General features: G+C 47.0%; 1 protein-coding gene and 2 non-coding genes across 6 annotated transcripts; 1 reads left to right on the top strand and 2 right to left on the bottom strand.

Annotated features, from left to right (window-relative positions):
- Positions 1-336,806: 336,806 nt before the first annotated feature.
- On the bottom strand, positions 336,807-895,380 carry TBC1D23 (TBC1 domain family member 23). Of its 4 annotated transcripts, none has more exons than XM_085622376.1 (19): positions 895,145-895,283; positions 858,641-858,798; positions 832,582-832,687; positions 781,490-781,694; positions 717,062-717,185; positions 676,728-676,852; positions 676,593-676,639; positions 670,963-671,066; positions 628,288-628,410; positions 599,534-599,626; positions 594,606-594,776; positions 585,508-585,550; positions 518,573-518,682; positions 492,599-492,741; positions 476,442-476,486; positions 435,039-435,127; positions 419,028-419,163; positions 375,254-375,448; positions 336,807-338,710 (listed from the first exon to the last, which is right to left on the bottom strand). In XM_085622376.1, the coding sequence occupies exons 2-19, from the start codon at positions 858,746-858,748 to the stop codon at positions 338,629-338,631; spliced, it is 2,049 nt and encodes a 682-aa protein (XP_085478502.1). In that variant the 5' UTR covers positions 858,749-858,798; positions 895,145-895,283; the 3' UTR covers positions 336,807-338,628. The 4 variants fall into 4 exon arrangements, with proteins under 4 accessions (XP_085478502.1, XP_085478501.1, XP_085478504.1 ...); XM_085622375.1 differs by having other exon boundaries at positions 895,017-895,269; XM_085622378.1 differs by lacking the exon at positions 476,442-476,486 and having other exon boundaries at positions 895,145-895,380.
- Positions 895,381-1,121,140: 225,760 nt separating this feature from the next.
- Positions 1,121,141-1,121,442, bottom strand: LOC146805182 (Nuclear RNase P). Its single transcript, XR_014968358.1, has one exon.
- Positions 1,121,443-1,130,047: 8,605 nt separating this feature from the next.
- On the top strand, positions 1,130,048-1,130,169 carry LOC146805181 (U6atac minor spliceosomal RNA). The gene has a single exon (XR_014968126.1). It is a non-coding gene; the product is annotated as a U6atac minor spliceosomal RNA (small nuclear RNA).
- Positions 1,130,170-1,153,433: the final 23,264 nt, after the last annotated feature.

The raw sequence follows: 1,153,433 nt of genomic DNA, 5'->3' as shown, positions 1-1,153,433 counted from the left end.
CACCACAACGGTCAGGATGGGCAAGAGGGAGGTGCCAGGGGCATGCACAAAGGACCATGGAGGGCATAGGGGAAGGGTAGGGGCTGGACACAGACAGCAGAAGGCAAAGGAATGGTTAGGGGCTTCATAACAGACCACGCAGGGAAGGCAGGAAGAGCAGTTGCAACACAACAGAGAATGGAGGGCAGCAGCAAAATGGACCATGGAGGGCAGCAGGGAGGGTATAAGGGAGTCCTTTCTGGCTGTACCTGCCAGTACTTGCCCGAGAGAGTGGAGAGCCAGCGCGCCTGCCACCGCAGCCCACGGCCATCACCATTGTTGCTGGGAGGTGGGGGACTACACCTCCCAGCGTGCTTAGCGGCAGGGACGCCGCGAGGAAGTCAAGGATGCCCCAGGAGGTGCTTGGAAAGTCACACAGGGCTCCCGAGGACACACAAGCTTAGGGCAGAGTACGCAGATAACAGGTTGAGATGCAACAAGGTGATTGGGCTGCCAGAGTGTAGCGAAGGGAATAGCATGCTGACCTAACTAGAAAAATGGCTATGTGAAGAAGTGGCCCCAGAGGGTCTTATCCCGTTTTATACCCTGGAGAGAGCACATAGTGTGCTTTTTGTGATTTAGTGTACATCCATTCAGCAGTTTTTGAGAATTTAAGGTTCAAAACTAATTGTATATCTGGACAATTGGTGTTCAGATGTAATCTGATTGGCCAATTTAAAGTCAATACTAATTGGTTGGTCACAACTTAAACAAAATGTTTTGGCAGCCTTTACAAGATTCAATGACTTGGTCGCAAGGTCCTGAAAATGAATTAAATTTTTTTTAAGGGGGCAGGGTAAGCCCACCCAGACCCCAAAAGGCATGTGGTGGGACCCCAAAGCGACCCCTCTTTGTTGGCTGGCCACAACATGAACAACATGCTGTGACATCAATTACAGGACTCTGGGACATGGTCCCCATTGAAATGCATTGTAGTGAATGGCTGGTCTTGACGGTCACAAAAAGGAGCAAGTAGAAAAGGTGATAGCAGATTTTATTTACAATATAAACCATTTGTTGGGGTACCATACTAGTTTTTGGAATTGTGATGTGTTCTAAAGTAATTTTACCCTGTGAAAAGTGCTGCCCTCTGCGGGGATTTCATGAATCATGTTTGAGATAAAACAGTTTTTTCTTATGATTTTCATTTAGATGTTATGGAAGGTGCTTAATAAGCTAAAATGGGAGCATATTTTCTGTACAATCACTTTATTTTTCTCAGCCATGCGACAGTGAAGTCTGACATTCTCAGTAAAACATGTACTTCTAACAGCATCCTGTCTGGTGATTCCCCTGTGTTTTACTACAGCCTCCCAGAGTTTTCTAAAGAAGAACTAGAGCTCTAACAGTGTTACATACCATAAAAGTGTGGCAGCCATGAAGTCATCCTGACTGAATCAAACTGGTAAAATGTAAAACATTTCATTTAGAAAGAAACAAAATATGGGGTTCATTATAGTCATTGCTGAGGAAAGCTCAATTTTAAATGAGTTCTTAAATATATTCCTCATCTATTCAATTAAAACACTCTGATATGCAGACTGAAACATGCACTTTCAACACCAGCAGCAGACTGCCAGTTAACTCCCTGGTGATCAACTGTAGCTTTATCCCAGTGTTCTAATGAGCAACTAGAGTGCTAACATTCTGAATTTAAGACAAAAGTGTGGCACATCTGAACGCCATCTTGATGGAATTGAAGTGGAAAACTGATAACATTTTCTATTGCGGATACCACAGTATATAAATAATTTAGGGATCTTCATTACAAATAAAGTCTCCCAAGATGGCCACCAGCGAAACAAGAGCCCAAATGTAACCCAAATATAGCCCAAACATAGCCCTAGTATAACCCAATGGCAGAAATGTGCAAAATACTTAATGTTTTTGTTGTTGCAATTTTATAGAGCGTGGACGTGACTGAAGTTATTGAAGTGCTTTACATGAGAACACATCCATTTTGGTTTTAGACACTGGAAAATGAAGTGATTTGCCCACAATCACAGGATGTTGAGCCAATGCTCAAGCTCAATGCTGAAACTCAAACTTGATTTCCCAGTTACAAAGTCAGCAGCTCTGGCCATAATATCACATCCTGTCCCTTAAGTTCAACAAATAACAAAGTGATCAACTGGATAAAAAAGCTTTGTCACTATTTGAGAACTGAAATGTGTCCTCAATGTAGTTTTTTAGAGCACTCATAATTTCTATGAGAAAAGACCCCCTCCTTTTATAATTTCTAAAGAGAATGCTTTATGTTTTACAGTTTAGATTCCTTCAAGATACCTTCAGGTGTGCCACACTTTTTTAATAAATACAACATGTTACCAATTTAATTGTTCATTAGAACACTATGGGGAGGCAGAGGTAGGTGCATGTACTTGGACAATACAGTGCAGCGAGAAGGAGTCAGAGGCAGCAAGATGACCATGTTAGATAGGCGGGAAGGGCAGTGGCAGCATAACGGACCATGGAGGGCAGGGGTAAGCGGGGTAGGGGCAACAGACCAAATCATACAGGACAGGCAAGAGAGACTGTGGCAACACAATGGACAATTTAGGGCAGAAAGGAGAGGCAGTGGCTCTACAACCAGATATGCCAACAGAACTGGCTTAGGGAGGAGACCCCTGTTTTTTAGGGCTTTATTTTAGCTATCTTCTGCCAAAAATCTCCTCTTCTTCAATATCAATAGGGAAAATCAATTCCCCGATTTTCTTTTCAAAATCTCCCTTTTGCCAAGTTTGAAATGTTGGCAGATATGGAACAATGGATTTTGAAGGACAGAATGAATGGGGTAGAGACATGGGCTCTTAATATAGAGAGCAGGATGGATGTAGCAGGGGCACGAAACTGACCTTACAGGGAAAATGCCATCGGTTGTGGCAGCACAATACACGGCACATGGCAAGTGAGGGCAGTGCAACCCATCAGACCTTGGAAAGCAATAGGAAGGGGACAGGGATATGCACGCAGAGTAGTTGCAGCACAACGGATCATGGTGGGCAGGAGGAAGGGCGCAAGTGCATGCCAAGGGGCCATGGAAGGCAGGAAGGAGAGGACAGGGGCCCACACATGGCCAACAGAGGGCAGGGGGAAAGAGGGCAGGGCTGGAGAAGCTGGCCATGCAGGGCAGGCAAGATGGGTACTGGAAGCACAGCACACCATGGAGGACAACAGGGAGCCTATAAAGGCTTACATATGGACAACAAAGGGAAGGTGGGAAGGGGTCAGGGGCAGCAAGCTAACCACATAGGGCAGCACAAAATCCCATGCAAGGCATGCAGGGGGATTAGTGGCACCACAATGGTCAGGATGGGCAAGAGGGAGGTGCCAGGGGCATGCACAAAGGACCATGGAGGGCATAGGGGAAGGGTAAGGGCTGGACACAGACAGCAGAAGGCAAAGGAATGGGTAGGGGCTTCATAACAGACCACGCAGGGAAGGCAGGAAGAGCAGTTGCAACACAACAGAGAATGGAGGGCAGCAGCAAAATGTACCATGGAGGGCAGCAGGGAGGGTATAAGGGAGTCCTTTCTGGCCGTACCTGCCAGTACTTTCCCGAGAGAGTGGAGAGCCAGCGCGCCTGCCACCGCAGCCCACGGCCATCACCATTGTTGCTGGGAGGTGGGGACTACACCTCCCAGCGTGCTTAGCAGCAGGGACGCCGCAAGGAAGTCAAGGACGCCCCAGGAGGCGCTTGGAAAGTCACGCAGGGCTCCCGAGGACACACAAGCTTAGGGCAGAGTACGCAGATAACAGGTTGAGATGCAACAAGGTGATTGGGCTGCCAGAGTGTAGCGAAGGGAATAGCATGCTGACCTAACTAGAAAAATGGCTATGTGAAGAAGTGGCCCCAGAGGGTCTTATCCCATTTTATACCCTGGAGAGAACACATAGTGTGCTTTTTGTGATTTAGTGTACATCCATTCAGCAGTTTTTGAGAATTTAAGCTTCAAAACTAATTGTATATCTGGACAATTGATGTTCAGATGTAATCTGATTGGCCAATTTAAAGTCAATACTAATTGGTTGGTCACAACTTAAACAAAATGTTTTGGCAGCCTTTACAAGACTCAATGACTTGGTCGCTAGGTCCTGAAAATGAATTAAAAAATTTGTAAGGGGGCAGGGTAAGCCCACCCAGACCCCAAAAGGCATGTGGTGGAACCCCAAAGCGACCCCTCTTTGTTGGCTGGCCACAACATGAACAACATGCTGTGACATCAATTACAGGACTCTGGGACATGGTCCCCATTGAAATGCTTTATAGTGAATGGCTGGTCTTGACGGTCACAAAAAGGAGCAAGTAGAAAAGGTGATAGCAGATTTTATTTACAATATACACCATTTGTTGGGGTACCATAATAGTTTTTGGAATTGTGATGTGTTCTAAAGTAGTTTTACCCTGTGAAAAGTGCTGCCCTCTGCTGGGATTTCATGAATCATGTTTGAGATAAAACTGTTTTTTCTTATGATTTTCATCTAGATGTTATGGAAGGTGCTTAATAAGCTAAAATGGGAGCATATTTTCTGTACAATCACTTTATTTTTCTCAGCCAATGCGACAGTGAAGTCTGACATTCTCAGTAAAACATGTACTTCTAACAACATCCTGTCAGGTGATTCCCCTGTGTTTTACTACAGCCTCCCAGAGTTTTCTAAAGAACAACTAGAGCTCTAACAGTGTTACATACAATAAAAGTGTGTCAGCCATGAAGTCATCTTGACTGAATCAAACTGGTAAAATGTAAAACATTTCATTTAGAAAGGAACAAAATTGGGGTTCATTATAGTCATTGCTGAGGAAAGCTCAATTTTAAATGAGTTCTTAAATATATTCCTCATCTATTCAATTAAAACACTCTGATATGCAGACTGAAACATGCACTTTCAACACCGGCAGCAGACTGCCAGTTAACTCCCTGGTGATCAACTGTAGCTTTACCCCAGTGTTCTAATGAGCAACTAGAGTGCTAACATTCTGAATTTAAGACAAAAGTGTGGCACATCTGAACGCCATCTTGATGGAATTGAAGAAACTGATAACATTTTCTATTGCGGATACCACAGTATATAAATAATTTAGGGATCTTCATAACAAATAAAGTCTCCCAAGATGGCCACCAGCGAAACAAGAGCCCAAATGTAGCCCAAATATAGCCCAAATATAGCCCAAACATAGCCCTAGTATAACCCAATGGCAGAAATGTGCAAAATACTTAATGTTTTTGTTGTTGCAATTTTATAGAGCGTGGACGTGACTGAAGTTATTGAAGTGCTCTACATGAGAACACATCCATTTTGGTTTTAGACACTGGAAAATGAAGTGATTTGCCCACAATCACAGGATGTTGAGCCAATGCTCAAGCTCAATGCTGAAACTCAAACTTGATTTCCCAGTTACAAAGTCAGCAGCTCTGGCCATAATATCACATCCTGTCCCTTAAGTTCAACAGATAACAAAGTGATCAACTGGATAAAAAAGCTTTGTCACTATTTGAGAACTGAAATGTGTCCTCAATGTAGTTTTTTAGAGCACTCATAATTTCTATGAGAAAAGACCCCCTCCTTTTATAATTTCTAAAGAGAATGCTTTATGTTTTACAGTTTAGATTCCTTCAAGATACCTTCAGGTGTGCCACACTTTTTTAATAAATACAAAATGTTACCAATTTAATTGTTCATTAGAACACTATGGGGAGGCAGAGGTAGGTGCATGTACTTGGACAATACAGTGCAGCGAGAAGGAGTCAGAGGCAGCAAGATGACCATGTTAGGAAGGCGGGAAGGGCAGTGGCAGCATAACGGACCATGGAGGGCAGGGGTAAGTGGGGTAGGAGGAACAAACCAAATCATACAGGACAGGCAAGAGAGACTGTGGCACCACAATGGACAATTTAGGGCAGAAAGGAGAGGCAGTGGCTCTACAACCAGATATGCCAACAGAACTGGCTTAGGGAGGAGACCCCTGTTTTTTAGGGCTTTATTTTAGCTGTCTTCTGCCAAAAATCTCCTCTTCTTCAATGTCAATAGGGAAAATCAATTCCCAGATTTTCTTTTCAAAATCTCCCTTTTGCCAAGTTTGAAATGTTGGCAGATATGGAACAATGGATTTTGAAGGACAGAATGAATGGGGTAGAGACATGGGCTCTTACTATAGAGAGCAGGATGGATGTAGCAGGGGCACCAAACTGACCTTACAGGGAAAATGCCATCGGTTGTGGCAGCACAATACACGGCACATGGCAAGTGAGGGCAGTGCAACCCATCAGACCTTGGAAAGCAATAAGAAGGGGACAGGGATATGCACGCAGAGCAGTTGCAGCACAACGGATCATGGTGGGCAGGAGGAAGGGCGCAAGTGCATGCCAAGGGGCCATGGAAAGCAGGAAGGAGAGGACAGGGGCCCACACATGGCCAACAGAGGGCAGGGGGAAAGAGGGCAGGGCTGGAGAAGCTGGCCATGCAGGGCAGGCAAGATGGGTACTGGAAGCACAGCACACCATGGAGGACAACAGGGAGCCTATAAAGGCTTACATATGGACAACAAAGGGAAGGTGGGAAGGGGTCAGGGGCAGCAAGCTAACCACATAGGGCAGCACAAAATCCGTTGCAAGGCATGCAGGGGGATTAGTGGCACCACAACGGTCAGGATGGGCAAGAGGGAGGTGCCAGGGGCATGCACAAAGGACTATGGAGGGCATAGGGGAAGGGTAGGGGCTGGACACAGACAGCAGAAGGCAAAGGAATGGTTAGGGGCTTCATAACAGACCACACAGGGAAGGCAGGAAAAGCAGTTGCAACACAACAGAGAATGGAGGGCAGCAGCAAAATGGACCATGGAGGGCAGCAGGGAGGGTATAAGGGAGTCCTTTCTGGCCGTACCTGCCAGTACTTGCCCGAGAGAGTGGAGAGCCAGCGCGCCTGCCACCGCAGCCCACGGCCATCACCATTGTTGCTGGGAGGTGGGGGACTACACCTCCCAGCGTGCTTAGCGGCAGGGACGCCGCAAGGAAGTCAAGGACGCCCCAGGAGGCGCTTGGAAAGTCACGCAGGGCTCCCGAGGACACACAAGCTTAGGGCAGAGTACGCAGATAACAGGTTGAGATGCAACAAGGTGATTGGGCTGCCAGAGTGTAGCGAAGGGAATAGGATGCTGACCTAACTACAAAAATGGCTATGTGAAGAGGTGGCCCCAGAGGGTCTTATCCCGTTTTATACCCTGGAGAGAGCACATAGTGTGCTTTTTGTGATTTAGTGTACATCCATTCAGCAGTTTTTGAGAATTTAAGGTTCAAAACTAATTGTATATCTGGACAATTGGTGTTCAGATGTAATCTGATTGGCCAATTTAAAGTCAATACTAATTGGTTGGTCACAACTTAAACAAAATGTTTTGGCAGCCTTTACAAGATTCAATGACTTGGTCGCAAGGTCCTGAAAATGAATTAAAAAACTTTGTAAGGGGGCAGGGTAAGCCCACCCAGACCCCAAAAGGCATGTGGTGGGACCCCAAAGCGACCCCTCTTTGTTGGCTGGCCACAACATGAACAACATGCTGTGACATCAATTACAGGACTCTGGGACATGGTCCCCATTGAAATGCATTGTAGTGAATGGCTGGTCTTGACGGTCACAAAAAGGAGCAAGTAGAAAAGGTGATAGCAGGTTTTATTTACAATATAAACCATTTGTTGGGGTACCATACTAGATTTTGGAATTGTGATGTGTTCTAAAGTAATTTTACCCTGTGAAAAGTGCTGCCCTCTGCTGGGATTTCATGAATCATGTTTGAGATAAAACTGTTTTTTTTTATGATTTTCATTTAGATGTTATGGAAGGTGCTTAATAAGCTAAAATGGGAGCATATTTTCTGTACAATCACTTTATTTTTCTCAGCCATGCGACAGTGAAGTCTGACATTCTCAGTAAAACATGTACTTCTAACAGCATCCTGTCAGGTGATTCCCCTGTGTTTTACTACAGCCTCCCAGAGTTTTCTAAAGAACAACTAGAACTCTATCAGTGTTACATACAATAAAAGTGTGACAGCCAAGAAGTCATCTTGACTGAATCAAACTGGTAAAATGTAAAACATTTCATTTAGAAAGGAACAAAATTGGGGTTCATTATAGTCATTGCTGAGGAAAGCTCAATTTTAAATGAGTTCTTAAATATATTCCTCATCTATTCAATTAAAACACTCTGATATGCAGACTGAAACATGCACTTTCAACACCAGCAGCAGACTGCCAGTTAACTCCCTGGTGATCAACTGTAGCTTTACCCCAGTGTTCTAATGAGCAACTAGAGTGCTAACATTCTGAATTTAAGACAAAAGTGTGGCACATCTGAACGCCATCTTGATGGAATTGAAGTGGAAAACTGATAACATTTTCTATTGCGGATACCACAGTATATAAATAATTTAGGGATCTTCATAACAAATAAAGTCTCCCAAGATGGCCACCAGCGAAACAAGAGCCCAAATGTAGCCCAAATATAGCCCAAATATAGCCCAAACATAGCCCTAGTATAACCCAATGGCAGAAATGTGCAAAATACTTAATGTTTTTGTTGTTGCAATTTTATAGAGCGTGGACATGACTGAAGTTATTGAAGTGCTTTACATGAGAACACATCCATTTTGGTTTTGGACACTGGAAAATGAAGTGATTTGCCCACAATCACAGGATGTTGAGCCAATGCTCAAGCTCCATGCTGAAACTCAAACTTGATTTCCCAGTTACAAAGTCAGCAGCTCTGGCCATAATATCACATCCTGTCCCTTAAGTTCAACAAATAACAAAGTGATCAACTGGATAAAAAAGCTTTGTCAGTATTTGAGAACTGAAATGTGTCCTCAATGTAGTTTTTTAGAGCACTCATAATTTCTATGAGAAAAGACCCCCTCCTTTTATAATTTCTAAAGAGAATGCTTTATGTTTTACAGTTTAGATTCCTTCAAGATACCTTCAGGTGTGCCACACTTTTTTAATAAATACAAAATGTTACCAATTTAATTGTTCATTAGAATACTATGGGGAGGCAGAGGTAGGTGCATGTACTTGGACAATACAGTGCAGCGAGAAGGAGTCAGAGGCAGCAAGATGACCATGTTAGGAAGGCGGGAAAGGCAGTGGCAGCATAATGGACCATGGAGGGCAGGGGTAAGCGGGGTAGGGGCAACAAACCAAATCATACAGGACAGGCAAGAGAGACTGTGGCAACACAATGGACAATTTAGGGCAGAAAGGAGAGGCAGTGGCTCTACAACCAGATATGCCAACAGAACTGGCTTAGGGAGGAGACCCCTGTTTTTTAGGGCTTTATTTTAGCTGTCTTCTGCCAAAAATCTCCTCTTCTTCAATGTCAATAGGGAAAATCAATTCCCCGATTTTCTTTTCAAAATCTCCCTTTTGCCAAGTTTGAAATGTTGGCAGATATGGAACAATGGATTTTGAAGGACAGAATGAATGGGGTAGAGACATGGGCTCTTACTATAGAGAGCAGGATGGATGTAGCAGGGGCACGAAACTGACCTTACAGGGAAAATGCCATCGGTTGTGGCAGCACAATACACGGCACATGGCAAGTGAGGGCAGTGCAACCCATCAGACCTTGGAAAGCAATAGGAAGGGGACAGGGATGTGCACGCAGAGCAGTTGCAGCACAACGGATCATGGTGGGCAGGAGGAAGGGCGCAAGTGCATGCCAAGGGGCCATGGAAGGCAGGAAGGAGAGGACAGGGGCCCACACATGGCCAACAGAGGGCAGGGGCAAAGAGGGCAGGGCTGGAGAAGCTGGCCATGCAGGGCAGGCAAGATGGGTACTGGAAGCACAGCACACCATGGAGGACAACAGGGAGCCTATAAAGGCTTACATATGGACAACAAAGGGAAGGTGGGAAGGGGTGAGGGGCAGCAAGCTAACCACATAGGGCAGCACAAAATCCCATGCAAGGCATGCAGGGGGATTAGTGGCACCACAACGGTCAGGATGGGCAAGAGGGAGGTGCCAGGGGCATGCACAAAGGACCATGGAGGACATAGGGGAAGGGTAGGGGCTGGACACAGACAGCAGAAGGCAAAGGAATGGTTAGGGGCTTCATAACAGACCACACAGGGAAGGCAGGAAAAGCAGTTGCAACACAACAGAGAATGGAGGGCAGCAGCAAAATGGACCATGGAGGGCAGCAGGGAGGGTATAAGGGAGTCCTTTCTGGCCGTACCTGCCAGTACTTGCCCGAGAGAGTGGAGAGCCAGCGCGCCTGCCACCGCAGCCCACGGCCATCACCTTTGTTGCTGGGAGGTGGGGGACTACACCTCCCAGCGTGCTTAGCGGCAGGGACGCCGCGAGGAAGTCAAGGACGCCCCAGGAGGCGCTTGGAAAGTCACGCAGGGCTCCCGAGGACACACAAGCTTAGGGCAGAGTACGCAGATAACAGGTTGAGATGCAACAAGGTGATTGGGCTGCCAGAGTGTAGCGAAGGGAATAGCATGCTGACCTAACTACAAAAATGGCTATGTGAAGAAGTGGCCCCAGAGGGTCTTATCCCGTTTTATACCCTGGAGAGAGCACATAGTGTGCTTTTTGTGATTTAGTGTACATCCATTCAGCAGTTTTTGAGAATTTAAGGTTCAAAACTAATTGTATATCTGGACAATTGGTGTTCAGATGTAATCTGATTGGCCAATTTAAAGTCAATACTAATTGGTTGGTCACAACTTAAACAAAATGTTTTGGCAGCCTTTACAAGACTCAATGACTTGGTCGCTAGGTCCTGAAAATGAATTAAAAATTTGTAAGGGGGCAGGGTAAGCCCACCCAGACCCCAAAAGGCATGTGGTGGGACCCCAAAGCGGCCCCTCTTTGTTGGCTGGCCACAACATGAACAACATGCTGTGACATCAATTACAGGACTCTGGGACATGGTCCCCATTGAAATGCATTGTAGTGAATGGCTGGTCTTGACGGTCACAAAAAGGAGCAAGTAGAAAAGGTGATAGCAGATTTTATTTACAATATAAACCATTTGTTGGGGTACCATACTAGATTTTGGAATTGTGATGTGTTCTAAAGTAATTTTACCCTGTGAAAAGTGCTGCCCTCTGCTGGGATTTCATGAATCATGTTTGAGATAAAACTGTTTTTTCTTATAATTTTCATTTAGATGTTATGGAAGGTGCTTAATAAGCTAAAATGGGAGCATATTTTCTGTACAATCACTTTATTTTTCTCAGCCATGCGACAGTGAAGTCTGACATTCTCAGTAAAACATGTACTTCTAACAGCATCCTGTCAGGTGATTCCCCTGTGTCTTACTACAGCCTCCCAGAGTTTTCTAAAGAACAACTAGAGCTCTAACAGTGTTACATACAATAAAAGTGTGGCAGCCATGAAGTCATCTTGACTGAATCAAACTGGTAAAATGTAAAACATTTCATTTAGAAAGGAACAAAATTGGGGTTCATTATAGTCATTGCTGAGGAAAGCTCAATTTTAAATGAGTTGTTAAATATATTCCTCATCTATTCAATTAAAACACTCTGATATGCAGACTGAAACATGCACTTTCACCACCAGCAGCAGACTGCCAGTTAACTCCCTGGTGATCAACTGTAGCTTTACCCCAGTGTTCTAATGAGCAACTAGAGTGCTAACATTCTGAATTTAAGATAAAAGTGTGGCACATCTGAACGCCATCTTGATGGAATTGAAGTGGAAAACTGATAACATTTTCTATTGCGGATACCACAGTATATAAATAATTTAGGGATCTTCATAACAAATAAAGTCTCCCAAGATGGCCACCAGCTAAACAAGAGCCCAAATGTAGCCCAAATATAGCTCAGACATAGCCCTAGTATAACCCAAAGGCAGAAATGTGCAAAATACTTAATGTTTTTGTTGTTGCAATTTTATAGAGCGTGGATATGACTGAAGTTATTGAAGTGCTTTACATGAGAACACATCCATTTTTTTTTTTGACAACAAACTTTATTGGCATTTTTAAGGACACCGGGGAACTCGCCCCTATACAAGGTACCAATGCGGATAGAAGAACAGTGAGAATTGGCATCCCTGTTCAGCCCCCCCCTGGTCTGCAGAACATCAGACCCACCAACCCTCCCCCCCTCCCGCACAGCACACCAACCCACAGTCCAGCATAAATAAGCAACATTTCCTATCAGCGTTTGCTCCACATTCTGGTGACCCTCCCTCTGCTCACAGGTCATGGGGTCTCGGAGGGGAAGCCCCCGGGGCTCTAATCAGTCTCTCTATTGGGTCCAATGTCGCTGCACCCTCCCGTACGGACAATGCGATGCCCCGATACCGCGCCCATCTCTTCCAGACTTTACCATGCTTGTTCGGACAACCCCTGGCCAAGAATACCGCCTCTTCCGCGGACATGCAGCGATCTAACGCCTTCTTCCAGGCCAGAACCGGGGGCGGGGCAGAGGACTTCCAGTGTTGGGCAATATCTCGTTTGGCCAGCGTCAAACCCAGGAACAGGAGGTGTCGCTTATAGATATTGCCCCCTATCTCCTCGGTACAGTGTAACAGTGTTAAGCGGGGATCGGGGGGTAGCTCCCAACCCAGCACCCCCCCCAAAAATGACAGAACCGCCTCCCAGAACGGGCACAGCCGCCCGCAATCCCACACCGTGTGTATGAACGTGCCGTCACCGTCGCCGCATCGGAGACACGTGGGGGACTCAATTAAGTGCATGCGCCAGAGGCGGTGCCGAGTGTAATATGCCCTATGCAAATATTTGAATTGTATAAATCGGTATTTGGTGGCCACCGTCGCATATCGCGGACCTGTGATAGCTTCCGCCCAATCATCCTCCGTGAGTGTGGGGAGATCTCGCTGCCACGCCTCCTTGGTATTATCTAGGGTGGTGCTCATGAATGTTGTCAGCGTCTGATAAATCTTCCGAATTTAGTGATCTCCGAGGTCCCCCATTAAAAGTCTGCCTTCTAGTGGGTGGAACTCTGGCAGAGTGTCCAGATGTTGGATGCTAGGTGTGAGGGCGTGTCGCAATTGAAGGTATCTGTGAAATTGGGATTTATGCAGCTCAAAGTCAGCCTGCAACACCTGGAATGATTTGAGCGACACCCCCTTCATGACGTCCCCCAGCGTGGAAATCCCTATCATGTCCCAATAACGAACGCCCTCCAAACTTGCCGTCTCCTTGAGCAGGGTACCCTGCCACAATGGCGTGGCCCGCGTAAGCCTGCCGCGCCATCCGATGGAGTTGACCGATTGCCGACAAATCCGGACCACCGTGGCACACGCAGGAGGCAGCCGTCCCTGCGGGGAACGGCTGTAGAGGAAATGCAGCAGAGGCGTCTCCGCCAATGCGGCCCGGTCCAATGCGTAGGCTGGGTCCGTGGGGGAGGCGTACCACCAGTCGTTTATAACTAGAAGATGTGCGGCCCTGTAATATGCCTGAACATCCGCCACCGCTATGCCCCCGCAGTAGGTAGATTGCACACACGTCGCCAAGGCGACCCTCACCGGCCCGCCATGTCATAGGAACCCATTCAAAAGTGCATTAAACTGACGGAACCACGCCGGGGGCACCTGAAATGGGTAATGTTGAAGATGGTACAAGAGGCGCGGCAATGTCACCATCTTGAAGATGGCTGATCGGCCGTAGAGGGAGAGTGGAAGGTGTGACCACACCATCGTTTCATTGCGGACTTGGGTCAGCAGGGGCGCGATGTTCAAAGACCACGCGAGATCCGGTGTACGAGTGACCTTCACCCCTAGGTATTTGATGTGATCTTGGGCCAGCACTAACTGGGAGGCCCAAGCTTGGCTTCTCTAGTCTCCATACAGGGGAAAGAAAGTGGACTTAGCCGGGTTAGCCAAGAGGCCCGAAGTCTCGCCGAACACCCGCAGAATCTGAAGCACCCGAGGCCCGGAGGCCCAAGGGTCCGTAAGGAAGAAGATGACATCATCGGCATATAACGCGATGCGATCGGAGTGGCCCGAGGGCCAGTCCATACCCCAAATAACCGGATCGGAGCGGGACCACGCCGCCAAGGGCTCGATCGCCAACGCGAACAGCAGAGGGGAAAGCGGACATCCCTGCCGCGTCCCCCGCTTGAACGGAAAAGAAGGGGAACAGGCGCCCGTCACCCGAACGGAGGCCGATATGTCAGTGTACAGCAATCTCGTATATGCCAGGAAATGGGGCCCCAAGTTCACCGCCCCAAGCAATTTGAACAGGTAGGTCCAGCTAAGGGAGTCAAAGGCTTTATCAATATCTGCTTGGATCAGAGCAGTGGGCCGATCCAGTTGCCGGGCCTCGGCGATGACATTGTGAAGCCGGCATATGTTATGTCTGGTCGACCTATTGGGCATGAACCCGGATTGATCGGGGTGGACTAGGGTATATACATGTCCGCAGCCGATCCGCCAGGACCTTCCCTAGCAGTTTCGGCTCAACGTTTAATAACGAGATAGGCCGGTAGGAGCCTGGATCGTCCGGGGGCCTACCAGGTTTCAGAAACACCACTATCTCGGCGTGTCGCCAGTCGAGGGGGAGAATGTTATGGTCCACTGCGTCTTCCAGAGCCGCAAGGAGGTGCGGACCCAGTACCGCTGCACGGGGCCCGAAGAAATCTTCCGGAAAGCCGTTGGGTCCAGGGGCTCGGCCCGGGCGCAGATTTGTCATTGCGGTGCGAAGCTCGTCTAGCGTAATGTGCTCGTCAAGTGCATCCCTCTGGGCATCGGTCAAGCGCACGGGGGGAATATCAGAGAGGAACTCATCAATGAGCGCCCCATCAAGGGGCTCCCGCTTCGCATATAAATCCTGGTAAAAGGCAGCGAACGCCTGTGCTACCGCCTCAGGGGAGGTGTGGAGTCCACCGTCGCCCGCCCGAAGGAACGGGACTTGCGTTTGGGCATCCCGAGATTGGCACAGCCGGTGCAGCATCTGGCTGGACTTATCCCCCCATTGATATATCCGGTGTTGGGTGGCGAGCCACGCCGCCTTAGCATTATCCGTCAGCAACTGGCCCAGCTGACGCTGGACATGCAGCAGATTTCGCCGGGTGAGGGGATCCGAAGACTGGAGGAGCCGCGCCTGCAGCCGCGCCTGTTCGGCCTCCAATTCCTCTATATCTGCCCGCCGGGCCGCCTTAGCGTGCGTTCGGAAACTGATATCCACGCCCCGGAGCACGGGCTTCATGGCTTCCCAGAGAATCGCCGGAGAGGACGCAGTACCCGCGTTATGCTGCATGTAATCTGAGACTGCCTGGCCTAGAGCTTCACTATATTCTGCGTCCTTGAGGAGCCATGGCGACATACGCCAGCGGCACGGCGTCCTACGAGTCAGCAGGAGCAATCGCACCTGTGTCGGCGAATGGTCCGAAAGACCTCTGGGCAGGATCTCTGCCTGGGACACCCTGTGGAGATAAGTATGGGTAATGAAAATGTAGTCTAGTCTGGACATGGTGGGGTGGGCCGCCGAAAGGTAGGTATAACCCTGCAGTGTCGGATGTAGTGCACGCCAGGAATCAGCCCAACCCAAGGTGGTCGCTAGCGAGTGCAATCGGGAGTCTACGTGAGCCGCTGGTTGCCCCTGCATGCGCAGCCTGTCCAACCCACCCATTGTGGCGTTCCAATCCCGACCCAGCAACACTAGGCCCTGTGGCAGCCCGCCCCAGACCCGCGTAATTACCTCCACAAACGTTTGGCCGAGCGGCGGGGGCGCATAAACGCTACCAAGGGTAACTGGTTCCCCGCCCAGCATTCCCGACGCAATAATGTACCTCCCTCCGTCATCTACCCATCGCCTGTCGATCTGAAAGGGAACCCTGCGGTGAATTAAAAGCGCTACTCCTCGGGAACCCCTAGTGTAGCCGGAATGCAGGACGGTGGTGTACCCGAAGCGTGCCAGGCACGGCGCCTTGGACCCCTGAAGATGGGTTTCTTCCAACATAAGAACATCCGCGCCGTGCGCCTTACCCGCCCACAGCACCGCACCACGCTTAATTTTGTCTAGCAGGCCCCGAACATTCCAGGACACAACATTCAGGACGGCCAACGGGCCGGCGGTATGACTCTGTGCCATAGCATATCAAGCAATAGACCCGGAAAAGCCCCCCCCCCCAGCGGGATGCGGACCTTTCGTGATGATGTGTGTGCGAGAACAACAACTCCCATAACAAAACAGCTCCCTCCCCACCCCCTCGAAACCCGAACCCCCAGCCCCCATATCCACCCTAACCCCCCCTATACTTCCCCAAACATGAAGTATCTGTCGCGGTGCCAATCTCCCATCGGCTCCAACTTGAGTCCAGATGCGCGACCACCAATGCATCCCCCCCATCAGGCCCTCCCCCCCACAACCAAACAAGGGACGGGCTACCATAGCCGGTAGGAGTCACTATGTGCCTGTTCATACGATACCAGTCCGTCGGGAAATTGATGATCAGTGCAGCTCTCGAGCGCCAAATCTATGGGGCCGCCGCAGCCGGGGAGCGAGAGCGCCAGTTGGTGCGCGACCTGTGGCATTTAGGGCGGCAGGCCCCATCCTGCTGCGTCTGTCGATGGGAAGTCTGTGAGGAATCTGAGTCCAAGGCCGGTGGGGTGTGGGGCCGAGTTCCGTGGCGCTCCTCCAGCCACCGAAGGGCACTGTCCGGCGTGTCGAAGAAATGAGTTTTCTCTTGGAAGATCACTCGCAGCCGAGCTGGGAAGAGCAGGGCATAGGATAGGTTCAATTGGCGGAGCTGCCTCTTGACCTCGACATAGGACTGCCGCTGTTGCTGGACCAGCCTAGTGTAGTCGGGGAAGATCATGATGGGGTGTGAGTCGTATCTCATGAGGTCTCCATGTAAGCGGGCATGTCGCAAGAGAGCGTCTCTGTCCGCATAGTTAAGAAAGTGCGCAATCACCGGTCTGGGCCGCGCGCCCGGCGGAGGTTTTTGGGTCAGCGCCCGGTGAGCTCTTTCAACCACAAAGCAAGGCGATCTGTGTTCCGCTGGGAAGACCTTGAGGAGCCAATCTGTTAGAAACTGAAGCATGGACGTCCCCTCACAATTTTCTGGAAAGCCCACCAGGCGCACGTTATTGCGGCGGGCCCGACCTTCCGCGTCCTCCACTCTGGCGGCCAGGTCTCGTGTCGTGGCCGTCAATTTGTCCACCGTGGCCTGGAGAGACGTAACATTATCTTTGTTGGAAACAGCCCACTCCCACTCCGCAGGGTGGTGGTGGACCTTCCCGACACAATGGGGTAGCTTGGCTCGAGTGGTCAGGAAACAGGCGCAGTGCTAAGCATACAATATACCCATACAATAACCATGCGTGCATCCGTTCCAAAAACGACTCTACACCGTAAAAATTATGAAAATATTCTTCTTTATCTTTTTCTCTTAGTTGCTGATTGGAAAAATAAATAACAATCACAATATATACATTTTCTTAAATAGAGCAGGTCAAATAAATATTTGCTGTTTGCTGAAATAAATAGGGGTGATTATAAATAACAGGGCATAAATACAAGTGCAATATATACAGACAATTAAATACTTTGAGGTAATAAATACTGTATCAATAAATACTGATCCAATAAATACTGTACACTAACAAGTCCTGTGGACCTAGAAATTCAGTGCAGCAATAAATAGATAAGAACTTAATAAATACAGTAACCCCAATAAATAATTAGCAGTATACAATAACACTCCTGTAATCAGATGACACTTCACTTCTGAAGGGCTGAATTGGCCCAGGCACAGCTTGTAGGGTGTGAAAGGCTTGAGGGGGGCTACTCCCTGGCTGGGATAAGGCTGAGGCCTAATCTGAGGTAGATCAAAAGAGGGGAAATTCCAATGCCCTGGCTTCCCTCTCCACAGAACCTCTCTAGGATAGTCCCAGTTCACCCCAGGCACAGTCAGGTGGGTTTCAGCACCTCCCTAGCCCCTTAGAGTAGTCTCTCAGGTCTCCACAGGGCCTTAGGCGCCCTCTACTCCACTTACTGCCCTTTTCTGATGTTCCGACGCCGCTGGAGTCGTGTCGACGCCGTGAGGCGGTTCCGGTTCGGTCTCGGCGGCCTCGGCACAGTGTCAGTTCTTTGTCGACGCCGGTAGGCGGTTCCGGTCCGATGTCGGTGGCCTCGGTTCGACCTCTACCTTCGATTCGACGGCGTCGGGCAGTCTCCACACGATGTCGACTTCGGGCGGCTCCGGTCCGATGGCGCGCTCGGCTCCGATGACGTCGGCCGGCCTGGCCTCGCTGTCGACTTCCGGCGACTCCGGGGTGCGATCCTCACCCCCGACCTCCGGTGTTCCTCCTCACAGGTTCCGGGCGACTCCGGAGTGCGATCCTCACTCCCGACCTCCGGTGCTCCTCTACCTCGGTCTCCGACGACTCCGGAGGGCGGACTTCACTCCTCCGATGACGCCGCTCACTCGACCTCGGTTCACTTCCTCCTCGACCTCTGGTATTTCCTCACGACCTCCGTCGGCGCCCTATTACGACCTCAGGCGGCTCCGGGTACGACGTCTGCTACTTCAGTCAGCGCCGCTTCTCCACCTCGGGCTCCAGGTCTTCGGCTACTCGACGCCAGACTCCAGGGAAACCAGTTTCCAGGTCAGGATCTTGCTGCTTTCTGCTTCTAAGGCCTGTTCCTGCTGTCCAGGTCCTTAGGTTGAGTTTTTCTGTCTTTTTCCCACACAGGGCTATAGGCTGGGATCCATCAGTAGGGACAAGTATCAAGGGTGGGTTTATGGACCCCACTCCAGGCACAAGTTTCCACCCCTGCTGCTTCACTCCTTCCTCCTTCCCTGTGGTGCTCCTCTCTCTTCACCAGTCAGGTGCCAACTGCCAGCTCCAACTGCCTACTGCCTCTCTTATCCTCCCAACATTCTAAACGGTTTCCAACTGTCACACAGTTCTGGAATCTCCTGGAAGGTTCTGGAAGGTGCTGGTAGGTTCCAGTGGATGCTGGTGATGTCATAGGAGGCCACCATTTTGTGCTTCAGGCCCTCAGACAGAAGTTTCAGGGGTAGCTAAAATGGCTCCCTGAATCTGTAGCAACACTAAAAAGTCTGGTGGTTCCCAAAAAGGAAAAATTCAAACAGGGTTTGAGGCAAAAGTGGGACAAAATAAATAATGATGAGGAGGGACCACCCAAAGGGCTGACAGGTCTAACACGCGTCCCCCCCAGCTGAAAGTGGGGAGAGCTACCCAACCCCTTGGGAGTTCTCATCACTAAGGCGGAAATACCTTGAGAGACCGTCTGCATTGGCGTGGTCCACTCCAGGCCGATGTTCCACCTGAAAGTCCATCCCCTGTAGGGAAATAGACCACCTCAACAACTTGGGATTCTCCCCCTTCATTTGCATCAGCCAACGAAGGGGTCGGTGGTCGGTCTGAACCAGGAAGTGCGAGCCAAACAGGTATGGCCGCAACTTCTTCAGAGCCCATACCACTGCAAAGGCTTCACGCTCTATTGCACTCCACTTCTGTTCCCTGGGAAGTAGTCTCCGGGATAGGAAGACCACGGGTTGATCCAGACCCTCTTCGTTGAGTTGCGATAACACTGCCCCAATGCCATGTTCTGATGCATCTGTCTGGACAATGAACTTCTTGGAAAAGTCTGGGGCCCGTAAGACCGGGGCCTCGCACATGGCTTTCTTCAATTTCTCAAAGGCTTGCTGACAAGCCTCCGTCCAGACTACCCGTCGAGGTTGTTTCTTGGACGTGAGCTCCGTGAGAGGGGCTACGATGGTACCGTACCCCTTCACGAAGCGGCGATAGTATCCCGTGAGGCCCAAAAATGCTCGGACCTCAGTCTGTGTCTTGGGGGGTTCCCAGGCCATGATGGCCTCGATCTTCGCCTGGAGGGGCTGCACCGTTCCCCTACCCACCAAGTGTCCAAGGTACACTACCGACCCCTGCCCGATCTGGCACTTGCTGGCCTTGATCGTCAATCCAGCTTGTCTCAGGGCCTGGAGAACAGCTTGCAGGTGACGCAAGTGATCCTCCCAGCTGTTACTGAAGACGGCTATGTCATCCAGATAAGCAGCAGAGAAACTCTCCATCCCGGTGAGGATCTGGTTTACCAGGCGCTGAAACGTGGCAGGTGCGTTCTTGAGCCCAAAGGGCATCACACAGAACTGGTAGTGGCCATTGGGCGTGGAGAAGGCTGACCTTTCCCTTGCTCCATCAGTCAACGAGATCTGCCAGTACCCCGAAGTAAGGTCAAAGGTACTTAGATATTGGGCAGCTCCCAGCCGGTCAATCAATTCATCCGCCCTAGGGATCGGATGAGCATCAGTTTTTGTCACTGAATTCAGTCCCCGGTAGTCCACACAGAACCTCAGTTCTGGTTGGGCACCCGGTGGTGCAGCTTTTGGTACTAACACCACCGGACTGGACCAGGGGCTGCTAGAAGGTTCAATCACTCCTAGCTCCAGCATCTTAGTGACTTCACTATGAATGCTGGCCTTCACCTTGTCTGACATCCGGTAGATCTTGGACTTCACAGGTGGGCTGTCTCCTGTGTCCACGTCATGGACGCACAGGTGAGTCCTACCCGGGACAAGGGAGAACAACGAAGAGTACTGCCCCAGGACCTGGCGACAGTCCTCCTGCTGTTCAGGAGTTAGAGATGGGGAGAGAATCACTCCCTCCACTGACCCATCCTTTTCCTGAGACGCAAACAGATCAGGGAGAGGCTCGCTTTCCACGTCCTCTCCTCCGTCAGTCACCATCATCAAGATGACTTCGGGCCTCTCGTGGTGGGGTTTGAGGCGGTTGGCATGCAGCACCCGCAGGGGCTGACGAGGGGTCTTCAGGTCCACCAAGTAGGTAGCCTTACCCTTCTTCTCCAACACCTCAAAGGGTCCTGACCAGCGATCCTGGAGGGCACTAAGCTCTCCAGGTTCGATCACCCACACCTTCTGGCCAGGCTCCAACTCCACCGGGTGAGCGTTGTGGTCATACCACGCCTTCATCACTGCTTGGCTGGCTTCCAAGTTGTCAGAAGCTTGCTTCCACAACTTAGCCATTTGGCTCCGGAAGGCCAGCATGTAGCTCACCACATCCTGGGGGAGCTTTCTGGGAGTTCTTTCCCATCCGTCTCTCACCAGGTTAAGAGGTCCGCGTACAGGGTGCCCATACAGAAGCTCGAAGGGGCTGAAGCCCACTCCCTTCTGTGGCACTTCCCTGTAGGAAAAAAGTAAACAGGGTAGGAGGACGTCCCATTTCCTCCGCAGGCTTTCAGGCAGACTTCTGATCATGCCCTTCAAGGTTTTATTGAACCTCTCCACCAGACCATTGGTCTGGGGGTGGTAAGGAGTTGTGAACCGGTAGGTCACTCCACACTCCTTCCACATCGCCCGCATATACGCTGACATGAAGTTGGTCCCCCTGTCGGACACAACTTCCTTGGGAAAACCCACTCGGGTAAAGATTCCCATCAGGGCCCTAGCCACAACAGGTGCTGTTATGGTCCTCAGAGGTATTGCCTCTGGGTACCGTGTGGCATGATCCACCAAAACCAGGATAAACCTGTGACCAGCTGTAGTCGGCGGATCTAATGGACCCACAATGTCGATGCCCACCCTTTCAAAGGGGGTGCTAACGACAGGAAGTGGTTCCAGGGGAGCTTTCAGCTTCACCCCTGTTTTCCCACTGGCTTGGCAAGACACACATGTCCGGCAGTAGGTATCGGACGACACTTTCATCTGAGGCCAATAAAAGTGTGGGACAAGACGGGCGAAGGTCTTGTCTTGCCCCAGGTGTCCTGCCAATGGTATCTCGTGAGCCAACTCCAGAAGGAAGGCTCGATAACGTTGAGGAACTACCAAGGCTCGTGACGATCCATGTAGGGGTGCCTTGGGTTCACTGTAGAGGAGGCCATCCTCCCAGTAAACACTGTAGTTCCCTTCAACGTTCCCTGCTGCCTGGGCTTCGGCCTGTCGCCTCAGCCCCTCAAGGGTAGGGCACTCCCTCTGGCCCTGGCAGAATTCCTCCCTGGACGGGCCTCCCTCCACGTGCCACTCGGCCGGGATGGGTAAGTCCTCCAGGTTGGTAACGTCCCCCTCCGCAGACTCCTGGCCCACCACCTCCGGTGGCCTATCCGTCCTACGGGGTGGAGACGCCGAGGCAGGCTCCTCCTGTCCTCGGTTCTTCCCTTGACTGGCAGCTGGCTGGGCCTTTGTTCCAGGCTCCAGCCGGAATGAACTCCCTCTTCGGGTAGTCACGGACCTTGTGCTAACACAGGCCCAGTCAGGTGTACCCAGCATCTCGGTGTGAGTCCGGTATTCCACCTCCTTCCAAGCGTTGTGCTCCATGTCATTGCCCAGCAGACAATCGACTGGCACGGCAGGGCTTACGGCAACTCGAAGTGAACCTGCAACCCCTCCCCATTCAAAGGGAACCTCGGCCACGGGATAGTGGCCTGTTCTGCCGTCAGCCATCGCGGCTGGGTGGAGTACATCGGGAATTACCTGCTCTGGAGACACCAGCTGGCTACGCACCATAGTCATACTGGCTCCTGTGTCTCTCAGAGCCTCCCCTCTTTGGCCGTTGATGGTGATCCACTGCCCATACTTTGCGGTATTTGCGGGCACCTGGATCTTGGGAACCATCTCCCGTTCTCCCAGGGACACTAAAGTGACACCCGCCCACTCCCTTCCCTTAGTTAAGGGCATCTCCTCCCCGAGCACTACACTAGCTACTCCGGGGGGCTTTCCTCCAGTGGGAGGGGGTGATCGTTTCTGACACTTCGGATCTCCTTTATAGTGTCCAACGCCACCGCATTCGTAGCAATGGACAACCCTTGGCTGCTGACTCTGGCCAGGATTAGGGTTTCTGGGTGGGTTAGCCTTAGAGGTGAATCCTGTTCCCTTCCCTTGGAAGTTATTTTGGGGGCCTTTGGAGAACTCCTTTTTCTTTTCCCCTCCCTCTTTCTTCTGGGGGGCGCCCTGTCCGGCCTTTTGAGTATCCCCTCCAGTCCCCCTTGTGGACACCCGGGTACTAGCCCAAATGTCCGCCTCCTCAGCAAGCTTCCGGGGACTGGTCAGCTTGCTATCCACCAGGTGTTGCCGCAGTTCAGGGAAACATTTCTCGAGTAGGTGTTCCTTCAATACTAGGTCAAACAGCTCCTCGTAGTTCCTTACTTCACTGCCTTGAATCCAACCTTCCAGTGCCTTCTTTGCATAGTCCAGGAAGTCCACCCAATTCTGTGTGCCCAGTTTGTGACTACCCCTGAACTTCTGTCTGTACTTTTCCGGAGTTAGTCCAAACTTTCTGATGAGCGCCAGTTTCATGGTGGGGTAGTGGGTTTGCTCATCCTCTTCGAGGGCCAATAAAGCATCCCTACCAGCTGGAGGCATGTACTTATACAATCCCCCTCCCCAATACTTCGCTGGAACCCCATGGGCCCTCAAGGAGACCTCATAGGCTGCTAGCCACTTGGCGATGTCGTCACCCGCCCCATAGCTCGCTACAATGTCCTTTGGCAGGTAAGGTTTGGATTCCCTGGTGGACTCTTGGTTTTGGCTGCCACCATTAGGAACAGGTTGTGCCCCGATTCTCAAAATCTGAAGATCTATTTCTTTCAGTCGCAATTCATGGGCCATCCTCTGCTCCTCTTTCTCCTTTTCCAGCCTTGCTAAGTCCCATGTGAGCTGTCTTTTCTCCCTCCGGTCCGTTAGCTCCACTTCAGACAAGCCACCGCTAGAGGCACGGCTGCCCCCCCTAGAAATGGTTCTGGGCCCTGCTGACAGGTTCCCCACCTCAGGTTGGTACATCTCAGCCCCCTCGGGGTCAGGCTCTCCATCCCTGTCTTCCTCCTCAGCCTTGCTTTCCCTGCGTGCCTCCCCCCAAGCCCTTAAGCTGGTTTGGAGTGCACCCTTCTTTGCTCCTGGGGGACAGTACACCCCCTCTCGCTGGCAAAACTCCCTGAGTTGGGCCACAGTGTACGTGTCTAGATTTTCAAGAACAAACTCCATCTTGCCCACTCAGGTTAGAGGACAGGTTTTTGTGCAGTAACAATGCAGGGGGGTACCTTTAGTAATACCTCCTCCCACCACCAGAGTAAATTTGGAAAAAACAAAAACCCACAATTAGGAAGGCCGCTTTGAGAAAACTCCCGGTGTAGGCCTATGGACTACCCACAGTTATTGTTGAGTATATGTAGGCACAGCTCTATCCCACCACTGAACACCAATTTATGTTGGAAACAGCCCACTCCCACTCCGCAGGGTGGTGGTGGACCTTCCCGACACAATGGGGTAGCTTGGCTCGAGTGGTCAGGAAACAGGCGCAGTGCTAAGCATACAATATACCCATACAATAACCATGCGTGCATCCGTTCCAAAAACGACTCTACACCGTAAAAATTATGAAAATATTCTTCTTTATCTTTTTCTCTTAGTTGCTGATTGGAAAAATAAATAACAATCACAATATATACATTTTCTTAAATAGAGCAGGTCAAATAAATATTTGCTGTTTGCTGAAATAAATAGGGGTGATTATAAATAACAGGGCATAAATACAAGTGCAATATATACAGACAATTAAATACTTTGAGGTAATAAATACTGTATCAATAAATACTGATCCAATAAATACTGTACACTAACAAGTCCTGTGGACCTAGAAATTCAGTGCAGCAATAAATAGATAAGAACTTAATAAATACAGTAACCCCAATAAATAATTAGCAGTATACAATAACACTCCTGTAATCAGATGACACTTCACTTCTGAAGGGCTGAATTGGCCCAGGCACAGCTTGTAGGGTGTGAAAGGCTTGAGGGGGGCTACTCCCTGGCTGGGATAAGGCTGAGGCCTAATCTGAGGTAGATCAAAAGAGGGGAAATTCCAATGCCCTGGCTTCCCTCTCCACAGAACCTCTCTAGGATAGTCCCAGTTCACCCCAGGCACAGTCAGGTGGGTTTCAGCACCTCCCTAGCCCCTTAGAGTAGTCTCTCAGGTCTCCACAGGGCCTTAGGCGCCCTCTACTCCACTTACTGCCCTTTTCTGATGTTCCGACGCCGCTGGAGTCGTGTCGACGCCGTGAGGCGGTTCCGGTTCGGTCTCGGCGGCCTCGGCACAGTGTCAGTTCTTTGTCGACGCCGTTAGGCGGTTCCGGTCCGATGTCGGTGGCCTCGGTTCGACCTCTACCTTCGATTCGACGGCGTCGGGCAGTCTCCACACGATGTCGACTTCGGGCGGCTCCGGTCCGATGGCGCGCTCGGCTCCGATGACGTCGGCCGGCCTGGCCTCGCTGTCGACTTCCGGCGACTCCGGGGTGCGATCCTCACCCCCGACCTCCGGTGTTCCTCCTCACAGGTTCCGGGCGACTCCGGAGTGCGATCCTCACTCCCGACCTCCGGTGCTCCTCTACCTCGGTCTCCGACGACTCCGGAGGGCGGACTTCACTCCTCCGATGACGCCGCTCACTCGACCTCGGTTCACTTCCTCCTCGACCTCTGGTATTTCCTCACGACCTCCGTCGGCGCCCTATTACGACCTCAGGCGGCTCCGGGTACGACGTCTGCTACTTCAGTCAGCGCCGCTTCTCCACCTCGGGCTCCAGGTCTTCGGCTACTCGACGCCAGACTCCAGGGAAACCAGTTTCCAGGTCAGGATCTTGCTGCTTTCTGCTTCTAAGGCCTGTTCCTGCTGTCCAGGTCCTTAGGTTGAGTTTTTCTGTCTTTTTCCCACACAGGGCTATAGGCTGGGATCCATCAGTAGGGACAAGTATCAAGGGTGGGTTTATGGACCCCACTCCAGGCACAAGTTTCCACCCCTGCTGCTTCACTCCTTCCTCCTTCCCTGTGCTGCTCCTCTCTCTTCACCAGTCAGGTGCCAACTGCCAGCTCCAACTGCCTACTGCCTCTCTTATCCTCCCAACATTCTAAACGGTTTCCAACTGTCACACAGTTCTGGAATCTCCTGGAAGGTTCTGGAAGGTGCTGGTAGGTTCCAGTGGATGCTGGTGATGTCATAGGAGGCCACCATTTTGTGCTTCAGGCCCTCAGACAGAAGTTTCAGGGGTAGCTAAAATGGCTCCCTGAATCTGTAGCAACACTAAAAAGTCTGGTGGTTCCCAAAAAGGAAAAATTCAAACAGGGTTTGAGGCAAAAGTGGGACAAAATAAATAATGATGAGGAGGGACCACCCAAAGGGCTGACAGGTCTAACAATCTTCCACTGAGGAGACCCTGTTCTCAGCTTCGGTGATCCGTTCCACCGCCTTGCGCATGTCCTGGCGCAAAAATGAGACCTCCGACCCCACCGCGCCGATCTGGGCCTCCAAGGATGCGTGGGATTTGTTAATGGCGGCCAGGAGGGTAGCCGAGTCGTGGGACAGGCCTTCAGAGGAGTCCTTGGACGTCGGTGGCTTAGCAAAATGATCAAGGGTGGGCTGTTTGGCCGCCCCCCCAGCTGTCGGTCCTTCCCCATACCGACGGATATCCTCGTGTCGCTGATGAGCGCCAGGGATATTGCTGCCCCAGCCGTCGCGTCTCGGCCACAGTGGAGTCCCGGCTCTCTTGCTCACGATGAGGGGCCTCCCGAGTTCAGCCCGGACCCGGCGCGCATCTCTTACACCCCGTGTCACCTCCCGGCCGGGAGAGTCACTCCTCAGATCGCCGCCGTAGGCCCTCCGTGGGCCGCAGACCCCCACAGTCGCTCGGGACCTAACAGCCTCCAGGCACGCACGGGAGGCGGGCCCCAGCCGACCTCCGCCGCATCTCCGGCCCCGGGGCACAGCCCGCTCCTCAGCCTCTTTCCTGGGTCTGGCCCCATCTCAGCACCTGCAGCTTCGCCCACTAGCCGACCAGGGGCTGCCGCCGCTGTGCTGGCACGTCGGAAACCACGGCCGCCGCCATCTCAGGCCCAGTCTGTAAGCTGCCCGTGTCCTTCCGCCTCCGCTGGTACTGGCGCTCATCTGACCCCCAGATGGCGTGGAGGGACGGACCCGGCCCGACAGCCGTCGCGACCACCCGGCTGGCTCAGGGCAGCACCGCAGACCAAGCGCCTTGCTGCCCGTGATGTTCGGCCTGGACCGGCCCCGATACTGACACTTCCCCAGCCGAGGATATCCAGGGGCAACGGGGGCGGCAGCGTCCTTCGAGCAGCCGGTCGCCCACCGCCTCCCGGCGAGGCGGGCACCGTCAGAAGGCCCCAAGCCGCGGCCTCGCGTAGCCGTCCTCCCCGGTCCAGGAAGGACCCCTCGTTCTCTTCGCCCCACAGTCCTGGGCGGCTCCCCAGCGCGTCCGGCGCTCCCGGTCGGCTTCCCGGACAAGCACTTCCGCTGCGGTGGCACAGGGAGAGGATAATTGCAGGATAGTTGGCGGCTAGGTAGCCGAGGTGGCGGAGCTCTAGCAAGAAGCGTCCGCCATCATGCTCGGAACCCAAGCCTAGCCCCCCCATTTTGGTTTTAGACACTGGAAAATGAAGTGATTTGCCCACAATCACAGGATGTTGAGCCAATGCTCAAGCTCAATGCTGAAACTCAAACTTGATTTCCCAGTTACAAAGTCAGCAGCTCTGGCAATAATATCACATCCTGTCCCTTAAGTTCAACAAATAACAAAGTGATCAACTGGATAAAAAAGCTTTGTCACTATTTGAGAACTGAAATGTGTCCTAAATGTAGTTTTTTAGAGCACTCATAATTTCTATGAGAAAAGACCCCCTCCTTTTATAATTTCTAAAGAGAATGCTTTATGTTTTACAGTTTAGATTCCTTCAAGATACCTTCAGGTGTGCCACACTTTTTTAATAAATACAAAATGTTACCAATTTAATTGTTCATTAGAACACTATGGGGAGGCAGAGGTAGGTGCATGTACTTGGACAATAAAGTGCAGCGAGAAGGAGTCAGAGGCAGCAAGATGACCATGTTAGATAGGCGGGAAGGGCAGTGGCAGCATAACGGACCATGGAGGGCAGGGGTAAGCGGGGTAGGGGCAACAAACCAAATCATACAGGACAGGCAAGAGAGACTGTGGCAACACAATGGACAATTTAGGGCAGAAAGGAGAGGCATTGGCTCTACAACCAGATATGCCAACAGAACTGGCTTAGGGAGGAGACCCCTGTTTTTTAGGGCTTTATTTTAGCTGTCTTCTGCCAAAAATCTCCTCTTCTTCAATGTCAATAGGGAAAATCAATTCCCCGATTTTCTTTTCAAAATCTCCCTTTTGCCAAGTTTGAAATGTTGGCAGATATGGAACAATGGATTTTGAAGGACAGAATGAATGGGGTAGAGACATGGGCTCTTACTATAGAGAGCAGGATGGATGTAGCAGGGGCACGAAACTGACCTTATAGGGAAAATGCCATCGGTTGTGGCAGCACAATACACGGCACATGGTAAGTGAGGGCAGTGCAACCCATCAGACCTTGGAAAGCAATAGGAAGGGGACAGGGACATGCACGCAGAGCAGTTGCAGCACAACGGATCATGGTGGGCAGGAGGAAGGGCGCAAGTGCATGCTAAGGGGCCATGGAAGGCAGGAAGGAGAGGACAGGGGCCCACACATGGCCAACAGAGGGCAGGGGGAAAGAGGGCAGGGCTGGAGAAGCTGGCCATGCAGGGCAGGCAAGATGGGTACTGGAAGCACAGCACACCATGGAGGACAACAGGGAGCCTATAAAGGCTTACATATGGACAACAAAGGGAAGGTGGGAAGGGGTCAAGGGCAGCAAGCTAACCACATAGGGCAGCACAAAATCCCATGCAAGGCATGCAGGGGGATTAGTGGCACCACAACGGTCAGGATGGGCAAGAGGGAGGTGCCAGGGGCATGCACAAAGGACCATGGAGGGCATAGGGGAAGGGTAGGGGCTGGACACAGACAGCAGAAGGCAAAGGAATGGTTAGGGGCTTCATAACAGACCACACAGGGAAGGCAGGAAAAGCAGTTGCAACACAACAGAGAATGGAGGGCAGCAGCAAAATGGACCATGGAGTGCAGCAGGGAGGGTATAAGGGAGTCCTTTCTGGCCGTACCTGCCAGTACTTGCCCGAGACAGGGGAGAGCCAGCGCGCCTGCCACCGCAGCCCACGGCCATCACCATTGTTGCTGTGAGGTGGGGGACTACACCTCCCAGCGTGCTTAGCGGCAGGGACGCCGCGAGGAAGTCAAGGACGCCCCAGGAGGCGCTTGGAAAGTCACGCAGGGCTCCCGAGGACACACAAGCTTAGGGCAGAGTACGCAGATAACAGGTTGAGATGCAACAAGGTGATTGGGCTGCCAGAGTGTAGCGAAGGGAATAGCATGCTGACCTAACTAGAAAAATGGCTATGTGAAGAAGTGGCCCCAGAGGGTCTTATCCCGTTTTATACCCTGGAGAGAGCACATAGTGTGCTTTTTGTGATTTAGTGTACATCCATTCAGCAGTTTTTGAGAATTTAAGGTTCAAAACTAATTGTATATCTGGACAATTGGTGTTCAGATGTAATCTGATTGGCCAATTTAAAGTCAATACTAATTGGTTGGTCACAAGTTAAACAAAATGTTTTGGCAGCCTTAACAAGACTCAATGAAATTTTTTTTATAAGGGGGCAGGGTAAGCCCACCCAGACCCCAAAAGGCATGTGGTGGGACCCCAAAGCGACACCTCTTTGTTGGCTGGCCACAACATGAACAACATGCTGTGACATCAATTACAGGACTCTGGGACATGGTCCCCATTGAAATGCATTGTAGTGAATGGCTGGTCTTGACGGTCACAAAAAGGAGCAAGTAGAAAAGGTGATAGCAGATTTTATTTACAATATAAACCATTTGTTGGGGTACCATACTAGTTTTTGGAATTGTGATGTGTTCTAAAGTAATTTTACCCTGTGAAAAGTGCTGCCCTCTGCTGGGATTTCATGAATCATGTTTGAGATAAAACTGTTTTTTCTTATGATTTTCATCTAGATGTTATGGAAGGTGCTTAATAAGCTAAAATGGGAGCATATTTTCTGTACAATCACTTTATTTTTCTCAGCCATTCGACAGTGAAGTCTGACATTCTCAGTAAAACATGTACTTCTAACAACATCCTGTCAGGTGATTCCCCTGTGTTTTACTACAGCCTCCCAGAGTTTTCTAAAGAACAACTAGAGCTCTAACAGTGTTACATACAATAAAAGTGTGGCAGCCATGAAGTCATCTTGACTGAATCAAACTGGTAAAATGTAAAACATTTCATTTAGAAAGGAACAAAATTGGGGGTCATTATAGTCATTGCTGAGGAAAGCTCAATTTTAAATGAGTTCTTAAATATATTCCTCATCTATTCAATTAAAACACTCTGATATGCAGACTGAAACATGCACTTTCAACACCGGCAGCAGACTGCCAGTTAACTCCATGGTGATCAACTGTAGCTTTACCCCAGTGTTCTAATGAGCAACTAGAGTGCTAACATTCTGAATTTAAGACAAAAGTGTGGCACATCTGAACGCCATCTTGATGGAATTGAAGTGGAAAACTGATAACATTTTCTATTGCGGATACAACAGTATATAAATAATTTAGGGATCTTCATAACAAATAAAGTCTCCCAAGATGGCCACCAGCTAAACAAGAGCCCAAATGTAGCCCAAATATAGCTCAAACATAGCCCTAGTATAACCCAATGGCAGAAATGTGAAAAATACTTAATGTTTTTGTTGTTGCAATTTTATAGAGCGTGGATATGACTGAAGTTATTGAAGTGCTTTACATGAGAACACATCCATTTTGGTTTTAGACACTGGAAAATGAAGTGATTTGCCCACAATCACAGGATGTTGAGCCAATACTCAAGCTCAATGCTGAAACTCAAACTTGATTTCCCAGTTACAAAGTCAGCAGCGAATGGCAGAAATGTGAAAAATACTTAGGTGCCGATCACGATCCGGTAAAAACCGGGTACGAACCGTCGGACGGAGCATATTCTCCGTCCGACGCGTACCCGGTCGTCAAAATTTACAAACAAGGAATTACGATTCGCACGGGAACACCATTTCCGTACGATTCGTAAAAAAGCCCGACCGAACAAAATAAACCTACAAATGCGATCCGGGAAAGCGCCCACCTGACGTCGGGACGCTCGCAGCCAGCCATTCACGACCCAGGAATTACGATTCGCACCGATGTCATCCCGCACGGTGAATATTTTCCGGCTGCCAAAAACTGCCGAGAAATCAGGACGACGCGAACAAGGACCACCAGTACGCGACGGACAGACAGGACGACGCGAACAAGGAGGACCAGTACGCGACAGGACGACGCGATCAAGGAGTACCAGTACGCGACGGACAGACAGGACGACGCGATCAAGGAGGACCAGTACGCGACGGACACACAGGACGACGCAAACAAGGAGGACCCGTACGCGACGGACAGACATGGACCCGAACCTACGTGCATCCCGGCCCTCATAGCAGTCCACCTCCTCTACAGGTTCCGCCGCAGACGCCGCAGAAGGTCAGAATAACTAAGGGAGGGGGGAAAGTGGGGTGGGGTGGGGGTGGCAGGACCAGGGCAGGCCACAAAACCCCCACCAAAGTCACACACCACACATGCCCAGGACATACCGGACACCCATGCCCTGGTCACTACGAGGGGGTGGGGGCGTGTCCAGCCAAGCCAGCGACCGCCACAACGGAAGTCCGTCACCACGCGAACCGGCAACACAACCAGACCGGTACGTCCCGTACCCACGCCTGAAGAGCGTGGGTACGAGACGTACCACGCCCACACCCACGTCACCCCAACAATGGCGGGACGGATCGTACCCACGTGGCAAAGGCCTGGGTACGGACCGCACAAGCATCACATAGCGTGGGGACGGATATGTACGGACCCTACCCCCACCCGCGTACGTATGGAGCGTACCCCCACCCCAACAGTGTAAGTATGACTCGTACCCTCACCCGCGGACGTACGGACCATACCCCCACCCCACCAGTGTAAGTACGACTCGTACCCTCACCCCGTATGCATGGAGCCAACCCCCACCCCACCAGTGTAAGTACGACTCGTACCCTCACCCGCGTATGCATGGAGCCTACCCCCACCCCAACAGTGTAAGTACGACTCGTACCCACACCCGCGGACGTATGGACCGTACCCCCACCCCCACCAGTGTAAGTACGACTCGTACCCTCACCCGCGTATGCATGGAGCCTACCCCCACCCCAACAGTGTAAGTACGACTCGTACCCTCACCCGCGGACGTTCGGACCGTACCCCCACCCCACCAGTGTAAGTACGACTCGTACCCTCACCCCGTATGCATGGACCGTACCCCCACCCCACCAGTGTAAGTACGACTCGGACCCTCACCCGCGTATGCATGGAGCGTACCCCCACCCCAACAGTGTAAGTACGACTCGTACCCTCACCCCGTATGCATGGAGCGTACCCCCACCCCACCAGTGTAAGTACGACTCGTACCCTCACCCGCGTATGCATGGAGCCTACCCCCACCCCACCAGTGTAAGTACGACTCGGACCCTCACCCGCGTATGCATGGAGCGTACCCCCACCCCACCAGTGTAAGTACGACTCGTACCCTCACCCCGTATGCATGGAGCGTACCCCCACCCCAACAGTGTAAGTACGCCTCGTACCCTCACCCGCGGACGTACGGACCGTACCCCCACCCCACCAGTGTAAGTACGACTCGGACCCTCACCCGCGTATGCATGGAGCGTACCCCCACCCCAACAGTGTAAGTACGACTCGTACCCTCACCCCGTATGCATGGAGCGTACCCCCACCCCACCAGTGTAAGTACGACTCGTACCCTCACCCGCGTATGCATGGAGCCTACCCCCACCCCACCAGTGTAAGTACAACTCGGACCCTCACCCGCGTATGCATGGAGCGTACCCCCACCCCAACAGTGTAAGTACGACTCGTACCCACACCCGCGGACGTATGGACCATACCCCCACCCCCACCAGTGTAAGTACGACTCGTACCCTCACCCGCATATGCATGGAGCCTACCCCCACCCCACCAGTGTAAGTACGACTCGGACCCTCACCCGCGTATGCATGGAGCGTACCCCCACCCCAACAGTGTAAGTACGACTCGTACCCACACCCGCGGACGTACGGACCGTACCCCCACCCCCACCAGTGTAAGTACGACTCGTACCCTCACCCGCGTATGCATGGAGCCTACCCCCACCCCACCAGTGTAAGTACGACTCGTACCCTCACCCGCGTATGCATGGAGCCTACCCCCACCCCACCAGTGTAAGTACGACTCGGACCCTCACCCGCGTATGCATGGAGCCTACCCCCACCCCAACAGTGTAAGTACGACTCGTACCCACACCCGCGGACGTACGGACCGTACCCCCACCACCACCAGTGTAAGTACGACACGTACCCCCACCCCCGTATGCACGGAGCCTACCCCCACCCCACCAGTGTAAGTACGACTCGTAACCTCACCTCGAATGCATGGAGCGTACCCCCACCGTGTATGTTCCATGCGTACATATCCAGAAATAGGAGGTGTGTGTGCAGAGTCCTCCCAGCAGTGCCCTGAGACAGGAGGGGTGTGTGCCTATCACTACCAGCAGTGCCCTGAGACAGGAGGGGTGGGTGTGGAGTCCTCACAGCAGTGCCCTGAGACAGGAGGGGTGGGTGTGGAGTCCTCACAGCAGTGCCCTGAGACAGGAGGGGTGTGTGCCTATCACTACCAGCAGTGCCCTGAGACAGGAGGGGTGTGTGCCTATCACTACCAGCAGTGCCCTGAGACAGGAGGGGTGGGTGCAGAGTCCTCCCAGCAGTGCCCTGAGACAGGAGGGGTGGGTGCCTATCACTACCAGCAGTGCCCTGAGACAGGAGGGGTGGGTGCAGAGTCCTCCCAGCAGTGCCCTGAGACAGGAGGGGTGTAACACATGTGTGTGAGGCTGGAAGTACACACATGCATACTGCCTGCAAGGGAACATGTCCCCATGAACTCATGTCAACAGACTCCATACACAAGTACAGTGATCACCAAGGATGCCACGAATGTTGCAGGTGGAGACATGGCCCTGCATGCATGGCCAAAGTAGAAGGGCTCCGTCACACACACAGCTCATGTAGACACAGCTCTGCGCTAAATATTGGGAACACCCTGCAGGGAAGATATCAGGGTACACAGAGGAAAGAATACACCCTGGGACAATTGCACCATGCAGTAACTGCTTACATGAACAAAGAAAGTGAGCTAACACCTTGTGATGGCACACAGATCCCCGGGTCCCCCCAATGAGCAGCACACTACTACATTTCCCACACACCCAACACATAAACACCACCCAAAACCATGTAGCAGCCCCACCAACACCAATACCAGCATAGCAGTAGTGTTATAATGAAAAAAAAATGAAGCTTTATTCAGCATGAGCACAATGTCCGTGGATCGCAGGCAGTTCAATGTTCACAAAGCCCATAGGGCAGTCAATGAGTCTCAGCTGGATGGGGGACACAGTGCGATGCCTGTCCCCTACCTTGCCTGCACAGTTACATGCCTTCGTCTTCCACAGGGGTGAGGGCATCATGGGGGGGGGAAGCACCAGGCACCGCAGGGACATCAGGGCAAAGGGGAGGCGTTGTGGGTGCAGGGATGGAGGACTCCACCACAGGGGGTGTGGCAGGGCCAAAGGCGGAGGCCAGGATGGCACTACACACCTTTGCAAGGTCCTCCAGGGAGTCCCCTGCACCCGAAGGATCCACAGGCCCCAAGGAGGGGGGGGGGGTCAGAGGGATGGGTCGCAGCGCCACCGGGGGAGGGTGGAGACAGGGGGGGAGAATCAACCACCCTGACCGAGGACTTCCTTGACCGTTTGCGTGGTGGTGTCACTGTGGGGCTCAGGGACAGAGCGGCCATGAAGGAGTCCTTGGTGGAGATGTGGCCAGGAGAGCTGAGGGGAGGGGATTTGGAGGGAGTGGACTGGGTGGAATGCGGACTCCCACTATGGCTGCGTGTCACACGTTTGCCCCCCGACCCAGTGGGTGTGCCTACCTCACCCTGTGTGTGCGTGTCAGGAGTGCGGTGGACCTTCCCTGCTGGTGTGGTGCCTGTGTCTGTTGATGTGGGTGCATGCCGACGTCTGGGTGTACGTGGGACAGGCATGGGAGTGGGAAGTGTGGATGGGGCAGGGGTAGGTGGGGGGAGGTCGCGCTGCAGGAGACCCACTGCTGCAGTCAGTGTGGAGTCTATGGACCTCAGCAAGTTGCGTTGGTCAGCCTGCGATGAATGAATGCCCTCCAAGTATGCCTCGATGTTGGTGAGGGTTTGCCCATGGGCATGGAGGACATTAAGGATCGCAGCCTGACCAACCTGCAGCTGCCGCTGGATGTCCACAGACTCGGCATTGGCGGCAGCAGTGGAGACAGGGGCAGGGGGTGCGGTGCCTGGCATGAAGGAGACATGCGGTGACCGGGCACGCTGGGAAGGGACACGAGCAAGTGGGAGGCGGCTGATGGGAACTGAGGGGGCGGTGCGAGGTGTTGTTCCGCTGTCAGCTGCTGGTGCAGCCTCCGCCCACTCGGAGACATCCTCCTCGGACCTGTCAGCTTCGTATTCTGACGTGCCAGTCGACAGGTCCTCGCCCGCACTCTCCTCCGCCTCTGTCCCACTCGATGTGCCAGCCCCGATGTCACGGCTGGCACTGGTGCTCGGTCCCTCCGCCTGGTCTGTGGCCATGTCTCCCTCTGTGTCCCCCGACGATGCTGTGGGCAGGGTGGAGAGACAGAAATTAATCAGACACCTGTACACATCTGTCACATGAGTCCAATCTACATAGGTTACATTGCATAGCCTGAAAAGGAAGATCCCTAACATCTACTAAACAAGGTACCGATGTAGGGCATGAAACACACAGTTGGTTGAGCCACCATGCCACTGAAATACCATGGAGAGCATGAGACAATAGCAAAAGACAGGAAACGGAGTCTGACATAGCACCCAGGCCCTGGGGACAATCCAGCACTGCATCTGCACCACACAGCGTTGTCGAAAATAGGGATGACCAGGGACCATATCCCTGAACTTGAGACACATGCTGCATAGGTAATGCTGAAAACATGCCCAACATGACTGGGTCACTGCACCTTGCGTGTGTGTCCAGACAAACATCACACACTGCCCAGACCCAGCAAGTAGAAATCAGGATTTGACATATAGGCTTTGCCCGTCCCAACCACCCCCTACACGAGGCAAATTGTTGAGACACAGGTGGCACCAACATCTCATAGTCTGGGTGATAAACACAGGGGCAGCCAAAATGCAAGATTGGACGCCAAACACCCAAGGTGCGCCTGTACAAATAATGAGGTACCAGTGCCCATCCTCAGATGAGTATAACAAGACACACAGGCACAGGCAACTGTGAGTATGAAGAAGGACATTCAGGTCAGGCTGCACAGTGGACACCTGTACAAAATTGCACGTCTATATACATGGTGCCAGGGGACAATGGCACAGAGCACAACCTACGCTGTAGACACTGAGAGTGTCCACGTTTTGTGATGACACATACAACACTGACGAAAAGGTGCCCCAGGGGATAGTAGTGGCCACGCAACTCCATGCTCCTGAATGGTAATGACTGCAACACACGGCACCCTCCCTGCACTATGCGTATCGCACACTCATGCACATCATGTCACAGGCCACTACATAGGACATGCGCGCTGTAAGGCATGACACTTGAGAGACTAACTCCCATGTCTGGACTCAGCATCAGTGCCAACTGACATGGAACCCACATGCAGTGAACTGGACAGGGCACAGCCAAGGTCCCAAAACCTGTTACACACCACCCCCACACATGACGCTACAGGCATAGTTCTCGTGGACAAAGCGCCAGCCTACATTACCTTGTGAAGGAGTGACTACACACAGACCAGGGAACACATTGCAAGGAGGGGAAGGGTGGCAGGAGCGCAGCGCTATACTGGGGCAACCTGGATCTGCACAGCACCTTTAAACCCTGGCAGTGAAATCATGCTACTGTGCCCTTACAAATGCCGGTGACACACAACAAACACACATGTACCTACCCCCTTCCGGCTGCTGCATCTCCTGTAAGCGCCTCTCCAAGTCTGGAAAGACCACCGGCAGCACACGCCTGTGGAGGTGGCTCAGACGGCGGCGCCCGCGGTTCTTGTGGCTCTCAGGTGAGTCCCCCAGCAGGACCCGTGCAAGACTCCGCGTCCAGCACCGGATATCCTGCCAGCGTTTCCTCACCTGGGACAGGCTCCGCCTCCGACCATCCACACCCCTCACGGCACTGACGGCGGTCAGCCAGATCTGCTCCTTGGCAGTGGCGCCTACCTGTGAGGAAGAACAAGTGACACCACATCAATACACCAGCCACATGTCACAGAGAGACATATGAGAACAAATTAGCTGGTTACAACAAGGCATGTCATGCAGCCAACGCATTGCACCTTTGTTAGAAAAGGTAGACGGACCGGGAGGGCCGGCCGGGGTCAGGGGGAGAGGTCTCCGGGGAGAGCCGTCTCCAGCGATCGTACAGACAAGTAACTTCCCCCCCCCACAGACAGGAATCACACACGGATAAGGTTCAGTGTTCTTTATAGGTACTTAGTTATGATACGGTAGAATGGTACAAGGAGGTCTGGACGCCGGGGTCCCCTCGATTAGAGTCTCGTAAGGTAGGGAAGGGGGTAGCGGGTCAGTCTATTTACCAATCAGGTAGTTCGGATGAGATGATGATGAGCTCACAATCCTCGAGCTTGGTGTTTAGGTGGCACGGTCCGCGGCAGCGCCAGCAGGTCCCGGTAAGGATGGTTGATACAACGGGCCGCGGCAGCGCCAGCAGGTCCCCGGAAGATGTACGGTCCGCGGCAGCGCCAGCAGGTCCCGGTGAGGACGGTCGTTACAACGGGCCGCGGCAGCGCCAGCAGGTCCCAGGAAGATGACGGTCGTTACAACGGGCCGCGGCAGCGCCAGCAGGTCCCAGGAAGATGACGGTCCGCGGCAGCGCCAGCAGGTCCCGGAGAGGATGGTCGTTACAACGGGCCGCGGCAGCGCCAGCAGGTCCCAGGAAGATGAAGGTAGCAGGAGGCCGCGGCAGCGCCAGCAGGCCGGACGATGGTTCACAAGAGCGGGCTACGGCAGCGCCAGTAGACCGTCAGGGTTGAGTTCACTCGGTGTCTCTCGACTCCAGGATACAACTGCCTTCCTGCTCCGGAGCTGTCTTAGTTATAGGGCTGGTGCCCTTTGATGTCCGGACCCTCGCACTTGGAGGTCGGAGGGTCCGGGATGAAGGTGTCCAGACACCCAGCAGGGGGTGGAGCCAGCGCCTGGGGGCTGCTGGAGGCGATCGGCACCTGGCGGGGGAAGAGCTCTTGACGCTTCGTTCTCCCATTGACCTGCCAAGTGGTCCGCTCACCTCCTGGGTGGATGGTGGTGCCGGGATGTCGGGGCCGGCCAGGCCCGGGGTTAGGGTCGAGGTGAGGCCACGCGGCCGCGTGGTGCAGGGCCCAAGATGGCGGCTTGACCCGGCCGGGGAAGCCGGTGGGGCTGGACCCCGTGATGAGTAGGGGTTCGAGGGCAGAGGGTCCGTCGGGAGACGGAGGACAGGGCTTGTCACGGGGGTATGCCGGGTGGCCCGGAGCTCGGGCCCTGTCGTGCGGGGGGGGAGCAAGCCCTCTGGGTGGCCTGTCCAACATGCGTCCCCCCCAGCTGAAGGCGGGGAGAGTCACCCATCTCCTTGGGGACTCTCTTCGTCGAGGCGGAAAAAGCGGGACAGGCCGTCCGCGTTGGCGTGGTCTTGGCCTGGCCGGTGCTCCACAGTGAAGTCCATTCCCTGCAGGGAAATGGACCAGCGCAAGAGTTTTGGGTTCTCCCCCCGCATCTGCATTAGCCATTGCAGGGGTCGATGGTCGGTTTGTACCCGGAAGTGGGTACCGAAGAGATAGGGTCGGAGCTTTTTGAGGGCCCACACTACTGCAAATGCCTCCCTCTCGATTGTGCTCCAACGCTGTTCTCGGGCCAGGAGACGTCGACTGATGAAGGCCACCGGCTGGTCATGACCTTCGGGGTTCAGCTGAGAGAGGACGGCCCCGATGCCGTGGTCGGAGGCGTCGGTCTGCACTACAAATTCCCGACTGTAATCGGGGGCCTGGAGCACCGGGGCGGTGCACAGGGCGGCCTTCAGCTCCTCGAAGGCCGCTTGACAATCAGGAGTCCAGTGGACCCGCTTCGGTTGATTCTTGGATGTGAGACCCGTGAGGGGCCCCACGATGCTGCCGTAGTCCTTCACGAACCGCCGGTAGTAGCCGGTGAGCCCCAAGAAGGCTCGGACCTCGGTCTGGGTGACGGGGGGCTGCCAGGACTGGATGGCAGCAATCTTAAGTTGTAGTGGGGCCACCAGCCCGCTTCCCACTTGGTGCCCAAGGTAGGTCACAGACCCTTGGCCAATTTGGCACTTGCCGGCTTTAATGGTGAGGCCGGCCCGCTGGAGGGCTTGGAGGACCTCTTGGAGATGACGGAGGTGGTCGGACCAGTGGCGGCTGTATACAGCGATATCGTCCAGGTAGGCAGCGCTGAATTCTTCGAGCCCTGCCAAGACCTGGTTCACAAGACGTTGGAATGTGGCGGGGGCATTCTTCATGCCAAAGGGCATGACCTTAAATTGATAGTGGCCATCGGGGGTGGAGAAGGCTGACCGTTCCTGAGCCCTGGGTGTGAGGCCGATCTGCCAGTAGCCCGCCGTTAGGTCGAAGATACTAAGGTAGCGGGCGGCCCCCAGCCGGTCGATCAGCTCGTCTGCTCGGGGGATGGGATGAGCGTCGGTCCGGGTGACAGCGTTCAAGCCCCGGTAGTCGACGCAGAATCTCAGTTCAGGGGCGGTGCCGGGGGCAGCGGCCTTGGGAACTAATACAACCGGACTGGCCCAGGGACTGTCCGAGGGCTCGATGACCCCGATCGTGAGCATCTTGGCCACTTCCTCCTGTATGCAGGCCCGTACCCGATCTGGTACGCGGTAGGCCCGGTGCCGGACAGGGGGACTGTCCCCGGTGTCTACGTCGTGCAAACACCAAGGGGTGACCCCGGGGGTGAGGGAGAACAGGGCAGCGAACTGCAGCAGGAGGTCCCGGCAGTCCTGGCGTTGCTCCGAAGTGAGGGCGTCGGAGAGCCGGACCCCATCCACGGAGCCGTCCTTCTCCTGAGTCTTTAAGAGATCCGGGAGGGGCTCGGAGTCTTCTTCTGTACCACTGTCGGTCGCCATCAGGAGGCTTAGTTCGGAGCGCACAAAGTGTGGTTTGAGCCGGTTGGTGTGGAGGACCCGCAGGGGGTTCCGGGTGGACCCCATGTCGATGAGGTAAGTGACGGGGCTTTTACGCTCGACCACTTTGAAGGGCCCCGTCCACTTGTCTTGCAGGGCACATGGTTCGGTGGGGGACATCACCCATACTTGCTGCCCAGGCTCGAACTCAACGGAGGAGGCATTGTGATCATACCACCTTTTCATGTCCTCCTGACTGGCCTCGAGGTTCGCCTTGGCCATCTCCCTGAAGCGCCGGGTCTGGTTTCGTAGGGCCAGGATGTATTTGAAGACGTCGGGAGGGGTCGTTAAGGGGGCCATCTCCCAACCTTCCTTGACTAGGCTGAGGGGCCCTCGCACAGGGTGCCCGTACAAGAGTTCGAAAGGGCTAAAGCCGAGGGACTTCTGGGGGACTTCTCGGTAGGCGAAGAGGAGGCACGGGAGCAGCACATCCCACTGGCGACGGAGAGGCTCTTCCAATCCCCCAATCATCCCCTTGAGAGTGCGGTTAAAACGCTCCACTAGTCCGTTCCCTTGGGGGTGATAGGGGGTCGTGAATCTGTAGGTGACCCCGCATTGTTGCCAGAGGGATTTCATGTATTTAGATATGAAATTCGTACCTCGGTCGCTGACGACTTCTCGGGGGAAGCCTACCCTGGAGAAGATCCCCATCAGGGCCCGGCCAACCACCGGGGCTGTCACTGTCCGTAGGGGCACCGCCTCGGGGTAGCGGGTGGCATGGTCCACTAGTACCAAGATGAACCTGTGTCCTTGTGCCGTGCGGGGGTCCAGAGGCCCCACAATGTCTATCCCCACCCTCTCGAACGGGGTGGTGACCACCGGGAAGGGTTGCAGAGGGGCCTTCAGCTTCCGACCACTCTTCCCGCTGGCTTGGCACGTGGGGCAAGATCGGCAGTGGTTCAGGACGTCACTCCTCATTTTTGGCCAGAAAAAGTGGGTCACCAGGCGACTGTATGTTTTTTCCTGGCCCAGGTGTCCAGCCAGGGGGACATCGTGGGCCAGGTTGAGCAGAAAGTCTCGGAAGCGGAGCGGTACCACCAGAACTCGCCCGGCCCCCAGCTCGGCGATTCTTTGCTCGCTGTAGAGCAGGTCGTTGTCCCAGTAGACCCAGTGGGTTCCGGTGGTGTCCCCTGTGTTTTGGGTATCGGCTTGTTGGCGGAGTCCCTCGAGGGAGGGACAGGTCTTTTGTTCCTGGCGGAACTGTTCTTGGGTGGGCCCCCCCTCTTGACGCCACTGAGCCAGGTCCGGAAGGTCCTGGTGTTGTGCGTCTGCTTCGATAGTCGGGTCCGGGAGGTCGGCCTCGCTGTTGTCCTCGACGGGGGCAACCGAGGGCGGAGGTGCCGGCCATTCGGTTTCTTCTGATCGGGGGGTGGCCCGGGCGGCCATGGATCGGGTGGTTATGCAGGCCCAGTCCGGGAGGCCCAGCATCCCCAGGTGCTCTCTTTTCTCGACGGTGGCCCACGGGGAGCTCTCGAGGTCATTCCCCAGGAGGCAGTCCACGGGGGCATCGTCCCGGACCGTCACCTTCAGTAGGCCGGAGACCCCTCCCCATTCAAACGGGACGCAGGCCATCTTACACATGCTCTCAGAGTTATCTGCCGAGCGGACGGGGCAGAGAATGTTCGGCAGGATCTGCTCGGGCTTCACCAGATGACAGCGGACGGCCGTCACGCTGGCGCCGGTGTCACGCAAGGCCTCGGCTCTCTGTCCATTAATGGTCACCCACTGACCGTATTTTCTGGTGTTGGCGGGTAGGGGAGCCCGCGGAACCATGTCTCTTCCCCCTAGGCATGCCAGGACCATGGCGGCCGGTTCCCACCCTTGCTGGGCCGGCTCGTACTCTTCGGGTCCCTCCGAGGATTGCTCTTCCCCTAGGGCAGCGGCCGCTACCTGGCGGGGCTTGGGTGTTTGATTTAGCGGGCAGTTCGGGTCATTGGCGTAGTGGCCTAGTCGCTGGCACCGGTGGCACGTGACGTTGGCTCGGTACCCAGGCCGCAACGGGGGGTTGCCCCGGCCGGCCGGAGGCGGGGTGCTGGCCACGGGTGTTGTTGGTAAGGCGTCTCTCCCTCGCCCCTGGCCCCCTCCTCCTCCCCGAGGACGGTGCTGGCCTTGGTTGCCTCTGTTCTGGTCGTGGGGCCCTCTCCGGCCCACTCGGGTGCTTTCCCACCGGTCAGCTTCGGCGGCGAGCTGCCGGGGGTCGGTCAGCTTACTGTCGAGTAGGTGCTGCCGGAGCTCGACGAAACAGTTGTTTGACAGGTGCTCCCATACCATAAGGTTGAAGAGTTGTTCGTAAGTGGTGACCTGACTTCCCTTGATCCACCCTTCGAATGCCCGGCTGAAATAGTTCACGTATTCTACCCACGTTGTACCTGGGATCCGGGTGCAATCTCTGAACCTCTGGCGGTACATCTCGGGCGTGAGGCCGTAGCGGGTGAGGAGGGCAGCCTTCATGTGGTCGTAGGACGACATTTGGTGATCGGGGAGCTGCAGCAGGGCATCGCGACCCTCGTTGATAAATCTCCCCCAAAGTCCGGCTCCCCAATCACTCCGGTCGATTCGGTGGGAGGTCATTGCGATCTCATAGGCTTTAAACCACTGTTGTATGTCGTCTTCTCGGACATATTCGCGGACAACGTCCTTGGGGATGTGAACTTTTTTCTCACTTGGCCCCGGGGTGTGTGGTCGCTCAGGCACCCCCAGTTCCTTATTCTGTTTGCGCAGTTCTATTTCCGCTAGTCGGCGCTCGTGCTCGAGCGTTATTTTTTTCTCTTCCAGCTCTCTCTGTCTCTGCTTTTCTTCTCGTTCCTCTCGAAGCCGCATATGCTCGAGGTTAAGTTTCTGTTCAGCTAACTTGAGTTCCCCATCCATCTTGAGTCGTGCCATCTCCAACTCGTGTAATCTGACTCTGTCTCTTTCTCGTATCTCCTCTTGCGGAAGGCCCGTTCCCCGCTCCTCGGGAGCCGTGGCGTTCCCCTCTGGTGTGATGCTGGTTTGGTCGGGGGGTCCTGTGACCCCCGTTTCTGTCCATGACTCCAGAGCGCGCTTTAGATCATCCTTGGTACTCAGGCCGGTGGTAGCAATGCCAAGTTCTATGCAAAATTGTCTCAGTTCGCGGTGGTTGTATTCTTCTAATTTCTCCATTTGGAATTTCTCGGTGGAGCTGCTATCTTTGGTCGACATCGTGTTTTTGTCGTGGGGTGAGCTACTCTCTGTACGCTTACGCGTTGATTCGGATCGCGCCGCTGGCCACCAATGTTAGAAAAGGTAGACGGACCGGGAGGGCCGGCCGGGGTCAGGGGGAGAGGTCTCCGGGGAGAGCCGTCTCCAGCGATCGTACAGACAAGTAACTTCCCCCCCCCACAGACAGGAATCACACACGGATAAGGTTCAGTGTTCTTTATAGGTACTTAGTTATGATACGGTAGAATGGTACAAGGAGGTCTGGACGCCGGGGTCCCCTCGATTAGAGTCTCGTAAGGTAGGGAAGGGGGTAGCGGGTCAGTCTATTTACCAATCAGGTAGTTCGGATGAGATGATGATGAGCTCACAATCCTCGAGCTTGGTGTTTAGGTGGCACGGTCCGCGGCAGCGCCAGCAGGTCCCGGTAAGGATGGTTGATACAACGGGCCGCGGCAGCGCCAGCAGGTCCCCGGAAGATGTACGGTCCGCGGCAGCGCCAGCAGGTCCCGGTGAGGATGGTCGTTACAACGGGCCGCGGCAGCGCCAGCAGGTCCCAGGAAGATGACGGTCGTTACAACGGGCCGCGGCAGCGCCAGCAGGTCCCAGGAAGATGACGGTCCGCGGCAGCGCCAGCAGGTCCCGGAGAGGATGGTCGTTACAACGGGCCGCGGCAGCGCCAGCAGGTCCCAGGAAGATGAAGGTAGCAGGAGGCCGCGGCAGCGCCAGCAGGCCGGACGATGGTTCACAAGAGCGGGCTACGGCAGCGCCAGTAGACCGTCAGGGTTGAGTTCACTCGGTGTCTCTCGACTCCAGGATACAACTGCCTTCCTGCTCCGGAGCTGTCTTAGTTATAGGGCTGGTGCCCTTTGATGTCCGGACCCTCGCACTTGGAGGTCGGAGGGTCCGGGATGAAGGTGTCCAGACACCCAGCAGGGGGTGGAGCCAGCGCCTGGGGGCTGCTGGAGGCGATCGGCACCTGGCGGGGGAAGAGCTCTTGACGCTTCGTTCTCCCATTGACCTGCCAAGTGGTCCGCTCACCTCCTGGGTGGATGGTGGTGCCGGGATGTCGGGCCGGCCAGGCCCGGGGTTAGGGTCGAGGTGAGGCCACGCGGCCGCGTGGTGCAGGGCCCAAGATGGCGGCTTGACCCGGCCGGGGAAGCCGGTGGGGCTGGACCCCGTGATGAGTAGGGGTTCGAGGGCAGAGGGTCCGTCGGGAGACGGAGGACAGGGCTTGTCACGGGGGTATGCCGGGTGGCCCGGAGCTCGGGCCCTGTCGTGCGGGGGGGGAGCAAGCCCTCTGGGTGGCCTGTCCAACAACCTTTGTCATAGGGACATGATCCTCTGGGGAGGGAAAAAGCAGTACGTGCCATTGTGGGTACAGAGGTGGAATGATGGCAATGTCACAATCAATGATCAAGGCTCACACTGTGCATCGCACCCACCCCTCCTGTCTCAGGGCACTGCTGTGAGGACTCCGCACCCACCCCTCCGGTCTCAGGGCACTGCTGGTAGTGATAGGCACCCACCCCTCCTGTCTCAGGGCACTGCTGGTAGTGATAGGCACCCACCCCTCCTGTCTCAGGGCACTGCTGGTAGTGATAGGCACCCACCCCTCCTGTCTCAGGGCACTGCTGGGAGGACTCTGCACCCACCCCTCCTGTCTCAGGGCACTGCTGGGAGGACTCTGCACCCACCCCTCCTGTCTCAGGGCACTGCTGGTAGTGATAGGCACCCACCCCTCCTGTCTCAGGGCACTGCTGGGAGGACTCTGCACCCACCCCTCCTGTCTCAGGGCACTGCTGGTAGTGATAGGCACCCACCCCTCCTGTCTCAGGGCACTGCTGGTAGTGATAGGCACACACCCCTCCTGTCTCAGGGCACTGCTGGGAGGACTCTGCACCCACCCCTCCTGTCTCAGGGCACTGCTGGGAGGACTCTGCACCCACCCCTCCTGTCTCAGGGCACTGCTGGTAGTGATAGGCACCCACCCCTCCTGTCTCAGGGCACTGCTGGGAGGACTCTGCACCCACCGCTCCTGTCTCAGGGCACTGCTGGTAGTGATAGGCACCCACCCCTCCTGTCTCAGGGCACTGCTGGGAGGACTCTGCACCCACCCCTCCTGTCTCAGGGCACTGCTGGTAGTGATAGGCACCCACCCCTCCTGTCTCAGGGCACTGCTGGTAGTGATAGGCACCCACCCCTCCTGTCTCAGGGCACTGCTGGGAGGACTCTGCACCCACCCCTCCTGTCTCAGGGCACTGCTGGGAGGACTCTGCACCCACCCCTCCTGTCTCAGGGCACTGCTGGTAGTGATAGGCACCCACCCCTCCTGTCTCAGGGCACTGCTGGGAGGACTCTGAACCCACCCCTCCTGTCTCAGGGCACTGCTGGTAGTGATAGGCACCCACCCCTCCTGTCTCAGGGCACTGCTGGTAGTGATAGGCACACACCCCTCCTGTCTCAGGGCACTGCTGGGAGGACTCTGCACCCACCCCTCCTGTCTCAGGGCACTGCTGGTAGTGATAGGCACCCACCCCTCCTGTCTCAGGGCACTGCTGGGAGGACTCTGCACCCACCCCTCCTGTCTCAGGGCACTGCTGGTAGTGATAGGCACCCACCCCTCCTGTCTCAGGGCACTGCTGGGAGGACTCTGCACCCACCCCTCCTGTCTCAGGGCACTGCTGGTAGTGATAGGCACCCACCCCTCCTGTCTCAGGGCACTGCTGGTAGTGATAGGCACCCACCCCTCCTGTCTCAGGGCACTGCTGGGAGGAGTCTGCACCCACCCCTCCTGTCTCAGGGCACTGCTGGGAGGACTCTGAACCCACCCCTCCTGTCTCAGGGCACTGCTGGTAGTGATAGGCACCCACCCCTCCTGTCTCAGGGCACTGCTGGGAGGACTCTGCACCCACCCCTCCTGTCTCAGGGCACTGCTGGTAGTGATAGGCACCCACCCCTCCTGTCTCAGGGCACTGCTGGTAGTGATAGGCACACACCCCTCCTGTCTCAGGGCACTGCTGGGAGGACTCTGCACCCACCCCTCCTGTCTCAGGGCACTGCTGGGAGGACTCTGCACCCACCCCTCCTGTCTCAGGGCACTGCTGGTAGTGATAGGCACCCACCCCTCCTGTCTCAGGGCACTGCTGGGAGGACTCTGCACCCACCCCTCCTGTCTCAGGGCACTGCTGGTAGTGATAGGCACCCACCCCTCCTGTCTCAGGGCACTGCTGGGAGGACTCTGCACCCACCCCTCCTGTCTCAGGCCACTGCTGGTAGTGATAGGCACCCACCCCTCCTGTCTCAGGGCACTGCTGGTAGTGATAGGCACCCACCCCTCCTGTCTCAGGGCACTGCTGGGAGGACTCTGCACCCACCCCTCCTGTCTCAGGGCACTGCTGGGAGGACTCTGCACCCACCCCTCCTGTCTCAGGGCACTGCTGGTAGTGATAGGCACCCACCCCTCCTGTCTCAGGGCACTGCTGGGAGGACTCTGCACCCACCCCTCCTGTCTCAGGGCACTGCTGGTAGTGATAGGCACCCACCCCTCCTGTCTCAGGGCACTGCTGGTAGTGATAGGCACACACCCCTCCTGTCTCAGGGCACTGCTGGGAGGACTCTGCACCCACCCCTCCTGTCTCAGGGCACTGCTGGGAGGACTCTGCACCCACCCCTCCTGTCTCAGGGCACTGCTGGTAGTGATAGGCACCCACCCCTCCTGTCTCAGGGCACTGCTGGTAGTGATAGGCACACACCCCTCCTGTCTCAGGGCACTGCTGGGAGGACTCTGCACACACACCTCCTGTGTCTGGCCAGCACCTCAAAGCAGTCACATGCCACAGGCCACTGACGCCACCTCAGCAGAGTACACAGACACACACAGGCACAGGACATTCACCTGCCATTGCAAAATGCAGATACAAACCTCACTGCACATGTGCCACTAGATCGGGGGGGCTCACAGGTGTGGGGCTGTCTCTGCACGTCAGACACACAGCACTGCTCCCTGCTCACATGAGATGTGCAGGGCATATCCAGGCCTCATGCATCTGGGGTGGTCCACTACACATATGCACCCACACAAATGACATTGGACTTACACACACAGATGTCCAGGGGACGAACACATCATGTGGACACTCTCAGCATAGGTACAGTGGACAAACACACATCTGTAGGCACAGTCAACTGTCACACTGGGGTAACCACAGAATCACAGGAGGACTGTAGTAGCCCCATACCCTGGAGGATTAGACAGGCACAATGTGTAATGCCACATGCAGTGAATGCCACAGTAAACACAATGCAAGTGAGGAGAGCAGACATGCACCACAGCATGCTCTGGCTGGGAGACATCAGGCATCCCCCCCCTGGGACCCCCCCTACAGTACATGGCATGTGTGTCACACCAGGACACAATGCCAGAAGTCACAGTCACAACATAGGGACAGTCTGTGCCAGTGGCCTATGCACTCACCTGATACCCTGGTCGCCCATACAGCATGGGGTACTGTGGGAGGATCACATCCAGCAATGCCATGTTCTCCTCCAGGGTGAATGGCTGTGTCCTCTCCACAGCCCTTGACATGGTTCCAGGGAATCAGTAGCAGCAGCTGGGTCGACGAATTCAAAGATGTGCAGGCAAGTACTCCCTCATGGGACCTGGCTGCCTTATATGTGCCTTCCTGCCCTGTCTCATGCACAGGAGTACAGAGTGATTGGTCACTCACATTTGCATCCTATGTTTCCACCAATCCCTTCAAACCTAGCAGTCTGTGTGTACTCTATCGGTTTCATTCTCCTGCATGATGTCAGCTCCACAAACACATTGCAACAAAGTAGATTAATTCCAACTGACTTCTGCTGTGCACCTTCCAGAAGAAAATCGGATTTTGAACTTGGTCTCCATGACAACCAGCATGCATGTAGGCCTTAATACTTGTCCCTCATGTGTCCCCTATGTAATTTGGAGCTTCACACGCAGGTACGGTGCGTTCCGGGGCCCTAGGGCACCCCAAATGCATTGCAACGGCCCGTACACGCGTGCCTACGTTCACTATCACTATGGGTGGCCTCGCGTATGCGGACTCGTAGTGATAGGGAGCGTACAGGCGTGTGTACGGCCCGTACTACTACGAGTACGCATACGCGTGGACACCCATAGTGATAGGGAGCGTACAGGCGTGTGTACGGCCCGTACCACTATGGGTGTCCACGCGTATGCGTATTCGTAGTGGTACGGGCCGTACACACGCCTGTACGCTCCCTATCACTATGGGTGTCCACGCGTATGCGTACTCGTAGTGATAGGGAGCGTACAGGCGTGTGTACGGCCCGTACCACTACGAGTATGCATACGCGTGGACACCCATAGTGATAGGGAGCGTACAGGCGTGTGTACGGCCCGTACCACTATGGGTGTCCTCGCGTATGCGTACTCGTAGTGATAGGGAGCGTACAGGCGTGTGTATGGCCCGTACCACTACGAGTACGCATACGCGTGGACACCCATAGTGATAGGGAGCGTACAGGCGTGTGTACGGCCCGTACCACTATGGGTGGCCTCGCGTATGCGTACTCGTAGTGATAGGGAGCGTACAGGCGTGTGTACGGCCCGTACCACTACGAGTACGCATACGCGTGGACACCCATAGTGATGGGGGAGCGTACAGGCGTGTGTACGGCCCGTACCACTATGGGTGTCCACGCGTATGCGTACTCGTAGTGGTACGGGCCGTACACACGCCTGTACGCTCGCCATCACGATGGGTACACATACGGCAGCACTCCCATAGTGATATGGGAACGTACACAGGCCCTCTTCGCAGCAGTACAGCGGTTTTCACACATCACAGTGGTGACAGGCGGCACACAGGTAGGGATAGGGCGGACATACTTGTCCATGGATGGACATACTTGTCCAGAATGGACATACTTGTCCATTAATTGACATCAAGGCATCGTCTGTGCATCACTACATGTGTGGGGCACAGGTGTGACGGCCTGTGATGTGGAACATTACTCCTGAGTCGAGAAGGCACCAGATGTATGATGAGATGTGTACAGATGTACTGTGTGATGGTGCTATGTGTGCCAGGCATGCCCTTGACTCCTTTGACATGTGTGCATGTCGTACTGCACACTTGGGGTGAGCGGCACTGGCATGGCACGGACACCAACATACGGAAGTGTCCCCTGATGCCCGGTACAGGGGTCATGACACCTGACTTGTCACTACCCACGGTGCACAATGTGACTATGTCATGTATGTGTGGGTGCTTCCCATCAGGTTGATGTTGGAGCACCCTCAAAAGCTGCAGCCGTTGCAGCAACCAACATGTGTCTGTGTGTAGATTGTCAGTGCACACTGTTCCGCACACCATGCCACATGTGGTATCGGATGTGAGGTGCACATGTATGCATGGGACACGGAGTAGCGTGACAAGGACATGTCAGCATCCTCACAAGGAATGTGTGGTGAGTCATGACATGTGCACCTTCATGGCAAGGTGTGTGGGCTGTCCTAGTGTAATGTCATGTGACCTGTGGCTCCAGTGTTCCGCTACCAGTCTCTGCAATTGGCATCCTACGGCTGCTGATGTGTGGGCGTATGTCACTCCTGTCTTGCGTCTAGCTGTTCACTTGCACTGGGACACAGCTATTCCCATGGCGTGGCATGGGGAGGTTCTCAATCTCCGTGTGTAGCTGGGTCTTGGTAGGAGTGTCACCTTGCATCCATACGTGTCCTGGCCATGTAGCACATACCTGACTCCCTATGTAGCATGTGTGTATTGACAGATTAACATGTGCTCAGTACACATGATTTGTTGTCGTACTGCACTCACTCTTCCTTGTCACTTCCAAATTACTGCAGAGCGCCGCCTCTTGCCCGACCAATTCCGGACTTGGCTGCCATGCAGGAGAATGACAGCATCCGGCTCTACCGCTTCACCCAACCGTTGATTCTGGAGTTGACGGCGAGACTGGCACCACACCTGCAACCGCAGCACAGGTATCCTACGGCACTGACACCCCAGCTGAAGGTAATGGCTGCCCTACATTTTCTTGCCACGGGTACCTTTCAAAATACCATAGCTCATGTTGGTGGCATGTCCCAGAGCATGTTCTGCCGTGTGCTGCATGATTTCTTAGAGGCCATGTTGATTCACCTGGATGACTTCATCAAGTTCCCAACCCCTGAACAGATGACTGAGGTCAAGCGTGGATTCTATGCCCTGGGAAGGATGCCCCATGTCATTGGGTCCATAGATGGGACACATGTAGCTTTGGTACCACCACACGCACGGGAGGTGGCGTACCGCAATCGAAAGCACTACCACTCCATTAATGCACTTGTGGTGTGTCTGTCGAAGATGGTGATTTCACATGTCTGTGCTCGTTTTCCAGGATCAGCACACGATGCCTACATCATGAGGCGTAGCAGGATGCCTGAAATGATGATGCAGCTGCGCAACGAACGGGCATGTGTTGTTGGTGGGTACAGTCTGTCTGTCCTGTATTTTGCATAACCTACCAGCACGACCGCTTCACCACTTCTAACGATGTCCATGTGCTTCCCATGTAGGGGACGCTGGCTATCCCAACATGCCTTGGCTGCTCACACCTCTCCGCAACCCCATCACGCCGGCCCAGCTCCGCTACAACACCGCCCATGGCCGGACAAGGCGAGTGATCGAGAGGACGTTTGGCCTGCTGAAGAGCCGATTCAGGTGCCTCCACAAGACCGGCGGCGCACTCCCATATGCCCCGGCGAAGGTCTGCAAGATCTTCATGGTCTGCTGCATGCTGCACAACATGGCAGTTGAAAGAGCTGTGCCACTCATCCTGAATCAACATGACGAGGACCATCCACCCGTGGAGGACGAAGGGCTTGGCAATGGGGCTAGTGATGTGGAGGATGTGGAGCCGCAAGAGGACATCCGGACTCGGCTCATACGCGACTTCTTTGCTTAGTGGTGAGTACCAGTGTCTGAGTGTGCACGCATTGGTCCCCGTGTGGCATGTGTTGTGATGTGTGTGTCCACCTGCATGTATGGCACGTGAGTCAGAGGTGTGTGTGGGTGTGTCACTGGAGTGATGGTGGCAGTGATGGTTGTACTTCCCCAGTCATAATTGTGAACTAGCATGTTGTCATCCATACATGTGTCGAGTAAATGCACATGCAAGTGGCTGTGCTTTTTGTGGCTGACTTCTTGTGTGTCTCTCTTCCCCAGGTACTTGCGCATGCCGTCTGCTGGTTGCATTGTTGTGGCACTGCTATTCCTCATGGACATGACATCGTGGGCTGACTCAGCGTTACAGGCACGGACACGTTTGGAAGTCTCCATGGGGGTAAGGGATGCATCTGGGGTGTATTGGGTGTGGCAGTTGTTCACGATGTATGCACACTGCCCCTGTTTGGTTCCTCTGCAGCCATGTCGCATCCCCATGGGACACGACATGCAGCTGGGTACACCTGAATAGATGGTCTGCCTGGTTGACCGTCATCAGTGATGGGATAGGGGATTGTGATGATGGCATCAATGTGTGTGACACTGCCCTCGGCCACATACGGTTAGCATTGGCTTGACATGGTGTGGGACTTCGACATCAGCGGATCTATGGTGTATGGCAGGCTCTCCGTGTGCAGCTGTGGGTATTTAGCTGTTAGCCGACGCTTGTGTGCCAGTTCCATGGCGAACACGCATTTGTGCTGCAGAAGGGGGGTGCCAGTGTTGGACCCACATGTTACTCCACATGACGTCTCCATGTGTACTTCGAGTTGCCTCTGCAATCCCGAATACATGACTAATAAAGGTGTCCCTATGCCTCCAAGGTGCCTCTTCTCAGTCAATGCTGGTGTGTTGCCACGGTGCATCCAGCATGTCTGGCATGGTATTCCCTGATTGTGGCTATGTGTCAATGTGTCGAGTAGCAAGATGCAAGCTGTGTGTGGGCTGAGACTGTGTATTGGGCAGGATGTCCATGACTGTGTGGGTATTGTGACATGTGCCATCCCCATGCATCCAACTTTGGCCAGGCCCCCATTCTCTGCATCCACCGGACTCAAGCTTGCAGGACATGGTTCTGCCACCTGTCTACACATACCTGGGTGCCCCCCAGGACACTGGACTGGATCCCTGACCTCTGCGCATGACTGTTGCTGTACTCAATGTGTCTGTCAGCACGGTTGTTCGGCAACCCCCTCAGCTGGTTGGGCCCATCACGGGTGTGTATGGTGCTCCATGTCTGTCTTGCCTAATACACTGTGACCCATGTGTCCTGTGCCAGACTCAGGCCCCAGGGTGTGGATGGTTGAAGACAAAAGATGACTCAGGCATGTTTAGACTTTACAAGACACATGTTAGGTAATAATGCTACCAGCAGGCATCTACTCTTCATAGTGTGATTTATTATTGGGGGGGGGGGGACAAAGTGAGGGGCTTTCCGGGATTTTGGAATCCAAAGTTCAGTAGGGGAGTTGGTGTCCTTGCCATTGGAAATCCTCATAGTCCATGCCACAGTCTTTGTCAACATTGGTCAGCCAGTGACCAGCAGGGCCATGTGGCAGAGAATGTATCTTGATGCTGTGATGCTGTTGCTCCAGTGGGCCAGGTGCCAGGCCAGGTGTCCTGGGAGATGGTGATGTTGCGCCGACCCTCACGGTCCTTTCCGTGGAAGACCCGGCCTCCTGCGGGGACCCTCAGCAGCAGGCCGTGACGACATCTGGGATGCTCCGTCGGATGTTTCCTCCTCCTCCTCCTGATCCCTCCCTGTGGGTGGTGATGTTCTCCGCCTTCTGGCACAGGGAGGGTCGGCCATGTTGTCGGCCATCCGACGGAGTGTAGCGTGAATCCCCTGGAATGCCGTCACTTGCTCAGCCTGTCTGTCCTCCATCCTCCGTTGGTGTTGCAGTAGACAGGCATGTAGCTCCGCATGTTGCTGGGCCTGCTGGGCCTTGATCCCCTCGAGTACGGACACAACCTGGGCCATGCCCGTGGTGTCCTGCCGGTATGAGTCCAGGATGTTACGGACATGGGAAAATACCGGATCCCCAGCCAACTGGTCAGGCTCGCGCCTCCGCCGTCCTCCACTCCCACCACCCCTGACCACTTGCACCTGGCCTGCCCTTGTGGGCACATCGGGTCTCCGGGACCCCTGAGGGGTGGCATTGGCGTTATCGCCTGCCTCCTCCTGGGTGCCCGGGACACCGTGTCCCTCCTGGCGAGCCTGGCTGCATTGTGGTGTTGGGGCAGGGATCCTGGGTGTCTCCTGGGGTGTGGCAGGAGTGGGGGTGGTGGTTGGCACAGTTGTACCTGACGCAGGTGCTGCAGGTGGTTGGACACCAGAGGGGCCAGGTCGGTCGGGGTCGTCCACAGAGTGGTGAGAGTGGTCGCTGCCGGTGGGATCGGGCTCCTGCAGATCCGGGTCCTGTGAGGCTTCCCCCCCAGTGTTGGGGGGTGAACCACGACGTTGACCTGTGTGTGAGAGAGACAATGTTAATTTTGGTCCATGCAACATCCATGTTTCATCAGTGTCAAAGTTGGCACTTTTCCTCTTGAAATTGGGATCTGTCTTGCATTCCACTCACAGTGCACTTGTGCATGGGTGTGTCCCTTGTGCACCACTTTTGCCCTTTTCACTATGTGTGGCACGGTCTTACTTGCTGCGTCAAGTGTGACTGCAGTCAGCAGTGGAGTGGGCAGGTGTGGCGAGCCATGCATTGGCGCCTTCCGTGTAGCACTGTACATGTGCACATGGAGTGGATCCACACACTTATATGATCCAGGTAGCTGTCGTTGTGCTCGTGAACAGGTTGTGACATGGCCCTGTGTTTTGCCATGGTGAAGAGGGGGGGTTCTGGGACTGGCCACCCTTGTCTACATGCACGCAGTCTACCTGCTGACGAGCAGACATTCGCACACGCCAGATTTGCTCTCCCTGTGTCTCGCTCCCTCTGTGTCCCCCTCTCCCTCCCTCCGTGTGTCAGCCTCCTCCCTCTGTCCGTCTCCCTCCCTCTCTGTCCCCCTCTCCCTCCCTCTGTGTCCCCCTCTCCCTCCCTCTGTGTCCCCCTCTCCCTCCCTCCGTGTGTCAGCCTCCTCCCTCTGTCCGTCTCCCTCCCTCTCTGTCCCCCTCTCCCTCCCTCTGTGTCCCCCTCTCCCTCCCTCTGTGTCCCCCTCTCCCTCCCTCCGTGTGTCAGCCTCCTCCCTCTGTCCGTCTCCCTCCCTCTCTGTCCCCCTCTCCCTCCCTCTGTGTCCCCCTCTCCCTCCCTCTGTGTCCCCCTCTCCCTCCCTCCGTGTGTCAGCCTCCTCCCTCTGTCCGTCTCCCTCCCTCTCTGTCCCCCTCTCCCTCCCTCTCTGTCCCCCTCTCCCTTCCTCTGTGTCCCCCTCTCCCTCCCTCCGTGTGTCAGCCTCCTCCCTCTGTCCGTCTCCCTCCCTCTCTGTCCCCCTCTCCCTCCCTCTCTGTCCCCCTCTCCCTCCCTCTGTGTCCCCCTCTCCCTCCCTCTGTGTCCCCCTCTCCCTCCCTCTGTGTCCCCCTCTGCCTCCCTCTGTGTCCCCCTCTCCCTCCCTCCGTGTGTCAGCCTCCTCCCTCTGTCCGTCTCCCTCCCTCTCTGTCCCCCTCTCCCTCCCTCTGTGTCCCCCTCTCCCTCCCTCTGTGTCCCCCTCTCCCTCCCTCCGTGTGTCAGCCTCCTCCCTCTGTCCGTCTCCCTCCCTCTCTGTCCCCCTCTCCCTCCCTCTGTGTCCCCCTCTCCCTCCCTCTGTGTCCCCCTCTCCCTCCCTCCGTGTGTCAGCCTCCTCCCTCTGTCCATCTCCCTCCCTCTCTGTCCCCCTCTCCCTCCCTCTCTGTCCCCCTCTCCCTTCCTCTGTGTCCCCCTCTCCCTCCCTCCGTGTGTCAGCCTCCTCCCTCTGTCCGTCTCCCTCCTCTCTGTCCCCCTCTCCCTCCCTCTCTGTCCCCCTCTCCCTCCCTCTGTGTCCCCCTCTCCCTCCCTCTGTGTCCCCCTCTCCCTCCCTCCGTGTGTCAGCCTCCTCCCTCTGTCCGTCTCCCTCCCTCTCTGTCCCCCTCTCCCTCCCTCTGTGTGTCACCCTCTGTCACCTCAGCCCAGCTTCCTGGGCACACACTGTTAGCAGATCTTTGAGTGGCCCTTGGCTTGTTGATGTGAGTTTGTTTCTGATCTGCAGGCACCCATTGGGTGTGATGTGTGTCTGTGCGCTGCTGCTGTGGTGGTGTGTGCTGCAACTCTTTCACAATGTTGGCTGTTCATCAGCTGCTGTCATGTGCAAAACAGTGCCTTCACCCCCATGTGTTGATGCAAGGCGTCCGCCATTTGCTGGCAAGTCATTCCTGTGTTGGGACACACTGTTTGTCTGGCTGTGACCTAGGCCATATGGGCAGAGGGCATTGTTGTCTGCTTCTGAGTTGCACTTAGTGATTTTTGTGGCCCAGCCTCCCGCCATCCGGGTTACCGTGTCATGTGTTGGTGTCTTCTGTGGCCTGTGACTTGACATTGTCCAGCTGGGTGCATGGGGCATGGTGGCAGCAGTGGCATGTGCGTGCTCATGGAGTGTGGTTGAGTCATGCGATGGCTTGTGGTGGTTGCGTGCCTGTTAGTGATTTTGGTTGTGGATGCCGTTCCCCCCATGTGAGGTGCGTTGTTTGTGTACTCACCCGGGTCTCGGAGTCCCTCTAATCCTTCGACTGCCTCCACCGGCAGTATGGCCATCACCCTCTCCTCCCAGGGCTGGTAGTGTACGGGTCTGCGGGAGGGCCCTCCTCCTGTGGCGTTGGCCTGGTCGTGTTCCTCCTGCCTCTTGGCTCGGACCCTCCTCCGCAGATCGTACCACCTGTTCTGGCATTCCTGCCTGGTCCTTCTGGTGTCCGCAACAGCATTCACAGCATCGACGATGGTCTGCCACATGGCTGTTTTGGCTGCCATGCTGGTGTTTCTGACCAATGTTCCAAAGATCTGTGGCTCGACTCTGAGGATTTCATCAACAAGGACCTCCAACTCTCGGTTACTGAACTTTGGATTCTTGGTGGTGGGCATGGTGAGGGGTGTGGGTGTGGATGGTGGGGGGGGTGTGTGGATGTTGGCGGGTGTGTGTGGATGGTTGTGGGTGTGTGTGTGTGAATGTGATGAGGGTGTGTTTGTGAAGGTGGTTGTGTGAAGGTGTGCAAGTGTAAGGTGTGATGAAGCTTGTAGTATGGTGCTGTGGTGTCTGGCAGCAGTGAGTCTGTTGCAAAGGCTCATGGTTTGTGTGTGTGGGCCCTTTTTATTGGTCCATGGGTGGGTGTGGCTGTGTTTGAAGTTTGGGTGGGTGTGTTATAAGTAGTGGTGGTGTTTTGGGCCTCTGTTTGTCTTTGGCAGTTGCAGGTCAGTGAAGGTGTTTTTGTAGTGTTTGTTGGCCATGTTTAGTGGCTTTGTGCCATTCGTATAGTGTATTATTGTGTGGTTTTGTTTTGTCCTGGTTGTGTACGTGCGTTTTGAGCGTGTGTACGGTGTGTACATGGGCCATTTGGTTGTACGGTGCTGTCCTTGTGTGTGGGTTGGTACGACTCGTACATGCGGTTGTGATGTTGGGGCCTAGGGTGCGCTCCGTACTTAGGAGGTTGTGTTGGGGGTAGGACCGGAACGTACTGGGGTGTACATTGACGGTGGAACGACACGTACCAGGGTGGGGGTTCGACACGTACACGGGTGTACATCCGGGGGGGGGGTGTACATTGAACGGGGGTACGACTGGAACGTACTGGGGTGTGGGTACACGGTGGTACGACACGTACAGGGGTGGGGGTACGACTCGAACGCACTGGGGTGTGGGTACACGGTGGTACGACACGTACAGGGGTGGGGGTACGACTCGAACGTACTGGGGTGTACTTTGACGGTGGTACGACACGTACAGGGGTGGGGGTACGACTCGAACGTACAGGGGTGTACGTACACGGTGGTATGACACGTACAGGGGTGGGGGTACGACTCGAACGTACTGGGGTGTGGGTACACGGTGGTACGACACGTACAGGGGTGGGGGTACGACTCGAACTTACTGGGGTGTAGGTACACGGTGGTACGACACGTACAGGGGTGGGGGTACGACTCGAACGTACTGGGGTGTGGGTACACGGTGGTACGACACGTACAGGGGTGGGGGTACGACTCGAACGTACTGGGGTGTGGGTACACGGTGGTACGACACGTACAGGGGTGGGGGTACGACTCGAACGTACTGGGGTGTACATTGACGGTGGTACGACACGTACAGGGGTGGGGGTACGACTCGAACGTACAGGGGTGTACGTACACGGTGGTATGACACGTACAGGGGTGGGGGTACGACTCGAACGTACTGGGTGTGGGTACACGGTGGTACGACACGTACAGGGGTGGGGGTACGACTCGAACTTACTGGGGTGTAGGTACACGGTGGTACGACACGTACAGAGGTGGGGGTACGACTCGAACGTACTGGGGTGTGGGTACACGGTGGTACGACACGTACAGGGGTTGGGGTACGACTCGAACGTACTGGGGTGTGGGTACACGGTGGTACGACACGTACAGGGGTGGGGGTACGACTCGAACGTACAGGGGTGTACGTACACGGTGGTATGACACGTACAGGGGTGGGGGTACGACTCGAACGTACTGGGGTGTGGGTACACGGTGGTACGACACGTACAGGGGTAGGGGTACGACTCGAACTTACTGGGGTGTAGGTACACGGTGGTACGACACGTACAGGGGTGGGGGTACGACTCGAACGTACTGGGGTGTGGGTACACGGTGGTACGACACGTACAGGGGTGGGGGTACGACTCGAACGTACTGGGGTGTGGGTACACGGTGGTACGACACGTACAGGGGTGGGGGTACAACTGGAACGTACTGGGGTGTGGGTACACGGTGGTACGACACGTACAGGGGTGGGGGTACGACTGGAACGTACTGGGGTGTGGGTACACGGTGGTACGACACGTACAGGGGTGGGGGTACGACTGGAACGTACTGGGGTGTGGGTACACGGTGGTACGACACGTACAGGGGTGGGGGTACGACTCGAACGTACTGGGGTGTGGGTACACGGTGGTACGACACGTACAGGGGTGGGGGTACGACTCGAACGTACTGGGGTGTACATTGACGGTGGTACGACACGTACAGGGGTGGGGGTACGACTCGAACGTACTGGGGTGTGGGTACACGGTGGTACGACACGTACAGGGGTGGGGGTACGACTCGAACTTACTGGGGTGTGGGTACACGGTGGTACGACACGTACAGGGGTGGGGGGGTGTACATAGACGGTGGTACGACACGTACAGGGGTGGGGGGTGTACATGGACGGTGGTACGACACGTACAGGGGTGAGGGTACGACTCGAACGTACAGGGGTGTACATACACGGGTGGGGGTGTACATACACGGGGGGTACGTGTCGGACGTACGGGGGCTGGGGGGAGTGTTGGGCGCATATGCGGGCACATGTCTCCATGGTTGCTATGGGAGTTCGGTGCGGACGGTGTTTTTTCCATACGGTTGTAGCCTCGGACGCACGGGATGGATCGTGATTCCTCGGTCGGACTTCACCTTTCACATTTGTACGGTAAATCGTACGAGGACGTGTCGGACACATTTTCCGACCCGAGGACGTGTGGGGAAATATTCCCAATGTGGTTCGTATGGACTTTTTACCATGCGAATCGTGATTGCCAGTTCGTACGGCACTTGTACGATTCGTACGGTAAAAAGACCTGATACGAGTCGCAAGGGGAATTTTTTTACCGGATCGTAATCGGCACCCTAATGTTTTTGTTGTTGCTGGAGAAGCTGGCCATGGTACTGGAAGCACAGCACACCATGGAGGACAACAGGGGGCCTATAAAGACTTACATATGGACAACAAAGGGAAGGTGGGAAGGGGTCAGGGCCAGCAAGCTAACCACATAGGGCAGCACAAAATCCCATGCAAGGCATGCAGGGGGATTAGTGGCACCACAACGGTCAGGATGGGCAAGAGGGAGGTGCCAGGGGCATGCACAAAGGACCATGGAGGGCATAGGGGAAGGGTAGGGGCTGGACACAGACAGCAGAAGGCAAAGGAATGGTTAGGGGCTTCATAACAGACCACGCAGGGAAGGCAGGAAGAGCAGTTGCAACACAACAGAGAATGGAGGGCAGCAGCAAAATGGACCATGGAGGGCAGCAGGGAGGGTATGAGGGAGTCCTTTCTGGCCGTACCTGCCAGTACTTGCCCAAGAGAGTGGAGAGCCAGCGCGCCTGCCACCGCAGCCCACGGCCATCACCATTGTTGCTGGGAGGTGGGGGACTACACCTCCCAGCGTGCTTAGCGGCAGGGACGCCGCGAGGAAGTCAAGGACGCCCCAGGAGGCGCTTGGAAAGTCACACAGGGCTCCCGTGGCGCAGGACGTGTGCGGACGTGCCCGGGCCAAGGGCGCCCCTTCAGAGGCCAGAGGTGGCTGGGCTGGGCCACCCCCCTGAGAGGTGTTCACAACAAGCTGTGTTGCTGTGCTGAGGTGAGTGCCAAAAAACATTGCGACATGGGGAAGCGCACCACTCCACCAACCACCCGTTCCACCACCACCATAGATAGCATGTTAGAGAGAGCAGTCAACATTGTCACTACGGGAGGAGCCAAGATGGCGACCGGAGCAGACGCTTGAGCGCCCGGCTCCGTTGGTCCGTGGCCTCGGACTACTATCCTGATGCCCATCCTCGCCGATTTTCGAGGTGCAACGTGTGCGAAGACGCGCTGACCGCGCTGCCGCTTTCCCGGAGTCTCAGCCCGCCCGGATGCCCGAGTTCTGGGTGCTTTTGTCCTCTGCACTGAAACCCTGCGCCATTGCGGCCTTTGCTGGCCCCCTGGAAGCTCCGCAGTTGCCGGACCAGCTAGCGCTAACCTGAGCCCCGCGGTCCCGATTTCACCTCGCACCACGGATCGTTGCCGGACGAGCCCGAAGAGGGACGGCCGGACACCTTCTGCACCCTGTGCCGGACGGGCTGGAGCTGTGGGGTGGGCCCCGGTGCGGCGGGTCCCCTGCCCCGCTCTGAGAACCGCGCTGTGGGAGGCTGCTGCCCCCTTCACCTATTGCCTAGCCAGCGGCGGCGGGAACCTGCGAGAAGAGAAGCGACTGTCGGCCTTTCCCGTTGCGGCGTAGACCTGAGGGGAATTGACTCCTTGCCACGACCCCCCCCCCGGCCATTGCACCGTATAGCGGCAAAACATGGCGTTGAGTGCCTGCTTGCGGCTGGGGGGCGATACTCCGGTCTCGCCCGCTGCCCACTTCGCCCTCCCTCTTCCGGACACTAGCTCCACGGTGCCGTCCCGGATTGCTGCCGCTGTGGGGGCCCAGCCTCCGCTTACATGCGGCTCCGTTCTGGCTGCCCTGCGGGACTTCCAACTACAGATGTGCGCTGGCCTGCAGGCGCTGAGTGAGCGGCTTGACCCCATACTGTCGGCCGCGGGTCGTGAGCGCACTGTGTGTCATCTACAGGGCGTGGGTCTCCCGGTGCTTTTGTCCGCCTGCGGGGACGCAACGGCGGTGTGTGACTGTGCTACACTGGTGCCTTCACCTGGCGCTCCCGGCGCCCAGGGTACACCGCTCTGCACCTCAACTGCGGATGCTTTGTCCCCCTGGTCATGGCTGCCTGCTTCATTGTTGCCTGCCTCACCGCGTCCACTGGACTATCCTGTTGAGCGATACCTAAAGGCTTCGAGGAACCATCCGCGGTGGCCCACTGCTTACTTTGTGTGGAACTCCTGTACCTTACTTGCCAGGTTTGGATTTTATGTGGTGCAAAGAGGGACCTTAATCGATGGGCGGCGGCCATTTCGTGATCCTACTTCACTATCCTTTCACAAGCGGCCATCTTGTCTTTGTCTGCTCGGGACACGGGGCCTTCATGCAGGGGCTGGTTTAATCCCAAGCCCGCGATCGGGCCAGGGCTAGACTGACTTCTATTGCCATGGTTTATGGACGGGCTGGCCTGGGACTGGAACTGTATGTCTGTTATGCGCGCACTCGTTGCGACTTGTATCCATTCGCTTACACTGTGGTGCCACGGTATCTTCGCATGCCGTTTTTTGGCGTAGTGGGCTCTCAGTGTGTGGGGGCCATGAGTGGCTAATGGTTTAGGGCGCTCTGGTGTCCCGTGGGCTCCTCCCCACCTTCTTTTCTGTTTTCTTACTTTCTTTACTCTATTCCTACTTTCTTTCTCCTCTATATTTCGGGTTCATTGGGCGACAGGCACTATGCTGGGGGGGGGGTAGGCCGTAGCCTCCGCATTGGTGTAGGGTGGGGGGGTAATACTCTGTTCTTAATTAGTTCTATGGGCCTTTTTTCCTTTATGTCTCTGCGTTCTACTTTCTTCGATTCGGGGTCCGGGTGTGGGGTGGATCGAGTGGGGGCGGCTCCGGAGGGGTGCGTACTTGCTCATGTGAATATCCTGTTATATTTCTGCACCGCCTCACTGTTTGAGTTTTTACTTCAATTGTTGTTCTTACTGCTGTTGCTGCTCTCCCGTGTGGTGAGGCTATCTTGCGGACTCGAATCTCCTTTGTTCCTATCCTTCATTGACTTTTTCTTGATAAAATTATCTAAAAAACTTAAAATTAACCTTCACTTCTCCTTCCCCGGGTGTCAAAGATATCCCCAGTATGTGATCCATAAATTGTTGTTAATCCTGACTGTTGACGCACGGGGGATTTAATGTGGGTATCAGTGCTTCATTGTATCGTGGCCGGCCTGACGGTTGTAGGCCCGTATTTGTTCTTTTAAGTTGCACGAATAAAGGTTTTTAAAAAAAAAAAAAAAAAAAAAAAAACATTGTCACTACGGAAATTGAGCTAACAGAGCGGCGACTATCCTTGGAACTTGAAGCACCCCGAACCACCCCCATGCCAGGGGATGACCAGGAGGATCGTATTGGCCCTCCCCTGTTGCCAAATGTAATTCTTACCACTACAATACACTAACCAACCCAGAGAAGTGGCTGTGACATAGAAAGTAATTAGGGTAACAATGATAACGAAGTTCCTGTGGACGATCGAGCTATGGGTCATGTCAAGGACATTGTCCCAAATAAAGATGTTTTCCCAAACCCGATAACTACCGAGGCAAAAAGAAAAAGAACTATAGCTCAACCAACCAGATCTAAGAGGAAACAACCCCCACGCTCAAAACAACAACAACGCACAGCCCTGAGCTCATGGATCCAAAACACGGTGGCCCCTGCAACTTCAGCAAATGTAGAACTTACTGATGCCACAACAGATAACACTGTTGATCCAACCCTATCAGACACATTAATTCATTCCATCCACACACAAACGGAGTATACTGTAGCCCCTACAACTTGTATCTGACCTGGTGACATCTCAATTGACACCATAGCAGACGTGGTATATGGGCGCATGAGAGACCTTGTGGACAAGAACTTTAACGCGCTTTGGAAACGCCTAGACCGCTTGGAGACATTGATAAACAAATCAAACACACCCACTACTACATTCAAACCTATAACCAAGTCGGGGGGATGTATGACGTTACAAAGCATGCTATTACAACGCATACCTTTACAACGCATTTTTTACAACGCAAACACTATTACAACGCAATATTTTACAACGAATACTGTTACAACGCAAAACTAAGTAAAATACTTAAAAGTGCTTTTACAACGAATACAATTACAACGCATACCATTACAACGCCAAAATATATATATTTTTTTTTAAAAAGTGCAATAAAATCTGGCACGGGATGAAGGGAAATTAGGGGTTTTAGGGTGGGGAAGTGTATTAAAATGTGGAGCAAAACTGAACGTAAATTAACTAAAATGCATTACTAAATGAATGCACGAGTATTAAAATTAATACTCGAGTATTAAAATTAATACTCCTATTTCCCAAAAAAATCAGTTTTAACAAATTTTTAAGTTTTACACAAATAACTAATAATTAAACAAAAGTTCATATACATGCAAATCATGATTATATCACAAAATAAGGAAACGGATTAAAACACAAAACACATACACATAGTCGCCATTTTATCCATCCCACTTCAAAAACTTGTCCTACAACACTTTCTATGAAAACAATAGCAAAATACATGTTCCAAAATGGATGCCAAAACGGAGCAAATAAATGAAAACAACACATCTTTTAATGCTTTTTTAAATTATCATTTTCCACAGCAAAATAAAATATACTAAAAAACACAACGAACGCTGTTTTTTAAAAAATTAATGATGACACTGACTAAAACTTATAAATACCAGCAAGACACCATTTTGCAATCAGTTGATTATCAACTACCAGAGAGACCAGACGCAAAAACCTGACCCTCTGACACCTAGGGTGCCGATCACGATCCTGCAAAAACCGGGTACGAACCGTCGGACGGAGCACAATCTCCGCCCGACGCGTACCCGGTCGTCAATTTTCACAAACAAGGAATTACGATTCGCACGGGTACACCATTACCGTACGAATCGTAAAAAAGCCCGACCGAACAAAAAAACACCTACCAATGCGATCCGGGAAAGCGCCGACCTGACGTCGGGACGCTCGCAGCCAGCCATTCACGACCCAGGAATCACGATTCGCACCGACGTCACCCCGCACGGTGAATATTTTGCGGCAGCCAAAAACTGCTGGGAAATCAGGACGACGCGAACAAGGACCACCAGTACGCGACGGACAGACGACGACGCGAACAAGGAGGACCAGTACGTGACGGACACACAGGACGACGCCACCAAGGAGGACCCGTACGCGACAGGACGACACGAGCAAGGAGGACCCGTACGCGACAGGACGACGCGAGCAAGGAGTACCAGTACGCGACGGACAGACATGGACCCGAACCTACGAGTCATCCCTGCCCTCATAGCAGTACACCTCCTCTACAGGTTACGACGCAGACGCCGCAGAAGGTCAGAATAACTAAGGGAGGGGGGAAAGTGGGGTGGGGTGGGGGTGGCACGACCAGGGCAGGCCACAAAACAACCACATAAGTCACACACCACACATGGCCTGGACATACCTGACTCCCATGCCCTGGTCACCACGAGGGGGTGGGGGCGTGTCCTGATAAGCCAGCGACCGCCACAACGGAAGTCCGTCACCACGCGAACCGGCAACACAACCAGACAGGTACGTCCCGTACCCACGCCTGAAGAGCGTGGGTACGAGTCGGACCACGCCCACACACGTCACCCCAACAATGGCGGGACGGATCGCACCCACGTGGCAAAGGCCTGGGTACGGGCCGCACAAACATCACATAGCGTGGGGACGGATATGTACGGACCCTACCCCCACCCCGTATGCAAGGAGCGTACCCCTCAGCCCAACAGTGCAAGTACGACCCGTACCCCCACCCGCGTATGCATGGAGCGTACCCCCCATGCCAACAGTGCAAGTACGACGCGAACCCTCACCCGCGTATGCAAGGAGCGTACCCCCCAGCCCAACAGTGTAAGTACGACCCGTACCCCCACCCGCGTATGCAAGGAGCGTACCCCCCATGCCAACAGTGTTAGTACGACCCGTACCCCCACCCGCGGACGTACGGAGCGTACCCCCACCCCAACAGTGTAAGTTCGACCCGTACCCCCACCCGCGAATGCAAGGAGCGTACCCCCCAGCCCAACAGTGTAAGTACGACCCGTACCCCCACCCGCGTATGCAAGGAGCGTACCCCCCATGCCAACAGTGTTAGTACGACCCGTACCCCCACCCGCGGACGTACGGAGCATACCCCCACCCCAACAGTGTAAGTTCGACCCGTACCCTCACCCGCGTATGCATGGAGCGTACCCCCCATGCCAACAGTGTAAGTACGACTCGAACCCCCACCCACGAATGCAAGGAGCGTACCCCCCAGCCCAACAGTGTAAGTACGACCCGTACCCCCACCCGCGAATGCAAGGAGCGTACCCCCCACCCCAACAGTGTAAGTACGACCCGTACCCCCACCCGCGAATGCAAGGAGCGTACCCCCCAGCCCAACAGTGTAAGTACGACCCGTACCCCCACCCGCGTATGCAAGGAGCGTACCCCCCATGCCAACAGTGTTAGTACGACCCGTACCCCCCCCCGCGGACGTACGGAGCGTACCCCCACCCCAACAGTGTAAGTTCGACCCATACCCTCACCCGCGTATGCATGGAGCGTACCCCCCATGCCAACAGTGTAAGTACGACTCGAACCCCCACCCACAAATGCAAGGAGCGTACCCCCCAGCCCAACAGTGTAAGTATGACCCGTACCCCCACCCGCGAATGCAAGGAGCGTACCCCCCAGCACAACAGTGTAAGTACGACCCGTACCCCCACCCGCGAATGCAAGGAGCGTACCCCCCAGCCCAACAGTGTAAGTACGACCCGTACCCCCACCCGCGGACGTACGGAGCATACCCCCACCCCAACAGTGTAAGTTCGACCCGTACCCTCACCCGCGTATGCATGGAGCGTACCCCCACCACACCAGTGTAAGTAGACTCGTACCCTCACCTCGAATGCATTGAGCGTACCCCCACTGTGTATGTGCCAAGCGTACATATCCTGAAATCGGAGGTGTGTGTGCAGAGTCCACCCAGCAGTGCCCTGAGACAGGAGGGGTGGGTGTGGAGTCCTCCCAGCAGTGCCCTGAGACAGGAGGGGTGGGTGTGGAGTCCTCCCAGCAGTGCCCTGAGACAGGAGGGGTGTCTGCAGAGTCCTCCCAGCAGTGCCCAGACACAGGAGGGGTGGGGGCCTATCACTCCCAGCAGTGCCCTGAGACAGGAGGGGTGGGGGCCTATCACTCCCAGCAGTGCCCTGAGACAGGAGGGGTGTGTGCAGAGTCCTCCCAGCAGTGCCCTGAGACAGGAGGGGTGGGTGCCTATCACTCCCAGCAGTGCCCTGAGACAGGAGGGGTGTGTGCAGAGTCCTCCCAGCAGTGCCCTGAGACAGGAGGGGTGTGTGCAGAGTCCTCCCAGCAGTGCCCTGAGACAGGAGGGGTGGGTGCAGAGTCCTCCCAGCAGTGCCCTGAGACAGGAGGGGTGTGTGCAGAGTCCTCCCAGCAGTGCCCTGAGACAGGAGGGGTGGGTGCCTATCTCTCCCAGCAGTGCCCTGAGACAGGAGGGGTGTGTGCAGAGTCCTCCCAGCAGTGCCCTGAGACAGGAGGGGTGTGTGCAGAGTCCTCCCAGCAGTGCCCTGAGACAGGAGGGGTGGGTGCCTATCACTCCCAGCAGTGCCCTGAGACAGGAGGGGTGTGTGCAGAGTCCTCCCAGCAGTGCCCTGAGACAGGAGGGGTGTGTGCAGAGTCCTCCCAGCAGTGCCCTGAGACAGGAGGGGTGGGTGCAGAGTCCTCCCAGCAGTGCCCTGAGACAGGAGGGGTGTGTGCAGAGTCCTCCCAGCAGTGCCCTGAGACAGGAGGGGTGTGTGCAGAGTCCTCCCAGCAGTGCCCTGAGACAGGAGGGGTGGGTGTGGAGTCCTCCCACCAGTGCCCTGAGACAGGAGGGGTGTAACACATGTGTGTGAGGCCAGAATTATCCACATGCATACTGGCTACAAGGGAACATGTCCCCATGAACTCATGTCAACAGACTCCACACACAAGTACAGTGATCATCAAGGATGCCACGATTGTTGCAGGTGGAGACATGGCCCTGCATGCATGGCCAAAGTAGAAGGGCTCCGTCACACACAAAGCTCATGTAGACACAGCTCTGCGCTAAACATTGGGAACACCCTGCAGGGAAGAAAGCTGGGTACACAGAGGAAGGAATACACCCTGGGACAAGTGCACCACGCAGTAACTGCTTAAATGAACAAAGAAAGTTAGCCAACACCTTGTGATGGCACACAGATCCCAGGGTCCCACCAATGAGCAGTACACTACTACATATCCCACACACCCAAACCCTTACACACCACCAAAAACCATGTAGCAGCCCCACCAACACCAATACCAGCATAGCAGTAGTGTGATAATGAAAACAAAATTAAGCTTTATTCAGCATGAGCACAATGTCCGTGGATCGCAGGCAGTTCAATCTTCACAAAGCCCATAGGGCAGTCAATGATTCTCAGCTGCATGGGGGACACAGTGGGATGCGTGTCCCCTACCTTGCCTGCACAGTCAAATGGCATCGTCTTCCACACTGGTGAGGGCTTCAGGGGGGGGGGGGAAGCAACAGGCACCGCAGGGACATCAGGGCAAAGGGGCGGCGTTGTGGGTGCAGGGATGGAGGACTCCACCACAGGGGGTGGGTCAGTGCCAAAGGCGGAGGCCAGGATGGCACTACACACCTTTGCAAGGTCATCCAGGGAGTCCCCTGCACCCGAAGGGACCTCAGGCCCCAAGGAGGGGGGGGGGGGTCAGAGGGATGGGTCGCAGCGCCACCGGGGGAGGGTGGAGACAGGGGGGGAGACTCAACCACCCTGACCGGGGACCTCCTTGACCGCTTGCGTGGTGGTGTAACTGTGGGGCTCAGGGACAGAGCGGCCATGAAGGAGTCCTTGGGGGAGATGTGGCCAGGAGAGCTGAGGGGAGGGGATTTGGAGGGAGTGGACTGGGTGGAATGCGGACTCCCACTATGGCTGCGTGTCACACGTTTGCCCCCCGACCCAGTGGGTGTGCCTACCTCACCCTGTGTGTGCGTGTCAGGAGGAGTGCGGTGGACCTTCCCTGCTGGTGTGGTGCCCGTGTACGTTGATGTGGGTGCATGCCGACGTCTGGGTGTACGTGGGACAGGCATGGGAGTGGGAAGTGTGGATGGGGCAGGGGTAGGTGGGGGGAGGTCGCGCTGCAGGAGACCCACTGCTGCAGTCAGTGTGGAGTCGATGGACCTCAGCAAGTTGCGTTGGTCAGCCTGCGATGAATGAATGCCCTCCAAGAAAGCCTCGATGTTGGTGAGGGTTTTGCCGTGGGCATGGAGGACATTAAGGATCGCAGCCTGACCAACCTGCAGTTGCCGCTGGATGTCCACAGACTCTGCATTGGCGGCAGCAGTGGAGACAGGGGCAGGGGGTGCGGTGCCTGGCAGGAAGGAGACATGCTGTGACCGGGCACGCTGGGAAGGGACACGAGCAAGTGGGAGGCGGCTGGTGGGAACTGAGGGGGCGGTGCGAGGTGTTGTTCCGCTGTCAGCTGCTGGTGCAGCCACCGCCCACTCGGAGACATCCTCCTCGGACCTGTCAGCTTCGTATTCTGACGTGCCAGTCGACAGGTCCTCGGCCGCACTATCCTCCACCTCTGTCCCACTCGATGTGCCAGCCCCGATGTCACGGCTGGCACTGGTGCTCGGTCCCTCCGCCTTGCCTGTGTCCATGTCTCCCTCTGTGTCCCCCGACGATGCTGTGGGCAGGGTGGAGAGACAGAAATTAATCAGACAGCTGTACACATCAGTCACATGAGTACAATCGACATAGGTAACACTGCATAGCCTGAAAAGGAAGATCCCTAACATCTACTAAACAAGGTACCGATGTAGGGCATGAAACACACAGTTGGTTGAGCCACCATGCAACTGAAATACCATGGAGAGCATGAGACAATAGCTAAACACAGGAAACGGAGTCTGACATAGCACCCAGGCCCTGGGGACAATCCTGCACTGCATCTGCACCACACAGCGTTGGCGAAAATACCGATGACCAGGGACCATATCCATGAACTTGAGACACATGCTGCATAGGTAATGCTGAAAACATGCCCAACATGACTCGGTCACTGCACATTGCGTGTGTGTCCAGACACATCACACACTGCCCAGACCCAGCAAGTAGAAATCAGGATTTGACACATAGGCATTGCCCGCACCAACAAGACCCTACACGAGGCAAATTGTTGAGACACAGGTGGCACCAACATCTCATAGTCTGGCTGATACACACAGGGGCAGGCAAAAAGCAAGAGTGTACGCCAAACAGCCAAGGTGCGCCTGTACAAATAATGAGGTACCAGTGCCCATCCTCAGATGAGTATAACAAGACACACAGGCACTGGCAACTGTGAGTATGTAGAAGGACAATCAGGTCAGGCTGCACAGTGGACACCTGTACAAAATAGCACGTCTATATACATGGTGACAGGGGACAATGGCACAGAGCACAACCTACGCTGTAGACACTGAGATTGTCCACGTGTATGATGACACATACACCACTGAGGAAAAGGTGCCCCAGGGGACAGTAGTGGGCACGCAACTACATGCTACTGAATGGTAATGACTGCAACACACGTCACCATCCCTGCACTATGTGTATCGCACACTCATGCACATCATGTCACAGGCCACTACATAGGACATGCGCGCTGTAAGGCATGACACATGAGAGACCAACTCCCATGTCTGGAGTCAGCATCAGTGCCAACTGACATGGAACCCACATGCAGTGAACTTGACAGTGCACAGGCAAGGTCCCACAACCTGTTACACACCACCCCCACACATGATGCTACAGTCATTGTTCTCGTGGACAAAGCGCCAGCCTACATCACCTTGTGAAGGAGTGACTACACACAGACCAGGGAACACATTGCAAGGAGGGGAAGGGTGGCAGGGGCACAGCGCTATACTGGGGCAAACAGGATCTGCACAGCACCTTTAAACCCTGCCAGTTAATTCATGCTACTGTGCCCTTACAAATGCCGGTGACACACAACGAACACACATGTACCTACCCCCTTCCGGCTGCTGCATCGCCTGTAAGCGCCTCTCCAGGTCTGGAAAGACCACCGGCAGCACACGCCTGTGGAGGTGGCTCAGACGGCGGCGGCCGCGGTTCTTGTGGCTCTCAGGTGAGTCCCCCAGCAGGAGCCGCGCAATCCTCCGCGTCCAGCACCGGATATCCTGCCAGCGTTTTCTCACCTGGGGCAGGCTCCGCCTCCGACCATCCACACCCCTCACGGCACTGACGGCGGTCAGCCAGATCTGCTCCTTGGCAGTGGCGCCTACCTGTGAGGAGGAACAAGTGACACCACATCAATACACCAGCCACATGTCACAGAGAGACATATGGGTACAAATTAGCTGGTTACAACAAGGCATGTCATGCAGCCAACGCATTGCACCTTTGTCATAGGGACATCATCCCCTGGTGAGGGAAAAAGCAGTACGTGCCACAGTGGGTACACAGGTGGAATGATGGCAATGTCACAATCAATGATCAAGGCTCACACTGTGCATCACACCCACCCCTCCTGTCTCAGGGCACTGCTGGGAGTGATAGGCCCCCACCCCTCCTGTCTCAGGGCACTGCTGGGAGTGATAGGCCCCCACCCCTCCTGTCTCAGGGCACTGCTGGGAGTGATAGGCCCCCACCCCTCCTGTCTCAGGGCACTGCTGGGAGTGATAGGCCCCCACCCCTCCTGTCTCAGGGCACTGCTGTGAGTGATAGGCCCCCACCCCTCCTGTCTCAGGGCACTGCTGGGAGTGATAGGCCCCCACCCCTCCTGTCTCAGGGCACTGCTGGGAGTGATAGGCCCCCACCCCTCCTGTCTCAGGGCACTGCTGGGAGTGATAGGCCCCCACCCCTCCTGTCTCAGGGCACTGCTGGGAGACATCAGGCACCCCCCCCGAGACCCCCCCCCGACAGTACATGGCATGTGTGTTACACCTGGACGCAATGGCAGAAGTCACAGTCACAACATAGGGACAGTCTGTCACAGTGGCCTATGCACTCACCTGATACCCTGGTCGCCCATACAGCATGGAGTACTGTGGGAGGATCACATCCAGCAGAGCCATGTTCTCCTCCAGGGTGAATGGCTGTGTCCTCTCCACAGCCCTTGACATGGTTCCAGGGAATCAGTAGCAGCAGCTGGGTCGACGAATGCAAAGATGTGCAGGCAAGTGCTCCCTCATGGGACCTGGCTGCCTTATATGTGCCCTTCTGCCCAGTCTCATGCACAGGAGTACAGAGTGATTGGTCACTCACATTTGCATCCTATGTTTCCACCAATCCCTTCAAAGCTAGCAGTCTGTGGGTTCTCTATCGGTTTCATTCTCCTGCATGATGTCAGCCCCACAAACACATTGCAACAAAGTAGAAGAATTCCAACTGACTTCTGCTGTGCACCTTCCAGAACAATTTCGAATTTTGAACTTGGTCTCCATGACAACCAGCATGCATGTAGGCCTTAATACTTGTCCCCTATGTAATTTGGAGCATCACACACAGGTACGGTGCGTTTCGGGGCCCTAGGGCACCCCAAATGCATGGCAACGGCCCGTACATGCATGCCTACGCTCTCCATCACTATGGGTCTGCACGCGTATGCGTACCCGTAGTGTTACGGACCGTACACACGCATGTACGCTCTCTATCACTATGGGTCTGCACGCGTATGCGTACCCGTAGTGTTACGGACCGTACACACGCATGTACGCTCTATATCACTATGGGTCTGCATGCGTATGCGTACTCGTAGTGATAGTGAGCGTACATGCGAGTGTACGGTCCGTACCACTACGGGTACGCATACGCGTGCAGACCCATAGTGATAGTGAGCGTACATGCGTGTGTACGGTCCGTAACACTACGGGTACGCATACGCGTGCAGACCCATAGTGATAGTGAGCGTAGATGCGAGTGTACGGTCCGTACCACTACGGGTACGCATACGCGTGCAGACCCATAGTGATAGTGAGCGTAGATGCGAGTGTACGGTCCGTACCACTACGGGTACGCATACGCGTGCAGACCCATAGTGATAGTGAGCGTAGATGCGAGTGTACGGTCCGTACCACTACGGGTACGCATACGCGTGCAGACCCATAGTGATAGTGAGCGTAGATGCGTGTGTACGCTCACTATCACTATGGGTCTGCACGCGTATGCGTACCCGTAGTGGTACGGAACGTACACACGCATCTACGCTCACTATCACTATGGGTCTGCACGCGTATGCGTACCCGTAGTGGTACGGAACGTACACACGCATCTACGCTCACTATCACTATGGGTCTGCACGCGTATGCGTGCCCGTAGTGCTACGGACCGTACAAATGCCTGTACGCTCGCCATCACGATGGGTACACATACGGCAGCACTCCCACAGTGATTTGGGAACATGCACAGGCCCTCTCAGCAGCAGTACGGCGGTTTTTACACATCACTGTGGTGATAGGCGACACACATGTAGGAATAGGGCGGACATACTTGTCCATGGATGGACATACTTGTCCAGGAATGGACATCAAGGCATCGTCTGTGCATTACTACATGTGTGGGGCACAGGTGTCACAGGCTGTGATGTGGAACATGCCTCCTGAGTGGAGAAGGCACCAGATGTATGATGAGATGTGTACATGTGTACTGTGTGAGGGTGCAATGTGTGCCAGGCATGCCCTTGACTCCTTTGACATGTGTGCATGTGGGACTGCGCACTTGGGGTGAGCGTCACTGGCATGGCACGGACACCAACACACGGAAGTGTCCCATGATGCCCGGTACAGGGGTCATGACACATGACTTGTCACTACCCACAGTGCACAATGTGACTATGCCATATATGTGTCCGGGATTTACATCAGGTTGATGTTGTAGCACCCTCAAAAGCTGCAGCCGTTGCAGCAACCAACATGTGGCTGTGTGTAGATTGTCATTGCACACTGTTCCCAACACCATGCCACATGTGTTATCGGATGTGAGGTGCACATGTATGCATGGGACACGGAGTAGCGTGACAAGGCCATGTCAGCAAACTCACAAGGAATGTGTGGTGAGTCATGACATGTGCACCTTCATGGCAAGGTGTGTGGGCTGGACTAGTGTAATGTCATGTGACCTGTGGCTCCAGTGTTCCGCTACCAGTCTCTGCAATCGGCATCACACTTCTGCTGATGTGTGGGTGTATGTCACTCCTGTCTTGCGTCGGGCAGTGCACTTGCACTGGGACACAGCTATTTCCATGGCGTGGCATGGGGAGGTTCTCAATCACCGTGTGTAGCTGGGTCTTGGAAGGAGTGTCACCTTGCATCCATACGTGTCCTGGGCATGTAGCACATGCCTGACTCCCTATGTGGCATGTGTGTATTGCCAGATTTACATGTGCTCAGTAGACATGAGTTGTTCTCGTAGTGCACTCACTCTTCCTTGTCACTTCCAAATTACTGCAGAGCGCCTCCTGTTGCCCGAAGAATTCCAGACTTGGCTACCATGCAGGAGAATGACAGGATCCGGCTCTACCGCTTCACCCAACCGTTGATTCTGGAGCTGACGGCGAGACTGGCACCACACCTGCAACCGCAGCACAGGTATCCTACGGCACTGACACCCCAGCTGAAGGTAATGGCTGCCCTACATTTTCTTGCCACGGGTACCTTCCAAAATACCATAGCTCATGTTGGTGGCATGTCCCAGAGCATGTTCAGCGGTGTGCTGCATGATTTCTTGGAGGCCATGTTGATTCACCTGGATGACTTCATCAAGTTCCCAACCCCTGAACAGATGACTGAGGTCAAGCGTGGATTCTATGCCCTGGGAGGGATGCCCCATGTCATTGGGTCCATAGATGGGACACATGTAGGTTTGGTACCACCACACGCACGGGAGGTGGCGTACCGCAATCGGAAGCACTACCACTCCATCAATGCCCTTGTGGTGTGTCTGTCCAATATGGTGATTTCACATGTCTGTGCTCGTTTCCCAGGATCAGCACACGATGCCTACATCATGAGGCGTAGCGGGATGCCTGATATGATGATGCAGCTGCGCAACGAACGGGCATGTGTTGTTGGTGGGTACAGTCTGTCTGTCCTGTATTCTGTATAGCCGACCAGCACGACCGCTACACCAGTTCTAACGATGTCCATGTGCTTCCCATGTAGGGGACGCTGGCTATCCCAACATGCCTTGGCTGCTGACACCTCTCCGCAACCCCATCACGCCGGCCCAGCTCCGCTATAACACCGCCCATGGCCGGACAAGGCGAGTGATAGAGAGGACGTTTGGCATGCTGAAGAGCCGATTCCGGTGCCTCCACAAGACCGGCGGTGCACTCCCTTATGCCCCGGCGAAGGTCTGCAAGATCTTCATGGTCTGCTGCATGCTGCACAACATGGCAGTTGAAAGAGCTGTGCCACTCATCCTGAATCAACATGACGAGGACCATCCACCCGTGGAGGACGAAGGGCTTGGCAATGGGGCTAGTGATGTGGAGGATGTGGAGCCGCAAGAGGACATCCGGACTCGGCTCATACGCGACTTCTTTGCTTAGTGGTGAGTACCAGGGTCTGAGTGTGCACGCATTGGTCCCCATGTGGCATGCGTTGTGATGTGTGTCTCCACCTGCATGTATGGCACGTGGGTCAGAGGTGTGTGTGGGTGTGTCACTGGAGTGATGGTGGCAGTGATGGTAGTATTTCCCCAGTCATAATTGTGACCTAGCATGTTGTCATCCATACATGTGTCGAGTAACTGCACATGCAAGTGGCTGTGCTTTTTGTGGCTGACTTCTTGTGTGTCTCTCTTCCCCAGGTACCTGCGCATGCCGTTTGCTGGTTGCATTGTTGTGGCACTGCTATTCCTCATGGACATGACATCGTGGGCTGACTCAGCGTTACAGGCACGGACACGTTTGGAAGTCTCCATGGGGTAAGGGATGCATCTGGGGTGTATTGGGTGTGGCAGTTGTTCACGATGTGTGCACACTGCCCCGGTCGGGGTTTGGTTCCTCTGCAGACATGTGGCATCCCCATGGGACACGACATGCAGCTGGGTACACCTGAATAGATGGGCTGCCTGGTTGTCAGTCATCAGTGATGGGATAGTGGATTGTGATGATGGCATCAATGTGTGTGACACTGCCCTCGGACACATACGGTTAACATTGTCTTGACATGGCGTGGGACTTCCACATCAGCGGATGTATGGTGTATGGCAGGCTCTCCGTGAGCAGCTGTGGGTGTTTAGCTGTTAGCCGACGCTTGTGTGCCAGTTCCATGGCTATCACGCATTTGTGCTGCAGAAGGGGGGTGCCAGTGTTGGAGCCACATGTTACTCCACATGATGTGTTCATGTGTACTTCAAGTTGCCTCTGCAATCCCAAAAACATGACTAATAAAGGTGTCCCTATGCCTCCAAGGTGCCTCTTCTCAGTCAATGCTGGTGTGTTGGCACGGTGCATCCTGCATGTCTGGCATGGTATTCCCTGATTGTGGCTATGTGTCAATGTGTCGAGTGGCAAGATGCAAGCTGTGTGTGTGTGCTGAGACTGTGTATTGGGCATGATGTCCATGACTGTGTGGGTATTGTGACATGTGCCATCCCCATGCATCCAACGTTGTCCATGACCCCATTCTCTGCATCCACCGGACTCAAGCTTGCAGGACATGGTTCTGCCACCTGTCTACACATACCTGGGTGCCCCCCAGGACACGGGCCAGGATCCCAGACCTCTGCGCATGACTGTTGCTGTACTCAATGTGTCTGTCAGCACGGTTGTTCGGCCACCCCCTCAGCTGGTTCTGACCATCACGGGTGTGTATGGTGCTCCATGTCTGTCTTGCCTAATAAACTGTGACCCATGTGTCCTGTGCCAGACTCAGGCCCCAGGGTGTGGATGGTTGAAGTGAACAGATGACTCAGGCATGTTTAGACTGTACAAGACACATTTTAGGTAATAATGCTACCAGCAGGCATCTACTCTTAATAGTGTGATTTATTATTGGGGGGGGGGGACAAAGTGAGGGGCTTTCCGGGATTAGGGAATCCAAAGTTCAGTAGGGGAGTTGGTGTCCTTGCCATTGGAAATCCTCAGAGTCCATGCCACAGTCTTTGTCAACATTGGTCAGCCAGTGACCAGCAGGGCCATGTGGCAGAGAATGTCTCTTGATGCTGTGATGCTGTTGCTCCAGTGGGCCAGGTGCCAGGCCAGGTGTCCTGGGAGATGGTGATGTAGCAGCCACCCTCACGGTCCTTTCCGTGGACGACCCGGCTTCCTGCGGGGAACCTCAGCAGCAGGCCGTGACGACGTCTGGGATGCTCCGTCGGATGTTTCCTCCTCCTCCTCATGATCCCTCCCTGTGGGTGGTGATGTTCTCCGCCTTCTGGCACAGGGAGGGTCGGCCATGGTGTCGGCCATCCGACGGAGTTCAGCGTGAATCCCCTGGGACGCCGTCACTTGCTCAGCCTGTCTGTCCTCCATCCTCCGTTGGTGTACCTGTAGACAGGCTATTAGCTCCGCATGTTGCTGGGCCTGCTGGACCTTGATCCCCTCGAGGACGGACGCAACCTGGGCCATGCCCGTGGTGTCCTGCCGGTATGAGTCCAGGATGTTACGGACATGGGAAAATACCGGATCCCCAGCCAACTGGTCAGGCTCGCGCCTCCGCCGTCCTCCACTCCCACCACCCCTGCCCACTTGCGTCTGGCCTGCACTTGTGGGCACATCGGGTCTCCGGGACCCCTGAGGGGTGGCATTGGCGTTGTCGCCTGCCTCCTCCTGGGTGCCCGGGACACCGTGTCCCTCCTGGCGAGCCTGGCTGCATTGTGGTGTTGGGGCAGGGATCCTGGGTGTCTCCTGGGATGTGGCAGGAGTGGGGGTGGTGGTTGGCACGGTTGTACCTGACGCAGGTGCTGCAGGTGGTTGGACACCAGAGGGGCCAGGTCGGTCGGGGTCGTCCGCAGAGTGGTGAGAGTGGTCGCTGCCGGTGGGATCGGTCTCCTGCAGATCCGGGTCCTGTGAGTGTTCCCCCCCAGTGTTGGGGGGTGCAGCACGACGTTGACCTGTGTGTGAGAGCGAAAATGTTAATTTTGATCCATGCAACATCCATGTTTCATCCGTTACAAAGTTGGCACATTTCCTCTTGGAATTAGGATCTGTCTTGCATTCCACTCACAGTGCACTTGTGCATGTGTGTGTCCCTTGGGCACCAATTTAGCCCCTTTAACTATGTGTGGCACAGTCTTACTTGCTGCGTCAAGTGTGACTGCAGTCAGCAGTGGAGTGTGCATGTGTGGCGAGCCATGCATTTGCGCCTTCCTTGTAGCACTGTACATGTGCACATGGAGTGGATCCACACACTTATATGATGCAGGTGGCTGTCCTTGTGCTCGTGTACAGGTTGTGACATGGCCCTGCGTTTTGCCATGATGAAGAGGGGGGGTTCTGGCACTGGCCACCCTTGTCTACATGCACGCAGTCCACCTGCTGACGAGCAGACATTCCCACACACCAAAGGACTGATTTGCTCTCCCTCCCTCTCTGTCCCCCTCTCCCTCCCTCTGTGTGTCAGCCTCCTCCCTCTGTCCATCTTCCTGTGTCTCCCTCCCTCTCTGTCCCCCTCTCCCTCCCTCTCTGTCCCCCTCTCCCTCCCTCTGTGTGTCAGCCTCCTCCCTCTGTCCGTCTCCCTCCCTCTCAGTCCCCCTCTCCCTCCCTCTGTGTCCCCCTCTCCCTCCCTCCGTGTGTCACCCTCTGTCACCTTGGCCCAGCTTCCTGGGCACACACTGTTAGCAGATCTTTGAGTGGCCCTTGGCCTGTTGATGTGAGTTTGTTTCTGATCTCCAGGCACCCATTTTGTCTGCTGTGTGTCTGTGCGCTGCTGCTGTGGTGGTGTGTGCTGCCACTCTTTCACAATGTTGGCTGTTCATTAGCTGCTGTCATGTGCAAAACAGTGCCTTCACCCCCATGTGTTGATGCAAGGCGTCCGCCATTTGCTGGCAAGTCATTCCTGTGTTGGGACACAGTGTTTGTCTGGCTGTGACCTAGGCCATATGGGCAGAGGGCATTGTTGTCTGCTTTGGAGTCGCACTATGTGATTCTTGGTGCCCAGCCTCCCGCCATCCGGGTTACCGTGTCATGTGTTGTTGTCTTCTGTGGCCTGTGACTTGACATTGTCCAGCTGGGTGCATGGGGCATGGTGGCAGCAGTGGCATGTGCCTGCTCATGGAGTGTGGTTGAGTAATGCGATGGCTTGTGGTGGTTGCGTGCCTGTTATTAATTTTGGTTGTGGTTGCAGTTCCCCCCATGTGAGGTGCGTTGTTTGTGTACTCACCCGGGTCTCGGAGTCCTTCGACTCCTTCAACTGCCTCCACCGGCAGTATGGCCATCACCCTCTCCTCCCAGGGATGGTACTGTACGGCTCTGCGGGAGGGCCCTCCTCCGGTGGCGTTGGCCTGGTCGTGTTCCTCCTGCCTCTTGGCTCTGACCCTCCTCCGCAGATCGTACCACCTGTTCTGGCAATCCTGCTTGGTCCTCCTGGTGTCCGCAACAGCATTCACAGCATCGACGATGGTCTGCCACATGGCTGTTTTGGCTGCCTGGCTGGTGCTTCTGACCAATGTTCCAAAGATCTGTGGCTCGACTCTGAGGATTTGATCAACAAGGACCTCCAACTCTCGGTGACTGAACTTTGGATTCTTGGTAGTGGGCATGGTGAGGGGTGTGGGTGGGGATGGTGTGGGTATGGGGGGTGTGTGGATGTTGGGGGGGGTGTGGATGGTTGTGTGTGTGTGTGAATGTGATGAGAGGGTGTTTGTGAGGGTGGTCGTGTGAAGGTGTGCAAGTGTAAGATGTGGTGTAGCTTGTAGTCTGGTTCTGTGGTGTCTGGCAGCAGTGAGTCTGTTGCAAAGGCTCATGGTTTGTGTGTGTGGGCCCTTTTCATTGGTCCCTGGGTGGGTGTGGCAGTGTTTGAATTTTGGGTGGGTGTGTTATAAGGAGTGGTGGTGTATTGGGCCTCTGTTTGTTTTTGACAGTTGCAGGTCAGTGATTGTGTTATTTTAGTGGTTGTTGGCCATGTTTAGTGGCTGTGTGCCTTTCGAATGGTGTATTCTTGTGTTGTTTTGTTTTGTCCTTGTTGTGTACGTGCGTTTTGAGCGTGTGTACGGTGTGTACATGGGCCATTTGGTTGTACGATTATGTCCTTGTGTGTGGCTTTGTACGACTCGTACATGCGGTTGTGATGTTGGGGCATGGGGTGCGCTCCGTACTTAGGAGGTTGTGTTGGGGGTGCGCCAGGAACGTACTGGGGTGTACATGGACGGTGGTACGACACGTACAGGGGTGGGGGGGTGTACATTGACGGTGGTACGACACGTACAGGGGTGGGGGGGTGTACATTGACAGTGGTACGACACGTACTGGGGTGGGGGGGTGTACATTGACGGTGGTACGACACGTACTGGGGTGGGGGTACGACTGGAACGTACTGGGGTGTACATGGACGGTGGTACGACACGTACAGGGGTGGGGGGGTGTACATGGACGGTGGTACGACACGTACTGGGGTGGGGGGGTGTACATTGACGGTGGTACGACACGTACTGGGGTGGGGGTACGACTGGAACGTACTGGGGTGTACATGGACGGTGGTACGACACGTACAGGGGTGGGGGGGTGTACATTGACGGTGGTACGACACGTACTGGGGTGGGGGGGTGTACATTGACGGTGGTACGACACGTACTGGGGTGGGGGTACGACTGGAACGTACTGGGGTGTGGGTAGACGGGGCTATGACACGTACTGGGGTGGGGGTGTGGCTCGCACGTACTGGGGTGTAGGTACACGGTGGGTACGACACGTACTGGGGTGGGGGTACGACTGGAACGTACTGGGGTGTGGGTAGACGGGGCTATGACACGTACTGGGGTGGGGGTGTGGCTCGAACGTACTGGGGTGTAGGTACACGGGGGGTACGACACGTACTGGGGTGGGGGTACGACTGGAACGTACTGGGGTGTACATGGATGGTGGTACGACACGTACAGGGGTGGGGGGGTGTACATTGACGGTGGTACGACACGTACTGGGGTGGGGGGGTGTACATTGACGGTGGTACGACACGTACTGGGGTGGGGGTACGACTGGAACGTACTGGGGTGTACATGGACGGTGGTACGACACGTACAGGGGTGGGGGGGTGTACATTGACGGTGGTACGACACGTACAGGGGTGGGGGGGTGTACATTGATGGTGGTACGACACGTACTGGGGTGGGGGTACGACTGGAACGTACTGGGGTGTGGGTAGATGGGGCTATGACACGTACTGGGGTGGGGGTGTGGCTCGCACGTACTGGGGTGTAGGTACACGGGGGGTACGACACGTACTGGGGTGGGGGTACGACTGGAACGTACTGGGGTGTGGGTAGACGGGGCTATGACACGTACTGGGGTGGGGGTGTGGCTCGAACGTACTGGGGTGTAGGTACACGGGGGTACGACACGTACTGGGGTGGGGGTACGACTGGAACGTACTGGGGTGTACATGGACGGTGGTACGACACGTACAGGGGTGGGGGGGTGTACATTGACGGTGGTACGACACGTACTGGGGTGGGGGGGATGTACATTGACGGTGGTACGACACGTACTGGGGTGGGGGTACGACTGGAACGTACTGGGGTGTACATGGACGGTGGTACGACACGTACAGGGGTGGGGGGGTGTACATTGACGGTGGTACGACACGTACAGGGGTGGGGGGGTGTACATTGACGGTGGTACGACACGTACTGGGGTGGGGGTACGACTGGAACGTACTGGGGTGTACATGGACGGTGGTACGACACGTACAGGGGTGGGGGGGGTGTACATGGACGGTGGTACGACACATACTGGGGTGGGGGGGTGTACATTGACGGTGGTACGACACGTACTGGGGTGGGGGTACGACTGGAACGTACTGGGGTGTACATGGACGGTGGTACGACACGTACAGGGGTGGGGGGGTGTACATTGACGGTGGTACGACACATACTGGGGTGGGGGTACGACTGGAACGTACTGGGGTGTACATGGACGGTGGTACGACACGTACAGGGGTGGGGGGGTGTACATGGACGGTGGTACGACACGTACTGGGGTGGGGGGGTGTACATTGACGGTGGTACGACACGTACTGGGGTGGGGGTACGACTGGAACGTACTGGGGTGTGGGTAGACGGGGCTATGACACGTACTGGGGTGGGGGTGTGGCTCGCACGTACTGGGGTGTAGGTACACGGGGGGTACGACACGTACTGGGGTGGGGGTACGACTGGAACGTACTGGGGTGTGGGTAGACGGGGCTATGACACGTACTGGGGTGGGGGTGTGGCTCGAACGTACTGGGGTGTAGGTACACGGGGGGTACGACACGTACTGGGGTGGGGGTACGACTGGAACGTACTGGGGTGTGGGTAGACGGGGCTATGACACGTACTGGGGTGGGGGTGTGGCTCGAACGTACTGGGGTGTAGGTACACGGGGGTACGACACGTACTGGGGTGGGGGTACGACTGGAACGTACTGGGGTGTAAGTAGACGGGGCTATGACACGTACTGGGGTGGGGGTTCGACTGGAACGTACTGGAGTGTACCTAGACGGGTGGTGGTATACATATACGGGGGGTACGTGTCGGACGTACGGGGGCTGGGGGGAGTGTTGGGCGCGTATGCGGGCACATGTCTCCATGGTTGCTGTAGGAGTTCGGTGCGGACGGTGTTTTTTCCATACGGTTGTAACCTCGGACGCACGGGATGGATCGTGATTCCTCGGTCGGACTTGGATTTTCACGTTTGTAAGGTAAATCGTCCGAGGACGTGTCGGACACATTTTCCGACCCGAGGACGTGTGGGGAATGATTCCCAGTGCGGTTCGTATGGACTTTTTACCATGCGAATCGTGATTGCCAGTTCGTACGGCACTTGTACGATTCGTACGGTAAAAAGACCCGATACGAGTCGCACGGGGGAATTTTTTACCGGATCGTGATCGGCACCCTAGACTGTGACCTCGACTGAGAGAACACTGCAATCCTTTGGAGAAGCATTCTTTCTTTCCTACTACTAGTAAGTCACTATTATATTTTAACACCATGTTTTGTCCTAATTCATGTTTCATTTCCATCCAAACAGTGCATTAAAATTAATTTTAATATTTTATAAAATGTACTCTAACCATTTTTTTCTCTGAAGTAACTTTAATATATACGAACTTATAACATCTTATTTTTGTTCCTAAAACAGAAATTTGTTTTTCTATCAAAAGCAACTTATCGTTTGCCAAATTTTTCTTCATCTCAACCTACTCGACTCACCTTTCTTAATGTGAAGGTAAATTAATTAATACTTCGTAGAATTTTTTTTTTTTTAAATAAAAACATTTACTTTACCATTTGCAAAAGTGTAGGATGGTGTAGAGGTAAAAAATATTTTTTTAACTCATTGAAGGTGCATCATAAAGGATAGTGTGTGATGGTGCAGAGGTAACAATTACTAATGTTACTCCAGTTAGGTGCAGCAGTAGGAAAAGTGTTGGATGGTGTAGGGGTAACAATTACTTTTCTAACTCCAGGAAGGTACAGCAGTAGTAAAAGTGAGGGATGGTGTTGGGGTATCCATTACTATTCTAAGTTCATGAAGGTGCAGCATTATTGAAAGTGTAGGATGTTTAGGGGTACAAATTATTTATGTAACTCAAGTGTAGTGCAGTACCAGGGAAAGTATGATATGTTATGTAGTTATACTGAAATAAAATGTCTGCATTACAAGCAATTTTTCATATTTTGCATTTGTCACCAACGTTGTCAAAGTTTTTCACTTACTATGTTTTTTAAATTTCATTTTCACAGACAAATAACCAAAAACTCCAGCCAGCAGGCCAAAACCATAGCAGAAGCCAAACCTAGAAAGAAACACCAAAAACAAAAGGTATTTTAAATGAACACTGTTATAAATCCAACAATATAATAGTGAACCTTTTTTTTAATAATTAATATAAAATCCCACAATTCAGAAAATATGAGTTGTCGTTGGAATAAATATTACTATTGTAACTCCAGGAAGATACAGCATTAGGGAAAGTGTAGGAAGGTGTAGGACTAATAATTACTATTCTCAATCCAGGAAGGTGCAGCAGTAGGGAAACTGTTTGATGGTGTTGGTGTAAAATTTACTATTCTAACTCCAGGAAGGTCCAGCAGTAGGGAGAGTGTTGGATGGTGTAGGGGTATAAATTACTAATCTTACTCCAGGAAGGTGCAGCAGTAGGGAAAGTGAGGGATGGTGTAGGGGTATCCATTACTATTCTAAGTTCATGAAGGTGCAGCATTATTGAAAGTGTAGGATGTTTAGGGGTACAAATTATTTATGTAACTCAAGTGTAGTGCAGCACCAGGGAAAGTATGATATGTTATGTCATTTGACTTATATAAAATGTCAGCTTTACATAAAATTTTTCATATTTTGCATTTGTCACCAACGTGGTTAAAGTTGTTCTAATGTTTTTTTTTTTCTTACATTTTCACAGACAATTCTTTGCAACTTTATTGAAAAAATCTGAAAGACAAATAACCGAAAACTCCAACCAGCAGGCCAAAACCATAGCAGAAGCCAAACCAAGAAAGAAACACCAACAACAAAAGGTATTTTAAATGAACACTGTTATAAATCAAACAATATAATAGTCATGCCTTTTTTTTAATAATTAATATAAAATCCCACAATACAGAAAATATGAGTTGTAGTTGGAATAAATATTACTATTGTATTTCCAGGAAAATACAGCAGTAGGGAAAGTGTGGGAAGGTGTAGGGGTATAAATTTACTATTCTAACTCCAGGAAGGTGCAGCAGTAGGGAAAGTGTTGGATGGTGTAGGGGTATAAATTTACTATTCTAACTCCAGGAAGGTGCAGCAGTAGGGAAAGTGTTGGATGGTGTAGGGGTATAAATTTACTATTCTAACTCCAGGAAGGTGCAGCAGTAGGGAAAGTGTTGGATGGTGTATGGGTATAATTTACTATTCTAACTCCAGGAAGGTGCAGCAGTAGGGAAAGTGTTGGATGGTGTAGGGGTATAAATTACTATTCTAACTCCAGGAAGGTGCAGCAGTAGGGAAAGTGTTGGATGGTGTAGGGGTATAAATTACTATTCTAACTTCAGGAAGGTGCAGCAGTAGGGAAAGTGTTGGATGGTGTAGGGGTATAAATTACTATTCTAACTCCAGGAAGGTGCAGCAGTAGGGAAAGTGTTGGATGGTGTAGGGGTATAAATTACTATTCTAACTCCAGGAAGGTGCAGCAGTAGGGAAAGTGTTGGATGGTGTAGGGGTATAAATTAGTATTCTAACTCCAGGAAGGTGCAACAGTAGGGAAAGTGTTGGATGGTGTAGGGGTATAAATTACTATTCTAACTCCAGGAAGGTGCAGCAGTAGGGAAAGTGTTTGATGGTGTAGGGGTATAAATTACTATTCTAACTCCAGGAAGGTGCAGCAGTAGGGAAAGTGTTGGATGGTGTAGGGGTATAAATTACTATTCTAACTCCAGGAAGGTGCAGCAGTAGGGAAAGTGTTGGATGGTGTAGGGGTATAAATTACTATTCTAACTCCAGGAAGGTGCAGCAGTAGGGAAAGTGTTGGATGGTGTAGGGGTATATATTTACTATTCTAACTCCAGGAAGGTGCAGCAGTAGGGAAAGTGTTGGATGGTGTAGGGGTATAAATTACTAATCTGACTCCAGGAAGGTGCAGCAGTAGGGAAAGTGTTGGATGTTGTAGGGGTATACATTTACTATTCTAACTCCAGGAAGGTGCAGCAGTAGGGAAAGTGTTGGATGGTGTAGGGGTATAAATTACTATTCTAACTCCAGGAAGGTGCAGCAGTAGGGAAAGTGTTGCAATGGTGTAGAGGTTACATTAAAGCTAGTGTATTAACTTGTACATCCTAATTTTTTTTTCTTCTCTTCTCTTCACAGATAATGTCTACTCTTGAAACAGCAAAATATATAAAATCGAGGAAAGGAAAACATTTATTAAACCACGCAGGATACATATATAGTAAAGAAAGAATACGTTTTCCTAGAAATCATTGGAGGTGTGTGCAATACTACTCTACCCATTGCAGTGGCAGAGCGGTTACACTTGATAATTTAGTTGTAAAAACAACAGAACATAACCACTCTGCCTCTGCAATGGAGGTAGAAATAAGAGAAACTGTAAATGAAATGAAAGCTATTGCAAGCACCTCCAATGATTCTACAGGATCCATTTTAAGAGAGGTTGCACAGCATGTCCCCAGTCATGTTGCTAGTAATATGCCTATAATTCCTAATTTGAGAAGAATTATTCAAAGACAAAAGCAGGCAAGTAACATCCAATTATCTACACCACATACTTTTTCTGACATTAGAATTCCACATGATTTTTCTATTTCTTTTTCTGATGAACCTTTCCTTCTGCATGATAGCCAAAACCCTCAGAAACGAATTCTTATTTTTAGTACCCCACGTAACCTAGCAAAGTTAGAAAATAGTGAAATTTGGATGATGGATGGGACGTTTAAAAGTACACCCCATCCTTTCACTCAAATTTACACTATACATGCAAAAATTAACAATAATGTAATCCCATTAATATATAGTTTGCTACCTGATAAGACTTCTGCAACATACTCTGAACTTTTATCAGTTATTAAAAGTAAAACTTCTCAAAGTCCTAGGAAAATAATAATTGATTTTGAATTGAGCATGATCAATGTGATCACTAAAACGTACACGGATACCCAAATCCAGGGATGTTTTTTCCATTTTTCCCAGGCATTTTGGCGTAAATTACAAAAAACATCCCTAGTTGCAGAATACTGTCGAGATAGCAAACTACAGTTTGAATTAAAAAAATGAACTGCACTTTGTTTTGTTCCTCCCGATAGTGTGGACGAGTACTACACTGCTATTACAGAATCTGTTTTTTTTACAAGTAATGAAGAGAAATTGGCACCCATCCTAAATTATTTCGAGGACACATGGATTGGACACCTAAGCAGATCGGGTCGCAGGAGGAAGCCACGTTTCCATGTGGAGTGGTGGAACTGTTACACGAGCTGTTTAGAGGGAGAAGCAAAAACAAATAATGCCATAGAGGGAAGGAATAACTCCTTCAACCATACAATTGGCAAACCTCATCCTAATTTCTACTCTTTCTTGGAAACTTTGAAGAAGGAGCAAAGTTTTCAAGAAATGAGACTTGCACAAACACTTGCAGGTAGTCTAAACCCACGAGTAACTGTTAAAACAAAGGAAATGTCTGAGAGACTATTGGCTATATTACAACAAATTACGTTGTGTGTGGCTCTAGACTACCTGGAAAATCTTGCTAACATTCTTTCTTTTTAAAAATAGTTATCTACTTACTTTCCTGCTTTGCTTCAAAATTAAATATCCTTTAAATACAATTGGCATACAAATATTTTTCAAACATTTTTTCAAAATTACGAGTCGGGTCTCTTAATTTTTCCTTTTTTTTCTCAAATCTTCATTTTTTTAGCAAACAACCAATGTATCCAAAACTACTTTACCGTATTATTTGTCCATCTTTCAAAAGATCAATATCAAGATATTAATTAGTAGTAAACTTCCAAACTAACTACCACCCAAAAAATCCAAAAAATCTCTACCTATTCAAATTTTTAAAAAACAATCCATTTTTCGAAATGCACATTGCTGCATAAACAGTAAATAAATAACAATAATTTTTTCTCAAATTATGAATACGGCAATTTTTTTTTTTTTTTTAAATGAAGATATAAATCATTTACAATCGTACCGAAGTGTTCAAATTTACATTTTTAATTGTAACTTTAATTACTGGTACAGTTAATTACATTTTTTTAAAGTTACAAATAAATTTTCGCGACCCGACATAGACATACACTAATGACATGAACGTGGACATGCTTTTTTACATTTTTTAAATCAATTAGTTATTCCGCAACCTCTCCTTATTCTTTATTTACTATATATGTATCTTTTTTTAACTTTATAACTATAAATAAAGGTGAAAAAGTTTCCTACCTGGACGCAGATCAGCTTCCTGCTGCTTCCTCCTCCGATGCTCTCCAAAATGGCGCCTTACGTTTACGTTCACGTCATGACGTCATCGCGTGCATCAATCTAAAAAAAGGACTATTTTATTTACTATTTCAATAAATATATGTTTATAAATATTAATAAATAATGTATATATTTTTTTAAATATGTACATTATGTTATAAAAATGAAAAAAACAAAAATGTTTTTTCTAGGTTTTTTCAAATAAAGAATTATTTATTACACCTTAATTGTTTACTGTTATTTTTTATTAATTTGTTATTTAAACATGTTAAAACTATATTTTAATATGTAAATTTACTAAATGTGTTCCTTACCTCGAGTCTAATTTCTTTTTCCTTTCAAACTTGCTTTTTCTTCTCTTTTCACTCTTTCCTTTCTTGTTCCGCGGGTTGTATCTTCTTAAGCTGCCAAAATAAATGAAGGACAATTTATCACATAGACTTCAATACAAAAGCGTGGGAATTTTTTTAAAGTAAGTTCTATTTTCTTTTTTCTTTTTTGTTTTGGTATAATCTAAAGTTAAATTATTTTTAAATAACTCTATTAATATTTTAATTATTTTTTTAATTATTAAAATAATGTTTAAAAATATTTTTTTTTATATTTTAATATATTTATTTTTTATTATAATCTTTTTTGTATTAATGTCTTGTCTCAATAGATCCTTTTTTAAAAGAGTTATTTATTCTCTAATATTTAACATTATCTTATATACAATTTAAATACTCCAAAAGTACTCATTCTTTTTTTAATTTATTAATATTATTATTTACTTTTAAAATTATAAAGTAAAAAATACTCAAGTATTAATCTTTTATAATACTACTCATTTATTATTCTTTATTTATTTATTTATTTATACTCATAAATTACTCTTTCATATTTTTTAAATACTCCAAAAGTACTCATTCTTTTTTTAATTTATTAATATTATTATTTACTTTTAAAATAAGAAAGTAAAAAATACTCAAGTATTAATCTTTTATAATACTACTCATTTTTTATTCTTTTTTTAAAAATTTATTTATACTCAAATTACTCTTTCATATTTTTAAAATACTTAAGTATTAATCTTTTATAATACTACTCATATATTATAATTTTTTGTATTTATTTATTTATACTGAAAAATTACTCTTTCATATTTTAAAAATACTTTAGTATTATTCTTTTAAAATAATACTCATAAATTTTTCTTTTCTTTTTTATTTATTTATTTATACTCAAAAATTACTCTTTCTTATTTTTAAAATATAGTATTTAATATAAATACTAAAATATTAAATAATTAAAAAAAAAAAAAAAAAAATGTGTTGTAATGGTATATGCGTTGTAACAGTACTTACCATATAAAAGCATGCGTTGTAAATGCATGCGTTGTAAAAGCTTTTGCGTTGTAAAAAATGAGTTGTAATAGCATTGCGTTGTAAAAGTTGCGTTGTAAAGGTTGTTTCCCAGTCGGGGGGGTTCAGAACCCTAAGCCTTTTGGCGGGGAGAACTTAAATGCTCAACGGCAAACTCCGAATTTTACATCCCCCCCTTTTAGAGATGCCAGTGTAATATGCAGTAAAACCAAAGATAGCTTGCCGTCTCAACCTATACCTATGCCCAGTGGAAATATCCCATTATGTACAAGATATACTGACTACACCTACAGCCCAAATCTTAATATCCCCTCTGCCAATTGTGCCAATACCACCAATCCCATAAACCTCGCACTCTTGAGGCGTGACAATCTGTGTGCTGTCTCCACCTCAGAAAACAATGATCTCGAGTCATCTGTAGAGTCTAGGGGCGATGTTCTCAATTTACCACCTGCAGCATGTCCCTATGTCCTAGTTCTAGCAGGCGTCCCCCCCCCTAAGAAAAAATCAAAACGAGACTGGGGACCAACTGCGTAACAAAAGCGCTGATTGGTTGGTTAAACATAAAGGCTTTAGGGTGGCGAATATCGGCGAGATCATAATGGTGCGTACGGTTGTTTGGGTAGGACCATCAAAAAAGAACATTAACGGAGACTGTGTTGTCATTAATTTTAGACGACCGTCACTGGTAAAATGAATAATTGATGACACAGGAATTTAATAATAACTTCCCAACTCTCGTCTGGTCATTGCCCCTGGGTTTTTTCTACAAGCCAACCCCGGGGTCAAATACCTTTACCATCCCTCCACACACTATGCAAAACAGATTTTCTGCCTTGTCAAGGTTAGACAGCCTGGATTGACTGGCACTTACTCCAATACCAGTTGTACCTGCCATAAATGGTTCCTTGTCCGATTCTTTGGAGATTGTTACCCCAAAATCACATGATCTAAACAATCTAAACTTGCAGGTGCTCAGCTGGAATGTTGCAGGCCTGGCCTCCAAGCTAAGCTCCCTACACTGGGTCAGCATAGTCCAAAAATATGTTATACCAATGTTCCAAGAAACATGGAGTACGAGGGATTCATTCTTAGAAGGCTTTGCTTGTTTAAATAAAACAATTGCGGGGTGGGCACCACCCTTTTGAAAATTTGGGTAGGCTCCCGGTAAAGGAATAAAGCAGCGAGATGGGCTCTCGCTAGCAAAATAAGCAGGAATGTGGGGTGGGTGATGCAGCGCGGAAACCCAGGTAACGGGGAAAAGAGCGAGACCCGTACCAATATCCTCCCTTCGTCACAGACCAGATATCACACTAATGCTTTCATTCATGCAGTCTTTGGTGGGGCCCACACTGGTCTGTACATACGGGTGAGATGAGCGGTTCAAGCGCTGGACATGAAAGGAATACCTTATAACCTATTAAAAGAAAAGTTATATTACATATCTATACATTAATACCCTTTTTCCCCTAAAATCTCAATCTTGAACATCAAGGCACTCCTCCCATGTGATCCATGGATCAAATTAGTTGGATTGGTTGATGGTGATCTAGAACCAGCTAAAACACATTTCAAGATTTCGATCTTACCACCCTCAATAAATCACAAACACTTTACTTGTTAATCAATAATTATTTATCTATTTTATCGTTAAGTTGCATTTAGAAAGATATATCAATTTTCAGGTTAATCCCAGAACACCATATTTACCTAATCGGGCATCCTCTAAATCAGGGTTTTGTCGAGATCAATTTAGCTGTAATTTGGTCATTTAGCAGCAAAGTTCTCCAGATAGTATGCTACAGTCCCAAAGAATAGGTAAAGCCCATAGACGTGCAAGCTGCAATCAATGCCCATAGATTCTAGAAAGTTTGTAGTTCATCGGATAATGCAACAGAAAAAGGAAAATGTTTTTTCTCACTATTCTACCACCGTTTTTATAATAAAATAAGGTTAAGATGCAACAATTTACAAAATTTGGGCAATTCTGATTGGTCGGTTGAGATCGTCCGGTGAGGTTTAGCACACTTCTAGGGGTGATGTCATAGTTCAGTTTATTCCAGTTTCTTTGCAATCGTCTATTGTCCTGCCACTTGGCCATTTTCCCACCATGGCCTTGTTCGGGTACATTAAGGCTCAGGTCATGACGAGGCCACAGGAATAAAATGTCGCACAGGCGCACTTCACCCCAGACCTCGTGGAACAGCTGCCATCACCTCGTGTCGCATCAGCGGCAATTTTGATTTTAGGCCCAAAGGATAACTTAAGCGAAACAAACACAAAGGAGTAATTAATACATTGAAATAATGAATAAAATGTTAACCCCTTACTAATCCCTCTATGTGTATGTATTTATCTAGCGTATAGCGACATTTAAAGCGTTTATATTCACCTTTACGAAGTCATCTCGAGCAACAATAAAAAAACGTTACAAAAGCCACATATATCATGTAATATTCTATGTAATACATATACTACGGTTAGTATGTGTACAGTTTTTAGTAGTAACAATTATTTAGCCATGCAAAATGCAAATCCCACATGTATTTCGTATATTAATAATATTAATAAGGTTGATTAATACACATGCAAACTCATTTAGTAATATTATAATTAATAGATTATTCAACTAGTATATTCATAAAATGGGGGGGTATACAAAATGTTGTACTACCCGCTCCATCAATCCCCCCTTTGGTGATTTTATCACCACACCATCAAAATTTTGTATTAATTTGTCATGAAAATGAAATTAATTCTTGCTGTTAATTTACATCTCTGTTTCCCCAATTTCTTCTCTTCTGGCTGTTTTATACATGTTCTCTTTCATCTCCTCTAATTCTACTTCTTCAAACTCTCTCTCTTGCCTCTTATTCTGTTTTCTTTTCAAATTTTCTCTTTTTAACTTTTTCTGGATTTTTCTTCTTTTATGACATAGACATCCTAATCTTAGAATTAATACTATAAAAATCACACATGTTAATGGAAATAAGATTTTACCGAAAAAGGTACTACCTAAGTTCACTAAGAAATTTTTAATAGAAGAAAGTTTCTTTACAATCTTTTCCCAAACACTTTCAACCTCCAGTGGTGCGATTTCCTCATGCAGATCAGTTATAATTTTAATGTAAATTTTGAAATCTTTACTTTCATCTGGAATGTAAGTACAACAATGTTGAACTTTCAGCATTCCACAGACTCCACCCTCTTTTGCCAATAATATATCAAGGGCAAGTCGATTTTATATTACCATGGCACTCATGGCAACCATTTCAGTATTTACCAATAAAAATCCTCCAGCGGTGCTTGTTGACAAGCGATCCACTACTGTTGATAGTCTTCTAATTTTGTTTGCATTCAGAGATATTCCCACTGCTGGTATCAATGCTCCAAAGATGTCGCCTACAATTTCTGACCAAGATGCTCTCTTTCTACATGCTAGATAACTTCCTAACTTATGTACACCATCTTCTCCTCTTCCCCTGTGGAATATCTTTGGGAAAACCAGAACTATATAACATGTGCCATACCAATGGTCTGGCAAACGATAATATGCCTTGTTCCTGAAGATAAAATATAACCCAGGAAAAACTGGATCATTTCCTCCTTTAAATCCCCATCCACCCATGATTCGTTATGTATCATGGCACTCACTGTTACTTACAAAGTAATTGTCATATGCAGTTTGATTCCTTCTAATACACAATTGTCCTTTCTGAGGCCAATCTAAAGCCATAGTTGGACTAGCTTCTCCCTTCAAATGTTTTTCCATTTCAACATCCCAGACTGTCTTTTCCACTTTTCCCTCAGATGCTGTCAGATTGTTTCTAAATATATATTCTAATGTTAGTTCTTTAGTCTCTAAGAAAAATTCACCTAATACCTTTGCAGGTTTTACTTTATTTAGCTTGCTAATTGAAGGTACTTGTGAAAATATGTTATCTACATCTGAAAAATAATATTCTAACTTCCCTGTTTTGTAAAACAAACTAGCGATTACACTACATGTTATTCCATAAATTACTGGAAGGTGGTGATAAGTCACTCCCTCCGATACAGATGCAGGTAACTGCATACAAACATAGCAGTTCCTTACGTCCATTGTCTTTACATATTCATATAGTAGTTTCGAAAATACATTGTTAGAAAAATCAGTTATAGACCTATCGTTATGTAAATAATTTCTATCTATTTTAGTGGGAAATACCCTTTGAATCTTTACTATATTAGTTTTGTTTTCACTATGTCCTTCAATTGTGTCCATGGTAACCTTAAATGAGATCATCAGAGCTAGTACACTCCACAGAAGCATTAGTAATCCTGTACAACAACAACACATCTTACACCATCGCTTCAAAAATACACATCTATCTTTTCTATTATCTGTGTTTGCCATTTTTTGTAAAAATGATCAGTGTCTTTTGACTTAGCCTCTTCTACTTCACAACTAGTTTGTCTAACCCAAGGCTCTAAGCACCTACTTGGTTCTACCAGTTTTGTCTTTTCTCGTATTCTATTGTCTTTCCATTAGCAGCATTCTTGTCTTGTTCAGTTTGGCATTTGATCGTCTTTCACTTTCCCTTCATAATCTTGATACAGAACTTCCTGAACATCCGTTTCTTATCCAATATCGGACAAGATAACTCTCAGGATTTCCGATTTTTGTCTTCCTCAACCACTTCCGGTACAGTCACCTCTGGGTTTCCTTGGCTATCCGCCTCTTCTTTTATTTCAGGCAAGGCCACATACGTCCATTCCGGCGACTTATACTTCTGGTTAGGTTTTCTTGTTCTTTTGCCTTCCTCTATTACAATTACTTGTTCATCTTTTGATTTTTCTTGACTAGATACTTCGTTCACCTTTTCAGCTCTTGGTGAATTTACTCGTGTCAGTCGATATCTCAACCTCTTTATTTTGTTTGGCCAAATTTCATCTCTTGCTGACCTTTTCAGTTTATTTCCTTTGTCATTCTTTTCAGTTCTCCATGCTCTTTTTCTCAAGACTCGACCTTCTGGTACTTCGTCTTCACTTTCCTCCGATTCTGTTTCAACTTGCTTTTTATTTTCAACAGCTTTACTTTCCACCACTTCTTTTGTTTTCCCTACTTCTGTCCCTCCTCGTGTTTCTTGCACACAATCTTCCTGCTGACTAATTGTCCCTTCCTCTAACTGGATGTTGGAATTCCCCACACCTCCTCGGGAGTCTTCCGCAAGAATCTTTCCCTCTCTTTCTGTATCTGGCACCTGTTCTTCTACTTTTGTTATTTCAGGTGGAATTTCTCTCAGTTTGTCATCTGGAACTTCTTTATCAACAATCTCTTTAATTGTCTTTTCACTGTTTCTTCCTTTTCTCGAACGTAAAGTTACTTGTTCAGTCTCTGAGTCTGAGGTGGTATCAGAAATCTGCAATCTTCTCCTTAAAGAAATACTTCTTGGGGTAATAATCAGATCTGACTCTGTCTCCCCCCTTTCAGGATTTTCTCTTGTTTTTGGTTCATCATCATCCGAGTCAGAACTTGTTTCTGATTCATCGAAATATTATTTCTCTTGGTTATCCACTGGATTTGGAATTCTCAATGTGTGGCTAGCATGAATCCAATTCTTTATTCCAGCACACTTAACAGCTGTTGTCGTGGTCAAAATCACCTGTTGTGGTTTTCCCCACCGTGGGACCAAACAGTTCCTTCTTCTGTGTACTTTGATTCTTACCCAGTCCCCTGGGCTCAGATCATGAGCTTGCTTCTTTTCAAGGGTGGTGGCATCCGCTCCAACCTGATAAACACAGAATGAACTGTGTCAGCCAGGCCCTTACAATGATCCAACACCAAGTCATCAGTTATAGGCAACAATTTGTTGACTGGTATGAATGCATGTCATTTTGCTCTTCCCATGATTATCTCATGAGGACTCAACCCTGTTGTTCTATCTGGAATAGATCTAATAGTCATAAGTACCAGAAGCAAGACATCAGGCCATTTCAAACCTGTGGCTAAACACATTTTCCCAATTCTGTTTTTAATAGTACCATTCATCTGTTCCACCACACCAGAAGCCTCTGGGCGATAGGCACATTTCGCGGCAACATGTTGCAGTCCATCTTCAGCGTCGGAAATGCGCTGTTCGGCTTCTCCAAGCCGCGCTGCCTGATTATCCAATTTTGCTGAAAAATGGTCCATCCTTCCATTAAGGGTTTCAATTTTACCATCTATGGCCTGTAGACTGGCCTGAATGGCAGACAGTGACTTTTCGAGTGCTGTGGGGGCCTGGGACGACGAATCTAGCTCCGAGTCTGATGCCGCGTTGTGGGTGGACATACCACCCTTCCGCAATTCAAACGTGAGCCGTGGCTGTTTTTTCTCCGGTTTTCCCATCTTGTATACCTCAACTGGGAGGCCCTGCACAGGTAGAACACAATGCTGTGGGCTCCGTGGCGGCGAGTGCGCACTTAAAGCACAATCCAGAAGATCTGTTGTCTGCGTTGTCAGAGATCTGCACGCGATGCTCTCGCAATGTGCACTGCCGTACCTTACTCCTCAAGGGACCGGTATTTCCTGCACCTATAAGTAGGTTGGGTATGTGTTGGGCCCAGGAGTAGTAATTCTGTGATAAGGAGCCCCCGTTTCGTGCAACGCTCCTTCAGTAGCGCAGAGTGGCAAACCGCCGCCCCGATAATGTCTGCAGCAGTAATGAGACTCCCGTACTGCAGGCTCCTGATCGCGCTGTGTGGGCTTCCCACGCACCTACTTCACCACCCGGCGCAGGTTCCCAGCATCGCCAAAGTCACACCCGGAGCCGCCGCTGCAGACAACACTTCTCCCGCTGCCCTCCGATCGGCACCAGATGCTGGAGCTCATACCCCGGGCGCCGTTAGGAAGCTCGGAAGACGATTCCGCCTTGTTCATGCAGCCACCATTATCTCGGGTCCGGGGTGCGTCGTTACCAGTACCGCATCCTCTGGAGCCTTGATTCCGGGAAACAAAACACCCTTATATCGCCCTCGATGTCCGCAGCACTTCTCCACGGATTTTCACAGTAGATGGCCTGGTAGAGGCATGATTTTTACAGGATTTTAGTTGGCGGCCGGCAGAGCAACACTACTGTGCGGCCATCATGCCGAACGCCAGGCCACGCCCCCTCCAAATAGCAAGTTAGGCCCTCTGACCCTGTTGGTCAAGGTGGGGTTACTCAAGCTGTGAGTAACCTCTGTGGGTAAGCTGGGTTTTGCCCTAGCTAAGTTCGAATTTGCATAGGTAGGCACTTCTGAACCCAAACTAAAAAGATGGGGGAAAAGAGAATTAGGAATTAGATCCTTAAACTGTTGAGATAGGCCATCTCCCCAAAGTGACTGACCTAGACAGAAGGATGCAGAGTAGGCCCTGCAACATTCAAACCACTTACTCTACTCTTCCTCGCCTGAAAAAAGGTTAGGAAGACTCTCCCAGGTTTGGGTGATTCTCCTGTCCTTTGAGCTGGGGGGGGAGGGACTTGTGTAGGAAGATTGGTTTCTGTTGCAGTAACCCCCCACTTATTGCCAGATTTCTGATGCACTTTGACTTGATGTGAACTGGGTCCCTGCCAATCAGGTTCCCAGGGCCTTTTTTCTTTCCCAAAACTGTACCTTTGTACCCCCAATTGGCATCTCTCTGGCCACATGTAAGTCCCTTGTAAAAGGTACTCTGTGTAAGAAGGGTAATGTGATCAGGGAAGGCCTTTAAGCGCTGCAGCACACATTGTGCCACCCTTAGAGGGTCTTGTATCTTAACATACACACACTGCCATTGCAGGCTGCATGTTATGGTGCAGAGAAAAGTATAGAGTCGACATGGCGCACATTACTGTGTGCCATGCCTGCAGCACACTGCCTATGGTATAGGACAGACACCCCTCTAGCTCAGTGTACTATACCACTGCTGAGGGTACAGTTGCATGAGGACTGTACTCCTACCGTGTCGAAGTCCACTCTTAGACATTGGAAGTGCAGTAAAGCCATAAAGAGTATATGGTCTGGGAGTTAGTCATTACGAACTCCACAGCACCATAATGGCTTTACTGAAGTATGGTAAGTTTGGTAGCAAAAGTCTCAGTATAATACACCAACACTGATGTCAGTGTGGGATTAAACATAACATGCACTCAGAGGGCATCTTAGAGATGCCCCATGAAAAGCAACTAGCTAAACACCAGCTTGTCACCTTGAGACATGTTTCTGGACCCCTGGGGTGGGAGCCTTCGATCCCTAAGCCCAGAAACAAAGCCTTTCCTGGGCGGAGGTGGTCACACCTCCCCCAGGTCAGGAAGACCCATCCGTGGCAGGGGAGCTTCAAAGGCCTTGCCACCTTTGTAACACGATCCCCTGTCTCTTCTGCTATCAGGAGCAGGTCCCCTTCCTGCCTCTCCTCCTTCACGGCAGGAATACAGGCAGGAAAAATCAAAACAGCCCAGAAGGTGTGCTAACTTATGCCAACTACACCCCTCAGGTGGGGGACGGGAGGTGAAGCCCACTCTTCAGTGTCCGCCATCTTGCAGATGGAAGGAACTCTTCAATCAGGATTAGGGACTGTGCCCACTCTCCCACGTGGCGTGAGCACACCACGGATATAGTCACCCTTAGGTCAGTAGCCCATTGGATACTGACCTCGAGACCCCTAAAATGCCCTAAAAATACAGCATTTAGAATGCAGTCATAAACCAAGAAGACTGATTTCCCCAACCTACAAAGAAGGAGGAAAAAAGACTCCCAGCAGAGGAGAATGCAGAGAAGAACTGACTTGGTCCCAGCCCTACCGGCCCGTCTGCAGTTTCCAGAGATCCCGTGCCAAAAATTGCCTTGTCCTGCAGCCAGAAACCTCCAGAACCCATAGGAGGACTGACTGCCTTCAACAAAGACTGGATCTCCCATGAACAGCAGCTCTGTTCAACAGAATCACCAAAGAGAGACTCAGAGTCTGCTGAGGACAAAGAAACCGGACGTCTGGAACCACCACTTCACCTGACACCTACGGCCTGAGTCCGAGTGGCTCACCGGTCCAAGTGAGGTCCCACAGCACTCCAGAGTCGAGTTCACCGTGGGTTGAACCCTCCAGGACTACCTAACGTCACCTGCAGACTCTGTACGGAGACCCCCCCCCCAACCACGAGTGGCCCAGTAAGGTGAAATCCGACCTCAAAAGCACCTCTGCATCCGGCAGTCCTGCTCTCTGGAGAAGAGAACTTGAGGTGCACCAACGTCCCTGAGCCCTCCAACCTACCTGCCCAGCTGTTGGCTCATCTTGGAAGACTTCCTGGACCTAGCCTGCAGCCAAAATCCAAAACCGTCAACTCCCTTTGAAAACAATGGGGCACCAGATGCCAAAACAGCACCCTGCACCGATGTGGTTGCACTTCATGTGCTAACTCGAATCCCCATTTACCATGAGCTTAAGTATAGGAGCTTTACTCCCACAACCTTGTGGCCTCCTCGTGATTAGCCACCAACCTGAGGTCCCTTAAGCCCAATTGGATAACATTGGGCCTCAGCACTCTACACCCGGCACCCCTAGTGCAGCTGAGGCTGCTTTGAGAGTGCATCCTTGACCCTGGGGAAACCCTGGCCTAACCCAGTAAACCAACTACCAAACCTAAGTACTTACCTCGAAACCGATAACATTGTTTTCTCCCATAGGCCGGCATTGACTGCTTTCTTGTAGAAAATTGTTCTAAGTGTGGAGTTGGCTGGTATGAAACCCTAAGAAATTGCATATGTACAAAAACTGATTTACTTACCTTTTCTATAGAAAATGTCCCAGTGTGATATTTAGGCATATCAAACTGAGCAGAAAAAGTAACTTGAAAAGTAATCTGAAAAGTAATGTACAAAGTAATGTGACTTGCTCACCAGTCATCAATATTTTATGTTTGACTATCACAGAGAGTCATTAGCATGAATACCAGATTCCAAACTCCTGTTATTGCTGTGACATGGCAAACCTGGGAGACAAACGTTGTTTCACACTGTTGCAAACTGATATCCCCATTCCAGGCTATCCTGACTGGTCTCTCAAAGACCCTGTAAGCCTTGAATGGAGAGCAGAAAGCACATCTTCGAGTGTGGAGGTGAAGGAAAACTGTAGAGAGAGGTGTGGTCGGAGGCCAGATATTATTTTTTGATATTTAGGCAGTAGAAAGATCTGAATAGAGGTGTGGTGGGAGGCAAAATACCAGGCTTATCATTGAGTAAGGCAATGGTTTTTGTATCAGGGTACTGGGATGCATTATAGACAACTCAAGCTTCCATCTTATTGCCTATTTGATGCTACCTGGGATCCCTGGGTGTAAAACTTGGCAGTTATGTGAAATGCTTGCTAGTCATAATTGTTACATTGATCCATGAGAAATGCCAATGGATCTGATTCAATAATCAGCTTTAGCATTTATGTGTGGATTACATGATTAATTTGAATACAAATATTATTCAGCTAATAGGAATAACACAACATGAAAAGGATGATGGTCCTTTGTGACTCAGCTTAAACTTGAAGAACTGTGTACTTTATAGCTAAATCCTTTTGGGGAAAATATACAACTATGATAGCACACTGTGACAATAACTTTCTGTTGCAAGATGCAAATGAAATTCCTATGGTCTTATCTTGCAAAGAAGTGTTCTGTTAAAATGTTTGTTCAAAACATTATTAGCGGGAATCAGTTAGAAAAGGTCTGAATAGAGATGCTTGAAAGCCCTGAATCACTGACCCACAAGCCACAAAGAATAGATTCATTCTGAGGTCATCCATGTGACATTTCATCCAGACGCACAGGGACCAAAAACCTCAGAACCTTCACTTGGGACTCAGGACCTGTGGTTTTCAGGCAAGAAGAGAACACTCTGATGCCTGCCAGAGGTCCAGGACCTGGATGGGCACCTCTTGGGGATCAGCGCTCACTCCAGCAGAGGCGTGTACCAGGGCTCTTGCAGGCCCAGGCAGTTCCATTTGGTGCTGGTCACCTTGACAGTTGCAGGGAGTCCTCTGGAAGCTTGTTTTTTCCCTGTAGCTCAAACAGGAGGTCAGTCTGCTGACTCATGGAATCAGTTCTGCAGAGCCTTAGTTTAAGACAAGCAGATCCCATTTTCCTTCTTCAGATAGCAGGGCAGTCCTTTTCCTGAATCTTCCACAGGTCCAGCAGTGTTTTGATGAGAGGTTTTGAAAGTGCCACTTTCATCCTCAGTGCCAGCCTGCAGGCGAGGGATGTTTCCTTTGTCTAAAATTCCCTCTTTCCTGTGTTGGGCTCCACACTGTCTAGGGTAACAAAGTGTAGACATGCCTCGTTGTGAGCTGCATTTGTCAGTGGCACAGCAGGCAACCCTTAGAAGTCAGGAAGGGGTGGGCAAGTTCCATGGCTATGCTTTGAAGCTCAGGAAGGCTGAGCACAACTGTCTAGGACTTCCTGGTTAGGAGGCCCTTTGCCCCCATATCTGGAAGTAATACACAAAACCCCACAGGAGAGGCATTCACAGTCATGTGAGCCTGGACCTTGGCAGTAAGGCACATTTGGTTTATGCAGAAAAATGCACACTTTCTAAAATTGGCTTTTTCAGAAAACAGCTTAAAATCTGGCTTTACCATTAAATAGTATTTCAAATTACAATTTATTTGAGTGGAAACAGTGCTTCTTTCTCAGATCCAAAATGTAAGTTATGGCTTAATAAGGTAACCCAGTGTTAGTCTATGGGAGAGCTAGCTTTACAACATTGAAAACTTATTTTTAGGATTTTTTCTTTGTCCAGGCATGTAAAACTGAAATAAACATTGTCTACTTTTTAAAGACAATGCACCCTGCCCTATGAGCCTTTAGGGTCGGACTTAGGGGGTGACTTACAAGTATTAAACAGGAAGGTTTAGGCCTGGCAAAAGGCTTATTTTACCTCAGGGAAACAGCAGTTTAAAACTGCACTACAGATTCCAGTGGGAGGCCTGAGACATGTTTTACAGAACTTCTTCGGGGGGGGGCACAATGAGTGCTACAGCCGACTAGTAGTATTTAATTTCCAGGCCCTAGGTACATTTAGTCCCATAAACCTGGGTCCTACAAGTAAAATAAATGTAGCCAATAAGGCAAAGTCCAATTTTACCCTGTTTTCATGGGACAGCAAAATCACTTTACCACTGCTTAGCAGGAGCAAAGTGTGCAGAGTCCTAGAAGCCAACAAAACGGGTTCAGCAAATGAAGGAAACAATCTGGGATGACCTTGCATACAGGGCCAAGTTGACCACCACCTCATTCTGTTCCTTGTCATAACATCTAGAACTAATATTACTGTCTCACTGAATATTAATATTTTGGTGGGTTGTAAGGCTGACCAACCGATATGAAACCATCACCATTGACATTGATTAGCTGCAAATATACCTCAAAAACATCTATTCATTTTTCTCTTTGATAGGTATACAAGCCCAGGCCTAATGTAAATATTTATTAGATATCTCTAGATGGTGACCAGTGTTTGAACAGAACACAAGTAATCCTTCTTCCATTTCAGCACAGCCTGTAGGTTTTCCTCTTCTTCTGTACCACTACCCAAGTGTATAACACGTATGTACAACTTGAGAGTCCTCAAGGACAAGACTCACATGAACAGGCAGAAGGAAGAGCAGAGGTTAATAACAACAACTTCAGCCCAACTGAGCAGCAAAAAACAAAATGTACTAGAAAACCTAAATGTGTGCAATAGCAAAGCAAAAATAGAGATGCCTATAGAATCTTGTGGACAATAAATCACAAAAAATCTTTTTTGATTAAAAAAAAAAAATCAACTCTAAGCCACTAAGGGAATGTTTGACGATAAAAGAACTTCACAAATTAGGTAAGGTGTACCATTAACAGCCTACAGCCCCTAACACTTAAAACACTTCACACTCAATCAACACATGTCTAGATGTTTTAAAAATATAAAAGCAAACATAAGCAATCACAAAAGAAAATTAAACATGGAAACATAAATCATAACCTTTTTGCGAAGTGAGAAATCATCTAAACTAGCACATGGTGCACAAATATCTTTGGGTACTTAATGGAAAGCTAAGAAAGAAGAGGATCGTAGAGACGTACACGTTTGTCGTAGATAACAATAAAACTATGTACTCAAGGGGTGTGTGTGTGTGAGTGTTTGCACCTTGATATTCACATTGTTTACTGAGAAATAGGTTTAGTTATTTTGCAACACTCCTAATTGAATTACCAGGAAAGTCATGTGTGTGCTACATTAAAATGAATTGAGTGCAATGTTACTGGTGGATAATGAACCTGCATATTTTTCTTACAGATGGGCAATAAATTCACGAAAAACTCATTAGCGTACCTCATATCTAAAACATTTCCATCTGTAGTATTAAAGAAATGTAATAGCAGGGTTTCTTTAATCCTGTAACCCACACCCTGAATCCTCTCCCCGATAACCTTAAAAAGATCCCCTAAATACTTAAATCATACTTTTGTCCCTATACCTTACTCTCCAATTTGTTAAACTCTATTCCCTTAACCGACTAACCCTACACCCAGAATTGTCAAACCTATACCGTGCATCAAACAAAATTAAACTGTATCGCCTGTAACTGTCATAACTCTTACTCCTAACCCTTTAACTCCTTAACATTATACCCAAAACCTTAAAACTTAAACCTGTACCTCACCACCATAACTGTTATACCCTTAACCTAAAACCACAAATTGTTAACCCCCATACCCTCACATCTATTTCCCTAATGCATAATCCCTCATCCCTCATCCCTTAACTTTAACGTTAAGTTTCCTTTTTTGTCCCCAGTATGTGTGTGTGTGTAAGTCTGCATGGATTTTGGAAATACATAGGCCTTCAGAGGTAGAACTATGTCTAAATTCTATTTTAGTAAAAAATGAACATAATGATTTAGAGTGAAACGTAACAGAAGTCCCATCCATCATATTCTAAGTGTATTATAGTCTAAGGCACTTGTAATATGGCGGAAGAAGTATCTGCCCCATTTTGACTGAGTATATCACCCACATACTCTTAATAGGACCCTCAGTCAAGCAGTCTAATACATATGTGAACTTACCAGTGGTAGTAGTATTCAAGCGCAGTAATTAATGTCAGCGTTTAAAGAAATTGCAGCTCTCACAAGCTAACTGTCATGAGAACCACGAGAGTTGAAGGGCTGGTCTCGCAACTCGTGCGTACACCCGGTGATGCTCCTTCCTTTTGTTGAAAAACCCACCCCTTTCCCGTGCTCCAGCACCTCGTTAATGTGGTCATGAAAGATAGAGGTGTATTTGATTTGTAGTTTGTGTCTTTGCTTATGTTTTATTGCGTGTTGTTAATTCTGGGAAGACTGGGGGTGTGATGCGAATTCGATTGTGCAGGCAATTGAGTTTCGTTATGGTTCATCACTTTATCGCTTTTACCGAAGGGAACTGAGACTTGCTCTGATGCTGGGAACGAAGGTTTGAATGCCCGCACTGCCCATCAAGACGTAACGGGGCGTGCGAGTGCTGAGGTTGTTTGCGTATGAACGCTTGGGTGCGGTTGTCTATTTAAACCGCACCCAGCGCTCTGGAAGGCGCTTTGCCTTCCGCTTGTCTCCCGCGAAGGATCGCGTTGGAGAACTCCCCGACTAAAGAAGCAATCCATGCTTACCTGAATATCTGCTCATGTTTCTTCACCGCTCCGGAACTCCGCTGTAAACACAGTCTTCTTTCTTCACGGCAGGATCCTATCAAAGAAGACAAGAGAAGGAGATAAGTGAAAACTTAGTTATTTAACAAGGCGCCCAACGCAAGAAAGGCTATTTCCTGTTATTAAGAATAACTAAACTAATTTTTGGAATCTTTTCTCCTGAAAGGACATTGCAAGGGAAATCACAACTTGGACATTTGTATAATAATTATTTATGGACGCAGAAAAGACGCGTATTCGTTAGGGTTTGTAAAAAGGCAACAACTCTACAAGCATTGTTTATACCTGTGAAATGTTTGGGTAATACTGTTTGTTTTGTGAGAAATAACTTTTGAGTTCAAGGAAAGAGACGTAGACTTGCAGGATACTTGAAAATAAGTCATCATGCAGTGCCAGTAAAAGAGTGAGTACGTAAGAGAACAGTTCAGTTTAAACACTAGAAATGTATGTCTAAAGACAAAGGGTTATTAAAGTGTTTGTATGTTTTTTGGTGCCAACAGACAAAACAATCAAGATTTGAAAGCTGGAACATCATCCAAAGAAAAGCCCCAACCCAGTCTACACTCCAAAAGAAAATACTAGGACGTAGGCCTGACAAGAGTAGAACGCAGGTAGGCTTGTAGTTGCATGATAAGGCCAAAATAAAAACTCTGTAGTTGGATAATGTTTCTGAACATTGAGATTTTCACAGTAGACTTAGTGGTTCTTTAATTGTAATTGCAGGTCGTCAACTGAACACGTCCTCGCGTCCAGTATCCGGCCCTCCTCCCAAAAGGCTATTTTAAGTCTTGTAGATATTTGACACTTACAAGTTCTAAAGTAGTTGTTAGGGAAGTTGGTCACTTGCGTCCCTGCAAAATCGTACTATGTCTCAGAAAACGCCTCAAGGTAAGAGACGACGTAGTGCTTTGACAGACACAGCTTCAACCTCCTCTTTCCAAGTCTCCAAGGAAAGTGTCCACTGTGTCTGAGATCTAGAACTCTCATCCTCAGTGTCCTAGGCAGCAGGAATGGAGCCATTATGACACTGTCAACAACCATCTGCTTGTTATGTTTCCATTTCTGCTACCTGGCAATGTCTGATGATGTCACAGACACAGAATCTGCATAGGGTGGAAGACTAACTTGAGAATCCTGGTGTGTGGGAAATTCCAACAAACAAAAGAAGCAGGTTTATCCTTAAATAAAATGCAGAAGAGGTCATAGTTCCTAAATAAGGGACTGCCAAGAAGCTTTCCAATACAGGTAAAGATTTGTTCCAGTTACTTAGTGTCACAGAAACCTCATCTGGATATTCCTTATGCGGGCACCAAGCTATACCTGTCTGATGAGCCCTAACTAGGGCAAAACCAGTCCTGGGTTGCTTGTGTTTTGGTTCCGGGAGAATTTTGCCTGTTCCCGTTGGAGCAGTGTCAAGACTGATTTGCATATGGCTGGGTCCAAATTGAGGTGGCATGCTATGGAAAATAATTATGGATTGGTTTGAGGCCCGAGTAATTACCAGTGGATGAGACAGTGAGCCTCTTAAAGATAAAAGTAAGGAGTCCCAGGTAGCCCTTCAAAATCCTGTCCAGGAGTGAGGGCCCTAAGACACCTCACAAACTAAAACAGGGTACCAAGGTAAGATTTGGGATCCCAGCAAGGTATGATGTCACAACTGTCAAAACACAGGACACCATACCAAGGAGTCTAGCTGTCCACAAAATAGAGCCCCTAGTGCAGCTCCAGGTGTTGCCAGTGTAGCTTTGGAGAGCGATTCCTCAGATGAGAAAGCCCTCCTAGCTTTCAACTAGAAAAAGGGCCCAAAAGGTGAGTTGGCGATTCCAGAGGGGAGTTGACACTTCCACCATCTACTGGTGAATGGCATCCCAGCCACTGTCTTGAGAGATACCTGTGCCAGTCACACTGTGGTGCATGAAAGGTTGGTACTCTCAAACCAGAATGTCCCAGGGGAAACACAAAAAGTAAGGGCTATCCCAGGGCAGGTCACTGCTAGGTCTTTGGCTGGAGTGCCCCAAGAAATAGCTGGGTCCCTTAGTTGTAGAACAGTTGTAGTCAATAAAAACCTCCCTATGATTGTCTCCTTGGGAATGACCACTCAGAGGTTGGTCTGAGCCAAAGTGAGTTACTGGTCCAGTGCCAGACCTCAACCAAGGAAATTGTGGGGGGAGGCTGAACCTGCAGTTAGTGCAGATAAGCCCCAAAGGAAAAAGAAGAGAGAGTGTAGGGAAGGTGGATAATTGTAAGTGACAGTTCCAGTGGGCCAGAGAGATTCTATACCAGTAAGGGAGAACTCCAAAGTTTGCACTGGTGAAGTGCTCCCTAGCCCACAAAAAGACCTGACTTGTCAGGAAACCGACCAGCCTGAGTTGGTGGCTGCTCAGCTGGCAGAACAAATGGTGGAAGAAAGGTGTTCCCTATAAAGTTTAGTGGCCTGTACCCTAAAACAGTAAACAGGCCACCGGAACCCAAAGAAGCCATAAGCTAGCCTCTTTACCTAGCAGTGTAGAGCTAAAACTGTGGTTCTGGGCACAGATAGCTGTCAGTGGCCTCTGCTGGATGTTAGCCTGCTTGACAGCACTGTCCTTGGCATGGTGGCCTAGTCCCATGCCAAAGAGCAAGTTAGGCCTCCTGACCCTATTGGTCATGGTGGGGTTAGTCAAGCTGTGGATAACCTCTGTGGGTAAGCTGGGTTTTGCCCTTGCTACGTTAGAATTTGCAGAGGTCCAGGAGGGTGCGCCCAAATACACCTCACAAACTAAAACTAGGTACCAAGGTAAGAGTTGGGACCCCAACAAGGTATGGTGTCACAACCGTCAAAAAACAGGACACCACACCAAGGAACCTAGCTGTCCTAAAAATAGAGCCCCTAGTGTTTCCCCAGGTGTTGCCAGTGTAGCTTTGGAGAGCGATTCCTCAGATGAGGAAGTCCTCCTAGCTTTCCACTTGAAAATGGGCCCAAAAGGTGAGTTGGCGATTCCAGAGGGTAGTAGCTACTTCCACCACCTACTGGTGAATGGAATCCCAGCCACTGCCCTGAGAGATACCTGTGACAGTCACACTGTGGTGCATGAAAGGTTGGTACTCTCAAAGCAGTATGTCCCAGGGGAAACAGAAATGTAAGGGCTATTCCAGGGGAGGTCACTGTTAGGCCTGTGGCTGTAGTGCCCCTAGAAATAAATACCTGGGTCCCTTAGTTGGAGAAATGTCGTAGTCAATAAAGACCTCCCTTTGATTGTCTTCTTGGGAATGACCACTCAGAGGTTGTTCTGAGCCAAAGTGAGATACTGGTCCAGTGCGAGACCTCCTCCAAGGAACTTGTGTGGGGAGGTGCTGAACATGCAGTTAGTGCAGATAAGTCCCAAAGGAAAAAGAAGAGATAATGTAGGAAAGGTGGACAACTGTTAGCGACAGTTCCAGTGGGCCACGGAATTTCTATACTGTAAGGGAGACCTCTAAACTTGCCACTGGTGAAGTGCTCCCTAGCCCACAAAAATACCTGACTAGTCAGAAAACTGTCCAACCTGAGTTTGTGGCTCCTCAGGCTGCAGAACAGAGGGTGGAAGAAGGGTATTCACTACAAAGTTTAGTGGGCCGTACCCTAAAACAGCAGAGAGGCCACCAGAACCCAAAGAAGCCTGTAAATTAGCCCCTTCACCTAACAGTGAAGAGATAAAATTGTGGTTCTGGGCATTGACAGCTGTCAGTGGCCTCTGCTGGATGTTGGTGGCATGGTGGCCTAGTCCCATTCCAAATAGCAAGTTAGGCCCTCTGATCCTGTTTGTCAAGGTGGGGTTACTCAAGCTGTGGGTAACCTCTGTGGGTAAGCTGGGTTTTGCACTAGCTAAGTTCGAATTTGCAGAGGTAGGCACTTCTGAACCCAAACTAAAAAGATGAGGTAAAAGAGAATTAGGAATTAGATCCTTAAACTGTTGAGATAGGCCATCTCTCCAAAATGACTGACCTGGACTGAAGGATGAATCGCAGAGTAGGCCCTGCAACATTCAAACCACTTACTCTACTCTTCCTCGCCTGAAAAAAGTCTAGGAAGACACTCCCAAGTTTGGCTGATTCTCCTGTCCTTTGAGCTGGGGGGGGGGGAGGAACTTGTGTAGGAAGATTGGTTTCCATTGCAGTAACCCCCCACTTGTTGCCAGATTTCTGATGCACTTTGACTTGATGTGAACTGGGTCCCTGCCAATCAGGTTTCCAGGGCCTTTGTTCTTTCCCAAAACTGTACCTTTGTACCCCCAATTGGCATCTCTCTGGCCACATGTAAGTCCCTTGTAAAAGTTACTCTGTGTAGCAATGTTAATGTGATCAGGGAAGGCCTTTAAGGGTTGCAGCACACATTGTGCCACCGTAGAGGGTCCTGTATATTAACATACACACACTGCCATTGCAGGCTACATGTTTTGGTGCAGAGAAAAGTATAGAGTCGACATGGCGCACATTACTGTGTGCCATGCCTGCAACACACTGCCTATGGCATAGGACAGACCCCCTTCTAGCTCAGTGCACTATACCACTGCTGAGGGTACAGTTGATTGAGCACTGTCCTCCTACTGTGTCGAAGTCCACTCTTAGACATTGGAAGTGCAGTAAAGCCATAAAGAGTATATGGTCTGGGAGTTTGTCATTACGAACTCCATAGCACCATAATGGCTTTACTGAATTTGGTACGTTTGGTAGCAAAAGTCTCAGTATAATAAACCAACACTGATGTCAGTGTGGGATTTAATATAACATGCACTCAGAGGGCATCTTAGAGATGCCCCCTGTAAAGCAACTAGCTAAACACCAGCTTGTCACCTTGAGACATGTTTCTGGACGCCTGTGGTGGGAGCCTTCGATCCCTGAGCCCAGAAACAAAGTCTTTCCTGGGCGGAGGTGGTCACACCTCCCCCAGGTCAGGAAGACCCATCCGTGGCAGGGGAACTTCGAAGGCCTTGCCACCTTTGTAACATGACCCCCTGCCTCTTCTGCTATCAGGAGCAGGTCCCCTTCCTCCCTCTCCTCCTTCACGGCAGGAATACAGGCAGGAAAAATCAAAACAGCCCAGAAGGTGTGCTAACTTATGCCAACTCCACCCCTCAGGTGGGGGAGAGGAGGTGAAGCCCACTCTTTAGGGCCGTCACCTTGCAGATGGCAGGAACTCTTCAATCAGGATTAGGGACTGTGCCCACTCCCTCACGTGGGTTGAGCACACCACGGGTATAGTCACCCTTAGGTCAGTAGCCCATTGGCTACTGACCTCGAGACCCCTAAATTGCCCTAAAAATACAGCATTTAGAGGGCAGTCATTCACCAAGAAGACTGATTTCCCAAACCTACAAAGAAGGAGGAAAAAAAGACGCCCAGCTGAGAGAATGCAGAGAAGAACTGACTTGGTCCCAGCCCTACCGGCCCGTCTGCAGTTTCCAGAGATCCTGTGCCAAAAATTGCCTTGTCCTGCAGCCAGAAACCTCCAGAACCCATAGGAGGACTGACTGCCTTCAACAAAGACTGGATCCCCATGAACAGCAGCTCTGTTCAACAGAATCACCAAAGAAAGACTCCGAGCCTGCTGAGGACAAAGAAACCGGACATCTGGAACCACAACTTCACCTGACACCTACGGCCTGAGTTTGAGTGGCTCACCGGTCCAAGTGAAGTCCCCCAGCACTCCAGAGTCGATTCCACCGTGGGTTTACCCCTCTAGGACTACCTAACATCACCTGCAGACTCTGTACGTAGAACCCCCAACCGCGAGTGGCCCGGTAAGGTAAAATCCGACCTCAAAAGCACCCCTACATCTGGCCACCCTGCTCTCTGGAGAAGAGAACTTGAGGTGCACCAACGTCCCTGAGCCCTCCAACTTACCTGCCCAGCTGTTGGCTCATCTTGGAAGACTTCCTGGACCTAGCCTGCAGCCAAAATCCAAAACTGGCAACTCCCTTTGAAAACAACGGGGCACCAGATGCCAAAACAGCACCCTGCACCCGGCCCTGTGCTGCTGTGGATGCACTTCATGTGCTAACTCGAATCCCCATTTACCCTGAGCTTAAGTATAGGAGCTTTACTCCCACAACCTTGTGGCCTCCTTGTGAGCAGCTACCAACCGGAGCCTCCCTAACCCCAACTGGACAACATTGGGGCTCAGCACTCTACACCCGGCCCCCCTAGTGCAGCTGAGGGTGTTTTTATAGTGCATCCTTGACCCTGGGGGAACCCTGGCCTAACCCAGTAAACCAACTACCAAACCTAAGTACTTACCTCGAAACCAATAACATTATTTTCTCCCATAGGACTGCATTGACTGCTTTCTTGTAAAAATTGTTCTAAGTGTGGAGTCTGTTTGTATGAAAACCTAAGAAACGGCATATGTATAAAAACTGATTTACTTACCTTTTCTATACAAAATGTCCCAGTGTGATATTTAGGCATATCAAACTGAGCAGAAAAAGTAACTTGAAAAGTAATCTGAAAAGTAATGTACAAAGCAATGTGATTTGCTCACCAGTCTCAATCTTTTATGTTTGACTATCACAGAGAGTCATTAGCATGAATACCAGATTCCAAATTCCTGTTATTGCTATGACATGGGAAACCTGGGACACAAAAGTAGTTTTACACTGTTGCAAACTGACATATCCATTCCAGGCTATCCTGACAGGTCTCTCAAACATCCTGTAAGCCTTGGCTGGAGAGCAGAGAGCACAGCTTCGAGTGTGGAAGGGGAAGGAAAACTGTAGAGAGAGGTGTGGTAGAGTGGTCGGAGGCCTGGTATTATTTTTTCATATTTAGGCAGTAGAAAGATTTGAGGAGAGGTGTGGTGGAAGGCAAAATACCAGGCTTATCATTGAGTAAGGCAATAGTTTTTGTATCAGGGTACTGGGATGCAATTATCGACAACTCAAGCTTCCATCTTATTGTCTATTAGATGCTACCTGGGATCCCTGGGTGCAAAACTTGGAAGTTGTGTGAAATGCTTGCTAGTCATAAATGTTACATTGATTCATGAGAAATGTCAATGGATCTGATTAAATAATCAGCTTTAGCATTTATTTGTGGATTGCATGATTAATTTGATCACAAATATTATTCAGCTAATAGGAAGAACACAACATGTAAAGGATGATGGTCCTTTGTGGTTCAGCTTAAACTTGAAGAACTGTGTCCTTTATAGCTAACAAATTTGTGGGAAAATATACAACTATGATAGCACACTGTGACAATAACTTTGTGTTGCAAGGTGCACATGAAATTCCCATGGTCTTGTCTTGCAAAGAAGTGTTCTGTTAAAATGTTTGTTCAAAACATTATTAGCGGGAGTCAGTTAGAAAAGGTCTGAATAGAGATGCTTGAAAGCCTTGAATCACTGGCCCACAAGCCACAAAGAATTGATTCATTCTGTGGTCATCCATGTGACATTTCATCCAGACGCACAGGGACCAAAAACCTTCGAACCTTCACTTGGGACTCAGGACCTGTGGTTTTCAGGCAAGAAGAGAACACTCTGATGCCTACCAGAGGTCCAGGACCTGGATGGGCACCTCTTGGGGATCAGCGTTCACTCCAGCAGAGGCCAGTACCAGGGCTCGGGCAGGTCCAGGCAGTTCCATTTGGTGCTGGTCAGCTTGACAGTTGCAGGGAGTCCTCAGGAAGCTTGTTTTTTTTCTGTAGCTCAAACAGGAGGTCAGTAAACTGACTCTTGGAATCAGTTCTGCAGAGCCTCAGTTTAAGACAAGCAGATCCCATTTGCCTTCTTCAGATAGCAGGGCAGTCCTTTTCCTGAATCTTCCTCAGGTCCAGCAGTGTTTTGATGAGAGGTTTTGAAAGTGCCACTTTCATCCTCAGTGCCGGCCTACGGGCGAGGGATGTCTCCTTTGTCTAAAATTCCATCTTTCCTGTGTTTGGCTCCACACTGTCTAGGGTAACAAAGTGTAGACATGCCTCGTTGTGAGCTGAATTTGTCAGTGGAACAGGAGGCAACCCTTAGAAGTCAGGAAGGGGTGGGCAAGCCCCAAGGCTATGCTTTGAAGCCTAGAATGGCTGAGCACAACTGTCTAGGACTTCCTGGTTAGGAGGCCCTTTGCCCCCATATCTGGAAGTAATACACAAAACACCACAGGAGAGGCACTCACAGTCATGTGAGCCTGGACCTTGGCAGTAAGGCACATTTGGTTTATGCAGAAAAATGCACACTTTCTAAAATTGGCTTTTTCAGAAAACAGCTTAAAATCTGGCTTTCCCATTAAATAGTATTTCAAATTACAATTTATTTGAGTGGAAACAATGCCTCTTTCTCAGATTCAAAATGTAAGTTATGGCGTAACAAGGTAACCCAGTGTTAGTCTATGTGAGAGCTAGCTTTACAACATTGAAAACTGCTTTTAAGATGTTTTCTTTGTCCAGGCATGTAAAACTGAAATAAACATTGTCTACTTTTTAAATACAATGCACTCTGCCCTATGAGCCTTTAGGGTCGGACTTAGGGAGTGACTTATAAGTATTAAACAGGAAGGTTTAGGCCTGGCAAAAGGCTTGTTTTACCTCAGGGATACAGAAGTTTAAAACTGCACTACAGATTCCAGTGGGATGCCTGAGACATGTTTTGCAGTGCTTCATAAGTGGGGGGGGGGGCACAATGAGTGCTACAGCCCACTAGTAGCATTTAATTTCCAGGCCCTAGGTACATTTATTCCCATAAACTTGGGTCCTACAAGTAAAATAAATGTAGCCAATAAGGCAAAGTCCAATTTTACCCTATTTTCATGGGGCAGCAAAATCACTTTACCACTGTTTAACAGGAACAAAGTGTGCAGAGTCCTAGAAGTCAACAAAAACGGGTTCAGCAAATGAAGGAAAAAATCTGGGGTGACCTTGCATACAGGGCCAATTGACCACCACCTCATTCTGTTTCTGGTCATAACATCTAGAACTAATATTACTGGCTCACTGAATAATAATATTTTGGTGGGTTGTAAGGCTGACCAACCGATATGAAACCATCACCATTAACATTGATTAAACATTTATTAGATTTCTCTAGATGGTGACTAGTGTTTGAACAGAACACAAGTAATCCTTCTTCCATTTCAGCACAGCCTGTAGGTTTTCCTCTTCTTCTGTACCACTACCAAAGTTTATAACACGTATGTACAACTTGAGAGTCCTCAAGGACAAGACTCACATGAAAAGACAGAAGGAGGAGCAGAGGTTAATAACAACAACTCCAGCCCAACTGAGCAGCAAAAAACAAAATTTACTAGAAAACCTAAATGTGTGCAATAGCAAAGCAAAAATAGAGATGCCTATAGAATCTTGTGGACAATAAATCACCAAAAATCTTTATTGATTTTTAAAAAAATCAACTCTAAACCACTAAGGGAATGTTTGATGATAAAAGAATTTCACAAATTAGTCAAGGAGTACCATTAACAGCTTACAGCCCCTAACACTTAAAACACTTCACACGTAATGAACACATGTCTAGATGTTTTAAAAATATAAAAGCAAACATAAGCAATCACAAAAGAAAATTAAACATCGAAACATAAATCATAACCTTTTTGCGAAGTGAGAAATCATCTAAACTAGCACATGGTGCACAAATATCTTTGGGTACTTAATGGGAAGCTAAGAAAGAAGAGGATCGTAGAGACGTACATGTTTGTCGTAGATAACCATAAAACTATGTACTCAAGGGGTGTGTGTGTGAGTGTTTGCACCTTGATATTCACATTGTTTACTGAGAAATAGGTCCAGATATTTTGCAACACTCCTAATTGAATTACCAGGAAAGGCATGTGTGTGCTACATTGAAATGAATTGAGCGCAATGTTTCTGGTGGATAGTGAACCTGCATATTTTTCTTACAGATGGGCAATAAATTCACGAAAAACTCATTAGCGTACCTCATATCTAAAACATTTCCACCTGTAGTATTAAAGAAATGTAATAGCAGGGTTTCTTTAATCCTGTAACCCACACCCTGAATCCTCTCCCCGATAACCTTAAAAAGATCCCCTAAATACTTAAATCATACTTTTGTCCCTATACCTTACTCTCCAATTTGTTAAACTCTATTCCCTTAACCGACTAACCCTACACCCAGAATTGTCAATACCTATTCCGTGCATCAAACAATATTAAACTGTATCGCCTGTAACTGTCATAACTCTTACTCCTAACCCTTTAACTCCTTAACATTATTCCCAAAACCTTAAAGCTTAAACCTGTACCTCTCCACCTTAACTGTTATACCCTTAACCTAAAACCACAAATTGTTAACCCCCATACCCTCACATCTATTTCCCTAATGCATAATCCCTCATCCCTTAACTTCAACGTTAAGTCTCATCTTTTGTCCCCAGTATGTGTGTGTGTGTAAGTCTGCATGGATTTTGAAAATACATAGGCCTTCAGAGGTAGAACAATGTCTAAATTCTATATTAGTTAAAAATGAACATAATGATTTGGAGTGAAACGTAACAGAAGTCCCATCCATCATATTCTAAGTGTATTATGGTCTAAGGCACTTGTAATATGGCGGAAGAAGTATCTGCCCCATTTTGACTGAGTATATCACCCACATACTCTTAATAGGACCCTCAGTCAAGCAATCTAATACATAAGTGAACTTACCAGTGGTAGTAGTATTCAAGCGCAGTAATTAATGTCAGCGTTTAAAGAAATTGCAGCTCTCACAAGCTAACACAGCTCCAACCTCTTCTTTTCAAGTCTCCAAGGAAAGTGTCCACTGTGTCTGAGATCTATAACTCTCATCCTCAGTGTCCTAGGTAGCAGGAATGGAGCCATTATGACACCTGTCAACAACCATCTGCTTGTTATGTTTCCATTTCTGCTACCTGGCAATGTCTGATGATGTCACAGACACAGAATCTGCATAGGGTGGAAGACTAACTTGAGAATCCTGGTGTGTGGGAAATTCCAACAAACAAAAGAAGCAGGATTATCCTTAAATAAAATGCAGAAGAGGTCATAGTGCCTAAATAAGGGACTGCCAAGAAGCTTTGTTCCATTTACTCAGTGTCACAGAAACCACATTTGGACATTCTCTGTGTCGTGGGCACCAAGCTATACCCGTCTGATGAGCCCTAACTAGGGCAAAACCAGTCCTGGGTTGCTTGTGTTTTGGTTGAGGGAGAATTTTGCCTGTTCCCGTTGGAGCAGTGTCAAGACTGATTTGCATATGGCTGGGTCCAAATTGAGGTGGCATGCTATGGAGAATAATTATGGATTGGGTTGAGGCCTGAGTAATTACCAGTGGATGAGACAGTGAGCCTCTTAAAGATAAAGTAAGGAGTCCCAGGTAGCCCCCCAAAACCCTGTCCAGGAGTTAAGGCCCTAAGACACCTCACAAACTAAATCTGGGTACCAAGGTAAGATTTGGGATCCCAACAAGGTATGATGTCACAACTGTCAAAACACAGGTCACCACACCAAGGAGCCTACCTGTCCACAAAATAGAGCCCCTAGTGCAGCTCCAGGTGTTGCCAGTGTAGCTTTGGAGAGCGATTCCTCAGATGAGGAAGCCCTCCTACCTTTCAACTGGAAAATGGACCCAAAAGGTGAGTTGGCGATTCCAGAGCGGAGTAGACACTTCCACTACCTACTGGTGAATGGCATCCCAGCCACTGCCCTGAGAGATACCTGTGCCAGTCACACTGTGGTGCATGAAAGGTTGGTACTCTCAAACCAGAATGTCCCAGGGGAAACACAAAAAGTAAGGGCTATCCCAGGGCAGGTCACTGCTAGGCCTTTGGATATAGTGCCCCAAGAAATAGCTGGGGCCCTTAGTTGTAGAACAGCTGTAGTCAATAAAAACCTCCCTATGATTGTCTCCTTGGGAATGACCACTCAGAGGTTGGTCTGAGCCAAAGTGAGTTACTGGTCCAGTGCCAGACCTCATCCAAGGAACTTGTGGGGGGAGGCTGAACCTGCAGTTAGTGCAGATAAGCCCCAAAGGAAAAAGAAGAGACAGTGTAGGGAAGGTGGACAAATGTAAGTGACAGTTCCAGTGAGCCAGAGAGATTCCAGTAAAGGAGAACTCCAAAGTATGCACTGGTGAAGTGCTCCCTAGCCCACAAAAAGACCTGACTAGTCAGAAAATCGACCAGCCTGAGTTTGTGGCTCCTCAGGCTGCAGAACAGAGGGTAGAAGAAGGGTGTTCCCTATAAAGTTTAGTGGCATGTATCCTAAAACTGTAAACAGGACACCGGAACCCAAAGAAGCCTATAAGCTATTCACCTAGCAATGAAAAGCTAAAATTGTGGTTCAGGGCACAGATAGCTGTCAGTGGCCTCTGCTGGATGTTAGCCTGCTTGGCAGCACTGTCCTTGGCATGGTGGCCTAGTCCCATGCCAAAGAGCAAGTTAGGCCTCCTGACCCTATTGGTCATGGTGGAGTTACTCAAGCTGTGGGTAACCTCTGTGGGTAAGCTGGGTTTTGCCCTTGCTACGTTGGAATTTGCAGAGGTCCAGGAGGGCGGGCCCAAATACACCTCACAAACTAAAACTCGTTACCAAGGTAAGAGTTGGGACCCCAACAAGGTATGGTGTCACAACTGTCAAAAGACAGGACACCACACCAAGGACCCTAGCTGTCCTAAAAATAGAGTCCATAGTGTTGCTCCAGGTGTTGCCAGTGTAGCTTTGGAGAGTGATTCCTCAGATGAGGAAGTCCTCCTAGCTTTCAACATGAAAATGGGCCCAAAAGGTGAGTTGGCGATTCCAGAGGGTTGTAGACACTTCCACCACCTACTGGTGAATGGATTTCCAGCCACTGCCCTGAGAGATACCTGTGACAGTCACACTGTGGTGCATGGAAGGTTGGTACTCTCAAAGCAGTATGTCCCAGGGGAAACAAAAAAGTAAGGGCTATCCCAGGGGAGGTCACTGTTAGACCTGTGGCTGTAGTTCCCCTAGAAATAAAAAGCTGAGTCCCTTAGTTGGAGAAAGATGGTAGTCAATAAAGACCTCTCTTTGATTGTCTTCTTGGGAATGACCACTCAGAGGTTGTTCTGAGCCAAAGTGAGATACTGGTCCAGTGCCAGACCTCCTCCAAGGAACTTGTGTGGGGAGGTGCTGAACATGCAGTTAGTGCAGATAAGTCGCAAAGGAAAAAGAAGAGACAGTGTAGGAAAGGTGAACAACTGTTAGCGACAGTTCCAGTGGGCCAGGGAGATCCTATCATAAGAGAGACCTCTAAACTTGGCACTGGTGAAGCCTAGCCCACAAAAAGACCTGACTAGTCAGAAAACTGTCCAGCCTGAGTTTGTGGCTCATCAGGCTGCAGAAATGAGGGTGGAAGAAGGGTGTTCAATACAAAGTTTAGTGGCCGATACCCTAAAACAGCAGACAGGCCACCAGAACCCAAAGAAGCCTGTAAGTTAGCCCCTTCACCTAACAGTGAAGAGCTAAAAGTGTGGTTCTGGGCACTGACAGCTGTCAGTGGCCTCTGCTGGATGTTACCCTTCGTGGCAGGCAGCATTGCCCTTGGCATGGTGGCCTAGTCCCATTCCAAATAGCAAGTTAGGCCCTCTGACCCTGTTGGTCAAGGTGGGGTTGCTCAAGCTGTGGGTAACCTCTGTGGGTAAGCTGGGTTTGGCCCTAGCTAAGTTCGAATTTGCAGAGGTAGGCACTTCTGAACCCAAACTAAAAAGATGGGGGAAAAGAGAATTAGGAATTAGATCCTTAAACTGTTGAGATAGGCCATCTCTCCAAAGTGACTGACCTGGACAGAAGGATGTAAGGCTGAGTAGGCCCTGCAACATTCAAACCACATACTCTACTCTTCCTCGCCTGAAAAAAGGCTAGGAAGACTCTCCCTGGTTTGGCTGATTCTCCTGTCCTTTGAGCTGGGGAGGGAAGGGACTTGTGTAGGAAGATTGGTTTCTGTTGCCCACTTGTTGCCAGATTTCTGATGCACTTTGACTTGATGTGAACTGGGTCCCTGCCAATCAGGTTTTCAGGGCCTTTGTTCTTTTCCAAAACTGTACCTTTGTACCCCCAATTGGCATCTCTCTGGCCACAATGTAAGTCCCTTGTAAAAGTTACTCTTTGTAGCAATGGTAATGTGATCAGGGAAGGCGTTTTAAGGGCTACAGCACACATTGTGCCACCCTTAGAGAGTCCTGTATCTTAACATACACACACTGCCATTGCAGGCTACATGTTTTGGTGCAGAGAAAATTATAGAGTCGACATGGCGCACATCACTGTGTGCCATGCCTGCAACATCCTGCCTATGGTATAGGACAGACACCCCTCTAGGTCAGTGCACTATACCACTGCTGAGGGAACAGTTGCATGAGGACTGTACTCCTACTGTGTCGAAGTCCACTCTTAGACATTGGAAGTGCAGTAAAGCCATAAAGAGTATATAGTCTGGGAGTTTATCATTACAAACTTCACAGCACCATAATGGCCTTACTGAAGTTTGGTAAGTTTGGTAGCAAAAGCCTCAGTATAATAAACCAACACTGATGTCAGTGTGGGATTTAATATAACATGCACTCAGAGGGCATCTTAGAGATGCCCCCTGAAAAGCAACTAGCTAAACACCAGCTTGTCACCGTGAGACATGTTTCTGGACGCCTGGGGTGGGAGCCTTCGATCCTTGAGCCCAGAAACAAAGCCTTTCCTGGGCGGAGGTGGTCACACCTCCCCCAGGTCAGGAAGACCCATCCGTGGCAGGGGAGCTTTGAAGGCCTTGCCACCTTTGTAACATGACCCCCTGCCTCTTCTGCTATCAGGAGCAGATCCCCTTCCTGCCTCTCCTCCTTCACGGCAGGAATACAGGCAGGAAAAATCATAACAGCCCAGAAGGTGTGCTTACTTATGCCAACTCCACCCCTCAGGTGGGGGAGGGGCGGTGAAGCCCACTCTTCAGTGCCCGCCATCTTGCCGATGGCAGGAACTCTTCAATCAGAATTAGGGACTGTGCCCATTCCCCCACGTGGGTTGAGCACACCACTGGTATAGTCACCCTTAGGTCAGCAGCTCATTGGCTACTGACCTCGAGAGTCCTAAAATGCCCTAAAAATACAGCATTTAGAGGGCAGTCATAAACCAAGAAGACTGATTTCCCAAACCTACAAAGAAGGAGGAAAAAAGACGCCCAGCGGAGGAGAATGCAGAGAAGAACTGACTTGGTCCCAAGCCCCACCAACCCGTCTGCAGTTTCCAGAGATCCTGTGCCAAAATTGCCTTGTCTTGCAGCCAGAAACCTTCAAAACCCATCGGAGGACTGACTGCCTTCAACAAAGACTGGATCTCCCATGAACAGCAGCTCTGTTCAACAGAATCACCAAAGAAAGACTCTGAGCCTGCTGAGGACAAAGAAACCGTTCATCTGGAACCACAATTTCACCTGACACCTACGGCCTGAGTTCGAGTGGCTCACCGGTCCAAGTGAGGTCGCCCAGCAATCCAGAGTCGATTCCACAGTGGGTTGACCCCTCTAGGACTACCTAACATCACCTGCAGACTCTGTACGGAGACCCCCCAACCGCGACTGGCCCGGAAAGGTGAAATGCGACCTCAAAAGCTCCCCTACATCTGGTCACCCTGCTCTCTGGAGAAGAGAAATTGAGGTGCACCAACGTCCCTGAGCCCTCCAACTTACCTGCCCAGCTGTTGCCTCATCTTGGAAGACTTCCTGGATCAAGCCTGCAGCCAAAATCCAAAACCGTCAACTCCCTTTGAAAACAACGGGGCACCAGATGCCAAAACAGCACCCTGCACCCGGCCCTGTGTTGCGTGGTTGCACTTCATGTGCTACCTCGAATCCCCATTTACCCTGAGCTTAAGTATAGGAGCTTTACTCCCACAACCTTGTGGCCTCCTTGTGAGCAGCTACCAACCGGAGCCTCCCTAACCCCAACTGGATAACATTGGGGCTCAGCACTCTACACCTGGCCCCCCTAGTGCAGCTGAGGGTGCTTTTATAGTGCATCCTTGACCCTGTGGGAACCCTGGCCTAACCCAGTAAGCCAACTACCAAACCTAAGTACTTACCTCAAAACCGATAACATTGTTTTCTCCCATAGGACTGCATTGACTGCTTTCTTGTAAAAATTGTTCTAAGTGTGGAGTCTGTTTGTATGAAAACCTAAGAAACGGCATATGTATAAAAACTGATTTACTTACCTTTTCTATACAAAATGTCCCAGTGTGATATTTAGGCATATCAAACTGAGCAGAAAAAGTAACTTGAAAAATAATCTGAAAAGTAATGTACAAAGTAATGTGACTTGCTCACCAGTCTCAATATTTTATGTTTGACTATCACCGAGAGTCATTAGCATGAATACCAGATTCCAAATTCCTGTTATTGCTATGACATGGGAAACCTGGGATACAAACGTTGTTTTACACTGTTGCAAACTGACATATCCATTCCAGGCTATCCTGACAGGTCTCTCAAACACCCTGTAAGCCTTGGATGGAGAGCAGAGAGCACAGCTTCGAGTGTGGAGGGGAAGGAAAACTGTAGAGAGAGGTGTGGTAGAGTGGTCGAAGGCCTGGCATTATTTTTTCATATTGGGGCAATAGAAAGATTTGAGGATAGGTGTGGAGTAAGGCAATAGTTTTTGTATCAGGGTACTGGGATGCAATTATCGACAACTCAAGCTTCCATCTTATTGTCTATTTGATGCTACCTGGGATCCCTGGGTGCAAAACTTGGCAGTTGTGTGAAATGCTTGCTAGTCATAAATGTTACATTGATTCATGAGAAATGTCAATGGATCTGATTCAATAATCAGCTTTAGCATTTATTTGTGGATTACATGATTAATTTGATCACAAATATCATTCAGCTAATAGGAAGAACACAACATGTAAAGGATGATGGTCCTTTGTGGTTCAGCTTAAACTTGAAGAACTGTGTCCTTTATAGCTAACAAATTTGTGGGAAAATATACAACTATGATAGCACACTGTGACAATAACTTTGTGTTGCAAGGTGCACATGAAATTCCCATGGTCTTGTCTTGCAAAGAAGTGTTCTGTTAAAATGTTTGTTCAAAACACTATTAGCGGGAATCAGTTAGAAAAGGTCTGAATAGAGATGCTTGAAAGCCTTGAATCACTGGCCCACAAGCCACAAAGAATTGATTCATTCTGTGGTCATCCATGTGACATTTCATCCAGACGCACAGGGACCAAAAACCTTCGAACCTTCACTTGGGACTCAGGACCTGTGGTTTTCAGGCAAGAAGAGAACACTCTGATGCCTGCCAGAGGTCCAGGACCTGGATGGGCACCTCTTGGGGATCAGCGTTCACTCCAGCAGAGGCCAGTACCAGGGCTCGGGCAGGTCCAGGCAGTTCCATTTGGTGCTGGTCAGCTTGAAAGTTGCAGGGAGTCCTCAGGAAGCTTGTTTTTTTCTGTAGCTCAAACAGGAGGTCAGTCAACTGACTCTTGGAATCAGTTCTGCAGAGCCTCAGTTTAAGACAAGCAGATCTAATTTGCCTTCTTCAGATAGCAGGGCAGTCCTTTTCCTGAATCTTCCACAGGTCCAGCAGTGTTTTGATGAGAGGTTTTGAAAGTGCCACTTTCATCCTCAGTGCCGGCCTACGGGCGAGGGATGTCTCCTTTGTCTAAAATTCCATCCTTCCTGTGTTTGGCTCCACACTGTCTAGGGTAACAAAGTGTAGACATGCCTCGTTGTGAGCTGAATTTGTCAGTGGAACAGCAGGCAACCCTTAGAAGTCAGGAAGGGGTTGGCAAGCCCCAAGGCTATGTTTTGAAGCCTAGAAAGGCTGAGCACCACTGTCTAGGACTTCCTGGTTAGGAGGCCCTTTGCCCCCATATCTGGAAGTAATGCACAAAACACCACAGGAGAGGCACTCACAGTCATGTGAGCCTGGACCTTGGCAGTAAGGCACATTTGGTTTATGCAGAAAAATGCACACTTTCTAAAATTGGCTTTTTCAGAAAACAGCTTAAAATCTGGCTTTCCCATTAAATAGTATTTCATATTACAATGTATTTGAGTGGAAACAATGCTTCTTTCTCAGATTCAAAATGTAAGTTATGGCGTAACAAGGTAACCCAGTGTTAGTCTATGGGAGAGATAGCCTTACAACATTGAAAACTGCTTTTAGGATTTTTTCTTTGTCCAGGCATGTAAAACTGAAATAAACATTGTCTACTTTTTAAATACAATGCACCCTGCCCTATGAGCCTTTAGGTTCGGACTTAGGGAGTGACTTATAAGTATTAAACAGGAAGGTTTAGGCCTGGCAAAAGGCTTGTTTTACCTCAGGGAAACAGAAGTTTAAAACTGCACTACAGATTCCAGTGGGAAGCCTGAGACATGTTTTGCAGCGCTTCATAAGTGGGGGGTGAGTGGGGGGGGGGGGGGGGGCGCGGTGAGTGCTACAGCCCACTAGTAGCATTTAATTTCCAGGCCCTAGCTGCCTTTAGTTCCATAAACTTGGGTCCTACAAGTAAAATAAATGTAGCCAATAAGGCAAAGTCCAATTTTACCCTGTTTTCATGGGACAGCAAAATCAATTTACCACTGTTTAACAGGAACAAAGTGTGCAGAGTCCTAGAAGCCAACAAAAACGGGTTCAGCAAATGAAGGAAAAAATCTGGGGTGACCTTGCATACAGGGCCAATTGACCACCACCTCATTCTGTTCCTAGTCATAACATCTAGAACTAATATTACTGGCTCACTGAATATTAATATTTTGGTGGGTTGTAAGGCTGACCAACCGATATGAAACCATCACCATTAACATTGATTAGCTGCAAATATTCCTAAAATGCATGTATTCTTTTTTCTCCTTGATAGGTATACAAGCCCAGGCCTAATGTAAACATTTATTAGATTTCTCTAGATGGTGACTAGTGTTTGAACAGAACACAAGTAATCCTTCTTCCATTTCAGCACAGCCTGTAGGTTTTCATCTTCTTCTGTACCACTACCAACGTTTATAACACGTATGTACAACTTGAGAGTCCTCAAGGACAAGACTCACATGAACAGACAGAAGGAGGAGCAGAGGTTAATAACAACAACTCCAGCCCAACTGAGCAGCAAAAAACAAAATTTACTAGAAAACCTAAATGTGTGCAATAGCAAAGCAAAAATAGAGATGCCTATAGAATCTTGTGGACAATAAATAACAAAAAATCTTTTTTGATTTAAAAAAAATCAACTCTAAACCACTAAGGGAATGTTTGATGATAAAAGAATTTCACAAATTAGTCAAGGCTTACCATTAACAGCTTCCAGCCCCTAACACTTAAAACACTTCACACGTAATTAACACATGTCTAGATGTTTTAAAAATATAAAAGCAAACATAAGCAATCACAAAACAAAATTAAACATGGAAACATAAATCATAACCTTTTTGCGAAGTGAGAAATCATCTAAACTAGCACATGGTGCACAAATATCTTTGGGTACTTAATGGAAAGCTAAGAAAGAAGAGGATCGTAGATACGTACACGTTTGTCGTAGATAACAATAAAACTATGTACTCAAGGGGTGTGTGTGTGAGTGTTTGAACCTTGATATTCACATAGTTTACTGAGAAATAGGTCTAGTTATTTTGCAACACTCCCAATTGAATTACCAGGAAAGTCATGTGTGTGCTACATTGAAATGAATTGAGTGCAATGTTACTGGTGGATAGTGAACCTGCATATTTTTCTTACAGATGGGCAATAAATTCACGAAAAACTCATTAGCGTACCTCATATCTAAAACATTTCCACCTGTAGTATTAAAGAAATGTAATAGCAGGGTTTCTTTAATCCTGTAACCCACACCCTGAATCCTCTCCCCGATAACCTTAAAAAGATCCCCTAAATACTTAAATCATACTTTTGTCCCTATACCTTACTCTCCAATTTGTTAAACTCTATTCCCTTAACCAACTAACCCTACACCCAGAATTGTCAATACCTATACCATGCATCAAACAATATTAAACTGTATCGCCTGTAACTGTCATAACTCTTTCTCCTAACCCTTTAACTCCTTAACATTATACCCAAAACCTCTCCACCTTAACTGTTATACCCTTAACCTAAAACCACAAATTGTTAACCCCCATACTCTCACATCTATTTCCCTAATTCATAATCCCTCATCCCTTGACTTTAACGTTAAGTCTCATCTTTTGTCCCCAGTATGTGTGTGTGTAAGTCTGCATGGATTTTGAAAATACATAGACCTTCAGAGGTAGAACAATGCCTAAATTCTATTTCAGTTAAAAATGAACATAATGATTTAGAGTGAAACGTAACAGAAGTCCCATCCATCATATTCTAGCGTGTATTATAGTCTAAGGCACTTGTAATATGGCGGAAGAAGTATCTGCCCCATTTTGACTGAGTATATCACCCACATATTCTTAATAGGACACTCAGTCAAGCAATCTAATACATAAGTTGTAGGAAGGTGGAATCTGACTAATGGTTGCCCCCAACTTTTTGCCTGGTATTTGAGTGGTTTTTGACTAGTCTGGCTGGGATCCTGCTATCCAGGACCCCAGCCTATCTGCTTTCTCCCTAAAACTAATGTGAAGTACCCTAGGTACAAACTAATTGGATGCTGAGGATGCCCTGACAGTCCCTTGTAGATGGTACCCTAGGTACCCAGGGCATGGGTCCCTCAGTAGGCCTACCAGGGCTGCAGCACTTATTGTGCCACCCTGGGACAGCCATACAAACTGACACCACCAGACCACTACTGTAGTCTGGGTAAGGTGGTGCTAGCACCGCTTACAGGGATATAGGTATCCTATATCCCATCCCATTACAACACATATACTCTCATAGGTCACCCCTATAGCAGGCCTTGGTAATCCTACAAGGCAGGGTGCTGAGGTATGTGTGAGGGGGGACCCCTACATGAGTAGGGCCTCTCTGCAACGGACAGTCGCCCTCCTGAAGCTGGCCTTCCTTGAAGCCTCCCGGAGCCCGTGGCTGCAGATCCAAGCTACACCTCTTTCCACCTGAAGCACCCGACATCGAAGGGCTCTTTGCTTTGAGCCTCCTGGTCACTTTGCCGTGACCCAGACTCTGTCCCCTCTGCTTTCAGGTTCTTCTCTACAATCTTCACATCTTTGATCTTCACGGCATCATCGACGCTTTTGGCTAGCAGAACTTTTGACTATTTTCCCATTGAAAATCAGCCCGCGACGCGACAGCAGAAACGACCTATGCACCCGGCTTCCCTGGGGCAGGTAACAGTGGTACCTCGGTACTCTCGTGGTAGTGGGCATCTCAAAAGCTTAAGTCTGAAGTTTAAACTTTGTACTCCTGCTAGAAGTATTTTTAAACTGTTTATTTCCAACCGCGACATTCTCCATAGGCTGTAATAGAGGTCTCAATAGCAGCTACTTGCACTGCACGCGCCTCCCGTGGGTCCCCTTCCTCATAACCTGGGGTGGATTCTTAAGGGGCCAGCGATCCTGAATGCCCTAGGCATTGCCTGTAGAATTGTCGTGGTTCTTATACCACTTTTTTAGTATATGGTTTGGTCCCCCCCGGGGCCCAATGTTAATAGTGCTATTAATTGTGTCTATCAATGCTTGTTTGATATTGTAACTTTGCCACAGCTTCATAAAGAGACTGTGGGATTCTGTCTAGAATAAATACATATATTTTATATATATACCTGTGTGGGCTACTCTTTCATTTGGTTATTCAAGAGGTTATTATGGTAAAACAATAAGCTTAACACTCCTTTAAGACTTAGCCTGAAGGCTGCTCTCCACAGCTACCACTAGGATAGCTTTCTTTAAAGGTTGTCTTAAACCTATCATCAATAAGAGTCGAATTGGACTGGTGCAAGGTGTCCCTATAACAAGGAGATAGCATATTGCAGGCCAACTTCTCACATTGGTGTGCAGCGGTTGGATTCAAGCTTGCCATTGTTTTACCAGATAACAAATTGAATTTTTAAAGTGAAAGCCACTAGGTACCAAAGGTACATATAAATTCAAGCTTAGAATACAATAAGTTCTACTGAACTTAGGAGTTGTGTGTAGAGGGTTTAGCACACCTTGACTACAACTCAAGAAAGGGTTCAGTAGGCCACACCTAGTGTAGGTAGATACATCACTATCACTACACTAGAAAAGTCTTTAGGTTCAGGTGCCCATAAGGCTCTGGAAGGACCCCAAAGGGTCCCAGTCGACAAGTATGATCATCTCTCCTTTGCTGATCTTAGAGAGATGTGCACCCTTAGGAAACTTAAGACAAACAAAGGTGCCAATACCCAACGTCTCAGGGAAATCCTGCTCATAGCAGACTTTATGCAGACTTTAGGGTCTGGTGGGGTAGACAGGTTGGGTGGGCATCCATCAGAAGAGGACCCTCCAAGAGAGGACTCTGATGAGGACCAGGAAGAGGATGAAGATCCTGACCTGGAAGAAGAAGACCACTCACAACATGGAGGTGATGGCCCAAAAGGCACTCTCTCCATCCCTAAAGGGAGAGTGGTGGATCCCAGAAGGAACAGATCCCCCTCAGTGGGGTCCAACCATTCTAGGAGATCCAAAAAGACCTCTGCCTCTCCTCAGAGGAGAGAATCCTCCCAAGAGAGGAAATGCAGATTGCTCCAGTTTGAGCAGGCAAAGCTACAAATAAGGAAAGAGCAGTTAGCATTAGACAGGGAGTCCCTGGAGCTTCAGAGAGCTTCAAGAAAGTGGGGTCTAGAGATCCCTGGTGGCAGTAATGAAACCCCTAGAGTTAGAGAGAAAGTCCCTGACAATAGGAACCTCCACAAGATTGTGCCCCCCTATCAGACAGGGGATGATATCCACAAATGGATCTCTGCTCTTGAGAGGGCCTGTAAGGTACAAAGGGTCCCAGTAGAGCAGTGGGCAGCAATCCTGTGGCTCTCCTTTGCAGACAAAGGTAGAGACAAGCTCCTCTCTGTAAGAGAAGAGGATGCAGATGAATACTATATCTTGAGAGATGCTTTAATAGATGGGTTTGGCTTAACCACTGATCAATACAGGCTTAAGTTCAGAGACACCCAAAAAGCACAGGATCAAGATTGGGTAGACTTTGTTGATTGTGCTACCAAGGCATTGGAAGGTTGGTTAAATGGCAGTAAAGTTAATGATTACAAAGGATTGTACAATCTCATAATGAGGGAGCAGATTCTTAATAATTGTCATAACCAACTCTTACACCAGCACCTGGTGGACTCTGATCTGACCTCTCCACAAGAATTGGGAAAGAAGGCAGACAAATGGGTCAGAACCAGGATCAGGCCCAAGAACCAAGGTGGTGACCAGAAGAAAGATTCTACCAAGCCCAAAGAGAAAGGTGGGGATAATAAAACAGAAAAGTCCCCTGAAGAGCCCCAAAAACCCAGTGCTGGGGGTGGGTCCCAAAATCCTTCCTCTTCTAAAAAGAAACCATATTGCCATGTGTGTCAGAAACCTGGCCACTGGAAAACTGACTCCAGTTGTCCAAAGAATGGCAATAAAGAAAATGTTCCTCCAGTTGCAGCTCCAACACCTCCTGTTGCTACTAGTAGTAATCCCCCAGGTGGTGGGAGTGCACCCAAAAACTTAGTTGGGTTTTCTTGGGGAACTCAGGTGGACTCTGGCCTAACCAGGTCCCCTGCACAAGCAACTCTAGTCTGTGATGGTGGCATGGGGTTTGCCAACTTTACCATGAGTCCCAGTATCCTGGGCAGGTACAGACAAGAGCCCATGATCAATGGTCAGAAGGCTGTGGCCTACAAGGACACAGGGGCCAGTGTCACCATGGTGACCAAGAGACTAGTGCCCCTAGAACAGCTTTTACTTGGGTTTAGCTACCAGGTGACCAACGTTGATGGAGTTAGGACAGACCATCCCATGGCAGTAGTAAATCTCAGCTGGGGAGGGGTCACTGGCCCCAAGAGAGTGGCAGTGTCCCCCACCTTGCCTGTAGATTGTCTACTGGGGAATGATCTGGAAATCTCAGCCTGGGCTGAGGTTGACCACAAGGCCCATTTGAAAATGGTAGGAATCCCTGAGAGAGTGGATGAGACCCTGAGGGCCTCACCTCCACCCCAGGAGAAAATAAAGGGAGTGAAGCCTGAAACTATGGATCACTCCACCCAAACAGAGAGCATAGGGGGTGAGGAACAGTCCTCCCCCCACCAGACTAAAGGTAAGGGTCAAGTTTCTCAGGGAACTGATCCTGCCCCTTGTGAAGTAACTGCCCCAGAAGTGGACAGGCCTGGCCTGCCCACCTCTCTGATGGCAGGGGATCTTTCCAAGGTGGTACCCAGTCTGGAGCAGGTATCCTGCCCCTCTCTACCCTGCCTCAGTCAGCCCAGGGCTGCAGAGGTCAGGGGGGTCAGTGGACCCTTAAGGGGCCTCTGTCCAGAGGAACCCCCTCATCAGCAGATTAGGGACACCCAGCAGAGTAGTTTCAGCCAGGTGAATATTCCTCTACAAACTGAGGGATCCCCCTTACCCCTAAGTATAGGTACCCCTCAAATGGATGTTGTTGAGCACAGGGAAACCTGGGGCATAGTTGCCCCAAACCTTCCAGTGCCCTCCACTATTCCAACCAAAGGGATCCAACCCCCAGCTGTAGGCAGCCAGAGGTTGACCCTTGGGGCCAGATATGACACAGACATGGGCAGACAGGCTTCCATGGTGACCAGTGATCTGAGGAGGTTGAGACCACCCCAAATAGGGCCTCACTTCCAGACTCAGACACCCCACCAGCCCACCTCTGTCCCAAAAACCAATACAGGAAATTTCCCTAGACTTTGGAGAAACTCTAGAACCCCTTGGGGTAGGATTTCCCAAGTGGACCATGAGACAGGGAGCAACCATGCTAGTGCAGGTTCTTCCTTATATGGCCACTCAGGAAATAAAGGCTTATCTGGACAAGGTTAGCCTTATCTCCTTTCGTTTGGGGGGGGGGGGGGGTTATGTAGGAAGGTGGAATCTGACTAATGGTTGCCACCAACTTTTTGCCTGGTATTTGAGTGGTTTTTGACTAGTCTGGCTGGGATCCTGCTATCCAGGACCCCAGCCTATCTGCTTTCTCCCTAAAACTAATGTGAAGTACCCTAGGTACAAACTAATTGGATGCGGAGGATGCCCTGACAGTCCCTTGTAGATGGTACCCTAGGTACCCAGGGCATGGGTCCCTCAGTAGGCCTACCAGGGCTGTAGCACTTATTGTGCCACCCTGGGACAGCCATACAAACTGACACCACCAGACCACTACTGTAGTCTGGGTAAGGTGGTGCTAGCACGCCTTACAGGGATATAGGTATCCTATATCCCACCCCATTACAACACAAATACTCTGATAGGTCACCCCTATAGCAGGCCTTGGTAATCCTACAAGGCAGGGTGCTGAGGTATGTGTGAGGGGGGACCCCTACATGAGTAGGGCCTCTCTGCAACCTTTGTAAAATCATTGCTGGGTTGTTTGTAGTGTAGCCATACCATATACTCTTAACCGCATTATAAGTCTATTGCGATATCGCGATAACTTGAGAATGGCTACACAGAACCATATTGTGTTTGGTGTCAAACATGTAGGAATCATACCCCCAGTCCAGCCATGGGCATGAGGGTACGATTCCCCCTGCTAGAGGGGCGATATGGGAAAAGCAGCAGAATTTAGACACCAATTTAAAAGTGCACAAGTTTCACAAAATGGCTACTACCCGCCACCTACACGACCCTGGCTGGCTGTTGCTGGGGAAAACCCCAGCCTCGCCAGCTGGACAATAGGGCTCCTGTGGCAGGGAGGTGCTAGCATCTCCCCAGACAGGATAATGTGGATTGGAACAGGGTGGGTGCACCAAAAGTCCTTTCAGAGTTGCACGTAGGCAGCTGCAGAAGCCTCATTCTGCATACACCGCTTGGAACCGGTTCAGGGGCATTCTGCACTTCGCCCAGGCGGGAAACACACAAAGGGGAGAGGGTGTAGCCAACCTTTCCCGCCTCACCTACCATTGGTGGACACTACTCTGGACACTCCCCTAATCTTGGGGATAAAGGTGAATAACGTGGCCCCAGAGCCTCAGATTAATCTTGAACTTTACAGTCTTGACCTTCGACTTGCTGCTGCCCAGCTGACGGAAGAAATCTCCCTTGGGATAAAGGAGTTATCCCCCTGCTTGGCAGGCACCTGAAACACTGCAAGTGACCCGGTTGGAACTTCGCTGCTCTCATGAACTTCGATGACTTCCAGAAACCTTGAGGTGGGTTTCCAGCGCATCCCAGAGGCCAGTGAGTGTGCTCAACGAGTTTGGGCACCGTGGACCGCGTGGGTGTCGAGATCCCCGATACCCCGAGACACCGGCCACCTCTTGCGTAGCACACGACCCTGACCAGTGGGGAAGTTGTGCTTTGGCGCGTTTTTGAGCCAACCACTCTACAGCAAATGTGCCAAAGACCAGCGCCCTAGCCCCCTCCGGTGGCCCGTGGGTGCCCTTTTACGCACGCCAAATTGCCGCCTCCCGCGGTCCCTTGTCTCTCGACTTGTGGGCCCTAGCGGAGGTCTATCTTTGCAAACAAGAGTTCCCCTGGTTGCTCCAGGCCTGCTCTACAGTCTCCTTGAAGGAGACCTCTCCCAGACCTCGTGGGTCTGCACTGTAGCAGATTTGTTCATTCTTTGTGGGTTGCGGTTGCCGAGGCTTAGTGGATCCAATCCGGACACTAACACCACAGCGACCCTCATCCGATGTGGGACAGTCGCCCTCCTGAAGCTGGCCTTCCTTGAAGCCTCCCGGAGCCCGTGGCTGCAGATCCAAGCTACACCACTTTCCACCTGAAGCACCCGACATCGAAGGGCTCTTTGCTTTGAGCCTCCTGGTCACTTTGCCGTGACCCAGACTCTGTTCCCTCTGCTTTCAGGTTCTTCTCTACAATCTTCACATCTTTGATCTTCACGGCATCATCGACGCTTTTGGCTAGCAGAACTTTTGACTATTTTCCCATTGAAAATCAGCCCGCGACCCGACAGCATAAACGACCTATACACCCGGCTTCCCTGGGGCAGGTAACAGTGGTACCTCGGTACTCTCGTGGTAGTGGGCATCTCAAAAGCTTAAGTCTGAAGTTTTAACTTTGTACTCCTGCTAGAAGTATTTTTAAACTGTTTATTTCCAACCGCGACATTCTCCATAGGCTGTAATAGAGATCCCGATAGCAGCTACTTGCACTGCACGCGCCTCCCGTGGGTCCCCTTCCTCATAACCTGGGGTGGATTCTTAAGGGGCCAGCGATCCTGAATGCCCTAGGCATTGCCTGTAGAATTGTCGTGGTCCTTATACCACTTTTTTAGTATATGGTTTGGTCCCCCCCTGGGGCCCAATGTTAATAGTGCTATTTATTGTGTCTATCAATGCTTGTTTGATATTGTAACTTTGCCACAGCTTCATAAAGAGACTGTGGGATTCTGTCTAGAATAAATACATATATTTTATATATATACCTGTGTGGGCTACTCTTTCATTTGGTTATTCAAGAGGTTATTATGGTAAAACAATAAGCTTAACACTCCTTCAAGAATTAGCCTGAAGGCTGCTCTCCACAGCTACCACTAGGATAGCTTTCTTTAAAGGTTGTCTTAAACCTATCATCAATAAGAGTCGAATTGGACTGGTGCAAGGTGTCCCTATAACAAGGAGACAGCATATGCCAGGCCAACTTCTCACATAAGTGAACTTACCAGTGGTAGTAGTATTCAAGCGCAGTAATTAATGTCAGCGTTTAAAGAAATTGCAGCTCTCACAAGCTAACACAGCTCCAACCTCCTCTTTCCAAGTCTCCAAGGAAAGTGTCCACTGTGTCTGAGATCTATAACTCTCATCCTCAGTGTCCTAGGCAGCAGGAATGGAGCCATTATGACACTGTCAACAACCATCTGTTTGTTATGTTTCCATTTCTGCTACCTGGCAATGTCTGATGATGTCACAGACACAGAATCTGCATAGGGTGAAAGACTAACTTGAGAATCCTGGTGTGTGGGAAATTTCAACAAACAAGAGAAGCAGGATTATCCTTTAATAAAATGCAGAAGAGATCATAGTTCCTAAATAGGGGACTGCCAAGAAGCTTTCCAATACAGGTAAAGATTTGTTCCATTTACACAGTGTCACAGAAACCACATTTGGACATTCTCTGTGTCGCGTGCACCAAGCTATACCTGTCTGATGAGCCCTAACTAGGGCAAAACCAGTCCTGGGTTGCTTGTGTTTTGGTTGAGGGAGAATTTTGCCTGTTCCCGTTGGAGCAGTGTCAAGACTGATTTGCATATAGCTGGGATCAAATTGAGGTGGCATGCTATGGAAAATAATTATGGATTGGGTTGAGGCCCGAGTAATTACCAGTGGATGAGACAGTGAGCCTCTTAAAGATAAAGTAAGGAGTCCCAGGTAGCCCCCCAAAACCCTGTCCAGGAGTTAGGGCCCTAAGACACCTCACAAACTAAAACAGGGTACAAAGGTAAGATTTGGGATCCCAACAAGGTATGATGTCACAACTGTCAAAACACAGGACACCACACCAAAGAGCCTAGCTGTCCACAAAATAGAGCCCCTAGTGCAGCTCCAGGTGTTGCCAGTGTAGGTTTGGAGAGTGATTCCTCAGATGAGGAATCCCTCCTAGCTTTCAACTGGAAAATGGGCCCAAAAGGTGAGTTGGCGATTCCAGAGGGGAGTAGACACTTTCACCATCTTCTGGTGAATGGCATCCCAGCCACTGTCTTGAGAGATACCTCTGCCAGTCACACTGTGGTGCATGAAAGGTTGGTACTCTCAAACCAGAATGTCCCAGGGGCAACACAAAAAGTAAGGGCTATCCCAGGGAAGGTCACTGCTAGGCCTTTGGCTGTAGTGCCCCAATAAATAGCTGGGTCCCTTAGTTGTAGAACAGATGTAGTAAAAAAAAAACTCCCGATGATTGTCTCCTTGGGAATGACCACTCAGAGGTTGGTCTGAGCCAAAGTGAGTTACTGGTCCAGTGCCAGACCTCATCCAAGGAACTTGTGGGGGGAGGCTGAACCTGCAGTTAGTGCAGATAAGCCCCAAAGGAAACAGAAGAGACAGTGTATTCTATTTTTAGGACAGCTAGGGTCCTTGGTGTGGTGTCACAACTGTCAAAAGACAGGACACCACACCAAGGACCCTAGCTATCCTAAAAATAGAGCCCCTAGTGTTGCTCCAGGTGTTGCCAGTGTAGCTTTGGAGAGTGATTCCTCAGATGAGGAAGTCCTCCTAGCTTTCAACTTGAAAACGGGCGCAAAAGGTGAGTTGGCGATTCCAGAGGGTAGAAGAAAATTCCACCACCTACTGGTGAATGGAATCCCAGCCACTGCCCTGAGTGACAGTCACACTGTGGTGCATGAAAGGTTGGTACTCTCAAAGCAGTATGTCCCAAGGGAAACAAAAAAGTAAGGGCTATCCCAGGGGAGGTCACTGTTAGGCCTGTGGGTGTAGTTCCCCTAAAAATAAAAAGCTGGGTCCCTTAGTTGGAGAAAGGTGATAGTCAATAAAGACCTCCCTTTGATTGTCTTCTTGGGAATGACCACTCAGAGGTTGTTCTGAGCCAAAGTGAGATACTGGTCCAGTGCCAGACCTCCTCCAAGGAACTTGTGTGGGGAGGTGCTGAACATGCAGTTAGTGCAGATAAGCCCCAAAGGAAAAAGAAGAGGCAGTGTAGGAAAGGTGGACAACTGTTAGCGACAGTTCCAGTGGGCCAGGGAGATTCTATACCGTAAGTGAGAACTCTAAACTTGGCACTGGTGAAGTGCTCCCTAGCCCCCAAAAAGACCTGACTAGTCAGAAAACTGTCCAGCCTGAGTTTGTGGCTCCTCAGGCTGCAGAACAGAGGGTGGAAGAAGGCTGTTCACTACAAAGTTTAGTGTCCCGTACCGTAAAACAGCAGACAGGCCACCAGAACCCAAAGAAGCCTGTAAGTTAGCCCCTTCACCTAACAGTGAAGAGCTAAAAGTGTGGTTCTGGGCACTGACAGCTGTCAGCGGCCTCTCCTGGATGTTACCCTTCATGGCAGGCAGCACTGCCTTTGGCATGGTGGCCTAGTCAAATTCCAAATAGCAAATTAGGCCCTCTGATCCTGTTGTTCAAGGTGGGGTTACTCAAGCTGTGGGTAACCTCTGTGGGTAAGCTGGGTTTTGCCCTAGCTAAGTTTGAATTTGCAGAGGTAGGCACTTCTGAACCCAAACTAAAAAGATGGGGGAAAAGAGAATCAGGAATTAGATCCTTAAACTGTTTAGATAGGCCATCTCTCCAAAGTGACTGACCTGGACAGAAGGATGTAAGGCAGAGTAGGTCCAGCAACATTCAAACCACTTACTCTACTCTTCCTCGCCTGAAAAAAGGCTAAGAAGACACTCCCAGGTTTGGCTGATTCTCCTGTCCTTTGAGCTGGGGGGGAAGGAACTTGTGTAGGAAGATTGGTTTCTGTTGCAGTAACCCCCCACTTGTTGCCAGATTTCTGATGCACTTTGACTTGATGTGAACTGGGTCCCTGCCAATCAGGTTCCCAGGGCCTTTGTTCTTTCCCAAAACTGTACCTTTGTACCGCCAATTGGCCTCTCTCTGGCCACATGTAAGTCCCTTGTAAAAGTTACTCTGTGTAGCAATGTTAATGTAATCAGGGAAGGCCTTTAAGGGCTGCAGCACACATTGTGCCACCCTTAGAGGGTCCTGTATCTTAACATACACACACTGGCATTGCAGGCTACATGTTTTGGTGCAGAGAAAATTATAGAGTCGACATGGCGCACATTACTGTGTGCCATGCCTGCAACACACTGCCTATGGTATGGTGACAGACACCCCTCTAGCTCAGTGCACTATACCACTGCTGAGGGTACAGTTGCATTAGCACTGTACTCCTACAGTGTCGAAGTCCACTCTTAGACATTGGAAGTGCAGTAAAGCCATAAAGAGTATATAGTCTGGGAGTTTATCATTACGAACTCCACAGCACCATAATGGCCTTACTGTAATAAACCAACACTGATGTCAGTGTGGGATTTAATATAACATGCACTCAGAGGGCATCTTAGAGATGCCCCCTGAAAAGCAACTAGCTAAACACCAGCTTGTCACCTTGAGACATGTTTCTGGACCCCTGGGGTGGGAGCCTTCGATCCCTGAGCCCAGAAACAAAGCCTTCCCTGGGCGGAGGTGGTCCCCCAGGTTAGAAAAACCCATCCGTGTCAGGGGATTTTCGAAGGCCTTGCCACCTTTGTAACATGACCCCCTGCCTCTTCTGCTATCACGGGCAGGTCCCCTTCCTGCCTCTCCTCCTTCACGGCAGGAATACAAGCAGGAAAAATCAAAACAGCCCAGAAGGTGTGCAAACTTATGCCAACTCCACCCCACAGTTGGGGGAAGGGAGGTAAGCCCACTCTTTAGTGCTCGCCATCTTGCAGATGGCAGGAACTCTTCAATCAGGATTAGGGATGTGCCCACTCCCTCACGTGGGTTGAGCACACCACGGGTATAGTCACCCTTAGGTCAGCAGCCCATTGGCTATTGACCTCGAAACCCCTAAAATGCCGTAAAAATACAGCATTTAGAGGGCAGTCATAAACCAAGAAGACTGATTTCCCAAACCTACAAAGAAGGAGGAAAAAAGACGCCCAGCGGAGGAGAATTCAGAGAAGAACTGACTTGGTCCCAACCCTACCGGCCCGTCTGCAGTTTCCAGAGATCCTGTGCCAAAATTTGCATTGTCCTGCAGCCAGAAACCTCCAGATTCAATAGGAGGACTGACTGCCTTCAACAAAGACTGGATCTTCCATGAACAGCAGCTCTGTTCAACAGAATCACCAAAGAGAGACTCCGAGCCTGCTGAGGACAAAGAAACCGGACGTCTGGAACCACAACTTCATCTGACACCTACGGCCTGAGTTCGAGTGGCTCACGGGTCCAAGTGAGGTCCCCCAGCACTCCAGAGTCGAGTCCACCGTGGGTTGACCCCTCTAGGACTTACTAACATCACCTGCAGACTCTGTACGGAGACCCCCCCAACCGCGAGTGGCCCGGTAAGGATAAATCCGACCTCAAAAGCACCCCTACATCCAGCCACCCTGCTCTCTGGAGAAGAGAACTTGCGGGGCCCCAACGTCCCTGAGCCTTCCAACTTACCTGCCCAGCTGTTGGCTCATCTTGGAAGATTTCCTGGACCTAGCCTGCAGCCAAAATCCAAAACCGGCAACTCCCTTTGAAAACAACGGGGCAGCAGATGCCAAAACAGCACCCTGCACCCGGCCCTGTGCTGCTGTGGTTGCACTTCATGTGCTAACTCGAATCCCCATTTACTCTGAGCTTAAGTATAGGAGCTTTACTCCCACAACCTTGTGGCCTCCTCGTTGAGCAGCTACAAACCGGATGCTCCCTAACCCCAACTGGATAACATTGGGGTTCAGCACTCTACACTTGGCCCCCCTAGTGCAGCTGAGGGTGCTTTTTTAGTGCATCCTTGACCCTGTGGGAACCCTGGCCTAACCCAGTAAACCAACTACCAAACCTAAGTATTTCTCTTGAAACCGATAATATTGTTTTCTCCCATAGGACTGCATTGACTGCTTTCTTGTAAAAAATCGTTCTAAGTGTGGAGTTGGTTTGCATGAAACCCTAAGAAACTGCATATGTACAAAAACTGATTTACTTACCTTTTCTATAAAAAAAATGTCCCAGTGTGATATTTAGGCATATCAAACTGAGGAGAAAAAGTAATTTGAAAAATAATCTGAAAAGTAACGTACAAAGTAATGTGACTTGCTCACCAGTCTCAATATTTTATGTTTGACTATCACAGAGAGTCATTAGCATGAATACCTGATTCCAAATTCCTGTTATTGCTATGACATGGGAAACCTGGCAGACAAATGTTGTTTCACACTGTTGCAAATTGATATATCCATTCCAGGCTATCCTGACAGGTCTGTCAAACACACTGTAAGCCTTGGATGGAGAGCAGAGAGCACAGCTTCGAGTGTGGAGGGGAAGGAAAACTGTAGAGAGAGGTGTGGTAGAGTGGTCGGAGGCCAGATATTATTTTTTCATATTTAGACAGTAGAAAGATTTGATTAGAGGTGTGGTGGGAGGTAAAATACCAGGCTTATCATTGAGTAAGGCAATGGTTTTTGTATCAGGGTACTGGAATGCATTATAGACAACTCAAGCATCCATCTTATTGTCTATTTGATGCTACATGGGATCCCTGGGTGCAAAACTTGGCAGTTGTGTGAAATGCTTGCTAGTCATAAATGTTACATTGATCCATGAGAAATTTCAATGGATCTGATTCAATAATCAGCTTTAGCATTTATTTGTGGATTACATGATTAATTTGACCACAAATATTATTCAGCTAATAGGAATAACACAACATGTAAAGGATGATGGTCCTTTGTGGTTCAGCTTAAACTTGAAGAACTGTGTCCTTTATGGCTAAATCATTTTGGGGAAAATATACAACTATGATAGCACACTGTGACAATAACTTTCTGTTGCAAGGTGCACATGAAATTCCCATGGTCTTGTCTTGCAAAGAAGAGTTCTGTTAAAATGTTTGTTCAAAGCATTATTAGCGGGAATCAGTTAGGAAAGGTCTGAACAGAGATGCTTGAAAGCCCTGAAACACTGGCCCCCAAGCCACAAAGGATAGATTCATTCTGAGGTCATCCATGTGACATTTCATCCAGACGCACAGGGACCAAAAACCTTAGAACCTTCACTTGGGACTCAGGACCTGTGGTTTTCAGACAAGAAGAGAACACTCTGAAGCCTGCCAGAGGTCCAGGACCTGGATGGGCACCTCTTGGGGCTCAGCTCTCACTCCAGCAGAGGCCGGTACCATGGCTCAGGCAGGTCCAGGCAGATCTATTTGGTGCTGGTCAGCTTGACAGTTGCAGGGAGTCCTCTGAAAGCTTGTTTTTTCCCTGTAGCTCAAACAGGAGGTCAGTCAACTCACTCTTGGAATCAGTTCTGCAGAGTCTTAGTTTAAGACAAGCAGGTCCCATTTGCCTTCTTCAGATAGCAGGGCAGTCCTTTTCCTGAATCTTCCTCAGGTCCAGCAGTGTTTTGATGAGAGGTTTTGAAAGTGCCTCTTTCATCCTCAGTGCCAGCCTGCGGGCGAGGGATGTCTCCTTTGTCTAAAATTCCCTCTTTCCTGTGTTTGGCTCCACACTGTCTAGGGTAACAAAGTGTAGACATGCCTCGTTGTGAGCTGCATTTGTCAGTGGCACAGCAGGCAACCCTTAGAAGTCAGGAAGGGGTGGGCAAGCCCCAAGGCTATGCTTTGAAGCCTAGAAAGGCTGAGCACCACTGTCTAGGACTTCCTGGTTAGGAGGCCCTTTGCCCCCATATCTGGAAGTAATACACAAAACACCACAGGAGAGGCACTCTCAGTCATGTGAGCCTGGACCTTGGCAGTAAGGCACATTTGGTTTATGCAGAAAAATGCACACTTTCTAAAATGGGCTTTTTCAGAAAACAGCTTAAAATCTGGCTTTATCATTAAATAGTATTTCAAATTACAATTTATTTGAGTGGAAACAATGCTTCTTTCTCAGATTCAAAATGTAAGTTATGGTGTAATAAGGTAACCCAGTGTTAGTCTATGGGAGAGCTAGCTTTGCAACATTGAAAACTGCTTTTAGGATTTTTTCTTTGTCCAGGCATGTAAAACTGAAATAAACATTGTCTACTTTTTAAATACAATGCACTCTGCCCTATGAGCCTTTAGGGTCGGACTTAGGGAGTGACTTATAAGTATTAAACAGGAAGGTTTAGGCCTGGCAAAAGGCTTGTTTTACCTCAGGGAAACAGAAGTTTAAAACTGCACTACAGATTCCAGTGGGAGGTCTGAGACATGTTTTGCAGCGCTTCATAAGTGGGGGCCGGGGGGGGGGGGGGTCGCACAATGAGTCCAACAGCCCACTAGTAGCATTTAATTGCCAGGCCCTAGGTACATTTTGTCCCATAAACTTGGGTCCTACAAGTAAAGTAAATGTAGCCAATAAGGCAAAGTCCAATTTTACCCTGTTTTAATGGGACAGCAAAATCACTTTACCACTGATTAGCAGGAGCAAAGTGTGCAGAGTCCTAGAAGCCAACAAAAACGGGTTCAGCAAATGAAGGAAAAAATCTGGGGTGACATTGCATACAAGGCCAAGTTGACCACCACCTCATTCTGTTCCTGGTCATAACATCTAGAACTAATATTACTGGCTCACTGAATATTAATATTTTGGCGGGTTGTAAGGCTGACCAACCGATATGAAACCATCACCATTTGACATTGATTAGCTGCAAAAATACCTCAAAAGCATCTATTCTTTTTTCTCTTTGATAGGTATACAAGCCCAGGCCTAATGTCAACATTTATTTGATATCTCTAGATGGTGAATAGTGTTTGAATAGAACACAAGTAATAATTCTTCCATTTCAGCACTGCCTGTAGTTTTTCCTCTTCTTCTGTACAACTACCCGGGTTTAAAACACGTATGTACAACTTGAGAGTCCTCAAGGACAAAACTCACATGAACAGACAGAAGGAGGAGCAGAGGTTAATAACAACAATTTCAGCCCAACTGAGCAGCAAAAAACAAAACTTATCAGAAAACCTAAATGTGTGCAATAACAAAGCAAAACTAGAGATGCCTATAGAATCTTGTGGACAATAAATCACAAGAAATATTTTCTGATTTAAAAAACAATCAACTCTAAACCACTAAGGGAATGTTTGGCTATAAAAGAATTTTGCAAATTAGGTAAGGCGTAACATTTACAGCCTACAGCCCCTAACACTTAAAACATTTCACACTCAATTAACACATGTCTAGATGTCTTAAAAATACATACGCAAACATAATCAATCACAAAAGAAAATTAAACATGGAAACATAAATCATAACCTTTTTGCGAAGTGAGAAATCATCTAAACTAGCACATGGTGCACAAATATCTTTGGGTACTTAATGGAAAGCTAAGAAAGAAGAGGATCATAGAGACGTACACGTTTGTCGTAGATAACAATAAAACTATGTACTCAAGGGGTGTGTGTGTGAGTGTTTGCACCTTGATATTCACATTGTTTACTGAGAAATAGGTCCAGATATTTTGCAACACTCCTAATTGAATTACCAGGAAAGTCATGTGTTTCACATTGAAATGAATTGAGTGCAATGTTACTGGTGAATAGTGAACCTGCATATTTTTCTTACAGATGGGCAATAAATTCACGAAACACTCATTAGCGTATCTCATATCTAAAACATTTCCATCTGTAGAATTAAAGAAATGTAATAGCAGGGTTTCTTTAATCCTGTAACCCACATCCTGAATCCTCTCCCCGATAACCTTAAAAAGATCCCCTATATAGTTAAATCATACTTTTGTCCCTATACCTTACTCTCCAATTTGTTAAACTCTATTCTCTTAACCGACTAACTCTACACCCAGAATTGTCAATACCTATACCGTGCATCAAATAATATTAAACTGTATTGCCTGTAACCGTCATAACTCTAACTCCTAACCCTTTGACTCCTTAACATTATACCCAAAACCCTTAAAAATTAAACCTGTACCTCACCACCTTAAGTGTTATACCCTTACCCTAAAACCACAAATTGTTAACTGCCATACCCTCACATTTATTCCCCTTATGCATAATCCCTCATCCCTTAACTTTAACGTTAAGTCTCATCTATTGTCACCAGTATGCTTGTGTGTAAGTGTGCATAAATTTTGAAAATACATAGGCCTTCAGAGGTAGAACAATGTCTAAATTCTATTTTAGTTAAAAATGAAAATAATGATTTAGAGTCAAACGTAACAGAAGTCCCATCCATCATATTCCAAGTGTAGTATACTCTAAGGTACTTGTAATATGGCGGAAGAAGTATCTGTCCCATTTTGACTGAGTATATCTCCCACATACTCTTAATAGGACCCTCAGTCAAACAATCTAATACATAAGTGAACTTACCAGTGGTAGTAGTATTCAAGCGCAGTAATTAATGTCAGCGTTTAAAGAAATTGAAGCTCTCACAAGCTAACACAGCTCCAACCTCCTCTTTCCAAGTCTGCAAGGAAAGTGTCCACTGTGCCTGAGATCTAGAACTCTCAGCCTCAGTGTCCAAGGCAGCAGGAATGGAGCTATTATGACACTATCAACAACCATCTGCTTGTTGTGTTTCCATTTCTGCTACCTGGCAATTTCTGATGATGTCACAGACATAGAATCTGCATGGGGTGGAAGACTAACTTGAGAATCCTGGTGTGTGCGAAATTCCAACAAACAAAAGAAGAAGGATTATCCTTAAATAAAATGCAGAAGAGGTCATAGTAACTCAATAAGGGACTGCCAAGACGCTTTCAAATACAGGTAAAGATTTGTTCCAGTTACACAGTGTCACAGAAACCACATCTGGACATTCTCTGTGCCGTGGGAACCAAGCTATACATTTCTGATGAGCCCTAACTAGGGCAAAACCAGTCCTTGGTTGCTTCTGTTTCGGTTCAGGGAGAACTTTGCCTGTTCCCGTTGGAGCAGTGTCAAGACTGATTTGCATATGGCTGGGTCCAAATTGAGGTGGCGTGCCATGGAAAATAATTATGGATAGGGATGCGGCCTGAGTTTTTACCAGTGGATAAGACAGTGAGCCTCTTAAAGATAAAAGTAAGGAGTCCCAGGTAGCCCCCCTAAAACCCTGTCCAGGAGCTAGGGCCCTAAGACACCTCACAAACTAAAACTGGGTACTAAGGTAAGATTTGGTATCCCAACAAGGTATGATGTCACAACTGTCAAAAGACAGGACACCACACCAAGGACCCTAGCTGTCCTAAAAATAGAGCCCCAAGTGTTGCTCCCGGTGTTGCCAGTGTAGCTTTGGAGAGCGATTCCTCAGATGAAGAAGCCCTCCTAACTTTCAGCTGGAAAATGGGCCCAAAAGGTGAGTTGGCAATTCTAGAGGGGAGTAGACACTTCCACCACCTACTGGTGAATGGCATCCCAGCCACTGCCTTGAGAGATACCGGTGCCAGTTACACTGTGGTGCATGAAAGGTTGGTACTCTCAACCCAGAATGTCCGAGGGGAAACAAAAAAAGTAAGGGCTATCCCAGGGCAAGTCACTGCTAGGCCTTTGGCTGTAGTGCCCCTAGAAAAAGCTGGACCCCTTAGTTGGAGAACAGTTGTAGTCAATAAAAGCCTCCCAATGATTGTCTCCTTGGGAATGACCACTCAGAGGGTGGTCTGAGCCACAGTGAGCTACTGATCCAGTGCCAGACCTCATCCAAGGAACCTGGGGGGGGGCTGACCCTGCAGTTAGTGCAGAGATGCCCCAAAGGAAAAGGAAGAGACAGTGTAGGGAAGGGGCACAACTGTTAGCGACAGATCTGTTGGGCTAGGGAGATTCTATACCAGAAAGGGTGAACTCCAAAATTGGCACTGGTGAAGTACTCCCTAGTCCATAAAAAGACCTGACTAGTCAGGAAACGGACCAGCCTGAGTTGGTGGCTCCTCATCTGACAGAACAGAGGGTGGAAGAGGGGTGTTCACTACAAAGTTTAGTGGCCTGGACCCTAAAACAGCAGACAGACCACCAAAACCCAAAGAAGCCTGTAAGTTGGCCTCTTCATCAAGTAGGGAAGAGCTAAAAGTTTGGTTCTGGGCACTGATAGCTGTCAGGGGCCTCTGCTGGATGTCAGCCTTCATGGCAGCACTGTCCTTGGCATGGTGGCCTAGTCCCATGCCAAATAGCAAGTTAGCCCCCTGACTCTATTGGACATTTTGGGGTTCCTAAAGCTGTGGCTAACCTCTGGGGGAAGCTGGGTTTTGCCCTTGCTACGTTAGAATTTGCAGAGGTCCAGGAGGGTGGGCCCAAATACACCTTACAAACTATAACTAGGTACCAAGGTAAGAGTTGGGATCCCGACAAGGTATGGTGTCACAACTGTCAAAAGACAGGACACTACACCAAGGACCCTAGCTGTCCGAGAAATAGAGCCCCTAGTGTAGCTCCAGGTGTTGCCAGTGTAACTTTGGAGAAAGATTCCTCAGATAAGAAAGTCCTCCTAGCTTTCAACTGGAAAATGGGCCCAAAAGGTGAGTTGGCGATTCCAGAGGGGATTAGACACTTCCACCACCTACTGGTGAATGGAATCCCTGCCACTGCCGTGAGAGATACCTGTGCCAGTCACACTGTGGTGCATGAAAGGTTGGTACTCTCAAACCAGAACGTCCCAGGAGAAATAAAAAAAGTAAGGGCTATCCCAGGAAAGGTCACTGTTAGGCCTTTGGCTGTAGTGCCCGTAGAAATAGCTGAGTCCCTTAGTTAGAGAAAGGTGGTAGTCAATAAAGACCTCCCTTTGATTGTCTCATTGGGAATGACCACTCAGAGGTTGGACTAAGCCAAAGGAAGTTACTGGTCCAGTGCCAGACCTCATCCAAGGAACTTGTTGGGGGGAGGCTGAACCTGCAGTTAGTACAGATAAGCCCCAGGTAGAAGAAGAGACAGTGTAGGGAAGGTGGACAACTGTAAGCAACAGTTTTAGTTGGCCAGGGAGATTCAATACCAGTAAGAGAGATTCCAAGATTTGCACTGGTGAAGTGCTTCCTAGCCCACAAAAAGACCTGACTAGTCGGGAAGCCGACCAGCTTGAGTAAGTGGTTCCTCAGCTAGCAGAATAAATGGTGGAAGAAGGGTGTTCACTACAAAGTTTAGTGGCCTATACCCTAAAACAGTAGACAGGTCACCGGAACCCAAAGAAGCCTATAAGCTAGCCTCTTCACCTAATAGTGAAGAGCTAGAAGTGTGGTTCTGGGCACAGATAGCGGTCAGTGGCCTCTGCTGGATGTTAGCCTGCTTGGCAGCACTGTCCTTGTCATGGTGGCCTAGTCCCATGCCAAAGAGCAAGTTAGGCCTCCTGACCCTATGGGTCATGGTGGGGTTACTCAAGCTGTCGGTAACCTCTGTGGGTAAGCTGAATTTTGCCCTTGCCACATTAGAATTTGCAGAGGTCCAGGATGGTGGGCCCAAATACACCTCACAAACTAAAACTGGGTACCAAGGTAAGAGTTGGGATCCCAACAAGGTATGGTGTCACAACTGTCAAAAGACAGGACACCACACCAAGGACACTAGCTCTCCTAAACATAGAGCCCCTAGTGTTGCTCCAGGTTTCGCTAGTGTAGCTTTGGAGAGTGATTCCTCAGATGAGGTAGTCCTCCTACCTTTCAAAAGGAAAATGGGCCCAAAAGGTGAGTTGGCGATTCCAGATGGTAGTAGACACTTCCACCACCTACTGGTGAATGGCATCCCAGCCACTGCTCTGAGAGATACCTGTGACAGTCACACCGTGGTGCATGAAATGTTAGTACTCTCAGACCAGTATGTTTCAGGGAAAACAAAAAAGTAAGGGCTATCCCAGAAGAGGTCACTGTTAGGCCTGTTGCTGTAGTGCCCCAAGAAAGGGCGCTCAGGGTGCTAGTGGGCTGCTAATCTCCCCCCCCCTCTCACCGCATGTAATTTGGTTCTATCACCGCCACTTTGGTGGGTCCGGGTCACGGGGATTCCCGGGGTGGACGCCATTTTGTCTTGGGCAGGGGATCTTTGTGGCGGGCGACATTTTGAGCGCTACAGCGCTCGGGTTTGCATCGCCGGACGCCTATTTAAGGCGGATTTCTCTTTTGGCTGCCAGACAAGGTACTTATTCAGCATCACGACGCTCGCGCTGCTGTTAGCGTCCGATTTTTAAGCATTTCCTGTTTTATATTTGTTTTTGTTGTTTTCCCATTCTCCCCTGTTTTTAACAGGCGCTGAGGGTGCTAGTGGGCTGCTAATCTTCCCCCCCCCTCTCACCGCATGTAATTTGGTTCTATCACCGCCGCTTTGGTGGGTCCGGGTCACGGGGATTCCCGGGGTGGACGCCATTTTGGCTTGGGCAGGGGATCTTTGTGGCGGGCGCCATTTTGAGCGCTACAGCGCTCGGGTTTGCATCGCCGGACGCCTATTTAAAGCCGCTTCCTCCCGCGCAGCGGTACCGCGCAGTGGGACGCCGTCGCTTAGCCGGAGTCGTGCCTGAGTCCTGCCCATCTGCGCTCGTCCGCGCTAGGGACGTGCAGGGCGCGCGGGGCTTAGCAGGTGAGTGCTTTCGTATGGTTAGCCAATGGTGATAAGATGATTACATATTCGAACGAAACACTACGGTCTATTGGTCTGACCATTATTAAATGTACCCAGGTCATCCATCCTTTATGCGGCCCGTTTTGTTGTGCCTGCAAAGGTTTTGCTCTGCCTTCCCCGGCTACCATTCGCCAGACGGCTGCTGCTGCTGCTGCTTTATGTCCCACTACCAGGGTTAGCTCGCCGAACGCTCTCCGGATATTTAGCCTAAATGCTAGATCACTGGTATCGCATCATCAAAATGTTCTTGATCTTCTACATGATGAGTCTCCAGATATCCTCGTCATTACTGAAACTTGGCTGCAGGAGGACGATACAGCTATAATCAATCTTGCCTTTCCATCGGAATACTCTACCTTTACCCTCAATCGCCCTACTAGAGGGGGGGGTATCGCACTCGCAGTAAAATCTAACTTTTCCTGCATTTGGAATGCCGTGCACATTGCTGGGTGCGAGAGTGCATCCTTTAAAATTGGGATTAACCCCCAGTATTCGATCTCGGGGCTGGTGGTCTACCGCCCCCCAGGAAATGATGTCGCATTCAGGGAGGCTTTCCCTGACGCTGTCAGTGCTCTGGCAATGGGGTGTGCCAATTTTTCCATATTAGGGGATCTGAATATCCATTTTGATAACCAGAAGACCCCTGCTGTAGGTAATTTTCTAGCGGACCTTGAGGCCCTTCAATTGTCCCAAAGAGTCTCCCAACCAACTCACTCTGGAGGGCATATATTGGATCCTTTTTTTACAAATCTAACGGAAGCTTCAATACGCTCCGTGTCGCCCCTTGGATGGACAGATCATTTTCTAGTGGATATTCAGGTTCCTCTACCTGATACTATTTCAACTCCTTTAGCTCGATCTATCCCTAGAAGACACTGGGGCAAGCTTAGGTTAGAGGATCTTCATCTCGCTCTAACTGCTGATCCGCTCGAACTCTCGAGTGATGTTGAATTGGGCTATGATCAGTTCTGTAGTTGGATTACCAGGGCGCTGGACTTTTTGATTCCCATCCGGACTAGTAAGATCAGTCCAAAAAGGTCTAGCCCCTGGTATGACAGTGCTCTACGTGCACTGAAAGGGAACTGCAGGCGTGCCGAGAGAGAATGGCGGAGATCCTACGATATGGCGAAGAAAGCGCTGTACTTGGCCTCCATTAAAATCTACCACCGTGCCATCTGTAGGGCTCTCGCGACGTTCTACTCTCTGGAATTTCGTAATAGCCCTAATCCATCTAAGACTATTTTTAAAGCTCTTAAGGATCTGCTGTCTAAGCGCTCCACTCCTACAGTCACGGCCTCTACTTCGCACTGTGAAGCCCTAGCTTCTTTTTTTCTGGAAAAAGTGCAGAACATTTACCGTGCCTTTCCAAGTTCTGGGCTTGTTCAGAAGACTGCGGTGACTGCCCCTGCCTGTTCCATGCTGGCATCTTTTTCGCCACTCTCATCCGAGGCTTTTGATATTTTGGCCCAGAAGGTCAAATCTGGTTCGCCTTTGGATCCGGTATGTCCTGCCCTGTTTAGGAACCAGTTTTTTGTGGGCTCCTCTACGGTTTGTTCCTTGATTAATACTTCGTTGGCTACGGGCACGGTCCCATCCAAATGGAAGTGTGCCGTGGTTTCTCCTATTTTGAAGAAGCCAAATTTGGACGCTTCGAGACCGGAGAACTACCGGCCCATTTCCTTGCTCCCATGGCCGGCCAAATTGATGGAAGCCTATGTCAATCAGGCGCTTACTGACCATCTTACTCAAGCTAACATTCTGGACGAGACCCAGCATGGGTTCCGAGCTGGGCATAGCACGGAGACTGCCCTTCTCGCCATGGTGGAACACCTCCGGTCGGTGCTAGATCAGGGACATACGGCGGCGCTAGTTTTATTAGATCTGAGCGCCGCCTTCGATACGGTCTCGCACCGTATCCTTCTGCACCGCCTGGAAGAGATTGGCGTTACGGGGCTTGCCCTTCAGTGGTTCCGCTCCTTTCTCGTGGACCGGTCTTTCTGCGTTGCCACACCCCCCCATCAGTCCAAATTCCATCCTTTGGACTTGGGAGTACCGCAAGGTTCCTCACTGAGTCCCACTCTATTCAATCTTTATGTGAGCCCGCTGGCTGATGTTGTCAAGCAATGGGGCATGTATATGGTCTCATATGCCGACGACACTCAGCTGGCGGTTACCATCAGTGGGGATACCGATGTGGATGCCCCCAAGTTCCAGAACGGGCTAAGGGCGGTGGCTAGTTGGATGACGGCCAACTGTCTCCAGCTGAACGCAAAGAAGACTGAGGTCATGATCGTCGGGAAGGGGAGGGACCTCTGGGGTGACAGATGGTGGCCGCCGGAACTTGGTGTGGCTCCAACTCCAGTTATGGAGTTGAGAAACCTGGGAGTTTGGCTGGATTCCACTCTCAGCTTTGTGGGTCACACCAAGAAAACCGCGGCGTGCTGCTTTGGCGTCCTTCAGGGCTTAAGGCCTGTTCTTAAGTTTTTCGATCCCTCTACCAGGCAGATGGTAGTGCAGGCAACAGTTTTATCTCGCCTGGACTATGCCAGCTCGCTCCTGTTAGGGAGCAATCAGGCAGAAATTGTGCGGCTTCAACGCGTTCAAAACACCGCTGCCAGAGCAATTGTCGGCTTGCCTAGGTCTTGCTCGGCTTCCAGCACTCTCCGAGCACTGCACTGGCTGCCGATTAAGTCGCGAATTCATTTTAAAGTTTTATGTTTGGTTTTTAAAATCCTGAAAGGATCTGCTCCTCAGATTCTTTCCAATTTTATCTCCGGTTATGTACCAACCCGAACATTAAGATCTGCGGAGCAGGCGCTGGCAGTAGTCCCGAGGTTCAGGCTTTGCCGAGCTGGTGGGCGCTCTTTCCGGGTGAAGGCTGCAGCGTTATGGAATTCGCTCCCGCTGCAGCTCCGTACAATTAACGATCTCTTGCTATTCCGGAAATCCTTAAAAACTTTCTTGTTTTAAATTTGTTGCCTTCCTGTGGTCTTGTGTTGGTTGTGTTGTACCTTGTCGCTCGCCAGGACGCCCCTTAGCTGGGGCAGCTGTGCGCGTAATAAATGTTATTAACATAACATAACATAACATAAATAGCTGGGTCCCTTAGTTGGAGAAAAGTGGTAGTCAATAAAGACCTCTCTTTGATTGTCTACTTGGGAATGACCACTCAGAGGTTGTTCTGAGCCAAAGTGAGGTACTTGCCCAGTGCCAGACCTCATCCAAGGAACTTGTGATGGATGCTGAACCTGCGGTTAGTGCAGATAAGCTCCAAAGGAAAAAGAAGAGACAGTGTAGGAAAGGTGGACAACTGATAGCGACAGTTCCAGTGGGCCAGGGAGATTCTATACCGTAAGGGAGAACTCTATACTTGGCACTGGTTAAGTGCTCCCTAGCCCACAAAAGGACCTGACTAGTCATAAAACAGTCCAGCCTGAGTTTGTGGCTCCTCAGCCTGCATAACAGAGGGTGGAAGAAGGGTGTTCACTACAAAGGTTAGTGGCACGTACCCTAAAACCGAAGACAGGCCACCAGAACCCAAAGAAGCCTGTAAGTTAGCCCCTTCACTTAACAGTGAAGAGCTAAAAGTGTGGTTCTGGGCACTGACAGCTGTCAGTGGCCTCTGCTGGATGTTACCCTTCATGGCAGCACTGCCCTTGGCATGGTGGTCTAGTCCCATTCCAAATAGCAAGCTAGGCCCTCTGACCCTGTTGGTCAAGGTGGGGTTACTCAAGCTGTGGGAAACCTCTGTGGGTAAGCTGGGTTTTGCCCAAGATAAGTTCGAATTTGCAGAGTTAGGCACTTCTGAACCCAAACTAAAACAATGGGGGAAAGGAGAATGAGGAATTAGATCCTTAAAATGTTGAGATAGACCATCTCCCCAAAGTGAATGACCTCGACAGAAGGATGTAAGGCAGAGTAGGCCCTGCATCATTCAAACCACTCACTCTACTCTTCCTCGCCTGAAAAATGGCTAGGAAGACTCTCCCAGGTTTGGCTGATTCTCCTGTCCTTTGAGCTGGGGGGGACTTGTGTAGGAAGCTTGGTTTCTGTTGCAGTAACCCCCCACTTGTTGCCAGATTTCTGATGCACTTCGACTTGATGTGAACTGGGTCCCTGCCAATCAGGTTCCCAGGGCCTTTTTCTTTCCTGTGGTACTTTGAAATTTGGGACCGCGTAGGAGGCAGGGCCCTACCCCTGTCTATTCGGGTATTAGTGAACCGCGAATGGCCAATGCGTTATGTACAAGTGCTTTTCATTACATTTCATCGATAAATGCACTATGTATACGATATTATACATTGACTTCATGGGTTCCATCTTAGAGCGGTGGCCATCTTATAGTTGCCCTCACATAGGCTACACATTACAAACAAGTACGGGCCTTTAGAACACATGTACTTTCTGTTTGACTTCTCTTTGACCTGTACAGCTTGGCTCCGCTGCCCCAGGTCAGTCCGGTCTCACGAGCTCCCCGTCCTACGGCCACCTGTGATTAGCATCAGGGTTTGACACACCATAAAGCCTTTTCCTCCCACACAAGCCTCCGGCTAATCTCTTTCACATCTGACTCTGTTTCCTACTTTATGGCTTGTTTTACGAGCAGGAGGTGCCCGTTTTATTGGGGTCAGCTGATATCTGATGAGGGTTCTGAGCCTTGCTGGGTTAAATGATTGAGGGCTGAACGAACTGGAATGTGGGATTGTCATCATGACTCTGCCTTTTCTTTGAAGCCAAAATATGTGAATGACCACTTGTGAAACAGGGGCGGTGTTGCCCAAAGCGTAATATTCTGTATAAAAGGGAAGACTGGTTTTTGTTCTAGAGACTGCCTCATTCAGTTGCTAAGACTTCTGTGCGACGTAGTCTCACTCATTTGAGTTTAATAAAGATGTCTTTTCATATTTCAGCTTCTTTGCCAAGTTCTTTGTTATATAAACATGAGAGTGGAATTTTATAATACTACGCCAACATGGAAAACGAAGTCATAGGGTGCTACCCCTGGCACCGCTGGGGTCCTAAAATCCCCGGTACTTCAGTTGGCGCCCGACAGCGCGGCATCAATACAAGTGACTATCTGGAGGAGCGATCTTGTCAGAGGACAGAAATCTACTGGGAAGAACAGGACAGAAATTCACTAAGCAGGTACTTTGAGCACCGAGGTTCTGGGGGATTCTTTGTCTCTGCAGCCCAGTATATCTCTGATCTTTCTGACTTTGACTCTCCAAAAGATGTCACTCCCGATTAGAACCCTTTTTGGCGTGAGTATTATAAAAGACGTTTGGTTATGTAGAACTTGACAGTTAGAATTTGGATAACCTTTTGATTGGTAAAAATAAGAATTAAGTATAAGTGCTTTGGTTCTTTGTCTTTGATTTGGTTATCGCAATTACCAAAGCCGAGGGGTTGGTTTCTTGGTTTGTTGATTTGGTCATTGCAATTACCATACCCAAGGGTCTCGCATATTTGCGAGTATATTGGTAGAGATAAACTCTTGAAGTTAGAAGCTAGATTAGTGAGCTATAAGATGCCTGATCTTAGCAAGTTTGAAATGTAGCTTTGGAACTGTGAAATTTGTGTTGGCCAACTTTTGGTTTGTATAGGTTTGATATGCGAATTGCAATTTGTGTAGGCAGATATTTCTCCATTTGGTTTAGTTGAACGGTGCACATACGAAAAATACCTTAAGCACCATTTTGATTATAATACTTGCGTTTTCCGCAGTATTTTTGACATGCCTGTTTTTTAATCTGCAGGTTATGCAGCACATGATGGATTATGTGGCAAATGGATTACTATACTGAAAATGCAATTGCTGCAAAACTACATAATTCAAGCAGCCCCACCTATAGAGAGGAAAAATAATGTGTCTGACTGGCTTAAGACGTTCTCAGCAGCCAGAGTGAAGCTAGGGCACCCATGCTGACTATTTTGTGATCACAGCCACCAACTCAGCGTGATCTTATGCTAACATCAACATTTTTTTTATCTACAACTAAAACAGCAGAATATGCTATTTTAAAATGCATTGCACAATGTTGGAAATGGTACCAAACATAGGAAAAGTGCTTCAGAATTCATCTGGAACCCTCATACTTGTCCTCATAAGGGAAAGAACCATGATGAGCACATCCTATTTGTGATATATGAAGAGCTGTCCTTCTAATGAAATGGTAAGGAGTGGACTGAATTGCTAGTTTGAAGGTACAGTTTTTACATTTGCAGTTTAGGTCGATTTTTTTTCTTTTTCCTGTAATATTTCAACAAAAAAAGAAAGGGCACTTCCTTATTTCTTAAGAAGCGAAGTATGGATCAGATCCACAAACTTCCATGCAGAGCCAAAGCTGTGTAATAATCAGCAGTACTGCATTGAAAGAATTACAAAAAATAGTGCAGTACCATGTGTAGAAGGAGCCAGATGCTGATGTCCTCACACGCATGTGTGCTACAAAGTCATTTTAGCAAGAGGCTAAACTTCATGCAATAGCACAAAGGTGAGGTAGGATTACCTTGAGTGAAAACTTGACCCAGCTCCGATGTGAAAAGTCCAGCCTGAATTGCGAAGGCAGGTTCTCCCTAGTTCCCCTGGAACCAAGCTATGCCAGCCTGAAGAGCTTTGAAACCATCAACACCAAGACTAATTTGCAAATGGCTGGGTCCAAATTGAGGTAGCATGATGTGAAAAATAATGTGCTAGGATGTGGCCTGAGTAATTTCCAGTGGTTGGGATTAGTTCAAGCATTCCATTCATGGAATGGATATGCTCAGACGTGGGTCCTGTGCCCACTGAGCCGCTGGAACCAAATTATACCCAGCTGAGGAGTCCTAATAGGGCAAAACCCATCCTGCGTTACTTGTGTTTGAGTTCAAGGAGGACATGTTCTGGCCATTCATGCTGGACTGTTCCCACTGGAACAGGGACCTGACTTATTTGCAATACCTGGGTCCAAACGTAGGTGGGATGGTGTACAAAATAAAAATGGACTGGGATGAGACGTTGAGTATTTAGCAGCTGCTGAGATTAATTAGAGATTTCCATCCTTCACTTTGTTGTATACTTCAGTTTTTCTTGTTGTGAGCAAGCAATTTTAGATGGAAGCTACCAGACAGAGCAAGCTGCCTGGTTGCATAAGACCAAGGGTCTCATTTACAAGAGGCCTGTGCAGCTGCGGCATCACTTTTAATGATGCTCCGGTGGCGCAGGCCCCTGAATAACGTCTACAAGTCCAAGTAAAGCTACCCTGCCTGGCTTTTCATGGCCTCTTACATATGGCGTCGCCTCACACTGCCCCAGGGGGGGCGTGCCATGGGGGTTGCTATAGGTGTTCCCACTCAATGCCCATGGTTTTTGACACATTCAAAGATTTACAACCAAGCATAAATCTGGAAATGCATCAAAATCCTGTGCCTCCCCTGGGGTTGCATAAGGGTTGTTTTTATGACAAAAGGTGCCCCTTCCTCTAAAAAAATAACCTGATTTCAACAAAGACACCCTTGCACCATGGTGTAAGGGTGCCTGCGTTGGCACATGGCAGTTATTCGTGCGCGAGCGCTGTGAAAGAGGACAGGATTGCACCATATCGCAAAGATACAGTGCATTCCTGCCCTTTCCCTTTGATGCAGGGCAATGCAGCAAGAAGCCTTGCGGTGCTGCCCAGTGCCAAAACTTTGTACCAAGATCTTATAGTGAGATAAAAACCCACCCATTGGTTGCCATTGATTTGCTTTATTTTTGTTCTCATTTTCCTACATCTGTTTAGATGGCTTGTCTTATATTATGTTTGCCCCTCCCGTGGAGCATAACCTCTTTACTTGTGTCCTTCCACTCCTCACTTTAAGGTAACTAATTTTCATGTTTTCCTTTAGCAGTCCACAAGAGTGCATGCGTTTTCCAGCTGTCTTGTTTGTGTGTGTCTCGCCTCCACTCTTTTCTTGTTCTTTCTCACCTGTCTGCTGTTCTTTCTCGCTCCTTACTGCTATCTTTTGTTTTGTTTAAGCACTCCATGAGTGCATGTGTTTTCTAGCTGTCTCCCTTGTGTGCTTTTCTCCTCCCACACTCTGTTGCTTTCTCTTCTCCGTGTGCTTCTCTCCCCATGCTGTATTCTCTCGTCCGCATGCTTCAATCCCTTCACTCTGCACACTCTATGTTGTTCACTATCACCTGTGTACTTCTGTGATGTTGTCTGCCTCTTGTGCTTTCTCTAGCTATCATGCGCTGCTTTTTCCCTTTCCCCGCTCCTCCATTACCAGGCACCTCCACCACCAAAAGTTTCAGTCCTTTTTTAACTGGCACTATTTTACTAAAAAAATCATATTTTTTTGTATTTACTGATCCAAATGACATCTTTCATCTTGGACTAGTACATAAAAAAACGGCACCTGTGTCCTTCCACTGGTGAGCACATGTTTTCTAATGCATGTATGCATCAGTGAAAAGATGCCACCACTAGTGTGTCTTTCTTTATTTTTTATTTTGATGATGTTGCACAGCATCCCAATGGTGTACAGCACTGCTAAAAGCAGTTGGCAAAGCCAGTAGGCTCAAAAGGCGAGATACATTTGCTTTGTCAACGCTTGCTGTGGTCAGGCGCTGGCCACTCTTGATGTTAGAGTGTGTTCTCAAGTACTACCTTAGTTGAGTGATGGTGTCTGTCAAGAGATGCTATAACTGTGGAAAACTGTGAAAGTATTACAGCATAAAAGAGCTATGGAATGATGGTAGGGGTGTAAATCTATGAGGATTATGAGAGAGCTGTGGAGGGTTAAGGAGATATGGTTAAGAAGGTAGCGAAAACAACCTGGAGCTGTAGCGAGGTTTGTCAGGCTGTAAATTGAAGCTTTTGAAAGTGAGTACTGGCTGTCGGGATATAATATGGTTATGGAGGTGCATGTACTGTGAAGAACAAGATGAGGTAAAATGTTGAGTAGTGGAGAAATGTATTGCTTGTAGATATATAAGGACACTGCAAAAATATTTGCTGCTAAGGAGAGAAGTAGGGAATTTGCAGACCTCTGGAGAAAGGGAGTCTGACCAGAGCCTCAACTCCAGGTAGGAGCAGCATCACAGCTAGGCCTGCTATAATTCTGGAGATCTCATCTGTATGGTGGATTTGGTGCATTTCCAAGTTCAGAGTTTGTGTTGAAATTGTGGACTGTTCGTTTCTGACGAGGCACTATGACAATGTGGGTGATCACTACATGTGTGGTCATTCACTTACCACTTGTATTTATTTGGTTCCAAGTTTAACACATTTTAATTTGATAAAGGCAAGAGCAAATGTATATCCTGAATCGGGATTTGGAGGAAACATTCCCATATTTAATGATGATGCAGGCATAATTGTATTGTATTATATTGTAATTGTATTTGTATAGCGCTTACTACCCCTGACGAGGCGTCAAAGCGCTTTCCGGCGAGGAGCACGCTACTCCGGGACCCATAGAGGATTAGTGTTGAATTAGTAGAGTGAAACATGTAAGTAAGTTTTAAGTGGTGGATAGGTTAGTCAGTTATTTGGATTCTGAAGGATAGCAGAAGGATAGAGGAGGGAAAAAGGTTTGTATTTACATAGCGCTTCTTAGCCCTGAGGGGCTGTTGAAGAGCTTTTTCTTGGCGAGTAGCACGCTACTCCGGAAACCCATAAAGGATTAGTGGTGAATTAGTATGGTGAAATATGAAAGTAATTTGAGTGGTGGATATTAGTCAGTTATTTGGAGTCAGAAGGATAGCGGAGGGATAGAAGGGGAAAGAAAGGTTTGCATTCATATAGCGCCTGTTACCCCTGATGGAGTGTTGAAGTGCTTTTCTGGCGAGTAGCAGGCTACTCCGGGAGCCCATAAAGGATTAGTTTTGAAAATTAGTATAGTGAAATATGAAGTAATTTGAGTGGTGGATATGTTAGTCAGCTATTTGGATTGAGAAGGGTTGGGGGGGGTAAAAAAGGGAGAGAGTTTTGCATTTATATAGTGCTTGTAACCCTGATGAGGTGTTGAAATGCTTTGTTGGCAAGTAGCATGCTACTCTGGAACCCATAAAGGATTAGTGGTGAATTAGTATAGTGGAACCTGGAATTAGAGAAGTGAACATGTTAGTCTGTTATTTTGTTTGAAAAGGATAGTGGAGGGATAGAGTGAAGGATTTCTTTTCTAGGTCATAGCAGTAGGAGGAGGCATTTGGATGAGTAAAAATGGTTTTTGGAGGGGAGGAGTCAGAGAGAAGAGTTTATAAAGGTTTGTTGTGGGGGATCGGTATAGTAAATGAAGTGTCAGATGATGCAAGGAGGGGTAGAGTAGGAGAGAGTCAACAAAGGGTTATTTTGGGGAACATAGTAGTGGTATGGGGTTTGGGATAAAAGAGAGTGTGTGTAGAGTATGTAATGATAGATGTATAGGGTGAGAGATAGGGTAGTGCATTGGAAAGAGTAGTAGAAAGACATTTGAGATGAGTCAGAAAGTTGGGCTAGAAGATATATTGAGAGAAGTATAGGCTGAGAAATAGGGTAGCGCATTGGAAATGCTAAATTAGAAGAAAGTGATAAATATATAGATCCATAAGTATATTGAAAGTATATAGATGCATAAAGGAGGTAAGTATATGCAGATTAAAGATATTGATAGTGGTACAGGATGAGAAATAGGGTAGTGCATTGGATATGCTTTTTCAGGAGAAAAGTAACAGACACACATATCCAAGTACATGGAGGTACATGGATGCACAATGGAAGCAAGTATATGTAGTGGTTTATTCACAGAGAAATGTCCCTCCTTTGGAGACAAACATGCTGATGCACATTTGTATTACATTTTATAAGTGTATAATGTTCCAGCTGGCTGAGAATCTCCCCGTGTTTCCCTAACCAGTGCTAAAATGCATGCGCTCATTCCTTTAAACATGGTAAAATTGGCTTACACCCAATTGGCACAACTATTTTGCTTGTCAGTCCTTAGTAAAGTAGTACTATATGTACCGAGGGCCTGTACATTAAATGCTACAAATGCTCCTGCATCAGTTGTTGTGCCACCCACTTAGGTCGCCCCTTAAAACATGTGCAAGGCTTGCCATTCCAGCCTGCGAACAGCTTTCAACTGCCAATTCGACCTAAAAAATACCTTACCACCCAAAAACCCATACCCACCTAAACCCTAGAAATTCTCTTGCCGCCCAAAAAACCCATACACACCCTAAACCCTAAAAAAGCCCATATCACCTAAAAGCCCATACCTACCCTAAACCCTAAAAAATCCCTTACCACCCAAAAACTTATACCCACCCTAAACCTTAAAGATTCCCTGGCCACCCAAAACCCATGCTCACCCTAAACCCTAATAATTCACTTGCCACCCAAAAACCCATATCCACCCTAAGACATAACTTACCACCCAAAAAACCATAACCACTCTAAACACTAAAAATTCCTTATCAATGAAAAACCCATACCCAACCTAAACCATACAATTTCCCTTGCCCCCCAAAAACCCACACCCACTCTAAACCTAAAAATTCACTTGCCACCTAAAAACCCATACCTTCCCTAAACCCTAAAAATGCACATGCCACCAAAAACCCATACCCATCCTAAAACCTAAAAAAGCCCTTATCACCTAAATACCTACATTCAATATAAACCCTAAAAAATACCTTACCACCCAAAAACCCATTCCCACCCTAAACCCTAGAAATTCCTTAACATACCCTACCTAAGATCCCCCCGTCAGCAGCATTTTCTTTAGTTAAAAGTCTTTCATTGGACTGTTTTTTTCACATCTCACGGTGTTCTTCTCTATCGTCAATGACATATAATTGTACATTAGTAGGCAGTATCTCTGCCTTTAAAAAAAAAAGGTGCATGGCTACTTCTCAATCATAGCACCAACTCCCATCATTACCATTTGGCATAATATTGAGACTCGGTTGAAATTTAAATTAAGCTGCTTGAGTCATGAAATTTCTAGAATTTCATGCTACGCTTGTTATACAAATTCTGGTTCCACCTCACATAAACCTTTGCCACAAATGCCACATAGTTATCGCAAAAGCATGGAACTAATGCAAATGGCGAGAACATGAGAGCCTTTTCCTTATGCCACTTATGTTTTTTCGTGCTATGTTTTTACTGCAAAACTCATTTTGTGCTAAAATATAGCACTAAATAATGTATTTGCATTTGTGTAATTTTATGTGATTTTGCATAATTTGCCTGAACTTTTGCATAATTAAACAAAAACAAACTAAGCAAATTGTGTACACGCTATCATTTTAGACACTTGACAGGATCTCTGCCTTGCAGACATTGCCAAAAGGATTACTAGGCCGTCTCTGGTTATCCCTATAGAGTATTTGCACACATCAGCCTGCTGTTCATCTGACTAGGCGAGTGCTACCTATGTATTTTAGTTCTAACTATATCATAATTTGTGTGCGGATCTCTCATGGATCCTGCTCTGTTCATACGCACTGTGCCCCAAGACAAGAAAAGAGCACCTCTATGGTCACTCATCCATGAATTCAAAACACTTCCCACGTAGAATGATAATAAATACATCCTCTGCCAGCCCAGCACTCCCTCATGGGGTAGCATGCTACCTGTCCAAAAATGTACTTTGGCACCCCACATGAATCACTGTACAATACAATACAGTAGCAGGGCCCTAGATCTTAATGTCAAAATCAGGCTTTTGTTGGCTCTTCACCCTGCCTCTGCCCAGTGCCACTGTACCTGCTGCACTAATCATAACTGCTTCCTTATGCTCCATGCTTGGACTTGGAGTAGACTGCAGGGAGATTTTCACCTCCTTCATCTATAGTGCCACTGTGGGGTAGAGTATATTGGAGGAGAGTGTTATACAGTGGACTGTCATACAATACAGTGTCCTAGAGTGGGGCGTTGTAGAGTGGAGTGGCATACAGTGGAGTAGAGTGTTATAGAGTTAAGTGACATACAATGGAGTGCCATAGAGTTGAATGGGATAGAGTGGAGTGGCATAGAGTGGAATAGTGTAGAGTGGAGTAGTGAACAGTGGAGTGGCGTAGAGTGGCATGTAACGTAGAGGCTTAGAGTAGAGTGGCATAGAGTGGAGTGGTGTAGAGTGGCATGCCGTAAAGAAGAGTGGCGTGGCATGTCGTACATTAGAGTGGAGTGTTGCACCATAGAGTGGCGTGTTGTACAGTGTAGTGGCATAGAGTAGACCGGAGGAGAGTGTCATACAGTGGACTGTTGTAGAGTGCTGTAGAATGAAGTGTCGTACAGTGTGGTAGCATGGACTAGAGTGGAGTGGCGTAGAGTGGAATAGTGTACAGTGAGGTGGCATAGAGTGGCGTGACAGTGGAGTAGAATGAGTGGAGGGGTGTGTTGTAGAGTAGAGCGAAGTGGAGTAGAGTACAGTGGTGTATCAGAGTAGAGTAGAGCTGCATAGAGTAGAGTGGTATGCCATATAATAGAGTAGAGTGGCGTGTTATAGAGTGGCATGGCATACGGTGTAGGGGCATAAAGTGAAGTGGCATAGAGTGATGTGGTGTAGAATAGAGTAGTGCTGAGTAGAGTGCAGGAGAGTGTCAGACAGCGGCCTGTCATAGAGTGGAGTGACAAAGTGTGGTGCTGTAGACTGGAGTGTTGCATAGTGTGGTAGTGTGGAGTAGAGTGGAGTGGCATACATTGGAGGAAAGTGCTATAGAGTGGAGTGGCTACAGTTGAGTAGAGAGTTGTACATTGTGGTAGAGTAAAGTGGCATAGAGTATTGTCGAGTGGAGAGGCATATAGTGGCGTAGAGTGGAGTAGTGAAATACAATGGAGTAGAGTGCAGTAGTGTCTCATTGAGTACAGTGAAGTCAAGTGGTGTGGCCTAGCTGCAGTTGTATAGAGTGTTGGAGAGTGGAGTATAGTTTTGTATAGTTGTATAGAGTGGACTAGAGTATCGTAGAGTGGCATAGAGTGGAGTAGAGTGTTGTATAGTGGACAAGTGTGTAGAATGTCATAGTGTAGAGAAGAGTGTTGTAGAGTGGTGTGATGTATTACAGAGTATAATAGAGTGGTGTGGCATTTGTGAACCTAAAACCCACATTTGAGCTAGTCCCACGAACAAAACTGGTCAGTTTTGGTGAGGATGGGGGTCCCTAGTAACATATTATCAGCATTAATCTGCTTCCTCAATGACAGTTATACTCAGGTGTGGAGGGCTAGTCAGGGTTAACTGGCAGAACGCTTCACCATAAAGAAACGGGGGGGAGGGCAGGGATGCTTGCTTACTCCATTATTTTCCTTTTATTTATATGATCTAGTTGCATAGTTCGTGCTAATGCATCTCCAATACATACAGATAGCAAAGTCTCTCTGTTATTGTATGTGAAAGATACACTGCTTGCCTCAAAAACCCTCAGAGGGTTACAACTTTTAATTTAATACTTTTTGCTGATCTGCCTAGAGAGTAGACTGGGGACAATTCCTCCAAAACAGATTATATAACCATCAATCTGCCAAAATCATACTGGCAGAATATCCATGGAGGAGTAAATCTTAAAAGGGTAAAAACTGACTTTGAGTGTTTGTGACAAAGATAATGGTACTTATGTCTTTGACGAAGCATTAATTTGAACTTACCTCTGTCTTAACTTCATTGGCCCAACATTACACAATCTTCCACCTAATTTTCAATGATCCAGCGTGAATATTTATTTCTCAAAATGCATAGATCTATACTACAGTACGACACCCATTCAATAACACAATGCTGTAGGACATCTAAATGTAATGAGCACATATGCTAGACTGCAGCTCCCATTTTTCCACAAAGACATATTTAATAATGCAAAATTATCCTTAACTGGAACATCTATGTCAATAGCAACAATAACCATATTATTTAGAGCTGTCTGTCTTAGGCTGCAATAGAACATCTCCAGCATTCTTTGAGTTTTTAAATCAACAACAGCTAGATAATGTTAAAGCCTTGGGAGGCTCGCTTTTTGAGATTCCTGATTAAATCTCCCCACAACACAACATTACTTGACTTTGAAGTGCAATACAAAGACAGGATGAAATTCCAACCACTATCTAAAGAACACTATCCAAAAATACATTGAAATACTGTGCCAAAGAAACAAATGACTAATTCCGGACTCATAAGTTCCAAACTATAGCCTTTCTGGATTTTAAATGTACTGGTTCTTATGAACGCTATTTTGACTTTATTACTCTCCTAGTGGCTAGTTAGTTATATGTAAAATTCTGACTTGGATCTCTTTAATTCAGTGGTTTTTGTTCCAAACCGCAGAACGTATACCGCCTGTTCAGCGCTTTGCCGGAATGTAATTCGCCAGATGAAAGAATGGCTCATCTTCTATTCTTTTGTGCAGCATATAAAAATCCCAGGAGGAAGGGGATAATACGGATTTGCCATTCCATGGGGGTAACGCAACAAGCAGAGGCATTGAGGCTATTGAGATAAAACACTGGTGAAGCCATTGTGTGCAGTCTGTCGAAGTATCTCCAACAAGTTTGATGCATGAGAAGAAAGATCATTGATAGGTTGTCTGTTCAAGAATCATGTTAAAAACACATTAAAAATGGTCCACCAGGTAATGGTAATGGAGAATTTTCTGAAATAGGACGAATATTATCTTATGTTTATATTTATGTTTTATCAGTAGGATCAGAGCTATGAATTTGTGAATTTTAAAGTGAAAAATAGTGCCTAAATGTACAAAGCATCAACTGTGGACATCTAGTCATGCAAGACTAGTTCAAAGTCAAAAGTTAAAGCCAACCGCAATGGACCACAGTTCGGATACAAGAAGTGGATTGGACCGCGTCTCGACTTACCTTCGGATTTAGAAGAATATTTGAAGAAAAATGTCTGAGAAGTTAAAGCTTAGCTGGGCAAGGCATACAAGGGAGTCCAAAGAGGAGGCATCATTTTCGTGGAGCCGTTGGATGAAGTCATGGTGAAGATTCCTACTTTCAGACTGGTCAAATTTATCAAGATTCCAAGTTGATATCAAGTTGAACCTCTGAGGGCGGTCAAATTTACTATTCCCATTCCACCCTAAGCAAAAGCAGGGAAAGTGCTGAACTCAAGAGAGGTTAGATTTACTATTCCCACTGCAATGTGAGCAACAGCTGGGAAAGTGTTGGACTTCAGAGGGATTAGATTTGCTATTCCCACTCCAATATATACAAAACAGAAGGATAAGAATTGAACTTCAAAATTCTCACTCCATCCTAAGCAACAGTAGGGAAAGTGTTGGACTTTGTAAGGGTTATATTAACTATCCCCACCCCAATTAAGCAATAATAAGGAAAGCATAGGAATTGGATGGACTAGATTTACTGTTCCCTCTCCAATTTAAGCAACAGTAGGGAAAGTGTTGTACTTCAGAAAGGTTACATATACCATTCCAATACAGTCATTTAAAAAAATATGGAATTATCTAAAAACATAAAATGATTAACCATAGTTAAATTAGGAAAAAATACATTGTATACATTTAAATAAAATGCACAATTTATTATAAATATACAAAATAAACGTATAATTAAATGAAATATTTAAATAAACATACGTAGAATTCACTTCTCTTGCTACTACTGAAAAAACCACAAACACCAAGAAGAAAAATCAAAATATAAATAAAACAATAATAAAATTAAAATAAATGAAACATATAAAGTAATCAATATAATATACACTTGCTGATATATATTATTAATTATTTCTTGCATAGTCTACATAAAATAATTTTTTCATTTTAAATATTCAATGAAAAAAGTATTATTTATAAATTAAATATTTAAATAAAAAAATAATAAAGAAAACTATTTTCATTTAAATAATTTCTCACCCTATACCCCTACAAACTGAACATGCTGCTAAATTAGATAAAACTATACTATATAAAATATAAATTAAACAATGAAAACATTACATACTAACCATTTATATATTTATTTTACCTAACATTACTTAACATTAAAAACAATTAGTTTAAATGTAATTAACCTCCCACCATATCCCCCCAAAAATCCAATATCCTGCTACTGAATTATTATCTACTTAACATAGGTATGTCTAGATTGCACATTAACTCTTAGGCATCTTTGTACTAACAGATGTTTATTGTTACCCAACGGTACTCATTTTATCAACCTCAGATGGTTGAAAGGCTGAGTGGATCTGCCGGGATTTGAACTTATGACCATGAGATTGAACACAGGGCCCTGCAGTGGACACATTAGTCCACTGAGCCACCAGACCCATCTAATTGCCTTTTAAAAATTCAATTACACATTTAAAATTGCAAACAATATTTTTAAAAAGACAATTTTACTAATATTATAAGTATATATATATTTAATAAAAAACAATGTTTATAACTAGTATACTAAAGTACACAATATTAATTACAACAATTGTCTTCATTACCATATTGTATACAATAAAACCTGCATTCTTAATTTTGATATTCTGCACTATATTTTTGCAGTGGTGATATTTTTGACAACATATTTATGTCGCATGATATTTTGAAAACAATATTTGTTTTATTCACCATATTCAACATGTACGCATTTTGAAGATTTCCCTTTTCTCATGAAAAGTGTAGTTACGCAACTATTATTCATTTTCTCTACTCTGGCACAAAGGGAACACAAACCTAATTGCAAAATGAGGAGCTTATTTATGAACCCATAGTTATACTTTTGCCCCGCCGTTGCGTCACTTTTTGTGAGGCTGCAGAGGGATAAATAATGCGCCATGTTGCACCATATTTACAAAATGACGCTTCTAAACAGATGCATCACTTTATAAAGCCCTGTGCCACATTATACCTGCTTCAGGTATAATGTTTGTTGGATGGGTGTTCCCCCGCAAAAAGCCTTGCAGAAGTGGCACAGTGAAACCTATCAGATTTAACTGTGCCACTTCTGGAACGCTACTGTGTCACAACCTTACGCCTGCCTCACAGCAGGCATAAGGGTGACGCAGTGCAATGGGAATAGGCTTCCCTCATGCATTGCTGGAGTTGCATCATGCTTACGACACAACTCCAGCAATGCGTGGGTTTGGCGCCAACAGATACTTCAGGATTCCTGACGTATCTGTCATTCCTTGCGACATGGTGCACTGCACAATAAATGCGGCACATCCATCATATCGCAAGGAGGGTGCACTGAAAAGTGTTATATCGCTACTTTCACGCAGCGTTGCAACACTTTTCATAAATGAGGCCCTTAGTGTTTAAGACTGTATGTATAAAATGCCCACTGCCAAAAACATGTTTTTCAACTTTCTGAAGGACTCCTATCTTTAAAATGGGCACATTTTAAGGTTTCTTTTCTCGCAAAAGCAGCTAGTGCATGACTATCAAATTGTCCTTCTCTATTCCTGAACAAAAGATTCACTGGTTCCTTTTAGCAAGCCTAGTTTTATATCCCCGAAGTACAACATTTGGGCTCACTCCTCAAATCTGTTTTTGTTAACATTGTGAAAGATTCCTATAATTAAAGTAGGCACATTCTGAGGTTGTTATTCCCATGAAAAAGACTGCTGTATGTCAGCCAAAGTGGCTCTCTACTCTTATATTATGAGCATACCAGCTCAATTCAGGAGTACAATTTGTAAAACTCTTACATATGATTTGCCCTTCAAATAACAAGACCATCACCTCTGAGAAAGTCTCTTGTAGCTGATATGGGCACTTTATGTTTAAGCCTTGTTTAAGGATTTCTATTTGACACTACTAAATATATAACAGGCTGAACAAATAGATGTTTCAACTTAGTGAAGATTTCCCATGTTTCATCTGGGCACATTTTGAGAATGTGTCTTCCCACAAAAAGGCGTATGTACGAATGCCAACTTGATTTTTTTCTACTCTCACACAAAGGACTGCTGGCTCCATTCTGGAAATCCACTTACAGAATTTGTGCTCCCAAACACAGTAAATGTTTAAAGTTTGTTAAACAAGGTTTGTGTGCATATCTATATATTGCAACCTGGGTTTTGTGGATTCCGAAGTGCTTCCTAAACGCAAGTGGTGCTGGTTTGAGGCGATGCCAAATCACGCCTCCAACAATAGAAAAATCCCACTTCTCACATGAAGAATGGACCAGCACTCAAATCTCTGGAATTATCCAATTTAATTCAAAGGCAGCATTCATGAGGAAATATAAATATATACACACTGGTATTTATAGAGTGTGAGCCTGGTTAGCTAGAAAGAGCCCCAAGAGCAGGTAGAAGGAATACTTTGAGAGAAAGAAGAGCTTTGTGAGGAGAGGACCATTTCATTCTTGAATTATAGAGACAAAAATTATAAAGATGTGCCAGTTCTTAAATCAAGTTCTCTATTGTAATAATCCTAAAGAGTCAGAACGAATCAGTATGGGGAGTTTATTGCAATCAGAAATACAGTTTTATCTTCTTAATGGAGACTAGAGTTGATAAGATGGGGGCTAGGAAAGAAAATGAGAACTCAGATACTTAGATTTTGAAGGAAGTGTGAACCTTCCTGGATGAACACAGTTTAAATCTGGTTAATGCTGCATTTGAAGTGGGATTCATAGATATGGGATAATTCCAGTCTATCTCTAATGGTGGCTTGAGTACAACTATTATCACATCACAACATCTCATGTGCAAATATAAAGTGCACATTCACACCTGAGGGTATCTTGTTGCTGAATACCATATGTTTTTTGTTATCCAAGTAAATAGTACTTATTGTATAGACCTTGGAAGGAATAAAGGCTGAGTGGTAGCACAAGGATTCAAACATGTGAAGAGTGATCAAACACATATCCCTTAAGTGGATTCATTCATTTAATAAGCCACCAGACTAATACGATCTGTATGGGTTCTTCAACATACCTATCATTACACACATCATTTTGGAGACTTGAATATGACTGTAATCACGCATTATCACTGTGGGGCCTTAAACATCACTGTAATCGCACAATATCTCTGTGAGGGCTTGTACATGACTATAATCATGCACTATCTTGGTGTGGTATCCTTGTGCATCCCATTAATCACACACTATCTCTGTGGGGACCTGGGCATGTATATAATGACACACTATCTCTGTGGGGACTTGGGCATGTCAATAATCACACACATTCTCTTTGGTGACCGTGGTAATACTATAGTCACAAACCATCTCTGTGGGGACTTGAGCATTCCTATAATGACATGAAGCTCTGTTTTGGCTTGAGCATCATCAGGTTCGCATTCTCTGTATGGGGCTTTGTAAATACTGAAAAGTAGTAAAGTTCAATTTTTTGTCTAAGTTTACATTTGTGAATAGGGCCCTATTTTAATGAGGACTTATACACAATCATCTTCATGCACTATCTCTGTGGGGACATAAACATTGCTATAATAACACTATCTTTTTGGGGGCTTGAAAAAAAACTATAATATAACACTATCTTTGTGGGGACTTGAACGTCACTATAAAAATATACCATCTCTGTGGGGACTTGCGCATTCCTGTAATTATTCACAAGCTCTGTTTCGACTTGATGCACTAGGGGGTGCCATGAGGCACAGGGTCAAGACTAATTTGCATATACCTGGGTCTGAACTGGGGTGGCGAAGTGAGCTAAAGAACGATGATGGATTCAACCCAGATCTGTGACTGGGGGGTGAGTGACTGAAAAGTTTCAGCACTCCGTCCATCATCTCCTTGTGTTTGCTTAGTTCACCATAAGTTGGCAGGGTATGCCCAGACGTGGGTCTCTTGCTCACTTTGCCACTGGATTGAAGCTGGCCTGGCTGATGAGGGGGTGTTGAAGAAAAGTCAACCCTCAGGAGCAAGGGAGGTAGGGTCCAGATGAAATCTTCTGTATTACTTACTTTTACAGGAAAGTTTAAACACACAACTTGAAAAAGTCCACAGACTGAATAATTGCACAAAAAGATACAGTATTCTCATTTAAGAAGCATAGGAATGTTAAAATATTTTTTCTGCAAGAAATGCACTTAAAGCCAGAAGAAACTGAAAACATTCATAGAAGATTCTACTTGGCCTCCTACCCAATCTATTCAAAGATGGAAGAAAAACGGTGTTTATTGAATCCATAGGCACCAGCAATGGTGGATTCGCCAAGTTAATGGATGTTGTGAAATCTTCTATACTTATTCTAGCAATTTGGGTAGGTTACTTCAATTGCGTGACAGGAAAGGTTCAGGATCGGACCCCTCTAATGAAGAATGCTCAAACTTGGTTAGTGAAACAATTACGAGACATGCCTGTGCAGAGTGATCTAGCCAATATTTATCGCCTGCAAAACCCAGGAGATGGTCCATGCTGTTTTTACTCTGAACATAATAGATCATCTACAAGAATTGACTGGGTTTTTATTAGTAGGGAGAAACCTGACTAGTGTGTTGGAATGGAGAATTCAGGCAGGACTGCGTCAGACCATTCCTATTTAACCTTGATATATGAATTAGTGAGAGCTCGGCCTAATGTACCCAGATGATAACTCCGAGATGAGGCCCTGGGGGATTGAGCCCTCCAAACAATTCTTAAAGAGGAGCTGAGTGTACATTTTTACATGAAAGTTAATGGGGTAGGGTACTAAAATATTATAATTACATATTGTCCTATCTTAATATTGAAGCACAAATATGGACAGAAATATCAAAAGGCAAGTATATATAGGTAATTATAGGTTTATTATTCTTAACTCTACAGTTCAACTAAATGTATGGCAATTAAAAAGATTATACGTACAGTCACCTGCCCATAATCAGGGTTTTCAAGACTCTTCATCACTGAATTTGCACCAATCACCCCAAAAATCATTACTTATTAAGATAATCTAGGCGAAATCAATCTTCCTTGCCTCATGGGTGAACAGAGAAATGTTAGATGCCTGGCTCATGATGGAAGAGCTGAATGCCTCATTAAATATGCCTACAAATAGTCTTTCACCGGGCTCCTTCAAACTCTTCTGAGTAGTCTTCTATGTGGATAGATTTGAAACCCCTATGGAGGAAATCTGATGCTATCAGATCCATCACCCATTCACAAACTATTAGTTTGGTGTGTCACAATACTCCATTGCAACCAAAGACAGAGAATGCAAGCTCCCGTTAGAAGGTAGGAAAATGGGGCCTGGGCATGGCCACAGATCGACCCACTAGATTGAACATTACTAAAGATATGTTACTTTTGTTTCTTAGACATGTATATTTTAGAAAGATTTTGTCAGAGTCTAAACAGCGATCTCAAAATAATTTGGTTAATTTTTCTAGCTTCCCCCATGTACCTTCATGGCCCACCCAGGCTTCTTCATAGCCTTCCTAGATGTAGAATCCTGGAGCTGGGCCTGATGCAGCAGCAGAATTGCCATGCCATACCATTCCTGTGGTGGGCTTATTTCCACTTGAAGATTCTCTATTGGCAGCCAATCCCCAAAGTGCATATGAACTGGCCCAGAAGAAAATATACCCTATGGAGCAGATTTAAAAAAAATACATGAAATGAAGCACAGCACCCAAAGAGGTTGCAATATGTTGCGTGACAGGGAGGGAGCAGGAGATCTCCATATCTTTTATATGGCTATTTCCTCCCCTCTCCTTAGCGCCGGCACATGATTTCAGCTGCCAATTGCCAAGCACACACCTTAGCGCCATAGCGCTAGGGTGTGTGCATGAGTCTAGCACACGTTTTATACAGGAATGGTACCCTTCCTGTACAAAACACCATGCCTAGATAAGTTTAAATGTTTTTCCCACTTTGTATATGTGTTGCACAGTTGAGCACGTATGCAAATTTGGAAAAGAAGAAATAAAAACATTTCTCCTGTTAGCACCTCCTTTGAGGTGGTGTTAACTTTTAGCGCAAAATCCTGTCTGCAATTATTTGTAGATAGGGTTTTGCATCAAAAGGCATGGGTGGTTGTATGGGAATACCCATGTACCACCCATGTAACACCCTGTTGGCGCTAAGTAAAGCTAAGTAGTGCTCCTCGCTGATTTGCGCCACTTTTAGGGTACTTTCCAGCACATATAAAGTTTTGTGGAGTAAAGTAAATTCCCCCCCAAAAACGTTTGTGCTGGTTAGCATCACTTTTGTGATGGTAATCCAGCCCAAAATGTTTGAAAATTGATCCCAATGGAGCAAATTTTAAAAAAATATAAGCAACGCAGCACCCAAAGAGGCTGTGCTGCGTTGCATGACAGGGAGGAAGCAGGAGAGCACCATATCTTCAGAGATATGGCTTTCTCCACCCTCTCCCTAGCACTGGTGCTGATTTCAGCTGCTGAGCACCACGCACATACCTTAGCGTCATAGCGCTAGGGTGTACGCCTGTGTCTAGCATAGGTTTCGTATAGAAAGGGTACCCTTCCTGTACAAAATACCATGCATATGTAGGTGTGCTGCACAGTACAGCAGACATGCAAAGTCGGAAAAGGAAGGAAAAATAAAATGAATTTTCCTGTTAGCACCTTCTCTGAAGTGGTGTTAGCTTTTGGTGCGAACCTCTGTCAATAATTCTTTGTGTGTAGGGCTTTGCATCAAAAGGCATGGATGGTTACATGGAAATGCCCATGTACCACCCATGAAAGGCCCGCTTGGCGCTAAGTTACGCAAAGCAGGGATTTGCGCTTTTTTCGCTACTGAGGTGCCGATTCCGATCCTGTAAAATCCGGGTACGAACCGTCGTACGGAGCGTTTGCTCCGTCCGACTCGTACCCGGGAAAACCACCTTACAAACCCGCAAGTACGATTCGTACAGAAATACCATTTCCGTATGATTCGTACAAAACACCGACCGGCTAAAATATACCCACAATTCCGATCCGGGACACCGCGTACGTGACGTCCGGACGGAGTCAGGCAGCGTTTTACGAACCAGCAAGTACAATTCGTGCCTACGTCACTCCGCACGTAGCATTTTTTACGGGAGCCAAAAACTGCCGGGAAATTGAGGACGATGCGAGGAAGGAGCACCTGTACGCGACGGACAGCCATGGACCCCATCCTACGTGTCATCCCGGCCCTCATAGCCTACGACCTGGTGCACAGGAACCGACGCAGACGCCGCAGAAGGTCAGAACAACACCCAGGGGCAAAGGTGGGGGGCAGGGGCAGGGGCAGGAAACATAACCCCCACCCAAGGCAAAATGTACACATGCCCTGTACATACCGTACCTCCAGGGACTGGTCACTGGGGGGGGGCGTGTCCACCAAGGCCTGTGTCCCGCCACAACGGAAGTGGACGTGGACGCGTCCCATCACCACAACAATTGTGGTACGCACCGTACCCACGCCTTAAGAGCGTGGGTACGGGTCGTACCACGCCTACCCCTACGTCACCCCAACAATGGTGGTACGGCCCGTACCCACGTTCTGTAGGCCTGGGTACGGGCCGTACCCCTACGGCGCCCCAACAATGGTGGTACGGCCCGTACCCACGCTCTTCAGGCCTGGGTACGGGCCGTACCCAGGCCTGAAGAGCGTGGGTACGGGCCGTACCACCATTGTTGGTGTGATGTAGGGGTACGCGTGGTGCGACCCATACCCACGCTCTTCAGGCCTGGGTACGGGCCGTACCCCTACGGCACCCCAACAATGGTGGTACGGCCCGTACCCAGGCCTGAAGAGCGTGGGTACGGGTCGCACCATGCCTACCCCTACGTCACCCCAACAATGTTGGTACGGCCCGTACCCAGGCCTGAAGAGCGTGGGTACGGGTCGCACCACGCCTACCCCTACGTCACCCCAACAATGGTAGTACGGCCCGTACCCAGGCCTGAAGAGCGTGGGTACGGGTCGCACCACGCGTACCCCTACGTCACACCAACAATGGTGGTACGACCCGTACCCAGGCCTGAAGAGCGTGGGTACGGGTCGCACCACGCGTACCCCTACGTCACACCAACAATCGTGGTACGGCCCGTACCCAGGGCTTCAGAGTGTGTGGGCGGGTGGGTGGGTGTCATGCTACGATCCACATCAGTGGACAGAGACATAGGGGTGTGTGCCCATCACTCCCAGCAGTGCCCAGACATATGAGGGGTGGGTGCCTATCACTCCCAGCAGTGCCCAGACATATGAGGGGTGGGTGCAGAGGACCCCCAGCAGTGCCCAGACATGAGGGGTGGGTGCCTATCACTCCCAGCAGTGCCCAGACATATGAGGGGTGGGTGCAGAGGACCCCCAGCAGTGCCCAGACATATGAGGGGTGGGTGCCTATCACTCCCAGCAGTGCCCAGACATATGAGGGGTGGGTGCCTATCACTCCCAGCACTGCCCAGACATATGAGGGGTGGGTGCCTATCACTCCCAGCAGTGCCCAGACATATGAGGGGTGGGTGCAGAGGACCCCCAGCAGTGCCCAGACATATGAGGGGTGGGTGCCTATCACTCCCAGCAGTGCCCAGACATATGAGGGGTGGGTGCCTATCACTCCCAGCACTGCCCAGACATATGAGGGGTGGGTGCCTATCACTCCCAGCCGTGCCCAGACATATGAGGGGTGGGTGCAGAGGACCCCCAGCAGTGCCCAGACAAATGAGGGGTGGGTGCCTATCACTCCCAGCAGTGCCCAGACATATGAGGGGTGGGTGCCTATCACTTCCAGCAGTGCCCAGACATATGAGAGTGTGTGCAGAGGACCCCCAGCAGTGCCCAGACATATGAGGGGTGGGTGCAGAGGACCCCAAGCAGTGCCCAGACATATGAGGGGTGGGTGCCTATCACTCCCAGCAGTGCCCAGACATATGAGGGGTGGGTGCCTATCACTCCCAGCAGTGCCCAGACATATGAGGGGTGGGTGCCTATCACTCCCAGCAGTGCCCAGACATATGAGGGGTGGGTGCCTATCACTCCCAGCAGTGCCCAGACATATGAGGGGTGTGTGCCTATCACTCCCAGCAGTGCCCAGACATATGAGGGGTGGGTGCAGAGGACCCCCAGCAGTGCCCAGACATATGAGGGGTGGGTGCCTATCACTCCCAGAAGTGCCCAGACATATGAGGGGTGGGTGCCTATCACTCCCAGCAGTGCCCAGACATATGAGGGGTGGGTGCCTATCACTCCCAGCAGTGCCCAGACATATGAGCGGTGGGTGCAGAGGACCCTCAGCAGTGCCCAGACATATGAGGGGTGAGCGCCTATCACTCCCAGCACTGCCCAGACATATAAGAGGTGTGTGTGCCTATCACTCCCAGCAGTGCCCAGACATATGAGGGGTGGGTGCCTATCACTCCCAGCAGTGCCCAGACATATGAGGGGTGTGTGCCCATCACTCCCAGCAGTGCCTAGACATATGAGGGGTGGGTGCAGAGGACCCCCAGCAGTGCCCAGACATATGAGGGGTGGGTGCCTATCACTCTCAGCAGTGCCCAGACATATGAGGGGTGGGTGCCTATCACTCCCAGCAGTGCCCAGACATATGAGGGGTGGGTGCCTATCACTCCCAGCACTGCCCAGACATATGAGGAGTGGGTGCCTATCACTCCCAGCACTGCCCAGACATATGAGGGGTGGGTGCCTATCACTCCCAGCACTGCCCAGACATATGAGGGGTGGGTGCCTATCACTCACAGCAGTGCCCAAACATATGAGGGGTGGGTGCCAATCACTCCCAGCAGTGCCCAGACATATGAGGGGTGTGTGCCTATCACTCCCAGCAGTGCCCAGACATATGAGGGGTGTGTGCCCATCACTCCCAGCAGTGCCCGGACATATGAGGGGTGTGTGCCCATCACTCCCAGCAGTGCCCGGACATATGAGGGGTGGGTGCAGAGGACCCCCAGCAGTGCCCAGACATATATGGGGTGGGTGCCTATCACTCCCAGCAGTGCCCAGACATATGAGGGGTGCGTGCCTATCACTCCCAGCACTGCCCAGACATATGAGGGGTGGGTGCCTATTACTCCCAGCAGTGCCCAGACATATGAGGGGTGGGTGCCTATCACTCCCAGCAGTGCCCAGACATATGAGGGGTGGGTGCAGAGGACCCCCAGCAGTGCCCAGACATATGAGGGGTGGGTGCCTATCACTCCCAGCAGTGCCCAGACATATGAGGGGTGGGTGCCTATCACTCCCAGCAGTGCCCAGACATATGAGGGGTGGGTGCCTATTACTCCGAGCAGTGCCCAGACAAATGAGGGGTGGGTGCAGAGGCCTCCCAGCAGTGGACAGAGACATGGGAGTGTGTACATCATCCTCCCATTAGCAAAACTCCATGGGTGCATGAAGGCATCCACAATGTGCGACTATGTTGATAGTGCCATGACAACACATCACTGACAGCAGTGTCCCACTCCCATGAAGATGGATGTCCTTCCCCCACTGCATGACACACCACATGTGGGTGTGATGACAAATTACACATGCAGAACAAGTAACACATGTGTGCTAGGCTGGGAGTACACACATGCATAGTGCGGAAAAGGGACCATGTCCACATTAAGCCATGGCAACATACTCCATACACAAGTACAGTGACTACCAAGGATGGCACAGACGATGCAGGCGGAGACATTGCTGAGCAGGCATGGGCAAAGTTGAAGGGATCCCTCACACAGCAAGGAACTGTAGACACAGGTCAGCACAACAATTGGGAAACACCCTGCAGGGAAGAAGTCAGGTGCCACAGAGGAAGGAACACTCCTTGGGACAATGTCACCATACAGTAAGAGCTTACATGACCAAAGATTATTTGCAGAGACCTTGTGATGGCACGCAGATACCAGGGTCCTCCCTATGAGCAGCACACTACAACATTTCCCAGACACCTAACACATTATCACCACCCCAACTCAGGGAGCAGCAGCACCAACAGCAATACCAGAAAAGCATTTATGTGCAAATGAAAAACAAAATGCCTTATTCAGCATAAAAAAAAAATGGATTTGAAATGTACACTATATACAAGGCCCATAGACCAGTCCATATGCGAATTCCGGGGGGGGGGGGGGGGGGGGACACATTGTGACGCGTCTCCCCTAGCTTGCCTGCACAGTTCACAGTTCCTTTCCATCCACAGGGGGGGGCATCATGTGGGGGGGGGAAGGACCAGGCACCGCAGGGACAGGAGGGGCAAGGGTAGATGTTGTGGGTGCAGGGACGGGCGACTCCACCACAGGGGGTGGGGCAGCGCCAAAGGTGGTGGTTAGGATGGCGCTGCACACGGTTGCAAGGTCTGCCAGCATCTCCCCTGCACCCGAAGGAACCACAGGCCCCAAGCGGGGGGGGGGGGGGTCAGAGGGATGGGTTGCAGCGCTAGTGGGGGAGGGTGTGGACAGGGGGGGACTCAACTCCCCTGCCTGGGGACTTCCTCGACCGCTTGCGGGGTGGTGTCACACTGGGGCTGAGGGACAGACTGGCCATGAAGGACTCTTTGTCCGACTGTTGGGCAGGGGTGTGGTTTTGGAGGAAGTGGGTTGTGAGGACTGCGGACTCCCACAGTGGCTGCGTGGCTGCCGTTTGCCCCCCGACCCAGTGGGTGTGCCTACTTCCCCCTGTGTGTGCGTGACTGGAGGAGTGCGCTTGGCCTTCCCTGTTGGTGTGCTGCCTGTGTCTGGTGGGGTGCGTGCATGAGGATGTCTGGGTGTGCTTGGGACAGGAATGGGAGTGGGAAGTGTGGATGGGGCAGGGGTAGGGGGGGGTCGGAGCGCTGCAGGAGACCCACTGCTGCCGTCAGTGACGAGTCTATGGACCTCAGCAACATCCGTTGGTCAGACATCGCTGATGACATGCCCTACATGTAAGACACCATCTGTGTCAGCAGTCTGGTGTGGCCATGGAGGACATTAAGCAGCGATGTCTGACCAACCTGCAACTGTCGCAGGATGTCCACAGACTCAGCATTGACGGCAGCAGGGGAGACAGGGGCAGGGGGTGCGGTGCCTGGCACGAAGGAGACATGTGGTCACCTAGCACGGACAGAAGGGACCCGAGCAAGTGGGAGGGCGGTGATGGGAATGGAGGGGGCGGCGAGAGATGTACTGCTGCTTTCAGCTGTTGGAGCAGCCTCCGCCCCCTCTGGGAGCTCAGCCTCGGACACGTCAGCGTCATAGTCGGTGTTGGGACTGGACAGGTCCTCCGCCTGACTCCCCTCGCCCTCCGTGCCACTTGCTGCGCCAGACTCCCCAGCACTGGTGGTACCGCTGCTGGATCCCTCCTCCACGTCCGTGCCGGTGTCACCCTCGGTGTCCCCCGACGATGCAGTGGGCAAGGTGAAGAGACAGGAAATAATCAGACACCTGTATACATATGACACATGAGTCCAAACTACATAGTTCACAGTGCATAGCATGAAAAGCATCATGAGTAACATCTACAATACTACGCACATATGTAGGCCATGCACTACACAGTTGGTTGAGCCACCATGCCACTTTGAAACAATGGAGAGCATGACACAACAGCAAAGAACTTGATATCGAATTATACAGAGAAGCTAGTGTCTGGGGACAGTCGAGCACATCATCTGGACCACACACCGTTGCCGAAAATGGATGAGCAGGAACCATGTCTTTAAACTTTTGACACATGCTGCAAAGCACAAACATTAAACTCTGCACAACATGACTGGGTCAATACTTGTTGAGTGTCTGTTCCGACTATCATCACACACAGGCCAGACCTGGCAAGGAGACATATGCTTTGGACATGTAGGCCTTGCCCGCACAAACCCCCCCTACCTGAGACAATGTGATTGAGACAGAGGAAGGACTTACACCTCTTAATCAGGGATCACATTAATGGGCTCCATTAAAGCCTAATTGCACTCTAACTACCCCTCATGGGGCTGACCACACATATTATTGACAAACAACCATCATCAGATAGTTGTACACAGACACACAGGCACTGGCCAGTGTGAGGATGCACAAGCCACATTGGGTCACCCTGTACAGTGTACACATGTAGCACACTTTACGTAAATACAAATGAGGCCAGGGTACAATGCCACAGAGGCCAACCTATGCTGATGACACAGAGAATGAAGACACAGAGAATGTCCACAGTGTTGGATGACACACATGATTCCTAGGAAAAGGTGTCTCAGGGGACTGTAGTGGCCACACTGCTCCATGGTCCTGGATAGATCTGACTGCAACAGCAGCAACCGTCCCCACACTATGCATATCTCCCCCTCATGCACATCTTGTCTGAGGCCACAACATCGGTCATGCATGCTGCAAGGCAGTTCATTTTAAGCCTCACACTCCTATGTTGAGACTCTGCATCAGTGCCAACAATCATGGACCCCCAAATGACTGAACTGGACAGGGCACAGGCAAGGTTCCAACACATGTCACAGACCACCCCCCCCACATGATGCTGCAAGCATTGGGCGCTTGGATTAACTGCCAGCCTAGATTACCTTGTGCAAGAGTGACTACACACAGACCAGGGAACACATGTCAAGGAGGGGAAGGGAGGAAGAACAGGACCGGTTGCCTTTGGGGAACAGGATATGCACTGCACATATAAACCCTGGCAGTGTATCCAGGCGACTGAGCACTTCCAAATGCTGGTGACACACAACAAACACACATGTACCTACCCCCTTCCTGCTGCTGCTTCTCCTGTAGCCGCCTATCCATGTCAGGGAAGACCACCGCCAGGACACGCTTCATTTGGTGGGTCAGGAGCCGGCGCCCGCCGTGTTTGAGTGGAGGTGAGTCCTCCAGCAGGACCCGGGCGATCCTCTTGGTCCAGCACCGGATATCCTGCCAGCGTTTCCTCACCTGGGCCAGGCGCCGACTGCGACCCTCCACCGACCTCACGGCCCTGACGGCCCGCTTCCAAATCTCCCCCTTGGTGTAGGTGGCTACCTGTGAGGATGACAAAGTGAGACAACATCAATACACCTGCTCCATGTCACAGAGACACACATTAGAACAATTGGGCTTGTTTGAACAGGGCATAGTATGCAGCAAACTCATTGCACCTTTGCCATAGGGACATTATCCTCTGGGGAAGGCCAAATGCACTACGTGGCATTTAAAGTACACAGGTGGCATGAGGGGTGCGACAGAATCAATGATCATGGCTCACACTGTGCATCACAAGCAACACCAGGATAATGGACAGCACCTCAAAGCAGTCACATGCCCCAGGCCACTGACGCAACCTCAGCGGAGTATACAGACACACACAGGCACAGGACAATCACCTGCCATTGGCAACTGCGGGTACAAACATCACTCTTGTAACGCCCTGAACGTCTCAGGATCGTTTAACAGACACGATAATGAGAACGCAACCACTTGTGAAGGTTTAGTTATTTTAATGAAGGCAAAAATAATACAAGGAATAAACAAAGGTTATAGTCACTGGAATCCTCCAGGCTAAGTACGTTACCAGCCCACAGCACGGATGGTCCTAACCGTCCTCTGCATATACGCCGATCCCGGCGTATGCCAACAGAGGGCAGAAATGAAATGGCCGACAATGCCAATCGGTAGCTGTGAGGGGCACGAAGAGTGTTGGGGAGAATCGAGGAGTCAGGGAAACACCCAGCCGGGGTCTCTACCTGAAGGGAGCAGCCGCTCAACCTCTTCCTCAGACTGCACCGGGACGCGGAGTCACCTCCTGGTGATGCGTCACCGATAGATACCCCAATCACAAGCAAAGAAGACTGAACCGAGAGCAGCCGCTCGATCGATCCCGTGGACTTCCGAGTCTGTAACGCGGCAAACACCTCCTGGTGTGCGTTACAGCTGGCAGTCCCTGTATCTCTGGTCGGGCTGGGAGTTACGACTCCAACCAGCAAAAGCGCCACTGCGCTTTGACTCAGCCGAGTCAAAAAGCGAAGCTCAATGGTTATCCGGTAGAGCTTCCGTGTCCTTCACAGGTGACGATGGGGCAAGACACGGCCCAGGGAGTAACGACTCGACCTACCTCCGTTCTTGCCTTACTGGAGCACCACTCCGAACACTGCTCTTCACTAAGCAGGTACGTCGGTGTAAACACAATATCCGACAGCGTTGTACCTCCCGGTTCCTCCCTTTATAGGGCGTGTTTTCCTTGAGTTATGTAACAGCTCTCCTGTTTACTTAACCTCTCAACCGCTAAGCATCTTGGGAGATGTAGTCCGTTTTCGCTGGTTACCGTTTTCCTCCCCTCGCATGACAGGAATTCCTGACAACTCTGCACATGTGCCACTTGACTGGGGGGAGTCACAGGTGTGGGCCTAGCTCAGCACGTCGACACACAGCACGGCTCCCTGCTCACATCAGATGGGTAGGGCATATGCATCCTCCATGCAGCTGGGGTGCAACACTCCACATAGAGACTCACCCACATGACAGGGGACTTACACACACATCAATGTCCAGGGGCCGTACACATCATTTGGACACTACCACCACAGGTACACTCAACTCACACACATCTGTGGGTACAGTCACCTGTCACACTGGGGGGACCACAGAATCACATCAGGACTATGGAAACAACATTCCCAAGGGGATTAGCCAGGCTGAATGTGGCATGCACCATGCAGTGATTGTCACAGTAAGCATAATGCAAGTGAGGAGTGCAGATATGAACCACATCAGGCTCTGCATGGGAGACATAAGGCATTCCCCCCTTGGGACCCACCATGAACAACATTGCATGTCTGTCACACCTGGACACAATGCCAGAAGTGACAGACACAAAAAAGGGGCACAGTCACAGCTAGTGGAGTCAGCACTCACCTGCTTCCCTGGTCTCCCATATAGGCAGGGGTACTGTGGGAGGATGACGTCCAGCAACGCCTCATTCTCCTCTTGGGTGAATGGCTAAGCCCTCTCCACAGACCTGGACATGGTGCCAGAGGAATCACGAGCAGCAGCAGTGTTGTGGAATGAAAGGTTGTGCAGGCAAGTGCTCTCTCATGGGTCCTGGCTGCCTTATATCTCCCTTGCTGGGCTGTTTCATTTACAGGAGTACAGAGTGATTGGTCAATCTCATTTGCATCCTACGTTTCCTCCAATCCCTTTAAACCTACCCCAGTGAGGGCCTTTGCATGGTTCAAAATTTGAGCATGATGTCAAGTCAACAACCACTTTGCAACATAGTATATTGTCTCCAACCGACTTTTGCTGGCCACCTGATGCAAAAATTTTAACTGGAAACTCGGTCTCCATGACAACCAGCATGCATTTAGGCCCTTATAATTGTCCCTCATGTGTCCCCTATGTAATTTCACTATCCACACACAGGTACGGTGCGTTCCACACGTACCCCTAGGGAACTACTACTCCAGTGATACGGTCCTTACCCGCGTGTGTTGGGCCCGTATCACTTCGGTAGTGTTGCCGTAGGCGTACGCCATAGTGCTACGGGCCGTACATACGCGGGTACGAGCCCTATCTCTATGGCATACGCCTACGCCAACACTACCATGGGGATAGGACCAGTGTGTACACGTACGTGTGTACGGTCCTTGCACACACGCGTACTCCTACCCAAACCCCATATTGTGATACGACCGTACACACGCCCTCAGAGCGTGTGTACGGTGCGTTTCACAGCTTACACTGGTGATAGGAGGCGCACAGGTAAGGAATGGAGGTGTATGACTCGCACAAGGATGGACATCAAGTCATTGTCAGTGCAGTGCATCATGTGTAGGGCCTAGGTGTGTCAGGCAGTGAGCTGGCACATGTCTCCTCATGTTTTAACCCAATAGTTGTGTGATGACCTGTGTACACATGTCATGTGTGATGGGGCACCATGTGGCGCACTTCCCCTTCACACTTCACACCTTTTACATGTGTGCATGTATTTCAAACTTGTCAAGCACTGCATCACTTGGATGGCACAGTCCCCAACACCCGCAAATGTCCCCTGATGCCAGGTACACGGATGATGACACCTGACATCTGACTACCAGCGTGCCACGATGTGACTATGTCATGTGTGTGTCATGTGTTCCCATGATCTTGCTGTTGGTGTTCCATCAACGGCATCTGCTGTAGCTGCATCCAACATGTGTCTGTGTGTAGATGCCCATGTCACACTATTCCGCACACCAGGACACATGTGGAATAACACGTGACGTGTGTCTGTATGCATCTAACAGGGACTTGCGAGCTTAGGACATATCTGTGTAGTCTCAATGTCTGTGTGATCATATTTGACATGTACCCCTTCATGGCAAGGTGTGTGGTCTGTCATTTTTCCATTACATGTGACCTGTGCGTCTAGCTTGCCGGCAGCTGTCTGTATGAGATGACATCCTTCAAATGCACATATGTGGATGTATGTCACTCCTGTAATGTGTCTGGCTGTTCACTCACACTGGCCCACAGCTACTTTCATGGCATGTCATGTAGACCTTGACAATCCATGTTTGTAGCTGGCTCTTGGTAGGAGTAGCACCTGGCTGGCATACGTGTGCAGGATGTATTGTACAGACCAGGCTCTGTATGTGACATATGTGTATTAGCTGTTGAACATGTGCTCAGTTCATTGACATTGGTGTAGTAATGTACTCAATCTTCGTTATTCCTTCCAATTTTCTGCAGGGCACCGCCTCTCCCCCGACCAATGCCAGACTTGGCTGCCATGAGGAAACGTGACTGCATACGCCGCTACCGATTCCCCCAACGGTTAATTGTGGACCTGACAAACAGGCTGGCACCACACCTCCAACGGCGACACAGTTATCCGACTGCGCTGACCCCCAAGATGAAGGTGATGGCAGCCCTACATTTCTTTGCCACCGGTACGTTTCAATTGACCATTGCTGATGTGGGTGGCATGTCTCAGACCATGTTCAGCCGTGTCCTGCATGATGTTTTGGAAGCCATGTTGGAGCACCTGGATGAATTCATCCATTTTCCAACTCGTGAGCAGTTGACAGGTATCAAGGGTGAGTTCTATGCCCTGGGAGGGATGCCCCATGTAATTGGGTCCATTGATGGGACACATGTGGCTTTAGTGCCACCACAGGCACAGGAGGTAGCCTTCCGTAACCGTAAACATTACCACTCCATTAATGCCCTTGTGGTGTGTCTTGCTAACATGGTGATTTCCCATGTCTGTGCACGTTTTCCAGGGTCAGCACACGATGCCTACATCATGAGGCGTAGCAGGATGCCAGAAATGATGCTGCAGCTGCACAACGAACGAGCATGTCTTGTTGGTGAGTAGACTCTGTTTGTCCAGTATTCAGCGTTATCTTAGTATGTGACGGCATCTCCTGATCCACTTATTTACATGATGTTTCCATGTAGGGGACTCTGGCTATCCCAACATGCCATGGCTGGTGAAGTCTCTCCGCAACCCGAGAACAGCTGCAGATCATCGTTTCAACAACGCCCATGGGCAGACCAGGCGAGTGATTGAGAGGACGTTTGGCCTCCTGAAGAGCCGATTCCGGTGCCTCCAAAAGACCGGCGGGTCCCTCCCATATGCACCGGTGAAGGTCTGCAAAATCTTCCTCATGTGCTGCATGCTGCACAACATGGCAGTGGAGAAAGCTGTGCCACTCATCCTGGATCCCGATGAGCAGGAACATCCACTCGTGGAGGATGACGGCCTTGGTCACGAGGCAAGTGAGGAGGAGGAGGAGGAAGAGGAGGAGGAGGACATCCGGAGTCAGCTCATACGCAACTTCTTCTCATAATAGTGAGTCTCTGGGTCTGAGTGTGCACGCTTTGAGCCTTGTGTGGCATGTGTTGCAATGTGTGTGTCCAGCTGACTGTATGCTAAGTGACTTTGAGGTGTGTGCTGATGTGTCACTCGAGTGCTGATGTCATTCCACACATTTTAGCTGACACACTCAATTGACAACTGGCATGGTGTCAACCTTATTCATGTAGAGTACATGACCATGCATGCGGATGACTATGTTTTTCCTGACTTCTTGTGTGTCTCTCATCCCCAGGTATTTGCGCATGCTGTCTGCTCGTGGCATCGTTGTGCTCCTGCTATTCCTCACGAGTAATGCAACGTGTGCTGAATCAGCGTTACATGCACGGACATGGTGAAAAGTCTCCTTTGGGTAAGGATTGCAGCAAGGCTTTTTGGGTGTGGTAGTTGTTTGTAATGTGTGGGCACTGCTCCTGTGCAGGTTATGTTACTATGCATACATGTCGACTCACCATGGGGCACAGGATATGTGGCATGACTCACATGAATTGATAGTCACACTTCGTGACACTCATCTGTTATGGGATTGTGGTTTGTGATGAAGGCATCAATGTGTGTACAACTTCCTTCTGAAACATACGGGACATCCCCATATGATGCTCAATGGGGAATTGCAGCCTCTCCGTGTGCAGCAGGGGCTGTTTGGCTCAACCCCTTCACTTGTGTGCCAGTACAATGGATTTTCAGCATTTGTGGTGCAAAGGGGGCGTCCAGTGTAGGTCCCACATGTTAATCCAATAGACCTGTGAGTCTGTTAATGTTGATGCTTTTGCATAGGTTTGAGCCTGAGTAATAAAGGTGTTCCTCAGCCTCCAAGGTGCCTCATCTTTGTCAATGCAGGTCTCTTGCCACTGTGCATGCGGCATCTCTGGCATGGTTGTCAAGGATTGTGCATATGAGTCTATATGTAGATTAGCAACCTGCATGCTGTTCTTCATGTATTTGATTCTCTATTGTGCATGATGTCCATGGCTGTGTATGTGTTTTGGCATGTTAGTCCCCCCCTACGGACCGTCAACACCTTCTGGGGTGTGTTTCCTGTGAGCAGCTTGGCCTTCAGTTTCATGATCCGGTGTCAGTCATCGTTGGTGATTGTGCATCCTTTGTCTCTGGGTGTGCCATTGCAAACCGGTTACTCCTTCCTTGACATACACCTGTTGCAGTAGTCCTTTCTGACATCCTAGTCTTTGTGTGGATATTGTGGCATAATTCCCAGGACATGCCGCCTGCTGTTGCAGCCAATGCAGCAAGGGCACACGTAGTTTCCAGATTTGGCAACACACACACATCAAAGGTGCTCCTCCCTTCCTCCCTCAACACATTAATTTGGCTGTCTTCGGCTTGTCTGTGCCACAATTGCGGCCACGTGGTACCAAAGGCTGGACCGTCTGCACATGCAACGTGCACATTGCACGACCCTCATGTCCTTGCATGACCCACATCACACTACAGTGTGATGTTGCAGCCACCCTCCAAGCAAGGTCCATCCACACATCTCCCGCCTGCTCTCAGGCATGCACTGAGCGCACACACAACACCTTTGCATGATGAGTGTGCAACTCCGACTGCCTACACAGCGCTGCCACGCCTTCCAGGACCTGTCACACCCACCAGGTCATGTCCCTCCTACTCCCCACCGGATCTGTACCCCTGCAAGGCCATGGGAGTGGGACTCAAGGCTTCTGCATGTAGTATGCTTTCGTCGTGAGGCACATGGCACAGGTATCATCTTTCAGCGTGTCAATCTACAATGTGTCCAGGACCCCCCTATCCACCATCACATTCGCACACGCCCTTATCATCAACTCGTATGCCATTGACAGCCAGGCGCTCCTCACCCTCACCAAGGACGCAGACATTTCCAGTTCCAATTTTCAAGATTGCATGGGATCCATAGATGAATGGCAGAACAGCAGCCACCTGAGGCTGGACTTGTACAGGACTGAGGTCAACATCTGAGGATTGTCCCCTTACAGCTGGCTCAACTGCTTGTGTCCCACCCACAGAGGCCCCGCACAGGCACCCAGTGTCCACACACACAAGATGTTGTGCATCATGGATTGCTTGCTCTAATTTGCCATGGTAATCACCAGCATCTGTACCTCACACTGCAACACCCTCAGCATTATGCACATGATCCCCAGATACATCCACTCCAAGGTAAGACGGACCATCCCCCAGGTCCACGACAACATCCGTGTCAAATACTGCCCAGCCCTCTACGGAGCAGCCACATCCAAAATCCAGGGACACTTGTCCACATCCAGGCTGCATCTGCACACCTCAGCGTCAACATCCCGCGCCCCAGCCACATCACCGTCCAGCAGAGATAGCTGCAATGGAACACTGTGTGCTGCAGGATGACCTTCAGACTCCTCACCCACACTCAGGAGGCAGGCCACAACCCTGACCCAAAACCAACTTTGTACCACTGTCATCCGAGACCCCGTAGGGCCATCTCTGTGCATCCAACCTTGACCTGGCCACCATTCTTCTGATCCACCGTACTCCTGCATGCAGGACATAGTTCTCCCACCTGGGTACACATACCTGGGACTCCCTCCCCGGGAACCTCCAAGCGAGGCATGACCTCTACGCCTTAATGTTACTCTTCCAAATAGGTGTGTCCTCACAGTTTCCCTAGCACCCCCTCAGCAGCTTGAGGCCATCACAGTTGAATATTGTGCTCCACGTCTGCATTGAATGATACATTGTGACCCATGTGTGTCCTGTACCAGACTCCGTTCCCAGGGTATGGATGTGTGGAGTTAGTTCAACACTCAGGCATAGTTTGACATTTACACACACATATGTTGGTGAATAATGCCAAATGACAGCAACATCTCATGACAAACTTAAGTATTTATTTTTGGTGGGGTAAGTCTTTTGGTGGACAAAGTAAGGTGCTCTACCGGGTGCATAGAATCCAAAGTTCACAGGGGGAGATGGCATCCTTGTCAGTTGGAGTCATCAGAGTCCAGACCACAGTGTTGGTCATCATTGGTCAGACTGTGACCAGCAAGTACATGTGGCAGAGAATGTCATTGGGTGAGGTGGTGCTGTTGCGCCAGAGGGCCAGGTGCCAGGCCAGGTGATTTGGGAGATGTGGATGGTCCGCTGACTCTCACGGTCTTTTCCGTGGACGACCCACCTTCCTCCGGGGACCCTCAGATGCAGGCCTTGACGATGTCTGTGATGCTCCGTCGGAGGAATCCTCCTCCTCCTCCTCCTCCTCCTCCCTCCCTGTGGCTGGTGCTGGTCTTCGCCTGGTGTCACAGGGAGGGTTGCCCATGTTGTCGGCAATCCGACGGAGTGAACGGCTCATGTCCGTTTGCACCACCAGGAGCTCAGCCAGTCTTGCCTCCATCCGTCCTTGGTGTTGTTGTTGACTGGCATGTTGCTCAGCCTGCAGGTTCTTAATCTCGTTGAGGGTCGCCACTACCTGGCTGATGCCCCTGGTGTCACGCCGGTATGTGTCCAGGATGTGGCGCATGTGTGCTATACCGGTTCCCTCAGCTGGCTGGTCAGGTTCTCGCCTCCGCCTGCCTCCACTCCCACCACCCCTGCCCACACGAGCCAGGCCTGCCGTTGTGGGCACATCGGGTCTACGGGACCCCTGAGGGATGGCATTAGCGTGGTCGTCTGCCTCCTCCTGGGTGCCCGGAGAACCTTGTCCCTCCTGGTCAGACTGGCTGTGTTCGGTGTGAGCAGGGCTCCTGGGTGTCTCCTGGGATGTGGCAGGAATGGGGGTGGTGGTTGGCACAGATGTACCTGACGCAGGTGATGCAGGGGCTTGGGCACCAGAGGGGCCAGGTTGGTCGGGGTCATCCACGGAGTGGTGAGAGTTGTCGCTGCCGGTGGGGTCATCTTCACGCTGAGCCTGGGACTGCGATTTTTCCCCCCCATTGTTGGTGGGAGGTCGATGACGTTGCCCTGTGTGTGAGAGAGAGACGATGTTAATGCTGTTTCATGCCACATCCATGTTTCATTCATATTCAAGTAGTCACAGTTCCTCCAGGTGGTTGGATGTGCCTAGCATTCCTCTCAATGTCCACTTGGGGATGGGTATGTTGCGGGGGACAGATTGGTATGTGCTCCTGTGCTCCAGTTTTTTTGCTGGGATGCTTATTTGGCTATGGATTGGTCTTGTTGTGTCACATGTCAATTGTGAGAGTGGGTAAATCCGTTGCCTGCCCCGGGGGTGTGTGCTTGTGTGAGGGGGGGGGTGTGTGACCAGGCCTGTTGTTGTGTGTAGTGTGATTTGTCATTGGGTCTCCCAGGTGATGTGTCTGTCCCCTCATGGTGCATGCTGGCATGACAGTGTGTGTGAGTTCCTGTGCTGGGTATGTGAGCTAGTGGAGTTGTTGTTTGAGTGTACAGTGGTCACAGGAGGGCCTTGTGCTGCCTACACGTACAGCATGTACAGGTGCGGGGCTGTGCTACGGTGTTGGGGTGCGGCACGTACAGGTGCGGGCTGTGCTACGGTGTTGGGGTACGGTGCGTACAGGTGCGGGCTGTGCTACGGTGTTGGGGTACGGTGCATACAGGTGCGGGCTGTGCTAGGGTGTTGGGGTACGTTGCTTACAGGTGCGGGGCTGTGCTACGGTGTTGGGGTGCGGCGCGTACAGGTGCGGGCTGGGCTACGGTGTTGGGGTACGGTGCGGAGGGGGGTACGGTGCTGACATACGGGGTACGGTGCTGACATGTGCGGGGTGAGGGGGGCTGTACGACTCGTATTCAGGCACAAGTTTACCCGTGTACATGTAGGCTACAGCGTTCGCTCCATATGGGGCCTTTTACATGCGGTTGTGTATTCGGACGGGCGGTACGGATCGTACTAGCGCGCTCGGACTTCTGTTTTACGATTTGCACGTAAAAATGTCCGGCTCCCTATCGGACACTTTTCCCATCGCTATTCGGACGTAAAATTTTACGGCTCCCTCTCGGACCATTTTCCCGACGCCAATCGTATGTATTTTTCACGTACGAATCGTACTTCGCAGTTTGTACGGTAATTGTAAGATTCGTACGTAAAAATATACGAATACGAGTCGGACGGTAAATTTTTTTAACGGATCGGAATCGGCACCTTAGTGTACTTTCCAGAACAAAACAAGTTTTGCGCTGGAAAGTAACTTTCCCCAAAAACATTTTTTGCTGGTTAGTTTCACTTTTTTGATGCCAAACCAGTTCAAAATGTTTGAAAATCTATCCCTATGGGCAGATTTTCAAAAAATACATGCAATGCAGCACCCAAAGAGGCTGTGCTCCGTTGCGTGACAGGGAGGGAGAAGGAGAACACAATATCTTCAGAGATATGCAGGGCTTGAAGTGGGATGAAATAACTGGGGGGTCCCTTAAAGGGGCGAGGCCACTGTAATTAAGGGCGTAGCTTAAAAGACTTAAGCTTAAAATCTGTGCTTAGCATAGTGTAGCGCCCGACTTGTATTTTGCTGTTTCTGTCATTGCAGCCAGATATATGATGCAACAAGTAACATCACACCTACAACAAGTCAGGACTATTGACTTTGTTAATGGTTGATAGTTGCATAAGATAAATAAGCAGCAACTATGACTTGTCTATAATATTGAAAAAGGAAAGCAAAATCCGGAGAGAAAATGACTCTTTATAGGATTTCCCTTCCTCTACATCGCTCCCCTGGCATGACATCATGCTGTAACTTTCCACTAATGAGAAGTGAGCAGTGTGAGCACGTGCACATCGATGTGCTGCTGTCACTGCAGTCCAGGAAAAACAGACCTCCTGTGCCAGGGCACAAAACAGAGGCTGATAGAGATCTGTTTCGAGGCCCCCTTTAAAAAACTGCTCGTTGCTCAGCACCAGTGAGACCCGGCCAACTTAAAGCCCTGGAGATATGGCTGATTCCTCCCCTCTCCCTAGTGCCAGTGCTGATTTCAGCTGAGTGCCACGCACACACTTTAGTGCCATAGTTCCAGGGGGTGCGTGTGATTCTAGCATAGGTTTTGTATAGGAAGGATACCCTTCCTATACAACATACTAGGCTAGACATTTCTTTTGTTAGCGGCTCTCTAGGAGTGGTGTTAACTTTCAGCGCAAAACCCTGTCTACAATTATTTGTGGATAGGGTTTTGCGTCAAAAGACCTGGATGGTTGCACAGGAATGCCCATGTACCACCCATGTAATGCCCCCTTGGCGCTAAGTAACGCGAAACAGTGTTTCGCACTGCTTTGCGCTACTTTTAGGGTATTTTTCCAACGCAAAACAACTTTTACGCTTGAAAGTACATTTGGAAAAAAACATTTTGTGCTGGTTAGCGTCACTTTTGTGATGCTAGCCCACAACAAAATGTTTGAAAATCTATCCCTAAGTGTCCTTGCAACACAAAAGATGAGCAAACCACTTGTTAAAAGGGTAGACAAAAACCGAATGTAGTGATAGTGACGATACACTGGCCTCTAGCAGAGAAAAATCACTATTTAAACAGAGTTTTCATTAATTTGTATTTCTATCGTGCAATGTAATTCTAGAAGCAATTTAAGAAACAACCTGTACAAAACCATAGTTAAAGATAAAAAGCTATTGAAAAAATAACCAACATATCCAAGAACTGTAAATTTACAATCTGAGATGGGCTTAAAAATATCGGACCCTTCCAATGCCGCCTTATTAATTTTCTCTGCAAATGATTGACACGTGCCTCTAAATATATCATGATATTGGGGTGTTTTGCTGACATTTAGTTTAAAATTACATAGTTCTTTCGATTCCTGTTAAATGAATTCCAAAGGCTCTGCCCAGCCTTCCTGTGCAAAGAAAAAGAAAGGGCTCACGACGTTTCCATGGTCTGCCAAAGATGTGCAGAGTCACATATCTGCATAACAAAGGGCCAAGTAATCAACTCTGTTGAGACCTGCTGGCCGTGACTGTCGGAGATGGGGGAATGGGCCTTCCTACAGTCAATACACACACCTTGGCTGTGTGAGCAGACAGATCAGGAGGCCAGGAGCAAGTAGCAGTGGGTGCGACTCGCTGAAAGGCTGAAGATCTAACCAAAGCGTTTTTTTGTCTCTGCTCACAGAATAGATGCGTGTCAGTGATTATAGCAAACACATTTGTCCAAGCTCACGAAAAACGCGTAAAAAGTATTGTTTTCAAGTGCAGTAAATGGTGAGCAGTAGCATTCTTATAAAGGCTACAGCAGCCTACTTTGGACATTGGAATCCAGGTTCGAGGTCCAGGGTTTGCTAAACCTCCCATGATTATGAGAAATGTATTTATTCTCTTGGTGTCTTTGGGAAAAAAACCACAGCCCAGCAATATAATGCCTTTGGGTCAAGTTCGCGCTAGAAAATAAAAATGCCAGTAGCTAAGGCACCCTCATGAATTAATAAGTGCTAAGCACCTTGTACAACAGCATTTAATGAACGGAACAGCACAGTGACTTCACATGCACAGGCGTGCAGAAAGTTTAACACCAATCTTTGTTTTGTTTTATTAGAAAGCACCAATGCTTTATTTCGTTTTAAATTCATATTTCAGCTTCTAGCAATTATTTTTCCCTGAGCATTTCAAATACTCACATCTTCTTTTTTGGGTCTTTTTGAAGGGGGATGCATTTTTTTTTTTAATTAATCAAACTCCTACTTGCAAAAAGTCGCTGCCATTTCAAACAAGCATTGGCATAGCCAATAGGCCTCACCTTTGGAACCTTATGTTTAGCCAGAGCTTTTGTCTTTCCCAATGTCTTTAAGCTATGTTAAAGAGCAGCATAGCTGCTGTGCAGCATGTTGAAAAGTTATTATAAAAAAGTGTTACAAGCATTTAAAAGTTATTATAAACAGTGTTATAGGCATTTTTGTTACCTTGTATATAACCAAGAAGACATCATGTACAACTGAACGACCATATTAAAAAAAGAACTAACGTAAAAAATCGTGCCCTTTTCTCTTGCAAGCCTCAAGATGGCATTGCGGTCCCGATAGTTCAGTAAGCGGGCGATTATAGGGTGAGGAGGGGTGCCAGGAACAGGTCTTGCAGCCTGCGAGCGATGGGCACGCTCCACTATAAACCAATCATTGGAGAGAGATTTTCAGGGCCAAATATGTCCTTGACCAGGGACTCGAAAATGGTCTCCATCCTGCCAGTGTTGGTAGATTCAGGAAGGCCTGTGACGCAGATGTTGCTGCAGTGCGACCTCGCCTCCAAATCTTCATTTTTTGCTTGGATGAGCGCTAAGACTTTGTCACCTCGCCGAGGCCATCTTCGGTTGTGGAAACGCGCTGCTCAAGTTCCCCCATCCTACTTCTCGAGCTGGGATGACATATAGTCCAACCTGTGGTTCACCGCCGCCATAGTCCCTTTAATAGATTGGAGACTCTTCTGCATGGCGAGCAGAGTTGCTTCCAGCGTGGGGGGGGGGCCTCATCCTGGGCATCTGCCTCAGAGTCAGAGGCCGGCCTTTGCTGCGATTTAGTGGATTTGCGCGCCTCAAACGTGAGGCGAGGCTGCGTCTTGTCAGTTCTGCCCATGTCTGCTGCTGACAATATGAAGGGGAGTCCCACTTCACCGCGGCCAGGTCCCTGAGGCTCGAGCCCCGCAGCCAGCAGTTTTAGTCGTGGCACACCGCAGGCACAATGACACACTCTCTGGGGCACAACCACTCTCTGGGCAACTCAGATTTATCAGGCTCAACAGCGAATCAGTCCCAGGTGATATCCAACATGCACCAGGCACGGGAATTATCAGCCCTGAGATGCGATCCAACGCAGAGCAGCCCAGTCCACAATGCCGCCTACAGGGTACAGCTGATGTGTGTATCAGAACTGCTACACCTCCAGAGTCAATGCGCAACTAGACGCGCCTTCAGCCACACAGAAGGCCCAGGGGGTGTCCGGCCTGGATGGTATGGGGAGTCCGAAGAGAAATCAGCTAGAGCACACCATAAGGGGGAGGCCTCCCAGATCTATCCGGAATATGGATGCCATCGCCGGGCGTGCAGGAAGACACTAGCTCCACCCTCAGCCACACTCACAGGCTGCAGCATGCAGAGCGCGGCCATACACTCCATCCCTCACCCACCACCGCAGCTGAGGACTAGGAGCCCGGTCGCTCCCCACTCACCACCACCTGCAGTCAGCTCCACCAGCCTTCCAGTCCACAGGCGCAAACACAGCGGGGGTCCGACTCGCCCCCAGGCAAGTACCCGGCTCAGTCTGCATTGGTCTATGCAGCGAGGTAGGCCACAGAGCTTTAGGTGCCTTAGAGCGCAGCAGCTGCAGTCCGGGTCGCCCCCCCTCACAGCACAGCGAGTGAGGATAGGAATAATCTTTGCCGTCCTGGGCTCCGTGAATGTGCACTGCAGCAGTGGCAGCAGCCCCAGGACTCGGCTGGCTGGCGCGCTCCACTGAAGGCCCCTGGCCAGTCCCGAAGGGCACGAAAGAGAGTAGTCCACACCTCGGTCCTCGGGTCACATCAGTCCAGCACCCTCTGATCGGCAGGATCGTCACCGGCAGATAAACACCTCGCCGGGCATAGCATTGTTGCGGTGGGGAGAATCTTTGTCAGGCTGCGGTGGCTGCCATCTTGTCGCTCATCAGGCAGAAGGAGTAGTTTCTTTTCTGTAACTCCAGTTCTGTAGTAGGGGTATCTCTGTGATAGTCATAATCTAGTGAATAGTCCCGCCCATGTGCGGGGACCCCGGAGCAATAAAAAATAATCTCTTAAGGTGTCAAATCATGCAGACCTGCATCCACCCTTAAGAGAGAATTTAATTTAAAGACAGATAATGCAGCATATACCCACAGGCTACACTGTCCAGTACTTCAACTAGAAAATTCCACCAACATCCACAAACAGCACTGCCTGTCCAGCTTTTCTCCACAAGGAAAAACCCTGCCTCTACCAGCAAAAGCCTCTGGAATGATAGCGAGGAAGGAATGGACAGACAAGCCCCATAGGCTGCCATTATGTGGCTCAGAACAGGATACTGTGCCTTTAAGAAAACTTTCCAGAACTTTCCCAGTATCCCAGAATGCACAGCAGGTCCCTTTTACTTTCAGTTCTTTTTGAAGGCGTAGCACGCCAGACCTGTAGCATTCCTTACATGAATAATCATCTCTCCACCGGGGAGGAGGGCGGGCGCTTATGACTATCACAGAGATACCCCTACTACAGAACTGGAGTTACAGAAAAGAAACTACTCCTTCTGTAGTAGGGGATCTCTGTGTATAGTCATAATCTAGTGAATAGAATGGCAAGCCCATCCCCACACCAAAACGGCGGTGGAGAAGAATACACAACACAACGACTACTGTGCGAACAAATTCCGCAGCGAGGCCTGCCCAACCTGAGCATCTGCCCTGGCATCCGAGTCCAGACAATAATGCTTAGCAAAGGTATGGACCGACCTCCAAGTGGCCGCCTTGCAGATTTCTGCAATCGGAACATTACGTAGCAAAGCAGACGTGGCAGCTTTGCTCCTGGTGGAATGAGCCTTAGGTTTACCCCCTAAGGTCTTATTAGCCTTTTGATAACACAATTGTATGCAGGACACAATCCACCGAGAGATGGACTGCTTAGAGGTGGCAAGACCGGTCCTGACTGATCCATAATTAATAAACAATTGGTTTGACCTACGAATATCCTTGGTCTTATCAAGATAAAACTTCAACACCCTCCGAACATCCAGGGAATGGAGAGGCCTTTCCGCTGGCGAAGAGGGATTCTGAAAGAACGTAGGTAAAGTTATGGTCTGGTTGACATGAAAATCAGATATAACCTTAGGAAGAAATTTAGGGTGAGTACGCATAACAACCTTAGCAGCGTGAAATACAGTATAAGGTTCTTGACAACATAATGCCTGAAGTTCACTCACCCTGCGGGCCGATGTAATGGCCACTAGGAACGCCGCCTTCCAGGATAGGTGCTGCAACGAAGCCTTGTGAATGGGTTCAAAAGGCTCCTTCATCAGTCTGGACAGCACCACATTCAATTCCCAGGAAGGCGAGGGAAGTCTGATAGGAGGAAACACTTTCTTCAAGACTTCCAAAAAATCCTTGACCACAGGGATCTGAAAGAAGGAAGTCTGTGAAGGGCATTTCCTGTAAGCAGTCAAAGCAGCCAGATGAACCTTAATGGAATGGAAATTAAGGCCGGACTGCGCCAAATGTAAAAGATATGGAAGGATGACATCTTCCTTACATGTCGTAGGATCAAAGCTCTTGGACTTACACCAGATACAGAACCTCTTCCACTTATAGGCATAGGAAGGCCATTTAGATTCCTTCAGTATGTCCATACACTCTTCTGGTAGATTCAAATGGACATATTGCACTATTTCAGGAGCCATGCCGCCAAACTCAAAGACGAGAGGTTGCGGTGCACCATCTGCCCCCCGAACTTCGTGAGAAGGTCCGGCCTGCACGGCAGCCGTATGTGAGGAAGGAGAGACCGGTGAAGTAGGTCCGTGAACCACCACTGTCTGGGCCATTCCGGAGCAATCAGGATCATCCGGGCCCTTGACTGGGACAGTTTGATGAGCACCGCCGGAATCAGGGGAATGGGTGGAAAAGCGTACAGAAAGCTGTTCGACCAGTCGATCCATAGTGCATTCCCCAGCGTCCCCCGCTGGTAGTACCTGGATGCGAAATCTCGGCATTTGCTGTTTTCGGCGGTGGCGAACAGATCTACGTCTGGAGTCCCCCACCTTGCGAAGACTTCTCCTAGTACTTCGTCGTTTATGACCCATTCGTGGTTTTCCTGAATCAGTCTGCTCAGTGCGTCCGCCTGAACATTCTGCACCCCTGGCAGATGCGTGGCCGTAATCGTCAGTCCTCGGGCCAGAAGCCGGTGCCAGATCGCCTGCGCCTCCTGCGACAGAGTGCGCGATCTGGACCCCCCCTGCTTGTTGAGATAATACATAGTGGTTGTATTGTCCGTCTGTATCAGCAGCGAGTTGGTCTGGAAGGACGGAAGGAAGGCCTTCAACGCCAGGAAGACAGCTCTGAGTTCCAGGATATTGATGTGGTACGTCGACTCCAATGGGGACCACTTTCCTTGTATCTGCAATTCCGCGGAATGCGCTCCCCAGCCTTGGTGAGACGCATCCGTCACGACCCTCTTCATGGGAATGTCCTTGTGGAAGGGAACCCCCCTGAGAAGGTTCTCCGCCGAACACCACCACTTCAGAGACTGAAGAGCATGCAGAGACAGCCGTATCTTGTCGTCCCAAGAACCTGTCCTCTGATCCCACTGATCCTCCAAGCACTCCTGCAGTGGTCTCATGTGCAGCCGTGCGTGAGGAAGATACAGGAGGCCATCGATCCCAGCAGTGAAGACACCTTCCTCACCGTCGTCGACGGAGCAGTCCTGAGGTCCTGAGCCTTCCGAAGGAGTGATAACGGTCTCTCCTCCAAAGGAGACACGCTTGCTGACCGCGTATCGATGGAGGCTCCCAGTACTGTATGCACTGGACCAGAGTCGGGACCGATTTGGACATGTTGACGTGTAACCCCAGCTTGTTCAAAAGAGCGCACGTCCACCGGAAGTGTTCTCGCGCTTCCGAGAAGGATGAGGCCTTGATCAACCAATCGTCCAGGTACGGGTAGACAAACACCTTGTTCCTCCGCAGGTGTGCCGCCACCACCGCCATGCACTTCGAGAAGGTCCTGGGCGCAGACTTTAGCCCGAATGGCAGTACTGTGTATTGATAGTGATTGGCGCCGACTTGGAATCGCAGGAACTTCCTGTGCTTCCGTGCAATGGGCACATGGAAGTACGCATCCTGTAGATCTATGGCACAGAGCCAGTCTCCCCGTTGCAGCTGAGGGTAAATCTGATGCAACGATAGCATGCGAAACTTCTCTCTGCGAATCCATTTGTTTGCCTGCCGCAAATCCAGAATGGGCCTGAACTCGTTCTTGTCCTTCTTGCGAACGAGGAAGAACCGAGAGTACAGACCTCTTCCCCTTTGAGACAGAGGTACCTCTTCTACCGCCTTTTTTCTCAACAAGATGTCTGCCTCCGCCTGGAGCTCTCGCAGCTGAAACCGAGAGCTTATCGGCGGAATCGCTGGAGGCGGGCTGATAAACCGAAGACTGTATCCATTGCAAACAATATTCAGCACCCACTTGTCTTGAGTAATTTTTCTCCACTCTGCAAGAAAAAATTGAATGCTTCCCCCCACTGGAGTGGGTAACGGTTGCAGGGGAAGTAGTCGCTCAGGGTCGAGACCCAGCCGGGCCCTTGGTAGTAGTAGTGGCCTGCTGGCCTCCTCTACCCTTCTGGCGTTTCTGGAAGGGTTTCCGGAACTGCTGCAGTTGGTGTTGCTGCTGTCCCGAACCCTGCCCACGCCCTCTGCCCGTAGACCCGAACCGTCTCTGGAACAGGCGCTTCTTCTTCTCGGCCTTCTCCAACCCGACAGCCGTCAGGGTCTCCGCCTCCGTCTTCATGCGGGCCATCTCATCATCCGCATGTTTACCAAACAGGGTTTCCCCCGAGAAGGGCAGATTGGCTACTCTGTGCTGAGCCTCTGGCTTGAGCGACGTCAGGCGCAGCAAAGAGTGACACCTTTGGTGGACGCCATGACAGTAGGCGTGCGCCGCCAACAAGGAGACATCCACTGCTGCACTGATGACCTGGTTTGAAACCAGCATACCCTCTTGCACCGTTTCCAGGAAGTCCTCCTTCCTGTCCCGAGGCAGCAGGTCCGCATACTGTTGGAGGGACTCCCACAGGGCCCGGTCGTAACGCCCCAACAGCGCCCCCGCACTCGCCGCCTTCATGGTGGTAGACGCGGTCCCACACACCTTCCTGCCCGCCGAGTCCAGCCAGCGGCTTTCTTTGTTGGGCGGAACCGTCGAAGAAGGCGCGGTCGCATGCTGTTTCCTCGCCGCCGTCACGATGACAGAGTCCGGCTTCGGGTCCATCCGTAAAAAAGCAGGGTCCGAGTCCGGGGCCCGATACTTTTTCATGAGCCGTGAGGGGGCGGATTTCGTCACCGCGGGAGTGAGGAATAACTCCAACACGGGTTCCACCAGTCCCGGCACTAGAGGTAGCAGGGGGCGAGACAGGTGTTTTTTGTGTAGAGTCTCGAATATCACGGACGTCGTGGGTGTCGGTACCGTCACCGTGATTCCCAACTTGGCTGCACCCTTCAGCAGCACCTCCTGGAAGGAGACCAGATCCTCCACAGGAGACACCCTAGTCCCCGGTGAGTCCGACAGCGTCGGTGAGAAATCCCTGGCCGAGGACCGTGTGCGCGACCTGGACCTGTGCCTCCTATGGCGTCGTCCTGATGTTTACGACGACCGTCCACGACTCCGCAACCTTCTCCTCCTGAAGGAGCGGGAGCGCGACCTCCTCGGCTTCGGCCTGTCCGCCGGTCTAGCCGGGCCCGGCGATCGTGGGTGTCGCGGCCTCGGCGTCCCCTGCGGTGGAGTCGGATATCTGGGCAGGGAGACCGACCGTGGCGGAACTGCAGGTGGCCCCAACGGAGTGCGAGGTGGGGGAGGTGGAGGTGGTGACGCAGGTGGTGGTGGTGGAGGCGGTGGTGGTGGTGGTGCTGGAGGCGATGGAGGAGGAGGCGGTGGTGGCGGAGGAGGAGATGGCATAGGGATCCGAGGAGGTGTATACACCACGGAGTACACCGATCCCGGCGACTCCGTTCCCCTCTTACTCCTGGCGTCAGGGCTCCCACTGCGCCGTCTCGATGACCTCCTCGACGTCGATCGCCTCCTCGACGTCGACCTCCTCGACGTCGACCTCCTCGACGGCGACCGTCTCGACGGCAATCTTCGTGTCGTCGATCTTCCTGACGTCGGTCTTCGTGACGTCGATCTTCGTGACGTCGATCTTCGTGACGTCGATCTTCGTGGCGTTGATCTTCGTGACGTCGATCTCCTCGACGGCGATCGCCGCCTCGATGCCGGGTGTCGGCTGGCTCGCAACGTCGAGGAGCCCCTCGACGGCGACCTTCTTCTCTTCGCCGACGGCGATCGGCGATCTCCCCTCGACGGCGAGCGCTGACGCCGGGCCTGATCTTGACGCCGATGCTTGACGGCGACGGCGTCGTCGCAGAAGATGCCGATGTCATCGATGGCGGCCTGTTCAGCTCCTTCGACGTCGATCGTCGACGCCGCTTCTCCCCAGAGCCCTGGGGAGATGGCGAACAGACTGTAGTCATCCCCCTCGACGCCCCCGTCGACGCCCTCGACGTCGACGGGGAGTGGGGACGCTTGCTGGTCTTCCTGCCCCTGGGAAGCCCCCCAGAGGCCTCAGCATGGGCAGAATCAGCCCCTCCAGACCCACCTCGTGCCTTCAGTCTTCTGTCCTCCAGGACCTGGAGCCTGATCTTCATCCTCTCTCTCAGGGTCCTGGCTGAAAAAGAGCGGCAAATCTCACACTCCTCCGGCACGTGGGACTGGGGAAGGCAGACGATGCACACCCTGTGTGGGTCTGACTTAGCCTTTTTCCTTTCACAATCAGGACACTTGTCGAACAAGCCAGGCATGCTGACAACACCAGAAGGAAAGGACTTTACTAACTACTATTAATCACTTGAAAAGTGACAAATAAACCCTTGAAAAGGGAGAGCTCAATGCTCCAGGGTCCTGCTAGCAGGAGCCGGAAAAAAGAACTGAAAGTAAAAGGGACCTGCTGTGCATTCTGGGATACTGGAAAAGTTCTGGAAAGTTTTCTTAAAGGCACAGTATCCTGTTCTGAGCCACATAATGGCAGCCTATGGGGCTTGTCTGTCCATTCCTTCCTCTCTATCATTCCAGAGGCTTTTGCTGGTAGAGGCAGGGTTTTTCCTTGTGGAGAAAAGCTGGACAGGCAGTGCTGTTTGTGGATGTTGGTGGAATTTTCTAGTTGAAGTACTGGACAGTGTAGCCTGTGGGTATATGCTGCATTATCGGTCTTTAAATTAAATTCTCTCTTAAGGGTGGATGCAGGTCTGCATGATTTGACACCTTAAGAGATTATTTTTTATTGCTCCGGGGTCCCCGCACATGGGCGGGACTATTCACTAGATTATGACTATACACAGAGATCCCCTACTACAGAACGCAAAAATCGAATTTTCAGCCGTCACGCTGCCAGCAGATAGCCAGGATTCCTCCGCAGGTTGCAGGGTGCTAGCGCGATGCAGGACAGCCATTTACAGGCTTTGATGCTGCAATATTAGGCGGATGAGAGATCAGCCGGGCCGAGCTGCAATAAAGTGCGGCCATCTTGCTTGGCGCCCTCTAGCGCCCCCCTGCTGACGAAATCTCTAGTGCTGGAAATGCCACTAATGAGGGAATTTTCGCTACAGGGAATGGATTTTACTGTGGAACAATGACCTGGAGAGACCATGCCAATAATTATGGTCACTCAGGAATATTCCATCTTAGTGAAGGGAACGTCCAGGAGTTTAGGTAACTCTCTCCACTTTCAACTGGGAGGGGCACGTGTTAGACCTGAAAGCCTTAGCGTGGTCTTCCCCCAAGGAGTTTGCCTGCTTACCTCCAATTTTGCTGAATTGGTTTTTGTTGGACTTAGGACTCCAATGCAAATGTGCTTGTGCTCACACCCCTAAACATAGTTTATTTGATATATACCTAATTGGCATTTTTGATATACTTGTAAATTCCTGGTAAAGTGGTATACCAAATACACAGGGACTGTAAATCAAATGCTACCAGTGGGCTTGCAGCACTGATTGTGCCACCCACCTAGTAGCCCTTTAAACCTAGTCCCAGGCCTGTTCTTGCAGCCTGCAGGCAGTGTTACAGTGCCATGTTGGCTTGGCATTTAGAACCCCTTGCCAAGCCTTAATCACCCCATTTATTACATATGTCACCTCTAAGGTAGTCCCTAGGTAGCCCATAGGGCAGGGTGCTATGTAATTAAAAGGTAGAACATATGATTTTAAGTTTTATATGTCCTGGTTGTGAAAAACCTTCAAACTCATTTTTCAGGCCTGTAAGGCCTACCCTTCTCATAGGATAACATTGAGGATTCCTTATTACATTTAATAAGCTGTAATTCCTAATAGAGAGAAGGTTGATTTGTCAATCAATCATGGATTTGTAGAGCACGCTAATCACCTGTGAGGGGTCCAAGCGTTAGATCCAGTCTGCTTGGAATTTCAGTTGAAGAGCGAGGTCTGGAATACCCTTCTGATTTCCTGGAGGGAGGGAGTGATATGTCCTCAGGTAAATGGGGAGTCTGTTCCAGGATTTTGTGGTGAGGTAGGAGAAGGAACGACTTCCACTGTTGCTGCGGCTGATGCAGGGGTGTGGTGGCGGAGAGAGAGGCAGAGTACAGTAGTCTTGAGGGACGGTTGAAGCTCAGGTGGTGATTGATGTATTCTGGTCCTTGGTTGTAAAGGGCTTTGTAGGCGTGCATCAGGATCTTGAATTGGCATCTCTTGTGTAGAGTTTCTTCAGGTGGGGGTGATGTGAGTCTGTCTGGAGAGGTCGAGGATGAGTCTGGTTGCCGAGTTTTGGATGGTCTAAAGTCTCTTAAGGAGGTGTGATGTGATTCCGGCATAAAGAGTGTTGCCATAGTCCAGGCGACTGGTGATGAGGACTTGAGTGATGGTACATCTGGTGGGTACAGGGAGCCATTCGAAGATCTTACAAAGCAGGTGGAGGTGAGGAAGTAGGCGGAGGAGACTGTGTTTATCTGCCTCTGCTTAGTACTGATGGAATGGTAATGATAAATCCTCTTTAAAGTTGGATTTATTGTTAGTATTTTGAAAATGCCACTTTTAGAGAGGCAGTTTTCTGCTCTTAGCCATTTGGTGTCTGCTGCCTGTCTCTGATCAGTGTATGGGTTGCATGACTGCTGGGCTTTGTGTACTCCCTCTAAATAGCCACACACAAAGGGAGCTTAGGTATGACTGAATGGGTCTTCCTGGGAGGATGGAAGGGAGGAGCTGGGCACAGTCTCACACTTACACCTGAATAGGCTGTGTCCTGTCCACACACAAAGAGCTGCATATCCCCCGTACTGAGTCTGGAGACAGGGCAGGAAGGGAATACCTCTGTGCACTTCAAAGACCCTTCTTTGAAGTCTACCCCACTTCAAAGACACAACTGGGTATAAGTACTGGACCTCCGACACCACCAACTCATTACACTTCTGGACCTGTAACCACTCTGTTAAGAAGATGAACTGGTGTGCTGAAGGACTGCTACTCTGCTGGGCTGCTACTCTGAAAGAACTGCTGCCTTGCTGTGTGCCCTGCTACTCTCTGTTGCCTAGGTGCTAAAGATTGGACCAACACAACTTCAATCCAGAGTGACTCCAAGGGGTAGCTAACTAGCCTCCTCAACTGAAGGTTCAGGGACATAAAAGAATTCCAACTACCCTGCTCCAATTGAATCATTGGAAGTGGGCATAAGGGACTGCTCCAGGGGAACCCAAGCATCCTTTGCTGAGAGAGCAGAATCCGGACATCGCCACTGTTGCGGGAACATGACCAGTGCATTGCACTCGGAACCAGTGCTTCGCTGTCAGATCCACTGCATTGCCACCACTGCATAGAAAAGATTGCAGCAGCGTGGAGAAACCCAGTGCATCGCCTTTGGAACATCACACTTCCGAAATGGCACATTGTTTACAGAACTGATGCATCGCCACTGTTGGGTGGAGAAAATTGATGCATCACCTCGACTGCAGGATCGACAATGATGCATTGCTCGGCTGCACCCCTCATCTTCATTGTCGCAACTGGGATCAAAGTACTTTTGTTCAGTTGGCCTTAGGGGGTCCCTATATCCGGCCTGTGCTCCATCGCGGTCAGCCTGAGCTTTTGACTTTGTCCTGGTCCGGTGCGACCAGATTTGCCAAATAGGTGCTTATTATTTCTAAGCGATATTTTGCAGTTCATTCTTGTAAAATTCATATCTCATGTTATATTTATTGGATTTTTGTCATTTTGGTCTTGTTTTATTATTTGTGGTGTTTACACTATGTTACTGTTTGAAGTGTTGCACAAATGGTTTACACATTGCCTCTTAAGTTACGCCTGACCGTTCTCTGCTAAGCTACCAGACGATGAGCAAAGACTACTTTTAAGGTACCTTGATGGCTTACCCTGACTAGTACAGTGGCGTAACACAGGCGCCCACAGCCCCGGTGGTGTGGGGGACCCGAGCTGCAGGGGGGCCCTGAGCTGCAGGGAACCCCCTCAGCACAGTACTCTGGCCTGGGAGCTCTGGAGTAAATCCGGAGCGGGCCCCTCCATGTACCTTGCAGGGGGGCCCCCTCAAGTTTCATTACGCACGTGGACTAGGATTGCTTGCTGCTTCACCCCAGTTAAACAGGAACCCAATTTCTAATACACACACATAAATATATATAAAAACAAGGTTAAAGGGACATTAGGAATTGTAATTATATCTTACTTTACATTAAAAAAATAAAACCTTAGAAATTCACTGAATAAACCAAAGGCTAAAGCTACATTATACTTAGGTGAAAAAGACAGTTAAAACATGCCATTTTAAACTAAAAACAACACTGCAATTCACCAGTTATAGTTACCTCAAGTAATTATAAGTGGAGCTGAGTGGAAACACCGGGATTCAAACTGTGAGTGGGAGGTCAAACACTGATCCTTCAAGTGAATACATGGGTGTACAGATCCATCTGACTAATATAATCTGTTTGGTATCTTCAACATAGCATCATTGCACACATTATTGTGGAGACTTGAATTTGACTATGGTCACACACTATCAGGGTGGGGACCGTGACATCCCTATAATCACACACCATCTCTCTGGGGACCTGAGCATCCCTATAATAACACACTATCTCTGTGGAGACCTGGAATCTCTATAATCACACACTATGTTTGTGGAGACCTGGCATCTCCATAATCACGCACTATCTCTGTGGAGATCTGAGCATGTCTATAATCACATACTATCACTGTGGAAACCTGGCCATCAATATAATCACATACTATTTCTATGGGGACATGGCATTCCTATAATCACGCACTATCTGTGTGGGGACCTGGGCATCCCTATAATACTATAATAACACATGATCTCTGTGGAGACCAGGCATCTCTATAATCACACACTATCTCTGTGGAAACCTGGCATCTCTGTAATCACACACTATTTCTGTAGCGACCTGGCATCCCTATAATCACACACTATCTCTGTGGAAACCTGTCCATCCCTATTATCACACACTATGTCTGTAGAGACCTGGCATCTCTATAATCACACAATATCTCTGTGGAGACCTGAGCATGTCTATAATCCCATACTATCTCTGTGGTAACCTGGCATCTCTGTAATCAAGTTTTGTCAATGGTGGACGGGCCCAATGTAGAGTGGTACGATCACTGTGAGGCAGTGTTTGGGAACCCACAAGGTAGGTTAAAAGACCCCTCACACACCAACCTGGTTGGTGTCATGCTTCATCATTGGGGCCCCAACCGGGTGGCCGAATGCCCCCCGGTTGTGCTGCGACGCCTGGCTACAGCGGAGCTAGTGTGGTGCAAGAGTGTGATGTAGTGATAGTTAAAAACATATATCTCTGAGAATCCTTGCCTTTAGGAGATTTATTATTGGCGGCTCAGGATATAGACTAAAAAGCAGGGTATGTGAAGCAACTACTGAAGAAATAATTATCTACTAGTTGGCTGTGTTGTAGGTCTACATGTTTCAGCTCTCATATAAACATGTGGAGCTTTCGTCAGGACCAGTGTATATAGTGAGTGGCAAAGTGTGAAGTGCCACGTGGTGAGTGAAAAAAATTAAAAAGGTAGTTTACCTACACACTCGCTAAGGTGTGTGGACACAGTGTCGGCGCAATTGCGGACACTGCAGCGCAAAACCTGTGGAAGGAAAAAAGACAGCACAAAAACATATATGAGACTACCACTTGGTGCCATGGAATTCAGGCAACTGTAGAATGCAAACTTAAGTGCTGTGATAAACCAAACCTGTCTTCAAGGAACGTACCTTAGGTGACACTCACACTATGGAGGTGTATCATGCTGCTAAGCGTATAAAAACGGAGGCAAGACAATTAGAGATGCTAGGTAAAACGCGAAGCGCTTAGTGAACTAGGGGTGCCAGGTGGTAAATAACACGGCACTACTACAGTGAGCAGATGGTGAATTGTACACAAATAGCGCCTGGTGAGTGTACCGGCAATGATCTGGTTAAGGGGGAACCGTGAAGCCTCATGATGAGGTGTTCACAGTGGGTGGCCCACTGAGCGCTAGTGAGTGGTGGCTGAATGGAGCCATGAGTAAAGCGCTGGAAGTATATGGTGGGCGCTGTTTACTAAAAGAAACACAATGCGCAATGCAGGGAAGGAAAAGTAATAGGGATAATTACACTATGGCTGAGTGAGAGCGCTATGCAGGAAACGGGAGGGGAGCGCTCCTCACAACAATTCTGTGGACGAAAGAAATAACATGTTCAGGGGTGAGGTAGGATAGGATGTAATGATCCCCAGGGAGAAAAAGTACAAGCCACCTTACTTGGTTGAGAAGCTACCATCGCCTGGCACCTACTGTGGTCTCCCGAAGTCCCGGATGCTGTGGGACCCATGGGAAAGGGAGGTTAACTAGGGAGCTCCTCCATTGCTTACGTGCGGGTTTGCTAGTGAACTCGGGCGGGGCCGAGTTGACCACGCATGCGTGTAGGAGTAGCGCGGGCCAGGCGCGCATGCGTGAATGCTGCCGGGGTGCTAAAAGGAAAGGCGCCTGCTCAAAGGAGCGGAGTGTGTACTACGCGCATGCGTAGGAGAAACGGGGGCGTGGAGAGGGTAGGAATGGCATTGAAGCTGTGTAACTGAACCTGCGCACGGTGGGGGAAATACCATAGATGTTAAGTAGCAGTGGCCAAGTTTAGCCGGTACTGAGTTTGGTAAGGGCAGGGAGATATGAGATAAGAGAGGTAGGGATGCTAATTGAAGCAAAAACATGTGATGGATGAAAAACACGGAATGGACATAGACACCTGAGGGAATCCCGGTTGTCTAAGCCTATTCTAGAGAAAGTCAGGATTTTCTCAGACAGTTCCAGGGGATATTATCGTTCAGGCCGATGATGTGGCTAGATAGACGATATATCCATCTTTGTTCCTGTTCTAGGAGGCAGGTCTGAATGTTGGGTAGGTTGTGATCTAGGGCTTCTAGTATGACCCATCTCATATCGTTGGTCGTGTGGCCTTTTTCCAAGAAGTGGTTGGTCATTTTTGTGGTGTTTTTCTTGCAGCGTATTGTGCTGCGGTGTTCGCAGATGCGGGTTTTGATTTTTCGGGTGGTCATACCAATGTAAATAAGGTTGCAAGGGCATATGATCCGGTACACAACATTCTCTGTATTACAGTTGGTATGTTTGCGTAACTCCCATGTCCTTCCAGGTTCAAGGTTAAGGTATTTGGTTGTCTCTGTGATGTGGCATACGCTGCAATTACCGCAGGGGTAATGCCCTTTGATGTTAGGGAGACCCCAGGAGTTGAGCACCGTGTTCAATGGTCTGGCGGGGAGAACCGGTCTGGTGGATACAATAGTGTCTTTGATGGATTTCGCTCTTTTGGTTGAGAGAAGGGGAGGTTCCCATTTCAGGTTGCCTGTGTTCAGGATCTTCCAATTCTTCTTGATGATTTGGGAAACTTTATTGGTCACCGTGTTGTAAGTGGTAACGCACGTGAGTGGAGGAGGGGTGGGTTCTCTAGGGTAGGTTTCCAGTAAGCCTTCGCGGTTTTGGTTTCTGGCCCTCTTGTTAGCGGTTTTGGTTATGTGATTTGGATAGCCGCGTTGGTGCAGCTTATGGCAAAGGTCTCTGGCTTGCAATTTATAGTCTCTAGGGTCACTGCAGTTTCTGCGAAGTCGCAGAAATTGGCCATACGGGAGGTTTTCACGGAGGGCTCTGGGGTGGAAACTGGAAAAATGCAGGAGGGAGTTGTGGGCAGTAGGTTTGAAGTGTGTCTTACTCATGAGTCCTCCTGAAACTGCTTTGATGTCTAAGTCTAGAAAAGTGGTCTGGTGCCTGTCAAAACTGTGTGTGAAACGCAGGTTAGGGTCACACGTGTTTAGCCAGTCACAGAAGGTGATGAGTGATTCGCTCGATCCTTCCCAGTAAGGAGGATGTCATCAATATAGCGTTTGTAGAATTTGATTTGTGGGATTCGTGGCTGGTTGTTACTGAGCAGGTGTTTGGTCTCAAAGTTGAAGACATATAGACCCGCTATGCTGGGAGCGAAAACGCTCCCCATAGATGTACCATATTTCTGGAGCTAGAGCTTGCCCTCATATTCGAAGTAATTTTCTTTGAGTGCGAGGGTCGCGCACTTCAGTACGAACGAGGGAGGCGTGTTGTATTGCCAATCAGCCTCGTTGAGGGCTTCTTCTAATACTCTTAGAGTGTTATCTTGGGGGAGGCTGGTGTACAGACTTTCTACATCTAGTGATACCAAAAAGGAGGTGTTAGGGTCATAGTGTATGTTAGCTAGGAGTCCTAGGAGGTCTTTGGTGTCTTTGAGATACGTGCTGGTTGACTGGACCAGGGGTTGTAAAAAGTGGTCGCAGAAACGTGAAAGGGGTTCCAGCAGGGACCCGATGCCTGAAACGATAGGGCGACCAGGGGGAGGGGTCTTGTTCTTATGAATTTTAGGAACAGTATAGAAGTATGGTATTTTCCCTTGAGTAGTGGTAAGGAATTTGGCCTCGCTTTTGGAGATCTGGCCATTCTGTTCCGCTTCTCCCACCAGGGTTTGAATGTTTGTTTTTAGAGAAATACTGGGGTCATGTGTGAGCCGTTCATAGTTCTTTGTGTCATTGAGTAAACGCTGGCATTCTTGGTGATAATCCTCTTTGTTGAGGATTACTGTGCCTCCCCCTTTATCGGCTGGTTTGATTATTATTTCGGGGTTGTTCTTCAATGATTGTAAGGCCAAGCGTTCTAATCTGCTGGTGTTTTGGAACGTGTGTGGTTCCTTGAGAGCTTCGATTTCCTTGAACACCGCTTGCTCGTAGACCAGGATTTCAGGTGGAATAGAGCTAGGAGGTGGCATGAAGGTAGATTTTACCCGTAGAGTGGTGTCCCCATGATCTCTAGGGTCAGTGAGAATTGGAGTGTTCTCAAAGAAGGCCTTAAGTTTCAGTTTGCGAAAAAATTCAGCTAATTCGCAATGCAGTTTAAATTTATCAAGTTTGGTAGTGGGGGCATAGCCAAGGCCTTTCTCAAGGATGGCTTCCTCTGTAGGTGTTAGAACGTGTTTAGAGAGGTTGGTAATGAGACTTAGCGTGTGCTCGGGCCTGGTTGTTGGTCTCTGGTTTGGCTCCTCGTCTGTGCTCCCTGTGGAGGGTCGTCTTGCCAGTGTACTGTGTTCCCTCTGCGTCTCCTTCCGCGACCTCTTCGGCCTCTTCCTAAAAAAGGCTGTGGTTGGTTCTGGTTCATGTATGGTGGTGGTGGACCAAATGGTGGATTCCAACCATACCCAAATTGTGGGTGTATGGGGGGATACATGGATGGGTATAGTACGTTGGGTCCCCGGGGCCCCGGGGTCCATGGTTGTTGCCATCCTATGGGGCCCCCTCTACCTTGCTGACGTCGGCGGTAGCTACTGTTACTGGAGCCGCTGCTTCCGGATGAGTCTTCATCTGATGATGTCCCTGACATGTCAGCCCGATGGGGTGGTTGGTAGTCAGCTTCGGCGTAAGGGTAGGTCTTTGCGTAGGAGAATCTCTTGAGGTCCTTTTGAAATTTGGTGATTTTGCTTTGGGTGAGGCCTTCTTTGTATTCGTTTATTTCCTTGTTGGTTTCCTCTAGTTTCTTCTTGAAGGAGGAAAGAGTGGCTTTGAAGTGAGTTTCCGTGGTTTGTATTTCAATAAGGAATGCGTCAGAGAGGCGTTTAGATGTTTGGATGATGAGGATCATCCAGTCACGTGTGCATCTCCATGCTATTTGTGCCCAATCTTTTCGAAAGGTGGGATCTTCTTGGAAAATGCGAGGGGCATTCGTGACTATCAAGCCTCTTGGTGCAGTCAGTATTGTTCCTTAAGTATTCGGTTAGAATTACCCCGTGGAGTATAGTTCTAATCTGGTTGCGTTTCTTCTCATTCAGGTTGTCCCAATCAGCTGTTTGTGCAATCGAGGTTGCCAAATTGAAATCTGCCAGTAGTGGAGGATTGTCAAGAATACTGTTGACATCATCCAAAGTGAACCCTAAGCCAGGGTTCTCAGCCATAGTGAAAAAGGGGGGGGGGGGGGGGGGGGTTGGTGTTTGCGCAAGGTGTGTAAAAAAATGCTCTCACAGCTGTGCGCTGTGAATGAATGTAGAGAACAATGAGAGAGCTAGGGAAAAGGGAGAGGTACGTCCGTATCCCCTGGATGTAGATAAGTTTTGTCAATGGTGGACGGGCCCAATGTAGAGTGGTACGATCACTGTGAGGCAGTGTTTGGGAACCCACAAGGTAGGTTAAAAGACCCCTCACACACCAACCTGGTTGGTGTCATGCTTCATCATTGGGGCCCCAACCGGGTGGCCGAATGCCCCCCGGTTGTGCTGCGACGCCTGGCTACGGCGGAGCTGGTGTGGTGCAAGAGTGTGATTGTTCTGCTCGATTTTCCCGGCCTTCTTGTGTTAACAAGTGATTGAATGTGACTTCAGTCTCTTACCATTCAAGCCTAAGGGTTAGAGTAGTGAATGGAGCCTATTTACTAGGCACTTCGACATGATTCTGTGCTCTTCCCCATAGATCAGGGCTTGCACACATAGCCTAGGGGATAGATTCGTTAGCATTAGGGATAACCTGTCCTGTAGTGAGGGTATTTCATGGAGCTGTGCTGAATTCAGGCCTGGTAGGCCTCAAACGGGAGAGACTCCATCTTTCTTTCTGCTCCGGCAGCTTGGGATGCTTCTAGGTCAAAAGGAATGTTTTAGTTATGAGGTGTTATTCGCTTGGAGAGAACCGGTTCAGGCCGGCCCTTATCGAAGGATTGTATTTTTTCTTCATGCCGAAGACACTACATCAGGCCGGCCGGCTGGGAACGTGTCCTTGGTACGGGCAGGTACAAGAATTTGGTGGGCGGCAGGTTACGGGCCGGAATTTTCCATGAGGAAACGCACCTCTATATTAGTGAAAGTCTGAGGCAGTTACATGTTCAGTCCGTAGGCGGCATCTAGCCGTTAGCAGTAAAGCTACTACTTATTCCAGGGAAGACGGACGCCATCTTGAAGGCGGAGAAGAACCGAGAGACAGATGCCCTCCTAGCAGACTAGCCAGAGAGGAGAGAGTAGCCGATAAGGAAGAGGTCCCAGTGACTCGGAGAAGGGTGATTCCAGGCGAGCCGAGGCACAGACGAGAAGGGAACCTAGATGACCACTGAGTGCAGGCTTCATACTACTAAGGTGATGTCGACCCTTTCTTATTAGAGTGTACAACTTAATCTTTCACTTTCCTTTGCAGGTTATGTGTTATATTGTAATGTTATGTGATTGCGTATGTAATGAGTAATAAAGTACCCAGTTTGGAGTGAACCAACATGTGCTGTGTGTTCTTGTATGAGAGGGTAGCCTATTCTTCTAGTCAGCTGCGGCTACATGAACAGATGTTAACCCTGATCAGGTAAGTGGTAACTGAATAGGGGAAAGAGGAGCCCCTCGAACCTGAGAACAGGCTATGCTCGAACTGGCAATCCTTGTGTGATCTGATGAATAGTGAGACTGATCCCCTTTTTGTATGATATGGTGATCATAGGATGAACTGTCGCATGAGACTGCCATCTGGGTAGAGAGGTCTGGATTCGTGTGGAATCGCGAGGCCGCCACTTGTGATACTGTCGTATGGGCAGAGAGGTCTGGATCCGTATGGGATCGCGAGGCCGCCGATTGTGCTGAGACTGCCGTCTGGGTAGAGAGGTCTGGATCCGTGTGGGATCGCGAGGCCGCCACTTGTGATACTGTCGTATGGGCAGAGAGGTCTGGATCCGTAGGGGATCGCGAGGCCGCCGATTGTGCTGAGACTGTCGTCTGGGTAGAGAGGTCTGGATCCGTGTGGGATCGCGAGGCCGCCACTTGTGATACTGTCGTATGGGCAGAGAGGTCTGGATTCGTAGGGGATCGCGAGGCCGCCACTTGTGATACTGTCGTATGGGCAGAGAGGTCTGGATCCGTATGGGATCGCGAGGCCGCCGATTGTGCTGAGACTGCCGTCTGGGTAGAGAGGTCTGGATCCGTATGGGATCGCGAGGCCGCCGATTGTGCTGAGACTGCCGTCTGGGTTGAGAGGTCTGGATCCGTGTGGGATCGCGAGGCCGCCACTTGTGATACTGTCGTATGGGCAGAGAGGTCTGGATCCGTATGAGATCGCGAGGCCGCCGATTGTGCTGAGACTGCCGTCTGGGTAGAGAGGTCTGGATCCGTGTGGGATCGCGAGGCCGCCACTTGTGATACTGTCGTATGGGCAGAGAGGTCTGGATCCGTAGGGGATCGCGAGGCCGCCGATTGTGCTGAGACTGCCGTCTGGGTAGAGAGGTCTGGATTCGTGTGGAATCGCGAGGCCGCCACTTGTGATACTGTCGTATGGGCAGAGAGGTCTGGATCCGTGTGGGATCGCGAGGCCGCCGATTATAAGAGGTCTTGGTATGTATAGTAGGAATCCCCTGTCCTTAGGTGGTAGATATATGTGGTTGCACTATGGTAAACAGGTTCTAGGGAGGGGGTAACGTTCTGGCTGGGTTAGTGAGGCTCTGATGAGCGGGTTCTATCTGATCCGAAAACCCAAGCAGAACATTTGGCGTCACGAACCGTTTACGAAACCTGTGTGCGTTGTGGTTGTGTCGTGTTTGCCTTCGGTGCGTGCGTGGTTTCGTTTGTATATTATTTCTATATAATTGTGAGTGTAGTTTTTTTTCTTCTTCTCTTTCTCTTTTTCTTCTCTTTCTTTTCCGAGATGTTTTCTAGAAAGTCGAAATCTACTTTTAAGTTGCCCGTTGATATTCCCGGTTGGAATTCAACACCTTATGAAGCCTTAGCCCGTGAGTGGGCTGATTCTACTGGTTTGAGTGAGAATTGGAATTCTTTTTTGGAGCTGGCGGAGCCGGCTGATGTGATTACTTGTTTACAGAAGGCGCCGGTATCTAAGGGTGATGAACTTCCTGTTTTGGGGCGCAGGGGTTGGATTGTTCTGTCCGCGTACAGGATCCTGCATGAGAGGTTGTTGAAGTTACAGAATGTGCATAAGGATGTGGAAGTGAATTTTGTTGAGATTCAGAATGCTCATACTTTGTTACGGTGTCAAAATAAGTTGCTTGCTGACAAACTTGAGACGTATCAAACTATTGCCGAGAGGGCGGCTGTGCGAATTGCTCGTTATAAATACAAAAATCGGCGTGGTCGGGTTTCGAAGCGAAAGGTGCGTCTGGTCGTGGCGAAAGCCGGACTGGATTGGAATCCTGATGAATGGGATGGTAATATCTGGAACTCGAGTGATTCTCCTTCCTCGGATGAGGAGTCTGCCAAGCGCGAGTCCTCTCGCTCCGGCCGTGATTGTAAGTCTGCTTCTTGCGCCTCTGATGGTGCACTCCATGATTGCGTTCGTCCTTCGAGTGGGGTCGATGCTTCTTACACTGATTGTTCCTCTACGTGTACTGGTCGAGCTCCTTGTGCTGCTCGTCCCGCGGTCTCGGTGCATCCGGTTTTTCGGCGGAAGTTGCAGCAGGCTCCCGGTGCTCCGAATGGTATTGCTTTAGACTCTTTGGAGGATTTTACTCAACAAGAAATTAGTGATATTTTACAGAGATTTCGGCAGCGAGCTGGTGAGTCCTTACTCACATGGATGGTGCGCCTTTATGAACTGGGCGCTGCTGGCATTATGTTGGATGCTGGCGATTGTTTGAAGTTTTGTTCCTTGAGTTCGGATTCTACTGTACAGGATCATTTTCGTAACTTTAATGTTGGTGGTCAAATTTCTTTGCTTCAATTGGCGACTGAGGGTTGTAATCAAAAATATCCTACTGAATCTGATTGGCCTGTGAATGACAAACCGTGGTATACTTTGCGCGATGCTACACAACGTCTCAAAGAGGAGGTGATGAAAACGGCAATTTTTCTGAATACTGCTGACAGGTTGCTTGATGGTTTCTTGACATCTTCTGTGCGGAATCGTATTATTCGTTCTTCCCCTGTTGCTTATAAGCAGGTTATGATGACTTTATTGATTAATCAGACTGGTAACATGTTATCTGTGGTGCTGGAATCGGTACGCCAACTCGGTGAGTTGGGTGAGTGGTTTAAACCTGAACGGCAATCCCGGCCTGACACTCGTACTCCTGGTGACAATAAACTTACTAGACGTGATATGTTTTTTGGTCTTATGGCCGATGGTGTGCGGAAGGAGGACATTGATGGTGAGACCACTTCTCGTTTGTGGGAAATGTTTCGCAAACGTGGCTTGGATCGAAAGGAGGGTGCCCGGCGTGTTCGGACAACTGAGTGTGATCGTGGTTTTTCTGACGGTAGCGGTGATGACGACCGCCATGGGCGCTCTGATCGTCGTGATGATCGCCATTATGTACGTGATTTGTCCCCCCGTCATGAGAGAAACAGGGAGAGAGAGGGGGAAAGAGAGAGGGGGAGAGATGATTATGTTAACAGCAGACGTAGAGATGATAGGGATCAATCCCCTGAGTTGAGAAGGAGAGAGGATCGACACAGATTGGCCGATCGAAACCCGCAGTACAATGCAGAGAACAGGAATCGATTTCGTAATGGAGATGGATATGAACAGGAGGTATCGATACCTGGGAAACGTGAGAATCTTTATCCTGATTTATCCTGGTACACAGAACGCAGTAAAGATGACTAGGAAATAGGTCAAGCTCCTGTACACAGATGGGCTCACAGAGATAATAGACCCTATGTAGATATTGATATTTATTGGAGACATCGTAATGTCCAAAGGGCCCGAGCATTGGTAGATACAGGAGCGGAGGCCACTCTTATTCATGGAAAATCAAAGAAGTTTAAAGGTCAGCCTTTTACAATTACCGGATTAGGTGGACAGGAAACTCCCGCAGTTCAAACTTTACTTGAAATGAGAATAGGTAGAATTCCTAGAAAAGAATACTCTGTATTAGTGGTACCACTCTTAGAATTCATAATTGGAATTGATATTTTGAAAGGAATGACTTTGCACTTAGATGATGGATGTTACCAATTTGGAACTAAACATTATATATCGTCCAGGCCTGTACGGGTTGGTCGTTTAAGAATGCCCCCCATAAAAGTTCCTCAGGCGACAAAAGTGGTTCGTCAGAAGCAGTATCGTATTCCGGGTGGTCATGATGAGATTAGTACCACTATTCGGGAGTTGGTGGATGCAGGTGTTATCACCCCAGTTACTTCTGCTTGGAATAATCCTGTTTGGCCTGTACGTAAGAGTGATAATTCTTGGCGCATGACTGTTGATTATCGAGAATCGAATAGACACACGCCCCCTTTGACTGTTGCAGTACCGGATGTTATTACCCTAATTGAAAGAATTCAAAAACATCCAGGTACATGGTATGCGTCCATTGATATTGCTAATGCTTTCTTTTCGATTCCGATTGCCTCTGAGTGTCAGGAACAATTCAGTTTTACGTGGAACGGGCGTCAGATGACGTTTAGAAGTCTTCCCCAGGGCTATGTGCATAGTCCTACGATATGTCACCGACTGGTGGCAGAGCATTTGGCTGAGGTACCGGTTCATCCACGAATTCAGATATGTCACTATATTGATGATATTTTGATCCAAGGTGAAACACAAGAGGAAGTTCAGACACAATTGGACAGAGTCATTGAGTGCCTGCGTGAGAAAGGTTGGGAAATCAACCCGGATAAATTACAAGGTCCGTCCCAGGCTGTGAAATTTTTGGGTATTAATTGGCATGAGGGGCACCGAGAAGTGATCCCTCAGGTTAAACAGAAAATTCTTGATTTTGCAGTTCCGAGGAACAGGAAAGAAGCCCAAAGCTTCATTGGTTTGTTTGGTTTTTGGCGCCAGCATATTCCTCATTTGAGTCAAATATTGGCCCTTTGTACCGTGTCACTCGTAAAAAGAATGCATTTGAATGGGATAAACCACAGCAAGATGCGTTCAGTCTGGCAAAAGAAGCAATTCAGCATGCTCTGGATTTATGGCCTGTATGTGATGGTGATGTGGATTTGAATGTGTCTGTACAAGGCCTTTATGCGAATTGGAGTTTGTGGCAGAAACAAGGCAAGAGTAGAGTACCGTTAGGTTTCTGGACCAAAAAGTTACCTGATGCTGGTGAGCGTTATACACCTTTTGAGAAACAGTTACTTGCATGTTATTGGGCTCTGGTGGATACCGAGCAATTGACTTTGGGACATGATATAGTTTTGCGACCTGAAATTCCTATCATGCAGTGGGTTATGAGTTCGCCGAAAACTCACCGAATTGGACACGCTCAAGAGGCGAGTGTGATTAAATGGAAATGGTATATACAAGACAGGGCACGTGTGGGACAAAAAGGAGTTGCATCTTTGCATGAGCAGGTGGCACGAGCGCCATCGACTGAGACTGAGAGTGAATGTTCCGTACCTTTAGTACAGGAGTCTCCTGTTAAGTGGGGTAGACCTTTTGATGATTTGTCCGCAGAGGACAGAAACCATGTCTGGTTTACAGATGGTTCAGCAAGGTTCATAGGGACGAAACGGCATTGGAAGGCGGTGTCCTATAATCCGATCACACAAAAATTGCTGAGTACAACTGGTGAGGGTAAGAGCAGTCAATTTGCTGAACTCTATGCTGTTTATCAAGTTCTGAAACAAGAGTTACCTGGCACATGTCATATTTTCACCGATTCTTGGTCTACTGCCAATGGGTTGGCAGTTTGGTTACCGACTTGGCATTCCCATAGTTGGAGAATCCATTCAAAAGAACTGTGGGGAAAAGAATTATGGCAGGAGATTTGGGAAATGCTCCCACAGAGTACTGTTACAATCTTCCATGTGGATGCTCATACCCCGATAGACTGTCTTGACAAATTTTTTCATAACATTGCAGATGAGAAATCTAAAATTGCTGAGGCAGTGGTGGACAGGCAAGATTCTGATATTGCGGGATTGGCGAAATGGGCCCACCAGAAAGCAGGACACTTTGGAGAGAAAGCCACTAGCAGGTGGGCTGCTGATCGAGGGATTTATATTCCCCTAGATTTAATTAAAAATGTTATTTTACATTGTCCCATTTGTCAGCATATCAGGCAGCGCAAAGTGCCCCAAATTGTTAAAGGTCATTTACATCGCGGGAAATTGCCCGCTCAAATTTGGCAGATTGATTACATCGGTCCACTTCCTATGAGTAGGAATTGTCAATATGTTTGCACCATGGTTGATACATACAGTGGCCTGTTGGTGGCCCTTCCCTGTAAGCAAGCTACCCAATTGAATACTATTAAAACATTGGAATTGATTATGATGTATTATGGTGTGCCATTCCAAATTCAATCTGATAATGCATCCCATTTTCGTGGAAGATTGGTACAGGAATTCTGTGTGGAAAAGAATATTGAATGGGTGTTTCATATACCATATTATCCACAGGCCTCGGGTCTTGTGGAGAGGTTGAATGGCCTGCTGAAAGACCAATTGCGCAAATTAACAGATGACAAGTATAAGAATTGGCGAGATTTTTTGCCTCAAGCGCTATTGATTTTGAATAACCGTCCTTTTCTAAATGCTGAATCCCCACTTATGCGTTTGTTTCCTCCGAATGTTGATGCTAAGCCCAATGAGATCAGAGAGACTGTGATGTACTGGGAGATTACTCCCGGAGCTTTGGCTCCATGCAGAGCGACCCCAGGGTCGGCAGGTTTAGACTTGCATGCCATGGATGACACCATTATAAAAAGTAAAGATCGAGTCATCATTGAAACAGGTGTTGGTGTTCAGATACCACCTGGAAATTTCGGATTTATTGCCCCTAGATCGGGGCTGGCTGTAAAAGGCATTCAGGTGCTTGGAGGAATCATTGATAGTGATTATCAGGGAGAGATTAAGGTGCTCCTGCTGAATAGCAGTGAGGTTGACTTACTGATACATAAAACTGACCGAGTGGCTCAATTGCTAATAATGCCTGTTTTCAGTGGTGAGATCACAAAAGGCACTGCCCCAACGTTGCTAACTGTACGAGGCCAGAAAGGTTTTGGCTCCACAGATAATCCTGGGGCCAGAGTTTGGGTGCAGTCGCCTAAGAATCCCCCTGAACAAGCAGAAGTGATTGCAACCGGTCAAGACAACACCATTTTAGTTATGAGACCAGGGAAAGATAGCTGGGAAGCAGTCCCGGCTGACAAATGTTACTTACGAGAATGAATAATGCCTGTATTTGATTCTTTTTCAGATCATTCTTTGGACTGTTGCTGCAGGATGTGTCGGCGTTGGACTCCTTTTGGGATGGTACGACGAGAGAGGAGGGATCCCATCAACCCGGGCTGAGTTGAGAACCCGAGTGTCGCGTTCCTTCGCTGCGTGGGATTCGTCGCCAAACTTTTGGGTTACATTGGCCAAGCAAGTGACGAAGACCCCTCATTTCTGCTTGACACCGATGAGATCGGTAACGGATATACTGGCAACTTGTTTGGTTGCTGTCCCTGCTTCATTGGAGACTCTGACTCATATTTTTAATATAACAAATGCCCGCCCCAATGTTCTTCTGGGCGATTTCGCTGCCCATGAGTATTGCCCCTTGTGTACTGTACTGTCAGACCCGATACCGCCTGTCCAGTCCCAAATAGTTACCTATAATATCACACAAGGTGATTTATGTTTTTTCCTTACTTGTGATCCTAGTGCGATTTCTGAATGTATGCGTTTAAAATTGAAAGGTGCCACTTCATTCACCGCTCATGAACGAACTTTGTGCTTTCAAAGGACACCGAAAACATGTACTTCTGTTCAGAATAACATGACTTGCAAGAGTATGGTAGTTACCCCCAGTCACTATCGCACGATGTTGCTACCTGCCGGATGGCTTTTCTCATGTGGTAATACTTCCTAGCCATATATCCCCGCAAATATTTCTGGAGGCCCTTGTGCCATTACTAGACTGAGCTTACTAATGTTCTCGTCACATCCGAATGCCAACTCTCGTGTGATCCGAGATACAGTGAGGTTACAGGAGGATTGTGACTCATCTTTGCATTTATATTCCAAGTCTGAATACCTTAGTCTGGCTGTTTCAATTGTTGGTGTTCCTGCTTTGGCAGTTTATAATGCCAAATCTATTGGGAAAATGGCCTGCTGGATGGTAAAATCCATCAATCATACTTCTACAATCCTGTCTGACATGCTATTAGACGCCCAGGGTGAACGAAGGGCTATCTTGCAAAATCGAGCGGCCATTGATTATCTTTTGCTTAAACATGGACACGATTGTTCTGATTTTGAGGGTCTTTGTTGTTTTAACTTGTCGGATCATACAAAATCCATTCAGGTTCACATTGATAAATTACATGACTTGACAGAAGAAGTTAGAAAACACATTGACCAGGGCTGGTTTGACTGGCTCTTTAATTGGGTACCTGATTTGCATTTGTTACGTCAAATATTAGGAGGTATTCTGATTGCTATTGGCATTTTGATTTCTATCTGTTGCTTTATTCAGTGTATTCCTTCACTACTTCAATTCTGCACACCTGGTACTAGACATAGATCAGTTAGTCTTGTTTCATATTATTCTTCCACAGATGTTAGTTCTGTTTAATGAATGTATAATAGACTGAAGTCAAGGGTGAAATGTTCTGCTCGATTTTCCCGGCCTTCTTGTGTTAACAAGTGATTGAATGTGACTTCAGTCTCTTACCATTCAAGCCTAAGGGTTAGAGTAGTGAATGGAGCCTATTTACTAGGCACTTCGACATGATTCTGTGCTCTTCCCCATAGATCAGGGCTTGCACACATAGCCTAGGGGATAGATTTGTTAGCATTAGGGATAACCTGTCCTGTAGTGAGGGTATTTCATGGAGCTGTGCTGAATTCAGGCCTGGTAGGCCTCAAACGGGAGAGACTCCATCTTTCTTTCTGCTCCGGCAGCTTGGGATGCTTCTAGGTCAAAAGTAATGTTTTAGTTATGAGGTGTTATTCGCTTGGAGAGAACCGGTTCAGGCCGGCCCTTATCGAAGGATTGTATTTTTTCTTCATGCCGAAGACACTAAATCAGGCCGGCCGGCTGGGAACGTGTCCTTGGTACGGGGAGGTACAAGAATTTGGTGGGCGGCAGGTTACGGGCCGGAACTTTCCATGAGGAAACGCACCTCTATATTAGTGAAAGTCTGAGGCAGTTACATGTTCAGTCCGTAGGCGGCATCTAGCCGTTAGCAGTAAAGCTACTACTTATTCCAGGGAAGACGGACGCCATCTTGAAGGCGGAGAAGAACCGAGAGACAGATGCTCTCCTAGCAGACTAGCCAGAGAAGAGAGAGTAGCCGATAAGGAAGAGGTCCCAGTGACTCGGAGAAGGGTGATTCCAGGCGAGCCGAGGCACAGACGAGAACAGAACCTAGATGACCACTGAGTGCAGGCTACATACTACTAAGGTGATGTCGACCCTTTCTTATTAGAGTGTACAACTTAATCTTTCACTTTCCTTTGCAGGTTATGTGTTATATTGTAATGTTATGTGATTGCGTATGTAATGAGTAATAAAGTACCCAGTTTGTAGTGAACCAACATGTGCTGTGTGTTCTTGTATGAGAGGGTAGCCTATTCTTCTAGTCAGCTGCGGCTACATGAACAGATGTTAACCCTGATCAGGTAAGTGGTAACTGAATAGGGGAAAGAGGAGCCCCTCGAACCTGAGAACAGGCTATGCTCGAACTGGCAATCCTTGTGTGATCTGATGAATAGTGAGACTGATCCCCTTTTTGTATGATATGGTGATCATAGGATGAACTGTCGCATGAGACTGACGTCTGGGTAGAGAGGTCTGGATTCGTGTGGAATCGCGAGGCCGCCACTTGTGATACTGTCGTATGGGCAGAGAGGTCTGGATCCGTATGGGATCGCGAGGCCGCCGATTGTGCTGAGACTGCCGTCTGGGTAGAGAGGTCTGGATCCGTGTGGGATCGCGAGGCCGCCACTTGTGATACTGTCGTATGGGCAGAGAGGTCTGGATCCGTAGGGGATCGCGAGGCCGCCGATTGTGCTGAGACTGCCGTCTGGGTAGAGAGGTCTGGATCCGTGTGGGATCGCGAGGCCGCCACTTGTGATACTGTCGTATGGGCAGAGAGGTCTGGATTCGTAGGGGATCGCGAGGCCGCCACTTGTGATACTGTCGTATGGGCAGAGAGGTCTGGATCCGTATGGGATCGCGAGGCCGCCGATTGTGCTGAGACTGCCGTCTGGGTAGAGAGGTCTGGATCCGTATGGGATCGCGAGGCCGCCGTTTGTGCTGAGACTGCCGTCTGGGTAGAGAGGTCTGGATCCGTGTGGGATCGCGAGGCCGCCACTTGTGATACTGTCGTATGGGCAGAGAGGTCTGGATCCGTATGGGATCGCGAGGCCGCCGATTGTGCTGAGACTGCCGTCTGGGTAGAGAGGTCTGGATCCGTGTGGGATCGCGAGGCCGCCACTTGTGATACTGTCGTATGGGCAGAGAGGTCTGGATCCGTAGGGGATCGCGAGGCCGCCGATTGTGCTGAGACTGCCGTCTGGGTAGAGAGGTCTGGATTCGTGTGGAATCGCGAGGCCGCCACTTGTGATACTGTCGTATGGGCAGAGAGGTCTGGATCCGTGTGGGATCGCGAGGCCGCCGATTATAAGAGGTCTTGGTATGTATAGTAGGAATCCCCTGTCCTTAGGTGGTAGATATATGTGGTTGCACTATGGTAAACAGGTTCTAGGGAGGGGGTAACGTTCTGGCTGGGTTAGTGAGGCTCTGATGAGCGGGTTCTATCTGATCCGAAAACCCAAGCAGAACAGTGATGTAGTGATAGTCTCTGTAATCACACACTATCTCTGTGGGGACCTGGCATCCCTATAATCACACACTATAGCTGTGGGGACCTGAGCATCCTTATAATCACATACTATCTCTGTGGAAATCTGACCATCAATATAATCACACACTATCTCTGTGGAAACCTGGCCATCCCTATAATCACACACTATCTCTGTGGAGACCTGAGCATGTCTATAATCACACACTATCTCTGTGGGGACCTGGGTATCCCTATTATCACGCACAATATCTGTGGGGACTTGAACATTACTATAATAACACACTATCTCTGTGGGGACCTGGCATCCTTATTATCACATACTGTCTCTGTGGAAACCTGGCCATCAACAATCACACATTATCTCTGTGGGGACCTGAGCATATCTATAATCACACATTAGCTCTGTGGGGACCTGGCCATCACAATAATCACACACTATCTTTGTTTGGACCTGGCCATCAATATAAACAATCACATGCTATCTTTGCAGCAGGGCACTGCGCCTGCCTATATTCACACACTTTCTCTGTGGGGAACCTGGTAACACCATTCTCACACACCATCTCAGTGAGGACGTAGACATCCTCAAAATCACACGCTATCTCTGTGGGGAACTGGGCATTCCTACAATCATACACTATCTCTGTGGGGATCTGGACATCAATATAATCGATCACACAGTATCTTCTTGAGGAATTGATCATGGCTATCATCACACACTATCTCACTGGTGACCTTGCCTTGTGTATAATCACACAGTGTCTCTGTTGGGACCTGGGCATCAATTTAATTACACTTCTGCTTTGTGGGAATTTGAACATTATTATCATCACAAACTATCTCTGCAGGGATATGAGCGTGTCTCTCATATACTTTTTCTATAGAGAGACTTGTACTTGACAGTTGTCACACACTTTCGCTGCAGGTCTACAGTCACTATTGTTGTGGGGATGTGGGCATCCCTATTATCACACATTATCTCCATGGGGGCCTAGGCTTCACTATAATCATACAACACAACAATCCCTGCAAGACTTGAGCATGACTATAATCTGTGCAGGCAACTGGGTATGACTATAATAACCTACTATCACTACAGGGATCTAAGCATTACTATAATACCATTCTCTATGTGGGGACTTGAACATAACTATGATCACTCACTATCTCTGTGGGGTTTTGAACATAACATCAATATGACTATCATCGTATCCTATCTCTACAGGGACTTGAATATGACTATTATAACATTTTCTATGTGGGGACTTGAATATAATTATGACACACTCTCTCCGCACGAACCTGAACCTGACAATCACACACTATCTCTGCGGAAACTTGAACATGCCAATAATCACGCACTATCTCTGTGGGGATTTGAACATGACAATAATCCCACACTATCTCTGCGGGGACTTCAGCATGACTATCACACACTATATGTGAGGGGACTTGAACATGCCAATAATCACACACTATCTTTGCGGGGACTTGAACATGCCAATAATCACACAATATCTTTGCAGGGACTTGAACATGCCAATAATTACACACTATCTTTGTGGGGACTTGAACATGTCAATAATCACACACTATCTTTGTGGGGACTTGAACATGCCAATAATAACACACTATCTCTATGGGGACCTGGGCACCTCTTGAATAACACACTATATTTGTATAAACTGCAGCATGACTGTCATTGTACACTATCTGTAGAGGGACCTGAACCTGACTATAATCAAACATGATGATAATCAGACACTGTTTTGGAGGATTTCAACATGTCCATAATCACACACTATCTGTGCGAGAACCTGGCATCCCTATAATGACAAACTATCTCATGTGACTAAAACATAACTAGCATCAAATACAATCTCATTGAGGACTTAAGTATTAGTATAACCACACATTATCTAGGCAGGACTTGAACATAAATATAATCACACACTATGTCTATAGGAACTTGGGAGTGACTACATTGAAACACAAATTTAATATAATCACGCCCTATCTCTGCAGTGGCTTAAAAATGATTATCGTCAATTACTCTCTCTGTCAGCTGTAGAACATTACTATAATAACATACACAATCTTTGGGGCTTATCATCACATAACATGCAAAGAAAATGATGCCTAGTGGTGAGGTTTATGAAAATGACCAAAGTAATCTCAACTTGACTTTCCTATCAGATCACATTGCAGGATGTTTGGCCTCTAAATTATCTTAACGTTGTGTTTTTTCCTTATTCCTGAAAGTTTGTGAGCACTCAGTAACAGGCTAAATATCTGTAAATCTCTTTCCAGGGACTTCATATGCTATAGGCTTCTGCTGAGAAATTCATTATCATCACAGTCCATGTTCTGTGTGCTCGTAGGAAACAATGAGCTATTCATATATGACTAAACTATCATGTAATTTCAGTACAGCATTGAAAAATTACATTTAGACATTTGTTTATGAAGGCATTCAATCACAAATGATAATTATTGAGTAAGTCCCCACAAGGATGGTAACACATGTTCAAGACCCCACAAGGATGGTTCTGTGTGCACGATTAAAAAACAATATATTTGCAAATTTGACGCAGGATCCTGTTTTATGAATTTTTTCTTAACATATTTCTGTTATTGGCATATTTTTAAACCACTGGGAAAGGTTAGTCCCCAGAAGAGAGGGTGAGGGTGTGTGTGTGTGTGTGTGTGTGTGTTTGTGTTACTATCCTTGTGGGGACTTGGGTGTGATAACACACTCACGCTGTGGGGACTTGATTGCACTGTGGGGACCTGAACCCAGGTCCCCACAAGGCACTGTCCTTTAAATGATAGAAAATGGCTTCAGGAACATCTGTGTCAATTTTAACAACTTTGTCTTGTGGGGACCTGTGTTTCATAAAGTGTGTTTATATTTCTGCTCAGCTCTGCCCCTGTAGACAGGATGCGGTACTGCAGTCTTAAACACACTGCATTTAAACACACTTTGTTCACCAGGAACACAAGTTAGCAGCAGAAAGCACAGATATTTCAAAGGAAAAGCTGCAAAACCCTGTGTTAAACAATATTTTCATGCAAAGTAACATTTTCCCCATTTAATAAAGTAAAACTTTATTTACATGAAAATTTAGAATTTAAACTATTTAAGTTTAAAAATTGTTAGTGGTTGTATAGACATTGCTAAAAGCAATTTTGGGTACGTTTTAAATCCCAGATTACGTCACTATTGCAGTGTGATCCTTATCTGAAATTAAAGAATGATGGTGCATTAAAACATGATCCAATATAAACTGATCTGATCATTTTTTGCAAATTTGATTACATATTAATATTCACTTTGGAATACGTTCTTCAGATGATGGCTAGATGAGTGAGTTCCAAGAGTTGCATTGTGCTAACAGCTACGCCGAACTGCAGTAATGTCATGCCCACAGCATGGGGAAGTTTCATTTTAACAGAAAAAGCATGTTCTTAGAACATTAGTTACATTCTTCGAAAATATATTCAAATATTGCCATAAGATGAAGTTACATTTAAATCCTTTGAATTGCTTAATTTCCAAACTATTCCCAATGCTTTACAAATTAAAGCAGCTTCATTCCCAAAGATGGGTGAAGAACAGTCATATAACGAGCATTGGCAAAGCCAACAGGTGTCACCTACGAGACAGCTACTGGCTTTGACAGAGTTTTTTTGTCCTGCTGTACAGCAGCGTCCCTACTCTGCCGCATGGGTGCAATTGAAATTTAAAAAAAATTAAAAGCACTATGATGCAGCCAAAACAGACCACATCATGACACTTATTTTAATTGCTGGCAGGAGGGTGGGATGTGTGGGGGGTCAACACTATCAACAGAGGAGGTGGGGAAAAGAAAAATCACTGATGTTGCCACTACTGATCACAGTAGATAAAGAAGTTGTCAGAGCCTTCTTGGCCTTATTCAATTATAAAATGCAGACTCTGATATATATGAACCTTAACGAAGTAGGTGCAGAGATACAGGGTCCTGGTTCACCCTAATTAGTGGCTATGCTTTAAAAGCCATAACAGGGGAAGTGGATAGGAGACCAAATCCCTATCTTGCATTAGGGCTCACAGTGCCCTTACTACTGCATTGGCAACCAACACTTATTACAGTTTGGACTTAGTGCTTCGGCTAAGGTGCAAAGTTCTGCTGTAAAATGGGCCATTTCATGTTGGTGTCCACTTCAATTTGTCCTTCCTGTGTATTTAAATATAGTTTGCCTTCTAAGATCATACTAGTTTAACTACAACATACTGCAGTAGCATAGGCTGTGCTCAACCACCTGCCTTATGACTGAGAAGGTCTTCAAGCCGAAAGTGTGGAGAGGATGTGGCGTTATGCTAGAGCTGCAAACTTGGAACTCGATTCTTGACATTGGCTTGAAATCCTGTGATTCTGGTCAAATCCCTTTATCTCCCTGTGCCTAAAGAAATTGTACATGACTTAACTGGTGCTCATGTAAAGTGCTTCAAAGAGGAGTGACACAAGCTCAGCACTGGTGGGAATGAGGGATTTACAGAAGCATGTGAGAAGTGGCTTTGATTGCTTCACCATAAGAACTTTTGTGTGGGTCAAGCCTACTAATGCAACCACAGCCGTGGGAGAGGGTGATATAGACTACTGCTCAGGTCTCGAGATCTGTCATGAGGTAGCTGCAGCCTGTGACACATCAGTACTAGACATACTGAGAAGATGAACTGTCTGTGTGTTGATATTCCTTCCTCTTTCCTTCAATTGGCAATGTTACTATCATCTGCCTTGAGTTGAAACTCAGGCAGGGCTTCAGGGCAATGACCCTCACACATAACAAATTTCCCATTAACAAGTGAATAGGCCAGTGCACCTGAACCTTCTGAATTTGATTCTACTCTCATAGTGGGAGATGGGCCCTGCTGGTAAGAGCACACTTTCAGGAAGAGAAGCAGTATGTGCTGTGCCTGACCTAAGACCTTGAAGGCAACTAGGCAGGGAATGAAGGATCCAAAACAGAGGGCCTCACTGATCAAAAACATTTGCTCACGGCATAACCTACACCAATATCAAAATGTCCGGAGCACATAATGCTGTACACAGATGAACTATATTAGCTACTCAGAGCCCTTACTATGACTATACACTTATACTGTATAAAAAAATTACTCAATCCTGGAGAGCCTCATACTCCACCCAAGAGAAGGAAGGCTTTCACCGCAGACATAGGGTCCATAAAGAATGGACAAGTATATCACATTAAGGGGGTGAAAAGTCTCTTGTTTAGAAGTGAAATATTTTGGGGCATAATATGTTGTCTATGATCATATTGGTCAGCAGTTGGGAGCAGAGATTGTGGGATTCGCTTAACTGCAGACTATAAAGAGTGTTTATAACTTTTGGAGGCCTACCTTTAGCAAGGAATCTACCATACTTATATTGGAATTGAAGCATGAATGTTGCTGTAAATAGACTGTCATTTAAGGAGGGCAGTACTTTTTAAAATGAGGCACTACACCTAATATTTTGGGTAAGCCTAGAAAATTTTTGGTATACATATAAGAAGAAAGAGCCGTAGCATGGATATGGGTGCGGGCAGAAAACAGTAGATGGGTGTCTGTTTTGGAATGCAATTGCACTACTTTACCTAAAGCTCATACCCTAGCATGGAAATAGTCTAAGTTAGGGGCTAAGCTGTAGACAGTATATTATATAAATACAACCATAATTTATTCACATGTTGATCATGTACTCATGTGGCATTGAGAGGGATTGAATCAACTTTGCCACATAAAATGATTTTTGTGTCAAACGTTGACGCAAGTGCAGCACCAAATTCTCTGCTCTGTGGTGCACAAACCCACTATCAGGGTGGGAACAGTTCAAAGACAAATGGAATACGCACAACGCTAGATCTACTCAACTAATGTGTCCTGCCTTTGCATGAAGTTATACCACCAAATGAAAACAGGAGCAAACAATGGGTATACGGAAAAGCCTAGGATATTTCCTGACACGCATGTAATTTCTGCAAAAATATCCACTTGACACAGCTTACTTGACATTGTGTTAAAATTTGTACTGGAGAGCTTCATCATATATACATTTCACAAAAGGCACTACTAGCTTTCCTTATCACTGTCAGGCAATGCTTAGAATCACACAAAACAGACATCAATGGCATGCGACTCTTTGAAAATATGGTGCTGTAGTATTTTTACTGTTTGTCCAAGGGAGTGAAATGGAATATTACAAATGTTTATATAGCACTGCCCCATGTTTAGTTTATCTAGATCACTGGGTGGCACCACAGCTTCATGTTTCTGAACAAGAGAGTAGCCAAAAAATGAACATACTTCCCGATTTTGAACTAAAGCTTTGATGGCATCAAGTAAGTGAGCCCAACCCGCCCTAGCTGAGCTCCCTTGTCTCCTCTATCCAAGCATCCTTTCACCCTACCCGCAAACCAAACTACCAAGCCAATTCTTATACTGGGAAGGAAACAAGCTTCCGGGGACCGGTTTCTGGCATCACAGCCTTCGTCAGTGTGGGAGGGTATGCTCAGACGTGAGTCCCTTGCTCATTGCACCATCAGGATTCAGGCAAGCCGGGCCGACGAAGGCTGTGATGCCAGAAACCGGTCCCCGGAAGCTTGTTTCCTTCCCAGTATAAGAATTGGCTTGGTAGTTTGGTTTGCCCTGTTCCCATCATGCACTGGGACAGGTACAGACTAATTTGCATGTAGCCAGGTTCTGAGCTGGGATGGTGCAGTGAGCTAAAAAACGGTGATGGATTAAAACCATGATCTCTTGACTTGGTAAGAGTATTCTGCATCATTCAGAAACTCTGTCCATCACCACCCCCTTTTTCCCAAATCGATTTTATCCACACTCAGTGTGGGAGGGTATGCTCAGACGTGAGTCCCTTGCTCATTGCACCATCAGGATTCAGGCAAGCCGGGCCGACGAAGGCTGTGATGCCAGAAACCGGTCCCCGGAAGCTTGTTTCCTTCCCAGTATAAGAATTGGCTTGGTAGTTTGGTTTGCCCTGTTCCCATCATGCACTGGGACAGGTACAGACTAATTTGCATGTAGCCAGGTTCTGAGCTGGGATGGTGCAGTGAGCTAAAAAACGGTGATGGATTAAAACCATGATCTCTTGACTTGGTAAGAGTATTCTGCATCATTCAGAAACTCTGTCCATCACCACCCCCTTTTTCCCAAATCGATTTTATGCCACTAGAACAGCATTTTAGTGGAGACTTGAGCATGATCATCAACCACTATCTTTGTGGCGACTTGAAAATGATTACCTTCACACACAATGGCTGTGAGGTCTTGAACTTTCATGTAATCGCTTCATTTCTTTGGGGACTTAAACATAATTATCTACACACAGTATTTTCATGCTCTATCTTTGTGGGAATTTGATCATCATTACCTTCTCACACTGTCTCTTTGAGGTCTGGATCGTACCTATATGCACACACAATCTTTGGAGAACTTGAACATCCCTATAATCACACACTATGTGTATGCAGATTTGAGGTTCACTGATGAAATATCGATGTACAAAATATCGATATACAAAAATATCGACGCAAAAATATAAGGGCCAATTAGGATGGCATATCAGACTGGCGGAAAAGGGGCATAACATGGTGTCCGTGTCTGCAAGACACTGCCATCCCTATTACGATGCTGGCGGAGAGCAGCCTTTCCATGGTGGCGTTGCCGCCATAAAAAGGCAGGCCGTTCCTGCAGTTGGGGGCCCATTGCGGGCCCCCAGGGTGTTGGGGGGTGCACAGGGCATTTGCATGCACAAGGTGGCAGGCACCGCGCGGTGCCTGTCACATTGTGCATGCAAATGCACAACATGCCTTTTTTACATTGCGGCGGGTGGCGCTTACAGCACCGCCCGCCGCAATGTAAAAAATGCGGAATGCGCCCGCCAGTGTGGCGGGCGCATCCTAATTTGTAAGGCGGGAATGTTGCGGCGGTCAGTCCTGTGCCCCGATGCGGTGGCGGGCGGACATAGTTCGTCCGCCATCGTAATAAGCCCCATAGAGTACAGAAGTATCGACTCCCTATATTTAAACAGGTAAGTACAAGAATATCAAAGAAAAAATATTGAAGTAAAAAATATAGATGTACAAAATATCGACTTATATTTATTTTATGTAATATATATATTTATCAAATATTATTTAACAAAATAAATTTAATTTAATATACATTTTAACTAAATATACCAAATAAATTAAAAAAATATAAAAACACAAACATAAAACTGTCTACATATACATATATTTACTTAAATATCATTTATTAACTATTATCTTTATTTCATTTTTTAACTTTTAAATATAAAAAAATATACAAATATCAATTTAAAATTAAAAAAATAACCATTTTACAATGAATTCAAACAGTTAACTAAAAATTACTATTCCCACTCCAGTGAGTGCAACAGTTGGGAAAGTGCTGGATAGCGGATGAGTAAAAATTACTCTTCCCAGTCCAGTGAGTGCAACAGTAAGGAAAGTGCTGGATAGCAGAGGGGTAAACATTACTATTCCCACTCCAGGGAGTGCAACAGTAGGGAAAGTGCTGGATGGCGGAGGGTTAAATATTACTACTCTCACTCCAGTGAGTGCAACAGTATGGAAAGTGCTGGATAGCGGAGGGGTAAAAATTACTATTCCCGTCTCCAGTAAGTGCAACAGTAGGGAAAGTGCTGGATGGCGGAGGAATAAAAATTACTATTCCCACTCCAGTGAGTGCAACAGTAGTGAAAGAGCTGGATAGCGTATGAGTAAAAATTACTATCCCCACTCCAGTGAGTGCAACAGTAGGGAAAGTTCTGAATGGCGGAGGAGTAAAAATTACTATTCCCACTCCATTGAGTGCATCAATAGGGAAAGTACTGGATAGCGAATGAGTAAAAATTACTATTCCCACTCCAGTAAGTGCAACAGTAGGGAAAGTGCTGGATGGCGTATGAGTAAAAATTACTATTCCCACTCCAGTGAGTGCAACAGTAGGGAAAGTGCTGGATGGCGGAGGAGTAAAAATTACTATTCCCACTCCAGTGAGTGCAACAGTAAGGAAAGTGTTGGATAGCACAGAAACAAATTAATAATATTTAAATATTTAAAAAAATATAAATATGAAAAATAAATAAACAACATTTAAACAAAAAGATTAAATATATTGAACATTAATGTTAAATATATTCATAACAGATATCAAAAAGGTAGAACTATTTTCTAAAATAAATACATTTATAAACAATATTTATTTAAAATAAGCAAATATGGAACATACCACATGATTTTGATTGTGGATTCGCTAAGACTTTTACATTTGACCATTTAATTGTACTTTATTGACTTTTGTGCTCAATTCACTTGATGAACTTTCATTGAAACATTTATCATGTGCATAGGACTCCAGTTCACAGCATTGTTTCCTTCACATACTCAGGCATGATAGGGTGTTTCCCCAACCTTTTTACACCCTACTTATTAGATATCCAGCACACTACTAGCAGAAGCAGCTAGGCGCCATCACTTCCTATACCACTAACACCCAACATTAGAGAAGTAATGTGAATAGTTTGTACATACACAATGATTATTTTTCTCAAAATGAACTGACATATCACAATTGAAGATAAATTGTAAATAAAAAGGAAAATGTGGTTGACATAATAACATAGAGGAAATTAAATGTTATGAGACTTGAAATGCATAACCTCTAAAACTGTGCAAAGATGGCTGTTGTATATTTACCATTAGTAAAAGAATGATCCGTTTCCTATTTTGCTGATATACATTGCCAACCAATTGAAATGGCGAGTAGGTTATGAATGCCGGTTAACCCGACAATGACAAAGGATTGTAGCCGAAACACGTTTGTCGGAGCGATTCACGAATCATGGTACCATCCGTGTCAAGTGGTATATATGTATCTCAAGCTGTGGAGGATCTGTGGATCCAACAGATAAAAAGATATGTCCTGATTGACTGCCACCACGTCAACAAAGATGTGGGGGCAACCCTGTCTCCCAAGGTCTGGTTGTGGGGTCCCAGAGGGACCAATCTGAGACCAAGAGCTTAAAATATTAGTGTGAATTTGTGGATGATCCGTGGTAGCTTTTGTTTAAAAAAGGGCTGACTTTTTGAGAAAAAAAAAACACCGGGATGGTCTAGGGCAGATCTTTCAAAATAGTTAAGAGCATGCAGCTTCCCTCTCCGAGCTGCTTTCTGCCCCTGGGCCCTAGGAGCCTGACATTTATTTGGATGGCGAAGCATTGGGGGGGGGGGGGCTGTACTGGACCTCTGTGTGTAGGTGAACTTTCATGCTTAATGAATGAGATGTGTGTGACCAAGCCCCTACAGTGCACAGCCTTCACTTTGTACAGAAGTCTTCATGGATCACCAACTCCCTCCAGACACTCTAGTCCCATTTGGTGTCCAAAACCCTACTAATCACAGTCTTTTCCCTGTACCAGACACTTTTTACGTAGACAATCTCTTGTTCGTAATCAATGAGACATGGCTGGCCAACCCTCGCTACAACACACAGCCTTCGCTTTTTATGCGTATGGGACCTTTCATGCGCAATCTATGAAATGTGGTTTGCCTAGCCCATACAACGTAAAACTTTTGCTTTTTTCAAAGGTCTTCACAGAGTCCACTCTCTCCAGACACCCAGACCCCAATAGGTGGCAAGTTCCAAATAGGCCCTGTCTTCACCCTAAAGTGAACCATTTGTAGGTAGACGACCTCAATGAGAAGTAAGTGGTCATGCCCCTACAAAACTGTCTCCCCACTGCAAAAATATACTTTTGTAAGCTGTGTTGCATCACTCACAGAGCAATAAAAAGCAAAGAAATGAAATTCCTCTGATCAAATTACACCAAATATTTCCATCCAGGGAGCTTACATCATAAGCTGGTACTGTGTTTACTAATGCCTGCCCAGAAGAAAAGTGTAGATGATACTACCTTCTCCATTCAAGCCACCAAACTATGGAACCCCCTTCATGAAATGATTAGAGCTGCTGAGAATCACTTAGACTTCCAAAGAGTGGTTAAGATTGAGGTTTTCCCAACATAATAAATCAGAGAAACTATATGATCTCTTTCACAACGAGTACCCTCATACATTCTGACCACTCTGTCTATAAACAGACGATACTGCAAGACCCTTTAAGAACAAGGGAGAACTAAAGCACAATACCTTTATAAACACCCCCCTTAGTAACATCAGGGGAGAACCAGATCACACTATAAATATATCAGTCATGTGTCCGTCTCAAAAATACATAAAGAACAATAGTTGCAAATCACAGAGATGATCCACTCCTCCAAATCTCACCTGACAAACACAAGGTATAAAAATCAGGCATAACACAGTACCTCACATTAGAAAAAGGGAAGCATAAAGTTGTAAAGAAAGGAAATATTAATTCCACTTTCCATTAACATGAACTCACATTATTGATCACACCTCCCTCCTAATAACTTAATCTACCACAAAACACTGGAGGAAAAGCATGCGAGAATTTCTTGAGAGAACAACACTAGCCCCAATAATCAAAAATAACTAAAAATCCCTAATGACCACCAGACTAACCACAGACCTTGAGTACTGAAATAGTGTGCAACCTGCACAAAACACTTCAATATCTCGTCAGTGGTAGTAAGAGCTATATAAAGCAATTGAAATACAATAAACTGGCTCTAATACCTTTTGGCTGCAAGTTACTAACTCCTTTATGGTGTGCTAAATTCCATACTACAGATTTCGTTGTAATACATCATGTTTGCAAACAGATGATCTTTTATTTGAAAGAGCAAGATAACGAGAATTTAAGTGGTTTGTGAGACGAGTGATGGTGTGATCATGTATTATAAGCCATAAAGTCCTCTCTGCTTTATGTTAAAAAGGATATTGCAAAACACCTTGAAATTTGAATGGGCAACAAAGGAATTTAGATTTTAGCCATATTCTGCTAAACAGGATCATGGAACTCCTTACTGATTTCCAAATCCTCTCCATGTACAGCAGCAGTGACTTTAACCCATTTAAAAACATTTTTGGTGTTCCCGACCAAATAAAATACTATCTCCTTCTATATTTCATTGCTTATCTTATGTATTTCTGTTCTATTTATTTACCAGTTAAATAAAGTCCTTTTCTTTTCAATAACATAAAGTACAGACTGGATATTGATGTTATTAAGTGCTGTTCACTGTTTCATACTGAGTCTAAATTATAAAGAATGGAAAGTCCACCTCCAGTGGTAAGACTTAATTCAATTCAGGTGCTTTACACAAATGAGCCTCTAGATTTACCCTGAGGTAAATTGAGAGAAGGTGCCCTGTGCCCTCTTTTGAATTAAACATATGTGACAGCCCTTCAGGCATTTTTTTTATAGCAATATCTATTTAAATCACTCTAGGTGGTGTCCCAAAGCCATTTCTGGTATATCAACAGTTCCTACATATCCCTTCCAAAAGGCTTTTCAGTGCTCTCTGCTCTGAGGATATTTGAGCACTTTACATGAGCACCTGTTACATTATACAAAGTTGTGGGGCCCATACACACTGCATTACTGGACCCAAGCTATACCTGTCTGATGAGCCCCTACTAGAGCGAAAACCGGTCCTGGGTTGCTTGTGTTTCGGGTCAGGAAGGGTCTGGGCCTAGCAGTTTGGGATAGTGTTCCCATTGGAGCAGGGTCAAGACTGATTTGCATATGGATGTGTCCAAGGTGGCATAGTGTACAAAAAAATCAATAGACTGGGATGCAGCCAGAGTAATTACCAGTGGCTGAGATGAATTCAAATATTCCATTCATAATATTTTTGTATACGCTAGTGTGTTGCCCTAAAACTAGTCATAGTATGGAATATGGGAGTATTTTCATTTGGCAACTTTCATGCAACGGAATCTTGGAAAAATCAAGTCAGAAACTGAGCCTTAAGTTACTCAAATAATACCCATTACGGGAAAATATGCATCCTTCCACCACCTCTACCCTCCTCCCACCCAGAGAAATGCTAATTGAATCGTTTCTTGTCTTGATAGTTTTCATTTGCTTCTGCTACTTCAAGTGCCTCATGTACAAAAAGTAATTTTCCCAGTTCCTATTTAGAAATAAGAAAATGTTATGTACTATGGGTCCAGAGTCTTAAATAGCAACTTTTATGATTCGTTATTTAAGAATACTTGGGGGTATATTTACTAAGATTTAGAGCTGTGTTTGAATCTCAAAAGTGATGCAAATCAACGCTAAATCTGTTTTTTTTTTACTAATTTACTTTCCAGGGCAAATCTTGTTTTGCACTGGAAAATCACTTTAAATTAGTGCAAAGCAGCTTATTTATTGGCAAGGGAACGTTCCATTGGTGGTGCATGGGTGTTCCCATGCAACCACCCAAGGTTTCTGACACAAAACACTTTTTACTTTAAAAATGTAGAGGGTTTTGCGTCAAAAAATAGTGGCCACTTCAACCAGGTGCTATCACTGAGAAATGCTTTTTTATTTCTTTTTTTTTTCCGACTTTGCATGTTTGCTGCACTGTACAGCAAACATACAAGGTGGAAAAAGTTTTAAAGTTAGTCTAAGCAAGGGTATCCTTCTAGTACAAGACCTATGCTAGACTCACGCAGACACCCTTGCACTATGGTGCAAAGGTGTATGCATGGTGCACAGAAGCATATTTCTTCGCTGGTGCTAGGGAGAGTGCCATATTTCTGTAAATGTGGTGCTCTCCTGCTCGCTCCTGCTAGCTCCTTCTCACGCAACGCAGCATTTGCTGCTGCTGCACTGCGCCCGATAATTTATTAAACCTGGTAAAAGGGGTTGCAGTTTGCATATTGAATTTCACCGAATGCATCTGTATTTTGCGAACCAACCAATGTACTAATAGGTCAGTTCACATGATACAGAAACACAGTGGGTTGCAATTTGACCTACCTTATTAGTATGCATGAGCTAGGTCGCAAATTGCAACCCATTATGATTGGCTACAATCACAGAGATGGTGGCCTGCATGTGCGTTTAAAAATGTTGTATGTAAGGCGCCTCTTCCCATTTCACATCATCCCAAATCTATCCATCTGAACTTCCCTACATATTCCTCACGCCATTCCTGTAATTCTCTTCCTTCTCTAAAGTTCCACTAAAGCCTTATACATATTTCTCTAATTTTAGACAGTTCTGCACACTTTCTACATTTTATCCCTCTTCAAAAAGCAATCCCCAAACAGTCCGTGTCTTTCTTACGTCATGCCTCTCCGCGGTCTCCCCTTTATATGTTTTATTTTGTAGCTCTGTCACTTTCTCCTTCCCCACATCTCTCCATTTCAATTAAATGAACAACTTGACAAAACACAGCTCCAAGCGTTCACTTTGTGAAGGGCTCGAGATATGAGGCCCTTTCCTGCTGCACAAAGTCATGGCAGAGGTGCAGCGATTTAATTACAAATAAAATAATGTGCACTTTAAAGTTGGTTCTGGCCTTTAAAATAATAAACGCTGCGTGATTGTTACAATTGCAAATTTATTTGGAGATGGAGTTTCTGCTCACAGACAGCCTTTGTCTGCACGCCTCAGCCCCATCCTGTCTGCAATCACGGCCGAAGGCAGGTGTGTTAGGAGCAAACCCATCCCCCAGTCTGGGAAGGTAGCAGACTTCAGGGGTTTTCGGCCGCAGGGGTCTCTTGCGACGCTAATGACCCTTTTGTTATGCACAGAGACGCGCATTTGCAACTCTGCCAGTCTGAAGTCCTGCCTTGAGTTTCTGTCCAAGGCAGAGAGTATTCCACTTGATGTCTGGAAGGAAGGCCTTTCTTTTATCCTCTTCAGGATGCAACACAACATGAAACACTTTCATGCCTTTCACTAAAGGCGCGAAAAGCGTGTTCTTTGTCATGAACCTGTTTGGTTTTAAATCGACAAACATTCTCATGTTTGCATTACAAGCATTTTCCTGAAATTAGGGGTATTTCACTGCCACTGTTCTAAACACAGTACTTTTTTCAACAGGTCTCATATTTTAGAATAACCGCAAAAGCTATCTCAGATGTATTCAGCGCCTGAGTGCTACATTGAAACACGTTAATAATAATAATTACATTTTGTACCGATTGTCAGGGCTTTTTTCTGATGGAAGGAGGTGCTTCCAGAGGCCCAATAATGTGAACACTTACGACACCCAAAATTGAAAACACAGTTTAAAACAAAAAACAAGACATTCCGATAAGTACACTTGTGCTTTTGTGCTTTTATTTTCTTTTTAATTCAACATTTGTTTTACACTAGCTCCTTTAATGGGGAGGATGTGGCCTATGGCCAGAGCTGCTAACGTTGGAACTGGAGATCGTGGTTTGAGTCTCAGCATCAGATCCAGTGATTCTGGGCAAATCACCTAATCTCCCAGTGCTTGAAAAAAAAATGTGCTTGTGTAATGTAAGTGCTGCTCATGTAATGCGCTCCAATACCTTTAGGTCGATTTTGCGCTGTATAAAAGTTGCCAAAATAAATGTAAGATCTTCAATGAACAGCATTCATAAAATGGTGTTCTGGGGCATGCATGCACAAAATACACACTATTATGCTGGTAAATAATTTTATTATCACTTACTGAACTCGTAGTTGCGTTTCTTAAACCACTGCACCTTCTGCAACATTCTAATTTGTATCAATGTATGTTAAATGGTAAAAATACTAGAAATAAAGCCTCAGAATCTGATGCAAAATTTCACTTTAGATGCATAGTTCACACATCTTGTACTCATGTGCGCATAATTTGCTTTTTTAATTTCGTGAAGGCGGACATTATTTCACAGGCTGTGAGTATGCCATTTACAATGTATTCGCTTGATTCTGCAAAGTACACACATTCAATACTGATGTGGTATGAGTTACAAGAGGCGTTACACACTCTCATTAAGGGGCACATTGATCAACAAATCATGCGATGCAACGCAGCAAGCCACCTTGCTGCGCTGCACTGCTTGATAGGGAAAGGGCAGGAATGCGCTGTACTTAACATTATACAGGGCATTCCTGTCATTTCCCAGCGCTGGCGCACGATGGACTGCCTAGCACCAGCAAAGGCACCCATGCACCATCGTGCAAGGGTGCCTGCATTGTAAGCAGGATTGCTTTTGTGCAGGAAGAGGCACCTTCCTGCACAAAAACAATCCTGAGAGTTGTTAGAAAGAAGAAAAAACAAGGATAAATAAATATATTTCCCCTCATTGCGCCTCACCTGGGGAGAAGTAGAATTTTGACGCATTCCAAGGTTTACCAGTGTTAGTAACTCCTGGAAAGTGCCAAAAGCCATGGGTGAAACCTCTGGAAACAGGTTTCGTTCAATGAACAGACTTGACACATTGAGGCCTCAACTTCCTTCTACACCCACCAATCCTGTCAGGGCTCAAGAAACTTTCTGTGTATACATGCCCAGAAAAGACATAGACCTTACCCACACCCCTCCTCGTTGAGTGTGCATCTCAGGTATCTACATATAGTTATTAGGGACAGACTTCGATTCCTGGAATGTTATGAGATATCCCTCTGCGAAGAGCACATCTATTTTTGCGACATCTATTGGCATTTAAAGTCATTGTTCCTTTTGAATATTCCCAAATTTTGTGTCAGTATGTGTGAAGGGCTGTACAGAACCATAGAATATGTACAATGCCGCAGTCTATTGGTTACAAAAACTGGGGGGGAGGTCAGGGGGGGTAGGCCCAAAAGGACCAGAGCCAGGTAGGGCCGTACAAAAAAAGGGGGAACCTGGCTCGGTTTGACCTTCTGCTCTTATTATTTTCGAGCAACAAACAGACCACTATCTTTTCTGCTTGAATGGAATTTTTATTAAACCATTCCTATTCTTTGCAATTATTTGTTTATCAAAAAGATTTTGATTGCATGAGAAGTGACACACATTTTTCAAATTAACATACAAAACATGAAAAATACTTATAACAATTCACAATAGACAACGCATGAAATGCTTATATACAAACACATTTATATACAATAACGGACTTTTGCATCATAACATAAGAGTGATCCTATGGCTATCTTGCTTTTGGAGCCAAACACGGGAAAAATTTAGAGTGTGGGCATACGATTTAATGCAAAACCCTCACAAAAAGTTTATTCAAATTCCTCCGTGTTGAAAAAAAAGTACCGACGCATTTCAAGACCCAGTCCTCTGGTACCGGGACTCTCATCAGGGCTTCATGTTAGTGGTCAGCGATTTCTGATTGCCTGCTTCTCAGATAGAGCTGCTGCTCTTGCTCCTATCTGCGTGATGACCAGGGACGGAAATCACCGCAGTGCGCTTCATAGTTAATGCTGGGGGAATTTCTTTCAAACTTTCACGGGTCCCACAGAGAAAGGGATATTGCCACCACAACGTAACTTTCAGTGACGTTGTGATGGCGATAGGGAACTGGCCTTATAAATAAGGAACCCTTTCATGCTGTATTTAGCGTGACAGGGGAGGGCAATGGGTGTTACTGTGGGTGTGCTACCACAACACTTAATTGATTTTGATGCTGCCCCCTATTTACAGGGGTAGCGTAAATTTGAGGCAGCATCAAAATTAAGACCAGGGAAAACCTGGTCTTAAACAGGCGAAATGGGGAGAAGTTATTTATTTCTGATAGTTTTGCTGTTTGTGCAGCACACATAGAAACGGTGAACTGCCTATGATTGTTTATGTGCAGGAAGAGCCCCCTTCCTGCAAGTAAACAATCATTAAAATAAATTGCTGTTTTGCAACTTCTATGTGTTCTGTATTAAGCAGCATGCATAGAAGTTACAAAAAGGCATTTAAAGATTGTTTAAGTGCAGGAACGGGGGCCTTCTTGCACATAAACATCTTCCCCCTCAACACAGGCTCCCTTGCACTATGATGCAAGGGTGCCTGCGTTGGCACTAGGCAGCTAATGTTAGCACAGTAGGCAAACGCAGGGCTGCACCATATTCTAGTAAATATGGTGCAGCCCTGCGTTTCTAAACTGATGAAGATTGTCATTAGCCTTCTTGACTAACACACTTGTCCACTTTATTGTAAATATGCCCCTGCAAGTCAACAAAATGCAACTAGCATTAAGTAGACCCCGGCTCCTGGCATTTCATTTTTACCTCCATCTAGATTTATTGATTTGGGACTTAACTATTTAGCCTTCTGCCTGCTCTGAGGTTTTTAGGAATTAAACCCAGCAAGTAGCACTGCATCTCAATAAAACATATTTATGTGTGTTGACATCCAGCATGGTTATTTTCCCTTGACGTTTTCCACTATCTCTTTCAACATTTATTCCACAGTTGAGTGTAATTTTACTCAAACTGTGTTTTTTTTAATCACAAATCAAGAAACAGCACTGTCACTTCGTACGTATTGCTGAAGCACAGCCTGCCTAAAGAACATAACAGGTGAATGCAGGTTTCCCACTATTTGAACAAGCTCTCAGCAGGTGCACCTTAGAAGACTATATGGTAAACCTTTGCAAACTGGAAACCTTTGACCAATGGCCCATTCACTACGTGGTCAGTCAACATATCCTGAACATAAAACAAAAGAAATCTTCCACCATGTCAGGGCCATTGATTTTTTGTTTTTCTGAAATAACTCTCATCATTGATCATTTGTTTTAACAAAACAAAAAAACAAATTACTTTCAATTATGCAAGCAAGGAAGTTACCGAAAATTTGGAAAAATTATTCCGACTACGCCGGCGTAATTTTTCCAGGTGGAATTTCAAAATAATTACACAACATCCATGTGACAACATTAATATATTCACACCTTGTCTTTGCTTGGACCTTCATATGAATACACACTATCCCTGTGGGGGTTTCTATATAATCACACACCATCCCTGTGCGGCCCTCTGTATGAACATACACTATAACTGTGAGTGAGTACTTCAATATGATCCCACACCGTCCCTGTGGAGACTTGTATATAATCACACACCAGCTCTGTGGGCACTTCAAGATGATAGCACAGAACCCTGAGAGTGTCTCAGTATAACTGGACACCATGTCTGTGATAGCTTCAATGTGATTACAATTAATCATTGTGGGGGTTTTACAATGACACTTCCGCCCCTGTGCGGACTTCAATACAATAACACACCTTGCCTGTGAGGACTACAATATAATCACACAATATTTCACAGACTTCAATATAGTCACAACTCATCTCTGTTTGGGCCTTAATTTGATCACACACTATCCCTGTGGGAAATGCAAGATGATAACAAAGGGCCCTTCAATATGACCATACTCCATGCATGTGAGTGCTTCTTTATGGTAGCACACCATCTCTGTGAGAACATCATTATGATAACACAAAATCCTCTAAGAGTTCAATATGACCACACACCATGCAATTGAGGACTTCAATACGATCAAACCTCAACCTTGTGAAGATTTTAGCATGAACCCAAAACATTCAAATTAAGGTTTCAATATGATCATACATTATCACTGTGAGGACTTCAATATGATCACACTGTCTCTGTGGTGACTTCAAGATGATAACACAGAACCCAGAGAGGATCTTATTATAATCAGACACTATGCCCATGAGAGCTTCAAAATGATTACACATCATCACTATGCGGTATTCACTACGACACACCACCACTGTACAGACGTCAATACAATAACGCACAATACCTGCGAGGACTTCAATATGATCACACAACATCCAAGTGACAACATCAATAAATTCACACCTCATCTCAGTTTGTGCTCTAATTAGGCCTGGGCGGTAAATTCCGTTCCGCTCGCGGAATTTGCGGATTTTCGGTAATTTCGCGTTCCGCGGAGAACGCGAAATTGCCCAAAATTCTGCTTTCCGCGACTTCGCGACATTTTTTCTTGTTCGCGTTCTCAAAATGCGTGTTCGCCAGATATTTCTCCCCGAGCACGCAAACAGCAACTGTGAACAGGAAAAAAGCATCGCGAACAAGCAATTCCGCGTGTTCGCGGAATTTCTGCATGTTCGGAGATTTTTACTGTTTCGCGGAGATTTGCGTAACGCGATTACGCAAATTCCGCCCACCCCTAGCCCTAATATGATCATACACATACCTCTTGGAATTCCCTGTAGCGTAATCAAGCAGACTTACCAAAATATTATGCAAGATCACATGGAAATACGTGAGAAGAGTCATTTTGCATGTGTCCGTTTTCTCTTGGAGCTAAAATGCCCCCTCACATCCAAAAAGGACACAAGGATCACATTTTGCACTAAGAAATAGCTCTAAATACAACAGAACATGAATAGTGAGCGTGAGCAGCTGCTTGCTAAATGTGCACTTGGGGTCGGCTTTTCCCCCAAATTACTACTGGTATTTAGCACTAGTTTCTTAGCACAAAATAAACCCTCACGTCCAAAATGGAAAAGGATGCATTTTGCGCTAGGAAAATAGCTCTAAAATGCCCTTGGTCATCACCCTTAGCAGGACAATCAGATATCTATCTAGGTGTGGGCACCACCCAGTGACTGTCCTCGGGTGACAACAAGCAGTACACTCTCCATCTATAGTGTAGCCTTCAATGAGGAGCAAAATAGGCATTGAATATAGAAGAGTGGTGAACTGGGTCACAACCATAGAGACACTTACACAAGGCGGGTGGGAGGACGGGTATATACATTTTGTTATCTTTTCCTTGTATTACCTTTTCTCTTTATTGTTGAGTGAAACTTAATTTTAAGAGGTGAATACACTGTACCTTTTGCTGTACTGTTAGTAGACAGGATAACCAAGGGGACCAAAACGTGTGTCACTGGCCCACTATGGACAAATACTAGATCCCTATTAGGCCAAGCACCTGGTCTTACCCAGGAGTTGGGCTGTGCGGGAGGGCGGGGACCCCAATGTACATATATCCTGGGGATATGGGACCACAATTGATTGCATAATATCTGACCTTGGTCTCCTAACACAGAGTTAAAATAATGTATGGTAGATGAGTTAACTATGTAAATCACACCAGCATCTTGTAACATGCAGTAGAGATATTTTTTTAAAGAAAGGAAAATAGCTTGAAATGCTACAGAACATATCTAGCAGCGTGAGCAGCTGCTCACGCTTGCTAAATGTGCTCTTGTGGTAGGATTTTCCCCTCAAATTACTCTTAATTGCACAAGCAGGTGTATTTACATTATTATCTGTAATTCCACGTAAAGAGTAATGAGGATTTATCAAAATTACTTTGATTACTGCGGCGTAATTAAAATCATTTCCAGATGTAACTTCTATATGATAACACAACATTCAAATGACAACATCAATATATTCACATATTGTCCTTGCTTGGACCTTGATATGATCACACACCATCCCTATGGAGACTTCTATATGATTACAAACAGTCTCTGTGGGGACTTCAATATGATAACACAGAACTCTGACAGGATCTCTGTATTATCATACAGCATGTCTGTGCTAACTTCAGTATGATTACTGTTAGAAATACTTTGACACATGATCACTGTGCAGATTTCAACACAATAATAGCCATGCCGGTAAACACTTCAATATGATTAAACAACATCCAAGTGACAATGTCAATACATTTATATCTCTTCCCTGTTTGGGCCTAAATATGATAGTACACTCTCACTGTGAGAAATTCATAATGATAACATAGAATCATGTAGGCACTTCAATATGAACATGCACATCCCATGCGAGGACATAATTACTGTACCACAAAACCCTCTCAGGACTTCAATATGAGCACACACCATCCTTGTGAGAGCATCAATAGAACCATGTCATCCCTGTGCAGGTTTAAAAAAATTCAGCGCTATTATGCAGACTTACGCAAGAAGAGTAATTTTCCAATTGGTGCTATTTTCTTAAAACAAAAATGATTTGATTTGAATACTTATTAAACGTGCGATTGCCCAGAGGCATCTTGGTCCTAATGTTCGATACGCTACGGGTTATGGCTGAGGTGAAATTCTGGCTTAGCAGAGAAAGAGCCAGATTTTTACTGCCTTTCTGAGAGACAGAAGCGAAGGGCTACTTTTTATTGTAATAGGGAGGAGTTTCCATATTTTGGCTGGCCTCAACAGAAAGCTTCTCCCTCCCCACCTAGCCTGCTTGAATTTAGGTACTTGTAGAAGTTTTGCATGCGCAGATCTCAGACTTCTTGCTGGTACATACCATTTCAGGTGTGTTCTCAAGAACTGAGGTCCTGAGCCATGAAGGGCCTTATATGCCAGACACAAAGTCTTGAACATAATCCTTTTTTCCACCGGTAACCAGTGGAGGGCCCTTAGTCTGTGAGAGACTGGTTCGGATCTGGGAATATCCAGCACTAACCTTGCTGCTGCGTTCTGGAGATGCTAAAATTGTTAGATGTTGGGTTTGAATCCCTGCATTCAGAGCATTGCCGTAGTCCAGTCTGGACAGGGTCAATGCCGTAACAACTGTTTTATGTGAGTCATGGGGAATGAAAGGACAAATTCTTCAGATCATTTTTAATATGTACCAGATGCCCCCTCACTTCCAAAATGGATGTGAGGATGCTATTGCACTAAGAAATAGCACTAATTGCAACAGAATATGAACAGCATGAAAGAGCAGCTGCTTGTTAAATGTGGATTTGGGGTAGGATTTTCCCCCAACTTACTGATGGTATTTATCATGAGTTGGTAAGCACAAAATGAACACTTGCATCCAAAATGGACACAGAAATGCTTTATGTGGTTGAATGCTAAATGCAACACAATATAACCAGCAGTGCAAGCAGCCACTCACACTTGTTAAATGTGCTCTTGTGGTAGTATTTTTCCCCCCAAATAACTCCTCATCATGCTAGCATGCTAGCAGATGTAATCGCATTATTATTGCTAATTCCACATCAAAGTGTAATGCGGATTTACCAAAATCACTCAGATTACTCCAGCATAATTAAAATGACTTAGAGACCTAACTTCAATATTATTGTACAGCATCCTTGTACAGGTTTTAGTGTGATCAGACAACATTTCTGTGGGAACTTCAGTATGATCATACACCATCTTTGTGGTGACTTGAAGATGGTAACACAGAACCCTGAAAAGACCTCAGTATAATCAGACACTATGTCCCTGAGAGAGTCAATATGATTGCAAATCATCACTAAGGGGTACTTACTATGACAAATCACCACTGAGCAGACTTCAATACAATAAAACACCATGCCTGTGAGGACTTCAATATGATCACACAACATACAAGTTTCAACATCAATCTATTCCCACCATATCTCTGCTAGCTTAATATGATCAGACACTATCCCTGTGGAGGGGCTTCTAAATTGTCTATGTTGGGACGTCAAGATAATAAAACCGAACCCTGCAAAGAACTCAGTATAATTGGACACCATGTCTGTGATAGCTTCAATATGATTACACATCATCTTTATGGGGTATTCACTATGAAACACCACCACTGTGCAGACCTCAATACACTAACACACCATGCCTGCGAAAATGTCAATATGATTACACAATATCCAAGTGACAGCATCAATATATTCTCACCTTGTCCCTGCTTGGACCTTATTATGATCACACACTCTCCGTGTGGGGGCCTCGATATGATCACTCACCATCCCTGTGGGGACGTTTATATGGTCATTCACCATATCTGTGAGGACTTCAGAATGATCACACAGCATCTCTGTGGGGACTTCAAGATGATAACAAAGAACCCTGAGAGGATCTCAGTATACTCGGACACCATGTCTGTGGTAGCTTCAATTTGATTGCACAGCATCACTATGGTGTATTCACTATGATACACCACCTTTGTGTAGACTTCTAAATAATAACACACCATGCCTGTGATGATTTTACTATAATCAAACAACATCCTAGTGACAACATCAATATATTCACACCTTGTCCCTGTTTAGGCCTTAATATGATCACACAGTATCCCTGTGGGGCATTCAAAATGATAACATAGAATCCTGCAGGCACTTCAGTAGGAACATACCCCATCCCTGTGAGGACATTATTACAATAACACAAAACATTCTGAAGATTTCAGTATGATCACACACCAACCCTGGGGGCTTCAATATAACCATGTCATCCCTGGGCAGGTTTCAGTTTGATCACACACCATCCCTGTGGGGGCTTCTATATGATCACACACCATCCCTGTGGGGACTTCTATACGATCACACACCATCCCTGTGGGGACTTCTATACAATCACACACCATCCCTGTGGGGACTTCTATACGATCACACACCATCCCTGTGGGGACTTCTATATGATCACACACCATCCCTGTGGGGACTTCTATATAATCAAATGGCATCTCTGTGGGGACAGTATGATGACAAAGCATCCATGAAAGGCTTCAGTTTGATCACACAGCATCCCTGTGGGGATTTCTCTATAATAAAATTGTTGCACCTGCCAAACTGGCAAGTGTCCCTCAGAATGCACTGCCTGAAATTCAAATGGAAACATTTTAATCCATTTTATTTCAAGACATGAGGGGTTGTGCTTTCATTACTTCATGCAATGTAGTTTTCTTCTGTGTGTATCCACAATACAAATGTTTGAGAAACAACAATTGTATGTTTATTTAGCCCCAATTCATTTTGGGCAACATCCTGCCCTTCGTCGGGGGGGTTATTTCTAGAAAAAACTAAATGAATGGTGCAATGAGGCGACAAACGTTTCCTAAAAACCATATATATATATAATCATGTCACATTTCCAATTGCTTCTCTGGAGAATCTGGATGGATGGTGCCTGACTTGGAGCATATGTGGAATGTGTGTTTTTCACCGTCTTGGTACGGCGAAGGCCCTATGAACTGCAAAAGGTGACAATATATCCCACTTGCAGAACATGAAGCAGGAATCCACCCAGCTCTCTGTGAGTGATGCTCGACTGCCTTTGGTGCTGTTTGTACAGAACTTCCATCTTCTGCTGGAACTCACTGCCATGCTAACCGTAAATTTTCTTTTGCAGGACCTGTGGCCTCGGATCTGCACTCACTAGTTTCTCCTTTTGTTGACTTTTGGTCTGTGTGATACATTGGATTGCGAAGGCATCCACCACGGTATATACCACTTACACCTCCTGACCCGGTCCCACCCCCCCACATTCTAGGCTATTCTCCACTTGAGGTACCACCTCTTCAGATTTTGATGGGGTTTCTAATAGATCCACTGATGGAGAACGTCAACATGTTGGGCCCTGTTGACCCAGTGGTTCTGTTTGGGTTTCAGGTCCGCTTAACACATTCTTCTACATGTTCATATGTTGAGAAAATAGTATGTAAAGAGAGGCTTGTGTTGGGGTTGAAAGGGTTAAATTTAAGAAAAAGATAGTACTAGCTGAACCACTGAGGAGCTGTCGATAATGTTGAATTAAAAAAATAGGCAGTACAAATTGGCTAAGTAAGTTTTTTTCTCCATTCAGCCATTTGAATTCACAAAGAAAGTTAGAGGATCCGAAAGGATTTGTTTGGCTGCCACAAAATAAAAGAAAATATTGTGGCTACCGTTAGAGGACTCAGGGCAGATGCATCAAAGGGTTTTACCCATTCTATGTCCATGGGAAAATGCTCTAGTACAATCAATCCATACAGTGCGCTCCTTCATTCCCCCTGAAGCAGTAAAAACGCCTTGGCTAAACTGGACTATGGAAATGCACTATACTTAGGCCTTCAGAAACAACATATGATTAAACTTCAGCAATCACAGAACGCTGCCGCCAGATTGCTGCTAGATGTTCCCAAATTCCAAACCATCTCCGAAGGTTTGGAAAAACTCCACTGGCTTCCTGTCTAGAAAAGGATAGACTTTAAAGTACTATGTCTAGCATACAAAGCGGTCCACGGAAATGGGCCAACGTTCATGAAGCAACACTTCACCTGTTACCATCCATCAAGGCACCTACACTCAGCACAGAGCAAACTCCTCCAAACACCAATATTCAAGAAAGTAAGCTGGGGAGGAAGAAGCTTTGTCCTGGGTACTGTGAGGCTGTGGAACTCGCTTCCGTCAAATATCAAAAGCTGCCCAACACTGCTTGGTTTCAGAAAATTGCTAAAGACATGACTTTTTTTAAATTAATGCACTATCTCCGGCAATCTCCTCCGTAAAGTGCCTTGACGCTGCCGGGCAATCGTGCGCTATATAAATTCCAGAATCAAATCCAGAATCAAATCATACATATGGCCCTCAATGACTTGTCCCCAAATCACTGAAAACTTTCAAAAGGCAATTTATAACATGCACACATTTTTAGAATGTGTCTCTACCCCTCAACAAAACTGTAGCACCACTGCCAAGCTAACTTTCTCTGTACTTGCACATTGTGACATTAGCCACAGTCAAGACAATTGGGGCCTCATTACGATGAGTCTCATCGCGAGTTTAACTTTCAACTGCCGCATTAAGATGAAGGCAGTTGAAAGTGAAACTGGACAGTCATTACAGCTGGATTCTGATGGGCTTTAGGAGCCCATCGGCCAGTCGGAGGCCTGAGCGTAATCCCTATGGATGATGTTTCCGCCGTAGGTATTGCAATATCAGTTTCTGAGAGGCTTTCCACGTGGGGCTTTCTGACATGGAAAGCAAGCCAGAAAGCAACTTTGGGGGGCCCTAGCATGACCCCCCATTAACACTGCGGCCTCCGGTTGGGGGCTGAGGTGCCCCCTGTCAATATCTGCACCATGTGGCAGACACCTTATAGCCCCTTCACGACCACGCTGATCACCTCTTTCAATGCGAGTTTCTCTAAAGGCTGCCCTGATTTATACTAAATAATGAAAAGCAAGCTTTCACTGTAAAGTTCTAACTTTTTTGCCGAATATGGTGTAATTCAATTCAGCTGTTTTTTTCTGTATCAATTCCTAAAACATCCTATAGAAATTTACATGTTTTAGGGCACTTCATTTCTTGGCCAAATTTTTGTGATGATTTATCAGCAAACTCCAAAGTTAGTTTCAAAACAGGCAAGCATTAGCAAAGACAATAGGCTGCTAGCCTTTTGGCTATTGCAGTTCTTATGATTTATGATTTGTAAAGCGCACAAATACCCGGAGGCGTCTTGGCGCTAGACAGAACTGTAGGGAGCAAACAAAAGCAAAATGCGCGAGAATCATTTATTAAATAACCAGATTTTAAGGCTTTTCCTTGAAACCATGAGTGAGGGTGCCATTTTCAGAGTGGCAAACAATTCCACTGACGGGCTGTAAGCCTGAAGAAGCTTCTACCCCCCCCCCCCCCCCCATGCAGCACGCTTAAAGGAGGCAACCTTGAACAGGTTGGCGGAGCCAGATCGCAGTGTTCTGCCTGGAATATACTGATCAAAATTCTTCGTAAAGAAGGCAGGGGCTTTTCCATGAAGAGTTATGTAGGCTAAACAAAGAGCCTTAAAAGTGATCCGATGGCAGACCGGAAGCCAATGAAGTTGTCTAATAGAGGCCCTGGCTGATGTTTAGGGATTCCCAGAAGAAATCGGGCTGCTGCATTCTGAATGGTCTGCAATTTTTTAAGCAGACCTTTTGAGAGGCTAATAGGCTTTAGCAGTAGTCTAGTTGCGATGACCACGTCTTTCAGTAAATCAGGCGGAAAACATTTTCTTTAAAGTTCAGAGACAACAAAAACAAGGTGCGGTGATTTGGTTGATTAGATCTTTGTATTTTAGTTCACTGTCTAAGATGAAACCTGAGGTTTTTAAATTGGCTGGGGTGCAATACCCATAACGGATGGCCACCAGAGGGGAGACCAAATGACTGAATCGTTCCCAAATTGGATTACTTCGGTTTTGGAAGAATTAAGCCTCAAGCAATGACAGGCCATCCATTTGCTCACTGCACTCATACAGTTGGTTAGTGTGGCGCCAGCAGCACATCTTTAGCCAGGGACACTATAATCGGAGTGTCATCGGCATGGGACGCCGATGACAGCCCAAAATATTTTATCAAAATGGCGAGTAGGATGAAGTAAAGATTAAACAAGGTGGGGAACAGGGAAGATCCCTGAGGGACCCCACATGGCAGGCAAAAAGATCCTGAGTCAGAATCACCAAGTGGCACAACTTGTTGCCATCCTTAAAGGAAGGATTTAAGCAGCGCCAATGCTAGGTCTACCAACCCTAATTCCCTCATATGGTTAATCAGTAATTCATGGTTGACCGTATCAAAGGCTGCAGAAAGATCCAACAGAATCAGAACTGCATTGCCTCCGAGGTCGAGATATGAGCAAATTTCCTCAGTGGCTGTAAGCAGGCCAGATTCAGTGCTATGATTTGCCCCGAAACAAAACTGTGTGTCACCAAGGAGATGATTCACCTCCAAAGAGGAGGAGAGTTGGCGGTTCAAGACTTTTTCTGCTACTTTTGGTTACAGTTCTTGCTTTGTTCTGTCATGGTTTGTGCTGAACTTTATTATTGGGGAAGCAGCGGGGCTCTCATCAATAATAATCATTGGCTCAAGGCAACAATTTTTGGGGGTTTAAAAAAAACACAAATTACTATAGTAGCCCCTGACACAGAAGGGGACTGCTTTGTGTGTTCATCTGTTCCTCATGAAAGGGCAGCATGCTGTATCTCACAGTAAAGTCAGCCCAGCCAGTAGCTGAAGTGTGCTGGCCAATTGCAACATGATGCATAATTTAACAGTGGATGAAAATGTAAATGACATAACAATAGACTAATGGCTGAAGTCTGGTTGAAACCTCCTATAAGTAGCTATGTTATACATAAACTTTTAGAAACACCAAAAGGTTTTTTGAAACATTCTTCAAATAGAGAGGCTTATAAAGACAGACAGATAAGGATGCTTGCAAAGCCAAATGTATAGACAGGCTTGCAAAGACAGATACATAGGGTTTGATAGATTGATAGAGTTGTCAAGTCAAGTCAAATAGGCTTTATTTCGACATAAAATATCTTAAAAAGCGTACATACATTGGAGGTAAATTAGAGCATTTACTAAATAGAAAACGTAAAAAACCCTAGATATTCTAAAATTCATCATTTTTCTACATTTGGCTAAAAGGAAGGTTATTTAAATTAGCTAAAAAGAATTAAAATCATGATTAAACAATTTGCCTAAGTCTTTTTGACCGTATTCGCCATGCCCAACCTAGATACTTCGAGGTGGCGCATGCAAGGAATGGGCGAGTGTCTGTGAGTAAAATACGTAATGCCACATTACAATGTCTAGTGCCCAAGGTAAGGCACATCGGTTTTAACCATTTCATTCGGGGGACCTTATAGGCGGGGCACTCGAATAACAAATGGGGGACAGATTCATGGCGCTGAGGGCAAAATGGACACCATGGCGCTGTCTGGTGTGGTATTTTCCAGTGGCATGTGAGTTCCATGACCGGGAGAAGACCTGTTCTAAATTTGAAATACAGAGATCTATCCCATGGGGCAGTAACAGTGTCCAGGTACAGTTCTCTGATAGGGACATCTTTGTGCTCCAAAAAATTTCTGGTAGATTTGCAAATTGTTGAGGAAGAATTCCTTTTACTTGCTACCCATGACCAATAGATTTGTTTTAACATGGATTTGGGCGGGGCTGACTGTTGGTGCCATGCTTCTTCCAGACCCAGATTTATAAGTAGAGCTTTGATGTCCCTTAGCCATTTTATTTTTGCCCAACCGGGGCAATTAATTATCTCCCGAAGACCTTCCGCATAACTTGAGAGCTCTGGCACTCTCCAGATGCGGGCCCATAGTAGCAGGGGGCGTAGTTTTGCTTGATCTTCAATCGCCCGGCAACCCATGTCCAATTGTAGGGGTAAAATGGGAACAGAAGGGCCGAGAGACATTAGGCTTCTCTGGAAGGCGTTCTCAGCTAGAGTTAGCACTTTCACATTTGACATCCCCCAGAGCTCCGCTCCGTAAAGTGCTGCACTTATTCCTCTTGCGGAGTAAATATCCATTACTGCCGCTATTGGTCTTGTGGATGCTGCTCTCTGTTCTTTCAACAGGGCCCCAGTCACTCTTTTTAAGCTCAACAACATTTTGGTCAAGTGGCAGTCCCATTTCATTGTATCCACCAAGCGAATGCCCAGATAGTCAAACGTTTTAGTTCTTTCAAGGGCAACGTGCCCCAGTGTGGGAGGGGGGCCAAGCTTGTGTGGGGGATTCAAAATGAGATACTTAGTTTTGTCTGTATTAATACAAAGGCCTCGCTGCTTACAGAAGGTGTCAAATCCAGAAAGAAGCCGCTGGAGGCCCATCGGAGATTTTGACAAAAGTAAAGTATCATCGGCAAAAAGTAAAGTAGGAATTGAGCGACCTGCCAAACGTGGAGCATCTGCTGGAGTCTGAGTCAGAAAATCCACCACTCCATTTACGTATAAGGAGAACAGGGTTGGAGCAAGTACGCAGCCTTGTCGTACACCTCTGTTCACCTCAATTCTTGAGGTCTTTTGACCATTTGACCCCCAACGTATTTGGGCGTAGTTATTTTCATGGAATCTCATGATCAAATGAAGCAAATAGGGTGGCATGCCCAGGTCACACAGCACTTTCCACAAGTTGTTTCTGGGCACCAAATCGAAGGCCGTACGGAGGTCGATGAAGGCCAGATATAAGGTACCCTTTCCAATTGTGACGACCTTCCAATAGATCATAAGTAGCCTTAGCGATTGTTCTATCGTTCCTGTCCCAGATCTGAACCCAGCCTGAAAATCCGAGAGTATCTTATTCTCGTCAGCCCACTGCTGGATCCTAGATAAGAGGATCTTGCCCGCCACTTTTTGGGAACAGTCTATTAAGCTAATTGGTCTATAATTAGCTGGGTCATCTCTTGAACCTTTCTTGTGCAGGGGAACCACCTCGGCTGCCATCCAAGAAGCAGGGAGGGGGGCGCCTGCCATGACTGCGTTCAACAGCGAGGCAATCATCATAGCCCATTCGCTTATGTCCATTCGGATGAGATCGCCAGGTAGGCCATCGGGTCCAGCTGCCTTGCGAGGAACCAGTGATTTTATGGCAATTTCAGCCTCTTTTCTGGAAAATGGACTCTCCTCAAAACTGCCGGCACCTTGAAGAATCTGAGGTAAAGGGAAGACCATCGCTTCTGTAGCAGGTGCAGTATACAGCTTCGAGAAGTGTGAGTGCCACTGGTCCTCGGTTATATTGCATGTAATGACGGTGTCCAGGGGTCTATGTTTTTTCCGTAACAGATCCCAAAAACCTTTTGCATTTTTTTCTATGCTTGCTGCACGAAGCTCCTGCCAGAAGTTGTCCTCCCAATCTCTCCTGGCTAAATTAATTGTGGATTTGTAGGACTTACGTTTAGCAGCTATTGCTAGGGCATCACCACTCTTTACTGCCATGATTAGAGCTCTTTTTCCAGCACGGCACGCCTGTGAGTACCAGCCAGATTTGCCCTGTAGCTTAACATTGTTTTTGCTTGCCTTGGGATTTGGTTTGACCAGGAACAAGTCCCCTATCGCTGTCGAGACCTCACTGAACATGGCTGCTATCTTATGCGGGCTAGGAGGTTGATTTCCCAGGGTTTCAGAGGCTGCGGCAATAACGGCTCTGATGCAAGATAGTTTTTCTTCATCAATTGCCACCTTATCCCATTTTAAGCGTCTGAGGCAATTGGAAGGGACCACCCCCCCCAATGACCTCTGTTCGAGTGCCGCAGAAGCTCCAATTAATGAGCCACTGGACCTCCACCAATATATTAGGGATAGTGAGAGTGCATTGTGGTCACTTTCCAGGGAGGGCAAGACTATCATATCCTCCAAGTGTGCCCACAAGGAAAAGTTTAAGAGGATATAATCTATCCTAGATGAGTGGTCCACCCTATTATACGTGTGTGCACCCGCCGGGTCTGACCGTGTTCTCCCGTTTACTGCTCTCAAACCGAACTCAAGTGTGAGGGAATTCAGTTGGACAATTCTAGGTGTCCACCTTTTGACGATTGGAAGATCGAGGGGTGGAACGCCTCTCCTCGAGTCTTCGTCGAACAGGTCCAAGGATTCGTCGGCCATCAAAGGCTCGAAAGTGCAGTTAAAATCTCCCATCACCAATATTAATGAGTCGCCACGACACTCCCCCAAGGCTGCCTCTAGAGCCAGGAGGGTTGGTGACGAGGCCCTCCCAGAAGCCCCTCGTGTGTAAATGTTAAAAATCTCCAGCTGCTCAACCATATTTGGGCATGTTACGGTGAGCCGCATCAAATCTGGTGATTTTTGGGGATGGTGATACACTCGCCAACCTAATGATATATCGACCCAAACTAGAAGACCTCCAAATGGGCGCCCTCTTCCTGATGCTGGAATGCCTGCCGGGACAGAGAAGGAAGCATATCCTACTCTATGCCTTGGTTCCACGCACCACGTTTCTTGAAAGGCGCAGACGGCGTGGGTCTCTGTAAGTGCCACCCAATCCGGGGCGTCCAACTTATTATTCAGGCCTGCCACATTCCAACTGATAGCCTTCAAGATAGGACGAATCAGTGGCCCTACACATCCAGCAACCCTGCTTGGGGGCCCCAAGTTTCCTACTCCATCCATGGGCTCAGTAGACTCAGATCTACTATCAGAAGGGGAGGAGATGGTGGTGAAGGACGTTGGCTGGGGCGTGAGGGGGGTTATTAATGACGAGGGGACGCTCACTGCTTTGTACAACCCATTTGCCTTGGGTGGAGAGGCTTTTAGTACAACTTGATTAGCGAGTCACCAACCCCATACATGGAGTGGAGCCGCTTGAGTCGGCGTCCTTGTCCTTACTCTGGCATCCAAGGTTGGGTAGTGAGGAAACCATGCACCTCTGCCCTCATCCGGCAAAGGCTTCTTAAACCCGGATAACGGGGGGGGACGATAGAAATACCCCAAGTCCCTGGTTTGTATGTTGCAAAAATTGTGTGGCGACTGCTGGCTGTAGATCATACCTGCTGCTCTGGGATCACTAAAGTTTATTAGTACGCAGTCCCCGGTTAAGTCCTTGCGTCTATTTCCAATCCAACCCACACGGCGAACATGGGCTATCCTACCATCAATATGCCCTGGAATAGGTCTATTTAATCTGAGCCAGGACAGGGTCTTGTGTTTGAGATCAGAGTACAGCTCGCAAGAACCCTCTTCAAGCTCCGGGACCCCCGTGAGGATTACCACATACGGTTGGCACTCAGGGGGAAGACTAACATTGGGGGTGCTAATTTTTGTCCTACCCGGTAATAATTTGACTGGGGGTTTAGCTAGAGGTTTAGGCACAACCTGACTGCCAGAAATAGGATTAAGTGCAATTATATTTCCTTCTGGCACGGTTGGCGTATTTTCAGCTACCTTGGAGGTTGTCGCTATGACCTCTAGATTAGGGGCAAAGTTAACTTTAACTTTAGGGGTCTTCGCTGCTTGATTATTTGATTTTTTCCTTGGGGGGCTCAGTCTAGGTATAAGATTGGAAGTTTGTGGAGCAGGACTAATACCTGTATTAGGTTGCAGTGACTGTGGGGCCTTCCCAGGTAAGGAAACTGTATGACAAGACGTTGGCTCCGAGGGTGCCGATGTTACTGGTGTTACTGTACCACACCTTGACCCTCCGTTGTCTTCTCCCTGCCTCTTGGAGTGGAATTTGATCAGTGATTTCACAGCATAGAAGTTATCCAACATTGATTGCTCAAGGGTGGCTAATTTCCGTGTGAGACAATCAATCTTGTCTACGAGGGGCATCACCACAGACCTAAGTAGGCCCTCGACGTCTAAAGATCGGAGGACAGTATTAGTGTGCGCTGCCTGTGGAGCTGGGGTGGGGCCAGGAGACACTGGGGGGACAGGTGTGCCTAGCGAACGAGACAGGTCCCTGGATAATAAAGCTCTAGTATGAGCATTAGTTGATTTAGGAATACCCCCTTTGGTCGCGTTGTGCCTACTTAGTTTACTGCGTGGTTTCAGAGAACCCCCCCTATATGGGCTAACAGGGCGCTTTCTTTTCCTGGGTACTGCAGAACCTGAGAGTGGTTTCCCAGATGGAACAGTCGCTAAAGCCGCTACTGAGGAGGTACCTACTTCGGTTGGTGTAGCTGTGAAGGGGAAGTGTAAAGCTTTATTAGATGTAGCAAGAGGGCTTTGAGCGTTGTTAATCTCAGGTTCAGGGTCATTGTAATGGGTCCCCAGCAAGGGATTACATGAGTCGAGTAGGTTAGAATGAGTTGAATCGTGAGCAATGACCGGTACAATGGTCGTTACCGTTTCGGAGCTTACCCTAATCCCACTCTCCCTCTCGTTAATGACCGGTGAATCGACTACCACAAGTGATGTGGGTGGTGCATTGACTGGGCTAGGGGCTAGGGCGAGGGTGCCCAAAGATGAGCGCTTGTGTGTCAGGCCCATATACTCCCGGGATAGTCTTCGTTCAGCTAAAACTATCTCCTTTTCTACAATGGAGACTGCCCGGGAAATAAATTGGTCCATTGTGCCTGTGACTGTGTGTCCCACAGCTTTCCTAGATTTACTAGCTCTAGTTCTAGTACCTGTGGCCATACTCCCGTCTTACTCGTACCCACTTAGCAGGGCCAAGAGATGTGGCCCGGCCCGGCCTCTTCTGGCCACTGATGGCCAAAGATGGTCCCGCCCTTGTCCCGGGCTTCTCCCGGATGCTCCCGCGTGCTCCCGCACAGCGGGGAAGGGGCGTCACTTTATTGTGACGTGAAGCGAGGGGTGGGAGGGGCAGCAGGTCAGCAGGTGTGCCAGAAAGCAGGGGCTCCTGGTTAGGTGAGTCCCTGTGGCGGCGCTGGTAATGCAGGCTCGATCCCTGCTTCCTCGCGGCTTTCCTGGTTGCTGTGAGCAAACGTGCTCCCAACAGCAGCACAAACCCAGAACTGCGACGCGGCACCCGCGGAGCGGGTGCGGCGAGTTGTCAGCGAAGGTCCAGCAACTCCCAAGAAACGCCGGTAAGCCCTCAGCGTGTAAGGATCACGCCGAAATGAGGAGCTCAGACGCTTTTTCACTCTCTGAGCGAGGGGTGGGAGGGGCAGCAGGTCAGCAGGTGTGCCAGAAAGCAGGGGCTCCTGGTTAGGTGAGTCCCTGTGGCGGCGCTGGTAATGCAGGCTCGATCCCTGCTTCCTCGCGGCTTTCCTGGTTGCTGTGAGCAAACGTGCTCCCAACAGCAGCACAAACCCAGAACTGCGACGCGGCACCCGCGGAGCGGGTGCGGCGAGTTGTCAGCGAAGGTCCAGCAACTCCCAAGAAACGCCGGTAAGCCCTCAGCGTGTAAGGATCACGCCGAAATGAGGAGCTCAGACGCTTTTTCACTCTCTGAGCGAGGGGTGGGAGGGGCAGCAGGTCAGCAGGTGTGCCAGAAAGCAGGGGCTCCTGGTTAGGTGAGTCCCTGTGGCGGCGCTGGTAATGCAGGCTCGATCCCTGCTTCCTCGCGGCTTTCCTGGTTGCTGTGAGCAAACGTGCTCCCAACAGCAGCACAAACCCAGAACTGCGACGCTGCACCCGCGGAGCGGGTGCGGCGAGTTGTCAGTGAAGGTCCAGCAACTCCCAAGAAACGCCGGTAAGCCCTCAGCGTGTAAGGATAAATGTGTATAAATGTGTATTGTAGATAGATAGAGTTGTATAGAAAGAGCTGTGTATATATAGATAGGGTTGTATAGAGAGAGAGAGTTGTATGGACAGGGTGGTACAGATAGATAGATAGATAGATAGATAGATAGATAGATAGATAGATAGATAGATAGATAGATAGATAGATAGATAGATAGATAGATAGATAGATAAATGGAGATGCATAGATAAATAGAGTTAGATAGATAGATGGACAGGGATATCTACATAAAGTTTTATAGCTAGAAAGAGTTATAAGAATATAGAGCCAGATGTACGACCATTTTATTTTGCGCCTCGCAATTCGCGACTAATTACAATTCACAAATTGCGAGGTGCAAAATAAAATGTACAACAGTGTGTTTAACACTATTTGCGATTCCCAATGGGGTCGCAAATTGAGAGGCTCATTAATATTAATGAGCTTCTCGCAATCTGTGAGCCCATTGGGAATGACAGGCCCTCCCATGGTGGTGGCCTGCTGGGCTCAGCAGACCACCGTGTCTGGGACTGCTTTTAAATAAAGCAGTTCTTTTTTAAAATGCAGCCCGTTTTCCTTAAAGGAAAACAGGATGCATTTGAAAAAAAATGAAATGTTTTCGGTTGATTTTTTAAGGGCAGGCAGTGGTCCCTGGGATTTTTGCATGCATTTGCAAAGGGGTCCCCTTCCCATTTGCGAAATTTACAACCTACTTGAAGTAGGTGGTAATTCCAGTGTTTTGCGACCGCAATTGCGGTAGCAAAACATTAGTACATGGTTTTGAGACTTGCTATTTGGAAGGGAACGCACCTTCCAAATAGCTAGTCAAAAAACCAATTTAGTGAGTCGCAAATAAATTGTGACTCGCTAAATAGGCTTTGTACATGCCCATGATGTTTTTGCATGTGCAAACGGGTTCGCAAACCCATTTGCGCATGCAAAAATGGGTCGTACATCTGGCCCATAGTTGTATAGGTAGATAGGGTTGTATAGATACAAATGGTTGTATAGACAGAAAGAGTTGTATAGATAGATTGAGTTGTATAGATAGATAGGGTTGTATAGATGGATCAATCCATAGATAGATTTGCATAGGTAGTTAGGGTTATATAATTAGATAGGGTTATACAGGTAGATAGATAGGGTTCTACAGATAGTCAAATAGAGCTGTATAGATTTGTATTTAGGTACACAGCTAGAGTTGTGATAGTGTTGTATAGCTAGGGTTGTATAGATAGAGTTGTATAGATAGATAGAGTTGTATAGATGGATAGGATTGTATAGATAGATAGGGTTGTATAGATAGAGATAGCTAGATAGATATTCATAGATTTGTATAGATTGAGTTGTGATAGAGTTGTATAGACAGAGTTTGTATATATAGATTGGATTGTATAGATAAATGGATTTGTAAAGATAGAGTTGTGTATATACAGATAGAGTTGTGTAGATAGTTTTATGGATAGAATTGTATAGCTGTATAAAGTTCTATAGATATAGTTGTATAAATAGAGGTGTACAGGTACAGTTGTATACAACAATAGAATTGTATATATAGAGTAGTAAAGTTAGAGGTTGATAGATGAATAGAAAGATAGATGGATAGATAGATAGATTTGTATGCAAAGAGTTGTATAGATAGAGAGCGTTGTAAAAATAGGGAATTGGTAGTTAGAGTTGTGTAGATAAAAAGAGTTGTACAGGTAGAAAGCTGTATAGATAGAGTGTATGTATAGAGTTACATAGATAGATATAAAGAGTTGTATAAATAGATTGAGTTGTACAGACAGATTGCTAGATAGGGCTGTATAGATAGATCAATATATAGGAGGAGTTGTATAGGAAGATAAGATTATATACTTGGATAGGGTTATACAGGTAAATAGATAAGGTTGTGCAGATAGATAGATAGATTTCCAAAGACAGATAGCTAGATAGATTTCCAAAGACAGATAGCTAGATAGATTTCCAAAGACAGACAGATAGATAGATAGATAGATAGATAGATAGATAGATAGATAGATAGATAGATAGATAGATCGATAGATAGATAGCTGAGCAGCCCCCCCCAGGCTGATTTTGGCCCGGGGACCCTATCCCCAGGGCCCGGCCTTTACATTTAAAAATAAAAAAGAATAAGGGGAGGAGAGGCCTCCCGGGGAACGCATCCCCCAGGGCCTAACCTCCAGTGTGAGTGCCCTGGTCCCCTCCACTGTCCCTGCCAGCTACCCGCCTCCTGCGGGGAGCCGGCATTGCTTTTACTGCTAATATGCAACTCCCTCTCTGTAAAAGCAGTTGTGCTCTACTTTGAGCAAGCGACCACTGAAATCCACCTGTTACTGTTTTAGTTATCTCAAGTTACTAAAACTCATGACCTAAAGTAACTATGACGAACCCTCGTCATGCACAGTTTTGTTATCAAGTATGTTATTTCAGATATCATTAGGGATGTTATCAATGCAGTCACTGAAAATGTAATCAGTGATGCAATATGGAAGGGTAGAAGGAGTGTATGAAGGTGTCATGAGTTATAGTTACTTTAGGGTAAAAGTTAGTTAATTTAGATAACTGCAACTAGTGGATTACTGTATCCACTCTAGTTATAGGAAGGGTTACTAGAGACAGGAATTCCTTGGATTTTGAACATTAATAATTGCTCCCATTTGATGAATCTCCATGAAAATATGCAGACCTATTCCTCTTTCTCAATTGGTGGAGTATGAAACGTTTTGCAGAGATTCATCAATAACGTGCGAAGAAAAAAGGAGGGTTTTGAAACGTGCTTGTGCACCAATGCATTTTCCATAGACTCGTGCATATAGTGAAGACGGCTGGACAGATTTGAATTAAATTTGTCAGAATTACACATTATTGTGCACAGATGATTCTTTTGGGGACTACAGGTATTTATGGGAAGTATGTTTTAAGTTGTAAGCTATTTTAACTCGGTGATATCTGTAGTTGTCGTATTTTGGAAACATTTTGCAGTATTTTGTAGAAGTACTGCGGTATATAACGATGACAAATCATATTATGATTGGCTAATGATTGTCTTTACAAAAGTTAAAAGATGCCATATTGTTTTTAGGTACACTTTGGCTGTCCATCAGATATAGGCAAGTATTAGGTTTGATATTTCCCCTACCTATTACCACGTTATGAAAGTGGCCATAGGTAGGGAAAAATATTTATATATTACAAAAAATATTTACAATGTTACCATAGTACTGTCTCAGGAGTGCAGCAGTACTTAAAATAAATTTACAAAAATAAAAAATACACTGTAATACACTGTATTTTACAAATGTAGTGTTTTACAGTGTATTTTATATTGTTAAAATATTAAAATATGTGCAAAAACGTCTACACAGTACTGTGGTAATACCTACAAATTACTGCATTGTAAAAAAAAAGTAAAACAATGTGCAGTGCTCCCTTAACCCTTTGGGCGCGGTCGGAATTCCCCCGCTGTGCGGGTGAATTCCACACGTGCGTGGTTCGGCCTTTTATCTTTGGTAAACACAGGCATTAGCCAATGACATACTGACTTCTCATCCGCATGTACCATGGTATGTCTCAAACTTACCTCGGTAAACCGCAAACTTACCACGGTGTACCCTCGGTAAATAAATAACAAATTTTTATAAAACGTATAACTTTAACACTACTTACACTATTCATACATACTACCAAAATGTACCATTTACACCTCACAAAGTGTATTCCACACACATTAAATCTTCATCTGTTTTCACACGTTCATGCTATGTCTGTTTCAGTTACCAAACTCCCCTCTATGCCACTCCACTGTACATCACTCCACCCTACACTCTACGCTAATCCAGTGTACACCACTCTACTCCACCCTATGCCACTCCACTCTACACCACTTCACTGTATGCTCTTACACTCTACTCTACACCACTCCATTCTATCACACCCCAGTCTATACCACTCCACTGTATGCCCCTCCACTCTACACTACTCCACTATACTATATTTCACTGTACATATTGCCACTCTACAATACTACAGTCTATGCTGTTGTACTCAATGGCACTTCACTGTGTGCCACTGCACTATACACCACTGTACTGTATGCTATTCCAGTGGACGTCACTCCACTTTATGCCACTCCACTGTCCGCCACTCCACTCTGACAATCCACTGTATGATGTTACATTGTAAACCACTCCATTCTACATCACGCTACTCTATGCCACTCCACTCTATGCCACTCTACTCTACTACACTCTATGCTATTCCACTGTAGGACACAACAATCCACTCTACGCCATTCTACTTATTCACTATATGCCACTCCACTGTCACTACACTGTATGCCAGTAAACTCTAAATTTTTCTACTCTACACCACTCCACTGTACACTACTCCATTGTATGTCACTCCATGTCACTGTTCTCTACATCACTGCACTCTATGCTATTCTATTGTACAACATTCCACTCTACCACACTTCACTCTAAGCCACTCCACATTACGGCATAGCACTGTATGCAACTACAATCTACCCCACTGCACTTTACCTCACTCCACTCAACTGATTTCCACTCTACAACACTCCACTCTGTCACTCATCTATATGGCTGTGCCCAGTGCTAGGAACCCTGGTACAAACACCTCCCGTAGCTACACTGCTGGCAAACTTCACCTTCTGAACCCTGTACGCTGCTACGAATGCTGCTGCCGAGCTGCACCCCAGGCCACAGGGGGCCCCTTTGCCTGCTTGCATCACCACTTCACCTGCCTCCACACACCCGCTATCACCGCCACACACATACTGCACCCCTTACCAAGTCAGAACAAAACAAAGTAAGTTAAGTCCTATTTGGGATGTGGATTGAGAGCAAAGGCATCATAGATGGGAGGAGAGCCCATGCTCTTGATGGTAAAGCAGAAATGCAAAGGTGTGAGCGTGACCTCGAGGGTGTATCGAGCTTCTGAAGTTGTGACCCTATGGGTGGGTGCCTGAGACCCCAACTGGGACCCTGGGGTGGTGAGGGTAAGCACTGGGCCTGTCAGTTAGAGGAGGTTGTCTGCTGTTTGGGATGTAACCCTGGAATGCGACTCCATCTACTGTAGGGGCATATTTACAAGCCCCTATCGCCACCAGAAAGTCACTTTTAGTGACGTTATGGTGGTGATACGGGATTCGCCTTATTTACAAGGCAGCATTAAGCCACTTAATGTGGTTTAACGCTGCCTTGTAAATAAGGCACCAGTTCACGCTATGCTTAGCGTGAAAGGAGTGGGCAATGGGTGTTGTGGTGGGCATACCACTGTAACACCCATTAATTTTGACAGTGCCCCATATTTACAAGGGTGGCATAAATATGTGGCTGCGCCAAAATTAAGACCAAAAAACCTGGTCTTTGCCTGGCAAAACAAGGAAAACTGCTTTATTTCTCCTTGTTTTTGCTGTTTCCATGTGAGCTGCGTTGTGCAGCACACATAGACACAGTAAAATGCCATTGATTGTTTATGTGCAGGAAAGTGTCCCTTCCTGCGCATAAACAATCATAAAAAAACTGACTAGTTGCAACTTCTATGTGTGCTGCCTTAAACAGCATACATAGAAGTTACAAAACACGAATTAAAGATTGTTTATGTGCAGGAAGGGACACCTTCCTACACAGAAATAATCATTGCCCTCAGTATACCATTTCAGTGGGAACTTTAACATTCCTATAATTACGTACAACCTGTGTGTGGACTTAAACACCATTTCTTTTAATACTCTCTGTAATGAGATTTAAGCTTTGACTTTACACATTATGACGGTGGGAACTTAAAAACAATCATCTTCACACACTATCTTGGTGGGGACTTGAGCAACACAATAGTAGCACACTGTCTTTGTGGGGATATGATCATCACTATAATAGCATGCCATCTCTGTGGAAACTTGAGGTTTACTGTATTACACACAACATCTGTTTTGACATGAAAATCATTAGCTTCACATTTTTTGTATGGGGATTTAAGCTTTGCCTTTACACAATATTTTAGTGGGGACTAAAACACAATCATCTTTACACACTATCTATGTGGGGACCTGAACATCACTATAATAAGACACTATATCTGTGGGGACTTGCACATCACAATAATAACTTACTATCTCTGTGAGGACTTGAACACTCCTCTAATTACACACAACCTCTGTGTGTACTTGAACATCATTGGTTTCAAACTCTTTATAATGGGATTTAAGCTTTGAATTTACACACTATTTCAGTGGGAACTTAAACACAATCGTCTTCACACACAATCTCTGTGGAGATCTGAACATTACAATAATAACACAGTATCTCTGTGGAGATCCGAACATTACTATAATAACACACTATCTTTGCGGGGACTTTAACAACACTATAATAACACACTATCTGTGCGGGGACTTGAACAACACTATAATAACACACTATCTGTGTGGGGACTTGAACAACACTATAATAACACACTATCTGTGTGGGGACTTGAATATCAATATAATAACACACCATCTCTGTGGGGACTTGAACATCAATATAATAACATACCATCTCTGTGGGGACTTGAGCACTCCTCTAATTACACATAATCTCTGCGTGGACGTGAACATCATCATGTTCACACTCTTTACAATGGGATTTAAGCTTTGAATTTGCACACTATTTCAGTGGGGACTTAAACACAATCCTCTTCACACACTATCTTTGTGGGGACTTGAACAACACTATAATAACACACTATCTTTGTGGGGACTTGAACATCATATTCCTTGGTCCCATATGTTAATTTAGTTATGTGTTAGTTCCCTTGTCTCCTAAGATTTTAAGCACTAATAAATGAGTTAAATACAGTCTTAATTGTCTTTGGGTAATCATGATGTGATAAATTCTGACACATTAACATAATCTGTTTTTTGTCTCTACCCCTAGTATACATGCAGAGATTCATATATGAATAGATTATAATGTTGTTTGTGTATTATGTTGATAAATTAAACATTTAGCCATGTGCCATTGACTGTATTCAATCACAAATGGTGGTATGGACTAGGTCCTCACAAGGATGGTAGCACGTGTTCAGGTCCCCACAAGGATGGTTCTGTGCGCGTGATTAAATAAGAATATATTTGCAAATTTGAAGCAGGATCCTGTATCATGAATTTTTTCTTGATACTTTTCTGTTATTAGTATGTTTTTATCCACACATAGTCCCCACAAGGATGGATGGATGGATGGATGGATGGATGGAGGTGTGTGTGTGTGTGTGTGTGTGTGTGTGTGTGTGTGTGTGTGTGTGTGGGTTTGTGTTACTATCCTTGTGGGGACTTGGGTGTGATAACACACTCACGCTGTGGGGACTTGATTGCACTGTGGGGACCTGAACCCAGGTCCCCACAAGGCAATGTCCTTTAAATGATAGAAAATGGCTTCAGGAACATCTGTGTCAATTTTTACAACTTTTTAAAAAATTGTCTTGTGGGGACCTGTGTTTCATAAAGTGTGTTTATATTTCTGCTCAGCTCTGCCCCTGTAGACAGGAGGCGGTACTGCAGTCTTAAACACACTTTGCATTTAAACACACTTTGTTCACCAGGAACACAAGTTAGCAGCAGAAAGCACAGATATTTCAAAGGAAAAGCTGCAAAACCCTGTGCTAAAAAATATTTTTCATGCAAAGTAACATTTTCCCCATTTAATAAAGTAAAACTTTATTTACATGAAAATTTTGAATTTAAACTATTTGAGTTTAGAAATTGTTAGTGGTTGTATAAACATTGCTAAAAGCAATTTGGGCACGTTTTAAATCCCAGATTACGTCACTATTGCAGTTTGATCCTTATTTGCAATTAAAGAATGATGTTGCATTAAAACATGATACAATATAAACTGACAAATTTGATTACATATTAATATTCACTTTGGAATATGTTCTTCGGATGATGGCTAGATGAGTGAGTTCCTAGAGTTGCATTGTGCTAACAGCTACGCTCTCTCAGACGCCAAACTGCAGTAATGTCATGCCCACAGCATGGGGAAGTTTAATTTTAATAGAAAAAGCATGTTCTTAGAACATTAGCTACATTCTTCGAAAATATATTCAAATGTTGCCATAAGATGAAATAACATTTAAATCCTTTGAATTGCTTAATTTCCAAACTATTCCCAATGCTTTACAAATTAAAGCAGCTTCATTCCCAAAGATGGGTGAAGAACAGTCATATAACGAGCATTGGCAAAGCCAACAGGTGTCACCTACGAGACAGCTACTGGCTTTGACAGAGTTTTTTTGACCTGCTGTACAGCAACGTCCCTGCTCTGCCGCATGGATGCAATTGAAATTAAAACAAATTAAAAGCACTATAATGCAGCCAAAACAGACCACATCATGACACTTATTTTTATTGCTGGCAGGAGGGTGGGTTGTGTGAGGGGTCAACACTATCAACAGAGGAGGTGGGTAAAAGAAAAATCACTGATGCTGCCACTACTGATCACAGTATATAAAGAAGTTGTCAGAGCCTCCTTGGCCTTATTCAATTATAAAATGCAGGCTCTGATATATATGAACCTTAACAAAGTAGGTGCAGAGACACATGGTCCTGGTTCACCCTAATTAGTGGCTATGTTTTAAAAGCCAAAACAGGGGAGGTGGATAGGACACCAAATCCCTATCTTGCATTAGGGCTCACGGTGCCCTTACTACTGCGTTGGCACCTACACTTATTACAGTTTGGACTTAGTGCTTCAGCTAAGGTGCAAAGTTCTGCTGTAAAATGGGCCATCTCATGTTGGTGTCCACTTCAATTTGCCCTTCCTGTGTATTTAAATATAGTTTGCCTTCCAAGATCATACTAGTTTAACTACAGCATACTGCAGTAGCATAGGCTGTGCTCAACCACCTGCCTTATGACTGAGAAGGTCTTCAAGCCGAAAGTGTGGAGAGGATGTGGCGTTATGCTAGAGCTGCAAACTTGGAACTCGATTCTTGACATTGGCTTGACATCCTGCGATTCTGGTCAAATCACTTTATCTCCCTGTGCCTAAAGAAATTGTACATGACTTAACTGGTGCTCATGTAAAGTGCTTCAAAGAGGAGTGACACAAGCACAGCACTGGTGGGAATGAGGGATTACAGAAGTATGTGAGAAGTGGCTTTTATTGCTTCACCATAAGAACTTTTGTGTGGGTCAAGCCTACTAATGCATTCACAGCTATGGGTGAGGGTGATATAGACTACTGCTCAGGTCTCGAGATCTGTCATGAGGTAGCTGCAGCCTGTGACACATCACTACTAGACATACTGAGAAGATGAACTGCCTGTGTGTTGATATTCCTTCCTCTTTCCTTCAATTGGCAATGTTACTATCATCTGCCTTGAGAAGAAACTCAGGCAGAGCTTCAGGGCAATGACCCTCACACATAACAAATTTCCCATTAACAAGTGAATAGGCCGGTGCACCTGAACCTTCTTAAGTTGATTCTACTCCCATAGTGGGAGATGGGCCCTGCTAGTAAGAGCACACCTTCGGGAAGAGAAGCAGTATGTGTTGTGCCTGACCTAAGACCTTGAAGGCAACTAGACAGGAAATGAAGGATCCAAAACAGAGGGCTTCACTGATCAAAGACATTTGCTCACGGCATTACCTACATCAATATCAAAATGTTCAGAGCACATAATGCTGTACACAGATGAATCATATTAGCTACTCAGAGCCCTTACTATGACTATACACTTATACTGTATAAAAAAAAATTACTCAATCCTGGAGAGCCTCATACTCCACCCAAGAGAAGAAAGGCTTTCACCGCAGACATAGGGTGCATAAAGAATGGAGAAGTATATCACATTAAGGGGGTGAAAAGTCTCTTGTTTAGAAGTGAATTTTTTTTGGCATAATATGTTGTCTATGATCATATTGGTCAGCAGTTGGGAGCAGAGATTGTGGGATTCGCTTAACTGCAGACTATAAAGAGTGTTTATAACATTTGGAGGCCTACCTTTAGCAAGGAATCTACCATACTTATATTGGAATTGAAGCATGAATGTTGCTGTAAATATACTGTCATTTAAGGAGGGCAGCACGTTTTAATATTTTGGGTAAGCCTAGAAAATTAATGGTATACATCTAAGAAGAAAGAGCCATAGCATGGATATGGGTGCGGGCAGAAAACAGTAGATGTGTGTCTGTTTTGGAATGTAATTGCACTACATTACCTACAGCTCATACCCTTGCATGGAAATAGTCTAAGTTAGTGGCTAAGCTGTAGATAGTATATTATATAAATACAACCATGATTTATTCACATTTTGATCATGTACTCATGTGGCATTGAGAGGGATTCAATCAACTTTGCCACATAAAATGATTTTTGTGTCAAACGTTGACGTGAGTGCAGCACCAAATTCTCTGCTCTGTGGTGCACAAACCCACTATCAGGGTGGGAACAGTTCAAAGACAACTGGAATACGCACAAAGCCAGATCTACTCAACTAATGTGTCCTGCCTTTGCATGAAGTTATACCACCAAATGAAACCAGGAGCAAACAATGGGTATACGGAAAAGCCTAGGATATTTCCTGACACACATGTAATTTCTGCAAAAATATCCACTTGACACAGCTTACTTGACATTGTGTTAAAATTTGTACTGGAGAGCTTCATTATATATAAATTTCACAAAAGGCACTACTAGCTTTCCTTATCACTGTCATGCAATGCTTAGAATCACACAAAACAGACATCATTGGCATGCGACTCTTTGAAAATATGGTGCTGTACTATTTTTACTGTTTGTCCAAGGGAGTGCAATGGAAGATTACAAATTATTATATAGCACTGTCCCATGTTTAGTTTATCTAGATCACTGGGTGGCACCACAGCTCCATGTTTCTGAACTAGAGAGTAGCCAGAAAATGAATATACTTCCCGATTTTGAACTAAAGCTTTGATGGCATCAAGTAAGTGAGCCCAACCCGCCCTAGCTGAGCTCCCTTGTTACCTCCATCCAAGCATCCTTTCACCCTACCACCTTTTGATATCCACTATTTCACCTTTACAATGTGTCAGTCATTCATTCTTTCATCCATCATTCATTCTTTCCCATTACATCCATCAAGCCATACATCTATCCAGTCTGCCATCCATCTATCCACTTTGCTATTCATCCACTCTGCCATGCATCCATCCATCCACCCACTCTGTCATCCCTCTCTCCATTCTGCCATCCATTCCTTCATCCACTCTGCCATCCATCCATTATCCACTCTACCGTCCATCCATTCACTCTTCCATGTATCCTCTCTGCCATCCACCCATCCACTCTACCATCTATATACTCACTCAGCCATCCATCTAGCCATTCATCATCATCATCCATCCACTGTGCCATTCATCTACCCACTCAACCATTCATCATCCATCCATCCATCTATCTATCCACTCTGTCATCCATCCACTCTGTCATCCATTCAGCCACCCATCTACTCTGTCATCCATTCACTCATTCATCCACTCTGCCTTACATAACTAAATCCATCCACTCAGTGATCGATCTATCCATCCATCACTTTAATCTGTCATCCTTTCACCTGCCCATCTACCTATTCATTCATCCATCCAGCAATACCTTTACTTTGCCATCATTTCACCTGTACATTCACCTATCCATTGCTTTACGCTGCCATCCATCCATGTCTTACCTCTGCCATCCTTTCAGATGTTCATCCACCTATCCATTCACTCTCTCATCCATCCAGCTATTTACTCTGCCGTTCTTTCACCTATCCTTCCATTTATCTATCCATCCATCACTTTGCCATCCATCCATGTCTTACCTCTGCCATCCTTTCACATGTTCATCCACCTATTAATGTGCTCTCTCATCCATCCAGCCATTTACTCTGCGATCCTTTCACCTGTCCATCCAACTATCCATTCATTTCATGCATCCTTTCACCCACTCATCCATCAACCCACTCATTCATCCACCTACTCATACACCCATCTTCCTTCCTTTCACCCATCCTTCCTTTAAATATTCCTTCTTTCTTTCCTTTTCCTTTTTACTCATCCTTTGTTCTTACTTTCTCCTGTTTGCTTTTCTGTTGAGGCAGAATTCCTTTATTGCATTAATTACGACATTTAGTCTGCTCAGGACAGAATAGGAGCAAAATAACTACAGCTCCCGCTGTAGCTGCTGAAGCAACACAACACCCCTGTTTCTGAGCTGTGCTAGCTCCAGCTTATTCACTAACTTGTACTTATCAAGTTATTGCATGCCCACATAGACATTCTGGGTTAATTCAAAACAGGCACACTGCTCCCTTCAGCATGATATGCTTTCTGGACTCTTTAAGCATGTAACTTGAGTAAGAAGAGTCTTAGACTGTCCACTGAACTGTGATCATTCACAACAGGTGTGTTTGTGGATTTGCAGCCAGTCAGGGAAGACTTCTCAAGAGTGGCTGAACTGCCCAATAACTACACCTTATCTCTGTGGGGACTTGAACATGTTATTAACTACACATTATTTATGGGGAGATTTGAACATTATATTCACACACTTTCTTTGTGGGGACTTGAATAAGACACAATCTGTGTGAGCTCTTGAACCGTCCTATAATCACACACTATTTGTGTGGGCACTTAAACATCATAATCTTCACACACAATAGTTGAGGTGACTTGAACATGATTACCTTCACACACAATCTCTTTGAGATCTTAAACATTCCTATAATCACACACTATCCTCATTACGATGTCGGTCTGAAGGCGTCTGACCGACAGTCGGATTCCCCTAGACCGTGTTGGGACCCATCCGTCCAGCTCAGTCAGAAACAATTCTGACGGACCGATTACGATGCCCGCGATCGAAAGGTGACTTCTGAATCTGTTCCGACCAGCATTTGGAGAATCCAAGTCGGTCGGAACTGATTCTTACTGTTCAACTGTCAGCGTTTCTGCCTGACCAATTACGATGTCAGATTCCAACAGCCTTTCCGACTAGGTCTGTCTGACCCAAAAAGGCTGTTGGAAACTGACTTTGGGGGCCCCTAGCACGCCTCCCTTTATCCTGAGTCCTCCGGTTTGGGCTAGAGGGGATATCCAAGGGACCCCCTGAGAAACCATGCACAGTGTGGCAGGCTCCATGGGATGCCCGCAACAGGGAGCAAGGTTTTCCACAGACACCCATTTTCCCAATAGGAGCCTGTGTTGTCAGTCGGAACACAGGTTCTCATTGAAGTCAATGGGAGTCCTTCCGAACGGTGTCTGGAAGCATCGTAATTGGTCGGGCAGAACCACCGACCACGAGTTAGTTAGAACCGAATCCGACAAGGAGTCGGGTAGTGTAGTTTCCGACCAACATCATAATGAGGCACTAAGTATGTGCGGGGTTGAACATACCTATAATGCATGTTTGAACATGAACAATTGTACCTTCACATGCTATCTATGTAAGGACATGAAGATCATCTTTAAACACTGTCACTGTGGGGACTCGAAGACTACTATTGTTGCACACTATCTCTGTAGGGACTTGAACATAATAATAAACACACACTATCTTTGTGACTGCTTGAACACCCAGTAACCACATACTATCTCTGTGGGGAGATTTGACTATTATATTCACATACTATCTTTGTGGGGACTTGAATATGATTAACTTCACACACAATCTGTGGGAGGCCTTGAATATTCCCATAATCACACATGTCCTGATTCACAAAGGTAAACTTACATTTTTGTGTATGTTTATGACATTTTGCAATTCACAAAGCAATTTTACAAGTAGTATCTTTACAACTCCTTATCTTTTTATGTGCAGAGTCCCTGCCACGAGTTTAGAGACTCTACAGCCGTAAAGATACTACTCGTAAAATGACTTTGTGAATTGCAAAAATTTGTAAGCTTAAACAAAAGTTTAATTTGACCTTTATGAATCAGGACCACAGTATCTCATTCTCAATGACACTAGAACAGCATTTTAGTGGAGACTTGAGCATGATCATCAACCGCTATCTTTGTGGCGACTTGAACATGATTATCTTCACACACAATGGCTGTGAGGTCTTGAACTTTCATGTAATCGCTTAATTTCTTTGGGGACTTAAACATCATTATCTACACAGTATTTACATGCTCTTTCTTTGTGGGAATTTGATCATCCTTACCTTCTCACACCGTCACTTCGAGGTCTTGATCGTACCTATAAGCACACACAATCTTTGGAAAACTTGAACATCCCTATAATCACACACTATGCATATGCAGATTTGAGGTTCACTGATGAAATATCGATGTACAAAATATCGATATACAAAAATATCGATGCAAAAATATAGGGGCCAATTAGGATGGCGGGTGGATCGCCCCCGCTGAGCCCGCCATCTATACCTGAAAGACCCCCCGCCATATTAGACCGGCGGAAAAGGAGCATAACATGGTGGCCGCGTCTGCAAGACACTGCCATCCCTATTACGATGCTGGCAGAAAGCAGCCTTTCCATGGCGGCATTGCCGCCATGGACAGGCAGGCCGTTCCTGCTGTTGGGGGCCCATTGCGGGCCCCCAGGGTGTTGGGGGGTGCACATGGGGGGTACCTATGGTACTCCCCTACATATGCATGCACAAGGTGGCAGGCACCGGGCGGTGCCGGTCACATTGTGCATGCAAATGCACAACATGCCTTTTTTACATTGCGGCGGGTGGCGCTTACAGCACCGCCCGCCGCAATGTAAAAAATGCGGGATGCGCCCGCCAGTGTGGCGGGCGCATCCTAATTTGAATGGCGGAACCGCCGCAACATCGGCGGTCAGTCCTGTGCCCCGATGCGGTGGCGGGCGGACATAGTCCGTCCATCGTAATAGGCCCCATAGAGCACAAAAATATCGACTCCCTATATTTAAACAGGTAAGTACAAGAATATCAAAGAAAAAATATTGTAGTAAAAAATATAGATGTACAAAATATCGACTTAAATATATATATTACATAAAATAAATATATCAAATATTATTTTTAACAAAATAAATTTAATATACATTTTAACTAAATATAACAAATTTAATTAAAAACATATAAACACACAAACATAAAAATGTCTACATATACATATATTTACTTAAATATAATTTATTAACTATTATCTTTATTTCATTTTTTAACTTTTAAATATAAAAAAAATATACATATATCAATAATTTAAAATAAAAAAATACCCATTTTAAAATAAATTCAAACAGTTAACTAAAAATTACTATTCCCACTCCAGTGAGTGCAACAGTTGGGAAAGTGCTGGATAGCGGATGAGTAAAAATTACTATTCCCACTCCAGTGAGTACAACAGTAGGAAAAGAGCTGGATAGCGGATGAGTAAAATTACTATTCTCAGTCCAGTGAGTGCAACAGTAAGGAAAGTGCTGGATAGCAGAGGGGTAAAAATTACTATTCCCACTCCAGTGAGTGCAACAGTAGGGAAAGTGCTGGATAGCGGATGGGTAAAAATTACTATTCCCACTCCAGTGAGTGCAACAGTAGTGAAAGTGCTGGATGGCGGAGGAATAAAAATTACTATTCCCACTCCATTGAGTGCAACAGTAAGGAAAGTACTGGATGGCGGAGCGGTAAAAATGACTATTCCCACTCCAGTTACTGCAACAGTAGGGAAAGAGCTGGCTAGCGGATGAGTGAAAATTACTGGTCCCACTCCAGTGAGTGCAACAGTAGGGAAAGTGCTGGATGGCGGAGGGTTAAAATTAATACTCCCACTCCAGTGAGTGCAACAGTAGGGAAAGTGCTGGATAGCGGAGGGGTAAAAATTACTATTCCACCCCAGTGAGTGCAACAGTAGGGAAAGAGCTGGATAGCAGATGAGTAAAAATTACTATTACCGTCTCCAGTAAGTGCAACAGTAGGGAAAGTGCTGGATGGCGGAGGAAGAAAAATTACTATTCCCACTCCAGTGAGTGCAACAGTAGGAAAAGAGCTGGATAGCATATGAGTAAAAATTACTGTTCCCACTCCAGTGAGTGCAACAGTAGAGAAAGTGCTGGATGGCGGAGGAGTAAAAATTACTATTCCCACTCCAGTGAGTGCAACAGTAAGGAAAGTGTTGGATAGCAGAGAAACAAATTAATAATATTTAAATATTTTTTTAAATGTAAATATAAAAAATAAACAATATTTAAAAACAGATTAAATATATTTAACATTAACGTTAAATATATTCATTACAGATATCAAAAAGGTAGAACTATTTTCTAAAATAAATACATTTATAAACAATATTTATTTAAAATAAGCAAGCAAAAATAAGCAAATATATTTTTACGTAGACAATCTCTTGTTCATAATCAATGAGACATGGCTGGCCAACCCCCGCTACAACACACAGCCCTTGTTTTTTTACGTAGGGGATCTTTCATGCGCAATCTATGAGATGTGGTTTGCCTAGCCCGTAGAACGTAAAACCTTTGCTTTGTTCAAAGGTCTTCACAGAGTCCACTCTCTCCAGACACCCAGACCACTATTAGGTGGCAAAGTTCCAAATAGGCCCTGTCTTCACCCTAAAGTGAACCATTTGTAGGTAGACGACCTCAATGAGAAGTAAGTGGTCATGCCTCTACAAAACTGACAAAAAATATACTTTTGTAAGCTGTGGTGCATCACTCACAGAGCAATAAAAAGCAAAGAAATGAATTTCCTCTGATCAAAATACAACAAATATTTCCATCCAGGGAGCTTACATCATAAGCTGATACTGTGTTTACTAATGCCTGCCCAGAAGAAAAGTGTAGGTGATGCTACCTTCTCCATTCAAGCCACCAAATAATGGAACTCCCTTCATGAAATGATTAGAGCTGCTGAGAATCACATAGACTTCCAAAGAGTGGTTAAGATTGAGGTTTCCCCAACATAATAAATCAGAGAAACTATATGATCTCTTTCACAACGAGTACCCTCATACATTCTGACCACTCTGCCTATAAACAGACGACACTGAAAGACCCTTTAAAATTAAGGGAGAACTAAAGCACAATCACTTTATAAACACCCCCCTTAGTAACATCAGGGGAGAACCAGATCACCCTACAAATATATCAGTCATGTGTCCGTCTCAAAAATACATAAAGAACAATAGTTGCAAATCACAGAGATCATCCCTCCTCCAAATCTCACCTGACCAACCCAAGGTATAAAAATTGGGCATAACACAGTACCTCACATTAGAAAAAAGGAAGCATAAAGTTGTAAACAAAGGAAATATTCATTCCGCTTTCCATTAACATGAACTCACATTATTGATCACACCTCCCTCCTAATAACTTAATCTACCACAAAACACTGGAGGAAACGCATGCAAGAGTTTCTTGAGAGCACAACACTAGCCGCACTAATCAAAAATAACTAACAATCCCTAATGACCACCAGACTAACCACAGACCTTGAGTACTGAAATAGTGTGCTACCTGCACAAAACACTTCAATATCTAGTCAGTAGTAGTAAGAGCTATATAAAGCAATTGAAATACAATAAACTGGCTTGAATACTTTTTGGCTGCAAGTTACTAACTCCTTTATGGTGTGCTAAATTCCATACTACAGATTTCGTTGTAATACATCATGTTTGCAAGCAGATTATCTTTTATTTGAAAGAGCAAGATAACGAGAATTTAAGTGGTTTGTGAGACGAGTGATGGTGTGACCATGTATTATAAGCCATAAAGTCCTCTCTGCTGTATGTTAAAAGGATATTGCAAATCACCTTGTAATTTGAATGGCTTACAAAGGAATTTGGATTTTAGCCATATTCTGCTAAACAGGATCATGGAACTCCTTACTGATTTCCAATATCCTCTCCATGTACAGCAGCAGTGACTGTAACCCATTTAAAAACATTTTTGGTGTTCCCGCCCGACCAAATAAAATACTATCTCCTTCTATATTTCATTGCTTATCTTATGTATTTCTGTTCTATTTATATTCCAGTTAAATAAAGTCCTTTTTTAACAACATAAAGTACAGACTGGATATTGATGTTATTAAGTGCTGTTCACTGTTACATACTATGGGGCCGATTCCAATCCGGACCGAAAGGGCACCGAACACGATCAGGACGGAAAAACTACGAGCCGTACGCGTGTTTTCCGGCCGACTCGTACAGCTGTACGAGCGAGCAAGTACGATGCGAGCTACATGAAATTCACCGACCGAGTAGTTTCCGGGTCCGAACCACTCCGTACGTCTCGGTCGTAAGCTAACCGTGGCGTGCAATGGATGCGATTCATGACCGAGCCAGTACGATGCACGCGTCGGACAGCCTGTGCGAGCCGGAGTGTCCGGCTCGCAAATTGTCCGGGTGGTTGCCTTTGAGGGGTCCGCGTCGGACACCCTGTCACCCGCAGCCCTATGACTCGCACACAGGGGGAGACCCATGGATCTCCCCAACACAGGCATGTACGGTGCGGATGGCACCGACGCGTACCCACTGTAAGGGACGCACTGGTCCGCGACGTACCCATTCAGTCAATGGGAGCCCATGTACGCGTCGTACGACCGGCTCCCATTGACTTCTATGGGAGTTCGACCGAACCGAGTCCAGCAGCATACGGCCGCATCGTACTCGCTCGGTCGGACTGCAGGACTCCGGTTCGGTAGGAAAACACTCCGGATCCGGCTTAGTCGTAGTGCTTTCTGACCCGGATCAGAATCGGCCCATGAGTCTAAATTATAAAGAATGGAAAGTCCATCTCAAGTGGCAAGACTTAATTCGATTCAGGTGCTTGGCACAAATGAGCCTCTAGATTTACCCTGAGGCAAATTGAGAGAAGGTGCCCTGTGCCCTCTTTTGAATGAAACATATGTGACAGCCCTTCAGGCATTTTTTTTTATAGCAATATCTATTTAAATCACTCTAGGTGGTGTCCCAATGCCATTTCTGGTATATCAACAGTTCCTACATATCCCTTCCAAAAGGCTTTTCAGTGCTGTCTGCTCTGAGGGTATTGGAGCACTTTACATGAGCACCTGTTACATTATACAAAGTTGTGGGTCCAATACACACTGCATCACTGGAACCAAGCTATACCTGTCTGATGATCCCTTACTAGAGCGAAAACTGGTCCTGGGTTGCTTGTGTTCCCGGGTCACGAAGGGTCTGGGCCTAGCAGTTTGGGATAGACTGTTCCCATTGGAGCAGGGTCAAGGCTGATTTGCATATGGATGTGTCCAAGGTGGCATAGTGTACAAAAAATCCATTGACTGGGATGCGGCCAGAGTAATTACCAGTGGCTGAGATGAATTCAAATATTCCATTCATAATATTTTGGTATACGCTAGTGTGTTGCCCTAAAACTAGTCATAGTATGGAATATGGGAATATTTTCATTTGGCAACTTTCATGCAACAGAGTCTTGGAAAACTCTATACATATCAAGTCAGAAACTGAGCCTTAAGTTACTCAAATAATACCCATTACGGGAAAATATGCATCCTTCCACCACCTCTACCCTCCTCCCACCCAGAGAAATGTAAATTGAATCGTATCTTGTCTTGATAGTTTTCATTTGCTTGTGCTACTTTAAGGGCCTCATGTACAAAAAGTAATTTTTCCAGTTCCTATTTAGAAATAGCAAAATGTTATGTACTATGGGTCCACAGTCTTAAATAAACTTTTATGATTCGTTATTTAAGAATACTTGGGGGTATATTTACTAAGATTTAGAGCTGTGTTTGCATCTCAAAAGTGATGCAAATCAACGCTAAATCTTTCCAGGGCAAATCTTGTTTTGCACTGGAAAATCACTTTAAATTAGTGCAAAGCAGCTTATTTATTGGCAATGGAGCATTCCATTGGTGGTGCATGGGTGTTCCCATGCAACCACCCAAGGTTTCTGACACAAAACCCTATTTACTTAAAAAAGTAGAGAGGGTTTTGCGTCGAAAAATAGTGGCCACTTCAACCAGGTGCTATCACTGAGAAATGCTTTTATTTCTTTTTTTTCCGACTTTGCATGTTTGCTGCACTGTACAGCAAACATACAAGGTGGAAAAAGTTTTAAAGTTAGTCTAAGCATAGTATTTTGTACTAAAAGGGTATCTTTCTAGTACAAAACATATGCTAGACTCACGCAGACACCCTTGCACTATGGTGCAAAGGTGTATGCATTGTGCACAGAAGCATATTTCTGCGCTGGTGCTAGGGAGAGTGCCATACTTCTGTAAATGTGGTGCTTTCCTGCTCTGTCCTGCTCGCTCCTTCTCACGTAACGCAGCATTTGCAACTGCTGCACTGCGCCGCTTGATAATTTATTAAATCTGGTAAAAGGGGTTGCAGTTTGCACATTGAATTTCACCGAATGCATCTGTATTTTGCGAACCAACCAATGTACTAATAGGTCAGTTCACATCATACAGAATCACAGTGGGTTGGAATTTGACCTATCTTATTAGTATGCCTGAGCTAGGTCGCAAATTGCAACCCATTATGATTGGCTACAATCACAGAGATGGTGGCCTGTGCGTTTAAAAATGTTGTATGTAAGGCGCCTCTTACCCATTTCACATCATCCCAAATCTATCCATCTGAACTTCCCTACATATTCCTCACGCCATTCCGGTAATTCTCTTCCTTCTCTGAAGTTTCACTACAGTTCTTCATACTTTCTACATTTTATCCCTCTTCAAAAAGCAATCCCCAAACAGTCCGTGTCCTTCTTACGTCATGCCTCTCCGTGGTCTCCCCTTTATATGTTTTATTTTGCAGCTCTGTCACTTTCTCCTTCCCCACATCTCTCCATTTCAATTAAATGAACAACTCGAGAAAACACAACTCCAAGCGTTTACTTTGTGAAGGGCTCGAGATCTGAGGCCTTTCCTCCTGCACAAAGTCATGGCAGAGATGCAGCTATTTAATTACAAATAAAATAATGTGCACTTTAAAGTTGGTTCTGGCCTTTAAAATAATAAACGCTGCGTGATTGTTACAATTGCAAATTTATTTGGAGATGGAGTTTCTGCTCACAGACAGCCTTTGTCTGCACGCCTCAGCCCCATCCTGTCTGCAATCACGGCCGAAGGCAGGTGTGTTGGGAGCAAACCCATCCCCCAGTCTGGGAAGGTAGCAGACTTCAGGGGTTTTCGGCCGCAGGGGTCTCTTGCGATGCTAATGACCCTTTTGTTATGCACAGAGACGCGCATTTGCAACTCTGCCATTCTGAAGTTGAGTTTCTGTCCAAGGCAGAGAGTATTCCGCTTGATGTCTGGAAGGAAGGCCTTTCTTTTATCCTCTTCAGGATGCAACACAACATGAAACACTTTCATGCCTTTCACTAAAGGCGCGAAAAGCGTGTTCTTTGTCATGAACCTGTTTGGTTTTAAATCGACAAACATTCTCATGTTTGCATTACAAGCATTTTCCTGAAATTAGGGGTATTTCACTGCCACTGTTCTAAACACAGTACTTTTTTCAACAGGTCTCATATTTTAGAATAACCGCAAAAGCTATCTCAGATGTATTCAGCGCCTGAGTGCTACATTGAAACACGTTAATAATAATAATTACATTTTGTACCGATTGTCAGGGCTTTTTTCTGATGGAAGGAGGTGCTTCCAGAGGCCCAATAATGTGAACACTTACGACACCCAAAATTGAAAACACAGTTTAAAACAAAAAACAAGACATTCCGATAAGTACACTTGTGCTTTTGTGCTTTTATTTTCTTTTTAATTCAACATTTGTTTTACACTAGCTCCTTTAATGGGGAGGATGTGGCCTATGGCCAGAGCTGCTAACGTTGGAACTGGAGATCGTGGTTTGAGTCTCAGCATCAGATCCAGTGATTCTGGGCAAATCACCTAATCTCCCAGTGCTTGAAAAAAAAATGTGCTTGTGTAATGTAAGTGCTGCTCATGTAATGCGCTCCAATACCTTTAGGTCGATTTTGCGCTGTATAAAAGTTGCCAAAATAAATGTAAGATCTTCAATGAACAGCATTCATAAAATGGTGTTCTGGGGCATGCATGCACAAAATACACACTATTATGCTGGTAAATAATTTTATTATCACTTACTGAACTCGTAGTTGCGTTTCTTAAACCACTGCACCTTCTGCAACATTGTAATTTGTATCAATGTATGTTAAATGGTAAAAATACTAGAAATAAAGCCTCAGAATCTGATGCAAAATTTCACTTTAGATGCATAGTTCACACATCTTGTACTCATGTGCGCATAATTTGCTTTTTTAATTTCGTGAAGGCGGACATTATTTCACAGGCTGTGAGTATGCCATTTACAATGTATTCGCTTGATTCTGCAAAGTACACACATTCAATACTGATGTGGTATGAGTTACAAGAGGCGTTACACACTCTCATTAAGGGGCACATTGATCAACAAATCATGCGATGCAACGCAGCAAGCCACCTTGCTGCGCTGCACTGCACTTCTTGATAGGGAAAGGGCAGGAATGCGCTGTACTTAACATTATACAGGGCATTCCTGTCATTTCCCAGCGCTGGCGCACGATGGACTGCCTAGCACCAGCAAAGGCACCCATGCACCATCGTGCAAGGGTGCCTGCATTGTAAGCAGGATTGCTTTTGTGCAGGAAGAGGCACCTTCCTGCACAAAAACAATCCTGAGAGTTGTTAGAAAGAAGAAAAAACAAGGATAAATAAATATATTTCCCCTCATTGCGCCTCACCTGGGAAGAAGTAGAATTTTGACGCATTCCAAGGTTTACCAGTGTTAGTAACTCCTGGAAAGTGCCAAAAGCCATGGGTGAAACCTCTGGAAACAGGTTTCGTTCAATGAACAGACTTGACACATTGAGGCCTCAACTTCCTTCTACACCCACCAATCCTGTCAGGGCTCAAGAAACTTTCTGTGTATACATGCCCAGAAAAGACATAGACCTTACCCACACCCCTCCTCGTTGAGTGTGCATCTCAGGTATCTACATATAGTTATTAGGGACAGACTTAGATTCCTGGAATGTTATGAGATATCCCTCTGCGAAGAGCACATCTATTTTTGCGACATCTATTGGCATGTAAAGTCATTGTTCCTTTTGAATATTCCCAAATTTTGTGTCAGTATGTGTGAAGGGCTGTACAGAACCATAGAATATGTACAATGCCGCAGTCTATTGGTTACAAAAACTGGGGGGGGAGGTCAGGGGGGGGGTAGGCCCAAAAGGACCAGAGCCAGGTAGGGCCGTACAAAAAAAGGGGGAACCTGGCTCGGTTTGACCTTCTGCTCTTATTATTTTCGAGCAACAAACAGACCACTATCTTTTCTGCTTGAATGGAATTTTTATTAAACCATTCCTATTCTTTGCAATTATTTGTTTATCAAAAAGATTTTGATTGCATGAGAAGTGACACACATTTTTCAAATTAACATACAAAACATGAAAAATACTTATAACAATTCACAATAGACAACGCATGAAATGCTTATATACAAACACATTTATATACAATAACGGACTTTTGCATCATAACATAAGAGTGATCCTATGGCTATCTTGCTTTTGCAGCCAAACGTGCCAAACACGGGAAAAATTTAGAGTGTGGGCATACGATTTAATGCAAAACCCTCACAAAAAGTTTATTCAAATTCCTCCGTGTTGAAAAAAAAGTGCCGACGCATTTCAAGACCCAGTCCTCTGGTACCGGGACTCTCATCAGGGCTTCATGTTAGTGGTCAGCGATTTCTGATTGCCTGCCTGGTCTTAAACAGGCGAAATGGGGAGAAGTTATTTATTTCTGATAGTTTTGCTGTTTGTGCAGCACACATAGAAACGGTGAACTGCCTATGATTGTTTATGTGCAGGAAGAGCCCCCTTCCTGCAAGTAAACAATCATTAAAATAAATTGCTGTTTTGCAACTTCTATGTGTTCTGTATTAAGCAGCATGCATAGAAGTTACAAAAAGGCATTTAAAGATTGTTTAAGTGCAGGAACGGGGGCCTTCTTGCACATAAACATCTTCCCCCTCAACACAGGCTCCCTTGCACTATGATGCAAGGGTGCCTGCGTTGGCACTAGGCAGCTAATGTTAGCACAGTAGGCAAACGCAGGGCTGCACCATATTCTAGTAAATATGGTGCAGCCCTGCGTTTCTAAACTGATGAAGATTGTCATTAGCCTTCTTGACTAACACACTTCGCCACTTTATTGTAAATATGCCCCTGCAAGTCAACAAAATGCAACTAGCATTAAGTAGACCCCGGCTCCTGGCATTTCATTTTTACCTCCATCTAGATTTATTGATTTGGGACTTAACTATTTAGCCTTCTGCCTGCTCTGAGGTTTTTAGGAATTAAACCCAGCAAGTAGCACTGCATCTCAATAAAACATATTTATGTGTGTTGACATCCAGCATGGTTATTTTCCCTTGACGTTTTCCACTATCTCTTTCAACATTTATTCCACAGTTGAGTGTAATTTTACTCAAACTGTGTTTTTTTTAATCACAAATCAAGAAACAGCACTGTCACTTCGTACGTATTGCTGAAGCACAGCCTGCCTAAAGAACATAACAGGTGAATGCAGGTTTCCCACTATTTGAACAAGCTCTCAGCAGGTGCACCTTAGAAGACTATATGGTAAACCTTTGCAAACTGGAAACCTTTGACCAATGGCCCATTCACTACGTGGTCAGTCAACATATCCTGAACATAAAACAAAAGAAATCTTCCACCATGTCAGGGCCATTGATTTTTTGTTTTGCTGAAATAACTCTCATCATTGATCATTTGTTTTAACAAAACAAAAAAACAAATTACTTTCAATTATGCAAGCAAGGAAGTTACCGAAAATTTGGAAAAATTATTCCGACTACGCCGGCGTAATTTTTCCAGGTGGAATTTCAAAATAATTACACAACATCCATGTGACAACATTAATATATTCACACCTTGTCTTTGCTTGGACCTTCATATGAATACACACTATCCCTGTGGGGGTTTCTATATAATCACACACCATCCCTGTGCGGCCCTCTGTATGAACATACACTATAACTGTGAGTGAGTACTTCAATATGATCCCACACCGTCCCTGTGGAGACTTGTATATAATCACACACCAGCTCTGTGGGCACTTCAAGATGATAGCACAGAACCCTGAGAGTGTCTCAGTATAACTGGACACCATGTCTGTGATAGCTTCAATGTGATTACAATTAATCATTGTGGGGGTTTTACGATGACACTTCCGCCCCTGTGCGGACTTCAATACAATAACACACCTTGCCTGTGAGGACTACAATATAATCACACAATATTTCACAGACTTCAATATAGTCACAACTCATCTCTGTTTGGGCCTTAATTTGATCACACACTATCCCTGTGGGAAATGCAAGATGATAACAAAGGGCCCTTCAATATGACCATACTCCATGCATGTGAGTGCTTCTTTATGGTAGCACACCATCTCTGTGAGAACATCATTATGATAACACAAAATCCTCTAAGAGTTCAATATGACCACACACCATGCAATTGAGGACTTCAATACGATCAAACCTCAACCTTGTGAAGATTTTAGCATGAACCCAAAACATTCAAATTAAGGTTTCAATATGATCATACATTATCACTGTGAGGACTTCAATATGATCACACTGTCTCTGTGGTGACTTCAAGATGATAACACAGAACCCAGAGAGGATCTTATTATAATCAGACACTATGCCCATGAGAGCTTCAAAATGATTACACATCATCACTATGCGGTATTCACTACGACACACCACCACTGTACAGACGTCAATACAATAACGCACAATACCTGCGAGGACTTCAATATGATCACACAACATCCAAGTGACAACATCAATAAATTCACACCTCATCTCAGTTTGTGCTCTAATTAGGCCTGGGCGGTAAATTCCGTTCCGCTCGCGGAATTTGCGGATTTTCGGTAATTTCGCGTTCCGCGGAGAACGCAAAATTGCCCAAAATTCTGCTTTCCGCGACTTCGCGACATTTTTTCTTGTTCGCGTTCTCAAAATGCGTGTTCGCCAGATATTTCTCCCCGAGCACGCAAACAGCAACTGTGAACAGGAAAAAAGCATCGCGAACAAGCAATTCCGCGTGTTCGCGGAATTTCTGCATGTTCGGAGATTTTTACTGTTTCGCGGAGATTTGCGTAACGCGATTACGCAAATTCCGCCCACCCCTAGCCCTAATATGATCATACACATACCTCTTGGAATTCCCTGTAGCGTAATCAAGCAGACTTACCAAAATATTATGCAAGATCACATGGAAATACGTGAGAAGAGTCATTTTGCATGTGTCCGTTTTCTCTTGGAGCTAAAATGCCCCCTCACATCCAAAAAGGACACAAGGATCACATTTTGCACTAAGAAATAGCTCTAAATACAACAGAACATGAATAGTGAGCGTGAGCAGCTGCTTGCTAAATGTGCACTTGGGGTCGGCTTTTCCCCCAAATTACTACTGGTATTTAGCACTAGTTTCTTAGCACAAAATAAACCCTCACGTCCAAAATGGAAAAGGATGCATTTTGCGCTAGGAAAATAGCTCTAAAATGCCCTTGGTCATCACCCTTAGCAGGACAATCAGATATCTATCTAGGTGTGGGCACCACCCAGTGACTGTCCTCGGGTGACAACAAGCAGTACACTCTCCATCTATAGTGTAGCCTTCAATGAGGAGCAAAATAGGCATTGAATATAGAAGAGTGGTGAACTGGGTCACAACCATAGAGACACTTACACAAGGCGGGTGGGAGGACGGGTATATACATTTTGTTATCTTTTCCTTGTATTACCTTTTCTCTTTATTGTTGAGTGAAACTTAATTTTAAGAGGTGAATACACTGTACCTTTTGCTGTACTGTTAGTAGACAGGATAACCAAGGGGACCAAAACGTGTGTCACTGGCCCACTATGGACAAATACTAGATCCCTATTAGGCCAAGCACCTGGTCTTACCCAGGAGTTGGGCTGTGCGGGAGGGCGGGGACCCCAATGTACATATATCCTGGGGATATGGGACCACAATTGATTGCATAATATCTGACCTTGGTCTCCTAACACAGAGTTAAAATAATGTATGGTAGATGAGTTAACTATGTAAATCACACCAGCATCTTGTAACATGCAGTAGAGATATTTTTTTAAAGAAAGGAAAATAGCTTGAAATGCTACAGAACATATCTAGCAGCGTGAGCAGCTGCTCACGCTTGCTAAATGTGCTCTTGTGGTAGGATTTTCCCCTCAAATTACTCTTAATTGCACAAGCAGGTGTATTTACATTATTATCTGTAATTCCACGTAAAGAGTAATGAGGATTTATCAAAATTACTTTGATTACTACGGCGTAATTAAAATCATTTCCAGATGTAACTTCTATATGATAACACAACATTCAAATGACAACATCAATATATTCACATATTGTCCTTGCTTGGACCTTGATATGATCACACACCATCCCTATGGAGACTTCTATATGATTACAAACAGTCTCTGTGGGGACTTCAATATGATAACACAGAACTCTGACAGGATCTCTGTATTATCATACAGCATGTCTGTGCTAACTTCAGTATGATTACTGTTAGAAATACTTTGACACATGATCACTGTGCAGATTTCAACACAATAATAGCCATGCCGGTGAACACTTCAATATGATTAAACAACATCCAAGTGACAATGTCAATACATTTATATCTCTTCCCTGTTTGGGCCTAAATATGATAGTACACTCTCACTGTGAGAAATTCATAATGATAACATAGAATCATGTAGGCACTTCAATATGAACATGCACATCCCATGCGAGGACATAATTACTGTACCACAAAACCCTCTCAGGACTTCAATATGAGCACACACCATCCTTGTGAGAGCATCAATAGAACCATGTCATCCCTGTGCAGGTTTAAAAAAATTCAGCGCTATTATGCAGACTTACGCAAGAAGAGTAATTTTCCAATTGGTGCTATTTTCTTAAAACAAAAATGATTTGATTTGAATACTTATTAAACGTGCGATTGCCCAGAGGCATCTTGGTCCTAATGTTCGATACGCTGCGGGTTATGGCTGAGGTGAAATTCTGGCTTAGCAGAGAAAGAGCCAGATTTTTACTGCCTTTCTGAGAGACAGAAGCGAAGGGCTACTTTTTATTGTAATAGGGAGGAGTTTCCATATTTTGGCTGGCCTCAACAGAAAGCTTCTCCCTCCCCACCTAGCCTGCTTGAATTTAGGTACTTGTAGAAGTTTTGCATGCGCAGATCTCAGACTTCTTGCTGGTACATACCATTTCAGGTGTGTTCTCAAGAACTGAGGTCCTGAGCCATGAAGGGCCTTATATGCCAGACACAAAGTCTTGAACATAATCCTTTTTTCCACCGGTAACCAGTGGAGGGCCCTTAGTCTGTGAGAGACTGGTTCGGATCTGGGAATATCCAGCACTAACCTTGCTGCTGCGTTCTGGAGATGCTAAAGTTGTTAGATGTTGGGCTTGAATCCCTGCATTCAGAGCATTGCCGTAGTCCAGTCTGGACAGGGTCAATGCCGTAACAATTGTTTTATGTGAGTCATGGGGAATGAAAGGACAAATTCTTCAGATCATTTTTAATATGTACCAGATGCCCCCTCACTTCCAAAATGGATGTGAGGATGCTATTGCACTAAGAAATAGCACTAATTGCAACAGAATATGAACAGCATGAAAGAGCAGCTGCTTGTTAAATGTGGATTTGGGGTAGGATTTTCTCCCAACTTACTGATGGTATTTATCATGAGCTGGTAAGCACAAAATTAACACTTGCATCCAAAATGGACACAGAAATGCTTTATGTGGTTGAATGCTAAATGCAACACAATATAACCAGCAGTGCAAGCAGCCACTCACACTTGTTAAATGTGCTCTTGTGGTAGTATTTTTCCCCCCAAATAACTCCTCATCATGCTAGCATGCTAGCAGATGTAATCGCATTATTATTGCTAATTCCACATCAAAGTGTAATGCGGATTTACCAAAATCACTCAGATTACTCCAGCATAATTAAAATGATTTAGAGACCTAACTTCAATATTATTGTACAGCATCCTTGTACAGGTTTTAGTGTGATCACACAACATTTATGTGGGAACTTCAGTATGATCATACACCATCTTTGTGGTGACTTGAAGATGGTAACACAGAACCCTGAAAAGACCTCAGTATAATCAGACACTATGTCCCTGAGAGAGTCAATATGATTGCAAATCATCACTAAGGGGTACTTACTATGACAAATCACCACTGAGCAGACTTCAATACAATAAAACACCATGCCTGTGAGGACTTCAATATGATCACACAACATACAAGTTTCAACATCAATCTATTCCCACCATATCTCTGCTAGCTTAATATGATCAGACACTATCCCTGTGGAGGGGCTTCTAAATTGTCTATGTTGGGACGTCAAGATAATAAAACCGAACCCTGCAAAGAACTCAGTATAATTGGACACCATGTCTGTGATAGCTTCAATATGATTACACATCATCTTTATGGGGTATTCACTATGAAACACCACCACTGTGCAGACCTCAATACACTAACACACCATGCCTGCGAAAATGTCAATATGATTACACAATATCCAAGTGACAGCATCAATATATTCTCACCTTGTCCCTGCTTGGACCTTAATATGATCACACACTCTCCGTGTGGGGGCCTCGATATGATCACTCACCATCCCTGTGGGGACGTTTATATGGTCATTCACCATATCTGTGAGGACTTCAGAATGATCACACAGCATCTCTGTGGGGACTTCAAGATGATAACAAAGAACCCTGAGAGGATCTCAGTATACTCGGACACCATGTCTGTGGTAGCTTCAATTTGATTGCACAGCATCACTATGGTGTATTCACTATGATACACCACCTTTGTGTAGACTTCTAAATAATAACACACCATGCCTGTGATGATTTTACTATAATCAAACAACATCCTAGTGACAACATCAATATATTCACACCTTGTCCCTGTTTAGGCCTTTATATGATCACACAGTATCCCTGTGGGGCATTCAAAATGATAACATAGAATCCTGCAGGCACTTCAGTAGGAACATACCCCATCCCTGTGAGGACATTATTACAATAACACAAAACATTCTGAAGATTTCAGTATGATCACACACCAACCCTGGGGGCTTCAATATAACCATGTCATCCCTGGGCAGGTTTCAGTTTGATCACACACCATCCCTGTGGGGGCTTCTATATGATCACACACCATCCCTGTGGGGACTTCTATACGATCACACACCATCCCTGTGGGGACTTCTATACGATCACACACCATCCCTGTGGGGGCTTCTATATGATCACACACCATCCCTGTGGGGACTTCTATACGATCACACACCATCCCTGTGGGGACTTCTATACGATCACACACCATCCCTGTGGGGACTTCTATACGATCACACACCATCCCTGTGGGGACTTCTATATGATCACACACCATCCCTGTGGGGACTTCTATATAATCAAATGGCATCTCTGTGGGGACAGTATGATGACAAAGCATCCATGAAAGGCTTCAGTTTGATCACACAGCATCCCTGTGGGGATTTCTCTATAATAAAATTGTTGCACCTGCCAAACTGGCAAGTGTCCCTCAGAATGCACTGCCTGAAATTCAAATGGAAACATTTTAATCCATTTTATTTCAAGACATGAGGGGTTGTGCTTTCAGTACTTCATGCAATGTAGTTTTCTTCTGTGTGTATCCACAATACAAATGTTTGAGAAACAACAATTGTATGTTTATTTAGCCCCAATTCATTTTGGGCAACATCCTGCCCTTCGTCGGGGGGGTTATTTCTAGAAAAAACTAAATGAATGGTGCAATGAGGCGACAAACGTTTCCTAAAAACCATATATATATATAATCATGTCACATTTCCAATTGCTTCTCTGGAGAATCTGGATGGATGGTGCCTGACTTGGAGCATATGTGGAATGTGTGTTTTTCACCGTCTTGGTACGGCGAAGGCCCTATGAACTGCAAAAGGTGACAATATATCCCACTTGCAGAACATGAAGCAGGAATCCACCCAGCTCTCTGTGAGTGATGCTCGACTGCCTTTGGTGCTGTTTGTACAGAACTTCCATCTTCTGCTGGAACTCACTGCCATGCTAACCGTAAATTTTCTTTTGCAGGACCTGTGGCCTCGGATCTGCACTCACTAGTTTCTCCTTTTGTTGACTTTTGGTCTGTGTGATACATTGGATTGCGAAGGCATCCACCACGGTATATACCACTTACACCTCCTGACCCGGTCCCACCCCCCCACATTCTAGGCTATTCTCCACTTGAGGTACCACCTCTTCAGATTTTGATGGGGTTTCTAATAGATCCACTGATGGAGAACGTCAACATGTTGGGCCCTGTTGACCCAGTGGTTCTGTTTGGGTTTCAGGTCCGCTTAACACATTCTTCTACATGTTCATATGTTGAGAAAATAGTATGTAAAGAGAGGCTTGTGTTGGGGTTGAAAGGGTTAAATTTAAGAAAAAGATAGTACTAGCTGAACCACTGAGGAGCTGTCGATAATGTTGAATTAAAAAAATAGGCAATACAAATTGGCTAAGTAAGTTTTTTTCTCCATTCAGCCATTTGAATTCACAAAGAAAGTTAGAGGATCCGAAAGGATTTGTTTGGCTGCCACAAAATAAAAGAAAATATTGTGGCTACCGTTAGAGGACTCAGGGCAGATGCATCAAAGGGTTTTACCCATTCTATGTCCATGGGAAAATGCTCTAGTACAATCAATCCATACAGTGCGCTCCTTCATTCCCCCTGAAGCAGTAAAAACGCCTTGGCTAAACTGGACTATGGAAATGCACTATACTTAGGCCTTCAGAAACAACATATGATTAAACTTCAGCAATCACAGAACGCTGCCGCCAGATTGCTGCTAGATGTTCCCAAATTCCAAACCATCTCCGAAGGTTTGGAAAAACTCCACTGGCTTCCTGTCTAGAAAAGGATAGACTTTAAAGTACTATGTCTAGCATACAAAGCGGTCCACGGAAATGGGCCAACGTTCATGAAGCAACACTTCACCTGTTACCATCCATCAAGGCACCTACACTCAGCACAGAGCAAACTCCTCCAAACACCAATATTCAAGAAAGTAAGCTGGGGAGGAAGAAGCTTTGTCCTGGGTACTGTGAGGCTGTGGAACTCGCTTCCGTCAAATATCAAAAGCTGCCCAACACTGCTTGGTTTCAGAAAATTGCTAAAGACATTACTTTTTTTAAATTAATGCACTATCTCCGGCAATCTCCTCCGTAAAGTGCCTTGACGCTGCCGGGCAATCGTGCGCTATATAAATTCCAGAATCAAATCCAGAATCAAATCATACATATGGCCCTCAATGACTTGTCCCCAAATCACTGAAAACTTTCAAAAGGCAATTTATAACATGCACACATTTTTAGAATGTGTCTCTACCCCTCAACAAAACTGTAGCACCACTGCCAGGCTAACTTTCTCTGTACTTGCACATTGTGACATTAGCCACAGTCAAGACAATTGGGGCCTCATTACGATGAGTCTCATCGCGAGTTTAACTTTCGACTGCCGCATTAAGATGAAGGCAGTTGAAAGTGAAACTGGACAGTCATTACAGCTGGATTCTGATGGGCTTTAGGAGCCCATCGGCCAGTCGGAGGCCTGAGCGTAATCCCTATGGATGATGTTTCCGCCGTAGGTATTGCAATATCAGTTTCTGAGAGGCTTTCCACGTGGGGCTTTCTGACATGGAAAGCAAGCCAGAAAGCAACTTTGGGGGGCCCTAGCATGACCCCCCATTAACACTGCGGCCTCCGGTTGGGGGCTGAGGTGCCCCCTGTCAATATCTGCACCATGTGGCAGACACCTTATAGCCCCTTCACGACCACGCTGATCACCTCTTTCAATGCGAGTTTCTCTAAAGGCTGCCCTGATTTATACTAAATAATGAAAAGCAAGCTTTCACTGTAAAGTTCTAACTTTTTTGCCGAATATGGTGTAATTCAATTCAGCTGTTTTTTTCTGTATCAATTCCTAAAACATCCTATAGAAATTTACATGTTTTAGGGCACTTCATTTCTTGGCCAAATTTTTGTGATGAATTATCAGCAAACTCCAAAGTTAGTTTCAAAACAGGCAAGCATTAGCAAAGACAATAGGCTGCTAGCCTTTTGGCTATTGCAGTTCTTATGATTTATGATTTGTAAAGCGCACAAATACCCGGAGGCGTCTTGGCGCTAGACAGAACTGTAGGGAGCAAACAAAAGCAAAATGCGCGAGAATCATTTATTAAATAACCAGATTTTAAGGCTTTTCCTTGAAACCATGAGTGAGGGTGCCATTTTCAGAGTGGCAAACAATTCCACTGACGGGCTGTAAGCCTGAAGAAGCTTCTACCCCCCCCCCCCCCCCCCATGCAGCACGCTTAAAGGAGGCAACCTTGAACAGGTTGGCGGAGCCAGATCGCAGTGTTCTGCCTGGAATATACTGATCAAAATTCTTCGTAAAGAAGGCAGGGGCTTTTCCATGAAGAGTTATGTAGGCTAAACAAAGAGCCTTAAAAGTGATCCGATGGCAGACCGGAAGCCAATGAAGTTGTCTAATAGAGGCCCTGGCTGATGTTTAGGGATTCCCAGAAGAAATCGGGCTGCTGCATTCTGAATGGTCTGCAATTTTTTAAGCAGACCTTTTGAGAGGCTAATAGGCTTTAGCAGTAGTCTAGTTGCGATGACCACTTCTTTCAGTAAATCAGGCGGAAAACATTTTCTTTAAAGTTCAGAGACAACAAAAACAAGGTGCGGTGATTTGGTTGATTAGATCTTTGTATTTTAGTTCACTGTCTAAGATGAAACCTGAGGTTTTTAAATTGGCTGGGGTGCAATACCCATAACGGATGGCCACCAGAGGGGAGACCAAATGACTGAATCGTTCCCAAATTGGATTACTTCGGTTTTGGAAGAATTAAGCCTCAAGCAATGACAGGCCATCCATTTGCTCACTGCACTCATACAGTTGGTAAATGTGGCGCCAGCAGCACATCTTTAGCCAGGGACACTATAATCGGAGTGTCATCGGCATGGGACGCCGATGACAGCCCAAAATATTTTATCAAAATGGCGAGTAGGATGAAGTAAAGATTAAACAAGGTGGGGAACAGGGAAGATCCCTGAGGGACCCCACATGGCAGGCAAAAAGATCCTGAGTCAGAATCACCAAGTGGCACAACTTGTTGCCATCCTTAAAGGAAGGATTTAAGCAGCGCCAATGCTAGGTCTACCAACCCTAATTCCCTCATATGGTTAATCAGTAATTCATGGTTGACCGTATCAAAGGCTGCAGAAAGATCCAACAGAATCAGAACTGCATTGCCTCCGAGGTCGAGATATGAGCAAATTTCCTCAGTGGCTGTAAGCAGGCCAGATTCAGTGCTATGATTTGCCCCGAAACAAAACTGTGTGTCACCAAGGAGATGATTCACCTCCAAAGAGGAGGAGAGTTGGCGGTTCAAGACTTTTTCTGCTACTTTTGGTTACAGTTCTTGCTTTGTTCTGTCATGGTTTGTGCTGAACTTTATTATTGGGGAAGCAGCGGGGCTCTCATCAATAATCATCATTGGCTCAAGGCAACAATTTTTGGGGGTTTAAAAAAAACACAAATTACTATAGTAGCCCCTGACACAGAAGGGGACTGCTTTGTGTGTTCATCTGTTCCTCATGAAAGGGCAGCATGCTGTATCTCACAGTAAAGTCAGCCCAGCCAGTAGCTGAAGTGCGCTGGCCAATTGCAACATGATGCATAATTTAACAGTGGATGAAAATGTAAATGACACAACAATAGACTAATGGCTGAAGTCTGGTTGAAACCTCCTATAAGTAGCTATGTTATACATAAACTTTTAGAAACACCAAAAGGTTTTTTGAAACATTCTTCAAATAGAGAGGCTTATAAAGACAGACAGATAAGGATGCTTGCAAAGCCAAATGTATAGACAGGCTTGCAAAGACAGATACATAGGGTTTGATAGATTGATAGAGTTGTATAAATGTGTATTGTTAGATAGAGTTGTATAGAAAGAGCTGTGTATATATAGATAGGGTTGTATAGAGAGAGAGAGTTGTATGGACAGGGTGGTATAGATAGAGTTAGATAGATAGATAGATAGATAGATAGATAGATAGATAGATAGATAGATAGATAGATAGATAGATAGATAGATAGATAGAGATGCATAGATAAATAGAGTTAGATAGATAGATGGACAGAGATATCTACATAAAGTTTTATAGCTAGAAAGAGTTATAAGAATATAGAGCCAGATGTACGACCATTTTATTTTGCGCCTCGCAATTCGCGACTAATTACAATTCACAAATTGCGAGGTGCAAACTAAAATGTACAACAGTGTGTTTAACACTATTTGCGATTCCCAATGGGGTCGCAAATTGAGAGGCTCATTAATATTAATGAGCTTCTCGCAATCTGTGAGCCCATTGGGAATGACAGGCCCTCCCATGGTGGTGGCCTGCTGGGCTCAGCAGACCACCGTGTCTGGGACTGCTTTTAAATAAAGCAGTTCTTTTTAAAAATGCAGCCCGTTTTCCTTAAAGGAAAACAGGATGCATTTGAAAAAAAATGAAATGTTTTCGGTTGATTTTTTAAGGGCAGGCAGTGGTCCCTGGGATTTTTGCATGCATTTGCAAAGGGGTCCCCTTCCCATTTGCGAAATTTACAACCTACTTGAAGTAGGTGGTAATTCCAGTGTTTTGCGACCGCAATTGCGGTAGCAAAACATTAGTACATGGTTTTGAGACTTGCTATTTGGAAGGGAACGCACCTTCCAAATAGCTAGTCGCAAAACCAATTTAGTGAGTCGCAAATAAATTGTGACTCGCTAAATAGGCTTTGTACATGCCCATGATGTTTTTGCATGTGCAAACTGGTTCGCAAACCCATTTGCGCATGCAAAAATGGGTCGTACATCTGGCCCATAGTTCTATAGGTAGATAGGGTTGTATAGATACAAATGGTTGTATAGACAGAAAGAGTTGGATATATAGATTGAGTTGTATAGATAGATAGGGTTGTATAGATGGATCAATCAATAGATAGATTAGCATAGGTAGTTAGGGTTATATAATTAGATAGGGTTATACAGGTAGATAGATAGGGTTCTACAGATAGTCAAATAGAGCTGTATAGATTTGTATTTAGGTACACAGCTAGAGTTGTGATAGTGTTGTATAGCTAGGGTTGTATAGATAGAGTTGTATAGATAGATAGAGTTGTATAGATAGATAGGATTGTATAGATAGGGTTGTATAGATAGAGATAGCTAGATAGATATTCATAGATTTGTATAGATTGAGTTGTGATAGAGTTGTATAGACAGAGTTTGTATATATAGATTGGATTGTATAGATAAATAGATTTGTAAAGATAGAGTTGTGTATATACAGATAGAGTTGTGTAGATAGTTTTATGGATAGAATTGTATAGCTGTATAAAGTTCTATAGATATAGTTGTATAAATAGAGGTGTACAGGTACAGTTATATACAACAATAGAATTGTATATATAGAGTAGTAAAGTTAGAGGTTGATAGATGAATAGAAAGATAGATGGATAGATAGATAGATTTGTATGCAAAGAGTTGTATAGATAGAGAGCGTTGTAAAAATAGGGAATTGGTAGTTAGAGTTGTGTAGATAAAAAGAGTTGTACAGGTAGAAAGCTGTATAGATAGAGTTGTATGTATAGAGTTACATAGATAGATATAAAGAGTTGTATAAATAGATTGAGTTGTACAGACAGATTGCTAGATAGGGCTGTATAGATAGATCAATATATAGGAGGAGTTGTATAGGAAGATAAGATTATATACTTGGATAGGGTTATACAGGTAAATAGATAAGGTTGTGCAGATAGATAGATAGATTTCCAAAGACAGATAGCTAGATAGATTTCCAAAGACAGATAGCTAGATAGATTTCCAAAGACAGACAGATAGATAGATAGATAGATAGATAGATAGATAGATAGATAGATAGATAGCTGAGCAGCCCCCCCCAGGCTGATTTTGGCCCGGGGACCCTATCCCCAGGGCCCGGCCTTTACATTTAAAAATAAAAAAGAATAAGGGGAGGAGAGGCCTCCCGGGGAACGCATCCCCCAGGGCCTAACCTCCAGTGTGAGTGCCCTGGTCCCCTCCACTGTCCCTGCCAGCTACCCGCCTCCTGCGGGGAGCCGGCATTGCTTTTACTGCTAATATGCAACTCCCTCTCTGTAAAAGCAGTTGTGCTCTACTTTGAGCAAGCGACCACTGAAATCCACCTGTTACTGTTTTAGTTATCTCAAGTTACTAAAACTCATGACCTAAAGTAACTATGACGAACCCTCGTCATGCACAGTTTTGTTATCAAGTATGTTATTTCAGATATCATTAGGGATGTTATCAATGCAGTCATTGAAAATGTAATCAGTGATGCAATATGGAAGGGTAGAAGGAGTGTATGAAGGTGTCATGAGTTATAGTTACTTTAGGGTAAAAGTTAGTTAATTTAGATAACTGCAACTAGTGGATTACTGTATCCACTCTAGTTATAGGAAGGGTTACTAGAGACAGGAATTCCTTGGATTTTGAACATTAATAATTGCTCCCATTTGATGAATCTCCATGAAAATATGCAGACCTATTCCTCTTTCTCAATTGGTGGAGTATGAAACGTTTTGCAGAGATTCATCAATAACGTGCGAAGAAAAAAGGAGGGTTTTGAAACGTGCTTGTGCACCAATGCATTTTCCATAGACTCGTGCATATAGTGAAGACGGCTGGACAGATTTGAATTAAATTTGTTAGAATTACACATTATTGTGCACAGATGATTCTTTTGGGGACTACAGGTATTTATGGGAAGTATGTTTTAAGTTGTAAGCTATTTTAACTCGGTGATATCTGTAGTTGTCGTATTTTGGAAACATTTTGCAGTATTTTGTAGAAGTACTGCGGTATATAACGATGACAAATCATATTATGATTGGCTAATGATTGTCTTTACAAAAGTTAAAAGATGCCATATTGTTTTTAGGTACACTTTGGCTGTCCATCAGATATAGGCAAGTATTAGGTTTGATATTTCCCCTACCTATTACCACTTTATGAAAGTGGCCATAGGTAGGGAAAAATATTTATATATTACAAAAAATATTTACAATGTTACCATAGTACTGTCTCAGGAGTGCAGCAGTACTTAAAATAAATTTACAAAAATAAAAAATACACTGTAATACACTGTATTTTACAAATGTAGTGTTTTACAGTGTATTTTATATTGTTAAAATATTAAAATATGTGCAAAAACGTCTACACAGTACTGTGGTAATACCTACAAATTACTGCATTGTAAAAAAAAAGTAAAACAATGTGCAGTGCTCCCTTAACCCTTTGGGCGCGGTCGGAATTCCCCCGCTGTGCGGGTGAATTCCACACGTGCGTGGTTCGGCCTTTTATCTTTGGTAAACACAGGCATTAGCCAATGACATACTGACTTCTCATCCGCATGTACCATGGTATGTCTCAAACTTACCTCGGTAAACCGCAAACTTACCACGGTGTACCCTCGGTAAATAAATAACTAATTTTTATAAAACGTATAACTTTAACACTACTTACACTATTCATACATACTACCAAAATGTACCATTTACACCTCACAAAGTGTATTCCACACACATTAAATCTTCATCTGTTTTCACACGTTCATGCTATGTCTGTTTCAGTTACCAAACTCCCCTCTATGCCACTCCACTGTACATCACTCCACCCTACACTCTACGCTAATCCAGTGTACACCACTCTACTCCACCCTATGCCACTCCACTCTACACCACTTCACTGTATGCTCTTACACTCTACTCTACACCACTCCATTCTATCACACCCCAGTCTATACCACTTCACTGTATGCCCCTCCACTCTACACTACTCCACTATACTATATTTCACTGTACATATTGCCACTCTACAATACTACAGTCTATGCTGTTGTACTCAATGGCACTTCACTGTGTGCCACTGCACTATACACCACTGTACTGTATGCTATTCCAGTGGACGTCACTCCACTTTATGCCACTCCACTGTCCGCCACTCCACTCTGACAATCCACTGTATGATGTTACATTGTAAACCACTCCATTCTACATCACGCTAGTCTATGCCACTCCACTCTATGCCACTCTACTCTACTACACTCTATGCTATTCCACTGTAGGACACAACAATCCACTCTACGCCATTCTACTTATTCACTATATGCCACTCCACTGTCACTACACTGTATGCCAGTAAACTCTAAATTTTTCTACTCTACACCACTCCACTGTACACTACTCCATTGTATGTCACTCCATGTCACTGTTCTCTACATCACTGCACTCTATGCTATTCTATTGTACAACATTCCACTCTCCCACTTCACTCTAAGCCACTCCACATTACGGCATAGCACTGTATGCAACTACAATCTACCCCACTGCACTTTACCTCACTCCACTCAACTGATTTCCACTCTACAACACTCCACTCTGTCACTCATCTATATGGCTGTGCCCAGTGCTAGGAACCCTGGTACAAACACCTCCCGTAGCTACACTGCTGGCAAACTTCACCTTCTGAACCCTGTACGCTGCTACGAATGCTGCTGCCGAGCTGCACCCCAGGCCACAGGGGGCCCCTTTGCCTGCTTGCATCACCACTTCACCTGCCTCCACACACCCGCTATCACCGCCACACACATACTGCACCCCTTACCAAGTCAGAACAAAACAAAGTAAGTTAAGTCCTATTTGGGATGTGGATTGAGAGCAAAGGCATCATAGATGGGAGGAGAGCCCATGCTCTTGATGGTAAAGCAGAAATGCAAAGGTGTGAGCGTGACCTCGAGGGTGTATCGAGCTTCTGAAGTTGTGACCCTATGGGTGGGTGCCTGAGACCCCAACTGGGACCCTGGGGTGGTGAGGGTAAGCACTGGGCCTGTCAGTTAGAGGAGGTTGTCTGCTGTTTGGGATGTAACCCTGGAATGCGACTCCATCTACTGTAGGGGCATATTTACAAGCCCCTATCGCCACCAGAAAGTCACTTTTAGTGACGTTATGGTGGTGATACGGGATTCGCCTTATTTACAAGGCAGCATTAAGCCACTTAATGTGGTTTAACGCTGCCTTGTAAATAAGGCACCAGTTCACGCTATGCTTAGCGTGAAAGGAGTGGGCAATGGGTGTTGTGGTGGGCATACCACTGTAACACCCATTAATTTTGACACTGCCCCATATTTACAAGGGTGGCATAAATATGTGGCTGCGCCAAAATTAAGACCAAAAAACCTGGTCTTTGCCTGGCAAAACAAGGAAAACTGCTTTATTTCTCCTTGTTTTTGCTGTTTCCATGTGAGCTGCGTTGTGCAGCACACATAGACACAGTAAAATGCCATTGATTGTTTATGTGCAGGAAAGTGTCCCTTCCTGCGCATAAACAATCATAAAAAAACTGACTAGTTGCAACTTCTATGTGTGCTGCCTTAAACAGCATACATAGAAGTTACAAAACACGAATTAAAGATTGTTTATGTGCAGGAAGGGACACCTTCCTACACAGAAATAATCATTGCCCTCAGTATACCATTTCAGTGGGAACTTTAACATTCCTATAATTACGTACAACCTGTGTGTGGACTTAAACACCATTTCTTTTAATACTCTCTGTAATGAGATTTAAGCTTTGACTTTACACATTATGACGGTGGGAACTTAAAAACAATCATCTTCACACACTATCTTGGTGGGGACTTGAGCAACACAATAGTAGCACACTGTCTTTGTGGGGATATGATCATCACTATAATAGCATGCCATCTCTGTGGAAACTTGAGGTTTACTGTATTACACACAACATCTGTTTTGACATGAAAATCATTAGCTTCACATTTTTTGTATGGGGATTTAAGCTTTGCCTTTACACAATATTTTAGTGGGGACTAAAACACAATCTTCTTTACACACTATCTATGTGGGGACCTGAACATCACTATAATAACACACTATATCTGTGGGGACTTGCACATCACAATAATAACTTACTATCTCTGTGAGGACTTGAACACTCCTCTAATTACACACAACCTCTGTGTGTACTTGAACATCATTGGTTTCACACTCTTTATAATGGGATTTAAGCTTTGAATTTACACACTATTTCAGTGGGAACTTAAACACAATCGTCTTCACACACAATCTCTGTGGAGATCTGAACATTACAATAATAACACAGTATCTCTGTGGAGATCCGAACATTACTATAATAACACACTATCTTTGCGGGGACTTTAACAACACTATAATAACACACTATCTGTGCGGGGACTTGAACAACACTATAATAACACACTATCTGTGTGGGGACTTGAACAACACTATAATAACACACTATCTGTGTGGGGACTTGAATATCAATATAATAACACACCATCTCTGTGGGGACTTGAACATCAATATAATAACATACCATCTCTGTGGGGACTTGAGCACTCCTCTAATTACACATAATCTCTGCGTGGACGTGAACATCATCATGTTCACACTCTTTACAATGGGATTTAAGCTTTGAATTTGCACACTATTTCAGTGGGGACTTAAACACAATCATCTTCACACACTATCTTTGTGGGGACTTGAACAACACTATAATAACACACTATCTTTGTGGGGACTTGAACATCATATTCCTTGGTCCCATATGTTAATTTAGTTATGTGTTAGTTCCCTTGTCTCCTAAGATTTTAAGCACTAATAAATGAGTTAAATACAGTCTTAATTGTCTTTGGGTAATCATGATGTGATAAATTCTGACACATTAACATAATCTGTTTTTTGTCTCTACCCCTAGTATACATGCAGAGATTCATATATGAATAGATTATAATGTTGTTTGTGTATTATGTTGATAAATTAAACATTTAGCCATGTGCCATTGACTGTATTCAATCACAAATGGTGGTATGGACTAGGTCCTCACAAGGATGGTAGCACGTGTTCAGGTCCCCACAAGGATGGTTCTGTGCGCGTGATTAAATAAGAATATATTTGCAAATTTGAAGCAGGATCCTGTATCATGAATTTTTTCTTGATACTTTTCTGTTATTAGTATGTTTTAAAAACATTGGGAAAGGTTAGTCCCCACAAGGCAGGTATCCACACATAGTCCCCACAAGGATGGTAACACGTGTATGGGGGGGGGGGGGGGGGGGGGGTGTGTGTGTGTGTGTGTGTGTGTGTGTGTGTGTGTGTGTGTGTGTGTGTGTGTGTGTGTGTGTGTGTGTGTGTGTGTGTGTGTGTGTGTGTGTGTGTGTGTGTGTGTGTGTGTGTGTGTGTGTGTGTGTGTGTGTGTGTGTGTGTGTGTGTGTGTGTGTGTGTGTGTGTGTGTGTGTGTGTGTGTGTGTGTGTGTGTGTGTGTGTGTGTGACTATCCTTGTGGGGACTTGGGTGTGATAACACACTCACGCTGTGGGGACTTGATTGCACTGTGGGGACCTGAACCCAAGTCCCCACAAGGCAATGTCCTCTAAATGATAAAAAATGGCTTCAGGAACATCTGTGTCAATTTTTACAACTTTTTAAAAAATTGCCTTGTGGGGACCTGTGTTTCATAAAGTGTGTTTATATTTTTGCTCAGCTCTGCCCCTGTAGACAGGAGGCGGTACTGCAGTCTTAAACACACTTTGCATTTAAACACACTTTATTCACCAGGAACACAAGTTAGCAGCAGAAAGCACAGATATTTCAAAGGAAAAGCTGCAAAACCCTGTGTTAAAAAATATTTTTACTGCAAAGTAACATTTTCCCCATTTAATAAAGAGAAACTTTATTTACATGAAAATTTTAAATTCAGAATATTTGAGTTTAAAAATTGTTAGTGGTTTTATAAACATTGCTAAAAGCAATTTGGGGACGCTTTGAATCCCAGATTACATCACTATTGCCGTTTGATCCTTATCTGCAATTAAAGAATGATGGTGCATTAAAACATGATACAATATAAACTGATCTGATAGTTTTTTACAAATTTGATTACATATTAATATGCACTTTGGAATACGTTCTTAAGATGATAGCACAATGCAACTCTAGGCACTCACTCATCTAGCTAACAGCTATGCTCTCTTAAACGCCGAACTGCAGTAATGTCATGCCCACAGCATGGGTAAGTTTAATTTTAACAGAAAAAGCATGTTCTTCGAATATTGACATTCGTAGATAATATTTTCAAATATTGCCGTAAGATGACATCACATGTAAATCCTTTGTATTGCTTAATTTCCAAACTGTTCCCAATGCTTTACAAATTAAAGCAGCTTCATTCCCATAGATGGGTGAAGAACAGTCATATAACAAGCATTGGCAAAGCCAACTGGTGTCACCTATGAGACAGCTACTGGCTTTGACAGAGTTTTTTTGCCCTGTTGTACAGCAGCGTTCCTGCTCTGCCGCATGGATGAAATTGAAATTAAAATTTTAAAAAGCAATATGATGCAGCCAAAACAGACCACATCATGACACTTATTTTTATTGCTGGCGGGAGGGTGAGGGCGTGTGAGGGATCAACACTATCAATGGAGGGGGTGGGTAAAAGAAAAATCACTGACGCTGCCACTATTGATCACAGTAAATCAAGAAGTTGTCAGAGCCTCCTTGGACTTATTCAATTATAAAATGCAGACTTTGATATATATCAACCTTAGTGAAGTAGGTGCAGAGGCACAGGGTCCTGGTTCACCTTAATTAGTGGCTATGTTTTAAAAGACGAAAAAGGGGAGGTGAATGGGCGACCAAATTCCTATATTGCATTAGGGCTCACAGTGCCCTTACTACTGCATTGGCACCCACACGTATTACAGGTTGGACTTAGTGCTTCAGCTAAGGTGCAAAGTTCTGCTGTAAAAATTGGCCACCTCATGTTGGTGTCCACTTCAATTTGCCCTTCCTGTGTATTAAAATATAGTTTGCCTTCCAAGATCCTACCAGTTTAACTACAACATACTGCAGTAGCATAGGCTGTGCTCAACCACCTGCCTTATGAGTAAGAAGGTCTTCCAGCCGGAAGTGTGGAAAGGATGTGGCGTTATGCTAGAGCTACAAACTTGGAACTCAATTCTTGATGTTGGCTTGACATTGTGTGATTCTGGTCAAATCACTTAATCTCCCCGTGCCTAAAGAAATTGTACGCAACTTAACTGGTGCACATGTAAAGTGCTTCAAAGTGGAGTGACCCAAGCACATCACTAGTAGGAATGAGGCATTTACAGAAGTATGTGAGAAGTGGCTTCTGTTGCTTCACCATGAGAACTTTTGTGTGGGTCAAGTCTACTAATGCTACCACAGCCATAGGCAGGGATGAGATAGACTACTGCTCAGGTCTCGAGATCTGCCATGAGGTAGCTGCAGCCTGTCTCACATCAGTACTAGACCTCCTTCAATTGGGAAAGTTAATATCTGCCTTGAGGAGAAACTCAGTCAGGGCTTCAGGGCAATGACCCTCACACATAACAAATTTCCCATTAACAAGAGAATAGGCCGGTACACCTGAACATCCTCAAGTTGATTCCACTCCCATAGTGGGAGATGGGCCCTGCTGGTAAGAGCACACCTTTGAAAGAGAAGCAGAAAGGGCTGTGCCTGACCTAAGACCTTGAAAGCAACTAGGCAGAGAATGAAGCATCTAAAAGGCCTCACCGATCAAAAACATTTGCTCACGGCATAACAAACATCAATATCAAAATGTCCAGAGCACATATTTGCTGTACACAGCTGAAATATTTTAGCTACTACTCAAAGCCCCTACTATGACTATACACTTATTCTGTATAAAAACGACTCAATCCTGGAGAGCCTCATACTCCACCCAAGAGAAGAAGGGCTTTCACCTCAGACAGAGTGCATAAAGAATGGACCAGTATATCACACTTAGGGGTTGAAAAATGTCTTGTTTAGAAGTGAAATATTCCTTTGGACTAATATGTTGTTTATGATCATATTGGTCAGCAGTTGGGAGCAGAGATTGTGGGATTCGCTTAAGTGCAGACTATTAAGAGTGTTTATAAGTTTTGAAGGCGTACCTTTAGCAAGGAATCTATGATACGTGTATTGGAATTGAAGCATGAATGTTGCTGTAATTAGACTGTCATTTAAGGAGGGCAGTACTTTTTAAAATAAGGCACTACACTTAATATTTTGGGTAAGCTTAGAAAATTATTGGTATACATCTAAGAAGAAAGAGCCATAGCATAAAACAGTAGATGTGTGTCTGTTTTGGAATGTAATTGCACTACATTACCTACAGCTCATACCCTAGCATGGAAATAGTCTAAGTTAGTGGCTAAGCTGTAGACAGTATATTATATAAATACAGCCATGATTTACTCACGTTTTGATCATGTACTCGTGTGGCAATGAGGGGAATTCAACTTTGCCACACAAAATGCTTTTTGTGTCAAACGTTGATGTGAGTGCAGCACCAAATTCTCTGCTCTGTGGTGCACAACCCACTATCAGGGTGGGAACAGTTCAAAGACAACTATAATCCACACAAAGCCAGATCTACTTAACTAATGTGTCCTGCCTTTGCATGAAGCTATACCACAAAATGAAACCAGGAGCAAACAATGGGTATATGGAAAAGCCGAGGATATTTCCTGATGTAATTTCTTCAAAAATATCCACTGGACACAGCTTACCCTTAGCCTCTTGACATTGTCTTGAAGTTTGTACTGGAGAGCTTCATCGTATATACATTTCACAAAAGACACTACTAGCTTGGCTTAGCACTGCCGTGCAATGCTTAGAATCACACAAAAAGGCATCATTGGCATGCAACTCTTTGAAAATATGGTGCTGTACTATTTTTACTATTTGTCCAAGGGAGTGCAATGGAATATTACAAATGTTTATATAGCACTGCCCCATGTTTAGTTTATTTAGATCACAGGGTGGCACCACAGCTCCATGTTTCTGAACAAGAGAGTAGCCAGAAAATGAACATACTCCCCGATTTTGAACTCAAGCTTTGACGGCACCAAGTAAGCGAGCCCAACCCGCCCTAGAAGAGCTCCCTTGTCTCTTCCATCCAGGCATCATTTCACCCTATCGGTTGATATCCACTTTTTCACCTTTACATTGTATCAGTCATTTATTCTTTCATCCGTCATTCATTCTTCACCATTACATCCATAAAGCCATACATCTATCCAGCCTGCCATCCATCCATCCACTTTGTCATTCATCCACTCTGCCATGCATCCATCCATCCTTCCACCCACTCTGTCATCCCTCTCTCCATTCTGCCATTCATCCGTCATCCACATTGCCATCCATCTGTTATCCAATCTAGCATCCATCCATTCACTCTTCCATTTATCCTCTCTGACACCCACCCATCCACTCTACCATCTATCTACTCACTCAGCCATCCATCATCATCCATCCATCCACTGTGTCATTTATCTACCCACTCAGCCTTCCATCTAGCCATCCATCCATCCACTCTGCCATCCATCCACTTTGCCATCCATTCAGCAATCCATCTACTCTGTCATCCATTTACTCATTCATCCAGTCTGCCATACATTAACTCATTTCATCCACTCATCCATCACTTTAATCTGCCATCCTTCCACCCGCCCATCCACATAGCCATTCATTCATTTATACATACATACAGCAATACCTTTACTCTTCCATCATTTCACCTGTCCATTCACCTATCTATCCAGCTTTACTCTGCCTTCTATCCATGTCTTACCTCTGCCACCCTTTCACATGTTCATCCACCTATTCATTCCCTCTGTCATCCATCTAGCCATTTACTATCCATTCATTTCATGCATCATTTCACCCACTCATCCATCCACCCACCCACCTACTCATACACCCATCTTTCTTTCTTTCACCCATCCTTCCTTTAAATATTCCTTCTTTCTTTCCTTTTTCTCTTTACCCATCTTTTGTTCTTCCTTTCACCTGTTTGCTTTTCTATTGAGGCAGTATTCCTTTATTGCATTAATTACGACATTTTGTCCGCCCAGGTGAAGACAGAATAGGAACACAAAGAACTATAGCCCCCCTGTAGCTGCTGAAGCAACACGACACCCCTGTTTCTGAGCTGTGCTAGCTCCAGTTTATTCACTAACTTGTACTTCAAGTTATTTCATGCCCACGTAGGCATTCTGGGTTAATTCAAAACAGGTATACTGCTCCCTTCAGAATGGCATGCCTTCCAGACTCTTTAAGCATGTAACTTGAGTAAGAAGAGTCTTAGACTGCCCACTGAACTGTGATCATCCACAACAGGTGTTTTTGTAGATTTGCAGCCAGCCAGGGAAGACTTCTCAAGAGTGGCTGAACATCCCAATAACTACACAGTATCTCTGTTGGGACTTGAACATGTTAGTAACCACACATTATTTATGGGGAGATTTTAACATTAAATTCACACACTATCTTTGTGGGGACTTGAATAAGATTAATTTCACACACATTCTGTGTGAGCTCTTGAACAGTCCTATCATCACACACTATTTGTGTGGGCACTTGAACATCATAATCTTCACACACAATTGTTGAGGAGACTCGAACATGACTGCCTTCACACTCAATCTCTTTGAGATCTTAAACATTCCTATAATCACACACTATCTCGGTGGGTACCTGAACATCATTTACTTCACAAACAATCTTTTTAAGACTTGAACATTCCTATAATCTTCATTATGAGGTAGTTCGGAAAGCATCTGACCGGCAGTCGGATTCCCCTAGACCGTGTTGGAACCCATCCGCCCGACTCAGTAAGAAACAATTCCGACTGACCGATTATGATGCTCACGGTCGGAAGGTGAATTCCGAATCGGAACTGATTCGTACAGCTCAACTGCCAGCATTTCTGCCTGACTGATTACGATGTCTGATTCCAACATCCTTTCTGACTTGGTCTGTCTGACACGAAAATGCTGTTGGAAACTGACTATGGGGCCCCTAGAAGGCCCCCCTTCATCCTGAGTCTTCTGGTTTGGGCTCAGGGGAATATCCAGGGGACCCCCCCTATGTAACCATGCACAGTGTGGCAGGCACCATGGGGAGCCAACAACAGGGAGCAAGGTTTTCCGCAGCCACCCATTTTTTTCCAATAGGAGCCTGTGTTGTCGGTCGGAACAGAGGCTCCTATTGAAGTCAATGGGAGTCCTTCCGAACGGTGTTTGGAAGCATCGTTATTGGTCGGGCAAGAACCACCGGGCACAAGTCAGTCAGAACCGAATCCGACAAGGAGTCGGGCGGTGTAGTTTCTGACCAACATCGTAATGAGGCCCTAAGTATGTGCAGGGTTGAACATGCCTATAATGCATGTTTGAACGTGAACAATTGTACGTTCACATGCTATCTGTGTATGGACATGATGATTATCTTTAAACACTTTCACTGTAGGGACTTGAAGACTACAATAGTTGCACACTATCTCTGTGGGGACTTGAACATAATAATTAACACACACTATCTTTGTGGCTGCTTGAACACCCCAGCAACCACCTACTATGTCTGTGGGGAGATTTGACTATTATATTCACACACTATCTTTGTGGGGACTTGAACATGATTAACTTCACACACAATCTGTGGGAGGTCTTGAACATTCCCATAATCACAAATTTCCTGATTCACAGGTAAACTTACACTTCTGTGTATGTGGAGTCTCTGCCACAGGTTTAGAGGCTCTGCAGCCATAAAGATACTACTCGTAAAATGCCTTTGTGAATTGCAAAAATTTGTAAGCTTAAAGAAAAGTTTAATTTTACCTTTATGAATCAGGACCACAGTATCTCCGTGACACTAGAACAGCATTTTAGTGAAGACTTTAGCATGATCATCAACCACTATATTTGTGGTGACTTGATTACCTTCACACACAATGGCTGTGAGGTCTTGAACTTTCCTGTAATCGTTTCATTTCTTTGGGGACTTAAACATCATTATCTACACACAGTGTCTTTGTGGAGCCTTGAACATCATCTTCATGCTCTATCTTTGTGGGAACTTGATCAATCATTATCTTCTCACACCATCTAATTGAGGTCTTGATCATACCTAAAAACCCACACAATCTTTGGAAAACTTGAACATCCCTATAATCACACACTATTTATATGCAGATTAACATACCTATAATCAGAAAGTATTCATTTTTAAATGTGAACATCATTACCTTCTCACACTATCTGTGAGGAGACTTAAAGATCATATTTAAACTCTACCACTATACGGACTTAGGGTCTGATTTAGATTTCGGCAGACGGGTTACTCCATCACCAACAGTGATGGATATCCCGTCCACTAAAATATAAATCTCATAATATCCTATGGGATTTATATTTTGGCGGACGCGATACCTGTCAGTGTCAGTGTTGTATAATGAAGTGGCATAGATTAGAGTGTTGAACAGTAGAGTGCAGTAGTGCAGGGTGAAGTGGTGCAGAGTAGAGTGGTGTAGAGTGCAGTGGTGCAGGTTAGAATAGAGTCGCAGACGTAGTGGCATAGAGTGGTGCAGAATAGAGTGGCATAGAGTGGCGCACAATAGAAGACAGGGCTGTAGTGTGCAGTGGCATAGAGTGCAGTGGCATAGAGTGAAGTGCTGCAGAGTGCAGTAGCGTAGAGTGGAGTAGAATGGAGTGGCCGGGTCTGGTGACTTAGTGGACTGATGCGTCTACTGTAGGGGCCTGTGTTTGACAACATGGTCACAGGTTCAAATAATGGTTTAGAGTGCAGTGGCATACAGTGCAGTGGCATAGAGCGGAAAGGCGCAGAGTGGAATAAAATTACATAGATTGCAGTGGCATAGAGTGCAGTGGCATAGAGTAGATTGTTTCAGAGTAGAGTGAAGTGACAGAGTGGAGTGGTGCAGGGTAGAGTGTCAGAGTGCAGTGGTGTAGAGTGGCATAGAGTAGAATGGCAACGGGTACAATCGGGCAGAGTAGAGTGCATTGGCATAGAGTGCAGTTGTTTCGAGTAGAGTGACAGAGTGCAGTGGCGCCAAGTGGATAGAGTGATATAGAGTGCAGTGGCATAGAGTAAAGTGACATAAACTAGATTGTTTCAGAGTAAAGTGAAGTGCCATATAGTGTAGTGGCACAGAGTGACGTTGAGTGGCATAGAGTGCAGTTGAATATAGTGCAGTGGCGTGGAGTAAAGTGTTTCAGAGCAGAGTGAAGTGTAGAGTGGAGTTGTTTAGGTAGAGTGCAGTGGCATAGAGTGCGACAGCATAGAATTCAGCGGCGTGCAATGCAGTGTCATAGGATGCAGTGGCGTAGATTAGAGTGGTGCATAGTAGAGCAGTGGTGTGGAGTGGAGTGTGCTGAGTAGAGTGGCATAGAGTGCAGTGGCATAGAATGCAGTGGTGAAGAGTAGAGTGGCAGAGAGTGCAGTCGCATAGAGTGGTGCAGAGTGGAATGGTGCAGAGTGCAGTGGCATAGAGTGGAGTGATGCAGATTGCTGTCATGCAAAGTAAAGTGTCATAGAGTTCATTGGTATAGAGTGCAGTAGTGCAGAGCAGAGTGTCGTAGGGCCCGATTCACAGAACTAACTTAAGACAAAATCCTAAGCTTACTACCATTTTCGTATTCACAGAAGGTACTTACTCATTTTGGTATTCACAGAAGACACTTACTCACTTCGGTATTCACAGAAGTTAGGAGTCCTAACTTTAGGACTCCTAAATGCCTTCTGTGAATACCGAAAGTCTTAAAATTAGGATTTTTCTCAGTTTAGGAGTCCTAAAGTTAGGACTCCTAACTTTACTACTACTAAACTGAGAAAAATCCTAATTTTAAGGCTTTCGGTATTCACAGAAGGCATTTAGGAGTCCTAAAGTTAGGAGTCCTAACTTCTGTGAATACCAAAATGAGTAAGTGCCTTCTGTGAATACCAAAATGAGTAAGTGCCTTCTGTGAATACCGAAATGGTAGTAAGTTTAGGATTTTGTCTTAAGTTAGTTCGGTGAATCGGGCCCGTAGAGTGCAGTGGTGTAGTGTGGTGTAGAGTGCATTGGTGTAAAGTACAGTGGCATGGAGTACAGTGGTGCAGAGTGGAGTGCATTGGCATAGAGTGCATTGGCATATAGTGCAGTGGTGTAGAGTGCAATGGGTTTGGGTAGAGTGGCATGGAGTGGAGTAGCATAATAGAGTGCAGTGGCATAGAATAGATTGTTTCCGAGTAAAGAGAAGTTGCGTAGAGTGGAGTGGTGCAGGGTAAAGTGCAGCAGCGTAGAGTGGAGTGGAGTGGATTGGTGTAGAATGAATAGGGCAAAGAGTTGAGTGTTACAGAGTAAAATGCATTGGCATGAAGTCTATTAGCATTATGTGCAGTGGTGCAGAGTGGTGTAGAGTGGAGTGGCATAGAGTGGAGTTGTTCAGAGTAGATTGGCGTGAGCTAGATTGGAGTGATGTAGAGGGCAGTGGTGAAGAGTGCAGTGGTGTAGAGCAGAGTGGCATACAGTTCATTTGTACAGAGTGGAGTGCTGCAGAATAGAGTAGAGAAGCGTAGAGTGAAGTGGCATAGAGTGTAGTTGGGTGGAGTGCAGTGGCATACATTGATGGGGTGCAGAGTGGAGTAGATTGCAGTGGCATGGAGTGGTGTAAAGTGGAGTGGTGCAGAGTAGAGTGCATTGAAATGGAATGGTGAAGAGCAGAGTGGAGTATGCATGGTATGGTAGGACACTGCCATTACAGACAACACATTTTTAATTGAAATGTCCATTACATTTGCACAGACATTCCATTTTACAAATAAAGCTATACAGTACACAAACAATATTGTGTGAAAATTCCATCACCTAGTGCATTGATTTGTTTTGATCATATTAAAGAATTTGTTTTCAAAACACTTCAGAGTTAACAAAAAATGTGTTTCTCCTGTATGTTGCTATTTTAAAATATTCAGAAATACTTGCACAGTTATTTTAAATGTTGTATGCTAGAAAAAAACCTTTCTTACATCTAGTATCCAGCAAGAGTGTCACATAATTCCTCTCACTTTTATGTCGGAAAAAGAAATGTAAACACCAAGCTCCCTCAGAAGACAAAGCCTGACATTTGACCTCTGTCTTTGAACACAGAGCAAATGTGACAAGATACGACAAGATGTGCCGTAAGATTCCCTAGACATTCTCTGATGACATTTTATTCAGGAGATGTTCATTCGCAATTGTTTGATTTGCCTTTTGATGAGCAAAGATTGTTCAGCAAGTTTAGACTCTCATCTCCTATCTTTTTGGTACCTGGACATCCCTATAATTAGACAGCTTTCTTTGTGGGGGCCTAGCATCTCTATAATCACACACTATCTCTGGAGGGATCTGGGCATCCCTATAATCCCATACTATCTCTGTGAGACCTGGGCATCAATATAATCACACACTATCTTTGTGGGGACTTGAACATGGCTATTATCATGCACTAATTCTATAATCGCACACATTCGCTTTGGCAACCGTGGTAATACTATAGTCACACACCATCTCTGTGGGGACTTGAGCATTCCTGTAACTACATACAAGCTCTGTTTTGGCTTGAGCATCATCAGCTTCTCATTCTCTGTATGGGGCTTTGTGAATAGTGATAAGTATTAAAGTTAGACTTTTGGTCTAAGTTTACATTGTTGAAACTGAAAAGTAGAAAAGTTAGATTTTTTGTCTAAGTTTACCATTGTGAATCGGGCCCTATTTTAATGAGGACTTAAACACAATCATCTTCATGCACTATATCTGTGGGGAATTAAACATCGCTTTAATAGCACTCTATCTTTGTGGTGGCTTTTGGGTCCCTTGCTCACTGTGCCACAGGATTCGAGCTAGCCTGGCTGATGAGGAGGTGTTACCCGAAATTGGTCCCAGGATGCTTGTTTCCGGTCCAGGGAAGACCTGGCCTGGAAGTTCTGGCTGGAATGTTCCCATGAGGCACAGTGTCAAGACTGATTTGCGTATAGTGGGTCTGAACTGGGGTGGTGAAGTGAGCTAAAGAACAATGATGGATTCAACCCAGATCTGTGACTGGGGGTGAGTGACTGAAAAGTTTCAGCACTCCGTCCATCATCTCCTTGTGTTTGCTTCGACTTGAACATCATCAGCTTTACATTCACTGAATGGGGCTTTGTGAATATTGAAAAGTAGTAAAGTTAGACTTTTGGTCTAAATTTACCTTTGTGAATACTGAAAAAAGTAGCAAAGTTAGACTTTTTGTCGAAGTTTACCTTTGTGAATCAGGCCCTATTATAATGAGCACTTAAACACAACCACCTTCATGCACTATCTCTGTGGGGACTTAAACATCGCTATAATAACACAACATCTTTGTAGGGACTTGAACAACACTGTAATAACACACTATCTTTGCGGGGACTTCAACATCATTATAATAACACACCATCTCTGTGGGGACTTGATCATCACTATGATAACACACTATCTCTGTGGGGACTTGAACACCGCTATGATAACACACTATCTTTGTGGGGACATCATTGTTTTCACACTCTTTATAATGGGATTTAAGCTTTGAATGTACACTATTTCTATGGAGACTTAAACAAAATCTTCACCCACTATCTCTGTGGGGACCTGAACATCTATTTTGGCAAAAATTCAAGCAGTTAATCAAGCTTTGGGTTCCACTTGACCATATTCCTTGGTTCCATATGTTAATTTCTTTATGTGTTAGTTCCCTTATCTCCTCAGATATAAAGAACTAATAAATAGGTTAAATACAGCTTAAGTCTCTTTCTTTAACCATGATATGATATTTTCTGGCACATTAACATAATCTGTCTTTAATGTATACCCCTAGTACAGCAATTCACTTATGAAGAGATTATGATGTTGTTTGTGTACATTGTTGATAAAATAAACATTTAGCCATGTGCCTTCGACTGAATTCAATCACAAATAGTGTTACGGACTAGGTCCCCACAAGGATGGTAGCACTTGTTCAAGTCCCCACAAGGATGGTGCTGTGCGTACGATTAAATAACAATATATTTGCAAATTTGAAGCAGGATCCTGTATCATGAATTTTTTCTTAACATTTTTCTGTTATTTGTCTGTTGTAAAAACATTCAGAAAGGTTAGTCCCCACAAGGGAGGGGGTGTGTGGGGTGTGGGGTGTGGGGTGTGGGGTGTGGGGTGTGGGGTGTGGTGTGTGGTGTGTGGTGTGTGTGTGTGTGTGTGTGTGTGTGTGTGTGTGTGTGTGTGTGTGTGTGTGTGTGTGTGTGTGTGTGTGTGTGTCCTGACTGCTTGTGCCAAGCTACCAAGGGGGTGAGCGGGGGGGGGGGGGGTTATCTTCAGCTTGTAACTCCCTTGCCCTGACTAGAGTGGTGGTTTCTGCCTGGCTTAGGCACAAGCCCTAGCCAACCAGAAATCCCATTTCTAACAGGGACGCAGTCTGTATTTTTCTGCCGGCCACACCAATTATCAAGGGAAAGCTGCAGGAGCACACTCGTTGACTGCAGTGACGCCTCCTGCGTGCCAGGTGGTGCTGCGTGCAGCTGTTACTGGTCCCGGTGACATCAGACAGGGAATCACATCGCTAGCGGTGCATGTCTGCGATCGAGCAGCTTCTCAGGTGAGGTGCTAGGATTGGGGCAGGGTGCAGGCTATGAGCAGGAGGACCAGGGTGTTAACAATATTCAGGGTGCTCGATTGGGGGATATGAATCCTCCTACTGATTGTGGTAAATTGTGCTCTAGTGAGGAGGTGATATATCAAGGGGTCCTTTGGCAGGGGTTTTGGAAATGCATCTAGGCTACCAGCTACTGGGGGGACTGGGAAGTGGTTTTGGGCACCCACTATGGTGGCTGCAGATGTTGACTCGGGGGCTGGTGCGAGTCTCTGAGTGCAGCTGTGGGATATTCAGCCTCATGGCTGGCAGTAGGATGCTGTTCCCGATGGAGCAGAGTGCGTCTCCTGGAGGTCTGTCTGAGGAAATGTGAGAATCTGTCATGGCTTTCCCACCGCAGCGTAAGCAACATTCCTCGTCTGTACTGCGCTTGCCGCAATAATGATGGTGGTGTGGGGAATGGAGAGCATTCAGGTGTTAGTGGTGTGTCTGATCGAATGGAAGATGATGCATTGGTTTTGGACTATGTGATGAGTTTGAGGAAGGGGAACTGCGTGATAATGAAGCTATTCAGTTGGTCGAGGCTCGCTTGAAGGGGGGCTGTGGGGCATTTAACAGGAAAGAGCATGGCGATTGGTGCTTTTCAGAAGTCAAGTGCAGATGGGACCATGGAGGCGCGCAGAAGTTCCAAGTGCATTTACTTGGATGGCAGACAAACTGTGGGAGGACACCATTTGCGAAAAGGTATGGGTCCTTGGTGGTCTGTTTGTTACGTGAGAATGGACATGGAGGGGCAACCTTCCTCAGTATCGATGGGGGGTAGGGGACGGGGTGATTTCTGTCGGTTTTAAGCAGCAATTCGATGGTCCCCCAGCGGGGAAAAATGGAGGCTGTCTTTATTAGGACACAGCTGGGGTCGTTTTCAATATTTGATGATCGGGCAGAACAAGATAAATAGAAAAAGATGTGAAAAGGGAGGTTATGGATGATTCTTTACAGTCTAGGAAGAAATTGCCGTACATGGGGCTTGCAATATCACTGGGGTCTCATTTATCTCAGAAAACTCGGAATAAGAGCTGGAAACATGATTACATTGATGCTTTTAAATTACTGCATCGTGACATTCAGTCTAAAGAAGGGTCCAAGGAGGAGGAGTGGGAGTTGGCATGCAGACCGAGAGTGTCTGTGACGGTAGATAATTGGACATCAGCATTCCTTATCTTTACCAGTATTTACTGTAGAAAGTATGGGGAGAGGGCCATTGCTACTTTGAAGTACATGGACATCATTCGTAAGGTGCTGATTCACTTTGGGGATTTTGCCTGGTTGAGGTACGACGAGTTCAGGGCTCGATTGAGTCTTAACCCGGACGAACCATGGCGGGATGTGGATCAGGAATTGTGGCTTTAATGGATGTCTTCCACTCAACCACCGGCCACTATTCATCCATAACATATCAGCTTTTGCTGTCTGGATCATTAGTTTTAAGGAACAATGGTCCTGTACACACAAAGTAGATATAATACCACAATTGATACAATGAGAAATTGGGTTTATATATGCACAAAAATAAGCAGTAACAAAAAGTCGAGCGGATGGAGTCCATCTCTAAACTCTATATTATTTGTTACCTAACTGTTTGAGTATGAGATGCCGATTTGACTTTTTGTTACTGCTTATTTTTGTGCACTAAAAAGTCACCTTTTAAGTCACCTGCCTGGGTTTAGGAAATCGGCTGATTTCCCCTTTTACCCTGTCACAGTTAGCTCACTCACCGGTTGATTATTAATTGGTTGTGTTAAACATTTTTACTGCATTCACTTATATTCCGTGCATTGACTACATATATAAACCCAATTTCTCATTGTATCAATTGTGGTATTATATCTACTTTGTGTGTATGGGACCATTGTTCCTTAAAATATGTGTCTACCCTTGGTCCCGTCCGACTTCTAGGGTTTGAGAAGAGAATCGCTGAAGGTTGGGAGCAGGGTCTTCCCACAGAAGCATGTTGGGGTTTTAACAGGTGTTTCTGTCCCAGGGAATTTTGCATGTACAAACACAAGTGCGGCTGGCGTCATCCTTTAGTTTCTTCACAGTGGCTTCGGGGAAAGAGTGGAGGGTCACTAAGAGCAGGGGTCAACAAGGTCAATCTTTATCAAAGTTTCCCTACTCTGGTTGATGGATGGGTGATTTGTTATTATGCTTGACTGGATTGCCCAATTTTTTGATAATTCCATCTCACTCCTCGAAGGGGATGGGGTGAATTTGTTCTGTATGTTTTATTGGTGGTTTTATAGAAGTTTCTTCAAAGTTTACTGGCTCCTTGGGATTCAGGGATTCAGGAGCCTCCCTCATAACTTTGGTGGGGTTATGATCCTGCGAAGGGTGAATTGGTGCAGAGAATCTGGTCTGGTTTGGTCAAAGAAAAGCCTAAGAGGTCTAGGAGGACTCCAGTTACTGTGACTTTGTTGAGATACTTATGCTTATTGGTGGTTTTGCCCCGTTATTATACACCTTTTGAATTGGTGCTTTTTCGTTTATTGATGATCTGGATTTTTTTTAGGGCTTCTAGAGTTTGAGTTACTGTGAGGAAGGGGGGTGTTGTTCTTTGAGGATGTGTTTTTGCAGTCTCTGCATTTGAGCATTTGGTTGAGTCGTTCGAAAACAGACCCATTGGGGAAGGGGTACTGGGTCTAGCTGCATCAAGCACGGGGGTTATGTCCAGTGGAGGAATGGCAGGTTTTTTTGTGACTGGTTGCCTCGCAGAGTGGGGATTACTTTGTCATGCCAACAGTTCTCCAGTTACTGCATATCAGTTGTTTGCGGTGTTGATAATGGGTTTAGGTAGACTCAGATTGAATGGTAGTTCTTATGGGACACATTCTTTATGCATCAGAGGCAACTATGTCACAATTTATTTTCTATGAGGGAGATTAGGTGAATTGGGAGGTGGCGCTTGCAATTTTGTGAGTGATATATCAGAAAATAGTTTTGGGTTGGGGATTAACCCTCAGACATTGTTCCGTTTGATATTTCCTTTCCTTTGCTTCTGTATGTGGTGTTCCTGGCCCTATTGCCAACAAATATGTTAGTTGGATTGCAGGGCATTCCTTTGTCAGATGGGCTTTGCACTTTGCTGATCAACAGAGTTATGGCCAAGGTCTGGGCCTGGCAAGCAGCCAACACAAAATAATTTTATGGAGCAAGAGTGGTATGCGGTGGTTTGGGGGGGTTGCTTCCTTTATTGGCTCAGTTGTCATCTACCAGGGGTTGACCTGATTTACTACTTATCCATCTTGGGGAGAATGATCTGGTGTCTCTTTCAGGACTGACACTGCTGCAACATATGAAGGGAGACCTGTCCTTGCTGAAACTATTATTGTCGGGGACAACCATTGTATGGACTGAGTTTGTTCCTCGAAGGAAATGGAGAGGGGCATTGAAACATGCTGCGGTGGACAAGGCCAGGCGTACGTTTTTTAGAAGGCAATGAGGTTATTCTGCCAATCCATGGCAGTTATGGTGCTTACTTATTCAAACATTAGGGAGTAAGAGGGGCATTTGTTTCAGCCTGATGGGGTGCATTTGATCATTTGGGTATGCTTTTTAGGTCGAGGACTACCGGTCTGCCGAAAGGCAGAACCGGAAGTCGGAGATTTAATGACTTGGAGAAGAGGGGCTTGAACCAGCCCCTCTTCTCCCCTGTTCTCCATTGGCTGGCCTCGTAAATGCTGGCCAGCCACTGGAGAAGAGGTCAGTCACTCTGATTAGGCCCCGTCCTTTTCGGATCGGGGGGCGTGTTTTTTGCGAGAAGTCTCAAGGAGGAGACAACAGCAAAACACGCCCCCGAATCCGAAAAGGACGCTGCGTTTCTCCGAGGCATTTCTGCTCTGCCTCGGAGAAAGGCGGTGGTGTGCCTTTTGCTCTGCCTTGTTTTTACCATGCCGATCGCAGTTCAGAACCCCAAATCAGACTTTCATGCATTACAGGAGGATGACATATAACCTATTTTACCTGTGATTTGGGGGGCAAATGCCAAACAGTAAGGTGCACAAAAGACGCCTCCCCACCCCAGATAACCGCTCCCTCCTCTTTTCAAGCGGCCAGCCCGACCCGGTTAGGATTGTGTTACACATGAAAGTTTGGCTCTCAGGTTTCAGGGCAGCTGGCTTTTGATGGAAACGGGGGAGGGGGGGGGGGGGGGTGAAACAGATGAGGCCCAGACAGCCACCGTCCCCATCTGGGGCCCAGATGTTGCCACCACGTCATTGAGGTTGATAATAATTTACCTCACTACTGGACTTAACAGTGTCACTGCTGTGTAATGGAACTCGTCCGTAGTAACTGCTGTCTGCTGTGCTCTTCCGTCTGTCTCCTGAGGCCCGACAGTTGAGTTTTCGAGTGACGAGTGTGAGTCAGTCCCCACAGCAGGCAGCATGCGCAGATTTTAGATTGCGTATTTCAACGCCCCAGCATACTCGCACGAGTTGGCCGCACCCAACCACCGAGTCATGGTGACTGGTTCAACTTCAATCTACGGACGCCATTCAACTCTCCAGCCAGCGCGACCCGACCACGACATTGGTTGAGGACTGGCACAGCAGTAGTAATGTAGCCAGTACATGCCACAGCTGCAGCACCAGGTGAGGCAGACAGGCTCACATGCCTGGCCCAGTCCTCTAATCAGTTAATAACGCACGCACTGCAGTGCACTGTCTGCACTCTGCAATCAGTGTGTGTCCGCGTTCTGGCTTCTAAGACTGACGGAGCCCCACTCTCCCTCCCTCCCCCTCCACATTCCCATGACCCTCCACCCCCCACTCGTTGATGAAGTGTACTACTGCAGAAAGTAAGTGCACCCACCTGGCAGATTATCTGCGGTAGTAGTTCACCTCTGGCCTTTAAGTGTTCGCGCAGTAATATCAAAAAAACAAAACCAATGTATTTTCATTTTTAACGCAAACACGTTTTGTACAGCTTTTAAGTAATCTGAGCCGAACTTCTAAGATTAATTAGTAGTAGAAGTTAGGTAAGTAACTTAACTAGTAGCGACGTAGCGTTTAATAAGGGGTACCCACAGACTCATGTGGGAGACAGGCGTGCCACCCCCCCATTGTACTGGTAGAGAAGGGCACTCGGACGTCGCCTGCAGGATGAGGGTGGACTTTCACTGGAAAGTTGTGGGTCGCTTCCTGTTTTAAGTGTGACAGAAGGTGTGTCATTTAACGTTTTACTTGAGGAGTTAAGCGGTGCATTCAGCCTTTTAAATAAGAAGGGAGCTGTTCCCACAGCGATCGAGAGAGGAGGGGTCCCTGGCAGGTACGTAGCGGTTACTTAGCGGTTCTGTTCGAGGTGTTTGAAAAATAAATACGCATTTATTTACATGTTCTGTTGACGAGCCTACCTACAGCATGTTTTTAATTAAACCTCGGCAAACAGCTACATACTGCTTTTGACGGGGCCTTTGAACAACTTTTCCTTTTGTTATACTGATTAGGAACAGAGATATAGGGGACATTGACCCCTTGTTCAACAAGCATTTACAATGCAATGGTCTCGGCATTGGTAAAATTAGAGCTATTGGCATTGCTCATGACATTTATTTGTTTATGTTTTTGTTTTTAAAACATTTAAAGAAACGGCATTGTCATGAGCAATGCCAATAGCTCTAACTTTAACAATGCCGAGACTGTTGCATTGTAAATGCTTGTTAATTTATGGAGTTACAAGAGTTGTTGGCATGTGTGTAAAACAAGCAACCTTGGTGAGTCTGAAGTATGGGTTTGTCTTCTGTTGAGGTCATCAGGAAAACACCTTTTCAGGGTGGCAGTAAGTTGGGGGGCGGAGAGTCAGGTGCAGGCGCATCCACTTCTCAGGGGAGGAGGGGAAAGAGACCCAGGGAAGGGAACAAGAGCTTGGAGGACATGGAGCAAGGGGAAGGGGAGTGATTTTGGTGAGGATGGTTTGGGTTGGGGAGAGAGAATGGTTAATGTGAATGATTAGTGTAAGTGGAATTAATGGTCTGGTGGGGTATGGGGTGTTCGATTGGGGAATTTTGCATAAATTAGGGTTTCAGTGGGATTATGCATTAATAACAATACTGTTGTATGTTGTATACAATGTTATGCTGGGTTACTGCAAGCCTGTCCTAATAAAGTGCCCCCCTCTGCTACAACAAGCTTGTGTGTGCGGTTATTTGTGACATGGTGAGGGTACCTAGGGGGGAGCATGGCTTTATTTGGTCTTCCCCTGGTGGCTTTGTGCAAGTGCCACATGCCACAAAGTGTTGGGTAGGAATAGGTCACTAGTGCCAAGGGGCAGGGTCAATGAGCGGGGAATTTTAGGCATGGGTGTGGGGGTTATCCCTTCTTGCTGTATCATGGTTCAGAGGGCAGAAAAGCTGATCAAGAGTGTGTTCCTGTGAGCCCACCCACACACCCTTTAATATTGTGCCATTTTGGTCTTTATATAATTGTCACATTGTTTCTTGCCACATTAGGACAGGCTGTAGTGTCCCCAATGGCGGTAATTTGGGGGGCAGAGAATCAGGTGCGGGCGCATCCACCCCACGGGAGGTGTGGGGGACCTAGGGGAAGGGAGGAGGAGCTAGGAAGATATGGAACAAGGTGAATAGGAGTGCTTTTGGTGAGAATAGTTTGGGTTGGATGAGAGAGAAATTCGTTAATGTGAAGGATGGGTGTAAGCAGAATGACCTGGCGGAGTATGGGATGTTTCATTGGGGGATCTTGCATAAGTTGGGGTTTCAATACTTTTATGCATTAATAAAGTTGCTGTTGTATGTTCTATACAATGTTATGCTGTGCTACTACAAGCCTGTCCTAATAAAGTGCCCTTTTCTGCTGTAACAGGCTTGCGTGTGTGTGAGGTTCTTTATGGCACAATTGTAAAAAATAATTGAGAGATTGTATTTCTCCCAATGACGTCTACTGAAGAAGAGGCAATTTAAGGTGGGAGACAGCCAAAATACAGCCATTTTTTGCTTCAAATATCTGGAGTCTGAATTGGGTCTTCTGGCAAGTATGAGGGCCCCCCACCTACCCCGAGGTCAAGGTAGACTGACAATGCTCTTTATGGGTCCAGTCAATTGAGTTGTTCATTAGAGGGATGCAGCGGAGCATAAAAGGTAGGCAGGGTGATGGATTGGCCTACAAGAAAGGGAGTGACAACTTTCGGAGAAAGGAAGCTCTTGTGCAAAGAACCAGCTTGTCTGGGAAGTTGGTGAGGTGCGGAGGCTTAGATGATAAAGCCTGGAGCTCCCTTACCCTCTGGGCAGATGTTATCGCCATGCTATTGCCACTAGGAAAGCTATCCGCACATTAAGGAGCCGGAGAGACCAGTTGTGTGGAAGATCAAAAGGAGCACATATCTGAAATGTGAGTAAGAGATTGAGGTCCCACTGAGGCATGATAAAGGGTGAAGATGGAAACATATGTGAGAGACACCTTTCAAAAACCTATTTGCAACAGGGGATGTGAACAGGGATGACTGATCTAGAAACAGCAGAAAGGCAGAAATGGAAGGAAAATAGCCCTTTAAGGTGCCCAAAACAGAACCCTGCTGGGCAAGAGAAAGAATAAATAGAAGAACCTGAGAAAGGAGGGGAAGAAAGAGTCAACTTGCGTTTCTGTGCACCACGCTACAAACTTACCACAACAGCAGACATATACCTTCTTGGTGGAGGGACACTTGGCTGCCAAAATAATTTTGCAGACTTTTGGCAAAAGGTTGAAAGCTGTCAACTGCTGCTGCTCAATCTCCATGCATGAAGGTGGAGCATTGACAGGTTCATGTGGAGAACCCTCCTCTGCTGCAGCAACAGATGCTCCTCCTGAAGAGGCAGTCTAATCGGAGGACCGATGGCCATGCTCATCAGTTCAGGATGCCAAACTCTTCAAGCCCAGTCCGGAGCCACAAGGATTACTTGGATCTGGTTGTTCCTGATCTTCTTGAGAACCCTGGGTACGAATGGTACTGGTGGAAAGACGTGCAGGAGGCCTGAGCTCCTCTCAAGATGAAAAGGATCTCTGAGTGAGAGTCGCCTTGAAACCTCCAGCGCACAGGAGTGCTGACACTGTTCCCGGCAGTGGTGAACAGATCTAACCAAGGGACTCCCCACTGCTGAAAGAGGCCTTGCACCACCTACGGATGGAGATGTAATTTGTGATCAGGTAGGCAACTTTCTCCGAGTTTGTCTGCCCTGGCGTTCGGAGAGCCCACCAGGTGTTGAACCACCAGGGATATGCCCGGACGTTCCGGCCATGTCCAGAGGTGCAGGGCCTCTTGACAATGGGTCCATGACCCCACCCTGCCCTGTTTGTTGCAGTACCACGTGGCGGTGGTGCTGTCTGTGAACACCTGCACTAGCTTTCCCATGATGGAGAGTAGAAAGGCTTTCAATGCTAGATCGCCCGGAGCTCCAGTAGGTTGATGAGCCCTCTGATCTCCACTTCTCCATATGGTAGCCCCATCCCAGGAGCGGCGCATGTGTCACTACTGTCAGATCTGGTTGGGGAAGGGATAGGGGTCTGCCGCTGACTGAATTGCGATTCCTTAACCACCACTGCAGATCTTTTGCGGTTCCCTTCGAGATCTTGAACATGTCAGTTTCCCCCAATGCTGCGCCCACTGAAATTTAAAGTCCCACTTCAAAGCACGCATATGCCAGAAGGCATGTGTTACAAGTAGGATACGGGAGTGTAAATGTAAATGTAAATGTGCAGGAATTTATATAGCGCAAATCACCAAGCGGTCTCTAAGCGCTTGCTTAGGGAACCCGTCCTGGTATTCCCCTGTGAGATAACCCAGGCAGGGCATCCGCAAGGTGAAAGCCAGGCATCCCGCCGCGAGGGGCCCATGTGGAGATTAAGCAAGCTATTGCCCAGAGTCGCAGAGTGTGAACCCATGAGTCGAGTATGCACTGGAGCGAGAATTTTCGAGTCCATGGACATTTATGGACTCAAGACCCAGCCGAGCCGGGAATTGAACCCTGGTCCCGGGCTGACCTCTGCTTCCAGGTCTGCCTCCTCTAACCAGTGAGCCACACTTCTCCATGTGGCCCAGCAGACTCAGTCTCACTGAAACCCAGGATAGAGGCTGAAACATCTGCATCATAGCCTGAATATCCTGGACTCTGCGTTCGGAAGGATAAGCCCAAAACCGTCCAGAACAGTGTCTGAGATGGAGTCAGCTTTGACTTTGGCACATTGATAGTGAACCCCAGCAAGTGCAGGTGGTCTGCCGTAGTCTGGAGGTGGGAGACAACCGCCTTGGGCGAACCCACCTTCAACACCCCGTCATCGAGATACAGGAAGACTGGTACACCTGATCTCCACAGATGAGCTGCAACCACTGTCATCACCTTGGTGAACACTCAAGGGGCTCTGGTAAGGCCAAAAGGGAGCACCAAGAACTGAAAGTGCTTGTGGCCCACGTGAACCACAGGTAATACCTGTGGGCAGGCAAGACAGGCATGTGGAAATATGCATCCTGCAAGACCAACGCTACCACATAGTTTCCCGGGTAGAGGGCAGACAGAACTTGAGCACGTGAGCATATTTTATTTCTCCTTTTACAGGCAGACATTTAGAGGGCACACGTCTAGTATAGAACGAAGGCTTCCATCCTTTTGGGGCACCAGAAAGTAGTGGGAATAACAACCACTACGTACTTCTTGCATCGGCATCCTCTCTATGGCTCCCTTGGCCAAGAGAGCTGCCACATCCTGGTGGAGCAAGGAGAGATGGTCCTCTGTCAGCCTGTTGCAAAAGGGTGGCATGGCTGAAGGGGTAGTCACGAAGGGGAAGGAGTTTGCATGCCGTGGTGGCTGGGGGGTAAAGACGTGGCTGCAAGGTCCTTATGGGGCCATAAAAGGAGAGAAAGGCAGACTAGGGAGGAACCCGCTCTACCTAGCAAGTCGGTCCTCTTGAGCCCACATCTGATCGTGAACTTGGCTGTATCTCCCCCATATGCCATGGCTTTGGAGAGTATGGACTGGACCTACTCCGGGACCATGGGCAGCACATGCACAACCAAATCCCACAGTGCATGGGAGTAACGGTCAAAAAGACACGCAGTGTTCACGGACCGCAGTGCCAGGCTGGTGGAAGAAAACACTTTCTTGCCTAAGGTGTCTAGCCTCTTAAGATTCCCTATCTAGTGGGGAGGAAGGGAATGAGAAGGATACGACAGTGAGCAGCACGACGGATACCGGAACAACGCTTCCGCGTTTATGCCACACGCAACACGCCATAAGGATAAGGCGGTGATACAAATAGGGAGATCCGGTTCGGACCCCTACATCCCTCGGAAATATTTGAATATCAGGCAAATCATGCGGGAACAGAGACTGAACTAATCAGAAGATTGTAAAGACACGTGGGGAGAGGAAATACGATCTTAAATAGTCGAGAAATTTGGAACAGACTATAATTATTCAAGGTTGAGGAGACGTACAGGTCATAAGCAGGATTGAAAAATCAGACATCACAATTGAGAAAACATCTATTAGTTGTCTTGATAAAGATGGAGATATAGAGAAAGTCCATCGAAACGCGTCGACACACTAGAAAGCACAATCAAAAGGACTGATACAGAGTTGTAGATATAAAAGTGACAAATATACCACAAGCTGTATCACCAAGACTGTTGGTCCAATTAGATGTGCAATTCATGACAAAGAATATGGTCTTTATGTTGTTTTCTCTGTTATGCGGGTTCATAACGGTATGTCATTGATTGTGTTATTCATTGTATCCCCTTTTCTTTAGTGATATAGTGTAAATTATATGTTTTTTTAAAAATTGTCCTAGCAGGGGACTTGTATACGATATGTTTTTAATATGATAGAATGTATGTTTTGTATACAATAAATGTTGAAAGATTTTAATGTAAAAGATCTCTTTCGATTTTTGAGACGTGATTTAGGATCATTTAAGTGTGGGCTTATAAAGGGATTGCTATTTTGAGACTTGAGGAAGGGAATGAGCCAGGATTTACATTGAAAGTAGAGGCTCAGACCAGCAAGCTCTCTGGGGTAAGATGTTGATGAGGAAACTGGGGTCCCCTAGGGCGGGGTGATGGCAGCAGGGAATTGTTCCGTTCCCAGGAGCCTATGTGCAGCAATGGGAGAAGCTATTCTGAGGGGACACTCCTGACTGAAGCCTCTGTCTTAACATTAGTTTTGACTGCCACGGAGGGCAGGCTAAAGTCCAGGACCATGGCCGCTCTTCTCACCACCAGAGCAAAAGATGCTCCCTCCTCTACAGCCACGGTAGGGGGAGAGACTATGCCAGTATCTGGGTAGGTGTCCAGTCCAATGGCATCCGGCAATTCCTCACACCAGTCCTTGTTGGGGTCTAGGGGCTGGTATTTTTCAGGGTCCAGTTCTCTTCCCAATCTTCCCGAAGTCCTAGACTGTTGGAAAAGGGCTTAGGCTCCAATCTAGAGGGAAAGGCTTCAGTCGGCACCGAAGTCAGGTGACGCCCTTCCGGCTACGTGTCAGAGTCGGGATGAGAACGGGGACAGCATCAGGGAAGGTAGAGGTGGTACGACTGGCGCTGGTCCAGATCCATCTGTTGATCTAAGCTTCCCAGCTGGCACGCCTGCTGGCAGGGAACCAGTAGGAGCCCCTTTTGAACCATCAGGGCGTGCAGACCAAGCTCGCAGGGGCGGGCCGCTCAAATTTGAGCTGCATGGTCTCATAAAATTTGCGGAGCTGAGCGTGGGTCATTCCGGGAAACTCAGGGAGGCACGGAGCTGACCCAGGCGCAGGCTCAACCGCGGAGCCAGGCCTTGAATGACTACATTCTCTCATCTCGTCGGATGACTTTGATGGACGGGGTGAAATCGAAGACCTCTTCGACTTCTTACTCTTTTTCTTCTTATGGGACATACCCGAACGTCCAGACTACTTTGACTGCAAAGATCGATGGCTCTGCAACCTATTTCGGGGCCTCCTGTTGACCAGGTCAGGACCGTTGCGGCATAGCATGATGAGTGGCACGGAGCTTGAGGGGCCTCAGGGTCTTGGGGTGCATGGAACATCAGTTGACGAAAATCTTTGTGTCGTGGTGTGCTCAAGACACCAGAGGGAAACAAGATGTGGGCCTGTCAAAAACATCTTTCGGTGACAGGCGCCACAGGGTTAGAAGCCAGCTTTCCTGGTGGACAACTCTGCCACACAAGGCAAAGAGATCTCAAAAACCTTCCAACAAAAAGTTGAAAAGTTCAGTCAAAAAAATAACGGGGTTAGCACACTCCGGATCTGCACTGATTGGCGCAGAAAGAAAAGAACTGACGTCAGTGCGCTAGGGTGGCGTCTATATCGGCACGTCACTTCTGGAGTAGACTCCACGTGGAGCCAAACAATGCCACCTACCGGCATGTAGGGGTACTGCTCATGAAAAATGTCTGCATCCAGTCTGATGCCTGGGAATAATTCTAAGGTAAGAAATCTGCGTCTAGAAGTCTCTGTCAGATTAGAGTGGCAAAAAAGTGGCCTAGAGTAGAGTGGTGTAGATTAGAGTGGCGTACAGTAGAGTGACTTAAAGTGGGGTGGACTGCAGTTGAGTAGCAGGCAGTAGAGAGACAGAGTGAAGTAAATTAGAGTGATGAAAAGTAAAATGCCAAAGAGTGGAGTGGCGTAGAGCCGCACTGTATGGAATGCCAGAGTGGTGTAGATTAGAGTGGCGTAGAGTTGGGAGGACTGCAGTAGAATGGCGTGGAACAGAGTGGCAGGGAGTGGCGCAGAGATGCATAGTGAAGAATGGTGTACAGTTGAGTGGCGTAGAGTTCTGTAGCGCGGTGAAGAGTTCAGTGGCATAGACTAGTACAGTTGTGGGTGTAGGTAACTAAAGTGTCAATAGCGACGGCATAAAGAGTAAAAGCAACATAAATAACTAGTGTGCTTGAGTTAAAAGTAGGAAAGCACATTGCATGTCCACGAATAATACTGAAACCCTTATAAAATAAAATAGCAAATAGTTACGTTGCAAAAAGATGAGGAAATACAAAGACGAGGAAGAACACATTTACTTGGTCCATGCTCCAGGACGGACCTAACACAAGAAAGGAATGGAAGCCTACGGGAGCTAAGCAATCAAAAGATTGCTAATGAGCGTGATAATGAACTAATGGTACGCTATGGGCAGGTTGTAAGCCCACGGAATATAAACAATAAGTTTTAAAGCACAGTTCATGCAAGACCTAAAAATGACTACTGTCTAGTTAGATTGTGTAGTCAATTCAGAATTGAATTGACTACACAATCTAAACATCCACAATCTCACGGGACCTCAAATTTCGTATGAAAGCACCCAGTTGGACATTTTGGATCTGAATCTATATTTCGAGTCATGAACAGAGCTACTAGCTACTAAAGTGTTTTCTAGTGAAGAAACATAGTCACTGGTTCCAGGAAGAGGTTAGTAGTATCCGAAGGACATACCAATAAATAATGATGGTGGTGTCCGCAGCAACAAAACAACACTATCAAACTCAACTGAAGCTTTCATATAAAACAAATAACTAAAGTTTACCTTAATTGAGTCACAATTCTAAATCTCCATACAGCAAAATCGCAGAACAGATAATTCCCATATCCATACCTTAAGGAAACCCAAACCTGCCAAAAAACTGTTTTACCTTGGAACAATCAAAAAGACTAGAACAGATATTGAGGGGAGACGTTTGTGCACATATCGGCATGTAAGCCAAAAATGGCTGACGCTTTTCAAGGTAAAGTTGAAAACAATGAAGTTAGATGTAACCACCAAAAGACTAAAGATTGTCTTCGGGGAGGAGGAAGGACTGTCACTACCTACATACACTTCACTGAAGCTGCTATCATGCAAGAATTTAGCATTGACCATAAACAGAGTGCACAAAAGACAGGTGGGAAGCTCTGCTGATCGATCATTTATTTTTGCATTCCCCATTTTACCCCTTCACTCCAGTATTTTTGCACAATCTCTAACTTCAATGCTTCACACAACATTCTTAAATATCGGGGGCCTGTTGTAGAAAGTCAGGGTTGGGGTTCATGCTATCACTGTGGAGGCTTGTATGGGGCTTCGAATTGCTCCTGTCTCTGGAAATATTCATTGTACATTTAGTACTAGGAGATATGCAAGTATGGGAAGCAATCATTCACCTAAACTCTAGAATTGAGGAGTCTACATAATTATTCTACACTGGTCTATGCAGCGAAGCTCAAGTTCTTTTAACAAATTAAATTAGAGGAGTATTAAGAGCATTTTAGGCTGTTTTCAACACTGTTGGTGTACACTTTCTCGATTTATTTTTAAGAGAATGTTTTAGAGTCCCAACCTCATAGCATTTAGGATATATTTTCGGAGACCATTTTTTTCCTATCCATTTGAAGCACCTTCTGAGCACTGGGAAGTGTGGTGCTTTTCGAAAGGATGAGGTGATCATCCTTATTTGCTTTCTCAGATGATCCTTCCCTGCCACAAGTCTCTCAGGTTTTTTTTTTTTTCACAACAAATGTTATCGTCGACAGACATAGCTGGTCAAAGACAACCAGATTTCCAGATAGTAGAATATATATAGTAACATAAGTGATGTCAATTTTGGAATTCAAATAAAACAATTGAAAAACAAATATAATCAAACACATGTCCCCAACTATACACAATAGTGTCATACATTTGATAATAATTCAGCTGACCGCTGTACATACACCCCCCTGGTCGTGTAGATCAACAATTACAATTTGACTAATTCCCCATCAGTTGACATTTGCCTATCTCTAGGCTATTGATGCATCTGTGTCCGGGCTCCAAATATAGACGCCGGTAGTCTGCACATTTCTTCGATCTTAGAATGTTTTTGAGGGCATCCACAATCTTTATACACTGGTATTTCCAACCCTATACAAAAGTCAAGACCCTTTTTCCATGTTACCACTGATGGTGGGGAGGCATCTTTAGCTATATCGTGTTTTGCCAGTGTTAAACCAAGGAGCAATAAATGTTGTTTGTATATGTTACCCTTAATGTCGTCCGTGATATGGAGCAAGGCCAATCGTGGTGAGTTCGGGATATCCCATCCTAAGACCTCCGACATACATGCATGTACACCCCACCAAAACGTAGATAGCGCCGAGCACTGCCACACAGTATGAATAAAGTTGCCATCCATGGTGCGGCACCGTAGGCAGAGAGGATAATCGATTAGCCAAGTATGCCAGAGTCTGCATCTAGTATAACATACCCTATGTAAGTATTTAAATTGTATTAGCCGCAGTTGTGCCGCGATGGCCGCGCCCCAAAGGGATTCAAATACCTCGGTCCAGTCCTCCTCATCCATGGGACCCAAGTCTTCCTGCCAGGTTGCACGTGTTTTGCTAAGGGTGGTGAGATTGTTCGTAATCAATGTCTGATATATCTTGGTGATCTTATGTTCTCCAAGCTCACCCATAAACACTTAGGCCTCAATAGGGTTCAACTCGGGTATAGTTTCTTGGCGTGCAAGACAGGAGGAAAAGGCATGGCGGAACTGGAGATATTTATAAAACTGCGATCTGGGCATTTCGTATTCCTGTTGGAGTTCCTGAAAAGACTTCAGGACTCCACGTCGGAGAACATCTCCAACCCTAGATATTCCGATAGCCTCCCAACCGGAAACCCCTCTAACCACAACGTCTGGGGAAGTAGACCATTATGCCAAAGAGGTGCTTCTCTTGTAAGTCTATCCCACCACCCCATTTGTTGTAGTGATTTATTCCAGATCTGAAATACTGTAGCGGTTGCCGGTGGCAGTACCTTCAGTGTCTGGTTGTCATAAAGGATTGTATGTAGTGACATGTTGCCCATCAGCCAGAGTTTGACTGCGTAGGCAGGCTCACCTCTATTGCTATACCACCAATCATTTAGGATGAGAAGGTGCGAGGCCGCGTAGTATGACTGGACATCCGGTGTTGCAAGGTCCCCACAATAAGTAGACTGGAAACATGTTTTTAATGCTACGCGAGCGGAGCCCCCGTCCCAGTGAAAATGTTCAAGAGTAGCATTCAGTTGCTGAAACCAGGTGCGTGGTATCAGGTATGGATGATTTTGGAGTTGATATAACAGGCGGGGTAGAGAGACCATCTTGAAAATGGCTGATCTGCCCAGCAAAGAGAGTGGCAGGCGTGCCCATGACTGGGTCTGCGTTTTAATCTGTACCCACAGTGGGGCCAAGTTCCTCCCCCATGACAGAGCCTTGGAGGATGACAGAAAAACCCCAAGGTATTTAAACCCATCGGGAGCCACTGTCACCTCATCCGCCCACTTGCCCAAACAACTTTCACCCCGCAAGGGCCATAGAAAGGATTTCCGGGCATTCATATACAGACCAGATGTCTCACCAAAGATCTGCAGTATCCGGAGCAGTCTAGGTCCCGACCGACTACGCTAAGAAAGAACAGGACATCGTCTGCATACAGCGCTATCCGGTCGGAGACTTCCCAGGACCACTCAAACCCTGACATTGGGCATCAATCCGTATCCAGGTCACCAGGGGCTCCATAGACACCGCAAATAGATGCCCCGACTGACAGAGAAGGTGTATTGAGTCTGCAACCCGGACAGAGGCGGAAATGTCCGTGTAGAGAAGTTGAATATACTTAAGGAGTTGGGGGCCGAAAATTCAACCGACTCAGGAGCGCAAAGAGGTAGGTCCAGCTGAGAGTTGAATGCCCGATTGATATCTGCCAGTAAAAGTGCCGCTGGCTCACCAAGAAAATCTACTGCAGCAATGGCATTGTGTGCACGGTGAATATTGTGTCGTGTGGTGTGACCTGGCATGAAGCCTGCCTGATCAGGGTGTACTAAATCTGTAATGTATGGTACTATACGATTAGCTAGGACCTTAGCAAGAAGTTTGGCCTCCACGTTGCTGGCATATATTTGTAGTGTATGAAGTAGTTGGCGGTGTGCCGCATCACTATCCTGTGCCCTACCTCTATGGTTTAGGTCTAGTATATGGGCCTCCATCTGTACTAGTTTCTCGCGGTGTTGTCTACGTTGCTCCGAGCAGTAAGCAATATCCCCCGAATCGTTGGTTTTCAGAGCCTCCCATAGGGTCTCCGGAGACTCAACAGTTCCGGCATTAAAGGCAAAATAATCTGTGATGGCAGTATGCATATGTATTCTCTAAGTGTCTTCTTGTGAATGCCACGGTGATATTCTCCATTTAAAAGTGGGTCGTTTAGAGCCCAGTCGTAGGTCTAGAAGTACTGGGGAATGATCAGATAGACCTCTAGGTAGGATCTTCGTCACCTCTAGTCTATGTACGTGGGCGATGGATATAAAGGTGTAGACAATACGGGAAAAGGACCATGTGTACTTGAGAAGTATGTATACCCTTGGTCTGTTGGTTGTAGTCGTCGCCATGTATCCACCCAATCCATCCTCTGCACAACGGATCGTAGCCTTGATTCACTTTTCTCTATCGGCTTTGCTGTGAGCGCCACCTATCTGTATGGGGACAGAGGATATCATTCCACTCACCACCAACTATCGTTAGGCCCTGTGGGATCTCCATCCATAGTGTCAGCAGGCGCTCCACCTGGTTCCACGCCAGAGGTGGAGGGGTGTAAACGCTGCCCAGCACAAGTAGCTCGCAATATAGGGTGCCCGTGACCACGAGATTTCTACCCTGGGGGTCTAGCCATGTTTTATCATGAACAAATGGGACCCTACGATGAATCATAATAGCTAGGCCCCGAGATCCCCTGGTAAATCCAGAGTGAAAGGTTTGGAGGAATCCAAAGCGCACCCGGCATGGTGTCCTATTGCCCATTAAGTGTGTCTCTTGTAGGAGTAACAAGTCAGCCCCGTATTGTGTGGCTTGGCGTAATACTGCACCCCTCTTGACCTTTTCCAGCAGGCCACGGATGTTCCAGCTAACAATGCGTAATCGCCTGTCATGCACTCCAGACAAAGCTAGTGTTGTGGTTGATAATGAAATATATAGATAGGAAATGATACATGTACAGCGTGCTGCGTGAGCAGGTGTATTTGAAATATGAGAGTATTACACTGAAAAGAAACCATAACTTCCCCAACTTCCCCATCCCCTCCCCGCCTCCCCAATACCTCAGGAACATTGAAGTATCTGTTGCGGCATGGTGAACATCCCAACTCCAATGGGGGTCAGGAATCACCAATCGCCAATGGATCCCTAACGAGGTTCCCTTGTACATTCAAATGTCTGCTGTATCAAGGGAAAACAGTGATAAAAGTAGCCACAATTACAATGCCGTCTGCAGTGTAAACAATATTGGCAGGTCGAGAATGGTTAGGGCATTGTTGTTCAAATGCAGGATTTACTGCGGGTTTTAGAGCATCACTCTGAGTGAGACCTGCGGCGTTGCTTTCCGTTGGCCAGGGAGATCTTGCTGCTCGGGCCCCCAGATGATGAGTCTGTATCTATTCTAGGTGGAGTGTGCGGCCTCAATCGAACGATTTCTTCTACCCAGTTGAACACCTCTTCTGTCAAAGATGTGTATCCGCAGTTTATAGGATACCCGCAGCCTGGCAGGGAACAGTTGGATTTGAATTTTGAGTTTGCGTAGCCTAGCCCTGGCCTCCACAAATGACTGCCTGCGCTACTGGACCATCCTTGTGTAATCGGGGAATATGATAATGGAATGTGAGGTGTATGTAAGGGTCCCCTTGAGTGTGGCCTGTTGCATAATGACATCACTGTCTTTGTAATTTAGAAATCTAGAAATGATAGGCTGAGGACGGGTACCCAGCGGTGGTTTCTGCAGCAGGGCGCTGTGTGCCCATTCTATGATGAAACAGGATGATAGCACTCCCCAAGAGATCCAGTCGGCGAGCCATTTAGCAAGAAGGTCCTCCATGTTACCCCCTTCACAGCCCTCGGGGAAACCCCATGAACCGGAGGTTGTTTCTGCGAGCGCGCCCTTAAGTATCTTCCATGCGCACAGCCAATTCCCTTGGAAGCGTCTCCAGTGTGGACACCTTCTTTTGAAGGGTAACCACCGCAACTTCTGTTGACGATATTTTGGTTTCGGCATCCGTTATTTGTTGTACTGTGTTGCGAAGGTCTTGCCTAAGGAGAATAACGTCCGAGCCGACCACTCCGATCTTATCCTCGAGTGCTTCTCTGGACTAACATTATGGCCATCAGAATAGCCGTGGTATCAGGCGTGGGCACCGACCGGTCCCCGGGAGGGGAAGCCTGGGCCACAGCTCCAGCATATTTGTCTATGGTGCTTTGCTTGGCCATCGCACCAGAGAGCTTATCTTTAGTCATGTTGCACGTATCAGCAGGTGGAGCACACTCTATGAATGATCACAAGGGTTTAGCAATGGGTTCAGATCTAGATTGGACAAGGGCCCAAATGTATGAATTGCCCCGAATGTAGTGACCACGCCCCTCACACTCTGGGGAGGTCAGCCAGAGTCATATATATATCATGGGTTTAGTGGTGAATCTTGAGTCGCGGCCCCACTCTGGTACCCAACAATAAGTGGGATCTGTAGGGTGCAGCACGCGTGTTTGTGTTGTATTGTATAGGGCCAAATACGACCTACGAATGTGGTGGTCACCTTACTGTCACTGCGCACCACAGGGGAGTGCATCACTGGGATAACTGATATGTGAGACTCACCCCCAACCAATAGTCCCACAATGTATTGGTGTCTCTTGACTGGCCAGAGTAGGTGTGCCTCTTCGCAGAATTAATCAGATCGCCAGATGATCACCACCCATGGGGGTTGTTTATTCCTGTTTTTTTTAACATTCAATTCCCCTGTGGCTCCCCAAACGCTTCTATTATATCCTGCGGGCAGGGGATCTCTGCAGCCAAAACTGACCCCAGTTTGCCGCACCAGGCTGGATGTCGCTCAGGCAGCCTCACGATCATACACAGCGCCTACCGTTCTGGTCAGGCCGCCCCCACGGAGGTGATGTAGAGCGCGTCCCAAGGTGTCTCAGCCCTTGCGCCTTGTCAGCCACCTGCACCAATGTACAACACGTCCCGCGGCCCGGATCGACCGCCGATGTGTAGATAAAGGGCACCGTGTCTTATCAATGGCGGCGTCCGTGCCCAAGCAATGGTCCACGCCCAACACTCTGCTGTGGTCTCTCGTCAAAGGCCGGAATGCCGACATGACCGCCAATATATGCACCCAAAGGGCCCCGGTGTTCACGCGGCAGTGGCCCCGCCGGTCCAGCAGCCGCCCACCACCCAGCCGCGGTCCAGTCCCACGCACGATGTACGCTGCACGCACGACCTGACCCTGCTGCCGATGTAGAGGCTCGGAGGCTGCAGACGCTGTATCGGCCGCAGAGCCACGCAGGGCGCCCACCGCTCAATTAGCCACTGCAGGCACGCCTCGGGGCCCAGTCGCGCACACAGATGGAGAGGCCTCACCTTCGCCACAACTAGTAGTCACAATCCAGGGCGCCCACCGCGTGGTTCGATTAAACCGCCGAACCCTGGGGTCTCACAATGGGATCAAACTGTTCAAAGTGATTCAGCACACGATCACTGTGCTGTAGAGAGCCACTCGGGCTCTCCACTAAAATGTAACCACTTTGCACGCATGCCTACACCCCTCGGGGCGGGCTCGTCCCGAGGGGATAAATAAACGGCGGAAGACCACTCGGGGTCTTCCGGCCACGAAAGTATAAGTACTAGTGTTGTACTTTAATTCAAGCGCAGCAGCGGCCTAGTTCTCCTTGGCCCCGCCGCGCTACATTGTCGACGAGGCCAGTCACACCCCATGCGTGTCTCTGCCACTCACTTGGCAACCTGCTGGGAGCTCGCGGAGCCCACCCGCATCTCCCTGCTCCGTCTGACAGTGAAAAGCTGCCTGGTGTTTCAGGGGACCGGCGCGACGTCTGCGGCCTGCATTAGCTGCCTGTCGGAGTACCGTTGTGCTCGCGCCCGCCCACGCGTCTCCCTGTCCACCGGGAGCGCGTTCAGCCGGTGGCGCGTGCTGCGGCCGTTACCTGGGTGAGTGTCCGCCGCCCGCGCAAGGTTCTCCCCGCTGTGTGCCCAGTGGTGGTGTGATCAGCCACTCCTGCTCCCTGCACAGACTGCACCAGCCCATGGCCGGTCCTTCCTGCCTTCAGCCCCACCGACGTCCGTCTGCATCTGGGCCGAGTGCTAGGCCCCAACACCTTCCTGCTGCAAGGCCCCAAATCTGAGGCTGCCCAGCTTGCTGCCTGCACCTGCCAAGAACACGAGGGACAAAGGGTGTTAGAGAGGGCAGGACTCAACGGCCTGCATCACACACATAAAGAAGGAAGAAAACAAATTAAAACATTGGCAAAGGAAGAGAAAGGAGGGCATACTGGGATCCCAGCAAGGCTCACCAGCACGCACAAAGGTTTTGGCACCCGGTTTGATCCCCTGCTTGCACGCCGAGGAGATATCACCGCCACAGTCAGTGCCCAAGAACATAACTCGCCTCTGCTGCGCCATCAGGGCCAAAAGACAGTCTGTCGCGCGTGGCCAAGCACTAGTGCGCACGCCCACCTACGGATCCTTGGCGCCCGAATCACACCGGTGTGCTGTCACACAGTTGCCATGAGCAACCCACCCATGCCCGGCGCTGCCAGCAAACAGGCCGGGGGAAGCAATCCAGACAGGGGTGCCAATTCACCGCCAGCCAGACATAGCCACACGGCCGTGGCACCTCTGCCACCATTCAGTGAAGCCTCAGACCCTGCCACGGCTGCGCCATGATGGAAAGCGTGGGTTGGACAGCTCAACCACCACTTCAAAGGGACAAGGGAGACCGATGGCACAGTGAAACGGTCGCTTCTCATCTACTACGGAGGTTCGGAAATCTATGACCTCTTCGAAACGCTCCCCAACACGGGTGATGACGACTACGAGGCGGCTGTCGCCGTGCTCAACAGGCACTTTGACCCCCCTACTCAACCCAGACTTCGAGAAGTTCAAGTTGCGGAGGGCGTCGCAGATGGACTCGGAGTCCGTTGATATGTTTTACTCACGGCTGCGCCGGCTGACCAGCACGTGAACCTTCACGGATCACCGGGAGGAGATACGCGACCAGATCATCCTGGGGTGCCGCTCCAAACTCCTGAGGAAACTGATCCTTCATCAACTGGGGATCTTGCTGGACGAGATCCTTGTCCAGGCCCGCTCCCACGAGCTGTCGGATGTCCGAGCTGAGGAAATGGAGGCTGCCTTACACACGCCAGTTGCCGCCTCACATGAAACCAGACACCCCCAATCAAAGAAGAGAGGGTCGAGGCAATCCAAAGGCGCCCCAACACAGCTTGTCAAGCTCCAAGATCGCCACCAGGAGGGCAGTGTGGATACTGTGGGGAAGACCACTCGGCAACAGCCGTCTGTGGGGCGAAGGGGAGGGGAAGACATGCTCCCGCTGCGGGAGGCTCAATCACTACGCCAAAGTTTGCCACGGCGGACGGTTCAGGCAGACTCCGTCGAAGCCAAGGGGCATGTCACAGCATGTTCGCCAGATCTCCCTTGATGATCCGCCATCAACATCGGAGGATCAGCAACAGGAATGATATCCTGTGTTTGAAGACGATGACGACGAGGTGTGTGTGGTGTCATACGTCAGCAGGACGGACGATCGCCGAAGACCACCTCCAGTGTGCTCCGTCTCAGTGGAGGGCACGGCTGTTCAGGCCCTCATCGACACCCGCGCCCCTGTCAATGTGATGGACTCAGAGCAATACGACCGCCTGTCACCATGGCCCCCACTTGCACCCTCTAGGGCCCGGATCTACACCTACGGAGGGACTGATCCAATTCCTCTCCGAGGAGTCATCCAGGCCAAGGTCGCCAGCGGAAAATACACCACAGATAACAAATTCCACATCACCGAGGGACGAAAAGGGACCCTGCTCAGCTGCCACACAGCGGAAGACCTGGGTCTTTTTTTCCAACCCGGTCCATGATTCGCACACCGAAGCCATTCTGAAGTAGTTCCCGGCTCTATTCACAGGACTAGGAAAACTCAAGGGCAAGAAATTCAAACTCCATATTGACCCCTCTGTGAGACCAGTCGCCCTCAGGCACCGGAGAACGCCGTTCAATCTTCGCCCGCAGGTGGAAGAGCTGAGAAAGCTTGAAGATCTCGATGTGATTGAGAAGGTTTTCTGGCCCCACCCCCTGGGTGTCCCCGCTGGTCATGGCTCCCAAACCCAAGCAGCCCAGAGACATCCGACTCTGTGTGGATATGAGGCTACCAAACACGGCAGTTAAAAGAGAACGCCACATTACCCCCAATATGGATGATATAGTGGCTGATCTAAACGGGGCCAAATGGTTCTCCAAACTGGACTTGAACGCCAGGTACCATCAGCTGGAACTTGAACCCGAAAGCAGGTATATTACCACCTTCTCCACGCACGTTGGACTCCGAAGGCACAAGAGGCTCAGCTTCGGGGAGTCGTCGGCAGTCGAAGTCTTCCAAAATGCCATCAGAGACACACTGTCAGGACTGCAGGGCGTGATTAACCTTAGTGATGATATCTTGGTATTCTGAGACATGTTAGAGGATCATCACACTCCTCTCCGGGCCACCCTGAAGAGACTAGAAGACTGTGGATTGACCCTTCACAAGCCCAAGTGCTCGTTCTACCAAGAATCCGTCGATTTCTTTGGATATACCTTCACCCGAGAGGGACTGCTAGTAGATCACAAGAAGGCTGCAGCCATCCAAACTGCCAGCACTCCGAAGAACCCCACAGAAGTATGGAGTTTTCTTTGCATGGCCACCTATTGTGGGCGCTTCATTCCAAACCTTGCTGCCATGTTGGAGACGCTCTGGGCCCTCACACACAATGATCACAAGTGGGAGTGGACTGGGATCGCCCACAAGGCATTCAATGACATCAAGGCAGGGCTCCTCGACAAGACAGTAATGGCCTAATTCCATCCGGGGCGGGGCGCACTGAACTGCTCGTTGACGCCAGCCCAGTGGGTCTGGGAGCAGTCCTCCTTCAGGAACACGGCCCTGAAGTCTGGAGGCCAGTAGCCAACGTCAGCAAGGCCCTTACCGACACGGAGACAAGGTACGCCCAAATTGAGAGGGAGGCCTTGGCCATCAAATGAGCGTGTCAACACTTTCACCTCTACGTATGCGGCCAAGAGTTCCAGGTGGTGACTGACCACAAGCCTTTACTCCCGCTCTGCGCAGGCTCATCCAGATTGGCGTCCCCGAGGATCGAGCGATGGGCAGTATAGCTGCAGTCTTACAACTTCAAGATCGTGTTCCGTCCCGGGGCCCACAACCCAGCTGACTACTTATCCCACCACCCAGAGTGCACGTCACCTCCAGACCCGTCAACGGACAGGACACTTGCAACGCTGAGGCATTCGTGAAGATGGTGTCACAAGGTGCGTGCCCCACAGTCATGACACTCGAGGAGATCGGTCGTGCTACGAAAGAAGATGAGACACTGTCACGGGTGAAGGCTTCACTGGACACCAATGGATGGGCACACTTTATGGATGGAGCCCGTCCTCTTCATACAGAAATCAGCCACGCCCAACAACAGCTCTGGCACGTATGCCACGAACTCAGTGTGGGGGATCAGGGAGTGGTTCTGAGGTGACACCTGATCGTCATTCCAGAAAGGCTGCAGAAGCGGATTCTCACACTGGCACATGTCGGCCAACAGGGGATGGCCAAGACGAAGGCAAGGCTGCAAAACAAGGTCTGGTTCCCCGCAATGGACTCCATGGTGGAAGAGATGGTGAGACTGTGCCTGCACAATCACAGGAGGAGATTTGGCGTCGGCGATTACTGAAGAGCCTAGCGAGACCCTCTGGGCAAAAGTCAGCCTGGATTTCAGAAGCTTCCCCGATGGACGTCACATGCTGGTCATGGTTGACTCGTTTTCAAAATTCCCTATTGTGGAGGTGGTAGCGTCCACCACGTTCACTCACGTTAAGCAAGTTCTTGACAAGACATTTGCAATGATGGGGCTGCCCGAGGAGGTCAAGTCAGACAACGGCCCGACGTTCCAGGGCCGGGAATTCCAGGAGTACCTCGAGAGCAAGGCGATTAGTCATCGGAAGATCACCCCGCTGTGGCCACAAGCCAATGGGGAGGTGGAACGTCTGATGCGGACACTGAGCCGAGCGCTGTGCATCGCTGAAGACCAAGGTGAAGACCCTGAGACAGCTCTGGACCAATTCCTTGGCGCCTATTGCCAGACGCCTCACAGCACCACCAAGTGTGCCCCGTCTCATCTGCTGTTCAAGCCGCCCCCGCGAGACAGCATTCCGTCAGACCCGATGTGGGAGCCTTCGGAGCGAGACAACGAAGTGGTTCAGGCCAGAAGGGAGATGATGAACCGCAAGGCCAGCAGGACCCATCGGGCACAAGAGCCCCAGCTAAAAGTGGGAGACCGAGTGGTGATCAAAGACCGACACCCCGGTTGGAAGTTCCGGACGCCCTACGAGACAGAGGTGTGGACCGTCGTGGGCATTCAAGGGACCATGGTCACTGTTCGGAGAGGACAGCACTCAGTCACGAGAAATGTGTCTAGCTTCAAGAAGATGGGTGAGAAAGAGTCTGGTTAAGAAGAACTCGATCATCCGGAAACAACCCCAAGTCTCTTCCCACCTGCCTCGCCAGGAACAGTGAGTCCATCGCCGCGGGAGTCCAGAAGTGTGAGCGAAGGTAGCGTACCTATGGCTGTGTCAGTCTGTTCTGGTGAATCGTTGGAGTCATCCCCGGATGTTTCGTCCAGCGTAGTGGTCAGTTCTAGCTCCCGGAGCCAGAAGCATGGTCTCCGGCCGCAGCCTGCGCCAAGTCAAAGACTGAAAGACTTTGTATATACCTCTCCATGAACTGGTGAGACCCTATAGTTTGTTACTAAAAGAGAGGAGGGATGTAGAGAGCCACTCGGGCTCTCCCCTAAGATGTAACCACTTTGCACGCATGCCTACACCCCTCGGGCGGGCTCGTCCCGAGGGGATAAATAAACGGCAAAAGACCGCTCGGGCTCTTCCGGCCACAAAAGTAAAAGTACTAGTGTTGTACTTTAATTCAAATGCAGCAGCGGCCTAGTTCCCCTTGGCCCCACCGCGCTACATGTGCCTCGCAGGTGGGGTATGCTGGAACCGCTGTTCTGGTGCACGCTGGTCATTCTCCCTGGTCCAGATGCTATCCCTCAACCTAGGCCGAAGATTTCAAGGCCGCAATTATTCCGCCATGCCACATCTCTCCATTCGCATTAAGGGCGATTCCGGAACCTTTTTCGCAGCCCGCAAGGCACTAGCAATCACCACACGGGATTGTGTGTTTTCCAGGGCCGTTGCGGCAGGATAATTAAAGGCGGTCTGTATGGACCACCTGGCCACGCTCCTCAAGTCTCTCAGTTTTGAAGCTTTTAGTTCTTTCATGGTTAGTCTTCTGTTACTCTAATCACACTCACACATCTGCTATCCATGGCTTCCATCTTCCAGTTGTTTTACGTGCAGTACTGGTTAAAAAAAAAAATGCCCACTTTCTTTCAAATTGCTTTCCATCTCTTTCTCTATATCGTACATCTTCCTTAAGTCAGAGTGACTGCACAGGGCAGTAGCATCCTTTAGGCGATTAGGTGTGCATATTTTCCAAATAACTAGTTCTCTGAAGGATTACCATTTCTTTATGTTTACATTTACAGGTCACAATCAGCTTGGTTCAGACTCAGATGAGTGCTTCAGTGCTATTTTTCTAATTTGATCCTAGTGATGTTCGTCTAACCACAGATATCTCACTTTAGAAGAATCTCCAAATGCGAGACTGGTTCTGGAAAATTAATTTGCAATGCTGCAGTACACTGGCAGGTGGCATCATGCAGCTTCGTAGTGGCTTAGTACAGCCTTGGAAGTCATGGAACAGAGTCGCATAACAGCACCATCCCTGAATGCGGTCAGTTCCTTTCTTTCTGTGGCCTTCAAAGTGGCTCTGGAGCACTGCTCCCAATTTCGCTGGTCTTCTGACAGCTTCTACTTTCTCAGTCACTGTGCTAGTGAACAATATCCTACTGACAACACAAGAATTCGAGGCATGCTAGAACTGCAATAAACAGATGTTGGTCACATATTCACATAAGATTTGTCTATTATATTTACGTTCTGTTCATGACACAGTCAAGTGGCTTGAAAATCCTGTAGAATAGGAGGCAATATCACCAACAGGAGGGGTACATCACCAAATAGAACAAGAGGCCATGGTCAAGGCATAGGTATCGCTCCAAGTTGCAATCCTGCTCATGATGCCACTTCAGTGATAAATCTATGTCCCGCTCAAATTTAAAGTCAAAACAAAACCATAAAAAGATGAACTCATCCTACCACTTGAAATCAAGCAAGACGGCATGAAGACAATAGTTGCACCCCTCCAAAGTCACCTGAATTGGGAGTCGATTCTGCAGTTGGTTTTGGTGTGCCCTGAATTTCCCAGTCAGTTGTTGATCCCACAACAGATAGTAGTCTTCAAGAAGGCCATGCTGCAGATTTTGGTGCACCACCAGCTCTCTCTGGTGTCCCTTCTGATTCTAGAGAGCCATAGATGTCTCCATTTTGACTACCGCCAGCTGAGCACCCCGTTACTCTCTGCCACCTTGGCACACGTTAGCAGGCATTTATTGACTCTGATGAGGACTTTGACTCCAGCACCATGGTTCCCACCAGTTTCTTCTGTGCCGACACTCACTCCACCCGAAGAACCGGTTCTAACACTCTTAGACCCCGAGCTGTTGTCTGCCAGATCCATATCGTTATAGAACTATGAAATTTTAATTGTGACCCCAATTGTCATTCAGCCCAATTCAAATCCAAGACCTCTGCTGGAGCACCACTATCGGCAGAGGATCCATGAAGTTTTAGGCTCGGAATATGACCCATTGCAGGAGACACCCTCGGTCTTCCAAGACACGGATAATGAGTAAGGGTATGGATTGCTTTCTCCCTTGTTATACATGTATATAGACTTCTTAAAATGGAGCTAGACTTGCCACTGGAACAAAATGCCTAATTTGCAGAGGCAATTCAAGAGACAGTGGAAGCATTAGTGCTGCAGTTGCCCACCACTGAGAGGAAAACAAATGTATTGACTGAGATTCTTTTAACCAAGGCCTTCTTCATCTGAGCCATTATTGCTATGCAATGACACCCTTATAGCTACATGGGCCTAACCATGTTCATGTTTGCCAATTCGTCGACCTGTGATTTCGCAGTACAGAGCAGCTCCTGGTGATCCTGACTTTCTAAGAAAGCACCGCACACCGGAAAGCTTTATTGTTCAATCTTCAATGAGTAGGGTAATTCCTATTTACTTTCCGGTCTGTGTTGTTACAGATGCCAGTCTTTTCAGCCTGCCACACAGCAGTCGTCACAGCCCTTTCAAAGTGGTGACTGAAGTACTGGAAGCAATTGCGCAAGTCAGCAGGGACAGGCACCTTTGCATTCTCCTTTCCCTCCTGCAATGGCTATTAAGTCGCTTTAGTCTACCCTCAGTGACTCATGCCTGGCCAGCTGGAGACAGGATTCATCATTTCGTCCCTGACAGGAGATCCATCACATCAGACAGGGGGGTCTAGCAGATTGTTCAAAGGGGATACACCACACCCTCCATTTGTTCTACACCCCATCGTCCATCAATATCGGGGTTAATTTCAGAATAGCATTCTGCAAAACCAATGCAGGAGGTCAGTCTTTGGCGCTCGAAAGGTACCATTAGTGGGTACCAGACTCGCAAAGGAGGACGGTTACCTCACAGCTTTTCTGGACCACCGTCTGGCAAACACCTTTCTAAAAAAGGACACATTTAAAATGCTCACATAGACACAGATTCTCTCTGCTTTGGACCCAGGAGATTAGATTAAGTCCCGGCACTTGCAGACCACCTTTTTCTATACATACCCACTGTGCAGTTACCAGTGGCTCAAAGGTGGGCAATAACACCTTCAATATGCCATGCTCCCCTTCAGCCTTACCTTAGACCCTCTGGTGTACATGTGAAAGTGTAAAAGTGATGTCACAGCCCATTTTCAGAAGTCGGGTGTACTCCCGGCAATCGTTTGTAGTCAAACTATAATAGATACGTAAACTAATGTGATGTTTGCAGTGTGTCTTGTAATTGATATGTGTGCTTTTTCAATAATTATAGTCCTTCTGCTGAAAAACATACTACTACCTAGCCTTTTTAGGCAATGACAGAAAAGATAGCAATGTAATGTCTTTCAAAAATAATATGATCACATTTCTAATGGTTTATTTACAACTTGCAATTTAAAAACAGTAACACAAACATCTTTACATTAAAATTATGAAAACAATATTTGAATCTTAGTAGGCACACAATTGATGGCTCTTCAGGACATCACTGGAGGACAGAGTAGATGAAAAAGTAATCCAGAATTATAAATACCTGGAAAGGCCCTAATTGTAACTTCATGCAAAATTTCTACAGCTTGCTTCACTTATTTGAAGTGTATTATTTGTTTAGAAATCAGGGTGACAGAAACGTCGGCTGTATCTGTTGATTTCCAGAACATGCAGCAACCAGGAAATCATTTGTGTTCTGCATATTACGGATTACAGAACCTGTAAAAGCTTTCGAATATTCTAGAGCCACTTATAATGATACATATCCTACATTGTTTATTTAGTTGGCTAATACTTAGGGAGCATACCTAACACACGATCCAAATAGTATGCTATTGTACCAGTAAACTATAAAGTTAATTGTGCAGTGGCCTGTATTCAGGGTTAGAAACTCTAAATATGATCTACACACCAAAGTGCAAGAGTCTGACCCAAGATTAAAATATCAAATAAAATATCAATCAACACTTTAAAAACACATCCTTGCATAGTAATAGGTTGTTGCCCTATAGAATGTCAATGTGGTGAAATGAATCTTAGATCATTAAGATATTCAAGAAACGATAACCGAACACCTTTTTAAATCAATGCGAGTGAGAGATAAGACTAAATCAGTCAAGACAAACTGATGAAGGAGAACGCAGCTGCTATACATATATACTAGATGACAATCCGTTATAAAACATGGTAAACATACACGCCCAGGTAGCGTGGGGTTTCAGAAATGAAAATTGTCTTCCAGTCTTCAAAATAAAATATTTGTGTCAAAAACATACTTGAATATTTGGTAGTCATACATGTTCTGCTGTAATGCATTTTAATTGGCAGTGATAACAATACTTACAATATGCAATCATATAGTTCAGTTTGCTTTTGTAAACAGAACATCTGGGTGAAGAAAAGAGCAATTAGCTGTATGTTAGCAGTTCCTCTCTGTCAAAGATGTTCATATTAAACCAGCATTACAGTACTTCAACCAAACAAAATCTTTCTTTAAATATTAATACCATCACATAGGCGTAGCCGTATATTATTTATAACCTCAAACTTAGTAAAATCAATTTTACGGCGTTTCAATTATTAAACTCCAATATCAAAGTTTTAAAAGGTTTCAAAGAATACATTTTATTGTACACGGTCTTTCACATGTAATTTACACAACATGGTACATGTATGCTCAGAGCTGGAGTCTCTCTCATCATTCAAGGTTTCTTTAGTTTACAAACCTGAGTAATTTTTTTCAGTCCTGGCTAACAGGTAAAAACTATTTTACAAAATTGTGCAATTTAAACGGTTTATATATATTATGGTCATTTAAGACAACACATCAGTAATGTCAACCCCAAAATGCAACACATCCTAATGCAATTTAACACTACTGAATTGCATGTGTACCTTTTATCTTATAGGGATGAAAATCTGGCTCACTAGTGCTGTTTCAAATGACTTTTAAATAAACAACTTTTATGAAACAATTTTTTTAGATCCTTCCCTGTCCATGAATTTCAGTTGGTACGAACAATAAGGTAGCAGAACATTGTTAAGGCTGGACATAAAATAGGAAATCCCATCAGAAAACAAAATAGTTAGCGTAGGTTAGTATTCCAGTCAAACGTCATCCTTTTGAATCCCATTCTATGTGGTTGGTCTGGATGTCCACAATGTACATACACTATAAAACATTATGTTAGCTTTCCAAGGCATCAAGAATTTTCATAATTTGTTGTTTGATGACTTTGGTAGCCTCTCCTGCATTTGGAATTATATACCTTGAAAGGAAAAAGAAATAATATATAGTAGTTAGGTCTTACCAACAAAAAAGCACCAAGTTTCAAATCACTATTTTAGCAAAAGGCTAACGGGGAGTAAAATTGAATTCAGTTCAGTCCAACTTGGATACTCTTATGCTCTTCTTATACACAGTTGTTTACCCATACGTTATTGATAAAATGTCTTTTCCTCAACATCTTAAAACTGTTTCCTGTGTGCACCCAAAGTTCAAATAAAAAATAATAACCAAAGAATGTGTAATATAGTTTTGGTGAGTTCTGGAAAGGTAGACCTTGATCTCTATGTAGACAAGAGTGCCATCATTTAAGCCAACATCAAACTACTCTGTCAAGACAAGTTTGGTTCCTGCTTCAAACATTAAAGCCTCTTACTGTTGTCAAGATTATAGCTCTTTGCTCGACCAAGAAACACACTTGGTGGGAACAACCTACAGGGCCATGGACAGATGGCGGTATAACATACTCACACACACAGGGTACACTTCGGGTTCCAGGGAAGTTGGAATACTAGTTTGAAAATCATTGCTGCTCACGGTTCCCAAAAAATGAGCAGACGCCAGCGGTCGGTATGTAGCTCTTACTGGTACCTGGGAAAGGACAACTCTGAACATAATTAGTATGTATGTCCCTCCATGACTGCATGACCATACGCTCCCAGCACTGAGCTCCCGACTGCTTAGTCTCCCTGCAGGGGAATAATTCATGGGTGGGGACTTTAATATGGCCTTCATTGATTTTGAGGACCGTTGGCCCCCTTGGCGGGTGGTGTCCCCAGGTCGTCCCTTAGCAGATTTTCTCTCTGCGCTCGGCCTAGTGGACACACTTAACCTCTCGACCCAACACTACACTTTTCACTCTGGGGAACATGGTAGACTTTCTGGATTTGATTTTTTAATTACTTTGGCTTATGGGCTCCCTCTATTTCGCGAGGTCCGGAACTTGACCAGAGGCATCTATGACCACTCAACGCTTTGGGCTGTATATGGCTAGATACTCCCCTGGTGCGCGCTGAGATACGCTCAATCCCTGGTAGCTAAAAATTCCCAGCATTAGGGAAGTATTTGTACATACCACAGATTGCTACTTCACAGAGAATGAGACATCTGTAGACTCAGCACAGACTTTGTCCTATATAGGTTTCCCACAGTCATCAAGGGTCAGGGTCTATCATGAATACTTGGCCACAAGAAGGATAGAAGGGCCGAGTTGGAGACACTGGAGCACGAGATCTTAGTTCTAGAGACTAAATTGACAGGTCCAGACAAAGCAGATATTAAACACATCCTAATACTTAAACAAAGACTATATAGACACGTGGTAACTGAGCCTGCCAGAGGGTAATGCGAGTTTAATAGGTGTGAGACAAAGCGGTAAAGCTCATAGCGTGGCTGGGGAGGATGGAGCGGGCAAGCCACTTGGTTTTGAACATTCACACAGAGGAAGGGCACTGGGCGACTGATAGGCAGGGAATTACCGAAGCCTTCGCCTCCTATTATACCCAGCTTTACTCTCCAATGCGGATAGCTACGGTGGAAGAATCCCACGACCTACTGGTGGATATAGCACTTCCCACCCTTACAAGGTACAACACTAACATCCGTATATGCAAGAACTGAACTCAGGCAAGGTAATCGGCCCTAATGGTATGCCAATAGAACTCTATAAGCTCACTGCTCAGAGACGTGCCCCGTACTTGTTGTGAATGTTTAAGGAAGATAAAGATCAACAAATTCTTTCAAGGGATCAGAGGTTAGCCACCATAGTCTTTATATGAAAGGGGGGCAAACCACTGGACGACTGTGCTTCGTATAGACTGATTTCGCTCCTTAACGCCAAAGTCAAAATACTGGCCAAACTCTTGGCTTCTAGATTGATCCAAATTATTGCCAGACTAAATCCATCCTGATTCATCCAGCTTTATTCCAGGACGCTGTACTGCTCTTAATCTTTGGTCGCTCCATGGAATGCTTGATCACACTGGCAGAATTCGGGAGGACGCTTTATTCCTCAGGTTGGACACCTGTAAGGCTTTCGACATCTTTGAGGTGACCCTTCTTTTTGAAATATTGACGAGGATGGGCTTTAGCCCTAATTTCATAGCATGGGTAAGACTCTTCTACACCAAGCCCCTAGCACAGGTAACTGTTGAGGCGGGGGGATTTCCCTCGTATTTAGCTTTCAGCAAGGCACTAGACAGGGCTGCCCACTCTCCCCACTCGTCTTCTCACTCGTTCTGGAACCCTTGGCAGCCTGGATCAGGACAGATTCACTGATCCACTGTCTCCAATAGACTTAGAAATGGGAGGACAGAATTTCGCTCAATGCGGATGACATCCTGCTGTATGTGGCAGGCCACCAGTTCCCTCTTGACAGAATTATGCACATACTCACCCTCTATGGTCAGTATTCAAAATATGTGATTAATTGGACAAAAACTATAATTCACATTCTATAAAGGCCAGCGCCTGAATTGCCACAGGTGTTTGAAGCGTAGATAGTCTTCGATGGGTTCTGCTACTTCGGTATCTTTTTTAGGGCCAACCTGGCCCATTTACATGAAAAAAAAACCTATCACTGCCTCTGACGCGACTTAAGAGCGATGTGCAATACTGGAGGTCCCTACTGTTGTCTTTACTTGGTTGGGTTGTGTTATTTGAAATGCTGACACTGCCTTGTTTCCTTTATGCACTACATAATACACACACCATACCCAATCCATGCGGCCTAATTTCAGGTTATAGAGTCAGCCCTCAGAATGCTGCTTTGGGATGGGGAACCAGCACGCATAGCACTGAACAAACTCACAAGGGGGTGGTATGATAGAGGGACAGTGCTTCCCGACACCCAGAAGTATTACTGGGAAGCTCACCTTGCAACCATTAATCAATGGGTACACCTCCCCTCTATACTAGGCCACGACACTTGACATTCCAGGGACCTACAGCGGTCATGGTTAAAATTTGGTAGCATACAGTCCCAGCCCTGGGATGGAAGGGTAAAATAACCCAGGCCACCCCTTTGTGGTATTCTGAAGCATTGGGTACCCTGGGTAGACAACCCAGGCTTGACATGTGGGATCGTATTGGTCTTTCCAGGGCGGGTGATCTATGGTCTCCGGGGGATGTTTCATTCACCGACTTACAGCAAGACTATCATTTGGCCTCTACTAAAACGTTCTATTACCTGCAGGTTCGACAAGCCCTCTGAGCGGTACTTCCTCCAAGAACAGGAACTACCTGAATCCTTCCCCTTGGAGGACAGACTACTTGACAACTTCATGCCCCACAAGGCAACTTCACTCACATACTACAAACTGATTAACAATTCCCTTGACACTGTCCAATGTTTTCAGGAGCACTTGGACCTAGATTTGGGAGGTTTAGAGGACAACGAATAGCGTGAGGCCCTTGCCTCCTCGAAAGAGATAGCGATTAGCTCTGGGTTTCGCTTAGTACAGCTCAAGCTATTACATAGGACCTACTATGCCGGCACAAGTAAAAATGGGTAGAGCAACAGATGCAAAGTGCTGCAGGCAGTGTGGACAGCTGGGTACCTTATATCATATAATTTGGGATTGCTGCGCTGTGCAGTTCTATTTGGAGTCCGTGGTAAATTGTATGACCAGCCTGTGCCTGAGTGAGATGCCATTCTCAGCCATGTGGTGCTTGCTCAATACTTGGGACGTAACTGATATAAATCGTATGGAGTGAACCTGGATGATCCTGGCTTGGCTATCGCCAAGAGCAATACTGCTCGATTGTGGGGGACGGAGACCGCACCATGTCATAGAGACTGGAAGTGAGACATGGACTGGAGCATGGTGGCTGAAAAGGTGGTTCATGAGGGTAGGGGTTGTCCTAAAAAGTGGGAGAAAATTTGGGGCCACAGAAATGATTATAGAGGTGGCCCTTGTACCTCACTCACTCAGGCGAGTGCGACTGCTTCCTTCTTAACTACATTAATAATGCTCTAGCTACCGGGCAGAAGAGCAACTGATGGGAAATGTGTCTGACGTATTGATGTTCAGATGCTTATTGGCTATCCACTGATATATGATTGTGATGTAATGTGGTGCACTGACCTATTTTTCGCTTTATATTACTTAATAAAAATATCTTTAAAAAGAAAGTTGGTAGTTCTTTTTCTGATAAGGTCTACCTCCAAAAGAAACCTGACAAATGGATAGAAAACCTAGATTTTACCCTTTGTAATTCCAATATGTCTGAACTTTATAAATCTACTAAAAGAAACAATTTAGATCTAAATTTAAACTATATCTAAAAAAACTGATATTTAGATTATAATGGGCTCCAAGTAAACATGGACATGTAGAGTTAATACATTCTACACTGATCTCCTGGATAAAACCGATTTGATAGTGGTTTCCTTAAGTACATCTCCATTATTGAAGGTGGTTATGGTGGCATACTGGCTATCAAGCCCACCCAAGTCTCCACAGCACATTCTGGCAGATGTAGTGCAAAATATTCCATACTCATTGTAAGTAGTGGTTGCTTGAATGTCCAAAAGCAGCTGATGCTGTAGCCCCTGATTTGAGTTTTATACTTACCTTCTCTTCAGATATGCTAAGTCTCCATGTTGGTTGGTGGGGAACATAATTTGCTACAGGATCCAGTAAGCAACTTGACCCCAGTCACATGTCCATTACTGCTGCTGTTCCATTTAATTCCATCTTCAGCTAAGTTGCCCAAACCAAAAAAAATGGTTATGTCATGGATTCTCTTTAAATTGCTAAAACTCAGAACTCTATGGTTTGAAAAGCATGGACAGCTCCTTCTCCACAGGACTGAATAGTTACTTGAGATGTGAGGATATGTTGTCAATTGTATTTTTTTTTGCACCCTTGTTGCCCTATTTTCTTTTGTTGGTGTGGTTGCTCCCTGGCTTGTTAGATCGTTTTAGCTTACTTATTTACACATACGGACTCTTATCTTATAGTGAGGTATTAAGCAATTTATGCACTGAAGTCGTTAAGAAATGTCATATGTTATGTACACTTAACGGTCTAGTTGCTCATCTCAGATTTGGAAACATTTAATACAGTATGTGTTTTACAACAACCCTTAAATGAATAACAGTGTAGGTGCCCAATTGTAGCGCTAGAGGCACTCTTGTGGTTTGAGACACTGTGATGACCTTTGACTACCATTATTTTAACTGACTTTAGTGTGTTACTTCATCCTAGCCTGGATGTACGACGGTCCTGCATAAGCCTTGCTTCTCTTCTTTCTTGTAATCTTGCTGTCTTTCAGTGGGAGCTGTCATGGAGTAGAACAGTCTTGCCAAGAGCAGAGTGTGTGGGATGTGCATTTGAAAGCGTGAAAGGGAGAGAGAGTTGTGGAATGTACTTTTTGGTCTTAAAGTGCAGTGTTGTGGGGAGTGATGCACACATGTGCTCGGTGTTGTAAATTGAGGAATGAAGTGCGTGAATCAGTTGTGCACAGTTGTGCATTGTGTTGTACATTAATGAGAATTATTATGAGCTTTTGGCTTTGACATGGCCTCATGTCATCCTTTGCCTTGCTTCAGCTTTTCTGGGTGCACAACAGTGCTTGCAAGTTGCTTGGGTTATTCACGTTGAAGGTCTTTCTGTTTTGGTGATGGATTGTTTATGTACTCTGAAAGGCTTTCGCGAGCTTTGTTGAGATAAAGGCTGGAACATGTGAGATTTGAAGAAGGGAACGTGAGAGCTCCTTTCTGCCGTGGGAATGCTTGCCTGGAACTTGGCCAGTCCTGGTAAGATTCCCCTGTCCCAGAGGGAGTTCTTTCTCAAACATTCTAGTGTGTTTAAAGCTGAGGGTTGTGGACTTAGAAACCGGGAGTTTGGAATCCAAGCGAGGACGGACGCATCTATTTCAGAGCGTGGACCCTGGTTGCTGAAGCTCTCAATCACGCCTGTTTACTTCTCCAGTCTGAGATGCGGTGTTTTGCACCAGGTGATGTATTGAGTTTTGGTTATTGTCATTGTGATGTTTGGCCAGTGGCTTTGATCATTTGAGGTGTTTTCTTTGTGATGTAGGAGTGAGTTGAGGTGCACAGCCAAAGTAATCATATTATATATATATATATATATATTTTTTTTTTTAAACAATGTGCCAGAGCTACGAGAGGTCACTCGACAGCCTTCTGCCATCTGGCTTCACAATGCAGACTGCTTTTCTGCTCCAATTAATATTTTCATTGCCAACGCGTTTCAAGGTCAAAGCCTCTTCTTCCTGTGTATATATATATTTATTCACTGAAAAAACCAAAGGTTTTACGAAAAGTTATAGTTAGTTGGACATTTCACTCGTATAACTATAACTCGCGCCCCCGCAATGTACTGCCGATGACGTCACATATTACATCACTCGTGACATGGTCAGTGACATCACTGATGACATCACTGATGACATCTCAAATGACATCACTCATGACATCATCCAGTGACTGTCTTTCTGTAAAGTTTAAATATGATTAATATATATAGGGAAAGGGATATTGAAAAATGTGTGGGTGTATAAGTGTCTGAATGGATGATTTAGTAGGTGCGTGACTGACTCTATAAGTGAGTGATTAAACGTATCTTACTGAATGCATGGGTTAGTGACTAAACTGTGTGAATGTCTGTATCTGTCTGTTGGTGTGTAAGCGGCTGCATGGGTTTGTGAATAGCTACATGAGTGTCTAGATGAGTTATTGATTGGTTGTCTGAGTATCTGTATGGGTGCCTGAGTGTTTGTGTGGGTGGGGTGTGTGTGACTCTCTGCATAGATGTGTGAGTGGGTGATTCACTGGGTGCATGGTTTCAAGAGTGCATCTGTGATGGACTGTATGGGTAGGTGAGTGTGTATGGGTATGTTAGTGAGTGAATGTGTATCTCAGTGGTACATGTGTGAGTAACTACATATGTGAAAGGCAGTATATATGTGTGTTAGAGTATATAAATGGCTATACGTGAGAGTGTGTGATTATGAGAGTAGCTGTATGGATGAGTGTGTGCTTGTATCAGTGATTGTATAAGAGCGTAAGAATGTGATAGTATTTGAGTAAGTGAGCTGGTATAACTGTATAGGTGATTAAATGGGAGTGTGATTAATTATTTGCATGACTGACTAGGTGTGTGAGTACCTCTATGGATGAGTGGCGGTGTGTGAGTGTCTATATAGGTGTATGAGTGTATATGACAGTCCTGTACTGAGTGACTGTAAGTATGAGTGACTGTACGGGTGAGTGAGTGGATGTGTGTCTAGACCTAAGAATCAGTGAGTGGGTATGTAGTTATTGATCTTGGAGTGTCTATGATTTTGAGAATGGCAGTCTGTAATTTAGAGTGGGTGTATCAAAAGTTATATTAGGGTGTGAGAAGATGCATGAAATTATCACATGGATGATGTCATCAGTGATGTCATTTGAGATGTCATCAGTGATGTCACTGACCATGTCATGAGTGATGTAATGTGTGACATCATCAGCAGTGCATTGCGGGGGCGCGAGTTATAGTTAGCTGAACTAACTATAATGGGGGAATTTCTCTGGTTTTGTATGAGTGAAATGTCCAACTAACTATAACTTTCCCTAAAACCTATGGTTTTTTCAGTGACTTTCAAATGCTAATTTCCAACTATAACGTGCCTGAAACCTATGGTTTTTTAAAGCGAATTTCTAAGGTTTTTTAAATGCTAATTTCTAACTATAACGTGCCTGAAACCTATGGTTTTTTAAGTGAATTTCAAAGGTTTTTTAAATGCTAGTTTGTAACTATGCCAACAGAGGTAGGACATGTGATGAAAGAAGAAACAACGCACAGAAAGAAAAAAAAGAAATGCAGAAAGAAGCAACAGAAGTCCACAAAGACGAAGAAAAGTGCAGGAAGAAGAAGCGATGTGCAGAAAGAACCAAGAGAGGAGCAGAAAGTCCTACTGTGCCCACAACTTTTTCAGACGGGTACTGGTGGTAACGGACTGACTAACCAGGCCTAGAGCCAGTGCTATGCTAAAACACACTTAGAATACAGTGAAAACACCTACATACACTAGGGAACACTATGCGTTGGGGTACCCTGTAATTGGCATGACCTCCTCTGTAAGTCCCTAGTACATTATAGGGCAGGGGGATTAAAACTACCTCTTAAAACGCGCCACGGGGCGCGTTTGCACACTGGTGAAGGGAGGGGTGGGCCTGAGGTTACATGTGTGCAAGCAAAATTCCCCAACTTAAAACACGCCACAGGGCGTGTTTCCACACTTGTGGCATCAGGCCACGCCCCCTCCCTGCACCACCCCGTGGCGCGTTTTGAGTTGGGGGATAAAGTCCCCTTGAATCCTGAGAGTCCCTGGAGTCCAACTATCGCACAAGGTACCTCCAAGTAAGCACCACAGAGCTGCGTTGCATAAAGGTGTAAAAAGGGGCATGGCCTCTGAACACCTCTCTGCAACGCAGCTCCCTGGCGCATACTGGAGGTACCTGGTGGGCTAGTTGGCCCCCAGGGATCCTCAGTATTCAAGGGGCCCCGGGGACCCCATCCCCCGGGGACCCTCAGTATTCAAGGGGCCCCGGGGACCCCATCCCGCGGGGCCGGCCTTTCAGTGTTTTTAAATTCTTTTATAATGGGGAGGGGGACCACTCCCGGGCCACTAATGGCCCCGGGGCTTGGCCTTTCGTTAGGGACCGTGGGGGGGTCCCCAATTCCCCCATGGTCCCGCCTCCTCGCCGCCTCCGCGAGGCTCCCGCCCTGTCATTGCAAACAGCAGTGTCCCGGGGGTGGGCCCCCCGTCCCTGGGGGGTGGCGGTCCCCAGGGTCATCACTGGCTCCAGGAGGGGGGCTGCGAGGCCCCCCTCCCAACATTAGCAAAGCCCCGGGGAGGTGGTGGTCCCTGGGGCTCTGGGGTCCGTAACGGCATGAGCCCCCCGCAAATCTGTGAAGAAAGCCCCGGGGGGTGGCGATCCCTGGGGCTTGGGGGTTCTTGGAGGCACCCCACCTATTTAAAATAAAAGCCCCGGGGGGTGGCAGTTCCCGAAGCTGCGGGGGGGGGGGGCTGTGTGTCCCCTTGCAAATAATCATAGAAAGCCCCGGGGACTTGGCCCACCCGTGGGCTGATTAATAACGATGCACTTCGTTTTTTTATATTCGCGGCCGGATCCGTGGATCCTCCGCGCATCCAGCGATTTAAAAAAAAAATGCTTTTTTTGGCCATGGGGGTCCTTGTGGGACCCCCTAAGCAGGCCTAGGGGGTCAGGGTGTTTCTATCCTGCTCCATTTTCTTGTTTTTCGCGTTTTTGTTCCTGTTTTCTTGTGCCTCGGTTCTACCGATGGCTGCCAACACTTCCTGGTTTGAAGTGTTGACAGCCAATTAGAATGCAGCTCGTGATTGGGAGGGTACATGGATCCTCCGCGCCTCTAAATATCCAAACTTTTATTTTTGATTTTCTCAGCAACTACTTAACGGATTTACACCATTTTTAAAAAGGTCGCTTTCTGAGCCAACCAGTACCTTTTTGCCAAATTTGGGTAAATCCGTTCAGTAGTTTCGGCTGTATCCTTGCATAAAGTTTCCTATGGGAAATGGATTTTGTTACTCTTATTTTTTAAATTTCTCAGCAACTGCTGAACAGATTCACACCATTTAAACAAAAGTTCTCTTTCTGAACCAAGGGCTACCTTTTTGCCAAATTTGGTGTAATTCCGTTCAGCAGTTCGGGCAGTAGTCGTGTCTAGGAAATAACATGGAGAAACGCATTTTGGGACCCTCCTCTTTTCTCGGCCCATGCTTGGCGAATCACCCAGAAAATTTCAGGATAGGAGCTGACCGGAGTGGGACCAACATTTTGAAAATTTCGCGAAGATTCGTCAAGTGGCGCCAAAGTTATTGGGAAAACGGTCCTAACTATAACTACCTACTGGCGACTGCCAGTAGGTAATATATATCTTTCTGATCTCTTGCAGGACGTCCAGTATATTTGCTCGAGTCTTATCTCATATTATCTGCTGCTTGTTTATTAATCAGTATTATTCATGCATTTAGATTATTGCTTGCATATAAACATATATATCTCTTTGTATATTTGAACATTCTGCATTTGACATCTGGGAAAGCCGTTCTGTTACAGAGCATTGTGTAAAATAAACCCCAAGCCTTATTCAAAAGAGAGAGAGTCCTTGCATTTTGTAAAAATAAAACCCTTTTCTAAAGGTGCTGTGTTAAATTGTTTTGACTGCGCCGGGTGTTGGGCTACCTTGTGGAAGATTCTGAGATTAACTGATAGTCGCAATCAAAACACCAATATAACCAATTCTCCTACTGAGGGATCTGGCTGAATGAGGTCCCCATAAAGGTTTTTATAGCTCAATTGTTTATACAAACATCCCCACTTCTGTCACATCAGACCTTTGAAATGGCAGTTGAAAAGGCACACTGGTTCCACTTCTTACCCCCTAAATCCTCGACAAAGCCCAAGGATATTTTTTTTTACTCTAGCGATTTTCTGGCGACGTACGAGATATAAAATGGATTGACCATCTAAACTGGACAAGGTTTGATTTTGTGAGCAGTGATTTTGATAAAAAACTGAAAGCATTTGGGACAGTTGTACAAGCTACTTATCTTCAGTAACGCCTTATCTGGTAGATAGTTTTTAGAAGCAGATTACTTACCTCTGAATTTTCTCAATGTCAGACTGGATCCGGAAGATTTTTCTTAGAGTAATACCCCTGCGCGCCGGTAGGTGGTGTCAGTTGGCTCCGCATGACCTCGTTGGTGTCGGTCACGCCAGAAGTGATGTCCGTGTAACCTATATAGGCACCACTTCGGTGCACTGACGTCAGTTACTTTTCACGACTTTCCATGCCAGAAACGCGGAGCCATGAATAGTACTGACATTTGTGTTTCTGAAAAACTAGGGGCCTCAAAGGGAAAGACCTTGACCCTAGAAACATGTCCGCAGCGCGGGAAGGTTATGTGGGCCAGTAAGGAATCTGCGGCTAGACACTATCTCTACCAGATAAGGTGATACCAAAGGTAAGTAACTTGTCCATCTGATAGAGACATCTAGCTACAGATTTCTTACCTTTGAAAAGATACCCAAGCAATACCATCCCCTGAGCAGGGTTGCGGACATGCTTCAGACTAGAAAGTCCTGCAGGATCGAGTGGGCAAAATGACCGCCCTGGTGACCTGACTGTCCAGGCTGTAATGCTTGGTAAACTTGTGCAGGGACGACCACTTTGCTGCCTGATAGATTTCCAGGACTTGGACTCCATATGCTAACGCAATGGTAGCACTTTAACCCTAATAGAATGAGCCCTTAAGCCTTCAGGACCCTACTTCTTTGTCAAAGCGTAGCCTATCTATATGCAGAAAACAACCCATCATGAGATGGGTTCAGGCGGTGAAGTCGCTCCTTTTCCTTAGAGGGATGTGGAGGAGCGTACAAAGTGAACAAGGTGACAGATTGGCCCATAGGAAAAGGTGTTACCACTTTCAGGAGGAAAGAGGCTCTAGTGTGAAGTGCCAATTTGTCAGGGAATATCGTAAATAAAATAAAAAGGAGGCTTGAACGATAGAGCCTGCAGCTCGTTCACTCTCCTTGCAGATGCGAGTGTCACTAATAAGGCTATTTTTATTGTGAGCAGCAACAGGGGGAAATTGTGCAGGGGCTCGAAAGGAGCACACATGAGAAAGGTGAGCAGGCCTCGAAAAATCCACTGGCAATAGCGAGTGAGATTTGATCAAGTTGAACTATTTTTAGAATGTACTCGTTGGCGAGTTAACTTAAGCTGAAAGGAACAGGTGTTCTGTTCTTTCAGAAAGTGAATGAGCAATAAAGACGCCTTCAAATCTTGTTTTTGTCTTGAAACATTTGCAGTCTGTTCAAGGACAGAGGTCAACTGTTAGTTTGTTTTTACTAATTGTTGCTCATCTGTTCCTGGAAAATGGTGTTTAATTTTCTTTCTCTTATTATAGCACGTGCTTTTTGTCAAGACCGTTATCTACAATAATTGTAAAAAAATGGCTGCAAAATTTCAGGTTTTTTTTCGAACACAACATTTAAACAGCTTGTAAATGAATAGTACAAGTATTTTAAAATATATAAGGAATTATGAAAAAACTTTTTTTTGTAATACAGAAGTGTGATGCTAACAAAGATTTACATAGGAGCAAAACAAATCAGCACACTTTACTTGGTGATGTGCAAATGACAAATATTTGCTGAAACTCGATTTTCGGACATTGTGCAATATATTGTTTTAAAACCACAGGTCAGTGGAAAATACTGTGGCCATTTCAATGTAAAATCTGCTGATTGCAAATGACAGTGTGCTGCTACTTTATGCTTTAATTATGTATTTAACAAAAGTGGCCGTTTTAAACATGATTTGAGAAACATTCCTGCCCCCGCACTGATGACAATGCGGTTAATTAACTGAGGCAAATCAGCGGTCATGTGTATTTTATATGTGGCTAGATTTGTATTATATATGGAGCAAAGGTTTAGCCTATTAAATCAAACAAAAGATTCTTCTGTACAGCAGACATGCTGAACTCGCATATTCGAAGGTGCTCTCATGTGATCAAGACGAAAATGGAGAGTCTGTGAATTAAAATACTTGCCCAGGATCACATAATTTTAAACCAGTTTATGTGTCATGAGCATTTTAAGGAGGTTGAATAGATTATTTAAGTCACTAGACCGGCAGGTCTAGTAAAATTTTTAGGATTTTTCGAGACCTGATGAGAACCAAATTAAGGTCCCACTGAGGCTCAATGAAGGGGGGAGGTGGAAACATATGTACAAGGCTTTTTAGGAATCTATGTACAATGGGTGACTCAAATAAAGAAGGTTGGTCTGGCAACCTCAGGAAAGCAGACAAATACCCTTTCAGGGTGCCCAGGTAAGAGCCCTGCAGGTCACGGATCAAAATAAAAAGTAAAACATTGGAAAGGGAAGCCAAAAGAGGGTCGATAGGCTTCTCTGTACAATATATAAAAAATGTCTTCCACCAGCAGGCGAATACTGTCTTAGTGGTGTGACGCCTGGCTGCCAGAATAACATTACAAAATTTGGGAGGAAGGCTGAAAGCTATTAACTGCTGCCCTTCAATCTCCATGAAAGAAGATGTAGAGTTGACAGGTTCGGTGGAGAACCTTCCCTGCTGCTGTGACAGAAGATCCTCCTGAAGGAGCAGTGTTGGACAGGCCACACGAAGGGCTTGCTCCCTCCCCGCACGACAGGGCCCGAGCTCCGGCCCACCAGGCATAATCCACGAAAATCACCTGTACCCAGTCTCCCGACGGATCTTCTGCCCTCGGACCTCTACTCATCACGGGGCCCAGCCCCACCGGCTCCCCCGGCCGGTTCAAGCCGCCATCTTGGGCCCTGCACCACGAGGCCGCGTGGCCTCGCCCCGACCCTAACCCCGGGCCTGGCCGGCCCCGACATCCCGGCACCACCATCCACCCGGGAGGTGAGCGGACCACTTGGCAGGTCAATGGGAGGACGAAGTGTCAAGAGCTCTTCCCCCGCCAGGTGCCGATCGCCTCCAGCTCCCCCAGGCGCTGGCTCCACCCCCTGCTGGGTGTCTGGACACCTTCATCCCGGGCCCTCCGACCTCCAAGTGCGAGGGTCCGGACATCAAAGGGCGCCTGCCCTATAACTGGGGCAACTCCGGAGCAGGAAGGCAGTTGTATCCTGGAGTCGAGAGACACCGAGAGAACTCAGCCTTGACGGACTACTGGCGCTGCCGTAGCCCGCTCTTGTGAACCATCGTCCTGCCTGCTGGCGCTGCCGCGGCCTTCTACAACATCCATCCTCGTCGGGACCTGCTGGCGCTGCCGCGGCCCGTTGTAACGACCATCCTCACCGGGACCTGCTGGCGCTGCCGCGGACCGTACATCGACCATCTTTCCGGGACCTGCTGGCGCTGCCGCGGCCCGTTGTAACGACCATCCTCACCGGGACCTGCTGGCGCTGCCGCGGACCGTACATCGACCATCTTTCCGGGACCTGCTGGCGCTGCCGCGGCCCGTACCAACTAAGCTCGAGGATTGTGAGCTAATCATCATCTCATCCAAACTACCTGACTGGTAGACAGACTGTCCCGCTACCCCTTACCCTGCTTTGAGAGACTTGAATCGAGGGGACCCCTGAGTCCAGACCTCCTTGTACCATTCAACCGTACCTTAAGAAGTGCTTATAAAGAACACTGAACCTTATCCGTGTGTGGTATCTGTCTGTGGGGGGGAAGTTACTTGTCTGTACGATCGCTGGAGACGGCTCTCCCCGGAGACCTCTCCTCCTGACCCCGGCCGACCCTCCCGGTCCGTCTATCCTTTCTAACATTGGTGGCCAGCGGCGCGATCCGAATCAACGCGTAATCGTACAGAGAGTAGCTCACCCCACGACAACAACACGATGTCAGCCAAAGATAGCAACTCCACCGAGAAATTCCAAATGGATAAATTAGAAGAATACAACCACCGCGAACTGAGACAATTCTGCATAGAACTTGGCATTGCTACCACCGGCCTGAGTACCAAAGATGATCTAAAGCACGCCCTAGAGTCGTGGACAGGAACTGGGGTCGCCGGACCCTCCGACCAAAGCAGCATCACACCAGAGGGGAACGCTACGGCTCCCGAGGAGCGGGGAACGGGCCTCTCGCAGGAGGAGATCCGAGAAAGAGAAAGAACCAGATTGCACGAGTTGGAAATGGCACGACTCAAGATGGATGGGGAACTCAAGTTAGCTGAACAGAAACTCAACCTCGAGCACATGCGGCTCCGAGATGAACGAGAAGAGAAGCAGAGACAGAGAGAGCTGGAGGAGAAAAAAATAACGCTCGAGCACGAGCGCAAACTGGCGGAAATAGAACTTCGGAAACAGAATAAAGAACTGGGGGTGCCTGAGCGACCACACACCCCGGGGCCAATCGAGAAAAAAGTCCACATCCCCAAGGATGTTGTCCGCGAGTATGTCCGAGAAGACGACATACAACAGTGGTTTAAAGCCTACGAGATCGCCATGACCTCCCACCGGATCGACCGGAGTGATTGGGGAGCCGGACTCTGGGGGAGGTTTATCAACGAGGGGCGCGATGCCCTACTGCAGCTCCCAGATCACCAAATGTCGTCCTACGACCACATGAAGGCTGCCCTCCTCACCCGCTACGGCCTCACACCCGAGATGTACCGCCAGAGGTTCAGAGATTGCACCCGGATCCCAGGTACAACTTGGGTAGAATACGTGAACTATTTCAGCCGTGCCTTCAAGGGTTGGATAAAGGGGAGCCAGGTCACCACCTACGAACAACTCTTTAACCTGATGGTATGGGAGCACCTGTCGAACAACTGCTTCGTCGAGCTCAGGCAGCACCTCCTCGACAGTAAGCTGACTGACCCCCGGCAGCTCGCCGCCGAAGCTGACCGATGGGAAAGCACCCGAGTGGGCCGGAGGGGGCCACACGAACAGAACAGAAACAAGCAAGGCCAGCACCGTCCTCGGGGAGGAGGAGGGGGCCAGGGGCGAGGGAGAGACGCCTTGCCCGCAACACCCGTGGCCAGCACCGCGGCTCCGGCCGGTCGGGGCAACCCCCCGTGGCGTCCTGGGGTCCGAGCCAACGTCACGTGCCACCGATGCCAGCGAGTCGGCCACTACGCCAATGACCCGAGCTGCCCGCAGAACCAAACACCCAAGCCCCGCCAGGTAGCTGCCGCCGCCCTGGGGGAAGAGCGATCATTGGAGGAACCAGAGGAGTATGAGCCGGCCCAGCAAGAGTGGGAACCGGCCGCCATGGTCCTGGCGTGCTTAGGGGGAAGAGACATGGTCCCGCGGGCTCCCCTACCCGCTAACACCAGGAAATACGGTCAGTGGGTGACCATTAATGGACAGCGAGCCGAGGCCTTGCGTGACACAGGCGCCAGTGTGACGGCCGTCCGCTGTCACCTGGTGAAGCCCGAGCAGATCCTGCCGAACATTCTCTGCCCCGTCCGCTCGGCAGACAACTCTGAAAGTATGTGTCAAATGGCCTGCGTTCCATTCGAATGGGGAGGGGTCTCCGGCCTGTTGAAGGTGACGGTCCGGGACGATGCCCCCGTGGACTGCCTCCTGGGGAATGACCTCGAGAGTTCCCCGTGGGCCACCGTTGAGAGAAGAGAGCACCTGGGGATGCTGGGCCTCCCGGACTGGGCCTGCATAACCACCCGGTCCATGGCCGCCCGTGCCGTCCCTCGATCAGAAGAACCAGAATGGCCAGCACCTCCGCCCCCAGTCGCCCCAGTAGAAGACAACGACGAGGCCAGCCTCCCAGACCCGACGGCCGAAGGGGACGCGCAACCCCAGGACCTTCCTGACCTGGCTCAGTGGCGTCAAGAGGGGGGGCCCACCCAAGCACAGTTCCGCCAGGAACAAAAGACCTGTCCCTCCCTCGAGGGACTCCGCCGACAAGCCAGCGCCCAGAACGCAGGGGACTCCACCGGAACTCACTGGGTCTACTGGGATAACGACCTGCTATACAGCGAGCAAAGAATCGCCGAGCTGGGGGCCGGTCGAGTACTGGTGGTACCTCTCCGCTTCAGAGACTTTCTGCTCAACCTGGCCCACGATGTCCCCCTGGCTGGACACCTGGGCCAAGATAAAACGTACAACCGCCTAGTGACCCACTTTTTCTGGCCGAAGATGAGGAACGACGTCCTGAACCACTGCCGATCTTGCCCCACATGCCAAGCCAGCGGGAAGAGTGGTCGGAAGCTGAAAGCCCCTCTGCAACCCTTCCCTGTGGTCACCACCCCGTTCGAGAGGGTGGGGATAGACATCGTGGGGCCTCTGGACCCCTGCACGGCACAAGGACACAGGTTCATCTTAGTACTGGTGGACCATGCCACCCGCTACCCCGAGGCGGTGCCCCTACGGACCGTGACAGCTCCGGTGGTTGGCCGGGCCCTAATGGGGATCTTCTCCCGGGTAGGCTTCCCCCGAGAAGTCGTCAGCGACCGAGGCACGAACTTTATATCCAAATACATGAAGTCCCTCTGGCAACAATGCGGGGTCACCTACAGATTCACGACCCCCTATCACCCCCAAGGGAACGGACTAGTGGAGCGTTTTAACCGCACCCTCAAGGGGATGATTGGGGGATTGGAAGAGCCCCTCCGTCGCCAGTGGGATGTACTACTCCCGTGCCTCCTCTTCGCCTACCGCGAAGTTCCCCAGAAGTCCCTCGGTTTTAGCCCTTTCGAACTCCTGTACGGGCACCCTGTGCGAGGGCCCCTCAGCCTAGTAAAAGAAGGTTGGGAGATGGCCCCCCTAAAGACCCCTCCAGACGTCTTCAAATACCTCCTGGCCCTACGCAATCAGACCCGGCGCTTCAGAGAGATGGCCAAGGCGAACCTCGAGGCCAGCCAGGAGGACATGAAGAAGTGGTATGATCACAATGCCTCCTCCGTTGAGTTCGAGCCTGGACAACAAGTATGGGTGATGTCCCCCACCGAACCATGTGCCTTGCAAGATAAGTGGACGGGGCCCTTCAAAGTGGTCGAGCGCAAAAGCCCCGTCACTTACCTCATCGACCTGGGGACCTCCCGGAACCCCCTTCGGGTCCTCCACACCAACCGACTCAAACCACACTTTGTGCGCTCAGAACTCAGCCTCCTGATGGCTACGGACAGTGGGGCAGAGGAAGACTCCGAACCCCTCCCGGATCTTCTGAAGACTCAGGAGAATGACGGCTCCGTGGACGGGGTCCGGCTCTCTGACGCCCTCACTTCGGAGCAACGCCAGGGCTGCCGGAACCTCCTGCTGCAGTTCGCTACCCTGTTCTCCCTCACCCCCGGGGTCACCCCTTGGTGTTTGCACGACGTGGACACCGGGGACAGTCCCCCTGTCCGACACCGGGCCTACCGCGTACCAGATCGGGTACGGGCCTGCATACAGGAGGAGGTGGCCAAGATGCTCACAATCGGGGTCATCGAGCCCTCGGACAGTCCCTGGGCCAGTCCGGTTGTATTGGTCCCCAAAGCCGCTGCCCCCGGCACCGCACCTGAACTGAGATTCTGCGTCGACTACCGGGGCTTGAACGCTGTCACCCGGACCGACGCTCATCCGATCCCCCGAGCAGACGAGCTGATCGACCGGCTGGGGGCCGCCCGCTACCTCAGTATCTTCGACCTAACAGCGGGCTACTGGCAGATCGGCCTCACACCCAGGGCTCAGGAACGGTCAGCCTTCTCTACCCCCGATGGCCACTACCAATTCAAGGTCATGCCCTTCGGCATGAAGAATGCCCCCGCCACGTTTCAACGCCTCGTGAACCAGGTCTTGGCGGGGCTCGAAGAGTTCAGCGCTGCCTACCTGGACGATATCGCTGTATACAGCCGCCACTGGCCCGACCACCTCCGTCACCTCCAAGAGGTCCTACAGGCCCTCCAGCGGGCCGGCCTCACAATTAAGGCCGGCAAGTGCCAAATTGGCCAAGGGTCTGTGACCTACCTTGGGCACCAAGTGGGAAGCGGGCTGGTGGCCCCGCTACAACTTAAGATTGCTGCCATCCAGTCCTGGCAGCCCCCCGTCACCCAGACCGAGGTCAGAGCCTTCTTGGGGCTCACCGGCTACTACCGGCGGTTCGTGAAGGACTACGGCAGCATCGGTGGGCCCCTCACGGGTCTCACGTCCAAGAACCAACCGAAGCGGATTAACTGGACCCCCGATTGTCAAGCGGCCTTCGAGAAGCTGAAGGCCGCCCTGTGCACCGCCCCTGTGCTCCAGGCCCCCGATTACGGTCGGGAATTCGTGGTACAGACCGACGCCTCCGACCACGGCATCGGAGCCGTCCTTTCTCAGTTAAACCCCGAAGGTCATGACCAGCCGGTGGCCTTCATCAGTCGACGTCTCCTGGCCCGAGAACAGCGCTGGAGCACCATCGAGAGGGAGGCCTTCGCAGTGGTGTGGGCCCTCAAAAAGCTCCGGCCCTATCTCTTCGGTACCCACTTCCGGGTACAAACCGACCATCGACCCCTGCAGTGGCTGATGCAAATGCGGGGGGAGAACCCAAAACTCTTGCGCTGGTCCATTTCCCTGCAGGGAATGGACTTCACTGTGGAGCACCGACCAGGCCAAGACCACGCCAACGCGGATGGCCTGTCCCGCTTTTTCCGCCTCGACGAAGAGAGTCCCCAAGGAGATGGGTGACTCTCCCCGCCTTCAGCTGGGGGGGACGCATGTTGGACAGGCCACACGAAGGGCTTGCTCCCTCCCCGCACGACAGGGCCCGAGCTCCGGCCCACCAGGCATAATCCACGAAAATCACCTGTACCCCGTCTCCCGACGGATCTTCTGCCCTCGGACCTCTACTCATCACGGGGCCCAGCCCCACCGGCTCCCCCGGCCGGTTCAAGCCGCCATCTTGGGCCCTGCACCACGAGGCCGCGTGGCCTCGCCCCGACCCTAACCCCGGGCTTGGCCGGCCCCGACATCCCGGCACCACCATCCACCCGGGAGGTGAGCGGACCACTTGGCAGGTCAATGGGAGGACGAAGTGTCAAGAGCTCTTCCCCCGCCAGGTGCCGATCGCCTCCAGCTCCCCCAGGCGCTGGCTCCACCCCCTGCTGGGTGTCTGGACACCTTCATCCCGGGCCCTCCGACCTCCAAGTGCGAGGGTCCGGACATCAAAGGGCGCCTGCCCTATAACTGGGGCAACTCCGGAGCAGGAAGGCAGTTGTATCCTGGAGTCGAGAGACACCGAGAGAACTCAGCCTTGACGGACTACTGGCGCTGCCGTAGCCCGCTCTTGTGAACCATCGTCCTGCCTGCTGGCGCTGCCGCGGCCTTCTACAACATCCATCCTCGTCGGGACCTGCTGGCGCTGCCGCGGCCTGTTGTAACGACCATCCTCACCGGGACCTGCTGGCGCTGCCGCGGACCGTACATCGACCATCTTTCCGGGACCTGCTGGCGCTGCCGCGGCCCGTTGTAACGACCATCCTCACCGGGACCTGCTGGCGCTGCCGCGGACCGTACATCGACCATCTTTCCGGGACCTGCTGGCGCTGCCGCGGCCCGTACCAACTAAGCTCGAGGATTGTGAGCTAATCATCATCTCATCCAAACTACCTGACTGGTAGACAGACTGTCCCGCTACCCCTTACCCTGCTTTGAGAGACTTGAATTGAGGGGACCCCTGAGTCCAGACCTCCTTGTACCATTCAACCGTACCTTAAGAAGTGCTTATAAAGAACACTGAACCTTATCCGTGTGTGGTATCTGTCTGTGGGGGGGGGAAGTTACTTGTCTGTACGATCGCTGGAGACGGCTCTCCCCGGAGACCTCTCCTCCTGACCCCGGCCGACCCTCCCGGTCCGTCTATCCTTTCTAACAAGCAGTCTGATCGGAGGATTGATCCTCATTTGCAAAAGCTCGGGAGACCACACTCTCCGTACCCAATCCAGAGCCACAAGGATGACTTGGGCCCAGTCGTTCCTGTCCTTCTTGAAAACTCAGGACAGGAGTGGTATGGGCTGAAAGGCGTACAGGAGGCCTGAGCTCCACTCAAGAAGAGAGCCGACTTGGAAACTCCAGTGTGCAAAACTTCTGACATTGCCCGTTCTCTGCGGAGGTGAACAGATCTAACAGAGGCTCTTACTACTGCTCAAAGAGAACTTGCACCACCTCTGGATGGAGACACCACTTGTATACCCTAGACATTGACAGCTGAGTTAATCCGCCTTGGCGCTCAAGGATCCGGCCAGGTTTTGAACCACTAGGGATATGTCCTGCTGTTCCAGTCATGTCCAGAAATGCAGGGCCACTTCACAAGGAGTCCACAACTCCACTCCGCCCTGTTTGTTGCAGTACCACATAGCAATAGTGTGGTATGTGAACACTTGAGCTAGCCTTCCTTTGATGGAGGGTAGAAAGGCTTTCAAATTTGTTTTTCTGCTTTTGTTGATGTTTTGAAATATTGGTGCTGCTTCAAAATGTACTGCATCCTGATGTTTGTGTATGAGCTGCATTATACCAGCAAAAACCTCAATAACATTTGTTATCAAAAAAAGAAAGACTTTCAAAGCCCATCGGATCGCTCGGTGCACCAGCATGTTGATGTGAAGTCTGGATTCACCTCTCCCAGATGGCTGCCCCATTTCAGAAGGGAAGCATCTGTCACTAGTGCAAGAATCGGTTAGGGAAAGGAGAGGGGTCTGCCTCTGACCAAATCGCTATTTGTCAGCCACCATCGTCAGCCACCACTGCAGGTCTTGTGCAGTTCCCTCCCAGATCTGGACCATGTCTAAGATATTCCAATGATGCTGCAGAGTTCATATATGCCATCTGGCATGCGCCACTAGCAGGATGCCATGAGGCTCAGTAGACTCAGAGTAATTCTCACCGAAACTCAGGATAGAGGCTGAAACATCAGTATCACAGCCTCAATATCCTGAACTCGTCACTCGGTAGGATAGACCCGAAACAGCACTGTGTCCAGAACAGCTCAGATGAAAGGGAGCATCGGAGGAGTCAGGTGTGACTTTGACATGCTGACAGTGAACCCAAATAAATGCAGGAGCTCTGCCGTAGTCTGGAGGTGGGAGATGATAGCCTGGGGCGAGCCTGCCTTTAACAGCCAGCAGTCAATATAGAGGAAGACTGGCACCCCTGAATTCCACAGATGAGCTGCAACCACCCCCATCACCTTGGTGAACACCGAAGGGGCACTGGTAAGGCCAAAAGGGATCACTGTGAACTGAAAGTGCTCGTGCCCCACCGTGAATCGCAGGTAACGCCTGTGGCCAGGCAGGACAGGAATGTGAAAGTACACGTCCTGCAAGTCTAATGCTTTTCTCCTGGGCCCAGGGCAGACAAGACCTGAGCAATGTGAGCATCTTCGATTTCTCCTTTTTTAGGAAGTAGTTGAGGGCCCATAGGTCTAGGATAGGACGGAGGCCTTTGTCCTTTTATGAGACCAGAGAGCAGCGGGAATTGCAACCGCAGCCTACTTCTAGCACCGGAACCCTTTCTATGGCTCCCTTGGCCAAGAGAGCCAGGTCTTCCTCCTGGAGCAAAAGTAGATGATCTTCAGTCACCTGGCTGAAGGATGGAGAGAGGGATGGTCTATAAGGGGAGGGAGTAGCCCCTTCAGATAATTTGGAGAACCAACCTGCCCAAAGTGATGTTTTGCCAGTCATGGAGGTGATGGCGAATCCTACTACCAACTGGACACCCCAGTTTTTTAAGGAAAAGACCAGAAGGGCTTGGAGGCTGGAGCTGCCGGGGGTGGCTTGACCAGACCTCTGGCTACCCGACCCACGGTGTTGAAACAAACTGCGCCCTCGTCTGTGCAGGGGTTGTGGAACTTACGCAGCTCAGTGGCTGGGGTAGGGCTGGCATGGCTGAAAGCTCCTTCCATAGCCACAAAAGGAGCGGGAAGGATATTAGGGATGGAAGGCAGCTGAGAGGCCCAAGGACTTGGCTACAGCTTGTGAGTCTTTAAAGCGCTACAGCGCCGTATCTGCCTTGTCTCCGAAGAGACAGGTGCATTCAAAGGGCATGTCCATGAGCGAAGCCTGGACAGCCCCTGAAAAGCAAGATGTTCTCAGCCAGGCTTGGAGTATATAGCCACAGTCGTAGAAATTGCTGTCCAGCCAGTCAGGTGTGTCTAAGCCACATTGAATGGCAAACTTTGCTTCACCTCTCCCGTCTGTTACGGCTTAGGAGAGAATGGCCTGGACCTCCTCTGGAACCTGTGGCAGCACTTGTACAACCGTTTCCCATAGACAGTGGGAATAATAGCCCAATAAGCATGCAGTGTTCACCAACCGCAATGCAAGACTGGCGGAAAAAAAATAATTCTTGCCCCAACTGTCTAGCCTCTTGGATTCCCTGTCTGGGAAAGCGGTAGAGAACATGCCATGGAAGGTAGAGACTTGGACTACCAAGCTCTCTGGGGTTGGGTGGGTAGTGAGGAAGTTTGGGTCACCCGGGGAAGGGTGGTGGGCAATTATCTTGTTGGCAGAAGCCCCTGTGCTGGGTTTGGACCATGTTCCCAGAAATCCGTGAGGGCTTCATTAAAAGGGAGCAAGGGTTCCGAAGAAGCTCCCAGCTGTAGCACCTCTGTAAAGATGTTAAATTTGACTGCCACTGAGGGAAGCTGGAGGTCAAAGACCTCAACTGCCCTACAAACCACTAATGCGCAAGATGCTCCCTCCTCTGTAGCCACAGTGTGGGGGGGTGGAGAAAGCATGCCAGTATTTGGAGAGGTATACAGTCCACTGGCTTCACACAATTTCTCATACCAGTCTATATCCTGTTCATAAGGCTGGTCTTCTAAAAGGTCCAGTGACCCCTCCCATTTTTCTCCCAATCCTAGCTGCCCAGAATAAGGATCATGAAATGACCTAGGACCTGTTGGTCCGATTGGTGCCAGAATCGGCATCTGTCGATGCAGCTCCGATTCCGTGTCGTCAGGAATCAAAATAAGGCTGGAGTTGCCAGTGGGCGCCGGGAAACATGGTGTCGGGACCAGCAAAAGGGAAGGTCGCAGTGCAATGACCGGCGCAGCGGAACCTGAAGCCCCTGCCCTGCAGGCTGTCTGAGGGGATCAGGCTGCTCAAAAAATTAGGCGCATGGCCTCACAGAACTCACCAATTTGAGCGGTGGTCGCTCTGGCTCCCGGAAAAGCAGGAAGGCATGGAGTCAGTCCAGGCACAGGTTCCGGAGAACAAGGCTTTGAATGCGGAGGTCTCTCCATTGCGCCAGCCGATGGACAGGGAGAAGTCAAGACACGATTTGACTTCTTGTATTTTTTTGTGCCTCTTACCTGAGTGTTCTTATGATTTTGAGTGGGACGCAGAGGGCTTGGACTCTTGGAGAGGAGCCGGAACCTTTTTCTCAACCTGGACCGTGATCTCAGAAGAGTGGGGTATGATGTCGCCTGCCGGGTCCCGAGCAGCTTCAGGGACCCCCTCCAGGGATGTGGAATTCCTATAGGCCGACGGCCAGGGCATGTTGTTTGGGGTCAAGGGCAACACGTTTTCATGTGTATTCTGTCCTTGGGACAAATAGGCCCAACCCCCTGCAGCACAAACCCTTTGGCTGCCAGTTTGCCGTACCACATTATGGATCAGGGAAGGTCACTGTCTGCAGTTAAGGTAATATTTGTGTCCATATGTTAATGCTGTTCAAACTTGTAGTTATGGTTCATTAATTGAAAGCCTTTATTAGGGTGAGACCTCTAAGTCAATGTTGTAAGCTCTGACTTTACTACTGACAGTGGTTCCAGTATAAAAATGTGTATACATGCTTTCAAAGTTTAGCAATATGAGGCTATGTATAATGCTCTGATTTGATGCAAATATTTGCAGAAGCTTGAAAGCAAGAAAGAATCATCAATGTTTTCGAAAATGAAATGTTCATAAAAAACATGAAGGCAGGAAAAGACACCATTTCGCTAAACCACCGTAAAATTTTAGGTTCCATTTCTTTGTAGCATCATTTAGTAACGTGTTGATGTATGCTAGTATTTTACAAAAATATTTATAATGGAAAATCTGAGGAACCAGTTTTGATAAGATTATGGTAAAGAAAAATAAACAAGCATTGGCAAAGCCAGTAGGTCTGAAATTGGTGGTCATCTTTTAGTTTTGTCAATGTGTGACTTGTTTTAGCATGTTTTTTGTAAAACCTTATTGGTGTGGGAGCTGCCAGGCCCTCACCATTATAACAAACACTGTCAAAATCACAAAAGTTGTTTTTGGTCTAAAAAAGCACACACTGCCAGTTACTGGCATTGAACAAAACTACTTTATGTGCCGAACTGCTCCTTGTGAAAGAGCAGAATGACGTCACTCACAGTGAAGCCAGATGATACAGAGTGAGAGACAGAATTTTAATAAACACAAAAAGTCACGGTCAACAACGGACCAAATGAGGGGCCCAATTATCAAAGAAAGTCTCAAAAGCGCACCCATGATATATGTCCTTGCATTAAGTGCAGCTATACGGCTTTGGTGAATTCCCAAGAATTTACAGAAGTAGGTCAAGAACTAGTACTCCTATAAAATATTTGTAAACTTTATTTTAGTATGAGCAAATATGCATGTGTAGATTTGCTCATGCAAAAATCTGAGTGTTTGCAAGTTCACTTTCCCTCCAACCACTTTTTTTACCCTAACTCTGGAAGAAGGTTTATGTCTGCCATTGTCAGGAGTAAATTGACAACATTTCTCAGTATGGTAACAGATTAGAGTTGTTGAAAACCCTTAAAACATGCAAGTTAGTAGGTTTGCACAGACTCAAAAAGGCATTCTAACCCTGGAACTATTGCTTACCACTACCTTCAGCCCCAGTATGTAGATCTGTGGAAACGTAGCAACAGAAAGGGACTGCAAGTATTCAAACACTATTATGGTATGAGCACTGGCATAATCAGAGAGCCTATATCAGAGTTCTTATATAATGAGATAACTGCCATAATTTGTTGCCGCACCAAAGGGACAAGTGGGTTTTGTTACAGGACAAGTAGATTTATGAAGCACCTACCCCATGGAAAAGTAGATATTTTATTAAATTCAACACACCCGCCTCTCCCTCAAAGCCTTTGGTCCCATTGTTTGCCGGTCAGAGCATGACTTGGAGTCATGGTCAGGCTCCAGACACCACTGGCAAACCAAATGGAGGCCCGTCACCGACATGGCGCGATGACAGGCACCGTACGGCTTGCACCCTGAAGACTTCCTAGATAACATTCCTACACACCAAAAAAGGGTCGACAAAAGGTCGAAAAACCCTGTCAAAAAGTAATAGAGGGTAGCTTTCTTTACGGATCAGAAATTGACTGGCGCTGAAAGAAACAAACTGACGTCAGCGTGCCTAGGTGGCGCCTATATAGGTGACACGGACGTCACTTCGGGGGCGCACACCGACGTCATGTGGAGCCGACCGACGCCACCTACCGGCACTCAGGTGTAGTGCTCGAAGAAAATTCTTCCGGATCCAGTCTGATACCTGGGGAATTCAAAGGTAAAGAATCTGCAGCTAGATGTCTCTCTCAGTTATGTTTGAAAAGCTCCTGGCCCAGCTGAAAGTGATTTATGATAGTCAGGACATGTAGGACAAGCTCTGGCTCAGCTTTATCTAAAACCTGGACTTGGGGTGGGGAAGGACTCGTGCTGAGCCACCCGACGCCACTTATTAACGCGTGGGAAAACTGCTATAAAAACATACGGATACAATCTGGTGCCTGGTGAGGAATCTGCAATAAGAAATCTCTATCCGAAAGTCCAATCAACAGCACGGGGAGGCAAGAGGGCTGTGAGGAATCTTCAGGAAGAGTGTCAGTAAAGGCAAGTAACTCATTATTCTGATGCATACTTCCAACTGAAGATTACTCACCTTTTGAATCAATACCTAAAGAGTGCCTCCTAAAAGGTGGCGGATCTGAGGAGTGGACATACACCAGAAAATCCTGGAGTACCAAGCTTGGGAAATGGCCCTCCTGGGATACTTGGTTGTAGAAACAGTAATTCGTGGTGAAGGTGTGCACAGACGCTCAAGTTGCAGCCTGGCAGATATCCAACACCAAGACTCTTCTAGACAACTCTGTTGCAGCAGCCTTGGTTTTAGTAGAATGAGGTCAAAAGCCCTCATTGTGGCTCCTTTTTAGCCAGAATGCAGCATGCCTTCATGAACAGGATAGTCTATCTGGATAAGTTTCCCTTCTGGATCTCTTTCCTCTTAGTAACAAAAAAGCCAATAAATAGCTGATCTGGTGCTCCATCGTGTGCTCGATGTAAAGGCCATGGGCATTTCTCAGGCCCAACCTGTGGAATCTCTCCTTTTTAGAGCAGTGAGATGGGGTGAAGAAGGTAGGTAGGGTCATGAACTGTCCATCTTGGAAGTGCAACACCACATTTGGGGAAAAGATGGCCTGAGTTTGCAGCACCAATTTGTCCAGAAAGAAGGTGGGATATGGAGGTTGGGCTGACAGCGCCTAGAGCCACTAACATGGTGCATGAAGGTAATTGCAATGAGGAATACTCTGAACAAGACCACAAGCCTATGATAGTACTGATGTTGAGGTAGAGGCAGGAGTTTATTCATATTTGGAGGCTGCGCCCTCATGATTTCATAACAAGACGTAGGCCTGGCATAGGGTAATGCTGGCTCCCAAGCCAAGACGAACGTTTCAGTCGGATCCGGGTTAGGAGGCACTGGAGTAGGAACAGCCACTTTAGTGGACAGAACCTGTTAGGCTTTTGGCATGGAGTGGAGGCAGGTGCTGGTAGAGGACCAGACAGATCCCTAGAGAGATCAGTTGGTGCTCGGGTGATGTTGCCAGGATAAGCCTGACTGGGGACTCCTTAGGCTCCAAGGAGCTCATAGAGGCTTCAGAGGGAGCAAGCTGTGTCGTACAATCTGTAGCATGGCTTCACCTGTTGCATGGTCGAAAATGTCCTGGGGAACTCATGCCCGGCTGAATCCAGCTACAGGATGGATTCAAAATTAGACTATGTAGGCGGAGTTTGGCTTTTTGAGCGCAGACTGCACAAAGTCTCCCTGGAGCGGTAATGACGGTATGGTGACGAGTTTTTCTTGAGATTGTAGCGAGAATTGTTCACCAACCTCATCTTGGCTGAGGACAGAGACTTCAAGTCGGACTGGCACCTGGCGTGAGCCCGCTCCTTGGACAGTAACATGTCCTGGTGGGGTAAAACTTCACTGATTGCTCTCTGTTGGCATGTGGATGCATCATGAAACATTTGTCATATGAGTTGGAGTCGTCCCTAGACACCCCATGCAGACATTGTGTTGATCTGTGACCAAATTAGGCTTTCATAGCCCAGTTTGAAGCCTGTGCTTTTTAGGGGATACATTTCCCTGCACACTGTCTACAGAAAAACAAATTTGGAGCCTGTAAGCACTGACAAAAGATGGGAGCAGACCTCAGGATTCGCTTTGAGGGGGACAGAAACGAAGGGACTAATGTAAGCATGCAGGTGTGCCACCTTAATGTGGCTCAGTTTTGTCACTTCCTGGGATGGAGTTAGGTCGCTTCTGAGCCAAAAACACCAGCTATGGGCATGCATGTGCAATTACTTTGAAAAAATTCTGGAGAATTTCAAAAGTTGTGGAATCCGCAGTTAGAACTATCAATCAGAATGGATATATAAGACTTATATTTTATACTTCATATTGCAGGGATCTTTTCAGCAGCATTAAGTCATGCACAAATTGGACTTGATAAGCTAATGGGCCCTTCCAAAGGTACTCATTTCTTCTCATCAAGTGTGATATCACCCAGCACTGGCATCTTTAGGCTATAGAATACTGTATTCTGGGACTTGTAGTTTTTATTTTTATTTGGGGTTCCGGTAAAAACTCTCTGAAACAGTAATGTTCATCCTAATAGAAGTAATCATGCAAGCAAGAGTGGTAGAGCACTCCAAAGGGATGAAGAGCATCCTTCGTGCGGGGTTTGATGATGGTGCAAGCTAAACTGTGCTCCTTCACAGGAGACAATGAGACTGAGTGGCTGGAGCTGCCTCAGCATACCTTAACTGATTGGCCAGGGCAGACATGAAGAAATGATACTTACGGCAGATCAGTGGTTTAATCATAGCAAAGAGCTGAGGAGACCAGCCAGACATGATTGTGATACATTATGTATTTCATCACCATAAAAGCTGCTTCTCCAGCTGGCAAGTTAAGGTTAATGCAGAGTCAGCAAGGGGAAAGATATTAAATCACAAGGGCTGGGTGCTAGAAATTAAAATCTGTTCTAGTGACCTGGCTGAGCTCCATTGTGAGAATATTGATGAACTTGCAATAGTCTAACCCATAACGAGTGATACATTGCAGGACTGAATAAGGCCCCTCTTTGATAAAACTTGAATCCATTTTTAAGCCCTCAAGCAAAGACTACCTTGGAAGCTTCCACTTCTCTACTCCCTCTGGTGTTGAATTTCAATACCAGATTCTCTATATCAGTATCATGTCCACCTCTGTGTTCTTCATATCTTTTGGAGTTAGGCCCAGTGTCCACATCTGTATGTTATAGATGGTTGTCATTAACACCGACATCTGAAAGCTCAATGCTGAATTAAATGTTGGCTTTTGCATGGAAAAAAGACATACTCAGCAGAAAATTAACAGGACCACCATTAAAAACAAGACAAGGAAAAATAAGTATTACTAAAGCAATTAAGTCGGGCTTCAGGATAATAGTTGGGTGACTACGTAGGTTACCCTCTGCTGTCTTGAAAAGAAAATAGCAAAATGAATCAACATCTTGGGCTACATCAGCATGGAAACTAGGAAGAAGGACTTTTTGCTAAACAGACTTCATTTGCAGAGCTAAGCTTTATACTCAAAGATGAGTGTTATGAAAAGGATTCAGAAAGAGGATGCACTAGTGTTTTAAGAGGTGAACTACCAAAGCAAATAGTAAAATATTGCACAGTAAATACTTTTGACAAAGACAGCCTTTTTGTAGGATCTAAAAGAAAGTCGGTGTGCGCATATCTTTACTTTGTAGGAAAGGACAGTAAACCCAAATAGGTTACCATGACTGGATGAGTGATAAGTACATAACGCTCGGTCTTTATTACAGGCTAAGTCATTCAAACTGAATGCGCTTCATAAATGAAAAAAAACATACATCTGCAATTAAATTGTCATTGTTGCAGAAAAGTAAATACATCAAAGAAAACCCATGGGCTCACAACTACAAGCTACACATCATGTGCCACTTGCAGTCCAATTAATGGACTATTTGTTGTCTGAACACCAAACTCTAATGTGAACATAAACGGGACAATGTAACCATCACAATACTACAGGACTTTGATTGCCAGCCTATCCAAGCAATGGAAAATCACAATAAGCACATACAAATCAATGGCTGTAGGGAAATGACCCAAGCCCACCTCCCCTCTACTTCCTATTATACTTTTTGTGAAGAACTGATGACGTAAGGCCAAACAGACTACAAAGCTGGTTATCTATAACCAGACCAAAAGAGAGAAAAGGGAGATTTTGGAAGGCAATATAAAGAAAATCTTAAAGACAAGTCAAATAAGAAACCACTCATAGAAAATAAACCATGTCCTCAGAGCAAGTATTGGCAAAGCCAATAGGTCTCACCTATACAAGAGCTATTGGGGTTGGCAATGTGTTTTTGCCATGTGGTACACCAGTGTGGCTACTGTCCAGGACGGCTAGAAGTCACTGATGTGCAGTGTCCTAGAGGGGGGTGGGGTGGTATTGTGTTGTATACTGGATTTGCAGAAGAACATTGTTGTGGAGTGGGGGAGTGGAGTGTTGTAGAGTTGAGTAGATGGGAGTAGAGTTCAGTTGCAGAGTGTGGTAGAGTGTAGTGTCAGATGGGTGGCGTGGAGTGGGGTGGAATAGGGTGGAGTGGGTTGAAGTGGATTGAGGTACTGGTGTGGATTAGATTGGAGTAGATTGAGGTGGATTGGATAGGGTTGGATTGAGTGGGGTGGATTCGAGTGGGTGGACTGGATGGAGTGGATCGGATTGAAAGGGGATGGACTGGGGTGGATTTTACTGAGTTGGGTGGTGGATTCAATCAGAGTAGGGTGGTCTAGAGTGGGGTGAATTAGAGTGGAGGGATGGATTAGATTGAGCTGGACGGGGTGGATTGGACGGGGTGGATTGGACGGGGTAGATTGGACGGGGTAGATTGGACGGGGTAGATTGGACGGGGTAGATTGGAGTGGGAGGAGTGGGGTGGATTGGAGTGGGGTGGATTGGATGGGGTGGACTGACTGGGGTGAACTGGAATGCGGTGGACTAGATTGGGATAGAGAGTGGTGGATTGGGGTAGAGAGTGGTGGATTGGAGCAGAGTGTGGTGGGTTGGATGTATTGGACTGACTGGGGTGAACTGGAGTGGGTGGATTGGAGTGGGGTGATTGTGGTACATTTGAGTGGGGTGAATTGGGATGAAGTGGGGTAGGGTAGATTGGAGTGGGGCAGATTGGAGTGGGGCAGATTGTTCTGGATTGAAACACATTGTTTTGGATTGAGTGGGGCAGATTGTTATGGACTGGGGCAGATTGAAGTGGGGCAAATTGTTTTGTATTAGAGTGGGGTAGGTTGTTTTAGATTGGAGTGGGGCATATTGTTTTGGATTGAAGTGGGGTAGGTTGTTTTGGATTGGAGTGGGACACATTGTTTTGGACTGGACTGGGGCAGTTTGGAGTGGGGCAGATTGTACTGGATTGAATTGGGGCAGATTGGAATGCAGAAGATTGGAGTGGGGCAGATTGTTTTGAATCAGAGTGCAGCGTATTGGTGTGGGGTGGATTGGATTGGTCTGGGGTGGATCGGACTGAGTGGGGCACATTGGGGTGAAGTGGGGTAGACTGGAATGAGGCAGAGTGGGGTGGATTGGGGTGTACTACAAGATTGTGTGTTAAAGCATAATTTCAGAAATTACACATAAAATAGAAACAATGCCTTTGAAGTAAAATAATTCTTATCTTTTGAGAACAGTGCCTACGAGCATAAACAATAGAAAACATGAGTACAAAGTACAGGCATTATATTGGCGTAGTTACTTATGCATACCTGCACTTAACCTTTAATACACATCATAAACACACATTTCGCAATTCGACTACTATTATGGATGACCAACTAGTGTTTCTACCACATGTTAGTAGCCTAAGGAAGTCTTCGATAAAGATGAAATGTGTTGGCTGTGTTCGGTTTTGACCATGTGTTGTTAAAGCTGCGGTTGGATTATATGACATACTGTCAACATTTCTGTTCTCTTCATGTGCAATGCATTGGTACTGCTGAAATAGCATTTTGTACCCACTATACTATAAATGTCAAATGAAAAAAGTGTTTTTAAAGGACTTTTTAACTACAAGAAGTCATGACACTATACATGGAATGTTCCTTTGCTCCAGACTTGTATCAAATGTTCTATTTGGCACTGCCTCTGGTAATGTGCATGATTGCACTTACTTGCAGCAGTAGTGCTATCTGTTGTAGCACATAAGTATTCTGTTTATTGACCACAATTTGAGGGGGTTTAAGTGCTGGTCCTTTTATTCCACTACTGCCTCTTTGTAATGGGTAAAGTTACAAACATGGCTCCCATTTGGAGAATAAATAGAGAACGGATTTTTTCCATGCAAATCAGACAGAGGACAGGTCTTTCTTGTGTAATTATTTGTTTAATTTGAAAGCGGTGCCTGAAGAAAAATGTACATACCTTTGGTAACCACCCTGGTGTAAAAAAAAAAAGAAAAAAAATCATGCAGATCACCCACATTATTAATACCTATTCAAGGGTTCAAACCAGTCCTAAAAACCCTTTCCCCAGCAACGACTCTCAGGTCCTACAAGCTGGCCCAGCCCAGACTCTTCATATGGACATAACATCACTGGAATGTCTTAGGTGCTAACCTGCACACTAACGCCAGTTCCTGGTATTTTGCTTTATTACCCCTTTCCCCATCAAAGAGTATGAAGAGGAGCCCACAGATACAAAACAGTGACAAATACAGCACATCACTTTTGCATACCTTAGCATGTTATTAATCACAGGAACAGAATGCGGGAGGGTGGCAAGGAATGTGTGGGAATAGGATGTGCCAATACTGCTAAAGAGCAGACTACTGCCTCCTATTGCTTTTTGAGAATAATATTTCGCATTCCAACTATTGATCCTTGATGCACATATGAGTGTCTTTAATTAATGTGTTCTACATGATACTGTTGTTCTCTTTATTTGAAATTATGGAGCTGATTACTGCTTCTATTTTTAACGTTTATTTTGTTTTAATTTCTTGGTTGTCTGTCCCCTTTTCCTTCCCCCCCCCCCCCCCCCCCCCATATGTTTCTCTCATCCCTTCTCCCACAGGTCTAAAGTATACCCCAGCACTACCTTACTAGTGTACTGCCTACCGCTTCTGGCACAACTAATCTTATTTGCCAGACGGTAGTGCACACACTACCTTTAGTTTAACGGCCCTGACGAAGTGCCATTTGACCCTTTAGGGGCAGCCTGGGCACGAAACATGTTGACCATTGACATCACACCAGCCCTTTAGGAACATTACTCCAATATAAGGGTACCTACACTGTTCTTAACTAGGCCAGAGCTACCTAATAATAAAACTTGACCTAAGTAGGACTGCTCCAAACCTTTTAACCCACTGTACCTCTCGTGCACTACCTAGCCCTCACACCCGCACGCACCCTACGGCTTCTTCAAAAGATCCCTGATAAAGAGTCCCAGTCTGGGGAGCCCGTCAGGCATTGCGGCGCCAGCCTGACGAGAGGCAAAAGTCCAAATGATGAAGCATGACATCACTTGGGGTGTGTGAGGGCATTACGAAGAAAGACCTGCCTGCCCCCCCTTCCCTTGGTCCTACTAGGAACTGCTCACCCCCCTGATACTGAAGAGGATGTATCCGCCAGAAATATTACTGCAGCTACTGAAATGTTTCTCAAAGTTCAAGATGTCTGTTGACGAGACTTAATAGAATGAATACCCTCAGACTCGCTGCACTGCACTAAGCTGTGTCAGCATAAATGAATCAGTGGCAGTTTTCCTGGCCGCCAAGATGATGTAGAAAGCAAAAGAACACTCAACCCTGGGGATTGGGATGGAGAACCTGACACACCAAGAGCAGGAGGCAAAGGGAAGGTCGGATGCCGTGTGGCAACAGATCAAAGATCCAGTTGCTACTTGGCCACCTAGGAGCGATCAGAGTCAGCTGCCTAAGATCCTCACACATTTTCCACAGAACTCCGGACAGAACTGGAGTCAGAGGATATGTGTATAAAAGGCCCTGAGAACCACAGGGGCCATCCTGATGGAAGTGTATGGCTCAAAGCTGAAGACAGTTCATGTTACGGGCATGAGAAGACTGCCTCCATCACCTTGGGGTGTAGCTCCCACTCGTGGTCCTCCAGCGAGTGATGACTTGAGGGCATTCATTCTCACACTGAGGTAGCCGGTGAAATGGTCCCCTAGCTGCAAGAATGCCCAATGCCTGTTCCCATGTTCACAGGGTAATCACCTACCAACACAGTCCATGGCCCTGCACCACCCTGATTGCTGAGATAATGAACAGCAGTGGTGCTGCCTGACAGAATCTGGGCATTACTCCTGAGATGGTAGGGAGAAAGGGACCACCAAAGCTCGAGCACATATACGTAAAGTTGCTCCTTCGACGCGGACCAAAGGTTCAGAACAGTTTTTCCACCAAGCTGAGCAGTCCAGATCAGTGAGGAGGCACATGTGGCCACAATACCCTAAGCCTGTTGAGGGCTGAATGGGTGAACCACACAAGATTGGAGAGGTTTAGAGGTGACCAAAAGATCTGCACCTGAGCCGAGAAACTTCCTCTGTGCTACAGTCACTGCCTCTTTAGACACTAATAGAGGGCTTCCACCCACACCACCCGGTGTGAGCACCGACAGAATGCTAAAGGCTGTGAGGCCCTACATGACTAGGATCGGAGCTTGAGTCAGACACATCAGAATCATACTTTGACTATCCAGAATCATTTCTAGAGCAAGGAAGACAATCCAAAGGTTTTGTCGACCACGATTCAATAAAGGTCAGCCTCTGCATGGGAATGTGAAGAGACTTATGGATGTTGATTGTATACTTCAAGTCGCTGAGGACAGTCATTGCCCTCTGGAGATTTTCCTGGACAAGTGAGTTTACTCCACCAGCATCAGCCAGTCCAAGCACAGGAATACATGGACCCATACCCTGCAAAAACAGAACTCCAGAGTTTTTGATCAGTTGAGAACTTTATTGATGCTGGGACTCTTCAGCTCCAGAATAGTTTTGAAACTTCCTGTACTGTTGGTGGAACCATTTCACTGAGGAGGCTAAATAGAGCACGCAAGCCATAGCTCTCACCATCAAAGGGCATGTTCATGAGTATGGTGTGGGTGTGGGCATCTCTGGAAGTAGCAGAGGCTTACATCTAAGCATGAAGATATAGGATGACTGACACGTCCATGGACCAAGACACGTCGTCTGAAGAATAGAAGGTGCACTTCAGGACTTGTTTGGAAACGTCCGAACTATTTTTGAACAGATCCTAAAGTGTTTATTTATGTGACGTGATACACTAATGACTATATTTTGCCAGTTTCTACATGACATGGCAGCACAGGAAGTGTCTGCTGTTCAAAGTGCTATGCTGTCAGAGGCAAACAAATCACAACCAAGAGTCCAGTTCTTCAGCTCTCTAATGGGAGGTGTTGAAGACAAAACAATGGGGTTCAGTTCCAAGAGAGAGAGTAAGATTCCCCTTCTCGTTAAGTATAAAATCTACTAGCATTTTGCAAAGATCTATGCTAGCATCAGTATTAAAGTGGAGAATGAGGACATCAGTCTCTGACTCATCTTCTGTGTAGCTGTATGCTTATTAGACCAGGCAATGGCATCTGAGCTGAGCCCAAACAGGTATCCCATGTTGGACAATTTTGAGACCTAGGAACGTACCATGCCAAGGGCACATCATAAAAAATGCTCTGAACTTCTCTTTTGCCACTTGAATGATTTTTATGGTGAAGTGCTCTGGACAAGTGACAGAGCACTGGCCGGCTCTAACTTTCTTGGGTCGTAGGGCTAGAGCCCATGTAGGCAATGTGTTGAGTGGTGGTGCGAGTTTGGAGCACCACCAGAATCATTAAGCAGGCATGAATGAGGTCATCTGAGAAGAGTGATCCTGAGGGTACTGGAGCACTGTGAACAAATCGGGATGGAAGGCGTTGATCTGCACAGGGTCAACTGAGAGCATTGGGAAGATCAGCTTAGATTTTTTCAGTGTTATGATTTTCTTCAATTACGAAAATTCCAGGATCAGGGAATGGCTTTAAGTCTCCAAACGATCTGGGGAGGGGTACCAATTCCACAAAGAAGATGGTCTCTACTTCTTATGGGATCTTTTGTGGGAAGATCTTTTTGGAGATTGTTCCCCGATAGGAGGATGAATGGATACACTTTATGGTATCCCTGAGGACCGTGTCTTCAATTCTGTAACAGCTTTCGATGTTAATCGATGCAACAGATAGCAGGGGATGGCATTGTGTTACCTGCCCAAACACCATATGAAGATTTCATGTGGATCCAGCAAAATCATTTTCTTGTGGCATCTGTGCCAGGTTTTAAATCTTGAAATCTTTGGAAGCAACATCTGATCTAGTCACAACCGAAATGATGAGGAATTTCACCTGTGAAGCACTGAGAAAGCTCCAGACAAGCATCAACGGGGAACAGAAAACCAGAACTGATGCAAGTGTGCCAGCTAGCATCTATTGTACTCTGTCACATCAGGGGGAAGGGAGGTATGGCTGAAGCTGCATGATGCCACATGGAGGTACTGAAGAGATATTGCCGGGGCTAAAAACTAGCACCAGGAGATATATTATTAAGGTGATGAATTAGCAGGAAGATATATTCATCAGAAAGAGCTTACATTTTTTATTTTTTTTAATGCTATCAGTTTATCAGCTTCATTTCAGGAAGTCTTACCTTTCAACTGCTAAAACCTCAATGCCTGATGAACTGCTGTTTCCATATTTGAAGGTGATAAGTTCAGGGTGTTTCTTCTTGGAAGTGATCTTAACCACAGAGTTAAGTGCTTGACGAGACTGTATGTAAGCCAAACCTTTCCGCGATGGAATCTCCCTCAAGCAGAACATGTGCTTCGCAGTGACGAGGAGATGGCTACAAATCAGAAACAAGGCTATTAATATCAAAAAGAATATACAAAATACGTGATGGTTCAAGCGGCTCAGTTAAACAACTTGAGGGAAACTCTATCATTACCCAAGTAGTAAACTTGGTTTCATTACAGATGCGAAAAGCTGCAAATAATTTCTTGATGTGTAAAGCAGTAAATCATTTTATATTCCTTAACGTTTGTGCACATCAATTGAAAAATAAATATGGAAATTAAGATTTAAATGTTGCACTTAATCCTGAAACAATTACATAGATAGCCCAATGCAAAAGACAAAAGGAACACAGAGCTATGGGAAGGTAGAACTGGGAAACACACACACTCATAAACCAAATGGATGCGATGTATTTGCTGGACACATGCATAGCACAACATCTGATATGGTAAGGACTTGTCCAGCATATCCTAGCACCCACCCTCAGAGGAGCTGTAAGAACACAATACTATCAGGGGGAAAAATGAGACAAGGAATAAGGATGGCACGGGGTGCTACAGAGTACATATGCCCCCCCCCCCACCCACCGGGAAGAACAACTGGGGGAATTGACCCACCTCTATGTTAGCCCAAATGTGAAACTACACCCTAAGAAATCCTAATTTCTTTTCACCGGACATGAAGAAAGACTGCACTAGTCGGACTCTGGGTCATCTGGCAACTCAGGAAACTCTCCCAACCGTGAGCATTTCTGAAACCAACACACATACAAGATTCCAGGATGGTTTGACTTGCATGGATTACAGCAAGTTTTCTGACCCAGAATGTCTTCCTAACATCAAAGAATGAGTCAAAGAAGACTACTTTTATCATATTTGTGAGAAAGAACACTTGGGCATTTCCAGCCAATGGCCAAAGTCCTCCCACCCTGTATCCTCACACTTCTCTCATTTAAACCGCTGCCTCCCATGAATGGATGCACCTAACAAACATGTTACTTACCTTCGAAAATGCTCTTTCTGGTGGAAAAAATGTATCTAAGTGCAGACTCATCACCTTGGGGATATCCCCAAGCACCAGACTGGATCCAGAAATTCAAAATAGCAGTGCTCCTGAATGTCAGGAGGAGGTGTCATGTGAATCTGTGACAACTCCATTCCGCTCCGAAACTTATGGTGGTCTTGTCTTTTGGTTGAGAATGCAAACCTACTAGTTTTGCATTGTTTTTTGACAATATTGTTGAGCATCAGCAGAAAAAGTTAAAAGTGAGATGATGTGCATGCTTTCACATGTTATTATAAGCTGGGGAGAAGGAAGAAAGAGCAACTTGGAACGAGGAAATGCAGAGAAAACAGGGAAAAACGTACTCCCATGGAGTGGTGGTGTCAGAATATGAAACAGAGTATTGTTATGTCATGAAGCACCTAAGAGTGAGTGCACCATAAAATCTCCAGATGGTCATGTCGTTGGCAGCAGTAAGTTGGGCTTGCATATACAAGGCATGTAATCTGATGCGCGTCACTCATGACATCACAAACTGCAAAAGAACAACAACAAAAAAACAGACATTAAAAAGCAACGGTGAAAAGATCATGACGAGTGTGGTTATTGAATTCTGAAAGCAATCCAAGATTAACAACCAGCTCAACGGGTGCACGGAATCCCAGCTAAACACAAGCTGAGCTGAAAACAACGAAAAAAAAAACCCAAAACAATGGGGAAAATTTCACAGCAAGTTTTGGATTTGAAAATGCTTTGTTCTTGGTCTAATCACAATCTCCCCGTTCCAAATTTTAAGAGGAATAGTGCTTTTGATGGGTCGATAATGCAGGGCAGGCTGGTCAAGAAAAGGAAATTACATATCAGAACCCCCCTGCTTATGGGCTGCCAGCGGATGAGGTGATGTCAGATTGGCCTGCTTATGGACTGCCAGCGGGTGAGGTGATGTCAGATCCTGCTGCCCACTGGTTGCCCATGTCGGTAAGAGGGCAAACTAAAAGGGTTTTGAGGCTGTAGCTGCAGGAGTGGGTGGTGGACTGGTTATACCTCTGGTTGCATGTCCCACAAGGCTTGTAGGAACCTGTGGGTCTTGGTGGCTGGGCAGGAATGGACGACCAGGTAGCCCATACCATAGCTGCAGAATGGGTGAAAGGCATAATGGGGTTGAGGTGGGGCCATGGAAAGACCAAGGGAGTTGGCAGTGGTTTGGCTGTCCCTAAAGCACTCCAGAGCGACCCTTGACCCCGGTTCGGTGTAGGCCGCTCTCCTCACCGCTTACTGCTGCTCATCTGTGCCTACGCTGTTTTTGCCACCGCTGTATTTGCCTCCCCCGTTATCATTGTTGTATTCTTATTCTGTGTTAACCTGCTTTTTTTCCCCTCCATTCTCCCTGTTATCTCGCTGTGCCCGCTCCCGCCGACTTCTTTCTCCTCCCCCCTGGTGACATTGTTGTATTCTTATTCTGTGTTAACCTGCTTTTTTTCCTCCGTTCTCCCAGTTTCTCGCTGTGCACGCTCCCGCCGTTTTAGTTTCCCGCCGCTGTCTTCCCGTGCGGCCCCACCCCCTTAGAGCCCATTCGCTGCCCCGCTCCCACCTCCCAGCTGCTCCTCCTTCCCTTAACCCCTTATATGGAGGCCGCGCAGCAGTAGATAGAGCGACCCTTGACCCCCGTTCGGGGTAGGCAGCTCTCCTCACCGCTTACTGCTGCTCATCTGTGCCCCCGCTGTTGTTTTTGCCACCGCTGTATTTGCCTCCCCCGTTATCATTGTTGTATTCTTATTCTGTGTTAACCTGCTTTTTTTCCCCCTCCATTCTCCATGTTATCCTGCTGTGCCCGCTCCCGCCGTCTTCTTTCTAGCCCCCCCCCCGGTGACATTGTTGTATCCTTATTCTGTGTTAACCTGCTTTTTTTCCTCCATTCTCCCGGTTTCTCGCTGTGCCCGCTCACACCGTTTTCGTTTCCCGCCGCTGTCTTCCCCTGCGGCCCCGCCCCCTTAGAGCCCATTCGCCGCCGCGCTCCCACCTCCCAGCTGCTCCTCCCTAAGGCCTAAGGCAAGCCAGTCTGTGCCTGTCCGCGCCTGGACCGCGCCCAGCGACAGGACTCATGGCCCCCGCGAATGCCACGACACCTGCGTCTGCTACGGCTCCAGCCCCCTCCACGCACTCAACGCCGGGAGATCACGCACCTGCTGCCTGGCCGTCCCGAAGTGCACTCAAGGACCCTTCTCCTGCCGGAACTGCAGCTCCACCAGCATCCGGCCCGCCAACCCACCCACCCACAGAAGAACCCAACTTCCTCAGATGCATCCTGCTCAACACCCACTCAGCCCGCAAACACGCCATCGAACTCTGGGACCTACTCGACACCAACGCCCCAGACGTCGCCTTCCTGACGGAGACCTGGCTGAATCCCTCCTCGGCACCCGACATCGCCATAGCCATCCCGGAAGGCTACAAGATCACCCACAAGGACCGCACCAACTGAGTAGGAGGAGGAATCGCCATCGTCCACAGAAACACTCTCAAAATCTCGACAGACACCGACGACACCCGCAGCACCGCCGAACACCTGCACTTCCAGATCCACACCGACCCCAACACCACCCTCAGAGGTACAATGGTGTATGGTCGCAGGCAACGGCGGACACAATGACCGCACTATCCCAAAGTGTACCCTTAGTATTAACGTCCGTAATATCTATGGGGAAGGTGTGCGTTAGCCACTTCCAGCACCTGCCGTTGTTGGGTGCTAGCTGCAGAGCAGAGAAATACTGAATTCGGGTTTTTGGAGTGGCGCACTACCAATGTATACACAAAGTTGTTATTCACAATGAGTCGCAAAGTCTTTATAGTTAGTAAACCAATAATGTCTTTTATTGGAAAATGTTTGTCATTTTTAAGACGATTGTCAGCCAACGCGTTTCGTTCAGAGATGAACTTCTTCAGGGCATGTGCGAGTGTTATCTTGTGTGCACTGTAGCGTGTTGCTTGCCAGTCCGGGCCTCCTTGATAAGGGCTCGTAGTCTGGTAGATCAAAGAAAAGGCTGCTTGCTGCTCCGTCTAGACGGAGCAGCAAGCAGCCTTTTCTTTGATCTACCAGACTACGAGCCCTTATCAAGGAGGCCCGGACTGGCAAGCAACACGCTACAGTGCACACAAGATAACACTCGCACATGCCCTGAAGAAGTTCATCTCTGAACGAAACGCGTTGGCTGACAATCGTCTTAAAAATGACAAACATTTTCCAATAAAAGACATTATTGGTTTACTAACTATAAAGACTTTGCGACTCATTGTGAATAACAACTTTGTGTATACATTGGTAGTGCGCCACTCCAAAAACCCGAAACCACCCTCAGAGGTACCCTTATCTACAGACCCCCCAGACCCTGACCACAGTTCAGCGACTCCATCGCCGACTTCATCAGCACACACTCCCTCGCCTCCACAGACTACATCCTCCTCGGGGACCTGAACTTCCACCTCGAGAAGAACGACGACTCCAACTCTGCCACCCTGATCGACAACCTCGCCAACCTCGGACTCAGACAACTCGTCACACCTACCCACTCCGCCTGCCGGCCACACGCTTGACCCAATCTTCTCAGAAAGCTCCCACGTTTACTTCAACCGCACCACCGAACTCCACTGGACCGACCACCGCTGCATGCACTTCACCTTCCAGAAACCCACCATACACCACCGTCCCCAGCAGATGCCTCGTTGCCGCTGAAGCAAAGTCACCGAAGACCAGCTAACCACCGCCCTCGCCCAGAGCCCACCCGCAGACCCAATTGACGCCGACGCCGCAGCCCATAGCCTCAGACAGTGGATCGACGACTGCGCCAACAACCTCGCCCCACTCAAGAAGCCCACCAACACCCACACCAGCAAGAAAGCCAGCTGGTTCAGCGAAGACCTCCAGGCCTCCAAGCAAACCTGCTTAAAACTCGAAAAAAACTGGATACGTGAACAAACTCCGGAAAGCTACACAGCCCACAAGAACGCCACCCGCAGACACCACCACCACATCAGATCTGCCAAAAGGACCTCCTTCAAAGACCGCCTAGACAACAACACACACAACAGCAAAGAGCTCTTTAACATCGTGAAGGAACTCTCCAACCCCAGCTCCAACACCAACGACATCCCACCATCACAAGACCTGTGCAACTCGCTGGCCGCCTTCTTACATCGCAAGATCACAGACATCCACAACAGCTTCGACGCCGTCACCACCCCAGCAACCGCTGAGACCCCAACTCCCCCGACCACCACCGGCACCAACCGCCTGCACGCCTGGACCAACATCAACGACACTGTCAAGATCATGAACACCATCCACTCCGGATCCCCGGAAGACCCCTGCCCACACCACATCTTCAACAAAGCAAGCAGCACCATCGCACCCCATCTCCGGAAAACCATCAACATCTCCTTCGAGACAGCGACCTTCCCTGACAGCTGGAAACATGCAGTGATCAACGCCCTACTCAAGAAGCCCAAGGCGGACCCCAAGGACCTCAAGAACTTCCAACCCATCTCCCTGCTCCCGTTCCCGGTAAAGGTCATCGAAAAGGCCGTCAACAAGCAACTAACCTACTTCCTCGAGGAGAACAGCATCCTGGACACGTCCCAGTCCGGGTTCCGCAGCAACCACAGCACCGAAACTGCCCTCATCGCCTCCACCGACATCAGGACCCTGCTTGACAACGGAGAAACCGCGGCCCTCATCCTCCTGGACCTGTCAGCCGCCTTCGACACGGTCTGCCACCGCACACTACGAACACGCCTTTACGACGCCGGAATCCAAGAGAAGGCCCTGGACTGGACCACCTCCTTCCTCTCCGGCAGAACACAAAGCGACCGCCTCCTCCCCTTCCGCTCCAAAGCCACCAAGATCCTCTGCGGCATACCCCAAGGCTTATCCCTCAGCCCAACACTGTTCAACGTCTACATGGCACTGCTTGCCCACATTGCACGACGGCATGACCTCAACATCATCTCCTACGCTGACGATACCCAGCTGATCCTATCCCTCACCAAAGACCCCCACACCGCCAAAACCAACCTCCACAAAGGTATGAAGGCCATCGCCAACTGGATGAGTAACAGCTGACTGAAGCTGAACTCAGATAAGACTGAGGTCATCATCCTCGGATCCACTCCATTGGCCTGGGACGACTCCTGGTGGCCGACTGCACTAGGCGCACCCCCTACACCCACCGACCACGCACGCAACCTAGGGGTCATCCTCGACTCCAGCCTTTCCATGACGAAGCAGGTCAACGCCGTCTCCTCCTCCTGCTTCAACACTCTCTGCATGCTTTGCAGGATCTTAAAGTGGATCCCCACCGAAACTAGAAGGACGGTCACCCAGGCCCTCATCAGCAGTAGACTGGACTACGGAAATGAACTCTATGCATGAGCCCCGGCCAAACTCCTGAAACGGCTCCAACGCATCCAGAACGCCTCAGCACGCCTGATCCTTGACATCCCTCGCTGCAGCCACATCACACCCCACTTGAGACCTGCACTGGCAACCCATTAACAAGATGATAACCTTCAAGCTCCTCACTCACACACACAAGGCACTCCACAACACCGGACCAGCGTACCTCAACAGCCGACTGAGCCACTACACCCCCACCCGCCAGCTCCGCTCCGCAGACCACGTCCTCGCCACCGTCCCCCGCATCTGAAGAGTGACCGCCGGCGGCCGATCATTCTCCTACCTCGCCGCCAAAACATGGAACACCCTCCCCATCCTCCTGCGGCAGACCGAAGACCTCCTAACCTTCAGGGGACTTCAAGACCTAGCTCTTCGAACAGCAGCAGCTCCCCCCCAGCGCCTTGAGACCCTCACGGGTATGTAGTGCGCTCTATAAATGCTATGATTGAGTGTGCAAGCTGCCTTATTGTGGGTACCATCGAAGAACATGTCTATAAGGGATGCCTCAACAACCCTTGAAAAGCCAGCAGATCTCAGCTAGGTGTGGTGTCTGAGTGCCACTGACAATGCAATCACTCTGCCTAGCGAATTGGTTGTACTTTGTCTGCAGCAAATGGCGAACTTTGCTGCATCCCAGCCATTGGCCACAGCCTGGGTCTGTATGGCTCAGGCCTCCTCTGAGACCATAGGCAACACTTGCACAACCAAATCCAAAATTGTGAGCGGTGTAGCACCCAAGAGGCATGAAGAGAACATACTCTTGCCGAATGTATCAGGTGGAGTGGAAGAGAGCATGCCAGGGTTCATTTTGGAGGTGGAGACCTAGGCAACCAGACCCTCCGGAGTGGGGTACGGAGTGAGGAAAGCTTGCAGCAGGCAATTGTTCTGGGCACAGGAGCCCCTATGCAGGGCTTGGCCCTTGCCCCGAGCAGGACAACTGTGAGGGCTTCACTGAAAGGGAGAAGAGGTTCTGTGGGGGCAACTCCCGGCTGAAGCACCTTTGTCAAACATTTTGCCTGCCCCTGAGGGCCCTCCCCTCCACCTTGACAAAGGAAGCCCCTTCCTCCGTAGCAGCATTAGCAGGAGAGTCTAGGCCAGTGACGGGGGAGGTGTCCAGAACACTGGCATCCACCAGCTACTGATATCCGTTGTCCTCAAGCTCTTCTAAGGAATTCTGGTGACCATAAGGATCCTTAGATCCTCCCCAATCATATTCCTCACAGGGCCTTGGCTCTGACTCATGAAGTCAAGTTCTGGTTGGGGCCGGAGCTGATGTCGGGCAAAATCGATCCTGCCCAGTAGCAGAGTCTGGTATGATGATGGGGGCCAGTGGCACTGGGAAAATGTCACTGGACCTGGTCCAGGGAAGGTCATTGTCTCACGACAGGAGCTGATCCAACACCCAACCCTGGGGGCCCGACTGGCCCAGAGAGCAGACCTGCTGGCAGAAATACAGTTGGGACATCTGCTGAACCCTTGGAGCATGAAAGTGCTCCGCACAAAAATGAGGACAATGGTCTCAAAGCATATGTAGTTGGGCACGGGTTGCTCAAAGAAATTCTGGGAGGCGCAGAGCAGACCGAGAGGCTAGCTCTGCAGCTGACCGGAGGGAGTGGGGCCTTGAGTGATAATGTTATTCCCAAGGCACGTCAGATGAATTGGACTGGTGTGGCAAAGTTGAAAAGCAGTTCGACTTCTTGGATCTCTTGTGGCACTTACCTGATGACTTTGAGTGACATAAAGAGCTCCTGGAACGGCTCCACAAATGGACCGGGGAGCTTCCATACAACTGGGACCCGAAGCGCCGTTGAATCGGCTGGCATTTGTCGACTAGGAGCAACAGGGATTGCTCCTGCAGCGCCTTGGGGTTCATGAAGCCCAGTCACACAGACCTTAGAGTCGTGGCCCGGCTCCAAGCACCAGAAACAAACCAGTTAGGGGTCTGTCACAGACATCTGCCTGTGACAGGAACCACAAGGTTTACATCCCACAGGTTTTTTGGTTAACATCTCTCGCCCACTGCGAGACAGTCTCAAAAAAGGTTGACAAAACGTCAAAACAATTTGTCCAACAATTGAACAGAGGTCACTCTCTCCTGGATCTGCTGATGGCAAGGAAAAAAAACAAAGGTTTATGTCAGTGCGCTGGGGTGGTGACCTATTTAGGCACCACACACGTCACTTACGGTGTGAAAAACGGTGATGTGTAGTAAATCGACACCATCTACCTGTGCGCATAGGGACTGCTCGGAAATTTCTTGATCCAGTCCCACACCTAGGGAATATTTTAAGGTAAGAATTCTGTGACTGGAGGTCTCTAGCAGATAGTTAGTGTACTATATGTTTGCAACTGTGCGGTTTGACAAATTGAGTATTGGCTGCAACACATCAGGATATGGGTGTTAGTGTTGGTGTTGACGTTCAAGTTACTGCGCAGATTTCAGTGTCACCAACACAAAGTCAGCACCGATGTCTGGGGGTTCCCCGAAGGGGGCTCAAGTGCACATGCTTCGATGAGTACGGATGAGTTGGAGATAACTAGACTGAATGCCCTGGTGTGTTGAGATGTGCCAGACAGAGCCGTAAGTGTGCCAAAGATGCCCAGCATTGCCTCTTGAAAGGTTTTGACTGGGGGCGATGTTGCAGATGGACCTGGAAACTCTAGATGCATCAGGACCAAAGATGGAATTGGCTCCTCATTGGAACAGGAGCAAGACCTGGAAGTACAGTGACGCACTCATGCCTTCTCTGAAAAACAAGAGTGGCAGAAACCGCCAAGTCTTACTTGGACTTCTTGTACTTCTTTTTGGGCTTACCTGAAGGCTTTGACAGCAAAGAAGAAATGCTGCGGGAATGACATTGGGAGTGAAAGAGGTTCTGCACCCTCAACTTCAACCTGGAGCAGGACCTGCACAAAGTATTGCTGTGTTTTCCCATGAAGAACTTTGTTTCACCCTCTTGGATAGATTTCCAATTCATCTGGCTGCAGTCATCACAGGTCTTGGAGTCAGGCCCTGAATCTAAACACCAATGGCGCACCTTATAGAGATTTATCAGAGATATCTGCTTGCGACTGACCCTACAAGGTTTAAACTTTGTAGTCTTAGGGTGTGACCGGCTTCTTTGCACACTGGAAGAATTCAGATGTTACTATAGTAGGAAAAAATATATTTACAGAGAGAAGAAAAAATGGAGTGGAGCTCCGGACCTGCGCCTTAAGATGGGAAAAGAAAGGAATGGGTGTCAGTATACATAGGTGGCACTTGTATGTGGTTCTGCTTGTCACTCCCACAGCAGAGTCCTACCTACTGGTGAGCAGGTATACTGCTTTCGAGTTTGGTGCTAGGGGAAAACCGCAAGGTGAGGAGTCTGTGGTCAGAACTATCCATCAGAAGCACATCATAGAAATGCACCAAAACTGTAACCATCGAAAGCCATCACTGACTTCACACAGTTATGTTTTGACCGGTTTCTGTTGTGTGCGCTACACACAGCCACACAAGTGGGGTGTTATTTTCATCATGGGTGGAACGTGGTTTGGCACCCCTTCCGTGGCCATGAAAGGGGCAAAGGGCAGACTACATGAGGTGAGAAGTTGCTGCAAGGCCCAAGAACCTGGCCGTAGCCCTAGAGTCCTTGAAGCGCTCGAGCTCGTTGTCCGTCTTGTCACCAAACAGGCGACGGCAATCAAAGGGCATGCCCAGAGGGGTCGATTGGACATCCCCAGAGAAGCCAGAGGTTCTTAGACAGGCGTAGCGCCTCAGGGCTACCGACGTGGAATTCAAAGGTAAGGAATCTATAACTAATAGTCTCTTTCAGATGAACAAGTTACTTACCTTCGGTAACGATATATATCTGTAAGTGACACGTATTAAGTTATCATTTTTACTGTGGAAAGTCTAGTAGCCGCATTGGCAAGTACAGAGTTACAGGTTGGCATCCCAGCCCTGCTAATTTCAGAATGGTAGTACTAAGATTGGTACTGTTTGGTATAAAAAGAATCAGTGCATTAAATCTGATTTAATGGTTAAAACTGATTGATTGTCACTGGTGGGCAAAATACAAGTTTAGAAGTTGTCACTTCAGTTTCAGTTTCCAGTGCCTGCTTACGGATGTACACAGGTTTGTCCTGTAGACTGCTTTCTGCCATGCTGGGGAGATGTGCTAAGGACTCCCAGGAAAGGTCGCAACAGGGGCCTGCATGGGAGAGAGGTGTTACCTCCCTCCTGTTGGAAGCCAAACGGGTGTTAGACCAAAAGGCGAGCCTCAAAAGAGGAGCCGTCTTTGACATGCAAATGGGTAACACTTGGGAGGGGGCCTGCTCTGTTTAGGCACACAGGCTGTCACTGGGGACAGGAGAGGAGAGGCCAGTTGTCAAACCGTTTTTTCCAGGAGTGCGTAGCCCCTTGGTAGCCACAACTCTGGGTGGGGGCTAGGGACCTCTGAGTGTTGAGGGATGGGGTCTCGTCATGTTTGGAGCGGACAGAAAGGTGAATCCTGGTATAGCCAGATGCACACTTCCCAGAAAGCGGTCATCAAGAGGGAGGTAACCTGGTAGCCCATTGGCTATAAACCACGTCTACCCGAAGGGCATTTTCTGAAGATAAATTAGGTACCCTGGTACCTAGAACTTAGATCTCGACCGACTTGAAAGAAGGACTGAAGAAGGACTGTCCTGCTACACAGAGGGACCAGCAAAGAGTGGATGCACTGGCGAGGACTACACTTGCTGGCTACCGAAGAAAGGGACTTACCTGCTATGTCCTGCTCAGAGAGAAGACCTCAGACCTTGACCGACTTGGAAGGAGGACTGCTCCGCTGCACTGAGGACCCAGCAAAGAGAGGCTGATCTGTTGAAGTCTTCACCTGCTGCGCCTGGTGGCTAGCAAAGAGAGGGACTGTGCCTACTGTGTTGTGATCAAGGGGATGCGGTCTCCAGAGCCCACTCAAGCCAAGAGAACTTCAAAGCCAGCTGACTGACCTCCTGCTCACACAACAGCGGAACAAGCCTGCTGGAGCAAGATGATAGCCAAAAGTCTTCAAGCTGCAAGCACCACTGCTGTGCAGCACCGAGGACTAAGAACTGACACACAAGAGATGCACCCGAGTTCGCTGGACTCTGGAGTGCTGTGAGAGAGTTGCTGGGATCCTTAGAAGGAAAGTTATAGAACCAGGAAGTATTAGCCTGTAACCACGACAACGGGCAACTGGTAGTTGAGTGGCGACTGGACTTCGGGCAGACCGGAAAGGACTTTGTGGCACATTCCCCCTGCAACCAGGCCCCCTCGCTTTCTTCTCTTCATGGACCGAGGAATCCATGTAGGAAGACGGCATCGCATCCACAGCATCCTTGAAACATCTTAAGCATCATTCATCCCTTGCATCAGGACCACTCCCAAGGAATCAATTGCAAAAAAGATAAAGTACTTGAAACCACTGAGAGACTACTTCTGCCGTGAAAGTAACTGTTTTTGAGGACCTTGCAGGTCTCCTTGACTAGCACCTGCTCGAGTTGGTCACCTCAAGTACTTCTAATCGGCCACAATGACACTTACCTGAAAAAGTGTCCAATTCATTGACTTTGCCATGGCTTGTTCGACATTGACTGACATTGCTTTGATTTATTATTGCTTGTAAGAACTGGATCTCCCGAACCCCCTAGGGGGTCTTTTTCGTTCAAGTTTCTAAAATCTTATAAAAATACAGTTTATTTTTATAAATTGATGCCAGATTTCTTGAGGGTCGTGTTGATTGATTCTTCAACTGTTATGGTGCTGTTTAAATGCTTAACACCTCTTCCTCTGCATAGGCCTTACTGCTCAGTGCCACAGCTACCCAGGGTTGACCTGAGGGTTTTACAGATAAAACCTACTTGACCTAAAGGGTTTCTAAGTGTATCACACGATGAGGTTGCACAACCACACCATATAATACACCCCATTTCCTCACAATATATCTTTTCTGAAAAACACAAAGGTTAAAGTAAAGTTATAGTAAGATGAAATGCTCAGTAACAAAGTATTGTTTCAAACTCTAAAAACCACAGAAATTCACCAGCTATAGTTATCTCAAGTAACTATATCTCGCACCCTAAAGTGACTATAACTTGCGCCCCGCCATGCACAGTTTTCTCATCAATAATTTCATTGCAAATGTTGCAGTGATATTATCAATTATGTAATATGTGGGGGAGGGGGGGGGGGGGGGGACGTGATCTGCCGAGCAGCGGAATGGCCGCTCTGAGTGCGCTCCGCCGGCTGGGTTTATAATCCTATAATTATCCTGGCATATGGTGTCGCGGCGAGCCTGAAACAGACATCCCTGTCTCGCTGACCCGTTGTGCACTACTGCGGTGTGAGATCTGAGCTCTGTGCGGGCTCGGAAGCATCGGAACGAAAGGGCTGCCTGCGCGGACCCTGCCCGATGTGACTGAGGAGGCCGGCGGTCCTGAAAATCGAGTCCGGGGCTGCGGTGGAGATACGGGCCTTGATTTGATGGCGGAGATACGGAGAACCTATGCAGGCTGGCCTTGACGCCGGCGAAAGCTGCGACGCAGACGTGAGGCAGAGAGGCACCTACAATCTGTGGTATTTTGCCCCATTTGTTGTTGGCGGACTGCGGAGAGGGGGAGCTTCAGCGCGACCGAGAGGACCTGCTGTCGCCATTTTGAAAACTCTGCGATCGTAGAGGGGATAGTCGCAGGCGCATAAATGGAGGATTTCTCGACACCCTCGCTGATGTATTCTGCGGAGTGCTATGTGGGGCTGGGGCACACATTGAGGAGGGTGTGACTTTGCAGTGGTGCCCGATTTCATTATTGCGAGGAGGGGTGCCCGCTGAGTGCGTGGAGTTACTTTGCGGCAGTTACAACAGAAATGGGACGGTAAGGAGTGCGCTCTCGCGGAGAAGCTGGGCGCCCGTCCTTTTTGGCACATAAGCCCGGAGCGCCGTTTTCTGGCACTGCTGTGCCGTGGTCCCGGCGGCGGCGGGTTTGTGATTGCCCTAATGCCCGTTCATTACACCGCAGAGAATTGGATACTGCTGGTGTGGGCGAGGGGCCTGGGCATACAGACATCGAGTAGTCTTGCGGGTGAGACCCCTGTGGACGCTGTGGTGAATCTGCACTCCCCTGCGTGGTGCCCCAGACTGAATCTGCGCGCTGCCGCCTGTGTTGGGCCTGCCTGTCTGGGGTGTTAACTCTGCTCCCTGGTGTGGCCTGGGCGGGGATTCCCCCTCTGCACCCGGCGCGGTGCAGCGGCCTGCTGTCCCGCCTCCTCTACCATACCTAGTCGACGTTGGTGCCATAGATTACCGAAGGTGACCGAGTGGATACAGGCACATCGCGTGACTGGGGAGTTGGTGTGAGCCTGGGTTGCGCCTTGTGCTGGGCTAATTGCAGTGGGGGGATTGGTAACAGGGGAGCCAGGAGACATACTTGAGGCCGGGGTCTCTGGATTTGTTTTCGTCGCTACCGGACATTGTCAGATTGCTTCATCATGGGCAAACAAGATGCCAAACTGCCAAGGCTGAATTTTGCTAAACGGTACACGCGCCAAACTGAGTCGCCTTCTGAGACGCAAATGGATGAACAGCAGGAGATGCACTCTGAGGATCGGGGAGAAGATCTGCGCACCCTCATGTTAGAAGTGCGCTCTAGCCGGAGAAACATTGACTCTAAATTAGATACCCTGACCACGCACCTGGACTCGGTCAAAGCTCAAGTTAATGTCCATGACACTCACCTGGATGCCTTGGAAAACCGCCATACCGAATTCCACGAATTCCAAGTGGAAACCAAAGAACAACTGTTGAATATGGACAAACTTTTGAGTCATCCGCGCCAAAAATGACGATTTAGAGGCGAGGTCACGTAGAAACAACCTACGCATTACTGGCGTTACGGAGACCACTGTAATTGCTAAGTTGGAAAACTACGTGACGGACCTTCTGCATGCACTGTTTGACCCTCAGCTGTCCCCTGTCTTCGTGGTGGAAAGGGCGCACAGATCCCTGGGCCAAAAGCCCCCGGTATTGGCCAAATTGTTGAACTATCAGCATAGGGATAATATTTTGAGAATGGCGAAGGAAAAAGGTTAACTGTCCTACCAAGGTAACAATATATCGTTTTATCCGGACTTTACCCCGGCTGTACAAGCAGCGAGACGCGAATTCCTACAGGCCAAGCGTATACTCCTTCAGGCGCAGATCCCTTACTCCTTGCTCTACCCTGCAAAATTAAAAGTTTCATATGATGGCACCGCGCACTACTTCACTGATGCGAAATCTGCCCTAAAGTTCGCCAAGCATATTGGAGGGAGGAAGGGCAAAGACCCTCGTGGAACAGCAGCGTCAGCGTCTAGCCACATTACTGATAATGACTGATTCGGGGTACTGTCTCTGCTGCACTAAGTGACTATTCAACAGGACGCCAAACTGTGTAGTAATCCTTTTAGATGCAATTGTGGGTTCTTATGATGTACCTTTTAAATTAGTAGCTTCACTTTGGGGTGTCGGGGGGGGGGGGTTGTAGCGTACACTGCAGAGTTCCCGGTCACCCTGTTCACTCAGGGATGATTGCTGATGTGACTACGCCCCCCCCATGGGAAGTTTCCCTTTCAGTTTCCGGAGAAGGTTATGTATTAGTTTGTTAGGGGGGGTTATTCTGCAACTTGATTGGGGGGTTGGAGTGGGTGAGGGGTGGGGATTGTTTGTTTGTTTATTGCTAGTACGACTACGAGATGTTGGCCACTATACACACTCCGTGCTTTGATGTTTCTGCTTGCTGAGTACCTGATTCTCGCTGCGGGACTTTGTCTTGATAATCACACGCACAACCCCGGAACTTGTTAACGTGGAACATTAGAGGGAAGAATGATTGTCGTAAGTCCAGGCTTGTTCGTGCTTATTTATCCAGGCATAATATTGACATTTGTCTGCTGCAGGAGACGCACTTAAATGCTGCACTGTCTCAGAAGTTGTGACATCGCAGGTGGGGACACATGTACACGTCCATTTACTCCAATTACGCCAGAGTAGTGGCCGTGTTGATTCGACAGGGGGTAGACTGACATGAAAGGGAGGTACACAGGGATCCTGAGGGGAGGTTTGTTATCATATGTGGAGTGTTGGGGGGGCTCCCCCTTGTGATTGCAGCGATATATGGTCCTAATGCTGACTCCCCTGATTTCTTTCATGATGTATTGATGTATGGTCAAGAATTAAGGCAACAGGATATGACACTGTGCTGTGGGGTGGGGATTTTAATGCCATAGATAGGAAGGGAGTGGCTCGCACCTTACACCCGGCTGCAAGCGCGGCTCTGCAGTCCATAGTCAGGGATGGAAACCTAGTCGACATATGGCGCAACAGACACCCCCTGGTGAGGGAAGGTACATGTATATCAGATATCACAGTGCGTGGTCCCGCCTGGACTTCTGGCTGGTCTCCAGGGATATTGAAGCCTGGACTGTTGCCATATCACACTTGCCACGCACATTGTCAGACCACTCCCCAGCCTGCTGCAGATGTCACTCCTGGGGTCCCTTCCCCGAGCGTTTACCTGGCAGCTCCCACCACATGCTATGCTAGATGAGGCCTTTAAGGAAGAGATACAGAGAGACATAACTGACTATTTTGCTAACAATGAGGGATCAGTGGATACTGAAGCATCCCTCTGGGAGGCTTTCAAGGTGGTGATTAGGGGCCAGTGCATCGCGAGACAAGCGGGGGTGATGAAGGCAATCCGGGGCACGCTTGCCTCCTTGGACGCCCAGATTAAGGCACTAGAGGACACCTTTTACTCCACGAATGATCCCCATATAGCGCATAAATTAAAAGCTCTCCTATTAGATTACGTGGAGGAGGCACAGAGCGAAACGAAATTCCTAGGCAAATATGCTGAAGCTCGTAGATACGGCGAAGGGGATAGGCCGGGTCGCACTCTGGCTGGCATGATTAGACCATCTAAATCAGCGACGTTTGTCCATGAGATACGAAATTAATTGGCAGGGAGACATAGTTAGAGGTCACATGGGGTTTCTGGCGAGTTCTCTGCATTGTATTCCCGGCTATATACGACTAATCAGTGGGCATGTACAGAAGAGCTGAATGCGTTCCTTGACACACTGGCACTAGTCTGGTTTAGCGATTCCCATAGGAAATATATGGACCTCCCATTTACAGTGGAAGATGTAACACAGGTTATTAAAAGCCTGCCCCTTGGTAAGGCTCCTGGCCCCGATGGCCTGACCACATAATTCTATAAGACTTATGTCGAGGAGCTGGCGCCTCGCTTGTTGGAGGTTTATGGGGAGGCACTGGAAGTAGGGGTGCTGCCTCAGTCCATCAGAGAGGTGACGATTCTGATGCTCCTAAAACCTGGGAAATCGGAGGAGGAGCTGGACTCCACCCGTCCGCTTTCTATGATAAACGTGGATGTCAAAATCAATGCGAAACTGCTTGCCAACAGGCTGCAGCCACTCCTGCCAATCATAGCACTTCCGGATCAGTCGGGATTCATTCTAGGGGGATCGACATCTCATAATTTGCGAACAATATTTTCGGTACTGCACTACCTCCACCCAGACGAAAAAGCCACCACAGCATTTGATACACTTGAGTGGTCCTACCTTTTCTCTATCATAAGGCGCATGGGATTCAGTCCGCTTTTTATAAACTGCATCCGACTACAGTACACTTCACCCACGGCGCGCGTTCAGGTGAATGGTTTACTCTCCGATCCCTTTCCAATCTCACGAGGAACTAGACAGCGGTGCCCATTATCCCCTCTACTTTTTTGCAATCACAATGGAGCCCTTAGCGACTCGTATCAGGCAACACCATACTGCAAGAGGTATTGGTTTTAGTTCCCGTAGTTTGCTCATATCCTTAGATGCGGACAATGTTACGTTATACATCATAAACCCAGAAGAAAATCTAGACCCATTGCTGAGGGAGTTTATTCGCTTTGGTGGGCTCTCAGGTGTCTATATCAATTGGGCCAAGTCTGTGATATTTCCGTTGACGGATGGTACCCCCCAAATAACGTCAGAATTCCCCTTACGCTGGGAGGCTGTGGAGGTTAAGTACCCAGGGGTCTGGATCAGTCGAGATACGCAGGAGATGTGGTGACTCAACTACGGCCGAACCATGACGTGGCTGGAGGACAAAGTAAAAGAATGGGCTAAGCTGCCGCAGTCATTAGCTGGCAGGATAGCACTAGCCAAAATGGTCATCCTGACAAAAAACTTATATGTGTTTGTCAATATACCGATTCCACTCACCAGGCACTATTTCAATACACTCAAATCCCACCTACTTACGCTGGCGTGGACCGGAAAACAAATAAGAGCTTCTTGGGATCTCCTGACTCTCCCACTGAGGCAGGGTGGTTTGGGGGCCCCTGACATGCAGCTTTATGCACTGTGTGCACAAGCACAGTTTCTGCATTACTGGGTGCACCACCCGACCCCCTTCCAGCCGCACGTAGAGGTCGAAACTGACGTAATGGCCCCCATCTCGCTTAAGGTAGCGCTGTATCAAAAGCCACGCCGCCCTCGCGGCGACATATACTCTGCTGGGACCCTGTGCTGGGCGTGGGATGAACTGCGCAAGAGGGCGGGTATCCCGTTGATTTATGCCCCCTCTGTTCCTCTATCACAAAATCCAATGATGCCTTCCATTCGGGACAGCATGAGTAAGACACTAGTTCAGAAAATGAATCTCCAGAAGTTTGAGGACTTATACCCCGGAGATGAATTTAGACCTCCCCCTGTCGCGCCTTAGGGGCAGGTAGTGCCATTCACCAAGATCTTTTTATATCATAGAATACACACGGCGTGTCGTTCTCTATGGGAGGACTTCCCGAGGGCGCCGCCGACCCTGCCTGCATTGGAAAACTTGCTGAAGTTCCCATCCTCTCGCAAACTGGTTACTCGCCTAAACACTTGCATGCAAGACACCGGCATGATGGGAACGCCAAAATCTTTTAAACATTGGAAAAATGAGCTAGACTTACAATTGACCTAAGATCAATGGGAATATTGTTGTGGGCAACTCTCTGAGCTTTCCCCAAACTATAAGATAGGACTGATTCACTTTAAATATTTGCATAGATATTACAGGACTCCGGTGAGCCTCCACCGTATGGGCCTTAGAGCAGAGAGTGATTGTTGGAGATGTGGCCATGCCCCAGCTACATTTCTCCCTATGGCGTGGCATTGCCCCAGGATAGCTGCTTTCTGGGTGAAGATCTTTGAGTCGGTAAATGACATACTGGGGGTAGCGCTGGATCTGTCTCCTGCACTTGGCCTGCTGGGGTATGTAAAGGACACTCCGCCCAAGTTGCGTAGGCTGCATGCCCTTCTCCTTCTGTTTGCAAAGCGCCAGGTTGCTGTCTATTGGGGTAGACGGCGGGTGCCCTCCATTAAGGAGTGGTTTAGAGACATCACATACGGACACACCCAATTGAGTACCTTTTGTGAATTAATGCCACCCTCCTCTAGACCCCGTAACATTTGGGACCCGTTCTTGACTTGGAAAGCTAATTCACAAACAACAGCTGAAGTGATGGATGTGGGGGTATCATAGTCACCATTGCATTTGTGATACACTAGCACCTCACATTTATTCCCAGCTATAAAGTGCGGGAGAAGTCATACCAGGCAAGTAAATGGATGTGCAAATATGGAAATGACCCTCTCAGGTAACACCGTGTATGGAATTATTGTATTTGTGTTAATTCTGATACAATGTGTGTACACTATGTTGTTCAAGTTATATCATGTCTGTGGTATGGGGAGATGGGTGCGATGCAACCTACCATTAATATCATGAACGGAAGTGGCTTCATCTGTATGTGATCCTCGACTGTTCAATATGGAACTGGCTTGTTGAATTGTCATGGCATTGTTTGTTTGAAATGTTAATAAATAAAATTACACAAAAAAAATGTATGTAATATGTGGTGTAATTAGTAGTGCTAATTCAAAAAGTGCTTTTCAAAATTCGAAATCTTTAAAATTCCTGCTTAAAGCTGCAGTTCCTCAATGTGAGAAGTTGGCCTGGCATATGCTGGTCACTAGTTATAGTGGCCACCTTGCACCAGTCCAATTCGACTCTTATGGTAGATAGGTTAAAGACAACCTTTTAAAGAAAGCTATCCTAGTGGTAGCTGTGGAGAGCAGCCTTCAGGCTAAGTCTTTAGAGGAATGTAAAGCAGCTTGTTTTACCTTATAATCTCTTGAATTACTAAATGAAAGGACACCACACAGGTATATATATCAAATATATATGTATTTATTACTAGACACACTCTCTTTATGAGATTAGAAGCCAGATACACATTCAAATATCAACGTTTCACAATAAATTAAGCACAAATATGGCTGGAGCCCTAGGGGAGTACCAGACCATATACTAAAAAATTGTATATGAATGTCGACTTGCAAAATGACAAGGCCTAGGGCCTGGGGAATCGCTGGGGAGTCACTACTGCAGTGTTAGCAGGTAAGTAACAGGCCCACGGGAGACGCGTGCAGTGTGTGAACACAGCCGCGGGTTCCCTATTGATTATAATGGTGCAAGTCGCGGTTTGATTTTTAAAGTTCTAGGGTACTTCGAGGAAGTCTACAAGCAAGCCACTAACAAGGTAAGTACTTCGAGGGCCAACATACACTAGGGCACCGGAGTGCACGAGTTACCTCACCCAGGGAAGCCGGGTGCATAGGTGTCTTTTGGTGTCGGGTCGTGCCGCTGTTTTCTATGGAGACCAAAGAAGACTTGCTGCTTGCGTAGACTGAGGAAGTGTCCGATGGAATCCAAGGGTGGATTCAAGATGGAGGCGACCTGAAAATTGAAGGGACAGTGTTCAAAGTCACTTGCCAGTGACCGGTGGCCAGGAAGATGGCTGACCGCGGATGTCGGGTGATTTCAGGTCGTCGATGGTGTTTTGACTCTTCGCTCACGAGGTCAAGGAGGGATCGACGATGACCAGCAGCTGGATTCGGAGTGTCCCACGACGTCTGCGGCTGATGGCGGTGTCGGCAACCGGATTGGAGCCAACAAGCCTTGGCAACTGCAAGTCTCGGGTAGACTGAAGAAAGTCGATGGTGCAGACCAGCAAGGTCTGAGGGACTCACCCAGCGAGGGTAAGTGAGGGCAGGCCTGGAGCAACCAGGGGAGCCCTTTTTGTCGATAAAGTCCCCACAAGCCAATGGGCAAGGGACCGCGAAGGCGCCTCTTCAAGAAATGCTTCACAGGAGCCCACGGTCACTCAGGACGGGGTAGGCCTCTGATTTTTGCTGCAAAACCTGCGGGAGGCTTGGGCCACAAATGGTCCAATGCACAAGTCCATAGGACGTCGTGAAGAGTTTGCACTCGACAATAGTGCACGGTCCCTGGGTATTGCTGTTCCTCGTCACTCGTGGGGTCCAATTGCCACAGCTTTGCTGGGGACTCACAATGGCCGTCGAGAAGTCAAGAAATCCACTTCCAGGGCAGCAGGGACTTCGAACTCCGGCGGGAGCGGGAAAGTTTGCAACCGTTGATTAAGGTTATTGGTGCCTGCCAAGCAGGGGAGTCACTCCTTGACTCCAAGGGAGATTCTTCTGTCTTCCAAAGGTAGTGGAACGCCGAAGGGTCAGAATTCTTCTTTGTAGAGCGACGTCCAGGGTTATCTGATTTGCAATGGCAAAGTGTGCTACCTTATAGTGAAGATAGGGGAGGGACTAGCTCTATGACCACTTGTCTAGGAGGGTCAGGGGAGGGGGTGGTTACACCCACTTCCCTTTGTCCAGTTTTGCGCCAGAGCAGGGGCAGGTAGCCCCTGAACCGGTTTGAGCTGGCATATGCACAGAGGAGCCTACTGCTCCCCCAGTGCAGGACTTTAAAGCACTCTAGGAGTGCACCCACCCAGCCCCAATACACTAAATCCTGTCTGGAAGGTGGTGACACCTCCCCGTGACAGGATGCCTTTTGTTGGGCTTTCTCCACTGCGAGTTTCAGTCAGCAGCAGGAGGGCAGCCCAGTGTCTGTGCTGGTGGCATCCATTTTGTGATGCCAGGGCTCTATAGGATTACTATTGTTTTACATGTCGTCCCCTATAGAAGGGTGGGATCATACTCCTACATCATGGACTGATGTGGGGGTATGATTCCAAGTTGTTTGACACCAAACACGACATGTTTTGATGCGGTCATTCCATAGTTAGCATTTTAATGCACTTAAGAGTATATGGTTTAACCGCATCCACAAACAGCCATAGAGAATAGACTCTGGTAGCTGCAGAGGGGTCCTGCTCATGCAGAGGCACCCCCTCACATTGTAAACCAAGCACCCTGCCCTCAGGATTGATAGGGCCTGCAATAGGGGTGGCTGATAGGTTTATATGTGTGTGTATGGTGAGATATAGAAACCTATACCTCAGTGAGAAGTGCTAACACTACCTCACACAGGCTGCAGTAGCAGGCCTGTGGTGTCAGATTGAGAATGCTTCCCAGGGGTGGCATAATACATGCTGCAGCCCCTGGTAGGCCTGTGAAGTGGCTATGCCCTAGGTACCTAAGGTACCATATACTAGGGGCTCATAAGGTACCACAGTATCCAATCACTAGTGCATCTAGTATGCACTCAAAGTCGTTTAGTGAGAACAGAGAGACTGGGGCCCTGATTAGCAGGGACCCAGCCAGACTATAGCCAGAAACCAGTGTATACATCTGAAAAAAAGTGGGGGCAACATAAGTGCAGATCCTACTCTCCTACACAATCCCCCCCCCCCCCAAAAGCAGGAACATTAAACTAACCTTGACCAGTTGAGTCTTCATGTTCTAAGTGGAAATACCTTGAGAGTCCATCTGCATTGGCATGTTGGCTCCCAGGTCTATGTTCCACTGTATAGTCCATCCCCTGTAGGGACATGGACCACCTGAGCAATTTAGGATTTTCACCTTTCATCTGTTTGAGCCATAGGAGGGGCTTGTGGTCAGTCTGAACAATTAAGTGAGTGCCAAACAAGTATGGCCTCCGCTTCTTCAGGGCCCACACCACAGCAAAGGCCTCCCTCTCTATAGCTGACCAACGTTTCTCTCTAGGGATCAGCCTTCTGCTTATGAAAGCTACTGGCTGGTCTTGACTTTCATCATGAAGTTGAGACAGAACAGCTCCCACACCCAGCTCTGAAGCATCTGTTTGAACAATGAACTTATTTTTGTAATCTAGACTCTGCAAGATGGGGGCAGTGCACATTGCCTGCTTGAGGTCATCAAATGCCTTCTGACAGCTAGCTGTCCACTGAACCTTTTATGGCATTTTCTTAGAGGTCAGGTCATTTAAGGGGGTCACTATAGATCCATATCCCTTAACAAACCTCCTATCTTACCCAGTCAGGCCTAAAAAGGCTCTAACCTGTGTCTGGGTTGTTGGAGCTACCCATTCCATTATGGTTTGGATTTTGCTCTGCAATGGCTGAACCTGGCCTCCACCTACAAGGTGGCCCAGGTACACAACCTGACTGCCCTATCTGGCACTTAGTGGCCTTGATAGTGAGGCCTGCTTTTTGCAGGGCCTCCAAAACATTCCTGAGGTGGACCAGGTGATCCTGCCAGGTGGAACTAAAGACAGCAATATCATCAAGATAAGCTGAGCAATAGGTTTCCATACCAGTCAGAACTTTATTCACCAACCTCTGAAAAGTGGCAGGTGCATTCTTCAAACCAAAGGGCATTACCACAAAGTGATAGTGCCCACCAGGGGTTGAAAATGCTGTTTTGGCCTTGGCATCATCAGCTATCTTGATTTGCCAGTAGCCAGCTGTTAGGTCAAATGTACTAAGATACTTGGCTGAGGCCAAAGTGTCTATAAGTTCATCTGCCCTGGGAATTGGATAGGCATCAGTCCTGGTGACTGCATTGAGGCCTCTGTAATCAACACAAAACCTCATTTCTTTCTTACCACCCTGGGTATGAGGTTTAGGTACAAGGACTACTGAGCTAGCCCAAGGGCTATCTGAAGGCTCAATAACACCTAGGTGCAACATTTTCTGGACTTCAGTCCTGATACAATCCTTGACATGGTCAGGTTGCCTGTAGATTGTCCTCTTTACAGGCAGACTGTCTCCAGTGTCCACCTCATGGGTTTACTAGGAAGTCTGACTTGGGGTCAGGCTAAACATATGTCTAAACTGGTGCAGAACTTGTCTGCATTCAGTTTGCTGATGTTCAGTGAGGCTGCTTGCCAAAGCAACACCATCAACTGACCCATCACCAGGGTTCTGTGAGAGCAGGTCAGGGAGAGGGTCACTCTCCTCCTCCTGGTCCTCATCAGTTGCCATGAGCAAGCCCATGTCAGCCCTGTCCACATATGGCTTAAGTCTGTTGACATGGAGCACCCTAAGGGGGCTCCTGGGAGTTCCTAGATCCACCAAGTAGGTGACCTCTCCCTTTTTCTCAACAACTGTATGGGGGCCACTCCATTTATCCTGGAGAGCTGCTGGGGCCACAGGCTCCAACACCCACACTTTCTGGCCTGGCTGATAAACAGTCAGGACAGCCTTTTGGTCATGCCAAACTTTTTGTAATTCTTGGCTAGCCTCAAGGTTTTTAGTTGCCTTCTTCATGTACTCTGCCATCCGGGAGCGGAGACCAAGTACATAGTCCATCACATCCTGTTTGGGAGGTTTGAGAGGTAACTCCTATCCCTCCTTCACCAGACATAAGGGTCCTCTGACAGGGTGCCCAAACAGAAGTTCAAAAGGGCTGTAGCCAACCCCCTTCTGTGGAACCTCCCTGTATGCAAACAGAAGGCAGGGAAGTAAAAGGTCCCATTTTCGCCTAAGCTTGTCTGGGAGCCCTTTAATCATTCCCTTTAGGGTTTTGTTGAATCTCTCAACTAACCCATTGCATTGTGGGTGATAGGAAGTAGTGATTTTATAATTGACACCACACTCCTTCCACATTGCTTTTAAATATCCTGACATAAAGTTTGTACCTCTGTCAGATATGACCTCCTTAGGGAAACCAACTCTGGAGAAAACTCCAATGAGGGCTCTTGCTACCACAGGGGCTGTGGTTGTCATGAGGGGTATAGCTTCTGGATACCTGGTGGCATGATCCACTACCACCAGTATAAATCCTAGCCTAGATGCAGTTGGAGGGTCAAGGGGACCAACAATGTCAATCCCTACCCTTTCAAAGGGAACCCCCACCACAGGTAGTGGTATCAGGGGGGCCTTTGGTGGGCCACCTGACTTGCCACTGGCTTGGCAAGTGACACAGGAGCGACAAAACTCCTTGGTGTCTTCAGACATGTGTGGCCAATGAAAATGAGGGACAAGCCTGTCCCACGTTTTGTTTTGGCCCAAGTGTCCTGCCAATGGGATGTCATGTGCTAGGGTCAAGAGGAACCCCCTAAACTTCAGAGATTTTACCAACCTCCTGGTGGCTCCAGGGGTAGGATCTCTAGCCTCAGAATATAGGAGTCCCTCATCCCAATAAACGTTATGGGACCCACTAGCACTCCCAGCAGCCTCAGCAGCAGCTTGCTGTCTGAGGGGTTCAAGAGAGGGGCAGCACTGTTTTTCTTTGCTCAGATCTTCCCTGGAAGGTCCCCCTGCCCCCAAGAACTCAACCTGATCAGGTTCAAGTCCCTCTGGGGCAGTTCCTTCTTCAGGATCTGCTTCTCCTCCCTCAGTAGGGGAATCTGAGACAGAGGGGAAGGCACAACCTTAACCCTACTGCTCCTCCTCTTGGGTAGCATCTGGTCCATAGTTTCAGGATCCAGAGCTCGTCCAGCTTTATGCATTTTGGCCAGTGACCTGGTCACAGCAAACTCCTCTGCAGGTATGCCCAACATCTCAGCATGAGTCCATAATTCTACTTCAGATCAGGCTGAAGTCTCCAGATCATTGCCAAACAAACATTTGACAGGGAGGTCTGCACTGACTACTACCTTTTTGAGGCCAGTTACCCCCCCCCCACACCTCCCCAGGAGAAATTCACAACTGCCAGACTATGGTTGGTCCTGACATTGCTTCCATTGGTCACCTGGTACATTTCACCCAGGATGATCTGTGCAGGGTCCACTAGATCCTCTGCCACCATGGTGACACTAGCACCTGTGTCCCTGAATGCCAAAGCCTGTTTGCCATTTATTATAGACTGCTGTTTGTACTTGCCCAGATTACTGGGGCTCACTAGGAAGGACATATCAAGGTCTCCCTCACAAACTAGCAATGCCTGTGTTGGTACTCTGACCAGGCCAGAGTCCACATCAGAACCCAGGGTCAACTGCACTAGGGGGAACAGCTGCCTTAGGGGCTGGAGCGGTGGTGGTTTGGTCTTTGGACTTGGTACAATCAGAAGTCCAGTGCCCTTTCTGTTTACAGAATTTGCACCGGGGCTTCTTTTGGCCTTTTCCCTTTGTAGACTGTGAATCCCCACCAGATGCAGATTTTTGGGGCCCTTGTGAAGACTTCTGGTCTTTTGCTTTATCCCCACTTTTATCTGAGCCTTTAGGATCCTGCTTCTTAGTGTCACCCCCTTGGTTCTGGGTTTTCTGCCTCACCCGGGTTCTGACCCATTTGTCTGCCTTCTTTCCCAATTCTTGGGGAGAGGTCAGATCAGAGTCCACCAGGTATTGATGCAACAACTGGTTTTGGCAATTATTAAGGATCTGTTCTCTCATGATAAGATTATACAATCCCTTAAAATCAGTAACTCTACTACCAACCAGCCAACCTTCTAGAGCCTTGGTTGCACAATCAACAAAGTCAGTCCAATCCCGAGTCTGTGCTTTCTGGGTATCTCTGACCTTCAACCTGTACTGTTCAGTGGTTAAACCAAACCCATCTATAAATGCACTCTTCAGGGCTTCATAGTCATTAGCATCATCTTCTCTAACAGTGAGGAGCTGGTCTCTACCTTTATCAGAAAAGGAGAGCCACAAGATTGCTGCCCACTGTTTCTGGGGGACCTGCTGAACTTTACAGGCCCTCTCCATAGCAGTTATCCATTTGTGGATATCATCCCCACATCCTTGGACAGGTTCCTATGGTCTGAAATATATTCTCTACCTCTAGGGACACTGTTGCTGCCACCAGGGGTATCTAACCCCTCTTTTCTAGAAGCTCTCTGGAGCTCAAAGGCTTCTCTATCTAAGGCCAATTGCTTGGTTCTGAGGGCAAGCCTAGCTTCCTCATACTGGAGCATCTTGTACCTTCTTTCAGAGGAGGTCTCTTTATGTAAGTATGAGTTCCTCTGGTGGACAGATTCTCTGTTAGAGTGATATGAATGGTCAGATTCCCTTGAAGGGGACCCAGGCCTCCCTTCCACTCTATCAGTCCTCTTAGGGAGGATACCTCTGTCCTGTAAAGACCTTTCTGGGTCTGGCCCTTCAATCACAGAGTCCTGGTCATCCTGATTTTCATCATCAGACCCAGACACTGTAATTGACCCATCTCCTGGTTCAACCCTGTCAGCTCCTAGAGCTGACCTAAGGTCATCTGCTATTAACAGATCTATCAGGTGTAGGGCTGAGGGACTCCGTCCTAGCTTCAGGTGTCTTTCAACACACATGGCCTTCAAGTCAGTGTAGGCCATGTCCTTGTACTGAGGCTGGGTGGACCCACTGGTTCCACCTTTTAAGGACATTCTAGTGTTGTGCAGTGTTGTACTACCTACACTAGTTAAACAGCTCTACGTTCAGTAGAACTTATTGATACTAAGCTTGACTTTATATGTACCTTGAGTACCTTTAGTGGTTTTCAGTTAGTAATTCAAATAGAGATTTTCTGGTAAAACAATGGCAAGCTGGAATCCCACACGCTGCCCAGCAATGTGAGAAGTTGGCCTGGCATATGCTAGTCACTGGTTATAGTGGCCACCTTGCACCAGTCCAAGTCGACTCTTATGGTAAATAGGTTAAAGACAACCTTTTAAAGAAAGCTATCCTAGTGGTAGCTGTGGAGAGCAGCCTTCAGGCGAAGTCTCAGAGGAATGTAAAGCAGCTTGTTTTACAGTATAATCTCTTGAATTACCAAATGAAAGGACACCACACAGGTATATATATCAAATATATATGTATTTATTACTAGACACACTCTACTAATCTCTTTATGAGATTAGAAGCCAGATACACATTCAAATGTCAACGTTTCACAATAAATTAAGCACAAATATGGCTGGAGCCCTAGGGGCGTACCAGACCATATACTAAAAAAATGGTATAAGAATGTCGACTTGCAAAATGACAAGGCCTAGGGCCTGGGGAATCGCTGGGGCTTCACTACTGCAGTGTTAGCAGGTAAGTAACAGGCCCACGGGAGACGCATGCAGTGTGTGAACACAGCCGCGCGTTCCCTATTGATTATAATGGTGCAAGTCGCGGTTTGATTTTTAAAGTTCTAGGGTACTTTGAGGAAGTCTACAAGCAAGCCACTTACAAGGTAAGTACTTCGAGGGCCAACACACACTAGGGCACGAGTTACCTCCCCCGGGAAAGCTGGGTGCATAGGTGTCTTTTGGTGTCAGGTCATGTCGCTGTTTTCTATGGAGACCAAAGAAGACTTGCTGCTTGCGTCGACTGAAGAAATGTCCGGTGGAATCCAATGGTGGATTCAAGATGGAGGCGACCTGAAAATTGAAGGGACAGTGTTCAAAGTCACTTGTCAGTGACTGGTGGCCAGGAAGATGACTGACCACGGATGTCGGGTGATTTCAGGTCGTCGATGGTGTTTTGACTCTTCGCTCACGAGGTTCAGGAGGGATCGACGATGACCAGCAGCTGGATTCGGAGTGTCCCACGACGGCTGCGGCTGATGGCGGTGTCGGCAACCGGATTGGAGCCAACAAACCTTGGCAACTGCAAGTCTCGGGTAGACTTAAAGTCGATGGTGCAGACCAGCAAGGTCTGAGGGACTCACCCAGCGAGGGTAAGTGAGGGCAGGCCTGGAGTAACCAGGGAGCCCTTTTTGTCGATAAGAAAGTTTTCGGGGGACCCACAAGCCAACAGGCAAGGGATCGCGAAGGCGCCTCTTCAGGAAATGCTTCACAGGAGCCCACGGTTACTCAGGACAGGGTAGGCCTTTGATTTTCGCTGCAAAACCTGCTGGAGGCTTGGGCCACAAATGGTCCAATGCACAAGTCCGTAGGACGTCGTGAAGAGTTTGCACTCGACAATAGTGCACGGTCCCCAGGTATTGCTGTTCCTAGTCACACGTGGGGTCCATTCCAGGGGCAGAAACACATACTCTTCCAGGACCTGGCTGCCTCTACCTTGCTTAAACGCAAATCATTCCGGCCGAACACACTCCATCTCTGGGAATCTGGCATTAAATACTCTTGGGGCACCCGTTCAGGTTGATCTTTTCCCACAAAGGGGAATTGAGGCAAATTCACTCACTCCCGGTGGCCTACAAACTCTCAGGCATTGAACAACCCGCAGCGGACTAGCCTAGCAAAGACTCTCGTCCCTGCAGACGCCGGAGCGTCCATGGATGGACTACAATTAAGCCTCCAAGTCCAGTGGCACGCCCTGATCCGAATACTATGGCCAAGGAGCGGCAAGCAGTGCTGTCGTCCCTCGCAGGGGTATCTTTAGAGTGAGACAGAACCTATACCAATTGCACTCTATGCTTTGATGTTGCACCCTTGCCCCATGCCGATAGTACTGATATGATTTCACAGGCCTGCCAGGTGGGAGCGGGTAGCCACGGGCAACAGATACCCTTCTCACTCTTTTCTAAGAGCAGGATGCTCTGGACATTGACTCTTGTCCTTTGTATCATGTTTCTGTTTTTGTTTCAATGAGGGTTTTGTTGTTTTCATTGTTGGGGTCTCCTTCCCATCGCTGCATCTACCTTGAGGTGTGCGCGGCTGCGTGACTCTTGCACACTATGGGCGAGAAAGCAAAAGACACACAATTGATGGACGGAATGCAGAACAAATCAAAACATTCACCCCCAGTCAAGAGATCTCGGTCAAATCCATCATTCTTTTGCTCACCATGCCACCCCAGTTGTTGCTCGCACCGCAATTGAAAGGTCATTGCGCCGTACAAACGCGCTGGGATTCACCGCATTGTCCGTGACGAACTCCTGAAAGATAAAGGTAATGTGCCCCCTTCGCACCGTAAGGTGTACGCATCGCCCGGAGCGCCTGCAAACGCTTGTGAGCCCCGCTCGCAAGCCTCTTCCAGTCATACGAACCGCACGATGCGCACAGAACTCCTGAACTACGCTTAAACTCAAGAACTACTTATTGCAAAGTATTGTGGGCCAGTCTTAACGTTATTGGGTCTTGTGCTAAATCTGCTTATACATAAAATAATTATTATTGATAAACTCAGTGTGGAGTCCATTTGTGGGGGTATCATTGAATTGTTGTATGTGGTCCCAAATGCTTAACCATTACGCCAAAGATAACACCTTGTCTGCTCGCGCCAAGCTACCTAGAGGGTGAGCAGGGGTTTTTGTTAGAGAGTAACCCCTTACCCTGACTGGAGGAAAGGTTCCCTGCTTGTACCTACCTGTGCCAACCAGAGAATCTGGATTCTAACATTGGTGGTCAGCGGTGAGGATTACGAATTTGCATTTGTGATACATATACAGTGATTGGTGAACGCCACATAGTGAGTGAAGGCAGACCAATAGCGCAACCACATACTTTTTTAATTTTCGTTTTGCTGGAAATCGCCATTTTCTAAGAAATCATGCCTGGTTCAGTCGTTATGGAGAGAGCAGCATCTGTAGTCTCTGAAATTGAAGATACTGAATGGGAAGAGGAGAGACTAGAGAGCTACACCGAGGCCCAGCTAAAGGGCTTCTGTAAAAAGATCAAAGTCCCCATTGTTGGATGCAAGGTCAAGGCAGACCTACTCAAGGCGCTGAGGGCCTGGATTGAGTCAAGATCGCATGAGGAGGAAGAAATAATTGAACCAGCAGAAAGCGTCCGTAGCTTTGGCAGAGGCCTGTCGCCAGAAGAGTTGGCAGATAGAAAAGAAACCAGGATGCATGAAATGTAAATGGCAAAACTTAAATTGAATGGGCAAATGGAGCTGGAAAGCAAAAAGCTGGCTCTGGAAGAAAAGAAAATGCAAATGGAGCATGACTTGATAATGAGGAAGCTTGACTTAGAGATCGAGAGGCTTGAGACCATGAGTGTCTCAGCCCAGCAACAAGAAATGTGTGTAGCTCAGAGATTGAGCTTTGCTGAGTGGGAGGAGGAATCCAGCTCAGATGGTGGCAGCAATATTAAATTTTCTAGTGCTGAGAGAGTAGTACACACACCCAGAGACCTGGCACCTGACTTGAAGGAGTGGGTTAACATACACCAGGAGTTTCAAGGACATGCGGTAGCTCCAGTAGTGCACAGTGTCCCTGAAGGGAATAGGGTAACTGGCGCAGGGGTTCATGGTCCTAGTGGTGGGAGGGACACTCTACTGACTCTAGAGGAGAAGTGCAGGGAGAGGGGTTCCCCCAAAATTGAAGTCCTGGTATGTGAGTGTGAAGACCGCCCAGAAGAGTGTGGGTTGTGTGACAGAGACAGTCAGATACTGTCTTGCCAGTCTCAGGAGAGTGGTGTGGAGTACGTGTGCGAGGCACTGGATGGTGAGGTGAAGGATAGTTTGGTTAACCCTGCTAGGGGGCTGTGTGATCCAATTGTGGGAGAGCATATAGTAAGTCCCTGTTTTCCAGAGCTATGCCAACACCTATGGGAGAGTGAGTTCTCTGACCGCAGGGAGCTCGCATTGGAGGCAGACCTTTTGGTGGAGTCCAAAGGGTCTGGAAAGGCATTGGGGAGTGATCCCAAGATGAGTGGCTCAGGTATCTTCAAACCCAGTGTGGTGGAAGTGGCTCAGCGTAGCCCAACTAGGTCCTGTAGTAGTGAGAGGGGTGTAGGGCCTCAAGTCCTGTCTTTAAGGGGAAGGAGTGAGAATGGGTTATGTCCCGGTAGTGCCCAACCTCAGTCTCAGAGCCTGGATGGTTCTTTAAGGGAACACCAGGTGGGGAGCCTAGTCTGTCCTGAGGGGCTGCCCGTTGTGCGGGATCCCCTAGTGTCTGGTGAACGGGGAGTGACTGTAAGCAGGCCTCCATCAGTTCTGGTGTCTGGCAGTACCGCTCCAGTTTGGAGGGTGCAGAAGTCCAGAGTGAGGGGTGAGAGGGGGAAAGAGTCCCCAGTGGAAGAACCAGTGGGTCAGGGGCCAGCCAGAAGGGCTGCGTCCCCAGTGAATGACCATGGCGACACCACTTCTGTCCTGGGGGATCTTCGTGCACTGTCAGATGGACAGGGGTTGGGAGATCTGCGCCAGGCAGACTGTCACACGACACACGAGTTATGTGTCACCCTCAGGGGGGGGGGCATACGTGCTCCCCGGGAAGTCGTGGTGCACCAGGTAAGCGTTCAACCGCATGGGTTGGTCCCAGGGTTGGGAAGCCAGGCTCAGGTGTTGTCTGACCTGGAGGGAGGGACATCTGTAATCAGTGTCCCTACCAGTCTGTCTTCTTGGTGTACCACTCCAGGTGGGAGGGTACAGCCATCTGGAAGGGGGTGCAGAGGGAGGGAGTCCTCGCCTCTGACCCCGGCTCAACTGAAGGGTTTAGACCCTAGGTTGGAGGGCCAGGTTCAGGGTGTCCCCCCTGACCTGGACACCCAGTTGCAGGATAGAACCCCTGAACTGGTGGGCGAATTGTGCAGGACACCTGCCACAGGTGCCCTGGCAATTCTGGAAGGGGGTACTACTCCAAGTTGGAGGGTACAGAGCCCCAAGGAGGAGGACCGGGTGTGGGAGAGGCCACCCCAGTCTTTGGTCCAGCCGCCGGGTACAGGCCTGGGGCTGGTGGGTCAGTGCCAGGATGTCATACCTGACCTGACAGGAGGGAGAACGGACAAAGGGTGCCAAGCACCTGGGGCTACTGCCCCCTGTTCCCTGGCGCCACAGAGGTTTGAGAGCCCTGAGAGGCATGTGGCCTGGGTCCCATCCCTGACTACTGTCAGTGGCCACTGTAGCATTTTGCTGTCTGTCTGTTGGGACACACCTGTGAGCCAGTTAAGGTTAGGTGCTGCACAGGTGGTGTCCACAGGTGAGGAGAAGGGTTCCCCATGGATTGGCTTGGTGGGCCCTGAGAGTGTGGACGGAGGGATTCCAATAGGTTCAGATTGGCGTAAAACTAGAGTCTGCCCCTGCCGTTGCTGGCCAGGTCCGTGTTCTATCGCCCGAAGCAGGGAAGCCCATCACGGTAGTGATTGGGCTACCCTGCGTTTTGGCTGGAAGGGGGTCGTGTTGGACTTGGCCCTTCCTGCAGGGTCATCCCTGAATTTTTTTGTTTTCCTTCGTCCTATATTTTTCGGACGTGTTGGCTGTTTTATGACTCTGGGCACTTTACCACTGCTGATCAGTGCTAAAGTGCATATGCTCTCCCTATTGTAAAAAATATATGTTGGTTGGATCTCATGATTGGCTTATTTGGTTTACTGTCAGACCCCAGTAAAGTGCACCAGGGGTGCCCAGGGCTTGTAAATACAAATGCTGCTGGTGGGCTTGCAGCACTGGTTGTGCCACCCACAGAAGCGGCCTGGTAAAATGTGTCTAAGGTCTGCCATTGCAGAACCTGCGTGCAGTCTGGTAGTGACATGCTGACCGGGCAAGTGCACACACTTGCCAGTCCCTAAACCTTCCCTTAACATCATATTAGTCACCCCTATGGTAGGCCCAAGGGAAGGGTGCATTTTAAGCATAAGGTAGGACAAGCCCTGATGTGTGTGGCATGTCCTAATAGGGAATTACAGCCATTTTCGTTTTTCACTATTGTAAGGCTACCCTGTTCTCATAGGCCAGCATGGGCTGTTAAGATTGTTACATCCTATGATCCTAACAGGCCCAGGGAACATGGTGGAAAATCGAGTTTGGTATGCCTGAACTCAGAATAATAAGGTACATCTTTTAGTAAGGTTGATTTTAATATTCTGCGTTTGCAAATGCCACTTTTAGAAAGTTGGCCTTTGCTTGCCTAACCATTTCAGCCCGCCTCTGCTTGATGTGTATCTGCTGTCTGGCTTGCGTGAGTGACAGGGCTGGGGAAACCCAGATGGGCAGGGCTAGGTAGCCTGGTGGTGAATAGGACGATTGACAGGTAGATGGGTGGGAGGAGTACACCTGGACTCTGAATAGGACTGTGCTCTGCCACCACAATGCCGGCTCCGCCCCCTGTGGAGCATCTGATGACTCTGCCCTGCACCCTGAATGAAGAAGCCTGCATCGTGTCAACAAAGTGCTCCAGAACTGGCCTGAACTAGGCAAGGCCCACCCTGGCCTGGGAGAACAAAAGAAATGTAGTATAAATGTAGGAGCCGTGCTCCTAAGAAACCAGATCCTGCTACAAGACGAACCTCTGCCTGAGGGGGAAGGAACCGGGAGAGCTGTAGGAGGAGTATTGTCCCTGACCTGGGGGATTGGCCTGCAGTGGTTGCCTTGCTGCTGAAGGAGAGGAGAAAGATTGCTGATAAATTTTGCTTCAACTTGTGCTGTTTAAGGTCTCCAAGGGCTTGTGCTGAGCTTGCCCCCTGAACGAAGTCCCAGGACCAGTGGACTTCACCCCCCTTGAGAACCGCCGCTCTCCCCGTGAAGCTGACGCCGAGAAAAGTGTGCGCCTCTCAACTCGGCGCATACTTTGGCAAGCCTGTGCCCCCCTGCCCAGCCCGAGCACCGCGACTAAGGCCCCACGAGCCGTAGCTCGCAACGTAAAGGAAGGACTTTGTGACACTTGTTATTTGCCCCTCTCCGCATCCTACCCCTTTTGCATGGCCCCCTACCCTTGCTGAGGGCAGGCTGTGGTGCGTAGAGTGATTGGTACGTGCCCCCCCCGGAGCGTACTGCCTGCTTCGCATCGCGCTGAGAGCAAAGGCGCCGCTCTCACGGTACGGCTCGAACGCCGCAACAAAGAGCCAGCACACCGTACACCCGCACTGTCCCCCTGAGCATCGCGACTGAGGCCCACTTCGAGCCGTAGCTCGCACCACAATTGAAAGGACATCGCGCCGTACAAACGCGCTGGGATTCACCGCATCGTCCGTGACGAACTCCTGAAAGATAAAGGTACTGTGCTCCCTTCGCACCGTAAGGTGTACGCATCGCCCGGAGCGTCTGCAAACGCTTGTGAGCCCCACTTGCAAGCCTCTTCCAGTCATATGAACCGCACGACGCGCACAGAACTCCTGAAATACGCTTAAACTCAAGAACTACTTATTGCAAAGTATTGTGGGCCCGTCTTAACGTTATTGGGTCTTGTGCTAAATCTGCTTATACATAAAATAATTATTATTGATAAACCCAGTGTGGAGTCCATTTGTGGGGGTGTCATTGAATTGTTGTATGTGGTCCCAAATGCTTAACCATTATGCCTAAGATAACGCCTTGTCTGCTCGCGCCAAGCTACCTAGAGGGTGAGCAGGGGTTATTGTTAGAGTGTAACCCCTTACCCTGACTGGAGGAAAGGTTCCCTGCTTGGCACAAGTACCTACCTGTGCCAACCAGAGAATCTAGATTCTATCACCAGTTTAGACCTGGCCATATGAAAATCCGCCTTGACCCTGTGCCTCATGGGAACAGTTCAGCCTGAACTGCCAAGCCAGGTCCTCCTGGACAGGAAACAAGCATCCTAGGACCGGTTTCGGGGTTTCACCCCTCTTCAGCCAGGATAGCTTGAATCCAGTGGTACAGTGAGGCCGGGACCTACATCTGGGCATACCCAGCGCACTTAGGGCGAGAAAGCAAAAGAAACACAATTGATGGCCAGAATGCAGAACAAATCAAAACATTCACCCCAGCCAAGAGATCTGGGTTAAATCCATCATTCTTTTGCTCATCATGCCACCCCAGTTTAGACCTGGCCATATGCAAATCAGCGTTGACCCTGTGCCTCATGGGAATAGTCCGGCCCGAACTGCCAAGCCAGGTCCTCCCTGGACCGGAAACAAGCATCCTAGGACCGGTTTCTGGGGTTCACCCCTCTTCAGCCAGGATAGCTTGAATCCAGTGGCACAGTGAGCCCGGCACCCACGTCTGGGCATACCCGGCGCACTTAGGGCGAGAAAGCAAAAGACACACAATTGATGGACGGAATGCAGAACAAATCAAAACATTCACCCCCAGTCAAGAGATCTGGGTTAAATCCATCATTCTTTTGCTCACCGTGCCACCCCAGTTTAGACCTGGCCATATGTAAATCAGCCTTGACCCTCTGCCTCATGGGAACAGCCTAGCCCGAACTGCCAAGCCAGGTCCTCCCTGGACTGGAAACAAGCGTACTAGAACCAGCTTTGGGGTTTCACCCCTCTTCAGCCAGGATAGCTTGAATCCAGTGGCACAGTGAACACGTCTGGGCATACCCGGCGCACTTAGGGCGAAAAAACAAAAGACACACAATTGTTATTGCAGTTGTCACCCCGAGTGGGACGGGTATGCCCAGATGTGGGTCCCGTGCTCTCCATGCCACTGGAGTCAAGCTATCCTGGCTGATGAGGGCTGAAAGCCCGAAACCGGTCCTATGATGCTCGTCTCCAGTCCAGGGAGGACCTGGCCTGGCTGTTCGGGCTGAACTGTTCCCATTGGGCGCAGGGTCAAGACTGATTTGCATATGGCTGCGTCCAAACTGGAATGGCATGGTGAGCAAAAAAACGATGGATTAAGGCCCAGATCTCTGTACTGGGGTGGATGTACGACATTGTACTGCATTCTGGCCATCAATTGTTGTTTTTGCATCTTGCACACTATGGGCATTATGTTTCGGGTACTGGTGGACCTGGCTAACAGGGGTTAGATTGGCCCGAATACACCAACAGAACACCACGCTCACCCCTTCTAAGTAAATGAGTGTCACAATCTTGACGTTGAACGTGAAAGGGTTTAATAACCCCATTAAACGCAGAGCTATCCTGTCTTATCAAGAAAATTAAGGAGCCCACATATGCTTACTGCAAGAGACCCATCTGCTGCTCAGTGACACACATTGGATGGGCTCTAAGGCCTTTCCACAGCAAACTTTTCCTCCCTCCCATTGCCATTCTTATCGCTCTTACGTTTCCTGGGAAGGTGGGAGCCAAGGTATCGGAGGTCAGATGGTGGCTCCTGGCGCTCTCAGTGACTATAGGGGGACACACACTCACACTCGCCATTATGCTCCTAACGTGGGCCAAGAGGCGTTCTTACACAAGGCGATAGGAGACTTGACATTAACACCTGGCAGACAAATCTTTATAAGGGGGTGTCGTGCTCGATGACCAACTTGACCACTCAACACAGAGGCAGGGTCAGACGGGGTCTCTTTCTGATACCTTTCGCCAGTGGTTACAAGACTTGGGGTTGGTAGACCTGTGGCGGCATTTTCACCCTCATACACTTGACTACACTTTCTACTCTCACGGCCGGGGAACATAAGTAAGACTAGATTATTTCGCAACGACTCGGTCTCTTCTCCAGATTGTACAGAGCTCGGAAATCGAACCACAGGCCCTTTCAGACCATGCGGCCCTCTCTGCCAAATTGCTGTCCCTCCCCCTCTCCACGTACGTCGTACTCCTGGAGACTCAGAGATACACTCCTTCACCGCCATGAAGTTGTAACACGCCTTACTAAAACATTGGAAAACTTCTTAGCTACTAATGACACGCAGGACACCTCAATCATCCCTTTGGGAAACCCTCAAATTAGTTGTCCGGGGTGACCTAATAGCCACATCAGCCGCTGACAATAGGACACGCAGGGAGAAAAGGGACAAACTTTCCAAGCAAGTATTGGAATTAGAAGGTATTCATAAGAGGACAGGAGCCCCCGAATCTGGAGGAAACTTAAAGCAGCGCAAGCTCAACTAGCCAGCTTGGACCTTGATAGAGCGGAATATGCCGCTCTTTGCCTGAAGCATACATTCTATACAGGAGGGGACAAATGTGGCCGCTTGTTGGCCCATACATTGCGCACACAGCGACAGGCGGCAACAGTCCCGCTTCTTCTGGCTGAGGGGGGTGTGGAGCTCACACGGGAAAGGGATATAGCCAATGCATTTAGGGACTTGTACGAGACTCTATACACTGCTTAGCCACTGCCTGACCAGAACCCCTCTAGGTACTGCCAGGGCATAACGCATTCCTGATTGACGCCCGACCAGGCAGCTGCCCTAGATAGCCCCATTAGGACCAAAGAGGTCCTCTCCGCCATAGCTCGACTTAAACTCCTCACATCTTCTGGCCCAGCTGGCTTCAGGGTCATCTTTTATAAAAACCTTCTGTTCCATTCTAGCTCCAATACTGACTCAGCTTTTTAATACTATTGACAGTGCCCCAGAGTTGCAGCCTACAATGCTCATGTCATCGATAGCCATCTTCCCCAAACAAGGAAAGGACAATAGATATTGCGCCTCTTACAGGCAGATATCCCTCTTGAACATAGATTTTAAACTTTTCACTAGGATCCTAGCATCCAGGTTGGGACCTATGATGCCGGGATTGATAGAACCGGACCAGGCCGGGTTTGTTGCGACTAGGCAATGTAGTGAAAATACCAGAAGGCTACTGCATCTTCTGGATAAGTCACATTGTCAGTCTGAGGAGCGTGTCTTCCTATCGATAGACGCAGAAAAGACGTTTGATAGGGCTCATTGGCCTCTTTTGGAGACCGTCTTGGAGGAGTTTGGAATAGGGCACCAGTTTCGCCAATGGGTGATCAGCAGTTATAGCCACCCCTCAGCCACTGTTCGGGAGAATGGCTTCACCTCGACCCTCTCTATATCTCCAGGGGCACACGACAGGGCTGTCCGCTCTCCCCCCTCCTGTTTGCTCTTTATTTGGAGCCGTTCTCCCAGAGGGTTCAGGAAAACCAGTGGATCAAGGGGATCCTTTTTTGGAGAGAGCGGCATACTATCAGCCATTACGCAGACAATGTCATCACCACGTTGGAGTCCTCCCAGACTTCGGTCCCGGCTTTTTTGGCGGAGTTAGAGGAATTCTCAACAGCCTCTGGCTTTAAGATCAATGTAACTAAGTCCCAAGCGCTTGGCTTCTCTCTGCAGCAGTCAACTGTCGCTACTCTAGCTCTAGCGTGCCCTATTCATTGGGATCAGAGGGTCATCCCATACTTGGGCATATTGTTGTCAGTCTCCACGGCTGAGACACTATCCCTGAACTACACCAGGTTACTGTGACAGACCAGACAAGAACTTAAGCGGTGGCGGCCGTTCAATCTCTTGTGGCTAGGCAGGGAGATAGCTCTCAAGATGAGCATACTACAAAGCAATGCAGCTACGCGTTTTATTAGAGTGGGCCTAACCGGAGTCTGAGAAGAACTGGCTCTTTATGGAGCGTGCATTGGCCGGAAAGTCTCTCTAGAAGGTCCCCTTCCTCTGTAAAGCCTCCAGGTCCACTGGGCTGTGCGGCTCACCAGTGGTACGAGCTACATTGAAAGCCTGGGACGCCACAGTCATACACAGTAATTTAACAACCTTTTCATCACCTCTTACTCCTATTACTGAAATTGCAAACTTCACACCAGGCCTTGATTGGGAGGCTTTCAGTCATTGGGATAAAGCTGGACGCATGTCTATAGGGCATTTTCTCGCTATAGAGAGCCCCCGATCCTTTGAGGATTTTAAATCTGATTTTAATATGCCTGAAACCGAGCGCTACCATCATTTGCAAATACGGCATTGGGTCCTGCAACCCCAGATCTGCCCTGGGGCGGAAAGACATCTCACTCAGTACGAGCGATGGTTGCTTTCGAAACAATCTACAAAGAGACTTATCACAGAACTGCATCCCCCAGAACAGGTGGTCAAACCAGCGGGCCAAAGATGATGGGATGCTGAGCTCGGACAGACACTGATTCCCAGAGAATGGACAGATATTCATTACACAGCCCGACACTCAGCACGCAATACTTCCAGCATAGAGACAGCCACTAAGATCATGACGTATTGGTATCTCACACCCTCCCGACTCCACAAAAGCGACACCGACTGTTCTCTCACTTGTTGGAGGGGCTGTGAGGCAGAGGGCACATTATTACACTTGTTGTGGGAGTGTCCCAATCTCACAACCTATTGGACATAAGTACTAGACGAGATTGACCGGCACTTTGATACCACGCTCTTACGCTTCCCTGCATATGTGGGCCTGGGAGTATCTGACATGCTTACCTATCCCTTTAAGTCCCATAAAGGCAAGCAACTGGGTATAGCTCTAGGGGCGGCATTACAGAATATATTATCTCTATGGGGCACAGATAAGACGCCAACCTTCCAGGGATGGCTACACATCCTATGGTACGTGCTGGGTATGGCACGCATCTCCTTCTCGCTTCAGGGGGATGGGGCTTTCTTCGCCGACGTGTGGCGACCCTTAGTCACTTTACTATGCTCTGAATTCCGTGAACTATCCTGCCCTAGATACTTGCGACTGCTGCGTCTCCCTGCTCTGAACCAAGATGCAGCCCACACAAAAATCACACAGAGTGACGGGGTGCTGAGCCCAATTTCCAATTTTATGTTTGAGCAGATTGGATGGGGAGGAGACAGGAGGGGAGAGGAGAGGGTGGGAGGGGAGCGGGAAGGTTAATTTTAGTTTTAATTTGATGCTCTGCAAAGCACTCAGTTGGCTACCGACCCATAACTTGGGTCTTCTTTCTCACTCCATCTTGTTTGTTGTTAAATCAATAAAAAGATTTCAACCTAAAAAATAGCATTATGTGCCAATTGGCTCCTCTCAAGACCTTAAAATTCAGCATATTAATTTCGCCACACATCTTTTTCATTAATTCTAACCCTTTGAACTTTTCCCATTTTTTTAAATTGCTTTTTGACAAAGATCCGGGCCGTTCATAGAGGCGAGCAGTCTTTACCATTCTCCCGCTTGCTTATAATCAGGAGCTACCACTAACACAATTACAATTTTTTTATGGCCCCAGATCTACCCGCACTCCAAGCAGTTGAATATACTGCCCAATATTTTAAAGGAACCGGGAAGCAGAAAATCATCTTGAACCGATTAACACATTTCCAGTGAATTCTTCCACCTCTCACCAGACAGAAAGTTTGCTACCTTCCTAACCCGACTCACTCCCATTTTTGCACTACACCAGGAGCCAACTGGACTCCCCAGCCAGCTCTGACAAAGGTGTAGCAGCATTAATATAGCATATCTCCGATGGAAATCCGTACTTTTCCTAAAAAACAAATTAACTTTTGTAGCAAACTTTTTTGGGTGATTTTGTTAATTCTAACACGCCAGGTATAGCATACTCATTAAGAATCAGCTGCATAAAATCATTCTTAAACATATCGCCTATTCTAAGCTTCAAATTAAATCTAAACATATACTGTGCAAATTATGGCAAATAATATACTTTACATTGGGAAGTGCCAACCCACCCATCTCCAGTTCTTCATTAAAAGTGCTAAATGCTAATCCGTCTATTTTATTTTGCCAAATACATGACAAACATGGACTCCATTGTCTTAAAAAAAACAGGATGCTGTTAACAAGCATGGGGTGCCTGAAAAAAAGAAAATTAATTAATAGAAGAATCAACATTTTAATCAAAGCAATAGTTAGAGGAAGGGAATTCCAACGGGCAAACATAGCGTTGACTTTTAGAAGCAAAGGGGCAAAATTAAGATCATATAAATTTTCGATTTTAGAAGAATATCTAATCCCGAGGTACCTCTTTGGTTGAGTATTCACACAAGAGAATATTTCTGGGAGTAACCTGTCCGAACTACACCTGCATAAAATATTTACAGTTTTTTTCTTATTGATTTTATAGCCCCCCCAACTTCTCAAATAGCAAAAAAGTCTCAAAAGCTTTCTCATGCGAGCCTTTATTACCATCAAGAATCAGTATGATATCGCCAGCGTATAGTTGTATCTTGCCCATCTGTCTAATGGAAGGTCGGATATTGTCATTCTGTCTAATCCCAATCGCCAAGGACTCGATAAAAAAGGCAAACAGGATTGGCGATGAAGGGCAACCCTGTCTGGTACCTCAACAAACTTGTAATTTACCCAGCTCTGTGGCATAAATTATAATATCGGCTTCCGCATTCAAATACATTTTATGTACCAACCCTGTGATCTGGGGAGGAACCCCAAATATGGCTAAGATACTAAAAAGTGTTTCCGAGACCACCAGGTCGAATGCCATTACTGCATCTAATAAAAGGACTATAGCTGCAGTACTATTAACTGAAATATAGTCCAGTGCATCAGTAATGCATGTTTGTGCCTCGCTGACGTCTGCCGGTAAAACCATTCTGGTCCTGATGGATCAGTGTTGCTGCTATCCAATTAAATCTTAGACAACAATTTCATAATTATTTTATAATCAGATTTCAGTAAAGTAATTGGGCGGTACGAATTTGAGTCTTCTCCACCTTTTCCTTTTTTAATAAAAAGCTAACGTTCCCCATACTAAAAGATGCTGGGATTGGGCCACACTTCAACATTGCATTGGTAACCAATACCAAATAATCTGCCTGTACTTCTAGGAAGGACTAAAAAAATTCTGCTGAGAAGCCATGAGGGCTGCATACCTTACACTTTGGGAGGTTCTTAACCACCTCTTCTAATTCTTCTTTAGTGAAGGGACAGATCATACTTTCCCTATCTTCCTCAAATAAGGTAAGGATAGGTAGACCTGCTAAACAATTCCCCAACACTTTTTTATGCACCACTTGATTCTAATTATATATCGGTCTATAATTCTCGAGCATGATTTTTACCCAGTTTATACCGAACCCCAGACACCGGACATTTCAGAACATGTATCATGTTACTGGCAGGCAGCCTGTTCTCGTGCCTGCCAGGCTAAAAATGTCCCAGTAAAATGACTCTCCTCGTAGACCCATTGCATATAAGAATGGTTAAATGCACCACTCTTAGTATAATACAGATCACTTAGTGCCTGCTTGATCTGGTCCAGGGCTTTCCTATTCGCCCTTCATGGATACCTTAAAATGTATCCTGACTATCCTGAACAGTCTTTTGTAAGAAATATAAACAAGAAAAGGAGTGAAGAGGTTCAGTAAGTAGTGGACTCACCCTCCTCTGTAAATCATGAAAAAACAAAAGAAAGTCCACCCTTAACAACTAGAATTATGCTATCTAGTCTAGGACTAGGGAGGTAGCAGCCCATTACAGCATACATCCTCCACTCCCCACTTTTAATAATACCAGCAATGGGGATTATTACATTTTAGTTTCCACTCAGACAGGTATTTTTTAATCCCACTATATTCACTCTGACCCTTCCAATCACATCACACATAGCATCACTTCACCAACAAGTGCTTCCACCGTTGTCATTGGTCGCAGCACACCCCGTCCCGCAGCTGGGTGGGAAGAACCCGATGATGAAGCACGCCACCAAGGGACCTTTTGGTGGGCGAGGGTTATTTTAACAAAACATTGTGTTTTCCTATACATCTTTAGGAAAATGAACAGTTCTCTAAAACACACCATAGAACAGATCTAGGAAGGACAGTCTTTTGTAAAGTCAGCATTTGTTATTTAACACTTTTGCCATTGACGGCGTCCTTCATTATCACTTGTCCCCTTACATATAAGCATTGGAGGAACTGACCAAAATGTCCATGACAAGTGCCTGATGACGGAACAGGAAAGGCATTAAGAAGGGGATATCCTGATACGCTTCTGACTGGAAAACCTTGACCCACTGGGTCACAAAACTACCTTATATTGGCAACAAAAACAACTAACATCATGTTAAAATTCATGTTGACAATGTTTGGATAGTTTGAAGGCATCACCAACTTTTTCTATTCCCAACCACTAGACAAGTCTTCACACCGTATACTCCATGGGTAAAAGACACCTAGGGCTATTTTCTGAAGCTCTAGGTCTTTGAACGATTCATATAGTACCATTTTAGTAGTTCATATATTTCAATAGTTTTGCTACACTGATTATTTTCAGAATTGGTCTTTTTTCAAATTACAGCGGACTCAACAGCGCAAACAAGTCCTTCACAGCTTTTTCTATACCTCAGTCTACAATTATGCTTTACTGTGGTCTAGGTTAATATTACTCAAAATGATTATTTTGCAGCATGTCTTCTCACTCCGCCCCTTTATCAAAATTTATTTTTATAACTGTTAATACTCTAAGGAGTAGAGAACAGTAACATACCTTGGGAACATGTGCCCGTTTTCTTTTACCTCGTTACACGGGAAATGATTTTTAACATCTGGCTTATTTATCCAAGTTTGAATGTTAACTATTTCTTTCCGATCATCATCTGACATTGGAGAGCTATCATTATCCTCTGGAAAAAAGATAGAAAAAAAACAAGATTTTACACATACACTGTTTATAATATAGAAAAAACAGGCTTACCTTTAAATTAGGTTATTATTTTAAGCCTACACTTATTTCTCTATTTACTTTATTATGACTAATGGCCACAAAAGTAGTACAATTAAAATAATTATAAAAGGAAACATTAAAATAAAAACTGGAAAATATACAGCTACCAAGCATAAAATATTCGAAGAGATATCCACTCTTGGCCAGGGGACACAGAACAAACGTACAAACACTTGACCATAGACAAAAACCTATTGTGGTCTGTCATGCCATAAAGTACAATTTATACACATCGTGCTATAGTAAAAATGTTAGTAAAAACTTCAGGCCAGAATAATGAACTTTATGGTTACATTTTTTATTATTGTTGCACAAGCAGATAAAGCCAAGACATTCAAAAGAGCTGTACCATCTCGAAGATTAAACTTCACTTTGATAATTTGCAACATTTTCAATAAACTCCGCTCAACCATCTCCCCACCTATCGCACACCCATCCAGCCACCAACAATAAATGAGATCATGTTGTATCGGAGATATATATATGGACGGGGCATCAGGGTAGTTCAGTGTGCCGGACTAGTCAGTCAGAGAAACGTCAGCTATCCTGGACAGGTTAACTCTATAAATTCCTGGGAGAGGAGCAAAATAAATAGTTGAAAGATATCCCAGTATGAGTCCCCTTGCTGCGTAAGTGTTAAAGAAAGCCTCTCCATCCCCAGAAGATGGCAAACACTGTGTAGCCAATTCTTCCAGGACGGAAAATTTTTTGTTCCCCAATAGGCTAAGATTGACTCGTGTACCTTCCCTAGTGGCAGAGACATGTCGGCCCCCCTGGGATTTAAGTGGGTATGCGAGTGGGTTTGGAAGTCCCAATAGGATATATGAAGGAAATCTGGGTAGTTTGGTATTAAAGTGAGTGTCTATATCAGTCAGGATCTCATTCCAAAACTGTTTAAGTCTAGGGCATTACAACAAGATATGTACAAAAGTTCTGTGGGAATCACAATGCCTCCAACACCTATCGCTACGCGCTAGATTCCCTCTGTGCAAGAGAGGGAATCCACCGAGGTCAGGTATCAGTACGTGGCAATTCTCGTTGCAGTCTCAATGCTAGACATGTTAAATGTTGTGGTTATAAATGTCCTGCCAGTCCTTAGGGGACAGTTGTCTGCCAATTTTCAATTCACACAGGACTTGCGCAGGGGATTTCGACCCAGGCTCCCCCTCAACAGCATCCCATACAGTTCGGTAATGAGGCGCTTATCTGAGACCTTGCTAAGAAGCCAAAGCTCAAATATTATTGTCAGCTGCCCTTGTGCAGCCTCCCTTATTACCGGTTGCATTAACCAGTGTCTGATCTGCATGTACCCTAACTTTTCCCTTTCCGGAATCACAAAGTCTGCATGCAAAGATTAAAATTTGATAGGGCCCTCTGCATCAATCAAGTGGCTATGGACCGGCATCCTGCCTGTTCCCAAGCTTGCACTCAGCACAGGCAACCAAAGCAGCTCCGCTCTTCATTTCCAGGTTTTCATTAAGTGCCCCCTGTTCGCCCAAAATAAGTATTTGGCTCTGAACGGCGCCTTGAACTACCGAGCTGTCCTTCCGGAATCTGGCAGTTAACTTCTGTTACAACATTTTTATCACGCGCTCTTGTGAAGACTACCGCAGCGTTTAACAGGCGTTTGCCAATACTGATGCTGATTTAACCGCATTCGCACCCATTTTTATCACGCGCTCTCGTGGAGACTACCTGAGCGTTTCACAGGCGCTTGCCACTACTGATGCTGATTTAACAGCATTCACACCCAATTCAACTTGCTCACCTATGTATGTCCTGAAGATGATCTCAAATAATTGAGATCAAAATGCCGTTGACCCCCTACAACATGAACTCCTTTTACTCTGTAAACATTTTCTAAGGAGTTCCTGCTACTGTTGTCAATGGGATGTCTTTATTTTAATATCACCCTCACTTTTCACGTCACGCTTATTGTCACTTATTGTGTGAGCACCTGAATACTATTGCTTTGGAATAAATATCTGTCATAAACTGACCTACATGTCCCTTTGTATATTACTTACCGCTCCCTTTAAGAATTAACTTCCTACTCTTAATCATAGTGCCCCGCACAGGGTCACTTCTGAATGGCCCTTTAGGCCACACCAGAACTATTGTTTTTCTAAAACCCTAAAACAAAGCTTTGAACAGCGTGCTATCCAGACCAGGAGTAAAGTTCCCATTTCCAAATACCGGAGTTAAAGGGGAATGGAACGTTGTAAGGCCCCTCCAAGTCGCCAGACTATCCCATGCCCTCAGGATAGGCGTGGTGACAAAAGGACAAGTACAGATTTGCAGGGTAGAGAGTGAGGGCCAGAAATGGAACCTTCCATAAAGCTTTTCCGCGAGTGCTCTATCCATTATAACCACGCCTTTTCCGACTCTGGGCTGGACCACTCCACCAAATACTGAAGCTCTGTAGCTAGAAAATAATGTAGTAGGCAAGGGACTTCCAGACCATCCTCGATTGGGGGACGCCAAATGCAAACACGTTTCATTCTGGGTCGTTTGCCAGCCCACACGAAATGCTGTAGTGCATCTGCTAGAATCTGGAGTGTCCCGACGGGGCTGTAGGGGGGAGTGTTTGAAAAAGGTCTCAAATCTTGGGCAGGATTGCCATTTTGAGGGCGGTGACCCGTCCTAGCCAGGAGAGATTATATAGTTGCCAAAGTGCCAAATCAGCCTTCCCCCTCTTAGTCAGGTCCTGATAGTCGAGAGTCATGATCCCAGCAAAGGTCGGGACCAGGTGAATACCCAGGTATGGTAGAGAACCCAAAGCCCACCGGATCGAGTGGTTCTGAGTCAGATAGTCATTTGCGGTAGGCGAGACCGTGAAGTCCAAGGTCAGTGATTTAGCCAGGTTCATATGAAATCCCGCCGCTGCGCTGAAATGCCGCAGCTCATCCAAGAAGCTGGAAAGGGCCTATCTAGGGTTGTCGAGGGAAACAACATCACCACCTGCGTAAAGGGTGATGACCTGTTCCTCAACCCCAAAGCTCACCCCTGTGATGTTTGGGTGATCCCTAACCCTCTGGGCTAAAGGCTCCATTTGGAACGCAAACAGGAGGGGAGACAAGGAGCATCCCTGTTGTGTGCTGCAACGTATGGGAAATTGGGCTGAGTTTCTCCCATTGACTGTAAAGGAGGCCCTCGGTTCCCCCATAGCCACTAAGAATCCAGGCACTAAACCGTTCCCCAAGACCGAAATATGCCAGTGTCTCGGCCAAGTAGGGCCAATGAACACGATCAAATGCCTTCTCGTTATTAATGGAAAATAGCAAAATTTCTCTCTCTCTTAAGTGGCTTTGTCTAAAAGATGTACAATCTGTTTAGTATTATCTGCGCAATTTCTACTAGGGATAAAATTGGCTAAAAACTATGTCTGGTTGTGATGTCTGGGGTCAAGGCATGACGGTAATGTGAGCAGTGCCGCAGCATGAACCCAAAGATCATAAATAAAGGTAAGGACAATCTCTTTATATCCTGCGAGTGGAATAAGCTTGGGGTTTGACTTTTCTTGTTCTCCAGGTCGAGGTTTCTTTCCCCATTCTCAAGCTCCTCTAAGTCCTCCAGAGACAAACGGAGGAAATCTAAAAAGAAAGGGAAGCATGGATGTGAGTTTCCATGATACCACTTGAGATCACACAGTAATTCTGATCTGTCCTCTCCGACCCCAATTGATGCCACCTCCGAAAAGTAGGTTTTAGATCACCTCAGCCTGAGGGACCGACTCCTCCAGAGCTGCAAATGCCAGATCTAGGGCCTGCACTGGTCGCACTACACTGATGCTTCCTAAGGCAATTCTAGGATTCACAGTGACAAGGACTGATCCAGTCATTTACCTCCATGCAATGATGGAGATCTTCTGGCATGTGTTGTCCCCCTCTAGTGTGCCCTATGGTGCACATAAAAAATCTACAGGACCACTTGGGGGTTCTGCCAGTGGGCCCTACTCAAGCACAAAGTGTCCTTTTTTTCTGCTAGTGCAAGCTGAAGTTTTCTAGTAGGCCCATTACCGGCATCACTCCCAACTCAGAACAACCAGCATTGAGCACAAAGGAAATTCTTTTGAGCTCTAGAAGAGAGAACCAGAGAATCATAGAGGAAGAGCGATATAGGGAGGAATGCACCTCTACATGCCAGTGCTACTTGCAAACCACACACAGATTATATTTGGGAGAAGCCCACATCGGCCCTGGCGTTGAACTGAATAGCGGGCAGGAGATACAGGCCTGGACCAGGTGATCCACCGTTTCTTTAACAGTGCAATCTTTCCCGGAAAGTCTGGTGTAGCGGACGTCATCCTGTGCTAAATAAAACCTGTGCGCTTTCCCGGTTCACCCTCCTGACACAGAGTTAAACAAAAAAGTTGGAAGCCATAAGACAGAAAGATCATGTTAGCAATTAGCCTGGTCCTCGCTCTCTTAATGCAGACTGTCTCCTAGGATGATAGCCTCATGCTTTATAGGACATGGCAGATATAGATGTTCAAATTTGTTGGATCACCTCAAAGAGCACTTTGGGGAGGTGTCTGTAATTGAATGGACGTTTCAAGATACGCTATCAGGACTGGGCTCCAGCCCTCCCAGAAACGAAAACCCACTGCTCTGGTAGAACAGAGGAGGGAGGGGCAAAGGTAGAGGTTGTCAGTACATTGCGCCCACCTTCTTCCCAGTTCTTGGAAAGTCACTTTATCTTCCTCTTGAAAGATCAGGTGCAGTCTGTAGGAGGACAAGTATCCCCTTTCTACAGGCCTGAAACGCCTTAACATTGTATAAATGGATCCTACAGATTGTAGAAAGAGGGTATGCCCTACCCTTACAACAAATGGCTAACTAGGTCTACCCCTACTATTCTCTTGAGTCAGAAGACCATCTGTCGATGCTATAACAAGAGGTAGCAGCCCTGTGGCAGGTAGACTGAGGGCATTAGTTCCAAAGCAGAACACTTAACAGGGATGCCATTCTCAGTAGTTCCTGGTTCCCAAGGAGGGTTGTGGTCTGTCTCCGATCCTCAGTGTCTTGAAATTTTAGCTACACAAGAGCAGTTTAGGATGCTGTCCTGGCTCAGGTTCTTCAGGTAGCAGACTGGATTTGCAGGTCACCTCGGGCGGCTGGGTGCAGAGGTGCTTTCCAGCATTGGGTGCCTAATGTTACTCTAGGTGGATCGGTCCGGTCGAAAAGAGGCTGCAGGCTTGGACTCCGAAACCAGTTAGGCTGAACCAACAATGGGGCTCAGGTCTCACGATGCTCAGGGGCATGGGGACACCTTTGGTCCACTGCCACTTGGACCAGGGGCAACGGATGTAGAGGTGACTTGAGGCGGTGGGTTTTTCACAGCAGAGCCACTCCTAGTCAAGAGGGGCTGCACACACAGGCAGCGTCGAGGAGTCTCTTCCTGGCAAACCAAAGGTGGGCTTCTTCTTTGGAGGGCTGGGGGACCACACTGGCCCACTTGGGCTTGGAGCGATGGTTGCAGTATTGTTGGCCAGTGTCAGGTTTACGCGGTTCAGCGTCCCCACAGTTCTTTCTTTGGTACCTGTAGGGTGCAGGGAAGCAGCTCCACTGCTCCACAAGAGTTCCTGAGTCTTGGCAGAAGTGCTGGCGGTCCTCCCAGGCTTTTGGAGGCACAGCAGCTTACAGGGGGAGTCGACTTTGGCACAATCATCGGGAACAGTGTACAGGCCGGCAGGGTTGGCGCCAGGTCAGTTGCTCCTTCCACAGTTCTTGCTTTTCATGGCTCTTCAGTCCCTCTTTAAGGTCGGCAGGATCTGATTTCCTTGTGCCAGGGGCTTTCCCTAAATACTAGATTTAGGGACATTAGGGCAGTGTAGAGTAGTAGCCAATGGGCTATTTACCCATGGAGTCACTACACCGCTTATATGACCACTTCCTGTGGGAAGTGGGCATAAACCTATCCCGGAGTTCCCAAGTTTGCCATCACAAAGATGGCAAACTTCTGATTTTCGTATTCACTTCAGGTAGCTCACCTTAGGGGTGGTACTAGTCTGAAAGAGTACACGCCTCTCGGACTACTCATTTTCCCAACTGTCAAGGCGCCAAATGGGCCCTCCACACGAGGGTGGGCGGAGGGGGGTGGGGGTATGGTGTAGCATCCGCTTCTGTGAGGGAAGCCAGTTTCCAGAACCAATGGCGGTGGGTTTTTTGAAGCTCCCTGTCTTGGAATGCTAATTCGCAGGTCTCCCTTTGGGAGGGGGTGTAAACACCCTCTGCCCTAGCAAGCTTTGTCCCTGACCTCCTGAGAGCAAAGGTCCTCACCCATGGGGGACAGAAACTGGTCTGTGTGGGCAGGCTGGCTAGGACCAGTCAGTCAGCACACTAGTAATTGGTAGGTTTTCAGGGTGTACCTCTAAGGTGCTCTCTGGGTGCATGTATTAATAAATCTATCACTGGAATGGGTGCGGGTTTATTATCACAAGATGTTTGATACCAAACATCTCTGGTTTCAGTAAAACCATCATGTAGCTGGGGAGTACCTGTTTTTGACCAGTGTCCAGCACATGTACAAAAAATGGCTTCCCTGGTCAGTTATGACAGTAATTGAACTGAACAGCACACAGGCATATCTGCCCATGCAGATATGTCCACACATGTAACATAATGCACCCTGTCTTAAGGTTGTAAGGCCCACTGTAGCTGTGACTTACAAATATTACATGCAGTGTTGGGGGACATGGCACACAGGTGCGTGACGTGTTTACATTTTGTAGATCACCTTGTCACGCAACCTGCAGTGGCAGTCTGTATGAGTTTAATGCAGGGTCACTTAGAGTGGCACAAGATATGCAGCAGTTCTTAGGGACCCTCTTTAGAACCTATGCCCTAGGTACCAGAGGTACTACATACTTGGGACTTACAGAGGTGCTAAAGGTCTGGTCAACTGGGGTACAAATGACCAGTTGTCTTGTTTTCTCGGAAAGAACACTTGCATTTGGGACTGGTTTAGCAAGAACCCAGTGCACTTCAGTCAAAGTTGCATCAAATGGCAGAAAAAAAGTGGGGGGACTACTGCACAAAAACCCAGTTTCCTAAAATGGCGATGTGCCGGATGAATGGGGATGTGGAAGTAAGCATCCTTCTAGTGCAATGCCACCATGAGGTCGCCATTCTGAAACAGAGGAATTACATCCTGTAGTGTCACCATGTGGAAGTGTTCTAACAATATGTGAAGATTGAGAGGGTGGAGATCTAGTATTGGTCTCATCGTACCGTACGTTTTGGGGTATCAAGATGTAGAGGGAATATACACTTCTGCCAAAGTGTCCCTTTGGAACTGGTTCTATGGCTTCTTTGAACAACAGTGCTTTTACCTCCTCCTTGAGAATGTAAAGGTATTGAGGGCTGAATGTCTGTCTGTGTGACAGAATGCTTATGGGTGGCAAGTGAGTTCTAGGCAGTATTTGTGCTGAACAATGGACAGCACCCATCAGTCGAATGCTATTTCCGGCTATAGGTCGTACCCACGACAGGTGTTGTGTGATCAGAGGAAATTTGCGAAGTGTCATTGTTTTGAGGTGGAGGCTCCCTTTCCAAGAGTACCTTTACCTCTGCCTATTTGACTACTCCCCTTATGGCTGCCTCTGTAGTAGCCCCTAGCAGTTTGTTGGTGGTGTACCTGCTTTTGTTTTTGGTAAGAAAAGGGTCAGTGGTGCTGGTTTTGACTGCACCACTGGCCTGACACCTGTGAAAGGACTGCTGCCTAGGTTTTGTGGATTTCAAAGTCCCAATGCATTTTGCAGTTTGAGCATCTTTATTTTTTGTAATTGGGTATCTACCTCGGGACAAAAAAGATGTTCCTCATCAAAAGGAACATTCAATAGGTGTTGCTTAACCTCTGGTTTAAGTCCTGAGATAGTCAGCTAAGAAGGTCTGCGCAGTAAGACTGAGGAATTCTTCATGCAGAGGTGTCCGCACTGTTGGGTGACCTCCTATTCATGGCACAGGTTAACAACAGCTGAGAAGCCTTCTGGGGTATGTTGGTAGCCCAGAATCTTTGATCACTGCCAACCTTCGCAGCGCAGTACCAGATACAAGAAACGGACGCTCAAAGTTGCACCCAAGTTCGCTAAGTCCGGGAAAATCGTCGGAATGCAGCTTAGTCACCCAGAAGCTGAGTTATTACCCAGGGAAGGATTTGCCCATGAATGAGATACAGGTGATTTCTACCAGCACCAAGAGGACTTTGAGGGAAGTCAACCCTGTGACCAGGACCGATTCACCCCCTTTGTGGACTGAGGAGTAGCTGCAGGAAGACCCCTGTCGACCGCAATGCATCCACAGCATCCTTTTTTTTTTTGAAAACTTTATTTTTCATTTTAAGACAAACAATCAGATCCACAGCATCCTTGATCATCTTCAGCATCCTTTATTCCTTGTATCAGGACTACTTCAATAGGAAACCACTGGAATGGATAAAAGTGCCTGGAGCTGACAGAGAATTGCTTCTACCTTTGAGGTAACTGTTTTTGTGGACCTTGCTGGTCGCCCTGACTGGCTCTCTACTGGAGTTCATCACCTAAAGGGACTCTAAGTGACCAAAATACAACTTGCCCAACATTTTGGTGGAAATGTTTCTAAGTGCCAAATTTATTTAATTTGCCATTGCTTGTTTACAGTTCAGTGAAAAGCTTTAATTTACTATACCTTGTACATTCTATATCTCCAAAACCCTAAAGCTGATCTTTTTAACTGTGGTGTCTAAAATTACATAAAAATACAGTCCATTTTTATGAATTGGCATTGGATTTCCTGAGTGTTGTTGATTTCTTCTTCAATTGTTTTGGTGCTGTATAAATGCTTTACACTCAGAGCCTCAGCTACCGAGGTTGAGTTGAAGGTTTGATGAACTAAACCTAGTGGTCCTAAAGGGGTTGGTAAGTGTATTACACAGGGTGATCACACAACCATGCCATATAACGCACCTCATTTGCTCACAGGGGATTGGTAAAGAATGGAGCCATATTTAGAATAGCTCTGATGAAAGAGACCATGTGTGAAGCAGTCAGGAGTAAATTCGGCATGTTTACAGTGAACATCAACTCCTGGCGGTTCACCATAGTCTGGGGGTGGGTTTTGACTGTCTGGGACTAGCCAACAGCCAGTCGTTAAGGTAGGAAAAGACTGGAATCCCCGACCTGCTAAGATGAGCTGCAACCACTGCCTTTAAATTTCATGAGTAAACATGGGAGCACAGCAAATTAATGCTCCTGGCCCACCATGAGCCCCTCAATGGCTCCTTTGGCCAAAAGAACCTGCACTCCCTGCGTAAAAATGGACAGATGGTCCTCCATCAACCATTCCGAGAACGGTGGTAAGGGCAGCAAGGTTTCGAGACATAGTAATGCATAACCCTTTAGGACAATCTGCAACCCACTTGTCTAAAGTAATGGCTTGCCACACTGTTAGAACATGCCAGATCCTGAGTCCGACAGGGTGGTGTTGCATCGCTAAGGACATGCTAAAAATGTTTAGAGGCTGCGACAGCCTGAGGTGCAGCCGGCTGGTCTGCAATCTGACTGTGCAGTCCATGAGATCTGTAGGTACAGCCACCACAGCCATGAAAAGACTGAGGGAATTGCTAAACCGGTGGCAGTTGGAGGCGATGTTGAAATCCCTACCACAGCCACAGAGGGGGCAAAGCGGCAGGTGTGGTTAGCATGGTGGGGGAAACAGACCAGGGAATGCGCTGTGACCCTGCTTTCTTTAAAGCACTCCAGAGAAGAGTCTGCCTCTAAATGTCAGACAGGAGCCGTCAAACTGCATGACCATCAGGCTAGCCTGGCCGTCTCCCAAAAATCCAGTGAGCAGCATCAAAGCATGCCTATAAATGGCCACACTGGTGTCAACGCCTCTACAATAGAGTTGGTGGTATCAAGCACATAGCAAATCGTGAACTTCATTGCATCATGCCTGTCCTGAATGGCCTTCCAAAGGATGGGGCGGACTTCCTTTGGGATGACTGGCAAAATCTGGGTGAGGCCTGCACTACCAAGCTCATGGGTGAGGGATGATTGTTGAAAAAGGTAGGATCTCCAGGTGCAACGCAATGACAACTGGCGATCTGGCAGTTGACTGGGCGTCCCAAACAGGGATTACACGCAGACTCCCAAGAGAGTATTTGTGAGGGCCTCGCTGAAGGGAAGAAAGGGCTCCGAACTAATCTGATCCTGCTGAAGCACTTTTGCTTGCCATCATAACTGAGGAGCTCTAGACCCAAAACGTCCTCATCACCACAGCAAATTATGTACTATCATCAGCTGCAGGGCAAGCTGGCATCTTGGAGATCTTGATACCAATTTGACTCATGATACGTCTGAGCATATTAATCTCCAGTATAATACATGCCATTATCCAAATCTGTGCCAAATAGTCCATGCATAAGGGGTTTTCCTTGAGGCGAGGATACTGTGTCAGGGTTGCCATTTGTTGAGGTATTATCAGAGCCGAATGGGGCCCCAAATAAGGTTTGTGTGGGGCTGTCTTGGAGTCGGGCAGCACTATGGATTAGCAACCGTTATCCAGAATCAGTGGTGTCGACATCGGTGTTAGCGGATCACGTTCCGGCATGGGACATAGGTTCAGTATGAAAGCCAACACGAACCTGGAAGCAGATCCAAAACACCTAGCAGAGGCAGAGGTAGGTCATGCCTGCAGAGGTCCAGATTGGATGCCCAACTGCTTCTTGGGGCCCGTAGGCCAGCCGGAAGGAGCCAGTGTTGTAAAAAAATGAGGAACATAGCATTCTGAAACTCCTGGATCTGTAGAGGAGTTGCACCGGTCCCAGCAACTTTAGACTGGCACTAGGTAGGATTAGGAACAGGCTTTACAGAATGACTTAAACAGCGGGTCCGGGAGGCGCGATGACAACCTTGCACCTTCTCAGGAGAGTTAGAGTGATGCAACGGGTTTCATAACCCGCTTGGACTTATTTTGCTATCTCCTGGACTTAGCCGAAGACTAGGACATCAACAACAACGGTAGGGCTTCACCTCATGCTCCCGGATAGCCTGTGGGTGCATCAAGGCACAGCAGTTGCAGGTCTAAGAGTTGTGTTCTGACCTCCGATACCACACGGAAACCAAGTGGGGATCATTCACAGACATTTGTTTGGGACATTCCCAAAAAAGCTTAAACCCTATCGACTTTGGAGGGGACATTGACCTATCACAATGGTAAAAAAAAATTGAAAGGAAATAAGAGACAGTCTCAAGAGACATGGGGCAGCTCTGTATCGATGTTTGTTGCCGTTAAAAGAAAGGAACCGATGTCGGCGTCCATGGGTGGTGCTATATAGGCCCACGCATGTCACTTCAGGCGCAAGAATGACTGACGCGGAGGAGCTGGTGCCACCTGCCGGCACACAGAGGTCCTGGTTACGATTTTCCATATCCAATCTCACGCCTGGGGGCATATTTAAAAGGTAAGGAATCTGCAGTAAGAAGCATGTATCAGAAAAAGAAGTGTTCTCCAATCCCTGCATGCAGGTGGGAATATTCCACATTTATGACTAATAGGGAAGAACCTACAATGCAGAAATAAGTGTGACAGACTTGTAGATATTACATTCTGAAACAAACTTGGGCAAGAAGACTGGGCATGTGTGTAGGCCCACCTTTTCTGGGTGGAAAACTGAAAGATGGATGAAATAAGATGGTTTGAATTTTTAGCACCCTAGTAGCTTAAGTTAAAGTCATGGAGAAGAGTCATAAAGCATAGAAAACGTTCCTAGACCAGAAGAAGGAACAGAGCCTTCACTAGCCAGTTGTTCAAGAGTGTAAATACATAGACCCCTGACAGTTTTAGTGAAGTGCCAGCATCTTGGCGAAAACACAACATGTGATCACTAGCCTTAACAGCTGGACCCATTAGTATTTTTCCCGTGTTGGAGTTTCCTTCCTCGCTGCCCGCCTACCCCTCCGCCCTCCCTTCCCGCCACCGCCGCTCTTCCCCGCCCCTTTTTCAATTCTGTTCCCTCCCCGCTCCCGCCTCCCAGCTGCTCCGCCCACCCGCGCACTTGGCCTTAAATGGCGACCGTGCGACGCAGGTGAGTGTGACCCACTTGTGGGACACCCCCGCGCCGCACGGCCACCAGCTGCTGCGTGTGCCCCTTGCCTGCCCTCTGCCTCACTGCTGCCTCGTTCGCCGGTTGCCGGCTGCCGCCGCTGCGGCTGTTTTTTCCCTTGTTTTGTCACGAATTTGTGCCTGTTTTGTATAACTTTCTTTTTTTTCCTTGCTTTGTTGTGAATTTGTGCCTGTTCTGTTTAATTAGTATTTTTCCCGTGTTGGGGTTTCCTTCCTCGCTGCCCGCCTACCCCTCCGCCCTCCCTTCCCGCCACCGCCGCTCTTCCCCGCCCCTTTTTCAATTCTGTACCCTCCCCGCTCCCGCCTCCCAGCTGCTCCGCCCACCCGCGCACTTCGCCTTAAATGGCGACCGTGCGAACGCGCAGCGGGCGCGCCGACGGCGCGCCGAAGGTGCGCCAAAGGTAAGCCCGTCTGCGCCCGTCCACGCCTGGACCACGCCCAGTGCCAGGACCCCTGGCCCACGAGGACCCCGACCGACCCGCCTGACGTACTCCGCCGCCACCCTCACCGCTCTCAACACCGGCCGACTCCCAGAATGCCATCAAGCCACTCCACGACGAACCCACGGACCCTTCAGCTGCCACGCCTGCAAGTTCACTTGCATCCGGACCGGCCTCGCACCAGCACCCACCAAGCCGAACACCAGCAGCACCCACCTCAAGTGCATCCTGCTCAACACCCGCTCCGTCCACAGACACGCCATCGAACTTTGGAACCTCCTCGACACCACAGCTCCAGACGTTGCCTTCCTCACGGAGACCTGGATGAACGCCTCTTCAGCTCCCGACATCGCCACCGCCATCCCAGAGGGCTACAAGATCGTCCGGAGGGACCGCAACGCCAACCAGATGGGAGGAGGCATCGCCATCATCCACAGGAGCACCATCCGTCTCACGACCAGCACCGACAACACCCTGACCAGCGCCGAACACCTGCATTTCCAGATCCACACCAACCCGAACACCACCCTCAGAGGCTCCCTGATCTACCGACCCCCTGGACCACGCACACAATTCAGCGAGGACATCGCCGACTTCGTCAGCCCGCATGCCCTCCCCTCCGCTGACTACATCCTCCTGGGAGACCTCAACTTCCATCTGGAAAATAACAACGATCGCAACACCAGCACCCTGCTCGACAACCTCGCCAACCTGGGACTCAAGCAGCTGGTGTCCACCCCCACCCACCTCGCCGGACACACACTCGACGCTGTCTTCTCATCCAGCAAGGACATCGACTTCAGCCACGCCACAGAGCTTCAATGGACGGACCACAGCTACGTCCACTTCACCTTCAAGAAAACGACGACCCATCAACACCAGCAACAAGCCGCCCGCAGAAGCTGGAACAAGATCACAGCAGACCAGCTCGCCACCTCCCTGAGCCAGCACCCCCCTGCCAGCTCAGCAAACCCCAGCCAGGCCGCCGACAACCTCACGAAGTGGATCAGCAACTGCGCAGACGAACTCGCCCCACTGAGGACCCCGCCCAGCAGACCCAGCAGCAAGAAAGCCCCATGGTTCACCGACGAACTCAAGAGCTCCAAGAAGAACTGCCGAGCCCTCGAGAAAGTCTGGAGAAGGGAACCGACACTGGACAACAGGACCTCCTTCAAACTTGCCACCCGGAAACACCACCAGCTGATCCGCGCCGCCAAGAAAACAGCATTCAAGGACCGGTTGGACAACAACGCACACAACTGCAAGGAACTCTTCAACATCGTGAAAGAGCTCTCCAACCCCAGCGCAGGAAACAACGACATCACCCCATCGCAAGACCTCTGCAACTCCCTCGCTTCATACTTCCACAACAAGATCGCGGACATACACAACAGCTTCAACAACCAACCGACGCACACCATGACCGAGCAACCACCCCCCACCACCACCCTCCACGCCTGGACCCCGATCAGCACCGAAGACACCATCCGCACGATGAACTCCATCCACTCCGGATCACCGACCGACCCCTGCCCTCACCACGTCTTCAACATGGCCGACGCTGTCATCGCACCCCACCTGCGAGACATCATCAACACATCCTTCGACACCACCATCTTCCCTGAGAGCTGGAAACACGCCGAACTCAGCGCTCTACTCAAGAAACCAACAGCGGACCCCACCGACCTCAAGAATTACCGCCCCATCTCGCTCCTCCCGTTTCCAGCCAAAGTCATCGAGAAGACCGTCAACCAGCAGATGGCCGCTTTCCTCGAGACGAACGGATCCCTCGACCCCTCACAGTCCGGTTTCCGAGCCAACCACAGCACCGAGACCGCCCTCATCGCCGCCACCGATGACATCCGAGCCCTGATGGACAATGGAGAAACAGCGGCCCTCATCCTCCTAGACCTCTCCGCGGCATTCGACACGGTCTGCCACCGAACCCTAGTACGGCGCCTCAGCAACATCGGAATCCAGGACAAAGCGCTGGAATGGATCATCTCCTTCCTCGACGGAAGAACACAGAGAGTCCGCCTACCACCGTACAAGTCAGAGGCCTCCGGAGTCATCTGCGGCGTCCCCCAAGGATCATCTCTGAGCCCCACCCTCTTCAACGTCTACATGAGCCCCCTCGCGGCCATCGTACGCAAACACAACCTCAGCATTATCTCCTACGCCGACGACACCCAGCTGATCCTCTCCCTGACCAACGACCCCGCCGCCGCCAGAGCCAACCTGCACGAAGGGATGAAAGAGGTAGCCGAGTGGATGACGACCAGCCGCCTGAAACTGAACTCGGACAAGACGGAGGTCCTCATCCTGGGCTCCTCTCCCTCCGCCTGGGACGACTCCTGGTGGCCCCCCGCCCTGGGCACCGCACCCAAACCGACAGACCATGCACGCAACCTGGGCTTCATCCTGGACTCCTCCCTCTCCATGACCAGGCAAGTCAACAACGTCTCCTCGGCATGCTTCAACATCCTACGCATGCTACGGAAGATCTTCTGGTGGATCCCCACCGAGACCAGGAAGACCGTCACCCAGGCCCTCGTCACCAGCCGACTGGACTACGGCAACGCCCTCTATGCCGGTACCACCGCCAAGCTCCAGAAAAGACTCCAGCGGATCCAGAACGCCTCAGCCAGACTCATCCTCGACATCCCACGAACCAGCCACATCTCCGGACATCTGAGAGACCTTCACTGGCTCCCCGTCAACAAAAGAATCACCTTCCGCCTCCTCACCCACGCACACAAAGCCCTACACGACCAAGGCCCGAGCTACCTCAACAGCCGAGTCAACTTCTACGCTCCCAAACGCCACCTCCGATCAGCCAACCACGCCCTCGCCGCCGTCCCCCGCATCCGGAAAGCGACTACAGGAGGAAGGTCCTTCTCCTACCTGGCCGCCAAGACCTGGAACTCCCTCCCGACCGACCTGCGCCTGACCCAAGACCACCTCCCCTTCAGGAAGAAGCTGAAGACCTGGCTGTTCGAGCAGTAGCGGCTCCCCCCCCCCCCAAGCGCCTTGAGACCCTACGGGTATGTAGCGCGCTTTACAAGTGTCACTGATTGATTGATTGATTGACCCTGAACTGAACTCCACAGTGAACCTCAACTAACGCCCCTGAGCGACAAAAACTAAACTATTGCATCCTGGGGATAAACTGACACATTTTGAGTACTTTTTTATTGTGTCTTATGAAAACGCAAGCATTTACAACATACCAGTTTCATTTTCTTCTTCATCCCCAATGCTGAATACTGGTTTCAGACCACGATATGGCTTTCCCAGTCTGTCACTGCTGCTGACGTGTCTTTTAATGAAAAAAAAAGAGATTTTTTTTTAACGTTCAGGATCAGATTTCAAGTGGCATGCAACAACATGCATTAGTCAAGCATTGTTGGTAGACATGATTAAAATAATTGCAAACTGTCTGCCGCAAAAGCCCAAAGAAGGATGCACATTTAGTCAAATTCCAAACGTGCTAATTATCAAGTCAAATACCATGCCACAAGTATGTGAACTACCCATATTGTCTAGTTAAGAACCTAAATTAAATCTGCTCCTTTGTGCCAAATGCCTTATGAACAAAGAATAAGTGGCTGTACAGATGTGACTTATGCACAAAAGCTGCCATAGCGGCTGACAAATCGTCGTTATATGGAAAATGATTGAACATTTTTAAAATCGCACTTTTGAGTTGTGCATGACAACAAATGTATACAATAAAGAGCATCATACTACAGAAGAAATAAGAACAGTTTCAAAGAAAATAGGTAATAAATGCTATTTTTTTAGTATCACATCTGTTTATTGGGCTTTCAGTACACATGCCTTGCCCTGAAACAAGCAGTCAGAGAGGTGCTTTGAGTGCCAGTCTTTAATTATCACCTACTTCTCCCCATCTCTCGCGTTACTATTCCTGCATTAAAAAAATTCAGTTTTTAGTGAAAATGTGTTTAAAAAACAGTTTTTAATTAACATAAAGTTTATTTCAATACTAGGTATAATTTAATTTGACTTTACAATCAAAAGGATATCGGGAAGATGGAATGGGAAAAGACACACCCAATGTAGGATTGCTCATATACAGCAGATACATATTTTGAGTGTTTCACGGAACTGGTTTGCGTCACCAACGTACGATAATGAGGAAATCATGCACAAAGGGTTCACTGGAAACTGCTGATCATGAAATTGTCTAGAAAATAAGCCATTGCCTTTGGGAAATGCAAGGCGTTGAGGACAATCTAAAGGTAAGTACTTGGACCTCATACTTTAACTCATTATGTATAAGAATAGTAATAATGAGGACCCTGTGAGAAGTTGGCCTGGTATATGCTGTCCACTAATTAAAGTGGGCACCTTGCACCAGTCCAAACGACCCTTATTGAGGATTAGGTTAAAGACAACCTTTATTGAAAGCTATCCTAGTGGTAGCTTTGGAGAACAGCCGTCAGGCTAAGTCTCGAAGGAATGTAAAGCAGCTTGTTTTACCAGATCAGAACCTCTTGAATGACCAAATGAAAGGAGAACCACACAAGATATATATAAAATATATGTATTTATTACTAAACACTCTCTACTAACCCCTTTATGAGATTAGAGCACAAAGCACACAATATTAAATCACTAGAACGACAGTAAATAGCACAATGCACAGCGGGCTCCATGGGGAGACAGAACCATACACTAAGAAAGTGGTATAACAACCACGACTTAACTAGACACAGTGCCTAGAGCACGCAGAATCGCTGGGACCCCAAGGAACCACCCAAAGTAGTGACACAGGGGACCCACGTAGGACGGGTGCAGTGTGTGAACACAGGTGCGAGCTCCGTACAACTCCATGTGAAAGCCGCGGTTGGATTTTTAAGGATTAAGGACACTTCGGAGAGGACATTAAGCAAACCCTTTCAAACATAGAAGATTCTAAGGCCAGCATCCTTGAGAGTACCGAGGTACCCATGTTACCTATCCCGGAGGAGCCGGGTGTATAGGGGTCAAGTGATGTTGGAAACCTTCGGCGTTTTCAATGGCGTGATGAGGAAAAGTGCTGCTGCCGGGAAGATGAAGTGTCCGGTGGAATCCAAGCATCGATCCGAGGTGAGAAGAACCTGAAAGCAGAGGGGACAGAGTCTGGGTCACTTCAGGGTGACCAGGGGCATGATAGACGAATGCCCACCAATGTCGGGTGCTTCAGGTGAGATGACGTGATGCTCGACTCTGCAGCCACGGGGACCAGGAGACGTCTGCGACGACCAAAGTCCGGAAGTGATCTGTCCCACGAAGGATGTCGAGTGCTGGGGGGTCAGTGTCTGGATCGAACACCAACAAGCCTTGGCAACTGCAACCCACGTGGGCAAAGGAAATCAGCTTCGGTGAGGACCAGCAAGGTCTTGGGGACTCTCCAAGCTATTGAGAGTCAGGGCACCACAGGAGCAACCAAGAAAGCCCACGAAAAGTCAAAGTTACCGTCACAGGGACCCACAGGCCAATGGACCAGGGATCGGGAAGGGACCTCGAGCTGAATCACAAAATACCAGCCCACGGAACACTCGTGTTTAGGCCCCAAATCTTCGGTGGAAATGCTGCTCGGGGTCAGGACTACAGGTAGCCCAAAGCACAGCCTCAGGGATCGCCAAAAAGCATATGCTGCTGCAAAAGTACGCGGTGCACAGGGGTTCAGGTAGCATAGTCCCCACGAGGGATACGGGCCTCAGAATTGCTGAAAGCGCAGATCAACCTCAGAGACCTCGGGAACCCACCTCGTGTGCTGCAGAAATCTTCGGAGTCCTCAGGAGCTCTGGAGATGCAAAGGGTCAGATGCGTTAAAGCTGCCTGCCTTGCAGGGGAGTAACTCCTTTACTCCAAGGGAGATTCTTCATTCATCCAGCGAAGAGTAGATCGTCGAAGTACTTGGTTTCTGTAGCAGAGTCTAGTCCACGTAAAAGTCCTGTAGTCAGGGGTTCCTACTTTAAACCCAAGGAAGGGGTGTGACAAACTCTGGGGACCCACCTATGGGAGGGTCAGGACAGAGGGGTGGCTACACCCATGTCCATTGTCCAGTTTCGCGCCAGAGCAGAACAAATGGCTCCTGCAACCGGTTTGAGCTGGACTATGCACAGGGAGACCAAATGTGACCCCAGTGGAGACTTTCTGGCACTCTGAGAGTGCACCCACCCAGCCCCAATACACTAAAGCCTGTCTGGGAGGTGGTCACACCTCCCTGTGACAGGAAACCTATTGTCAGGCCTTCCCCTGCTCGATCTCAGCTCAGCAGCAGGACGGCAGACTCGTATCTGTGGCTGGCGGCATCCATTTTGTGATGCCCAAGTCGAGAAAGCTGGTACTGGAGTTTCACATAAGTTCCTCTATAAGGGTGGAATCATACCTCCCCCGCCAGTTACTGGCGGAGAGGTACGACTCCAAAGTGCTTGACAACAAACAAGACATGTTTCTAAGCAGCCGTTTTAAAGTTAGCATTTACTGCAAGGGTATAATGCACTTAAATATATATGGTTGGCTGCATCACAAACAACCACGGAAAATAGGTTCCGAAGGCTGCAGAGGGGCTCTGTTCATGCAGGAGAACACTCTCACATAAAACCCAGCACCCTGCCTTCAGGATTGATAAGGCCTGCTGTTGGAAATGGCCCTTTTTGCAGGGTCATCCCTAAGCTTTTTGCCTTCCTCCTGGATTTTTCCTAACCTGTTTTTGTTGGCTTTATGACTCTGGGCACTTTACCACTGCTGATCAGTACTAAAGTGCATATGCTCTCCCTTTGTAAATATGACTATGTGAATTGGTATATCCATGATTGGCTTATTTGGTTTACCTGTTAGTCCCTAGTAGCGTGGCCTGTGTGCGCCCAGGACTGGTAAACTAAATGCTGCTGGTGGGCCTGCAGCGCTGGTTTGCGCAACCCACAGAAGCAGCTTGTAAAGTGTGTCTCAGACCTGCCACTGCAGAGTATGTGTGCAGTCCAGAACTGCCATCTTGGCTGGGAAGTGTACCCACTTCCCAGCCCCTGAACCTTCCCTTGGCATCATGTAAGTCACCCCTATGGTAGGGTGCATTGTATGTGTAAGGTAGGACATGCCTTGGTGTGTATAGCATGTCCTGGTAGTGAATTACACCCAATTTCGTTTTTCACTACTGTAAGGCTACCTGTTCTCAATAGGCCAGAATGGGCAGTTTGACTATTACATTATATAGTCCTAACTGACCCAAAGAACATGGTAGAAAAACGAATTTAGTATGCCTGAGCTCAGATTATTAAAACACATCTTTTAGTAAAGTTTATTTTTATATTCTGTGTTTGAAAATACCACTTTTAGAAAGTAGGTATTTTCTTGCCAAAGCCTTCCAGTGTGCAATGCTGTTATGTTTGGAGTGACAGGGCTGGGGAATTCCAGGAGACAGGGTGAGGTATCCCAGTGGTGAATAGAGGGATCTGCATCTAGATGGGTGGGAGGAGTTGCACCTGGGACTTGAATAGGGCTGTGCTTTCCCTCCACAATGCTGGCTCCACCTCCTGTGGTGCGTCTGATGTCTCTGCCCTGCACTCTGAAAGGAAAGAAGAAGTCAGGTAAACAAAGTGCTCCAGGACTGAGCAGAACTGGTTCTGGCTGGGTTCAGTGACATGTAGCTTTTGAGAACAAAGACTTTTGGGGTATAAATATCTGTGCTGAAACCCCTACAATTTGTATTGCTCCTGGACAACAAGAAGAACCTCTGTCCGTGTAACTGAAGGAATCTGCAGGAGAGGACTATCCTTGTGCTTGTGTGCTGTTTCTTGGATTGGCCTGCAGTGGTTACTACTGGACTTGGAAGAAGAGGAAAAGGACTTTTAAGGAACTTTTATTTTATCTTGCTACAGCAATCACCCAAGGGCTAGAAGAGAGCTAGACTTCTGCTGGAGTCCCAGGCACATCGGACTCCACCACCAGCCTCCTGTTTCCTCCAGCGAGGATTTCTATCTGCAGGTGAGGCTCCTGTGATTTCCAGGGCCTCTAGTTCTACTACAGAGAAGAGAGTGTTGAAAATCATCGCTAACGCCCGTTTGCGAGCCGCCGCAGCTGAAGCGCGTATGAAAAATCATCGCGCTGCTGCCGCTGAGGGCTCGCTACCGGACATCATCGCATCGCACCTTTGCGGGCTGCCAAAGGCTCGCTAACCAAAGGTCATTGCATCGAGTTAATCGCTTCACGACATCGCAGCGCGGACGCCATGCATCCGTCATTTTCATCGCATCAGGATCGTCGCTCCCTCGCGGAGCGCCACTTCTTTTCATCGCAACAAGATCGCACACGCAACAAGCTCGGTGCATCATCCTCCCACGCGGCAAAGATTTCAACGCATCGCCGGCTTAGCGTGGAGAAGTTTGTCGCTTTGTCCCGCACGCTTCTGCAGATCAGCGCATCATCCTCCCTTGAGGCAAGGATTCAACGCATCGCTGGTCTCGCGTGAGGAAAATCATCACTACAGCTCCTTTGCGACATTTTGGTTGTTTTGCTACAGAATCCAGGTACTTTGTAAGTAAAAGGGTCTTAGAGACCACTGCTGAACTGAACACCTCTTTGCACATTTTGAACTATTTTTGCAGCATTTCAAGAATAATCCTATTTTACAGTATTGTGGCTTTTTTACCGTTATTGGTCTTGTGATAAGTTTTCTATAATTACTTGTGTAGTGTCCCTTTGTAGTGTTCTTCACTGTGTTACTATGTATGGTCATACATGCTTCACACACTGCTTCTGAGATAAGCCTAGCTGCTCGTGCTACGTTGCCACAGGGTTGAGCAGGGGTTATCAAAGGGTGTAGCCTGCTTACTTTGACTTAGGAAGAATGGTCCCTACTTGGACAGTGGCCAGCCATTGCCAACTAGAGACCCCCATTTCTAACACCTGCCATAGGGGTGACTGATAGGTTTATATGTGCAGTGATTTAGAATAGATATAGTTAACCTATATCTAAGTAAGGGGTGCATGCACCACCTTACACAGGCTACAGAAGCAGACCTGTGGTGTCCATTTGAATGGCCTCTCAGGGGTGGCACAATACATGCTGCAACCCCTGGGTGGCCTCTGGGGTACCTATGCCCTGGGTACATAGTATACCATATACTGGGAACTTATAAGGGTACCCCAGAATCCAATCTGGAGTTTACCTAAAGTACATGCAATCAATTTAGAGGAGAAAGCAGATAAACTGGGGTCGTGATTAGCAGGATCCCAGTCAGACTAGTCAAAAACCAGCAAAACATCAGGAAAAAAGTGGGGGTAACCATGCAGTCAGATTCCACCTTCCTACAGACCCAAACAAAAGAGAACAACAGAAAAATGTTAAAACATTGGGAGCACAATCATTTCCCTAAAAAAAATGTACGAGGTGTTAAACAGATTCCATCTTGAATGGCCGATGCTTAATAAGCAAGTCTTTGCCCACAAAGTCCATTACCAGAAAGAATTATGAGCCTATGCCAGTAATATGCGGTCTAGAGATCACTTACCCTCTTCCGCTGTGAATGACCCCGCCACAGAGTAGATCTAGAAAGGATTATAGCATTGCAATGTAACAAATCTGAGGATAGACTCAAAACTTCTTAACCATGAAGTTGATAAAAAATATGATGCAAGCCCTTGTAGACACGTAGCTTTCCTCTGCCAAGGTGCTTTTTCTAGGAAGTCACTCAGAACCAAAATTACATGGGGACTCCTTCTCCGAAGAATGACTGTCACTGAGACATTCTTGAAGATTTCCGGCTGATAGTAAGGCCTTTAAATTGGTAGTGCTGCTCTGCCTGAGAATCTTAGATGATGCCCGTGTTTCAGGGTGTGGAAGTAAAAGTCTTGCTGGTCACTGGAGGTGAGCTACTTTTGTTCCTGCATCAACAGAATTCCTCCGATTTCTTCTTTGCCAGAGTGAATTGAGCAGAAGGATTTCCCGATTGAGTTTTAGCTGATAAAAGTGATGCTCATACAAGGGTGCCCCTACACGGACTGTAGGAATATCGGGAGCGGGTCCCTGGAGCCCCCTTGCCCTTTCCCTTTTTGGCAGGTGCCTGGGACGCTTTTCTTCCAGGCTTCAGGTCCTCATGACTGCCCAGACAGGCTGCCATGAACCATGTGGTTAGGCACACCCACTCAGGCAACCTCAACATCTCCATGTGGGACTTGAGCTCCATTTCCTTCCAGAAGATTTGCTCCTGGTCATTTCCCAGCAGATAATCCACTGGCATGGATGGGTTCACAATCACCTTAAGCAGACCCCATACCGACCCCCCCACACACACAATTCAAAGGAAAGGAAACAAGAGCCACTGGATAGTGGCTTTCAAAGATGTCAACTGCAACCACCAGGTGGAACACATTAGGCACTACCTGGCCCGAAAACACCAGACAGTGGTCATGCTGGCTCCTGTCTCTCTCAAAGCCTCTACATCTGCCCATTGAAGGAGACCCACTGACTGTACTTATTAGCATTGTCGAGCATGTGGGTCCGCTGTGCCATCTCTCCATCGCCCAGTGACACTAGGGTCAACTTTCAAACTTCCCCATACTATCTGGGATCATCTCCTCATGAAGCGCTACACTAGCCAACCATAGCCACAGACCACAGGTGGGGGGCTGTGCCCGTTTGGGACACTTGGGATCCCCCTTGTAATCTTTCACATCACTGCCCTAACACCCAACCATTTAGTACCCTGTAAAAGGAATCTACACAATCTACTCAGGGTTGTTGGGAAAGCTTCGGACTATCCCTGAATTTCTGTCTGTATTTCTCTGGGGTCAGACCAAACCTACTGATTAGGGCCTCCTTCATAATGGGATACCCCATTCCTCTCACTCCCCTCTAGGACCAGTAAGGTGTCCCTACCAATCCAATCCAAAAAGCTTTATTCGACAGTTAAGCCATAAAAGCACAATGAACAAGGTACTTACCTTACTTACCTTCGGTAACGGTGTATCTGGTAGAGACATGGTCTAGCCGCAGATTCCTTAACTTAGAATATCCCCAGGCGTCAGACTGGATCCCGGAATCTTTCCGCAGCAGCACCTCTGTGCGCCAGGGGCTGCGCCGCACGGCTCCACCCGACGTTGTCTACAGACGTGACGTCAGCGGAGCCATATATGGCCCTCCTAGCGCGCTGACGTCAGTTTTCGTTGGAGAAGCATTTCTGAGCCACAACGCGTAGCCACCACCAAAAAACTGTTCGAATATGGGAACAGTGTGCAAAAATGATGAAAAGAAATGGAATGATGAAAAACAACACCATAAAGGAAAGTGCCAGGCACTGTATATTGGAAACTAGTAAAGGGAAAGAGCAGAGCACCGCTCTGAGAAGCAACCCCGCAAAAGTGAAGGCCAACCACCCTGGGAGGAAAGTGAAGATGTAAACAACATCATGGCAGATGACAGAAAGTCCGCAACCTTAACGTATAACCGTGAAGGACAACAAGTCCGGAACATAGGAGCTAGGACAATTGACCACAAGACGTCACCAGAAAGAGACGTTGTATCCCCAATAAGAGATTCAAAAAATGTGGCAGAGCCAATAGACCTCAAATCAATGGAGCACAGGGGTGGTAAGAGAACCCAAGGCGATAAAGAAAGGGAGAGTGGGGGGTCGGAAAAAACACGAATAGAACCCACACTGTACAACCCAGGACGCAGAGTTGGAATGGATACATGACACATGAGCATGCCGTCCAATTACGAAAATGGGCGGATTAGAGCTATGAAAGCAGAATGAAGCATTCTGTGTGGGAGTGAAGTGAAAGTGTCACCCTGCAGAAGGCTCAAGCCAACCCGGAGGGAGGTGTGCGTAGAAAGCCCAAATTGAAACGGTCCTCGCAGAACGGGAAGGACGGGCGGGCGTTAAGGAATCTGCGGCTGGACTATGTCTCTACCAGATATATCGTTACCGAAGGTAAGTAACTCGTTCATCTGATAGAGAGATCTAGCCGCAGATTCCTTAACTTAGAATAGATACCAAAGCCATACCCATAGAGGAGACGGGTCTGCGACTGAACCCCACCAAGTTCTAGAGAGAACTTGGCCGTCAATAATGTAACTAAAACAGTGCCGTCAATCATGTGACGAAGCACAGTGGGGACAGTTATGTCAGCGTAGCTAACTTCTAGACCATGAAGCTCAGAAGAGAGCAGAGAACAATGGAAGGCAAAGGCACCACATGCCGACAAGTACAGCACGAAAACCCCTTTTGTGTATAACTGGTTGAGAGAGGGAAAGCCCAAAGCCAGAATGCGCGTGCTGGAGCAAGAGTTCACAACTTCGAAAAGGAAAGATGAACGAAGCCTAGGGCCCGAGGGTTCCGCAGGATCCGAGGTGTCGACAGAAAACAAAAGCCATTACCGGTTGACCAGGCAAAACAGTGGAAAAAACACTTTTGAACCTGCCCCTGCAAGATACAAGGGGGAACGGAGGCAAAAGGCTGACTCCTGCCCAGAAAGTGCTGGTACGGAACAAAAAAACCCATACTAGATATGCTGGAGTAAAAAGGAATCTGAGGACACCGTCAGAAGTGGAACTGGATCTAGGGTTTGAGAGATCCACCAGATGTAATGTGTCGCCTGTAAGAAAAACGCAGCGAACTGGCAACCGGTATGACAGAAAGCTTATACTGGCCCAGTATGCAGAATAGCGGAAGAAGCACTGTTCAAGCTGCATCAGCTAGACACATGTGACAACATCAGCAGGCGACCAATCAGTGGCCAGAAGGCCGGTAGTAAAATAGAAGACACGCCAAGACATAGGCGGTCTGTTACAATTGGCGAAAGGGCCAATTGCACACAGCCTAGCATCAAAGTAGGAGCGACACTGTAAGACATCGAAGCATACCAGAAGGTACATAAGCACAATGTGTGGACGTTGGAACCACACAAAGAAAGGAAAGGCCTCCTGGATGGCAGCGAGAGCAGCTCAGATGCGCATGACATCAAGAGGGCAACGGCCCAAAAGGGTCAACCGAGCACCACATAGAGGTGGTGGTACAAGCAGACCAGGTCAGTGACCGCGGACACCGCATGAAGGAAAGAGCAACATCCTTCCCTTGCTCTGGAAGACGCACGGTCCCCTGCAAGCTAGAGGCATGCCCGTGGTAACAGTCAGGATCAATGTAAGTGCCCAGGACCACAAGAAGCAAGTATTTCAAAGAAATACACCCCTAAAAAATCAGTTTGATCCAAGCAGAAGAGTGGAAACACCTGTGCGAGGTAGCAGGGAATGTGGAAAAAAACGCTGTAGGAGACGTGGTGAGAAGAGAGGCCACATACAGCAGAGATATAAATGCTAAGCTAGTACCTTGGAGGACGAGCCCAATAAGGGCTGCGTGCCCAAGAGTGTACTAATAGTACTAAGCATTGCCACACAGCGGCGGAGATGGTGTAAGCAGTAAAAGCTAGGACAGAAGCACTACAGACAAACGGGATAAAAGGCACCCGAAGTGCGACAGGGCGATGCTAATAGGATCGCAGAACAAAAGACAGGGAGGACTCCCCGAAGGATGTCTGCGAGCAATACTCCATAGGAGCGTACTAAGGCAAGGAAGTCGCCCAGCATATACCCCACATAGGGTAAGTGTCAACCCCTGATAAGGGGATCCTCTTGGACAAAACACGCAGTCAGAGGAATGAACCGAAGATTAAACCAGCCATACGGCTGAAATCCAACAAATCAGAGAAGGCTGAACAGCCGTGGACAGCAATCGTGGAACCTACTATACACATTTGTGATACAGGTGTAGGAAAATAAGGCACAGAACCGTGCAAAAGTTAGGACAACCTGGACAAGAGCCGGGAGACTGCCGAATCCGCGTGGGGATAAAAAAGGTCCACACCATTAAACGGTAGATCTCTGAGGGCATCCTGAACATTATCTGGGAAACGACTGGCGCGCAGCCATGCATGGCGGCGCAAAGCCACAGATCAAGCAACAGCTCGTCCCACAGAGTCAGTGGCATCAATGGAAGAACAGAGCGAAAACTGCACCATTACCCTGCCATCAAGCAGAAGCTGAAGCAACTGTGACCGCGGCTCCTCTGGAATAGAAGGGAGAAGGTTCTCTACCAAGTCCCAAAGGGTCGAGGATGAATGCGTGAACACACACGCAGTATTCAATGAACGGATACCCGCACTGGTAGAGGCAAAAAGTTGGCAAGCACACCTAGACTCACTAGTGGGAGTTAATAATGGCATGGCGGATGAAGACTGCAAGTTAAATGCCGCCTGAACAACGAGTCACTGAGCCGTAGGGTGAGTAGACCGGCAGAGTGGACCACCCGGAGCAGTACAGTGCCTACGAGCAATAGCCCGATCCACAAGGTCACCAAAAGAGGGCCTGGTGCCACGCAAAATGTCAAATAAAGAGCTGTCAAATGGCAGCAAAGGCTCCACCTCAATAGGATCCATATGGAGCAGATCCATTAAGGGATCAGACAGCAGGGGGACCACAGGAGGCTGAAAAACAAGAATGAAAGCCGCCCTGTGAATGGCATGTGCGTAAGCAGCACCAGCTTCAGTTGCCATCCGGCTAGGCGATAAGCCGTCGGTAGGAGATGGTTGAAGACTTAGCCGTCCACTGGACAATAAAAGTGGAGGAGCTGGAGACTGACCCGAAGGCCAGGCAACACAAGGCACTGGCACCATGGGCCCGCGATCCGGGGAATCTAGAGAAGCGTCAACCTCTTGACAAGTAGGCGTTGTTGCCGGCACCGGCGTCGATCGACACTGTGTGGAGGTTGCAGCGACGTCCGAGGAGTAGGGAGGAGCAGCAACCTCGTGAGGAAGCTTGGACGGTGGCACCAGCGACGATCGATGACGGGTTGGAGTCGCTTGGACATCGACGACCTCCAGAGGGGACTTGAACTGGACGCCATCGGACGTCGATCCCACTGCAAAATGTGCCCGTTTGGTCAAGCCGGGCGTCGGGGCCGGCGCTGCCTCCGACGTCAGCGCAGGAAGCCGCTCAGGGCTATGCGAAGACTGACGGGGTGGGCTGGACGGGCGACTGGGAGGACCCACTGGGGCGTGACCCATGGACGTGGTATCGTCTCCAGAACCGGAGTCGAGGCACACAGCTGGCGCCAAGGAAGAATCCACCGACGAGGACCGGCATGAGTGCCCTCCACCAGTTTGGGACCGGAAGGCGCTCCAGGGAGAGGTGGGGACCCAAAGTACGACTGGACTGCAATAGAATAAGCCTCCATTTGGGCACGAGTCGCTCCAACCCCTGGAAAGGGAGGGTATCGAGAAAGCGACTGCCGGCGCCGTTACCTGGCATTGAGCGAGAGGAGCGGGAGCCAGCAGTACGCGAAATGGGAGGAGGAACTCCGTGCGTGCCGCTTGTGCTTGCGCTTACCTGCCCTCGAACTACGTTCGCGGGTACGACCTCTGGACTGAGCCCAATCCGGAGGGGGAGAGCGACGATGCGAAGGTGCTGGATCGGACAGCCGTGCGGCCAGCAGTTTCATACCACGCTCTCTAAGGGATTTGGGTTTCATCCTCTGACAGGCGTCGCACTCTTTGGAGTCTTGGTGCACGCCGAGGCACCACATACAGATGAGATGCGGGTCAGTGCCAGACATCTGACGCGCACAGGCTTCACAAGCCTAAGAACCCAAAAGCATTGCAGACTGCTCTGGCGACACCGAAGGTGTTGAAAAGGCCTAAAAACCAGGCCAAGGAACTGCTGGTTTTCCAGGATCCGCATTGGGATGCGGAAAAGGAGAAAACTGATGTCAGCGCACCGGGAGGGGCATATATGGCTCTGCTGACGTCCGTGGATGACATCAGGGCGGAGCTGTGGGGCGCCGCACCCGGCGCGCAGAGGTGATGCTGCGTAAAGTTTTCCAGATCCAGTCTGACGCCTGGGGATATTCTGAGTTAAGGAATCTGCTGCTAGACGTCTCTACCAGATACGTAGATTATTTCATAGCACACTAGACAATAAATAAATAAGCAAGCAAAATTTTATAACATTATGAAATATTCACAATAACTGTTGTAGCAAGTGTTCAAACATTTCTGTAGGTTAAAAATCAGGAGAATAAAATTGATATTATCATCACTGGGCATAGGAGTAAATATGGCACTGTAACGTATGGTTCTTTCGAGGTCCTTACACTTTACCATAGAGCAAGGGTCTCATGTTGGTCAAGACACAAGGGGCACTAACTATTACCAGAAGGAACCCATATTGCAGTATGCGATCTTATTGGCAGTGTGCTCACCCTGAATTGAAAATACAGCTTCCGGTCGTGTGGTTTGGTTATTAAATCCCAGTATTGCTCTAGATGTGGCTGAAACTTGACTTCCAGAAAACTATCCGTAAGCGTGGAATTAGAGCTATTTCGATGGGTATCAGAGAAGACCAGTTTCCAGTACATTTTTTTCAAAAACTCTTTTGGGGGGGAAAGACGCATTAGAGGGATCTTCCCACAACATGGCCATGCCGATCATAACTAGTACGGTTCTTATCTCCCGTAGCCTTTTGATTTTGTGATAGCAATCTGACCGGATTAAATCATTGAGGCAGAAGCATGAAGTGCTAGTTCTGGTATGCAACAAATTCTTCGCCAATAGAGTAGTGGGTGTAATCTTGCAATATCACCCAAAGATTTTCTGCCCAATTCAAATAGCAATGGACACACTGGGGTGCTTTGCGGGAGGCCTGTGATTCTACTTAAGAACCTGTTTTCTGCCGTGGCTAACTGGGATAAGTTCTCAAAACCCCAGAGCTTGGGCCCATATAGAGCAGAGCACACAACTTTCATGCCATAACTCTGGAGTACAGGGCTAACTGGCTTTGTGAAAAAGGTTTTGAACTTAGTATGTAGAGCCCCAGACAGTTGCTGGTGTTTTAAAATAGCCATGTCAAGTTGGCAGTTCCACCTCAGGTCGTTTTGCAGGATTACCCCCAGGTAAGTAAAAGCCCTAACTTGTTCTAAGGGGTGGTTATTCATGCAAACACTACCTTTGAAAGTTTTGTCTCGATTAAAGGACATAAACTTTGTTTAGGCTACATTAATTTCCAAACTCCTAAGTTGACAAAACTCCTCAAATAGCAACAAGGCACGCTGGAGGCCTCTGGGAGTTTTTGAGATATTAACGTATCATCCGCAAACATTAAAATGGGGATGTGAATGGCATCCGTGGGGGTCAACGATAAAAACTTAGCGATCCCATTGATAAAGAGTGAGAATAATGTATGAGCCATTACGCAACCTTGACGCACACCTTTATGAATGGGAAATGGTTTAGTGACACTACCCTGTGACCCCCACCGTATTTGGACAAAATTGTCCTTATGTAAGCGAATGATAAGAGATAGCAACTGTGGTGCCATCTCTAGCTCCTGTAACACTGCCCATAACTTGCTGCGGGAAACAAGATGGAATGCTTACTTAAGGTCAACAAATGCAGCATACAAGGAACCTTTACCTAAAACCACTGCCCGCCAGTATATTAGTGTAAACTGAAAAACCTGATCAATAGTACTGGTATGGGCTCGAAAGCCTGGCTGTAGTGGTGAAAGAATGGCCTACTCTTCGATCCAGGCTTGGACCTTGTTCAGTACTAGCAGGCCCATGACCTTTTGCAGTGAGTCTATGGGCCTATAATTACCTGGGTGGGATTTATCCCCTTTTTAGGTCTCGCCTGGCTATCGTGTAAGCGATCGCTCAGCGAGACTTATGTAGGGGCTTCAGAAAATGCTCCCAAAGGCTTCCCAGGCGGATCGGGTGGCGGTTACGCGCACAACCACGCGCATTCCATTTGCCACCAGCTACTTCCTGTGCGTGCGCCACCTCACGCATTCAGAGAGATTTAGTAAGGGGCACAAGACCTTAGGAATGTGGTTTATGGCCAGTGCATGTGAGGCATTCAAGCGCGAAGCTGGCATCGGACTTGAAAGGAGCAGACTGCTTTCGCCAGCGCGCGCTCGGCATCACTTCCTGCATCCCCTCTTACAACAATTAACTTTCGTTATAACTCACACCTCATATGCTCGTTCCCTCCCTCCCACCCTTCCTTTGATGTCCGCTTTTCTTGTTGTACCACGCCACACACTGCTGCACGCCACACACTGCTGCACGCCGCACACTGCTGCACGCCACACACTGCTGCACGCCGCACACTGCTGCACGCCGCACACTACCGCACTATGCACACTGCTGCATTACACACTGCTGCATTACACACTGCTGCATTACACACTGCTGCATTACACACTGCTGCACGCCTCACACTGCTGCACGCCTCACACTGCTGCACGCCTCACACTGCTGCACGCCTCACACTACTGCACGCCTCACACTGCTGCACGCCTCACACTGCTGCACGCCTCACACTGCTGCACGCCTCACTGCTGCACGCCTCACACTGCTAAACGCTGCACGCCGCACACTGCTGCACGCCGCACACTGCTGCACGCCGCACAATGCTGAACGTCACACACTGCTGCATGCCACACACTGCTGCACGCCACACACTGCTGCACGCCACACACTGCTGCATGCCGCTGCACGCCACACACTGCTGCACGCCACACACTGCTGCATGCCACACACTGCTGCACGCCGCACAATGCTGCACGAAACACTGCTGCACAAAACACTGCTGCATGGCACACACTGCTGCACAAAACACTGCTGCACGGCACACACTGCTGCATTACTCACTGCTGCACAACACTGCTGCACGCAGCACACTGCTGCACGCCGCTGCACGCCACACAGTGCTGCATGCCTCACACTGCTACACGAAACACTGCTGCACGCCACACACTGCTGCATGCCGCACACTGCTGCACGCCGCACACTGCTGCACGCCACCCACTGCTGCACGCCACCCACTGCTGCACGCCACACACTGCTGCACGCCACACACTGCTGCACGCCACACACTGCTGCACGCCACACACTGCTGCACTCCACACACTGCTGCACTCCACACACTGCTGCACTCCACACACTGCTGCACTCCACACACTGCTGCACTCCACACACTGCTGCACTCCACACACTGCTTTTATGCGAGTTTATGCTACTGACATTGTAAATGACAATGCCTTTTATTTGTTTTAAAACCAAAACATAAATAAAAGGCATTGTAATTTTACAATGCCAATATCTCAAACTCTTATAAATGCGAGACCTATTGCATTGCAAATGCTTGTTTATATACTGAGATAATTTCGGCCTCTTTCCAGGAATCAGGCACTGGGGCTCCTTTGGCAATGGCATTGGCCAGTAATGTAATATACCGGCACCATTTAGGTTTATCATACAAAAAAATGTCAGCCAGGATGCCATCTATACCCGGTGCTCTAACCCCTATTGCAGCTCCGAGGACAATGTTAACTTCAGCCGGTGTGAAGGTCGTGTCTTGGTAGAACACGTGTAAAGGCGCAACGGGGTTCCCCTCTTTATCGCTACGAGCGTATTGGGGTTTGAAATGGTTGACCCATTGATCCTGGGCTACATGATTTTGTGGCGGAACTGGCTGTCCCCCCCTATCCCATTTTACAATGTTCCAAAACTGTTTGGAGCTATTACTAGCACATGCCAGTCTCAAATCCTGACATCTGCTTTCGTCCCATTGCTTCTTGGCCTTTTCCTGGATCTTCCTATAGTTACTCCTGGCCACCCTTACTTTATCTGGCGCCCGTCTTGAGTTCCTCTCCCAGTATTCTATGAGCCAGCCTACTATCCTCGTTAAACCATGAACTAGGCTTTTTTCTTTTAATGTTCAATCTCAATAATCTTTATTTTGTTTTTTTTTAAAAACCCATAAAAGATATACAATAGCAGTTTAAACATCATAATATTAATAATTTTCAAAAGTTACCGCCAGGCCAAAAAATAAAACCGATAAGGTTAAAACTTATAACATAGATAAAACATACTAAGGAGAAGCAGCAAATACCATTATAGGAAGCCAACATCTATTTGCATATGGCTTGCAGCCTTTTTGATAAGTTGCTTGAATAAAAAGATCAATAGAAAAAGTGCAAGTGCGTTAGTGCAATATGTGCAATTGGAACATCAATCTACGAATTATCTTGTTAAGTCTTAAAGTGCAAGTGCAGTCAAATAAAGTAACCTTATTACTGAAAATGGTAGAAAAAAGGTACGATTCAAAGCTGAAATAGCAATATTTCTAGTACAATATACTATTTTTTGGGAGGTATCAGTTTTCAGTATTCGTGCTGCCTCGTGGCAAGATCTAATACCCAGTAACCGGCAAATAGGTTTAATCCATTTCTGTCTAGATTTTATATAAGCTGGGCAGAATAATAATAAATGGAAATCGTCTTCTCTTGCACCTGATTGGCATAGGGCATGGGCACAACACTCAATATTTTCTTCCCCTTGCTTGCAACCCCATTTCGATATGTTTGAGTTTATTTGCAATATTCCATGTCGAAATTTCAAATATAATGACTTTGCTAGTTGGGGCTGCACCTCTTCTATGACGGACTCGAAGCTCCAGATTTGTTTAAGTAGAAGGAACCGTATTGTTAATGTACCAACAGTTGAACTGTGTCGCACACGGTTTTGAATATAGACCCAGAAAGTTGATTTTAATATTTTCTTGGAACCCATAGACAAGTGTGTAGGCTCCTCCCAGAAATGCTTTAACCCTAGTTTAGTAAACCAGGAGTGAACATGTTTAAGCCACGGCAGACCTGCTCTGTGGGTGAGCCTTAAAATTTCCTCCAGCCCTTCTTTATAGTGCACTAGCTCCTCTGTGGACCACAGTCGCATCCAGAACAATAATGGTCTTAAAATTGCCTGGTGATCCAGACGGCATACATTAAGATCCATTACAATGGGTATTAGTAGTGTACGCATTGGAAGGTGCAAAATGTTCCTAAAGAACTTATTTTCTCCCACCATAAAAGTATTATTACGTGAGGGTCCCCATAGCTCTTCTCCATATAGAGAAGCTGACTGCGCCTTATACTTGTATACTTCAAGGGCAGGGGAAACCGCTTTAAACATGCTACTTTCATGTTTCTTTATTATGGGTAAGGAAATTTGGAATAAAATGCTCTTGCTTTTCTCCAATTGCATTTTCCAAGACATTTTAGTATCCAAGGTTATACCTAGATAATTAAAATTGTGCACATATTCTATCTTCTGCCCCTTGACAGTTAAGTTCTTTTTAACCGACTTATGCGGAATAACTGCCATATATTTTGTTTTACTAGCATTTATTTCCAGGCCCTTAGTCTCACAATATACATCAAAGGTATCTATTAAACACTGTAAACCTTTGGGAGTTTGGGATATTAGAATGGTGTAGTCTGCAAATAGGAGGGAGGGCACTGGCACCCCACCTAGCTTGGGAGAATCGTGTTTGCAGCCCAATAAATATCCCGGAATGTCATTTACATACAATGAGAATAATGTGGGTGCCAGTACACTGATTTGCTCAGTAAGCTCACCATTCGGACCCCATCTGACCCTTGCAAAACTATCCTCATGTAATCTTATTTGCATGAGTATTTCCCCCAGTACCCCTTGGTTTTTTAGGGATTTCCAGAGGAGATTTCTAGGGATCAAATCGAAGGCAGCCTTCAGGTCAACAAAGGCGATGTACAGGTGACCCTTCTTAAGCACTGCATATTTCCAACTCATGCAGAGGAATCTAAAAACCTGGTCAATTGTGCTTGTTTTAACTCTAAAACCAGCTTGATAAATTGATAAACATTTAGTTTTGTTAAAATTTGTTGGGCATATATTTTTTGTAAAACATCTATTAAACTAATTGGACAATAATTTGAAGGGTCTTGGTGATTACCTTCTTTAAAAATTGTTGTAATTTCAGCCCCTTTCCATGATTCCGGTATAGCTGCACCTGCAGCGACTGAATTACATAAAAAGTTAATATAGGGGCCCCAGATCTCTTTATCGTGCCTCAGTAAATCTCCTGGTATTTTATCTGGACAGAGAGGCTGTGATTGTGTCATAATCTTGCATTTCAAATTCTGTGCCACTCATAGATGTTGAGTAAAGGCAGGAGAAATGGCTGACCCACGTTTTCGCATCTAAAAAAAGGTCTTTACTATATTTCCCTGCCATAATTCCTTTGGATATCAATCGCCAAAAGCTAGAGTGGTCCTTCGCTTTGACTGCACTGATCAGTTCAGACCATATTCTATTGTCCCAATTTTTCTTAGCTTGCGCTAATAATTTCTTGTACCTATTCCTTTTCTCTCCTAAGGCCACTATATTTTTTTATTTTGTTGCCAAGATAAGTTCCTTTTTTGCCTCACGGCATTCTTTATTATACCAGGGATTTTCTAAATTAGTTATATTAGTCTTCCCCTTTTTACAATCCTTAGGAATCTTACTTAAAATAGGTGTCAAAGCGTCTACCAATGCGTGATGAATATTCATAATTGGGAAATCTACAACAGGGAGATCAACGTATGGTGCAATAATATCTGCAAAGGTATCATATCTGCTTCATAGCTTCGTCGTTTCCCCCTACAGAAAGCCACTTTAAGGTTCTGCAATCATTAAATAATAATGGTTTGGTGACACTAGGGTTAATATCTCTATTGTTCAAAGCGGTTGGGTGAAAAAAAAGGGATATTAGTGTCAAGCTTAGGGGGTAATGATCACTGTCGGATCTATCCTCAACAACCAGCTCATGTAAAATTGGCCAAAGGTTAATAGATACAAATATATAATCAATACAACACTTGCAGTTATTCCTGCTAAATGTAGCTGCGCTCAGGCTATCAGAAGGCAGTCGACCATTGCAGGCCCGGAGTCCATGTCCTGACACTAATTTTATTAATTGTGCAACGGCAACTGAGCAGGGTACTACCGGGCTACTTTCTAATCGGGGAATAATATTTTCAAAACCAACAGGATCAAATTTACGGTTAAAATTTCCCCCACAATTACCCTTGGGTCAATTGAATATAGAAATTGATCTAATTGTTCTATTACAGGTGATGATTCTTTACTAGCTAAGCTTGGTCTGATATATATATATATATATATATATATATATATATATATATATATATGTATCAGTTTTGTCCTGCGTTTGGATCTTCACATCAACTATATCATGTGAAGGAAAATCCAACTGAATTATATCAATACATAAGGTAATTTTTATCCATATATAAAGACCTCCTGATGGCCTCCCTCTGACCGAAGGAATAGTATTAACGCTATATGTTTTGAATCCTACTTTATTAGGAATTTCCAAAGCCCAAGTTTTTTGCATTACTATTATTTTGCTTAGCCCGATGTACTCCTGCCACTCTACATCCACTTGTTTTCTTTTTCAGTCCTGCTGTATTCCAGGATGTGAAACTTATTTCTGATTGCCCTTTGTTCCTTATTTGCTGATTGGTTGCTATTTCCGTCTCATTCCTGGGTTCTAAACTTCCATCGCCCCTATTCTCAACATGGCAATTATAATTAAGGGAATCCATTCCATTAAGATGCAACGGCTGGTTGACCTCAACAGTAACCACAGTATCGCTAGGCACAAGTACTGGTACTACATCCAATATACCATGAGGCCTAACCTGTTCTTGTTTGTTTGTCAAACGTATCCAGTCTTGATCCCTATCTGGAACTAGCTGACTATCTTGAATATTGGTTGAGGAAGCAAGTGTTAGAATCTGATACCCATCGACTAAATGTGGTTTATATTGTGTTGCAGATAATTGTCAGTCTTGGGCATTTAAATCTGACAGGACATGAAACTTGTTGAACAGCAGGGGTGGAAAGGGGTTATTTGTAAGTGAACCAAGTGGAGGTTTGTAAAAATATCCTAGAGGAAGAACACAGATCACACTACTCTGGGTGTGTAGTGTCTTGCGGTGGTTTACTAAGAATGAACCATCTGTGGCCGGCGAAAATTAACTACAATACAGTCGCCATCAATACGCTTGGGGGATGGACCCACCCATCCAACCATTAAAATCTCTCTAGTAGCAGACGGATGAAATCTTTTATGTTTTGTTAACCAATCAACAGTTTTGTTACGTAACTCAGCCCGCGTTTCCCTTTGGCCCTCCCTGAGGACAGGTACACCAGCCAAAATGAAAACATATGGGCACGCGACTGGCGGTAAATTCAACACATAAATGTTAGGTTTCAGGTAAATGTTAATTGAGTCATCTACTGGATTATTGGACATGGTGCTTGGTACGGTGCCTAAATCTAAGTGTTCAGAATAAGTATTATGCGAACCCCCACTTTTCTCACTCAAACCTTTAGGATCTTTGTGTTTTACCTTTCAGAGCAATAATATTGATCATACAGCCATCCTTCACTTTACCATCTGGGTTTTGCAAAATCCTACTTTGGTTACCATTTACTACAATATTTGAACCTACTTTTTCTATGGTATTTGGTTGTTGGATTGCGTTAGTACACTTTAAGTTATTTATGGCAGTGTCCATTCGAATAACGATCTTTGTGTAGGATCCCCCAGAACAGGGTCAGAGGTACCTAGTGAAGACAGTCTCTGAAAATTCGATGGATCCAAGGAGAAAAGTGGTTCTGTTATTTCTATTTCATGGGTCAGTAATGACTCTGCCCTGATTAAAAAAGCATCCAGTGTCCCCACAACTCCTTTTTGTTTATTCATTATATTGCCTTAACCACTGGACCTCGCAAGAACAAACAAAAGAATCCCCACAGATGAACACAAATGTTGCACAACAGTACCTGCACGCTACTGCTTGTAACCACACTGGTGTCCAGATGTCAGGGGGGTGGCCCAGCCCAGCCTCCTCTAGGTGCAGACAGGCCTGCCCTTGGCCCGGGCTCTGCCCGGGCGCGGTGAGGGCACGCCCGCGTGCATCCCACGCTGCGGGAGCCCGCGGCCGCTTTGTAGCGCCTCCTGGCGCTAGCTGATGACATACACGGCGGGCGCCGCGGTTGCAGGTGAGCTGGTCCTTCCCCCCTGGCCGAAAACACCACAGTGGAGCTCGGGGCTCAGGCAGGGCACAGGAGGCAATGTTTGGTGGTGATATCAGGTGAGAGCGGGTCCCGCGCTGCAGGAGCCCGCGGCCGCTTTGTAGCGCCTCCTGGCGCTAGTTGATAACATACGCGGCCAGGCGCCCCAGTTGCAGGTGAGCTGATCCTTCCTTCGTGGCCGAAAACACCGCAGTGGAGCTCGGGGCTCAGGCAGGGCACAGGAGGCAGTGTTAGGTGGTGAAATCGGGTGAGAGCGGGTACCGCGCTGTGGGAGCCCCCGGCCGCTTTGTAGCGCCTCCTGGCGATAGTTGATGATGTACGCCGCCAGGCGCCGCAGTTGCAGGTGAGCTGGTACTTCCCCCGTGGCCGAAAACACCGCAGTGGAGCTCGGGGCTCAGGCAGGGGACAGTAAGCAGTGTTTGGTGGTGATATCGGGTGAGAGCGGGTCTTTTAAGGTTCTTATCTGTATACTGCTTTAAAAAATACGATCTTAGATGGGGAAAAGAATTCTTTATGAGTGGCGGTAATTATCTTGGTGCACGCGGGGTGATCACGGCAGGCCTCTAGGTCGGCTATGGTAAGATCAATATCCCTATTAATAATGTCTAGGAGATCAGGGTTCTCAACGAGATTGGCCCATTTTAATCGCCGCATATCGTTAGTGGGGATCAAATCTAAGGTAAGTAATTCAAGAACTGGCTGAACCACTGTGCTCTGTACTTGAAAATCTAGAGTTGAGCTTAAGGGATTATGAAAATCTATTACTACATGCAAAAGTGGTGAAAGCTTCGTGGGTGTCTGGCGGGCTCTGGGGGGGTGAGGGGGGGTTCCTCTACTGTTATTTTTAATTCTGGTACATTCTGGGGATCTGGTGTTGATGGCTTTTTAGCTGATTTTTTAAACATGTTGGGTACACGCCCTTTGGGTGGTTTGCCACTCAGGATCTGTTGCATGCTATCCGTAAGTGCTTAGTTGGGGTGTGTGGAATCCAATAACCCCTCACATTCGGATAGTAGGTTGTCTATTCTAGCCATAGCACCACCCTCAGCATCATTGTGACCAGGGCTTTTTCTTTTTCCCTACCCTCACTAGGAATGCCTCCCCAGACTAACTCTCCAGTCCTCCTCAGGGACCCTGTGCATCTGCAGAGCAGTCTCATAGGTCTCAAGCCACCTGTCTATTTCATCTCCCACAACAAAATCCAACACCAAATCTTTGGGAATGTAGACCCTCCTGTCAGAGGACACTGAAGAAATGCGGTTACCCTCTTGGCTGGATTCAGCCCTCCTGGCTTTGTTGTACAGCTCTCTCAAGCTCAGGTCCTGAGGTAACAATTTTTTCTTCAAGGCCAATCTGGTTTTCTTTTCCTACTCCTCCATAGACAATTTCTTAAGCTTTTTCTCAAATTTGAGCTTGGTCAGCTCAATCTTAACTTTCACTCCTCCCTTCTGGACGCCAGTTCCTCCGGGTCAGGTCTTTGAATAAAATGCTGCTCCTTGCCCTGGCGTAAACTCCACTCTACTGGCTCCCTGCTCCACAGACAGATCCAGATTCTCCTGTGAATTAAGCTCCACGTCATCCTCCTCAATTACCTTATCTTCTTCCTCTGGGGTCACAGCAGCATCCTGGGCTTCCAACCAGGCCCTTAGCCCCTTTTGCAGCTCCACCCTCTTGGTGAAGCCCTTCATGGTAACCCCAAACCCCTTGCAGAACGTTTTGAGGTGGGTGGCTGTGTACCTCTCCAACGGGGCCAGCTCACACTCCATGGTTGCAGATGCAGGCACTCCGGTGAGAGACCGGATTTAGAAAAAACAAAAATTTCAAGCAAGGAGAACTGAAAAATGTAAAATACCAATCAGACAGAATAGGTGACAAAATACAAAGAGGTTTAGAAACAACTGATTCAAATTGGTCTTATATATAGATGGTGTTGTTGTTGAGCCGCCCAGTTGGGTATTGTGTCATCCTCGAGCTCCAGGCGATGAAGGTGATGTGTAGTAGACAGGATGCAATGTTGACGCGGCGGAGACCCTGCGCGGGCGATGCTTCGGTGTCGAAGGTGAATGCATTGGTTCCGACCCTCTCTAGGCAGGCAATGTGTGGATTTTTAAAGAACAGCCATGAAAACCCGCCTTTAAGGGCCCAGAACTGGATTGGTATCACTTGGCAGGGCAGGACACACAAGTGGCAGAGTCCAGGGGGTTGTAGCAGGGATGAATGAAGTCTTTGATGTCTTTGAGACTTCAGAACAGGAGGCAAGCCAGCAAGCTATTGGAGTCACTTGGTTCTGGCGATGTAGAGATAAAGGTTCAGTCCTTCTTACCACTAGGCAAGGGGCAGCGGGGCAGGTACAGCAGAGCAAGAGTCCAGCAAATACAGCAGAGTGTCAGTCCTTTCAGCAGCACAGCAGTTCTTCTTCCTGGTAGAGTGTTTCTGAATTGGTGCTGTCAGGGTTCCAGTACTTATACACAGTTGTGCCTTTAAAGTGGGGGAGACTTCAAAGAGAGGCCTTTGAAGTCCAAAGGTCCCTGCCCTTCTTGCCCTGGCTTCAGACTCACTACAGGGGGGTATGCTGCTCTTTGGTGGGGTGGGGGGGGGCACAGCCCTATGCAGGTGTCAGTTTCTCCCTTCCATCTAGCTCAGGGAAGGCCCATCAGCCTGGTGACTGGCCATCAAGATACAAAAATGTCACAACTCAGCTTCCTTTGTGTGTGACTGTCTAGAGGGAATGCACATAGCCTAGCTGTCTTCCACGCCAGATGTGAATTCAAAGAAAGGCAGAGGCACAGAATGGTTAAAGTAAGAAAAAGCCAACTTTCTAAACGTCGAAACACTAACAAGGGGTTGGGACAATTTAATGTCAGCAAAGCAAGGGGACTCAATGTCAAATACAAAGCAACAGAGCCAGTACTGACGTTACTTCATAACAACAATATTTTATATTCGCAAACACAAAACTCAATTAACATGGTCACCATTTATTTCATCATTATTTATCAAATGAGGGAAAGGGGAACGACTATGAGCTAAGTCAGAGAGCTGGACATCATTGCTGAAAGAGTTTAGGCTGCAGATGGCCAAACTTAAGATGGGGGCCAAACAAAAGAAGGCTGAGGGAGCCTTGGAAGAAAATAAACTACTTTTGGCTTGTGAAGTGAGCATGATAGAACTGGAACTTGGGGCAAAGCAAGCAGAGTATATTATTATTATTAAAAAAGACTTGTAGAGCATGCAGCTACCGAAAAGGGTCTCCCGGCGCTAAATCAGACAGCGAACAGAGGTGCAGAAGAGAAACGAAGATGGCACAGCAACTTGCCAGATGTCACGGAGCTCAGTCAAGACAGTAGCAGCAATGGTGGCAGCATAACTATAGTTTCTGAAGGGGACAATAAAGACCACATACTTAAAGATCTGGTGCCCAGCCATGTGGTAGGGGAAGAAATAGACAAGTAATTTTCTACCTATAAGGTGGCATTTAGGATGCACAGGGTCCCAGAAGAACATTGGGGGGCATCAGACTGGAAACACATGCCTACATTGGGGAAGGATGCCTCATTCACATTGGAGGTGGGGGACCAGATAAAGTACACTCCATGAAAACCATCCTTGTCACCTTGTTTGGGCTCACCCCAAGGAAGTACAGCATTAGGTTCAAGGATAGCCCAAAATTGCAGAACCAGTCTTGGGCGGATTTCCTTAATTACACCAGCAAGGCACTGAATAGATGGGTCCGGGGCAGAAAAGTTTATGATTTTACAGAGTTATTTCACCTGATACTGAGAAAGCACATGCACAATAACGGTTTCACAGAGCTGCTCCAGCACCTGATTGATAGTAAGCTCACTGACCCCAGGGAGCTTGTAAAGGAGACAAACTTCTGGGTGAGCACCAGTATCTCCAAGGAGCCGAGGTTAGATCAGTGTTCCCAGGGGATAGAGAGATGGTGTCAGAAGCCCATGCTTCACAACGGACCACCAAGCCAAAAATCTTGCTGGCATTTGCTTTGGTCTACTTATAATGATCAGGAAGATACTGGCTATTCCAGCCATAAACGCCCCTCTCGCCCTGTATCTCCCGGCCTCTTAGCTCAGACCGGGTTGCTCCAATAGGCCGCAGCGCGGGGACACACTAGTTAGTGTAACCAGGAGCTTTACAAACTTCTTTATTATTATTATTACTATTACTAGCCCTGATCCCGCAGCATCTAAGACAAATGGTGATTCAATCTCTGATATTTTCGTGTTTGGATTATGGTAACTCTCTCTATGTGGGCTCACCAAAATATGTCATAAAAAGACGCCAGTTAGTACAAAATGCTGCAGCAAGGCTTCTCAAAATCCCAAATTATGCTCCAGTAAGGGACTCTTTGAAACGGCTACACTGGCTGCCTGTTGAAGCAGGGATTAAGTATAAATCTCTTTGCATTGCATATAAGGCTATAAAGAATAAAGGTACAACTAAACTTAGAGGTCTGGTCTGCCCCTATGCCCCAGCCAGACACCTGAGATCATCCAACACCACCTTTTTAGCACTACTAGAATTAAAAGACATGGGATGGAAGATCGTTTGCACAACTGGTACCAAAGTTATGTAATGGACTGTCACTCGAAATAAGACTACTGGAAGATGAACTCACCTTTAGAAAAAAACTCAAGACCTGGTTGTTCCCCCAGTAACCTGTTTACCAAGCTTAGTCACCCAGTTTAGCACTCACCAGCACAGGGAAGCCCTCAGGTAGCCAGGCGCTCTACAAATCCTAAAGATAAACATGTGCCTTCCAATACTTAAGTATAGGCTGTGGGTCACCAATAATGGGCAAAAGGTGGAGGCTCCGAGAGACACTGGAGCCAGTATGACTACTGTGAGGTCTCATCTGATGTCCTCAGAACAGGTCATCCGTAATATATTTCACCAGGTCATAGTCTCAGACAACCATGAGTCACTACCCAGTGGCTCTGGTTCCCTTCGAGTGAGGGGTATCAGGTTCTCTAAAAGGAGATGTGAGCTATGCTATGCCTGTAGATTGTTTGTAGGGAAACAAGCTAGAGCATACTGTCTGGAAGGAAGTGGAGCTCAGGTCTCACCTGGAGATGTTAGGCTTGCCTGAATGGTTCTGTATGACCACAAGGTCCAAGGTGACCAGAGAGGGGAGTCAAGGAAGCCAAGAGCCTGGGAGAATGGCCCAAGAAGCTACCAAGAAGAGGAAGGGCAGGAGGTGCGGCAAACCAGCCCCGACACTCTCACAGTACTAGCTGACGGGGCACCTGAGGATGCCGCCCCTGAGCCTAACAGGGAGGACACAGCTGTCCCGGGAGATCTGCCTCAGATTGGTGGGCGGCAAGTTGAGGGTGGGTCAACCGGGGAGGAATTCTGCAAAGCACAGAAAGTGTGTCCAACTCCAGAGGGCTTGAGGCAGCAAGTAAGTTGAGGCCCAGGAAGCAGATGATGCCTCTGGAGGTCATCTTATCTATGTGAAGAATGGCCTCCTGTATAGTGAGCCTAAGGTTCCTGGTCCTGGGGAAGTCTGTGTGCTGTTGGTGACCTGAGTTACAGGGCCTTCCTACTGGGGCTGGCTTATGGCATAGCCCTGGCATGACAACACCTTTGCCAGGCGTGTAGCCACTTTTATTGGCTCTGAATGAAGACAGCCTTAGATATATTAAATAGGTCTTGTCCAACCTTGCAGGCCTACAAGAAAACAGGACAAACGCTGAAGTCTTCCCAGGGTTCCGTTGCTTGTTGTGGGCACTCCATTTGAGAGAGTGAGAATGGACATTGTTGGACCCTTGGACTACAAAACTGCCTTAGGTAACAGCTTCTTCCTGGTTTTGGTAGGTCACGGCTCTAGGAACCCAAAGGCCCTCCCTCTAAGGGTTGGTGACTACACCTGAAGTGGCCAGGGCCCTGATCGGGATTTTTTCCTGAGTGGGGTTCCCCAAAGAAGTGTTGTCCGACAGAGGCACCAACTTCTTGTCTGCACACATGAAGTCCATATGGGTGAGTGTGGGATAACCTACAAGTTCTCCACACCGTATCTCAACCAAACAAATGGGCCAGTTAAGAGATTCAACAGATCCTCAAGGGGATGATTATGGGCCTGCCTGAGTCCATGACTCTGTGAGTTGTAAGGAAACAGGGAAACAGCTACTTCACCGAATGGGCCGTGCCTGTGTGCGGGGCAGAGCCCGCGATCCCCGTATGCCAGGGAAGGCCCGCCGTGAAGTGAGCCATGTGCTGCACTGCAGAAGGGGTACTTGGCCATGTTACTCATTATCCATAGTAAGTTGGGCCCCGGCACATCAGGAGTGAAAGGCTTCACCTCCACAGTTGGGCCCAGTAACCTCTACTTGACCCGTGGCACTCAAAGGGGTTCTGAGACTAGAGAAGGGATGTAAAGCTAATCACAATTTGCTAGTCCCTAGGCTCAGTGGGTTTGTGAAAAATTAGAAATCTGTACATACTGTGATGAAAGACCCAAGCATGGAACCTGTACCTGCTAATGACTCAAGGCCATATTCAGGGGCATTTGGTAGGAGTGCACAGTCCAGAGCATGGCCTGGCAAGTCCAAATTCAAGGTCATATTCCCTCTGTACAAAGTAGGCTCTGACCTCCGCTCCCTTCCACCATCATTGGCTTGAAGGCTAGACATATATCCCTGCTCAGCGTTCTTGGCAACTCAGAGCAAATGCTCATGGCTTTTCAGTGTTTCCAGCGACCACCCAGCGCATGCCTTGTCCCATTTACAATTATAAACAGTACAACAGGACAGTTGTTCTGTGTATTATTATGAATGGGTCCCTTGGCCAGTTGTCAACGTCCACTGTCCTTATTCCCCCATTTCCAATTGTGGGTTGAGGAGGACGGGGCAGTCGACAGCTGGACTGCTGTCTGGTTCAAATATGTGAACGGAACAGGGACCCAAACCAGCAATCACAGGCCCACAATGTCTCATATACAGACCCACAATAATGTGCACCTGGGCATATGAATAAACAAGCACTAGCAAATACAATAGGTATCGCCTTTGAGACCTATTGACTTTACACCATGTTCACCATGCTGCTCAAAATTCAAGATGCTGTGAAGCTTGGCTAAAAAATAGAAAGAAAAGGCCTCCATGGCCAGCCGTGTCATTTTGTGAGCGCACACATCAAGCAAGCATGCATATCTATATGATGAAATTGCTTCCCCCCACACCCCCGGTTAGACATGGCATTTTCAGTGGGTTTACTTCCAGACTTTTTGACCTCCTGTTTTTACCCGTTTGTTGGTTTTAGGACTCTAGGCACTTTACCACTGCTATTCAGTGCTAAAGTGCATATGCTCTCCAGGTAAATAATGTTATGGATTGTTGATTCCATGATTGGCATATTTGATTTACTGGTAAGTTCCCTATTTTAGTGCACTGTGTGTGCCCAGGGCCTGTAAATCAAATGCTGCTAGTGGGCCTGCAGCACTGATTGTGCCTCCCACATGAGCAGCCTGTAAATGCAACTCAGAACTGCCACTGCAGTGTGTCAGTCTGTGTGGGTATTGCCATGTCGAACTGGCAAGTGCACCCACTTACCAGGTCCTAACCTTCCCTTTTCTTACATGTAAGACACCCCTAAGGTAAGCCAAAGGTAGCCCAATGTGCAGGGTGCAGCGTAGGGCATGTACTGAGGTGTTTGACATGTTCTGATAGTAAAATATAGTGTATTTCGTTTTTCACTATTGAAAGGCTATCTGCCCCATACAACAGAATGGGAGTTTATTTATAACATCTTATAAATAGAACTTCCCATTGGGACAAGATAGAAAGATGGAGTTTAGTATGCCTGATGCATATTTTCTTTTAGTAAAGTTGATTTTTTTATTGTGTGTTTGAAAATACCACTTTTAAAAAGTGGGTATTTTCTTGCTTAGCCAGCCGGTTTACCTCTGCTGGTTTGTGTATTGACTGTCAGGCTTTGGAGTGACAGGAGCTGGGGATGTGCATTCTCTCAGACGGCCACTGGGAGGGGTTGATGTGTGTCCTTCCTTTCCTGAATGAGACAGGGCTGGGCTGAATAGACCTAGGCTTCATTCAGAGTAGTGGGAGGAGTTTTCACTAGCACCTGAATAAGCCTGGTCTACATGAGGATGTGGTGGGAGGAGATTTCCCTTGCACCTGAATAGGCCCTGTCTGCCTTAGACAATGCGGTCTCCACCTCCTGCCAGAAAGCTGCACCAGAGAGGACAGAACTGGTTTTAGCTGGGCAAAGAGCTTTTTTGCCACCAGAGAAAAAAGGTATTTGTGCTATAAAAAGTGGGACCCAGACCCCAGAACTTTATATTACTGCAAAACTAAGGAAGTTGTCAGGAAGAAGGGCTGGAAAGCTGTCAGGAGGAACTGCATCTTTGCTGCGTGCTCTGCTGTGTTGGCGTGCTGCTTGCTGCTTCTGTCTTGGACAGGGAAAGAACGGGATTGTACTCAGGGAAATAAAAGACTTCAGAGAACTCACTGGACTCTAGGAACCTGCCAAGAAGAAGAGCTGGAAGAGCTGCCAGGAGGAGTACTGCCCCGTTGCTGTGTTGTTGCTTTGTTGGGTTGGCCTGCAGTTGCTGCTTCTGCCTTGGACAGTGAAAGGACTGGACTGAATGAACAAGTTACTTACCTTCGGTAACGATGTATCTGTAAGAAACATTAGTTAGTTAGATCTCACCTTAGAATATCCCCAGGCGTCAGACTGGATCCGGAAGATTTTTCGTCAGCAATACCCCTTGCGCGTCGCTAGGCGTCGTCTGCGGCTCCGCGTCCGTCGTCGGCGTCGTGCGCCGGAATGACGTCGAAGTACTTAGACGCCGCCCTCGCGCGCTGACGTCAGTTCTTGTACATAGATTTCCGCGCCAGGAACGCACAGCCATGCAAAGACCGACACTGGTGCCAAAAAGAAAAGCTAGGGGCCTGAAAAGGATAACCTTAACCCTAGATGTCAGTTCGCAGAACGGGGAGGATAGGTGGGTCGGTGAGGAATCTAACTAACTAATGTTTCTTACAGATACATCGTTACCGAAGGTAAGTAACTTGTTCATCTGAAAGAAACACGTTAGTTAGATTCTTCACCTTAGAATAGATACCCAAGCAATACCATCCCCGGTGGTGGGTCTGCGAACCAAGATCACACCAGAAAGTCCTGGAGGACAGAACGGCCAAAGAAGCCATCCCTCCGGACTTGGCTGTCAAGGCAATAATGCCTGGCAAACGTGTGTACCGAAGCCCACGTTACCGCCGGACAGATGTCCTGCAAAGGGACACCCCGTCCCAAAGCAGTAGTAGCCGCTGTGGCCCGAGTGGAATGGGCGCGGAGCCCAACAGGAGGGTCCTTTTTTGCCAAGGAGTAACAAATTTTGATGCACAAAACGACCCACCGAGAGATGGTCCGTTTGTGCACAGCTTTCCCCTTCTTAGCACCCACGTATCCAACGAAAAGTTGGTCATCCACCCGGAACTGCTTTGTGCGGTCCAGATAAAAGGAGAGCGCACGTTTTGGGTCCAGACGGTGGAGCCTCTCTTCCTCTTTGGAAGGATGCGGAGGCGGAAAGAAGGTGGGCAAGGTGACAGACTGCCCAAGATGAAATGGAGTCACTACTTTCGGAAGAAAGGAGGGACGAGGCCGAAGGACAACCTTGTCCGGATGAACAGACAGAAAAGGAGGCTTTGAAGATAAAGCCTGGAGCTCACTCACCCGTCTAGCCGAGGTGATGGCTACCAGAAAAGCAGTCTTAAGAGTCAGAAGACGAAGAGGACAATTGTGAAGAGGCTCGAAGGGAGCGCACATCAGGAATGTCAAGACAAGATTCAAGTCCCACTGAGGCATTACAAAAGGAACAGGAGGGAACGTGTGAGTAATGCCTTTTAGAAAGCGTGTAAACACAGGGGACTTGAAAAGAGAAGGCTGATCAGGAAGCCGCAAGAAGGCAGAGATGGCAGCAAGATAACCTTTCAGGGTGCCCAGGGCAGAGCCCTGCCGGGCCAAAGAAAGAAGAAACAATAGAACCTCAGAAAGAGGGGCGGAAAGGGGATCCACAGCCTTTGCTGTGCACCATGCCACAAATTTGTTCCACCGGCAGGCGTATACCGTCTTTGTGGCAGGACGCCTGGCTGCCAGAATGATATCACAGACTTCAGGAGGCAAGTCAAATGGCATCAACTGCCGCCGCTCAATCTCCACGCATGGAGGTGGAGGCTGGACAGGTTCGGGTGGAGGACCGTCCCCTGCTGCTGCGACAGAAGATCCTCCCGAAGGGGCAGACGTATCGGAGGATCGGTCAACATACTGAGTAGCTCGGGATACCAGTACCTTCGTGCCCAATCCGGAGCCACCAAGATGACTTGGGCCCGGTCGTGCCTGATCTTCTTCAGCACTCTGGGCAGAAGTGGTATAGGCGGAAAGGCGTACAACAGACCGCAACTCCACTCGTGACGAAAAGCGTCGCCGAGCGAGTGCCGCCTTGGAAATTCCAACGCGCAGAACTGCTGACATTGTGCGTTCTCTTCGGTGGCGAATAGATCTAACCAAGGCTCTCCCCACTGCTGAAAGAGACCTTGCGCCACTTCGGAGTTCAGACGCCATTCGTGATCAATCATGCACCGGCGGCTGAGTTCGTCTGCTCTGGCGTTCAGAGAGCCCGCCAGATGTTGAACCACTAGGGTGACGCCCTGGTGTTCCAGCCACGTCCAGAGGCGCAGAGCCTCCTGACAAAGGGTCCACGACCCCACCCCGCCCTGTTTGTTGCAATACCACATGGCGGTGGTGTTGTCCCTGACAGAGGGAAGGAAGGCTTTCAGTGCAAGCCAGATCGCTCTCAACTCCAACAGGTTGATGTGGAGACGAGACTCCGCCGGAGACCAGAGGCCTCTGATCTCCGCCTCTCCCATATGGCCACCCCATCCCAGGAGGGACGCATCCGTCACTACGACATGCTCCGGTTGGGGAAGGGAGAGGCTTCTGCCCATGACCCAATCGCGGTCCGTGAGCCACCACTGCAAGATCAAGACATGGTCGGACAGGTTGCCGCGATGCTGGGCCCACTGAAACTTCAGGTCCCACTGCAGAGCCCGCATGCGCCGCCTGGCGTGATGCACTAGTAGGATGCAGGAGGCCATCAGCCCCAGAAGCCGCAACACTAGCCTGACCGAAACCCAGGATAGAGGCCGAAAGATGGGAATCAGGGCCTGAATATCCCGGACCCGCTGTTCCGGTGGATAGACCCGGAACTGCGCCGAATCGAGAACTGCTCCGATGAAGAGGAGCTTCTGGGAGGGACTCAAGTGTGACTTCGGCACGTTGATGGAAAATCCCAGCAAATGCAGGAGATCCGCCGTAGTCTGGAGGTGGGAGACGACTGTCTGGGGCGAGCCCGCCTTCAACAACCAGTCGTCGAGATAGGGGAAGACCGGAACCCCTGATCTGCGCAGATGAGCTGCGACCACCGCCATCACTTTCGTGAACACCCGAGGGGCACTGGTGAGGCCGAAGGGGAGCACGGTAAACTGAAAGTGCTCTTGGCCCACCGTGAACCGCAGGTAACGCCGGTGGGCCGGCAGGACGGGGATGTGGAAATATGCGTCCTGCAAGTCCAACGCTACCATCCAGTCTCCAGGGTCGAGGGCAGCCAGAACCTGAGCCAGAGTTAACATCTTGAACCTCTCCTTCCGGAGGAAGGCATTGACGTTCCGGAGGTCCAAGATAGGGCGTAGGCCCCCTTTGCCCTTTTTGGGAACCAGAAAGTAGTGGGAATAACAACCACGACCTACTTCTGGACTCGGAACGCGCTCGACGGCCCCCTTGGCCAAGAGGGCCGAAACTTCCTCGTGGAGAAGATTCAAATGATCCCCCGAGATACGGTGGTGCTGCGGTGGCATGGCTGGAGGGGTCGTCTCGAAGGGGAGGGAGTAGCCCCTTCGGACGATTTGCAGCACCCACCTGTCCGATGTGATGGACCGCCAGTGGAGCAGGTGATGGCGAACTCTGCCGCCCACTGGCGTGAAATGGGCCTGAAAGCTCGGACTAGGAAGGCTTTGAGGCGGATGCTGCCGGGGTGGATGTGGGCTGACCGCGTCGTCCTCCAGAACCGCCTCGGCGGAAACCACGTCCGCGACCGCGCGCAGGTTGGTTCTGCGGCTGGTGGCTAGGCGCACGTGAGGAGGCACCCCTTCCTTGGCCACGAAAGGGGCGAAAAGCGGAAGTTTGCGATCGCGGGGCCGTGAGGCCCAAGGACTTGGCCGTAGCCCGGGAGTCCTTAAAGCGATTCAGCACACTGTCCGCTTTCTCGCCAAAAAGGCGAGTGCCATCAAAGGGCATGTCCATGAGAGTGCTCTGAACATCGCCCGAAAATGACGTGGACCTCAGCCAGGCGTGACGTCTAAGCGCCACTGTGGTAGAAATTGCCCTACCCAGCGAGTCCGTAGTGTCAAGCCCACATCGGATAGAGTGCCGTGCTGCATCCCTCCCATCGGCCAGAGCCTGGGTCAGTCGTGTCTGGACCTCCTCCGGACACAGGGGCAGCACGTCCTCCACCGCATCCCACAGAGAGTGGGAATAACGGTACAAGAGACAGGCGGTGTTTAAAGACCGCAGGCCCAAACTAAGGGAAGAGAACAGCTTCTTGCCAAACTGTTCCAGTCTCTTGGAATCCCGGTCCGGCGGAGCGGTCGGGAAGGAGGATTGGGAGGTAGAGGCCTGGATAACCAGGCTCTCGGGGGTAGGGTGTTGGGATAGAAAACTGGGGTCGCCCGGAGCAGGGCGGTGGCGCCTGGCGACGTTCCTGTCCACAGGAGGAACTGTGGAGGGCTTGGACCAGGTGCCCTGCAGAATGTCAATGAGGGCCTCATTGAATTGCAGCAGAGGCTCAGTGGAGCTTGCTGCAGACTGAAGCACCTCAGTGAGGACGTTAGTCCTCACAGCCACGGCAGGTAGCTCGAGCCCAAGGGCTGCGGCCGCCTTGCGCAGCACCACAGAGAAAGCTGCGCCCTCCTCCGAAACCACAGTCGGAGGAGAGACGAATCCAGTGTCCGGAGAGGTATCCAGGCCACTGGCCTCCCCCAGTTCATCTGCCCAGTCCTGTGACATTTGAGCCTGTGCGGCCATAGGATCCTCGGATCCCTCCCAGTTGTCTCCATCATCCGACTCCTGGTATACAGGAGGAAGGTACGGAGCCGGGCGGTAGACATAATGTGTCTCTAGCGGCGCCGAACGCGGCGTCCATCGACGCCGGAGCGGCGCCGGGCCCGGAGCGGGACTGAACTGGGGCTCGACGTCGAGCGGAGTCGGGGGTGGTACCGGTGTCGACACCGGCGGAGGAGGCGTGACGAGGTTGACCGGCGTCGGCGGGGACTCGGGAACGGGTCCCTCGGGCGCTTGCGGCGTCGAGGCCGGAGCCGTCGACGGCGCCGGGGCCGGAGCCACCGGCAGGCAAGGCAGCCCTGTAGGGTCCGCGGGGCCCGAAGGCGCGCCAGCGGGCGTCGACGGCGGAGCCAGGCTCCTCATGGCCGAGAGGAAGGCACTGACCTCCGCCGGCGTCGCATTAGTCCCAGGGACAGGCGGGTATGGGGACTTGCGCGGCGCCGGAGCCGCGGGGGTGGAACCACCCTGACCCTCGGCCGAGTCGCGCGACCGGCGAGGGGAGTCCGAAGAGCGGTGTCGCCTCTTGGACTTCTTGGAATGCTTCGACTTACCCGAAGACTTGGATCCCGACGACCGATGGTGACGTCGGCTGCGGCTTCGCGACCGATCCTTGGACCTCCTCCTGGACCGGGATCGAGAGGCGCGCGGAGCCGAGTGGCGAATCTCGAGAAGCTTACGGGACCGCTCCCGTCTAGCCTTCGAGGTCAGGGCCTTGCAGTCCAAAAACGACTCCGCGTCGTGGTCGAGGCCCAGGCAGTACAGGCACCGGCGGTGATGGTCCGTAACCGACATCAGGCGGTTACAGTCAGCACAGGCTTTAAAACCAGGCATCCTACCGGCACCGGCATCGTTAGACAAGATCAAAAAGGATCGAAAAAGTTAGTCAAAAAGTGACTAAAGGGGTAGCTCTCCCGGATCTGCGCTTACTGGCGCGGAAAAAAGAAGAACTGACGTCAGCGCGCGAGGGCGGCGTCAAAGTACTTCGACGACGTCATTCCGGCGCACGACGCTGACGACGGACGCGGAGCCGCAGACGACGCCTAGCGACGCGCAAGGGGTATTGCTGACGAAAAATCTTCCGGATCCAGTCTGACGCCTGGGGATATTCTAAGGTGAGGAATCTAACTAACGTGTTTCTTTCAGATTTTTTTTTTACTTGTGCCGAGTATCTCCAAGGGCTTGAAGTTGAGCTTGCCTCCTGTTCTGATGTCTCAGGGACTGCAAAGCCTTCACCAACCTCTGGGTACCACTTCTGGAACCGCTGTTTCAGTTGCCGAAGGAAAAAGCAACCGACTCAGTCACCGACTCACTCGCTGGTTCCGTGTCCTGCAGGCACCACAGAGGGCACCGCTGCGTGTCGCACCGCAGCCCTAGTCTCACAGACTACGACTGCCACCGCCGCCACAGAGCCGCTGCTTAAACCGTGACCTGTTGGCACCGCACTCGGCACCGCCTCGCTTCACTTCGCTGCCCTGGTCTCACGACGCCGTCGCTGCACGCTGACCGTGAATTCTGTGACCGCATCGTGGCTTGAGGGCACCGCTCGTAAGTAACACGATGCACCGCCCCAGCCGACACCACAGTCCGGACTGACCAACGTGAGCTTCCCGCTACCGGCTCTGTCGCCTTCTCTGTGATCTGTCAGCCCCGCAACGTGCACCGCCTTCACTCCGCACCACACCCTGGTCTCACCGACGCTGCTGGACAGCCGTCACCAAGCCGTATTTGTGACAGGGAAACCCAGTCTTCCAAACTCTAAAACAGGCCGTGTGTGTCAGTCTGTTAAACTGGCGAGGAGAATTTCAAGTGATTTTAGACCTGTATCACAACACCTGAGTTTTTGTTACATTGCCCAACTGTTTCCAACACCACCTTAGTGCCTTTCTAGTGCTTTGCACAAAAACGTCCCTGGAACCTGTATTTGCACCACTGCATTTGAAAACTGAAATCAAACGCCTCCAACTTCTCCAATAACTCGATCGCAAGCCACCAGCAGCTCGTAGTCACCTTCACAGTAACTCAAAGCCTTAAATTCATTTTTAAATAAGCACAGGGTCACATTTTCCTTTTAAAGTTAAGGGAAGGCTGTGTTTATTTTACATTATCATCAGTCTGCAGATGTCAGGGCCTGATCATGAGCAGTACTCAGTCAGATTTATGGCCAAAGCTGGGGCACAGAGGTGCAAAAGTGAAGCACTGAGGTACTTAACTCCAAAATAAAAGTACTTGCAACTCAATATTGGAGCGTGAGAACAAAATGATGTTTCTGAATGCTTTTAAATGGGAGAAAAATTAAACTGAAAAGATGCCTTAATAATTAAGTTAACTCTTCATTTTAAATCTCTCCCATTTCAAATTGTTGTATTTAGAAAAAGTAGGCATCTTGCTCCCAGTGGCCAGTAGAAGCTGTGCCATATTTATAAGTGAAAAATACAGTGATAGTTTTTAAATGGGATAAATTGAAAGTGAAGCAAAATATTTCTATTGAAGCCAATTATGTCTTAATGTTTCATGAAGCATATTTCTTAACTTTAAAATTCTCCTATTTAAACAAATGGCTGTATTTGTCTGCTATAAATACGGCACCGTGTCAAAAGGCCACTCGAAGCAAGATGCTGGTTTGTAAATGTGAAATTTGGAAACGGGAAAGCATTTAAAGGATGAGTTGTATGGACTCCATATAAACATAAAGTTAACTCTTCGGTGTAATTTTCTCCCATTTCAAAGTGTCATCTTTACAGACAGCACACATCTTGTTTCCCAGTGGCTTGTAGACACTGTTCCATAATTATCATTGAAAAATACAGCCATTATTTCAAGTGGGTGAAATTTAAAGTGTAGAAATATGTTCCATATTGGAACTTTTTGCAGAACATATTTCTACACTTTAAATTTCCCCTATTTACAAAAATGGTTGTATGTTTGTGTTATATATGTAACCGTGCCACATATGGTGAAAGGTACGTCCTATGCCACAAGTACATACAACACAGGTTCTCAGTCACCCATACACATATAACCCATTCATATGCACAAGTTAATACATCCCCAAAGACCACCCTCTCACTGACACATTGCAGTACTGTCATCGTGGCCCCAGTCAAAGTATTTTGTTCAAACCAAAGTATCTGGCATTGTGGACAGTAGGCTTAAAGTCAATGAAGCTGGGCGTGGGGATTCTTGGTAACAATGCTGTGAATGGCTTGGCCTTCAGAGGCTCACAATGATGTTCACTGATCAGAAGTAGCTTTTACTACAGAAAAGGTTGGAGCCCCCTGGCCTCAACTGACACAAAGTTAGATGATAAAATTAAAATGTCCAAGACAAGAGTAACGTAGGCGCTGAAAACGAGTGAACATTTCAATGTACTCACAATAGCAAAAGGTAGCAATGTAAATGTAACATTTTGATCTAAGTGAACTTTATTCAACCTACATGCTAAAGAAAAATGGCGCTAAAGCAATTGATTACAGTTAGCACAAAGATTAAATGCAATATGTAACAAGCAGTTAGTTTTGTTAGGAAAACGCCTCCAAATTTCAGCTTTGGTAAAGAAACTTGGAATGTTATATCAGCTACTTGTTATGACCTTAAGCATCGGCAACACCAACGGTCCGAGAAAGAGTTTCAACTGATCGAACCATTTACATTTTCTTTTAATGTATTGTTTCTTAGATGAACATGCTTGCTGGAGGTGAAATTGTTTACCAGCCTGCAGATGCTTTGGATATTGCTTATGTGTGTTAACTCCTCAACGAAGTTGATGAGTCTCAGAAAATTCCAGATGATTGAACAGTAAGACTTACATCCAAACAAACTACAAGAGAGCAATCTAATCATTACATTATGACTGCATGGGATGGCCCTCATAATTTAGTTAGAAGGGTATGGTTGTGTCTCATAGCTAATATTGTTCCAATAACTAATCCGGAAAAAGGGAGGGGCACTCAGGTTAAAATTAATTGTGAGAATAGAATTTTAAGAAATACATTAGACAATACAAGTCGGCTCAACCATGTGACGTGAAGGATCTCACTTGAAGATGGTGTAAAACAAGGTCTCATCGCAGGCCTTCACATTTAATTATTATACAGAGCCACAGTAAAGTACGGTAATCGTTGAGGCACAATATTGTGAACTAAGGATGGCTAGCAAAATCTAAAAACATGGCTGTCTAACTGGAATCAGTCTCCTTAGAAGTTTAAATGGGACAGCTGCTATTATATGCACCATTTTTCAGACTGGTATGCTCACTTCTTGTAAAACGGGAGGGTGGGTAGGTAGATTCACGAGTGTTTAACAAAGATGCCTTAAATGGCCCACGCAACTTTCAAATCACTCTGTTGAATTTAAGGGGGACATTTGAATAAAATAATCCTGCCCCAAATTGCGGTCTGGTTTGAGAATTGAAATCCTGCCACCTTGATAGAGTGGTTTTGGACTTTGGCCCTCAAAACCAACAATTGTCCATTAATTTGTGCACTAAACAGTTTGACAAAGAAAATAGAAAACAAAAGGTAATAGTTGCAATATTAAGAGTATGATGAAAGGAATAAGTAAGTCTTTAAATGCCACAACTAGATGTTTAGAAGGCTAGATGAGGAGAAATAAACGTACAAATGGAAGTTAGAAGTCACTCACTCAGAAGAGGGCCTACATCGAGATTATTTAAGGATGATTCTGCAAAATAAAGGCTCGTCTAGATTTTGCCAAGAATGAAAATAAGGAGGCCGTGTAAATCAAGGGGAATGATGCAGTTTCTTTTACTCTATGGGGAGAGTTTGCTAAATCCAATGAAGAGGACATATTAAGCCAATGTGGCATTGTGGTTACTCTGTGGGTCAGAACTGTAGGGGCAAATAGAACGCGGTCTCATAAGTAAGACATTTTTGAGGCGCAAATATTAACAACCTTAAATGAATGTGAAACGCGTAAGCTACGAGGTCTCTGTTCATTTGACAATTTTCAGGAAATACATATTATTTTGAAAGTACAAAAGACAAAATCTTTGCTTATTTGTATTCTTTTTTTAAAAAGTGAACACGTGACGCTCAACTAGTGAGTGACATTGTAAGAACACACATGTTCTGCATTAGAAAAGATATTTCATTCTTCCATTTGATATGATTAAGGAAAACTACGGGATAGGGAATAACCACTTTTTCAAATATCTTCAGCTAAGGGACTTCTTGTCCAAAAAGATAACTTGCTGCAGTAAAATCCCTTTACTAGATTTGGTATGGGGGGGCACGACCATCAATGTCCACAATATATTAAATAATTAATAAGGAAATGGGGGATGACTTTGCCAAACATATGAACAGGTGGCAAGAGATGATACAAGTTGGGCCAGGAGATTGTGAAGATTCCCTTCAGCTGAAGTGCAATGTTTCAAGACCTGGTGTAATCTATGTATCACCCTGGCACGGATTTATAGATGGGGTGGGACTTCAGGGATACACTGTTCTCGGTGTGGAATGTTAGCCGCTGATAGCGTTCATATGTTTGCCGCTTGTCCAACTGATAACCGAAATTGAGCAACGTCTCAGCATTATGCTGGGACACTCAGTCGAGCTTACCCCTCAGGTTACACTATTGGGGATTAGTAATCAGGAAATGGATGAACTAAATCGGAGTTTGGTATTTATAGCGATGGAGGTGTTTAGGCTTTGCCTGGCTAGTGCCTGGCTTGTACAGGATCCTCCCTCAATACATGGTTGGTTAGGGAAACTATTATCAATATATAGGTGGGAGACTGCGGTATACAAAAAAAAGAGGAAACAGACCAAGGATAAGAGGTCTTGGAACATGGGAGCCTATAACTAGATGGATTAATGTGGACGTGGATTTAATGAATTCCGATCAGATAAACTAGGCACTTAGCCCCGTGGCAATGTAAATTTAAAGGTTAAGCAAAGTATATGCAGTTACATATATTTAATTTAGTCTCTTTTGGATCCAGAGGGTGGGGGAGAGGAGGGGGCAGGGTGTAAATGAAATATGGACATCGATTATATTTGGTCTCAGTATGATTTGCTATCTTTTCTGTATGATGTCTAAATAAAAATTTAAATTAAAAAAAAAAAAGATATTTCAATACAAATGTAAGCTTACGGGAATTAGCACCTGAAAATAAACTGGATTTGTACATGTTCAACTGAAAGGAATGTACATGAATTGGCAAGTATCGCATTACCTTGTGTTGTGTGATTTGTATTAAATAATCTGAGTCGTATAGCAATCCAATTTTTCACGCAAGATATTCACTAGCATAGAATTGCTTATCCCTTGGCTTTCTGAGTTACTCTATTTTATTAAATCATCTAGTGTATCTTGTTTGGGCATTTCGAAATACCATCAGTTGACTAGACATGAAAATCTTCAAATGAATCTCGGATGATGTTGGTAAACCAATGCTTAGAAGTGATACAATGGTGAGCTTAACTACAGGCATAAGTGCTTGAATCAGGCAGTGCCCCTAAAGTGGCTTACCGCTCCATATTTGCTTTGTCTGGCCACGGGAGAGTCAATGACATTCTATGCATCACATTGAGGCAGAAGGATAGAATGCAATAAAAATGTAAGTACATCAAAACAGTCATGGAGCATACGAGTCTTAAGGAACATAAGATAACAAAATCATTCAATAAATAAATATCTGGTACAAAAAAACAACAACAAAACCACACACCCAAAAAAAAACACAATCCTGGTCTTTAAATAAGGTAATTACGATGGAGAGTTTCTTTTTTATTTTTGACTTGTTTTCCAGTAATCAACCAAGCTATTCCTTTGGTCTGTTAGTGTTAAGTAATTCACCAATCAAGGCATGAAGCATGTTCACTTCTTCAAATGTCATAATAGCTGCTAGAGTAAACAAAGAAGAAGAATGACCTCCAAGCAGAAATTCTAAGTATAAGCTTAGATATAGAGTTCATTCAGAGAATTATCAAATATCTTTACACTAGTCAAACACTGTTGAACAGATTTCTCCAAACCGATAAAACGATTTTGAATCTGATCACTTTTGATCCTCTGGTCCAAGTCTGGTGTCATTCCATCCAGTGGATTCCACATTTCTGCTAGCCAAAAACGTCAGTGAGCATTAAAGGAAAATGGTGGGTGCTGCAACTTCACACATACCCACTATTTGACCAATTTGCACAAATAATTCCTAACACTGGCTTTTGTTGGACAGAAGTGGGGAGCAGATTTGTCAAACCATGAAAAAGTTATCAATGAAACAAACAAAACTCTTTTTATATACAAACTATTGGTCTGGACAGAACTACATAGATCGTATTGTGGCTCTTCATTTATATATGCATTCAAATGCGAATATATGCATGCATCACTGAAAAAAATGTTAAAGGTAAGTTAAAGTTTTTTATTCAGAACATACACTACTGTGCACTTAAAAAAGGAACCTCTTCTAAAACTACAATTGGAGGGATGTTACGGATATCATCTAAAACCTAAATACTGAAATTCATCGGCTATGAATGGTAAGCATCTGTTATCCCCTAATGCATCCCTCATGCCATGAAACATTACGTTATAAATTTACGTAAGCAGTGTTTTCACTTATTGCATCCAATTGCTACATCCTAAATGTCACAAATATTTTTAATCACTGCACTAGTCAAAATAATTTGTTCACTGAAATGCAACAAACACATGTATTGCAGAATGTCTTGTGAACGTTCATAAGTACATTTGACGGTTCGCTCTGTGTATCTCAAACGATCTCTCATCTCAGGTTTGCACTTGCAAACAGTCAGTAGTCCTTTCATAGAGGAGTGAAGTTCTCTCCTTAGGGTATGTGGGCTAGAAAGGCTGGTCAAATAACGAAGTGCACAGGATAAGATACATTTTTATGTTAGTGGTGTATCATTGGCTAGAAGATTGGGAGCTAATGGATTCTTTGTGGAGTTAGAACGTGCGTCTGAAATTTATTTAGGAGGCCTAATTAGAGAGTGTTTGTGACTATTACTGCTCTACCCAGAATTATCTTCATTCTCCTCCAACAAAGGCGGAGTCACAGGAACAGCTTTGAAAAACTAGTCAACTAATTAGTGATACCTCCCCCTCCTCCAACGGTTCTGATTTTCCACGTAAAGGCTTATTGTGTGAAGTTATCCATGATGTTCTTACCCCGGGAAGGATACGAATTAAGCACCCTTTAGGGCTAAAGATCATAGAAATCTGCTGATAAATGGAGAAACATTGTGGAATACAACATTGGGAGCTGCATCTTGCTTCCATTAAGAAGGAGGCAACTATCACCTTATTGAGGATTCAATCGCACTGTAGCAGGCTTCTGTTGATTCTGCATCCTTTTCATAGTTGCTGGATAGGACAAAGAAAATATCTTTTCAGCAGCATTGCGAGTCTTATCAAAGGTATCTCCAACTCGATGAATGAACCATTAGACTAGGGATAGCTTTACCAAAAAGATGCTATAAAGAATGTAGCATAACTCTCAAAAGAAGCAAGGGAGGAGGAAGCATAGACTGCAAGAGACAATAGGTCAGGCCAATTAGGGCCCACGTGCAGGAAGCGTCAAACCCCTTCCCCCAAACCAAGGGCAACGAAAGACAGGGGAATAGAACTCATTTAGCATAAGAATGGAGGAAAGGAACAAGTTACTTATCTTCGTTGATACCTATGGGGGAGAGGATGTAACCTTATGGCTAAAGCGGTCGACCTCGAAGCTGGGGAACCGGGTTAGAGTCTTGGCAACGATGTTCAACCTCATGTGATTCTGGGCAAATCACTTAATCTCCCTGTGCCTAACAAAATGAATGTATCCTTGTGTAATAAAACTGGTGCATATGTAAAGCGCTCTGATACCCGTTGTCTCGGGTCTAGTTCGCGCAATCTAAAACTCAAAAAAAAAAAAAAAAATTTAAAAAATACCTTATTTGGTAGAGACTATCTAGCTGCACATTCAAGGGCAGTACCTTTGCTTGCAAGAAGGTGGCGCTGATGGCTCCACAGAGGTGTCATCCACGCTGAAGTGATGTGCATGCTGCCTATATAGGCACTACCCCAGCGTGGTAACAAACGCTTCTTTACAAGATCAGATAAGAAAGCAATACTGCTCTGCAGGAGGGTCTGTTATCTGTGCTCAGACTAAAAAGTTCTGGAGAACCGAATAGGCAAAGTGCCTTTCACGATGGACCTGACCGTCAAGACAGTGATAAACATGTGCAAGGTTGTCCACTTTGCAGCCTTACAGATGTCCAGGATGGGGACTCTGCAAGCTAATACAGTGGTCCTAGCTTTGGCTCTGGTGGAATGAGCTCGCCAGTCCTCAAAGGGATGCTTCTTTGTCAATGAGAGGCAAATCTCAATACAGAGTATAATCCATCTATAAATAAATAAAAATAATAATAATGTTATTTGTAAAGGGCATGGTTACTTTATCTGAAGTGTACCAGTGCCAGAAAATGGCCGATGGTTAGTTTCTGCACGGCTTTCCCCTTCTTTGCTCCAGTGACTCCAACAAAGATCTGACCATTCACCCAGTGTTCTTTGGTGCAATATATGTAGAAAATCTGTGCTCTTTTTAAGTCCAGGCGATTGATTCTCTCCCCTTCTTGGAGGGGTGAGGAGGTGCAAAGACGGTTGGTAGTGTGATGCTTTGGCGGACGTGGAAAGGTGTCACAACCTTCTACAAAAAAGAGGCATGGGTGCAGAGAACCAGTTTGTGTGGGAAGAAGCGGGTGTATGGAGGGTGAACAAAAAGCGCCAACAGCTCGCTGACCCCCTTGGTCGATGTGATAGCCACAAAGAAGCCTTCGACTGTCAGAAGTTGTACAGGACAGCTATGTGTGGGTTCACAGGGTGAACACATTAAGTAGGTTAAAACCAAATTAAGGTGCCATTGGGGCATAAAGAAAGAGTTTTTTGGGGGTGTGGGGGGACACATGTTGAAACCGTTTCAGAAAACATGTCACAATGGGTGACTTGAACAGGGCAGGTTGCTCTGGTAACTGTAAAAAACGCAGAGATGGCCTAAAGGTACCCTTCAACTGGGCCCAGAGCAATGCCTTGCCGGCTAACGACTAATCAAACAAAATCACTTCGCACCAAGCCATGAACTAGTCCCAACGACAGCTGTATAACGACTTTGTGGATGGACAACTGGTTGCCAAGATGACCTCACAGACTTTCTGGAGGGAGATCGAAGAAACTCAGCAGCTGCAGCTCAATGTCCATGCATGAAGGGGGAGTGTGCACAAGCTCGGGTGCAGAACCATGCCCTGTTGCTGCAAGAGGAGATCTTCCTGATGGGGCAGCTTCATCGGAGGACCCATGCTCATGAGTTCTGGATACCATACTCTCCATACCCGATGAGGAGCCACTAGTATGACTTGGGCCCGGTCTGTCCTGATCTTCTTCAGCACTCCGGCCAGGCTGGGTGTTGGCTAGAAGGGTAAAGGAGTCGCGAGCCACACTTGAGATGAAATGTATCTCAGATAAAGAGTCACCTTGGAAAGGTCAATGAGCAGAAGCGCTGACATTGCTCATTCTCGGCGGTGGCAAAAAGATCTAACCAAGGGTCTCACCAGTCGCAGAAAAGATCTTGCGCCACCTTCTCTTGACTGGGGGAGAATGTCTGCATTGTCAGCATTCCGTCCATCATTTGTTTATTGTAACGCTTTTCGCCCTAAGTGGGATGGGTATGCCCAGACGTGGGTCCCGTGCTCACTACCCCACTGGAGTCAAGCTATCCTGGCTGATGACGGCTGATAGCCAGAAACCGGTCCTAGGATGCTGGATTCCGGTCCAGGGAAGACATGGCTTGGCAGTTCGGGCTGGACTGTTCCCATGAGGCACAGGGTCAAGACTGATTTGCATATGGCCATGTCTAAACTGGGGTGGTGTAGTGGGCAAAAGAACGATGGATTTAACCCAGATCTCTTGACTGGGGGAGAATGTCTGCATTGTCAGCATTCCGTCCATTTGTTTATTGTAACGCTTTTCGCCCTAAGTGGGATGGGTATGCCCAGACGTGGGTCCCGTGCTCACTACCCCACTGGAGTCAAGCTATCCTGGCTGATGACGGCTGATAGCCAGAAACCGGTCCTAGGATGCTTGATTCCGGTCCAGGGAAGACATGGCTTGGCAGTTCGGGCTGGACTGTTCCCATGAGGCACAGGGTCAAGACTGATTTGCATATGGCCATATCTAAACTGGGGTGGTGTAGTGGGCAAAAGAACGATGGATTTAACCCAGATCTCTTGACTGGGGGAGAATGTCTGCATTGTCAGCATTCCGTCCATCATTTGTTTATTGTAACACCTTCGGAAGGAGACACTAGTTGTGATCCACAAGGCATGGATGGTGGAGTTTATCCACCCTGGCATTAAGAGATCCCGCCAGGTACTGCTGGACCCAGATGATATCGTCCACCCGAGGTCCTCAGACTGGGTTCCCAGAGATAAGGTGGCCCAATATGTGGCGGCGCGTCTACGTAAGCCCATGGATAAGGATGCCCGCAGCCGCCTTCGGGCGGAGTGTCCCGGTCCCAGTCTGGAAGGGAAGGTCGCTCTCACACCTGAGATAGACCCAAAAATGGCGACATTTGTAGCTAAATTCGTTAGGGACACGAAAAAGGGTATAGACCGCTCCTGGCGTGCCTGTCAGGACAAGCTGCTTGATGCAGTAGGGCCTGTCACGAAGATCTTGGACATGGCCGAGGAGGCCAAGGTGTCAGGGGACATGATATCCCAGGAGGTTCTCTCCAATTGGGCGCAGCACGCTATAGTCTTTATTGGGAATGCGAACCACGCACTTTCCACGGAGAGAAGAAGGTCCCTCCTGATAAAGGTGGATCCCAAGTTGGGGGACCTCGCCTCTTCGGAGGCTGGAGCAGTGGCCCAGGGGGGGTTGTTCGGCGACCCCTTCGTCAAGGAGTTGGGGAAGTTTGTCACAACTTTCACCTCCCTTGACAGGGCGCAAGCCAACATCCAAAAGGTGTTCACCCCTTGGGTTTTCGACAGGGCCGGATGTGGCAGGAGCCGCTCGTTCTCTCGCTTCAACAGCTCCGCCCGGGGGCGAGGCTCCGGACGTGGTCAAGGCAAGGACAACGCCCTGTTTAATAACTTCTACCCAACATGAAGCCAGAAGTTCCATGCCCGTGGCCACCAGAGAGGACAGCAGCAAGGTGCTGGAAGAGGTGTGTGTGCTGCTTTCAGCGAGCTTGCAGGTGGGGGGGGCGCTTGGCGCAGTTCTTCCCGGCTTGGGCTTCCCTCACAGCGATGCGTGGGTTTTGCAGACGGTCCAGGGCTTCCATCTGGAGTTTCATGGTCGTCCTTGTCAGTTTCATCGCCGCGTCCCATTTCATTTTCACAGCGTGACACAGAGTTGGTGCGCGAGGAGGTTTGCACCCTCCTCCAAAGAGGTCTGATTTGTTGTTCAGCAGAGCATCCAAGAGGTTTTGTCAGCAATCTCTTGTTGGTCGACAAGGTCGATGGTGGCAGGAGCCCGGTTATCAATTTGAAGGAGTTCAACGAGTGAGCTGGTGTACCGCCACTTCAAGATGAAGGGCATTCATCTCCTCCAGGACGTCTTGAGACCGAGCGATTGGATGGTCAGGTTAGACCTAAAGGATGCGTACCAGACGGTGCCTATATTTCCACCTCATCGCCGTTTTTTGCAGTTCAGGTGGGAAGGTCAGGTTTACAAATTTGCCACACTCCCTTTCGGGCTATCTTCCACTCCGTGGTGCTTCCCGAAGGTCCTTCGGCCGGTGGTGGAGTTCCTCAGGGCGAGGGGAGTGAGAATAATTGTCTACTTGGACAACATGTTTTTGGAACAGTGTCCCCGGAGGTTGTCCGCCCAGTTGAAAACCACAGTCAACCTCCTTCAAGGTCTGTGTTTCGTTATCAACGAAAAGAAGTCCCTGCTGGTCCCCGTCCAATGTGCAACATTTTTGGGTTTCCACATCGATTCGGTAACATCCACTCCGAGTCTACCCGCCAGGAAAATGGTGAAGATCAGACACGAGTTACGTCAGACTTTGGAGAAGAGTCAGATCTCTTTGCGCCAGTTGGCACGCCTGGTGGGGCTGCTCGCTTCCTCCATTCAGGCTATTTTTCCCGGACCCTTGCATTACCGTGCCATGCAGTGCCTGAAGGCCTATCACCTCAGACAGGGGCTGACATATTCTCAACTGATTCCCCTATCAGACGAAGTATGGGATGAAATGAGGTGGTGGCTCACGCACATGGAGGCCTGGAATGGCTGTGCCATTTTCGGGTCCGCCCCACATATTATTATCGAGTCCGAAGCCAGTCGCTCAGGGTGGGGTGCCTGCTGCGGGGAGTTTTCCACAGGTGGCGCCTGGTCCGCTCAAGAGCAGTCGTTACACATCAACTGCTTGCAGTTACTGGCGGGCTCCTTCGCGGTACAATGCTGGACAAAGAACAGAGTGCAGTCATGTGTCCTACTCAGGATGGACAACGTTTCAGCGGTCCGGTACATCAACCACCTAGGTGGAACCAGATCCAAGATGCTGGCGAACCTAGCCAGGGATTTCTGGCACTTCTGCCTCGACAACCAGATTTCGGTAACGGCAGAGTACTTGCCGGGACGGGAGAACGAGGTAGCCGATTGGCTCTCCCGCCATCTTCTGGATGCCAGTGTGTGGAAACTGGACCCCTCAATCTTTACCCGCCTGTCGGGGGTATGGGGTCCGTTCTCGGTGGACCTGTTTGCGTCAAGACTAGATCATCAGTTACCAAGATTTTTCAGTTGGCTGCCGGATCCTCTGGCGAAGGCAACAGATGCCTTCCTCCAGGATTGGCAGGGCTATGCCTTTCCCCCATTCTCTATGATCACAAGAGTATCTACTCTCCTACGTCGCCAACAGGCGGAGGTGGTGTTGATCATCCCGCTGTGGACGTCTCAAGTTTGGTTTCCAGTTCTACTGGAACTTTCCTGGGATTTTCCAATCCAACTCCCCCACTCTCCTCACATTCTACTCAATCCAGATCTCGTTCCTCATCGTCTAGTCCAGGACTGAACGTTGAGAATGATCGCCTGGAGGCTCTCCGGCGTCGTTGGACGCTTCCAGGCCTTTCGGGAAAGGCTGAGGACTTGCGCTCCAAGGCATGGGCAGATAGCACGACAAAAAGATACCGATAAGCCTGGCACCGATGGCGTTGTAGGTGTTTGCGACGGGGTGTCGATCCCGTGGGGGAGGATGGAGTCCATGTCCTTAATTTTTTGGCGAGCTTGGCGCAGGACGGGCTGGCCTATCGGTCAATTAACACCTTCCGATCCGCAATCTTGGCAGGACATGTGGTGGTGCAGGGTTCCCCTATCGGCGAGCACCCCTTGGTGTGCCGTCTCCTTAGGGGAATACGTCTCTCGCTCCCCCCAGAGCCGCGGTATTCTGTCCTCTGGGATCTGAACAGAGTCCTAAACCTGTTTCTCTCTTGGCAACAGAATAGGTTTCTCTCCCGTAAGGAGGTGACAGCCAAGCTCACAATGTTGTTGTGTTTAGTTTGTTGCAGACGGGTCTCGGACGTCAGGGCCTTGGACATTTCTGCCAGATTTTTTTTCCCCGAGGGGGTATCCTTCACAGTGAGCAGAAGGACGAAATCGAACACAAGGGTAATTTCATACCCAGCTTTTCCTGACTCCCCGAAGCCGTGAGTGGTTCATTTCATCCGTGCTGACGAAGAAGTAACTGGTGAATCTCGCCCTCCGGGCGAAAGACAACTGCTCTTTGCACTACGCAAGCCGTACAAGGCGGTTTCTTCCCCGACTATCGCCAGATGGGTGCGTTGGGTGATGCGGGAGGCGGGGATAGATACGAGACAGTTTGGTGCTCATTCAGCGAGGGGTGCGATGGCATCTAAAGCTTTTGCCCTAGGGGCACGGTTGGAGGATCTGATGTGTGCGGCCGATTAGTCCTCAGATTCCACCTTTAAGAGGTTCTATTTTAAGCCGGTGCTTGAGGTGGCAACGCTAGTTGTCGACAAGCTTTGAACTGGCATAATTCGAAGCCTCCGGTCCTGCCATAGAATGGAAATTTGCCTAGCCTAGGTGCTGGTAAGTTCCAATTCTATTAAGGACTCTGAGGCGAGGATTATCCCTCCCAATGACTTCAGTGAAGTGGACCCTCCCCGTATTGGTGTAAGTAATCCATTCATGGGGCTTATGTGTATAGGTGAATTGTTAACTACTGCTTACAGTTGACGTTACCTTGTGCTATAAGGCACTGCTCTCCGGCTCAGCCTCTGACACTGCCTCTTTTGCAGGAAATGATGGTTCCAAACAAGATGCGTGAAAATCCGACACAAAGTGAAGAAAGAGGATGAGGAAACACCGTGGAAGGACTATCAGGGCTGGCTGGAGTGCGGACAGAGAAGAAGGACTCCTGTTGACAGACTCTCTTTCTTTTCCCAAGTGTTCATGGGAAATGTGGGTTTTGTTGATGTTTTATATCGCTGCTGTAAAAAATAAAGCGGAGAAAGAAGGCATGATCCTCGCCTCCGAGGCCTTAATAGAAATGGAACTTACCAGCACGTAGGCTAGGCAAATTTCTATTCTCTTTGTGCATGTCTATGAAAGACTGGAAGAACAAGGGATTTTCAGAACTAAGTATCTAGGCATGAAAAAAAGGCTCTGCTAAGGTTATGGGCTGGAATGGTTACTCAACTGAAACCTGGCAAAATTTTGCAGTGAAAGGGTTAGATATATATAACGTTTGACACAGCCAGTGCAAAGTACCATAGAACACAGCATCCCTTTGAATTGGATGCTAACAATAAGAACACACCCTTTTGATAATGGCCGTGGCCAATAGCGTTTCTCCTTGCTTGAGGGCACTTAGACATGAAATTATACCAATAATTGCATTAGTGAAAAGATGGCAATGAAGAATGGATCAATCAAATTATCGAACATGCATGTAATACACACTTTTTCTTCCCAGAGTTTGTATTCACTGTTGAGTTTTATTTTTAGGTGCCATACTCTGTTGAGTTGGCCTCAAAATAGTTCTAGTTTATCTGTTCACAGAACTATAAAAGGTATATTACAGAGCCCTCTTTGAAAAGAACAAGGAACCAATGGCTCTTGCCAGATCAATAGAGGGAAAGACTTTCATGGCCCTAAAAATCAAGAGTTCCAGGTCTTAGCGGCCTCTACACTTCAAAAGAAAAGAGAACACAAACAGTCCAGAGATCATCTTAGGTTGAAAAATAATTTCTCATCAATGGGGTGAGGAACCCCACTTCCAGTGGAAAGAGGAAAGGGTTATTGGAAAAACTCTGAAGGAAGTTGAAGAAGTGCAACAACAAAAATACACTGATAAAGCAGACCCTCGATAGAGACTTTAGTAAAGGCTCCACAGGAGGGACTGAAAGAAACCAAGAAGAAATACCACAGAGGTGGGCGCTGCCGCACCTTAGATAAGTGAGCGTTCTAGAATCAGATGGCTTAATATAAGACTCACAAGAGGAGGAGAGAAAAACATAAGTAGACACTTATGAGTTCTAAGTGCACGGTGGCATAGCGGCTGGGATAATATGGGGGAAGTGCGACCTACACCATTCAGGCCTTATCTAAGGTGCTCAATGTGAGCCGTTACTCCATTTGAAAAGTTGGTTTTCAATTGATGTATTGTGGGGTTCAACAGGAGAATAAACATGGGAGAATATGAAGACAGGCAGGTAATATAGCAGGGAAGGTTATCTGATACAGTTGAGCAGCATATAGACAAATAGTTCCCACCCCTACCCACTATGAAGACAGAACTTCATAAACCTGTTGAAGCACATGCTAAAAATAATGAGCTTTAAGGAAAAAAGGGCTAAATACATTGTAAAATGACTAGCAGTACGGTGGGTGCAGAGAAAGGGTTATTTGTTTGATTCAAGAAACACAAAGTGAAAAAAGATTGGCCTTGTCTAGTATTCAAATAGTTTCTGGACTAATTTTTCTCCTTCTAAAATAGGAGTGATCGCTATTCTCTTTCATAGGGTGTGTCTAGTTAAAATATTAAAGGTTGCAGCAGATGATCGGGAGAGCATTAACATTGCTTCTTAAAGTAGATTTAAGGTGCTGACACTAGCTAATGAATTTGCTCCCATTGGAGGACCGAAGCGCTTCTCCATAGATATTACAGTCATACTTCAGGTGCGATATAATTATTGGAGAAGGTCTTAACACCAAAAAAGATCCTCAACCAGAATATGACTCACAGGGTTTATTTCAGGACAGGTGTGTGACTGGCTTCAAGAAATTAGATTATTAGACACTTGCTTACTAATATCACTAAATAAACCTTATTTTCATGGGTTCCTTGGACATATGCAAGATTTGATAAATGTTCCTTAGAGGATCAATGTTCCTTACAGTGTCTAGCATAGAAGTAGGCCGCTTTATTATGTTGACCACGCCCATATGCTGTTACTATTCTTGATCAACAGTACACATCATGAAGACAGATGGTGGCAAGTTGAAAGATAGTATCTTTAAAAAAATTTAAAAAAAGGCCCTGAATCTTATCCACCCATTTTTGAGTTACAAAGACAAGGACAACCTAGGGATATCTGTATTCTGGAATGAGAGAATGATGAAGAGTTATCTACTTACAAGTTCGATGAAACTAAATAAAGATCAGCAAGGACTAAGACACCAGCTAGAAACCCAACTGAAAGAATCAGTGGGATACAGAGAAGGATGAACTCTACTAAGATATGCTCTGCTGAAACAACCGAAAATACTACACAAGGGGACCACAGATGGGAGCCTACTAGTCTGTAAATGTCAGGTTACATCGCGAAAAAAGGAATTCATGTGATCAAATATGTACAAGAGGAAGTATTTCTACTCTAAGCTCTACAAAGCAGGGCACTAATCATCCTGACAGCAAATTGTACATTGATCAATTTCAAACTGCAAAATATTTGCCAGAAACATACAGAATATCTCCATAAACCTACAGGGTAAGTCAAATCATCGAACGGCAAGATTAATATTTTGCAAATGCCATGCCTGGAAAGATTCAACCTGATGTTTAGTAAAATAATTTTGTTGCTCTATCCATCACAGACCTTTTTCTTCAATTCCTTGTCAGACACAGCCTTCATGTCAGATACAATGGAAGAAGCAATAACAGTATCGCTAAAGCCGGGGAAAGATCACCAAGTTCGAGCTGTTACAGAACCATATCACTTTAAAATATCAACACAAAACTTTAGTGCCATCTTGGCAAATATGTTTGCCCTCTATCCCCACAGTCATTTACCCTCTCTATGCAAGTATTGGTAAAAAGCAAATGCAACAAGCATTTGCAATGCAATCGGTCTCGCCTTTGGGGCATGATATGTATTTAGCTATGCAGCACATTAGCCTGGGTGCTGAAACATCTACTGTTCTTTAAATGGTGGGAAGTAAACACCAAACTGCGTGATACACCAGGCATGGGAACACATGGAGAAAAATATTGCCTTTCAGCGGGAAATGGTATAGTCCGCAGCGCTGTTTTTGAATATAATATCAGGGCCTTCGGTGGTCATATCACTGAAAATACAAGATTTGAAAAAGATATTCTTGTCTACGGGTGCTCGTGGAAGACAATTTCTATGGTCTGGAATCTAGAGAATGCTTAAGTGATTCTGGTATTTTACTGACCTCATCTGGTCGTTTTCTATCAAGAAACTTAAATAGAAGCAGTTGCCATAAAAAGAAAAAAAAAGTCCCTCAGCAGATAGCAATTCTGGTATTTTACTGACCTCTACTGGTCGTTTTCTATGAAGACAGTTAAATAGCGGCAGTTGAACAGAAAAAAATGTCCCTAAACAGGAGCAAGCAAGTTCTAGGGCTGATCTCCAGAGCCAACAAAGTACATACACATATAAGTATATACTAAAGCATATACAAAAGGTCTTGAATGCTCGACCTAAAAATGAAGCTAACAAAGGGTGAGGATAATTAAGGGCATCTATAAATGAACTATGGCTGCAACAGACGTGCTGCTGTCTACTGTAGACCCCACTGACTTAATTCACCTACAGATGATGTAAATAGAATACAAGAGAGCTTAAAGGTCAGTGTCACCCTTCAGAAATTACACATGAACATTTTAGTCTCTTCCGAACAGGACAAAAACATGAAATCACAATTTAATTCCAATTGGTGAAAACGAGTATTACAAGTTTTGAGAGTGGGGGGTGGGGCGGCTTTCATCAATAATAAGAGCATATAATATCTGCATGCTAAATTTGATCCACTTCTAACACAGTTATGAAAAGTAGGCATAAGACAAAATGTGGTTTATCCTGACTTTGAAGTATAGCAGCAGCCAAAACGACTTTAACGCCCATGACACTCTTTCAAATTCTACCACCCCCCTCTGCTTTACAAATTTTTGAAAACATTGCAAGAAATAATTGCCAACTCTATATGGGCGGGGAAGAAACTCAAAAGCAAAACTGTGCTACTTTATAGAGAAGAGCCCTCATTCAGAAAAACAGTGGTGGTTTCTTAACCAAACAACTACTGGGTCTAATAATTGGAAGGCCTTGTGGATGGAACAAAACCACAGAGCTTTGGAACCAGACTCCTACCCGTATACCAGATACACGTTGGGAGTCTGGGATCAAGGGGCTGTCAAATTGGGTATTTCCTCCTTTCCTTCACCTTCCACTCCAGTGGTAGGGATTCCAGAGTTCACCCCAGTTTTAGAAGAGAGCTCGATTAAGGGCTGGAGAAACAAAAGAAAAATAAAAGCCGGGAGATTCTTTGATGAGACTGGTATTAAACCTTTTGAGGAGATTTAAAAGGATTTCAATCTGAATGAAGCAGAGTTTTTGATGATGCTAGGTTTGTTGCTGGGCTCTACACAACACTATGAACCACGTTAGCCGCGCTTGGAGCAAATTAGAAAAATAGGTGTTTTGAGGGAAGAAAAAAAGCTTGCTTCTTAAATATACAAGACAGAAACAAGGACAATGGGAAAAAGGGTTTGAAGTGTGACCTAGCAGGTGAGTCAGAGTAGCTATTTCAAAGAATGCACTCTACTGCTAAATGCTCTGCAGGGAAATAAACTATGATTAAAAGAACACTATACTGGTGTAAATAAAAAGTTAGACTTCGTGAATCGGACAAACTGAAAACAATTGCATGTTAGTGGGGATGAGAGAACCACATAACTCTGATTTATTATTTATGACAATATCCTGAAATTCAGACATAATGGACAAAAAATACTAGACACAATAGACTCCTTGTTCAAAACAAATAACCTCAGATTGCCAGCACATACCTTAAAGCATACTTGAAAACTGTAATGCGAGGGAAACAAACGTCCTTAAGACTATTTGCAGCCTGGCAATGCATTACCACCCTATTTGATAAAATTGGAGCCCCAGATGTTAGGGACTGTCGATATGGGCTCTACTAGGAATGGAAAAGATCGCCCTTTCAATTGAACATAAACCAGAGTCCTTTAGAAAAGTCTTGGCCCTGTTCCTGGACTTGAAATCCATACAGGCATGCATTAGTTGATAAGAATAGAAACACACCTATTTATCACAGATAGTTTCGAGCTTCCATAAATCAAACTCCCGGTGAAGTGGGGGAGTGGGAGGGCAAGGGGGATAACGGTCTCTGGTTTGTGATCCACCAGGGTTTACTAGTTTATTAGGTTTAGTTTAGGCCCTCAATGGCACCTGAATGTAGATGCGTGTACATGTTAACCTTCTAATGAAATGAGATAAAAGATTTGCTACAAAAACAGGGGCAATTTGAAATTGAGGTACAAGCTTTACGAGAGGAGCAAATAGAAGTCAAACTGATGTGGATTTGTCCCTTCCAGTGCACTACAATTGTACTTGTCTGCTAGCATCCTTTTAGAGAGAAATACACACTTCAATAAATTAAGCAAAGCTTAGTTCTAAAAAAAAAATGAATGTTCAGAAGAAGTGAGAAGAACCAGTTCTAAAAACACTATGCCTGGTTTCACTTAATCTTACATGAGTAAGGCGATTAAGAAATGTAGTGCAATGAGGGGAGTCGCAACAAAATGAAGACAAATTTGTTTGGTAGACTGGTAAAGGACATTCATTGGATTATGGTTCTGTCTGCCAAGACTATACATAAAAGGCAAGTCTAAAAATTGTAAATCAATTAATCTAGTAATGAATTCCTTTGCTCTAATATACTTTGCTGCTGGGAGACACAATCAGGGGTTGATGCCCCATAATTTCGCCAAAACATGTTGATTGTATTTTTGGCGTTTTCCAAAGATATTCTTTAGCATTTACTTTATATGGTCTAATTATTTGAATGTTGTTTCTTATTGTGAAACATTACAATGCCTTCACCATTATGCTTTCCTGGGAGATTAACATCAACAATGCTCACCACAATCTACGTTCCATTGACAGAGGCCTTGTGCGGTACAACACTGATATTACTTTGGATATACAGTGTAGGCCTTCCCATCATGTCACTAGCACTTCTACCTCAGTCAGTGGCAAATTCAAACAAACATTGTCAAAGCCAACAGGTTTCGCCTTTGGTACCTACTGGCTTTGACATTAGTTTTGGAGATGCTGTACAGCATGACTAAAGCCTATGAAATGGCTGCCCGTATCATTCTGTAAGTGTGCACACCACACATACACGTGCCTACAAAATAACCTGGGGGGGGCTTTTTTCTTTACTGATTTGAGTTAGATTGATAAATAAAAAGAACAAAATGTGAAAAAGTGTTTATTTTTTTAAAGTACATATTCGGTTGTGGGTAGGCAGAAGCAGCATCACAATGGGATGAGCGGAGCAGAAGAATTAAGGGGGTGAGGGTGGAAGGAAGCAACCTAGGGGGTGCAGGTGAGTGGAAGTCACAAGAGGATCTTGGGTGGGATAGGCAACACAGAGGGCGTGGGTGCGGGCAGAGTAAGGTAAAAGGATGAGAGAGAGCAACATGAGTGTGGTAGGAGGAAAGCCAATGGGCGAAAAATAGAGCATGTGGAGCTGGGTGGGAGAAGCACACAGACAAGGAAGCAACGAGAAGGGGAGAAGCACAAGAGAGTATGCACATCACAAAGTGAGGCCATGGAGAAGCAAACGGGTTAGGGCACCATTGGGTGCAGAGAGGGGATGAGAAGAACAATAGAGAGACAGCTGGACTGTTTAATTAAGACAGAAGAAAAAAGTTGTTCCCTAAAAGTGAGCAGTGGAAGGTCACAATAAATTGGGGAATGCTCCATGGGAGGGACAGACACAATGGGCAAGGCAATCCATCCAATGAAAAGCAGATGAATGACAGTAAAGCAAATTAATGAAAAGCAATGGAAGGGCTGCAAGACTACATTTTCTTGGCAATTCAACAATATATATTTTGCAACCAGACCATAGCGCTGTCTGGTATGCTCGACCTAAAAACACAAAATGTATTAGGATAACTTAAAGAAAAAGTAGCACTGACACACAACAATAGAAAAACTCCAGCTTAGACAACAAAAATAATATCCACCAGATAGCTTCAAAACACTTCTTACTAACAGAAAAAAACTGAATGCATGCATTAGCGAATACACACATAGGAAGATAAAAACAATTACGCATGAAACAAATATGAAGTAACTAAATTAATGGCTACATTTGTACCAGCTTACCTGTCAACGGGCACAGATGTATTCTCAATAAAGCTAATAACCTTTTCTTTTACGTTCACAGATTTGGTCTTTAGGGCAACTGTCATTTTATTTACCAAGGATTTCACTCCTTTTCCATCTCCTGAACCATTTGGTGAATCACCCTATGAGAAACAAATACAGCATTAGATTAACTAAAACATGAAATCTAGAAGCACAGTGACATTTGCCTGAGCCTGACAATCTAAGGAAAATTAATTTAACTTGAATAAAAATAAAATGCTGGTGGCTATATTTATTATCTTATAGACTGACAGTACTGGCTATAAAAGGGTCAACGTTTCATCCTTCAGAGAGAAATGGACATACATTACAAATTATTTGTTACAGTTCCAGAAAAACAAGAGGAATGGCTGCGAGCAGGAAGCATCAGGACAGCTTCCTTTTAGTGAAATACCATTCCAAAATGGACATCAACAAAGTCCTCCTTCCATGTAGGCTATAAAACAAACACCAATTCAGCATATCCATGATCAGCCTTTCCTGTCAGGTGACACCTAGTGATCCAGTATATAAATGGCATCTGTTAAGTTTACCGGTGTGCCACAACTCATCCAGTTTGCACCCGCTATTTGATTCTTTGTTCCATCCCTGCTCTAATCCTGCCAGTTGCAGTTCTGCTACAAGAACTGGACAAGGTTGGAGCTGGCTGAACCGGAGCAAAGAATCCAAGGGCATTAACAAGCCGGAGGGCTGTTAATGCACTGGTACACTCATGAGAGGCCATTTCTATACTGGTAAAACAGGACTCACCTGACTGGAATGGACATAATGCACAAGTTACTACTTATGTAACGATATGTTTGTAAGAGACATTAGTTAGTGATAGATTCCTTACCTTAGAATATTCCCCAGGCGTTAGTCTGGATCTAGAAAGTTTTCTGCTTAGCAGTACCCCTGCGCACCAGTAGGTGGCGCCGTGCGGCTCCGCGCCCGTCACTGGTGTCGTGCGTGCCGGGATGACGTCACGGAGGCTACTTAGGCGCCACCCATGCGCGCTGACGTCAGTTCTGTACACAACGTTCCGCGCCGAAACGCAGAGCCATGCGAGAAACTGACCTTTAGTGCATAAAACTAGGGCCCTAAAAGGGGATGACCTTAATCCTAGTAATCAGTTCGCAGAACGGGGAGGATGGGTGGGGCGGTAAGGAATCTATCACTAACTAATGTCTCTTACAGATATATCGTTACACAAGTAGTAACTTGTGCATCTGAAAGAGACACGTTAGTGATAGATTCCTTACCTTAGGTTAGAATAGATACCCCAGCAATACCAACCCCTGTGTTGGGTCTGCGAACAAGATTACACCAGAAAGTCACTGAGCACAGAACGGTCAAAGAAACCGTCTCTCCGGACTGGACTGTCAAGGCAGTAGTGCTTGGTAAACGTGTGCAGCGAGGCCCATGTAGCTGCCTGACAAATATCCACTATGGCCGACCTCCTGCAAACCCCAGCGAATGCAGGAGGTCGGCCATAGTGTGAAGGTGGGAGACGACTGTTCGGGGCGAGCCCGCCTTCAACAACCAGTCGTCGTGATAGGGGGAAGACTGGAACCCCTAATCTGCGCAGATGAGCTGCGACCACCGTCATCACTTTCGTGAACACCTGAGGGGCACTGGTGAGGCCGAAGGGGAGCACGGTAAACTGCTCGTGGCCTACCGTGAACGGCAGGTAACACCGGTGTATGGCAGGACGGGGATGTGGAAATAAGCGTCCTGCAAGTCCAACGCTACCATCAAGTCTCCAGGGTCTAGGGCAGCATGAACCTGAGCTAATGTCAGTATCTTGAACTACTCCTTCCAGAGGAAGGCGTTGACACCCCTGGGGTCCAAGATAGGGCGTAGGCACCCTTTGCCCTTCTTGGGAACCAGAAAGTAGTGGAAGTAACAACCCCGTCCTACTTCTGGGACAGGAACGTGCTCGATTGCCCCCTTGGCCAAGAGGGCCGTAACTTCCTCCTGCAGAAGTTGCAAGTGATCCCCCGACATGCGGTGGTACCGTGGTGGCATGGCTGGAGGGGTCGCCTTGAAGGGGAGGGAGTAGCCCCTTCAGACGATTTGCAGCACCCACCTGTCCGAAGTGATGGTACGCCAGTGGAGCAGGTGATGCCGAACTCTGCCTCCCACTGGCGTGGAATGGACCTGAAAGCTCGGACTAGGAAGGCTTTGAGGCAGATGCTGCGGGAGCGGATGTGGACTGACCGGCTCTCTGTCCCCCTGCTCCGCCATGGCGGAATCCACGTCCGCGACCGCGTTGAGGCTGGTTCTATGGCTTATGGCTGGACGAACGTGCGGGGCACCGCTTCCTTGGCCACGAAAGGGGCGATAAGCAGAAGTTTGCTGGCACTGGGCCGACAGACCCAAGGACTTGGCCGTAGCCCTGGAGTCCTTAAAGCGCTCCAGCGCGCTACCTGCTTTGTCGCCAAAAAGGCGACGGCCATCAAAGGGCATGTCCATGAGTGTGCTCTGGACATCCCCTGAAAAGTTTGTGGACCTCAGCCAGGCGTGACGACGAATCGCCACCGTCGTTGCACTCGCTCTGCCCAGCGAGTCCGTGGTGTCAAGTCCACATCTAATGGAATAGCGTGCTGCATAAAGCCCCTCAGCAAGAGCCTGGGCGAACAGTGTCCTGGCCTACTCTCGACACTGGGGCAGCACGTCCGCCAACGTATCCCACAGAGAGTGGGTGTAACGGTCCAAAAGGCATGCGGTATTAATGGACCACAACCCAAGACTGAGTGAGGAAAACAGTTTCTTGCCAAACTGTTCCATCCTTTTGGATTCCCGGTCCGGAGGTGCGGGCGGGAATGCGGTTTGGGACGTGGAGGCCTAGATAACCAGACTCTCAGGGGTGGGGTGTACGGACAGAAAGCCTTGGTCGCACGGAGCTGGGCGGTGGTGTCGGGCCATGTTCCGATCCACAGGAGAGACTGTGGAGGGCTTGGACCAAGTGCCCATTAGAACGTCGGTGAGGGCCTCATTAAACTGCAGCAGAGGCTCCGAACAGCTTACTGGTGGTTGAAGCACCTCAGTGAGGAGGTTAGTCGTCACGGCCGCTGCAGGGAGCTCCAGGCGCAAAGCCTTGGCCGCCTTGCGCAGCACCACAGCATACATAGCACCCTCCTCCGTAGCCACGGAAGGAGGAGAGAAAAAAAACAGTATCAGGCGAAGTGTCTAGACCACTGGCCTCCCCCAGCTCGTCTCTGCCCAGTCCTGACTTAACTGGCACTGCTGTGCCAGAGGGTCCTCAGACCCCTCCCAGTCCTCCCCTTCATTAGTGTCCTGGTAATCAGGCAGACTTAGGCGAAAGGCTAACCCATCGACGCAGGAGACGGTGCCGCTTCGACGCCGGACCCGGACTGAAACCAGGGATGGCGTCGTCTGAGGACATCGCTGGGAGTGACACCATGGGGGTCAGCGCCAGCAGAGGAGTCGTGAGGTCAACTGGCATCGACCGGGATCCAGGCCTGGATCCCACGGGGGCCTGCGGCATCAGGACTGAAGTCGACGACGGTGCCAGGGCCGAAGCCGTCGGCTCGCTAGGACCCCCAGTCGGACCTGTGGGGCCCAGAGGCGCGCCGGCAGGCCTCGACGGCAGGAAGAGAGTCCTCATGGCCACGAGGAAGTCTCGAATCTCGCCCGGAGTCGCATGAAGCCCAGGGACCGGAGGGTGTGGGGCCGGATGCAACTCCTGCAGCTCCGGCAGAGCCGCGAGGGTGGTGCCACCCGAGCCCTTGGCCGAGTCGCGCAACCGGCGAGGGGAGTCAGAAGAGCGATGTCGCTTCTTTGACTTCTTTTTCACATGCCTCGACTTACCTGAGTGTGAGGACTTGGATCCCGACGAGCGGTGAGGACTGCGGCTCTGCGACCGGCCCCTCGACTTCCTCCTCGACCGGGACCTCGTGCGGCACAGAGCCGACTGCCGAGTCTCGAGGCGCTTGCGGGACCGCTCCCGCCTAGCTTTCGACGTCAAGGCCCGGCAGTCAGGGCACGACTTGTCATCGTGGTCGGCCACAAGACAGTAGAGACACCGATGGTGGGGGTCGGTAACCGACATCAGTCGGTGACAGACGTCACACGGCTTGAACCCGGGTATCCCTACCCGCACCAGGAGTCGTAGTCGACTCGAAAAAAATAGACAAAATTTCCAAAAAGTTAGTCAAAAAATGACTAAGGGTACGCTCTTCCCGGATCTGCGCTTGCCGGCACGGAAAAAAGAAGTACTGACGTCAGCGCGCGAGGGAGGCGTCTAAGTACTCCGACGACGTCATCCCAGCGATCACGACGCCGACGACGGACGCGGAGCCACAGACGACGCCTACCGACACGCAGGGGTACTGCTGACGAAAAATCTTTCCAGATCCAGCCGCCTGGGGATATTCTAAGGTAAGGGATCTAACTAACGTGTTTCTTTCAGATAAGAGGATATCCGTGATAAATCGCAAAACATGCATGAAAACAAACCTCATATACACCACTTGAGGCAACACTAGAGAAAGAAAAACAGGACTCAAGCATGTATTGCTACTTCGACCAACCAATGCAAACAATTGTTCAAACAGAACTGGAATAGTCTTTCTATTTTAAACAGACCCTTAGCTCACCCAATATTTACAATAACGAAAAAGGCAACATATCCGGATCATCTAGTGCAAGTCCACATAGAGCCCATTCAAGGAATACACTACTGGCAATATGGAACCCAGACCCTGTATCCGGACACCACAGACAAGCTGAATGCTTGACATGTGCTCAAACATTAAAGGGCTACAAGTTCAGCTTCCAGAACAAAACAGCCATGCATAAAACCTTTTTAAACTGCAAACCTAAATATATTATTTTCAGGATTATTTGCCCACACCAAAAGGTTTATGTTGGGAAAACAAGCCAAGAGATTGGCCAGCTTAAAGCTTAAATGCCATGTAAGCAGGCACCAATGGTAAAACTTTTCATGGAGCATACACATTTCGAAAATAAACTGAAATTGACTGGTAATTGGTAGTAATCAGGCATTGAGGAGGCAACACTGAATATCTTTGCTGAAAATAGAAGCACAGAAGCAAAGGACAGAAATCACCCTTGATGGAGCAGGTAAAATTAAATGTTGTATACCTCCTCTAATTTGTATGTAATTAATTACGTAATCATTCTAAAATTAATTTACATAATATGTTTGAAGTGGAAGTGATATTAATCAACATTTGCACCTTGGTAAACACAAAATACACGTGGGACTAAATTACTAATTGCATGGCAGAACAATTAACTAGTTAACAATGGTACGCAAACTAACCTTAGAGTGTGTTAAAGTAGTAAAATTGCATGGTTTATATTGCTTTGTGATTGTATTGTGGCTTTAAGTTACTGTATGGTAAGTATGATAGCTTTAAATGTTGCTACAGCTTGGAAAATACTAATATATATTGGGATTAGTATGGGTTTAAACATTGGAATCTTCATTTCTATATTTTAATTATGGTTATGTCTATTTTTGATTAAGTTGACATTCGGGCCTACTAGGCCGAAGTACCCAAAATGGCGTTTACTGAAGCAGATGCCATCAGGTGAGCGCGATGATTTCTGCGCATGCCCAGATGGCTCTTGAGACCATGTGGTGACCTGAACTCCTGACATCATGTTCCCTGTCAAGGCCAAAAGTTGGGGACTTGACCGCAAGCCAATAGATGATCGTGTGGGAACAACGAAAAAGACAGGGAATGAGCCTGTCAATGGGACCCTTTTACCTTGAGAAGATACATTTGCCGTTCTCGCAGGAGAAACAGAAAAAAATAACTTTTGATTCGTGACCCCCTTGTGCCAAGTCACCATGGAGAACCAGTTTGCACTGGGAAAATGTAATTAATTATTGATAACCCCGAACTGTCCAATCAAAACATTTTCTCTGCCCCTTAAAGTTGCCATATCCTGTATGTAGTAAGGCGGAGAAGGGTATAAAAACCCCACATCAGTCATTATGTTGGTTAGTTGGTTCGTCGTTGTTGTGGTGTTGGGTGGTGGTGTGTTGGTTCATCAGTTTCCGCTGGGTTGGGAGAGAGAGTTGCGGTTGGAGTTACGGTCGTGATAGCCTATGGGCTATTTCTTAAAAGGGAGTTCTTGTTTGGGTGATTATTTTATTTCCGACTTTCCAAATCTTCATTCATTTCCTTGCGGACAGTCTGGGTGTGGAGAAAATCCATGCTACGGATTGATGTATGGACATTGAAGACTCATTGCATTGTATCCTGCATTTCTGCCTGACGGTTTGATCCCTTGGTGTGGGTCAGACAGCCCGTCTAGGGAGTTTTACCTGAGAATGTGGATTTCTCCCTGTTTGATCTGAAGCTATCGTTGCCTGCCTATTGGTAATTGATTAACTGCATTTTTAAATTTATGTCTAATTTCGAAATTTTTGATTTCTCTTTAATAAACTAAAATTCATATTAGAAAGTGGAGTTAATAAATGCAAACGTAAGGAATCTATTAATAGTAGATAAACAACATTGAAAATATAAGAACGAGTATGTGATTTTTTAAATTAATCACTGAAGAGATTAAATGACTTCTAGACTTTGTGTTTTAGCTGGTTCTAATTCACCATCAACCAGTCCAACTAGTTGGTCCATCGACCAAACAGTGGAGTGCCTTGATGTTAAAGTCAGGAATCTGAAGTTGTATATAGGATGTGTATATAAATTGAAAAGCAAATTAATCCCGATAGGTAATAAGGTACCCACATGTCCAGCAGCCCCTTTGTCTTGTGTACAGATTCGAGTGAGATTGTTTGAATGACAAGAGGGTTGGTGTTATGGGCCTCACTAATGAATGAATTTGTGAATAAGAATCTGTGACATAGGGAGAATATGTCAATTTTACCCTCCGCGCTGGATCATGATTTCTTGGTAGCAGATTGATGGTTATTATTGTATTGGTTTGGTGATTATCGATTTATGTTTAACACTTAATGTTGAGTATGGTTTATGTTAAGTGTAGTTGAAAAATTTGAAGCTTCCGGGAAGTAGGAAGTGGATTTATGTGGCAAGAGAAGTCACATGGAATTGAACATTGTCTGTTTTCAAGAATTGTGATAACACAGAATAAATACAGTAACTGTAAATCAAAGTCCAGCAAGTAAGACACCTATGGCAACAGAATCAGCAACAGAAACCCCAGAGAAAATGGCAGATAAAATGAGAAAAGCGACAACCCCTGAAGGACCAACATCTGAAGAATTAAGTGATTGGTTAAGAAGTTTCCACAAAAAGGATACAGAACCACAACCTTTAGATGTGGCAAAGTTAAAAGTGACTTTAGAAGAATTAATTGTAGGAACTGAAAAATTAAAAGCATACCAAGATGAGGAATTAATGTTTTTGTGTAAAAGCATAACTTGGAGAGCAAGGACTTTGCATGAAAAGCTAGAAGAGACAGCGAGTGAAATGGGAATAGATTTTGAGGAAATAAGGTCATTGCAGAAGCCATACAGAGTAGATTTTAGTGAGAAAGACATTGAAAACTTGAATACGGCAGGTAGGTTTACCCAAATTAAAGAATTAATTGCATTATTAAGAAAATGGGGTGATGTGGATCGATGGAAAAGTAGATGGTTTAGAAGGAGAGAGGAAACTACAGACAAGGCCTCTCTAGCTTTCCCGATGAGAGAAAAAGAGCCAGTGGTAACAGAATGTCCCATGAGAGAAATTCATGGAGGAGGATATGTACATGTTCCTTTGACTAGACAGAATATTTTGTCATTTACAGATGATTTCCAAAGGTTGAGAGAAAAAACAGTTGAATGGTACAGACAGGAAGATAGGTTTGTCAAACTTTCAAAGGTATTGTGGATAGATCTGAATAGTCTTTTTGATATAATTGTGCCTGCAGATTTATGGGCAGAATGTAAGATTACTATAGATAGGCCAACACAAGAGTATCCTAGGGATCCTAAGACAGGAGCCCCAGATCCAGAAGTAATGAAAAAACATGATCAGGTAATTACATTTCTGAAAAATAAAGTACCACCGAAAGAAACTGATTGGGTAAAGATTGACAGAACTCACCAGGAGACTAAAGAATCAGTGCATGCATAGTACGAAAGGTTACTGTTAGCCTTTAAGCAATACAGTGGAGATGAGAAACTAAGTGAAAAAGATTTGAGTCATTTTGTTTACAGATTTGTTTATGGTTTAAGGCCTGAAGTTAGTGAAATGATAAAACAACATACGGTAGATTGGCACAATAAGAAAATAGATGAAGTGTTACGACATGCAAAATATTTTAGTGATGAAATTGAAGCCAAACAACGCAAGTTAAAAGAAAAGGCAATTTGGGGACAAGAAGCCCAGTTTATTGAACAAGCAAGTGGAATAGGGCAAGTAAAACAAAAACCTAACATTTGAAAGGGAAAAGGACAGATTAGCATATATGAAGCTAAAAAGAAGTGGCCATGTCATAATTGCGGGAAATTAGGGCATTGGAAATCCGAGTGTAAATTACCACCGAAAGCTAATGGTGATAATTCATCATTGAATCCACAGATGCAGAATGAGGTGAGTTGCCAACCACCCAACAGTGTCAGGTGACAAAGCCACCTTTTCCACAGAACCTAAATCCTCAAAGATACAGTAATGAGACAGGATTCTACAACGAAGAACAGGTAACAAAGCTACCGCGCGCTGGTGCCATTTCGCAGTATTGGCTGCAACGCGATGAAAATGAGTCATGGTGCCTAGGAGAGGAAGAGGAGTGCGTACTTGGCGCAACTCTAGAGGTAGACCAGACGGGACCCTGTGGGGATAGAAAGGTGAATGAAGTAAATGTTACTTTGCTAGTGGATACTGGTGTTACTCGTTCAACCGTTACATCAGCTGAAGTGAAAAATCTTCCTCTCTCGGGTGAGACAATCCAAGTAGTTGGAGTTTCAAATAAACAGATAAAAGCCCATCTTACTGATCCTGTAGAGGTTAGAATAGGGAAATTTGCTGATATGCATCGCTTCGTAGTATGCAACACTAGTCCTGTAAATTGTTAGGAAGGGACTTACTTTGTAAGATGAATTGTACCATCTTTTGTACACCTGATGGTATAGCTTTTGAAACTCCAGATGATGTTCTTTATAGAATGACAATGGCTAACCTAGAACCAGAAATTACCGATGCATATGTTGTATTTGATCCAGAAAAAATACCCCAGGAATTAAAAGAAACAGTGAAAATAAAAGTGTGGGAGTTCACAGGAGAAGATGTTGGATTTTTGAAAAAAGTAGATCCTGTGAAAATAACTGTAAAAGAAGGAGTAAATTACCCGAATACTCCTCAGTACAAGTTGACACCAGAGATAGTTGCAGGAGTAACGCCTGTAATAGACAGAATGATTGAACAAGGAATTCTAAGAGAGATTATGAGCAGTCCATGTAATTCACCAATTATGGGTTTGAAAAAGCATAATGGGACTTTGAGAATAGTGCAGGATTTGAGAAAAGTGAATAAAATTGTTGTTCCTTGCTGTCCCATTGTGCCAAATCCTTCAGTAATTCTATATCAGTTTTACCATGATGCAGAATGGTACACAGTCATTAATTTGTGTCATGCTTTCTTTTCTATTCCATTGCACCCTGATAGCGAACAAATGTGTGCGTTCCGGTTCGGCGAGCGTATTTTGGCATGGTGCCGTATCCCTCAAGGGTATACAGAAAGTCCTTCAATATTTAATCAGATTTTAATGAAGTCACTGGAAGATTTAAAGATGCCAGAAAGTTCAGTGCTCGTCCAATATATCGATGACCTATTAGTGGCATCGAAGACGCGAGAAGCATGTGTGGTTGACACCGTTGCACTGTTACATCATTTGGCAGATGGAGGACTTAAAGTATCACTATCAAAATTGCAGTTTTGTCAGAAAGAAGTACAATACACTTAGGTCATAGGATTGAGAAAGGCCTCAGAAAAGTAACAATGGACAGAATTAAAATCATTAAAGGAATGAGAGCCCCAATGACACAGAGAGAAGTCAGAATGTTTCTAGGAATGGTGGGATACTCTCGTCAGTGGAGCAGCAATTTCTCGGGGATTGCAAAACCATTGGTACGTTTGACAAAGAGTGATGTGAGAGATCCACTCAAGCTAAATAAGGAACAGATGAAATCATTTAAACAATTGAGAGACCGCTTGTGTGAAGCACCGGCTCTTGGGACGCCTGAAAAACGAATTTGAGCTCTTTTGCAGTGAGAGAGATGGATGTGCTCTTTCTGTGTTAGTACAGAGACCTGGGAAATTGAGACTACCAATTGCCTATTTTACAGCTGTGCTAGACCCAGTAGCTGTAGCATTACCTGGATGTCTGAAAGCAGTAGCTGCCACGTGTAAGAGCTTGGAAAAAAGTGAAGGAATTGTAATGGGATATCCTGTGAGAGTGTTTGTCCCACATGATGTGGCAATCCTATTGACGAGAAGTAAAACACAGTTCATGACACATAGTCGTCTGACTAAATATGAAAAAGTGATTTTGGGAGCTACAAATGTGAGTCTCTTAAGATGCACTAATGTGAACACATCGACATTACTGCCTGATGCTGTGGATGCGGAAGTGAAGGATGATGTTGATCTTGATTGTTTGGAGGTGCTTGATTTTTGCACCAAACCGCGTCCTGATATAAAGGCCATGCCTTTGAAAGAGTCTATGTAATTTTTGTGGATGGGTCATGCCTAAGAACTGGAAAAGGGATTTTGAGTGCTGCATATGCTGTGTGCACAGTTGCAAGCATCTTGTTTGAGAGGAGTACGATCTGCTTAAGTTGCTGAGTTGTTTGCGCTGATTAGAGCATGCAAGTTGGGAAAGAATTTGCGAGTCAATGTGGTTACTGATAGTCAGTATGGGTTTGGGGTGGTGCATGACTTTGGTCAAATTTGGTCCCACAGAGGTTTCTTGACATCGAGTGGAACTCCAATTAGAAATGCAGAAATAGTTGGCAAATTACATGAGGCTATACAGCTGCCTAAACAGATAGCTGTCATAAAATGTACAGGAAATAAAAAAGGCACAGATTATGTGTCAGCAGGAAATGAGTTTGCAAACGATATAGCTCAATATTGTGCTCGAAACCAGACTTCATTGAATCGTAACAGGGAAAAGGAAATTGATTTATGTCCCTTGCTTTTTACTAACACAGTGAGTACATGGAATAAGGTGAGGCAATTGCAGGAAGCAGCAGAGGAAGAAGAGAAAAACAATGGATAAAATCAGGATGCACACAATGGAAGGTAGACAGAGTTTGGGTTTACAGAGACGGAAGACCAGTAATGCCTGAAAAGCATGATCTCTACCATGGCACGGATGAACCATGGACAGGCCCACATAGGTAGGGATGCCATGATTAGACTTTTTAAGCAAACCTGGTATAATGCAAAGTTTTGGCTTATAGCCGAGAGCCTCTGCCAGAGATGTCTCATAGGCCAGCAATTTAATCCAGGAAGGAAAACTGTGGTGAGCTTGGGAACCAAAGGACGGGAGGGAGGTCCTTTCACTTGTATGCAGCTTGATTTCATTGAAATGCCCTCATGCAACAGGCTAAAATATGTACTGGTGATTGTTTTTCTGTTTTCTCGTTGGGTTGAGGCTTACCCGACCAGAAGGAATGATGGAGTTACTGTAGCAAAACTCTTACTGAGAGAATTCATTCCTAGCTTTGGTTTCCCAGTAACGATTGAAACAGATAGAGGGACACATTTCCAGAATGAAATTATACAATTGATTTGTGAAGCATTAAATGTACAACAATGATTGCATTGTGCCTACCGACCAGAGGCTTCTGGAGTGGTAGAACAAATTAATGGCACCATAAAGAACAGATTGGGAAAAATGTGTTTGGCCACGGGTCTCAAATGTCCTAATGAGCATTAAATCAATTCCTGATAGGAAGATTGGTCTGAGCCCCCATGAAATTATCATGGGAAGAGCAATGAGACATGTTTTCATTCCTGTCAACAAACTGCTGCCTATATCTGATGACTTCATCTTGGATTATTGTAAAGGATTGGCTGATATGGTACATTCTGTGTTTCATCAGGTTGGACCAGATGCGACCACTCTTGAAAGGAAGCCAGCTCATGACTTGATTCAAGGAGATTGGGTCCGCACAAAAGTACACCGAAAAAGAAATTGTCTGGTTCCACGCTGGGGAAGACCACGTCAAGTGATTCTGACAACGACAACTGCTGTGAAGTGTGCAGGGGTGAAGAACTGGATTCATGCCAGTCACACTCTTCGAGTCCCAAATCCGGAAGATCAATCTGAAGAAGAACATCGGGAAGTATCAGATACCAGTTCAGAATCAGACGAAACGAGAACAAGACAAGAACCAGAAGCAGGTGAACCAGGTCCAAGCCAAATTACTGGAGAGGAAAATGTACCACTAAGACGACGCCTTGAAATTTTTGATACTAGTTCTGAGTCTGAGACAGAACAAGCAGGAATACAAGAAAGAACAAATCATGAAACTGGAGAAAATGAACAAGTAATCTATGGTAAAGACATTCCGAGTACAAGCACAAGAGAAATTCCTCCAGAGGTTATAGAGATAGAGGGTGAGGAATTAGATACAGAGAGTGAGGGTGAAGTAATTGCGGAAGAACCCCGAGGAGGTTTAGGGACAAAACACACACAGGTAGAAAAAGGGTCAGATAGTCAGCAGGAGGATTCTGTAGAAGAAACAAGAGGAGGGATAGATACAGACAGTGAACCTGAAATATTGAGGATAAAATTAAAAGAAGGTGAAATCCAGACGGAGACAGAATCAGAGGAAAGTGAAGCAGAAAATAAAGGTGAAAGAATTTTGAGGAAAAGGGCTTGGAAAACGAGCGAGAAGATAAAGGATCTAAATTGAAAAGACCTTTGAAAGAAGATATTTGGCCCAACAAAATCAAGAAATTGAGATACCGACTGACCAGAATAAAGCACGATAATGCTGATCAAGTGAATGAAGTGTCTAGTCAAGAAAAACGAAAAGACACAGATCAGAAGCACTTGCAACGCACAAAAAGGATAAAGAGACCAAATCCAAAGTACAAGTCACGGGAATGGACATATGTGGCACTTCCTGATATACAAGAGTAAGCTGATAGTCAAGAAAGTCTAGGAGTGACTGTGCAGGAGGTGGACAAGGAAGAAGAAGATTCGGAAATCCTGAGAGTTATCTTGTCTGACACTAGAGAAGAAACGGATGATCAGGAAATTCTGAACAAAGACTGTGAACCTACGGATAAGGACGATTCATACATGAATTAAGAGACAAAAGACTCGGAAAGGAATTGAAAGCCCGGATAAGACAAATGCCCAGAGAAAACCAAGTAGGCAACTAAAGCCTTAGGTTTAGACAGAGAAAACCTTTGAAGAAAAGAGGCGACGTCAAAAGACACTGATCATTGACAGTACGGCAAACACTGAGAACAGAAATACAACATGTGGATTTTTTCGAAAATGATGTAAAATGTGTTTTTGTTGTACAGGATTATTAATGCTTGTTTGGATTATATTGGCAATAACTATTTCATTTAGAATAACATTTGAAAATGTAGACAGATACACAATAAATGGAACTATTAGCCAGCACTCTGATGATAGTCATATCACAAAACTGGTAGATAGACGAGAACTTCACAAAGATAAGTCCATTAATGATTTTTCTAAGAATGTTTTCACAAAGTTATTGTATGAGTACATAGAAACAATGAATGTTAGGGATTGTTATGTATGTATGCAGCTGCCTGCAACTGTATCTGAAGGTGTCACCTATCACCTTCCTTTGACACATGGGATAACTTTTGTTGTTCAAGCCAGTTTGTTTTATAAAACAGGCAAATTAGAATATTATTACACTGACATAGATAACATATTCTCGCAAATTCCTGTAGTTCCTGAACTAAACAAGGTGAAGCCTGGTAAAACTCTTGGTGAATTTTTCCTAGAAACAAGAGAATTAACTTTAGAAGAAGTCTTTAAGAATAACCTTACTTGTAGTTTAAGAAAAGAAGAGAAAACTTTCCTGAATATGGTGGAAGAGAGGAGAATTAAAATGCAAAAGAAGGTGACTGGGGAAAAGATGGAAACACAATTTTGGGATGTTGGGAAGGAAAATCATTTAAAGGGAGAAACACATCCGGCAATGGCTTTAGATTGGCCCCAGAAAGGGAAATTAGGCATAAGTAGAGATAATACTGTATATAATAATTATTTTGTAGGTGCAAGTAAATGCCATGATTTATACAAAATCTTGGGAGGATGGGGATTTAAAGGAGGAAAAGATCCAGTATTCCCTGGAATATACTACATTTGTGGGAACAGAGCGTATTATAGGTTGCCGGACTATTGGTACGGAACCTGCTACTTAGGCCTGGTCTTTCCAAAAATAGTTCATATGGAAAGGGGAGAAGAAGGATTGCACGAAATAGGTAGACAGCTAGCACGTAGAAAAAGTGAGAGTTTGTCAGAAATTATTGGGGATATTTTTGGAGCACTGATACCAGCAGTTGGAATATCTCTGAATGCACACAAAATTAGAAAATTGTCTACAGTTGTGGATCGTTTATCAACAAACACAGCTGGAGGGTTCTTTTTTTTTTTTTTTTTTTTTTTTTTTAAAAACCTTTATTTGTGCAGAGTAAAAGAACAAATACGGGCCTACAACCATCAGGCCGGCCACAATACGGTTGAGCACAGAGGCAAACAATACATTCCCTGTGCGGCAAGGTCAAGATTAGCAACGATTCAGGATTCATACACTGGAGGGATCCTTGACACCGGGGGAAGGAGAAGTGAAGGTTAATTTTAAGGTTTTCAAAAAAAAAAAAAAAAATGTTTATCGAGAATAAAGTCAGTAAAGGATAGAAACAAGGAGATTCGAGTCCGCAAGTCGGCTTCATACACTGGAGAGCAGCAGCATCATTAAAACAGCCATAGAAAATCTCATACAGTAAGGCGATGCAATTAGATAACAGGATCATCACAGTAGTAAATACGCACCCCCTAAAAGCCGCCCCCACTCAATCCACCCCACACCCGGACCCCGAATCGAAACAAGTATAGCGCAGAGACATGAAAGAAAGAGGCCCATAGAACTAAGAAGAAACAGTAAATTACCCCCCCACCCTACACCAATGCGGAGGCTATGGCCTACCCCCCCCCCAGCATAGTGCCTGTCGCCCAATGAACCCGAAATATAGACGAGAGAGAAAGTAGGAATAGAGTAAAGAAACTAAGAGAAGAAAGAAGAAAGGAGGCGGGGAGGAGCCCACGTATCCTCAGGAGCGCCCGACACCACCGGCCAACCAAGCCTCCACACACTGAAGCCCCACTACACCCGAAGGCGGTCGTGGGAAGATAGCATGTAACACCACGGAAATGAAGGCAGACAGATCGCGACGAGTGCGCACAACATAAGTAGACAATTCCAGTCCCAGTCCAGCCCGGCCGTGAAGCCATGATGATAGAAAGTAATCTAGCCCTGGCCCGATCGCGGGCGTACGATTAGACCCGCCCCCTCTTGAATGCCCCCCATCCCGAACAGACAAAGACAATATGGCCACTTGGGAGAAGATGGAGAAGTAGAGTCACAAAATGGCCGCCGATCATCTATGGAGGTCCCATTGCACACCATATAAAATCCAGACCTGGCTTGTAAAGTACATGAGTTCCACATAAAAGGAGTCATAGGCCACCGTGAACGGTTCCTCAAGGTCGCCAGGTGTAGTTCAGCTGGAAACTCCTGCGGGCACGGTGAGGCAGGCAACAACAAAGCAGGCAGCAATGACCGGGGAAACAAAGTATCTGCCATTGAGCAGGAGAGCGATTGATCCCGAGCGCCGGGAAAGCCAAATGCAGACACCAGTGTAGCACCGTTATACCCAGTCGTTGCTTCCCCGCAGGAGGGCCACAGCACTGGCAGACTCACGTCTTGTTGATCACAAACGGGGCGCTCACGGCCCGCAGCAGACAGTGTAGAGTCGAACCGCTCACTCAGCGTTTGCAAGCCGACACACAATTGCAGACGAAAGTCCCGCAGGGCAGCCAGAACGGAGCCGTATGTCAGCGGAGGCTGCGTCCCCCCGACGGCAGCAATCCGGGACGGCACTGGGGAGCTGGAGTCTGGTAGAGGGAGGGCGAAGCGGGCAGCGGGCGAGACCGGAGCATCACCCCCCAGCAGCGAGCAGGCAATCAGCGCCATGTTTTACCGTTGAACGGTACCGTGGCCAGGGGGGGGGATCGTGACAAGGAGGCAATTCCCAACAGGTCTGCGCCGCAACAGGTGAAAGCCAGCAGTCTCTTCCCCTCCCTCGGGCGCTCTTTGCAGCCGACTAGACCATAGAAGAAGGGGGTCTGCAGCCTTCCACAGCGTGGTCCACAGAGCGGGGTAGGAGACCCGCCACACCGGGGCTTACCCTCTGGCTCCAGCCCGTCAGATGCAGGGTACAGGAGGTGTCCGGGCGTCTCTCTCCCGGCTCTTCTGGCGACCGTACGTGGCGTGAGGCGGGATCGGGACCTCGGGCTCAGATTTGCACCAGCGGGTCCGGTGACTGCGACGCTTCCAGGGGGCCGGCCGAGGCCACAGTAGAGCAAGGGTCCAGGGCGGGGAACAAAGGCACCAAAAACTCCGGCATCCGGGCGGGCTAAGACTTCGGGAAAGCGGCGGCGCAGTCAGCGCGTCGTCGCACGCGTTGCACCTCGAAAATCGGCAAGGATAGGAATCAGGATGATAGTCCGAGGCCAAGGGCCGACGGAGCCGGGCGCTCAAGCGACTGCTCCGGTCGCCATCTTGGCTCCTCCCGAGCTGGAGGGTTCTTAATGGTAATTACTGAAATGGTTGTCATGAGAGCTATGGTTATGCAAAATTGACTTGCTCTTGACATTATATTGGCAAAAGAGGGAGGAGTCTGTGGAATGCTGAAAGTACAACATTGCTGTACTTACATTCCTGACAAAAGTCAGAATATAAAGAAATATATTAAGAATATAACTGATTTGCATGACAAAATTGTTCCAATGGCGGTGGAAGATGTATGGGAGAAACTTGGTAAAAGTTTTCCTCTATTAAGAATGTATTTAAAAAATTAGGTAGCTCTTTTATAGGCAAAATACTAATACCTGTGACTTTGGTGATTATTCTAGTGTTAATATTAAAATTAGGATGTTTGTGCATAAAAAGAAGAAAATGACAAAATAAGATAAAAAGAGTAAACAAGAAAAATAAAGAGAAAGAAATAAGAGAAAGAGAAATAGAAGAAATAGAGTTAGAAGAATTCAAAGAAAGTGTGTACAAGAAAACAAAAGAGAACAGTGTGGAGGACACGATGATGTAAACTAACAAATGCAAAGTGGATTCAAACAAAACCATTTCCTTAGTTAAATATTGTGAAATTAGTGAGTAGTGCTGATGTGTAAAATCACCACAGGGAGATTGATGGAGCAGGTAAAACTAAATTTTGTATACCTTCTCTAACTCGCATGTAATTAATTACGTAATCATTCTAAAATTAATTTACATAATATGTTTGAAGTGGAAGTGATATTAATCAACATTTGCATTTTGGTAAACACAAAATACTCGTGGGACTAAATAGCTAATTGCATGGCAGAACAATTAACTAATTAACAATGGCACGCAAACTAACCTTAGAGTGTGTTAAAATAGTAAAATTGCATGGTTTATATTGCTTTGTGATTGTATTCTGGCTTCAAGTTACTGTATGGTAAGTATTATCGCTTTAAATGTTGCTACAGCTATAAAAATACTAATATATATATATATATATTGGGATTGGTACAGGTTTAAACATTAGAATCTTCATTTCTATATTTTAATATTGTTATGTCTATTTTTGCTTAAGTTGACATTCGGGCCTACTAGGCGCGATGATTTCTGCGCATGTCCAGATGGCTCTTGAGATCATGTGGTGACCTGAACTCCTGACATCATGTTCCCTGTCAAGGCCAAAAGTTGGGGACTTGACCGCAAGCCAATAGATGATCGTGTGGGAACAACGAAAAAGACAGGGAATGAGCCTGTCAATGGGACCCTTTTACCTTGAGAAGATACATTTGCCGTTCTCGCCTGAGAAAAAGAAAAAAAACCCTTTTGATTAGTGACCCCCTTGTGCCAAGTCACCATGGAGAACTAGTTTGCACTGGGAAAATGAAATGAACTATGGATAATCCCGAACTGTCCAATCCGAACATTTTCTCTACCCCTAAAAGTTGCCATATCCTGTACGAAGTAAGGCGGAAAAGGGTATAAAAAACCCTGCATCAGTCATTATGTTGGTTCGTCGTTGTTGTGGTGTTGTGTTGGTTCATCGGGTTCCGTTGGGTTGGGAGAGAGAGTTGCGGTTGGAGTTACGGTTGTGATAGCCTATGGGCTATTTCTTAAAAGGGAGTTCTTGTTTGGGTGATTATTCTAATTTCCGACTTTCCAAATCTTCATTGATTTCCTTGCGGACAGTCTGGGTATGGAGAAAATCCATGCTACGGATTGATGTATGGACATTGAAGACTCATTGCATTGTATCCGGCATTTCTGCCTGACGGTTTGATCCCTTGGTGTGGGTCATACACCCTGTCTAGGGAGTTTTACTTGAGAATGCGGATTTCTCCCTGTTTGATCTGAAGCTATCCTCGCCTGCATATTGGTAATTGATTAACTGCATTTTTTAATTTATGTCTAATTTCGAAATGTTTGATTTCACTTTAATAAACTTAAATTCATATTAGAAAGTGGAGTTAATAAATGCAAACGTAAGGAATCTATTAATAGTAGATAAACAACATTGAAAATATAAGAACGAGTTTGTGATTCTTTAAATTAATCACTGAAGAGATTAAATGACTTCTAGACTTTATTTGTGTTTTAGCTGGTTCTAATTCACCATCAACCAGTCCAACTAGTTGGTCCATCAACCAAACAGTAGAGTGACTTGATGTTAAAGTCAGGATTCTGCAGTTGTATATGGGATGTGTATATAAAGTGAAAAGCAAATTAATCCTGATAGGTAATAAGGTACCCACATGTCCAGCAGCCCATTTCCCCTGTGTACAGATTCGAGTGAGATTGTTTGAATGACGAGAGTGTTAGTGTTATGGGCCCCACCAATGGATGAATGAATGAATTTGTGAATAAGAATCTGTGACATAGGGAAAATATGTACATTTTACCCTTCGCGCTGGATCACCCTCATTAGAAAAAAGCCTACATAACTTTGAATTGCCACATATCACCGCATGGCATCAACAATTCACTTTTAAATACTAGAGCACTAACCTAATGAGCAAATCACGTAACTTTCTATGCTTCGGTACGCCAACTGGGCGCTAATTGCTGAACATCCAAAGAGACATGTGTGGTACCTACGCTTGGTAGCTCAAAGCACCATGTGAGTCATCATGCCTCTTTGAAGTGGAGCACAGAGTATGTCATGAGTTATGTCATAAGAGATCTGATAAGGGAATGCGGATATAATGAAAGGGGCGGCAGTTGCTTCAGGAGTTGTGAGGATGTGGATGAGATCTATTGAGGATTAAGCTTCTTTTGAAACTGCCACTGTGTTCCCCTTGCATTTCATTGTAGGAGGATGCAGCAGTTGGGGTAATTGGCAGGCCTCAGGAAGATCTCAATGCGAGTGGATATGCAGGGTTCGGCACGCATCTTAGGTCGATCTCACAGACTTGCGTATTCAGCCTGCTTATTTGGTGAGATCGATTTTATTTGAGCAGTTTGAAGTCCCTTTGACTTTCTACATTTACGGCAGTTGTTCACGAGCTGGCGCTCCTGTGAGCGCATTCCTGCCCTCACGCTGCCTTAATATCAGTTGGTTTTCACATCGAGCATGTTCCAGGTCTGTTCTGACCAGTAGCGAAAACACACGATTTTAAACTGCACCATGCTCTTCATTGAAAAACACTACCATATTTGGGAAGAAGGGACTTACTCCCCTTCTCTCTCTTCTCGCTTCTCCCTAGTGCTTCTCCTCAGCGGCTTCGCCTCGCTGAGAGCTGTTTCCCGTTTCCTTCGGTCTGAAAGCGTATGCTTTTGGAGAGACCACAGGAGCAATTTCCTTAAAGGGGCAGTGATGCCTTAGACCCGGTGTGCAGCTTCTCAGTGAAACGCACACTACTGGTGTGATTTGGCGTGTCCTAGGTATTTTGATTGCAGTGAAATGCACACTTTTGGTGTAATGCAGAGTGTTCTATTTATTCTTATCTCAGTGACACACACAATATTCCTAAGTTTTCCGCGTGCCCTGTTTATTCTCATCTCAGTGGCACGCACACTTTCTAAATGTTCTGCTGGTTTTGCGGTCTTCAGTGACATGCACACTAGTGTATTCTGCTGTGTTTTGAGTGCAGTGACACGCACACTTTTGGGAATTGAGCGTGTCTTCTGTCCCACTGAGATCAGTGACACGCACACTTATGAAATATAGAAGAGCAAGACAATCACATACACACTAACCTTTCCTTGAAAGCTCTGATCAGTGGCACGCAAACTAATTGCTGTTAGCGTAATCTATTTTAGGGTAAACTACTACATGGTTTTCAAGTTACGCTTTCAATTGGTTCTAGTATTTTCTGCTTCAACACAGCATACATTTGGAACACATTGTAACAATACAATACCAAATGTATAAATCTTGTGACTAGTGAAGTGGGGATCTAGAGAACCATACAGAATATTACAGCTCCTCCAGTCTTTATTTCTAGCCCATGCACACCTTCTTTAATGTGGAAAAGATGGACAAAAGTATTTGACAGGTATGCCAAAGTGTGTGGAACTTTGTTAAGCACGGAGAGAAAAACATGTTTGCTTATACATTGTCTTTGATCGGTGGACCAAGAAGTCTTTGATCATCCTCCTGGCCTTCCTGTTCAGGAAGCTGAGGATTTGAATGAGTATGAAATATGTCTGAGAAAACTGGAAAAGCACTTTCTACCAAAAATCAGTACTATCTTAGAGAGATATAATTACACCAAATAATGCAAAGGGAAGAAGAGCCTGTTGAAGGCTATGTAACAGTTGCATAAGCTTGTCTCTTCGTGTAAATTTGTGGGATTGGTTAAAGAACGACTACGTGACCAATATTTGGTTGGGAGTAACATGGAGAAGTAGAGGGAAGAACTATAGCTACGTGGCGAGCCATCCCTTGATGATGTTTTGTTAGTAGCCAAAAGGATTGAACATTTCATGCAATGTGTGGCAATAATTAAGAAAGACTGTGAAAAAGATCCAAAGGTGCGGGCTGTTTAAGAGAAGTTTAAGAATTTGCAAGTGAGAGGTGGAAAAGATAATGAGTTGTACAAGAGTAAGCTGGTTGTACGAAAAGCTATAGGTGTGATAAGACTGGCCATCTAGCCGAAGACAAAAAAAAATCCTGCTTTGAAGTCTACTTGTACAAAATGCAAAAAATGCCGCATTTTGCTATAGTTTGCAGGAGCAAGGACAAACCCAATGTCAGGAGGATAGGTGTAGAGGTTGATCTAGACTTTGATGACACTGATATAGACTATTTTGAGTGTGGACAAATCATGTTGCAAGTGGCTGGTGATGAGAGAAATGTACCTGGTCCCTTACATTCTACATTGGTGGAGTGAGAGACTACTGAAGTTCGGTTTGATTCAGTGGCTAAAATCACCATCATCGCCCACAAATTCTTGCTTCTAAACTTCAAGGCAAGGTTGCTTTACTCAAACCAGACAAAGCCCTGTGCATATGGTGGGAAACCAATAAAGTTGCATGGGCATTTTATATGATTATTAGAATATAAAGGAAGGTTTGTGTCTGGTAAGATATATGTATCCAAAAAAGCAAACAGCATTATTAGTTGGATGCACCAGGCTGATTTAGTGGTCATGTTAGATCCCAACAGTGATCCACCCATTGCACTGAGAGTGAGAAATAAGTTGTATGCTGTTGAGTCTGGCGCGGAAGATGTTTTTTGGACATGCGTAAGCGTCATTTCCCCAAGGTTTCAGTGAGGAACTGGGGTGTCTAAGAAACTATAAGCACAATATAAAACTTCGGCACAATGCTCAGCTAATATGTTGCAAAGTCAGGAGCATACCCATTGCCCCGAAGGAGGAAATGCGTGGTGAACTGTTGAAACTAATGAAAAACTGAATTATAGAGTAAGTGGAAGGTACAGAGTGGCTGGGTCCGGTTGTTGCAGCCCGGAAATCTAATGGCAGCTTGTACTTATGCATTGACTTAAGACAACTGAACAAGAGTGTGGTGGTGTACAAGTTACCCAACATTACAGAGCTGTAATTATTATTAAGTGGTGCTAAGAGGTTTAGCACCATTGATCTCACCTACGCCTATCACCAGGTTGAGTTAGAAGAATCCTCTAGGGATTTAACAGCATTTATTACACCCGTTGGTGCCTACAGGTTTGTTAAGCTTCCACTTGAACTGGTTTCTGTGGCTTCGGTCTTCCAGCGGGTTATGGAGAGGGTGTTAAAAGGTATTGATTGGGTGTGTATCTACCAAGATGACATTCTAATGTTTGGAAGAGACGAAGCTGAACACAACACTCATCTGACAGAGAGGTGTTAGGGAAGGTATGTGACAAAAATCTTACTATCAAAGTGGAAAAGTGTAAGTTTTGCACTGATACCATTAATTATCTGGGTTATATCATCACTACGGTTGAGCTAGTTTCCACCATTAAGAACAGGAGTTCTCCGTCATCTAAAGAAGAATTTATGAAATTTTTAGGGATGGTGGAACATTATGGAAAGTTTCCGAGGAATTTTGCAGAGTTTAGCATAAACATAAGAAAGCTTTTGAGGAAGAGTGTGAAGTTCGTATGGGATTGTAGTTGTGAGATCGAGTCTCTTCTGATGAAGAAAAGACTTTCTTCTGCACCCAATGTGAGGAACCTTGATCCCAAAAATCGATCAATCATAACCACTGATGCAGGTAAAAAAGAACTAGGTGCAGTTCTACACAGCATGGTTCGGATGGCATGAGAACTATTTATGTTCATATGCCGGAGTTTAAGGGATGCGGAGTCCAGATATTCCGCGGTGGAAAGCGAAACACTTGCTGTTTATTGGACAGTTGGGAAATTAAAGAAATTTGTGTGGGGCAATGATTTTTGAGATTAGGACTGATCATAAACCCCTTGTCAAAAATGTTAACAAAAAAGGGGCTTGAATTAGTTTCTGGGCGCATTACAAAGTGGGTCATTGCACTACAGGAATACAGTTTTGCTGTAAAATATAATCCGGGCGTGAAAAGTGGAGTAGCTGATCCACTCTCAAGACTTGTTTCAAAAGAGAACGATATGGTGTCTGATGATAATGATTTGTTGGAGAATGAGTCTGTATGGGTGTGCTTTTTGGAAAGTGAAGCCATTTCTGAGCAAAGATGGCGTGAGGAAATGGTTGCTGGTGTTGTTTTGGCTGAAGTGGTGTTACTGATTCAGAATGGCTGGCGCAATAAGAAATAGGGATCAGAGACCTCCAGAGTGAGTGAGTGAGTGAGTGAGTGAGTGAGTGAGTGAGTGAGTGAGTGAGTGAGTGAGCGTGTGTGTGTGTGTGTGTGTTGAGATGAGATGAGATGAGGGTGTCTAAGGACTGGTTATTTCGAGGCACAAGACTAGTACCTCTGTATAATCTCAGGAAAGAGCTAATTGATTCAGCCCATGAGACTCATCAGGGCATCACCAAGATCAAGGAGAGGATTAGGGCATCTTATTAGTGGCAGAGAATGGACAAACAGGTAGAGAGGTCTATTTGTGATTGTCTTCCTTGTGCAATGAGTGACAAATCTAAGAGCACAAGAGTGCAACTCATGGCTGTAAGAGAGTGGCCGCCACGGCATTGGCACGATGTTGGACTGGACATCTTGGGGTCCATTAATGGGAATGGTCAGCTGGTGTATGCAATTGTGGTAATAGACTCTTATTCAAGATGGCCGGAAGGTCTGCTTCACAACGGCTATTGATACCAAACAGGTCATCACGTTTCTGGAAGAACTTGTGAAGAGGACGCTGGAAACAATTCTTACTGATAACAAGGTTCAGCTGGTGTCTCATGAAAAGGAGGAATTTCTAAGGAAAAGAGATATGCAGCATAAAATAATGTGCACCCTATCACCCAGAGACAAATAGAATGGCTGAGAGGTTGAATAGAGTGCTCAAGGAAACGATAGCCATGGCAAAGTCCAACTCACTGAACAGGACGATAGAAGTACTCATAAAAATAGAGATGTACAGAGTTACCCCCCACAGTACCACTGGAGCACTCCTTTTGAACTCTTCAGAGGAATGTTACCCAGCACTACTGTCGAACCACCAAGGGTGTGTAAATATGAAGCATTAAGTTGGAAGACTTGTTGTGGGGATAAGGTACACGCTAGAGAGGAGTGAAGGGTGAAGTACAGGAAGGAAGGTTTAGATAAGAGAAAAGTGGCGAAGAAAACAGAGGTAATGGTGGGAGACTTGGTAATGATAAAGAGTCCTGCAATGTGTGGAGGTGGTCTTAGTTTCTCTAAACCTATACGTGCCATTAAGGTTTTAAACGATGCTACAAGAACTCAAGAATTCCGCATATGGAATCTATCCCAACAGGGTTGTTATGTACAAAAAAAGGCAGATGTACCTAGGGTTTTGGGTAAAAAAAGTTGAATCTGAGAGTAAGGTGGAAGACGTTGACACACGTACGTCTGAGAGGGTTGTGGAAAAACCAACTATCTAAAAGGCTCTGGAGGAGAACTTCTGAGGAATAAACTTCTTTTTAAACTGTCACCGTGTTCCTCTTGGATTTATTGTAAGAGGATGTAATATAATCTCACAACAGGGTCTCTAGTGGAGGAATTATTACCATTCAATGTACCACTCCTAATGATCCTACTCACAACAGGTACCTAATGGAAAATTCTTAAGTGATTTACAACACAATGTGTTTGAATTATCAAAAAAATAATGAGCATGTGCTTTTTAAAGACAAGAACCCTCACTCACCACAAGGGTGACATGCTTCATCATTGGGTTCCCTCTTGCACATAGTGCCCGCAAGGTGCACTATGTGGGCTACAACTCTCCCAATGGAGAGGAGCGTGAGGTGTTTTGTAATTCCAATGGAAACAGTGACTGAGGGGCAGAGTGCAAATCAAAAGTGACTTAAAAACATCTCATAAGGAAACCAAACTTTAATAATTTTCCTAATGGATGTCAATAAAAAGTAGTGTGACGATAGGTGTAAAAATATTTCCTATCTGACTAGGTCAACATGTTTCTGCTAGGTGACATAAAGTTCATAGCATTCATCAGGACCACTGTCTTGTCACACTGCTATAAAGTGGAAGAAATAAACCATACTTATATCTTGTATGTATGTAAACGAGACCAACTGCAGTCTGGTCTTCTATCTGTAATGTATGAAAAAAATCCATTAAATACATACAACACATCGTAATGACCAACAAACGCATACCCAAGTGATGTAAAATTGTGACAACAACCATCACCACTGTAAAAAATAGCATGAGTCTATGCTCTCACCAATTCTGGATGAGAATATCCTCCTCTACCTAATTCAGGTCCATTTCAGTGTATCGGTACCTAAGGTAGAGTCAAATCACACAGATAAGTCATGAAGGAAACAGCTTCTCAAACGTTAAACGACTTGGGACCAAGGAGTAGTCTAAATCTTACAGTATGGGAAACTTGCTTTCAAATTACAGTTATTTTGAGAATCACATTGGTGAAATTGTGAGGGGGGTCTTGAAATGTAAAGTGTTACAACATTATAAATAATATGATAATACATAAAAATACATTTAGAATGAATGCAGAGAACAGATGGACTCTTTTGGGGAAATACAGTCTGTGGCTCCAGCTTTGAAATCTCTGGTTACACCACAGATGATTGCATCTCACCACACTAGATACTTACATCAGCTGACGAAGAGATACTGCCTCTTGATCCCGAAGTACTAGCTATCCAGTGCCCATATCCACTGTCCAGCCCTTCTACATTAATGTCTGCTAAATGCTGTTGCAGGGCTGTAGGAAAGGCCAGAACAAATGAACAATTCAGACAGCAGAACCACAACCACATACAGTCCAGCATCAGCATATTAGATCAGATCCTTCAGAAAAACAGTGATTCTAAGATTCCATTTGCAGAAGCAGAATGATTTATATAATTTCAATACTGTCTGACTTTCCTCTTAGGTTTTCTAGAAAGATTAGTGGAATGTTTTAACAATACAATGAGCAAAAAAAAGGGAAAGAATGACAAGGGGCTGCCTGTTTTAAATCTCACTTCGCCGAGAGGTGCTGCTCTCCCTCGTTTTTAATTGTTTATTGTCTGCCCTGATATTGTGTACTTCGCGTTTTAATAGTTTTGCCAAAACTGTCACACACACTGCCATTCCGCTTACCTGCACTGTAAAAAACGATATCTCACACGCTGGTTTAGCGTGGTAACACTCGCTATTACTGGAAGCGCCATCTTGTGAGGGAGCCTGACATTTTGCCATCCTCAGACACCATCTTGGGAGGCGTCCTAGCTGCTGGGGAACATCTACACCGACCTATTTAAGTCGGTAAATGCAAGCGCGCAGCGCGCGCGCAGCGGGCGCGCACAAGGCGCGCCAGAGGCAAGCCCATCTGCGCCCCGGTCGCTCCCAGCGCTAGCAACGCTGCCCGTTTAGAAGGCCACCAAGGGCGGTTGACATATGGCAGAGAACAACTACTGCGGTTGAATATATCCGAAGGTTACAACCTCCCGACAATGTGTGCTAAGGTAATAACGGGAACTACCCTCACTTGCGGGCTGATAAATAGCCGTTCGCTTGTTAAGCATTCCTCGGAGATCTTGGGCCTCCTGGAAGACCTGGTGTTAGATGCACTCTTCATAACGGAAACGTGGACCACTGCAGAGTCGACTGTAGGAATGAGCAGTGCCTGCCCTAGTGGATATAAAATCATCCACAAACCTCGAATTACGGGTAGAGGAGGTGGAGTGGGATTGATTTTCAAAGAGACTCTAGACTTTATACCCTTTCAGATTGATGAGGTAGGGGGGATAGAAATAATGGGATTCTCATTACAGTCTCCTAGCGGGAGCTTACTCACGGGGATGCTATGCTATAGGCCCCCGGGCGCGACCACACATTTTCACCTTCTCGTCGACACTATTATTAACCTAAAACTTGCGCATTCTAATATGATTATACTAGGTGACTTTAACCTCAGAGAAGATGGAGGTCTTTGTGGCCAACTGCGGGACCTTCAGTATACATGTACCAACCTGAATCTCCACCAATTGGTGGTAAGTCCAACACATCAGAAGGGGCATATCCTGGACCTGGTATTCGCTAATCCAGCGACAACTAGGATACTAAATATAACACCCCTGAATTGGACAGACCATTCTCTTATACGCCTGAGCATTATGATGCCTTGTTTGAAGAATAAGTCCAGCCAGCAGTTCTCCTATAGGAAGGATAGAGAATGGGCCAAACTGGCCAAAGTTGACTCCCTAACAACATCTCTGGATGTCAGCTACTTCTCTTTCGCCAGGTCAGTGGATGAAAACTATAGATCATTCACTGGGCATATAACTGAGATCTTAGATCAAATTATCCCTGTAAAGCTACTAAAGAAGGGGAGAAAAAGGTCAGCACCCTGGTATAACGAGGGTTTCAACAACTCAGAGTTTCCCGAAGGAAAGCAGAGAGGAAATGGAGGAAAAACGATGCCGAGTTCGATAAAAAAGATTTGAGACTGATTCAACAACAATACAAAGCTCTAATCTTGAGGTCCAAGGCAGATTTCTATGCCAGCTCAATTACTCAGGCATCGAACGGGACTAAAGCCCTTTTTAGGATTGTCCGGGACCTCTCTACCCCGGCTTGCATGAATAATAGAGTAGCTCCCTCGCAAGCCCTATGTAATGAAATTGCCTCCTTTTTCCAGGAAAAAAATCGCTAACATAGTCAACACGCTACAGGACAACACTCAGGATGGTACTGAGGAAATAGGTAGTTCGGGTGATGGAGATCTACCACTGACTGCGTTCCTTGACAGCTTTCAAACTCTATCTCAAGTGGCCTTTGACAGCCTGGTACAAAGTGTGTCCTCTGGCTCCCCTTTAGATCCTTTCCCTCACAAAATATGGAAATCATATGGTCGTAATACCTTTCCATGGCTGAGGCTGATCTGTAACCAGTCCTTGGAGGCTGGATCTGTGCCGGATTGTTGGAAACTAGCAGTGGTGACCCCACTGATTAAGAAACCGAATCTGGACCCCTTGATACCAGCTAACTTTAGGCCTATCTCGCTTTTACCATATCCGGCGAAAATCCTAGAAAAAACTGTGAGCAAGACATTGTCCTGCTTTCTGGAGGAGAACCACCTGCTTGACAGTGACCAGTTTGGCTTTCGTCCTGGCCATGGAACTGAGTCGGCTCCGACTACCATGCTGGACAACCTTCGAATGAGTGCCGACAATGAGAATGCCATGATCTTAGTGCTTCTCGACATGTCGGCCGCGTTCGACACGGTGAGCCACCCAGTTCTAGTGGAGAGACTAAAGCTGATAGGTGTTAAAGGCAGGGCGCTGCAATGGCTTCAGTACTACCTAGAAGGTAGACAGCAGGTAGTCACCTTAACACCTTTCTTCTCCAGCAGGTCTCCAGTTGTGCACGGGGTGCCGCAGGGATCTGCGATTAGTCCCATTCTTTTTAACATCTATTTGCGGCCCCTGTTCCCTCTAATTAAATCTTTTGGAGTCAGCCTGGTGAATTATGCCGACGATACACAGCTGGCCTTCTCCTTAGAAGGGGATGACGCATTGTCTATGGATTTATTCCAGCAATGTATGCAGCAGACCACGGACTGGCTCAGAAGGAACTCTTTACAGTTCAATAGAGGAAAAACGGAGGTGGTCTTCTGCTCGTCATCCAGGATACCTAAACATCTTCCCTCTGAGTTCAGACTTACTCCAGAGGAAGTACCTCTGATTCCGGTCAGCAAGGTACGCAATCTCGGGGTGATTATTGATGATGACCTCCGGATGGTATCCCAGGCTAATAAGACCGCTAACGTTTGCTTTGCCCTTCTACGTCTGCTACGCAGCATTCTACCCTTACTTCCTAGGGAGTCGCGAGCTATGGTGGTACGCAGTACGGTGCTAAGCAGGCTGGACTATTGCAATTCCCTATATTTGGGGGCCCCGCAGTATATCTTCCAGGGATTGCAAAGGATCCAGTCAGCTGCAGCCAAATTAGTTCTTGATAGGCGACGCAGCTCTTCGGCTACTGGAGCACTGAGGGACCTACATTGGCTACCTGTTAAGGAAAGGGTCTCCTTTAAGTCCTTGTGTCTGGTTTTCAGAGCAGTGCATGGACTGGGTCCAGTCCCCCTACAGGCAAAGTTTGCTCGTCATCAACCCATCAGGCAGCTCTGTTCATCCACAGCTGGTCTATTGGTAGTCCCGAGATTTAAACGCTCCAGGGTGGGCGGAAGGGCTTTCAGCATAGTGGTTTAAACTCCCTCAGAATCTGAGGCAGTGCAATTCCCTGCTCGAATTTCGCAAGGGGCTTAAAACCTGGCTGTATCCCAAAGTCTAAACCTGCGCCCTTCCCTTGATTCTCCCACTGTCCCCTTGGTATGTTTCTCAAGTCTAAAGCGCCAGGATGCCCGTAGGGCACCAGTTGCGCTATACAAGTTTCACATCAATCAATCAATTATTTCTTGTTGCGGAGCCATCTTGTTTTACATTTTAATCGGATATCTGTATCATTTTTTCACTGAATGTGATTTCAGCGCTATTTGACAGTGCAATACTACGTTGGAAATGTAAGCATAATTAGAACATTGGAATGTTGAGAGCTCCGTTGAAGACAATGGAGTAGCTCCCGGGTTATAATGGCTGGTAGAAGCCCGAAGCATTAACATTCCAATGTCTGTTCACAGCTGTTTTTCTGAACAAAGGCCTCACGGAGCCCAAGGGGATTTCAACCTCCTCGGGCTCCGTGAGGCCTTTGTGTTACAAATTAGAACATTCCACCTTCTAGGGGCGGAATGTTCTAATAGCTTTAGAGCCCTTCACAGCGGGTTCTACCAGCCATTAAAGACCTGTTTCCTTGTTAAAAGCCCTTGCCTTCGGCATGGGCGTTTAACACTGGAATGGGCCTTTAATGGCCGGTAGAGCCCACTACATCAGGCTCTAAGGCTATATTAGAACATTAAAATGTTGAGAGCTCCATTGAAGACAATGGAGTAGCTCCAGGGTTATAATGTCTGTTATAAAGCATTCTGCTCCAACATTCCAAGTTTTGTCTCTATTTTTCTCCTTTTTTAATTTAGAATATTCGACCCTCAGTGGGTGGAATGTTCCAATAGCCTTACAGCCCTTCTGCCTCGGACTATACTGGTTGTTAAAGACCCTCTACATACAAGATCTTCACTGAATCCACTGCAGCCTTGGCTTTCTTACAGAAAAATCCTCCATCACAAGGAACACCTCCCTCTCAGGAAACTGTCAACAACAGTTCGCCTCTTGATGAGGTGGAGTGGTTGTCGCCAAAATATGAGGGAGGTACCCTAGTACTTAGAAAAGGGACGGGTATGTGTAACACGAAGCAAGAGATCCCTTTTCAATTGATCAAAAAGCAAACCTAGTCGAACAATAAATCATACAGGCAAACCAGAGTTAAAGATTATGTGATATAAACAACTTCTACTAAATAGACAAGATAGATAGGGAAAGCTAAGACAGAAAACATTGACTTACAGGCTGCTGTGTTATGGTGCAATGATAATCAATAAATTCAGTATAAAACATATAATAGAATATATCATATTTTTATTAAAACCTTAAAAAAAAAATCTTGATATTGCTCTTATATTAACAAAATACAAATGCATAGAATAGCAGGATCATGTCAAAATGATTTCATCGGGGGCGTGGCCAAGCAACATGGCCGACAGGACATGAGCTCCTTCGGCTCCCGACCAGCCAGCCACCAAATCCTGCATTATCCTGTCTGCTGACGCCCACGACAGCCCCCCTTGTGCTGCTGGAACTCTGCATGCTGTGGGGTGGTCCTGGGGGAAAACGGGTCTGAGGAAGTGCCCTGAATCTGCTGAAGCAGCACTGCGCCTGTCGACCCGGCCAGCTGAAATCACGTGATGCCGGGGACGAGACCTATGCCAACCTAAGGTCTCCGCCGGCCTCGAGGGCAGTGATTCCCTCTCCGCTTGCCCCACGACCCCGGCGGCTGCGGAGGAGGTGCCCTCTGCCATCGGGGGCCTCCTGAAATCTCCTGACCCCAGCTCTCGCTGCTGAGCCTTGGAGAGTAGGACGATCCCAGAGGGGCCTCGCGAGGCACCGGGGGTCGGCCTGGAGTGCGTCTGGGGGCCGGGCCTGCCGTTGCCTAGTCCGGAGGCCCTGATGTCGGCTGCAGAGGTGCCCACTATCGCTGGGGGTCCCCTTGTGTGCACTGCGGGCCTGCGCCCCGCCCCACGGCCCTGAAGTGTGTTGCGGAACGTAGGCTGAGCCGCGAGACGGGCCTCGGAGGACCGGTGTTCGTCGGCAGCCACTCGGAGGTGGCGGGCGGTTGTTTTCTTCCCTCTGACCTGCTGGGGAGTTCCTGAGGCCGAGGGATCGCGATCGGCCCTGCTGGACTGGTGAATCTGCGCCTCTGAGGTACGGCGCGACGGGCTGCTTCGCCTCCCTTGGTGGAGACGTCTTGGATCCCCCTGCTGGCGCATGGGGGCCCTCTGGCTCTTGGGGCCCCCAGCGAGTAAATCACCACTGCCTGGCTGCGGCTCTGATAGGCGGTGGCTGCTTTGACGCAGGATACTTAATCCTGCCCCAAGTGGGAAGCCGCCCGCCCGGGCCATTATCTTCTCTGCCTGCCCCGTTCGGAGATCGCAGGGCTGCCTGACCCCTCTTGGAAACCCTCAAATAGACTGCCTGCCTGGCGACAACAACAGAGGCAATTCTGGTGCTCGGGAGCACTATGCGGGCCCTCAAAGGCAGATGACAGGTCGGGATACCTCGCGCTGGCGACAACTTTGAGGTGAGCAGCTCTAGGGTCACTGCTGGACCACTCGCTTGGCCCTCCCTTGAGACTTGACAGACTTGGGCTCCCTGGATTCGCTGGGCAGGGGCGTGGGCACTCTCGCGCTTGACCTGGCCCCCGCGTTCCTGGTGACACCTACAGGAGGGTCATAAGTCCGCTGTCGATAGCCCTATAAAGGGAAATTGGGTTTGCCGATTGCAACACTTGCGGACACCTGTGTGTTTCACTAAGGCCTACATCATGGGCAAGGACAGGCTGCCTCGTGCCTCCAACCCCAACACCATCACACAGTACAGACGGGCCAGGATGGAGAGGGAGATGCCTCCAATGAGCTGTCTCAAGCTGAGCTCCTAGAGGCGATACAGGGGTCCCTTACCGCCCTGGAAAGACAAATTGAGACAGTCTCCATCGATGTAAATTTACTACGGGCGGATTTGCGGAAGGTGGCAGATAAGGTCTCCATGGGGGAGGTTGACATCGTCCAGCTCCAGGGGGAAGTGGCCTCCCTGAAACAACAGGTCTCTCAGCTCACCAACACTACCGGAGCGCTAGAACGACGAGCGGAGGAAGTGGAAGGGCTGGCCCGTAGAACCAACATCAGGATCCTGGGCATTCCGGAGCGCTTGGAACAGGGCAATGCAGAGCGATTCCTGGGGAATTGGATGCATACTAAGTTATGCCCCACAGGTCTGTTGGAGGTCTTTGTGGTGGAGAGAGCCCACAGGTCGCTGGTTCCTCCTCTGCCGCCGCCGGGGCTCCTCCCAGGGCCCTCATTGCCAAAATCCTGAACTATTGGGACAGGGACTGTATCTAGAAAGTAGCACGAGAAGCGACAGACCTCACATTCGACAACGCCAAGGTGTCTATTTACCCGGACTACACCTGCCAGGTGCAGGAACAAAGGACATCTTTTCTTGACATCAAGCAGAAGTTGCGTGAACTCCACCTACAGTACATGTTACTGTACCCTGCGAAACTCAAGGTTATAACACATGGGAAGGCCCAATTCTTCGACTCTCCAGAATAGGTATGGGAATGGCTTGAGATCAGGGGAGAGGCCCTCCCCCAGCGCGAGCGAAGGGGATCCCGGAGTACCTGGGGGACTAGACCTCCTAGGAACCGCAGTAACAGATGCAGGAGTCAGGCCGAAGACGACTCTTAAGCGGAGAGACAGCGGATCACGGTGGGGGACGACAGCGCCCTACGTGGGGAGTCATCGGACTCCGACGACCCTCCCTCACAGACTGTGACAGAGACTCCTGAGGAGAGCCTGATACCAGAGACTTTCCTGTCCACCACCCATGTGATTCCAGAAACGGTCATGGACCCGCTTACGCCCACTACAGCACCGTCCTGAAGATGATATCCTTTTTTAGGTCTCGCCTGACCCAGCGCATGCGCTGGTCTGGCGAGACTTTTTGTGAGGGCTCAAAAAAGTGCTATCACTGTAGCCTAGAGCTACAGTGCATGTGCGCGGGAGCCTCACTTTCACGGCCGCACGGCCGCTTTGATGTTCTCCGTGAGCCAGGTTCTTTTTCCTGTTTATTACTTCTATGTTGTAATGGTGGCACCCGTGCGCCGCCATTACTACAGAGCAGTAATAAACAGAAAAAAGCATTGGCATAGCCAATAGGTCTCGCTTTTGGGACCTTATCAGTATTTAGTTATGCAACTGTTGCGTGGCTAAACACTTATAAGGTCCCAAAAGCGAGACCTATTGGCTATGCCAATGCTTGTTCTCTTTTCCTATTGCTGGGGTGGAGGGGGCCAGACCTTAGAGGCCTGCGATTATTGCCTCACAGGGACTTGGGAGAATTATTTGTTTAAATTGTGCTGCTGATGTAAGCATTTGGTTGGATTGCCAATCAATCTGGCATGAGTGTTTCACGGGTACATATTTGGGCAGTCCGGGACATTGAACTATGCCATGAGGCGACTGGTCTGTGTGAGGAGTTGGACTTAGGGGAGGGGGGTTTTCTTCTTCTTTTGTAAAGTAGTTCTTGCCCCGTTTGGGCTAATGGGTCAGCTGTGCACGTCCTGGCACCAGCATGGGAAGGGCATTTCTGCATGTTTTGTTGTCAGTACATTGCTCGTGGGAGGGTGTTCCTAGGGGGGTGTTTTGGGGTTTTTTCAGGCATTGTATGTATCGCATTTAGGGTACAGGGCCTGGGTAGCTATAAGGGACACGGAACACACAGGGATTGGTTACTTTACCATACATGGGATTTAAATTTTTAAGCTGGAATGTGAGGGGGCTGGGTACATGCAACAAGAGATACAGGGTCCTGTCCTTCCTACGCAGACATCAGGTCTTAATAGCATGCCTCCAAGAAACTCACCTCACGGACGAAGGGGCTCAGAAATTGGCAAAGAAATGGCAGGGACAGGTTTTCCACACTTCATTCACTACCTATGTCAGGGGAGTCCTTGTGTGGGTGGCCCCTGGGGTCCCATTTGCCATCCAGTATGTGGAAGCTGACATCCATGGGAGAAATCTGCTCCTTAGAGCTAAACTAGATGGTAGGGATGTTGCCATAATGGACACCTATGCCCCACACGGGTGACCCAGACTTTTTTCAGTCCCTGCAGGAGGTTCTGGTATCGGAGCTGGAGGTTCCACTATTTTGGATGGGGAATTTTAATTGTGTCCTAGACCCAGTCCTTGACAGGTTCCCACCCCGCACTGGCACGAAACCAAGGATGATGACAAAACTCCGAGAGGTCATGGGAATATAGGAGTCCAGGGTGTATGGCGCCAGAGACACCCAACTCAGAAAGTGTACACCTGTTTTTCATCCACACATAATAGACATAGTCACTTGGATAGGGACTTACTCGCAAATCCTGATGCGACTATGTCCTTTGAGGTGACCCATCAAGCTCGATTCCTATCTGATCACTCCCCTGTGGCGTGTGTGGTTAATTGCTGAGGCCCGATATGTCGCCCACAGACTTGGAGGTTGCTGACAGATATTCTCAAGGACCAGGTGGGGAAGCATCACCTAGAAACTGCCATAACTGACTATGTTGACCTAAACTGGGGTGGGTCGGACCTATCACAGGCCATGAAGTGGGAAGCCCTGAAAGCGGTAGTGAGAGGGCCATGCATAAGCCTTACATGCAGGGATCGAAGCAGCTCTAACTAGAGCTGCAGGAGGAGGAACGCCACCTCTTGGAAGTACAGACCTTTGAGGCCCCTGACGCAACGGGGAGGGATAGGGGAACATGACATCCGGGAACGCATCCATGACATTTCAGACAGGTTTGATAAATACACCCTCACACAGTACAGGCAACGCCTTCATAGGGAAGGAGATAAATCGGACCGTCTTCTGGCCTGGATTCTCCGGCGGGAACACGCCCCGGATGCAATTGTGGCTTTACGGGAGCCTGGTGCACTCCGAGGTGGGACTGCTGCGGGTCCTTAAATCTCATCTCCAGTTGGTGTATACCGCAGACCCCACAATCTGCGAGGCGTCCTCTCTCCCTTACCTTCATGATCTGACCTTACGTCCTATCCCTAAACTAGCACAGAAGGAACTTGACGAACCCCTAACACTGGGCGAGGTACAATCCACCCTGAAGCACCTACCAAGAGCCAAATCCCCGTGTAGTGACAGGTTCCCCCCGGAGTTCTATCAAGCATTCAAGGGTACACTTCCCAGACTCCTGTTGCAGGTTTATCTCGAGGCATTTGAACGCGGAGTTCTCCCACCGAGCATGACACAGGGGAAAATATCCATGATTCTAAAGCCGGGAGGGGATGCCCATGAGCCTTCATCGTATCGATCGATCACTATGATCAAGACAGAGGTTAACATCTTGTGCAAGCTCTTGGCCTCTCGCTTAGCATACCAGGACGAAACACGGCTATGAATCAGCGACGGCTGAATCACATTCTGCATGAGGTGCGGGATCGGGAGATGCAGATGGTATTGGTATCCATTGACCGTGCCAAGGCGTTCGACACAGTGGATTGGGGATAACTTCTTGAGGTCTTACGAGCTGTGGGGTTGGGTCCCAAATTTTGAAGCTGGATTCACATTTTGTATACGGCTCCCCGCGCTAGGGTAAAACTTGCAGGCGCGAGGTCAGAAGTGTGGCAACTGGGAAGGGTTACACGCCAGGGGTGTCCCCTTTCGCCTTTATTGTTCGCCCTAGCCATAGAGCCCTTCGCGGTCCGGGTCAGGACTGACATGGAACAGTGGGGAATTAGAGTGGGTGACACGAGTCATATTATTTCCCTATATGCTGACGAAGCCCTGTTTTACTTGGCTTCTCCCCGGGACGCACGGCCGGTATTGCTGCGCCAGCTAGACCGGGTTGGGGAGGTCTCTGGATTACGACTTAACCGTGGTTAAGTCCCTGATCTTTCCGTTGGTGGGACTGGCCTCAGTGCCCCTGGGGAATCTGCCAGACCTCGGGATGCGCTGGGAACAGACAGAGTTCGATTACCTTGGGATACAGGTGGTCCTGACGGACTCACAGGCACTAGCCCAGAATGTAGACCGCATACTCACGTCGTTACTGCAGTCGGTGTCATTTTGGAACAGTCTTCCACTTTCGTTGATGGGCAGGCTGGCCATCTCTACGATGGTGATGCTTCCTCGGACACTATACGTACTACAGGACTCACTATGTCTGTTACCGCAATGAGATTTTAAACCTCTAAACACGTTACTCACGTCTCTGCTCTGGGCGGGCCGACGCAGTAGGGTAGCTCTCAACGCTATTATCTGCAGCTATGAGGAGGGTGGTCTGGAAGCTCCACGCTTCCACCTATATAATTCTGCAGCCCATCTACAACATGCGGCACGTTGGCTCACAGACAATTGGGAGAAACGCCTTCTCTCTGACAGGGTGGATACACAGACGCTGCAGGAAGCACTGATGCAGGGCAGGGGGTCGGACACGTCCCTATATCGTGCGACACACAGCTGGTATATGGCAGCGGTTTGTTGAGAAAGCCTTTCACAAGAAGCTCCCGATCTGGATACTGGCCCCCTTCATAGCCATGGGGCAATACCTGTCCTTTCAGCCTTGGAGGGAGGGTGGGTGTGAAGTTCTGGCCGATCTTTTTCCCAATGAGACCATCATCACTTATGAGCAGGCGGAAGAGAACTTTGGCCTTGGACAGGGCCAATTCCTACACTTCCGGGGAATTCAAGATGGGGTGAAAATCACCTGGCCTCAGTACCCGGATATCCCACCACCGACGCACACCCTGGAAATCCTTCTTTCATGCAGTACGGGTCGCAAATTGATTTCTCTCCCGTACAAAGCTATGAAACAGGATACCACCCCCCTAGTACCGCCGTCTCGGGCTGCCAGGGAGAAGGTTCTCACTACCCAGCTGGAAGAGAAACAATGGGCACGCATAGGCTCCCTCACACGCACAGTTTCATGCAACACCAGGTTTAAGTTGACGCACTTTAACTTCTTACACTGCACCTACCTAACCCCTGTATCCCTGAAACGCATCTCTAGTGACAGGGGAGATAGATGCCCTAGATGTGCCGCAAAGAAAGCGGGCTTTTTACACTTGTACTGGGACTGTCCACTGGTCAGGTAGTTTTGGGTGGGGGTGGTGGGAAGGATTGTTGCAGCCACAGGCCTTCAGCTGACACCTGAACCCTTGCATTGTTTACTTGCATTAGTCCAGAAGCCCAAGAAAAAGAAACTCCCTTATAAGCTCCTACAATTAATGCTGGTGCTCGCTAGGTGCAGGGTAGCTACAACTTGGATGGGGCAGAGGGCCCCAGAAGTGCCCATCTGGCTTAAAGATGTCAGTGAATGGTCCCTAGCCGAAGAAGCCCACATGAAACTCACCCGAAGGGACGAGAAGCTGCAAGAAGACCTAATGGCTTGACGTGACGCGCACCTCTGGGTTGGCAGAGGGGGAGCCCTCCTCGCAGGATACAACTGACAGCGAGGAGAGTGGGTTAGATATAGCCAATGGGTCTGAGCCCAGCCGGGTACGAGAGGGTCGACCCCGGTAATGTCCGCATTGGTTTTCTTTCTCCATTGTACCTTTCCCTCCCTGATGCTGCCTTTTGTCCTATATGCCATTAATACCGTCAACGATATGCCTACATCGATGATCTGATGCCAATTTGTTTTTTTTGTATTTTCTACATGTAAACTGAAAAGGAATATGCTACTTACCAGTATGCATCTGTTCTTGGCATGTAGAGCTGCAGATCTACACACTTTTGCATAGATCGCCATCTAGTGTTGGGCCTGGATGTTTGCAGTTTGTTTTTCCTCTTGGAAAGTCTTTGGAAGTCACGAGGTCGGTGACTCCTCCCTTGCATCGTATTGCGTATGGGCTTCGGCTCCATCCTCAGATTGTTTTTCGCCAACAGGGAAAGATGGAGCGTAGTAATAACAGTGAAGAAACCCACGTGTGTTGTATCTAAATAAGATAGACTGGAACAGATACAGGTAGCCGGGGAGGCGGGTGGGCGTGTGTAGATCTGCAGCTCTACATGCCAAGAACAGATGCATACAGGTAAGTATCATATTCCGTTCGAGGCATATGAGCTGCAGATTACACACTTTTGCATAGACTATATAGCAGTTCCCAACCCTAGCGGCGACCACCGGTATCTGTTGCAGTGGTTTGAAATAGTGTTTTTAGTACAGCCTGGCCCACACTAGCTTGTTGCTTGGTTTGCACATCTACACAGTAATGTTTAGTGAAAGTGTGCGGTGTTGACCATGTAGCTGCTTTGCAGATATCATCTAATGGGATGTTCTCTAGAAAAGCCATAGAAGCCCCTATCTTTCTTGTAGAGTGGGCTTTAGGGGGAACAGATAGCGTGCGTTTTGCTTTATGGTAGCAAATCTGTATGCATTTTACAATCCACCTAGCTATCCCTGATTTAGAGAGGAGGTTGCCTTTATGTGGTGGAGAGAAAGAGACAAACAGTTGTTTTGTCTTTCTGAAAGGTTGTGTTCTCTGGATATAGTAAAGTAAGGCTCTTTTAACATCCAGTGTGTGTAGAGCCCTTTCTGCAACAGTTTGAGGTTGCGAGAAAAAAAACGGTAATTCTACCGATTGGTTTAGATGAAAGGGTGAAATGACTTTGGGTAGGAATTTTGGGTTGGTACGGAGGACAAACTTGTTCGGGTGCATTTGGAGAAAAGGTTCTTGTATAGTAAGTGCTTGTATCTCACTGACCCTTCTAAGGGAAGTGATGGCTACAAGGAAAGCTGTTTTCCATGTGAGAAATTGCAGTTTGCATTTATGCAAAGGTTCGAAAGGCGGTCCCATTAGCCTTGTGAGAACTATATTTAAGTTCCACACAGGTGAGGGTGGTACTCTGGGGGGAATTATTCGTTTGAGGCCTTCCATGAAGGCTTTAATGGCAGGCACTCTGAAAAGTGATAGGTGCTGTCTGTTTTGTAGGTAAGCGGCAATTGCTGCGAGGTGTAGCCGAATGGATGTATATGCTAGGTTACACCTTTGTAGATGGAGTAAGTAGCATATGATGTGTTGTATAGATGCGTCTAGAGGGTTGATTGTGTTGTTATGGCAATAAACAAGAAATCTTTTCCACTTGGCAGCATAGCAGGCTCTAGTGGTAGGGTGTCTAGCTTCTCTGATGACGTTCATACAGTCGGGGGGGAAGGTTAAGGTATCCGAATTCTAGGATCTCAGGAGCCAGATCGCAAGGTTGAGCTGAGCTGGGTCCGGGTGTCTGATCTATCCATGGTTCTGGGTTAGGAAGCATGGTGAGAGGTGTAACTTTTGGTGTGGCACTACCGAGAGTTCCAGCAGCGTGGTGTACCACGGTTGTCTGGCCCATGTTGGAGCTACTCGAATCAGTTTGAGGGAGTGCTGTTGTAGCTTTCGCACCACTAATGGAATCAGTGGGAGAGGTGGAAAGGCGTACGCAAATTTGCCTGACCAGTTCATCCATATCGCATTGCCTTTGGACAATGGGTGTGGGTATCTGGCGGCGAAGCTTGGGCATTTTTTGTTTTCGTGGGTGGCGAAGAGGTCTATCTGTGGATGCCCCCACATCTGAAAGAACGGGTGAAGAACCTGCGGGTGAAGTTCCCACTCGTGGATCTGCTGCGTCTGTCTGCTGAGCAGATCTGCCATGGTGTTTTAAGACTCCTGGGACATGTTGTGCTAGGAGAAAGATTTTGTGAGGAATTGCCCATCTCCATATGCTCTGTGCTAGTTGAGAGAGCTGTGGAGAGTGTGTGCCGCCCTGTTTTTGAATGTAGTACATGGCCGTCATGTTGTCTGTGCGAATAAGGACTGCCTTGCCTAAAATCTGTGTCTGAAAGGATTTTAGGGCTAGAAAGATTGCCAGTAACTCCAAATGGTTGATATGGAGTAACTTTTTTTGCGGCGTCCATGTGCCCTGCACTGTGAGGTGTAGTAGATGAGCTCCCCAGGCGGAGAGCGATGCGTCTGTTGTTAGGATTATTTGTGGAACGGGGTCCAGGAACAGTCGACCTCTGGAAAGATTTGTGGTGTTCCACCACTGCAGAGAGCGATGGGTGCGACCGTCTACCAACATCAGATCTGTCAGTTGCCCCTGGGCCTGGTTCCATTGGCGCGCTAACCACTCTTGGAGTGGACGCATCGGGAGTCTTGCATGGGGCACTATGAAAATGCAAGAGGCCATCATCCCTATCAGTTGCATAAAAACTCTTGCTGGGAGAGAGTGTTGAGGTATGAATCTTTGACGCAAAGCCTGAATGCTTGCAATCCTGGCAGGATTGGGGTAGGCTATGGCTTTTGAGGTGTCTATGGTGGCACTGAGGTATTGCTTTGTGTGGAAAGGTATTAGCTGGGACTTTTGGTGGTTCACTGTGAAGCCTAGCTAGTGAAGTAGTTGGATGGTAGTGGCGGTGTGATGTACACATTGGTTGTAGGACGTGGCTTTTATTAGCCAGTCGTCCAAATATGGGAAGACGTGAATGTGCTGTCTTCTGAGGTGTGCCGCCACTACCGCTAGGCACTTGGTGAATACCCTTGGTGCTGTTGTGACCCCGAATGGGAGCACTTTGAACTGGTAGTGTTGCCCGTCCACTACAAATCTGAGGTACTTTCTGTGAGCATGGTGTACTGGGATGTGAAAGTATGCGTTTTTCAAGTCCAGAGTGGTGAGAAAATCGTTCTGGGAGAGGAGTGGAAGAACCTGTTGAAGGGTTACCATGTGAAAATGGTTTGAATGTATGTAAGCATTTAGAGGTCTGAGATCTAGGATAGGTCGTAGAGTCTGGTCTCTTTTTGGTATCAGAAAATATAGGGAGTAGACCCCTAAATTTTGCTGATTGGCAGGGACTTGTTCTATCGCCTGTTTTTGTAGGAGGGAGATTATTTCCTGTTTTAGTAACCTGGAATGTTCTTGTGACATTGGGCGTTGCCTGGGTGGAATGTTGGGGGGGGGGGGGGGGGGGGATAGATGTCAATTCTAGGCAGTACCCTGAACGAATAATTTGGGTCACCCATCTGTCTGATGTGATGGTCTCCCAGACGTGAAGGAAATTTTGTAACCTGCCCCCGACTGGAGTGGGATGGTCTGGAGGGAGCAGGGGAGTGGTCATTGGGTAGGCGGTGTGGCAGAGCGGGCGGTATTTGTTTTGCCTCTGCCTTTATTGTTATTGCCTCTATAGCCGCCTCTTTGATAACCCTTCGTGAAGGTGGATTGAGCAGGGGATTTGTAGGACGTGGACGCGCTATCTGAGGAGTAGCCTCTGGCCGTGCCACGAAAGGAAGAGCGGCGAAAGGAGCGCCTAGGAGGGTGTGACTGCAGGGCTCCCATAGATTTCGCCGTATCTGTGTCCTTCTTCATCTTCTCAAGGGCCTCATCTACCTTTGGGCCGAATAGATGTTCTTGATCAAATGGATGACTTAATATGGAGGCTTGTACCTCAGGTTTAAAGCCTGAAACTCTCAGCCAAGCATGGCGACGGAGGAGGACGCCAGTGTTAATGGCCCTGGAGGCTGTGTCTGCTGCATCTAAGGCACATCGTATAGAGGTGTTAGTTATGGTCTTACCCTCTTGAATTAACTCATTGGCCCTATTTTTGTATTTTTCTGGGAGATGGTGCATGATGGTTTCTAGTTCATCATAATGCGCCCTGTCGTATCTGGCCAATAGCGCTTGAGTGTTGGCGATACGCCATATATTGGCTGCCTGTGACGCGTCCAGTAGCTTTGACTCCTTGTCAGGTGGTGGTGCTTCGCCTGACGCCTGGGAGTTTGTCCTCTTCCGTGCAGTGGAGACCACTAGGGAATCCAGTGGCGCTGGCCCTTTGATATAGGCAGGATCTGTGGGGGCAGCTTTATACTTCTCTATGCGTGGGTTAATGACCCCAGCCCTGACTGGGTCTTTAAAAACCTCTGGCACATGTTTTATTACCCCCTTGAGCACAGGTAGTATAGAAGTAGACCTATGTGCGGTATCAAAGGTGTCGAGGAGGAAATCTTCCTCTACTGGGTCAGTGTGTAGTTCTACCCCGTGATAATGTGCCGCCCTCTGAAGTAGGTGGTGAAAACCTAATGAGTCTTCTGGTGGAGATGACCTGGATGGATAAAGGTCATCTTGCGGGACATCTGGAATGTCTGGATTATTATAATTGTCCCATGGGTCTGGGGATCCTGTAGGTGGTGGTGTCACGAAGCGATCCCGGTAAACACTGACGGCCTCACGTAGCCGGCGTTACCAGGAAATGTCGCGCTCCTTGCCCGAACTACCTTTCCCGGCATGCGTAGCGTCGGCACGTCCCACGTGAGCCACGCTACGTACAAACCCGGATATAGGAGTTCCTCGCTGATACAGCGGGGCCGTTGATTCGAGTTCCGGATGGAGTTTGAATCCTGCCGCCGTTGGAGATCCTTCCGTGGGCCAAGTCTTCCCGGTGTTGTGCGGTACCGTGAGTACATGTTCCTGTAGACTTTGTCATCCGGAGGAGAGCTGGTTTTCCTGAGAGTTCCTCTGTTGTAGAAATTGCAGGCTTGCGTTTCACGCAGAGGAACATTAATGCACCATAGCCTCCACCGTTGTTTCCAGTGTTCCGCTAGGCCTGTGTTTAGCTTCCGGTTTCTCCGTTGGTGAGATTGCGGTCGGGCATCTCGTGCGGAGAGACTTATCCGGGTACAAGGTGCCTTTGCTAGAGTGGCCAGTCCGCTCTATATCTGCCTTTGCTGAAATCGCCCCTCTGTTGGTGAGAGGGCCGGCTGGCGTCTCGTGCAGGGGAGTGTGTTGTTAAGTAAAATAGCAGGCTTGCTAGCATTTGTTCTCTGTTGCTGAGTCCGTACTTTAAAGGCTCTGGCAGAGAAAGACTCATGCACTGTATAGATTCACATACTCTCTACCACTTCCCAAGGTCTTAGGATGGGAACTTCCCGTTAAACCTTGAAGGTTTCATTTGGAACAAGTGTGTGTTACAATCGTGTACTGTTTGCATCAAGAGCTGATTCGCTCCGTATTCTATGTTCTTGGGGAGAATCATGATGCCAACGAGGATAATGCATGTCTGGTGATCAGACCCTGTTTTACGTTATTCGTTGTGTTTATTTCTTCACTAGGAGAGAGATTCGTGTGAGGGGGTAGCGATAGCCAATCGTCTGCACATCACTGCTAGCCATCCTTACTCAAGGGTAGGTGTCTAGAGAGGGGCTCTAGGGCAATGAACAGTAGGTCCTACCCTGTATATCTAGAGGTGTAATTACTGTATGTCTTCTCTTCCGTTTCCTAGCAGTTGGGTTGGACGTGTGCTTTCACCCTCACCTCTCTTCCTGTGCCAGCCTTCCGCCTTTTTCTTTCAGGTAGGGAGAAGGGTCCCCAAAAGGTGGAGCTAGAGGTACACGAGCAAGGCGGGTGTGGTGGCTAGGCAGTTAGGACTAATTACTGTTCTTGTGTCTCCTCAGGTCTCCCTCCCTGCAGTTCCCATCCTTTCCTTCCCCCACTTAACTATCCCACTAGTCCGAGTTTGTTGCCCTTCGGACTTGGGGCAGTTTAGAGGTGGACCCCTTTGAGCATCGGCACAATCCCGAGGACTTCGTCTGGCGGAACCTGACAGGTGGGGTCTTGTAGCACATCCCCTGGATCATAGTATGGGTCCCCCTGATCATCATGGTCTGGAGACGGGGTCGGAGAGCGATGAGGCAGGGGTGGAGAAAGCGGAGGGGGCGGGGGTGGAGGAGGTGGGGAAGGCACTCTGAAAGGGGAGGTAGCACAGTCTTTCCTCGGTGGAGGCGGAGCCGGCTTGTCCAAATGTCCCTTTTTAGTAGAAAGTGCCAAATGTCCAGTTTTTGGATCCTTGGTAAGTGTCTTTTGCAAAGGATCCGGTGTAAACAGTTCCTGGGACAATGTTTGTTCAGTCGGCGCCGAAGATTTCGGGGCCGATGGCTTTTTAGGCTTGTCCGTGCCGTGCTTTTTTGGAACCTCCGATTTTTTGTCCGGCGCCGAGGTAGGCTTCGGCGCGGGAGTGTCGGTGCCGAGGCCCTTATGATGTTTGGTCGGCACCGAAAGGCTGGGTTTCGACACCGAGGACTTTGGTGCGGAGCTCGGTGTCGAGGTAGAGGCCGGTCTCTTTTTCGGTGCTGAAGTGTGTTTATCGACACCGCTGGCAGGCTGGCTCGAGCCCGAGCCGCCGGAAGGCTTATTAGGCTTCTTCACCGGGCCCGAAGGTGGGGTGTTTGAAGCAGTGTCTTTGGTCTTGCCTAGGCCCGGAGGCGAAGGCGTGACCGAAGCCTTTTTGGGTGTCAGTGTGGGAGGGGGTACAGTACTCACGACCCTCTGCGCCGGGGTGATGTCCTCCACATCCGAGTCGTCGGCTTCGGAAGCACTGACGAGGTCCTCTTCGGTGTGCTGCTGTCCCGGAGCTTCGACGTCGTCCCCGAAGATGTCGACTGGAACGGAGGTCGAGGAGTGTGCCATGTTTCGTCTGGCCCTTCGATCTCGAATAGTCTTTTTCGATCTGAAAGACTTGCAGGCGGGACAGTCTCAAGCCTCGTGTTCAGGGGAGAGGCAGAGGTTGCACACCTCATGAAGATCGGTGTGAGGGAATTTGGACCCACATCGAGGGCACTTCTTGAATGGAGTTCTTTCCATCAGCCGGGACCGGAGCTTGGATAGGCCCGAAGGCCGCCGTCGAAGACTGGAATCAAAGGTGTGTCGAAAAGAAGGTGATTGAGGAGATCAGGATCTGAACAATACCGCGATGAGCGAGGATTTCGCTTCGATCGTCGAACTGGAAATGTTCGGCACCGGAGCGCGAAGTATTACATCCGAGCCCGATTGGCAGAAAAAAACAATCTGAGGATGGAGCCGAAGCCCATGCGCAATACGATCCAAGGGAGGAGTCACCGACCTCGTGACTTCCAAAGACTTTCCAAGAGGAAAAACAAACTGCAAACATCCGGGCCCAACACCAGATGGCGATCTATGCAAAAATGTGTAATCTGCAGCTCATATGCCTCGAACATAATGTTTTAAAAAAAAAAATATTTCATCAATATAAGAATTTCATTCTCTTTATGTATGTCATAAAAAAAATGTCATGAAAAAAACAATATACTTGCAAATAGATTAAAAATGTGCAGAAAACTGTCGACGGGCGTTTCCATGAAAGTTAGATAGATCTTCAGGACAAAATTGAAGTTTATCTATTGGTGTAGAGACTCTAATGAAGGTCGTCTCGCGCAAACAATGATGTAACAATCGGAAGAAAATATTTGTGTATATATATTGTTCTTCAGACAGTTATGGGCATGGATGGATATTCTACACGGTCTCTTATTTTTCTAAGACAGAATACATAGTTCAAAATCTCATTGCTGATGTCCAAAGGATCATGGCAATTAAAAGTCTATGATTGGAACAGCAAAACAATTTATGGATTAGTTTGCTGCCCACGACAATATAATTAACGCTTTCTCCAACTCCAACACTACCTGGCAATCCAATCGGTATTGCCGTATCAATATTCTGCTTTTGCGTATTGCAATGTCTCAAGGTAAGTAGGAGCAAAATCGAGTTATTGATGAACTCGTTCTAAAATAAAACGACCGTCAATCTCGTTGGCCAAAATGCAAGTGCGATAAAAAAACATTTTCGACTTGCCATACATACTGCAGTGTATGGATTGTTATTTTCCTTCATGCTAATTGTATTAATCTGGGTTTTCTTCTATGGCTGATGTAGCACTAGCATTAATTGACTCTAGTTAGATCCCACTGTGAGTTACTCATCCTGACCGATTCGCGTATGTTACCGCTGAGTACTAACGTTTACACTATTTGCTTCAACACTGGTTGGCAGATTACAATTTCCTTATCAGTGCCCTGGTCGCCCCTTGCTTTAGGCCGGGCTCTGTATTATGCAATAGGATACTTGTTAATATTTGTTTTTCTCTTCTAGAGCTGATTGTAGTCAATGTTTGGGCCTATCACTAGGAGTTAGGTCCTGGTGTGGCTGGGTTGGGTGGGGGGTTTAGGGTGGTTTAACATAACAGCAAACCAATACTACATTTAAGCATGAGATTTGCAGTCTCTTTACATTATCCTCATAGTTCCGTCTTCCTTACGTTTTATGGTAAACACACACGATTATTGTGATCTCACCATAAAATGTGTCACTTGGACTGTTCGAGGTCTCAATAACCCTTGAAAATGCCGACAGGTTCTTGCTTATCTCAACCACATCAGGTGGATATTTTCCTTTTGCAGGAGACTCATTTACTGCCTGGAAGGAAGTCGCGGTTACATGCTGCATGGGGCTCCTACCAATAGTTTGCCTCTTACACGTCCTACGCTAGAGGAGTTGCTATGAATATTAGAAAGCAAGTACCCTTTCATCACATCACAACCATTGCTGACCTTGACGGTCAATATCTAGTGGTGCAGGGCCCAATTGGTTACACATGTCATATTAATGAATACATATAGGCCTAAACAGCCCTTATTTCTTCAAGTCCGCTCTAAAGCACTGCTTGGTAGACCCACGTTCAGTCAGTCAGAAAACTTTATTTCGGCAAAGTTGCCATAAAAGTGCAGACATCACATTTAAAAAGAATCAACATATATAGCCAAGGGAGGAGGAGCCTAGCGCGCATCCAAGATGGTCGCGTGAGCACAGGGCTCCCCGGACCCTTTCTGCTCCTCGGAATTTATCCTGAGAATATCCTGATGTGGTTTATGGAATCTGGGAGATGAAGACCAGCTGAGCACATATCTCTTTTCAAAAATCAACTCGGACCTGGGAATCCTGAGTTGTCGTCGTCGGAACTTTTGGGACCCACCCGACGGAGGTGACCGGGGTGAAGGTGACCCGTGGGGCCGGGCTGCAATTGAACAACAGCGGCTTCAGCGCGGTGCCAGTTGCCGATCCACCACTTTCGGTTTCGGTTTTGGACTTCAGGAGACCAGCTGGCGGGTGCGCTCGGGGTGGCGAGGTGCTTCCTGGGCCTCTGCACGAGGTTTTCCTCCACCTGCCACTAGAGTGCCTATCGCCTCGGACCCCCTATACCGACATTTTGAGGTCTTCTTGCTGGTGCCCTTACACCTCTTGATTGGAGGTCCCCTTGAGTGACCGTGTTCACATGGGGGGCAAAGGGGGTCCCGAGGGGCGCAAGACCAAGGCCTCCCTCCGCGGGGGAGCGGTCCAGAGCAACAACATGGACCGCTACACCCAGGGCAGAGGGTCCCCTGGCGCTGCTGGCCTCCCCCCGGACGCTGCAGGGGGAGGCACGAAAGTCTCTACGGAACTTTCCCTGCAGGACATTATGGGCGCCATTGCTGGCATCAGGGAAACCATCGCCACGCAATACGAGGCCCTGGCCCGTAAGATCGACACCGTCGCGATTGATGTCACCCTGATCCGGGCCGACCTCTCCAAAACTAACGAGAGGGTCCAGGCCCTCGATACACGGACCTCCACCCTCGGTGCGGAGGTGTCGGATCTGCGGGCCGCGCTTGGAGACATCAGGGTGGTCAACGATCATATGGCCCGGCGGCTTGAGGACTTCGAGGGACGGGCCCGACGCAACAACATCCGCGTCATAGGTGTACCGGAGTCCTCCGACGGCCGCCCGGTTGACCTCGTGGTCGAGGAACTTATCCTGCAACAGTTGTCCCCGGCTGGCCTAAGTAAGTTCTTTGCCGTGGAGCGGGCCCATCGAGTTCCGGGCGGTCGGCCACGGCCGGGGGCCCCCCCGAGGCCTATCGTGGCCAAACTATTCCACTACAGGGACCGCAACGCTATTCTGCAGGCCTCACGGACCCACGGCCCGGTTCGTCACGAGAACTCGACCATCAATTTTTACCCGGACTTCACGCAACTGGTCCAGAAACAGCGGATGGGATTCCAAGGGGTGAAGCGTCGTCTCCGCGAGCTGGGCCTGAAGTATTCGATGCTCTACCCTGCAAAACTCCGAGTGGAACATGGGGATCGGACAGCCTTTTTTGACTCTCCTGTGGCCGCAAGTGACTGGCTGGACTCGCTGCCGGACGGAGGTGGCCTTCCCGGACCCTCTGCGGGCACCGCAGGTGACGGGTCCCCTTTAGAATGACTTTTGGTCCTTGATTTTGACGTTTTGCACTGTTCAGTTGGGTCTTACTTCTTTTGTATATTGTGTTTCACCAGGACCTGTGAGGGGGGCGGGCGGGGACGGGTCCCTTTCCTCCTCCGGGGTCTTTTCGTAGAATGGGGTTAGTGGGGCGACAGGCACACTGCAAGTTGGGGGGGTTTTTTGGCCCGCAGGGGTGCAGGGTGGGGGGAGTTGGACTTGGGGTGGGGTTGGGGGGGAGGAGGGGTTGTTTTGTTGTGTGTTTTTTGTTTACAGGGCGAGGTATTGATTTTTGTCCACATCTGGGAACTGTGCTGCAGGCTGGGGGACCCTTGATCTATTGGAGGGGATGGGGGGGGACGGGTTGAGGCTTATGTCATGGAACGTCAATGGGTTGGGGGACCGTATCAAGCGGGGTGTAGTGCTGCAATATTTGCGTCGTTTGACTCCTGATGTGGTGTTTCTCCAGGAGACGCATCTGGTTGGTAATGTTTGTCATGCAATGAACAGGGGGGGATATCGCCTCGTAGCCCATTCTGGTTTCACAACTGGTTCCAGGGGGGTGGGCATTCTCCTGCGAACCTCCCTTCCGGTGGAGATCACTAAGATAGTCTCGGATGACAGAGGGCGCTATGTGTGTTTGATTGGGAGGTGGGAGGGGCAGCCCCTTACCCTGGTTTCAGTCTACGTCCCCCCGGGCCTCCAGAACTCCACCTTCACTGACTTGGGTCGAATGCTGCTTGACCTTCCGGACAGCCTCCTGCTCATGGGCGGGGACTTTAATTCTGTGGTTTCGGGTGAACTGGATCGTCACCCACCAAGGACCCTCCCCGCTGCCCAGGCATGGCTGGGTGGGATGTTGGAGACCTTCGGCCTGGTGGATAGCTGGAGATTAATGCATCCGACCCAATGTCAGTTCACCTTTCACTCGGGGGCGCATGGGAGTCTCTCTAGGTTAGACTACTTCCTTATGCCCGCGGCGCAGACTGGTCGGATTAGAGAGGTCAGGCACCTGGCGCGGGGTATCTCCGACCATTCTCCGCTGTGGCTTCTTTTTGACACCGGGTCGCGGTCTGCAGGGCGGATCGCTCCCATTAACCCATGGTACCTGCGAGACCCCACGACTCGCGACAGCCTGGTTAAGGCTATGGACCAATACTTCCTTGAAAACGAGGGGTCGGTGTCGTCTGCAATGTCCCTGTGGGAAGCCTTTAAAACCGTGATCCGCGGACACGCCCTCTCCCAGATAGTGGTGGCTAAGAAGGTCAAGAGTGAGGCAGTGGTGAGGCTGGAGACTGACATCTCGGGGCTGGAGTCGGCCTTGGAGGCGAATGTCACTCCGGACGGGCTCCATGCCCTTAGCCTGAAACAGTTTGAATATAGGTCCCTGGTCACTGACGCGGCCAAAACTATGTATAGGGAGCAGCAGGGTCGACTGTACGACGCCGGGGACAAGGCGGGAAAGTTGATTGCGTGGCTGGACAAAAAGGAGAGAGTGAATCGTGTGGTCCCGGAGTTGCGTGATGCGGAAGGTGTGTGTGTGACTGAGCCGGATGAGATTGTGGAATGTTTCGCCGACCACCTCCGGGCTGTGTACTCCCCAGTGACTGACAGAGATGAGGACGACTCTCGCCTTCTACTGAGGGATATTGCCTTGCCCGGCCTGTCCGTTGAGGACCGTGAGCGGCTGGACGCCCCCTTGTCGGCGGATGAAATAGCGACCGCGATCCGCTCCCTTCGCTCGGGCAAGGCTATGGGTCCCAACGGGCTGCCCATTGAGCTATATAAATTGCGCCCTGATAAGCTTGCGCCCTTCCTTAGTCGCATGTTCCGTGAGTCTCTTGCGGCGGGTTCCCTTCCGGCTGACCAGCGTTTGGCCACGATAGTCGTGATCCCCAAGGAGGGCAAGCCGCGAGACCGCTGTACTTCTTACCGGCCTATTTCACTGCTAAATGCAGAGCCTAAAATCCTGGCGAAAGTCCTTGCCAATCGTTTGTTGAGCGTCGTGTGCGATCTTATTCATCCGGACCAATGCGGCTTCATCCCGCACCGCAACACCGCTCTTAACTTGCGGCGTCTTCACGGCGCCCTGGCCAGGGCGGAGCTCCTCTCCGAACCGGCCGTGCTGGTTTCTTTGGATGCCACGATGGCTTTTGACACCATCGAGTGGCCATTCCTCTGGGCTGTCTTGGCTAAATTTGGCTTTGGGGAAGGATTTATTGGCTGGGTGAAGCTTCTTTACACGGGACCCATGGCTCAGGTGGTGGTGAATGGGCGCGTCTCTCGGCCCTTTGCCCTCGGCAGGGGCACGAGGCAGGGGTGCCCGTTGTCCCCTTTGCTCTTTGCTCTCGCCCTGGAGCCACTCGCTGCTTGGCTCCGCTGGGAGCCCTCGCTTAGGGGGATCCGGTGGGCCCCGGGCTTCGAAGATCGGGTCTCGCTGTATGCGGACGATATTCTCCTGTATCTCACCTCACCGCGGCAGTCGCTCAACGTCCTCTTTGACGTTCTGACTTCCTTTGGGAACAATTCGGGTCTCACGATCAATTGGTCTAAATCCTGCGTCTATCCCATCTCTGGTGGTCCTCCTCTCCTGCCGCCTCGGCTTCCGATCCAAATATCTCTGAGCGGCTTTAAGTACCTGGGGATATACGTTTCGCTGGACCCGGTGGCTCGCTATGAGCAGAATCTCCTGCGTCCACTCCGGCGATTGCGAGAGGACACGGCCCGGTGGTGCAGGCTGCCCCTGTCCCCGCTGGGTCGGGCCGCGCTGTTCAAAATGATGTCCCTTCCCAGGTTCCTCTATGCACTCCAGAACTCCTTCGACGTTATCCCGGTGGCCTACTTTCGGGAGGTGGAGAGCCTGCAGAGGAGACTGGTGTGGGACGGGCGGGCGCGTATTGCTCTTGCTAAGCTTACTCTCCCCTGGTACGACGGGGGCATCGCGCTTCCTGACATTCGCAGGTACTATTGGGCCTCGCAGCTATCGGCCATTAACCATGCCACGTATGCGCCTGGCTTGAATCCGGCGTATGAGATGGACAAGTTCCTGCTTCCCGGCGGGAACTATAACAGGGCACTTTACTCCCGCTCGGCTGGCCGGACCCTTACGGGTCCTACTAAGATTGCGGTGCGGACCTGGAGGGCTGCCACTGCGGCCACGGGCTGGAGTGAGCGACTAACATGTGCTACTCCTTTGTTTGCCTCCGACCGCCTGGGCAGCCTCTGGACTACGAAGGGGTTTGACCAGTGGGATACGATTGGTATCAGCAAAGTGGGAGACCTGTGGCATAAGGGCACGGTTAAGACTTTCGCGGCGCTCCAGGCCGAATACGAGCTTACGGACAGGGAGTTCTTCCGCTATGCCCAGGTTCGACACGCCCTGCTCTCGGTCTTTGGGGAGGGGACCAAGATCCCGGTTTCCTCGCCCCTCGAGGACCGCATACTTGACGGACATGTCCCTGACAGTACCATTTCTTTAACTTATAAAAAACTGATTAATCATCGGGCTGACCTCTTTGTGCGCCTCCGGGAGGCTTGGACGGGGGATGGGGTGGAATTGGACGACGAGGACTGGCAGTCTGCACTGTCGTCCCCCAAGGAGGTCGCCATTCCAGCCCGTCTCCGGTTGGTACAGCTCAAGATTCTTCACCGGGTGTATGTGACGGGTCCTCGCTTGGTCTCGATGGGATTTTCCGACGACGGGCTCTGTAAGCGGGGTTGTGGGCTCAGCGCCACCTTTCTCCATATCCTGTGGGAGTGCCGCGAGGTGGCGGACTACTGGCGCCGGGTCCATACGGTTATGGGACAGGTCACTGGGGTTGTGCTGCTGCCGGAGGTGCGTCGCTGTGTCCTGAATGTGTGGGAGCCCAATGATTACAGCGCGGCTCAGACTCGGTGGGTGGCCCTGGGGAACATGATTGCCAAGAGAGATATAGCGCAGCTTTGGGGCGCCCAACGGCCGCCCACCGTGTCAGTATGGAAGGAGAATATGGACTGGTGTATGTTCAGGGAGAAGACTGTGTATGTGGCCCGTGGTAAGCCGGGGGCATGGGGTAGAATCTGGGGGCAATGGAATGCGTATCGCGGGGGTATCTGTACGCCCCCCCTGGTGGACACCGATATCGCCATGTCCCCCTGACCCTTGATGGTTCCTGGCACCTTTTGGAATAACTACATATGGACGTTCATCTCCCTTGACCCCCCCCCCCGTCCCCAGCCTCCCGGTACTCCTTCCTTTTGCCGGCTGCTTAATGGTCTGCACTGGAGTTCCCCGGAGGAAGCCTGACCCGCACTGTTTGCCCTTATGCCTCGCCTTTTGTTTTTCTTTTAGTTTTTGTGTCTGTTGGACTTAAGTCTCCTGTTCCTTTAGAACTATCCGGAGCCACTACGGGGCTGCGCCCCGGGACTTGACTGCAGCCTTGATAAATGTATATTTCATTCTGTACCTAGCGGCCGGCCCTGGTGGTTGTAGGCCCGTGCTTGTAACCGAATTATTGTTCAATAAAATTAAAAAAAAAAAAAAAAAAAAAAAACATATATAGCCAATAGTCTTAAAACCTCTCATAAAACAATAATTTAAATCGTTGGGTGTACATAAAAAGTAAATGATGTTTAGCACAAAGATACAATAAAAAGATACATGGCTTGGAAAAAATAAGGAAAAGGCGTTACAATACTAGGTGTTTTCTTGTTACCCACATAGAGAAAAGGTATTTTGCAGTTACTGTGACAAATAGGGGTGAGGTGTCAGATTTCATTATCCTATGTAGGTCTCTATAGTTTCTTACACCAAGATTTTTGGCTAGTTGAATGATCCATTTTTTGTGTGGGTTAATGTAAGCCTTGCAAAAAAATAATACATGGGCCTCAGTTTCTTCATTCAAACTACACCCTGGGCAAGAACGAATTATAGAACCTTGCCATTTATTCGTCCTAGAAAACAAAGGGAGAGATGCATGCCTAAATTGGATGTAAAGTTTCTTGGCAAGTAATGGTTGGATCAAATCCAGTGCGGGCTCAAAGCTGTAGCTTAATTTCATTTCGAGGAATACCGAGGTCATGTTAGTGCTAGGCTCTAGGCGTAGCATTTGCAACGTTTTGTATTCCTCTATCGCTTTTGCCATCTGTTTTTTTTGTAGGACAACACAGGTCTCCTCTGGATTAAGCCAAAGATCCTCTCTACCAATTGCGCCTAAAAAAAATTTAATGTATGCAAGCCATGAAATAGTGCCAGCCCCTGGTAGTGTCATGATTGATTTTAATTCCTCCCTAAAGTTGGTGAGTTCTGGTGTGCTCCACAAACGGCGCCAATACATGACCGGGCGGGAAGCAACCAGGTCCGCTATTGGGTGGATTCCAAGATCCATTCTAAGGGGTTGGAGGGGAGTACTCTTGGGTAGAGCTAAAAGTTGTCTCATAAAATGATTTTCTGACCTTACTAAGGACTGGACTGCGCTATGGCCCCAAAGTTCAGCGCCATATGTCGCCACTCCTCTTGCCTGGACCTTATAAACCTCTACAAGCGGGCCAATTAACTTTATCGGGCTGTCCCGGTACATCTTCAGGATTTCCCCAGAGACTTGGACCAGTTTCAGATTAGCCTTTAGGATCTGGGCTCCCCAATCCATTTTGTTGCTTAATGTGAGCCCCAAATAATCAAAGACCGATACTCGTTCCAGGGGTAGATCGTCAAGCTTTGGGATCGGGCAGTTTGTGGTATCCGCATGCAGAACCATGTATTTGGTCTTGTTGACATTGATGACCAGATTCCTGTTTCTGCAAAATGTTGCAAAACCCTCCAATACTCTTTCCATTCCCATTGCAGTCTTGGATGTCTGCAAACATTAGTGCGGGTATTTTTCTACCTGCTAGCCTTGGTGCATCGATATCTGTTAGGGCTAGCAGTTCTTCCACGAGGCCGTTTAAAAAAAGAGAGAAGAGGGTCGGAGCAAGCACACAGCCCTGCCTCACTCCTCTTTCGACGGGGAAGGGGGATGTTAGTTCACCATTTTGGCCATACCTTACTCTGGCAAAATTGTCTTTGTGGAGGGTTTCCATAAGATGGCATAGGTAAGGAGGGACACCCATTCCCTTTAGGAGGTCCCAAAGCTGTCGTCGGTCGACCATATCGAAGGCGGACTTTAGGTAAACAAAAGATAGGTAAAGACTACCTCCTTCCAATTTAATGGATTTCCAATAAATCATCTGGAATCTGAAAAGTTGGTCTATTGTTGACATTTTAGCTCTAAAACCCGCCTGGAGTGGGGTCAGAATGTTAGTCTCTTCCATCCATGCTTGGAGCCTCCCCAATAAGACGCGTGCAAAAATCTTCTGTGCCACGTCTATTAGGCTGATCGGCCTATAGTTAGCTGGATCCAGGGGCGAACCCTTTTTATGTATCGGAATGATCTCAGCCCCAGCCTATGTATGAGGCGGTGGCATTCCTAAAAAAATAGCATTAAAAAGATTCTGTAAATAGGGGACCCATACAACCTGTTCACTCTTGTACAGGTCACCCGGGATCCTGTCGAGGCCGGGGGCCTTGTTGGGGAGGACTTTTTTCAGGGCCAATTCTACCTCTCCTAAAGAGCATAAAGTGTTATCACCCATGATCGTAAAAGGGGCTTGCCTGGGTCGGGATTCATAATGATCTGAGCCAATTAGGTTACTGGCGTAGAGGGCTTGGAAATGTCGGGGCCATACATCCTCCCCTAAATTAGGTTGGACTGCAGCTTGGGGGGCTGAGGACCCGGTTTTAACCAGGTTCCAAAAAGCCCTAGAGTCCCTTTTTCTTAATGTAATAGAGATTTCCTCCCATCTGTTGAGCTCCCATTCCTTTTTTGCATCGGTGGTCACTTTCTTATAATGGCCCCTCGCCTCCTTAATCAAATCCTTGTTTCCCCCTTTTAGATTTGCTAGGAGTGATGACTTTGCTTCACTACAAGTTTTAGTAAACCATAGAGATCTCTCTGGGTTTTCGTGGCTGCCTCCTTGTTCCCCGGTGGAAATGTCCCTCTAAGGTTACACATAGCTCTGCGTGGGTTGAGCCAATGATACCCAAATCAGGAGGGGTGATTCCCTCAGCAACGGGAACTAGAGATCGCTCTAGAAGTGGGAGGATCTCCCTGTACATATCACCAAGCTCAGTTTGGGATTGAACTAGCTTATCCCATCTTACTCTCCGACCTCCGCCTGAAGTAACCAAAGCGGAAGGAGAGTTAATGGTCCTGGATTGTCTTGGGGAGTTGACGTAACCTTTCAGAGTGAGGGCAAGGGGATTATGGTCGCTTTCGGTGCGATTTATCACCTGGAAGTCCAGAACCCCGGACCACATATCCAGTTTAATCAATATATAATCAATAACAGAGTTATAGCCATTCCGATGGAACGTAGGTTTGCCAGGATTATCCACTGGGAACCTCCCATTGCATGCCCTCAAAGAGTGAGTAAGGGTTAGTGTGGTGAGTTGCAGAACCAAGGGTGTCCATCCCTTCGTGGGATATGTGTTACTAGGGGGAATTGCCCATACTTCATCCTCATCTTGGGTGACTAAACTAGGCACACCATTCAGTGGTTCAAAGTGACAATTAAAGTCACCACCTATAAGCCAATGTTCATGATTAGGTAGAATGCATAGCAAGTCGTCTAATTTTGACAGGGTGCTAGATTTTTGGCCGTTCTTCACGGGGCGAGAATAGATGTTAATTACATTAACCTCGGGATAATCCCGAAATGTTAGGGCTATACACATAATGTCCAGTGAACCAGTATCAATTACTCTGATTCCACAGTCCAGGTGTGTTTTCACCCACAAGCACAGTCCACCTGAGGGTCTCCCTCTTGTGGCCCTTACTGCCGACACCCAGTACGTGACAAAGCCGAGGCGATGGCATGCTTGCATTGACCAGGTTTCCTGGAAAAGGCATATATCGTATCCGTCTATGAACTCCGCCCAGTCCGGACAGATCAACCGGTTAGCAATGCCTGCCAAATTCCAGGATAGAATTTTTAAGCCAGCTCCATACTCTGTATTTCGAGAAGTGTTAACACTTATATGTGTGCCCGTGAGAGGCTGTGGAAGTTGGCCAAGAAAGTCCCCCCCGTTCACTGTAGACTCAACAGGAAGGGAAGAGCTGTCAGTCATTAGTTGGATAGGAGCAATATTTGTGCTGGTCGTAATTTTATTAGGGTCATGTGTGCAAGCCTGGGGTAGTTCTGTGGGCTGGGAAGGCCACTGTACTGTGGGAAAAGCTGCCTTTAGGCAATCAAGGTTCGGGTAAGCCTTGGTCTGTCCCAGGGAATTTTCCTGACTTCCTACCTGATATTGGTCCTGCCCATGGGATCGGGTATTTTTAGTAACCTCTTCCGGGGGTTGCAGTCAATCAACAAGATCAAGGATGCTGAACCTATTGTGACATTGAATGGAGGGGCATGGATCATAATAGGGGGCTACTCCAGTCCCAGGGGGGCCCCTACACTTTTCCCTCAAAGCCCCGATTTGGTCCACAAAGCCTGTATCAAGGTTGTTAGCTTTGGTGGGGTAAAAAAAGGAGAGGGGAAGAGATTGAATTCCAGCCACGGGACTAGCCCATCCTCCATCCCCCAGGAACGAGGTCACCCCTTTGTCCCTGAAGGTTATAATAATGCAGTCACCCCTTATGCTTTTCACACTCCTGCCCACCCACTCCACTCTGCGGACCATTATAATTTCCCCATCAAGATGGGGTGGGAGAGGTCTATTAACACGGAGCCAATACATGACTTTGTTCTTCAAAGCCATGTATGGTTCAGTTTTGTCGGCGTGTAGTTCGGGGACACCAGTTAGAACCACTACATAAGGGCTACACTCAGGGGGGAGATCAGGTCTTGGAAGTTTTGTTTTAGGGCATACATATTGAATAAGGGTACTATCAGGGATGGGCGCTGGTATGTATGATCGGGGAGAGTTCCTGTCCACCCTGGCATCAAAAGGGGCGTAGGGGGTTTGGGAGGGGAGAATAGGGGCAGCAATTCTCTGACTGTTTTGCAGTTGGTCCCCATCGGGAACTGGTATGATACAAGGTGGGGTTAGCTCTTTTTCTCGTGCGACCAGCTGGGGAACCTGAGGTGAGGGTGTGGGTTGGCAGAGACCCTTCTTGGGGAGGGGAGCCGACTCGCTACGGTTCGAATCCGCAGCGATGAGAAGTAGCCTTAGTTTTTCTTCAACAGAAGCTAATCGCTTGGCTAGTGGTAATAGACTCCTTGACATTAAAAGCTCCATCTTTTCCCAAAATGCTTCATCAATTGAACATTTAGAGCATTGATGAGTCTCTTTCAAAGTAAGTTCAGGTAGGCTAGGTGGTGTAATGTCCAATCCCGGTGTTGAGGGAGACCTTCCCTGCACGGAGAAATCACTATGGCCAGTGTTCAGATTAGGAAGATTTTTAGGTTTCTTGTTATTATTATGTCTCGTCGGGCCTCCCTCGCGCTTCTTGCCCTTCGAGGGGTTGGTTCTTGAGCCCTTGCTCCTCGCAGACTGCTCCGATTTTGACCTAGTGGTAACAGTGTTCATGAAAATTGGAGCTGGTGGCAGTGGGTCACTCCTATGTGCAGATGGCTCGTTTAGCCCTGGGTCGTTTGGTCTTAATGCCACAGAAGGCCGGTGCGATGTTACTGCAACGGGAGGTGCCAGTGTGTGAGGAGCCCCCTGTGATTCTGTTGGCCTCTTAGCCGGAGAGCAAACTGTCATAATGCTACCTAAAGAAGAACGTTTCTCTAGTAGTGGCTCTAGTGATAAGCGGCGTTCAGTAGCGGCTATTTCATAAGCCAGGACATTACTGGCACGGGTTATAAAGTTCCCCAATGTCATACTGCCGCCTTTGCTCATCGCCATATGTTCGTCGATGCCTAGTGAATAACTCCTACCACCAATCAGGCAGCGACAATGGTTATGAAGGTTGCAATGAAGTTACAACTCTTACCGCAATATCAATGATGCTTCCTCAATTTCGTGATGACGACCCAGACACAGTACAGATGAAAAGGGGGGGGGGCCCGGCCCGGTCTCCGCCGGTCTCGAACGGGCTCAAACGGGCCCGCCCTTTGCCCGGGCTTCGCCCGGCGCTGCCCGCGCGCGTCCCGCGTCGCGGAGGGGGCGCCGGTCTTTCAAGCGCCTCCTGGCGCGTAGCCTGCGTCAGCGGCTTCCCTTACCGCTCAGGATGTCGGGAGTTGTGGTCCGGCCCGCAAGGTGTCCGGAACTGCTGGTGGTGACAATGGCGGTAGCGTGGGCAGAAAAGCAGCAACCCGGCAAGGCAACGAGGAAATGGTGGGAAACACAAGGTGAGTAATGGCACAGGCACCCACAGCGTTACCACTTTTACTGAAAGCAGAAGACCCACGTTCAATTAATCGGGGTGAAGACCACAATCTTGTTCTGGATATTGCATTAGATTGCTCAAATCGCCAAGAACGACACCTCATCAAGGCTCGTACAGCCTTTCTCACCGCTATGGGACAGATTGATATGATCGACCTTGTGCCATCACTACATGACGTGACTCGAGAACACACATTCCACTCCACTGTTCATTACACCTCTTCATGGCCTGACTTTTGGGTGGGATTGCGAGATGTTGTTGGGATGGAAAAGGAGCATCTAGCATCTACCCAGAACCTTGTCCGACCACTCTGTGGTCATATTACAAATAGCCATGCCAAATAAATGGACATGCAGGCCACTATAGCGCCTCCAACCCCAAAAATTACTAGAGAAGGTACTAGAGGAAGAAATTCGAGCTGCCATTGAAGATTACATCACACTATATAAGGGCTCAGTAAATTCAGTTTCCAACGTTTGGGAAGCCCTGAAGGTTGTCATTCGGAGGGGAATGTATAGCTAAAGGGCATGGTATCCTCAAATCCACAAGAGGTAGATTTACTAAGTTAGAACAAAAACCTTTGCACTTTGGAACTCCATTATAAGGAAACTAAGGCTAATAGCTTATTAGATCTCATGCGCTCACTCCTACTTTAGTTTCAAGAAGAGGCTGATAGGGAGGTGAAGTTTCTGGGCAAACACTCAAAGGCTAGAAGGTATGGGAAGGGTGACAGACCGGGACAAACTCTTGCTATGTTGCTCAAACTCAAATGGGCTGCTAATCATGTTTATAGCCTGGATCCATCTGATGGGTAATCGGTGTATGATCCGGTGAATGTATTGCAGGAATTTGTTACCTTTTACCATAGTTTGTACACATCGTAATCGCTGGCGAATTCCAGGCATGTCTTCTTATTTAAAAAGACTGACCTTGGTGTGTGCTCACTGTGCCACTGGAATCAAGCTATCCTGGCTGATGAGAGCTGAAAGCCCGAAATCGGTCCTAGGATGCTTGTATCCGGTCCAGGGAGGACCTAGCTTGGCAGTTCAAGGCACAGGGTCAAGACTGATTTGCATATGGCCAAGTCTAAACTGGGGTGGCATGGTGAGCAAAAGAATGATGGATTTAACCCAGATCGCTTGACTGGAGGTGAATGTTTTGATTTGTTCAGCATTCCGCCCATCAATTGTGTGTCTTTTGCTTGGTGTGGTTAGATCAGGCAGAACAGGATGTTCTCTGTCAACCCCCAACCGAAGCAGAGATCAAATACATTATTAAACAACTGAACGGAAAGCGCCGGCCTCCCTGTGAATTCTATTAGACACACACTGAGAATGTGACACCCATACTGTGGGCTGTCAATGAAGAGGCGTTTCAGAAGGGCCGGATGCCTTTGACAATGCGAGAGTCCAATATAATCACCCTCCTTAAGCCAGTTAAGCCTCTGTCTAAATGGGAGTTGTATCATCCGCTCTCCCTTATCAATGTTGATAGAAAAATTCTTGCTAAGGTATTGGCTAACAGGCTACTCCCATTGATGCAGAGACTGATTCTTCCTGACCAGTCCGATTTCATTCCTTGCCGGGCCACGTCGGATAACCTTCGCTCACTTTTTGTCCTTACACTCCAGCTAAACCTGGATATACCACCTGTTGCTGCGTTTTTGGATGCCGCCAAGGCATTCGATACTGTTGAATGGCCTTTTCTACTCACAGTCCTGTCCAGAGTGGGACTGGGTGGCCATTGGTAAAATGGGTTCAGATTCTGTATACCACTCCCTCAGCTAGGTTATGGCTAAATGATGGGCTATCTGAGCCGGTTATGATTGGCCGAGGTACATGGCAGGGATGCCGGTTGTTGCCCCTTCTTTTTGCCTTAACCGCTGAGCCCATGGTGTGTGCTCTGCATGAGTTTCATTGTCGACAGGGGGTGAAAATGGGATTCCATTATACATGTATGCCGATGGTGGGATGCGGATGGTTAAAAATCCTGCAGTTAATTTAACTCCTATCATTGTGGAACTTGGCTGCTTGTCTGGCCTTTGGGTTAACTGGGCTAAATCTATCATGGTCCTCTTAACAAAAGCTACTATTAGACCAGACATACCATACCCATTGCTTTCGCAGACTGCACCCATTAGATATCTGAAGATTTTCCACCATACAGATATCCCCACTGTGGTCTGGGAAAATAATGGATGGTAGATGGAAACCCTGCAGTACCAAGTCACCCTTTCTCTGGCAGGTAGAGGGGCTCTGATGAAAATGATTGTCTTGCCTAAGCTGCTTCATCTGTTTCTAATTATTCTCATTACATTAAACAAGGCCTTCTTTGCTCAACTATGTTGCCTTATGATCAAGCTTGCGTGGGCTGGCCGACAGCCACGGATAGGGTGGCACCCATGGCAGCTCCCGTATCATGGGGCGGATTTGGGGTCCTACACTTTGAAGTGTATATCTGGTGGCACAGGTGCAATTCATCCACCAGTGGTTTCACAATAGCAGGCAGGGCCCCCCATGTTTTTATCGAGAGAGGCCTAATTTCACCCACCCCTCTTCCTGTTGCCCCTATGTACTGTTCCCGAGACAGGCTATGGAAATTCATAACACCCGTTGTACTGTTTGGGTAAAGAACAGGTTGAACTCTTTATGTAATGTTTCAGAACCATATTCAACAAAAATACCCCTCAAATACTATAATATGCTGCACCTCGACCGTACTTCGGAACGACTGCTGAATTTTGAAAGGAAAAGTCTTAAAACATTAGGTGATTTATTCACAGCGCATGTGGTTAAAATGTACCAAGAAAACGAAGGCGGCCACCTTCATGGATGTTCTTACCTACCGTAAGCTTGCGCATGAAGTTTGTCGCCTCTTTACAGTGTTCCCAGAGGAGCCTCTGGTGTGGCCAGTTTTGGCAATATTGCTTTCTAACCCGTTCCCATTCATCACACGATTTATATGCTGCAGTGATGGATTGCATGCTTCGAGATGGCCCCAGGGCTTGCACACCTTGGGAGGGTGACTTGGAACATTCCCTTTCAGATGACCAATACCTCTTCTGTTTACAATAAATGAAGGAGGTGCCCCCCGACGGTAGATATTGGCTAATTCATTATACATTTATATTAAGAGCATACCTTTCGCCTGTAGATCTCGCCTGCTATTTTAACAATGATGATACTAAGTTTTAGAGATGTGGTGCCTGGGGAGTGGATTTCCTCCACCTGGCATGGTCCTGCCCAGTGGTGGCCATTATTGGAATAAGATAATTGCAGCAATATTAGACATGACAGACAACGCTTTCCAACTAGTTCCTATGATGGCTCTGTTGGGTTTTGTTAAGGAGGCACGTAAAAAGTTTTGTAAATTCACTGCCACGGGTCTGTTATTGGGTAAGCATAGAGTGGCCATGATGTGGGGTGGTAAGAATTTTCGGAAATTTCAGGATTTGCTCACAGATATGTCACTATGGGAGGACAGGTCGGGGACATATAGCTAAACCTTACCGCAGGCTGCTCGTCCCCGTGACTTTTAAGACCCTCTGTGTTTCTATAAATGAAGTTAAATCCTGATTAATGACTATACCCCTCCTGCACTGTTACTGCATTAGAGGTTACTACAAGATATACCACACTGCTTAACCGGTTAAAACATATTTTACTGTACATGGTCGCCATATGATGTGCTGTGATATTAAGGCATTATGGAAACCTCTGCTCGGTTTGTATTACACTTCTGTAAATTTACTGTGATCTGTATGTACTGTACGACTAAGGAAGAGGATGTAGCCTTAAGGCTTGAGCGGTCGACCTCGGACCTGGGTAACTGGGTTCGAGTCTTGGCAACGACGCTCAACATCCTGTGATTCTGAGCAAATCACTTAATCTCCCCGTGCCTAACAAAAATGAATGTGTTCACCTGTAACTGGTGCTCATGTAAAGCGCTCTGCTACCCGATGCCTCGGGTCTAGTTCGCGCAATATAAAAAACTCTTTAAAAAAAAAAAAAAAGTGTTGCCTTATTACCATTTTCAATTTACACATCATGTATCATCTTGCAGAACTGGTTACTGTACTAGTAATGTACGAATAAATAGATAAAAAAAGAAGGCCCTCTCCATCATCATATATAGCTTGGGTTCAAGGTCTTAATCGGTATAGCCCTCTGCTGTGGGCTTTAAGGCCATATCAAATGTTGTAATGGGAAATTTCCATGTCAAATCAAGATGCCTTTTGAGCAGCAATGTACAAAGAAAATGGCATGTCACACTTCCTTGATTAGACATACACTTTCATCCCTTTATTCTGTGCGACTTTGGTTTAGTTGTGGGGAAAAGTATTTGTTTTCCATTTGGAGACAGAGTTCTCTCTGAGAAAAAGTTCTAAGAGCTTTTACTTAGAGACTTTAGCCCAATTAACCCATGCATTTATACACCCCCACCAGCAATGCATAAAATTAGTTCTTTAGTGCCTAAAAGTGACCTGAAATTAGACTGATATAAATCATTTAAAAGAGACTTAACATTTCTGTTAGGCAGAGATAATGTTTCCCTGTAAGTGGAATTTATTTTCCGCAGCATGTCACCTTAATTTTGGGGCCTTTTGGTGGAGTAATATATCTCATTTTAATTCTACAGGCGCACCACCGATAATGCAGAAAACACTGCTGAGAATTAAACCAAATAGAATTCTTCTTTTTGTAAATGTCCTTTCGTTATTTTCAATATAGAACTCATTTCTCAAAGTTATTGGCCAATGAAAAAGTTTAGAAATACAAATTGATTAATACTCTCATGCTGATATCTTACATAACATGATTCATTTCCTTATGCTCCAGTGCATTCCAGACTCTCAGTTCTCCGTCAGGGAATGTTGTTTAATAATCATTTCACCCACATGCTGGTATGGGAGTGAGGGTGCATTGGGACTTTATTTGCTGTTCAACTTTTGGTGAACACGAAGATCTTGTTTGTGGGCATGGCTCCCCCCTACCTTACTCTGAAAGCAGCACAGCTGTCAGTCACCCTTACAGTATGAGCACATAGAGCAGGGCCTAAACCATCACTTCAAAATCGAACTCATACAAACACAAGTCTTCTATCAGCCATTGCTATAACAGTTCAGAAAGATTGTACCGTAGACACAGCTGAGGTTAATTCAGAAAGCCACACTGACAATACACCTGCCCGGCATTCTATGTCAGGTCCAGATAGAGTATCAAGCTCATCTTGTTCACTTATATTAATACAACAGCCTTAAACACAACAGTAAAAAAAAATCTTTTTTCCCCAGACACCATAGGGTAAGGAAGTGGGAAAAAACCTGTTTATCCAATCACAGGCTTTGGTCACCCTTACAACCTCTTGTCATCTCTTATGCCCCCTCTTTCTTCGCTGCTTCAGCAGCCACGAGACAAACAAAACCCAGCTCTCCAGTGTGCAGAACTGGTTTAGTAACAAACCGTACGGATGCAAGTGTTTTTTCATGCAATATTAAACTTTTCCCTTTTAGGTGGCACTTTGGCAACAAGTTCTGGGCTCCCTATACGGTGCTGGTTGTATTTCTGTTGAGGCAGAGCCACACTACTCAGGTTTAGTAGAGGGTGCTCCCTTACATCCGACCTCAGACACTTTGTGGCTGGTATGTGCAAGCTCTGCATTTTTCCGACTTTAGAGAGAGCAGTACAACTGCCTGCCTGCGTGCGGAGCCTTAGCTTACCAATCTGACCACAATCTGAAACTTAACGCCCTGTTAACTTATTGTAGGGGTAAAGAATTGTCACAGGGTTTGAACACATAGATAAGTCATTTTGGCTCTGTTGCAGGGTGACTTGAAACCGTCAAAATGAAAAAAACTACACAGACTCCTCTTGGCAAAGCAAAGACAGTCTGTTTTTTACTGATTGTCGCAACAGAGAGAAAGGCCCTCCTTACACACAGGCAGACTGCTGGTCTCTTAAATTAATGCTTCACAGGGAGCTCTTTTTATACACATATTTCACAGTACTTTATTAAAAACAGTAAATAATAATTGACTTGTAGATTATAAACTGAAGACAGAAAAACACTCAAGGATCTGGGATCCCATAACGCCAAACTCTGACCTACAATCTTTATTGTAGTTCCAACAATGCTTAACAAACAAAGCATTCTTCTGCTCATGAATGCATGTGTATTCACGGTAAATGTAATTTAAGTGGAGTGTGTGCTGTAATCATTGTGGTCATAATACCGCTGTGTGTTCTAGGCTAATTTAATTGTCCTGCACCCATTGTCTAATCAGGTTACAATCTGTTTGGAAGCAAGGAGTGTGTGCAGGTGATCACATGTGCTAAACCCATAAATATCTTCATGCTTGCTAAACACAAGTTGGCCTTTAACTGAAACCCTTTCAAGTTACTTATCCCACTGTGTCCACAGGTGAACCTTTCACCTTACTCTTGTCAGCACAAGACTTGGGTCTAAACTGGTTTTTAACAACGTACAGCTGTATGTTTTCTACTCAAATTAGTTTTTGAACAATGTTCAAATGCATTACCATCATTCTTTTGGCACGCAGCTCTTCCTTAATGGTATTAAAGCTACCATTTATAGTGTTAATGACTTTTATCAATTCCCACCATTTAACTTGCAGCCATCAAGCTGTTGCTTTAGCTTGAACAAACAGCAGAATTTTCCAAAAGAATATCTGCGAACCACTGAACAGGCGGTACTCTTGTGGTACATTATTCCAAGTACTTGTACCATAGTACTCTGCAGCTCTCCTCCTTCGGCTATGGTGTTTCAAGTTCGTCTGATGGTTCATGCAAAGCGGATATATTAATTCCATGAATTACCAAAACCAGAGTGTGCAAGGTCACACAAGTGCAGATTCCACCCCAGTTTGGTGGTAACTGGGAATACAGCTGTTCCCCACACTACCAGTAATAATCCATGAGGCCCGAGGTGTCCCTCTCCCACCCCTGCATGTCAGCATGGTAAGTTGTGGTCTTACAGACAATATTCTGGCATACATTAACAGTGCCATTTTCTCTGAAACATTAAAAAACACAGAAGTCTTGTGACAGTCTGAGGATTTATTGTGCTATCTACTCAAGTGTAAGTGAAATGTGTTCAACCCAGTTATGTGTACATTTCCCTATTGCACCCAGACTAACATCAGTGTCATTCCATAAAGACCTAGCCCTAGAAAAAAAAAGAAAATCAATATTGAGACGCCATTGAGGATGGGCAAAGTCTGACCCGGTCACTCAAAATCCTGGCCTAAGAACACAATCTCGGGGTAAGGGGTTTAGAAAATAGTTGTTACACTCGGTTGGTTGACAGGTGTGTTACTCCTAAAAATCTTAAATTTAGGGCAATCTGGGTCCAAACTACAGTGGTGGGACGTCAGGTTGTCCTCATACGTGATCTATCATCCCAGAAGTCCTGTCCAACAGTGAGAATGTACAATACTTCTGGTAATGAGTCATATTTTGTGGTGTTAACTAAGAAACGTACAACTTTGACATGTGTCAATTCCATTTGGGCCATAATCCTACACAAGTAGACATATAATAAACATTAAGCTCTACTTGGGGATAATTCTTTCGTGGAGTGCAGTCTATCTGATCCCGTAGCATGAGGAATTAGGGAACCACAAAAGAGGATTTATTTGTGTTTTCTGATCTTATGTCCGACATATGCTGATACTACATGTCTGACAGTTGAGTATGAGCAATATGGGTCACATTATTATTACAGAATTCTCTTCATACATGGAAAATATTAGGACTAACACGTACTTTTCTACTGAAGAGCAGAAAAGATAATATCAACAGACAAAAAAGAAGCATAAAAACAAAAATACATATCTTTTGAGCAGTTTTTCAAAAAATAGTCCAAAAGTGGAGGGGGATATTTTTGTGATGACAATATTCTTCCCCTCTCTTGCTTCATTTACTTTGTCTATGATTTTTGGCAAGATGCTGGGAGTAGACTAACATGGGTGCGGTAGAACCAGGGTTTCCTGACATCCACCTTTAAGGCGGTGGGAGTCACCATGGTAACTGTGTAGAAGCCATCGAACCGTCTTTCCCTCCATTTCTGAAAAAGGTTTTTACCAATACTGTATCTCCAACGTGGACAGATGGCAGTCGACCTTGGCAGTGGTCCACTTCTCCTTTTCCTTTGTTACCGGTTTAGAGATGAATCTTGCACATTTAATTAGTTCACACAAATACACAAGAACTTATTCATCGATCTCCCTGTCACTATTTGATGGAGTGTCAAGTGATGGTCAGAAATTGGTGTTTTCCCAAGGGAAAAAGAGTGCTATTGGTAGGCAAGACAACCATTTCTCATGCAATTTTATGTTTTAACTGTAACATTGTCATTGTGATATGCATTAATATTCTGTTCATGAAATGAGTGCCATTGTCAGATCTAATCCCTTCTGGAATTCCCCACTATGGGATTACTTCACGAATTAGGAATGTAGCTGCTGATTTAGAATCAAAATGGAAGCATGTTCCTGCTTCAATCCATTGAGAAAAAGGGAACACCACAACTATCTGTAGTTATCACACCTATCTATCATGTCTAAAAAGTCCATATGAAGGGCCTTAAAGGGACCTTGTGGTCGTGGAATGGTAGAATGTATTACTTTTAGTGCAGACAGTGCAGTTATGAATATACAAGTTATGTGTGCTGTGTAAATTGGGAACAAACCAGTCTTGTATTTGCATAGACAAGTAGTCTCTTGAGGCATGGGCTGGAACATGAAGCTGATCCAGAGCTATTGTAACCAAAGCCTAAGTCATCACTGGTTGACCTATAGATAGCTCTCTATACATCAGGTCATCTCCTGACTGGATGCATCCTCTATCTTCCCATAACTGTTTTTCCTGTGGAAGAGCCTCTTCCCGCAGTTCTTGCAGATGTAACCATGCAGTCTTAGGATAATGAGGCGTGTCATTGTCTGTGGTAGCCATGGGTTCAGACTCGGGTGGTGAGGCAGTATGAGCTACCAGAACAGAACAGTGACATGTGTATCTGATGGCACAGGCGGTGGCATGTGCCTAGCTGCATCTTTGGCTGCCCAATCTGCTAGTGCATTACCCCGGGACACAAAATTCTGTCCACTTATTTGTACTGCACATTACACAACTGCCCCCTTTGGTAATGCGAGTGCCTCTATTAGTGCCTCTAAGAGGCTTTGATGCATAACAGGACTTCCACCCGAATTAAGGAAACCTCTCCTGGTTCATCTCATAATGCTGGGATGCACAGTGGTTGTCACATAAGCTGAATCTGAATATATTGCAATGACTTCTACCGCTCCTAGCTTAAGAGCCACTATTAATGAGGTTAATTCTGCTGCTTGGGTGGAATAATGTGCTGGTCTAACTGCTCTACTATATGGAGTGCATCAGAAGGATCATGCTGTTGTCCTCTGACTATTTCCGCATCTCTGTGTCTAATTCCTGTATCCTGGTCAACAGTAGAAGAACAGTCAAGAAAATAAACAAAGCTACCTGGTATAGGATCCTCTGTTTCTTGACTAGATTAATTGGGAGTATAGTTTGCACAGTCATGCGCATCCTTCTCAGAGACTAATACTGGATGGGCAAAAAATGCTGCAGGATTCACTGTATGACTTGTCACAAACCCCAAAGATGGTAGTGACAGTATCGCCTCATTTCCTGACACTCTCCAAGTAGTCAGAGTGGTCTTAGCCATCTGAATAACAGCAAATACTGCATGTTCTGCATACAGCGTTAAAGGTGCCCCATGACAATGTGGGTGCGTTTCTGCACTGCAAAGGCTGCAGCAGCAAGAGCTTGCTCACAGTGATAATGTCCTTTCATTACTGAATCCAGCAGTCCACTACATTTTGTAATGGGTTTATGTCCTAAGGGATACTTAACCTGACCATTGCAAAGGCAAAATAAATAAAACTCCTTGGTGTAGTCAGGAGTACCCAAAACTGGAACATTTGTTATTTCAGTTTTCAATTTCTGAAAATTCTCCTTCATTTCCGGTGTCCATGTTATCTTGTCATTTCTGTCTCTTGCTTGTTTGACAAGAGCACTATTAATGTGCTATAAGCAATGACCCACTGTCTTACATAATTACAGAGACCAAGAAACTTCTGCATTCTTTTGACAGTTTCTGGTTGAGTCATTTGGCGGATGGATGCTGCCCTTGCACGGGGTCACTCGACAACTAGAAGCTAACAACAATTGCCCTAAATAAGGAATCTCTTCTTGACAGTACTGAGTTTTCTCTCTCCACTTTGCATCCTGTCTGGGCAACAGTGACTAGAAGAGACATAGTGTATTTTCTACCCTGCTGCTCACTCAGTAGGGCTACAAATCGATATGTAATCTACATATTGCAACAGTGTGCTGCCACACTGGAAATTTTATAGGTCATTATTTATCTTTCTGTTAAAAACCCTAGAGGACTCAATACCCTGGGGTAAATGAGTGTACAAGTACTGGCTCCCGCGGTAGGAGAATGTTGTCAAATACTGGCTGTCTGGGTGGAGAGGGATGCTAAATAAGACTTTTTTCAAATCAATAACGGAAAAATATTTGGCATCCAGAGGTATATTGGCCAAAATTATAAAGGGGTCAGGAACAATTGGAAATTCTGGTACCACTATGTCGTTCAGGGGGCGCAGTTCTTGATTCATACACCCAGTATTACTCTTCGCTTTCTTGACCGGGTAAACCAGGGTGTTACAAGGAGACACTCCAGGGTAAATCTGCTTGGGCTAACAATGCTTGTATGGTAGGGGCGATGCCCTCATCTGCTTCTTCAGGCAGGGAATGTTGCCTCACTCTGGGTCGGAAAGCATCTTCTTTTAATGTAATTCTGAATAGTGGGGCAGTACGAATAAGGCCTACATCTTGGGGGCCCTTAGTCGATAAAGTGTCTGGTACCTGCAACAGACCTGCTTCTTAAATAGAATCAAAAAGCTCTACCTGGTGTGGGTGTGTTTACTTTTAACACTGTCCTCAATGGTATGTCATCTAGGAAAACTAAAGCAATCTTCTTAGGACCACCATCAAACAGTTGGTCCTCCAGTTTCTCCCTAACCGTTTTTCCGGGCTCAATGAAGATAACACATGCCTATAAAACATCATTTTGGTCGCTGGTCATCAAAGCAACATAGTTTGGAGTCACTTCTAAAGCCTCTATTTGAAATATTAATTCAGCATCAGACATCCATGAGTCTTTTTCTTGTCGCTAAAAAGAGAAAGTCTTTGGGCAACTGACTCTCCCTTCCCAGTAACTCTGGTGTCTCTGCTAAAATATTATACACTGCTGTAGTAAATGCCTCCATATCAGCAGTTCATGATCTGGTCTTAACTCCAGTAAAGGAATCTGCTATTACTGCCACGACCCCGGAAGGTGAGACTCCAGGGTGGAACAAATCACGGTTCCATTTGATTCAAAATAGATGGTCATATTTAATTTGGCCATCAGATCTCTTCCTAATAGATTAGTTAGGGAATTAGGGGAAAACAGTTAACAGCCATCAATGTGCCTCCCTCCTACTTCCATCTCCTTTGATTTGGTAAAAGGAACCCTCATCGCTTCCCCCAAAGAATCCTTGTATATCCATTGATCGGTTGAAAATTGGAAGGTTGCACTCTTTAAATACAGGACTTTGTTGCTCCTGTGTCTATGAGTAATGCATACTTTTTGTATTTGATAGCTACCGTCACAGTGGGTTCCACATCTGGCCTATGCATCACTGAAAAGACTGGACACATAGAAATACTCTGCGGGGGATATATATGGATATAGATATATATATACAGAATTCATCTGTAAAGATTTCCTCCTCTCACAACTACCCTTCCTTGTCTACATTGAGGTGGAGTCGCCATTGGGGATGTTTGGTAGTTTTTCTGAGATTGTACCTGTTGTGCTTGGAGCATTAGTGGTGGCTTTGTATTTTGAGGTGGTGTCTGTGGCACTCATATTTGTTTATTTAGTTGTAGCTATACTGCTGCATTTCCTGGCTGATTAGAAACTCCGGCTCTACTAGTTTGCTAGTCCCATTATTTCGTTCTGCAGTATCTGATAAAATGTCCATACTTTTGACAATAATTACTTCCTGATCCCTCCTTGGAGGAACCATCCTACCTCTTCCTACACCTCCGCGTCCTCCTCTACTACTTCCCAGCATCCTTACATCATCCTGCTGTTACGGGTACTGTTGTTGAGTGGTCTCTGGGATCCGTCCCACAGACAATGTAGTCATTTGAGGAGCGGCTGCCACTACTCCTTTCGTTGCCAACTTCTGCTGCACTAACTTGGCTGCTTCTCTCTCCGTCACCTTCTGTTTGTTCCTTTCTTTCTCCTGCTTTTCCTTGCAAAAATGTATTCTGTGAGCTTGTATTTCTGTCCAGGGTTTGGCTTTGATTGTCACTACGTTATATAGTCAGCCCTGCACATCAGAGGGCAACCCTTTTTTAACTACAGTGTAAAACACAGCATTCCTCCTTTTACTTTCCAACTCTGACCTACTTTCTGGTTCCATTTCTCTTTCATCCTATTAAGAATCTGAGAGGTATTCTCATTTGGCTGCATTGACTGAGCCATGAGAGATCCAATATCTAGCCTTTCAGGATACATGTTCCTCAGCTGAGCCCAAACTGCTGTTCTAACCAAATTGAATTGAGACCCAACACATCTAATCTAAGTGAGGGTAACATTTCTCATGCCATCCTTTTGAATTGTAGTGTCTGTTTTATCCCCTATGAGAGAACTAAGCAGGCTCTTTATGTCCACTACTGCTAAGGTGATACCTGTGGCTTGCTTTTCAAATGCTCTAATCCATTTCCCTGCTTCCTCTGTAAGTAGCAGCAACAGTTTCCTGAGATTTTCCTTGTCCATATGTGGCCAAGGAATATAATGTAGTGCCCCAGGACCCTTGCGAATCAAGGGCACCTGGTGTATGGGAGTGGTTAAACGCTGGGCATTGTATTGTCTGGCGTATTTCTGCCATACACGCGAAAGTTTCCATGTGTAAGTTAGTCTCAGTGTGGGTATCTCTCACCATACAGAAGGCAATCCTCAGCATTCGCCACATTGCGCCGGTCAAAGGACCCTTCTTATGGCCATGGGCTCATTTGTGAAGCTAACCGCTCAGTCCAGTCTACCAAATTATCTACATATGGCACAACATTGTACCAGCTAATCTCACCTATAGCGACTATCTCACTAAAAGTGAGATCTGTGCTGCGCAAAATTGATTGAACACTCATTTGGTGTACTGGTCTATTCTGTAGTGCCAATCCTGCTATTGCCTCACAGGATTCCAGCCTGAGGTCTGGCTGGCCATGTGTTCCCTGAAAATTAAATCGCTCGAGCTCGGTCGTTCAAGTTCTCCAACCTTTAGGAAGCACATCCTGATCAGTTTCTCTAGTATCAGTATGTTTAGACAATCTCCTTGCATTCCATGTGCGGTCCAAATCAATAAGGGGCCTGTCATGAATATAAACATCATAGGTAGGGCGCCTAGCTTTTGGTGTTTGAAGCAATTTCCCCAAACTATCCACCTGCTTATGTATAGATTCTATTCTGTTAATCTCTCAAACCCTCCCTGAAATAATCTTGAAAAATCATTGTGGAATCCGTCTCCCCTTATTTCACTTGTATCTCTCCTACTCTCACTTCGTGATGGTCATTCTTGAACACTTTCTGGTAACACTCTAACGTTCCCTTTCTTCTTTTGCCAAGGTGGTACTCAGTCTCTAATACTTTTAAGATCCTCATCTCTTCCTTATATACTGGTCTTCATGACATACCTACAGCCCTATCCATATTGTCCCTCCATCTTGCATCATCTGCAATAAGTGCGATGTTGCTGATTATACATGTGACTGGTCATCACTATCTCTTGGGCTTTTATTCTTCTATTCAGGCCCTTGAGCCTAGTTTCTTTAGCTGAATGTTTTAACACCGTTTTCTTTCTAGGTTAGTGGTGGCGATCACACAGATAATAGAGAGTAGCTTGATGTGGCATGGCATTGTAGGCCCTTGGGTATTATGTGTCCTCCTGGGTGGGTACGGACTAGTTTTAGCCCTTCTTTGACTGCATCATGGCCTCCATTAAGATAACGTTACTCTCCTGGAATGTAAATGGCCTCCTGGGAGCATTAAGCGCTCTGCAGTGTTACGATACCTCAAGCATCACAGGCCCTTTATCGAGGGGGAATTGCGCCTTTTTTATCTAGCTTAATGTAGGATTGGTGGATTCGGCGGCAACGCTATGAGCGGCTAGTAAGCCTTCCCTGAGAGATGGTTTTAAAGGCTATGTTCGTTAGGTTGAGGCGCGCAGAGTAGCACTCCTGACTGATTCGTAAGCCCAGATGCTAAGAGTTGAAGCTGCTCTCCAAATTCGGGACACCGAACACTCCGGTCTTCTTCTGGCTGTGGCCTGTATGGAACTACGGCAAGTTTCTTTAGAGGAGGCCAGGTAGTGCTGGAGGGCCACGACACCGAGTATATGCCTCGGGAGACAAATCAGAGAAATTATTGTATTGGTTGACAAGCCGCAGAGTCTCTGACCGTGTGTTTCTGGTGATTCGGGACTTGTCGGGCTGGCCTCAGGAGGAGATCCCTGTTATCGCTCAGACCTTTGGAGACTTCTACCAGGAGTTATACTCAAGCTTTTTGCCTTGGTGATAGAACCTCTTTCGTGGCTTATATGTTGTGATGCCCAGGTGGAGGGATGGCGATGGGGACTGGGCCTTGAAGACTGCGTAACGCTATACATGCATGTTATGCTTTTGTTCTTGAAAGATCCACAGCGCTCCGGGCCCTGCTGCCTAAAATCCTCTGGCTGTACGGTTAGGCATCCGGGCTTCAGGTTAATGAAGGCAAGACTTGTTTAGTGGAGTCAAAAGGTGACATTTTGGGGAGGGTCTGGTGTCCTAACATTCCTACTCGACAATTCCTTTAAGTATCTAGGGGTACACATGTCTCCCCTTCCGGATTTAGCCTGGGTCCTAAATTTATGGGGTCTGGACCTGCGGCTTGACCGCGATCATGGCCGCTGGGCTACACTCCCACTGAACCCAATGGGGAAGACGGCCCTCTTTAAAATGGTATGTCTGCCACTATACTTGTACGTGCTGAGTAGTTCCCCCTAGCCCCCGTAAATGGTTTTACTCTTCGACCGTGAAGTTTACCAATTTTGTGTGGGCTGGGGTCCGGCATAAGGTGGCGTTTCAGTCACTTCACATGTCTCCTTTTGATGGCGGTCTGGGCTTATTGGATATCTACTTATGCTATCTTGCAGCAAACTCTTGGTGCCGGTTAACAACTTTTTTGCAGGGGGGAGGGGGGTCTCGGGGGGGTGGGGGGAATTCATCTATTCATAGATAAGTGGTGGTAAACATGTTTCTGCCTTGGGTACGACCCCTCCTCTCATAGTACTTATTTTTAGCCCTAACCTACAGACGCCCCAATAAAACTTTTTGGCCTACCCTAGAGTTAGTTTTACCTCAATCAATCAATCAAGGCATTTGTATAGCGCGCTACTCACCCGGAGGGTCTCAAGGCGCTTGGGGAGGGGGCGGGGGTTCCGCTACTGCTCAAACAGCCAGGTCTTGAGTTGCTTCCTGAAGGCGAGGTGGTCTTGCGTCTGTCGGAGGTGGGTCGGGAGGGAGTTCCATGTCTTGGCGGCCAGGTAGGAGAAGGATCTTCCTCCCATGGTGGCTCTTCGGATGCGGGGGGCGGCGGCGAGGGCGTGGTTGGTCGAGCGAAGCTGGCGTGTGGGTGTGTAGAAGCTGAGGCGGTTGTTCAGGTATCTCGGGCCTTGGTTGTGTAGGGCTTTGTGTGCGTAGGTGAGTAGTCGGAACGTTATTCTCTTGTTGACTGGGAGCCAGTGCAGGTTTCTCAGGTGTTCGGAGATGTGGCTGTGTCGGGGGATGTCGAGGATGAGTCTTGCTGAGGCGTTCTGGATCCTCTGGAGTCTCTTCTGGAGTTTGGCAGTCGTTCCGGCGGATAGGGCGTTGCCGTAGTCCAGTCGGCTGGTGACGAGGGCCTGTGTAACCGTCTTCCTGGTCTCGGTGGGGATCCACCGGAAGATCTTTCGAAGCATGCGCAGAATGTTGAAGCACGACGAGGAGACGGTGTTGACTTGTCTGGTCAATGAGAGGGAGGAGTCCAGGATGAAGCCCAGGTTGCGTGCGTGGTCCGAAGGTTTGGGTGCGCTGCCCAGGGCGGGGGGCCACCAGGAGTCGTCCCAGGCGGAGGGTGATGATCCCCGGATGAGGAGTTCCGTCTTATCTGCGTTTAGTTTCAGGCGGCTGTTCTTCATCCATTCTGCTACATTATTCATCCCTTCGTGTAGGTTTGCTCTGGCTGTGGTGGGGTCGTTGGTGAGGGAGAGGATCAGCTGGGTGTCGTCGGCGTACGAAATGATGTTGAGGTTGTGTTGGCGTGCGATGGCCGCGAGGGGGCTCATGTAGACATTGAAGAGGGTGGGGCTGAGCGAGGAGCCTTGGGGGACGCCACAGATGACTTCGGTGGCTTCTGATCTGAACGGGGGGAGGCGGACTCTCTGTGTCCTTCCGGCGAGGAAGGAGATGATCCATTCTAGCGCCTTCTCTTGGATTCCGACGCTGTCGAGGCGCTGCACTAGGGTGCGGTGGCAGACAGTGTCGAATGCCGCGGAGAGGTCCAGGAGGATGAGGGCCGCGGTCTCCCCGTTGTCGAGCAGGGCTCGGATGTCATCGGTGGCTGCGATGAGGGCGGTCTCGGTGCTGTGGTTGGCCCGGAAGCCAGACTGCGTGATGTCGAGGGATCCGTTCGTCTCGAGGAAGGTGGCCAGCTGCTTGTTGACGGTCTTCTCGATGACTTTGGCTGGGAACGGGAGGAGCGAGATGGGGCAGTAGTTTTTGAGGTCGGTGGGGTCTGCTGCTGGTTTCTTCAGTAGAGCGCTGAGTTCGGCGTGCTTCCAGCTCTCCGGGAAGGTAGCGGTGCCGAAGGAGGTGTTGATGATGTCTCGTAGGTGGGGTGCAATGATGGTGTCGGCCTTGTTGTAGATGTGGTGGGGGCAGGGGTCGGTTGGGGATCCGGAGTGGATGGAGTTCATTGTGCGTTGCGTTTCTTCGGTGTTGATCTGGTTCCAGGCGTGGAGGATGGTGGTGGGGGGTGCCGTTGCAGTCGTGGGGTTCGTCGGCTCTGTGCTGAAGCTGTTGTGTATGTCTGCGATCTTGTTGTGGAAGTAGGCGGCGAGGGAGTTGCAGAGGTCTTGTGATGGGGTGATGTTGTTGTTGCCGGCGTTGGGGTTGGAGAGCTCTCTGACGATGTTGAAGAGTTCCTTGCTGTTGTGTGCGTTGTTGTCCAGTCGTTCCTTGAATGCAGTTTTCTTGGTGGCGTGGATCAGTTGGTGGTGTTTTCGAGTGGCGAGTTTGAGGGTGGTCATGTTGTCTGGTGTTGGGTCTCTGCGCCAGGTTCTCTGGAGGGCTCGGCAGTTCTTCTTGGAGCTCTTGAGTTCGTCGGTGAACCATGGTGCTTTCTTACTGCCGGGTCTACTGGGTGGGGTCCCCAGGGGGGCGAGGTCATCGGCGCATCTGCTGATCCACCTCGTGAGGTTGCTGGCGGCCTGGCTGGGGTTCGCTGAGCATACGGGGGGGTCCTGGCTCAGGGATGCGGCGAGCTGATCGGCAGTGATCTTGTTCCAGCTTCTGCGTGCGGCCTGTTGGTGGTGGTGGGTCGTGTTCCTTCTGAAGCTGAAGTGGATGCAGCTGTGGTCCGTCCAGTGGAGGCCGGTGGCGTGGCTGAAGACGATGTCCTTGCTGGAAGAGAAGACGGGGTCGAGTGTATGTCCAGCGTAGTGGGTGGGGGTGGTCACCAGCTGCTTGAGACCGAGGTTGGCGAGGTTGTCCAGCAGGGTGGTGGTGTTGCGGTCGTTGTTGTTCTCCAGGTGGAAGTTGAGGTCCCCGAGGAGGATGTAGTCGGTGGAGGGGAGGGCGTGCGGGCTGATGAACTCGGCAAAATCTTCGCTGAATTGTGTGCGTGGGCCCGGGGGTCTGTAGATGAGGGTGCCTCTGAGGGTGGTCTTGGGATCGGTGTGGATCTGGAAGTGCATGTGTTCGGCGGTTTTGAGGGTGTCGTCGGTGATGGTTGTGATGTGGATGGTGTTCTTGTGGACTATGGCGATGCCTCCTCCAGTCTGGTTGGCAACGCGATCTCTCCGGGTGATCTTGTATCCGTCCGGGATGGCGATGTCGGGAGCTGAGGAGACGTTCATCCAGGTTTCCGTGAGGAAGGCGACGTCTGGAGATGTGGTGTCGAGGAGGTTCCAGAGTTGGACGGCATCTGTGGACGGATCGGGTGTTGAGAAGGATGCACTTCAGGTGGTTGATGTTGGTGCTCTTCTTGGCAAGTGAGGGTGTAGTGCAGGTCCGGATGCAGGTGAACTTGCAGGCACGGCAGCTGAAGGGTCCGTAGGTCCGTCTCGGGGTGGCCCGGTAGCAGCCCTGGATCCGGCCGGTGTTGAGTGCGAAGAGGTTGGTGGCGTCGTAGGTCAGGCGGGTGGGTTGGCGACGGCGGGAGCCAGGGGGTCTGGCGCTCGGCGCGGTCTTGGCGCGGACGGGCGCAGACGGGCTTACCTTTGGCGCACCTTCGGCGCACAAACTGCGCGCCCGCTGCGCGTCAACGCTGCGCGTTTGCCACTCTGCCATATGAGGAGAGTGGGGGGGCGGAGCGAGGGAGGAGCAGCTGGGAGGCGGGAGCGGGGCGGCGAATGGGAAGGCTCTCTGGTGGAAGGGGGCGGGGCCGCAGGGGGGCAGCGACGGGGAGCGGGGAGGTGGCGGGAAACGCGGCGGGGGCACAGCAAGGGAACAGCGGCCAACAGAAAACAGGACAAGTAAGGGGGCAAAGGCTGGGCACAGAAGGGCAGCAGAGGAAACAGCGATATTCAGAGGGGACACAAGGCACAATACACAGGAGACAGGTCACGGAGCGGGCACCAGGGGAGAGGAAACGGACAGCAGGAGAAGCGGCGCTGCGCTACAGAGGTTGAGACCTCACCAGAGGTCAGGAGCACAGCTGCGGGTAACGGCGGGGTCGTGGCAGCCTGGGCACACCCACAGGGAGTGTGCGCGGAGCGAGGTGGTGTGACCGGCCCAGTAGGGTCAGAGGTCACTGCCCACCACTGCGTGCACTCCTCCCTATAAGGTCCAGTGGGAGGGAGGAGCAGCTCACATACACATCTTTCTTTTCTTTTCTTGTCACACCCTGCTCAACTATATGTTTTATGATACCTGGATGTGCTTACCTGCAGCACAAAAAATGGCTCTTTCTTTCTCCTTTCAGATACAACCAGAGGAAGGAGCTTGGTTAAAAAAAAAGTACAGCGCTCTGGCAGGAAGGGAATGAGTGTAGTCGCGATTGCAGGTAGAAACAAAGGCTAATAAGGCACTGAATTCCCCTCCCCCCAAGGGAGCCTTTGCCATGACCCTAAGGAAGGAACACTCACCGCTGCTGGGACCCTAGAGCTGCTGCTGCTCTCACCGCCACTGCCACCTCAGAGGGGGCTGCCAGAGTGCTGGACTTCATATCCCAGCAACCTCTGGGGGCAAGCGCACCGGAAACTGATGCCGCAGCGCCAAGGAGGCGCATAAAATCTTGTCAGCGCTCCCGCAGCGCGGGACGCGCGCAGTGGTGCCCAGGCCAAGGGCGGGCCCGTCCAAGACTGTTATTAACAATTTGTGCCTTAAAATCCATATGCCTACAGTCTGTATTGGCGGCCCAGTATCTCTGGGGCAGGGATTCTTACTGGTACAGCTATATAGCCGGTCTGACTAGCGGACTACCCTCTGATACAGGCTAGTACACTTCTTTTCTTTCACATAGTTACATCAATAAAATCAACAAAAGAAAATCCCTCACAGGACAGGGAGTGGTGGGGACTCTTGATGCCTTTTTGAAGAGTCAGCTCCCATCCATGAAATTGCTTAAACAGAGAGAAGACTGTCCCTGGAACCTAAATCTTCCCAGGGGTGGTCTGACCAGATGGTTGCCCCTAGTAATATCGATCATCAAGACTGTCCTTCCTCTACCAGGACAGAGAGTAGTCTTACTGCAGAAGCAAACGACAGTACCACGTCGAGGGTTGCAAACGCCAAATCTATAATAAACACCAGGAGCCAGAGAAGAAAGATCAATCAGGGGAATATCTCCCCTACCCAACCCAGAAAAAGAAAGGTGCAGTGCCAAACTGTGTGGTGCTTTCTTTCGGGTCGCCCAACCTAGTCCAAACAATCCTTGATAGGGCAGGAAGTTGAGCAAACAGGGATTCATACTCTACCTCTGGGGTTTTTCTATAAGCCACCCAGCCATAACCAGATGCTATATGTGATGGATGATGATGGGGGATGGACACTACCCAGATATAACATAACAGTGAACAATCGTTTTGCGGCTCTAGGTAACATGGATGATAATGATTGACTGAGACCACTCAATGAACAGACATCCCACACTGTCGGAATTGCATTGCCCCATATGAAGGGTCTAGTAAAGATAGGTGGAGCTAGTAGTGGAGAAAGGTACGAGACAATGGGAGTTCATGCTCCCAATATTAATAATGCGGAACCATTATTCGAAATTCATAACACACAACAGTCGGTGAACCTACCTCATACAACCACGGAAATATATCAGCCCATAGTTGGGAGCGACCACTGCCCTTCGGACAAGGAGCTCGAAAACCATAGTCATCCCATAAACCCCTCACCGAAGCTCCAAATTCTATCTTGGAACGTTGCAGGTCTCCGCTCAAGAAAATGACAACCCGGTGTGGGGTACCTTTACAAGATTTTGATATATGCCTGTTCCAGGAAACCTGGGATAGGGAGACCTCGCATAGACCGGGTTATATAACGTATAACATACCTGCTATATCAGGGGGGAAGGGCAGACCATCTGGGGGACTCACCATTTGGGTTGCTACATACTTGGGCTGCACAGTGAAAAAGGTGGAGACGTCATCTAGAGAGATTCTCTGTGTTATTCTGAGCTCCACCTGCAGGACCAGGCTAGTGCTCATTAATGTGTATTCAAGGCCAGTTGGGTACGGGCAACAGTCTCCCACACTTGATACACTATCATCATTTGTACCCACAGTCATAGATAATGATATAGTGATTCTGGCTGGCGATTTTAATTGTCAGTATGAACCTTTGAAGGATCTTGAGTCTGGGGACCTAGATGAGAAGGATCTGCACTGGGCCATCCCGCTGGCCAATGCTCCACCTGTCCGGATATGGACCCCTCTAGCTCTACAGTTGAACACCCTTGTTTTGACGCATGCACTTAGGGCGTGTAATGGGCGCTCTAATTCTGACAGTCCGGCAAATTTCACCTATAATAGGATGGGCTCTTCTTCGATCTTAGACTACATCATGGTGAATACCAAATCTTGGCATGGGATGCTTAATTTTAAGATTGTCCCAAGGTATGACAGCGATCATAATGCCCTGACCCTAGAATTGGACTCTCCATATATTGGGGATGTCCATAAGGGCCACTTGTTGAAAACCCCAGGCCCAATTTTAACTAATTGCAGGAGGAGAGTAAGATGGGGCACCTTATGTGAATCACAAGATAAACTATCTTCTCTCTATCAAATAATCACGCCATATCTGGAGGTAGCGTCCCATCTGAGTAAGTCTGAAGCTCCGATCTGCCCATCTAATGAAATTGCAGTAAACCACCAAGGTCTAGTGACAGCCCTGGCGGACAGTCTCTCCTATGTAACACAAGCAAGGGAGGGCATTGTACCGAGACACTCCTGGTACAATGAAAACTGCAGAAAGGCTAAGATAACCCTGCTCACAGCCATTAAATCTAATGACAAGCAAGCAACAAAGGAAAGTTGATTACTATATTAACACGTAATCAAGCATGCCAAAAAGGAGTGAGAAGGGGAAAAATGGGAAAGTCTGAAAGACGCTCTGAAAAGGAGGGATATGAGGACTTTATGGAAATTGATTTGCACAGACTCAAAGGAGTACAAACAAGCAATTGAACCCAACCTGGGTGCAGAGGTTTGGAGGGCCCACTTTCAGTCACTTTATACCAGGCCAGAGGGCACTCTCGAGCAATCTGAAAATCATATCGCTCCTTTATACACAGTTAGTCCGGAAACTCCTGCAATAACTTTAAAAGAGGTAACGGCTGCTATTCCCCGAGTAATCCCTGCAAAGGCACCGGGGTTAGATAGGATTCCCGGAGACCTATATCGCACTGAACCCAGTGTTTTGGCACCGTACCTATGGAGTATCTTTAATGCCATCCTGCAGGGAATGGAGATCCCCTCAACATGGCTTGGGGCAGAAATCATCTCTATTTATAAGAAGGGCTAACCCCTCTATCCTGTTAACTACCGGCCTATAAGCCTCATCGATGCCGCACAAAAAAATCTTTGCTCGAGTGCTCCTGGACCGCTTGCAGATCTGGATGGAGGAGTTCTCCATTCTTAGTCCATATCAGGCCGGCTTTCTAACTAAAACGTCCACAATTGATCAAATTTTCAGGTTGCAATTATTGCACTGGGAAACAGTGATTGTGGAGGGTGGCAGTCTCTACATGATCTTTGTGGACCTAAAATCGGCCTTCGATTTAGTTCCTAGGGAAAAACTTTGGGCTATCCTATCTGACTTAGGGGCGCCCGCTTATTTATGCGAGATCTTGAAAAGACTTCACACGAACAACTTTGCCCAAATCAGATATGGGAAGAATGGAGACCTCACTGACAGCATTCCCATAGAGAGAAGGGTGAGACAGGGGTGTGTTCTGGCCCCTACCCTTTTCTGCATATTTATCAATGGCTTAATTGGAGCTCTGTCAGCGGGAGGGGATCTAGATGCACCTAAATTAGCGGGCCAAACGATATCTGCCTTGATGTTTGCAGATGACACCCTCCTGCTGTCGAAATCACCGATGGGTATTCAAAGGGTTTTGGACATCTTCCATCTATTTTGTAAGAAAAGGGGCCTGGAGATTAATACCCAGAAAACTAAATACATGGTGTTCAACGCAAGGCATTCCAAAAAATCTAAAACACAATTAGCAGGGGAATCCTTAGAGAGAGTACCTTGTTGTGAATATCTGGGACTATCACTTAACGAGAAAATTGAGTGGGGTGATCAAATTAAGAAGGCCTCTCTCAAGCGGACACAAACGTCTGGGGGCCTTGCAAAACAGCAGAGGAGGTGTGCACACAAGATGTTGGGGCCGGTGCTAGAAATCTACAAAGCGCAAGCCAGAGGGGCGACCCTGTATGAAGCGGAGTTATGGGGCCACAGGTCTTCCGAACAGCTTGCTAGGACTGAAAATTCATTCCTTAGACAGTTGACGGGACTTTCCAGTGGTACACCACTAACCCCGCTCAGAATGGATATGGGTGTTAGCCCATTGTCTGTGGAGGTCGCGCTTAGACCTCTCCTCTACTGGCGTCGCCTATGGAGCACCCCAGAATTATCCATGTACAGAGAGGAACTAAGGGAGGTGGTAAACCTCAGGGGAGCTAGCAAAATATCTTGGCTCACCTTCCTGTCCATTGGAATGGGAGATTTATGGGCTAATCCTGAAGAGAGCTCCTTGGTAACACCAAAAAAAGTCTTGATTAAAATCTATAAAGACTACCACTTTAATCTATTGCTGAGGGGCCCCAGGACAGGCACACTTACAGCATCCTTCCTAGAAGTCAAACAGCAATATATCTTAGAATCTAGCGTAGATGACATACAGACCCCCCTCGCTAGAAAACTTTATATGCAGTTTAGGCATGGCGTACTCCCTCTAAGTGCTGTTACCTATAAATGGTGGGGGGGGAAGTTCCATGAAGGACTGTCCGTTTTGCAGAAACTATACGGAGACTGACCTGCATGTGTTGTTTTTTTGCCCTAACTACATGGCAATAAGAGCTCGTTGGCTACGACAGCTCTGCAGGAATCTCGGAACCCCACTGTCTACAGGCTTATAGGATCCTCAAATATGACACTGCTATGCCAATTGTTTATTCAGTCTCCTGATTCCTGTTTTCAATGTGGTGTGCTCGTTGTGCGCTTCTAAAGAAAGCCCAAGCTTAAATTACCCGCTCTAGTCACCTGTTATGCTCTGGGACTCTTTATTTTTAATCGATCTTAACATATATGAATTTCGTTTTTTATGCCTGAGATACCCAGTGCCTATCAGCATATTTAATACTCTTTTAATATTAATTTCTTTGTATTTTATGTGCATATAAGATTTTTTACAGACTAATTGTATCAAACTTCTAAATGTTTTATCTGTGCTTTTAAGGTCTTGTGAGGCCGAAATAAAGAATCTCTTGACTTGACAACTCTTTTGAAACACTGAAAAAATCCCTGAGCTCCTCTCTCTCTGAGAGGGGGGTTGTAGCCCACATTGCGAGGAGGTTCGCAATGCGAGGAGGTTTCCCAATGATAAAGCATGCCACCTACGGGTGGGCGAGGGGAATCGTCCTGTAAAAGGGACACTCCAGCACTCTCTTGTTCTATTTTTCATTTCTATTTTTGACCCTGGGGCCTTGTTGTGTTTTATTACTTCCGATTTTGGGGAGTTGGTCCCTGCAGGTTTTTAAACCTCCTCAGGCTTTGTGTGTTAATGCCCGTTGGCTGATGCCAAATCGCTGATACCAGAACCAGCTACCCAGGGGAATAATGGCACCATATACGATACTCTAGACCCGGAAAATCTCCTCTAAGTGGTCTCCAACCAAGAAGGCGGCGGCTCAAGTGGCAGGTGCGCTTTCAGAAAAGCTGTCGATAAATTACCTCTGTCCTTCACTGGAGGGTAAATAGTAATTACCCCCGAGATAAAAACCAGAATGGCCACTTAATGGAGAAATATGTTTGGGATCCGAAGAAAGCCATGAACTGCCCATGGTGGACTTGTCAAGAGAAGCTGCTGGATATTACTGGGCCCATCCTGGACATGAGCGAGGAAGCCAAACAGTTGGCTTCGCTTATCCCCCCTGAAATGCTATCTGGATGGGCTCACAGAGTGATCATATTCCTGGGCAACGCTAACTGCAACCTCTCTTCCAAGAGACACAGATCTCTTTTAATAAAAGAAGACCCTAAATCTGGAGACTGGCTACCTTGGAAGTAGGAGCAATAGCAGAAGAAGGCTTAATTGGGGACCCTTCATGAAGAAGTTTGGGAAATCTGTCAGCATGTTTAGGTCTCTGGACAAGGCATGTATAGAGAGTTCACCCCAAGGTTTTCCCCAGAGGCAGTCATGGTAGAGAGTGCTCCACCAGCTGTTTTCTCCCCCGAGCCCCAACAAGAGGCCATGGCTTCCAGATTGTCAATTGCAGGACCTGTCCAGATTTGTACGTTTCTTCCTCTGCAGAGGTTTCAAGTGCCATTGGGGATCCAGGGCTCGTTTCTGCAGAAATATGAAAGGAGCTAGTACCAGTAAGTGTTCTCCCTTCTTCCTAACTAAAATTGGGAGGATGACTTGCGTGCTTCACCCCCAACTGGAGCATATTGACATCAGACACTTCGGTCCTGTAAACAGAAAAAGGCTTTAATTTAGAGTTCTGCAAAACTCCACAGCAAATTCAAAGACTATCTCATTTTCAGATTAGGAAGTTTCCCTAATCAATCAGGAGGTGGCAGATCAGCTGGTAAAAGGTGCAATCTCTGTATTCAAAATCCAACCAAACTGATTTGTGAACAACCTTTTTCTTGTGGAAAAAAAAGAGACTGAGGCCAGTGCACCATTCAAAATCTCAAGCAGCTCTACAAGTGGCTGATTTATTGCCATGTCATGGAGGGTATCCACCTCCACAGGGATCTACTGCAACTACACAACTGTATGGTGTGCCTAATCTGAAGGAGGCGTATCTCACAATTCTGATCTAAAAAGTGTGTGGCAACTGTATACATTAGAGTTTAAGACACTAGTGTTCGCCCTATCCTCTGCACTGTGGTGCTTCACAAAGGTGCTACAACCAGCCCTGAAACATCTGAGCCTTATAGTGCATCTAGATGCCATCTTCTTGATGGACCACGCCTTAGGAAATTGTTGTAATGCCTCCAGATGACAGTGAAGCTTCTGGAAGGCTTAGGATTCATCATTAAGCAAAAGAAGTTGCTTCTAACACCTGCCTAAAGGATGAACTTTCCTGGAGTTAACAATATTCTCCACAGAAAACACATTGAGCTCCTGCCAAGGAATAAGGCGAAGATAAGGCAGAAGTTTTGGAAGACACTGTGAAGCAAGAACATCTGGTTAAGGAAATTGTGCAACTGGTGGGCCTAATTTCATAATCAATAAAAGCAACATTCCCAAGCCCTCTCCACCAAGACTGGAGTCCACGGATGGGGCATGCATTTCTGCCATTTGCAATGATCACTAGACTATCTTTTCAGGTCAGAATACAGAAGGCAAATTTGATAGTCATCACATTGATGTGGAGTTGCAAGTATGTTGTTAAGTTCTGATGGAACTTTTAGGAATTCTCTAATCTGTCTCACCTTATTTCAAAAACTTCTCCTGGATCCTTTAAAAATTCCACACCACCTCGTGATGGACAGAAAATTACGCTCACGGCTTGGAGGATTACTGAGAATGATGGAAAGTCTCTGGACTTTCGACAAATGCTGAAAGGCTCCTACCAAAGGCATGAGCAAGCAGAACAAGTCTGCCTGGTCAAGATGGATGGGCTAGTGTTTGCAGAGGAACGTAGATTCCGTGAGGTCTGACATTGTGCATACATTAAACTTCCTGTCCTTGATAGCCTCAGAGAGAATGGCCTACATTCAGATCAGCCCTATCAGCAGGGCATACCCCGATAGAAATCTCTCCAGTTTGAGAACATCTATTAGTAAGGAAGTTGATGAGCGGAATAAGTCCCTTCCCCCCAGATCCCAAATATTCGCCTCTCCGGGATGTCAGTGTACTTAACCTTTTACTCCACCTGAGAATCCACAAATACCTCTCTTGAAAGGAATTATCAGGTAAGCTAGCCATGCCCTTGTGACTAATCTCCTGCAGTAGAGTTTGGGACATTAGAGATTAGAAAATTACAAGTAGAGTATTTACCCCGGATGGGGTATCTTTCCTTATCTCTAGGAGAACAAAATGTAACTCCAGTGGTCTCATACCCAACCTTTGATGGTACCCTAAAACTGTGTGAGGTCAGGTCTATTAACGCCTATGACGGCATGAATGAGGAGATTGGTCCCTCAGGAGAACAACAATTATAGATTTAAATATGCAAGCCTTTTAAGGCAGTCTCCTCTCCCACTATAGCAAGATGGGTCAGGTGGATTATGCAGGAAATGGGTAACGATTTATCAGTTTTTGGAGCACATTCTGCCGGTGTAGCTATCTTCTCTAAAGATTTTTCACTTGGCGCCCTCTGGTAGACATGCAAAATGCAACAGATTGGTCTACGGATTTCAAGTTTAGAATAAACATGGCAACTGTGGTGTAAGTAATTTTTGAACAAGCATAATCCTCATCTCTGTTCCCGACATAGGATATATAATATCCTAGTTTTCATAACAAAAAGTTTCCGTTTTTATTAAGGACACAGAGGTGAGAATGATCCCTTCCAACGATCAGGGTTGGCGGTAGTCCAACCCTTTCAGGATGGGTTGATAATCAAGCACAAGAATTTATCACAACATATTATATAAGAATTTATTGATTTATTATGGACTAATAATGTCTGTCTAAGGATGTTGGATTTCTATTAATGTCCAAGTACGAAAAATGAAGTGGATAAAATGTTTTTAAAGAAAACTTTGCTAATTATTTGCCATGTGGTTGGAGCAAGAAATTACGATGGTATTATATCTTTCGTGGAGATTACATTTCCAAGCAGGAATGAGTCGGAGTCTTGGGACAGCAACGGTTGCATAAAGAAAGAGGGGGCATAAAAGTATGGTTTCTGGAAAAAATTGTTTTACGGCTGCTGCATTACTAGTGAAGAAACAAGAGCATCATCCATGCCCTTAGCTAAACAAACTTTCCATTACAAAAGCTAGGAAGTTTGAAATTAATACACTAAAATGCTTTTAGATATTAGAGATGGAATGATACTTTAGAGATAGCAATTGTGGGGGAAAGGCTGGTGCCAAGCTGTGGCATATGTATTGCTCGTTGCTGATCATCTCCTGAATTGCCTTTCTTTTACAGGATCTCTGATGGTCCATCTCTTATGTCTTGACAGGTCAACCTTAGATGAATGCTTTATTTTGACCCTTCTTACATGAATCGTATGTTCACTCACTGGTACTGCCCTTACCCATTAACGTTTCTGGTGTATGCCATCTTGTCTATTTATGTTGCATCCGGTTGCCAGGCTACTTGCTTGCCCCTTACTATGTGAAACTATGCCCAACACCTCCAGTACTACTATGTTATATTAGTCCCTCCCAAAAACTCTCCACTTCAGTTCGAAGGTTGCATTACACATTCACAGATTTTATATCGATAGCCGTTTAACACACCACTCTCAAAATTATTTTCTTCGGAGATGTTGAGGGCATTTTCTGGGTTTGAACAGGGTAAAATAAGTTTTAGGGAAAAGCCAAGTTTGGAAAGAGTGACTCTGGAGCACACACTCATTATTTTCAAAGTAATTCAAGGTTTACCATTTGTCTTTCTTCAAACACAAATTGAATACCTTGGATAGTCCTAACCGATCACTATTCTTGGACTATAACCATAATGTCTGCAACCACTAGCTTCCAGAGTCACCTCTACCCATTCCAAATGTGGCAGCCACTGAGAACTATGTCCCTTTTGAACACTTATGTAGATCATATAACTGACCATTACTAGTTGATAAGAGTGCTAGATATATCAAATTATTTATATTTATTTCACTATATGGTAAGAATGCTTAAGTCTAGAGACCCTAAGTTACTTAACAGAGGAATTGTATTTCAAAACTCTGAACAGTTCATATATGAATTCTGAACAGTTCTCGTTTTATTTTCGATTATTGCTACACATATTGGTGTTTTTGTTGGTTTTGATCACTTTTGTTGAGTGTGGTATTTGTTTTTGGTGGTAATTTTGCTGCAATGATATCAATTTTCTTTTTCGTTACCGCCTTGAAAAAGTGACAGGTGTTGTGAAAAGGGTTGGATGCGTGTTTGGTTTGTTCATTTCATTATTTATGTACAGTGCTATTTCTTTCTTAATCAAATTAAATGAAATGGTACTGAAAGAATCTGCATATATTTGATTCAAATATTTATTTCATTTCACGTTGTTGATTAAACAAATATTGGTTTGATATTGATGAGATTTATATATTATAACTAATAAAAAGAATTTTGGGAATACGAAATTGCATTCCCGATTTTCTTAGGTGCCTCTTGCTGGGCTTTTATTATTTCTTAACATGTGGCCTAGGTTTCTTAAAAAACTGTCTGTAATGAGACCTGAAAGTTACCAAACACCCTCATCCTGTTAGCAGTCTTAGCAATGTTGAATTCTTTTCCTGACCTTGGAAATCATGTCAAGGTATAAATCCCAAGGCACGGATTATACTAGGCCCCAGCTATTAGCCAAAGCCAGTGAGGTTATGAAGAGGTTGCCACCAATTAGGGGTGCCCTGAAACTTCACAATACACACATAAGTTACTATACTATAGTAGGACTACAGGTAGGGAAATACAAGAAAGGGGGTGCCTTTTATATTCGGCTGACAAAAAACCCATGTTTTCAAATGCCTTTCCAAGAGTTAAAACAAATCATAAAATAAGTGCAGCGCATCTGCAGAGAAACTAGCACGAATGAGGAAGTGCATCACTCCATGTATCTGCATTGCAACAAAGGCAACTTTTCTAACCAGAAGACTGCTTTGTCGCCATTTATTTATGAACTGTTAAACTATACTGCTAAACCACTGTAACATCGGTACATATTACAATGTGTTAATTATATTTTTCGAAAACATCAGTGATCATATATGGGAGAGTAATGATGTTAAAAAAATGTTACGTGAATTGAGAAAAAAAAAAGCTTATAGATGAAAGATTTTGTGACTCATAATTACAAAAAATAATTTCATGAACTAGCTATTTCCGGTGGATAACCCCGCTTCTATCGACAAGGTTGCAGACTTGCATGCTGGTCTGGTCGTAAAGCTTGCTGATGTATTCTACCCAAAGGCACAGGCGAAGGGCAAGAAGAGGGCCATCCGCTCATGGTTTAATGACAGCTGCGGTGTGGCAAAACGCGCTTTATTGGAGGCCATCAAAGCTAAAAACAAGCCATTAATCAAAGAAAAGAGGACGCTGTACAAAGAGACCATTAGGCTAGCGAAGGAGGACTGGAAAATGGGACAGATGGGACGCCCTGCAAGCTGCTCTGGCTAACAAAGATCAAAGAGAGTTCTGGTCCATAGTTGCCACTGGTAGTTGTCAGGGCAAGACTGCTATCGAAACTAATATATCAGCAGAAGCCTGGGAAGCTCACTTCCAGGCCCTATATACCACAAAGAACATCCCAGTCTCCTGTGGAGATGTATTTCCAATTGTTCCTAGTGCTAACCATGATGAACTTATTGAATTCACGCTCTCAGAAGTTTTAAGTGCGATAAGTAAGCTCCCAGTGGGCAAAGCGCTGGGATTGGAAAAGATCCCAGGGAATCTCTTCCGGGGAGAACCAGGAATTTGGGGAACTTATCTGTGGGCTCTATTTAATGCCATTTTGAAGGGCATGCCAATTCCCGAAACCTGGGCAGGGGCGGAAATAGTCCCAGTTTTTAAAAAGGGGTCGCCGGTTCTCCCTGCAAATTACAGACCAATCAGTCTGATCGACGTCATGCAAAAACTCTTTGCACGGGTAGTTCTTGACCGTTTGCAGGGGTGGATGGGAGATCATGATATTCTAAGCCCTTATCAAGCCGGATTCAGGAAGAACATTTCCACTGTGGACCAAATTTACAGACTGCAACTTATATATTGGAAAACGGTGAGAATGGAGGGTGGCAGCCTCTATTTGATCTTCGTGGATCTGAAGACAGCTTTCGACTTGGTCTCCAGGGCCAAGCTATGGACGGTACTTGGAGATATGGGGATTCCCCCTTACCTTCTGAATATACTTATTAGATTGCATGAAGGTAATTTTGCCCAAGTAAGGTGTGGAAAAGGAGGCAATTGACACCCTGATTTCCAGTCAACAGGGGTGTAAGGCAGGGGTGTGTGCTCACACCTACCCTGTTTTGCCTCTTTGTCAACTCTCTGGTATCCAACCTTGCGAAGGTCAGGGACAACGATGCCCCCAAACTGGCAGGTACCAAAGTCCCCGCAATGATGTTTGTGGATGATACTTTGCTACTGTCAAAGTCTCTGATGGGCATTCAGAGGGTCCTGGACAGTTTTGCCACTTTTTGTGGCAAAAGGGGCTTGGAGATCAATAACCTGAAGACAAAGTTTATGGTCTCCAACCCGCCCAAGACAAGCCGCCCTAACCCTAGGCTGGAGGGAACCATCTTGGACAGAGTGTCAGTGTTTGAATATCTAGGGGTCACACTGACAGAAAATATGGAGTAGGGCCCACAAATTGCTTCAGGGGGTATTGCCAAATTATTGAGAAATTCCACCTCTAAACCTGCTGGGCCTATAGTTGAGATTTATAAGGCCCAAGCCAGGGGCGCGGCAATGTATGGGGCTGAACTCTGGGGGCATTGCTGTTGTGGACCTGTGAGCAAGGTGTGAAATAATTTTATGAGGCAGATCCTGGTTCTCCCTGTTAGTACCCTCCTTGTTCCCCTACGGTTGAATCTAGGAATTAGACCGATGAGTTGGGCCTCAGACCACTAACTTTTTGGCGTAGAATGTGGGTGACTCCAGAATTGGCAGCGTATAGAACAGAACTAAAAGAGATATTGAGCCTTCCGGGAGTAGCAAAAATCCCCTGGTTTGCACATATAAAGGATGAATGCACCAAGATGGGAAAACCAACATCGTGGAGCAACCCTGAGGACGCATGTGCTGCAACCCCACGCTATGAAGTGGTAAAAGCCTACCGTTCGAGCAAGCTTGCCGTTGTACAGGGACGTTCCTCTGTAGGTCAACTGACGGCCCAATTTTTATTGTTAAAAGATGATTACAGAATGGAATCTTTTTTAGATGACATCCAGCCATCTCTGGCGAGAAAACTGTATGTCCAGTTTAGAATGGGCATTCTGCCGCTCCGTGTATTCACCCACAATTGGACACACTCTTCTCCTAGAGAATGCCCAGCTTGCAATTGGGAGGAAGAGACGGAGCTTCATGTCTTTTTCTTTTGCCCGGTTCATACATTAATAAGAAAGCACTGGCTTGTCCAACTGTGCATGAATTTAGGGTGTGTTCACTGTGCTGAGGCATTTAGAGTTTTGAAGTCTGACACCTGTAAGCCATTTTTTTTTGGCTGTGTAAAGATTCCTACTTCAATGTGGCGTAGGCGCATGACTTTTGTAAAATCGTTACCTTAGTTGCAGCAGCACATCGTCATTATTTTCTAGGGTTTTAACCTGTATTTTAACATTTTTAACTGTTTTAACCTCAAAATGTATTTAGTTTTACTTTTTATATGTGTGTATACAGTTTGTATCTTAAAGGTATGACTCTGATTGCTGCTTCAATTAACTCCTCTGTTTGACCCGTTTTGAAACTATTTGCACAGTTGTGTTCTTCATACTCATTGTCCTTTGCACAGTATTTATCTTGCACATGTACTTTATGGAGATGCCGGATTTGGAACTATGTCAGTGCCTAATTCCAGATCGGGATGTCATTTTATTAGATTACCTTTTATGTCTATTTTCTTGTATTGCATTTATTGTTTCTATTGCATACTTTTATGGTCATAGTGACCGAAATAAAGGTTTCTGAAAGGAAAGGCTATTTCCCCATTTCTTGAAGATGTTAGCCATTCCTTTAAGTGCTGGAAACTGGGCGGCGCTGACGCCCCTTCACTCAGCTGTATCAATCCATAACACAGTGTGCCACGTAAAGTCCAGAGGAGCACTTTCAGCAAGATACGAGAAAGCTGCATTAGCCTTTTTTCGTGTGTTGCATATGTCCTCTACAGGGAAGTCTTACAGAATACCCGGAACACCATTTGTACAGGGAACAATTGGTGAGGCATCTCCTGCAACCGCCTCATCTCTGGAAAGCTCCATTAGTGTGACTGCGGGATCCCGTGACCAAGGCAAAATCACAATTCAAAATGTATAACTGAGAAAATTAACACTGAAAGCCCACCTCTATATGCTCTCTTTCTGTTGTTGTCATGAGCGGACACAAAACCTAAAGTAGCCCCGTTTCACAACTAGTTCCCTGAAAGTTATCTTGCAATTGAATAAAGTGTATAATGTTGCCTCATTATAAATAATGAATACATTATTTAGACAAAGCATTTAACAGAATGAATGTGGACAAATGTGTAGAATACATTATTTCAATGTATCGTGAAGAGATGCTACGCTTTTTAGACTAAACCCGAATTCATCATGAAACATTAAATATCAATGGCCATGTCAACATACTAAAGCAATCCATAAACATAGGGCTAAACAGGCAGCATCGGGGAACTCATTGACCAAGATGTCATATCGCATTCTGTATTTTGCATGGTTCAAAAAGCAAGAACCAAATGGCCATTATGACATTTCCTGGTCAATTAGCATATTTCAATAACTTAATGTGAGGGGCACATTTGAGAAAATGAGAACATGGTAGCCCACTATATCTTTAACAGTGCCTTATTCTAAAACATACCATTCAACTAACGGATGCCCCGTTAGAAGCAACATAAATAAGTGATTAAGACATTTTGTGTTGGCAGGATGACACCAGGTAATAGGATGAAATCAAAACAGAGCTTACCCATAAATCCTCCTTTGGCAATGCTGATGTACTCTTTGCTTTTCTGAAAAAAGAAGAGAAAGCTTCATTTGAAACATACAATTAAATAAGGTAACTCTTGTTTAGTTTTTGTACCTTAATTATCTTACTTCATTTCAACTTTAATAAGATTTGGACACTATAAGATGTCAACTTTGATAAGAACAGAAAAATAAAGACATACCCATGAAAATATAGCATGACATTTTGACGTAGATATACTTAAAATAGCCAATTCCCTCGAACATGCAGCCTGGTGCCACTGAGAGCAAGTGTGTACTTTTGCAGTTTGCCTCAAAGCCACCATTTGGGAGATCCTCCAATAGCACAGGTCAGGTCATAATAAATTTAGTGAATATCGAGCTTCTTCCAAGAAGTTAAAATCAGTTGTTGTAATGGGAGTAAGTGGTCTTTAATTAAGTGCCTGCTACAGCAGTGTTGCTGATTGTTGGCATGCTGTAAAAAACTTTTACTATTATTCAACTGAATGATGCTCATTTTATCACCATCGCAAGGAAGCCTGGCCATGCTATGCGGTTGCAATGGTGTGGGGTTATGGCAACCTTTTGAAAATGTATTAGGTTTTGTAGCAAATAAAATGTCAAATGAAGAAACAAAATACAATTTAGAGTCATGGGTTTGTATGAAGTGTCTCCGCAGCCCAAATTCCACATGCACACATTTGCATAATTAAGTAATCTGTATAACTCACAGTGACATATTCCAGTCATTTTGTTTACCACTATCTGCATCACAGTGACTAGAAACTCTGTCAGACTGTTCCCTGAATGAAAGGAACCCGAAGAAGGGTAAGTTACGCAACCTTATAGTACTCATCGCTGCCACAACCTATAAGTCCACGGAATTCATTATGCACAGTGGCGAATTCAGGATAACTTGGGGAGTTTTGGGTGAATCTTGTTCTACCAGGTTTAAGAGTGATGTGGCTCTCATCAGGACCTGAACATACAGCATTAGCCTATGGACCCCAGTTCTGAAGTCTGTATGTGTTGCAGTATGCACAAGGTCTAAGTAGTTTCTATGAATATATTCCTTGGGAGAACCACCACATGCAATTGTGTCTATTTTGGACAATCTATTAATTTCACTGCCAAATCTCTGCCCCCGGCCTCTCTAGACACACCCATCACCCAGTACACAGAGTGTCCTCTTAGCTCTCTGTCACTTCTGCTCATCTGTGGTGGCTGGTGGTCTTTGAAAGTGGTGAGGCGTTATACTTGGCCTGAATTACAGGGAACAAAACAAGTGAGAGATTTCTTCTAGGAGAGTTCAAGGAGTTCTCCTCTAGAAAGGAATATGCTACTTACCAGTATGCATCTGTTCTTGGCATGTAGAGCTGCAGAGCCACACACTTAGGATAGTAGATCGCCATCTGGTGTTGGGCTCGGATGCTTGCAGGTTGTTGCTGTCTTCAGAAGAAGTCTTTGGTCATGAGATAAGGGACTCCTCCCTTGGACTACAGTGCGCATGGGCATCAACTCCATCCTCAGATTGTTTTTCGCCATGATGGGAAATGATGGAGTTTGTAGAAAAGAGAGAGATGTCCATGTGTAATGTATAAGTAAGACGCTGCTGGAACAGATACAGGTCCCGGGGAGGTGGGTGGGCGTGCGTGGCTCTGCAGCTCTACATGCCAAGAACAGATGCATGCTGGTAAGTAGCATATTCTGTTCGAGGCATATGAGCTGCAGATCACACACTTAGGATAGAGTATATAGCAGTGTCTCCCCTAGCGGTGGTCACCTGTATCGGTTTCAGCAGTTTGAAATAAAGTTTTAAGGACAGCCTGACCCACAGAAGCTTGTTGTTGTGCTTGCACGTCAACACAATAGTGTTTGGTGGAGGTGTGTGTTGTAGACCATGTGGCTGCCTTACAAATATCTTCTAAGGGAATGTTTCCTAAGAATGCCATGGAAGCCCCTATTTTGCGTGTGGAATGCATTCTAGGGGGAACTGTCAGTGTGCGTTTAGTCTTGTGGTAGCATATTTGGATACATTTAACTATTCACTACCCAAGGCGCGCCCAAGGCAAGCCCGTCTGCGCCCGTCCGCGGCCGGCCGGGGACAGGGGGCCACAATCCCTGACCGAAACAGGTCAGTAATCCGTTGGAGTGCACAACAACTTCAAGCCTTTTGTCCGCGTTTTCATGAAGCCTGTCTCCATAGTCTTGAGGCGGAAGACACTATTAATTGTAAAGAGTGTCAATACAACTGGCGTATTGAACCTGCGCTTAAGACTAAGAATAGCAGGCTCACATGCGGACTACTCAATACTAGATCCATGCGGAAGCATAGTCTCGATATATATGAGCTGCTCACTGACATGAAACTCGATCTCCTATTTCTTACCGAGACTTGGCTCGACCCCAACTCTGAACCGGACATAGTCGCTTCTCTCCCTACTGGCTATGCCATAGCACGATTGGACAGAACTGTGGGTAGAGGTGGGGGAATAGCTATAGTTTATAAACAGCCGCTATACTGCCAACTCGAACCTCTCGCTATCGCTGATAGTGAGACGGGAGCCTTTTCCATCAAGGTCAACGATGGCACCACACTGAAGGGCCTCTTGATTTATCGTGCTCCGGGTCCTTTCACCCATTTCTCTACCAGCCTTATCGAGGGCATAACCGATGCCGCTCTACGCAGGGATAAATTTATGCTCCTAGGTGATCTTAACATCCATCTAGATGACCTACTGGACACAGGAGCCACAGATTTCTGTCAACAATTACATTCCCTCCAATTATATTCCAAATCTAAGGCCCCGACCCATCAAAAGGGCCATTTATTGGACCCTATTTTTGTCAATTGGGAAGACATTGTAGTTAAGGCCCCTGTTCCTGTTTCTTGGTCTGACCACTTTCTAGTGCCTTTTATAATTAATATCCCTCTTAACAACATCCATACGCGTACCTGCTCTAAATATATGAGCCGCAAATGGACTGCCTTTTCTAAATCTAAGTTCGATATTGCTCTTACTAAAGGTGGCAAACCAGGAGGTGAGGATGCTATAACTGCATCTGATAGATTAGAAGTCCGTATTAACAAAGCTTTAGATGATACTGCCCCTCTTTGCCACAAAAATCCCTGTAGTGGGCTCCAGAAATCCGCCCCCTGGTACAGCAAAGAACTACGTTCAGCGAAAGCAGAGTGTAAACAACTTGAAAGACAGTGGAGAACGGCTTATCTTGACCAAGCAAAACAAAAGTATACAGATAAACGTAGAGAATACCACACCCTGATTAGGCGTGCCAAAACTATTTATTTTTCAGGTAGAATAGAAGAAGCTAATAACTCTACCAAGGAGCTATTTAAAATCTATAAGGAAATTGCGCTCTGTGGCTTTTCGGTTGACCCGTCCTTGGCCTCAGAGGAATCCTGCAACCGTATCGCTGACTTCTTTTCTGATAAAGTGGCCACCATCTATTCCACTTTTTCGGGAGGGAAGGAAAAGGGAATAGAATTTAACGAGAGTCTATCAGTCGATGTAGGTGGTAACAGCCTGACTAACTTCTTTATTCCTTCTTCGGATGAGCTCCAGCGGATCTGTTGCTCCATTAAGTCAGGATCCCCTCGAGACCCGGCATCTCCCAAACTGCTCGCAGAGAGTATTGAGATCCTTGAACCTTATATTAGAGATGTTCTGGAACTCTCTTTCAGTTCCGGCATCGTACCTCAAAGCTGGAAACAGGCTGTAGTACTCCCGCTCCAAAAAAAAACCTAACCTCAGCTGGGACAGGATGGAAAATCTCCGACCCATCTCACTCCTCCCCTACATGGCAAAAGTGGCAGAAAAGGTGGCTAATCTCCAACTTATGGCCTTTGTGGAGAAAGCCAACCTGCTCCACACCACTCAGTTTGGCTTCCGTGCCCGCCACTCTACGGAGTCTGCATTACTCATGGCCACTGAGACCATTAGGAAAGGGGTCGATGAGGGGCACACTATGGCCCTCATTCTACTTGACCTTAGTGCAGCTTTTGACACTGTAGCACATTTCACCTTGCTACAGTGTCTTAATAAAGGAGGAATCATGGGCTCAGCGCTCAGGTGGATCCAATCTTTCCTCACTGACAGGGGTTTTCAGGTCAGACAGGGAGAACATTACTCTCGTATGGTCACTCTTGATCAAGGGGTTCCTCAGGGCTCTGCCCTGAGCCCCACCATGTTTAACCTGTATGTCTCCCCTGTTGCTACTATTGTGGAAAGTTATGATCTTCAACTAGTGTCATACGCTGATGACACACAGCTGGTCATCATGCTCGCCAACATAGATCAGTCAGAACAATGTACGGGGCACACGTACGTTCATCTCCACATTTTAAGGGTCTGTTGCTCTTGTATGCCATATAACCCAGTGTAGGAAGCTGGCTCTTTATGTGATACATCAATAATCTGATATACTGTGTTAAGAGTCCTGGGGTTCCCTTATAAGTGGACAGGAGGTTGCTTCAGCAATCTAAAGGTGCTCTATTAGGGGTAGTGTGTTTGAGCAGCTTTGGCTTAACCGAGAGGAGTGCAGGACATTTGGAAATACACATAATAGTCAATAAATGACACCCACGATTCGAGAAGGCGAGCCACACCAAGTTCTAAAAATAGAAAATATCTTTATACGTGTATAGTCAGAGAAAAATTGCTCATATGACACGCTTTAAATATGAATTAGTTTTAGTTCACAAAGTGGACACCATGCAATTTTTGAGTCCTGCAATGTTATCCTATAGAAGGAAGAACAAGTTCTGCAAACAGGTTTTGTACAGCGACTTATGAGATCAATCTCCATGAGTTAAGGTGAGTGGTGGGCAAGGTCCAAGGCAGCACCAACAGTACACCACCAGCAGCACAAGGGCGACCGGGTGCAGTGTACAAAACAGCGTCAGGAGCCCTATGTTATTCTATGGAGATCGGTCTCTGCGAAGAGAGGCTGCAGACTCTGGCTAAGAGGCCAGTCAGGCCAGACCAACAAGGGGTTGGGGGAAACTCAGGCCTCACAAGGACCGGGTACGGGGGGACACCATTGGTCCGCTTCACCACAGCCCAGGAGTGGCGGGTGCAGAGGTGTTCTAAGGCGTCAGGTTTTTCCTTACCGGAGCAATCACAGTAGAGGGGGCCTGTGTGCTGAAGCTGTAGGTGACGGAGGGTCCATGAGGGGTGAAACCCTGATGGATTTGGGCTCTGGAGGGCTGGGAAAACATGTTGGCAGCGTTGGCCCACTTCGACTCGGGCTTGAAATGACTGGAGCAGTGGGGGCTTCAGTTGTTGGGTTTTGGCAGTTCCGGAGTTGCTGCGCGATGCAGGGAACAGTTCTGCTGTCCTGTGGGCGGTCTTGGTTCTTTAATCGAAGGCAGGCAGTCCTCTAAGTTTTCTGGAGTCAGCAGCTGCAGGAAGAGTTGACTTTGGCACAGTTTTCGACGAGGGATGCAGACAGGCCAGCAGGGCTGGTACCAGGTCAGAAGCTTCTTCTCCCATCTCTGCTGTTGCGGCTCTTCGGGTCCTCTTTAGGATCTGCTTCTCTGGTGCCAGGGACTCCACTAAATACTGATTTAGGGGTGTAAGGAGAGTGCAGGGTAGTAGCCAATGGGTTACTGAACATAGGGGTCAAGAAGTCCCTTATATGACCACTTCCTGGGCATAACCCTGTCCCAGAAGTCCTAATTATGCCATCACAAAGAGGGTTACTTCTGGAAAATCGTGTCCACCTCAGTGTAGCCCACCTTAGAGGTGATACAAACATGGAGGTGGCATGCCTACCTGACTAGCTAATTTTCACAGCTGTCCAGGTGCCAAGCGAGTCCTGGACAAAGGGGGGGTGGCATCCTCTCCTGTGAGGGGGAGCCAGACCCCCATTCAAAAGGCAATTGCTTGCTGGCCTGGGAAGGCTGATCAGCAGGTCATCTTGTGAGAGGGAGTGTAACACCCGACTTCCTGGATAGGCTTTTGTTCTGAATTTCCAGAGAGCAGAGGCTCTCACCATAGGACGTCAGAACAGTGTCTCTGGTGGCAGGCTGGCAGAATCCAGTCAGGGAACACACCAGAGTCTGGTAGGTTTTCAGGGGACATCTCCAAGGTGCCCTTTGCGTGCATGTACTGCTAAATCCATCACTGGAATCAGTGTGGGTTTATCAATATGAGATGTTTGATACCAAACATCCCTAGTTTCAGTGAAGCCATCATGTAGCTGGGGAACTTGTTTTCACCAGTGTCCAGCACATGTTTTAAAATTGCTTTCCTGTCCACTTGCACTGGCAGTAATAGGAATGACCAGCACTGGGACATATCTGCTCATGCAGGCATGCCCTCACATGTAATATTCCGCACTCGGCCCTAGACCGGTCAGGCCTGCTGTAGAGGTGAGTTACAAATATCACATGCTGTGTTAGGGAACATGGCACACAGGGATGTGTGATCTGTTGTGTTTTCACTTTTGTCTGCACCAAGACACGCAGCCTGCAATAGCAGCCTTGCATGTGCTTGGTGAGGGGTCCCTTGGGGTGGCACAATTTGTGCTGCTGCCCTTAGGGATCCTCTTTAGTACCGCAGGGCCTAGGCACCAGGGGTATCACTTACTAGGAACTTACAGAGCCTGTTAAAGGTTTTGCCAATTGGGAAAAAAGTTGTACAGTTATAGGGAAATAACACTGGTATGGGGACCTGGTTAGCAGGAACCCAGTATACTTCAGTCAAATAAAACCATCAAATACCCGCCAAAAAGTGTGTGGGGGTTGGGGGGTACTGCAACAAGAACCCAACTTCCTACACCCAGTATTTATTTCAGTGATGAAGCGCTAGTTCTGTTGTAGTATAAAACCTGTAGCTGCACCTCCGACAATGTCACATCAGCACAGACCAATATCAGACATGCAGGAGAAGCTGTGCCTACGGCAAAGTTGCATTGAGCCCTGGGCACTTCTTAAACCATAACTTAAAGATAACGGTTAAACGTTGTGAAGTTTTTCATTTTCTACCAAGTAGGACCCCATGATTACACTAAGGAAGGTTTTTTTGTTACCATACTCTACGTTTCCACTTCTTTTTAACAATATGTCGCATTTCTGACATTCTTGTTTTGTCATTAACACAGACTTGTATCAGTCTGCCTGAGATAGCTCAGGCTGCGGCCAAGCACCCGACGAATGTAAGTGTTGATATATACATTTGGCATATCTATTTATAAAACCGTTAACTTCAATTCAAGTGTGATTTTGATGACAAGGCGGTTGATTGGCACAAACAATTGCTTCCTAGCAGAACACACAAGTACCAATTTGGCAATTATGATATAATCAACCCTATTTTCTGCTGGTCTCTTGATTGTAGTTTACATTACAGGGGACGTCTACAGTGAACACAGCTACTTTCTGCAGACCACTGTTTGTAAGCATTTAATATCATTTTTTTCATATAGATTTTTCACATATTTCATTCTTTATTCAATGGCTAAGTGACTCAGCACAATTGTCCCAAAGGGAAACACACACCTCACTGTAGGGTCTGTAAGATTGCCAGAAACATGTTAACCTTTTTTAACATTATGGGGTGGAAGTTTCATTCCCCTCTTAGTTTTATTCTATCCTTTGGAGATACAAAATATAGTATCGAGATAGTCCCCTAGGAGGTAATTTTACCTCACATACCCTATCCACTGAACTCTGCGTCACTCACCCACTCTACAGCTCATTTAGGGGTCTTACTCTAAGAAGACCACACGCTAACTGCCCCTTTTCCACACAGAGGAATGAGTTGTAGTCCACACCATGAATCTCAGAAATTGGTCTGATGAAGCATGTCACCTAAGAGTGGGTGAGTGTTTTCATCCTTGACAAAGGAATGTGTTGCAACAAAAGAGACAGCAAAACTAAAACTCACCCAATGTAAGTGGGTGTTCAGACCTTGTGCATTCTTGCGTTTTGATTTGTAATGTGGGAGAGATGCAGTTGGTCTCTGAACACTTCCTTGTGACCCCCCGGGTGTTTAGCAATAGCAACGTAACCATATTCTCCCCAATGGAGGTCTCCTCCACCCCCCTGCAACTTCTCGCAAGCTGATTTCAAACATATGCTAGGGAGTTGCACCTTCCTAGAACAGTATTGGCATGGCATTTGCGATACTTTCACTGTAGTTGTCCAATATTGTCCCCCAAACACCTGGCAGGAATGCGCTCCAGAACTTTTTATTCGCAATCAAAGGTGAATAAGGTGGCTGCTCGCTTTATGGACTTGACTTTACTGCATGCCAAATGTGCAAATTAAAGTAGCAAGCAAAGTTTCCCCCTATCATTACTTCATGCTACTTTCCTTAATCCGATGGGCTAAAGCAGAAGGTGAGGCGCTGCGAAAGGAGGTAGCCAGAGGCCTCAGTAAACAAAACATATTCATGCAACAGGCCACTCTACTGTTCCAACTTCAAAACCTTGGCAAAGATCTCCTGGCTCCCTCCCGATGGATATATACCACAATAAGAAGGCAATGGAATCTAAATGCAGGCCGTGTCATTTGCGTCATTCTTTTTCATTTATTATACTTGCGTGGCTGTAACACAGTGTAGAACGTGCAGTGTTGTTCCGCTGTGGCTATAGGTCCCCCCTACCTTGTACTCCCTCTTTCTTGCTCCCTATCCTGAATCATTGGCTAGATTTGCAAAACAAATTTGCAGCATTGTCTTGTAAAATGCTTCCCCATTGTACTCACAGTTAGTTGGTTGTTATTGTTCTATGGTCTACACCAATTTAATATATTACTATTACCTTTAGACTCACTTTGAGAACACTGTAATGGATAACTGCATTTTAAACTAAAGTTGAGATTCTGCACAACTGTATAGTTTAAATTATTGGAGAGATTTATTCCAATAGCACAAGTACACTACATATTTTAGGTTATAATAGTATGTACAAGGGAGGTTTTTCTACTGGTATATTTAAACAAAAAAATCTAATAAAAGGATTTGAAAAACAAGAAACGAAAGAAAGAATCAAGAAAAACACTGGCCTACCTACAAGCAGAGTTGGAAAAACGTTGTTTAAATTATTAATGTGCCATCAATATAACAATCGTACCTGCAAAAAATGTGCAAGAACCATGTTCATGTACATATCTTCTTCTTCTCTGCCACTTCCCATGAAACATAGGTGCTCCCCACCAGCAATGGAGCCAGACTCTATGGACTGCTTTTGTGCTTCTAACAGTGATTTCACAGACAATGCAAATTCTCCTGGATTCTGGAGCATCTAATGAACAAATGTAAACAAAAAGTGTCATTAATAGAGCCACTTACTTTTAATTTGCAACGTCTACAATGCTCCATTATTGTAATATAATCATCATGAGGGAATCTATGATAAGGACCAGAAAAATAACCCACATTTATTTTTTAACACCATAAGCAAATTATGTAACAACGACTGATGATACAAGGCAGTGAAAAGCGGCTGTTTTCAAGATGCAGTCAATCAGGAAGAGCCTAGTCAGCAGGTTGCTGGGGAAAATGTTGCAATGTTCTGTGATGGTTCACTTTAGTTAACAGGCAGGCTTCTTGCAGTCATTACACACTCTCAAGTGGTCAAGGCAAGTGTCCATGATGCCTGTTGCATGTAAGACTGGACTGTCACATATGGGTGGTACAGTTTTAGGCCAATGGTTATATCTAGGTATCTATGGCACTGCGAGAATTACCACCTAAACAAAAATATCCATTAGAAACGTTTTTATGTGAGACACTGAGCGCACCAAGTTAAGGTTGAATAGGCGAACACTGCGAGACAATGCAATGAGGGCAATAATACAGGATTTATATATTTAGAAATGCATATTGTTGTCAGAAGTCTTTGGGTGTTTAAATGTTCAAGCAAGAAGCTGTGAGCAACTTACTAATTTAATTCTGAAAAGTAAGTTTTACCAACAAGCCACGTTTGCATAACTAGTTACGGAATCCAAAAGTGATTTGACTTTACACACAGACATGACCTTCTCACAAAAACATACATGCAAATAATACTTTTTACAGAAACTATCCCGTTCCCTGAAGGAAATATATTTAGGCCTGATAAAACAAAGGGTTTCCCTATGTTGTGTCTTTGGGAAAGTGTGCTAGTACGCATGGACGTTAATCTTTGATTTACTGATAACCATTTGGTGGAAATGTGTCCAATTTTGAGGCACTGTGTGGGACTCTTTGCACACACTTCGCTGTAAGAAATTTGAAGTGCAACATTTTGTTGAGAAGCTGAATATAAACAGTGCACTGGACAATCAGTCGGTCAGTCAATCTAGTTTATTATGGTACATTATAAACTTTTACAAAGGACACATAACTTTATGAAAATTCTGTAGTCCCTAGATGAAACCAGATCTAAAACCTAAAACCAGTAAGCACCTTCTAATGGATTGTGCATTTATTCAAGATATGGTTACATCCCAGCGCGAGTCATAAAGACAACACAAGATCTTATTAAGGGTTTTCATAGCTTCTCAGTCTACTGATGACGGTTAGCAGCAAAGAGAAATAATGTAGCAACTCTTTTCTTAGTAAGAGGTCAGTATAATATGCAGACACATACACACTTCGTCGTAGCCTAACCTTTCTAATGTTTGTTTTACGAAAGATAGACATGAAGTTAGTAAAGGATTTTCCAGGCCAAGAATGTCTAGTAGGATCATGCACTAAATGTGGATTAGGCCATTAAAATATTGAGGAACAGCTTATTTCGTTCTCTAAAAAAAATTCAAGCCAATCTACTGGTGGACGGAAAAGGCACGTTTCAAAACTCTATTTTCTCCACTTGCAACAAATGTACATTGGCATAACTCAACCCTCTCACCCCACGTGTCACCACAGAGAAATTCTATATGGACCAAACATTGAAGGAATGTGAATGGCCCCTTAAGAAACTAAGAATCCCACCGATAATTTTTGCAAGATTTTCAGATTTTATGGTCAACTGTGTTCCCCTATTTATATACGAGTCAAAAGAAACAGTTACTTAGGAAAAAGAAATAACCGTCTTAAGCGCAGACCGCCATTAATAATAGACTTCGGACTAGAGTTCTAAGGGCCATCAGTCAGGATCTTAGATTTACTACATTTGCTTTTAGCCCAAGATAAAATCAACATACTTCGCCACTAAGTAATAACCAGGAAATCAGAACGAAGACATCAGATTATGATAGTAACATAATTTTTTACATTATTAATTCTGGGGGCATCTGATACAATAGCACCAAGTTTAAGCTCATAAAGTATGTATATACAGAGAGTAATGAAAAGTAGCCAGCAAACATCCCTATTTGCTTGCAGAAAGAAGTTCACCGTCTGAAGCAAAGACACCAAACCCAACTCACCTTCCAAATCTAAAGGGCCAACCACAATGTGGACAAGTCTGCAAGGCTGAATGTAGACAAAAGGTTCATTAAAGCTAGTTGTGCTATTCCTCCATTGATTTTCTTTTTAAAGAAACTTTATTGGTATTTTCCATTATAAACAGTAAACTGTTATACATCACAGTACATGGTGCGACTTCACTCCATTGTAAAAAGCAGCCGAATAAATGCATGCATTGTAGGCTCATCTCGATGAATGTTTCATCGCTGTTTAAGGGCGTGCACCATTATAGTATGCATGAGGAACTGTCCAGTGAGTACTTGCCAATCCTTGACTAGTGACAGGAAGTTAATTAGAGTAATAGCGTGGAATAAATGAGCAACCTTTTCTATCCCACTAGCAAGGGACTGCAGGCAAGTTTAGACCAGGTCGTCCTGTAGGAATTGTGTCCAAAAAGGCCATCCCTGCAGACTTGACGGCCCAGGTAGTAGTACTCGATGAATGTGTGCAGTGATGAGTAAGAAAGAGGCCCTAGTGTGAAGCACCATAAGGAGGCTTTGATGACAGAGCCTGCAATTCACTCAGCCACCTGGTGGAAGTTATTACCACTAAAAAAGCTGTTTTGATGGAAAGCCGATGGAGGGGCACTTGTGCAGAGGTTCAAACGGAGCTCACTTTAGGAAGGCGAAAACCAAATTAAGGTCTCACTGAGGAATGATGATATGGGGCAGGTGGGAACATATTTACAGGCCACTTGAGTAATCTATTTACAATAGGGGATTTATATAAGGAGGGTCAGTCTGGCAGCCTCAAGAAGGCAGATAGGGACGAAAGGTACCCTTTGAGAGTCCCAGAGCGGAGCCATGCTGGGCAAGGGTCAAAATTAAGAGAAGAATTTGAGAGAGGGAAGCAGAAAGAGGATCAATAGAGTATTCGGCACAAGATTTTATATAAATTTCTGTCTCCGACAGGCATACACATTCTTGGTAGAGGGACTCCTGGCTCCTAAAATCACATCACAAACTTCTGGAGGAAGGTCAAAGGCTGTCAACTGCCACAGTATGTTTTAAACACTACATTTTCTTTTTAATTGCACTAGCCAAGGAATTAAGAGTTGCTATGTTTTGACTAAGCTTTACCATTGCGGCGAAGAAGAGAAGGTAAAATATAAAAGGCTGCAAAAAGTAAGGCAAAAAACAGACATGTTAATTAAAACCTTCACTACTACTTTTCAGCAATTGAATGGCTTATTTTAGGACCTATCTCTTGAATGTTGAGGGAGAACAGTTTGATCTTCTTGGAGAATGGAAGGGCATTCCAAGACAGCACGAAACCTGATTCGTGAGGCAGGACACCTTGAGGTGGCAAGTCACAATCTAATAATCGTCAAGGATACAAGGAGATATTAACTAGTAAAACAAGGGTGCACAGTTTGTGGGACTTTCCCCCCAGGTGTTTCCTTAGTTCACCATTAAACAGCCTTTGATTGGTGTTGGGACGAGATTAATATCCACTGCCAATAGGCATCATGTGGCAATCATTGGGGGGATGGGTTCAAAGGAAGACCATGAAAAGAAACAAGAATATTTGTTTTATTAACGAGTAAGATGAACATGGAGCAAACAGGTTCCAGCTGTTCGTCCAATAAATCATCCATTGTATTGGTGTCCATGTAACCCATTAAGATATGCATAGGATTACTAAATTGACGGGGTAAACCTCCTTTGAGAGGTGCATAATAAGCATGTCAATTGTGGAATTTAAATTAAAATGAACCATAAACCAATGTCATCCAGGGTGTAGTTCTTGCTTTACACTATTGTTTTAGGTTTGTAAACCATGACACCTTTTCACCAGGACTAGTGTTGGAATGCAAGTGGTAGGTAATTCACCGTTAGAAGTGGACTGCAGTTGTTTTTCAAACACAAACATAAGTCATAACTGTTTTTGTATGCAGTATGGTTTAAATCCTTTTGTACTATAAGCAGGCTGCCTAGGATAAGTTACCCTTTCCAGGTTTCCCAAGAGGTAAAACACCCTGATACAGAAACTATGCATCTTTATGGAATTTCCAAAAATGAATCTTTGCTGAAACTACATTTGACTTTACTGCAGGCGTGTATATTCTTTTTTGCACAAGATACTGTATGTGAACCAAAAGCTTTAATATTACTTTACTGTGATGACCGTAAGAGACAGAAAATATTAAGATACTGCTTTTGAGAAACTGATTTCCCTGTTATTTTTGAGGTACTTATATTTGCATTCATCAGAAATTTGTGAAAAGGGGGAGAGGAGGGATCAAGTGGGATTCTTCAAAGCCTGAAGGTGAGGTAGTAATTCAGACTAGGAACTAAAGGTGTTCAGCACAACAAAATGGAGTATAATATTTCAGGAAAATATAACAATAAGTCTTCTCTCAATCTAGCATCCCTGAAGGGGGTGTACCCTTGACCAAGTACTCAACCCTGAGCAATTATCTGTTTGGCACTGGATTTCCCCGCTAAACTAACCGGAATCTTTACCACACTAAATCTAATATTTTTAACTATTATCAGGATAACTAGCAAATCTTTAGCTGCAGTGGCTTGCAGTTCCTGATGGACTGTATTTGAGGGCTTTCAACATTTAAAAAAGCATACTGCTTTTGATTGCTTGTATACTAACCAAGTCTGAATCCAAGTGAAATGCCGTTGACAGGTGTCCAGAGTTGTACTGTTCTGCAGGGCGGCAGTCAACCACAAAAAACCTTACACCTTCCTGCAAGAAACAAAGTGACACTTTACAGTTTTACCATAAAATTACTGGTACACAGATATATTTTTTGAATATCCAAGATCATACGCATGGTCTCTCTATTAGGATTATGATCCAGTCAACTCATTTTGACCTACTACCTTTTTCGTCTCTAAAAAGTATTTTAATAAATGGATACAAGCATACTAAGTTAAAGGAGAGAATTATTTGAATTTCCTCATTACCTAGCAGAATAGCTACGTAGCACCCAAGGTTTGCAAGCATTTAAAATGAACAAAAGAACAATTCAAAGGTTCTAAACTTTATTTGAGGCTGCTGATGTTCTGTGCCAATAATAGCTCACACTAAACTGCTGTTTTTTAACATCTGCTTGAAGAAAGCAACTGTATATCAAGCAATTGCTGTAAATGTTATGATGGCTTAAATGCAATTAACGAACATCTGCTCAAGGAAAAGGTAGTAAAACACAGGACAATTACATTTTCCCTAAGCAAAAGTTGAAACAAATAAATCTATGTGTAGGAGGACTGAGATAATGAAAATGACTGATGTACCTGTGAGATGAGGATTACTTAAATAGTAGCCTCAATATAAACAAGCATTGGCAAAGCCAATAGGTCTCGTCTATGCAAGCGCTATTGGCTTTGTCAATATGTTTTAGCAATGTTGTGTACCAGCGTGGCTGCTGTTTGGCAATGCTAAAAGTTAGTGCCATGAAGGAGAGTGGCATTGCTGTGTAGTTTCCATTCTTCAGTAGGAACTGCATGTTTGTGGTCAGCATAAACGTTGGGAAGGTGCCAGACTTATTCCGAGCACCCCCTCAGGAAATGTTGTCCTATAGACCAGCTAGCTCACAGTGCCACCATAATCCCCCCTAAACATAGACAGGTAGCAAATGGTTCTGGCAGCCACTGAACATGGCAACCCTGATCCCTCAGGAATCGTGGTAACAGATCTAGAACCTTTCTTGCTCAGTTACTCATGTTCTTGATTGCTCAGACAAAGATACAAGGAATACAAAGAGGGACGTTGTCAATGTTTATTGAAGCAACATGATTCTTATATAAAATATATGTACTGCAATGATCAATAGACGGAAGCAGATGAAAGTTATTAGAAGTATCCGGACAGTGAACAAAAAAAAAAAAGTTCCACCATCTTCTTGAGACCATGTATATATGCAGGAATATAGACAATATAGCAATCTTACATACTTCCACAATGCATTCCCTAACCTAAGCATCTAGGGTGTATGTGTGTGCAGCCAAGAATCCCCGTACTGGATGATCCAACCTCATTACCTGATGGGAATGAATGTAGGACCCCGTCTTGGTCATGAGCTGGACACCGCTTGCGGAGATATCAGCAAATTGCTGGGCCGAAGCATCAGCGTGTAGAGACCTTGCAAAGACAACAGAGGTACTCCTCTGCCAACACCTGCAAACAGATGTTTATTTACAACAACAGGAATCCTTGCCTTGGCCCGAAATCTCAATCAGGCTCCCATTGTTTGTATGTTATAGATAACTGTGTCTCCATGTATACGAAAAAAATAATAAGCACATTTGCAAAACATATGTATAAGCTTTGTAAATGGCATCAAGGTGGAAAGATAATGTTCTTGCTAAATAGTTTCTGTAGCTTACCAGGAGAACAAGTTCAGGCTGCATGAATGCAAATGTGTGTCAAAGGTCATTCTGTGAAAGTGAAGGCAACGTTAGGAAAAATAACTGTGTTCATGTAAAATTGCAGTGTTTCCCTCTAGACCTAACTGGGACACATGGCAGCATGGAGTGGAGAGTGGTAAAATGTAGTGTTGTGGAGTAGCATGGAGTATTGTAGAGTACAGTGGAGTGTCGTAAAGTGAAGCGGCGTGAAGTGTTGTGGAGTGAAGTGACGCGGAGTGTAGTGTAGCGTCAAAGTGTAGTGTTCTGGAGTAGAGCGAGTGGAGAGTTGTAAAGCAGAGTGTCGTGAAGTAGAGTGTTGTAAAGGTGGGTGTCATAAAGTGGAGTGTCGTAAAGTACAGTGTTATGGAGTGCTGTGGAGCAGGGTGCCGTGGAGCAGAGTGCTGTGTGTCATGGAGTAGAGTGGAGTTATATGCAGTGTCGTGAAGTGGAGAGTCATGGAACAGAGTGGAGTGTCATGGTTTAGACAGGAGTGCTGTGGAGTGTCGTAAAGGAGAGTGCCTTGGAGTGGAGTGTTGTAAAGTGGAGAGTCATGGAGCAGAGTAGAGTGTAGTAAAGTGGAGTGGTATGTAGTAAAGTGGAGTGTTGTGTAGTTGTAGTGCTAGAGGCACTCTTTTGGTTTGACACCACTTGATGACCTTTGACTACCATCTTTTTAATTGACTTTGGCGTTTCATTTTATCCTAGCCTGAATGTACGGCCTGCATATGCCTTGTTTCTTTTGAAGATTTCTTCTCATAGTTTTAAAGTGGGAGCTGTCACAGAGTAGAACTGCTTGCCAAAAACAGAACATGTGGGATGTGCATTTGAAAGCATGAGAGAGAGAGGTGTGGAATGTACTTTTTGGTCTCGAAGTGCAGTGTTATGAGCAGTGGTGCACAAATGTGCATTGTGTTGTACATTGAGAGATGAAGTATATGATGCTATAGGCAGTGGTGCACAAATGTACATTTGGAAGTATTATGAAGTTCTTACTATTGGCTTTGACATGGCCTCATGTCATCCTGAATTCTGACTGTCTTGCTTGAGCTTTTTTGAGCCCAAAGGCAGGCCTACAGAGTGCTCAAGATGTTTGGGTTAATCACGTTCAAGGCTGCTTTGTTTTGTTTTTGGAGAAGAGATGGTTTCATAAGCTTCGTTAAGATAAAGGCTGGAACATGTGAGAATGCAGAGGGAACGTGGGAATTCCTTTTGCCCTGGAATGCTTGCATGGAAGGTGGCCAATTCCAGTTAGTTTCCTTGGCGCGGAAGGAAAGACTCTCGAACCTTCTAGTGTGTTTTGAGACAATAAAGCTGAGGGTTGTTGACTTAGAAACCGGGATTTTTAGAGCCTGAACAGTGGACACATCTTCAGTGCAGGCATCTGGTTGCTGAGCCTCCTGGTTTTGGCTGTAAGTCCACCAGTCTAGGGTGGGTCAGGATAAGATTGCACCAGGTGAAGTGTTTGGTTTTTGATTAGTGCCATTGTGATGTGTGGCAAGTGGCTATAATCAGTTCAGGTGTTTTTTTTCTGATGTGTGAGTGAGTCAGAGTGCACATCCAAAATAATCATTTGATGGCTTTAGTGTGTATATGTGTATATATATATATATATATATATATATATATATAAACACATACACACATTTGAATGTTCATTTGACATCTGGTAAAGTATTTCTGTTAAAGTGAATTGCATAAATAAAACCCCAAGCCTTCTTCTGGAAGAGTCTTTGATGTGTTTCATTTTATAAAGTGAAACCCCTTTCTAGGTGTTGTGGTGTTATATGTCCCCTGCTTCGTTGTGTTTGAGCCGTTGTGTGGGAGTGGTATTTTGGGAGGAGAAGCAAGACCGTAGTAGAGTGCTATAGAGTGGCATGGAGAAGTGTAAAGTAAAGTATTGGAGTAGAGGGGTGTGTTATGGAGTGTTGTGGAGTGTCTTAAAGTAGAGTGCCTTGGAGTGGAGTGTCAAAGTAGAGTCATGGAGTAAAGTGGAGCTGAACATCGTAGAGTGGAGTGTCGTAAAGCGGAGTGTTGAGGAGTAGAGTGGAGTGTCATAAAACAGAATGTCATGAAGTGTGGTAAAGTGGAGTGTCATGGAGAAGAGTTTTACGGGGTGTCGTAAAGTAGAGCCTTATGGACTGCCATCCAGTGGAGTGTCATGGTGTAGGGTATGGTGGAATGTCATGAAGTGGCGTAGAGTTGAGTGGCATAGAGTGTTGTGGAGTGGCGTGGAGGGAGTAGAGCATTGTAGAGTACAATGGAGTGGAGTAGAGTGTCGCAGATTTGAGTGGCACAGAGTATCGTGGAGTGGCAAAGAGTACTCTGGAGTGGCATAGAGCACAGTGAAGTGGCATAGAGCAGAGTGGAGTGGCAAAGAGCAGTGTGGAGTGGCAAAGAGCAGTGTGGAGTGGCATAGAGGATGATGTATAGAGTGTAGTAGAGTGTTATAGAGCAGATTGTCGTGGAGCAGCATAGAGAGTGGAGCAGTGCAATGGTATAGAGTAAAGTAGAGTGTTGTGGAGTGGCAGAGTGGAGTAGTGTAGTAAAGTAGAGTGGAGTAGTGTGTCGCAGAAAAGAGTGAAGTAAAGTGGCGTAGAGAGTTGCGCAGAGCATCATATAGTGTTGTGGCATAGAGTACATTGGTTTTGAGTAAAGTGGTGTACAGTGCATTGGCGTAGAGTACAGTGGTAAAGAGTGCAAGGGTGTAAAGTAGAGTGGTGCAAAGTAGAGTGGTGCAGAGTAGAGTGGTGCAGAGTAGCGCAGCATAGATTGCAGTGGCGTAGAGTGAAGTGGTGCAGGGTGGAGTGGTGCAGGGTGGAGAGGCGCAGGGTGGTGTGGTGCAGGGTCGAGTGATGCAGGGTGAAGTAGAGTGGCGTAGAGTGCAGTGGTGTAGAGTAGACGTTTCAGAGTAGAATGTGGTGACAGAGTGGAGTGGTGCAGGGTAAACAGAGGTGTAGCACAAAATGGCATAGAGTGCAGTGGCATAGAGTAGAGAAGCAGAGTGCAGCGGCATGACATGCAGTGGTCCAGAGTAGATTAGAGTGGGGTACTGTGCAGTGGCGTAGAGTGATGCAGAGTAAAGTGACGTAGACTGTGTGTGGGGTCCTTCTACCATACAATATGGGAATGCCCCGAGATACAGTCAACTGGTTGACAATACTGATGGTGCCAGAGGCCATACTAGAGGAAAAGGTTCCACATAATCCCCAGTTTGTGCTTTTGGGAATACCGGATATAGTTATGCCCTGCAGGGAGTTATTATTTTGCTTGCTGGGCCTAGGGGTGCCTAAGAGAGACTTGGCACAGGTGTGGGGAGTACGAGAGGCCCGCACCAAGGGACAAGTGACTGCAGGAACGGACACTTACATGGCAGCGGAAAAGGTGGCGTATGCTTCCAGGAGCTGCCCTTAGAAATATGAGAACATTTGGGTTGATGGAGTGAGGTCTATAGCCTGGAGAGTGGGGGCTCTCAGCTGACCCTAAACTGAGTGCGGAGTGCGGATCGCCTGCTAGGGTTAGGAGTGCCTGAAGGCTGATGGATGGTGGCCTAGATAGTCGTGGGCTCCCTCCAATACTTACTTTATGAACAATTTGGACTTTTATGCACCGACCTAACTGTGCGATGACCCAAAAGGAGACCATCCAACTACTGTTGTTTTAATGTGGGTATGCTCCATTTCTAAGTTTATGCATAAAATGTTACTAAAAAGCTTCCCCGCCCAAAAAAAGACTACATGCATCTCCAAACTTTAGCCAATCTACATACCACAGACAGCGATGGTGTGCAGCCAACAACATGAGCTTTATCCAGTAGAAAAAGTACTATTATGCAGTTTCTGTGATCTATTAGAAATCATACAGAGAGTGGGCTTTGGGTCAGTTCACTTCAATTAGTGGGGGGCATTCATTGCTTACAATTTCTTAGATGGACTGTCTATCAAGACAATGGCTTTTTGTGGGCGGTTACATCATCCTATTCATGTTCCTTTTGGGTTTTGATGATGGGCTCAAGCAGTCTTTTTTTTTTTCTTTATTACAAAAGGGACATCGCTGAGGGGGCTGATGGTGCCGGTGTCCCACCGGAAAATATTCTGGCCCTCCCTTGTAACGCACCACCGGCAACAGCCTCAGTCAGAATAAGACACTGCCATCCCAGTCTGGAAACAAAAATGTTGTCCTGTTTTACATCACGTTTTCCTTACTCTTGCATTCCCAAACTATTCCCTTTTTTCAAGATGGTGTATCTATAGTTTTTTCCATGCAACATTTTACTCATGCATAGTTCCTGCCATTAAAAATGTATCATATGTAGCTGTTTGAGTTCAGGTTGTGATTGAGAAACTGTTGAGACCAGTGCAGTTCAGGCAGAACGCAGTGAGAATTCCTCATAGTGCCTGTTTGTGGCTCATAAAGGAGCTCAGAATACCTATTCATTCAATCCTTGGCCTCTCTGCAGAGCATACAGAGTACGATGAGGTGTGCTTTTGGTAATTGTGATTACATGCAAACGTGTGTGAATGAGGTGCACAGCTGTTAAAACATTGACAAGGCAAAAGTTAAAGAAAATGCAGGGGACACAGGTGAGTGGGTGCATTGTGCGTTAGAGAAAAAAACTCTTTTTAATTAGAAAGTCTATCATATTTTTTGCACGTCACTTGCTGCATCATTTCCATATGGGATCTTCTGATGGCTAGTATGTGGCTCAGCCCTCCTTCTGAATTTCTGAGCTCACCCAGCTCAACCACTTGTGCAGTTTGAATGCCTGGGAAAAGCTGCATCACAGAAGGTGTAATACACAATGCAGATTTATAAACCAGTTTAGCATAATGGGTGCTAAAAAATAAGCACATGGGCATGTGCCTATTTGGCCTAAACTAGAATCCTAGGTAACTATTTGGTCATTTTTCCTATTGGGGTCTCTGGAACAGTCACATACATTGCTTGCAACTCTTAGAGACTTTGCTAAATATATTGTCTTCAATTGCAGGTTTGCAGTCTGTAAGGTATTTGGATTTGTACAGTCAGGCATGAGTACCCACAAAGACAAGGTAATTCTGTTTATGTTAGTGGTTGGATTTAGTGGTTGCTGTGTAAATAGATTCACAATCTGCACCCTTTTTTCTTTTGCAGTTTTGTGAGACAGTACTACACATAATTGAATGGACAGATGTGAGCACAGGCAGAAAAGTACAGGTAACCAACTGTGGTGCACCTGGGACATTGCAATACAACAACGTGCTTTAGGCATTTTTTTTATTGAAGGTTTTGCAGACAGTACCCCACACATTTGAACGGGCATATTTGAGTACAAGTACAACAAGAAGTCATTGTTTGGTAGAAAAACTGTGGAACACTGTAATATAACATCATGCTTTAGCCATCTTTTCTTCTGTTGCAGGTTTTGCAGACAGTACCAGACCCATAAGTACAAGCACAACAATAGGCAATTGTATGGTAGAGGTCAACTGTGGTGCACCTGGTACACTGTAAAATAACAACGTGCTGTAACCATATTTTCTTCCCTTTCAGGTTTCTTAGAACTGTACCCTCCCTCCCACAAACAAACAAATTTGAACAGGCGCACATGAGTACAAGCACAACAACAGGTAATTGTTTGGTAGATTTCATCCGTGGTGCATCTTTTACATCATAATATGACAATCACGAAGCAAGTTTCACATGCATCTCAGGGAACTATTTCAATACAGTCCAGACATGCTTAATTTGCAAAGCATGTGCAGAAGCAAAGATTGTTGGGGACTTTTCTATAGGGAAGAAATTGAGTGATGGCTGGAAACAGGATAACCTGAGAAGTCATCTAATTACCAATGTTCTTAAATCTACTTAGGTGATACTGAGGAACAAAAGAGCTGCTGCCAGGTTTGGTTTTGGAGTGCTTACAATGCTGACAAACTGCCACCAACAAAGCGAGCAGACTAGCAGTGGTTGAACAGCAAAGATCAGTGCCTGAGGGATAAAGATTCTCATCAACAAAGTGTTGCTGGTGGTCAAGACTAACACTTCAGTGTTATCTGCCCAAGGCATCCATGACCACCTATCTTTGTATGTGAAGATACCTTATAGCTGGAGGCGCAAAAACTATGCCTTTGAGTTGCTTGAGGCCATCAATAGCGTGATACACTGTGAAGCTATGGCAGAACTTCACAACACTCTGTATCACACATTGATAATTGATGAGAGCATGATAAAGTTGAGAACGATCCAGTGGCTAAATATTGTTAACAAAATCTATTTAACTCAAACTACCATATTTCACTTGCAGTATGTAATGGCATTATGGGTGAATTTGCATCTTAGCGCAAAGTGTTCTAAAAAAGTAATTTGACCACTTTGTCACAGAGGCAGGCCATCTTTCAGTTGCTAATAGCTGTATTTATGTTTTGACCTTGGAGCATTTAGTGTTTACATGTGGGAAAATGCAAAATAGTGAAGCATTACTGCTTCAAAGTGTGCTGCATCATGCCACATAATTTATTTTGTATTGCCACATAATGTAGTGATCCCTGCCACATAATAATGGTGGCCCTGCTTATCCCTTTTCCTAGCTCATTCTGTCAACGGAGTCCTCATGTCTGGGTGTGTTCAGGTTGTTGGTGTGTGTTCAAGACGGGTCACGATTCACAGCTCCTGAGATGAGTCTGAAGGCAGTACGTGTTTTATGCTGTGCCTGGCCCTGGGTCACAAAGTAACACTCATCCAATTCTTTTCCTCTGCTGAGAGCACAGAGCAATAGCTGTATATTTGTCAATCAGAATGACCATTTTAGGAGAAAATGCTTACAATTGTTGCACAAATACTGCAGTCAAAAAATTAGCAACAAGGGAAAAGAAATGCAGTGCTTCTGTGTATGTGTGTGAGTAAGAGGGGATATGGAATGGAGGTGAAAATACAGAAAGAGAAAATAAAAAGAAAGGGCAGAAGATGAATGTGAGGCATACAGATGGAGATAAACTTAAGATGATGTGATGAGAAGAGTGTAAGCAACAAACTCAGGGACACCACAGTGGAAAGAGTTGTGAAGGGAAGAATACTTATTTATATGATATTGAGTAAAAAGCAGTGCTAACAAGCATTGGTAAAGTCAAATGGTCTGATTTGATTTATGTGTTTTTTCTGTGATGTATTTGTACTCACAGCAGAGGCTTTCAAATACTGATTAGGTGGCACACCTTGAAAGAAGAGGATCTGAGCTTACGTTTTAGGCCACATCCATAGTTACATTAACGCCTCTCTTATAAAAGATTATAAATTACATTTATTTGGTCACAACCACTGTAGAGACCCCATCTATCTTTTTTTTTTTATCACACTTAAAGCAAAAGCTCAATTGCTTGTTAGAAAATAGTACAATTTTGGGCACTATTTGCTGCACGCTCATCAGCTCTCAAACTATTTGTCAGTAGGCCCAATAGAGAGCTCAGTGAAATGAGAGCTCACAACCTGATCTAACTGGTTATTGACAAGTTATTCATTCACCCTAGCTATCTCCGACAATTATCTGTGTGACACTGACCCAAAAATGTTATGCAAAAGGATGCGAACCCTGAATGGGGGGCACTTTATTGAGGGTGCCCAGGCCTATTTTTAATCCCAATCCGACCCTGCAACTTTGTGACCGAGCACGAAAGAGGAAGTCTCCCCTCAGACCTGACTGGTTTTGCTTGAGGGCCTGCCTGACATGAACGGTGATTAAGGGCAATGCAATAGGTTTTGCATTTACGCAAGTTTGAGCTATTGACATTGCAAATAACAATGCCTTTTATTTTTGTTTTCGTTTTTAAAACATAAATAAAAGGCTTTGTCATTTACAATGCCAATAGCTTAAACTCTCACAAAAGCGAGACCTATTGCATTGCAAATGCATGTTATGTTTGGCCCCATCTTTCACCTGATGATGGAGCCTGTCCTTTTTTGTGATCACCACCTTGGGCCTTTATAGACACAATAGAGCCTGCCTATTTATCGGCCATCTTCCTCAGCTCTCTAGGGCTAGATACCTTAGAATCTACTAGATGCTGGTGAAACTTCTCTCATGTGAACTTTATAAGTACATCCTCTCTGACCACCAAATTATAGAGCCCCTCATAAGTATTTACCTGGTCATCTTTAATCCAGCCTTCCAGGGACTTCACAGACGCATCTACAAAGTCCACCCATGCCTGAGTTGACCACTTGAGAGCATTTCTGAACTTCTGCCTATACTATTAAGGTGTTAGACTAAACACCTCAATGAGTGCGCCGTCATGTGTGTGTAAGGCTCTGCCACATTATCTTCCAGTACCAGCAGCCTATCTCTCATCACTGCTGGAATGAGCTCCCACAACAAGGAACCCCAATAATGTGCACCCACACTTCTCGTCCTGAGAGTCCTCTCATAGGATACTAGCCATTTGTCTTTATCACCCCCCTCAGTATATCTTGGCACTATACACTTGGGCAACCTAGGGTCATAGGCAGCCCCTGCATTTACCTCTGTCTTTGTTACTGCTACCATGTCCTCGAGGCTGCAGCCCGTTTGACCCTCCTCTCCTCCAGGGTCAGTTGTCTCTTCTCTGGGTCAAGTCTCCTCTCTTAGATCCCTAAGAAGCTGAGCTGGACCTCTAGGTCCTTGGGCACCCTCCATGAAACTGAACTCTTCTCACTCCCAGTTGTGGAGGCATGCCTTGAACCAACTGTGGGGGCCTCCACACTCATTTTCCTCCTCGATTTCATCAATAAAGAGATCTCTGCCATCAATTTCATTCCCACTGTCAGGGATAATCTACTGTGCCAGTTGGGCTTGAGCTCTCCTGGATTCCTCCCAGGCTCTTGGGGCCTTTTTCATGGTCCTCTTTCTTGGGATTGATCCCCAGTCTTAATTTACAGTCCTTGCACAGCACCCTCAATTTGTTGATTTTCATCTTTTCCATCCTTTGGAGACTCGGCTAAAACTTTAACCAAACCCTTTGTGTCTTTTGTCAACTTTGACTTTTTTACTTTTAAGTTGGTAAAGCGCCTGAAAACAGTTCCTTGGATATACAAAACTTGGCAAAAACCTTTGGAACTTATTCTCAGCGCTGACAAGGAGGATTTTCGGTGGTTACTAACTTATTGTCTGCCACAGATAAACACAATTTCTGGATCTCACCGCTAGGCACCAATGTGAGAATTGTGGGATATTACATGGCATGGTTGTGCAACTTACCCTGTAATACACTTGCAAAAGTATCCTAGGTCCAATCAGGCTCTTTTACAAAAACCTCTAGCTTAACCCTGGGTAGCTGTGGCTTTGAACAGCAAGGCTTAAACAAAGGAGGGGGGGCGGAGCTTGCCGCAGCGCAAGACGGCCGCGTGAGGACAGGGCTCCGGCGCCATCTGCACCAAACATTAATTAGCCTGGCATTCGGCGCTCCTAGCCGACCACTCTACATAGATTTGGCAGGCTGAGGGCTGGGGCTATCGTCCGACACCAAAATTGAGAATGCAGTTTTGCCAGACTAGGAGAAGTGCAGCCCGTACCAAGAACGGAGGGAGGCGGACCGACTGAGGCCTAGCGAGCAAGATCAGACCCCGGGGTGGAGTGGATGCGGACGCTACAGTGACACAAGTGCCTCCCCATCCTGCGAAACAGGACTGCTGCTGTAACCCCCCCCTGACGCTGGGTCTCTAAGGCTGCCGCACTATCCCAGAGGTCCGCCTCACCCGCACAGCACTACTAGAGCACCCAGGCGCGGACTATACAGTGCGCGAGGTGCCGGGAAGCAGAGCAAGTTAACCGCCACTGAAAGAGCGCTGCTCCGGCGCATTCACTCGGTCCCCGACAGCCATAAGCTATCACGCCCTGGGAGGGCTCCTGAGCTCAGCGCGCTGAGAGAGGCTGAAATTCGTATAGGGACGGGCCGGAGGGGAGTCCTGAGCCCCCCGCGCACCCCCGTTGCTGGCTATGGGCGGGACGCCACGGAGACTCCCGGCGCTGGGACTTGGCCACAGATAGAGAAACCCCAGGACCTGCTGCCCACTTGCGGCGGCGCTGGGTCTACCAGCGACGGGGGACTGGGCAGGGACTGCCCAGCAGAGAGAGTGAACCCATCATCCCGAACACAGCGTGGCCTCACTGCACCACCCTGCCCCCGCTGACAGACGTGGACACAGAGTCCAGAAGAGCATTGCACTGGTGAGAGGTGCACTTCAAGCGGTGGTCTGGCATACAGCTGCACTCTACAGGGGGGACCCCAGGCCCATACAGCATGCAAATACTGGCGCACTAAATCGGATCTTTAGGAGGCCTTCCGGACTAGGCGCGCCGCTCCCACACGGCCTACGTCTCACCACCTGAGGCGCACTCCTCCCCTGCGGGAAGTGCGCTCCTGCTGCCAGGTCTCAAAGCTGCTGCCCTGCATCATAGAGATATCGGTCTTGTGCCCACCACTGAGATCCACCCAGGCACTAAAGGACAATATCAAGCCGAACTAGCGGGTGAGGGCACGACGGTGGAGTACGCCTCACCCATGAAAAAACCGCTGCACATCCGTGCGAGAAGAGAATCTGAGAAGCACGGTCTACAACATCACTGATCTGCCCCGCTCTACCACTGCTGCCCAGGGCCACCCCAGGCCTGTCGAGAAAGCAGGTCATGGGCAGGGTCGACAAGACGCAAACAAAGCTACTCTTTGACCCTAAATGCACTAGAACCAGAGACACTGGCGGGGCTAGCTCCACGGACAGCCAAATGGAAGCCCCAGAGGATGAGCCTGGAGAGGTGAAACAAATGTTCGCCGCAGTCCAAAAAAAGCTTACAGATGATAGATGGGAAGATAGACTCGCTGGTATACCACATGGACGGAATGTCGGAACGGTTAGATAAGCATGCGGAGCGAATAGACATGACAGAACGCAGAGTCACAGAAGTAGAAGAGGTTCAAACCGAGGCGTCCTCGACCCAGCAGCAAATGGCCAAAACGCTCATGACCTTACAGGATAGGGCTGAGGACCTCGAAGCCCGATCGAGAAGGAGTAACATCCGCATAACTGGCCTGCCGGAGTTCACCCAGATGCCTAAAGCAGAACAATTCATAGAACAGCTCCTGATCACCTTGCTGGGCCAAGACGTTTTCACAGAAATATTTGTGGTGGAAAGGGTCCATCACTCGCTGGGACCACGCCCACAACCAGGGGCTCCCTCACACCCAATAATCGCGAAAATGCTGAATTATCGCGACAGAGACTCTGCCCTGCGACGAGCTAGGGAATTGGGGGAACTCAAGTACGAAGGATCGGTGCTTCTTCCTCTACCCGGACTTCACGATGAAGGTCCAAGAAACAACACGCCAGTTTACAACTGTATAACATCAACTCCGGGATCAGAATATCGACTATGCCATGCTCTACCAGGCTAGGCTGAGAGTTAACCTCAACCGATCATCGCGCATCTTCTCGGACCCTAAAACATTGCAAAAGACACTAAAGTCCTTTTAAAGAAAGAGAGGCAGGCGACAACAACGAACAATCCAGTTGAGGTAACGGCTGTAGGATCAGGAGGAGGTCGAGACGACTCGGAATGACGGGACGGCAATGGGGAGTCTGTATTACTGAGAAACGCTTGGCTAAGAATGCCTAGCTGATGCACAAGACCTCGTCAACCGACAGCCAATAAACTGCGGGTCTGCAGCGTTCCTGACACTATCGGTCGGCGCACGTGCTCCTCCAAGAGACTCGCCTACTTGAACTTTCGCAAGTATCATTGATACTCCACGGCCTAGAGCCATATGTCACTGCTTATCTAATCCTAATGTACCTGCTTTAGGTTAGTGGCGTTTTTTGACTTGTGACAGGAATGGTTTCGAATAGTCATATTGGCATAGCTAAGATTTTCTTCCCCACTACATCTTGAGGCTGGTAGAGGTCTAGACAAGTCAGAATGTCCACGCTAATGTAAATATATATGGAACTAATGCTGATGGTTGCCAGAAGCGATGTGGTAACATCCGCCCCCACGTGTTACACACTACATGGCCTGTTGCCAGCGGTTTCTTGGGAGAAGGGTAAAGGGGCATGGGGGGGTCGCTGCCTGTGCTAAGTTGGGGAATGCATGGCGTGGGTGGGGGAAGGGAGTTTCGTGGAATTATTTTATGTTTCTTATTGTTTGTTTTAATTTCGCCAGAACGAGAACATTACACAGGGACACATACCAATCGGATCGAAAGACATGCAGCCTCCTGTAGGCCTAGTCGTCGGGGAATATTCACACACTATAGCTGAGGCCCCACCGCCCCCTCATTAGTCCACATGGAAGATAGACTACGGTTACTAACTTGGAACGTTAGGGGCCTCAACGATCAACGCAAAACAAGGAAAGTCATGGCTTACCTAGCAAGGCACAACATTGACATAGCGTTGTTGCAGAAGACACACCTGCCCATATCTAGTCTCCCACTGGCTCGCAAACGGATACGTGGGACTTTTCACGCAGCAGGCTTTACCTCACACGCCAGGGGGGTGCTAACTTGGGTTAACCCTGGAGCTCAACTCACCCTAGAAGAATTACATACGGACTCTGAGGGCAGATACACAATATCCACGTACAAAGGAAGGGGTTTGGTGTGCATCCTAATTAACGTATATGGCCCCAATTACGACTGCCCCCAATTCTTCCACGACCTAGTGCGCCAATCGAATATGCTACTTACCAGTATGCATCTGTTCTTGGCATGTAGGGCTGCTGACATTCAAATCTGTGCATAGATCGCCGCCTAGTGTTGGGTCCGGATGATTGCATATTGTTGTCCTGGAAGAGTCTTCGAAGTATCACGAGATAGGTGGCTCCTCCCCTGGGCTACAGTGCGCATGGGCATCCCCTCCATCCTTAGATTGTTTTTCGCCATTGTGGCAGAAATGGAGTGGAATACAGTAATGATGACCATGCTAACTAGTAAGAACTGAATGCTGCAGCTGCCACAGGCGCCGGGGAGGAGGGCGGGCGATATGAATGTCAGCAGCCCTACATGCCAAGAACAGATGCATACTGGTAAGTAGCATATTCGGTTTGAGGCATGTGGGCTGCTGAATTCATATCTGTGCATAGATTATATAGCAGTCCCTCCATTTAGCGGCGGCTGTCCGTGCCAGCTGCAGCAGTCTGAAAAAGAGTTTTGAGAACAGCCTGTCCTACAGCTGCCTGCTGTCTTGAGTGTACATCTACACAGTAGTGTTTTGTAAATGTATGTATAGTGGACCATGTGGCTGCTCTACATATCTCCTGTAAAGGAATATTCCCTAGGAAAGCCATGGAGGCCCCTAACTTTCGTGTGGAGTGGGCTCTTGGAGGAATCGTTAGTGTGCGCTTAGCTTTTTGATAGCAAATTTGTATACACTTAACGATCCACCTAGCTATTCCTGCTTTGGAAATGGGGTTGCCTTTGTGCTGTGGAGAAAAGGCAACAAACAGTTGTTTTGTCTTTCTGAATTTTTGTGTTCTGTCAATATAGTACATGAGAGCTCTCTTGACATCAAGTGTGTGGAGCATTCTCTCTGCTACATTCTCAGGATTAGGATAAAACACGGGTAGTTCTATGGATTGGTTCATATGGAACTGTGATATCACCTTGGGCATGAATGTAGGGTTGGTGCGTAGTACGACCCTGTTTGCATGAACCTGTATAAATGGCTCTTGAATGGTTAGTGCCTGGAGTTCACTAACTCTTCTGAGTGAAGTAATGGCTACTAGGAAAGCTACTTTCCAGGTTAGAAATTGAATCTCACAGGAGTGTAGAGGTTCAAAAGGTGGTCCCATGAGTCTGGTGACTCATGGGACCAGACTCCAGGTTCCAGACTGGTAAAGGTGGGTGTGTAGGGGGAATCACTCGTTTGAGTCCCTCCAAGAAGGCTTTGATGGCAGGCACTCTGAACAGTGAGAGGTGCGGCCTGTTCTGAAGGTAAGCTGCCAGTGCGGTTAAATGTATAAGTATGGAATTGTATGCCAGATTGCATCTGTATAAGTGTAATAGATAACAGATAATGTTCTGAGTTGATGCATCCAGCGGATTGATGTCATTATTTTTACAATAAATGACAAATCTTTTCCACTTAGCCGCATAGCATGCTCTGGTCGTGGGTCTCCTTGCCTCCTTGATGATATTCATACATTCTGGAGGCAAGTTTAGGTAGCCAAATTCTAAGATCCCAGGAGCCAGATCGCCAGGTTTAGCTGTTGCGGATCTGGGTGCTGAAACTCGCCATGGCTCTGCGTTAAAAGCCTGGGTGTTAGCCGCAGTCTTTGATGCGGTACCACGGAGAGTTCTAGAAACGTGGTGTACCATGGCTGGCGTGCCCACGTTGGAGCAACCAGGATGAGCGTTATCGAGTGTTGCCTCAGTTTGCGTGCCACTAGCGGTATCAATGGTGCCGGGGGAAAAGCGTACGCAAATCTGCCTGACCAGTTCGTCCATATCGCATTGCCCTGCGATTGTGGATGTGGGAACATGGCGGCAAAGCTTTGGCATTTTGCGTTTTCCTTTGTGGCGAATAGGTCTATCTCTGGATGACCCCACTGCTGGAAGTACGGTTGGAGTACTGATGGATGCATCTCCCATTCATGCATCTGGTGGCTTTGTCTGCTGAGCAGATCCGCCATTTGGTTGTCCTTGCCCGGGAGGTGTTCCGCCATGAGGAAGATGTTTCTCTGAATGGCCCACTTCCACATGCTCTGAGCCAGATGAGACAACTGTGGAGAGTGTGTTCCTCCCTGCTTCTGTATGTAGTACATGGCAGTCATGTTGTCCGTCCGGATCAACACGACTTTGTTGCACAAGTGTACTTTGAATGCCTTCATTGCTAGGAAGATTGCCATCAGTTCCAGTAGGTTGATGTGCATCCCCCTCTGCTGTGTTGTCCATAGTCCCTGCACTGTGTAATTGAGTACATGAGCTCCCCATCCCTGGAGAGACGCGTCCGCCGTCAGTATTATTTGTGGCACAGGCTCTTGGAACTGTCGGCCCTTGGTAAGGTTTTGTGGATTCCACCAATGCAGAGAGTTGTATGCCCGACCGCTGACCAACACTAGGTCTTTCAACTGTCCTTGACTTTGCCTGGATAAGCCAGTCATCCAGATAAGGATAGACATGTATGTGCTGTCTCCTTAAGTGTGCTGCCACAGTTGCTAGGCACTTGGTGAACACTCTTGGTGCCGTTGTTACTCCGAAAGGGAGGACCTTGAACTGGTAATGTTGATCGTGAACCTGAGATATTTTCTGTGTGATGGGTGTATGGGCATATGGAAATACGCATCTTTTAGATCTAGTGTTGCGAGAAAGTCTCCCTGACTGAGCAACGGCAGCACCTGCTGCAGGGTGAGCATATGAAAATGCTCTGACAGAATGTAACGGTTCAGAGGTCTTAGGTCCAGTATGGGTCTGAGAGACCCGTCCTTTTTGGGGATCAGAATATATAGTGAGTACACCCCTGATCCTTGGTCTTGTACAGGCACTAGTTCTATGACTCCTTTGTGGAGCATACTGAGCACTTCCTGGTGCAATAAGTGCAAGTGCTCTGCGGACATAGGACGGTGTCTTGGTAGTATGTTTGGCGGAGTGGATGTGAGCTCTAGACAATAACCGTACTGGACAATTTCTCTCACCCACCTGTCTGTGGTGATGGATTTCCAGACCGGCAGGAACTGTTGGAGTCTCCCCCCCGACAGGTGTTATGTGGTCGGGGGGCAGTGACAAGGCATCACTGTTTGGTGGTGGCGGAGGACCTGGAGCTGTTGTTTCCTCGGCCTCTACCCTTGACTTTGTTGCCACGGTATCCACCTCTGTGGTTTTTGTTATAGTTGGTCTGCGTACCTTGTTTAGTGTACTGCGACTGCTGTGAGTTCTGACCTCTAGATGGTCCCCTGTTGGTAGAGCGACGAAAGGACCCACTCCTAAACTGCTGTGATTGCAGAGCCCCCATAGACTTTGCAGTCTCTGTATCTTTTTTGATTTTCTCTAGGGTGGTGTCAACCTCTGGGCCAAAGAGGGAGTGAGGGTTGACAGGTTGATTGAGTATAGTTGTTTGTATCTCTGGTTTGAATCCGGAAATTCTTAACCAAGCATGTCGTCGTAGCATGACGCTGGTGTTAATAGCCCTAGCTGCAGTGTCAGCTGCGTCAAGAGCGCACTTAATGGAAGCGTTGCTTATGAGCTTCCCTTCTCTAATCAGTGACTGCTCCTTCCTTATATTGATCTGGGAGGTGCTGTAGCAGTGTCTCTAGGGTATCGTAATGCGCCCTGTCATACCTAGCAAGAAGTGCCTGAGTGTTGGCAATTCTCCAAATGTTAGCTGCCTGTGCAGCAACTCTCTTTCCAGATGTTTCTAAGACCTTAGACTCCTTGTCAGGGGGAGGAGCATCACCCGTTGTCTGTGAGTTGGCCCTCTTCCGAGCATTGGAAACCACCAACGAGTCCAAAGGCAGCTGGCCTCTTATGTAGGTAGGGTCCACAGGAGCTGGCCTATACTTTTTCTCAATCCTAGGGTTCAGCACTCTTGCCCTCGTGGGCTCTTTAAAAATGTCATTAGCTTGTTTTAGGACACCTTTGAGCATGGGCAGAGTTTTAACAGATCCTTCTGAGGTAGAGAAGGTATCCATCAGAAAATCATCCTCAATAGGATCAGTGTGGAGCTGTACATCATGGTTCTCAGCTGCTCTCTCAATTAATGCATTGAAGGCAGCAGCATCTTCTGTCGGAGATGTTTTCACCTCATATGCTTGTGTGTCTGGAGCAGTATGTGGGTCCCCCGCACCAATAGTGTCCACCCAAGGTTGGTTTTGGTCGTCAGGGTCAGTGGTCAATGGATAAGTGCTATCATCAGCACCATAATCTCCTGCATCCACATCAGACTGTGTGGGTGAGAATGAGTGAGGCTCCTGTCCATAATCTCGAACATGTTCCAGAAGAACTGGTGATGTGGTTTTCTGTTTCTTTAATGGAATTCTGTATGGTTCCATAGGTTTCTCGGGCACTATCTTTCTTTTATGTAGTGAAAGTTTACCAGTCCCTGAAGAGATAAACTGCCTCGGGTCCTCATCCTCTTGAGGTACTTCGACAGTTGTTTGTCCCATTGACACCCCTTTTGGCGCTTCTACAGCGTTCTTCGTGTCGATACCTTTCTTTGGTACGGGACCCTTCTGTGCGTCGAACGTCCTTGGTCGCACCGCCGGTGGTAATCCGAACTTGATGTGCGTCGACACAGTCTGAACCGTGCAGGCCGTGTTCGGCTGCGGGGCTGTTGTCGCGGTGAGCAGCGAAGCCCGGTCTTGGATGCGTAATAACGACTCCGACACCGTCTTCTTTACGAAGGGGGACAGTGTCGTGGACTTGACATGGTCCTTCGAGACCTTCCTTGGTATGGCATCGAGCCCCATACCAGACGGTGGTTTCTCGGCACGAGGAGTGGGAGGGTTTGGCTCTTGAGAGTTGCCCTTTTTACCCGTATCGACGATCCTCAGCGCCGATTTTTTCGGGTCGACCACCTTGACCGAGGTCATAGGTGCCGTCTTTTGTGTCTTCGGCTCCGACGGCCTCGAGGCCTTGTCGCCGCTGAGAGTCATTTTCTCTTTCGGTTTCGATTTTGGTGCCTGTGCCTTCAGTTTCGGTTTTCCTTGACCGGATGATGGCGCTTTCGAGACCGATGGATCAGTAGGATAGTTCGAAGCCGGACTTTGAAGCGGGGCTGTAGAACGAGAGGAAAGATCTTGGGTAAGGCCGTGTGGCGATCCCTCGACCTGAGCCTTATCGAGTGCCTCTTCGGGCCCTGCACCGACACGAGGGCCTAGCTCATCTTCCGAGCCATCTCCCTCGGCCCCAAGGGCCTCTTCGTCGTCTCCTACCTTATCGACGGCATTATCTTCCTCGACATCTACGATACGCTCGTCTTCGGCATCATAGTTGGATTCACGCTCCGAATCCGTATCCGATAGTCCCTCCAGAACTTCAAGGTCCACGACTTCTTCATCTTCGGTCCCGAAGATGTTGTCCGGGTTTGGCGCCGCTTTCTGCGCCTCGAGCCGAGCTGCTCGACGAATGCGAAGAGTTTTCTTCGATCGGAACCTGGAACACGCCATACAGGTGGCTTCGTCGTGTGTTGGAGAGAGGCATTTATTGCACACGGGGTGCACGTCGAAGCGAGCATACTTAGCTTTGCAAAGAGGGCAACGCTTAAAGGGGTAATTTGATGTTTCCATCGTCGATCTCGATCGGGCCTCAGGCGTCGAAGGTAAACGGCTCACTTCGATGCTTTTCTAGAGAATCAACCGTAGAAGAATACTTGGCGCCGAACGCAAAACAATACCGACAAGTTTAAAAGCCTTTTGGCTTGACAAAAATAAAGTTTTCCTAAATACTCAAAGAGCTAAGATTAGGACATCCGAACCCAATGGCGGAAAAAAACAATCTAAGGATGGAGGGGATGCCCATGCGCACTGTAGCCCAGGGGAGGAGCCACCTATCTCGTGATACTTCGAAGACTCTTCCAGGACAACAATATGCAATCATCCGGACCCAACACTAGGCGGCGATCTATGCACAGATATGAATTCAGCAGCCCACATGCCTCGAACTCCAAAGCACTCCCGCTAATATGCGTCGGTGACTTCAATTGCACACTAAACCCGGACATAGACCGTTCGGGCGGCCCTGCATGGCGCCAGTCTATGGCAGCTAAAACAATTACAGATATCCTGCTTGAGCTTGAATTGATGGATGTCTGGCACTCACGCTCATCTCAAGCTGACGGATTCACACATAATTCCGCCCGCACAACCAGCATACCAGGATCGACTATTGGTTCCTGGCATGAACTCTCGGGCATGCCACTCGCGATTGCGTGGTGTTCCCTTGCTCCTTTTCCGACCACTCACCACTGCTCCTTATTCTAGCAACACCTACCAAACACCCCCCCCCCCCCATTCACCTGGCGGTTCCCTCCGTATGCCCTTCTAGATGAAGTATTCAGGGCAGTAATTTTGGAGGCCATAGACACTTTCTTTGCCACTAATGTCGTATCAGTTGAACAGTTTGCAACGATCTGGGAGGCTTTTAAGTTCTAGATCCGGGGTATAGTCATCTCTAAGCACTCTGGCGTACTAAAGTCCATAAGAGGGAGGCTCGCGCTTCTGGAACAAACTCTTGCCAGGCTGGAACAGGAGACATTAGCGAGGGGGGACGTTCATACCAGTGAAGACCTTAAGTCCGCTCTGGAAGAATATCATCAAGAAGCAGATGGAGAGATTAAGCTGATGGGGAAATACGCCATAGCGAGAACATATGGGGAGGGCGAACGTCCGGGTGCCTCTTTAGCGTCCCTTATGAGGGGACGGTGCACATCCATTCATTCTGTTGAGCTTAACTCGGATTCGGGTGAGAAGATCACAGACCCGGATGAGGTCACTGTACGTTTTAGGGCCTTCTACGCGGACCTATACCATTCCAGAACCAATGACACAGACGCCGATGTTATCCTACTTAGAACATATAAAGCTATCTTGGCTATCGAAAGACCACAGGGCTTACTTAATGCGGCTGCTAGAAGCCTGGGAGATCCATGATGTACTTAGTTCAATGTGCTCAGGCGGGGCGCCGGGACAAGGTAGCCTCACTGTGGGATTTTATAAAGAATTCAAACAACAGCTTACTCCTCACCTGATATCCCCGTTTGAGGAAATGGGCGAAAACGGATCCATGCCTCCCACGATGCGGGAAGCCTTGCTAATTGCAATCTCTAAACCGGGGAAATACGCACACGATTGCGCCGCATATCGCCCTTTATCCCTATTAAACGTTGATACAAAAAATTTCGCTGAAGTCCTGGCAAACCGCCTAGCCCCTCTGCTCCCAACCCTGGAAGGCCCAGAACAAGCAGGCTTTTTCCCGGGAAGGACGTTAACCCATAATCTCCGCACAGTATTTGGGGCAATCCAACATATTAACCCTAGCACCAACGTTGCTGCCGTTTTCCTGGACGCAGAGAAGGCGTTCGACTCGGTTGAGTGGAAATTCCTGATGCTGGTGCTAGAACGTATGGGACTAGGCAGGCTATTCCTACATCTAGTTAGAACACTCTACGCCAGAGTACGAGTGGGCAACACGATCACGGCGCCCTTGGAGATCTCTAGAGGTACACAACAGGGCTGCCCCTCTCCCCGCTACTGTCCGCCCTAGTTGCGGAACCACTAGCATGCGCTCTAAGAGAGTACCACAGCCATAGAGGGGTTAGGTTCCCAGACTACAATCTTATAATCTCAGTTTATGCTGATGATACCCTCCTCTACGCCCGAGACCCCGCGGTGAATCTCTCCCCAATACTGCGAGAAGTGGTAAGATTTGGAGAATTCTCTGGCCTACGAATCAACAGGGCAAAGTCCTTTATTTTTCTCTTGACCCCAATGTCGATTCTAGAAGACCTGGATTTTCCTCTAACTTGGTCCACCGAAACAATCCGATACCCAGAGATACGAATCCATACGGACTCCGAAGTGGTACTCTAGGAGAATTACAGTAGAGCTATGGCCAAACTGGAGGAGGACATCGACCGATGGATCAGCCTTCCCCTCTCGCTCCTGAGAAAGAGCTACATTATGAAAATGGTGGTTTTAACCAGACTTCTCTTCCTGTTTTTAAACATCCCTATAGTTTTGCCCCCAAACGACTGAAAACACTGCAAATCAAACTGGCTTGGTCCGGCAAGCAACCAAGAGCCAGGTGGGATATTCTCACTCTTCCTTATGCTACAGGAGGACTGGGAGCCCCTGACCTAGACCTTTACTATGGAGCCGCGCAGGCCTCGCATGCATACTATTGGCTCCATCAGCATGACCCCCCCCACACCTCCACATAGAACGTATTGCGATGGCCCCGACGCATCTGACCGCGGCACTGTTCCAAGCGGCATCCCGCCGCACAGGAACGCTAGATTGGATAAACGCGACCACGCATGCCTGGCAGAACCTGTTAGACCACAAAGCAACTACTATATTTTATTCTCCCCTTACACCCCTGGAATGGTGTGCGTGGCTCCCTGAGCTCACTACACCTGAGATGACTGGAGCCCTTCCCACCATGGGTATAGACTCAATTGGCGACTTTTTTTTAATGAGGGACGAGGACTAGACTGGGACGAACTAGTAGCCAATGACACCCCCAAATCCACCCATACAATATTTCACTACTTCAGGTCCCGGGCTGCGCTATGTGAGGTGCTGGGGGATGACCTATTAGAACCACCGGAGGTCCTTGTCTTTTCGACAATACTCCGTACTAAATCCCCAAGCAGACTGGTTACACATATCTACAAAAAAACACAAGAGCTGCGCAGTAACCAATATGTTAAAGCAAGATTGGAGTGGCAGCACGATCTAGAACTCACGATAGACGATAAAATGTGGACTTATTGCTGCAAAGCCACCAAACGCATTTCTCTTAACGGCAGACACCGGCTCATACAATTCAAATTTCTGAACCGAATAAATCACACACCCGTGCGGCTTCATTAATTCGGGCTGCGGGAATCGGACTGCTACGAGAGATGGGGGAGAGAGGGGCGGGCTTCTTGCACTTGGCTTGGCTCTGCCCACTCGTCGCTGCTTTTTGGATACAAATATTTTCCAAACTAAGCGACATCACTGATGAACAGATTGGCCCGGACCCACTAGTGGCAATACTGGGATACTCGAAACGCCTTACAAAAAAGTATTAGAAGATTTGTTGAAATGGGCTTATTAATAGCCAAAAAAGTAGTGACAATGCATTGGGCCCGAGGTCCACCCCCCTCAATAACCCAATGGGCTAGAGACATGGTGTTTTGGAACACACAAACAGAATCATACAGCCAACAACTCCCTCCTAGAAGTCCTCCAAAAATGTTGGGGAGTTTATAGAATACCTACCTGGAAAACCAGGCTGAAAGAGTACAATTTTGACAAGGCTAACCACAACATCCACAAGGGGGAGTTGTTAGTTCCATCTGCCCCTGACGACTAAGGTTTCTGTGACATTTTAATTAATTTGTTATGTACTGTATGCCCCTGATTGCAATGACCTGCTTGTAAAATGGTTTTTACACAATTTCTTAAAGTTATTTGGCTTGATTTAATTGTACAATGATGAACCCGAAAATGTATGTTCAGAATCTGACTATTTATCTGCTTTTTCCCATTCGTTTTCCTTTATATGGTTTGTTTACCCCCCCCCCCTACTTTTATGTTTGTAGGAAAAAAGCTGAATTAAGAAAATAAAAAACAAATAAAAAAAGGCTTAAACTAAGGAACTAGAGTAAAGAAAGGATTGTTTAAAAGCACCAAAAAAACGAAATAAGTCACACAGCACAAAAGAAATTAGTCACATATTTATTAAAATAGATATTTTTATGAATTTTTATACACCAAAATGAGCAAAATCCACCGAGGGTTCCAGAGGTATAGATTTTAAAGTCAAATGTAAATCTCAACTTTTCAGTCCATAGCGCAAACAAGCACTAGTAACTGTAAAGTTAAGAAACTTTTGAAAAGTTTGAAAGAATTGTATTAGACTACTACGGCCCAAGTGGGATGACGAAATCCGGCAGGGAGAATGTCAGGAGGGCCACTAAGGTGTATTTGGACAGTGACCTGGTCACCAAATCAATCCCAAGTCCAGTTCCACGCTTTACATCAAAACTTCCATAGACTTTAACAGAGTGGTCCTGATGCTGGGGGATGCAGGATGCTGAGAATGCTCTGGGTGCTGTGCGGGGGTGCCCTTGCTGTTACTTCTAGGTCCACGGATGAGGTGGGGTGACTTTGGCCACAGAAGTCGGGTCCCAAGAAATCCTGTTTGAGCTAGAAGGCCAGCTGCTGCTGTGCTACCTGTCTCGGTATACCAGCAGGTCCAATGGTATCCTTTGATGGAGGCTCTTGGGAGTGGCCAATTCGTACTCAGATGACACTCCTGGGCCATAGAAATCCGGTGCATTGGCCATCAAGGATCGGTCGCTAGGAGTGCCCAGCGGCAGTTGGAGACAATTCCAGGAGAGTGGCTACTAATTTGCTAGATGGGGCTTCTTCAGCTTTGATGGCATTGTTGCTGGTTCCCGGGGTCAAGAAACTGACTGAGTCACAGTCCTCTCTTCGCTAGTCACGATGCGACAGGTGCAGTCCTCTCTTACCAGGTTCAGGGGTCAGCAGAGCAGTCCTTCTTCGATTCTTTCTTCAGTTTCGGCGTGATCTGAGGATCAGGGAGCCACATTTATGCCCAGAAAATGCCATGAGGGATGATGTGGTCACTAGCCAATGGGCTATCAGGATCCCTCCCACCCAGTGATGATTTCTGTCTATATATGGCACCTAGCAATCCCAGGGTGCCCTATTCTGCCCAGTCCCAAGATGTCTGAATCCTTCCATGGATGTTAGGAGCTTGGTAGCCTAGCCTAGAGGAGTGGCTACCTGAGGGCTACAGGCCCACGAGAAAACCGATTAGGGCACTTGTCTCCCCTCTCCGTGCCCGCCGCCTGCCTGTCTCCCTGAACAAATGAAGAACCCTTCAGAAGTGTGATCGCTAGTTGCCCACCAAAGGCGGCTTTGTTTTTGAAGCTGGCATTTTAGGCCAACACCCTGGGTGGCTTCCTTGAAGGACATTATGTCTGGTCGAATGCCATGATTAATTTAGTAACTTTAAGTACTCATTTTAGAAGTCCCATTTAGAAGTCAGCTAGGCTGAGTAGTCAGCAGGTAACTCAGCTCCAGCCAATGGGGCTACTAACTTTTCCACAGCAAGACAACAAATTGCATGTTTTGCTGTTAGGACATCAAAAAGTATATACGTCCTACTTAATAATACACCGCTACCTGCCTCAGAGCTACACAGGCCTTCCTTAGGAGAGACGTTCATATTCTGTTAAGGGAAGTTGATGCTTTGCCATTGATTTAAATGGCAAAGTGCAACTAGCAGTTAAAAACTGCTCTTCCAGGCTGCAGTGTCAGGCTGGGAGTCATTTTGTATTTGGTCACATACAGGGTGGTCTAACCAGTGCTGCAACCCTGAGGGACACTCTTACATGCCCTGGGTCCCCTTGGTTCCATATATAGTAGGGACTTATAAGTAAGCCAGCTTATGGCAATTAGGGATAGCCAATTCAACGACACTTTGTAAAGCGTTAGAACACTGGCACTGAGGTCTGTTTAGCAGGCCTCAGAGCACTATCTGAGCCGAAAAAGCAGCAGCATCAGTCCAAAGCATTTGTGGTGATTATGCACAAAGAAGCATTTTTTACATTGAATAGAATACATAATTCCCCTCATCACATCTAGGGTGTGCAGTGCCCTTTCTACAGTACTAACAGGATTTTGAAAGCAATGTAGGTAATATAATGGTTTGGTTGACGTGAAACGGTGACAGCACCCTCTGCAGGACCTTTGGATTTGTTCTCATGATGAACACGTCTTTGTAAATTGTTAAGTAAGGCTTCTATCTGGTGAGTGTTTTCAATTCACTTACTCTTCTGATGGATGTGACTGCTAAAAGGAATGCTGTTTTTAGCGTTAAAACTTAAGTGAAGCCTTGTGTATGGGCTCAAAGGGTGTTCTAGTGAACCCTTTTAGCATTAGGTTTAGGTTCCCCTGGGCTAGGAACAGTATGTGAGTAGAAGAACCTTTCGTCTACTTCTATAAACCTCTTGATTTGCGGGATAGTGAAGATCTGTCTTGTGTTTGAGCCCTTAACTTATGCTGTAACAGATAACAAGTGTACTCTTAAGAATTAATACACTACATTGTAGTCCACTAGATGAGCAACGTATTTAACCATCACTGTCTCGTAATTTAGGAGCGAGCAGCTTTTCCCTTTCACCATACAAGCGTTCTCTTCCACTTCAAAACATAGCACTTCCTAGTGAAAGGTCTATGTGCTTTTTAGGTCTCGCCTAGTTAGCCCTCTCTTTTTGAGACATGCTGTATTCAGGTAAGGACTTGAAGCTCCGTCCATTTTCCACCCATCTTTACAATTGGCTCATGTTACTGTCATAGATTCCTTCAAGGCTCTGTTCTTTTTAACTATAAGCTGAATGGCTAAGTACAGTGCTCTCTTATAACGCTTGACATTGTCGATGTCTGAGGCTTTCTTGTTCCCATGGGACTTGTCTTTCGAGGGTGCTTGTCCCTCCATGACCTTGATCATATTTTCTGATATCAAGCCAACAACTTTTGAGAACTCGTTACCGGGGGCCTTTTTAGAACGGGTAGGAATGGAAGTTGCAATATTTTTATGTGTCTAAGCCTTCTGTTTAATCGGATCTAACTTCTTGTTTGAAGATCTCAGCTTCAGAATTTTTAAAGGCAAATTGGATGCCTGGTCTTTCGATGGCTCAGATGGACTTTTGGAGTGGGGCACTGTAGACTTAGGGTCCTTTTTATGGCCAGAAATGTCAACCCTCCGTTGAACAACTTCAGAGTTTGGGTCCTCCTGGTGTTCCGCCGCCGGGCTTTCTCAGACCCGTTGTCTTTGGAGAAACCCATTTCCTCTATTAACAGCATGCTCTTTCTGTGTGTTTTAAACACAGATGTCTTGGCCATATCTGCTGCTGCCCAATGGGCCTGGAGCACCCTGTCTCTGTGAATAAGAGTCTTCGGTTTAAAAGGAGAGCAAGCGTAGCAGTAGTCAGACTTTATGGTTGTTTGGCAAAAAGAACATGCATACTAGATGATAATTGTTTAGGGTGAACATCCTATGGCAAATTTTGCAGAATGGTAAAATTGTGCTCATGCTTCAAGATGGCGTGAAAGAAACTCAGGGACCCCACCTATTACCAATACCATTTTCTGACCAAGTCGAAGTCAGTAGCTCTTCGTTAACCATCAACAGGTTTTAGGTGTTCTCGGGAGCTTCCATGGAGCCCCTCTAAACAATGGAAAAAAGTGTCTAAAATGGTGGTCATGTTTTGGGGCATTGTAGACTTACGGCTGATGTCATACCCAGGCTCAGTCTAAGTCAACACTGACCCGGGACTAGAAAATTAATTTTCACTATAGCACTTCCGGATCCAACCACTAAGTGGCAGAATTATGCACAGCATGTCTATCTAGAACACACCTCACTGCACCATCTCCCAGTCCTCCCTTTAGGGTGCCAATATATGATTTTCACAATCTCAAAGACACTTGGAAACATGGACTCTTCACATCCCTGCAATGGGCTCAGATCTCTTCCACTGTCCGAATTCCAAAACCTTTTAAATCATCTTTTACCCTGCACAGTTTGCCCTATACTGAGCACTATTTTCGCAATATGTAAGTTAAATGATCTGGATGATTCTAGGTCAGGTTAACCTACATCTAATTGTACCAATTGGAAACAAACCCAGTCTTCTGAATGCCATGGAAGGAAATGTGAGCATGATAGTGTTGCGTTGAGGGAGTATACAAGATTGGGGATATTGGATTTCTCGACAGGTGGGGTTCTGCTTTTGTGAAGCTCTAATGTACAATCTGCAGTCACATGATTGACGGTGATGTTTCTGCAGTGCATTAATGATTGTTAATGTGATTTACTGATTGTTTATCATGGTTTGGAATATAGCCCCTGTAGTCTAACTTGAGATTCTGTTCTCATACTGTTGTTTGGAAATACAAATGAAGAATTATAAAAATAAAGATAGCTCATGAATATTGTTTAATGGAAGATACATAATCTAGATCGGTAAGGAGGGTTATTTCATGATCTTTGGCTGGTCATCCTCACCGTTTGGAGCATGCTTTAGAGGAATAACAAGGATTGCTGAAAATAATAATCCTTAGAAGTCTGATCATTATCCATGCATTCACAAGGGTAGTTTTAGCATTAGATACAGATCACTGTTGTGATACGAGGATTAAAAGTAATTTAAAAAGAAAAATTGCAAAATTGCGTGAATTTGAAGAAGATGAGCCACTTTAAAAATGACTCTAGAAAAAGATTCAGCAGTGTACTGTTCACTAGTTGCCTACAGAATACCTACTCCTTGTTGTTGATTAGCTTGAAGAATTTCAGAAACAGAAATTGGCAAGCAGAGAGCCTGACTCAGATCATTGTCATCATCCCGAAGCCCCAATAAGCTGCTTCCAAACAGACTCTGATTCTCCTGGAAGGAAGCAAACAAACACAGTATTAAGACTGCTTTCCCAAAATTAAGGGTATGATTCTAACAGTAATGTATACCTTTTAACAAATAAAGGTCTGACCTGAAGAACATTCATCAATGATTGCCAGATGAGAAAACAAAAACATAACAATAGAAAACAAACGTTCTGAAAAATTATGCATGAAACACAGTTTGATAAGACAGACTTTTCACCATACTGGTCAAGATGCATACTAAGGGTCAAGCAATATTTAACTCTGAATGAAAATGTGTTATCCTCTAAGCTTGTAGAACAAGTTACTTACCATCAGTAACACCTTATCTGGTAGAGACTATGTAGTTGCAGATTCCTTACCTTAGAATTATCCCCAGGTTTCAGGCTGGATCTGAAACATTTTCAGGAGCAGTACCCACAGCACGCTGGTAGATGGTGTCGTTCGGCTCCACATGACGTCATCCACGTTGGAAATTATGTTCGCAGTGCCTATGTAGGCATCGGTGCATTGACAGAAGTTACTTTTCACGACTTTCAACACCAGAAGAGCGGAACCACGAAGTACAGTGACCATTGATGTGAAAAACCTAGGGCCCTGAACTGGAAACAGCCTTGAACCTAGAAACCTGTTAGCAAAGCGGGGAGGATGTGTGGGTCCGAAAGGAATCTGCGGCTAGATAGAATCTCTACTAGATAAGGCGTTACTTAAGGCAAGTAATTTGCTCATCTGATAGAGACTTCGAGCCGCAGATTCCTTACCTTCGAATAGATACCCAAGTAATACCTCCCCGGAGGTGGGTCTGTGGACCAATTTCACACGAGGAATTCCTAAAGGACCGAACGGGCAAAGTGCCCGTCCCTACGGACCTGACTGTCCAGACAGTATTGTTTGGTAAACGTGTGCAGGGAAGCCCACTTTGCTGCCTGGTAGATGTCCAGGACCGGAACTCCGGGAGCAAACGCAGTGGTTGCAGCATTAGCTCTGGTGGAATAAGCACGCAAACCCTCAGGGGGGATGCTTCTTAGGCAATGCGTAGCAGATTTTAATGCAGAGTATAATCCGTCTGGAGATTGTCCTTTTCTGCACCGCCCATTCTTTCTTTACTCCAACATATCCCTCAAAGAGCTGGTCATCCACCTGGAACTCTCATCTAGTCAAGGTAGAACAACAAAGCCCTTTTTGGGTCTAGACAGTGAAGTCGCTCCTCTTCCTTGAAGGGATGAGGCAGAGCGTAAAAAGTAGGCAGAGAGATGGTTTTGCCTATGTTAAATGGAGTGACCACTTTCGCAGGAAAGGAAGCTCTCACTGGAAGAACCAGTTTGTCTGGGTAGATGTTAAGATAAGGAGGCATGGATGACAAGGCCTAAAGCTCACCAACTCTCTGGGTAGATGTTATTGCCACGAGAAAGGAGCCTGAGTGGACAATTGTGCAGAGGCTCGAAGGGAGCGCATTTAATGAAAGTGAGGACAAGATTGAGGTCCCAACTGGGGCATAACGAAAGGAGTGAGAGGTAACATATTTTGCAGACCTTTCAAAAACCTATGCACAATAGGGGACTGGAAAAGGAAAAGTTGATCAGGCAACCGAAGAAAGGCAGAGACTGCAGAAAGGTATCTCTTCACAGTGCCCAGAGCAGAGCCCTGCTGGGCCAGGGAAAGAACGAACAGGAGTACCTGAGAAAAGAGAAAAGGGATCATTTTTTTTTTCTGTATATCATGCCACAATTTTGCCCAATGGCAGGTATAAGCCTTCTTGGTAGAGGGACGCCTGGCTACCAAGATAATGTTACAGATTTTGGGTGGAAGGTCAAAAGCTGTCAATGCTCAATCTCCACGCAAGAAGGCAGAGCGGTGGCATGTGTTGGTGGAGAACACCCCACCCCCCTTGATGCTGGAACAATGTCCTTTAGAAGGAGCAGCTTGATCGGACTGATGGTCATGCTCAACAGCTGAGGATACAAGACTCTGTGCCCAATCCGGAGCCACAAGGATGACTTGGGCCCGGTCACTCCTGATCTTCTGGACAACTCTGGATGGGAGTGGTATGGGCGGAAGGGACAAGAAGTTTCCAAGCGAAAGCCGCCTTAGATACTCCAGTGCACAGAACTGTTGATATTCTGCATTTTGTCAGTGGAGAACAGATCTAACCAAGGCTCTCCCTCCTTCTGAAAAAGAGACCTTGCACCACCTCCAAATTTAGACGCCATTCGTGATCCGCTACGCACCTTCAGCTGAATTTGTCCGCTCTGGCCTTCAGTGAACATACCGGAGGTTGAACCATCAGGGATATGCCTTGCTGCTCCAGCCATGTCCAGGGAAGCAGGGCCTCTTGACAAAGGGTCCACAACCCCACCCTGCCCTGCTTGTTGTAGTACTACAAGGCAGTGGTGTTGTTTGTGAACATTTACACTAGCCTTCCCTGGATGGAGGGTAGAAAGTCTTTCAATGCCAATCAGATTGCTCAGCGCTCCAACAGGTTGATGTGGAGTCCTGATTCTGCTGGAGACCACGGTCATCTGATCTTCACCTCTCCCAAATGGCCGCTACATTCCAGGAGTGACGCATCTGTCCCTACTGCCAAAACTTGTTTTGAAAGAGAGAAGGGGGTCTGCCGCTGACCGAATCGCAGTTCGTAAGCCACCACTGCAGTTCCTTTGCAGGTCCCTCAAAGATCTGGACCATGTAGGAGCGATTCCCCTAATGCTGCGCGCACTGGCACTTCCGATCCCAATGCAGAGTCTGCATAAGCCAACAGCATGTGTCAAAAGTAGGATGCCGGTGGCCACAAGGCCCAGCAGCTTCACAGTCAGTGATACCGATATCCAGGATAGAGGCTGAAACATCGGTATCATAGCCTGATTACCTGGAATTCACCATTCGATAGGAAAGCCACAAAACTGGACTGTGTCCAGAACAGCTCTGATGAAAGGGAGTGTCTGAGAAGGAGTTAGGTGTGACTTCAGCACGTTTATAGTGAGCCCCAGCGAATGCAGGAGGTTGGCAGTAGTCTGGAGGTGAGATACGACAGCCTGGGTTGAGCCCACCTTCAACAGCCAGACGTCAAGGTAGGGGAAGACTGGGTATTAGTCCACACATTCAGTCTTGTCACTAGCCCAATTGCCTTGCCAACATGTATTTCGTCTATGCTGTATCCTGTGACAGCAGACTTCATCAGGGCTATAACATAAAAATACAAATTTTAAAAGCAGAGGAATTTCTAGAATTCTTTAACCCAGTCCATTCACCAGGGTCTGTGAAACAAGAGGACATCCCATCCGTGCCACCTGTGACCCATTAGTGAGTAAAGCAAAAAGGTAGTTGCAAAAAGTGTCGCAAAAAGGGGAAAATTACTTCATTTGAGATAAATAACGTTAATAGAAGGGTGGCAAAAGAAAAGGAATACGTGTTTAAAATTGTCTACCATGCTATTGGATTCCCAGTGTTTATCTCATACTATATGTGTTATAATTCTAAGTAGGTTCAAGTAACCCAAAGAGTATTCACTATTAAATTCATACGGTATCCAAAGTCAGGCACTACACCTGACCTCACAAGCACCATGTACGCGATCAGCATATATTGTAGATTTCATAGTTCAAATCCAGTAATCAATATCAGTTGAGTAGTGCTTAAATCATATCTAAGGAGAACCTTAGTGCATCAAAGGGAATGTGCCAACCAAATAGGAGTACTAATTTTCGCAATGGAGTGGGGGTCACTCCAGCTCCCGGAAAGTCGGGGAGGAGCGGAGCCAACTAAAGTGCTGGCTCAACCGCAGAGTCAGGTCTCAAGTGGCAATGCTCCCTCGTCTCATCGGCCAATGGACGCACACTTAGACTTCTTTTCTGCTGGTGAGACTTCGACTTACCCGAATGGCTCAACAACTTGGAGTGCGACAATAACCTCTAGATCTGCGACCTCTCCCAGGGCCTTCCTCTTGACTGGGACATCGATCGCTGCTGTGTCGCACATCGAGCTGCCATAAGCTTGAGGGATCACTACCTCAAGGCCTTTGGGGGCATGGTGCAGCAGTTGGGGCAGGCCTTTGGGTCGTGTCCCGGTCAAGGCATCAGAGGCATACCAGGTGCTGGTTATCACAGACAGCTGTCTGTGACAGGCGCCGCAGGGCTTGAAGCTGTCCTTCAGTGACATTTCTGCAACACCAGGAGGTAAACCTACAAAAAGACTAAGACAAAACGTCAAACAAACCTAGTCAAAAAGTGACTGATAGGTAGCTCTTACTGGATCTGTGGTGGCTGGCGCAGAAAGAAAATAAAATGATGCTCCTGCACACTGGGTGGTGCCTATATAAGCACCGCAAACATAATTTCTGGTGCAGATGACACCCACAACGCCACGCTGAGCTTAACGAAGCCACCAACAAGTGCACAGGGGTACTGCTCATTAAACATTTTTGGATACAGTTTGAAGCCTGGGAATAATTCTAAGGTAAGGAATCTGCGGCTAGAAGTCTGTGTCAGATTTCTGGATAGAGTTAGGGAATAGTTTCTCTTCTAGGGCAGCTACAACACAAAACCACAAGAGAAAGGACTGCCAAGTTCCCAGCACCGAACAAAGAAAGAAGCATATAACTTTCATTAGACTTTGACACAAGGATGAGCACAATTGAGTTTTTTGCCAGCTTGTGGTAACAGCTGCAAGATATCGCTGGGTTCTGGCAGAAATCTACAAGCAAAGGTCCAGTTATTCAGTTCCAGATCAGTTTGATTGGTGCTTCTATCTTAAATCATACACATTTTAATTGTCTTTTTCTGGGAGGAGTATTAATATAAATACATATATAATTGATAATACACAAGGGCTTGGAATTACAGTCATGCACAGGTAGTAAGCCCAATTGTTTGTCTTAAGTTTGCAGCTCTCCTCCAAAGTATCTGTCTAGGAAAGAAAATCTGCAGATAAGTTTCTAAAGAAAAAGCAACAACTGGGGCCTAAGACAAACAAGCATTGGCATAGCCAATAGGTCTCGCCTTTAAGACCTTATAAGTGTTTAGTTATGCAGCACAATATACTTGGTGCAACAACATCAACATCAACTGTTGCATGGCTAAACACTTATAAGGTCCCAAAGGCGAGACCTATTGGCTATGCCAATGCTTGTTTTATTTTGAGAGGGAGAGTACCAGCACTTTTCAAGAGCGACGTAATACTTTTAATTGGAGAGTACTGGCACTTCTCAGAAACAAGCAGGTACTCTGCAACAGAGCACCTGCACTTCTATTTTTCCAATTAAATCACAGTCCATTAGTACTACAGGAAAGTTGATTGTCTCAGCTTTCCAGAAGCACCTGTGGAAATGTTTGAAATCCAAAACATTCATACATCTACAACCAAATTTAGGCATGAATATACAGGTCCAGATCTACATTTCTTTTGAAGAACCAGGTCCCTTGGCCTGTCCTCCATTGTTTTAGTCACCATATTAATTTTTCCTCTATATATGCATAAGCATCGGCACTGTCGTTTTCATCTATGGATTTTGCATGAGCCTAGGCAGGCTAATCACAGTCATATTTAGGTACTGGTCAGAGAGCTAGGTGGCAGCTAGACAATACGTCGTCTAGCAGAAAGTGATGTTCTCTCCAAGTGAACCAGGTAACCAGTGTCGTCTTAAGGAATTCTGTGGCAATGGGCAAGACATCTTTTGTGAGCCCTTTTCGGGAAAGACTTTGACTTTTCTTACCCAGTTTCTGCTAATTCAAGCCCACATTATGCCATACAAAGTTTCTGAAATGGGGTCAATCAAAACCAATAAAAAGTGTTTGCAAAAAAATAAAATATGCCTTGCATTGGACCCGAAAAATTCTTAAGAGGACCCTGAGAAAATGGAGACAGAGTTAGGAAGAAAGAAAGAGAAAGGTTTAGATATAAAGTTAGACAGAGGTCAGACAGAGAAAGTTGACTTGTAAGGTCGGGGCCCTGAACAATAGCTCACTTTGCCTTAAAACGTCTCTACAAGTAACAACTGACCAACACTACAGGGAGAGACTAAGGAGAGTATGCAAATTCAATCCTGGCATAGAATTATGCTAGAATATAACAAGGTGCGCCAATTTCATGTAGTGAAAAGCAGAAGCGCTCTGTGAGCCCTGCTTATCCAATTAACATTCTTTATTGGGACAGGAAGTCCTTAACCTCAAGGCCTGAGCTATTTGTCAGTGGTGTTCCTTCTTCAGACCTCGATAGAATTATGCAGAAAATAGAAATGATTAATTAAATTATGCTTTTGTATAATAACTAATGTATAATACGGTTTGGTAAACTGCTGCCCAAAACAATGTCTAGACTAATCTAGGTTTTTATTTAATAGTGTGGAACCCTTCACACGATGGACTAAAATGTGGAAATGTAACCATTAGAATATTTCAGGATTACCGAAGATAGCAGCATGAGATTGATAGGTAGGGTTTACACCAATGGGTTGGCCAAAAATGTGTTTGCACAGGCACAACATCAGTCATACGGGATCAAAGAATGCGTAGATAGAGGAAGGAAATAAGTTATAATTTGTGAAATGCCAGCAGTTTGGTGGTTGAGACATGCGTGTGATGTAGTAATTGTTCAAATAATACCAAATAAAATCACACAGAGAGCAGTGGCTTATGCTCAACTTTTGGTCCTTTCATAAGAAAATTTAAATTTGCCGAATATAACTGAAGAATCACCCATATACACACGCTGCTATAGCCGCCCCTGCACGGAAGAGAACTTGGTTTGTGAATGTGCCCCCTGGGAAGGAGCAAATTCAAAATGGCCGCGAAAGTGAAAGTGATCGCGATCAAACATTAAAGCGGCCGCGAAAGTGATCGCGATCAAGCGTGGCGCGCGCCCACACACATGCACTGTAGCTCTAGGCTGGCCATGGTAGCACTTTTTTGAGCCCTCTCAAAAAGTCTCGCCAGACCAGCGCATGCGCTGGGTCAGGCGAGACCTAAAAAGCACATCAAGCACCAAGATGGTGTTGGTAATGTAGACTAGAAAATCCTACTCTTGAGGATTCACTACAGAAAACGGCAAAGCAAGGAACACAGATTATATTCTTTGAGGATGAGCTTCCAACTGCCACTTCCTACAAAGTACAAGGCACCACTGATAAAATACAAAGCTCAAAACATAGTAGATAATATGGGAATTCCTTTATGTAAATCCTAAAGTTGGGGGACGTTTCTATGACACTTCTGCCTTGTGATCCAAGAGAAAGGAATATGCTACTTACCAGTATGCATCTGTTCTTGGCATGTAGAGCTGCAGAGTTGTACACTTAGCATAGATCGCCATCTGGTGTTGGGCCCGGATGTTTGCAGTTTGTTTTTCTTCTTGGACAGTCTTTGGAAGTCACGAGTTTGGTGACTCCTCCTTCGGTCCGTACTGCGCATGGGCTTCGGCTCCATCCTCAGATTGTTTTTCGCCAACAGGGAAATGATGGAGCGTAGTAATAACAGTGAGAAACCCATGTGTTGTATCTAAATAAGATGTACTGGAACGGATACAGGTAGCCGGGGAGGCGGGTGGGCGTGTACAACTCTGCAGCTCTACATGCCAAGAACAGATGCATACTGGTAAGTAGCATATTCCGTTCGAGGCATATGAGCTGCAGATTGTACACTTAGCATAGATTATATAGCAGTACCCAACCTTAGCGGCGACCACCGGTATCCGTTGCAGCTGTTTGAAAAAGTGTCTTTAGTACAGCCTGGCCCACCCTAGCTTGCTGCTTGGAATGCACATCTACACAGTAGTGTTTTGTGAAGGTGTGCGGTGTAGACCATGTGGCTGCCTTGCAGATGTCATCTAAGGGTATATTCCCTAGAAAAGCCATAGAAGCCCCTAACTTTCTTGTAGAGTGGGCTTTAGGAGGAACAGATAATGTTCTCTTTGCCTTTTGATAGCAAATTTGTATGCATTTTACAATCCACCTAGCTATCCCTGATTTTGAAATGGGGTTGCCTTTATGTGGTGGAGAGAAGGAAACGAACAATTGTTTAGTCTTCCTGAAGGGTTGCGTTCTTTGTATGTAGTATAGCAACGCCCTTTTCACATCAAGTGTGTGTAAGGCCCTTTCCGCAACAGATTGGGGTTGCGAAAAGAAGACAGGTAATTCCACTGATTGATTGAGATGGAAGGGGGAAATGACTTTGGGCAGAAACTTCGGATTTGTGCGAAGTATGACCTTGCTGTGATGCATTTGTATGTAGGGTTCCTGTATGGTGAACGCTTGTATTTCACCAACCCTTCTAAGGGAAGTGATAGCTACAAGGAAAGCTGTTTTCCAGGTGAGAAACTGTAGCTCACATTTGTGCATTGGTTCGAAGGGCGGACCCATTAGTCGTGTAAGAACTAAATTTAGATTCCATACAGGGGAAGGTGGTGCCCTGGGAGGAATTACTCGTTTAAGGCCTTCCATGAAGGCTTTAATAGCGGGCACTCTGAAGAGTGATAAATGCTGTCTGTTTTGTAGATAAGCAGCGATCGCTGCTAGGTGTAGGCGTCTGGATGAATATGCCAGGTTACACCTGTGAAGATGGAGCAGATAGCATATGATGTGCTGTATGGATGCATCTAGAGGGTTGATTGTATTATTACGGCAGTAAATTACAAATCTTTTCCACTTTGCGGCATAGCATGCTCTAGTGGTAGGACGTCTGGCTTCCATGATGATGTTCATGCAATCAGGGGGAAGGTTAAGGAATCCGAATTCTAAGATTTCAGGAGCCAGATCGCCAGGTTGAGATGAGCTGGGTCCGGGTGCCTGATTTCTCCATGGTTCTGGGTTAGGAGGCATGGGGATAGGTGCAGTTTTTGATGTGGTACCACTGATAGTTGTAGTAGCGTGGTGTACCACGGCTGCCTGGCCCACGTGGGAGCTACCAGAATGAGTGTGAGGGAGTGCTGTTGTAGCTTCCTGACCACTAATGGAATTAGTGGGAGAGGTGGAAAGGCGTATGCAAATCTCCCTGACCAGTTCATCCATATCGCATTGCCCTTGGACAATGGGTGTGGGTATCTGGCGGCGAAGCTTGGGCATTTTTTGTTTTCGTGGGTGGCGAAGAGGTCTATCTGAGGATGCCCCCACTGTTGGAAGAATGGGTGGAGAACTTGTGGATGCAGTTCCCATTCGTGTAGTTGTTGCGTTTGTCTGCTGAGCAGATCTGCCATGGTGTTTTGTACGCCTGAACGTGCTGTGCCAGGAGAAAGATGTTTTGGGGAATTGCCCATCTCCATATGCTTTGGGCTAAGCGGGAGAGCTGGGGAGAGTGTGTCCCCCCCTGTTTTTGTATATAATACATCGCAGTCATGTTGTCTGTGCGAATGAGGACTGCTTTGCCCGAAATCTGTTTTTGGAAAGATTTTAGGGCTAGAAAGATCGCCAAGAGCTCCAGATGGTTGATGTGGAGCGATTTTTGCTGTGGCGTCCATAGACCTTGCATGGTGAGGTGTAGGAGGTGCGCTCCCCAGCCGGAGAGCGATGCGTCCGCTGTTAGAATCACCTGAGGAACCGGGTCCAGGAACGGCCGCCCTTTGGAAAGGTTTGTGGTGTTCCACCACTGCAGAGAGTGATGTGTGCGGCCGTCCACCAACACCAGATCCGTCAGCTGACCCTGGGCCTGGTTCCACTGTTGTGCTAGGCACTCTTGAAGTGGACGCATGTGGAGTCTTGCATGGGGCACTATGAAGATCCAAGACGCCATCATTCCTATGAGCTTCATAAACACTCTTGCTGGAAGAGAGTGTTGAGGAAGGAATGTTTTGCGTAAGGCTTGAATGCTTGTGATTCTGGCTGAGTTTGGATAGGCAATACCTTTGGAGGTGTCTATAGTGGCCCCGAGATATTGCTTTGTGTGAGATGGTATGAGGTGGGACTTTTGGTAGTTCACCGTGAAGCCTAGCTGGTGGAGCAGTTGGATGGTGCTGTTTGAATGTTGCACGCATTGGTGGTAGGACGCGGCTTTTATCAGCCAGTCGTCTAAGTAGGGGAAGACGTGAATATGTTGACGTCTGAGGTGTGCTGCTACTACTGCTAGGCATTTGGTAAACACCCGTGGTGCGGTGGTGACCCCGAAGGGGAGAACCGTGAATTGGTAATGTTGCCCGTCCACCACGAACCTGAGGTATTTCCTGTGAGAGGGGTGTATTGGAATGTGAAAGTATGCGTCTTTCAGATCCAAGGTTGTGAGAAAGTCTCCCTGGCAGAGGAGTGGGAGGACTTGTTGTAGGGTGACCATGTGAAAATGGTCTGAATGTATGTAGGCATTTAGAGGCCGGAGGTCCAGAATGGGTCTGAGGGTCTCGTCTTTCTTTGGTATTAAGAAATATAGGGAGTAGACCCCTAGATTTCGTTGATTGACGGGGACCTGCTCTATAGCGTGTTTTTGGAGGAGTGAGAGTACCTCTTGTTTGAGCAGTGTGGAATGTTCTTGAGACATTGGACGGTGCCTTGGTGGGATATTGGGTGGGGTAGATGTTAGCTCGAGACAGTACCCTGACCGAATGATTTGGGTCACCCATTTGTCCGATGTTATGGACTCCCATGCGTGGATAAAGTGTTGCAGTCTGCCCCCGACCGGAGTGGGATGGTCTGGGGGGAGCGGAGGGGAGTCATTGTGCGGGTGGGGTGGCAGAACGGGTGTTGTTGGTTTTGCCCCTGCCCTTATTGTTGTTGCCTCTGTAACCACCTCTTTGATTGCCCTTTGAAAAGGTATTTTGAGGAGGGGACTTGTAGGAGGTAGAGGCGTTATCGGTGGAGGAGCCTCTGCCTGTGCCACGAAAGGACGAGCGTCGAAAGGAACGTTTAGAGGCTTGTGTTTGGAGTGCCCCCATAGACTTTGCTGTGTCTGTGTCCTTTTTCATCTTTTCCAACGCTTCGTCTACCTTTGGCCCAAAGAGAGTTTGCTGGTCAAAGGGGTGATTGAGTATGGATGCCTGGACTTCAGGCTTGAACCCTGAGATCCTGAGCCAGGCATGGCGACGAAGCAGGACACTGGTATTTATGGCTCTAGAAGCAGTGTCGGCTGCATCGAGGGCACACTTAATGGAGGTGTTTGTAATTAGTTTACCCTCCTGTATCAGGTCATGAGCCTTGCGCTTGTATTTTTCTGGAAGGTGCTGCATAAGAGCCTCTAGTTCGTCATAGTGTGCTCTATCATATCGCGCAAGCAGTGCTTGTGTGTTTGCAATGCGCCACATGTTTGCAGCTTGGGAGGCGGTGCGTTTACCAGACGCGTCCAGAAGTTTAGATTCCTTGTCTGGCGGTGGGGCATCTCCTGAGGATTGGGAGTTAGCCCGCTTTCTAGCTGTGGAGACAACTAGGGAATCTAGGGGAGCAGGGCCCTTGATGTATGCAGGGTCTGTGGGTGCCGCCTTGTACTTCTTCTCTATTCTAGGGTTCAGTACTCTGGCCCTGACAGGGTCTTTGAACACCTCTGTAGCGTGCTTGGTGACACCCTTAAGCATGGGTAAAATAGAAGTGGATTTGTCTTGTATGTCAAATGTATCCAGTAGGAAGTCCTCTTCCACTGGTTCACTGTGCATGTCCACCCCATGGTAGTGTGCTGCTCTCTGCACTAAATGATGAAACCCTAAGGAGTCCTCTGGAGGAGACGGCCTGGATGGGTATAGGTCGTCCTGAGGTATATCGGGTATATCAGGGTTATTGTAATCCTCCCATGGATCTGGGGTCCCTGGTGGAGTGGGATCCATTGGGGCGTCCGCCGGGTAATTGTCCGGGTCCCCGTCATCCGGATCTGGGGATGGGGCCGGGTCGTAGTGAGGTAAAGGTGGCGGAGACCTGTGAGGTGGAGGGGGTGGAGGGGGTGGAGGAGGTAGGGGAGGCGGTAGTGGGGAGGGCACTCTGAGGGGAGAAGTAGCAGAGTCCTTCCTTTTGGGTGGAGGAGGAGGAGCCGGAGTATCAAGGCGTCTTTTCTTGGTAATTAAAGTCAAAAGCCCAGTCTTTGGATCTTTGGACAGAGTCTTTTGTAAAGGGTCTGGTGTAAACAGAGCCAATGGTGCCGAATCGTTTGTCGGCACCGGTGATTTCGGAATCGAGGGTTTCGATGGTTTGTGTGCGCCATGCTTTCTTGAGGTCTCCGGGTGTTTCGGCGTCGAATGAGGTTTCGGCGCCGGAGCGTCGGTGCCGACAGATTTGTGTTTGTGTTTGGTCGGCACCGAGTGTCCAGGCTTCGGCACCGGTGGCTTCGGAGTCGAGCTGGATATTGCTTTCTTCGGTGCCGGATGCTGTTTTTCGGCACCGGGCGTCGGCTGGCTCGATCCCGAGCTGCCGTGAGACTTTGGAGGCTTCGACACCGGGCCCGAAGGTGGGGTGATAGAAGCTTTGGTTTTGGTTTTGCCCAGGCCGGCAAGCGAGGGAGTAACCTGAGTCTCTTTGGTTTTCGGCGCGGGGGTGGGAGGGGGCATAGTACTCACGGCCCGCTGCGCTGGTGTAACGTCCTCCACGTCGGAGTCGTCGGCCTCGGAAGCGCTGACGACGTCTTCCTCCTGCTCGGTGTGTGTTTGCCCCGAAGCTTCGGCGCCGTCTCCGAAGATGTCCGGTGGAGCTGCAGAGGATGAGTGCGCCATGGTGCGTCGAGCTCTTCGATCTCGGATGGTCTTCTTCGATCGAAAAGACTTGCAGGCGGGGCAGTCTCTAGCCTCGTGTTCTGGAGAGAGGCAAAGGTTACACACCTGATGGAGGTCGGTGTGGGGAAATTTAGACCCACATTTTGGGCACTTTTTGAACGGAGTCCTTTCCATCGGCCGGGACCGGAGTCGAGGAGGGCCCGAAGGCCGGTGCCGATGTACGGGATGGAGAAAGTGCCGCTTCGAGAGATGAAGATGATGATGAAGAAACTCGAAGAAACGAGGATTTTCCGTCGAGGCTGGAACCGTAGAAGTTCGAAGCCGGAGCGCGAAGTATCACATCCGAGCCCGATGGCGGAAAAAAACAATCTGAGGATGGAGCCGAAGCCCATGCGCAGTACGGACCGAAGGAGGAGTCACCAAACTCGTGACTTCCAAAGACTGTCCAAGAAGAAAAACAAACTGCAAACATCCGGGCCCAACACCAGATGGCGATCTATGCTAAGTGTACAATCTGCAGCTCATATGCCTCGAACAGATGTGTTACACAATGCATGACAGAATGTATGATATATGACAGGAACCCTCAAGAACTGAAAAGCTCATATGGATTTTCAGCTTACAGATAACGCCTCCAACCAACAGTGGAAACCTGCTTTTCAGGACTAATTAGATTACAGTGACACTGCACGAAGGATCTGTGGTTAATCATAATGGTTAAGGACAGTGATTTGTTACCTGGAAATGGGACGCAGGTCAGGTTTGGGAATTGTAAAGAAACCAAAAAGTGGTCTAACTATTTTTTGGGGACTTGAGGAACTTCAATTTTATGTAAGAATTGTAGTTCAAAGTATGGTCAGTTGTGTAGGTGGGCCCTTTAACCAATAAGTAGAATGCTGAAGAGCCCATGTGTTCCTACTGAGGTATAATCCCTACTTACATATGGAGATACCCAATAAAAAATTGAGGTCCCTTTTCATCCTTATTTCTTGAACCAGTGTTTGAAGGCAACGTGCCAGCTTAAGGATAAAGCCTAGAAATAACTTTTCATAACCTGGTTTGCAGTTGATGACTGACTACTAACGATACGCTTACGTCTTCTGTGCATCTTGCAGTTATCTGTAACTAAGTCAATGGTATTTCCATATTGAACGTTACCCCAAACCACATCTCTTCCCAAGTATTTTTGGATTAACTTCTAACTCTGCGGGAGAGCATCAGTTATTTGCAACTAAATTATTATTAAATTATGTTTCTCTATGGCCTATGATACAGCATTAATCCATTAGGCTGTGGTGTCAATTGAGTAATTATGTGAAAGTGTTTATCAGAACAAATCAAATATTCAGATCAATTTCGGGAGGCGTGGCCTGCTGAGCTGCAGAATGGCACTCTATGAGTGAGCTCTGCCGGCCTAGACCTAATCCTCCATTTATCCTGGAAGCTATAGCGTTGTTGTCGTGCTAATAACCGATCTGAGCAATCCCGGGCGAATGGTGCATCGCGTGAGCCGATCAGTTTTCCTGCACACGACACTTGTGGCAAGATCCGAGCCCGAAGAGAGGTGGACCCAGCCCTGCGCCCTTGTCCTCCTGGTGGGTGGACGAACTGCTCAGGAACTCGAGCCTGCGGCACGCCGCATGTCGCGGGTGTGAGAAAGTGTCATCTTTCTTGCATGGTATGCCCCCACTTTTTGCTGAATTGCTGATGTACTTTGACTGAGTGTGCCATGGGCTCCTGCCAATCAGGTGCCCAGGGCCTGTGTTCCTTCCCTAAAACTGTATTGAAACTTAAACCAAATTGGCATCTCTGGCCACATGTCAGCCCCTGGTAAATGGTACTCTAGGTACCCAGGGCACTGTGACCAGGGAAGGCCCCCAAGGGCTGCAACACTCATGTGCAACCCTTAGAGGCCCTGTACCCTGACACACACACCCTGCCTTTGCAGGTTGAGTGTCTTGTCACAGAACAAACTGCCCTGGCATACCTCAGTCACCCCTCTAGCTGGGTTCCCTATGCCAGTGATGTGGGTACAGGTGCATGAGTCCTGTACCCCTACAGTACCCAGGTCCATTCCTGGGCACTGTAAGTGCAGTGCTGCCATTAAGAGTATATGGTGCTGAAGGTCGTCCTCATGAACTCCACAGCATCATGATAGCTACACTGAAGACTGAGAAGTTTGGAATCAAACTACTCAGCACATTAAATCCACACTGATGTGGGATTTAATGTAAAATGCACGACAGAGGGCAACTTAGAGTTGCCCCCTGAAACTAACCCACAACCCACGTCCTGACTGAGAGGCTGCCTAGGCTGCCACCCAGCAGACATGTTGCTGGACCCCTGGGTAGAGAGCCACCCGCTCTCGTGGGCCTGCAACAATGCACATCCTGGGGCGAGATGCTAGGTCTCCTCCCCCAGGATGGGCAGGGGAAGCTTCAAAGGCATGCCGCCTTTGTGAGCCTCTCCAGTCCACTTGCTGTACTCAGCAACTGGTCCCCACCAGTTCTGACCCCCACTCTGGTGGGAAGACTGGTGGGAAAACCCAAGTGAGGAAAGGGGGTGTACCAGCCTCTGCCAACCCCACCCCTCAGGTGGGGAAGGCGAGGTGAAGCACAACTCCGGGCTCTCGCCATCTTGAGGATGGGGAGCCCTACCCAATCAGGACTAGGCACCTGCACCCCTCCCACTGGAGAGTGGCAGGATAGGGGGTGTACTCACCCCAGGAAAGGGCCCCATTGGTCCCTGACCTTTCCCTACCTGTAACGCCCCTAAATGAATATGCTACTTACCAGTATGCATCTGTTCTTGGCATGTAGGGCTGCTGACATTCATATCTGTGCATAGATCGCCGCCTAGTGTTGGGTCCGGATGTTTGAACGTTGTTGTCCTGGAAGAGTCTTCGAAGTATCCTGGGATAGGTGACTCCTCCCCTGGACTACAGTGCGCATGGGCATCCTCTCCATCCTCAGATTGTTTTTCGCCATTGTGGCAGTGATGGAGTAGATACAGAAAGTGATGACCATGCTTTACAGTAATTCTGAGAGCTGCAGCTGCTACAGGCGCCGGGGAGGAGGGAGGGCGATATGAATGTCAGCAGCCCTACATGCCAAGAACAGATGCATACTGGTAAGTAGCATATTCAGTTCGAGGCATGTGGGCTGTTGAATTCATATCTGTGCATAGAATATATAGCAGTGCCCTCTTATTAGCGGCGGCTACCAGTGCCAGCTGCAGCGGTCTGAAAAAGAGTTTTGAGAACAGCCTGTCCTACAGCTGCCTGCTGTTTTGATTGCACATCTACACAATAGTGTTTGGTAAATGTATGTGTAGTGGACCAGGTGGCTGCTCTACAGATATCATGCAAAGGAATGTTTCCTAGGAAAGCCATGGAGTCCCCTAACTTACGTGTTGAGTGGGCTCGTGGTGGAATCGTTAATGTGCGTTTAGCCTTTTGGTAGCAAATTTGAATACATTTAACGATCCATCTGGCTATACCTGCTTTGGAGATAGCGTTACCTTTGTGGTGTGGGGCAAAGGCAACGAAAAGTTGTTTTGTTTTCCTAAAGGGGTTGGTCCTGTCGATATAATACATGAGGGCCCTCTTTACATATAGTGTATGGAGTGCCCTTTCTGCGACAGTCTGTGGGTTTTGAAAGAAAACAGGCAGTTCAATAGTTTGATTCATGTGGAACTGCGATATCACCTTGGGCATGAATTTGGGGTTGGTACGTAGTACGACCCTGTTGGCGTGAACCTGTATAAATGGCTCTTGAACGGTTAGTGCCTGGAGTTCACTAACTCTTCGTAAAGAAGTTATCGCTACTAGGAAAGCTACTTTCCAGGTAAGGAATTGAATCTCGCATGAGTGTAGAGGTTCAAAGGGTGGACCCATCAGGCGTGTGAGGACCAAGTTGAGGTTCCACATTGGAGCTGGTGGGTGGCTAGGTGGAATGACTCGTTTGAGTCCTTCCAAGAATGCTTTGATGGCAGGCACTCTGAATAGAGAGAGGTGCTGCCTGGTTTGTAGATAGGCTGATATTGCGGTCAAATGGACACGTATAGAGGTGTACGCCAGATTGCATCGGTATAGGTGTAATAGGTAACAAATAATGTTTTGGATGGATGCGTCTAGCGGGTTAATGTCATTATTATTGCAATAAATGACGAACCTTTTCCATTTGGCTGCATAGCAAGCTCTGGTAGTGGGTCTCCTGGCCTCCTTAATGATGTCCATACAGTCAGGTGGCAGGTTTAGGTAGCCAAACTCTAGGACTTCAGGAGCCAGATTGCCAGGTTCAGCTGTTGCGGATCTGGGTGCTGAATCTCTCCATGGTTCTGCGTCAAATGCTCGGGTTTGACCCGCAGCCTTTGATGCGGCACCACGGAAAGTTCGAGAAAGGTGGTGTACCACGGCTGGCGTGCCCACGTTGGAGCAACCAGGACGAGAGTCAGTGAGTGTTGTCTGAGTTTGCGTGCCACCAACGGTATCAGTGGTGCTGGGGGAAAAGCGTACGCAAATCTGCCGGACCAGTTCATCCATATCTTATTGCCCTGCGACTGCGGATGTGGGAACCTGGCGGCAAAGCTTTGGCATTTTGCGTTTTCGTTTGTGGCGAATAGGTCTATCTCTGGATGACCCCACTGCTGGAAGTACGGTTGGAGTACTGATGGGTGTAACTCCCACTCGTGCATCTGGTGGCTGTGTCTGCTGAGCAGATCCGCCATCTGGTTGTCCTTGCCGGGGAGGTGTTCTGCCATGAGGAACATGTTCCTCTGAATGGCCCACTTCCACATGCTCTGAGCCAGATGAGACAACTGTGGAGAGTGTGTTCCTCCCTGCTTCTGTATGTAGTACATGGCGGTCATGTTGTCCGTCCGGATCAACACGACTTTGTTGCACAAGTGTACTTTGAATGCTTTCATTGCGAGGAAGATTGCCATCAATTCCAGAATGTTGATGTGCATCTTCCTTTGTTGTGTTGTCCATAGTCCCTGCACTGTGTAGTTGAGTACATGAGCTCCCCATCCCTGGAGAGACGCGTCCGCTGTCAGTATTATTTGTGGAACAGGCTCTTGCAACGGTCGGCCCTTGCAAAGGTTTTGTGGATTCCACCAATGCAGAGAGTTGTATGCCCGACCGCTCACCAACACTAGGTCTTTCAACTGTCCTTGAGCCTGATTCCACTGACGTGCTAAGCACTCCTGAAGCGGGCGCATATGTAGTCTCGCGTGTGGGACTATGAAAATGCAGGAGGCCATCATGCCTATCAGCTGCATGAATACTCGCGCGGGAAGGGAGTGTTGTGGTTTGAACTTGGAAATCAGCATTTGCATGCTGTTGATTCTCACTAAATTTGGCTGAGCTGTGGCCGCCAGAGTGTCTATAGTCGCACCTAGGTACTGTTGTACGTGTGCGGGCTGGAGATGGGATTTTGGGTAATTTAGTGAGAACCCCAGACTGTGAAGGAGGTGAATGGTGCGGGACATGTGGCTGGCACATTGCTGGGCTGACTTCGCTTGAACGAGCCAGTCGTCCAGGTAAGGGTAGACGTGTATGTGCTGTCTCCGTAGATGTGCCGCCACAGTAGCTAGGCACTTTGTGAACACCCTGGGTGCTGTTGTCACGCCGAAGGGAAGGACTTTGAATTGGTAGTGCTGCCCCTGAACAGTGAACCCGAGGTATTTCTTGTGTGAGGGGTGAATGGGTATGTGGAAATACGCATCTTTGAGGTCCAGTGTGGCCAGGAAGTCTCCCTGCTTGAGCAGCGGGAGGACTTGCTGTAAAGTGAGCATGTGAAAATGCTCGGAAAGAATGTACTGGTTCAGGGGTCTCAGGTCTAATATAGGTCTGAGTGACCCGTCCTTTTTCGGTATTAAAAAGTACAGGGAGTACACCCCCGCACCTTGCTCGTGGTCAGGTACGACCTCTATTGCCCCTTTTAGTAGCATACTTTGCACCTCCTGCTTTAAGAACGTTAAGTGCTCTGAGGACATAGGACGGTTTTTTGGAGGTATTGTGGGTGGAGTTGAGGTTAATTCTAGGCAGTAACCGTATTTGACAATATCTTTGACCCACCTGTCCGTGGTGATGGAGTTCCACGTGGACAGGAACCTTTGTAGCCTTCCCCCGACAGGTGTTATGTGGTCGGGAGGAAGGGAGAGGGCGTCACTGCTTGTTCTTGGGGGAGGACCTGGTGTTGCCGTAGCCGCGTCCTCTGCCCTTTGTGCTGGAGCCACGATATCCACCCCGGGTGTTTTTATCGTAGGTGCTTTGTGTGTTGCCCTTGTTGTATGGTTGCTGTGACCCCTGTCCTCTACCTGCTCCTCTATTTCCGGGGCGACGAAAGGAGCCGCTCCGAAAGGACTGCGTTTGTAGGGCCCCCATGGACTTTGCAGTGTCTGTGTCCTTTTTTATTTTCTCTAGGGTGGTGTCAACCTCCGGCCCGAATAAGTAGTCGGGGTTGACAGGTTGGTTGAGGATGTTATTTTGTACCTCCGGTTTGAATCCGGAGATTCGCAACCAGGCGTGTCGTCGCAACATGACGCTAGTGTTTATGGCTCTGGCAGCTGTATCCGCGGCATCCAGTGCACACTTAATGGATGCATTTGTGAGCAGTTGTCCCTCCCTGATAAGGATCTCTGCACCTTCTTTGAATTGGTCAGGGAGATGTTGGAGTAGTTGTTCTAATGTGTCGTAGTGCGCTCGATCGTAGCGAGCGAGGAGCGCCTGAGTATTGGCAATGCGCCATATGTTAGCTGCCTGGGCGGCAACCCGTTTGCCGGAGGTCTCTAGCACCTTGGACTCTTTGTCCGGGGGAGGAGCATCACCTGTTGTTTGCGAGTGTGCCCTCTTGTGAGCATTCGCAACTACAATGGAATCCAGAGGTAACTGGCCTCTAATGTAAGTAGGGTCCCCAGGCGCCGATCTGTATTTCTTGTCGATCCTGGGGTTTATCACTCTTGCCCTGGTGGGTTCCTTGAAGATTGTAACGCCCTGAACGTCTCAGGATCGTTTAACAGACACGATAATGAGGACGCAACCACTTGTGAAGGGTTAGTTATTTTAATGAAGGCAAAAACAATACAACGAATAAACAAAAGTTATAGTCACTGGAATCCTCCAGGCTAAGTACGTTACCAGCCCACAGCACGGATGGTCCTAACCGTCCTCTGCATATACGCCGATCCCGGCGTATGCCAACAGAGGGCAGAAATGAAATGGCCGACAATGCCAATCGGTAGGCTGTGAGGGGCACGACGAGTGTTGGGGAGAATCGAGGAGTCAGGGAAACACCCAGCCGGGGTCTCTACCTGAAGGGAGCAGCCGCTCAACCTCTTCCTCCGACTGCACCGGGACGCGGAGTCACCTCCTGGTGATGCGTCACCGATACCCCAATCAAAAGCAAGAAGACTGAACCGAGAGCAGCCGCTCGATCGATCCTGTGGACTTCCGAGTCTGTAACGCGGCAAACACCTCCTGGTGTGCGTTACAGCTGGCAGTCCCTGTATCTCTGGTCGGGCTGGGAGTTACGACTCCAACCAGCAAAAGCGCCACTGCGCTTTGACTCAGCCGAGTCAAAAAGCGAAGCTCAATGGTTGACCGGTAGAGCTTCCGGGTCCTTCACAGGTGACGATGGGGCAAGACACGGCCCAGGGAGTAACGACTCGACCTACCTCCGTTCTTGCCTTACTGGAGCACCACTCCGGAACACTGCTCTTCACGAAGCAGGTACGTCGGTGTAAACACAATATCCAACAGCCTTGTACCTCCCGGTTCCTCCCTTTATAGGGCGTGTTTTCCTTGAGTTATGTAACAGCTCTCCTGTTTACATAAGGGCGTGTTTTCCCTTGAGTTATGTAACAGCTCTCCTGTTTACATAAGGGCGTGTTTTCCCTTGAGTTATGTAACAGCTCTCCTGTTTACATAAGGGCGTGTTTTCCTTGAGTTATGTAACAGCTCTCCTGTTTACATAACCTCTCAACCGCTAAGCATCCTGGGAGATGTAGTCCGTTTACGCTGGTTACCGTTTTCCTCCCCTCGCATGACAGGAATTCTTGACAAAGATGTCCTTTGCTGGTTTGAGGACACCCTTTAACATGGGCAGAGTCTTTATATTCCTTTCTGAGGATGCGAAAGTATCCATGAGAAAGTCGTCCTCGACGGTGTCAGAGTGAAGTTGCACCCCATGATTGGCCGCAGCACGTTCAATTAGAGCGTTGAACGCGGCAGTGTCCTCTGTGGGAGATGTTTTTGCTCCATAGAGTTGCGGGTCCTGTGCATCCATAGGTGCACCTGAGTCTACAGGGTCATCCCAAGCTTGATCAGGGTCCTGTTGGCCTTCAGGGTCCATCTCTCCGGGGTAGGGGACTTGGTCACCCATGTAGTCCTCCAAAGCATCCGTGTCGGAGTGTGTGGGAGAGAAGGACTGTGGATCCTGGTAGGGGGAATGGAGAGGTTCGTAAAAAACTGGTTACGAAGCCACTGGCAGCTTTCTTTTAAGCGGGATCCGGAAGGAGTCCAAAGCTGGCTCAGAAGTTATTCTCCTTTTGTGGATCATCATCCTGCCGGTGTCGGCGTCGATGAGATGTGATGGAGACGTCTCCGCAGGGGAGCGTTCGGCAGGCGTGATCGTGGTGTGGGTGACCCGTGTCCTGATTTGGAACAGTTTCGGGGCCGTGGATGGTGGCAGGCCAAAAGTAATGTTGGCCGGTGCCGAAGAGGCTGTTGGAGCTTTTATCGGCTCGGAGCCCGACGTGTCCTGGAGGACTGTTTTGTTTTTGGTGCGTTGCGCAGCAAAGGGTCGCACCTGGAGCGCCATCGATTCCTTTGCACCGACCGGTTCTGTAGAGGCGGGCGTGGACTTCTTCGGCGCCGGTGAGTCATCGAGTCGAGGGGCGGTAATGGCCGTCGACGTCTTCGATGAGTGTGGCTTTGGTGGTGCCGTCGAAGCGGTGTGAGGCGCAGCAGGCAGTTTGACCTTTGGGGTCGGAGCCGATTGCGTCGGTGCCGGGAGCCGAGTAGGTTTGGTGGCACCGAAGGTCTTTTTCCGTATGTCGACTCCGACGTCGGCCGCTTCAAGCTCGGCACCGAAGTCTCGTTTGGTGCGCTCGGTGCAGACGGGTTTTGCTGGCGTCGAAGGTGTGGTGGGCCTCGATCCGACCAGCGCCACTTTCGGTTTCGGTTTCAGTTGAACCAATACAGCTTTTGGTTTCGGTTTCGAAGAAGGGCATTAATGGCTGCCGCTGAATGTCCGAGGGCGGGGCCGAAGAACTGCGGGATAGGTCTTGGGTAAGGCCCGAAGGCGATCCCTCGACCGGAGCCATAAACTGGCGCACTGGCTCAGTGTGTACGGGTAGGCCTTGCTCGTCACCGGAGCTACTCTCTTCGGCCCCTAAGGCCTCATTGTAGTCTCCTACCTCGGTGTCGTCTTCATCTCTGCGAAAGAGTCTTTCTTCGACGTCTTCCGATCTGGAGTCATGTTCGGAAGCGGGACTGGAGGGTAGGTTCTCCACGTCTTCGACATCTTCGTTCTCGGCGCTGAAGATGTCGGCCGGGGCCGGTGCCGCTTGCTGCGCCTCGAGTCTCGCTGCTCGTCGATTCCGGAGAGTCTTCTTGGATCGAAATCGGGCACAGGCCATGCATGTAGATTCGTCGTGATCCGGTGAAAGGCATTTGTTGCACACCGGATGGACGTCGATGTGGGGATATTTCGCATTACATACAGGACACGGCTTGAATGGTGTCCTCGATTCCATCGTCGATGACGGGTCGATGGTCGGGTAAGATGCAAAAAAAAGTTGGTTCTGGAAGTTAGTAAACTAACAAGATAATATCGATACCGATCGGGAACAGTACCGACGCGAACTAAAGGCCTTTTGGCCTAGAAAAAGTTTTTCCTAACTTGAGTCAAGATAAGCACATCCGAACCCAATGGCGGAAAAAAACAATCTGAGGATGGAGAGGATGCCCATGCGCACTGTAGTCCAGGGGAGGAGTCACCTATCCCAGGATACTTCGAAGACTCTTCCAGGACAACAACGTGCAAACATCCGGACCCAACACTAGGCGGCGATCTATGCACAGATATGAATTCAGCAGCCCACATGCCTCGAACTTAGTATTTAGGGGCACTCTGAACCTTCCTTCCTCAGATCCCGATTCCAAAACTACAAAGAAGAACAAGAAGAAAGAACAAGAAGAAAGAAGACCTGCCGTGACGACACCAACTGACTTAGCCCCAGCCCTGCCGGCATGTCAACCCTCGAATCTGCTCCTGCTAAACCCCGGTGTCTCCAGTGGTCAGCAACCTCAAAAACCCCAGAGGACCTGACTGCCTTGCTCATCTAAAGACTGGGACTCCCACAAGCAGTGGTTCTGCTCAAACAGCAACAGCCCCTGGTGCCAGCCAGGAATCGCGAATCCAGCACACTCAGCACCCGCCGAGCCCAGCCTGTGCCTGACTGAACAAAGACCACAAGGACGTCCCCCCGGCGACTGTGACCAAGAATCCAGCACCCAAGGACCCTCCTCGAAGCCTGCAGCCTCAACTCCAGGGACCCCACCCCAACCGCGACCAGCAAAGGGTAAGATTTCCTGACGCCAAAAGACACCCCTGCACCCGGCACCCTGCGGCCCCCTGTGCCCAACTCCTGGGTGCCTACCTAACCTACAGCTTCCCAACTTACCTCTCGAAGTGGTGGTCGCACCTGAAGAATCTCCGTCCCCGAGCTTGCAGCCTTTGTTCGTCTTGCAGCTTTCCCATTGAAATCCATTGGGTGCCCGAAGGCCCAAAAGCACCCTGCACCCTGCACCCAGCCGCCCGAGTGCCCCTGGAAGTGCAGCATATGTTCTATTCTACTTCCCTACTTGCCCTGAGTAAGTGACCAGGAGCTCAGCTCCCACAGCCGTGTGGCCTGCCTGCTAGCAGCCACAAACCAAAGGCCCCCTGCCCGCTATAGGCTAACATTGGGCCTACTCTCTCTGCACCCGGCTGCCCCTGTGCCGCTGAGGGTGTAACTACTGTACCTACCTGAACCTGGGAGACCCCTGAGTCTTACCCCAGAACCTTAACTCTGCCAGTCGAGTACTTACCTAAAAGCCAATAACTCACATTTTCTCCATAGGGTAACATTGACTGGTTTTCACTTGGAAATTCTTTTAAGTGTCGAGTTTTGAAACTTTAAAATATTCACTAAAAATCATCCAATCAACGAAAACGAAATTACTCACCTGTTACCAGGAGAGATCCCAGTGCTGGATCTTGGTGCGCAGCACTGACCCTGTAAAAGTAATTACAACTGTGATTTTCAGATAACGTGATTTTCTCCCATAGGATAACACTGCCTGGTTTTCAGAAGTGTTGATTTGCAACTTACAAATATTCCTTAAAAATCGCCTGTTTACTATAAACGATATCTTTCAACTGTTTACAGGAGATGCACCAGGGCTGAATCCAGGATCCAGCCCCGAGTAAGAAAACCATACGTAAAGTAATTGTTATTGCAGTTTGCTTAAAATTCCCTTTGAGCTCAATGTTATTATTGTGTTAGGATTGTGTTGCATATTGCAACAACTGTATCTATTGCATTGAAAAGTTTATTGCTTATTGAAAGTATTCAACTATAGCATCTCATTCTGAGACAGTATTTTTATACCTACTTGTGGTTCTAAAATAAAACAACAATATATTTTTACAAACAAACCAATTGGCCCAGAGTTCAGTTCTTGAGTGTGTGAGACCATTTGCTGACAGTGTGTACAACAAATGCTTTACACTCTCCTCTGATACTGCCTTACTGCTCGACCAAGCTACCACTTTGGAGAGTAAGGTTATATCTAACTTTATAAACACTGAATCAACCTGGGTCTGGTGCTGTGTCAACAAAAAGAAAAAGAGAAAGTATACATAACTATTCCGACATCTCTTGTTAATAGAGAACCCTTCTAGGAACAGAACCCATCAATCACAAAGGAGTAGTGTATTTGTCATCATTTGGGTCTGTATATCTCGATACAACGCACCAAGTCCTGATGGAATGACCTGGTGACGTATAAAGAGAAATGGCATACAAGGGTTGCTGTCAGATCTCCAATAATAACAGAAATATGGTAAGCCCTCAAGTTTGTGAAAGGGGTCCTAAAAGTGCAGCACTAAATCATAAAGGTGACGATAAAAATAGCTAGTGGAACTCAAATGTGCTTTAATTGGTAGAGTGCCTCTGCCATCGTTAAAAAGCAATATGGCAATTTAGCATAAATAATTTGTCATTATGCTCAATGTCCATAGTAATCTGGTCGACATGTTTCTGCCCATTTAGATCTACACAGTATCGGGGGCATTCCTCAGGACCTTAAATGCTGCTACTATGTGAAAAAGTGTATCAAATTAAAATAAAAAATTCACAGACAATCCTACCGCACCGGTCAACTCTACAGATATCGAAACCGGATACCTAGGAAAACAAAAAGACGGATAAGAAATACAATCATCCTGGGTTTTGTATGAAACAGCAAAAAAGCAGTCTTATCAAATGACATCAACAGAAGCACGTACTAATGCTTCACAGCATCTAATAGTGTATTAAATTGCACTTACCCAAATATTTTGGGTGATACCCTCACCTCAACCTGGTCTGTACTCAGGGAAAGGGGCCCCGCTCTAGTAAAAGGGAAGACAAAATGAAAGGCTGCTGATTGACATGCCTAAGATGTATCTCCCCATTAAAAAGGCTAAAAAGATATAGGCAAAGTCCAAGTACTACAAAAAACATGTGGATACTGGCATCATGGTCACAATGGTGGCCGCCCGGACCCTATAACTATCCACAGCCCTATCTCCAACATCCGATGTATCCAGGTCCGATGCACACAGACAATTTCCAACAACAGCCTTTTTTAGGACAAGGCCAACGCCGCTCCAGGGGCAAGAGAAGAACAGCTCAACCAAACGTCCATTGGAGCCCCCCTCCGTCGTCTCGCACATGGAGCAACCAGAGAGATCCTGCGGTACCAGGACCAAGCAACACGACAGCCTGATTGTCAATTTAAGTGAACGCTCACTCACTATTGATGAAACTAATGTTCTAGAGAAGGGGCTTGGGTATGTTCCAACATACAAAGGAGACTCATTTCAGACCAGACAAGAATTAGCTGGCTTTTTCAGAAAAGTGAGATTACGTGCTTTCTTCAAAGAGAAACCACAAGAGAATGACGAGGAGAATACTACTAACACTGGTTTACGCCCGAGATCCACATTTAATCCACCTACACATCTAGTTCCACCAGAAGTACTCACTTTTGAGAGGGCTGTTCTAAGAGATGCTGAAACGCTCTTCCAAACTGAGAACCGACAATTTTCTAACTTGTCAAAGAAAGAATGCTTTGCTCTCCGGACACTATCAATGGATAGGTCAATCACTATTAAACCTGCGGATAAAGGGGGAGCTACGGTTATTATGGATTCAGAAGCATATAGAAGTGAGTGCAAGAGACAACTAAATAATGGCACTTTCTACCGGCCTCTCAAATTGGATCCTACTAAGAGACTCATGGCTACCATCAAAGATCGGGTAGACGATGCACTGGAACAAGGCTGGATTACTAATCATGAGGCACTTTTTTTGAAAACTACATTTCCAGTGATTCCATACTTTTATGTATTACCTAAAATACATAAGGGAGTGCTTCCCCCTCCAGGTAGACCCATAATTTCGGGGATAGGGTCGCTCCTTGAACCCCTGTCTACCTTTGTAGATTTCTTTCTGAAACCACTTGTGAAAACGATGCCCACATATGTTGAGGATACGAAAGATCTGCTACGCATCGTAGATGGAATGCCTTTTGACATTACACAAGATTTCTTAGTGAGCTTCGATGTGGAGTCACTATATACTTGCATTCCCCAGGATGAGACTTTGTCTGTAATCAAAACACTTTTGGAAGCAAGGGATCTGCAGAGTCCTACACCAGTTGATTTCATCATGTTCTGTGCAACATTGGCCATGAAGGAGAATTTTTTCCAATTTGAAGATGAGCTATTCCTACAGATCTCCGGAACATCTATGGGGAGCATTTTTGCTCCTTCCCTAGCCAATCTGTATGTTCATCAAATTGAACAGACCGAGATTCTATCCACAGCCAATCCGTTTCTAGGTCATATTTTGACCTGGAAACGGTATATAGATGACATCTTAGTCATTTGGAGAGGCTCTATGGACACGATTGAGAAGTTTCACTCTTGGTTGAATAACAGGAATGGTTTCTTGAAATTTACGTGTGAGGTCTCTAAAGAGAACCTACCCTTTTTGGATCTGTTGATCGGCTCTCAGGATGGAACACTCACCACGGAACTGTATAGAAAACCGATGGCTCGTAATTCCCTGTTACACTTTCAGAGCTTTCATCCTAGAGCTCTGCGGGAAAATTTGCCATTTGGGCAATTTCTTCGTATCCGTCGGAATTGTTCCAACGTCTCCAAGTACCGTGAACATGCCGCCCAACTTTCTTCTCAACTTTTGGATAGACAATATCCCAAAAGAACTATCAGAACATCAATGAAGAGAGCTGTAAATAATCATAGGGAGGCTCTCCTGGAGAAGAAAATCTGCAATCCTACCTCTGAGGACAAGAGGATTACATGTGTTAACACGTTTTCCAGCTATTCTAACGCACTAAAGAAGAGCATTCTAAAAAACTGGAGAGTGCTTAAAATTGAAGGCAAGGTGTTGCCTCCCCCTTTATTTGCATTTAAGAGGAGTTACAACATCAAAGATCAGTTGATACACACACGTCCCCGACCTCTGAGAAACTCTGTGAACATCCCCCTATGGGGCTTACCCCCAGTCAAAGGCCACTTCCCCTGTGGGAACTGCTCAGTGTGCCCTCAGACCTCGCACACAACGGAAGTTAACATCGGCACGAGTAGACCGTGGATTCTTAATAAGCATACCAATTGCAACAGTGACAGGGTTATCTATTTGATAAAGTGTCCTTGCGGAAAAAACTATGTGGGGATGACCTCTCGCAAGATTAAGCTGAGGATCTCAGAACATAAGAGCACTATACGGTGCAAGAAAAGTGCTACTAAACTCACTAGTCATTTTATCACAGCAGGCCATAAAGATACTGATTTACATTGGGTTATCCTTGAACAACCCTACATTCCCCCACACATTGCAGATGTCCAACGGTTTCTCTTATGTAGAGAACAGAAATGGGTTTACCGATTACATTCTGATGTTATGGGGCTTAATGATGATATCCCTTGGCTGTTGTTATGACCTGTGACACTTGTCAATTAGATAGCTGATTCTGAGTATTAGTGCAGCATCTAATATTTTCATTTTCAAGTGTACGTTTGATAATGAGTCTCTTACGAGCCCCTCTGTGACTAAGGAGCTGTATTAGATCAGTGTAGATAGGTTGGCACATGCGCATTGGGCTATAGCAGACTAGCGGATAAATTCACACATGCGCACTCTGTTTTAGGTCTTTCCTCGATTTGGGTCTTTCGTGCGGTCATTCGTGCCGGTCTATAACGCAACAGGCACTCATTCGGCCACCATGAGGAGCAGACGCAGCTGCAATCAATTGAGGTTTTCTCACTATAAAGCACGTTGAACCTTTCCTGCCGGTACCTCTGGTCTTGACTCAAAGACCGCCCCGGGGTACCGACGGATAGGTAAGTGCAGCGCTAACCTCTCTTCCTTTTTTGTCCTTTCTGTCTGGGTTCTAATTTGATCTTGTGAGCGATTATCCACTCTATCAGGTTCTATCTGTCTAAAGATTCAGATGGGTGTTACTGTTCACTATACGCGAGTGACCTGTCACTCTAGGTAAAAGTACAGTGTTTTTCTTGAGTGTGTGTGTCACACGTGATTGACTCTGTAATAAGACCAGTTTTCTTTGTAGAATCACTTTACATCTTTGAGCTCTTTGACCTGATATACAGTTTCAGGATGAGCTACTACTTTGTTCATGACCATGATGCCAGTATCCACATGTTTTTTGTAGTACTTGGACGTTGCCTATATCTTTTTAGCCTTTTTAATGGGGAGATACATCTTAGGCATGTCAATCAGCAGCCTTTCATTTTGTCTTCCCTTTTACTAGAGCGGGGCCCCTTTCCCTGAGTACAGACCAGGTTGAGGTGAGGGTATCACCCAAAATATTTGGGTAAGTGCAATTTAATACACTATTAGATGCTGTGAAGCATTAGTACGTGCTTCTGTTGATGTAATTTGATAAGACTGCTTTTTTGCTGTTTCATACAAAACCCAGGATGATTGCATTTCTTATCCGTCTTTTTGTTTTCCTAGGTATCCGGTTTCGATATCTGTAGAGTTGACCGGTGCGGTAGGATTGTCTGTGAATTTTTTATTTTAATTTGATACACTTTCACATAGTAGCAGCATTTAAGGTCCTGAGGAATGCCCCCGATACTGTGTAGATCTAAATGGGCAGAAACATGTCGACCAGATTACTATGGACATTGAGCATAATGACAAATTATTTATGCTAAATTGCCATATTGCTTTTTAACGATGGCAGAGGCACTCTACCAATTAAAGCACATTTGAGTTCCACTAGCTATTTTTATCGTCACCTTTATGATTTAGTGCTGCACTTTTAGGACCCCTTTCACAAACTTGAGGGCTTACCATATTTCTGTTATTATTGGAGATCTGACAGCAACCCTTGTATGCCATTTCTCTTTATACGTCACCAGGTCGTTCCATCAGGACTTGGTGCGTTGTATCGAGATATACAGACCCAAATGATGACAAATACACTACTCCTTTGTGATTGATGGGTTCTGTTCCTAGAAGGGTTCTCTATTAACAAGAGATGTCGGAATAGTTAGGTATACTTTCTCTTTTTCTTTTTGTTGACACAGCACCAGACCCAGGTTGATTCAGTGTTTATAGTGTTTAAAATTGAGGGATACACAACCTGCAGGTCTATAAAATCTTTCCCTTGGACCTCCCCCTATGTTGTCTTGTTGTTACTATATCTAACTTTAACCTCTGCCAAACCTCTGGGGACTGTTGGACTCTGTACACACTGAACCTTACTTGGGTGCAGTATATACAGAGCCACTTTCTTACAGCGGGCCGCACCCGGAGAGTGTGCCCTCTGAGGATCCTGTGTATGGAGGAACTGGCCGCCGGGTGCCCAAGACTGAGGAGGCGAGGTGCGCGCCCGCATTGATTTACCGAGCGGCGCTGATTTGTCCCCGATATAATTGTGAAGGCTCAGCGCGGCAGCACCGTAGTTAAGGGAAAGCCCGCGCCGGCTCAAGGTTTGGAGGCGCGAGCCCTTGGCGCCAGGCCCCGTAGTGAACACCCGCGGGACAGAGGAAAAAACTGGCCCGGCCCGCATCTGGGAAAAAGTTGCAGAGACCGGTGGCTGTGAGGAGTGCTGATCGTGTGGCAGTTAGAGGCATCCCTTGTGCACCATCTTCTCCCCCCCTGTGCCCCCCCCTGTGAAGTGTGTGAGGGCCCAGGCAGGGGTGCGGTCGGTTGGACACTGACATTGAGAGGCCTGTCGCCGGAGTACCCCGCAAGGCCTGGTGGAGGATTGGGAGGCACATGATCGGATGTATGACGTTACAACGCATGCTTTTACACCGCATGCCGTTACAACGCATTTTTTACACCGCAAGATCTGGTACAACGCAAGCCTTTACAACGCATGCTTTTAAAACGACGTACACTAGATGGAGTGCTGACATTAGAAATGTATAATTTACTATTCTAACTCCAGTCCACGTTGCAGTAGGGAAGGTGTTTGTATAGTAAAACTACACTATTTCTAATGTTAGCACGCCATCTAGTGCATTTCGTTGTAATGGCATGCGTTGTAATGGCATGCGTTGTAACAGATTTCGCGTTGTTACAGTTTCGTTGTAATGGTAGTGCGGTGTAAAAGTTGCGTTGTAAACGTTGTATACCCACATGATCGGGTGCATCTGCGACCCCTCCCTGACTATTGTTGAACCTTATATGCCGCTCATGCTGATTAGCAGGGTTCGCTGTCTGCTGCTTGCATGTGACCTCCTCCTTGCACATCGGAGGGGTGGGCGCTGAGGCGGAGAATTCGCATCTGCGGGGTTGTCTGTGGTAGGAGAGCACTGAGACCAGCTGGGCCGTAGTTGCGCCATTCTTCAGACTCCAAGCGCAGCAGAGGCCCTACGTTGCGCACGTTGGGTGCTTCACGCTAAGCCGGTGAATTGTGCGGGCACAACAGGTGACACCTGCATACACAATGGGGAAACAGGATGCAAAACAACCTAAGCTAACCTTCGATCAGAGGCGGACCACGAGGCTCACGGAGTCCGATCCAGAGACGAATGCGGAGAGATCATCGGAGCCCCAGGCGGAAGACCGTGGTGAAGATCTACATACCCTGATGCTGGAAATGAGATCCAGTCAACAAAATATTGACACCAAGCTAGACACACTGACTGCCCAACTGGATGCCGTAAAGTCACAGGTGGGATCGGATGAGAACCGGTTGGATGTTCTCGAAAATAGGGCCTCAGACTTCCATGAATTCCAAGTGGAAACCAAAGGACAACTTCTACATATGGATAAGGTGTTGGGCATAATCAGCGCTAAGAATGAATATTTGGAGGCCAAGTCGCACCGGAACAACCTGCGAATCACGGGCATACCAGAAACGACAGCCATAGCCAAGATGGAGACCTTCGTGGGCGACCTCATTCGCGAGCTTTTCGAGGGCCACCTCTCTGCGGTATTTGCCGTGGAGAGAGCACATCGCACCCTAGGTCCAAAACCACCGGTTGGAGAAAAGCCCAGACCCATCCTAGCTAAGATCTTGAACTATCAGGACCGAGATCTTATCCTCCGCTTGGCACGAGAGAAGGGCACCATCACGCTCAAAGGTAATCAGATCTCTTTCTACCCTGACTTTACGCCTGCAGTACAGTCGGCACGGCGTGAGTTCCTGCCTGCTAAACGTCTCCTACTGCAGGCCCAAATCCCTTAGTCACTTCTGTACCCTGCAAAACTCAGTCACCTATGATAGAACTAAACACTATTACTGAAGCTAAGTCCACCCTGAAATTTGCAAAGCACGTTGGCGGGAAGAAGTTCAAACAAGGTTCCACTTCTGCAGACCGGGCGGACGACAGGCTGAGCGACAATGACTAACTTATTGCAGCCCTGATCCTTTTTTTGCCTTGTACTACTGTCCTTTAAATGGTGCAGGGGACTCGTGTGCCGCTTACACTGTGGAATTGGGAGTGGTATTTCCAAATGGGTGCTTTTGGGTCACCTCTGATCTGATGGGTATGTCGACTTTGGGCGCTGACGGGTTTGATGCCACTGCACGCTTTGTCTGCGGGGTTTAATTGGGGCAAGTCATTTTTCTCTGTTTTGCTTTGTATACGATGCTATGTCACACATATTGATGGTTTCATCAGGATGTTCGATGTACTGGGGTACTGTTATTCCCATTTGTTAACTTCTAGTTACAGCTTTTTGCAGTTCTCTTGGCCACCGTGTGTTTACAGGGGAGTACGCTGGTGGTAAAAACGCCCCTATGGGAGGTTTCCCTAATGTTCTCATCATCTTTCTGTTGTTGGGAGTGGGATCTCTACAACCTGATTGGGGGGGATGGTGCGGGAGGTGGGTTGGTGGGGGGGTTTGTTTACTTGTTTAAAGCCAGGCTACAACTATGTGGCTTTGTTGTCCGTAACTGGTTGACATTGACTGAGATGCGTTGCTTTGTTCCTACTTTCTTTGCAAATTTAAGTGAACTGGTCGCCAGATGTCTAGTCTCAATTTTCTAACCTGGAACATTCGTGGACTAAACGATGGGAGGAAGTCCAGGCTTGTTCATGCATACCTGTAAAGGCATCAAGTAGACATCTGTGTATTGCAGGAAACGCACCTTAATGTTGTGCCCTCCCCCAGGCTGAAGCACAATAGGTTGGGTACGGTATACTCATCCATCTACTCTAATTACTCCCGGGGAGTCGCTGTACTAATTAGAAGAGGACTAGACTGGAGGGAGGGGGTGGTGCAGACTGACCCGGAAGGCAGATTTATTACACTCACGGGCACTTTGGGTGGGCTTCCTATTGTAATAGTAGCGATCTATGGCCCTAATGTCCATTCTCCTAGCTTCTTCCAGGATATCTGGGCCAGAGTCAAAGCGCTGAACCGTGATGCCATTATCTGAGGGGGAGACTTTAATGCCATATTACATGATGAGCTAGATAGGAAAGGGACATCACGTACGCTCCTCCCCTCCGCCAGTGCCGCACTACGTGCCATTATCATAGATGGGAATTTGGTGGACATTTGGAGGAACTCTCACCCACTGACTACAGAGGGTACATGCATATCTGAGTATCACAGGGCTTGGTCACGACTGGATTTTTGGTTGCTTTCTAAGGATGTGGCCAGCTGGACGTGCGAGGTCACACACCTTCCCAGGTCCCTATCAGACCATGCACCATGCCTTTTGCGGATAGTACTTCCCGACTTGACTCCACGACTGTTCACCTGGAGGTTACCCCCAAACGCGCTATTAGATGAGGCATTCAAGGAAGAGATCACAGTAGATATTACTGACTAGTTTACCCTCAACACTGGCTCAGTCAACAGAGTCCTCTCTCTGGGAGGCATTTAAGGTTGTCTTTAGGGGTAAATGCATAGCCAGACAAGCGGGACTGCTGAAGGCCATCCGTGGCACGCTCGCATCTCTCGAAACACAGATCAAGGAGCTAGAAACCAAATTCTTTGCTTCCAACGACTCACAGTCCCTAGCCCCCTTTGAGGAGAAGCTGCTTAGATTTGAGGAAGAGGCGCAGTGGGAAGTAAAATTTCTGGGAAAGCACCCTCAAGCTAGGAGATATGGGGAGGGAGACAGGCTAGGGAGAACTCTAGCGGCAATGCTCCATGGCCTACGTTTCCGAACTGCAAGGAGATGCCAGACAGGGATTTTAAATGAATTCCACCAATTCTACCGGAGGGCCTGCTGCCATTTCTCAACTCTCTGGAATGGTTATGGCTGAGCCAGAGATATAGGGATTATCTATACTTTCCCTTCTCAGTGGAGGACATTACTCAGGTGATTAAGAGTTTGCCACTAGACAAGGCCCCGGGGTCGGATGGTTCGACCACTGCCTTCTACAAGACGTATGTGGAGGAGCTGGCGCCGCATCTATTGGCGCTATCTGAGGAGGTCCCACCATAAGGTGCACTGACAAAGTCCATGCGGGAAGCAATTATTATAACCCTACTGAAACCCGGGAAGCCCGAAAACGAATTAGACTCATATCGGCCATTGTCAATTAATGTAGACGTGAAAATTCTGGCAAAGTTGATTGCTAACCGACTACAGCCACTGCTCTCCTTGGTTGCCCACCCGGATCAATCGGGAGTTATCCCTGGGAGATCGACCTCCCATAATCTTAGGACCATGTTTTCTGTGCTACACTCTCTTCATCCAGATTTGCAAGCTGCTGCGGATTTTCTTGACGCTACAAAAGTGTTCGATGCGCTTGAATGGCCATATTTATTTGCCATATTGGGCTGCACGGGCTTTAGCCCGCTGTTCATTAATTTGATTCGGCTACTTTACACGCGGCCCATGGCGCGACTCCGGGTGAATGGATTAATGTCTGCACCCTTTGCAATTTCGCAAGGCACAAGACAGGGATGTCCCTTGTATCCATTGCTTTTCGCAATAGCGATGGAGCCATTAGCCGCTCGTATCCGACAGCATCACACCACCAGGGGGATTGGGTTTCACTCTAGGAGCCTCTTAATTTCCTTATACGCATACAACGTCACTCGGTACATCACAGACCCGGTGTTACACCTCGATACACTCCTCCGCTAATTAATTAAATTTGGTGGGCTTTCCGGCATCTCCATTAACTGGGCAAAATCGACCATCTTCCCTTTAACAGACGCCACTATTCCGGCACCTTCTGAGTTCCCCCTCAAAGGGGCAGATGAACCGGTTAAATAATTGGGCGTTTGGCTCAGCAGAAATATGCAGGAAATATGGGACATGAACTACGGCCGTGCTGTGACTTGGCTGGAGGAGAAAGTAACAGCGTGGGCTAAGCTCCCACTCTCCCTGGCCGGGAGAATTGCACTGGTCAAAATGGTGGTTCTCCCGAAATTTCTGTTATTTAATTGCCAACATCCCCATTCCCCTCACGCAAACCTTTTTCAAACTTGTCAGATCCTTTCTAGTGTCCCTGGTCTGGGCGGGCGGACAGGCTCGCGTTTCGTGGGACCTGCTGACGCTCCCATTGCGACAGGGGGGACTGGGAGCCCCAGACATGAAGCTGTATGCATGGAGTGCTCAGGCTCAATTCCTTTACTACTGGGTTTACTAAACTCATTTTCAGCCTCATGTGGCTGTAGAAAAGGACGCTGCCGCACCTGTCCCCTTGTAAGTAGCATTGTATCAGCCTTATAGGGATGGCATAGACACAGTGGAGACCTTGCGCTGGGCGTGGAAGGAGATGCGTAAATGAGCTGGTGCCCCTATATTGTATGCTCTTTCCATGCCCCTGGCTCAAAATCCTATGTTACCCAATGTAGGCGTCAGCATCAACAAGACTGTAGCACAAAGACTGCGTTTGCACACTTTCGCAGATTTATACCCTGGGGTGACGTTCCGGCCACCCCCGGTTCCGGAGGAGGGTGAGACGGTGCCATTCTCTGACCTTTTTATACGCTATACACTCCGTGCCGCCTGCCGGTCCTTACATGACACGTTCCCAAGCCCCCCCGGAAGCTTTGCCTGCACTAGAAAACGTGCTTAAAACAGCCTCTTCTCGTAGACTAATTACACGGATCTATACACAAATGCAGACTTCTGCACCTGTGACAGCCTCGGGCATTCCTGGCATGGAATGAGGAACTCCCTTGTCCACTCACGGATGACCGGTGGCCCTATTGTTGTGGTCAACTTACTGCACTGTCCCCTAACTATAAACTACGGGTAATACACTTTAAATGTTTACAAAGATTTTACAGGACAACAGTTGGGTTTCACCGTATGGGATTGAAAGACTATGACAGCTGCTGGAAATGTGGCGAACCGGCAGCAACCTTTTTGCACATAGCATGGAGTTGTCCCAGACTGCCATCCAGCAGATAATTGCTGCTCCTGCTGATCCTGACCCCTTGCTGGGTTTGCTGGGATAAGTGAAGGACACCCCAGTCAAGGTCCGAAAGTTGCATGCTATGCTCCTTTTATTTGCTAAACGCCAAATTACCATACACTGGGGCGGAGAGGGATCCCTTCTCTAAATGAATGGATTAGAGATGTCACATATGGTCATTCACAGCGGTCCACTTTCTGGAAGCTAATGCCCTCCACGTCCAGACCAAGGGACATATGGGACCCATCTGTAATGTGAGCTCGTGAGCGCAGTGTGGAGGGTGGAACTGCACCATCGTGATTTTGGGTGGAGCTACTGTTCGTGAGTATAGATACTGGCGCGGGAAGGGCAGACAGGAGGGGAGGAGCTGTGGTCACTTCCATACATCAGAATCCAGAAGGTATGCGTCATCTGGAATGGGTGGGTAAAGACTCCCATGCCGAGATATCGTCTAGTCTTTTGTTAATGGTTGTGAGCACCTGTACTCTGACTAATCTCACTTTTGTTCCATATAGCACTGTGGACCGAGGATGCGAACATCACACTTTTTATTGACAAGTTACGTGTAATATGATCATTTCTGTCATTAGTCTGTACTGGCTAGTTGTTTTTTTTCCTTTTTATTTGCAATGCTTGTTGCACTGTACCAAAATGCCGTTCCACTCTTTTGAGATTCAAGTGAGGGTATATGTGTCATGAATGTAGCGAATGTAGCCAGTGTAAAGTCTTCCACTGTTAGTAAGAACTGGTCACAAGGTATTTTTGCATTACAAGAAATAGGGTTTTGTCCAGACTGTGGATGCCTCTTCCCTGTGACTAATGTCTCCCTTGAACTTGGATTAATGTTGTTTGTGGTGTGAAAATTTGTGAGCAATATTAACCTCTCTAGTTTGAATAATATGGTGCTTTCTGTAAGTTCAAATCATTACCATGGCTAGGTCTGATTATTTCCATTGATTATATGTAATTTTTGTTATTTGTTAGTGTTTCCATTGGGTGGCAGGCTTCCATAATAGTGTCTGCGAAATTATTGTGTATTTCTCTGACCACCATTGGTAGCTGGTAATTTAAATTTGAAGTCTAAGGGGCTTCTATTGGTGGGCGGCAATACAGAGGTGGTGATGAACAAGTTTCTTACCTTCAGTAATGCTTTGTCTGGTAGAGACTATCTAATTGCCGATTCCTCGCCTTGTGAATTTCCCAAGGCACCAGACTGGATCCGGAAACATTCAAAGCAATTTCCCTGGGTGTCAGTAGGTGGCACATGCCACTCCATGTCGGATTTTACAGCCTCGGATGGGACCCTGGGGCCACTAGATCTGTGCCACTTTTGCATGCGGATGTAAGTTTCTTTCTGTTCTGTCTGCTCAATAGAATGTGGAGCCCATTAAAATAAGAATATGCCAGTGTGCAAATATCTAGATTGGAATCTTATTAATGAACTGTATAAGTTCATTTCACAGAACAGGGTGGGTCGGTATGGAATCAGTGGTTAGATAGAGTCTCTATAAGAAAATACAGGATAAGTAACTTGTTCTTCTGACAGAGACTTCTAACCGCAGATTAGTCACCTTGTGAATAGATACCTGTAGCAAAGATACCCTTTTTTTCATAGTTACCCCCAACGTTTTGCCAGATACCTGATGCCAACTTAACTGAGTGTGTGCTGGGATCCTGCTACCCAGGCCTCAGAAACTGTGTTCTTTTCCAAAACTGTACCTTTGTACCCAGAACTGGCACACCTCTGGGCCACATGTAAGTCCCCGGTAAAAGGTACCCCTGGTACCAAGGGCCTTGGGACCAGAGAGGGCATCTGAGGGCTACAGCATGCATTGTGCCACCCCCAGAGACCCCTCATCTTAACAACCCCACCCTGCATTGCAGGCTATGTGTTTTGGTGCAGACCAAACTGAAGTTTGCCATGCCCACCAACACTGCCTGTGGCATGGGTAAGTCACCCCTCTAGCAGGCCTTACTGCCCTGAAGGCAGAGTGCACCATACCCAGGCGAGGGCATAGCTGCATGAGCAGTATGCCCCTACAGTTTCTGTGCCAGTCACAGATATTCTAAGTGCAGTGGAGCCATTTTGAGTGCATGGGCTAGGAGTTTGTCAACACAAATTCCACAGCTCCATGATGGCTTTACTGAAGTCCCAGCACATTAAACCCACACTGATGTCAGTGTGGGATTTAATGAAAAATGCACTCATTGGGCATCTTAGAGATGCTCCCTGAAAAACGATCAACTCTACTGTGGTTTGTGACTGGCTCCCAGCCATCTGCCACCAGACAGTTTTCTGGACCCCTGGGTACAGAACCCTTGGCTCTCTGTGTCTGGAAACAAAGTACATCCTGGGCAGAGATGTCATGCCTCCTCCCCCAGGGCCCTCAAAGGAGCATGACGCCTTTGTTGGCTGCCCCCAGCCTTTTGCTGCTATCAGCAACTGGCTCCCATCAATTCTGACCCCCATTTCGGGTGCGAGAACCAGCAGGAAAACCTAGCCAGGAAGGGAGGTGGCCCACCTTCTCCAAAACCACCCCTTAGCTGGGGAAGGCATGGTGAAGGCCACCTCTCATTCTCCACCATCTTGAAGATGGGGAGACCCTTCCAATCAGGAAAATGCCTATATCCCCCTCCCACTGGAGGATGGCATACTAGTAGGTGAAGGCACCCCAGGGAAGGGACCCATTGGTCCCAACCTGCACACCCCTGTAACTCCCCTAAATCTAGTATTTAGTGGTACCCCTCAACCTTGCCTTTTCAGATTCGACGTGACATGAAGATGGACCAAAGAGCTGTGCTGCAGAAGAGGACGACGACGACAGCTGCTTTGGCCCCAGCCATACCGGCCTGTTGGCTGCTCCAAAACCCCTGCGAGCTGAACTCTGCGTGTCCTGCAGCCAGTAGCTCCAAGAACTTCAGAGACCTGCCCTGCCATCCTAAAGAACTCTGATCTCCAGTGGACACAGGATTCGTCCACCACCAACCCAAGATAGGACTCCAGATTCAGCCGGATGCATGAGTACTCACCACTCTGCACCAGACGTCCACGGCCCAAGTTCGAATGGCCTAACACTCCAGCAAGGAAACCTGGGCGATCCGGACTTGTGTTCCAGCGTAGGATGACTTCCACCGACCTTCTCCTCGATGCCTGCAGCCTCATCATGAAGGTCCCTCACCCCGACCGGAACCGGAAAGAAGAACCCGACAAGAAAAGACACCCCTTGAGTCCTGAGGTGCACGACCGACGGTATCCTGGTGTCCAGCAACTCTTTAAGTTCATCCTCCAGTTGTTGGTTCCCTTTGTCCACTCTTCTGCTCCAACCAACAGCCCTTTCCCTCAGCCGACATCCTCCATAGAGAAGCACTGGCCTCCCAACACCTCCTGAACACCCTGCACCCGGCCGCCCCTGCCCCGCGGTTGTGTGGACTTTGTGCCAACCTGGGACCCCATTTGACCTTACCTAAACCCCAGGAGCTGGACTCCCGAGACAGAGTGGCCTGCCCAGAGGCCGCTCCCAACCGAGGTGCCCCCAGCCCCATTGGCTAACATTGGCACCCTGTATTCTGAACCCGGCAACCCTAGTGTTGCTGGTGGTGCTTCTTGAGAGCCAACCTGAACCTTGGTTCTACCCCCCCCCCCCCCCTCAAAACTCCAATCCTAAAACCATTTACTTACCTGTAAACGTAACACTTTGTTTTTCTCCTTAGGACTGAATGGTGGGTCTTCTCTGAAAATTCTTCAAAGTGCTAAACTGTCTTGTACTCAAACAAAAAGTTCATTAGTGCTTTCACCAGAGTTAACCCATTTACCAATGTCCTTTGTTGCTTAAACTTTGTTAGGAGTCTGTTTCATGCCAAACTAGAAAAGTAATCAGGAAGTAATACGAAAGTTATTTAACAGTAATTTCAAGTGTTTTTGAACAGTTTACCAATTGTTTTCTCAACTGCAAAAGTAATCTAAATGTTCTTATCAAACCAGTATTCACGGTCTTTTTGGAAAGTAACATTGTATGAAGAGTCTAACTTACCTGCTACTAAGTAAATCTTGGTTCTAGAAATAAAACAACAAAATAACTTTTTATACAAACAACTAGTCAAGATTAAGTCTTTGAGTGTGTGACATCATTTCTTGCCTATGTGTACAACAAATGCTTAACACTACCCTCTGATAAGCCTGACTGCTCAACCACACTACCGCAAAAGAGAGTAAGGTATTATCTACTAAAACCCCTGCTGTACCTCTGGGGATCCAGTGGACTCTGTGCACACTATATCTTACTTTGGTATAGTATATACAAACCCAGCTTCCTACAATACCAAAGCAGTCCCCAGGTGGCTGGTCTATAGAATGGCCCAGACCAGGAAATCCCATGGGAAATATCAGGTGAAGTGCCCATTCCCGCCTAGCTGTCCAGGCAGTAATGCTTTTTGAACATACAGAGGGAAGCCCATGTAGCAGCTTGGCGGATGTCCAGGACTGGCACACCATGCACTAGTGCAGTGGTGGCAGCCTTCACTCTGGTGAAAAAAGCACACCTTCCTTCTGGCTGGGGGTTGCTCTTTAGCCAGCCCATAGCAGATCTTGATGCATAATCTAATACATCTGTAGATGGTTCTCTTTTGCACCAATTTGCATTTTCTTGTTTTAGAGAAACCAACAAAAAAGTTGGTCATTTTGTTGGGAAATTCTGGTTCAGTCGATGTAGAAACCAAGGGTCTTCTTAGGCTCCCGCAGGTGCAGCCATATTTCTTTCTTGGAGGGATGGGGCTGTATATACAATTTAGCACGGTGATGGATTGCACTGTATGAAATGGCATGAAACTTTTGGCCAGGCAACCAGGTTGTCTGCAAATAAATAAGATATATGGCTGTGCCTCAGACAACGCTTAGAGTTCGCTGAGTTCCCTTTAAGATATTTGGCAAATAGGCGCAGAGCTTTGATTGTCAGACGACAGAGAGGGCAACCGTGGATTGGGTCAAAAACAGTGCACATCAGGAAGGTGAGGACCAAATTAGGGTCCCACTGAGGCATGATGAATAGTATTGGCCAGAACATATGGATCAGCCCTTCAAAAAAATGCATCCCAGCTGATGACTTGGAGAGAGAGCTGATCAAGGCCTAAAGGTAACCCTTAACTGACCACAGCAAGGCCTTGCTGGGCTGAAGAAAGCCAGGACCTCGGGTACCACATTCTACTTGCTCAGCCCGGGTCCACTAGGATGACGTGGGGGCTGGTCTTTCTTGATGGTTTTCAGCACTCTGGTTAGGAAGAGTAGGGGCAGGTAAGGCACACAGGAGTTCCATACCACAGTTGAGATGGAAGGCTTCTCTGACAGAGTGATGCCTTGGGAAACTGCAACGTGCAAAAACATGGACACTGCGCATTCTCTGCGGCGGGGAAGACCACGTGTCCTCTCTATTGCTGGCAGATGTCCTGTGCCATCTCAGAGTGCAACTGCCATTCGTGATCCACTAGCAACCAGCAGCTGAGTTTGTGCCCAGGTGTTTAAAAATGCTGCCAGGTGTGGGGTAATCAGGAAAGCGTTCAGCCACTTCCAGTGACGTACTGCCTCCTGGCACATGACCCAAGACCCCACTCCAGCACGTTTATTGTTATACCATATGACGGTTGTGTTGTCTGTGAAAACCTGCACCTGGTCACAGGTTGCCATGAGTGTAATCTTCAAGCAGCAGTCACATGATGCAGAGTCATGTTTGGAATGGAGACACAAAAGGGAACCGTTGGAGCGTCTGTCACCAACATCTGCCGATAGCAGCCTCAATAAAACGTAAACCCAGTTGTTTTAGGTGGAGACTGGTCTGCACACTGTGAAAAAAGTTTTGGGAAAAAGTCTGCCAGACTGACAGAGTTAGAGAGCTCTGGATCAATTTTGGAAGGCACGTAAAGAAAGGAACTGACATCAGCGTGCATATATAGGGGTTCAAAAGTCACATAAGGGGTAGGATGGATCCGTTGCGGAGCCGCATGACCCACCTACCCACGTACAGGGAATTTGCTTTAAAAGTTTCCAGATCCAGTCTGGCCCCCGGGGCAATTCGCAAAATGAGAAACCTGCAGTTAGAATTCTCTCTCAGAAAGTGTTTTTTTTCTTTTGTTCTTTTCTCATCAGTGGGAATTGTGAGATTTGAAGACAACGATGAAGGTAAAAAAAAATTAGGATCCTAGGTAGGTATGTTTTGGCTATTATTTTCAGCCTCCTCATTATTTAACAACTGTAATGAAAACTGTACTAGCTCACTGATTTAGCTCTGGCTGTCGGAAACAACTTCAACGGGAACAAAGCTGCACTCAGTTATTGTTGTATGTAGAAGCTGCAGAGACCGGTTTGCTTTTTAGTTATGCCTGGCCAGTCAGATTCTCTATTTCTCTGTTGTCTTGTTGAGACACAAAGCATGGCTTTGTTTTCCAACTTTCATCTTATCCATATGATGAAGTGCATAATTCCAAAGCTCTACACTTTGGTATTTGCCTCTAACTGGTGATGTCCAAAGCATAGCCAGCCACTTAACAGCATGCTGCACTTTGAATGAAGTACAACCCAAATATTAATTGATGTAATTATATTACTGAAGGTTTAGCATCAAGGGCAACACATTTTGTTTTGCCCACAGTCTTAGGCAGTCAAAATGATTGCTTTCATAATCCGAGTAGTCAAAACACGTTGTACAAGCTTGGAAGTGCCACAAACAAGGACTCATCTAGAGAAAATAGAAACGAAGATGAACCACTGAATATCTAGTCTAAACACCAGTAGATGGGATAATAAATGTAAATACCTTTCTAAAGGAAGTGGGGGTTTTGCTGTAATAATATTGAGCCAAGGTGAAAAGGTCTTCAATATCTTCAGTCTCCAAACTAGATGGTGAACGTGCCAAGAACTCTGAAAGCAAACACATGGGTTATTACATTATCTTGTTTATTTATATGAGGTGGATTGTTGTGCATAAAGTCACATAACAGTCACTTTCGAGAGAGAAATAACTTGGAATGTTTTAAGAAAAGAAAACACTTTTGCTGTTTATTTCTAAAACGTACACTTTACAATATAATAAAAAACAAACCGGAAATTGCTTTTAAAGTAGTATGTCAATTAATAGGAATCAGCCCATGTTACAGCATATGAATATACTCACAATTAAACATCACTACATTCACATACTTTTTATTTTTATTGTATCGATAACAAATAGCCATAAAAAGCAAACCTTCAGCTATTCCCAACCAATGAATAGCATTTCGCTTCTATTTTCCGACATTATTTCTATTTTTTTTCCTATAGGTTTCATTTTAACAACGTAAACATACTGTCATCAGCAACTACGTATAAATACTAAAACAGTTTGAATTATACATGGGTGGGTCCACAATATAACATTCAGCAAACATATATATATTTTTCGGTTGTGCAAGTATCCTTGTGTTACTTCATTACTTTTAGGTGACATATAGGTATGATAAAATCAAGGTTGCCTTTAGGAGTCTTTCGTATTTCAAGCACTGTTATACTGCCTACCAGCTTTAATGTTGTGTGACAGTGACAAAGAGACTACGTAACAGAAATGTGGAGACGGTCAGTTAACATAGGTTTCAGAATTTAATCCCCAGAAGTTTTGAAAAATGGATGTAGTGTTTCAAATAGAGATAGTAGTACGATGATAATTAGGAAAGAGACACAAAATTAGCTTCAGATACTGTATTTACTTTTTTCACACACTAAGTTTTTCTGACAAATCATGTGGTGATCATTGGGTCATATGAGCTACATGAGACCCACGTAATCTCACTATAAAATACATATTGTTTTTAAATAAAAATTACTTTCTCTCTTGATGAAGCGGGTTTAGAGAAATGTGCTAGGTGACCTCAAAGCCATGAGCCACGCTGGGGAACTCCCATTAACCCTGGTTTGATCTGTTCCTGTGGCGGGCACTAGGCACGGCCACACAAGTCAGGTAGCATTTTGTATAGGGACAGGTGGGGGGAACGCCAGGTGGTAGGAATTTTGCGGATCCCTGACTATACCCGAAGTTGATGTCACAAAAATTCAAGGAAAATGTGATAATTTAGGCAAAGTGTGAGGTTTGAAGGGCATTGTGGGTAAGAAAACGCCATGGGATCTATGCAAGGCACAAAACTCTGGACTTCCCAAGATTTCTAGTTTATATAAATGTCTAGGTTTGGCAGGTTTCCCTAGTTTTGTTAACAGGGAATGTTTATGTCTCCACATTGCAATTTGGGCCCCACACAAGTGAGGTGCCATTTATATCAGGAGACTTGGGAGAACACTAGCTGGTAGGCAAATTGTTGTTCCACACAGATTCCAGAACTTTCCTTTAGAGAAAAATGCTGAAAATGCACATTTTCCTCAAAGGTTTGAAGTTTGCAAGAGCTTCTGGGTAAAAAAATAAAAAACTAGTGAGAGCCATGCAATTCACCCACCCGTCTCCCAGGTGTCTTATTCTCAGAAATGTGCAGGTTTGCTAGATTCCGCTGGATTCTGGCTGAGCTGGAGCCCAAATTCCGCAGTCACCAACATCGTAGAAAAGGGTTGGTTTTGGGGTGCAAAAATGTGATCAGTCCATGTTGTTTTTTAAGGTCTTTTTCTGTCTCGGCTACACCAACCCATACAAGTTAGGTATCATTTTTATTGGGAGACGTCGGGAAACGCGTAGTAGTAGGACATTTGTCGCTCCCCTCAGATTCCAAAACTTTCCCTCCTAGAAATATGAGGAAAACTATTGTTTGCACAGTTGGAGTTCTGAAATGGCTTATGTGTGCAAACACATTGTAAGAACCACAGAATTCACACATTCCGTCCACACCTCCAGTTGTTTAGCTTTGAGAAATATCTGGGTATGGTATGTTTTTCTGTGTTGCTGATGTGCTAGGGCCCAAAATCCGCAGGCACCCATGTTGTAAAAAAAAAAAAAAAAGTAGGCTTCTGCTGTGTCAAATATAATACCTCCAGGACGTATTATGGTTTGCATTGTGTCGCAGGTGCTATGCCCAGCCACACAAGCGGAGTACCATTTTTATAGGGAGATGTGTGGCAACACAGAATAGTCAAATACTTATTATCAATTGGATTGCTCTGCATGTGAGCCTTTCAAATTTAAGCCTGTGAGTAAGAAAGAAGACATTTGCAAATTGCCATCCTGAATCATATGCTAGAATGGGGTACCCACAAATTCAGAGATATACAAATAATCACTGCTTCTAAACTCAGCATTTGGTGTATATTTCAGAAAAACATGTTTTCTCCATACCCACTTGTCACTATTTATAAACAATTTAATGTGCAGCTCAGTTGTTTGCTCTGTTTACCTTGGTTTCTTGGAAAACCTACAAACCCTATCTATATATCCCTGCAACCAGAAGGGTCTAGTGGACACACCAGTGTACTGCTTTTGTAAATCGGCCATTGTGACAAGAAGCTACAAATTAAAACGTTGCCACAAATGGATGTTTTTCCTACTAATTTTTCATTTTCTTTTTTATTTCAAGTTACTTCCTTTGGGAAAACCTTGAGGGATCTTATGTAATAGCCCCTTACTGGATACTGAATGTTGCTTATTTTTCAGAAATGCTTAGCTTTCTGGCACCACTCATGGGTTTCACACCTATTTCTACAACAAACTGAAAACAGGTTGAAGGTACAAAAATTAGGAAAAATGGGCTACCTCTTCAAAAACAAATGGCAACTTTGGTAAAAAATGTTTTTTTGATACAGCTCTAATGTTCAGGAAAGCTGGAAACATGGTGATTTTAGCACACCAAACCTTTCATTGATGCTGGTTCTAGGGGGGAAAAACAATCTTTTGCAGAGCCCCCCTCCTATTTGTTTTTTTATCAAGTAGCTATAGTTTGGCTATTTTCTCGGTTCCTCCATAGGACTCCACACCTCCTGTGTACCTTTAGAACTTCCATTATGTTGAAAAAAATGGATGAAAATTTGGCGCGGATACCTTATAAGGACAAAATGGTAAAGATGCCAAAAGTGCAAAGTACCCCAAATAGCCAAAGAAGGGCTCCGCACTGTGATGCAAAAGTCACAGCAGTTAAGGTGTTAAGCACCTTCAAACATATTCAGGGTATGTTTACAGAACCGGCCATGGTTTATCCTCCGGTACTAGCCAACAGCCAGTTAAGGGGATGTCCTTTTGATCTGCTAATCATAAACTTTTGGGTTAAAAAGTTTTCTATTTTTCTTCCAAAGGAGAGGATATAATAAGTACAAGGCACACATCACCAATTTTAGAGTGGGACTTGACTAATCTCAGAGATGTGGCCCTTAGACGTCACAAGCTAGTGTATCACAGTTATATGCCAAGGGTTTGGGCCTCTCAATAAGTGTTCCATGGTTACTTAGGGGAAAGCCTCCGGGCCAGCCGAGTAGGGTAGGCAGACAGGATAGAACTGCCCACTCCAGGCTAATTTACAGGCGTGGCCAGTCTATAGATTGCATCCGACATGCCCGAGAGCAGAGAAGGTTTTTATTTATATATTTATTTTGTAGGTGCGCTGTTCCGCTTGATTCTGAGAAGCTGGATAATGCATTACTAATCTTCACTGAACGCTAAACTCTTAAAAAAACAAAGACGAGCAATTATTGGCACAATTAGACGAAAGCATTAGAGGAGGATTAGTTTAGATGAAACTCTGTTTCCTAAACTATGCACGTTATTGTCAAACAAAAGATTTAGTAATTATGAAGTAAGGTAACTATGTAAGTATATAATCATCAAAAGACTGCAAGCTTTTATAATCTGAAGGAATAATGCAAAACCCATTATGCTACATTGGACAAAGGACAAAAAAATACATTAGTGCACGTAACAAAGTAGCCACCCTAACAAAAAAGAGTTGCATTTCATACTTGTGAGGAAATCCAAGGAACGTATTGCTTTTATCAATTGAGGATCCGCTAGTTAGGTCAAGAAGCTGTGTAACATGGAAAAGGAGGAAACAAGTCTAGATTACTTTGTTGTTATGATTTTCCTGGGAGAGGTTGGAATCCATGTTGACCACGTTTTTTATGCTCATGGCTGGCTGTGGTTGGACATGTCTGCATATTAACTGCCAAAGGGGGTGGGTGGGGGGGCATGGACACCATCGGATGTTAGGTCACTGTATATGAGAATTTAAGTCTTGCCGCAATTAAGTGCAAGGTATTTCTTTTTACATCCATTAGTTGCTTTGCGGAGGAGCTTTTTTATTGTGTGCATGCACTAGAAAGGGACACAAAATGTATTTGTGTCATTGCTTTAGTTGTGACATGTCATATGTATTGAGGGAATCACATGAAATAGCGGGAGGAGGTCATTTAAACCAGAACTAGAGGTGGAAAGCATTGAGTCTTGAGGCACTCCTAAAGTTACTCAGAGGGGTCCAAATAGTAGGGAGATAATTATATGCTGTGTGAAGAGTTTGAGAACAAGAAGATAAAACATTTGTGTAGAGCTGTGAATCCCTAAGTCTGAGTGTGGAAAACATGGGCAAGGTGTTGAACGGTGTGGAAAGCCACTGAAAGTTCAAGGAGGAGTATATCTGCGTCAAGGTTGTCATTTTTACCATTTAAATAAACCCTCACTGAGAAGTTTACTTGATTGAGCTGAGTGTTCGATTTATGCCGGTCACTGCGGGTGGTGGGAACCGGTTCTCATGGTTTGAAGTCCGGGACTTATTTTTCATCATAGGGTTCACCCAGAGCAAGAGGGAAAAAGGAATACAAGGAAATACATATGGAAACAGTGGCAAAGGGAGACAGAGCAAGTAGGAACAAGACCTGTAAGAGTGAGATAAAGAGACAGGATGTGTAGTGTGAGGAAAGAAAGAGGGATGAGGTCGAATCAAGGCTAGAAAGCCTTGGTATGCAGCAAACGTAGTGGTGGGCTCCTATGTATAACTTTGGGTACCTGCACATATTGATTTACACGTAAGCCCTACATGAGATCTAGAAGTGAATGAATTTCAGGTACAACAGTGACATGACTGAGGACAAATCTCTCAAGAAGTTTTGCTGGAAGTGCATGAGATTGCAGTGGACAAATTCAAAAGCAGTGCAGATAGATACCATATTTTTTCAAGTAAAGTTGCCAGTATCCTCTTCGCTGAACCAAAAAGATATAATGTAGCAACTTAGTTTATCATGTAGGGAAGGATTGGTGCAGGTGGATGACTGCTAGCCTGTCATATTTTACTAAACAAATTCTCTAGCAACATAGTCCTAACTATTGGCAACTATTGAATGCCTCAATTCTGCCATTTAATCTTTACCAAAAACCTCATCCCACAGGGACAGTATGATATTACTTGAATGAGAGCATAACATTTTTGCAGTAAGACAGCATTTTCTCGGACGGCACGTAAATGCAAACACTCGAGTCTTTTCTAAAATGTTACCCACTTATAGTGTCTTCTTTGCTGTCTGATTCTTGTGCCAGAATACTGTCTCTAAAAGAAAACAAAAATTGGTGAATTGAATTCCTGGATATATTTTGCATCTTAAAATATACAGATTAAAGGAGAACCGTGCACTCACTTTGTGTTGACTAGTATAATGAGCATTAGAAAGTAGATGAAGAAAGGATCTGCCTGTTGTAGGTAGTTGTCCCATATTGTCTGAGTGACTATGGTTGAGCAGTAACATGAAAAGAGACTTCCGAGCTGAAATATTTCAAGAGTGAAACGTTAGGAATGTTGCTTATCATAAAAATAAGTTAACAGAGCACCTGTTATACTGTGCAGCGAAAGGAATTAACATCTCTCTAGGTATACACACTGCAGTTTTTCAGACATCAGCACATCCTCTCGTATTCTCAATGAGGACTCAGGGAAACGCAAGTTACTTGATATTTTTAACAGCTTAAATTTTACTACTATTCTCTCCTATAAAGAATCCCAATCTTCGGTTTGCGATAAAGGGTTCAACTCCAGAGGTGTCTTGTGTGACTAATTCTCCAGTGCACCTTACAGAAGTCACACATTATTCCAACTTCTGTTTTTTGTAATTGTGAAAATCTGTGCCGCTAACTGGTTATAAACCTCCTCAGTTGTGTTCATCACCTGTATTGTCATTCGCTGATATTCGCTTCATTCTTTCTAATTCTGTAAGTGACTATAAGAAGGACTTTCCCTCTCATTGTGCAACAAGAGTTGATGGATGTGCCCTGGAGGGGACAATGTGGATGAAATGCCCATTCACCACCGTCACTATTTACAATCCATTCAACAGACACCGTACCATCAAAATTCACTATAATCATTCACCATCCAACCATTCATTCACCATCTATCTATTCACCACTAATTCATCCTGCACTAACTCAATACCACACAAGCCTCGGCCTTAAGACAATACACAAAGATGAATTCGTGTTTGGACACAAGACGATCAAAATTAGGCTAATGCCCTTGGAACATAAGGCAAATCTGTGGGCCAAATCCTCCTAACCAATTTTACATCCATAGTACCCTTAGCAATATAATGCACCATATCGACAGGCTTATCCAACTCAGCAAACAAAAGTGCAGAAGAACCCGAAGTACTATTGCCTTGTTGGGTTAACGTTCAATTGCATTAAGAGAACCTTACTGCAGTATAAATGTACATTTTGAAATGTCAATGACAAAGTACTCAATCTAAGTAAATGCTTACATAGTTCTAAATCGGTTAAAGGTTTGTTTGGGAAACACTGCATTATTCCACAGTAATTTCAATAATTAAAGCATGGGTGTGAGTTGGCTTGCACTCTATTTAACCTTTGTGTACCAGATTTGCATCAGTCTATTGAGGGAGCCAACATTCACCCAAAATAGTTTGGATAGTTCAGATTCTGCTTCTTACGCGAGTATCGCACAGCGATCTTTGCACTTTTTAACAAGAGTTAGATATTGGGAAAGTATTCATTCGTGGTAAAACAAGTCTCAGTTTTGAGTGTGGAAAGGGTGCTCAGATAGTGGCATGCAGGTGGTGTGAGGTTAGATCAAGAGAGGTTCATAATTTATTTGGGCATAACATTTGATTCTGTGATTTACTGGACCACCCTTCTTGAACTACTTAAAATAAACAAATTCTTAAGATTGGACATTGGTGAAATTTAACAAATGTTCCTATTGAATCTTAATTTGGTTTAAAACAGATAAACAATAATTGAAAACAAAAAAACACATCAATAAAATAAAAATGGCATTTCAAATAATAACAAAATTAGTGTCAGAACATGTTAAAACTATCCAGGCTGCAGCAAAAAGCACATTGTATTCCTCATATTAACTGCACTAATTCAAAAGTAAGCATTATGATAACATGTTCTAATAGCAGTCAACATCTGCAGGTGTAACAAAGCAGGCCTGACGTGCCTAAAGTTGCATTCAGCCCAGATTGGCTTCAAAATTCTTTTGTGCAATAGCAAGTAAAAAGGAAATATAAGATAAAAATGCATAGTATCTTGAGATAAATAACCATCACATTGACAGGGAATACCCTTTTTATCATCCATCCACCGCTTTGGTGCACAAGACAAGTGGTGTATCAAATTAAACCTAAACCCCTTTCAGATGAAGCAAGAAGTTTTAGTCAGCCTAAAGTTTAAATAAGGTTTCAATGAAAGGGAAATTAAATCTCACAGTAGGCATGGACAAAGCTCTAGATTCTCTTTTTTCAGATTTGGTTGACATAAATGCTTCCTTGAACCAAACAGTATCAGCCTTGCTTATGGTGTCAGCTTGGTAAAACAAGTAGAGTGGCCCTAATTTTTTAAACCAAAGCTTAACATGTTAGCGTAGTCAAGAAGGTGAAACCAATCTTTAATGATTGCCCTATTGAGCTCAAGCTGTTTCTTGAACCAAACAGTTAACCATATAATCAAAGAACGGAGCTCAAGCAAATCAGAAACCTAGCAGACAGCTACTTCTTCAAGAACATTGAAAGTGGACACACTAAAGGGCAGTGAAAGCAAACGCTTAAGAAACCGGTTTTTTTTTTTAGTTTGTAATAAGTTGGAATACCCCCAGATCTCAGTGCCATAAAATGCTATAAAAATGTGTTTAGCTTGATAGTTTTTTAACGTAGCAGGAACACAACTCTACCCTAACTTGGAAGCAAAATCAAAATCCAAACGAAAGCTTCTAGCAAAGGCATGTCTTCTGGCACTATCAGAGAGGACCAACAAAGGGAGGAATCAAAGAGAATCCCAAGTTAATAAACGGTCTTGAGTTTGCTGAGCATGTTACCTTTGACATAACGGGCTCTGCTTTTGGTATTTTTAGGTTCAAATATCATGATATTGGACTTAGTATAATTTGTGCTAAGATCAAGACTATATTCATAAAGTCAAAAAAGCTATTGAAAAGGCGCTGCAGGCCTAAGGCAGTTCTGGGGAACAAGACGGTGGAGTCGGCATAAAGACGGGTACGTACAGACAGCCTGTCCATCTTAGGTAGGTCATCCCCTTCCAAGCAAACAACCTTATTCAAATTATTAATACATAAAACAAATAAGAAGGGTGTTAGTATGCAACCTTGCCTAACGCCCCATTCAAGGCAAATTTTGTTGTACACTCCCCTGAAGGCCCATAATAGACAGTAACTGTAAGATCGGAGTGTTGATCACTTAGAAATCCAATTATGGCTTTGTGAAAACCCATGCCCAGCATAATAATCTAGAGCTTAGCCCTATTAACCCAATCAAAGGCTGAAGTTAAATCCATAAACCCTAGGAGGAAAGATCCCACCTTTAGCCTTGGTGCACTTAGTTATTAGAAAATAAAGGTTTAGACCCTTGTCCACTGTTTCCTTCCCAGGGTTTCAAGAGCCACGCAGTTAATCTATTCAATAACATTCTCCCCATCAACTTGACTGTATAATCAAAGAGATGGGGCGATAACAGCGGGGGTCATTTTGGTCACCCTTTTTATAGCCTGGAATAATAACAGAATTTGACAAAGGAGGGTGGAGGTTGTCACCCAACAGCTTTATTGATATAGTGAGTTAAAAGAGGTGTCCAAACATCAATATTAGATTTAAATAAGTCAAGCGGTACTGCGCCAGGGCCTGGGGCCTTTTCTTTAATAAGGTAAATAACGGCATCCCTGACTTCTTCCCAGCTAAAAACTAACAAAGGAACGAGAAAAGGGACAAGGACTTGTCCAGCTGTACATCCATATCGCTATTGGGGCAGGAACATCAAAAATGGCTACATAATGCTTGAATATATAATCAAAGAAGGGGAGCTGAAGAGCTAATATTTATAGAGGTCCTGTACCTGTGCTCCTCTATGTGTAACTGTAAGACAATAAAGGGTAACCAGTTCCTCTTTTGTAGCATATAAGGCATGGACATGGAAACTATCACTGCATGACTAGGGGTCTGTGTCGCTTAGGAGATCTGAATTTCAGATCATGTTGCCCTCACACACCTTTTTAGGGGTGACATGCTACATCATAGGGCGCTCCTCGTCGGACCGGCGCTGCAATGTCCGACGGGCCTGGTGGCAACTTTGGCGGAGTTCTTTTGATCTGTAGAGACGCCGTATGTGAAGTGTGTATATGGGCAGTCAGTGCTATGTGTATCTTGACGTGAGTAAGTGGTTTAAAAAAGGCTCCAGGTCTGTAGAAACTCTTTATTCACTCTTAGAACTGGGTCTCAATAAAAGCAGTGGAGCCACCTATAGGGCTTAAGGTACCTTGGTGGCTGCTAGGTGTATATCAGGTGGACATGTTTCGTGTCTTGGGGGCTCCAATATCGAGCGACACTTCATCAGGACCTATGGTGTATCTTGACGAGTCCGGTTAGAGTACGTCAAACAAACTACGCCTCCAAAGTTTGGGGGGGGGGGGGGGGGCGTAATAAAAATAGAAGCAGATCCCAGATGGGGACATCACATACCCTTTCAACCCAAGTCAAAAATTGGAGACAAAAGGGAAGGGGTAAGGGAGGAGGACAAAGAAATTGAAAAGCGACTTGAGGAAGTAAACTTCAAAGTAGGCTAGAGCTACAAGTGGGTGTAAATACAGCATTAAATGACTGAGACCCATTATTAATGGTAGAGGTGAAGGAGTACTAGTAATCTTGTTATATATATAGGTCCCCATCACACAGGAAAGGTCCTGGACGAGGATCTACTATAGGTTAAAAACAAGTAGGAGGATAAAAACCTGAAAGTGAGAGAATGAAACGCATACACTAACCCCAGATGTCAACCCAGGAAAAATGTGAAGTTCCATGCCGTGATGTACAACAGTACATCAGGTGAAGAAAGGAAGGCAAAGTGCTTGTCTTACCTATAGTCGGCAGTGGGCTGTGTAACATGGAAGAGGGGGAGTCAGTCCAATATATTAAAAGGTAACCAACTGCAATAGTAAAAGAAACGCAAAGAAAAGGAAGGAACTGTTACATCTTGAAAACGATCTAAACAAGATTAATGCAAGTAAAAAGTCAAGACCAAACCCATTGAGGAGCCTGTATTAAAAACTGCCATACAAGGGTCTTGACTAAAATCAAGCATGTACTTAGAGGTAGCACTCGTAAAACTGAAAAGTAACTAGATCTCCGTAGGAGATCCGTCAATCCATGTGACAAGTGGCAAAGATCTGAAGTGTGGGATTTGCAGTGTCACAGGAGAAAGGGGGGGGCTAACCTTAAATGCAAAAATATATGCGTACGCGTAATGGTGGACATCCCATCAAGATTCACCAAGGGTGTCCAAACATTAGCGAAACTAAGGGGTAGGTTTAAGCAGTGACCGGAACCCACGCTCCGTAGTAGGCTGATTAAATCAATACCCGCTGAGGGTGTCCGTACCGTAGAACAACGCGTGTCAGAGAAAACGGTATCAGGGGGCGGAAAACACTCACCGGCTAGGTAGAGGGCAGGATCTCCTCATACCCTGGCTTCCCCGCTTCCGAATTACAATTGGGCTTGCAGCGCTGCAATTTGTGTATCTTATTAACGAGCCTTCCGGGACAATGACCTCCTACGACGTGCGTAGTGACGTAAATGGGGGTGTGGGCGGGCGCCATCTTGTCCCCAGGGCACTGCCTGACTCCATAGACATAGAAGTCAGGGAAGTGGCATGACCACTTGCAATAAAACATACAGAAAACCTTGTTATATATGGAACAACTATAGAAAAGGGACGGATATTTTGTTTGTGGAGAGAAATTGTTCGAACGTGAGATACCAAAAGTTGGTATTCACTGTAACATATGAGGTCAGCAATTACACATAATGAAACGTAAAGGATGGGATAACCCTGAAATATATAAGGTGAGAAGTGAAACCACTAGATCAGTTGACCTGGTAGTTTGTGTCTTATGTGATGTAGTGAGATTAGTACATGACAAACAGGGTTAGTACACACTTAAAGTATGGAACCATGTATTAGAGGTATCTCTTCTGATTTAGTATCTGGTCCCAATCTCCGACCAAGGAATGGCATCGTTCAGACCCTTCTTTTGCTTGCTTGAGCCTGGAGGCTGGAGAAATAACCTGAGAAATTACACTCCTCGAAGAAGGAGCTAAAATAGGCCAATGAATTATTTACAAGAATTTCGAACAGTCTTTGGAGTTATAAGAATCCACCAAATCTTTCCAGATGTCTAGCCGTAATGCCAATTTCCGGCACTTCATAGTTTTACTCTCGAAGAAAGGACATGATTTAGGTTTGTCTCAGGGCTTCTCCTTCAGAACTTCCAAAAGCTTTTTGTGGGTTGTAGAATAGGAAAGATGAAACCATCTGCAGGATGGGGGACTTTATTGGTCGTGAGCATAGATCTCACCTTTGTGCAGATGGCAGAACAGACATTAATATGTTCTCATCAGAGACACCTACGTCCAAAGAAGTAAAGTACTACTCAGAACACTCTCTAAACAGGTCTGGGTAAAAATGATTAGGAATAACCTTGTTCCAGCTAATTCTGCGTCTCTGATCTTTACCAGAAACCTGTCCACACAAAGAGTGACTGAAGGGTGCAAAATTATTTACCAAAGGAAAAGAAGCACATAAAGGATTGGGATGACTTCTGGAATCCCAAAACACCTCAAAGTTTAGTAAAGAGGGTGCTAATCCAGAGGAAACAAAGATTAAAGTATTCACAGAAAAACAACCTCTCCCAAAAAAAAGTAGGCACACTTGAAAGAGGACTCTTTTGTGGGCTGGCATCTTTAACCAAAACCAGGTTAAAGTCACTCAAAATAAAGTTGGAAAATTCACTCTGGGCTGAATGTCTAAAATGGTGGACGACTGGTGGTTTGGGGGACCACTTGCAAGTATCATGAATGGAGCAAGAGTCACACAAATGAGTGTTTAAGTCACCCAAAAGCACTATGGATACATTATCCTTTGTGAAGTAAGAGTGTTGGTCCAACAAATCTCTTAACTGAGAGGCATTACCATTCCAGACTGAGTCGGGTTTGCATTACAAAAGTAAAACATCGCCTTGGTTCCGAAATTAAAGACACACAGCGAGTAAATTCTGAAACCAGTGTCCACTTGCTTGGTAACACGATTCAAACTTAGGGAGATAAAAAACTGAAAGACCCCCCTTCAGCTCTACCAGAACTGGAACTTGTAGTTGGAACAAAAAAAAAAACTTGTAACCCGTCAATAACAAGCTGTTAGATATCTCCAAGGTTTTTGATGGCAAATCACACTATGATTTCTCAAGGAAGAGACCCAACCAATAGCATTAGCATTTCTGGCTACCCTAGCCACATTCCAACTTAAAACAACTAGGTTAACCTTGGACGGAATTTTTCGGGGTCCTCTCTCTGCGGCAAGGCTATCATCAGAGAGGGAGCCAAGGGAAAGTCATTTGTTGTCATTAACGGTGGCAACACCATCATCAGAGACGGTACCACGGGGCAGTCATTCGCTGTTGTTAAGAGAACTCAAGAGGCCAAACTTATTGTTGATTGAACGGCCACTGAAGCAATCTCCATCAACTGCTCCGGTTTGGGTAGGAAAGGGCAGTTGGGATTGAACAAAAAGGAAGTAGTGGGTTTAGTCATATAAAAGTAACCCAAGGGGAGTGGCTGCACAGTAGTATATGGCTTGCATGGATTTTAGAGGTTCATCAGCAGACATGTTTACCAGATTTGCATGAGTCTATTGAGGGAGCTAACATTCACCCCAAAAAATTTGGATAATTCAGATTCTGCTTCTTACACGAGTATGACAGCGATCTATGCACTTACTATAGTCTTTTTTTAACAAAAGTTAAATATTGTGGAAGTATTCAACCTTGAGAAAACAAGTCTCGAATTTTAGTGTAGAAAGGATGCTCAGATAGTGAAATGTAGGTGGTGCGAGGATAGATCAAGAGAGGTCCATCATTTATTTGAAAGTTACATTTGATTCTGTGATTTCCTGGACCACCTTTCTTGAAAACATGGAAATAAACAAATTCTTAAGACTGGAGCATTGCTGAAATGTAACAAATGTGAAAGATACTACATCTTTGTCATACTGCATGCAGAGCAAGGTTATATCTTAATGGACCTATAGACGGAGAAGAGGCATGGCTTTGGGAAAGAAAAAGAATTTTCCATTTGAAAAAAACATTTAAGCTCCTACTTTTAAGGAGAAAGGTAACACTAGGGGCAATATGTATGATATGAATGGGGCTACAGATCACACAATATAAAATGACATACTGTTCATCAATTTTAGAATTGAAAAATATCATTGCTGGTGATGGTCAAGCAGATTAATAATTCCCGTTTTGGAAAAACATCTAAAGAAATCTGCAATAAGTGGAATTCTGGTTTAGTGCCTATAAGTGTAGTTATAGATATTTAAAGAAACAAATGTTGGTGCAAGGAATTGGGTAAGTGGTATTAGATATAAATACACACAGCAAACAACCTAATGGACAATAGCAATATTTAAAATTCTTGACCTTAACTACTACTTTTAAATATAAAAAGAAATTGACAGGGGGGGTCGGGTTCTAGGATAATGTGGCCCAGCATATCCTCCAACAATAAAGTTTTGCAGAAACCATGACAAAAATATGCTGTGTAATTGGGTATGTGGCAGGGTGAAGTAATACTGTGTCTTTATTTGTCTTTTTTGAGTGCCTTTGGAGAACCTACAGATTCACTAAAAAAGTATGTTTTTGTCTATTTACTGTTGCACACACCTCACAGATGCACACAACCACCAACTGATTTAGAACAATACTTCTGCCTTCTACGTAGTACAGAGTTTTAGAAGGAAGGTTTTAGCCAGCTAGCAGAAATGGTTTCTTAGTGGATGACTGCTGCCCAGGACAAAAGTCATCTGACTAAAGTTCTCTAGAAAGAGTGGAATCTTGGAACCTTCAATAAGGCATCCTGTATGTTACATTGAAGAAAGTACTCTGGCAGGTAATGTAATCCAAGAGTCATAGGTGTAGTTAAGTAGATTTATTCATAGTAAGTAGGATGGTAAAGAAGGCCCCACCGGGAGCAGCATCCAGCTGCTCAGCCCATCTCACTCAAACTGACCACACTTCAAACCATGCATCCACGAACATTCCGATGACATCACACACACAGGCTGAGCAGCAGGGAGAAGGAGAAGACCAGAATACAACACATCCCCCTCCTTTAAACAATGATAATAAAAGAATACAAGAGAAAATAACACAGTAAGCCCTGACGATGACAAGGTCAGGATTTCACACAAGGAATAACAAGAATGTATGAATAATTATACATAAAAGTTTGAAATAGCAATGCAGCATAAAATAAGAACTAAAACCGCGGTGAATAATTAAAACGGTATTATTAATTGTATCACACCACCTAACGAAACACCACTCACACTAAATTCACTAGGAAGATAGGACGACACCTCTCACACCCAATTCAAAAGAAAGATAGGACGTCACATTTTGCACTAAACATGAAAAGAGGCACGATTTCACCTAGCACAAACCCAATGAAAACCATACATGACATACAATCCAACACATCGATGCAGAAAACTCACATGACAACTCATCCGACAATAACCAAATGTAAAAACATCACATGACACTACCATTCAACAGTTCAAGCTGACACACAAGACATCACCTAACCACCATCCCTCATCAAAACCAAAAATACCCGAAATATCACAAGTCATGCCAGTTGGCCAGACCAGCACAAAAAGCGATAAACAGGTAACCGAAACTAAAAGGAATGGCGCCCCTCAGATTAACAAGGACAGGAATGTATCATTCTAAACTAAACACACACAACATGCAGAATAAGACTCCTCAAAACACGTAAGGTAACTGACTATTTAAACATATGCTAAGGCATAACACAACTTTATGGTTTAAACTTTAAAAGGGTACTAAACCCCCAGCGCACAGGGTACGCGACTCCCCGAAACGCACGTCTAGGAAACACACACTTTAAGGGGTACATGACTCCCCAGCGCTCACAGGATACCTAAATCCCAGAAACGCACGCCTAGACAACACATAACACACTTTAAAAGGGTATTTAATCCCCGAAACCAATACCTAGGCAACACACACTTTAAGGGGTACATGACTCCCCCAGCGCTCACAGGGTTCCTGACTCCCAGAACGCACGCCTAGACAACACATAAAACACTTTAAAAGGGTATTTGATCCCCGAAACACCACCTAGGCAAACCACTTTAAGGGGTACATGACTCCCCAGCGCTCACAGGACACATGACTCCCTGAAACGCACGCCTAGACTAAACATATGACACACTTTAAAGGTTATTTAACTCTTGAAACCAACGCCTAGGCCAAACTACTTTAAGGGGTACATGACTCCCCAGCGCTCACGGGATACTTGACTCCCTGAAACGCACGCCTAGACTAACTTTAAAAGATAACTGACACCCACCTAAAACAAAATAAGAAGATTGTGACCCGTCAAATGCAGATGCCCACGCTAACTAATTATACAAAACGCTAACATTATAGTACTAGGATATTAAACTATGCCAGTGTTATTACAAATCTGCACTCACGCCTAACTTAGAAAATAATAACAAGCAAAACACAGAGATTGCCAATACCAATAAATATTTGGTGATTGAACAACCACTGCAAAAACATGAAATGATCAAATTAACATTAAATAGCTCTTGCAAGACTTTACCACTGTACTTTATACATTAACAGTGCAGATTTGACTCTAAGTTTTGCACCGTAACTATAAAATAACAAACTAAAATAATATAAAGTAGTCACCGTTGTCGCCACTGAAAAAATGCTTGAATAAAATCCCTTTAGAACAGATGTTGAAACAGAACTGGGAAGGATCCATCAAAATCCACAAGGTGGCAGTGCTGCCAAAACTTAGATAAAGCATCAATAGAAGAAAAAGTTAATTGTATTGCGATCTCCAAGGTAAAACCCACTTAACCAAAAACACCTTGTCCTGTCTCTCTTTACACGCCACATATTACAACAAATTACATTGCAGCAAAACATCGAGATTGAAGTGCAAAGGATCGGTACAGCACACAACACTGTACAGATTGTTCAGTGGCCATACTTCGCAGCTCACACAGTTTAGCACGCTCAGGTGGTGCTGATCACATCAACATATCTAGGATGCAGTTCTAGAAACCAGTCTTTAAGTATGCATTCGCATCGATGAAGTTTTCTTTCCTTTTTTTTTTTTTTTTTAAATTACCTGACCAGGTATGTAGCGCACATTGCAAACCAAATTGATTCCTTGATAGTCCACGCAGTGAGCAAACTTCTCCGCTCCCGTGGTTTGGTACACAACTCCGTGTTGCCCAATGGTAATAGAGGGCTCAAAATGGCGGCACGTTGATGGACGCCTGCCGGGTGGCTCCAGGCGCGTCTGTGAGTGACAACGTGAATCAGAAGTGTAATTGCTGGTGCCATCGGAGGTGGAATAGCTGCGACGTTAGAGAAGATGCCAGTTTGAGCGTAGAGATTTAATGTTTCTTAGAGTGGCTATTTAGCCCGCCTCTCTTTTTGCTTCTCCTCCATTGGCTGGCTACCTAAACGGAGGCCAGCCATTGGAGGAGAGAGCCGTCCCTCCAAATAGGCTCGTCTTTTTCAGATTCGGGGGCGTGTTCCGTGCTGTTCTTTCCACTTTTTAGCCACGCCCTTTCTCAGGCGTGTTTTTCTCTCCTCCAGCCAATGGCAAGAGGAGAGAAAAAGAAACACGCCCCCGAATCCGAAAACGCCACTGCGTTTCTCCGAGGCATTTCTGCTTTGCCTTGGAGAAAGGCAGTGGTGTGCATCCTTTGTGTTGCGGCCTTGTCTGTGTCTCAGACCCCGCAGCTCGGACCCTTTGGAAATGCTGATCGCTCGTTCATACCTGGTCTTTTCGGAAGCCGGCGCCCGGCCACACATGGAACTCGTGCAGGATCAGACTTTAAAAAATGTGAAAGGTCCTGGCTCACTCCTTGGGCACTTCCCATGAATTATTGGCGGGGCCCCAAGTCCCACGAGTCACTATCACCTGGCAGCTATACATACATTTCGGCATCATCAGACCTCAATTAGGCACTTTGGAGTCAGGTCGTCCTGCCCGTGACTGCAGCCGCTCTGGCTGGAGGCTAAATGAATGAATGAATGAATGGCCGCCTCGTGACTGAGCTGGCGGTTTCCAATTGTACAGTATCTGCGGCAGAAGAGCGGCCGACCAGAAGTGCAGTAAAACGAGCACGAGTAATGTGTGCCCAGGAGACTGAATGGAGTTCTGGCCAAGGCAACGCTGGTTCTTTTAAATCGGCTTTTGTGTTAGGCCCAGCTGGAAATAAAATCAGAAATCAGTTTCGCCTCTTGTGAGCTCATGCAGCGACCAGAATGAAGTCAATTGCAGGCGCTGCTGGACTGTGTCCCGGGGTCGGAGAATTACTCAATGACGTATAAAGCATATTTCACTGAATCGGCGGATCCCAGACCAGAAATAGGCGCCAGAATTGGGATCCTTGTGAGACTGCCGTCATTTCCTGCGCTGGGACAAGGTGTTCGTGTAGCACTAAGTTGTGATGCAGCGAGTTACTTCTGGTTGTTGGTCAACAGTTTCTCTGTGTACAGAACACGTTTGTTATATGGTGTTTAGGAGAATGTACACAATGAGAACTTACCCTGGGAAAGATTTCCATTTGTTGAAAAGAACCATTTCACTGGCACATGATGTACCATTAGCAGGCAGCTGTCTGCCTTAGACATCCCACCCCTAACCCCTGTTGTCACACTAGCTCTGTGTGGATCCTGGCTTGGAGAAAGAAACACAGTTATACAGTTGCATTATGAACAAAACACAAACAATTGTCTTGTAGGAAAACTGTCTGCCGCCCGCGCGCTGGAAGGGAAGGAGGGCTTGCCCAGGTGCGTGTCCCTCCTATATACCCCCCGCTGCCCAGCAAGTGCGTTGTCCCTGGGGGAGGCGGTGTCCGCTGGAGATTGCCCCCCCTTTCCGGCCAGTAGGCATGGAAGAAATACTAACCCCCCTTTCGGGGAGGGGGATGGGGTGCTAAGGGGGGGGGGGATGCTAAGGGGGCTGTCCCCTCTATTGTCCCCCCGCGGTAACCTTATCCCTTTAAGTTGCATCCTCGATTGATGGTTGCTTGGGAGGTTTCACACCCAGCAGCGTGTGACACCCCTCGATCAGGTGATGGCTCTCTGTAGTCAGGTGACCACTCGCTTCCTTACCACCTTTGGTATGGAAGTGCCAGGGTGCTGGACCCCAGATTCGGAGCAAGATGTTGGCCAACTAGAATTCCCATAGGAGCACTCAGTATGAACCTGTATCGTTGCCTAGAACGTACACCATCAGAAAATGTTGCGAATTAAAGTGGAGCAGATAGTCATGCAGTGTTGTATCAAATAAGACATCTCGATGTCCCAAAATGCATCCAGCTGGTATTTGTTTATTCGAGTCACCCTGCACTTACATGTGAATATACCAGAGGGTACCTCAACTTTAAGGTTAGATTAGCCACTGCCTATTATATTTTACATTCTATAAAAGGAAGCAGCCTGATCACACAGTTCGCATAAGTGCCAGAACGTTGACGCTATTGCCAACATTTTTTACACAAATCTTGACTCAACAACGCAAGGCGCTATTTTTTATTTAGGTTAGGAGTGCCTTAGAAATATTTTCTATTGCCGTCCGTATTTACAGCCATCAAGAATCCACTAGTATCAAACAGGAAACACATGGTCTCCAGCTACAGCCAATCATAACGAGGTGCGAAAGAAATCTTGCGCCGCGCGAGGCAACCATTGACAGTATTCTGAAACGTCATGCTAAGTGAAAGAAACTTCAGCAGCACAACTGGTACGAAGACATTTTAACTAATTTACTCTCTCTATCTCACTACCTCACTCTCTCTCTCAAATACACTAAGTCACTTACACTCACTCTTTCACTACCTCACTACATCACTCTCTGTTTCTATCTTAATACCTCACAACATCCCTCACTACCTCACTCTCTCTTTCACTACCTCAATCTTTCTCTATCTCGCAACATCACTCACTGTTTCTATCTCACTACGTCAGAAATTACCTCACTCACTAACTTACTCTTTCACTACCTCACTCTCTATCTACCTCACTCTCTCTCACTACCTCACTCTCTATTTCAATACCTCACTCTCTCTCTCTATCTCACTACCTCACTCTCTCTCTGCTAATGCAATAGGTATCACATATGCAAAAAAAAAAAAACTAATGCCAATAGAAATGACAATGCCATTTATTTAGGGATACAAAAATGATAAAAAAATAATGAGCAATACCAATGGCTCTACCTATATTGCCGAGACCATTGCATTGTAAAGGCTTGTTAAAAATTGCACCCTTGTCAAAAATAGCAACTGCCCATTACAGTTCCATGGCAAAACACTCAGTTAAGCACATCCTTGGCATCGCGAAACAACCCATACCGGGTGCCAACACTTGCAAGGCATCTCACAGACTTGTCATGACTGCAACAAATCAAATGTGAAAAAAACGAAACACAATGCCTCAGCCAGTTGATGAAAGCGCTAACATTCTGCCAGATCACGAAGTCAGATAATTCCATGTGGGCTTCCCATGTGTATGTAGATCGTTATCAAAAGGAAATTCAGGCATATTCATGTTCTAGAGCAATCTCCGTTGTAGAAATAAAAACAATCCAGAGAAAAATGCAAGCCCTTTGTTGACAAGGCAGGTAAATTAAGCTTCTTATGTTTAACATTTCCCACAGAGTATTTTGGCATTTAGAAACACTGCAGTAGTACGAAGGCAAAAAGTCCAATGTTTGCGTGTTTCAAGTTTCAGGACCCACTTTGTCAAATACTTATAAGATATATTTTTTTTAAAGTTGAAGATGTCAATAGGTAAAACAGGTTACCATTCATTGAGCCACACAACTTCCAACGCCTAAAACATACCTCGGTAGGCTGTCTGTTATGAAAGACACTGGTGGGGCATCCGAGGCGTGGATTAGCTTTGTCTTCAGGATCAGCTTGCTACACTTAAGCGCAGTTTCATCAGTTCCTTAGGTTTTCGCGTGGTTCTTTACTTACAATCGTCGCCACTGTTACATTGATGAAAGTACTCTGGCAGGTAATGTAATCCAAGAGCCATAGGTGTAGTTAAGTAGATTTATTCATAGTAAGTAGGATGGTAAAGAAGGCCCCACCGGGAGAAGCATCCAGCTGCTCAGCCCATCTCACTCAAACTGACCACACTTAAAACCATGCATCCACGAACATTCCGATGACATCACACACACAGGCTGAGCAGCAGGGAGAAGGAGAAGACCAGAATACAACACTGTAAGCAATACGTGCAAGAATACTTCAAGTCAAAGTCTAGAATGTATATCAGGCTGCTCAGTTTGAGGAATGTAGGCCTCGGAGGCATTCGCGGACACCCCCAACTTGCATCCAGAAACTGGAGGGAGTTAAATTTCGCACAGCGAGTGCCCTAAAGGCGCATTATCTTGAGCTTCAAGTAGCTAGCGACGGAAGGCATTAGTATGGGTACACTTGACAAGTATTCGGGATAAGCCAGGAAACATGATGAGGACAGAGACATGAACGGGCAGGAAAAGCATAGGTTAGGTGTGCTTCCACAAGGATATTGCATAGGTAGAAGGCAGATAGCCATGGTAGTACAGATACATATGCCATCACTTAATCTACGGATTCAAACACATTGGTACAGCACTCACCACGATACTGAATTACTCCCTCAATCAACTAAGCAGATGACTCCAAACCATGCAGAATGTAGCAGGAAGCCTCCTTCTTCAACATCACAACACAAACACACATTGGATCTCAAACCTGTCCCAATTCCCTCCGCTCTCTCTGCAACAGCTTGACGTGCTGTTGAGTAAGACCAGGTCAGGATCCCCCTTGGATCCTTGGCCTCTTAAAATTTTCAAGGAATGTCGGCAAACGCTTCTGCCTCAGTTTCTGACCATTATGAATAAAGCAATACAGGAGGGTATTTTTCCTGCTCTGTGGAAAAGTGCTGTTGTAAAGCCCCTTCTTAAAAAGCCAACTTTAGATCCGGAAACTCTCAAAAAATTTCGCCCTATCTCCTTGCTTCCCGCTCCGGCGAGGATGCTTGAAACGCATCTTAATGAACATCTTACGGCTTTCTTAGACAGCTCGGGCTGTCTTGATCAGTCCCAACATGGCTTCCGGAGACACCATAGCACGGAATCAGCCCTTACGATAGTGCTCAACAACATCCGCACGGAGGTTGATTCAGGCCACACCACCCTTCTGATCCTGCTGGATTTGACAGCCGCCTTCGACACCCTATCTCCCTCGGTTTTGATATCTCGCCTTAGGGAGATTGGGGTGGAAGGTCTGGCTCTGAACCTCTTGGCTTCCTTTTTAAATCAGAGGGTACAGAGGGTCAAATTGGGTGAATTTCTATCTACACCCCTACCTGTGCAATGTGGGGTCACGCAGGGGTCGGCTTTAAGCCCTACCCTTTTTAACATCTATGTGACCCCGCTTGCCAGGTTAATAAGATCATTTGGGTTGGAAGTGGTGTCGTATGCAGATGACACCCAGATCATGGTGTCCCTCTCCCACTCGGTCAGCTCCCCTGCTCTTAGGTTCAGGAACTGCATGGAGGCAGTTTCTCAGTGGATGATTCATAATTCACTAAAACTTAACGGGGAAAAAACCGAGGTCCTCATCTTTGGCAGAAATAGGGACATCTGGTCTTCGGAGTGGTGGCCCCCCTCCTTGTGAGTCTGTCCCACACCCACGGTCCTGGCCTGTAATCTAGGGGTGATGATTGATCCTGCGCTCTCCATGTCTCAACAGGTTAATAGGACTGTTTCCACCTGCTGGGGTATTATCAGAACCCTTAAGAAGATCAGACACTATTTGGCGCCGCATGCCCGCAAGCAGATCGTGGTTGCATTGGTCGCCTCACGGCTGGACTACTGTAACGCCCTCTACTCTGGCATCAATAAGAGCCTTGTGCAGCGTTTACAAATAGCCCAAAATGCGGCAGACAAATTCGTGCTGGACGCTCCCAGGATTTCGTCAGCCACCGCTGCTAGAAAGAGTCTTCATTGGTTACCTATCCAAGATAGGATTGCTTTTAAGATCCTCTGTATGACCTTTGGGGCACTGACTGGCAGCGGGGCAGAAGGAGTGAAGGATTTGCTGGCTCCCTATGTCCCGAGCAGGAACCTGCGTTCCCAGGGAAGGAATCTACTCTCAGTTCCCCGCTTTCAAAAAGATAAATGGGAGGGAGAGCTTTTTCATCACTAGCTCCTAAACTGTGGAACTCCTGCCCTACTGAAATCAAATTCCAGCAGAATCTCCCTATGTTCCGAAAGGCATTAAAGACGTGGCTCTTTGCCAAGGCTTATCCGCAGGAGTAGTTCTGGTCTGTTTGATCCTTTTGCTAAGCGCCTTGATGCCTTCGGGCTTAGTTGCGCGATATAAATCTTTATTCATTCATTCATTCAAACAGTTTGACTGACTTTTCATCAACAGTTCTTTTCAAACTCCTGAAACACATATTCAAAGCCTTACATAGTCATAGTCCTGCATATCTCAATACCGCCTCAGAATTCAGAAACTCTAGACACCTTTGCACAGCATAAGCAGCACCAGAACAAGGAGAATAGACTTCTCCTAACTGACTTGGAATGTGCAGAATGACCATCCTCTGCACCTTTGGGCTTTCACTAAAAATAATGCATTTGGCTCTTCGACTAGTTTACTCCACGGATCTGCCCTGATTGCTCCTGCGCAGGCGATAAGATACCCTTTCGGGTGCGCTTTCCAAAAAAATCATAACATTACAGAGAACTCTGCAACCAATGCTAGACGTATGGGTAAAATGTTTGTCCTGCATTACAGTCACAGCTCTGCATATACCAGTGAAAGTGACATATGGTACGTTCTCACTGACTACCCTGTGAGTCAAAAACTACTGCTATTGGTAGTTTATGACATTCTCTTAGGGAGGATTCCCCAGCATGTTTGCCTTAGTTTCAAAGGTAGATATGCTCACTCCATTTGAGCAATGTAGGCCTCAGGAGGCATTCTCGGGCACCACCAAATGGCATCCACAAACTGAAAGAAGTTGGATTTACCACAGAGAGCGTGCTGAAGGCACATGTAAGACATGTTTCCTGAGCCTCAAGAGTCTGTCATGGGAGCAATTAGTAAAGGTTCATTAGGCATGAATTCAGTAATGTTAAGTAAGGAGGCGGTTACTTGACAGGTGGTAAAAATTTAGCCATAACTGCTTTTTCATTTGTGAAGGTTGTGGCTGTATCAACGGTCAACATGCCTGGACATATGTGTTTATAAGTGTTTTTTTGTGGTGTGTTTGTGAGCAATTTGATTGAAGACTGGTTGGGAGATTGTCTCGAGTGGGGATTCTGTACTGTGGTGTTTAAATGTTGAGGGCCCTTGCATGGCGTATAATCAAAGGGGGGACGTCAGAGCTTGTTCTTTATCGAGGTCCTGTTCCTATGCTCCAAGGCGTGTCTGTTAATGTCAAAAGGGGAACAGTTCCTCTCTATGGGCCTGACTAGAGAGTTACAATGACTTTCTACACTATTGAAGAAGGTATCTGGGGGGATCTGCAAGTTCAGATCGTAATGCCCTCACACACCTGTTAGGGTGTCATGCTTCATCATTGGGCGCTCCTCGTCGGACCGGCGCTGCAATGTCCGACGGGCCTGGTGGCATCTTTATCGGAGATCTTTTTGATCTGAGAACGCTGTTTGGTGAGTGAGGTATGTGGGGCTATAGGAGAAACATTGTCTTCTAAAGGGTGCTGAGTGTGATTTAAAAAAGGCCCCTGACCTTGTTAGTTCACTTTATTAATGCTCAAGGATGGGACTTATTAAAAACAGTGAGGCTACGTGTAATAAGTAAGGGTATTCGAGTAGCCTTTTGTTGATTAGGTCAACATGTTTCGTGTCTGGTGCTCTAGAGTAAAGCGACACTTCTTCAGGACCAAATTGACATGACCGTTGATTGTCAGTCAAGGGAGGAGAGCTCCCTTTCTTAAATTCCAGATCCTTAGTCTAGGGTTCTTGATATGGCGTTCCACCTCCTCAAGGTTGGATGGAGGGCCTCATAGATGAGGGAAGACGACCCGACCACTTGAACGGGTATACCTAAAGAGGGAGCGGGCTCGTCTTAGAACCTACTCGTCTTCGTCTACCCAGGTCATGTCAATTTGGTCCTGAAGAAGTGTCGCTTTACTCTAGAGCACCAGACACGAAACATGTTGACCTAATCAACAAAAGGCTACTCGAATACCCCTACTTATTACACGTAGCCTCACTGTTTTTAATAAGTCCCATCCTTGAGCATTAATAAAGTGAACTAACAAGGTTAGGGGCCTTTTTTAAATCACACTCAGCACCCTTTAAAAGACAATGTTTCTCCTATAGCCCCACACACCTCACTCACCAAACGGCGTTCTCAGATCAAAAAGATCTCCGATAAAGATGCCACCAGGCCCGTCGGACATTGCAGCGCCGGTCCGATGAGGAGCGCCCAATGATGAAGCATGACACCCTAACAGGTGTGTGAGGGCATTACGAACTGAACTTGCAGATCCCCCCAGATACGCCCTTGCATGGCGTCAGTATGTTGATGTGAGTGCACTACTCTGTTGGATTGGGACCGAGGCCGGCAGTATGGAAGTCGTGTGTGGTGCATGAATGCACTTTAAAGCAGTTGGTGCCTTGACATGACTCGATGACTCACCTTCAGTAGTCTTGGTTTCAATATTTAGATACTTTGGATTAGTATTTGTGCTTTGAAGCTAGCATTTCTGGAGGTACTAAAACCAACCAGTATAAGTGGCAGATTAACTTTAAATAATAATAAAAAAAAAGAATAGTACCAGATTTAGATCTGTGGTGGTAAGGATACTCAGTCGCAATGGCAACAGAGTATCCTTACCATGAAGATAATGGTCTGGGCACCTGATATATATGCAGACGGACCATTGCTGTAACTGGGGTGAAAGACTACTCCATCTCTGGCATGGTTGCACCACTTCCATGTCCCGACTGAGTAAGGGCCATCTGAGGCAGATCTCTGTGCGCACCCACCTAATTTAGATGTGCAGACATACAGGTCAGTTTTCACTGTACGTCACCACCAGCAAAACCATGGTGGTAAGAGGCAGTGATAAACATCTAAGATGAGAGGGGACTTCTTTTTTACTTTTTAAAAAGAAAATCAGGCTTCTGGATAGTGTTTTTGAAAATTAACAACAAAACAATTGATGAACGACTCAGTCATGTTTATGAAGCAGTACGTCTAACGTAAAAAGACTGACAGGAAATGCAGTCCTGTCAACGTTTTTTAATTGACCACCAGCTTGGCGGTCATTTCTAAATTTGGCGGGTGGAGTAGTCTCAGCATGGCAGATGTGAAGACCTCAGCCAAGACGATGGAGTCTTCTTTGTCAGCCAAAATGTAAGTATGAAACTTACTAAGAACTCATTGTTTTTTGCAATATGGGCAGCTGTGGATTTTGGGCCCTAGCTCAGCTGGCACCTGGGCAAACCTGCACATTTTTTAAAGCTAGACAACCAGGGGAGTCCAATGGAACATGACTTGCGTGGTTCTCACCAAGTAATTTTACCCAGACGTCCTTGCAAACTTCAAACTTTGGTAAGAAACACACATTTTCCTCGCATTTTTGTGATGCAAAGATCTAGAATCTGTGGAGAGCCACAGGTTTCATACCACCCCGAGTCCCCATACATCTCCCGATTAGAACGGTACCCCACTATTGTGGGTAGGCCAAGAAAAAAATAACACAAAGGTCCCTAAATCACAATGTTGAGAGATAGGCAATTGGTGTAAACGCTGTATTTGGGGCCCATGTTTTGGCGCCACCCATGCAAACCTATGAACTACAGACATTTTTGAAAACTAGACAACCAGGGGAGTCCAGGGTGGTGTGCATTGCTTGGATCCCATGAGGTTTTCTTACCCACAATGCTCTGAAAACCTCAAACTCTGTTTGAAATCATACACTTTCCTACCATTTCTGTGATGAAAAAGTCCGCAATCCACAAGAAACCATAAAATTCCTACAACTCTGGATTACCCCACTTGTGCCAATACAAACGCAGCCTCACTTGTGTGGATGGGCATAGTGCCCATTAAGTAGACCTTAGTTTGATCTGTTTCTGTTACAGGCACTAGACCTAGCCACACAAGTGGGGCACTGGTTTTTAATCGGCACACATGGGTAATGCTCGGTGGTAGGAATTTTTTTTGATTCCTGCAGATTCCGGAAGTTTCCATCACAGAAATGTAAGGAAAATGTGTGTTTTTACCAAAGTTTAATGTTTGCAAGGGCTTCTGGCTAAAATTACCTGGTGAGAGCCATGCAAGTCATGCACCCCTGGACTCCCTGCTTGTCTAGGTTTCAAAATTGTTCAGGGGTTGCTAGGTTTCCCTATATGCCGGCCGAGCAAAGGTCTGAAATCTACAGCTACCTACTTTGGAAAACAAGCATCGGAATGTATTAGGCTTCGCCTATATGATAAATAAGAAGCTGTTTTTTGTTGTAAGTTGGAGCTTGCTGAGTAGTTGAACAATATAAGTAACAGAAAGTCTGTTAAAGTGTTAGGACTTGTTTATGTACAAAAAGTCAATATACTGTGCTGTTACTAGTTGTATAGTGAGGGTAAGAAATGGCAATATTTTGAAAAATTAAATGTAACAGCAGTATTATGTGCTTGAAGGAGTTCTGAACTTTTGGGCTCAGTGCCACTGTACATGCTTCACCATTCAAATCATGCCCCTAGTGCCTGCCAGATAACTGCAATTGTGACTGCCTGTTTAGTAGTAAAATATAGCAATATTTAGGGTTTAGAGGATTTATGAAAACTTTTGGCCCAGGTGCCACTAAACCTCCTGCACCATTCAAATCATGACGCTATTTCCTGTAAGGTAACTGCACTTGTGACTGCCAGTTTAGCAGTTAATTATTGCAATATTTGATGTTTAGAGGGGTTCCTAGAGCTTTGAGCCCCAGTGTCACTGCACCCGTTGCACCATTGAAATCATGACCCGAATGTCTGCAGGAGAACTGCACTTGAAACTGCCTGTTTAGAAGATAAATATAGCAATATTTGGTGTTTAGAGGAGTTATGACAACTTTTGGCCCTGGTGACACTGCACTTGCAGCACCATTGAAATCATGACCCTAGTACCTGCTAGGTAACTGCACTTGTGACTGCCTGTATAGTAGTAAAATATAGCAATATTAGGTATTTAGAGGCGTTCTGACAACTTTTGGGTCAGATGCCACTGCACCTGCTGCACCATTCAAATAATGAGCATGTTTCATGGAAGATAACTGCATTTTTGGCTACCTGTTTACTTGTAAAATATAGCAATAATCTGTGTTAAGTGGGGTGCCTGGAACTTTTGGTACTGGTGAAACTGCACCTGCTGCACTTTTGAAATCATGACCCTAGTGCTTACTAGATAACTGCACTTATGAGTGTCTCTTTGGTTATTAAATATAGCAATATTACATGTTTAGAGGAGTTCTGACAACTTTTGGGCCTACGCCACTGCACCTGCTGCACCATTCAAATCATGCCCCTGTTGCCTGCAAGATAACTGCACTTGTGACTGCCTGCTAAGTTGTAAAATATAGCAATAATCGGTGTTTAGTGGTGTGCCTAGAGATTTTGGTCCCAGTGCCACTGCACTTGCTGCACTATTAAAACCAACTCCTAGTGTCTGCTAGATAACTGCATTTATGACTTCTTGTTTAGTAGTAAAATATAGCAATATATGGTGTTTAGTGGAGTTCTGACAACTTTTGGCCCTGGTGCCACTGTACCTGCTGCACCATTTAAATCAAACCTCTTTTAACTGCAATTGCAACTGCCTGTATTGTAGTAAAATCGATCTGATAATGCCTACAAAGTGCAAAGAAAGGTACTGATGCATGAATAGGAAATGCCACAAACGTTATAAGGGTAAAGCATCTGATATACACAACAAGTAATAACAAGCATTTGCAATGCAATAGGTCTCGCATTTGCGAGAGTTTGAGCTATTGACATTGTAAATGACCATGCCTTTTATTTATGTGTTTTGAAAACCTGCAAGCAATGTGTAAACATGCACTTTATACTTATAGTCATTGCTACGAGAAGCAAGACTGGCAGTAACTGCGCCCGTTTTACTAGCAGCCTTGCTTCTCGTAAGCAAATACTATAAGTACAAAGTGTGGGTTTACACATCCTTTGCAGGTTTTCAAAACACATTAAAAAAAGGTATGGTCATTTACAATGTCAATAGCTCAAACTTTCGCAAATGCGAGACCTATTGCATTGCAAATGCGTGTTTTTAGGTGTTACCGTGCGTAAAGTGTCTACTTTGTTGCATACAAAGGTACAAAAGGTACAGTACCACCCGAGGAACACTTCTACAGGCTGTATCACATGTTTTTCACTGTGTCTCCAAACCCCACCTGGTGTTTGTTGTTGCATATCCCATGGTTGAAACCAGCTAGCACATTTAATATTGTGGAATGCACTAAAGATGCCTAAACTGGGTAGTATAGCTCCTGCATCCACCCTAAAAATGCATACTGCTCTGTCAAACAAAGCACACTTAGGCGATTGCATTATAAAAGTAAAGTAGGGCAAATCTAGGTTAAACTCATGCAAGGAGTGGTTTAAGAGAGGACCAGGACTTTGTAAACAGCCGTGTCCCAACAGAGCTAAACGCAGGATACCAATAAACACACTGCCCAAATGCCACAGAGCAGTAAAACAAAAACAAACAAGCATTGGCATAGCCAATAGGTCTCGCCTTTTGGTCTTTGTAAGTGTTTAGTTATCCAGCACAATATCCTTGGTGCAACAACATCAAGTGTTGCATGGCTAAACACTTATAAGGTCCCAAAGGCAAGACCTATTGGCTATGCCTGTTTGCCATAAAACAGAAAGATTTTCCTGGGAGATAAAGCCCTAAGTGTGTATCTCTAAAAAGCGAATCGGTCCTTATAAGGAAAAGGCTCTGTCAAGAAAAAAATATGAAACAAAATGAACAGTTCCCGGACTGATAACAAAACTTTGTGTAATAAACACCGCATGTTGGGAACGGGACGAAGAGCTGTTTATGCCAGGCATACCTCCCCCCCCCCCTCCCCCGGCCCCCCACCCCCGAGCTCAGAACCCGCTTGTCGACAAATGCTTTCCTGACAACAGACACCCTAAAAATACAGGAGGAAAGAAATTACACCCGATGGATAAATTAATCGTTTAAATGGTAAGAGAGGGCGACAGCTTATGAGTGTGAGCACCTCATACTAACACCCCCTGCCATGCCAACACATTATTTCATCCTTCCAGGGTCTATCAGAGAAAGACTCTTAACTCGGGGTAGTGACGCGATACGAGAACAGCGGACACCGCACGGGTTCACCCAGGGACACTGTCTGTTAGAGATCCTTGGGTAGGAATGAGGAATAACACAGGGTATCAGATTCCCCGGTTGTTCCTCATTGCTAATCTGCCACTGTTACCGATCAGGGAGGCATCGTTCCGGTGGGCCACGGGTGAAATGACGCCCAGGGCTGAGCATGCAGGTTTATAACGCTGCGCCTGCCCTGCCTCGGCTTATGCGAGGGGGTGTTATCACAGAGAAGCAGAAACACAGACCGTAGGGCATTTTATGCGGGTGGGGTGTACGCGTTCGATAGCCCTAACGGTTTGCATGGCATGCATATGGTGATCAAATAACTGCATGTAAACCTGGTGCGATGTTCCCGCTCTATACTTTAATTCATCAATCAGTGCATTTTGGGAGTTTTAGTCTCGGTTCGGTTCAAAGGAAACAATTGGACCAGCGCAGCTGATTGACTTGAAAAAAAAGTTTTTTAAAAAGCCCTTACTCTGAAAATTGTTCTCCAAACGGCACTGAAAATATGGCGGCAATTTGCATCTGCTGTTTAAAGGCTAGTGGATTAAGAAAATTACACATTTTCATTTTCATTTTACCAGTCGGTAGGTTGGCTGAGTTTCCTTATGTTCATAGCTGCCCTAAAACCGTTTCACACAAAAAATCTGTTGACATAAGAAGGCATTTAACGTAATTTGCCTGCTGCCACCCGCATTGCTTTCTCATCTCATTGGTTGGGTGTGCAGACCCCAAAGGCAAAAAAACACAACACATGTTTGAGAGTGTGCTTTAAGGCGCCAGGTCACTTTAGATTGTGCAGGTGTGTGTTATGTGGGGGGGGAGAATGTTTGACAAAACACCAAGATACCATATTTACAGACAGCTTGATAGACTGTCTCACATCACAGGCAGATCACTAAAATATTCACGTGCAACACTTCTGCTTCTCAGCATTGATGGCACTTCTCTGCGCTTTGAAGGTATCCTAATGCGATACAACACTACACAAATAAAGCAACGAAACCCCTATTTAGATTTATATAACGATCGAAGAGTCTCTTGTAGCAGCTGGGGACTCAACATGATTTTTAACTAGGTTTTGATACATTTTCGGAACTTGGAGGGATCTGATGTGGACAGAGGTCAAAATGGAGAGAATTCTCGGTTCCAGCTGTGTATTCAGACTGAACAAAGCTAGGGCTGTGGAGTTTTGAGCAGTCTGGCCGACTAAAGAATGGTTTAGAGAACCCGAAGCAAATAGCATTGCTAAAGTCCAGACGGGACTGGATAATTTAAATGCCACAACTACCCTATGGGCAAAAGAGAAAAAAGGGAAGATACAGCCTAATCCCCGCATATATAGACCAAGATTTTGATCAAGGAGGGGGGTCAAGTTTCCAAACCTTATCCACTGGAGGGGAGCTGGGCCCCTAGACTGGGACTAAATCATGTTGACACAACAACCTATAACGTTTTACTCCAAGGAACACTACCTGTCCATTAGAAATTAAACTGACACCCACAACTAGTCATCCTCCTACTGACTGTGCAGTGCCTAGGTGCAACTGTTTGTAGTGCCATACAAGCCTCCTCGTTAATACACTCTTTCGGCATTGTCCATTACAATCCTATGAGCACACATTCAATGATAATTACCACGTTCAAAATGTAAAAAAAAAAAACTTAAGCTTGGCGCGATCATGCTATCACCCAACGCAAAACTGCAGGACCCTGGAAGGGATGATAAACTGCAAGGGTAGAATTTGAACCCATGACCTTCGTGTTGGAAATAGATCCGCCTTCTCTGATGTCTAACCCCTCTGAGCCATCTCACTAGATTCTTGAAATGGTTACACATGCAAGTGAGACAAATACCCCACTCCATGGAACAGGCACCAACGTTCTTCAAAGACAGGACCCGCTCGTCATCAACAACCATGTTTTAGCTGGGATTGCTTGAAAGGCGGGACTAGCGCTGGAACTTTCTAGCTCACAAGAGAAATTCACAGGTGTTGTACCAAGAATGCAGAGGTCAAAGCGCACAACGGAAAAGCCCACTTGTCATTTCAACAATCGGACTCAAGCAAGGAGAAAACGGTGTCAAAGTTGTGACCCACAAAGATGAAAGAAAAGAGGCCAAAATAACTGTCTGCCTCGCACATCAACTGAGGGGGAGAAGCGGGAGTTGTGTGTGCGCGTGCGTCATCGTGATCGCGATCGCTCTGAAAGCGAAAGTGATCGCAATCGCGATGACGCACGAGTTTTCAAAGTGCTGCTGGCGGCCGACTGCGCGCGTGCACGATCGCGTGAACGCAAGCGTTAGGCCAGCCAGCAGCACTTTGAAATTGCCAAAAAGTGCTGCTGGCGGCCGGCTGCGCGCGTGCACGATCGCGTGAACGCAAGCGTTAGGCCAGCCAGCAGCACTTTGAAATTCCCACATACAAAATGTCTCTTCGAGCCAGCGCATGCGCTGGGCTCAGCGAGACCTAAAAACTCCCTGCCGTTTGGAAAGATACACGTTAATGGCAGCTGGTGTATAATAAAACATCGCCGATAAAACGTCGAGGTGAAACAGTGGGCTGCGCAACAGATTGTGGCCTTTTAGAACACGAACACATGCCCCACTGTTACTAGAAACTAATTGGAGGGCATTCGAGCCCACCAGTTGTGCTTTCATTTTACTATTTTGGTTTATATATAGCGAGGGACGAAGCGAAATGTTGTGTATTTTCGATAGATACATAACTGAAAGAGGGAAGCCAGGAAAGGATAGGGAATGAAAGGAGGATGGGGCGATGGAAAGAATAGAAAGAAACAAAAGGGGGCGAAAAACAGTGAGCAACGAAAAAGCTAAAAGAAGAGAACAGCAACAAGTCATCTGCTGAATCAACTGTCGTGATTGGGAACAGTCATACCCCTTTAGTCCATCCACTGCTCAGTACTTGCTCAGGTATACAGTAAAAATACACATTTTCAAAAGATACGAAATGGCAGTAGCATAAGAAGTGGGCCAAATCAGCATACAGGCATAACTCGCATCCCCAAGATATGTTACACAGGTTCCCAAATTCACTGACTTTTAAGACAAGTTACTCCATATCTAGTTCTACCATTTCATGTTTAGTCCGTCTTGTATTTTTTTTCTTCATAACATTGAGACGCATTAAAAGGGTCACTGTACATCAAACATCTTGAGAACTTTGGTCTTCAGTGTCCTGTAGTAGTGAAATTCATGCTTTAACCCCCTTGAAAATTAGCACTTTATATATTTGCCCTATAACAACTTCCCATCCGATGTAAGAGCAGAGGGCAGTCCACAAATCCTTAAAACCTGCTTTTCCAATCCCCAACATCCTGGTTGTAGCACTGCCCTGAAGCCACTGATCTGTGCCAGTGTTTACATTCTTAATGGTAAGGGCCCTTTGCAAATGGTTGACATAGGTGCGGTTGGAAAATGCATCTCCCACGCCCACCTACCAACACCACGATAGAAGGGTTAATATTAATGGAAACACTGCCTAATTGTTCAATTATATGTCTGATCAGTTCGGTCACAATTTAACGTATCCAGTTTGAAGCCAAACGCTTTAACTAGTTCATCAATACTTTTGAGGCAGGAGAATGATCACAACGGATCCATTCTATAGTGCCGCTTCTGCCAGCAGCAACGGGCGTTCAGCTTTCATTTCCTCGACTCCACAAATCCCGACAGTGTCGGGCAGCTATAAGGCTGGCCATTGCCACACATAAATGCCATTTTATACATATAGCACCACACCCCCGCCCCAACACGAAAAGAACACGCCCGGGCACCAAGTACTGAGAAATATTTTAATGTGAAGTAAAAGGGAACAGCTGATCAAAATGTATGTGGGGTTCCAACCAGAATGTATATACCGCCTTTTTCTGAAATTAGACAGCTACATGGGTTTCTTCTCATTCAAATGTTGCCACAAGCAGAGAAATTCCTCCTCTGTACAGAGAGCCACAGTGGCTAATCTACGATGTTGCTAGGTAACAGCCACACTGCTACCTCCACAAGTGCCATACCAAGTCAATTTATATTGTTTTGAAATACATTGCATGCCTATGGAAGCAAAAAGAGAGCTTGCGCTGCTTCGCTTTCGGCACGCTGAGAGCAGTAATGCTGCAAAAGATTCACCACATACATATCTGGCCAACCGTTGAGGGCATCGTACGGAGGTAACATGCACTTTGCAGAAGGTCGGACAGTGATGTATATCAGGGGCCGCCGCTGTGCTCGGCCCTGAGCAGGCATAAATCATAACATAGCACGACGCCAGCATACCCCGTGAGCTTTCACTAAGGAATAAAATCTTAGCTGGGGGGCAACGGTGTAGACTGTCCATCGGTTATCTGGTTTCGGATTCAAATACCACAAATTTTAAAAACAAGCTTAATGTCAAGGAAGTTGCGCCAGAATCCCACGGAGGCAGAATACTGCTAGCTCCCAATGCCCACCTCCCGGAACGCACTGTGAATACAATGGCTCCAGGCAGGGGGAAAGGGGAATGGGACAGAGAAGAGACACTTGAGCGTTTCTGGGCTCCTTCTTCTTATTCTTATTCTTGATGAAACTGTCTTGGAGTACCTAATGCACAGAGGGAGATATCACTTCAATCTTATTTACTCTAATTACCTGGCCGTCTCTGCTCTAAACATCTTTATACCTCCCCTACCCAGATTTGCTGGAGTTTTGGCTCCTCTTCTGATTCAGCTGACTAAACTCTGGTAGGTGTGATTCTCAACCTAATGCACAAAGGAGATATAAGTGGGGTTATGTAATCACCTATTCTCCTCACTCTGTATTCTAACTGATCTAACTCCCTTTACTCTTCTCTTACCTTGTGTTAGTCTGTCTGAATGGCTATTTAGTAACTCATGCCTGAGAGGACGGCGTAGCAGTTGAATAGTTGATCTCAAAGTCTTTAGTGAACAACTGGAAATATTTGGCTTCAAGAGGAAAACGCGCAAAAAGGGAAGTATAGGAAAACAATGAAGGAAAGAACAGGTAAGTACGCCAGGGGAGGACAGGGAAGAAGCCAGCGTGCGTGAGTCTTTTCTTCTGTCAGCAAAGTCTAATACATGAGTTCAAATATTAATTAGAATCGTTCTTACTGGTTTCCTTTCTTGTTCAGTCTCTAGTTCTTGGCCTCCCTTAGCTCGACGATATCCTACCGGAGCAGAGTGAGAGCCTCTGTAGACCTTCTGGAATCTTCTTTGGCTTCCTGAACTCCAAGAAGACTGTTGCTCTCTTCTGGAGTGAATCTTTGCCTCACTCGAAATTCCTCTGGAGAATAGTTCCACTAGGGAAATATATGAATTTATTCCCCACAATACCTTGACTCTGGACTCCTTCTTGCAAGGACACCTACTCCTTCGCAAGCGGACAGTAGCTCAGCTGAAAGAACGTGACGCGCACAAGAATTTACTCATTTTCTGCGGAGCGCGCCAAAATGCAGCTTCCCTCACTGGAGTCAAATTAAAGTGCGCATTAGAACGTTCGTTGCTGACGCACGAAACCTCGTTTCTCACGAGATCTCGAGCGTCCATCAAATGTGGATAGATCTTGGGGAAACAAGCGGCCATCTTGAAATGGTGTGGCTAGACCTAATAGGCAGTCATCCAGACATTGCAGCAGGAGGGCTTAACCGTTACTCGAGATCTTTTCTCATTCCGATTTACAGAAGCAACGGCATTTGCCTTTTTCCTGACAGTACCCCCTCTCAAAGACCGATTTATCGGTCCTGGCTTCAATGGGTATCGCAAATGAAATTGTTTTAACAGTCTTGGGGCATGTACATCTTCTGCAAGTTCCCAGATTCGTTCTTCTGGTCCATAACCTTTCCAATCTATTAGATAGACTAACTTGCCTCTCACCTTCTTAGAGTCTAAAACCCCTTTTACCTCGTATTCGAGATGCTCTTTGATCTGCAAAGGAGGTGGCGGTTTGTCTACTCTGAGATTAGGAGCTGTCTTTTTTAAGAGGGATACATGAAAAACTGGGTGAATCCGCAACTGCTTAGGTAGCTTGAGTTTACAAGTGACAGGGCCAAGAACTTGTTCTATAGGGAATGGGCCTAAAAATCGAGGCTGAAATTTTCGATTTCCCTTCAACCCAAGATGTCGGGAGGATAACCATACACAATCTCCCACCTGATACTGTGGGGCCTTTCTCCTATGTCGGTCGGCCTGTTTCTTGTAACCCTCTTTTGCCTTCAATAGATTGGATTCCGCAGCCTTGCGAGCTGAAGGCAATTCCATTAACAGGTTACTAACAGCAGGAACCCTGAAATCTACCTGATTACAGAAGGGGTTTGGGTGTCTTCCAGAATTTAAAAAGAATGGAGAGTAACCTGTAGAAACATTCTTTGCATTGTTGTGTGCAAATTCTGCCATCCACAGTAAGTCTGACCATTCACCACCCCGATCCAAGAGATACAGACGCAGATACTGTTCTAACTCTTGGTTCACCCTTTCAGTCTGGCCATCTGTCTCAGGGTGGTAACTGGTGGAATGTCTGACTTCTACACCCAGCCCTCTCATAAAAGCCTTCCAAAAGTGAGACACAAATTGAGGGCCGCGGTCTGAAATCAAGATCTTGGGGACCCCATGAAGCTTTACAATATTTTCCCTGAATAGCTTAGCCAACTCAGGGGCAGAAGGAACTCCTTTTACTGGGATAAAGTGGCTCATCTTGGTGATTGTGTCTACCACTACCAAAACCGTGTCATATCCCTTACTCAGTGGAAGGTCTACGATCAAATCTAACGTGACTGTATGCCAAGGGTGTCTGGATGTGGGTAACGGTTGCAAAAACCCCTGAGGGGCCTGTCTACTTGATTTCCCTCTGGCACAGAGCCCGCAAGACTCCACATACTTCTGAATTTGAGACTTCATATTTGGCCACCAGAAATAACGCTGGATTAAGTCGATAGTCTTCAAGGTACCTTTATGGCCAGCTAAAGGTTGATCATGACAGTCTCTCAGAACTTGTTCTTGAATCTCTTTAGTGGGCAAGTACAGAGCTCCCTGTCGAAAAGGCAAAGAATCCTTGATGACTCTTCCTTCCTCTTGACTTGCCCATTCGGTCATTTCAGCTGCTGACATCTGTCTGCTAATCTCTTCTTTATAGTTCGCAAGAGAAAGGGTGCACAATATCTTAGACTCTGGAATGATTGGTTGTGGAGTTACCAAATGTTCAGTACTTTCCGTCTGGATTCTGGACAAGGCATCCGCCTTGCCATTCTTACTCCCGGGGCGGTATGTGATCACGAAGTCAAAATCTGCGAAATAAAGGGACCAACGCAATTGGCGTGGGGTTAGTGTCTTTGCAGACTTGAGAAATTGAAGGTTCTTGTGGTCCGTGAACACTGTTATAGTGTGTCGGGCCCCGAGTAAGTGATGTCTCCATTCAGTGAATGCATCCTTCACAGCCAACAGCTCTTTTTCTGCAATGGTATAATTAATTTCGGCTGGATTCAGTTTTCGAGAATGATACGCCACAGGGTGCAGCTGTCCAGTTGATTTGTGCCGCTGAGACAGAACTCCTCCAATAGCTTGATCAGAAGCATCTGCTTCCACAAAGAAGGGCTCACTTGGGTCGGCATGAAGCAAGATGGGTGCTGAAGTAAAGCTGGTCTTAAGATATTCAAAAGCTTGTTCCGCCTCTGTCGTCCAAAAGAACTTCACTCCTTTTTTGAGCAATTTTGTGATGGGGATGATTTTCTGCGAGAATCCCTGGATAAATCGACGGTAAAAGTTAGCAAATCCTAGAAATCGTTGAATCTCCTTAACATCTTTTGGTGATGGCCAATCCACCACCGCTTGAACCTTCTTAGCATCCATCAAGATTCCTCCTGGAGATAAAACGAATCCCAAGAACTCAACCGTACGTACACTGAAAGCACACTTCTCCAATTTTACATAAAGCTGGTGCTTACGAAGTCTCTCCAATACGGCCTTGACGTGCTCGGGATGTTCTTCAGGATTCTTAGAGTATATCAAGATGTCATCTAGATAGATCACTGCCACCTTATCCACCAGATCTCCCATAATGTCATTAATAAAGTGTTGAAAGGCAGCCAGGGCATTACATAGGCCAAAGGGCATGACCTGATATTCAAATAGCCCATATTTGGTCCTAAAAGCAGTTTTCCATTCATGCCCTTCCTTCATGCGAATCAGGTGATATGCCCCTCGAAGGTCCAACTTGGTGAATATTTGAGCATCTTTTATCTGGTCTAGGAGAACGGAAATCAGTGGCAGCGGGTAACGGTTCTTGACGGTGACCCGATTGATTGCACGATAATCGATGCACGTCCTCAGAGAACCTTCCTTCTTCGGAATGAAGAAGAGTGGAGAAGACACTGGAGACTGTGACGGTCTGATGAACCCATTGGCCAAATAGCGATCTAAATACTCCTTGAGATAGCCATTCTCTGCTTCCGTCAATGCATAAATTCAACTGCAGGGCAGTGCTGCTCCTGGTTCCAAATCAATGGTGCAATCGTAAGAACGATGTGGTGGAAGTCTTTCCGCTTCTTTTTCACTGAAAACTTCTTGGAATTCTAGGTATTCTGTTGGAACTTCTAAGGTGTCTATGACCCCAATTGATTCTCCACTGAACGATAACAAGGTGGCCATGGATGGTTCTGGAACCTTAGACGGGGAAGCGAAGCAATGTTCAGAGCAGAAGATCGAATCCATATCGACCGTCCGATTTTCCCAATCTATCGTTGGATTATGTAACGTAAGCCAAGGAAGACCCAAGGTTATCTGAAACTGTGGGGCGTCAATCAAATTAAATTGAAGGATCTCATGATGACCATTTGCCTGGATCAGTTCCACCAATTCTGTGTGATGCGTGATGGGGCCTGAAGAGAGATTAGTCCCATCCACAGCTCGAACAGACTCCTTTTGCTCCTTGCGCATAGCCTGAATTCCCATCCTTTTCGCATATTTAATGTCGCAAAAATTGCCTGTGGCGCCTGAATCAATCATAATGGCCACTCCATCTATCTCTTGATCTCGAAACTTCAAAATCATTTGCATTGTTAAATGTGGCGTCTGGGTCTGAAGGGTATTCATAATATGATGAATTCCTGGAGTCTGGTCTTCTGTTTTCGCCACCTGAGCGACTCCGCCTACAGATGGTTTTGAGAGTTTCCCGAATTCGTGGTCTTCGGTCTTTTCGGACACTCTTTCACAAAGTGTCCAGAGCCCCCGCAATACATGCATAACTTCTTTTGTCTTCTTTGTTCTTTTTCTTCCTTGCTTAAAGGCCCGCAAACTGATCCTATCTGCATGGGCTCACTATCCGCTGCTCCTCCCAGACCCTTACTCGTATCCGGCTTCGTTCTGTCAAACCGAGGAAGGTTCCAGCGAAAATCTCTCGTTTTTCTTTCTCCTCTTCTTTCCTAACTTCGAAAGTCAATTTCAAGGACTAGATCTACCAGCTCAGCGTATTCTGTGGGTCTATTAGGAATCTGTGCCAGAGTATCCTTGATTTCATCTCGTAACCCCCGATAGAATAAGGCTGATCTCTTCTCCTCGGGCCAGTTGGTTTCAACCAATAATTTATTAAACTGGGTTAGGTAGGTGAGAATATCCCTATTCCCTTGGCGCAGTTCTAACAACTCATTATCAGTGGCCTGCAAAATTCTGCGCCTATCAAAAATTCTAAGGAATTCTGTCTTGAAACGTTCAAAATCATATAGGAAGGGGTCATCTCGAGAAACTAAAGGCATGGCCCAATTCGCGGCATCGCCCCCCAGGTAGGATAAAATAAAAGCCACTCGTGACTGGGCATCAGGGAACAGAGTGGAGCGACACATGAAGTGTAATGAACATTGTGTTAGAAAGAGTTGAGCCTTTTGAGGATCACCATGAAATCTTTCAGGGGGGGCCAAAGGAATCAAGGGGGAAACCGAATGGATTACTTGAGCTACAGTGTGCGGATCTTGAGCTGGCTGGGAACTACCAGAAAAAGTCGGGGTTGGAGGTGTTCCGGTGGAGATTCCACTAACTCTCTGGGACAATTGCATGGTTTCTTGACGGGATGTTAACAGTTCCTGTCTTAAATTTTTATTTTCTTCACTTAGGGCCCCTAACTCCCGCTGAATTCCCTCTAACATTTCTCCTAATGCCTTTAAACTAAAACCCTCAGCCATTCTGCCCAAGTGGGGAAATTTTGAGGGCACTTCAATCTGTCAAGGAAGTTGCGCCAGAATCCCACGGAGGCAGAATGCTGCTAGCTCCCAATGCCCACCTCCCGGAACGCACTGTGAATACAAGGGCTCCAGGCAGGGGGAAAGGGGAATGGGACAGAGAAGAGACACTCGTGCGTTTCTGGGCTCCTTCTTCTTATTCTTGATGAAACTGTCTTGGAGTACCTAATGCACAGAGGGAGATATCACTTCAATCTTATTTACTCTAATTACCTGGCCGTCTCTGCTCTAAACATCTTTATACCTCCCCTACCCAGATTTGCTGGAGTTTTGGCTCCTCTTCTGATTCAGCTGACTAAACTCTGGTAGGTGTGATTCTCAACCTAATGCACAAAGGAGATATAAGTGGGGTTATGTAATCACCTATTCTCCTCACTCTGTATTCTAACTGATCTAACTCCCTTTACTCTTCTCTTACCTTGTGTTAGTCTGTCTGAATGGCTATTTAGTAACTCATGCCTGAGAGGACGGCGTAGCAGTTGAATAGTTGATCTCAAAGTCTTTAGTGAACAACTGGAAATATTTGGCTTCAAGAGGAAAACGCGCAAAAAGGGAAGTATAGGAAAACAAGAAAGGAAAGAACAGGTAAGTACGCCAGGGGAGGACAGGGAAGAAGCCAGCGTGCGTGAGTCTTTTCTTCTGTCAGCAAAGTCTAATACATGAGTTCAAATATTAATTAGAATCGTTCTTACTTGTTTCCTTTCTTGTTCAGTCTCTAGTTCTTGGCCTCCCTTAGCTCGACGATATCCTACCGGAGCAGAGTGAGAGCCTCTGTAGACCTTCTGGAATCTTCTTTGGCTTCCTGAACTCCAAGAAGACTGTTGCTCTCTTCTGGAGTGAATCTTTGCCTCACTCGAAATTCCTCTGGAGAATAGTTCCACTAGGGAAATATATGAATTTATTCCCCACAATACCTTGACTCTGGACTCCTTCTTGCAAGGACGACTACTCCTTCGCAAGCGGACAGTAGCTCAGCTGAAAGAACGTGACGCGCACAAGAATTTACTCATTTTCTGTGGAGCGCGCCAAAATGCAGCTTCCCTCACTGGAGTCAAATTGAAGTGCGCATTAGAACGTTCGTTGCCGACGCACGAAACCTCGTTTCTCACGAGATCTCGAGCGTCCATCAAATGTGGATAGATCTTGGGGAAACAAGCGGCCATCTTGAAATGGTGTGGCTAGACCTAATAGGCAGTCATCCAGACATTGCAGCAGGAGGGCTTAACCGTTACTCGAGATCTTTTCTCATTCCGATTTACAGAAGCAACGGCATTTGCCTTTTTCCTGACACTTAACAAGCCGCGAGTGGTGCGTGAGAGCGCGCATGCGCGCTTCTGTGAGGGAGCAGGCCATCTGTTTTGCATTATGGCGCATGAGTCTGGGCATGGTAATGCAAAACAGATGTCGGCCGTGCGGGTAAGACACCAATAGGCCATGGGCGGGGCAAATGCGGGACATGCGCCCGCATTTGCCCAATTGCGTGCGGTCTTTGTTAGAAAGCAAAAGACACACAATTGATGGACGGAATGCAGAACAAATCAAAACATTCACACCCAGGCAAGAGATCTGGGTTAAATCCATCATTCTTTTGCTCACCATGCCACCCCAGTTTAGACCTGGCTATATGCAAATCAGTCTTGACCCAGTGCCTCATGGGAACAGTCCAGCCTGAACTGCCAAGCCAGGTCCTCCCTGGACCGGAAACAAGCATCCTAGGACCGGTTTCGGGGTTTCACCCCTCTTCATCCAGGATAGCTTGATTCCAGTGGCACACTGAGTCCAGGACTCACGTCTGAGCATACCTGGCGCACTTAGGGCGAGAAAGCAAAAGACACACAATTGATGGACGGAATGCAGAACAAATCAAAACATTCACCCCCAGTCAAGAGATCTGGGTTAAATCCATCATTCTTTTGATCACCATGCCACCCCAGTTCTTTGTTAGAAAGATGCACGCAGCGCTCAATAGCCTGTAACAATAACAAAACCACACGCACAAGCGTGTGGTCAGCTTTCAGAAGCCCCTACAAGAAGTCTCGCGCTGCGCGAGCAGAGCTGCGCACTGCAATGCTAGGCGCGAGACCTAAAAAAGCAAGCATTCCTGCATACTGTTAGAAGCAGTCTGCCTTTTCCCTGGGAAGAGATCTTATCTTATAGTTTAACAGTCCTTGAAGTGTGGACAGTGAATGGGGTTTAAACAGTGGGAATAGCTTTAGAAGTAGATAAGTATTGTAAGTGTATGCAGCCAGGGGAAGATAAGTATCAGTAAACAGTACATGCTGTGCAGCCTTAATGTAAGAAAAAAGTTCCCCTCCTCAAAGCGGATTTGGATGAGTACTTTGGCCTTGGGAATTGATAAGAGATGCCCCTTTTAAGATATATTAAATACAAAAATTTTGTAAGCGCTGTTCAGGCGAAACCTAAAAAGGGTCAGTATTCAATGGAAAAATGTGATGTATCAATGTTGCGTTTTGGGTCGTTTCCTGTCGCGGACACTAGGCCTACCCACACAAGTGAGGAACTATTTTTATCTGGAGACTTGGGGGAATGCCAGGTGGAAGGAAGTTTGTGGCTCTCTGCAGATCCAGAACTTTCCATCACAGAAATATGAGGAAAATTAGTTTTTTAGTCAAAGTTTGAGGTTTGCAAGGAATTCTGGATTAAAAAAACCTGGTGAGAACCACGCAAGTCATGCCACCCTTGATACCCCTATGTCTCTAGTTTTCAAAGACGTACAGGTCTGCTAGGTTTTCCTAGAAGCCAGCTGAGCTAGCGTACAAAATCTACAGCTATCCACACTGGAAAAAAGGGTCAGATTTCAGTGGAAAAATTGGTTGGGTCCATGTTGATAAAAGCAATCTTACATTTTTCTATACTTGGTATTGAATGAAAAAACTTTGTACAGTGCATTTCAGTTATTGGCTCTGGGTACATTAGGTTCTTTGAGAACCTACAAACTCTATATATCCCAGCAACCAGAAGGGTCTAGCGGACATAATGGTATATTGCTTTTTTAATTCGACCTTCGTGTCAAAAAGTTACAGATAAAAAATGTTGTCACCAATGCCCATTTTTTCCTACTCATTTTCAATATTCCTTATTTCAACATTTATTTTCCTTGGAAAACCCTTGCGGGATCTACACATATGACCCCTTGCTGAATTCTGAATTTTGTCTACTTTTCAGAAATCTAAAGCTTTCCTGGATCATCCATGGGCTTCCCACTGGTTTCCTCCACACACTGGAAGTAGGTTGAGATCACAAAATGGGAACAATGGACTATCTGTTTGAAAAACGCCAACACTGTGGTACAAAATTTGATTTTTTGGTTCGCCTCTGCATGTTCCTGAAAGCTGGGAAGATGGTGGATTTAGTACAGCAAACCGTTCCTTGATGCCATTTTTAAGTAAAAAAAGATAGACACATATCTGGGGCACTTTTTTCCTATTTTTGTCCAAAAACTCAAAATGTTGCTACATTTTACCTGTTTCCTCACTTCCCTTCAAGGGAATCCACAAGCAAAGTTCCCTTAGAACCTCCAGGATGTTGTAATAAAGGAAGCAAATTTGGCTTTGATACCTTATGTGGAGAAAAAATAACGGCGCCCTAAAAGCATACTGCCCCAAGACAGCCAAAAAAGGGCTCAGCCTTGAGGTGGAGGGCAGGCCTAGCAGTCAAGTGGTTAATTTGTTGAGTATTTAAGGTTTTTGTAATGTATATTTTAAACCCCAATTACTCCTTGATTAGGTCTGGGTGACCAGGGCTTCTCCTCTCCTGATCCCCTATTATTAGCTCCTTCTTTTCTATGTACCGTAAGAGTATTGGTCTGATTTCAGAGGATCTTCCAATACAATGCCCTTGTAATGCAATCTTAAAGGTTTCACATTCTATCCGTCTGGATGAGGCTATCCGTATAATTTTAGCAAACTACGTGTGTATAGTATCATCAATAATTAGACGAAACCCCTGATTTTCTGGACATTCAACCATTATTTTCCAGTTAGTGAGAACCCCAGCAGAGTGTTATGATCTGACAGTGTTTTGGTCAGGTATTGTGTGTGGTCAACGTCGGCATGCATCTATGGAAAGACCACAAATAAATCCAGTCTTGCATAGAAAACATGCATACCTGAAGAAAAGGAACCAATCCAAGAATGGAGTGGGACACCCTCCAGCGGCCGTATTATACAAAGTGGCCTAGGGGGGTACAACAGGCTGGGTGGCAGCTTTGCACTTTGGTATTACAGAAAGGGCTGCAGACCCTTATGCGGCCCTTTCTGTAATACAGATAGCCCTGGCGCACATACGGCACCAGCGCTATCACTAGAGGGTGTTCCCTCTTTTGCATGGGGCATGGCCCCATACAAATGAGGGAACGCCTTTGCCTCTGCACCATATTATAGAAGCAGGTGCAGAGGCAAAGAAGCTGAGGCACACTGTCAGTGATCTACCTAATGGCAGCCCTCTGGATGGGGGAAAAGGAGAACTACACCACCTCCCCCCCCGCCCAGACATCCTCTTTCAGTTGAGTGCTGTCCCTCACGGCACCTGCCTGCAAGGGCATCTCCAATCCCCCTTAAAGGTGCAGGCGGGGTGCCGCCTGCACAGACGCTCTGAATTTCACTTGAATGTGCTGCCCCTGGGGGCTGCGCATTCAACATAAAACGGCGCCCTCTCGATGTTACCGCCAAGCGCACGTCTTGAAAGGTGCACTCAGCGCTAACAAGGAGTGAGTGCCGTATTCTAAAATACATATTTAATAACAACAAGAGCACCCAAAGAAAGGTCAACCAGGGACCCTGGGAATTATGTATTTGCGAACAACAATAGTCCCTAGAAAGGAAGGAGTAAAGGTATCGATAAATAAGGACCCAATCAGTACTTATTTTTTTTTAGACTTGTCCAGCCGGACAGAGGTCAAGAATTTTACTAGTATATTGATAATGTGAAAATCTAAAAAATTCATAAAGTGGGACACAAGCCTGTGTCCTGTACATACAACAAAACAAGGAAACAGAAAACAAGAGGTTCAGGCATGAAGCAAGGTTTGTTACAAGTAGCATAAAAAATGGTAAAACAAACAATTCATTCAACACCCTTATGTATCACAGTTAGTGTATTACAGCATATAGGGTGATTGGAGATACCCTTGCAGGCAGGTGCCGTGAGGGACAGCACTCAACTGCAAGAGGATGTCTGGGGGGGGGAGGGGGGGGGGGGTGGTGTAGTTCTCCTTTCCCCCCTCCAGAGGGCTGCCATTAGGGAGATCACACACTGCGACTCTCATTTCAGCCATTCGGTGCTGACTGTAGACGTTAAACCAGCTCTTATGTAAGAGATGTGGTATAAATATATATCAGTATGATGGAAAGACACATTTTAAAGGCAAGCCGAGTGGCCAGCTTTTACGATTGTAGAACAGAGACAAGGAATAGTACGCACAGATAAAGGAGGCATTACAAGAGCAACTGTAACTAGCTGAACTAGAATTAAATGCTAAATAGACTACATTAGAACATCACAGTATGTGTGAATGAGAGAACAGTGAGCGTGTGCATGTGGGAGTTTTCATTGCGACAGGGAGCACACACGCATACAGCGACACGGCATAAGGATGGTCATGACCAGAAACGGTATGTCACAGGCATGAAGTCTCACATCAGACAATCACAAGGCAACTCAAAAGGGAAAACCTCTTTATGTCCCGTTTCCCAGTGTTACCCAGTTTAGTGCGTAGGAGTCTGGAGTGATTTTCTTGGTGTCAAGAAAGGAACACAGCTCGGGCTCATGGTACTGCAGCAACAGCCTAAACAGATGGAATGGCCTCCCCTTCTGGAAACAATCTCTAGAAAAATAGAGAAAATATTGGTCAGATCTGATAGAGAACTATAAAAGATTCACAGTGTGATGGCATTAAATGTATACTTCCCATATTTGCGTGCACAACTGTAAATTCACCCCACCCTTTAGCTGCCAAATCACCAGGACAAATAGGAAGTGTTGGCTATGTAAAGGTAAGTTATAACGTGTTTATTACTCTGCTGTTTCCAGAGAAATAAAATTGAATCAGTAACACTTTATTTGGTAGAAAGCATGTGAGTCATTACCACTCCCATTTCATAGCAAAGTGGCCTCTTGAATGTGAGATAGGGCAAATAGATATAATAAAGTCCCTTTTACTCATAAGGGTGCAAGGTATAGTACAATAATGTTGAGTTTTAACTATTTGGCTACAGAAATATCATAGCACAAACAAAGGCTACCAAAATATTGTGAAGGTGAGTGAATAAACAGGAAATTATAGATTTAATTTGCCATCCCCTACATATAGGAATTTTGACTATAATTATATCTTCAAGGTATTTAAATGTGCAGTAAGAATAGTAAATCTATAACGATCTATGCTATGATATTTTTGAAGCATGACATATTTGTGCTAGATATTCTGATATACAACCGTGTGCAACGAGATCTGATATGGTTACTCGCGATTCAAAAGTGCAACAAGCGTTTGAAAAGCCAAAAGGTCTCACCTTTTGGATCAACTGGCTTCACCAATGCACTTTATTGATGCTGTGTAGCATTGCCAAGAAGCATACTGGCACTTGGATCAGTAAGTAAACAAATATTTTACAATAAAAGCACAAGAAATAAATACAAAAGGACCAGGGGGTGGACGGGCAATGGAGAAGAGGGCGAAGAGAGTGGAAAAGCATCACACAAGGGAGAGAGCGACACAGGGGTAGTGGAGAAGCACACGGGGAGAGAGCAAGAGGGAGGTCAGATATTTGTCTGGGGAGAAGCACTTGAGGGAACGAGCTGGAATACATGTGCACTATATAGTGCTTTACCAAAAGAAAAAAAGTAGTTCCCAAAAAGCGAACAGTCGAAGGATACAGGCAAATCAATCAAAAGGATGTTAAAGAGGGGCTGCTTCAGGGGGAGATACAAGCAGAAGAGGATGACAAGCTATTGAATAAGAAGTTAGCAACTTAGTGACAATAAAGCCAACCAATGGAAAGTAATAGTTGTGCTGTAAGTCCACTGTAAATTCTTTAAAAAGGTCTTATCCAAGTAGACAACAAGCTGTCTGGTAGCCAAGACCAAAAAGAAAAGACGATCTTGGACACCATTTCTCTGAAACTTTTTTTAAACAACTTTTTCATTTCTGGAAATACAATTAGCACATGTACAATAGCTGTCCCACCTCACCAGAAGCAGTCCAAAATGTAGCAAGCTCTTCATACCCAAGCAGGGCTCTAAGCCCTATACTAGACTACCTTGGAACATGGACGTCATTTAGGGCTCGCCAGGGGTCAAAGTTGCGACCCCGGGCCTCAGAGGTGGAAAGGGCAGTGGCAGCAATAGACGTTAAACAAGGCTCTAATGAGCCTGGTTTACTTTCTGTGTCCCTTAGCTACATTATGCATTTCGGTTTCTCCTGCAGCCCCTGAGCAAGTGCTATGAGCTCGAAATACAGGATAATGAGAGAGATGGGGTAAAGGAGAAAGACTTGAAGGAGAAAATAATGAAAGGAGAAGCAGGAAGACAAAGACAGGTTGGGGGGGGTGTGTCTGTGTGTGTGTGTGTGTGTCTGGGTGTGTGTGTGTGTGTGTGCGCGCGTGTGCGTGAGAGAGAGAGAGAGAGACAGAGACAGAGAGAGTGAGGGATTAAAGAGACAGAGATAGGTGACAGTTGAGGGAGATATAGACAGGTGTGAAAGGAGAGGACCCATGAGAGGGGATGACTGTAAGAGAGTTATGATGCAGATAGACAAAAAGACTGCGAATATAGAGAAAGAAGGGGTGACAGGTGGTGATAAGACAAATGAGAAGCAAAGGGAAGCAGAGAGAGAAAGTGGTGTTAAAACAGATATTAGAAAAGAAATAACGAGATGTGGGGAAATATGGAGATGAAATTGAGACAGAGACTGTGAGAAAGAGCTAGGCAAGGGAGTAAGAGGGGTCGGAGACAGGTGAAAGAGCTGAAAATAGACAGAGCAGGTGAGAAATTGAGGTGAGAGTCTGGAAGATCTGAGCTATTATAAGGAGAGCAGTGAGAAAAGTTACATCAAAGGAGGAGGCAAGAGAAAGCAACAACAGGGCAGATAATAAATACCATCATATGAGAAACAAGCAGCTATGTAAAAGGTGATTTGACATCACCTCCTGAAATCTCATTGAGCTAAAATGACATATGATGTCCCTTCTGCTACCCCAGGCATTTTGGTGAACTGACGTCCATATGCCTTGGAAGTCAGCTTGAGTCACCTATCCACTGCCTCAAATAAGGTCTCTTGAGATTTCCAAGCAGATGGCATGGATCACTCTACAACCCTAGATCATGTCATGGAAATGGGTTCTAACTCTTGAAAACACAAGGGTTATTGTTTTCTGACCTCTTGTAGTTGGACCTCTGCTGTGTGGTGAGGCTCCATAATGGAGCATCATACACTGAACCCTTGGTTTAATTGTCTGGTTAGCTGCAAACTGAAGCGTCCACCTAAATAAGGCCATCTGCCCCAGAACTGCAGCAGTTAAGAAATCTGAGTAGGTTGCAGGGGACATCTAAGGAGAGGGGTTGGGCACTGTAAGTGTTGTATGTTTATGGTCAGCATGGAGTATAACTATAGTGCTTCATTGTTTGGGACAGGAATCCGTGTTGGATGCCCTGTGTGTGTGAGTAGTACATAAACTAGAAGGTGGGAAGAGCCTGCCAAACAGGGATGTATTCCAGAGGTAGCAGAAGTCCTTTGAACTGGACAAGGCTTCTGCGAGAAATAGGATGAAGACAAAGAAGAGTAAAAAATGTCCCTGCCAACTTCCTACTATAGTCTCATCCCAGAGATTTTACCCCGAACAAGTCAAGAGATAGCTGAGTAAGAAAGGCTCCCCTCCCCATACTTTTTGTGTCTGTTTTTCTCGAACAGCCAATTCCCAATTCAACCACTCCTTGCTGTTGTTATTAAAGGACAGACTGTGACTTGACCAGTCTGGGGATGCATACAGAATGCCAAGTACTACTTAAACTGCTCCCAGAGGTGGACCATTGGAATGAACATGTTTGTACATAAACCTCTGACACATTTTGGATAGAAACCTAGGTCAGAGTGCCAAAGTCTCATGGACAAGTAAACAGGGCTTGCCCTGCAGGCGGAGTGTAAATGACGTTTGCACGAGAGCCGGGAACTCTGGCTTCTGGCATTCTTTCAGGTGGTACAATCTGGGCAAGACGTATGCTAGGAATGCTGTAGACCACTAAGAAATGGAAGATTATTGGATTGCATCTCCGAGGGGAAAAGCCTACCTTAAAGTGTGATCATCCCAGTTGCTTGGTTACTAAGGAGCTGTACACAGGACTTGGGTCCTAGACCTGCTGCAGGATCTGAATCTGCCTTGAGTGATGCAACTAAACTAACTGTGGAGCAATTATGCTACCAGGGTGCCCAGCAGGAGGATTCGGTCTCGAATAGGGGAGCTCTGATGTGCAGCAAGGCCAAATAACAAACATCAACCAAATCATGGTGATCAGGAGGCACCTGGAGAGTGGAACATGTGTTTAGAGCCCACAACCAGGAGTTCTGTTCTGTGCTATGCTAGGTGCAATGCAGCCCTACTCAGAAGCGCTGATGCAAAGAGAAAGTTCTCACCATAGGCGTTTCAGGAGGAAGCCTTAATAGCTCCAGAGGAGGCTGAGCTCTATTTTTAAGGGCTCCAAACGCCTTGCCTGTTTGTAGGCCTAGAAGTGTTGGGCCTTAATGTTGAGTGTCCTGAGAGGTTGCTTAGCACGCTCTACGCCTGAATTCAACACCAATGAGATATTTCCCTGCCTCTTCAGACACAATCCCAAGCCCTCTCTTAAGGTTTAAAAGGCCTTCCCCCTACCACATCTCCTGTTCTTTTCCGTCTGCAGACTAGCCCCGGCTCACCTGTTCTCCTGGGCAGGGCCATGGAGACCACTGAAGACTGCTATGTGAGGCAATAGGAGGACAAGGAGGTGCGGTGCCCCTTTCGTGTAACCTCAATCGACAACCTTGCGCAGGTTGCTAGGAGGAGCCAGTAACACGGAAGGGAGCGTGAACGCTCAGACTGTTAGGCAGTGCTGAGCAACTGGAGCTGCGCATCCAGGCTAGGGTTCAAGTATGCAAACAGCTGGTCGGCAGAGAAGCAAAGCTCACATGTAGATGTCCAGATAAGGTAGGTGGTCCTGGAACTCCTGGGTTTCTCACTTTTGAGGACACAGGGTTTCACTTTTGTTAATACGTGGGAAATTTGGTTATGGCTTATGTTTAAAATGCTGTGTATTAGGCATTTATTACAGAGTGCGTGCTGACCTGATGTCAATATTTCTGGTGGATACTCTATCAACCTGCGGGTTCCTCCCCTTTGAATAGTCACAGGAGCAGACTGGATCCTCAAACTTTTCAAATAGCTCTTAAACGGCGATAGATGGAGGCGATTCCGCTATAGCCTTAGACATGGAGTTGTGATGACACCACTGGATATATATAGCCTTGAAGGGAGTTTTATGTCCATGAGGAAGAATGGTAGGGAGGGGCAAGTAAGGAATTTGCAAATAGACAATATCCATCTGAAAGACTGTTACAGAAGGTAACTTTTCTTCATAAGGATACTTTTACCTAATGAATCCTTACATTTGAATAGATTATTAAGCAATGAGTTTTTAGGGGATGGAATGGAGAAAATGACATATATATTAGAAACTCTTGAAGTACAGAGTGGGCAAAGTGTCTTTCTCTTCATACTTCAGAATCAAAACAGTAATGTTTGGCAAACGTTTGTAAAGAAGACCATGTAGCTGCTCTGCATAGGTCTGCTACTGGTATCGATTAATGCACTTGTAGAAGTTTTAATTTCAATAGAAATATTTCTTATACCTTCATGTAGGTCTTTTTTTGTTTTTGTTTTTTTTAGCTGTGCCTTGATTCAAAGAATAATTCATCTGGAAATTCTGTGTTTTCGTATCGCTTCACATGGAGCAAGTATAACCAATAAAAAAGTTGGTCATGTGATCTAAGGTCCTTAGTACAGTTGATGCAGTAATTCACTGCTCTTCTAGGATCTAATCCATGAATCATTTCTATCTCTTCAGAAAGATGCAGCAGGGATGCTTTAAGATGATCTATCTCTAAATCAGTGGACCAGGAAACAAATCTGCCTGGTATACAGATTTTGTAGATGAGTGACAAGCAGAACATATCATATCCACCACTTTCAGTGGAAGCTTAAAGGTGGTCAGATTGAGGAGGAGCCAAGCGCCGGATCAAGATGGCTGCTTGAACTCCGGGCTCCGCCGCTACCATCCCCGAGACCCTACATTCTTCCAGCTATCCTGCCCTGAATAGCCTGCGACAGCAAAAGTAAGACTAGCGGTGCCGGTAGCTGAAAACCCGACGTCTGTGCCTCGCTCGGAAACGGAGATACGAGCTCCGTTCGCCTGGGCCTACCTTCAAGACTCGCCCCGGGGACTGAAGTGCCGGGGAAGTGACTGCGGTGTGAGGCGGAGTCAGCGACGCGGACAGGAAGTCGCTGGTCGGAGCGTTGCCATCAACAGCGTGGGCGCAGGAGCACAATCACGGTGGTGAGAGGCGTCTCCCCCCCCTCGCTCCTCTGGGCCGCTGCTCCCTCAGGGGCATAGTGCTGAAGTGCCAGAGACAGAGCAGCGGTAACGGGGGTCATAGCGGAAATTGGGCTGCGTTGGACCTGCAGGGGTCAGCGGCCGGAGGCGCACGGTGTGCTTCGGCTCCTCTTTGACCCCCGAGCGCGAGAGTGAGAAGCGGGACCAGAACTGGTATTGGGCAGCCTCAGTTGTCGGCGTGAATCAGCAGCAACCTATCGAAGGTGAGTTCACTCGCCCAGGGGCACAGGCCAAAAGACAAGGGCGGGCAGCTGCAATATTTGCCTCCACAATCACGAGGGGGTGAATGTGTAGAGGGAACCCAGCCCACACGCACACCATATGTCTTGCCACGGAAACGCAGATACAAGCACCGCTGGAGAACCCAGAGGTCAGGTGTAGAAATGGCGAGTAAGGCAGAGGCCGATAAGTCCCAGCCTAGGGTCAACAAAGGGAAGAGGCAGGTCCAGACCAATAAATTAGACCGCTACACGCTGCCCAAAGGCTCGCCAACGGACCAGCAACACCCCCTGAAAGCAGGGGGGTGAGGGGGGGGGGGAAGACTCCATGAGCCCCGCTCCGGAGCTGACCCTACAGGATGTTATGGCCGCCATAGATGGGGTCAACTCCTCCCTGGCGCATAAAATGGAGTCCCTGGAACACAAGCTGGACACCGTCTCCATAGAAGTGAACCTAATACGGACAGATCTCACCAAGGTAAATGAGAAAGTCAAGTCCTTGGATATTAAGACGGCCAGCCTGACAGACGACGTGTCGCAGCTCCAGCAGGAAGTCCGTGATCTTAAGTGTTTCTGCGAGACGGCTGAACGCAAGTTGGACGATTATGAAGGGAGGTCTAGACGGAATAACGTCTGCATCTTGGGAGTACCCGAAAAATCTGAAGGACCCGTGCCTGACCTCTTTGTGGAAGACCTGATTTTGAATCACCTGAAGTCTAAGGGCCTAGGAAATTTCTTCACCATAGAGCGGGAGCACAGGGTCCCGGGTGGGCAACTCAAACCCAGAGCGCCCCCGCGCCCGCTGATTGCACAAGTCCTAAACTTCAGGGACAGAGACGCCATTCTGCAATCTGCCCGAACGACGTCCCCTTTGAGCTACGAGAATGCCACCCTCTCCTTCTCTGACTTCACTCAGTTGGTGCAGAAACAACACAGGACCTTCCTCGCCGTCAAGAAAAAGCTCAGGGACAAAAGGGATTAGGTACGCCATGATGTTCCCGGCGCGTTTGCGTGTGGAGATCGAGGGGAGAGCGTGGTTTTTTGATAATCCCGAAGTGGCGGCCGACTGGCTGGACAGTAGACTCGCCCATGGATCTGGGGGGCGCAACAGAGGCGAGGAGCAAGCACTGCAGGAGCAGGATTGAGGACCGGCGAACGGACTCGTGGACAACATGAACATGGGCAGGTACAGGGGTCATGGACCCCAGGAAGAGACAAACTATTGACATATTGCATCGCAGCAGTGGACTACTAAAAGACATTCAGGGGACAATTAGCAATTGAAGTGAGGGATCTTGGGAGCGGGGGGACCGAGGGTTGGCTACCTCCTCGTTACTACCTTTAGTTATTCCTTAGGGTTAGGGTATAGGACGAAAGGCACTCTGCCAGTTTGTGATGGGCAGGCACAGTAAGCAGGGGTGCAGGGTGGGGGGGAGTTGTGTAATGTTCTTTAAAGTTGAGTTTGTTATTGCATTGTTATTGAGTTTTTCGACACCGTCAAAATGGAAAGCAGAGCTAGAGCGACTTCCGCAAAGACACAACAATGAGCGGCAAACAGGGTTCATGGGTCAGAGTCCTCAGTTGGAACGTAAACGGCCTTGGGGATAAACTTAAGCGTGGGATGGTCAGCCAATTTGTTAGGAGACACGCCCCAGATGTAGTCCTCTTAAAGGAAACGCACCTAGTCGGGAATAAATGCATGGCCTTACATAGAGGAGGGTACAAACTGGTTGCACACGTTGGATTCACCTCTGGGTCACGAGGGGTGGGCATACTAATCAAGAACTCATTCCCTTTCACAATACAGGCCTTGTGGTCAGATGTACGAGGCAGATATGTAGCGGTTTCGGGCCAATGGGAAGGAAAGACAGCTACATTCGTCTCTATCTACGTCCCACCTGGTTTACAAACAGACACATTCAAGGATCTGGGATCCATCTTTTTGACATTTCCACTGGGTATCCTGGTAATGGGGGGAGACTTCAATGCGGTGATGGCCGATGAGATTGACAGGCACCCGCCGTGTGAACTTAGACCCGCCCAAAGGTGGCTGCCAGACTTTCTACAAACAGTGGAGATGGTGGATGGGTGGCAGACGCATAACCCTGACAGGGCACAATACACACAGGTATCGAGCGGACACCACAGTCTGTCACGCATAGACTACATACATGTCCCGGCGGCACAGGCCCATACTATCCAAGAGATTCGCCATCTGGGACGGGGTATTTCTGATCACTCCCCTGTGTGGCTTAGAATGGAATTGGATCACACAAGTGTAGGCAGGGTAGCCCCAATCAACCCATGGTATCTGAAAGATCCGATTACCCGTAAGAATATTATCAAGGCTTCTGATGACTACTTTCAAGAAAACGGGGGCTTGGTCGATTCCGCGCAGACCCCCTGTGGGAGGCGTGCAAAACAGTCATTAAGGGAGAAGTTCTCTCCCTGATTGCGGGGAAGAAGAGGGAAAGAAAGGCAGAACTGACGAGGGCAGAGGAGGACGTGTTGAAATCAGAGGAGGAGATAGCCCAGGGAGTGACCCCTGAAAACCTTCACCTGCTGAAGTTGAGGCAAGACGATTTTAATAGCATTGCCAAGGATAGACCAGAGGCGCAGAGTAGAGAGGTCCAGGGCAGAGTATATGAACTAGGGGACAAGGCAGGAAAGCTGATAGCGTGGCTAGACAGAAGAGAGTGGGCGTCGCGACTGGTGCCTGAGATACAGGGAGACGACTCAAATCCTATTACCGAGCCACAGGCTATCGCAGATACGTTTGCAGATTATTACCGCTCGGTATATAGTACGACCGGCAGGTACACAGAAGAAGAAAATAGCGAGATGATCAGGGACATAAGACTTCCCACACTCTGACGAAAATAGGGCCTACCTGGAGTCCCCGCTGACAGACGAGGAGGTGGTGCAGGCGATCAGGAGAGTGAGCTCAGGGAAAGCCACGGGGCCCAACGGTATTCCCATTGAATTGTACAAGCTGAAACCTAATAAACTTGCCCCCCACATCCGTGCTATGCTGATAGAGAGCAGAGAGAGAGGAATGCTTCCATATGACCAACGGGGGCCAATATTGTCGTCGTACATAAAGAAGGCAAGCCTAGAACAAGCTGCACAACCTACAGGCCAATATCACTTCTCAATGTGGAGCCCAAAATCCTTGCAAAACTGCTAGCTACACGTCTGATTAAAGTAATCACTACGCTGGTCCACCCAGACCAGTCAGGCTTTATGCCACATCGCAATACAGCCCTCAACCTGCGCCGCCTACATGGAGTACTGAGTAGAACACCTCATACTCGGCCTTTTCCAAGGGTACATTGATTTGGATACGAGCGGGGGTCCCGTTTCAGAGCATCAGACAGTTGATTGATCCGGCTGGTAGATATGTAGTGGTGGCGGGGCGGCTGGACGGTAGGGACATGGTGCTGGGGAGCCTCTACGCCCCCAACGTCGCTCAAGCTGAGTTCTTCGAGCACCTCTCCGGGAAACTGGCTCCACTATTGACTGGTTCGGTGCTGTTGGGAGGGGACTTTAATTGTATTACTGATATAGACCTGGACCGTTCTCACCCGCCTCTTCCAGATTCTCCCGCACACAAGCTCGCCTCGACTAGATGGGCATGGCAGTGTCAGTGGGGACTGATAGATACTTGGAGGACTCACCACCCGGGAGATAGGGACTACTCCTTCTCTGGGTTGCACGAGCTGCATGTTCGCCTGGACTCGTTCCTCTGCTCCCCAGAAGTGCACAGAGGGATTACCCATAGCGAATATTTGAGTAGGACGATCTCTGATCATAACCCGTTGCTAGCATTGCTGGATTTGACGCGGGCAAAGCCTGCCATTCCTACTTGGCGGTTGCGACCGGAGGCGCTCGATGATCCGGTGTTTAGGGCCTCGATCGGATTGGCGGTTGACGCTTATTTTCTAGATAATGCGGGGTCTGCATCGAACCTGCTTATTGAATGGGACGCGTTCAAAACAGTAATCAGGGGGCGTTGTATTGGGGAGGTGGTGGGAGTCCGCAGGGTGTTGACACAGGAGGTGCTTGGGGCAGAGGATAGGCTCCGAGACCTGGAAAAGGAGAGGCCGGAGCGGCCCGACAGGCAGGAGGACTTGCTTGCGGCATGCGAGGAGGTGGCGACACAGGTGTAAAGACTGCGCTCCTTTGATTACAAGGCTTATAATATGCGGGCCCAGGCAGAACGAGACAAGTCAGGGGCGCTGTTGGAGTGGTTGGCAAATCCGGCACGCAGATGCACGCCGATTCTGGAGATTAGGGATCGGGAGGGGGTGGCTTATTATACTCAACAAGCCATCAACGCGCATTTCCTGGACTATTGTACCACTCTCTATCAGACCAGGCTTGCACCTGGAGCTACCAATGGCGCGGGAATGTTAGAGGGGATAGAGCTCCCCCGGTTGGATATCGAGGCAGCGGAGGAGCTTGGTAAAGATGTTGAGGTAGGAGAAGTGCGCAGCGCTATCAAACATATGGCTCGGAACAAGACGCCGGAGACAGATGGCCTTCCGGTGGAATTTTATTCAGCATTTGTAGATGCCCTGGCCCTGAGGCTAGTCGTCGTATATAACAAAGCACGGCGGGAGGGTTGCCTCCCTGCTTCTACGCGGGAGGCAATCATCGTGCCTCTCCTTAAACCGGGTCGGCCGTCCTGGGACCGGACTGCATATAGACCACTTGCCATGCTGAATCTGGACTACAAGATACTCAGTCGAATTCTTGCTAGTCGGCTAATGGCCCACATGGCAACGTTGGTCCACGTGGACCAGGCGGGTTTTATCCCGGCACGGAACACAGCGATGAACATAAGGAGGTTGCTGCGGGTTCTGAGGGCGGACACCTACTGTGGGGAGGAGGCCTGTATCTTTGCAGTTGATTTTGAAAAGGCCTTTGATAGCTTGGAGTCAATCTTGTATAATAACTCCACTGCCAGGGTCCGTACGGGGGGGCTGATCTCGGCTGTTGCACAGTGGGTTGGGGGACGAGGCAGGGGTGCTCGCTGTCGCCCCTGCTCTTTGCTCTGGCAATGGAGCCCATGGCTGTTCAGGCCCGATCCGGACGCCACTACTCGGGACTAGTGGTGGAAGGACACTTGCACCACATAGCGCTGTATGCGGACGATCTGCCACTTTTTCTGGCCGACTCGGGGAAGGCCCTTCGGGGTGCCAAGGGACTGTTGCATTCTGTGGGAGAGGCCGCAGGGCTTCGCGTGAACTGGTCCAAGTCCTGTCTTTTCCCGACTCGCCCAGGCAGGGATGGTACGCAGCCGATGGAGGGAGTCCCGTGGGAGACTAGTTTGCCTTACCTTGGAGTCCAGATCTATCACAACCCTAGTGACATGCTGGAGGGCAATATAGGGCGGGCCATACGTAAGGCCAAGGCCTGTTTTGAGTTTTGGGGACACCTTCCGCTCTCAGTGGCGGGCAGGGTTGCCTTGGTAAAAATGGTCACGCTACCCAGGTTCCTCTATTTTTTTGGGACGCTTCCGCTCTGGATCCCAGCTCAAGTGTTCGCGCAGCTCAGCACATTGCTCACGGGATTCCTGTGGGGTGCGGGGCGCCGGAGGGTGGCACTGATCACCATGCAACGCCCCAGGGCGGAGGGGGGATTTGCCTTGCCGGATCTAGAAGCATATTATCATGCAGCGCAGTTGCAATGGTTTACTAAGTGGATGGCGGGCGGACTCAGACAGCGAGAGGGGCCTGGCGGGCCGGACCCTCCGCTGGCGCTACTATCCCGGGTACTGCTGTGCTTACCCATAAGGGCTAGGGAGCTCCCGACTGACTTACAGGTGGTGCGCAAGTGCTGGAACCGTTTGGTCAGGCGCTCGGGCAAGTGTGCCCCCTATGCTCCGGAGATCCCGCTGGTGGTGTGTGAGACCCTACCACACGGAGGCAACTGGGCCGGATTGCGGGACTGGGAGGAGGCGGGGATACTTACAGTAGGGGATCTATTTGAGGATGGCAACCTCCTTCCTTTTAATGACCTAGTGGAACGCCACGATCTACCGCGAGGGGATTTCCTGCTTCATGCCGCATTGACGGCAGCCATTAGGAGACACTGGAGGGGGGGTTGGTAGAACCTCAGACCTCGCTGGTCTGCCAATATGTCGTACTGGCGGCGGGAACGTTCAAGGCGGTCACGTGTCTCTACAGGCGGATTACCGACCGCCTACGAGAGCCACTGGTGGCTCTACGTCTCAAGTGGGAGGAGGACTTGGGGGAGCCCATCGGGGAAAAGCCATGGGGGGGAATTGGTAAAGCGGCCCTGGAAGTGTTCAGGGAACGCCCGTTTCCAGTTAATTCACTTTTACGTGCTACATAGAGCTTACCTCACCCCGGGTAAGGTGAGTGAGTACTTCGGGGTGTCGGCGGAGTGCCCACGGTGCGGCCTGGAAGGGCGGGGTTCCTCCACATGCTCTGGGATTGCCAGCTCCTGGGAGAGTTCTGGCGGAGAGTGACATCTGGGTTGGAGGCCGCAACTGAAAGAGATGTAGCGCTCACACCGAGCTGTTGCTTGTTGCATTGGTTTCCACACACTGCCAAGACCAAAATCACAAGCAAATTTATTGACCTGGGGCTGGTCTTGGCCCAGAGAGAGATTACTAGCCACTGGAAGTCAAGGACGGGTCCCAATTTAGCGCGCTGGACTAGGGAATTAGTGAAATGGGCGGAGGCAGAGTCGAGCTGCAGGTTACGTATGGCCGTCCGCAATGACAAACCATTGGAGATGGCGAGAGCGTGGGTTGCATTGGTGGAGCTGGTAAAACATCCGCCTGGAGATACCGAGGGTTCTCCTGGCCGGGGGGAGTCAGCAGCGGATACTTAAAGCTGGGTGGCACTGCTGACGCACGGAGCTGGGCGCAGACACGAGGAGATGCTCTTGGGTGAATATTTGTCCCTCACACTGACAGCTGAGGTTCGGAACACATGAACTGTGGACTATCACTGTCCTGTCCGCGGTTTCAGCTCTGACCCTATTCTTAACTCAGCGGCATGCTGAGGGGGGAGGGGGAGGAGAGATTAGTTGGTGTTAGAATCCGGAGTCTCTGGTTGGCGCAGGTATGCACTTGCAACAAGCAGGGACCCTATCCTCTAAGTCAGGGCGAGGGATTACTTTGGGATAATAACCCCTGCTCACCCTCTAGGTAACGTGGCGCGAGCAGTCAGGCTAGATTCCAGAGGGCATTAGGTTAAGCATTCAAGATGTCCCACACAACAACCACCAACCCACCACACAGACACAAGACTGTATTTTTGTAAAAATAAACTCTTTATATAAAAGGTTTTTTCAAGCAGGCTTTAGAAATACAGTTCTTCACTTTAGATGAGGTTCCAGTTACTTGTAATGACTTTTCAGCAGTCCACAGTTCTTAAAATGGCAATTCTTGTTTCAAAATACACTTATTTGAGGTCTGTGCGCTTCGTAGGGCCGTCGGTACGCTTCGTACGAGTTTTTAGACGCGTCGTGCCGTTTCTCACGCTTCTCGCGTGAGCACGCGTACGAGGACTTGAGCCGTACGGACTGTACCCTCGTAGGTACGCATTGTACAAGTCCGGTACGCCTCTTGCCAAACCTCACGCTTCCCGCGTGAGCAACGTCTATATATTTCCAACGGTAAATACCGTACCTTCGCTGGGACGCTCCATACAGCTGGGGTGAACCGTACCAAAGCTCACGCTTCACGCGTGAATAGCGTAGCGCGACGCCAGGCTGGTACGGACCGTACAAAGGCAAGTACGGTTCGTACGAGGGCGCTCTCAGTTCACAGTACCTGGGATCGTTGTAAGGAGTTTGTGGCGGCCTCAGCAGTCCCGCAAAGGGCGTCCCGCGTTGCGTTGCAGTCCCGGCTCTTCAGTGAACGGCGATGCTTCGGGGGACGCTCGTGGATGTCGCAGCACACCACGGAGGTCAGGAGGGGGAGGGGCAGCTCGGGGGTGATTCACAGCGCATCGCGCTGTCAGCAGACACCAGGATCGGCGAACAGTGCACCTTGGGTCCTTACAGTGGTCTCGGTGGCTCAGGGTCGCAGAGGCTCGGCGCTTGGACGCAGGTCGTCTCCCTTCACGTTGCGAGCTACGGCTCGAGGGGGCAGTTGTTTGCTTTGGTCAGACCAGGCGAGCTGGTCTTCGCGGTGCTCACAGCAGCCCGGGCAGCCAGAGGTCGCGGTGCTCAGCGAGGTGGGGGCACACAGGTTCTTCTGGGGTCAGCGTTGCAGGGCCACCCACAGCAGCTTCCTCTTCTTCCAGGGAAAGGTAGCGCCCAATGTTCCTGGGGCGCAGTTCAGGGGGCAAGTTCACACGCAAGCCCTTGGAGATTGTTTGTAAAGCACAAGTTGAATAAAAGTCTTTTCTTCAGTCTTTTCCTCTCCTTCCAGCAGCAAGGCACCCACCACAGGCCAGTCTCTCAGGCTTAGAGACAGTACTCATCCATGCAGCTTTCCCAGGTCCTTCTCTTCAGGCAGAGTTTCTTCTTGGCGCAAACAGGATCTGATTTCCTAGGAGCAGGGCTCCTTCTTTTATACAGTAATTCTTTTGTTCTTTGTCGCCAGGGGGCCTGGCTCAGTCCGGTTTTGGAGAACTTTGTTGTGGTGACTCTGCTCTTTCCTTTCAGCAGCAGGGCAGAGACATCAACCTCTCCACAGGGTGCGGAGCCGGCATTGTGGTGGCAGAGAACAGGTCTATTCAGAGTCAAGGTGTACTCCTCCCACCCATCCTGGTGTAATCTCTCTACCCACTACCTGGCAGCCAGCCTGTCTCCTGGAATTCCCCAGCCATGCTCCCCACTAAAACTAGGCAGCACACACACACACAGCAGAGGCGGACTGAAATGGCCAGGTCAGTAAATACTAACTTTCTAAAAGCAGTATTTACAAACACAGGATATTAAAATAAACTTTACTAAAAGAAGTATTTTATTATTCTGAGATCAGGCATACTAAACTTGACTTTCTACCATGCTCTATGAGTCCACTGGGATTATGTGGTACTGTAAACTTCGGAACCATGTTGGTAGCATGGTCCTACCCTGCCGATTTTGGTATCAGCGAACCGCAAATGACTAATGCGGTATGTATGAGTGTTTTCGTCATGTTTCACTGATGAATTTACCGCGTACACGGTACTACATGTCGAACCCTCGGGTTCCATTTTAAAAGGGTAACCATTTTGTGGTTGCCCTCACATAGGCTGCGCATTGAGGCCATGCCTAGGCCTAAAGGACACGCAATCTTTCCATGACTTCTGTGTGACCTATGCAAACCGACTCCGCTGGCCGGGGTGAGTCCTTGCCGGCCGGTTCCTTTTACTGCGGCCTTATGGGATTAGCATCAGGGCCCAACACATCATAAAGTCGTGTATCCCACGCGACTCCTGACTAATCCCTTTCACACCTGACTCTGTTTCCTACTTTATGGCTTGTTTTACGAGTAGGAGGTGTCCGTTTTATTGGGGTCTGCTGATATCTGATAAGGGTTCTGAGCCTCGCTGGGTAAATAATTATGTGCCGACCGAGCTGAAATGTGGGATTATCATCATGACTGTGCTCTTTCTTTGAAGCGAAAATATGTGAACGACCACTTGTAAAATAGTGGCGGTGTTGCCCAGAGCATAATATTCTGTATATAAGAAAAGACTGGGTTTTGGTTAGAGGCAGTCTCCTGAGAACATACATCGTGTTGTACTTCTCGGATACCTGTGATTGGTCTGCAGCCAATAAATACGATCTTTGACTTCACCTAGAAGACTCTGTGTTTCTGTGGTCCGAAACAGGAAGAACTCGAAGTCTTCGGGTGTGTCCCCTGGCACCGCTGGGTTGGTTCAGAAAAACCCAGTACTTCAGTTGGCGCCCAACTCGGGGCGATTTCAGCGGTATCGGTCCAAGCCAGAGGTTCGTGAGGAGCTTCGTGTGAAAATTCTGGAGGAAGGCCGCCACCTCATCGACCCCTGCATGTCGACGTGGTCCGAAAGTCTTTACTGCGAGGTTCTCCGCGTCCCGGCGGCTACGAAGGACTGCTGCCCTGACTATCGCCCTGTTTTGGACCGTTGATGATTTGGTAGAGCGAAACGAATTAACGAGTCTTCTGGTGACGTCATCGATACCTCAGTTAAGTATAAGTGGAGCGTCTCCCAGTCCTTAGTTTGGTATCCCTTCGGGATCGCTTTGATTTGGAACTTGCAAGTGCCAAAGCCGAAGGACTCGTGTATTCACGAGACTATCGTATTCGATAATCCTTTGAAGTTTGAAACTAGACTAGTGAGCGAAGATGCCTGGTTCTAGTATATTTGGAAATTTGTTTTGTTTGGGTTGTAATAGGGACTCCCGATTAGAGGATTCGTGTCCGGTTCCTCCAATTGGAACTCCAACGTATGAGCTTTATGTGAAACATGGCGTGGGCCCCATCGCGTATAATGAAGTATGGATCCGATACAGTTAAATTATTTAAAAAGAAGGTCCGGCCGGCGATGTTTGATTCTTTTCGCCTGTGGCGAAAGGAAGCCAAACAGAAAGAAATTAAACTAGCGAAGAAAAATAAAAGAGAGAATGGTATGTCGATAATGCAAGCAGCCTTACAGTTTAAAGATAATGAAGAAGAACAAATGAATGAGCAGCTGCACAGGCAACGTAAACTAGTGATTGATAAATGCTACCCAGCTTTGCCGCCCCTTCAGCAAGATGCGTCAAAAGAAAAGGAGAAGGATCCCCTAATGTCACATTTGCTGAGTTCACCACCCCCGTATGTGCAGAGTGCTACAGCACCTCCGCAGCCTTTAAATGCACAGCCTTTAGTTAATTTGCCACAAGCCTTCCCGCAGCCGCCAGCTCCCCCTCAGCCGGCTCCTATGCCTACGACTCAGCCCTCTCAAGGGCCGCCTGTTTCGCTGCCTATCTCCTCTGCGCTCCCTGCGACTTTACCTAGTACATCAGCTGCCTCCCTCTGCGCTTTTCCCGATACATCCCCTGTACCTGTATCTGCACCCGTTTTTCTTCCCTCTGTCTTTCCCCCTGTTCTTGCCTCAACTTCTCCTTCTACACGACAACGAATAGCTAGTGCGGTCACTAGTTTTATGTCACCTCTCTTCGGGTCATCTAGTACGACCCCTGGTTCACAATGTACGCAGTTGCGTAGTCAGCTGCCAGGTTCTGAAGAGAAAGAAGTATTAGACCGCATGGCACATAACTGGGTTGTTTTTCCTTCAAGATATGATGTGGAATCTGTTGTAAAGGTTTTTCATCAATGGGAAGCACCAAAACAGAGATACGTTTTCGAGAAAATGTGTGAATTCCTCTGTGAGGAATTGGAAGATCATGGTCTAGATTCAAGCCCGCAGGAGTTGTGTCATGTACGGTTCGATTTTGAGAAAGGCACGATTGTGGGACGCGATGTTGATAGAGCAGTTGCGACATTGTTGTCCTTCAGGAATGGGGATTGTCATCAGTCGTTGTTCAAACAGGAGTTCCCTGTAGGGAAAAAGGTAAAAGTGCGCCAATATCCGATGCGCGAGGTTCTTCCAGTTTGGAGAACTGGTGATGCAAACGCTAACCCACCTGTTCTGCCACATTTTCAGCATGTTTGGGTACACGTGCCATGGAAGCGAGGTGAAGTGATAGCGCTTAAGCAGACATTGCCTGACCCCTGTAAAAACCCTGCAGGATATTATAAGGAGTTATCACAAACCGCAGTATCGTGTGTTATGAATTTAGCTGACATTGATATGCCTTTGTGGGGGATTGATTCGTAATACAGATCATGCTGCAGAACTAGGGGGCACATGGGCTAATATCATTGCTACAGACACTAGACAAGTTGGTGGTGCGAAACCTGAGCCCTTAATAGCAGAGCTCCCTGGTAGAAGTATAACCTACATGAAGACTTTAATGCCGGCGCTGCGTGTGAATTGGGATAAATTATCCGCATGCAAACAAAAGAAAGACGAAACAGTGTCTGATTTCTTCACCAGGTTTGAAGAAACATTTATCGACTACAGTGGTCAAGACATGAGTACGGAAGGTGGTCAACGGTTATTTGTTGATAAATTTGTGCATAATTTGCTCCCCGAGTTGTGTAAGAAATTAAAAGATTCAGAGAGTTCTTGGGCTATTTCTTCATCAGCGCAAATACTGGCTACTGCATAGTATTACGAAAATAGGGATAAAGATGAGAAGGATAGAGCAGACAAGAAAACAACATAATTAAAGACGAAGGTTCTTTTACAGCAGGCTTACCCGCCACGTGGAGATCAGAATAACTATAAGCAAAATCAGAGTAACTATCAACAACCCCAACAGTTTCAGAGTAACATGCAAAGGTTCGGGTATTCCCAACCGCGTGTTCCTGTGGGTCCCAATCAGTGTTCGTATTGCAAACAAGAAGGTCATTTTAAGTACAGTTGTCCTATATTGTTGCAGCACACGAATAATGCTTATGGCGCGAGAGGTAGAGGTGGTCAGCAAGCTCCTAGGGGTAGAGGGCGTGGGAATGTTCCCCAGAACGCGCGTCCTCTTCCGCCTCAAAATACGATGAACAGTTTTGATCAGCAGGCCAATGTAACTGGTGGGACAGCTCAGTACTATAATAACGACTATTATGCAGAAGATGGAAATGCGGAAGGTAATGATTACTAGGACAGCCGTAGACAAAGAGAGGGAGTTGTTTCAGTGCCAGTGGATCAGAGTGGACTGTATGTTAAGGTGACTACAGCGGGTGTGTCAGAGCCTTTTCTGTTGGATACTGGTGCTGCAAAGAGTTCAATTATGCACTCAAAACTCCCTGGCGCGCCTTTGTCTGGCGAAATGAATGTTTCAGTAGGTTTTTCTGGTGCCCCGGTTAGGAACCCGATCTCTAGTCCTATGCCCCTTTCTGTTGGACCTTGTGAACTGAAAGCACCCCTTATCCTAACGACAGGATGTGGTGAAAACCTGTTAGGATTGGATTTGTTAAAGAGATTACATGCGACATTATATTGTTCCCCCTCGGGAGTACAACTTACACTGGGTAGGGAAGTGACTTCTCCAATGTATTTGTCGAAGAATAAACTGCCAGCTGAATTGTCGTCTCTTCCGGATGTCCTTTAGGCTACTGGTCCTAACGATGTGGGTCTCTTGGAAATACCGCCATATGTGGTCACTCTGAAAGCCAATGTTAAATTGCCACGCATTCCCCAGTACAAGATATCTAATGAAGGTGAGAAAGCGTTGTTAGCGATCATCTATGACTTGATTGAAAAGGATGTAATCGAAGAGACAAGAGGCAACGTTTGCAATAGTCCGGTTCTGCCTGTTTTAAAACGTACTGACCCTTCTCAGCCACCTGTTTACAGATTTGTGATCGATCTTAGAGAGGTCAACAAGATAGTTGTGCCACAGTTTCCAGTTGTCCCTGATATAACTGCCTTGTTAACTATGATCCCAGCTTCCGCTGCCTGGTTCTCAGTGATTGATTTAAAGAATGCTTTCTTTAGCATTCCGATTGCAGAGGAAAGCAGGGATATTTTTGGTTTTAGTTTAGGAGGTCGCAGCTTCCGCTTTAAACGCGCTCCGCAGGGCTACTGCGAAAGTCCATCAATATACAGTCAGGCTTTAAAGGCGCAGCTTGATACAATTGTCTTACCTAGTGGTGCTACCCTTATTCAGTATGTTGACGATTTACTAATCGCCGCGGATACCAAGGACATTTGTAAAGAAGCTACATTGTCATTGTTGCGTCATTTGTTTGCCTTTCATCACAAGGTGTCTCTCTCAAAACTACAATATTGTCGACAAGAAGTAACCTACTTAGGTCATCTATTGTCGAAAGAGGGAAGGAAACTGACCCCAGAAAGAATTCAGGCCATTGCACAATTGAGCGTGCCAAGAACACAGAGAGAAGTGCGTGCCTTCTAGGGTATTACTTCCTACTGTAGGCAGAGGATCCCGAGTTTTTCTTGCTGGCAAAACCTTTGATAGCGTTAACATGCAAAGATACACCGAATCCCGTCCCATGGTCTGAAGAGTGCCAGGAAAGTTTTTCAGTATTGCGTAATGCATTATGTTCAGCTCCTGTGTTGGGTACCCCCGACTACAGTAAACCTTTTAGATTGTATGTTCACGAGAAAGAAGGTTGTGCGTTGTCGGTGCTGACACAGTCTTTTGGAGACAGACAGCGTCCATGCGCGTATTTTTCATCAACTTTGGATCCAGTAGCTAAGGCATTGCCAAGTTGCTTGAGAGCCACAGCGGCAGCAGCTGTGTCTATTCGACAGTCTGCTGGGTTAGTAATAAAGAACACGTTGATTGTAATGGTTCCGCATGCAGTGGACACGTTGTTGAACAGGACGAAGACACAGCACTTAACTAGTGCTCGATTGTCAGGTTATGAGTTGACACTATTAGCGAGTCATGTACACATAAAAAGATGCAACGCGTTGAATCCAGCTACATTATTACCGATTTCAGCAGACACAGATGAGATTGAACAGCATGATTGTCTGTTCAGAACAGAAGAAGAAACAAAAGGGAGAGTGGATCTTAAAGATACTCCCCTGGTTGAGTGCGATGGTACTTTATGGGTGGATGGCTCGTGCTTCAAGCTTCCGAATGGTGATACGACTGCTGGATATGCTGTCACGACTTTGCACACGATAGTTGAAACTGCACGTATACCACATAATTCGGCTCAAGCAGCAGAATTAATTGCACTTACAAGAGCATGCGTGTTGTCGAAAGGAATGAAAGTGAACATATATACTGACAGTCAGTATGCCTTTGGCGTGGCCCATAGTTTTGGGCGCTTGTGGAAAGAACGTGGGTTCCTGACTTCGCATGGAACTAAGATTCAGAATGGTCAGTTGGTGAATGATCTCCTTGAATCACTGACCTTACCGTTACAAGTCACGATTGTGAAATGCAGTGCACACAAGAAGATTGTTGATGATATTGGTCGTGGTAATGCGTTTGCTGACGAAATCGCGAAAGAAACAGCAAAAGATGTGACGAATCGAATGTATGTTACCGGCCCTGCAAGATGGGTTGGCGATGTTGGAATGTGTGAAGACACGATAGAGAGCGTGAAGTCCCTTCAAGCTGAAGCCACAGAGAAAGAATTGGGCATGTGGAGAGAAAGTAAGGGAAAATTGGATGAAAATGGTTGTAGGATTGATTTGTCAGAGCACCGGCGATGGTTGTTACCTGATGCATATGTGCTTCCAGTGGTCACGATGGCACATGGAATGGCGCATATCAGTGTGAAAGGGATTTGTAAGTTGTTGGCTCCAGTATGGCAGAATGCTGGAATTCCCAAGTGTGCAGAGAACGTGGTCAAAAATTGCATGGTATGTTTGAAATACAATCCTGGTAGGGGAACCCCAACTCCAGCTGGTCATTTTGCGCCTCCAACGTATCCGTTTGAGGTTTTGCAGCTAGATTTCATGCACATGGAAAGGTGCAATAATTTGAAATATGTACTTGCTGTTGTCTGCGCTTTTTCAAGGTGGATAGAAGCATATCCCCTAAAAGACAATACTGCCTTATCGACAGCTAAAGCCCTTGTCAAGGAATTTTTCCCTAGGTTTGGAATGCCAAGAATGGTATGGAGTGATAATGGGAGTGAATTTGTGGGACGAGTGATAAAGAATGTATGTGAGGGACTAGGTATAAGGCAGAAATTCCACGCTGCAAATCACCCCCAATCAGCTGGAATAGTAGAATGCTATAAAGGCACATTGAAGCTCAAATTAGCCAAGATCCAAGCGAGTTCTGGTCTTAAATGGCCTGACGCTCTGCCCTTAGCACTCCTATCAACAAGAATGACTGTGCATTCACGAGTGGGATTTAGCCCCTACGAAATCGTGTTTGGCCGCCCGGCCAATATATGGGGAGTGCCAAGACCGACAAAATTCAGTGAGATCGAACATCCAGTACTGCTTGATTATTTATATGAATTGACTGCTAAATTGCGTGTTTTACACCAACAGGTGCATGATACCCTGCCTCAGGTCTCTGAAGCTCCGGGACTCCCCATCAATCCTGGATCATGGGTGCTGGTCAAAAATTTTCAGCGGACGACAAATGATGAGCCCCGCTGGACCGGCCCCCATCTCGTCCTTCTCTCGACGAGATCAGCTGTTCGAGTGAAGGGGAAAAAGAACTGGATACACGGCATCCACTGCAAGAGGGTCCCTTTGCCTTTGCATTACGACCAGTGGGTCCAGGAAGGTATCGCTGACTCAGAGACTGAGAATGTGCCCCGTTTTCTGCCGTTTAGTGATGCACGAGTAAAAGGAACGCTTTCTGAGAAGGAAAGCGATGACATCTTGCAAGAAACTGTGCCACCGTCAATTCAATTGGACACTACAGAGCCTGAACTCTTGTTTCAAGACCAAACAGTACCTACAAAAAGTCGGTACAATTTGAGGCCGAGAACTATGCACAAATAAAAATTCTTTTTTTTCTCTTTGATACTTTTGAGCAGTGCAACTCTCTCTTCCATCTGAGAAACTTTCTTATTTTTGCTTTTTTGAACCGCCATCCGGGTTCAGCTGTAGGGTCGCGGTGCCAAGACTTTGGGGTACAAGCCAGAGACGTTAGGTCAACGGTCTGGTTGGTCTAGGGCGTTCCCTGGACTGACAGGTGTACTCCTTAGTAGAAGACACTCATCCGCCGCGGACAGCACGATTAGAGGATGGAGTTTTTCCAGATGAAGAGACCCGCTGAGGAAATAAATTTTAAGAACAGAATATGTAAAGTAATGAATAGCAAACATTTTGTAATATTATGTCTGTTTGTCCTATTTAGCATGATGATGTTTTCTGTAGGTTATGTATTATTGTCTTTTCAAGTACCGTTTACACCCACTACACAGCCCATACCTCCTCCTACTGTTTCCTCACACTCTTTCCACCCTCTGCCTGAACACGAACAAGCTAGACGTGCCGAGTTTGTAAACAATTCGTTTATTCAACTCCTGCACCAGCACCAACTAGTTATGAATACGACAAATTGCTGGGTGTGTGGTTTGATGCCACATACCATTAATAAGGGTATCCCATATCTAGTGCTGCCGTTTAGCTATAATGGGTCATCATGGGCATTCCAGACTATGTTCCTTTTTGCGCTTGAAACCTACTCCCCGCGACCACCACATTCCCCTAGACCTAGCACGAACAATAAGGCCTTGATGAAAGGAGTTGCTGATATGAGCAGAGATATCGATGCATATTCATCTATTCCCAAGGATGAGTTGCGAGCTTATGTGGGTTGGAACGCGACAGGGTATAGCATTAGTCTGGGCAAGAAACAGCGTAAAAGTTCATCCCCGATTTGGGTCGTACCCCACATAGGTCAGTTCTGTTTACAAGGTAATGGGCAGAATCCAAGAGCTCAATTAGGGAAGAGTGACTGTGCTGAAACGTACACTTTCCCATCACAGTTTTCCCCTGCGTTTTTGGCTGCCAAGGGTACATTGTAGTGAGTTCTCTCTGAATACGTACAGGCATTGTTAAGTTAGCATAACCACGTTAGATGTTAGAAAGCCATCTTTTTGCTTTTGCACACGACACTGCGTTTACATGTTATTTCTTAAAACAAACTGCTGACTCGAGACTTGCTTCACACAAGAGCAATCTGTTGTTACCATCCCAAGCTCTGCGCAGCGACCTTGGTCTGTACATGGTGTGACAAACAGTCTGGATTATTACACAATGCATGTTTTCCACTCTAGGTTGATCGACCCACTATTTAGCCATAACACACGCGCAGCTGCACATACCTGAAAGTTGGTGCTTTTAATATCACAGACATCATGTTTATTATTCAGACCGAAGACGAGCCTTCCTGCGAGAAGACTCCGGATGCTCCTGTGATGTGATTTCACTAAGCTGATCTTTGAGGTATGGGGTCCCCTATTCAAGCCTAAGAGACCTTCTATTAGCATAATAATAATATTAGCTTCTTAGTAAAGGGAAGGTGGTAGTATCCACTGTCATTATAATATGATTACCCCTTTTATATTCTATGGTATTGTAACTATGTTGCTGGTTTTGATATTAATCATTTGTCTGCTTGTATTAGCCAAAGTACTGCATCTTAGGACACGTGGTCTATAAAAATAAACCCCTTTTTATTTACAACGTGTCTCTGTTGATTATTGTTGTGGACTGATGTGAGAATAATATACGAACAGGTATTTCCGATTCCCACCATTCCTGAGAGTATGTACTGAGTCGCTTGTTCTGGGTTGTCTATTCATTGGGACCGCCGAGCTAAATCTCGGATAACGAATGGGACACTTATGCTAGCCGGATACTGGGTTCTGGGTTCTGAGGTGAGTTTCTGGTACACCACAATTCACTGAGGTCCTGGGGTTCTTCGCATAGTTCTGTGTATCAGCAGAATCCCTGCAACATGGCGCACCTAACGTTTGGTCTATGAGTTGAAACGCCTTAGTAGTGCTTACATTTTAGTCCACAACACCCTCATTCTTGTTTCCGGATAACAAGTCTGACGGATTTAAACCTACCTAGTTCTATTGATATAGGTTCCTTCAAGCTTGATCATTAAAAAGGTTATTGAACCCTTGTGCTACTAAATACTTGAAGTGTAGCTTGTCCTTATGGCAGTAGACATTGCGGCGCACAGCCGTGCAGCTCTGAAACGTCATTTGACGCAGTATGGGGTGCCGGACACGGGCATGGACGTCATCTTTGTAGTGGGAGCCGATGCGGCTCACCCGTTTGAGTTGTTCTATTCCTGGGTGACGATTCCGGCAGTCAGTGGGGATGACGATACCTTTCATTCTTACACTGCTACTGCCGTGCCTGCTAACTATGCGCCGTATAGGACACAGGAGATACCAATATCTGCTTGGCAACATCAGATTTGGTTTAATGGCGCCCTCCCCCATGTGGTTATACCGCCGAGAATGGGCCCTTTATCAATTGCAGGGGCCACTTGGCCGGTACTAGCCGGATTTACGCCTCATCCCCGTTACCTCACGGTGACGGTGGCTGAATTGCGTGTACTACACACTGCCCTTATATCAGTATATAGGGCGTTGGTGCAGTATGTGTCGCGCACTGTACAGGCGGGGGCGCCTGTTAGTGCGGGACAACCTAGTGATCGTCACGCGGTGGTCATTAGTCCTGTTATGGTCAATTCTGTTATGGGCAAGCGCCCCCTCACAAGGGATGATTATCCTTTTTGGCTTGCTGAAAAATTTGACCAAATAGAGGCGGTTTATCCGCATACAACTCCTGTGGAAAAACACAGGATCCTCACCATTAGTTTGCCTAAAGACTTAGTTCCCCATATAGATGATTGTGTATCCTGGGGTAAGATTTTTGCTGCGACGTACGCGCAGTGCTTTGGCACTCCGTCTATGTTACAGCTGCCCTCCATAATTAAACAGGTTCAAGAGGACCATGGAGCGGAGTCTGCGATAGAATTGGGGATGCGGCTCCTCGGAGATTTTGGCCTGGTGGCTACCATGATAATGGGAAACCTTAAGGGTGATGCGTTGCACTTTCAGGTTCGTAATGAACTGAAGAAAGTTGCTGAAGAGGACAAGCCGCAGGAATTTGCTAAAATAATTTCAGAAGCATATCGTGATTTGGGGCGTAGCTCTTTAGGAGTTAAGCCTGTGATCAAAAATCCCGATTCTAAGCAGCAGGGTAAGGCAGAAACTTCTGGTAAGGATGGTCGGCCAATTTTTCCAAAACAACCTTGGCGGACTAAGCAACAGGGAAAGCAGCAGCAGAAACAGGGCTCTCGGCCTGCCTCTCCCGTACAGTCAAGTAGTGAACGCACTTATGATCTGCGAGATCGTGCTACTATTAAGTCTCCTGATAGATTTCAGGTTTCTGAACCGCGCTCTCCTCGTTCTTCACAGGAAACATCGGCTACACAGTCTGGTGGCGGAGGCGGTGGCAAAGGTCGGGGTGCTCCACAACAGCGTGACCAACCCCGACAGACTGAGGGTAAAGGCAAGCAGGACGAGTTTGCTCGACAAAGGCCCCCGTTTCAGAAGAAGAAAGTGGCGGCTCTGACGGCAAAATATGCCTCAGATAGTGCGGACACAGCTTCAGAACCGGACATGGGCGCTGACGCTATTGGACAGCGCGGCAGAAATTACCATAGTCCGTCAAGCTCTGCGTCCATTTCTGGCGGCGACAGCAACTGATGTATTGGTTACTGTTGAAACAGCTGACACCAGAGTGGCTCCCCCTGATAGACTTTATGAAATAGTCTTATTAATAGAGGGTGACATACAACGTACTATAAAAGGGATTTTTTGGGATAATCTGACCACCACCTATGATATCCTCCTAGCGGAGGCAGATTGGCCCCCAGCCTTCATTTTGGAAGCTCCTAGAGGGGAGGAGAAAATCCTCCCGTCCTTTGCGCACACTGTGCCTAAGGACCAAGCTGAAATGTACGCTGGTGAATGGGCGCTGGCGCTTGCGCCAGCGGTATATCGTACTCAAGTGGGTTGGGACCGGTTGTCCCCCTGCCATGAGATTCCACTGCGGTCTATGCCCCAGCCTCAGCCCCAATATCCCATGCGTCGTGAAGCTAGACCTCACGTCGCGGCGATCCTTGAACAATTGGAATATCAGGGTGTAATTGAAACTTGTGTGTCCCCTATGAATAACCCTTTATTCACTGTAACGAAGCCTGACGGCTCGTACCGTTTAGTTTTGGATTACCGGCACCTAAACTCCCATTGCCGGACCTGCGCGGTACAAAATACACATAGCTCGGCTCTAGTCGACAGTCTCGTGCGTAAACGATTTAAAACGACACTTGACATTTCCAATGGCTTTTTTAGCCATAACCTGTCCACACTGAGTAGCCAGTGGACAGCGTTTACTTCGGGCGGAAAACAAAAACAGTTTACCAGATTAGCCATGGGCTACAAAAATAGCCCTGGCGTCTTTTCCGCTCGCGTGGTTTCTCTCTTAGAAAGAATAGACCCCGAGGCATACTCCTATGTTGACGATATCTACCTCACGGATGACGAGCTGTTGCCGCATCTGTCTCGAGTCGACAATATTGTAGTGAGTTTTGCTGACTATGGCTACAAATTCAATTTTGCGAAGTCTCACATCGCGGAATATACGGTGTTGTTTTTGGGCTACGAGCTCAATAATGAAGGAAAGGGGTTAGCTCCCCACTTTCTGGAAAAGTGCGCATGCTTGAGTGCACCTACGACACTAAAGAAATTACAATCTTTGCTGGGCTTTCTGAATTTCGGCCGTACGTACATTCCTGATTATGCCCAGCGTATCAAGCCGCTTTACGCCTTGGTACAACCCACATTTTCGAAGTCTAGCTGGCAGCTGGAACATTCTAAAATTTTACAGTCTTTACAGGCTGATCTTCTTGCTTCACAATATTTGCTGACACGTGATAACCGCACTAACCTGGTGATAAGAATAGTGCCAGGCGCCGTGGGTTTCACGTATTTGACGTTTAATGAGGGCGATACAGTCCCCATTGCGTACAAATCCCACTTGTACACCTCTGCTGAATTACGTTTTTCTGCGGTCGAAAAAGTTCTGACTGCTGTACAGATGGCGATCCTTAAAGAACGCGCACTGTCGCATGGGAAACAGATTCTGGTTGTAACACCCTATCCTGCCTTAGAAGCAGTGACAAAGGCAAGTGTACCAAATTCTAAAGCTTTGCATCCTCGGTGGATACAATGGGCCACAACACTGACGTCGCCAGACGTCACTTACATCTTTGATGCCTCATTACAGACTCAAGAGTTCTTGCAGTATGAATTCGTTCATCCGGCACCTCTGTCTTTGCGCCCGCTCGAAGAATACCATTGTGTCATATACACTGACGGGTCTGCGCAGCCCGCGATTGGATCGAAGCACGCTTATTCAGCGGCTTGCGCAATTGTCGTAGGTACATTCGTAAATGGTGAATTCCAATCTGATGCAGTGCATACGCAGTCATTGGGTGATTGTACCGCGCAATTGGCGGAGCTTCGGGCTCTGGTGCTTGCACTGGAGTTTGCTGATCCCCGGGTCACTACTCTTATAGTGAGTGATTCCTTCTACTGTGTCCAGTCCTGCAATGACAATTTACACTTCTGGTCTCAGAATGACTATCGAGACACAAAAGGTGGCACAATTAAGCATAAAACGCTTTGGGTTCGAGTGGCGGACTTTAAAGAACGTCTCCCTCTCGTGAATGTAATTCACACTCTTGGTCACCAGCGACTTGGTGTCCATGCTGTCGGCAACAGCTTGGCTGACGAGGCAGCAAAAACAGCAGTGGCTACATACTTAGTGGCAGCAGTTACCAGATCAAAGAGTAAGATTGATGATGACATCTTGGCAGCTATTGCTGCTACAGAGAAGGGAGGAGATTACCCGAAGGGTTTTCCTTCTCGTTACATTTACCATTTAAGTCCTGATAATGTCCCATTAGTGAGGATTAACGACGTTGGAGACAGAATTATTCCCAACGCGGACTGCAGACCCGCACTGATTCTGGCTGCTCATGAGGGGTTGGCGTCTGCCCACGCCGGAGTGTCAGCCACAATCTCCCTGCTACAACAACGTTACTGGTGGTTTGGTTTATATAAACAAGCGCGCGCTTATGTTCTTGATTGTGACATTTGCCAACAGATCAAACCTTCTACTGTTGCGCGCCCATCACAAACACAGTTGTACATATCCAATAAACCATTTGGTTGTGTTTATTTGGATCACTGCGGTCCTTTTTCTTCTGATACTGCGTACAAGTACATCTTGGTTGCAGTGGATTCGTGCACACGTTTTCTGTGGGTATGGCCACAAAGGAGTGCTGACTCGCGGACTGTCATCAGAGATTTGCGTGTCTTTGTGGGAACTTTTGCGTGTGGTACCTTCCATTCTGATCAGGGCCCTGCGTTCGCCTCTAAGGCTTACAAGGAGGCTATGAGAAATTTGGGGGTCCTTGTCAAATTTTCGTCCCCCTACCGACCTGAGGGTAATAGTGTGGTGGAGCGAATGAACCGTGACTTAAAGCAATCATTGACAGCCCGTGTTTTAGGCACAGGCCGGAACTGGCTAGCCCATTTGTATAACGTCCAACGTGCACTTAATAATCTCCCTAGAAGGTCTCTGGGTGGGCGGACCCCGTACATGATGCTCTTCGGAATCAGAATGTTTGTACCAGACCTTGATGGTCTAGACATGGCGGCGTCGACCGCACCCTTTGACGTAGATGATCACTGTGCTGTTTTACAGACTCTACAAGAAGCCAGAGACACTCTATCGAAGGAACACTTGCCCTCCACATCTGAAGTTGAAGTTCAGGTTCCAGTAGTCGGCTGGCTACCCCGAGTTGGAGATCTGGTCCGTGAGAAGGTGGAGAACAAGAAGGAGTTCGGCCCCTCTTATCGTGCACCAGTTCCAGTGCTTGGAGTGCAGGGTACAAGAACAGTCATTTTACCTCCACTTCCTGGTCGCAAAGAAAACAGGTACATCTCTATTGACAATGTCAAACATCAGCGAGTGGCCGATACTTCTTAGCATGACTCCAGCAGTTTCATGCCAGACGATGCAGAGAAATTCAATGTTGACTCTTGCTTCTAACACCTTGCCTGATGTTGCCATCGAGATGCAATCGGTTACTGATCCCTTGTTGATACCATCGGCTGGTGGTTTGCCCGAAGAGACTGAGTATGCTTATCCTACACGTGGTCCCTCGCCTGTTTTACAATCTACGGCGCTTGGACAGTCCCGTTTCTCCTTTGACACTAACTCGTTGCCCTTAAGCCCCCCATCGAACATTGCTGTTTTTTTCAGCTGGTTTAAGAGACATTTTTTGATTGCCCCTTGGACATACATTTGGCTGTTGCTTTTCAGTATTTTTTTGTTTATGTCCATTGGATTCGTGATAGTTTTTTTCCGTCTTGTGGATGGCCACTATCTGAGTGAGAGATCGACAATTAGACTTATCAATGGAACTTTGGCCCCCCACTCCTCGTCCCACGTCATGAAGAGGGACCAGACTTTTGTGAATATTACTGCCTGGCCCGTCTTGGATGGAATCGCATGGGAGGCTGTTAAATTCCAAATTCATGGGCCTACAGAGGTCATTAATGTACCTAATGTATTTCGTGTTTCTATGGGTGATGTGGTTAGGCAGAACATACGTTCTGATGATTGGGATGTACACGCCATTGAATCACTGTTTTCTGATTTGAAATATTATGCCGCTTTTGATGCTGAAGATTTATATGAAAATGCGGCTAATTATGCGGAACAGTATTGTTTTCAACATTATGGCAATCATTTCCTGCATAAAGCAAATACATTTAGGAATTTTGTAAATTTTACCCAATGGGAACACTGTCCTACTCCCGAGTTCGGAAGTTCACAAACACTAGTTAACAAGTATTCTTATTTTACTGATTTCAGTGTTTCCGACCCGGCAGCGTTTTACTTTAAGGTGCTGCCTGAGTCTGCCGCAAAGGTTAGACTGACACACACAAAACTACTTTATTCCAAGTCCTTTATGGACGAGTTGTCAATCAAAGGTTATGATGTATGGAAGGCTACTATTGATCTAAAGTCGGTTTGGGGTTCCAAGCCGTGGCAGGTACAGGGTACAGAGGCTTTACATCGTGCCTGTCTTATACCAAATCATATTTTATTTTTAAATTCATCCATCTTCCAAACCACCTGTTTTGGATTGGCTACTTCTAAACAATTAAAGTCACCTTCTGTGCCGGATCTGGGCGCTTATCCCAATTGGGATAACCACACAGATCTGTCCCTTGCTGCTTTGCGCTCCTTAGTTTCAAATACATCTTTCAATATTTCGAAAGTTAATAGTGAGGGTTGGTTAATTTGGCAAAGCAGTTCAGATATCTGTCAACGACGTTTTCTGGGACTGAAACCGGGGTATACTCAGGAACGCGTAGACCCTCGGTTTGAGTCTTCACATACTGTAACTACATACTCTGTGGGCAAGTTGTGTCAATCTTGGCTGCGACATTCCACTTTGGCGTCTGTCAAAGTTCATTTATCACAATTACATGACAAAATAGATTTGAATGATTTTGTTAAGGGTCCTGTGGGTGGCAGAACCAAGAGGTGGGCGTATGCTATTTACAACGAAGTCTGGAAGTTGTCACAGATTGAGGCGGCTTCCAGATTGAGGGCTATTGACCAAGCCAACATGGAAAAGGTTTTAGCCGTTATAGATAATAGCATTAGCACTCTCTCTTCTAGGATTTATACATTAGATAATATTGTTTCATCGGTTGTTGATATTGTGCATGATGATATGTCTGTGTTATATCATGGTCAAAACCAGTTGCGTTCTGTTATGCAGTTTGCGTGGACGTTGCAGACGTTGAAGGCAGGGAAGGTCCCTTGGGACTATCTGAACACTACATCGTTATTCCTTCCCTTTAACCTTACTGACAAGCAGCGATTTATGTCCATGAAGGACGCTACATATTCATTGTTGCATATTGAAAAGTTAGAACCGTTGCCCTTCTCAGTAGCAGAGATCAATTCGGCTACGTGGCTAGCACACGGATTGATAACACTACCTTTCGCGCTTTTTAAGTTTACGTCTTGTATGAAACATTATGCTTTGGGTAGATATGAACCGCTGGGCACCGCTTTCATACATGAGGTTTGGTCCCTCCCCTTTACGTATCGATGTACTAGGGACGGGACTGAGGTTTATTTGAAAGGCGAGGAATGTACCACGTCACCAGACCATTCCTTGGTATGTAGGCACATTCAATTACACGGCGCATGCAATGTACAAGCACCGAACTTAGCCTGCATCCTACGAGGTGTCCCAGTGCCTGTGATTACGCCTTCTTTCACACTGCTTGCTAACGGTAGTTATTTGATTTTGAATAGTGAAGCTTGCTGTGGGATGTTAGTGGGAATCCCGTATATAGTAACTGTCTCGCAGAAAGTGGTCTGCTGCAATAATGTTCTCTTTCCACCCCCGCATGGGCGGCTGGATGCTTCCATCTGGCCTTCGATTCCAACCTTGAAAGCAGAGTTCAACAAGTTGAGCAGAATAAGAGCCCTATTGTCCCAAAAAGAGGTGTCTTTGACTTCATCTCGTGAAACATTCGACCTTCACGTGGCTAATACGCGCACTGAGGTACAGGCGCTTCTGAATACTGACCTCCCCCTACATTTCGGCTCTTTGATCCAAGCTATTTTCAATGCCTCGTCCACGACCGGCCTGGCTCATTTTTTTAAACTTGTGGGCTCGGGTCTCGTGACCTCTTTCCAAACTATTTTTGGTGTGGTTCCGGGATTTTTTCATTCACTTTTCTCGAGCATCTTTGGAGGTGTTCCGCTGCTTCTGGCACTAGTGGCGGGTGTGCTGCTTTTCCTTTTCATACTACGGAATGGCTGCTCCTTCTGTGCCACACGTGCACCTGTCCCGCCTGCATCTTCTTCGGGATAGGATGCTTGACTTTTATGGAACTCTGCCATTGGCGACATTAAGCCTGGCATATGGATTATCCTTCCGGTATTGCTACTTCACCTGCGTGCAGCCTGTGCTTCACTGCCTGGATTGCCCCTTTGAATGGCCTTTGGATTTGTGCTTGACCAGCCTGGTGTCTCCGGTGCCGGATTTCGATCGACTAATGAGGCCCTTAGTGTCTCACGAGTTGACCTGTTCTGGTGTCCGGATAATGGCTTGTGGAGCAGCACATGGGATCCTGGGTAATTGGGACATCTCTACAGCTGCCTACAACTTCTTGGCTATGAGCTATTTGGAGGAACATTCCGGGTGCCCTCTGATCGTGCTGGAAGCTCCGCTGATTGAAGAACACGTGTGCTCCTTTTCGTTGATGGATTGGATGGCTGAGACTTTCGCTGGCCCTGCAAATGATTTTTTGTTGGAGGCGGTTGCCACATATGCTGCCTATACATTCATGGATTGACTGCACTGTCGTCCTTGGCGCCTGACGCTCCTGGACAGCACCCTGCCGTGGCATTTACCTTTTTCTTTTTTGCTTTCTCCCTGATGGTTGTTTTGAGATTTTTTTAATTAATTATATTTTTTTTTTCGGACACCACTGTTTTCCCCTTTTGCTTTTCAATTTTTTCGTTTCAGACTTTAACTCATTTTGAACCTTTGGATTGGTTACGCCTTGTTCTGCTCTGTCGAAATTGAACTCTGCGTTCTCTCTTTTCTTGCCTACTAAATAGTGCTTCGATCAAGGGGGCGTGTAGTGAGTTCTCTCTGAATACGTACAGGCATTGTTAAGTTAGCATAACCACGTTAGATGTTAGAAAGCCATCTTTTTGCTTTTGCACACGACACTGCGTTTACATGTTATTTCTTAAAACAAACTGCTGACTCGAGACTTGCTTCACACAAGAGCAATCTGTTGTTACCATCCCAAGCTCTGCGCAGCGACCTTGGTCTGTACATGGTGTGACAAACAGTCTGGATTATTACACAATGCATGTTTTCCACTCTAGGTTGATCGACCCACTATTTAGCCATAACACACGCGCAGCTGCACATACCTGAAAGTTGGTGCTTTTAATATCACAGACATCATGTTTATTATTCAGACCGAAGACGAGCCTTCCTGCGAGAAGACTCCGGATGCTCCTGTGATGTGATTTCACTAAGCTGATCTTTGAGGTATGGGGTCCCCTATTCAAGCCTAAGAGACCTTCTATTAGCATAATAATAATATTAGCTTCTTAGTAAAGGGAAGGTGGTAGTATCCACTGTCATTATAATATGATCACCCCTTTTATATTCTATGGTATTGTAACTATGTTGCTGGTTTTGATATTAATCATTTGTCTGCTTGTATTAGCCAAAGTACTGCATCTTAGGACACGTGGTCTATAAAAATAAACCCCTTTTTATTTACAACGTGTCTCTGTTGATTATTGTTGTGGACTGATGTGAGAATAATATACGAACAGGTATTTCCGATTCCCACCATTCCTGAGAGTATGTACTGAGTCGCTTGTTCTGGGTTGTCTATTCATTGGGACCGCCGAGCTAAATCTCGGATAACGAATGGGACACTTATGCTAGCCGGATACTGGGTTCTGGGTTCTGAGGTGAGTTTCTGGTACACCACAATTCACTGAGGTCCTGGGGTTCTTCGCATAGTTCTGTGTATCAGCAGAATCCCTGCAACAACATACTTTGTTTGTAATGATCGAGCATATACATGGTTGCCCCCTGATTTCTCGGGCACATGTTATGTTGCAAATTTGCTACCGCCGACATTTACTGCTGCCTCTGATTATCACAAGACCAGAGTTGTGAGAGGTGTTGTTAGTAAGGAGGATACTGCCGGTCAGGAAGCGGGAGACTTTTTCCTGGGTTTCCTGCCGTTTTGGGGACCAACGGTCAATAGTAGGAACCTGAGACAACTGACTCGTGTAGTCAAAACAACTGTTAATGTAACGGCTGGTGCCCTTGGTAACTTGACAGCTGAGCCCCAAGCGGATCGCCTCATGACGTTGCAGAACCGTATGGTTCTAGATGTCATACTTGCAGACCGTGGTGAGGTATGCAAGGTTATCCAATCAAGCTGTTGTATTTTCATACCAGATAGCGCTCCGACAGTCTATCAAGCCATCTCCAAACTGCATAAGATTTCCGAATCCATTCATGTGGATAAAGGAGACTGGTCGATGACGGGGTGGTTCTGGGGACTGATATCAGCTTGGGGATGGAAGATTCTAATAGTCACTGGGACGATCTTAGCCATTCTTTTCCTGTTCTGTCTATGTATACAGTGTGCTCCTGTAATGTGTAGCCTCTGTGTTACATCATGTGTAAGGAAACCTGTATCAAGGGACGAACTAAGCAATAGGATGATGCTACAGCAGCATCTTCATGACTTTATGAATATAGATCTGGACTCAGATTAGTATGAGTATAGTTATTGCCTATGTAAGGGCAAAAGGAGGGTCTGTGGTACTGTAAATTTCGGAACCATGTTGGTAGCATGGTCCGACCCTGCCGATTTTGGTATCAGCGAACCGCAAATGACTAATGCGGTATGTATGAGTGTTTTCGTCATGTTTCACTGATGAATTCACCGCGTACACGGTACTACATGTCGAACCCTCGGGTTCCATTTTAAAAGGGTAACCATTTTGTGGTTGCCCTCACATAGGCTGCGCATTGAGGCCATGCCTAGGCCTAAAGGACACGCAATCTTTCCATGACTTCTGTGTGACCTATGCAAACCGACTCCGCTGCCCGGGGTCAGTCCTGCACGGCCGGTTCCTTTTACTGCGGCCTTATGGGATTAGCATAAGGGCCCAACACATCATAAAGTCGTGTATCCCACGCGACTCCTGACTAATCCCTTTCACACCTGACTCTGTTTCCTACTTTATGGCTTGTTTTACGAGTAGGAGGTGTCCGTTTTATTGGGGTCTGCTGATATCTGATGAGGGTTCTGAGCCTCGCTGGGTAAATAATTATGTGCCGACCGAGCTGAAATGTGGGATTATCATCATGACTGTGCTCTTTCTTTGAAGCGAAAATATGTGAACGACCACTTGTAAAATAGGGGCGGTGTTGCCCAGAGCATAATATTCTGTATATAAGAAAAGACTGGGTTTTGGTTAGAGGCAGTCTCCTGAGAACATACATCGTGTTGTACTTCTCGGATACCTGTGATTGGTCTGCAGCCAATAAATACGATCTTTGACTTCACCTAGAAGACTCTGTGTTTCTGTGGTCCGAAACAGGAAGAACTCGAAGTCTTCGGGTGTGTCCCCTGGCACCGCTGGGTTGGTTCTGAAAAACCCAGTACTTCAATTACAGCGTGTAGTAATTCCAGCAGCCCATTCTGGCCTATGGAGAGCAGGTAGCCTTCAATAGTGAAAAACGAAAATGGCTGTAATTCACTATTAAGACATGCCACACACATCAGGGCATGTCCTACCTTATGCCTACAATGCACCCTGCCCTTGGGCCTACCAGAGGGTTGACTAACATGTAGTTAAGGGAAGGTTTAGGGACTGGCAAGTGGGGGCACTTGCGCAGTCAGCGCGACAGTACCAGACTGCACGCAGGTTCTGCAGTGGCAGACCTTAGACACATTTTACTAGGCCACTTCTGTGGGTGGCACAACCAGTGCTGCAAGCCCACCAGCAGCATTTGTATTTACAAGCCCTGGCACTCCTGGTGCACTTTACTAGGGGCTGATAGTAAACCAAATAAGCCAAACATGGACACCAATCAATGTATACATTTTTCATAAGAGAGCACTTGCACTGTGGCACTGATTGGCAACACCAACAAAACACATGAGGCACATCAGCAAAAAGTGGAAGGGAAACTCACGCCAAGGTGCCAGGTCTAACAGTTGGGCTGGGTGGGATGGGGGAGTTGGGTGAGTTCCAAGATACAGCAGACGATTGGAGAGATACCTACAGGTAGGGTTCGCCGGTTTCTACTGCAGGACGCTGGAGGAAGGGGCCGGGATTATCCCCCAGCTGGATTACATTTTCCCATGTGGGGAGGGGGTCCCTTCTTCTTTGTTTGCAGTCGGTTATTGATGCACCGTGGAACTGTAACAGCCTGCTCAATCCTAAAGTTGTATTCAATCTGTCCACTTGCAGCCTGATTTTTTTTGGGGAGTACGTGTATGTGCTTCTGTCTTTGGATAACTCAATAAAATCTGTTTAAAAAAAAAAAAAAAATGGAGTACTGAGTAGCACGCCTACCATAGTGGAACCGGCGGCTCTGGTTTTATTAGACGCTACCATGGCATTTGACATGGTTGAGTGGCCCTATTTATTTGCAGTGCTGTGCAAATTCAGACTTGGTCCGGAATTCGTGAGTTGGATCAGTCTCCTATACTCCGACCCGATGGCCCGAGTGGTGGTGAATAACCGAAAGTCCGAGGACTTCCGGCTGAGCAGGGGCACTCGCCAGGGTTGCCCCCTGTCTCCGCTTCTCTTTGCGTTGGCACTAGAGCCAGTGGCAGCCTGGATTAGGCAAGACCGATCTATCTGAGGAATGAGGTGGACCCAGGACTGGGAGGACAAGATGTACCTATATGCAGACGATATCCTTCTCTACGTCACTGCTCCAAGGGCATCCCTGATCTGTCTCTTGGATGTGCTAGCCATTTTCGGAAGATATTCTGGTTTCACTGTCAATTGGTCCAAGTCGGTAATCTATGTCCTTACGGGCGACCCGCCTGTGATACCGCCGAGTTGCCCAATACAGATCGCGCCGGATGGTTTCCGATATCTTTGAATCTTTGTGACTCTAGATTCGCCCGTAATCTGGACCCGCCCATGCAGAGACTTAAAACCGATGTCGCACACTGGAGGTCCCTTCCTCTTTCCATGCTGGGAAAGGCGGTCCTCTTTAAGATGACGGCCCTCCCTCATTTCTTGTATGCTCTCCAAAATACGACGGACTCGGTCCCAATGCCCTACTTCAAGGAAATTGAGAGTCTCCAAAGGTAACTTCTCCTGTATGGCTGGCCCAGCATAGCGTTTTCAAAGCTGACTCTCAACTGGTACGATAGGGGTATCAGTCTTCCCGACCTAAAAAAGTATTATTGGACGTCCCAGCTAGCGGCTATCAATCACGGGATATATGGCAGCCCAGATGATCCCGGATATGCCATGGAAAGGTGGCTGCTCCCGGGGGGAGACTATACCAGGGCTTTGTACGCCAAACCCAGTAGGTTCCCACTGACTGGCCCTACAGCACACGCCGACCAGACATGGCATACTGTCAATAGGCACCTGAAATGGGATGGTAAACTTACGCTGGCCATGCCGGTGTGGAACTCGGAGAAACTGGGAAGCCTCTGGAAATCCAAGGGTTTTAATAAGTGGGATCTTATAGGGATCTCACGAATCAAGGACATTTGGGGGGAGGGCACGGTTCTGCCATTTGCATCCTTTAAAACTCAATACAGCTTGATGGATACTGAATATTACCGTTATCTCCAAATCCGCCATGCGATACTCACTCAAATCCCTAGCGACGCGACGCTCCCGGAGGCCTCCCACTGGTGGCTAGAGTGCTGGACGGACACATCCCAGAGAAGACCATTTCCCTCATTTATAGGAGATTAATTAATAACATGGACGATCCACTAGAGATTCTGAAGGGAAAGAGGAACAGTGAAGGCCTAGAACTGGATGACGAGGACTGGCAGGAGGCGGTCTCCTCCCCAAGGGTGGTGGCAATCCAGGCTAGGCTGAGATTAGTGCAACTTAAAATACTGCATAGGACCCATGTGACGGGATCCGGATTGGTTCATATGGGACGGGCAGAAAGCGGAGAGTGTAGACGGGGCGTGTGGAGAATTAGGAACATTCATCCACATACTGTGACACTGTCAATGGATAGAAGCGTATTGGAGAGACATCCACCACACAATGCGGGCAGCACTAGGGGTTGACATGCAGCCAGAGGCGCGGAGATGCATAGTAAACGTCTGGGAGCCTACAGACCTCAACACGTACACTAAGCAATGGGCAACATTGGCGTTTATGGTTGCAAAAAGGAACATACCACAGCTGTGGGGTGCTGGTCGGCCTCCCATATTGGGGAGGTGGAAGGAAGATCTAGACTGGTGCATGTATAGGGAAAAGTCCGTTTTTATGGCTAGGGGATGCCCCGGGAAGTGGAGCAAGGTATGGGGAGCCTGGAACCAATACAGAGGTGATATTTGTCCCCCACCTTGTCAGCAAGTTGATGAAGAGACTCTTGATACCCCTTAACTGTATAGATATAATTGTAACATATTTTGAAATGTATATGACATTACAGAGGAATGCTGAAGTCGCCTTCTTGTACTTAATTGATGTGATTCAGTCGAAGTGGTTTAATAGAAAGAAATATTAAAAAAAAAAAAAAAGGTTGTCACATTAGGCTGCTCAATCTCCATGCATGAATGTGTAGACTGTGGTGCAGGATCTTTCCTCCTGATTGGGACATCTCTATGAGCGGTGGAGCATGAGAGGCAGCTACTTTTATTTATTTTTGAATGTGTGGCAGAATGGAGATGGGATGAACAGAAAGGGAGAATTCAAGCCTGTGATACGAGCGAGATTAACAGGATGATGCAAAAAGAGTCTCCAGTCGGATGTTTCTTTTTGTATATCAGTGTAAGGTTGCACTGAATATATTTTGAGATTCTTACTGGAGGGATTCCACACACATAAGGCAGAACGGAGTGATCCTTACATTAGTATATGTTAGGGACTAGCTAAGAATTACCTTTTTAGAGAAGGAATACAAAGCCAATCACTTTATAGATCACCTCACAAGAATCCAATCGTGTTCTAGATTGCCTTATTGCTCAAGGAGAACCTCCACACTAGCGTGCCACATTGGGTTTTTATGAATTACAAGATTTCGCACTTCTATGTACAATATATGATCTTAAAACATTTTGGGGGGGGGGGGGGGAATAAGAATTTAAACAGTCCTGAAGAAGGTGGTTTCAAGTTTTTAGCCCACAGTAATGCGTTGACTGTCCAGGACTAACCTGGATTTGTCAACGGTACCAACAGCTGCAGGAGAGACGTTGATCTTACCAAACTCCCCACAAGGCACGCTCATCAACGTATAGGAAATACTAGAGTGGGTATCCTGCCAGGAGAAAGTGGGTTGGGATGCTACCTGTGGGGTCTGTCAATTGAAGATGCTGTGCTTCTTCAGCTCTTCCTATGTTCTCAGGAGCGTAGGGTTCTGCTTCAGCCTAGCAACTGCTCAGTAGTTCAAATATGTAAATGACAAGACAGAGTTAACTCAAGTACACATGCGCAACTGTAGCTCAATGTAAAGAATTGCCAAAACACTCGAAACACGCACTGTTAAACTCTTTCAAGTCCTCAGGTACGATCTACTAGGTGTCATTTTTTAAGGAGAATGTAGTACTAGGCTAGTCCAAGGTAACCACACTCCCCTGGTTTGATACTTTGAGAGATCTGTTGAGGAAGCTAGAGATGGAGTTTTATTGGTCTAACCTCGAGAAGCTGTGTTCAATTCCGAAGAGCAGGGTCAAAACCTTCTATTGGGAGTCCATCCTGGTGAAAGATGTGACAAGTTTGGCGGGCACAATGACCCAGGAGTTTATGAACTTTAAACCTCTTCCGCGTTTTTAGGAAACCATCGATGAAATTGTTCCACACCACGCACGTAAATGTTTCCTCCAATTCAGATACAAGTCCCTTCCCACTAAACTGTTTTGTAATAAGTGGAGCATTAATGATCCCTTTGATGATAAATGTCCAGCTTGTGGAGGAAGCCCCGAATCTCTATGCCTTCTGTTATTCTTTTGCCCCTATTATAAGACCTTGAGGGGAAAGTGGATAATTCCTTTGTGTAGGATTATCGGCCCTGGCCACTACCTTGATGTGCTGAGAATTCTCTCTACAGACACTCGTAGAGTAATAGTCTTTGGCTTGGCTACATTTTTGTTAGCTCTATGGATCAAACGCTTGTATAATAATTTTTATTGTATTTTTATCTGTATATATGGAAGAGATGTATCCTTTTTATGGCTTTTATGCATCTTAACTAGTTTCTTTTTCTATGTACTTTTTAAGATCTTTGTAATCGAAAATTAAGTGATGATGATGATGATGATGAGTACTAGAGTTTATCCCAAACTGGAATGGTTTAGAAATGCAGTGTCCAAATCACCTCTTTGGTTGCACAACCAGGAAGTATTTGCATAGTTCTTGCTTCCAAGTTTAGAAATTCTGTGGTTGAAGCTCTACAACTGTTAACTTTTCAGGTTTGTTGACACTCCCACTGATAAATAATTCTCCCATAAAGGGGAACACTTATTGTTCAGTAATCTCAATTTAAAATCTTACACTTGGCAGATTTAGAAATTCGCCTATTTCCAACAAGCTTTATTCCCAAAGGTCACAGACCTTCACCGTTTCCTTTTCTTTTGCTGCAGGGTCAGTGTGGGCACCGCGATGATTATGGGCTGTGCTGGAATAACTACGAGATCAAGGGATTCCAGCCTCAGCCTCAAGAGATTCACGAGCAGGTAAGTGTGAACAAGGAACTTCTTCCAACAAGATAAGATAGCTAAACTCTGTACACATGCAGGGCATGGCTTAAATAGCCTGCCATCCAAAATGGCCACCAATTCACGAGAGCACACCAAATCTTGCTTAAATATCACAAGACTATACCCGGCACATGTCCTAGGACACTGGAGAGGACTCGGGCCAGACAGCAAGGTGGGGCTAATTTAGACAAGGACATTATGTGCCAACGACGCACTGAGGAATTGTTTAATGTTATGTTCTCCAGAGCTTGGGCACTAATTAACTCCAGTGACAACAGGATGTCTAACAAGTTGATTAGTGGTGGCTCTCAGAGAAAAACAGGTTTTGGAAGTAACCTGGGCAGAGGGTAACGAACCTGGGGTTTGAGCATGTACAGGGACCGAAGTGGGGGCACAGGCAGGGTTTCTGACTGCACAGTCCGTGAAAATCGCCGAAGAATATTTACAGAATGCATGAGCACTGAAAAGATTATAAATGAAATATGAATTCATAATTGTGCTTTGACATTACTTGATGTATGTGCATTGATTTTAATGTTTCTTCCTATCGTCTGTTATGTATGTTTTATGTGTTTATAAGGTGAAAGGAATATGCTACTTACCAGTATGCATCTGTTCTTGGCATGTAGAGCTGCAGATCTATACACTGTGCATAGATTGCCATCTGGTGTTGGGCCTGGATGTTTGCAGTTTGTTTTTCCTCTTGGAAAGTCTTTGGAAGTCACGAGTTCGGTGACTCCTCCCTTGGTTCGTATTGCGCATGGGCTTCGGCTCCATCCTCAGATTGTTTTTCGCCAGCAGGGAAAGATGGAGCGTAGTGGTAACAGTAAAGAAACCCATGTGTGTTGTATCTAAATAAGATAAGACTGGAACGGATACAGGTAGCCGGGGAGGCGGGTGGGCGTGTATAGATCTGCAGCTCTACATGCCAAGAACAGATGCATACTGGTAAGTAGCATATTCAGTTTGAGGCATATGAGCTGCAAATTATACACTGTGCATAGATTATATAGCAGTACCCAACCCTAGAGGCGACCACCGGTATCCGTTGCAGTAGTTTGGAACAGTGTTTTGAGTACAGCCTGGCCCACAGCAGCTTGTTGCTTGGTTTGCACATCTACACAGTAATGTTTTGTGAAAGTGTGCGGTGTTGACCATGTGGCTGCTTTGCATATGTCATCTAGTGGTATGTTTCCTAGAAAAGCCATAGAAGCCCCTATCTTTCTTGTAGAGTGGGCTTTAGGGGGAACCGATAGTGTTCGTTTTGCTTTGTGGTAGCAAATCTGTATGTATTTTACAATCCACCTAGCTATCCCTGATTTAGAAATAGGGTTGCCTTTATGTGGTGGAGACAAGGAGACAAATAGCTGTTTGGTTTTCCTGAAAGGTTGTGTGCGTTGGATGTAGTAAAGTAAAGCCCTTTTTACATCCAGTGTGTGTAACGCTCTTTCCGCAACAGTTTGAGGTTGTGAGAAAAAGATTGGTAATTCTACCGTCTGGTTTAAATGGAATGGAGAAATGACTTTGGGTAGAAATTTTGGGTTGGTGCGGAGTACAACCTTGTTCTGATGCATTTGGAGAAAAGGTTCCTGTATAGTGAGTGCTTGTATTTCACTAACCCTTCTGAGGGAAGTGATGGCCACTAGAAAAGCTGTTTTCCATGTGAGAAATTGGAGCTCACATTTATGTAATGGTTCGAAAGGGGGCCCCATTAACCGTGTGAGAACTATATTCAAATTCCAGACCGGTGAGGGTGGTACTCTGGGTGGAATTACTCTTTTGAGGCCTTCCATGAAGGCCTTAATGGCAGGCACTCTGAAGAGTGATAGGTGCTGCCTGTTCTGCAAGTAAGCAGCAATGGCAGCGAGGTGTAACCTAATGGAAGTATATGCTAGGTTACACCTTTGTAGGTGGAGTAAATAACATATGATGTGCTTTATGGACACATTTAAAGGATTGATTGTGTTGTTGTGGCAGTAAACAACAAATCTTTTCCACTTTGCAGCATAGCATGCCCTAGTAGTAGGGCGTCTAGCTTCCCTGATAATGTTCATGCAATCAGGGGGAAGGTTAAGGTATCCGAATTCTAGGACCTCAGGAGCCAGATCGCAAGGTTGAGCTGAGCTGGGTCTGGGTGCCTGATATCTCCATGGTTCTGGGTTAGGAGGCATGGTGAGAGGTGTAGCTTTTGGTGTGGTACTACTGAGAGTTCCAGCAATGTGGTGTACCACGGTTGTCTGGCCCATGTTGGAGCTACTAGGATCAGCGTTAGGGAATGCTGTTGTAGCTTTCGCACCACTAATGGAATTAGTGGGAGAGGTGGAAAAGCGTATGCAAATTTGTTTGACCAGTTCATCCATATCGCATTGCCTTTGGACAATGGGTGTGGATATCTGGCGGCGAAGCTTGGGCACTTTTTGTTTTTGTGGGTGGCGAATAGGTCTATGTGTGGATGCCCCCACTTCTGAAAGAACGGGTGAAGAACTTGTGGGTGAAGTTCCCACTCGTGGATCTGCTGCGTCTGTCTGCTGAGCAGATCTGCCACGGTGTTTTGGACTCCTGGGACGTGTTGGGCCAGGAGAAAGATTTTTTGTGGAATTGCCCATCTCCACATGCTCTGTGCTAGCTGAGAGAGCTGTGGAGAGTGTGTGCCCCCCTGCTTTTGAATGTAGTACATGGCAGTCATGTTGTCTGTGCGAATGAGGACTGCCTTGCCTGAAATCGGCATCTGGAAGGATTTTAGAGCGAGGAAGATTGCTAGTAACTCCAGATGGTTGATGTGGAGTAACTTCTGTTGTGGCGTCCATGTGCCCTGTGCTGTGAGATGTAACCGATGAGCTCTCCAGCCGGAGAGCGATGCGTCTGTTGTTAGGATCATTGGTGGGACCGCGTCCAGGAACGGTCGACCTCTGGAAAGGTTTGTGGTGTTCCACCACTGCAGAGAGCGATGGGTGCGACTGTCTACCAACACCAGATCTGCCATTGTCCCTGGGCCTGGTTCCACCGGCGCGCTAAGCACTCTTGGAGTGGACGCATCTGGAGTCTTGCATGTGGCACTATGAAGATGCAAGAGGCCATCATCCCTATCAGTTGCATAAACACTCTTGCTGGGAGAGAGTGTTGAGATATGAATTTTTGACGCAGAGCCTGTATCTTTGCAATCCTGGCAGGATTGGGATAGGCTATGGCTTTTGAGGTGTCTATGGTGGCACCGAGGTATTGTTTTGTGTGAGATGGTACCAGGTGGGATTTTTGATGGTTCACCGTGAACCCTAGCTGGTGGAGTAGTTGGACTGTAGAGGCGGTATGTTGCACACATTGTTCGTAGGACGTGGCTTTTATTAGCCAGTCGTCCAGATACGGGAAGACATGAATGTGCGGTCTTCTGAGGTGTGCAGCCACTACTGCTAGGAACTTGGTGAATACCCTTGGTGCTGTTCTTACCCAAACGGGAGCACCTTGAACTGGTAATGTTGCCCGTCCACCACAAATCTGAGGTACTTTCTGTGAGACTGGTGTACTGGGATATGAAAGTATGCGTCTTTCAAGTCCAGAGTGGTGAGAAAATCGTTCTGGGAAAGAAGTGGGAGAACCTGTTGAAGGGTTACCATGTGAAAATGGTCCGAATGTATGTAAGTGTTTAGAGGTCTGAGATCTAGGATAGGTCGTAGAGTCTCGTCTGTCTTTGGAATCAGAAAGTACCGGGAGTAGACCCCTAAATTTTGCTGATTTATGGGGACCTGCTCTATGGCTCCTTTTTGCAGGAGGGAGATCACCTCCTGTTTTAGCAGTGCAGTATGTTCTTTAGACATAGGGCGGTGCCTGGGTGGAATGTTTTGGGGTGAGATGTTAGTTCTAAGCAATACCCTGACTGAATAATTTGTGTCACCCATCTGACTAAGGTGATTGTCTCCCAGACGTGAAGGAAATGTTGTATTCTGCCCCCGACCAGAGTGGAATGGTCTAGAGGGAGCGGGGGAAAGTCATTGGGTAGTAGGTGTGGCAGAGCGGGCGGTATTTGTCTTGCTTCTGCCCTTGTTATTATTGCCTCTGTATCCGCCTCTTTGATAACCCTTTGTGAAGGTAGATTGAGGAGGGGATTTGTAGGACGTGGATGCACTATCCGAGGAGTAGCCTCTGCCCGTGCCTCGAAAGGAAGAGCGGCGAAAAGAGCGCCTAGGAGTGTGTGACTGTAGGGCTCCCATGGATTTCGCCGTGTCAGTATCTTTTTTCATCTTTTAGAGGGCTTCATCTACTTTTGGGCCAAATAGATCTTGGTCGAATGGGTGATTTAATATAGAGGCTTGTACCTCAAGTTTAAAACCTGAAACTCTGAGCCAGGCATGGCGACGTAGAAGGACACTGGTGTTTATGGCCCTGGACGCTGTATCTGCTGCATCTAGGGCACAGCAAATAGAGGTATTAGTTATTAGTTTTCCCTCTTGGATCAATTCATTGGCCCTGTTCTTATATTTTTCAGGGAGATGGTGCATGATGGTCTCTAACTCATCGTAATGTGCCCTGTCGTATCTGGCCAATAGCGCTTGCCTGTTGGCGATACACCATATGTTGGCGGCTTGTGACGCAGTGCGCTTCCCTGACGCGTCTAGGAGCTTGGACTCTTTGTCAGGTGGTGGTGCTTCGCCTGACGCCTGAGAATTGGAGCGTTTCCTAGCTGTAGTTACCACTAGAAAATCCAATGGAGCAGGGCCTTTAATATATGAAGGGTCTGTGGGGGCGGCTTTGTATTTTTTCTCTATACGGGGGTTTAGGACCCTGGCCCTGTCTGGGTCTTTAAAGACCTCCGGTGCATGTTTAATCACCCCTTTTAACATAGGTAGGATGGCAGTAGACCTATTTGCGTCGTCAAAGGTGTCTAGGAGAAAATCCTCCTCCACTGGGTCAGTATGTAACTCCACCCCGTGGTAGTGTGCCGCCCTTTGTAATAGGTGGTGTAAACCCAAGGAATCTTCAGGTGGGGATGGCCTAGATGGGTAAAGGTCATCCTGTGGGATGTCCGGATTATTATAGTCATCCCATGGGTGTCTGGAGATCCAGTAGGGGTGGGATCCTGTGGCACATCTGCTGGATCATAATATTGGTCTCCCAAGTTGTGTGGGACAGGAGAGAAGGTTGGGGAACGATGAGGCGGGGGTGGAGAGGGTGGAGGTGGGGAGGGTGGAGGAGGTGGAGGAGGAGGGGAAGGCACTCTGAAAGGGGAGGTAGCAGTGTCTTTCCTCTTTGGAGGTGGAGGTGGAGCTGGTTTGTCCAAGTGTCTTTTTTTTGTAGACAATGTTAAATGTCCAGTTTTTGGATCCTTGGTGAGTGTCTTTTGGAGAGGATCCGGTGTGAAAAGTTCTTGCGACACTGGTAGTTCGGTCGGCGCCGAAGTTTTCGGGGCCGACGGCTTTTTAGGCTTCTTTGGGACCTCCGATTTTTTGGTCGGCGCCGAAGGAGGCTTCGGCACGGGAGTGTCAGTGCAGAGGGCCTTGTGATGTTTGGTCAGCACCGGCAGGGCAGGTTTCGACACCGAAGGCTTTGGTACTGGGTTCGGTGTGGAGATGGAGGCCGATCTTTTCTTCGGTGCCGAAGGGTGTTTTTCGGTACCGATGGTAGGCTGGCTCGAGCCCGAGCTGCCGGAAGGCTTAATAGGCTTCTTTACCGGGCCCGAAGGTGGGGTGTGAGAAGCAGTATCCTTGGTCTTACCTAGGCCCGAAGGCGAAGGTGTGACCGAAGCCTTTTTGGGTATCGGCGTGGGTGTGGGAGGGGGTATTGTACTCACGACCCTCTGCGCCGGGATGATGTCCTCCACATCTGAGTCGTCGGCCTCGGAAGCACTGACTAGGTCGTCGTCCTCTTCCTCGATTTTCTGCTGCCCCGGAGCTTCGACGTCGTCCCCGAAGATGTCGACTGGAGCGGAGGTCGAGGAGCGCGCCATGTTACGTCTAGCCCGTCGATCTCGAATAGTCTTTTTGGAGCGAAAAGACTTGCAGGCGGGACAGTCTCGAGCCTCGTGTTCAGGGAAGAGGCAGAGGTTGCACACCTCGTGGAGATCGGTGTGGGGGAACTTGGACCCACATCGAGGGCACTTCTTTAAAGGAGTTCTTTCCATCAGCCGAGACCGGAGCCGGAATAGGCCCGAAGGCCGCCGTCGACGACCGGAATAGAAGAAGTGCCGAAGAGAAGGTGATTAAGATGATTTATTATCTGAAGGATCTCGATGAGCGAGGATTTTGCGTTGATCGGTGAACTGGAAAGTTCGGAACCGGAGCGCGAAGTATTACATCCGAGCCCGATGGCGGAAAAAAACAATCTGAGGATGGAGCCGAAGCCCATGCGCAATACGAACCAAGGGAGGAGTCACCGAACTCGTGACTTCCAAAGACTTTCCAAGAGGAAAAACAAACTGCAAACATCCGGGCCCAACACCAGATGGCGATCTATGCACAGTGTATAATCTGCAGCTCATATGCCTCGAACCAATATATATTAGATATGAATCAATAGTTTGTAATAACTAATACATATGGAATATAACATTTAAAACATTCATGTTGTCATTTGTTCTCAGAAACATATTGGTGATGGTATTAATTTATGAGTGGATGTGTGATTTTAACGATGTAAGCACGGTAACCTAAGGGAGCATTTTTTCAGTTTCTGCTTAATAATACCCTGTCTCCCTGGCCCAGAGGGGCTGCTCTTATTTATTGCTTGTTACTGTGAGGTGCAAGGGCATATGTACCCTTCTCAGCCAGTCTGTGGAGATGAAGGACTTTGACCCTGTCCTATATGCGCTCCAAAAACATCCCACTGATTATTCCCCAGAGCTGGTTTAGAGGAATACTCACTGAGATTCATTCCTTTCTTTGGACTGGATGGCCCCCACCCATTGCATTTGGTAAATGTACCCAGTTGACTTACAACGGCTACACCGACATGGTTAAGTTAGAACCGTATTACTGGGCATCCCAGACAGTAATGAATAACCAGCTGTGTGGGGGCTGGTTCGACCTAGCATTTCGGTTGAAAGTGGCACTGGTGGGCTGTGACAGAATTATTATTCTGCTTTACGGAGCAACACTCCCTTTCTCCCTCCCAGAGATTACTGGAGTGGCATTTTGGCCTGGGGAGCGGCCCTAAGGTGGATGGAGTGGGAGCAAAGGGTCATGATGGAGGATGACTGGAAGGATGCTCAAGTGGCCCCTTCGACCCTGGCCATATACTCCCGGCTCTGCTTCATTCAATTTAACTGCTTGCATGTCACTTACCTTAAACCCAAATTATTGTGGCGAGCTGACGGCACCCTACATCGGAATCTTTCTGATGAGGCCCGGAGGAAGGCAAGGGCCTTCTTCAATGTGGTATGGGATGGCAGAGTCATTGCCAAATATTGGAAGGAGATTTTCGCTCTCCTATTGAGGGTTCTTGCGTGTCCGATAGCCCCATTGCCCCTAATTGCTCTGCTGAGACTTTTGGAAGATTTGGTCGGACCCAGGGGAAACCGTGCTTTGGTAAGAATAGGTACCCTCCTTGCTAAACGGGACATTTCAAAACACTGGAACTCGAGGACTCCTCCAACCCTCACTGAATGGAAAGTCGCCATGGACTATGTGCAACAAGCATTGGCATAGCCAATAGGCCTCGCTTTTGGGACCTTACAAGTGTTTAGCCATTCAGCAAAGGAGGCTGTTGAGGAGATAAGGGAAGGAAAGGGGTTAACTATGATTTAATCGGGGTAAAACTGTACACGATCTGACTTTTACTACTTCTAGCATTTTTGTGAACTGACAACCCTCATGGCACTTCTAAATGAATAAATAGGCTGCCTGTTTTCCAGGGACCTTCCTGGAAAAGCCAGTCTGTTAGTTTTAGATCCTCGCCTGATATTAAATGAGGCGTGTTCATAACCCTCGCGCATGGAAGAATAAATAAGTATTTTTTGCTTTTTACTCTGTAATTAAGCATAGTGTGCTGGAAACGTTATTCGGAAAAGCAGCTGTGCGTGTGAAAGTCTCTTGGAAGGACGCGCTGTAACTACCCGTGCTGCCTGCTTCACACCGCCTGCTGCCACTTTATTGTGTTACACCAATTCATGCCGACAGCCCTGCGTTTCCATGGATGCACCAGCAGCATACTGATTGAATGGAAAAGCTTTAGGCGTTTTTTATCACAAAAATTAGACTTGTAAGGCCCACAAACATTGTCTGAAGGTGTCTAGTTTAGCGAAGTTTTAAACTTTGGAAGAGATTTTTGATTAGAAAAGAAAATAAAATCAAGCCGATGTCACAGTTTTAACAAGTACTGTTCAACCTGCATAACGGCGCAAGCTGCTCCACCGGAGAAGCCATTTGCCTGCCGCAACCCAAGCGCCACAACCAGAGACAGGCAAATGTAAACAATCGCGGCTACGCCCCGCGACCTGAGCGCCAAAACCAGAGACAGTCAAATGTAAACAAGCGCGACCACGCTAATTAGAAACAGATGGCCCCTGCGCGCTGCTGCTTGGTCCCGCAAGGTGGATGCCGCCACACGCATGAGTGTTTGAAAAGTGCAGACCGATTCCAAAAGGTCATCCCCTAGAGTATTGCATGCACGCTGCTCTAGGCTCAACCTAAAAATGGAGGAACCCATACACCTGGTGAGGGGTTGCACTCAAAATATGCAAAGTTATGGGAGAAGTTGTGGGATTATTTTTGTCTGTCTTCATTATGTTCTGTCTCAAGATATCTACTGTTCACCGGGGACTGCAAATTACAAATGCACTGTCTACTGATTTATGTTCCTTGTACAAAATCAACAACATTTTGATTACATTAAAAGACAAGCATTTGCAATGCAATAGGTCTCGCATTTTCTAGAGTTTAAGCTATCGGCATTGTAAATGCCAATGCCTATTATTTATGTTTTAAAAACCAACACGTAAATAAAAGGCATTGTCATTTACAATGCCAATAGCTCAAACCCTCGCAAATGCAAGACCTGTTGCATTGCCACAGTGAAAGCGTACACCCCCTTTTCCGCCAGTGGTGCAAGAACTTCTAGCTGCTTTCTTCAGTGAGCAAACATTCCAGCTCACCCAAATCGGACTCGTATGTGGATTACTTGTTGATGATCGTATAAATTTCACATTAGCTAATGCACATAATGACACTGGTAAGTAGAACCCGAGCCATTTCGTAGAGGCTAGAAATCGTTATTATGCAGGTGCGCACTGTCAAACTTAAACTGTACCCTTAATCTACTCCCTTTCTTACCTCCCAGTAGTGCTTTGGAAGAGGAAGGTCTGCTCCTCTGCGACTCCTCATGCTAATTTGAAGCAGAAGATAATGTAGGCCTCCCAGTACAAAGTCTAAACCTTCTCCAAGTAGAGCTGGACTGGCCCTCTGTTAAGCGGCAGACCAGTGATCTACTGCAGCAAGACGGGCTCGGGGGCCCTTAGCAGAAAAATGTGAGGGCACAAAACATTCTTAATATAGGCACGCGCATGACTTGCTGCTGTAGGAAAATAATGCTCCATGTTCTAAAAGTTTCTTTGCAGAACTGCCTGTAAAGCCCATTGATTGACAGCCAATAGACTTGAAAAATAGAGCTCCATTAAAAAATATATATTCTATGGATGGACTAAGCTCCCAAACCACCCGATGTAGGGCCGGGCTTGCACTGCGTTGCCCTGCACTTACTCGCTGTACAATGAGGCTGGTAACAGAGCACTGTCAAAGCCTGCTTTGAGCTGCAGCCGAGACGTCCTGCCAACAAGCAGATTAGAACCAATTCTAGTCTGTGATTAATAGAGTGGGTGCAAATGTGGTTGAATGAATGCGTGGGCATCACAGTATCACAAGGCACGTCTATGTGATTGTGTGCACACAGATCTGCTGCTCTATGATAGCCACACTTGCGCCATGGGGCATTAGTGTACCCTAACTAACAGGCCAACATGGGAGAGAGGAAGGTTACGAATAATACAGCGCTAGGAGTTCATTCTAATGAGAAATGAGCACAGCAGAAGTCACTCTAAAGTGATAGAATCATTGGTTCTTTATGCATTACTTAGTTGGACATTTTACTGTTCCTAAGTGCTGTAAGTTACCTGCTCTGCTATTGCCTAATTTAACAGTAGGTTTTCGCCCTCATAAGGATAAAAGGCTGCTAATGCCCAAAACTGGTTTCAAAATTGTGACCTGGATCTCTCTAACAAAAGCACTGAGCTATTTTCATGATATACACTTTGCAGCAGGCATATTAACCCTCTGCTCTACTTTATATTCAGTCAAAATTTCCACTACAAAATTATCACACGCTCGGAAGAACATTAATCACAGAGTTTTCATGACATTTTTATTGTTGTATAAACATTTCTGGAGAAAAGGAAGGCAGCAGCAGGTGCTTGTAAAACTAAAATACTTGCAAACACGGTGCACACTACTTGCAGTCATTAGAACGTATTAGCTCCGAGTTGATTGTAATGGTGTTCCATAGACAAAGTGCTGCCATCCACAGTTGCATTCTAGAGCTCAAGCTGCGTAAACAATCAGAATAAAAGTCTCATGAATAAATGGATATTTAGATATGGCTCTTAAGGCAACCCGAGGGAATCTTCCAACGGCTAACAGACCGGAAAAGGGGAACCGAGTGCCCTGAGGAAAAAGCTGAGACTAGGAGATATAAAGCTTTTCCGGAGGCAGGAGCTGAAAGAAGCCGGTACAGTCAGGATATGTGCGTTTCTACACAGAAAATTTTCACTCCGACGGTACCAGGCATGTTGGTCAGTAGCAAGTTGGTGAATAGTCTTTCCGATCACTAATGGCTGAGCTTCGCTCAATTTGCGATAAACTGATTGCACCGGCACAATGTAAAGCAAAATGTTGTCATTTACACTTTTCCTTCCGATCCCCGGCACCCCACCCCCAACAATGAGTGCAAGACACTTTACAATTCAGATACTGCACCCCCATGCGGAAACATACGTTTACGAGCCTCTCACACGCAAGAGCGAAGTTAATGTTTGCAACTGTCAAGATATGGCTCTGAAGGGGATCCGAGGGAATCTTCCAAAGGCTAACAGATTGGAAAAGGGGAACTAAGTGCCCTGAGGAACAAAGGCCTAAAGCTAGAGCAACAACTAACTGCCGTCCTTGGCCACACCCCCGGCAGGACTTACCCAGGCAGGGCGCTGCTCAAGAAGCAACATGGCCACCCCCCCACGTGGGGTGCCGAGCCAATGGCATCCTCCTCTGTGGCGTTGGGAGGACAATCAAGGAATCCCACTGGACATCCGCCGGAGAACAAATACAATTTTAAAACGTTATAGTAAGGTTCCCGCCAGTACGGCTATTTAAGTGGTGGAGTTAAGAAAACTTCACGACATCCGGAAATCCATTTTTACGAAAATAACCAATAGCACGATAGAAACTGCCCCAAAACACTAGGAAGATAAACAACATGGATGACCAAAAATGCAACCGAATAAGCAAGGCAAGCCTCTTGCGCGGGATCCCACCCCCCTGCATAAACATCCCTTTAAGCGAGTGGATAAACAAAGCCGGGCATAAACACCAACATCATACTGGGCACAGCTGCAAAAATCGCACTTACTAAAAAAAATAGGGGTAGGCTGAAACTTGGCGCCTCGAGGAACCTCCGCTCTGCGCTAATACCAGGGGAATAAAAAACAAGCATTGGCCGCGGACACCTGGCGGGAAGGCTGAAACTCGGAGCCTCTGGCAACCTCCGCTCAAGTACCGTACCAGGGGAATAAAAACAAGCATTGGCTGCGGGCACCTGACGGGAAGGCTGAAACTCGGCGACTCGGGGAACCTCCGCTCAAGTACCGTACCAGGGGAATTAAAACAAGCATTGGCCGCGGGCACCTGGTGGGAAGGCTGAAACTCGGCGCCTCGGGGAACCTCTGCTCAAGTACCGTACCAGGGGAATTAAAACAAGCATTGGCCGCGGGCACCTGGTGGGAAGGCTTAAACTCGGCACCTCGGGGAACCTTCTCTCTGCGCTAATACCACGGGAATGACAAGCGCGGTCGCAGCCGGAGCATGGGGATCTCTTGTCTTTATGGGGCCAGGTGTTTCTAATTAGAAACACATGGCCCACTAAAGATAAGAAATAGCGTTATGACAGAAGGAAAGCAGGCGAGCCAGTCCAGGTGGGCAGGACAAAAAAGCGAAAAGAAGGCACCCCAGAAAGCTGATTTCCAACGGCAGCCCACTGTTTACCATAAACGGTGACGCAAGCCAATGGAAATAAGGGGCGGGTCTTCAAGTCCTTTTCTCAAACTCCTCATTTACAATAAATCTCGCCGAGCAAGCTACGCATGTGCGCAGCAATGCTAGGCGAGACCTAAAAAGGGCTGCTGCACCAGTAATTTCAAGGGACTCATAAGAGAAGCAATGCAGCGATGACCTGTAAAGAGAGCCAGATATTGTAGAGACAATTTTCTCCCCCAGAGAACTGTGGGTGGGGGTAGTACTTAGGTACTGGGCTAGGGGCATGGGGGAAGGCCTTGGCACGTGCTAGACTGGGGTGTTGTGCCAGGAATCCCAATGGTGGGGAGACAGGGGATTGAATTGGCATTTAACAACAGCAAACTGTATCTAGTCCTTATAGATACAAGTGGTAGGTGTTCCACCCTTTTATATCTTTTTAAACTGTTGTCAGTGCTAGTTTAGGGAGGAGTGATAGTAGGTTTGTTAAAGAATTGAAAGTGAGAGGTGTTTTAGAGTGTCTGTGGTGACAGAGGATTGCAAGAGAGAAACGTGAAAATGGCAGCGATCCGGGCCACATGCAAGAGTTTGCATCCAGCACAGAGCTCCCTATATGCTCCAAACCTGGGCCAGGAAGCATTCCTTCAAGATACAATACACCTTAGAGCTTGGTCCTTTGACTCGCTTATTGAGGAAGGGGTGACCTGACCCTGGGAATGAGAACACAGGATCATCACTTGAGCACAGCCACCATTTCAACGGACGTGAAAACCTGGCAAGAGCAGGTTGTAATGGTTAAATGGCAGAACAGGCATCCATTACAAGCTGATTTCAAACACTATTAAGTGCCACCCAATAGTTAACAACCAAATAGATTACAATACTATAAATAAACAGCTTTTAGAAAGAACCAGAAAGCAGATCAAGGCTATGCGACCTTGTCCAATCACCTATGTGCTTGAGTGGCCCTTGAAAGTAGAAGGACCAATAGGAAAATCTTGGTGATTGAACAATGATGTATATAAAGATCCAGTGGTGCCGTTAATCAACTCTACTGTTTGGGGTACTATGGGGAAGCACCAAGTTGGAATGGTGGTTACCCGGGAAGTGGGGAGGATCAGTGGGGGAGGGGATTTGGATTGTTTACACGTAGACCAAGTATCATAGCCTCATTTGATAATAAAGGCATGCTATACAATACACACTAGCACATATGCTTAAAAAATGCACACAGCATCACAAGTGGGAAATTGATGCAGAATGAATGACACCTGGATATGGCAATGGTCACTGCTCCTACTAGAACGCTACAAATAGCCACCTTAAACATCTGTGGGTTGAATATGAATACAAAACTATATCACACACACACCACACATTCTTCAGGCGACATGGAATAGTTGCCATACTGCAGGAGACTCACTTTTTTATTTTTTTATACTTTTTATTGAGCAGAAGAATAGAGCAATTCAGTACATCATAAACAATATAAGCTGAATAATAATTTTGAAACAACAAAATAAACTTCATGATAAAAATGATACAAAACAGGGGTCAATTATAGCTAAGATACAATTATCCTCGGCCCTCCTTATAGAGGAATAAATCAATTGCCTGTATCCCACCCTACCCTAGATGATAGTGCAATATAGAACAAATCCTTAAAAAGTACAAATCTCATATCCATTCTGGCACAGCTGTGCAAGGATCAATAAGGTCCTTCCATTCATTTCCTAAACCATCCACAGTCCACAATTCTCTATAATCACAGGTGGACTCTTATCATAGCACCACTACAAAATCCTCGAGTTGTTCCATGAATCTCCAAACTCTTGTAAATCTTGTAATTGCACCAACCCTTTTAGCATAGGCCTCTTCACATTTCCTGGTACGGATCATTTTCTTATGCCATTCTAAATTAGTAGGGACTCTATTAGTCTTCTAGTTGTGCATGATCAAGCCACTAAGGAGGTGATAGAAATAAAAACGTCCTTGCCTTTTATAGGGAGGAGATTCACTTAACAGTCTAGGAAGCAAGCACATTTAAAAAAGTAATGTCAGAACAAATGTTCACCTCTTCATACTCCTCCTATGCCAGGGGGTCAAAATATGGATAGCTCCAGGGTTGACCTTTCAACACCACCACTTGAGTGCAGGTATGGAGGTTTAGCAAGGGCCACAATATGGATTTCTAGACATGTTGCAATTGTTTTCCTTAACTCATAAGCCCTAACACTAATGACAACGTTGTTTCAAGACACTGAATTACTTAATCCTTCCATATATAGCCTTCCCGCTGATCTGGGTTGGCGATTTTAATTGTTTACTTGATGTCACATAGGTAGGAGCCCTCCTAAACACCACAGCAAGCCAAGCCAGGGATGACTGCTATGCTCTCTGCAGTAATGGCAAAATTTGAATGCATAGATATTTGGCGGTTATCATCCCACAAGCAAACAATACTCATGTCATTCATTGACGCAGAATACCTATAGAGGACTGGATCAAATTACAGTATCAAGGAATTTTAGCACCCAGAACCGCGGGAGCCAAAAGGAGGCTCCATCAATATACACATCTGAGTAACAGGGTATAGAACCCCACAGGATAGGACAGGAGCTACAAAACTGGCTACGAGTCACACGCCCTCTCTCAACTATACAGCACCCTAAATGCACAGAGACTGGAGGGGAGGCAAACCTTTCGATAAACATGGGCAGATATATTGGGATGTTTCTGCTCATGGCTAAGTCTGGGCACAAAGAATGTGGGGTCTACTGGGGGACAGAGAAGCTCATTAAGACTGTCCGTGAGAGATAACAGGACTTTCAAAAACAATGGAAAGAGACCATTTCTACCTGCCTAGGCATTATAGGGAACTCCGCTGTTTTAGGCATCTGCCCCTAATTACTCCTATTGAACCTACCAGAAGGCTCGGAGTGGTATGATGGCAGTAACAACTTTTTAAATATATTTTTTTATTAATTATACTCATAACATGGACAGTTTTCCTCAAGATATTGCAGTACTGTTGTGCGGGCTAGTCTGGCCAAGACGACCTGTGCAGCAATACATCCATATGGTAATGAAAGGATAAACACAATCCCATGGTAGCAACGAGCATCAAAACCATGCAACAGAGTAAGAGGAAAATAATGACCAAAAATACAATCAACTTTGCTAGTCTCCCTACAATGCTCTCGCCGCCCCCGCCGCCTCCCAATCCCCAGGGGAACAAAAGCAATATCGCTTGAGCAGCAGGTCGCAGCACCTGAAGGGCAGCACTGCTGGGTATCATAGCTGGGCCTCATCAGGCTGCTCAGGAGGAGTAAGTATAGCACTTAATATAGTCAAATAATCATTCCACTGTTCCATAAGGTTACACCACCCATCTCAGCTCTGGCATCCGCCAATGCGAAAGTTCTGCGGTTGCCTAACGGACAACATCTTTCTGCCAAGTGGTAATTAGAGGGGCAGTTATCTCCTTCCGGGACATGGCAATAAGTCTTAAGTCTTTTTGCTAGTAGAAGCGCTAGACCTTAAAAACCCCTTAACTGTTTCGTTTGTTTCCTCACTACCCCAGAATGAAGAATGCAGAACACAGGGTCACGTGGCAAACGGAGGCAGTGACATCTGATATACAGGAGGTTAAAGTTTGCCAGAAATACACTATTACAGGACAAAGCCACACCATATTAAGAAAAATCTGTGTCATCCTTCTGACAACTGGGGCATACCACCCAAAGGGTGAGTGCCCAAAGGGGAAGGCTAGGTGCATAAGGCATTGCCCTTGTACTGCGTTGCATCTATTTCTTCCAACACCATGTTGCCACCCTCAATAAAGAGTTAGGGATAGTGCGGTATGAGGGGAAATCCAAAAGCCACTCCAACAATGGAGTGTCCATGAAGTTGACACAAAACAGATCCCTCTCTGGGCTAGAGGAGTATAGTAGACATCAAACCGGTCACTGAAGATGAACTGCGGCATAGTAAAGCTCATTATTGGGAGCCCCCATTCTCCAGCGTAACATATATAGTGTCCAATTTAACTCTTTGCCTCTTATTAGTCCACATCAGTGATGCATGGCAGGAACCCCATTGTCGGGGATAGTTATGTTCTAGAATCCGCAATAAGACTGACAACACTGGCTCACTTGGGGAGGAATTTGCTGGCCTCCCACCACAAAGACCTTAAGTGTGAAATGGACAAGGTGGGGGGACAGTGAACATAGGGAGAGGTAGAGAAGGGTGTGGATATAATGGTTGGGGGGGTTGTTATACCGTTCCACCTTTTATAGCTAGTAATGTGCATCTATAATCTGCAAAATTGAATACAATTTTATTGAATAAATCAATCAATCAGGAAAATGTAGGACAAAAAAAGTAACCAAAAACCACAAAAACAAGACACAATGTGCCTCCATAAGAAAAGGATTGAACAGTCAATTAAAAAAGTAAACATAGGCTATTCTCAGCAACTTCTATTTGGAAGTCTACGATGAGGGGATAGTGTTGACTGATTTGAGACGTTACTAACTGGACTGAATTAATAGTGGTGAATGACTGAGCCTTTGCTTCTCAACAGAAGCCCTATTTTAAGGGGGATACGTGTGCACTAGGTCCTAGGAATTACCTTAGATCAATATATCGAGGCAGGACCACAATTATACTTTTAGACAGCACTAAGACCCTTGTAAATTGGACATTCATAGGGTGGGGCATCCTAATCCTTCCATCACTCATTTGAGACTCTGACATGCTTCAGGAACTCCACAACATTCTAGGATTTCATAAATGAAATGACATAGGACATCGAAGGTAGGAGACGTATAGGTTTGGAGGGTATCATATCATCCACAGATTTATGTGAGGAATTCTCACTGTCTGGCACACAACTTTTTAGGTATTTATAGGCTAAACACATTAGTTTGGAGTATAAGGGCTTGATGGCTGTAGTCGTGGATAAATATCTCATAGAGTGCAGGGTACGATTAACCGCTGTAATGAAACATTCCATCTTATTAGCATATAGGACCTTCATGAGCAGCTCCTTGAGGACACTGGACCCACTCAAACATAAGTAGCTGGCTGACATGGGCCAATCACCAATGGAGAATGGGATGAGTCTCAAATGTACCCAAAAGAAGTGGCTATTGGGTCAGGATTTAGACTAACTCTGTTACAAATACAGCACCCAATCTACTATGCATAGGCAGTCACTTTCTTGGTGATCACCAGTAATGTGCGTCTGAGGGACTGACTCGCTGGGGATTTTTATCCACTTACTCTGGGAATGCTTCTAGATAAGGCTTCTGCAAGAAGGTTAGAAAATATCTCAAAGGTGTTGTAGAGCCCGTTTGAACTGCATGCAAAATTAATCCTGTTTGGAATTTGAGGAGAGATGTGCATTGCTAAATATATTAAACTATTCTGTCATACTGGCCTGGTAGTTGCAAGATAAGATATTTCTCATTGTTGGAGAAGCCGTATCACCCAACCGTTGAGACCTGTTGGAAAAAACTGTTGAATGGTGCGAGCTACCTGAGAGGGTTAGTTAGTAAAGTTGTGGCTACTAGAAGAAATTTGAGTAGAGTTGGGGGTCTGTGTGCATGCATAGGGAACAGCTACGCTCACCTGTATTGGGAAACGGACATGGATTGGTGTCATTGGGCAAAAAAGGTGTGTATCAAAGCAGGAGCTGCCCGCATAAATAAGAGAAAATATGGGGCACCTTGCCCACCTATCGGGCTATTGAGACTGCAGGGGTGTATGCAGGAGGAGGCGAGAGGACCAGGAACAGTTATGTTCCACGCATTGAGGGACGATGTCTCCCCCTCGCACGATCTCTCCCCACAGAAAGACAGACACTCCAGAGACCATACCGTTAAATACCCTGCTTGAAGTGTAAACTGTATGAATGATTCGACTACTGCATTTATTGAATGAGGAGCAAAAATGAATAAAAAGAGTTTCAAGCAAAGATTCGAGGTCACTGGGAACAACCTCATGGTTTTCAGTAAAATTGAGAATTACTCTGCTCAAAAAATGCTCACTATACCCAATTAATGTGCCACATGCAGTAATTAGTGACAAATAATTTCAAACAACTTTTTTGGTGACATTAAGGCTATGTTGCATTACAAGGCTTTCACTATCTGATGTTGTTTCTCACGTGATGGAGTAGGAATTACTCTAAGAGATCCCATACGAATATGATGAACAAATGTATCTGATTATTAAATTGGAAAATAAAAAAACGATTTTTTTTTTTATAAACGTATACACATGACCACCATGCTGCATTTTGGCCACACACCATGGTACATACACAAGTTAACATTCTACACATTGCATCGATTGTGTTTTAGACCGAAAAACACACTGTACCTGGTCTTAACCATTTCAATGAGAGCTGATTTGCCAAATAAGTTGCAGTAGTGAATTCGGCCATGGTAAAACAGTATGATCCTGTCACAATAATATATCTGCATTTTAGTCAATCACTTATTCCCCATAATCGACAGCCTCTTAAACGGTGCAAGTAGCACATTTAATGGACTAGTGGAACCACTGGGAGAAGAGGCACAGGCATTTGACTTTAAGTACAAAAAACACATGCTGGCCTTCTCACTCCTGTGGATAGTTTTAACAGACACATGATTCAACCTCATCCAATACTGGTTTTAACTGGGATTTTCTAAAAGGGACTCGTGGCAGAGCTTCAGAAAGGGAGGGGTGGTCATGCACGGTGTTTGTTGGGCAGAACCTCTGCAATTTAATAAGAATGTCTTCTAAGTATTGGGAAATTCGCAGAAAAATAACAGGTGATGAAGAAGAAACATCTACAGACCCAAACTGTGCAACTAAGGTGTGTGTACCAGTGAAATTTCTGAAAGACAGTGCAGCAAAGTGGACGGTTGCAGCCAGGGATTCCCAGTGAGGCACCCTGGGCAGACAGCTGGGTTTCCCCATTGATGCCGCACTGCTGTCGTGGCTGGGTAAAACGCAGGCGGTCGTGTGCCAAGCATCTCTGCTGCCTCAGGCGGCCCCAGAGTGGTGCCGGCCCACTCTGCATTGCGACCAACAAACTACTCCACTGTACAGCTGCAACATGACTCCAGAGGAGCGGCCCTGAGGTGGTATTTACATACCCCTGGTGCGCCTGGGGTGGAAGAAAGTTCCGCTGGCTCTGGCTGCCCTATACCAGAGTGCCCGCTGTTGCCCACTGACTAGGGTGACCAGGCGTCCCCGATTTGCCCAGACAGTTTCGGTTTTTCGCTAGCCGTACCAGCAGATTTCAGGAAATTAAGCTCATGTCCTGGTTTTAGAGAGGATCGGCTGGGACGGTGGGAGGTATCTTTTTATGTTTTGCAAAGCAGGTATAGTTAGCAGCTGCTATAAGAAAGCAATTTAACTTTAAAAATGGCATTTTATGTATGTTCTTACTGCCTCTTTTGTAATTCTCTGCTAAGGGGCACTGTCATTCTGTGTGCTGGGTTGAAGTAAAATTGTAGTCCTCCTATTCTGGGGAAATGTTCTTGTTTTTGGCTTTAAAATTCTGGTCACCCTAACGGCTCACATTTACTACCGCTCCTCACCCTCTGAATGCTCACGACTCACTCTCTTAGTGAAAGCAATATGTCACCAACACTTCCCGTAGACAAATCGGATGTTATACTTCAGAACGTTCGTAATTCCCGAGCAGCCATCGCACAGCAACTAGGTGTAATCACCACAGATATCGCCTACTTAAGGACGACCACCGTAAGTCAGCAGATAGGGTTAAAATTAATGAGTCAACATTGCCCACTCTTTCCTCAAGCAACAACGATCACAATGCACAGATTTCACAAATGCGTCGACTGGTAGAGCACCTCCAAAACGAGCTGAAGATGCTGAAGGGAGGTCCAGCAAAAATGATGTACGGATCGTAGGGTTCCCTGAAGAAATGAAGGGCCCCCGTGCCACACAATACTTCGAGGAATGGCTCAGGAGGGAGGTAGCCCTTTCTGCTCTCTGACATGTTCACCGTCAAAAGGGGACACAGAGTCCCCACCAGGAAGCCCATTCCAGGTGCATCTGCATGACTTATCGTAGCCAAAATCCTCAACTTCAGGGACCGTGATGTGCTACTACAAGTGGCTCTAGAAAAAGCACCTATCCTCCTCAATGATTCAAGGATCTCCATAATCCCGGACTACACAATTGCTGTACAGCATAAGCGTGCCTCCTTTCAGGAAGTAAAAAGACACCTACGTACTGCCAGCCTCACTAAGTTGTTTTATTCACAGCCAAACTTAAAATAATACACAACCAACTTTCTCATTTTTTTGATAACCCAGAGAGTGCTTGGGAAAGGTTGAAACAATATTTTCCAGACTCTGATAGGAATAACCATAGGGTCAGCCCCGCAGAGGTCACAGCGTGCACCTAGACGGTGACGGCGAAGACTAGTTACTCAAGACAGTGCCGGGGGAACCCTCTCTCCACAACAAGCCCTTCAGGGCGAAATAGCAGCGATCCATTCGGCGTTGGAACTGAGGACGGCCCAGCCGCCATCAGCTCCAGCTCCATCTCCTCGCAGAATAATGTATCCAACTCAAACTCAACAGGCAGCATTGCACTCTTTCCATCACTCACTCCCCAGATGAGCAATGACCTCTTGTGGTGGACGCCGGGAATACCTCCAACATACACATGCGCACTCTCATTGATGGGGTTATACGTTTATGAAAAACTCTGGCGTTACCTGGGGCAATGATGCATCCAGTCGGTGCCTACAGTATGGTTCTAAAGTGAAGCAGCGCTTTGCAGGCATCTCTCTGCTACTGGCCAAGAGACTGCTTATGAAGAGCTGGAAATCCCCACAAGCTCCCAGAGTAGATACATGGTGGGAAGAAGTTTTACAATGGGGCATGGCAGAAAGTGATTTACGCAAGAAACCCATCTTATTAGATTGGAACACATTAACGGGAAATTCCGAGTGCAGACGTCTAATGCCTGAGTATGTCAGAGAAATGATGAGGCTGTAGTCATCATCCTAGGACAGTTCAATATATGGATGGCTCACGGCCAGGGACTTCTGGGTCCACAATAGGCGCCCAATACCCATTTAGAACTAATGGCCAAGCCACACTTTCAGGACATTCTTTCTTTCTCTATATCAAAGACCCCTCTATGAGGGATTACAGGGCGTAAAAGCCACATCTTAACATATAATTATGGGAACACCCCGGGATTGCACACTTACCCTGTTGAATATTTATTTCAAGACCACCCACTATTTATTGATATTTTCTTCATTAACACTTCTTTCACACATATAGGACATTAACAGTCTCGAAGGTGGTAACTTTCTAGAAACAAAAGGGAACAATCTGAAGCCAGGTATTTTTTTTTTATGGCAGTGAGATTAGGAATTTTAATTAGCTACTGTCACTTACATCTGGGCAAGTACCAGGGTCAATGGCTAATCTATAAATTACAAATCTGACGGCTTGACACTTCAAACATTAAGCTATTTGTCCCAGTTCTGTACTTTCTAGTCAGTACTAAGACTGAAGTGGTGCAATACCTTGTTTTGTAATGGGGCTTATAAACTGTACATGAGGTTTCCTAACTGCTGTGCTTCACAGCTAGTATAGTCTCCCAATATTGAGTGGATAAAGTCCTACAGAGAACACTGGCAATATGGAATCTATGAAAACATACTGGAAATTAGTCAGCCTAATGTTCTCCAGGATTAATTGCTACTTAGATTGTATCTTTCTTTATTCTCTAAATTGCTGTAATATTTACAAGATGAGGGATATTTAAGCTTTGCAGTTGTATAATTGAAATTAGGTTCCGCAAGCTTAGAAATAGCCTTGTTCAAGTAGGACAATGGAAATTGGAAGACAATCATTGTCTAGTGGGAGGACTGGGGAAGAGTGGGTGTTGCAAACAGATGGCTGAGGATAAGGCACCAAAGGGATGGGCCTTGAACATATATCATTACTGATGATCCAAGGATGGAAATAAAAGAACTAATACTTGGACAGAAGCTTAGAAGCGGATCGAAACCCACAACACAAGTTAAAGGTAATCTCTATTCATGACTAGAGACTTTAGAGAACCCTTTCAGGACCGCACTAGAGAATGAGGTGACAGAAAACGAATGACGCAGGTGAACCTGTCAATAATGTCTTTAAATACATATACAGTAAACAGCTGGGAACTTTAAAAATCCAAATTGTTTGTGTGGTGCATCAAGGGCAGAAGAACGACTCATTTTGTTCAGTCTTAGGTACCATAAAGATAGGGCATCGGTAAGTGTTCCTATCCTAGAGGTGACAGGCTTGAGAGGCAACCTAACTGTTGATGTGAATTATACATAATAGCAGAATTATTGTTCAACTGGAATATGAATCTAGATTTGCCTCTGTGGGTGTGGGGACATTTATTGTTAAACCTACTGTCTCTGTAATTAATGTTAACTCAGCACTAACTTGGAGAGATTTTCTCTGTCCTTTTTCATTCATTCTTAAAAGAGGGCCAAGCATAGGAGTGATTCATAGTGTCCCAGAGGAGACAGTAAATTGTCTTTACTTAATCCAAAATAAGTAAGCGCTTTCTCGATACGCTTTTGCATACAATAATGTCAACAATAAGCACAAGTCAATTTAATGCTTAAGAGTAGCAGTTCAGAATATCCGGCTAGTTATGAGAAAAGATATCACATTTCACCGAACCATAAAAAAAATCTGGTGTACACTGGATAATTTGCACTCCAAATTTTAAATATATTTGATTAATTGTTATCAAAGTCTGTGTCAAATGACATGGAACAATGTCAAAAGAAATAAAGCAATTCAACTCGCAATATGGAAACAGTATTGCAGAAGAAAATATCTGATGATGTTTATAAATGGAGATACAACTATATTGCTTTAATGTGATTTTTCATTTCAGATGCTAAGAAATTATGTTCACAAAATATCTGGATTATTTTTACCTGGGAATATACTTATTCTTGATCGCATAGAAACAGTTGTACAAATCACTGCGTGGAATGCGAAGATCTACCAATGGCTTGAGCAGATGTATCCAGCTGAGGCTTGACTGGTATTTTACACTGCGAGATTTACAGTAAAAAGTGATAACTGATTCAATATCCAAAAGCAATACTGTTTTCTCATCTTCTGGCACGGAGAGCTGATCTGGGCAAGAGAAAAGGAGAACATTAGGTTCACATGTAATAAAGGCTAAAGTTGGATTCACACAAACACAGTAAATCAATCTGAGGGATAGAATATGTACAGTTTTACTTTAAAAGTGCCAGTCATAAATAAATATAAAAATGAAACCAGGACTCAGAACAGTATGTACATATGCATTATATATTTATTTTGTGTAGCACATTTACTACAGAGTACTCGTTACCAGAAGCCTAAACCATAACAAAATGTTACTTACTAGTAGTCCTAGGTCTGCATTGTAGGAATCGTCAATGAAGTCATAAATGTTAGAATAATTCCCTGCTGCATGAGTAAACCCCAGAACACTTTCCATATAAGTCCTGTTAAATGAATTGCCACACAGGGTGTCAGTGTCCATTTGTCAGTACATTTGTCATGAGCAGCACCCTTTAACTTGCTATCAAGCTAAATGGTTTCCTGTAAAGCAAACTGATGAACGGCTAAAGAGCAGCTTCAAGCCTGCATTACAGCATGCGATGTGCAAGAAAAGGGTGAAACAAAGTAGAAAAAAATGATCGATAGGCTTACATTAACAAGCATTGGCATAGCCAATAGGTCTCGCTTTTGGGACCTTATAAGTGTTTAGCCTTGCAACAGTTGATGTTGTTGCACCAAGGATATTGTGCTGCATAACTAAATACTTGTAAGGTCCCAAAAGCGAGACCTTTGGCTATGCCAATGCTTGTTAATAGGGCCTCCCAGGCCCAATTCAGAAGAGGTCAAAGGTAAGTTTTGAGATTGCCTCTCTCATTTGAATGTACTTTCGTACTTTTTGGAATTTACAGACATTCTCACTCTAATGTCTGGAAACCTGTGTCACAGCTTTTCAGCACATTACTGGGAATCACAATCCAATATAACTTTTTCTGATGTTGCGTTACCTACACTCTGGAACTGTGTGTACAATGCAACCCCACTTTGGGGGAAGCCACCGCCTTATGAGCAATTGCACATTTTTTCTGCTCCACGGGGTAACATTTTTTCCCAAAGAAAGGGGGTCCTTTACCTACAAGCCCACCAAGTTTAGGAGTGTTTTGCCCTCCTTCCCTCCCTGTAAAGAGATTTACTCCTGTCCTTTGGAGGAGCAACTTTCTAACCATTTCCAGGGTGAGAAGGGTCAGAGAGACTTTGTGAATTTTGCAAAATCACTATTTTTGGTGTGCACCAACTCAGAAGGCTAACCACACCTTGGAAAGCCTACTTCTTACCCCTGGCGTAAAGTTACTTCTGTGTGATTGGACAAACTCTTAGCATACAATTGTGTAGGTGTAAATAGATGTACACAAGGTAAGTATCAATTTCTGAATAATTTTATCGTATCTTTATGGACAAAACACTTGTGAATTCGTCACCCAGATTTAACCACTACAGAGGCTGATCCGCGTGTATTCTGCACTTCCCAGATTCCAGCTCTCAACCAAGGCCTTCCCCTCTGTCGGGGGTAGTGGTGAGGGAGTCAGTGACGGCTTGAGCATATTTCCAGTCAAATGCCCCCCATGAGTCGGCCTGAGTTCCCCTTAGTGCCTCGAGCCTAACGAGAGCCGAGCCCAGAAGCTGTGGATAGTACCTCCTGCATCCAAGCTCCCCCAGGCACGTCATTCTCCAGTCCCCACTGGGTGCTCCTGTTTAGAGGCTGCTCGGTGCCTGTCTCTACTTCCACAATTAAGATGCAAAAAGCCTGAGACATGGACCAGAATACCCTCGGCACCCAGGGGGCTTGGAGAATGACGTGATAGCACATAGAGGGAAGAGAGGCAGAAAGAAAGGACTAGTTGCAAGAGTGCTGACAACCGGATCTATAGGAGTAAGAAAGACGGGCCGAGAAGCATTGAAGCGGGAGGTAGAGGGGCATAGGGAGCGAAAGCAAGGGAAAGCAAGAGATGATTGAAGATAAAAAGAAAGGGGGCAGGAGAAATTTTACCCACTAATAAAGGTTTTTGAGCATGTTATGTCTCTCATAAATGTGTTATTTAATTTAAGAGAATACAAGAGGTACTTTCTTTTGTGTGCAGAACATCCGTATTCCTTCTGCTATCAGATCTACCAATTCCCGCAAGTCGTGCTATACTCAAGGCCACTGGAACTATGCGATGTTGAATCTGCGGTGTTTTCCTTATAGTTGGGAATTTACTGCATTTGTCTCATAGTCTATAATCCACGGTATAATCTGCACCTTTAATAAAATGACAAAATAGCAAGTGTATGCTGTCACAATATGCTGCAGCAGTCTGCTAATTGATTGAGTTAGCCTTAAGGTTTATTTGGGTCGTTCTTTGCCACATAATTCCAGAGGCCCTTGTGACAGATCGTACATACAGCCCCTAACTGTCCAAAAGAGCTGGCGGTCAAATCGGATAGTGAGTATATTATAGCCACTGGAAAGGACGCAGTTTAGTCGGACTGGGAATTCCCCAGCTCCTGAGAAAATGAGTCAGCCTCTACATTTAACGCTTTATAAATGAAACACTGCAGAAATAAACCAGCGTCTGAATACATTGCAATAGCGCCTACATATGAAACACCTCCAAGCACTGAAGTCTGACACGTGATTGCGAACGACACTGGGCTTTCAGTCAATTTCTACGCGAAACCCCCCTCTAACACAGGAGAGACCCGATCACTTCTGTGCACAAGGAAATTACACGAGGTTGTAGGAGTTCGCGAGACAAGAGTTGGGTAGAAGGGTGTCGGGGAGGAAGAAAAACACGGAGAGAGGAAAGAAACAATAAGAGAGAATAAAATGTGAGACAGGAGTTAACAAGCATTGGCATAGCCAATAGGTCTCGCCTTTGGGACCTTATAAGTATTTAGCCATGCAACAGTTGCATAACTAAATACTTATAAGGTCCCAAATGCGAGAACTATTGGCTATGCCAAGCGGCCGTGAAAGTGATCGCGATCAAACATCAAAGCGGCCGCGAAAGTGAAAGTAATCGCGGTAAAGTGCGGCGCGTGCGCCCGCCCGCGCACATGCACTGTAGCTCTAGGCTGGCCTGGTAGCACTTTTTGGAGCCCTCTCAATAAGTCTCACCAGACCAGCGCATGCGCTGGGTCAGACGAGACCTAAAAATGAAAAGGGAGTATAGAGAAATGAAGACGAAGGAGGGTGAAAGAGAGGGGAGCTATGACAGAAGAGAGAAGAAAGGATCTATGAGACGTGAAGACAAAAAAGGAGATGAAAGAGAAAGGGGGAGGGGGAGGAAAGAGGAGGAGCTGTGGACGGCGGGAGAGATAAAAGCCATACGGAGAAACTAGTAAAAGTTGTGGGATTTGCACTGGAATTATAGAAAGAAGTAGGCGAGAATGGAGCCAGCGAAAGGACGGCACAAGGGAAGAAAATAGAGGCGTGGGGTAGAAACAGCAGAGATCCGTGAAATGAAGTAGGACAGAAGTGTGTGTAGTTGGGTTTTACAGCGAAAGTAAACCAGTTACTGCATATTGAAAAAGATCTAAGACTGCTTAATGGTGTAATGTTATAGATAACGATGAGGGAGGGGGAGAAGGGAGGTGGGAGAAGGGAGGGGGTAGTGAGAGCAGACAGCAAGGGGGTGGAGGAGGCTTAATGAGCCATGACAGAAAGGCAGATGGCGGCTGCGGGCGGGCGTGCACGCTCACGTGCACTCAAGCTTTAGGCCACCAAAAGCCTCTGGTGGCACTTTTAAAAACCACTTACTAAATGTCTCGAAGACACAGCATGCGCTGTCTCAGGCGAGACCTAAAAAGGGGAAAAAACATCTTGCCTCTTTTAAGACTCAAGGAGCGTCCCATACTCATGATGTACTCTACTGGCAGTTGGCTCACAATCAGTTCTATTTTTTTGCGGTGAAATAGGTGATATATATGTTCTCATATTTATTTCCATTGCCAAACACTACCTTGTCAGGGATGGCAGGTGGTACGGTTAGGACTTCTATGAAGATTCCTACGATGCAGAACTAGAACTAAAACTAAAGGTAAGTAAGTTTGTCTTCTGCATTATAGGATCTTCAGTGAAACTCATAAATATTATAATAGATTCAGAAGACAGTTGTATCTATCAGAAGGCGGCTGGTGGGCAGAAGGAAGAAACAAAAAATATAACAGTCCTAAGTATTCGAAGTGTAATTTGACAAATGCAATTTCTTTATTTAAACAAAGTTCTCAGGTTTTCCCTCCTACTTTTGGCATTGGCACCAGTTTATGAATCTAAACAATAATGTCTTGTGAATCGTTTTCTATGTTGCCGCCTTGCAGATGTCAGCACCAAACAAGTTACTCTCCTTTGGCAAAGCTCTTTCTGGTGGACACTATCTGACCACAGAGCCCTCACCTTGGGAATACCCCCAGGCACCAGACCCGATCCGGAGAAGTTTCTCAGCAAATCACTAGAGTATTGGTAGATGGAGTCATGCCGCTCTGCATCAAGTCTATCTCGCCCTGGAGAGAACGTCTGGGTCCCTACATAGCTGTCAACTCCACACGCGGACTTTAGTTTCTTTCTAGTATCGGTCAGTGCCGTATGACGCAAAGCCATCAATAAACAGACTGCTCCAGTGTGCAGATCTCTATAGAACCTTACTAGCATGGACTAAATAAGTCCATTGCACAGAACTGGAAGGTGGGTGAAAAGATGAGAAATAGAAGACTAGAAAGAGTATCCACCAGAAAGGGGTTTACTAAAGAGAAGTTAACCTGTTCTTCTGCTGGATACTTCTACCTGCAGATTTCTCACCCTGTGAATAGATACCAAGGTAGTACCTCCCCAGGTGGTAGGTCTGTGAAATGGCTTAGAGCAGGGAATCCTGCAAGAAACGACGGGCAAAATGCCCCTCTTGCTGGACTCAACTATCCCGGCTGCAGTGCCTCGTGAACATGCGGAGTGATGCCCAAGACTGACATACTGCAGGCCAGAGCAGTAGTAGCAGCCTTTGCGCTTATGGAATGAGCACATGGACCTTTTGAAGGCTGTTTCTTGGGCGGTACACAACAGATCTTGATACATAAGACAAATCACCTGGCGATGGTTCTTTTCTGAACAGCTTTCCCTTTCTTGATCACAGACATTTGTCCAACCAATGCAGCTTGCTGAGGTGGGTGGATGAGTCTGGGTTTTTGTGCTACAGTAGTCAGGGCCCAATGTTGATAGTGGCACGTGCCTCACAAATGGCTACACCCAAGAGCTATTGCCGGGTACAGTAGTTTAGGTAGTGGGCTGAGCCTTCTTAAGTATAATAGGTGGAATAATTTCCAAAGTTCATTGATTGATATCAAACACAGTGTGCTTATTTTTTTACTTTGACTTGTTCCAAATATGAAAGTCACATAGAACGAAAACAGCCAACACATGTTTCGCCCGTTGGCCAATCGGCAGAGGGCTTTTTCAAGGCAGAAAGTCGTGACTGGTGATCATGTTCCTGAGCACAAAGACATGGCCTTTGCTCCTGGGACTGCATAGACCGCCTGACTCCACCACTATAGCATGCGTATTCGGCTCTGCCTGTATAATTTGTCTTACACTGCTGTATATACCAACACAGTGTTTGATATCAATCAATGGAAATTATTTGACATAGTATACTTATTAAGAAGGCCCAGCCCTCTGCCCACTATCTAAACATTTGTCCAAACAATGTTCTTTGGTGCAGCTGGAGTTAAAGCTCAGAGCGATCTAAATGTCAAGGAGATGAAATCTTTCTTCCTCTTTAGATGGATGAGGGGCGGCATAGAAGGCTGGCAGGGTGTTAATACTGTGGAATGATAATCCGATGTGAAATAGTGTGACAACCTTCAGGAGAAGTGCCACTTTTGTCCTGAGGACTACCTTGTGTGTGAAGGAGGAGGAATACGGCTGCTGGACCGACTGAAATTCAATCAATCGCTTTGAGAAATGTAGTCTTCATAGTAACTAGGTGCAAGGAAGAGCTGTGCATTGATTTATTCGGGGTAGATGTAAGGAAAGTGAGGACCAAATTATGGTCCCACTGAGGCACCACAAATTGAGCTGGCAAAGGAAGTGAGTAAACCCTTTTAAAAAGTGCATCACACCAGGTAATTTGAATAAAGATGGTTGATCAGGAAAATGTAGAAAGACTGAAAGGGCCCATACATAATCTTTAACTGTTACCAAAGCAAGGCCCTGCAGAGCTAACAAAATACAAATTAACTATGTCAGACAACTGTGCACGTAGACACTGGATATTTGTAAAGACGAACACCAGAAAAAAAACTTCACCCAGGGTGCTAAATTACTGTTTTAGTGGAGGGACACCTGGCTGTCAAGATGACATCTACTACTTCAGGAGGAAGATCAAACGCCATTAAATATATCACTCATTTTCTACGTATGAAGGAGGAGGTTGTGCAGGCTTGCGTGCAGGATCCAGTCCTGCTGTTGCAATAAGAGGTCTTCCTGAGGGGGCAGGCAGATCAGAGGACAAATGTTCATAGCCAGAATCTCTGGATATCACACTTTCCTTGCCAGCCTGGAGCCAATAGGATGACTTGGGTTGGTCTTTGTTGACCTACTTCAGAACTCTGGGCAGGAGAGATAGAGGAGGATTCAGTATAATCAATACTTTTTGTCAAAGATAGTTTTTGTCTTCTGTTCTCTTTGTGACAAACATTCAAGGAAGGTGGGTAATAATATTGTCATTAATTATACATTTGTACATATCTTTTCTATTTTTTGGTTAGACCCCTGATATTTCCAATCATATTGGAGATACACGTAATATTCAAAACCATTGGTTAAAGTCTTGATGAAGGCAGATGGATGATCTGTATTACTCACCAAAACATGTGCCAATGTTTCCTTTTCTCCATACTGGCTTATCTACTTGATGTGTGAATTCATATCTGACTGTCTTTTGTCCTCAATGAAGACTAACCCTATGCCACTAGGAAAGTGTGGTGTATTTCGTGGAATCGTCTTAACTATTTTCTTTGCAAGTTTCTTTTTTGTGATGGGGTGTTGGTAATTACTCTCTGTGGAAAATGTTGTACCAAATGATGTTTTTTGCCTTTTATCCTGTCCAAAACAACTGTTGATTATGAATTAAAATGAGATACTATATATACACCATCAGATAGCCCAAATTTAATCTATACAACATTAGTATTGACAGTCAATTGTGTTAGTACCTTTAGACCACCAAAACCACTGAACACTTTTCATGTACATAGATTTGTATGTTTGTGACGTCCGTTTTATGGGTACTCTATTACCATATCATGAAATCCCATGCCCTAATACGTTTGTTTTCTACAGGAGACAGAAGTCCAAAAAGCCTCAGAGCTGCTCTCACTGATCAGGTCAAAGGTTGAAACATCAGAATCATAGTCTGAATGTTCTGGACTCATTGAGGCAGAGGGAAGGCTTGGAATAGCACCAGGTCCAGGACAGGTTCAATGAAGGGGAGCCATTGTGAAGGAGTTCAAGTGTGACTTTGGTATGTTGATGGAAAGACCCAACAATGTCAGCAGGGTGGCTTTTGTCTAGAGGTGGTTAGAACTGTATGAGGTGGGCCCGCCGTTAGCAATCGTTGAGTGATGGGAATACTATTAGCCCAACCTCCACAGATGGGCATCGACTACCACCCTCATTTGAGGGAAATTTAGTGATCACCCAAGGTGCACTGAGATCTGAAAATGCTCATGGCATACTTGAAACCACAGGTAGAGTCAGTCAGACTACAGGACAGAGATTTGAAATGTCACCATCCAGTCTCCTGGGCAGACAAAACTTGGGCCGGGGTGAGCATTTTGAACTTGTACTTCCTGAGGAAGAAGGCCAGAGGTTGAAGGTAGAGGATAGGGTGGAGGCTTCCATCATTTTTACGCACCAAAAAGGGAAGAGAATACCAACCTGTCCTGATTTCTGATGCTGGTACCCACTCTATGACTCCCTTCGTTGGATGCGATGTTCCTTCACTTGGGGAGATAAAAGGTGGTGCAACCTCCTACCAGTCGGATGTGCACCAGCGAGTAGAAAATTAAATCGGCTTCGCAGCAGCTGCAGGGGGAGGGGCAAGAGTTTTAATAGTTTGTTGTCTCAGGGGCCCTGGGCGCTGACGGCTGTATCTCCGGCCTCTATCGCCTAAGGCTTTGGAAGGCTGCTGCTGTTAAATCAGGTTTTGACAATGCCTCTGTTAGAACTCCCTTCCGAAGCCTCAAAAAAGGCAAAACTGCTGGGGAAACTGCTGTACTGGCAGTGCCAACCAAAGAGAGCGCGTGGTAATTTTGCTTTCTTTAGAGCGATCTACAGCTGAATCCGCCTGGTTTCTGAAAGTGATAAGTACCAATGAAAGCATCTCCATTAGGGACTGTAGGATGTCACTAGAAAAACCTGTGCAGCAATTCCAAAACATTGCGTCTAAGCACCAAGGTGGTCCTGACTCCTCTACACTAGCAGTCAGTGGTGTCCAGGTCCGAAAAGGAGTACTTTATTATTTCTTGGCTATACTGAATAAATTGTTGGCCTTAGAGTCTAATATCATCTGAAACGGTTTGCAATATGTCCACCACCATATCCCACAACACTTGCAAATATATGCCCAGGACATAGATGGTTTTTACAGCTTTAAAGGCAAGGCTGACCGAAGAGAACATCCGTTCTGCGAATGACTCCATGCATTTCAGGCTGTCAAGCAGGGTGGTCGGAAATGCATTTGGGATTACTCTACTTGTGGAATTCTGCCCCACAAGGCTCTTTTGGAGTAGTATGCTGGAAAAGGAAGACAGGGTCTCTAGGAGCAGGCCTATGCTGCTTTGCAATCTGCCTATTAACAGTAGGCAAGATCCTTGTTTTGCCCAAGCTCCAAGTAGTGTATCTGTTAGAGCTTCATTAAAAGTTAGTAAAGGCTTTTGAGAATACTGCCCTGGACCTCTGTCAGGATGTTGGTCTTTACCTCCGCAGTTGCTAATGTAAGGTCTAGTACTTCTGCTGCTCTCATTATAACCATAGCAAAGGAGCCAGATTCCTCTGTTGCTGTAGCCAGTGGAGAGAATGGAGGCCGGAGTCAAGGGATGCATCAAGCCCACTGACATCCTGCAGGTAAACGAATAGTCTCTCATAGTCATATATATGGGTTTGTTGTCCTCAACAAGATGAGGCATTTTGTATTGATGGAGCAATGTCTCAGAAATGGAATGAAGATGTGGTTGGGGTGACTGTACCCTCAGATGAAGTCGTGGTGGCTAACCATGAGAGCTCCCCTTCCAGCATCGGTTGTGTCTGTGTGGGCTTCTACACTCGGGCTGTGCCAACTGCCACGGCGTCTGGAGTCAGGACAGAATCCCTGGTGGGGAATCGAAGGGCATAGTCGCATCGGGGACAAACCAGTTGGCAGTAACTGACAGGAGGCAACCTCAGATACTTTAAGCCTGAAGGCACTGCAGAGAGATTTGGTCAGGTACCTCTGTCTATGGCCTCTTTTAGTTTGCATTCAATTCAGCACTGAGAAGAGGGCCGGAGCCAGTTCTAAGGATGGTGATAGAGGTCGAAGCCTGCAGTTACCCAAGACGTTGCACAGCTCCTAGGAAGTGGGTGAGGCGAGATATAGACAAGCCATTCTTTGACTTCTTCTGCTTTTTTTTTTTTTAACTCTTTCAACTTATCTCATGATCTTGACTTTTAAGATGAACAATCTCTAGAGCAGCCTCGGGAGTGAGACCACGACCACACCATAGACTTTGACTGAGACTGGGCCTTCCTCGTCTTCTGATGATGTTCTATGACATATATTGCATGGAAAGTGATCTTAAACTGGTGCCTTCTGGTCTGTTTAGGTAATGCATGTTTGTGGTATTGTCGGATGGAATCTGGAACGTTGATTTCTTTTTCAGGCATGGAAGAAAATCATGGAGGGCCAGGTACACAGCTCTCAGTTCCAGAAAATGTATGCAGTATTGGGCCTTCTTGACTGTCCGCTGTCCGAGCACTGCCCGATGATGTAAATGGACTTCCCATCCAGACAGGGAAGCATTTGTCACTATGAACCTCGACTGTAGCTCCTTCTGACAGGGAACTCCTCAGTGGCGACTGGTGGGATTTAAAAGTCATGGGGCTCCTCTTGTATGCTTTTAACATTGTGTTTCACTTTAGTGCATCAATTTATGCCACTATATTGTGAGGCATTTATTCAAACTGTTAATAAATTCCTCTCAATAAAGTGATATACACTGATGTACTAAAGTGAAATGCTCCTGAATGTTAAAATAATACAAAGGAAGCACTTAAATAGCGAGTTTAGAGGGGCGTCGCCAAGATGGCAGCGGTGTAGTAGGTCTTCTGTGAAGTTCAACTGGACAAGGCCTACAACGCTCTGTTTTCACCAGCACTGAGGCTATCACCTAGCCATAAAGAGGTGTGAGATGTGTCCAGACCTGAGGCGAGCGGTTTGAGGGATATGGCGCTCGCTGCAGCTGGCAGAAACTCTGGCGATGGCGAGACCAGCTCCAGTGAGAGATACGCAAAATGGCGGCAGCTGTCTAGTGCAGCAGGAGGCTGAGGGCCGCGGTGGATTAGCACCGGCACCCGATCCAGACATCGCCAGGCGAGAGGGATCGAGTGGATTCCCTGGAGCGATCTGGTGATCGGAGAGAAGAACTCCAAGACCATGTCCGCGACATATTGGAACTGCACGATAAAAATGAAGAGATGCACTACCGCTTGGAAGATTTGGAAAACAATTCTCGAAAGTCCAATACCTGTATCAGGGGAGTACCCCTTCAGGCAGACTGCAGGAAATTAGAGGACTATGTGCTGAGGCTCTTTATGTATGTAGCGCCAGAACTGGGCGATAATTCCTATTGATCACACTCACAGGGCAGGTCGTCCGGCGACAACCCCAGGGTAGCCACAGAATAGTCTTACATGCCTCCACTCTTATTAACAGAAGGCATTGATTATGACAGCTGTCAGAGACTTGCCAGTTATGACCTTTGAGGGGATAAAAGTTAGCATTTTTCAAGATCTCTCGCCACTCACCCTCCAACTACGCAAATCTTTGAATCCGCATCCTGGAGGACGCACACTCTGTGCTGAGGTTTGACTGCTCTTCTAAAGGGGAGCCTGTTGATCGCAGCTCAGATCCCCGATACATTTAAGTACCAAACCAAGGTGCCGATGTTCAACTGGGAAGGACTTGCTGGTGAAACCCTCTGCATCCGATAGGCCACAAGGAACGGGAAGCACTTTTGAGACAACTTCAGCAGCAGGACAATGTTTCGGACACTGGCGGAGTGTGAAGTCTTAGTGGAGGGCTGACGGGCTCTGACAGAGGCTTGGTTCCCATGGGCATTGTGTTCCAGATTTCTGGTAGTAAACTATGGCATGGCGGGGCTCCCGCTCCCTCCAACATCGTGGTGCGGAAATGACTGACCGCCTGGCAGACAGACCCTTCCTAAATGGTGACATTGTTTCCCAGAAGTGGTATTGTTATTGTTTTGTTGTTTATGATGTTTTTGGCCTTTTTTGTTCGTCTTTATTTTCCCATCAAGATCGTTGATGGTTTTTCTTGGCTCCCGGGGGGCGCTGTGTATCCTTTATACCCAGTCATGTTCTATAGTCCAGCAGTTGGAGGTTGCCCGTCACACAATGTTTTATGACTAGGTTTGGTAGCCTCTTAGTTGTGGTCCCCCTTAACAGGACCAAATCTTTCCAGTGCTCTTGCATATTAATAGGGGGGGGGGGCGGGGGGGGGCTCGGCGGTTGCAGTCCCCACACTTACTTGGTTTTGTTTTAGATGGGGCTCAGGGTACTCCATTATTGCTTTGTGTAACTCATGATGGGACTATGCAAGTGCCCTGGACTGGATGGGTACTTTCTTCCTCTGCAAGACAGTTTTTTCTTCCTGGCTACAGCACAATACCCATCTTCTTATGTCCTCAGAGGTTGTGTTTAGTGTGATGGTCTCCCATCTTTCTGTTTACAGTTGTGCGTCATTCACCCAGCAAAATATTGAGCTTCAAAGTACGGGACCTTACTCCTTCTGCAAAACGGCTGCAATTCTTTCCCTTCTTAGGAGGACAAATGCGACATTTGTTTGCTACAAGAAACCCACTTATTACGATTCAATGGAAGCACTTCGATCCTGCTGGTTTGATCGCCAATTCTTCCCTTCGAGACCAGGAAAAAAGACGCAGGTGGCCATCTTGATTGCATCACACTTTTCGGGGAAGATACTTAAAACTCATGCAGAGATACCTGGTGGGTTGCCTTCCCTAAAATTTTAGGTAAAGGGATGCACCTTTATGATAGCTTCCTTATATGTCCCAAATGATCATCAGGAAATCTTTCTCAGGAACGCTTTGGGAAACGTAGTATCCTCCCCAGATGAAGACATGTTGATAGGGGTGATTTTAATATAGCTGGGAACTCACAATTAGAAAGTTCGATACAGAGAAAGGGGCAAATCAGGTGCGCTCTCAGAGACAATGCAGAGGTGGTCAGCAGACATGGGGTTGGTAGATGTGTGGCGACAACGCAACCCAGCCACAAGGGCCTATACTTTCTTTTCCGCGGCACACCAGACATATGCAGGTATAGACCTCTTTCTGACATCCCCTCGTCTTACCTTGGTCACTATGTCGACCGAGATCGGTGTGCTGGCATTATCAGACCACTCACCCATTACTCTTAAACTGCGATTGCCCCGAGGGACACCCCGACAGAGGGTATGGAGACTTAACCACAAGTTACTTGCATACGATGCTAACAATTCCAAAATCAAACAAGCATTGAAAATGCAATAGGTCTCGCCTTTGATCAAGTTAAAACCATTTGCTTTGCTAATGGTATTGTGTAGCAAAGCAAATGGCTTTAACTTAATCAAAGGCGAGACCTATTGCATTTTTAATGCTAGTTCAGACTTGCAGTGCCCGGCTATATCAGAGGGGCTCGTGGACAGTGTTTGGCCTGTGTGTGACTGTGTAGTAAGCTCTACCCAGGGCATCAATAGCATCAATATATCAGCATGCTATAAATAACACACTCAGACAGCAAAATAAGCGTGGCATAACACCCATACACCACCATACTGGGGAAACAAAAACATCCACCTGCAGAAGGTCAGACTTGCATAAAAGAAACACATCTAGGCAGAAATGACATATGGCATGAAACAAAACATGGCACCAGAATGATACCAGAACTAGAAAAATACATAGCATAGCATCATCACCAAACTTATGATGGCAAAGGATAAAAGTGACCAAAACCATCAAAGTCCTCCCCCTCCCCGTGAGCGATTTCTCACCTGAATAAAATCAGCACAATATTACACAGTTCTTTTGCTTAAAGGTACAGCAGGTTGTATCAGGTCCAATTGTCCATAGCTGGCTCACCCCTTTGCTTGCCGTTTACTTTAAGGTAACACCAACCAGTCCTTCCCGTACACTGCAACCACTTGCAGGTGATTCTAGTCTTCCTGTGACGTGGACAGGCACCACTGCGCAGACACAGCTTGGCAACACACATCACAACGCGCCTGACTGAACGCACCCTCCAATACTTGGCATGAGACCGGGACCCTATTCCACGCGCTGCCCATGACAAGCATGCCCCTCCCTTGGCAACTAACACCTCACAACAGCAGCACAGCTGCATCCTGGGAAGCACAGACGACGTGCATCACATCAATCAGAAGTTGCAGTTTAAACGTCACCATACCCCGTAGTGTGATGCGAACCGCGACACCCATTCGGAGTACCCTGATGTGTGACGCGAACAACATCGACACGCGTCACACAAATACCAATACAGGAATCTTGAAGCAAGTAACTTGCAGGCTCACGAGCTCCCACCACGAGCCGACATCGGAGCTTGCACTCACCAGCGTATACACTCTGCATAATCTGACAGCTTGAGACGTTGAGGTGAGTAACTTTGAAGGTAAATGCAACCTCAACGGTGTACACACTCCAATTAAGTTTGAAAAGTTCATAGAAATACCTTTAGGCGTAATTCGTGTCCAAATGAGTGCACCACCAAAGTCTCTTTGGTGAATTAAGCACTGCCTGATCTGGCAGTTCGCTTCATGACTTGCCACACATTTGTAAACAGCGCTGCCGGTTAATTTCAAGTTCATTATCATGTACCGCTACCAGTAAACTAAATTACAGCAGGGAGGGAAAGCAAAAGCACGCCGCCATGCACGCGTGAGGGAGGGAAAGCAAAATTACGCCGCCATGTGGGCTGTCCACATGCTCGTGCATTTTTTTGTCCCTCCGTGTGTGGTGCCATGACAATACAAAGCTATTCGGCACAAGATGACGTCGGACTGTCCACTGTCCGTACGTACGCGTGCATGTTAGCTTTGGCTGAATGGCGAGAGCAGCCATCTTTGTCCATCCGTACGTGCGCATGGAAAGCTTTGGAAGAATCGATCGCAAAAGGCACTCGGCGAGAGCAGCGCATGAGCGCTGCTAACGCCAAGCGAGATCTAAAAAGTAGTCCAGGCCTTTTTAAAAACCAACAACACGTACAACATGCCCATTGCACTGATGTGGGACACCTTAAAGGCAGTCATGCAAGGTCATTTCATCAAAATAGCGTCTAGGCTTAATAGAGATAGGAGGGCCGAACGTGAACAACTGGAAGGGACAGTTAAAGAATTTGAGGGAGTACATTTACCTACGGGCTCCCTCCAAGAGAGGCGTCAACTTGGGGCAGCACAAAAACAACTTATGGCAGTAGATCTAGATTCACCAGAATATGCGCTCCTACGTACAAGACAGCTGTACTATGCTGGGAGCAATAGGGCAGGATGGCTACTTCCACAGTGTCTCAGGGCCCAAACCACTTAGCGAAGGGTTTCTGACATTGAGGAGCCGCTGGGGAATCGGGTATATGTCAATAAACAAATAGCAGAAGAATGTAGGGACTCTTATTCCATCCTATACACAGCAGGGACACTTATTGAGGATGATGTGGCGGCTTATGTGGCACTTGTTCCTGTGAACTCACTTCCCAATACTGAAGCATCTACATTAGCGGGGAAAATACATTCTGAGGAGGTTCTTCGGGCCATTCAAAAGCTACCCCGGATAAAGCCCCTGGTGAGAATGGATTCACCTCAGAATTCTATAAGGCATTTGCACCCATACTCACCCGCTCCTGACACCTTTATAATTCTTTCAGTGACTCCAGAAATCTCGCCCCTTCCATGCGGATGCCGCAGTCATGTTTCTCCCAAAACCGGGCAAAGATCCGGCGCATTGCCCCTTATACCGGCCTATTTCCCTATTGAATGTTGCTCTGAAGATCTTCACTAGCATTCTCGCTTGGGCCCCTGTATTCAGGATCTAATTGACCCTGATCAGTCGGGGTTCATTCCTGAAAGGGCTGCAGTGACGGCACCTATGTCACCTCCTTGATAAATCACAACGAAGGTACGCATGGCTCTAAATCAGATGTACCTGCGTCAAGCTGATGGGGGGTTGGGAATACCCCACCTGAAAGGGTATTACCAGGGGGCCCAAATGTGTTATATGATAGAGTGGTACCGGCCCAGATCCAAAAAGCACTGTTGCTTTATCAACCAAGCTGTCACAGGGCGTGATATCTGGAATTGACCTGCCCTATGCACTGTGCATGCTTCAGCACACACAGAATAGCGGTTTAAAGCATGTACTTTCATGGTAAGCTGAGAGTGCACGCTTGGCACTCTCAATAGTGCAGCTGTTCCTGGACTGAAACAGTTGCACTACACCCTGTTGCGGTCCGACGTGCGTGTTCTAGAGCAGGATTTGTCAGGTAAGTGGGACAGGGGAATGTAGGCCTACCATCACTCCTGTCAGACTAGCCTGTGGTTCTTTTTTTACTGTTTTTGAAACAATAAAAGCAAACCATAGGCTGCCACTAAGGAGTACAGGACCTAAAGCCACTATTTATGCTTTAAATCTTTTTATTGTTGCATGCATGTGGCTCAAGGCCACAGCGTCTCATGACTTTGTGACCGCAAGTCACATGCCCGCAATTCTTCACAGGCTGCAAGCAAAACACTTTCCCAACACGTGACAGGTGATGAGTTGGAAAAGGGTGTTGCTTGCAGGCTGTGGAAGTATGACAGGCAGTCTCAGGAATACAGTGCTTATACCCTAGACACCCAGTACTGCCTGATAACATGGCACTACTGTGCATCATGCTTTGGAGGTCTCTTCAGACCCCCGAAAACTACAGGGCAGGTCTGGCACTTGACCAGCCCTTAGCTTGCTTAGGGATTTTTTTTTTTTTAAATAGAAAAATGCTGTGGGACACATGCTCTTTAGAGCATGTGTCCCTCTCAAAATTGACTGCACAGCACTGCAAGTGAGAGAGCCAGTCAGGCACTGAGGCAGCACCCGGCACAGGTTTAAAACCCTTGTTAATTTATTTTTTTTAAACAAAAAACCTATGTGGATGCTATTGGCTCTTGGCAATTACCATCCACATAACTTTAAAATCGAGGTGGGTGGTACCCTGACGCCCTCTAGTGGCAGCCGCTGCTGGAACTCCAGGAAGCAGGTTCTGCGTCTTGCATCACCGTGAAACAGATTGTCTTGTTGCACAGGTTAAGATCGGTTTGTCTACCCAATTGTTGTTCTTCTGACACCATTGGTCCGGTTGGCCCTGCTTCAGGGGTCTCATCTGCAACCTTGCATCCAGGATAATGTAAATAAATGATGCTGTAGAGTTTAAAAGGGGGGAAATCTGTCTGGCTGTTGGGTTGGAGGTTTTCTCTAGGAGATTTATGTAGTCTCTGATAATGGATACTCTCTCCTCTGAAGTAAACACACTTTTTGTTCGGTGCCCAACGTTTCCCAAAAATATGATAGTTGTTGACCAGTGTTGTGAACGATTTGTAATAGTGGATATGAAGACCCAGCTTGAGCAGGAGCTCCAAAGTTGTTAGAAATCCTGCTTTGCCTGACTGTGAGCTTCTAGCAGCTAGTTGTCCACATAAGGATAGATGAACATTTATTTTCTTTGCAGGTGGGTTGCTACTACTGCCATACATTTTAAGAATGTGCGAGGAGCACCCTTGAGGACTGTAGAGCAGGAGCGTGTATTTATAATAATTTTTCCCTACAATTCAGAGAAATCGTCTGTGGTGCTTTGTCACATGAATTTGAAAATACAGATCTTGCAGATTTATTGCATACATCCCCGTTTCTTGCACCACAGATGAGAACAAATCTGATGCAAGGTGGTCATTGAGAATGTCTTTCTTGATAAATGTACTGTAGGTCTAATATCGGTCTGTATTCCTTTCCTGGGCCTTTTTACTAAACCAGTAACTACCAGGAGTTACCTCGTTCGTCTTTCTCATGCGATGGTGCTGGCTTTATCGCATGTTTCCATCATCGACGTTTCATTCATGAGGATGGTAATGGATGCTTTAATAGTGATATTGGAGGAACTCGTGGTGTAATGGCCTTCTTATAAAGTGTTCACAAGATCAATATTTAGTACCCATTAAGATTTCGTAATTAAAGTATCCTCTGTTAGACGCAAAGATTCCACTTCGTCCACTGAACTGGCAAAGTGAAAGAGGAGGGTAGAGGTAGTCACTGTCTATCAGAGGAATACCATCCCCTAGAAGGAGGAGGTTTTCATCAAGGGTGACTTTGATCTCTACAACCTCCTCTGGTAAGAGTGCCTTGCCCTTAAGGTTACTGCTTTTGTTGAGGTTGAAAAGGCCAGCGAGTGGATTGAAAGCAGAGTTGGAAACACCTCCAAATACTTTCAGTCTTTTATCTTTAATTGTTGTAACATTTTCCTTTCCTCAAGGTTAACTCCATGTAGAGTTTTGCCCCATTCCTCATCTTTTATATCTCTTTCTTTAGGAGTTGTCCAAACAAGGTCACACAGAAAACAGTAGGTTCCTCATTTTTGCTGTGCATTTGGAAAAATAACAGACCCTCCAGGATTTCGCAATTTGCCACACACGCAAAACAAGCAATGGTAAATGCATTAGGTTCCATGACCTGGTACGGACACAAGACGCCACATACACAGGGTAAGGCATGACTATAGGGCCCATACATTTGAGCCCTACCATGGAACTCCTTTCATTTGGAGTGTAGCAATGATGGTTCTTACACATGGAACTCTGGGGAAATAATGCCATTTTTGTGTGCTCGTACTTACCTTTTCATTCTCGCTACCCCACAATTGGATTATTGACCACTTGTACATTTAAGCCCTGATGAAGTTTAATCTGAATTGAACAAAAAGCGTTGGCTGGAGCCTGTTTTTTGCTACAATTGGAATAAAGGAGAATGCAAAACATAAAGGAACACTTGTCCATTTAGCATATCTTTTGGGAAAAGAAAACTTGGTGGTGCACCTTTCCTAAATCATCCAAATGCATTAGGTTTCGCCTGTGTGATTGATAATATATTTTTTTGGGTAAGTTTTAAGTAAGCGAGCAGTTATGCAATAGAAGTTAAAGAAACTCCTTAAAAGTGTTAAGGCTTTTTTTTATAAAGGCAATATATTGTGCAGTATCTAGTGGTTTTATAAAGTGGTCCTGAATCTTCAGGTGATGTTACAAAAGCCAGATTTATCCACTGTCTGGAATATAAAGGAGAATTTTGATTTTTCACAGCCTGCTGTGCAGAAAATCTGGATTTTAATAAGGACACGGAGGCTAAGATTATGCAAATCTCCTTTATTGCGCAGCTCACAGCAGCAACAATGAAGAGATCTAGAACTTCAAAACATTCTAACAGAGTATATAGTCCATGTGCATGTAGACATCTCCCTTCTTTGTGCAGCGAACAAGATAACTTTAGAAATTCTTTGAAAAACTTTACTGAAGACATCCGAAAGATCTCTTGAAATAACTAATCTGAAAGACAAGAGAACAAAAATAAATTATATTCCCAGGGTGGGATCAGTAGAGGAGGGATCATTTTTACACAAAAAGAACCCAAGCAGAAGCTGCCAGATTTAACCTCTTCGATGCCGATGACGGAACGGTTCCGTCATGCACGCCGGTTGGGCTGTGCTTATGACGGAACCGTTCCGTCATGGCCCCGCCCGCGCTCAGATCTTTCAGCACTGCGCGGGAATCCGCGCAGCGCTGAAGAGGTTAACATGCACATCCATTGTTTTGTATTTTCGAAGCAAAAATTTGCAGTCACTCAATGTGTTTAGGTGCTCTTCAGGCAAAATGTCCTCCTCTGCCTTTGGAAGACAAAACAAACACCAATGAGACAAAGTCCGCCTTAGAGTCCACAGATATATCACACACTTGCCGAGGCACACTTAGTAATATTCCAAGCCAATGAGGCTGGCTTCCACCGTTTGTTCACACAAAGCAATCGAAGTTCACAGGTTGTTTCAAAATGGTCTTTTTATGGTTCTTTATTTTTCTCTTAGAAACAAAACATATGTACAGGCAGCCGAAACGTGTTTCGTCCCATGGACTTTCTCAAGGCTGCAAACAACACATAGACATACAATTAAAATCCATTAAAAACAAAGCGTGAGTCTTTGACAATCTCAATAAGCTCACATTGACTAATTCTATGTATATCCACAAACTGAAACTAAACATCAAACCAATTTAGATGTTGCATTTATCAACAAAAACCATCCTCTTTGGCATTTACAATATTAAATATACTACCAGAAATAAACACTTTTATGACAATCAAATTCCACGTATTTAGAGTCACAACATAGCCACCATCACCAAGGACCAAGTATCTAGTGTACTTATAAGAAGAACCTACCACCAAAAGCTTCATGCAAAAGGAATATTGCCTATGACTATTCCATCTCACCTAATATAAGTCGATGTGTCCAATAGTTATTCCATAGTTGGTGAAATAAATAAAAGACCAGTTGAAAAGTAAGTGTCCCACGTTAAATCACTAGTCCTGGAAAGCACTCATCGTGCAATTTTCGTTTCAGTTATCCATTTGACCAGGTCATAATAAACATATAAATATTTAAAATGTATGTTACTGGTATTCTTCCAGTGATAGTGCCACCATATAGATTAAACGACATTTTTAAATGAAAAAGCAGATTATAAATTCAACAGCTGCTTGCAATAGCGCACATGGGAAATGGAGCAGTGAAACCGCGAGCAATGAAAGCGCGGGCAAAGGGCTTTATATTATTATAAATTTCCCGGATTTCAAGTTTACACCATAATTCCAATGGCAACTCCAGGTATGGTCAGCCAAATTTACATAGAGCCTCGATGTCTGGGAAATGTAGTTTAAAAGCAAATCACCATAAGGCAATAAGGTAAGAAAACGGTGAAACTCGCAAAAATTTCACAAATACACAAAATAACCTGCCCGCCATATCGCGGTACCCCTGAGGGCTAGATGACAATAGACAAGGCTCAAATAGTGCACACCTAGTTGTGTCCCATACCTTTCCAGATTCCTTTGTCTCAAATCTGGCGAAGAGTTGAATGAATGAATGAATGAATTTGTTTATAAAGCGCTACGTCCACTCCAAGGAGCATCTTGGCGCTATCAGACCATAAGCAGAAGACAGAGCAGTAACGGAAGAGATAAGGAGACAGATAAACTGTGAGTCCCTGTGATTATCCTGATAGCAGAGAGAACACGGTACTATCAGTGATGGAAAAAATCCACGTTTTTAATAGCTTTCTGAAAAGACATTCTGATTGAGCTAGTCTCAACTGAAACGGCAAGCTGTTCCAGGCTTTAGTACCCAGAACAGCTAAGGTTTTTTCCCCTTTTGTTATCAGTCGATAACGGGGAACTGTCAGATAATGTCCAGATGATGAACGAAGAGGACGCTGTGTGGTATATGGCTGGATTCTAGTCTTAAAATATGCTGGCCCTAATGTTTTAGTGGTTTTATAGATGATAGTTAAGATTTTAAACAGAATTCTTTTATGTAAGGGCAGCCAGTGTAGAAGAAGTCCTGTGGAAGAAGAGGCTCCCCTAGGAAGCCTAAGCACCAGCCTGGCTGCTGTTTTCTGGACCACTTGTAACTTTTTTATAATGGATTTATTTGCCCCCGCACACTGGGTGTTACAGTAGTCCAGGCGTGAGAGTACTAGCGCCACCGCAACCAATTTCCTAGCATGAAGAGGCCATAGGTCCAAGAAATTTCTCAAAGTTTTTATAGTATAAAAACACATGCCTGCCACTGCTAATGCTTGACTGTGAAATGATAAGGAATGATCGAATAAAATTCCTAAGTTCCGAGCTGTGTCTGCGGTGTTCGGTGGAGGGACCATATTTTCAGGCCACCACTGACTGGGCGAAAAAAGATTAGTTTTTCCAAACAGCATAATCTCGATTTTTTGGCTATTACATTTCAGATGATTCACCTTCATCCAATCCATAACTGCCATTAGGTAGTGATAGTATTTTTCCTCGGATCTGGTGGAATTTTTATCTAAGGTGAGGATGATCTGTGTATCATCTGCATATGTAATAGCCTCAACCTCAAAGGAGTCGATCAAAGTGAGTAATGGGGTCATATATAGATTGAAAAGTGTTGGGCTCAGAGAGGAACCCTGAGGGACCCCTGACAGACTCAGTTTTTATGCCGACTTATAATGGCCAAGGGTGACAATGCTATGTCTATTTTCTAAGAAAGACGTAAACCATGCTAATGCCTTGTTGGTAATGCCATTAATAGCCAATCTATCCAACAAGACAGCGTGAGAAATAGTGTAAAACGCGGCAGATAGATCCAACAGAACCAGTACTGCGTCCCTACCTTGATCTAAAGCTAATTTTAACGTTTCTGATGTATGGAGCAGCTCCGATTCTGTCGAATGGCCAGGTCTGAAACCAGATTGTTTAGGGTGGAGGATGTTTTCTTTCAGTAAAAACTCATTCAATTGTTTATTCGCCAATTTTTCAGCCAGCTTACTCAGCCAGGGCAGCAATGAAATTGGTCGAAGGTTGGAAAGTGTACTAGGGTCTGCAACTTTCTTTTTTTGAAGAGGTTTTACTGCTGCGATTTTCCAGATGTCAGGGACACCAGCGGACTCAAATGATGAATTAATTATTTTATTGATGACTGGATTAATGATATCTACAAGTGCCTGAAAGACTTTGGGAGGACATGGATCAAACGGGAGCCCGATTTACAGGTAAGAATAACCTGTTTTGATTGTTCCAAGCGGACTTCTTGAAAGCTGGAAAAAGCTCCGGTAGTCCCTAAGAGTATAGACTCATTCATTGAAAGGGTGGTCGCTGGGAAGTCTTCCCTCAGGTCCATAATTTTTTCTTCAAAATATTTTGAAATTTTATCACATAGAGCTTGTGATGGTATCATTTCTTGTACCAATATCTTAGGTTTCGTAAATGTCTTAACAATACCCAATATTATTTTTTGGTCGTTTCCTGCTAGCTCAATTTGGTTGGAGTAGAAAGTAGCTTTTTCCAATTTAATGTTGTGGTGGTATTGTTTAAGGGCAGCTTTAAAAGACATAAGATCAGTCTATTTATTGCTACTCCTCCAAAAGTTAGAGTTTGTTCTTTAGCCCGGCTCGTATTTTAATTCTCTGCTCGCGTAATGAACATGAAAAACGGACTTGAAGAAAAAGTATCCTCAATCCTTAAGCGCTATATTTAAATGGTGAATCGTGCATGCGGGGGACATTTTCAATATATCAAGCACTCGACTTTTGTACTAGCAATTCAAATAATCTGAGAAACTCCTCACATAGGGCAAATACGAGATACCCCAATATGTACGTTTCAGCACCATAATAGGTAGCACTACCATTTTCAAACTATCTAAAAAAAATATTATTATTATTTTTTTTTTTGACAACACATCATTTTCTACAATAAAGGTTCTATTTATTCACTAAAGCCCATATTAGGTCATCATTGTATTTCAAATGGGAATCATGTATTGATACCCCATTACTTTCTAATGAATTTATTAAGGACACTAAAATATTATCCTCATGGAGTTATCCTAGTAATGAAAAGAGAGATAGAGTCAAAAAGAAGAAGAAAAAAAAAAAAAAACAGCCCATACACCGTGAGTAAGTTCCTATATCTTTGTAACAGCTTCAATGTTTTAAAACCAAATGAGTTCCATTATTTACACAGCATTCTAAAATTCCATATATGAAAGAACAAAAGAAGAAAACTCCTTCTTTGATCAATGCCCATCCATGTGATTTCAAATCACTGCTTCGCTATTTTACAGTAAGCTGGACTATGTTACATCAAACTTTATTGTACAACAGTATCTTGTAAATGTACAATACCATGGAACCTTTTTTCCCCAACCTTTAGAAAAGTATGGAGTTCCCTATCTAAATTAAGCCCCATGTCCACTGTCCTTAAATTGATCAACCATTTACTTTCCATTGTCTGAGGTGTAGAGTTTTATTTCCACCTCTGCTGGAAATATTTAATCTCTCAATTCCATGAAAGGCAATATTTATTTTGCCTTCTGTCATGTGCAGATAATTGTAATGTACAGCTAGTGGATATTCTAGATTTTTATTTCTTATAGCTCAAACGTGTTCTTGAATACGTTCTTTTAAGGGACGTATGGTGCTGCCTACATAAATCATACCACAGCAACACTCAATACAATATACCACATGCTTTGAATTACAAGTGAAAAATTCATTGATTTTATAGGTTGTGTGTGTGTTATATCCAAATGTAGTTAATTTATTTTTTGCTAAATGACAGACACTACATCATCCGCATCTATGAAATCCAATTGGTGGTGTGGGCATCCAGGTACTAGTAGGATTAGGTCTTAAATAGCTATGGCACAACGTCTGTTTAAGTGTTTTGCCCCTGCTATGTATGATGTTCGGTTTGTCTGTGATTATTTTATTTAAAATGGCATCCATTTTAAGTATATGCCAGTGTTTGTTCATAATCCGAAAGAGATCCGAACTGGCTGCACAAGAAACTCCATGGGACGAAACACGTGCCGGCTGCCTGTACATATATTTTGTTTCTAAGAGAAAAATAAAGAACAATAAAAAGAAAATTTTGAAAACAACCCGTGAACTTCAATTGCTTTGCGTGAACAAACGGTGGAAGACAGCCTCATTGGCTTGGAATATTACTAAGTGTGCCTCGGCAAGTGTGTGATATATCAGAGGAGGGATAATATTAGCCTCCGTGTCCTTAATAAAATCCAGATTTTCCGCCCAGCAGGCTGTGAAAAATCTAAACTTTATGGCATGATACGGAGGCCAAGATTATGCAAGTTTAAAGTGTGTTCAAAACATTATCAATAACATTTGATAAAGGTTTAAAATAACATCTTTTGAAAATGCATTCATTTGACCAATCCGCAGCCTTAAGGATATCTTGAAGGCCACCACCCAGAATAAAGGCTTTGGAAGCCGAGGCCCCTCTAAGAGAATGAGCACCAAAAACTGAAATATCAATTCCAGCTCCTTTCATAACATCCTTAACCTATCTAGCTAAGGTGGGGGAGGAAACTGCTCTATGGGGAAACCTGTGAGATATTAGTAATTGATCAACATGACCCCTTAACCTTAAAGGTTCTCTTTTCGTACTTCAACAAGCACTTCACTACACACTAACTTTCGTCCAGAGGAAAAAAGGCGTAGAAAACAGAAGTTGACATAGTTCGTCTTTTAAGGAAAAACAGACTCCCTCGGGTTTATAAGCCCTGCTAGAGATATCTAAGGCTTTAACATCCGACGTACGGCTGAAGGAGACAAGACACAGCAAAATAGTCCGTTTATAGAAGAGTTTCTTTAGTGAGAGAGTGGAGTTCTCACCCCAATCGGTAATTATTCTAAGGACATCCCTTACGTCCCATAGTGCAGAATATTTGGGCAAAGGTGGATTTAAAACACGCATACTTCTCATAAGCTTTTTAGTTAATAAGTTCTGGCCTACTGAGGTACCATCTACCAAGCAGTGTCCTGCTGCGATGGCCGATCTATAGACATTAACGGTTCGATAAGCCAGGCCTGAAGCAAAGATTTCAGCCAAAAAGTTGAGAACTTGAACTACATCAGTTGAAATGGGATCGTAATTCCGTCGAAGGCACCAACAAACCCACTTACGCCAAGCCAATCTATACACTTTCCTTGTTCCAGGTGCCCAGGACTCAGACATGAGTCTGAAAGCGCTCTCCGAAAGTCCTGGGAGCTGCCACTGTCTCCTTGAAATCCTCCATGCCATCAATGACAGGAGGCCCTGAAGAACAAGGGGGTGACGCTCTCCCTGAGGATCTGTGATTATTTCCTCGAAGGTAGGTATGAGAACTGGAAAGTCCACACTCATCTCCAACAGGATGGGGAACCATGCCCGAGATCTCCAGAGGGGGGTTATTACTACCACTATTTCCTTGTTTCTCCGAACTTGTAGAAGAAGACGTGGAAGCATGGCAAAAGGCGGGAAAGCATACGGTCTTAAACCAAGCCAGTTCTGAAAGAACGCGTTTATCCCCGAGGCCAAAGGGTCCGGCCTCCAGCTGAAGAACTTTGGGAGTTGAGTGTTGACTCTGTCTGCAAACAAGTCTATTCCAAAGTATCCCCAAAGAGACTGGATGGTTAGAAAAAATTTCCCTGTTCAGTTTCCAGTTGCTCAAATCTTTGAAACTCCTGGAGAACCAGTCTGCTACCCCATTGTTCAATCCCGGAATATGTTCGGCAATGACTGCGATGTCCTTGTTGAGGCAGTACGCCCAGAAATTCTTGGCTAGGTCCGAGAGTCCTTTGGAATGAGGGCCTCCCATATTGTTCACGTTTCTCACAGCAGATACGTTGTCCATGCGAAGCATGACTAAACACTTCATCAAACCCTTAGTAAAGCTCTGGATTACAAAGGATCCTGCCAGTAGTTCTAGGCAGTTGATGTATAGTTCCTTGTCTCGGGCGTCCAAAGTCCCCCTGTTGAAGATTTGCCACATGTGGCACCCCATCCTTCTAGGCTCGCATCTGAGTCTATTACTAAGTCCGGTTCCTCCCCGAAGATTGCTCTGCCGTTCTAGGCCTCTGCATTTCTCAACCACCAGAGTATTTCTTTCCTGGAGTCTGGGTCCAGGAAAACTATCTGAGAATAGGATGGATTCTTCCTGAGGGCTTTGGCTTTTAGTCTCTGAAGTGCCCAATAGTATAGGGGACCCGGATAAATGGCTTGGATAGTTGAGGACAGCAGTCCCAGTATCCTTGCTACAGTCCTTAGAGGAAAAGAATGAATCTTTAGAATTCTCCTTAATTCCTTCCTGAGTTTTCTGAGTTTTTCCCCTGGTAATTTCAAATCTGCTTGGACTGTATTCACTGTAAAACCCAGGAATTGTGTGTCTTGGCTTGGAGTTGTTAAGGATTTTTTTATGTTGATAACGAAACCTAGATGTTCTAGGAGTTTTATAGCAAGGTTTGTGTGTTGGGAAGCAACCTACTTGGACTGAGCCATTATTAAAATGTTGTCTAGATATAGAATTAATCTTTTTCCCTTGCTTCTCAGCCAGCCTGCTACTGGACGGAGGACCTTGGAGAAGCACCAAGGGGCTGATGAAAGGCCGAAGTGGAGGCTGCAAAACTACCATAGTTTGCCCTCCCAAAAGAATTGGAGAAATTTCTGATGTGGGCGCCAGATAGGGATGGTCAGATAAGCATCCTTGAGATCTAGTCGAGTAATGCAATCCCTTTTCCTTAAGACATCTCTGAGAAGGTGGATTCCTTCCATTTTTAAATGGCGGTAAACCACCCATAGGTTTAGGTCTTTTAGATTTATGACGGGTCTCATCTTTTTGTCCTTCTTTTCTACTAGAAAGACATTGCTGACAAAGCCAATCTCTTGTCCCTTCCAGATTGCACCTTTTCCAAACAGGTCTTTTACTTCCTGAGTTACCAAGGCGGAGTCTCTTTTTGAGAATCGAATCTCCCAAGGAAGTCTCTTCTGAATAGGTAAGCCTATGAATTCTATCTTGTAGCCTTTGACGGTGCCTAGTATCCATGGGTCCTGACTCACCATGTTCCAGTGCCCACAAAAAAGGGCTAGTCTCCCTCCCACCTTTATAGGGGTATCTAAAAGGTATTTGGTTGGTCTTACCTGTAGAAAAGTCTCTTTGCTTTCTTTTGACCCTGAAGCCTCTTGTGCGGAATCTCTGCCTTTGGGGAAAAAAGGTTGACTGAGCTCCAAAGCCAGATTGAGGAAAAATGTCCACGGCCGGGGAACCGACCCCGCATCCTCCCGGCCCTGGCAAAAACTCTGCTGTTAAAGACTTTTTTGATATCTTTCTGAGACTTTTGAATGGAGTTGAAAACTCCTACATACTTGGCCATCTCCTTGATAAATTCTTCTTCGAAGAGAAGGCCCTGGGAGGATGCTCCCCATTCTTTGCTAGCCAGTTCGACTAGTTTGGGATCTATTTTTAAGAGCGCACTCTTTCGTCTCTCGTTGGAGAGCGCGGTGTTTGCATTGCCTAGAAGGCAAATTGCCCTTTGCGCCCATTGGCGCAGCTCCTTTGGGTCTATAGGAGAGTTGTTAAGATAAGCTCCTTCGGCTAGCTCAAACATTTTAGTCAGTGGACCCATAATATCCAGGAGCCTATCCTGGCAGGACTTAAGGCCCTTATCAAGTCCTTTTCTAGGGTCTTTTCCGGTTTTGGCAATGAATGCCACCACTTTGCTATCCAAGTCGGGGGTCATAGCTATCTTATCGGGCAGGGAGGGGCGGGGACATTCAGATCTAAGACGAGATCTGACTTCTTTAGGTATTTCTTTACGGAGCCAGAAGGAGAGGTATTCCTCAATATGATGAGGGGACACATTTTGGAGAGAGGGGGTGTTTAATGAGGAGTGGGTCGAACATATATTCCCCAAAGGGGTCAAGTATTCTCATTTTAGACCCCGAGGCCCCTGATGCCTCACCTGAAGTATCCGTGATTTCACATTCCTCTTCAGAATTAAAGTCAGACGAGTAGGAGAGGTCAATCTCATCCCCTTGTCCATCGTCACTATCAATAGAGATAGGAAGGGTCGGGCCTCTGAACTGCCCATCCATTCTGCCCGAGGCACTGTCATTGTCACCGCCATATCGTGGGGTCAAAAGGGTAGGATTGGAGCTCCTGGGCTTTTTTGTTCCTTTAGGAGGGTTGTCGTTGATTTGTCTTTTTCTTTGCGCCGTTGCATACTTGGTGGGGTCCTCCAAAGGTCTTGTGGATAGCAAGCCTTTTTTGGCAAGGTTTTCAAGTTTTTTATTAATGGTGTCGTCCAGTGACCCCATTACCCTATCTAAGGCCTTGTTAATGAGTCCTTCCAATTTATCCTCCACAGAGGCAGATGAAGGATCTGAAGACATAACTAAGGTTGAGGTACAGTAAACTGTCAGAGGCATAGTGAAGTACCAACTGCCAAGGTAGGAATGTCAAGTATAGAAAATGGCTGCTGAGTTGTTATGGTAACTTCTATTAAACAAAATGGATGTAATTGTTTGCTAAGGCTTTTTACTTTAAATGGGGTGATCAGTGATTATTATGAGTGTCCTTTTTACTATTTCCATAAGCCATTTTACCTTTGTTCTCTTTTTTTTTTTTTTATTTGTAGTGCAGTCCGTGATGGTAAACAGCCAGGAGAATTATGGCTTAGCTGAAAAAACGGTAAGAAAGTGAAACCATAAAGAGTCTCGTCTTTAAATGGTTAAAATCCCCAAATTTATGAAGGCAGGACTTTTATTTTTGAAAGGGGACCTCTAGCGGAGATCTCGAGTCTCGCCTCCGTGGTAACCCCGCGCAGCCCGACGATCTTCGGCTGATGCCGCAGGGTTACCATAGAGACGAAACAGTGCGTCTCATAGCGCGGGACCGGCGTCTTGAAAGATGCCGGTCCGGCGTGAAGAGAGCTTTCCTCGGCCAGGGAAAGGTAGGGAATTAATGGTGAAATGAATGAAGAGAGTCAGACGGAGATAAGGATTTCTCCGTTCGGCTCGCTAAGGGGGAAAGATTACGAGGCGGATGCAGAAAGGCTCCATCTCGATCGGGAGTGAGCGAAAGCTGCAATGCGGTGAAAAAGAAAGAAGGTCAAAGAGGCCAAAAACGGAAGCGCATAATAAGGGAAAAAAGAGATAAAGAGTCTTTATAAAACAAACGAGCAATATTAAAGGAAATAAGTATTATAGTAAAATAAAATCAACTAGATGATTCAATTGAATGTAGTGAGGAGGGTGGGGAGGGGAAAGGGGAGTACATTCAACCAGTCAGAAACCACCCAGATCAATCAAAGAAACATGTTCAAACAAGCATATATCAAGCATAAAATATAGGTACTTATCTTGTGAGCAGCAGCAACAAAGAAGGGAGATGTCTACGTGCACATGGACTATATACTCTGTTAGAATGTTTTGAAGTTCTAGATCTCTTCATTGTTGCTGCTGTGAGCTGCACAATAAAGGAGATATGCATAATCTTGGCCTCCGTGTCATGCCATAAAGTTTGACGATGATGCGAAGTTGTGAATTCCATCGCACCACATTGAGAGCATCTTAGGCACTGGCCAAGAAATCAAAAGAAGAGCAGTCTGTCAACATGTGTCCTTGCAGGCAGGTCAAAGGGCACTCTGATTGACAAATGTAATTAATATGGACCATACTCATGAGAACATGAGAAAAAAGTTCTAGCAGAGATTATAAAAACCAACTGATAGGTTCGGTGGGGTCCATATTGCACCCTGATCATCCAGATTTATGCAATATCAGCCACCATTATGAATATTAGAAGGTTACATAACTGTACTGTCAATCAAATCTGTCACTGGATGACTAAAAGGCATTCCATTCTGTGAAACTGTCCTTAATTTTATGGGTGTTTGAGAAAATGGGACTGGTTTCAAGGTAAGCGGCATGAATTATTCTGCTTTATATGTCAGCAACGCTAGGGATAGGTTAAACTGAAGGTTGTTTAACCCTTTATTGAAGAGAGGCCCCAGACAGGTTTTCCCCACAGGAGTAATAAGCACTACATATAAATGCAATTACAATGAGATCACAATGCAATAACCTGCTACCTTTCCTAGCACTCTTAGACTGTATGCTTGCTTTTGACATTGCACAGCACTCCGCTGCCATTTTAGCTAGGTTTGCGCACTATAATACTAGATACGTACATACACATACTGATGGACAGTGAAGTAAGTGGGATAGAGAACAAGAGTAACTTAGATGAGTACTTAGTAAACACAGGCATTCGGCTCAAGAGAATATCTCCGCCCATTCACTCGGTGAATCTCCCACAATGCTCTTGTGGCCCCAAAATACAACATTCATTTAGGAGAGCTATAATTGCAAATAAAACTACTCTTGCATGCAACAAAATGCAATCACAGTACAGAGAAACGCTTTCAGTTTTTGAAATTACGAATGAGTTGTGGAAATCCATAAAATAAGTAAAAACACAGGGCCATTTTTATGAACACATTTTCCCATAGACACAGAATAGGTAAAACCATTTGAAACATCTGGCCCACAGAGTACAATTTAAGCGATTCACTAATTAGACAATTAGCCCCTAAGATAGTCTCTCTGTGTCGCATTCAAGTTGTTCACATTTTTTTATTTACCATATTTTCATGCACACTGATCGATAAAAACAACAAAAGAAAATCGGCCTAGTCACTTACGCATTTTTTAACCAAGCATTTCTTCTTTCAGATATGCAATAAAAATGGTCACTGTGCATTTTTTGTAAGAGTATGTAATCGGATTGAACATCAAGAATGGTAGGTCTGTTTAGAGAAGCATTAAAGCAAAAGCCATTTTAACATCACAAACCACAAAATGCAGTTATGAAAAGCAGCTATGCCTTGTGTACTTGGTACCTTCAGGGATATGTATTTATTTTAGTCTAGTTGTTTCAGAGGAGGAGACTGACGCTTAAAATAGCCAAAGACGTACAATGATTAGTCTAATATTTGGCATAACCCAGTCATGTTGTGGAGATTGTTGTGGGACTCTGCAATTCATGAAGCGTAACTGCCAGACTTTGGAGCTGAGGAACCAGGTTCGAGTCGTGGCGTCAGCTCAAACATCCTGCGATTCTGGGGAAATCACTCAATCTCCCCGTGCCGAACAAAACAAGCATTTGCAATGCAAATTGGTCTCGCATGTGAGAGTTAGAGGTATTGGCGCTGTAAATGACAACATATTTTACCTACTAAAGGAATAAAAGAGGAAATAATATGGAAACAGAAAGGAGGAAAATGAAATGGGGATATAATGAATCTGAGGAAAGGGGACAACTGGGGTGAAAAGAAAATAGAAGAGAAAATGGAAACAGCACAAAAGAAATAGAATGATGAGAAAGAGAAGTAAAGAAAGCAAAAGTGTCCAAATACTGAAACATGCAGAGAGAGTAGGGGAGACACAGTGAAAAGACTGGCAAAGAAAGAAAAGGACAATGGCACAGAAAGGAAGGAAACAGCAGGAAAAAGGATAAACAGATGAAAAAAGAATGGAAGCGAGGGCGAGAAAGACACTGGCACTGAGATTAAGAGAGGCTGAAATGCGCGGAGAGACTGAGATAAGCACAGAATAAAAAGAAATGGAAGGAGAGACAAGGGCAGAGACAATGAGACTTTTACAGACAGGTACAAAGAGAAATAGAGAAAGATCGGGAAAGCTTAAGACTACAAAGTAGTCAATGTGTGTGTGACGTGGGCTAACAATTAAGGCAACCTCTTAAACACACTCTGCTCTGGTGCTGATAGTAGGTGGTGGTGCTGATAAACACTTTTAAACAGGATGGTGGCAAATCAAAATGTTGAAAATAAAGTGTTCAAAAAACATTTGATCATTATTTTTTAACACGAATACCATGATATTGCACGTTTACTGTGCTGTGTAATACACTCCACTCTCTTACATGGCTAGAACTGTGCTACACACATACTGCAAATAAAAAAACTAGTGCACCTGTGCGCTGTCATTGACATGGCCAAGGAGGGCATGAAAGAACTGAAACTAGATCATAAATTCAAAGCTCTTCTGAACAGGGGCCCCCAAACTAGTTTTGGCTCAGGGCCCCCAAAATCTTTAAAATGTCCCTGTTTAAAAGGAGCCGCAGATTCAGCATCCTCATGAACTGCCCATTTGCATTTATTCAAGGCCTGGAATAGGGTTACTTCACTGAGCCCTTTCCAGTTCCTTTTGAAAAGTGTGTTCTTTCCACCACTGTAAATTTCCTGGGAAGAAGACCAGGAGAGAGAGAAAGAGAAAGCAAAGTGTTCACTCCAGGTAAGTGGGAGAGGATTTGCAACTTTGAGCAAACTAAACTTCACACTCCAGGAAGGAGCAGGTAGTGATGAATTTAGCTCCTCTCTTTCCATTCTATTCTTAGTATCATGCTCCAAAGAAAGTAGGAAGAGAATGTAGCAGTCTATAAAAAGTTTTAAATTCCTATATAATATTCTGACGAGCGAGAATGTGAACTGCTAATGACCTCATTACATCAAGTGTTAATCAGCGGCAAGAATGACCTTCGAATATACACCTCTTAATCCTCTTCCCATTTACTTTTTCTGCCCTCACCACATCGCCCAATCTGTCCACAACAACCAACGATCCCTTCTGATATTTTGCTGCAGACCTAACGGGAAACATTTAAAAAGCACAATATAAAGTTGCATTTCCAGGAGGATGTAAACAGTGAGGAAGTGCATTGTACTCGTTGTTTATATTTATTTTAGGAATAATACTAATTAAAGTGCAGTAGAAAAAGGCACATATTTTAATCAATGTGGGTCTGAGCCATACCCACAAGCACCCTCGCAGTTGAATAGATACATCGGTAAAGCCAAATGCTTTACTTAACTACTAGCTGGGATGTCGTGAATATGACTTTGAGGCACCAAAAGGACTCCTTTGGTGTGCAGGCTGTAAAGGTATATATAGAGTGTCTAATAGCATTAAGCTCGGCCCCAAAGGTAGGACCAGTGTGTGTTTTGGTTCTCATCAGTCTACTGGACTGACAATGCGTGCGCCAGTGATTTTCTGCATGGCTGGTGAAACGGCATTGAATTTCAAATGGTGGCATCATTGGGCATACGCATCACAGAAATGATTGCCAGACGCTGTTCTGTTGTGTTTGAATGGCTTGTCGTGGAAGGATATTCAGCCCAAGTGCACTCGGACAGCTGCAACACCTAATTCTTTCTACCCCTGGGGATAATTCAACCAAAGTGATGCCACTTACTTTTTTAGGTCTTGCGCCTAGCGGTGCACTGCGCAGCAGTGCTCGCGTTGCGCGAGACATTTAGTAGGTGAAAAACGGGGAATCGAAACTCACCTAGGAATCGTACACGCTCGTGCGTGTGCAATTCCTTTTGTGCTACGCGATTGGCCTTTGCGTGCGTCTTTTTATAAAAGACTGCACGCAATTGGCCAAAGGCAGGCACATTACTCTGCCCATGGCCTATTGGTGTCTATTACGCGCTTGGTGCACGTAATAGACACCAATAGGTCATGGCTCGCAGTGGCGCGCGCGCGCACCACTCGCGGGCTTCTTTGATTTTTTTCAAGCGGAAGTGAAAGCGAACGCTTTCCCTGCCGCTTGTTTTCATTATTTTTTCATTTGCTTTCAGGCCCTCTGAAAAATGATTGGACTTTTCATGCAACCGTGTGTTTTGATAGACAATAAAAAATGAATTTAGGAAATCGGGTATATATCACCGTAAATTTGTAAAAACGCCGCATGTGCTACTTCAATAATTGTATTTACCATTAAACATATAAGACTTGAAAAAATATAATGAACTATATTGTGTTGCAAGACAACGTTTGTCAACTGCACTCAGAAATGTACAGAAAATGAAACAGTTCACACATAATTAAATATCGCCGATAGACAGACCAAAAAGGCACACAGAGCTAGTGCGCTGGTTATGGGCGAGCGTCATCAGGAGGTCAGCACAGACTGCTGTTGCACATGCAGCACATGTAATAAAATGTAATTCGGGAAACGTCATTACTTTGTGCAATTGATGGCTCTTTTTTTTCTGCACCTGATGAACTCTGGGTGGAGTGTATGGAAATTATTCTCGCCAGGCCCGGGTTAAAATGTTGAGATCTCTGCTTTTGTGCAACCGGTAGCAGTGTAAATGCTTGCGAAGACCAAAACATACCTGGCCTAAGGTGCCCAACTGTGTCGGCCAAGCTTCCCTTTTTAGGTCTCGGCTGGCGTGGGCTGCGCACATGCGCAGTCTCGCAGGCGAGATTTAATGTTTTTAAGTATTTTCTGTAAAGGGCTTTAAGTCCCGCCCCTCTTTTCCATTAGCTGACGTCACCGTTTATGCTAAACGGTGGCCAGTCATTGGAAAAGAGCTGGTAGTGACGTTTTCGTTTGGCTTTTTGAGCCGTCCCATTTGGACGGGCTCGTCTGACTTATCTTTATGGGGTCATGTGTTTCAAACACATGGCCCCATGAAGACAAGAAAGCTTTCACAACGGACGAAAGTGAAAGCGGACCATGCTTGTTCACTATTTCCTTGGCAGGAGAGGAGGATTTGCTGGGATGAGGCTTGCAGGGAGAGTCTGCGCATCAGGGGAGCGACGGCTTTGGGTGGCAGTAGGCTTTCTTGATGAGCGGTTCGTCACCAGTGAGATTACACTGGTATGACGAGATAGAAGTCATTTTGCAAAGTGGAGTTGGGATGAAACCGGGCAGATCCGAACTGGAAAGCTATTTCAATCATCAATGTAATATCACTGATAAACACCGCATTTCCTGTCGCCTCCAGGACACGTGGTTTGTGTTTTCAAATGTTTCCTCTAATTTCGGGATCGGGTGCAGTGGCGTAGCAAAAGGTGGGGGGGTGATCTGCCCCGGGGAGCACGACTCGGGCTGCACCTGCACGAGGTTTTGAGGCGACGCGCCCCCCCCACCTTATCCGCGGTCATCGCGGGGCGGTAAACGCAGGAGCCCCTCCCCGGTTCACAGGGCGACTCCGGTCTAGCTACGCCACGGATTGGTGCTAAACGTTTAAACTACATTCTAAACAAGGTTTTGCTTGACTTGTCCATGTGGAAGCAGGCATCTGTTAAGGTCCGTATCAGCTTTTCTTGAATGTATTATATGAGGTGCACCTATACTCTGTTTTCTGACAGTGGAATTTGAGAATTACACACACAGACCAGTGGCACACACATTAGGTATGAGGTAAAAATACATTTCACATAGATGTTAATACAAGCTGTTGGCCTATACATTTCAAAGCATTGCGTTCCAACAAATACGGAAATATTCTCCACCTGATTTCACATTAGCAAACGAGTGTGTTGTTGCTGAAATTCGGTGATTATAATCTGTCGTCATCGGACGGTGGCGCTGACAGTGTCGTGAGTCATCTTGTTCACGCCCTATATCTGGAAGTTGAATGATCCTACATGATTAAACCAGATCCGCACGTGAGCTTAATATAAAGAATTAGAAATGGAATGTGGTTGCCTGGGATCACGAGGTAAAGTATATAGTATTATTCACGCAAACCACCATTTAATGAAGGCGCGGCAGCTGCCCAATTATATAAAACACAAATCTGATGAGACACCCTTTAACTTAATAGTAAAACTTAATAGTAAACTTAATTTTCTGACAAGGAAGTTTGCCATCCTGACCATTGCCGGAGCCCCCCTCCGCAATTCCCCCACAGCAGCCTTCGCCTAACACATCCCAGCTCATGGGAAGTGTGGGCTTCTTTGGCACCAAAAAGATAAGCTACAATAAGTAAGAGCCGTTAGACAAAGCAAAGAGCATGCTTTTAGAGCAGCAGGCTCCAATGGCCCCCTGTTTTACTGCCGCCTGCTGCTTAGCCGGTTTGAACATCTTCTGCTGATTTGCAGTCCGGCCCTGCTTCCTTTGGCATTGCTTAACCTCGTGAATGTCTGAGCAGTCGCCGACTTAAGTGGTCGCTAACGGCAATTGAATTAAAACGGTAATTAAAGACTCAAAGGAGGTTGACCGTTGCAAATATGCCTTCAAACCAAAACCCGTAGGAAGGGACAGTCACAACGCGTTTTACTGAGTTTACAGCTGATTTCTTAGTTCCCCACAGACTGTCAATATTTTGCATTTTCTCCACCAAATAATAGAATTTCTTGCAGAGGTTCTAGATCTACCTTAATCTACTTGCATAGTTAGTTAGCTTGTATAGCAGCTCCAGAAAGGTGCGGTGGAGGGTCTGGGATATTCATTAGCTTCGCCGAGTTTAGGATAGCCTGAATGGTTGGCGTGTGTGCAAGTATGCAGTGAATCTGTCCAGCCCTAGTCACCCTAGCTTTTCTAACTAACACGGCACGCTGTATGGTGGGCATGAACCCGAAGGTTCTCCTAGAAAAACTGTGGGTGCACATAACTTATCAAAAGCCCCAAAAAGTTGTTGACCAAAGTGTGGGAACAGGAGATGGGCGACCAAGATGGGGGCCTTCACATCCGCATGCACACATTGTATCTAAAGAGAGCAGTTTACAAGGGAGGAGAGACCCAAGTTATATATTGCCTTATGTTCTAGAATTGTAGGGCTCCATGAGACACACAGTGGGAGCAGTTTATGTACTATTTTTTTTTTTTCGCATTGGTCTAAGAAACATTAAGATGACTCGTATCCATCCTCACTACAGATTTGACCCTTTCCCACACAAATATTTTCATATTCCTGCAGGTTTTATTTTTCTGGCGTTTTTGTCCACCACTGGGAATTTCATAATTGCAAGATCAATTAAATGAGTATTCGTTATATATACATTTTGAGAGCTATGAAACCGCACAATTTAATGGCAACCACACTTTTAAAACATAATAGCTCCCTTTCACACTCTTGCCCCCTCACATGTCACATATCTCACACTAGCTCCCTCACACACCCTGCCCTCTCACATCTCCCCTCATCTCGCCCTTGTTTATGATCCCTTCACTGCCGTGCCCTCTCCACACACCCTTCACATCATGTGTGTCACATCTCCCCCTGAGCCGCCTCCCGCTCCTCTGTCCATCAAGGCCCCATCATTCCCTCCCTCCCCCTCCACGCACAGAAACCCAGAGATGGAGGTAACAACCTTCCAGATGGGGAGACGGAGCGGGAAGGAATATACTGGCAGAGGAGAGGAATTAAGGCTCAGGCAGCTGGGCCCCCGGCCTACGGGGGCAGGAGGGCTGCCTGAAATTCGAAATGAGATCCTGAAGGTCACAACGGAAGCTAGAGATGAGGGTTATATTTCCAAGAAGGAATTTGAATTCCTTAATGCAGATAACCCTAGGACCCCAGTACTTTACACTATACCCAAAATACACAAAAGTACCTCAAACCCTCCAGGGCGCCCCATATTGTCAGGATGTGGCTCCATTCTGGAACCTATAGGGTCATACATAGACCATTTCATAAAAGACTTTGTCCCCCTTCAAGACACATATGTGAAATATACTATGTTTATGATTAATCTGCTAGATGGCATGCCCTTCAATCTAGGTACTGACCTATTAGCCACCCTTGATATAAGCTCTCTTTCCACCAATATACCGCAGGCTGACAGCATAGAAGTTATAGCCAACCTTCTGGAGGCAAGACCAAGACCCACTCAGGTACCCACTAGCTTCATCATCACACTATTACGCATTGCCTTGCAAAGTAACTATTTCATTTCTGGCGGGCACTATTACCAACAGTGCTCTGGCACGAGCATGGGAGCAATTTTTGCTCCAAACTTAGCAAATATCTATATGGACTATGTCGAGCACAAGTTTGTCCTTGACATCAATAACAGGTACCGCCCCAACATCAAATGTTGGAAGCGGTACATTGACGACATCTTTGTCATTTGGACAGGCACAGACACAGACTTTAACAACTTTGTCAAACATTTAAACACTGTCCAGACACATCTTACATTTACGTCCACCATACATGAATCCAAGATAGCATTTTTGGATCTTAATATCATTCATCAAAATGGGGCATTATACACCTCGCTCCACAGAAAAATCACAGAAAGGAATACATTGCTATCCTATCGCAGCCACCATCCACGGGCTCTCAGAGACGGCCTGCCATTTGGGCAGTTCCTCAGGTTACGCCGTAACTGCACACACAAAGCAGACTATATGAAGGAAGCAGAAATACTCAAAAATCACAAGAGGGTACCCTAACAGACTAGTTAGAAGGTCGCTAAAACGTGCCTGGCATTGTCCAAGAGAAGAGTTACTGAAAACTAAAGAGAAACAAGGTTTGGATAAAATAGTTTGCGTCATCACCTTTGGCACTCACACCAACCAAGTTCGTAACCTTATCACAAAAAATTGGAATCTAATCCAAAACATAGACCAAGCACTTGAGACACCACTGTTTGCATACAAAAGAGGAAAGAACATAAAAGACCATCTTGTGAGATCTGCAACAGACATAAAAGTGACCCCACCCAATACACTTATCAACGCATGGGGCCTGCCCAAAATAAAGGGACATCATAAATGTGGCAATTGTGTTTCATGTGATTTCACATTCAATACCACCACATTTGAGAATGGCAACCTCAAACACAATCTAGAAACCTTCTCTAATTGCAACACACGGAACGTAATCTACTGTATCTGGTGCCCTTGCAATCTTCCATACATTGGTCAGACACAACAACCAGTTAAAGCTAGGATCAGCCAGCATCGCAGTCGCATTCGCAGATCCGTACCCAATGCTCCCTTAGTATCACACTATAATGAGAAAAACCACACGGCAGATGATGTCAAGTGGCAAGTGACTGACATTGCAACCCTACCAGAAAGAGGAGGCGATATCACTAATATACTCCAACGCATCGAATGCCGTTGGATAGACAGAGTCAACCCCATAGAAGAGGGCCTTAATTCTCTTGAGGAATGGAGAGGCTATGTAACAACACTACAGTAACAAATACCCTTAAAATGAATCATTGCCATCAGTGTACACTTTCAGCCAGAGACCCCTTCCGCTTGCAAAGTAAATGTGCCACACAGTAGTATTGAATAATACTGTCAATACATCTATACAGTATGTCTAGCACAGCCAAAGTACAGTCCATTGTGCTCGTGCTTTGTAGATATCTAATTAGCTTAATGTCTAACAGACTCTGCCTCAATAGAATGTATACTATATGCTGTAATTAACTTAGTTGATTGTAATAATTGTAGATGTAAATAATGGACTAGTGCCTTTTTTTACACATTTATGTTGAATATGATGTTTCAAAAATTGTAAAACCAGCAACAGAACAGCACGCACAAATCACTGAGTAGAGCAATTACCATCAGATCCCATCCCAGACAGTATCTTTTCTGTTTCCATTGCTTAATGGAAACCGAGCACCAGATGGATCAGTGGCACGGTTTTCCACTGGGAAGCCTGCCGGTTTCCAGATCAGAAAAGCGGGAAAACTCGAGATAAAACAGAGCGTCCCGCAGGCGCTCGGTGTCATTGCACCCAGAGCCTACTTGGGAGGCCTCACTGCAGCGGACACACGCTGCTGCTTAAGAAATTGATTTATCCAAACAAGAACAACAAAGTAAGTCCTGAGCCCTGCTGTCTCAGCTCCCCGCCCCCACCATTTCCATTCAGAACCCATCCCTAAAGCTTAACTCTTCATATGCCTTATTTCACAGTAACCTACAGTGCACCGTCACTGTAATCAGCAGAACGCTATGGCTGTAGAGAATTTATAGAAGAGCTCACAGGCCATCTATCATCCTGAAGTGCCGGCCTGACCTCACTTTGAGGTAAATATAATTTCTTCCACCACGACATGTTACAACCAGCTTTCCCTATGTTCTTTCTATAATGCAGTAAATGACATGCATTTTCTTGTCCTTTCACTGTAGAACCCGGCTGGGTCCTCACGTGAGTTTTTACTTTCACCTTTCACTTCACTGTCACAGAGGCAGCACTCTCTTCATCCAGGTAATTCCCTATAGCTGCCTTCTCATTAGTTTTCCTGCATATGTGCCGGTATATGGGCCTTATTCTTTCCTTATTTTGTTTTAGATGTCCCTACATCGCCAGTCCTGAGGAGACCTCATTGATAGAAGGGTTGAAACGCCGTCGACAAGTAAAAAAGAACAGACGATTACCCAGCCCGTATCATTGTGTACTGAAGCTGTAAAAAATACTGTGTAAGAATGGTCGTTTTTCACAACTGATGGAAACCGTGTACATAATAATTCACTTTGTATATTCACTTATTGGTTCCATTTCTTCACTTGGGGACACAATGCACAAACAGTACTGATTTTAACTGTAAGAAGTGTACCTATTGTTTATTTATTTATTTTTTCATAAAATATGTTATACCGAGCAAACTGTGTAGAAGGTTTTTCTTGCCCTCTGACATTAGATGGTCTTTTTTATTTCGAATGTGCATTAGTATTTCAAATATTAGTTTTATTTATCCACAGGAACCATTGTTTTCTTATATATAAATATTACCCTGATTCCGTCGTGAGTAGGGTTCCCCTGTTACTTCCTTAGACTTACCACAATGAAGGCATGATGTAGAAGTTCATGCAGCTTGCGAAGATGATCACATTTGCCCTCCCATATAACAGCAGTAGGCCGGGCCAGACAGTAAAGCAAAGTGATGCATCTAGATGTTGGAGTGATGTTTTGCTATTTATGCATTGTGGCAGTAGACCATGTTTAGCAAAAACACATGAACGAATTCGCTGGTGCTGCAGAACCCCACTCTTCCCCAAAACATTTCCCACAGATGACTGTGAACTCGCTTTTCACAAAGAGTATAGGTGCCAGAGAATCAAACATTATCTATTAAGTGATTAGGTCAATGCCTGTAAACTACAGAAGTGACCTCCCTGTGTTGTGCAGATTTCTCCAAGAGAGAGAGCACGAAATAGTGGAGCAATCCCAGAAAGTCATCAGCTTAAATCATGTTATCTCCCGGAATGATATTTAGAAGTTAACGATGACTTAAAAATGCAACTTCAAGATCGTGAGTTCAGTGTCAAATCTGATAGACGCCTGATGTTGAATAACGCTGTATACTGAATTAATTATTTGTAGTGGTCTTCTTACAGGTTGGCAGCCGAATCCAAACTCACCTTGCAGATAGTGCTCCTCCCGCAACAAAACCATGGGACAGGAGTTGTGAAAATCCTCACAGATTACAACATTCTCTTTCAGAATGTTATTTCCATTAACACAAACAATGCTGTGTATATGCTCAAGGTATAAAACACTGTGTTGAAAAATATATATATTTACTAGCTCAAAACACATCAACTGCTAGGCACACATCATGAGCCTTGTTGGAAAGTCATTCCAGAAGCGTTTTCGGTGGAGCTGAATACTTTCATGCTGTATATCTAGACAATCTTCTACATGATTGGTTGTAGAAAACAAACAAACCTGCAAAACTTGGCAGGCAGAGGCCCATGGAGCGCAATCACAAATGGCAACTGACCCTTGTAGCACAGTGGAATTCTTTGCTTGCTGCTGTCCTGTACCACTGTAAGCATTTTGATGCCCATGCTTCGTTGGTTGCATTTCAGATTAAACTCCGCAAGTCTCTCCGATTCCCTTGAAAATGTGCATAGGAGTCTCAACAGCAGAAACAAGCACTGCATTCAAGTTCAATTCGATAGAGTGGCAGACAAATGTAAAAATTGAATTCTGATGGACCTTTTCCGGAGTCAGTCTCCAGTGTAGTCCATATGAACTTAAACAATTCAGTATTCAGTCAGAATCCACTACTACAATTCCTTGACAGTACTGCAGGGCGAATGGACTCATGCTCAGACAAACAGATAATAGCACAGCTCAAAGCATTTGTGAATGCCATTGAAAATGTGAAAAAGTACATGGGTGATGCCCAACTAGACACTGAATTCTTAACGCAAGTTCTCTTGTTCAGTCCTGCACGACTTTGCATCCATTCCCAGGACAAGAGTAGGCATTTGACAATCTCTAGCTTGAGCGAGGTTGCACATCAGGAGCTTCGCCTTTACTTTGAACATGTAGGTAAAGAAGGAGTTAAGGAATCAATTTCAGCAGTGATTGACACTGTGTACAAGGACTGTGTGATTAGTTCTGCAGATGATGAAAGGAGCAACATCATATATAAGATTATTTTATGAGCAAGACATTGCTCATTTGCTGAGCAATCCATTCATGCATGATTATTTTCACTCTATAATCAGCCGCCGGATGTTGGACTGGATGTCGGCTGGTTAGAAGAATTTGAGCAAAAGCGACAAGATAGGCAAGATAAACCTAGCTGCACAAATGTAGACCTTCCAAAAATATATGTATTAAAATTAAGTCTCGTAAAATGCCTCAAAATCTTGATAACCAGGTTGTTCTTCGGAATCAGGAGGATCTGCATATAGATACCCCACAACATTATCCTGTAGCTGCCAATCTTGCTGAATCAAATGCTGAACTCACGATCTGGCTAAAAAGCAAATTTCATGCAGCATTTCTGTGACATATTGCTGTTGATGCTTCAAAGGGTAAGATAAAACTTTGCTTGCCCTTACAGATTTTTCTCCAATATATTCCAAGAAGTCACCATGCTATCAGATTTTAAATTAGCAGCTGCATTATTACATATCTTCCTGCCAGTAGCATCCACCCGTTTGCTTTTTCGGTCTGGCAGAGCAGTAGTAGTCAGAGCTGAAGACTGTCTCCATCTCACTGAATTTACTATACCTGAATCTGGCTTTGGCTTAGTTTTTAGGAATTTCACATACTGTTGCAAAGCCCTATATTTTTTCAGGAGCTGCAGAGTGGCTGCTTTCATAGTGGCAGGTAAAGGCACTTTTCATGTGCTATGTCAAGTAGGTCAGGTCCTAAAGGCAGCAAGGGTTTTTAAGCTGGTCTCAGGGGTAAAAGTTTCGAGAATCACCTAATCAGTTGTTTGGGGAGACTTCAGAGGAAGATTCAACTACCAGGCTCCACTGGCTAGAACCTCATAACAAGCATTGGCATAGCCAATAGGTCTCGCTTTTGGGACCTTATAAGTATTTATTTATGCAACTGTTGCATGGCTAAACACTTATAAGGTTCCAAAGGCGAGACCTATTGGCTATGCCAATGCTTGTTTTCTTTCTAATCGCGGCACTATTAAAGCGCGGGTGCCGCGATTATAGCAAAAGTAAAGAAATAGAGGTTTGTTTCTAATTCTTTATTTTTGCTATAATCGCGGCACCGGTGCTTTACTTTTAATGTTAAAAGCAAAGCACCAGTGCCGCGATTAGCAAGCTAAAAATGCTACCGCCGGCCACAGCTTGCAGTGGATGTGCGCGAGTGGTGCGTGCGCAGCAGTAATCACGCCATATGGCGCCTCTGCTGAAGCGTGCGCCCTCGCACATGCACTGCAAGCTGTAGCCGGCGGTAGCATTTTTTAAAGCCCTTACTAAAGTCTCTCCGAGCAGCGCATGCGCACTGACTCAGCGAGACCTAAAAAGGTTATAATGTTAATTGGGGAAACAAGGAAATGCGGCTGGTGAGGTTGGTGCACAAGATGAGGGAGTATCAGCTGAGTATGAAATAGGGGATCTGGATGAGCAAGGAGATCTGTGTCTTTTTCTGTGCTATGGGAAGATGCCAGCATCCTGGAATCTGCACTGGGTCCTAAAAAGGGCTGATTGGCCTTAGTGGTCAGAAAAGTCGTGGAAGCGGATCCAAACAAGCATTGGCATAGCCAATAGGTCTCGCCTTTGGGACCTTATAAGTGTTTAACTATGCAACAGTTGATGTTGCACCAAGCACATTGTTCTGCATAATTAAATACTTATAAGATCCCAAAGGCGAGACCTATTGGCTATGCCAATGCTTTTTTTTTTAATGCTCTCGTAGGGAATTTCATTAATTGCTGGGAGCTCAGTCTGAGTAAAGACGCGAAGAAGCAGTGAAGTCTGGTATTGTGGCTGCTAAAAACGGGTGAAGTCCATCTTTAGATACTAAACCCATAAAAAGTGAAAGACAATTGCGTGTCACATAGAAATGGAAACAAAAGGTCCCTGGCAACAGGTTTAATTTTTATTGTACTCTCATTCATATACAGATATAAACCGCAGACGAGCTCTGTCTTTCTCTTCTTGATATGAAACCATGGCTCCTGTGGTCCAATGCGTACCGCGCACAGAAGAATGTAAATACAATTAATTAAACACATCAGGAAATGCAATTAATTAAACACATCAGGAAATTACACAATTGAAGGCCCATTCATTCTTTGATGAAACGGGACGTTGTTGATGGCGGCAAAACTTCTAAGTAATATGAGAGCATATTACAGCCACGTGGTCTATCCAAGCGCTGCAAAGTGGATGAAAGACGACGCTTTGGCACTTCACACGATTTTTCAAAACACTCGATTAACAAAATAAAATACCCTTTAAATGGTTGGTAGGCGCTGGTGCACAGAGAATCCTAAATTCCTGAAACAGTAAAATGATTTCAATGGGGTGTTTATTACGTCTGATAGATAACAAGTACCCCTGACACACTAACAAGTAGTGTATACCTACGAAGAAACACATTCTCTCCAAATAAAAGAACATCGTGCTCAAAGTAAAGTTGATATTTGCGGGGAAGGGAATAGGATTTATTTTTAATAATGTGGAATAAAACAATAAAAGAAATGAGGTGAGAGAGGAAAGAAATATAGACAAGCGCTAGTACATTCTTTGATGAAACGGGACGTTGTTGATGGAGGCAAAACTTCTAAGTAATATGAGAGCATATTACAGCCACGTGGTCTATCCAAGCGCTGCAAAGTGGATGAAAGACGACGCTTTGGCACTTCACACGATTTTTCAAAACACTCGATTAACAAAATAAAATACCCTTTAAATGGTTGGTAGGCGCTGGTGCACAGAGAATCCTAAATTCCTGAAACAGTAAAATGATTTCAATGGGGTGTTTATTACGTCTGATAGATAACAAGTACCCCTGACACACTAACAAGTAGTGTATACCTACGAAGAAACACATTCTCTCCAAATAAAAGAACATCGTGCTCAAAGTAAAGTTGATATTTGCGGGGAAGGGAATAGGATTTATTTTTAATAATGTGGAATAAAACAATAAAAGAAATGAGGTGAGAGAGGAAAGAAATATAGACAAGCGCTAGTAATGTTGCCAGTTGTGGGTGTGCTGGCAGAGGAGGCTGGGTCTGCGCAGCAAAGCGATCGTGATCAAAGCGGCCGTGCGGCCGCGAAAGTGAAAGTAAGCGCGGCGCGCGCGCCCGCGCACATGCACTGTAGCTTTAGGCCACGGCAGCACTTTGTAAAGCCCAGATATAAAATGTCTCTTCGAGCCTTTGGCTCGCGAGACCTAAAAACAGGATGACACATAGGTTGAGAAGTCTTAGAGAGGCTCTCTACTCTCTTTTTTTGAGTCGGAATTGGTGAAGGAAGGGGAAAACATGGTGCAACATCAGGAGACACCATGTTGTGATAGTCGCAGGGAATGTAGTGATGACATTGGAGAAGGAGACAAAATCGAGAGGCAGAGTAGTTCTCATAGAGATTCGCATTGAAGATTATGGTGATAGCCTTGTTCTTTTTCAATTCAATTCAAAAAGTCTTTATTGCGATTATTCATCTTAAAAGACAAAACAGTCAGTATATTAAAATTAGATACAACCACATATATACCATACCAAGACCTAAAACTGGTTTACAAGTTTCTCAGTAAGGTTTAAAAAAATAAATACCTATATTTACATATTAAAACAGTTCCTAGTACAAGATTAAATATATCCCACGCACAAGACTTTGAACACATCATAAAAAACCATAAAAATACATAATTCCATGTGGTTCATTCAATACCTCAAGGAAAAATATCTTAGCTATTAGGGCCCCCCATTTTTCATCCGCAACACCCATGCCCAACTCAGGAACTTAGCTACTCCTATTACTGCGATCTCGTTGTGGCCAGATTTCAGCAGCCTCTTAGCGGCCATCGCAGAGCTAATTCCTAAGGACCGACATGCTGGTTTTAGCCACAAGCTACGAGGTTTGTGATAGACCGGACATACGAATAAGAGATGGTCAATATCTTCAGTATGATCCGGGCAAAATCGGCACTAATCGCCAGTTCCTGGTTGCCACTTACATGTAAACTTCCGGAGTGGCAATGACCTAACTCTGAATTGGTGATAAAGCTTGCGGTCTGATGGCTTTGATATAAGGTCCCAATAGCTTTCCAGACAGGGTTCATCTTTAAGATCTAAAAAATCTCTAGACAGAGAAGGGCTAGTGACAGAGGAGAACTTCCTTATTTTAATTAGCTCCCAATATGCTGCTCGATAGGATTCCTTTGAAGGAAATTCCACTGATTCAGGGCTCACCCAAAGTTCCCTCATCCCCATGTCAATAAGGAGAGATTTTATGCCAATCAGCCATGGGATCCTATGCAGGCGATCCAATCCCCTTACTTCGGACAAAGCCCTAGCAAAGAGATGGAGCTCTGGAGTAATCCAGAGACGCCTCCAGAAGGCCAACGGCCTATAGCGGGCAGTATCCTCAATACTATGACAGCCTAAGTCAAACATCAGTGGAGTACGGGTGGGACGATTGGGGCAAGCCCACAACCGATCTCATAAATTTATTCTGGGCTGTGGACAATTGGGTCAGGTTACAAAACCCCCAGATTTCAGCACCATATAAAATAGCGGGAATTATTTTAGTCGTGTAAATTTTGACCACTGGAGCTATTGGCTTAGTTAATGATAGCCTGTGTTCCTTGGTCAATGCTCCCGCTAATTGAGTGCGTTTCAGTGCGAGAATCTTAACTTGGGGATCCCAGCTCAACTTATCGCCAAAAGTGACACCAAATAGGTGAAGACTTTTATCTGCTCCAGAGATTTCCCACCCATAAAGACTTGTGCTTTGACCAGCTTGGACCCATGGAGCACCATAAACGTAGTCTTCCCTACGTTAACCACAAGCTCATGTTCGCAGCAAAATTCCTCAAAACGAGGCAGAGCTAACTGCAACCCCTGTCTCGTCTTGGATAATATCAGCGTGTCATCCGCGAACATGAGCAGGGGCACCTTTTGGCCGGCGAGCATCGGCGCGTCTGTTGGTTGGTCAACAAAATACTGCACTACCCTGTTGATAAATAGGGAAACAGGGTTGGTGCCAGCACACACCCTTGCCGGACGCCCTTTCCTACCTCAAATTTCTTTGTAACCTTGCCCGGTTTCCCCCAACGAACCTGAGCGTACATTGATTCGTGAAGTCTACCCACGAGGGAGACCAACTCTTTAGGCATTCTCAGTCTCAATAAGACCTCCCATAATTTTGCTCTTGGCACGAGGTCGAAGGCAGATTTTAAATCCACAAAGGCAGCAAAGAGCATTCCCCTACCCAAAAAGATCTCCTTCCAATATATAAGGACAAATCTAAAAGCCTGATCCAAAGTCCCCATATGACTCCGGAACCCCGCCTGTAAAGGAGATAAAATATCGTTTTCAGACATCCAGCCCTGGATCCTACCCAATATTACACGTGCTGTTATCTTTTGAATAGCGTCAATTAAGCTGATGGGCCTATAATTGGCCGGAGCGGAACGATCCCCCTTCTTATAGATAGGGTTGATTTTCGCTCCAGACCATGATGCAGGAATTGGGGCTCCACCAGCTATCGAATTAATTAAATTTGTAATGTAGCGTATCCATAAATCAAGATCCTGTTTAAATAAATCGGCTGGAATGCAGTCAGGCCCTGGTGCCTTACCACTTGGGATAGACTTAAGAACTGTCTCTACCTCTTTTGTGTTAAACAGCAGGGGGACGTCAATTTGGATTTGTGGGACAACCCCTGACCTCTCTGAAACCAGTTGGAATTGTGTTTCGAAGAAGACAACCCATTGCTGCGGTTCGACATTATTAATCGGGATTATTGACCGATGTCCATTCCCCCATTTAATAAGATCCCAAAATTGGGTCATATTCCTGCCTCTACATGCTAACAACAGACAACGCCAGCGATCCTCATCCCATTCTTCTTGGCGTGTCTGATAGCCGTTTTATAAGTTACTCTATACTGCTTGATAGTACCATGGATCCTAGATTTAATGGCTACCACTAGAGCATTGTGAGCTAGCCTACACGTCATGTTATACCACGAGTTAGGTTTATTCATACTAATCTTTTTAGCAGGTCCAGCTTTTATGAAAAACCTTTTTAGGCCGCTAAAGAGGTTACTATGGATTCCCCCCAACTTGGCATTTAGGACCTCCTGGGAGCCGCAATCGGAAAGTTCCCTTAAAGAACCTGACACTAAAGCCCTAATTTCTGCCACGTTCTTTCCATCCATTGCTACCTTGGCCCACCGTACCCTTCTTAGATCATTCGCAATAGTTACTATATTGGGGCAAGTGTCGCCTTCCATCAATACTGGACCACAAAAGCTCCTATCATCAAATTTAAGAACCAAGGGGTTGTGGTCACTTTCAGGGCGACATTGCACTTCCATGTCTAGAACTAGTATCCATTTCTCCACATTCACAAGAATATAGTCGATGTTCTTTTTCACATTGATGGTAATGCAGACTTTGATGGAGTCCTACGGTGTCTCCTTTCCAAAGTCAAGTGTGACAACGATTGGTGTTGTGTCTCTAACATCAGTGTTGAGAGTCCTATCAACATGGATAGTGAAGCAGATTTAATAATCGATATTGAAGTCAGTTTTGACAACATCAAAATGTGTGTCTTCAGTGTTGAAGGCCTTTCAAACGGCAGGTGTTTGGCACGTTTTCTGTGATGTCGATGAGAGGTAGATTACAAACCTGATGTCAGGCCACTGCTTTTGACACAGTTACCTTAGAAGTTTTTTCTCTTGTTGAATACCTCCTTTCTCTGGATCGCTTCCTGTGGGAGTCCTCTTCTAGAACAAGAGGTCTTCAAGAAGAAGCATTAGAGAGGTGACTTTTCCAGCTTTTTCTTCTACTTCCTTCCTTCACTGACAGGTCCTGAATCCTTCCTACAACACGTATGCCTTCTCTTTCTTTCAAAGACCTCATGGACGTTTCCTTACAGATGTGTCAATCTTTGACCAAATGTGAGGCAAGTAGACACAGAACACAGACGTTGTTGGTGTTAGCAACAACCTTCTTCCCACAGGAGGGGCACTTCTCAAAAAACAGAAAGAGCATTTCAGATGAGAAAACTTGTCAAAAATCTGGAAAAATTAAGATCACTTTACTTGACAGAATTATGTTAAAGATGAGTGAAAAAGAAAAAGCAAAGATTTGCTATTTTCTTGTGTCAAAAAATAGAGATGTGAAATTGAACATGTGCTCTAAGATTGTTTTCACAGGCCCCGGAAAAAAGAACCAACTTTATTTTCACACGTTTCTTGCACATTACCTGCTGAAATGTAGGCATTAAACTGCTCGTTAGGAGTTCATCAGTTAATTTTTCAGGAACCATTTTGCCTCAGTTAGGCTGCTACAGTGCACTGCTCTTCATTATGACAGAAGGACACTCCCACCCTGTGTGACATTTCAATGGGCCCTACTACACCGATAGAAAGTACCCAGGGGTCTACTTGGGCAGCTGGTAATTGCTTTAACATTGATGACGGTTAATGAAGCTCCAACAACCCAGAACCCTATTTCTACTTGTCTTCCCAAATCCCTTTTTGCTCCCACCATCTCCAGCCGAATCCTTTAGTGGGTCCTTAGTCATTTCACCTGCCATTTTGTCTCCATCATGGTTTACCAAACCCATCATCTCAATAATACCGAATATCTTCCCGCATTACACAAGGGGAGAGTTATGGTGTAAATAGCAAGGCAACAGATTTATGGTTAAGTATCGGACTAAAACTTATAAATTTCGGGGTTTTTATGTGTCTCAATAATCCTACTTTAACTGTGTTTTTTCTGTGGCATTTTCTTTTCTTTCTATGTTTGCTCTCTCAGAAAACTAAATTATTATTAGAACATTGGAATGTTGACAGTTCTATTGAAGAATAAGGAGTGGCTTAGAGCTTATAATGGCTGGTATAAGCCTTTTCTGCTCCAACATTCAAATAGCTGTCTTTTCGTTTCTCCCTTTTAATTTAAAACATTCTACCTTTGGTGTGTTGAATGCTCTAATAGCCTTATCGCCCTTGCGCCTCAAGATGTAGCAGCTGTTCAATGCCTCTTCCATGTTATAGGCCGAACCACACTTGTGTTCAGGGCCTTTAAAAACCAGTATAGCACTTGGCAGCAGACTATAAAGCTATATTACTTAAATGGTTTTTAGTGAATACAAAGTATGCCTGTGTACAGTGTAATAAGCTATTTTTTAAGATGGTTGACTGCGGGGTGGGATCTTGGTGCACGAGAGGTGAAACCTCGAACAAGTTATGCTGTCCCTTCCCTCAATCGCCAATGGTATTAAATAGTATATTACCTTCAGCTGATATCCATGTCTGGGATTCCATGCTGTTTTTTCATGCGCAGTAGTTAGAAACAAAGGTACTTAACCATAGTAAGAGTAAAATGGGTTCAATCAGTGCCTTGACAAACATTCACAGTTACTAAGCCCTAAGGGAATGACTCCAGTGGTTTTATTCTGTTAAACTGAGTGGAATATGTGAAACTATCTGCATTGTTTTCTCACGTCACTAGGCAGTAAGGTGGTAATAACATGGCGTCTGAACTATGCACTGAAGCAATCAATGTGCGACTTTTTATTAGCACAATTATTCCACTTAACATGCTGAGCCTCATTCAGTTTCAATGAAAAACATATTATATATATATTTTTTAAATAAGCATTTGGAAAACAAAAAAATATATAAGAATAAAATGTGCAAATCCTGAACTAAAAGAAAATGTGTTTTCATAGAAATTTAATACAGGATCACGAAAGATTATATATATGAGAGCTATAGGTGAAATCGCCTTTGAGTGTATTGCAAAACAAATTTACATACCAATCAGTTTTTGGCAATCTTCGTGAATAACTGCTTGTTCTGGCAGATCTAAGAAACCATCCCAAGAAGCCAAACTGTCACCTTTGCCTGACACATTCAGTGCAATCTGAAAGAAAGCAGCAAAAGGAACAAAAGCAAAGCAAGTTAGTCTGATGCCTAGAATATGATGTATATAAACTACTTTCCCGAAACACTAATCTTTTGGGACACAAAAGGTATGCTATGCTTTTCAGATTATCTAGCAGCGTCAGACAACAAACTAGTTCCCCAACTTTTCACATACAGCTATTGGCTTTGTAAAGGCCATGTATTTGAAAGTGAATCTTTTTGCATGGTAGCCCCGATTTTTGTTTTGTGGAATGATGCTGCTTTTTTTTTTTCTTTACTCTCTAAACTGAGGGATTTCTGGCCAGGGCCCAGTGCATGTCATCTGACCCCTAAAACATATTGAATTTGCGAACATCTTATAGTCATATTTAACTTTCCTACAAGTCCATAGTATATGGTGCCCAGAGAACACATATGACAGGGAAAGATCAATGTCACCTATGGACTACACCACTACTGTGACCAGGCAAACAGGACTATAGGCCTACCACAGCAGCCTGGCAGCTACATTTTAAAGCTGCAAACTGGCCTGTCAAAATAACCCTTTTTGACCAGGGAAACCTTCCTTTTAAATATTAATTTGGTACCCCTATATAGGCCTTGTAGCACACAAGGCAGGGTTCATGGTATTCTAAAGTAGGAAATGTAGTAACTTCAAGTTAACATGTCCTTGCAATGCCTTTCACCCAAACACCATTTTTAGTGTAGCAAGGCTGGATCTTACTTGGAGGAACACAGGGCTTTCCTAATACATCTAATAATGTTATCTGTGGTTAGGAAACCGCTAGATATGTTATTATTGGACTCTTTCTAATATTGTTTAAAAGCCCATTTCACTGGTGAAGTCGGGTTTTTATTAAATATTGAGGTAAACGCACTATTTCAAAGTCCAGTCACAGACCTACAAGTGGTAAATCCCTGAATGAGGTATGAAAACTGCTACCGGAGCAGAGACAACGCCTTAGCCATGGGAGGTGTTTCTACTCCTCTGGCAGGATGATTATTTCGGCAGTGTCCAGGAACTTGATTACCTTTAAAGGGGCCACCCCTGTCACAGGCAAAGATTTCAGATAGCATCTGCACAGGCCCCTTATTTGATCCCCCAGTCAGGCAGCTCCAATCCCTCTGGGTACAGAGTTGCCTCAAAACTTAGTTGAAGTGGACATAGGAGAGGAGGTACTCATTTCCCTGATCACACCTCAGGAGTGGACAAACAGGATCCGCACAAGGAAAGAAGGATTTCACCATCTTGGATTAAGTCAGAAAAGGGCACTGTGGGATTGTTTGCAGTCGGGCATACAGGAACCGCAGCAAGAGTGGGTAGTGTTACTCCACTGAATGTTTCCTCATTGGTAAGGGAGGAGCCAGGAGTCCCCACCACCCACAAGTTTGCAAGATCTGAGGGCTGGGCCTGCTCCCACTTCTACCTAGGACAAAGAAGTTGATTCAAAGGGTGCCGTGGCTGATCTGCTGTTACGCTACATGGCCACAACAAGCTGAAAGAAGCTTTTTCTTGAAGAGCCCAGCTGACCATTTCCAATCTGACCTGCCCTGGATCCGGCTGGTGGCTTCTGCTGGAGCAAGTCTTGATCCCCAAATGCTGTTCCCTTGGTCCTGGTACCCTTGGATGTGTCAGTGTACTGCCCCGAACATAAGAAAAACCTAGAATTTGAAAACTTTTGGGTTCCAAAAAACCTCCAGAGGAGCAGGACAAATATGCCACGTCGAACTTAACAAGGTGGCTTGCTACTGGTCTGAAGATTCAGATTTTTCCCACCTTATTTTGCTGCAGCAACAAAGCCATTTCAGCAAAGCTTTGCGGAGAAGGTATCCAGCATCATTGAGCCATCTTTGTCTACAGTCTGCTGCCTATTCCCACTGGCGAAATTCAAGCTCCAATAAAGTGACTACATCCAAACGTAATAACCCGACCGGGCTAAGGTGCGCCAAATGTATTCTGGTGGCGAGAGATCGTACCTGGGTGCGAATTTTGAATCTTCCCACTTAAAGTTTTTCCGAGCAAAGTCAACAGCTTCACCAGGACTTCATCGAACGTCTGTCCAATGGTGCACGCCCCTCAACCTCCCCTTACATGCACAGTTCGGCCCAAGGGGAGGGGCTCCCGAAACCTGTATTGGCTTGGGGAGGTGGGCCACACAGACCCCCTCCACTCTTTTCATGATTTAGGCCCTGGCAGTGGGCTCCCCAGGGCATTTAATAACTTGGAAAAGAAGGCCGTGCAGCATCCCTCTCCATATTGAATACAGCACATGGGGTGGGCTCCCCAGGGAATAAAGTTAATGAATAATGTTTGACACCAATTAGTTTAGATTTTTTTGGGTGATCCGGGGGAGTCCAGCAGGATCATGGCAATTTCTGCAGATTTGTTTTTTTTTTTTGGAGGGGGGGGGCATGGGGGCTAGCTGGGTACACCCCCCCCCCCACCCCTCCATGGGGCCTAGGTCAGGGTATCCCTACCCTGCCCTCTTATATCACTATTTATTTTTTCACTTCAGGACAGGGGACTCAGTCCCAGAGCCCTGTTGCTGGCAGCCAATCAGAGTGCACGCTCCTGTGGGAGTCTGACTCCCAAAGGAGTGAAATGGCCCAAGGGAAATAAAGCTCCCTGGTCCAAATCAGAGTGCTCAATGTTTAAACTGGCGCTCCCGGGAGAATTCTCTCGCCTCTCGTGGACCCAACTGTCCAGATAACCTTAGTTTCTCAAAAACTACCAAACAGATTTACACCAAATAACAAAAAGCTAAATCTGAAGCCCAAGATCTAGCTTCCTGCCAAATATGGTGTAATTCCATTCTGCAGTTTTTTGTGGCAGTCCGCCTTAAAGAAGCTATGGAATATGCATGGGGATTTTTGCATTTTGGGACTCCCCCTGTTTTTTCTATTAAGCTCCTGCCTGATAGATCGCCCCAAAACTTTCCATTCACAAACTTGTCAAAAAGTAGCACCTTTTTGGAAAGTTTTGTGGAGATTCATCAAATGGTGCCAAAGTTTTAGCAACACAAAAAATTATTATCCTATGGATCAGCTGACTGAACTATATCTACCTACTGGCGAACGCCACCCTTCTCAGTGGGGTTACAAGCAGGGGCGTGACGCACCCATAACAAGATCACAATGCTCCAGCCATGTCACTGGAAGGATGGCACCTATTACGAATTTCAGACTGCAGCAATAACTTATTGTGGCAAAGAGAGCGTGGCAAACAGAACAACATTTACCAAACTCATTTTGGCAAACAGGCCATGGCCAAGAAGGCCATAATGTCTCCAAGCAGATCTTAAATACAAAGTTGTGGCACTTAGTGAACACCAACAATGCAATGTTAAAGAATCCAGAAGACATGTATGGTGAGGTGCCACCTTAGAATGTGCACAGCATTGTCGAATTGGTCTGATATATACTTCATCAATGTCAATAGTGATATTTGTACCACTGAACATGTACACATTTCATACAGTTACTATTTTTACACATCTTTCTTGATAAAACAAGGATCAAATTCATGGCAGGAATAGACTTACAATCATCAAACTACAAGAAACCCACATAAATGGATGACAGCACGTCGGAACACACCAGAGGACTAATTAAATATTGAATCGTCAACATTATTAATATATACACAAAGATCTGAGTCAAGGCATTACAATCAAAGTATATTCCGCAAAATACATTGTGTTATGTCTGAGCAGATACATAACCGTGATAATCTAAGACTATACTGAAAAATCCTAAACTATTTCATCAGCACGCTTGATAACCTATTATCAGTGAATAGCTCACATTATTAACAAAAGTATCATTATTATATTCCGACAACTGTTGGCGTCCACCAGCAGAGTGAATCCCAACTTTCTGACTACATCTCCAGTCCAAATGTATGAAAACATTTAGTAAGTGACAGCTTTAATCTGCCTGCCTCCTGGACACTACACTCATGCACTCTGAGACATAGATGGTGAGATTCTACCAGCAGTCTCGGAGGACATGTGATCTCTCCTTGGCCCAAACCATCAGGATGGCCAGAATGTGGACAGGCATATACAGCACTGTGCGAAATCGGTTTATGGGCGCGGGTGACCCCTGTTCAAACAGCAGCCACAATCCCTGTTAGGATGAAACACAAAATGTACTAAATTATCCTGTGCTTACTACTCTGGTAACTTGGACCAAATGCAGTCAGGCTTAATTTATAGGCAATGTGTAAAGTATTTATGTAGCACACAAACAGTAATCAGGTGAAAACACAACTCAAGAAAAATCCCACACCGATTTAGAAAAATAGAGTAAAATTTAGTACATTATTTGAGACCAAAAGGACTCCCACCAAACCAGAGATCTGTAATTTTTAAAAATTCAGTTAAGTAAACTGCTTAAAACCACTAAGTGCAACTCAATGTGCAAGATCGGTTGAAAGTCATAAGTTCAGGCCGACCGCAATGGAGCGCCGGACAAATACAGGAACCAGATTAGTCCTACTGAAAGAGTGACCTTCAAAGTCCAGCGCAAAGAGTCCCATCCTCGTGGAAGTGGTACAAGAAGAAGGGACAGCATTGCGGAGGTCGATGTTTCATGAAGAGCAGGCCTGGAGTCGCAAACTGCAGTTGCTGGAGTTCCACGTTTGCAATCCTTACAAGCTGTTGATGCTGTAGCACGAAGTGCAAATCTTGCATGCCGGGCATCGCTGGCGATCACTGTGGCACGAAGAGTCGGGTGCACCGGACGTTTGTGTTGGTGGGCGGCAAGATCGTGGTGTGAATGTGCCTGTTCGTGAATAGATCAAAACTTTAGGACTTGGAGTCATGTCAGCCTGGGATGAAAGGTGCAGGTCTAGCCTTCCTTCTCAGCAGAGTAGCAGGACAGCAGAGTGGTAGTCCTTCTGGCAGCAAAGTAGCACAGCACACCTCCTTCTGTAGTATCCACAGGTCGAGCAGTGTCCTTAAGAGTTGGGGTTTCAGGGTCCAATATTTATACCTGGTGCCCACTTCAAAAGGAATTCTCTAGAAACTTCTCCTACTTTAAAGTCCTTGAAGTTTCCCAACTTCCCTGCCCTGGCTCCTGGTTGGCTCCATGAACCATGCAGGGGTGACAAATCCTTTGTGTGAAGGCAGGGCACAGCCTATCCAGTTGCACGTGGGGCTGTGCCCAGCTCCTACCCCACCCTCTTGCTAGTTGATGGCCCATCCAGGCACACCTAATCCCACTACTCCGTGGCTGTTTCGGAGGAATAAACAAAGTCTAACTGCCAACTACACCCAATCACATGACTGGGGAGAGGCTGCAGGGACCTAACAGTTTAAGGAAGGAAAATGCCAACTTTCTAATAGTGGCATTTCGAAATTGTTACTTAAAATCCAACTTTATCATTAAAAAGGGTTTTTAATTACTATTTCTCAGACACCAAACATGAAATGCTTACCTCTTCCCATTCTAAAGCTATCTCTTGTTACATGTAATAAGGCAAACCAATGTTATCCTAAGGGGATAGAGAGACCTCACAGTAGTGAAAAATTAATTTAAGAGTAATTCACCATCAGGGCATGTAAAACTTAAAAGTACATGTCCAACCTTTTAATTAGAATGCACCCAGACCTATGGGCTAACTAGGGCCTACCTTAGAGGTGGCTTGTATGAAATAAAAGGGGAGTTTACGGCTTGGCATGGGGGTTATATTGCCAAGTTGAATTGGCAGTTTAAAACTGCATTCAGGCTGCAATGGCAGGTAGGGGGCATGTTTTATGAGGCTACATAAACAAGTGGTACAATAAATGCTGCAGGTCTACTAGCATAATTTAATTTACAGGCCCTGGGTATATAGTATAGCACTCTATTAGGGACTTATAAGTAAATGAAATATGCCAATCAGGGATAAGCCAGTTTTGCCATGTTTAAAGGAGAGAGCACAAGCACTTTAGCACTGGTTAGCAGCAGTAAAGTGCACATTTTTAGTCCTAAGGCCAACAAAAATTAAAATAATGTGTTGGCCTGGTTCCATTGTCTGCTTTGTCTTTGGACCAGCAATGACTTGCTGTGGGCAGCTGTTAAAGGTTATTTGTCAGCCCCCTCTGCCTTTTTACGTTTCCCAGATCAGCCGTCCTTATTCAAATCACCTGTAATGAGTTTCTCTAAAGGTTCGTGTTAGGAGGGAAATATCCTTTGCATTGCAAACGGCATGTACCCATGTCTTCAGCGCCCAACTGTATTGTTCTCTGGATCCCCTATGCTAATTTTTGTTTTTGTTGGCAAAGACAGATCATACGAATGCGCAGTGACAAAGGCTTGTCTCATGGACTATGGTAGTATTGTACCGGGAGGGGTGCCCAAAGCACTATCCTCATAGTGGTGGAAGGTTACTGCCTTGACCAAGGCTTACACAGCAATAGCGGATGGTGGCAGCATACCGTGTAGTGAAAAGGTCCTTTTAACCTGTGTCACTGGAATGAGGCCTACAGGCTCACTCACCTTTTCAATGTTCTGCTGCTATGTGCTTAGCTCACCCTTGGTCTACATCAGTTAGAGCACTGCACAGTGCAGGATTGGTGATTCTGCAATGGTTGTATGTGTGCCTGGGAAGGGTACAATAGTGCGGTGCAGTGCATGCATGGCGAGTACATGTACTTGGTGTATTTGTACCTGCAAGGGGTACAGTCAATGAAGGGTATAGTGTTGTGCAGTGCGCACATGGTAAATGTGTGTGTGCTGGCTGCATGTGTGCTTGCAAGTGGCAAAGTAGAAAATGCTACAGTACTCATCAGTGCACACAGAGTGAACATGTGTACAGATTGTATGTGAGCCTGTGATGGTACATAACTTTGAGGACCCTGGGTTCCATTTTGGGAAACTCAGGCCTCCGTGGTGAAGTAATGAGGAGGTAGAGTAATCCCCCAGACGGTTTTGTGTATTGCTGCATTCCTGTGAGCTGGGTGGGATACACTGAGACGGAAGAGAGAGATTCCCGCGTACACTTCAAAGGGTGCTCTTTGATTCAGTGAGAGATCACAAGTAAGGGGCCTAAACACATCTCAGAAAGGAGATGGGGCTGATAAGGGAATCCCAAAGGGTTGGGCTGGGAGCCTGGGATCAACCTTTTGATACACCTATCACTGTGGCTGACATCCAAGTATAAACTCTGGTCACTCCCATGGCCTGTGTTGTGGGACTATCATCTTTGGAGTCTCTCCTGCTGTGACAGACAGCCTTTCAAGGGGAAGAGAGAGAGGAGAAGTATGTACTTCAAAAGAAGCAGAACCCCAACATAAAACTTCAAAGACCCAGACCCTAAATCACATTTGGTGTCTGGAAATGGACTATGACCCAAAAAACTCAAGCAGACAGACGGGCTGTGTGAGGCGGGGAAGCTCTGCAAGACTTCTGCCTGTGACCAGGTCAGGGGGAAGCAAGGAATACAAGTCTCCCTGCTGCGTGTTGGGACATCACCCACGGAAACCAAGACCAGCTGCTTTGGAGCCTGGAGCACCAGTGTCTGCCTGCTTGCCAAGACCAGTGTGCCCTGTGAAGAAAAGATCGTTGGAAGGGGTGAGGTCCAGTGGGGGCCCCGTCAAGTGGACTCCTAGTGTGAGGAGATGGCTGCTGCCCCGATTGGGTCATTGGCCATGTGCAGATTCAAGCCAGTGACTGGCGTATGCCAGCAGAGGGCCACGTGAAGATAGCTGTGGAAAGTGTGCTCTGAGGTGAAAGAAAAGCTGGCACTGCATCGCTGCAGTGAACTGTATGCCAGGAGGGGCCATCGTTGAAGATACTGGCAGATAAACAAGATCAGAAGCCTGTACAGGATCATAGCGGTGACCACGTGTGTCAGGAGGGACTGCTGTGAGGTGAGGACTGGCGTCTTGGGTGGCAGAAGTGGGGCAACATCATATGCCAGAAATAATGGTGCTGTGAGGATCCGGCCGAAAACTATGAAACTGTGATGGCCCAGAGGTCATGAGGAGCATCGAGGACTTCACCTAACCTGACCCCGGGGAGTGAGTGAGGATGCACAGTCACATCACTGGGACTCAGATCAGAAGAATCAGAATCAACCTGCATTCCCTGTTGGAGAGAAAAGAACGTACTGTACAGGTGGAGCGCGGAAAACTTCTGATTGCTGCCAGAACCACCCACAAAGGCTCAGAAGAGAGAGGCAGCAGACTCACCGAGCAGGACCAGAGCATTGAGAGTACCCGCAAAAAAGGCACCCGCTGTGATGCTGCATGCTTCCTCTCTACTGGAGCTGGTAAAAGCAGTAACAGGCCTACCGGGCCCAAGGGATTCGATAAAAGCTCTGCAGCGCAAATGTTTCCAGCAAAGCCATTTGTGGTTGAACTCAAATTGGGTTGTTACTTACGAACCAATGCACAGTTGTCCGTTGTGCCTCCTCAGCTTATAAATGGTTGTTCTGGTTGCGATAACAACAGCACGCCGTGCGAGTGATTTTCAGGCCCTCCTGTCCAGATGGCTTATAGAACCTTTTTTCCAGACAAAGTGGTGTTAAGGGCTTGAGCTACATTCTTCCTGCTGGTGGCGACACCTTTTCATGCTTACATTTATTTAATTCATATATAGTTAATTAAAACCTATGCATGGTAAAATATACAAACGAAAAAAAAAAACAAGACCTTTTGCACAGTTAAAATATGCAATTTCGGAGCTCAGAGGAGAGCAACCTCTGTCCTTCAGAGCATATAACGTAAACCTTATACTTTATCGGCTAAGCTCAAGAAGTTGTTGAAACATTAAAAATTAGACATGTTACACAGATAAAATATACAACTTTGAAGTTCAGAGAGGAGCAATCTCTTGAAGGCTTGAGCTAAATGCTCTGATGGACAGTTTAGGGATTCTATCACAGCTTGCTACAGAAATTTATTTTATTTATATAGCGCCCGAATCGACACCCGAAGGGATATCTCTGCGCTGCGGACAGGACTACAGGAATAGCGGAGATGCGGGATCAAAATAGGATGGTCTTAAGGAGCTTTCTGAATTGGAGATGATTCGGACATAGTCTCAAATGAATGGGGAGCTGATTCCAATAGGGAGGGGCCAGGTGGGAGAATGCTTTCCGGCCCAACCTGGCTTTCCTGACTCGGAGGACCACAAGAAGAGATTTAGTTCCTGAGCGGAGGGTCCTGGAGGGCACAAAGTGAGTGAATTTCTCAGCAAGATAAGATGGAACGGTGTTGTATAAGGCTTTATGAACAGTGCATCAGATTTTAAACTTAACCCGTTTACGCACTGGGAGCCAATGTAGCTGGTGGAGGAGAGGGAGGGAAGCGGTTATGGGTGGGGCATTCAGGACACAGCGCGCCGCGGTGTTCTGAACTACCTGCAATCTACATAACAAGGACTCGTTTGCTGAGACCAGGGGGGCACTGCACTAGTCCAGACAACTCCGTATAAGTGTCTGCGTCAGAGTTTTCCAAGTGGAGTCAGGAAGCAGAGGAAAAACTCGGCGTAGAAGACACAGCGTATGAAACCAAGAGCCTGCGGTCTGAGCAGCGTGCTCCTTCAAGGTGAGAGCCTGGTCCAAGCGGATGCCCAGGTTCTTAACTAAGGACTTGGGGACGTGAGGGGCGCCAAGGTCCACCAGTCATCATTCAGGAGTCCACAGCAAAGGGGCCTCTCCAAAAAGCATGAGCTCAGTCTTCCCAACGTTAAATTGGAGAAAACAAATGTTCATTGTGTTAAACAGGTGTTAAACTGGTGTCTAGTAGGGCTCTTTTTTCAGCTAGTAAAACAGGGTAAACACAGGTAGTGTGGACTAGGACCTGCTTAGTTTGATGGAACAGTCTTCAGTTTTTACTTGTCCTTGTTTTATACCACTGTGAAGAAAGGGGTTAATTATATGGTGTGGTTGTGCCACCTCACCGTGTAATAAACTCACTAACCCGTCTTGGGTCCAGTCAAGGTCATTTTCAAAACCGTAGCTCAACCCTGGGTAGGTGTGGTTTACAGCAGTCAAGCTTTGTCAAAGAAACAAATGTACAGCATTTAGAAGTATCAAACTGTTGAGTAAGAATGAAACACAAAGGAAATCAGACACCAACTTATAAAAATAGCTACTATTTTTATGACTTTTTAGACACCAAAATGTACAAAATCCACAAGACGGTTCTGGGGATAAAATTAAACTAAATAAACCACTGCTTTTCATTCAAATCACAAACAAGCATTAGCAACAACCGCGGTTAGTGGTTACTCTGAAAGCTTTTTTGAGTACAACTACTCTGGCCCAGTCTGGGTAACCAAGACTGGCGGGGATCGAGTCACAGGGCCAATGAGGCTTGGCGAGACAGATATATTGCAATGAAAACAGTCTTCAGTCCAGTTCCAGGCTCTAGGGTGAAGCGCCATGGACATCAATGGAGTGGACCTGATGCAAGGGGCATATACCTTGCAGACAAAGCAGTCTTCAGTCCAGTTTGAGGCTCTATGGGCAAACCGCCATAGACAACAATGGAGTGGTCTTAATGCAAGGGATACAAGATGCTGAGGATGCTGATCATGTGACGGTGATCATCCAGGCCCTACCGCACCCAGTCCACAAACACAGTGGGGTGACTGGGATGATGTCTCTCAAAGAACTGCCAAAAAACAGTTGCCATGGTTCTACTGGTCTCCAGAAATAGCGATACCAGCGGTTTCCATTAACTGAGGTTAGTGTCAGACTTGGGCGACCAAACTGCAATGCGATGACTCCCAGATTCAGCAGACTCAAATGCAACTTTTGAGTGTCTCCCAGGTAACACTTCGGCAGTCAGGGACAGTTAAGCGTTTGTGGCTACCAACTCGCCACACCAGACTTCTTCAGCTTTTGTGGTCCTGTAGCCGTAACAGGAGGCCAGGCACCTGACTCTTGGAGTCACTTCCTCTGTCCAGGGCTTTGGGACTACTTTTCATCGAGAAGGACACCACAGGCACAGTCCTCTTTTTGCTAGCCCAAGGATCAGCAGGTAGGTCCAGCTTTTGGTGCAGCCTTTCTTTGCCAGATCAGGGGTCGAACAATCCACTCGCTATGGTGTGCCAGATTTTCCCAGGACTAGCTATTTTTAGAGGCTACTCGCCTGTTCTGGCGAGCTGACAACAGGTCTTCTGCTAGCTCACAAAGAGTGAATGAGCAATAAAGATGCCTTTAAATCTTGTTATCTTGTCACATTTGCTCGGCTTTCAGAAACAGGTCAAAAGTCAGTTTGTCTTCATACATTTACTTTTCTTTCTGTGACTGAAGTTAGAGGATTTAGTAAAGTGAACTATGGCAATCACGCCGCGCAAAGCACGTGAAATGAAAGGCTGTAAGTTTTCAGGCTTTTTTTTTAACACAACACTAAAATAGCTAATAAGTGATATATTTCACTAGTTATGAAGACACATTTTCGTAATTCTGTAGTGAAAAACAAAGAAGATTCTTATAGGATCAAAACAAATCAGAACACTTTACTAGGTGATGCGCAAATTTTAAATATTTTTGCTGAGACCCAACTTCCAAACATTGTTTATGAGCTATATAGTTTTAGCAGTCAAACTACATGTTAGTTGGAATGTTTTGTGGCCATTTCAATGGAAAATTTGCTATCTGTGCATTAGAGTGCACTACCACATCATGCTTTAGTGATATATTTATGAAAAGTGAGTTTTTAAACATGAACTGGGAAATATTCCTGCTCCTGCCCAGATGACAATGCTACTAGTGAACTAAGCGGCAAGCCAGGGATCATGTGTAGCCTATATGTGGGATTGATTCTTATTATATATGGAGCAAACATTTAGTCTAGTTAAATAAAGAGTTTTTTGTACAGCAGAAACAGTGAATTTGTATATTTGAAGGTGCTGATTATGAAGAAAAAGGCGGTTCCATAAGACAAAATATTTGCCTAGGATCACACAATTTGAGACCAGCTCTCGGGTCAAGTACAGTACAGTTAGGTCAAGTAGATGATTCAAGTGTTACTAGACCTGCAGGTCTAGTAACATTGTTATGATTTTTCGAGCCCTGCAGGTCCAGGGAACAGCAGGGCAGTTTTTCATCTATCCTCTCGCCAATGCAGATCGGAAGTCTGGGTGGGATTTGTATGCCCAGGAGTTGACTGCGGGGGATGCAGCGACTACTAGCTGATGGGCTACCAGGTTCCCTACCACCGGACGACTTCCTGCAAAGTGTGGCATCTAGCTATCCCAGAATGCAATATTCTGCCCATTCCCAAGAATTTAAAACCCATCTCTCAATGTGTGGAGCTTGGTATCCCACCCTAAAGGGGTGGCTATCTGAAGGCTACATGCCCATGGGAAACCTGTTAGGCAACTTTTTCTCCTTTATCTGTCCCCGATGTCAACCGATCTACCAAAACAAAATAGCAGGCACTTTGATGTGTGTCCACCATTTGCCCTACAAAGACAGCTTCCTCTTTGAAGCTCGCCTTTTGGCTTCACACCCAGTTCGGCATTCCTACCAGGGAGAGGTAACACCTCTTCCAACGGCAGGCTCTTTATATTCTTTCCTGAGAGCCATTCACACCTCCCTCCCAGGAGAGCAGTAATGTGCGTTGTGGTCAGTGGTCATAAATGGTCACTGGAAAACTTTGGGCAACAAAGTGGGTACTCATTAAAGTTGTCAAATGGCCATTAAATTCAACTTGGGCATCAAGTGGGATTTAATGTAACAATTCTTTGGGGGAAGGCGGAGCCTAGCCAGGCCGCAAGATGGGTGCTCACTAGAGGGGTCTGCCGGCCAAACTCAATGTACTACACAAAGCTGGTTGTCAGCGGCCTATTTGCTGCTGTGGCCTCTCTGATTGGATGGTGCTGCCACCAGCTAAGTTTTTTGGGCCCTGCTTGTGACTGAGCGTCGCGGCGCTGCACTCCAAGCTATGGTCAACCTGTGTTGGAGTACGGCCCAAACCGTGTGGACATCTTGGGGACCTTTGCATGCGGCCGGGAGTCCTCGGACCCTATTGCTCTGAGGCGGTGAGCGGTGGGGGTGCCTGGGTTACTGCTTTTCCCTCATTAGTCTGCCATTTCTTGGGGTCTGCGTACCTGGGCGGAGTGCGACCTGTGCAACAGTCGGGCTCCGCGGCTACAGCTCTGTCGCTGGGCCGGCGGCCTGCCTGGGTCTTGCCCTGAGGACTGGGGGTGGTACCAGCGACAATCCAGGAGGACATTGTCCCTCTGTGCGGCTATGCGGCACTGCCAGGGTGGGTCATCGCCCCTCTGGAACCCGCAGCAGGAAAAGGCACATTCAGGCTGGTGATGCAGTCAGAAGAGCAGGTCCTTCAGATCCCAAACCACTGGTTAGTGTGTGACACTTTCTTCACCCCTGGCTAATTCCCACCCGACTCCTGGGCACTTCTTGGACCTACTCTATCCGTCATTCCTTACGGAACGTGCCGGATGGCATAAACATTATCGCCCCTAGTGTCATTTCATGGGTTATCCTGCCTCTGCCACGGCATTCCCTAAAGGTTCCCTACGGATGAGGAGCGTTGAGGCTGGCACCTACTACATTGTTCTGCTGGCCTGGTGGTTTCTCCTATTCTACACTGTACACACAGGACCCCCAAGCCTGCCCGTGCCACCCATGTGAGTCAATGGCGGCCAGCACAGATCGGAGATAGGAGTGCAGGGGTGGGAAAAGGGGGATGAATGTGGGTATTAAAAAATAAAATAAAAAACGTACCTTCTCACCGCTATCTCGCCGCATCTCTCCTTTGTGGTCCTCCCTCAGTGGCCTAAACAGGAAGCACACCCAGGCTCCCAGTCAGCCAATCACAACGCTGCCTTAGCAGCGTTGAGATTGGTCTCAGTGCCTTGTTTTGACGCTCAGACGCTGACTAGGAACCGGGGCCTGTTCTATATGCAGGATGTAATGCAGCCTGCATGGAGAACATATGAAGTGTGCAAGACTGCTTGGCCGCCCGAGAGGGCGGTCAAGCAGTCAATGTGCAGTTAGGAGGGTGCTACCACTCCTCCCCTGCCCCCATCCCATCACGCAATGCTGCGGAAGTAGGAGAAAATAAAATGATAATGTCAGTTATTATCATTTTATTTTCCCTTTATTTCACTGCTAAAAAGCAGTGGGGTGGCGCTTCTCTGCCTTAGCGGAGGAGCTGGCACTGGTGGGACTATCATACGGGGAGTGGCGGGGTTCTGAGGGACCCACGATCATCAGTAGCCACTCACGTGGAGCTCAACTTTACTTGTTAGTCAAGCCTTCCTTGTGGAACCCCTACACTGCTGCTCCCCTGCACGCATGGACCACTGGGTCTTAGCCCGCATCACTGTTCCTGAACCCCTTTATCTGTATCCCAATCATGGGCAAACCAGAAGCAGGTCAGTCAAAATTTACTTTTGAGGGCAGGCAGCACACTCGACATGCTGAGGAGTCGGCAGATGCCCCGAACAATCTTGGGGGGCAGTGAGAGAACTCCTAACAATATATAAACCTCAAAGAACTTCTTGTTGATGTAAAGACCAGCCTCAAAGTTATCTGCATGAAGTTAGATAACCTCACCAGTCGACTGGATCACATGAAGCAGCGCGTGCACAAGCATGAACACAAGAAGGATCATCAGGAAAACTGGGTATCAGACGTGGACAGCGCCCCTGCTGACGCCAAGGAACATCTTATGCTAATGGACAAGATCCTCGACCTTATCAAGGCTAAAAACGCAGATTTAGAAGAAAGGCCATGGCGCAATAACCTCTGGATCACAGAAAACCCGGAGTCCACCACCATCAACAAAATGGAGGACTTTGTTGAGACCATGCTTCATGGCCTATTAAGGGAGGCACGGTCTTTACTGTGGATGAGGGCACAACTATCACTTGGCTGGTCCCCCATGCCCCCAGGCGCACTAGCTTGTCCCATTGTCGCAAGATTCCTAAACTACAGGGATCAAGACGTGGTCCTGTAGTAGGCCTGTGAACGGCAGAAGATTGAATACCAGGGAAACATACTTTCCTTTTACCCAGACTTTACTCCTACTGTCCAGGCTGCTTGGCTGGAGTTTTTGACTGCCAAGAGACTCTTACAATAGGCACAAAATCTCTACTCCCTTCTCTATCCGGCCAAGCTACGCATCCCTTTTAAAGGGAAACCACTTTTTTTTTTTTAACTGATGCCGAATCGGCTCTTAATTTTGCCAAATATATCGCTGCCAAAATGCCTATACCCAGGGGCTTGTCACGTAGCCCAAGAGAGGACCTCTTCAGTGACAATGAATAACAGTTTGACCTCCCGGTGCCTGTGGGGAGTCTGACCCTCCTTGGTGGATCTGTACGAACAGCTGAGCATGCTCACTTGACACCTACAGTTTTTTCAGAGGATAGTCGGCTAGGCCCATTAAGTAGCCGCCATGTCCACAGATATGCCAGACAGTGATGGTGGGCCCGCTGACTAACCCTCGGCTGTTTAACACCCATACCTGACTGGGTCGCTCGCCCGGCTCCTCTCCGCTTCCAGGAATGTCTCCCAGATCTTTGTTATATTCATGGTAGGATGTTGGGGTGGGGGGAGGGGTTGCCATATGCAACCACATTTGGGGGTTGAAGGGGGTGGGATGGGGTTGCTATCCATAGCTGTTTAAGGTGGTTTTGTTCCCTTTTCCATCCCCATACACAGGCTGTGTCTCCTTCCCTACCCTTCTGGATGGCACCCACTTCTTGGCTGACTGATCTCCCCTATACACTCTTATTTCACAGCGTCATGATAACAACCAAATGTCTACCTGGCACATCCGCAGGCTCAATGACCGCAGGAAAGCTCGCTTGGTACATGCATATCTCGCCAGACACCAGGAGTATGTTTGCTTCCTTCAAGAGCTCCACCTTACACACTCCTGCCGCAGGGCTGTACGGCAGATGGTGCGGTGAATCCTACACTTTCCTATACTCTGGCTACACCAGAGGCATAGCCATCTTACTACGCAAAGGCATACAGTGGCAACTGGGATGCGCCATTAGGGGCGACTGGAGTCGCAACCTCCTCCTGGCAGTCACTCTACATAGACAACCCGTTATCTTGGCTGCAGTTTACGGCCTCAAACATCAATGACCCTGGGTTATTCTTGGAGATTTGGCAGTTGATAATCAGCCTCGGCCCACGGGCAATACTATGGGCCGGTGACTTTATTAGACAATCGGTTGGACCGGTCTGAGGTTCCCCCGACCCCCTCAGCGCTGCATTGACACGATTATCCTCAATAACCATCTCCAGGACATTTGGAGACAGTCACACACAGATATCAAAGAGAGTATATGTAATACAGTACATCACAACGCATGGTCCAGAATAGATTGGTTGGTCTCCCGAGACATCCAGACCTGGGTTACATAAGTAACGCATCTGCCTTGCACTCTCTATGATCACGCCCCGTCCTGCTGGAGCTCCTCATTCCCCAGACACCTTTCCCTGCGCCTTCTCCTGGCACTTGCCCTCGGAGCATTGCGGGGCTCGGCATTCCTCGACGAGGACAGCAAGGAATGGTGGAGTACTTCACTCATAACCAGGGCCACTACAATTATGCAACTGTCTGGATTTTTGCATAATTCTAGATTTGCCGCATTTACCACATAATTCATGATCTGCCGCACAATCTGCAGATTTTAATAAAAAATACTTTTTGCTTCTAGCTCCAATGGTACAAAAGTTACTAAAATGAAGCAACAAGTGTTGCTGCGCAGTGAAAAGCCCTTTGCAAAGCGGACTGGTCACCAGTCTGTTGCTTATTGTTATAACTAGGTGTTAAACTGGTACTAATGAGCTGCATCTCACAGAAAGGAGCATAAGAGGAGAAAAAGAACCAGGACGCCCTCCACTCATAAATTAAAAAAACAAAGATCTGGTTACATGCTAAAACATGTACATCCAATTTTCAAATGAGTGTCACACCCGTTCTTTTTCGGTGGGATAAGGCTGACTATCTAATCATGCCTACCCATATGTGTTCTTAAATTTATCAAATCGACCATCCCAAGTCAGGGCAGGAGCCCACCATTCTATAATCGCTAGGTGGGACTAAAGAAGCCTAAAAACATGTGAGGTGGTTTAGGAAGTGCCTCATGTAAGCAGCACCAATGGAGTTACTGGTAGGTACTCATCAGTTAGCTAACTCCATCATCATTGGCACGTTCCTGACAGAAACCTAGCTAATATAGAATGGTGGGCTCCTGACCTGACTTGGGATGGTTGATTTTATAAATTTAAGAAGAAATATGGGTGGGCATGACTAGATAGCCAGCTTTGTCCCACCGAAAAGAACGGGTTGGATGCTCATTTGGAAATTGGATATACATGTGTTAGCATGCAATCAGGTCTATGTTTTTTAAATTAATGAGCTGCAACCAATGCCCAGACAGTGCTACCAAGTTTAAAAATAAAGACATTTTGAGGTAATACCGCTACAAAATGTGCCACATTATGCCACATAATTTGGATTTTCTTGCTGAACAATGTACTCAACTCTTCCGCATAATTTAGCCTTCTCCAGCTGCATAATTCTAGTGGTCTGCTCATAATGAGGGCTCAGTGGATTCTCCCTCCACCCTCTGGGAAGCCCTAAAGGTGGTCATCTATAGCACGTGTTTTGGAAAAATGCAGATAATTTGGCTTCTTTTGAGTGACTCTCCATGTGGGGATTAATGACTTTCAGGCCAATAGCTGTACATATTGGCAGCATGGGAGTTACAAAGCTCGATGAGAATTGCTTAAAATACTGCATATCTCAATATGTATTGGTGCTGTTATGCAATTTTATTAATGTGGGTTTATTCTTCTATTATCTTTGGCTTGTGTAACGTGCTAAAACCCTACAGGCATCAAAATGAGTGCACTTTTATCGGTTAAATAAATGTGGAAATATACGAGTCATCGCATCATCTGTTCACAAAACAAAATAAATATGGATTCATACCAATAAAATGGCTAAAATGTAAATATGGGTAAATACAGATGGAAATGTTAAAAAAATAAATACCATAAAACCGGGAGCCCTAATTAAAGGCCATACGAGGGAGACTTGCGCAACTAGAACATGATATACACGATCTTAGAATAGAATATTTTCGCTCTAATGACACGGACACATTGGCAGCTATCAGGGACAAATTGGCAACATTTTCAGAAGAAGCGGTCCAAGAGACTAACTTCTTGAACCGTGACGAACAGCCCACAGCGACAGGAAGGGGGACTGTCCAGGGAGTAACTTGCTCCTGTCTCTTTGACACCAGGCTCTCAGTACTCTATGATAATCCCTGTACCTGACGCACATAAACATGTCCTCAGGTATGGCATATTTGTTCTGTACAAGGGTCACCACTTTTTTACACCCTTGGCCAACAGACCAACTGTGTATGATCGCATTTGTTTGGAAAAGCACTTATAATTGTTTTCAAAACCTTTATGAATGTTTTCAAAACATATCAATTCTAGAAGAAACCCTGGAGTGACCATTTTAGAGTTAAAGACCTTTATTTACCCCAAATCATAGGAGAATACCTTCTAAGCTGACATAGGGTCTTGCATGCTGAATCTTCGGCAGGCAGCGGTCTGACATCCCTTGCGGGGTGTCATCCTCGAAGCAGAGACAGGGTGCTTCATTCTCAACCATCAGGTGAGTGGGTTGGTTCATCCCTAGGGGTTTCGTGGCTACATATACAAGCTACACTTACAGATCTAGGCTAGGTACATTTAGGCAAATTACTTAGGGCACGCATTTTAGGAATATGCAAGTGCTACTGTTTTTATCTGAACTGCCTATGTTCATCTTGTTAGCACTATGGTAGAAATGTATCTACTTTTTACTATAGTGGTAGTTGCAATCTCTTTCGTATGCTTCTGTCTCCTGATTGTCGCAGCACATATGTTTTACACAAGACTGATGCTGGACCAATAAATACTTATTGAAACATCCTAATCCCCACCCTGTGTATTTTCTGAGAACAAGTGAGCATGAGTGACTGAGCAAAAAGTACTGTACTGTTTTCCACGATCCCTGAGGAATCAGGGTTGTCATGTTCAGTGGTTGCCAAAAAGTACCTACACCACTGTAAGCTACAGGGGGGTGGTAGTGGCACTGTAGAGCTAGCTGGTCTAAAGGCTGACATATCCTGTGGGGGTGTCCGGAAGAGGTTTGGACACCAAGCCCCCTCAGTTTAGGTCATCCAAAACACGCAAGTCCTGGGGACTCCTAGGAACTACATGACCGACCTTAACCAATATGCTCCACAAACCAAGTGTATCTACCAACGGGGTGTAGCTGTTGGATGACAATCTAGATCTCCAATCTACCTCCGTATATATGGCCCCTCTGGCGGTTATCGTGGACCCTTTCGGAATCCATATGGTGACCTATGCTGACGATACCCAATTGGTTGTAGCACTCAACCAAGCTACGCAACAGACTAATGCCCTTCACACATATCTAACGGAAGTATCTAAGCAGATGGGGGCATCCCACCTGAAGCTCAACGGTGAAAAGACCGAAATCATGATCCTGGGCAACCCCTCAAATGTAACACTAGGGACCATGTTGCCAGCATGCATGGGCCCAGCCCCGATCCCCAAAACCGAAATAAAGAGTCTGGGCGTCTGGTTAGACCAGAACCTGACATTTAAGGCACAAGCAAGGAAGACGGTTGCCATCAGTTTTGGCCTGCTTAGAATGGCCAGAAAAGTGCTTCCTCTCCTTCCTCCCCAAGCCAAGAAAGTCCTAGTCCAATCACTGAAACTCTCAAGGATAGACTATGGAAAGGCACTTTACTTGGGGGCCCCGGCTGCAGTAATCACTAAACTGCACACGGTCCAGAACGGTGCGGCTAGAGTTCTGTTGGGATTACCAAATCGCGTCTCAGCCAAACCTGCCCTTATCTCCCTTCACTGGCTGCCAGTGAAAGAAAGAGTTAGCTTTAAAGCCCTCTGTGTCATCCACAAGTCCCTGCAGGGGAACGGGCCACCTTTAATCAAGACCATGGTCTGCCCCTACAAAGCAAGTAGGAAACTCCGCTCGGACCAACTCCACTTAGTTGAAGTCCCTAGAATTAAGAGGTCCAGAAGCGGCAGTCGTCTTTTTTCCCTCAATGCAGCCAAACTCTGGAACGCCCCGCCTCTTCACTTCCGCAGGGAAACCAGCCACCTTGTTTTCCGAAAACAACTGAAAACTCTTCTGTTTCCCTAAAGCCCGCCGTCTCGGATTGCTAGTCATGCTCAGCGCTGGGAGGCCTCCGGGTAGCCATGTGCTTTACAAGTGCTCTTTTCATTTCACCTACTCTGGGCTTTTGGGGGAAATGAGCTCCTTTTACACTGAAGTTTACACTGCCTCTTCTGTCCACAACAAGAGTGCACTGCTTGCACATTTGGACACTATCCAACTATTATGGCTAGACCGGGCCTACCTAGACTCCCCGTTCACAGTGGAAGAAATGGCACAGGTCATCCAAAGCCTTCCGGGTGACAAAGTGGCAGGTTTTGACAGCTTAACTACCGCCTTTTAAAAGAATATGCATCCATTCTTGCACATCACATGCTCTTCATTTTCGAACAATCTCTTGATAAATGTTACCTGCCACCTTCCCTTAGAGAGGCGGTCATTGTGACGCTTCTCAAGCCAGATAAATCCGCCTCCCAATGAGACTCTTACAGGCCGCTTTCTATGATCAATGTGGATAAAAAGATTTTCACATAACTCTTGGCAAACCGCCCCCCACCTCCTGCCTATACTAGTGAGACCAGATCAATCCAGGTTTATTCCCGGACGCTCAACATCACGCAATCAATCAAGATCTTTATTTCGCATTGAAAAGCAATGCATAAAAATTGCTAAAACAGATAAAAAGAACACCTAGCGAAAAGGTTCCAAGTGCTAAGGCTTTGAATACGTATAAGCATTCCCAGAATCAGTACATAAGTGGTCTTAGGGGCTAGCCAGTATAACAGAATATTCACCTTTCTAGTCCTTAAAACAGGTAATATATAGGGTGCTAGCGTGTACCATACATAGGGGGATTCCAAACCTCGTATTGCTTCCAGTGCCTGGTTATGCGAACATAGACTTTTTTCAGTAGAGGGATAATGAATTTAGCCCTCTCAGCCTTATAGAATGTGCAAAAAAAAAATCACATGTGAAATTGATTGCTTGGAGAGACCATCACAGGGACAGGGAGACAAAGGATAGGAATGTGCAGGGTACCCAAGCATTAGCAGAAAGAAATTCAGTCTAAATCTCACCAAAACAAAATTATGTATTTTATTGGTGACAAAAGGACAAATAGGAAAAATGTCCAGTTGTGTCACACAATCACTGCACCATCTTTGCGGTTATGCATCATTTTCAGCCGCATATGTCGTCAGTGGCTGCCCTAGTTGACGCCACAAAGGCGTATGACTCACTGGAGTGGTCTTACCTCTTCCCTTCTTGCATGTTTTGGACTCAGCTCTCGTTTCCTCCGCCAGATACATCTCCTCTACACTCTCCCCACTGCCTGCGTACAACTGACCGGCATATCTGTCCCATTCCCAATCACTCATGGTACATGCCAGGGCTGTCCACTGTCGCCAGTTTACTTTGCCATGGCAATGAAACCCCTGGCAGCGCGTCTTCGACAACACCATGCCCACTGAGGCCTTGGATTTTCTACTAGGGGGCTGATAGTTTCCATGTATGTAGATGATGTTAACCTATAAGTCTGCAGTCCCCAGGGGAACCTTGCTCCGATGACCCACAAGGTCATACAATTTGGATGTTTTTCAGGCATACAGGTCAATTGGTCCAAGTCAATATTATTTCCCCTTACGGATTGCACCCACGCCTTCATTACGCAATACCCACTGAAGTGGGCATCCGATTCAGTAGGATACTTGGTCTTCTGGCCCAGTTGCGATCCAGATGAACTCAGGAAGACAGATTATTGTCTGGCTGTCAGGTGGCTAGAACACAGAGAACCAACATGGTCTCAGCTAGCGCTGCGCTCTCAAGTCGGATAGCGACAGTGAATATTATTATTTCACTGAAGTTACTATATCTTTTCCTTAATGTGCCTATTCCCATTACGGTTACTTTCACAAGGCATCTAAGATCTAACCTCATAGCACGGGTTTGAGCTGCCAAGTAACTCCAGGTTTCGTGGGAGCTTCTCACCTTGCCACTTTCTCAGAGTGCTCTGAGCGCGCTGGATATGTTGCTCTATGCGTTATGTGCTCAGGCGCAGGACCTCCTTTTTTGGCTCTACCCGACGCCATTCCGCCCTCAAACTGCAATTTAAGCCGACCATGCGATGCCATGGCCACTGGCCACCGCACTTTATCCATCTTACAAGGCATTGAGAGCAGAGATACACACTGTGGAGTGAGTGCGCTGGCCATGGGATAGCATGCGAAGACACACAGGAATCCTCTACCTGTATGCTCCCTCCGTGCCCCTTGGGCGAAACCCCTAGTTACCACCCCTGCAAGATGTGGGCACTAGGGCGCACGCACTTGAGTAAGACCTTATAATTTTCCTTTTTCGGAAGACACAGTTTGAGCCACCCACACCTCCCACCACATGAGAAACACTCCTTTACTATCAGCGCTGTGCGGAATGCCACGCACTGCAGGGCACATTCCCAGCTCCCCCTCCCCCCCAACATTCCAGGCTCAAGAAAACATGCTCTCCAATCAATCACTGCATAAACTAATCCTCCACCTATACTCCATCATGCAGCACTCTGCACCAATCAAACACCAACAGCACGCGTGGCCTGGGAGAAAAAGCATCGACCCAACAAGCTATTGTCCCTCGATACGCAGAATGGTAAAGCGCGATGGAAAACAATACTGCGTGGGTTAGAGTAGATTGGGGACCAAAGAGAGATCCCTAACGGTATCAACCAGGAGCGCAAGCACACACATCCAAACCAGACGGCGAAATGAAAACAATCTAATAATGGAGTCCATGTCCACACATCCGGATCCAACACTAGATGGCAGGAGCATGCAAAGCATCTGTCTCTACAGCTACACATGCCTCGAACATATTGTTTATTATACTCAGTAGGCGAAATTAGCATTATGTTGGAAGTTGTGGATTAATGTGTAAAGAATCTGTGTTGCTCTCCTCCCAGATGACAATCCCTTACATGCAGACATTCTTTGTTCTGAGGTCAGGCAGCCAGACCCTGCACATCTGCATATTGCACAGGTGTCTGACTGCCTGAGCTGAACTTTGCTGGGCTGGTGATTTCACAGTCTCGTGGGCATGACGTCCTCAGTCAGGCAAAGTTCTTGATGGTCCCCCTCCTCACGATGAGGGGGTGCATCACAAATAGACTTGGAACTGGGCGCTTCAGCTTTAAGGCCTGAAGTGCCAGAGGCTGACTGTCCATCAGCAACGCCTCGTCAGAGTGGGATGGGGTCAACAGTCTCACTGATCTCATTCCACTCTGTGACAAGTAAGAGACTGCAGCCTCAGCTCATTGGCTAACCCATAACGAGTTCTACCAATGAGAGGTGGAGGCAGTCCCAATCCTCCAGGAACCACCGAAGCATCCCTCTTGCCACCTGTGATCACTTCTGTTGCCCGAGATGCTTTTTTGTTTAAATGTTTGGTGCATGAGGGTGAGCATGTGTGCATGAATGCCTGTGAATTTGTAGGAGAATTTGGGAGTGTGTGCGTGCAGTGAATAGGTGTGTCCGTGTGTATGTGCTTGTAAATAGATGGATATGAGGGAGTATGCATAAAGATGGGTGAGTGTGAGTATGTGTGTGCATGTGTGGCCCGCCTGACACCCTGATCAAATTACCAGCCACCACTGGGTAAGAGAAGGGCTTAAAGGTGTACACAGCTAACCACCAGCAACAGGATTGTGAAAAAATAACGATAGGACATCTCGCTCTTGATAACTCATCAAATGGCCCTATGAACAAACTTGATGACAACTGGTACTAATGTGGTTTGGTCGAAGAAGATAATGACCAGAAATTCATAGCGCAGGTGCAGGTAACCTATGGTAAGACTGTGTTATAGACTATAAGCTAAAAAAGAAATATGGAGCAACAGAAGCAGGTGTTCAGGAGCCAAGAGTTAGCAGCAGGGTGAAAGGAATTGGCTCTACAGGAAGGGGGGGGGGGGCATATACGCAGAAGATATCAGTCAAAACTCAAAGCTGCCTTTAGAAATGCATCAATATTATTTTGTACCAGCCATTTTAGATTAGCAGATTCCCCTCTGAACCAAACGAAAATTGCATTGGACTGCAAAGGCACTCCCCTCATGTAAGCGGACCACAAGTCAGCATAATGATCCAAAAGTTAAGACGAGGACTGTAATTTAAGAGAATAACGAAAAACTGTGTGAAGAGCAAGACTTTAAAATACAATAACATCAGCTTGAAAATACCATAAATGTGTTCAAGGAAAATACAGCACTGATCGTCATCCCTCACAACCCAAGATATACAGGTCATGGGTTCAATATGTTTAACAGAGTACAGAGGACATCGTAATATAATAACCCTGTGTAGGATTATGCATCACTTATAAAGAGAAACCCATAAAGTTATGCTTTGTTATTCATTGATTCTTTATAATGAGAACGGTGTGGTGTCTCAGGGGAAACATCCAATTTAAAGTTATTCTGAAGCATTTATAGACAGAAAGAGGACTGAATCAATACAACAATCAATTACTCACAATACAGTAAAATATATCATCATCAGTAATTCTTCCCGACTCCCCTTTTCCCCTCCCCCAACATCCATACCCACCCCTCCAGGCCTACCCAGTGGCTGCTATCTACTTGCTCCCCCATGACCAGTGGTAGTAGGTGGATGTATGTGTTTAACCATTAACAGTATAATCCCAATTTGCGCTCTTAGATTGTCATACAACATTTTGTAAAAAAGCATCCTGGAAGACAAAGATCTGCAACAGACTACTTCTCAGGTGCAGTACACAGGCGTTTACCAAACATATTACACCTGATGAATTATACAGACTGTGGCATCCCATATAGACACACATTCCCAAATGTCAACTCTTTTGTACAAGTTGCACTTGGTACATCAACCATACTCAAGCTCAGGCATAGTAGGCTAATTTCAGGTTTCAAAATAACACAAGAAACTCTGAAGCTATGTACTTGGACGAGCTACCTGGGATGGAGCCCAACCACCATGTGTTCAAATAAATGTACATTAGAATGTGCGATAGAGGCAGCAGGGATAGGCCTGCCAACCAACCTTCTTCTAAAATCACTCCAAAGCCACATCAAAAAGTTTTACAATGATTTCAGTCCACAAATGAAGATCTAAGTATGGGAGACTTTAACCATCTTCGGACTAAAAAGTAGGATGCCTGCGTTGGAGAATGCAATTGCTGTGGGTGTCTGGAATGCAAGAAAGAGTCATGCCCTACTACTTCTCCCAACCACCCCATGCTTGTTGATATGCATGATATCTCCATGTCTGAAAACTTGCAAGCAGCCTGCATTTGGCAGGAGGCAAACAAAAAGAGGATTCGAAGCACGCCATGGAATAGGGGTACTTCCCCTTGTGCAATGCATCGCAGCTTCTGCCTTAATGGAAACTAAGCTCAAAAACGTTCTTAGCGGATACTGTAAGGGGCCAGAAGACTATTTGTCTTAACTTGCTTTCCTGGTCAGCAACAGGCCAGGGAAACATGCCACAATATTGCATCACAAAGTCCAGGGTCCAAAACACTCCCTTCTGCTCAAACCTTTGCACCCGCTACACAGAACATCAGGATATCATAAAGATTTACTCTGTGTTCAGAGAAATTAAATGAAAACACGCCTAACACAATGCCTTAATAAGAGATGGAAATCAAGAAACAGCAGGCAGGTGATAGGCTTAAAAGTACTATTCCAAACCATAAATGTGTTCCAAACCGATAGCATAGAGCAACAGGCTGTTACAGAACTTATCACAGTTTTTACAAGCTTACCTTCCATACTTTAGCCCTGAGCTCAGCAGGTACTTGACCCCCTTGTATAATATTTCGTACGGTTTCAAGATCACAGCCTCCTGCCTCCAGGGCTTCTGCTAGGTCCATTTCCCAAATGCAAAAAGCTTCAGTCTAATCTCCAGTGAACAAGCACATATCTACAAAAACAGACACAAAACGGCGACTGAATAAAGGGTTATTCACATGTTAATAGCAATATGCAATAACTCGTTAGAGATATTGATGTAGACTATTTGGCAGATGGACTTTACATGCCACCTTATGCAGGGTACTTAAGTATTGTCAAATGTTCTATCTGTGAATTCAATACACTTAGATCGCGTAAACATTGAGAATCAACACTATAAAAAAAGAATCAAAAGAAGGGCAGTTTTTGGCAGCAAACATTAAAAGGACAGGGATCACAAACAAATATTTTTGTTAAAGTTACAAAAAATAATTGCAGCCTTCGATCAAATTTGAGTAAAATTCCAATTATTGAAGATATAGAAAAATCCAGTCTCTTCACGGATATCTACAAAAATATGTGCATTTCTATGTGTACATCGATGAATAACAGTATGTTTTCTATCTGTTTACAGTCACCAAAGTGCTATTTATTAGTGTGATTATCACACTAGACTGTAGCACGCCTACCCAGAGTAGAGTCCTGCAAGTTGAGATTACAAAAACATATTTAGGAAGTCCTGCTAGGGATAAGAACAAATACACCTTGGTTTACAAGAACAGCAGACCCCCAAAGACATTTGTGTTAGAAGATGTTGAGCACACATTTTCTGAAGATTAAAAAGCAATGATATGAAGAGGTGAGTCAAAAAGAAAACCAGTGAACGAAGAAACAGATTACATTATAGCAAACTGTTTTGACCATTGCATGTTGCACTTCACAGTATTGACACTGGGAAACAACTCCAATCAATAAGATTAAAAAAACTGCAACTAGAACTCCACCAGTGATTATAGACTTACAGGTTTGAAGCCTAGGGCTCCAAAATCACCACTACCATAATAATTCTGACAGCTAGAAACAAGAAAAGCGAGGTTACGTTTCTGTGATTGAGTAATTCCCACCCAGTGACCACTGTATAAGATTGTGTTTTGACAAACAAATCTGCATGCCAGTCAGTTAAGTCAAGAATACCTTTATTTCTGTTATGAGAACCATAAAAAGATTAACAGCATCACAAGATAAAATAAAATACATCAAATAACAACTATAAAATCTAAAACTAATCATTAAATTCCAGCTATATCATATCATTCTTTTCATTAAAAAGTCTGTTTTAGGCAGCAAACTGTTATCCTAATGATCTTCATGCAATTTTACTCATAATGCTTCCGGATTACGATAGAACCCCCTATATAATTAACTACTGCAGAGCAAATTTCCGCGGTTGCCAATGACTGTAAAAAGTTAAAACCATCAAATATACAAACAAGGGCGAATGTTTCTTAATAATGGCAACAAAAATCTAATTTTTACCGATTTATACAATGTGCAAAATAATGCAAAGTGCATAGTGCTTTGACTGGAGGAATTATCACACGGACAGGGTATAAGCCTGTCTGACCACCCTCCTTGGCATTGAAATGCCAGCAGAAAGTGCACAGTGCATAAACGAAACGTGCTTAAATAAAATTGGAACTGAGAGTTGACAGAAAAAAAGTTAAATAAAATTATAGAGGGGCGGGTAACATGCGAGATTCACCTATATTGCCATGATGCTGACAAATGCGCATGTTGCCCCAAGTACGATACGCCTCTTCGTTAATGATCTTGGCATTTGGAGGAATACTTTCAGGGTTTTCAAAATAGTGTTCAAGACCTATCTCCTGATATTTTCTCCTCAGATAATGGAACCAGGGAATCTTTAAAACATTGTCTGATTTGAAACAGTCTTTGATGACATCTTTCCCAAAAAATTAAGTAATCTGAGAGCCAGATCCTAACCCATAGAAGCAAAGGGGCACTGCCTATACGGTCTTCAATGAACTCTAAGTTCAATTCTGTATGGTAAAATAGGGTAGGAGCACTTTTCGATAGCATCAATAATCTTATAATAAATTTGCTTGCAATTATATTGAGATGATGGTTTTTATCATGGCCCCAAACCCCCGCCCCATGGGTTCCCATTTCAACTGATTGCCCAGGTATAAGAAATTGTTAACAAAGTCTTTCTTCTTTTCCTGGACAATAAAAGTTTTAGATTTAGTAGTTTTAAGACCACATACAATGTATGTATTATTTCATAAAATTAACTTTTAAGTCGAGAGAGGTCATAAAATCAGTCGGTCAAAACAGGTTTATTTGGACCTTAGTCTTTAAAATACTAACACAGTACAAAGCGTTTCCATAAAATATATGACATACAAATTATAAAACCTTGCCAGCTGAAACCAGGTCTACAATCGCAACTGTTGTCTTAAAATTCCATCAAATATCTACGGCAATAAAAACCTCTCACATTTACTCAAAATATATTCATGGACAATAAAAAAAACTTTAATTGCCCTAGAGCATAGGATAAGTCTAAAAATCGCATGTTTAATAGTAAATTGGCCGCTTGCCACCTTACTATAATCCCGTATTTTTGTAAAATTGGTCTCAGCAATCTTTTTCGTTGTTGTAAAAGCCACAGGCAATCTAGTAACATGTGCATTAAATCCCCTTCATATTAAGACCACAATTACACATTTTCTTCTCGTCCAAAACAAGAGCCCTGCTCTTGAGAAATTAAAGCTTGATTAATGCCGCTTCTAAACTTCAGGAGGCTTGACCTTAGATGTGCATTTGGTAAGCTATCCAAATAGAGAAATGTTTCCTCCTACAGACACGAGGCCATCAGGGAGGATACAGATTTCTTGTTCCGTAAATATCTCACATCATCATCCCTGGCTTTAGCTTTTGTTAGCTTTCGAATCTCTGCTTTACTTACATTTGATAGATCTATCATATCACTTTATGATTTCAGTTTTTTGCATCTATCATTGATCCTTGCCCTGGCAGATCTTTGTTTTTCACAAAGAGTCGATATTTTTAGGGGCTCATCCCCATCTATTCTGGACCAGAATTTTAGTGCTTCTGCCACAGCTACACAGCTCCATGCAGTTAGCCCCGTTTGTCTTAATGGCCTGGATCATAGTGGAAGGCGGTAGGGAGAGTAATCTTTTTAAGCATCTACCTTCCTCAATTCCCACTTATACAGAATACCTCTACACCATATTGGAACTTTGGCCAAATCATCTCCTGGTATGCCACCAATACTGCTCTTAGAGAAGGACCGCCATACATTTTATCAAATTTCTTGAGCCCTACTGAGGAAAGAGCTTTTGCTTGCAGGGAATCAATGAGTTCTTTCCATGACAGGTTCATCACAAACCACATCCCCAAGTACTTATAGCTATTAACAGCCTTAATTTTAACATTATTTAGAAACCAATTAAACTTGAATTTCTTGTTCCCTAATGGAAGCACTTTTGTTTTCTGCATGTTGACTATTAGTTTCTTCTTATTACAGTAGTAAGCAAAGACACCTACCTTTCTCTGTAGACCAATTTCTGTTAAGTCAATGATCACTAGATCGTGTGCACAGAGGAGACAACTTATATGTGAACCATTCATATTGGGGCATGTCAAATATGTAGGGTAAATCCTCCAAAAATGGGTGGCAGAACGCAGCCTTGTCTGAGGCCATTTCTAATATCTATTCTCCATGAAAAAGTCATAACATCATACAGTACCACCTGGGACAAATTATCTCTATGCAACTCCTGCAACATCAAAAGTAAGCCATGTGGGATATCATAGTTTCTTAGTGCTTCCCATAATAACATGGCTCGGTCAACACAAAACAGCAATATAATTCTTCACATTGCTCCAGTGAATTTTTTTTAGATGCTGGCCATAAACTAGAGCAGTGATCTGGGGCGAATGTCCCCTCTTAGAACCAATTTGCTCTATGGTGATTATTGAATTAATTTCTGTCCAGTCTTTCAATAACCCCAGGAGGATTTTAGAAATGACTATGCCACACACGTCCAACAGGTTAGTTACCCTATAGCTTCCTAGGGAATGTGCATGGGTTGGATCACCGCCCTGTTGCAAATGTCTGGGAAAATGCCCGTAGAGAGAATATTCTGGAATAATCGATGAAGCAGGATCGACCACCAGTCAATATTTGCTTTCATTATTACTGCTGGCAAAATATCAGGACCAGCTGCTTTTGAAAGCTTTAACGATGTGATTGTCTTTTTGATAGTTTCTAAAGAAAATTATTCTTACATTCCATCGTTTATTATAAGAGTTGGTTGCTGCGGGAAGATTGACGAATCTTTATTATACATTTCCTCCAAGTACGAGACCAATGCTTCTTTTTCCACCTGACATTTCAGCCTTCCCATGCTTTTTTCTGGACCAGGTTATCCTATTTCCCAGACTCTAATATTGTTTGTCTCTTTCGTTTATAGCATGATTGTCCAGCTTTTTTTCTGGTGGGTTCGCTTTTTAGTAGCGATCAAACTTTTAAGGTTTTTACTAAGGTCAATAAGTATGTTTTACCCTCTTTAGTCTGTGAATGCCTTATATACCTTTCCAATTTCCTTACACGCCCGTTCAAATTTCTGCATTCTGGATGAAACCAAAGATTCTTTATTTGGTTTTCTGACTTATTTTTATTTTTTTTTATTGTTAAATACTTTGAGCTCCACCATTAAACACGCAACCACTTGGTTTATTATTTCTTCATACCAAAAAATAAAGTCTGAGGATATCTAGATATTTAAAAGCATTATTCTCCTATTGGAAAACCTTTAACCGATATAAGAACTTCTCTGATATACTCGTACTTAAACTTCTTGGAAAGCTGATTTTTAGAGGAAGCACTTGATTTCTTTTGCAGATAATGCCAATGTTTAACGTTGTACTCGGGGGATAATGATCACTCCCTTCAGCCTTTTGGACTTCAAATTTGTCTACATGGCTGTAATAATAATATTATTGGGCAGTTCTGGTTGACATATAGAAAGGTTTTCCTTGCCAATGAATCTGTTGGTATTCGACGTTTAAGACTGACAGAACCATTTGTGGTGACGAAATTTAATGGAGCAGTATATCTTGCAGTCATCACATCCACCAGAAAACTGCCAAAATGTATACTAAAAGTAAATAGTAAATCTTCATTCATTTGATCAGTTATCCCAGGAATTAATTTGTGATTAAAATCACCTAACATTACCAGCAGAGGTTGCAGGTACATTGAACATATTTGAACCAGATTCTCCTTAAATATAACCATATTCCCCTCATAACCAGAAGGATTCTTTACTTGCACGTAAATGTTAAGAACAATGACAGAAGCAAAGCCAGTCTAGACATTGGACAAAATGACTCCACAAGCTAGGAGCCAATTCCATCAGGTGTTAATTTTCCATATTTTAGAGACAATCTTTGTTGATATTTACGTTAACATTCCCCCAGAGGGACATCCTGAGGGGTTTATTTGATGCTCCCTTTGAAACTTGAAGGAACCCATCTAATCGTGGGTGCTCAGTGCACAGCAATGTTTCCTGGAAACACTGAATTTTCTACAGATTTGTTCGAAAATTTGATGTTTCAATACATTGTTTAGACCATTCGTGTTCCAGGAAAACAATGTGATTCTACGCATTGAACGCTAGCCCTAGTCGATACCACTTAATTCATCCCATTCATCCTGATCTTCCTCTTCCCATCTCAGAGGAGCAAACTTATTCTGGTATAGCCGATGCTGACCCTCATTGTGCCCTCCTTGAGGCAAGGTGATTTTCAAGGACCCTTCTCTCTCTCTCATTTCGTATACGCTGGGCCTTGAGCAGAACACCCAATGTATCCAGTCTAACGATGTATTTGAGACCCCTATGGCATTGTAGGAAGCCCAATCTGGGAGCACTCAGATTCGAGCTCTACATCCATTGAGATGTTTATGCTCTGTGTTTCTGGTTTTTTTTCAGCATTTTGAAGGACGTTTCTAACTAAATGCAGAATATAATAGGATCCTTATCACCTCTGTACCTGCTTAACTTTCCAAAACCCCTACCTGCTTTAAGTCATTGGAGGATATTGTATGCAGACTACGACATTTTGAGAATATCTCAAGTAACTTGGACCTATTTAAAGGGTTCAAGCTTTCTATGCCTTTTGCAGCTGGTATTATCTGGGTCAGGTTCCGTAAACACCTATAGGCTCTTTAAATCTTTACCTTTAGTTTCTATTTTCTTTTTTTGTGTAATGCTTCCCTGCACCCCATTACCACCTACTTTACTGCCATAGCCACATTGGACGGCCTGTGCCTTTGGTTACGGGCGTTTATGGATATCTAGTTAATTTTCCTTTCTCCCAAGGCCACTCCTACTATGCCATTCTGTTTTCTGGTTCTTCTTTGCTCTCTTCCTAGCGTGTTGGTCTCTACTCTTAACATATCTCTCCGATTATCATATGCTCTCTTACTGGGCATTATAGGTACACTTTTATTTGGGGCATTTTCTACATCTATTCTCATACAGGTGTCTAAGCCAGAATCGGACCCTGTGGCTAAGTTATAATCAGGGGCTCTTTTTGTTCTTTTAGCTTCTCCTGTTTTTTTTTTCCTCATCACCAATTATCATCATGCTCTGCTCCTGAACGCCAAAATCACCAATACCATAATAAATTTGACAGCTAGAGATACTGTGAGAAGTTGGCCTGGTATATGATGCTCACTAGTTAAAGTGATCACCTTGTACCATGCCAAGCAACCCTTATGGTGTGGTTGTAAGTCAACCTTTTCGGACTAGCTGCCCTAGTGGTAGCGTAGGCTAAGCAGTCTTTGAGGCTAAACTCGTGAAGCGTGTTAAGCCAGCTGTTTTACCAAATGCAACCCCCTTTTATACCAATGAAAGGACACCACACAGGAATATATTCAAAATATATATGTATTTATTTCTCAAAGTAACCCCTAGTCTCTTTATGAGCACAGGAGCACAAATCGTCAAACAAGATTACAGTAGAATACACAGAAGTTGCACTTTATATGGATAGGCCCTGGTGACCGCTCGAACCATATACTAAAATAGTGGTATAAGTACCACGAACAGAAAAGGGAAAAGGCCTAGGGCCTCTAGAATCGCTGGGCCTACAAGGAGCTAACTTCAGTTAGTGACCAGGAGGTCCACGGGTGGCGTGTGCAGAGCAAATAGTCACACGCGTGCTCCCATAGGTTTCAATGGGTGCGTAAAAAGTACAAAGTTACTGCAAAAAGGATCTTCCGGATGGACTAGGAACTCAAGATTTGGAACACAGGCACTAGAGATGTAATACTACACTTGGGCACAGGTGTGCCAGCTTTACCTCACCCACAGGAAGCGGGTGCATAGGCCTCGAAATGCGTCGGGTTTCTTCTATCTGTTCCGTGGAGCTTGAAGACAAAGATGCTGCAGGCGGTCGGTCCGGGAGAGATGCAGTGGATCCAAGAGTGGATCGGAGATGTTGAAGACCTGTAAGCAGAGGGGACAGTGTTCACAGTCACTAGCCAGTGACCAGCGTGGCACCAGGTGGGTACCAGGCAATGTCGGGTGCAAACAGGAAGAAAGGTGTAGCTTGTCTCTGCAGCCACGTGGTCCCTGGAGGTCGACGACGTCCAGGAGTCGGTTCACGAGCTGTCCCACGCAGGCTCTCGCTGTCGGCGGTGTCGGCGACTTGATCGAAGCAAACAAGCCTTGGCAAAAGCAATTGTTGTAGGAGATGAAATAAGCTGATGGTTCTAACCAGCAAGGTCAGAAGGACTGCTCCTTTGGAGGGGAGCAAGGGCCAGTCTGGAGCAACCAGACCAGCGGGGTATTTCGTAAAGTTCGTCGCCAAGATGGCTACTAGCCAGCGGGCCAGCAACCGGTTAGGCGCGTCGAGTGGCAAAAAGCAGAAGGGCCCCACGCAGATCGTGGAGATGCTGGAGGGCTCACCTTTGGTGCAGATGCTGCTCGAGGGTTGGGCTTCTCAGATCCCAAAGCACAACTTGGAGGGAGCCTCGGTTGTTGCACTTGTCAGCTTGTCGTGGTCGTTTCAAGATGGCTGGCTCCACGTGTCTCGGTGCCTCCACGGGTCTCCTCTTTTCAGGGACTGTGGATCGGGCGGTGAGAGGTCTGGAGGTCCAGGTCTTGTCAGTCTCTGGGCTCGGGCTCCGGCGGGAGGCGGCGGCAAAGCAGACGTTGATTCGCTGGATGGTGCTTGCGTTAGCAAGGTGGTCACTCCCTGACCACAGGGGAGATTTCCTTCAGTCTTCTGTGCAGCAGAATGTCGAAGTTCCCGTCTTCTTCTTAGTTTCAAGTTGATTCCAGGATGTCTGAAGTCTTAGGACACAGCTCCTACCTTTAAGCGGATTCTAGGGGCCGGACTACCTGCTAGGTCCCTCCCTATGGGTGGGACCAGGAAGGGGGGTGGTTACACCCCCAATCCTTTGTCCAGCTCGCCCCAGGCCCGGGACTGGTGTGCCCCAGGACCGGTTTGAACTGGCATATGCACCGAGGCTCCTTGTGAGCCACAGGCATGTCTGGTTTCTTTCAAGCCCTACCTGACCAATACACAAAATCCTGTCTGGGGTGGTGCATGCACCTCCCCTGGCAGGAAACCCTTTGTCCACACCTCCCAAGCTGGAAGGACTCCCAGCAGCAGGAGGGCAGACTTGTGTCTGTGGTGGCAGCATCCATTTTGTGGAGCTGAGGCTATGTCTGATTTTACCCGGGTTTCAGGTACTGTACATGTCGTGTCCCTCTAGAAGGGTGGAATGCTAACCCCGTCGCCAAAATTGGCGAGGGGTTAGTATTCCAATTCGTATGACACCTTACTCGACATGTTTTGATAAAGCCAAACCAAAGTTAGCATTTAACCGCGAGGTTCATAATGCACTTAAGAGTATATGGTATGACGATATCTGGAAACAGTAGAAGGAAGTTGTTCCGACCACTGCAGACAGGCTCAGCTCATGCCAGAGCACCATCTCACATGGAACCAAGCACTCTGCCTTCAGGATTGTTAAGGCCTGCCACAGGAGTGACTTATAGGTTACCAGGTGTCCCATTTAAGGTTAGGTATAGGTATACTACACCTAAGTAAGAGGTGATTACACCAACTTACCCCAGCTGAGTGATCAGCCAGTTGTGTCAGATTGTTAGGCCAAGCCTGGGGTGGCATAATACATGCTTCAGCCCCTGGCAGGCCTTGGGTACACCAATGCCCTGGGTACCTAGTGTACACTGGTACGGGGGCTGACAGGGTGATCCAACCAATTGGGTATGTACCTAGGGTACATGGAGTCCATTTTAAAGAGAGAACAGCCAGGCTGAGATCCTGAATAGCAGGATCTCAGGCCAACTAAGTCGAAAAACCAGCTAGACACTAGGCAAAAATTTGGGGGTAACCATAGTCAGATATCCACCTTCCTACACAACCCCCCCCCCCAAACGAAGGGAGATAAGGCTGACCTTGACCAGGTAAGCCTATATTGCCCAAGTGGCCATATAAGGAGGAACCAGCACTGGCATGGTTACCCCCTGTCTCATGGTCCACTAAGCAATCCCTCACCCTAAGGGTATCAGAGGGTCTCCACCATAGGGAATCTCTACCTTTGGTGTGTCTTGGCAAAGTAAAAGGCGGGTGTTGAGATGGAGTACTGAAGTGAGTGTCCTCAAAGTGAGGCCTCAGCTTCCTCCAATCTCCCTCCACCATGGATGCCTTTCTTTCCTGAACTGAGTTGCACTGTGCTCTCAGGGTCAGCCTCTGGCTACCTAAAGCTGGAGGCTGGGTCCCTTTTGTGGGCTTACTGGAGGGACAGGTCAGGTCTGGGGCCCTAAGGTCCCATGTTTGCCTGTACCCAACAGAATCCCTCTGGGGGAGGTCCCTAACTACCTGTAAAGGAGATCCCTCAGGACTGTTTTTAACCATCACCTGACTAGGGCTACTAGCCAGGCAATCCTCATTCTTTTGATGGGGGGGTTCTTGTGGACAGGGGCCCTCTTGGGGTCCACTGGCCTCCCTGACCTCTGCAGCCCTGGGCTGACTGAGGCAGGGTAGAGAGAGGTAGGCTACCTGCACCAGACTGGGTCCCACCTTGGAAGGGGCCACTGACATCAGAGGCTCTGCCAGGCCAGGCCTGGCTACCTCTGGGGCAGTTCCTTCACAAGGGGTGAGGTCAGCTCCCCGAGGAGGCTGACTTTTTCCTAATGTCTGGGGAGAGGGAGACTTTTCTTCCACCCCACTACTCTCTGTTTGTGTGGAGTGATCCATAGTTTCAGGCTTCACTACACCTATGTCAGTCTGAGTATAGGCTGAGACCATTACAGCCTTGCCAACCTTTTCAGGGGGGCACTCAGTTTGTGTTTGAGCTGTGACTGTCACAGCTTTGCCAGTCTCTACAGGGAAGTCTGTCTGTGCCTGGGCTGTGGCTACCACTGCCCTTCCAACCTTTCCAGGGAGGAAATCTATTTGGACAGGGGTTGTGAATGGCACAACCCCACTACCCTTTTGTGAAAGGCCTACCATTTTAGAATGGGTGTCTTGTTCAACTCCAGCCCAAGCTGAGAGTTCTAAGTCATTCCCCAGTAAGCAGTCTACAGGCAAGGTTGGGGACACTGCCACCCTTCTGGGGCCAGTGACACCTCCCCAGCTGAGACATACCTCTGCCATGGGATGACTGTTCTGTTTGCCATCAATGTTGGTCACCTGGTAGGAGAAACCAGGCAAAAGCTGCTCAGAGGGAACTAGCCAATGGGCCACCCTTGTGATGCTAGCTCCAGTGTCTCTGTAGGCCTCAGCTTTTGTACCATTGATGTAGGGCTCCTGTCTGTACCTACCCAAAGTGTTGGGACAGGCAGTGAAGTTGGCAAAACCCATGCCACCATCACAGACAAGAGTAGTTGCTGTAGGGGAATTGGCTAAGCCAGGGTCCCCCTGTGTTCCCCAAGTAAACCCACCCAAATTTTTGGGGGCACTCCCACCACCTGGGGGATTACTGCTGACAGTAATAGGTGGTGTGACAGGAGTAGTTGGAGGAACAGTTTTGTTTGTAGCCCTTGGGCAACTGCTGTCAGTTTTCCAATGCCCAGGAGTTTTACACTCATGGCAGTAAGGCTTTTTACCTGTGGTAGAGGAGGGAGCTTGGGACCCACCACCCTGTGTGGAGTTTTGGGGCCCTGAGGAAGATTTCTCTTTTGCTTTATCCCCACCCTTCTCTTGAGGTTTGGTGGTATCTTTCTTTTGGTCACCACCCTGATTCTTAGGCCTGATCCTGGTCCTGACCCATTTATCTGCGCTCTTTCCCAATTCTTGGGGAGAGGTCAAATCTGAGTCTACCAGGTGTTGATGGAGGAGCTGGTTTTGACAGTTACTTAAAATCTGTTCTCTCATCATCAAATTGTACAATCCTGTATAATCCGATACCTTACTTCCCAGCAACCAACCCTCCAAAGCCTTAGTGGCACATTCAACATATTCAGACCAGTCCTGAGTCTGTGTCTTCTGGGTGTCTCTGAACATTAACCTGTACTGTTCAGTGGTTAAGCCTAACCCATCAACTAGGACACTCTTCAGGACTCTGTAGTTTCTGACATCCTCCTCCCTAACAGTGAGGAGTCTGTCTCTGCCTCTTCCTTCAAAGGAGAGCCAGAGGATTGCTGCCCACTGGTCTTCAGGAACCTGCTGTACTTTGCAGGCTCTCTCAAGAGCAGTTATCCATTTGTAGATATCATCCCCACTTTTGTAGGGGGGCACAACCTTAGACAGGTTCCTATTATCAAAGACCCTATCTTTGTCCTTAGGGACAATGCTGCCACCAGTGGGTATAGACCCACTCTCTCTTGGTTGCCTAGCCTTCCTCAGTTTTTCTTCCATCAGGGCTACCTCTAGCTCCTGCTTCCTGATCCTCAGCTGGGCTTCCTGCATTCTGGCCTCATGTTCCCTCCTCTGAGGGGTGGTCATTCTTTTCCTGGAGTGACCTTGAGAGCCTCTAGAGGCATGAGAAGCATTAGAGTCACCTGAGCGATTCCTTTGCCTCCCAAGCCCCTGGTTAAGTCCACTGGGGAGATCCAATGGGATGATCCCATTGTCAGTCCCCAATAGCCTTAGTTTAGCTGGGCCAAGTATAACACTTGGCACTGGGCTAGTTCTCCCTTCATCATCACTACTCTCTGTATCCTCCCCACTTTCCTCCTCTGTAGTATGGTTCTCATCTAAGGGATGGCTATTGGAAAGGGGTACTTTTGTAGCATCTTCAGAAGGGGGGCCTCCTGTTCCTGTCCCTAAGGGGGCTAACTGGGAAGCTTTCTTGAGCTCTCTCTGATTTTCATCATTTTGCAAGAGTTCTGAGCTCAGCAGAGGTAGGGTTCTTGGGCTGTTTAAGGCCTCTAAGAGTTGCCAAATGCCTGAGCTCATTCTGGTTAAGGGTAGCAAAGATGGATGGTGCCCTCTGGGGGTCACTCTCAACAGAGATAGGTACAGTGGACCCCTCTGCCCCAGCCATTGCTCTTAAGTGTGGGTGGATGTGTTGCAATCTACCTACACTTGGGTTTACCTACTAAACCTATCTAGTAGTTGTAGTCAGGATGTGCTACTCCCTTTGCTCTACAACAACTAAGTTCAGTAGAACTTATGTATATCTAACCTTGTTTTATATGTACCTACAGGTACCTATGTGATCTTTCAATTGGTAACCAAGAGATTACAATGGTAAAACACAGCAAGCTCAAATCCAACCGCTGCTCACCAATGTGAGAAGTTGGCCTGGTATATGATGTTCACTAGTTAAAGTGATCACCTTGTACCATGCCAAGCAACCCTTATGGTGTGGTTGTAAGTCAACCTTTTCGGACTAGCTGCCCTAGTGGTAGCGTAGGCTAAGCAGTCTTTGAGGCTAAACTCGTGAAGCGTGTTAAGCCAGCTGTTTTACCAAATGCAACCCCTTTTATACCAATGAAAGGACACCACACAGATATATATTCAAAATATATATGTATTTATTTCTCAAAGTAACCCCTAGTCTCTTTATGAGCACAGGAGCACAAATCGTCAAACAAGATTACAGTAGAATACACAGAAGTTGCACTTTATATGGATAGGCCCTGGTGGCCGCTCGAACCATATACTAAAATAGTGGTATAAGTACCACGAACAGAAAAGGGAAAAGGCCTAGGGCCTCTAGAATCGCTGGGCCTACAAGGAGCTAACTTCAGTTAGTGACCAGGAGGTCCACGGGTGGCGTGTGCAGAGCAAATAGTCACACGCGTGCTCCCATAGGTTTCAATGGGTGCGTAAAAAGTACAAAGTTACTGCAAAAAGGATCTTCCGGATGGACTAGGAACTCAAGATTTGGAACACAGGCACTAGAGATGTAATACTACACTTGGGCACAGGTGTGCCAGCTTTACCTCACCCACAGGAAGCGGGTGCATAGGCCTCGAAGTGCGTCGGGTTTCTTCTATCTGTTCCGTGGAGCTTGAAGACAAAGATGCTGCAGGCGGTCGGTCCGGGAGAGATGCAGTGGATCCAAGAGTGGATCGGAGATGTTGAAGACCTGTAAGCAGAGGGGACAGTGTTCACAGTCACCAGCCAGTGACCTGTAAGCAGAGGGGACAGTGTTCACAGTCACCAGCCAGTGACCAGCGTGGCACCAGGTGGGTACCAGGCAATGTCGGGTGCAAACAGGAAGAAAGGTGTAGCTTGTCTCTGCAGCCACGTGGTCCCTGGAGGTCGACGACGTCCAGGAGTCGGTTCACGAGCTGTCCCACGCAGGCTCTCGCTGTCGGCGGTGTCGGCGACTTGGTCGAAGCAAACAAGCCTTGGCAAAAGCAATTGTTGTAGGAGATGAAATAAGCTGATGGTTCTGACCAGCAAGGTCAGAAGGACTGCTCCTTTGGAGGGGAGCAAGGGCCAGTCTGGAGCAACCAGACCAGCGGGGTATTTCGTAAAGTTCGTCGCCAAGATGGCTACTAGCCAGCGGGCCAGCAACCGGTTAGGCGCGTCGAGTGGCAAAATGCAGAAGGGCCCCACGCAGATCGTGGAGATGCTGGAGGGCTCACCTTTGGTGCAGATGCTGCTCGAGGGTTGGGCTTCTCAGATCCCAAAGCACAACTTGGAGGGAGCCTCGGTTGTTGCACTTGTCAGCTTGTCGTGGTCGTTTCAAGATGGCTGGCTCCACGTGTCTCGGTGCCTCCACGGGTCTCCTCTTTTCAGGGACTGTGGATCGGGCGGTGAGAGGTCTGGAGGTCCAGGTCTTGTCAGTCTCTGGGCTCGGGCTCCGGCGGGAGGCGGCGGCAAAGCAGACGTTGATTCGCTGGATGGTGCTTGCGTTAGCAAGGTGGTCACTCCCTGACCACAGGGGAGATTTCCTTCAGTCTTCTGTGCAGCAGAATGTCGAAGTTCCCGTCTTCTTCTTAGTTTCAAGTTGATTCCAGGATGTCTGAAGTCTTAGGACACAGCTCCTACCTTTAAGCGGATTCTAGGGGCCGGACTACCTGCTAGGTCCCTCCCTATGGGTGGGACCAGGAAGGGGGGTGGATACACCCCCAATCCTTTGTCCAGCTCGCCCCAGGCCCGGGACTGGTGTGCCCCAGGACCGGTTTGAACTGGCATATGCACCGAGGCTCCTTGTGAGCCACAGGCATGTCTGGTTTCTTTCAAGCCCTACCTGACCAATACACAAAATCCTGTCTGGGGTGGTGCATGCACCTCCCCTGGCAGGAAACCCTTTGTCCACACCTCCCAAGCTGGAAGGACTCCCAGCAGCAGGAGGGCAGACTTGTGTCTGTGGTGGCAGCATCCATTTTGTGGAGCTGAGGCTATGTCTGATTTTACCCGGGTTTCAGGTACTGTACATGTCGTGTCCCTCTAGAAGGGTGGAATGCTAACCCCGTCGCCAGAATTGGCGAGGGGTTAGTATTCCAATTCGTATGACACCTTACTCGACATGTTTTGATAAAGCCAAACCAAAGTTAGCATTTAACCGCGAGGTTCATAATGCACTTAAGAGTATATGGTATGACGATATCTGGAAACAGTAGAAGGAAGTTGTTCCGACCACTGCAGACAGGCTCAGCTCATGCCAGAGCACCATCTCACATGGAACCAAGCACTCTGCCTTCAGGATTGTTAAGGCCTGCCATAGGAGTGACTTATAGGTTACCAGGTGTCCCATTTAAGGTTAGGTATAGGTATACTACACCTAAGTAAGAGGTGATTACACCAACTTACCCCAGCTGAGTGATCAGCCAGTTGTGTCAGATTGTTAGGCCAAGCCTGGGGTTGCATAATACATGCTTCAGCCCCTAGCAGGCCTTGGGTACACCAATGCCCTGGGTACCTAGTGTACACTGGTACAGGGGCTGACAGGGTGATCCAACCAATTGGGTATGTACCTAGGGTACATGGAGTCCATTTTAAAGAGAGAACAGCCAGGCTGAGATCCTGAATAGCAGGATCTCAGGCCAACTAAGTCGAAAAACCAGCTAGACACTAGGCAAAAATTTGGGGGTAACCATAGTCAGATATCCACCTTCCTACAGATACCAAAAGTGGGTTTATGTTTCTGTGACTAAGGAATTCCCACCCAGTGACCAAAGTATTGGATTGTGTTTTCACAACAAGTCTGCATATCAGTAATTTTTAGGTCTCGCCTATGCAGTGCGCATGCGTTGCATAGTAGTAGGACCTTTAGCCGTCGCTCTGCTCTTTTTGGGAGCACATACTCGTGCTTGTGGCGGCATCCACCTTGCGGGAGCGCGCAGGGGCGCACCACAAGCACGAGTATGTGCTTCCAAAAAGAGCAGACTGCTCTCCCAAGCACGTGCGCGCCTCTCTCTTCGCCCACACGTCCCGGCCACCCACTCGCTCCGTCCTCTCCGTCTTGCGGTCTCCTCAACTTTCTGTGATTCTGGGTAAATCACTAAATCTACCTGTGTCTTCCATGTACTACGCCAGCGATATTATTTGGATGTCAGGGGAGCATCTCTTGTCTCCCTTCTTCGCGCTGCCTCTCTAGACGTGTCCCGCTGCCCTCTGCGCTTGGCCGCCTCCCTCTCACTCCGCTCACATTCCCAGCTTTATTGACATGATTGGAATGCAAGTATTGCCAATGACTTACAAATGGAGTTAGATAGACGCCGATTCGGAGCGTGACCAGCATCTTTCTCCTGCCGGCTCCACCACCCTCACAGAACCTTGATCGGTTACACCAATCATACAGCCTCAACCAGCAGCATCGACGCAGGTATGGAACCCTGACCGGATGCATCCCACCACTGCATGGAGCAGTGACGGACCGCAGCACCCCCTGCAGTCCTCAGTGGTTTAGGGTGCCACAGCCCTTCTTAGTCGTGACAATCCCATGCAGTGAGACACCATCACCGCCTGCATACCGGTGCCGCCTCAGGTCACCTTATGACCTGCAAACCAAGTCTGCACGTCAGCCAGAGGCATCACCGCTACCAGACTTGGCACCACCAGCTTGTGTCACTATATTGGATCCACGCTAAGCTGGACATCAGGGAACCGAACAACAAACTTGCCAGACCAGCGTGAGATTCCCCACAGCTGGCCACCTCATCACCGCTGGTTATTAGGAGCACATAGTAGTTGCCAGGTCCGGCCTGCCAGCCTGTATGAAGCCCGATCAGCAAAACTGTCCCTTAGAACATCAGAGAACCATTGACAAAGCCAATAGCCCTAGCTTGTTGTAGGTGTAATGTTACTTGTTGTATTAAATATCTAGCTGCATTGACAGGAGCAAAAAAACAGTTGATGGACAGAATGCAGAACAATGTCATACATTCACCCCAGTACAGAGATCTGGGCCTAAATCCATCGTTTTTTTGCTCACCATGCCGTTCCAGTTTGAACCCAGTCATATGCAAATCAGTCTTGACCCTGTGCCACATGGGAACAGTCCAGCCCGAACTGCCAAGCCAGGTCCTCCCTGGACTGGAAACAAGCATCCTAGGACCGGTTTCGGGGTTTCACCCCTCTTCAGCTAGGATAGCTTGATTCCAGTGGCATGGAGAGCAAGGGACCCACGTCTGGGCATACCCTTCCCACTCGGGGTGACGAATGCAAAAAAACAGTTGATGGACAGAATGCAGAACAATGTCATACATTCACCCCAGTAGAGAGATCTGGGCCTAAATCCATCGTTTTTTTGCTTACCATGCCATTCCAGGACCTGGCTTGGCAGTTCGGGCTGGACTGTTCCCACGAGGCACAGGGTCAAGACTCATTTGCATATGGCTGGGTTCAAACTGGAATGGCATGGTTAGCAAAAAAACGATGGATTTGGGCCCAGATCTCTGTACTGGGGTGAATGTATGACATTGTTCTGCATTCTGTCCATCAACTGTTTTTGCATTTGTCACCCCGAGTGGGACGGGTATGCTCAGACGTGAGTCCCGTGCTCTCCATGCCACTGGAATTAAGCTATCCTGGCTGAAGAGGGGTGAAACCCCGAAACCGGTCCTAGGTTGCTTGGTTCCAGTCCAGGGAGGACCTGGCTTGGCAGTTGGGCTGGACTGCTGTTCCCATGAGGCACAGGGTCAAGACTGATTTGCATATGGCTGGGTTCAAACTGGAATGGCATGGTGAGCAAAAAAACTATGGATTTGGGCCCAGATCTCTGTACTGGGGTGAATGTATGACATTGTTGTGCATTCTGTCCATTAACTGTTGTTTTTGCATTGAAAGGAGCAGCAAAATACCAGTCTGGCGGCACACTATGCTACGCACAGATTTTCAGTTTACATGTTTTAAGCCAACATTTTAATTACATTGGCCACGCCCCTTAGAGAGACTCTTCCAGTTTTTTCACCCCACTTAAAGCCCTCCAGGACACCTGCTTTTACTTCTCCCCGCAATGCGTCCACACAACCGGAGATGCTGCGCCCTCTAATCCATGTTAATACATTTTTTATTTATGTGTTTTTGAGACATTAAAACATTTACAATATTGCCCCAAAGTATCGGAGCTCACCAGTGAGATCCAGAGTTTCTCATCTCCGGCCATGCTTGTAACTCGGAGTGGCAGCCTGCAAGTACCATGCTAGTGATTTTTTACGCAACGTCTTTTTCAGAGTTCTCACAATTGCAAAGGAGCAATAAAAATAAGACTATGTCTCCCCAGCTAAGCTTCGAAAGCGAGGCTGCCGCAGAAACCTGGGAGCGGTCTCGTCTGGATTAGTAAAAACGGAAGCAGCACCATTCAGATTAGTTTTCCAGGCTGTGAGAAACTGCTCCCTCCTCTGTTACACACCAACAAGAAAGCTCCACCACCCTGTTGTGTTTCGTTCTCTCATTTCACACTGCTCTTTGATTCTTGGTTTTTAGGTCTCGTGCCTAACGATGTAGCGAGAGTCCTTTTGTCCGGGGTTCTGAAACGGACCCTGGAAATGTACACGTTCATGCATGTGTTTTTACTTTTGTGGCCTGCTATTGGCCTTTGCTTGCGTGTTTGTTTTTAAAATAGCACACAATAGGCCAAAGGCGGGCGCATTGCTCCGTCCATGGCCTATTGGTGTCTATTACGCGCATTCCGGCAACTATCACTATCTATAATAATGGAATTATTCTCATGCAATCAACAGATCGTAGCCTAACCCTGCTTGATAACATTTTTCCCATGATCAAAGAACAAGTAATAACACCACAAACCCCGCCCTTGAGCACCCCCAACGCCAATACACATACTATCACACCGCCAATTTCCAGCCACGCTCCTCTACTATCCCGATCAATCTCCACACCTGAGCTCTATGCTACCTCTCCTCCCACACAACTCAGACACTCCCCCTTGCCCACTACACCAGCAATTACACACACCCCGGACTCACACACCACCACACTGTTATCACAAACATTAGCTACAATTAAGCTCCTCTCCCCTCGAGATTCCACCAGAAAACACTCCCCCTTACTACTGCACCAGCATTTACACCCTTAGCGGGCTCAGCATCCTCCCCGGGAATGAATATTGCCCCCCCACTAGCATCACTACCCCCTGCAAATCCACCAATCGCACAATCACAGCACCACCGCATATGACGCCCGCATCCCCTCCTCATTCCAGTCCACCCCTCTCTGATCTGGAGAGGGAACAAGACAGGACACCACATAATAAACCTGATGGCGTGCCTCCCTCTTACCACCCATGGGATGCAAACATACCTCTCACACCCATATCATATCCGCCTATATCGCTCCCACCCGCACCAGACCCTAGAATTGATGAGATCATACACTCGCTATGTCAAATCAAAGAGGACATACAAAATGTATCCGATGTTCTGCTGAGTCAACCTTGGAACAACAGATTTGCACGACAGACTAAATCAAACGTTCACCTGACCCACCCAGTAATTATGTAAAAATTCTCGACCCCAAGATGGGAAACAGTTCCCTTGCACAATAAATCATCCCGCCCAATCCGCAGGACCAATCCCCTATCTGAGAAAGATGTACTCTCTATACTGCACTCTTACGAACCACCACCCCGGATTCACAACACTATACACCCAAATTACACACCCAAAATGGATCCAATCCTAACCATTCCCACCAATGCTCACAGGTTGCCCAGGAAACACTGCCCTAAGGGAATCATCGAAAAAAACCTTAGACAAGTCCCCCTCACTCAGGAACTCAACACATACCATTGTTCGCCTCGTCTTAAGTGTATACTACTAAATTGTAGATCGGCCTCAAGACACGCAGCAGACATAGCTAACCTCATTCTCACACAAGAACCAGATTTAATCATCTTAACCGAAACCTGGCTAAAGGAATCCTCTACACCCATCATCGACATACTAGTACCCCCAAAATATGACCATCAGGCTGGATAGAATTGATAAGATTGGGGGTGGTATCGCATGCATACATCGGAACAATATCTAAGTTAACAGATCCTTGTCCCCTGTATTCCCCTTTTGTGAATACATCTGCCTTGACATCACTAGCAATGGCAAACCAATTTGCACTCTACACTCCCTCTATCATCCACCAGGTGATAACCTCACATTTACAGAACACTTTATGGACCTAGTCTCCACTAATGTCGGTCATCATAACACCCAAATATTTCTCGGAGACCTCAATCTCCATTGGAACGATCCCAATGATGCAGTTGTCAATAGTCTCAAAAACTTCCTCGTTGATCTCGACCTCACCCAATTTGGCAACAGCTCCACACACGAGAAAGGATCCATCCTTGATTTAGTAATCGCTAAAACTGATTCCATTCAGCTAGAAACAATCCTTCCATGTGACTGGTCTGATCATCATATTATCACCTTATGCATCAATGAAACAGTGCTGCTTAACCTGGGTCAACCCACAAGGCCTAAAGTATGGAAGAGGGATCTGAAAAACATTGACCCTAAGGCAATCACAACTTCAAACTACAACTTATTTCTTCCCGACAAAGAGATATCTGATGTCCATGATCTCACCAACTATTACTTCAATACCATGAACATATTACTAAACGAGACAGCCCCCCTCCAACTAAAGAGAGTCTCCACAAAAGATTCTAAGCCTTGGTACGATGGAAGACTCAATGAGGACAGAAGATCCCTAAGACTATCTGAACGCAGGTGGAGATCAGTCCCATCTGCTAATCACCTCATGATACTAAGAAAGAAAAGAAACGCATACTTTAGAAAGATCAAACGTGCTAAAGCAGACTTCTTTAGACACCAACTAGACCAGGCAAAAAAACGTCCTCAAAAACTTTTTGAGTTAATCAAAATTCAATCTAAGGATGCACCGCACCGACCACAAGATAAATTAGGACCACGACCTAACGGTGATGATTTTGCTTCCTTCTTCACTCAGAAAACCGAGACCATAAAAAAGGAGCTTATCAACTATCTTATCTCACTCTCGGTCGCACATACGAACCCCTCATCTTCCCCTCAAAAACCCATACACCAAATCTCTCCAAAGTTCGACCTAAAAAATAACGCATCTTGGTCATCCTTCACTACCTACAGCGAGGAATCAATTCTCAAAATGCTTACTACCTTAAACCCTGCCAATCACTTCGCGGACCCTTTTCCTGCAAACCTTGTTAAAGACTTCACCCCACTGCTGCTGCCTCTTTGGACCAAGATCATAAACAATTCCTTACGCCAAGGTTGCATACCTGACACCCTCAAGGGTGGGCAGGTATCTCCCATTCTAAAGAAACCTACAGCTGACAATGTAGACTTAAATAACTACCGTCCTATATCCAATATCCCTACCCTAGCCAAACTCCTAGAAAAATTTGTTCACCTCCAGCTACTAAGACATATTGATCAGTTTAGCCTACTCAACAAATTCCAATCTGGTTTCCGTGCAGGTCACAGCACCGAAACGGCCATGACTCACATAATTGACGATGCCCTACAAATCCTGGTTCAAAACGGAGCATGTCTACTCATCTTGCTGGACCTGTCCTCTGCCTTTGATACGGTCAAACACGAAAACCTGATTGACCTTCTGAAACACAGAATGGGATTAGCCGGTTCACTAAGTTCGTTTACGTCATTCCTCCAAGATAGATCACAACGATTCAAGGTCAATCAGTTCCTGTCCAATCCCGTCCCGGTCACTTTAGGAGTCCCTCAGGGATCGGCACGATCTCCTACACTGTTCAATCACTTCATGGAACCCCTCACTGAAATTCTCTACTCGTCTAACGTGCAATATCACATGTACGCGGACGACACACAACTATATCTCAAGATCCACACCCTTAAAGACATCAAAGCGCTCAACACCACTCTGTGGAACACCCAAACATGGCTGGCAGAAAATCATCTCAAACTGAATGCCGTTAAAACCGAATTCCTCCTCATTACTCTCCCCGCCCAAGCACCCGTATTGCAAGACTGTAACAAACACCTTACTGCTCTCAATTGTCAACCTCTCATCGTTGATTCAGCAAAATCGTTGGGAATATCCCTGGACAGTCAGCTTAATATGCAAAAACACATCAGCAACGCAACAAAGAGAGCTAACTTTCAGATAAATACTTTAAGAAAACTGAAACCCTTCCTGCCTGAAAAGGACTTCAAGATGGCAGTACAAGCACTAGTCATCCCAAGAGTGGATTACGGAAGTGTTACTCTATGTGGCCTACCCAGAGCTGCAACGGTCCCTCGGAGAGCCTCAATCAACACCGCAGCGAGACTTATCACTGGCTCCAAAAGAAGCTCCCATACATCACCGGACCTAAAATCCCTTAACTGGCTACTCTTTGAAGCCAGAATTAATCTGAAAATAGCTTGTATGACCCATAAAGCCATCCATCACAATACACCCAGTTATCTGGCACAGAAACTGGTGCCCTCCTGTGGTGTCAGATTCTCAAGAAGTTCTATCAACCTTCTATTGAAACCGCAAAGATTCAACAAGAAGAAAACATACAACCAAACCTTTTCAGGGATGGCACCCAGAATTTGGAATGCTCTACCCCCAGAAACAAGACTTAATCCCTCCACTGCATCTTTCAAAAAAGAAGTGAGGGCGCTTCTTATGGCCAAACTCACCTGAACAGGGACTACTGTTACTCTGTGACCCAATGTACCATCCATCCGGAACTTTATAATGTCCTATGCCCGGCTAGAGACCCTAGATAATTATCTATATTATGCTTGAATCTCACCGAATGTTTTTGTTCTTGTTATGTATCTTATATAATGTGTCAATGATAGAATGAGTATACGTGCACTATTTTTTCTGTAATCTCTATGTGAACTCCCTCTGTCTATGTAACTAAGACTCTACCCTGTAAAGCGCTCTGATACCCACAAGGGTCTGGTTCGCGCTCTACAAAACTCTCAAAATAAAATAAAATAAATAAATAAAATGGTTTCAATTATCGCGCTAATTGAAACCATATGGCTCGCTGTGGCGCGCGTGCACCACTCACGGGCTTCTTTGTTTTTGAAGCGATCGCAAGAGTAAAAGTGATCGCTTTCCCTGCCGCTTGCTTCTGCTTTCTCGTTTGATATGCAGGTATAGTCTCACTTCGGAATCGAAAATCAAATTTATGAATGCAGGACTTTTAACCAATCACAGCGACGGGGCTTGTGACTCTAACCAATCAGTGGGAGGTATGCTTCTAAACAGTGACGCAACAATCTTGTAGGCTAAATCAAAGGATAAACAGAGTTTCATGTGGGAAGAAAGTTGCCATGGGGTTGAAGGTTGTGCATTTTCCTTGGAGCTTCGTGTAGCAGCGCCTCCTCTTCCTTACCTGCTCTCCAGGGCTGGGAGGTCGGAAGGGGGCGCGTCCCCTGGGCCAGGCCTCCATGGCTGCTGCTCTGAGCATGGATCCCCGCCAGCCGGTGCCCCTGGTGCCGCCGGAGGGCACGGACGGGCTACCCCGCGCCTTCCTGCAGAGCCTGCGGACGCTCTTCGATATCCTGGATGACGGGCTGTGGGGCGCGGTGCACATCACGGAGATCGAGTCCCGCTGGCAGGGGGCGGACACTCTGGAGCTGCCCCGCGGGGTGCTGGAGTGCCTGCGCTGGGCGGCGCCCCCCAGCGGCCTGCTCACCTTCAAGAGTTTTGTGCATGGACTTCGAAGCTCACTCTCCAAGGCCGAACTGGGTCAAGTCTGTGCTTCTAACGCCAGGGGCGGCGATGAGAATAAAGGGAGTCCGGTTCTGCTGTGCGTTAAACAGTGCAGGGAGAAGCAGTGGGCGGTCATCCAGCAGCTGTCGGAGGAGCCCAAGGGGGCCCTGCGGTAGCCCCCTCCCCTGAGGGTTAGCTACATGAATGACGGCTCAGACGTCATACACCGGGTAGTAGACAAGCCTCTGAGCCCGCAGGAGGTGGGACCCCTGCAGCATCGACCCCTCCCGGTCAAGGGCCCACTGTGGAACCAGAATGGAGCCACAGGTAATCAGAGGTCTTTGCGTGAACCTCAAGCGCAGTATTGCGTTCCACACCACCGCCCCTCCACACACCATTCTTATATTTATAACCCCTGCAAGTGACAATGCACATTTCGACCCCCGCACACAAACTCTCCCAGTTCTCCGGTTTCATTCTTGTTTTAGAAGGATGTTACGGTTTTACTATGTGTCTCGCATTTGCGAGAGTTTAAGCTATTGCCATAGTAAATTGCAATGCCTTTTATTTATGTTTTAAAAACCAACACGTAAATAAAAGGCATTGTCGTTTACAATGCCAACAGCTCAAACTCTCGCAAATGCGAGATCTTTTGCATTGCAAATGCTTGTTCTACTTTGTGTTCTCTTTCCAAAATACATTTTGCGATAACTGCCAGCTCACCCTGCTTTTGCAGGTGTTGTTTTCCTCCAACTAATTGCTTCGGGCTTTGTATGACAGTGATGTATAAACATAATAAATAAGAAAATGCCATCAGCACTTCTATATTAATGGCATGCATGGGCGCTTAAAAATGCCAGAGCGTTCAGAGTTTTTGTTTCCTCTTGTAAAAAGAGAAGAGCAGTTCACAAGAGTTAGAACCCTTCAACCATTCATGAATTCATTTTTATTTTTTAAAGTGAAAAACACAAGTCAATGTGCTATGAAGGAAAGAACAAACATATATTGTACAGAATAGTACCTTTAGCCTTTTCAGAGCTAAAAGCTCCTTTTAACACAAGTTCTGCATTATTGGCAATCATTTTTGCATCATGCAGTAAAAAAGTCAAATTAAAGTGCAAAAGTAAATATTTAGAAATATCAGTATACAATTTTGTAGAAATCTGTTCATGTAATAATAAAACTACTGTAGGACATGATTATAAAGTTGTCATCTAGGCAGTGTTGCAGCTGTGTGTCTGATCCACGTGGTAATTCCAGTGGTAATTCCTCATTCCAAGTCCTCTACACAGTTCTGCAGTTGCTTCTTTGGTCCTGTCAGAAATTATTCCATTCTAAGTCCTCTAGACAGTGCTGCAGCTGTGTCTCTGTTCCAAGTGGCAATTGCCCATTCTAAATCATCTAGGCAGTTTTGCAGCTGTGTCTCTGCTCCCAGTGATAATTACTTATTCTTAGTCATCTAATAAATACTGCTAGCTGCTGCTCTAGTCCAGTGATAATTTCTCAGTCTTAGTCCTCTACACACTGTTTCAGCTGCTCCTCTGGTCCCAGTGGTAATACCTCATTCTAAGTCCTCTAGCAAAGCTGCAGCTGCTTACTTTGTCCCAATGGTAATTCCTCATTTATAAGTCCTCTAGGCAATGCTACTAGCTTCTACTCTGGCCCGTCAGTAATTTCTCATTCTAAGTCACCTAGGCAGTGCTGCAGCTGTGTTTTTGATCACAGTAGTAATGCTTCACTCTTAGTCCTCTAGGCTAGCTGCTTCTCAGGTCCCGTCGGTAATTCCTCATTCTAAGCTCTTAGACCGTGCTGCTAGCTGCTTCTCTGGTCCTGTAGGTAATTTCTCATTCTAATCCCTCAAGGCAGTTTTGTTAGCTGCTACTCTGGTCCCGTCAGTAACTCCTCATTGTTAGCCCTCTAGGCAGTGCTGCGACTATGTCTCTGTTTCCATTCGTAATTCCACATTCTTAGTCGTCTAGGCAGTGCTGCTAGCTGCTTCTCTGGTTCCAGTCGTAATTCATCATTCCTAGTCTTCTAGGCATTGCTGCAAGCTGCTTCTCTGATTCTGTTGGTAATTCCTCATTCTAAGACCCCTAGGCAGTGCTGATAGATAGCTGCCCCTCTCTCCTTGTTGCACCCTGGAGGAATAAAAGATCGAATCAACCATCCTTGCCCAAAATCTGACAGAGAGACAATACCCACAGAGGAGTATTACCCTCTCGAAGAAACGAGCACGGCACAATCATAGAGAAGGACTTTTGGAACATAAAGTAAAAAGCAGTTCCGATGTTCTCACTTGCGTGACCACCTTCACACCAGCTTCCAACCTGATGAGTAAGGTTTTGGTTAAACACTGGAATATCCTTAACACAGGGACAATGAATTTCGAACCACCGCGGTTCGCATACAAACGCTCCAGAAACATCAAGGGCATGCTCGTGCGTACTAGACCCAAACCTAAAGAAAAAGATCGACAAGGCACACTATGGCAATTACCGGCAGTCAGTGGCCACTACCCATGTGGAAGTTGTAGTGTATGTGCATTCACATCTATACATAAGACCATAACACTCAACACAACTTTTACATGGGAATTAAGAACGCATACCAACTGCAACACTTCCAACTGCGTTTACCTTTTAATATGTCCTTGTAATCTCTTTTATGTGGGGATGACGGCTCGCCCAGTCAAACTGCGAATCTCTGAACACCGCAGCAAATTTTCGCTGCCATAAGAACAACACTAAAATATGTGTTCATTTTCTTGAAAACAACCATTCACCTCACTCGGTCAAATGGCTCATTCTTGAAACCAAACCCAACATAACAAAACAGAGTCTTTTTGCAAAAGAACAGCGTTGGATTCACCGCCTGTCTTCAGATACCAACGGCCTCAATGATGAAATTCCTTGGGGGTCAATTAAGATCTAACCTGACTGATTTTACCCCCATCACAATCAGCCTTTTTAATTACTCTTTGGCTGACATTTCCCGCTGTTACGCCACTGTATTTATTTATTTATTTACATGGCGACTATTCTCTATACTCTCGCTGTGTTGTGTTTCATTATATTTTTTGATTTCACCTCACATCAAAACAAACTGCTGTTGACCAATACGCTTTACAGTATGAATAATATCTGCATGTCATTAGAGACTGACCTTTCTCTCTTTTGACTGCGATGTAACTTGACACATATACAACCACTTTCTACCATAAGACTGTCTCGAGCCTTTTCACTGTCAAGTATAATGTCTAAACAACATTATAATACACTTTGTACCTCTTAACCCGGCCATTTGCTTTTCAACCTCTGATATCAGAATAGAGTATTACACTGCCTCTCTTACATTTCACGACCTATATCTATCCTTACTCCATTCAAATATGGCCGCCGTCTTAACTGGCTTTAACAACTGACATAGATGAGCCGTCCATCCCCCTATCACATGACCGATATCACTAGCATAAGTCCTTCGCTACTTTCTATCATGCTACCTCCCGGACTCGGTGGAACGGGTAGGTCACAAGGAGTAGCGCGAGTTAACAAAATGTAAGTAGCCTGGACTTTAAACCTGTATTCTATTGTAGGAGTCACATAGGGCCACCTTACTGCCACGATTACATGCGTACTTATTTGTAACCGTTACTAGCACCGTCTCCATCCAGCGACCTCCCCTTGTTCCATTAGCGTTCTAAATAGAACCGCGCTTCTTCATGCGTTTATTCCTAAGAAGGGTCCACTAGAACCTTGTTGAGTCCCTCACCCATACTTTTTAACTGTGTGTTGCCAGCGAGTGCCATTTCAATATGAAGGGTTGAGAACACATCACAGCAATAAATCAACATATCTTTGGTAGTTACCAGCTAGGGAGCCGACCCGACAAGGAGCAGCCCATATGATGAAGCATGACACCCGCTAGGGTGTGTGAGGGCACCACAATCCAACAAATGGATTCCCAATTATAGACACCATGTGGATTTAGATGGATCCAACCTTCTCTTTAACTCTCCTAAAAACTTTATTCCAGAGGAACAGCATTAATCCTATTTCTTAACCATAATAACTGGGGCCTTTGTTTTTGCTGGACCTCCCACTCCCCTTTTTTTTTCCGGAGTGGAAATAGCCCCCCCGTCCCTCCTTTTGTATCCATTTCTCTATAGCCTATCACTGATCTCCATTAATAGTCTGACTCCCTCCCCAACCAATGCAACAACCCAAAATCGAATTGGTTATCATTCTGGTTTATAAGTTACCAGTCCAGGTGTGGCAAGGGACAGTAACCTGGCAAACACTTGGTTGGAATGAGTTAAGCTGGACTTAGGAGCAATTGGAGGGGGGAACATAGTTCAGGGTGCAAACCCTTGCTCTGAATCTATTTCATTTTAGTTTAGAATATAAATCAATTGTTTTGTCCTAAGAGTGTTGCTTGGCACTTGTGTATGTTTTATCAAAGAACCAAAAAGTGTACACCCCGCTTTGCCACAACAAAAAAAAAAAACATAAATAATATGTCTGAGCTAAATGTTAGTGTGTTCAACAAGGAAGCTTATGGCCACAAAGTGGCCGAACAGTGTGCTACTACCTAAGGAAACCGTAAACGGTTCATGCTATGACATCAATTTAAGAGGTTTCACATATTCACTGCACATTACAATCAACCAGAGGAAAGGTACGCAAACATTACTGGGCAAAGAGCTTCATGGAGAAGGTAGTAGAATATGTCTTGGCAGCTGGGAAGGCAGACACGGAGGGTGCTAGCATGATTAGTGCCTGCCACCTTTCGATTTCTGTTACCCTGAAACATGTCCCAGGAGGCTTGTTTCCAGTCCAGGGAAGACCTGGCTTGGCAGTTTGGGCTGGACTGTTCCCATAAGGAACAGAGTCAATACTGATTTGCATATGGCTGGATCTGAACTGGGGTGGCGAAGTGAGCTAAAGAACGATGATGAATTCAACCCAGATCTGTGACTGGGAGTGAGTGTCTGAAAAGTTTCAGAGCTCCATCCATCATCTCCTTGTGTTTGCTCATGTAATCGAGTCCTCATTGCGTCTTGTGGAGGGCAGTGAGATACATGAATGTACTTGGTGAGCTGTGCTTTTGTTCAACAGCAAGGAAAAACCCTAGGACATTAGTGGTGAAAGGCTCACATTAAGATCTGAGCCCAGTAATCTTTGTTTACCCTAGTACCCCCCTAAACGTTCCGTCTTCTAGGCCCTTGGCTTATCATGCATCAACAGAAGAAACAGGCTACTTATTGGTCTCCAATCTATGATAGTCTTCATGCAGCACCTCGACTAATTACCAGTCAAAGACATTTTAAGACCCCTCTGACTTGGATAGAATTGCACTGACTACCCCTCTGCCAGAAACCGTTTCAAGATTTGCTGTGGGATATACAAGGGAAATGAAGAAACGTGCCTACCTTGCCTATATATGAAACACTTCTGGTAGCATCTACAAATCTAATAGTATATCCTTTGCCAAACTAGAAATCGAAATGAAAAACAAAGAATGGAAACATTTAAAGTTTTTTTTTAGCACATGGCCCTATATAGAGAATGACGTCCCGCCTTTACACCTCAGGATAGCATCTTCATTAATACAGTTAATGGAAGATCCCAAATCCCACCTGCTCACTATATTCCTACCAGGTGGACTCTCTTCCCCAGCTTCTCTCGACTCAATTGCTGAGCTTTTCCAATATATGTTCACATCTATTATTTTAAACGTGAATTGCACATGCAGGCTCTGTATTTTTCTGATATGCACAACACTCCACTGTACACCGGGGATAGGTATTCGCTTTAAAAATATCTACAATAAAATTACGAAAAATAATAAAAAATATTGTAGATTACTAAGCCAAATGACCCCTAAAGCACAGCCTATTTAGCCCAATCCCATTTGCATGAACACATAAAATATGCAAGAAAGCTGGAATACTCAGCCTGCTTTTGGTCAAGCAAAGAATAGCTACCAGGCGAATTTGGATGACTTTGAGGGAATACAAAGCAAAGCCTGAATTTGAGGTGTAGTTGAATAGAATGGATTTAAAAGGGGTCAGAGCGACTTCCTTGAATTACGATCCCCATGTAGGTGTCGGATAACCTTTGGGGAATTATTAGTCCTTTTAAGATGTCTGCCGACTTTGGGTTTCCATCGGGAGTCCCCGTTTTTGGTGTCCTTCTTCTGTGTTGTCTAACGCGAGATGCCGGAAGTGCCGAATAATGCTTTGATGGGGGGGTGGAATTTCCCTCCGAGTAGGTACTGCTTGTTCTCTCTTTAAATAGAAGGCGACTCGGTTCCGTCAGTATCGACGGTGGACCGGTGTGAGGAGTCGCAGTGGCGTGAGTCTTTGGAGTAGTAAGTAACTAACGGATGTATGGTACGCTACTTGTAATTCACTGATGGTGTTTTCCATCAGAGTTTGGTCAGCTCATTTTGTAGGCCAGCGGGGACTCAGGATGAGTATGATTAATTTGTGGAAAAGTGGTTGGATTACCATAGTTGAATAAGAACGAGTCTATGCAACATAAAACAATTGTTGAATAATTGCTGTAATATTTATTCAAAAGGAACTTGAATTGGGAATAACGGAACCATGTTTTTAGGTCAAGGACTACCGGTCTGCCGAAGGCAGAACCGGAAGTCGAGATTTAATGTTTCCTAGAGTGGCTCCTTAGCCCGCCTCTCTTTTTGCCTCTCCTCCATTGGCTGGCTTCCTAAACGGAGGCCAGCCATTGGAGGAGAGAGCCGTCCCTCCAAATAGGCTCCGTCTTTTTCAGATTCGGGGGCGTGTTTTTTGGTGTTCTTTCCACTTTTTAGCCACGCCCCCGAATCTGAAAACCGCCGCTGCGTTTCTTTCCCCCATGTGATCCCAGCTCTACCCTTTCCTCCCTCCCCTTCTCTCTCCGCTCCTGCGCACCAGAGCCCTGACGCTGGTTTCATCCGCCCCCGAATCTGAAAACCGCCGCTGCGTTTCTTTCCCCCATGTGATCCCAGCTCTACCCGTTCCTCCCTCCCCTTCTCTCTCCGCTCCTGCGCACCAGAGCCCTGACGCTGGTTTCATCCTCCTTGAATAACAAAAAAATCTCCACACGAATTGCGAGTTAAAGCGAAGGAAAAAGGCAAGAGGAGAAATAAGGTAACTAAAAATAACTCGTAGCTTTGGTCACTGAAGTGAACCCCTTGAGAGCCTTGGGGGATGTGGGGAGAGGGGGCTGCCGCCAAGGGGGAGGATTAAGAGAGAGAAACTGCGCCGCTGCGTTTCTTTCTCCCGTGTGATCCCAGCTCTACCCTTTCCTCCCTCCCCTTCTCTCTCCGCTCCTGCGCACCAGAGCCCTGACGCTGGTTTCATCCTCCTTGCACTGGGTAGTCCAAATTAGTTTAATGTTTTCGTGATCCATGCGCCTTGCCACCCGTGCTACCTGCTGCACCACTGTTCTGAAATATGCTGGAATTGGAGAGTGTTTTCTAAAACTGGGTGTGCACATGCCACAGTGGCCATTCCCGTCACGAGGGCAGTGCCTTGTTTTAGCTCCCCTCCCAGGTGAGGCCAGTCGCTCCACACCAGGTGAGGTCAGTCCCGCCACACCTCGAGTCAAATCCGTCCACCGAGGGGTGTATGCTCGCCCATTCCTCCCCCACCACCTTCCATGAGTGAGGAGTTCCGGCGTCCGCTGCTTCTTTCTCAAACTCGGCGCTAGTGTGCGCGTAGTGAGGAGGTCCGCCCCGGCGCCAGAGAGGCTCGACTCGTGCCTTCTGCCCTCCCCGTGCCACCTCCTCTCCTCTGCAGGGATAGGCTCAGAATCGTCCAAACTGGCCCCCAAATCCCGACATGGCACAATGCCCCTGAACTAGTGATGTCCTTGTTTTTAGAATAACTAACTCATTCTCCTCCTTTACATACACCACATGAAATTAACATGCAGTGAGACATGATGGCTCTCAAACCTGATGAAAACTATAATTAAAAAAAAAAAATCTTGCTCAAAACAAAACGTTTTCACTTGTTTGTTTTATGAGCGAACAATCAGGGCTCCTAGATTGTCAATGCCCAGTGTACTTCCACCGTAGTCCGGCACCGCTCAGCAGCGGCTAGCACTATCAGGCAGTGCGGGGATCCCGCGGAGCACACAGTCTGCTTCATGATCAACTCTCTCTCCCTTTCTGACTTCACCGGTTCCGAAAAAGAACATGCAGTGACAGCTGATGCAACGCAAGGAAACGTGTGTTCACAGGCTTACTGGGATAGTAGTTCAGTATGCAGCCCGTTGTCGTTGGTGTTCATGATACCCTAGACAACATAAAACTACATCCCCCGGCGTCCTATACGAGGGAGGCAATGACTTTCGTGCAGGTTGGCGGGAATTGTAGTCTTATTGGTTACTCAATTATGTTGAAATAAGTATTTTAACCGTGCAAAAAACCTACATATGCCAATATGCACATGATGAAAGAAGCTCCGCAAATTCGGTGGGGCGTATTTCTTTCAGGTTGAGATGTTCGGGAGTTCCCCGAGGTCCTTGAGTAGAGGTTCAGACAATCTATAAATTAAAAAAACAACTATATATTGCGTGCCGACCCTATAATGCCGAGACCATTGCATTGTAAACCACCAGTGTTTTTGTCCCGGCGGTAGCAACACAGAGTCCTGGTGACTCACCGGGGGATGGCACAGCTCTCGCGGGCGGCGCCAGGTGGATCTGTTTGGCTCTGTATGTATGTCTGGGGGATACACTTTGTATGTGTGTGGCTCTGTGTGGGTGGTTCTGTATGTGTGTGGGGTTGGCTCTCTCACTACGTCACTCTCTCTCCCTAACTCTCTCTCTATCTACCTCACTCTCTCTCAATACCTCACTCTCTATTTCAATACCTCACTCTCTCTCTCTATCTCAATACCTCACTCTCTCTCTGCTAATGCAATAGGTATCACATATGCAAAAAAAAACTAATTCCAATAGAAATGCCAATGCCATTTATTTAGGGATACAATAATGATAAAAAAATAATGAGCAATACCAATAGCTCTACCTATAATGTTGCCGAGACCATTGCATTGTAAATGCTTGTTCCACATTTCTCCCTGGCTGTTCGGGATATAGAGTGTAACTACAAGACCACGGTCCCACAACGGTCCCGGGTTTGGAGAATTACTAATAAACCCTTGTAAGTCTTTTGGATATAAGAAGTTTATACCCTCGCAGTTTTGGTTCGAAAGCAGATAGAAGCGTGTCTTTTTATAACTATAAGTTTGCTTTCGGGTATTCTCGAGTGAATTATTTTTGGTGTATAATTTCCCTTTTACCTCACTGGGATCATGGTTGCCTTTTCGTTATTGGTGACACAGTAGTAAGGCAGTGATGTAACCCTCTGGTTGTGTTGGGTGATATGATAGATTCACTGGTGTAATAGTTTAGAGGAAGTGATTAAAATGCATTTTTATGGAATTGAAAGCACGAGAGTAGAACGACACAAAATATATGTTCCACCTTCTTTTACAGAAACTTGTTCTCTCTTGGAAATTACCCAGAGTACTTGATCGCAGCGATTTCGGCTGCCTGTCGATATAAGGTAAACAAAAAACCAATTAGGGGCACTGACCAGATAAAAACGGGACCAACACCCTGATGAATGCCAGAACGACTCAGATGAGCGTGTAACAGTGGCTGAAACATGTTGGTTTACGCAGCAGGGTTCTAGGGGTCCTTACCTCCCCTAATCTTCCCAAATTATTATTTGTAATCCTACCAAGGGGTGACAGGAATAAAGAATGATGACGGTTCCCTCTTAGGCAGTTTTAAGTGTTTATGTCTGCACTCTGTGGTCCCTTCTTTAGGGAATATTCTTTCCTTACGTTTGTTTATATTATCTGTGCTTTCTGTTGACTTTGTCAGTCTTTCTGTTCTCTCACCACTATAAAACTTCATTTCTAAAAAATTGCGCTCCGCCCATTGTGTAGGTCTGCACGTGGGCGTCAGATGCGGCCCAATGATGAAGCATGACACTGTAAAGTGTGTGAGGGCAGTATTAACATAAAAACGATTTTTTCCTCTCACAATACCTCTGGGCTTTAGACGGTGAAGGATAAAATTATTTCTTTGTTATTGTCTTATGGCCTTGAAAAAAAGTTTTAATGTACGTAGTTCTTCTCTGCCAAGTGAGTTTCCGAATTTGGATGACTGTCTGAGAGATGGAGAAGAACATTTGATTACAGAAGAGGTTAACAGATTAATGATAATTACAGGTTGGCTGATGACTTGGCAGACTGGAGAGCTTAAGTTCATGCTAAACTGTAACCACCAAAGGGCTGCTCACTTATCCATGGTGTTGCTCGTATACAGATGCAGGTCAGGGAGAGAGAAGTTTTACAACACTTTATGTGGCCATAGACTGAACTACTAATTAACCAGGCTATACACAATATTTTCAATTTATAACACTATCTTCTATTACCCAAAGCTCAACTGGTACTCTGACACCGTCGCATGATACATGTGTTTCTGTTTATCAAACAAACCAATTTTTAATCTTAGTGTTGTCAAAGTAAAAGCATCAAGTCTAGGAGTCACAGACTTGAGCTATAAGGAACGTAGCCATCCACAGAAATAAAACGTTGTACATCCATTATGGGATTGGGCTGTGATAACCGTTCAATCTGACTCTGGTGGAGCAGCCAGTATGAAGCTTGACTCACTCAGCCAGTATGAAGCTTGACTCACTCAGCTAACTTCCCACAACACCGGGGGATTTTCAGCCGACGGGAGCACTCTACCTATCAGTTGCGAAGTGGGATTATACTTATAACTATAGAGTCTGTGATCAAATATGGACTAACAGATGGATTTTGGACTTGCCTTGACAATGGAATATAGGACACAATAACAATTGCTATGAGATTTTCATTGCCGAATCTCGTTGAATATGGACCTAAGTTACTTGATAAATAAGATATCAGGAATGTTAAAGCTTTGAAAAAGCCCAAGTCTGATAGACATTGAAGGGCGAAACACGTGTCGGCTGTTCGGCTGCTTTGTGAGACAACCAAACTGTCAATGTGGACTATTTTTTTCTCTTGCTTGTGCACAAATAACGGCTCATATTGAAAAATATTTCCAGGCATTTTGCAATCACTAAAAAAGACTACTACAAATCTGGAGAAGGAGTCTGTCTCATACTTAAGTAATATGTAAATAGTGAGGTAAAAAAGGTTAAACGCCTCGAGAAAAGTCTCCTCATCACCTGAACAAAGGCATTAGGACTCAGGCTGGGACCTTTTTGAACCTTCTATTGTAAACTTTCCCAGCAAGTTGTAGTCTACCGGTAACCGGACTACAAATAAACAATGCATTTTATCCCTCCAGCATTGCCACGAAGTATGCAACAACAGATTATTCAAGTCCTGGACTAACTCAAGACTATACAAGGGCGTGTCCTGAGAGATTAGTCTAGGTAAGTCTAGAACGGAGAAAATGGTAGCAAGCATGGTGCTGTGCCTTAGCAGACAGTGGACCACTGCTTGATGAGAGATGGTACTGTTAGTGCTGTACAGAGGACTCAGCGGAGGGTGGAGGATATTGCTCTGAAACACTGCAATGCAAAAAATAAATAAGCATATGATCCGTGATCAGTCACAGAGGTTTACACATTTCATCTCCGATACTGCTCAATGTAATTTCCTCTTTGTGAGCAGTGTTTGGGGCTTGCAGACCCAACTCATCAAATGCATCAACTTTAACTGGCAACAGCTGACAAACTAGCGATTAAAACTGAGGATACGTATATTGAGAACTCTCTGTATCTCTTTCTTTCCTTCACAACCCGTCACTAGACGCATCTGCATACCCTCAAACTGTCAATCTAAGTCACTTGCTATCCCTACCTCCCCTCCAACCCCCTTGACAACCTTTCTCTGCCTGACTATTCTCCGCTGTGACTTGGCATTCATGGCGCCCTCTCCAACCCATGCACACCAGGACCTACCACTTGATAGATTGGCTATACAGTCAGGGCCAATCTTTCGAATACCCCAATGCATCTGAATTGCTATATTTGTCTGCAATTCTATTGCTGAACCCTTGCCCCCGTCTACTGAGCGGTCTCTCCGTACCACAAAACACATCAACTACCATTATAACAACAATAACATATACACTAAAACAAATCCCTCTAATAAAATATTTTTCATTAGCCTGTCAATATGTTAGTTCAGTAATTATTACTTCAAACGGAAACATTTACATTTGTTGTCTATTTTGTTTTCATTCAGAGGTGACATGTTAAAATGGTTTGGAAAAGATACATTCCGGTGTTTAGTGAAAAGAAAATGTTGTATATGTCTTTATGAAGGATTTTCAGAAATAATCAAATATGCTACCTCTTAACATGGTTAGTGGTACTCCAACTTTTAAATCAGCATCAGCCAAGTTATTACAGAAAGCAATCAAAAAACTTTTTTTTTTTTAAGTTTGTAAACTGTATCATATAAACTCGTCTTGCTTTATTGGTCACCCGATACTGGTGTTGCATCCGCAATTCCCAGTGAATGAGGAACTACCTTTAATGATCAGTTTACTTGCAAAATATGGGGGTTTGAAAGATAAAGAGCACAATGCCAGAAAATACTGCTTAAAAACAGTCTTCAGAAACAAATACCAAGCCGGATACACATTTAATTTGCATTACACACATATATGGCATGATATGGGACAGGTCTTTCTGTTCTGTCTCTCTTTACGGCTGTATACGCACCCTTTCATAACGGAGTTCAGTTTAGATGTATACACGTCACATAAAATCTTGGTACATCGCAAATGTACTTTGGCCTACAGTTCAAGACTCCCGAGTTTACGCGTGAGGCTCCCAAACGTGGACCTTACCTCCTGTCTCCTGACAGAAGATGTCGATCATTCGATTGCCTCTACCTCTTTCCACTGTAAGCAACGTTAAAATGCAGAGCCGATAGGTATTCGGGAAGCAGATTTTAAACTGATTGACAGACTACAGGGCGGTACTACAAGAGACTATGTGGCTGGGTGTCCCGGTGAGCATTTCGATTGGTTAGAACATTGGTGACCCGGAAAAGACCACCTCTTCTGCTGCACCGGAAGAGAAGTCCTGTTTGCTCCGGAACGTATGCATCAGCAGCAAGTGAGCCGGTTTTATGCAATCCTTGGTATTCTAGGGGACGGTGTTTAGTTTTTTCTTCGGCTCTTTTCGGAGCTCTTGCTCCATTGCACACCTCCAATGGCTCCTCTGACAGCCCACCCACGGAGAGGCGGACGAACCTCAACCCTGTCTCGGTAGGTGGAGACAGAAGCAGCGCTCCAACTTAAGGTGCTGTTCTCAACACACCCCAACAAGGAGCACTGGCCTGGTCGAATTTGCATACCCTTCCCGCAGGGCTGACTATGAGCACCGACGACATCGTGACACTCACAAAGATAGATACATGTAAAATAAACAAAGAAAACAGATAGATCTGGAATGTAAAAGGAATATATAAGGCTTTAAAAAAATGGGGATCGGCACGAGGGGAAGGGAAGGAGATTATTTTTTTAGCAATTTGCTATAGCGCTGACATAGCCCGAATGCATCAGAGCGCTTTACAACAGTAGCAGGATACATGGGTGTACCACAAGTTACAACAATTAAATTCAGTAGCTGTAGGGCTTTAAGTGGGCCGGGTCCTACCGGCAGTTCTTAAAAGCAGGTGCCCAGACGGCTCCCTACCAGGCTCTTCATTTTTAACTTCAGGGTGGGGACAAAAAACAAAAAAAAACCTTAATTCTGCATTAGTAAAACCTGTCACTGCTTTTGATGTAACTTCAAAGAGCTCGTTTTTCAGTTTTTATATAGCGCAAACCTGATCGCCAGTTACATTACACCAGGACATATTCATGGTTTGAATCACAGGATGTTGAGCCGAGGCTCTAGCCTTACCCCACAACCTCGTGCACAAGAACGGAAGCATTTTCAATAGTATATACAACGATGTCATAGTTGTGTATTAATGTTATGCAATTTACAACCATTGACAAAGCCAATAGGCCTAGCTTGTTTTAGTGTAATGTTACTTGCTGTATTATATATCTGGATGAATGGACAGAAGCGGCAAAATACTAGTCGGACGGCACACTGTGGTAAGTACAGAGTTTTAGCTTAAGTGTTTTAAGCCACGCACTTAATTCAGGTGTTTGTTAAGCGCGACTACTCACCCGTAAGAGTCTCAAGGCGCTGGGGGGGGGGTTCGCAGGTTCCAGTCCATCAAGTAGGGGGTCTGTCGAAGAGCCAGGCTTTGAGGTTTCTTGCGAAGATGAGGAGCAATGCTATCTGTCTGAGGTGGAGCGGAAGGTCGTACCAGGCTCTGGCCGCGTGGAAGGAGAAGGAGCGGCCTCCCGATCTGGTCTTTCTGGTGCGGGGGACCCTGGCGTAGTAGAGCTGGGCTGATTGTAGGGTCCTTTGGGGTCTGTGGAATTTGAGTCAGCTATTCAGGTATGCTGGTCCGGTGTCGTGGAGGGCCTTGTGAGCGTGGGTTAGCATCTTGAAGGTGATTCTAGCTTCGATGGGGAGCCAGTGGAGTGTGCGCAGGTGCTGGGAGAAGTGTTAGTGTCTTGGCAGGTTGAGGACCAGTCTTGCGGCGGCGTTTTGGATGTTCTGTAGCTTGCAGGTGAGGTTTTTGTTTATTCCGGCATAGAGTGCGTTGCCGTAGTCGAGCCTGCTGGTGACCAGGGCGTGAGTGATGGTCTTTCTGTGTTCGAGGGGGATCCATTTGAAGGTCTTACGTAGGAGGCGGAGGGTGTGGAAGCAGGAGGACGAGACGGAGTTGATCTAGCGGTCCATTTTGAGCTCAGTCCAGGATGATTCCCAGGTTGCGTGCGTGGTCGGTGGGAGTGGGCAGGCTTCCAAGGGTGGGGGGCCACCAGGTGTCATACCAGGTGTCTGGCTTTGGGCCCATGATGAGTACTTCCGTTTTGTTGGTGTTTAGTTGTAGGCAGCTGTTTTTCATCCTGCCTTCTCTAAAGTTGTGTCTGGCGGTGTTGGGTTCGTTGGATAGGGAGAGGATGAGTTGGGTGTCGTCTGCGTATAACACAATGTTGAGTCCGTAGGTTCTGACGATGGGGGCGAGCGGAGCCATGTGGATGTTGAAGAGTGTAGGGCAACCAACACACTGAGGGTTCAGTGTGTTGGTTGTCTTCGTTGAAGTTGTCGTAGATGCTCTTGATTTTGTGGTGGAAAAAGGTGCTGAGTTTGTCGCAGAGGTCTTGTGAGGGAGGGATGTCGGTGGATTCGCTGGTGGGTTGGGCGAACTACTTGACGATGTTGAAGAGTTCTTTGCTATTGTGTGCATGAGTGGAGATTCTGTCTTCAATCGCTTTTTTCCTCGTTTTTCTGATGAGTTGGTGGTGGGTGTTGGTGGCGGCTCTGAAGTTGTTGTGGGCTTCTGTGGATTTGGTGTTCCTCCAGGCCTTTTCGAGGCGGCGGCAAGTGCGTCTAGACTCTCGAAGTTCGGTGGTGAACCATCTGGCTTTCTTGGCGTGGGTGTTGTTGTTTGTCTTGAGGGGGGCTATGGTGTTGGCGCTGTCGGAGATCCATCTGTGCATGGTTTGGGCTGCGGTGTTGGCGCTGTCGTTTTCTGCGATGGTTGGGGTGGAGTTGCTGAGTGATGAGGTTAGCTGGTCATTGGTGATTCTGGTCCAGTTTCTTCATGGGAGCAGGTGCAGGTGTCTGTGGATGGGGGGTGTTCTGAAGGTGAAGCGAACGCATCGATGGTCAGTCCACGGGAGTTCGGTGGTGTGGCTGAAGGTGATGGAGTTTCCTGTTGTGAAAAGGGGGTCAAGGGTGTGTCCTGCTGAGTGCGTGGGTATGGTCACGATCTGGCAGAGTCCAATGTTGTGGAGGTTGTCCAGGAGGGATGTCGTGCTGGGGTGCAGTTGGTTGTCGAGGTGGAAGTTGAGGTCTCCCAGTAGGGTGTAGTTGGTGGATGCGATGGCATGCGGCGAGATGATGTCCGTGATGGAGTTGGCGAAAAGTCTGTGGGGTCCAGGGAGTCGGTAGATGAGGGTTCCTCAGCGGGTAGTGGTAGGGCTGGCCAGTATCTTGAAGTGAAGGTGTTCCATCAGGTCTGTGGACTCATCGGGGAGTGTGCTCAAGCGGAGGGTGGATTTGTGGACTATGGCGATTCCTCCTCCCGGGCTGGTGGGGCGGTCCTTCTTGGAGATCTTGTATCCTTGGGGAATGGCAATGGCGATGTCCGGTCCCAAGGTCCAGGTTTCGGTAAAGAATGCTTCGTCCGGGGTATTGCTGTCGAGGAGGTCCCAGATTTCAGTGGCGTGTTTGTGGAGGGATCGGAAGTTGAGGAGGATGCATTGCAGGGTCTTCAGTTCGGTTGTGTTCTTGTGGGCGGAATGTGCTGGGTCAGTGGTCTTGGCGGTGCTGCAGGTGTGCCGGCAGTGGTGACAGCTGAAGGGTCCGTGGGTGTCGGCTGGTGATGATAGCTTGCAGTTGTTGTTGCGGCCTGGGTTGAGAGCGTTGAGTGCTGCTGGGTCGTAGCGTTGGTGGTGCAGAGATCCAGGGATCCTGGCGCTGGTCGCAGTCGGGTCGCGGACGGGCGCAGACGAGCTTGCCTTTGGCGGCGCGGCCCCACAGCAGCCGCCATTAAGTAGGGGTCGGGTAGGGCTGGACAGCTGGGAGGCGGGGAGGGGAGCTGGATAGGGCCGGTCGCACTGGTCGGGCTGGGGGGAGGGGCCGTGGGGGCAGCAGCAGCGGGGAAAAACGGGCTGAAAAAGGAAAAAGACATAAAGAGAGAGAAAAGTGCAAATAAGGCAGCAAAAGTGCAAGAAAGAGTGGAGGAAAGACACAGAGGACACAGGAGAGTGAAAGGGGGAGATTGAGATGAGGGTGAAATGAGGGGAAAACGACAGAATATGGTGCAAAGACCCAGAAGGAGAGTGAAGGGGGGAGATAGAATTGAGGGAAAAAACAAGTGAAAAGGAGAGAAAAAGCGGAGCAAGAGAATGGAGACAGAGATCCACTGGACCACCAGGGATGAGGCGCAGGTGAAACCTGCGGGTGGAGGAGGGCCTCAAACACCAACACTCGAGAGTGCAGGGGCTTGGGGGAAGGCCTCACTTAATAGTGGAGCTGCGAGGGAAGGAGAGCAATTTCACTGACAATGAGTCCGTGGTCTTGCTCGCCTGTCCCCGCAGCGGCCGCCATTAAGTAGGGGTCGGGGAGGGCTGGACAGCTGGGAGGCGGGGAGCGGAGCTGGATTGGTTCGGTCGCACTGGTCATGCTGGGGGAGAGGGGCCGCGGGGGCAGCAGCGGCATGGAAAAACGGTCTGAAAAAGGCAAAAAGAGAAAGAAAAGTGTAAATAAGGCAGCAAAAGTGCTAGAAAGAGTGGAGGAAAGACACAGAGGACACAGGAGAGTGAAAGGGGGACATTGAGATGAGGGTAAAAAACGAGTGAAAAACGGAGGATGGACACAGAAGGGGAGTGAAGGGGGGAGCTTGAAATGAGGGGAAAACGACAGAAAAAGTGCAAGAAAGAGTGGAGGAAAGACACTGAGGACCCAGGAGGATGAAAGGGGAGATTGAGATGAGGGTAAAAAACGTGTGAAAAACAGAGGAAAGACACAGAAGGAGAGTGAAGGGGGGAGCTTGAAATGAGGGGAAAATGACAGAAAATGGAGGAAAGACCCAAAAGAAGAGTGAAGAGGGGAGATAGAAGTGAGGGAATAAAATGAGTGAAAAGGAGAGAAAAAACAGATCAAGAGAATGGAGACAGAGGTCCACTGGACCACCAGGGATGAGGCGCAGGTGAAACCTGCGGGTGGAGGAGGGCCTCAAACACCAACACTCGAGAGTGCAAGGGCATTGGGGAAGGCCTCACTTAATAGTGGAGCTGCGAGGGAGGGAGAGCAATTTCACTGACAATGAGTCGGTGGTCTTGCTCCCACCACACCCCACGAGAGACCCCCTTTTTTTTCAATCCCACTTAAATCCCTGAGTACCTGCGGCCAGGACATATGCAGTAGTTGGGCATGGATCATACATGGTTCAAGCATCTAATACAATGGTGGGGTCACATAATGAAGGTAGTTAAGTATCCTGGGAGAGCGAGTATTAAAGTATGGTCGAGGGTGATCACAAAGCTGAAGTTAGCTTCTTATTCGGCCAGCATCTTATTCCCTGGTTGAAGATAGCTTCTTATTCGGCCAGCATCTTACTCCCTGGTTGAAGTTAGCATCTTATTTGGCCAGCATCTTATACTGCCAGCATTTTATTTGAAGGCAACACTTTATATGATACACAGCCATATATAATTCAGGTAACTCTATTTTATTGGACTCTATATCGCCATACAGTGAATTTTTATTTTTCAAATGCAGCACATACCACTATTACGTCAATTAGGATTAAGTTCGACACAAGAAACCTTTCCACCATAACATGGGACAACTTTTCCACCCTCAAAATTAGTCATTTTAAGCAATAGAGCACTCCTTCACCATAGCTCTATGTAATTTGTCTGAGCTGATCATAATTTGTGGCACCATATGGGTCGCCTTGACTTCAAGGCATCCCTAAGCAGTTATAATCTAATAATTAATACTTTCCCTATAGGAAATTCACATTGGATCACAAATATTTTAAACCCAATACATCCCCCTACAAGCTCCATAAGGATTTACACTGTGCCAAGCAATGTTACTACCTGTGCCTACTGTGCCCCTCTCAAGCCAATGCATTCCTATGGCGTTTTAGACGTATAAATAACCATCCTTTCTCCTATCAAGATCAACTTGGCTCATCAATTTTCATATTGATCCTAACAAAGGGAGCTCCTGTCTATACTACCTATGTGCAAATTGCCTTAGCCGAGCAAAATTTGTCGCAACCTATGACATACAACTGGTTGCCCTCGCCTCAATGCATTTCTATTGAGTTACAGCTGAATAAGTAATTGTGGTTCTCTTATCGGAAAAACATACTGATTCACTAGGTCCATACAGATTTAGCCCGAGCCAAGTAAGGTTTCCGCCAAAACATAGGCCCACTGTGCCACTCTTCAGCCAAAGGATTCATACGGTGCTCTAATCGCACTTGAAACCATTCTTTCTCCCATGAAGATCAACTTGTCTCTAAAATGTTCATCTTGATCCTTACAAAGGGAGCACCACTCTGAACTACCTATATGTAAATTGCCTGACCCAAGCAAAAGTTGTCACAACAAGTGGCACCAAACTTGTTGCCCTCACCGCAGTGCATTCCTATATGCAAATAAGTAACTGTGGTTCTCGTATAGGAAAAACACATTGTCTCACAATGGTTTTTGTTTTTCAAGCACATCACATCACCCTACAAGCTCCATAAGGATTTAACCTGAGCCAAGCAACATATCCACCTGTGCCTACAGTGCCACTTTCAAGCCAATACATTCCTATGGAGTTGTAGAGGAATAAGACACCATACATTCACTCATGAAGATTACCTTGGCTCATCAACCTTCATACTAATCCTAGCAAAGGAAGCATCCCTCTATAGTACCTGTATGTAAATTGTCTGAGCTGAGCACAATTTAGCACAACAGGTGGCGCCAAACAGGGTGCCCTCACCGCCAAGTGTTTCTATGCAATTATGTCTGAATAGGCCATTGCAGGTCCCTCATAGGAACATCACATTGGCTCACAAATATGTATCTTGTTTTTCAAGCATACCACATCACACTATAAGATCCATAAGGATTTACCCTGAGCCAAACAACTTTTCAACCTGTGCCCACTGTGCCACTTTCAAGTTCATGCATTCCTGTGGAGTTACATTCAAATAAGTAACCAGCCTTTCTCCCATTAAGATCAACTTGGCTCACCTATTTTCGTACTGATCCTAATAAAGAGAGCACCCTTCTACACTACCTATATGTAAATTCCCTCAGCCGAGCCACATTTCAACCAAAACATGAGCCACTGTTTCACTTTCCAGCCAATACATTCCTATGGAGCTATAGGTGAATAAGAAACCATCCCTTCTCCCATGAAGATCAACTTGGCTTACTGATTTTCATATTGATCCTAATAAAGGAAGCTCGCCTCTACACTTCTGATATGTATTTTGCCTGACCAAGCAAAATTTGTCACAACAGGTGGCACCAAACGGCGTACCCTCACCTCAATGTATTCTTATGCAGTAATGTCTTAATAGGCATTTACAGTTCCCTTATACGAAAAGCACATTGATTCACAAATATGTATTTTCTTTTTCAAGCACACCATATCCCTCTATAAGAGCCATAAGGATTTAGCCTGAGCCAAGTAATGTTTCCACCAGTGCCCATTGGGCCACCCTCAAGCCTATGCATTCTGATCAACTAGCCCACCAGGTACCTCCAGTAAGTGCCACTGAGCTGCGTTGCAGAGAGGTGTAAAAAGGGGAGTGGCCACAGACCATTGTTTTTATAAGACCCGGGGAGGTGGCGGTCCCTGGGGCTGCGGGGGCCCGCAGTGCCCCCCACATGCAATTAAATAAGCCTTGGGAAGGTGGCTGTCCCCAGGCCCCCGCAAATTAATTGGTGAGTGCCCTAGGGACCTGGCCCACCCGGGGACTTTCAAAAACGAAGCACGGAAGCCCGCGCCTTGTTTTTTTTAATACATTTTCTCGGCCGGATTCGCGACCCCAGCGCAAATTCAACGGATTTTCATTTTTTTTAAATGTTTTTTTTGGCCCTCTGTATGTGATGGTGTTATTTCTTCTTCCATTGCTTCAGTTGTACAGACTGTTTGGCCATTGCCTGGATTATACATTTCTTTCATTCCATTGTAAAACTCCCAGTAGTTATCATTATCCTGGTTGTGAAAGCAAACAAAGTGTGCAGCAGCATGGCATGTGATGGCCGCTGGTTTATACCTAGTTTAGGTCAAAACAAACTTGATATAAGTTTTTTGCAACATTTTTTTAAAATATGCATACATTTCAGGAGAATGTATCCTAAGAAAGCTCTTATCAAATGTACATATTTCTAAACAATAGACAACCAGATAAATGAAATAAGGTAATTGAAATGTATATCCGAAACCTAATTTGAACCATGTTGTACCTGGAACTCAAAGCTGGTACGTGTACGTTTTTAACATGATGGAAAAACAACAAAACATACCATGATCTCTGAAGCCACTATGTCAGTGACCAAAATTAAAGTAATTTTCCCTTAAAACTTTTTTTTTAAATTGCCCATTTAAGTTAGGGTGGCGGATTAAAAAATCTACAATGAGGGGGGGAATAGACCACTTGTCCTGTGTACCAGGGTCTCATTTAACGTGGATGGTTGTCGTTAAAAAACCCTCATATACGTACACAAGTCTCGGGCGGTATATGTTGGTTCTCCGCCTTCGTGTGTCGTAATAGCATGATCATTGGGCTTTTTTTGTCCAAATGCTTGCCTCCCCATGGAGGAAGACCAACTGGTTCTACAGTAGTGGTCAGAGAGATAAAAAGAGGGTGTGCTCGTGCTCAGTGAAGAAGTGATTCTGAAGATAAAAAACCCGGTTGTCAAAACTCTTTTCCTTTATTCTTGAGATATTTGACTTTGGGAAATTAAAATCGTGAACGTGCATGTGAAGACCTAGTTATTGGTCTAATGCACTGGCTATAATCTTTAGGAGGTCTGGTCTACATGTTTCAGCCACGTGCAGAGTCTAGAGGCTTTCGTCAGGACCAAAGTAGATTAAGGGGAGCTTTGCTGGGCTCACCTTGTGAATTCTGGGGGCGGTTATTATGTACTCACCACCCTTGGTGTAAGGAGTCAGATCTCTTAGTACCTGTTCCTTGTTTTTGATTTGAACATCTTTCTTCAGGATGTTAGTCAGGTGGTAGTAAACCTCTTGCGGTTCCTCCGGCAGACCAACTTGTCCCCTTAATCTACTTTGGTCCTGACGAAAGCCTCTAGACTCTGCACGAGGCTGAAACATGTAGACCAGACCTCCTAAAGATTATAGCCAGTGCATTAGACCAATAACTAGGTCTTCACATGCACGTTCACGATTTTAATTTCCCAAAGTCAAATATCTCAAGAATAAAGGAAAAGAGTTTTGACAACCGGGTTTTTTATCTTCAGAATCACTTCTTCACTGAGCACGAGCACACCCTCTTTTTATCTCTCTGACCACTACTGTAGAACCAGTTGGTCTTCCTCCATGGGGAGGCAAGCATTTGGACAAAAAAAGCCCAATGATCATGCTATTACGACACACGAAGGCGGAGAACCAACATATACCGCCCGAGACTTGTGTACGTATATGAGGGTTTTTTAACGACAACCATCCACGTTAAATGAGACCCTGGTACACAGGACAAGTGGTCTATTCCCCCCCTCATTGTTGATTTTTGTACTAACCATTGGAAGCTGAATAGACCACTGCTTCTTTTCCCTCCCCCCCATTGATGTTCTGTGGGATTAAAAAATCTGCCACCCTAATTTAGGACCTGATTCAGATCTCAGCAGATGGTCACACCATCACAACGGCGACAAATATACTTTCCATAGTAATATAAATCCCATTATGTATTATGGGATTTATATTTTGGCGGACAAGATATCAGCCATCGTTGTGACGGCATAACCTGTCTGCTGAGATCTAAATCAGGCCCTTAATTCTTAACTCTAATTACATTAGCGTGCTGTATTCACAGGTTTTCAAAAAGGAGGGAAAGGGAAATAATCACAATAATATCTATTCTCGTGGCGGTGTTTAGACAAAATATCAAATACAAATATCGTGATACAAAATTATCATGTCAAAAATATAATCAACAGAAATATCGTAGGCAAGAATATCTTTTTAAGTGGAGTTCTTTATATCGATGAAGAAAATGTTGTATGTAATATCATTTGTGTCTTTTTGCATATAATTTATTGTAGGATGTTTGATAATATATGTTTAGTATTTAATTTATAATATGCTTTCATCTGTTATTTCTAAGTAATCTCTTTGTTGTTTATGAAGAGTTTTACTTTAAATTGTAGCATGGCATACATTATTTTGGTTTGTTTGCTAAGTTTAGGTGCAATTTGGGTTACAGATTGCTCCATTCACAGTTGTTAATAGCTTCGCTGTTTTTGTAATGCTTCTATAAGTTTGTAGGTTGGGTTCTGCCTAGTGGGGAATGGAAGGCATTGTGCCATCCTTCCAATTTGTTGCTTGTTTGGCTTCCTGTGCTAAAGGGCTGTCATGGACATTCCTTTATAGTGTATGGAATTTGGGCTGGCATCTGTGTCCAGAACGATGCAGTCTGCCAACCCAAGTGTTTCTGAAAAAATCCATTAGGGGGCTTAGTTTTTCTTCATTTTGTTGGTAGATATGGCTTTTTTATTAGCACACTATTGTGGTTAACTACCTCTGGGGCAGGGACATAGGCTAGCATTATCCTTTTTTTTATTTCAAAGGCAAATTGGCTGTTTGTAGCATATTCTACACTTAGTGAAAATTGTTTGAATCATGGCTTGTTGAAATTCTATGATTATATTTTGTGGGTAGTAGTTATTTGTTTTATGTTTAATGTGGTCTAAGAGTTCATAGTAAGTGCTGTTTTTTTTAAATTTCGTAGTAGGGCACATATAAAAGGGATATTTGTGTTGTGATGCTCGCCATGTATGTTGTATATCTGAGTGAATGGATTGGGACACATTTTGAAGGTGTACCACTTAAGGTCCCATCCATCATGCAGGTTTAACAATGGCTTAGTCTTAGTTTGTTATTTGCTGTAGAAGACATTCAAATTCATTTATCCTTGTTTAGGTTGTCATATAATAGGAAAGTTGCCTTGTTATGTGTCATTATGAAATGTTCAGGTATTTCAATGTCTTGATAGCTTCTAGGGGCAGGAGGAGTATTGCTGGTGGCTTTTTTTAGCTTGTGTACTTACATTCTTTAAAGTATATATATATATATATGTGGTAGTTGACCTATGATGTGTTTAGGGAGTATATCTTTTAGGATTTTGGTTGTGGGTTCCTGGGCGCTAGTGCATGCCTCTCTTAAAAATATGACTGATTTAACTACAGGAGCCCACCATACACATGGAAAAGTGGATCAGAAGTCTGCTGCCGGAGGGAACCCTCTCGCCTCACTTTGTCATAGAACGTGCACGTAGAGTTCCGGCAAGACCTCCCCCCACTGGAACGAATCCTCGGCCCATGCTCCTCCGACTTCTCAACTATCGAGACCGCAACTCAATCCTACAAGAAACCAGAAAGCTGCAAGAAGTTCAAACAGATAATCGTAAAATAATGTTTTTCCCGGACTATACCATCCAGGTGCAGAGGCAAAGGTTTTCATTCATGGCAGTGAAAAAGTGTCTTCGGCAATACAACCTGAAATACTCCCTGCTTTTTCCAGCACGCTTGCGGGTCGTGGCAAATGACAAGACACATTTCTTCGCCACATCAGAAGAAGCGGAGGACTGGCTGGACACCTTCACTGCTGCGGGGCCTCGTGATGCCCCTGTTACGACGGCCCCATTGAGATTGAGGGGCCCCTTCCGCCGCCGGCGGAGAGAGCGTAGGCCATCGAGGATCCGGACGCCGCCCTCGCCTTCAGATTTGATTCTTAGCGGACAGCGAGATGCCCCGCAGGCGGTGGCGGGGATCAGCGGTTCCTTGGTGGCCGAGGACGCGTCCAGCTCCGGCCAGCGTGACCTGTCCAGTGATGACGAGAGAATATATGGCCTACAGGACTCACAGGAATCGACTGAGCAGCCGGACGTTACTCCGCAGACAGCCAATACAATTATATAAACATTGCACGATTTAATCCTTATTTAATTTTGGACTGCGAACTGAGGTGTTGTAATCTATACATGGGGGTATGCAGTGGCACACGGTATAGTCATATGTAATAGTCCTGATGTGACTTCGAATATTGCATGCAATGGTGAGTGGTATCATGCTGAGGGGGGTGGAGAACGGGAACTGATCTTGGGTTTGATTGCGGTTGGGCGGGCACCAACACACATCGTCGGCCTGGTGGGTGATTCTGAGCCGGGATACAAAGTTTGCTTTTATTATACAGTATTATGCCCGCAGGCGGGGAGCCTCTGAAACACTAGACACATATTCCGTAAGTTAACGGTATGAGAGACATAGCGCATCCCCCTCCTAGATTGGTTGTTACTGTTACCTCTATTAGGAGTTTGGGGGATTGCTGGTTACATCATCGCCCTTTTGGTATTCTTTTCGGTTTACAATTCAGTTTTGGTTTTATTTTATGAGATCCTTTATTGTATGTTATTCACACACACCGCATAATGCCTTGGGTTATTGAGCTTGGGGAGTGGTACGTTGCTGGGCCCTTCAGTCTGCATATGTTTGTCGCGCTGCCACGAATGAGATGCCACTCAACACATTATAAGAATTATGGCTGTACTTAAAATCGGTACTTGGAATGTGCAGGGCATGCACACGCCGTCACGTAGATACCAGATATACTCGTACCTCAAACGACATCACATACAAATAGCTCTTTTGCAAGAGACACGTGGCCAAATCAGAAATCCAATGCTTGCACCGCCGCTGGCGTGGTCAACTGTATGCCACGGGATATTCAGCCTACGCGCGAGGTGCGCTAATCTGGGTACGACCAGGGGTCCCACTTAAGATCACACAAACATTAGTAGACACAGAAGGCAGATATGTGGTGATCAGGGGCTCATTAGATGGCCGACAGGTGGTAATTGCATCAATATATGCTCCCAACACGGACCAGGCTATTTTCTTTGACGATATGTTGCACGTCCTGGCGCCATGGCATGATATTCCTATGCTCTTGGGGGGGGGGATTACAATTGTGTACTGGACGTCTCATTGGACTGCTCCTTTCCACCCCTTCAAGGCACAAATGCACATATAGCCATGAAGGCATTACTCAGCTGGGCATGGCAATGGCATCTTAGAGACGTCTGGAGACACCGGATTCCCCATGACAGGGTGTATTCCTATTATTCCGGTGCTCATACGTTGCATGTCCGGTTAGACCGCTACATGCTCTCAGAAGGGTTGCTCCCACATATATCTACAGCATACTATTTGGGCAGGACACATTCAGATCACAACCCGCATGTATTGGAAATATCCTGGGAGTGCACCCGGCCGCAAGTTCCTACCTGGCGATTGCAGCCGGATGTATTATTGGAAGCACCTTTCAGGAGCCTCCTAGCCGCGAATATTGCACAATATTTTGAAGAGAACACAGGCACAGCTGCAACGCCTCAGGTTGAATGGGATGCATTTAAAGTAGTGGTCAGGGGCGAATGCCTAGGCACGCAAGCGGGTATGCGGAGACAGAGACTGAACTTACACACCTTGAAAATGACCTGCTCCAAAGAGAGGGGGAGGCACTGGGAGGAGACAATAGGTCCTTGGCGCAAATTAGATTGGAACATTCCAGATTGCTGGACCGGCTTCGCAATCTGAACTATGCAGCACATTCGGCGCGCTCCCACAGTGCGGGAGACAAACCGGGCAAGCTGATGTCGTGGCTGATAAGACAGGAGGCAACTACCTCACCCGTGATGTCTATACGAACCATACACGGTGACTTAGCACACTCCCAAAGAGATATACATAACGCCTTTGTAGAACATTACTCCGCGGTATACAGGTCTTGCCTCCTAGCTACAGACGCGGACATAAGGGAGTTTCTCTCTGCCCTGACTCTGCCGCAACTGACAGACCATCAGCAGAAGGAATTGGGTGCTCCGTTGCTATCGGACGAACTGCGTGATAGTATTTTCTCCCTCTCAAATGGCAAATCTCCGGGTCCGGATGGCATGCCGGTTGAATTTTATAAAGCCTACTCGGACATATTAATACTGGAACTGTTACGAGTATATTCAGCGGCCCTAGATGACTCGTCCCTCACACTCACGCAAAATGAGGCGATGCTGATCTCCCTCTTGAAGCCCGGCAGGGACCCCGAAATCCTTGGTTCTTATCGTCCACTGGCCCTATTGAACACAGACTATAAAATACTTGCCTCTGCCCTAGCCAAACGAATAACCCCGTTCATCCCAGCCATAGTCCATACTGATCAAAACGGTTTTGTCCCAACCAGAAGCACCTCTCTTAATATACGCAGATAATTCAGAAGTATGCAACGAAGGACTGGCCACGGTCGAGCTGCTTAGAGCTGGATTTAGAAAAAGCCTTCGATTCATTGGAATGGCCCTATCTTGCAGCAGTGCTGCGTAAATATGAACTAGGGGACGGGTACCTCCAACTGGTGCAATTACTATACCAGCGACCCATAGTACGGGTCCTCACAGGCAAACTTATATCTGACGCGATCAGGGTCAGACGTGGCACTAGGCAGGGATGCCCTTTATCACCGCTACTTTTCTCTCTTGCCATGGAACCGTTGGCAGCTGTGCTCCGGGAGAGCGGCGCAGACTGGGGTGTCCCCATGGATGATGGTCTGCATACAGTGTCTCTATATGCTGATGACTTGCTGATATATATACGAGACTTGCATGCTATACCCCTGGCCATATCTGAGATATTCCGTAGCTTCGAGGCGGTGTCAGGCCTTAGGGTAAATTGGGCTAAAGAGGGAGCCTATTCTTTTCACGAGAATGTTGCCGCGACGGACATAGTTATTAACGGGACTATGCTTGCTTGGTACCCGACCACGTTCAGATACCTACGCATATATTTTTACAGGTCACCGGTGGATACACTGGAAGGTAACCTGGTACGTGCTGTTTCCTCCATAAGGGCGCAGATACAATTCTGGAAGACTCTGCCGCTGAATGTCATGGGCCGTATCCCTCTAACCAAGATGATAGTACTGCAGAGGCTGTTGTATTACTTTGCAAACCTCCCGGTGTATGTTCCGGTGCAAATGTTTAGGGAGCTAGAGGGATTAATCAGGGGTCTGATCTGGAATGAGGGACGGCCCAGGATAGCATTGTAGAAGTTATATGCACCACCGGAGAATGGGGGCTTAGCAGTTCCCCATTTAGAATTATATTACTTAGCTGCACAGCTACAATGGGTAGCTAAGTGGCTGAGTGGCAAGAACCTAATTGACACTGCCACCGCATCATCATCATGGACACAGACTCAGATCTATAGTTTATTTCATCCATTGGCGGAACTTCCCCGTCCGACACAGATACATATAGAATTAGCCCATAGATGCTATCGAAGGAGCCTTCAACTCACAAAAGACGTCATTCCTTACGCCCCAATACTCCCACTTACCGGGACACCCAGAGGCAGTGATACTGTAACAGACACGGTACTAGCGCCCTGGACCACTGCAGGAGTGGAGACACTAGGAGACCTATTCGAGGATGGTGCCCTGCTACCTTTTGCAACCTTGTCGGCGGATACGGGATTGCCGTTGGGCCAGTTCCTCCTGCATGCAGCCATCATACGAACACTGACACTAACGTGGGGAGATTTGACTACTGAGCCGCCGATGCATCAGTTCATACAATATCTGTATGTGATGGGGGAGGGGTCGCATGTGGTCCACTGGCTGGTGCAGGCCCTACTTACTCATGTATTAAAACCACCACAACGACTCCATACGCGTTGGACTGAAGACAGGGGTAGGCCCTGGACTGACAAAGAATGGGAATGTATCTTAGCTAGTGCCACACACATACCACGCAATTCACGATTTAAACTTATACAAACATCCATACTGCATAGAGCGTATCTTTTGCCAGACAAGATAAATAACTATTTTAACGTTACTACCTCTGATTGCCCGAGATGCCATTGCATAGATGCTGACCTGCTACATATGCTGTGGTCCTGCCCCTTACTCATGTCCTAGTGGCACAAAGTAACAGAAACACTCACGAGCAGCACTGGCACCGAGATACCGAACACGTGGGAGGTCTGCATATTAGGACTTTAGAAACGATCAAAAGCAAACAAAGTGAGTTCTAGATTTCGAGACTTAGGCCTAATAACCGCGAAACGATTGTTAACCAAGAGATGGAAACATAAAGACCCTCCGGAGGCACCCCACTGGTTGAAATCCCTAGAGATCTGGGCGCAGGCGGAGAGCATTATTCTGCATAGGGAGGAAACAGCAGGGCTGCGTAAGTTCCCCATCGCGCAGGCCTGGGATGATATTTTAAAAACCCTCACACAAACTAATACTGCGCCACATACACCTCCCACGCAGCAGACGGAGGTTGATGCCTAGCTTGTAGACTGGGTAGAATAGGCGGGCTGTGCATGCAAGACGTCTAAGCCACAGCTGTCAAGTTAAGTAATGACCCCACATTCCATCATGGCATTCCATAGACATAACTCCAGATACACGGCATATCACTGCCTGTATGCCAACACACAAAACAGGAAGAGCCCCTCATATCCGCTATGCACACATGGCCCCTGGCACAACCCCACTCGAAAGGCGCAAAACCCGCCATATACACGCTCTGTTAGATAATTGATGTCTCTCATCCCTTTTTTTTTTATGCCTTTAGTTTGCGTTCGTTAGTTGTGGTTAAAATGTTATAAACGAAGATATCTTATAATACATTGAGATTGTGACTGTTTATCGCCCATGCACCAATGCTTATTGTAATTTTAAAGCAGAATTAAGTATGCGTCACGCACCACTAAAATAACTATCGTAGCTGTACATGGTTCATTGTCGTTATGGGGACACATAAGAGGTAGATGGATCCTGCCCCCCTGATAGGAGGTGACAGTACGAATGAGCTGCAGACACTCATACCAATCAGTACATTTACATTAACTCTTGCGCTGCAGATGCTACCTGTGCCATGGTTGTCAGATGGCAAATGCTTGGAACAGTATTCATAAAGGCATAGCAACAATGATTCTGTTACAAAAAAGAAAAGAGGGGGAAAAAACAGGGAAAAGAGTGGAGAATGTATCAATGTGTAGCTTGGCTGTATCAGGAAAATTGAAAAAATGTAATAAAGATATTTTTAAAAAAAACAGAGCACTGTACTTAAAAAACCAACATGAGTGACTTATGACAGGGTAGAAGAGGGCAATAGTTGAGGAAACCATCTATGTAGCAACTAGTGTTTGAGAAGTTGATAAAAAAAAAAAGAAGATTTGAAGGCCTTACATCCTGAAGGTCCCATTCCAAATTGCCGAAAGGCAAGCATGAAGATGCCTGGGCTTGAATTGCCCATTCCAGATTGAGTCTTTAACCAAGATCTGAGCATTCTGAGTTGAAGTCCCCAGAAAGAGGAATAACTTGCATGACCATGAAATACAGGGATAAAAAATACATGGATTCCTAGTTTATGGCACCTACCACTTGCCTTGGTCAGGTAGTAAATGTCCGTTGGGTACCATAGTAGCTAACAATGAATGAGGTGGTGGGTTGACCAGGGTGTCAGGTGAAGGGCAGAGTCTGGGGTACCTCGGGGAGCATTTTGCAAGTGCCTCCATGGCGTGGAAGGGCATTAACCAGGGGATGCACTAAGCTTCTGGTCCCTGACTCTGCCTCAGTGGTTTCACCAAATGCATTTCTACACCAGGTGAAACGGAGACCGGTGCTCCAGCACATGGTAATCTTTAATGTGGGAACATTAGGTCATTCAGAATTCACCTGAGTGGTATCCTCTCTGGAAATGCTGATGTGGTCAACCCCTTAAAAGTGTCTGAGAGTGAGGAGCTTGAGAATTTGATGTCCTGTGGGAAAAAAATCTTACTGAAAACAAGGATGATACACTGTTTCATGGTGTGGATTTAGGTCACATGATCTGAAATATACTTTACTAGACAAAAATGCATTAATTCACAAGGTCGGAGGGAAATGGAGAACATACTATGGACTTAATGAAGAATTAAGTAATTCTCTAACAGCAAAGTTTCTAAAGAGAGCCCCCTGAGGGAGTAAAAGGGGAAAAACACCTGGGGAGTGAAGAGTGGGTTAGCCAATTGGTTGGAGAGGAGGGGGTCCATGTGGGAATGGCATGGGGGTTTCACATGGGGGGGAACTGCTCAGCTATCTATATGTGCCATGAGCATAGTTTTAATTGATTAAAAAGTTACAATGCTTTATCAAATTTAATTCTTATACTACAACAACACCTATATCATGTGAGATTAATGGCACTTTTCAAACATTTGTGAAACATTTTCAATAAAGCTGAAAACTAGATCTGCACCTTAGTAAGACAGTTAAAAGCATAGAACGTAGTGGCAATATGTTCGAAAAGTTCTCACATTGGATTTAGAAAACGATTACAGTGAACTGTGAAACTTGCAAATCCTTTTCATCTCTGTGGTTTGGGCAACATCTTGTCCTAATACCACAACATTACAAAATAAGAGTGGCTAACAACTCTTTATTTAGTACTAAAATAAAATGTACATTACCAGTAGACAAGAAATCTGTCATTTCTGGTCTCTTGGAACACCTTGGTACCACAATGATTGACATCCATTTCTCCTTGTTTCAATTTCTACGCTTCTGTCTTTAGAATCCAAACACGCCGTCTTTCTCAGTTTTCACTGTGTACCGCCGTCCCAACAAAATTCATAATTACCTCCATAATTATGTGGCTCTCATAGCCACACTGTTTTGCACAACTAAAGGACTTCTCAGCATTTACAATCAGCCAACTTCTTTAATCAACTATATAGTATGCCTGTCACACCTTAAACCTGATTTAAAGGTACAACAATGGAATCTCCACACAAACAGTTTCACCTGTGCTATGCACTATACATTGTCACCTCTAATTGTGCTTACCCAATAACATCTGTATCGTGAGCAAGAATTAACAAGTCACTTTCGAACTCATTACATCTGGGGAAAAGCTCAGGTAGATGCACTACATTGTTTACAAAGTCAGTAATGATTCTCTTGTGTGTCTGCTATACCTGTTTGTCAAGACATCAGTGTCCTTTAGATCGTTTTTTTTTTTTGCCAATTTGAAATTCATATAGATCGATTGGATATGAGGCGCAGGAAGATGAAGTATATACCTAGAAACACTCTGCCTCCCTGCTGACGAGGGGGACATGGGTGTGCCTGATTTTGTATGTAGTTATTCAGAGCCACAACTACAGTGGATTTAGACTTGGATATGTCAAGAGGCCTTTCCTGAAGTGAAATATCAGCAGACAGATTGCGGTGCGGTGGAGAAGGTGACAGTGAGACAGGGAGTGGTTTGCTACAGGAATTTTATTTGGGAGTTCAAATAAACAGGACGATGTCCTCGAACATCCTCCAGAGCAGGGGTCATCTGGGCTTCAGGCTTTCGAGAACAGAAAGGGTTGATCCTATCGTGCAGTAATGCCAAAGTCTGGGAAAATAAAGAAAACGAAGGAAGGCTTGGTCAGGGAAACGTTTCTTCACGTCACAATAAGTCAGGGAGCGGGAGTGAGGGACTGTGCACCCGACCAACACCGTGATTTGCGCCGATGCCTTCAATGCTTTGAGACTTTTCTCGGCGTGCTCAGCCTACTCAGGGGCCCGGTGCGTCTTCCCTTGCCCCAGACAGCCCCCAGCTGACCTCGTACCTTGTGGAGCCACGATCCTCCTGGGCTGTGGCTGCTTTCAACGCGGTGCCGGGAATGGTCCGGCTCCCCCTTTTCGTCGTCTCTGGTTGGCAGATTCCCCACGGGCTGGAACTCTTCTTCCGCGACGTGGTGGTTTAGCGGTTCCCCGAATCCCGGCGCAATGACGAAGGTCTGGACGTCCCGCTCTCTTAGAGACTCCTCGACGATTCCTCTCCAGCGTCCTTCAGGCAAGCACACCATTCCTCTCGTTTTTTGATCCTGACGAAATCATGTGACCACATCACGTGATCGGCAGAGGGAGCTGCAGGTAGCGAAGCCTTAAAGGGGCAGTGTTCGGCAGGATCAATAGCCGGGGCCTGAAAACAGAGGAGGGGACATGGAGATGGGTAAGGGGGCAAGTGTTGGTGCGATAGGTCCGAGGAGGCAGGATCATTAAGCAGCCCTTCGCCACACACCCCTACCCCAGCCCGATCAGGGAATAGGGCAACACGGGAATGGAAGTCCGCGTTCCCATTCTCAGAGCCCTTGCGGTGGCGAACTTCAAAAGAGAAGGGTTGTAGAGCCAGAAACCAGCACAAAATGCGCTGATTGTTCCCTTTGTTCCAACTCATCCAAAGGAGTGGGGCGTGATCAGTATAGAGGATGAAATGGGAACCCTCAAGTTAGTACTGCAGTTTGTCCAACGCCCACTTGATAGCAAGACATTCATTTTCTATGAGGGGGTATCCTTGTTCTCTGGCGTGCAACTTGTGGCTTAAAAAGAGGATAGGGTGTTCGAGCCCATCAGGAGACAGCTGGGAAAGTACCACCCCATTCTCAGATGCATCGGTCTGTAACAGAAAGGGCTTGGAAAAGTCAGGAGAACGCAATATGGGACCAGATGTGATGGATTTCTTTAACTCAAGGAAGGCTTGTGTAGCTGCAGGAGGCGGGTGAAGGAGGTCCTTAGTTTTAACATCCTTCTTCAGGAGGTTGGTCAAAGGTGTGGCCATTTCAAAGTACTGGTGTATGAAACAGCGATAATACCCGAGGAGGCCCAGAAAAACCCTTACTTCTTTTTTTGTGACAGGAAAAGGGGTTCGGGTGATAGCTCTAACCTTCTCTTCTTGTGGCTCTATGTGTCCGTTTCGTAGAAGGAACCCTAGGTATTTCACCTTATGAAAACCGGCTTTTGACTTTTTCACATTGATATGTAAAAAAGCCGACTGGAGAGCCTGTAGTACTTGTGGGCAATGTTGGAGGTGTGTCTCCCACGTGGAGCTGTAAATGACTATATCATCTAAATATGCCGAGGAGTAGGCTTGGTGTTCTGCCAGTACTCTATTCATGAGGCATTGAAAAGTGGCAGGTGACCCGTGTAAACCGAAGGGTAAAACGGTGAACTCAAACAAGCCAGAAGGTGTGGAAAAGGCTGTTTTTTCCTGGTCTTGCGGGTTCAGAGGCACCTGCCAATACCCTTTCGTGAGGTCAAGTGTTGTAATAAATTGTGCCTCACCCGGTTTCTCAATTAACTCCTCTACGCCCGGGAGGGGGTAGGAATCACACTTTGAGATTGCATTGATGGCTCTGAAATCTATGCAAAAACAAACGGATCCGTCCGGTTTTGGTACCAAAACGATTGGTGAGGACCACTCGCTCTGTGAGGGTCGTATTACCCCTAGGGCCTGCATATTTATCACGTCTTGTTCTATGGCCTCTCTTCTGGCCGCAGGGATACGGTAAGGTTTTTGTTTGATCACCTTTCCGGGTTGGGTGTGAATGGAATGCTGGGCCAGGGAAGTACGGCCAGGGAGGTCGGAGAACAAGGGGCAAACGGAGACAGTGTGCTCTGTAGAGACGTCTTCTGTTCTCCTGTAAGTTCTTGGTTGACAATCAGGTGATTGAGAGTGCTATCGGGTTTGGTTATATAGTTCACTAGGTGGAGGTTTCTGGGAAGGGGACCCAACCACTTTTTCAAGAGATTGATGTGATATAGTTGGGTTCATCTGGGAGTGAATTGGACCTGGTAGGAGGTTAAGCCCGCCTTCTTCACAACCTGATAGGGGTCCTGCCACGCTGATCTTACCTTAGTGACACCAGATGGCGTGAGAACCAATACCCAGTCCCCTACCTTTAGGTGACGCCATCTCTTTCCTCTATTGTAAAACAGCTGTTGTTTGGTTTGTGACTTTTCTAGATTCGCATCAGCGAATTCTCTCAGTTTCTGTATGCGGGCACGTAGGCCTTGAGTGTACTCTAAAGAGGTTTTGGTTTCTTCCTCCTTCTCCTTTTCTCAAAACTCCTTCGTAATCTCTAGCAGGCTCCGAGGTTCCCGACCAGAGAGGAGTTGGAATGGGGAACACCCCAGACTGGATTGAGTCTGGCTTCGGACTACGTGTAATGCCAAAGGGAGGAACCTATCCCAATCTTTCCCTTCCACACTCAGGAGTTTTTTTGGTGTCAGTTTTAGGGTGGAATTATAGCGTTCACACAAGCTGTCTGTTTGGGGGTGGTATACAGAGGTATTTATGTGTGAGATGTCCAGGGACTTGCACACCTGTCTCATTACTTTGGAGACAAAAGGGGTCCCCTGGTCCATGAGTATCTCACGTGGGAAGCCTACTCGTGAAAACAGTTCCAGGAGCCTGTCACTATTAGTTTTGGCTAGTGGGAGCTCATAAGGGAAAGGCCTCTGGGTATCGTGTGGCATAGTCCACGACAACCAAGGCGTAAAGGTTGCCCTTCATGGTCTGTGGGAGCGGGCCAATAAGATCCATGCATATTCTTTCAAACGGACCACCAATAATGGGAAGGGGTTGCAGAGGTACAGGAGGGGGTTTGTATGGGCTTTTCCTTTGGTATATTTCACACTCTTGACAAAACGTGGTGACGTGTGCAAATATACCTGGCCCATAGAAATGCCGTAAAAGCATGTCTACTGTTTTCTGTGCTCCCCTGTGACCTGCCGTTAAGTGGGAATTTGCGGAAAAAAGGACTTGGTCCCGAAAGGTCTGAGGAACCACAAGTTGGGGGGTGCCGCCTTCCTTAGCTACCCTATAAAGGAGTTCATTCTGTATCAGGAATAAGGGCTACACTGGTTTCTGATTTGAAGGGGTTTGTCTGGCATGATCCCAAGCGGGCTGGAGAGTAGGGTCATTCAGCTGACTATAGTGAAAGCTTTTATCAGACAGCCAGGGGGCTTGGGTAAGGAGGGAGGGTCGTGGTGGTGAGTGTGGTTCTCTGGACTGTAATGTATTTGTGAGAAGTGTTAGGAAAGATGGGTTGTCCTGGCCTAGAATCATTTCTTCTGGGAGAGCAGGTAGTACCCCAAGATTAGCTTATAGTGTTACCCCGTTGGGAAGGGAGACGGGCAGAGATATCAAGGGATAGAGTTTACTATCTCCATGCACACACCTAATAGGGACCACCTGTTGGGCTCTATGGAAGGAGGATTCTACCAGGGACTGGCGGATAACCGACAGCTGGAATTAAAAGGGCTCTGATGGACACCCCACCCACAAAAACACTCGCGTAAAAGCTGGGCCCCCAATTCATCAGTGTACAGGATGAAACGAAGGACACAACCTATGTCCATTGGTTCTTCTGGAGGCTTTTTCCGGGGACAGTTCCTAACGGTATGCCCCCATTCTCCGCACTCGAAGCATTGGGGACCCCTAACAGGAATGGGTTCTGGACGATAGTGTCGAGGTTTCGAGGGCTTGGAACTCTGTTTCAAGGCCTTTCGCTCCACTCTTCCGGTGGGAGCAGGGAGGCGTAGAGACTTCTCAGTATCCCATGTCAATGCACAGGGTTGTGCCCGGTAGAAGGACGTCGCCATTTCCACAGCCTGTTCAGCTGTCAGGTGGTTATGTTGTTTCAACCTTCGTTGTATAGGGTATGGTAGAGCCTCTATGTACTGTTCAAGATATATAAGCAACATGATCTCTTCTTTTGTGCTCGTTTGGGGTTTTAGCCACTTGTCCGCTGCTGCTTTCAACTTAAAGTACAGAATCTTCGGGTTACCCGCTGATGTCCCTCGCTCTTCTCTGAACTGTACTCGGTACGCCTCTGCGTCCATTCCGAGGTGGTCCAGAATGATCCCTTTTATCTCCTGGTAAGGGGTATGGACATTTGCATTCGCCACTTGGTATGCGGCCTGGGCTTCCCCTGTAAGAAGAGGAGGGAGCCAAAAAGAACGGCCACTGGGCCCCCGGCAAGCATGACGCCGTGGCTGCTCGCTCAAAATTAAGCAAAAAGGCATCAGGATCTTCGCCTGTTACATATTTTTGGAGGGAAACATTAGGCCCGGTCCCAGCGCGGTTCTGCAGTTGGGCTGTCAGTTCTAGTCGGTCATCAGCAACCTTTTCTAGCCTTTCGGCCTGGTATCCTTAAAGAGTTCCCTGTCTGCATGGGCCAGCAGGATTTGTTTTTCTACGGCCCATTCTAGCTTCTCCTGGCCGCGTATGAGCTGCTGTATTAGGTTCTCCATTCTTCCTGGATGTGGAGGCGTTACTATCCCACTTCTGACACCACGTGTGGTGCGGTGGAGAAGGTGACAGTGAGGCAGGGAATGGTTTGCTACAGGAATTTTATTTGGGAGTTCAAATAAACAGGACAATGTCCTCGAACAATGGAAAGAAAGCAAAAAGTTTTTTAACAGGGCATCTTCTCTCTCTTTCGTCAGAGAGCAGGGGTCATCTGGGCTTCAGGCTTTCGAGAACAGAAAGGGTTGATCCCATCGTGCAGTAATGCCAAGGTCCGGGAAAATAAAGAAAACAAAGGAAGGCTTGGTCAGGGGAACGTTTCTTCATGTCGTAATAAGTCAGGGAGAGGGATTGAGGGACTGTGCACCCGACCAACACCGTGATTTGCGCTGATGCCTTCAATGCTCTACGCGCTCTGAGACTTTTCTCGGCATGCTCAACCTACTCAGGGGCACCGGTGTGTCTGCCCCGTACCCCTGGTCTTCCCTTACCCTAGACAGCCCCCAGTTGACCTCGTACATTGTGGAGCCACGACCCTCCTGGGCCGTGGCCTGTTTCTGCGTGGTGCCGGGAAGGGTCCGGTTCCCCCTTTTCGTCGTCTCCGGATGGCGGCTTCCCCACGGGCTGGAACTCTTCTTCCGCGTCGTGGTGGATCAGCGGTTCCCCGAGTCCCGGTGCAATGACGAAGGTCTGGATGTCCCGCTCTCTTAGACACTCTTCGGTGATTCCTCTCCAGCGTCCTTCAGGCGAGCACACCATTCCTCCCGTCTCTTCCTTTTTGATCCTGACGAAATCATGTGACCACATCACGTGATCGGTAGAGGAAGCTGCAGGTAGTGAAGCTTTAAAGGGACAGTGTTCTGCAGGATCAATAGCCGGGGCCTGAAAACAGAGGAGGGGACATGGAGACAGGTAAGGGGGCAAGTGTTCGTGCGATAGGTCCGAGGAGGCAAGATCATTAAGCAGCCCTTCGCCACACAGATATAAACGAGCACAAGCTTGCCTCTGATTGGCTGCCAACACTTCAAACCAGGAAGTGTTGGCAGCCATCTTTTGCTTCTCACCGAGGGAGAAGGAAAAAGGTTAAAGAAATATACAAAAACAAGAAAAGCCTGCTATGCGGAGGCCCAAAAAAAGCATTTTTATTTTTTTACAATCTCCGCCGGGTCGCGTCGGGTGCGCGAACCGTGTCCTAAATGGAAACAAAAGCTAAGCGCGGTCTCCCTCGCTTTGTTTTTTAAAGCCCCCAGGTGGGCCAGGTCCCGGGGGCAATCCTGGATTCTGTAGCGGGGGCCCCCGCAGTCCCGGGGACCACCACCTCCCTGGGGCTTTATAATTTGTGCATGGAGGGGCACACGCCCCCCCACAGCCCCGAAGAACGCCACCTCCCCGGGGCTTTATTTGAATAGGGTGGGGGGGCCTCGCTGCCCCCCTAAGCCTCGGGGACCGCCACCCCTGCTGGGCTTCATTAATATACTGAGGCCCTCCAAGCCCTGGGGACCACCAACCTCCCCGGGGCTAAAGAAATAATTAATAAAGTGTGTGGAGGGCTCGAGCCCCCCCACACTGCCCCGGGGACCACCATCTCCCGGGGCTTTAAACTGTAATGGAGGGTAGCCGCGCGGCCCCCTCTCCAGGAGCCCATGATGGCCCTGGGGCCCGCCACCACCGTGGGCCGGCTCCTTCAATGTCCCGGCGTGCCCACCCCTGGGACATTTGCCATTTGCTATGACAGCAAACTGCTTTCTTCGTTGAAGCAAGAGCAAGAAAACCTGCTCTCGCTTCAACGAAGCAAAGCAGGATTGCTTTTGAGCAAGGGGAGCTGCAAGTCAGTAGCTCCCCTTGTTCAAAAGCAATGCCGGCTCCCGCAGGATGCGGAGAGTCGGCGGGACCGTGGGGACATTGGGGCTCCCCCGCGGTCCCCAACGGTGAGGCCAGGCCCCGGGGGATGGGGTCCCCGGGGTCATAATTGGCCTAAGGAGGGGGGCCCCTCTCGGCCCCTCCACATATAAATTTAAAAAAATTACATTCTGGCCATGCCCCGGGGGATAGGGTCCCCAGGGCCTAAATTGGCCTCGGGAGGGGGGGCCACACGGCCCACTTCCTGTTTTAAAAAAAAAAAATCTTTTGATAAAAAGGGGTCAGGCCCTGGGGGATGGGGTCCCCGGGTCCCAAAAATTATAAAAGAAGGAGGGCCACACAGCCCCCCTTAAAAAAAAAAAATATTTTAAAAAACCGGCATCTTGCCGGAGGCCCCGCCCCGTCCCTGAACCACTCTGCAAACGCCCCCCTGCCGCGTTGTAAGTCGGGGAATTAATTCCTCTTGAATACTGAGGGTCCTCCAAAAAGCACCATAGAGCCGGATTGCTGAGAGGTGGTCCGAGGCCACGCCCCTTTTTTACACCACTCTGCAAACGCACCTCTTGGGGCACTGTTGGTGGGGCGATGAGGTCCTCTTGTGTCCTGAGGACCTCAGGACACAAGTGGACTTCATCCTCAGAGCAGCAATGAGGCAGGAGCCGCGTTTGCAGAGTGGTGTAAAAAGGGGCGTGGCCTAGGACCACCTCAGCAATCCAGCTCTGTGGTGCTTACTGGCGGTACCTGGCGGGCTAGTTCGCCCCAAGGGACCCTCAGTATTCAAGGGGAATTAATTCCCCAACTTACAACATGCCAGGGGGCGCGTTTGAAGAGTGGTGGAGAAAGGGGGCGTGGCCTGGTATGAGAAGTTAGCAATCCTGCTGTGTGAGACTTACTGGAGGCAATAAGAGGGGTAGTTGGCCCCCAAGGTTAACGTTTGGGGCTAACCACCCCTCCTGTTACCTCCAGTAAATCCCACACTGTGGGATTTCTAAGACTTGTTCGGAGGTCACGCTCACCTTTTTGCACCACTCTGGAAACGCGACTGCTATGTTATAGTTAGAAATTAGCATTTAAAAAACCTTTGAAATTCACTGAAAAAACCACAGGTGTTAGGGACGTTATAGTTAGACATTAGCATTTAAAAAACCTTAGAAATTCACTGAAAAAACCATAGGTTTTAGGGATGTTATAGTTAGAAATTAGCATTTAAAAAAACCTTGGAAATTCACAGAAAAAAAACAATAGGTATCAGGGACGTTATAGTTAGTTGGACAAAACCAGATAAATAGGCTAATCTAGTTAGTAGAGCTAACTATAACTCGTGCCCCCGCAATGCACTGCTGATGACGTCACATATTACATCACTGATGACATGCTCAGTGACATCACTGATGACATCATCCACATGATCATCTGATGCAAATCCTCACACCCTAATAAAACCTTCTATACACCCACTCTAAAATACAAACTACCAATATCGAAACCATAGACACATCAATAGCAGTTAGTAAATACCCACTCAGTGATTGATACGTCTACACACACATGTACCCACTAACCCATACAGTCACTCATACACGCAGTCATTCATCAATACAGCCACTGATATATCCACTCATACACCCATATAGACACACACACACTGCCACTCACCCAAAGAGTTACTCAAAAAGCTAGTCAGTCACCCAAAGAATTAATTACACTGCCATTTATTCACCTATACAGTTATACACACACCACGTCACTTATTTATACAGACACGTACTGTCTTCAACAATTGCTGACATAGGCACACACTTATCCATGCAGCCACTGTCACAATCACTCACTGTTACATATACTCACTTATATACTCCAACACTCACAAATACTGCATTTCACATATGTAGTTACTTACACATTTACGACTAACACATCCATTCAATCTCCAACACAGCTATACGTACACTCACACACCGATACACTACCAAACACACGTACTCATAAATGCATACAGCCAGTGAATCACCCACTCACACATCCATGCAGGGAGTCATACACCCACACAGACATTCAGGCACCCAGACAGGTTTGCAGACAACCAATCATACTTCAATATACCTTGGCATATATAGATATGTTTTTGAACTTTTTAGAAACACTCAGTCACTAGATGATGCCATCACTGATGTCACCAGTGATGTCATTTGAGATGTCATCAGTGATGTCACTGAGCATGTCATGAGTAATGTAATATGTGACGTCATCACCAGTGCATTGCGGGGCCCAAGTTATAGTTAGCTCTACTAACTATAACAGCCAAATTTCTCTGGTTTTGTACGGGTGAAATGTCCAACTAACTATAACGTCCCTGAAACCTATGGTTTTTTTTCAGTGTATATATATATATATATATATATATATATATATTTATATATATATATCTTCTATAATTGACTTTATTTATGGACGATGATACATGATGGAATACCAAAGTAGATTATTGAAGTTACCCAAGTACTGATGGGATAGACATAGGCAAAGATTGGGTGGTAGGGTGCCACACTTCCCACAGCCCCCAATTTGGTGTGTATAGGGATCACTCAAACATCGACACAATTATAACAAAAGCTCCTACTATTTAGTTGAGCTTATACAGTAGGGTGTCACACTTCCCACAGCACCCATAATTTGGTGTTTATTGGGATCACTCAAACATCGACACAATTATAACAAAAGCTCCTACTATTTAGTTGAGCTTATACATAGAGGTCAGTTTTACGACTATAGAGTATTCAGCACTTTTGAGGGCCTCGGGGACGAATATGGGCTACCCATTGGCTAATGTTTTACTTTTGCTGTGTTGCATACGGTGGTCAAGACAAACAGTTAAACCCGCAACAAATCAGGTCTTGCATTCCATATTAACAATGGGTTGGCAAAGACATGCAGTAATGGGTGGTGAGGATGACACGAAGCAGGAAGCTTGAGGGTTTGTGCCAAAAATGGGAAAGTGACCTAGAAATTGAATGGATAGACATGGGAGTGGCAACTGGTGCCACAACATACTTTCAGGCTTTCTACAAATGCGAAATTCTAAATTTTGCTACTTAGTTATATTCATCACACTTATCTTACACCTGCTTACCTTACTATGATGTACCCCGGTCTCCACACTAATGCCCCAGCTGCCATAAGGCATATACCTCTTTTTGTCATATGGTCTGGGAGTGTCCAGTGCTGCAGACGCGTTCTGGGTGCAGGTAACAAATTGGGTATGCAAATGGGCACCCAAAGGGAATCTGTGTAATCCAAAAGTATGTTTGCTGGGACTGATGGTCAAGCCTAAAAATTGGCAGGTCTAACTGTAAGTTTGTTGGCACTGCCCTGTTGCTTGGCAAATGAGCAATATAACTAAACTGGAAGGCAGCACATCCACCCACTTTCAAGAGTTGGAAAGCAGAACTTTAGAAGTGGGTGCAGGCTGAGATTGTGAATATATGTGTATTGCGAACACATGTTTTTTGATCTATGAATTGAAGATAATATTAAAAAATTATCTAGCTGCCTAGCATACGAAAAATAGTATGCCTTCCTCCAAGTGTTACTGGTCACTAGTAACCTGGCCGCACAGCTCTGGAATCTATCGATAATACTTTTGTACAAAAATAATACAATGTCGCGAGAGCTTTATCAACAGTATCCATTTTTTAATGTGACCATTCATGGTATATATCACAGCTGAATATTCATTCATGAAAGAGTTTGCACTAATACACTATACAGTGGGCATAAAAACAACTCAAAAAAGGATAAAGTGGCCTATTGAACAAATGGAGATCTCATTTACAAAGATGTGTTTGATGCCCAATGCATTTCAGGAACTCTGTTCCTTCTTAAGGGACCACTGTGGAAAATATAACGCGCAACCAGCAGACTCTCTCTGGGACAGCAGCAGCAAGGGGGGAAACGCTGCCACATCGTCACCGTGAGGGCAACAGCCAACACTGCAGACGCCCGCACCTACCTGCAGTGAGGGGGAACGGCTTGCTCGGCTCTCATGAACCTGTACTCCATTTCCCAGAGTCCCTTGCCTCGTCGCCTGCTCTGATGCGGTGGAGCGCGCCTGGAGGCACGATTTCATCACCGCCAGCTCCCCGCCGTGCGGGACGTGCCCGAGCCTAGGGCGGGCCCAGGGTGGGCCCGTCCTTGCCAGGAAAGGGCAGAGCAGGGCCACCCCCCTTACCTCTAAGGGCCCAGGTCTTCATCCTCCACAAGAGACGGCAGAAAGGTATTGTGAGACTCCTTTTTAATCGCCCTTGCACTTGCAGCTGACACTTCTCCTCGTGAAGATATTTGGAACTGGTATGTTTTACGGCCAATTTGATTAGGTAAAATATTAATAACTATCTTTTATTCCGGCATGGGCTGATTGGACCCTGTTGGACATGTCTTATACCTAATACAGGGATATTATACGACGCACTTTATTGACAGCAATCTGCTCACCTGCCCATTACAGCTGCCAAACACATTAAGTACGTCGCACTTCTTTCCTTTGGGGCCAGATCTTGCTAGCCTCAGCACTTTGCACTTTATGGTCCATGTTTACATGCCCTTTTGCTGCTAAACTTATTATCACGTTGATTTTGCTAGCTTCAGCACTTTGCACTTTATGGCCCATGTTTACATGCCCTTTCTCTGCCAAACCTACTAGCACGTTGCATTTTGTGTCCCCAGGGCCAAGGTTTCGTTTGGTTTCTGCCCAATTCTAAAATCCAGTTGATTGTTTATTTGTGAACCCGACCCTTGGGTCTGTGTTTATCCAGTCTCTTTTTTGCATTATCTGTACGATTGCCTCTCCTTTTGCTTTGGTCATGGGGAAGCGTGGTTGTGTACCCAAAAAAAACACTTCGGTGTTATTACTGGCCCCACTCCCCCAAACCTCAATTGATAGGATGCTCCAGAGAGCTATCGGGGTAGTCTCGACTGAAATCAAGCTCACTGAGAGGTGTCTATCTTTAACCCCAGATCTCCTCCCTCAATCCTTAGGGCCACCTATCTCTGTACAATCTAGTCTGGGCTCTATCCTTAGCCCATCAAAATCCCTACCTGGACCAAATGAGATTTTGTCATCTCCCATACATCCCTCCCCAGCAAAACCGAACACCCGCAAAGGTAGAACAAACACTACATTGCCTAAAGCCACGAGGCGAAAAACAGGCAATGGGACAGGAACAAATAAAAAGCCCAGTGCAGAAACCTGCCCCAGTGAAGGCGAACCAGTTAGATTGGGAAGAGTGGTAGTGCTCCAGCGTGGAGTTTCCTATCCTCCCTTCGTCACAAACCAGATACCATACTAACACTTTCACTCAATACATTCATTGGTGGGCCCATAACACCAACACTCACACATTCTCATTTGTTCTGTTCTTGCAGGGAGATAGATGTTCCAAACGCTGGCGTGAAAAGAATATCTAATAAAATTCTATTTACATAAATATACACTAAATATCCTTAATCCAGCACATCTTGATCCTGAATCTCAAGATATTCCTTCCACTTAGTCGATGGATCAATTTAGTTGAATTTGGAAAAGTGATTTAACCCTTTTCATTTAGATTCAGATGATAATAAATAACCCAACACATTTGCTTGTTAATCAATAATATTTTATCTAATAAATGCAAATTTCTTTAGTAAGAAATGTTTTTTTTTTGTTTTTTTTTTTATATTTTATTTGCAACTGTTTAGGAAAAAAAAAAAACAGATAACTTTCCATTGTTAATTGCAGAGATAGAAATTCAATTTAAACATTTAACTTATAAGACAAAATAAATAGATAAGAATTACATTTGCGTTAAATAAAGATCAAAGAGATATTCCATGCGCGTAATAAATTCATACATTTGTATTATTATTTTTCCATATTTCTATTGGTTCCCAGATCATATTGCCTAGGGCTCGCGCCTTTTTTCCTTTACATGCAAAGATAGCTTTCTCCTGGTTATATATAGCCAGCAGCCTAGCTAGCCAGACCTGGAAATTGGGAGGATCTGTGTCTTTCCAACGAGCTGTTAAAATGATCCTATAAATCGCTGTCCCTAAAAACAGACAGATTTCCTCTCTATTTGTATGGCCGAGTGTATTGTCGTAGCCCAACATATATAGGGTGGAGGATTCGGGTATTGCGTGTCCAAACACAGCCTGCCAAAATCCGGCTATCATATTTCGTAGGGGAGCGAGCTTGCTGCACTCATATAACATATGGAGTAAATGTGCCCCGTTTTTTCCACATCTCGGGCATTCTGAATTCACCCTTTTCCCCCAAGAGCATAGCTTAGATGGTGTGAAATACAAATCATATATAGTCTTATATAACTGAGCTTTCAAATTAGATGAGACAAATAATTTATTTGAAAGGTATAGTGACATATCAATATCTACGTTAGGATTATTTAAATTGCGTGACCATCTCCTTTCCGTATTTTCCAGGTCATCCTGCTGATTTTCAATTAGAATTGTATAAAGAGTACCAATCTTAGTTGTAGATTTGGCCATACATTCAAATATGGGAGTATTACACAAAGAGACATCAAAACTCCTTGATTTTAAGATTGTGTTAATCTGAATGAATTTAAATATGTTATTGTACGGGATAGAGAATTTATTTTGTAGGAGTTGAAATCTGTTAGTATTGCCTGGTAACAGGAAGTCCCCTAGCGTTAGAACTCCCAGATCTTCCCATCTTCTAGCCATGCCGTCATATATATGTTGTGGCAAGGCTGTAGAGTGCCACAAAGAGATGTGCCTATTATATTTAGGTATATGAAGATGGCGTGTTATTTTCTTCCAGGTGCCCCAGGCACTGGTTATGATCTTAAATTTGGTTTTCTTGTAATAAGAAGGTTCTAATTGTTTTACAAGAAGACCATTGGCCTTATCTCCTATAAGAAGCTCGTAGATTGATGGTATGCACTTATCATCTATTTCATCTTCTGGTGTTTTAATAAAGAGTAACATGGTCATCTGATGAATCATGGTGGCCCATAGATAAAATCTCAAATTCGGGACAGAAAGACCACCTCTTATAGTTGGAAGGGAGAGAAAGCGGATTGATCTCCTTATTTTCCCGTACCCCCAGATGAATCTAACCATACGAGATTCCAGGGCCTTAATAAACTTATCATCAATTAATAATGGAATTGAACGAAATAAATATAAGACCTTAGGTAGTATATTCATTTTAAGAAAGTTCCCTCTTCCAATAATTGATAAGTGCAGACCATCTATCCTTTTTAGATCATCCTTAATTTTTTGGAGGAGGGGATCATAATTAATTTCAGTTATTTCCTCTATTTTTGAGGATATCCGAATTCCAAGATACATTGCGCTATCAACTCTACTTGAATCAATGAATTGGGTGTTATGAGTGCAGATAACCATTGTTTTATCTCTATTTAAAGAGTATCCAGAAAGGCGACCATACCCCTGCGTAATCTGTTCAATTGAAGATAAGGCCTCAGCGGGATGAGTTGTTATTATGGCCACATCGTCCGCATACGCGAGGACTTTGGTGTCATATGGCCCTATTGTAACAGGTTTAATAGACTGTGTTGTTAACAATTTCAAAATTAGAGGGTTTATATAAAGGGCGAAAAGAATCGGAGAACATGGGCAACCCTGACGAGTACCTCGATATATGTCAAGGTATCCAGACTCAAGACCCATTGCCACAACCTTTGCCTTTGGCGTAATATACATAGCCTTTATGGATTTCATGAGACAGGGCCCTATTTTATTTTGCTCGAGTATCGCCCAGAGAAAAGCCCATGAAACCCTATCAAAGGCTTTCTCTGCATCCAGAAGGATCATCGACATCCGGCCGCCCGAGACACCCACGGCCTCGAACAGGGCAATGGCCCGACGGATATGATCCGTGGTGCCCCTGCCCGGAATGAAGCCATGCTGCCACGAGGAGACCAGACGCTCGACGATCCCTCCGAGACGATTAGCTAGAATCTTAGAGTAGAGCTTCGAGTCTGAGTTTATCAGAGAAATTGGGCGGTAGGATGTGGTCAGATTGGGTGGTTTGTCTTTTTTAGGAAAGATAACTATATTCGTTTCCCGCCAAGAGTTAGGGGAGCTGGCGCGTAGCTGAATACTTATAAATAAGTCTAGAAGGAGCGGAGTTGTAATATTATCGAGAATTTTATATAGCTCCAAGGGTATTTTATCTGGGCCGGCAGCCTTGCCTGGAGCAAGCTCGGCAAGGGCCGTTTGTAGCTCTAATAACGTTATGTCTTTTTCTAAATCTTGTATAGTAGCTTCCTCTAGTCCTGGGTTGTCTGCTTGCTCGATTGCCCATCTAATAAGTTCATCCTTAATTGTTTGAGGGTCAAACATATCCTCGTTTTGATAGAGTTTCTGATAGTATTTTTTGAACGCTTCTAAGATAGCATCGGGTGTTGTATGATCTTGACCGTCTACCTTAATACTAGCAATTAAATTTCGGGATTGTTTTTGTCTAGTACGGAGAGCGAGCTGCCTGCCAACCATCTCACCTGCCTCGTATAGCTCGTTGCGGTGGGATTGATAAATCTCTGCTGCTCTCTTAGTTAGTCTACTATTGATTTCCATTTTAAGAATTATCATTTCGTTCAAAATCTGCCCTCCATCTCCACCTTGCATTATTATAGCCATATGTTCCTCCTCCTTGCCAGCTAGTTCTAGAAGAAGTGATTCATTAATTTTAGCCAACTCCTTCTTTTTTCTGGCTACATAACTTATTGCTTCACCACGAATTGAAGCTTTTAAGCAATCCCAGACCACATCCCGTGGGGCACTAAAACGATTAGCGTCTATAAATCCCTGTGCCCATATCTTAATGTATTCTACATAATCATTATCAACTAATAATTTTCTATCGAAGGACCAAGTAGATCGTGGTCTTAGAATATTATTAGTCTTTAGTGTGAGTATTAGGGGATTGTGGTCCGAAATAATTTTTGGAAGTTTATTTATTTGCACCTGATTGAGCTGGCTACTTGTCATCCAGATATAATCGATGCGGACATATTTTTTATGTGGATGTGAGAAATAAGTATATCCCGGATCTTGATGTTGTATCTTGTCCCACACATCGACTAAACCTAGACTCTCCTTTAATTGTAGTATGGCTCTATATACTTTCGGTTTGTATCCCACATATTTGAATTGCTCATGAGTACATACTAGATCCTGGTGGGTCAACGAAATATTGAAATCCCCACAAAAAATTAATGTGGAAGGCCATGATGCTAATTCCAATTCTAAACTAAAAAAAAAAGAAGGATCGTCGTGGTTGGGCGCATAGATAGAACATATAGTGATACCTACTTTAAGCTCGACAATCACCCACCGGCCAGACGGGTCAACTATCTTACGTAGAGGCGGTCCTAAAAAAGATTTTGCCAATATCGCTACTCCCCTTGTTCTAGTAGTATGGGTAGTGCTGGCCATTAGGTCGAGCCCAGGAATCCTCAATATGTTTCTTTCTGCCCAAGGAATGTGAGTCTCTTGGAGACAAACTATATCAAACAGATTATGAGAAATCATACCCCACATTCGATCTCTTTTTCCCTTATCATTAAGGCCCGCTACATTCCAAGAACAAAGTTTTAAGCTAGCCATAGTTTACGTCTACTGACCCGTCCACCTCAACCATATGACCAAATTTGATAAGAATAATTACATAAGATCCATTTCTAGCTCTGCTTTTATTTCTATAACTACAGTTGCATTTTTTGTATATTTTCACCCCCCTGAGTCCCAACCTACCCCCCAACCCTCTCCCCTCCCTCCCTCCACCCAGCCCCCCCACCCTCCTCTCGGCAGGGCAATTAGACTCCAAGAGAGTCTGTAGTGATGGACGTGCAGTGAAAAGGCCAGTGCTCACCAATAAAACTATACCCGACTTTTAATTTAAATAGAAGTTCACTTAAACATCAATTAACCGTAAACGCTAAGAAGCTAAATCTCAGCCCTTAAAAAGTGTCGAGATATTCCTTGGCTTTTATCTCAGAGGTAAAAAACTTATACCCCTATTAGTGATCCTCCCCCCCCTAGGGGCTGTTTCGATAAAACCACAATCACAAGCGCCTGTTTCTGATTCTAATCAACACCAAGAGCATCAAGAACATGGTACCACTCAAGATACGATTGCACCAACGCTAGAAACGATTCTGTCAGCCATTGCTTCACATAGGGAAGAGACTTCTCATGATAGTCGCAAGGCTCAAGCAGAGCTACGCAAGGTGCAGGGTGCAGTTCGTAAGCTTTCTAAAAAAATTGATTCCCTCAACGATCGGATGAACGAGATGGAGTCAAGACTAGTAATTAACGAAACAGAAACCGCGCTAAATCATGAGAAGATTGAGGCGCATGATAAGGGACTCTCAGACTTGATGTGGAAACTGGAGGACATGGAAAATCGCCAACGGCGAAGTAATTTACGAGTTCTGGGAATACCAGAGGGAATTGAAGGGGGAGATACCCGCTCTTTCATGGTCAAACTGTTTCAAGACTCTCTCCCAGAGTTGTCAAACTGGAACTGGGACACTGAGATACAACGCGCTCATCGCGTACCTTTGAATATGAGAGGCACGCCTAAACCAGGGGCATATCCAAGAGCAATATTGGTCTATTTGGGCAATTTTTTGCTGAGACAAGCGATATGGGAAAAAGCTAGGCCTGAGGCAAAAAAAACTAGTGGCAACATAACTTATTTTGTACGCCCTGATTTTTGTCATGTGACGGTTGAGCGGAGGTGGCGTCTTCGCCAACTCATTAGACCATTTCAAGATAAAAAACTTCAGGCATTCTTGATTAATCCGGCTACCCTGAAAGTTATCAATGGTAATCAGACTAAGTTTTTTTAGTAAGAAATTTAATCAATCCACAGAACATCATAGTTACCTAATCTGGCTATTAGTCGTCCTCTTAAGTCAATCAATTCGTCATGCAACACGCTACAGTCCCAAAGATTGGGTCTTGACCATAAACGTATCTGCATCAATCAATGCCCATCAGTCTAAGAGTCCTCAGTTCATCGGAAAATGGGCAGCAATCTAGTCTGTCAAAGATTCAGGGAAACAGCTGTCCTGCAGCGTCACCGTCTGTGAGAAGTTGGCCTGGTATATGATGTTCACTAGTTAAAGTGACCACCTTGTACCATGCCAAGCAACCCTTATGGTGTGGTTGTAAGTCAACCTTTTCGGACTAGCTGCCCTAGTGGTAGCGTAGGCTAAGCAGTCTTTGAGGCTAAACTCGTTAAAGCGTGTTAAGCAAGCTGTTTTACCATATGTAACCCCCTTTTATACCAATGAAAGGACAGCACACAGATATATATTCAAAATATATATGTATTTATTACTCAAAGTATCCCCTAGACTCTTTATGAGCACAGGAGCACAAATCGTTAAACAAGAAAGTATTACAATATACAGGAGTTGCACTTTATATGGATGGGCCCTGGTGGCCACTCAAACCATATACTAAAATAGTGGTATAAGTACCACGAACAGGAAAGGGAAAAGGCCTAGGGCCTCTAGAATCGCTGGGCCTACAAGGAGCTAACTTCAGTTAGGGACCAGGAGGTCCACGGGTCGCGTGTGCAGTGAGGAAAGTTACACGCGTGCTCCCATAGGTTTTCAATGGGTGTGTAAAAGTTCAAAAGTTACTGCTAGAAGGGTCTTCTGGATGGACTACGAACTTAAGACTTAAAACACAGACACTAGAGATGTTTCTCTACACTTGGGCACCGGAGTGCCAGCTTTACCTCACCCACAGGAAGCGGGTGCATAGGCCTCGAAGTGCGTCGGGTTTCGTCTATCTGTTCAATGGAGCCTGATGACAAAGATGCTGCAGGCGGCCGGTCCAGAAGAGATGCGGTGGATCCAAGAGTGGATCGGAGTTGTAGAAGACCTGAAAGCAGAGGGGACAGTGTTCACAGTCACTAGCCAGTGACCAGCGTGGCACCAGGTAGGTACCAGGCGATGTCGGGTGCAAACAGGTGATGAGGTGTAGCTTGTCTCCGCAGCCACGTGGTCCCTGAAGGTCGACGACGTCCAGGAGTCGGGTCACGAGCTGTCCCACGCAGGCTCTCGCTGTCGGCGACTCGATGGAAGCAAACAAGCCTTGGCAAAAGCAGAAGTCGTGAAGAATGGAGAAAGCTGATTACTCTGACCAGCAAGGTCAGAGGGGCGGCTCCTTTGGAAGGGAGCAAGGGCCAGTCTGGAGCAACCAGACTAGCGTCGTAGTTTTCAAGGTTCGTCGCCAAAATGGCCACTAGCCAACGGGCCAGGGACAGGGCAGGCGCATCGAGATGCAAAGTGCAGAGGGGCCCCACGCAGATCGGGGAGATGCTGGAGGGCTCACCTTTGGTGCAGATGCTGCTCGGATGTTGGGCTTCTCAGGACCCAAAGCACAACTTGGAGGGAGCCTCTGTTGTCGCGCTTGCAGCTTGTCGTGGGTCTTTCAAGATGGCTGGCTCCACGTGTCTCGTTGCCTCCACGGGTTCCTTCTTTTCAGGTACTGTGGATCGGGCGGTGAGAGGTCTGGAGGTCCAGGTCTTGTTGGGCTCTGGGCTCGGGCTCCGGCAGGAGGCGGCGGCAAAGCAGACGTCGAGTAGCTGGTTGGTGCTTGCGTTAGCAAGATGGTCACTCCCTGACCATAGGGGAGATTTCCTTCTGTCCTCTGTGCAGCAGAGCGTCGAAGTTCCCGTCTTCTTCTTGTGGTTAAGTTGATTCCAGGATGTCTGAAGTCTTAGGACACAGCTCCTACCTTTAAGCGGATTCTAGGGGCCGGACTACCTGCTAGGTCCCTCCCTAAGGGTGGGACCAGGAAGGGGGGTGGTTACACCCCCAATCCTTTGTCCAGCTCGCCCCAGGTCCGGGGCTGGTGTGCCCCAGGACCGGTTTGAACTGGCATATGCACCGAGGCTCCTTGTGAGCCTCAGGCATGTCTGATTCCATTCAAGCCCTACCTGACCAATACACAAAATCCTGTCTGGGGTGGTGCACGCACCTCCCCTTTTAGGAAACCCTTTGTCCACGTCTCCCAAGCTGGAAGGACTCCCAGCAGCAGGAGGGCAGACTTGTGTCTGTGGTGGCAGCATCCATTTTGTGGAGCTGAGGCTATGTCTGATTTTACCCGGGTTTCAGGTACTGTACATGTCGTGTCCCTCTAGAAGGGTGGAATGCTAACCCCGTCGCCAGAATTGGCGAGGGGTTAGTATTCCAATTCGTATGACACCTTACTCGACATGTTTTGATAAAGCCAAACCAAAGATAGCATTTAACCGCGAGGTTCATAATGCACTTAAGAGTATATGGTATGGCGATATCTGGAAACGGTAGAAGGAAGTTGTTCCGACCACTGCAGACAGGCTCAGCTCATGCCAGAGCACCATCTCACATGGAACCAAGCACTCTGCCTTCAGGATTGTTAAGGCCTGCCATAGGAGTGACTTATAGGTTAACATGTGTCCCATTTAAGGTTAGGTATAGGTATACTACACCTAAGTAAGAGGTGGTTACACCAACTTACCCCAGCTGAGTGATCTGCCAGTTGTGTCAAATTGTGAGGCCAGGCCAGGTGTGGCACAATACATGCTTCAGCCCCTGGTAGACCTTGGGTACCCCTATGCCCTGGGTACCTATGGTACACTGTACAGGGGCTGATAAGGTGATCCCTCCCAATTGGGTATGTACCTAGGGTACATGGAGGCCATTTTACAGAGAGAGCAGATAGCCTGAGAGCCTGAATGGCAGGATCTCAGGCCAACTAAGTCGAAAAACCAGCTAGACACTAGGCAAAAATTTGGGGGTAACCATAGTCAGATATCCACCTTCCTACACAACCCCCCCCCCAAACGAAGGGAGATAAGGCTGACCTTGACCAGGTACGCCTATATTGCCTAAGTGGCCATATAAGGAAGAACCAGCACTGGCATGGTTACCCCCTGTCTCATGGTCCACTAAGCAATCCCTCACCCTAAGGGTATCAGAGGATCTCCACCATAGGGAATCTCTACCTTTGGTGTGTCTTGGCAAGATAAAAGGCTGGTGTTGAGATGGAGTACTGAAGTGAGTGTCCTCAAAGTGAGGCCTCAGCTTCCTCCAATCATCCTCCACCATGGATGCCTTTCTTTCTTTCACTGAGTTGCAGTGTGCTCTCAGGGTCAGCCTCTGGCTACCTAAAGCTGGAGGCTGGGTCCCTTTTGTGGGCTTACTGGAGGGACAGGTCAGGTTTGGGGCCCTAAGGTCCCATGTTTGCCTGTGCCCAACAGAATCCCTCTGGGGGAGGTCCCTAACTACCTGTAAAGGAGATCCCTCAGGACTGTTTTTAACCATCACCTGGCTAGGGCTACTAGCCAGGCAATCCTCATTCTTTTGATGGGGGTGTTCTTGTGGACAGGGGCCCTCTTGGGGTCCACTGGCCTCCCTGACCTCTGCAGCCCTGGGCTGACTGAGGTAGGGTAGAGAGAGGCAGGCTACCTGCACCAGACTGGGTCCTACCTTGGAAAGGTCCACTGACATCAGAGGCTCTGCCAGGCTAGGCCTGGCTACCTCTGGGGCAGTTCCTTCACAAGGGGTGAGGTCAGATCCCTGAGGAGGCTGACCTTTTCCTAATGTCTGGGGAGAGGGAGACTTTTCTTCCTCCCCACTAATCTCTGTTTGTGTGAAGTGATCCATAGTTTCAGGCTTCACTACACCTATGTCAGTCTGAGTATAGGCTGAGACCATTACAGCCCTGCCAACCTTTTCAGGGAGGCACTCAGTTTGGGTTTGAGCTGTGACTGTCACAGCTCTGCCAGTCTCTGCAGGGAAGTCTGTCTTTTCCTGGGCTGTGGCTACCACTGCCCTTCCAACCTTTTCAGGGAGGAAATCTACTTGGACAGGGGTTGTGGCTGGCACAACCCCACTACCCTTTTGTGAAAGGCCTACCATTTTAGAATGGGTGTCTTGTTCAACTCCAGCCCAAGCTGAGAGTTCTAAGTCATTCCCCAGTAAGCAGTCTACAGGCAAGGTTGGGGACACTGCCACCCTTTTAGGGCCAGTGACACCTCCCCAGCTGAGACACACCTCTGCCATGGGATGACTGTTCTGTTTGCCATCAATGTTAGTTACCTGGTAGGAGCAACCAGGCAAAAGCTGCTCAGAGGGAACTAGCCAATGGGCCACCATAGTGATACTAGCTCCAGTGTCTCTGTAGGCCTCAGCTTTTGTACCATTGATGTAGGGCTCCTGTCTGTACCTACCCAAAGTGTTGGGACAGGCAGTGAAGTAGGCAAATCCCATGCCACCATCACAGACAAGAGTAGTTGCTGTAGGGGAACTGGCTAAGCCAGGGTCCCCCTGTGTTCCCCAAGTAAACCCACCCAAATTTCTGGGGGCACTCCCACCACCTGGGGGATTACTGCTGACAGTAATAGGTGGTGTGACAGGAGTAATTGGAGGAACAGTTTTGTTTTTAGCCTTTGGGCAACTGCTGTCACTTTTCCAATGCCCAGGAATTTTACATTCATGGCAGTAAGGCTTTTTACCTGTGGTAGAGGAGGGAGCTTGGGACCCACCACCCTGTGTGGAGTTTTGGGGCCCTGAGGAAGATTTCTCTTTTGTTTTATCCCCACCCTTCTCTTGAGGGTTGGTGGTATCTTTCTTTTGGTCACCACACTGATTTTTAGGCCTGATCCTGGTCCTGACCCATTTATCTGCCCTCTTTCCCAATTCTTGGGGAGAGGTCAAATCTGAGTCTACCAGGTGTTGATGGAGGAGCTGGTTTTGACAGTTACTTAAAATCTGTTCACTCATCATCAAATTGTACAATCCTGTATAATCTGAAACCTTACTTCCCAGCAACCAACCCTCCAAAGCCTTAGTGGCACATTCAACATATTCAGACCAGTCCTGAGTCTGTGCCTTCTGGGTATCTCTGAACATTAACCTGTACTGTTCAATGGTTAAGCCTAACCCATCAACCAGGACACTCTTCAGGGCTCTGTAGTTTCTGACATCCTCCTCTCTAACAGTGAGGAGTCTATCTCTGCCTCTACCTTCAAAGGAGAGCCATTAGATTGCGGCCCACTGGTCTTCAGGAACCTGCTGTACTTTGCAGGCTCTCTCAAGAGCAGTCATCCACTTGTGGATATCATCCCCACTTTTGTAGGGGGGCACAACCTTGGACAGGTTCCTATTGTCAAAGACCCTATCTTTGTCCCTAGGGACAATGCTGCCACCAGTGGGTATAGACCCACTCTCTCTAGGTTGCCTAGCCTTGTTCAGTTTCTCTTCCATCAGAGCTACTTCTAGCTCCTGTCTCCTGATTCTCAGCTGAGCTTCCTTCATTCTGGCCTCATGCTCCCTCCTCTGAGGGCTGGTCATCCCTCTCCTGGAGTGACCTTGAGAGCCTCTAGAGGCATGAGAAGCATTAGAGTCACCTGAGTGATTCCTTTGCCTCCCAAACCCCTGGTTAAGTCCACTAGGGAGATCCAATGGGGTGAACCCATTATCAGTCCCCAGTAGCCTTAAGTTAGCCGAGCCAGGTCTGGCACCTGGCACTGGGCTATCTCTCCCATCTGAACTGCTACTACTGTCAGATTCACCCCCTTTGTCATCCCTGTCGCTATGCTGATTCTCATCATCTGTAGTCAGATTCTCAACTAAGGGGCGACTGTGGGAAATGGGTACTTCAGTGGCATCTTCAGAAGGAGGGCCTCCTGTTCCTGTCCCTAAGGGGTCTAACTGGGAGGTTTTCTTGAGAGCTCTCTGATCTTCATCAGCCTGTAAGAGTTCTCTGAGTTCAGCAGAGGTAGGGTTGCTGGGCTGTTTAAGGCCCATGATATTTGCCAACTGCCTGAGCTCATTTTGGTTTAGGGTAGCATAGATGGTTGGTGCCCTCTGGGGTCACTCTCGACAGAGATGGGTACATTGGACCCCTCTGCCCCAGCCATTGCTCTTAAGTGTGGGTGGATGTGTTGCAACTACCTACACTTGGGTTTTCCTACTAAACCTATCTAGTAGTTGTAGGGTGTGCTACTCCCTTTGCTCTACAACAACTAAGTTCAGTAGAACTTAAGTATATCTAATCTTGTTTTATATGTACCTACAGGTACCTATGTGATCTTTCAATTGGTAACAAAGAGATTACAATGGTAAAACACAGCAAGCTCAAATCCAACCGCTGCTCACCAATGTGAGAAGTTGGCCTGGTATATGATGTTCACTAGTTAAAGTGACCACCTTGTACCATGCCAAGCAACCCTTATGGTGTGGTTGTAAGTCAACCTTTTCGGACTAGCTGCCCTAGTGGTAGCGTAGGCTAAGCAGTCTTTGAGGCTAAACTCGTTAAAGCGTGTTAAGCAAGCTGTTTTACCATATGTAACCCCCTTTTATACCAATGAAAGGACAGCACACAGATATATATTCAAAATATATATGTATTTATTACTCAAAGTATCCCCTAGACTCTTTATGAGCACAGGAGCACAAATCGTTAAACAAGAAAGTATTACAATATACAGGAGTTGCACTTTATATGGATGGGCCCTGGTGGCCACTCAAACCATATACTAAAATAGTGGTATAAGTACCACGAACAGGAAAGGGAAAAGGCCTAGGGCCTCTAGAATCGCTGGGCCTACAAGGAGCTAACTTCAGTTAGTGACCAGGAGGTCCACGGGTCGCGTGTGCAGTGAGGAAAGTTACACGCGTGCTCCCATAGGTTTTCAATGGGTGCGTAAAAGTTCAAAAGTTACTGCTAGAAGGGTCTTCTGGATGGACTACGAACTTAAGACTTAAAACACAGACACTAGAGATGTTTCTCTACACTTGGGAACCGGAGTGCCAGCTTTACCTCACCCACAGGAAGCGGGTGCATAGGCCTCGAAGTGCGTCGGGTTTCGTCTATCTGTTCAATGGAGCCTGATGACAAAGATGCTGCAGGCGGCCGGTCCAGAAGAGATGCGGTGGATCCAAGAGTGGATCGGAGTTGTAGAAGACCTGAAAGCAGAGGGGACAGTGTTCACAGTCACTAGCCAGTGACCAGCGTGGCACCAGGTAGGTACCAGGCGATGTCGGGTGCAAACAGGTGATGAGGGGTAGCTTGTCTCCGCAGCCACGTGGTCCCTGAAGGTTGACGACGTCCAGGAGTCAAGTCACGAGCTGTCCCACGCAGGCTCTCACTGTCGGCGGTGTCGGCGACTCGATGGAAGCAAACAAGCCTTGGCAAAAGCAGAAGTTGTGAAGAATGGAGAAAGCTGATTACTCTGACCAGCAAGGTCAGAGGGGCGGCTCCTTTGGAGGGAAGCAAGGGCCAGTCTGGAGCAACCAGACTAGCATCGTAGTTTTCAAGGTTCGTCGCCAAAATGGCCACTAGCCAACGGGCCAGGGACCGGGCAGGCGCGTCGAGATGCAAAGTGCAGAGGGGCCCCACGCAGATCGGGGAGATGCTGGAGGGCTCACCTTTGGTGCAGATGCTGCTCGGATGTTGGGCTTCTCAGGACCCAAAGCACAACTTGGAGGGAGCCTCTGTTGTCGCGCTTGCAGCTTGTCGTGGGTCTTTCAAGATGGCTGGCTCCACGTGTCTTGGTGCCTCCACGGGTTCCTTCTTTTCAGGGACTGTGGATCGGGCGGTGAGAGGTCTGGAGGTCCAGGTCTTGTCGGGCTCTGGGCTCGGGCTCCGGCAGGAGGCGGCGGCAAAGCAGACGTCGAGTAGCTGGTTGGTGCTTGCGTTAGCAAGATGGTCACTCCCTGACCATAGGGGAGATTTCCTTCTGTCCTCTGTGCAGCAGAGCGTCGAAGTTCCCGTCTTCTTCTTGTGGTTAAGTTGATTCCAGGATGTCTGAAGTCTTAGGACACAGCTCCTACCTTTAAGCAGATTCTAGGGGCCGGACTACCTGCTAGGTCCCTCCCTAAGGGTGGGGCCAGGAAGGGGGGTGGTTACACCCCCAATCCTTTGTCCAGCTCGCCCCAGGTCCGGGGCTGGTGTGCCCCAGGACCGGTTTGAACTGGCATATGCACCGAGGCTCCTTGTGAGCCTCAGGCATGTCTGATTCCATTCAAGCCCTACCTGACCAATACACAAAATCCTGTCTGGGGTGGTGCACGCACCTCCCCTTTTAGGAAACCCTTTGTCCACGTCTCCCAAGCTGGAAGGACTCCCAGCAGCAGGAGGGCAGACTTGTGTCTGTGGTGGCAGCATCCATTTTGTGGAGCTGAGGCTATGTCTGATTTTACCCGGGTTTCAGGTACTGTACATGTCGTGTCCCTCTAGAAGGGTGGAATGCTAACCCCGTCGCCAGAATTGGCGAGGGGTTAGTATTCCAATTCGTATGACACCTTACTCGACATGTTTTGATAAAGCCAAACCAAAGATAGCATTTAACCGCGAGGTTCATAATGCACTTAAGAGTATATGGTATGACGATATCTGGAAACGGTAGAAGGAAGTTGTTCCGACCACTGCAGACAGGCTCAGCTCATGCCAGAGCACCATCTCACATGGAACCAAGCACTCTGCCTTCAGGATTGTTAAGGCCTGCCATAGGAGTGACTTATAGGTTAACATGTGTCCCATTTAAGGTTAGGTATAGGTATACTACACCTAAGTAAGAGGTGGTTACACCAACTTACCCCAGCTGAGTGATCAGCCAGTTGTGTCAAATTGTGAGGCCAGGCCAGGGGTGGCACAATACATGCTTCAGCCCCTGGTAGGCCTTGGGTACCCCTATGCCCTGGGTACCTATGGTACACTGTACAGGGGCTGATAAGGTGATCCCTCCCAATTGGGTATGTACCTAGGGTACATGGAGGCCATTTTACAGAGAGAGCAGATAGCCTGAGAGCTTGAATAGCAGGATCTCAGGCCAACTAAGTCGAAAAACCAGCTAGACACTAGGCAAAAATTTGGGGGTAACCATAGTCAGACGTCCACCTTCCTACACCGTCCTCTCCGTCAGCATAACGTCAGGAAACAGGAAAAGAGCGACCGCCGCAACTCACTATTCTACCGTCTTTTATAATGAAATTAATGATAAAATGTAGCAAAAGTCAGTTTTAGGCACTTCTGATTGGTTAGTTAAGATCGTCCGTTTCGGTTTCCCAAAGTCTATGATGTCACACTGTCAGACATGATCCATCCGGTTTTGCAAAGATTGTCCATTGTTAAAGCTCTTGCCAGTAGTCCAGTCACGACCTTGTCAGTGGAACAGGCTGTGTGAGTCATCTTGAGGCCACTTGTTCAGGAGCCTGGAGCATGCACACTTAGTCGGAAACCTCGTGGAATGGTAGCAGTTTCGTCGTGTCCAAGGTTCGGCCATTTTGTCATAGGCCAAATTGGTCAACTTAAGTAAAACAAACACAAAATGTAATTAAAACATGGAAATAACGAATAAAATGTTTAACCCTTACTAATTCCCGTATGTGTGTGTAATTATCTAGCATATTGGCGACATTTAAAGCGTTTATACTCACCCAATGATGTCATCTGCTGCAATTTACAATTACATCACAAAAGCAACATATGCCATGTAATATTCTAGTTTTCTAGTGTTAGCATGCATACGTATATTAGTTTACAAATTATTTTAGCCATGCAAATGCAAATCCCACGTGTAATTCATACATTAGTAGGGTTGATTAAACAGCAAACAAACACATTAATACTTTTTTTTTTTTTTGAAAAACCTTTATTGCACCGAAAAATTCAATACAAACATGGGCCTACAACCACCAGGGCCGGCCGCTAATATATACATGTTCAACAATATCAAGAAAGCAATGGGCCCCCTGGGGCTCAGCCGAATTGACAAAGTATTGAGTGCACATCAGAAGTTATCCGGATACATAAATTTTGAAATATAAACAAAAAAGAAAAAGAAAAAGAAAATAACACATAAAGACAAGGCGGAAACCATTGAAAAAGAGGCGTCTAACCACGGCTGGGGGACTACACAGTACCAACTCCACCCTCGGGTGGTCAATGAGGATGATCAAGGGGGAGGTGGGGGAGACGGGAGAGCCACAACCGTCTATAGGTGAAATGCAACAGTCCGGGAACCTCAGAATCAGGGGGACAAGGCAGCATCAGATGAGTCCACGAGGGGGGGTGTGCAGATGTTCCCACGGTACGCGTTCCACTGCCCCCAAATTCTACCCCACGCCCCCGGCTTACCCCGGGCCACATACACAGTCTTCTCCCTGCACATGCACCAGTCCATGTTCTCCTTCCATACTGACACGGTGGGAGGCCGCCGGGAGCCCCAGAGCTGTGCGATGTCCCTCTTAGCAACCATGTTCCCAAGGGCCACCCACCGAGTCTGAGCCGCATTATAATCGTTAGGCTCCCACACGTTCAACACACAGCGGCGAACCTCAGGCAACAGGGCGACCCCAGTGACACATTCCATGACAGCATGCACCCGGCGCCAATACTCCGCAACCTTACGGCACTCCCAGAGAACATGGAGAAAAGTGGCGCTGAGCCCACAGCCGCGCCTACAGAGTCCATCCTCAGAGAAACCCATCAGAACTAAACGAGGGCCCGTCACGTAGACACGGTGGAGAATTTTAAGCTGGACAAGACGGAGCCGCGCGGGTATGGCCACCTCCCTAGGGGAGGACAGCGCCGACTGCCAGTCCTCGTCGTCCAGTTCCACCCCATCCCCGATCCACGCCTCCCGCAGACGCACGAGGAGATCCACCCGAATGTTTATTAGTTTTTTATAGATAAGGGAAATAGAACTGTCAGGCAAGTGACCGTCGAGTATGCGGTCCTCGAGTGGCGAAGACACAGGGACTGCAGTCCCCGCCCCGATGGCCGAGAGCAATGCGTGGCGAACCTGAACGTACCGAAAGAACTCCCTCTCACTCAGTTCGTACTCACTCTGCAGCGCCGAGAAGGATTTAACCGCACCCTTCACCCAAAGGTCACCTACTCTGCTGATGCCAATCGTGTCCCAACGCTCGAACCCCTTCGTCGTCCAGAGGCTTCCCAATCTTTCAGACGCAAACAAGGGGGTCGCGCCCGTCAAACGATCATGCCAGCCCATGGCCACATTCGCAGCCTTCCAAAAGCGTACTGCAATCTTGGTGGGACCGGTTAAGGTCCTCCCAGCCGATCGAGAGTAAAGCGCTCTGTTAAAGTTGCCGCCGGGCAACAAAAATCTAGCCATTTCGAAAGCCGGATTCGGACCAGGTGAGTACGTTGCATGGTTAATGGCCGATAGTTGGGAAGCCCAATAGTACCTCCTGATGTCCGGGAGCGCGATGCCCCCGTCGTACCAGGGGAGAGTCAGCTTTGCAAGAGCAATACGTGGACGACCGCCCCAAACGAGTCTCCTTTGTAGGCTCTCCACTTCCCGGAAGTAAGCCGCCGGAATAATATCAAAGGAGTTCTGAAGTGCGTAAAGAAATCGGGGAAGAGACATTATTTTAAAAAGTGCTGCACGACCGATGGGAGACAAGGGAAGCTTACGCCAACGGGCCACGTCTAACCTCAATCTCCGAAGTGGAGAAAGGAGATTATGCTCGTAGCGGACAGCAGGATCCAATGAGACATACACCCCCAGGTACGTAAAGCCGGAGCTGGACGCCGTAATGGGAAAACGAGAAGGCAAGAGAGGAAAGCCACCGGATATAGCATAGACACAAGATTTGGACCAGTTAATGATCAGACCAGAGTTCTTGCCGAAGGAAGTGAGGATGTCAAAAAGCACATTGAGTGACTTACGTGGTGAGGTAAGGTACAATAGAATGTCGTCCGCGTACAACGAAACACGATCCTCGAAGCCGGGGGCCCACTGGATCCCTCTTATCGACGGTTCCCAACGGAGCCAAGCAGCGAGCGGTTCCAAAGCTAACGCGAAGCAGAGGAGACAACGGACACCCCTGCCTAGTGCCCCTCCCAAGAACGAAGGGCCGGGAAACCCTCCCGTTAACGACCACCTGTGCCAGCGGGGCAGCGTATAAGAGCTTAACCCAATTAATAAATCCCGTCCCGAAGCCAAACTTTGCCAGGGCGGCCCAAAGATACGGCCATTCTATCGTATCGAAGGCCATCGTGGCGTCCAAGGAAACCAAGATGGCCGGCTCTGAAAGAAATTCCGCCCTTGCAAGTACGCCATGTAGGCGCCGCAGGTTAAGGGCCGTATTCCGGTGCGGGATAAAACCGGATTGGTCCGGATGTACCAGATCGCAAATAACAGTAAGTAGGCGGTTCGCAAGAACCTTGGCAAGGATTTTCGGCTCTGCATTCAGCAGAGAAATAGGCCTATACGAGGCGCAACGGTCCCGAGGCTTACTGTCCTTGGGAATCACGACTATAGTGGCCAGGCGTTGATCATCAGGGAGAGAGCCGAGTTCAAGCGACTCCGAGAACATACGACGGAGAAATGGCGCAAGTTTATCCGGTTGCAGTTTATAGAGTTCAATCGGGAGTCCGTTGGGACCCATAGCTTTGCCTGAGCGAAGGGAACGAATCGCGGCTGCAATCTCATCGACCGAAAGTGGGGCATCCATCTGCTCACGCTCCTCGACCGACAAGCAGGGCAACGCAATATCCTTCAACAAGTGACGAGAGTCGGGGGGAGGAGCCTAGCGCGCAACCAAGATGGCCGCGTAGGTGCGAGGCTCCCGAGGACCTCCGCAACCTCCTACGATTATCCTGAAATTATCCTGCCCTGGATGAGGGGACTATGTTGGTGAACCTGAGCTGAGGTGGCACCCGTTTCCCGCTTCCGAATCGGACCTCGGACACCGGAGTGAGCACCGATTGAGGTTTGCGGCCTTCCCCTCGCCAGAACCCGGATTTGCGCTGTGGGGTGATCCAGTGACAAAGTGAACAACAGTGGCAGGCAGGGCCTGGCGACTCGCGTACCCCGCACTTTCGCTTTCGCTTTCACACCACCTTGTCGTCTCTGCGAGGTTGGGTCGCGGAGCCCTTGGTGTTGGTGTGGCCTTGCTGGGAGACCCTGCCTGCCTGCAGGCTGTGATCCACCCCGCTGCTCTGAGGGGCCCCCCCCGGAGCTCGTGGCCCTGCTTTCCTGCCCTACACGACGTGGCTGGTGCGACTGGGAGACTGGTGGCCATGGCCACGAAACAAGATGGAGACCGGGCAAAGACCAAATCGACCCGGCGTGGCGCCGTCCATCAGGCCAACAGTATGGACCGCTATACCCTCCAGAAGGGATCTCCCGATGGACCGCGCAAGTCCCCTGAGAGCCCTCCTGATGCCCCAGACCTGCCCGCAGATCTGACTCTGCGAGATGTCATGGGCGCCATTGCCGAGATGAAGGCCTCGGTGGGCCAGCGGTTTGATACACTGGCGCAGAAGATTGACTCAGTCCTCGTGGATGTTGGCCTGGTGAGGGCCGATCTTTCCAAAACCAACGACAGAGTAGATTCTTTGGCCCACACCGCATCGGGCCTAACGACAGATGTGGCGGCCTTGCAATCAGAGGTGCGCCGGCTTAGTCAGGCGAGTGCGCTTATGGATCGACGCCTGGAGGACTCCGAGAGTCGGGCACGGAGGAACAACATTCGCATTATCGGGGTGCCCGAGGGACGCGAGGAGGCGGCGGCGGATCTCTATGTGGAGGACCTGATTGCTACCCATCTCCAGCCACGGGGGCTGAGCAAATTCTTCGCTGTGGAGAGGGCCCACAGGGTTCCCGGGGGAAGGCCGAAGGTCGGAGCCCCTCCGAGACCTCTCATCGCCCGGATTTTCAATTTTCGGGACAGAGACGCTATCCTGCAAACCTCCAGACTGCATGGACCGGTCAAGCTTGACAATATGGAGGTTAATTTTTATCCTGATTTCACCCCAGCGGTCCAGAAGCAGAGACTGAGCTTCCTAGGCGTCAAACGCCGTCTTCGGGACCTAAACCTCAAATACGCCATGCTTTTCCCGGCCAAGTTGCGTGTGGAGGTGGATGGTCGCACGCACTTCTTTGATTGTCCCGAAGCGGCCGGGGACTGGCTGGATACTCTGCCCGGGGATCGTGATCGGGGGGGCGGGGGGGGGGGGGGGGCTGCGGGGGGAGACGGCACGCTGGATCGGGACTGAGGGTCTAATATTGGGCCTCACTCTGGACGAAAATGATGCCACTTTCGATTCTGCGTCAGTTTTTGTAAGTTCCCCTCCTATGGAGGTTGTGTTGGGTCTGTTGGGGGTTCTCCCTCCTCCTCTAGGGGGTCTAGTTAGTTTAACTATATATGGGGCGACAGGCACACTGCACGTTGGGGGGGCTGTTCGGGCTCATGCAGGGGTGCAGGGAGGGGGGAGTTCTGTTGGGGTGGGTGGGTAGGGATGGGGTGTTGTTCGTTTTTATCACAAGGCAAACGTATTTTTGTGTTAGTTCTAAAGTGCTCTCCGGGGGACAAATGATGGCTTCTGTATATGATGGGGGGTAGGGAACTAACTTTGTTGTCTTGGAATGTGAATGGACTGGGGGACAGGATCAAACGGGGTGTGGTCCTGCAGTTTTTGAAGCGAATCTCGCCCGATGTAGTCTTTCTGCAGGAGACACACCTCATTGGCAACTCCTTCTGCGCCATGAATCGGCGTGGCTATCGCCTAGTGGCTCACTCGGGCTTCACGTCCGGCTCAAGGGGTGTGGGCATCATGGTGAAGAACTCGCTCCCGTTGGAGATTGATGAGGTGCTCCACGATGACAGGGGACGTTACACGGTCTTGGTGGGAAGACTGGAGGGCAAAGTGGTTGTCTTTGTGTCAGTATACATCCCACCGGGGCTGCAGTCGACCACCTTTGCGGACCTTGGGCGCCTTCTCCTTGGCCTTCCGGGGGGGCTTTTGGTTGGGGGGGATTTTAATGCGGTGGTATCTGGGACTGTGGATCGTCACCCCCCTAGGGACCTCCCCCGGGCACAGGCGTGGCTACCCGGCCTCTTGGATACATTTGGATTAGTGGACTGCTGGCGTTTAAAACACCCCACGCAGCTGCAGTACACTTTCCATTCGGGAGCCCATGGTAGTCTCTCACGACTAGACTATGTCCTTGTCCCGGCGGCCTATGTTGGGAGGGTGGGAGAGGTGCGCCATTTGCCACGGGGTGTTTCGGACCACTCCCCGCTCCTACTGCACTTTGATGTCTTTCCGAGGGGTGAGGGTAGGGTGGTCCCAATCAATCCTTGGTACCTGCGCGACCCCACCATTCGCGCTGAATTGATTAAATCCCTTCAGCGATATTTTGATGAGAATGTGGGGTCCGTGCCTTCGGCTGTACCGCTATGGGAGGCCTTCAAGACAGTACTCCGAGGGGAGGCCCTATCCCTTATTTCCCACGCCCGGAGGCGCGAGCGGGAGGAGGTGACCCGGATGGAGGCTGAAATAGCCGAGTTGGAGGGTAATTTAGAAGGTGGGGTGACGGATGCCGCATTACATGTCCTCCAACTCAAGCAAGCGGCCTATAGGGCCCTCGTCACGGAGGCGGCCAGGGGCCTCAGTAGAGAGCAACAGGGGCGACTGTATGATGTGGGTGATAAGGCTGGTAAACTTATAGCGTGGTTGGACAAAAAAGAGAGAGCGAATCGTGTGGTCCCGTTGATTGAGAAAACGGATGGTGTGTGTGTAACTGAGCCAGAAGAAATCGTCTCCTGCTTCGCGGATTATTTCCGTGGGGTGTATTCCCCGGTGTCTCCCTGCTCGGAAGAGGATTCCCGTGCCCTGCTCAGTGATATCGCGCTGCCGTCCCTTTCCGGGGATGACAGGGTGTCGTTGGACGCCGCTCCCACCTCCGACGAGATCGCCCTCGCCATACGCTCGGTCGCTTCCGGCAAGGCCATGGGTCCGAATGGTCTCCCTATCGAATTGTACAAGTTTCGACCGGATACGCTGGCACCCCACCTCCGGGCTATGTTCCTGGCGGCACACTCGGTGGGCTCCCTCCCGCTGGACCAGCGTCTGGCTACAATCGTGGTCATCCACAAGGAGGGGAGACCTCGGGACCGGGTTACATCCTATCGGCCCATTTCGCTACTGAATGCGGAGCCCAAGATTCTTGCCAAGGTACTGGCCAATCGGCTGGTCGGCGTGGTGGGCGATTTGGTTCATCAGGACCAGTCTGGCTTTATTCCCCATCGCAACACAGCCCTTAATCTGCGGCGTTTGCACGGTGTGCTCGCACGTGCCCCGTTCATACGGGAGCCGGCCATTTTGGCGTCCTTAGACGCCACCATGGCGTTTGACATGCTTGAATGGCCATATATCTGGGCGATGCTTGCGAAGTTTGGATTTGGCCCAGGGTTCATCAGTTGGGTCAAATTGCTGTATTCGGGCCCATTGGCGCAGGTGGTGGTGAACGGAAGAGTATCGGCTCCGTTCGAGCTGGGCCGGGGCACACGGCAGGGCTGCCCCTTATCGCCGCTCCTCTTTGCACTTGCCTTGGAGCCCCTGGCGGAGTGGCTGCGGTGGGAGCCTTCCAACCGTGGTCTCCGCTGGACCCCTGAGTATGAGGACCGCGTATCCCTATACGCTGATGACATTCTCTTGTACCTAGCTTCCCCACGTAAATCACTCATAGTACTGGTTGATGTTTTGCATTCATTCGGTCGTAACTCCGGTCTGGTCATCAACTGGGCTAAATCGTGTGTGTATGTTCTCTCCGGGGAGGCTCCTATCCTCCCGCGGGGCTGTCCGATCCAGGTCGCCCCGCAGGGATTTAGGTACCTGGGTGTCTTCATTACTCTGGACCCGGAGGCTCGGTATGATCGGAACTTGCTTCCCCCCCTCCAGCGTCTGAAAGAGGATGTCGCGCGCTGGCGGCGTTTGCCGCTTTCGCCGCTCGGCCGGGCGGCATTGTTTAAAATGATGTCGCTGCCGCGTTTCCTGTACGCGTTGCAGAACACTATGGACCTCGTCCCAGCGCGCTACTTCCGCGAAGTGGAGAGTTTGCAGCGCCGCCTGTTCTGGGACGGGAGGCCACGTATTGCCCTGGCTAAGCTGACGCTCCCATGGTATGACGGGGGGATTGCCCTCCCGGATATTAAACGGTACTATTGGGCCTCCCAGCTAGCTGCGATTAATCAGGGCCTATATGGGCCCGCCTTAAACCCGGCGTTTGAAATGGATAGGATGCTACTTCCAGGTGGTGACCATAATCGAGCGCTCTACTCTAGCGCGCCCGACGCTCGCCTAACGGGCCCCACGCGTGTCATGGTGCGAGTGTGGCACGCGGCCAATGCAGCTATGGGATGGAAGGACCGTTTGACCCGGGCGTCACCACTATACGCGTCTGAGCGGTTGGGCTCCTTGTGGACCTCGAAGGGCTTTGAGAAGTGGGACGTAATAGGCATTAGCAAAGTGGGGGATCTCTGGACGAGGGGAGGATTTAAAACGTTCGAGATGCTGCAGACGGAATTTCAGTTGCAGGGCAGCGAGTACTTTCGGTATTTGCAGGTCCGGCATGCGCTGGGTTAAGTCTTTCCGGACGTTGCCTCCATCCCGGAGTGTTCCCCCCTGGAGGATAGAGTGCTGGATGGACACGTCCCTGACAGCACGATCTCACTGATCTACAAAAAACTGATCAACGACCGCTCAGACTTGTTGACTGCCCTTCGTGAGGCTTGGGTAGCCGATGGGCTGGAGCTGGACGACGAGGACTGGATCTCCGCGGTGGCCTCCCCGAAAGAGGTGGCCATACCGGCTCGCCTTCGTTTCGTCCAGCTCAAGATACTCCACAGGGTCTACATGACAGGGCCAAAGCTCCTGCGTATGGGCTACGCTGAGGACGGTTTGTGTAAGCGTGGGTGTGGTGCGCTGGGGACTTTTCTGCATATCTTGTGGGAGTGCCCGGAGGTGGAGGGGTTCTGGCGTGGTGTGCATGAGGTGCTGCGAGTGGTCACGCATGTGGCGCTGTTGCCCGAAGCGAGGAGATGCCTGTTGAATGTCTGGGAGCCTACCGATTACTCGGTGCCGCAGACGTGGTGGGTGACTCTGGGATATATGGTTGCCAAGCGTGATATTGCCCAACTGTGGGGATCCCAGAGGCCCCCGACTGTCTCGGCCTGGAAGGAACATATGGATTGGTGCATGTTTCGGGAAAAGGTGGTGTATGTGGCGAGAGGTAAGCCTGCGACATGGGTGAAAGTATGGGGCCCCTGGAACGCCTACCGCGGGGGAATCTGTGCTCCACCGTTATTGCCTGATCCGTCGCCGGCCCCGTCCCCTTAGCCAACTCATCCCCCCGGTACCTGGGCATTAGGTGTACCCAGCCCTAGTTCTGATCTCTCCCCCCTCTTGAGATTCCCATGGATGGCTAGGATCCCCCCTCTAGGGGAGCACGTGTTGCTATTTCCGATTGAGGATTGCCTTGTGGGTTTGTTTGTATTTGTTGTTCTTTAAGTTTAAAATGGAACCGTATAGTGGGGTCTGGATAGTGTGGCTCGCAACGATGTTACCTCCTGTGCATACTCTGCCGCAGCACCATGTGTTTTATAAATGTATATCGTATGCTCCTTTCATTGCTAGCGGCCGGCCGGAAGGTTGTAGGCCCATATTTGTATCTTTTTGAGTCTTGTAATAAACGGTTTCAAAAAAAAAAAAAACAAGTGACGAGAGTCAGCCTCATCCCTAGTAGACACCGGGGAGTACACAGTACAGAAGTAGTCCGCAAAACACTCCACAATCTCACCAGGGTCAGTCACACTCACTCCCTCCGACGTCTGAAGCACGGGGACCACTCGATTCACTCTCTCCTTCCTATCAAGCCTAGCAATCAATTTACCCGCCTTATCCCCAGCATCATACAGTCTACCCTGCTGTTCCCTATACAGTGTCCGAGCAGCATCCGTAACAAGGGACTTATATTCGAACTGCTTCAAGTTGAGGGCATGGAGCCCGTCCCGAGTGACACCCGTCTCCAAGGCAGCCTCCAACCCCGATATCTCAGCCTCCAACGCAACCACCGCCCCGTTCTTAGCTTTCTTGGCCTCCACGATCAGGGATAGGGCGTGTCCTCGGAGGACAGTTTTGAAGGCCTCCCACAGGGAAACTGAGGACAAGACGGACCCCTCATTCTCCAGAAAATACTGATCAAGCGACTTGATGAGACCCTTGCGAATCTTGGGGTCACGCAAGTACCAGGGGTTAATGGGGGCGATCCGCCCGGCGGATTGCGTCCCGGTATCGAAGAGGAGCCACAATGGGGAATGATCGGAAATGCCCCGGGCCAGGTGCTTAACCTCCCGGACCCGGGTGGTCTGGGCCGCGGTCATTAGAAAATAATCTAGTCTGGAGAGACTCCCGTGGGCCCCGGAGTGGAATGTGTACTGACCCTGTGTCGGATGTAGCAACCTCCAGCAGTCCACCAGACCGAAAGTGTCCAAGAACCCGCCAAGCCACGCCTGGGCGGCAGAGAGGGCCCTGGGAGGGTAACGATCCAACTCGCCAGAAATCACGGAATTAAAATCCCCACCCACAATCAGGAGACTATCAGGAAGTTCAAGTAACATACGACCCACATCAGAGAAAGTGGAGGTCTGGAGGCCCGGGGGAACATAGACCGAAACCAATGAAAGAGTTTGCCCCTCCCACCGCCCAGTCAAAGACGCATAGCGCCCTCTATCATCAAGAGTAACTTTGTCAATCTCAAGTGGAAGGGAAGAGCGCAGCAAAATGCCCACCCCACTGGAGCCAGTGGTGAAACCAGAGTGTGCGACCAGTCGGTAGCCCCCCCTGTTCATAGCATGACATACATTTCCCACCAAGTGCGTCTCTTGAAGAAATACCACATCAGGGGCCAATCGACGCAAATATTGCAACACAACCCCACGTTTGATACGGTCCCCCAATCCGTTGACGTTCCAAGACATCAGTTTCAACCCGTCCCCCCCCCCCATCCCAACACAAGAAGCTGGAGTCCCCGGGCACGCAGCCAGACACCTGAAACTGAAGGAAAACGATAACACCGCCTTGAAAAGAAAAAACACACAACCCATCTACCCCCGCCACCCTCCCACCCCCACACCATTACCACCCCCCCCACCCTGCACCCCTGCGGACTATACAGCCCCCCCAACTTGCAGTGTGCCTGTCGCCCTAACAATCCCATGCTACAAAAAGACCCTAGAGGAGGAAAGGGACCCGTCCCCGCCCGCACCCAGACGAAACATTAATAGACAAAATATACAGTTGAAGTAGAACCTGGCCGAGCACAGACGGAAATGTCAAAGTGGAGAGCCACAAATTATTCCTGCAGAGGCCCACCGCCCTCGGCACCACCAGTACGCCCAGTTCGGTCTCCCGGTTCCGGCAGGGAATCCAACCAGTCACTCACTGTGTCGGGGCGTTCAAAAAAGAGAGTCCGATCTTCATATTCCACACGAAGCCTGGCAGGGAAAAGCATAGAGTATTTGATGTCCAGATCTCGAAGACAACGCTTCACCCCCTGAAAACTCATTCTCTGTTTCTGGACGAGTTGGGTGAAGTCCGGGAAGAGGTTGACAGAGGAATTCTCATATTTAACTGGGCCGTGCACCCTCGAGGCCTGCAAGATCGCATCCCGGTCTCTGTAGTGAAAAAGTTTTGCAATGATAGGCCTCGGGGGAGCGCCTGGTCGAGGCCTACCGCCCGGGACACGATGGGCACGCTCCACGGCGAAGAACTTGCTCAGGCCTGCAGGAGCAAGATGATTGAGGATGAGGTCTTCGACCATAAGGTCCACCGGACGATTGTTGGAAGTCTCCGGTACACCTATGACACGGATATTATTGCGTCGTGCCCGACCTTCAAAATCCTCCAGCCGCCGGGACATCGCGTCGTTTGCAGACTTTAGATCGCCAAGAGTTGCCTGGAGGTCTGATACATCCGTGACAAGAGTAGATGTCCTCAAGTCCAGCGATTGAACCCTCTCGTTAGTCTTAGAGAGATCCGCCCGGATTAACGTGACATCAATGGCAACCGTGTCAATTTTACGGGCCAGAGCCTCGTACTGCTGGGCTATGGTCTCCCTTATGCCGTTGATGGCGCCCATGACGTCCTGCAGCGACAATTCCGTGGGGACGGACGGGCCCCCGCCGGAGTCCTCCACGACGGCGCCCGCCGGCCCGGGGGTCCCTTTACCCTGGGTATAGCGATCCATGATGTTACTCTGGACTGGTCCTCCACGCAGGGATGTCTTGGCCTTCCGTTTCTCGGGATCTCCCTTGCCCCCCATGTTGGGCGATGCTCGCCGGTGGGGTCCGCCCGGACCGATAGCAAAGGAGCACCAGCAGATCAGACACAGACTGTCCAAGCGCCCGCTCGGGAGAGTTGAGAGAAAGGCACAAATCCGTCCAGTACCAAGGCCGGAGGACGCCCCAGCCGCGCAAAGTAGTTCCTCGCTCAGGACATGCAGAAGTGCAAAAGCGAAACTGAAAGTGGGTGCGCGGTCATTGGCAAGGCTCCGATGCCGTTGTTGTTCAACTACTCCCAGGCCCCACGGTTCACCAAAGCACTGGGCACAGCTTCGAGGTGGGCCTCCAAAATGCAAGGCGCTGTATTTCAGGTCTCCCCCGTCCGATTTTGGTTCTGAGAAGAGTTATGGATTCAGCCGAGGTTCATCTTCCAGAATCCGTCCACAAATCCAGGATAATGTCAGGATAAGTTGCGAGGAGCGGCAAGGGTCCGTGGAGCCCTGTGCTCACGCGACCATCTTGGATGCGCGTGAAGCTCCTCCCCAACACATTAATACTTATTATAATTAATTGATTATTCTAATTAGTATGAACATGCAGAATGGGGGGGTATACAAAATTTTGTTTTACCCGCTCCATCAATCCCTCTATGGTGATTTTATCACCACACCATTAACATTTTGTATTCCCTTTTTCAAGGAGTAAAAGTGAATTCTTGCTTTTATTGTTACATTTCAGTCTCCCCAATTTCTTCAATTTTAGCTGTCTTATACATATCTTCATTTATCTCCTCCAATTCTATTTCTTCAAATTCCCTCTTCCGTCTCTTATTTTGTCTCCTTAAATTTTCTCTTTTTAACTTTTTCTGAACTTTCTTTCTTTTATAATAAAGACCTCCTAATCTTAATATTAATACTAAGAAAATCACACATGTTAATGGAAATAAGATGTTACCTATTAAGGTACTACCTAAATTTACTAAGAAACCTTTAACAGAAGATATTTTCTTAACAATCTTTTCCCAAACACCTTCAACCTACAGTGGTGCAATTTCGTCATGCAAATCTCAAATCTTTACTTTAGTCGGGCATGTAAGTACAACAATGTTGGACTTTCAACATTCCACAGACTCCACCCTCTTTTGCCAATAAAATATCAAGGGCAAGTCGATTTTGCATTACCATGGCAAGCATGGCAACCATTTCAGTATTCACCAATAAAAATCCTCCAGCGGTGCTTGTTGACAAGCGATCCACTACTGTTGACAGTTTTCTAATTTTATTTGCATTTAGAGATATTCCCACTGCTGGTATCAATGCTCCAAAGATATCACCTACAATTTCTGACCAAGATTCTCTCTTTCTACGTGCTAAATAACTACCTAAAGTATGTACACCATCTTCTCCTCTTTCCATATGAAAGATCTTTGGGAAAACCAGGCCTACATAACATGTGCCATACCAATGGTCTGGCAAACGATAATACGCCCTGTTCCCACAGATAAAATATAATCCTGGAAAAACTGGATCATTTCCTCCTTTAAATCCCCATCCACCCATGATTCGGTATGGATCATGGCACTCACTGTTACCTACAAAGTAATTGTCATATGCAGTCTTATTCCTCCTAATACACAAATTTCCTTTCTGAGGCCAATCTAAAGCCATAGTTGGACTAGCTTTTCCCTCCAAGTGTTTTTCCATATCTACATCCCAAACTGTCTTTTCTGTCTTTCCTTCAGAGACCTTCCTTTGCATTTTCAGTCTTCTTTCTTCAACCATATCTAAAAAAGTCCTTTCTTCTTTCTTTAAACTGCAAGTCAAATTATTTCTATATATATATTCTAATGTTAATTCTTTAGTTTCCAAGAAAAAATCACCTTTGCAGGTCTTACCCTATTTAGTTTGTTAATTGACGGTACTTGTGAAAATATGTTATCTACATCTGAAAAATAATATTCTAACTTCCCTGTTCGATAAAATAAATTAGCTATTACACTACATGTTATTCCATAAGTTACAGGAAGGTGGTGATAAGTCACTCCCTCCGAAACAGATGCAGATAACTGCATACAGACGTAGCAGTCCCTCACGTCCATTGTCTTTACATATTCATACAGTAATTTCGAAAATACATTGTTAGAAAAATCAGTTATTGACCTGTCCTTATGCATATACATTTTATCTATTCTAGTGTGATCTATCTTTTGAATCTGCTCTATATTAGTCTTGTTTTCACTATGTTCTCCTATTGTGTCAAAGCTAACCTTAAATGTAATCATCAATGCTAATATACTCCATAGAAGCATTAGTAATCCTATACAACAACAACACATCTTAAACCATCGTTTCAAAAATATACATCTACATTTTCTACTATCTGTGTCAGCCATTTTAATGAAATGAACAGTGACTTTTGACTTTGCCTCTTCTACTTCACAACTAGTTTATCTAACCCAAGGATCTAAGCACCTACTTGGTTCTACCAGTTTTTATCTTTTCCCTTATTTATTGTCTTTCCATCAGCAGCATTCTTGTCTCATTCAGTTTGGTATTTCATCATTCCTCACCTTTCCTCCGTTGTCTAGATATAGGATTTCCTGAACATCCGTCTCTTCTCCAATTTCGGATAAGATAACTCTCAGGATTTCCGATTCTTCGTCTTCCTCAACCACTTCTGGTATAGTCACCTCTGGATTTTCTTGGCTATCTGCCTCTTCTTTAATTTCAGGCAGGGCTACATATATCCATTCTGGCGACTTATACTTCTGGTTAGGCTTCCTCGTTCTTTTGCTTTCCTCGATTACAACTGTTTCTTCGTCTTTTGATTTTTCTTGACTCTTTATTTCCTTCACCTGTTCAGCTCTTGGTGATTTTACTTTTGTCAGTCGGTATCTCAACTTCTTTATCTTGTTCGGCCAAACTTCATCTTTTGCTGATCTTTTCAGTTTATTTCCTTTATCATTCCTTTCAGTCTTCCAAGCTCTCTTTCTTAAGACTCTACCTTCTGGTATTTCGTCTTCACTTTCTTCCGACTCTGTTTCAACTTGCTTTTTCCTTCCAACCGCTTTTCTTTCTTTTGCTTCTTTCGTTTTCCCTACTTCTGTCCCTTCTCGGGTTTCTTGCGCACAATCTTCCTGCTGGCTACTTGTCCCTTTCTCTAACTGGATGTTAGAATTCCCTACACCTCCTCGGGGGTCTTCCGCAAGAATCTTTCCCTCTCTCTCTGTATCTGGCACCTGCCCATCTAATTTTGTTACTTCAGGTTCAATTTCTCTCAATTTTTCATCTAGAATTTCTCTATCAACAGTTACTTTAATTGTTTTTTCGTTGTCCTTTTCTTTTCTTGAAGGCAAAGTTGCTTTTTCAGTCTCTGAGTCTGAGCTGGTATCAGAAATTTGCGATCTTCTTTTCAAGGAAACACTTCTCAGGACAACTGTTTGATCTATCTCCAATTCCCCCCTTTCAGGGTTTTCTTTTGTTCTTGTCTCTTCTTCGTCTTATTCAGTACTTGATTCTGTCTCATCAAAATATTCCTTTTCTGTGCTATCCACTGGATTTGGGATTCTCAACGTGTGACTTGCATAAATCCAGTTTTTGATTCCAGCACACTTTACAGCTGTAGTTGTAGTCAAAATCACTTGTCGTGGTTTCCCCCACCTTGGAATCAAACAATTTCTTCTTCTGTGTACTTTGATTCTTACCCAGTCCCCTGGGCTCAGGTCATGAGCTTGCTTCTTTTCAAGGATGGTGGCATCCGCTCCAACCTGATGAACCACAGAATGAACTGCGTCAGCCAGGCTTTTACAGTAATCCAACACCATGTCATCAGTTATAGGCAACAGCTTGTTGACTGGCATGAACACGTGGCGCATGGCTCTTCCCATGATAATTTCATGGGGGCTCAGCCCTGTGGTTCTATCTGGAATTGATCTAATTGTCATGAGTACCAGAGGCAAGACATCAGGCCATTTCAAACACATTTTCCCTATCCTGTTTTTGATAGTACCATTCATTTGTTCCACCACACCAGAAGCTTCTGGGCGATAGGCACAATGTAGTTTTTGCTGTACACCTAATGCTTCACAAATCAGTTTTATGATCTCATTCTGAAAATGTCCTCCTCGATCTGATTCAATTGTTACTGGGAACCCGAATCTGGGAATAAATTCCCTCAGAAGCAATTTTGCCACTGTGATTCCATCATTTCTTCTCGTTGGGTAAGCTTCTACCCATCTTGAAAACAAACAGACCACAACTAGAACATACCTCAACCTATTACAAAGAGGCATTTCAATTAAGTCTACTTGCATTCTGGTAAAAGGTCCTCCTTCTCGACCTAGTGTTCCTAGACTCACTACTGTCTTTCTTCCTGGGTTATATTGCTGACATATGAGACATCTCTGACATAGACTTTCTGCTACAAGTCTAAATTTTGCATTGTACCAGGTCTGTTTAAACAACCATTACATGGCATCTCTCCCTATGTGTCCCTGTCCATGATACATCCGTGCCATGGCAGACATCATGCTATCAGGCATAACTGGTCTTCCATCCCGATAGACCCATACATAATCCTTCTCTCTTGGTGCACATCCTGCTTTTACCCACTGTTTCATTTCCTCATCTCCTGCTTCTTCCTGTACTTCTCTCACTTCCTCCCAGGTACCAACAATGTTAGTAAACAGTATGGAGCAAGAAGTCACTTCCTTTTCCTTTCCCCTATTGATTGAATTCTGATTTCGTGCACAGTATTGAGCCATATCGTTAGCGTATTTATTGCCTACAGCGATGTAATCGCTAGACTGATTATGTGCAGCACACTTCACAACAGCCAATTGCTTAGGCAGCTGTATCGCCTCAAGCAATTTTCCAACCACTTCAGCATTCTTAATGGGCGTTCCACTTGATGTCAGAAATCCTCTCTGTAGCCATATTTGGCCAAAGTTGTGCACCACACCAATACCGTACTGGCTGTCAGTGATCACAGTCACTCTCACACCTTTCCCAATCTTACATGCTCTAGTCAAAGCAACAAGTTCAGCTACTTGGGCTGATTTCACTCCTTTCAGATAGGATGCTTCCATTACTGCTGCAACCGTGCATACTGCATATGCTGCACTCAACATTCCATCATCTGTTCTCAGGCAAGAACCATCTACAAACATCACAAAATCACTTTCTGACAATGGTACATCTTTTATATCTGGACGTGGCTTGGTACAGAAATCGAGTACATCCAGACAATCATGATCTGCTTCATCTCTGACTTCCACCTTTTCAGCATCAGGCAATAAGGTTGAAGGATTCACATTCAAACACCTCTCAAGGCTTACATTCGTTGCACCTAATATGACTTTCTCATATTTAGTCAGTCGACTATGTGCCATATATTGAGTGTGACTCCTTGTTAAAAGGATTGCCACATCATGAGGTACAAACACTTTCACAGGATATCCCATCACAATCCCTTCACTTTGTTCCAGGCTTCGACAGGTAGCAGCTACTGCTTTCAAACACCCAGGTAAAGCTACAGCTACTGTGTCCAATATTGATAAAAAGTATGCAATTGGCCTTCTTAGTTTTCCATGTTTCTGAATTAATACAGAAAGTGCACATCCATGCCTCTCACTGCAATACAACTCAGACTCCTTCTCATAGTCCGGCATTCCCAATGCTGGCGCTTCACACAAACTATCTCTCAATTGTTTGAAAGCTGCCAATTCTTCTTTGCTCAAATCAATGGGATCTCTCACATCACTTTTTGTCAAACGTACCAATGGTTTTGCGATTAGGGAAAAATTACTTATCCATTGACGACAATATCCAACTGTTCCAAGAAACATCCTTACCTCTCTTTGTGTCATAGGTGCTCTCATTCCTTTTACTATCCTGATTCTGTCTATTCTATTTTCCTCAGACCGTTTTCGAGGTTATGGCCTAAGTAATGTACTTCTTTCATACAAAATTGTAATTTTGATGGTGACACTTTAAGTCCTTCATCAGCCAGCTGATTCAACAATGTTATAGTGTCCGTTACACAGGCCTCGCGAGTCTTCGACGCCACAAGTAGGTCGCAGATATATTGTACTAACACTGAATTCTCGGGCATCTCTAAACTTTCTAAAGATTTCTTCAGTATCTGATTAAAGATTGAGGGGCTTTCTGTATACCCCTGTGGAATTCGGCACCATGCCAAAATACGCTCGCCAAAATGAAACGCAAAAATCTGCTGGCAATGGAATGGAAAAGAAAGCATGGCATAAATCAATTACTGTATACCACTCTGCTTCGTGGGGAATCTGATACAGAATCACAGATGGATTCGGTACAATGGGACAACATGGCACAACAATTTTGTTTATTTTTCTCAAATCCTGTACTATCCTGAACTTTCCATTTGGTTTTTTCAGTCTCATAATTGGGGAATTACATGGACTACTCATTATTTCCCTTAAAATACCTTGTTTTATCATTTTCTAAATTATAGGGGTAACTCCTTCAATTATCTCAGGTGTCAATTTATATTGTGGAATATTCGGATAATTTATTCCCTCTTTTACTATTATTCTTACTGGGTCTACATTTCTCATTCGTCCCACATCTCCTCCCGTGAAGTCCCAGACTTCTGCCTTTACAATCTGTTTCAATTCTTTTGGTAGGTCATCAGGGTTAAATACAGCATAGGCTTCAGTAACCTCAGTTTCTATGTTTGCCATGGTCATCTTATACAACACATCTTCATCAGGGGTCTCAAATGCTATACAATCAGGAGTACAGAATGTAGTGCAATTCATTTTGCACAATAAATCCCTTCCTAACAAATTCACAGGACTGGTATCGCACACAACAAAGCGGTGCATTTCAGAAAATTTCCCTATGCTATCCTTTACAGGTTCTGTCAGATAAGTTTTAATCTGTCTGTTGGATACACCAACTACTTGGATCGTTTCATCCGAGAGAGGACGATTTTTAACATCAGCTGACCTAACAGTTGATCTAGTAGCACCAGTATCTACCAGGAAAGTAACATTTTCATTATTTATCTTTCCATCCACAAATGGGCCTGTCTGGTCTACTTCTAGAGTTGCGCCAAGTACGCACTCTTCTCCCTCCCTTCGGCACCGTCAATAACCTTCTTCCGAATCGCTTGCATCGCGTTGTAGCCAATACTGCGAAACAGCGTTAGCGCGCGGCAGCTTAGTTACCTGTTCTTCGTTGTAGAATCCTGTTTCATTACTATATTTCTGGGAGTTTTTGCTCTGTGGAAAAGGCGTTTTTGGCACCTGATTCTGTTGGGTTACAACCTGCTGCTGTCGCTGCGGTTGACCACTCACCTCATTCTGCACCTGTGGATTCAATGATGTATTTTCATTGTTAGTACAAGGGGGAAATTTACACTCAGATTTCCAATGCCCTATCCTACCGCAATTGTGACATGGGAATTTCTTTTTGGCTTCTTCTATGTTAAAATTTCCCTTACCTTTCCCAGGAATGAACTTTTTGGGACCTATATTATTCGCTTGTTCCACTAACTGGGCTTCCTGTCTCTCTGCCACTTTTACTTGTGCCCACATTGCTTTTTCTTTTAACTTTCGTTGTTTGGCCTCGATCTCATCACTGAAATATTTTGCATGTCTCAATACTTCATCTATTTTCTTGTTTTGCCAATCTACGGTATGTTGTTTGATCATATCACTAATTTCTGGACGTAGACCATATACAAATCTATATACAAAATGACTCAAGTCCTTTTCGCTAAAATTTTCATCACCACTAAATTGTTTAAAGGCCAAAATCAACCTCTCATAGTAGGCATGTACAGACTCCTTACTTTCCTGATGAGTTCTGTCAATCTTTACCCAATCTGTTTCTTTAGGAGGTACTTTGTTTTTCAAAAAGACAATGACCTGCTCGTATTTCTTCATTACCTCGGGGTCTGGGGCTTCTGTCTTTGGATCCCTAGGGTATTCTTGTGTGGGCCAATTTATTATAAGTTTGCATTCTGTCCATAAATCTGCTGGTACTATTATGTCAAACAAGCTGTTTAGATCGATCCATAATACTTTGGACAATTTTACAAATCTGTCTACCTGCCTATACCACTCGACGGTTTTTTCACGTAGTCGAGGGAAATCATTTGTGAATGACAAAATATCTTGTCTAGTCCATGGGACAAGTACATATCCTCCTCCTGGAATTTCTCTCATAGGGCATTCTGTTACTACCTTCTCCTTTTCTCTAACAGGGAAAGCTGCAAAAGTATTGTCTAAAGCATCATCTCGTTTTCGATACCATCTGCTTCTCCATTTGTCCACATCTCCCCATTTCCTCAGCAGGATAATTATTTCCTTCATCTGACTCATTCGTCCTGTGGTATTCAAATTTTCAATGTCCTTTTCAGTGAAATCTATTCGATATGGTTTCTGTAGGGCCTTTACCTTTTCAATGTCTATACCCATTTCATTTGCTACTTCTTCTAATCTTTCATGGAGACTTTTTGCTCTCCAAGTTATGCTTTTACACAGAAACAGCAACTCCTCATCCTGGTAAGTTTTTAACTTCTCTGTGGGAATAGTTCCTACTATTAACTCTTCTAATACCATTTGTAGTTTGGCTACATCTATTGATTGTGATTCTTTGTCTTTTCTCTGCAGACTTCTCAACCCTTCACTCAGTTCTTCTGAAGATGGGCCTACTGGTTTCTCTACATTAGTTGGTTCTAAGTCCCTCTGGGTTTCAAATACTGATTCCATCTTCACAGTAGGGCTTTCTGCTACTTTTGGGCCTAGAAATGGGTTATTTGAGGCATTTGGCTCCATCGTACCCATTGTCTGTCTCCATTCATTCTCATTTAAGCTCTGCCTTGGTTTTTCAATTTGTTTATTACTGTTATAAGGAACCATTAAACAATGTTCACTACCCTTCTGTTTGTCAAAAATAGGCATTACAGGGCCTATAGTCACTGGAACAGTTACAGCTTCTAACTTTTTGGTTAATTCTCTTATCTTTTCAGTTAATTCTAAGGTTGTTTTTGCTAACTCTGCTGAATTTTCACTACTCATTTTATCATCTGATTTCCTCTCCATTACTCCCATTGTTTTACTTTCCCCTAATTCTTGAGGTACTTGTTCTGTCTTAATGACTAGCAAAGTTTCTCTCATTGGGGCACTTGGTGTCAATATTTCAGATTCTGGTTGATACGGAGGTGGATTTTTATAGAACATATCATCAAGAACATCATCCTCTAGTTCGTTCACTCCATACCCCTTTGGTTCTAAATTATGTCTTTTTTCTATACATTTTTTCCCTCCAACTCCTTCAACCATTCTTACAGGAAACAACCCATCGGTCATACTCGCATTCTGCCACCTTCTCATTTTCTCATCATGAGTATCATGCCCGTATCTGCCAAACATGTATTTATACCTTCCGCCACTCCTCTGTCTTTCTCTGTCATGCATCTCATTTTCCCATTCTGTCAGTGCTTCAAACTGTGTTGGTCTAGGTCTCGGTTCTAGATTCATCATTCTTTCTCTCAAATTTCTCAAAACCGCTAAATTAAATGAACCATGCTCTGGAAATGCTAAAACTCCGTCACTCCTGGTATATTTTACCCAATTGTCTAACCAAATACAAGTGTAATATCCGTATTTCGCAACCATAAAGGATGCAGGGGTTTTCGGTGGGGGAAGCAACTGTCCTTCCCTAGTCACAATCGGTTTGTCCTTTTTAAACCACTTCTTGATCTTTCCAAACCAGGACTTTTTGTCTTTTTCAGGTGGCTCGTAATACATCATTTTGTCTTTTTGTGTATCGGTAGTCTCTCCTTTACGACTATTCTGTTATTTTAGCCAATCGTAGCGCGACTCACACTAACGCACCAATCCGGAGCGTCTACGTCACCCTGTAATTCTCCACTCTTAGCGCGACTCACACTAACGCACCAATCCAGAGCGTCTACGTCACCCTGTAATTCTCCACTCTTAGCGCGACTCACACTAAAGCACCAATCCGGAGCGTCTACGTCACCTTGTAATTCTCCACTCCTAGCGCGACTCACACTAACACACCAATCCGGAGCGTCTACGTCACCTTGTAATTCTCCACTCCTAGCGCGACTCACATTAACGCACCAATCCGGAGCGTTTGCGTCTCTAACTGACTGGTCAATCCCAGCGCGGTCTTTCTGACGTCAGCAGCCGCTGCTCTTACTCCTTCTCCTACTGACCCCTCCTTTACAAAATGTTCTCGGTAAGCTCTTTTCGCTTCTTCTAGCTTACAAATCTATCAGTAACAACATAAAAATGCCACCATTGTCCGCTTCGCTAACCAAGGATGGTTAATGACCTTTCTCACAAGAATTCCGTCTTTCCCGAGAGCAGCGCTTATCTCTGCCCTACTACGGAATCGTTACTTCCGTTGATAAAGTAGCACATCCCTCTACCTTACCCTTCTAACAAGCATTAGCTAACCGTTTCTCCAGAATTAAGACACCTAGTTGGAGACCCAATGCTCCTGAGAAATAAAACCAGAGTTCACAATTAACCCGAATGCTATTTCATTCACGCACTTTCAGGCAGAAAATATAGTTCATTCACACAGAACTCTATCTTTCCCGAGAACAGCGAACAGTCTGTCCTACTACAGAATTATGACACTCGTTAACAAAGTAGCACTTCCCTCTACTTTATCCTTCTATCAAGCTTAGGGAGCACCTATTACCTTTCCAGTGATAAGCGTTATCGGAGTGCCATCTGGACCCCTGGTACCTAAGACCAAAATTTCACAGGTGACTTTTGATTCCATACACTTCTTTCATACAGGAAATATTTCTAATGGCAACACACGGCGATGTTACTGAATCGAACCCAGACAATGCGTCGTGCAACTTCAATCGTCACACTTTTTCCCCGTGTACCTACAGGGCAACAACAATTCCGTATTTCCTGAGAGCAGCGCTTACCTCTGCTCTACTACGGAACCGTTACAAACTTCCGACTTCCTACATCCCAGAAGTCGTGCAAACAACATAGAACTCGACGCGACTCAACATAGAGTGTTAATACATAAACCAATACCTATCCACAATCAATAATCAATAAGGTATTTACAAGCAATAATCACCAAACCAAAACAATAAAAACCATCATCCTGCTACCAAGAAAAACTGCTCCGGCGTGGATTTTCCTATCCTCCCTTCGTCACAAACCAGATACCATACTAACACTTTCACTGAATACATTCATTGGTGGGGCCCATAACTTCAACACTCACACATTCTCATTTGTTCTGTTCTTGCAGGGAGATAGATGTTCCAAACGCTGGCGTGAAAAGAATATCTAATAAAATTCCATTTACATAAATATACACTAAATATCCTTAATCCAGCACATCTTGATCCTGAATCTCAAGATATTCCTTCCACTTAGTCAATGGATCAATTTAGTTGAATTTTGAAAAGTGATTTAACCCTTTTCATTTAGATTCAGATGATAATAAATAACCCAACACATTTGCTTGTTAATTAATAATATTTTACCTAATAAAGGCAAATTTCTTTAGTAAGAATTTTAATCAATCCACAGAACATCATAGTTACCTAATCTGGCTATTAGTCGTCCTCTTAAGTCAATCAATTCGTCATGCAACACGCTACAGTCCCAAAGATTGGATCTGGACCATAAACGTGTCCGCATCAATCAAAGCCCATCAGTCTAAGAGTCCTCAGTTCATCGGAAAATGGGCAGCTGTCCTGCAGTGTCACCGTCCTCTCCGTCAGCATAACGTCAGGAAACAGGAAAAGAGCGACCGCCGCAACTCACTATTCTACCGTCTTTTATAATGAAATTAATGATAAAATGTAGCAAAAGTCAGTTTTAGGCACTTCTGATTGGTTAGTTAAGATCGTCCGTTTCGGTTTCCCAAAGTCTATGATGTCACACTGTCAGACAAGATCCATCCGGTTTTGCAAAGATTGTCCATTGTTAAAGCTCTTGGCAGTAGTCCAGTGTCAGTGGTACAGGCTGTGTGGGTCATCTTGAGGCCACTTGTTCAGGAGCCTGGAGCATGCGCACTTAGTCGGAAACCTCATGGAATGGTAGCTGTTTCGTCGTGTCCAAGGGTCGGCCATTTTTTCATAGGCCAAATTGGTCAACCTAAGCAAAACAAACACAAAATGTAATTAAAACATGGAAATAACGAATAAAATGTTTAACCCTCACTAATTCCCGTATGTGTGTGTAATTATCTAGCATATTGGCGACATTTAAAGCGTTTATACTCACCCAATGATGTCATCTGGTGCAATTTACAATTACATCACAAAAGCAACATATACCATGTAATATTCTATTCTTCTAGTGTTAGCATGCATACGTATGTTAGGTTACAAATTATTTTAGCCATGCAAATGCAAATCCCACATGTAATTCATACATTAGTAGGGTTGGTTAGATAGCAAACAAACACATTAATACTTATTATAATTAATTGATTATTCTATTTAGTATGAACATGCAGAATGGGGGGGTATACAACATTTAGTTTTACCCGCTCCATCAGTAGAATCCCCCTCAAACTCTCACACAAATCCTGATTGTCCTTCATGGGTGAGGAATCTGATAGATGAACTAGAGGCACAGATGAGAGCTATTGTTAAAGAAGAGTTAGCGCTCCACCACGGGAACAGAACTAGCGGTCAGACGCCCGTCCCGTGTGTACCTGGTAACCGTCTGGCCAATATTTTGCAGATCCCAGTGGAAAAGAAAGATTGCAGTACACAGACGGACAAAGTATGGCAACTTCCACCACCCAGAGGTGTTACTTTCACCATTCCACCATGCCCTGTCACTATCAGCACTGCCAAGATGGGGACTCCTAGAGTTCCCCAAGTAGGCAACGCTCACTCACCTGGTGAGGCACCCAGTACACACCGGGCTCAAACAAGGAGGGACGTTCCTAGCTCCAGGGGTCCTAGCATGCAGACAGCGAGTCTCCATCCTGATCAGTTGACGGACAGGGAAGTGCCCAACCCAGTAGACCACGTGCATGCAGTCCAGTCCCCCTGGCCCTCACAACAATTGACTTACCCCCAGCCTCTCTCCTTTATGTTACAGTTTTAACTGGTGTACCTGAAATAAATACTGGACAAAAAGAAACACAGCTGGAATTGAGAAACAAGTGCCTTTACTGGCTCACCAGGCACGGACAGTTTCCCTATGCGAGGGCGGGTGAGATATTACTAGTTCGGAGAGTGGGTTGGGTTGGCAAGAACCCTAAGTCAATCAAAGAAGACTGTATAGTTATTAATTTTAGTAACCATAGGACAGTCCAAATTCTGGCTGACCAGTCCCCCAGCCCACGTGCACCGCCCACAGGGATCCACACCCTGGCCTTTTTTTAACTCTTGCATCTATCCATCACCATGGACCCCTTGCACTAGAGCTCCAATACTCTGGTTACAGCCCCATCCCACTTTTGGCCAACCATCCAGAACACAGGATAACGTTGCAGTAGCAAACAGGTTTGGGGCACTTGAAGAGGTAGATTGACTTTTGACCCCATCTGATCCCTCTTCTACCCAAGGCCTAGGGGGGCTAATAGAGAGCCTAATCTAAAAATCACGGGGCCGCACTCTCTTAACATCGCTGGTGAGTCACAAGATGTTTTAGGCAAACCTCATCATAAATCCCACCCGGGACCCCAAGGCCCGGTAGGTGTTACCCCCGAGGTACCAAACAACCAAGCCTCCCCCATTCCTGGACTGACAATGGCAACTAAGGACGGGAACACATCCTTAGTGGAAATGGGAGTTTTAGACTCTGAGCTCAAGCCAAACACGACACAAACCACGAACCTGTCAGGCATTATCGTGTGTGATGCCACCTCGAACTTGGGACTCCAGCTGAAGGTGTTGACATGGAACATTGCCGGTATCAAATACAAACTCCAAAAACCTGATTGGATACAGTTTGTACAAAATCATGATGTATGTATGTTCCAGGAGGCTTGGGCTAGAGAGGACTCTGTAATGAGGGGCTTTGCAACTTTTAACGTGCTAGCAACTAGGGGGGGCAGAGGCAGACCATCGGGTGGGTTAGGCACATGGGTTGCCACACACTTGGACTGTACTGTTGAACACCTCCTCGGATGACATCCTGTGTAACCTCCTTACCTTTAATGCTGGGACTAAAATTGCATTTATTAACATCTATTCCCGTCCGGTGTCCTTTGCCCAGGAATCCCAGACCATAGATATGCTTACTACATTCATCGAGCTAGTTCCCCTGAACACCAGGATGGTGATAGGTGGTGATTTTAATTGTCAGTTTGAGCCCTTAGCCCTCCGTACTGACCCCTCACTCACTGCTGAGGATTCCCTGTGGCTGATTCCTAAACTGCTGATTCCTCCGGTGAGAGCTTGGACCCCCCTGGTATTACAGATCACCACAGTCACACTAACCCATGCACTGAGAGCATGCAACGGTCGTACTAAGTCAGACCAACCTGGAAAACCCACTTTTAATAGACCGGGGCAAGCATCTTTTTTGGACTACATTTTGGTGGAAGCATGCATATGGCAATGGGTTGTCGATTTCGCTGTCTGGCCTAGACACGACAGCGACCATAACGCTCTGGTACTTGATCTTAAGCTTCCGGAACTTTATAGTCCCACAATTACTAGCAACCTCGCTGGCACTAATCTATCTTTAGACAACAACAGGAGGCGAATTAGGTGGGAAACCCTGAAGCAGTCACCAGGCAAGATTGCTGCCCTGTACTCCCTAATTATTCCACCTTTATTGGTTATGGAGAAGGCCGCACAGACCCCTAACTCCAATGGTTACTATCGCTCAACTTACGGCTATCCACATAGATCTGACCACTAGACTGACCAACATCTTTAATCCCTTGACACTCTCTAAAGGCAAGAGGACCCCTAAATCCACTTGGTTACATAAATCTTGCAGAATGGCAAAGGGTGCCCTCATTGATGCCATAAAACTAAAAGACAGATCGCTGAGAAACATTTGGAGGGCCTTATAGAACGATACTCTAAAGTTAGCCAAAACTGAGTGGTAGTCTGAAAGATGGGATGCAATAAAACAGGCTCTCACAAATAGAGATATGAGGGCGTTCTGGACCCTGGTTAGAACAGCTAGCTTCTCAGAGAGCTCACCTATTGATTCGAACATTGCAGCAGACGCTTGGAAACTTCATTTCCAATCGTTGTATTCCACTCAGGACATTATAGAGCCCACAGGGGGATTCTCGCCAACTGTTGTGGGGAACCCCATTGAAGATGATTAATGGGGTTCACCCTGACTGAAGTGCTTAGTGCAATTGGGAAGCTTCCTCTTGGAAAGGCCCCTGGAATAGATAAGATTCCCGGGACCTGTTTCGATAGCAGCCCAATATCTGGGGCCCATATTTATGTGTAATATTTAATGCCATTTCAAATGGCATGAAAATCCCGGATACCTGGTTGGGGTAGACATTTTCCCAGTATATAAGAAGGGATCTCCCCTCCTGCCCACCAACTACAGGCCAATTAGCCTGATTGACATAACCCAGAAGCTGTTTGCCAGGATTGTCCTGGAACGCCTCCAGTCCTGGGTGGACGAGCGTGAGATTCTGAGTGCGTAACAGGCAGGCTTCCGTAAAAATATTTCTACCATCGATCAAATCTTTAGGCTCCAATTATTATATTGGAAGATGGTGACCATAGAGGGTGGGAGCTTCTATTTGATCTTCGTTGATCTTAAATCAGCCTTTGATTTGGTGCCCCGTGACAAACTTTGGGCACTTCTAGAGCAACTGGACATTCCGCCCGACTTGCTCTCTTTGATCAAGCGACTGCACACCGGAAATTTTGCCCAGGTGAGATTTGGGAAGTATGGAGAACTGACTCCACATTTCCCAGTGAATAGGGGTGTATGGCAGGGGTGTATTCTTGCCCCCACTCTGTTCTGTCTTTTTATCAATGCCCTGGTGGACCAACTAAACGAGGTAGCCAACACCGATGCCCCAAAGCTCGCCCGTGGCAAGGTGCCGGCAATGTTGTTTGCGAACGACACCTTGTTACTATCTAAATCATCCATGGGCATCCAAAGGACCCTTGACAGCTTCTCTCTATTTTGTAAGAACAGGGGCTTTGAGATTAATACACTAAAAACCAAGTTTATGATATTTAATCCTAGCAAAACAACTCACCCTAATCCTACCCTAAATGGTATCCAGCTAGAGAGGGTAGCTGTCTTCGATTACCTGGGTGTTACATTGACGGAAATCTTTGGGTGGGGCCCACAGCAAGAAAATGTAAATTTAAGGTTAGCACAGATGGCAGGGGGATTAGCAAAACTTTACAGAAACTCCACATCTGTAATGTAATGTACGTAATGTAATGTACGGGGCAGAACTTTGGGGACACCTTCCTGTAGGTGGATTGGTCAAAACCGAGAATAAGTTCGAGGCAGCTTTTGGGCCTACCGCAAAGCACCCCTCTCATCCCCCCACGTATGGACCTCGGGACAAAACCCATAGATGAGGAGATCGGATTGCGACCCCAGACTTTTTGGCATAGGCTATGGGCGACCCCCGAGCTAATAGCCGACCAGCCGGAACTCAAAGCGATCATGGGGCTCTCAGGGGTGGGAAAACTACCCTGGTTCACACATATAAAAGATCTGTGCCGCAGACTAGGCCGGCCGAACCTATGGACCCACCCGGAGGAAGTGTCCCCAACAATATCACGGCTCGAACTAGTTAAATCTTATAGACAGTTCAGATTGGCTGAAATTCAAGGGAGCACCAAACCTGGCCGCTTAAGCTCTGACTTCCTCAATTTTAGAGACCAGTACTCATTTGAACTTTTCCTTGATGATGTACATCCGTTTATGGCAAGGAAACTTTATGTTCAAATTAGACTGGGTTGCTTGCCTATTCATGCATTTACAAAGAATTGGTCAAAAGCTTCCCCTGCTGGATGTCCTGCCTGTAATAGCCAAGAAGAGACTCCCATTCATGTCTTCTTCTTTTGTCCAGGATATGATGTACCCAGGAGGTATTGGCTTCTACCAATATGCAGGAATCTGGGGTACAGACAGTCACGGGAGGCCTTCAGAGTCTTGAGAACCGACATCACCCCCCAATTGTTTTTGCTGTGTCCCGTTTCCTTAACTCCATGTGGCACAGGCGCCGCAAGTTTTTAATTTCCCCCTGCACATGATAATTGTTCCTTTGTCATTTCCATTGTGTTGATACCAATAAATGAGATTAATGTTTAATTCGCTTCTTAAAATTTTAATATCTTTTTAACTACTATGAAATGTGTCTAACCCACTGTAAGAACAAGTTACTTACCTTCGGTAACGCTTTTTCTGGTGGATACTATATCTGCCTGTGGATTCCTCACCTTTTGAATACCCCCTGCACCAGCATTCCGCGGGAAAATTCTTTCCTAGCTCTCCCACGTCGACGAGGACGTCACAACGGACAGGCTCCGCTCGCGGCACCGTATGTCGTCATCGGAGCCACAAAAGGAACTCGTTGGCGTGCTGACGTCCGTTCCATCCATTTTTTTTGTGCCACTGAGGCAAACGGGCGGACCGACACATTTTCAAATGCAAACATAGCAGACCAAATATATATAAATTCGCAATTTAAAAAAAAATAAAATGTATGTTTTATATAGCGTGAACTAGACCCGAATCCAATCAGGTATCAGAGCGCTTTACATAGCACCAGTTACGTTACATGAGGACACACACTTATTTTTTTGTTAGGCACAAATGCATAATCAATAAAGGCATATAGAAATAGCAACTGAATAAGCATTTCTCATTATTAAAATAATAAACATGATTAAGACATATTAAAATAAAATATTTTTGGGTAGAAACAGGTGGACAACAGGGAGGCGGGTGGGAGCGTGAGTAATACACAGGCAGATATAGTATCCACCAGAAAAAGTGTTACCGAAGGTAAGTAACTTGTTTTTCTGATGGATTCTTCTGCCTGTGGATTCCTCACCTTTTGAATAGATTCCCAAAGCCGTACCTCTCCCGGAGAAGGCTGTCCACCTGACTAGACCAAAAAATCTTGCAAAACAGAGCGAGCAAAATGGCCATCCCTCCTAACCTCAGAGTCCAAGCAGTGATGCTTTGCAAAGGTGTGGAGGGAGGCCCAAGTTGCTGCCTTACAGATATCAAGAACAGGAACACCTCTAATCAAAGCAGAAGAAGTTCAGGCAGTTCCTTCTTGACCAGGGCTTAGCAAATCTTGATGCATAAGATAATCCACCTTGAAAGCGTCCTCTTGTGCACTGCCTTGCCTTTCATTTTCCCAACGTAGCCCACAAAGAGCTGATTGTCCAGCCTCAGATCTCTAGTCCAATCCAAATAAAAGCTGACAACCCTCTTAGAGTCCAACCAATGCAGTCTCTCTTCCTCCTTGGAAGGGTGAGGGGGAGGATAAAAGGTAGGTAAAGCGATGGATTGTCCCATATGAAAAGGGGTAACCACCTTGGGAAGGAAAGCAGCCCTGGTCCTTAGAACCAACTTATCCGCATGAATGGTCAGGAAAGGATGTTTTGAACTAAGAGGTTGAAGCTCACTTACCCTGCTAGCCGAGGTAATGGCAATCAAGAAAACCGTCTTAAAAGAAAGAAGCCTCAACGGGCAAGAGTGGAGAGGCTCAAACGGAGAAACCATTAAAAAAGCGAGAACGAGATTCAAATCCCACTGGGGCATAATGAAAGGTGTGGGAGGAAACTTATTCGTAAGGCCCTTAATGAACCTCATGACAATGGGGGCTTAAATAAAGACGGCTGGTCCGGCAAACATAAAAAGGCCGACAAAGCCGATAAATTGCCCTTCACAGTGGCTACGGCACAACCTTGCTGTGCCAAAGAAAGAGAAAACTCCAAAATATTAGACAAGCGGGCCTTCAAAGGGTCAATGTCTCTCTCTCTGCACCATTTAACAAATCTGGACCATCTGGAATAGTAAACAGATTTAGTGGTGTGTCGCCTGGATGATAAAATAACGTCCACTATCTCTGGCGGGAGAGACAATGAACTCAGGTTGCCCCGTTCAATCTCCAGGCATGAAGGTGCAAGCTCTGGAGGTGGGGGCGTAGAACCTGCCCCTGCGACTGCGAGAGGAGGTCTGCCCTGAGAGGAAGATGGAGCGGAGGGTGCAACGAGAGGTGAAGAAGATCTCTGTACCACACCCTTCTTGGCCAATCCGGGGCGATCAATATAACTTGGGCCCGGTCTTGGCAGATCTTCCTCAGAACCCGAGGAATCAAGGATATGGGAGGAAATGCGTAAAGGAGATGTGAGCTCCAATCCAATTGAAACGCGTCCCCCAGCGCTCCCTGCATCGTATACTGGAAACTGCAGAACAATGGGCAGTGCACGTTCTCGAGGGTGGCAAACAGGTCCAACCGAGGAGACCCCCCACATCTGGAAGATGCGTTGGACCACCTCCGGGTGAAGCCACCACTCGTGATCGGCCGAGTAACGCCGACTGAGACTGTCTGCACGAACATTCAGCACACCGGGCAGATGATTTGCAAACACACAAATCTGATGGCCCTGAGCCCAGGACCAGAGTTGCAGAGCCTCTCGACAGAGGCCATACGACCCTACACCTCCCTTCTTGTTGAAGTACCACATCGCGGTAGTGTTGTCCCTCAGAACCCGAACCGACTGACCGCGAAGGAAAGCCTTCAGTGCCAAACGAATCGCCCGCAATTCCAGAAGGTTGATGTGAAGCAACCTTTTTTCTGGAGACCAAAGACCCTTGACCTCCAGATCCCCCAGATGAGCACCCCACCCCAGAGTGGAGGCATCCGTGATCACTGTGGCCACCGGCGGAGGAGGCTGAAAGGGCTTTCCTTGAGACAGGTTGCCCTGCACACCCCACCAAGACAGCTCCGCTGGAGATTCTGATATTCTCCCTGAGATCCCTGTTGTGCTGATACCACTGCCTGCGGAGGCACCACTGGAGTGTCCTCATGTGCCAGCGTGCATGGTTGACCAACAGAATGCAAGAAGCGAAAAGACCGAGCAGGCGAAGAACCTTCAGGACTGGAACAACCGCTCCATCGTGAAATAAAGGAATAATTTCCTGAATGTCGAGAATCCCCTGCGGAGGCGGAAACACCCACCACACAGCAGTGTCCACTATTGCCCCTATGCACAGGCTGCGCTGAGAAGGCACCAGGTGAGATTTGGGTACATTTATCGAAAAACCCAATCTGAATAACAGATGAGTCGTCACCTGCAAGTGGCGCGAAACCAACTCTGGAGACTCTGCTTTTAACAGCCAGTAGGGGAAAACAGGAACCCCTGACCTGAGATGAGCCACTACCACCGCCATCACCTTTGTAAAGACTCGAGGCGCGGAAGTGAGACCGAACGGAAGAACCGCAAACTGATAGTGTTGCGATCCCACCGTGAACCGGAGATACTTCGATGCGACCTCAGGATGGGAAGATGAAAGTACGCATCCTGCAGATCGATGGACACCATCCAATCTTCCTGTTGCAGCGCAAGGAGAACCTGAGCCACGGTCAACATTTTGAACTTCTCCTGTCTGAGGTAAAAGTTCAAAATCCTGAGGTCCAAGATCGGCCTTAATCGACCATCCTTTTTGGGGATCAGGAAATACCGGGAGTAGCAACCCTGACCCCTTTCCTGCTCTGGAACCACCTCTATCGTACCTTTTTGAAGTAATGCAAGAATCTCCTGCTGCAAAAGCTGCAAGTGGTCTTCTGAACACCCACCCTGGCGAGGAGGGTAAGGAGGAGGAAACTCCAAAAATGGGAGGGCGTACCCATTCTCTACAAGATTTAAGACCCAACGATCTGATGTGATCAGTCTCCAATCTTGTAGAAAGTGGGACACCCGACCTCCAACTGGACCAACATGTTCTAAGATGGGGGATCTAGAACTGCTTTCCTGATGTACCAACGGTGGCGGGGGGGGAGGTAGAGGAAGAGGAGGAGGTCTGTTGTCGATTTGCACCCATGAGGCCTCTCTTATTCTTCCCTCTGTATGATTTGTACAAGGGATTCTGCTGTTGTAGGCTCTTCTGAGATTGGTGGCGGTCACGAAAGGAAGCAGATCTCCCAAAGCTCCGATATCTTTTGTAACCATAACCTCTAGACTGCACCTGGACACCTAAGGATCTTGCAGTAGCTCTACTGTCATTGAAACGTTCCAATGCTGAATCCGCCTTTGAACCAAAGAGCTTTGACCCATCAAAGGGCAAATCTAGTAAAGTCGCCTGAACATCAGCCGAAAAACCAGAAGACCTGAGCCATGTCTGTCTCCTTGTAGCCACAGAAGACCCCATCACACGAGCCACAGAGTCAGCAGTGTCCATGCCTGACTGAATCACTTGACGTGCTGCGGCCTGCGAATCCGAAAGGATTTCCAAGAAGTTGGCACGATCCTCCTCCGGCAACTTAGGAGCCAGTTCTACAACAGAGTCCATCAATGCATGAATGTATCTTCCAAGAAGGCAAGTTGCATTAGTTGACTTTAGAGCCATACTTGCAGAAGAGAACACCTTCTTCGCAGCTTGCTTCATCTTCTACGAATCCCTAACACCCAAAATGGTAGGTAAAGCACTAGAAGACTGCTTTGAGCAAGAAGCTTGGTCAACTAAACTCTCCGGTGTCGGATGTGATGACAAAAAAGCTGGATCACCAGGGGCAGGCCTGTACCTTCTCGAGATAGAACGAGATACAGCCAGAGTAGACAAAGGCTACTGCCACACCTCAAAAATTGGATCTGTTAAGGCATCTGTAAAAGGAAACAAAGGCTCAGAAGTTGATGAAGTATTTAAACTTCTGTTAGTATGTTGGACTTTATCTCTGCAGAGCGAATTTTAAGGCCCAATAAATCAGCCGCCTTCCTTATAACCACATGGTAAGGTGCAACGTCCTGAACAACACATCCACTTGCAGATGGCAAGTCACACTCAGGGGAAGTATCTAGGTCACTAGCTTCCTGAAGGCCTTCAAACTCATCCACAGAGTCCACAATTTCTCCTTCCTCCTGATCTTGGAAATACTCCTCCTCCTCAAGCAATCTCTGAGCCTCTCTCCTGGAGCGTTGCTTAGGCAACGGCGTCGGTGGAGCCATACGCGGCACCGGAGAAGACATCAACGACGTCGATGGAGGAGCCTCGATTTCGAACTTCGACGTTGATCGAATTCGAGGTATAGCCGACTCAGCAGCTGAAGGACTCCGGGGAGCCGGAGTGGACGATCTTGGCACCGAGAAATGCCAAGCCGGAGTCGACGGCAAAAAAGGCATGAAAGGAGCCTGGGGATAGAACTGAGGAACACCCAGATTGAAAGCCAAAGGAACCATGGGGCCTGAAGGCGCGCCGGATGGAGTCGGGGCTCTGGTAAACAAGCCAAACATCGCATTGAGAAAATGCGAAGAGTGAGCCCCAGGAGCAGGTAAAGGAGGATATGGATCCTTACCTTCCTGAAGGGGAGTCACTTGAGGTCGCACTGGAGCCTGCGGAGCCGGGGACAGCGCCCGCATAGATGAAGCCACACGGCATGGAGAGGACCCACCTGGCGCCGGTGATGTCGCCGGAGCTGGTGAATCTTCATGTTGCAAAGAGCATCTGAAACCGGCGACGCCGCAGCCAGAGATGGCACTGGTGTCTCCTCAGGACAAGGAGTTGGAGAGATAAAGTCCCTTCTTTGAGGTCGCTCAGCCGGAGAAGGCGACCTCGACCTCGAAACAATGGCCTTCGAAGAACGATGACGAGAGGTATGTCTTCTCTTGGATTTCTTGTGCTTCTTCGACCTCGAAGTGTGAGAAGACGGAGACTTCGCCCTCTTCCTACTTCTCTTCTCCTTCTTGCCTTTGGCCATAAAGAACTTGGTTTCACTCTCTTTAATCACCTTTGGATTCATTTTCCTGCCGCTTCTGCATTCCTCGATGTCGTGGTCCGAAGATAAGCACCAAAGGCAGTCATCATGCGGGTCCGTAATCGACATATGCCCGCCACACTCTCTGCAGGGTTTGAATCTGGTGTTTTTGGAAGTAGCCATCTGAAACAATTTAAGAGATACAAAGTTTTCCACGATTAAAATGGAGAGCCCTGAAAAAACCGTTAAGCGTCGACGGCGCGGAAAAAAGGGAACTGACGTCAGCACGCCGACGAGGTCCTTTTGTGGCTCCGATGACGTCATACGGTGCCGCGAGCGAAGCCTGTCCATTGTCACGTCCTCGTGGGAGAGTTAGGAAATAATTTTCCCACGGAATGCTGGCAGAAGTATCCATCAGAAATGGCTATATCCAGCAATGTCCATTGATGTTTTTACTGCCCAAATCTAGTGATGTATGTATTTTATGCTTTTGCTTTTATGGTCTATAAGATCGAAATAAAGCTTGGAAATGGTAATGGAAAATATAAACAACAATAAGGGTGGGGGGAAATACCACAAATCCATGTTTTATGCTCAATTTAAAAACAAACAAATAGTCAAGCAAACTCAAGTGCAAGATTAGAGTACTGCCCATGCCTCAAAGGAAAGACATCACATTTAATTTAAGGTGCAAAATCAAAGAAAACGCAAGACGATTGTGATGATTAATCGGAATATTTGCCGTACATCAAGGGAAAGATGTTGTGATTGCCAGCACCAAAACATTAAGAGAGCTTGTGTTGATGTGTTCAGAGTGGGATAGATGTGGTAAGTTACAGAGTAAGTAAATGTGCTCTCAAGCGCATTCTCAAAGCTAATTTTTGCTCCTTGTGTCAGCTAAAGTTAACCATGGTAACTTTCCTTTTCAACTCCTGAATACTAACAACATAAAAAGATGCATGTCGCTACACGTTCTTTCGTAAATATAGTAACCCACGTTCCTGATATGCTAAATTTTATAAATGATAAGCCGATTGTCAAACACAAGTGAGAAAATAATGTTTCTGCTAAAGCAAAAGTATTACACCTATGTGCACATACCTGCAAAAGTGCACCGTATGTGAAATATAATTTAACAACGTCTGCTACTTAATTCAGCATTGGTTGTGGTAAGCACTGCAGAGCAAAGGAATTGAAAGACCTGTTTAATCGCTCTGAAAAAAAGAATATAAAGCCCCAAATGGCTGACTGTCAAGGACTGCTTACCGCACATTTTGCCGGCCACTGTTAAGCTGTTCGTCTTCAAAGAATCTGTACAAAGAAACCGCACGAGAGACTTGGCCCATCGCTGTCCACACTATAACTGATCACCCCTTGTCGTTAGCGTCTTGCATAGCCAAAAAAATGGAAATAGGACTAAATGTTCCGAATCAAACGCTGGGTGAAACCAGCGGCTACCATCTTGGAACTGTGTTGACTAACCTCAACTTTGATACAGGCTTCATTATACTATGACGATCGGTGTCACTGACTAAAAATTCTCAGTCTCTACCATAGAAATGCGAGTGATCAGAGGTATAAGAATGATGATATTTCCTTGGACATAATTACATTTCAGCAGTTTGCTTGGTTTGTCCAACGTATTTACATTCTTGTTATTTTGTATACATTCATGTCAAACACAACATTGCCCAGTTAAGATTTTTGATTTTAGAGACATTGCCAGTAAACAACGACAGAGATATCCCCAAACAATTGTCACAGAGAGAGATCTATTGGATCAAAAGATATGACACAATGGCCTATGGAATGATATGAGTTGTATTTTTTATAGGCCTGGGCCAAAATTCCGTTCCGTTCGCGGAAATTGCGATATTTTGGCATTTTCGCGTTCCGCGGAAAGCGCGAAAATGTCAACATTTCCGCATTCCGCAGCTTAGCGATAATTTGTTTCTTGCTCGCGCTGTAAAAAAATACATTCTCGCGTTCGCGTGATCGCCTTACCTGAATCCCCGCGTTCGCCGACAAGTTTTCCCGACCCGGTCGCGTTCTCCACGAGATGTTGGATTGTTGGTAGCCATTTTGCGCTGTCTCGCGACAGTTCGCGGCCGCATTAACGTCATTTGTCACGCGATCACGTCATCTGTCGCGCGATAACGTCTTTCTTCTCGCGATCATGCACCGCGCGAGTATGAGAAGATTGAGATCTTCGAACACGTCATTCTACATCGCGAGCCAGAGGGTGAGGACGCGGGCACGTCTAATCGAACGCGAACAGGAGAAAGAGACCCCGAACACGTCATATCCAATGCGACAGGGACAAAGAGAACGCGATCATGTCATTTTCGACACGCCGGCGGAAGTAATGTGAAGCTCGAGAACTCGAACATGTAAAATTTTCAATTTGGAGAGGAATATCAGCTCTAGCAGCATGAAACCTTCTGCAAATGCTGATTTTGGATGAAAACAACTCCTTACATTGACATTTGGCTGTCCTTTTTTTGTGCAAGGAGTCCTTTTTTTAAAAGGTGGAGAGAGGGAGGAAGTGACACAGAATCTCCAACTTCCTGTTCCTGTCCAGCAGGCTCCTCCCAGTGCTTTGTCCATCTCCTGCTCATTCTGCCTTTGGATTTGGAGCTGGAAAGATCACTCTTTTTGTCTGCTGCATCATTGCAATTGGATTTGAGGATTTTTGGAATAGGATATTTTACAAGTAAGTCGTTGTTGTGTCTGTTTGATTGTGGGCATTGCAGTTGTTGTAACTACAATTTATTTTTGATAATTAATTATCATCATTCCTTTTTTTATTTTGTGGGTAGTAGTAGTAGGCCCGAGCTAGCCATGGGCATGGCCTCATGGGTGTGTGCATGATGAAGCAACTGTTCCTTTTGTTGTTTTTTGAATGTATTTCATTTTCAAGCACATTTAGGTCATGGATGGCATTGGATTCAGTTGGGGAAGTGTGTTTTTTGGGGTGGCCTTTGTGATGTTGTTGGGCATGGCCATGTGGCTGGTGGCCATTTTGAAGCCTAGGCCTGCAAGCTTGCCTGGCCTTGTCTGCCAACAGGCCTGCTTTTTCATCCACTAGGATCAGAGCAGGTAGCCACAGCTTTATTAATCAAGTGTTTTCTGTGTGATCTGTTGAATTTAGACATCATTTAGGGCATGGATGGCATTGGATTGAGTTGGGGAAGTGTGTTTTTTGGGGTGGCCTTTGTGATGTTGTTGGGCCTGGCCATGTGGCTGGTGGCCATTTTGAAGCCTAGGCCTGCAAGCTTGCCTGGCCTTGTCTGCCAACAGTCCTGATTTTTCATCCACTAGGATCAGAGCAGGTAGCCACAGCTTTATTAATCAAGTGTTTTCTGTGTGGTCTGTTGAATTTAGACATCATTTAGGGCATGGATGGCATTGGATTGAGTTGGGGAAGTGTGTTTTTTGGGGTGGCCTTTGTGATGTTGTTGGGCCTGGCCATGTGGCTGGTGGCCATTTTGAAGCCTAGGCCTGCAAGCTTGCCTAGCCTTGTCTGCCAACAGGCCTGCTTTTTCATCCACTAGGATCAGAGCAGGTAGCCACAGCTTTATTAATCAAGTGTTTTCTGTGTGATCTGTTGAATTTAGACATCATCTAGGGCATGGATGGCATTGGATTAAGTTGGGAAAGTGTGTTTTTTGGGGTGGCCTTTGTGATGTTGTTGGGCCTGGCCATGTGGCTGGTGGCCATTTTGAAGCCTAGGCCTGCAAGCTTGCCTGGCCTTGTCTGCCAACAGGCCTGCTTTTTCATCCACTAGGATCAGAGCAGGTAGCCACAGCTTTATTAATCAAGTGTTTTCTGTGTGATCTGTTGAATTTAGACATCATTTAGGGCATGGATGGCATTGGATTGAGTTGGGGAAGTGTGTTTTTTGGGGTGGCCTTTCTGATGTTGGTTGTCTTAAAGACATGCTTTTGTTGTATGTGTCTGGTGTGTTGGTGTGCAATGCATGCACCCTGCAGACCTTTTTGGGGCCTGTGAATGTTCGTATTTCCATTTTGTTGCATTAAAAAGGCAGAGCAGTGTGCTTTAGCATGTATCCTTTACCTGGCTTTTATAGGCCTTTTGTCAGCTCCTGGTGTTTCCCAGGCCCCCGGCTTGTTTGTGATTTGTGAGTGTCCATGTGGGTGGTGGCCTTTTTTGGTGTTTGGACTGTGAGTTATTAGTGTCCTGCTTTTGCCATAGGCCTGCATGGTTTTCCTATTTGCTATTTGGCTTACTGCTTCCATCGATCCACCCCCTTTGCCAGCAGCAGCTCCATGGATGCTGAGATGCTCAAATAATTTAATGGTCCACCCCACTTTCATTACATTTTTATTTTGGTGGTTATTATTAACTTTCTATCCTTCCTGAGAGTGTAGTGTGTGGCTGTACACAGTAGTATAACATAGCTCTAGTTAAAAAAAAAAAAGTCATAAATGGCTAGACTATCTTTTGTTTGCACTAGTACAGTACTAAGTAACTGAACCACAACAACAAATGCAACATTTCACTGATGTTCTTCTCCTGTCTTATTTGCTTTTAGGTGCACAAAAGACAGAGTAGGAGGTGTCATCAGCATCACCCGGCTACCCGTTGTACTGCCAGCCAGACAGAAGTCACGTCCACGTGTGACCAGAACTTGTTGTGCATCTGCATCCTGCCTGACATCTGAAGAAGATGGCCCCAAAGAAAGGTACCAGGTCCAGTACCAAGAAAGTTGCCAGTGAGAAGAAGGAACAGAAAAAGGAAGTGCCATTAACCATGAATGGTGGTGTGCCGGCCAAGGTTTTTTTTGGCACCAAAGCGTTGTCCGGGAACCAAGCTGGGAGCAGCACAGCGGTCCAACCCCACCAACCTAGGCCCCAGGGCTTTAGTGTCGCAGAGGTAGCCAGTCTACTAACGAGCAGCGATGTTGAAGAAATGTCATTACCGCAAAGTAGTACACAATCAAGTTCAACGCAGGCGCAAACTCAGCAGATTAGTGTGCAGCCGCCGCAACAAGAACAGCAGCAGCCGCCGCAACAAGAACAGCAGCAGCCGCCGCAACAAGAACAGCAGCAGCCGCCGCAACAAGAACAGCAGCAGCTGCCACAACAGCCCACCATAGTAGTTGTTGCTCCTGACGTAGGGGCATTTCAGGAAATCGAGCTTCTTGCAGACAAAGTGGAGCAAAGTCAAACCACTGTTTCAGAAGATCTATTGTCTTCCAGACCACCAGCAAGGAAAATAAGGCTTAGTCCATCATCTTCGTCTTCAAGCCCCGCTTCTGATGATCGTGATGACACTTGGGTCCCACCAGCTCGGTCTGAGAGTGATATACGCCACAAGACAATGCTTCTGAAAAGGAAGGTCCCAGAAAAACTTAGAGTTATGGAGGTAGATGTAGAAGAGGGGGGTGGGGGTGATGATGTTGATGAAGACGAGCCAGTCATCACGCACATTACTCCCGCCCCACAGGGATTGGAGACCAACATTCTCACCCTATCCAGAAAAGCTGCTACTGAGCGGGATGTAGCACGGATCTCACCAACACAGGTTACACCACCACTACCTCCAGCTGCCATATTTTCCAAGGCCCGGCAGGGACCTACATCCAGCTCAACCATCTCAGTAGGTAGTGGTAGTAAAAGTCACAGTGTAGGTGCACAGGGGCACACATTTTCAAACACCCCCTCAAGTTCATCTGGTGTTGAAAGTGGCACATCCAGCAGTGCCAGAAAGTTCTCCTCCCCAGTTTGGGACTTCTTTTCTGTTAGCGCCAAGGAGGAGAACGTTGCTATATGCTCAATTTGTCGGCAAGGTGTTCGGCGTGGTAAGCTTGATACAAACTATGGTACCGGAGGACAAGCAAGTCATCTAAAAATACACCACACTATCGTGTGGGAGGATCACCTACTTAAGTTAAAAGAAAGTAGAAAAACTCAACCCATTGAAGTTGGTCGGGATGAATCAGAGAGCGATATTATTGTGGTGGCAGGTGAAGAAGAGGGAGGCATTTCTAGCCCTGTCCCCAGTAGTGCAGTAACGCCCACATCCTCCTCAGTAACATCAGAGTGGCACCGCAGTAAGAGCCATACACAGAGTCTGGGTGAGACACCAAGGCGACCGGCGAGTACCTCAATGAGACAATCTGTGTCGTTGAGCCGTAGTGGGTTAATGAAAACAGCACCACTAAGGAAAGTAAGCCAGCCTACCATTGAGAGCATGTTTAGGTTGGAGGGGCAGTTCCAACGCAACCACCCAACGGCACGATTGTACAATGCGAAGCTGGCTAAAATGTTAGCGCTGGACCTTCTTCCTTTTTCATTTGTGGAAGGGGTGGGTTTCCTTGAATTTGTGTCTGCCATCTGCCCGAAATGGAAAGTTCCCAGCCGGTCCTATTTCGCAAGAATTGCTGTTCCGGCACTACATCATGATGTGCTGGAATTGGTTGGACAAGCTTTGCAGAAGAGTGCTGTGCACAATATCCACCTGACAACAGACATGTGGAGCAGTTGACAAGCCACAGATTACATGTGCATCACTGCACACTGGATCTCTTTTGTGGGGGTTAAAGATAAACTATCTGCACGAGGTGTTGTTGACACAGCTGCGATTTTTGAAGGTACTCGGAAACATGCAACTGTAGCCATGTTCGCCATGGAGAAATCTCATACGGCTCAAAACATTTTACACGAGTTTCGCACCAAGGTTTTGGAATGGCTGCGGCCCAGAGGGCTTCGTATTGGTTTTGTTGCCACAGACAATGGCAGTAATGTACTTAAGGCCATGGAACTTGGTTCCTATTTCAGGGTTCCGTGTTTGGCACACTGCATAAACATTATAGTTCAAGACTTTCTGAAAAAAGAACCCATAGTCAGCAATTTACTGGCCATCTGCCGAAGAATATGCACTCATTTCAGCCATTCTTTTAAAGCTCGGAAGCAGCTGAGGATCATCCAACGTGAACTTAGGATGCCAGTCAAGGCACTCATCCAGGAGGTGGCAACACGTTGGAACTCAACGTATTACATGCTTGATCGTCTGTACGAACAGCACATGTCACTCCATGAATATATCTGGAAAGAAGAGGGGATGCTAGTGCTACTGTTAAAGGCATGATCCTTGACATGGAGCAATGGAGCCTAATTAAATGCCTGACTGAGATGCTTTCTCCTTTTGAGGTCTTCACACGTGAAGTCAGCAAGGAGGACTGTACAATGGGCCAAGCTATCCCATTATTGCAAATGCTAGAGTATGAGCTGAATAATGTGACTGAATCATACAAAGGTGTAGAGGACAGAAGGCAAGCCCATGACTTGGTGGAGAGCTTATCCCGGCGCTTAACTGAAAATGTAAGGTTACAAAATAAAATTTTGTCACAAGAACATTACATTTGTGCCACAATTCTGGATCCACGTGCAAAATTGGGACTACTGAAGACATTCCTTGCTTTTTCCGACAATGATGTTGCCCGCTACAAAAGTTGTATAGCTGAAGCAGCCAGTAAGTTGGAAAATGAATGGCTGCTAATTAAAAGCCCGCAAGATCAACCCACAACAAGTACTGATACTGAAGCAGGCCATGCAGAATCAAGTGCAACTTCGTCGGCTAAGGGCAGTGCGGTTGGCTCACAATCACAACACTCACCATCACTATCGACTACAGAAACAATAACTGGATCATTAGGCCGAGTACAATCATTATCATTACAGGATTGGTATGTAAAGATGGGCCTTTGTAAGCACAGTGCTGATGCACAGAAAAAACAGCACAAAAGCTTACCAGCAGCAACCCTGAACATTGAGCGGATGGTCCAGGCCTATCTGGACGACCCAACAGAGGTGTACGCTGATCAAAACCCATTGTAGTATTGGTATAGGAAAAGGTCTGAATGGCCACAGCTCAGCAGGCTGGCGATAAGCTATCTGGCTTGCCCTGTCGCAAGTGTCTCTTCCGAACGTGTTTTCAGTGCTGCTGGTTCCATTGTAACATTGAGAAGGACCAGTCTATCTCCAAAAAACGTGGAGAGGTTAACAATGATCAAAATGAATCAGCACTTCATACCACCGAATTACACAATACATGAATCAACGGAGGAAGATGAGGACAGCGGCTCAGGTTACGGAAGTATTGTGTCAGATGATTACCTACTACTGGCTGAACCCCCAGAGTTTGAGGACGAGCTATACTTCCCTAACAATTAGGCTCGCACTTACTGTCTTCCTCCCTTTTTTCCCCCTTTGTTTGTGTCTGTTGTTCCGGTTATAAACTTGTGAATCACAACAAATCCATTACCACCGTCTTCTACTCTTCTAATTTAATATACAAGTTTCAGGTGTCTGCTATTTGACAGTACAGTCCTCCGAATCCAGCTCCTCCGCTCCATCATACTGAATCTCCTGCTCAATTCCATTTCCCTCATGAATGATGATTGGATGATGGTAACAACAAATTCAAACTTTCCTGGTCCTTCCAAAAGAAGTGGACCATGAATCAGATGACTACTATAGCTATCCTCCTTTCAGAGCCGAGAGAGACTGGCCATTAACTGAAAATATGATGGAACAGGTAATGATTGATGCCATGCATTGGACGCAGAGTCGCAGACTGAATGATTTAGATTTTGTTGTGTTTGTTGTGCATGAATTTATGTAATTGTGCACTGCCACTAATCAACTTTCTACAGAACACACTAATTTCCCCCTTCTTGCAAATAAGAAATTGGTACTTCTCCTGCAGCTTGGTGACCCATTGCCTTTAATTCAATGCAGGAAGGGGACTCACTCAGTCTGCGCAATGAGTATGATTGACACAACAGCACCGTCCATCATGATGATGGCGAAATAGACGGCCCGTTAACTTAAGATGAGAAGGAACAGGTAATGATGACAATTAATGGCATGCATTGGACACCTGACTCTAAGCTATTGGTCTTTGTGTTTGCGTTGTTTGTTTGTTGTGCACAAAGTGATGTCAAAGTGTACTAGTAATCTATCTTTCTGTACACAATAAAGAATGACTCAAGTCAGTAATATTTATATTTCTACTCTTGTTGTGTCATAAACATTTTACTTATACTGCAGGCCGATCTTCACAGTCAGTCAGTAAAAGTATCAGAGATGATGATGATTAAGTCAGGACTCAGGAGGACGTTTCATGAGTGGCATAAACGGAAAAGCCAAAAGGTAAACACGTCAACAACAACAACCACAGCAGACCCAAATGTCTGTGTAGAAGTTGAATAGAGTGTAGCGGTGGGATGACTGCAGTGCATTGATTTTACTAACTTAAACTGTAAAATGCTATGTTTGGAATGGATAATGTGCTCTGCGTTTGTCCAACTCTTTGAGAGAAAAAAAAAGAATTTTAAGTGTTAACGTAGGATGTGCTAAATGCTAAGCACTGTGGGCCTGCTCTCTCCTGTTACTGTTGAAGGTCAATGCTGGAAACAGACTAGAGTAGAGATGATGCATAGATGCCACCTCGGAAAGTGTTCTTGTTGCACTACACCATCACTTGTGCATTTGTTTTAACTTTCTTTCTCAATATCCCCTTTGGTTTTCAATCTACAATTACAGGCCAGGCCTTGCGAAACTTTGTAAAACATTACAATGCATATTAATTACCTTACCAATCCATCACCTTTTTTTTTCCAGCCGGGCAGTGGCGAGTGGCGAGGCGACACACCCAAGATTGATGGACGAGAGGAGCAAGAGGAATGCCGAGATGCAAAAATCCAGTCCACATTTTTGACCAGGATAAGACAGTAACAGTATCCACTTTTATCTTCTTTTAAATAATTTGATTAATATCTTGTATACAATCTTTACAACAGTGTGTTCTTGGAGTTGTTATTATCAATCATCATTAGGTTTGCTCTGTGTAATTACGATTCTTCCCTACCAATATTTAAAATTTCTATTTGCTATCTGTTAAAGTATTAAGGCCGGCACAACAGAACAAGAACTAGAAGTGTATGTAATACGGGTCTCTCATCATCATGCATGCATTGCCTTTTTCTCCCTTAACATATGGATATGGTAGTCTTCAATGATTGTCGTTTGTTTGTCTATGTATGCATACTGTTTTTCTATGTCAAACCTTTCCCAAAAAACCCCTTCCCATCCATTCAACAAACCCTAACCCTCTTCCCCCGGGCTGTGTGACTTATTGTCGAGGTGTAACTAAATTAAATGTACACCAATACTTAATCACACACTTGCTGGGACGGATGTGGTGAAAGCAACACTACTTCAATTTCAAGGCACAGCGATGATCTTCTTCTGCTTGGCCACCCATGAGTAGGATATTTCAGAGGTTATGTTTTTTTAACAAAGGAACATATACCTCAGCATGAATTGCCGGCATTGATTGGATTTGTTTCTTGTCATTCCTCATATACAGCACTAACTGTTAGGCTGTAGGCCTAGTCAAGTGACTCGACACAACTATAGTTTGTAAATCTGTCTAGTAGGCTATCCTCCTAACCACCATTCTGTTTTTTTGTCAAATATTTGAGCATATTATTGTTGCTCGGTAAGTTCTGTACTGTACTTCATTCAACTACTCCTAACAGTCTCTCAAAGGCGATTGACTGTCTCCTTCTCTTTTTTTGCAAATGCTGCCGCCCTGCCAGTGTCTACTACTACTACTATGCTGCTACCACCACCACCACCACCCCAATCATGGCATGTATGAAAAAGGAAACCATCTTCACCATGCAGCCAGTGCTGTGCCACAGTTGGACATAAACATCAAGCACCGGTAAGAGAGAAGTTTGGGGGAGGCAGAATTAATAATGGACATGTTGTCAATGATTTCATTTTCACACACCACTCCAAAGAATGCATAGACTACAGGACAGACTGAAAGTACTAGAAGGACCAGTCAATGAGTGAGGTGTCGCATCTATCTGTTTGTGTCTTATACAGTCAGCCAATTATTGAAATCAAACACAGGCTATGGGCGGCCATGCACCAGCAAGGAAACAGTGTGATGTAAAACAGTTACCCCACCTACAAAACATTAACAACATTGCATGTAACATAGAAAAATATATTTAATTTACCCTAACAAAAATAAACTAAACCCACAAAAGCTGACCCACCCCCCTCCCTAACCCCAACCAACGTCCATAGAAGTCCGTAACACCCAAACAAGTTCCCACCCACCCACCCAAACAAGAATTAAAAAAGGGGCAGAACAGGATGACAGGGACTAACTGGTGGGGCGGGACTGAAGGAGGACACGCATCTGGCGCATCTCGTCCTCTAAACGGGTGACGCGGCGTCTAAGGCCGCGGCAGTTGCAGCCACAGTGGGGGGGGCACCGGAGATGGCACGGTGGCGGCGCCGTACCGCTGGAGGGCGGTGGCTGGGGCCCGGGGCACTGGAGGAGGCTTGAACAATTGCTGCCGCAGTCTCCTCCTCCTCCTCGGCTAGGACCACCAGCCGCCGGTATTCCCGCTGGATTGCCTCCAGCTTCCGGCGCCGTGCCTTGGCGGCCAACTCCTTCCGGTTGAGTTTCGGAGTAGCTGTGTATCAAAAAGAAAAAAACAAGACAATTGTAAAATATACTCTTAGAAAAACAGTAGGACAAGGTAATTATTTATACACATAGTGGCATGGTAGAGTAGCACTATAAAATAAAGCACAGTAGTACATAACATTTTAAATGTCGCCCGTCCTTCTTCCTTCTACCCGTCTTTCACTTTTTAGTTGAACAGTGCACCAGGTGCTCTTCTCCATAAAACTTTCAAAGCGGAGTTGAAATCAGATAGATGAGGCCATTGGTTACTCAATACTCCGACTCCTAGTCCTATGCCAATTAAAGGGAATTCTAGTCTTCTAGTTCACTCTTCAAACGTCCCCAACAACTCATACTTACTTACGACATCGGATAGCGGGCGGACTTTGTCCGCCCGCCATCCTCATGCTAAAAAGGGTGGGGGGCCCGTGGGGACAATTAATTAGGATGATGCGCCCGGCACAGTGGCGGGCGCATCCTGTTTTTTTTGTACATTCTGGTTGGCTTTGCTGAAAGCAATGCTAAAATGTTGTGCTGCTTTTCCAAGCACAACATGACGGGCCCCGCATGGAGCCTGTCACGTTTGCTTTGAAAGGCGGGGGGGTACCATAGCATAGGTAGGTACCCTCCATGGGGGCCCCCAAGCATACTCTGCAATGTCTGCATGCCTTTCTGTGGCGGACGGCAATGCCGCCACGAAAAAGGCATTCCAAAATGCAGATTATATGGCTGGCAGTGTGTTCAGAGAGACACCACCGCCATATTGAACCCTTTTCCGCCTGGTCGACATGTGGGGGGTCTGAATATTTTCTACAGGGATGGCGGGAGGTTTGCCCCTGCGGTGTCGGCAGTGAATTCCAGCCGGCCTGGCGGGGGCAATACACCCACCATCCTAATGGGGCCCTAAGTCACAACTGTACAGTATACATATACATACAGTACACCCTTGCAGTGAGTGTACTGTCAAGTTCAACAATAGTTAAGGATTATGAATCTAACTTACCACCGCCTGCCACTGGTGCTGCCACTCCCCCTACCGCTCCATCGTCGGTATCGGCAGCAACTGCCGCATCCTCGCCCTCCGCGTCGCCTTGTTCACTGGCCCCGGCAATGGTGGTCGGTAGTGCGCCTAGAAAACATTACACATTTATTAGGCGTCATATACACCTCCCCCCTATTGATCAGTAGCAAGGTTGAAAAATGAGTTAATACTAACATACATCACCAGTACAAATCAGGTAGTAGTAGAGTAGACACTAATAGTTATATATGATCATTGTAGCCTTTGCTTAATTAGCCCTAGCCATGCTACCATTTTACCTTTGTGTCTTTTATTTTTGCACATGTGACGTTACCTTGCAGCTTCTTGTATAAGACACCTTTGAGCCCACATGACCTGCCTCACACTGCTACTGTCTAGTCTACGCGCTGCGTACAAGCGGTCAACAAACATTAACAAGCCACTTTTTTAGGAAGTACTGGTGTACTACTGTTACTGTTACTCCATATTGCTTATCCATAAATGCTACACTTTTTGGCACGGCTGAGAAATGCTTGTAGGTTGCAATATACTAACGCACACCATTTCATTTTTCGCATTACAGACGCGAGATTCCCTTCTACGAACCAGAGCTTCTGAATGATGCAACAACTACCAGTTGTCAGGTTCTATGAGATAGAAGGTCGAGGGCCACTCACCTCATAAGCCGGATACAGCGGGAGCGATGCTAAGAACCCTCCCCTCCTGTGTGGTGTAGCCGCCAACCCCTTAGTAGGACGTCAAGCGAGGGACACCACCCCCAGGGGGAGAGGGAACGGATGGAATCCCTGGATAGGGGTAAGGAAAGGACTCTCGAAGGGGGGTAGCACGTCTGAAGGTAACCTCACTCCTGCGCACCTCCTTAGCGACCCTGTGAAGAGATAGCAGAGTGAGAAAACCGAGGTCCAGTAGAAGAGTCCCCTCCCTTCACCCAAAGCCTGGTAACACTGAGCCCTAGGTCGGGGAGCGGTACTCACGGGTTCAGCGCGGTAGCACAGGGCGGAGTCTAGGGTCTATGCCGCTCTCCGAGCCTTTCAAGCGGCTCCAAGCGCATAGAGATTGCTGTCCGGGACGCTCTCCGAGCCTTTCATGCGGCTCCAAGCGGGAAGGAGGAGGATTCCTTAAGTCAGGTGTACTGTGAAGGAGCAGCCGGAAAACAAGCGGGCTGCCCAACGGGGATGAACACTGGGAGACAGGGGATGATGGAAGTCGTTTCCCACCTCCTACAGGCTAACGCGGCGTCCGGAGAAGGCGTCCCTGCGTTCTAGCCTGTGCAGGTAGGGGGGTGTAGGCAAAGCAACAAAGCCGCAGGGCTTCGGGGGCACCCTGAAGCGTCCGTTGCCGTGGCGGGAATCGGAGGGTCGACGGAGCACGCTCTTCTCCCCGGGCAGTGCTCGGCCGATAGCGAAGACGATGAAGCGGGAGGTTCCTAGTTCAAAACTAGGTAGCTGGTGGTTCGCAGGTTGACGAGGAACGCGAGCAGCGTTCCGGGCTCGTTCTGATTCCACAATGGTTGACAAGCGCCGGGGCGAAGGAAGGCGGGGCCTATATAGGTCCCGTGATCGCGCCTTCCGCTCGGCATGCTGGGAGATGTAGTCTTACTCCCTGCGCGCGCTTCCTCGCGCCGCGCGGGCATTTCGGGTCGTGACAGAACCCCCTCCCTGCGCCCGGCGTCTCGACGGGCCCCCAGGTTTGGAAGGATGGGTGACGTGAAAGCGTCTTAGCAAGGCAGGGCAGTGTAGGTTAGCCAAGGGTTCCCATGATCTCTCCTCTGGTCCGTACCCTTTCCAGTCGATTAAGTAAAGGAGTCTACCTTTTACACGTTTTACGTCGAGAATTGCCTTGACCTCGTATTCCTCTCCATCGTCTACCAGCACAGGCTGGGGTTTTGAGAGGATCCTGGTATGTGGGAGGCATGGTTTTAACAACGATACATGGAACACTGGGTGGATGCGCCACGAAGCGGGGAGGTCTAGCTTCATTGCTACCGGATTTATCACCCTGGTTATGGCATAGGGCCCTACATATCGGGGCTGTAGACAGGTGTTGCCCTTGAACTTAAGGTGTCGAGTGTTCAGCCAAACCTTGTCCCCTACTTTGTACGCGGGTTCAGGTGCTCTTCGTTTATCTGCGTACTTTTTGTCGTGCCTCTGCGCTGCGGCTAACTGTACCTTGGCTGCCTGGAGTATGGAACGGAGGTGTGAGTGATGTTCCTGTATGGTGGGATGTTGTGTTAGTACTGGCCATTCGAAGGGTAGCATGTTTGGGTGGTGACCTAATAGACAATAGAAAGGTGAGCACCCCAGAGAGGAATGGTCGGCGTTGTTGTAGGTGAACTCGGCTAGCCACAACAGCCGGCTCCACTCCTCCTCATGTGACAAGGTAAAGCAGCGCAGGTACTGTTCCAAGGATTGATTCAACCTCTCCGTCTTCCCGTCTGTCTGGGGGTGGTAGCTCGTGGAAAGGCGGGCATCAATTTTCATTACCTCGCACAACGCCTTCCAGAAGCGAGAGGTAAATTGCGTCCCTCGGTCCGTGATAAGAACAGCCGGTATGCCGTGTAGGTGCACTATCTGTTGTAGGAAGATGAGGGCGAGAGAGGCGGACGAAGGCAGTTTGTCGAGGGCTACAAAATGACCCATTTTGGTAAGGTGGTCCACTACCACCAAGATGGTATTCAGGCCCAGACTGGGGGGCATGTCCACTATGAAGTCCATGGACACCGTGTGCCAGGGAGATGGAGGAATAGGGATTGAATGCAGCGTTCCGCAGGGCTTCTGATGCAGCGCTTTTCCTTGCACGCACACCGCACACCCTGACACGTAACGTGTCGTATCTGATCTCAAGGTTGCCCACCAGAAGTAACGCTGCAGAGCTCGAGTGGTCTTGAGGGTTCCCAAATGCCCCCCTAGGGGTGTGTCATGTACCCAGTATAGGGCGTGTCGCCTTAATTCTTCCGAAGGCAGAAACAATTTGTTCTCATGGTACAAGAGACGTTGGGAGGTGGAGCGACGGGTGGGATGTTCTGCCACCCATGCAGGTGAGTCCATCTTGTCTGTCTGCTTGCGCACGTCCTCTAAGAAGTCGTCTACCCCTGTTGCGGCTAGGAGTTCCTCTGGAAAGGAGGCCTTTTGCAGGATGACGGGGGGTTCCTCGGGGGACTGGTCACAGGATTCAGGAGGGTGCTGAAGTCTTGATAAGGCATCTGCATTTCCATTCTGCGGCCCTGGTCGGTATCGAATCACAAAATCATAGTCGGAAAAAAATAACGACCAGCGGAGTTGTCTGGGAGTAAGAGCCCTGGCTGTTTTTAAGAACAGGAGATTTCGATGGTCTGTGTATATCTCCACCGTATGTCGTGCTCCCAATAGGTGGTGCCGCCACTCCTCACATCCTTTCTTAATTGCCAGCAGCTCCTTATCCGTAATGCTGTAATTAGTTTCACAAGGGGAAAGTTTTTTGGAAAAGAAGGCGATGGGGTGTAGTTGGCCCGTGTCCGGATGACGTTGCGATAGGATTCCTCCCACTGCAAACTGTGATGCATCAGTCTCCAGTACAAAGGGCTGCGCCGCGTCTGGATGTCGTAACACAGGTGCCGTGGTGAAACAACGCTTCAGGGCCTGGAACGCTCGTTCCGATGCTTCCGACCACTCAAACTTCGCTCCTTTTCGCAGTAACTTGGTAAGAGGCTGGATTATGTGAGAGAAGCCTTGGATGAATCGCCGGTAGAAATTTGCAAAGCCGAGGAAACTTTGCAAGGTCTTCACTGTGGTGGGTGTTTTCCACTCGATGATGGCTCTCGTCTTTTTGTCATCCATGCACACTCCACCAGGGCCGATGACATACCCCAGGAATTCTACCTCTGGAACGTGAAACAGGCATTTTTCCAATTTAGCGTAGAGGGAGTATTGCTTCAGGCGTTCCAGTACCGCTGAGACATGGCGCACGTGCTCCTCCATTGAGGCAGAATAGACTAGGATGTCGTCTATGTAGACGATACATGAGACGTCCAAAAGCCCTCTCAGCACTTCGTCCATAAAGAACTGAAAGGCGGCGGGGGCGTTACAGAGACCGAACGGCATGACTCGGTATTCGTACAGCCCGAATTTTGTTCTGAACGCCGTTTTCCACTCGTCCCCCCGCCTCACCCTTACAAGATAATACGCACCCCTGAGGTCCAGCTTGGTAAAGACCTGGGCTGTCTTCAACTGGTCCAACAGTACTGGAATCAGAGGTAGTGGGTACCGATTCTTCACTGTCACTCTGTTGATGGCGCGGTAGTCAATACACACCCTCAATCCCCCTTCCTTCTTCGGTATAAAGAAGATAGGTGAGGACGCGGGAGAGGAAGAGGTGCGTATAAATCCGGAGGCCAACATGTCTGCTAGGTATTGCTGCAGGTAAGTTGTTTCGGCTTCGGTGAGGGCATAGACACGGCTGCAGGGAATGCTGGCCCCCGCTTCCAGTTCGATGACGCAATCATACTCCCGGTGGGGAGGCAGCTGGCTTGCTTCTTGTTTGTCGAACACTGCCTTGTATTCGTCATAAACTTCAGGTAGTGTTGATAGACAGCACACCGCTGAATCCGAGCCTGCCCTTGCGAGCATTGCGGCTGGACTGACTGTAGTTAGGGTGCAATTCTCTGCCTTCATGGTACAGTGGTCCCGACAAAAAGGTGAGTTCAGAGTCACCGTGCGAGCTGCCCATCTCACCAGAGGGTCGTGTAGCGTTAACCACGGCATTCCTAGGATCAGTTTAAATTGGGGAGCGTCGATCAGATCGAAGCTTATGCGTTCCACATGGTTTTCTCCGATCTGCATCCGGACCGGATGTGTATGAAACCGCACAGGCCCTGACGTCAGTGCCGATCCGTCCACGGCCTTCACCCTCTCAGGCGCCTCCTTTTGATCACAAGGCAAGCAAAGTTCTTTGGCGTACTTTTGATCTATAAAGTTGCCAGTAGCCCCCGAGTCCAATAAGGCATGGACAACCACTGATATCTCTGAGGGCAAGTCCAGCACAGCACAGATGTTCATGTGGGCTACGGATGACTGCAAGGTGTTGGCCACTGCGGGTGAGAGCTTGGTGACCGTAGGCCTCAAACAGGGGGTCTCCGCCATGCTTGAGGACGTCAGTTTTCCGGATACTCGGATGCTGTGTTCACCACCGGCAGGGTCTTGTCCCCGGGTCTTCCTGGGCTAATTGTTTTCATCCGGCTCTTACATTCTTTGATGAAGTGCCCTGGTTTCCCGCAGTATAAACACAATTTCTGGCTTCTCCTTTTCTCTCTTTCGGCTGGACTGAGGGGGCCTCTAATTCCCCCAATCTGCATGGGCTCCGACCCATCACTTGGGGGGCTTCGTTCTTCAGGAACTATACGGAGCCTCGAAGGGACAAACCTCGGTTCCGCTCTCAGCTTGTCTCCCTTCCGCTCCTAAAGACGGTGGTCTAGCTGAACGGTCAGGTCGATTAGTTCATCACACGTGGCGGGTAGCTGAACCACTTGGGCCAGGACGTCCTTCAACTCCCCTCTCAATCCCTGATAAAACAGCGACGTCCTCTTTTCCTCGGACCACTCCGTTTCCACGATCAGCCGGTTGAAAGTGGTGATGTAAGTAAGCAAGTCCTGTGTACCTTGTTTAAGGGAAAGGAGTTCTTTATCCAGGGACAACTGATGGCCTTTCCGGTCGAATAGCCGTCGCATCTCCACACAGAAGTTCGGGAAATTGTATAACACGGGGTCGTCGCGTTCTATCAGGGGAAAAGACCAGTTCGCTGCGTTGCCTCCGAGGTAGGACAGCACAAAGGCAGTTTTTGCTTGATCCGTCGGAAAGACAGCGGGTTTGCATAGAAAATGCAGTCTACACTGTCCCATGAATACCCCGAATTTCTTTGGGTCTCCAAAGAATCTTTCTGGAGGGGCAAGGGGCAGGTGCATGGGTTGTATGACATGAATAGGTGATGAACCCGTTTGTGGCACGGAAGAGAAGGAGGTATGCGGGAAGACCCCTGTGCCCTGTCCCCCTACGGAAGCGGTCGCTCCCCCATCCGTAGCGGGCATTTGCGAAGTGAAAGGGGGGGGCAGAGTCCAGCCCCTGATGTATGAGCTTCCTACAGCCCCAGTTCCCTTTTGGCGGGAGAGGCCTGCCACCTCTCTTCTCATGGTGCCCATCTCTTGCTTAAGCGCGGCGTTTTCTGCCCGGAAGGCATCTACCTCCCCACGCAAGGCAGTTAAGGTCTCTAATATTGCGGTTAGGGTGGTATCCGCATCCATCGCTCAGGCTGTAGGTATCCGTGGGCTTGTCAACCTGTCAGGTTCTATGAGATAGAAGGTCGAGGGCCACTCACCTCATAAGCCGGATACAGCGGGAGCGATGCTAAGAACCCTCCCCTCCTGTGTGGTGTAGCCGCCAACCCCTTAGTAGGATGTCGAGCGAGGGACACCACCCCCAGGGGGAAAAGGGAACGGATGGAATCCCTGGATAGGGGTAAGGGAAGGACTCTCGAAGGGGGGTAGCACGTCTGAAGGTAACCTCACTCCTGCGCACCTCCTTAGCGACCCTGTGAAGAGATAGCAGAGTGAGAAAACCGAGGTCCAGTAGAAGAGTCCCCTCCCTTCACCCAAAGCCTGGTAACACTGAGCCCTAGGTCGGGGAGCGGTACTCACGGGTTCAGCGCGGTAGCACAGGGCGGAGTCTAGGGTCTATGCCGCTCTCCGAGCCTTTCAAGCGGCTCCAAGCGCATAGAGATTGCTGTCCGGGACGCTCTCCGAGCCTTTCATGCGGCTCCAAGCGGGAAGGAGGAGGATTCCTTAAGTCAGGTGTACTGTGAAGGAGCAGCCGGAAAACAAGCGGGCTGCCCAACGGGGATGAACACTGGGAGACAGGGGATGATGGAAGTCGTTTCCCACCTCCTACAGGCTAACGCGGCATCCGGAGAAGGCGTCCCTGCGTTCTAGCCTGTGCAGGTAGGGGGGTGTAGGCAAAGCAACAAAGCCGCAGGGCTTCGGGGGCACCCTGAAGCGTCCGTTGCCGTGGCGGGAATCGGAGGGTCGACGGAGCACGCTCTTCTCCCCGGGCAGTGCTCGGCCGATAGCGAAGACGATTAAGCGGGAGGTTCCTAGTTCAAAACTAGGTAGCTGGTGGTTCGCAGGTTGACGAGGAACGCGAGCAGCGTTCCGGGCTCGTTCTGATTCCACAATGGTTGACAAGCGCCGGGGTGAAGGAAGGCGGGGCCTATATAGGTCCCGTGATCGCGCCTTCCGCTCGGCATGCTGGGAGATGTAGTCTTACTCCCTGCGCGCGCTTCCTCGCGCCGTGCGGGCATTCCGGGTCGTGACACCAGTACTAGGTTCTTCTAAGGTGAGGGGTCCCTTCACTCACATCTTCATTTATGAATTTATATAAACTAAATTGCTATGGGATGGTGGTGCTGCCTTCCACCACTGTTCAGTTATCATGATTTAATTCCCAACTGTATAAGTGTAACAATGTATATTGTTTTAATGTTATTGATTTTCCGGTTGGTGTTGCATTTATAAGAAAACAGTGTACAGACCTTCTCAAATTGAAATAAACATTTTGAACTTACATAGACTTGGTGGTATTTGATGTGGACTAACTTACACGAGTGAGCAAATTAAAGTAAGGGTGTGCATGTGAATTGCTTCCACGACTGAGAGGTCGGGTGTGTTATGTTCTGGGTTGTCTACTTGTTGGGTATCTTGGGGGGAGGGTTCCGAGACCTAATAGTTATGACAAGACAGTACTATAGTCAAGCAGTGTAATTGTGGTGGGTGCGGAATTTCTGATTGAGGTGTGCAAGGAAGGTCCAACCTACCATCACCAACATCCTATTTTCTGGTGCAAATGTCTGTGTATGTGCAAGATCCCTACAACAGTAGTATGTCCTATAGGGTATCATATCAAAATAGTAATAAATCTGGTAGGGCTGTTGCTGTGAAATTTGAAAGCCTCAAGATCTTTAAGAGTAAAAGTAGTACAAGACAACGACCCAACGGATTGGACTCAATGGCTCGAGCTACTGGTGAATATGAGTTTTATATTACAACCTTTCACAAAGAGTGGCACTGGCCAACTGTGCAAGACTAGCTACTACAGTACAGACAGACTGATAGTATGTAGTAGTACTCAGAGTCATCATAGCGGAGGCAGGGATAAGATTTTTGAAACCGTACAGATCGAAGGATAATTGGTGGTAAAAAAATAGCATTTGGAAACAAACAATAGTTCGGGAAAAATATGGGGCAGTACAAGTTATGGAATAAGAAATATTATTAAAAACAAGAAGACTTACTGGGGCCAGCAGAGGAGCCCTCAGCGGTGTCCTCCTGGTGGTGTTCTGTGTGTCCCGCCGACTGCCCAGTCCCTGTCGGTCTGCCCCTGGGTGCTGATGAACAGGAAAGATATAAGAAAGAGACAAACATTGATGGATGGTGTCAAACAAATACAATATTTTTCAACAACGGTCAAAAAACACTTATGTAAACAACAATTGCAATAACTAAATTGACCGATCTCATCTGGTCAACAAGTAATATCGGGGGATTCGCAGTTCGACTACTTAAGTTACTATTTATCAACAGTAATCCAGGCTTCCATTCTGATTCCAGAATACCAAGTTACAACTAAGCCTAAGTACAACGTACCACCCAACCTAGCCCACCTATTCCAGGCATGCCAATTGTACATTAAGTATGCATTTCCACTGTATTCCTCAACAATGCATATAGTCAAATCATGGAGGACACATGAACATGACTACATGTTTTGTATACACCAAATTTGGGTTTGATTGATTGATGCTGATCTGCTAGTGCTAAGTAACTGCTAAGCCTACCACCACTCATCGAACAAACTAGAAAAGGTTCTAATAAAGACAGCCGTACTACCAGCACGTCACGTAACTGAGTGAGGGGGCATCACGCATACCACTAACAAATTAGAAGCTCATACAAAGTACCTAAACCGAAGTATCAATCCGCCCCTATCTATTAGTGACAGGACAAAGTAAGGAGTGGACTAGAGTCACTGTAGCATTACGTAACTTAATTTCTCTAAAATAAACTCGTAAAGAATCACGCTAAGCAAGCGCAAACGCAAAGCTGCAAACAAGTAAGATTAGCGCAGAAGAGCACCTGTGTCAAAAAAATCACAGACTTTTAAACGTAATTAACCTGGAATGTAAGCAGCAACATTCTAGCTGGTTGGAAGAAAAAAAAGATATTCGCAATATATAACACAGAGCAGAAGAACAGACACAAAGTAGTAATAATTAAATAGGTACTCACCAAGCCCCGGGACCTCCACTCCCAGCAGGTCCAGCAGGTCCTGCTCACGGTCCAAGATGTCGGACCACTGGTGCGTCAGCTGCGCCTGGGTGCGCCGAACACCAGAGAAGCGTGACACTGCCCGGCGCACCTTCCCCTACCGCTGCCGACGCTCCCGGAGGCTGTACCCGGACCCAGGCCTGCCACCTGCTGCCAGGGTTGAGGGGAGGTGGCGCTGCACAAACAAAATTAGTGCAGCCAACTCCACCTCCCCAAATAAGGCCCGTGCCTGAACCCCTTGTGGGCGCCGCGGCTCTGGCTGCGCCGGCGAACAGCCCTACCCTTGGACATGGTTCTGGGGACGGGGCGGGAAAGAAAAGGTAAAATAAATAAAGGAGTAAAGGAAATAAATAGCAGGCAATAGAAAGAGAAAAAGTAGCTAAAATACAAAAAAAAAGTAGACAAAAACCAAAAATATAGAGGCAGGAAAATAGTTAGAGAAATAATAAGTAATAAAGATCCAAAAAAAGTGGCTATAAACAAAGGATTGAAAAGATTTTGGGAGGATTCAAAATCAGGCCCCAGAACCATGCAATAGAGTGAAAAACAAGATGGCCGCGCCCATTGCGACCATGTGCGCAAGTTCGCGCGATATTTTCTCCCGAGCAAGCACAAAGCAACGCGATCAAGTAAAAGCGGTCGCGAACAGGAAATATCGACCGCGAACGGGCGCGAACATGCATTGCGCGACCCGGAACAGGAAGTAAGCATCGCGAGAGGGCGGGACAAGTGAAAACAAGATGGCCGTGCCCGTGAGCAACCGCATGGGTAAGTTGGCGACCCGCGATCACGCAAAAAATACCGCGAACAAGCGGGAAAAAAACTTCTGCGTCTTCGCGATATTTCCGGCGTGTTTGCGGAGATTTTCAGCATTTTTGCGATAGTTTGCGAAAGTTAATTTAGCAAATTCCGCCCACTCCTAGTTTTTTTTAGAAGTATCACTTTGACATGAATGTATAAACAATATATGTGTTAGAAATGGGGGGCTCTTGTAGGCAATGGTTTGCACCTTTGTCCAAAAAGGGGCCCTTCCTTCTGGTAAGGGTAAGGAGGCTACACTCCTAAAATAATCCCTGCTCACCCCCTTGGTAGCTTGGCATGAGCAGTTAGGTTTATCTCAGAGGCAGTGTGTAAAGCATTTGCACATAAACAACAGTAAAACCATGAAAACACTACAAACGGACACCACACCAGTTTTAGAAAAATAGTGAATTTTTATCTGTGCTAACAAGACCAAGACGATAAATGACCAACATGCAGTAATCAAATAAAAGCACGTTGCAAAAACTTAAAAATGCAGTTCCTTGAAGCTGGTCGCACCATCCGTCGCTACCGCGGTGCTGAAAACAACTGAATCCAACAGTTTTGGCCGACCGCGTCTGTGCAGACCGGCGTTAGTGTCAGCAGACTCGTAAACAGTACCTTTGGTTTCGGCCAAATGTGGCGGTGCGGGGCAGTCATGGCAACCGGCAAGGTTGCGGTGTGCGTAGGGGTGCGGTGTGCAGTGCCCTCAAGTTGTGTGCAGGCAACGGCACTGTGACGGTCATCCAGAGGTGTCGCTGAGACCAGGGCTGTGGTGCAGAGTGAGGCGTTGCTCGTAGCGGTGCTGACAGGTAGCTGGCGTCAGTCGGCCCAGTCTGCGGTGTGGGATGTTATGTTATGTTAAAATTAATTTATAGAGCGCACGTACACCGGGGAGGTTTCATGGTGCTGTTTTAGTTGAAATCCAGATCATAAGAAGGGTTTAGAAAGCCTGTTGGAAGAGCCAAGTCTTTAAAAGACTCCTGAAACCAAGAAGATTGGTATAGGAGCGAATATCGAGGGGAAGAGAATTCCAAAATATAGGGGCCAAGGTAGAGAACCTGGCACCACCAGTGCGCTTTCATCTAAAATGAGGAATGAGTAATACATTTTTATGGGCAGAGCGAAGATTTTGTGTAGGAGTATATTTGTTAATCATGTTATCAACAAATTTAGTGCTCTCTCCATAGAGTGATTTAAAAATAAGACATCCCGTCTTAAATGCGCAGCGCTGAACAACCGGAAGCCAATGTAATTGCTTCAAAAGGGGAGAGATATGATGATGCCTAGGGTGATGGACCGTCAGACGAGTGGCCTGATTTTGAACAATCTGTAAACGTCTAGAAAGATAAAGGGGAATACCAAAATATGAGTTTGCATAATCCACATGGGACATGACCAAAGCGAGAATCACCTGGATCCGGGCATCATAAGTAAGGTAGCTGCAAATCTTTTTTATTCTACTGAGTTGAAAAAAACAAATGGAAATCTCTGGGCTAATTTGAGGGATGGGGTGGTGCGTCGTATGACTTTAGAGCGGTGCCCCAAACAAAGGTGCGGTCTCGGGATTCGAGGTCAGTTGGCAGCGACGTCATTGGTGAGACCCGGGCGGCGGAGTGAAGCGAGGCGGTGCGGAGTACAGTGCCTACAGGTTGCGGTGCAAGCAGCGGCGTAGTGGTGGTCGTCGTCAGTGAGACCAGGGCTGCGGTGCGAAGTGCGGTGATGCCCTCTGCGGTGCCTTCAGGACATGGAGTCTGTAGCGGTGTCGGTGACGGTATCGGCTGCTTTCACCCTCTGTGGCAACTAAAACCCATGGTTCTAGAGGCAGTACCCAGAGGTAAGCTAAGTCTTTGCTGTCCCTGAGACATCGTGAACAGGAGGTAAGCTCTATTTCAAGCCCTTGGAGATACTCAGCGACAAGTTCAGTCCAGTCCTTTCACTGCCCAAGGCAGAAGCAGCAACTGTAGGCCAACCCAACAAAGCAACAACTCAGTAACGGGGCATTACTCCTAGCAGTTCTCCCAGCTCTTCTTCTCAGCAGGTTCCTTGATCCAAGTGAGTTCTAAAGTTCTGGGCCCCAATATTTATACTGCATTTTCTTTTTTCACTTGGGCAGAGAGTGTCTGTGCTTAGTCAAAACCAGGTTGGCCTCTCTGGCCCAGCTTCCCAGCAAGCAGTGGCAACAGCATTGTCCAAGGCAGACCAGGCCCATTCAGGTGCAAGAAAATCTCCTCCCACTACTCTAAATGTGGCCCAGGTCTATTCAGCCCTTCCCTGACTCATCCAGGAAAGGCAGGACACACCTTGCCCCCCCCCAGTAACTGTCTAAAGAGAATGCACATCTCCAGCCTCGGTCGCTCCAAAGCCAGACTGTCAATCCACAACCCAGTAGAGGCACACAGGATAGCTAAGCAGAAAAATACCTACTTTCTAAAAGTAGTACTATCAAACACAGAAAAATCATCTGTACTAAAAGATGTAATTCTACATTCTGAGTTTAGGCATTCTAAACTCCATTTATCTTGTCACAATGGGAAGATATACTTGTAAAATGTTACAGATTGTTCCCCATTCGATCTTATTGGACACATAACCTTTCAACAGTGAAAAACGTAATACACTGTATTTCACTATCAGGACATGACACACTCACCAGTACATGTCCTACCTTTCAAATACACTGCACCCTGCCCATAGGGACACCTTGAACCTATCTTAGGGGTAACTCACATGTAATAAAAGGGAAGGTTAGGGCTTGGCAAGTGGCTGCATTTGCCAATTCGACATGGCAGTAAACACTGCACGCAGACACTGCAGTGGCCGGTCTGAAAACCCTTTGAAAGGCTGCTCGTGTGGGTGACACAACCAGTGCTGAACGCCCACAAGCAACATTTGATTTACAGGTCCTAGCACTCTCAGTGCACTTTACTCGAGACTTATGCCAATCATGGAAACACCAATCCATAATACAATTTACAATAGGAGCACTTGCACCTTAACACTGGACAGCAGTGAGAAAGTGCGCCGAGAAAATAAACCGGGTCAGAAAGCAAAAAAACAGGGAAAACACGCCAAAAGATGCCAGGTCAAAAATATGTTTGACAAACCAAGCAAACTGCTGAAATGCAATAATGTCCAAGGAAATATCATGGAAGACAGTTTTATATTTTTTGTGATATGAAGCATACATATTAATTAATTTCTGTTTCTCTTTTTATACTTTCTTTGACTATTCACTTCTTTCATTACATATATTAATCCATTGTTTCTGGGTTCGTTTGGGTCTCCGCAGCTCTTGTTTAAGTCACTTATTTGCTTATACCTCTAATCACTCGCATTTCTATGGTACAGAAGGAGAACTATTAGTCAGTGACACCAATTGTCACAGCATAGTGAAGCCCATATCAAAGTTGAGGTTAGTCAACACAGTTTCAAGATGGCAGCCACTGGTTTCACCCAGCGTTCGAACCAGAACATTTAGTCCTATTTAAATTTTTTTGACTACGCAAGATGCTAACTACTTGCGGCAATCATTTAAAGCACAGTAGGCGATGGGCCAAGTCTCTTGTGCTGTTTCTTTGTACAGGTCTTTGAAGATGAACAGTAGAACAGTGGCAGGAAAAATGCGCTGTAAGCAGTCCTTGACAATCGGCCGTTGGGAGGCTTTATTTCTTTTTTCAGAGTGATTAAACAGGTTTTTTAATTCCTTTGCTTTTCAGTGCTTTCCACAACCATTCCTGAATTAAGTAGCAGACGTTGTTGAACTACGTTTCACGTACAGTGCTCTTTTGCAGGTATGTGCACACAGGTGTAATACTTTGGGTTTAGCAGAAACATTATTTTCTCACTTGTGTTTGACGATCGGCTTATCATTTACAGATTTAGAATTTCAGGAGCGTGGGTTACTGTATTCTGAAAGAAGTTGTAGTGACACACATCTTATTATGTTGTGGGTATTCAGGAGTTGAATAGGAAAGTCACCCTGGTTAACTTTTAATGGGGGAATACAAGCTGACACAGGGGAATCGTTTAGCTTTGAGAATGGTGGGTGAGAGCACATTTACTTGTAACTTTCCAAGTCTATCCCACTCTCAATACATTGACACAAGCTCTCTTAATGTTATGGTGATAGCAATCACAACGTCTTTCCCTTGAGGCACGGGAATTATTCTGATTAAGCATCACAATCTTCTTGAATTTTCTTTGATCTTGCACCTTAAATTAAATATGATGTCTTTACTTTGAGGCATGGAAGATACTCTAATCTGCACAAGAGTTTGCTTGACTATTTTGTTTTGTCTTTAAATTGAGGATAAAATTAATGGATTTGTGATATTTCCTCCACCCTTACTGTTGCTTCATCAGCAGGCTGATATCACATTTCAGCTGGCACTCAGCAGTTTTGAAACACATTTCAAAATTTCCTTCTTTCACTTACTTTTTCCAAATTGCTATTTTGTCTCTCATAGCACAAATTGTATCTACTGCTGTTAAGATATTTTCTCCTTTTCCTTGCATACTGGTGTTAATGTTATTCAAATGTTCAAATATGTCAGATAGATATGCCAATTTTGTGCACCAAAGTTTGTTTTGAATTAGATCACAGAATTTGTGTAGCTGATTTTCCTCAAAAAGTTAATGCATCATTTCCCAGGAATTCGTATACACGACGAAGCACAGTACCTCTTGAGAGCCAACGAATGTCTGTATGAAGCAGAAGCTTTTTAAAACTTTCCCCCATTTGTTCACAAATATGACCAAAGAATCTTGATTTAAAAGTTCTGCTTTTAATGTAATTGAACATTTCAACCACTTTGTCCATAACTTTTCTTAATTAATTTCCAATGGTTTTCACGACTAGTGCTTAGCGATGTAAAAAGCAATGAGCAATTATAATATTTTCATTCTCTTTTTTTTGTTAAAGCTATAAAACCTTTTGTTGAGCCAACCATTGAGGGTGCGCCATCCGTGCATTTTCCGACACAATTTAACCAATGCAAATTATTATCTTTCATGAAGCAATCTAAAGTTTTAAATACATCCTCACCTCTAGGTCTCATTAGAAGTTCTAAGCAACACAGGAATTGCCCAATAATTCTGTCAGTATGAATGAAAGGTATAAAAACCAATAATTGAGCTAACCAACTGACATCTGTTGATTTGTCTACTTGCAAGGTAAAGATCATATTATCTTCTTGAAAAATATCCTTTATTTGCAGCTTAATGTTAGCAGACATATCTTGGATACGTCTTTCAATTGTGTTATCTGCCAAAGGGATTTTATTAACTTCTATCTCAAATTCTGGCCCAAATATTGTTCGAACAATATCACAGCAAGATTGCTTTATGGTCGTTTCAGCAATAGTGTGTGGTTCCTTGTTTTTTTAGCAATTATTCGAGCAACCAAGTAACTTGCTTTGAGCTTTCTCTGATGTCTTTATTTTCTTTGTTAATTATGCAGACTGCTTCCTTATAGATTCTGAAAGCTCAAAGTATTCTACTGGTTTTTCTGACAAACGGCTGTGTTTTGTGGTAAAATGTTGTTTTAATTTATTTGGTACCATACTTTCATTTGCAAGTATTTCCCCACCTTAGGCGGCAAGATTGCGGCTGTCTAATCGTGGCCGTTGGGAGCCCTCCTGCTCGAACGCTCTGTATCGTGTTTTCCAGCCCACCTGCAGTATGCTCTGGGGAGAAGTGGTTGCTGCAGTTGGCCGCGCAAAACGCTTCGTGAGGATTGTAGGTGCCCTTTCGCTTCGGACGGTTCTCATTTCACAGATTCCGACCTGCACTGCTTGGCGGGCGCTGCTTTTTGTCACCAGAGCTGCCATGACTGGGAGCGGCATTACTCAGGTTCCAGTTCAGGCAATGTCTCCAGTAAAAACCCAAACCCCAAAGTTAAGGGGCAGGGGGAGGGAGGGGGTTGGGGTGAAAGCAAAGGTTAAGACAATTTTTGATTGTTAAATGTCATAAAATGTACATATGCTTAAGGAAGACTGAAAAATGATTTGTATACATTTTCATAATTTTATGTTACTGTTGGAGAGACAGGATTTTGAGTCTTTTCACTATAAGGATAAAGGGTAAAATCCGAATTTGTTCTTTAAATGTCTGTGGCCTTAATGATAGGGAAAAAGGGGGTATACTGGCCAAATACCTAGATATATGCAGATTGAAGTAGCTTGTCTTTAAGAAACTCATATACCCTGGAACAAGCGTGGGTGGCTACGAGACTTGGGCTTTAACATCTTAGCATGCACTCGGCAGGGAACAACTACAAGGGGGTAACAATCCTCGCAAAATACGGCGTGGGTATCTGTAAGAGAGTTAGGGAAGACAAGATGGGACGGTGGGTTAAAGTGGAATATGAACGAATAGCTGGCAATGACCCTATTACAATATGCACCATTTATGGGTCTAATCTAGATGATCCTGACATATTACATTTCTTAAGAACAGAACTTGCCCTATGGCCACGCCCCTTGATTTTAACATTCACTTGGCTAGTAGCTTTAACTTGAACACTGACCCACCATCACCTACAAACAGTACACAACTCTATCCTATACCACTAACTAACACAGTGCCATTCAACACCATACATAACTACATCCCATCCAGACACACGCTTCCTGCTCTAATTACTCTTAACAGACCACCTTTATTCACTGACAAACATAGTCAGCCTTCCATCCTTTGTCCAACCAACACCGTCCTCATCCGTCTACCATAATAACACTAACACACAACACAAACACTGCACACCACCACACTTTCTAACTCTTTCAACAAACCCGTCTGACAAACACTCTTACCTCTACTTCATTCCCACCTACACACAACATACACTCTACTGATAAACACATCACCACCCCCTCTACCTTGCAACCTCCTCTCACAAGCAATACTATACAACCAAATCCAATGCATGAAACAAATACACCAGCGCCCCTTTTTCACTACTCCTCAAAAACAAAACATATCACGCACACCAGCACAATAAGATCCTCAAAGCGCAACACCTCTTACTACTTACCATCGCAAAATACAAACATGCACACACCTTTCAAACCACGCAAAGGAACAAACTCCAATGCCAAGCTTTCTCTCTTCCACCACACCTGACACAGATACAGCAACACAGCAACTCTCTTCTAACTGCCTCTCATCTATTGGACAATTTAGAACCTTACTACATGACCCACATGCAGCACCACCACCCTTGACTCCTACACCTTCTGCCCTAAACACATGCAAACAATATAAGCAATGTGCCACACCTCACAACTTCGCTTCCCCATGTCTACTGCACAACAATGTTACACCATGAAAACAACACAGCACACAAACTCACTCTCAAACACCATCACCACCACATACACACACAGACCCATCAAAATGCCTTCTTAGCATGCTGGATGAGGAACATGATACAGAACAGCTACACGGTTGCTATACTAATACAGATAATGCCAGCACTAAAAACACACCTGCTATAAACCCACGCAGTACTGAGCCCTCATCTACAAAACAAAGTCTCACTATCACCAAAGGCCATTATCTAAACTGTCTACTAATAAACGCTCGATCCCTCTCTAAAAACAAAAATCACATCTACGACATTCTCACAGATGCAAAACCAGACATACTATTCATAACTGAATCATGGCTGGGAGATAATATGGCTCCAGTCCTGCATGAAGCCGTTCCTCTAGGCTATCAAACGATCACCCAAAATCAGATAGGCAAAAAAGGAGGTGGTCTAGCTGTTGTGTTCAGGCAAACATTACATATCACTAAAGTTAACGACATCTCCATAAAGAATTGTGAGGCTTTTCTAACAAGATGCAATCCTACACCATCTTCTTCCTTTAACTTCCTGCTCCTTTACAGACCTCCACCTAGCAAGGCGACATTCCCAGATGCACTTCTAGACACAGTTTCAAACCTGATAACAATACACTCCAACCTATGCATTCAGGGTGACCTCAACATTTGGTTTGACAAACCCAATATGACCCATCCAAAAACAATAATCACTGGCCTAGACGCACTGAACCTGCATCAGATTGTCTACAAACCCAAACACATCACTGGACATATCCTAGATGTCACTGAACTAGTTACCTTTCAGACTATAACTCCAGTCACATGGTCAGACTATCACTTGCTTGCTTTCCAACATAAAACAACACCAAGTGACTTACCTAAAACTACCTTACATCCATCCACCTATCGGCCGTGGAACAAACTCAATTCGGAACACTTAGAAACACAACTAACATCCAGTACAAATCTGGAAACAATAAATTATGTTCAAAATCTATATGAGTGGATACAGGAAGCTCTTGATATCCTGATACCACTCAAAACCACACAACAGAACAAAATAAAAAAAGAGCCTTGGAGAAACATAGAAATAAAAGACATAAAACAACAAATTAGAAAGCTGCAATGTACCTGGTTCAAAACAAACGTCAAACAAGACAAACTTCACCTACAAAAAATTAACAGATTATACAAGTCAGCTATCAAAAGAAAAGGTACTATTCAGACAGAATTCAAAATGCTAAATGATCAAATAAAGAATTCTATAAAATACTCAATAAATTTCGCAAACCAAATTGCCTAGAAGGAGCTTATCTTGTTACTCAAGATATTACAGACAAACTGGCAAATCATTACACGGACAAAGCAGACACATTGGACTCGTACTTAAAACAGAAACAACGCACTAGCACTAATCCTTGTACAAAACAACAATCCATGAATAGTCTAACCCAGCCTCTCTGTTCCTTCCAACACATCTCACATGATGAATTTATGGACCTGGTCAAAGCAAGCAGGCCTGCCGGCAGCCCTTCTGACCCCTGTCCACGACAAACTTTCAAGACAATTCTTTTAACAACCTCTGCTGCCACTCCAGTAAGAAGAATCATCAACGATTCCTTAACTACCAGAATATTTCCAGAAGAACTCAAAAGGTCACACATACGCCCTTTACTGAAGAAAACAAACTTGGACCCACTGAACCCTGACAACTACAGACCCATTACAAATGGACCTTTCCTGGGCAAACTGATAGAAAGAGCAGCGTTCGCCCAGATGTCACAATTCATTGAAGAGAATGACATACTTTCAGACTTCCAAACAGGATTTCATCTGGGAAGAGGCACTGAATCTGCCCTCCTTGCCATCTGAGATGAACTGAAGAATACAGTAGACCGCAACGGGGTTGCTGCGCTACTCCTCTTGGACCTCTCGGCTGACTCTGACACGGTTCACCATGACACTCTGAAACAAAGACTCTATGAAGCCGGCATAGAGGGAACTGCTCTAGACTGGATTGCGTCCTACCTTGCAAACAGAACTAATGTCCTCCATACCCCACCTTTCTCGTCCAAACCATAGTCCACAAAAGCAGTGGTCCCTCAAGGATCTATCATCTCGTCCATGCTTTTCAACATCTGCATGAAGTCATTACCGGAGCTGATCAATCAATTTCACCTCACATGCTATAACTATGCTGATGACACGCAAATACTTCTTCAACTGGAATGCCCCAAACACATTGGAAAATCCCCAATTTTGAGTTGTCTCAGAGCCGTGGATCAGTGGATGACTTGGAGCCATCTCAAATGGAATGCTTCCAAAACGGAAAAACTCACGTGTGGCAATTGGAAACTATATGACCCGCTTGTCGCCTGGCCTGATGAACTGGGATCACCGCCCAAACTAGGAAGATCAAGCTTTGTCACTATAAAAACGCTGCGACGAATTTTCCCTCATTTGGGATTTCCACACAAAGTCCAAGCTACCATCTCGCTTGTTCTGTCCAAACTCGATTACGCCAATAGCCTCCATCACGGATCACCTTTTACAACCATGAAAAGAATACAACAAATTCAGAACTCAGCTGTCAGACTACTCTTGCATATCAAACCGCGAGACCACATTGCACCTGCCTTTAAAGCCCTGCATTGGTTACCGGTTGCCAGAAGATCCACGTTCAAGCTACTTTGTATCACCCACAAAGCAATACATGGAATGGGACCGCTCTTCATCATGAATAAAATCACCAAACACATTCAACAAAGGAACCTCCGCTCTAAAGGGGCATCTCACCACAAAATCCCAAGATACAAGAAAAAACCCATGGGTGGCACATCGTTCTCTGTTCAAGCAGCCAAACTATGGAACTAATTACCCCTCAACATAAGATCCACGACAACCACCTTATCTTCAGAAAACTACTTAAGAATTGGCTCTTCCCCACATAAATACCATACGCAAACAGAAATTTACAGCATATCCCTCTGTATATAAGCATTTATTTTCACAATAGATATGTACCTATCTTTATGTTTTGCTTTGTTTAAACATGTAGAATAATTATGTTGATTAAAAAGAAAATCATCTTTGGTCTACATGTACTTGCTTCCATTGTGCATCTATGTACCTCCATCTACTTGGATCTGTGTGTCTGTTACTTTTCTCCTGAAAAGCATATCCAATGCACTACCCTATTTCTCATCCTGCACCTCTATCAATATCTTTAATCTACATATACTTACCTCCTTTATGCATCTATATACTTTCAATGTACTTGTGGATCTATATATTTATCACTTTCTTCTAATTTGACATTTCTAATGCACTACCCTATCTCTCAGCCTATACATCGATCAATATATCCTCTACATCCACTCTCTCATTTATCCCAAACCCCAAACCCCATACCACTACTATGATCCCCAAAATAACCCTTTCTAGTCTCTCTCCTACTCTACCCCTCCTTGCAGCATCTGACACCTCTTTTTTACTATACCGATCCCCCAAAACAAACCTCTAAACTCTTCCCTCTGACTCGCCCCCTCCAAAAACCCTTTTTACTCATCTTCCTACTGCTATGACCTAAAAAAAAAATCCTTCACTCTTCTATCCCTCCACCATCCTTTTCAATCAAAACAACAGACTGACATCTTCACTTCTCAAATTACATATTCCACTATACTAACTCACCACTAATCCTTTATGGGTTCCAGAGTAGCGTGCTACTCGCCAATAAAGCATTTCAACACCCCCTCAGGGTTACAAGCGCTATATAAATGCAAACCTTTTTTCCCTTTTCCACCCTTCCCCAACCCTTCTCAATCCTAATAACTGGCTAACATATCCACCACTCAAATTAATTTCATGCCTCACCATACTTACTCAACACTAATCCTTATGAGTTCCAGAGTAGCGTGCTACTCACCAAAAAGCGTTTCAAAACCCAATCAGGGGTAACAAGCGCTATATAAATACAAACCTCTTTCCCTCTTTATCCCGCCACCTACCCTTCTCTATCCAAATAACTGAATAACCTATCCACCACTCAAATTACTTCATATTTCACTATACTAATTTTCAACACTAATCCTCCATGGGTTCCGGAGTAGCGTGCTACTCGCCAGAAAAGCGTTTCAACACCCATCAAGGGTAACAGGTGCTAAATGAATGCAAACCTTTCTTCCCCTTCTATCCCTCCACTATCCTTCTCACTCCAAATAACTGACTAATATACACCACTCAAATTACTTTCATATTTCACCATACTAATTCACCACTATTCCTTTATGGGTTTCCGGAGTAGCGTGCTTCAACACCCCATCAGGGGTAACAAGCGCTATATAAATACAAACCTTTTTTCCTCTTCTATCCTTCTGCTATCCTTCCGCTATCCTTCCGAATCCAAATAACTGACTAACCTATCCACCACTTAAAATTTACTTGCATGTTTCACTATACTAATTTCACTATACTAAGATTGGTGATATTAATTATGGGGCACTTGTATGCTGATGACATCGCAGTTCTTACAACAGATGTTATTTCGGCTATTCCAGAGGTAAAGCTGCTGTCAGAACAATTTGGAACTTTCTCAGGTTCTCAATTAAAAATCAACAAGGCACAAATTTTATGTTCTGGACCTGTTCAAACGCTGGATCTCCCGGTTGTCCAGGAGGCAATTTACATTGGGGTAATGATTACAGCTGCAATAGGAAAATAGTTGATATAAATATTAGTCCAATAAAAATTGGAGAGGCTAGATTATCTCCACCTCTCTTTGTGCACAAATTTCAGGGGAAGCCAGACCGACAATATATGAAATAGGACTGGGGGCGGAAGTTAAAGGGTGCTTGGTCAAGATTCTTCAAGCAAGTTATTATAATTAAACTAAATTTAAAATCTTAATTGCTGCTTATGTGGAATGGAGATAAGTGCGATGGAAGCTAAAGATCCTAAAATTAAATGCATATACTCCATTTTCTGCAGCAGGCTTACTCCCAACAATTTTTGAGGATCAAATCACTTTTTTTTTATGTCCTCATTACACCATGGTTACAGCACACTGGACCATTTTTATAAACTCACTCGATCCGTCTGTGGTCCCAGCAATTTCAGGTGCCACCTTCCACGGCACCATTCCATACCTCCAGGGGTAGTGGGACTGAAAACAACCTCCAAACCCACCACAATCTATGGCTTGATGTAATCATTGGACAAGTTGTTCTGATCCATCACCATCAACACACTTATCAATCTGACCATCCCAAAAAGTCCTCCCATATTTCTGCAGATCTACGTGGGGTCCATCTATTTTCTAAGCAGCATGCCCATTTAGCCACATTTACCCACGCGAGTGGGTTTGGGGAATGGGGGTCCAACCAATGCTTACAAATTTCCCGCCTAGCCAATAGCAGCAAGTAAAATAACAAACCACGTTGCTTGTTATTTAGGGCCTGTTGGGAGGCAGAGTCCACCCCAAGTAGTACCAGTGTTCCATTTAAGGTTATATTTGTGCCCAATATGGCCCTTACAGTACTTTCTACAGACCTCCAAAATTCTTTCAGCCCCGGGCAAGCAAAAAATACATGTACATCGTTGGCCTTTAAAAAGTTGCATCTTTTACATCTTGGGACAGACTGTAACACAAACTTGGATAATCTTTGTGGGGTCCAGTACAACCTGTGAATAACAAAAAATGATGACGTTTAAAATTTGCTGATGTCACCGTGGCGTACAGTAATTTCACAGTCTTCCCACAGAGATTGTAGACTGCCCTCCTGTAAAACATCTTTCCAAACTCCCGATAGATCCTTCATTTTCTCTTCCTCTGCCTCCAAGAAGTATCTGTACCATTTTGCCACTTCTTTAACTTTCGGCCCAGAGTCCTGAAGCAAGGTCTCAAACTCCCAATTGCCTGCAACCTCTCCCTCTTCAGCCAGAGCCCATGAAGTGAGCTGCAAAATTTAAACCTGGAAAGTGTATTGTCTGTTCTGATATTCAGGACTTCCCATGGGACCAGTCCGTCTGTTGTCACCAAATTGCCCAATTTTGTTATCCCAGCCATCTTTAAGGGTAGACTCAGGGCATCTTCTAGACATTCCGGCGTCCCAGATAGGGGCAAAATCAGAGAAATATCCAATCTTTAAAATCCGCCTCACTGCAAGCCATAGGCTTAAAGCTGCTTTCAACACCTTTAACCCCCGCCAATATGCGAAAGTTCTTGAATTGAAAGGCCATACAGTACAATCTGAGGTCTGGTAAGGCGTATCCCCCTTCTTCAGGCCACTTCTAAGTTTTTTCCAAGACAGCCGTACCCCACGGGATGCCCAAATAAAACTAGATATCTTCCCTTGTATTTTTTTAAATTCTTTTTTAGGGAAACTGAGCGGTTTACAGTTGAAAAGATAAGTTAGTTTAGGAAGGACAGACATTTTTATTAAATTAACCCTCCCATATATTGACAGAGGTAAGTTCTTCCACCTAGCTAGTAGTCTATCAACCTCCTTCATTACTCACTACAAATTCCGCAGTGGGATCTATTCTACAATTGTTATCCCCAGATATTTAATCTCTGAACAGACTCTACCCCCCATCCAACCATATTCCAACACATTACTTCTGTTTTTGAAACATTGACTAGCTATCCAGAGAGTGCTCCAAATTCGGTTGACAATTGCTCTATCCTAGTCAGTGTTTACGCTGGATCTGAAGTATTGACAACCAAATATTCTGCATATAATGCAATCTTGCTATGCGTTGGAAGCTGGTGGATAGGGATGATCTGCTCATCTATTCTTAACTTATGGGCAAAGGGTTCTATATACAAATCGAAGAGAAGGGGATACAGGGGGCACCCCTGTCTCGTACCCCGATTGAGCATGAAACTTTCTGTCAATGTTCCATTTAGCAAAATTCTTCCCATGGGCTGCTCATATAGTTTTTGTACTGCCTGAATGAAATTTATGCTGAAGCCCATTTTCCCCATGACTGCCCAGAGAAACGACCAACTAAAGCGGTCAAAAGCCTTGGCGGCGTTGATCGTGACCACCGCCAACGGAATTGATTGTGCAACCGCCAGGTCAATAGTTCCAATTAATTAGAGCGTGAGTTCCTGTATTTGTCTGTTAGGAACAACCCCTTTCTGATCAGTGTGTATCAACTGAGGTGCCACCCTTGCCAATCTCCCTTCCAGTATGCCAGTATAACTTTTAAGGTCCAAAGATATAGGTCGATATGAATCAGCCATTCTCGGGTCTTTAACTGGCTTTAAAATTAACGTTATTATTGCCTCGTTCCATGAGTGTGGAATCCTACCCCCCTCCTTATATACTGAATTATAAAGGACCACCATTTCCGGTACTTTCTCGGCTATTATCAATTTATACACCTCCACTGGTATAGCATCAGGGCCAGCTGCCTTACCATTTTTCATATGTTTAAATGTTCTCTTATTTCCTCCTCTGTAATTAACGCATCCGCCCTATTCCTCTCTTCTGTTAAGACCGGGAGATCAATATTATTTAGCCATTCATTTAAAGCTTCTTCAGCCGGCCGCTCAGATTCTGCATATAGTTCTGAGAAAAGCTTTACCATAATTTCCTGTATATCGTTCTCATTATTGGTAGTACACCCCTCAGGATTGATAATCAACTCACCTATATGGTTTCTAACTCTATCTGCCCTTGCCTTCCAGGCTAATAAGGCTCCGGCTTTCTCCCCATACTCAAAATGTTGCATGCGGCTTGCCTCCCACCTTTCTCTGTTCTTTGTTTCGAGTCTCATTCTGTAATTTAATCTAGCTTCATCCAACTCTTTAACCAACTCCGCACTACACTGTATACCCTGCTGCACCCTTCCTTCCAATAATCCAATCTCCTCCTCCAACTTTTTCAGTTCCGCTCGCTCCACTTTATTCTTGTACGCGGCCTGACCTTGCAGAGCCCTCCGAATATAGGCCTTAAACGTGTCCCATATGACGCCAATCGGTGCAAAATCGGCATTCACCCGGAAAAATTCAATGTTTTATTCTTTCAGAACAGTTGTCACGCCTGAATCCAATAATATGGCCCTTTTTAGCGTCCATATAACGTTGTTTCTAAAGCCAATCTCCCACAATGTAATACTAACCATATTATGGTCCGAAATGTGCCCTGGGGCAATATGTATCTCTTTCATTTTCCAGGCCCATTCTCTATGTACAAATATATAATCTAGACGAGAAAAATGATGGTATTTCTTGCTATGGAAGGTGTAGAATCTACTGCTTTTCATTAGATACCTTCAAGAATCAACCATACCCAAACCATTTCACATATGTTTTAAGGCCAACCTCGTTTTAGGTGCTTGAGTCTGAGCCCCTCTCCTACTTATTATAAGGTTTTACTGAATTCTCCGCAGGAACGTCAAAGATGCGAAGCAAGGTCCACAACCTCTCCAAACCACCCTATAACACCTAAGACTAAAAAAGGTGGCACATGGTAATCTGGGGAAGAACGGAAACAAAACAAGGAAAAAGGGGAAAATCTCCACGCAGTGTCTCAGGACCTCAGGGCTCATCAAAATAAGATGGAAAAGCTGTAAGAAAAGAGTTATCACTTAAATACACTTATTACACATAAGCTGGCCTGTATATCCTTTAGTCCTTCTTTTTCCCTACCTTGGCATATCCCTTCTTCTGGAATGCTGATAAGTGCTATAATGGTGTCTAGGGTTTGTAACTGGAATTAGAAAAAACAATAGAATGAATAAAACAAGGAAATAAGTGAACAGGAAGATATAATAGAAAGAGGTGTGAATGTGCATACCTGGTCACCCCAAATAACACTTGGCCGAAATGCTCTTCAAAATAAGGTAATGTAGTCTAGTGCTGTCTCTCCACTAAAAGGCTGAGCAGATCCCCACAGAGCAGAGAGGACAGGAACAAATTAAAACATGAAAGGGAGGAGTATGCACTTTAGTACTGATTATATCTTTTCAGGAGGTGTGTGACACACTGCGTCATCCAAACTTAAAGGAGGCATAAGGGTCCAAACCAAGGGCTGTTGGTCACAATATAAATACAAAAAAATAAGGCAGCGCAGGTGCGCTGTTACCGCTTTTAATAAATGTTGCTGTAGTGTCCGAATTCTTTTGCCATAGGTTCAAGCAGGGAAGGACAAGATGCAGGCACAAAGACCCGCCACGAGAAAACGCAGAGAATGAGCCGAGTCAGACGCGTAGAGTACGACGACCAGAAGAGCTTCAGGAACGGAAACCAACAACTAGAACGCAATGCGCAGCAGATCGGGGAAGGCCGGCTTTTGCTTGCTCGGCCCATCCCCGTGCCTGCGCATTCAATAGGCGGCCATCTTAGTAGTTTCTTGACTGCCGAGCCGTGACTGCTGAGCCGCGCAATCCTGACAGTACACCCCACCTAGGGACCCCCCTACAGGTTTGGGTCTATCAGGATGTCTTCTGTGGAATAAACACACCAATCAAGGGGCATGTACCTGACTAGCCGGTTCCCAGGTACGTTCTTCAATTCCATAACCCTTCCAGTGTATCAGATACTGGAGTTTACGTCTTACTCTATGGAAATCTATAATCGCCTCAACCTCATTTTCTTGTTCATCATCCACAATAACAGGTGTGGGGGCTGTATGGAGACGGGTACCCGGTACTACTGGTTTCAGGAGAGAGACATGAAATACTGGATGTATATTCATCGAGGCGGGAAGGTCCAACTTCATAGCCACAGGGCTCACCACCTTACATATCTTGTACAGGCCTAAATATTTGGGTTTGAATTTGCAAGCTCCTCTCAAAGCCAGATTCTTAGTGGATAACCAGACCTAGTCTCTCTGCTTGTATTCAGGCTCCAACCGTCTGTAAGCATCCGCTCCCCTCTTATAACTAGCCTTGGCGTTTTCTAGATTCGCCTGTGCTACTTTGTGTACATATTGTAACTCCTTTACAAAGTCTGCGGCTGCAGGAGTGGGACAAGAGGAGGAAGGGGGAGTTAGCATAGTTCGAGGATGAAAACCATAAGTACAATAGAAAGGTGAGTAAGCAGTGGAGGAGTGACACTTGTTGTTCTATGAGAACTGTGCTATCCATACCAACTCATCCCAATCAGCAAGGGTGTGTAAGACCTGACACCTGATGTATTGTTCAGAGCATTGATTAACCGTTTCTATTTGGCCATCTATCTGAGTGTGGTGACTAGAAGATAACTGCACGTCTATGTTTAATAGGTTCCCCATCCCTCTCCAGAACTTAGAGACAAACTGAGTCTCTCTATCTGATACCAGGATGGAGGGAAGGCCATGTAAAAGTACCACCTGTTGAACAAACACAGAGGCCAACTATCGAGATGTGGGGAGCTTTTTCAGAGGGATGAAATGGGCCATCTTAGTCAATAAATCTACTACTACGAGGAGGGTAGTGTTCCCTTTAGCAGTTCTTGGTAGATCTACTATGAAATCTAGGGAAACTGTGTGCCAAGGAGTAGGTGGCGTAGGTAAAGGCTGTAATAACCCTGCAGGGTTCTGGTGGGAAGTCTTTCCCTGAGCACATACATAGCATGTCTGAATATAACGTTTTGTGTCCATTCCCATGGTAGGCCACCAAAATTGTCTACGTAGCAAGTCAAGTGTTTTCTTATATCCAGGATACCCTGCAAGTGGATGATTATGACACCAATCTAAGGCATGTATTTGTAGCTCTTGAGTGGGGAGTACCAGCCCTCCTTGCACGTATGACCGCTCTTGAACTGTAGTAACTTCGTGTGTTCTAGTTATTTCTGTTATGTTTGTGGATGATTGTGCCTCCTTAACTGAATTAAAAAACTCTTCTTCGGAGCACAGAACCCCATCAATTCGCTCCACGGCTATTATAAGAGGGGGTTCACCCTGTGGTTCTATGGGCCCATAGCCCAAGCGGGACAAAGTATCTGCTTTCCCGTTCTTTTTGCCTGCTTGAAATTGTATGACAAAATCATAATCTCAAAAAAACTGGGTCCAACGTTAATTGTCGCATAGATAAAGCTCTTGCAGATTTTAAGAACTGCAAATTACGATGGTCGGTTAAAACCATTATCTTATGATTGGCCCCCAATAAATACTGCCTCCATTCCTCAAAAACCCTCTTTATAGCTAACAATTCCTTGTCACCTCCACAGTAGTTTATTTCTGCTGGGGTTAATTTACGTGAATAACACGCCACAGGATGTAGTATTCCCGTGCTTGGATCTGTTTGAGAGAGTACCCCACCAACTGCCACCTGGGAAGCATCAGCCTCGACCACAAAGGGACGTGAAGGTTCTGGATGTCTTAAAATGGGTGCTTGTGTGAAGGCTTCTTTTAGTTTACAAAAGGCCGCATCCGCCTCGGGTGTCCATTGAAATTGCACTCCCTTCTTCAACAACCTAGTTATTGGGGAGGCTAAATCTGAAAAAACCATTGATAAAGTGTCTGTAAAAATTGGCGAAGCCAAGAAAGCTCTGTATCTCCTTAACATCTTTAGGTGCTTGCCAACGGTGAATGGCCTCTACTTTCCTGTGGATCCATACTAAGTCCCTGTGGGGAGATTACGAACCCCAGGAAGCTAACCTTCTGAGTATGGAAGTGACATTTCTCTAACTTACAATACAAATGATTGTCATGCAATCATTCTAATACTCTCCGTACGTGGATTACATTTTCTTGCATGGACGGGGAATAGATCAAGAGGTCGTCAATATAAGCAATAACAAATATATCCAACATATCCTTCAGTTCCTCATCTCCTTCCTGGACCCTTACAAGATGATAGGCCCCTCGAAGGTCTAGCTTGGTGAAAACCCGGGCATTCTTTACCTGATCAAGGAGGGTGGATATTAGAGGCAAAGGATACCTGTCCTTGACTGTAATGGAATTCAGAGCCCTATAGTCTATGCAGCATCTCAGACCCCCTTCTCTCTTTGGTATAAAAAAAGAGGAGATGAAGCAGGCGATCTGGAGGGCCGAATAAACCCCTTCTTTAGCATATCGTCCAGATGTTCCCGCACATACACATTCTCCTTTTCGGTTAAGGAATATACTCTACTACAGGGTATGCGAGCACCAGGCTGCAGATCAATTCTGCAGTCATATACCCTATGAGGTGGTAGACTAGTAGCCTGTTCGACATCAAATATTAACCTAAGGTCCTGATAAACCGAAGGTAAAACACTTTAATTTACATCTGTGCAAGAAAGAGTCTTCTCAGGAGTACTTGGATCAGGAAGAATATGTTCCTTACACAGGTCATGACTGAAGGTTAAAGACAGGGATCGCAAATCAATAATCGGGTTATGTTGACGTAAACATGGTAACCCCACAATAACTGGAAACTGAGGCGATTGTATCAGATCAAATGCAATGTGTTCCTGGTGTTTCTTCTCGATGATCAATGTTAAAGTAACTGTAGCGTGCTTAACAGGACCGGATTTCAAGGTACTACCATCAATCGTTGTAACCTCTTCCCAAAATCTTTCGATTCTGAGCCCACTGAACATCCATGAAGTTACCCGAGGCTCCAGAATCTACCATTAGTTGTACTTCTACTATCTGGTGTTCCCATCGTAAAGACGAAGAGAGAAGAAAATGATGGGACTGAGAGGCCATTACTTCCATAGCTGAGACAATTAAACCAGAATTACCTGAAGTCCTTGTCTCCTGAGACTTCGGGCTCACTAGTTTTCCGATTGCCTTGTCGATTTTGGTTTAACAGGACATTCCCTGAGAAAATGACCTTGTCTCCTGCAATACAAACATAATTTTTTGTCACGCCTTCTCTTTTTTTCATCTTCACTGAGGAGCCCTCTGATGTTTCCAATTTGCATAGGTTCGGGTTCGTCTGTTGTTCTCTCAGGTTCAGTTTTCTTTTCACAATAAGCAAAGACTTTCCCTTCTGACCTACCTCTCTCTTATGCTCAGTAATTCTATGGTCTAACTTGACCACTAGGTCGACTAGGTCAGAACAAGACTCAGGAGGGTCTACTATTTGAGCTAATGCATCCTTCAAGTCCTCTCTCAACCTCTTGTAAAACAAGGCGCTCCGTTTTTCCTCTGGCTATCCGGTTTCGGCAACCAATCTATAGAACGTAGATATATAGGAGGATAAAACCTTGGTCCCATGTTTCAATGTTAACAGTTCAGTGACAGCTGAGTGTGTGAAGGTATGTTTATCAAATAGTTTTCTAAGTTCTCTTCTAAAGGCTTTGTAATCTTGTAACAGTGGATCGTTCCTTTCTATCAGGGGTATCGTCCAGTTAGCCACAGATCCCCCTAAATAGGAAATAACAAATGCCACCTTGGCTTGATCTGTGGGAAAGCAGGAAGCTTTACACATAAAATGGAGCTGACACTGGCTAAGGAAGGCACCAAACTTAGTAGTATCTCCAAAGAAACGTTCAGGAGGAGCCAAAGGGACAGACGAGGGAGTTGTTACTTGCACTACTGGCATATTAACACTTGCATTTGGAGCCCTTACCCCTGGATCGGTTCTCATTTCCTGCTGTAAAGAATCCACCCTGGTAGAAAGGGATTGAGTTTCTAATTGTAAATTACCTAACATGTGGGCTAAATCGTCTAAAGTAACTTGATTCACATCCATGACGTCCAGGCGGAAAGAAATACTGTTCTTTTTGGGCTTCGTGTTCTATAAGGTTCTCACATGAATTTTCTGCAGGAACGTCAAAGATGCGAAGCGAGGTCCACAACTTCTCCAAACCACCCCATGACACCTAAGACTAAACAAGGTGGCACATGGTAATCTGGGGAAGAAGGGAAACAAAACAAGGAAAAAAGGGGAAAATCTCCACGCAGTGTCTCAGGACCTCAAGGCTCATCAAAATAAGATGGAAAAGCTGTAAAAAAAGAGTTATCACTTAAATACACTTATTACACATAAGCTGGCCTGTATATCCTTTAGTCCTTCTTTTTCCCTACCTTGGCATATCCCTTCTTCTGGAATGCTGATAAGTGCTATAATGGTGTCTAGGGTTTGTAACTGGAATTAGAAAAAACAATAGAATGAATAAAACAAGGAAATAAGTGAACAGGGAGATATAATAGAAAGAGGTGTGAATGTGCATACCTGGTCACCCCAAATAACACTTGGCCGAAATGCTCTTCAAAATAAGGTAATGTAGTCTAGTGCTGTCTCTCCACTAAAAGGCTGAGCAGATCCCCACAGAGCAGAGAGGACAGGAACAAATTAAAACATGAAAGGGAGGAGTATGCACTTTAGTACTGATTATATCTTTTTAGGAGGTGTGTGACACACTGAGTCATCCAAACCTAAAGGAGGCATAAGGGTCCATACCAAGGGCTGTTGTTCACAATATAAATACAAAAACATAAGGCAGCGCAGATGCGCTGTTACCGCTTTTAATAAATGTTGCTGTAGTGTCCGAATTCTTTTTCCATAGGTTCAAGCAGGGAAGGACAAGATGCAGGGACGACAGAGGCGAAGACCTGCCACGAGAAAGCGCCGAGAATGAGCTGAGTCAGACGCATAGAGCACGACGACCCGGAAGAGCTTCAGGAACGGATGCCAACAACTAGAATGCGAAGCAGATCGGGGAAGGCCGGCTTTTGCTTGCTTGACCCATCCCCGCGCATTCAATAGGCAGCCATCTTGGTAGTTTCTTGACTGCCGAGCCGTGACTGCTGAGCCACGCAATCCTGACACTTATGGATCTATCCAAAGTTGGGTTCAGTAGAGTATTAAAGTCCACTCCTATTATCATAGGTGCCGTTGCCCCTGCTAATCTTAATTGCATCTCCACTATGTATTGAGGATCGTCCATATTCGGACCGTAGAAACCAACACATATAAACTGTTGACCCAAACACTTGAGGGTGGCAATGACCCATCTACCTGAGTCATCGGTATTGGAAGTGATAATTTCTATCCCTGACCCATTCCTAACAATTATTGTCACCCCTTTAGAATACACTGATTGGTCTGACACAGCATAGCTCCCTATCCATCTTTATTTAGAGTATAACCCCCCACTCTCACATGCCGTTAGGTGGGTTTCTTGCATGATACAGACTTGAGCTTTGGAATCTTCTAAGTATCTCAACACCAACCTTTGTCTTTTTTTTTTACCTTAGTCCATTTACATTCCATGTTGTTATTTTTACAGTGTTATCTCTTCCTGTCATTTATATACTTTTTTTTTTGTATTGCCTAGCGAATCTCTCTGTACTTTTAAAAATGGCCAGAGTGTAGTGTATATTTTACGTATTCTGTCTAATGAGGACTTATTTTTTGTTTTGTTCCCACTGCTCCCCACCCAGTGCACCCTCATCCCTCCCCATGGGAACCCTCCCCCAACTATCAGGCATAAAGCCCATTGGACCACTAGTGGGAGGAGCCCTCTCTAACCTCAACCTACTTCCCCCCCCACCCCCCAACCCCACTGTGATATATTATTTAATTTGTGTCTAAACATTATCTTATTTTTCCTTTTCAACGTCTTTTAACTTTCCTCCAGTATTGTGGCTTTTAAGCTTTCTACTCTCCCCGTATTTACAAAACTCATTTACTCAGGAGCGGTTCTCTTTCCTTATAGTTTCAATCAGACTATCAGCCTCCGCTATGGACCGTATGTTCCACATTTGATTTTTCCACATGACTCGGAGCATAGCTGGAAACTTTAATTGGGCCCTAGCCCCCAAGCTATTCGATTCCCCCCATTCTTTTGCCCAGTTCCCATTGCTTCTGATCCGTTGCATGACCTAAATCGGATCTGATGGTAAACCTAAAGCTTCGCATAGCATAGGGGCCATTTCTTAATGCAGCCAGCTGGGTAGTTTCCTTAACCGAAAAAGAAAGGAAATTTATCAAGATTTTCCTCGGCTTCTGCCGCTGTGGGTTCCTCCTAAAAGGGTCTCTATAAACCCTTTGTATCTCACGATCCAGGTCAATATCTGGTCTGTCTTTCAGGGCTGTCTCCAGTAATAGTTGGATCACGAAAGCTGTAAGGTCTGACCCTTCCTCTGCTTTGGGAATATTCAGGATCCTCAAATTGTTTCTCCATGAGTGATTTTCCAGCCTTTCCAAGTCTTCCCTTAATCTAACATTTTCTTTAGTCAGGACCTTGATTCCTTTGGTATTATTTGAAATATCTTTCCGGATGATGATTACTTCCTCCTCAAGTTTCCCTGTTCGGGTAACAACTTCATCTAGTTTTTGTGCAAGGATCAAGCAAGATGCTTGTATTTCAGCTTGGTTTCCTTCAGATTTCTCAAACCGATCCCTTAGCTCTCTCTTAAGGTCCAGAAACATAGAGGCCACTGTAGCATCAGCGACATCTGGGTTCCCTGAGGTTGACTGAGATACCACTGGGATACCCTCTGAAACTGACATGCTCTTTAGGGCTACAAGAGTTTCTGTTAAGACTTTGGGGACTCCTCCCCCATTTGCCTGTTCCATCTCACCAGTCCCAACACACTCCACTATCTTCACATTCTCGTCCTCCTGAAGAACATTGAACCTATTCTGGGTTGTTATTTGGAACCCCCTCTCAGCTACTCCATGCTCAAATTCTACTTTCATTTCTCGGGCCCTTTTCTCCTCGGCTCCTTCGTTGGTTACAGGCTTAACAGTCTTAACTGGTTCCAAAGAACTGACCTTTAGCTCACCCAGAAGTTTCTGCCCCCCCACTCACCCCAACTCCTCCACCTCTCCCTGATGCCATGACATGCGTCAGTACTTTGTAATAGGCTTTGAGTAAGGGGGTGATTTTTGCCTGCAGGGGAGAGATCTTTTTCCCTCTACCCCACGGGCTCCTTTTCTGATTTCTCGCAGCTTTCCCTACTTTTGTGACTTTAGGGCGAACTCTACCTGCCAAGGTGTCCTCTGGGGTTGATAACAAATTGGTGTTATGACTTACCCCACTTGCACTTGCTGCCGCTCCAAGAGCCCGAGTGCGGAGTGTATATCTTGAAATCCGGTCCGCACCAGAAGCTGCACCAGAAGCTTGCTTCCCATTTCTGCAGGTTCCGGGCAGTCCTTCTCCATCGGGGGTGTGGAACAACTTACAGGTTTCCCCCTCAAACCCTTTCTATTCCTGTCATTACAATGGGAGCCTGTCTCACAGTGCATCCAGGAGCCCACTCCCTTGTGGCTCAGAAACGCCGCGTACGAAGCAAAGGAACTTGTGCTGCCTCTACCACTCTTTGCATTTGCCACTCTGAGTCGCTTCCACAACTCCGCTGCCTTCTGCCACGTCAACGTGGTCCCTGCATCTCCGTAGCCGGGAACGCCCGTGCTATTTTGGCACACCAAAACCATCGAAAACTGGCAGAAATCTCAATACCGGTAAGAATTTTTAAAGATAATTAAGATAATTTAAACTGTGCTTGTATTCTATACGTCCGTGGGGGGGTCAAACGCTCTTAATTTTCATCCCCTCCCCGAGCGGTCTGCGGCCGTTTACGTCGTGGCCGCCATGTTCCCCTCAGGCCAGGATCAAATCACTTTTAGATGGAGGGAAAAAGGAATCAGTGACCTCGGTGATCTATGTAGGGAAGGCCAGCTTATGTCATTCATGGATCTGCAGGAAAAGTTTGGGGTGGATATAAGGTTTTTTTGTTAATTCCTACAGATAAGAAGCTTTCTCGGCAGTAATGAGAACAGGATAAAGGGAATATCAAAAAGGATTCCCTTAGTGGAGTTAATGAGGAATAAGTGCAAGATAGGGAAGATCTATCAAAATGTAATTCAATCTGTCTCGGATGATTTGGAAGTGCAGAATAGGAATTGGAAAAATAGGTTGGGGGAGGATTCAATGTATATAGAGGATTCCTTGGAGCTAGCAAATCAAGTGTTATTTTAACAGGGAGTCTTGGAAGCCAACACTATATGTCAGCTTTTGATCTATATTATTCTCTAGCAAAAGTAGCTAAATGGGCGAAAGGGGGAAGAGGAGGAAAATGCAATAGATGTGATCTAGCTGCAGCTGATTCTTTATACATGTTCTTCACATGCCCAAAAATGGAAATATGTTCGTGCAGGAACTAGAGGAATTTTTAACTAAGGTCTTAGGTTTCCCGGTTTTAATCACTCCCATGTTATTCATTTTAGGGCTATTAGACAGCATAGAAGCGAATATAAGAAATAGAGCATAAAAAGGGCTCCTGTTTATTGCTATGGATATTGCTCGCTCTTGCATAACTTCACAATGGATCAGTACAGATCTTCCTACGTTTTCTAATTGGAGATCTAGGTTACCGTCTATCCACAACATAGAATCTGCAGTGTATCCTTTAAAGGGTAAAAAAAAGTGTTTGGCAGAAATTATGGGCCCCAATCAGCAATTTGGTAGAGTAGCAAACGTGTAATTAGTAAGTTATTTATGGCACAGCCACTTTATCTATGATATACTATCAAAGGAAAGTTATAGGGTAATCCAAGCTGCTATGTGAATATTCTCTCTGTATATTTATGAATGAATTTTGATATGTTTTTTATTGTCTTTCCAAATATCTGAGATGGTCTTTTTATTATGTATGCAGGAAATGTCATGACATGTAATAATAAGTGTTTTTTTCGTGTGGCTAAATAAAAAAATTATATATATATTTTTTTAATGCATGTATTTCCCCACAAACTAAATACTGGGGATAAGGATGGTTTTCATTACCAGAAAATGTGAACACCAGTTTCATATAAGCTTTATGACATAAACGAGGATTGGAGATTTTTCCTTAACACTTCTTACGTACTGATACAGACCGTTCAGTTGATTCTTGGGTACTTTCCTCAATAGCTGCTACATTTTGTTCTTCGCAAACGCCATCTTCACCAGGTTTTCGCTTCATAATTATAAATGTATCCATTTTGTGTTTTTGTTTGCCTTATCTTGCCCTTGCCTAGTGATCTCTGGAATGTCCCACAGCAAATCCTGAACTTCAAAAGTGTCTCCTTTTTCAGGCTTTCATGAAATATGTTACCAGTTCTAGGTTAAACTGATACTAGACTAGAACATGCTGTCTCTCATGCCTCTGTGTGACTGATGCCTGCTACCTCTGGTGCTATTGTCTCTGGTGCCTGTATCTGCAGTGTGGCGATTTCTGTGGCTAGTGCTGCTGCATCCACTTCTTGCAGCCTATGATGCTGCTGTTTCCAAAGATGCTGTTTCTGTGGTTAGTACTGCTGCATCCAGGAAACTATGGGGCTTCCGGGAAAAGGAAGAAATTAAGAAATCTGGAGATAGGAAGAACATGAGATACAAAGTTTAACATATATTATACTGTATACCAGTATGGATGACATGGGATTCTTACACCTTACAGTCCTCATTCTCTTTAGTAACATTTCATCTACATTGATTTGAGTAGTGGATAATCATGTAAATTCAGAGCTATCAGCATAAGGTGGGAAAGAAGTAATAACTGGATTAATACTGGCTCGGACAGACTCAGGGCAGCAATTGACATTGATATGGACAAAGCTAGTGATCAGTCTTTGTGTCAAAAGGTGAAAAGACAGTGTTTGCATAAAAGCTAGAAGACCAGGTGCTCATTATGGCAGAATATATACTGCCTACTACTGGGAAGTGGTACTCTGCCTGTGGAAGTATTTCAGTTGTGCTACAAAATACAGGCACGCCCTTTTTGCAATGCAAGTGTAGGTGTTTGAGAGTTTTAGTGCCTACTCATACAAAGCATTGTATGAGAGAGCATGGAGCCTGACAGGGCATATGAGGCAGTCTGCCTCTGTGTGTACATGCAGTGTTCACTGAGCTCTGGCTTAGAACACTGGCTAAGTGTGTAGATATGCATGTTCCTTTAAAAAAAATAAATAAATAAGAAGTAGTTCAAAAGTGTTTAAGAAGCTGATACAGGTCAGAGCATGCCTGAATGCAAACATCAACACACACTGTACGAACTAGCGATCAGCTTCTGACTGAAAGCATTTTTAAGTGCTTATGGTTATTTTTAATTTAAACATATCTTTACTTACTTTATTGATACATATAACAAGTACATTGGGACAATACAACAGAGGTCAGGTAAATACCTGAAAAACCCGCTGTATGGCACTCCCCATCGAAAGCGAAGAGATGGAGACCCAGGGTAGACAAGACAGAAGGGGCAGAGCCAGCATAGGCAGCAGGGAGGAACAAGGGCCACGCAGGAGAAGCTGGCCCATGTAGGGTGCACACTATCAATCAGGGGAATTGTAAGTGCGCTACTCACCCGTGAGTGTCTCAAGTAAGGGTGGGCGTCAAATTCCGTTCCGCTCGCGGAATTGCGCTATTTTGACATTTTTGCGTCCCGCGGAGAGCGCGAAAATGCCAAAATTTCCGCTATTTGCCGCGTTGCGAAGATTTTTTTCATGTTCGGGCTTTGAAAATGCGTTCTCACGCACGCGATCGACTTACCGGGATCCCTGCGTTCGCCGATGAGTTTTCCAATCTGTTCGCGTGCTCCACAAGATGTTGATAGCCGGTCGCGCTATCCCGTGAGAGTTCGCGATCACGTCATTCTCCTCGCCATCAGACACCGCGAGTGTCTGCGATCGCGAACACGTCATTTTCCACCGCGAGAGAGAGAGCGTGAGGTCGCAAACACGTCAATCTCCACCACGACAAAGAGCATTGAGATCGCGAACACGTCATTTTGGACGCGCCATCGACATCCGGCGGAAGTGTGGTGAAGGTCGCGATCGCGCCAAATTTTCGATTTGGAGAAGAATATTAACTCTAGCTGCATAAAACCTTCTCTAAATGATGATTTGGATGGGAAAAAACTCCTCTCATTGACATTTGGCTGTCCTTTTTAGTGCAAGGAGTCCTTTTTAAAAAAAAAACTTTTGGGGGGGGAGAGGGAGGAAGTGCCACAGAGTCTCCAACTTCCTGTACCTGTCCATCAGGCTCCTCCCAGTGCTTTGTCTATCTCCTGTTCATTCTGCCTTTGGATTTCAGCTGGAAGGATCACTCTTTGTGTCTGCTGCATCATTATCATTGGATTTGAGGACTTTTGAATTTGATATTTTACAAGTCAGTTGGTGTTGTGTCTGTTTGATTGGGGGCATTGCAGTTGCTGCAACTACAATTTTGGTGCTTATCATTCTTTTTTTTAAATCGTTGGGGGTAGCCAGTAGGCCCAGAGCTAGTCATGGGTGGGTGCATGATGAAGCAACTGTTCCTTTGGTGTGTGTTGAATGTTTTTCAAACATCATTTAGTGCATGGATGGCATTGGATTGAGTTGGAAAATGTGTTTTTTGTGGCGTATTTCTGTTTTGGGGGTGTGTTAAAGAAATGCCTATGTTGTGTGTGCCTAGGGTATTGGTTTGCACTCTGCAGACCTTGTTTTGCTTGGATTTTCGTTTTTGCATTTTATTGCATTAAGAAGGCACAGCAGTGTGGTTTAGCATGCATCTTTTGCCTGGCTTCTTTATAGGCCTTTTGGCAGTTCATTGTTTCCCAGGCCTCCAGCTTGTTGCATGTGATATGCGAGTGTCCATGTGGCTGTGGGCCTTTTCTGGTGGGAGTTATTAGTGTGCTGCGTTTGCCATATATAGGCCTGCATAGTATTCCTTTGTGGCCTAGGCTTCTTGTTGTGGGCCTGGCCATGAGGCTAACGGCAATTTTAAAGGCAGGCAGTGTGTTTTTGCAACAGGCCTGCATTGTCTGTCTTCTGTTTCTTGTAGTTGGGTGGGCCTGGCCATGTGGCTGGCGGCCATTTTGAAGCCTAGGCCTGCAAGCTTGTGTGGCCTTGTCTGCCCACGGGCCTGCCTGCATCCAGTAGGCTCAGAGCAGGTAGCCACAAGTGCATTAAACAAGTGTTTATCTGTGTGTTCTTTTGAATTTAAACATCATGTAGGGCATGGATGGCATTGGATTGAGTTGGAAAATGTGTTTTTTGGGGGGTATTTCTGCTTTTGGGGGTGTGTTAAAGAAATGCCTTTGTTGTGTGTGCCTGGTGTGTTGGTGTGCACCCTGCAGACCTTGTTTTGCCCTGTGGTTTTTCGTTTTTGCATTTTATTGCATTACAAAGGCACAGCAGTGTGGTTTATCATGCATCGTTTGCCTGGCTTCTTTTATAGGCCTTTTAGCAGTTCATTTTTCCCAGGCCCCCTGCTTGTTGCTTGTGAGTGTCCCTGTGGCTTGTGGCCTTTTCTGGTGGGAGTTAATATGAGCCTGCATTGTTTTCCTATTGGCTTACTGCTTCCATCCATCCCCTTTGCCAGCAGCAGCTCCCTTCCATTACATTTGTATTTTTGTGGTTGTTCTTATTCTTTCCTATCCTTCCTGAGAGTGTAGTGTGTGTATACTGTACACAGTAAGTAGTATACCATAGCCCTTGTTGCCAAAGTCTCACAAATGGCTATACTATATCTTCTATTTTTTTGTTTGTACTAGTAGTAATTGAACCACAACAACAAATGCAACATTTCACTGATGTTCTTCTCCTGGCTTATTGGCTTTTAGGTGCACAAAAAGACAGAGGAGGAGGTAACTATCAACATCATCCGTTGTACTGCCAGACAGAAGTCCTGCTGCGCACCACATCACGTCCAACTGTGACCACAGACATCTCTGCAACTTGTGCACCTGCGTCCTGTCTGACCTCTGAAGAAAATGGGCCTAAAGAAAGGTACCAGGTCCTCCAGTACCAAGAAAGTTGCCGGTGAGAAGAAGGAACAGAAAAAGCAAGAGGCACTAACCACGACTGGTGTGCCGGCAAATGTGTTTTTTGGGACCAAAAAACGCACGCCTGCAGCATCGTTGTCCGGCGGGAACCAAGCTGGGAGCAGCACATCCGCACCAGCGGGCCAACCCCACCAACCTAGGCCCAAGCCCATGAGTGTTTCAGAGGTAGCCAGTCTACTAACGAGCAGCGATATTGAAATATCAGTATCGCAAAGTAGTACACAATCAACGCATGCGGAAACTCAGCAGATAAGTTTGCAGCAGCAGGCGCAGCCGCAAGAACAGCAGCAGCAGGCGCAGCCACAAGAACAGCAGCAGCAGGTGCAGCAAGAACAGCAGCAGCCGCAAGAACAGCAGCAGCCGCAAGAACAGCCACAACAACAGCCCACAATAGTAGTTGTTCCTCCTGAAGTAGGGGCATTTCAGGAAATCGAGCTTCCTGCAGACAAAGAGGGGCAAGCCACTGTTTCAGAAGATCCATTGTCTTCCAGACCCCCAGCAAGGAAAAGGAGGGTTATTCCATCATCTTCAAGCCCCGCTTCTGATGATCTTGATGCCACTTGGAAGCCACCAGCTCAGTCTGAGAGTGATGCACGCCACAAGACAAGGCTAGTGAAAAGGAAGGTTCCAGAAAGCCTTAGAGTTATGGGGGTAGATGTACAAGAGGTGGATGATGATGATGACGAGCCAATCATCACGGACATCACTCCCGGCCCAAAGGATATGGAGACCAACATTATTACCCTATCCAAAATGGCTGCAAGGGATGTAGCACGGATACCACCAACACAGGTAACACCACCACGACCTCCAGCTCCCATATTTTCATTTGCAAAGGAAAGGCAGGGACCTACATCCAGCTCAACCACCACCTCAGTAGATAGTGGTAGAAGTCGCAGTGTAGCTGCTCAGAGTCACATTCCAAGCACACCCTCCAGTTCATCTGGAATTGAAAGTGGCACATCCAGCAGCACCAGAAAGTTCTCCTCCCCAGTTTGGGACTTCTTTTCGGTTAGCAGTAAGGAGGAGAACATTGCTATATGCTCAATTTGTCGACATGCTGTTAGGCGGCGTAAGCTTGGTACAAACTATGGTACCAGAGGCCAAATAAGTCATCTCAAAATACACCACACTATCGTGTGGGAGGCTCACCTACTTCGCTTAGAACAAAGTAAAACTCAACCCATTGTTGTTGGGCATGAACAATCGGGACGATATTATCGCGGTGGAAGGTGAACAAGAGGGAGAAATTTCTAGCCCTGTCCCCAGTAGTGTAATAGTACCACCCACATCCTCCTCAGCAACATCTCAGTGGCACCGCGGTAAGAGTCTAAGTCAGGCTGAGACACCAAGGTGACCAAATAGTACTGCAATGATTATGAAACCAAGTGCGTCGTTGAGCCTAACTGGGTTAAAGAAAACTGCACCACAAAGGAAAATAATCCAGACTACCATTGACAGCATGCTTAGGTTGGAGGGGCAGTACCAACGCAACCACCCAACGACACGGTCGTACAATGCAAAGCTGGCTAAAATGTTAGCGCTGGACCTTCTCCCTTTTTCATTTGTGGAAGGAGTGGGTTTCCTTGAATTTGTGTCAACCATCTGGTCCTATTTCGCAAGAGTTGCTGTTCCAGCACTACATCATGATGTGCTGTAATTGGTTGGACAAGCTTTGCAGCAGAGTGCTGTTCACAATATCCACCTAACAGACATGTGGACCTGTTGCCAAGCCACTGATTACATGTGCATCACTGCACACTGGGTCTCATTTGTGGGGGTTAGAGATAAGCTATCTGAAGGTGCTGTTGACGCAGCTGAGATTTTTGAAGCTACTCGGAAACATGCAACTGTATCCATGTTCGCCATGGAGAAATCTCATACTGCTGTAAACACATTGGAAGAGTTTCACAGCAAGGTTTTTGAATGGCTGCGCAAAAGAGGGCTTAAGATTGGTTTTGTTTCCACAGATAATGGCAGTAATGTACTTAAGGCCATGGAGCTTGGTTCCTATTTCAGGGTTCCGTGTTTGGCGCACTGCATTAACATTATTGTTCAAGACTTTCTGAAAAAGAAGCCATAGTCAGCAATTTATTGACCATCTGCAAAAGAATGTGCACTCATTTCAGCCATTCTTTTAAAGCTCGGAAGCAGCTGAGGATCATTCAACGTGACTATAGAATGCTAGTCAAAGCACTCGTCCAGGAGGTGGCAACACGTTGGAACTCAACTTATTACATGCTTGACCGTCTGTTTGAGCAGTACAGGCCAATCAGTGAATATGTCATGCAAAGAGGGGATGCTACTGGGAAAGGCATGAGCCTTCAGATGGACCAATGGTGCCTAGTTAAATGCCTGACTGAGATGCTTCTTCCTTTCGAAGTCTTCACATGTGGGCCAAGCTATCCCATTGTTGCAAATGCTAGAGCATCAGCTGAAGGAGGAGTCTGAAGCCTACAGAGATGTAGAGGAAAAAAAAGAAGCATACGAGTTGGTGGAGAGCATAGCCCTTCGCTTAGCTGACAATACAAGTGTGCAAAATAAGATTTTGTCACAAAACATTACATTTGTGCCACAATTCTGGATCCACGGACAAAATGGGCACTGAAGACATTAATTCCTTTTTCAGAAATGGATGTTGCCCGGTACAAAACTTAGATAGCTGAGTCAGCGAGTAAGTTGGAAAATGAACGGCTGCTAATTAAAAGCCCACTAGATAAACCCACAATAAGTACTGCAGCAGGGCATCCGGCATCATGTTCAACTTTGGAGCCTGCGTTTGGCTCAGAACACTCACCAACACTATCTCCAACAGCAAGAACTGGATCTTCAGGCCCAGTAAAATCGTTACAGGATTGGTATTTACAGCAAGGCATTGGTAAATCCAGTGCTGATGCAACAAGAAAAGAGCACGAAAAAAGTTTTGCACCCCTGAACATTGAGCGGATGATCCAGGCCTAGCTGGACGACCCAAGAGAGGTGTACATTGATCAAAACCCATTGAGGTATTGGTATGGGAAAAGGGCCCAATGGCCAGTGCTCAGCAGGCTGGCGATAAACTATCTGGCTTGCCCTGTCGCAAGTGTCTCTTCAGAACGTGTTTTCAGTGCTGCTGGTTCCATTGTAACAGTGAGAAGGACCAGTCTCTCACCCAAAAACGTGGATAAGTTAACAATGATCAAAATGAATCAGCACTTTATACCACTGAATTACACAATACATGAATCAAGGGAGGAAGATGAGGACAGCGGCTCAGGTGACGGAACTGGTGTGTTAGATGATGATTACCTACTTCTGGATGAACCCCCAGAGTTTGAGGACGAGCTATATTTCCCTGACAATTAGGCTTGCACTTCCAGTTCTTACTGTCTTCCTCCCTTATTTGCTTTTATTGGTGTAGCTGTCTTTCTGGTTAGAAACTTTGAATCACAACAAATCCATCACCACCGTCTTCTAATTGTTTTATTATCATATACAAGTTTCGGCTGGCTGCATATCATAGTGCACTCCTCAAAATCCTGCTCCTCCATCCTCCTGAATCTCCCTAAATCCATTGCCCTCATGAAGTCAAATGATGATTTGATGATGCAAAATAGAAGAAAAAAGAAAAAATATTTCCAAGTCCCTCCAAAATAAGTGGAACATGATTGATGATGACTACTATAGCTATCCTCCTTTGTGATCCGAGAGAGACTGCCCATTAACTGAAGATGAGAAGGAACAGGTACTGAATGATGCCATGCATTGGACGCTGACTGAGTGATTTTGTTGTTGTTTGTTGTGCATGAAGTTACTTCATTGTGTACTTTGTGTAATAATCTACACACTAAAAGTAACTCCAGTCTCTTTTCCCTTCTTGTATTGTTAATACCAAATGTGTACTTCTACTGCAGGCTGATACATTGCATTTTGAATATAGGAAGGGGACTCACTTGGTAAACCCAGACTGAGTTGAACAACACCATCATGATGACCACAGTGACATAGTATCTTCACAGTCACCCAGTACACGGATCGGAGATGATTGATGGAATACGTCAGGCCGTTTCATGAGTGGCATATAAGGTAAACAAGTAAACAACAACCACAACCAGACCTAAATGTCTGTGTAGCGGTGGAGTCAAGTGTAGCGGTGGTATGGCTGCGGTAAATTGTAAAGTGCAATGTTGCTGGATATGTGCTTTGTTCAACTCTTTCAAAAAATGTACGCTAAATGGAGGATGTGCAAAGGGTGCCGTCACCATGGGCCTGCTCTGTCCTGTTGGTGTAGGTTAATGCTGGAAACAGACTAGAGTAGAGATGATGCATCCATGCCGCCTCGGAAAGTGTTCTTGTTGCACTACACCACTAACTTGTCCATTTTTTTCAACTTGGTTTCAATCTCAATATCCCTTTTGTTTTTGCATCTACAATTACAGGCCGGGCCTTACCCTGTGCTATACTTGGGAAAACAATGCACACTTACCTTACCAATGAATCTACATCTGCCAGGCAGGCAGTGGCGTCACCCAAGATTGATGGACGGAGCATCCATGGAAGGGAGTACCAAGAGAAATGCCGAGATTCAACTCACCATTTGACCAGGATAACACAGTAACATTATCAACTTTCTACATCTTTTAAATAATTCGATTCATTTTTTTGTCTACAATCATTACAACAGTGTGTTCTTGTTGTTATTACTATTATTATCATTAGGTTTGCTCTCTGTCTATAATTCATCCCTACAGATATTTAAAAATTTTCTTTGCTATCTGTAAAAGTAAGCCCGGTAACACTGAACACAAACTGTATGTAATCCAGGTCTCTCCTTATCAATCATCATGCGTGCATTTCCTTTTGCTCCCTTAACATATTGATATGGATATGGTAGTCTACAAAGATTCTGTCGTTTGCTGTTTGTCCATGCGTACTGTTTTTCTTTCTCAAACCTTTTCCCAAAACCCCCTTCCCAACCATTCAACAAACCCTAACCCTCTTCCCCCGGGCTGTGTGACTTATTGAGGTATGACTACATTAAATGTACACCAATAATTTATCACACGCTAGCTGGGGCGGATGTGGCAAAAGCAACAGTACTTCAATTTCAAGGCAGGGCGGGGATCTTCTTCTGCTTGCCCACCCATGAGCAGTATATTTCTTTTCTTTTTTTTTTTTTTTTTTTTTTTGTTTTTAATTTTATTGAAAATCAGCATTGATAAATTCATACTTACATGCATAAAAATTTACTCTATACATATTCAATACATAAGGAAAACCTCAATCAGATCCAATTGATTATTGGGGCCCATAATGCTAACCCAAATTTCTTTTTTCTTCTACCTTTAAGTTTATACAAAGCAATTTCCAAATTATACAGAGCTAGCAATTTAGCCTTCCAAATAGAAAAAGAGTGTGTGTCCGAACTTAGCCATTGAGAGGTGATACATAAACGAAAGACAGCCATACATAAAAACAAAAACCCCTTCTCAGGAATTGAACGCTTTCTAGTATTTATCCCAAACTCATATCCAAATAACACTAATTGAGGTGTAATATCAACAGTCACTCCGAGAGCTAAATTAAAAAAACATTTTACCTCATTCAGCAAGAAGACTAGTACAGGGCATTCATAAAACATGTGCACCGAATCAGCTGCCCTCAGAGCACATCTAGGACATACGTCCCCCCGATTCGTCTCCCACTTAGCTATCTTCGCTGGGGAATAGTATAAGTCAAAGATAGACATATAACATTGACTTTTAAAGCTACCTGATAAAAGGACAGCATCCATCAGACTAAATACTAACTGTAAATCAACACCTAATATCCCCAGCCTTCTATCCCAGCGTTGCTCAAAGTGTGCAAGATCATCTTGCTGGGTTGCCATTATGAATTTAGAAAGTTGTGAGATCTTACATCTCCCCTTTATAGATTCTAATATCAAATTCTTTTCCAAACTAATATGCCCTCTTAGATTGAGTTTATCTAGAAAACTTCGAGTTTGGAGATATTTTAAAAAGTCCGAGCGTTGCAGCCCAAACTTCTCTTCAAGTTCACAAAACGACATCATTTGATTATTTAGGAAGAGGTCCCCAATAATTCTAATCCCCTGAGTATTCCACCTCAAAATAGTTGGATCGTGGAAGATTACAGGGAGCTTCCCTGTTATTCCAAGAGGCATATAGCGATTATATTCCTTTAGAATAAACTGTTTACGAACTTTACGTCAAACTACTGCTGCAGCCCAAAGAATCTTAAAACGGGTTCTTTTATAATAACTTGGCTCGAAAAACTGAGAAAATAAATACCTAGCTTCGGGCCCCATGATGAGCTCATATATAGAAGGAAAAACAGCAGGGTCTTTATAAATCTGAGTACCAAAGAATAGTATCCCCATATGCTGGAGCATTGCGGCCCAATAATAGTAACGAAATTGGGGGATATCCCTTGCTTTTGGTAACATGAGCCATTTATAAGCTCTCCTTGTCCTCTTATAACCCCATATGAAACGGGAGCACATTCTTTCTATCCTTATAAAAATTGAGTTGGGCAGCAAAAGTGGAATTGTGCGAAATAAATAAAGAAATTTAGGAAAAACCACCATCTTAATAACGTTGCACCTGCCGTATAAAGACAGGTGCAAATAATCCAGATTCTCTAACATTTTATTAGATGAGAGTAATATTGGATCAAAGTTTAAATTAACAATAGTTTGTACCTTTGAAGCAATTTTAATGCCCAAATAAACAGCCTCTGTCACTGTATTAACACCTGTCAAGACCTCTGCACCCGTAAAAAGGACTTGTGTCTTTTGTAAATCCAATTTATAGCCTGACACGACACCGAACTCCGACGTCAGGATTTCGATACGTCTCATCGTTTTGACCGCATCCCCTGTAACAACAGCCACATCATCTGCGTAAGCTAGTACTTTAGCAGTTTCCTGCATAGGTTTGACTGGTATAATCTCTGGATCTTGTTCGATTTTAGTCAACAGAGGCTCAATATAGAGAGCAAAGAGAAGGGGAGAACAGGGGCAGCCCTGACGAGTGCCCCTGTAGATCTTAAACTCCTCAGAGTGCTTCCCGGATATACGGACAGTCGCAGCAGGACAAATATAGAGTGCTTGAACTGCTTTAATAAAAGGTAATGGAAAACCTTTCCAATAGAGAACCGCCCATAAAAAATCCCAGTAGTCCCTGTCGAATGCCTTTTCGGCATCCAACAGGGCCACCCCTATTGAAGCTTCGAAAACCTGAGCCCAATCCAAAAGTGATATTATTCGGCGGACATGGTCAGTAGTGCCTCTCCCCGCTATAAACCTATGCTGACGTTGTGTCACTAGGGGTACAATAACCTTCCCTAGTCTTCTAGCAATTAACTTAGAAAAGATCTTACTGTCTGAGTTAATTAGCGTAATTGGGCAATAAGAGGCCGGTTCAAGCGCATCCTTCCCTTTCTTTTTAAAGACTATTATGGTTGTCTTAGACCATGATTCCGGTGTTTTACCATTAAATGCTTGCTGAAATAGAGAGAACAACACATCGCGCAGTTCAGCCTGAAAAATAATGTAAAACTCCAAGGGGATCATATCTGGCCCCATCGCTTTCCCCTGGGGTAGAGATACCATCACTAGCTCGATTTCCTCCCAGGTTACAGGAATAGAGAGCATATCCTTCTGTTCCGAGCCTAAACAAAGATGGAATTTCCCCCAGATAATCCCCCGAGTCCATGGTTTTTTCATTTTCATGCAGCTTTTGGTAGAAATTTTTAAACACCTCGCGGACCCCAGCCTCCATTTCTTGTAATGAGCCATTTCTATCATTAATTTTATCGATCTTAGTTTGGATCTGTTTTTGCCGTAACCTATTGGCCAGCACCTTCCCCACCTGCTCCCCATATTCAAAACATTCCCTTCGGAAGGTCTGATATTTAGCGGCCGCTTCGTCAGCATATTGCTGAAAAATTAGAGACCTCTGCATAGCCACTTTGTTTTGGGAGACAGAAGCGTCCAGCCTATCCTTAATTTTTTGGGCTAGCTCGCATTCTGCCATACTTAAATCTAAAATACGTTGTTCCAATATGCGTTTCCGAATATTACGCTGCTGTACAACAAATCTCAAGGTTTCCCCCCTTATGCCGGCCTTAAATGTGTCCCAAACCACTGTGTCTGGGGCCGAATTTTTATTGACTAAAAAAAAACCTTGCAACCATAACTTAATATAATCCCGATACACCTGATCGACTAGAAGCTTCCTATCAAAAGTCCAATTAGAAATCAGAAGAGGCGCAACAGAAATTTCAAATTTTAACACAAGGGGATTATGGTCCGAAATTAGTCTCGGCAACAGAGTAATTATGGCTTTTTCCAAAATCGCATATGAGACCCATATATAGTCAAGCCAAAACAATTTATTGTGGGGAGCAGAGTAAAAAGTGTAGCCCGGCTGACCTTTCTTAAGCCTGCTCCAGACATCATATAGGCCCTGACTTCTGGCTAGGTTACACAATGATCTAAAAACTCTTGGCTTTCTCCCCACATATGATAAGCCTAGATTAATATCAACTCACTCATCCAAATGTATATTTAGATCCCCACAAAAAATGATAGGTTGGGGCCCAGGTAGAAAGTTCCAGATTAAGATGATCATACATTTCAGGTTCATCCAAGTTTGGCCCATAAACAGAACAGATAGTTAATACCTCCATATTTCCAAACATTACCTCGATAATCACCCACCTACCACACTTATCCTCCTTAAATTTCCTACAAGACAGAACCCCCATCTTGCAAAGAATTGCCACGCCCCTAGTATTCGTAGATTGTTTTGTACAAGCAATCAACTCCATCCCTAGTTTTTTAAGCCACTCCCTATTGGCCCAGGCGATATGTGTCTCCTGAAGACAAAGCACATCCCAAGAAAGTCCTCTGGCTATCTTTGTCAGAACCTGCCTTTTTTTAAAATCATTCAGACCACAAATATTTAAAGTGCATAATGATAACAGTTTCATTTTGTTCTTCCAGATTCGAAACATTGAACCCCCGCTTCATATATGGTCCCTGCCGTATATCCTCTTAACCTCTCATGAAAAAATATAAACTTGGCTATATAACTGATTATTTCATAAAGAAAAGTCTCTAGTCTCAGACAAAATAACATCAAAACAAATATCAGAGCTGATTTATTTATTTTTTACACCCCCCATCACCACCCCACACCCAAACCCCCAGCACCACCCATACCCCCACCCCATCCAGCTTCCCCCTCCCATCCCACCCCTACCCATCCCATGAAGCATTGGGACAAAGGTCCCTGTAGATGAAGAGTCGAGCCACCCACCTCCCCCCCTCGGCCCCTCCTGCAATATTAGGAACCACTCCTGTCCAATCTAATCCAATATCATAGACTAGAACCTAGTACATTATAAACTTCAACATGAACTAGACCTAAGTCCGTAAAAAAGAAGTGGCTATAAATTTTGCAGAAATTCCTAAGCAGAACATTCTTCCGTGAACACTGATGACCGTCCCTTGACCACGACCTTGAGCTTCGCCGGGTTTTGTAGAAAAACCTGCGCTCCTTTTTCTTGGAACTTCGGAATGAGCTGTCGGAGTCTCCACCGGAGGTCCACCGCTGCCTGACAAAAGTCCGGATGTACAAAAAATTCGCACCCCCTAGCCTGGGCTTTCTTAGTGGGACGAGCCATATCATAAAGAGCTTCTCGAGCCAAAAAATGATTTAATGAAATTAAAATAGCTCTTGGGAGAGGGTTTTCTTGACCCACCAGTTTCCTCTGATGGAATGGGAACCGGTGGGCCCTCTGAACCTCTGACTTCCAATCCCAACAAATGACCTCCAGAAAGGCCTCAGACAAAAGCTCAGCTACAAATTTCCGAATGTCTGTCCCTTCTTTCCCCTCAGAAACCCCAAGAATTCTCAAATTATTGCGCCTTAACCTATTTTCAATGTCCGTGATTTTCCATAAATAGTCATCCCTATGAGCATTCAGGTCTACAATCTCTTTTTTTGAGATACCGCGTCATCCTCTAATGTTGAGATCCGAGTCTCGGCTTCTCCAATTCTTATCGCAGTATCTGCGCATGACTTAGCCACCCTGCGAAATGAGTTCTGCAATTTCCTTAAAGCGTTCTGAGTATGAAGACTTTCAGCCTGCGCCTCTGCTCTGTGCGCCATAATAACATCATAAATGGTGTCCAGTGTAACTTTCCGATGCTCATGGCCAGTGGATTCAGCAGTGCTAGATAGTAGAGGCACTATGATGGGCTGAGTGTTAATTTGAGGATTAGGTGAGTCTAAATAGGCCCAGTTTGAGGAGTCGTCGGACCCTTGTACACTCCCCATGACAGAAAGCTCCCCTCGAGCGCCATCCTCGGATATATGCTTAGCTTCAACTGCCGAGCCGTCACCTTCCTCTGCCCCTGAACTTCCCCCTTCTAGCCAGTCTTTCACCAGACTTTCGACCGACGAGCGGTCGGACAGAGAATAAAAATCTACTCCGGTAGAGACTTTATCCGGGACTTCAGTGTTACATCCCCCCAGTTGTGCAACGCCTAACATTAGTCCAGGGTCCCCTGCAGACTCCCCATAATCTCTGTCCTTCGTTCGATTAGTGACCCTCGTACCTGTATAGATCTGATGTCCATCGCTGGGGGTTATAGGAATCATGTTCGTAGCCGACTGTGCCTGCCGCAGGGCTACATCTCCCAGAGTGCCTTTTTGCGGGTTCTCACCAGCGAACCCCACGCTCTGACTGCCAGCCTCGATCCCCGATGGTACTTGTGTTGAAGCTACTGGTGCTACACCCAGGGTCTCAAGAACAAGACTCTCACAGCTAGGGGCGTCCGAAACCGATACCAAGAATGGGGGTTGCGAGCTGCTAGGGTGAGTTTCGGATGCCTTGACTGCGTCCTCTTGTACAGGCTTCTTGTTCACCCGTGCTTTAAAAAAAGCCGGGACTTTTGGCCGAACATCACACGAAGGGTATCCTGCACTTCCCGAGCACCTTGACCGGCATCCATATGGGGCAGTGGCCCCTCCTGAACCGCAGCGGGAGTTTTTTCCGGCTGGAGCAGCTCCGGCTACCGGGCACGACTTCGTCTGCGAGCTGAATGGCTTAGGGCGTAGAGCCCGGCTCGATCCCTTAGATGCCATGGCGTTCTGAACTCGAAACTCGGAAAGGGTTTCAAACCTTCCAGCCGCGCGAATACAACAGCGGTGGAGAAAAGTCACTTTAAAGACAAGCGAAATTCGCCAAAGCATCATTCAGCGCTGCCAGATTCACGAAGACCAAGAACAGTTGCCTTACAGGTATGTGGGGGCCGGGAGGAGGAGCGGCCCGCTCAAGCGGCCAAACGCTTAGCCGCCATCTTGCTTCCTACACATGAGCAGTATATTTGTGAGGAATTTTTTTTACCAAAGGAACCGGCTAATACATCAGCATTAATTCCCGGCATTGATTGGATAAATGGATTTCATTTGTTGTCATCCTCCTACACAGCACTAACAGTTACGCTTGTGTCCAGTGTACCGTAGGCCTAGTCAAGTGACTCGACACAACTAGAGTTTATAACTCTATGTACTACTAGGCTATCCCCACCACCATTATGTTTTGTTGTATTTGGGCATATTATTGTTTGGCAGTAAGTTCTGTACTGTACTTCATTCTACTACTCCTCGAAGAGTCTCTCTCAGGCTACTGACTGTCTCATTTTCTTTTTTTGCAAATGCTGCTGCCAGTGTCTACTACTACTACCACCACCGCAACCATGGCATGTTAGGAAATAAAACCATCATCACCATGCAGCCATCGCTGTGCCTAAGTTAAACATCAAGCAAAGGTAAGAGAAGTTTGGGGGAGGCATAATTAATAATGGACATGTTTTCATTAATTCAATTTCACACACCCCTTTGAGTCCAGTTGCAGAGTGCCTAGAGTCGAAGAGACTGACAGTACTAGTAGGACAAGTCACTCAGTGAGGGGTGCCGCATCTATCTGTTTCTGTCTTACAAAGTCATCCAATTATTAAAATCAAACACTGGCTGTGGGCGGCCCTGCACCAGCAAGGAAAGAAGGATACAGTGTGATGTAAAACAGTAACCCCACCCAGAAAACATTAACAACATTGTATGTAAACTTAAGTAGAAATATATTATTTAATACCCTAACAGAAATAAACTATGTAAAAAAAATCCCACACCTGACCCACCCCTCTCCCTAACCCCAACCAATATCCGTAAAGAAAATGTCCAATTGTCCAAAAGAGAAAACCCAACGCCCGATTCCCACCCACCCCAAGAATAATTAAAAAGGGGCAATAATAACAGGGTCTAAGTTCGGCGGGCTTTTTTCAGGAGGACACAAACTTGCTCCTCCAGGCGGGGAATACGGCGCTTCAATGCGCGGCAGTTGCATCCACGGGGGGAACAGCACTTATGGAGGGGCAGCGGTGGGCGGCTGCCAGACGGTGGCACCGTACCACTGGAGGGCGGTGGCTGGGGCCCGGGGCATTGGAGGAGGCCTCCTCTTCCAGGACCACCAGCCGATGATATTCGGTCTGTATGGTCTTCAGTTTCCGGCGCTGGGCCTTGGCTGCCAACTCCTTCCATTCAGGTTTCCCCTTGGAAGGAGTAGCTATATATGAAGAAGAAAAAACAAGACCATTGTAAAATATACTCTTAGCAAAGCAGTAAGACAAATATTTCTACACATAGTGTCGTGGTAGCACTAGCAAGCACATAACATTTGTGGTATGTACTATCTATCCTCCCACTTTCTTGGACTTTAACATTTGTGGGAGTTTCAGGCATTCAACCAACCATGCATCTGATTCCTATCAGCCACCAGTATGCATGCTGCATGCATCCCACAAATCCTTCTCTGCCAGTCATAAATTTTAAATCTCGCCCATCCTTCTTCCTTCCACTTTTCTTTCACTTTTCGTTCAACCCATCCATCAAGGTCATCTGATCTGACTTTTAGTCTTCTCCATAAAACTTTCACAGCTGAGTTGAAATCATCAGATAGAAGAGGCCATTGCTTACTCAACACTCCCGCCACTAATGCTTTTACTAATGCTAAGTAAAGGGTGTCTTCAACCGTTCACAACAACCTCTTACTTAGTAAGTCAACTGTACAGTATTATACAGTACACCCTTGTAGTGAGTGTAATGTCAATAAGTAAGGATTAGGAATCTAACTTACCACCGCCCACCTCTGCTGCTGGCTCACCCCCTGCAGCTCCTCCTGCAACTGCTGCCTCCTCCTCTCCTCCGTCAGCAGCCGTGTCACTGCTGGCCCCAGCACTGGTGGTTGGTTGTGCCGCTTTAAAAAAACATTACACATTTTGTAGGTGTCATATCCACCTCCCCCTATTTTTCACTAGCAAGATTGAAAAATGAGTTACTAGTAATACATACATATACAACATACATCACCAGTACAAATCAGGTAGTAGTAGAGCAGACACTAGTAGTTATAGGGTCCCTAGGGTCATTCTGGTCTTTGCTTAGTTAGCCCGAGCCATGCTACCATTTTACCTTTGTGTCTTTTATTTTAGCACACGCGTCGCTACCTCGCAGCTTGTTGTATAAAGAGTGACGCCTTTGAGCCCACATGAGCTCATACTGCTACTGTCTAAGCGCTGCGTACAAGGTCAATCAAAACAAGCCACTTTGTTATGGAGTTCTGGTGTTAGTCCATATTGCTAATCCAAAATGCTACACTTTTTGCCACGACTGAGATATACTAATGCGCACCATTTTTCTCCTAACAGACGGAAGATTCCCTTCTATGAACCAGAGCTTTGCAGAGCTTATGATGTAACCAGTACTAGCTTCTTCTAAGGTGAGGGGTCCACAGAATTCGCTCAGAGATCTTCATTTATAATTTTATATAAATAATATTCCTATTCCTACAAAGGGGATGGTGGTGCTTCCACCACTGTTCACTTATTATTAATCATGATTTCGCTTTTTTTTTTCTTCGTTCTATGGACTTGTAGTTGTTGTAAGTGTAACTAAGTGCAACAATGTTTATAGTTTTAATCTTATGCATTTTGCTGTTGGTGCTTGTCAGTTGCAAATAAAATTTTGAACTTACATAGACTCTGTGGTATTTGGTGTGGATGGACTTACACGAGTGAGCGAGCGAAAGGAAGGGTGTGCAAACTGTGCATGTGCATTGCTCCACGACTGAGAGGTCGGGAGTGTTATGTTCTGGGTTGTCTTAGGCGCTGGGGGGAGGGGGTAAGCAGCTCTGTTCAGTCGAAGTGCCTTGTCTTGAGCGTCTTCCTGAAGATGTTCCGGGAGGGGCCGCGTCTGATGTAGATCGGGAGCTGGTTCCAGGTCTTGGTCCCGATGTAGGAGAAGGTTCATCTACCTGTTCTGGCTCTGCGGATGCACGGGATTTCGGCGAGGGCGAGGTCGGCAATTCGGAGGTTTCTCTTGGGTACATGAAAGTAGATTCTCTCATTGAGGTATTGGGGTCCGGTGTTGTGGAGGCATTTGTAGGCGTGGGTGAGTATCTTGAGAGTGACTCTCTTCTCAACGGGGAGCAAGTGGAGGTTCTGTAGGTGTTGGGTGGTGTGTTTGTGTCAAGGAATGTTAAGGACGAGTCTGGCTGCGGTGTTCTGTATGGTCTGGAGCCTGCAGAGCAGAGACTTGTTGATCCTGGTGTAGAGGGCATTTCCGTAGTCCAGTCTGCTGGTTATGAGTGCGTGGGTCACAGCCTTCCTTGATTCGTGGGGAATCCACTTGAAGGTCTTCCGGAGGATTCTGAGGGTGTTGAAGCAGCTGGAGGCGACAGTGTTGCCCTTTCGGGTCACGGAGAGGGAGGAGTCGAGTACAATGCCAAGGTTTTGGGCGTGGTTCGTGGGGTTGGGGGGTGGGAGGGCTGCCGAGGGCAGTGGGCCACCAGGTGTTGTCCCATGTTGAGGGGGAGGGTCCGAGGATGAGGACTTCTATCTCCTCCGAGTTGAGTTTCAGGCAGTTTCTGCTCATCCAGGATGCACCGTCCTTCATTCCTTCCTGGAAGGTGAGTCTGGTGGTGATTGGGCCCTTGGTGAGGGAGAGGATGAGCTGGGTGTCTTCGGCGTAGGATACTATGCTAAGTCTGTGCTCTCTGACGATGGTGGCGAGGGGGCCATGTAGATTTTGAAGAGCGTGGGGCTGAACGATGATCTGCAGTTGATTTCTGTGGGTTCGGAGAGGAAAGGTGGCAGTCTGATTCTTTGGGTTCTGCTGGTGAGGAACGAGCGGATCCAGTCGTGCGTGGTTCCTTGCATGCCAGCATCGTGGAGTCTGCCGGTGAGTGTTGCTTTGGGAGACGGTGTTCAACTCTGCACCGGGGTCGAGTAGGATCAGGGCCACGGTATGTCCTTGGTCGAGGTGGGTGCGGATGTCGTCTGTGGCGGCAAGTAGAGCGGTCTCGGTGCTGTGGTTGCTGCGGAATCTGGATTGGAAGGGGTCATGGATGGAGTTTTCTTTGATGAATTTGGTTAGTTGTGCATTGACAGTCTTCTCTGTGACTTTGGCCGCGAAAGGGAGGAGGGAAATAGGTTGGTAGTTCTTGAGGTCGGTGGGGTTTGCTGAGGGCTTTTCTGTTGTCTGACTTTTGCGCTTTTCCAGTCATCGGGAAAGATGCCGGTCTTGAAGGTGGCGTTGATGGTGCATCGTAGTTCGGGAGCGATGGTGGTGGCGGCTCTGTGGAAAATGTGTGGAGGGCAAGGGTCCGCGGGGGGCTCCTAAATTGATGCCTTTCATGGTCGAAGTGGTGTTTTCGTTGGTGACTGGGGTCCAGGAGGAGATGTTGAGCTGGATGGTGTTGCTGGAGAAGGGAGTGGTTTCAGAGTTGGGTGTCTGGTCGTTGAAGTTGTCGTAGAGTCCCTTGATTTTTAGATGGAAGTAGGATCTGAGCTTGTTGCAGAGGTCCTGGGAAGGGGTAATGTCTGTGGTTTCGCTGGGGGCTTGGTGAATTCCTGGTTGATGCTGAAGAGTTCCTTGGAGTTGCAGGTGTTGGCGAGGATCTTGTTTTGAATCAAGGTCCTTTTTGGTGGATCTGATGCGTTGGTGGTATTCTCTCATGGCGTTTTTGTAGGTGGTGCGATCTTCTGACGTTTTCACTGTTTCTCCAGTTCTTCTCGAGACGTCTGCAGGTGCGTCTGGATTCTTGGAAGTCGGCGGTAAACCAGGTGGTTTTCTGGGGCACTGTCTGTCAGGGTTGAATAGGGGTGCAAGCTTGTCTGCCCAGTTGGAGATCAATCTGTGGAGTCCTTTGGCTGCAAGGTTGGCATCAGTACAGGTGGTAGGGGCGTCAGAGTTGAGGGTGGAGTTGAGTTGTTCCTCAGTGACTTTGCTCCAGTTCCTTTATGGAGGGCGCGGTGCAGGTTTGGGCAGCGTGGGTTTGTCGACATGGAAGTGTACGCAGTGGTGGTCTGTCCATGGGGGTTACGTGGTGTGGCTTAAGTGGATGTTGTTACCTCTCACAAAGATGGGGTTGAGGGTGTGTCCTGCCTTGTGTGTGGGCGTGGTGATGAGGTGTTTCAGTCCGATATTGGCGAGGTTGTCCAGGAGGGTGGTGGAGTTGGGGTTGCTGGGGTTGTCGAGGTGGAAGTTCAGGTCTCCGACGAGTATGTAGTCCATGGAGGCGATGGTGTGGGGTGCGATGAGGTCAGTGACGAACAAAGCGCAGAGTCTCGAGGGGTCTGTAGGCGAGGATTCCGCGGAGTGTGGTTCTAGGGCTGGTCTGGATCTGGAATTGAAGTTGTTCAGCGGTAGTCCTTTGTGGTGGGGGTGGAGAGTCGTAGGGTGCTCTTGTGTATGATGGTGAATTCTCCTCCTGGGCGGTTGGGGCGGTCCTTCCTCTTGATCTTGTATCCATCGGGGATGGCGGTGGCGATGTCGGGGTGGAGGAGGCATTGGTCCAGGTTTCTGTAAAGAAGGCGACGTCTGGCGAGAGGGTGTCGAGGAGGTCTCAGATCTCTACAGCGTGTCTGTACAGGGAGCGCACGTTGAAGAGGATGCATCTCAGGGCTTCGGAGGTGTTGACGTTCGGTGCAGAGACCGTGGGGGTGAGGTCGGAGGTGAAGGATTGGTGGCAGTGATGGCAGGAGAATTGGCTGTGGGTGGTGTTTGCGTCAACCGCTGTCAGTTGTTGTTCCTTCCGGGGCTGAGTGCGAGGAAGGAAGCAGAGTTGTAGTGGTGGGAGGTCGCAGATCCAGGGTTCCTGGAGCTGGCCGCGGTCAGGTCGTGGACGGGTGCAGATGGGCTTGTCTTTGGCACGCCTTGGGCCCAGCGGCCGCCATTAAGTGGAAGAGGGGGCAGGGAAGCGCAGCTGAGAGACGGGAGCAGGAACCGGCAGGAGGGAGGGGCCACGGGGGCAGCAGCGGTGGAAAAAGGGCATGGAGAGCAACGGGCACAGATAGGCAGAAAAACGGGAAGTTAAACACAGGCACAGGTACAATAACAAGACAGGCACAATAACAAGACAGTGAAGAGGCTAGAAGGAAGACAGAAAAAAGTGCACAGAAAGATAGAAAACGGCACAAACACAGAGACAGACAACAGTGGCCAGCAGAAGAGCAAGGCTCTCCCACTGGACCAACAGGGATGAGGCGCAGGCAGGAGCCTGTGGGTGGAGGAGGACCTCGAACACCTACCTGCACAGGGGCAACGGCAGCAGCACACTGCAAAGCTGTTGGGGGAGAGAGCAGGTCTCTGACCAGGAGGTCAAAGGTCTAGCTCAGTCATCCCAGCAGCGACCGCCATTAAGTAGGGGAGGGGGAGGGAAGCGCATCAGGGAGGCGGGAGCGGGAACCTGCAGTGGGAGAAGTCGAGAAAAGAGTATAAGTAGTACCCTCTCAAAGGCTGTTCGGTAACGGCTCGGTATTTTGGAAAGTCTATACTGCCTAATGGGAGTCTCTGCCAGGGCTAAAAACCAGGGATGGCAAAGTCAGGCAGACGACATTGACAAACAAGAGGTCCTGGCAGAGGGTAAGCACAGAGTGGTGGTCTGGATGAAAGGTAGGATTCCGAATCTACAGGTAGGGAATGGAGGTAGGGTGTACTACTGACAGATGAGAGGCGGGACACAGCCTGCCAGGTAGGAGTGCAGTAGGCTCTAACAGGAAGAGGAAGGAGGAAAGTAGGGAAGCAGAATCTGCCTACTACAGCTCAATGAAAGATAGGTGAGTGTGCAGGGTCTGCAGGTCAATAGGAAAGGCAGTCTGACAGGTGGCAAAGGTCGTCAGACAGGAGGCATAGTTGGGCAAGAGGAATTGAACCGAATAAACATACTGTGTGAAAGACAAGCTGTAGCTGAGCAACAAGCAGATAGGAAAGGACGGGTCCCAGGATGCTTGTTTCCGGTCCAGGGAGGACCTGGCCTGGCAGTTCGGTCTGGACTGTTCCCATGGGGCACAGGGTCAAGACTGATTTGCATATGGCTGGGTCCAAACTGGGGTGGCGTAGTGGGCAAAAAAACGATGGATTTAGGTCCAGATCTCTGTACTGGGGTGAATGTATGACATTGTTCTGCATTCTGTCCATCAACTGTTGTTTTTGCATTTGTCACCCCGAGTGGGACGGGTATGCTCAGACGTGAGTCCCGTGCTCTCCATGCCACTGGAATCAAGCTATCCTGGCTGAAGAGGGGTGTAACCCCGAAACCGGTCCTAGGATGCTTGGTTCCAGTCCAGGGAGGACCTGGCTTGGCAGTTCGGGCTGGACTGTTCCCATGAGGCACAGGGTCAAGACTGATTTGCATATGGCTGGGTTCAAACTGGAATGGCATGGTGAGCAAAAAAACGATGGATTTAGGCCCAGATCTCTGTACTGGGGTGAATGTATGACATTGTTCTGCATTCTGTCCATGAACTGTTGTTTTTGCTTTTTTCACCCCGAGTGGGACGGGTATGCTCAGACGTGAGTCCCGTGCTCTCCATGCCACTGGAATCAAGCTATCCTGGCTGAAGAGGGGTCAAACCCCGAAACCGGTCCTAGGATGCTTGGTTCCAGTCCAGGGAGGACCTGGCTTGGCAGTTCGGGCTGGACTGTTCCCATGAGGCACAGGTTCAAGACTGATTTGCATATGGCTGGGTTCAAACTGGAATGGCATGGTGAGCAAAAAAACGATGGATTTAGGCCCAGATCTCTGTACTGGGGTGAATGTATGACATTGTACTGCATTCTGTCCATCAACTGTTGTTTTTGCATTTGTCACCCCGAGTGGGACGGGTATGCTCAGACGTGAGTCCCGTGCTCTCCATGCCACTGGAATCAAGCTATCCTGGCTGAAGAGGGGTGAAACCCCGAAACCGGTCCTAGGATGCTTGGTTCCAGTCCAGGGAGGACCTGGCTTGGCAGTTCGGGCTGGACTGTTCCCATGAGGCACAGGGTCAAGACTGATTTGCATATGGCTGGGTTCAAACTGGAATGGCATGGTGAGCAAATAAACTATGGATTTAGGCCCAGATCTCTGTACTGGGGCGAATGTCCTCGCTTCTCTTCCCGCTGCTAAAACCGACTCCATTGAAGGATATGAGGACCATCATCCCCTGCAGAGAAATTCCCCCTTGAAGCCCGCCGCCCCTCACTTGGTTTCCTTCGGCCCGGTTACCATGGAGGAGGTAGCAGCATCATTTGATTCAATAAAGAGTGGCGCTCCCAGTGACCCAGTGCCCATACGATTCCTCAAAAAAATCACCCATACCATAGTGCCCCCGCTGACCGCTCTGATCAACACCTCATTAACCCAAGGTGAAGTCCCCCCTAGCTGGAAGGAAGCGGTCGTTAAAGGACTTCTTAAGAAACCTTCATTAGACCCTGAGGATCTATCAAACTATAAACCCATCTCTCTCCTTCCTTGGATTGGTAAGGTCACTGAGAAACTTGTAAATAAAAAACTGTCACAGTTCCTGGAAACCAACCATCTCCTCAAGAACTCCCAGACGGGCTTCCGACCAGGTCAAGGCACTGACACCGCTCTCCTTGCAGCAGTGGAGAAGGCCAGAGACATTCTCGATACAGGAGGATCAGTGGCAGTGGTCCTCCTGGACCTGAGTGCGGCCTTCGATACTGTCAGCCACCAGGTCTTAACCCAACGCCTGGAAAACATCGGAGTGAAAGACAAGGCTCTGAAATGGCTTTCATCCTTTCTCTGCCAGCGCTCCTTCCAAGTCTGGGAAGGTGACAGCCGCTCCCCTGCCATCCCCCTCCGGTGTGGTGTGCCACAGGGCTCGTCACTGAGCCCCACGTTATTTAACGTGTACATGGCCCCACTGGAGGAGAGGGTCTCCCCATTCGGAGTCACTATCATCAGTTATGCTGACGATACACAGCTGGTGGTAACTCTATCTCACCCCAAGCAAGAGCCCTCCAACCTTCATGACGGTCTCTCCAATATACAGCAATGGATGAACGACTCAGCCCTGAAATTAAATGGGTCAAAAACAGAGATTCTGCTCCTAGGTCAAAAAACGCTAGATCTACCCCCGAACATCTGGCCCGCCTGTCTTGGTGAACCTCCGGCCCCCAAGACGGAGGTCAAGAGTTTGGGAATATGGTTAGAGAAAGATCTTACCTTTAGAACGCAGGCAAGGAAGACGGCCGGCGTTTGTTTCGGCCTGTTAAGATCATGTAGGAAGGTGCTTCCCCTACTCCCTTTCAATTCCCGGAAACAGTTGATCCAAGGCCTGATTGTGTCCAGGCTGGACTACAGTAACGCCATTTATTTGGGAGCCCCTGAAACCACCCTCCAGACACTACAGAAAATCCAGAATGCCGCTGCCCGGATGCTCACGAACACCCCGGCCAGAACATCTGCAAAACCCGCATTGAAAAAACTGCACTGGCTACCGATCAGGGAAAGAGTGGTATTCAAGGCCCTCTGCCTGGCTCACAAAGTGCTCCACAACGAAGGCCCACCAATTCTCAAAAACTGTATCACCCCCTATAGACCTACTAGAGCGCTCCGATCAGACCATGGAAACCTCATTGTGGTACCCAGGGTGAAAAAAGCCCGTTCAGGAGGTCGCCGTTTTTCGGTTCACACAGCGAAGCAATGGAACGCGCTCCCTCTGAAACTAAGAACAGAACCGAATCTCCTCCGTTTTAGGAAATCGCTCAAAACCCTCCTCTTTCCATAAACCATTCTTATTTTCCGCACCCCCTCCCATCAGGATTACGAGGTATAGCGCTGGGATACTCATGGGTGACTACGTGCTCTATAAAAACCTTAAATAAATGTGTGACATTGTTCTGCATTCTGTCCATCAACTGTTGTTTATGCGTGGGCCAGAGAGATGGGCAGGAGAGGTAGATTCTGGTAAGAGGGGGTATCCCTGATAGGAGGGAACGAGGGGCAGTCTTGCAGGAGTAATGACAGGCATCTAGAGGCATGCATGCAGAGCCTAACGTGTCAACGAGGCGCTGACATGCTGCAGGGGAGGCAAGAGGTCTCTCGCAGCCCACACACCCAACCCCGGTGTGTCCTTACTTTCGAAGTCCGAGTCGGCTTCCTTATCTTCCTTGCCGTTGGACTGCATGGGCTCCTATGCCTCGAAGTTGGCATTAATTTTGTGCCCTCCTGCTTCTGAAGTATTGCATAGTGAACTCCACCAGATCTGGCGGTTGCTGGCGCAGCACCTCCACGGTGTATCCCTGCAGAAGGTTGGTCAGGCCTGCCGGGATCTCGATGCTCATGGTTGTGGTAGCGCCCGGGCGTCTCCGCGCCACGGGGGCTCAGACAGAAAGTGGAGCCCGGCGGCCACCGGATTGTGCTCCCCCACCGTTCCTTCTTGTCCCTAGGCTAACAGTCTTGCCAGGATTGGGTAGCGAAGGCGGCTCTGCGGACCGGACTGCGCATGTGCCGCGGGCGCACACGCTCGCCTAACGGTCTCCCTCTCCTTTCTCCGAGTACGTCTGGCGTATGAACTGCACACTGTGAACTCACTAACATGTGCAGTACCGGCGTTATCATGCGACACACCCACCAATGGCAGGTGACACAGTACCGTGTCGCGACACAGAGTTTGTAAAGCTCTGGGAGAAAGGATTGTCACTTATGCATCTATGATTCCATAGGAATGCATAGGCTTGAGGGTGGCACAGTGTGCACAGGTGAAAACATTGCTTGGCTCAGGCTAAATCCTTATGAAGCTTGTAGGAGGATGAGGTATGTTTGAAAACAGCATACATAGATATTTGTGTGCAATGTGTTTTTCCTCTGTGGGAACTGCATTTACCTATTCAGTCTTAATACATTGAGGTGAGGGCACCCCATTTGGTGCCACTTGTTGTGACAAATTTTGCTTGACTCAGGCAATTTACATGCAGGTGGTGTGGAGGGGTGCTCTCTTTATTAGGATCAGTATGAAAATTGGTGAGACAGTTAATCTTCATAAGAGAAAGAATGGTTTCTTATTTGCCTATAGTTCCATAGGAATCCATTGGCTTAAAAGTGGCACAGTGGGAATAGTTAGAAACATTGCTTGGCTCAGGCTAAACCCATATGGAACTTGTAGAGGGATGTGGTGTGTTTGATAAACAAAACACATATTTGTGAGCCAAGGTGTTTTTCCTATAAGAGAAGCACAATCATGTATTTGCATGTTACTATTTAGGAATGCATTGCGATTAGGGCAACCAGTTTGGTGGCACCTGCTGTGGCAAATTTTGCTTGGCTCAGGCATTTAACATATAGGTAGAGTACATAGGTGCTCCCTTTGCTAGAGTTAAGATGAAAATTGATGAGCCAAGTTGATCTTCATGGGATAAAGGATTGTTACTTATTCGTCTATAAATCCATAAAAATGCATTGACTTGAGGGTGACACAGTGGACACAGGTGGAAACATTGCTTAGCTCAGGCTAAATCCTTATGGATCTTATAGAGGGATGTGGTGTGCTTGAAAAACAAAATACATATTTGTGAGCCAAATGTGCTTTTCGTATAAGGGAACTGTAAATGCCTGTTAAGACTTAATTGCATAGGAATACATTGAGGTGAGGGCACACCGTTTGGTGCCACCTGTTGTGACAAATTTTGTTCATCTCAGGCAATATACATATCAGAAGTGTAGAGGGGAGCTCCCTTTATTAGAGTTCAATATGGAAATTGATGACCCAAGTTGATCTTTATGATACAAAGGATGGTTTCTTATTCTCCTATAGCGCCGTGCAGGAACATATTGGCTGGTCGGTGAAACAGTGACTCTTGTTTTAGTGGAAATGTTGCTCTGCACAGGCTAAATCCTTATGGATCTGATAGGGGGATGTGGTGTGCTTGGAAAACCAAATACATATTTGTGAACCAATGTGATTTTCCTATACAGGAACTGCAATTGTCTATTCAGACATAATTACATAAGAATACACTGAGGTGAGGGCACATTGTTTGGTGCCACCTGTTGTGAGAAATGTGATTGGCTCAGGGAATATACATATCGGCAGGTGTAGAGGGGAGTTCTCTTTATTAGGATCACTATGAAAATTGATGAGCCAAGTTGATCTTGATGGAAGAAAGGATGGTTAATTATTCTCCTAAATCTCCATAGGAATGCATTGGCTTGAAGGTGGCACAGTGAGCACAGGTAGGTCCTTATGAAGCTTGTAGGGGAATGTATTGTGTTTAAAATATTTGTGATCCAATGTGAAATTCCTATAGGGAAAGTATGATTACTTATTGGATTTATAAATGCTTAGGGATGCCCTGAAGTGAAGGCGACCCATATGGTGCCATAAATTATGATCAGCTCAGACAACTTGCATACAGGCATTGTAAAGGAGTGCTCCATTGCTTAAAATAACTATGAATTTTGAGGGTGGCAAAGTTGTCCCATTTTGGGTGGAAAGGTAGCTTGTGTCAAACTAAATCCTAAGAGACGTAATAGTGGTATGTGTTGTATTTGAAAAACAACATATTTACGGTATGGAAATGCAGAGTCCCACAAAATGGAGTTTGGTGAATTATTTATGGTTGTATTTTATATAAAATGTTGCCTGCAAATAAAATGCTGGCCGAATAAGAAGCTAACTTTAGACAGTTTAATCAGATTGTGTGCCAGGAGAAAACATTGTATTTGGTTTATCATGAAATGTATATTAGTCTAGTAAAAGGGGATAATTGACTGACCCTGCTGTAGTTAGAGAGGAACAATGAAGTCACAGTAGGTTCCTTCAGCAGTGGCAACACTTCAGCAGTCTGAAACAGAGAATATAATTCAGAGAGAACACGAATAACTAAACAGAAACACAAGCCAAATAAGAAAGCTAGAGATGAGAAAAAAATATCTGATTCTCTGAAACAGAAAAGCACATAAAATGTTTAAAATCGATGGTGGGCTTGAGCATGGGATTATCCTTCTCTCCTACAATCCCCATGCACTATGAGGATTGTGGTAGTGAAGGATGACAACTGGATTAACTGGATTAAGTGAGAAACTGTGGGTGAAGTAATCCAAAATATGAGCTGTGTGGTGAATGTGCTTCCTCAAATCACTGTATGAAGGGAACGTTGGATGTGTGTTGGCTGGGCTGTGCCAGTCCATTGTCTTTTGGTCTATATTGCCTTTATCAGAAAACGGCCGCATGACTGTATCCAAGATGATTATATGGCTGCATTTTCGTTATTTGTTTGCAGTTCTCCCACTGGAGTTGCCCTATAAATTATTTAGGGAGCTGGATGGTTTGCTCCTTTCACTTTATTGGGGTGCCTCGTGCTGCCACATAGCCCTCTGGAAATTGCCTTTGCCCGTGTCTGGAGGGAGATTAGCCACTCCCGACTTGGAGTTATATTACCTAGCAGCGCAGCTTCCGTGGGTCACCCGTTGGCAGGCCTTTCTGTGGGATGAAGTGGAAATTGCTGAATGTGGCTCTCCTTCCAAAGATTGCCTCTTGTGTTTTCTACTGAAGCCAACACCTGTATCCAGGTTTCGGACCTCGAATATCCTGATTAGGACAGCGCATTATGTTTGGACTCGTGCTTTACGATAGACTTGGTCGCTGACTCCATACACTTAATAGCTTCATCTTCTGGTAATCCGGCATTAGAGTTACCTGGGGTGGGGGTGGTCTGGAGTGGCCAGCAGCGGGAATTGATGTCACGGGTGATCTTTTTATAGGGAGTGAATTGTGCCCTTTTTCCAATCTCTGGGAGTCCTATAATCTTCCGGTAGGCCATTTCATACTTCATGATGTCTTGATGCTTTATATATGTGGCTAGTGGGATGCCGGTGTTGCAGAGCCCCCAGAGCATGACTACATGCACCTTATCTTCCTCATTACGGGTCGAACAAAAGCAGCCATGTTACTTTATAGGGCTTAGAAGGGGCGCAGCTAGATCTTTCAACCCTTCGTTCATGCTGGCAAGCACACCGAGGGATGCCTCTTACTGACTCCTCCTGGAGGAAGATATTAGAACCTAGCTCTAATGTATTTAGAAATGCCTGCTTCTGACTTATTCAATTCTTTTATCTGCATCAGGCCTATTTGACTCCTAGACACATACATATTATGTTCCCAGCTGCAAACTCGGAGAGCCCTCTGTGCACCGTTGAGGATGCAGCTTTTTTCTGTATCATCTGGTCTTGCCTGCGCTTGTTGCCCGACTGACTATGAGTTGGAAGTCTGTCCTGGGTCGCGATATATACCGGTGGTAGTTAGAGCTGACAAAATGGGCGAGTGGGAGGCAATTCGCAGGGAGGAGGCTTGAGAGTTAGGAAGATACTGATTTTTCCTGCATGGTTTACCATTTTGTTAACTTGCTTGCATATGGTTCATGAAGACAGGGTGGTTGTGAATAATTCTTCATCTAAAGGATCCATGCCAGCCTTGGATACTGGAGTGGTGAGTCCGGCCTTGGGTTGTGTCTCCTAGTGGCGCCCAGATCTTCCTGTTTTCCATAATGTATTTTGTCACTCTATTGTAGATGGGGTCGTTTGGGATCTGAGCAAGATGGGTGTGATGGGAGGGGACTGCACTGTTAGTCTAATTCTATGTTGTGTATCCTGCACTCCTGTAGTCTGTGGGCTGTTTTATAGGGGGATACACTCTCTTTTCTGAGTATAATGACTCCATTATTCCCACCAACTGTGCCTCCATTGTGCTATCTATTTACTTCTAACTGGTCTCTTGGGTTGCACCTGCCGGCATCTTTTTTGTTCTTTCATGCTTCAGTTTGTTGTGGTAGACTGTAAAACCTTAAAGTTTTTTTTTTAAAGTACTGTGTTCACCACGCCAACATAAGATCATGCATAATTGTATCCTGATATGTTTTAACCCTAGAAACGTAGGGGATACTAAATATCATATTCCTTATGGGCCATTAAATTTAGTATCCCCCAAAGGAACCTGATGTGCAAGTTGGTAAAATGATATCAAAGCTGCTAAAAGATACCGTAATCTGCTATAAAACAAAAATCAATTTCAACTTTTCAGTAGCTAAAAGGTAACCCTTGAAAAGAAGGAATACACGACATTACAGTAATGCAATAGCCTTGATAGTTTGTATCTGTAGTTTGCTATCAAATAAAAGGCAATTTCAGCTTGTCAATGGCTAAAAGGTAACCCTTGAAAACCAGGGAATCCAAGATATTACAGCAATGCATGAACTGTAAAATTTGATATCCCCAAAGAAAAAGATAGTGGAAAATACACGGAAGGGTGCAATTTGGTGGAAAAATACTGTTTACCCCCAACACAAGAGCATGTCAGATTTTATCCTGCAATGTTTTAACCCTAGCAACATAGAGGATACCAATTATTACAGCCCTTATGGACCATCATATTTGATATCCTTCAAAGACACAGATGTGATAAGTTGTGGAATGATATCAAAGGTGCTAAATGGTATTGTAATCTGCTATTGAATAAAAGGCAATTTCAACATGTCAATGACTAAAAAGTAACCCTGGAAAAGCAGGGGATACCCTGCTAACATAAGACTAGGTGAAATTGTATCCTGCTAAGTGTTAATAGTAGAAGCATAGGGGATAGCAAATATTATAGTCCTTATGGGCTGTTTTATTTGGTATCCCCAAAGGAACAGGATGTGAAAACTTTTGGAATGTTATCAAATGTGCTGAAATATGATGTTATTTGCTATCAAATAAAAGGCAATTTCAGCTTGTGAATGGGTAAAAGGTAACCCTTCAGAAGCAGGGGATACACAATATTACAGCAACACATAAGCCATAGTACTTGGTATCCCCATTATAAAGATAGCAGAAAACAGAAGAAAGGGTGTGATTCAGCAAAAACATACTGTATTCACCTATCTAACAAACAAATATGACAAATTGTATGCTGGTAAGTGGTAACCCTTTATAACTACGAAATAGCAAATATGATAGCCCTTATAATTGGTATCTCCCAAAGGAACCAGATGTGTAAGTTTGGGGAATGATTTCAAAAGTGTAAATAGATAGTGTAATTTCCTATAAAAAAAGGCATTTTTCAATGGTCAGTGGATAAAAGTCTACCTTTGATAAGTGATGAATAATAAATATATCAATGCATGAGCAGTAATATTTGGTATCCCCATACAAAACGCATAAGAGGATTATAAAACCTCTTCAATATAAAGATGAGTTTATTAACACACATGTCTGGAACATGAACTTATATCACAAATATATATTATATGACAATTTGTAGTATTTCATTCAGCAATATACTGGAACAAAGTGCTCTGGGCTTAAGAAGTGCAAAAAGTGCTTGTGCAGTGCAGAGAAGTAAGTAAACAGTAGAAGCAGACTGTTGGCACTTTGGATGCTTTATGAGCCTGGTCACATAATGATTATGATATCTCTAATGTCGTACTGGTATAGCAATCCTCAAATCTCCTTATCCCAACTTGGAAGTGAGATACAGGTTAAATCATAAATTCACTTGACGTTTCGACCCGTCATATGTATGTGCTAGTATCAATCTGGTCTTCATCAGGACAATGAATAGGAACACACGAGCATCGATTTAAGTGAGCAATATCTCCCAGCCTTTGTTAATTCCTCTCTAAGGGCGGCACAAATAACTTCCCATTCACACACTTCAAAAAATATTTTTGTCTCCTTTTATAGAAGTCACATTTCATTAATTGTACTGATGGTTCACTCAGAGCTGTTTCTCAGAGAGGGAATTGCATCTTCCTTGAATCAGTGAGGTATGTTCAGTCAGGCATCTTCTGTAAAGGTAAGGCTTCTCTCATGATGGAAGGTGATTCTTTATGTGTCTCAGATTGAATGGAATATCATGTGTTGCCAACGAGCACAGTAGACTCCTTAGAGTACAGAAGATGCTTGGGAAAGGCTGAGACTTTAATAGCAGATTAATAAGCGTTCAATGTTGGAAAGGACACAGTAATTTACCAGTACCTGAGGGTGACTCGTTCTGTTTTTACCAGCAGCAGCCCTTTGCATGGTAGAACCAGCAGCTCCATACTAAACTGAGAGACTCAGCATCCTTAATGATTTAATGATGTTTGCTGAATTACCAGGACCTGTTAATAGCCACTTTTTATGTAAGTGGGGAAGTAATAGATATCATTATGAAGCTGCACTGGTTCATGCTGTAACCGTGTGTGTAACATTTTAAATTGTGGACAAGTGATCAGTTTATTGTCTTTAGTTATAATCTTTCAGTAATAATGCTGTGCCTCACTGTATGTGTCGCTCATAAATGAGCACTGTCAAGGGATGTATGACAAATTGCAGTGCCGATGAGCACCATGCTTAAGGTTAAACAAGCATTGGCAAAGCAAATAGGTCCCACCTACAAGAAAGCTTAGAGCTTTGTCAGTGTCTTTTAGCCATGTTGTACAGCTGCATGGCAGCTGTGCAGCATATCAGAAAGCTAAAAAAAGCACTATGACATGGCCATCACTGTCCACGTCATAGCACTTTTTAAAATATCTGGTGGGATGGAAGAAAACACAGAGGGTGTGTGTGTGTGGGGAGCAACATGTACAATGGAGAGTGTGGGTAAAACCTCTATGACGTGGCCAACATTACCTGCTTCATGGTGCTTCTTTTGTTTGTTTACTGTGGGGCGGGAAGCAATACAGAGGGAGGATGCATCTGGGGGCAACATGGACAATGAGGGGTAGAAGGGAGAGGCTGGGAGAAAGCACATTGGACAACAGAGGTTGGGGAAGTTGATGTACAACAGAAGTTGGGAGTGGCTGGAGGCAAGCAACAACAACAATGGACGGAGGACGAGTGGAGGCTGTCACGATTTCGCAGTTAACTAAGCATAAAAAACGACAGATCCGTAGTGGTTATGGATCTATATCGTTTATGCTCCCAGGTAAAAAGCCCACCCCTATCCCGTGCACCCTGCACTCCTTAAGGTGCTATTATTATCATCTAAGTGCCTATAAGTAATTGCGATATGTTTTTTTGTTTATTTGTGTCTGCTTTCATATTTTGGCTCAATAGAAAATGCCTTTAACAGTAATTCTTTGTGGCCTTTTTGACTTCTAATGTACTCTGCCTCTTGGTATACAGAAAAAGACTTCGCATTTTGCCTCGTGCTGAACGTGCTGTAAAGGAGGAATCTTTGCTGGAAAAGCGTCGCCTCGCGTATGAACGCGAGCGACGTCAATTAATGTTGGGGAGTGGTTCGGGTGTGGGAGGCCTATAAAAGCCACACCCGAGCCTCCAGAAGGTGCTTGGCCTTCTAAGTGCGATCATATTCGCATCGCGACAGCATCTTGAACCTCGCAGCGGCTCTCTTGACATCGCAGCAACTCACCTGGTTTCCTTCAGACTTCCGAACTTCCAGGAATTCGTTGACAACGGATCCTCGGTTTCTGAAATGAAGCAGAAGAAAGCTAAGTGACTTTTAATTATGTTATTCAACAAGGCGCCCTACGCAAGAAAGAAGCATTAAACAACTTGAATAATAAGAACAATTTTTGGACCTACTTTTGAATATTTCAAAAGAACTTTACCTTGGCAGTTTTGAATCTTAGATTGTACGCTGAGCAGTAGATATTTGTATGTTATCCTTTGATGCAAATGTATTACTTTTAGACTAAGAATCTACGTCAGACAATGGAGAAGGCAGAAAAGTACTTATGTGGAGTAAGTGAAAACGTGATTAGAGTTTAGGAAAAGATGGGAGTAAAAGTGAAACCCTTTTTGAAAATAGAATTAAAAATGCTAATATTTGATTATTTCTTTCAAAAGGAAAAGACGGTTTGACGAAAGACACAACATCCTAACACGTATCTTCACCTGGACTTCACTTCTGCAAAACAACTCCATTTGACAACGACAACAGGACGCTAGGAATACACCTGTAGAATCGCAGGTAGGACGTTTACACTAAATTATTCTCAAACCAAAAGTAGAGAGTGTTAGACTTAGGAAGTCCTTACGTTCATATTACTCAAAATACTCTTGTTGCCTCGCAGGTCGACAACAGGATCCAGTAGCGTCCGAATCCGGCCATCCTCCCCATGTTTCTATTGTATGGCCATAGCGTTTTCAAATAGATATAGCTGGTTATATTTTAGGAGTTCAGGGAGGTTGGTCCATAGCGGCAAAACCCACCAAGCACCTTACAGGTAAGAGAACAAGCATCCTGAAGGTAAGAGTGACTTGGTAACCTTGACAGAGGCAAGCACCACATGTAACTTAATGAAGGAGGAAGGGTGAGGACAAGCAACATGGACGAGGAAGAGCAGGGGCACAAGTAACACAGAGAAGGGAGGAAAGAACACAGAGGGGATGAAGTACCCAAGGGGTAGCAGTTTAAGGACACAAGTAATATGTCCTTGATCCAAGGGTGGGACAAAGATAAGAAGAGGAAGGAATTGTACGGCAGCTGCCCAATAGGAAGCCAGCAAAAAGAGTGACAATGAAGCCAACCAATGGTTAGCAATAGGCAATCTCTATGCCAAGGTGGTGAAGTAGACATGCTCTGTCTACGCATGACCTAAAAAATCAACCCTCTCTACGCTTCTCCCTATGATTAAAAGTTTGGTACTTGTGGGGGAAATAATCTGTTTCAAGAGATCACACAGAAGCCGGTGTAGAGATGCCCGGTAGTGTTATGCTGTTTTACTAGTGCATTTCCCTGAATCTTACCATCACTAATTAATAATAATTGTTGATTTATATCAAGGAAACTATCACAACAGTCATATCATAAGGTCTTGTCTAGCAGACATGATAAGCTAACCATTGGTTGGCTTTATTGCCTCACTTATTTGCTTGCTTCTTATTCAATGGCTTTCCTTGGCCCATCTTGTGATTGTCCCCTCTGCGTAGCTTCTTTACCATCCTTTTGTTTGGCTGACTGGTATTCTTCTATTGCTTGCTACTTATTAGTGAAGCACTCCATGAGAGTGCATGTGTTTTGTAGCTCACTCCTGTGTGTTGCCCCATCCCAAATTCCCACAACCTGTTCTCTCCCTCCTGCGTTGCTTGGGTCTCTCTTATGCGCTTCTTTACTTGTGCTCTGTGTTATTTTCACTCTCAAGTGGTCCTGCCCCCATCCTCTCCATTGCTCTCTCCTCTTGTGCTTCTTTTTCCTTCCTTCCTCAACTTGGTGTTATGTTTTTTACTATCCCACCCACTCCTCATTGCTTCCAGGCCTACCTGGTCCTCATATTCAGGATGGTCCGTTTTATTACTTTACTGTTTTTAGGTCCAGCCTATAGCGGCAGCGCGCATGCACTGCTCGCTCTGCGAGGCATGCAGTAATGGAGTCGAAGCTCTGCTCACTCCCCGGCCATCTTTTTCATTTGCCTGTGTCTTTGTCCTTTCTAAATGCTGCCTTCTGATTGGTTTAGAGGCTGTTAGTCCCTCCTTATGACTGCCAGGTTGTCATTTGTATCCTTCCAAGGCTACTGGCCCCTTTACTCCGAGTGTTGCATGGTATGTGTTATTTAGATTGTGAGCACTATTTATGCCTTACTGCCCCCCCCCACTCTCTGGCACTCCCGTTGTTCATGCCTTCTCGCTCGCCCGCACACCTGTTTGCAATGCAATAGGACTCGCGTAAATGCGAGTCCTATTGCATTGCAAATGCGTGTTTTAGAAACGATGTTCGCTGTCGCACGGAGACGCACCCAGGAGACAGCGCATTATGGAACAGGGAGGGAGATCTGATTTCAAGAAATGAAGGCAGAGACATAAAGAGATCTGGTAGCTTTCATGAGACATCGTAAAGTGTGGAGAAGAGACGGTTCTCTCACCCCATGCCGTCCCGAGACTGAGAAATCTGATTTTGTAATCTACATACTGCGTATTTAATCTCTAAACATGTTCATCAAAAATTAGAAAATGTGCCTTTGAAGGAAATCATAGTGCTGAAACATGTCTACCGTACATGAGACAGGACTAGGTGCGTGTCTGTGATGACTCAAACTGCTAGGGAAAGCATTAAACTGGATACCGGAAGAACAGGCTTCACAAAACCCTCTTCGTCTGCAGCGCTTCGAAACCTTGCTTTATTTTCCTTTATACCAGAAGATTCCTGAACTCTTGGTCTCAAAGTTCGTCTTCTGAGCCCGGACAAGTCCTTCCTCTCTTAAAGTAATCCTGAACTCTTGGTCCCAAAAGCCGGAACTGTGACTTATGAAGACGGGCATTTTTCCACAGATGCCCCTAAACTACGGGGCGCGCTGTGACACGGCCTCTCAGCTTATTTTCTGTCCCAAACCGAGCCGTTTTGAAATCAGTGACGTTTTAACAAACATTTCTTCTGTTTTATTCAAGTTATAGATCCAGTTGTGCCCGGCTGAGTGCTGTATTCGGGGTTGTTATATTTCATAACACCATGTTTGGTGCTTTGGCTACAAATAAATATAACATAATGATTGATTGTGGCTTCAGTGACCTTCATACGGCATTGACTTGGCATCAGGTTCCCGCTGGCATCCTTTGACACATACCTGGTTCATTAGAGATGGTACCTAAGAATTAAAGGGGTGGCTGCTAATTTCACTGCTCTGGATTCCATTCTTTAGTTTTTTTGCTCAGTACTGTCTTAGCTCCATAGCAATAAATAAAGTCCAGTCCAAACTCCCAATAAAGGAATTACGACAGGCTACTTTCAGCCAGGTTTAACCTCTGTAGTCAGGACACACCTGCCCACTTAGGGTTACTCACAGAGACGAACAAAGACTGGTGGTAAAATACTTGATTTAAACTTAGCCACCTATAAATATGCATAACTAGATTCTAGTGCATCGTTTTTATTGCTCACTTTTCCACTACGGCATGTGCGGTCATTATGGAAATGAATATTAGCCGGGCCCTGCCTCACAAGAGACAAGCCCTCCCGCAGCCACGTTTGGTGCTACAAATCAAATTTGACAAGCCAAGCTCCGGGAGGCTGTTCGGCTCACATTGTGTGCTGCATGCAAGGTGTAAGCTTCGCGGTGGTGTGCAGACCGCGTGTAATCAGGTGTGCACCTTGTGCGAAAGAAGAGAGACACACACAGTAGTTATGTGGGTGCCGGACTGCCCCGAGCAGACATGCCCCTTCCTTTTACTCTGCGCGCTCCGTCCGTCGGCGGGAGCGCGTGAGTGCGATACATCCGGCAGCGGCCAGGAACAACTAGACTGCGTCATTCACTACATCCCATCCCAACTCTTTTTCTTCGGCTGGAGGTTGGTTGCTTCACCACCTGACAGGCGTGGTCTCTTAGTCGGGAGCTTGGTCTGGTTTTGTCCCTTAGCTCGTACTTGGGGTGATCATCCGGGCAACAACGCTGTCCTCTGGTTGCTCAGGGATTGTCGTCCCCGGCACACATGTACCAGTGGGTGGTGGTCCCTGTAGTATCCGGCTGGATACATTCTAGTGTTCCATTTCCCCTTTAACCCACACTGAACACCCACCCACCACAGGCGTCACGAGTCAGGTGACCCTGACAATAAAAAGGGCTGAGCGCACGTGCTCCTGGCCAGTTTACTGCACCAGTAATCCTGTGTCTGTGTCCATCCCTTATCTGCATGCGGGCCTGAGGGCCCAATCACCACATTGGTGACGAGGGGGCTGTGCCCTCGCGAGCACCAGCCCAGCAGATAAAGATAAGGGGCAGAGAGCTGCCCGCATGAAGGACACCCCCCCAACAGGCGACAACAGCGCCTGATCGCCCGCCGGGCGTGTGAAGAGCCCCGGGCATGAGCAGTGCTCGGGAGCCCACCCCGCACTGACGAGAAAGACCAGTGGGATCGTGTGAAGTGCCCAGAAGAAGAGCAGACCGATCGGAGCCCACCCGCATCGGCCGCGACCCCCGCAAGTAGCGTGGACCACGCGGGAACCCACCCCGCGCTGAAGGATCTGTGGTGTGCCCTCCGGTGCAAAGTAAGCCTGTGAGGGTAGAGGCACAAGGCAAGCGAGGCCGGACTGAGCCGATGCCGGCTGCCGCCGCAGGACTGCCGCCAGGGGCGTAATGCCGGATCAGACATCGGGTGAAGGTGAGCCAGGGCTGTGGGACATCAGGGCGAGAAGACAGCCTGGTGCGGGAGGACGGAGAGTGGAGTAGCTAACCACTCCCCCGTCCCCGCAGGGAGAAATATACTGAGCCCAATGCCCCCAAAGAAGTAAGGAGCCCCCGGGTGCAGCGCGGACCTCTCCCACCCCACGCGGCGTGTGAGGATCAAGCCGGCGGCGGGGTGGTCAGGCAAGGAAGGGAGACACCGTATGGCCTGCAGCCGATCGGAACGGCCAGCATGAAGGAGGTGAGACCCCGATGGGGGCGAACGGACATGAGGCTGAAGTGTCTCTCAGCCTGAGTAGGCGCGTATGCTAAAAGTGGGGAATCAGTCCCCAGCGCCTGCTCCAGCCCCGTGCAGCGAGGAAGGTGAGCGCAGCTGCGGAGAGAAAGCGGAGCTGCAGGCGTGCACGAGAAGGCAGCGAGGCGGCCCGCATCATGATTCACAACCCAAAGTTCAATGCCCGTAAAAGCGGCGAAATGTGAAGAGCTGGCCGCTGCTCCCAGCAACAGGAAGAGACGCAGGAGGGGGAATAGCGTCGGCCCGAGACCCTGCTGATGTCCGCAATGACATCACACAGGATCGGAGACTGCCCAAACATGGAGGCCGCAAGTTTCCGCAACAGCGCTAGCTTTCTCCCCTCCTACGTGCAGCGTGATAACTGTGGGACTGTGTTGGGTGTTCTGACCGGGTTCCTTGCACGGAACCTGGAATGTAGGTTCCGTGCAGGGAACGCGGAACGGACTGGGATGACAGTTGCTGCCGGGAGGTCTGCGCTACTGGACGTAAATAAAGGAGCCTTACCATACCGAGGTTGTCGTCCTCCTTTCACTGGCGACGGGCTGGTCCAGTGTTCAGCCTCCCTTCCTGTGTGTTCCGTGGCTTCGCTGATTTCCTGCTTCCAGCGATGTCCATGACTTCGGTGATTCGTTGCTTCAAGCGCTCCCCTTGGTGATGTGGGCGGAGTGAGCCTCGCCGTACTTGAAAGTCGAGGGATTCGGAGCTCCTTCTGTTGCTCGCTCTCTCCAGCGATCCTCGTATGGTGAGATTTTTGTTTTGTCAGACATTTCCCTTCTGGGACTTAGTTGGTTTCCTTCGGCGCGTGCATCGACGCGCGGCGTCAACGCGAGCGCGGCGTCAGCGCGAGCGTCTCTGCGAGGACATCTCCGTCTCAATTGTTTACCGTTGCCCTAGTAACCATTGCGTGTTTCAACGCGTATGTCTTAATTGAAGATCACACGAAGACATCACTGTTGTTGCATCTCAAGCGCTATTTAGAATGGTTTTTCTGCATTTTTAAGCGCAGCAACAAGATATAATTTAGTGAATTGGGGTATTGTGAAGTGACACCTGTTAAATAGTGGTTATTTTAAAGTGGCAGCAACTCACCCACGCAAAGTAACCAATGGATAACGTTGTAGCTCCACCTCCATTTTTACAGTCACCTGGCCCTCCTCCTATGCTATGGCAACAATGGAAAGACACATTTGAAGCATATTTAGAGGCAATTGATGGTGATACTTTTTCTTCTAAAAAGAAAAAAGCTTTATTGATGTACAATATAGGTGCTGAGGCCAGGACGATCTTGAAAACTTTACCTCTGGAATCAGTTTGGATGTGTACCAGTGCAGGTGATGATGGCGATTCACTAGTCGTTGATGACTATGCTTCATTAATAAAAACTCTTGAAAAAAGATTTAATCCTAAGCGCAATGTAGTTCTTGAGCGGCATAAATTTTTGCAGCGTGCACAGATGCCTGGTGAATCCATTGATGACTTTGTTGCTGCTCTCAGAATTTTGGCCGTCAAGTGCAACTATAGGGAATTTCGCGATGAAATAATTCGTGATCAGTTGATTGAACGTACATGTGATAAGAAAATTCAACAGAAATTGCTATCCTCTGATGATCCTGATTTAGATACTGCTCTTATTTTAGCGAAGAGTGTTGAACATTCTCAACTCTGTATGAAGGATGTGAGGAAGTACCTGTCTGCACAAGACCCTTACGGCCCCCTCCTGGCATGAACCCCCTCCAACGTTCTCCCTTCCGGTCTATGCCATACGGAACCGTTTTTGCAGCGTCCGTGACAACGGCGACCCCGCCCCTCTCTCTGTTACAGGAACCTATCCAGAGAAACAGCAGACCGGAAGGACTACCCCTCGACCCCGGCAGTCCCTCCTCCCTGCCGGAAACCCGATCGATAAAAGACGGAAGAGGAGAACCAGCAGTCGTCGGAACATCGTGGCAGGAGGTATCGACTCGAGACGTGGAGAAGGAAGAAGAAGAAAGCGGCGAACCCGAAGAGTGGTCCGAAGATTGGTGGAGCCCTACGGAGGTGGCTGGAGAGCGGCCGTAACTCGGAGGAGAGTTACGGCGGAGCGCGTGAGTACCTGTTTCCCTCCTTTCAGCACGCTAGGCGTTCTGTGTACATATGTCGACCCCAGTGTAAACACTCCCTCTACTCGAGACACACCCTATTCACCGAATAACCTGTGTAGATAGTATACAGCACTGCACCCTGTAAATACAGCCTTCACGACCCCCATTCTGAACACCTCTGGGCCTTTACCAACCCCCCCTCCGACCCTTCTCTTCTCTTCACCCTCACGGTCGTTTTCTCTCCTATCTCACCCCTGGTTATGGTTACGGCTACGGCATAGAAAAGCGAGTCTCAGCAGGACTAACGGCTCCCTTTTCCTTTCTCTTATTGCCCTCCGAGGAGCCACCTGTGGGTTACCGAGCCTGTGCTTCCCCCTCCGACGTGACGTTTCCGAAGTGTCAACACCGACGACCACGGAGGAAGACTGCGAACCAACGCATCGCCATTTTCCTGCTTGAGGCATTTCTGTTGTTTTGAACTCTTCGTTCCCCCCCTTCCAACTGCTTTGTGTGCAATAAAAGCTAAACATTGCCCACTATATCCGGCCTCCTTGCCTGCTTTTCCAGCCCGCCGACCGCCCACGATCACATGTGGTGTCAGAAGTGGGATCCCCTGGAGGTATGGAGGCCGTAATGAAAAGGATGGCTGACTCCCAAGAGCAGTTAGGACAGCTAATGGAGCGGTTCTTGAAAACCACCGAAGCCGACCGAGGTCAACTCCACGACGTCTTGAAAGGACAGGGGGACACCCACGAACAAGCTATGGGGAAACTTACAACCGTTCTGGAACACCAAAGACCAACCACCTCCCTCCCCTCTGTGGTTCTCCAAAAATATGTGCCGGGAGACGACCCCGATTTTTTCTTTACAAATTTCGAACGCCTAGCGCAAACAGCTTCGTGGCCGAACGACCGCTGGGGCCATTACCTGGGTCCCTTGTTGACTGGTGAATTACAGGCCGCGTATCAACAAGCCAACCTACAGGGTACCACGCCGTATCCTGACATCAAGAAATGCATTCTCGAACGACTGGGCATCGATGACGAAACTTATCGTATAAAATTAAGGCAGATCAAGGAAGGACCACAGGAATCCCCCAGAGCCCTGTCGTTTCGAATCAAAGACTTAACCCATCGGTGGCTGAGACCAGACACCGCCACCAAAGAAGAAATCCTTGAGAAAATATGTCTTGAACAGTTTCTAATCTCGCTGCATCCCGGTACACAAAGGTGGGTAAGACAACATGTCCGTCTTACCCTGGAAGCAGCCGTGGAAATAGCGAGCGCCTATAGTCGTGCTCAGGAGCTACAAAGAGGCAAGGAGGAACATCCCCCTAAACTGCACCCTTCGACCGGATCCAGAGCTCACCGTCCGCCTCTTCCACGAAGAACAGAGCCTGTACCTCAGCTTCCTGTCCCCCTGATGCCGCGACCCATCCACCCTGGACCCCAATGTTACAGTTGTGGGGGTTTTGGACATATCGCCCGAGTCTGCCCCCACAAAGAAGAGCCGATGGAGGTTGGCCTTGCCCGAAACTATGTGTGTTCGATTCCGGGTAGTAAACCGCCTCCGTTCCATTGTCCAGTGACTATCGACGGACGCCAGCTCATGGCTCTAGCAGACACTGGGTGTCGACAAAGCGTTCTTAAGCCCCAGGTTTTGCCTCATCCTGTTACGTCCCCATCCGGTACAGTCGCCATTCAATGTGTGCACGGCGACACGAAAATGTATCCCACCACCCAAGTGAAAGTTCAACACCCCAACGATTCTGGCACCACCCTCACAGTGGGTCTGATACCAGCCCTTCCGGAACAGGCCATCTTAGGGAGCGACTATTCGGGCCTACCAGGACTTCTACGGGACACTACGGATTCATTGTCCCAATGGTGGGAAGAAGCCCCTTTTCCCCAGGGGCCGTCCTCCCCTATGTTGAAACCCAAAACCCCGAAAACCAAAACCCAAAAGAAAAAGGAGAAAAGAGAGCACGCTGGGGTTTTTCCCATAGTCTCGGAGGAACACCCCTGGCAGACCGACAGGGAATTCAGGGCCGCATAGCTAGAAGACCCTAACCTCCAGGAAGCCTGGACAAAAACGTTGGACCACGAGGATCCCCTTATCGTAGGTCCTTACTTCTATAAGAAGCATGGGTTATTGTACCGTAAGGGGGGAACCCAACAAAAGCCCCAACTCCTAATCCCTGGCCCTTTCCAAAGTAAGGTCCTGTTTTTGGCACATAGCCACCTCCTGGGCGGTCATTTTGGAGCGGAAAAAAACAGCCAAGCCATCCTAGAACGATTCTATTGGCCGGGGGTACACCAACACATAAAAAGATGCTGTAGAGAGTGCCCGATATGCCAAAAAAATAGCCGGTATCGGCCGCCTAGGGTACCCCTACGCCCTCTTCCTGTTATCGACGTCCCCTTCAGTAGAGTAGGGATGGACATTATAGGACCCCTGTTACCCTCCCGAAGTGGCTGTAGGTACGCGCTAGTGATCGTGGACTACGCCACGCGGTTTCCTGAAGCCCTACCTCTGCGTCAACCCACAACCCAAAACGTTGCCAAAGCACTCATTACGGTATTTTCGAGGGTGGGATTTCCTCGGGAAATCTTAACGGATCAGGGCACCCCTTTTGTTTCGAGACTTCTGAAACAAGTCTGCTCCCAACTAGGGATCAAACAGATCCGGACCTCAGCGTACCATCCCCAAACAGACGGGCTCGTGGAGAGATACAACGCCACGCTAAAGCAAACCCTAAACAAATTGCTGGGACTGGAGGCCAAGCGTTGGGAGGACATGTTACCCCTTGCCTTGTTCGCTATTCGCTGCAAGACCCAGAGCAGTACCGGTTATTCCCCCTATGAATTGCTGTATGGTCGACCCCCTCGTACCCTGCTGGATATGGCCCAAGAAGCATGGGAAGCAGAACCCGACCGTACTAGACCCCTCCCTGAATACATGGAAAACCTTAAAACCCACTTGTCTATGATGAGGGAAATCGTACACAGCAATCTGGAGAACGCACAAATAAAACAGAAGGAACAATACGATAAGAGTACCAAACCCCGGGTCTTCTCAGTGGGAGATCAGGTTCTATTAATGATGCCATCCTCTGATCAAAAACTCCTAGGGCAGTGGCAGGGCCCGTATACTGTTCTTCGCCAGGTAACCCCCGTCACCTATGAGTTGGACCTCGATCCCACACGCGGTACCACTCAGATATATCATGTAAACCTTCTAAAAAAATGGGAAGGCCCTCGTCCCGTCCTCTCCACTACAGCGACACACGCTCCCCTCTCCTTTTTCCCCTGCATAGACCCTGGACTAACACCACAGCAGAGTCACGAGCTTACGACTAGCCTATACCCCTTACGCATGGTGTTTTCATCTTCGCCCGGCCATACCACTGTTACAGAACACAGTATACGAACGATACCGGGAAAGGTAGTACGGCAACGACCGTACAGAGTCCCTGAAGCTCGCAGGGCCGTTATACAGAGAGAGATAGAACAAATGTTGGAAATGGGCATCATAGAACCCTAGGTGAGTGACTGGAACTCCCCGATTAGTTCTGGTACCCAAACCGGATGGGTCTGTCCGATTCTGTATCGACTTCCGTGAAGTCAACAAAATATCCTCCTTTGATACATATCCATTGCCTCGCGTCGATGAGATGGTCGAACGCATAGGGAAGGCCCAGTATATTTCCACGTTAGATCTCTGTAAGGGGTGCTGGCAGATACCCCTCAGAGAAGAAGATAGAAAGAAAACAGCGTTTTCTACCCCTGAGGGGCTGTACCAATTTCTCGTTCTTCCGTTTGGACTTCATGGGGCACCGGCCACATTTCAACGAGCCATGAATCATGTATTGCGGCCCCACACATTGTATGCGGGCGCCTATCTCGACGATATCGTCATTTTTAGTGATAGCTGGACACAACACCTAGAACATCTGCACAAGGTCATCACTTCCCTGGGCTCTTACGGTTTCACCATCAACCCTGCCAAAACCACCCTAGCAGCACAAACAGTGAAGTATTTAGGATACCTCCTAGGTGAGGGCCTGATACGACCCCAAGAAAGCAAAACCGAAGCTATCCACTCCCTCCCCTTTCCTCAAACTAGAAAAGACCTGCGTGCGTTCCTGGGCCTTCTGGGATACTATCGTAGGTTTGTACCTAACTTTTCCCAAAGAGCTGCCCCGCTCACGGACCTGTTAAAGAAATCCGTAAAAACCGAAACTCTCCTACAGAATCCAACCCCCGCTTTGTGGCAGGCCTATACTGACCTGAAAAACGCCCTGACCTCCAGTCCAGTATTAGTCAGTCCTGATTATTCCCAACCGTTTCTTCTCCAGACCGACGCATCAGACCAGGGACTAGGGGCGGTGTTGTCACAAAAAGACCCCTTTGGGAATGAGAAACCCGTCCTCTACCTCAGCCTAAAATTATTTCCCCGAGAGAAGAACTATGCGGTAGTCGAAAAAGAGGCTCTAGCCATTAAATGGGCCGTAGAAAGCCTCCGCTACTACCATTTTCACTGACCATGCCCCACTGGAATGGATGGCTCGGAACAAAGGACACAACGACAGGGTCCTCCGCTGGTTCCTGGTGCTCCAACCCTATCACTTCACCACAGTACACCGGAAAGGAGCAAACCAGGGTAACGCAGACTACCTCTCCCGCTACCCAATGTCCACCCCCCGTACAGGAAAGACAGCTAGGGAAAGGGAATGTGAGGAAGTACCTGTCTGCACAAGACCCTTACGGCCCCCTCCTGGCATGAACCCCCTCCAACGTTCTCCCTTCCGGTCTATGCCATACGGAACCATTTCTGCAGCGTCCGTGACAACGGCGACCCCGCCCCTCTCTCTGCTACAGGAACCTATCCAGAGAAACAGCAGACCGGAAGGACTACCCCTCGACCCCGGCAGTCCCTCCTCCCTGCCGGAAACCCGATCGATAAAAGACGGAAGAGGAGAACCAGCAGTCGTCGGAACATCGTGGCAGGAGGTATCGACTCGAGACGTGGAGAAGGAAGAAGAAGAAAGCGGCGATCCCGAAGAGTGGTCCGAAGATTGGTGGAGCCCTACGGAGGTGGCTGGAGAGCGGCCGTAACTCGGAGGAGAATTACGTCGGAGCGCGTGAGTACCTGTTTCCCTCCTTTCAGCACGCTAGGCGTTCTGTGTACATATGTCGACCCCAGTGTAAACACTCCCTCTACTCGAGACACACCCTATTCACCGAATAACCTGTGTAGATAGTATACAGCACTGCACCCTGTAAATACAGCCTTCACGACCCCCATTCCGAACACCTCTGTGCCTTTACCAACCCCCCCCTCCGACCCTTCTCTTCTCTTCACCCTCACGGTCGTTTTCTCTCCTATCTCACCCCTGGTTATGGTTACGGCATAGAAAAGCGAGTCTCAGCAGGACTAACGGCTCCCTTTTCCTTTCTCTTATTGCCCTCCGAGGAGCCACCTGTGGGTTACCGAGCCTGTGCTTCCCCCTCCGACGTGACGTTTCCGAAGTGTCAACACCGACGACCACGGAGGAAGACTGCGAACCAACGCATCGCCATTTTCCTGCTTGAGGCATTTCTGTTGTTTTGAACTCTTCGTTCCCCCCCTTCCAACTGCTTTGTGTGCAATAAAAGCTCAACATTGCCCACTATATCCGGCCTCCTTGCCTGCTTTTCCAGCCCGCCGACCGCCCATGATCACAAAGGAGTTAAACACATCTACTGTCACTTCCGATACCACATCTCTGTCTGAAGTCAAACTAGTCACTACGAAAGCTTCTACCAAACCAAAGAAGGGCATCAACACCAACGTTTCCCGCGCACCATCGGTGTCTAATTGCCCGAAAACGAAAGCTAAAGGTCAACATCCTCTATGTTATCGTTGCGGCAGTGCCTCTCATCTGGGAAATTTCAAGTTTTGTTATGCCATAAATCAGACTTGTTTCAAATGTGGAAAGAAGGGACATTTGGCACGCATGTGCAAAGCAACTCTAGCTCACAAGGTACCTCCTCATACTGTAAGGGCCATAGAAGAGGACTGTGAAGATGATGGAAACTATGAATTACTAATGCTATCTTCGTCATCTATAGAAGAGGGGGTTGTGGAAATAGCTTCTATTGGAGAGGGTCAAAGAAGGAAAAACCCGGTGTGCACTATAAGTGTGAATGGGAAGGGCATTGAATTTCTTGCCGATTCTGGTTCCCCTTTTACCCTTATCAATGTCAAGGATTTTAAAAGTTTGGGTGACATCCCTGTAGCTCACTCCTGCATAAAGATTTTTGCGTATGGTGGCAAACGAGTGGAAGTGTTGGGCAAATTTAAGGGGAACTTAAATTTCAAGGGGGATGGTATTTTTGGTACAATATTCATTGTGGAAGAAGGTGCCAATTTACTAGGATGGCATGAACAAGGTGAGTTAGGAATCATCCTCGATCCCAATCATGCTGACATGGTTTTATCCAAACGGGAAGCTAAACAATACTATGCCAGTCTCCCTGATTTTGACGTTACTCCTGCGCGCTCGATTACGACTGACGTGCATGTTGAGAATGATTGGATCAAAAACTACCCTGAAGTTTTTAATGGGAAGTTAGGCAAACTTAAAGGATTTCAGCACCGTATTATTCTTAAAGAAGGTGCCAAGGCAGTAACACACAAAGTGCGCAAGGTACCGCTTAGTATGCGTAGTGAGTTGAGACAAGAGTTGGAACGGTTATGTGCTATAGGGGTGATTGAACCCATAGAAGGGTCTGAGTGGTTGTCACCTATTGTTTTAGCACGCAAAGCTGATAAGTCTCTTAGGATGTGTGTGGACTTGTGCGATTTGAATGCTTGCATATGGGTGGATCGTCAACCTCTACCGAACATAAATGAGATGTTGTCAACTTTAGAAGGTGCCAAGTATTTTTTTTCTCTAGACATATCTTCTGCATACCATCAAATTGAACTGTGCAAAGACTCGAGACATCTCACATCTTTCATAACTCCTGATGGTGCATTTCGCTATTTGCGTATGCCGTTTGGTCTGGCATCAGCTTCCGCAGTGTTCCAACGCCTCATGGGTAACCTGTTCAAGAACACTGCGGGAGTTGTGTTCTTTCAAGACGACATTCTTGTTCACGGAAAGACTATACAGGAGCACAATGCTAGAGTCAAGCACGTGCTAGAAATTATTATGTCTAGTGGGTTAACATTAAGGAAAGACAAATGCAAATTTCTTCAAGAAGGGGTAGATTATCTTGGTCACCACATTTCGGTTAGAGGAGTTGAACCTAAGATGAAACTACTAGATGCCATTCAGAATGCACCCGAACCTAAAAACAGGGATCAACTACGTTCCTTTCTGGGGCTAGTCGAATATTACGCAAAATTTGTTGCTAACTTTTCCGATAGAACTGTATGTCTGCGTAATCTTCTTAAGAAAAACGTGAAATATGTATGGTCTGACCAATGTGCATCTGACTTCAATTTGTTGAAAGAAGCAATTGTACAAGCACAGCCACTTAAACTTTTCAACATCAACGATCAATGCATTGTCGCTACCGATGCCAGTAATGTGGGGCTGTTTTGATGCAGAAAAGATCAGACAATAGAGAAGAAATTATTGCCTTTGCTTCTAGAACACTCCGTGGTGCCGAAGAGACCTATTCCACCATTGAGAAGGAAGCTTTGGCGCTATGGTGGGGTGTGCAGTATTTTCGAAATTTCTTGTGGGGCAATGATTTTGTTCTCAGGACTGACCACAAACCTTTGGTGGATCTTTTTACCACCAAAGGCGGGGGTAGAGCAACGCCTCGTATTGCCAAATGGCAGTACAGACTCAACGAATTCAATTATCATCTAGAATATGTTGCTGGTGTAAAGAATTGCGTGGCTGATTGTTTGTCAAGATTGCCTCTTTCTGAAAATGTGGTTGAACCTATAAACGATCATTTAGAAATGGTGTGTGCGGTCAGCACCATAGCTAACACGGGTGCAGCTTTATCTGAGGTTGATTGGAAATTGGCCATGTCTGAGGACGTAGAGCTCAGTATGGTGATAGATTTCGTAACGCTGGGTTGGCCCAACAGTACTGCTATTCCTTCGGAATTAATTCCTTATTTGAGAGTTAGTGATGAGTTGTCTCTGATTGATGGAATTTTGCGCAGGGGTGGGTTACTAGTTGTTCCTTTATCATTACGGAACAAAGTTCTAGACTTAGCTCATGAAGGCCATTTAGGTATTCGGGCAATGAAGCGGAGAGTGAGGGAGGATTTTTGGTGGCCGTGTGTTGACAAGTCCATCGAACATTGTGTTAGAGATTGTGGTGCATGCGTATTGAGTGACAAAACTCAGGTGACCTGTCCGTCCCCTGTCAGTCCTATTCCTGTCAAAGAATCACCTTGGTACAAATTAGCCTTTGATGTGGCTGGTCCATTTGGTGGCTTAGGTAGTTCTCCAAAGTATGTGCTAGTTCTAATTGATTACATGTCCAAATGGCCAGAGATAAGGTTTGTGGACGGTATCAATTCTAGCATCATTATCAAATTTCTTACGGAGATTTTCTTTCGTGAGGGGTTTCCGGAGGAATTGGTAACTGACAACGGTACCCAGTTGGTGTCTGCTGAAATGCAAGATTTTCTGAAAAAACACGGCATTAAACATGTACTCACCTCTCTTTACCACCCACGTAGTAATGGGTTGGTTGAGCGTTTTAATCGGGTTATCAAAGAGCAGTTACAGTTGTCCTTCATAAATGGTCTTGATTGGAAGTTAGTGATTTCGGACATGCTATGGGCAATTAGAACCACTCCACACTACAGTACTGGAATGTCTCCCTTTTCCTTGCTGAGAGGTAGAGTCGCGGGTTCCAAACTTAATAAAGATTGGATGTCAAGGAAGGTGGTGGATCCACAAAGGTTAGGGAGGGTAGTTGATGTCAGAGCTGCTACCCAAGCCAGATACGGGTCTGATTGTCTCAAACGGTCTTCAGTGTGTCAAGGAGACTGGGTAAGAATTAAGAAACCAGTGTTTGTGCGTAAGGGTTTTTCCCGGTTTTCTGCTCCTGTCAAGGTTAGTAAGGTGAGGGATCATGTAGTGGTTTTGAAAAATGGTAAGGTGTGGAACAAGTCTGCTGTATCGATTGTGCCTAAGCCAAAAGTAGAGTTTGTGAAAGACAAATTTGGGGTCAACACTGATGGTACAATTCTAGCTCCTAGGATCAATATGTCTAGGGATTGTGCATCTGGGAGCAATCTTGCTCCTCAACAAGGTCTCTTGAAGACTAAATTTCTCCCTGCCAGAGTCAGGTCATCCCCCGTCAAATTACAAGACTATGTCAGATTTTGATTTTCTGTGTTTTGTGTTTAATGCAGTTTCATGAGGTTGTGATTGTTTTCATGTAATGAGGAGTATTGTTTTTGTGAAGGGAGGGGGGTGTGTTGGGTGTTCTGACCGGGTTCCTTGCACGGAACCTGGAATGTAGGTTCCGTGCAGGGAACGCGGAACGGACTGGGATGACAGTTGCTGCCGGGAGGTCTGCGCTACTGGACGTAAATAAAGGAGCCTTACCATACCGAGGTTGTCGTCCTCCTTTCAGACTGCTGCAGGCGGGTAGCGGAAAAAATAACAATCAGGAGGCAGCCGGTGTGCGTCCCCCCTTCCCAGCACGAACTAAAACAAAAATAAAATACAGTGACTCATGGAGAGATGGGACGAGGTGCCGCCGTTCGGCGGAAGGGCCTCCTGCGGTGTGCAGGCTACAGGCTGCAATTCGGTCTCAAGGCCCCGCCTGCGGTAATGAAGCATGCGGAGGAAGATTCGCGGGCACGAGAAAAGGCACAGCAGGAGACTGTTGAATCCCCTGCTGTGCACGTGTGTGCCTGGAAACCAGCGAGGGAGATACAGCACGAAGACCGCAGCAGGCAGAAAGTTGCCGAGGCTGTGGAAAAAAGAAAGCAACACTGCCACCAAGTGGCCATTTAGCCGTACTGCACCCGCGACAGAGACAATGTGCAACAGAACTAGGGACACAGCAAAAATTGCCTAGAGCACACAGATGATGCCCAGAAAGACTGCCTGGCATGCTGCACCAGTTTCAAGGTTAAGAGCGAGAGAGCCAGATACCCCAACGCAGCAAAGGAACCCTAAAAGCAACACTACACCCACCCCAGCGAGGAGGGTGCAGGACACTGGCAAGCAAGATGCCCAGGAGGTAGATCAGGAGGAGCAAGCTCATGGTGCCAAGAAAACCCTGAAGAGCGTCTAAGGTGAAAGGCATCACAGGAACAGGAGATACATAACCCACCGACAGCGAGAAGGGAGCCCTGAACACAGTAAGAACGAAGAGCAGCGGTACCTGGTGGCCACAGGTTGTCGCAGCAGCAGCAGGAAGAGGCAACAGCACCACCAGAAAGACAAAGGGCGGTTCAGGGACCCAGCACCAAGCAAGCGAGCAACAGCACAGAGACAGCGGCTACTGCTCCAGAAAGGCAAGCACTGAAGAGAGTTCGCAGTAAGGGAGTCTGACGAAGCGACCAAAGGGCGCAGTCAGAAGCGCGCTGAAGCACTGCCACGGTTAGACAAGGAAAGGAGTGGTTGCACGACCACCAGAAGCCGACCGGCCGATGGTCGCAAGGAGGAAGAAGCCGACCAGCAAGATGGTCGCAAGGAGGAAGAAGCCGACCAGCAAGATGGTCGCAAGGCGGAGGAAGCCGACCACCCAGAGGGTGGCACGGAAGACGCCGACCGGCCGAGGGTCGCACGGAGGAAGCCGACCACCCAGATGGTGGCACGGAAGACGGAAGCCGACGACCCAGATGGTCGCACGGAAGAAGCCGACCACCCAGATGGTGGCACGGAGGAAGCCGACCACCCAGATGGTCGCACAGAAGAAGCCAACCACCCAGATGGTCACAAGGAGGACGACGCTGACCACCAGTTGGTCGCAAGGAGGATGCAGGCCTACAAGAGGTCGGAGAGCACACTGACCTGCCAAGGGTCAGAGCCGGAGAGAAGAGGAAGTCCGAGGGGACGTCAATGAAGAGGACCCCATGAGAGGTCCGCAAAGAGGACCAGGAGGAGAAGGACAAGAGGTCCAGCAACATCAACATCACTCGAAATCAGAAGCAACTACGAGACAGAAGGTCGCGACGACCGGTCCAGTCACAGAGTGAAAGGAAGACCGTGTCCTAGTGGCGGGACAAGACCAGAGGGAAACGCGTAGAGTGCACGCTACACGAAGAAGCCTGGTGAGGACGAGCAAGAAGGCCGGAAGACTGGATCACGTCGCAAAGAAAGGAAAAGGAAGACAGATCCTGAGTGGCATGGCGCCACGACGAAGGAGGAAGAGAAGAGGAAAGGAGAAGAGCAAAGAGGTGTGCGTGACAGATCAACACAACACACACCGGAAGGGGAGTACCCGAAGAGGGAAGTGAGAAGGTGCATGGACACCCGGACCCAGTACCTGGAAAACAACATCAGCACCACTGGGAGTATACGTCAATGCGTAAACCCGAAGGTCACCCGGGGACGACAGAGACGAGCAGGCCGGTCCGTTGGTAACAACCACCTCTGGGACGTCACGGAAACAGGACCGTGGACATCCAAGGGGCAGAGGCCTCAGGGACACCGGTGGCAGCGGATCCCCAAGACGAGAGATGAACTGTTGAAGCTGGCTCTGGAGATCCTGGGAGAACAGAGGCAGAGCGCGAAGGACCAAGTGCCAACAGCACCCTTTTCAGGCGGAGCTTCGGACACGGAAAGAGGACCCGTAGCGACTCTCCCAACGCGAGTGGAGCGACAAGGCGGCGGTCCACCGGTCCAGTGGAAACCTGGCAACAAAGGGCCTCCGGGTCGTCCAGTGAGAGGGGACACCCACGAGAGAGGGATATCCGTGAGAGGGATATCCTGCAACGGTGAGTCCTGGAAGAAGACAACTACTAGTCGGAGGAAACACCTCTACCAGGGCATACGGCGGAAAACTGAATAACAATGGTCCACCACCATTCCACCCACACTTCCACCGATGGCGGTACAAGAAAGAGACTGTGAAGCGCACTTCCACGGTGTACGTCCAAAAGAACACATCCGTAGAGCACTCGGACATCGTGCCAAGGAGACAGAGTGGTCCCTGCTGTCAGAATACCCTCGCCGGCAGTTGACCATCAGCAAAGAGACTACGTGGAAGTCCCAATCACCAAGTCATGTTTTGTTTGCGAATTGTGTGTTTTCTCCCACAGGTTCGGACTTCATTTTGGTTTAACTTTCATTAAAGTTTGGGAGGGATGTAGTATCCGGCTGGATACATTCTAGTGTTCCATTTCCCCTGTAACCCACACTGAACACCCACCCACCACAGGCGTCACGAGTCAGGTGACCCTGACAATAAAAGGGGCCGAGCGCACGTGCTCCTGGCCAGTTTACTTCACCAGTAATCCTGTGCCTGTGTCCATCCCTTATCTGCATGCGGGCCTGAGGGCCCAATCACCACAGTCCCGACTCCAGGCGCACCCCGCTGTGTGACATTGGGGTTGGTGGTGGCACGGTATCCATCGTGGGCTCTTCTTGTTCTGTTCCGTCGTGCCCTTCAGGGCCTTGGGTGCTGTCATCTTTTTGGATGGAGTGCGGCTCAGGCACTCTCTTGAGCCAGGAGATGTTCCATGTCACTCTCACTCCTCCTCTCGCTATAGTCACCATGGTCTCCTTCACATTGACCACCGTCCAGTGGCCTGGTTCGTACCTGGTTCGGAATTTACCGCCTGGCCTTCTGTCTTTCATGAGTACAGAGTCTACCCTTCGTAGTTCTCTGGGCGCTGCTCTCCGTGTCTTCTGGCGGAAAGATTTTGCTTATTTCTCTGCTCTAGGACATCTTCCTCGTGGTATGGGGCGGGGACTCTATTGAAAATTAGTGCCCACGGTGTGTATCAGGTAGTACTGTGGGGGGTGCCCCTGTATTCCCAGAGGAATGATTGCAGATGATGTTCAGGGTCCATATTCTACGGTACAGCAATCTGTAAGGCTTTGTTGAGGGTCTTCATGAACCTCTCAGCCTCCCCTTTGGCTTGGAGCCATTGGGGGGTGATGCGGCGATGTCGTATGCCGTGCTTCTGCATGAAGTCATGGAACTCGCTCCCTTGAAAAGGGAGACCATTGTCGCTCTGGATCTCTTCTGGGCATCCGAACATGGCAAACGCCTTTTCAAGTATTAGGGCAACATGGGAGAATGCAGTGGAGCTGACCACTTCTACCAGGGGGTACTTGGAGTGGCTGTCGATAATGACTACGGTCATCCGACCATCGGGGAAGCTCCCAAAGTCGATGCTCACCTTCTCCCACTGGGTCTTTCCGTGTTCTTCCATTTGGATGGGTACTGGTATCTCCGAGGCACTAGTCAGCTGGCATGCTGGGTATCTCCTCACAGTTTCCTCTACCTGAGCCACCAGCCCCAGAAATCACACCTTTTTCTCGCATTCAGACTTTCATTCTCTCGACTCCTTGGTGTTCTCCGTGGGCCAACTGTGTTGCTTCGTGTTGTAAAGAGGACGGTATCACTATCCTGGACCCTCTTAGCAGAATCCCTCCTTGCGTTACGCTCAGCTCATTTCTGATTCTCCACATCTTCAGGAGACAATGTCTCTTAGCAAAAAGAAAGGAGAATACCTGCCACAGATTGATAAAAGGACAAGGCCCTAAACAGGGTCCAAGCAATTAATACCCACGGCCAATAGGCAAACCAGGACAATGAACAACCAAGTAATGATGCAGATAGATTTATAGATCTTTTAATTATTTTTTATTATATCATTTTTTATATATGTATATACAGTGATTTTTTGCGTGTACTGGTCAACATCAAAAACCAAAAGTGGATATCAAAACATTACAAAATTCCTATACATAAAGTTGCTAACAGTCCCACATAGCTCCTTCAAAACAACACGATCATACTAGCACTCATTCAACAGCGACATCATGCACCACATCACATCAGTACACAGAAATAAAAACATATACGTAATTGAATAGCAATTCCACAGTTCAAATTCAATGAATAAAGTTTCAACAGCCAAGTGGGCTAAAAAGCACCAATGAGCACAATTTAAGCAGCCAAATAGGCTTAAAAACGCCAACGCGCGTTTCGGTGTACAAGCTCCAACAGGGGCTGCACCTTCATCAGGGCGAAGGAGGGCCGATGGGGTGGGACAGGCACACCTAGCGGTTAGAGGATTCTCTGCAAATCGGCAAATATGGTAGTTCTAAACTGGAGGACTGGCTTCTAGGAAAGGATGAAGGCCTGGAGAGTTTATATATCTGTCAGTCGGAAGCCCTACATCCGCCCTACATCCGCCGCGTACCAGAGAGATCCTTGCTCCGTGTTTATTTGTTGTTCCTGCCGGCGAATATAGGCTTCGACGCATTCATTACTCTCCTCTACATTCTCCTATCTCGCTCAACTGACGGGGAGGCTGTTGTGTCCCGATTTTCTTCCTGACGAGAGAAACCTTCACTCGCCTTAACCTATTGGTGACAAATCATTCTCCGTCCCCGTTTGAATAAGGATTGATCCTCAGACGACTGACGGATATATAAACTCTCCAGGCCTTCATCCTTTCCTAGAAGCCAGTCCTCCAGTTGAGAACTACCATATTTGCCGATTTGCGGAGAATCCTCTAACCGCTAGGTGTGCCTGTCCCACCACACCGGCCCTCCTTCGCCCTGATGAAGGTGCAACCCCTGTTGGGGCTTGTACACCGAAACGCGCGTTGGCGTTTTTAAGCCTATTTGGCTGCTTAAATTGTGCTCATTGGCGCTTTTTAGCCCACTTGGCTGTTGAAACTTTATTCATTGAATTTGAACTGTGGAATTGCTATTCAATTACGTATATGTTTTTATTTCTGTGTACTGATGTGATGTGGTGCATGATATCGATGTTGAATGAGTGCTAGTATGATCGTGTTGTTTTGAAGGAGCTATGTGGGACTGTTAGCAACTTTATGTATAGGAATTTTGTAATGTTTTGATATCCACTTTTGGTTTTTGATGTTGACCAGTACACGCAAAAAATCACTGTATATACATATATAAAAAATGATATAATAAAAAATAATTAAAAGATCTATAAATCTATCTGCATCATTACTTGGTTGTTCATTGTCCTGGTTTGCCTATTGGCCGTGGGTATTAATTGCTTGGACCCTGTTTAGGGCCTTGTCCTTTTATCAATCTGTGACAGGTATTCTCCTTTCTTTTTGGTAATTCTTAGTTCCCCTGTTTTAACTGCCCCTATCCTATTTCAGGGGTCCCCCTTCTTAGTGGAAGACAATGTCTCTTAGGCCCGGCCTGGTTGTCGGCTAATTGCAGGAATTGGTGCCAGTGTCCCCCTTGGACGGCTGTTCGCAACTTAGACAGTACGGGGTCTCCTTCTGCAGCCGCAGTGATGTTTTCCAGTGTCAAGACTTTTGGGCACGTTATCATGGAAATCATGTTTAAGTGAGCTTTTAATGCGTCGACGACTGATTCATTGCCTGGTTTGTCTTGCGGAGCTGGGTGTCTTGAGAGGAAATCGGCGGGGTTCTTGGCGCTGGGGCGATAGGCTACTTCCATCTCATACTGCTGGAGCCAGATGGCTCACTGTTCGATCCTCGGGGTGGGTGTGGTGCCGATCCTCTGAATAACGGTATGAGGGGTTGGTGGTCGTTGATGACCCTGAACGGTTGGCCACAGATGTACAAATTTAAATGATGGCACGCCCACTTGATGGCTAGGGCCTCCTTCTCAATTTGCCCATAGCGCCTCTCCTCGGCCGAGAGTGCCTTGCTGGCGTATGCCAGGGCCGCCCATTTGCGGGGTTCTTGCTCCTGGGTCAGTACTGCCCCTAAGCCTACAGGGCTGGCGTCGACAAGTATCTCCGTGTGCTTGGCAGGGTTGAAGTATACCAAGATGGTGTGATCAAGGAGGGCGGTCTTGATTCTCTGGAACGCTGTTTCTTCCAGGGCTCCCCACTTCCACATTGCGTCGGCAGAGTGAGGTTGCGAAGTGGCTTCACAATGGTGGCCAAGTCGGGGATGAATCAGCCACAATATGTGGCCATCCCCAGGAATCTTCGTACTTTGGATGCTGTCCCTGGGGCCGGGGCGTCCTTGATCGCTTGGGAATTCTGCTGGTCCACTTGGATGCCCTCCTGAATGAATAGGTACCCAAAGAATTCTATTTGCTTCTGGAAGAAAATACATTTTTCTTTGTGTAGGGTGACTCTGTGGCTTGAAGCCGCTTCAGTGCTGCCCTCAGGTGGCGGTAGTATTTATCAGCGGTTTCTGAGTGGATGAAGATATCATCACTCACGTTCAGCACTCCTGGTAGGCCTGTTAGGATCTCCCTCACTGCATCTTGGAATACCTCTGCTGTGAACGATATCCCGAAGTTGAGGTGCTTGTATCGCCGTAGCCCAAGGTGGGTGCTGAACGTGGTTATGTAGCAGCTGTCCTTGGCTAGGACCAGCTGGTGATAGCCTGCATTCAGGTCCAGTTTGGAAAACCAGCGAGACCCGTTGACATTGGCAACTATGTCATCCATCGTCGAGGTGATGTGCTGCTCGCGCTTCATGGCCTTGTTGGGGAGGCGCATATCTATGCATAGCCTGATCTTCCCTGGCTGTCTGGGCTTCTCGGCTATCACCATAGGGGATACCCACGGTGTGGATCCCGAGACCTTTTCAATGACCTCTTGATCCTCTAGCTTTTCCAGTTCTTGTTCCACTATGGGTCTGAGTTGGAAAGGGATCCTCCTGTGTTGTAGTGCCGTTGGTGGGATCGACGGGCCAATGTGCAACTTGACCGGTGCTTTCTTGATCCAACCTAGCCCTTGGAATAAGTTTGCAAATTGTTCCAGTAGTTCTTTGGTCTGGTTTGCCTGTACACTCCTTGCGAACATTACTAAGACCAAGTCCTGCGTGGCTACTGATGAGAGTGTCAGCCTCTTGGTTGATGACGTGAATGGCGGCTGTGATTTCACTGTCTTCTGCCTGTATTGGTACAGTCATTTTGCCTCGGATTGGTAGGGGTGAGTCACTCCCATATGCAAATATTTTTGTCTTATATGGTCTGAGCTCGGGGTTATGCCTCAGCCGATTGTATTGTTAGATGCCCATGACATTTACTGACGTGCCGGTGTCAATTATCGTGCTTACTTCTGTCCCGGCGATCTTCACTGTGCACATGGGCTGCAGCCTTCTACGTTTCTTCAGTGCCTGTGTGAATGACACGAGGTACGTTTCACCTTCGTCTTCCTCGGTGGACGACTCTTCGACTTGGTACATGGCTCGTTCTTTCTTCCTTCCCCCTTGAGATGATGCCAGGGATACACTCGACAGTTATCTCACAAGTTTAAGCACGGGTCTGGCTCGTCTAGTCTCCTTCCTTGGGCCTTTTCGCCGGCACACAGACGCGAAGTGGTTCGGAATTCCACAGTTGATAAGCCCTTCAAAGGACCTTGCTGCACACTCCCTGGATGAGCTGTGCTCGAATTTCTTCCGCGGCCCATTCGTCGACTAGGTGCCTGCTTGCTAACTCTCTCAGTCTTGGATGGAAGGTGTTGATAGGCTCCCCTTCCTGTTGTCTGGCTTGGTGCAGCTTGAATCTTTCATAGTCCGGAATCAGTTGGGGGTCGAAGTGCGCGTTGAGCGCCACCACTGCTCCTTTATAGTTAGTGGGGCCCCCGGTGGCCGGGAGGTTCTTGAATAGTAACTACACCTCTTTCCCTGCGTAGTGGAACAGGAGTGAACGCTTGACAGCCCCGTCCATCTCTTTGGTGGTTATAAAATAATTGTCTAGACGTCCCAGCCACGTCTTCCATCGTGGGGACGCTGTCATAGGGTCGGCTGCCTCACTGAATGGGGGTAGTACGCCTGTCGGTGTGTGTTGAGAGACGACGTATACAGGCGCTTGCTGGCCATCTGGATTGTCTCCCATTTTCCCCCGTACTGAGGGTGACGTGGTTGTATGGTCGTGCACACACCTGGCAGGGGCTGGTGCTTCCTGCAGTCACTTGCTTAGGGGCTCGCTGCCGCTGTGGTGATATGTGGGTGGGCCCCTGGTGGTCTGTGGCGGAGGTTCTTGTGAGCATGTGTGGAACTGTGCTTGTGTGTGGCCTGCCCACTTTGGGGCCCCTGCAGTGATTTCTCTTGGGCTGTCTGCACGGTGTGTCCAGGGCTCACGTGTGGCATGCAAATTAGGTGGATGCCGCTGTGAGTATGCTGCACTGCGGGACCAGGGTCTATGCCTTCCCGGCAGTTGGAGCTTGTATGGTGATTTGCTCAGCTGCTGCCCGGGTACTTGGTTGCCTGTTCCCTGGGCGGGTCGCAACCACGTGGTTGCTGGTGGTGCGCTGCGGGCCGTGTTGTTCTGCCGGCCGATCCTCAACGGGGTTCAGAGGCGGGTATGTGCGTCCGGCCCCCCTCGTCGCCAGTGTAAGCTTCGCGGTGGTGTGCAGACCGCGTGTAATCAGGTGCGTTGCGTGAAAGAAGAGACACACACACAGTAGTTATGTGGGTGTCGGACTGCCCCCGAGCAGGCACGCCCCTTCCTTTTATTCTGCGCGCTCCACCCGCCAGCGGGGACACGTGGGTCCGATACAACCGGCGTCGGCCGGGAACAACTAGACTGCGTCAATCACTACACAAGGCACATGGTGTGTGGTATCTGAACCCGGCCCTCTCAGATGCACAGTTGTCTGCACGCTGTCCAAATGTATCTATTTAGTTGTTTCATCGCCTCTGTATCTGTAAGTTCAGTTATAAGTTAATCACCAAAGATGATTCAATCTGAATTGCCTCGGCGTCCAGTTTCAGAGCTCTGCGTCTGTTCCACGCCAGGGGTAACTTTCCAGTCATTTTCCCTATGCCTGCAAAAATCCAAAACAACAAAACCCCAAATACAGAGGAAAAAAAGGGTAACTGAAGGAGTCGCTGAAGTTGGACATGAAATTACCTGAAAAGTCCATATCAGGTTTAAGTCTTAATACAGTTGTAGGTCTCTGCCCGACCGTGGAGGAGAAACGTTATTGGAAAAACGCCCACATCATGTTTGTATTTGATTTATGCGAGACAGTGCTTTAAGTGGGCAGATGCTGTCCGGTACTGAGTACCTGCACTTCTTTCATGTGAAAGGGAGATTACCTGCACTTCTCAGCATTGCTTAGTACTTATAATGACAGAGTACTCACATTTCTCAGGAGCAAACAGGTACTCTAACTAGTGAGTACCTGCTCTTCAGTATTTCCATATAAAGCCGGTGCTTTAAATTAGCAGCTGCTGTCCGGTACTTTGTACCTGCACTTTTTTAATTTGGAAGGCATAGTACCCACACTTCTCCTCACTGCTGCAATACATTTAATGGGAGAGTACCGTCCCTTCTCAGCAGCATACAGTTAGTTAGTGAGTACCTGCACTATATATTCCAATTTAAAGCACTGATGTGAGGTGTTTAACAGAGCGAAGGTGAAGAAGCGCTTTTGAAGAGACCATGTTATTGTGGCAAGAGGAGTGCGCTACATATAACAGAATCATTTGTGGGCTCCAGTTAGGGCTGGATGACATAAATAGGGAGTCACGGGGAGGGGGCAGAGCAGAAAGACTGCGCCAATGTTGGCACATTTGTTTTCACTGGCATTTTTGGGTTGTGTTGGATACATTAAACTCAGGGTAAATGTATTCCCCCCCACCCCCTTCCCCTGCTTCTAATTTTCAGTTTTAGGCATATTACCTGAACTATGTGTTTCTTTTTGGCATTTCAATTTGCATCAGTGTAGATTAAAACAAGCATTGGCAATTTTAATAGGTCGCAGCAATCCTAGAGCTACAGGCATTGGCAATGTAAATGCATTTGTACGGCTCTGGCTGTTTTTATTGATATACACAAATGCATTAATATTGCCAACGCCTGGGTTGCCACTGAGCCTAATGGTTATTTTAATTTACTGTGACTCAGCCTGAGTCACAGTGAAAGGAGAACTACTGCTTTCAGGGCCCCTTCCCCCTCCCTTCCCTTTTTTGTGAGGAAGCTGATTAACAATATCAGCAAAAGGCTATGGCAGGGCTTTTAGGTCAAGGGCAGGCAATTGTGCAACAGTGAAGGATTCAGGGAAAGAAAAATGATAAATCAGAGGAGTGGGCAAGAGAGAAATAGAGAGAGGGGACAGAGACAGAAAGGAAACAAAATGTAGAGAGGTGAGAAAAAGAAAAACAGGGAAGAAAGAAAAAAAGAAACGGGTAGAAGGAAGAAAACCCTCTGAGACCCTTGGATTTGGTCAACCTCAGCACATTAGTAGTACTTTTTTAGGTCTCGCCTGAGCCAGCGCGCATGCCCTGCACTGCGAGGCTTTCAGTAAGGGCTTTTCCACGCTAAACACACGCTCGTGTGTGTGCATTTTTTTAGCACCCACAATTGGCCTTTGCATGCGTCTTTCTAAGAAAGACAGCATCGCAATTGCTCCAATGCGGGTGCATGTCCCGGTTTCTCTGTGCCCTGGCCTAGCCTTCTTGGGACTGAGCAGCGTCCCTGCTGCATTCCTTAAATTGTTTGCAGTACGCATCTGTTACCAATTAGCGCGTTCGTGGTCGCCGCGCTGCCCCGCTTGTTTTTATAGAAGGCTTCTCCGGAGTCCACTGCGAACGAGTCGCCCTTTGGCACGCTTTCCCTTTTCTATGCAGTTCTAGACGAAACGTTCTGTACGAGAACCCGTAGGCAATATCTATTTTTAGACACATAATCATTTATTTTTTTATTCACAATAGTGATTTAGCATATCACCTAAGACCTATATGGTACTATCTGAAACAAATATAACACATTTTAGGTCTGGCTAGACTGTGCAGTTGTCTTCCTCCCTCATGTTACCAGTGCTTTTAAATATGCGTACAGTGGGCTTTGTCTTGCCCAGAAGAGCATTTCTCGCTTACCCCATTAGTGTATAATCCCGCATCCTATGGAAAGCTGGAGCTGTAAAGTATAAGGAAGTGTTTTACATCTTCAACGTATACCAAAGCACCGTACATTGCATTCTCTGTCTCATAAACACATTGTATACAGATTTTTTTTAATCCCTACTGCAGGCTTTAAATCGTTTAAGTAGGACTCAAAACTGAAGATACACCCATTGGCTTTGCCAGTGATTAGAAGTAGTAAACTGGAATTATTCTAGGAAAACCACTTAATCTCCCTGTGCCAAAACAATTTATGTGACCTTGTGTAATTGTCAAGAATTCCTGTCATGCGAGGGGAGGAAAACGGTAACCAGCGAAAACGGACTACATCTCCCAGGATGCTTAGCGGTTGAGAGGTTATGTAAACAGGAGAGCTGTTACATAACTCAAGGAAAACACGCCCTTATGTAAACAGGAGAGCTGTTACATAACTCAAGGAAAACACGCCCTTATGTAAACAGGAGAGCTGTTACATAACTCAAGGAAAACACGCCCTATAAAGGGAGGAACCGGGAGGTACAACGCTGTCGGATATTGTGTTTACACCGACGTACCTGCTTAGTGAAGAGCAGTGTTCCGGAGTGGTGCTCCAGTAAGGCAAGAACGGAGGTAGGTCGAGTCGTTACTCCCTGGGCCGTGTCTTGCCCCATCGTCACCTGTGAAGGACCCGGAAGCTCTACCGGATAACCATTGAGCTTCGCTTTTTGACTCGGCTGAGTCAAAGCGCAGTAGCGCTTTTGCTGGTTGGAGTCGTAACTCCCAGCCCAACCAGAGATACAGGGACTGCCAGCTGTAACGCACACCAGGAGGTGTTTGCCGCGTTACAGACTCGGAAGTCCACGGGATCGATCGAGCGGCTGCTCTCGGTTCAGTCTTCTTTGCTTGTGATTGGGGTATCGGTGACGCATCACCAGGAGGTGACTCCGCGTCCCGGTGCAGTCTGAGGAAGAGGTTGAGCGGCTGCTCCCTTCAGGTAGAGACCCCGGCTGGGTGTTTCCCTGACTCCTCGATTCTCCCCAACACTCTTCGTGCCCCTCACAGCCTACCGATTGGCATTGTCGGCCATTTCATTTCTGCCCTCTGTTGGCATACGCCGGGATCGGCGTATATGCAGAGGACGGTTAGGACCATCCGTGCTGTGGGCTGGTAACGTACTTAGCCTGGAGGATTCCAGTGACTATAACCTTTGTTTATTCCTTGTATTATTTTTGCCTTCATTAAAATAACTAAACCTTCACAAGTGGTTGCGTTCTCATTATCGTGTCTGTTAAACGATCCTGAGACGTTCAGGGCGTTACAGTAATGTAACAGGCGCTCATGCACCAATACTATTGGCTCGAATTTGCCTTATATTAAATTTCACAAATAAAACCATATAAATGAGCTCACGTGAGGCGGCCAAGACCACAGTGCCATGAGAAAGCCGACTTTCATTATCACTCCGGCGGCTATTCCGTGTTCCCACCACAAGGGGGTGTTCAGGCTCCAGGGGTCAGGTCAAGCTGGCCCTGAGAACCACTGGTAATCGCAGCATCGGAGGCGTGCAAATGTGAAACCAAACAAACGAGGGTGGGGGAGTCAAGCTGCAGAAACATTTCACATGAGTGCTAGAATGGCTTAGGATACAGGGACAACTGCGAGCGGCTCTGGGAGCCCCAAACACCCATGTGTTCGGAACATGGGCCCTTTGTGCGCCGAGCCCTGGGTACGACCACAAAACTAGCAGCGTGCATCTGAAATTGGACTGCTGGGAACATTACCAGCACAGTGACAACTCGCTAAAAATTTCATTATAAATGCAAACCTCATCTCCACAGGGTAGGAGTATTCCTTATACATCTACAGTAAATGCTTTTAAATAAAAAAAATACACCCATACGCTTTGCACCTTATTAGAAAAAACACAACGTTATTTGAACCCTACAGCCCAGTAACAATTGTGTTTGATCGGTAGATTTGGTTATTTTGACTCCTTATATCTGGAGTCTCGAGTTCGCGTCCCAACGACGCCTCCTCGGTAATTGTTTAACAATAACACCTGATTGAAAACATTGAAATTGTGATATAAATTGCTTATTAAAACAGGTTATTAAACACGTTAGCCGAACGGTGTGACTAATATCCACACAAATAATGTATGCGGCGCGATTTGTAATCTCAAAATATAATTATAAACTAAAGCAATGGACAATTGCTGCAACTCTCCTATAAAGGCATACGTGCGAGGAGAACATACATTTCTTTATTATGTCTCAAAATATTGTGATATAGAACCACCTGTAAAGTGGTCGAGCGCTAGGCCCACATACTTTAATAAGGAGCACACAGACACTTAAAATGATGGTAGATAACTGACCTCGAGCACGTGCGCTCGGACCCTTTTATTGTCAGGGTCACCCGACTGGTGACGCCTGTGGTGGGTGGGTGTTTAGTGTGGGTTACAGCCTCTAAGAAACACTAGAATGTATCCAGCCGGATACTACATCCCTCCCAACTTTAGATGAAAGGAAATATATGAAGTCCAACTTGTAAAGAACACAAATACCCCAAAATATATCACAAGTGGCATTATCCTCAGGCCGCCGGCCCGGCGGTGTTGGATTTCGTGGACCACTATGTTCGTGACGTTCGGGTTCGCCTTGGCAAAATACTTGAGACCGACCTGGTCTATCAGTAGCAACGTCTATGTACAAAAGTCCTGCATCAGGGTACTGGAAGCTGTGATGAGATCCACTCTGTGATGTTTCTTGTCGTGTGGTTTCTGCCTGGAGGCGACGTGTTTGATGTTGTTCCTGTATCTTGACGGCCAAGCTACTTCCGACTTGCCTCTCTCACTTGGGCTCCTTTCTCACCGGAGCCTCTGGGTGGGCTTTCCTGCTGGGCGGCCATGGGACCATGTGGACCGTGCGGGCAGCGCTAAGGTGTCGCTTCCGAACTGCCAACGGGACTCACAGCTTAGTCGCTCATGTGTCCGCCAAGGGTGATGTTTCCATCTTGGTGTCCTCGCTGTCAGGAATCTGGTCGCAGGGCAACCAGTCTCCGGCTGTGGCCTCCGTGCATCCTGCGCATGTCGAGGAGCTGCTGCCGAACATCTCTCCCATTCGGACTCCTATTTCACTGAATTCTGCTGAGGCCCCTTGACCCTGGATTTCCACTTGACTGCGTGGGCTGTGCGGGCCTTCGTGTAGGCTGCGCGTAGGGGTCGCTTCAAAACTCTCAACAGGGCCACGGCCTAGTCTTGCTTTATCCCAAGGGGGTGGATTTTCTAATGGCCGGCTGTGCTCTACTCTACTTCCGTATGCTGCAGACTGACAGGGGTGCACAGACGGTTCCTGGGTGGCTTGCCTTCTTGGACTCCGGTTGTCTGGAGTGTGTGGATTCACCCAGGTGTTGTTCTGCTTCTTGGTGGTGTTGATGACTTCACCATTATTCTTTGATTGGGCAGTAGGCGGGGGTCTGATGTCTCGGGGTGTTCTCATCTTGTGATGATGCGAGTACTCTGCCCGGTCACTTCACCTCTTCTTCCCCTGCACGCCTGTGGTGGTTGTCTGCCCTGTGGCGCTGTGCCACTGTACCTTCCTCCTTTGCAGGGTGACATCCTGACATCCTCTTCTCCTCTGCTTCTCTTCGTTCTCCCTGGCGTCTTGCCACTCACACTTTGTCTTTTCTTCATTCGCGACGCGGTCTGGTCTTCACTCATTCTTGTTCGTCCTAACCAGGCTTCTCCGTGTAGCGTGCACTCTACACGTTGCCCTCTGGTCTTGTCCAAGCATTAGGACACTGTCTTCCCTTCGTTCTGTGACTGGACCGGTCGTCGCTACCTTCTTTCATTCGATTCCTTCTAAATTGTAGTATTGTTGTTGAACTTCTCGTCCGTCTCTTTCTGGTCCTCTTCGCGGACCTCTCCTGGGGTCCTCTTCACGGACATCCCCTCGTTCGTTCACTTCATGGACTTCTTCTCCATTCTTCTCATCCGAACTCTTGTCAGGTCTCTTCTCTCTCTTTTTGACCTCTTCGTTGGTCACTTCGCTCCCTGACCTCTTGTAGGCCGGCGTTGTCTTTGTGACCATCTGGCTGGTCGGCTTCTTCCCTCTTTCGACCATCTGGCTGGTCGGCTTCTTCTCTCTTGCGACCATCTGACTGGTCGGCTTCTTCCCTCTTTCGATCATCTGACTGGTCGGCTTCTTCCCTCTGACGACCTTCTGGCTGGTCGGCTTCTTCCACCTTTCGACCATGTGGCTGGTCGGCTTCCTCTCTTTTGCGACCATCTGGCTGGTCGGCTTCTTCTCCCTTGCGACCATGTGGCTGGTCGGCTTCTTCTCCCTTTCCCGGGTCTTCATGCTTCTGGTGGTCCGCACAACCACATCTTCTTCTTCTCCGCAATCGCGTTGCTGCAGCGTGCTTCTGATGGCGCTCTTCCGTTTACTTCATTGGATGCACTTGCTGCGCATTCCTTTCCTTCTTGTATTTCTGGAGCAGTGTCCGCTGTTCCTGCGCACTATCCTGGTGATGAGTTCCTGAATCACCGTTTGTTTGTCTGGTGGTGCTCCTGCCTTTTCCTCCAGCTGCAGCGACAACCTGTGGCAACCAGGTACCGCTGCACTCTCTGGCACTCTCGGCCTCAGCTCGGTTCAGTGCTTCTGGTGGTCTGCGCAACCACTCCTCGGACCTGCTCCTGGTCACTCCTTGTGCGCGCTCGTCGCTGCACTCTTCTTTTCTTCTAGGGGTTCCTCTCGCTGTGTCTCTTAAACTGCAGGGTACTTGCATACTGCTGCAGTGACCATTCCTCACCAGTGTGCGTCGTCGCATGGTTTTCCTTGCACCTTGTTAGCTTGTCCTTTGAAAACTTTACCGGGACACATGCGGGGTCTGCCCCCCATCCGCTTATGCTGTTGCACATTTCGCCGTGTCATCAGTTGCGTTCCCGGTGTATTACTCTTTCCTTCGTGTACTGGGAGTGCAGTAAGGCTTGCGTTCATATGTGCTTTGCTTATTATTGGTTTTCTTCTGTTCATGACTTTCCTTGGAGGCAGCCCCCTGCCAGCAGGGTGGCTCTCCGCTGATTAGCTCTGCTCCGTGGGTCAGCCTAGGAACTGTCTCTCCTCTGGCCCTCACTGCAGGCCACAACAGTTAGTCCTTCGTTCGCTGCATATCACTGCTCTCATTCCATTCTTGTTCAATTTTATTTCTTTAAGGTGCGCTGTTGCACCAAAACCACTAGGTGGCAGTGCTGCTTTATTTTGGCTCACTTTTGCCGTGACCGGCAGTTTCCCTCAACGTTGCGGGCTTTGTGCTCACTGCCTTAGTGGAGGAGCACCTTCACCGGATGGCTGCTGCTATAACTTCCGGGCCCCTCACCGGTCAGTGTTCATTTGTGGCCATATAGGCAGGGTGGGCTCCCGCTGGCCTCATAGTGCTCGGGGCATACAGCACTTCGTCGCGGGGGCTTAAGGAGCGGGGTGAGCTCCCGCTGGCCTTAGTTCGCTCGGGGTCACTTCTTTAACCCCACAGCCCCTCGCTCACTCACCGGGCTCGCCGCCTGCCTGGCAGGTCGTTGCGGCCGATGCGGGTGGGCTGCTGTCGGCTCGCACTTCTCCCCCACAGCACTTCCACGCTGGGGGCGGCTCACAGCAGGCTCATGAGGTGTGGGGTCACCTCGCTTCACGCCTGGGGCTCGCCACATGCCCACAGGCAAACAGACGCTTCTCTCGCCTGCTCCGGGGGGCCCCCTCATCGCCATTGTAAAGTGGTCGGGCGCTAGGCCCACATACTTTAATAAGGAGCACACAGACACTTAGAATGATGGTAGATAACTGGCCTCGAGCACTTGCGCTCGGACCCTTTTATTGTCAGGGTCACTTGACTGGTGACGCCTGTGGTGGGTGGGTGTTTAGTCTGGGTTACAGCCTCTAAGAAACACTAGAATGTATCCAGTCGGATACTACACCACGTGCCCGTACCTCAGATACTTAATTCTGATTGGTTGCAACTGCCCCTGGATCACTACCTTCTGTCCAGCACCTGCTAATGTTTCGTGATATATCAACGACATAATTCTGTCACTCAGCAGCCACGCAGTGAATCTAACGGCGTGCAACACAGGAATATGAATCCATTGCTTGTGATTTATTTCTAATTCATATTTGAGTTAAATTTGCTAACACACGTCATTGTCGTTTTATGAAGTGATACATCCAATAAAGGGGCCATTTTAATCTCTTCTTTTGGCCTCTCCGTATACACGGTAACTTCCTCCTGCAGGTCAGAGTGTGCACATGAGTTTCCGGGGCACGGTCAGATTCCTGGGGAAATTCGCGCGTGGTACCTTTTTTAATTTCAACAAGCATTGGCATAGCCAATAGGTCTCGCCTTTGGAACCTTATTAGTGGTTAGCTATGCAACAGTTGATGTTATTGCGCCAAGGATATTGTGCTGCATAACTAAATACTTATAAGGTCCCAAAAGCGAGACCTATTGGCTATGCCAAAGCTTGCTCTAAAATGTTTTTGTTCCTCAGAGATAGAGAAATCTTGCATTACTTTTTCCGCTAAGGTCCCTGCAGATGGCAAACCAAAGTCAGCTGCCAGCTGAACAAGCTTAACTGCTTGCTCTTTGTTACCACTCTGCTTGGTGCAGTTCAAAAACTCAACCCTCACTTCGTTGTTGGGTACTCTATTACATTTTTTGAAGAGTTCCAGCATTTTCCAAGCTTCCTCTGTTCTTCCAGCCCTTGAAAGCAAAGTGGCAGTATTGGCCAAACAACTGCTTGTCCGCGCCATGGGCGCTCGCCTCTTGTCTCTGATCTCATATGCAGCTTTTATAACAAGAGCAGTATCAGCAAATGCAGCCTGGATCTCTGGAGTATGTCTGTCCCTTGCCATCAATGACACAGTATCAGCAAATGCAGCCTGGATCTCTGGAGTATGTCTGTCCCTTGCCATCAATGACAACACTTCTTCCACTGAATCGCGTGTGGTGCATGGGAACCTAAAACACCTTCATACTGATACTGGGGTTGGTGTTGGGACACTTTGGCTGTGATGAATATAAACGTTTTAAGTAATGCTGAATCCCTAAAAACAAGAGTGTTAATGAGACTATGTAATGGCATTTATGTTTCTCTTCGTTGAGTTGTTTATGTTGTTGTGAAAGGCAACGTAATGCTATATTAAAGAAATGAAAAAGAAAAAATGAAAACTTTTTGGTAAACTAAGAGGTCGCTTTTCTACAGTTTTAAAATAATGGACACGAACACCATATACAAACAGAAGTACATACATTACACCGTTTGTGTAGCAGAGAAACGCGTGAGATACCTGTAACAATTATAAACTATGGCGGAGCATAGGCGTAAAATAAGCATAGTTCACACGTGTTTTCCAATACTTTGTGAAATGCCCTGTAGCCATATACTTAACCCCGATCAGAGAGCTCCACTTCTTCTCCATATCACATCCACAAATATAAACTGCCTGTGCAATCTATTTCCCGGATAGTGTTTCATCATGAGCTCGCGGCAGGCTGCCGTTTCTCGAGTCCCTGCTAGGTTTGGTCAGCGCACTGGCATCAAGGATATTGCTATCCGAATCCGAGGTATAACTAATGGCTGTATAGACCATTTATTACCCATGTGTGTCCCATGTAGTGTTCTAAGTGCGAGCTTCCAAACATTCTGGAATGAGGCACACGTGCAGAAGGTGCACAGTTGGAACGGAGAACAGGCGGAGTGGAGGCAGCTCAGAAGAGGTTCCTATTTGAACAAAGCCTTTAATAATTTGAATACATTCAAACTCACAGTTACTGAGGAAGCAATTCACTGCGTCCGGATTCGTTTGTGTGCACACCGTTTTCCACCATCGATCTAACATCCCACCTCTTGTGGAAAATAGAAGTAAAGGTGACAATAAATCTAGTGCACCAAACTGATTGACGCAGTTCACAAAGGTCTGAGCCAGTGGGATTCTGAAAGACGCGTTTTGTGACTAGTTAAAACCATAGGACCCTGCAAGAAATCTGATGTGCTTTGGTTGACACTGTGGGGTGGGCACTTAATGGTAGCCATAGCATTTACTGGCACCGAATGGGAATTTTGCAACATATCTTGTGTTCTGAACATTTGACCGGAGTTAAGCCTTTTTTCCATGATTACTATTTATCTGTGAAGGGAAGATGAAAGGAGGTGGAGTCTAGGGTTTATTTATCATCTCAGCTGAGCGCCAGAGACAGCCACAACTGACATGTGGGAGGGGGGGGGAAGTGGGGAGGGGGCGCCTCAGGCCAGAAAGCGAGGCTTGAAGAACGTTGCGTTCCGAAGCTCACAAACAGTTGAACAATAGACGGGTTGCACGCATAAGAAATATGTAAACAATAACACTAATAATGCGGCTTAGAAATGCTGGGGAAGCTGTAGCGAAAACAAAAACAAAAACTTCACCTCTCGCCGAAAGAAAAGCTGCTGCTGCTTGTATTTTGCAAAAGTAAGCCTTCGCTAGCAAGCAAACACCAATGTAAATGACGGTGTAGCTGTAGGTGAAAGTAAAACATTGCCTGGAAGTAAATGGCAAAGTAAAGCAAGCTTCTGTGTAACTCTGCTGCCTATATCTATAACGAGATAAATGATTTCGGCAAACATCTAGTAGTTTATAATAACGTTATTGCTACATAGTGTAAATAAGATGGTTGTAGAACGGAGGTGGGGGGAGATCTGTAGCTAAAATGAAAATAAAACAAGCTTTGGCAACGCGGCCGAAAGTGAAAGTGATCGCAATCGCGATTACGATCGCGTGCAACGGAGGGCGCGCGTGCACGTTCACGTGCACTGTAGCTTTAGGCCAGGCAGCACTTTGAAAAAGCCTGTTTACAAAATGTCTCGGCCAGATCAGCGCAAGCGCTGAATCAGGCGAGACCTAAAAAGCGCTTTGTTGCCTTGCCAATGCCTGAGAAACGGTCTCTCTATAAAGAGCACAATTAAGGACTTGTGGGAGAAGTAGGCGGTGTATCGACCTTCAGCAGCACGTGACTGACACAATACACCAGTTATATATTCCAGTTCGTCAAATAAAATGCACTGCAGCCTCTGCCAATTTTTGGCGTGGAAATAATCCAGCGGCAGGGTTTGTTTTCATAAACCCATTATTTATATGACCAGAATTGGCAGAAAGTATGCCATGGCAGTGAAAACGCTCCCATAATTTACAGTAATCACATCATCCCCACTAATTATGCACGTGAACCAATGGAAAGCACACTTTTCTAAACAATTCATCCAGTAAATGTAACAAGGCCCACCATTAACTCGGTGAGATTTTTGTGAAGTCTTCACCGCTTTGCATCTAGCAAAGAGTGTTCAGTTTATGTTTGTGCGTTGGTACCTATGCCATTTCTAGGGTAGTCACTTACCATATGTATACTTACAATTAGACTAAATGGTGCTGGTTTAAATAGTGGTTATCCTAAAGTCAAGCATGCCCAACCCGTTTTGGACTCTGTTGCATCTCTGAGACTTTGTGGTTTCTTCTCGTTGGACAATAATCCATCCATCCATTATAGTTGTCTATGCACCAACTCATGCATCCCAAATCAATCTATCCATCCATTCATCCATCTATCTATCCATCCATCCATCCATCATTTGTCGAAACGTATATTCTTGTTATAATTATTTAATATTTTATTTTCGCAAATCTGCGCTGTCTTGTAGTTTGTGCACGGTCTAGTTTCTTTGTATGCATGTGGTTGTGTGTATGATTGTGCTTCTTGTGCTATATGCGGGTGGCTTGTTTACACAAACAGTTTGTGAAGACGTGGGTGATTTCTGTCCATTAGGATACTTTATTTCTCAGTGTGCTCTTTAGATGTATTTTGATGTGTGCTTTTGAACGGTACGTGTGCATGTCTGTGATTTACGACGCTTGTGCGTTGTAGGTTCCTATGCACATGGACGGTTTGTGAGCATATGGACGTTTGTGTCGATGGTTTGTGTGCATGCACTGATGTGCGCTTCATCTCAAAACGCTTGTGTATGTGGCTGTTTTTTGTGCATCTAGTTGGTTCTCTGTATGCGAGTGGTTTGGTTATGTGGATGGTTGTTGTGCCAGCGGGTGGTCTGTGTGCCTTTGAAGGATTTTTGTGAAGATGGGGTGATGTGCGAGTATTGTTTGTGAAGATGGGGTGTGCTTGTTTAGTGGGTATGTGGGCGGTTTGTAAAGTGTACCGGGTTTTGTTGTGAATGTGGGTAGTTTGCGTGCATGTTGGTTGATTGTGTGCATGTGGTAGCTTTGTGTACATGTGGATGGCTTGGAGGCATGTGGAAGCTTTGTTAATTATAAATATGTCTATCGTTCCGAATACTGCAGTCATTGTGGTTACGCATGGGGCATTAAGTCCCTAGAGGCCATTATACGTGGGTCTCAGAAGTCTCTGTTCCTTTAAAGTTAGTAAAATCCGTACTAGCACCGGTACGGATGATCTGCGCGTGCCAGATGATGCGCAGCAGGAGCAACATTTTACTTTACCACACATCCAGGGAGCGTGCTTACTTGGTCCGCCTGACAGTAGCCCAGAGTGAATGTCCCACTACATTTGGACATTTGGATATTGTCATATTGACATTGTTGTAACTAACTGATTTCCCTTTAACATAAGGCTTCCCTGTGGTCTTCCTCATCTGCATTTAATCCTACAGACTCCCACATCAAGTTAAGTTAATATAGGTATTTGCATAACAGGGACACGGCATTAGGCAGGTGGCTTTTCTGTATCCTGCTCAGACTAATTCCAGTTCATTGGAATGACTGCCACCTAGCGGCACGACCTCCAATATACTAGAAGTGTAAGTCACAGAGCACCATTGTCAAATCATTGAGCAGCAGAATTCTGACCGGATGAGCTATCAGGCAACGCGTTTACCCGATAAATGGTATAACACCAGCAGTAGGCAACACTCCCCACCCCACCACAATAGCATGCATGTTCTACGCATAAATAAAACACACCACACAATTTTTGTTTGGGTAAAAACTGCTGCAGGTTTATTACATACACCGTTATGTAATATGGTGGGTTATCTTATGGGCGATCCAAGGGCAGGCAACCATCTGGGCCGCCAGCCCGCCTGATGAGCCAAGTAGCACTGGGGCGAACCCCATCTGTGCTGCCCCTTCGGTGATCCTCTTCCCGGATCACGGTCCCTTATTACTCACGCCCCTTTCAGGGCGGAGCGTAGCAAGCCAAGCCCCCGGTTGTTCAGGCCCACACTGCCCGAAGGACTAATAAGGGGGGCCAACATAGTTTTCCAGGAACCTCCCATGAGGCTCCTGGGCTCTGGCTCGGGCACCCCCTATGGTGCCGCGCAGAGGTACCCTGTGGTACCCAGTTGCTTCTAGATCGCCCTGTAACTCCGCCTGCAACGAAAAAGAACAACATTACAACATTCTATGCCTCCCCCGCTGCTTCCACGCCGGGTAAGTGGTAGGGTGGGAGACGGCGTGTCCACGGCTCAAAAGAGGAAGGCCAGTGGGTGGGGGAGGCCTATATACCCCCGTTCCTCGCTCCTCGGAAATGATGCGCCCTGCGCGCTGCAGCACCCTGGCTGCCAGTGTAGGGGGACTCCTCCCCGAGGGGTCCCCACACCGAGAAGAGGGGGGGTGGGCTGGTGCCTTGCTGGCACTAGAGGCCCTCCCTGCAGGTGCCTCGGGCAGCCGCATAGCACCAGAAGTAGGCACCACTCCCCACCCCACCACAATAGCATGCATGTTCTACGCATAAATTATACACACCACACAATTTTTGTTTGGGTAAAAACTGCTGCAGGTTTATACCATACACCGTTATGTAATATGGTGGGTTATCTTATGGGCGATACAAGGGCAGGCAACCATCTGGGCCGCCTGCCCGCCTGATGAGCCAAACAGCACTTGGGCGAACCCCATCTGTGCTGCTCCTTCGGTGATCCTCTTCCCGGATCACGGTCCCTTATTACTCACGCCCCTTTCAGGGTGGAGCGTAGCAAGGCAATCCCCCGGTTGTTCAGGCCCACAACCGCCCGAAGGACTAACGTGGCGCTGATACGGTATTCCAGGAACCTCCCATGAGGCTCCTGGGCTCTGGCTATGGCACCCCCTATGGTGCAGCGCAGAGGTACCCTTCGGTACCCATTTGCTTCCAGATCGCCCTGTAACTCTGCCACAGCTCTGGAGGCGGCCACCGCCGCCGCCAGAGCCCCCCACCAAAACAGCTATAGTCTTGCCCGCTAACTCTCCTGTCTAGAGCCTCCTGCAAATCTAGTTGAAAGAGAACATCCCTACTGGTTATCAATGCCCCATCTATATTCCAATAGCCCTAGACGTTAGCTTGGATCAGCTAGTGTCTGATGAAACAAAAACACCCTTTATGCCTGTGAAATTGTGCCAAGCACTATTCACCTCATATCGCAAAGTTCCACTTTGTCACATGACTCAGTCCCATCCCACTCTGGGCGGGACAGATTCAGACACCCTGGCACACGATGCCCCACCTATTTGCTGATCACACTAGCAGCCGCCCATCTAGCACAGTGTGTGACTGGACACATGTGTCTCCCCTTTCTGGGACAGCAGCTCACATGTTAGAAGACCATTCCTACCCCCGCTTGCCAGCTTAGGCTATACGGGCGAGGGGGATTATGCTTAACCCTGGCACGGTCCCTTTACTTGTTAAATCCATGCGCACAGGCGTATGAGACAATGAGCACGGCTGCCCTCCAGCACTTGCCCTGCATCCCTTATTCCTTATGGGAATTTCGAATGTTCAGCTCCCTCTGGTGAAGCCCCATAGGCATACCCGCTCAGAGAATCTGTCTGATTCGATACAGTGCGCACTGTCTGTAATCCAGTGCCTAACACTTGATGTGGGAGATGCCACACACTGCCTAGGTCATGGGAACCTTAAGGAGCACACCATTTTCCCCCAGGCCTACCACTAAATGGGACTGGCTCCACCCAGCTGGAACGCTCCTACTGGGCTGAGTAAATGCGGCCCAGGATGACCCTTAAACAATCCGCGTGGTTGTGGAGATAGTAATGAAGATCCAGAAACGTTGCACTTATGTTATAAGTGTTTATTTGGGAATTGAGCATGGATAAAAGAAGCCCACAACCGGTCACTCCAATGCTCTCGTCGTAACTGCCTGAGTAAGCAGTTACAGGCAGCCACGACGAGAACAGCAGAATGAAAGGGCACATCAAACAATAACAGAGCGCGAAGAGACGCTCGATGTAAATAAGTATGTGCTCGTGAATAACAAGTTGCTCTTAAAGGAGCAAGAACAACTTGTTATCTTAACATCATTCCCCTTTATTAAACAAAATGAAGAAAATAAAATAAATTACAATAAATAAGAAAAATGTGAATTAACATGAGAAGAAGGTGAAACAATGGACTTACATAGTCAAAAATCTAATGCTTGACAAGGTAATTACATTAAATAAAAATCTGAACTTTTGAGGAACAGAAACATTGCGATGTAGTCTTTGAGAAGAAACAGGTGAAGAAAGAATGTTGGATGATGATTGCAAGATAGCTGAAGTACTATGACAAGGAGTGGGGGTCGGAGTCAAAGAGCGAGTGTTGGGTGATGATTGCAAGGTAGGTGACGAATTGTGACATGAAGTGGTGGCTGGACTCATAACAGTAGGACAATCATTGGACACTGAATCTCTGGGTAAAATGTTGTCTCTAACCAATGCGGTCGAAGGTTTAAAGCTTGATCATGAGTAATTTTAATAAGATTTCTTCTATTCCACCACCCCCTTCCATTTAATAAAACAGCACTTTTTGCAACTTGAATGACTCTGACAGGCAGTGTGAATTTGGACTCTCCTTTCTTAATTCTGATGTTTTTTTAATCAGAACCCAATCACCAACAGAAAACAAAATGTCTTTTGTGTTTTTTGAACTTTGATGATACAAAGAAATAGCATTGTGTTTACATTTTACAACATTCTGATTTTTTTGTAAATCACCTTTGTGAGTCACACTGGTATTGGTTATGTCTTTAACCCAATGAGGACATAGATGTGAACTAGCAACTCTGTTGCGTAGTAATTTGAAAGGAGATATTCCCGTAGTACTATGAGGAGTGTTATGGTAAGTCCAAAGTTTTTGTTTTAAAAATTCTTCAACTTGGAAACCAGCAGACAAAGCAGTCGGAACTTCTTCTTTCAAGAATCTGTTGATGCGTTCAACCAGACCGTTTGGGGAAGGAGATTATAGTGCCACAGTAAAATGTTTAATCTGCAAATTTTGAACAAATCTTAACATTTGATGAGATCTAAATTGTGTTCCATTATCTGTCACAATTTGTCTTGGCGGACCTTCAATATCAAAAATACTTTTCAAAAATTTGATAACAGCATTGGTGTCAGGAGAAGATACGAAATCAAAATAAACCCACTTCGAAAAATAGTCAATAAGCACCAAAAGATGCCTTTTACTTGCGGGAAGGAGGTCAAAAGGGCCCGCAAAATCTAAGGCAACTTTTTCCCAGGGTGAATTAGGTAATGGAACCATGTGAATATTAGGTTCAAAAGTTCTCCAATGTTTATCGGAGATTAGACAAGTGTTGCAGTCAGAAATCCACATTTTTACTTGAGAATCAAGACCAGGCCACCAGTAAAACTGTTTTAAATTTCGAATGGTGGCTGACACACCCATATGTCCTTCATGACTCTTCTTGAATAGTAGATATCTGAGATTGATAGGAGGCACTAAAGAATCATGTCTAAGTAAACATTCATTGACAATAGATAACTCATCAGAAACCTGTGCAAAGGGTTTAATATTAGCAGGAAGATTTCTCTCATGTGGCCAACCTGATTTGATATAGGACATGACAGTTTGGAGAAGAGTGTCTTCACCAAGTGCAGACAACCAAGAGTCTTTAGAAATTGAAGAGTTCTCATCCAAAATGTCATCAATGAAAGCAACAACGCACTCCACCTCATCATGAACTGTTGATGACGTGTCATCAATAGGCATCCTTGAAAGGCAATCTGTCCGTCCATTTTTGCCGCCAGGTAAGTATTTGATAGAGAAATTATACTCATATAATTTTGAAAGGATTCTTACCAACCTAGCTGAAGCCTTGCCTGTACTGTTACCATTGAGCATAAAAATAAGGGAGTTATGGTCAGTGAAAATTGAAAAGTGAGTCCCCCAAAGAAAGGTCTTAAATTTCTCAACTGCGCAGGTACAGGCAAGTGCTTCTTTCTCAATAGTACTGTAATTTTTTTCAGAGGACAACAGAGAGCGTGAAGTGTAAGCAATAGTGTGTTCTTTGTTACCAAAATGTTGAGACAAAACAGCACCTAAGCCAAATTGGCTTGCATCAACTGTTAAACAACAAGGCTGACTAGAAATGAAAGGTGCCAAAATGGGTGCAGAAGTAATTAATGTCTTGATTTCAGAGAAAGCCCTCTGTACCTCAACAGACCTAGCAAAAACTTTACCCTTGCGCAACAATTCCCTCAATGGCTGAACTATTAAAGAATAGCCTTGTATGAAACAAGAGTAATATTCGCAAAGTCCTAAAAATGATCGGAGAGTGTCTTTGTTTTTAGGAGGAGCAGTGTCTCTGATGGCAGAAATAAGAGACAGCTTGGGTTTAATGCCTTCTTTTGAAATACAATGACCAAGATAGTCTAATTGATGGACCATGAATCTACACTTTTCCCTCCTGAGAGTAATGCCAACATTCTTGAATACAGACAACACTCTCTCTAAGATAAGATTATGTTCCCTTGTAGACTCTGCAAAAATAAGAACATCGTCTTGAAATGCTTGTACACCTGAGATACCTCTAAGAATGGTGTCCATGAACTTCTGGAACACGCTTGCCGCAGAGGCAAGACCGAATGGCATACGCAAATATTTGAATGCACCAAAAGGTGTGATAAAAGCGGTCAGGTATTGACTCTCTGCGGCAAGCGGTATCTGGTGGTATGCTGATCTAAGATCCAGTAACAAAAACAGTTTAGCTTTTCCTAGGTTTACTAGCAAATCCTGTACCTTAGGTAGGGGGTGACAGTCAATGATTATGTTTTTATTGAGGGTGCGTAGATCCACACAGAGACGGATCTCATTTGTCTTCTTTATAACAATAACAATCGGACTGACCCACTCTGATGAGTCTGTAGCAGTAATGACACCCTCCTTGCAAAGTTTGTCAAGTAATGTTTTAAGATCCTGTGTAACACTAAGTGGAACAGGCCTCACTTTGTGTTCAACCGGAGAGGCATTCTCCTTAAGTTTGATTAGATGCTCAAATTGTTTTATGTTGCCAATTTCCTCACAAAAAAACGTCACCAAGCTTGTTAATGACGTTGACAACATTCATTTCAACATCACTCTCAATAAAGTTGATTGATTGCTCTGCTAGAACAATTGGATTTTCAGCTCCAGGAACTAGAATAATACCTAGTCTAGCTAAGTTTTTCCATCCTATTATGTTCTTCCCTTTAATAGCTACGTATATTTTTGTTGTTATTTTCCTACCTAAGCATGAAAGAACATCAATGAAATAACCAGACATGTTAATATCTTGACCTCCAAAGGCTTTTGGGTGAACATCTGTTTGAGATAGTTGCCTTTCTTTCCATTTCTCTTCAAATAACCAGTCAGAAATAACCGTGAAGGGTGCACCCGAGTCAGCCATCATATTGATGAGAACATCAGAGACCATTGCCTGACAATATGGTCCTTTGATGGAAATTTCTTCTAAATTGTCATCCAAAATTGTAAGAAGCATCTTACCCAAATCTTGTGCACATGTGTTTGGTGTGACTTCGACTGAACTTACTCTAATAGTGTTTTTACCAGATTTGCACACAGACATCAAATGACCCATTTTACCACATTTGGTACATCGTTTGAATGAGGCTGGGTTATTGCCTAAGTGAGTCCGAGATCCGCATCTGAAACAAAAATTATTAGGTTTCCTAAATGGAATTCTGTTAAACCTACTTTTAGCATCAATAGCTGAAATCTGAAGATCTTCGTTGGAAACCATTGCTACTGTTGAGCTGGGGGAAGAAGAATCATTAGAAATTACTTTTGAAGAAACCATGGATCTTTCTATCCCTTTAGCTATTTCTATAGTTTCACTCAACGTTGGCTCCCTACACCCTAACAATCTTTCCTGAATTTTTTTAGATGAACAATGATAAACAAGGGGAGGCGGAGCTTGCCGGCAGCGATGGCGGACGTGTGAGAGCGGTGCTCCTCACCTTAGCCCTCACAAGATCCGTCTAATTATCCTGATCAGCGGAGCCGCTTAGCAGAGGAGACGGGGGAATCCTTCCTCCACCGAGCGGTGCTGCCTGCGAGGCCCCTTCGGGTGGCGGAGGAGCCGTATGGGGCGGCGCGGAGACTAGAGGCGCGACTGCCGGACTGGGCTGTCATCCCCGGCCTGCCCTAGGGAGCTCTCCAGCGTGCGTGCCGCGACGTGCGGCGAAGGAAGAGACAGCTGCCCCACTCTGCCGGACTCGGCTGCGGACACCACACAGGACGGAGGAATCGAGGAGCGGACGGCTCCGGAGGAAGGTGCTGACCCTGGCGACCCGGTGTACCAGGGTGTTCCTGGCAGCGGGCGAGCCTGGACTGCGGGTGTTCTGCGGCTGGCGGCTCGGGCCGGGCGGCATGGCAGAGCTGTTCTGGACGTCCTGGGGACGCTGCCTGAGGCCTGGCCCCCTGAGTCGGGGGGCTGTGTAGAGACATCGCCCCTGCTTAGAACTGGCGTTGGGCCCTAACGAGTGTGGCTGGGTGCCCCAGGGCCCTTGAGGTGGGGGTGCAGCCCCGGACGCCTCCTTGAGTGGCGGTTGGCGCGTCCCCGCGCTTGGATCTTTGTGGATTGCGCTTTGGGACCGGCGGCGGCAGTGTCGGGTGTGGGCCATAGTGGAGTGGCGGTGGGGGCACCCCTGGAGATACTTGGTGGTCGGTCGCGTGGACGCCCTGGAGGGCACAGATTGCCCAGCCTAGCCCTGGAGAACTGCCCCCTGCCCGGACCGGTGGTGGGGTCGTGGCCTGCAGGCTGTGAGGGCTCGCCTGGGCGCTGCGGATAGGATCGGACTGGGCGCTGAGCGGCGAGCCGGGGACCGGTGCACGCTCCGGCGTTGGGGGCCTTGATGCATTGCGGCCCCGACTGCTGCAGGCGACTCTCCAGACAGCGCTGGAGGGGGCACGGTGGTGAGATCCATTAGCTGTATCGCTGAGGTGGCGCTCCGGGGGCCCTCCGGATTCAAGCTTGGACCCGCCTGGGTGGACCCGGCCTCGGGGTGCTCCGGACACTGACCGCCGCCATGGGTAAGGGCGATAAGACGCAACCTAAAATATCCTTTGACGCACGCAGGGCGAAGGGGCCTAGCACGGAGGGGCCGGAGGCGGCTGCTGGTGGTTCTGCCTCGGGGAGCTCCACGGGAGCGGACATCAGACAAATGCTGGTGGCGATGGAAAAGGGCCTACAGGGCAGTCTGACGGCGATAGACGCCAAGCTGGACGCGCTCACATACCGCATGGACCGCATGTCGGAGCGGGTGGACAAGAACTCGGAACGGCTAGACATGGCTGAAAAGAAAGTTTCGCAAGTTGAGGACGCGCAAACGGAGTGGGACGCGGATCGGAAGCAATTCAGCAGACTGCTCCAAGTCATCCAGGATAAGACAGAGGATTTGGAGGCTCGCTCGAGGAGATCGAACATCCGCATCACGGGAGTGGCGGAGACGACGCATACCGGGAGGATGGAACTCTTCGTGGAAAAACTCTTGCGCACTCTGTTGGGGGGAGGACGTGTTCTCTCCCATGTTCGTGGTTGAAAGAGCCCACCGTTCGCTGGGGCCTCGCCCAAAACCAGGAGCGCCAGCGAGACCCATAATCGCAAAGCTGCTGAATTACAGGGACCGGGATGCGGCCCTGCGGGTGGCCAGGGAAAAGGGCAAGCTCCAATTTGAAGGTATGGACATATCCATTTTTCCTGACTTCACGGCTAAAGTTCAGGAAGAACGAAGGCAATTTGCACCATACAAAAAACAACTCCGCGACCTCGGACTGGATTATGCGATGCTATACCCTGCGAGACTTCGGATTAACAGGCAGGGTCGCTCCCACTTTTTCACTGACCCGAAGGAGCTGCAGAGATCCTTGAAGGACTGGTCCAAGGAACGGCGGAGCAGTCCGCGGGGCCAAAATGACACTCCTGAGGAGGCCTCACGTCTGGAGGAGCAGGACTAGCCCACTGTGGGCGGTAGGGCTTGGTGGGCGGCAGAACTGGCTGGGTTTGCTTGCAGGGCAGGGGGTGTTCGTGGCCCTGGCGGAGGATGGGGCACTTGGAGCTACATGACCGGCTGCGACTGGTGCGGCTGCATATGAGGACTACGCTGCTGCCTCCTGGTGAGACCTTTCTGATACATTGAGCATTTATGCATTCTGTGGGCCCTGCTGAATAGCACTCGCCGGGGAAAGTGTCTTGAGCTTGCCTGGCTGCTGGCCTGATTGGCCTGTTTTCCAGGGGACTGGGGTGGCCCCCCCCCTTGGGTTGGTTAAAGACATTTGCTTACCTTGCTCGGAACTGAGTTTGCCCGGGTAGGTGTGGGCTGGTGGCGCAGGCTCCCTGGGGGCATCGGAATTGTTCTGCCGGGCATAAGGCCTAGTTCCCTATGGGTGTGGATGGGATTCCCCCTAGACCTAATGGAGGTGGTAGCAGAGCGGCTCGCGCAGGGTGTTATACGGGGGCAAGGCGGCGAGGGCACGTCATTACCCTGAGGTGCTGCCTGGTTGAGATTGTTTTGTGCCCGGTAGCCTCTGCCCTTACGCTGCTGCTTTACGTGGTCCCTGTGGGGGCCGGTTTGGGGAATGTTCACGGGGTATGTGTGTGGTTTTGAGGGGTGGGGGGGAGGGGTCGGGGTCCTGTCTGGCCAGGTTGGGGGAGATCGGCTGTGGGAGGGGGGGAGTGACTTTGGCGGGAGGTTTTGGGCTGGGGGGTGGGGGGGCGCACGATGCACTGAGTGGTCTGTATTTTGCTTTATCTCTGTCGGTCTGGACGTGGATGCCTGGTGCCTACCAGTGGGTGGCACTCTACGTAGGAACTCTCCTGGTGGTCTCTATGGCGTGTTGTTGCAGTGATGTCAGACCCTAGCGTTGCGAATGGTGACAGCAGTACTAGCACTCTGAGAGCATTGACGTGGAATGTCAGGGGGCTGAATGACTTTCGTAAACTTAGGAAAGTGCTAAATTATCTTCGCAGGCACCACATCGACCTAGCGCTCATACAGGAAACACATCTTCCCCTTGGGAGTAAAATGCTCTCTGCACGGGGCTTGGCGGGTACCAGCGCGGCAGCTGGCTTCACTACACACTCCAGGGTGGTGGTCACCTGGGTAAACCCGCGATGCAATTTGAAACTGACGGTGCTGGAGGCTGACCCGAATGGGCGCTATTTAATCGCTAGATGCATAGGGAAGGGCCATGAACTGGTGGTTGTTAACGTTTATGGCCCTAATTATGACAATCCAGAGTTCTACGCTGCGTTGGCTGCACATTGTAGACAATACGAACACGCGAGAATGGTGCGGGGGGGCCACTTCAATTTCACATTCAACCCGTCCGCGGACCGCTCTTCGGGGTCGTTGAGACGCCCGGCGGCTGCTGCCTTACGCATGCAGGCGGAACTGACTACACTCAATTTGGTGGACACCTGGCGGCACGGGCATCCGGGGAAAGGGGGATATACGCACTACTCTGCGTTCCATGACGTGCACACTAGAATTGACTACTGGCTGGTGTCGCGGCCGCTGCTGGCGGTGGTTAAGGGGTGCATGGTCCTCCCGCGTACACTTTCGGACCACTCCCCTCTTCTGCTGATACTGGATGCTCCGGCCAAACGGATCCCGCCATTCACCTGGCGGCTGCCGCCCTACTTACTGCTGGACGAGGTCTTCAGGGGCGAATTGGCGGAAGACATAGAATCCTTCTTCGATAAAAATTTGGGCTCTGTACAGAGTTTCCACACGGTGTGGGACTTGTACAAAGCTTACATACGTGGAATGGCTATGGCCAAGCACTCCAGTGTCCTTAAGTCCATCCGCTAACGGCTGCAGACCATAGAGACGCAATTAGCGCAGTTAGAAAAGCAGCTACGGCAGTCTGCGGATGACGGGGTTGAAGCTAGGATTTGCGCGTTGGTCGCGGAATACAATAGTGAAGCGGACAGGGAGGTGCAGCACATGGGCAAGTATGCTACTGCCCGTACATATGGGGAGGGTGAACGCCCGGGCTCCTTGCTGGCAAGGATATTGCGTAATAGCAGACGGCCCCTGGTCATAGACGAGCTGGTCACCTCCGCAGGCACAGTGATCACTGACGAAGAGGAGATTGTGGCTGAATTCAGAGATTACTATGCCGGGCTCTACTCATCTAAGTCCGCGCATATGGAGGAGGAAATAGAGGACTACCTCAGTTACATCAAAATGCCCTTCTTGTCCAACTCAGAGGGAATTTTGGATGCTGCCCATACAACAGGATGAGATTCTGGAGGCACTGGAGGGTATGAGATCGGGTAGTGCCCCTGGTGCTGATGGGCTGACAGTGACCTTTTACAAGGCCTTCAAGGATGTGCTCCTCCCGCACCTGATTACTCTATTTGATGATATATGCCAGGAGGGTTGTATGCCGGATACCATGAGAGAAGCTCTACTTGTCACCATCCTGAAACCTGGGAGACCCCCTAACTTATGCGGATCCTACCGACCGCTCCCACTGATCAATGTGGATGCCAAGTTGTATGCTAAGGTTTTGGCCACGCGCTTGGCGCTGCTGGTGCCGGAGCTTGTGGCCCCGGAGCAGGCGGGTTTTATCCCGGCCAGAAATCTCACATATAACATCCGAACGGTGTTGGGAACCATGCAGCATGTGCGCCCAGAGTGCAAGGCCTTGGCACTTTTTCTGGACATGGAAAAGGCATTCGACTCTGTAGAGTGGCCATTTATGGTGCGTGTACTCCGTAAGTTCGGGCTGGGTGAGCCCTTTCTGCAGATGCTTGGAGCATTGTATTACCGTCCCACTGCCAGGCTGAGAATTGGTGACCGGGTCACGGGCGCCTTTGACATAGGCAGGGGCACCAGGCAGGGCTGCCCCCTTTCCCCCCTCTTATATGCCCTGGTGGCGGAACCCTTGGCGTGCGCAATTAGGGAATATCATAGATACAAGGGCATCAACTTTCCCACCTATAAGATTGGCATTTCGACCTATGCAGACGATACGCTGCTATACGTCAGGGACCCGGAGGAGAATCTCACCTCCATCCTGAGGGAGGTGGTCAGGTTTGGGGCCTTGTCTGGCCTTAAGGTGAACTGGAACAAGTCGTTGGCGTTCCCGCTGACGCCGGTCACTTTGCCGTTTCAGATGGAATACCCATTGCAGTGGACGACGGATTCGGTCCGGTACTTGGGGATTCAGCTCCACAGGGATCCGGAGGTGCTCCTCCGGAAAAATTATGGAGTGGCATACACCAAGTTAGTCGAGGATGTAGAGACGTGGAATCGGCTCCCTCTGACTTTGCTGGGCAGAATAGCCATCATGAAAATGGTGGTCTTGCCAAGGTTTTTGTTCCTGTTCAATAATATCCCTGTCGTGCTGTCCATGGCCTTTTTCAAGCAGCTGACCCAAACGCTAGTTAAGCTAGCCTGGGGCGGTAAGCAGCCTGGGGGCCCCGGACCTGGAAAGGTATTACAGAGTCGCGCAGGCGGCGCACCTGCACACGTGGATACACGCCGGCCCGGAGGTTCCCCACGTGATCCTCGAGCGCTTGTTTGCGGACCCGCTTCCCTTACCGGCGACCGTCTTCCGGCCGGTGGATCGCAGTGTAGGAAGCTTAGACTCTCTTAAGGCCACGAATCATGCTTGGCAGGCGTTAGCGAGGGCCCAGGACTATGCAATATTGTATTCCCCGCTGCTGCCGGTGGAGTGGGTGGTGTGGCTCCCCCCGCTGAGAGAGAAGGGAGTGCTGCGGGCGCTGAGCACGTTGGGCATTGTTAGGATGGAGGATTTGTTTGTTGATGGAGTGGCCAAGACGTGGGAACAGATCGGATCGGCGCAGCCGGCTCCCACGCTCCTACAGCGTTTTCAGTTCCATAGGGTTCGCAGTGCTCTCTCGGTCCTGTTGGGGCCGGGTATGGCAGAGCCCCCGGAAGTCCCGGAACTCACTCATGTTATAAAAACCGCGACGTCGTCCAAACTGGTCACGACACTCAAAAGATTAGGGGATCAGCATGCGGCGCGCCAGTGTACTACGGCGAGGCATGACTGGCAGACGGATCTTCACATGGAGATCACCGATGAGATGTGGAAATACTGCTGCGCCAGCCCCAAGAAGGTGTCACTAAATTGCCGACACAGATTGGTGCACTTTAAATTCTTGCAGCGTGTATATTATACCCCGGAGAGATTACATAGGTACGGGCTACGCCAAACAGCGGAGTGTGAGCGCTGTCACTTCCTTGTGGCGGACTTCATGCACATGGCCTGGTACTGCCCGGGGACTGCTAAGTTCTGGGCGGAGGTTTTCCGAGAGCTGAGCCAGATTTTGGGGATGGAGATTCTCCCTAACCCATCCTTGGCGCTGCTGGGGTACTCCAGGCCCCTCCCTCAGGCGCTGCGCCGCTTGGCGGATATGGCACTGTTGATAGCCAGGAGAGTTGTGGCGATCTGCTGGATGAGAGGGCCACTGCCCACTAAAAAACGGTGGGCCAGCGATATGCTGTACTGCAGCACACAGGCGGAGATATACAGCGAACTGCTACCGCCGAAAAGCCGTCCCAAGAATTTCTGGGGGTTGTACAGAACGTTTTTGGCATCCGGGGACCCCGAGATGGCTAGCCAGGGGGGGGCACAGAGTGAGGAACCCAATACACACGCATCGGCCGTGGGGGACGCTGGACGCGATCAGGACACTGGGGGCGCGCGCATGTGAGGATGCCTGTGAAGTCGGGTTGGTACGGGTGCCTGCATGCGGAGAGTACGGACAGGTACGTTTCGGGTTTGACTGGGTCGATTGGGCGAGTGGCTCACATTGAGTGTGTGTGTATTGCAAGGTTGTGCACAGATCGACTGTGGGAGGACGCTCCTGCTGGTTACGCCTGGACGGCGAGATGACGGACATGGGCATGTGCAGCAGAGTGACGGGAGGAGACAGTGCGCGTGTGGTGGGCGGGGTGGGCGGGTGGGGTTAGTGATAAGGCTGGAACATTCAGGGGTTATGTCAGGTTTGCAGGCTCTGGCGGGCGCGTAGGTACTCCTACTTTACACTGGTACGCTATCATAAGGAATGGGGGCCAGTGCAGTCTCTAGCCGAAGTTGCGATCATGCTTGGGTTTCTCTACGTAACAGTTTGTTGCAACGCCGCTGGTCCTTCGGGATGTCGGCTAAATGGCCGTGTAAGTGAGACCTCAACTGCCCGCATGAGGAGCTGTGCCCTCACGTTGTAGCGAGCCTGGAGGGCGATAGTACCTGTATTGTTCCTTTATGTCAATAAATGTTTTTGAAAAATTAAAAAAAAAAAAAAAGAACAATGATAAACAAATTGATTCCTTAAACACGTGTCTAATAACATACTGTACTCCTGAGGCGGAAGCCGGGAGGTTTTTTTTTTTTTTTAAATTTGTCACTTCACTTTGCAGATCTTTTTAAAATCACTGCACTTCGCCGTTTCTGACAGGACACAGCTCAGTCCTAGTCTGCACGCGCTGCTGATTACCAGCTGACGCGAGGGAAAGACTTGCATTTCCCGACGCCATTACCGGCGAGCCACGAAGACACGCCCCCTCGGAGGCCACGCCCCCCTGCTTGGGATATAAATAGACGCCGACTGCGAGCGCCTGATAGAACATACCTGTACTCCTGAGGCGGAAGCCGGGAGGGTTTTTTAAAATTTGTCACTTCACTTTGCAGATCTTTTTAAAATCACTGCACGTCGCCGTTTCTGACAGGACACAGCTTAGTCCTAGTCTGCACGCGCTGCTGATTACCAGCTGACGCGAGGGAAAGACTTGCATTTCCCGACGCCATTACCGGCGAGCCACGAAGACACGCCCCCTCAGAGGCCACGCCCCCCTGCTTGGGATATAAATAGACGCCGACTGCGAGCGCCTGATAGAACATACCTGTACTCCTGAGGCGGAAGCCGGGAGGGTTTTTTAAAATTTGTCACTTCACTTTGCAGATCTTTTTAAAATCACTGCACTTCGCCGTTTCTGACAGGACACAGCTCAGCCCTAGTCTGCACGCGCTGCTGATTACCAGCTGACGCGAGGGAAAGACTTGCATTTCCCGACGCCATTACCGGCGAGCCACGAAGACACGCCCCCTCGGAGGCCACGCCTATCCCTTTCACCTTCTGCATAAAAACATGTGTGCTCCACGGACGCGCAGCGGACGGGCACAGCGGGCGCGCCGTCAGCGCGCCGAAGGCGCGCCAAAGGCAAGCCCGTCTGGGCCCGTCCGGGCCCGACCGGACCCAGGCCCAGGGACCATGCCGGATGCTTCTCTTGAACGTCGGGTATTCTCAAGGGAAATGCTTCAAACTTTGCAACCGGCGAAATCTCTGCCCTGCTACCATACGCACGCGGAAGGTAAACCTTTCTTTCACTGTGCTCGATGTAACCCAATTACCCATAGCCCAGCTAAACCTAGGCTTAAGATGGGACTCCTCAACTGCCGTTCCCTCCCTAAGCATGCAGACGAAATCAATTTACTAATACAAAATCAGGAGTTGGATACACTGTTTCTTACTGAAACGTGGTTATCTGACTACTCTGATGCGGACATCGTCACTGCCCTCCCCCCAGGCTATCTGTGCCAAACTCTTCATAGACCCAGAGGGAGAGGTGGGGGATTGGCCCTAATCCACAGACAACAATTCATCTGTAGAACCTCTAATGCTCATATTGATGACTGCGAGGGATGCAAATTCTCTATTCAAACCTCCCCCGGTCCACACCCTGTCGGGACTCCTGATATATCGCCCCTCAGGTGCCCCTGGGAAATTTCTTAATGCCATTACTGAAGCGGTTGCACAACTAGCCTCTTCTGCTTCGAGCTTTCTTATAGTGGGCGATCTAAATTTGCATTTCATGGACCCCACCGATCGGATAGCGGTCGAGCTTCTTCAAGACCTGTCGTCTTTTAATATTCGATTGATTAATAACGAGCCTACCCACGATAAAGGACACCTGCTGGACCCAGTCCTCACCAATGTCACTAATATCACCACAGACCCACCCCTGACTTTACCATGGACCGATCATTTCCTAGTCCCGATCTCCTGGGATGTCCCCATTAAGACCCCTCAAACTAGGAAATCTCAAGTCACTGATAGACGGTGCCACAAACTTGTATCTACAGAATGGGCCACCACTCTTTCAAACTCCATTCCTGAGCTTTCCTTCGAGCCCAATACGGCTAATGAACAGTTTAACACCTGGATTACTTCCTCACTTGACCAATTAATCCCTAAAAAGGTCACTCTTAAACACACCAAAAGAGTGCCCTGTGCTCCATGGTACACCGCAGAACTCAAAGCTCTGCGCCAGGAGTGCAAGAGGGCCGAACGCATCTGGCGGAAAGATAAATCTATTACAAACAAAGGAGCGTATTCCACCTCCCTTGCAACTTATAAATCATCCATCCGCAAGGAAAAAACCATATTCTCTCAGCAAAGAATAGAAAAAGCAGTATGCTCGAGCAAAGAATCTTATGCCATTCTAAAAGAGCTACTGAAACCCCCAGCTCCTGAACCGACAAGCCCCCCAGACCCTACTGTGGATCAGGAAAAATGCCATCAGTTGGCTAATTTCTTTCAAGAAAAGATCCAAAAAATCCTTGATTCAATCCCCCCTGCCAGTCCATGCGAAGACAACGATCTTACGAATACCCAGACACTCAGTTGTCTCCCCTCTTGGGGTCAAGTAACCACCGAAGATGTGGAAAATACTCTAAAATCCATTAAAAGTGGATCTCCTAGAGACCCCGTCCCGCTTCGGACCCTGAAAGAAGTAACCCCCATCATTGTTCCCCCTCTTACCCACCTGATCAATGCCTCACTCCAACAGGGAATTGTTCCCCTGAACTGGAAGGCTGCAGTTGTGAAGGCTCTATTGAAGAAGCCTTCCCTTGATCCCGAAAACCTGGCCAATTTTAGGCCAATCTCCCTTCTCCCTGGGATAAGCAAGATTGCCGAAAAATTGGTTAATAAAAAACTGTCTCAGTTCCTGGAAGACAATAACAAACTAAAAAATTTTCAGACAGGTTTTCGGCCAGGGCAGGGCACTGACATCGCCCTCTTGGCGGCGGTAGAGGAGGCCAGGACACTCTTAGACGAGGGAGGATCAGTGGCAGTGATCCTCCTCGACCTGAGTGCGGCCTTCGATACCGTCAATCACCAACTCCTCATTAAACGGCTCGAAAGAATCGGTGTGGTAGGCTCTGCCCTATCCTGGCTCTCTTCCTTTTTGGACCAGCGTACCTTTCAGATCTGGGAAAACAACACCTGCTCCTCCGAAACTCCCCTCCAATGTGGTGTGCCTCAGGGCTCCTCCCTGAGCCCCACATTATTCAACATCTATATGTCCCCATTGGAGGAGGTTATCACCCCGTTCGGAGTGAGCGTCGTCAGCTATGCTGACGACACACAATTAGTGGTATCATTATCCCATCCCAATCGAAAACCAGCAGATCTACTTAACTGCCTTACGCAGGTTCAAAACTGGATGAACAGCTCAGCCTTGAAATTAAACGGAGCAAAGACAGATGTCCTTCTTCTTGGTCAGAAAGGAATCATTCTCCCCCCGAATATTTGGCCTGATTGTCTGGGTCCCATTCCTGAACCTAAACAAGAAGTAAAAAGCCTGGGTGTGTGGCTAGATACTACCCTGTCATTTTCCACACAAGCAAAAAAAGTAGCCGGGACATGCTTCGGCCTGCTGAAATCACTGAGAAATATCCTGCCCCTTCTGCCACCCAACTCCCAAAAACTGCTTATACAAGGCCTGATAATTTCTAGGCTTGATTTCAGCAATGTGATATACCTGGGCGCCCCGGAAGCAACACTGAACAAACTTCAGAGAATTCAAAACATAGCCGCCCGGATTCTCATTAAGACCTCTGCCAGAGACTCGGCCAAACCAGCATTGATACTCCTCCACTGGCTTCCTATAAGGGAGAGAGTTAATTTTAAGGCCTTGTGCCTAGCTCACAAATTGTTACAAAATCAAGGCCCTCCCATTCTTAGAAAATTTATCAAACCCTATAAATCCTGCAGATCCCTCAGATCGGACACGGAGAATTTCATCAGCGCCCCCAGAATCAGGAAGGCACGCACAGGTGGAAGGCGGTTCACAGTCCATACCGCAAGCCTCTGGAATGCACTCCCCCGCGACCTTAGAACTGAACCACATTACCTTCGCTTCAGGAAGCGGTTGAAAACGTATCTTTTTCCCCAATGATCCCTTCCCATCCGAACCACTGTATCCCCGTCCCATCCCTCACCCCCCCTCCTTCCGGCCCCCCTTGTCAGGTTTAGGGTAGGGTTCTTAGCGCTGGGATACCTTCGGGTGACTACGCGCTCTACAAGAGTTTTTAATAATAATAATAATAATACGGCCCCAAAATTTCATGTGTATGCCAAATGTCTCAAAACTGAAATATAATCTTCCACAGATTCATCTATGTGTTGTTTCCTTTTCATGAAATTAAAACGTTCCAAAAGTATACTAGGTTCATCTGCGACTTTCCTTGTGAGTCTCGCAAAACCTTCAGAATAAATGTTCCATCCGTCTTGATCTCCTACTGGTTGGTGGATCTGTGGCAGATTATTAAAGACTTTTTGTCCTTCAAACCCCAGATGACAATACAACAGTGCAAACTTCCTTTTTGCATCAAATTCATTTGCATCGTTTGCTACCAAACAGTTTTGAAATAAATTAAGCCAATGCTTCCAAGCAATAGCTGGTTTACTTGGTGAAGGCAGGAAGTCAGAAATAGTCAAAAGATGATTACTTGATGCCATGTTGAGAAAATTAATTAAAACATTTGTAAAATAAGTCTTTTTTAAGTGTGCCTGTCATTGAAAATATAGGTAAATGGTGAAATGTAGAGTCAAATGGAGTTAAACATAAATTTCTGGCTTGGTTAATATATTGTTCATGAAATAATGTAAATAAAATAAATAAATAAATGGTGTGCCTGTCACCGGTGTACAGGCAAGTCTTACCGCTTTTAAATTTGTCCTCGCGTTGAAAGCGCGATGAAAATCCTCTTCAAACGAGGCCAGAAACGGAGAAACGACGTTTCCAAACAATGTTGCTAGGCAACCAAGTCCGTTGTTGTCAGAGGTACGGAGTGCACCCAAGCCCAAATTTGATGAAAGGGTAAACAAAACCCCTCTAGTCATCAACGCGTAGAGTGTCACAACGTCAAAGGGTAAGTGCCATATCCTCAAATGCTTGAAGGCGCGTTCTCATCAGACCGAGGAAGGAAGCCTGCGTCGGGGAACAGAAAAAGGTAACTTCCCTGCTTAAAAACTTCTTTAAATGTTGATTCCGATCGGTGGGCTGCTCAAAAATCCATCGTCGCCAAATGTGAAGATAGTAATGAAGATTCAGAAACGTTCCACTTATGTTATAAGTGTTTATTTGTGAATTGAGCGTGGATAAAAGAATCCCACAACCAGTCACTCCAACGCTCTCGTTGTAACTGCCTGAGTAAGCAGTTACAGGCAGCCACGACGAGAACAGCAGAATGAAAGGGCACATCAAACAATAACAGAGCATGGGGAGACGCTCGAGGTAAACAAGTATGTGCTTGTGAATAACAAGTTGCTCTTAAAGGAGCAAGAACAACTTGTTATCTTAACAGTGGTGTGCTGCCACAAACCGTATTGGTAATAAGAACCTTAAGAAGCACACAATTACCACCTGGGCGTTCCCCTCAATGAGACCAAGAAGTAATCATGCCCTTCAAGGTACATCTACTCCAGCAATGACTATCAACATATTTGGGACAGCGGTCGCAGAAGATGCCCCTTCTAGTCTCAGGTTCTAGCCGCTAGAAGGATAACCAGGGAGCGGACAAGTCTGTGGGAACCAGAGGGGACATACTGTGCAAAAACCTGTCCTTTCCTGAATTTTGGGATGCCAAAAGGTCGACAATACCCTGTCGCAATTTGGCTCTAACGCAGTGTTTATCAAACTTTTCTGCACCACAGCACACTTGTTAGCTGACAACTAACACCACCCGCCTACTGCCCTGGTTAAAGCACGGGTGAATATGTCTTAACTGGAGCTACCTGATACCGGCCCTTGGCTGCAGGGGAATGCCCACCCAATGTACATGGTACCTGATTCTATATGGTGCCCGCAGGTGTTCCCCATAAAGGCCTTCGTAGCCAATTGCACAATGCAGTCTCAGTATTTCGCAGTGCCTCTCTTTGCGTTGAAATTTCCTGAGTAAGTGTGAATTTATACTTTCCCACCATTGGGCTGGTAACCGGTGGCAAAGGCAGACTGTTATTTTGCAGCTTCTGACATTGCCTCCGGATATATACTACAAAACCACAGTACCTACAACACGCCAGTACCCTTGGCTTTAACAATGCTTGTTAGTTGTATAAGATAACTGAAGCCACCATTCTGGCTTCCCTGCGTAGCATCTTGAAAATGCTTCCATTCTGAACTGGTGGGACTGTCACCCTAACGTGTTGAACATTCATTAAATGTCTCCCATCGATGAATAGCAAGCTGAACGGCAAATGGGACCATTACACTAATCAACTTCCGCAACAGTCAGACAGGTCACCTGCACGTAAGCCAGGTACCGAAAGCGGAAAGCAGGAGCCCTTTGGAAACGGAATAGCGGCGCACAAACCCCGCGTTGGAGACAAAATTGACCTTGTTGTACTGCGAAAGAGGCACATGCGGAGACAAAATACTGTTCTTTGCAAAACAGAGCCTGTCCGTAACTTTAGTCTATATTGGGACAAAGGATTAACTATGATAATATCACTGATCAAGTCTGTGATGTCATATGCGCTACCTCTGGCATACTTCTCATAATTCGCCATAATGACTGGCACCGCACTCCCTTCTTGTGCTCTATGTGATCTTGACCCACTTTGGTGTGAGCAGAGCCCCGTGAAGTACACTTGGCTTCTAGGCCGATAATGCACAAGTGTTAGGTGAGAAAGATGAAACTATACTTGCCGAGTCCCGGCCGAAACCGACAACCCTTTAACCATTTGTCATCAGTAGCACATACATCAATAAGACATTGATAAGGGCCACATGTATAACTCCTGGTGGCCAAAGGCCCATGTTGGCCGAGCAGCGAAATCAACGCTCTCTGCAATAATACGAAACAGACTTCTCACGACGCCCGCCATCCAGGCGCCAAACAGGACACCGAGGTTTACACCGAACATCCCAACTCGAAAGGAAAGGCACCACAAACTCAACCCCCCGCGCAAGTCACTCACCAAGGCACCGCTGAAGGATCCACCCCTGAACAACGCCTTCAATGAAAGCAAGCTCAACCGCAAATGGGACCATTACACTAAGCAACACCACCAATCAACGGAAATCAACCATACCCCCCTGTAAAACAGGTAAAATGTGTGTGAAACCCAGCCATAGCCAGATGAAACCATAGAAGCCGTTTATCTGGGGCATTGTAGAGACGTAACTGATACTAAACAACCTGTCCCTTCCGTCTGCATGGTGACCCGTACGCTGGCGTTTCATGCTAAGCTTAGTGTGCTGCCGGCTGGTGTTTTGCGGCATCTGACGTTTCCTCTGGATATATACTACCAACCACAGTACACCTACCACACGCCAGTACCATTGGCTTTAACAATGATTAAACATCCAAGCTGGACCTCTTTGCTCAGCATGGTGTGCTGCATAGTCCTGTCTCTTCTACCCTTGTGTCCAGATATATAATCAACCGTAACATGACCCCTACAGCAAGCCAGAACCCTTGACTTTCAATGGGTCATAGTTGCATAAGTTAAATAAGCAACCACTTATGGCTTCGTTGTAAGAATATGGACCATGACCTGTGTGAGGGTCAGTAGACAACACTGGCCCCCGCTCAACTGCCAAAGTGAACGCACCATGCGCACAAGAGGGGCCCTATGTGAAACACGGGTGCAGCAGAACCCGGCCAGTTATAAAAGACACCAGCAGTGCAAAAGAAGCCATGATTAAGCTTCTGGAGAGCTACTCCAACCAGATGCATGCCAAGTGTTGGGTAACAAACCGAACATGAGAGACCATAATTAACAGTACAGATTAAGTGAATGAATCGTGCCTGACCATTGCCCGCGAGCACAGTGCCAGTCGTCAGTGCCCCGCAGGCGGACCACGGGCAGAGCCACCGACCCGCAGTGCACCCCGTTCTGAGGCCGGGATAATGAAGCTGTCCGGAGCCCCCGCCAAACAACACTGGGAGCCATGGACCCCACCACGCTCTGCACTCACAACCACAGACGCCCGACGCCAGTGGTTTAGTATACATCTTGCCCCACTCTTGGTCTTATACCAACTACATCCCTGCACATAGTCATGTGTCCTAAAATTGCAAGTATCTTTGCACATTGTCAAAGCATTGTCAAATATTAGTGACCCCTGCCATTGATAATTATTTGTAAAGACAAGGCCTATGAGCGCCCGTCTCAAACATCAAAACGCAGTGCATCCCACCGAGGCGGCCCCACTCAAAGATTAACAAGTCAGCCAATGCCCCCCGCAATGGGGAATTCTCCAAGGGGGAGGGATGAGATCGTGTCCTGCTCTTGAACACCAGCAATGGCTGGTCTCTCTCGGTGTCTGGCCACTGTACTTAAGGTTGTGGCTTACACCCGTGGGCTAAGAGTATGTGCTTCGACTAGTGTCCTGCCCCACTTGTATATGGCTTCTTTCATTGCATCTGGGGTGTGCTATAGCAAATAACATCAGTCCTCCCCAATGCAGTCCTGTCGGCTTTGTCGTTTGTTGCCGAAGATAATAAGCAGCGCTCAAGATGGGCCGAAGTCCTGACTCCCGCTAGAGCAGACCAGGGCTGGGACTGGAGCCCTGTGGGGGAAAACATGAAAACAGCTGGCCAGTGTGAACCCTAATGAAAGGCCAGGATAATTGTGACCCGAATTGGGGGAAGTTAAAAGCAGCGTGCTATGAGAATGTCTATAGAAAAGGAGGCCAAAACAGGTGTGTGGGCCCCTACGCTGTACGATCTAACATGGGGGCCCATACACCCGACACCGGCCGTGCCTGAGCTAGCCACCCCCATCCCTAGCTGCCAGGTTTCTGATAGCTATGTGTGGCATTCTCATAATTGCAGCAACTATGGATGGCCATTCAAAGACTATGAGAGACACTGTCTAGCGAGCGAACCAAACAAAGGCAAAGGGGGAACATATCCATATCAGTACTTACAGCCATGGCAACGAAATTCTAATAAGAGCAAGTTTTGAGGCTGCTTTTTGTGAAACATTTCCAAGTTCGTAGTGTGCCTATGTGTTATTGTACCTAGACTGCTCCAGGTGACGGGGGACGTGCGGACCAGGGCCGGCTTGAACTCTGGAGGCGCCCTGTGCAACAATGTTTGTTGGCGTCCCCCATGAACTCCCTCACTAGCACCCCCAACTGTGCCCCCTCAAGTCCCCCCAACCACACTCCCTCAGATGTATGACCACCCTTCAAACTGTCAGCAGTAGCCGCGCTCCTCCAATGCGACACCGCGAGGGCAACATGCATACCCCCTGGCGGCAAAAAGACCCTGTAGGCCAAACAGCGAAGCATTCGTTCAATTCACTCACCACAGGCCCCACTCTTCCTGCACTCTTCAGCCCAAAGCAGCACCAGTGCCAATGAGAGACCCCAGCCCCCACTGCACCCTGGCAGAGCAAACCGTCAACGCGACCGGCACCCATCAATCCGAAATGCCACATGGCGCCACCCCATTCGCACAACGGAATGCTGGGCAATACCAACCGAACGGACCCGGAGGCCAAGCAAACCCACGCCTTGGGTGAAGCTGCGGAGGGGACCACCCATGGCTCCACAGGCTGCCACCCTCTCACACCAACACTGGCGCCCTGCCTCTGATACAGCGACGAGACTCTAGCTTGTGCGCGCCGCAGCCAAGGTAGTCGCAGTGGCATCCTCCCCGTGGGTGCGAACTCACCAAGAGGCAGGGGCCGCACCGACCTATCCTAGTTGCACCCACCGAAGTTGGAGCCCCTCCCCCAGAAAAGAATGCCCAGAGGCAAACAGTGGGGACGGGCTCCGCCAGGAGACAGAAGGAAAACTGCCCCCAGAAGTGGGCCCCCGACTCACAACACAGGGTGACCAGAACTCCAAAATAAAGATGCAGGAGGAAAGTAGTCTGAATTGGGTTAAGAGGCGCCATTACCTCACCGCAGCCATCGCACTCAGGGAAGTGCCAGCCGCAAGCCACTTCCAATGCCCGGAAGGGTAAGCATCAGCGAGTACCAGGTACACGGTCACGCGTCTCCTGCCGCCCCCTTTGGGCCCCGGGTCTCTGGGAGCTCGCTCCTCTTTTCTGGGGATGCCCTGCTGGGGCAATTACTGGCTCTTGCCTCAGACCTTCCCCAAGGTACATGAGTGACATACGCACTCTGCACGTGACCTTAGTGATGAGCTTCCTCTGCTTCACCAAAAATCGGTACATCCCACAAAATAGAAAAAGGACTACAATTTACTTAAAGCGAGCGCACAGAATGACGGCGCTCCTAGCAGAGAACTACAGAGCAGGCAGTAAGAACATACATAAAATGCAGCTCTGAAACCCAGTAGCTTGCCTGTTAATCAAATTGCTGTCTTGAAACAACTGCTAACTATCCCTGCTTTGCAAAACACAAAAAAGCACATCCCGCGGTTTTCAGTCGACTCTCCTTAAACAAGCATTTGCAATGCAATCGGTCTCGCATTTGTCAGAGTTAGAGCTATTGGTGTTCTAAATGTATATGTTTTTATTTATGCATACTCATTTCCTTCCCTTATTGTACTCCTCTGCGCTAAGACAATAAAGTACACTCTGAAAGTACCAGATATTAAAAAAAGCTTCACGTGGCTCTCGGGTTCCTTCAACTGTAAAGTGTGGGAGTGGGTTGATTTAGAAACAGAGGAAAGCGAGAGGAGGAGGAGGGCAGTCGGTTTTAAAAGAATGGGAAGCTGGTGGGTTTTAAAAATATCAGATGGGGCGGGGGTGAAGTGGAGGGCATGAAAATATTGCAGAGCTCCTGTTTTCCACAGAACATTACAGTGTCCTTGTTCTACCCAATAGGCCATATAACCCAGCAGTGAGTGCAGCGCGCAGCGGCAGACATGTTGATAGAAGCAGCAACGGGAGGTGGGGGGGCAATGCATGGAGAAATGGGCTAGCGACGAGCAGGGCACAGAAGACACTAGCAGCTGCAGGCATGTTGATAGGAGCAGAGACCCAATCCAGCAAAACACACAAGCACATGTTCTTTTAATAGCAGGGAGTGCCAGGAACACAGCGCCTAATGTAAATAATGATGAAAGAACATCGCAGAAACCACGTGTTTGTGAAGTGTGTGCCGCTAATTACGTAAAAGCGCGGCCACACTCACAAACAGATATAATTTTAAAAATACTATGGAGTGTGCAAAGTAAACATCTAGCACAGAGAAGGGCACTGTAATACCTGCAAACAATGCTGCTCCGAGGCTCATTAGTTCCAATGGAAAGTTTTTTTGGGCAGCGGGAGGAAGCCAATTGAGAACAGCCTGCTTGCTCTCTTTACGCCCTGACTGCAGCTGTGGGAATAGTGCCAATATCGGCAACTGTTGTCACAAAACATATAGTAAGTACATAAATAAACCACACAACACTTTTGTAAGTGGAGAAATATTGCTGCAGGTTTATTAGCATAACCAATATGCAAACATGGTGGGTTATCTTACGGGCGATCCGATCCCAGGGCAGGCCAACCCCAATGCAGCCTGCCCGTCTGATAAGCCTAAATTACACCGTGGCAGTCGCCAATTGGTGCATACCAAATCTTGGGAGGGGCCACCCCTCCCATTCGTGGACCACCAGTCCACGTGCTTACTCACGCCCCCCCCGAAAGAGGTGGGCGGAGCGTATGCTGGCAGCCCCCGGTTGCTCAGACCCACAACCGCCCGTAGGACTAACGGGGCGCCGTAGTTCTTCCAGGGGACACTCTAGACATCCCTGGGTATCCTGGCTTAGCACCACGCTGTGCTGCTGCATGAAGTACCCCTTGGTATCTGCAGACTCTGGATCGCCCTGTAACTCCTCCTGCAACACAAAAAAACATGTTAGAAAGCCAACCCCCCCCCCTTGGACCTCCGTCTGCTGGGTAAGCGGAGGGGCGGGCAAGGCGAGACGAGAGGGACAAGAGGGCGAGGAAGGGGCGGGGACAGCCTAAATACCCCTGCCCCCTCCGCTGGAAGTAACCATATGCCGGACGTCTTCCCTGGCGGAGCCTAGGGACTAGACCGGCTGCCCCCAGTGCCTTCATGCGGCACTAAGGCGGCCGCCCTGTTAGGGGGGGCTGCTGCGCAACCCCCCCCGGACAGCCTTGCATAGTGCCAATATCGGCAACTGTTGTCACAAAACATATAGTAAGTACATAAATAAACCACACAACACTTTTGTAAGTGGAGAAATATTGCTGCAGGTTTATTAGCATAACCAATATGCAAACATGGTGGGTTATCTTACGGGCGATCCGATCCCAGGGCAGGCCAACCCCAATGCAGCCTGCCCGTCTGATAAGCCTAAATTACACCGTGGCAGTCGCCAATTGGTGCATACCAAATCTTGGGAGGGGCCACCCCTCCCATTCGTGGACCACCAGTCCACGTGCTTACTCACGCCCCCCCCCCGAAAGAGGTGGGCGGAGCGTATGCTGGCAGCCCCCGGTTGCTCAGACCCACAACCGCCCGTAGGACTAACGGGGCGCTGTAGTTCTTCCAGGGGACACTCTAGACATCCCTGGGTATCCTGGCTTAGCACCACGCTGTGCTGCTGCATGAAGTACCCCTTGGTATCTGCAGACTCTGGATCACCCTGTAACTCCTCCACAGCCTTGGGAGTGGCCACCGTCACTACCAGGGCCCCCCACCAAGGTAGCCTTATTTCCTTACAACCTGCTGCAGGCAAAGCTTCCCCTAGGTCCAGTAGGAAAGGATCCATGCCTAAACTAGAGAGGTGCACCCCATCTCCCTCCAGGCACCCTGTGGACTCGGCGTGTATAAGACCATGCCTGATTAAGCCAAAACCTCTTATTGCCGGGCTTCTCCCAGGTCCAGCCAAAACAAGTCTTAACCAATACAGGGCCGGAGGCCATAATGCCCCATCAGGACAGGTGCCCCAATCCATTCTAAACTCCCCATGGATTTATGACTGAAATAACCTGCCTAAAATTAGGCGATGGTCTGATGATACCCTTGCCCGGCTGAAGAACAAAACCTATTCCAAGCCACTCCTGCCAGGAAGTGTCAATGCGAGTGTAGTTACGAGTTGACAAGCCCGCTCTACCTCCTCTTTCCTCAGTTATCTGAGTCTAGCACTAGTCGGCGTATGACCATCACCTTCCGACAGTCACCACCCTATGTGAAGCCTTGCCCTCCCAAACCTCTGCTAGCATACCAGGGAGCAGACAGGACAGCGTGACCCAGGGGGGAACCCAAGCATAAATCCCTCTCTATGTTGAATACTGGGAATGTTAATAGTTCCCCAGCTACTTTGTAGCCCAAATATGTTTCCCAGGAGTTTCCCCCAATCATAAGGACCATCGCCCCAGTTGGAAGGCCACTTCCACAACCTGCATAGCTGCCAGCAGTGCTGGAGGGCGGGAGAAGTCGCCAGTTACCGTTACTCCCATCAATGGTACCTGTTTCGTCGAACTAAAGGACGGGCTACTAAGTGGGCTTACCACACTCCGCCCTTGAACCAGAGGTCAGACCCAAGCCCCTATAAGTTCTGCTGCTTCACCTGCCCGTTAACACGAATAACTGGAGCAACTGAACCACTTATCGCCGTGCTACATGTCCTCTTGGACAGGTGCACGGGCACCTGTCCAAACATCCAAACGCAACCAGAAAGTTGGACCGTACCCAGAACGGTAACCCCCAACTGGCCTGGAAGCGAGGCAGACAATGCTCCTGCCTCGACAAGGTATGTCCTTTGCCTAATCCGTGTCTGGCTGTAAGGGTTAGACAATGCCAGTCCCAGTCCCGGGAGAAAATAGGAGCTTTACAGCTGCAGGTGCTAATGATGGAACACGAGGCCTGATGAAGCAGACTGTAATTCCCTTGCTACTGTTGTGCACAAAACCACAACCATTGGCTCTCCATTGTACAATACCTTCATGCTAATCATGGTTTCCTAGGAGGATGTTGACAAGTCTATGTTCAAGAAGTCTAACCGTATCCTGAACAGTAACCCCCAACTGGCCCTGATGCGGGACAAACCATGCCAAGGCACATAGGAGATTTCAATAACTAATAGCAGGTCTAACAGCATACAACAGGCATCCTAAGCCTACAATAGGATTGTTGGAGTAAGGGTATCCAGTGAGAATAAAGACGACAGCCTCCCATCTGACCAACCGTGGTGAGAACCACTCCTGTACATTCTAGTACAAATGGTCCCTGTTGACCTGTCAATGCCTGATGTACGTGACCTAGTTACATGGTCCCTTTGCATGGCGGCACGCCATTGAGACAAACATCCAAACCCCGATAAGTACCACTACCTGCCTACGCTACAATCTTGCCTGGCATTCCTCCATGCCCAGATATACCATGCGATCATTGCTCTACTCCGTCACATGACCCGACCATACTTCGAAGAACAAACACAGCGTGGAGAAGCGGCCTGTGACCTGCCCCAAAACTCAACGGAATCATCCTATGAGCCGAATGATGTGCGAGCTCGCCGCCAACCTGTCGAAGCCTGCCAACCCCACCAGTATTTGGACCCCTATTGCTCCAAAATTGGAGGGGGGAGAGGGGGCAGTCCTGTCTGGAGATGTGTGTAATGGAGGACATGTGCCCTAGAGTACCTATTGTTTGGGTGCAAATATCAGTACCACAAGTACCTGGTGTGTTCAATACTAATAACAGTACTAACAACTCAATCATCGTATTACAACCGTGTGTGACAAACAGGGGGGGTTAAAGGCAGGCTAACCCCAGCGTGACACAGAAAGACCCACCACGCGGCTGTGCCCCAAAACCACCATCCCGCATCAAACAGACCCGATGGAAAGACAACAAGAGCCTAACGCTCTACACCCGCGGATAACCCAGGAAATAACCAATAACACTAGAGTAAATAACAACGGACACGGAATGACCTGGGGACCCAGGGCCAGGCAGCAGTGCAGGCCTCGGCACCTGTGGTGTGTGTGAGATCGGTGCCCACTTCAGTGTGAGCCAGGGCCCGCGATGCATGCATACTGTCTACATGATCGCTAAAGCACACGTAAACCACCCTAGCTGTTCCTTGCCGCTAGGTCATCCTACCCTAAGGAGCCCCAATGAACAACCCGGGAACATTAAAACTCCTTCAACACTAAGCTTAACTCTTTGTTTAGCATAGGTGCTGAAGGCGGTGAGTATACCTTCCCCCTGATCCCGGACACAGCGGTGAAGAGGCCCCTGTAGAACCCGGCCAGTCTAAAAGACACCCAGAGCCGAGGGAGCCCTGCGCAAGCCTCAAGTGTTGTATAGAGTATGTGAACGCAAAGGTGTAGAAACGTTAAACATGAGCTCCAGTTACATGACATACTGAGCACGTCATCGCATCCCTATATTTACTACACACGGGGCACTACCTACAACAAGCCCCTCTATTTGCTAATCAGTGCTGCTAATTGCCTATAGTGAAATAATTCCCCATTATAGCTCCGTTGCATGCCCGAGTGCTATTCTACCTCCGATTAAACTGCCTGCGAATACAAAAGCTGGGCTGGCCTTCCCACACCTGCAAACAGCCAATTCTGCACAACTCCCGGGGGAGCCCTTAAGAAAAAGGCGAGGATGGAAGAATTGCACAAGATACACAGCGGCCTCCTCAGAAGGCAGGCCCCCCCAGCTCTTCCCTTTCCGTTATAGGAAGAGATCTACCTGAACAGAATCAAGGGGAATTGAACCTGTAACCTAGAGAGTAAGAGTCTCAGACCTTAACCATTAGGCCACAGTGACTCTGCCGAACTACCAGCACCACCGAATCCTCCCTCTCAACACCAATAACGATGCAATTCCAAATCATCGTAACCTGTTGCGCTTTTACCTTATCATCCTACTCTTAAAAACATAATGCCTGCGTGCGGCATAATGCGGCCTGTCACTGCCTCAAGCTACGCACTACAAATGGACACTATACCTACAAGCCAAACTTGTTGGGAGGTGGTAGCCTCATTGCCTAGGCAACCTGTAGCTCCGCTTTGCATGTAATTGTTCTGGAATGAAGAGGCTGTGTAAATCCTAATCAGTCACTTAGAAGTTACATCCCCTTACAACTGTCAACCCAACTACACTTTATCACCGCCTTGCTTCAATGCTTACCCAAACGCGAGCCACCGTCGACACACCTAGCTGACAGGCCAAGTGTGACAAGGCACACAAATATAAAGGCATCACAGCACACCGTGAAACATTCCAATACAGCCCTATCTTACCAAGGGGACCCCAACCTTAAGGAAGGGTACCGCACATCTGGTGGTGCAGCACCTGGGGGAGGTAATGAAAGCATGAGAAATGAGTGGCTAGGGGAGGACGGCGCGCGCGAGGAATGGGCGGCAGGTCTACTGAAGGTGACTGGAGGATGTACGAATATTGTATGTCTCCCACTACGTCGTGCCGTCCCAACTGGCAATAAGTTCAAGAACTGCATCAACCAGGAGCTCTGCCCATGTGACTGCGCCCATACTTCGAGACCCGGGCATGAAGGACTGTGACCGCCCCAATCTCCTTGCCCTAACACCGGCCCAGCTGTGTCCAAAAGACCTCACAATTCAGCGCGTAAAGTGCTTAACTCGTATAAAACTCTGTCAGGACTGACACTAGGCGGCCCCTTATCTTGCACCATACATACTCCTGCCGTGCTGCCTTTATTAAAGCACTCTACTAGCTAAACATAGTGACGTTACACTCCCAGCATGCCCTACATGGGGATAGCTACACCTAGCATGGTAGTGTCCAATGCTAGAGTGAAATGTGCAATTTGAAAATATGCATCAGCCACTAGTACATGCATACAATCGACCTCTGGAAGTAATCCATAGTACAAATAAATCACAAGCCCAGGGAGAACGTTCCTGAGAGCCAATGCCACCCCGTGGCCCCAACATGGCTGTATTCCTACAAGTGTCCCCCAAGCCTGTACCTGCTCACTATGAACACGGTGTTGTGCTAATTTTCAACGTATACTCGTTCTCTCTCTCCCACTTGTATGCTACTCTATGACTTTAACTTACTCCTGCCGCTCCTGTCTTTACTGCGCACCCTGACAATCGTGCGCCCAGCGCTTAAGATATCCGTCCAGTACCGAGCGAGACCCACCGGTCTGCCGGACACCTGGCACGATCCAAGAGAGAAGCGAGAGGTTAAAACAGTTTTTTTTTTTTTTTTTAATCCGATAATGGCAAGCAGCAGCCAACTGGCGGTGTGCACCTAGTGCTGGCAAGTGCGGGCCCGGGGAGAGAGAGTGATTTGCCCAGAGACACAGCGCGAATGCGAAGGTGTTGGAGCGCTGTACAAAAGCACCATACTTACATGCATATTCGGGCACTGGGTTAAAGTGATTTGCCCAGGGACACTGCACGACTCGAACCGAAGGTGTTGGAGCGCTGTACATAAGCACCGTCTGTACATGAATATCTGCCGCGGGGAGATAAGTGATTTGCCCTTGAGACACAGCACGAACACGACCCGAAGATACTGGAGCGCAGTAAATGAGCACCAAATTCCGCACAAGTTCGGGCGCAGGGAGAGAGTATACACCGCACGAACGCGACCCGAACTGAGTAGGAGTGCTGAGCCTGAGCGCCGTATTAAGTACAATTCGCGCACTGGGAGAAATTGAATCACCGCACGAACCCGCCCCGAAAGAAGTCGGAGCGCTGTGCATGAGCACCGTATAGACCTACATTTTCGGGCACAGGGGGGGGGGGTAAAAGCGCGCCCCGGAGACCGGGCTGCGGGTGTGCTAATGCAGGGCATTAGCACGCGAGGCAATGAGTCAAAGGCGCGGCGCGTGGGGGAGCGTCCCGTGCCGAGGTAGCCGCCCACCCACTAGGCCTGCCTCCGGGGGAACAACTAATGAAATATTATGTGGGCCCACCAGAGAGTACTGACTGAAGGAGTATAAATAAATGCCCGCAAATGGCGGCGGTGGGGTCGAACCTACGGCTCCAGAGAGACATGAGCCGAAACCAGCGCCTTGGACCGCATGGCCGCGATAACCCAATACTCGGCCCCGGGGACAAGCACCACAGCCACCGGCCGCGTCCCCGAGGCGCATCCAACTCAAACCTGCCGAGCTGTAGTAGCCCCCCCCCTCAACCCCGCCGGTCACGTGCACATGAGGAACTCATGCCTGGAGACCAAAAGGGGCACTACTAAGAGTGCCCCGGACGTGACTAGGAAGCAGAGCTATGGGCATCGACCGTCTGGCTAAAGTTATTTCACATCGATCGAATGCATAACATAAATGTACAAACCAAGATGGCATCTCCCTTACTGCCTAGGCGCTAACCACGAACCGCGGGACCCCTCCCACACAGCGTCAAATGTAGACAACTCCCGAACGAGTGGGAAATGCGTAAATTGCCCCCCTCACCCGGATGTGGACTCAACCCCGGAGCTGTGGAACACACCGCATAATTCGCTTCAGTGCCCCTTAACCCAGCACATACTGTGCTGACCCAGAAAGGAGGGGGCCCCTGACCCGGCCTCTCTAGCCCACAGGGGAATTAATAAAAGCGCGCATCATGCCTGCTGTGCATAAAAACATGGTTAGACGCCACGTAGTAAGTGACCGTGCCTTAAAGTCCGTATATTCAACCGTGAACTATAAACGTTCATCCTATAACAGCATACACACCGCTAAGCATACATTAATAGAACATGGATTACTGTTGGAAAAAGGGTTAATTTTGGGAGGCGGGAGTTTGCATAGCGCGAGCTTGACCCGAATCGGGCAGCATAGCGATTTCTTAGCACCAGTTGCCTCTCATGCTGGTATGTACGCATAGTATTGTATGAAAGGGGAGGTAGCATTCCCCTTGACAAGGATGGAAGAGGTCCTAGTGGCCTTTACAACACATATACGGACTCAAGTTATAACTTGCACGTAACAAGGGGTGCCTCCTTTGAAAACAGTAACCTGCTGACCTATTTACATCAAATGCACTCTGTAATCTACTTGGCACACGTTCTTATCAGGGACATCGACCCTCTGCACTAACTTCCCCTTAGTCGAAACCTCAACTCCACAAAATGCTGATCTCTCTCCAGGAAGAAAATTAATCACACGAGTTATCTTGACCCACATGTGAGACCTGGTAATCGCCGCGGAAAGCGACGCTGCCTCCGGTGCTTCAAAGGGCTAGATGTTGCAGTCAGCGCTCTAGCAGTTCCCGCTAGAGCGCTCGTGTCATGGATGACGTGCGTACGCCACGACGGTGGCGTACGCGTATTCTATAAATAAAAGGGGCGTGCCCAGTTTGGGCAGTCGCGCACCAACTAACAGTCCGGTGTGGTCTCTGTGATTGCGCGCAGCTAGCGCTAGGCCCGCGCTGCGCCACCAGCTTAACAGTGGCAACGAGACGGTCGAACCCGCCGTGTGCACCCTTCACAGCGCCCCTGCTGAGCGCATCGCGGCAGACCCGCGATCGCGCGCCTACGGCCCTCGAGCTTGTCCTGCTCCGGCGATCGTCGCGCTACGGGCCTGAACTACACGGTGAGCATGTGTACACCACCCATCTGACCACGCGCCTGGGCAGACGAAGATCCCTGCCCTCTGGCCTTGCCCTGAGCGTGTCCCTTCCATTGCTGTTGGCACAGCCCACGTGCCACCCACTGCCTGTAGCCCCGGCTATGCTGCTGTGAGGCCCTGAGCCTGCTTCTGCCATTGCTGTTGGCACTGCCCACGTGCCACCCACTGCCTGTAGCCCCGGCTGTGCTGCTGAGGGCCCTTTGCTGTGCACCAGCTACCCGGAGTCTCCCCCGCTGCAAGACCATGGCAGATGACAACGCGCCGCCTCCTGCCCACCCGTTCCACCCACCCACAGGTGTCCTGCCTCCGTTTAGTGAGTCGGCTGACCCGGCGACCGCCGCACCGCGGTGCCACACATGGATTGGGTGTCTAAACAACTATTTCATCGGCTCCCGGGAGACGGATGGCGCGGTGAAGCGGTCACTCCTTCTTCACTACGCAGGGGAGGAGGTTTACCTGTTGTTCAAGCATCTCCCGAACACTGGTAATGCAGACGACTATGATGCAGCTGTGACGGCCCTGAACACACATTTTGACCCCCAGACGAACCCGGATTTCGAGATGTTCAAAATGCGCCAGGCCAAGCAAAAGGAGGGGGAGTCAGTTGACGCATTTCACGCACGGCTGAGGGTGCTGGCGGACACCCACCTGGTCGGCGACCGCGCAAAGGAGGAGATCAGGGCTCAGTTAATCTACGGCATCCGCAGTAAGAAGTTGCGGACCCTCATCCTCCGCTAACCGAACATTCCCATGGCCGACATCCTAGTGCTAGCCCATTCCCACGACCTGTCCGACGCACGGGCAGAAGAGATGGAACAAGCACTTACGCGAGGCCCAGGGCCAAGTGTAACCGTCAAAACGGAGCGCGCAGACGCAGTGCGGACACACGAGAAGAAACGCAGACCAGCAGCCAGGCAGTCAACCCCGACGCAGTGCGACTACTGCGGGTATGAAGAACACCAAGGGTAAACCTGCCCAGCAAAAGGGAAGACGTGCGCGAACTGTGGTACGCTGAACCACTTCTCCTCCGTCTGCAGGAAGCGCGCCACCAGGAAGGATGCTCGAGGGAAGAGGCCCACAAGAGGCATGGTGAGGCAACTGTCCCACCTGTCCCTCTCTTCCAAGGCCGACACAGGGCAGCGGCACGCACAAGCCCTACAGGAAGACAACTCGGAGTCCGATGACGACGAAGAAACGTACGTGGTCTCGTTCACCAGGGCGCTAAAAAGCACGAGACGTCCCCAGCCTCGGTGTGACATCATGGTCGCTGGATCAAAGGTGAACGCCGTGATCGACACAGGGGCGTCTCTCACCGTCATGGGAGTGCAGCAATACAACCGCCTTCGGCCCAAGCCAGAGCTCAGAACCTCGAAGGCCCGGATCTATGCCTACGGCAGCGACGTCCCTTTGCCCCTCCTGGGGAAGATGACAGTGCCGGTGGGGACGGAGGATGCGGAGATCACCATTGAAGTGCACATCATCAACCAAGAGGTCGACACCCTCCTGAGCGGGCATGCCGCTGAGGACCTGGGGCTCCTGGTGTTCCTCCGGAAAGTTCAGGACACGCAAACGGCCGACCTTCTGGATCAGTTCCCCGAACTGTTCGCTGGCCTGGGGAAAATCAAACGTCCACCGGTCAAACTCCACATCGACCGCTCTGTCACACCCACGGCCCTGAAGCACAGGCGGATCCCGTTCTGTCTACGACCTCTGGTAGAGGAAGAACTTCGTAAACTTGAGGAACAAGGGGTCATAGAGACAGTCACCGGACCCACCCCGTGGGTGTCCCCGATGGTAATCGCGGAAAAACCTCGCCAACCAGGCAAGATCCGGGTGTGCATCGACATGAGGCTCCCCAACAAAGCCATCAAACGGGAGAGGCACATCACACCCACCATGGATGACATCATCGCAGACCTGAATGGCGCGCGGTGGTTCTCCAAACTGGACCTCAACGCAGGGTATCACCAGTTAACATTAGCCAAGGAGAGCAGGTATATTACCACTTTCAGCACGCACCTAGGGCTGAGACGATACCGGCGACTCAACTTCGGAATATCTTCGGCAGCGGAAATATTCCAGAACACTATCAGAGACATTCTACAAGGCCTGCCTGGGGTCATGAATGTGAGCGACGATATCCTGATTCACTCTACGACCGTAGACGAACACTACCGGCGGGTCAGAGCCACACTGACACGCCTCAGAGAATACGGAGTCACTCTCCACAAAGACAAATGCCAGCTATTCCAGCAGCGGATAGAGTTTTTCGGATACACGTTCACAAACGACGGCATTCAAGTGGACCCGCGCAAGTCACAAGCCATCAAGGACGCTCCTGCGCCCACGTCTGCCGCGGAGGTGCGCAGTTTCCTGGGGATGGCCACATACTGTGGAAGGTTCATTCCGAACCTAGCCACGATTGCAGAGCCGCTCCGACAGCTCACGAAAAAGGACGCCCCATGGCAATGGGGACCCCAAGAAGACTCGGCGTTCCAGTCTGTCAAAACGGCGCTCCTCGACCAGGCCACGTTGGTGTACTTCGACCCGGAAAAGAAGACAGAGCTGATAGTTGACGCCAGCCCAGTAGGACTTGGTGCAGTCCTCACCCAAGAGCAAGAACCAGGCCGGTGGGCCACACTAGCGTATGCAAGCAAGGCCCTCACAGCGACCGAACGGAGATATTCCCAGATTGAGCGAGAGGCACTGGCTATACGATGGGGCTGTCGACACTTCCACCTGTATGTCTGTGGACACCCGTTCACGGTCGTGACGGACCATCAACCGCTGGTACCCCTGTTCAGAGGAACAGCTCCGCATCCCCCGCCACGGATAGAACGATGGGCCATCGGGCTGCAACAGTACCACATGGACGTAACGTACCGGCCTGGAGCCAAGAACCCCGCCGATTTCCTGTCCAGGCACCCAGGCCCTTGCGAGCACATCCCGGAAGGGACAACCGAGGAAGATGACGCTGAAGCGCACCTCGATTTCGTCGCGGCCCTAACGTGCCCACAAGTGCTGACAATACAAGAGATACTGCAGGCGGCGGGACAGGACCCTGTGATGGCCAGAACCAAAGAAGCCCTCCTGCAAGGTTCGTGGGCTAATTTCCTACAGTCCGCCAACACGTGGACACCGGAAGAAAGAGCAGATCTGCAGCAGATCTGGAGAGTACGCAACGAGCTTAGCATCACCAGAGACGGGATAGTCCTATGGGGGACCAGGATTGTCGTGCCAACAACCTTGCGACGCCAAGCCACCCTTCTGGCCCACAATGGACACCAAGGGACCGAGAAGATGAAAGCCAGGATGAGGGAGAAGGTGTGGTTCCCAGGACTAGATGCCCTGGTGGGCGAGGTCGTAAAGAGCTGTCCAGCGTGTCAAATGACCAGCGGACCGGAGCGTCCGGCCCCCATCACAACCGAAGAACCCGGAAGACACCCCTGGGATAAAGTCAGCGTTGACTTTGGGACCCTCCCTGATGGCAGAGTCACGCTGGTAGTGATGGACAATTTCTCCAAATATCCACTGGTAGAGGCGCTGCCGTCCACCGCGTTCACATTCGTAGGGCCAGCGCTGGAGAAGATATTTCACATGTTCGGACGCCCGTCGGAAATAAAAAGTGACAATGGGCCGCCACCCAAGGGATACGGCACCGGCGGATCACCCCACAGTGGCCTCAAGCCAATGGCGAGGTCGAACGCTTTATGAGGACACTGAACAAAACCCTCCGAATTGCCAGCACCGAACAGCTGGACCCCGAGCGAGAGATTCAGCGCTTCCTTGGAGAGTACCGAAGTACACCCCACTGCTCCACCAAACAAACTCCCTGGGCCCTCATGCTGAAGGGGACCCGCCGGGATAGTCTACCCACGGCTCCCGGATGGGCTCCTCCACCGTTTGATGCAGACCAAGCGCTACAATGGCGAGCGCACCGAAATCAGCAGGTGAGCCGGGCAAGAGGGTGTCGGGAGCGCGCCCTCGAGCCGGGGGACAATGTCCTCATCAAAGACCGACGACCGGGGAGCAAATTCAAGCCACGATATGAACCGGGAAGCTGGATAGTAGAACGACGACAGGGGACAATGGTCACAGTTCGCCGGGGCAATGAGTCAGCCACCCGAAACATCTCGTGGTTCAAACGCATTCCCACAGCCACAAGACACCGGCCAGAGTCGGAAGACGAGGAGGATGTCCGGGGCCCCGTGAGAGAGCAGTCACTGCCGCCCGACCAGCCTGAAGAGACGGTAGCCCGGGGCGGGCCCAGCTCCGAAGCCGAGGAAACGGCGCGTGATGACCAGGCGGTCACCAACACCCGAGCGACGGCCAGGTATGAACTGCGACGAAACCCCCCGCCAAGCAGCCGCCTCAAAGACTTTGCCTGTCAAGTAAGTGACTGAAAAGGGGACTTCTGATCCATGGTTCAGTTGGCCAAAGTTGGATAGGGATGTTGCAGTCAGCGCTCTAGCAGTTCCCGCTAGAGCGCTCGTGTCATGGATGACGTGCGTACGCCACGACGGTGGCGTACGCGTATTCTATAAATAAAAGGGGCGTGCCCAGTTTGGGCAGTCGCGCACCAACTAACAGTCCGGTGTGGTCTCTGTGATTGCGCGCAGCTAGCGCTAGGCCCGCGCTGCGCCACCAGCTTAACACTAATGAACTCCCAAACCCGGCGCCCCCAAGAAGCTAGCACCACGGTCGCACCGTCCTAAATCCAGCCCTGCCGGGGCCTCCTCCACGAAATCCCTGAGCTGGGTTTTACGTGGGGTGTGAACCGGGGCTAGGGTCAAACCCTCCGGACTGCAGCCTGGTTCCTGTGCGAGCCCCCACTAACGTTTTGGGCTGTTGCTCTGGGGGGTGGGAGTGGCAGGTGAGTTGCGTTCCGAAAAAATAATGCTATGCGTGATATTAAAGTGTGGACACCCAATTTCCAGGTACTTTTACAAATCCACAGCCCACCAAAGCATGAGGTTCCGGATTCCAGGCCAGGTACTCTCCGGACCCCGTGCAGTTTGGGCCAGACTCCTCGAGCCGTAAGGTCGGACTGGTGCCTAATTATAGACTGCAGGTGGCACGAGTGGGCAGATAACTTTAAATGAGAAAACCCCAATTCAAGGGATTTTTCAAGGCGAACGTCTGACAGATTAAGCGGGGTCCTCCACCCATTTGGAGGACATATCTCTTCCTTCCTCGTCATACCAGCCTAGCTCTCTGCCCAAAAAACCCAAGACAAGCATGGCAAAAAAGTCCGGAGATGCCGGGAACTGATCCCGGGGCCTCGTACATGCAAAGCATGAGCTCTAACACTGAGCTGCATGCCCCCGACTCTCGCTCTCGTCACCACCAACACTCACCGGGATCACGAAAACCCGACGCCAGACCAGGCAGAACGAACGGCATCAAGGCGAGACGAGAGGGACAAGAGGGCGAGGAAGGGGCGGGGACAGGCTAAATACCCCTGCCCCCTCCGCCGGAAGTAACCATATGCCGGACGTCTTCCCTGGCGGAGCCTAGGGACTAGACCGGCTGCCCCCAGTGCCTTCATGCGGCACTAAGGCGGCCGCCCTGTTAGGGGGGGCTGCTGCGCAACCCCCCCCCGGGCAGCCTTGCAGAGGTGGAAGAGGCAGCGGGGGCTATGAGGAAGGAAGCCGTGTTAGGCAACTTGCCCTGTTTGCGCCGTGCCTGCCTGCTGGAAAGAGGTGGAAAAGGTTGAGGGTGCTGTGCGGAAATAAAGGTGCGCATGCTGTGTAATAAACCACCACGCTTGTAACTGAAATCAAACGGCACACTATAAACAAGCTGGCACCATTGCATGAAAAACAACAAGGATGAACGTGAACACATGCAGTGAAGGGGCCCAGTACTAGCAGGGGGTGGGCCTCGAAGCCTTTAATGCAGCTGGCCCCACCCGGCGTCAGTCACATTGAGTTAATGTCCCTCCACCAGCAGGTTGGACTCAGTAGGGGCAGCAATACATAAAGTTTCACAGGAACCATTCCACAGGGAGGTGCACGCAATCAAAGCCACAACCCGTGTTTACTGTAAACTGCGAACAACTCAAAGACCGCTCAGATAAAGCCATGGCCCAGACCTGCTCCAGGAATCCGCTCACCCTGTGTGCCAAACTCGTCAGACGGACATTATTCCTCCTTCTAATTACTGGCCACGCAAAGGCCGGTTACTGAAAGGAAGGTTTTCTTTAAAGTGGGCAAACAAAAGATGCAAATCACAACCAATGGGACTCCTTTGTCCACCCATGTTTAGAACAGTGTTAAACAACACCCCAGTAGCAGGCAAAACGAAATCACCCAAAGCTACAGCATTTTTTGTCACTTTGCATCCTTATCTTACCAAAGATAATGTTTTCCGTTTACTGCATTACGCACGTGCACGCAACACTAATGTCTGAACTCTGCCATCTCAGGCACATTAAAGACATGCTTTCGGGCACCTGAAAATGCCAAGGGCCTCATTTGGCAAGTCTGACTGCAACTGGAGAACCTCAGAGTCTGAAATGCCCGGTTGTTCGTTAGACATCTAAACTTTGGTGGGGTGTTGTTTGGTATAACCGTGTTCTTTTCACACTTCAGACTTCTGTATTACATATTGCGCATCAGCTTTCAAATCATTCTAATGTATTTGATGCAGATAAAAAAGTTAACAGTAAAAGGCGAGCTGAAAAGTGAGCTCGGAATGTCGCACCTTCTCAGCCATCATAGTGAATTAGCAAATTGTCAGCAAGCCATCCACAGCGTCTGTTCTGGCCGACATCTGTGGAGGATGAGAGAGAGGAGGGGGAAGTCAGGCGGGAGAGGGCAGCGTCTCTGCCTCCTAGTGTTTGGGAGTGTTTCCAGACAGCGGGCTGACATTCACCGAGAGGTGCCGACTGCACGCCCGCTTGGCAGACGGAATGCACTCGCCTATACCGGTGTAAGGAGAAAGGTTTCATTTGGAAAGGCTGGCAGGACAGGGGCATGTGCAGTCAGTCACACGCCAGACACGCATTACCTCGTAGGAATTCCGGTCAATTTATTAAGAAATGATTTCAAAATGATTTCACTTTTTAAAAACTTCTCTACACCTCACACATAGCGCCTGACCCGAGATATTAAGCAGAGCAGTCCCGGGCATTTGTGTCTGAAAGCGCTGCGCCTTCAAAGTGAAAGTGGGCACTTCCATGAACTGGTAAAAATAAAATTAAATAAAACCGGGAGGGGTGGAACGGGAGGTGCAATGAACGAGCGGCGGAGAGAAGGGGGACAGGATGTGAGGAGGAATGAGCAGGCTCCCGTTTTTCCTTGGCCAACTTTGCCGCAGTTTGTGAAAGAGGCAGTAAACAAAGTGCTGCACGGCATGTCTGTGCCTCGTGTGAAGTCGCAGCACCGCACTTTGTGAAAGAGCAATTGAAATAAAGATGTGAAAAAACGCCGCTGGCGAGAAGCAACAGGAGGCCCTCGATCGCTGAAGTGAAAGCGATACATATGAAACAAGCATTAAAGGGTGCTCACGAGCGATGCGCTTGAGCAGAACAGGCCCGGGCATTTGTGTCTGAAAGCGCTGCGCTTTCAAAGTGAAAGTGGGCACTTCCATGAACTGGTAACAATAACATTAAATAAAACCGGGAGGGGTGGAGCGGGAGGTGCAATGAACAAGCAGCGGAGAGAAGGGGGACGGGATGTGAAGAGGAATGAGCAGGCTCCCATTTCCTTGGCCAACTTCACCGCAGTTTGTGAAAGGGGCAGTAAACAAAGCGATGCACGGCATGTCTCTGCCTCGTGTGAAGTCGCAGCGCTGCACTTGATCAAACATCAAAGCGGCCGTGCGGCCGCGAAAGTGAAAGCAAACGAGTGCTTTCAGGCCTCCAAATGGTGCGCGCGCCCGGCCGGTGCACATGCACTGTATTTGGAGGCCTGAAAAGCCACTGTTTGCACTTCCAAAACTCGCTTACTATAAGTCTCGCCAGAGCAGCGCTAAAGCGCTGTCTCAGGCGAGACCTAAAAACCGGGACATGAGCTACAATTTCCGAAATCCGTCGGGACCGCCGGCGAATACCCTGGACCGTCCTGGCAAATCTGGGACACCTGGTCACCCCACCACAACAACACCGACGCCCCACGCTGGTAGGCCACCGGGCACATGGCACCCTGCAAAACAACTGCAGGACCACTCGATCTGTGGCTTCCCTGGTACCTCGCGCCAAGCACCACAAACTACCCGGCACTGCGGCACGCAAAGCCGTTCCGAACACCACCCAAACCCCTTCCCCGCCTTTCGTGATACACCGCCAATCCCGTCGCACTCCCCAGGCCCCCCAGCGCTCGGACCCTCGACCCGGCAACCAGCGTGCCTCGTTTCACGCTACCGGGCTACCCCACGCGGAAGGCCAAGCGATTCAGCATGCGGCACACGTAGAGCAACGGCCCAACGTAGACCCATGGCGTCACCATAGCAATATGGGCACACGTGAATCACCAGTGCACTTTACCTCTCGGGCACAGTGCCACCATCGCCGTTCGCACATAACATTATCTCCTGATTGTAATACCTGTGCCCCAAATGCTGCCATGCTTCGCCCAGATAGCCTCCCGAAGACTCCAGCATGCGGCCCAGAGATAGACCCAATGACTTGCCTGCCTCCCCTGCATCCAAGCACCACTGTAGCCGCTGGCACCGGCCCGGCCCCAACTCCCGCCCCACAATTCAAAACCAGGTCCTCCGTGACTGCGTCAACCCCATACCAGGCAGCAACCACGCAGTCAGACCCACCGGCGTGCCGCGACGCTCTGATCCCTGCCCCCGGGGGCAGAGGAGGGAGTAGCGCCACCCTACAAGTTCCACGCGGTATCTCTTATCAAATTAGTGCACATTGGGGGAACTAGAATTGGACCAAAACCCTAGGTATTGAATAACGTGCCATACGAGGGACCCTAGCGGGGGGTCGCGGTTGGAGCACTACGTGGATCTTAAACCACAATCAAAATCATGTCATCTGCGGTCGATGATAACTATGCTGAACTCGCTTCGCTATCTCGAGCATGCGCTACCAAGAACCTCGGTTTAAATCGGCATCCAAATGACCCCTCCCCCTCAGGCCCGGAGTAGTTCTCTCACCTGAGGAGAGCGGCAAAACAGTGCGAGTACCGAGGGAAACTGCCCCAAAGGGCCAGACTCACCGCAAACAACACCGACACCATCTACGGCCAAAACACGATGAGGCAGGATACGACCGCAAACAAAGTGAAGCTGAAACCCGAGACGTCGATTCGATACCGGCGAGACAAGCCAGCGTGTCCCGCGGAGCACTCAGATGGCATGCCCCAGACAGCGTGTCCAGGGTGCAAAAGAGGAAGGCCAGTGGGTGGGGGAGGCCTATATACCCCCTGGTTCCTCGCGCCCTGGAAATGATGCGCCCTGCGTGCCACAGCACCCTGGCTGCCAGAGTAGGGGGACTCCTCCCTGAGGGGTCCCCACACCGAGAAGAGGGGGGGTGGACTGGTGCCTTGCTGACACTAAAGGTCCGCCCTCCTTAGGGCACCCTGCGGGCGCCTTGGGCAGCCGCATATAACAAGCATTGGCATAGCCAATAGATCTCGCCTTTGGGACCTTACAAGTATTTAATTATGCACAGGTCCCAAAGGCGAGACCTATTGTCTATGCCAATGCTTGTTTTAGATTCTTACCTTTCAGAACGATCTGGAAAATATTTTGGTTTTAGAAAAAGTTTTACAAAATTCCGCTGTAAATTTCACTGTTTGGCCCTTCAAAAATGTATTAGGAGCAGAGCAGCCGTTCACCACCAACAGCAACAGTTTTATGGAAAGAGTGATGGTTATTTTATTTTTTCTGACTACTCCCTTCAGTGCTAATATTAGTCAAAGTCAAAAAAAGGCTTTATTTCGATAAAAACATATCATAAAAGCTTTACAATTAAAAAAGAGTTTAAATTCATTTAAGTTAAAATCCAAATATCACATTAAGAGAAAGACATATCATAAATAAATGTTAAGAACGTATTAAACAATTTCTTTAAGCCTTTTGCTTCTGATGCGCCATGCCCAAGATAGGAATTTTGATAGGGCGCAAGCATACAGAGGGCGGGAGTCAGACATTAAAATACGTAACGCCTCAATGTAGTGCCTAGTGCCTAAGGAACGGCACAATTGCTTAAGCCATCTTCTTCTTGGGTATGCATACTGTGGGCATTCGAATAAAAAATGGGCCACAGACTCTTGTCTAGATAGACAAAAAGGACAAAATTCAGTGGTCTGGGCAGGGGGATTCCACCGGGAAGTAAAAACATAAAGTGGGAGAGTCCCGGTCCTAAATTTGAAATAAAGAGATCTATCAAAAGGTCTCTCAATAATGTCGAGATACAATTCCCGGATCGGCTGATCCTTGAATTCCAAAAAGTCCTCCGTGAGTCTACCCAATGTACAGTTCAATTTTCTTTGAGTCGCAATCCAATTCCAGTATAGAGACTTAAGCGTAGCTTTCGGTGGGGAGGACCTGTTTTCCCATGCTGCGCTTAGCCCCAGATTGCACAGGAGGATTTTCATGTCGCTCAGCCACTTTATCTTGTGCCATCCCGGGAGTGACATAACTTCGGAGAGGCCTTTGGCATATTTAGCTAGTTCCGGGACACGCCATAGTCGGGCCCATAGCAGTAGAGGGCGAAGTTTCGCCAGGTCATCAATAGGACGACAACCTAGTTCGAGCATCAGTGGGGTCGTTGGAGTACCTTGAGGGAGTGACATGATTGCCCTACAAAACTTTCTCTCAGCTCTTGACAACTCACTAATATTGCATGAACCCCACAGCTCAGCCCCGTAAAGAGCAGAGCTGACTGCCCTTGCTGCATAAATTTCCATAACAGGGGCTATGGGTCTAATAGCACAGGAGCGCTGTTCCTTCAGTAGGGCCCCTGTTACTCTCTTGTGGGCTAGCAACATCTTGCATAAGTGGGGGGCCCATTGCATATTATGAGATAAGCGGATCCCTAGGTAATCAAACACATCCACCCTCCCCAAAGGTACGTCATTTAATTTCAAAGGGCGCACAAGTTTTTTGGGGGGGTTCATCACAAGAAATTTCGTTTTGTCAGTGTTAATTACCAGGCCCCGTTTAGCGCAAAAGAGTTGGAAGTTATTTAGTAATTTTTGGAGGCCCATAGGGGATTTGGAGAGTAAAAGGGTGTCGTCCGCGAAGAGGAGGGTAGGGATACGTTCCCCTGCCAGGGATGGTTCATCTGAAGGATCGTTCAGCAGATGCTCAACCACACCGTTCACATATAAGGAAAAAAGGGTGGGGGCTAGAACACATCCCTGGCGAACCCCTCTCTCTACCGGGATTCTACTAGTTCTCTCTCCATCCCTGCCCCATCTAATCTGGGCAAAGTTGTTTTCATGCAACCTTGCAATTAACAAAAGTAAGTAGTGGGGTACCCCCATATCAGCAAGGACTCTCCAGAGGGTCTCCCTGGGTACCAAATCAAAGGCAGTCTTTAAGTCGATAAATGCGAGATAAAGACTGCCCTTGCCTAGGACCACCACCTTCCAATACACTAGTAACAATCTAAATGTCTGTTCAATGGTACCAGTGCCTGTTCTAAATCCTGCCTGGTAGTCGGAAAGGATATTGGTTTCGTCGATCCATTGTGATAATCTGACCAACAACACCTTCCCGACTACCTTTTGGGTTATATCCAGCAGGCTTATAGGTCTATAGTTAGACGGGTCGTCCCTGGCCCCCTTTTTGAAAATAGGGACGACCTCCGCCCCTTTCCACGATGCCGGAATAGGAGCTCCCCTACTAATGGCATTGATCAAACAGCAAATAAATTTGCCCCAATTCGAAATATCCGAACGTAGCAGATCCCCGGGGATACCATCTAAGCCGGCTGCTTTTTGGGGCCTAATGTTACCAATTGCATACTCGACTTCTTTGATCGAAAAAGCAGAATCTGCCGAACCTACCCCCCAGTCATTGAGTGTCGTGATTGTGCCTAACGTATCGATTTCATAGTCTACGCTTCTTATTGGGAGGTCGGGAGTTGCTGACGCCACCCCCCGCACCAGATCATCATTAGAGGTGGCTATGGGGGAAGTTTCAAGAATATCCCCAGTGTGACTAGCATACAATTTAGTAAAGTGATCGACCCATGCTTGACTTGTGATATTGCATGTGATAAGTTCGCTGTCGGGTCTTGTTTTAGCTCTAATTGCATCCCAAAAACGCCTTGGATCTTTCCCCAAGCTGGCCTCTTTTAAGGAGCACCAGTATTCAAGCTCCCACTCCTTTCTCGCGTTTGCGAGGGTTTTCTTATATGATGTCCTAGCTCCCTGAATTGCTCCTTGATTTTTACTTTTGATGGCCTTAATCAAGAGTGATTTTGCATGTCTACAGGCAGATGTATACCAGTCATGTTTCCCCCTAGGGTTCCTAGTTACCTTGTTCTTGGCCAGATGCTCCTCTTTAGAAAACACATTCCCAATAGACCTAAGGGTTTCCACAAAGATGGAAGTGACCCGGCCAGGGGTCGAGAAGGCCGGGTCACTGTTGTCCAACTCCATTTGTGAGGCAATAAGCAGTGTGTGTATGGTGTTGAGTTTGGTTTCATCCTTGGAGACCAAACTCCACTTCAAACGTCTCCCACAAGAGGAGATAGAGATTTTATTAGCTACCTTAGGAGATGTTTTAATCCTATCGTTGGGCCAGGGATTCCTAAGGGACAAGGAAAGCGAATTATGGTCGCTTTCAACTGTAGACAAGACGACCATATCCTGGACAAAACCCCAGAGAAAGAAATCTAGCATGATATAGTCGATCCTTGAGGTGCAGTTAGGTCTGTTAAATGTGGCCGCGCCCATAGGATCTGAGCGTGTGCGGCCATTGGCAGCTCTCAAGTCGAACTCCAGCGTTAGAGCATTCAACTGGATCGCAGTTGCAGACCATTTTTTAACCGGGGGGATGGCCAAAGACGGGATGCCCCATCTTTCGTCATCCTCAGCCGGGTCAAAAGCGTCATCCTGTATCAGGGGCTCGTAGGTGCAATTAAAGTCGCCCGCGACCAGAACTTTAGCTCGAACTGTATTTTCTCTCAATATCGTGTCAAGAATGGAGACTGTCGGAGACGTAGAGCCACACTTAGCACCTCTGGCATATACATTAAGTACATCAAGAATAAATCCCCTTTGGGGACCTCTCAGGGAAATTCCTAGGATGTCAGGACAATTGATTTGTTTTGCATCTATACGAAGATTTAGAGCAATGCTTATCCAAATGAGTAGGCCTCCAGAGGGACGGCCTATCCCATTTCTAGCAAGAACTGCAGGAACAAAATAGGTGACATAACCTACCCGGTGTAAAGGTTCTAAACTCCAGGTCTCTTGGAATAAACAGATCGTGTGTGCCTCTACTAAGGCATTCCACTCCGGAAGGCATAATTTCCTGTGGATGCCAGCAAGATTCCAACTTAGAATTTTTAGAGTACCAAGAGGATCTTGGACGACATTTTTTTGGGCACTTTGGTGGACAATAGATGGCGTGAATAAAACAGGGGGCACAAGCTCAGTGGAGACCTGAGGCGGTATGCTCCCATGCCCTGTGGTCACAATGGAGCATGGGCTTAGAGCGGAGGCCTGCGGGGTTTCTTGAGGAATTAATTTCGGGGATGAGGCAGTCTTGGTGGAATCAATACTGTTTTCAAAGACAAAACTATCTAGGGGCTGGGATAATTTGGGACTGTCATGTTCGGTGACCTCAGGGCGATTTACTGGACCCGATGATGGTCAATCCACTTCCTCTAGACAGCTAAATCTGTTAGCGAGTGGTAAACCTCTCCAGCCAACAGAGAGAGCTGCGTCTCTGCCCTCGTAATCCGGCCAATCGCACCACTCCCTTCTTATATTCCAGTTGTTTGTTTGTGGCATGTTCCTATCGGGGATGTCGGCCCAATAGTGTGTGGGAGGATAAAAGGAAGAGAGCCTTCTCACCTTTATTCCATCGTACTTAGGCCACAGGCCACGACGGCAAATATAATCCGCCGTACGTGGATTATCAAAATTAACTATAATGCAGTCCCCTTGGCTTGTTTTCTTCTCGCTTCCCACCCAAGGGACCCTACGCACCATTAGGATCCTACTACCACAGGAGGGTGGGAGCGGTCTGTTGGTATTGAGCCAATGCTGGACCTTGTTTTTTAAGGCCCACGTTGGTTCCTCAGCTTTTGGCCTTAACTCGGGGACACCGGTCAGGATCACAACATATGGATCTGCGTCTGCTGGTAGATGTATGTGGTGCCCGTGCTCCCCCCTGATATTATCATTAGGGTGTGTTGGCCCTGAGGATTTAAGTAGTGTGTTTTCCGAGATTTTGGCAGGGCCGGGGGGTTTAGGGGGCTCCACAACTTTCTTTAATTGAGCTGGCAGTGGCTTTGATCTTGTGTTTAATACATGGGAGGGTGCATTTGCCACTAGCCGCTCCGTTCTCAAGGTTGTGGGGGTTGGTTGCGGTTCCTCATGAGAAGCCAGCCCAACGCCCAACTGGACCCTAGGGGAAACATTCATTGAGGATAACTGTTTTTCAATGTTAGAAAGGGATAGTACAATGGGTTGCACAAAGTCTTTGATAAGCTCTTCTAATCTAGATAAAAATAAGTTTTTGGCCTCGCAGACTTTGCAACCCTCGCCCAAACTACCAGGGTCACCAAGAGATGTTATGTTTGTGGGCGGAGCAGTTATATCAGTGGCTGAATTAGGTAGGTTACTCTGATTAGGTATGCTTTTGCTTTGTGCCCGAATAGGCGGTATTTTTTTCTTAGGTTTACCCTTGCATTTTTCCACCTCCCTAGGCTTCTTCCGTTTTGGAATGGCGCCCTCCCTCTTCCCCCTTGAGTGATTAACAGTGGGAAGCTCCTGCCTTGAACTAGTAAAAAGATCGGGCGTCTTCTCAAGAGCGTCGCTTGAGTGCATGTCCGAAAGAGCCAATGAGGCCGAAAGATCGACCGTATTTGGCACGCCATGGGTTTCAGCCTGGATTTCAATAAGAGGTCTAAGGTCCCTAGGGCTAGTGGGTGTCTTGGCTAAGGCCAAAGGGCCTATAGAGGAACGCCTTGCTAAGGCCAAATCCTGAGATACCCTCCTCTCCAAGAGCGATATGCCTTGGTTGATGGCTTCATTTGCCCTGGTGATGTACTGATCAATTGGGCCGGATGTCTGTACTTCCCCATGTGCAGTTTTACTCCTAGAAGCCCTCGGCATCCTATCACAACTACTAAATAAATACGCAATACAAACTAAAGCTAGTCAACTAAGCAGAAATCGCTAGTATGGTACTTAGTGTGTATATTAAGGATGGCAGAGCAAAAACACCTATCTAAAATGTAAGAGGGGGGGCCCAGTCCAGTCTTACCCGGTCTTTAACGGGCTTAAACGGGCCCGCCCTTGGCCCGGGCTTTGCCCGGCGCTGCCCGCGCGCTGTCCCGCGACGCGGGAGGTATGCAGGAATTTAAAGCGCCTCCGGGCGCGTGAATAGCGTCACCTGATTGGCCCTCCGGAGCTGGGGAGACTGGGTAATGTAGTTTTCTCCACTCGGCGGCCGCGTTTTTGGCAGGGCAGCGGCGGGAGGAAATGAGGCCAGGAACACCCAGAACAAACACGAGGAACAACAGGTAGGTTTTTATGGGTCCCACAGTTCTCAACAGCGTCAGGGCAACACCCGCTCCCCCGGAGGTATGCAGGAATTTAAAGCGCCTCCGGGCGCGTGAATAGCGTCACCTGATTGGCCCTCCGGAGCTGGGGAGACTGGGTAATGTAGTTTTCTCCACTCGGCGGCCGCGTTTTTGGCAGGGCGGCGGCGGGAGGAAATGAGGCCAGGAACACCCAGAACAAACACGAGGAACAACAGGTAGGTTTTTATGGGTCCCACAGTTCTCAACAGCATCAGGGCAACACCCGCTCCCCCGGAGGTATGCAGGAATTTAAAGCGCCTCCGGGCGCGTGAATAGCGTCACCTGATTGGCCCTCCGGAGCTGGGGAGACTGGGTAATGTAGTTTTCTCCACTCGGCGGCCGCGTTTTTGGCAGGGCGGCGGCGGGAGGAAATGAGGCCAGGAACACCCAGAACAAACACGAGGAACAACAGGTAGGTTTTTATGGGTCCCACAGTTCTCAACAGCGTCAGGGCAACACCCGCTCCCCCGGAGGTATGCAGGAATTTAAAGCGCCTCCGGGCGCGTGAATAGCGTCACCTGATTGGCCCTCCGGAGCTGGGGAGACTGGGTAATGTAGTTTTCTCCACTCGGCGGCCGCGTTTTTGGCAGGGCGGCGGCGGGAGGAAATGAGGCCAGGAACACCCAGAACAAACACGAGGAACAACAGGTAGGTTTTTATGGGTCCCACAGTTCTCAACAGCGTCAGGGCAACACCTAATATTAGTGAATCGCGCCACTCTGTCACGCGGATGGGTAACTATTCCTTTAAAAGTTTTATCACAAAATTAGCGGCCCTGGCTGCACCCAATAAAGACACGTGTCTTCGGGTTAAATCACTGCCGTCCCGTTTTGGCTGAAACAAACACTGCAGACCCCACCACCGCTGCAGCACACAACTGATGCCCGGGATCCCCGACTGCAGAACCACAACAATAACACTTCCAATAAACAGAGCCAGCTTTCGACTCAGCCATCCTATAGAAAGGGGGAGAGAAGAAATATGCGGGTGAAAATGAACAATGTTTATAAAGTGAGAAGAGGGGAAGGCTTCTGTCCCTTGGGGCAAACCATTCTTCCTATCCCTCTGTTGTCCTTGTCTCTCCATACTTACGCGGAAGACATCAATGCCAGCTCACTCCCACCCCCACCCCCTGCACGGACTTGTGCGTCGAGCCAGCTGATCTTGCAGTGTTGCCTTTTTTTACGCACTCAGGGGCAGATTTATGAGCCCCTTGCGCCACATTTGCGTCACTTTTAACATGGGAAAAGTGACGCAAAAGTGGCGCAAGGGGCTCATAAATCTGCCCCTCACTTTGTTGTGACTGGACTCTGCCAGATTTCACAGGTGATGGGCAGGAAATGACGGGAACTGTAGCTCTTATTGGGGAAAAGCAGGATTGCGGCATCCAGAACTGTTTTAGTGTTACAATTTATGAAGGAAACAGGAGTACGGATGAATCACTGCCCTCATGTTTCTTTTCTCCCTTCTCCACCGGACCCTTCTTGCTGTCCACGGTGCGAGTTAAAACAAGCATTTGCAATGCAATAGGTCTCGCATTTCCACGAGTTTAAGCTATTGGTATTGTAAATGCCAATGCTTATTTTTTTTGTTTTTTAAAACATAAATAAAAGGCATAGTCATTTACAAAGCCAACAGCTTAAACTCGCGTAAATGCGAGACCTATTGCATTGCAAATGCTTGTTTAACCTTATGTTTGGCAGGCACTGGATTACATTTCTAACATCTCTTCCGTCATACAAAAAAAGCGCCTTTGCGCTAGTCCGATTTCATATTCATCCTGGATAATAACTTTGGGAGACCACCTACAGGTACTTGTGAATTAGTGGTGACACGTGTGTCATCTGTAAGCTAAACTGCTGCTGTACCTGAAACCCTGGAAGGAGAGCTCGAGGGACATATAGTCATCCATAGTTGAGCTCTCACCGGTCCCCCTGTGACTCCCACTTGAAAAAAATTCGGGACCTGATTTTTTTACTTTTTACTGAAGGATCAAATAGTTGTTTTCAATAGTAAAAACAACAATTGATGGACAGAATGCAGAACAATGTCATACATTAATGCCAGTACAGAGATCTGGGCCTAAATCCATCTTTTTTTGCTCACCATGCCGTTCCAGTTTAAACCCAGCCATATCAAGACACATGGGGCAACTGCTAGGTGAAATTTAAACGGTGTGACAGGGGCATCCAGTATTTTATTGCTTCTAATTAGGCCTCACTGTTTAGACCAGAACGAGTGTGAATGTTCCGCTTGCCACACGTTGTCTGTGTTTTTTACAGTGCAAAGATTATTCGTCAGCCCCTCTATCTCTACTTTGCTTTACTACAGTTGGACGAGCTAAGGTAGGCTCAAACTAGATGCCTGGCTTTGGCCCACCTGGAGGACTCTTAAGCCCAAAATTGGATTAGCTTTCATGTGACTTTTGCCTGCCATCCATACAACCTCATGCTCCAACATTTAAAGACAAAATATTAGCCTTTGATGTAAAACAGAAGAGAGAGAAAGAGAGTCCCATTTAGAAGTTGAATTTCACTGTGTGAATCCAGAAAAACTTAGAACCATTCCTAGTTTTTTTTGCTTACGCAAATTGTATGATTCTAGAGAAATATTTTATTTCCGTGTGCCTCCTTTTTAGGTCTTGCCTGAACTAGCACGCAAGCGCTGCTCTGCGAGGTATTTGGTAAGGGCTTTTAAACCCTGAACACACCATTGTGCATGTGTGTTTTTTTATTATCACCCACAATTGGCCTTTGCGTGAGTCTTTCTAAGAAAGACAGCACGCAATTGGTCCAAGGCGGGTGCATGTCCTGCCTTCTCTGTCCCCTGGCATAGGGTGCTTGGGAGCGAGCAGCAGCGCCATCTGTTTCCAATTATCGAATTGGAAACAGATGGCGGTCAGCGCTGGTCGCGCTGGTTATCTTGTTTTTTTGGGCTACTTGAAGGTATGGCAGGCATTCAACCTCTTCTCTGCGGTGCCGTCTGTTGCTGCGCACATTTTCTGCACAAATTGATTTATCACTTTCTTACTGCCAGAGCCTTTCTTCTCAGTATGTGGCAAGAGGCCCCCCACACAATACCACTCAGTGCCACACAATTATATGCTACATAATTACACTGCACTCAATGCAACATACACTCCAAATAATACCACTCAGTGCCACATAATTACACGCCACATAATTACACTCTACTGAATGCAACATACACTCCACACAATACGACTCAGTGCCACATAATTATATGCTACATAATTACACTGCACTCAATGCAACATGCACTCCAAATAATACCACTCAGTGCCACATAATTACATGCCACATAATTACACTCTACTGAATACAACATACACTCCCCATAATACCACTCAGTACCACATATTTACACGCCACATAATTACACTCTACTCAATCCAACATAAATACACTCCACATAATACCACTCAGTGCCATATAGTTACACGCCACATACTTACACTCTACTCAATGCAACATAAATACACTCCACATAATACCACACAGTGCCACATAACTATATGCTACATAATTACACTGCACTCAATGCAACATACACTCCAAATACCACTCAGTGCCACATAATTACACGCCACATAATTACACTCTACTGAATGCAACATACACTCCACAAAATACCACTCAGTGCCACATAATTATATGTTACATAATTACACTGCACTCAATGCAACATACACTCCAAATAATACCACTCAGTGCCACATAATTACACATCACATAATTACACTCTACTGAATGCAAAATACACTCCACAAAATACCTGTAACGCCCTGAACGTCTCAGGATCGTTTAACAGACACGACAATGAGGACGCAACCACTTGTGAAGGGTTAGTTCTTTTAATGAAGGCAAATAAAATACAAAGAACAAACAAAAGTTATAGTCACTGGAATCCTCCAGGCTAAGTACGTTACCAGCCCACAGCACGGATGGTCCTAACCGTCCTCTGCATATACGCCGATCCCGGCGTATGCCAACAGAGGGCAGAAATGAAATGGCCGACAATGCCAATCGGTAGGCTGTGAGGGGCACGAAGAGTGTTGGGGAGAATCGAGGAGTCAGGGAAACACCCAGCCGGGGTCTCTACCTGAAGGGAGCAGCCGCTCAACCTCTTCCTCAGACTGCACCGGGACGCGGAGTCACCTCCTGGTGATGCGTCACCGATACCCCAATCACAAGCAAGAAGACTGAACCGAGAGCAGCCGCTCGATCGATCCTGTGGACTTCCGAGTCTGTAACGCGGCAAACACCTCCTGGTGTGCGTTACAGCTGGCAGTCCGTGTCTCTGGTCGGGCTGGGAGTTACGACTCCAACCAGCAAAAGCGCCACTGCGCTTGGACTCAGCCGAGTCAAAAAGCGAAGCTCAATGGTTGACCGGTAGAGCTTCCGGGTCCTTCACAGGTGACGATGGGGCAAGACACGGCCCAGGGAGTAACGACTCGACCTACCTCCGTTCTTGCCTTACTGGAGCACCACTCCGGAACACTGCTCTTCACGAAGCAGGTACGTCGGTGTAAACACAATATCCGACAGCCTTGTACCTCCCGGTTCCTCCCTTTATAGGGCGTGTTTTCCTTGAGTTATGTAACAGCTCTCCTGTTTACATAAGGGCGTGTTTCCCTTGAGTTATGTAACAGCTCTCCTGTTTACATAAGGGCGTGTTTCCCTTGAGTTATGTAACAGCTCTCCTGTTTACATAAGGGCGTGTTTCCCTTGTATGACAGGAATTCTTGACAATACCACTCAGTGTCACATAATTATATGCTACATAATTACAATACACTCAATGCAACATACACTCCAAATCCACTCAGTGCCATATTACCCGCCACATAATTACACTCTACTGACTGCAACATACACTCCACACAATACCACTCAGTGCCACATAACTATTTGCTACATAATTACACTGCACTCAATGCAACATACACTCCACATAATACCACTCAGTGCCACATAATTACGTGCCACATAATTACACTCTACTGAATACAACATACACTCCCCATAATACCACTCAGTACCTAATAGTTACACGCCACATAATTACACTCTACTCAATGCAACATAACTACACTACACATAATACCACTCAGTGCAACATAATTACATGCCACATACTTACACTCTACTCATTGCAACATAAATACACTCCACATAATACCACACAGTGCCACATAATTATATGCTACATAATTACATTGCACTCAATGCAACATACACTCCAAATACCACTCAGTGCCACATAATTACACGCCACATAATTACACTCTACTGAATGCAGCATACACACCACACAATACCACTCAGTGCCACATAATTATTTGCTACATAATTGCATTGCACTCAATGCATCATACACTCCAAATAATACCACTCAGTGCCACATAATTACACTCTACTGAATACAACATACACTCCCCATAATACCACTCAGTGCCACATAATTACATGCCACATAATTACACTATACTCAATGCAACATAAATACACTCCACATAATACCACTCAGTGCCATATAATTACACACCACATACTTACACTCTACTCAATGCAACATAAATACACTCTACATAATACCACACAGTTCCACATAATTAAATGCTACATAATTACACTGCACCCACTGCAAAATAACTCCAAATACCACTCAGTGCCACATAACTATTTGCTAGATAATTACACTGCACTCAATGCAACATACACTCCACATAATACCACTCAGTGCCGCATAATTACACACCACATAATTACACTCTACTGAATACAACATACGCTCCCCATAATACCACTCAGAGCCACATAATTACATGCCACATAATTACACTCTACTCAATGCAACATACACTCACCATAATACCACTCAGTGCCACATAATTACACAACACATAATTGCACTCTACTCAATGCAACATAAATACACTCCACATAAATGCACTCTATACCACATACCACCAATTAAGACAAATGCACTACACACCATGACACAATTTCACTAAACATAATTTCACTCAACACCACAGCTCCAGGCCACACAATCCAACTCCACACATTTCCAATGCACACCACATAATTACACACCAAACAGCATATTTCAAATCCACAACTCCACCATCCACAATGCATCTCCACTACACACCATATAGTGTCACCACCTGAGCACCAAACATCATTTACCACCACCATTTTGCATCAGCGCACCACCTAAGGATCACGTCAGTCTGCCCTTGGACCCCGACTCCCCCGTTATTTTTGTCCCGCTCCCCCATAACAAAAAAAATTATAACAAACAAGCATGAGAACAGGCAGGAAGAAGTTGCTAGCAGTGCAAGTACAAAACAACTAGAAGACATTTTTTATGTTAAAATCTTTTTTTAATCAGGTTTTTCAGTTGTATATAATGTCGTCTTCGTTTGTATAAAGGTAACAAAAATGCTTTACACTTTTGATTATAACTTTTCAACATAATGCACAGCAGCCACAATGCTCTACAACATAGCCAAAAGTTCTGGCTAAACACATAAGGTCCCAAAGGCAAGACCTATTGGCTATGCCAATGCTTGTTCTTTATTATTGCACAGGAGAGCATCTTAAATGATGTGTGTTCAGGATGTGGGCTGTACAAAACCCTGTCTTGCGAATAATTAACTATAATATTCCTTCATGTATATAAATAATTTAGCCCACATATGAGGTGCACAGGGCAACAGACTTGCCTCCGAGTTTACTTAATGGAGTTGTCAGGTTGGGTGAGATATTAATGTCAAGTTCATGTTTCAAAACTATGGCCCTTATTTATGAAGGCCTTGCAACACTTTTGCACCACCGTTGCATCACTTTTCGTGATGCAGCACCGACGTAAAGAATGCACCAT

The sequence above is a fragment of the Triturus cristatus genome, chromosome 8, assembly GCF_964204655.1.
Source record: "Triturus cristatus chromosome 8, aTriCri1.1, whole genome shotgun sequence".
In the NCBI taxonomy this organism is placed as follows: domain Eukaryota; kingdom Metazoa; phylum Chordata; class Amphibia; order Caudata; family Salamandridae; genus Triturus; species Triturus cristatus.
The sequence above is the reverse complement of the archived record's forward strand: the minus strand, read 5'-3'. Positions and strand labels throughout refer to the sequence as shown.

Excerpts from the sequence above, each read along its gene's own strand:
- TBC1D23 (XM_085622376.1), bottom strand. The coding sequence starts at position 858,748 with ATGGACCTAGCAGAAGCCCTGGAGGCAGGAGGCTGTGATCTTGAAACC. Across the intron at positions 676,853-717,061 it reads ACTCCTACGCACTAAACTGG|CTCGGAAGTCTCTTTTCATG; the intron begins GTAACACTGGGA and ends GAAATATTTCAG. Across the intron at positions 338,711-375,253 it reads GAGGTTTTAGCAGTTGAAAG|GTATATAATTCCAAATGCAG; the intron begins GTAAGACTTCCT and ends TTTCCTTTCAAG.